At 40.7% G+C, this 1,029,541-nt stretch overlaps 25 protein-coding genes, 8 long non-coding RNA genes and 1 pseudogene across 76 annotated transcripts in view; 21 read left to right on the top strand and 13 right to left on the bottom strand.

Moving 5' to 3' along the window:
* The window catches only part of LOC134227019 (guanosine-3',5'-bis(diphosphate) 3'-pyrophosphohydrolase MESH1), a 78,508-nt gene extending 68,780 nt beyond the window's left edge, over positions 1-9,728 (top strand). For 3 of the 5 annotated variants that reach the window (XM_062708232.1, XM_062708208.1, XM_062708225.1), the window contains 2 exons: positions 9,012-9,162; positions 9,234-9,728. In XM_062708232.1, coding sequence (XP_062564216.1) covers positions 9,033-9,162; positions 9,234-9,658 — 555 coding nt within the window. In that variant the 5' untranslated portion in view covers positions 9,012-9,032 and the 3' untranslated portion in view covers positions 9,659-9,728. Of the gene's footprint in view, positions 1-9,008; positions 9,163-9,233 lie in introns of all 5 variants that reach the window. The other 2 variants (XM_062708241.1, XM_062708215.1) reach the window with 1 other exon arrangement.
* Positions 9,651-11,171, bottom strand: LOC134226976 (probable phosphoserine aminotransferase). Its single transcript, XM_062708145.1, has 2 exons — positions 10,157-11,171; positions 9,651-10,077 (listed from the first exon to the last, which is right to left on the bottom strand). Exons 1-2 carry the CDS (start codon positions 10,873-10,875, stop codon positions 9,708-9,710), a joined length of 1,089 nt encoding a protein of 362 aa, XP_062564129.1. The 5' UTR covers positions 10,876-11,171; the 3' UTR covers positions 9,651-9,707.
* A 15,818-nt stretch (positions 11,172-26,989) lies between these two features.
* Positions 26,990-28,584, top strand: LOC134211466 (putative defense protein 3). Its single transcript, XM_062688383.1, has 2 exons — positions 26,990-27,482; positions 28,369-28,584. Exons 1-2 carry the CDS (start codon positions 27,070-27,072, stop codon positions 28,445-28,447), a joined length of 492 nt encoding a protein of 163 aa, XP_062544367.1. The 5' UTR covers positions 26,990-27,069; the 3' UTR covers positions 28,448-28,584.
* A 26,875-nt stretch (positions 28,585-55,459) lies between these two features.
* LOC134226876 (multiple epidermal growth factor-like domains protein 10) lies at positions 55,460-503,026 on the top strand. Of its 7 annotated transcripts, none has more exons than XM_062708002.1 (10): positions 55,460-56,725; positions 146,039-146,590; positions 173,012-173,161; positions 173,242-173,382; positions 237,081-237,233; positions 321,796-321,936; positions 337,460-337,577; positions 472,791-472,987; positions 473,849-473,953; positions 499,582-499,717. In XM_062708002.1, exons 2-9 carry the CDS (start codon positions 146,248-146,250, stop codon positions 473,920-473,922), a joined length of 1,317 nt encoding a protein of 438 aa, XP_062563986.1. In that variant the 5' UTR covers positions 55,460-56,725; positions 146,039-146,247; the 3' UTR covers positions 473,923-473,953; positions 499,582-499,717. The 7 variants fall into 7 exon arrangements, with proteins under 7 accessions (XP_062563986.1, XP_062563977.1, XP_062563941.1 ...); XM_062707993.1 differs by having other exon boundaries at positions 499,579-499,710; XM_062707957.1 differs by lacking the exon at positions 473,849-473,953 and having other exon boundaries at positions 55,461-55,967; positions 56,439-56,725; positions 499,579-503,026.
* Positions 226,898-227,792, top strand: LOC134211402 (uncharacterized). Of its 2 annotated transcripts, none has more exons than XR_009979022.1 (4): positions 226,898-227,003; positions 227,080-227,114; positions 227,264-227,452; positions 227,653-227,792. It is a non-coding gene; the product is annotated as an uncharacterized LOC134211402 (long non-coding RNA). The 2 variants fall into 2 exon arrangements; XR_009979015.1 differs by having other exon boundaries at positions 226,901-227,003; positions 227,264-227,448.
* On the bottom strand, positions 332,997-333,750 carry LOC134211352 (uncharacterized). The gene is made up of 3 exons (XR_009979007.1): positions 333,634-333,750; positions 333,319-333,561; positions 332,997-333,256 (listed from the first exon to the last, which is right to left on the bottom strand). It is a non-coding gene; the product is annotated as an uncharacterized LOC134211352 (long non-coding RNA).
* LOC134226865 (probable multidrug resistance-associated protein lethal(2)03659) lies at positions 348,050-421,196 on the bottom strand. 3 transcript variants are annotated; one of them, XM_062707917.1, is made up of 13 exons: positions 420,960-421,196; positions 403,741-404,202; positions 403,452-403,659; positions 402,933-403,155; positions 388,205-388,954; positions 387,274-387,749; positions 367,981-368,265; positions 365,729-366,204; positions 350,291-350,654; positions 350,040-350,190; positions 349,587-349,817; positions 348,548-349,265; positions 348,050-348,487 (listed from the first exon to the last, which is right to left on the bottom strand). In XM_062707917.1, the coding sequence occupies exons 2-13, from the start codon at positions 404,073-404,075 to the stop codon at positions 348,214-348,216; spliced, it is 4,491 nt and encodes a 1,496-aa protein (XP_062563901.1). In that variant the 5' UTR covers positions 404,076-404,202; positions 420,960-421,196; the 3' UTR covers positions 348,050-348,213. The 3 variants fall into 3 exon arrangements, with proteins under 3 accessions (XP_062563901.1, XP_062563909.1, XP_062563919.1); XM_062707925.1 differs by lacking the exon at positions 420,960-421,196 and adding an exon at positions 420,358-420,484; XM_062707935.1 differs by lacking the exon at positions 420,960-421,196 and adding an exon at positions 405,019-405,037.
* On the bottom strand, positions 444,721-452,301 carry LOC134226851 (ATP-binding cassette sub-family C member 4-like). 2 transcript variants are annotated; one of them, XM_062707906.1, is made up of 5 exons: positions 452,176-452,301; positions 448,711-449,250; positions 446,495-448,645; positions 445,330-446,429; positions 444,721-445,267 (listed from the first exon to the last, which is right to left on the bottom strand). In XM_062707906.1, the coding sequence occupies exons 2-5, from the start codon at positions 449,230-449,232 to the stop codon at positions 445,003-445,005; spliced, it is 4,038 nt and encodes a 1,345-aa protein (XP_062563890.1). In that variant the 5' UTR covers positions 449,233-449,250; positions 452,176-452,301; the 3' UTR covers positions 444,721-445,002. The 2 variants fall into 2 exon arrangements, with proteins under 2 accessions (XP_062563890.1, XP_062563883.1); XM_062707899.1 differs by lacking the exon at positions 452,176-452,301 and adding an exon at positions 451,102-451,255.
* LOC134216878 (uncharacterized) lies at positions 490,708-495,339 on the top strand. The gene is made up of 6 exons (XM_062695663.1): positions 490,708-490,741; positions 490,809-490,869; positions 490,930-491,669; positions 491,772-492,310; positions 492,360-493,782; positions 493,874-495,339. Exons 3-6 carry the CDS (start codon positions 491,039-491,041, stop codon positions 495,337-495,339), a joined length of 4,059 nt encoding a protein of 1,352 aa, XP_062551647.1. The 5' UTR covers positions 490,708-490,741; positions 490,809-490,869; positions 490,930-491,038.
* Positions 503,027-521,096: 18,070 nt separating the features above from the next.
* On the top strand, positions 521,097-523,119 carry LOC134211286 (uncharacterized). Of its 2 annotated transcripts, XR_009979000.1 has the most exons (4): positions 521,097-521,743; positions 521,830-521,950; positions 522,240-522,359; positions 522,421-523,119. It is a non-coding gene; the product is annotated as an uncharacterized LOC134211286 (long non-coding RNA). The 2 variants fall into 2 exon arrangements; XR_009978996.1 differs by having other exon boundaries at positions 522,240-523,119.
* A 516-nt stretch (positions 523,120-523,635) lies between these two features.
* LOC134226815 (zinc finger protein 3 homolog) lies at positions 523,636-526,030 on the top strand. Of its 2 annotated transcripts, XM_062707838.1 has the most exons (3): positions 523,636-523,762; positions 523,827-524,090; positions 524,149-526,030. In XM_062707838.1, exons 2-3 carry the CDS (start codon positions 523,855-523,857, stop codon positions 525,911-525,913), a joined length of 2,001 nt encoding a protein of 666 aa, XP_062563822.1. In that variant the 5' UTR covers positions 523,636-523,762; positions 523,827-523,854; the 3' UTR covers positions 525,914-526,030. The 2 variants fall into 2 exon arrangements, with proteins under 2 accessions (XP_062563822.1, XP_062563813.1); XM_062707829.1 differs by having other exon boundaries at positions 523,701-524,090.
* A 290-nt stretch (positions 526,031-526,320) lies between these two features.
* On the bottom strand, positions 526,321-527,595 carry LOC134226826 (zinc finger protein 830). Its single transcript, XM_062707851.1, has 2 exons — positions 527,325-527,595; positions 526,321-527,221 (listed from the first exon to the last, which is right to left on the bottom strand). The coding sequence occupies exons 1-2, from the start codon at positions 527,459-527,461 to the stop codon at positions 526,384-526,386; spliced, it is 975 nt and encodes a 324-aa protein (XP_062563835.1). The 5' UTR covers positions 527,462-527,595; the 3' UTR covers positions 526,321-526,383.
* Positions 527,596-528,226: 631 nt separating this feature from the next.
* Positions 528,227-550,264, top strand: LOC134226846 (huntingtin-interacting protein K). Its single transcript, XM_062707884.1, has 3 exons — positions 528,227-528,506; positions 549,829-549,936; positions 549,996-550,264. The coding sequence occupies exons 1-3, from the start codon at positions 528,354-528,356 to the stop codon at positions 550,089-550,091; spliced, it is 357 nt and encodes a 118-aa protein (XP_062563868.1). The 5' UTR covers positions 528,227-528,353; the 3' UTR covers positions 550,092-550,264.
* Positions 550,265-550,399: 135 nt separating this feature from the next.
* Positions 550,400-552,011, bottom strand: LOC134226836 (uncharacterized). 2 transcript variants are annotated; one of them, XM_062707862.1, is made up of 4 exons: positions 551,518-552,011; positions 551,222-551,456; positions 551,039-551,155; positions 550,400-550,966 (listed from the first exon to the last, which is right to left on the bottom strand). In XM_062707862.1, the coding sequence occupies exons 1-4, from the start codon at positions 551,582-551,584 to the stop codon at positions 550,474-550,476; spliced, it is 912 nt and encodes a 303-aa protein (XP_062563846.1). In that variant the 5' UTR covers positions 551,585-552,011; the 3' UTR covers positions 550,400-550,473. The 2 variants fall into 2 exon arrangements, with proteins under 2 accessions (XP_062563846.1, XP_062563857.1); XM_062707873.1 differs by lacking the exon at positions 551,518-552,011 and having other exon boundaries at positions 551,226-551,363.
* A 6,781-nt stretch (positions 552,012-558,792) lies between these two features.
* Positions 558,793-590,550, top strand: LOC134226713 (mucin-12). 17 transcript variants are annotated; one of them, XM_062707734.1, is made up of 9 exons: positions 558,793-559,078; positions 561,014-561,481; positions 583,293-583,451; positions 583,575-583,699; positions 583,759-584,069; positions 584,138-584,261; positions 584,319-584,447; positions 584,518-585,209; positions 585,499-590,550. In XM_062707734.1, exons 2-9 carry the CDS (start codon positions 561,357-561,359, stop codon positions 586,843-586,845), a joined length of 3,012 nt encoding a protein of 1,003 aa, XP_062563718.1. In that variant the 5' UTR covers positions 558,793-559,078; positions 561,014-561,356; the 3' UTR covers positions 586,846-590,550. The 17 variants fall into 17 exon arrangements, with proteins under 17 accessions (XP_062563718.1, XP_062563710.1, XP_062563703.1 ...); XM_062707726.1 differs by having other exon boundaries at positions 558,793-559,136; positions 561,017-561,481; XM_062707719.1 differs by having other exon boundaries at positions 558,793-559,136.
* A 10,149-nt stretch (positions 590,551-600,699) lies between these two features.
* Positions 600,700-613,936, bottom strand: LOC134226704 (glucosidase 2 subunit beta). The gene is made up of 3 exons (XM_062707661.1): positions 613,110-613,936; positions 601,708-602,507; positions 600,700-601,517 (listed from the first exon to the last, which is right to left on the bottom strand). The coding sequence occupies exons 1-3, from the start codon at positions 613,725-613,727 to the stop codon at positions 601,280-601,282; spliced, it is 1,656 nt and encodes a 551-aa protein (XP_062563645.1). The 5' UTR covers positions 613,728-613,936; the 3' UTR covers positions 600,700-601,279.
* Positions 613,937-621,334: 7,398 nt separating this feature from the next.
* Positions 621,335-621,875, top strand: LOC134211232 (uncharacterized). The gene is made up of 2 exons (XR_009978990.1): positions 621,335-621,461; positions 621,578-621,875. It is a non-coding gene; the product is annotated as an uncharacterized LOC134211232 (long non-coding RNA).
* Positions 621,876-625,757: 3,882 nt separating this feature from the next.
* On the top strand, positions 625,758-629,422 carry LOC134226807 (uncharacterized). 2 transcript variants are annotated; one of them, XM_062707816.1, is made up of 4 exons: positions 625,758-626,174; positions 626,337-626,484; positions 627,558-629,174; positions 629,299-629,422. In XM_062707816.1, the coding sequence occupies exons 2-4, from the start codon at positions 626,464-626,466 to the stop codon at positions 629,407-629,409; spliced, it is 1,749 nt and encodes a 582-aa protein (XP_062563800.1). In that variant the 5' UTR covers positions 625,758-626,174; positions 626,337-626,463; the 3' UTR covers positions 629,410-629,422. The 2 variants fall into 2 exon arrangements, with proteins under 2 accessions (XP_062563800.1, XP_062563790.1); XM_062707806.1 differs by having other exon boundaries at positions 625,758-626,220.
* Positions 629,423-636,648: 7,226 nt separating this feature from the next.
* Positions 636,649-640,087, top strand: LOC134211111 (uncharacterized). Of its 2 annotated transcripts, XM_062687774.1 has the most exons (4): positions 636,649-636,845; positions 636,909-637,050; positions 638,040-638,594; positions 639,570-640,087. In XM_062687774.1, exons 2-4 carry the CDS (start codon positions 636,934-636,936, stop codon positions 639,798-639,800), a joined length of 903 nt encoding a protein of 300 aa, XP_062543758.1. In that variant the 5' UTR covers positions 636,649-636,845; positions 636,909-636,933; the 3' UTR covers positions 639,801-640,087. The 2 variants fall into 2 exon arrangements, with proteins under 2 accessions (XP_062543758.1, XP_062543838.1); XM_062687854.1 differs by lacking the exons at positions 636,649-636,845; positions 636,909-637,050 and adding an exon at positions 637,179-637,303.
* Positions 640,088-650,271: 10,184 nt separating this feature from the next.
* LOC134211049 (uncharacterized) lies at positions 650,272-651,581 on the bottom strand. The gene is made up of 2 exons (XM_062687652.1): positions 650,938-651,581; positions 650,272-650,743 (listed from the first exon to the last, which is right to left on the bottom strand). The coding sequence occupies exons 1-2, from the start codon at positions 651,283-651,285 to the stop codon at positions 650,390-650,392; spliced, it is 702 nt and encodes a 233-aa protein (XP_062543636.1). The 5' UTR covers positions 651,286-651,581; the 3' UTR covers positions 650,272-650,389.
* A 3,524-nt stretch (positions 651,582-655,105) lies between these two features.
* LOC134226681 (uncharacterized) lies at positions 655,106-658,685 on the bottom strand. 4 transcript variants are annotated; one of them, XM_062707624.1, is made up of 3 exons: positions 658,571-658,685; positions 657,355-657,473; positions 655,106-656,602 (listed from the first exon to the last, which is right to left on the bottom strand). In XM_062707624.1, exons 2-3 carry the CDS (start codon positions 657,359-657,361, stop codon positions 655,203-655,205), a joined length of 1,407 nt encoding a protein of 468 aa, XP_062563608.1. In that variant the 5' UTR covers positions 657,362-657,473; positions 658,571-658,685; the 3' UTR covers positions 655,106-655,202. The 4 variants fall into 4 exon arrangements, with proteins under 4 accessions (XP_062563608.1, XP_062563624.1, XP_062563615.1 ...); XM_062707640.1 differs by having other exon boundaries at positions 658,615-658,685; XM_062707631.1 differs by having other exon boundaries at positions 658,575-658,678.
* A 5,798-nt stretch (positions 658,686-664,483) lies between these two features.
* LOC134206246 (uncharacterized) lies at positions 664,484-668,136 on the bottom strand. The gene is made up of 2 exons (XM_062681943.1): positions 664,876-668,136; positions 664,484-664,522 (listed from the first exon to the last, which is right to left on the bottom strand). Exons 1-2 carry the CDS (start codon positions 668,134-668,136, stop codon positions 664,484-664,486), a joined length of 3,300 nt encoding a protein of 1,099 aa, XP_062537927.1.
* A 4,541-nt stretch (positions 668,137-672,677) lies between these two features.
* LOC134226657 (transcription activator GAGA-like) lies at positions 672,678-693,498 on the top strand. 3 transcript variants are annotated; one of them, XM_062707579.1, is made up of 5 exons: positions 672,678-673,264; positions 691,521-691,694; positions 692,004-692,217; positions 692,288-692,437; positions 692,540-693,498. In XM_062707579.1, exons 1-5 carry the CDS (start codon positions 673,046-673,048, stop codon positions 693,187-693,189), a joined length of 1,407 nt encoding a protein of 468 aa, XP_062563563.1. In that variant the 5' UTR covers positions 672,678-673,045; the 3' UTR covers positions 693,190-693,498. The 3 variants fall into 3 exon arrangements, with proteins under 3 accessions (XP_062563563.1, XP_062563555.1, XP_062563547.1); XM_062707571.1 differs by having other exon boundaries at positions 672,679-673,264; positions 691,986-692,217; positions 692,300-692,437; XM_062707563.1 differs by having other exon boundaries at positions 672,679-673,264; positions 691,986-692,217.
* LOC134210988 (uncharacterized) lies at positions 676,993-678,604 on the bottom strand. The gene is made up of 5 exons (XM_062687524.1): positions 678,379-678,604; positions 678,006-678,325; positions 677,848-677,952; positions 677,322-677,780; positions 676,993-677,256 (listed from the first exon to the last, which is right to left on the bottom strand). The coding sequence occupies exons 2-5, from the start codon at positions 678,160-678,162 to the stop codon at positions 677,138-677,140; spliced, it is 840 nt and encodes a 279-aa protein (XP_062543508.1). The 5' UTR covers positions 678,163-678,325; positions 678,379-678,604; the 3' UTR covers positions 676,993-677,137.
* Positions 682,790-685,456, top strand: LOC134216795 (uncharacterized). Its single transcript, XM_062695598.1, has 5 exons — positions 682,790-682,931; positions 682,986-683,317; positions 683,381-683,728; positions 683,793-684,380; positions 684,450-685,456. The coding sequence occupies exons 4-5, from the start codon at positions 684,290-684,292 to the stop codon at positions 685,454-685,456; spliced, it is 1,098 nt and encodes a 365-aa protein (XP_062551582.1). The 5' UTR covers positions 682,790-682,931; positions 682,986-683,317; positions 683,381-683,728; positions 683,793-684,289.
* A 17,827-nt stretch (positions 693,499-711,325) lies between the features above and the next one.
* On the bottom strand, positions 711,326-724,722 carry LOC134226670 (RNA-binding protein cabeza). Of its 3 annotated transcripts, none has more exons than XM_062707593.1 (8): positions 724,545-724,721; positions 724,189-724,407; positions 723,175-723,316; positions 721,464-721,501; positions 712,816-712,922; positions 712,494-712,737; positions 711,896-712,298; positions 711,326-711,834 (listed from the first exon to the last, which is right to left on the bottom strand). In XM_062707593.1, exons 1-8 carry the CDS (start codon positions 724,552-724,554, stop codon positions 711,798-711,800), a joined length of 1,200 nt encoding a protein of 399 aa, XP_062563577.1. In that variant the 5' UTR covers positions 724,555-724,721; the 3' UTR covers positions 711,326-711,797. The 3 variants fall into 3 exon arrangements, with proteins under 3 accessions (XP_062563577.1, XP_062563587.1, XP_062563595.1); XM_062707603.1 differs by having other exon boundaries at positions 721,464-721,498; XM_062707611.1 differs by lacking the exon at positions 724,189-724,407 and having other exon boundaries at positions 724,545-724,722.
* Positions 724,723-726,204: 1,482 nt separating this feature from the next.
* On the top strand, positions 726,205-727,792 carry LOC134210919 (DNA-directed RNA polymerase II subunit RPB1-like). Its single transcript, XM_062687399.1, has one exon. It carries the CDS (start codon positions 727,249-727,251, stop codon positions 727,768-727,770), a length of 522 nt encoding a protein of 173 aa, XP_062543383.1. The 5' UTR covers positions 726,205-727,248; the 3' UTR covers positions 727,771-727,792.
* Positions 727,793-736,146: 8,354 nt separating this feature from the next.
* On the top strand, positions 736,147-738,504 carry LOC134210874 (uncharacterized). The gene is made up of 3 exons (XR_009978883.1): positions 736,147-736,287; positions 737,668-737,883; positions 737,940-738,504. It is a non-coding gene; the product is annotated as an uncharacterized LOC134210874 (long non-coding RNA).
* LOC134210841 (uncharacterized) lies at positions 736,451-737,341 on the top strand. Its single transcript, XR_009978879.1, has 3 exons — positions 736,451-736,984; positions 737,046-737,119; positions 737,227-737,341. It is a non-coding gene; the product is annotated as an uncharacterized LOC134210841 (long non-coding RNA).
* Positions 738,505-738,671: 167 nt separating the features above from the next.
* LOC134206245 (DNA helicase MCM8-like) lies at positions 738,672-740,131 on the top strand (annotated as a pseudogene).
* A 14,844-nt stretch (positions 740,132-754,975) lies between these two features.
* Positions 754,976-760,064, top strand: LOC134226649 (N(G),N(G)-dimethylarginine dimethylaminohydrolase 1). Its single transcript, XM_062707549.1, has 6 exons — positions 754,976-755,415; positions 756,583-756,657; positions 756,715-756,859; positions 756,954-757,154; positions 758,469-758,693; positions 758,762-760,064. Exons 1-6 carry the CDS (start codon positions 755,375-755,377, stop codon positions 758,885-758,887), a joined length of 813 nt encoding a protein of 270 aa, XP_062563533.1. The 5' UTR covers positions 754,976-755,374; the 3' UTR covers positions 758,888-760,064.
* Positions 760,065-770,138: 10,074 nt separating this feature from the next.
* LOC134210807 (uncharacterized) lies at positions 770,139-770,813 on the top strand. The gene is made up of 3 exons (XR_009978870.1): positions 770,139-770,365; positions 770,475-770,584; positions 770,675-770,813. It is a non-coding gene; the product is annotated as an uncharacterized LOC134210807 (long non-coding RNA).
* A 176,326-nt stretch (positions 770,814-947,139) lies between these two features.
* LOC134210708 (uncharacterized) lies at positions 947,140-952,728 on the bottom strand. Of its 2 annotated transcripts, XR_009978862.1 has the most exons (3): positions 952,371-952,728; positions 951,971-952,138; positions 947,140-947,675 (listed from the first exon to the last, which is right to left on the bottom strand). XR_009978862.1 is itself a non-coding variant. In XM_062686973.1 (2 exons), exons 1-2 carry the CDS (start codon positions 950,593-950,595, stop codon positions 947,349-947,351), a joined length of 342 nt encoding a protein of 113 aa, XP_062542957.1. In that variant the 5' UTR covers positions 950,596-951,454; the 3' UTR covers positions 947,140-947,348. The 2 variants fall into 2 exon arrangements, 1 of the variants encoding a protein (XP_062542957.1); XM_062686973.1 differs by lacking the exons at positions 951,971-952,138; positions 952,371-952,728 and adding an exon at positions 950,581-951,454.
* A 69,225-nt stretch (positions 952,729-1,021,953) lies between these two features.
* Positions 1,021,954-1,022,513, top strand: LOC134210667 (uncharacterized). The gene is made up of 4 exons (XR_009978848.1): positions 1,021,954-1,022,147; positions 1,022,208-1,022,286; positions 1,022,344-1,022,412; positions 1,022,492-1,022,513. It is a non-coding gene; the product is annotated as an uncharacterized LOC134210667 (long non-coding RNA).
* The last annotated feature ends 7,028 nt before the right edge of the window (positions 1,022,514-1,029,541 follow it).

The following is a 1,029,541-nucleotide window of genomic DNA, read 5'->3' as shown; positions in this document are numbered from 1 at the left end:
AGAAACATGCATTGCTTCCTCCGAAGTTCTCTCCACCCTCCGGAAGTTCCTCCAGGAATCCCTCCTGGAAGTTCCTCCAGGAATTCCTCCGGAAGTTCCTCCAGGAATTCTTCTTCCTGAAGTTTTCCAGGAATTCCTCTGGGAGTTCTCTCCATGTATTCCTCTCAGTTCCTCCAGGAATTCCTCCTGTAGTTCCTCCAGGACCTTCCGGAAGTTCCTCCAGGAATTCCTCCGGAAGTTCCTCCAGGAACTCCTTTGGAAGTTCCTCCAGGAACTCCTCTGGAAGTTCCTCCAGGAACTCCTCTGGAAGTTCCTCCAGGAATTCCTCTGGAAATTCCTCCAGAAATTTCTCCGGAAGTTCCTCCAGGAATTCATTCTGGAAGTTCCTCCAGGAATACATTCTCCTGAATTCCTACAAGAATCTTTAAGGAAGTTCTTCTGCGACCATATGAAAATTCCTCCTGGAATTCCTCTGAAAGTTCCTTCGGAAGTCCCTACAGAAGTTCCTCTAAGAATTACTCCGAAAGTTCCTCCAGGAATATCTCTGGGAATTCCTTTAGGAATTTCTCCGCGAGTTCCTGCAGGAATTCGTCTGAAAGTTCCTCTAAAAATTCCTTCAGAAGTTCCTCCAGGAGTTCTTTCTGGAATTCCTACGGAAGTGCCGTAAACGTTTTCCAGGATGGGAGCTCAGGAAATCCCTCGAGAAGTCCTGGAACTTCTTGAACAATTACTCACATAATTTCCTGGAAATTCTCTCTTGAATCTCTCAAAAATCTCTTCTAAGAACACTTCACAAATGACTCTGTAAACTCCACAGAAATTACCACGAGGTCTCTTCAGATATTTCTTCTGAATTCCAAAATTCAAATGGAACTTCGTTAAACCCACTTCCCAGCAATTCTTCCGGAAAATTGTCCAGGAGCTCTTGAAGAACTTCTTTATGAAAATTAAATTGCGAAATCTTTGTCTAGAAAATCTTTACGCGCAATGCTCTGGGAATTGTACCTTTCCTGACATTCCTCCAAGGATTTTACCGAAAACAAGCTTACAAACAAATTATTCTGGAAATGAGTTCTCTGGATTTTTTTTAGGAATTCTTCCGAATTTTTTCCAATTTTCCTTCACAAATTCCTCAAAGAATCTCTCCGGCAATTCCCATGGAAACTTCTACAGAATATCTCTTCAAAATTTCGCCCAGAAAACCTTACAGGATGTTTCACGGAGATTCCCTTGAGTACTACTGCAAAATATCATAAGGAAAACACTCCAAAAATTCTCCCACTTTTCCTTCATGGACTTCTTTAGCAATTCAAGAATTCTCTAAAAAAAACCTTCGAGAATATCCGCAAAAAATCCATCAAAAGAATTCTTCCAAAAATACAGTTAAACCTCCATGAGTCGATATTGAAGGGGCCGTCGACTCATAGAAATATCGAGATGTGGAATAGAAAATCCGGGAGAAACTGTTTGAAGTGATCATCACAGTGATGATCATATTTTTAATTATTTAATAATTTGCTTCCATTAGTCGATATCGAGTCATAGAACATCGAATCGTAGAGATTTGACTGTATCTCGATATGTTTTCCTGGAAATTTCTCTGGAAAATTTCTCGAGGAACTGCTGCGGAAAATTCCACTTCCATGAAGAATTCATGTCTGGTTTTTTTGGGAATATCCGAAGTTGAATTCATTAAAGATTTTGATGACCAATGCATGAAGTATTTCTCAAACAAAATTGCAAAATGAAATGTATTTGGTTTGAAACTAATAAATAAATTTTCACATAAATATTTGAACGAATTTTGTGTGGATTTGGATGGACTTGTGAAGGAATTTTCGAAGGAATTTCCAAAAGAGTTTCTGTAGGAATTCTAGAAGTAGATGTATTAATTCATAAAGAATTTCAAAAAAAGATTGTCGAGTTTCAAAACAATTTTTAAATTAAATTCTGAAATATTTTCAGACAGAAATATTCTAGTACGCACTACCGAAGTAGTTCTGTGAGCAATACCTTGGATTTCAAAGAATAATTTCATTATTTATTGAGTAAATAAAATGTCAGGTGCATTTTGTGAACAAATATTGTTTTGCCGACTGAGCATATGCTGTACAATGCTTAAGGAATCTAGCGGACAATTCCAGGCTGAATAAGCTTCTGTTTTTAGGGCTGAAATAGCCTATTTTAATGAATTAAGCTCTTCATCAATTTCTTTCGAATGTTGTTAGGTCTAGACTTTATTGGAAACTAGCGAAAGAGAGAATTCCAGCTTTGCCCTGGTGATGCAAATGTCATACAGAACTATTTGCAGCGCCGCACTCTGGATCAATTTCCGCGCGTTTGTTCTGTTTTTCTCAACAGCTGACCCAAAATTGTATTCAGCTGATTTTTTAACATTTCCCGTTAAATTCACTCAACTTTTTTTTTTTCGTAGATACAAACCTCATGGTGCATCCCAAACGAATCGATTTAGGGGAAAATCTTGCAAAATCCTGGTCAACCTGTTCGCGAAATCTCAAATCTAATATTTTATTATATAGATAGATGAGAAATAAATGCTGCCGAATTGTGAAGAAGTTAATTGACCACCTAACCCACCTAACAAAATGAAGCAAAAGTGTCAATCATTTGTAAGATACTTATGCTTAGCTGGAACAAGCGATTTGACGGTGAATCCTGTCCCTATTGTTTCCTTTATCGAAAATTGGCCAGATCGGACTAAGGTCGGAAATTGCAAGTAAAATACTATTTTTATAATACGTTACTAGAAAGGTACGCATCACTTCGGTAAGGTTGATTAATCAGGTTTTCTCAAAAGTTATTCTATTAATTTTAAACTATTATTCACTCTTCTTGAACAGTGGGGTAAGCATGTATCTTCATTTTCAGCGCAACAAAAATTTTTGACGATTTTTTTTACGGTGGTACTTATTATAGAAAAACTCAAATAACTTTTTTGTTATAAGAGATAGATCCTTAGCTCTTAAACAAAAATTTCAGGTCCTCAAGTTCTAAAAGTGCTCGGAACTAAGTTTTATGCGAGAAATGAATGTATAAAAGTTATGTGCAAGAAACCTGATTTTTAGGGACCACTATAACATATTTATTGAAAAGCTTATAGCCAGAATCATGCAAGTGATAGAAAAAAAATTTCTGGGCAAAAGTTTCTCAAAATTATTTATATAAAATTTATTATACTCTAAGTAACTTTGTGGAACATACTGCACAAGTCTATACCGAAAAATTCGTGTTAGAATATTATGAACTTCTGAAATATAGGTACCAATTAATTTCAACTACATGGAAAAAAACCGTCAAAAATATGAATCTTTTTTCTCATATGACACTATAGAGAGACAGACAAACAGAAATAACATTATTGAATATTTACCTGCTAAGAGAAACAGACGTCCCTACTTAGAAATAAATGCAATCAAATATCATCGTCACGAAAAACATTGTCGCCCAACGCTAAAATCTCGGTGTTTGGCCAAGCGGCAACCAGATGGCGTTAGTGTGCAAACGTCAAACCCGTAAGCAAAAATCGATGAAAGCGCGCCATCGGTGGCCGATTGACTACCTACAAAAGCGTTAAACAAACTGGTTAAAAAAGGTGCAGAATGATGGAACATGCGTTGAGTGAGAGACGTTCATGCTCTTCTGGGGCAGATTTATCTTTCATCAAATTCATCGTCGTGCAAACACTCAACGACATTCCGTTGTTTCGTTAAAGAAGGCAAATCACGAACCAGATGGCGATAGTGAGCAAACGACAAACTCGAGCAAAAAAGATGTGCGCGTCACAAGGCGCGTCACGAGTGATCGATTGGCCAACTAATGATTATTTGAATTGAACAGTAAATCAGTGAACGATGGAAATTTGACGAGTGTTATGTCTGTTTGTCTGTGCTATATACATATCTAAAACTGTGTAGGCGTGTAAAAGTGTAGGCGCAAATATTTCTTTTTGTCTTGCTAAACATGTGACTTCGGGGGCCATTGTGCACCCTTCTTTGGGAAATGCTGAGGAAAGTAAAAATAGATGATTTTTACAATTTTACATGAAAAATAAACACGAGAGTTTCCATTATAGGAATATTTTGAAGGGTCCATAATAGGCAGCAGAAGAACATCTCTTGAAACGTAACATAAAACATCAAAATGAAAATGTCTACTCTTTCGAGGAAGTAATTTCCTATTATTTGCTTTATTTGTTTATTAGGATTAATGTGAAGAGTTTCTCTGTCGGTGGGTTTGTAATTATGGATACCAAGCGCGTCTACTTTAGGACAGATTCAGTCAGTCTTTAAAATGTAAGTTTCGACGAATAACGTCGTATATTTGAGTGTTGAACTTGATATTATATACCACGCGGAATTCATTGGTTGAACATTTCCAATTTTTATGGCAGGAAGCGCAAAATTCCGCTACTAGGGGGTCCACTATTGGGCATTTTACCCTAGTTGGGTCAATACACTCAAATCTTTAGTGAGTTGATGGATGGTCAGAATGAACCTTTCGTCGGATCAAGTGGGTTGGTTGATGGTGGAAATCGCCAACGGATCAATTCGGGTGAAGGCAAATCCAACTCTGGAGTTTCTTTGTCGGTGGTTTGTAGCCATTTCTGCACATTTTTTTCTGTCGGGTACAATATCCACTGCGACCAGATATTTGATCAATTGTGGCGGGGTATAGTAGAAGTCAGATAGTCTAAAACACTATTGAAGAGTGATTCTGAATCTTACCTGACAATGATTATTATCCCAGTAAGGTATATGTAATTAGACGAATGAAGTTTATTGCCTTGTTGGGGAGAAGTTATCCAAACATCCGAGGGTTCTAATAAAACCCTTCTCAAAAATGTTTCTTCTTCTTCTATGAAAAAGTGCTGTAGCAATCACAAAGTAAACATGTTCCGAAGTTTCAATCTCAAAGTTACAGAAAACGACAGCATATCGTCTTCCAGCTCCCCAAGTTGTTTTAAATAGTATTTACTGGTATAGTGTCAGGACCGCATCGTGCTGTGCGGTTCTTTCTCTCTTTGCGGAAGGAAGTTTTTAATACTACTTGAAGCTATTTTAATTTTAACGGTGCTTCTTAGCGCTATTTTGTAAATTCCACTCGATCCTGTTACGATTCTTTTGCAAGGAATTCCCGTGCCTTTCGTTTCTTACGTTGGACCTGTTTGCGGAAGTAAAATTCGGACAAGCGGTGGTAATCCTGCAGGGACACCCGTTCTGGGAAAAAAACCTCTTAGAAGGTCACGTCTCCACGCTTCAGCAAATGGAGTATTAACAAAAACAAGAGGAAGGGGGAAGTCTCTGAATTCCTCCACTTCCTTCTCAAAGAAGAAACAAGGTTTCCAAGACCGTCCTGCCCAAGCGCGGAAAAAATAGAAGGAAGCTGGAGAATTCAGATATTCCTTCTAACTCTAATATCGGAAATAATTTTCTTCTCCAATCGAACTGGAGCAATCAGTTCGATTTGATTACCATGATGAATTGAGCAAATCGAATTCCGTACCTTCAGCCCAGGTGATCTGATCTCATGCGAAAAAGCAAAAGGATTCCGCCAATTGTGGTATCCAAGGTTGCCGAGTTTTCTGGCTTCCGGAAATTAGATTTTGAGTAACTCTTCTTAGGGGATCAAGGTTTCATTTCAGATTGCTAGGAAGGGTGACTGCCGCGTTTTGCCGGGATCCTTTGACGATCGCAAACGTCTTCTTCACTATTTAACTGAGAAGCGCCATAAATTCTTCACATACGACGACAATGGATCCGTTTCAATGGATCCAAATAATTGTGTGAAAGTTCTAAATTGAATGCCCGCCTCTAAAGGGTAAAGTGGAAGATGAATTATTCAATCTTCCTTTCAGTTCATAATGTGCATATTGCTGCATTATAACTGAAACCTATTTAAAAACCAGGACTCTCCATTGCAAAGAGATCCAAACTATTTTATCTACAGAAATGACCTCGTCTTGACAGCGCCTGTGGTGGGGTCGCCATTGTCAAATATAAATTATTTTCTTCGTTTGAATCTCAGTTTTTGAAACTCTTGGGAGTTTCTGTTGAAAAACAAATTTTGGATAATTTTTCCTTCATTGCAGCCTCACTTGCCTTTTCAATGAACAATGGGCAGCAAAAGAATTTGTTGAAAGTTGATCTTCAAATTCTTTGATTCTCGCAACAAATCAAAATTCTTCGTAATTGGTGTGACTTCCAATGCCAACACCGTTCACATGGAATAATGCCTGTAAAGCAATCCTAATGGTAAAATTTTTATTTGAAGATTTGTTCTGCGGGATATTATACTATTCAATATCCCAATGGACCAAACTCTGTTTTTTCTTCCAGTCAAAATCCTTTCTGTACAATTGATTTAGTTTTGAACGGTGATTCAAGTCAGCTGTGTGGCCAATTGGTAACTCATGCTGACTTTGACTTTGATCACCTTCCTCGTGACATTTGAAATCTCTTTACAAGAAGTTATTTGATAATCCAATCAGCCTCTACTTTTAATTATCATAGAGCTTGATTGGGATTATATATAAAACGTATATCGATAGGAATTCTTGATGTTGATATTCCTCCTCGATACCAAAAGTGATATTGATAATGCTCTCGTATCTTTGACAAATTTAATTGTCGAAGCCAGAGGCATTGCAATTCCGAAATGTGAAGTTAAATTCAACTCCATTATTATTGACGACGATCTTCAGCTACTGATCCGTCTTTAAAAATGTGAGAAGGAAGGCAACACTAAAGAACTCGCGATCCCGCGTTGAAAGTTATTTGGCGAGATTTGCAATGAAATTAAAAAAACGTTTCTGCTTATTCTGAGAAATCACCAACTTTGAGAACAATGTCTCTCGAAGTTGGATCCCAGTTCGAAACCCTTTTGGAAATTAACGAAAATTCTTAAAAACCTCAAAAGCCAATTCCAGCGCTTAAAGAGGGAAATAAAATTTTATTAACAAATGGCGAAAAGGCTCAAAAACTTGCTCAGCAAAGTTCGAGAGTGCCTATAATTTTAGCTTTCATTCTAGGTCTCCACTAGTCCAATTGAGGATCAGGTTACACGGAGCTTCAAAGACATTCTCAATCAAGAGAATGTTTTTGACCCTTCGTTAAACCAATTTGGATGAAGTGAGATCTATTACTAGAAAATTTAAAAATATGAAAGCCCCAAGAGGTGATGATGATATTTTCTACATACTTATCAAAAAACTTCCTGAGAGCTCTTATCCTTTTTGGCTAATTTATTTAACAAATGTTTTCAATTGGCATACTTTCCAGATAAATGGAAAACGCCAAAGTTGTTCCAATTTTGAAGCCGGACAAAAATTCAGCTGAGGCTTCTTTAACTTTCTTCAATAAGCAAATTGTTTGTAAAGATTATTTTAAATAGAATGATGGTTCATATTTATGGCAATTCTATTTTTGCTGATATGCTGTTTGGTTTTCGCCATGGGCATTCAACCACTCATCAGTTATTAAGAGTTACGAAATTAATTCGGCTCAACAAATCTGGAGGATATTCGACTGGAGTTGCTCTTCTTGATATAGAGAAAGCATTTGACAGTGTTTGGCATGAAGGTTTGATTGTAAAATTGATGAATTTTAATTTTCCTCTGTACATCATTAAACTGATCCAAAATTATTTTTCAGATCGTTCACTGCAGGTAAACTATCAGAATACTTCAAATCTGATAGATTACCTATAAGGGCTGGTGTCCCCCAAGGCAGCATACTGGGGTCCATATTGTATAACATTTTACTTCTGACTTACCTGGTGTCAAAAATCTTTGTTTGCAGATGACACGGGCCTTTCAGCCAAAGGGCGAAGCCTTCGTGTCATTTGTAGTAGATTGCAAAAAGTTTGGATATTTTCTCCACTTACTTGCAAAATGGAAAATTTACCTGAATGCTTCCAAAACTCAGCTTATAATTTTCCCACATAAGCCGAGAGCTTTTTATTTGAAACCTTCTAGCAGACATATTGTCACTATGAATGGGTTCCAATTAATTGGTCTGAAGCTAAATATTTAGGACTTGCCAGATCAAAATTAACTTTAAAATCACATTGAAGGCCTTTCAAGCCAAATGTAACAAATATATTAAGTGCCTATATCCACTTATAACAGAAAATCAAAACTTTGTCTTAAGAACAAACTTTTGATTTACAAACAAATTTTTAGACCTGCCATGTTGTATGCTGTGCTAATATGGGCTAGTTGCTGCAATATTGCAGAAAGAAGGCACTTCAGAGGATTCAAAATAAAATTTTGAAAATGATTCTGAAGTTGCCTGAAGTATCAATGAACTTCATAGAATTTCTAATATTGAGACATTGCAACAAATGTCCAACAAAATAATTTCCAATTTTAGATTAAAAATCGTTGCAATCTTCTATTGCAACGATTAACCCTTGTACCCTTAGTATAAAATAGGTTAAGTTTAGTTTGTTGAAAACATTGTAATTCCTATATGGTTCAATTCAACCAGAGGAAAAATTCTAACTGCCAGAGGCAATTGAAATGTATTAATAATAACTAAAAGCGTAACATAGCAAATAAGGATGATAGTGTTAAGAAAACACGGAACACCTAGTCTAAGAGATGAATGCATGTATTAAATAATTAGCAAATAAAATTAGTTAAAAAAAAAAAAATTTACTGGTACAGTGACCTGTTATTAGCCCACTGAATGTACATAAGTCTTTTTTTGATAAGCTCAAAACCTTTTTAGTTATTGATGTATTTGGAGTTATGCACATAGTCGTGTCAAAAAAAATCCAACTTTGAAGTGGATCAGTCGATGGTTGGAATCGCCATTGGTTACAGAAATGTTAAGAAAACAATCCAATTCAGGACCAATCTGGATCTGATTTACCTAGACAGCGCATCGTTTTTTCAATTAATGTCCCCAAAATTATGACATCCAAGCACTAACCTTAGTTATTTTACCATTAATCTGGTGGATCTCGTTGCTCAACTTTTGTTCCAGCAGTCCCGGAGACGCGCTTCAGCAATGTCCTCTTCCACCGATTTGAGTTCCGTTCTGGCTACTTACACCAAATGCATCAACTTTGCAGCTGTCAAACACCGTAACCAACGTCGACTAGATTCAGACAAAACCCCATATATCAATCATCCGATCGGTAAGTTCGTTTTCTGAGTGAATATTCATTATCAATGTTAGTGCCATATCCCCATGTTTTACATGTTCCAGGCGTTGCCCACATTCTGACGGCCGAGGGTGGTGTTACGGACTTCGAGGTCATTCAGGCCGCCATTCTACACGACACCGTGGAGGACACCGACACCACATTCGAAGAGTTAGAACATGAGTTTGGCTATTCGGTGCGACTGCTAGTGGAAGAGGTAACGGACGATAAGTCGCTTCCCAAAGCCGAACGGAAGCAGTTGCAGATTGACCATGCCGCTGGTACCAGTCCGCAAGCCAAGCTCGTCAAGCTGGCGGATAAGATTTACAATTTGAGAGACCTCCAGCGGTGTCGACCCGAGGGTTGGACCGAGCAGCGCTGTCGGGATTATTTTGCCTGGGCCAAGAAGGTCTGCGAGGGGCTCAGGGGGACCAATCGTGCGCTGGAGGGTATTTTGGATGATATATTTAAACAAGAGGACGTAGAATAATTGATTTTGTTTTATTTAAATGATTGAGAAGAATAAACTGTGTATGGATTTATGAATTCTTAGCCATGAAGTCTAGCATGTATTTGTGAAGCACTTTCGTTTCTTCAACAGTGACGGCATTGTAAAGGGATGCCCTAATACCACCGACGGAGCGATGGCCTTTGAGTTGCTGCATTCCGAGAGCCTCTGCTCCTTTGAGGAACTCTTTCTCAAGTGTTTCGTTACCACCGGCCCCACCGACGCGGAATGGAACATTCATGCAGCTGCGTACGTTACTCTCGACTGGGCAGTAGTAGAAATCTTTGGATGATGCAATAACGTCGTAGATTAGGTTCGACTTGGTCAGGGAGGTTTTGTACATCTCTTCGACGCCACCGTGACGTTTGATCCAGGCGAACACCCGGCCGACAACGTGGATGCTGAAAAAATAAGATATTGTAGTTCGAGTAAAACAATAATTATATCGAAATTCGAGTTTATGTTGCTCTAAGCACCTACATGAAAGTCGGTGGTGTATTGTTAATAGAGTTATCCTTTGCTACAATCGAAAAATCCAGAATTGTGGGAGTTATTGGCATTTGGTATCCAATAAGGTCGTCTCTTACAATAACCAACGTAATACCCGCAGGACCGATATTCTTCTGAGCACAGGCAAAGATGACGCCGAATTTCTTAATATCGACTGGTCGAGACATGATGTTGGAGGACATGTCGACTACTAAGGGCACTCCATTCGTATCCGGAACTGTATCGAATTCAACACCCTCGATTGTTTCGTTATCACAGTAGTATACATACGAAGCGTTCGGGTCAAGATTCCATTCCTTTCGATTGGGAACACGTGTAAATTTATTCGGCTTGGCAACAACTTGATTAACCTTTCCGTATTTGGCAGCTTCTTTCGCTGCTTTCGCCGACCATGAACCGGTTACCACATAATCAGCGGAACCAGTTCGACCAATCAAGTTCATGGCAACCGCGGCGAACAGGCCGGTTCCTCCACCTTGCATTAGCAGAACTTTGTAATTGTCAGGAACCTTTAGTAGTTCCCGGGCCAAGTCAACCGTATCGTTGTGAAGTTTCATGTAAGAAGCTCCCCGGTGGGACATTTCCATTACACTCATCCCGCTGGAACCTTGTTCCACAAGTTCTTTCTGGACTTCCAGCAGAACCTCACGTGGCAACTTGGCCGGACCAGCTCCGAAATTGATCACCATTGTGCACTAGAACCGCTCTTAATTAACTCTTATTAAATTGTTGCCAACGAGTGTGTATTACTATATTACGTAGCTGCAAAGTGACGACTGAATCCGATGAAGATTCATTTACAAGTGGTTGATTACCAACTTTAAATTTTGCGCTGAACTCGTTGTCGGCGACTGTCGTCGAGCTCGCTGCACTTGTAGTCGTGGATCTGGATCTAGTCCGACTCTGCGACAACACCCTGTACACTACATTCACCGAGCATACGAAGCACGTAGAATGCAACTGTGTAAAATGCCTGCAGATTAAAGTAGGCGATCGCTGGCTGCAATGTAATTGAATGATTACTTCGATTTGTTTTGCTCAAAGGAAGAATCGAACGATGTGTCCGGCAAGGGAGATGGTATTCAAAATTGAAGTGTGTCTTTGTTTAATGACTACAAAAATTTTCCGATGATTCTTACTAAGCAGACAACGATCTTTGTTTGTGAACAAGCCTTCAGTACAGAACATAAATAATGACTCAGTATATCAGGTCATTAACAGTACTTTCTGTTTATGAATCGTCGTTCTGCCTGGAATTATCTAATCGGGTGTTAACAAGCAAAACATAAATCCAGATAGTGAGTAAAACTGGTTTGGTCAGGAAAATATCAATTGAGCGTTTCTTACTGTGACATATGCATGATCATACATTGTTCCTTTGCGTATCACTGTGGCGCTAATCAACATACTAGCTTAGAGATCGCGTAAACAAGTGTGGCACTGCGCATCAAACATTTGTGAAACACGTTACTACTTGTTCTACGCTGCTAGGATCGAATAGATACTTCCTGTTGTCATTATGATATAGGCAAACAATTTTAGCTACATTTTTTGTCTTTCTCGTACTTTTCCTAAAACCAAAATCATTTTGTGCTGCGTTGAGTTCAAAATACAGAAATTGGCAGCATGATGAAGCTAAAAATTAAGCGGTTGAAAGATACAAACTCGTATTGTACAATAGATTTGTCATAAAATGATAACATCAGTTTGGATTGGTTTAATTAGGGCGCGAAATCGTTATTAAACATTTTTTTGCGGAAATGGAAGCATTTGAAAACTCGCCCTGGAAACCTTTGTGGGTACACATGTTTTCATCTACGATTCGTTTAAATCTCGCTGCTTACGTACGGATGTATTTGCTTGTTGATAGATAGAGCGTGCTTAACTGATAGGGAACCAACCGGTCAAATACTTGGCAAAGCCAGCTAACAATATCGACATTATTGTTTCATAAGGGACTATGTCACGAGCTTCCGATTGTTCCGATAGTTACTGTTTAACTTTAAACGGAAGTCTGGAAATAGGTTGAGTAATTTTCCATAAATCAGCAGAAGAATCCACTGTTTACGTTTGCGACGTAGACCTTTATGAATCAACAATACCGATATGTATTATCATTTGAGCAGCAACTCAAGTGTTTGCCATGTTCATTGAGGTATGTTTTGCATGGAAGATTATTTTGCCACAGAAGCAGTGATAAGCCGAAAGTGAAAGTAGGACATCCACATCGTTTTCCGACAAGGGTTCTTTTTTATTGAATACAAATAATCTTCTGAATAGGCAAATAAATGTTGCAGAATTCGATGTCAACTTTTCTGTACACGATGATGTACCCTCATGAGCGTAGCCAGGATTTCAAGCAGAGGGGGAGGGGGGTGGGGCAACTGTTTAATCCTAATGCGGCCACCGGGGTACCCGTGTGGCTTTTTCAACTTCCAGTGGTGATATTTGAATGTATTTTTACAAGGGCGTAGCCAGAGGGGGCAGAGGGGTGGCATCGCTTCCCCTAAATGGTGGAAAATTTTAACAAGTACTAAAATTAATTCCCTTGAACACTACGATCCAATCATATTCAGAAATAGGTGGTTGAAGTTCAAAACTTATTAGGGTATCCAGGATTCATAATATATGAAAGTTCAAAACAACTCGAAACATTTCAGGCTCGAGAATTCTGCTTGAAATGTTTGTATTCTGTTTGAAATTCCATTATTCAATTGTGAAACTCAATAATAACATTAATACTATATGTAGGTCTCCAGTAGCCTTGCAAAAGCAGGCCAAGTTCCAGTTGGAATGTAGAGCCATTGAAGAAGAAGAAGAAGTAGATTGTATGCAGTATTGTGGATTTTTTTATTGTTACCAGTTTCTTTTGAGGGTCTTTTTTTATTTTTCACCTTTTCTAGAATGTATAGTTTTTTAAATCAAAACCACTAAAACCACATTCATTTCATTTATTTAGTCTACATCTAAAGAGATAACACTGAATCAACAATTTGACGCCACAATACACGGTTCGAGGCCGCATCTCTCTATCCTCGAATACGCCCCACGCTCGCCAAGTCGTTTTGCACCTGGTCTGCCCATCTCGCTCGCTGCGTTCCACGTCATTTCGTACCTGCCGGATCGGAAGCGAACACCATAGACCAGACCAGTAAAAATAAATATCGAGATATTGACACCTAAATTCTCATTGCTGAGATTCAATATTTAAAACAAATTTGAAGTAAATCAAAACGTGGTATTTATCTGGTCAACAGATCTGAAGAGGGGGGTCCCGTAGCGTAGTTGGCTACACGTTCGCCTTATAAGCGAATGGTCATGGGTTTGATTCCCAGCCCCTCCACCAAAAACCCTCGTCAGTCGCCGGATGCGCAGCCCATGCGGTGGCGTATTGGGGTGCACGCCTCACCGTCACGGCTGCCTGATGACAACTGACAACTTGTTCTTCTCGGAGGCATTCCTCCAACGTTACCCGGATAAATGGCAGCCGGACAATGCAACGATCATTGGACAAACACGACATGGACAAAACGAACACAATGGACTCACGACGAGATGGACTAGCAACGACAACAAACAATGAATAATGTAAAAAATCTAAAATAGATTCTGTGTGGATTCTGGCTGCAGAATACCACAGTAGATCTCGGCACAGTAGCGGTTAAGTAACACAGAGTGCCTACCAAATGAACAAAGGAATAAAAAAAAAAAAAACAGATCTGAAGATCCGTACATAATTTATAATTCAACCTAATTTCAAATCTTATCTCGTGGTTTTCTCAAGACTTTCTAGGTGTTCACTAAGAAATTCATAAATCGCCTCTATTTTATTTTATCTAACTTTATCGTTTACTCGTTCTCTCGTTCAGGATTTCATATACTTTTGATGTGATATTTTCCTTTTCTCTACCTCTTACAAAATAATATGTTTCTAGCAGAAATCCTTCTAGTAGCTCCCCCGGGAACTTTATAAATTCCTCCAGAAAGTTATCCACAAATTCCTCTGAAAATCGTTCGAAAATCCTTCTCATGGAATTGTAATTCCTCCAAAAAAAATATTTAGAACCCCTCACTAATTTTTTTTAGGAAATCCATGTGATTGAAGATTTCTTTTCTTCTATCCAAGTTTTACTTCTAGATATTGCTTCGGCTATTCTCCCAGAAAAATCTCCGGCATTTCCTTCAGGAATGCATTCGAGATTTCCTTCAAGAATACATCTCGGGTACTTATTCAAAATGACGTATGTGATTTTGTAAACAAAGATTCAAACGTCGAATTGTCCAATCTGACGCAAACCAACACCACCAACAGGTAGCCAAAGCCTCCCCTATGTGTCTGTGGTGTTGGATTGTGTGAGAGTGCTATCAGAAGGGACAAATCGACGTTTCAATCTTTGTTTACAAAATCACATACGTCCATTTGAATAAGTATCCGAGACATACAGAATTTCCTCCCATAATTCCTCCAGAAGTTTCTTCAGAAATTTATGGCGGAAATCCTCCAATTTCACTCCATAATTTCACTTGTAAATCTTTAAGACATTCCTTCGGAAATTCTTCTAGGAACTTCTCCGAGAATTCCTCCAGGAGCTCTTCCTTTAATTCCTCCGGGATAACTTTTAGGTTTTTTTCCGGGAATATCTCCATAAATTATATAGCGAAATCCTCTAGAATTTCATTCTGGAATTCTTTTCGCAATTACTTCAGAATATCCTTCAAGAATTCCTCTAGGAATTTCTCCTGGAATTCGTCCGAGTATTTCCCCGGAAATTCCTCAAGGTATTTTCCCGGGAATTCCTTCAGGTACTTCTCCTGGAATTCTTTCCGGACTTCACTCGGAATTTACTCCAGAATTTCATTCGGAAATTAATTTAAGAGTTCCTCCAGGATATCTTTAAAGAGTTTTTCCAGGAATTTCTTCGGAACAAACCCCCGGGAATTCATCTAGTAATTTCTTCAGCAATTTATCTCTGGAAATACTTTCAGCATTTCATCTGGGAATTGCTCCATTAGTTCCTCCTGGTATTTTTCTTAGAATTCCTTCAGATATTTCTCCGGAATTCCTTCAGTGTCCAATAATTATTTCAGAACTTCCTGGTAGGAATCTCTCCGGAAGTGCTTGTGGGAGTACCACCGGGAGCTCCTCCAGGAGTTTTTTTTTTCCAAGAGTTCCTCCGGGAATCTATCCAGGAACTTCACAAGGAATTCCTGGAGGATATTTGACAGGAATTTCACGAGAAATGGGATTTCGGAAATTCCTCGAGAAATTCGACTCCGGGACTTTATGAATTTATCTACAAATGGAGGAAGAGAATTTCTCTGGGAATTCCTCCAGGAGTTCTTACGAGAGTTCCTCCGGGAATTCCTTCAGGATTTCCTACGGAAATTCTTCATGTAGTTCTTCAATAAATTCCCCCAGAAGTTCCACTGGCAGTTCAAGAATTCCTCTTTAAATTTCTTCGGAACGGCTAAATATAAAATTCTGCTCAGTAGAGCACATAGTGTTTCGCCACCGTCATAATCCTTCTGGCTAGATCTGTGCACCGACGTATTTGTGAACGGCGGCGGCGTTAGGCCATTTTTACACCGGCGGCGGCGTTACGCCGTAGGCAATGTTCGGCGGCGGCGGCGTGAATCGGCGTAAAGAACTTTGAGCAGAGAAAAAAATACGTGGCATATGATGCTTTTAATGAATTTTAGGGTTTTTTGTACAATTGCTAGCTCCAGTCAGACTGATGGGGTGAACATACTAATAGATTGTATCTCCACAGCAAAAGTTTGCATTACATCCTCCAAAACAACTCTGCCGCATCACAGCACATAAGCTCATTGAAAAGTAATTCGGATATAAATCCAGAAATTCGTTTGAAAATTCCTCAAGACATTCCTCAAAAAATTCGAAAAAGGAATTTATCTCTGGAATTTATTTAGAACTTTCAACCGGAATTCTTTTCGAACTTCCTATAGCAATTCCTTCGGACATTCCTCCAGAAATTCATTTAACAACTCTTCCGAGAATTCCTGTAGATTAGACCCATTCATGTTTTCAAAAAGTTTTAAAAAAATCGACAGGACAGGCCAGGATCACGATTCTTTCTTATTCTAAATCTTCGGAAATTTCGTTTGTGAACTCCTTCAATTTTTTTGAACCATTGTTTAAGTGTTTTCAATTGAAAATAAGTTTAACACTCAAATAACTTTGGAAATTTCATCGAAAATTCCTTTAAAAATTTCTCTAGATTAGAATTCGCTCCGGAACTATTCCTGCAGGAATTTTGTACGGTTTACTGAAGGAGTTTCCTAAGGACTTTTAAGGAATTTCCTAAGGATTTCCTGGAGGAAGTTCCAAAGGAATTTTTGAAAAAAATTGCCTTTCCGGAGGGAATGTCCAAATTAATTCCTGGTGGATTTTCCAAGAAATTCCAGGTGGAATTTTCGTCTCAACTCTTGAAGGAATAACCGAAAGAAAACCTCAAAAGATTATCGAACAGAATTTTTAAATGAATTTCTGAAGGAATCCAAAGGAATTCTAAAATGAAGTTACAAAGGAATTTTCGATGGATTTTCCAAACAGATAGCTATTGGAATATAAATAAAAATTTCTATATTTCTCTAAAAATTTCTTCAAAAATCTGGACAGTAGTAAAACAAACTCAGTTTTGACTCTGTGAGATGGCGGATATTCGGATATTTTTGAAAATTCCTTGGGAATTTACTGCAAGATTTTGTTCGAAAATTTCTACGGATTTGTTTTGTTAATACCTTAAATAATTCGTTAGGAGATATATGTTACGGAATTAATTCGGCAAGTCATCAAGAAATTCATTTTAGTAAACCTTCAAAAATTCCGTCGGGATCCAAGATCAGGAATTTCTCCAGGAATTCCTTGAAATAACCTTCACAAATGAATCCAGGCTTCTCTTTGAAATTATCCTCGGGAATTGCTTCGGAAGTTCTAAGGACCTTAGGAAATTTCTTAAAGTATTCTTCTGGAAATTCCTTCAAAAATTCTTCTAAGATTAATTCTGACAATTCCAATAGGAATTGAGCTTGAGCTTCTTTTTGGAATACTTTTAAAAATTTCTAACCATGTAGATGGGTACACTTTCCCACAGTTGTAATGGATATGCCGTGCCCTTCCCCAAAGAAGCCGAACCTCGGAAAGCTCAAATAGGAATGCGAATCTTTTTACTAGTCTGTTGGATTACACTGTTGAAAGAAGATTCTTTTTATCCCGCGGGCTTCGCGTAAGTGTTTCTGCTTACGGGTCCGCCAACTCCGTTTTTTGCCCTTCATAAAGCAGTGCTTTGAAAACAGAATGGTAATCAAATTCGACTGTACTATTGGGTGGAGCCATATGCAGAGCAAGACTCAAGCTAGGATGGTGGATAACTACATGCATACATACATGCATTTAACAATTTCTACAAAATTTCTTCGGTAATTATTTTAACAATTCCGTTGGAACTTTTCCAGGTATTCCATAAGACATTCCATCCCTCGGAAATTTATGTTGTACTTTCTTATGAATTTCCTACACCATTTTCTTTCAAAATTCTAGCACGAATTGCCAAATACTGCCAAACCTCCATGAGTCAATGTTCTATGACTCGATATCGCCTCATAGAAGCAAATTATGCCGTAACAAAAATATATTTCAGGGTTACTGTGATGGTCCCTTCAAACAGCTTCCCAAGGATTTTCTCCCTTCAGGAACGTTTGACTGTATCAGATATAATTTCCAAAGGAAATCCTATAGGAATTACCAACATCCTTGAATTTCTTAAAGAAATGCTTTGAACATTTCTCCAATATTTTCGTCAGGGATCCAGAAACTCCTCAAGACTCTAAGAATTCGTGTATTTCTTCAGAACTTCCTCCAAGACTTCCTTCGAAAATTATTTCAAGAAAACCAAGAAATTTTGGGAATACTTTATCAAAATAAAGTAGTGTGAATCTATTTATTATGTAGTCTGTTGGATTACCCTGTTGAAAGGAGATTCGCTAAATCCCGCGGGCTTCGCGTAAGTGTCTCTGCTCTGCTTCGGAAATTCATCTAGTAATTCATTTGGAATTTTCTCCGCCATTTCCTTTCAAAATTCTAGGACGAATTTTCGTACATCTCCGTACAATTATTCTCAAATTCCAAGAGCAAATTCCAAAGGAACTCCCACAGAAATTCTTTTTTAAAAAATCTTTGTACATTCCTCCAAGAATTTCTTCGGAATTTTCTCCAGGGATTTTTCAAAAAAATCCTCCAGAAATTACTACGGGCACAATTCCAGATAAAGACTCTAAGAATTTTCTTCATGTATTCCTTTAGATCTTTCTCTAGGACTTCCTTCGGAAATTATTTATCAATACCTAAATTGTAACCAGGTTGTTTTTCAGAACAATTCTGGAAATTTAAGTACGAGGAGGAGCGAAGAAAATGTTAAATTTGTGTGGGTCACATGCCCCATCGTGCTCCTGCTCTAGAAGCCAAGTTACCATTTTTGCATTCGCATATCATAAAGTTATCACATGGAAGTTTAAAAAAATGCCCAGGGAAGTTTAAAAAAATCCTACCAGACTGGGAATCTAAATCAAACATTCATACCCGAGTAGAAGAAAATAGCTCAATAATATCAAATGTTGATTAGATAGCAAATGTTATATGGACATGATTGATATAAGAGATAAAAGATCAGTCGACAATATCAATATTTAGCACATGATATCATGAGGAGATCAAGTTATGCTATTTGTAAGAAGTGATCAATATCATGTGCCATTAGTTTGCTCTTATTCATAGCATATCTTGATATTTAAATGATATTTCGATGCAATTTTTGATATTATTGCCGGTTCTTTCATCTCTTATATCAATCAAGTCCATATCATGTTTTGTTATTCTATTCATGACTTCACTAGACCAATCAAGATATGTAACATTAAAACTTTTGAAAAGATGATGAACCACCCAATACGACCAGAACGAGGTTATTCCACATGAAGTTATATATGAGAAATAGAAGTGCATCGCTACGCTCGTTGATTTGTAGGTCTGTAACCAAGAAGTTCTTAGATGACCTAACATTTAACACGCCAATGCGGGTAAAAGTGACATTTAACTCTGGCAAACAAATCCGCTAAAGGTATAATAGCTATTTAATTAATGCCTGATAAATTGCCTTGTTTCGGCAGATGCAAATACACTGCATACTGTGATTTTTGTGTTAGCCAATCATCGGCGTGAAGTACGAAATTCGGCGGCGTGGAGATAACCGGCGTATGGCGCACCGCCGTACGGCAATAAGTATCGGCGGAGGCGGTGTGGCGCGGCGGCGCACAGTTCTACTTCTGGAAAACATCAATTATCCAAATAACTATTTGTGCAACTTATTTGTTTTGTTTCTGATGTGCAACAACCCATAATTATCCAAGAAGTCATTTGCGATGCAACATCAAAGGAACGAAAATAAAACCTAGCGTGTCTCTGAACCTGGAAAAGAACTTTAATGAGATTTGGTGTTTTTTCAAAGTATCCAATACAATCTATGAGAAACATGTTGCTATTTAAAAGATGTTGCTCGTCATGCCTGGGTTAGAATTGAATGTATTCTCATCATATGCTCAAGGCTGTTCAAGAAATCCTTGATGTTCAAGAGCTCAAAATTTAAAATTGTAACTGAAGATCTACAAGCTTGCTTCAATTATGTGATCACATTCCCTTAACGCCTTACTCCAGAGATTACTTGGATAACGCAGTACATATGTTGTGATCGCATTCTTTTCCAAGGACCACAAAGAGCATGTACCAGTGTACCACTTTCGAAACCATTTGACAGATATTCGGTTACGCGCGAAAATCCAACAGCCTTATTTCTCCTGGGATTTTATGTAAAACTGAGGACTTATCCGAGAGGTTTCTTGGATAGCGTAGAACATACGTAGTGATCACATTCGATTTCAAGGAGCATAAAGAGCATGTTCCAATTTTGAAACAACTCGATAGACCCATGGTTACGAGCATAGACCTTAAGGCCTTACTCCAGAGATTTCTTGGGTGACCCGGAACATATACCGTGAACGCATTCTATGCTAAGTACCACAAAGAGTATGTACTGTATTTGAATTTGGATGATAGGCCTTTGGTTACGCGAGTAGATCCTATGGCTTTACTTCAGAGATTTCTTGGATGACTCGAAGCATATACTATGAACACCTTCAATTCTAAGAAGCGCAAAAAGCATGAAGCATATTTGAAACCGGTTATATGGCCTTTGGTTGCGCGTGTAGACTCTTAGGCCTTACTTTAAGGATTTTTTGTTTAACCATGAACAAAAGCTGTAAACCCTGAGAGCGGACAGAAAGTATATAATTTTTCGTTTCCAAAACGACCAGAGTTATCCAAATCGATTGAAAATTGTTGAAGTTATAATTTATGGGAACACGGGTACCCTGTCGGCCATCCACGTGTGTTTTTTGTTGGCCCCATAAGGGTTAAGATCTTCTGAATCGTGATTTCGACCTTCGGTATCGTATCGCTGCAGGAGGTTTGTTGGAAGGGATCAATGGTGCGAACGTTTAGAGGTAATCATACCATCTACCAGAGCTGCGAGAACACACGGGCTGGGAACAGCTTTCATAGTGATGGGCGATATAAGGGGCACACTCCGGAAGCACTGATGATGATAAGGATGCATTCTACGCACAGCTGGAACGTAAGTACAACAGCTACCCAAGCTACGACGTCAAAATCATCATAGGAGATTTGAACGCTCAGGTTGCCCAAGAGGAGGAGTTTAAACCGACTATTGGAAAGTGCGGCGCTAACCGGCTGACGAACGAAAACGGCCAACAACTAATTGATTTCGCCGCCTCCAAGAATATGGCCATTCGCAGCACCTACTTCCAACATAGCCTCCCGTATCGGTACACCTGGAGATCACCACTGCAGACAGAATCACAAATCGACCACGTTCTGATTGACGGACGGCACTTCTCCGACATTATCGACGTCAGGACATATCGTAGTGCTAACATTGACTCTGACCACTATCTGGTGATGGTTAAACTGCGTCCAAAACTATCCGTCGTCAACAATATCCGGTACGACCTAGAGCGACTGAAGAAACCTGACGTCCCAGATCATCTTCCGCGGTCTGAATGTATTCATGGGAAGTTATCAAGCCGGCTTCGATGACGGCCGCTCGACAACGGACCAGATATTTACTGTACCGCAAATTATTAAAGTTTTGGGGCCTCTTCCCCTATATGGACAAAGGGTGAACCAAATCTTCGCTCAGAATCAATTGTGTTTTACACCGATGGTTCAAAATTGAACAATCAAGTTGGAGCAGGCGTGACAGGCCCGGGGTTAAATATATCGATTTCCATGGGCGATTTCCAGGCTATTCTGAAATGCTCCTATTTATGCTTACGTCGAAATTATAGGCTTTAAAATATTTGCATAATGTCTAATAGTCAAGCAGCATTGAACGCCTTGAAATCAGCAACATGCACATCTAAACTTGTTTGAGAATTTGTTCAATTACTCTAAACCTTGTCCTGTCTTGTCTTGTCTTAGCACATGCACAGCCAGTATTGAAAAGCATCCTGGAAATGTCGGTTGTATTCCCGAGCATTTTCTTGTCTGCATTAATATTTGCAGCATATCATAAATATGACACAAGTATTTAAACGACCAGGCCCACCGTGCAATCACTCTAAACCTTGGCCTGTCGTTACAAAGTGAACCTCTATTGGGTTCCCGGTCATTGTGGCATTGAAGGCAACGAACAAGCAGATATGCTGGCAAAACTTGGATCATGTCGACAATTTATAGGTCAAGAATCTGCGTGTGCTCTTAGAATGGAACTCAAATCCTGGGAACATTCAAAAAGGACATTTGGAAAAACACCTTAATTGCGAGGCAGTCAAGACGTTTTATAAAACCCAACGTTATATTTAGTACTCGCAAAATTGTAGATCTTCCAAAAAAAGATCTAACTACTTAGGCAGGTATTTTAACAGGCCACTGTTCTAGTGTATATCACTTGAAGCTGTTAGGAAAAATTCAAGAAAATGTATTTCGCTACTGTAGCATACATGTTGAGGACTCGAAACATCTTTTACTTATGCCATTGTCCCGCAATTTTAAAAAAGGGATTACAGTTCTTCAACAGGGGCTGATAGAACCCTCTGAAGTTTGGAAAACAAATCCCAATACGGTAGTAAAAGTTCATCAGAACCATAATATCGAATTGAGACAACGTTGAAAGTCAAGGCGATGCGATTGCTGTACATAGCAAAAATGCGTCAACTTGACGAAGCTATATAAAATGGGGCATATTTCACAATAGATCTAACAAATGGTCGCAGTGATTAAAATACCCAACAAGGAAAAAACCTGCAAAGATGGTCCGCCAGGTACAAGACGGCGTGGAGCGCAGCGAGCGAGGTGGGCTGAACAGGTACAAAACGAGCGTGGGGCGCATTCGAGGATGGAGAGATGGTGCCTCGAAACGTGTATTGTGGCGTCAAATTGTTGATTCACTTTAGATGTAAGCTAAATAAGTGAATGAATCTACAGAAATTAATTTATATACTTTACTAGCTTTATGTACCCGGCCTTGCTCGGAATTGCCAGTTTGGTTTGCAGTTTTCTTTTACAATCGGAAAATGATAAAACCAATTGGTCAACAGGGTAATTGTGTTTACTTATTCATACTTTATCATTGGAATAAAAAGGCTTTTGGAAACATTGACTAATTTTGAAAAAGGGATCGGGTTTGAAAGGTCTTATTCCGGGCAAACGTTTATTTCTAAAGAAGGAAAAACATCCATCGATGCCATCCGGGCAACGCATATTTTCAAAGAAGGGATCACACCCACTATTGCCTTATTCCGGCAAATGCCTACTTTTAAGGAAGCAATAACATCCACCATTCAGAAGGAAACACATTAATCATTGCTTTTCACTGAGCATACCATTATTCCGATGAACAACAATTATCATTGTTTTATACCCAGCAAATGCTTGCTTTCTATGTAAGATTTTTCTGATGCTGTTCATAATTATCCCAAATGTCCTTCCTGTCGAATGACCTTAGGCCAAATAGTGTTATGTTAATGGCTAATGGTTAATGGAAATGTCGTATTCTGGGATATGTGTATCGGGAAGTATCGTTTTCGGGAAATATCATTTTCGTTAGTCATTTTTGGGGAAATGTTATTACCTGGAAAATGTTATTGTCGAGGATTTGCTATTTTTAAGGAATTCGGGCAATTTGTTTTCGGAGCATTGTACAATGTCAAAGAACCTCGGATGTACTAAATAAAGGATTTTTAAATTAAGTCGTTTTATAAACAATACCCAATCCCAATACCCCACCCCCCCCCTCCCATTCCAAAAGTCCCTTCCAGCCTCTCTATAATAGTTTCCTTTGGGTAGAGATTACGTGTTTACGTGTTTGGTTTGAATTGACCTATACGATAAAAAGGTATACTAAACTGTTCATTTAATGAATATACCCTCTCTCTCATTTAGCTATGGCACTCCTACCCAATCTGATATAGTCTTCCTTAGACAGATAATATGGGTTCCAAATTTGGTGGACACCGATAGATGGGTTCAAAAGTCATGCTTAATTGATCGATGACTTAACAATACCCCTCTCCCACGCCCCCCCTTTGACTGAAAATGAAAATGAAACTGAAAATGACTTAACCACATCCACTAAAATCGCTTCCTTATTGTTAGACAATATTTGAAACAAATTTGGTTGAAATCGGTCATGGGGCTCAGGATTTACATTGAGTTGATCGATTGCTAAACAATGCCCCTCCCCCCCCACCCCCCCCCCTTTGTAAAGAGCATCCCTAACCTCCTATCGTCGTCTACTTATGATAAAGAATTTCTGTTCCGAATTTGTTTGAAATCGGTCAAGGGGTTCAGAACTTACATTGAGTTGATCATTAACTAAGCAATACCCCTCCCCCCACACCCTCCCCCTCTTCCAAAGAGCATGCTCAACCACCCTATCGTCCCCTCTGTAAGATAAAGAACTTGTGTTCCAAATTTGGTTGAAATCGGCCAAGGGGTTCAGAATTTACACTGAGTTGATCGATAATTAAGCAATACACCTCCCCCCACACCCTCCCTCTTTTCCAAAGAGCATTCTTAACCCCCTATCGACCCCTCTGCAAGATAAAGAATTTGTGTTCCAAATTTGGTTGAAATCGGCCAAGAGGTTCATAATTTACACTGAGTTGATCGATAACTAAGCAATACCCTCCCCCACACCTTCCCCTCTTCCAAAGAGCATGCTTAACCCTCTATCTTCCCTCTGTAAGATAAAGAATGTGTGTTCCAAATTTGGTTGAAATCGGCCAAGGGGTTCAGAATTTACACTGAGTTGACTGATAACTAAGCAATACCCCTCCCCCCACACCCTCCCCCTTTTCCAAAGAGCATGCCTAACCCCCCTATCGTCGTCTCCTTAAGATAAAGAATGTGTGTTCCAAATTTGGTTAAAATCGGTAAATGGGTTCAGAAGTTATGCTGGAACATACATACAAACATACATACAAACATACAAACATTGAGTTTTATATATATATATATATATATATATATATATATATATATATATATATATATATATATATATATATATATATATATATATATATATATATATATATATATATATATATATATATATATATATATAGATATAGATAGATAGATATAGATAAGATAGATAGATAGATAGATTGCCTTAACTATTTCTAAAATTGTATAAAAATATTTCAAATTCTTCAAGCGTGACATCCAGGAGAGAAAATACATTCTGTAAAAATTGGCAACAAACAACGAATAAGGGGCTCTATGAAATGATTTAAAGAAAGCGCCAATTTATTGTTAGTTGTCGAAAAAATTTGTTAAGAAAATTATTTTGAGCTTCACTTCATTTTTCACTTCCACTTCCCACTTTTCACTTCTCAAATTTCTTACTTCCAACTTTTCACTTTTCACCATTTACTTTTCACTTTTAACTTTTCTCTTCTCACTTTTTATTTCTTATTTCTCACTTCTTACTTTTCGCTTCTCGCTTCTCATTTTTTACTTTTTATTTCTCAGTTCTCAAATTTCTCACTTCAAATGTTCACTTTTTACTTCTCAATTCTTACTTCTCGTTTCTCATTTCTCACTATTCACTTCCTATTTCCTATTATGAGGAGTGCGAAATGTCTAATTCCTCACTTTTCGCTGCACAGGTTATAATGCTTTCTTAAAAGTTTTCAAAAAGTAGTTCAAAATGAAGAACATATATGGAGAGGCTTAGCCCCCTAGACATCTAGGCTAGTTACGCCAATGAATACGCCTACGCCTACTTTGAGCGTGCTTACAACGGCACACTAGGAGTTAACTTTCGGAAATCAGTATGGCGAAAGGCATCTAAAGTTTAATATCTCGAAAATAAGAACCTTAATCGAAAACATATTTGGTAGGCGTAGTAGCGGACACTTTCTCACATAACTGATTCCAAATATTGTTTCGTGAAAAGTTCCTATTGGTGAGAAAACCCGCTTTAGATGTCTTTTGTCATACAAACGTCAGGTGGTTAACTCATGCTGGCTATTTTTACATATACGTTAGCGCCTGGATACGGCAGCGGCAGGTAGGAAACCAACCACTGTATGTGATTCATTTTATTGTTAGCTCAATTTGTAAATTTCTTATTTTAAATGCATAAATAAATTTAGAATTCAACCTTGCTGCTTATATAAAAAGTGAGTTTGAATTTTGAATTAATTCCCAACATACATAACAGATGGATAATTGAAAAAGTGGCAATGCGATAAATAAAGAAATAATAAAAAAAAAACAAAAAATCAAAGGACGAAAACAAAATTGTAAGGTTTTTCTTAATATGCTAAGAAGCAATCTTCAAAGCATTTATGAGCCGAATATGCACAGAACGGTAATATAGGTATCTAGTATCAAGCCACAAAAACCCTGAAGGTCGCAATGCAAATGAAGCAACACAATCCAGTAGACAGCATCTCGCCTTCTCCATTTAGATGATGAAGATTCACTATAAAAAAGAGTTGAAACCCAGCCGTGCACAACGGTGACGTCAGCTCGCACTACGGGGACGCGTATATCACGAAACATATGGTCCATTTTGGGGTGTACTTCACCTCTGAACAAAACTGATATTATTGAAACCTGTTTATAGCCGCGAACCGGACCGGCAACGGCACGCGGTTCCTTTCATTCATGTTTTGCCACACCGATCAACTAAATGCAATGATTTGCACAGTTGGTGAAACCAAGAGCAAAACTAGTCCATAATTTGGTCCTAATGTGATAAAAATGTTTTTATTTAACGGTTCTTCTTATCATATTGAAACATTATTCACTTTCTATCTTACGATCCCATTCGTATTAAAAGCTCATTTTCTGAAACGAGTATTACTAAAAAAATTGTATTTGAAAAAGAAAAAGAAAAAAATAAATAAAAATATATTCGTCGAAATTCCATTCTTTAGGTAAGCCGAACTCTGCGCTATTTCAGTGTTTCTACTTTTCTCTCGAATTTCCCATTGTGCGATGCTGGGGTTTGTTGCACAGTGCGAGACATACATAATTATTTTCGACTAGAACACCCGTCTGTCAATCCAAGTGAGCCCTGGCGGCGAGTCCCCACCACTACCGCGTGCCGCCAGCTAAGATTTTACGCGCGCTAGACTGCGACGCACATGGCGCGATTGGCACCAGCGTCAATATAAAGCCCACCTGGGGATCCGTTTTTGGCCGTTTAACGAACGTGTGTCCGAATCGTGCAGTTCAGTTCTCTCTTGGTGCAGTGTTCTCAAAGAGAAGGAATATGAAGGGATTCTTGGTGGTGGCTGTTGCCTGTCTAGTGACTGTAGTCAGTGGATTCCCGGATGGGGCTCCAGCCGATACCTGCGTGAAAACTCGGTTCAATCAGCCGAATCATGGCGCCGCTCGGAGTCAGGATTTAAAGACGAGTCCTTTCCGCGTGGTGGCCAGTGGAAACACATTTTCGCCGGGTAGCCAGATTCAGGTGGATGTTGCCGGTCAAGATGTGTTCCGAGGGTTCTTCCTGCAGGCTCGGGATGCCCAAACCAACGAATGGGTCGGCGAGTGGGTGGAGTCAGCGAATACCAAAACCATCCCGGAATGCTCGGCCGTGACACACGCCGACAACAAGGACAAAGAGCGTGCCACTTTTGTCTGGACGGCACCGAAGGATCGTCAGGGGCAGGTGTATTTCACGTAAGTGTGGACCTATACCGTGGTTACAAGAGGGAAACAGGCCTTTCACTTTCGCGGGGGTCACCGCAGTGTCAAACGTATAATTTAGTGTCATTTTCATCTTGGTAAAACCTGAAATGTTGCGTGCAAGAGTGTCTCTAACGCTGTGCACACCCTTTTATCACCCAACGGCGCGTGTGGATCGATGGTGTGGTGTAAGTCGTCGCGATTTCTAGAATGTTTATCTCCCTCGCGGTCTGTGGTGAAACCGGTCTGCATGTCTTCAAGTGCAACAGCCTTTCCGCCGAGGTTGAGTGCAATGCGTGTGGGTACCCTCCACTGACCCGCTGGACCTCCAATGGGTGACGGCCGTCTGGATACTTGAGATCATGAATAATAGCTCGCGTCGTGATTTAGCAACTAACATATTCTTATGGTGCCCATTTATAGGAATGGAGTAGAAGAAACAGTTTAAAATTGGAAAAATGCTTATCTCTTTAAATACATTTCTTGAGCACACTTAACAAGTCTACCTGAGTATTGTTATATATTATTTAATTTTTTATACATGTATTTATATTCTACGAAATTTGGAAATCCAATATTTCGGTGACTTTGATCGCTTATCAAGTTAAATGAAAATAATAGTTTATTTATAGAAGCTGTTTACAGAAAATGGTCGATAAAGACAGCTATCTTTAGTATAGTTTTCTTTGTGGTGGCGCATTTTCCGCCAAACTAAAGGAAGGTTGTTCGCATATAATTTCGATAATTAAAGGCGCTTGTATCGAATTCATAGCAATTATAACAAATCGTTGATGAATGGTTCGTTAACGATCGCCAACTATTGCGTCTGTGCTTGACATTCATGCTTTGATTTTCTTTTTCGTTTCGTCTCTCTTTGCAGTGCTACGCTGGTGAAGAACTACGGCACCTTCTGGGCAAATCAAGTTGCCGATGTTCCTACGGCGCGGCACCTTGGTTGAGCAGCATAATGTGATGGGCCTCATGCTTATAATGGTAGATGCACTTCTATCCACCGATGATCGTTGTTGAGGCTAGACCTTTTAGATGTATATTTCCGTTGGTTTGTAAATAAATTTTTGCCAAAAAGAAACAATAATCGTCTAAATTGATTATCATTGTTCACAAATGGTTGTCAGAGTGATTGATAGAACGAAATACGTCATTTACTGTTTAGTAAAATGATCTGGAAGAGACTTCAGTGACATTTTGTTTAGTATGAAACTAGTTTTGTGCTTCGCCAACGAGTTATTTGCATCGGCACGTCGCTGTTTAAAATATGTTACGTCGCTCAACTATAATTTATAAAGCTGTTTCAAATTTGTCTCAGATTTTTTTAAATTATTTGTCAAAGAAGCTTGCAACCCTAGGCTGGCTCACCTATGGATGTCTCAGCTTCGGATGATGTAACAATTTTATGCATCTGTAACATTCGTTTGTGTAAATTGAATTTTCCTGATTTAGAGAATTTTTCTATAGCAATTGAGAAGAATTTTGATGAAAAATTCAGAAGAACGCAAAAAAAATACGCCACGCTGATTCACGCCGGCTAAAAAAGACTTCAGCGTAACACCGAAAACGCTGCTACCGATGATTTTTCGAATCGGTGGACAATGAACATCTCTAGTTCTTAGTAAATCGTCTGTTCCTCTAATCTTAAACATTTCTCTTGTGCAACAAGACACATTTTTATAGATTTTAGCAAATGGTAGGGTCATCTGTCAGGGTAGCCCAATCTAAACCAATGTTATGAAAGCTAACCCTGGAAAAATACCCATTCATGGGCAGCAAGCAAATCGCTTCTTCCTCCATTCATTAATAATCGAGAAGCATCCTCGGCTGTTTCGCAAAATATTCAATGCAGTACTGCTATTTTCCACATCATTACTTTTCCAAGCGTCGTCACTAAGATGAGGAAACGAAGTAGAACGGTATGCGGACGGTTCACAGTTAAAGCAGCATGTAGGTACAAGAGGATCTCAAGAGAGTCATAAAAAATTGCTCCATGTCGGTGGCGCCACCACTGGTAGCCGTGTCATCATCCGACTGGCTGACATATATTTCACATTACTTCTACTACTACTACGGTTTATTTTTTTTTATTTTCTCATAATAATTGTAACGCATTTTTCATCAAGTGGAACTATCTTTATTGTTTTTCTAGTATACTAAGGGTCCACTCTTGGGAAAAAAAATCAGTTTAACACTTACCGGGGCCGAGACTCTTTATGATTTTTCCAAACTATATTATTATTATCAACAGTTAGTAAAGGGAAAGGGACATAGATCTAGATACTCGTGTTGATTCAAGATAAGATTGCGTAATTGCAGGAAGGGCGGGGTTAGGATATTTCATCTGCTCATCCGGGTAAAGCTGCATGGTACATAGAACAATAAAATAGAGACAAGAAGAATGGAATTGAGAAAAAAATAGAAATATTAGACTTTAATGTCAGACGAGCAAAGAAAGATATTTTTTTAATAGAGGGATGAAGGCAAACAGACACCTAAAATTATCACTCAGGGAGTGGGGTTGACGGAACGCCGGACCCTCTAAACCCACCCAAGCAATAGAAGGTTACTTGAGTTACCCTCTCTACTAATACTCTGGTTCCCCCAGATACTACCTCCCAGCCAGTACTGATAGTTTTCGTGACTGTCATGTGAAAGCAAAAACAGTTGCATTTTCATTTTCAAGAGACCAAATGAAAATGTAGCCGTCTCCCGGTCACCTGTCACATTACATGCAGTCATGATGGGAATGTAGCTTTGTTTTGAAATCTAAATTTCTAAATGGTTTTAATAGATCTGTGCAAATAAGGATGACTAGTCGATAAAATGATTGTCTTGTTTTTGATTTTCGACTTAGAAGTAACAACGGCCGAAAGCTTTTTCGTAGTTAATGAATACCAAGTAATGTGACTCCTAGAATTCGTTAACTTGTTCCAGAATGATACGGAGCGTAATAATATGGTCTACACAGGATCTTCCGGCACGAAATCCGGCCTGCTGCCGCCGAAGAGTCGCATCGATCTTCTCCTGAATCCGGGCTAGGATAACTTTGCATAGAACTTTGAGAACGGTACACAGCAACATAATGCCTCGCCAGTTATCGCATACAGTCAGGTCACCCGTTTTGGGCACCTTCACTAAGATACCTTGCATCCAGTCGACCGGGAAAGTTGCGGTGTCCCAGATATTACGAAATAAATGATGCAGTAGTGGAGTGGATGTCATGGGGTCAGCTTTAACCATATCGGCTGATATGCGATCGACCCTGGGGCTTTATTCCATTTCATGCTTCGGATGGCTGTTTGAATCTCTAGCAGCGATAGAGCTTCAGTATTGACGCGTGTTATACGTCGGATCCTAGGCAGATCATGCCGAGGTGGTGGTGGCCTGACTTGCTAACGCTGACAATAATGTTAGTCGGGAAATACGAAGGCGCAGGACTTACAAACACTCGGAGTATTCGAGAGACGGATGCTTAGGATCATCTTTAGCGGTGTGCAAGAAGACGGTGTGTGGCGGCGAAGTTTGAACCACGAGCTCGCCCTGCTTTACGGCGAACCCAGTATCCAGAAGGTGTCTTAAGTCGGAAGGGTTGATTTTTGCACACCAACGCTAAGTTTTTCATCGGCCCACACCGACAGTATCACCAACATCATCATCTATCGTGCGCCTCCACCAACACAGACGTTGCTCTCTCGGCACAGCGCCACCGGTGAGTGTCCATTCGTGTGTGCTGTCAGAATCGTTAGCCGGCGACACATTCAATTAAAGGCTCCCCCAAACCTAAGCGATTTCATCGCCGCGACGGCGACAACTAGTCGCCGCGATTCTATCGTTGGGTCGCTGCAGGCAATACTCTATTTACGCTTCCACACCAACGGCGACAGAATCGCTGTCGCCAAGCGATAGAATCGCGTCGTGACTGTCGTGTCGTGTGTGTTTGGGGGAACCTTAAGGGCCGATGGCTACGTAGCGTGTTTTCAAGCTGCGTACACGCCGCGTCCACACAAGGTACCCAAGGTATCAAATACAATCGTGCATACACTCAAAACGGTATAAATTTCCTTGCTTGGCTTATTTTGCTCTCTCATAATGTGTGTGTGATAGATAAATAAAAAACCCAGATTAATCCACCAAGCGGTGATGATGCCTTTCTCGCTCATTATAAAATGTGTCGAGAAAAAATCTTTAGAGAGGTCGAATATAACAAATACCGCCATCGGGGGTGACAATGGGTCTGGGGGTGAGAATGGGTCATCGCTCTCACCGGCAGCCTGGAGGTCGTAGAGCAAAATCGTTCAAAAAGGTCTCTTAAAGGGTGAAATCAGGAGTGATTCAGTTTCATTCTAAATTTTCGACCACTATTCTAGTTTGCATCTGGAGCAAAATAGAACAAACTCGCTGGTTTCCCCAGCAGTGTTCTATTCATGTTTTTCAAATTTTCAATTAATTGAAATCATTATGTTACTGCCAAAAAAGGCGCAGGAATTGCAAAGTGGATTGATCCGTAGATAAAATGACGCATCCATACACAAAAACAAATGAAAAATATTTGAATCTCGTGATTCAATCGTGGTTCAAATCTGCCTAAAATAGAACGGAGCGTTATACCAGTTTTATTTTTTTGACAGCTGAGTGGTATAAAAACTGAATCTAGAACAGCTGCTGGGAAAATTAATGTTTCAGATTCATATTCAAACTGACAGCCCCTATCGATTTGAATCACTGTTGATTAGACTGGCCCAGGAAACAAAAAGTTGTCTAATTCCACGGGGCACCCCCCAGGATTGTGTCTTTGGGTGGGAAAATCAATTTCTGAAAATTTCAGCTCAATCGCTTGTTGCATAAGCTGGCGCATTTGATTTGAAGTTTGTATGGAGATTTCAGCCAAAATGTATAGGAAAATACACCTCCATCACTCATTCGATCTGGAAATTGGTTCTGATTGCTCGATTGACCTCAGAATTGCAAAAACGGCAGTTGGTATGCTACAGAACAATTTCACAGAACATTGTATGATGATTAAATGAATCTTTATATAGGTTTCGGCTGATGCGATTCGATCAAAAACCCCAAAAATACACAAATCAGCTCCTAATAAATCAGCCGAAAATTACATAAAAGTTCATTTAATCATCATGCAATGTTATGTCAAATTGTTCTGTAGCATACCAACTGCCGTTTTTGCAATTCTGAGGTCAATCGAGCAATCAGAACCAATTTCCAGATCGAATGAGTGACGGAGGTGTATTTTCCTATACATTTTGGCTGAAATCTCCATACAAACTTCAAATCAAATGCGCCAGCTTATGCAACAAGCGATTGAGCTGAAATTTTCAGAGATTGATTTTCTCACCCAAAGACACAATTTTGGGGGGTGCCCCGTGGAATTCGACAACATTTTTTTCTCCCCATAGTAATCTGGGCCAGTCTACTGTTGATTTTACTCTTATATTTTAGTCTTCTTGCCCTCAGATACATTCAATCCATTCTACAAACATTATAAGTAGTTGAAACAGTGACCCTTTCTCACCCCCATTTGACCCATTGTCACACCCGACGACGGTATAAACCAATTAATGGTTTTTGACTGTCATATAGACTTCCAAAAATATGTCAAAATTGGATAGTGAAGAAATCATATCAAAACTTTCATAAAATCAGGTGTAAACAAAATCAGGGGCAGTTAAAATTTTAACATGCTAAAAATCGAGTCATCACTGTATCTTGTTCATATTCGTTCATGGAATGATGTTATGCAAAGAATTGAAAATAATTTTATTTGAAGTAAAATTGTAAACAAATAATCAATCAGAAGCCTGAATGCGTCCATTTTTGATAGAATAAATAAAAAAATAGTGAACTAGGTATTTAAATTATACACATGATCTAAAATGTGAAAAAATACGGTATCTTCGAAATATTGAAAATGTAGCTAAAACTATTAGGTTTGAAATTTGGAATTTTTGGAATTCAAATTAAACATGAGTTATGAAAAATATTAATCGAAAGATTTAAGTTTATTTAACGCAATTGGAAACGCTTATTTCTAAATACCAACATTAAAGTTGCTCCGCTTCTCCTTTATGGAATACTAGTCGACCCGGCAGACGTTGTCCTGTCTGTGTTTGTCGATGAAACTTGATATTCGATTGAGACTTCACTAGTTACGAATTCACATTTGTATTATTCATGAAAAAAAACCTGGCTGCAGAATAAAAATGCTTTCGACTACGCGGCTTTGCTTACTCAGATTCATAGTCTGATGTCTAATAGGAAATAATGAAACCAGATTCGGCGTTCTATACAACTTGTTGTGAGTAAAGAAGTTAATACTAAGTGTAAGAGGATTTTTTCAATGATTTTTACGAATAAAAAATTAGTCTCCGGGCCTCTTATAAAAAGTTCTTTTTTTTGTAAACTTTTTTCAATGCAAACAATCGGACAGGATTCCCCGCCGAAGACAATTTGTTGCGAGCCAATCGGTTTAAGGTCACAAAGTGCAAAGTGCAAAGTGCTCGCGTTTTCGGGGGCACACCACTCGATACGGAAGCAACGCACAACTGTCATTTTTGTTGAGTTAGAAAGAATAAAAATGAACGTTGTGCGTTGCTTCCGTATCGAGTGGTGTGCCCCCGAGAACGCGAGCACTTTGAAACTTGGATTCCGTCAGGAGTGACCTTAAGGAGGAGTGCCAAAAAAGTGAGCTAGATTTTGTCACTCGTCTTCATGCAAAAAAATGTATTTTGGCCATAACTTCTGATCCCATAGTCCGTTCCGGCCAATTTTCAATAGGCAACAATAGAACAGGATTCCACACCGAATGCCACTTGTTGCGAGCAAAGCGGTTAAAGGTAAACAATGTTTTTAAAATGAGTTAAACTGTTCCCCTCGTTTTTATCCAAAGAAAATGCATTTTGACCATAACTTCTCAGTCCATAGTCTGATTCGGCCAATTTTAAATAGAAAACAATGGGACAGGATTCTGCGTCGAATGCAATTTGTTGCAAGCAATTTGGTTATGGATAAGTGCCTGAAAAATGGGCTAGACTCTTCCACTCGTTGTTGTCTAAAAAACAGTATTTTGACCATAACTTTAGCCCATAGTCCGATCCAGCCCATTTTAAATATAGGAAATAATGGGACAGGATTCTGCGTCGAATGCAACTTGTTGCGAGCAAGGCTAGACTTTTTGCGCACATTCACACACATACACACGGACACACATACACACACACACACACACACATACATCAGGGCAGCAGGGACTTTGTCCAAGGGCTTGACGACCCCTCCCCATGGCCACTGCGAGGTAGGGGGCCTGTCTAGGATGTGGTGGGGTTTGACAGTGGGCTCTGTTGAACCTCTATAAAAAGCTGCATGTGTCTGCAAGCAGGCCCTATCACAGCGACCGTGCGCCGCTCAAAGCACACAAGCCCAACAGGAGTGCCAACCGGCACATCAGGATTCATACCAGTAAGATTCTGATTATGGTATACTGGTCACGGCAATCGACATTGGACGATTCTCGGTTTTTGGATAGGATTAGGCGTATATGGGCTGACAGTCGAGCTATTCTGTTTCCTGAGTAAAAAAGAGTGACATATTTTTGAAACGGCAGTCAGGCTAATGGTTCGACTGCCTCCGTTTCGGTAAACAACCTGGCAGGCCTCCGGTAACGCTCAACACCTGTCACCTATACTGGTGGGTAGTAGGTTCAGATGTAACATTCCTGATCTACGTCGATCCGGCTCTGAACACGGTGCTATAAGGCACCGGAGTCAACCCTTGCATGGACCTCACTGTTTACAAAGGCACCCATGGGATCACAAAAGGCGGCTATCTACAACAGGTAGAGATAACCGCCCGGAGGGTGACCCTTTTAACATGGAAACGAATACAAAAATCAACGAAGGAGCAGGCGGAGCGATTGTTTTCGCAAAAAGTGGGAAGCTGCAGCGATCTCCAGTGATGGCGCAGGCAGCAGTAGCAAGTACCAGCAGTTTGGCCAAGACTTCTGAGAACCAGGCAGGCCAACAGGAGCTAGGATCCGAGAATAGGGTGTCCACACAAAAATCGGCAAGTAGTGTTATTCAGGAGGAACTACAACTTGGGAGGTCCAACCTGATGGAGGTGCGGAAGCGAGTCAACGAGCTTTATGACTTCGTGAAGGACAAACACAATGTCCACACTAAGATAAAGGTTCTAGTGACGAGCATCAAATCCGCCGTTAAAGCTGCCGAGCACGAACAGAACGCGCTCAAAAGAAGAGCTGAAGCAGCTGAAAAAACGCTGAGAGAGGGAGCGGAGCATACAGCAGACACCAATGAGCATCCAAAATACTCGCACGGAGAAGCGAAGCAGGGACTCGCCAGGAGAGCAGGAAGTCCCGAAGAAGCAGCGGAACGTGCACGATTGTGCTAGCGTACTAAAGGATGGCGCCAAGAACGGTGAATGGCAAACCGTAGAAAGCCAGCGAGAGAATAGGAAGAAGCAGAAGGTGACTGTGGAAAAGAAGAAGGAACAGAAGAAGAAAGAAAAACGTCGATCTCCTCAGGAGAGGGTCAAGGGCGACGCCCTGATCATCAAAGCGAGTGACAGGACGACGTATGCAGCAATCCTAAGGAAAGTGAGAGAAAACCCGGATCTCGAGGACTTGGGAGAGAAAGTAGTGAGGACTAGGCGCACCCAGAAGGGGGAGTTGCTGTTCGAGCTGAAGAAAGATCCAACAATCAAAAGCTCGGCCTTCCGAGAGCTTTTTGCCAATTCCTTGGGCAGTGAAGCAAACGTAAGAGCTCTTACACAGGAGGCAGTAGTCGAGTGCAGAGACCTGGACGAGATTACGTCGGAAGACGAACTGAGGGAGACTCTTGTCTCACAATGTATGCTGAGTGAGGTGCAGATGACGATCCGGCTGAGGAAAGCGTACGGTGGTACACAAGTAGCAGCGATACGATTACCAGCAGTTGCTGCCAACAAAATGGTGGAGGTGGGCAAGGTGAAAGTCGGATGGTCGGTGTGCCCGTTGAGACTCATCCGCGGGTCACCAAAGAGATGGAGAGATGCTTCAAATGCATGGCGTTTGGACACCAGGCGCGAAACTGCAAAGGTCCGGATAGATCCGGTCTATGTAGAAAATGTGGCGAGGAAGGACACGTTGCTAGGGACTGTACGAAGCAACCGAGATGCCTGCTCTGCAAACCGGAGGATGGAAACGACCATACGACGGGTGGCTTCCAATGCCCTGCATACAAGAAGGCGATGGCGGGCCGAGATTAATGGAGATCATCCAGTTGAATCTCAATCATTGCGACACCGCACAGCAACTGTTGTGGCAGTCGACAACAGAAGCAATGTGTGACGTGGCAATTATTGCTGAGCCGTACCGGATCCCTTCTGACAACGGCAACTGGGTGGCGGATGCTACGTGGATTGCGGCTATCCAAGTGATGGGCAGATTCCCTATCCAAGAGGTGGTAGACAGCTCTAACGAAGGTTTTGTTGTCGCCAAAATCATCGGGATCTTCGTGTATAGCTGCTACGCACCCCTACGGAGGACTTTAGAGCAGTATAACCGGATGCTGGATGCACTCACGGAGAAGCTGATCGGCCTTAAACCCGTAATCATCGGAGGCGACTTCAATGCTTGGGCAGTGGATTGGGGAAGCAGGCTGACCAACGCCAGAGGTTACACTTTGCTGGAAACGCTTGCAAAGCTGGAAGTCAGACTGTGCAACGAAGGTACCGTTAGTACATTTCGCAGAGACAGCAGGGAGTCCATCATTGACGTGACGTTTTGCAGCGCGCTGGTGAGAAACATGAACTGGAGAGTTTGTGAGGACTACACTCATAGTGATCACCAAGCTATCCGGTATAGTGTTGGAACACGGCTACCGACGACGCGGAGAGGGATAAGGACTACCGGGCGAAGATGGAGATGGGGCCCTCCTTAGTCGTGCGGTAAGATGCGCGGCTACAAAGCAAGACCATGCTGAGGGTGGCTGGGTTCGATTCCCGGTGCCGGTCTAGGCAATTTTCGGTTTGGAAATTGCCTCGACTTCCCTGGGCATAAAAGTATCATCGTGCTAGCCTCATGATATACGAATGCAAAAATGGTAACTTGGCTTTGAAACCTCGCAGTTAATAACTGTGGAAGTGCTTAATGAACACTAAGCTGCGAGGCGGCTCTGTCCCAGTGTGGGGATGTAATGCCAATAAGAAGAAGGGCGAAGATGGAACACGAAGGACTTTGACAAGGAGCTTTTCATCAAAGCACTTCGAGCTGACAGCGGCGCAACAAATCTGGAAGCAGATGAATTGACGGAAATGTTAGCGAGGGCTTGCGATGGGTCGATGCTAAGGAAACTGGAGCCATTGGACAGCCGACGCCCAAATTACTGGTGGAACGAATCTCTTGCCAATCTTCGTGCTGCCTGTCTCAGGGCCAGTAGACGTTTTCAGAGGGCAAGGTCTGAAACGGTAAGAGAAGAGCGTAAGATAGTTTTCCGGGAAGCTAGAGCGGCTTTCAAACGGGAGATCAAAGTCAGCAAGTCCAACTGCTTCAAGCAGTTGTGCCAAGAAGCTGACGCTGATCCTTGGGGCAATGCTTATCGGGTGGCAATAACGAAAATCAAGCTTCAAGCAAATCAAGCTTCTGGAAAGGATTATCCTTAATAGGCTGACGCAGTTCACGGAGGGCGAGATCGGCTTGTCGGAGAAGCAGTTTGGATTCCGAAAAGGCAGATCGACGGTGGATGCAATTAAGGCGGTCGTTGAAGTTGCAGAGAAAGCATCCAGAAAAAGAGGTGCGGCAATCGGTTCTGCATCGTAGTAACAATTGACGTCAAAAACGCATTTAACAGTGCCAGCTGGGAGGCCATTGCCGTAGCGCTGCATGGAATGCGGGTTCCTGGCTATTTGTGTAGAATCCTTAAGAGCTACTTTGAAAACCGGATTCTGGTCTACGATACGAACTCGGGGCAGAAGTCGATTAGGGTTACGGCGGGTGTTCCGCAAGGCTCCATACTTGGCCCAATGCTGTGGAACGTTATGTACAACGGAGTGCTAAAGCTGAAGTTGCCCAAAGGCGTGCAGATCTTCGGATTCGCGGATGATGTCGCTCGAACGATAACCGGAGAGTCGCTGGAAGAGTAGACATGCTGCTGACGGAGACGACCGACGCAGTTGAAAACTGGATGAATGGGGTCAAGCTGCAGCTTGCTCACCACAAAACAGAAGTGATGCTGGTCAGCAACTGCCGAATCATACAGCGAATGCAGATTATCGTCGGAGAGCACGACATACCGTCCGTGCGGGCTTTGAGACATCTAGGAGTGATGATCGACGACCGTTTGAATTTCAACACCCATGTCGTATATTCCTGCGAGAAGGCGGCTAAGATGGTCAGTGCGCTTGCTAGGATCATGCCGAACGTAGGCGGACCGAGAGGCAACTGTAGGCGTCTTCTGGCGACCGTATCATCCTCAATACTTATGTACGGCGTTCCAGCCTGGGGAGCTGCGCTCAAGACGAAACGTAATCGCAGGAAGTTGAATAGCGTGTTTCGTCTAATGGCCATTCGAGTGGCGAGTGCGTACCGAACCATTTCGTCACAGGCAGTTTGCGTTATCGCAGGCATGATTCCAATCTGCATAACCTTAGCAGAGGATATCGAGTGCTACCAACGGAGAGGTACCAGAAATGTGAGGGAGACGATGAGACTGGACTCTAAGGTGAAGTGGCAGCAGGAGTGGGACAATGCAGACAGTGGAAGGTGGACCCACCGGCTCATTCCCAATGTGTCGACGTGGGTGAACAGGGAGCATGGAGAGGTGAACTTTCACCTCACTCAGTTCCTATCCGGACACGGTTGTTTCCGCCAATATCTGCACCGATGTGGCCATGGGTCATCGCCATTCTGCCCGGCGAGTATCAACGTAGAGGAGACTCCAGAGCACGTGTTATTCGATTGTCCGAGATTTGCGGAAGCTCGTAGAGGAATGCCTGCCCTAAGCGTGGACAACATCGCAGAGCGAATGTGTCACGATGAAGATACGTGGAATGCGGTAAGCAGAGTCGTGAGGCAAATAGTGTCAGAGCTGCAGCGTAGATGGAGAAGGGACCAGCAAATAAGCGTCGGCTCGGAGGAAAATCCAGCTTGGTGAGCAGTGTTTGGCCTCGGGTCGTCGGGGCGCCGGTGAACCGGAAGTCTTCTGCCAACCGGAATCGTCGAACCGACTTCGGCACTCGATCAGTCAACCTGCTGAAGAAAGAAGAAAGAAGAAGGAAGTGCTTCGGGTATGTAGGGCACCGCCAGTGCGGACGTTATCCACCACCGGAACTGTCGGACTACCTCTGCAACCCGAAGACGAAGTCGGCGGAATGCGCGAAAGCGTCCCCTGCGATAGCCGCCGGTAGTCGGGGCACCATCAGTGCGGAAGTTTCCTTCACCGGAACTGGTGGACCACCCTCGACACCGGGGGAAGTCAGGAGGATTCGAGTGAGGAAGTTTGCGGCACGACCGCCGAGGGATCGAGACAACGTAGCAGTGCATCTCAGCAAGCCAGTCGACGAATTAGCCTAAGATAGGGGCCGGAATTTTAGAAGAAGTGCATGAGCACAGCCCCCCCCACACCCCGAAGTAGTCGCAGCATCCCGTGGTCCCGGGGGATCGAGGCAAGGAGGATAAGGGACCCGGTTTATCCGGGAGGCACATTTTTAGCAGGTCGGGAGGAGCCCATCCCTGTTCGCCTTCGAGCATAGTGTGGATGCTCGAGGTGGGGGCCATCCAGAAACCACGTGGTCATATTTTTGAAGATTTTTACCCCCCCCTCCCCCCATGTGGTCTATCGTGGTCATTTGGCAGGACCCCCCCCCTCCCCCCCCCTTTGACCACGTGGTTTTTTTTTCAAGTACAAAAATAAAAAAAATAACCCTACGTAACTAAAACATATGGTTAATCCGATCAATTTTGAAGATGGACAATTTCAAATGATTCAAAATCAAACTAAAACCCAGCATGGAATTTATAAATTTTTATTATTTCGAAGATTTTTATGATGTTATCATGTTGTAATGTGTATCAGGTATTAGGTTATCTAGAACTCGCATACCTTCGATGCATCAGGAGGATACAAAAAAATGCGGACTCGCGAATGTGTTATAAAAATTTCGAGAAAAATTTGTAATGGTTTAGAAATTTTCCAAAATATCCCTATATTTTTTAATTTCTTTATTGGTGATTTTTTTAAATACATAATTGCAATTTTTGCTTTTACAAGTGCTAATTTATTATTGTTTTGTAGAAAATTTTCAACTGTTTATGGAAATTTTGCATTATTTGCAGTAATTCTATATTTATTTAATACTCATACTCTGATTTCTTTATTGGCAATTTCCAATTCTATTATGGAAAATTTCTATTTTTTCTCTAATAAATAATCTAGAGCTGGCTCATCTCTCAAAATTTCTAAATCTTCATTGAAATTTTATTTTGATATTGACTCGTGGAATCCAATGATGCCATACTAAACATATTTTCTCGGTCACTCTGATGTCTTTCGAATAATTTCCCAAGGAACTTCTATACCATATCTCGAATATGCTTCAGTCAATGGTCCTTTCATAAGCGACTCATAGAAGAATGAATGTATTATAGATCAATTATCATTTTGGAGTTCGGATCATTCGATTTATCCAATTAACCAAATTATGAATGATGTATGATATAATATCCCATTAGGTCCATTGGGTTGATATGACAATTGTTATTTGTACAAGCTACTACAGACTTTTTAGTTAAAAAAAATATGTTGAGCTTTTTAATGGAATGTCTTTACTTGTCATAAGACGAGTTTGTACCTTCCCATTTCCACTTGATTGTACCTTGACAGATACGTATTTCGACCTCAACAGTAAGGTCTTCTTCAGTGTTTCGTACTTGACTCGACTTAGGTTATACAAAACTTTTAGGTTTCAAAAAACGTCCTGGAAGTCGTAATGTTTGAACTACTTAATCATTCAAGTCCGTGAACCCAGTGCTTCTAAGGCCCTACAAAAAAGGCATAGTCATTGTGCAGCTTGATGTTGACTCAAGATAATTTTGGGTACCTTGTCTCTTAGATCTCATGTTAATGGAAATTAGAATCATATGCTTATTTCATCGGATTGGGTACATACCGATGATGAGGACATTACAAATGTCATGATTGATCACCCGAGAAGTCGTGGGCTGAACTTGAGAGCAATCACTGGCTTAACGTTCAGGATGACCCATCTTATGTGAGTGTTCAGAATGATTCAAACATTTCAACTTCATTTGCATGCTCTTAGAATCGAAATCTTCCCAAAGTTTTGGATAACTGAGTTTTCAGGGACAGTCAAATTTGAGCTCCCATATTTTTTTCTGTAAAACCAATATCTAGATGAACAATTTTACTGAAGAAAATGGTGGTCTAGCTCTCTTTTGTGATTTAAAAGACACTCTAAAACGCTGGACATATATGACCCATCCGTCCTGAAAGGGTTGAGATTTGTTTTGGAATTCAATTTCAATCGTTATTATAACACTATTTATTACCCTAGATTGTTTTAGGAATTGGAGTGTTTTTTTCTGGAACACTGCCACTTTTTCATATCGACGGACTCTTCTTAGTTCTAAGACCCTTTTATGAATTTAAAAGCATTTTATTTAGAATTTCATGTTGATTTTTTAAATGCAAACTTCTCTATGTCATAACCTTTTCATACGCACTACTAGAATTTTGTGCATTATTGATCGAAAATTTAAAAATGCACCTAAATGTTCTAATTAGGTGCATTATTAAATTTTCGATCAATTAGCCTTCAATATCATAAGAACTAGGCTTCTTGATCCTAAATAATTGCCTACATTTATTGCTTGGATGAATTTTAAATTCCAAGATCTTCCTGATTTTCAAGAATAATTATTCTGGAGTTGCAAGGAAACCCTTCAGAATAGTTAGATGAAATTCTTCGAGTCTCCACGAAAAATCTTCGGTATTTCAACGACTTTTTTTTCGAAATTCTGTGGAAGAGTTCCTAATAAAGGTTCGGTAGAAATTTTGAAGAACTAGAAGAATCCGTATAAGGATCCTAAATGCATATTTACGATGAAAATTCCAATAAACATCAAATTCCGAAGAACTTCCGGTATAAATTAGAAAAAAAATCCTTTTTTTTACAGAATCTCTAAAGATTTTTTTTCAAAATCCTGGGCAAATTTAATGAATCTTCAAAGGAAATTCTTCCAAATTTCCAATGGAAATTTTTTTCGTTTTTCAAAATCTTAGAAATTTTCAGCAGTTTTTTTAATTTCCAAAAGAAATTATTTGGAGTATACCAAAATATTTCCGATGGAAATTCCTAAGATTTTCCAGTAGAAAATCGAAAAAAAAGTTCATCTAAAACACCAATAATTAATTTCCCGAGGATATTTCGATGTTTTTACAAGTGGAAATAACGAAAAAAATTGCACTTTTGTAGTACTTGTGAAGGTTGTACTTTAGAAGCAATTCCAATAGGAATTCCTTAGAAAATTAAATCAAAATTTTAAAGATTTTCTGATGTGAAAATTCCTTAAGATTTTTAAATCATTTCTTGTGCTTCTTTGCATGGTAAAGATTTAAAGCAATGTTTAGCTGAACCTACAAAGAAATCAAAATGACTTTCCGAAGAAAAATGAATTTCCCATGAAATTTTGGAAGAATTTATGGTGCAAATTAAAAAAACATGAACCTTGAGAATTCTAAAGATTTATTCTTTGAAAATCCAAAGTATTTTTTGAAGATAATCCATAGACTCTTCCGTTGAAATTCTAAATAATGTCTCGAATAAAAAAATACTTGGAAAATTAAAAAAAAAATGTGATAGAATTCACAAAGAGCGTAAAAAATGTCTTTTCAAAATTCCAAATTTGAAAACAAAAATCCAAAAACAAAAAATCAACGGTAATATCAAAGTGTTTCATGTGGCATTGGCTATTTAATTTCTCATGAAAATTCAGAAGATTTTTTCTTGAAAAATTTAGAAGTCTTCTTCTTCTTCTATGGCTCCATATTCCAACTGGAAGTTGGTCTGCTTTTCAACTTAGTTTATTCTATTAGCATTTCCTCAGTTATAAATTGAAAGTTTTAAATGCCAGCAATTGTACGATTATATATCTTGTGTAGCAAGTACGAAGGATACATTATACCTAGGGTGTCGACAATGTTTGAAACCCGAAAACATCCTAGACAGGAACGAGAATCGAACTCGTCATCTCCGGATTGGCAATCCTACGCCTTTGCTCGTAAGGCTAACTGGAGACTGAACATTTTGAAGTGCACTCCCTAAAATGTCCGAAAAACTTATTTTGAAAATGAAATAGAATTTCTGGTGAAGATTCGGAAGAACTTGTCGAAGAAATTCATTAGAATGTAAAAAAAATATGAAAATATAAACATTTTTTTCCACCGAAAATTATATGTATTTCCCACGAGACTGTTTTGAATTTTCAGACAGAATTCACATGGAATTTTTTTTCGGCATTTACACTGTAGATGTTTTGTTTTTTTTTCCAATTTTTGACCAATTTATAGCTAAATTTACAAGCAAAATTTTCCAGAGAGAATTGTTCAAAAAACATTCTGAATGCTAGCACTTTATCAGGATTATATGAAGTAAGGTCAAAGTTTTCACAGGAAATTTTTTTACTGGATTTTTCCTGAATATCCACAAGACATTCTTTTGAAGATTTTTCTTGAATTATTGTAAAAACATGAACAGTTTTTAAAATTGTAGCTGTAGTCCGCTGATGCAAAAGTGTCGGCGGCGTGGTGCCAAAAACCATCTGCGGCGGAATTAAAAAAAAATATTTTTTCATTTTTCGTGTTAAAAAAAAACCACGTGGTTCGAGAGCAACACCCCCCCCCTCCCCCCATGTGGCTTATCGTGGTCATTTTCCAAACCCACCCCTCCCCCCCTATATGACCACGTGGTTTCTGGACGGCCCCGTGTCTGTCGCGCAGATTTTTGATGGCCTTTAACCCTTGTAAAAAAAGGACATCACCTCTATTCGTCGAGCTGAGTCGATCGGTATATAACACTATGGGTCTCCGAGCCTCCTATAAAAAGTTTGTTTTGGAGCGAACATATAGCCTTCACGTATACTTTGTATACGAGAAAGGCAAAAAGTGTGTGACAGATTCATTATTGAAAATTCAGTAAAATTTACTGGAATACAGCATGCAATATTTTCAACAGCTTTATTATTAGCAAGTTTTGTTTTATTGAATGTATTCTAGCAAATTATTTTGCTAGATCGTGAAATCAAATGAGGGGCTGTCCATATACCACGTGGACAGTTTAGGGGGGAGGGGGAGTATGTCGATTGTCCACGGTGCATACACATTTTTGAAATTTTATATGAGCAAATGTCCACGCTGGGGGAGGGGGGTATCTAAATCTGACCAAAACTGGTCCACGTGGTATATGGACAGCCCCTGAGGGGGTTAAAAGCAAAGGGGTGTTTATTAAAAAAGTTATTCAGTTATTTGTCAAGTTGAGACTGAATTTTCCATTGAATGCAATTTGTAGCTAGACTTTTGCGCCAATTGAAGTTTTATCAGCGGTGACGTGATAGACCATTTCCAGCCAGCGGTAGCCATTGATGATCGGCGGCGGAGTAAGTCGGCGTGAATTAATTTCATGTTACAAAAATGCTCCGGAATATCTTCGATAGTTCGTCCAGAAATTTGTCAACGAATTCTTAAAGAAATTCTTCCAGGAGTTCCACTAGATATTCTTCCGAGAATTCGTCAAAACCTCCTCCTAGAATTTCTACGGATGTTCCTCCACGAATTCCTCCGGAAGTTCCTCCAAAAAATCCTCTGAAAGTTCCTCCAGGAATTCCACCGTAAGTTCCTTCGGGAATTCCTCCGGAAGTTCTTCCTGAAAATCATCCGCTAGTTCCTTCAGGAATTCTGAAGCCGACACTGGCAATCTTATTAAAATATGTGGCTTAACCGCCACTTTATTAAAAGAGACCGTACACCACACTCTCAGTTTTTATTTCTGCAGCTCGGCAAAATACGCACAGTCGTTGCTAAGATCCCGGTAGAAAACATCAAGTGAGCAAGTTCGTTTGCCCGGATGAGACTAAATCAAGGCGAGTCCAAGTACAATCTTCAAAGAAGAATGAGATCGAACCAGTGTGACTACTTTCCTAAAATGGATAAGGTAGAAACCCCTTTCGAGGCATCAGCATAACACTACGCAACATCAAACCTATCTCAAAACCAACGGTAAGAGGTCGCGCATACCTATAACGACGCAACAAGACGTCATTTCTTCATCATTAGGAGTTTACGCTAACCTCCCCCAGAGTCGTAATGGTAGCTAAAGGGTCTCGCAACATAAATTCAATTTTAAGGCAAAATAAATTAAACTACCAACGAATCCAAAGCGACGTAGGAACACTCAAAACATGTACATATTCAATAAATAGGGTAATATGAATAACAATAATTACATTATTGGTGGCTTAACCAATCAAGGAATTAATCGACGTTTACACGGTACGTGTTTATTCAATAGAGCATGCTTGTTATTTTGTAGACTTCTTTCTCTCTTCTTTAACTATCCTATTCTATGGGTGTGCGTTTTTACTACTTTTATCTGGGATATTGTGTTAAGGTTCCTCCAAACACACGCGATGCGACAGTCGCGACGCGATTCTATCGCTTGGCGACAGCGATTCTGTCGCCGTTGGTATGGAAGCGTAAATAGAAATTTGCCTACAGCGACCCAACGATAGAATCGCGGCGACTAGTTGTCGCCGTCGCGGCGATGAAATCGCTTAGGTCTGGGGGAGCCTTTACTTTTTCATTTTCAGCGATGTGACGACTATGCAGCAACGACATGGCAAATGTTGTAATATTATAATATTATAATATAATATTATATATATACATATATGTATATAGTCTAATAATATTAGTAGAGTAACTTCGACATTTGAAGAGAGACCAGAGTAGTAGAGTAGCTTGTAACTTATTATTAAAATCTTTATTAAAGAGGTTTTTAGCCCAAGGCTAGTTCACCTCCGAAAAAGGTTGTAATTTGTATTTTTCCGTTGCATAAGGAAACTACAAGTATCAATTTACAAGTTTATTATTTAGAGTTTCCATTTCCCGGCCATTTTTGCTGTCCCGGGATTCAGGATGAAAATTCTTGTATATCCCGGGAATTTTCGATGTTTTTAAAAACTTGATTTTTTGTTTTGAAAAAGTTGTTTTCGAAGTTTAGTTCATATTTTAGAAAGGCCAGATGATACAGAATTCAAATTAAAACTCAATTCAATTTCATTTTAAATCGATCCTTGATTTGACTTCAAAAAGCAAATAGTAGGTAGCGTTTGTATCGGAAAGTAGGGTTTCTGGAACAAATCTCGCTTAACTTTTCAAAAGGACCTAAGTCACATTATTTTCATGAATTAATTTGAATATTGCAATCAACAGACCAGCATGAAAGCTTTTGATTGCAGGACTCAAATTAATTCATGAAAAAAAATGTTACTTAGGTCCTTTTGAAAAGTTAAGCGAGAAATGTTCGCCGAGTTCGAAAAGACGCATTCGCTGTCCGTCGAAGTAGGCTTGATTGTTTGTATTATATACTAGCAGACCCGACGAACTTTGTTTCGCCTAAAATTGATTCATTCTCTGATTAGTTATCGAGTAATGCAGAAATTTATGCTTTATTTGTATAAGAGCCTCCTTTTTAAAAAGGAGGAGGGGTTTTGAATCATCACAGAATATCGGAGACGAGCCAGCCTCGGGCTGCAAGTCTCTTAAAAAAAAAAAAAAAATTATCGCAGAAACATATCTTCCCTTCCAAAACCTCCATATGCCAGATTTGGTTCCATTTGCTTGAATAATTCTCGAGTTATGAAGAAACTGGTGTTTCATTTGTATGGAAGCCCCCATTTACAAAGAGGGGAGGGGTCTTGAACCACCTCAAGAACCTTCCCCGGCCACAAAAATCTCTGCATACAGATTTTCAAACCGATCCCCCCTCAGGCCATCTGCGAGTTGTGGCGCCTGCCTAGGATGTGGTGGGGTTTGACAGTGGGCCCTGTTGAACCTCTATAAAAAGCTGCATGAATCCGCAATTAGGCTCCGCCAAAGCGACCGTGTGCCGCCCAAAGCGCACAAGCCCAAGTCCTAGTTTTAGGTGGGACGCTAAACAGCCCTGACACGACGGCCCTCCGACGAGACAGGAGGTTTGCGCAGGCCCAATAAGCCGCCTTTAAAAACAACTATTACGAACGACATAGAAGATAATACGACTCGATACAATCGGCAACTACCTAGGTGACGAATAAAGGATCACGATTGGAAGCTTGGAACATGGAACGCTAGGCTTCGCAGGTTGCGACAGGATAATCTACGATGAATTACATCCCCGCAACTTCGATGTCGTGGCGCTGCAGGAAATCTGCTGGACAGGACAGAAAGTGTGGAAAAGCGTACATCGAGCGGCTACCTTCTACCAAAGCTGTGGCACCACCAACGAGCTGGGAACCGGCTTCATAGTGCTGGGAAAGATGCGCCAACGCGTGATTGGGTGGCAGCCAATCAACGCAAGGATGTGCAAGCTGAGGATAAAAGGCCGTTTCTTCAACTATAGCATCATCAACGTGCACTGCCCACACGTAGGGAGATCCGACGACGAGAAAGAAGCGTTCTATGCGCAGCTGGAGCAGACATACGATGGATGCCCACTGCGGGACGTCAAAATCGTCATCGGTGACATGAACGCTCAGGTAGGAAGGGAGGAAATGTATAGACCGGTCATCGGACCGGATAGTCTGCATACCGTATCGAACGACAACGGTCAACGATGCATAAACTTTGCAGCCTCCCGCGGAATGGTAGTCCGAAGCACTTTCTTCCCCCGCAAGAATATCCACAAGGCCACATGGAAATCACCTAATCAAGTAACGGAATCGACGGTAAATTCTTCTCCGACATCACGAACGTACGCACTTACCAAAGTGCGAATATTGAATCCGACCACTACCTTGATGCAGTATGTCTGCGCTCAAAACTCTCGATGGTGATCAACACGCATCGGAGTCGTCCGCCGCGGCTAAACATTGGGCGGCTGCAAGACGATAGACTTGCCCAAGACTACGCACAGCAGCTGGAAGCGGCACTCCCAACGGAAGAGCAGCTAGGCGCAGCATCACTTGAATGTGGCTGGAGAGATATTCGATCCGCCATTGGAAGCACCGCAACCGTCGCACTAGGCACGGTGGCTCCGGATCAGAGAAACGACTGGTATGACGGCGAATGTGAGCAGTTAGTTGAAGAGAAGAATACAGCATGGGCGAGATTGCTGCAACACCTCACGAGGGCGAACGAGGCACGTTACAAACGGGCGCGGAACAGACAAAACTCGATTTTCCGGAGGAAAAAGCGCCAGCAGGAAGATCTAGACCGTGAAGAGACGGAGGAACTGTACCGCGCTAATAACGTACGAAAGTTCTATGAGAAGTTGAACCGTTCACGTAAGGGCCACATGCCACAGCCCGATATGTGTAAGGACATAAACGGGAACCTTCTTACAAACGAGCGTGAGGTGATCCAAAGGTGGCGGCAGCACTACGAAGAGCACCTGAATGGCGATATGGCAGACAACGATGGCGGTATGGTGATGAACCTAGGAGCACGCGCGCAGGACATGCGACTTCCGGCTCCGAATCTCCAGGAAATCCAGGAGGAGATCGGCCGGCTGAAAAACAACAAAGCCAAAACAAAGGAGTTGACCAACTACCAGGAGAGCTGTTTAGCACGGTGGTGAAGCACTGGCTAGAGCGCTGCACTGGGTGATTACCAAGGTTTGGGAGGATGAGGTTCTGCCGCAGGAGTGGATGGAAGGTGTCGTGTGTCCCATCTACAAAAAGGGCGATAAGCTGGATTGTAGCAATTACCGCGCAATCACATTGCTGAACGCCGCCTTCAAGGTACTCTCCCAAATTTTATGCCGTCGACTAACACCAATTGCAAGAGAGTTCGTGGGACAGTCCCAGGTGGGATTTATGGGTGAACGCTCTACCACAGACCAGGTGTTCGCCATTCGTCAGGTATTGCAGAAATGCCGCGAATACAACGTGCCCACACATCATCTATTTATCGACTTCAAAGCCGCATATGATACAACAAATGCACGAAAACGGATTTCCGGATAAACTGATAAGGTTGATCAAGGCGACGATGGATCGGGTGATGTGCGTAGTTCGAGTTTCAGGGGCATTCTCGAGTCCCTTCGAAACCCGTAGAGGGTTACGGCAAGGTGATGGTCTTTCGTGTCTGCTATTCAACATCGCTTTGGAGGGAGTAAAACGAAAGGCAGGGATTGACACGAGTGGTACGATTTTCACGAAGTCCGTCCAGTTATTTGGTTTCGCCGACGACATTGATATCATGGCACGTAACTTTGAGAGGATGGAGGAAGCCTACATCAGACTGAAAAGCGAAGCTAATCGGATTGGACTAGTCATCAACACGTCGAAGACGAAGTACATGATAGGAAGAGGCTCAAGAGAGGTCAATGTAAGCCACCCACCACGAGTTTCTATCGGTGGTGACGAAATCAAGGTGGTTGAAGAATTCGTGTACTTGGGCTCACTGGTGACCGCCGATAACGATACCAGCAGAGAAATTCGGAGGCGCATAGTGGCTGGAAATCGTACGTACTTTGGACTCCGCAAGACGCTCCGATCGAATAGAGTTCACCGCCGTACCAAACTGACTATCTACAAAACGCTTATAAGACCGGTAGTTCTCTACGGACACTAGACTGGACGATGCTCGTGGAGGACCAACGCGCACTGGGAGTTTTCGAAAGGAAAGTGTTGCGTACCATCTATGGTGGGTTGCAGATGGCGAACGGTACGTGGAGGAGGCGAATGAACCACGAGTTGCATCAGCTGTTGGGAGAGTCATCCATCGTTCACACCGCGAAAATCGGAAGACTGCGGTGGGCCGGGCACGTAGCGAGAATGTCGGACAGTAATCCGGTGAAAATGGTTCTCGACAACGATCCGACGGGAACAAGAAGGCGAGGTGCACAGCGGGCAAGGTGGGTCGATCAGGTGGAGGACGATTTGCGGACCCTCCGCAGACTGCGTGGTTGGCGAAGTGCAGCCATGGACCGAGCTGAGTGGAGAAGACTTTTATGTGCAGCACAGGCCACTCCGGCCTTAGTCTGATAATAAATAAATAAAAATAAAAAAGAGTTCCCTATACTCCATTGCAGGTTACTGACTGATACTTCTACCAGCAGTTACAGCTCCCCCTATTCATCAACAGGTTATAGGTCCAAGAAGGATGCCAGATCTACAACTTAGTGTCGATAAACTAATCCCCAAGACTTTATCAAAGAACAACTAATTATGTAACTAATCTACGGGATCCATGAATCGGTTGAATAAGTCGCGTGGCACCATGGGATCATGAATTGGCTGCGTTAATCATGGGTAACGTCGTACCGAATTTATCGGGCAAGTCAGCAAAAGTCTAGGAAGAGGTTTAGGTAATCCAAAACATTCAGAAGCTGGTCAGCAGAAGTCCTGAAGGAACTCGGATCAAAACATAAACATAGGGGACGAAGAGCTCAGGATGACTAGCTCGGTGTTAGGCGGGCCGAGAAGATTAACGAGCGTAAATGATAATTAAATTACGCGTAAGATAAAATCGCAAAATAAAATAAAATAAAAAAGCAAATATAAACTTTATTTGATTTTATTTTTGTGTCCTTTTTTAAGCTCCAAATATGTGCATCAAAATGAGTATAAATTTAAATATTATTCAGGCTGTGTAGAGAAATGCTGAAATATGTATCGGATGGTGTGCGATTCATCGTTGTAGACGGAAAATAAGCAGGAACTAATGGATGTATCTGCTCTTTTGTAATATCAAGGAATATTGTTAGCTAGCGATATATTGTAGATACTTGTTGTTTAAATATAAGAGAGCTGCAGTTGCTGGCAGAAGTATCAGTCAGTAGACCGCCATAGGGTAAATAAAACTCTAGTCTTGTGTTTTCTTTGTGAGGGAGTTCCCCTTGGCGTTCGGCGTTCAATGCAAATGAAAATTGTGAGCATACAAACTATTTTTTTTTTTTTTTCTTGAGCAAGGGTAAACGGAAATCTGCAACCAGACACCTGAGGAGGTACTCAGGTAGTGTGGGGATGGGTATTTCATGTAACTCTTACCCGACCCACTAAAACCAAAACCCTTTCGCCAGTCCGTACCCCCGGCCCGCAATTAAGCAATACATCAGGGGGGGACTATTGAGAACGCTCACGCCTATGCTAACGCACTTGACGTCAATACACACAACATCGACTTCAAGGGTGGCTACCTCACCACCCGTCGATCGCAAGCTATGATAGTAACCTAACGGTCCGTATCATAATCTCACGTTGGAGACGAGCACCCCGACAACAACCACCGCGCGTGAACCGCAATGACCTCTATATCTACATACTGAGGTCCCCGCAGCCCACCCGCGACATGTTGGTTGTCGGGGTGAGCAAAGTGTTCACTGCATCACAGGTGCCCTTGCTGCACACGTTGGTTTTGTTCAAGACGCCACCACCGCTGCAGTTTCGACATAATCTGTTGAGATGCTGTGTTCACCGCATTCCATATAGCTTCCTCCCGGCACATCCTCTCGACGAGGTTGTCCGGGGTTGTATCCATACCACTAATAAGCAGCATGGCATTGCGTTCTATCTCGAATCGCGGGCATGCGAACATCACATGCTCTGCCGATTCTACCTCACCTACACATTCAGGACACTCCGCAGAATCTGCGAAGCCAAACCTGTGTAGGAATTTCTTAAAGCAGCCATGTTCAGACAACACCTGTGTTAGGTGGAAGTTGACTTGACCATGCTTCCTATCAACCCAGTTGGACACATCTGGAATCAGTCTGTGGGTCCAACGACCTTTGACTGCGGTGTCCCATGCTCTTTGCCATTTAAGCAATGAAGCTGCTCTCTTGACACGTCGCACTTGCACCGAGTCCCTTTCGTTGTAGCACTCCACATCCTCCTCTAAGAGTATGTCGATCGGCATCATTCCAGCTATAACGCACACCGCCTCATATGATATGGTGCGATATGCGCTCGCGACACGTAAACACATCAGCCGGTGTACTCTGATCAATTTCTTTACATTGTACTTGGCTTTTAGTGCTACGGCCCATGCCGGCACGCCATAACGGATGATAGACAATGCTACGCCAGCTATCAGCCTACGCACTTGACTATGCACCGCCGATCTGTTGGACATCATTCGTGATAAAGATTTTATCGCCAATGAAGCCCGCTGACATGCATAATCGACGTGGCTCGTAAAATTGAGCTTATCATCGATCATCACGCCCAGATGCTTGAGAGACCTCACGGAGTTAACTGTGCAGGTCCCTACTCTTATCCTCGCCTGTTGCAGCCCATGACGGTTATGCACTACCACGACTTCCGTCTTGTGATGTGCAAGGGACAACCGCCTCGAGTTGAGCCATTCCTCCACTCTGCCAATCGCGTATGAAGCCTTCAGTTCGACTTCGTCGAGAGTGTCACCTGCTACTTCTAGCATTACGTCATCCGCGAAGCCTTCTATCTTAACTCCGGCCGGGAGACTTAAGCGCAATACTCCGTCGTACATAATATTCCACAGAACCGGTCCGAGGATCGATCCCTGTGGAACACCCGCGGACACTACGATCGACTTTTGACCAGCATCAGTGTCGTATAACAGCACCCTATTCTGAAAATAGCTTTTCAGTATCCTACACAGGTAATCCGGAACTTTCAATCGGTGCAGGGAGTCAGCAATTGCTGCCCAGCTAGCATTGTTAAACGCGTTTTTTACATCATTTACTATTAGTATGCCTGAAGTGAAAAAGATTTTTTGTCCCGGGATTTTCGGGATTTCAAAAATAATATCCCGGGAATCGGGAAATTCCGAGTTTTCATAAATCTCGGGATGTCCCGGGATGGAAACTTTATTACGAACACTAACCGCTTTTAACCTTTCCGCTCCTGAAGTCTATTTTAGGGACTTTCATAAATAAAAACTGCTGTAAAAACCACATTTCTTACCCGACTCCTTCGCCACAAACTGCATTCGATCCGGATGAATCCCATTTTTTAATTCATACTGAATTTGGCCAATTATCAGTACGGTTCCAGAATCCGTTGGGGTCAGTTGTAGAAGAAAATAGTGGCCATTTACAAGTTTAAGTCTAAACAGGTCGTGTGGCACCTGAAACTTCATGATTTCACGAAACAATGATCGGAATGATATTTTCAGGGTTCTTGGGCCACTCGGGTTCAATCCGGCCACAATCCGGAGACCTCCGGAATGGGCATTTCTTAAATTGCATCTTATATGTCATCATATAGATCTTGTGTTGACTAGACTGGGGCACTCGGGTTCAATACGGCCACATCGGCCACAATCAGGGGGACCTTTGGAAAGGCCATTTTCTTAGTTGAGCCAAAATAGGTCGTGCGACGCCTCAAACTTCACGATATCACAAAACAATGTTCAAAATGATATTTTCAGGGTTCCTGGGCACTCGGGTTCAATCCGGCCACAATCCGAGGACCTCCGGAATGGCAACTTCTTAAATTGCATTTTATGTGTCATCATATACGATCTTGTGTTGACTTGGCTGGCTATTCGGGTTCAATATGGCTACATCGGCCACAATCCGGAGACTTCTAGAATGGCCATTTCCTAAATTAAGTCAAAATGGGTCGTGCGACACCTCAAACTTCATGATTTCACAAAGCAATAATCGGAATGATTTGGGTCAATCCTCGGTACGGTTCCAGAATTATTCCATGGCCTAAAAATTGGGATCTATCCGGATCGAATGCTACTTGTTGCGGAGGAATCGGTGAAGAAATGTGGTTTTACAGCAGTTTTTATTTTTGAAAGTCTTTACCCAATTTTTCCCATAGGATCGTAAGTTAACATATTTGCAGTTTTGATCCATCGTATGAAAAATCATTGAAACATTTAGTTTGACGGTGCCAAAATGGTACAAGATTTAATTGCTTGGCTTACTTTGCTCTCTCAAATTGTTCACATAACTCATCACGAAATGTGTGACAGAAAAATTATCGTGTGAAATTATCGAAAATTCAGCAAAATTTGTTGGAATACAGCATACAATATTGTAATATCAGTATTATCAGCAAGTTTAATTTTATTGAATGAATTCCAGCAAATCATTTTGCTGGATCGTGGAAGTTTTGTATAATCTCCTACAATTAAATTTTGTTGTGTATCACAAGACCATCAATACCAACAAATGGACCTATTATGGTTCGTTCCCCCCGACCTAAGCAATTTTATCGGTCGCTACAGGCAATATTCCATATACGCTTCAATACATACGACTACAGAAATCGTGTCGCGTTTGTCTGGAGGAAATTGAGAGGAGGAAGTTCGGTATTCCATCGATCAGGTTACACTTTTATTGAAAAGTTTTCGCTTCTAGGAAGCGTATTAGCAAGTGAACCAGTTAGCCTTCCCTTCCCTACATTGATTCGAGCTTTTATCAATGCTCAACCTGTGACAGCAAAAGCTCAGTTTTCACCCATCCACACCCTCCTGTCGAGCTTTTGCATTGCAACGCACCTCCACCAACGACCCATTCGTTTGGAGTCGACGCGCATGCGTGTAGGCACACACCGATACATCGCTCCATGACTGCAGTATTCGCGGCTCCAAGTTACAATACAGAGAATGCTTTGTCAGTTAGGCGCTCCGTGATGTAGGCAATCCGTGTGCTACACACCACCCAACGTACGACGTCCAACTTGCGGTCGGATTGGCATCGTGTGCTTGTTGGCCCTCGATGTCGCTGCTCGAGCCAGTCAGTCGGTTAGTTCTATTTATTATTTCGGTTATTGCAGACACGCGGGCGGGTTTGTGTAGTTTCCACGCTGCGAAGACCTGCATTACGATTCGCACATACAGAGCCATTGCAAGCCAATCAGTCCATATTCTGTCGCCAAGCCGAACATCAAATGTGTCATCGACCCAACCACAATTGCAGGGTCCTAAGAAGGCCTACAGTCAGGCGATTTTAGTTCCGTCAAAGTTGCAAAAAATAGAGCCACATTCCGGAAGTTACTATTGTTCGGGTCCATTCATTTTTCCTCTGTTCGCCGCCGCCGTCGGTTTTAGATTTTCGCCGTGTGTTGGTTCGATGGTAGTTCGGTTCCCGATTTGTACGATTTAGTTTAGTCGAAGATATTTTGTACGTTTGTTTGGAGCTAAGAGTGCAGTTGCAGTTGCTGGAATAGCGCAGAATTTTTTGCCCAGTGCCCACCACAGTACGAATAGTTTCAACCCCAATGTGCTTCGGGTGCGTTCTAGCAGAGTGAGTCACACTATTACTTGGCAAAAATGCGTTTCGAACTTTTTGCACCGTATTCTGCCAGCAACCGACTTTTGGATTTGAAGTTTGATCGTTAAGTCCTTTGAGGCGTATAGGTTGCAGCGAGAGAATTTGGTGAGAGTAGATTTATTTGTTGTTTTCGGTTAATTTCCTGCGTTTTCGGTGTAGTTCCGTGCTGGTGGCCCAGTTTTTTTTTTAGTCTAGGTGAAAAGCAGTGCTTGAAATCGATACAACATCATTCCAAGGAAGAGCAGGAAGTGCCAGGCAGCGACGAAACCGTCTAGTGGCGTTGAAGAAGCAAACAAAAGTAGTGTTACCCAAAAGAGGGCGCTGGCACCTGACCTCCCAATCACATCGATGTTTATGTGGCACGGCAGCCGCGTGTATAGTGTGTGATAAGTTTTTGGTGCGATTTTTGTTTCATTTTACCACTCCAACCACTCGTTTGTTCAGTTCAGTCCCGTTCGGTGTCAACAAGAAATAAGTGGAAATACAAACGCGTGTGTGAGTGCTGCAACCGAGAGTGGTGCGCCAGGATGACGACAGTGCCGCAGTGCCATTGTTGCTGCTGCTGCTAGGGAAACGGCAACCGCCCAGTGAGGTTTGATTCGATCCCTAATCCAACGACCACGACTACGATTTCCGTAAACACACGCCAGCCAACGCGGAGCCGAACAGGCCACCACCAGTTGGGAACCTGTGATTAGTAGTCGCCGGTCGCGAATCAGTCGGAGACAAAGGTAAGAACGAGTGACGCCTGAATTTAGTCTACCGCCCGTGGCCAACTGGGACATTGGTATTGCAAGTTCAGAATGTGCATCTCGCGTGTTGCCGTTCGTGTGTAAATAAATTCTGCGCTTGTTTGATACTGGCTCACGCTTTTCCGTCGGGGATGGGAAATTTCATTTGGACGGGACGAAGTGGGTCAGGATTCGGGGCTGGCGGATATTTGATTTTTAGTTGACAACGTGGGTTTTAATTATTACATTTGGAAAGCATAATGTAGTAGTCTTAAACTGGTGTCAGAATTAATGGTTCGAAACCTGGCTTGTGGATACGTGCTTTTATTTGAATTGGCCAACGGGTCTCACGCGATTAGAGTAAAATATTGAGTGTTGCATATTATACTCTACAGAGGAAAATGAAAAATTAATTAACATATTTCTTATGTTGCCTTGAGTGAGTGAGCGGTTAGTAAAAACCGTGAAGTTTTATTCCCATATTACGCAGATCATGTTTGGCTTCTAACGGTTACCGACCGTCTATATCCGAGGTTGACCAAATTATGAAGGACTCTTGCTATAATGACTTATACAGGGATGTAGTAGGATTTTATGCAGATTTATAATAAATGAAACCATCTATCATTTAGAAAAGACTAAAGTAGTCCGAATTCGATCGATCCGATTCGGCATGTAGGATAACTAAATGGCGCGTTTCATTCCAGCTGAGAAACCAACTTTTACTCTTCATATAAACACTTTTTCATTTTTTGACAAAACCACTTGTGGTATTAAATAGTAAATGTTACCAATGAGCGGAATTGAATGGGTACATGGCCACCTAGAGGTAAATAAGTGGACATAATTCGATTTTTCTCATATAAACTTCATGTTTGTTGAAACTTTTTCAAAAAAGGTGCAAAAGCAAACCATGGCGTGAAACGTCCCACAAAAGGGCGAACCAAGTTGTCGTTGCGGCTTAAGGGACAAATAAAACACGAGGCAACTAAGAATCGATTGTCTTGTTCGCAAATTGCCCCATTAATGCCCAGGGAAGTCGAGAAAATTTCCAATCGAATCCAATTGCCAAGACCGGCACCGGTAATCGAACCCAGCCTCCCTCAGCATGGTCTTGCTTCATAGCCGGGCATCTTACCGCTAGGCTAAGGATTCACCTAACATCAAATGGGCGAAACTGAAAAGTAAAACAAAACTGACGAAGTCCCATAATCAGGGCCGGATTTAGCCGGAGGGGGGCTCCGGGGCCGACAGCTTGTGGGGGACCCAAAATGTACAAAAAAGGTTGGTTTTGGTACATAAGATTTGTGGGGGCCTGGGGTCACGAACCCCCGCCAATCCCTAAATTCGGCCCTGCCCATATGGAATGAAAGATACAAAGTCGAAAAGTGTTTTTTTCAGATCATTTTTTTAAAATTTGGACGGGCCAGCTGTTATTGACATGATCTGAATGAAAAAGGCGTCTTTAGATCCAAGCGCAATTTTGGGGGTGGATGTTTGATGGTATGGGGAGCTTTCTTATACCATGCCAAACTTCCAATTTGTTTTATTTCAACAAAAATGAATTCAGGAATGTATTTGGATCAACTGTAGGATGTTTTTTGTCGGACACTTGGAGAATTATGTCACAGAAGATGTAATTTTCCAGTAGGATAACGCGTCCATTCATGTTTGCAAGCAATCTAAGGCATGGTTTGTTGAAAAAAAAAATTCCGCAGCTTGAATTGCCGGTATCCAGCCCTGATTGCAACTCCATCGAGAATCTGTGGGGCATCCTAGCTCGGATGGTGTACGCAAATAGACCACTATACGGCAGTGTTTCCTATCTAAAGACAGTTAAAGAGTGTTGGGCCAAAATCGATATGGCAACAATGCGGAAGCTATCCGATTCAATGCCAAATCGGATTTTTATTATTATTAATTTATTTATTATTTATTTATCAAAGAACGGTTGAAGATAAAAGCAAGTGGATCAGCCACAGCTCTTGCACACCGACGGAACACAACAGCAGGAATGCCAGGAACGGGCCGGGTGAAAAGGAACATTTCAGCTTTTTTGTAGCATCAACGGCAATGATCGTTATATTTGGCGATATTTGAAACGTGTCTATGTCAACAACGTCGAGCGGGATATTTGATGCAGCTAGCTCAGCTTCGACGTGAGTCGATGTTTCAGACTGGTAAATGGATGAAAAATGCTTCGCAAAAAAGTCGCACGCCTCTGATAAACTTCTAGCTTCCTTGCCGTCGTGGATCACACTGGACGGAACAGAGGTTTGTTTTCGTTTGTTATTAACAAAGCCCCAGAAGGATTGTACCCTTAGAACATGTGCTTTGTAGAGCGCGGCATTCGTCTTCATAAAATCATCACTAGCACGTTTGAAATTTGAAAAAATGGACAAAAATTTCCGATGCAACATTTATCATAGTAACCCATGAGTCAATTTGACATCTCTATCAGTCGAACTCTAACCGTGATGGCAAAAACAGTGAATCAACTTCGTTCAGAATTGTGCGCGTTCAAAGAACGGCCGCGTCGAAAACGGACATCGTTCGGCACTTTGTGGACGTCGGATACGCCTGTTCGTACACCAAGGAGTAACGAAAATGCTATTTATTCACTTCCAAGACGATATTGTGATGGTAGGTCCGGAGACCCATACTGTTATATACCAATCGACTCAGCTCGACGAATTGAGATGATGTCTGTCTGTGTGTATGTGTGTGCGTGTGTGTATGTATGTGCGCAAATAAAACTCACTCATCTTTTAGGCACTTATCTTGATCCGATTTGTTTGATAAGCTGCATTCGACGGGGAATCACGTTCCATTGTTTTCTATTGAAAATTGGCCAGATCGGACTATGGGATCAACAATTATGGCCAAAATACGATTTACATACAAAAAAACACGCTAAGAAATTCTCACTCATTTTTTTAGTATATCTAATGTACGAGAAAGGCACAAACATCGATAGGTGGATCAATCAGGGTTTTTTGTTAAATATCATATATACACAGTACATGTCTCGAAATGGACAAATTGATATGAAATTTGCGAAAAAGAATCCACGTGTCTTGGAGGGATTCGAACCCTCAACCTCCTACTCTCTAGATAGGCGTGATAACCCCTACACAACAGATTGCAAATTGAATATCTTTCTGCTGCTTGATTTGGTTTTCGTACGGCCAAGTTGCCGAATAATATGCAATTAATTGTATTCAAGTGTCGGTCTTCCACCGTCATTAGTCGTCTGAGTACACGCGACCGCATGCGTAGAGCAATCACACTCATCAAATGCTGTAGCCAAGCAAGCCTTTGGCACAGCAGAGTGTGATTGATTTGCACAGAGTAATTTTGAAACGTCGAATTCATTTTGAGGTTAAAATGGTTAACCGGCATACTTTATGTTATCCAAGGGCTTCCGCAAGCCTAGGCCCTATGATCTAGAACAAAGACAGTGTCCTCATTCTAACACTGCATCAGTCAATTTCCCGCTTTGGCGCAGCTATGAGCAATTCACCACACTAACCATCGGAAAGTAGACAAAAAATAGATTTTAATACATAATATAAAATCTTTTCGAATCTTTCCCAAAAAATTTAAGCCAAATTTTATTTTCCCATCATATTTGTTTGGGACACACTTTACGGAATGAACTTCAACAAGACACCAAAGATTTAATTTACAAGCTGCAATAAAAAAAATTGGAACTAGCTCATTCAATATATATGTTAAATTATAAAAATATGGGGTTCACGAAAAAAATGTTGCTCTCTAATAATAAACAATCCCAAGCAGCACAAGTCCAATGAAACTGGTTACAGCAACCTAATTGTGACTAAATCGGGTCACACATAAGCTACTGTGATCTATGTACAACATGTGTGCTGCTTGGGATGTGCACGCTTGACTGTGGATATACAACAGTAAAGCACATGTGAAGATTGGACAAATCAAGCATCCGAAAGATAATCAATTTGCAAAAAAAAAAAGAGCTAACCGCGGTGGAGGTTGGTACTCGGATTCTGATGGCTTTCCCGCAAACGTGACCTTTAAGTGGTCTTGTTGTGTAGGGGTTATCATGCCTATCTAGAGAGTAGGAGGTTGAGGGTTCGAGTCCCTCCAAGACACGTGGACTCTTTTTCGCAAATTTCATATCAATTTGTCCATTTCGAAACATGTGCTGTGCATAAGGTCTGTATCTATAATAATCCGAATACCTCAAAACATACATAAAACATAAATTTCGCATTATATTTCAGTTGTACTTGTTTATTTCAGATTCGTGGGATATGATTTAGCAATTAACGAAGACATAATAGTTATTCGGTATTGTACAGACTCTTCAGATATCGTGGTAGCCGTCTTTGTCCAAATTTGTTGGAAGTGTTGGATATCCTTTATTCCTTACTTCTTTCCAGAAAGCTTCCGCTTCATCAGAGCCCAATATCTCTCGATAGGACGTAGTTCTGGACAATTTGGCGGATTTGCGGTTTTTGGTACATTGTTGACGTGATTTGTCTCGTAAAGCTTGATCCACTCCCCCCGGCCCCCCCTTATTTACGCCAATGGTCCCGGGAATTGGAAGTCAATTTTAATATTAATTTCATTGCTCATCAAAATACATCAATTGTATTTCGTCAGAACTTGCTCGACCAGCATTCTTGCGCGATGTTTGGCAACCAGATTCTGTTTCAGGGTCCTGTTGGGACGCTTACTGACATCATACGACTTGAAACCTTCACGCCGACAGATTATTTGAGCTGTGCTGTACGGCGCAGTGAACTTTTTCGCTAAATCATGCTAGGAAATCCCAAAATGGTTCCGAACTGCTCTGCAGACTTTCACTTGTTGTTTCTGGTCGTATGTTCCACTTCTACGATTGTTTTGTGCTACGCGATCCAGAAATAGTGTTTCCCGATAACGTTTGACAGTTTTTACAGTCAATTTCGCTAATTTTAGATACTTTGAAATCATTCCTCCTGACCATGTTGGATTTCCAACGTGAGTGTGCAAAATTTGTTCCCATCTATCGCGTTCCATTTTCGATAACTTTTGAACGTGAGCATCAATACTGATGAAACTTTCACCATAAATTAAACAAACCTTCCGCAACGATGTGATGTATTTTACTTCTCGGTACAGCCACCAGAGGCGCCACAGTAATTAGAAAGAAACGGCCAAATACTAAGTGGATCGAGCAGGCGGGGGTCAAGCTGTCAAATGTTTGTTGCCACAAATTTAGCGAATGCCGACGGCACTAATACTACACCATAGTATATGAAAAATAAACACTGCAGTGAGTGAGAATGTAATGAAACGCACAAAGATATTGATAATGCCAGAAACAACTGTTTCTGTTCAGCACAGAGTTTCTTCTCACAACATAATTATTTATCAGCAAATTTCGCGTAAAGATTAACGTAAAACACCACATTTTACGGGTTTGGTGCATTTTGTTCGTTACAATATTTTATTTGATATGTGCTTTCGACACCACTCTCTCTAGTAAAACGGTAAACAATGCAATACCACGTCAATTCATGATAGTATATGAGCATTTTGACATTGGAGTATAAATTTATGCGCCAAAAAAGAGGGTACTGTCATACTTGCCAAACTCCATATGAAAAAATCCGTTGTCCCCCTCTGGGATCGAGCTTTACCAATTCATCACAGTTTTGGCATAATGGCATGATGCAGAATAGGGCCAAAACAAAGGGTTTTCTTTGTGGCTTTTGATGAAGGGTAGCAATTGCTTCTGCAGGCACTCTTTTTGATAAATCTCCTTGTTGGTTGTGCCTACTGTGACGAAAGATTTAAGAGCTGAGCAGAATGGATACGTTTGCGTGCGTTTTGACAGTTTTGCCATGGGAAAACTGTCAAAACGCACGCAAACGTATCCATTCTGCTCCGATCTTTACTCTTTTTACCACACGTGCAAATTGCTTGCCATACAAGGTATTTTTTTTGGAAATTTCGATGCCTTCTTCGTCCTAAAATGCACAGCTGTAGCATTTCTGGCCATAGCAGAATAGAAAGCCAGCCCTGGCAGCTGCTTGAAATTCTCAAGGACATAAGTTTCATCGTCCATAACATCGCATGAAAACTTCGTCAAGTATTCGCAGTACAATCGTCGAGCCCGTGATTTTGCTGCCAAGTTCTGTTTGTCGTTGCGATTTGGAACTGTCTTTACTTTATATGACTTCAGCCCCAAACGCTGTTTTGATTTTTGGACAAAATCAGGCGACATCCCTATTTTGCGAGCCACCGTTCGAATAGAGAGATTTGGGTTTTGTTTCAATATCCCCTTCACCTTCCGGTCCATGACAGGATCAGCACGTCCAACGTTTTTATCACTTCTCGGCTTTCTCTCAACTGTCAAACGTTCCGAAAATGATTTGAGCACATTGTGATCGGTGGATTTTGCCAAATTTAATTTATTTGCAAGTTTTCGATTTGACAAATCAGGATTTGCCTTACGCCCGTACAAAATCCGCTCGTGCACGTGTTTTTCATTCGTCGCTATCTTGAACACTAAAGATGGAATGTAAAGACCAATTATTGTCTTTTTCATCATAGACTCATATTTCCAAACATTTTCAAAAAAATTCAAAGCGGTGGAAAACGTTCGATACAGAGTCTTATGATCTCATCGAGTCTAATCGTCAATTTAGTCGCAATTAAATCTTCTATAGAGAGCTTTCTACAAAACTCGTGTGTTAGGGCAGATTACAAAGAGCTGCTGCTGCTATGCCTGCTAGCCATTGGAGAAGATGAATACGAAAATCGTAAAATAATAAACAAACAATTTTTGAAGTTTTCTTTTTAAAAAAATATATTTTATCTATTTTCCGTAGAATGAATATATGAATTTAAGTGAACCTCGTTTCAGACCTTGAATTAAAGTGAACCTATTTTTTTTACATTTGAAATTCATACGGCTTGAATAATCCCAAACATTTATCTTTTGTTGTACATGTGCAATGCATCGTGCGCGATGGGTGGCCCGCGCAATATATTCATTGAAAATATATCTCTTGGAAAAAAAAAATAATCAGGAAAAGAAAGTTATCAGAATGATATGCATTTTCAGAGTGAAAGTTCATTTATTTGCATGGTACTCTGCGCCATTATCAGTGGCGGCACTTAGGAATGATTTGGAATTTTAGAACTCGTTTGAGTCGTTGCAAAACTGTGTGAAGATTTCGGGCGAACACTCCAGTTCGTTCGAATCGCGCCGGGGCCTAAGACAAGGTGATGGACTTTCGTGCCTGTTGTTCAACATTGCGGTAGAAGGTGTCATGCGGAGAGCCGGGTGTAACAGTAACAGGTACGATTTTCAACAGATCCAGTCAACTTATTTGCTTCGCGGATGACATGGACATTGTCGGCCGAACATTTGCAAAGGTGGCAGAACTGTACACCCGCCTGAAACGTGAAGCAACAAAAGTTGGACTGGTGATAAATGCGTCAAAGACAAAGTACATGCTTGTGGGCGGAACCGAGCGCGATAGGGCCCGCCTGGGAAGCAGTGTTACGATAGACGGGGATACCTTCGAGGTGGTCGAGGAATTCGTTTACCTCGGATCCTTGCTAACGGCTGACAACAACGTTAGTCGTGAAATACGAAGGCGCATCATCTGTGGAAGTCGGGCCTACTACGGGCTCCAGAAGAAACTGCGGTCGAAAAAGATTCGCCACCGCACCAAATGTGTCATGTACAAGACGTTAATAAGACCGGTAGTCCTCTACGGACATGAAACATGGACAATGCTCGAGGAGGACTTGCAAGCACTCGGAGTATTCGAGAGACGGGTGCTTAGGACCATCTTTGGCGGTGTGCAAGAAAACGGTGTGTGGCGGCGAAGAATGAACCATGAGCTCGCCCAACTCTACGGCGAACCCAGTATCCAGAAGGTAGCTAAAGCCGGAAGGGTACGATGGGCAGGACATGTTGCAAGAATGCCGGACAGCAACCCTGCAAAGATGGTGTTCGCTTCCGATCCGGCAGGTACGAGACGGCGTGGAGCGCAGCGAGCGAGATGGGCAGACCAGGTGCAGAACGACTTGGCGAGCGTGGGGCGTATCCGAGGATGGAGAGATGCGGCCTCGAACCGTGCATTGTGGCGTCAAATTGTTGATTCAGTGTTATCTGTTTAGATGTTAACTAAATAAATGAAATGAAATTGAGTCGTTCAAACAAAGAAATTGGAATAGCAATGAAAATGAACGCACATTTGGACTCAGCGAAAAAAATGTTTGTTTAGCATTTGTTGCCGAAGAAACTGCGGTAAAAGTTAAAAGAAAAATGGTTCAGAATCGTGACAGATCGTTTAAAGACGGAAAATGTGAAAGATCTGATTCATCAGAATACGTAACCAAATCCATGCCAAATCCATTACCAAACTTTGCGGTCTCTGAGCCATAAATAAGATTAAGTTTCACCAAAATCCGCGAAAACTTATACGTAGGGTTGCGCGGATTTTTAAAGTTCTAAAGAACCCTGAGCAAATATTCAATTTGGACCAGACAATTGGAACGAACAATTTCAAACAGAGACATTGTTGTGCCGGTTTAGGTTGGTTCAAAATTAGGTTGAAGATAAGTTGGAAAGCTCCGATAGGGTATCCTACACTGCCAAAAATATCTATATAAGATATATGTGTCGCCGTTATAAATTTTTGCAGTATCTCCACCCTAATATAATCGATATAGAACCACACATAAATTAAATAATTGCAGGGCTGGTAGCGATAAATGCCGTTCAAAATAGTGACTTAGTGACCAACGATGACGAAAAAAGTGACCAAATAGTGACTATCAGAAGCAGAAAAAGTGACTAAAAGTAACTTTTGTTTGAAGTATTAACCAGGTAATGAGTTGAGTTGCATTCGTCAAAAAGATATTTTAGTTACTAGATAAAGATTGTCGCTGTCGTCGCTGTCCGGATCTTAGCAGGGGGCAACCGACTTGGCAACACCATCATAAATACCACGAAGTTGGACGTTGAGAAAGGTATTCGTTGGGATATCCAGAGGCTAGCAATACGACCATGAACTTTATTCCGTAACACACCACTTAATGCCATTTACTCAGCGTCACGGGAGCAGGTAATGAGTTACAAGTTGTTACACTAAACCATAGAGTAGAGTGGGGCAAGAGTGCGCGTGGGGTAAGAGTACGTTTTCGATTTTTTGAAGCAATAAAAAAAGATAAACTAGCAGCACTGCATCAGTTTGACAGGTATTCTGGCCAACTATTATCATGTGTAATTGTAAACGATTGGAATAAACAACAAGGGAGATATGGAGTTAGATAACTTTTTAGTCATTTTGCTAAAATAATTGGATTTCCGCAACTGGCATTTCATTACCATATATACGTTCAATCAGGTGAACATTATACCATTTCGATAACCTATTGTATAGAGTACTTTATGGTACAGAACACCAATCCGGTTAGTTTTCCAAGAAGTCAAAACCATTGCTTGAATCATTTTTGGGACTGTGGGGTAAAAGTACGCAGGAACCGGTGGGGCAAGAGTACGCATATGAATCTTCAAGTTATGGTGTCAAACCCGTATCTCCGGGCGAAATAAGACTTCTTCCAACGCGTAAAGATCCACAACTAAGAAAAAAGGGACAGAATTTGAAATTATCACAAATTTCTAGGATAAGTTGAAGTAATTCGGTGTTAGAAAGGACTTAGCGAACAAAGCACTGAAGCGAAATAAGGAAATTGTATTAGGACTTGTTGTACACCTAAACATAGTACGAAAACACAATTTCATCTAAATGATAATTTCTTTTAATCAAAAGAAACATTCGTAAATTACGCAACGTTTAGCTGGGAGGGGTTGTGAGATGTGTGACGATCCATATAATTTTAAGAGGATTCATACAAATAGTGTAAGATAGGAGGGAAGGGGTGATGAAATAGCCAAATTTTACGTTACGTGATTGGTGGACTTTCTTTAAGGAAAATGCCTTTGTATACGCCACGCTAAACGTGATATATATTTTTACCTCTGTAGTTTTTTTTGTATAAAAAAAAACAATGGTTTTTCGTATGAAAGTGCATATTTCTAGGACCCCCTCTCCCTTTAAGAGTTACGTAATCTTTAAACATTCCCTAATATATGCTCATTAAACATCAATTAAATGTTATTAACTCTTATTTGTGTTAATATATACTTAAAGCACATGATTGGATAAATGCGTACTCTTACCCCACCCGATGCGCACTTTTACCCCACCGGTGGGGTAAGAGTGCGTTTTTCACTTGTCTTGCAATAAGGGTTCTACTAAAACGAATCTCAATAATTTCAATATTTTTTCCACTGGGTAACATAAAGGAAGAGTATATGAATCATCGACACTGATTTGATATGCAGAAGCTTGCTTCATAAGGGCCACATGATCGATTGAAAACTAAGTGCGTACTCTTGCCCCACTCTACTCTATGCTTATAATTTCAACAACGATTTTGAAGCAAGTTCTACAGCATTGTGGTAATAAATTTTAACATGAGCTCGAAGTTTTTCGTGAAACTGCAGTTTGTGTATGAAAAAGGCAGAATGAAGTATAACAAATTTTGCGCTGTCTTTTACTACCGATCAAAAAATATTGTCTCGTCAAAATATATTCCCAAAAGTTTCACCATACATAGATGATTCAGCTGCAGTACAGACAGACAAGACAGTATGAAAGAGTGCTAGAAAGAAGAAAGTTGATTTTCTGTGAAAATTTCTAGGACTTTTTTTTCAGAAATTGTGCAGAAAATACTTCAATTCTTGTGAAATCTTTCTCCAGGAGTTCAAACGGAAATTCCAACAGAAATCCGAAAGCGAAAGTCAGCACAAAAACTTCCGGAAATTCTTTCATACCATAAATCTAAGGCAGAATATTTTGTAGACAATCCTGCTGTCTTTCAGGAATTTCCGCGGGAACTGCATGTCAATTATTATAAAAACTTCTCCGTGAATCCCTGAAAAAAAAAATCTCCTTCAAATACAAGCGGATTTTTCCATGAATTCCGGTAGAAATCTTTTTTAGAATTCCTGTAGATATTGTTTGGTGAATTCCTAAAAAAACCTTCCGAAAATTATTTCCCAAAATCAAGGCGGAATTTTTACGGAATTTTACACAAAGATGTATGTGGTCATCGCTACAGAAATTGCAGTGAAAGTTCCTTCAAATGAAACAAAGTTAGGAAGCTTTTTATAACGAAGGTGGATTTTTCTCCAGATACAGGCAACTTACCCAACTTAGGAAGTAGTGCGCTGGATTCGCCTAAAGATGCGTTATACAACGCATCAATTAGTTTGACAGATAAAACTTCGGTTCGGAAGTCCCGATGTCCGAATTCTAATGTGGTGCTACGCCGACAATATCGTGCTGTATGGTTCGTCGTAGAGGGGTTAAGCAATCAGAAATCAAGAAATATCTCGGAATTATGTCAAAATTGACGTGACAAAAAAATAGATATTCAGAAACGATGAAAAATGACAACAAGTGAAATTCTTACCCTTATAATGCTTGTTAAACGAGTGCTCAAGAGTATAATGCATTCAATAATGGCTTGGAAATATCCAAAACAATGGGTAAGCATAGACTTCAAATGTGGAGTCCCTTCTCAACAACATTTTGCTATGATATGAAATGCTAATATTATCATCCAAACTTAGACGCACATGTTCATGATAGAATTAGAGGCGAAAGTATAGAATTGATAGTTCCGTTAGGATACGGCAGGCATGAAGAATGTTTTTATAGAAGTCGATTTGAAAGCGAGCGGAGGGCAATATTTGTGATGGCACATATCGCACGACCTTCCTTCTGCCAAGCTCCCGTATGAAGGGGGAGGGAAGAATATCAGTTTGGAAGCTGATATATCTCCACTGGCAAAAGGAAGGTGGTTTGATTTGCTCATATGCCATCGCGTGCGGAAGGGTTTTCTATCGACGAATACTGTCTCTAAATTTCTAATATGACATCAGCATCTAGTCGAATAGGATTTTTATTGCACAGTTCTGTTTTCTCATTGCGTCGTGTGATATGTGCCATCACAAATATTGCCCTCCGCTCGCTTTCAAACCGACTTCTATAAAAACATTCTTCATGCCTGCCGTATCCTAACGGAACTATCAATTCTATACTTTCGTCTCTAATTCTATCATGAACATGTGCGTCTAAGTTTGGAAGATGATATTAGCATTTCATATCATTGTAAATCGTTTAACTTCACGTAGAAGTAACACACACAAAATCATTAATTTAGTTAACATTTTGCTATCGAAAACAAAACCCTACACTCCTTATTTATTTAATTTCCACCCAGAACTAAATTCGCGCGAAGCCTCAAAACCGTTATGTAAATCCGCGAGAACAGCAAAAACCGCGAAAATCGCGAAATCCTCGTATTCGTAACAATTCTGCGCTTTATATACGGCGTTGCCTAAACGTATGCCCAAGCTTCGCTGTGTGGTCTGCATACAGGCCTCTCGATCCCGAAGTCCATGGTTCGAACCCACTCTGCCTTTCATAAGACGGCCTTGGAGCAATTTTTCTTATATAATTTGCTAACAGATTTACATTTGATTTGATTGATGATAATGGTAGGTACAAATGAATTTTAATTTGAACTTTTTTTTACAAACGGTATGGTGCGATAATAGTGACTTTAGTGACCATTTTCCGAAAAATAGTGACTTTAGTGACTTTTGGATGCAAATAGTGACTTTTTAGTGACTAGGCTCAAAATAGTGACCAAGTCACTAAAAAGTGACTTGCTACCAGCCCTGTAATTGCTAACTCGAGACCACACATAAAGTTTATTTCGATATATATTTTATTAGCAGTTCGCGTGGAGAATGTTTATGTGTGCGCTGATATACATCATAAGTTCAATCTATGGATTTTTGCCAATAAATATGTGTGGATTTTTAGTAGTGTATAAATCCTATTATGTGGTAATATTGCTGTGCAATTAGTCTCAATGCTAATGTTGAATTCTTACAAAACTCGGATGCTATGCCAAAGGTACGAAAAAACGGCCAACTCGCGATGCCATTCGCATAGTCAACTTAAAACGAATTCCCAAAAACATTAAAAATTGAATTTCTTCCGGACACAGTTTACCGCTGCACATATATTTTCAGTGGCTTATGATATGGTTGAAGCATTAACTATGCATCACCCAACCAGCGGATGGCAGATTTTAATACAGTTCTGCATAAGAACCTTACAGAAACTGTATAATAATTGGGCATATACAATTTCGGAAGATTTTAATACAATTATTGTATTGAAATAATACAGATTTGTATTATTTTGATACAATATCTGTATAAAAAGCTTACAGAATTGTATATGCCCAGATTTTATACAATAATTGTCAGATTTGTTTTTTGGGTGCAGTTATTACAGACATAGGCAAATATTTTCACATTTTCTATTCTATGTCCGTCAATGAAAATAGATTAGAAACAAAAAATATTGAAATGTCGCATTTTTGAAACGTGTTTTGAAGTAAGAAACCATATTCTTGTTTGTCGCAGATTTGTTTTTACAGTCGCGGATTGGAATTCGATTAGTTTGTAACAGCCCTGCATATAGGGTTGCAGCGATTGCAAGAGCCGTAAGGTAGGCAATTATTTATGATATGTGTCACACTAAGGCGAAACTAAACGATTGAGTCGAGAAAGGCATCGTTATCGCTTCCAGAATTTCTGTAAAATTATAATGGATTTTATTTTTACTGCTTTATTATTTTTTTTACGTAAACTACGTCTAAGGGGAAGATTCGGATACAGGGTGTAAAATGAAAATTTCAAAATTGCAGACCGTCACGAAATCATGTAAGATTTGTAATATTAATAGGCCCTTTATCAATCGATTCATAAACTCTCCACCAATTTTCCAGTACTATTGAAACTTTTGAGTATCATCGCTAGACTATTGAAAATTTCAGTAATCATGCATCATGCATCCCCTATGCAGCGCGTTCCAATCCTTGGTAATTGCCTACTTTTAGGGTATTATCAATTGTTGAGCTGAGGCGTATGAAGCTGCTAGCCAGTGGGGTCCTTACACCCTCACAGAGTGGGGTATGCTACTAAAGCTGGGTAATAGTGTCGGTGGGATAGTTTCTTCTCTTCTAAATAGAGCGGAATAATTGGTTCGGTGTACTATATTTGGTTTTACGTAGTTTACGTCGAGCGGTCGTGTCTTGTATACAAGCCCCAATTTTTTTGTTTTGAAAATCTAAAATTTGTATATGTTTAATCACGAATCTCTAATTTTTCTTCTTCCGTACATCAGGACTGCAAACACCAGCTACTATGGACAGTATGAGCTGATAAGATTCATGAGTTAAGAACTTAAATTGCAAATTGCAATTCGCCAATGAAAAGTACGTTATACAAATCCAAGACCACTTTATTCAGCCCAACTTGGCTTTTCAACATTACCCCTTTTTCTTCCAACAACACTGGAACCTGTCTGAACCATTGCAATTCTAACCTCGTCGCACTTCCACATCTCCGAGAATGCAGTCATTTCCCGCAGCATATGTTCTGATGCCGCTATCCAGGAAGCATGGAAATTTGGTTGGGACTTTAACTGGAAAATCTTCCATGGGATGCATCATCACACGTTGGTCACGTGACCAGTCTTCTTTCGTATTCATTTCTGGAGGTGATCACTTGATCGTATTTGTTCAGAATGGCTATCAACAAGGTGCTTATTTTGTCACTATATGTAATAACTTCACCCATTGGCATTGTCTCGAGCTGGTGGATTAGTTCATTATGTCGATAAAACAGTTAGCGATGCGTGGACTTCGCTTTTCGATGTATATAAGCGAAGGCGCAGCTCTCGCATCGAGATCGTTCCTTTCGGTGAGTTGGTCAATGATGTCTTTAGCATATTTACTCTCAAATACGTAAGCCATAGCCTCATCCCTGTGGGGAATAAAGCGAGCCTCTTTTAAGCATTCCTCAATGGCCATAAACAGCACATTCATAGCTGCTTCTTTTCTAGAAGTGTCAGCCGTGGCAACCGCCACCGGGACGGCGTAACTTTCATTAGGCGTAGTTCTTTCAAGAGTGTAAGACAACTCTTCTTGGAGAAGATGGTGTTCCATGCGTTTCAACCAAAACGGAAATGATTTCTCATCTCCCTTAAACACCGGAACCACCACACACACCTTACTTTATTCATCTCGACAAAAACTGACAAATCCAATAAACTAAATTACATAAATCGTTGTGATTTTTTTTGTATTGTTCTAAAAATACAGAAATTTGGCTAACAATTAAAAAATAGTATAACAACCAATGCCATGCACAGACATCAAAACCAAGCAACTTGCGGGTTTGGATCTACTCCTCAGTTCGATCAAAATTCCACGCAAAGCGGAAACAGTGGAGCGGAAACAGGAGCACGATGGCTCTGGTAGCATTCCCCATCGCATTGATGGTGGTCGTCAGTGTCGGTGGTCATCATTCAACCTCAACGAACCAGCATTTTATGTGAAGAAAGGGTTTGTTACAAAAATGTCGTCTGTTGCGATCCCGCATGACGTGTTGCAGTTGGCGGTGCTGAAAATTTATTCCAAATGGTGGCGTCTTACCGAAAAGTCAACGAGTTTTGTTGCATTTAGCTATTATAAAAGCGCATTGGGGAAAGAAAATTGGATCTTCTCAGAATCAGCATTTTCTGAACAGAAAGGAAGGTCGATTGTAAAAATGGCCTTTTTCGGTGGCATCGCCGTGGTAGCATGGTTATTGTTAGTGATTTCATTAATTCGAACAAATTTATTGCCTCATCTCAATAAAACTTATCTAGAATTATTAACAGCTCTTAACCAAATTCAGCATCACGGTCATATCTCTTCTTGAATAAATAGTTTAAGGTGTAAGGCTTATAGTGAATACAGGCCCTATTCGATTTGAATAAAATGCAAGTTGTAATTTTCATGTTATCAAAATTGTATGTTGGTAACATCAAAAGATTTTTATTTTTCCATTTATTTATTTATTCAGTTTACATCTAAACAGATAACAATGAATCAACCATTTGACGCCACAATACACGGTTCGAGGCCGCATTTCTCCGCCCACCTCGCTCGCTCCATGCCGTCTCGTACATTCCGGATCGGAAGCGAGCACCATCTTTGCAGGGTTGCTGTCTGGCATTCTTGTAACATGCCCTGCCCATCTTACCCTTCCGGCTTTAGCTACCTTCTTGATACTGGGTTCGCCGTAGAGATAAGCGAGCTCGTGGTTCATTATTGGCCGCCACACACCGTCCTGTTGGACACCGTCAAAGGTCCTGAGCACCCGTCTCTCGAATACTCCGAGTGCTTGCAAGTCCTCTTCGAGAATTGTCCATGTTTCATGTCCGTAGAGGACTACCGGTCTTATCAGCGTCTTGTACATGACACATTTGGTGCGGTGGTGAATCTTTTTTGATCGCAGTTTCTTCTAGAGCCCGTAGTAGGCCCGACTTCTATAGATGATGCGCCTTCGTATTTCACGACTAACATTGTTATCAGCCGTTAGCAAGGATCCAAGGTAGAAGAATTCCTCGACCACATCGAAGGTATTCCCGTTTATCGTAACACTAGCATGTACTTTGTCTTCGATGAATTTACCACCAATTCAACTTTTGTTGCTTCACGTTTCAGGCGGGTGTACAGTTCTACCACCTTTGCAAATGTTCGGCCGACAATGTCCATGTCATTTTGTTTTCCCATGAAACTCGTTATATCTTCACTTATTATAATACTAGAGTCGATTTCAACATAAAACTAGCTTCAGTGCATAAACATTTTATAAAAGAAAAAAAAATGTGTTGCCAAATCGAATGGGGTCTATATAAAACAAAGCCAAATTTCATCCAGCTTGGTAATCACTTGCTTATAACGTTATTCCTTTCCTTTTTGGAATTGCGTTGCCAGCAATGAAGAAATGAGGAACATGACTTGCAGTGTTGTAATTATGGTTCTAATGTTTGAGTTTGTTTAGGAAATTAATGAAACTTCAGATTGAATATTATTACCTGTCTTTGTAAAATATGCACATATTTAGTAGCAAGGCACCCATCATGATCCTTGATTGTAATGAAATGCGACAGTAAAAAAGAAAGCAGTCACTTGCCCTCATACCTACCACGCATGCACATCTGGCGCTGACATTGATATTGAATTGGAGTTTCGATCCAACCTAAATTCCAAGCTAGCTAGGGAAATTAATTTCCAGTCCCCTACTGACATTTCCCGGTTTAGTCGTATCTTTCGTTCCAAGCTGTGTTTCATATGTTTAACCTGCTGCTTCCAAAATGGCAATAACAGTTGAAAATGAAATTCAATTTCTGCTCCTGGAAATTAATTATTCTAGACATTATGGATTGACGTTTCAGAATCCGGTATCAAACTCAGCAACTTTTAAGACAGATATTTGTGATTAAAATTTCAGATCCACATTTGGTTTACTTTTTGGTCTGATATAGGTTATTATATATTACCAACGCAACGGTGGGTAAACTTATTCCATTGCGATATTTGTTTCACCAATGTTTTACATAGAAGAATAGCTGCTAGGATGGGCCTGGTCAACTAGAACGCTTGCTCGCTAAAGAGCAAAACAATTGAGCTGAAGGATTTCCTTGAGGAGAAGGGAATAGACGTGTCGTTCATCACCGAAACGCACCTAAAACCGAAGGTGAACGTCAACATCCCGGACTTCCGCATCGTGCGATTCGACCGGCCAACCAGAGGAGGCGGTGTGGCCATCGCTCTTCGCTACAACATCAACTGTCGTCTGCTTCCAAGCTTCCAGCTCAATGTCATAGAGGACATTGGTGTCGAAACCACCACTTCTGTCGGCACAATCACGCTCATCACGGCGTACTGTCCAACGCAAGCCAAAGCCGGCGATGGATCATTGGCTGCCCTTCGGAGGGACATCGTCAAGCTTACGCGGAGGCAAGGCAAGTATATCATTGCCGACGACCTAAATGCCAAACAACAAGCCTGGGGCAACAGTCGCGGCAATCGAAACGGCACCATCTGGAGCAACGACATGGAGGAAGGCCACAACACGATCTTGAGCCCGGATTCCCCCACTCGGCTGAGTCGGTCCGGTGTCCACGACCTCTACATAACAAACATGAACGACTACGTCTCGCAGCCGGTCGTCTACCAGGAGCTCAATTCGGACCACTATCCGGTGGTGGCGGAAGTGGGCTCCTCGGTCAGTCGGTACCAGCAGTTACGGCGAAACTACCATCGAGTGAACTGGCAGCGGTTCTAGCAGTGCGTCGTTTTACCTCGGGATACCGCAAGAATCGACTAAATAGGCCGGCGGTAGTAGAAGTACGTGCAGTATCTCCTGCATTCCACACTTACGTTCCGGGTGAACGTTAGATCGAGACATGTGCCACCCAGAGTAGTCGCTATAGTTGGATCCGAAGCACAATCCAGATAGAGAAACTGCTTCATGAACCAGATGAAATCTCTGTAGGTTCTTAGATTAGTAGGTGCTGGGATTAAAGATGATATTCGACTGAAAATTTACTCAACTGTTAGCAATTTTCATATTTATTTGAAAGCGGCGTTGTTCTGTTGCTCTCAAGCAATTATGAATTGCACTTTGAAGAAAATTCGCCTCAGCTCAAACTTCTCCCATGTAATATGATGGTTATGCACGCAAAAAAAAGCGTTCATGAATTCGTGAACTAACGAGTTCACGGTGTATTTTTTCGTGAACAACAATCACGGATTCGGGAATACAGTCACGTTTTCTGAAACGTTCTGGAAAACGTGACTGGTGTTCCCGAATCCGTGATTGTTGTTCACGAAAAAATACACCGTGAACTCGTTAGTTCACGAATTTAAGAACGCTTTTTTTTGCGTGTGATAAGAACCAATTTGTTTTACACAATACGCCTATCCAATTACAAGCAGCAACAAAGCTTATGATTTGTACTTATAAAAATATTTGCCTCGGCTCAATCTTCTCTCGTGTGAAATTATGATTCTGAAAAGAACCCATTTGTTTTCAGTAATGCACCTTCCCAATCACAAGCAGCGACAAAACCGAAGCAGAATCTAGAGAAAATTTCATTTCATTGCTACTGACCCCAATGTCACCGTTACCGCTAAAACGCGATAGACACCATCCATGCGAATAAATTTTTGCAGCATCCCCCTCCGAAGAGCGCTTGCGCTGCTGCCGACGCCAAGCGATTATAATTTGCACTTTGAAGAAGTAAAAAAGAAGAAGAAGAAGAGTCCCTGGTTATGTACGAAAGCACTGGCATCGAACAAAAGAAAGGCGGAGCAAGCAAGCCGATGCCAAGCGATTATAATTTGAACTTTGAAGTAGTAAAAGAAGAAGAAGAAGGAGAAGAAGAGGCCCTGGTGATGTACGAAAGCAGTAGCATCGAACGAAAGAAAGGTAGAGCAGCAAACCGATGCCAATGATACGGCTCCCAAAGGGGCGGGGGCTCGGACTCTATGCAAACGTATTCTGATCAGCCGTAGTCTGGTTTCCTCGGAAAATCGGCAGGACAATTGCATCGCAGTGCCAACCAGACATCACCGGCGGTGGAAAGGCTGCGGAGAAGGTAACAGCAATGATGGTTGCTACGGGCGATGGCAGTGACGATAATTGCTACGGGCGGCGGCAGCAAGGCTCAAAGAAACGTCATCAAGGGCGTCTCATCGAAGGCTTCGAGCATTATAAACAACCTCGTAAATGACATCTTCGTGCGTGTCGAGCTGGCGAAGCCCGCCGTTTCGGAGTCAGTCGTAAGTCAGCTCCTAGTGAATGAACGAGGAAGTAGCTTCACTTAAAACGGCCCTTTTCAGGGCCACAGTCCCACTCAAAGAGGAGAGGAATTTTCGTACCGCGCACGCCGGAAATCAAAATTTTGAAATGAATTTCCACTACTGATGCCACTGTCAGCCAATTTATGATTTGCCGTTGGAACACGATAGACGTCAACCATTCTAATACAGTGTTTTGCAACGTCTCCATGCAAGGAGCGCATGGGCTGCTACCGACAAAGAATTTTGCCCGTCACCAAGTGATTATGATTTGCATTTTTTGCAGATTTTTGACTCGGCTCAACCTTTTCTCGTGAAAAACGATGTTTTTGTTTCCAATGACGTGCCTTTCCAATAATAAACAGCAAGTATACCGAAATCAAAATCTTGGGAAATCTTATTTGACCGCTAATGCAACTCAATGATGTGAGACGTCATCATTGTTAACTTCCCGCACTTTTACTGCTACCTATTCCAACTTTCTACCGTCGCCAAGCGGTTGTGATGTGCACTTTGAAGAAAATATTTCGGCTCTACCTTCTCTTGCGTACAATGGTAGATTTGACAAGAATCGATTTTGATCGACAATGCGCCTTTCTAATCATTCATAGTAAACAAACGATAGTCCGTACCTTGCGTAAAAATTTCACTGCTAAATAGCCACTATTAAGAAATCGATACCATTTTTGCAATCAACTCTTTCTTCTCATAAATTTTGGTCCTGAGAAGAACCGATTTTCTTTCCACAATGCGCCACTAACAGTAACTAAACGATAGTCCGAAGATTGTTGCTTTTGGCGATGGCCTCTCGATGTTCCGCTTTCTGCTGGGACTGCTGCTACGGGCGTCATCGTTGTGCCCGCTCTCCGAGAAAATTTAATTGAACTGAGGATTGGAGTCGAGCCCATAAGTTGCACGATTTTGATGTCTGTGCTTGCGATGCACATACGCGATTGGTTGGTTCACCGATTTTTCAGTGCCTAGTAAAATTCAATTTTTCAATAGTTTAGCACCTTGAATGCATTTTTTTGATAGTTGAGCAAAATCTTAAAGAGTTCGTCTATCGATTAACACCAAAATCTTTAAAATCGGTTGAAAGACGGCTGAGTTATTAGCCCTTACTTCCTGACCACTTTTCGTGACGGTCTCAGATTTGAAACTGCAGAATGACCCCCCTATGTTCCGGAAAGACGTAATCCTACGTCAAAACAAAAGATGAAAGGCCATGGCCAAACACTTGAACAGAAACATTATTGTATGAACACAAAAAAATGAAAATAAATTGAATCTAAGTTAAAATTTAAAAAAAATCAGAAGTTATGGTGAAATACATTTTTTCTATACCAAAAGTGCGTAGAAATTATTCACTCGAAAGAAACGAGAAAGGCATCATCACCACTAGGTGGATTAATCTGGGTTTTTTTGTTTACAGTGGTTGGTTTTCTCTTTTACTGACAATATTATTAAACAATTTTTAGATCATCTGTGAACGAACATAACGTGTTTCCAGATAATCTATTCGTAAACCACCTAAACTGTTTACTTACATACTTATAGGTACGAATAATGTACCACAGACATCTGTTGATAAAAATCAACAGTTGTTGAGTGTTCTCCACTGATACACATCATGTATCGCTAGCATAACAGCACAAATTTCCGTCAGAGTTGAAAATTCGGATAATGGTGCGTGTTTTTCCGGACATATTTTAAACTCGCAAAGGCAGCCCTTGCGATGCGGAACGCGTCCAAGAACTTGTAAAGCAGAATATCAGCAAGAGGAATTCTTTGATCTTGGACGCGTTCCCGCACACACACGCGTCAGTATGTCATCGGCCTTCTTGATTCGCGCGCCTATGTCGATCTTGATAGTTTTGATACCGCCGTCTGATGCCATTTGGCTGCTAAGATATTGAAAGCTTTCAGAATATTCTCCACTGGTTGACCATTGACTGTGAAGCTGGAAGGAGTCGCCGCCTTCACATCCAACGAATTGATTTTGTTGACTTCTTGGTTCTTGGAAATCTATTCAAAACAAGAAAAGCAATTCTCCTCAGTTTCCCATTGCACTACAGTAATTTTCCTTGCATACAAGTACATTGTTTTTGAAACTTCCGAAAAATTGAAATTGTAACAAATCACGTAACAAACTTTGACCAAAATTAATGCACTCTTCACAGTCTAGAATAAACAAAGACCCACCGTTTTCCGGCAAGAAACAAACCTCACCACCCTGCGCCTTTTAATAAATAACCTGTAATAGACAGAAAACTGCCGTTGTTCGGTTCGGTCTATAGTTCTTTGTGAGCGGATTTTTGGTTTCCTGTTGAGAAACATGGTGTAAAACGCGTTGAAATGGCAAGATGGAATTACTATCAATTAACTAATTTTATATTTAGGATTAATGACATATAACCATGCACTGCATGTTCCATTCTATGTCATGGTTATGATTCACGCAAATGTAATTCAACAACTCATATTGGATTTATTGTATACTAATCTAATAAAATATTTGTAGTATAATAAACGATTGTAGAGTATGTTAGTAACACATTTTCTTTTATGCGGAGGAAACACCGGAAAAGTTTAGGAAATGCATATTTAACCCTTCCTTCATGCAACAATAACAATTACTGCTGCATTCGGTTTGTGGCTAGGCAGCACGCCATTCACCTAAATCATATAAACATACCCCAACCCAAACATAGGAAAAGAAAATGGAATATCATCTTGGCAGGAATAATGATACCTGCCCAACTTGCGGCAATCAAAATGGAAACACCAAGGAAAATGGAAAGGAAACCGGTAGGCGCTGTCAGTCAAAACGTTCTTTGTACGTGTATGGTTGGGTATTTTATTTTAAAAGAAAGAGAGTTAACTATGCTTTGCACATCAGAATCCGAAGAACAATTACCTATGGGTTGCATTTGGTTTTGGAAAATCACGCAATCAATCACCGTACCAAATGGCAGCATAGTTCGTTGTTGCATCTTATTTAATCGCCTCTATTTTAACATTTCTACCATGACACCAATCTTTAAAATTTGAACATAACAATTTTGAATGCAATAACCGAATGTTAGCGAAGTGAGACGTCTCACAACTGACTTTTCAAAGTGAAAAGTGGTAAATAAGTAGTGGGAAGTGAGACGTCTCATTTTTCACACCTCATTAGGCCGATACAAATATTAAATTTATTTTATGTCACCCCCCCTTCAACTTTCCAAAAATATCAAAGAGGCGAAAAAAAAAAATTTTTTTTTGCGATTTTTTTTTATTTTGAGCATGTGCATAATTGTTTTTATCTTGGTACGAAATATATCATTTATAGACCATATATTTGTCGCCAAGAGTATTTCAAATAAAAATAACAGCGTATATATCTATCGGCATAAATATTCTATATCCTATCAGGTCACGCATAATAAGGGGACTCTTGCTTACAGATTCCGTCTAAGCTCCTTTGCAATATGTGGCCTACCCATTTCCACCAATGTTCTCGAACATCTAAATATTATTATAGGTATTTGATGGCTTTTATGTTGCTCGGCACACGCTATCCAGCTGAATGGTCCTCCGAATTGTAAATTTTAATCATCATCTGCGTTATCTTTGCCTATATACTATAACACGTTATAACACGTTTCAAGATCGAGTGGTACACTCAAACTTTGGTGCGTGGATTAATCCGGTTGGATTTCCAAATATTTCGATAACTCGCATAGTTATCCCCAGCTCGTGGTTCCATGTCGATCCCAATTTCGCTATCTGTTGATATCAGACTGGGGGCCATCCAGAAACCACGTGGTCATATTTTTGAAGATTTTCAACCCCTCTCCCCCCATGTGGTTTATCGTGGTCATTTGGCAGACCCCCCCTCTCCCACCTTTGACCACGTGGTTTTTTTAAGCACAATTTAAAAAAAACCTTATATAACTGAAACATATGATGATATGGAAATGCTAATATCATCTTCCAAACTTGGACGTACATGTTCATGATAGCATTAGAGGCGAAAGTATAGAATTGATAGTTCCGTTAGGATACGGCAGGCATGAAGAATGTTTTTATAGAAGTCGATTTGAAAGCGAGCGGAGGGCAATATTTGTGATGGCATATATCACACGACCTTCCTTCTGCCAAGCTCCCGTATGAAGGGGGAGGGAAGAATATCAGTGTGGAAGCTGATATATCTCCACTGGCAACATATGGTTAATCCGATCAATTGTGAAGATGGACAATTTCAACTGATTCAAAATCAAACTAAACCCAGCATTGGAATTATAAATTTTCATGAATTCGAACATTTTGATTATGTTATCAAGTTGTAATGAATCAGATATTAGTATATTTAGAACTCGCACACCCTCGATGCATCAGAAGGATACAAAAAAATGTGGACTCGCGAATATGTTATAAAAATTTCGAGAAAAATTTGTAATGGTTTAGAAATATTCCAAAATATCCCTATATATTTTTTTTTAAATTTCTTTATTGGTATTTTTTTTTTAAATAATTATGAATTTCATCACTGAATATCCCTATAGATTTTTAAGAGTATTTGGGACATTCCGTAGCTCTGGAGGTACTAGACATTATTAAGATATATTAACCTCAGCGAAGCATCTGAACTGAACTGAAGGTTTTTCTAAGGACATACAAGTTTTATTAAGAATCTCAAAACTCTCTTCATTATGCCAAGATTCTATGATTCTAATCAGAACCGTAACACAATGTCCTTAATATTCCTTTGCCTGAATTATATAGTTTTGTCTTAAAATGCAAGTTTTCATTTTAAATCTACAGTCTTTAAAATCTTTGGGTTCCTTTTGGTATTCTAGAATTTATTGTTATATCTTGGTATTTAACCCTCTCATGACGATTTTTTTACATGGATTTAACGTACATATTTAGGGTTTTTCACTCGATCTTGCCAAAACAAGTAGGGGAAGTGCACCGGTTTTGGCCAACTTAGTGCCTAATTTGGCCAACCCTGAAAAATACATATTTTTCCAAAATAATCGATCAGTTCAAAGCAGCGTTGAAGCATGAGGGATATATCTCTTGTTGGAACTAATAAAACCCTTGCAAATTTCTTTATTTTTGAAGTTATTCGCAAAATTGGCCAAATTAGGAACATGGCCAAAACCGGTACAGTTCCCCTATAGAAAGAACTAAAAAGTCGTACTTTTTTCGGGTGTCATAGGCAACTGCTCTGAAGTACATATCCTCGAAAGTATCAAAAATCATGTCAAGAAACAAAATGTCCTAAGACATGATATTACGGAGTCCAAGGAGCATCCAAGCAGGTTTATTGAGCCGATACGATTTTATTTATTACTTTCACAAGCTACAATAGACCTTCTATGAGTCGATGTTCTAAGATACGATATCGGCTGAAATGAAAACTCAGCCTAAAAAATTTAAAAAAATTTCCATAACAATTAGGAAATTTCCAATAATGAAATCATGGTATAAGCAATAAAAAATATTAAATTTTATACAAATAATGCAAAATTTCCATAAACAATTAAAAATTTTCCACAAAACAAAAATAAATTAACACTTTTAAACACAAAAATTGTCATTCCGTGCCGATAGTTCGAACGAGCCAGACGTGTGTGCTGTGTCTCATCGCGGATTGTGTTCGGTAGTGAAAAGGCTATTGTGTGGTGCGCTCCTACCTACGGATCCAAGGCGATCACTGTCGGCGAGTGAAGTAGCTGCTTCTGGCGACGCCAGTGAAGCAGGCTATTGTTACTGCTGCTACCTACAGCAGCAGGGGCAGATAAGTGGCAAAACTTTTTATTGTTCTCCCTTCTGTTTGATACAGAGTGGGACTGCTTAGAATTAATCTAATTAGTTTTTTTTAAGTTTTTTTTCTAATTTGCTATTAGTTCTAAGTTAGTATAAGCAAAATTATCCTTCCACCTTGCGGGGTGAGAATGGAGGAGGAGACTGGAGAAGGCAATGTGCCTGCTAAAAATGGAGGGCGCACTCGATTGTACCATGCGGCTTCGCCTGGGCCTTGGGTTGTTTACTTTCGGCAGAAAGTAAAAAGCCTAGATTTTCTCGGCATTAAACGAGATTTGACGCGTCGTTTTCCGAAGCTTGATTTTAGCCAGATCAACAGGAACAAACTACGCATCACCGCACCTACATACCAGGTGGCGAATGAAATTGCTGGCGACAGGGCGTACAATGTTGAATATATGGTTTATGTCCCCTCGCGGGAGGTCGAAATTGAAGGTGTGATCAACGCAGCGAGCCTGACTTGCAAGGATGTACTTGCGGGAAAAGGCCGCCTAAAGAATGCAATGGAGTCTACTGTGGATATTCTGGACTGCAAGGAATTGCATTCAGCAGCCACGGTAGATGGAAAGAAGGTATATTCCAAGTCAGGTTCGCTTCGGGTGACGTTCGCCGGTTCGATGCTCCCAAAATATGTTGATATTGAAAACATGCTATTTCCGGTGCGTCTTTTTGTGCCAAGGGTATTTAATGAATTATTGGCAGTGGCTGGTTTTCTACTCGCCGCAGCCACATCCAGGCGCTATAGTATATGTACAAAATAGCCAGCAAGAGTTAACCGCCAGAAATTTGTATGGCGAAAGACATCTAACGCTGGTTTTCTCAAAATTAGGAACTTTTCATGAAAAACTATTTGGTATCGGTTATGAGGGATGGTGTCCGCTACTACGCCTACCAAATATTTTTTCGATTAAAGTGCTTAATTTTGAGAAATCGAACCTTAGATGCCTTTCGCCATACTGATTTCAGAAAGTTAACTCCTAGTGTGCCGCTGTAAGCACGCTCAAAGCAGTCGATTCATTGTACCAATTGCAAACAACTTGGTCACACTGCCGAGTTTTGTGACAACAAACCACGTTGTGGCAAATGTTCTGAAAGGCATCGGGAGGAGTCCTGCCAGCAACAGGCAACAAAATGTGCTTATTGTGGTTTGAATCCTCCCCATGGTTTGCAGGAATGCCCGGTGTACAAAAAGCGCACCCAAAAAGTGAAGCGCTCGTTGGTACAGCGCTCCAAGCAGTCGTATGCGGAAATGGTCAAGTCGCAAGACACATCCGCCACAGCCACTGCATCGACTGCTATTTCAGCCACCGTTCGTGTAAGTGATTATTATGATTCCATATCCATTGATTAATTGGACTCTGACGCAGCCGATATAGATGATCCTGCGGAGGTACACGTGCCCGAAAAGAGGAAGCAACCGTCTTCCCCGGGATCGCGCCGCAAGAGAACAAAAATCATCCATAAAAGATTGGCAAAATCTGAAGGTAATGAGGATTTATTTAAAATCCTGAAGCAATCTGTCCCTACTGCTTCTTTTGATCCTAGTTGCAGTAAGGCATTCCCGCCATTGCCAAAATCCGATGTTTCGAAGAAACATCCGGCTAGGAGAATCAACGAAAGAAAAAAAGTAATTCGCACTTCTAGTAAAAGTATTCCGTCCAAGCGAGGATTGATCTCCTTTAAGAACCTTGTGGACCGTTTTTTGAATTTATTCAATATTCCGAATTCATTGAGGCCTATAATTGACCTTTTTATACCAACAGTGGAAAGTTATCTGAAGCAATTGACTGTTTCATGGCCCCTTCTTGCAGGAATTGTATCTTTCGATGGATAATACGGCCAATACCCAAGATACAATCACTGTGCTGCAGTGGAACTGTCATAGTCTGAAAAATAAATTAGACGTGTTCAAGTTTTTGATTCGCAATTCCGATTGCGATATATTTGCACTCTGTGAAACATGGCTTTCTTCTGAAGATGAAATCAACTTCCACGATTTTAATATTATTCGCCAAGATCGGGATGATCATTATGGTGGCGTTCTTTTGGGGATCAAAAATGCTACTCCTTCTACAGAATTCCTATTCCGACTGTTCCTGGCTTAGAAATCGTCGCATGCCAAGTAAATGTGAAGAATAAAGATCTTTGCATAGCTTCAGTGTACATTCCTCCAAATGCCTCTATTAATCGTCGACATTTTTGGAGCGCAGTCTCCTCCTATCATCTCCAGTATTGATATTGGGTGATATGAACGCACATGGTATTGATGGGGCGAAACGTATGGCGATTATAGAGCGCCTATTTTCTATGATTTGTGTGACGATTTCAATTTGAATATTTTGAACACTGGTGAAGTAACTCGAATAGGACCAAATGGTCAACAAAGCCGTATTGATCTGTCTTTATGTTCAAATTCACTATCATTAGATTGCACGTGGAAGGTAATTCAAGATCCTCATGGTAGTGACCATATGCCGATAGTCACCACAATTAAGAGTGGCTATCAACAATCTGAGCCAGTTAATGTTCCTTTAGATCTCACGAAGAACATTGACTGGCAAAAATTTGCATCGGCGGTAAAAATTGGTATTGACTCAACTGATACTCTTCCACCTTTGGATGAATATCGATTCCTTATTGAGTTGATTCAAAAAAGCGCACTAGAAGCTCAGAAACAACGCGTTCCAAGTACATCTGTCATCAGAAGACCAGCCACTCCTGGATGGGATGATGAATGTACTAAGTTGTATTCTGAGAAATCTGATGTTTTCAAGGCCTTCCGTAAACACGGAAGGTCAGAGCTTTTGAAGAGTATTTGAGGCTCGAAAGAAAACTCAAAAATCTTCTCAAGGCACGTAGCTACTGGCGACGTTTTGTCGAGGGACTATCACGAGAAACCTCAATGACAACACTTTGGAAAACGGCTCGCAACATGCGGAACCGCATTTCCACCAATGAGAGTGAAGAATACTCCAATCGAGGGATATTCAACTTCGCAAAAAGGTCTGCCCAGATTCCGTACCAGCAGAACTGCTATTTCGAGAATCAGTCACTGATCCCGGTTCTTTGGGTGGACCATTCTCAATGCTGGAACTTTCTATGTCTCTTCTTTCATCGAATAACTCTGCTCCGGGATGCGATAATATCAAATTCAATCTTCTTAAAAACCTCCCAGATATCGCTAAAAGACGATTACTTGACCTGTACAACTGTTTCATGGAGTACAACGTCGATCACCAGAATGGCGACAGGTCAAAGTAATAGCTATCCAAAAGCCTGGGAAATCAGCGTCTAATCACAATTCATATTGACCGATTGCCATGCTATCATGCATGAGAAAATTATTGGAGAAAATGATCCTTTCAAGAGTCGACCATTGGGTCGAAGAAAATGCATTGCTTTCAAATACTCAGTTTGGATTTCGAAAAGGAAAAGGAACAAACGATTGTCCAGCGTTGCTTTCTTCAGATATACAACTGGCCTTTGCGCACAAGGAGCAATTGGCTTCCGTATTTTTGGACATTAAGGGCGCTTTTGATTCAGTTTCCATAGAAGTACTGTCAGACAATCTGCACAGTAATGGATTACCCGTTATTTTGAACAATTTCTTGTATAATTTGTTGTCAGAAAAACAAATGAACTTCACACTCGGCACTCTGACAACTTCCAGAAATAGCTACATGGGCCTTCCCCAAGGATCATGTTTAAGTCCCTTGCTTTATAATTTCTATGTTAAAGATATTGACAATTGTTTGGAAGGACAATGCACGCTCAGACAACTTGCAGATGATGCCGTGGTCTCTAAGAGGTCCATGTGCAGCTGTCTTGCAAGGACCATTGCAAAGCACCCTAGATAATCTGACTGTTTGGGCCAGACATCTAGGAATCGAGTTTTCACCGCAAAAAACTCAGTTGGTTGTGTTTACTAGGAAGCGGTACCCAGCTCAACTGAAACTAAAACTGTTGAATGATGACATCAACCAATCTTTATCTTCTAAATACCTTGGGGTCGTGTTTGATTCTAAATGTACTTGGAAACTCCATTTTGAGTATTTGATACAAAAATGCCGGAAAAGGATCCATTTTCTACGTTCTATATCCGGAACCTGGTGGGTGCTCACCCGGAAGACCTCATCAAACTCTATAGAACGACTATCTCTGTTTTAGAGTATGGCTCTTTCTGCTTCCTCTCAGCAGCTGATTGCCACCTGATCAAATTGGAACGAATTCAGTATCGTTGTTTGCGTATTGCCCTTGGCTGCATGCATTCAACGCATAACATGAGCCTGGAGGTGCTTGCTGGAGTCACTCCTTTAAAGCACCGTTACTGGGAGCTCTCACTTAGAATACTCATCAAATGTGGAACAAGTAACACACTTGTACTAGATAACTTCGATAATATGCTTGAACTAACTTGTCGTTCAAGATTCCTGAGAATTTATCTCAAATACATATCGTCAGATCTTTGTCTTCCGTGTTATAATCCACCTCGAGTTCACTTCACCAACGACAGTTCCTCAATTGAATACGATCTGTCCATGAAATACGCTATTCAAGGAATACCAGATCATCTTCGACAAATATCTATTCCTCCCTTTTTCAGAAAAATATGAACATGTCAATTGCAACAACAGATATTTCACTGATGGTTCTCGCATTAACGGATCCACTGGCTTCGGTGTTTTCAATGTAACTTCAACCACCTTCCGAAAACTTCAGGAACCGTGTTCGGTTTATGTTGCTGAGCTGGCAGCAATTAACTTCGCTTTGGGGATAATTTCCAATCAGCCCGTAGACCATTATTTCATCTTCTCGGATAGTCTTAGTTCTATCGAGGCACTCCGGTCGATGAAACCTGTTAAGCACGCATCTTACTTTCTTACAAACATAAGAGAGCAGATGCGTGTTTTGGTCGAAAGATCATTCAAGATTACCTTTGTTTGGGTCCCATCTCACTGCTCAATCTACGGCAATGAGAAGGCAGACTCGCTGGCAAAGGTGGGCGCACAGGAAGGTGAAGTTTATGATAGACAATACTCGAGCAACGAGTTTTTCCCATTAGTCCGTCAGAGTACTCTTCAAAGTTGGCAAAGAAATTGGACACACAACGAACTTGGACGGTGGCTATTTTCCATAGTTCCAAAAGTTTCTGGGCGAGCGTGGTTCAGAGGTGAGGACTTAAGTCGAGGCTTCATTCGCGTGATGTCGAGACTTATGTCTAATCACTATTCACTAAACGCACATCTGTACAGAATAAACCTTGTCGATAGCAACTTATGTAGGTGCGGAGCCGGTTATGATGACATCGATCACGTAGTTTGGTCCTGCTCGGAAAATGACGCCTCCAGAGAGCAATTATTGGATACCCTTGTGGCCTGAGGTAAACAACCCTTCAGGGAAGTTCGCGGTGTTTTGGGAGATCGTGATGTTGTCTATATGCAGGCCATTTATAGTTTTCTTTGTGCTTCTGACATCAAAATCTAACATTTTGTTTTTTTTTTCTTTCTTTAAAGTTTTTTTTTGTTCTGTCTCTGCCTTTTTGTTCCGTAGAGCTCCATAGCTCTTGCCATCCGGAAGATGCTCCCAGTCGAACCATTCCTCGAGCACGACGACACGCCACATCGTCACTGACGCCAAATGCCCGGATGAGAAGCTGAAATTTCCTGATCCCAAATCCTAAGCCCCGTCCATCCTTAAACATTGTAAACTAACCTCGAGTCACCACGAGTACGCTGGCTTCTACCCCCCTCTTACTAACCGTATAATAAAATGATATTGATTGTATATATCACAAAGAACAATGGCTCCGTAAAGTGTTATACACGCCTGAGCCTACCAAATAAACGAAATTGGAAAAAAAAAAAAACACAAAAATTGCAAACATAAAAGAAGAATTTTCCATAAAGAAATCAAAATGTTACACGGAAAAAATATAAACATTCCATAAATAAATCAATATTAGAAAAAAAATAATTCCAAAATTCTCAACAAGATAAATATTTTTTTAGCCAAAAATTAAAACCTTTCCACGAAAAAATCAATAAAGAGCATTGAAAAAAAGGAAATTTTCTATTAAAGAATATAAAAAAGCAATAAAATTAAGCATTTTTCCATAGATTACCCCTTCTTTAAAAGCGTTTGAAGTTCATCACTGCCAAAAATATCTATATAAGATATATGTGTCGCCGATATAAATTTTTGCAATAGCTCCACCCTAATATAATCGATATAGAACCACACATAAATTAAATAATTGCTAATTCGAGACCACACATAAAGTTTATTCGGAGATATATTTTATTAGTAGTTCGCGTGGAGAATGGTTATGTGTGCGTTGATATACATCATAAGTTAAATCTATGAATTTTTGCCAATAAATATGTGTGGATTTTTAGTAGTGATGGAAAATTTTATCAATTTGATTGCTTTTCTTTCTTATTTTCTTATTTTTTATTGCTCTTTATTGATGTGAAAGAAACCCAGCATTGCCCAGGTGTTGTAAATGTCACAATGAACTATTTGCAGCACCGCACTCTAGATCAATTTCCGTGCGTTTGTTTTGTTTTCCGCAACAGCTGACCCAAAATTGTATCTTAGTGACTTTTTACATTTTCCCGTTAAATTCACCAACTTTTTGTATATACAAACCTTGCGGATCCCAAAACGAATCGATTAGGGAAAAATCTTGCAAATCGGTCAACTCGTTCGCGAGTTAAATCGTCAGGAAGGAAATCTCAACTCATTTGTATTATATAGAGATTATGTGGAGAAAAAAATATTTATTTTGTGAAAAAATTTGAAATTGTTTATTGCTAATATTGATTTATTCATGAAAAATTTGTATTTTTTTCGTGGAACATTTTGATTTCTTCATGGAAAGTTCTTATTTCACAATTGCAATTTTTGCTTTTACAAGTGCTAATTTATTATTGTTGAAATTTTTTTCGAAATTTACGCTGGAGATGTTTTGTTTTTTTTTCATTAACAATTTGTAGCAACATTTCCAAGCAAAATTTTTCAGAGAGAATTGTTCAAAAATCATTCGGAATGCCAGCACTTTATCAGGATTGTATGAAGATATGTCATAGTTTTTGCAGGAAATTACTTTACTGGATTTTTCCTGAATATCCACAAAAAATTCTTTTGAAGTTTTTTTCTTGGATTATTGGAAAAACATGAACATTTTTCAAAATTGTAGCTGCAGTCCGCTAATGCAAAAGTGTCGGCGGCGTGATGCCAAAAATCATCTGTGACGGTGGCGTGGCGCGGCGGATTTTAAAAAAATATTTTCCCATTTTTCCTTTACAATTTTTTTTGTGGAAATTGAGAATGAATCGCAACTTGTTTTTTCGTTTATTTTTTTTATAGAAATAGGCTGAGGCTAAGATGGTCAAATAACGCAGATATGCATCGGCGTTGCGACCGACGCTTCGTTACCGGTTATTTTCGATGCACACCTACGTCTTTTCAATGCTGAATTGAAAAGACGCTACGTGGGCATCGATCCTAAGATGCGCTTTGCGTTTAATGATTTGTATTTTTACACCGCTATGTTATTCACCAAAAGCTTTTCGTATATAAAAAAGACCACGTGGTTCGAGAGCTACACCCCCCTCCCCCCATGTGGCTTATCGTGGTCATTTTCCAACCCCCTCCCCCTCCATCCATATATGACCACGTGGTTTCTGGACGGCCCCCTGTCAAGATATTTAAATCCTCCGATCATCCGGCTACTGCAAAGTTTGGGAGGCTGTTCCCGTTGACACTCAACCACCTGGTCCTGCTGACTTTGATGGTTAGACGCCGCAAAAAAGCAAACGGTCAGCCCTTTGAACCCACTCAGCATAAATGAGCGTCGCAGTCCACGTTAAATTTCAAATACCCATCTCATCAGGCAATTTTTGAAAATACTCACGAGCCACTGAGACGATCAATTTACATGACAGCTGAAACTGTCTGCTTTATGTGCTGCTTTCAGATGTTTTGAACACGCCCAAATTGATAAAAATGGCGACAAATCAATTAACAGTACCTACCTAAGTGTAATATAGCGTTTCGTGATCATTAGTCAACACTTCAAATTGTATGCCTCGGATGGGTGGTTTTTGAAGAACACTGGCTGAGACTTGAAGACGCTGTTCGAAGTTCTCGAACTAACACTTCAGCTGTCCAAGTCAAAGAGCAATTGAGGGAATAACCTCCGATTGCTGCAGCCATCCTTTCTTCATCGGTCACGGTCAGGAAGTCCACCCATGCCCGCCTGTCCTGTCTGCAGTAGCGCCCGACTCCCACTCACAGGAATACATACCGTTGACGAACTCTACTTTACTTCTCTGATTCTTCACTTTCCTCACCGTTTGCTTCTCTACGCTCCTCAATCTTCCGTCGGGTTATATTTGTAATCCATTCTTTTTGCTGAGTGAGCAGTTCACCCAAGTTTTTCTCGCCGATTACGATAAAAGCATTCTTCACTGCCCACTTATCTTCTACGCTGCCACCTTCCAGAACGCCCACTACCCGAGTTCTAAGATCTTTAACGAACGATTTCTTCACAGCTGGATTTTCTGGACGGTTTATTTTGATTCGTCGCCCGAGCTTTCCCTGACACCGCTGAATCCAAGCAATGCGTTGTCGCCAATTAGAAGATGATAGTCAAAAGCGATGTCAGCGCTGCGGTTATTACGGACTTAAGAAGGCACCGTCTCCGTCATCAGCTGATTTATTTCCAGATGAGCTAAATACTACTAGTACTGCCAACTAAAAGCTGGTCTGGGAAGTAAGTCAAATGCTTCTGCCTGCAAACATGAGAAGCGGGCGCAGGAGGACTGACGATGGTAGGAAACCCGCAACAACCGGCTATATTTATTTACTCTTCGATATTTCACGACGCCTGAATGGAGCAAGAACAAATCCGTAAATGATAGATAAAGACGCGACATGTCATGTCAGTCACTCATCGATCCAGCTGATCAGCTGGAACGTTGACTCGACAACTTACAACAACTTCTTCAAGTTTTGACAACCTCTCCTAATTATATACCGCCATCGGGGGTGACAATGGGTCTGGAGGGTGAGAATGGGTCATCGCTATCACCAGCAGTCTGGAGGTCGTAGAGCAATATCGTTCAAAAAGGTCTCTTATATTTTAGTCTTCTTGCCCACAGATGCATTAAATCTATTCTACAATAATTCTAAGTAGTTGAAACAGTGACCCATTCTCACCCCTATTTGACCCATTGTCACCCCCGACGACGGTAGGGAAAGGTTGACAATTCTCCGATGGCAGTAGGCAGGATTCCGTTTCGGACGACCATGTGAGAACTATTCTGTCACGCTTTGCATCATGCTGGAGCAGGTCATTTAATTTCAAGAGTCCCTCCATTTGGTACTTATTGACCACGGAATCGTGAGTGAGTACAAAAGTGAGACAAGGGTGCATGTATTATAGGTACCTCTTGTGCTATTTCACATCGTAGTCGACCAAATCATGGAATTCTCTAGCAGTCTACCTCCATAGAGCAATGGAACGAGATGATGGTACTGCTCTACTAACGCCACAGCGCTCTACCAAGTAGAATAAACTGAATGACCTGGTCGTATGTTCCCACTCAACAAACTCCAACTGCACGGTAGCCGGGCAAACAGTGGAGAAGGTCGAAACCAAAGCCAGCCAACGTCGGACGGCGAACCAAGATCAACATAAAACATGGAGATTCAATCTGTCCAGACAACGCACCAAACCTCGAATACTCAACTCTAACATTAAATCTGTGATGTTATACACCAGTGAGACTTGGTGCGTATTGGCAGAGATCACATAGATTTGCAAGTAGTCATCACCCGATGTCTATGTTTTACAGATCGGGCCTAGTGGGTTCTGAGTTCCATCGACGATCCAATATTAACGGCAACTCCACAGTGTGAATGGGCGTAGGCCAGCCACAGACAACGCTAGAGCAGAGACGAGATCTGCAAGCAAGCGCTGGAATCCTGCAGGACATCGCAGCAGAGGCAGACCCAGAATCGCCTGGCGGTAAAACCCTAACAGAGAAATAAACAAAGTCGATGGGAATCAGACTTGGGAAGCTAAGGATGGAGATCCTTACATTGTCCCCATGTACCCTAAAAGGTGCTCAGAACACAAGAGTGGGTGTGTGAATTGAATCCCACTTAATGAATGCCACATGTACATGGGTGCTGATAAAGAAACCAATCCTAGTGTCGTTTAGCCTATGAATTGTGTAACTTTGATTAGTTAAGTAATAGAGATTTATTTTAGAACTTGTTTGGAATTTTTTTTTTTTTTCATAAAACAAGTGGAGCGGTATCTCTCAAAAAGCAAGGTTGTTTTCAGTGTATCGTACCTTGGAGTAAGATAAACAAAAATCGGCAACCAGACACCTGATAAGACATCTCTGATCAGCGGTGTTGAACTTAGTCTGTAGATTAAAAAAACAAAAAAAAAACATCTCAGATCGTGTAAGGATTGGGAAGCGCCCATGCAGCAATCGCCGTTCATGAGCCGAAATGGCCTCCTTACGACTATACAGAAACCCCCGCAGCTGATCCACGCATATTTCTGGCATAAGTAAGTTCAACGTCCATTGCATTCTCTCTACGGGTTTATCCGAGGCCGTAAATATGCCGCTAACAAGTAGCATAGCATTTCAATAATTTTGAGAACGTGAGCATGATATGACGAGCTGATCTGACGTGCTTCACCGTTTCTACTTCAAACTTTACCTATCTGTTCCGTATAGTCCGGGAAGTCTTCAATTCCGAACCTTCATAAAACATCCATGTTCAGACAACACATCTCTGATCTCAAAAGTACAGCTGACCATTGCCCCAGTACATACAATTTGAGCTTCATACTTAAACTTAACTTAAACAAAAGCTTATAATTCTAGCCGTACTTTAAAAATGTTGGTGTTATGGATTCAACAGTTTAGAGTCCATCGACAAAAACTTTTCCAAAAAGAAAAACTAAAATTTCTGCGGCAATAAGTTCCAGTATTTTTTAAATTATTTAAAGTTTCTGCTAAGTTCATAACTGCATAAATAGATTACAAATATTAAATTTTTCTACTATAAATTTCCATTAAAATTCATTTTTTATGCGATTATTCCCATTTTGGACTTTTTTTTTCGTTTCCTTGTTATTTTTTTTATTCCCCCCTCGTGTTTTCCAAGAGCTATCGGACATAAAATAAATTTAATATTTGTATCGGCCTTAGTCATTGTCAAATTCTGCAAAATATCCTATTCGGCCAAATGTCCTATTCGGCCAAATGTCCTCTCGGTCAAATGACCTATTCGGCCAAATATCCTATTCTGCCAAATGGCATATTCGGCCAAATGTTCTATTCAGCCAAATGTCCTATTCAGCAAAATGACCTATTCGGCAAATTTTCTATTTGGCTAAATGACCTATTCGGCCAAATGTCCTAATCGGCCAAATGTCCTATTTGGCAAAATGTTCTATTCGACCAAATGACTTTCGGCCAGATGGGTTTCAAGCTAATTGTTTGTTTGGCCCATTGGCTTTCGGCCAAATGGCTTTCGGCCGAATGGGTTTCGACCAAACGACCCTTCCCCTTTGGCAACTACTAAGCACGTTTGCTGGGTCGTGCGCAAATGCATTCTCTCTTGTAAAAAAATGCACCCGATTTGCTGGGATATGGATACTCTGAAGTAGTGCTTAACGATGTAAATCCGGTCATATCGCCAGGCTCGGTACAACATTTGTTCCCTCGTACCAATATGTTCAGACCTCACTGTAGATTTGATTGTCTTTGTATGAAGAAATTTGTAATAATTATCCGTAATGAACTGATGTGTGGACGAAACCAAAAGTGTAAGCAGTGCTGCAAAGTGTCACCGTACAAGTCACGCAAAGCGTGACAATAACAAAATCCAGGTCATGTGTCAAGTACTCAATTGTGATGCTCAATGTGGATCTCACATGCTTGGTGTAACGATCACCATGAAAGTGACATTTTAGCAACTAGCGCTTGGTCACTCACCATGTCACTCACTTCTTCTGCCTGTGATTACCAGCATGAATGATAGGAAAACTTTCCTGATGTTGTGGTTGTCATATCCATGTCATCTTGACTATCGTGATGATCACTTGACTTATGCGGTGTTTGGTTCGAAATCAACGCTCGACAGCAATGGAATAATCCACTTAGCGGAATTAATGGATTTTGCTGTGATAAAATGCATGAAGCCAAAATAGAATTTTTGGGAACATTTAAGTGTTCTTATTGTTTATATTGACTTTTGTGCAATATTTTAAGAGGTGCTATTAAAAGAAAAGTACATACATAGTTTTTGGAAATATGAGCCAGACTATCTTTTGAAAAGGCCAATTTTTTTTTTTATTGATTTTTCAAATGGATACAATTAAAAACGACGCATCCTACAAAAAATGTTGTATGGGTGACTATCGCAAAATCAGTCAAAGTTTCTAATAAAGATATCGGAAACAATTCAAATTGAGCCCTACACTGAAAAAAAAATCAGTTTCAACAGTTTCAAAAATTAAAACTCGATTTGCGAAAAAACGCTTTTTTTGATTTGTATGAAATTGTGTCTCAAGATAGGTGATTATGTTCCCTACCAACCGTCCATACATCGCAAGCTTGACACTTATAAGGGAAAAAAGTTTTTCTAACAAAAAATTTTTCTTGTCGGAATTGATTTTTTTCTCAGTGTCAAGGAGTGCCAGTGGATTTAACATATACATACATATATTTAAATATTCCTGTACAGTCAAGCCAGGGGACTGAAGAGAAGGCTAATACGCCTACCCACCATTCATTCAATATGGCGTACAATGTTTTTGTTTTAATTTCGTTTTATTCATGATAACAAAACTTCGGAAGTATCGACGAGCTATTTTTCGACCTAAAGAAGCCATACAAACACAAAAGGCTCGATGTACCTCAACAAATTGCAAGTTTTCGCCAGGAGAAGTTAAATGCCGATAATTAGCACTAACTGCGTACGAACCAATCACCCAAAATGAGCGTTGAATTCGGGTATACTACCAAGAAACTGGGTACCAAAAACAGAAGTACCAAAAGCGATGTTGGGTAGAGTGCCATTGTACCGCGGATGACAGGCGTTTCACCCTCCTGAGTCAAGCAGAGTACAATATTTAGGTCGTAACTAATCGCAACGGATAAAAATACACTGAAAATAATCTCGACAAGAAAAAGTTTTTGTTGGAAAAACTTTTTTTCCTTCAAAGTGCCCAGCTTGCGATGTATGGACGGTTGGTAGGGAACATAATCACCTATCTTGAGACACAATTTCATACAAATCAAAAAAAGCGTTTTTTCGCAAATCGAGTTTTAATTTTTGAAACTGTTGAAACTGATTTTTTCAGTGTAGGGCTCAATTTGAATTGTTTCCGATATCGTTATTAGAAACTTTGACTGATTTTGCGATAGTCACCCATATAACATTTTTGTAGGATGCGTCGTTTTTGATTGTATCCATTTGAAAAATCAATAAAAAAAATTTGGCCTTTTTCAAAAGATAGTCTGGATCAAATTGGTAAAAACTTAGAGCCATTCACAAATACGGCCCATACAAATTTCAGAACCCTCCCATACAAAATACGTTACGAGAGGGTGAGTGGGGGCTTTCAGCCCCCAGGTCCATTATAGCGTTATGTAATTTGTGAATGAACCCTTAATTTAACTATTGATTTATCCAATTTATCAATTAAAATCGACGTCTGTCCAATCAAACGACAACAAAATCAATCAATAACGGTGCTCACCTGCACTTTTGACAGCTGACCGACCTGATGCTCTTTATGGCTCTCAGCTTGTGGTTGTCAATCTGGGTGTCACGCTTACCGAAGGTACTCACGTGTCAGCTTCTGCATGTCACGATCAGGAGGGTGAAACGCCTGTCATCCGCGGTACAATGGCACTCTACCCAACATCACTTTTGGTACTTCTGTTTTTGGTACCCAGTTTCTGGGTAGTATACCCGAATTCAGCGCTCATTTTGGGTGATTGGTTCTTACGCAGTTACTGCTAATTATCGGCATTTAACTTCTCCTGGCGAAAACTTGCAATTGGTTGAGGTACATCGAGCCATTTGTGTTTGTATGGCTTCTTTATGTCGAAAAATAGCTCGTCGATACTTCGGAAGTTTTGTTAACATGAATCAAACGAAATTAAAACAAAAACATTGTACGCCATATTGAATGAATGCTGGGTAGGCGTATTAGCCTTCTCTTCAGTCCCCTGGTCACGATGCGCTTGCAGTGATTGTCAGTAAAGAACATCGTTTAAAAGCGTGGTGGTTTTTGTTTTCATATCTGATCATCTGGTGATGGTCACGACATTTTGCAAGACTGAGTGTAAGTGCTGATACTGTTATTATAGCACAGCGAGGTCGCACGGTCCACTCATCAGTGTTTGACGCGATCAGGGCATTAATACTATGGGAAAATGTACAGTGGATAATCTTCTTAATACAACGAAACCAGAAAACGTAAAGAGGCAAAGACCCAACACATTGCGGGATACGAGTGATTCCCGAAAGGGATAACACACACTCGAACAAACAAACCACGCTTGTGGTAGCAGCAAAAGATGATAATCCACTGTACAGTGCACCTACAACTGCTAAGTGGAATATTAAAGGATAAATTGTTATGGCTAATTTGGACTATGTTCGTATATTAAAACAGGGCTGCATTTTGCAACGGGTTTTAAAATTAAAAATGACGCACAGTGGTGGGCCCTCATAAAAATCCCGGACAAAACTTGAGATTGCATTCAAAATTTCACCACCGCGCGCTGTTGTATTTTGTACAACACTAACGAAAAACAGATCGCTCACAGTACACAGCATGAACGAGTTTGCATGAGCGTTTCAGGATCACACTTTGCTGAACGGTTTAGCAGCAATTGATTTAAGATCTGTTAACAAGAACATTTTAAAGATATTCAATTTCTTTTCCTACCGTTGAGCGTCAGTATAATCCTTAAGCCTTGTGCTGAACAAATGTGAATACCAGGATATTCGACAACATTTATTTAAACATAAAGACTGCTCGAAGAGTCAGTCTCAGTGGGTCCGATTTTCTGGATGTTAATGCATCGACCGTCCTTCTATACTCAATTCCATGCACCAAAAGCAGAAATAGGTTGGAAGCAAACATCTAACAGCTAAATATGACAATCTCATCTTATCACTTGCTCCGCATACTGTCAGTCTGATAATTCACTTCACGTTTTCGTATGGCATAGATCACCAAAAATACGCAGTATTTTTCACCACCTATTTGTAAGGACGAGGCCGTGGCTATTGCAGATTAAAGAATTGTATATTTATCATTATATACAATGAAATTTTCCAACGCGAAAATGGTAAATCAATCAAGTCAATCGAACATAATGACATATGGCCTTTATTTGCCCCAATGTACCATAATGAATATAGAATCAATGTAAAATATGACTTACAATATTCAACATCTTTTTAAAATCCCAAAACCAAAAAAAAATTGAGCGAAAAAAAATGTCCATATAATCGAGGTAAAAAGTCCATATAATCGAAGTCCATATAATCGAGGTAAACCTGTATTACCACTGAATCTTGGCCTGCTTCTTTACTCAATATTCCATTAACATTTCCACAGTTATTATTTGATGTTTCTATTCTGTACCCGTCCATTGCATGGATATGTGTCTTATGTTTCAAGTACAAAAATACGCTATGCCCAGTGAGTCGAGATTGCCGAAAACCCGAAAAAAATCTTTTGGACCGCCACGAAAATCGAGAATACTCCGCCTTTGCTGGCAAGGCTAACTAGAAACCATTGTATTTATTCATAATTTTATTTTTTTTATTTTATGATTTATATTTGATGTAATAGTTAATTTATGTACAAAAGAAATACGACTGAAAGATTTGGTTTTTTATTGGTGTTTTATTTTTATTAAATTATATTAATTTATACGGGTCTCCAGTTAGCCTTGCGAGCAAAGGCGTAGGATTCCCAACACAAATTCCAACGAGTTTTCATATTTTTTCTATATTTTATCTTTAAGAAAATTCTCTAAAATTGTGTTCATCTCTGACTGTGGATCCATAGAGGTGCACTAAATATGACAATAGTTAGAAATTTAAGGGATTTAGGGGTCAAATAGGCATCAAAGTGCGTTTTTTTATTTTTTCATGTATTCTGTAAGAATAAATAATATTTACAGATAATTGTTGATATTATTTTCCAAAAATGTTGTACAGACATTGATAAATGTTTGTGAAACAATAACTAATAAAGTGAATCATTTCGCAAATGTTTTGTTTTGTGATTTATTGGATAAAATACGATTTTAAATACTTCTTGATAGAGCCGATGTCGAACATTTCCAAACCATACCTGATCGCACAACTAGACAAGAGTTATCATATTATTTGAGAGTCGATGTGACAATAGATAGGATGAGATCGGAGAAATTCTTTTCTCATGCCTTTTCGCCCAAATTCCTCTATGCAATTATATAGCTCAATAATTTGTCGATTATACTATATGCGATTTGATGATTATTTTACCCCAAAAACACTTTAATTTTCAACTTTTGCCAACAAAATATGTATAGTGCTTTTTGAGGATACACAATGAAGAGGAAAACACAATTTTAGTACTATATTTTAAAGATAAAAGACGAAAAATATGAAAAAAATTGATTTATGGGACATTGGAGTAAAACGTGCTCAATAACTACATACAGTAGTATCCCGCGTCTATAAAAAATCACTCACTGAATTTCTTTGAAAATTTTCTTTTGAATAAGCTCTCATTCTCCTCTGTCGTCCGTGAAAAAAGTTATCCTATTTTGTAAAAAAAAATATATTTATTGAGCTTTTAGATTTGTATGACCCCAAAGTCCCCTATAATTCAATACATTCAATGAAATATATGATTATTTGTTATTTTCATTATATCATTGGAAAATATCATTTAAATTAATAGTATTTTCAGTTTCGCTGGTAACAAATCGCGTCGATCACTTTTTATGCACCTTTAAAATCGTCGCCAATATCTTTATTTTAAATCTGTGTTAATGCAAAGCCAAATCATTAAAACATGCAAAAAAAGTACTCAACTTCTGGAAATAATCTGATTATTGAAACCTAACTATTTTGTTCGTAGTTGATCTGACAGATCTTATGGCCATGTTTGCTGGCGACAATTTCAAATTGACGCGGCCGGAAAATTCAAATAAAATGCTTATTAAACACCAAAATCCCTGAAATTTTCAACTTTTTCCAGCAAAATATATGTAGTGCCCTTCTGTCGATCCACAGTGAACACAATTTTAGAGCAATGTCCTAAAGATAAAATGACAAAAAATATGTAAACTCGTGATGTATGGGACATTGGGGCAAAACGAGCCTCATAACTAAATACAGAAGTGTTCCACGTCCTTGATTCTTAAATTCTTTGGAAAATTTCTTTTTGAATAAGCCCTTAATCTCTTCTGTAAGTTTTCGGTAAAGAAAGTTATTATTTTTTCCTCTTTTGAAAGCGGATTACCTAATGTGCAATGAAGGAAAAAATATCATTTTTTTGTGTATTTTTTACAACACCATCATTATTGTTCATTAATTATAATTAGTTCATTTGCTTATTTATTAAGTCACTGATTTACTAGGTTTCAAAATAAATTTATTGATTTATTATTTTTTGTTGTTGATATATTAGATTTTGAGTGATTAGTTTATTAATTTCTTTTAATTCATCAATTTACTGTTCATAAAAGCATAACTTTTTCATATAGATAGCAAATCATGTAAGTATTGAACAGTTATGCTTGCAGCGGCAGTTTAGTAATTTATTAATAGTTAATTAATTAATTTATCAATTTTTTATTCATCAATTTTTTAATTTATTATTTCATTGATTTATAATTTATAAATTTGTTTATTTATCAATTTGGTAGTTTAATAATTTATTAACATACCTTTATAAACTTATTATGAAATATTTTTTATTATTGTACTATTTTATTTTGATTATTTTATTATATTTATTTTTTTATTCGATAATTTATAAATTCATTCATTTCTGAATTTATCAATCTTAAAAATTATCCATTTATTAGGTTTGCAAATCAATAATTTTGTAATTTAATCGATTGTTCAATTTTTTAATTTATCAACCCATTAATTTGAAGTCATTTATTTATTTATTAATTCTTTTGTTTATTCAAAGTCTTAGCTATATTAGTTATAAATGCTTGGCATACTTTTTCTGCTTTGCTACTACTGAATCATTTGATATGCTTCCGATATGCTTGTGCATCGTCTCTGTCGTTCACGGTGAACAGATTTTCAGAATGCTTTTGCCATTCGAACGTGAACGAGCTCCGTGGAATTTTTTTACCTGATTTACCAGAGAAAGCTTCTCTCCTCTCTGATATATACACCATATACGCCATATATCCACCACAGCAATACAGGGAGAATGAAGAATCTAACAAGATGTGTAGATTGCCTCTCTGTCGTTTTCATCCTGCCTGTCTGTCTGCCCTCGTTTTTTTGGTACACACATGCTCGTATGCTCTTTGCGTTATGACCATCCACGAGGTACAGATATTGATATTAATTATCATTCAGAATGTTTGTGATTAGGTATACCTATATTAGTTTATTCAATAAAGTTGTTTATTTGAAACAGTTTATGTGAGTAATTTACATAATTTGGATAATGACTATCAACAAAATCTTAGCACAGCAAAAATTATTGAATACATATTAAGACTTTCAAAAGTAAACACAACAATTAAATACGGTACGGATATACGATACGCGATCAATTGAATTTAATACGCGAAAACTTGAGCAAAAATTGGGTTTTTTTATTGGCGAACTGGTCAAATATTCAAACAGTAATTAACACTATTCGAACAAATGAATAATAAATTTAAAAAAAAAATGAGATGAAGTATTAAACAAATGTAAACCAAAAAGTATTAAACAAATGTAAACCAAAATAGAAAGTCAAAAATGATATCTAGCAAAAGCAAAAAAAATTAAAAAAAAAACTCCTCATCAAATTAAACTTGTTACTACATGTCGAAATCAATCGTTCAAATGGGATAGAAGTCACTAGATAGAAAATTAGAAGAAATTACTTCTCTTTTCGTAAATTCGTATTTTCTTAACTATAATTGCATAATTGAACATTATTGTATTAATGTGTGGAACAGAATGTATCATGTGAATTACATGCTTCGTAGGTCGTTTTGCCAGAACTCCTTTGATGCGAACCAATCGAAAGATAATATTTGGATTCAGGTCAGTTGATCACCGGAACTTGTTAATTCAGCTTTGAATGGTGCAAAATGTATACATTTGGTAGCACAGTTGAAAATTTGCCATTCAGAAATCATTAAGTACATTACCTACTGGCTTTTCATACCAAAATTCCCGAACATTTAAACGAAAAGATGATTAAAATTAATCAACTTGATCAATATCGTTCCGTAGATTACCCACTCAAATAATTCATATACATATATGCGACAATATGTTTCATTTTTATTTTCTTCGTTTACTACTGTACACTTACTTGCTGCCTGCATTCGTGGGCAATAATTCAACACTTCCAACTAGACTCGATTGTCCACGACGATGTTCACTGTGAAATTATCGCTCTTTCTCACCTCTTGTTCATGTTCATGTTCACGGGAGGTGTACAGAGGGCTTAACTACAAAGCAAAACCATGCTGAAAGGTTTGATTTTTGGTCCGGTCTTGAGAATTTTCTCAAATTCCGTGGGCACAAAAGTATCATCGAAATATGTGTCTAGGCTGATTCATTGAAGATTTAGAATGTTTTAAATTTATACTGTTGTACTACAAGAATGAATCGACAATTTTTGCCTTATCACATCAAGCATGGTCGTGGCCTACCTACATATCTAGCAACATATCAGTCCCACAACGAGTTTTCGTGAAACCATCTTCAAGTGGGTACTAAAAGCAGCAACATATTTGATTGAATCTCGAGCGGTTTACGTAATAAACGATATTATTTGAATTAGAGACCATATTTTCTTTAGCTGCATAGGGCAACTCGATCTTTGTGTAGCAAAGATCCCATTCTAATGTTGTTTCCGCTGGCCAAACTGACTATTAGGACAATGAATGAGTCACTGAAATCTCGCTTCTCGTCAATATTCGCAAAGCTTTAAACTGAACAAATGATTCAACGCATGCTTAACAATTGCTTAACGTCAACTCGTTTGATCTCTACAGCAAAAAGATACACATTATGTTAGTAACCCAATCATCGATGTAAATGGGTTATTTCGAATTTTATTCGTGCAACGCATCCACTGTAGAACACAAAGCAGACATGTGTAATACGGGCCGGAACGACTAACCTTCTTAGTATTGTAGGATCACGTCAAACACCAAATGTTGATGGTTCATTGAAATTCCTAATCCTTGTGCTTTCCGTTGAACGCTTGGCTGTATACTCAGTATGTACCGTGTGTTGATTCAAACGTAAAATCGGATTCAATCAAGGCGGGATACACTAGACGTTAAAGCTTCAAGCTCTATTTTTACCTTGAATAATCTAGATTCTCGAGTTTCTAAGCATGTGAATTGGATAACGATGAATGGGATATTGGCAAAGGTAAAAAAGCTTCGCCACAACAAGGATTGCTATCATGTGAGTACATCGACACACATGTTCCACCAATTGAACGTCTTGAAAATTAACGCAGTAAATTTGGATATTTTTAGGGAGAAAAATGAATAGCAACTTGAGGAAACAATATTTTTAATTTCGCAAATATGGAATTTGGTAAAAATGTTTAACCCTTAAATGCGCAATGTTGTTTTAAAACAACAAACCGAAAATACGTTTAATGTTAATAATTTCAATGGTTATTTACGTTAAAAATATTTTCGACGATTTCTAAAAAAATCGCCTTGCGCCTTTAAGGGTTAAAACTAAATATACAATAATAGTAAAAAAGTTTCTAGCTGCTAGATTTATGAGCCGTGTAGCCATGTTAACAGCCAGAGTATTCCTGAATCAACATATGCGAGCTATTTAAAGTTGAAAGGTATATGCTTTTCTGTTCAATTGTAAATGAGAATTGATAAATCGAATTCATGAAAAAAAAAAAATCAGCCGTGTGCTTGTCATACGAAACAGCAATAACTCTGCATCTGTTAGGTAACCCATAGCGCTAGGTGATTGCTTTCCATTCCGAAAACCCCATTAACGGGTATTTGTGCTTCCTTGCATGTTCAATTGCTCTCCAACAAATGAATTTTATGTCCTCGAAATTCGTAAGCATGAAACTAGATGAATAAACGTGATTGTATTAGCATCATCGGTTCAAACAAACCAAATAATATTGTCGAGCCAAATATACCACCGCACATGCATTTGGGTGTCCCAAAAACAAATAAGGAAATTAAAAATATAGCCGTTACGTATACTCAGTATACGAGAAAGGCAAAAGTTAAGGTTGGTTAAAGGTTTAAGGTTACTTAAATTTCAAATTGTAGCGTTACTTTCTCGATTATTCATCTATTTTTTCCAAATGAGAATGCGATTGGCCTGCTTATTATTTTAGAGATCGTTACAGCTAATTTGCAAATTTTACTTACACTATCTAGCAGTGACATCATGGATAGAATATTCGTGCTATAGTCGTGTACAATATGTCCCAAAAGATTATACAGACCCCATTCGATTATGGAAACATGGTCGGAACGTTTCTGTTGCCAAAATCGAATGGTTTTTGTTTTCTCATGATTCTTAGGGAAGATCCATTAATTACGTAACGCAAAAAATGGTCACACTTTTTGTATGAGAAATTCGCATTCGCATTCGCTTTGAATGTTATATTTGCTTCAATTCTTCCGCCAAGTAATAATACTTCATTAGGGGCCCCACACACGCTCCGACATGTTGTAGAACTTTGACTCCGCTCCCAGCAAATTTGACTAGGTCGGAGTAAAGTCGGACCGTCTGTGGGCAAGTTGTACGACTGTTGGACAGAGGGTTTGAAAATTGTAAAATTCGTCGGATGAAATCAAAACCGTTTGATTTTGCTCAGACTTTTTCACCTTTCCCGTCAAAAGTTTTTATTCGCTCAATCGATTCTTTGGCTTATTTAAGGTCAGTTTTCCCGAAGAACACCAGTTTTTTGACGCCTCTAAGATTTAAAAAAATTTAAAACAAAAATCGAAAAAGTGCTGTTTTTTTAAGATTGAGATTTTGAACGAATATCGGGTGAATTTTTCAGGTCGGTTCACACGTGCAGCACTTTGTCGGTTTTTATTTTCGATTTTATAAATATTTATAAATAGAAAGAAAAATAAATAGAAAAAATATGGACTCTTTGGGAAAGTTGACCGTAAATAAGCCAAAGAATCGACTGAGACATTAAAAATAGATACAATTTTTGACGGGAATGGACAATTGGTAGATTTTATTGTAGAGCACCAGGATTTGTTTTTAATTCCAACTGTTGTTGAACGCTGAGTATGGAATTGATATTTTAACCACACACTGACCGTTGTGACCCCCGTTGGTCCCCTTGAAGATCCGAAACATCCGTAAAAATTCAAAAATTTCATCGTAAAGCGGCGGGATTTTTAAGAATAATTTATTTTTTAACCTTGAGTACGGAATTGATGTGACTCACACAAGGACCATTGTGACCCCCTGGAAGATTCGAAACATCCGTAAAAGGGTCAATTCAAAAATTTAATTGTAAAACACCGGGACTTTCTCCATTTCTTGTTGAACTCTGAATACGGATACCTATTGTTATCGTATGGAATTGATGTTGTAACCCACACACGGGCTATTTTGGCATACGGGTGGTCCTATGGAAGATCCGAGACAAACAATGAACGATTCGTAAATTTTATCGTGAAACGACCATATTCTGTTGAACCTTTAGTGTGGAATTGATGTTGTAGTCCACATTCGGATCATTGCTGCCACCAAGTAGACTGCAGGAAGATCCGGAACATGCGTAAAAATGGTATAAATTCTGACAGCCATTTGGTGTCAAACCCTGAGTATGGAATTGATGTTGTGACCCACACACGGACCATTGTTGGACTGTCTCATAAAAACCTCCTCAAGTTGGCCATGGAGAAAGGCCGTCTTCACATCATACTGCTTGACATTCATTTTTCTTTTGGACCAAAAGAATCAGGGTCCGGAACGTCGTTTGAATGACCGGCACCGGTGCACAGTGATGCCACTCCATACAAAACAAGGAAAAAAGTCTTTTCAATCACTTTTTGTCAACCGATTTTCTCGCAACATGTTGCATTTGATGCGGAATGCTATCCCATATTGAAAATTGGCCAGATAGGACTATGGGCTCAGAAGCTATAACCAAAACTTTTTTTTTTCGTACAAAAAACGCCTGAAAACCCATCACTCATTTTTTTTGCCCCAATACTCAACCGACTCGCTCGCAACAAACTGCCATCGACAAATAAGACAAATAAGACAAATAAGACAAATAAGACAAATAAGACAAATAAGACAAATAAGACAAATAAGACAAATAAGACAAATAAGACAAATAAGACAAATAAGACAAATAAGACAAATAAGACAAATAAGACAAATAAGACAAATAAGACAAATAAGACAAATAAGACAAATAAGACAAATAAGACAAATAAGACAAATAAGACAAATAAGACAAATAAGACAAACAAGACAAATAAGACAAATAAGACAAACAAGACAAATAAGACAAATAAGACAAATAAGACAAATAAGACAAATAAGACAAATAAGACAAATAAGACAAATAAGACAAATAAGACAAATAAGACAAATAAGACAAATAAGACAAATACATAAGACAAATAAGACAAATAAGACAAATAAGACAAATAAGACAAATAAGACAAATAAGACAAATAAGACAAATAAGACAAATAAGACAAATAAGACAAATAAGACAAATAAGACAAATAAGACAAATAAGACAAATAAGACAAATAAGACAAATAAGACAAATAAGACAAAGAAGACAAAAAAAACAAATAAGACAAAAAAGAAGAATAGGACAAATAAGACAAATAAGACAAATAAGACAAATAAGACAAATAAGACAAATAAGACAAATAAGACAAATAAGACAAATAAGACAAATAAGACAAGACAAATAAGACAAATAAGACAAATAAGACAAATAAGACAAATAAGACAAATAAGACAAATAAGACAAAAAAGAAAAATAAGACAAATAAGACAAATAAAGACAAATAAGACAAATAAGACAAATAAGACAACAAGACAAATAAGACAAATAAGACAAATAAGACAAATAAGACAAATAAGACAAATAAGACAACAAGACAAATAAGACAAATAAGACAAATAAGACAAATAAGACAAATAAGACAAATAAGACAAATAAGACAAATAAGACAAATAAGACAAATAAGACAAATAAGACAAATAAAGACAAATAAGACAACAAGACAAATAAGACAAATAAGACAAATAAGACAAATAAGACAAATAAGACAAATAAGACAAATAAGACAAATAAGACAAATAAGACAAATAAGACAAATAAGACAAATAAGACAAATAAGACAAATAAGACAAATAAGACGAATAAGACAAATAAGACAAATAAGACAAATAAGACAAATAAGACAAATAAGACAAATAAGACGAATAAGACAAATAAGACAAATAAGACAAATAAGACAAATAAGACAAATAAGACAAAATAGACAAATAGACAAATAAGACAAATAAGACAAACAAGACAAATAAGACAAATAAGACAAATAAGACAAATAAGACAAATAAGACAAATAAGACAAATAAGACAAATAAGACAAATAAGACAAATAAGACAAATAAGACAAATAAGACAAATAAGACAAATAAGACAAATAAGACAAATAAGACAAATAAGACAATAAGACAAATAAGACAAATAAGACAAATAAGACAAATAAGACAAATAAGACAAATAAGACAAATAAGACAAATAAGACAAATAAGACAAATAAGACAAATAAGACAAATAAGACAAATAAGACAAATAAGACAAATAAGACAAATAAGACAAATAAGACAAATAAGACAAATAAGACAAATAAGACAAATAAGACAAAAAAGACAAAAGAGAAATAAGACAAATAAGACAAATAAGACAAATAAGACAAATAAGACAAATAAGACAAATAAGACAAATAAGACAAATAAGACAAATAAGACAAATAAGACAAATAAGACAAATAAGACAAATAAGACAAATAAGACAAATAAGACAAATAAGACAAATAAGACAAATAAGACAAATAAGACAAATAAGACAAACAAGACAAATAAGACAAACAAGACAAATAAGACAAATAAGACAAATAAGACAAATAAGACAAATAAGACAAATAAGACAAATAAGACAAATAAGACAAATAAGACAAATAAGACAAATAAGACAAATAAGACAAATAAGACAAATAAGACAAATAAGACAAATAAGACAAATAAGACAAATAAGACAAATAAGACAAATAAGACAAATAAGACAAATAAGACAAATAAGACAAATAAGACAAATAAGACAAATAAGACAAATAAGACAAATAAGACAAATAAGACAAAAAAGACAAATGAGACAAGACAAAAAAGACAAATGAGACAAATAAGACAAATAAGACAAATAAGACAAATAAGACAAATAAGACAAATAAGACAAATAAGACAAATAAGACAAATAAGACAAATAAGACAAATAAGACAAATAAGACAAATAAGACAAATAAGACAAATAAGACAAATAAGACAAATAAGACGACAAATAAGACAAATAAGACAAATAAGACAACAAGACAAATAAGACAAATAAGACAAATAAGACAAATAAGACAAATAAGACAAATAAGACAAATAAGACAAATAAGACAAATAAGACAAATAAGACAAATAAGACAAATAAGACAAATAAGACAAATAAGACAAATAAGACAACAAGACAAATAAGACAAATAAGACAAATAAGACAAATAAGACAAATAAGACAAATAAGACAAATAAGACAAATAAGACAAATAAGACAAATAAGACAAATAAGACAAGACAAATAAGACAAATAAGACAAATAAGACAACAAGACAAATAAGACAAATAAGACAACAAGACAAATAAGACAAATAAGACAAATAAGACAAATAAGACAAATAAGACAAATAAGACAAATAAGACAAATAAGACAAATAAGACAACAAGACAAATAAGACAAATAAGACAAATAAGACAAATAAGACAACAAGACAAATAAGACAAATAAGACAAATAAGACAAATAAGACAAATAAGACAAATAAGACAAATAAGACAAATAAGACAAATAAGACAAATAAGACAAATAAGACAAATAAGACAACAAGACAAATAAGACAAATAAGACAACAAGACAAATAAGACAAATAAGACAAATAAGACAAATAAGACAAATAAGACAAATAAGACAACAAGACAAATAAGACAAATAAGACAAATAAGACAAATAAGACAAATAAGACAAATAAGACAAATAAGACAAATAAGACAAATAAGACAAATAAGACAAATAAGACAAATAAGACAAATAAGACAAATAAGACAAATAAGACAAATAAGACAAATAAGACAAATAAGACAAATAAGACAAATAAGACAAATAAGACAAATAAGACAAATAAGACAAATAAGACAAATAAGACAAATAAGACAAATAAGACAAATAAGACAAATAAGACAAATAAGACAAATAAGACAACAAGACAAATAAGACAAATAAGACAAATAAGACAAATAAGACAAATAAGACAAATAAGACAAATAAGACAAATAAGACAAATAAGACAAATAAGACAAATAAGACAAATAAGACAAATAAGACAAATAAGACAAATAAGACAAATAAGACAAATAAGACAAATAAGACAAATAAGACAAATAAGACAAATAAGACAAATAAGACAAATAAGACAAATAAGACAAATAAGACAAATAAAACAAATAAGACAAATAAGACAAATAAGACAAATTAGACAAATAAGACAAATATGTAAGACAAATAAGACAAATAAGACAAATATGTAAGACAAATAAGACAAATAAGACAAATAATACAAATAAGACAAATAAGACAAATAAGACAAATAAAACATATAGCATTAGCATAGCATAGCATTAGCATTGTTACGGTGTAATTCGTAGATTGGACACTAGTGATACTCATGTTTCACGTTTAAGATCCTTTTCTAGAATGCTATCAGAAATCAAGAAAGGGAGTAGTCCTTGATTCCAAGTTTAAACAATTTAAACAAAAATTTCAAAAGCATGAGGATTACTACTCCTGGCCACGCCCATCTTCACCGTAACTAGGGAGAGGAAGGAAATGTTGATGTGGTACTTACTTAACGAGAGGCCACGGACTTAGCGACACCCTCATAAGTACCACGGAATTGGATAATGAGGAAGGTATTCGTTGGGTCAGGATTTGTCTGTAGCTGACAATGTAACTATTATAGATCTTATACCGTAACACACCACGTAAAGGTGTCTACTCAGCGTTACGGGTCTATAAGACATATAATACATATAAAACAATTTCTCCAAATATTCCTCCAGGAACTCCTTCGAATATTCCTCCAAGAATTCCTCCGGATAAACCTTCCTCCAGGGATTCTTCTAGAACTCCTATAGGAAATCCTCCGGATATTCCTCCAGGAATTCATCCGAATATTTCTCCATGCATTCTTCTGAATATTCTAACAGGAACTCTCTAGAAACTCCTCCAGGAATTCCTCCGAATATTCCCCAGAAATTTCTTTGGATACTGCTCCAGGAATTGATTTGATTATTGTTTTAGGAATTTTTCCGGAAATTTCTTTATGAATTTCTTCGAATATTCCTCGAAAAATTCTTTCCTATGTTTCCACAGGAATTACTCCATTCCTCCAAGAATTCGTCCGAATATTCCTCCAGGAATTCCTCCGGATATTCCTCCAGGACTTTCTTCAGCTATTCCTCCAGGAATTCCTCCGTATATTTCTCCAGGAATTTCTCTGGATACTCCTCCAGGAATTCCTCCGGATATTCTTACAGCGATTCCTTCGGATATTCCTCCAGGAATTCCTTTGAATATTCTTCCAGGAATTCCTCCGGATATTCCTCCAGGAATTCCTCCGGATATTCCTCCAAGAATTCCTCCGGATATTCATCTAAGTATTCCTCCAGGAAATCCTTAAGATATTCCTCCAGGAATCCCTCAGGATATTCCTCCAGGAATTCTTACGCATATTCCTCCAGAAATTCCTCCGTATATTCCTCCAGAAATTCCTCCGGATATTCCTCCAGGAATTCCTCCGGATATTCCTTCAGGAATTCCTCCGGATATTCCTCCAGGAATTCTTCCAGATATTTCTCCAGGAATTCCTCCGGAAATTTCTCAAGGAATTCCTCCGGAAGTTTCTCCAGGAATTCCTCCGTATATTCCTCCAGGAATTCCTCCGTATATTCCTCCAGGAATTCCTTCGGATATTCCTCCAGGAATTCCACCGGATATTCCTCCAGGAATTCCTCCGCATATTCCTCCAGGAATTCCTCCGGATATTCCTCCAGGGATTCCTCCGGATATTCCTCCAGGAATTCCTCCGGATATTCCTTCAGGAATTCCTCCGGATATTCCTTCAGGAATTCCTCCGGATATTCCTCCAGGAATTCCTCCGGATATTCTTCCAGGAATTCCTCCGGATATTCCTCCAGGAATTCCTCCGGATATTCCTCCAGGAATTCCTCCGGATATTGCTCCAGGAATTCCTCCGGATATTCCTCCAGGAATTCCTCCGGATATTCCTCCAGGAATTCCTCCGGATATTCCTCCAGGAATTCCTCCGGATATTCCTCCAGGAATTCCTCCGAATATTCCTCCAGGAATTCCTCCGGATATTCCTCCATGAATTCCTCCAAATATTCCTCCAGGAATACCTTCGGACATTCCTCCTGGAACACCTCTGGACATTCCTCCAGGAATTCCTGCGGATACTCCTCCAGGGATTCCTCCGAAAACTCCTCCAGAAATTCTTCCGGAAATTTCTCCAGGCTTTCCTCTGGAAGTTCCTCCAGGAACTCCTCTGGAATTTCCTCCTGGAACTCCTCTGAAAGTTCTTCCAGGAACTCCTCTGGAAGTTCCTCGAGGAACTCCTCTGGAGGTTCCTTCAGGAACTCCTCCGGAAGTTTGTTCTGGAGTTTCTTCGAAAGTTCTTTCTGAAATTCCTCCGGAAATTCCTTTTTGAATACCCTTGGGAGTTCCGTCTGGAATATCTTTGGAAGTTTCTTCTGGAATTCATCCGGAAGTTCCTCTTATAACTCCTCCGACAGTTATTTCTAGAACTCATCCGGAAGTTTTTTTTCCGGAATTCCTGCGGAAGTTGCTTCGGAAAATCCTTCTGGAAGTTCCTCTAGGACTTCCTGGTAGCCCAATTGATACGAACTCCAACACAGTTTGGAAATTTTTGAACTTCTGGTTTAGGTAAAAATGAGGTGCGAATCATATACACGAGCTCTATGGACGTGTATGGATATGACTGGTCAATGTCAGATTTTTATCGAGCGTAGCTGACCTGTTTAACCAATTGTTCCAAACTCCACAATAGTTTGGACAACCTAGAACATCTGGTTTGGGTATAACTATAAACGAAATTTGTAAGCGTGTTGTCTACGGACATGTATGAACATGAATGATTGATATCATGTTTGTATCGAGCGCAGTTGACCTTGTAGACCGATTGATTCCAGAACATTTTGGGAAACTTCGAATATCTGACATTGGTATAACTGAGTTCCAAATCGTATGCATGGGCTCTACTGACTTGTATGGACATGACTTTTTGCTGTTAGATTTGTACCAAAGGCAATTGACCCAAACTCTAGAGCAGTTCGGAGAACCTAGAACATCTGGTTTGGGCAAAACTGAGTAGAATATCACTGGCCTCTACTGACCTACATGGACATGACATGGGTTTCCATTGCCACGGGTTTCCGTAGTTTTCATCGTCAACATTTGCATATCATCTTTCATCTGTCCTAGAGGTTATTTTGGAGTCGCAAGGGATGTCTAGAAGAAACATTTTGTAGACACATTTTTTGAACCTGTAAGTGTTGTTCCGACTGAAGTATGTCATGTAAATCGAAATTTACTATATTTGGTTACTAGGCGTGATCGAAAGAAACATATCTCACCAGTTAGTGAAACTAGATGAGATAGGCTTGTAAAAAGGAATATGGACCCACGCAATAACTCCCGTAACCATGCTCTAAAAAGTTACCAACTAATGTCAATATTATTTCTCAATCGTTTCAATATTAATATTATCAGGTTAATAGGGTCCACCCTTACGAACATTCACAAAATAATCGGTACAGATGGCGTCACCAATCCTTACCATTATCCGGATAAAATTGTGCAGTTCTACACCGAATGTTCACCGAAGCGTAGAGCAATTCCGTCCCAGTTTATGCGCCAATAGTAACAAATTTGCAAAATTGCGTCAATTCAGTTGCCCCTGTGGCGGCAGCCAACAGAACGGCTTGTGTATTTGACCTAAATGCAACTAGTTTTCAACCTCGGGCAATCAAATAGTGGTGGAGCAGCCGTGGCAGGCAAAACGCGAATCAAATGCTAACAACAGCAAAAAAAAAACACAAATTTATTTCCGCTTTGAATCGATTGCATCCGCGGTGATATAAACGTATATACGAAGGGTATATCAAATTGGAATTGAATTTGTACCTCAAATCATAGCTTTGGCCGTCAACATTTATTGATTTCCGTGTGCCTAAAAATCGAAGCCAGGTGCAGCGAGTAGAGTGGAAATAAAACTGTGATTTTCCTCGGAATTGTCGATGCACACCGCTGACGCTGGCCGGTTGGTGGTGGTCCGAAGCTTCAGTTTCCAACGTCTATTTTTAACTGATTGTGAAATAAACGGTCACGTTTTCGTCTATGCTGAATTTGGAATTTTTAGACAATTCAACATTGTACCAACAGCATGGAATGTTTTTGGCAATGTGAGGTACGGTTCTAACGAGAAAAAGATGAGCCTTCGATTTGTCGAATGTTTCATATTTTCTCTTTGTTCAGTTGGTTGGTAGTAAGAATAATTTAATAGAGTAAATGGTTTTCATAAAGCGTTTTGGGAGTTTTGTAAGAGGGAATGTAACCGGTTTATACTTATAATTTTAACATCAACTCTCAATGGCGCTCCTTTCATTCAAAATCGCTGCGTAAGCTTCAACAACGCAATAGAAGGAACGGAGAAGCTTCTAATTAATTACTGGAAATGCTAGTAGAACACTCATAACATCTCTAATTTTAACTGTGGAAATATATTTCCAACAGTACTTGTCGTATTGAACAACCCTTGTCATACTTATATCCCTCGAATAGTTTATTGTTGGCTGAAACTGAGAGCCGGTCTCGTACATTGCACCATTCTACGAGTGTAAGCTTCAATAAACAATTAATTGATCGGACTCCGGCTATTATATATTTCCAGTTGAAAAATCCGTTTTGGCATCTTCATTTTTCTTCATTGCATGGAAATGGAAGAACCATTAAGGTCATCAGTATGCAATCTGCAAGGGAAGATTCAAACCAACACCACAATTGCAAAACTGACTGTCTTCATAAAATTGCTTGGAGAGGAAAACGTGCGGCTTCTTGCTTCTTGTATGCATCAGTGGTAGGGTATGTGTTTGTATGGTGCTTCCGTTTGGCAATACCAACCAACTGGTTCTGCGGTGCGGCACAGAGCCTCAAACTCGTACCGAATACCAATAACCTGGTGCGTCCTGGCATTAGTTACCAGCAGCGGTCCGGAATGTACTTATGCTGGGATGGTGGAGATAGACTCCCTGATCTCACTCACCAACAAACCATTCATTGGAACAGAAGGTCGGAATGTGATTTATTTGCTGGTGCATAGTTGTGATATTTGTTTGCCACGTACATTGGTCAGATTGGTAGAAAATTGGGATTGCAAGTCACGGTTTCATGTCCCACTCTCTCTGGACTGGCATCATATCCCCGAATGGGGACGATGCCGCCTCGTCACTTAGTATGCATTAGGCAGTTATTAACTGCGAGAATTCTAAGCCAAATTACATTGATGCATTTGTATATATGTGGCAAGAACGACACATTTTGGCCTGAAAATTTGAGAATATGGAAAGACCCTTAATATCCTAAATATAGTGAAGAGAGACTCGAACGATATGGTTTTGCTTTGAAGTCACGTATCTTTACTGTATCTTACTGAAATCACGAAACTTCTAATGTATCGGTTTTCTTTGACGAAATGAAACTTCTGCATTATCAACTTTATAAATGAAATTCTGAACAAAATTACGGATAACGTTGGTATGAACATAATGTTAAAATCAGAGAATGGCAAAGCAGATAAACGATCGCGTTAAAATCAAGGAAAACCAGTTACTACAAATAACGTGTCTTCGCTGGTATTATTATTATTATGTAAAGAAGCATAAACATAGATAGATTCATAAACTGATTAGTATACCGTTATTAATTTTTCAAACATCGATTATTAATGAATACGCATGTATCTCTGTTTTAATTAACAATAAGGTACGTAGTGTAGTGTGTGACTGAAATCCGTACAGCACCGAAGTCCGTCCACCTTATGAGATATCAACAAATTAAAGAGTTTTTTTTGTCTTGTCTTGTCTTGTCTTAGCACATGCACAGCCAGTATTGAAAAGCATCCTGGAAATGTCGGTTGTGTTTCCGAGCATTTTCTTGTCAGCATTAATATTTGCAGCGTATCATAAATATGACACAAATATTAAAACGGCCAGGCCCACCGTGCAGGCTCGAAATTGGGAGATAATTCATAACTTCCCTGCAATCAAATTATTCACTAATGAATAACGTGATCAACGAAAACTTTTGAATTCACGAAAGGAAGAAACGGGGACAGCCGTACCAACCGTTCCACATTTGAGGGGTTTATGAAATGGTGACGTTGGGAGTGACATTGCTAAGAAGATTAATGTCACTCCTTGCTGATCCAACATCCAGGGATGGGACACAGGTATTTCTCCCATGTGTCCTGGCAATTATGCCTAGGCTAAAGCGCCATTACTCGCTCCAACAAATTAAATAGTTTTTTTTTTTGTAATAAATTTATAAATAATATTTATCTTATACTGTTCATATGCTTGTCAGTAACAAATTTGGTCATTGAAATTCATTGAAATTAAAATAACGAAATTTAAAAACAAATCGTCACCCTGCAAATACGGATTTTCAGGCGCCATTTTCTCGCGTGTTATCCAAGATTGTACCAAAAGTGCTTGTGTTTAAATTGCAATTTGCACTTCCATGCTACAATGGCAGCTAGCTAAATCCAGCCAAAACGTAAATGGGCCATCATGGGACTGAATGAAGGGTAAAATCCAGCTTTTGACGCAGATGGATTTTGCAGGATTGTGCATAATTATGTTTCGTCTCTCTTCCTTCATGGTGAATATTTTGAAACCACGTTAGTTTTAAACTATGAAAAAAATAGACCGCACAGTGTTTGATTTCGTCGATTTCACGATCAAAATTGAATGACACACATGATATGAAAAGTCGCATCTTTTGATGTAATGAGTTTGATGATTAAAACTAAAAGTGAGATGAAAATTTCATTTTCACCAAAAACATAAATAGTGAATTGGTTTCTTCAGAAAAAGTGTAGTGTTCGGTATTACGAGAAACTTTGTAGAACATTCCGAAGCTCTATCTATTAAAGGTATCGAAATATGAGCGCAATCTGAGATTGACAGTTTTTTCATTATAACTTTTTAACCCAATTTTTTACATTTTCGTAGTCTTCTACACAAAATACGCGTTTTGATTATAATAGAGAGTATCTATCTATTAAACTTACAATTTTTTTCAAGTTTTTCCATTATTTTTAGACTAACTTTCACCTTAAATAACCGGCGCAAAATGGCGCAGTAGGTTCAGATGGCATCTGAAAGTCCTAGCTTTCTTCTATAAGTGACATGTGAAACCCTTTGTCGGCAAGAGTGGGTAGGGTATGTTACATTCAGAATAAGTGTTCAATGTATTGGTACTAGAATCTACATTGGTACAATGTATTTTTAAACCTTCTAATTTACAGGTTCAGCATTCTCTAAGAAGTTTTTAGACATGGAGAGACGCTTCTTTTGAAATGAGAATAATCAGTTATTAATCATCCTAGAACTTCTTCCTAACGTATTCGGGTCAATATGACACGCATCGCACTTTCAAATTGTAATAACTTGTTAACGCAACAATGTGATGTTCTGAAACTTCTTGATTTTTCCTATTTCGTGGAAAACTATGCTCCTGAACTTTTGTCTACTTTTACGACGTTTCTGACGGACTACAAAAAAATCACACATTGACCTAAATTCACATCAGTTCAATCAAAGTTAATTGCCTATTTCCGGGGATTAAACCATCCGACTTGGACGTTAATTTACAATGTTATGGAAACTCATAAGTGAATATGTACGTTATGTGGAAGATATTGATTTGAAAAATGTATTGGAGGTAACCACTTTCCCTTCGATGGGACTCGAACCCATGACCCTACAGTACGCTAGACTGGTGCTTTAACCAACTAAGCTACGAAGGACCTCCGTCGGCCTTCGCAACCTAGCGGCTACTGAACGAGCTCGAGATTCCCAAATTGGACGCATAGTCAAATCACTCGCAATCCATTTCTCAAGCCAATACTTCCACATGTGTATTGTACACGTCCACATTAGAGGAGCGTGAGTATTTAGAATGTCTGGCGGCTATACACATTCTTCATCAGCAACGGTACTGATCAAGTGAGGTTGTGTAAGCATTTGCCAGTCGGTCGTCAAGCTCAGACCCGACCGCATTGCGTAGGCAAGAGCACGCAACTCAGGTTCAGTTCAATCAAAGTTAATTGCCTATTTCCGGGGATTAAACCACCCGACTTGGACGTTAATTTACAATGTTATGGAAACTCATAAGTGAATATGTACGTTATGTGGAAGATATTGATTTGAAAAATGTATTGGAGGTAACCACTTTCCCTTCGATGGGACTCGAACCCATGACCCTACAGTACGCTAGACTGGTGCTTTAACCAACTAAGCTACGAAGGACAGCTCGTTCAGTAGCCGCTAGGTTGCGAAGGCCGACGGAGGTCCTTCGTAGCTTAGTTGGTTAAAGCCATTCAACATGTTTTTATACCAGAAATACCCGTCAGTTTATAATTATTCTGAAAATAAAAGTTCATCTGTTTAGTGTTTTTTGTTAGCCCAACATATTAAACAACCCTGGAAAAGATCATAAAAATGTGGAAATTCATATTACAAAGTTATATTTGAAAACGATTCATATCGCAACACTTTGATCAGATAGAGCTTCGCTATTCCCTGGAAAGTTTTTCGTAATGGAATTTTATACAGCTTTAATGAAAATTAAAAACATTGTACCTATTGTTGCGCTTATCTTTTTAGATTATCGCTGCGGTCTTACTCTCGCATGCTCGACTACGAAAATAAATGAAAAGATAGTCGCCGGGTTAAAAGATAGGTAGAATTTTCCTGCTACAAATAAAACCACGTACTTTTCGCCAACTGACAGCAGTGTTCTATTGTATTAGCGAAAGACAACCGGAGTCACTGAGTACATGGAGTTTTTTTCATGCAAACGGTGGGTAAGATTTTCATTGATTCTGTCGTGTTTAGTGACTGTTGAGATTATCTGAGGAGCAACCAGCTGGAAGCCGCAGTATTCTAGTTTTTATCGAGATGCATAATATCTATTTTTTTGACAAAGGAGAAATTTTTAACTCACTTCTAGGAGGATTGATAACTGAACTTTTCATTCCAAAATATGCGTCTCTTCATGACGGAAAGCTTCTTAGAGAATGCAGAACATTTAAATTAAAAGGTTAACTAGTTATTCACTTCAATACATTGAAGACTTCTTCTGCAGGTAACATACCCTACCCACTCTTGCTCTCTAGGACTTTCAGAAGTCTCCTGAACCAACTGCGCCATTTTGCCCCGGAAGGAGCTGAAAGTTAGTCTAAAAATAATGGAAAAACTTGAATAATTCTGTTAGATTAAAAGGTAGAAACTCTCTTTAGTAATTGAAACGCGTAATTTGTTGGCCCGAATAACTTAGTAGAAGACCACGAAAATGTAAAAAATCGGATCGCAAAGTTAGATTGAAAAAACTGTTTTCAAGGGGGTCATCCTCAGATAACACCCATATTTCGATACATTTAATAGATAGAGCTTCGAAATGTTTTACAAAGTTTCTCGTAATACCGAACACTACACCTTTTCTGAAGAAACCAATTCACTATTTATGGTTTTGGTAAAAAGAAAATTTTCCTCTCACTTTTAGGTGGATTAATCATCATATTCATTACATACATCGCCTTTTCATGTTTAAAAACTTTGTAGAAGATACCAAATATACAAAACTAACAGTTTGGAAGTCAGACCGCGTCGTGCTTTCGTGCTGTGCGGTTCTTTCTCTCTTTGCGGAAGGAAGTTTTTTATACTACCCGAAGCTATTTTAATTTCAACGGTGCTTCTTAGCGCTATTTGTACCCACTGATCCCGTTACGATCTTTGCAAGGACCCGTGCCTTCGTTTTACGTTGGACCCGTTTGCGGAAGTAAAATTCCGACAAGCGGTGGTAATCCTGCAGGGACACCGTTCTGGGAAAAAACCTCTTAGAAGGTCACGTCTCCACGCTCAGCCATGAGCATTAATAAAAACAAGAGGAAGGGGGAGTCTCTGAATTCTCCACTTCCTTCAAAGAAACAAGGTTTCAAGGCCGTCCTGCCAAAGCGCGGAAAAAATAGAAGGAAGCTGGAGACTTCAGATATTCCTTCTAACTCTAATATCGGAAATAATTCTTCTCTAATCGAACTGAGCAATCAGTTCGATTTGATTAATGATGAAATTGAGCAAATCGAATATACCTCTAGCCCAGGTGATTCGATTCATGCGAAAAAGCAAAGGATTTCGCCAATTGTGGTATCTGTTGCCGAGTTTTCTGGCTTCCGGAATGAGATTTTGAGTAACCTTCAGGGGATCAAGGTTTCATTTCAGATTGCTAGGAAGGCTGACTGCCGCGTTATGCCGGGATCCTTTGACGATCGCAAACGTCTTCTTCACTATTTAACTGAGAAGCGCCATAAATTCTTCACATACGACGACAAAACTGAGCGATTGTTCAAAGTCGTCCTGAAAGGTCTCCCCAGTGATGATAAATCACTGGATGAAATTAAAATTGAAATTTCTCAATTACTTGGATTTTCACCAGTCCAAGTAATTAAGATGAAAAAGAAATCCCACTCTGGTACTTCCCAGAGGAGCATTTCTCAAGAATTTTATTTAGTTCATTTTAACAAAAGTGAACTAAATAATATGAAAAGTTTGGAAAAGGCCTGTATTATGTCCCATGTCCGTGTTACATGGGAACATTTCCGCAGGCCTGGGGGAAATTTCCAAAACCCCACCCAGTGCCGTAAGTGCCAAAAGTGGGGTCATGGAACCAAACATTGTCACATGGCTGCTAAATGCATGATTTGTGGTGGAACCTCTCACGCCAAGGACGCATGTCCTGTGAGAGAAGATTCCAATAAATTTAAATGTGCAAATTGTGGGGGCAATCATAAATCCAATTTCTGGGAATGCCCTTCACGCAAAAAAGTTTTGAATTCCCGTGCAAAATTGATGACGGGAAATTCCAATCGGATCCCAGATTCGACGGGTAGAAATTTCGAAACCAGTTACCGGTCGAGCAATTCATACCCACCACAATTCACAAACAAATTTTGCCGCTCGTCAACGGGTAGCAAGCACTTCAGTAAATTCCAATTTTTCGAATGTACCTACGTATGCAAACATCGCTGCTGGTAGACAAAATTTCTCTTCTCAAAATGAGGTTTATACCCATGTCCCAACGGAAAATAATGGTCATGTTGCCGATTCAGGTAGCATGACTGCTTCCGATTTTGATTTTTTAACTGAACAATTGCATCACATGATTGATGCAATGTTCAAAGCAAATACCATACCAGAAGCTGTTCAGGTTGGTATAAAGTACACACAAAAAATTGTTATCGGACTCCGTTTTAATGGATCTAAATAATTGTGTGAAAGTTCTAAATTGGAATGCCCGCTCTCTAAAGGGCAAGGAAGATGAATTATTCAACTTCCTAAAAGTTCATAATGTGCATATTGCCATTATAACAGAAACTTATTTAAAGCCCGGACTCTCCATTAAAAGAGATCCAAATTATTTTATCTACAGAAATGATCGTCTTGACAGCGCCTGTGGTGGGGTCGCCATTGTCATTGATAGACGTATCAAACATAAATTATTTTCTTCGTTTGAAACCAAAGTTTTTGAAACCTTGGGAGTTTCTGTTGAAACAAATTTTGGTCAATTTTCCTTCATTGCAGCCTATTTGCCTTTTCAATGCAATGGGCAGCAAAAGAATTTGTTGAAAGATGATCTTCAAATTCTGACTCGCAACAAAATTCTTCGTAATTGGTGACTTCAATGCCAAACACCGTTCATGGAATAATGCTCAAAGCAATTCCAACGGCATCATTTTATTTGAAGATTGTTCTGCGGGATATTATACTATTCAATATCCCAATGGCCCTACTTGTTTTTCTTCCAGTCGAAATCCTTTTACAATTGATTTAGTTTTAACGGATTCAAGTCAGCTGTGTGGCCAATTGGTAACTCATGCTGACTTCGACTCTGATCACCTTCCTGTGACATTTGTAATCTCACAAGAAGCCATTTATAATCCAATCAGCTCTACTTTTAATTACCATAGAGCTGATTGGGATTCATATAAAACATATATCGATAGGAATTTTGATGTTGATACTCCTCTCGATACCAAAAGTGATATTGACAATGCGCTCGTATCTTTGACAAATTTAATTGTCGAAGCCAGAGGCATTGCAATTCCTAAATGTGAAATTAAATTCAACTCCATTATTATTGACGACGATCTTCAGCTACTGATCCGTCTTAAAAATGTGAGGCGAAGGCAATACCAAAGAACTCGCGATCCCGCGTTGAAAGTTATTTGGCGTGATTTGCAAAATGAAATTAAAAAACGTTTCGCTATTCTGAGAAATACCAACTTTGAGAATAATGTCTCGAAGTTGGATCCCAGTTCGAAACCCCTTGAGAAATTAACAAAAATTCTTAAGAGACCTCAAAAGCCTATCCCAGGGCTTAAAGAGGGAAATAAAATTTTATTAACAAATGGCGAAAAGGCTCAAAAACTTGCTCAGCAGATCGAGAGTGCCCATAATTTTAGTCTAGGTCTCACTAGTCCAATTGAGGATCAGGTTACACGGAGCTTCGAAGACATTCTCAATCAAGAGAATGTTTTTGACCCTTCGTTGGGAACTAATTTGGATGAAGTGAGATCTATTACTAGAAAATTTAAAAATATGAAAGCGCCGGGTGATGATGGTATTTTCTACATACTTATCAAAAAACTTCCTGAGAGCTCTTTATCCTTTTTGGATAATTTATTTAACAAATGTTTTCAATTGGCATACTTCCCAGATAAATGGAAAAACGCCAAAGTTGTTCCAATTTTGAAGCCGGACAAAAATCCAGCTGAGGCTTCTAGTTATCGCCCAATCAGTTTGCTTTCTTCAATAAGCAAACTGTTTGAAAAGATTATTTTAAATAGAATGATGGTTCATATTAATGACAATTCTATTTTTGCTGATGAGCAATTTGGTTTCCGCCATGGGCATTCAACCACTCATCAGTTATTAAGAGTTACGAACTTAATTCGGCTCAACAAATCTGAAGGATATTCGACTGGAGTTGCTCTTCTTGATATAGAGAAAGCATTTGACAGTGTTTGGCATGAAGGTTTGATTGTAAAATTGATGAATTTTAATTTTCCTCTGTACATTATTAAACCGATCCTAAATTATTTATCAGATCGCTCACTGCAGGTAAACTATCAGAATTCTAAATCTGATAGATTACCTGTAAGGGCTGGTGTCCCCCAAGGCAGCATACTGGGGCCCATTTTGTATAACATTTTTACTTCTGACTTACCTGATTTACCACCAGGGTGTCAAAAATCTTTGTTTGCAGATGACACAGGTCTCTCAGCCAAAGGGCGTAGCCTTCGTGTCATTTGTAGTAGATTGCAAAAAAGTTTGGATATTTTCTCCACTTACTTGCAAAAATGGAAAATTTCCCCGAATGCTTCCAAAACTCAGCTTATAATTTTCCCACATAAGCCGAGAGCTTCTTATTTGAAACCTTCTAGCAGACATATTGTCACTATGAATGGGGTTCCAATTAATTGGTCTAGCGAAGCAAAATATTTAGGACTTCTGCTAGATCAAAAATTAACTTTTAAAAATCACATTGAAGGTCTTCAAGCCAAATGTAACAAATATATTAAGTGCCTATATCCACTTATAAACAGAAAATCAAAACTTTGTCTTAAGAACAAACTTTTGATTTACAAACAAATTTTTAGACCAGCCATGTTGTATGCTGTGCCAATATGGACTAGTTGCTGCAATACGAGAAAGAAGGCACTTCAGAGGATTCAAAATAAAATTCTGAAAATGATTCTGAAGTTTCCTCCGTGGTATAGTACCAATGAACTTCATAGAATTTCTAATATTGAGACATTGCAACAAATGTCCAACAAAATAATTTCCAATTTTAGATAAAATCGTTGCAATCTTCTATTGCAACGATTAACAATTAGTATAAAATAGGTTAAGATTAGTTTAAGTTGAAAACATTGTAATTCCTAAATGGTTCAATTCAACCAGAGGAAAAATTCTAACTGCCAGAAGCAATTGAAATGTATTAATAATAACTAAAAATATAACATAGCAAATAAGGATGATACTGTTAAGAAAACACGGAACACCTAGTCTAAAAGATGAATGAATGTATTAGATAATTATCAAATAAAATTAGTTAAAAAAAAAGGAATTTTCACGTACTCCTGTAAGGTTATTCTTTCGAATTCGTGGACGGAATTTCTCCGAATTATTTCAGAGTTTCTCCGAATCAGTGACGGGAAATGTCATTACCATGTCATGTGACTAATTTGTTGATAACTTTTTTCACAAGCTATTTACAATTGTTTTTTGTTATATAAACATGTAGTTCTTAAAGGAGCCTAAAACTGTTTCTAATTGGTCATTTCTCTAAATCTGAAATTAACGACGTGAGAGCCGAATTTCTTCGACATTCTCATTTAAATTGTATTCAAAACGATGATATGTTTACAAAGTTCTAGAATTCTTCGAACATGTTAATAAAAAAATCCGAATGGTAAATAAAATTTGAAAAAAAGTTATTAGCAAATAAGTAATAGCAATCCAATAAAAAAAAATTGACATGTTCCATCACTTCTCCGAATTTCTGGAAGAAATTTCTCCGAATGTCTTGGAAGGAAAGGAAGGAATGTCTTCGAATTCCTGGAAGCAATTTCTCCGATCTTTTAAAAGGAATTTCTCAATATCAAAAAAAATCTCCGAACTTCTGGAAGGCATTTGGAAGTAATTTCTTCTGTGTTTCTTTGTTTCTTTGAATTCCTATTTCCTGGAAGAAATTTCGGAAGTCATCCGAGTTTCGAGAAGGAATTCATTCGAGTTTCGAGAAGGAATTCATTCGACTTCCAGGAAGGAAGTCATTCGACTTGCCAGAAGGAATTCATCCACATTCCTGGAAGAATTTCATTCGAATTCCGGGAAGGACTTCATCCAAATTCCTAAGAGAAGGTCATCCGAATTCCTGGAAGTAGGTCATTTCATCGCAGCAACGGCGAGAACTAGTTGTCGCGATACTATCGTTGGGTCGCGTTGGTTTACGCTTCCATCCCATTGGCGACAAAATCGCAGTCGCCAAGCGATAGAATAGTATCGCGATGTGCTTGTCGCGTGTGTTTGGGGGAAACTTAAATTGCTCTTGCTGTCTTATATTAGATACTAGCAGACCTGACAAACTTCGTATCGCCTAAAATTGGTTTATTCTCTGAATAGTTCTCGAGTTATACAGAAATTTCTGTTTCATTTGTATGGGAGCCCCCCTTTCCAAAGGAGGGAGGGGTCTCGAACCATCTTAAGAACCTTCCCCGGCCCCAAAAACCTCTGAATACAAATTTTCACGCCGATCGGTCCAGTAGTTTCGGAGTCTATAAGGTTCAAACAGGCAGAAATTCATTTTTATGTATATAGATTACTTGTTCTATACAATGCACTATGGGGAAAGTGGTGGCCAAAAATCGGAAAATTGACTTGTTTGAATGACGTGTCTTGTATACCATTTGATAGACGGATAGTTCAAACCTAGATTCTCAAAATTTCAGCCTCCTGGGTCCTGGGATGAAAACTCATTGCGCCCCAAACATCAGACTTAGAAAAATTGTGAAAATTGTAGAAAAAGTGCATTTCAAACAAATGCAATTTTCTCAGCGAATAACGTTCCATTTTTTTTATTTTGACACACTGTTGGAAAGATAATTGTCTAAACTTCAAAATATATATGTTGAAGAGGTTACAAGGGTAACTAAAATTTGCAAAAATTGGGTTATTATCGAAAAAAATGTATATTTTTGCCTAAGTTGGACTATATCTAACAAGCAGGGCTGTTGGCTCAACCAACTAAATAGAAACAGCGTCACGAACTTTTAAACAACTTTATTGCGTGTTAAAGTTTCCTGGGGTAGAAATTCTTCATTAGATTTATTCTTGATCACTTGTGTTTCGACTTACGTTTTATGCGCTCATTGGCTATGCGATAGTTTCGCTACGTGAATTCACTGAATCTGCGCGCAAAATATATTTCTGCTTCTAACGGTTATGCAGTATAGAAAAGACAGAATCACCGTCTTCGACCAGAGGTCGCACAGACTGAACACTTAACACCTAGCATGAGACAACGGACAGGACATTTACACAACACCCAGTGGACCAGTGGAGAGCTTTTCGCTTTACAAAAAGTTTTCTCCTTACCGGGGCGGGAATCGAACCCACACTCCATAGCACATGCGTCTAGACGATTGACGTCGCTAACCGCACGGCCACGAAGCCCACCAGTATACGGTAGAACAAAGAAGAATATGTGTGGCCTTATAACTAGGAATCTAATAGAGGGATTAGCACAATTCAGATCAAATTCATTATAAATCACATTCACATACTATATATATATGTACTACCGATTTGCTTGCAACAAGTTGCATTCGATGTAGAATACTGTCTCATTGTTTCCTATTGAAAATTGGCCAGATCGGACTATGGGCTCGGAAATAATGGCCAAAATACTATCTTTCATTGAAAAATTGCGTAAACAAATGTCACTCTTTTTTCAGGCACTTATCCTTAACCGATTTACTCGCAACAAGTTGAATTCGACGCAGAAACCTGTCTCATTGTTTGCTATTGAAATTGGCCTTATCGGACTATGGGCCCGGAGGTTATGGTCAAAATGTTATTTTTTACTGAAAAAAATCGAAAAAAATGACACTCATTTTTCAGGCACTTATCCTTAACCGAGTTTCACCTTCCAAGCAGTGTTTTATTTGTACGTTTTTGTTTTGTTATGCTCGATAATCGTAATTAAAAAACCTTGATTAATCCACCTAGCGGTGATGGTGCTTTTCTCGTGCATTATAAAAAATAGTATTTTGGCTATTATTTTTGAGCCCATAATCCGATTTGGCCAATTTTCAATAGGAAACAATGGTAATTATTCTCCGGCGAACGGTGTTGAACTTAATCTATAGATTGAAAAAACACATTAATAAAGATTAATAAAAAAAATCTTCGGCAAATCGGTAGAGGATAAGTGCCTGAAAAATGGCCATTATTACCGTGCCCATAGTCCGATCTGACCAATTTTTCATAGGAAACAATGGGACAATATTCCGCATCGAATGCAACTTGTTGTAAGGATAAGTGCCCGTAAAATGAGTGACACTTCTGCTTTATTTTTTTTGGGTGGGGCGCACAGACACACATAAAACTATGGGTCTCCGGGCCTTCTATAAAAAGTTTGTTTTGGAGCGATCATATAGCCTTCACGTATACTTAGTATACGAGAAAGGCAAACATTATTATGAAAATTTGTCAAAAAAAAAAGTTTGTTTTGTAGTAGGGGAGCTGCTCCTTGATTTCATCGCATGGTTGCGATGTTCATCCCATCAAAAACAATGCAATGAAAAGGAATTTGGTTTGTTTCTTATTTTTGTGATTTTTTTCAGCAGTGAGCACGCATGTTGACAAAAAAAGCGACGAAATTGGTGCCGTATTTCTTTGTTTAGCAATGAGATACATGTATTTTCAGTGAGATGGAGATCGGAACAGTTCTCCTATATTCATCCCTGCAGTATGAAAATTGGACTAAGTTAAAGATGTTGATATGTGTTCAGTAAAAATAATGGAAACATATTGAAAAATAATCCTTTCGACTAAATTGAATGATTATTTGTATGGAAAAAATATCTCCAGGGGGGAGGGCGGTGCAGATAAGTTTGTGTGGGGGGAGGGGGATTTGGAAGAGAAATATTTCTTCACCAAAATACCTGATTGACAGTACTCTTATACAACATATTTAAAAAAATGGAGAAGCGGTCAGATCTTTTTTAGGGTGGGGGGGGGGGGTTGGTGTATGTGGAGGGTGCTGGGCTTCCACCTGTACCTCTTCTATTAAATCTTATGCACATCAATCTTATTCTAGTTTTGATTTGCATTTGAACTGCCCCTAAAGTTAAAAACAATCGTTCAAGTTTATTGTTCAAGAATACGTAGCTCATTACTGGGTTAAATACTAGTTACAACTTCCGGATGCGATGAAAACACATAAATATGATTAATTTTATGCTAATCTTACTAGAATACTATAAAAAAATACAGAAACCACTTCGTATGGAGCCGCCCCATAGTGCAATGCACTGTCCGATTCGAAGCAAGAACATGCTGAGGGTGACTGGGTTCGATTCCTTGTTGGTCTATGATGTTTTCGAGTCGGAAAGTGTCTCTACTTCTTTGGGCCACAAGGTATCATCACCTTCATCACTGATACTTATGAGAATCTGTAGATGAAATAAATAGTTTTTTTTACATTTCATATTTTTGCTGGATAGCAATGGAAAGTTTTGAAATTTATATCTGTGGTAATCAGATCGTTTTTGTTTTGTTTTGTAAATCTGATTAAATTGTTGTTAAATTAAATTCAATTTATTATCTTAAAGATAAATCGTCTAGCTCAAACCTTTGTAGGGGTATGTCACGGTCCACCATCATCATCATCATCATCATCATCGTGTTAGCCTCATGATATATATTCTAATGCGAAAATGAATACTTGGCTTAGAAACCTCACAGTGGACCATGTAATGCCAACTAAGAAGATACGAAAATAGTACACCCAAAACAATTCTGTGTGACATTCTTTGTATTAAGCCTTTTGTATCACATCTCGCATTCAAGCCGATCAGAGAATATCATACTTGTTAATACAGCTCATTGCATTAAGTCGGTTTATTTGGTTTCGATCAATACATCCAAACGAATCTCGTTGGCTCCTCCTAGAAGAAGTATATGAATCGTGTACAGCAATATGACTTTAACCCACACAGTCTTCCTGATTGCATTTAGCTTGATAACGGAAAAGGACACAAATATGCATGATGCTTATTCCACTCGTATCATTCATTGCTATCCCTGTTACCCTTCCACTTGTCATATCCGCATAGCATGAAACGTGGATTATGATTGCCTTTGGGCACGTCGTTCCTCATCTGGTAAATAGTCCAGATGGTTAGCGCGTCAGTCAAGATGTGCTAAGGGTGGAGGGTCCGGGTTCGATTCCCGTCTTTGACCGAATTTTTTTGTATGGTTGCTGAGGTTGTCGAAGTATACAGCATTGCACTCCCTCGATGGGGGAGTGTAAAATTAGATTCAATGTAGACACTAACACATAACCAGTTCTTATTTTCTCGTGGCCGGAGACCTAATGCAAGGGCCTGCCGTTTACTTAATACAATCTGAGCATATGTCGCAAATTATGGCAAACTGTACACGAAACTAATGCGAGATTGCAATAAAATGTTGCAATGTCTGGTTGGGTGTAGCACAAAAGCCACAATTGCACTAAAAAACTGTTTTAGTTGATATCCCTACCACGTACAGAGAACATTCTTTCATAGAAATTAGGATAAATCGGCAACTTACGAGAGGTAGATCACGTTACAGCTTCTTACTTTAGAGGATTCTTACAAGTAATTTCAATGATTTTTCAAAATATATTTCTAAAAGCTCGGCTTTACTGGCTAAGGATCATTGTTATTACTAATTTGCTTTTCTCAAAATTATTTACTACTCGGATTTTTTTTGATTAACATGTAATGCTTAAAGGATCCTAGAACTTTGTTGAACAGAAATACAAAGTGTGAAGCCCCAAACGCAATACAACGGAACGGCGACGGAAACGGCAAATTTGACAGAAAATATATGGGCTAACTGTCAAATTTTCCGTTTCCGTCGCCGTTCCGTTGTATTGCGTTTGGGGCTTGAGGCAAGAGAACGAAATTTAAAAAATGTTACGGAACGTCTTGACATTAAGGTCACTCCTGACAGAATCCAAGTTTCAAAGTGCTAGCGTTTTCGAGGGCACACCACTCGATACGGAAGCAACGCATAACTGTCATTTTTATTTTTTCACGCATGCGACGCAGCAAAGCTGAATCAACAAAAATGACAGTTGTCCGCCGCCTCCGTATCGAGTGGTGTGCCCCCGAAAACGCGAGCACTTTGAAACTTGGATTCTGTCAGGAGTGACCTTAATGTCATTTAACTCTATTTCGGCTCTTACGTCGCCAATTTCAGATTTAGAGCAATGACCTATTAGAAAAAAAAATTAGGATACTTTAAAATATACATGTTTCTATAAAAACACAATTATAAAAAAGTTGTGAAAAAGTTATTAACAAATTAGTCCCATGGCATCGAAATGACATTTCCCGTCACTGCTTCTGCGAACAACAATACAAGAAGAAACATCGGACGGATTTTCCCGAATATCACAGCTTAGTAGTATTCATTAAAATTAAACTTTTCTTTAGCAACAACATCTACCATCAATAATAGGAAACCCGACCAGCTTAGATTAAAAAAAGAAAGGAAAATACGCGTTTTCATTTGATATGAATTAAGTCAATCCATCGACTGGACTCTGCCATAAGAGCCACAGAAGTCGCATTCGATGAATTGCAACCATCTCTTTCCCAATCCAAACCTACGGAGACTTGTGACGCCAGAGGGAAACTTTTCGCATTTACACGCAATTGGTCGATTTGATTTCCCTTCAGTAATTTTAGTTTTATGCAGGAATTTTGTTTATGTGAGAAAGACAGTGCTTTGAATTCAACGGCATTCTTTAATCATAGTCCATTGTCATTTATTAAAAGTATGAATTTTGTTCCGTTATCTTGGGTTATCTCTCTTTCTACCTGAAAACTCATGCCCTTGTGTGTTTGCTCCAACCGGTCGTAAAACGTTTTCTTATCGGGTCTACTTTGGTATGACATTGATGTAGTTGCGAAGAAACGGCCTTTGTTCTTTTGCCTTTACATCCTTTGCACTAATTGGCTACCATCCAGCCATATGTACGTTGTCCAGCGCCTGAAGCAGATATCTTGCTGCAATACGACTTCAAAGATGTGGGCGTGTAATCTGTCGCATATACGTTACGTAACTTGGATTTTTTTTCTATGTTAATATTATCATCAAGGTACATTAATGTCGGAGATCGTACGTTAAAGAACATCCTTGTGCAAACAGTACATTTTTATCCCCATTTTCATGTTGTGATAATTGTCAACGAACTATTTTCTTTTCTGGTTGGAGAAACACATAGATTTTTATTGCACTTTTCTACGAAAAAGATTTTTTTTGTCAGCTGCCCCAGCCATTTCATTCAAAAATGTCTTTTCTGACAGGGGTTTTCCAGAGAATTACTGAATCAGTTAAAGTAGCTTCAAAATGTTGGCTACTTTTACATTTTATGTGGCACAACTGGTAATATATACTCTTGTAGTAATTATCGGGACTGCATAAATTGTGTAATTGTTATAATTCCCTTCTAATACTTGTGACACATATATGATACCAATATCACTGTACAGCATAAAATCATATGTCTGTCACCCAGAATCACGCTGGTATCACGATAGCACGATGATCTCCGTACCCTGCCCAGCGACCGTTGTATTGTACGAAACAGAACATAATTTGTTGTTTTGAAATGTCAAATACGCCGTTTGACATATGAAATGAAAACAAACATTTGCAAGCTGACTGAGTAAAATTCGTTTTTCTGCAATTCCGGATGATGTTTTTCCCAACATTGGCAAAATAATTATTCGTAAGCCCATTATTTCGACATTGTTGTTTTAAAAGGGCGTAAGTCGCAAACGTAAACATTGAATTCTTCTGCTGATTTCAGGAAGATTAGAGACTTCTGGCGGTATTTTCCACTTCCGTTTGATAGAAGGAGCGGAGCGCCACCAGTTACAAGTGGTTGTTAGCTGGGAGCGGTCCTATTTTTTTTTTCTTTATTAAAGTGATTTTTTATATAACAATAAGTTCATCACTAGGGAGCGGTCCTAGTTGTTGAGGAATTTGCAGGAAAAGGCATTGTTTACGTTTGCGACATTGGCCCTTATGAAACAACTGTGTCGATTTGCTACAATTACGCTCTGAAGATGTGTTCCTATTGATTTTGCCAGTTCTTGGGATGTTTCCTGGAAGATCTACCGTCACTTTTGCATGATATTCAATGGTTTGAGTTCTGTATCGTGTGATTTCGAATATTTTGTGCAAGGATCCCATGGGTTTTAATTGGAATGAGGTCTAAGGATTGGAAACGATGCGGGCTCTTTGATTTGCCATTAGTCAGCATCTACGTGCGGGGCTTCTTTTGACTTCAGAAGCTACTTTGGATTTTAAATTTCCTGAAAAAATTAAGCAAAAAAAATATCAATCAACAAGATACCCAAATGGTAATAATGGCGATTTGATAATAATTTGCGTTACAATTCTTGTTTCAAAATATCCAAAGTAGCCCCGATTTGTCAAAAGAAGCCTTGCTCGACGGTACTTTTTTTTAGATGGGAACAATGTTTTGTACAGTTGATTTGGACAAATTCAAAATTGGATCTGTAGTGTTTGGAGAGAAAGGGAGGAGTGGAGAGGAGGATCTCGTGGAGGTAAAAGTGGAGTGCAGAAATAAACGGTAGTCAGCGAGAAATAAATAAGTGTTTGAAAAACCCGGGGTTCCGTGTCCGAATAAACCTGTTACAGGATCTATGACCCAATTGAACGATGCTGGTTTTATCCTTCAAAATGTTCAAATGAATTAAACGATCAGTGTCGTTTGCACTGAAATCACCCCATGACGTTTTCATATCGACGAATGAACTGCTGACGTGAATTCACAATTTATTCTAAAAATATGGATAAATATTGTGTAATACTCATAAAAACTATAGTAACAGTTTATGATTTCTATATATTTTGATGAAAAATATAGTTTTGGAAAGCTGTAGAATCAGTTTCAAAACAAGCTGTCAAATAGATTCAACGGTGGAAAGAAAAGATGTGTGTCATCTTGTCACTGTACGCGTACAGCGTGATACGAAAATCATTGTGCGGAAATTATATATCTGTCGATAGTATAAATGAAAACAGGAGCTAGGTTAGTGCGCATTAATTTGTAATGTTTATTACAACCTCAATAATAAAAATCTCAATAATAAATACAAATAATAATAATTACAACATGTGTATGTGCTTGCGTGGTCCTTTTTCCTGTTTACCATAATATCCGAATATAGGTGCTATAACAACAGCAAAAGATGCATCAACATAAACATTTTTGCGTCAATGTTGTGTTTCCGAAAATTTTGTTTCCGTAAAATTTGAATAGATTTTGTAGAGTCTAAAAAAAGACAGAATCACCGTCTTCGACCAGAGGTCGCACAGACTGAACACTTGAGTAATTCTCGCTGAAACCGGGCCACTATTAACACGAGGTTCTTAAAAATGCTTAAATTTATATTCTTTCGAAAGCTTTCGGCAAGTATATTAAGGATCCGAGTTAAATTCTTCAGAAAGATGAACCCCTCGTTAGTTATACACGAAATCATTTTAATGGACCCCTCGATTTTTGTCAATTCTTGACTCACCAAAACTATCATAACTCCAACATTTCTCAACCGATCGTAGAGATCAGCATATCGTTGGAAAGAGGAAGAGTGTATCCTTAATTTGCAATAGTAAAAATAGAAGCAGCCATATTGAATTCGGCCGCCATCTTGGATTTCTTTTTCAAAACTATTTTTCCGCCAGATTGGCAACCACCGATTTTGAATATTAATACTTCGATGCTTAGCTTATATTGTGCATTGTGTCCAAAAATCTCAGGTGTATGTTTTTTCTATTAAAAGTTATGTACGATTTACCAAATTATTTCTTGAAGGCCAATCTGACCAAAGAACATTATTTTTTTTGGTTAATTTCATACTACGACGTCAGTTCCTTGATTTCATACACTATTCGAAGCCAAATATGTTTCAAAAATGAAAAGCATATCAACTACAGTATTTCATTTGAAGGGCTCAAAAGTTTTGAGCATAACGGAGCCGTTTTCAAGTTGTTGTATTAAATAATTTAATAATTTTGGTATTGGTAAATAGTACATAACTTTTGATAGAAAAACCATACACCTGAGATTTTTTGACACAATGCACAATATAAGCTAAGCTTTATATCGATTTGTTAATATTCAAAATCGGTGGTTGCGAACCTGGCGGAAAAATAGTTTTCAAAAAGAAATCCAAGTAGGCGGCCAACATAAATATGGCTGTTTCTATATTCACTATTGAAAATTGAGGATACACTCTTCCTGTTTCCAACAATATGCTGATCTCTACGATCGGTTGAGAAATGTTGGAGTTATGATAGTTTTGGTGAGTCAAGAATTGACAAAAATCGAGGGGTCCATTAAAATGATTTCGTGTATAACTAACGAGGGGTTCATCTTCCTGCAGAATTTAACTCGGGTCCTTAATATACCTCGCGAAAGCTTCCGAAAGAATATAAATTTAGGCATTTTTAAGAACCTCGTGTAAATAGTGGCCCGGTTTCAGCGAGAATTACTCACTTAACATCTAGCATGAGACAAACGGACAGGACATTTACACAACACCCAGTGGATCAGTGGAGAGCGTTTCGCTTTACGAAAAGTTTTCTCCTTACCGGGGCGGGAATCGAACCCACACTCCACAGCGCATGCTTCTAGACGATTGCCGTCGCTAACCGCACGGCCACGAAGCCCACTGCTGTTAAAAAACAACAATAGAGGAGTAAACAATGTATTACGTATGGAAAAAATGCGACATTCAAACACTAACATAAAGTTGGTAGACGCAAACGTTGTAGAATACTCATGACGCAATATTTCAAAATTAAAAACGTATATGCTGAATTCCTTGTTTTTGTTGTCGTCAAAATATAATGGATGTACTTCAAAAAACGATACTAAGGCTATACGAGCGTGGCGACAACAGTAGCGACAGTATCAATCTAATAATTTCGCATCGACTATGTTATCCAAAAGCCGGTGGTTATTTAATCGATATATGATGCAGGCAAAGCTCTTATGGCAAACCTATAAAACAGCTAAACGTTGGATGCAAGCCCAGGGAACCGAAAAAAAACCCATTGCAAAGAATCGTGTGAAAGAGGAAGCTCATGTGGTAAAATGGTTAGTCGTATCGTTTTATCCTTCTGATGCCATAACCGTACGAGCCTATGCTCGCTGGCAGCGGTAGCGATCCTATTGACTGTAATTCATCGTTAATTTAGTCCGCAATATTTAAAACGGCTGTAGCGAGGAAACGTCTCGCTTCTGTTGTGTTTGGGTAATTTGGCTTCACGTCATCATCATCGCCGTCGCTGCCTTGGACTACATACATGAAATTTATTTTCCAAAGGAAAATTATTTGAGTCACTGCCCTTTCGGGCAAAAATTGTGCGCTGTCGCTGCTCACGGCATGGCACCCCGGATCGGTATGACTGCGGTGTACCTATTCCTTTGGCCAACCAACCAAATCCGTGTAGGCGTTTCGCATGACGCTACACTTATGGGGTTTTGCATGGCTCGCTGTTTATGAATGAGGAAGTCGTGCGAGAAGACACTTTTGATTAGGACGAACTAACAGCTACCATGCTGCTCCATGGACTTCGAAGTGGTGTGCAGAGGAAGGAACATCGCACACAGAGGCACACCTATACGAGCTGCACAGACAACGAAAACGGAACGATTTATTTGAAATTCATGAAAAGCAAACAACAAACTAAGAGGGACAAGCTCGTTGCCTTCTATGTAAGAAACACTAGAGTAGAACGGATAAGTTATGCAAAGAGATACTTGAAATGCGATTTGGAAAAGGTCGCTACTCAATAACCATCAGTTTCTTATTTTGCTTAGCACAACTGGCATTAGATGAAGCGAATAGAAAGTCGATTATCGAAATTTCCAAGTCAAAGAATGTTTTCTGTTAGTGTTGACTGCTCCAATAAAAATAAATTTTAAAAGGATTGGAATATTTCATTCCTTGTAAAACTTCTTTATTTTCAATATATTTCGCTCCACATCGTTATCATGCTGCCGAAATCGACTCAAATATATTGCTCATGCAAATTATCTTCATCTAAAATTACTTTGTTGACTATTATCAACTTCCAGAAAAGTTTTTCTAATACCAAGTAATGTGTTTTTCGTTATACTACTGCCTTGATCATGATAATCGAAAAACTTGTGATGTGAATGAATTCTCTGGTGCAAAGTAATCGTGGTTTGAGTCTTTCACAGCGTAAACGACTCCAATGCCAGAGACAGTGTGTGGCGCCAGATGATGGATGAGGTTGAAGACAGGACACACCACTGATGCCGCTGAACACAAACACTGTGTCATGAATGAGTTTTAACTTCCATGGCACCTATCGGTGCTTGCTGTCACTTGACACAGTGGCATGGTTGATCTTTGAACTTTTGAAGCGGGGCAGTGGTAGAAACTCAGAGCTACCAGATTTAAAATTGAGCTGTACAATTCGGTTGACATTTTGGGAATAATTGACACTTGAGTACGTGCGCTATTGGGTCTCCAGTAAGCCTTGTCCAAAGGTCAAAGATTGCCAATGCGGAGATGGTGGGCTCTCCATAAACCACGTAGACACTTAAAAAGTCTACTTTTGTCTACGAAGAGGGCGCAGGGTATACCAAGAGTCTAGGTAGACTTTTTATTCTTTTTGTTTTTTATTTTATTTGGAAAACAAGCAGTACAGCATCCACAGACAAACAGATGTAACAGCTAGTACATTTTTTCTGAAAAATCCATCGCTCACTAACCACAACTCCGCGTGCTAGTTGTACGAAATTAAGTTTAGTTGTACAATGACAACAAAAGGCGCTAGTGAAAAATATTAAACTTGAAGGAATACGATGCGCGTCCCTGCATGTAAAATTTTGCAATCAATTATATTCAAAACGACCGTCAAATTCATGGCCGACAGGAATTCCTTCAGTATTACGTCTGTTTATCTGTGCGGCATCTGAGAATCGAATTGAAATTCACTAAAACATCTAATGAATTTTACTATAAAATAAATAGTCAGAATTTCGGTGTGTAAAATTCAAATAAAATCGTTGTCGAAAACTTTTCAATATTTACATCTGTAATAAAAAAGGCGTGTGCTGGTCCAAAAATCAGCGGCGGCGTTTTCAGCGTCATTTTAGCAGGCGGCTTTTTTTTATTACATCAACTTCTTAAAGTATTTTTTGCATTTTTCTGGATATTTTCAAGACTGAAGAATCTTTTGAATTTCGCTTGAAAAATCTGATCTCTTTATTTTTCAAAAATATTCATTTGGATTTTTTTTTTCGTATTTTCCATAGGAACTACATTGAAATTTCGAGCACAAAGGGAAATACAAAGTTCAAAGGGAACTCTCTCCCAAGGAATATTTTTCGTAATTTACAAGAGTACCGTCGTCGGGGGTGACAATGGGTCAAATGGGGGTGAGAGTGGGTCACTGTTTCAGCTGCTTAGAATGCTTGTAGAATAGATTGAATGCATATGAGGGCAAGAAGACCAAAATATAAGAGACCTTTTGAACGATTTTGCTCTACGATCTACAGACTGCCGATGAGAGCGATGACCCATTCTCACCCCCTCATTTTTAACAGGAAATTGTACCACACTTCTAGGGGAGACTGGGAAGACTTGATCCCCTTTTCTGATTTCCGATGTATCACAACCAAAAATAAATAAACATACGCGATTTCCACACAGACTTCTAAGAAATATAGTATTTAACTTTACTGATGGATGACAGTCCTTAAATTATTGTTGTTATTGATACTCAATCGATTTTTTGGAGTGCTGTCAAAAATCGACTTTGAAAATATTCGGGGGAAATTGATCCCTTTCCAAGAACTTGCTTTGATAAAATTAGAAAGGTGCCCTCAGATTTTTAAAATATTTTCCCTTCAAAATACGCGGAATTATCGAATTGCTGTGCGTATACATGAACGATTTTTGATATTGAATTCGACAGCACAGGCAATTTTAAAATTTGGGGAGACTTGATTCCCTTTCTATGAGATCTACGCAATAAATCATTTTTCCTGCCAACCCTTCATCAAATCTGTCAAATCTACAAAAAAAAATAGATGTCTAAGAACAGATTTATATTTTTTTGAATTTTTTCGACAAATTTTTGTATGGGTGACTAACGGGGGATCAAGTGTCCCCATATTGAGGCAATAACTTCAAATCCAAATATCCTAAAACTTTGATGGAATGTTGACATTTTCATCAGTACAGATCAATAAGCATATTTATGGCTTGTTGCTGTGAAAAAACGAAAGACTTTGGTCATTGTTATGAAAAGTTGTTCAAATTTTGCGTGGCCAATAAAAAAATCTTTAGGGAGGTCAAAACATACAAACCGCCCTGCAGAATAATTAAGGTTGTTAATCCAAAAAATAACTCACCACATAAAGATCATTTGTCTAGAGGATCTATACTAAAAATATGCTAGAACAAAACTACTTTAGTTCCCGATAAAACAGGGGGTGATCAAGTCTCCCCGGGGATCAAGTCTACCCACCTTCCCCTACACATAAATTTTCGGAATATCTTCAAAAAATCTTGTTGAAATATATACAGAATATTCTTCGGGATAGCCGCGGGAGGCTCTATGGAGTTTTCACGAAAAATTTTCCGTAAAAAATGTGGATTTCAACAAAAAAAAAACTTCGGATTTCAACAGAAAATTGTTCGAAATTTCTTTAGAAACTTCATTGAAATTTGCATTTGTTTGAAAAATTTCTTTGGAATTTCCACGAGGAATTTTCAAATTTCTATAAAAACTATTCGATATTTCGTCGGATATTTTTTTCGTAATTTAGGATGAATTTCTATAGATTTCAACGGAAAAATTCTTTGTATTGTTTAATTCATTGGAAATTGTTAAAATAAGAAATTTTTTGAAAAAAGGGAAAGGGTCGTTTGGCCGAAAATCATTCAGTGAACGGCCATTTGGCTAAATAACACGTTGAGTCGAAGGTCATCTAGCCGAATTGATTTTGGCTGAAAAATTGACCCGTCAAAAATTGTATCTCGTTTTATTGTCTCAGCCGATTCTTTGGCTTATTTAAGGTCAACCTTCCCAACCTTATATTTTTCCTAGCCTCTAACTGTTTTAAAAATCGAAAACAAAACCCGAAAAATGCTGCACATGTGAACAGGCCTAAAAAAATCACCCGATGTTCGTTCAAAGTCGGGCATATGTTAGGCCTATCTTGAAAAACAAAACTTTCAAATTTTAAACATACTTAGAGGCGTCAAAAATGTTGGTTCTTAAGGAAAGTTGACCTTAAATAAAATAAAGAATTGATTGAGCGAATAAAAATGTTTGACGGGAAAGGTCAATTAACGTTTGGGCAAAACAAATATTTGGCCGTTCGATCAAATAGATCATAAGGATGAAAATGCCGTCTGGCTGAAATGGTCGTTTGACGGAAAGGATCTATTGGCCGAAAAATAATAAATATCATTTACTAAACTGGTCAGAAAAGTCCACTCACTCGGCCAAATGGCTTTTCTCCTAAACGATTAATTTGGTGAAATGATTTTTTAGACAATTATGGAAAATTTTGCAAATGATATTTTCGGTTAAATGACCTATTTGGCCAAACGTCTTTTTAGGCCTAATCACCAGTTCGACAGATTGACGTTTTCGGTCGTGTGTGCATCTCGAATAAATTACATTTTCGATTCGGCCAAATACGTCTTGGCCGTGTAGCTTTCGGCCAAATGGTACTAATTGTCATTCTGCCGAAAGTCGTTTGACCGAATTGAACGGTTATTAGATTGAAAATGGTTTGACCAAATATTTCATTTAGGTGGAAGATACACATAGCTGAAAGGGACATTCGGCCGAACTGGTTATTTGGTCGAAAAAGTGTATTGCCCTAACAGGTCACTTGGTTGAAAATGCTGTTTGATTGCTTGGCCAAAAAAGTCGTTTGACGGAATAGATCATTTGGCCGAAATGAACTAATGATGAACTTAAAATTTATTTAAAAAAACACTAACAAAACATGAAAAAAATGGTCGAAAATGCCGTTTGGTAGAAATGGTCTTTTGGCAGAATGCACCATTTGATCCGAAAATGTCTTTTCTTCAGAACAACTATATCGGCCTAACGAAATTTTCTGCTAAATGACAAAGTTGTACCGAAAGGCTATCATTTCACTCCGAAAACGAACTTTTTATAGAAGCTTCGGAGACCCATAGTGTTGTATATTATTCGACTCAGCTCGACGACCAAATGTCTGTCTGTCCGTGTGTATGTATGTGTGTATGTGTGTATTTGTATGTATGTGTGTGTACAAATAGCTAAGAAAAACATTAGACAACTTTTCATATAGTATTCTTTAACCGATTTGTTGTAAAAAAGTTATAAAGAAAATGGTACATCGAACCATATTAGCACCATATAAGGTTGGTGTCTTCAGACCGCATCGTGCTTTCGTGCTGTGCGGTTCTTTCTCTCGTTGCGGAAGGAAGTTTTTAATACTACCCAAAGCTATTTTAATTTCAACGGTGCTTCTTAGCGCTATTTGTACCCACTGATCCCGTTACGATCTTTGCAAGGACCCGTGCCTTCGTTTTACGTTGGACCCGTTTGCGGAAGTCAAATTCCGGCAAGCGGTGGTAATCCTGCAGGGACACCGTTCTGGGAAAAAACCTCTTAGAAGGTCACGTCTCCACGCTCAGCCATGAGCATTAATAAAAACAAGAGGAAGGGGGAGTCTCTGAATTCTCCACTTCCTTCGAAGAAACAAGGTTTCAAGGCCGTCCTGCCAAAGCGCGGAAAAAATAGAAGAAAGCTGGAGAATTCAGATATTCCTTCTAACTCTAATATCGGAAATAATTCTTCTCCAATCGAACTGAGCAATCAGTTCGCTTTGATTAATGATGAAATTGATCAAATCGAATATACCTCTAGCCCAGGTGATTCGATTCATGCGAAAAAGCAAAGGATTCCGCCAATTGTGGTATCTGTTGCCGAGTTTTCTGGCTTCCGGAATAAGATTTTGAGTAACCTTCAGGGGATCAAGGTTTCATTTCAGATTGCTAGGAAGGGTGACTGCCGTGTTTTGCCGGGATCCTTTGACGATCGCAAACGTCTTCTTCAGTATTTAACTGAGAAGCGCCATAAATTCTTCACATACGACGACAAAACTGAGCGATTGTTCAAAGTCGTCTTGAAAGGTCTCCCAGTGATGATAAATCACTGGATGAGATTAAATTGAAATTTCTCAATTACTTGGATTTTCACCAGTCCAAGTAATTAAGATGAAAAAGAAATCCCACCCTGGTACTTCCCAGAGGGCATTTCTCAAGAATTTTATTTAGTTCATTTTAACAAAAGTGAACTAAATAATATGAAAAGTTGGAAAAGGCCTGTATTATGTCCCATGTCCGTGTTACATGGGAACATTTCCGCAGGCCTGGGGAAATTTCCAAAACCCCACCCAGTGCCGTAAGTGCCAAAAGTGGGGTCATGGAACCAAACATTGTCACATGGATGCTAAATGCATGATTTGTGGTGGAACCTCTCACGCCAAGGACGCATGTCCTGTGAGAGAATATTCCAATAAATTTAAATGTGCAAATTGTAGGGCAATCATAAATCCAATTTCTGGGAATGCCCTTCACGCAAAAAGTTTTGAATTCCCGTGCAAAATTGATGACGGAAATTCCAATCGGATCCCAGATTCGACGGGTAGAAATTTTTCAAACGCTCAAATTTCAGAAACCAGTTACCGGTCGAGCAATTCATACCCACCACAATTCACAAACAAATTTTGCCGCTCGTCAACGGGTAGCAAGCACTTCAGTAAATTCCAATTTTCGAATGTACCTACGTATGCAAACATCGCTGCTGGTAGACAAAATTTCTCTTCTCAAAATGAGGTTTATACCCATGTCCCAACGGAAAATAATGGTCATGTTGCAGATTCAGGTAGCATGACTGCTTCCGATTTTGATTTTTTAACTGAACAATTGCATCACATGATTGATGCAATGTTCAAAGCAAATACCATACCAGAAGCTGTTCAGGTTGGTATAAAGTACACACAAAAAATTGTTATTGGACTCCGTTTCAATGGATCTAAATAATTGTGTGAAAGTTCTAAATTGGAATGCCCGCTCTCTAAAGGGTAAGGAAGATGAATTATTCAACTTCCTAACAGTTCATAATGTGCATATTGCCATTATAACTGAAACCTATTTAAAACCAGGACTCTCCATTAAACGAGATCCAAATTATTTTATCTACAGAAATGATTGTCTTGACAGCGCCTGTGGTGGGGTCGCCATTGTCATCAATAGACGTATCAAACATAAATTATTTTCTTCGTTTGAAACCAAAGTTTTTGAAACCTTGGGAGTTTCTGTTGAAACAAATTTTGGTCAATTTTCCTTCATTGCAGCCTATTTGCCTTTTCAATGAAATGGGCAGCAAAAGAATTTGTTGAAAGCTGATCTTCAAATTCTGACTCGCAACAAATCCAAATTCTTCGTAATTGGTGACTTCAATGCCAAACACCGTTCATGGAATAATGCTCAAAGCAATTCCAACGGCAACATTTTATTTGAAGATTGTTCTGCGGGATATTATACTATTCAATATCCCAATGGCCCAACTTGTTTTTCATCCACTCGAAATCCTTCGACAATTGATTTGGTTTTAACGGATTCAAGTCAGCTGTGTGGCCAATTGGTTACTCATGCTGACTTTGACTCTGATCACCTTCCTGTGACATTTGAAATCTCACAAGAAGCCATTTATAATCCAATCAGCTCTACTTTCAATTATCATAGGGCTGATTGGGATTTATATAAAACGTATATCGATAGGAATTTTGATGTTGATATTCCTCTCGATACCAAAAGTGATATTGATAATGCTCTCGTATCTTTGACAAATTTAATTGTCGAAGCCAGAGGCATTGCAATTCCTAAATGTGAAATTAAATTCAACTCCATTATTATTGACGACGATCTTCAGCTACTGATCCGTCTTAAAAATGTGAGGCGAAGGCAATACCAAAGAACTCGCGATCCCGCGTTGAAAGTTATTTGGCGAGATTTGCAAATGAAATTAAAAAACGTTTCGCTATTCTGAGAAATACCAACTTTGAGAATAATGTCTCGAAGTTGGATCCCAGTTCGAAACCCTTTTGGAAATTAACGAAAATTCTTAAAAAACCTCAAAAGCCAATTCCAGCGCTTAAAGAGGGAAATAAAATTTTATTAACAAATGGCGAAAAGGCTCAAAAACTTGCTCAGCAGTTCGAGAGTGCCCATAATTTTAGTCTAGGTCTCACCAGTCCAATTGAGGATCAGGTTACACGGCGCTTCGAAGACATTCTCAATCAAGATAATGTTTTTGACCCTTCGTTGGGAACTAATTTGGATGAAGTGAGATCTATTACTAGAAAATTTAAAAATATGAAAGCCCCGGGTGATGATGGTATTTTTTACATACTTATTAAAAAACTTCCTGAGAGCTCTTTATCCTTTTTGGTTAATTTATTTAACAAATGTTTTCAATTGGCATACTTCCCAGATAAATGGAAAAACGCCAAAGTTGTTCCTATTTTGAAGCCGGACAAAAATCCAGCTGAGACTTCTAGTTATCGCCCAATCAGTTGGCTTTCTTCAATAAGCAAACTGTTTGAAAAGATTATTTTAAATAGAATGATGGTTCATATTAATGACAATTCTATTTTTGCTGATGAGCAATTTGGTTTTCGCCATGGGCATTCAACCACTCATCAGTTATTAAGAGTTACGAACTTAATTCGGCTCAACAAATCTGAAGGATATTCGACTGGAATTGCTCTTCTTGATATAGAGAAAGCATTTGACAGTGTGTGGCATGAAGGTTTGATTGTAAAATTGATGAATTTTAATTTTCCTCTGTACATTATTAAACTGATCCAAAATTATTTATCAGATCGCTCACTGCAGGTAAACTATCAGAATTCTATATCTGATAGATTACCTGTAAGGGCTGGTGTCCCCCAAGGCAGCATACTGGGGCCCATTTTGTATAACATTTTTACTTCCGACTTACCTGATTTACCACCAGGGTGTCAAAAATCTTTGTTTGCAGATGACACGGGCCTTTCAGCCAAAGGGCGAAGCCTTCGTGTCATTTGTAGTAGATTGCAAAAAAGTTTGGATATTTTTTCCACTTACTTGCAAAAATGGAAAATTTCCCCGAATGCTTCCAAAACTCAGCTTATAATTTCCCCACATAAGCCGAGAGCTTCTTATTTGAAACCTTCTAGCAGACATATTGTCACTATGAATGGGGTTCCAATTAATTGGTCTAGCGAAGCTAAATATTTAGGACTTCTGCTAGATCAAAAATTAACTTTTAAAAATCACATTGAAGGCCTTCAAGCCAAATGTAACAAATATATTAAGTGTCTATATCCATTTATAAACAGAAAATCAAAACTTTGTCTTAAGAACAAACTTTTGATTTACAAACAAATTTTTAGACCTGCCATGTTGTATGCTGTGCCAATATGGACTAGTTGCTGCAATACCAGAAAGAAGGCACTTCAGAGGATTCAAAATAAAATTCTGAAAATGATTCTGAAGTTGCCTCCGTGGTATAGTACTAATGAACTTCATAGAATTTCTAATATTGAGACATTGCAACAAATGTCCAACAAAATAATTTCTAATTCCAAATTTCCAATAAATTAGGTTAAGTTTAGTTTAAGTAGAAAACATTTTAATTCCTACATGGTTTAATTCAACCAGAGGAAAAATTCTAACTGCCAGAGGCAATTGAACACCTAGTCTAAGAGATGAATGCATGTATTAGATAATTAGCAAAAAAAAATTGTTAAAAAAAAAAAAAAAAAAAAAACGTTGGTGTCTTGGCCAAATGCGAGAAAGGCAGTATCACTAATATGTGAATTAACTGTTTTTTCGGCAAAATGACCAATTCAGCCGAACTACATTTTCGCTTTCGGCCAAATGGCCCTTACGGTCAGACAACTATGTATTTTGGTTTAAGTGCATTTTCGACCAATTGCTTGGATTGGAAATGAATAGAAATTTCACAAGAAATTCTTTAATATTTTCATGGCAACTTATTTCGAATTTCAACGGGAACTTCTTAAGAGTTTCTAAGGGATTCTTTTTGGAATTCCTATTGATTTTTTTTTTGGAATTTCCAGAGGACGTTCTTGGGAATCTCCATGGGATGCTCTTCGAAATTGTCAAAAGGAATTCTTCGAAATTTCCGCGGGAAATATTTTAGAATGTTCGTGAGAATTATGTTAACGGCCGGAAAATTCTTCGAAACTGTAAAATCTTCGGAATTCAACCGTCCAAGACGAGTTCAGTACTTTCCATTTAATTCCACTACGTTTTGTTATCTTTGCAGATACGTACTTCGACCTCCACTGAGAGGTCGTCTTCAGCAGGCTTGTAATTGTAAATATTCGGCAGCACTGGATGAAGGTGATGTTTTTTATTTCATTTTTTTATTTTCTTTCTTCCTTGAGATCGATTCACATTCGCGAAGAGAGAGAGGAATAAACAGCAGAACTCATATCACCCAGTGCGCCACGAATATGAAATTCGCCACAGTAAAATGAACACATTCCCCCAGCAAATGACAAAAGTTCTCCACGTGTTTAAATGGGCCACTCACATTCATGCGGTAACGCACGAACTGAGCAGCCTGTCAGAGCGACTTGTGTTGGGTTGACTGCTAAGTTGAATGGTTGGTGCTGGAATGATGAATCACGGCGGCGATGAGATTGACCGGAGAATATGCTGAGATCCATGTTTTTCACTGGTCTTCAGTGTCTCGTACTTGACTCGACTTCAAGACTATCGACTTCACCCTATCAGAGAAGCGATCAGATTTTTTCTTCTCATATGCTTGCTACCAGACATCCGGATGTTCTACAATAAGGGATTTGGGCACGGAAAACGAAATTCCCATCCCTTTGAAAATACATGGGGGACCAAATTCCGTGACACCGTTTTCAGAACTGTAAACCAGCCTTTAAGCATAACGGACGTTAGGCATAATATACGTTAGACATAAATTGCATTATGCCTAATGTATGAACTGCTTCATTTTCGCATATTTCTGCGATGGTTCTCCCATATCCTTGTTTAGTTTCTCAACTTTTGGAGACGAGCTCGGCAGTTTAGTGGCTACAATTTCTGCCAGATTCTGTTCTTAACATAATCATGAGTAGGATAATGTTTCGATTGTCCTACCCAGGTATTTTCATGCGTAGGATATGTCCTACTTGTCCTACCCACTCCCGGCGTCACTGCATTCTATCGTTGATAGACATTGATCTATCGATTTTAAAATGATTGTACATTTAAATTTATATTAATATAAGATTTAACAAGGGTACCCATTTTTACTAATGTTTCAGTTTTAATACAATTCTAAACTGCTACCAAAATGTTTTGAACATTGAACAGTACTACAAATTCCAAAAACGATACTAATAGAGATGTGCACATTTTTCGAATTTTGAACTGTTCAACTATATTTATCACCCTCATGAGTTATTAAAAGGGATTTCACCCATTCACCCCACTGAAAAATGTTTATCAATAAGTCTTAACTTGATTACTGCTCTGCCAAGCCTCGACGGCGTGTATGTGTCTGACGTACCTAGTTGATTTCCAATTATCACGCTCAAAAGCACGCGACCCATCGCTTCGCTCTCATCATCGCATAAACTGATTACCATTTTTCTGACCTCAATTTTCACCATCATATCTTTCTCTCCACCAATTTCCAGGCGGGACCACCCATCGAGCAGTGAAAAATAACAACGTCTGTCGGAGACGGAAGCTTTTAAATTCCCCTCGGGGGGGTTCGTACGGTCGACGTCGCTCAGCATCGCGCTCGTCCAGAGGCCGGTGACTTAAATTGCGAATCCGCTTACCCCACTGCAGCCTCACGACGACAACGACGACGGCCAATGGATGAGGAACTGGAGAGTACGCTATGAGTAGTCGAGGGCCTTCGAGGCCCCACATAGAAAGTGCAAGAGCAGCAGCAGCAGCAGCAACATCCCGCCGCAAGATGGCAGCAGTAGGTTTAAGCAAGAGTGGCAACAGCAGCAGTGGTAGCGCATTGATATCAAACAGAGTGGCGATGGCGACATCCTTGAGCAGGAGCGGACCGACCAGAAGAAACAACACCAATAACGGGATGGCCATGAGTTCGTCGTTTCGTGCTGTGCGGTCGGGTACTATGTTCAGCTTCCAATTTCCACTGGTGGCGATCTTGGCGGGAATGATTGCCTTTGGAGTTTGCGGCGTCTGGGCAGAAGAAGCAGAACCATTCGGTAAGTAGCGGAACGTTTTAAATCTTGATTGGTTTGGGCGTGAGCCTTTTTACTGCCTCGCTGATCTCTTGCGGTGCTGCAGATTAGTTTTAATTTGGAAAAATAATCACAGCTTTCTCAATTTCTACTTTTCACATACTGAAATTGGACGCGAGAAAACTTTCAGCTTCTTCTGGATTCATAATTAATTTGTGCTTCGCAAATCTTGTTCTTTCCTACAAGCATTAAAAGTTTTTGTAAATCTTGGCGTAGCTTAGACGACTTATTGCACTTATTTCTACCATCTGTGATCGAGCGGATTCAGTGAATTTGTCATTACAACACCAACTCAATTTAAATGCACACACTTTGAACGTTTCACATATTCTTGGGTATTTCGCCGAGCAGAACTGTTCGGTAATATTTTTACCAATTTCTTTTCATCTTTCCATAGTTTATTTGTTACAATTCACGTAATATTTGCAACACGTTTGTCGTACAATTAGGATGTTTTGGAGTCAGTTCAATTTTACAGACATTATGAAATAAAGATTTCCACTGCACTGTTCCCAAAATGTCGAAGTTTGCTCGAAGGAGCTTCAGTGCAAAGATACCTTTTTTTTGGACCTCCACTGATTACGTGACGGCTCAATTGAAAAGCACTCATAAATCAAAATTCAATGCAATCCTTGAAAACGAGACTCAGCATGGCTGGACATCATTTGTAACTTCAAATACACGTTAAAATACACGTGTTCTAATGGCTATCAGTTGATTCAACTAGAAGCGCCTAAGAAGCAATGGACAGCGTTACCTTATAAGTGGTAGCTGAAATCGTTGACCTTAGATCCTATCTCTCCCGCTACACTGGGGATATAGATACTTTTGAGCAGTGTGTAGCGGTGTAAATCTGGTCATATTATTATGAGCACTGCAGTGCAGGTAATAATATGACGTCCCCTAACCCCTAATCCTACGGTATCAAGCGACCCGTGTCAAGGGGATGCATGGTCTGAGGGGTGAAATAAATAGCAGGCCGCTAACGGAGCCTTTGATGTATCTGGGCACCCCTCACAGTATAGCGTACCCTTACCATGTTATTGTGGAGCTCTGGCGTGGCGGATCAATTTTCTCGCGCGACTCGTGGGACTAAAATGTAGACCAAAACAAAACAAAAACAAATTTGGACCCCTTCGCCAGACAAAGTGGCCTTAACAGGTCGCCAGGGGCAGGCGATACAGAAGAGCGTGGCAGGTCGGAGGAGCCGCCCATCGAGATCAAGATGGACGGAGCTACCCTGACCAGGGTCATCACGGAAGTGATGACCAGTCACAAGGAGAGTGGAGGCCAGAAAATGGAGGTGATTACAGACGTAACGGACGTAATCATGTCCTTTCTGGATAACGGCGGGAAGTACAGCAAGGATCTTAAGAAGTCCGTGCAACATGGTTGCAGAGGCAAAGCAGGAGTGGAAGTCCTTGCTGCAGGCAAGTAAGGAGGCGGAACGAAAGATCCACCAACTTACCAAGGAGAAAGAGTTGGCAGTGAGCCAGGCGGTGGAAGGTGGAAGCCGAGTCGATGATTCGAGTCCTTACGGAAGAAAAGCAGCTGGCAGAAAGCCATACTGCACAACTCCGCCAACGCAGTGCTGTTATTGGAGAAACTCCAAAGCTTAGTAAGGTCGACCTGAAGGGAGCTAGCGCTAAGCCGGTATTGCACGGGAGAAGGTTGAGCAGGTAACTGGCCCTAAGGAACGACGGAAACCAGTTCCTCCTTTTACGAGTAGTACCGAAGTTCGCCGGGAGGAAGGCCTGCTCTGGAGGGATGTTATGAATACCAAAAAGGCGAAGAAGGAGCGAACAAAGAAGAAGGACAGTGGCAAAGCAATTATCGTCAAAGCTAATGGTAAGAGCTATGCTGACGTCTGAAGGCCTTGCGGGGCGATAAAAAGCTGGCCTAGGGGATGATGTCAACTGCATCCGCAGAACGCAGACAGAAGGGCGAGATGACCCTCACCCTGAAGCGGGATGCGGCGCGGAAGAGTTCCGCGTATAAAAAGTTGACAGAAGAGGTGCTGGGTGATGCGGTTCAGGTGAGGGCCCTATGCCCAGTGCAGGTAAGCCTGGATGAAATTACCGAAGCCGGTGAACTGGTAGCTGCACTAAGAGATCAGTGTGGCGTTGAAATCCAGGATACCGCGATTCGGTTGCGGAAAGGTTATGCTGAAACGCAGGTTGCCTCATTCCAGGTACCTCTGGCTGACGCCACGAAGGTACTGGATAAGGCCAAGCTGAAGGTGAGTTGATCGGTATGCTCGGTGAGCGCAAACCCTGCTTCAAGTACTTCGATTACGGACATAAGTAATATGACTGCAAAGGTAATGATCGGAGTCGGATTTGCTGGAGGTGTGGAGCTGAAGGTCACAAGGCTCACACCTGCCGGGCCGCACCGAGGTGTTTGCTCCGTGGTCCTGGTACAGACAACAAAAACTCATCCGGTGGACAAGCTTGTCCGGCCTCCAGACGAGCTCGGTCATGCAAGTAGCTCAGCTAAATCTCAACCACTGCGAGGCAGCGCAAGCGCTGTTAAATAATATTGTAGCGAGACTAACTAAACCATTAGTTGTAGCAGGTGACTTCAACGCGTGGGCAGTTGATTGGGCCTATCGGTTCACTAACGCTAGAGGTCATATCTTGCTAGAGTCTCTAGCGATACTGAACACAGTCCTGCTGAACGAGGCCAAGCGACAACGTTCAGAGGACCGAATGGCGAGTGATGCATCGATGTGACCTTCTGCAGCGCGGAATGGACGGTGGAGCCTGAATGGAGGGTTCACGAAGGGTATACTGCTAGTGATCATCAGGAAACACGTGTTATGGTCAGCTATACCCCAACTTAACCACAAGGGCCAGTCCACCCTGAACTGCTGGAAGAATCACTACGGTGGGAAAATCGGACTCTAGGCTTTAGTGGTAGTGAGTTATCCGCTAAGCCTCTCTAATAAAGATAAGGTATCCGATGTCCTAAGACGAGCATGAGACGGGACAATGCCCAGAAGGACTATGCCACGTCTTGCCAATCTCAAACCAGTATACTTGTGGAAGAGCACGATAGCTGATCTTCGCAGAACCTGTCTTAGAGCTAAAAGAGGGTTGCGACGTGCTAGAACCGAAGCGGACAGGCTAAAAAGGCGCCGGGCGTTCCAAACAGCGAGCAGAGCTATGAACTACGAAATCAAATGTAATATGACAGTCTGCTTTGAAGAGCTGTATTGGATGGCCAATAATACTCCATGGTGGTGATGCATACAGGATAGTGATGGCTAGGCCTCACGAGAAATCCCCGGAAATGTTAACCAGGATCCCCGGGAGAGCCTTCGGCATACAGACCTATTTTCCTACGACAACACGACGAGGGTGATCTTAAATAGATTGACGGACTATACGGAGTGTGCTGGTGAGGTTCCGCTAAGGCCGTTCTACCATCGAAGTAATTCGGTCGATGTGAAAATAGAAGGCTTGTTAGCGGCATGGATACAACCCCGGATAACCTCGTTGAGAGGATATGTCAGGAATAGGTTATAGGTAATGTGTTCACAACAGCATCTCAACAGATTATGTCGAAACTACAGCGCTGGTGGCGTCTTGAATAAAACCAGTAGCTACAGTAGAGACTACTGTGATCCGACAACAAAAATGCCGCGGGTCGGCTGCGGTGACCTCTGTATGTAGATGTAGAGGTCGTTGCGGTTCCCGCGCGGTGTTTGTTGTCGGGGTCCTCGTCTCAAACGCGAGTTTATGATACATACCGATAGGTTACTATCATAGCTTGCGATCGACGAGTAGTGAGGTTACCACCCTTGAAGTCGATGTTGTGTTATAATGTCGAGTGTGTTAACATAGGCGTGAGCGTTTTCAATAGTCCTCCCCTGATGCATTGCTTAATTGCGGGCCGGGGGATACGGACTGGCGAAAGGGTTTTGGTTTTAGTGGGTCGGTTGAGCCCATCCCCACACTACCTGAGTTAACCTCCACAGGTGTCTGTTTGCCGATTTCCCTTTAACTTTGCTCAAGAAAAAAAAAGTAACGGCAATAAATAGGTATGTTTTTGGGTCGGGTTTCTTCCACTGCAGCATGTTTCGAAAAATTGTCTGCTGCACTACCACCTGAGATCGCTTCTGGACGCCCTGGTCTGCTCTCCGTGAAATTCTGAATGAAAATGACGCGCGCACGCAAAACACTCTTTATACATAGAAAAACCCAGATTAATCCACCTAGCGGTGATGGTGCCTTTCTCGACCTTCGTAAAATGTGTGTGCTTGAAAAAAGATGAGCTAGTGGCTAGGAGTAAAAAAGACAAATTTCTTTGTCCGTTCTATGAAAATCAGATTATTTATGGCAAAGATATTGTAGATCCAGTTGAAAACCGAAAATCATATTTTGTCCCATTTCCGGATGTCGCAACTGCATCGCGAGTGGTGCCCGACTATGGCACAGTTGACCCCATAGTCCGATCTGGCCTATTTCAAATAGGAAACAATGGGACAGGATTCTGCGTCGAATGCAACTTGTTGCGAGCAAATCGGTTGAGGATAAGTGCCCGAAAAATGAGTGACATTTTTTACGCGATTTTTTCGTAGGATTTTGTATTTTGGCCATAACTTTTGATCCCATAGTCCGATCTGGCCAATTTCAAATAGGAAACAATGGGACAGGATTCTGCGGCGAATGCAACTTGTTGCGAGCAAATCGGTTGAGGATAAGTGCCCGAAAAATGAGTGACATTTTTTACGCGATTTTTTCGTATGATTTTGTATTTTGGTCATAACTTTCGATCCCATAGTCCGATCTGGCCAATTTCAAATAGGAAACAATGGGACAGGATTCTACGTCGAATGCAACTTGTTGCGAGCAAATCAGTTGAGGATAAGTGTCCGAAAATGAGTGACATTTTTTACGCGATTTTTTTGTATGAATTTGTATTTTGGCCTTAACTTTTGATCCCATAGTCCGATCTGGCCAATTTCAAATAGGAAATAATGGGACAGGATTCTGCGGCGAATGCAACTTGTTGCGAGCAAATCGGTTGAGGATAAGTGCCCGAAAAATGAGTGACATTTTTTACGCGATTTTTTCGTAGGATTTTGTATTTTGGCCATAACTTTCGACCCCATAGTCCGATCTGGCCTATTTCAAATAGGAAACAATGGGACAGGATTTTGCGTCGAATGCAACTTGTTGTGTGTGAATCGATTAAGGTTAGGTGGCCGAAAAATAGGTGACATTTTTTGTGATTTTTATGAAAAAAGGTATTTTGGTCATAACTTCAGATCCCATAGTCCGACCTGTCCAATTTTCAATAGGAAACAATGGGAAAGGATTTTGCGTCGAATGCAATTTGTTGCGAGCAAATCGGTTGAGAATAAGTGCCTGAAAAATGAGTGACATTTTTTACGCGATTTTTTTGTATGAATTTGTATTTTGGCCTTAACTTTTGATCCCATAGTCCGATCTGGCCAATTTCAAATAGGAAACAATGGGACAGGATTCTGCGTCGAATGCAACTTAATGCGAGCAAATCGGTTGAGGATAAGTGCCCTAAAAATGAGTGACATTTTTTACGCGATTTTTTCGTAGGATTTTGTATTTTGGCCATAACTTTCGACCCCATAGTCCGATCTGGCCTATTTCAAATAGGAAACAATGGGACAGGATTCTGCGTCGAATGCAACTTGTTGCGAGCAAATCGGTTGAGGATAAGTGCCCGAAAAATGAGTGACATTTTTTACACGATTTTTTTGTATGATTTTGTATTTTGGCCATAACTTTTGATCCCATAGTCCGATCTGGCCAATTTAAAATAGGAAACAATGGGACAGGATTCTGCGTCGAATGCAACTTGTTGCGAGCAAATCGGTTGAGGATAAGTGCCCGAAAAATGAGTGACATTTTTTACACGATTTTTTCGTATGATTTTGTATTTTGGCCATAACTTTCGATCCCATAGTCCGATCTGGCCAATTTGAAATAGGAATCAATGGGACAGGATTCTGCGTCGAATGCAACTTGTTGCGAGCAAATCGGTTAAGGATAAGTGTCCGAAAAATGAGTGACATTTTTTACGCGATTTTTTCAAATGAATTTGTATTTTGGCCATAACTCTCGATCCCATAGTTCGATCTGGCCAATTTCAAATAGGAAACAATGGGACAGGATTCTGCGTCGAATGCAACTTGTTGCAAGCAAATCGGTTGAGGATAAGTGCCCGAAAAATGAGTGACATTTTGTTGAGTAGTTTTGCGCACACACACACACACACACACACACACACACACACACACACACACACACACACAGACATCACCTCGATTCGTCGAACTGAGTCAATTGGTATATAACACTATGGGTCTCCGGGCCTTCTATAAAAAGTTTGTTTTTGGAGCGATCATATAGCCTTTACCGTATACTTAGTATACGAGAAAGGCAAAAACGAAGCAGTGGGCCAAAAGGCCCGTACCTTACATCAATCTGATGTCCGTGTTAGGCATGCATGAAAGGGATTGATTAGTTCTGTTTTTTCGGGTTTGGAAAGAAATAATATTTTCAATAGTTTAACGTTGATAACGAATAGTATCGATGGATTTGGCAAATTGCTGGAGAGTTTCCAAATCGATTGATAAGAAAATCTCGAAAATCCATCGAAAGATAAAGACGCTATTAGCGTTTGAAATCTTTCCTAATTTGTGACGGTCTCGAATTTGGATGCAGAAGAACCCTGAGCTGACATTGCAGGAGTTTGAAGAATATAATGGAAAAATAACTTGTCAAGAATTATATCCGAAAGCTTTCAAACGAAGCATAGAACAGTCGCGACAGTAGAGTTCGATATCTGTTTATATTTCCTGTTGTCATTCGGAACAAACTAGAAAAATATGGAATTGTTTGGGACGGAGCAGCAACTAACTTTGGTGAATTCGACACTTCTCACTAGTCCTGACTAGATGAGCTTACTATTCGCTATACTTCTAGCAATGTTACACCAGATTTTGGAGTTTGTTGGAGCCTTGACTCGTTTGCCCGTGGTTGTTACACGCAAGCCGGTGAACATGTCATAAGAAAGTCTAATAGCCACTTTGAGCTTTGGGTGTGGTGCGAGTGTTATATTCGTGGTTACCTGGTGACTTCAATTCGTCTGGCAAATGGATAACGCCATCCAGTCGATCAGCAGACAAACCTTCTCGGTGGGAAGTAAGAATCGTTATCGTGGGTGGACTCTAATATGATTCGCGGTAGAAAAGAGTCTCAGAGTTAATTGAAGGCACGTGGTCGAAAATGTCCAATTTTCTAAACGGAAGTCCGAAAAATGGGTCCCCTATATCCTCATCTCGCGTCAGTTAGAAAGCGCGTTTTCATTACGGGAAGCGTGATTATCTCGTTGGTTTATTTTTTAAGCGTGACCGAAGTGCCGTCTTCGATTGGACGATTACTGTAACGTACCCGGTTCTGCCAGCATGTCGCTGGTGAACGGCTACTATCTGCGCCCGGGAAACCCCGGGGGTTTCGACAATGGCGCATATAATGCCACTTACATGCTTTATATAATGCTTACTGGTTACCTGGGCAGAGGCAATGTGTGGTCACGAATTACGACTCCACTAAATTGACTGATGACTACCTTCGAAAAAAAATTGGCTTCAGGAGGCGTCACAAGCAGGCGGGCTCAATCCCCCAGAGGACGGCGAGGGACTTAAGTTATTTACAGAAAAAGCTTCCCAGCAATTTTGTCGAATATATACAACAATAGCATCTGCTATTTACGCGTATATTCGTATCCCAACCCAGCCAGAAGTCTTCAAGCCCTGTCTATTCCATCGAAGCGCCTTCGGTTTTGGCTACCCTCGGAACTTGTGCCATGTTACCCATACAGACGCTTAGAAGCCATGCGCATGATTTACGATTTAGATATGTCCAAACCGGATGTTCTAAATTCTTCAAACCAATTCATCTTTCTAGACAATTGTGCTTGGTACAAAGCCAATAGCAATCCATTGATACTGGCGCTCAGAGAGATGTACACATGGTTTACGATTTATATATGTATGTCCAAATCGTATGTACTAATTTCTTAAAATCATTCTGCAGTTCAGACCAACTGATCTACCTAGGCAACTGCGCTCGATACATAGCCAATACCAATCCATGATGTTCATATAGCCACAGGCTATTATTTTGTGCAGAGTCTTAATTGAGTCGACTTTCTTCCATATCCGATTATTATAAAGGATTTTCATATCTCCTGGACATAAAAAGTTACGTGTCACCCTGATCTTTTATTTTTCTTCCTAAGCAATGGAGGGGGAATCTGCTCAACAGACAACCTGGGTTGACCAGGAAGTGCGGGGTTAGGGATCACCGAGGGAGGAAGGACTACATCCCCGACCCGCTAAACCGTTTCCGTTGCTGCCAAGCCCATAGTCCTTTCGGTACAACCAGAAAGTAATACTTCAAAGGCGGGCCAGTGCACAACGCACCTTCGAGGTTAATTGCTTGTCCTTGCAGCACCGAACATCGTCACTCGCTTTTTTAGAAGAACACCATGGTATCGTGCCAGCGCGTTGCCGGCTTTCCAGGTGGCCTTACTACGCCCTATGTCCTCGGAAGGTGGGAAGGGTCGACTTCGCGCCTGCTTCCCTCTGCACGACTGGTATCAAGAATGATGATGCCGCGTGCACGCCAAATTGACCTTTCTGCGATAGGGCCTATTCGCCAGCACACAGAGGGACTTGCCGACGCGGTGCCTACGCCTGCCCCAGCCTTGACGAGGACCCCTTTCCGTCCTCGGGCTCGGAACCCGCCCGGTTGACCAACGCCGCGAAAGCGACGATACCATGTTGTTCTTCGCGCGTCCACTTGTTCGATAAAAGGATCGAGTTCGACCACAGAGCATGACCACCGGTATGACCCATGGAGCCGACTCCGATCCCTTGGACCACCTCTTATTTGCGCCTGAACTAGCCATCCTTGAGTCCACGCGCCACCTTCTGTGTAGCTCCGAGACGATTTGGGCGATAGCCGATAAAACGGCGTTCCAGCCAACTTCATCTTTACACATCCTCCGAACTAGGTTGTCCGGGGTAGTGTCCAGACCACATGTGGCAAGCATGTGGTCACGCATTGCGCGAAAACGTGAGCACACGAACAACACGTGTTCCGCCGTTTCCTCTAAACCTGCGCACACCAAACACTCGGGCGAGGCCGAGCAAGCCAGCTGCGTGACCTGCACTGTGATTTTGCAGCACGCTTAAACGCCGGGCACATCGAACCCCCCATGGGTTGCTTGCTGTTCACAGCTTTGCTGGAACAAATCAAACAATTGGCAGGGTTCGTGCAGCATTGTGCCTTATGTCCCTCCAATCCGCAGCGTCGGCAGAGATTGCTTCTGTCAGGGCCTTTGCAGTCCCATTGCTTGTGCCCCGGTTCCAGGCACTTGAAGCAAACTTCGGGTTGCTCGTATATGCCCACAGAGCATACCGACCATCCCACCTTGACGCTCCCTAACTTGACTACCTTGGAGGCGTCCGCTTCAGATAGCCGAACCAATGCTACCTGTGTCCCTGCCGGACCTTTCCGTAGCCGAACGGCTGCGGTGGGCGTCTCCACTTCACACTGTCGCCGCAGTGCCGTGACGATCTCTTCGACTTCGGTGATCTCGTCCAAGTCTTTTATTCTTAGATTCGCCTCCGTAGTGAGTGCGCTAACCTTGACCGTCTCGCCTAGAACTTCCTCCGCCAACTTCTTGTAGGCGGTCCCCTTTTGCGAGACGCCCCGCTTCAGCTCGAGGATCATCTCGCCCATCCGGGTACGTCTTATTCGACGTACGTCGGGGCCGAGTTCACCGAGCTTGACGTCACTAATCATCGCCTTCAAAACGTCCGAGTACTTAGCCTCGTCCGCCGTGATGACTAGGGCATCGCCCCTGGAGCGATTGGCGCCTACCCTAGACTTCTTGCTACTCTCATTCGCCTGGGCCTTCTTTTCGGCCCTTGACGTCTTCGGTTTCCTCTTGTTCTTGACCAGGGTCCAGGAGGCGTCAACCCCCTCTATTTCCCTGGTCTGGTGCGGCTGAGAACTTTCAGCCTACCGTAACCCCTTACCACCGTCTTTCCTGAGTGGACGGACCTTTCCAGGTCCTTCCTCCCCCGGTTTTGGAGGTACCTGGCCGGGGTTCAGCCTCCCAGCCCCACTACCCTTGTTCGGGGTAGTAACCCTCCGCGTTTTGGAGCGGCCCCCAGGGAGCTCATCCCCTGGAGACTGTCTCCCCCGTTTTTGTGTCTGCTCCGTTGGAGCAGTCACCCCCGACGTATCCGCAAATACTTGAGCCTCAGTCTGGGTAGACTTTGGTACCACCGTCTTCGCTGGCACGCCCTCGGTCGATTCGACCTTGCCCGAATCCACGAATCCTTGGGCCTCAATCTGGGTAGACCTCGACTCCACCGATTTCACGGGTTTACACTTGGCCGTCCCGACCGCCCTCTCCAGCTTGGCGTCCAGCATCGACTTTCAAAGTTTCTGCAAGCTCCTCTTGAGGTCCTTGCTGATATTATGCTTCGATGACGCAAAGTCGATGATGGCGTCCAGCTGTTCCGTCGCCACCTCGAAGGCCGAAAGCCCATCGCGTTTGCGGTTCATCGCCTCCACAAGCCATGGGCCGTCAATAACCCCTACCGGCGTTTTTTTTTTAGCCGAGAGGAAGGTTGAGTGACCCACGCTGGCGCTGCGCACTGAGCTGCCGACTATTGCCTCTGGCCTCCTAGGCGGAGACCTGAACAACCCACCTCTTACGAAGGGGTTGTCGCCTACACTACTACCACTAATTGAAGATTTGACTTGGTTTTCCATTTTGGTCCCACGAGTTGCTCGGGAAAAGAGGTCCACCACGCCAGAGCCCAGCATGACGCGGTAAGGGACAATTACTGTGGAGGGTGCCCAGGTACCCCACATGCTCCGTTAAAGGCCTAGCTTATTATTTCACCCCCCTGGCCATGCATCCCCTCGGCACGTGTCACCCTGATTTCGTACAACGGATTTGTACTTTAGACAACATTCTGCGACTGGTTACCACTGGCGTTTCTGTCAGTTTATCACCGAAGAAATCAATAATTCTACCATGTAATCTCCCTGTGACAAGACTGAATCACCATTTTAAACTAATTCCACAAAAAAAAACGCAATCAGTACAAAACCACATGAAAAAGTTGCCAACAATGTATAAACAATTCAACAGTTGCATTTTTCACATCACATTTCAGGCGAGAAGGGCATGACCAACGCCAGGTGGATTTATTTGGATGGATTTTGATCATGAATGCGTGTACAACTAAAAAATATAATAGTAATATACATTTGAATTCAAATGAAAATCATTTTATCGGCTCTGCTTCCCGGCATAAAAAAACTACTTGCAACAGCAACTCGGTAAATTGGAGCCGAGTCTATTTATTTCTTGTGTTTTCCGGTTGAAAAACAAAACTCAATATGCATGTATCAAAAAGTTAAAAATAGAAAAGATGTACGTCATTGATAATACCATATACCAAACAATTCCAAGCTTGATGGGTTGGATATCTGAAATATCACTTGTTCAAGCTGGAAGAATGCTCGGTTTCTGAGTCAAAAACATTCTATTTAGTCTCTATACCCCGAGAAGTCAAGAAAATTTCCTATCCGAAACTTTTGCTAGAACGAAACTAGAATTCGAACTTAACAATCTTCAGTATAGCCTGTTTTACAGCCACACTTTTCACCGTTAAGCTACGGGAGGCCATCAGGAACTGGGATGGAGAAGCGATGATGAACATTTATATTTAAATGTATTCATAATTTTATTTATTTTACGGCCCGACATAAACATCCACTTATCGGAGCGGAATATTTGGACCGACTGTTTCCTACCATTTCTTTGAAATTATTTGTTATTCGGTTCCATCCCAATTTGCTCCGATATGCATTCGTCTTTTTATTATACTTGTTCACTTTCGAAAAAAAAGCTAAACAATAAACAATATAACGGTTTTTGTTCAAATCCTTTGCTTTGGAGTAGGATTGGAATGGCGAAATGAACATAAACCCAGGAAAGAATATTCAGCCATCGATTTTGCCAGATATAAGATACAATCACTATTCTCTAGGAACTAATTTTCCGGGTGACAAATTTTGTTTGCGGCGTACTGCATTGGCAGTCATTGGTTTTAAAGATTCGAAATTCTTTCACGATGTTTTGTCACTGTCGCTTTGTTGTGAATGGAAAAATTACGACTCCCCCGGCCCCTTTCAGAGTGTCATTGTGGCAGGAAGGAGAACACGAACAACAGCGCACAGTCGGAAGATTGGCGAGTTTTCCTTGGTGGCAGACGGGAAATCATAAATCACGAGTACTTCTATCCGGCACAAAGAGTATCATTATTATTGGTGTAGTGAAGGGCAGAGCAAAAGCTTGACTGTTGTTTATTTTGCTTTCGCTGACAACAATGGCAAAGGGAAAAACGAAAAAGGACTTGAGTTATGGAATTCATTAATAATCTATGGTTCGCCATTATTTGATTGCAGATTTTGTTACAAGGGTGTTTTCTTGTTGTGGGGTTTTAGGAGAAGGTACATGTTGAAAAGTGATTGCTAGTAAAAATGTTTAGAAAAATGCATGGCTATGAAAAAATAAAAATTAATACCCCTAGCAAACTAGATAGCCAATTATGGAGAAGCATGGTAAATTAAGCTGATTATGGACGATTGTTAACACAACATTTGTTTTGTTTTTGTATGGCGGTTTTATTTCAAACATAGCCTATAAGACTACAACAGCCAGTTACTTATACTGCATACCGTGTTCATAAACATAGATAAAATATCCTTCCCATAAATGTGGCTCGTATATGTGCCTGACAACATGAAAGGTAAATTTTGGCAACGGTGAAGTCCTTCTAAAAGTGGTTCCGCTTCGGGCAAACCGAGAGGATAATGGAGCACGTCAGCTCTTGTGTCTACTAAAACAAGAAGCAATGCAGCTTCCTGCAAGCAATGGCATATAAGCTCGTCATATTATGCTTCACATATTTCCGTTTAATTATAGTCTGCGATAAGCCGAGACAACTAGCTGTCTGGGGAGACGTAAAACTTATCGAATATATTTCATCTCACTGGTGCCCCGTGGAAACATTCGCTAAAGTATGATAATGATGCAGCAGAATCTTCTTCATACTAGAGCATCTAGTTCTAAGTTTCGGTGTAGAACTATTTTCACCATATATCATGTTTGAATACGTTGTCAGAATAGAGGAGTTGATGCGTTCCATAATAATAATTTCCCGTAAAATATGCGTCGGCCGATCCAGCCGATTCACAGGATAAAGAGAATTTATGCAGTGAACTGAATGCCGTTATGTATGAAGTTCATGATCTAGGTACGTGGCCGATTCCAATGCGAAGATCGCCTCTAACAACACGGACTATGAGCGTTTCATGGAACATGATGATCTTGGAGATATAAACAGTAACAATATCAAAAATTTGCTCTGAAATACCATTTAAATATTAAGGTGAAATTTGGTGCGCCGGTAGTCCGTTATTTTAAAATAGAAATGTCCATCAATACTAAATACAGGGCTCGATTCCTGTGGTAATTCTGCACCTTTGGACCAATTTAAAAAAAAATCCCTAGGAGGAATTTTGAGAAATCTTGATTTAAAGTTTTTAACTAAGAAACTTCAAAAAAATTCAAATAAGAATCCAAACAAAAACGTCAAAAAAGATGTCCAAGTGGTTTCAATAACTTTGTATTTGTTTCTCGTTTCATATCATTAGTTTACATCTAGCTGTTCAGTATTCTTGCAACATGCCCTGCCCATCGTACCCTTCCAGCTTTAGCTACCTTCTGAGTACTGGGTTCGCCGTAGAGCTGGGCGAGCTCGTGGTTCATCCTTCGCCGCCATACACCATTCTCTTGAACAACACCAAAGATGGTCCTAAGCACGCGTTGCCGTTATTATGAATATAAATATTTACAACTGACTTTTCTTACCAAACTGACTTAAGTTTGTTGTTGTATGGCTAACTTGTTCGAGTTTAGTATAAGCACAGACAAACAGACGTAACAGCTTGAACATTTTTCTGAAAAATCCATCGACCAACTCCTCTACCACCATCTTGCGAGCATGTTACACGAAACAATGTTTCGTATGACATTGTCACCAGAAGGCGCTGGTGTGAAATGTCAAACTCGAAGGATTACGATACCAGCGCCTCTAGTTGTGAAACGCGCAAGCGATCACATTCAAAATGATCGTTGAAGTCATGGTCGATGGTAAATTCTCTAGTGTTACGTCTGTTTGTCTGTGGTATAAGTGTTGCTTTCCATGTTTAATAGTCATCAAATGCTTCTTCAAAACCATGCTCTAGTTTCAAAGAGCTGAAAATTGTTAATGTTTAGGTAGAGTAACTTCTTCTTCTTCTTATTGGCATTGCATCTCTACACTGGGACGGAGCCACCTCGCAGCTTAGTGTTCATTGAGCACTTCCACAGTTATTAACTGCGAGGTTTCTAAGCCAGGTTACCATTTTTGCATTCGTATATCATGAGGGTAGCACGATGATACTTCTATGCCCAGTGAAGTCGAGACAATTTTCAATCCGAAATTGCCTAGACCGGTACCGGGAATCGAACCCAGCCACCTTCAGCATGGTCTTGCTTTGTAGCCGCGCGTCTTACCGAACGGCTAAGGAGGGTCCAAGGGGAAATCTCAGAAAGTGATTTTGAAAAAGCTCCGCCAATTTCATATTTAACGTGTTACGTCATCCGACGAAGATCTAACCTGTTATATAATGCTAAAAAACTACACTACTTCAAACAAATCTTTAAGCTGTCGGTTTCTTTCCACCAATTTCTTCCGTACTCCAAGTTTGATCTTTACTTCTGATGCTCGAATACATTTCATCCCACATAAATAATTTAAAAAAAATGTATAATACAAACTATAATCTGATGCTCAGAATGCTTTAATTCATGCTCAGAATGTTTTCGCCTTTTGGCATTCAACAAAGAGTCTACAGTCAGCACGTGAATTCTTGAAAGCTTCTGAACGAGAGGTATTATTATTGACGGCTTCAAGCCATACAAAAAACATACCAGTTAGGTGAGTTCAGTCAGTTTTAATAATTATTGTAATTGCAATAGAGGCAACAGCTGCAAACTGGATGTAAACAACATACACCACTTTTTGGACGGCTTTGTAGGTATTTTGAGGATATTGTTGAATTAAAATATAGATTCTTTTGAAATTAGTTAAAAATTTCAAATCAAGATTTCTCGAGATTCCTTCTAGGGATTTTTTCAATAAATTGGCCCAGAGGTGCAGAATTACCTCAAGAATCGAGCCCTGTACTTGTTTTGGATGGATATTTTTATTTTATAATAACGGTCTACCGGCGCACCGTGATCTTGAAATTCGCTGGTCATTCCTCCGCATATTACCCCACGAATTTTTTCTCCAAAAACGCGCTGGAATTCCCCCAATTCTACCGGAAATTGCGCCCGATTCTTCCAAAAAAATCCCTCGGAATTCCGCCAAATTTTCAAACGGAATTTCACCGGTAATTCACTCAGGGATTCCTTCAATAATTTCGCACGGTAATTTCCCTGGAATTTCTTAGAAACAAATAATAATAATAATAACAGATTAATCCACTTAGCAGTGAAGATGCCTTGTAACGGTTCGCGTCACGAGGTCAAAATGTTATAATAACAAGTCCACTTATGCGCCAAGCAAGCAGGGAAATTTGCTTGCATGTGGACCTGCGAGGGTACTCCCGGTGAGACTCCTCAGGGCGAGTCTATTCTTTAAACTGAATCCCGACCGAACGTATTGCAATTGACCCGTTAATCCTCACTACCACAATAACCAATTAATACGCGAGAGACTAAATGAGGGCCCTCCTTAGCCGTGCGGTAAGACGCGCGGCTACAAAGCAAGACCATGCTGAGGGTGGCTGGGTTCGATTCCCGGTGCCGGTCTAGGCAATTTTCGGATTGGAAATTGTCTCGACTTCCGTGGGCATAAAAGTATCATCATGTTAGCCTCATGATATACGAATGCAAAAATGGTAACCTGGCTTAGAAACCTCGCAGTTAATAACTGTGGAAGTGCTTAATGAACACTAAGCTGCGAGGCGGCTCTGTCCCAGTGTGGGGATGTAAAGCCAATAAGAAGAAGAAGAAGAAGCGAGAGACTAAATGCAGAAAACCCACAGAATCGTTTAGTCAAACCCCCTTCCTCTTAGCATGGCATAGGTTGGGGCCTCTTGTGCTTCAAGCGATCAATAAGTTAATTAAGTTTTAACATTTTTGTATTTTTACAATTCTTATTTTTCTTCACGCGTGATCTCCGAACTACATCTAATGCATCCTCTTCCCTTAATTAAATGTTCTTCTTCTTTGGCACTTATTCTTGCGATCGATCCTTACCCTACTTATGTCTATCTGACCTGTTTTGGGCCTCCAGTGGCCGGGTGATGTCCATTAGGCACCGGTACTGTTTACCAGTTAACTCGGTGGCGGTGTAAACAGCGGTGGTGTACTGGTTCGCCACCAGCACGGTCGTTGGAAGGCACCGGAGTTGAGAGCGACCGTACAGAGAGTGGATGGCGGTTCTTACTCTCGCATGAAACCGGTACGTGAGCGAAGAGTCGACGATCGCTCTAGATGGTACGTATCTCTGTGCGGACCCACAGCAGTTGGGTGTACGAGAGCGACGACGATCGCTCTGGATGGTGCGTATGTCTGTGCGAACCAGCCTGGTGGCATCCCTATCTCACACAATAGGTTTGTTTTGCAGCCAACATTGCGCGACTGTATCCCACTGACAGTTCTGTATCCTAATGGAAATCAAATGTGATGTTTATAAACAAAACACATACCATCATGAATTTTACACTGAGATGTTGGCTACAGAAACATGGCGTCGTGCCAGGTGGCTGGTGCGAACCCACAGCAGTTGGGTGTACGAGAGAGCCAACGACGATGCCGGAGTCGGGTTGTAGCAAATCCACTTGATGATGGTCGGTCTGCTTACGTAGCAGTGGCTTGTACCGTGCATGCATGTAAATTTGTCCTCTCTCGGAGATTCCCTTCAAAGCCAGTAGAGGGGTGGATACCCTCCGTCTTGGCCCTAGAGTGCGCGAGGGTCGGATGCTGGCTCGACGACGAGGACTGGCCTACAAGCCGCCGGGCTTCGGATCCGTCCCTAGGAATAGCTTGGCTAGTCGCTATCCCCTACACTGACACCTTCACTTGAAGGAAAGTTGTGTCCTTCAAGGAGAGAAACATAATAATCGTCGCATTACAACTGTGGCTCTGGTTTGAGGGTTAATTCGCTTTTAGGTCAGAATACAAAATTACCTTTGGCTTCGAGGGAATGATGCACGAGCTGCCTGAGCGGCTCAATTTTTCTAGTGTTGGTTCACAATTTGTTTTTTTCTTTTTATCTCGTTTCTAAAAAATAATTTGTTACTTCTATGTACTAGCAAAATCATTTTCTAACTCACTTCGTTAAAACCACACTATAGCACAAGGGCCAATTGAAAAAGATTATTTCGCTTATAATTTGGATCTAGAATTAGGGTATAATATAATTTTAGTTTCACGGGAATATTCATTAAATTTTCACTAACTCACTTATGATAAATTCGGTTCTTCCACTAGCCGATCTTTGTTATCCACTTCTAGGCTTTACACTGTCTAGCTTGCCAATCAAAAATAGAATTGAGCTTGACTAAACATGGAGCTAAACCGACGCTATCTTTTTGCCACAATCTATTGTTTCCGAGATTAACGCTCATCAGTTGATTTAACAACTGATAACCCAACTGATAAGCGAATCTGGTGATGAGGAATAAACAAGCTATTGCCATACATAGTTCATTCAAATGTAAAGTACTCTCTTTACAAAACAGAGGCGCTCGTACTACTGAAAAGATATGGAATAACCCTTGCGTGTCTCTTGCGAAAATTTCATATTTGCTTGCATGGTGTAAGTAAATTAAATTATTATAAAACTATGACCAAGTGTTTTCTGTAACCACGTTACAGCCTTTCTCGTGCATTATAAAATATATTGAAGAAGTCACATTACTAAGGTCGAAAAAGCTCTTTAGGAGAATAGATCACATTTTTTCTTTTATTTTGCATGTTTTTGTATTGGTTGAAATTCATTGCCACGATTTTCAAAAAAAAAATATGTCTGGATTTTTTGTGTGGGAAAATAATATTTATTTTGTAGAAATGTTGTAATTGTTCATGTATCGTTAATATTGATTTATTTATGGAAATTTCGTATTTTTTCAGTTGAAAATTTTGATTTATTTATGGAAAATTCTTCTTTTGTAATTTCAATTTTAAAACTGGTAATATTTTTTTGTTTTGTGGAAAATTCTTAATTGTTTATGGAAATTTTGTATTATTTATGAAAATTTCATTTTATTTTATATCTACACCCTTATTTCTTTATTGGAAGCTTCTATTTTTGTGAAGAAAATTTCAAATTCTTTATGGAACTTTTATTTTGCTCCCTTTTTACATACACCACTCCGATGATTTCAAAGACAATGAAGCATTTACCAACTGAATGTTTCGTAAATTGGTCGGTATCAGGTCGAAGCCAAACATAAAGGCTATTAGGTATAAAGTCCATTTGGCATAATTGCATTTGAACTTTGACAAAAGAGTGGTTATTTTAGCATAACGTACATTTGACATAATTTGGAGCTGTGAACGAGAATTCGATGTTTTTTTCACATAGAAGCATTTAATCTAGGAATATTTTGATAAATTTTGAGTGATTGTGCAATTGCACAACATGTGGAAGATTCAGTTCGAAAAATGTATTGGAGTGTAACCACTTCCACCAATGTCTTAACCTTCCTAGCGCATTAAAAAAACAAATTGTGCATTAGCGGGTCAAAAATGACCCCAACTTGAATTCACTCCCAAAAGTTCATTCTCGAACCGATTCTCAATCTTTTGGAACCAAATTGAAGCTAAGGATTCTGCGGATTCCCAATGGAATGTAGCCATTGTCCATGTCCATGGATCAACACAATTCCTGGTTATTTCACGATTCGGTATCCCTCCGGAAGATCTGAAACGTTCGTAAAAATGGTCAATTCATTAAACTTATCATAGAAGAGCGCGGTTTTTTTTTAAGTTTTCTATTTATGAACGCTAGGGGCCCTCCTTAGCCGTGCCCCCAGACTGTGAAATAACCAGGAATTGTGTTGATCCATGGAAATTGACAATGGTTACATTCCATTGGGATTATTGCTACGCAAATTGATGAGCATTTCCAAAATCACCCTACGAAAGGCAACAAATCAGACCGTAACGACATCCGCGGAATCCATACCATCAATGTGGTTCCAAAAGATTGATAATCGTTTCTAAAATGAACTTTTGGGAGCGAATCCAAGTTGGGGTCATGTTTGGCCAGCTCATGCACAATGTGTCACTTTTTTGTTGTAGCATTCCTAGAGGTCGCTGAAAGCTGGTTACCACCCTCATATGTTCGTTTTCAAAAGTTAGGAAAAGTCAGAAAATTTCAAATCCCTATCTTATTTGGTTACAAAGCTGCAACGTTTTTGAATCATCTCTGGGCCAAAATAGACCCCAATGCACTAGGAAGGCAGCGCCTACTTTTAAGAAAGGGTTTACAGCCATCATTTCCTTAAGCCAGATAAGCGCCTAATTAAAAACAAAAATAGATCAATTCCACCATTACCAAAGCTTAAGCACCTAATTAAAAAAAAAAACATTGTCTTAAACCGGACAAGTCTACTTTTAAAGAAAGAATCATATCCACTAATTTCGCGGAATTCGAGCATGGCGAAATCTGATTTCTTTATTTCGTTTCGCTTCGTAAAATTACAAAAAATTTCGTTAGAAAAAACAAGCTTCTAACGAAATTTAACGGAATTCCGCGGAGTTTCAAAACAAATTTAAACTTGAGCCATACTTTATATTATCAAAAATTTTCATTTCGCATCTTCTTTCGATAGCTCTTTCGTATAACAATTTTGATGGTTTGTTCGTTTCGAGTCAAGATGCGCAATACCACCCCAAGTTTAAGCGCAGGAGAATGAACCGCTTAAGTGTAGGAAGGCATAAAGGAAAACAAAATGCATTTGGGTCATTTGGCCGAAAGGATCGTTTAGCCGAAAGGGTCATTTGGCCGAAAAGGTCGTTTGGTTGAAAGTTTCGTTTGGCCGAAAGGATCGTTTGGCCAAAAGGGTCATTAGGCCGAAAGTTTCATTAGGCCAAAAGGGTCATTTGGCCGAAAAGGTTGTTTGACCAAAAGGGTCATTTGGCCGAATAAGACATTTGGCCGAATAGGTAATTTGAAAATTGACAAATTTGGAATGAGAACCCGGGCAGAAGCCATGAACAGAATATCAAAACATGATATGGACTTGATTGATATAAGAGATAAAAGAACAGGCAACAATATCAAAAATTTGTACCGAAATATCATTTAAATATCAAGATATGCTATGGATAAGAACAAACTAATGGCACATGATATTGATCACTTATTACAAATAGCATAACTTGATCTTCTCATGATATTTTAGTGCAAAATATTGATATTATCGTCTGATCTTTTATCTCTTATATCAATCATGTCCATATCTTATTTTGCTATCTTATCAACTTTTGATATTAATGAGCTATTTTCGTCTACTCGGGAAGAGGGACGTCTCAATTCTCACTATTCATTTCTCTCTTCTCACTGTAAAAAGTGAGAAGCGATACGTAGTAAGCGAGTAGTGAGATGTCTCACTTCTCACTCCTAATTTCTTACTTGTGAGATGTCTCACTTCTCACTCCTCATTTTTGTTTTCTCACTGTAAAAAGCGAGAAGTAAGAAACGAGGAGTGAAAAGTGAGAAGTCTCACTACTCACTCCTCATTTCTCACTTCTGACTGTGAAAAGTGAGTAGTGCGAAGTGGGTAGTGAGACGTCTCACTTCTCACTTAGTACTACTCACTTTTTACAGCGAGAAGAGAGAAATGAGGAGTGAGAAGTGAGTCGTTTCTCTTCTCATTCCTAATTTATCTCTTTTCAAATGACCTATTCGGCCATATGACCCTTTTGGCCAAACGACCCTTGCGACCAAAAGACCCTTTCTGCCTAATAACCCTTTCGACCAAATGACGCTTTCGGCCAAATTACCCTTTCGGTCAAATGACCAATTCGGCCACACGACCCTTTCGGCCAAATAACCCTTTCGGTCAAACGACCTTTTTGGCCAAACAACTTTTTCGATCCAAAGACCCTTTCGGCCAAACGACCCTAATGGCACAAATCTCCCGAATTGAGATGAACGTGCCCCTGGAGCCGGCGTTCTGATCGGTCAAATAACTTTCGGCCAGATGGGTTTGAGCCTTCCCCGAAATATACATACAGCCCCCGAGAATTGAATATACATTTTGTGAAATTATTTGACTATTTGCACAATATGAGTGTGAAATCGATCATGTTGCTGCTGGTCACGGGACGGCAGATAGTCCGGGAGAACGCGAACTTCGTCCACACTAAATATTTAGTCGTTTATCAAGGCGGCTTCACATACATTACTTTTTCAACTAACCATTAATTCCTTTCCTGTGGCGCTCACGGAGATGCAGAGCATTCGTGGGTCTCTTATACCAATTGACTGTAAGGACGTGACCGGCATCGTCATTGATCATGGATTGGAAACTGCACAAACTCATATACAAGGACAAACAGACAAAAACTAGTAAGTTTATAAGACTATGGGTCTCCGAGCCTCCTATAAAAAGTTTGAATTTAGAAGGAAATGATAGCCTTTTGGTACAACTTTTTGTATGAGAAAGGAAACATGATTTCTTCATACGTGGCAAACTGCTGCCGTTAAAACTTTGCGATCACATTTGCGAAATACATATCGTTATGCATTTGAGAAAAGTACACATGATCGTGCACAGGAATTTATGCTATGAGGTGAACCGGTCAAGGGCCGAAAACATCATTAATAAAGATAATTAAAAAAAAAAAATTATGCTATTTTATAAATTCTCTATCTGCACATACGCCTGGGAGATGTGGATAAATGTTTACTTAGTTAGGGTTAGCTCAATACCATAAAACCACGCTGATGAGAAAATAATTTTTAAGTGAAATAAGGTTTTTAACAGAATTTGAATCCATATATGAAAAAGCATTTGTTTTGTTTTCCTAAATTAAGTTAAATCGTCAGGAAGGAAATCTTAACTCATTTTTATTATATAGAAGATATGCTTGCTGATATAAAACCGAAATGATATCAAATTGAACATATTCGGGAGCACACACTCCACAAGAATTTCTTTTGAAAGCGGCACAAATTCTGGGGAATCGCCTTATCGCAATTAGTTTATAAACGGCAACGCAGCGATTTATCATAGCCTGTTTCTTCTGTTATTATAACTATATTGGTCGCAAGATAGTTATTTGACTTCGAAAAAGTGGAATCGGAATTGCATACGTAATGTAGGTAGTAAAACCAATTCAATAAAAAAAAAAATCCGCGGAAAATAATAAAATTTCGTTTCGTTTCGTAAAATTTTGTATTGAATGCACCTTGATTTCGTATCGTTTCGAAGTCTCGAAAGTAAAATTATATTTCGTTTCGTTCCGTTTCGAAAAGATCGAAATCAACAAAGACATTTTAAATTTCGTTTCGTTTGGAAAAAGTGTGTTATCGCATACCCTTAGTCGCGTGTGCTTCAAGACACGTGGATTCTTTTTCGCAAATTTCATATCAATTTGTCCATTTAGAAACATGTGATGTGAAGCCAAGATATTTAACAACAAAAAAAAAAGATTATAATTGCTTTATACTCTGCCTAAGCATGCTTTCTACGAAAGGATAGCTTAGCTTAGCTTTGACTGACTACACATATCTATGGTTGCTACTCCGTGATTAACCAGAATCAGTGAAATTGCACAAAGAATCAACTGAATGATTGACTGGGATTGTTCAAGCATTCTCAGTGTGCAAGTTTCAGTGACTCTAAAATTCAAATGATCAATAACGGCGCCGGCCACGTCCTTGTAGTCAGTTAGGAAGAAGGAAGGAATATTAGTAGGTGGTTTTTGCTATTTGAAGACCGTGTTTACCTCTGCGTCTCCACAAACACCACAGGAAGGATTATCAGTTAATTGGTAGGCATCGTTGGATCTGGATTCATTCTGATAAGCGATACGACCGTGCCATTATTTATACACAGTGATTTTACCTAGCCATGAATCGGGCGCGAAAAGTAGAACAAACTAAATACCGACCTACCGGGCGCGCAATGCAGAACACAATATTTCGGCCGATCGCGCGATCGTTCTTCTGTCCGAAACAAGAGAAATCACGCACTAAACTGATTTTTATTACCGGCCGCGCAATGCAGAACACAATATTTCGGCCGATCGCGATCAATTTTCGTGCGTTCGCATTGGGTTTTCTTACAACTCACCCTATTGTGCAGTTACAAATATTTCTGCAAATAGTTTGCAAATTGGACGGGGAAAGTTGAAAAATCATTAAAATACAATAATAGAGTGAGTTGTGAGGGAACTCAATGCGATCGTACAATTGATTAAGAGTGAAGGGTCGTTTGGCCGGAGTCAGGCCATTTAGTCGAATGTCATTTGTCCTAATGCCGTTTGGCCGAGTAGATAGGTCGTTTGTTCGAATGCCGTTTGGCCGAAAAGTAAAAAAAAAATCCTCAGATTACGAGTAGTGAATAACGAGTAATGAGAAGTAGGAAGTGAAAAGTGAAAAGTTAAAGAAAAAAGTGAACTGAGAACAGAGAACTTCTTCTTTTCCCTTCTTATATTTTTCTTTCTTCTGTCTTCTTTCTTCCGTCTTTCTCCTTTCTCATTTCTTCTTCCTTCTTTCCTCCATTCTTTTCTATCTTATTTCTTCTTCTTCTTTCGTCTTCCTTCTTCCTTCTTCCTTCTCCCTCCTCCCTTTTTCTTTCTTCCTTCTTTATTTTTCTTTCTTCTTTATTATTTTCTCCTTCTCCTTCTTCCTTCTTCATTTTTCCTTCTTCCTTCTTTATTTTTCCTTTTTCCTTATTTTTTTCTATGTTCTTCCTTCTTTCTTCCTTCTTCCTTCTTCCTCCTTCCTCCTTTCTTCTTCCTCCTTCCTTCCTTCGGTCAAACAGAATTCGGCCAAATAACCCTAAACCGTTTGGCCGAAACCCTTTCGGCCGAATGCCACTAGGCCGAAAGTTGTTTGGCCTAATATACCATTGGCCGAACAGTCCATTAGGCCGAATGGATCATTTGGCCGAAAGGGTCGTTTGGCCGAAAGGGTCATATGGCCCAAAAGGGTCATATGGCCCAAAAGGGTCATATGGCCCAAAAGGGTCTAATGGCCCAAAGGGTTATATGGCCTAAAGCGTCATATGGCCGAAAGGGTCCTATGGTCGAAAGGTCATATGGTCGAAAGGACATTCACTCAACTTGAGTGAAATTTTCTTAGCGTGTTTAGCTTAGCTTAACTTACCTTTGACTGACTACACATATCTATGGTTGCTACACCGTGATTGACCAGAATCAGTGAAATTGCACAACGAATCAACTGAATGATCGACTGGAATTGTTCAAGCATTCTCATTGTGCAAGTTGCAGTAACTAAAATGTTCAAATGATCGATAACGGGGCCGGCCACGTCCTTGTAGTCAGTTAGGAAGAGGGAAGGAATATTAGTAGGTGGTTTTTGCTAGCTGAAGACCGTGTTTACCTCTGCGTATCCACAAAAACCACAGGAAGGCTTATCAGTTAGTCGGTAGGCATCGTTGGATCTGGATTTACTCTGATAAGCGATACTACCGTGTCATTCTTTTTACACAATGATTTTAGCTAACGAGCAGCATTCTGTACATACTGCAAACTATGGAAGATCGCACTTGTCTCGACCGAAGCAAAGCGCAATACAAGCGCATGATCCACCGATTATCAAAAAGATATTTTTTCTACCGCTCGCGACGAATAACACACGCACTGTGCTTGATGATTACTCTTGAATGAATTTTTTTTATGTTTTTTCATAAAAATCGTATTTTGGTCAAAGCTTCCGATCCGGCCAATTTTCAGTATGAAACAATAAGACAGGATTTCTCGTCGAATAGAACTTGTTGTGAGCAGATCGGTTAAAAATAGTAAGTTTTTTTTGCGCATAAATACATACACACATAAAGACGCACACACAGACATCACCCCAATTCGTCGAACTGATTCGATTGGTGTATAACACTATGGGCCTCCGGGCCTCCTATAAAAAGTTTATATTCAGAGCGAACATATAGCCTTTACGTATACTAAGTATACGTGAAAGGCAAAAATATAACGCATTAGCTAATAAAATGTGATGAAGTTTTTTAATAACTTCTTCCAATTTGAGAAACTTGAACACCAGCTGAAAACAAATCAAACAGAAATAATTTAATACAGAGTTTTGCATCTTTCTCACGTTCATTAGCTCACTATATCACTTTGTCTTTGGCACAAAAACAAATGAAATATTTTACCACCAAAGAAAGTAAATCAGTCGTCACGGAAGAAATAAACCTGAGAGTAAGTTCAATTCACTGAACTTCGGGATTGCGTGCGGGAAGCCAAATAGGAGTTTGGCTCTACTCCCATGCTGAAAAAATATCTACTGTCGCGATTCACCCAACTGAAACTACACAAGCTTCGCTTTCCGTATTGCACTGCGCCGGATTGTTTTGTTTTTGACAATCGAAAAACTTAAAAGTTAAGAGGCATAAGAACTCAAAATTAAAGTATTTTCGTCTGTGAGGCAAAATCAGGTTATGCTTAAATTCCGAATTATATTTTAACGTTTTTCTGTTTCATTTAACTACAAATTAACTGAATTTGACAAAACTAAATATTTGAACAAGTTGAAACTGAACAAAATATTTAAACGAAGTAATTATTTTTCAATGAACTTCAATAAATAGTTATTATTTTGCATAAACAGATTAAACGTCTAACACTACAGAATTCCATATGGAGAAATACAAAAATGAATCAGATATTGACAAAAAGTGAGAAAAGCTTCTGTTCCTCCTAGCTACTTACATAAGTTATAGATACTCTTTTCTGGACATATTTTTGCGGCTTATTAAATTTGAACGACTTACCCATGAGTTGTGATCCAAGTTTTAAAAATCGCTGGGTTTTCTTCATATAATGTATTAGCACTTTTCTCTGGTAATTAGCTTTTGCAGCTTTTCGCTTTTCACAGTTTACAGTGTGTGGCACGGAAATCGTTATATAATACCCCCACGAGGTCTATAACCATATTTTCTCCACGGTTCTTCGTTGAATATTTTACAGAACCAGCAGACCGTATTCTACTGTACGGTGATAAGTGCGACGATTCCGGCGTATGTAGTTTTCCCGGAGGGCTCTGCCATCCGGATGAACATGTGTGTCGCTGCGAACCTGAGCTACCGGTGACCAATAACATCAATAAGTGCGGGAAAGGTAAATAGTTCGGAGGAGCTCTAGCCCTCGGTAATTGTTGCACGAAATCATTCACCAATTGTTCCACTCACCATTTGCAGCGGCATCGCTGAACGAGGAGTGCCTTTTCAACGAACAGTGCGAGATTACGTACAGTCGGCTTGGATGCAAAGAGGGACGCTGTCGGTGTCAGTTCGAATGGGAACCGATTCACATGACAAACGGGACACTGGAATGCATCGGTAAGATATTAATACTGAGTTGGGTCACATTGTTTAATAGGTTAAAAACACAACTTTGAAGTGAATGAGGACAGTTGAATGTTATTGCAAATAGAATGCAACATAGAATAATCATTGCCAAATTTAAAAGTACTGTTGAAATAGGAGTTTAAAAGACAAAATTTAAATCACTCAAAAACACACATATACCGACGTTTTCAAAGGAATATTCCGGATATTCCTTCAAAATTTTAATTCAGAGCGATCTTATAGCTGTTCTTTGAGTAAACCTTAGAGCATAAGAAACGCAATAAGAGAAACAAAGGAAGAATCGATTTCCCTATGCGGAAAATTGGACCGAAACTATTTACGATGCCAATATGGTGCTTTACGATGCTCGTAAAATAGTGCATCATAAAATATGTGTATAGTGCTATGTATTGATCGTTGGAAACAAAAATCACTTCCAATTCCCAACAGAGAATGTTATAATTGCGTTCGATGCCAATAAAAAAACTCAATTCTTTTCCCCTTCGGCATCGGACGACAATAGAAATGGTGGCGCCAAATGCGTATGAAGGCGCATGATTGCTGCAAAACATGCTCACTTTTCACACTACACCCTCGCTCACTGTATAAATATTTTAAAAACTGATGAGGAACAGGCCTCCCACCACTTGCACATTGAGCAATCTCATGTAAATTTCATGGAAAGCCATTTTTGCTGCTGCCGGTGGTACGTGTACTGACATTCACGCGGTGTACAGTGGAACGCACACCTCGCTTAAACACTCACTCACGGTAGCAATGTGATACACGTGCCGCCATGAGACCCTTTTGAATCAAGGATATTGTTAAAAGGATTTAACCATTTCTCTACCGCCGCATTGTAAAACTGTAAAACCACGGTGGTGACGGTCGATCGTTGCCTGCTGCTGTCATTCGGCTTATCATGTTTTAGCAATGAGCTTCACACTTTAGGTTTCGGTTTCGGGTTCGGGCTAGCTCTTTCTTTATAGGATGCTTTCCCCAATTGGGGCATTGCTGCCTCGTTGATTAGGATTCCATTTCTATCAACGACTATATTGGAAAGCCATGTTGACATGTATAAGAAAATTATTCAAATTTGCATCTCACTTTAAATTTTTCACCGATTTCGGTTGTATAAATCTTGGTAAAGTACGTTTGCTGAAATATCGGTTGGATGGACGTAAGCTTACATCAGTTGCTTTAAGTGCCACAGTAAATCAATTATTTTTTCAGCAGAAAGTCGCGAAGTGCTCGGCAAAACGTCTCCGGTTGTGGGCCTATAGTTACGTTTTTCGCTCATACCTTTTTACAAGTCAACATTATGCAGTGATATAAAAGATATTTTTATATTTGAGACATGTTTTGGGTTGAGCAACCCTTTCTGCTGAAAAAGCACAATTTCAGAACAATGTGATGTTTTGTTAGTGCGTTTGGAACCACACGGAACCGCGAAACAACTCACTTTATGGTTTCTTTTTCGTGGAAGAAGCAAAAAGTGAGGAAAATGCGAAAAAATCCGTTGTGTACTTTACCTTTACTGCCGTGTTGAATTTTGACCCACTATGAGGTTTCACCAACTTAAATTTATGTTATTTTTGTAAAATTTTGTTTTTCTCATAATAATTTATTTTAATAAATGTTAAGCGGGCTTGGTAGGCATATGGCTACTGCTTCTGCCTCATACGCAGGAGGTCGTGGGTTCAATCCCAGGTCCGTTCCATTCTCCTACTTTGTATCTTTCTCTATATTTCTCATGTTCTAGTAATCGCTAGAACTGGATTTGGACTTCCATACCGTTTCCATTACTATTCCTATACTTTTAACTTGAGTGATAACAGTAATCTGCTAGAATTGTAAATGAACTATAGAGCTCGTTTCCTTCGTCCAATTAGAAATTTCATCAGTTGCCTTCTCCTATCTATCACATTGGCAGCTCGTTAACCAAGACGGACCTCTGCCTATCGAACCTAACCCAAAAAAGAAAAATTCCAACAAATTCCGCATGAACTCGTGGTGCAAAGTGCAAAGGTATATTCGGCTTGCAGTGGGCGAGTGATTGCATCACCTTTCCCTTCCCCTTCCCTACATTGACTTGCATTCTGACATGGCAGGCGCCAGTATGACCTGACAAATGAGATCACCAGTACTTGTACATTGAAGATATGTGCTAGTCCCAAGCAAACATCTGTTGGTTCCCTGTGCAAGAACAGCTGATCTGGTCATAATGGAGTAGCAACTACGAGCAGTCAATCAAGCTCAAGCTCAAGCTAATAACACAGACAAACAGACGTAACAGCTTGAACATTATTCTGAAAATCCATCGCTCAACTCCTCTATCACCATCTTGCGAGCATGTTACACGAAACAATGTTTCGTATGACATTGTCACCAGAAGGCGCTGGAGTGAAATGTCAAACTCGAAGGATTACGACGCTAGCGCCTCTAGTTGTGAAACGTGCAATCAATCAAATTCAAATTGATCGTTGAAGTCATGGTCGATGGTAATTTCTCTAGTGTTACGTCTGTTTGTCTGTGCTAATAATTTATTTTAATAAATGTCTTGAGTTTGAAATGTATAATAAATTTCCCTTAGTGTCACCATACAAGTTTCATATATGTACATGTGCTGCCTCCTATCTGTGAGATTGTTTAATTCACAATAATCGGGCAAAAAAAGTACTAAAAGAACTTGTTGCGTAACTTAAGGCGAAACACTTGGTTTGAATATAATTAATGCGCAATATCCAGTGACCTCCAAATCAAGGAATCAAAAAACCAATATCGAATATCAAAAAATTCACTCTCCAAAACTGACCAATGCGGAAAGATTATATTATTCTTTTGTATAGCACTGGGTTACAATTGTTTATCATACAAAAAGCTGATTCCATTTTGAATCGTGAATATACGCTTTATTCTGGTGAAGTTGAGTTCGGACGCATTTTCGCCGATTTTAAAGTTTTGGAAAGCTTAAAGATTAATAAAATTATTATAATAAAGGGTAAATCTGGGAGAGATGCCGCACTTCAGATATCTGGTAGAACAGACTTGTTTTATTGGCGCAAATATATATGAGAGGGTGTCTTGTGTACCGAAAACAAAAACGTAAGTAGTAACTGCTCCTCATTCTTATCAGCCAAAAAAGTAATATGACGGTTAAACACTTTTATTTACGCCGCGGAGGCCGTAAAATTTCTAATGCTATTTTTAATAAAGATTTTTTGTACGGTTAGACTTAGACTTAAAAATTCTTAGATAACCAAATGTTTATTTCATTATTAGAAGCCTCTCAAAACTTTGTACGTTTTGTTTGAAAGCAATTTATGTTTTGAGTGAAAATTATAGCGATGTGACATCTATCCTTGCAATCGGTATAGATGCCGCAAAAAAAATCAGGGTGATATGCCGCATCTACAGTGACCGGCGAAAATAAAAGCCCCCCTGTTTAAAAACTTTAGCTTGACAGTCATAATTTTTTGAAAGAAAATAGTTATTCAACAGTGGTTCAACAGTTGATACGCCTTTTTTTTGTTCTAAGATTCTATTGAGATGGATTAATCTTACAATTAAAAAACCCAGATCAATCCACCTAGCGTTGGTGGTGCCTATCTCGCGCATTAAATAAATAAGAAAAACACATAAGAGAGGTCAAAATAGCACATTAGGAGGATAGGTTTTACTTTTTCCATAAATTCATATCCATTTGCGGTCATTTGAATGCATTGCTGCAATCTTTAAACAAGAATTTTTTTTTTCGTTTTTGAATTTTTTTTCCCAAGGGGGGACCCTTGGCAAGAACAATGTTTTTCTAATAACTTTGGAACGCAATGACCGATCGGACCAATTTTCAATAGGAAACAATCCGCGTCTATTGCAACTTGTTGCGAGCAAATCGAATAATGCTAAGTACCAAAAAGTGTGTCTCACATTTTTGTACACACACGCATACAGACTAGAGTGGGGCGACATGGTCATTTTTTCAAATCAATGGTTTTTTGAAGCCATTCTGGGTCCTGAACAACTGTGCAGAATTTGGGACCGATTGGATGCTTTCTCGCTTTCCGCATCGCGTTTGAAGTTTGTATGGACATTAGTATGGGAGAACGTATATTTTTGCATTTTTTTTACTAGAGGTTTCAGTTCATTATAAACTAAGTGGCACATTTCGTTAAAGTATAACCCAAATGATGCCGAAAAACTTTGCTGAAGAAGACACGTTGCTGGAACGTCCACGAAAAAAGTTAAAACGCTTCGAAGATAGAGTGTTCAAACCATATGCAAAAAATCATTTATTCTGCCAGCACTGCCGAATTACGTGGAGCAATAATTTAACTGAGTGTTATTTCAAATTTATTGATTTTAAAGGAATTAGGAGATAATGGGAGATATTCGGAATGATTTCACAAAGTAAAAATTCCGACTAGAAGGAAAATGGATTTTTCCCTCTGACAATTACAGGTTGTCCGGTAGTGTTGGTAGAAACATTGATTTCTTGCATATGGTTTAAACAATCAATTTTCTACATTTTTTGTAGATCTTCCAGCTGCGTACCTTCTTCGGCAAAGTCTTTCGGCATCTTTCAGGCTATATGCTAACGTATTGAGTCACGTGATTGATGATAAATAGAAGCCGCTAAGAGCAAAAATGTTAAAAAGTACGTTTTCCCATACTAATCTCCATGTAAATTTTAAACGCGATGCGGCATGCGAGGTCGAAACCAATCGAGCCCATATTTTGCACAGTTGATTGGGATCCCAAAACGATTCAGAAAAACCTTGATCTCACTTGATCGGACGAAGTTTGCGTTTTTCCATACAACTGCGCCCCACTCTAATACAGACATCACCTCAATTCGTCGAGCTGAGTCGATTGGTATATAACACTATGGGTCTCCGAGCCTTCTATAAAAAGTTCGGTATTGGATTGATCCTATAGCCTTTACGTATACTTTGTATACGTGAAAGGCAAAAATGTACACATTTTATTGGAAAATTCATAACGGGTAAAATAGTCCAAAGCAGTGAATATCCATTCTTAATAATTAATATGACTCCCTTTAGCCTCAAAACCTCCTGCAAACGTTTCGGCATACTTTCAGCAAGGTTTTGCAGATGCTGCAGGTTGATTTCGTCCCAGGCTCTCTGCAGAGCAGAAAAATAATTGTCCTTGTTCGTAACTCCATCTTTCACCACGCCATTGTCCAGAATAACCCACAGATTTTCGATTGGGTTCAAATCTGGACTCTGGGGAGGCTATTTGGCTATTCGTTGTCCTGCTGGAACACGAAGTCTCTGCCCAGTCCAGCTTTCCGAAGAGAATCGGAAAGATTATCCTTCAGAAAATCGATGTAAACATCAGCGGTCATGGTTCCGATGATGCGTATCAAATTTCCCACACCGGCCCAGGAGAAGCATCCCCATACCATTATATTACCACCTCCATGTTTCATGGTAGCTTGCAAATGACGTTCCTGGAAACCCTCTTTATCCTTGTCTTGTCTTGTCTTGTCTTAGCACATGCACAGCCAGTATTGAAAAGCATCCTGGAAATGTCGGTTGTATTCCCGAGCATTTTCTTGTCTGCATTAATATTTGCAGCATATCATAAATATGACACAATTATTAAAACGGCCAGGCCCACCGTGCAGGCTTGAATTTGGGAGAAAATCCAGAGCTCCCCGGCAATCAGATTATTTAGTAATAAATAACATGATCAACGAAAAGTTTTGAATCTACGAAAGGAAGAAACGGGGACAGCCGTACCAACCGTTTCACATTCAGGGGGAAAGATGATTGACGAATCGTTGGGAGTGACTTTGCTAAGAAGATTAATGTACACTCCATGGGTCCTCGACGTCTTGGGATGGGACACAGTTTTTAGTCTAGTGCCCTGGCTTATACACTGATGGGCAAAAGTATTCGCATAAATTCAGATAGATTACTATGAAAGCATGACGAATACTTATGTACATCAGTGTACATATAGGCCTAGGTTTAAGCGCCATTACTCGCTCTCTGGAACGAGACAAAGAAAAGGAAACAAAAGCGATGAAAACCAAGCGAAAACTCAAGACGATAAAATTATACCAAATTTTTACTTACAACATCTCCATATTTTCCGTGCTTGGAAGCGTTTTTTTTTTATTTTCCCGTCAAAACACAATTTATTGAAATTGCTTTTTTTTTCGCAAAAAGTGAATGAGGAATGAAAATGAAGAAACGGAAGAAAAAATAATCAAGAAAGCCGATTTTCCTTTATCTCCCAGGATCATTCAAGAGAAAAAAGGAATGATTCAAAAATGTTTTTCACCACAAATCACGAAACATTCTCCATCGACCAGAAAATTACATTGATACTTCGGCGGTACACTAGTCGAAGAAAACTGACGAAAAACTACGCAGAAAAAACTTTGATCAATTCCTCGTCCGATTCTGCAACTAGGTATGGTGATAGATAACGATGACAGATAAATGACGATAAATCACAGAATCATGATTCAAAATGTTTTTCAATGTAAGCAAAAAACTACGTTACAGTGATTACAGGTATAGAAGAATGATTATTCATTACGCTTTTATCATACATTCTTAAACTTTTTCTTCTTTTATGTTTTTAGACAATTGAGGGCTTTTCAAAAGTTTTACCGGATTTTTTCCAAAGGCTTCCATAATCTTCAACGATTATATTTATGGAACTATGGCTGAATTTCACAATACGTGAATCATCATCAACATATTTGTCAAGAATGTGTTGTAATGTTCAAAGATGAAAATATCTGAATATGCAAAGTACATAAAATTTATTACAAAATAAAAGGAAAGGAGATGAAATTCCAATGTTTGCGTGAGGTATGGATTTTCTCTGACATATCCAAAATTTAACCCTAATTCAATAGTAATGATTTATTATCTCGTCTTGTCTTGTCTTAGCACATGCACTGCTAGTATTGAAAAGCATCCTGCAAATATTTACTCCTCAACACTGAATGATGAAAGCAATGCAACTGTTGTTAGGAATGCCTGTCGCGATTTTTTCCAGCACACATATAGTTCCCATTCCCAAAAATTCAAACAAGCATTATCTTTCTGGTCACACTATGCTCTGCATACAAGAATAAGGATTTTGCTAGAACACATGTGCATGTTAAATGCAGTGCGTCACCGATACAACATTTTATAAGTAAAAAAATTGCCTCGCATTGCGTTAATTCTGGTATTCATATCAGTTAGGTTCGTCACAGCCATCACGCAATGATGCGCCCACATAAACAGTATTAGCTAATGACTAATAGCACTTGTCTTCATTATAAAATTATCCACCTACCTTGCGGGCACTATTCCTTCTAGGAGAAAAAGACTGTATAACTCACCACGATCGTGTAAGAAACTTATCCCCTAGAAAGTAGTCCAACCTGCTCGATAGTCATATTTTCTTGATGGTTTGATTATTTGCATTAATGGAGCCTGAAATGCCAATCCACCGATACACCTGCTCCAGAAACTGCTCAGCATGGCTCGATCCACGTTCCGTTTCATCAATGTGCAATGTCTTCATATAAACGCACTCATTCTTCCTTCTTCGGCTCCAGGCAGTGGCCTAATATTCACAAAGTTCGTTTTTTTATTTTTAGAAAACTAAGTCAAATTGAGGAATACTAAAATTTTCAAAAATTTGGCAGAACGTGGAAACAGTGCGTCCGTCTTCTTATGTAGCATACTACGATCCATCCCTCCGCTCGCTTTCAAGTCGATTTCTATAAAACATTCTTCATGCCTGTCGTATCCTAACGGAACTATCAAAACTACCCAAGTAACATTTTAAGTTTTATAACGCACTTGAACTCCATTATTTACTCTACAAGAGTGTTATGAAACCAAAATATTACTAGGGTATACTTTTGCCTCTAATTCTATCATGAACATGTAAATATAATATAGAATGTGAATTAGTGATGAAATAAGTTTAAGAATACTGGAATCTATTATTAATAGATATACTTCGTAATTGCTTGTTGTGTATTATCTACTTATGATGCACGCACATTCGATTTATAAGCTGAAATTAAAATTCCTTACATGTATAATAATAATTTATCTATTGAACTTTTTTAGTATAACAGTGTTTTTCATACCTCGAAAAGATAAATAATGATTAATATCTATTAGTGTAACCAACATATGTAATCATCTTTGTAGACAGACATTATGTGCTAATAGAGGTGGGTTGGCAGAGATTGTTTCCTTTTCAATGATTGTTGTATGCTGGTCATTAAATGAACAAAAAGGAAACTGTTGAAAACATTCGTATGAATATAGTGAATGATAATTCAATGGGTTTAATAAATATTAAAATATAAGAATTTAATAAAAGAGTTGATACTTCGAGCATAAATTATACAGCGAAATAAGAGAACATAGTATGCTAACTAAAAACTTGAACAACATTGCTATGTAATGTCAAATATTTGCTCAACGTATATAGTTCCCGAGGAACACACTTGTCATGTGACTCACATAGGACTAATTCCATTCATATAATAGTTGCTGCAACCAAATTGACCTAAATTGTGCTGCTACAGTTGACTTATCAATATTCGGAGAAAGGATTATCTTACACTAAAAAGCGTAAAAGTGATTGAGGAAACGCATTGACATTATAATTACCTAACATGTAGTACACCCTGTAGAGTCTGACCGTGTCATATGTGACAAGTTGACGCAGTTTCCAGCAAAGTTTGCATACAGAACTTTAATAAAATCTGTCATCCGATTGTTGGGGGAAAAGTTAAGCTCAGCTTCAACCAGTACTTGTAGAAACACACAAAAGCGCGGAAGATTCTTACGAAATTATATCGCCATCAGTCATGCTTCCATGTGCAGCATAGATTGATGAGTTAAGCATGGGAATATCTGGCGCTACCATATATTGTAGTAATCCGGTAAGGTGACACATACGCCAAATTAAAGATTATGTTAAAGGTATATTGGTTATAATTCTGGAAACAGTATGGAAACAGTACTAATAAGAGCTTTAAGTACGTTGGAAGCATAGAAAAGAGTTGGGGGAGTTAGTTGGATGGACCTCACCAAATTTCTGCCTCTGGACTCAGCTGTTTCTTGACGATATTTATTTTTTCTTCACCCCAATATTAATCACTGATGACACATTTTTTTCCAGGCGAAATTGAATTTGGTTCAAAAGGATTTTCAGAACTTCATAAGATTCACAGATTCATTACAAACTATTTGTTTTCATGTAACTTCTGCAATGTATAAATCACTTTTGAGCCTTTTAATTTAATCACTTTTAAAACTATTTAATTAGAAAATTTATTTTCATTTCACAGACGAAATTTAAAAAAAACTTGCGTGACAAGCAAATCAAATTTCAACCATCCGCTACGAAGCCTACTACGAAACTCCCTAGAAACCCTCTTTATCCTTACGCCAAACTCGTTCACGACGCTTTTTGTTGAAAAGCTCAAATTTTGATTCATCGGTCCACAAAACACGCCTCCAATACTCTTTGGGATCTTTATATATTTCCGAGCAAACGCTAGACGTTTTGCCTTATTTATTTTGCTGATGAACGGAAGTCGCTTCGTAAACCTGCTCTTCAGCCTTTGCCCAGCCAGTCGTCGACGAATCGTTCGGTCCGAAATAGGGAGCGAGAGATTTTCCTTGATGGCACGAATTGTGACTTTTGGCGATTTTTTATTTCCCGAATGATCCTTTTATCTGTTCGTGAATTTGTCTTCCCTGAGCGGCCTCTTCCGGATCTATCAGCGACTGACCCCAAAGCACGTTTGGCCACGATTGCACGAACTGCTCCTCTACTGATTTTGAACTTTTCTGCTGCCTTCCGCTGCGAAACTTGGTTCAAATAATCTTGCACAACAAGATTTCGGATCTGTAGAGATATTTGTTTTCCACCCATATTGTCTATTGCACCGAAGCAACTTTATCAACCAACTTTGCACTTAAATAAATAGACTATTCGATGTGAACAAATGTAAACAATCATCAGGGGGCACTGCAATACTAAATGACATCATTTGATGGGTGTACAGTAGACGTTCGATAACTGCAAGTAATTTGACTGCAATGCTTTTAACTGCAATTTGATAGTTGCAACAGTTTTGCAGTTATCAGACCGCTAAACTTCAAACTGATGCCAGCCTCAATGACAGCTGCATTGAGCTGCACATTTAGATGCAATGAGCTAGACTTTACTAAGGTGGCGCAGATCAGCGCTGCGTGCCAATAGCTATCTCTTTCACTCTCCCGCTGTTCTTATGCAACGCAAATAGTGACATCACTATTTGCGTTGCATAAGATCGAAGAGAGAGTAAAAGAGAGAACTAGTGGCACGCAGCGCTGATCGTCGCCACCTTAGTAAAGTCCTGGGAGCTGCGGATAGAGTCAAAACGATTGTCAAAAAATCTCCATAGCAAGCTGTCAAAAAGTATCCATCGCATCGAAAGAGTTTTTGAGCATTCTGAGCGCAGCCGAGAGAGTACACGTGTAAATCCACTCATACTAAGTATAGTTCATTTCTAACAAAACTCAATTATTTGGTCTCATTTCAAACCTATTTAGAAGTTTTAATACGTGAACGGCATGATTTAATTTTACGATCGGCACAATAATTTATGCTATGCAGTAAATCGACGAAATCTCTGAAATTATTTTTTAAAGGATAAACATAATGATAATTCTTTTTGAGAAAATCGTAACGTGTACATTGAACACTGAGAGGAAATTTGCGGGTGTCAAGCAAAATATCTTGAAAATAAGAATCGAACGAGTCCGCAGCTCCCAGATAAAGTCTAGCTCCTTGATTCAGATGCACTTTTATTGCATCTGACGTCAATTGACAACCGTTTGACGTCTAGAATGCGTTGCAGTTATCGAACGGCATTCATTAACTGAAAAGTAAACATTTTGCAGTTATCAACAGGATACTGTATCAATGAATCATTATTTATTAGGTAATTATTGCTATTCTGAGCTTTTATTTTTGTCACACTTGTTTTGAGAGTATTGATAAAAAATGAATATATATAGTAGAAGTATCAAGTTCTCATAAAACACGCAGTCAAAATACGATCTATTATGAATTACTATTCTTTTAAATACATTGAAACATTAGTGTTTCTCGAAAAACACTTCACTATCATATTAAAACAATAAACATACGTGGTGGGCTTTTATTTATGCCGGTCACTGTACCTACTATCAACACTTCAATGGAATAATGAATAATGAGAAAACTATATAAAATACGAAGACCAAGGTATTGCAAGGGATTGGGAGGAGATTCCTGTCCAAAAACATCCAGACGTTCTTGGCTATTTGTTTCTTTATTAATAACATGCTCCGAAATTATTTATATTTGAACAAGGAACAATTGTAACTCAATCAGAGTCGTTTTTTACTGTTATCATGCGTGCTCACTACCAAAAACATCACAATAATGAGAAATAAATAAGTTTTAATCTCTGAGGTGTGGCGTCTCACCCGGATTTGACTTTTTCATTCAAATATAAATAGTTCAGTCCGATTTTATTTGCTATGCAAATGATTTCCACACACTGTAGTACGATCCCCAAACTGTCAAAAAAAATTAAATTAAAAAAAGTTTCAATTTAACGTTTTGTTTTGTAAAAATAACGATTTTTAAAAAGGTGTGGCATCTCACCCGGATTGACTCTATCCTAAATTAACTACATTCGGAGTAAGTCTGCCCAAACTATAATTAAACGATCTTTATTAAATGATTATAAATATTAAAAACAAAGTTACAGAAATTGAATTTTTTAGAGTTCCTAATTACTCTTAATAAACATAAAAAGTGACCTATTGGGAGAGGAATTATCAGGTAAGCTAGATTGTATTGGTGAACTTATGTAGTGAAGCTAATAAGTGATTGCGTTGTTTAGGCGTGTTGCCCAATCAACGTGGGCTGCAAGTTTGGGTTGTTTGAAAACCCCTGCGTGGTGTGCTCGGTATACACGGCAGCAGTGAAGGCACCTGTTGTGAAATCAAGACACGGGTTGCAACAAAATTGGGCGAATCGATCGGACACAGTGAGTGGATCGAGTCCTCAAAAGCTCGTATAGCCAAGACGTGAGGCGTAGAGCTTCTCAACTAAAAGTTATGACTCCAAGCCGCCGTTGGAATCCCACACTGCAACTCACGCCTCAAAGCAGCTTTCGTTCACGTTTCAACGTTGGAAATTGCATGCAACAACCAATTCAATTGCTTGTGACGTCACAATTGTAGCTTTACCTGAAAGGAAAGTAGAATTTTAATAAATTTAGAATTATGTAAAGCTATAAAAATTCAATCGGTTAAACGGAAGCTCGAATAAAATGGATTTTTTTATTTACTTCGAATCTAATTTTGCTTCAACCAGAGACGGTCGTCACACGTGGTTTATATTTAATCTAGGATTAGTTTTTCATTGTAATCATTCAGATCTGGAGATTGGCATTTTGAATTAATTAGGTACTATTCTTTATTGGTTGGAAGTTGGTCGAATCGTTTGCATTCATTTGTGCGGTTAATTCTAAAAAAGCTGTTCCAGCCTGCCTTGCCGAGGTATTTTAAAACGAGTGTACGGTCCTTTAGATACGAAGGTGGCACCTAAGCCGTTGGCTTCAAGGAACAGAATTGAACGTTTCAATTTCACTCACCTGGAACTATGGTGAAAACAATTCAAATTTGGTTCTTCCACGGAACAGCACACGGTCGATGCAGCTCTCCTTGTTTATAATATCATTCATGAATTATGAGAGAGAGTAAGTGTTCGAGTAGAAGTGCATACCATGCCACATTCAAACTCGACACGAATATTTCAACGCCACCTGTATGTTGTATTACAACTGACAGCATTTTGTTCATCGAGTGTGGCTTTCTGCAGTGAAAGTTTGGTTGGCACCTCACCTTCCGGACAACCCCATTGCTATTGAATCGATGAAGTATAAAAGCACGACGGACATGATTGATCTTCCCTTTTTTCTCGTCATCTACCCACCATCGCTGTTGGACACCATTAGCCGAGCATCGAACCAAGTGAAATTATTATACCCACTTCAATTTGAATTTAATGTTGAAATTTATTAATAAAGTGAAGTTAAGTTAAATTAAACTAAGTGAAATAAAGTGATTAAATTAAGTTAAGAGTTAAAAAAGCAATAAATCTACTTACCTGTAATTGTGTGCCGCCATTGCTGAGTACCTGAAAGAGAAGAAATCGTGCCCATTCGAGTCCCCGTTGTGGTGTGTGAACGGAACAAATTGAGCACAGAATCACGTTTCACCTACGAACCTACTTTTTAATCCACTGAGTCAACATCTGGTCCTTCGAACCGGATTGGTCGTCGAACTCCGGCCATTCTGGATAAAATCTCCATTGCTTCGGGAGGATCCACGCAGCCATACGGTGGGACTTATCAGGCTTCATTAAGATGGTTATACAACAAAGCCACAAATCGGCCATCTTGGAAACCACGTGCTTTTTCTAGTGATTTTTCAAGAGCACGAATTGAGAGAACCACAACGCCCATGGGGATGAAACATCCGTAGATCGTTTGTTTACTCATGCTAAACAATCGACTTTAATTTCAGCATTGTACGAAAATTATTACGCTAGATTTGAACTTTTGATAATAGGAGTAGAAAACCGTGTGGTGAATTTGAAATTCACCACATGGCTTGATTGTATAATCACCTTAAAAGCTCGCTATAGCCTTCAATAAGGTAATTAGCATTCCATAGACAGTTCTTTTTCCGTTTGAGCTGCGCGGTCTTCTGCTTTACAGACCCTGTCCACGTTCACACATCACGGAATCCCTGGTGGACATTCCATCTCAACTGGACTTAAGATAGGGCTAGCTATAGCCGTTGGCAAGCTCGCCATTGTGCGTCACGAGAATTTAGACGACAACTGTCTGCAGAATAGACTTCGTACAAGGCTAGCTATAGCCTTAAATAAGGTAATTAGCGTTCCATAGTAAGTTCCGTTTCCTGTTTGAGCTACGCAGTCTTCTGCTTTGTAGACCCTGCATACTACAGTGCTTCGCAACGAATCGTGGAGTACGGTGACCTACCTGGTTCCAGTTTCCGTTAAGCATGTCACTCGAGCGACGTATCAAGGGACTAAAAACGAAGCAGAAAAGCATTCTTTCGTCGTTTGGCCTGATCAAAACGTATGTAGAAAAGTTCGATGAAGGAAAAGATGCCATTGAAATTCCAGCCCGATTGGAAAATCTCAACGCGCTTTGGAAGGACTACAAGAGGAGCTCGAATCTATCGATGAAACCATCGAAGAGCAGTTTAAGGAAAGGGCAGAATTTGAAACGGCCTACTACCGAGTCAAGGGATTTCTTCTCTCAGTGAGTAAAGCACATACAGCACCCAACGCGTCAACCTCCTCCAACTCAAGCGCGCAATTCAATGCTACGTCGTCCCACGTGCGATTGCCTGACGTCAAGCTACCAGTGTTCACTGGAAGCTTAGACAACTGGTTAAATTTCCATGACTTATTTGTTTCACTGGTACATGCTTCGCTCGAACTATCCAACATTCAAAAATTTTATTACTTGCGTTCGTCCTTGGCTGGAGACGCATTGAAACTTGTTCAAACTATACCTATCAGTGCGAACAACTACCCAGTAGCATGGAAGCTATTGGAAGATCACTTTCAAAATCCTGCACGGCTAAAGCAAACTTATTTGGATGCTCTTTTTGAGTTTGCAATACTAAAGCGAGAATCTGCTACTGAATTACACTCGCTAGTTGAAAAATTTGAAGCGAATGTGAAAGTTTTGGCCCAGCTCGGAGAGAGAACTGAGTTCTGGGACTTGATTCTAATTCGCATGTTAAGCTCCCGTCTCGATCCGACCACTCGTAGGGATTGGGAAGAGTATTCCTCTACGAAAAATGGTATTACCTTCAAGGAGCTCACTTCTTTCATACAGCGAAGGGTTACTGTGCTACAAACGATCCAGGGAAGGGCTGTAGACACACCAGCATCATCCTATCAGTCGAAGAAACCAGTATCACGTCCGGTATCCAGTCACGGGGCCAGCCAAATGATCATCAGTCGAAAGTGTTCATTATGTTCCAGCCATCATCCGTTGTACATGTGTCCAGTATTTTCAAAACTCGAGGTAGGGGAGAAAGAAAAGGAAATCCGGAGGCTGCAGCTCTGTCGGAATTGTCTTCGGTCAGGACATCACGCGAGAGATTGTTCTTCCTCCACATCTTGTCGTAAATGTCGAGGCCGGCATCACACACAACTTTGTGCCGGGGAAAAAGCAGTTGCTGTGAACTCCAGAACTGTAGAACCATCTTCTTCGACAACGTTAAAAACTGAAATTCTACACGAACAACCCAAAACGTCCGCCTCCGCCACTATCAACGATCCGATTAGCTATGCAAGCTCTGAGCAAGCCCGTAGGTGCGTACTTCTAGCCACAGCTGTCGTCAAACTAGTTGATGACAATGGCACAGTTCATATCGCAAGAGCACTCCTTGACTCGGGGAGCGAATGCTGCTTCATGACGGAGTCGTTCTCACAACTCGTCAGAGCACACCGTAGAAAGATATCAGTTCCGATTTCGGGTATTGGTCAATCGTCCACGCAAGCTCGGTATAAGATCTCCGCTTCAGTACGCTCACGGGTCAGCGATTTCAGCACGTTTGCAGAATTCTTGGTACTTCCAAAGGTCACTATTGATCTGCCATCTGCAACAATTGAAACTTCTACTTGGGAAATTCCTTCCGGTATTTTGCTTGCCGATCCACAGTTTCACGAAGCGAATCCGATCGATATAATCATCGGCGCGGAAGTATTCTTCGATCTATTTAGAGTGCCCGGCCGAATTCAACTTGGAGAGTCGTTACCAACCCTGGTAAACTCCGTCCTCGGTTGAATCGTTTCGGGAAAAACTTCGTCCAGCACTCCGAAGACTTCAGTAATCTCCAACTTAGCCACGACCACAGATGTACATCAAATGCTAGAGAAGTTTTGGACTCTTGAGGAGGACCATGCCGCTCCAAACCATTCCGTAGATGAAGCACATTGCGAGGAATATTTTCGAAGCACTGTTAAACGCAATTCGGAGGGACGATATATCGTTAGATTGCCTTTGAAAGAAAAGGTGATCAACCAACTCGGCGACAACCGCAATACTGCAATTCGCCGATTTCGAATGCTAGAAACTCGTCTCAGGCGCAACTGCACCATGGCAAACCAATATTGTACATTTATGGACGAGTATCTAAACTTGGGTCACATGCGGTTTGTTCAAGATTACCAATCGCCACCACCACTTTGTTATCACATGCCCCACCATGCTGTAATCCGTGAGGACAGCGCCACGACAAAACTACGAGTAGTTTTTGATGCGTCGTGCAAATCACTCAATGGACTTTCACTGAACGATGCATCAATGGTGGGCCCCACTGTCCAGCAGGAAATTCAATCGATAATCATGCGTTCGAGAATACACAAGGTGATGATCATTGCTGACATCAAACAGATGTACCGTCAAGTACTCGTGGACGAACGAGATACACCTCTGCAACGAATTGTGTGGAGATCATCACCGGAGCACCCTCTGGGTACCTACGAATTACTAACCGTAACCTACGGCACAGCAAGTGCGCCGTTTCTTGCCACTCGGGTTCTCCAACAGTTGGCTGATGACGAACAGCAACAACACCCAACAGCAGCTGCAACTCTACGTAAGGATTTTTACGTAGACGATCTTTACTCGGGAGCAAACAGCATCGACGAAGCAATTGAGCTCCGGCAGCAACTTGAAGCACTACTTCTCAAGGGTGGATTTCAGCTTCGAAAATGGGCATCGAATGAAGAAGCAGTGTTGGACGGTGTACCTTTGGAGAATCGCGCTCTTCAAACATCATTCGACCTTGACCGTGACCAATCCATAAAGTCACTGGGTCTTCTCTGGGAACCGGCCCTAGACCAACTTAAATACAAAATCAAGCTACCACAGGAATCGCCTGACGCTCCACTCACGAAACGCTCCGCTCTTTCACAAATCGCTCGACTTTTGACCCCTTGGTTTGTTGGGCCCAGTTGTGGTCACTGCAAAGTTATTCATGCAAGCACTATGGATGCTGAAGAACGATAACGGAAAGGTTTTCGATTGGGACCAAGAACTGCCTTCATCCATGCGAGACACTTGGCTCTCATATTGCACTCAACTACCACTGCTTAACAATCTTCGAATTGATCGGTTTGCCCTTGCGACGAGTGCTGCTTCCGTCCAATACCACTTTTTCTCTGACGCTTCAAAGCATGCGTATGGTGCGTGCTGCTACCTCCGATCAACTGACACATCTGGTGCAATTAAAGTTACCCTCCTGACTGCCAAATCAAGAGTTGCTCCATTAAAACAGCAGAGTATCCCTAGACTCGAGCTATGTGGAGCCCTTCTTGCATCCGAATTGTATCAAAAGGTAACAGCAGCTCTTGAAATAACTGGCGAGACATTTTTCTGGGTCGACTCGACGACGGTTATCAGCTGGCTTCAAGCTACTCCGTCATCGTGGGCCACCTTTGTTGCCAATCGGGTCTCTAAGATCCAACTTACCACGCAAAATTGTTCCTGGCAACATGTCGCCGGGCAGGAAAATCCAGCGGACTGTCTGTCTCGTGGAATTCCAGCAGAAACCATCCTCAACAACAAACTCTGGTGGCAAGGACCAAACTGGCTCCAACTTGATCAACAATCTTGGCCAAGCGAATCACCGAATCAAACTTCTGATGGCGAAATTCTCATGGAAGCAAGGAAACAAAGCTCAACGGCATGTCCGGCGTCTACGGAACCATCATTCGTCGATATTCTCGTGGGAAACTTTTCAAATTTGAACCGGCTTCTGAACGTAGTCGCCTACTGCCAGCGATTCATTCGGCATTGCCGACGGCAACCTAGTATCAACGCGGATCCATCCTACATCACCACTGAAGAACGACATACTGCTGAAATCACTATAATTCGACTAATTCAACAACAATCCTATCCTGAAGAATGGAAGCAGCTCAATCTAAAAAGATCCGTGTCACCTAGGTCCCGCCTAAGATGGTTCAATCCATTCATCTCACCTGAGCAGGTCATACGAATTGGTGGACGGTTGAATCAAGCACCTCAGCCTTTCGACAGCAAGCATCAGCTTCTCCTACCAGCGACACATCCTTTCTCGAAGCTCCTAGTCCGCTCGTGTCACGAAAAAAATCTGCACGCGGCACCTCAGTTGCTCATCACAATCATCCGTCTGCGATACTGGATCACAGGGGCCAGGAGCCTGGCCAGATCCATCACACGTAATTGTGTCACCTGTGTACGAGCTCGTCCAAAACTGTTGGAACAGTTTATGGCCGACCTACCAGCATCCCGTGTCACTGCAACGCGACCGTTCACGGTAACCGGTATTGACTACTGGGGACCTATCACTCTGCAACCCATACACCGCCGTGCAGCCCCGAGAAAAGCCTATGTCGCGGTCTTCGTATGCTTTTCCACTCGCGCCGTGCATCTGGAATTAGTTATCGACTTAAGTACGGCAAAATTCATCCAAGCGTTAAGGCGCTTCGTTTCTCGCCGCGGCTTATGTAGCGACATCCACAGCGACAACGGTAGAAATTTCATTGGTGCGGCAAATGAACTCCGACAACTGATTCGCAGCAAGGAATACAAACAATCCATGGCAACGGAATGTAGTGAGAATGGGATCAGATGGCACTTCAACCCGCCGAAAGCATCTAACTTCGGCGGCCTATGGGAGGCTGCGATTCGATCAGCCCAGAAGCATTTCAATCGCGTTTTGAGAAATCACACACTGCCGCACGACGAGATGGAAACATTACTGACGCAGATTGAGAGCTGCCTTAACTCTCGCCCTATAACACCCTTAAGCGACGATTCTACCGACTTCGAAGTCCTAACGCCCGGACACTTTCTTATTGGATGTCCACTTAAGGCTGTTCCACAAATAGACTCTACTGAAATTCCCTTCAATCGGCTCCGACTCTGGCAGCAGACCCAGAAGATGTTTCAGCTGATCTGGAAACGTTGGCACGCTGAATATCTTTCCACTTTGCAACCTCGCACGAAATGGTTCAAGCCCCCGATCGAAATCAAAATAAACCAGCTGGTGCTTCTTCGGGATGATAATTCTCCTCCAATGAACTGGCCAACCGCACGAATCATCGATCTGCATCCTGGGGCCGACGGGATTATCCGAGTTGTCACGGTGCAGTCGCCTACTGGTCGATTTATTCGTCCGGTGAATAAAATCTGCTTGCTGCCGATTCCTCCCACGCAAACCACCAACACGGAGAACGAAAGTGAGTAGCAGCAGCAAAGAATAACCGCAAAGTAGAAACCTCTCAGCAGAAAATCATGCCCAATCTGACGTTGTCATCTTTATGTCCAAAAATCCACAATCCTGGTCAACCTCGACAGTTCCAGTCCGGAGCACCTAAAAAGAAAGATTAAATGGTCCTTTGTTAGAAAGGACAAGGTAAGAACCTGTCCTATAAATTGAAATTTTCCCGTAACCCGCTACCGGGTCTTATTTTTCGTTCCATATGCTTTGCTGAGTTGTGCTGATTGTCAACATTGAGGCAGTGGTTGCTTTGACGTTCACGTCATCGTTTCATCGATATATAGGGAAAACTGTCTGTAGTGTTAGCCCGAGAGTGTGTAGAATAAATTGACAGCATATAATATAAATTCAAGTCATATGAATAATTTGGTAAAAAAACAAGCTGGTTTGAAAAAGTGACATACAGTGTATATGCGTAACTCCCTGAAAAGCTCGATATGCATGGCTATAAACTTTAAAGTAAGCAACGTAACGTAACGCTTACGATTCTATGGTTTGAAATTTGATAATGAAATACGGCAACAATGTATAAACATCGGACATAAGCGTACCCATCCATCACTACCGGAACATGTGTCATATACCTTTAGATATGAACAAATGCACTAAGCAACTTCGAGTATTTTTGGCGAATGTGTTAGGACACATCGTAGCGGCATCCGGCATCCGGCATCACCAACTGGTACCAGAACCTACAGGAGTAGGTTCGATCAACGTAGCAGCGATTCCCGGTGACATGATAAGGCCAGTGAGTAAGCGGGTGGGACCGCCCTCTGCTGGTCAAAAATGTCACCGGAGGAAGCAGAGGTTCCCGACGGCTTCGATGGCGAGCAAGCGGATAGCACCGCATTTTGCTCCGCCATCGAATCGCCGTCGGAGGTAGCAGACTTAGCTCCGATAGCAAGTAGCGTGCTACATCGCTCACTGCTAATCGTAGCTTCAATGGTTCGGTCGCGACATGGCGCAGACGGTATGTAGAGAAAAAAAGTAAATGAAAAGAAAAAATTCTACTTCGACGGAGATGGGCGAAGTAGAATTATAAAAGATAATGAAAGATACTCCGGTGGAAATAGACGGAGTACTAAAAAAAAATAGATGCATATAAAGAAAAAAAAATGCAAGGTACTTTGACGGAGATGGGCAAAGTACTTAAATTTAAGACAGCGTAAAAAAAAAATATGGCGCTGGACGTACTTCGACGGAGATGGGCGAAGTACTAAAAAAATGCAATAAAAAAAAAGTAAAAAAATGGCTGAATCAAATAAAAAAAAGATGAACTGTTCTTAAAAAAAATGATGGACATTTAAAGCAAAACCTAGATTGAACTTTTATTTTGATTCTAAGAGACGTTCTATTTTCACTTCATTTTAGTTTGGAGCTCGAAATATGAATCTGGTTTAGTAGCTTGGTTGAGCACATCGAAAAAGTAATGATTTGAAGATTCAGAACAGAACAGAAATCGGAATAATTGTTTTAATTCTAAATGTGATTCTAAGGTATACATTTGACATTTGATTTGATCTATATGGAGCTATTTGTTTGAATTAAAAGCAAAAACTAGACATATAGAACGAATATGTGACTGGTTTTGAATGAACATTCTTCTAATGTAGATTGGATATTTGAGATTTAATACTGAACATGGATGATAAACGATTGAACTTGGGTACTTAATCCGAAATCTTATGTGACGTTTAATTGACGTTTTGGAACAAAAACAAACAGTGAATAGCAATTAGATTATTTAAAATTGATACTTTGTTTGAAGATTGCAGATTTTATTGAATATTTTTAGTAAATTTTCCGGATAAGATCAGAGACTTGTTGGAGTGAAGGTCAAACCATATCATTACACCTTAATGTATGAGAAAGTGAAAAAATGAATGAGGTGAATATGTATAAAAAAAAAAAAGTTGAAATATCGGATTGGATTGAAGATTGGGATTTGAGATTGGGTTAACAGATTTTAGAGGAAAATTTCATAATAGTCATCTGGAGATGTATATTCAAGACGATGAATACGAATTGAAGATTTTAAATTTGGATGAGTGGTTTGTATCAGAAACTGTAACTGAAACCTGATAGTAGATATTTGAATTGAATATTTGAAGTAGAGATTTTGGGATTCAATCCGTCGAAATTAGTGTATTGGAAATACTAATTGGATATGAAGTTTTGAACTTTGAATTTGGATGCGACATTGAAGTAATAATATCGTTTGATTGATTAGAGTGGAGATTCGCTTAGCAGATTTCATTGATTATCTGCGGTGATTTGATCTGATCATTTGTAACAAATGCGACTAAAATTCGGATAAATTTGTTAAACGCATTGTGTTGGCAATTTTAATTTATGCCTCGCCAATGAAGACTTTCATTAAGAATTTTGATTTAGGTTTAGATCTGGTTTAAAAATGGGGTGAATAGAAATAAAGATTTGAGATATATATTGGAAAGGATTTGCACTGAAGTTTAGAATTGATCATTTAGTTTTTGGATTGTGGTGATTCCTTTTGATATTTAATATCATTAGTATTGAAAGGAATGAAAATTTATTGTAGAAATTTAGTGTATAAAATTGTGTTAATTATGGGAAATTTACTACAGACTGATGAGATGAGCCAAAAAAAAATATATTAAATATTTAGAAATGGAAGATTTGGTACAATAGTATCAACTAGATCAATTATTTTCTTATATTATATAAGTAAAATAAGAGTTCAAACTGGAATGATACTCTGAATTGGAAAATAAATTATCAAAGGCTTCAAGAAAACACAGAAGTTCAAAATTTTAAGTGTATATTCAGAATGTACACAAATCAAAGATTCGTATGGGATATCTGGATTAAAAAAATGGAGTCAAATATATAGAGTAGATATATGAATTGAATGGAAAGTGTATAATAAAATCAATGAGGTAAATTGGATAATTAGAGTGATAATTAGGACTGAAAATTTGCTGTAGAAGATAATGTTATAGGTTTAAAATGGATATTCAGATTGGAAATTTGAATCAGAGATTCGATATACAAATTGTTTGACTTCAAGTGCAGGTTCGATCAGACAATTGGATTCAAAATGAGTACAATATTACAGAAATCTGGAGAAATCGGAGAAATATTTTGGATCGTTGGAATGCAGACTTCGGTGCATAGTGGATAATTCGAATATTGATTTAGATTAGATATAACCGATTACTTTAAATGTACAATGTTGAATAAATAATGTTTGTGGGGGACAAAAAAAAACAAAATTTCTGATTGAATTGGCAATTTGTATGAAACATTGGATCTGATGCTTCGATTTGGTTAGAAATTTTTTCGATTTTTATTAAAGGAGTTACATAATGCATGTAATGAACCAATAATTCGGATTGCTTTTGTTTTTCGGAGACTTCAAGTCTAAAAGGTTCGGACGGATCGGATCGGACGCGTGATTCGTATTTAGAAATTTGAGAAGGTTTGAATTGAATTGCAAATGAAAATATTTATTAAATTGTAAGCGGCAGTATTATTATTGTGCTGATGATTGTTATGAGATTTTGTTTAAAGTGTCATTTTGCATTTTAGGTATAATAACGACAGCGTTATTCTTAGAGTGTCTTCATGAGTTGGATCTAGAAAATACAGAAGACATAAATGATATTTTGGCAGTCAAAATTGGAAGGCAGAAGGAAATTAGAGCTATGAAAAAGGAGATTGAAATATAAGTTTAGAAAGGAGATTCCAATCAAACCTATGGGTTGCTATAATTTCTCCAAGTACAATTCCAATTAGTTCCAAGTATCGGAGATAGATATAGATTTGATAATTCAATTGGAAAGATGAGTAATGGTTAAGGATTTGATACAAGAATTGATTAGATTGAGTCGGAAATGTAGATTCAACTATTATAGGAAAAATACAATTGAAGAAGTAAATCATGTGTTTGTCCTTAGAGATTTCTGTTCAAAAAAAAAAAAAAAAGTTAGCTTATTTGATATTTATTAGATTGCAGGATTATGGTAGTTTCTGAAGGTATTTGTGAGATATTGCATTGGATTTTATTTTATTTGATTTTGCTTCGAATATTTATATTTTTATTTGGAGCAAGAAATGCAATTGAATCAAGGTTTCTGAAAAACAGTTTCAATTTACGTTTTAATTAGATATGGTCAAAGTGGCGATCCTAAAAGTGGTGGAATTTTACAGATGGTATTTGAGACGGAATTTTAAATTTAATATGATTTAAATGAAGTTCGATTAGGAAAAGAGAAATAAAATTTTTAAAAAAATATTCGCTTATTCGTAATAATAGTTTTTATTCCCCAATTTTGTTTGTTTTTTTTTAAATTTGAAAAACAATATATTATCAGAGACATACATCAAATATGGATTAAATATTTGCGTTAGTGAAGTAAAGCTTGGAGATGTTTGTAATGATGGTCTCAGAAGAAGATATGAATCTGAATATTAAGATTATACTTCTATTGAACATCTGGATTGACGATTTGAATTGGGTATATATTATAGAATTGCAACAACGCTTTGAACGAATGATGCTGATTGTAGATTTCATTAAAAATTAGCATTTGAGTTTGAATATTGCATTATAAAATTGGTTCAGATATGTACTGCGTGGTGATTGGACTCGAATTTAATTTATAATTAAATCATTATTGAATTTTATTAATATAAAATTTTATTAATAGGATTAATAAAGGTTTTATTAATAGGATTAATGTTTGGAAAAACATTGAATTTGATATTAGACTAGACATCACATTAGATTTTTTTTTAATTTGATCGGGTCTCCAGTTAGCCTTGCTAGCAAAGGCCAATCCGGAGATGGAGAGTTCTCGGACAGGTCTTTGAAGTTTTCGTATGGGAATCATTCTTGATTGCCAGGACATATAGTGTATCCATTGTACTTGCGACACAAGATACATACTCATGCAGTGGTGGGCAAAGTAATTCAATTTTGAAGATTTGATTTGTATTGCACTTTTCTTTGAAGCTTTAAATTGATGATTTTATGTGATTTAATTTGATTTGAGATTAATCCTATGAAAACACAGATCAGCGTAGATTTATACTAAAGATGTCCCCAGCTAGCAACGAATCAATACATGACACTATATTGAAATCTGCCATGACAATCATGGTCATTGGGGCTTCCATGTAAGGTGAACAATCATACAATGGTCGCCATAGACATTCTCTGAAAATGTCAACAACTGGTGTAACGCTAGAAGTAGATTTGAATTTAAAATGGGGTTGTAGATTTGTTTTCATCATTTTATCAAAACTACATTGAATATATGAATGAGTATTTGGATTACAATTGGAATGAAAATTTGAAAAAAAAAGTATTAAATAATGGAATGAGTTTGCTTTTACAGTTTCGCAAAAAGGAGTTGAATTGGAGATTTTATATATAGATTTGATGTAAAGATTTAGATCGATGATTTGAATCTGTGCTTTGGACAGGAGAATTAAAAAGAAAAATATTTGAAACGAAGTAGTATTTATTGGGTTTGGATTGAGTTTGAATTATTTTGGATGTGGATTGATAGATGGATGATTTGATAGAATTTACATGAAATAAAATAATTTTATTTGTATTGGGGGTTGGAGTTTGAACGAGGATTGAACGTGGTTAAGATTTGTGTCGGATAAGTAGGTTTGAGTTGAATTTAAATTATACTGGAATTAATTCGGTATAGATGTGTTAAAATTTAGAACGTTCAGGTTAGGAATCAGATTGCCAATTGATTTGTATGAAAATAAAGAATAAAATTAAAAATAATAGACTGCATACTTATATACATTTCTATCCAATTATAAAAAAAATAAGTGATGGCTCCTGTTACCATATTAAGTTGAACATGAGGTAGTTGAGTAGGTTTTCGAAGTATTAAATTCAAACTAACTAGAACTCTTAAGAAGCTGATATGTAAATTGGCATATCAAACTTCCAGTACAATTGAATATAAATAAAAAATTAAATGAAGTTAAGTACGCATTCAGAGAGTAGAGGAGAGGGGGATTGTAGTGTTAGCCCGAGAGTGTGTAGAATAAATTGACAGCATATAATATAAATTCAAGTCATATGAATAATTTGGTAAAAAAACAAGCTGGTTTGAAAAAGTGACATACAGTGTATATGCGTAACTCCCTGAAAAGCTCGATATGCATGGCTATAAACTTTAAAGTAAGCAACGTAACGTAACGCTTACGATTCTATGGTTTGAAATTTGATAATGAAATACGGCAACAATGTATAAACATCGGACATAAGCGTACCCATCCATCACTACCGGAACATGTGTCATATACCTTTAGATATGAACAAATGCACTAAGCAACTTCGAGTATTTTTGGCGAATGTGTTAGGACACATCGTAGCGGCATCCGGCATCCGGCATCACCAACTGGTACCAGAACCTACAGGAGTAGGTTCGATCAACGTAGCAGCGATTCCCGGTGACATGATAAGGCCAGTGAGTAAGCGGGTGGGACCGCCCTCTGCTGGTCAAAAATGTCACCGGAGGAAGCAGAGGTTCCCGACGGCTTCGATGGCGAGCAAGCGGATAGCACCGCATTTTGCTCCGCCATCGAATCGCCGTCGGAGGTAGCAGACTTAGCTCCGATAGCAAGTAGCGTGCAACATCGCTCACTGCTAATCGTAGCTTCAATGGTTCGGTCGCGACACTGTCAAATCCAGCGTATCATTCGAAAAGAGCCAAAATTGAATCAGCCGAACTCATGGTGTGAATACAAGCAAGAATCGTTTGCAGAAATGCTATTTCTGAGGGGCCAGCATGTTCGAGTAGATGATTTATTAGGAGCTGATTTGTGTATTTTTGGGTTTTTTGATCGAATCGCATCAGCCGAAACCTATATAAAAGTTAATTTAATCATCATACAATGTTCTGTGAAATTGTTCTGTAGCATACCAACTGCCGTTTTTGCAATTCTGAGGTCAATCGAGCAATCAGAACCAATTTCCAGATCGAATGAGTGATGGAGGTGTATTTTCCTATACATTTTGGCTGAAATCCCCATACAAACTTCAAATCAAATGCGCCAGCTTATGCAACAAGCGATTGAGCTGAAATTTTCAGAGATTGATTTTCTCACCCAAAGACACAATCCTGGGGGGTGCCCCGTGGAATTAGACTACTTTTTGTTTCCTGGGCCAGTCTAATACTCACGCTCCTCTAATGTGGACGTGTACTATACACATGTGGAAGTATTGGCTTGAGAAATGGATTGCGAGTGATTTGACTATGCGTCCAATTTGGGAATCTCAAGCTCGTTCAGTAGCCGATAGGTTGCGAAGGCCGACGGAGGTCCTTCGTAGCTTAGTTGGTTAAAGCACCAGTCTAGCGTACTGTAGGGTCATGGGTTTGAGTCCCATCGAAGGGAAAGTGGTTATTTCGGGATGAGTTTCCGAAGGAATTTCTGGAATTATTCATGCAATTTTGTGGAAACATCATAGAGGTATTACCTAAAGAATTGTTTAAGTTACTTACGAAAACAATGTTAATTCCCAAAACATTCATGAGAACATCTGAAGAATTCTGGACAGTAGTACAACCCAGTTTTGTGTGTGTGCGGCCAATCTAACCCCCACTGGCAGCCAGTGATGTTATGGAAGAAAGCTGTCTGTTTTACAAAATTTACAGTCAGATTTAGTGCAGCTTCAGTGACCCATTTCATGACCAGTCCTAGGTCAATTTTGCTCACAATAAGCCCCGCCTGTTCATGCTACCATTATTAAATGGATAATGGATCCATAAACAGACTTCCGGATTTGAAATCCAGCGCGTATACAGTTTTTTTAACCTTAGTAAGATGTTGGGGTCAATATGACCCAAAACGAAACTTCAAAAACGAATAACTTTTTACCTGATAATCCGATCGTTCTGAAATTTCTTGACTTTTAATATTTTGTATAAATGAAGCATCTGACATGAAATAGTAGTTTGTGCAACTAGTTGCAAAAAGATGATTTTTTCAGCACGAGTTGTACGTTTATCCAACTTGCCGAGTTGAATAAATACTACGAGTGCTGAAAAAATCGAGTTTTGCAACGAGTTGCACACGCTATTTTTTGCAATGACGAAAAATGGGCTTTAATATGATAAATCTATACCAAAATTGTACAATCGAGTTTAATCCACATGATCATTGCGGCAGAGAGCAATAAGATTCCATCTTATCATGCCAAATTCCATAGCTTGAAAAGCTATGAAGCGATGGATGCAATTGCCTTTGGAAAATTGTGATGTTATGTCCAACAAACCATTTCATTTATTACGAGACGCTTAGAGTACACTATTTAAACACTCACCCAAAAACATTCAGCTAAATGTAGTCAAGTAACTACTGTCCCAATGTAGGTTTTTCATTATAGCACCCAAATGAGTGCTATAATGAATATTATGCAACCCATTTGAGTTGCATAATGGTCATTAAAGCACCCATTCTGTTGGTATGGAAAAGTAGGCCGTTTTATCACTCAAATGACAACTGTAAACCAGGTATTATGATCAGGAATTGCAAAAAAAGTTTTTTAAGGTGCAACAGGAACGACCCCACAAAAAAAGTTACGAATAAGATGTTGGGGTCATATTGACCCAGAAATGTAAATGCTTATAAAACAGTCAAACTATGTGGTGATATGCTGGTTCTGGAGACAATGGCCACCGGGAAACAACTTCCACGGGGATGTTGACGGTTATATAAGGGGAGCATAAAAATCGCTCCACATATGCCTTTCGATCGCTAATTCTTCATAGATTCTCTTAAAACGGTAATGTATGGTTCATGAGAGGGCTTCCGTCAAAAGTGGCCACTCCTGGTACATGCAAGGTGCCCCCGGGGAACCCGCAGGAGTGGACATTTCCGTTTTATCACCAAAATATGCCATGCGGCGGCTCCTTTGTCATGATTTTCCACCAAACAGATGGCTATGCGCTTCCCAACAAACACAAGATCGTATATCATAGCGAATAAGTGTATAAAGTGGAGGCCATATACGTGCATTTTGCACGCAGTCAAATGGAGGAATGCGCCTATATCGCCTCCACCTTGTACACTTATTCGCTAGCATATGCGATTTTATGTTGGCTGGATTGAAATCGATAAGTGACCACATTGGCCACTCTTGAAACCTATGAGGTGCCCTTGGGGAACCCGTAGAAAGGGACATTTCCGTTTTAACACAAAAATATGCCGTGCGGCAGCTCTTTCGTCATGATTTTTTACAAAATAGATGATTATTTGACCACACTGGCCACTCTTGGAACTTATGAGGGGCCCCCAAGGAACCCGTCGAATGGGACATTTCCATTTCAACTCCAAAATATGCCGTGTGGCGGCTCTTTCATCATGATTTTCCACCAAACAGATGGTTATGCGCTCGAAATCGATAAGTGACCACATTGGCCACTCTTGGAACTTATGAGGGGCTCTGGAGAACCCGTAGGAGGGGACATTTTTATTTCAGCACCAAAATATGCCGTGCGGCGGCTCTTTCGTCATGGTTTTCAACCAAATAGATGTTCATGCGATCGAAATCGATAGGTGACCACATTGGCCACTCTTGGAACCTTGCCTCCGGGGAACCCGTAGAAGGGGACATTTCCATTTTTACACCAAAATATGCCGTGCGGCAGCTCATTCGGTGTGTTTTCCCACAAAACAGATGGTCGTGCGCTCGAAATCGATAAGTTTTCGAACCTATGGGGTTCCCTCGGAGAACACGTAAAAGACGACTTTTCCAGTTTTACACTATCATATGTCAAACGGCGGCTCTTTCGTCAAATCGGGGTTATGGGGTTTCACCTCGTAGATGAAACCGCATACCCCCGATTGGTATGGGTCTCCGGGCCTCCTATGAAAAGTTCATTTTTGGAGCGTTATATAGGATTATTTATTTGGTAGGAACAGTAAGAACACGTAAATGATCCCTTCTATCTTGTTCCCAGGAAGAATATTATAGATTCCACGAGCGGTCAATTGAGATGGTAATTAATTCTAAACCCACACTCATCTACTTGATAGAAAATCATGAAGGAAGAGCTTTCGCACAGCAGATAATGATGCAAAAACGACAATATCCCTTTCAATGGATTTCTCGCGGCACTCCACAATTGCCGAAACAGGGCCTGGGGATCCCCCGGGTTGATATTAGATTTCAAGAGCATAACCAACTATTTGATGGAAAATGATAGTGGTATGAAAAGTGAGAAGTGAAAAGTTAGAAGCAAGAAATTCTATGTGAGAAATGAGAAGTAAGAAGTGCAAAGTGAGAAGTCAGTAGTGGGAAGTGAGAAATGAGGAGTGACAAATTCGAAGTGCGAAGTGAGTAGTGAAGGGAGAAGGTAAAAGTTAGAAGTGAAATGTAATACATGAGAAATGAGATGCAGAAATGAGTTAAAAGAAGTTATAAGTGAGAAGTGCGAAGTGAAAAATGAATAGTAAGAAGAGAAAAGGTAAAAGTGGGAAGTAAAAAATTCGAAGTGAGAAGTGAAAGTGAGAAATGAGAACTAAGGAACTAGGAACTAAGGAAGTGAGAAATGAGAGGTAAGAAATGAGAAGTTCGAAGTGAGTAGTGAGAAGTTAAAAGTAAGAAGGGAAAAGTAATAACTGGAAATTTAAAAGCTGGAATTGAAAAGTAATACGTGAGAAACGAGAAGTTAGAAGTAAGATACAAGAAATTATAAGTTTGAAGTGAGAAGTGAGATGTGTTAAGTGAGAAATGACATATCCGAATTGAGAAGTGAGAAATTAATAGTTAGAATTTAGAAGGGAGAAGGACGAAATGATAAGAGAGATGTGGGAAAAGAGAGGTAAGAAGGGAGATGTGCGAAGCCGAAGAGAGAATAAGAAGTAGTGAGAAGTAAGAAATGAAGAGTGAGAAGTGAGTTGGGAGAAGGGAGTAATAAGAAGTGAGAACCGAGGAATGAAGAGTAAGCAACGGAATTGTTATTCTTTCCTTTTTTCTTTTTTTTCCTTCTTCTGTCTCCCTTCTCATTTCTGTCTTATATCTCATCACTCACTTCCTACTACTCAACTTCTTGCTTCTCACTTCCCAATTACCATCTCTCACTTCTCACCCCTTGCTTCTGTTTTTCTTACTACTCACATCCTACTTCTCACTTCGCAACAATCACATCTCACTTCTCCCCACTTTCTTCTCACTTTTCATTTCTCACTTTCCACTACTCATATGTTACTGCACACATCTCACTACTCAATACTCACTTCCGTTTCTCAGTACTCACTTCTCACTACTTTATTCTCTTTTAGAACATCTCATTACTCATTGCTCAGTTGTCACTGTCCACTATTCACTTCGAACATCTCACTTTTCACTTCACTTAATAAGGAAACAAGTTTTAACTGTTCGGCTAAGCGGCACACGGCCAAATATAAATGTGTTCCCTATCTCGATACCTCCCTAACTCGATGGTCCTTTCAATATCGAGTAAGGGAGTTTTCACTGTATCTGCTTGTACATGTTCCCCGGAGGCACCTCATAGGTTTCAAAAGTGGTCGCTAATCAATTTTAAGTGAGTGAGAGTAAACACGGAAATGCCTTCTCCTATGAGCTCCACGGGGGTACTTCATAGGTTCCAAAATGGAAAATGTGGTCACTTATTCATTCCGTTTTAAAAATGGAAATGTCACCTTCTACGGGTTCCCCGAGGGCATCTCATTGGTTCCAAGAGTGACCAATGTGATCACTTATCGATTTCGAGCGCATAATCATCTATCTTGTGGAAAATCATGACGAAAAATCCACCGCATGGCATATTTTGGTGTTAAAATGGAAATGTCCCTTTCTACGGGTTAACCAAGGGCACATCATAGGTTCCAAGAGTGACCAATGTGGTCACTTATCGATTTCAAGCGCATAATCATCTATGAAGAAAGAGACGCCGTACGGCATATTTTGGTGCTAAAACGGAAATGTCCGTTTCTAAGGGTTCCCCAAGGGCACCTCATAGGTTCCAAAAGTGGTCAATGTGGTCACTTATCGATTTCAAGCGAATAACCATCTTTATGGCGGGAAAACACACCGAAAGAGTCGCCGCACGGCTTATTTTGGTGCTAAAACGGAAATGTCCCCTCCTACGGGTTTCCCGGGGGCACCTTGTATGTACCAGGAGTGGCCAATGTGGTCACTTATAGATTTCATAATCATCTGTTTGGTGGAAAATCATGACAAAAGAGCCGCCGCACTGCATATTCTGGTGTTGAAACGGAAATGTCCCTTTTTACGGGTTCCCCGAGGGCACCTCGTAGGATCCAAGAGTGGCCAATGTGGTCAATTATCGATTTCGAGCGAATAACCATCTCTTTGGTGGGAAATCATGATGAAAGAGCCGCCACACGCCATATTTCGGTGTTAAAACGGAAATGACCCATTCTACGGGTTCCCTGGGGGCCCCTCATAGGTTCCAAGAGTGGCCAATGTGGTCACTTATCGATTTCGAGGGCATAATAATCTATTTTGTGGAAAATCATGGCGAAAGAGCCGCCGCACGGCATATTTTGGTGGTAAAACGGAAATGTCCTTTTTTACGGGTTCCCCGAGGACACCTCATAGGTTCCAAGAGTGGCCAATGTGGTCAATTATCGATTTCGAGCGAATAACCATCTCTTTGGTGGGAAAACACACCGAAAGAGTCGCCGCACGGCATATTTCGGTGTTTAAACGGAAATGTCCCATTCTACGGGTTCTCTGGGGGCCCCTTCATAGGTTCCAAGCGTGGCCAGTGTGGTTACTTAACGATTTAAAGCGCATAACCATCTGTTTGCTGGGAAATCATGACAAAGGAGCCGCCGCACGGCATATTTTGGTGATAAAACGGAAATGTCCTCTCCTGCGGGTTCCCCGGGGGCACCTTGCATGTACCAGGAGTGGCCACTTTTATCGGAGGCCCTCTCATGAACCATACATTACCGTTTTAAGAGAATCTATGAAGAATTTGCGATCGAAAGGCATATGTGGAGCGATTTTTTTGCTCCGCTTATGTAACCGACAAGGTCCCCGTGGAAGTCGTTTCCCGGTGGCCATTGTCTCCAGAACCAGCATATCACCACATAGCCACAATATTGATGAGTTTATCTTTCGAACGGTATATAAACTTTGTAATTCGGTTATAATTTGACTGTTTTATAAGCATTTACATTTCTGGGTCAATATGACCCCAACATCTTATTCGTCAGTTATTCCTAATATCCGAAGAAGGTTAAATGAAATCATAGTATAAATATAATGAAACAATCTCACCAAGTTAATCCTTTTTGTGTAATGCAACTGAGCCAGAGAAGAACACTTCCAGGTCTGGCTTGTCGATGAGTGACCTTAGTTGCGACAAGGCCATGGGGACCTCCATCCCATAGGTGGCCAGGGTGTGGTTTTCGCCAAGTTGACAGCGCCTCTGGATGTGGTAGTTTTTCACACTTCAATCAGTGGTCAATCACATCACACGCGTTCCGGATGTCGTGAGAAGTTCATTTGGTAGGTACTTTTCCTAACAACAAATAATGACGGGAGAAAAAAAACTTCACGTCTACTTTCTAGCGCGGCACACTTCGATCAGTAGTAAAACCCGGTTTTGACTCTGAAATTACTTGCTAGAAAACCCCCAAAATGTTTCGATTACAGTCTATCCATTATCATACTTCTTCGGATATTCTCAGGAATTCTATAAATTTTAGGTTTTTGAAAAAACATTCCAAAAAACGTCTAGAGACGATGTGAATAATTTATAGACGAGAAAATCCAAATAAAATTTCGTAGTTTCTTAAACTACCTGACATTTTTTTAAATTGATTTATCGATTGACTGATTAATCCCTCCAATTATAGTTCTTACCACTGACGCCAAATTATAAATGTACCAATTACGCCAAAAAATGCTGGTGCCCCACCATTACCAGAACTGTTTCGTCGCCAGTGTATCTATGATTGAGTTCTACACCGAATGGTCCGTTTTTTCGACAGCGAGAAGGTCAAATAAGACCCTATAATGCTGTCTTTTAGCCGTGCGGTAAGACGTGCGGTTACAAAGCAAGACCATGCTGAGGGTGGCTGGGTTCGATTCCCGGTGCCGGTCTAGGCAATATTCGGATTGGAAATTGTCTCGACTTCCCTGGGCATAAAAGTATCTTCATGCTAGCCTCGTGATATACATAAGGCAAAAATGGTAATCTGCCAATAAGAAGAAGAAGAATGCTGTCCACAACATAGAAGTAGCAGCAGAGTCAGACGGATCATACTAATCTTGTTCGGAGACAGAGGAAGTCGACGAAATTAATAATCAATTTGATCAGACCGCGTCGTGCTTTCGTGCTGTGCGGTTCTTTCTCTCTTTGCGGAAGGAAGTTTTTAATACTACCCGAAGCTATTTTAATTTCAACGGTGCTTCTTAGCGCTATTTGTACCCACTGATCCCGTTACGATCTTTGCAAGGACCCGTGCCTTCGTTTTACGTTGGACCCGTTTGCGGAAGTAAAATTCCGACAAGCGGTGGTAATCCTGCAGGGACACCGTTCTGGGAAAAAACCTCTTAGAAGGTCACGTCTCCACGCTCAGCAATGAGTATTAACAAAAACAAGAGGAAGGGGAAGTCTCTGAATTCTCCACTTCCTTCAAAGAAACAAGGTTTCAAGACCGTCCTGCCCAAGCGCGGAAAAAATAGAAGGAAGCTGGAGAATTCAGATATTCCTTCTAACTCTAATATCGGAAATAATTCTTCTCCAATCGAACTGAGCAATCAGTTCGATTTGATTAATGATGAAATTGAGCAAATCGAATCTACCTCTAGCCCAGGTGATTCGATTCATGCGAAAAAGCAAAGGATTCCGCCAATTGTGGTATCTGTTGCCGAGTTTTCTGGCTTCCGGAATGAGATTTTGAGTAACCTTCAGGGGATCAAGGTTTCATTTCAGATTGCTAGGAAGGGTGACTGCCGCGTTTTGCCGGGATCCTTTGACGATCGCAAACGTCTTCTTCACTATTTAACTGAGAAGCGCCATAAATTCTTCACATACGACGACAAAACTGAGCGATTGTTCAAAGTCGTCTTGAAAGGTCTCCCCAGTGATGACAAATCACTGGATGAGATTAAAATTGAAATTTCTCAATTACTTGGATTTTCACCAGTCCAAGTAATTAAGATGAAAAGAAATCCCATTCTGGTACTTCCCAGAGGGCATTTCTCAAGAATTTTATTTAGTTCATTTTAACAAAAGTGAACTAAATAATATGAAAAGTTTGGGAAAGGCCTGTATTATGTCTCATGTCCGTGTTACATGGGAACATTTCCGCAGGCCTGGGGAAATTTCCAAAACCCTACCCAGTGCCGTAAGTGCCAAAAGTGGGGTCATGGAACCAAACATTGTCACATGGATGCTAAATGCATGATTTGTGGTGGAACCTCTCACGCCAAGGACGCATGTCCTGTGAGAGAAGATTCCAATAAATTTAAGTGCGCAAACTGTGGGGGCAATCATAAATCCAATTTCTGGGAATGCCCTTCACGCAAAAAAGTTTTGAATTCCCGTGCAAAATTGTCGGGAAATTCCAATCGGATCCCAGATTCGACGGGTAGAAATTTTTCAAACGCTCAAATTTCGAAACCGGTTACCGGTCGAGCAATTCATACCCACCACAATTCACAAACAAATTTTTCCGCTCGTCAACGGGTAGCAAGCACTTCAGTAAATTCCAATTTTTCGAATGTACCTACGTATGCAAACATCGCTGCTGGTAGACAAAATTTCTCTTCTCAAAATGAGGTTTATACCCATGTCCCAACGGAAAATAACGGTCATGTTGCCGATTCAGGTAGCATGACTGCTTCCGATTTTGATTTTTTAACTGAACAATTGCATCACATGATTGATGCAATGTTCAAAGCAAATACCATTCCTGAAGCTGTTCAGGTTGGTATAAAGTACACACAAAAAATTGTTATCGGACTCCGTTTCAATGGATCCAAATAATTGTGTGAAAGTTCTAAATTGGAATGCCCGCTCTCTAAAGGGTAAGGAAGATGAATTATTCAACTTCCTTTCAGTTCATAATGTGCATATTGCCATTATAACTGAAACGTATTTAAAACCAGGACTCTCCATTAAAAGAGATCCAAACTATTTTATCTACAGAAATGATCGTCTTGACAGCGCCTGTGGTGGGGTCGCCATTGTCATTAATAGACGTATCAAACATAAATTATATTCTTCGTTTGAAACCAAAGTTTTTGAAACCTTGGGAGTTTCTGTTGAAACAAATTTTGGACAATTTTCCTTCATTGCAGCCTACTTGCCTTTTCAATGCAATGGGCAGCAAAAGAATTTGTTGAAAGCTGATCTTCAAATTCTGACTCGCAACAAATCAAAATTCTTCGTAATTGGTGACTTCAATGCCAAACACCGTTCATGGAATAATGCTCAAAGCAATTCCAATGGTAAAATTTTATTTGAAGATTGTTCTGCGGGATATTATACTATTCAATATCCCAATGGACCAACTTGTTTTTCTTCCAGTCGAAATCCTTCTACAATTGATTTAGTTTTAACGGATTCAAGTCAGCTGTGTGGCCAATTGGTAACTCATGCTGACTTTGACTCTGATCACCTTCCTGTGACATTTGAAATCTCACAAGAAGCCATTTATAATCCAATCAGCTCTACTTTTAATTATCATAGAGCTGATTGGGATTTATACAAAACGTATATCGATAGGAATTTTGATGTTGATATTCCTCTCGATACCAAAAGTGATATTGATAATGCTCTCGTATCTTTGACAAATTTAATTGTCGAAGCCAGAGGCATTGCAATTCCGAAATGTGAAGTTAAATTCAACTCCATTATTATTGACGACGATCTTCAGCTACTGATCCGTCTTAAAAATGTGAGAAGAAGGGAATACCAAAGAACTTGCGATCCCGCGTTGAAAGTTATTTGGCGAGATTTGCAAATGAAATTAAAAAACGTTTCGCTATTCTGAGAAATACCAACTTTGAGAATAATGTCTCGAAGTTGGATCCCAGTTCGAAACCCTTTGAAATTAACAAAATTCTTAAAAACCTCAAAAGCCAATTCCAGTGCTTAAAGAGGGAAATAAAATTTTATTAACAAATGGCGAAAAGGCTCAAAAACTTGCGCAGCAGTTCGAGAGTGCCCATAATTTTAGTCTAGGTCTCACTAGTCCAATTGAGGATCAGGTTACACGGAGCTTCGGATCAAGAGAATGTTTTTGACCTTTCGTTGGGAATTAATTTGGATAAAGCGAGATCTATTACTAAAAATTTGAAAATATGAAAGCCCCAGGTGATGATGGTGTTTTCTACATACCTATCAGAAAACTTCCTGAGAGCTTTTTATCCTTTTTGGTTAATTTATTCAACAAATGTTTTTAATTGCCATACTTCCCAAATAAATGAAAAATTGCCAAAGTTGTTCCAATTTTGAAGCCGGACAAAAATCCAGCTGAGGCCTCAAGTTATCGCCCAATCAGTTTGCTTTCTTCAATAAGCAAACTGTTTGAAAAGATTATTTTAAATAGAATGATGGTTCATATTAATGACAATTCTATTTTTGCTGATGAGCAATTTGGTTTTCGCCATGGGCATTCAACCACTCATCAGTTATTAAGAGTTACGAACTTAATTCGGCTCAACAAATCTGAAGGATATTCGACTGGAGTTGCTCTTCTTGATATAGAGAAAGCATTTGACAGTGTTTGGCATGAAGGTTTGATTGTAAAATTGATGAATTTTAATTTTCCTCTGTACATTATTAAACTGATCCAAAATTATTTATCAGATCGCTCACTGCAGGTAAACTATCAGAATTCTAAATCTGATAGATTACTTGTAAGGGCTGGTGTCCCCCAAGGCAGCATACTGGGGCTTATTTTGTATAACATTTTTACTTCTGACTTACCTGATTTACCACCAGGGTGTCAAAAATCTTTGTTTGCAGATGACACAGGTCTCTCAGCCAAAGGGCGTAGCCTTCGTGTCATTTGTAGTAGATTGCAAAAAAGTTTGGATATTTTCTCCATTTACTTGCAAAAATGGAAAATTTTTCCGAATGCTTCCAAAACTCAGCTTATAATTTTCCCACGTAAGCCGAGAGCTTCTTATTTGAAACCTTCTAGCAGACATATTGTCACTATGAATGGGGTTCCAATTAATTGGTCTAGCGAAGCTAAATATTTAGGACTTCTGCTAGATCAAAAATTAACTTTTAAAAATCACATTGAAGGCCTTCAAGCCAAATGTAACAAATATATTAAGTGTCTATATCCACTTATAAACAGAAAATCAAAGCTTTGTCTTAAGAACAAACTTTTGATTTATAAACAAATTTTTAGACCTGCCATGTTGTATGCTGTGCCAATATGGACTAGTTGCTGCAATACCAGAAAGAAGGCACAGAGGATTCAAAATAAAATTCTGAAAATGATTCTGAAGTTGCCTCCGTGGTATAGTACCAATGAACTTCATAGAATTTCTAAAATTGAGACATTGCAACAAATGTCCAACAAAATAATTTCCAATTTTAGACAAAAATCGTTGCCATCTTCTATTGCAACGATTAACTCCTTGTACCCTTAGTATAAAATAGGTTAAGATTAGTTTAAGTTGAAAACATTGTAATTCCTACATGGTTCAATTCAACCAGAGGAAAAATTCTAACTGCCATAGGCAATTGAAATGTATTAATAATAACTACAAATATAACATATCAAATAAGGATGATAGTGTTAAGAAAATACGGAACACCTAGTCTAAGAGATGAATGCATGTATTAGATAATTAGCAAATAAAATTAGTTAAGAAAAAAAAAAAAAAAGAAAAAAAAAAAAGTGAAAAATGAATAGTAAGAAGAGAAAAGGTAAAAGTGGGAAGTAAGAAATTCGAAGTGAGAAGTGAAAGTGAGAAATGAGAAGAGATTAGTAGGAACTAAGGAAGTGAGAAATGAGAGGTAAGAAATGAGAAGTTCGAAGTGAGTAGTGAGAAGTTAAAAGTAAGAAGGGAAAAGTAATAACTGGAAATTTAAAAGCTGGAATTGAAAAGTAATACGTGAGAAACGAGAAGTTAGAAGTAAGATACAAGAAGTTATAAGTTTGAAGTGAGAAGTGAGATGTGCTAAGTGAGAAATGACATATCCGAATTGAGAAGTGAGAAATTAATAGTTAGAATTTAGAAGGGAGAAGGACGAAATGATAAGAGAGATGTGGGAAAAGAGAGGTAAGAAGGGAGATGTGCGAAGAGAGAATAAGAAGTAAGTAGTGAGAAGTGAGAAATGAAGAGTGAGAAGTGAGTTGGGAGAAGGGAGTAATAAGAAGTGAGAACCGAGGAATGAAGAGTAAGCAACGGAATTGTTATTCTTTCCTTTTTTCTTTTTTTTTCCTTCTTCTGTCTCCCTTCTCATTTCTGTCTTATATTTCATCACTCACTTCCTACTACTCAACTTCTTGCTTTTTACTTCCCAATTACCTTCTCTCACTTCTCACCCCTTGCTTCTGTTTTTCTTACTACTCACATCCTACTTCTCATTTCGCAACAATCACATCTCACTTCTCCCCACTTTCTTATCACTTTTCATTTCTCACTTTCCACTACTCATATGTTACTGCACACATCTCACTACTCAATACTCACTTCCGTTTCTCAGTACTCACTTCTCACTACTTTATTCTCTTTTAGAACATCTCATTACTCATTGCTCAGTTGTCACTGTCCACTATTCACTTCGAACATCTCACTTTTCACTTCACTTAATAAGGAAACAAGTTTTAACTGTTCGGCTAAGCGGCACACGGCCAAATATAAATGTGTTCCCTATCTCGATACCTCCCTAACTCGATGATCCTTTCAATATCGAGTAAGGGAGTTTTCACTGTATCTGCTTGTACATGTTCCCCGGAGGCACCTCATAGGTTTCAAAAGTGGTCGCTAATCAATTTTAAGTGAGTGAGAGTAAACACGGAAATGCCTTCTCCTATGAGCTCCACGGGGGTACTTCAAGCAAATAACCATCTTTATGGCGGGAAAACACACCGAAAGAGTCGCCGCACGGCTTATTTTGGTGCTAAAACGGAAATGTCCCCTCCTACGGGTTTCCCGGGGGCACCTTGTATGTACCAGGAGTGGCCAATGTGGTCACTTATAGATTTCATAATCATCTGTTTGGTGGAAAATCATGACAAAAGAGCCGCCGCACTGCATATTCTGGTGTTGAAACGGAAATGTCCCTTTTTACGGGTTCCCCGAGGGCACCTCGTAGGATCCAAGAGTGGCCAATATGGTCAATTATCGATTTCGAGCGAATAACCATCTCTTTGGTGGGAAATCATGATGAAAGAGTCGCCACACGGCATATTTCGGTGTTTAAACGGAAATGTCCCATTCTACGGGTTCCCTGGGGGCCCCTCATAGGTTCCAAGCGTGGCCAGTGTGGTCACTTATCGATTTCAAGCGCAAAATCATCTATTTTGTGGAAAATCATGAAGAAAGAGCCGCCGTACGGCATATTTTGGTGCTAAAACGGAAATGTCCGTTTCTACGGGTTCCCCAAGGGCACCTCATAGGTTCCAAGAGTGGCCAATGTGGTCACTTATCGATTTCGAGCGAATAACCATCTCTTTGGTGGGAAAACACACCGAAAGAGTCGCCGCACGGCATATTTTGGTGCTAAAACGGAAATGTCCCCTCCTACGGGTTTCCCGGGGGCACCTTGCATGTATTAGGAGTGGCCAATGTGGTCACTTATCGATTTAAAGCGCATAACCATCTGTTTGCTGGGAAATCATGACAAAGGAGCCGCCGCACGGCATATTTTGGTGATAAAACGGAAATGTCCTCTCCTGCGGGTTCCCCGGGGGCACCTTGCATGTACCAGGAGTGGCCACTTTTATCGGAGGCCCTCTCATGAACCATACATTACCGTTTTAAGAGAATCTATGAAGAATTAGCGATCGAAAGGCATATGTGGAGCGATTTTTTTGCTCCGCTTATATAACCGACAAGGTCCCCGTGGAAGTCGTTTCCCGGTGGCCATTGTCTCCAGAACCAGCATATCACCACATAGCCACAACATTGATGAGTTTATCTTTCGAACGGTATATAAACTTTGTAATTCGGTTATAATTTGACTGTTTTATAAGCATTTACAATTCTGGGTCAATATGACCCCAACATCTTATTCGTAAGTTATTCCTAATATCCGAAGAAGGTTAAATGAAATCATAGTATAAATATAATGAAACAATCTCACCAAGTTAACCCTTCTTGTGTAATGTAACTGAGCCAGAGAAGAACACTTCCAGGTCTGGCTTGTCGATGAGTGACCTCGTTTGGGGACCTCCATCCCGTAGGTGGCCAGGGTGTGGTTTTCGCCAAGTTGACAGCGCCTCTGGATGTGGTAGTTTTTCACACTTCAATCACTGGTCAATCACATCACACGCGTTCCGGATGTCGTGAGAAGTTCATTTGGTAGCATTTGGTCTTTTCCTAACAACAAATAATGACGGGAGAAAAAAAAACTTCACGTCTACTTTCTAGCGCGGCACACTTCGATCAGTAGTAAAACCCGGTTTTGACTCTGAAATTACTTGCTAGAAAACCCCCAAAATGTTTCGATTGCAGTCTATCCATTATCATATTTCTTCGGATATTCTCAGGAATTTTATAAATTTTAGGTTTTTGAAAAAACATTCCAAAAAACGTCTAGAGACGATGTGAATAATTTATAAACGAGAAAATCCAAATAAAATTTCGTAGTTTCTTAAACTACCTGACATTTTTTTAAATTGATTTATCGATTGACTGATTAATCCCTCCAATTATAGTTCTTACCATTGACGCCAAATTATAAATGTACCAATTACGCCAAATAATGCTGGTGCCCCACCATTACCAGAACTAATACGTCGCCAGTGTATCTATGATTGGGTTCTACACCGAATGGTCCGTTTTTTCGACAACGAGAAGGTCAAATAAGACCCTATAATGCTAGATGTTATAAAGGCTGGGTTCGATTCCCGGTGCCGGTCTAGGCAATTTTCGGATTGGAAATTGTCTCGACTTCCCTGGGCATAAAAGTATCATCATGCTAGCCTCGTGATATACATGAGGCAAAAATGGTAACCTGGCTTAGAAACCTCGCAGTTAATAACTGTGGAGGTGCTTATTGAACACTAGCTGCGAGGCGGCTCTGTCCCAGTGTGGGGATGTAATACCAATAAGAAGAAGAAGAATGCTGTCCACAACATAGAAGTAGCAGCAGAGTCAGACGGATCATACTAATCTTGCTCGGAGACAGAGCACTCTGGAAAGATATTATCATTTGAGCATTTGGTGATGATCCTGATAGCCAGCGCGGTTCGGGGTTTGTTCACGTTGCGAGGGCGTTGCTATAACAAAAGCAATGAAAAAACGTTTATCCATGGCGAACAATGCACTTTGTTTACAGAGCAGATAGATAACTAAGATCGATATCCCAACATATCATCAGTAGGGGTATCCAGCTTTCCACGCTAGCCATAATGGCGGCTGCTATAAACTAATCTGACAGTAACTGCTTCCGACGCCGTACTGTTTATCGACGCCTACCTTTTCTCGACGCGGGTTGTATCTTAGCAACCATTTTTACATTGTTTATTTATTGTTATGAGAATTGGTACGGCTTGAAAATACTGAAGACAATTTGTTTTAAATTTCGTAGCACGCTTCAAATTAATGTATCCAGCTTTTGATATCACAAATTAATTGTATTTTTTATATTTCAGGTCAAAGTAATGCTTCAAGATAATATCGGAGGAAGGGGATTTACAATGAAACTTTCAACAGATACAATTCTGCTTGCATGATTTTAACATGAAACGCAAAAAACAATTAGCATTATTTTCGGCTTCCGTTGAGTTTCGGGAGGCTCCGATACGAATAATATGGGCAACTGTTCATAGCTTTACGTTCTTTTGAATAAGATTTTAGATAATCTAGTGGCTTCACAGGTTAAACAAGTCCCTGTAAATAAATTTAGGAAAGTCCGAATGTACAGCTAGGATGCAGATTGTCAGTGTTTATGAAATCGGGAGATTTCAACAATACTAAGGTCTGAGCGGCAAAAGCTGGTGTGCGTAATGATGTTCGTTTGGTTGCATTGCTTGAAGAAACTTCAATAGTTGGTAGTTCAATTCGTCACACGACCCAACCATCTTACCATGTAAAAAAGAATAATGATTTTGTATTATTCCCCTCGATAAATTTAGACGAAATGATAAAACTCGCATTGTGCTTACCAAAAAACAACAAAATCAAGTTTAAACATCAAAGAATATAGCGATACTAAGCTATTTTTGATTCTCTAAGAAATTCTTAGTAAGAATTTTATTTAAAGCAACATAGTGCTAACTCTATGAAAAAAAATCCCGTGGTTTTTGTAGTTATGCGTCAAATTTAAGGTGAAGCGTTGTGACACTCAAATTGCTATGTGTTTGTATCATAAAAATCATCAACCGTGGATTTGTAGTGGTGGAAACTTCCAATACCAATTCAGTAAGCATACACGTGGGATTCATTTTTTGTTAACATCCGACAACAGTAAACATTGCACGCATTCGGAAGAATTCAGCCCAACTTAGAAACAGTATCAATCAATACAGTCTAAGTATGGGATTAACTGATGGAGTTTGCCAGAAAAGCATCAGTTTTTCTTTGGTTTAGGTGAATATTTATGAATTATGTTTTCACGATGCTGGCTGTTTATGTTTACATCCTCAACCGTTGTTGCCAGCTGCTCAAACGCACCAATAACAAAATCATTTTTTGCTCCGATTTTTCAATTTTTGAAACGCACCCCAAAACAGAATCAATAAGATATTATTATTGCATCAATACATAATGCGTTAGGAAAAGATTGATTAATTAAATCGATATTTTACATGTTTCCGCTATGATTCCACAATAGTTCATATCGACATCACTGTCTGTTGCTGATCAATGATTGCTTGCATACGACGCTACCGACGACGTGCAGAGTGTTGAAACCGGCGACGTCGTTGGCATGGTGCGTTACTGGGGGGAATTTTTTCACTTTGTTCACTTGCTTATATATCTTCCCTAAATTAGCGCTATGTGGTAATATCATCATATCGCCGCATAGATTGAACTTAGAAGTAAGTCCAGATTTACTTTTTTAGTGAGAAGATGGTCAGGTATGTAGGCAATATATGAATTAAATTTGTCTGTGCATATCGGGGTGGGTGGGGTGGTTGATTGTTTGACTGTGTTGGTAAGCCGCAAGGCAGCCATTCTGAATGACATGTCATGAAGCCTTAAAGGAACTAGATAATTTACAACTATAATGTTCGTATTATTTAAATCTGATCAAGCCGAAAAACTAACGAAATGGATCTCTGATAAATTTCGTTTATTTTGCGTTTTATTATAGGGTTTCGTGTTAGGCTGATGATCAGTTCCAATGCAAACAGAATTGTGTCGCTTGAAAGTGCTATGAAAAGTCTGCATACCATATCTTGAAGAACTACTTCGACCTAAAATATAAATATTAGCAGTTAATTTGTAAGATCTAGATATCAGGAAATAAATTTAATTATTTGAAGCTTGTTACAAAAGTCTAATTTTTCTCCAATATTTTTCAAGCCTTACCGATCCTCATAACAATAAATAAACAATGTGAAAACGTTGCTGAGATACGACCCGCGCCGAGAACAGCGTCGAAAACTGTTCAGCGTCGGAAGCAGTTACTGTCAGATTAATTTATAGCAGTTGCCATTATGGCTAGCGTGGAAAGCTGGATTCACTAAAAGGCGTAGGTTGCTGCGTATCTGTTTATAGAAATGTTTCATAGGCGATTTGAAATATGTCCCTTGTAATTGTGTATCAAACATTTCTATAATCAGATACGCAGCAACCTACACCGTTAAGTGAATACCCCTAGTATCTTTGCTCAGAAGATCGAATGATGGGATAAATTGCGATGCCTGCTTCTATTGATCATTCTCTCAGCGGAACCAACCGGTATTGCCGCCGTATTTTCTAAAAATTTAGCAAAATATCGTTAGCAAAAAATGTGCCAATTCCTTAATAACATCAACCGTTGTTAGTGGTTGTTAAAACAATCCGAAAATATAATTGTTTCTCCTCCCCGATCAGACTTCTCAATAAACCGCCGCGGGACACACCATTTGACAGTCAAACTTTCCACGCGAAAACAAACATCGCGCTCCCTTCGAGGGTGGCAAACTTTCAGTTCAGTTTGCTGTTGAAGCACCATATGCCACGATAAATTAAATTGAGTGCCACGGAGTTCGTATACGGAATGAAGCGAAACTTTGCCAAATCAAGCTGAAACATTTGTTGCGTCCAACTGTTGGCCGATTCATAATTATGAATTTATGAAACTGGACAACTGTGCGCGCTCGTCGACACGCCCGCAGTTTCGGTTTCTATTGTTTCCAGTAGTGGGTTGATTTCTTGGCTCTAATGGTAAATCGATGAGCGCAAATTGACTTTTTGGCGAGATATTTGCAGCAGTTTACGACTGGATCAAGATTGATGACGGGTGTGAGATCTGGTTGAGAACTTTACCGGGTTTCAATTAAATAAGTGCGGAATGAAATTAAGCGGAACAGTCACATCAGCTTTTTGTCAGAAAGTTTTGATTTATTAAGCAGAAAAAGAGAGTTTACATCGAGCATCTTAGAGTAGCTATTCGTTTATTAGAAAAATAAGTTTATGAAGAGGAACACTTTTCAAACAGGAAAGGGATGTTTGTGTTCTAGGCTAACGTTGAAACAGGGATTCGCTAATAATTAAGTATACCATCAGTAGGGGTGTTATTAGGTCGGAAGACACATGATTCTGGTATGTAATTATGACTGCTGAAGACATGAACTCATGAATATGAATTTTTATGTTTTTACGGCAATAGCAATTTTGACAAAACTGAATTCTGTTTGTGTTTTTGTCTATCCCTGGCCATCATGATTATCATACTGTAATAATTATTCCATCTAAAGCGACGGTGAATGGCAGACACGACACGATAGACCATATCCTTATCTTGTATCAAAGGGACTCAAGAAAGCACAACAGGAAGCTCAGCCGGTGAAACCTCCTCCTTCCGAATTTTTATAATTAATTAGAGTAGCGTTATAGCAAGTGGCTTAATACTTCCATATTAAAGTGGGCGATTTGCCGTCTGTTCGGCTTCTTGCCCCAGAAGCATTTGGTTTCATGGTGGTTTCATAGAAGTCATGCAGAGCAAATGATGGTTTCCAGAACCGTTATAATTTTTTTTTCTTGGGTGGCAATCAGATGCTCCAGTTGTCTACCGCACAGCAATTAAAGTAGGTACTCATAGTACTGCTCAATGTCACAGTCTAACAGTTCAATATCCGCTTTATTTTTTGTCAATTTAAAATCATGGCTGAAATACTCAATGGTGCAAAATCTCACGACTATTTTTCGACATAGTTTGTATAAAAAATAGACATCTCTTGAATGTTCAGTATGTAGATAGCCATTAAACATCGTTTCAATTATTCATGACCAGACTGCGATACGGGCAAGCTTCTACGGTCTGTTCAAATGCGCAATTCAAATGCTGTTAAGAGCACCCTATCTTGTCGGCCACTAGGGATCCAAATGTAGTTGCACTGACCTTCTAAAGTTGAAACTTCTTCTCGTGCTGAAAACGGTACCCCTACCACACCGAGACCAATCATAGAGAAATTTAACTGACGAACGATTAGTCCGATTGGATACAGACAATTTGCGTTCCTTTTTGCAGCGATTGTGCTGGCACATCCGACGACCTAGCTAGATGATGAGGAGAACAAGGCTGTCGACAAATTGAATTGACTCTGAATACGATGGAGTGACAATTACTGAGTTTCTCCCTTTGTTGCACACTAACGAGATCCGTAGAATACACAAGACTGTCTTTCGAAGAAGCGCTTTAGATTGCAGTAAAACTTCGTGTAGCACATCATTGACTGAGTAAATTAATCAACGGGCAGGTCTGCCGGAGAAAATTGTTACCCATCGGAAGGAAACACTTCGGTGAGATTGCGCTTTTGTTGAAAGTTTGTTCAAGAAGAATAGCTGTTCAGCAGAGTATCTAAAATGTAATTTGTCAGCAAACAGTTTGGCGTTTGAAATTATGTTACAGTGTCAACTAATTTGGGAACTTCCTGAGAATGGCTTTATGTAGTGCATAATACTGTTTGATCAAGAAACCCACCCAAAATTACTTTAGGGAGCGAATGACATATTTTGGTACATTTCTATATTAAAACCTTCCGAAATCTGTACAAAATTTTGGCACATACAAATTTGGAAGATTTCAATACAATCATCGAAAACTTTTTTTTTTGCGTGAGAACCAACAAAAGGCAGTTACATACTTAAGACGCTCTTCTGGGTTTTTCGAATTCATCCCTCATTAATTAGTGTACGCCCCATAACTGGACAGTTTTCGACTCTGCTGATTGAATAGAAAATCCTCAATTTATATTTGTCGATGACACTTATTATGTCATGTAGACACTATTGAGAGTCGTGTAGTTTCATACGCTTGAATAATAAATTTACCACTGTGTGGAGAAAAAATAATAAATTAGGGAAATTCTTCAAAGTTATATGATCGATCCACCTTGCCCGCTGCGCACCTCGCCTTCTCGTGCCCGTCGGATCGTTGTCGAGAACCATTTTAACCGGGTTACTGTCCGACATTCTGGCTACGTGCCCGGCCCACCGCAGTCGTCCGATTTTCGCGGTGTGAACGATGTGAACGATGCAACTCGTGGTTCATTCGCCACGAGCATCGTCCAGGTCTCGTGTCCGTAGCGGAGTACCGGTCTAATGAGCGTTTTGTAGATCGTCAGTTTAGTACGGCAGCGAACTCTATTCGATCGGAACGTCTTGCGGAGTTCAAAGTACGTACGATTTCCAGCCACTATGCGTCTCCGAATTTCTCTGCTGGTATAATTTTCGGCAGTCACCAATGAGCCCAAGTACACAAATTCATCTACCACCTCGATTTCGTCACCCCCGATGTAAACTCGCGGTGGGTTGCTCACATTATCTTCTCATGAACCTCTTCCTATCATGCACTTCGTCTTCGACGTGTTGATGACTAGTCCGATCCACTTAGCTTCCCTCTTCAGTCTGATGTAGGCTTCCTCCATCTTCTCAAAATTACGTGCCATAATATCTATGTCGTCGGCGAAGCTAAATAGCTGGACGTACTTATTGAAAATTGTACCACTCGTGTTAATCCCTGCTCTTCGTATTACCCCTTCCCAAGCGATGTTGAATAGCAGACACCAAAGACCGTAGCCTTGCCGCAACCCTCTGCGCGTTTCTAAGAGACTCGATAATGACCCTGAAACTCGAACTACGCACATCACCCGATCCATCGTCGCTTTGATCAACCGTATCAGTTTATCCGGAAATCCGTGTTCGTGCATTAGCTTCCATAGCTGGTCCTGATCGATTGTATCATATGCGGCTTTGAAGTCGATAAATACATGATGTGTGGGTACGTTGTATTCGTTGCATTTCTGCAATACCTGACGTACGGCGAACACCTGGTCCGTGGTGGAGCGTTCGCCCATAAAACACGCCTGGTACTGCCGCACGAACTCCCTTGCAATTGGTGCTAGTCGACGGCATACAATTTGGAACAGTACCTTGTAGGCGGCGTTCAGCAATGTGATTGCGCGGTACTTGCTACAATCCAGCTTATCGCCCTTTTTGTAGATGGGACACACGACACCTTCCAACAACTCCTGCGGCAAAACTTCCTCCTCCCAAATCTTGGTAATGACCCAGTGCAGCGCTCTAGCCAGTGCCTCACCACCGTGTTTAAATAGCTCTCCTGGTAGTTGGTCATCCCCAGGGGCTTTGTTGTTCGGCCGGCCAATCACCTCCTGAACTTCCTGGAGATCCGGAGCCGGTAAAATTATGTCCTGCGCGCGTTCTCCCAGGTCCATCACCATACCTCCATCTTCGTCTGCCACATCGCCATTCAGGTGCTCTTCGTAGTGCTGCCGCCACCTTTGGATCACCTCACGCTCGTTTGTAAGAAGGTTCCCGTTTATGTCCTTACACATATCAGGCTGTGGCACGTGGCCCTTACGTGAACGGTTCAACTTCTCATAGAACTTTCGTGGGTTATTAGCGCGGTACAGTGGCTCCGTCTCTTCACGGTTTCGATCTTCCTGCTGGCGCTTTTCCTTAGGGAAATCGTTTTTTTTGTTCCGCGCCTGTTTATATCGTGCCTCGTTCGCCCTCGTGCGGTGTTGCAGCAATCCTTCTTATGCTGCATTCTTCTCACTAACTGCTCACATTCGCCGTCATACCAGTCGTTTCACTGATCCGGGGGAATCGTGCCTAGTGCAGCGGTTTCGGTGCTTCCAATGGCGGATCGAATATCTTTTCAGCCATCTTCAAGAGACGCTGTGTCTAGCTGCTCTTCCGTTGGGAGTGTCACTTCCAGCTGCTGCGCGTATCCTTGGGTTAGTCTACCGTCTTGTAGCCGCCCAATGTTAAGCCGCGGCGTCCGACTTCGACGCGTGTTGTACACCGTTGAGAGTTTTGAGCGCAGGCATACTGCAACGAGGCAGTGGTCGGATTCAATATTCGCACTGCGGTAAGTGCGGACGTTCGTGATGTCGGAGAAGAATTTACCGTCGATTAGAACATGGTCGATTCGTTTTTGGTTGTGAATGTTTTACCATTCAAATTAACCCAACGTAGATGTTCAAGGGTCGCTGAATTGTTCGAAAGTTGAGTTCAATTGGTCTATCAGGTCAACTACGCCTAGTATCAAACTGATATTAACCCAGCGTAACAGCGTGCAAGGACTTTAGCTATCAGATTGATTCCAGGCGTAGTTGACTAAGTAGATCAAATGAATACAACAACCGTACAACTGGAGGACCCTAGAACACCTGCGTTGGACTTATTTGAATGCATTCACATGAGCTCTAGGACTTATATGGATACGCTGGGTTGCTATCGGTTTGATATCAGACGTAATTGACCTGGTAGACCAATTGAACTCAACTTCCGGACAATTTGGAGACCTTAGAACATCTGCATTGGATTTTATTTGAAAGGTGAAGTATTTACATGAGCTCTAAGCATATACATGGAAACGCTGGGTTGCTATCGGTATATCAATTGTTCTCTACTTCTGGACAATTTGGAGACCCTAGAACATCTGCGTTTGACTGATTTGGACGGTGAAGCATTCTTAAAAGCTCTAAGGACTTATAAGGACAAGCTGGGTTGCTATAGGTTTGATGTCAGTCGTAGTTGACCTGGTAGATCAAATGATCTCTACTTCTGGGCAATTTAAGAACCTAGAACATTTGCGTTGGACTTATTTGACTGGTTAAGTATTCATAGGGGCTCTATGGACTTATATGGACACGCTGGGTTGCTATCGGTTTGATGCTAGGCGTAGATCAATTGAACTCAATTCCCGGATGATTTAGACACCCTAGAAGATCTGCGTTGAACTTATTTTACTGGTGAAGCATTCGCAAAGGCTCTAGGGACTTGTTGGATTACTGTAGGTTCAAATAAAACTTTCATTTATTTAGAGCAACTTCACCACAATCTTCTTAGGCCTTATGGCCTATAGGCCTTATGGAAGTTTTTGTAACATTTTTTTAAAACTATTTCATTTATTTGGTAGGCTCAGTCGTGTGTGACACTTTGCGGAGCCGCTATTCTTAAGTATAATATTTTTACAATGAGTATCATCTTATCATTAACAGTTAGTAGGGAAAGGGGACGTAGACCATCTTTGTTACATTATTTGCTCAAATCTCATACAATCGAATTATATTGAAGAGCCATGATTATACGGGCTGTTCACGAATCATTAAATCGTCAAATATGACTAGTTCTATATATAATTGCCTAAAATTGTACTTTTGAGCCACCTAGTTTTCAAAATCATAAAAAGGGGGGAGGGTGCGGATGGGGAGGGTTTGCATGTACATGAAAGTTTAAACATTCCCCTTGATTCTAGTGTAAATTCTGAATACCTACCTGGGTACCTGGTTAGCTGCAGCGTCGATACACCTATGCCTGGCGTATTGTAGAGCTCTATAATCATCGATCATTCGCAGGCTAAACATCTGATCCGTCGTTGATCGGCCCTCACGAAAACCTGCCTGGTAGCAGGCCGACGAAGGACTCCTCAAGCGGTCTCAATCTATTAAACAGGATACGCGACAGGACTTTGTACGCCTTGCTACACTGTACCGCTCTCTGTTGGAACGGCTACAAGCCACTAGCATTCGACTCCTTGCAACATTCTTCTCGTTCGTCACTCGCTGGCACTCCTCATCAAACCAACCATTTCGTTGGCGTCGCTGTGCAGTGCATAACACTGCGCTGTTGTAGCCACAGCTTCGTAGATATTCTCCCACAAACTGTTGACGTCGCTAGATCCGGCTCCTATCCGCTCGTCCAGCTTCTGGTTGTACTGTTCAGCAACTCCTTCAACTGACAAGCGTTAGATATCGAAACGCATCGTTCTGTTGTTTCGTGAATTCGTGACGCTGGAAAGTCGTGCCTGAATTTTTGCACAACTACAAGGTAGTGAATAGTGATCCGAGTCGATGTTCGGACCTCTGAAGGACCTAACATCCATAACATCCGAGAAATGTCGTCCGTCGACCAGCACGTGGTCTATCTGTGAGCAAGTGTCTCCATTCGGATGTTGCCAGGTGTGTTTGTGGATATTCTTACGTGCAAAGTAGGTACTGCTTATTGTCATCCCTCTAGCAGCAGCAAAGGTTACAAGTCGCAGACCATTATCATTGGTAGCGGAATGAAGGCTCTCCGTACCAATGACAGGGCAAAAGAAACTTCCGCTTCCGATCTGCGCATTTGCATCCTCGATGACAATCTTTACATCGTGTGTTGGGCACTCTCCGTGGGTCTAATCAAGGCTCTCGTCATCAGGCTTATCGTTCGTTGGGACATAGATGCTGATCAGGCTATAGTTGAAGAATTCGCCCTTCATTATCAACACGCAAATGCGGTCGCTTATCGGCTTCCACCGGATAACACGCTTCACCTGCTTCCCGATCACCATGAAGCCAACTCCTCCTTATGCTCTGTCACCGCCGCTATAGTAGATGTGGTACTTGAATGATGTGTTCGCTATGGGATGCACCGCCCGGAATTCACGTTCTCCAGTTCTGGGCCACCGTATTTCTTGAATTGCTGCCACACTCACGCCGACCTTCTGCAGCTCACAAGCCAGGAGCCCAACACGTGCGGAAATTCTAATTAAAAACCTTTGAAAACCTCCGGGCCCTCTTTAGCCGTGCAGTAAGACGCGCGACTACAAAGCAAGACCATGCTGAGGGTGACTAGTTTCGATTCCCGGTGCCGGTCTAGGCAATTTTCGGATTGGAAATTGTCTCGACTTACCTGGGCATAAAAGTATCATCGTGTTAGCCTCATGATATACGAATGCCAAAATGGTAACTTGGCTTTGAAACCTCGCAGTTATTAACTGTGGAAGTGCTTAATGAACATTAAGCTGCGAGGCGGCTCTGTCCCAGTTTGGAGATGTAACGCCAATAATAAGAAGAAGAAAAACCTCCGAGATGCATGGTTTTTAAAATTAAAAGTTTGTCCTGGGCATTTACGGGTTAACTAAGTCGTTTCCGGCCATATGACGTTTTCAGCCAACCCGTTTTGGCCAAACGTTTAATTAAAAATAATTCGGCCAGATGATTTTCAGCTTAACATATTATTTGGACAAATGGCATTCGGCCAAATGGCTTCCGCCAGATTACTTTTGGCCCCTGCTCGTTTTTAAACAATTTTTCATGGGATTTTAGACGAACTCTTATGGATAATACAAGAACTTCTCGTAGAAATCCAAAGATTTTTTTTTCAAGATTCCGGAAAAAAAAATCCATGCTAATTTTAAACAATTTCTCATAAAAGTTAAAAATGAATCCACGGAAAATCCAAACAATTTCCTGTAGAATTCCGGTAGTATTTTTATTGGAAATACCAATGAATTTCCGTGAAAATTCCAGAGAGTTTCCCCGAAAACCCATAAGAGTTTCTCGCGGATATTCCATAAACAATTGAGAATTTTCCACAAAATAAAAACAAATTATCACTTTAAAGCTCAAATTACCGTCATCCAGTAATTGACGAGAAAAACAGCCACGTGCTCGTACCACCCCCAGTGATAAAACCATCCACCGAGTAGAAAAAGCAGTCTCCAGCTGAATGGGGGAAGTATTTTTGTTTCAAAGCTACATCATACAATAGCGAAGACATAATTATATCCGGTGGATGATTCATTCAAGATTTTTCTACAAGGAAATCAAAATATATCACAGAAAAAAAATCAAAATTCCAATAAATAAATCAATATAAGCAATAAACAATTACAAAATTTTCCACTAAATAAATATTTTTTCCAAAGATTAAAAAATTTACCTAAAAAAACAATCAAATTGATAAAATTTCCTATGATCTTTCAACGCTTTTATCATCTATGGAAAAAATGCTCAGATTTATATTCAATTTGTGCAAAATTTTGTAATTGTTTATTGCTAAATATTGATTTATTTATGGAACTTTTGTATTTTTCCGTGGAACATTTTGATTTCTTTGTGGAAAATTTTTCTTTTATAATTGCAATTTTTGCTTTTAAAGACGCTAATTTATTATTGTTTTGTAGAAAATTCTTAGTTGTTTGTGGAAATTTTATATTTATTTATTTCGCATACCCTGATTTCTTTATTTGTATTTGCATTGGCAGTTTCTTAATTCTGAAACGATTTGACCTGGGAGAAAATGCTCGGTTCCCAAAGGGAACCCGCCCCATAAAAAATTTGACAGCTCCGAAATTTCACGATCATCCGACGAAATCGGGTGCATACCAAATCGTCCTATTTTTACACCGACGACGTCGATTGTCGTAGGATACATAGATTCATTGAACGGTTATAACGTGAGCAATCGGTTGCCTATTTCATCGGTAAAATAATCGATTGATTGTGTACTTATAGTGCTTATTTTGATAGATTCATGAACAGACGAAATCGAATCCCCGTGTTCATAAACATAGAGTGAAAAAAGTAAGTATTTGATATTTAATAAAGTGAGGATGACCTTTTTTCTAACATTTTCGTGACATTTTCCGGAACATCCTAGAAGGAAGGTTCTTCGGTAGTAAGCGATTAATAAAGGTAAGTGATCACTTTTGATTGATATTAACATATGTTTCTGATTCCCAGAGGAATTGAAATGTTAGAATACAAACCATTGCCAAAATCAACAAAAATGCAAATGCTACAAATATGCGATTATGAGTTTTTTTTATATCATAACATTTAAGTGTTCATAGACATGGCCAGCTTCGTGGATGGCCACGTACACAAGGGCTTTTTGCAGTTGAAGAGGACCTGAGGGCGCTCAATGTTCAGGGCGATTGGAAGCGATTGGCCCAGGATCGAGTCCAGTGGAGAAAAATACTTAATTCGGCGTAGGTTCATCGAAGACCTGTAGCCCATCAAGTAACAAGTAAGTAAACATGGTCTCATACAATTTCCGCCGGATTTCAATTCCCTTTTATTTTAAAAAGTTTTGATTTTCCGCGATGAAGAATTCGTGTATCTCGCCACTTTGAAAATACATGAGGATAGGATCTGCGTACCAAATTTCCGAGGCGTGAGACTATTCCAATCCATAAATATCCCCAGATAATACCATAATTTCTGCTTACAGAATCATGAAGTTCCTGCGATGCCACACGATTTGATAAACCAATTAATCCCCTTATTTCGTCGGATTCCATTATTTTCCACATCGATGAATTTATAGATTTAATCTGATTTGCTTAATGATAAAATTAAATAAACCGATTAAACACCATTTTTCGTCCGATTTTATTATTTTCAAAACCGATCAATCCACAGATTTAATATGATCTGCTCCATGATGAAATGTATTAACCCGATTAAATACCCTATTTCATCCTGATATAATTATTTTCCGCACCGATCAATCTATAGACTTAATCTGATTTGCTCCATGAATTAATTTAATAATTCGATTAATCACCCTATTTCGTCTGATTTCAAGTTTCCATACCGATCAATCTATAGATTAAGTCTGGTTTGCTGTATAATAATATTTAAAACCTCGATTAATCACTCAAGTTTGTCTGGTTTCGTCACACATCATTGAAATCGAAATTGACCTATTATTCACTCGATATAGTAGACGTTAGTCTACCGATTTAGTTTGGCGTCGCGTCGGTTGTAACCCCTGTAATAATCCCATAAGGCTCGGTGAAACAATTTATAAATTCGTCGGGAATAAAATAGGTCGATCCTACCGACGAGAACCGATTTAGTATGGGGGAAAATCGGGAGGATTTTTTATGGGGCGCCTTAGCCCCAAGCAGCTGGTTTTGAGCCAACGGCCGCTTCCGGGGTGAGCAAAGATATCTAATTGATAACAAATTCTATTATCCGATTATCGAACATTTTAAGAACAGAACTTATTATCATTTTGGCTGAATTAACAGCCAACATAACATAAATGATACCAGAATTTTGTTCCTGAAACAACGAAATGAAATCAAATAAAGTTATCACTGATACCACGTTGATAAACACATTTTGTTATTCATGTTATTTACTCAAATCACTAATTTAGTTATCATTTAGTTATCAGCCAGCACTGTTTTATCGTCCAAAATAGTTAAATCTTCTTTGCCGACTTCGTTACTTCGAGCGATTGTACGGCGTCGTTTCTAGGCACTCATCCAATTACGCTTCCTTGAGGAGTAGAAGAGAGAGGCACTACGGTTTCTACAATCTTGCATTTACTGAAGACTATTAATAGTCAAATCAAGATGCCATGACTATTTAATGTAAATAACAGTCTGCAGAGAGCAAAGCAGAATAACTTATTAATAACAAATTTTATTATCCAGTTATATTGATAGCTAGAATTGTTATCATTTTGGTTGAATTATCAGTCAACATGACAAAAATTAAAATCGAATTACATAATTTAAAATAGCGAATCGACGATCAATTAGGATAAATACAGCTCATCGTCCTTTCATTTAATACTTTTTTTCAGTTGTGGCCAATTATATAAATTTATAAATACTAGGCAATCTTTTCCGACCTTGCTAAGGTTAGTTTTTCTCAATAATTGTCAATCACATTGTAAATCGGTGGTAGGTTTTGTTCAAACAAAACCACAGCCTTGTATTTCGCAGTGAATCGTTCCATGTTTTCATATGCGTATATAAATTCTGGAGAATCCTCCTTCCAAATGATTTTCTATTCCACATCTCGAAATTTCTATGAGTCGACCATCCCTTAACAATCGACGCATGAAGCTTTGACTGTAGATAACGGTCTCGCCCGGGTTTGTATTTTGCGTTCAATTCTAGGTTCAAAATGTAAATAGTTGAGCATATTGCAGCGTTGCACTGTAGATCGACTTCAGTGCGAGCATGATTGCTTTCTTCACATCACACCAGATTGTTGCAATTTCGTGATTATCCGATATTATCAGTTAAATTTTCCGCTTTTCTATATATAATATATATAATATACACTGCGGATTTCAAGACGAATTATATTACCGTTCGCGAATCACATTGCCTCAAAGCAAATGCAAAGTCATAGACGTTGTCCTGCAAAGTAAGCAGTTAGTCAAGAGTCCCAGGTCAAGAGTATTCACCATTCTTGAATAAGCACATGTTCTTGGATCATTTGTTCCGGGAGTTGCAAAGCCATGTTAAGTACTAATTCAACTACAATGTATGGTTCTCAGTACATACATATTTCATTATTCAATTCAATTCAATTTCAATATTCAATTCCTTTGTTGACAGAGAAATACGCGAGGTGAAGTGGATGAACGCTGTCATCAGAGGAAAAGTAGAATCACTGAAATTTAACACGGCAAGGTATAGCCAATGGAATTGAATATAATTTTAAAAATTACAAACAGAGATTTTTTTGAAAATGATTTATTAGGCGGGATTAGACATTCAATAAACATTAAAATTACTACCATCTCCGGAATCATTTCAAGAAAAAACTTCATTGTTATTAACAATCAAATTAATATATGTATAATGTAGATAATCAAATTTCTAATCTCATGCTATAAATTATTTGTAAATAAATATCATTTTGAAATTTTGAAAATTATTTTGAGAGCTGCATCCCATACCTCGCCGTGATTTTTTTTTTCATGATTCTACTTTTTCTTTTGATGACAGAATTCATTCTTCTCTTAGCGTATGAACACAATATATAGGGGAAAATACCTATTCTTGGCAGTCTAAGACATTCACCAAATTGAATGATAAAAATAATGAATAATTACACTAAAACACAGGTATAGTTCAACTGGTATACATTCGTATGCTCTTCCTTTGATGATTGGTGTTCACTTAATATAATATCTTTTACCACAAACTTAGTAAATTTAATATAAAGTAACAGGTCAACGTTTCTTCTATTGGCATAGCAATTTCTATTATCAGCAATGATTTTGCTCCCTTCAGCAACTACACTGAAATAATTTTAAACCATTAATTCAAATGTTTCACACGTGATTTTTCACTATATGTAACACCTTGATTATTCTCAAGTTTTACACGTTAATGTATGGTGAAGCTTTTCTTCACTTTGGTGATGTTTAGTAAATGAACGTAACGTGGATGGCATGTGATGACTAATGTTTTCAGACTTGATAATTGTATGTGTGTGGAATGAAATGCATATTGAACATAAATGACTGTCATGTGTATTTATTTTAATTTAATTTGTTTTTTTTTATTTAAATGCATTCCAATAGAAAGGAGAACGGATTTAATTTCTAGTTAAACATTATGTGCATGGTTTTTAAGCAATCATTTTATTGGCCAATATTTGCAATATATGTATATAAGAGTGAAACCAGAGCAAACGCAACGGCCTGCCAGAGTACGCGACGTGCCTTAAGATTAATAATTATTATCACTAATAACTATCAAATTGCACTACTGTAGCGTCGCATTGTGCCATCGCGTATTCTGGCCCCATCCTAAGACAACATGTATCGTGTAAATTTTGAAACGCAACGATAGCATTAACATGATTTTTCCTCCCGGAAGGAAGCTCTTTTTTCCCGCAGTATCTGTTAAATTTTGGCGATTTCCTTCATATTCCGTTCGTTAGATAGTCACATCCGATGCAGGATTTTCTCCTTGGCCAAATCTTTCTGTGCGGTCATTTTCATCTTGGCGATGGTAATTTGTGGAATTCTCGATGATGGACAGATGCGGAAAAATGCTTCCGAAAACAAATCAGACAAAATTCCTTTTCCTAAAATAAACTACATTTTTATTCCTTACATTGAGATATATCAAAATGTTTAGTACTTACGATTTGAAGAGACAGGAGCAAAAGTTTTTCGTCTTTGCGAATAATAGCTGTAATTTTTGTTTGACTTGAAGTATGCCGCAACAATGCTAAGCAAAAATAACTGCGGATTTTGTTTGTTTGCCTCCTTGGACAGAACCTATCGATCTTGTTGCGATACTAAAATGCCAAACACGTTCGATTCACGTGGTATCTCCAGTAGTAAAAATCTTTAACAATTCCACGTTAATATGTCGTGGAGTACTTGTGAAAAATTGTTATGTCGGAATGTTTACAAAGTTAATGGAAATTACAGTGAGATTAAGATGTAAGACTTTTGGAAGTTATTCCAACTAAATCAGAATATTGCATTAGACAGTATATAACAATACCTTGTTTGAACATTAGGTTTGATCGTGTAGATTATTTTCAGTGTAGACATGGAAGTAGAAAACTAGTAATGTATTGGTGCCAGATGCTGGTTGTTTATATCCTCTAGTAGTAAAATTCATTCATAATAATCGGCCGCACGCTCATCTCGCTTCACTCAATTTTGGAAGAAATTTTATTAATTATCAAAACTGGCTTAAAACAAAACATGAATTTTAGCCTTGGTATCAATTTTATGTCACGTGGAAAGCAAAAACATTTAAACACATTGTAAAACAAATTTTACCCCTTATACGGCCAACAAAAAACAGACGTGAATGGCAGATAGGGTACCCGTGTACCCAGATATTGACAATTTCATAACTTTTACCATTTTAACCTATTTAAATAATGTTGGCCATTTTGAAGAAGGGAACTTACATTCTTTTCGTCCGCTGCCAAGATTTACATCTTTTGTCTTTTGTAATGCCTTAGAGTCTTCACGCGTAAGCAAAAGTCTATCAACCAGTTTCAAACATACAACTTGCTCTTTACGGTCCTTAATTTTGAAGGTCCTTACATGATATGTTTGTTTCATCAAAATAATCATGGGGGTTGTGTAAAACGACGTAAACTATGTAAAACCAAATCTATACACATAAGATTGAGCTGGAGCCACCTGATTCGTACACTACGTTTCACAGTCGAATAATTGATAATACCCCAAAAGTAGGCAATTATTTATGGTTGAAATGCGCTATGTAGGAGCGGGAATGGTTATGATTTTTTTGATGAGCTTGGAAAGTATTGAAGTTGCAAAAGGAAAACGGTTCTGTCAGCCACATAAGGCTTAAAATACTACGGTGTGGCTATCACTTTTGATATAATTCATGGTCTGAGTAAAAATCTGAATAGAAGCATTTGTATTCTAACACTTTTTTAAAATAAATGCCAACGCCGGATATTTTGTTCGTAGTTTTGCTAAATTAAATCACATGGAATTGTGCGTGGTATTTTTTAAGCGTGTGTTTGATATGCTCACAAACACATTCTCTCGCTCTATTCCGAAGTGCGCTGCTGCCAAAGAAAACGAACAGTCCCAATTTTATTTAGTGAAACATAGAGCAAATATTGGATAAATTTGCTATTTGTGGTGATAATCAAGTGGTAATAAAGTGTAAAAAGTAGTTTACGTACCTAATTTGTCGTATCATACATGATAAAGAGAAGAAACAGGCGATCCAAAAAAGTAAGTAACAGTTTGCTTTTCGTCTGCTGCTTTCTTGAGCGATGCAATAATGGCAAGGATTTCGTAGGTGCAAATTTGTTTCGGTGATTAATTCGTCAAATCTTGCTACTTTTACACAAACAACTTATTCAAATGAAAGCCTAGACTTGAAATTGTGTGATTGAATCAAATTTATGTTCATAAATAGTGTATGTTTGCTGGAAAACGCAAATATTGTTGAAGGTGCCAACAAATGTCGCACCCTGCCAAAGCCGTATTCTACCCTATCATTAGTAACCGGGAAAATCATCGACTGCTTAGACGAAAATTTCAATTCAGTGTTTGGAAACAGTTCTTGTCACACTTTTCATAGCATCCGCCATTATGGTGAGAATGGAAAGCTGGATTAATCTCAATCCTAATCTGTATGGTAAATCTGATTAAGAAAAGATTCGCAGTTTGTACTTGGTAGAGTTTTACCTCGTGTTGAACATATTGGGATGACCATTCACCATAAAAATATCCCTAGGGAAGTTGTTCCCACAAGTTAGTTGGATTGAAAAAATAGAATGCTTAGCACGATATCTGAACGACGCGAAATTTTAAAGAAAATGGCAAATTTGTATTGATAATAAAATTTGTTATTATTCAGTTATCAGTTAATCATATGACTGATAACTAAACATCAAAATGATAATAAGGATAACTTTGTGTGTTAAAAGTTTGATATCATTTCAGTTTTCTGCCTTTGCTCGGGTAAGCCATGTCAAATAATAGCCGCATCATACGATAGCGTCGTCGTCGATTACGTTAGCGATAGACTCGACAGGAGCGTGGCAGGACTGGCAGGAGCGTGGCAGGGCTGGCAGGAGCCCGTTGTACACCACGAGGCTCAGGACGGGCCGAACGAATCGGTGTTCGGGACGTGGAGTCGCTTTGGCTGGCGGTTGACAGTGAAGCGGAGGATCTGGCGAAATCCGAACAGTAGATAACAACGGATGTCGATGTTGAGGCTTAGGTCGGCGGTTGATGGTGTAGCTTGGTAAATCAGATGAACCGACTGTGCAAATCTGTCGACGGATGCGTGATGGAAAGAGCATGGCCGATGACCGACCGAAATCCTAGGCGTTTGGGGTGCTCGCGAACGAGCGTGACCACGACTAACTGGAGCCGGGGCCGATGATTTTGTTCGGCGGGGCTTGGCTTGCCTGTACTTTTCCGCTGGACGGAATTTCGGGGCCGACTTAACTAGGCTGGTGGTGGTCGTAGAACTACTCAGAGTTTGACACACGCGTTGGAACAAACGGGAGATGAAAGCTCATGGACAATCGACCCGCAATATTGGCGCTTACACATTATAGTCTACACATCGTGATCGTCGTACACTAACTGTCTCTCGTTCGGTTTGACGAGCTCCCGCCATCCCGAAATCTTGGGCACTCATTATTTTCGTCCCCTTCACCGTTTTAGTATTTCCGCCCCAACGAATCAGTCGCATTCACACTGGCTCCCATGATCTGCGTTGCGTTTGGAGCGTTAGTTGTGCAGCCGCCCACCACATTTGAATCGGACGTTATCTAGCTGAACAATAAATAATCCTACCATCCCACATCGTAATGGCAATCAATGTTACCGTACGTAACAATTCTTTATGGATACAAAAATTCAAATATTGTCTTCCAAACTTCCAAACGTACAAAATTACCCTCGGATCGCATTCAAACCCAATTCTATATAAAAAATCTACATGCTGCAGTATCCTAACGGAACTATCAAATCTGTATATTTGTCTCTAGTTCTTTCATGAACATGTACGTCTAAGTTTGGAAGATGATACTAACATTTCCATACCATTGAAATTATTTAGTGATATAGATAAAAAAAAACCTTAAAAACGTTGGACAAGCCTGCTCTAGAAAAGGCTAACCAAATTTTCTCTGGCGCGCGCTGTATGGGGAAATTTTCAAAACTTAATAGCTTCGATATATTTCCCATGTGATCTGCAAGCATGTCACAAAATGTATTTATAATCTCCATCTTCAGTTTCCCACAATTGGATTCTCATTTGATCCCCGAATGGGCCCTGGAAGAATTGAATCTCAAGATGCCCCCTTTAAACAGATATAGAGCTGCCTCCCATAGAATGGTGCGCGTATAATTTGAATATTTGATGATATCGCTTTCCCCCCGTGCACAACCGAATTCGATTGCCACTTACCAGGTTTACCTTCCTTTAACTCCCAGCATACAAGCTCCGTAGCACGCAATTGGGTGGGAGAAATTGGATCGAAACTCAGAATTGATACGGTAGGATGAAGAGAGAACTGATAAAATGTTAATTCTTATTTATTGATAAAATTAAGCCCACAACGAACATAAATTCCATATATTTATTTTGTTTTGCCTAATACTTTAGAGAAATGTAATACATATGAGTTTTCAGTACAACTTCGTGGACAAAGGCGTTGAATTCATTCCAATAACGATTAGTTGATTATTTCAGTCAATTATTTTTGTTTCATAAAAAAGTTGTGCTCATTTTTTGATATATTTGATTACCCTTTGAAATAAGTGCAAGATCATGTTTCAGTGTCGTAGCCCGAACGAGTTGGCCGTCATCGATCTAATCTGATACGAACTCGAAAAACCAAGAACATATATCAATAGAAAATACATGTAATAACAATAATTTTCGGATAACTTCTAAATCAAATGTTATCCAATACCACGGAGAAAAGATGAATGAACGCATCGCTGGACCTTATGACGCGCGTTTTGTACAATCTTCTTCTATCTGTCTATATCCAAAGCCGTGCATGGCAGGTGATCCTACAAAATATCTCATCATCATCAGTATCTAATGCTTAGTAAAAACAGCGTTTGTTGAAAACTGGTTCGATGAATTTCACGACGATGATGACGAGTAAATATTTTCGCATGGGGAACGTTTTATAAATATTTAACAGTTAAGAAGAAGGAAAAGGGATCGGGGTACTGTAATTATTTTGAATTGTTTCAATTTTGGGTTATTCCGTTTTGGAAGTAATAGTCGTTGTGCTGAATTGTTGAAGCCTTACAGTAATTTTTCCTCAGCTGGATATTAAGTTTCCGTCACATGTATTGCCGTGAATCATTGAGAGTTTTTCTACTATCCTTCGGAAGAGTCTAATCATCTTACTTTGTGGGCGTAATGTAGGCGAGTAGATGCTCAAGCATTCAATTGCTAATGGTGCTGTTGTGTTGTGATCAAGATGTTTTGTTGAGGAAGGTGGCTACAATAGTCAAAGTAGCCTAATAGTTTGAGGACAAGCAAATCTAAACAAAAGATTTGACATTTGAGGTACCGATCACACTCTTTATATGCAATCAGGGTTACTATGTGGTTATTATGGTTGAAACATATTGTTCACAATAGCTGTATTAAACAACAACAATGACTCTTCTTCTTCTTCTTATTGGCATTACATCCCCACACTGGGACAGAGCCGCCTCGCAGCTTAGTGTTCATTAAGCACTTCCACAGTTATTAACTGCGAGGTTTCTAAGCCAGGTTACCATTTTTGCATTCGTATATCATGAGGCTAACACGATGATACTTTTATGCCCAGGGAAGTCGAGACAATTTCCAATCTGAAAATTGCCTAGACCGACACCGGGAATCGAACCCAGCCACCCTCAGCATGGTCTTGCTTTGTAGCCGCGCGTCTTACCGCACGGCTAAGGAGGGCCCCTAACAACAATGACAACAGCCTCTAAATGATTTTTTTATTGTCGCGAGACAATATGATGCAAAAATATAAGATTCCTCATGTGGCTCCAAATCAAGTGACCAACATATTTAGAGTATTAAAGCTCATGTTCAATACTTAAATCGCCATTAGCTTCTAGTACTTATGCTTCTACTCGAGACTATGAAGTTTGCATATATGTTAAGTCTTAGAAAGTGAGGAATGGAAAATCAATCAGGATTACTTTTAGTGTTAATTGATTATGTTGTTGCATTATTCAATTGTATCATATTTCTTTACGGTCAAGGATGGCAGTTTATTTCAACTAGATTCTACCAAACGTTCCTAGTGAATAATGAAACGATAATACATTTAGCCCCGTTGCTTGCATATTTAATTACAATCGAATCAACCTAATTTTGCTGTTTTTTCCCTTCTTTCTTCCCGCAGATCCTGCAGGCCGAGGCACACTTATGTTTGGTGATAAATGCGAAAGCACCACTGACTGTGGCTTCGCCGGGTCCGTTTGCGACTCCGGCACGCGCACATGCCAGTGTACTTCCGATTTACCAGCAACGAACCACCTCGACAAGTGCGGCAAAAGTAAGTACACCTTCCTAAAAGCGGAACGGGGCTCATGAGGTCGTTCACAGATTACGGAACGCAAAAAAGGATAATTGAATTTCCTTTTCGTGGCGCATAATTTATAAGCACTTAACGGTGTTTCGTAGCTTGTGAACGATCACTTTCGGTATCACCAATTTACTGTTGAAATCAACATTTAGGAAAGAAATGGGGTCTTCAGTAAGCCTTGCGAGTAAAGGCGTAAGATTGCCAATCCGAAGATGGTGAATTCCATTCTCGGTCCGGTATTGGATTTTGATGCAGAAGAAGAATACTTTGTTTTCGATACGAATGCACACAAGTTTTAAAAATGAGCTCGTCACGAGAAAAATATAGACTTATGTAGCTAATAAGTAATTCACTTTTCATCCGATTGAATTTTTTTTCCTACCAATCGATTGATTTTTTTTTCGAAATAATCAATTTTTTATCTATCGTCGATTTGGATGGCTCATTTGCCATGAACCGTTACGGTGCCTAAGGCATGTTTTTAAAACAAATTAAAATGAAATAAAAATATCGGTCTCTTTGGAAGCTGTACCGCAAAGATTGCAGCATGATGAACAAAATGCCAGTTGTATATAAAAGGTGCAAATTTTGATCCTAGAAAAAATAATAAAATTTATGACTTTGAATGATAACAAATATGCGCTTTAAAATAGACCTTTAGCAGTGTTGGGACTTATTTTTACCTACATAAAAACTTTTTATTGCTTTTTGCAAACGCTTGGATGTTAACGACTCCGTCTTTATCTACTTGTTTTATCCACTCTAGAAGTGTTTCCTTTCTCCGCTATAATCAATAGGGCCTCGTAGATGCCTTTTTGGGATTCCTTCAAATTTATTACTGTGAACTAGAGCAGTTTGGGAGGGATCTAGTACTATTGAAGTTAAGTAGAAAGCATTGAAATAAACAAACTAAAAGAGAGAATTTTCAATACGTAATATTTTATCAACTATCGACTTGTGTGAATTCTCTCTATAAAAACGAATGCTGCGGATCAGTAGTTTGGTATCACAACGATGACAACGGCGGGATGATGAAACATAAGTTTCAGTTCGGCATTCAGGGTTAATGGCTCGTGGAGCTGTTGTCATCCATGACATTAGGACTAAAAGTTGGTCTGCGGTGTCATTATGAACAGAACGAGTAGAAGAAAATGAACCAAAATACAACCGCAATATAAACGAAGAAGTAAAATCACTCGTAAAATCTTTTATATTACTTTCATGAGCGGATAAATAGTAGCGGATATTGTGTTTAAGATATATTAAACAAGGTAAGACAACTTGTGCCATGCCAGGTCTCTCAGAAAATCCAACACATCTTATCTCTGAGAAAGATTTCAAAGGAATTTATCTAACACAATATTTTGGATTAGATTTCTACTGACTCTAGACTTGACTGACTGATCTGGACTGACTTGGACTGACTGGACTGGACTTGGACTGACTTGGATCCGGATCTGATTGGACTGGACTGGATCTGGACTGACTGGATCTGGACTGGACCGATCCTGGACCGACCTGGACTGACCTGGACTGACTGGACGGACTGACTGACTGACCTGGGAACCTAAACCGGATCTGGACCGACTGGACCTGGACTGACCTGACTGAACTCGACTGACCTGGACTGGACTGACTGATCGACTGACTGGACTGGACCGACTGGATCTGACCTTGGACTGACCTGGACTGATCTGACCGACTGTGGACTGACCTGACCGATCTGGACCGATCTGGACTGACTCTGGACTGGATCTGGACTGACCTGGACTGACCTGGACTTGATCTGACCTGGACTGGATCTGGACTGACCTGGACTGATCTGGACTGACCTGGATCTGGATCTGACTGACCTGGACTGGACTTGACCGGATCTGGACTGGACTGTCGACCTGGACGATCTGGACTGGACCTGGACTGGACTGACCGACCTGACCGATCTGGACTGACTTGGACCGACCGATCTGGACCTGACCTGGACTGGATCTGGACCTGACTCTGACCTGGACTGGACTGATCTTGACTGACCTGGACCTGACCTGGACTGGACCGACTGGATCTGAACTGGACCTGAAACTGACCTGACTGACTTGACTGACTGGACTGACCTGGACCGACCTGGGACTGACTCAACTGGATCTGGACCGACCTGACTGACCTGGACTGACCGACTGGACTGACCTGGATCTGACTGGATCTGGACTCGACCTGGACCGACCTGGACTGGACTGACCTGACCGGACTCTGGACTGGATCTGGGATCAACGACCGGGAACCGACCTGGACCTGACTCTAGACTGGATCGACTGGACCGACCTGACCGACTTGACTGATCTGGACTGGATCTGACTGACCTGATCTGAACCGACTGACCGACCTGACCTGGATCTGGACCTGGACTTGACCTGACTGGATCTGGACTGACCGACCTGACCTGGACTGACCGACTCTGACCTGGACTTGGACCTGAACCGACCGACCTGGACTGGATCTGGACTGACCTGGACTGACTCTGACCGATCTGGACTGGACCTGACTGACCTGGACCGACCTGACCGGACTGACTGACCTGGACTGGACCTGACTGGATCTGGATCGACCTGACTGACCTGGACTGGATCTGGACTGGATCTGGACTGACCTGACTCGACCGACCTGGACTGACCGGGATCTGACTGACCTGACTCCTGACTGACCTGGACTGACCTGACTGATCTGGACTGACCTGACTGACCTGGACTGACTGGATTGACTGGACCTGGACTCGATCTGGACTGACTGGATCTGACCGACTGACTGGACTGACTGACTGACCTGGACTGACCTGACCGGACTGACTGGACTGGACTGACTGACCTGACCTGGACTGGACTTTACTGACTGGACCTGGATCTGGACTGACCGACCTGGACCTGGACTGGATCTGACTGACCTGACCGGATCTGGACTGATCTGGACTGACCTGACTGACGGACTGACTGGATCTGGACTGACCTGGATCTGGACTGACTGACCGGACTGGATCTGGACTGACCTGGACTGGATCTGGACTGGATCTGGACTGACCTGGACTGACCTGACTGACCTGGACTGACCTGACTGGACTGACTGGATCTGGACTGACCTGGACCGACCTGACTGATCTGGACTGACCTGGACTGACCTGGACTGGACCTGGATCGGACTGACCTGGACTGGACCTGACTGGATCTGGACTGACCTGGACTGACCTGGATCGATCTGGACCGACCTGACTGGACTGGACTGGATCTGGACTGGATCTGGACTGGATCCTGACCGACCTCCGACTGACTTGGACTGACTCTGGACTGACCTTGGACTGGATCTGGACCGACCTTGGACTGGATCTGGACTGGACTTGGACTGACCTGGACTGACCTGGACTGGATCTGGACCTGACTGATCTGGACCGACCTGGACTGATCTGGACTGGATCTGGACTGACCTGGACTGACTTGGACCGACCTGACTGACCTGGACTGACCTGGACTGACCTGGACCGGGACCTGACTGACCTGACTGGATCTGACCGACTTGGACTGATCTGGACCGACCTGGATCTGGACCTGGACTGACCTGACTGACCTGGGACTGGATCTGGACTGAACCTGACTGGATCAATCTGACCTGGACTGACCGACTGGACTGACCGACCTGATCTGGACTGACCGACCTGGACTGACCTTGACCGACCTGGACTGACCTGGACTGGACTCTGGACCGACTCTGGACTGACCTGGACTGGATCTGGACTGACCTGGACTGGATCTGGATCTGGACTGACCTGACCGATCTGACCTGGACCTGGACTGATCTGGACTGGATCTGGACTGGATCTGGACTGGACCTGGACCGACCTGGACTGACCTGGACTGGATCTGGACTGACCTGGACTGAACCTGGACTTCGATCTGGACCGATCTGGATCTGACCTGACCTGGACTGACCTGGACTCGACCTGGATCTGGACTTGACTGATCTGGACTGACCTGGACTGACTTGGACTGACCTGACTGGACTGGATCTGGACTGGATCTGACTGACCTGGACTGGATCTGGACTGACTGGATCTGGACTGACCTGACTGACCTGGACTGGACCTGGACTGACCTGACCGACCTGGACTGACCTGGACTGGATCTGACTGACCTGGACTGACCTGACTGGACCTGGACTGACCTGGACTGGACCTGACTGGATCTGGACTGGATCTGACCGACCTGGACCGATCTGGACTGACTGGACTGGATCTGGACTGACCTGGACTGGATCTGGACTGACTCCTGGACTGACCTGGACTGGATCTGGACTGACCTGGACTGGACTCTGGACTGACCTGGACTGACCTGGACTGACCTGGACCTGATCTGACCTGGACTGACCTGGACTGACTTGGACTGGACCTGGACTGACCTGGACTGGACTGGACTGACCTGGACTGACCTGGACTGGACCTGGACCGATCTGGACTGGATCTGACCTGGACTGACTGGATCTGGACCGACCTGACTGACCTGGACTGGACCTGGACTGACCTGACTCGACCTGGACCGATCGGACTGGATCTGGACTGACCTGGACTGGACCTGGACTGGATCTGGACTGGACCTGGACTGGACCTGGACCGACCTGGACTGGACCTGACTGACCTGACCGACCTGGACTGGATCTGGACTGACCTGGACTGGATCTGGACTGGATCTGGACTGGATCTGGACTGACCTGGACTGACCTGGACTGACTCTGGACTGACCTGGACTGGACCTGACTGACCTGGACCGATCTGGACCGACCTGGACTGGATCTGACCGGGACTTGGACTGACCGACTGGACTGGACCGGGACTGACTGACCTGACCGGATCTGGATCTGGACTGACCTGGACCGATCTGGACTGACCTGGACTGGATCTGACTGACCTGGACTGGACCTGGACTGACCTGACTGGATCTGACTGGATCTGACCTGGACTGACCTGGACTGGACCTGGACTGACCTGACTGGACCTGACCGACCTGGACTGACCTGGACTGGACCTGGACTGGATCTGGACTGGACCTGGACTGACCTGGACTGACCGATCTGGACTGGATCTGGACTGGATCTGGACTGGATCTGGACTGACCTGGACTGGACCTGGACTGGACCTGGACTGACTGGACTGAACCTGACTGATCTGACTGGATGGACTGGATCTGGACTCGACCTGGATCTGACGACCTGACTGGACCTGGACTGACTGACTGACCTGGACTGGACCTGGACTGACTGACTGACCTGGATCTGGATCTGACTGGACCTGGACTGACCTGGACCGAATCTGGACTGGACCTGACCGACCTGGACTGACCTGGACTGACTTGGACTGACCTGACCGGACTGGACTGGACCTGGACTGACCTGGACTGGACTGGACTGGATCTGGACTGGACCTGACTGACCTGACTGACCTGGACTGACCTGACTGACTGGACCGACCTGGACTGGATCTGGACTGACCTGGACTGGACTGACCGACCTGACTGACCTGGACTGGAACCTGACTGACCTGGACTGACCTGACTCTGGACCGATCTGGACTGGATCTGACCGACTGACTGGACCGACTCTGGACTGACCTTGGACTGGATCTGGACTGACTTGACTGACCTGACCTGGACTGATCTGGACTGACCTGGACTGGATCTGGACCGACCTGGACTGGACCTGGACTGATCTGGACTGGATCTGGACTGACTCCGACCGACTGGATCTGGACTGACCTGGACTGACCTGGACTGGATCTGACCTGGACTGACCTGACCGACCTGGACTGACCTGGACTGACCTGGACTGGATCTTGACTGATCTGGACTGACTGGACTGACCTGGACTGACCTGACCGACCTGGACCGACCTGGACTTGGACTGGATCTGGACTGACCTGGACTGACCTGGACTGACCTGACTGACCTGGACTGGACCTGGACTGACCTGGACTGGATCTGGGACTGACTGGACTGACCTGACTGACCTGACTGGACCTGGACTGACCTGGACTGACCTGGACTGACCTGACTGGACCTGGACTGACCTGGACCGACCTGGACTGACCTGGACTGACCTGACTGACTCTGGACCTTGACCTGACCTGGACTGGACTGACCGACTCTGACTGACCTGGACTGGATCTGGACTGACCTGGACTGGACCTGGACCGACCTGGACTGGACCTGGACTGACCTGGACTGACCTGGACTGGATCTGGACTGACCTGACTGGACCTGACCTGACCTGGACTGGACTGGACCTGACCGACTGATCTGGACTGGATCTGGGACCGACCTGGACTGACCTGGACTGGACCTGGACTGGACCTGGACTGACCTGGACTGACCTTGGACTGACCTGGACTGGATCTGGACTGGATCTGACCGACCTGACTGACCTGGACTGACCTGGACTGGATCTGGACTGGATCTGGACTGGATCTGGACTGACCTGACTGACCTGACTCGATCTGGACTGACTGACTGGATCTGGACTGGATCTGGACCGACCTGGACTGACTGGACTGGATCTTGGACTGGATCTGGACCTGACTGGATCTGATCTGACCTGACTGGACTGGACTGGACTGACCTGGACTGACCTGGACTGGACCTGGACTGGATCTGACTGATCTGGACTGGACCTGGACCGACCTGGACTGACCTGGACTGGACCTGATCTGGACTGACCTGGACTGACCTGGACTGATCTGGACCGACCTGGACTGACCTGACCGATCTGGACTGGACCTGACCGATCTGGACTGAACCCTGACTGGACTGGACTGACCTGACTGACCGACCTGACTGACCTGGACTGGATCTGGACTGACCTGGACCGACCTGGACTGACTCTGACCGACCTGGACTGGACCTGGACCGACCTTGACTGACCTGACTGGATCTGGACTGGATCTGGACTGACTTGGACTGACCGGGACCGACCTGGATCTGACTCTGGACTGGATCTGACTGGATCTGGACTGACCTGGACTGACCTGGACTGACCTGGACTGGATCTGACTGACCTGACTGACCTGGACTGGACCTGGACCGATCTGGACCGACTGACCGACCTGACTGACCTGACTGACCTGGACTGACCTGACCGACCTGGACTGGACCTGGACTGACCTGGACCGGACCTGGACTGACTGGACCGATCCGATCTTGACCTGACCCGACTGACCTGGATCTGACCTGACTGGACTGGATCTGACCTGACCGACTTGGACTGGATCTGACTGGACCTGGACTGATCTGGACTGACCTGGGACTCGACCTGGACTGACCTGACTGACCTTGACTGACCTGACCGACCTGGACTGACCTGGATCGACCTGGACTGACCTGGACTGACCTGGACTGGACCTGGACTGGACCTGGACCGGACCTGGACTGACTCTGACTGGATCTGGACTGACCTGGACTGACCTGGACCGACCTGGACCGACCTGACTGACCTGGACTGGACCTGACCGACCTGACCGGACCTGGACTGACCTGGACCGACCTTGGACCGATCTGGACTGGACCTTGACTGACCTGACTGACCTGGACTGGATCGACCTGGACTGGATCTGGACTGGACTGGACTGGATCTGGATCTGATCTGGACCTGGATCTGACTGACCTGGACTGGATCTGGACTGGACTGATCTTGACTGACCTGGACCTGATCTGGATCTGACCTGGACTGGATCTGGACTGACCTGACTGGACTTGACCTGGATCTGGACTGGACCTGGACTGACCTGGACTGGATCTGGACTGGATCTGGACTTGACCTGACTGACTGACCTGGACTGACCTGACTGGACTGGATCTGGACTGACCTGGACTGGATCTGGACTGGACCTGGACTGACCTGGATCTGACTGATCGACCTGACTGGACTGACTTGGACTGACCTGGACTGGACCTGGACTGACCTGGACTGGATCTTGGACTGACCTGGACTGACCTGGACTGACCTGGACTGATCTGACCGACCTGGACTGACCTGGACTGATCTGACTGGATCTGGACTGGACCTGGACTGACCTGGACTGGACCTGGACTGATCTGACCTGACTGACCTGGACTGACCTGGACCGATCTGACTGACCTGACCGATCTGGACTGGACCTGGATCGGACCGATCTGACCGACTCTGACCGACTTGGACTGACTCGACTGACCTGGACTGGACTGGACTGACTTGGACTGACTTGACCGACCTGACTGACCTGACTGGACTCCTTGACGGATCTGGACTGACTGGGACTGGACCTGGACTGGACCTGACCTGGATCGACTGACCAACGGATTGACCGGGACTGACCTGACTGATCTGGATCGACTGGACTGGACCTGACTTGGACCTGGATCTGGACTGACCTGACCTGGACTGACCTGACTGACCTGGACTTGGACCTGGACTGACCTTGGACCTGGACCTGGACCTGGACTGACCTGACTGGATCTGATCGACCTGGACTGACCTGACCGACTGGACTGACCTGGACTGACTGGACTGGATCTGGACCGACCTTGGACTGGATCTGGACCGACCTGACTGGATCTGGACCGACTTGGACTGGACCTGACTGGATCTGGACTGGATCTGGACTGACCTTGACTGACCTGGACTGGACCTGACTGGACTGACTGACTGGACTGGACTGACCTGACCTGGACTGGACTGGATCTGGACTGACCTGGACTGGATCTGGACTGACCTGGACTGACCTGGACTGACCTGGACTGACCGGGACCTGGACTGGACTCTGGACTGGACTCTGGACTGACTCTGGACTGACCTGGACTGACCCGACTGGATCTGGACTGGACCTGGATCGACCTGACCGGGACTGGACTGGACTGGACTGACTCTGACCGACCTGGACTGACCTGGACTGACCTGGACTGACCTGACTGGACTCCGACCTGGACCTGGACTGGACTGGATCTGACCTGGACTGGATCTGACCGACTGGACTGGATCTGGACTGACTCTGGACTGACCTGGACTGGATCTGGACTGACTGACTGGACCTGGATCAATCTGGACTGGACCTGGACTGACCTGACTGACCTGGACTGACCTGGACTGGATCTGACCGATCTGGACTGACCTGACTGGACCTGGACTGGATCTGGACCGACCTGGATCGATCTGACCGACTTGGAATTGGATCTTGACTGGACCGATCTGGATCTGACCTGACCTGACCGACTGACCTGGATCTGGACCGATCTGGACTGACCTGACCTGACCTGGACTCGACCTGGACTGGAACTCTGACTGACCTGACTGACTGACCTGACCTGGACTGGATCTGACCGACTGACTGGATCTGACCGACTCACTTGACTTGACTGGATCTGACTGGACCTGGACTGACCTGGACTGATCTTGGATCTGATCTGACTGACCTGACTGACTTGACTGACTTGGACTGACTCTGACTGGACTGGACCTGATCTGGACTGACTTGACCTGACTGGACCGACCTGGACTGGATCTGGACTGACCTGACTGGATCTGACTGATCTGGACTGATCTGGACTGACCTGGACCGGACCTGGACTGGACCTGGACTGGACCTGGACTGGATCTGGACTGACCTGGACTGGACCTGGACTGACCTGACTGACCTGGACTGACCTGGACTGACCTGACCGATCTGGACTGGACCTGGACTGACTGACCTGGACTGACTTGGACTGGACCTGGACTGGATCTGGACTGGATCTTGGACTGACCTGGACTGACCTGGACTGGACCTGGATCTGGATCTGGACTGACCTGACTGACCTGACTGATCTGGATCTGGATCTGACCTGGATCTGGACCGACTGACTGATCTGACTGGACCTGGACTGACCTGGACTGGACCTGGACTGACCTGGACTGGATCTGGACCGATCTGACTGACTGGATCTGACTGACCTGACCGACCTGGACTGACCTGGACTGACCTGGACTGGATCTGACTGGACCTGGACTGACCTGACTGGACCGACCTTGGACTGGATCTGGACTGACCTGGACTGACCTGGACTGATCTGGACTGGACTTGACCGACTGACTGACCTGGACTGACCTGGACTGACTCTTGGACTGGACCTGGACTGACCTGGACTGGACCTGGACTGATCTGGACTGACCTGACCTGACCTGGACTGACCTGACTGACCTGGACCGATCTGGACCGACCTGGACTGGACTGACTGACCTGGACCTGACTGGACTGGATCTGGACTGACCTGACTGGATCTGGACTGACTTGGACTGGACTGACTGACCTGGACTGGATCTGGACCGACCTGGACTGGACCTGGACTTGACCTGGATCTTGATCTGGACTGACCTGGACTGGACGGACTGGACTGAACCTGGGACTGACCTGGACTGACCTGGACTGACCTTGACTGACCTGGACTGATCTGACTGGACCTGACTGGACCTGGACTGGATCTGGACTGACTCTGACTGGACCTGGACTGGACTCTGACTGAATTGACTGGATCTGGACTGACCTGGACTGACCTGACTGACCTGGACTGGATCTGGACTGACCTGGACTGACCTGGACTGACTTGACTGATCTGGACTGACTTGGACTGACCGGACTGGACTGGACCTGGACCGACCTTGACTGGATCTGGACTGGACCTGGACTGACCTGACTGACCTGGACTGACCTGACTGGATCTGGACTGGATCTGGACTGACCTGGACCTGACCTGGACTGACCTGACTGACCTGGACCTGACCTGGACTGACTCTGGACTGACTGGACCGACCTGGACTGGACTTGACTGACCTGGACCGACCTGGACTGATCTTGACTGGATCTTGACCGACTGGACTGGACTGATCTGGACTGGATCTGGACTGACCTGGACTGACCTGGACTGATCTGGACTGACCTTGGACTGACCTGGACTGGACCTGACTGGACTGGACTGGACCTGACTGACCTGGACTGGATCTGGACTGGACTTGGACTGACCTGACCGACTGGATCTGGATCTGATCTGACCGATCTGGACTGACCTGGACTGGATCTGGACTGACCTGACCGATCTGGACTGACTCTGGACTGATCTGGACTGACCTGGACTGACCTGGACTGATCTGGACTGGATCTGGACTGGACCGGGACTGACTCTGACCGACCTTGACTGACCTGGACTGGACCTGGACTGACCTGGACTGGACCTGACTGGATCTGACTGACCTGACTGATCTGGACTGACCTGGACTGATCTGGACTGGACCTGGACTGGACCTGACCGACCTGGACTGACTGGACTGGACCTGGACTGGACTGGATCTGACCTGGACTGGACCTGGACTGACCGACCTGGACTGGACTGACCTGGACTGACCTGGGACTGACCCTGACCGACCTGACCTGGACTTGACCTGGACTGACCTGGACTGAACCTGACTGGATCTGACCGACCTGGACTGGATCTGGACTGGACCTGACTGACCTGGACCGACCTGACTGACCTGGACTGACCTGGACTGACCTGGACTGGATCTGGGACTGACCTGGACTGACCTGACTGGATCTGGACTGACCTGGACTGGACCGACCTGGACCGACCTGACCGACCTGGACTGGACCTGGACTGGATCTGGACTGACCTGGACTGACCTGACCGGGATCTGGACTGACCTGGACTGACCTGGACTGGACCTGGATCTGGACTGGACCTGACTGACCTGGACTGGACCTGGACTGGATCCTGACTGGACCTGACTGACCTGGACTGACCTGGACTGACCTGGATCTGACCTGGACCGACCTGACTGGATCTGGACTGACCTGATCTGGACTGGACTCTGGACTGGACTTGACTGGACCTGGACCTGGATCTGACCTGACCTGGACCTGACCTGGACTGACCTGGACTGACCTGGACTGACTTGACTGACCTGGACTGATCTGGACTGACTGGACTGACCTGGACTGGACCTTGGACTGGACCTGGACCGACCTGGACTGGACCTGACTGGACTGACTTGGACTGACCTGGACTGACCTTGACTGACCTGGACTGGATCTGACTGACCTGGACTGATCTGGACTGGATCTGGACTGGACCTGGACCGACCTGACTGGACCTGGACTGGATCTGGACTGGACCTGGACTGGACCTGACTGACCTGGACCGACTTGACCGACCTGGACTGACCTGGACTGACCTGACTGGACTGACCTGGACTGACCGACTGGACTGACCTGGACTGACCTGACTGACTTGACTGACCTGGACTGGACCTGGACTGACCTGGACTGACCTGGACTGACCTGACTGACCTGGACTGACCTGATCTGGACTGGATCTGGACTGACCTGGACTGACCTGGACTGACCTGGACTGGATCTGGACTGGACCTGGACTGACTCTGGACCGACCTGGACTGGATCTGACCGACTGGACCGGACTGACCTGGACTGGATCTGGACCTGGATCTGGACTGGATCTGGACTGGATCTGGACTGGACCTGGACCGACCTGACTGACTCTGACTGGATCTGGACTGGACCTGACTGACTGGATCTTGGACTGGACCTGGACTGGATCTGGACTGATCTGGACTGGACCTGACTGGACTGGACTGGATCTGGACCGATCTGGACTGACCTGGACTGACCTGACTGACTGACCTGGACTGGACTGGACTGGATCTGGACTGGACTTGACTGGACCTGGACTGACCTGGACTGGATCTGGACTGACTGGACCTGGACTTGGACTGACCTGGACTGGATCTGGACTGACCTGGACTGACTCGACTGACCTGACTGATCTGGACTGGATCTGACCTGGATCTTGGACTGGATCTGGACTGACCTGACCGGACCTGACTGGATCTGACTGATCTGGACTGACCTGGACTGACTGATCTTGACTGGATCTGGACTGACCTGGACTGACTTGGACTGGACCTGACCTGACTGGACCTGGACTGACCGATCTGGACTGGATCTGGACTGGACCTGGACCGACCTGGACTGACTGGATCTGGATCGACCTGGACTGGATCTTGACTGGATCTGACCGACTGACTGGATCGGACTGGACCTGGACTGGATCTGGACTGGACTCGACCGACTTGGACCGACCTGGACTGGACCTGGACTGGACCTGGACTGGACCTGGACTGATCTGGACTGACTTGACTGGATCTGACTGGATCTGGACTGGATCTGGACTGGACCTGGACTGGATCTGGACTGACCTGGACTGGATCTGACTGACCTGGACTGGATCTGGACTGGACTGGATCTTGACTGACCTGGATCTGACCGATCGACTGGACTGGACTGACCTGACTCGACTGGACTGATCTGGACTGACCTGGACTGACCTGGACTGATCTGGACTGGATCTTGGACTGACCTGGACTGACCTGACCGATCTGGACTGGACCTGGACTGACCGACTGGACTGACCTGACTGACCTGGACTGGACCTGACTGACTGGACTGGATCTGGACTGGATCTGGACTGACCTGGACTGACCTGGACCGACCTGGACTGGACTTGACCGATCTGACTGGATCTGGACTGACCTGACTGGACTGGACCTGACCGACTGACCTGGACTGACCTGACCGGATCTGGACCTGACCTGGACTGATCTGGACTTGACTGGACTTGACCGATCGACTGGACTGGACCTGGACTGGATCTGGACTGGACCTGACTGGACTTGACTGGACCTGACTGGATCTGGACTGACCTGACTGACCTGACCGATCTGGACTGGACCTGGACTGGACCTGGACTGGACCTGGACTGGATCTGGACTGACCTGGACTGACCTGACTGACCTGGACTGACTGGATCTGGACTGGATCTGGACTGACCTGGACTGGACCTGGACTGACCTGACTGGACCTGGATCTGACCTGGACTGGACCTGGACTGGATCTGGACTGACTGACTGGATCTGGACTGACCTGGACTGGATCTGGACTGACCTGACCGACCTGGACCTGACCTGACCGGGATCTGGACTGACCTGGACTGGACCTGGACTGGATCTGACCGATCTGGACCGACCTGGACTGACCTGGACTGACCTGGGACTGGATCTGGACTGGATCTGGACTGACCTGGACTGACCTGGACTGATCTGGACTGGATCTGGACCTGACCTGACCTGGATCTGGACTCGACCTGGACTGGACCTGGACTGGACCTTGGACTGACCTGACTGACCTGGACTGACCTGGACTGACCTGGACCGACCTGGACTGACCTGGACTGACCTGGACTGGATCTGGACTGACCTGGACTGGATCTGACCGACCTGGACTGGACCTGGACTGACCTGGACTGATCTGGACTGACCTGGACCTGGATCTGACCGATCCTGGACTGGACCTGGACTGGATCTGGACTGACTGGACTGACCTGGACTGGACCTGGACTGGACTCTGGACTGGACCTGGACTGACCTGGACTGGACTGGACTGACTGGACCTGACTGGATCTGGACTGGATCTGGACTGACCTGGACTGACTTGGACTGACCTGGACTGGATCTGGACCTGGATCTGACTGACCTGGACTGACCTGACCGATCTGGACTGGACCGACTGGACCTGGACTGGATCTGGACCGACCTGGACTGAACGAATCAACTTGGACTGACCTGACCGACTCTGGACTGAATTTGACCGACCTGACTTGACTGACTGACCTGGACTGATCTGGACCGACTGGAACTGGACTGGACTGGATCTGAATTTCGACCTGACCGACTGGACTGACTTTGACCTGGATCGATCTGGATCTGACTGACCTGGACTGGATCTGGACTCGACCTGACCTGGACTGGATCGACTGGATCTGACTGACCTGGACTGATCTTGACTGGATCTGGACCGATCGGACTGACTGACTGACCTGACCGACCTGACCGATCTGGACCGACCTGACTGGACTGGACCTGACTTGGACTGACCTGGACCTGGACCGACCTGGATCTGGACTGGATCTTGACTGGACCGGGATCTGGACCTGACTCTGACTGACCTGGACTGGATCTGGATCTGGACTGACCTGGACTGGACCTGGGACTGACCTGGACTGGACCTGGACTGACCTGGACTGACCTGACCTGGACTGACCTGGACCGGACTGACCTGGATCTGGATCTGGACTGACCTGGACTGGATCTGGATCGGACCCGGATCTTGTGACTGGATCTTGGACTGACCTGACCTGGACTGGATCTGGACTGACCTGACTGACCTGGACTGGATCTGGACCGACCTGGACCGACTCTGGACCGGATCTGACTGACCTGGACCGACCTGGACTGGACCTGGACCGACTGACTGGATCTGGACCGGGATCTGGACTGACCTGGAATTGACTCTGACTGGATCGACTGATCTGGACTGACCTGACTGACCTGGACTGGACCTGGACTGGATCTGACTGGATCTGGACCTGGATCTGAATCTGGACTGGATCTGGACTGGATCTGGGACTGACCTGGACTGACCTGGACTGGACCTGACTGACTGGATCTGGACTGACTTGACTGACCTGGACTGACCTGGACTGACCTGGACTGGATCTTGGACTGACCTGGACTGACCTGACTGACCTTGGACTGGACCTGGACTGATCGATGACCTGACTGACCTGGATCGATCTGGACCGACCTGGACTGACCTGACTGACCGACTGACCTGGACTCACCTGACCTGGGACCTGGACCTGATCTGATCTGGACTGACTTGGACTGACCTGACTGACCTAATTGGACCGACCTGGACCTGACCGACCTGGACTGACCTGACTGACCTGACCGATCTGACCGGACCTGGGACTGGACCTGACCAAACTTGGACTGGACTGGACTCGACCGACTGACCTGGACTCCTTGGGACTGGATCTGGACTGACTTGGACCGACCGACCTGACCGACCTGGACTGATCGGACTGGATCTGGACTGACCTGGACTGGACCTGGACTGGACTGGACCGGACCTGGACTGACCTGACCGACCTGGACTGACCTGGACTGGATCTGACCTGACCTGGACTGGACTCTGACTGACCTGGACTGGATCTGGACTGGATCTGGACTGACCTGGACTGGATCTGGACTGATCTGGACTGACCTGACTGGACCTGACTGGATCTGGACTGACCTGGACTGGATCCTGACCGATCTGATCTGACCGGATCTGGACTGGACCTGGACTGACCTGGACTGGATCTGGACTGGATCTTGACTGACCTGGGACTGACCGATCTGGACTGACCTGACTGGATCTTGGACTCTGGACCTGGGACTGACCTGACCTGATCTGGACTGACCTGGACTGGACCTGGACTGGACCTGGACTGACTGGACTGACCTGACCGATCTGGACCTGATCTGGACCGACCTGACCGACCTGGACCGGATCTGGACTGACCTGGACTGACCTGGACCGACCTGGATCTGACCTGGACCGACCTGACCGATCTGGACTGACCTGGACTGACTTGACCGGATCTGGACTGGACCTGACTGACCTGGATCTGGACTGACCTGGACCTGGATCGACTGGACTGACCTGGACTGGACCTGGACTGGATCTGGACTGACCTGGACTGACCTGGACTGACCTGGACTGACCTGGATCTGGACTGATCTGACCTGGACTGGACCTGGACTGGATCTGGACTGGATCTGACCTGGATCTGACCTGATCTGGACTGGATCTGGACTGACCTGGACTGGATCTGGACTGGATCTGGACTGGATCTGGACTGACCTGGACTGGACTTGACTGGACCTGGACTGACCTGGACTGACCTGGACTGGACCTGACCTGGACTCGGACCTGACTGACTGACCTGGACCTGGACTGACCGACTTGACCGACCTGGACTGGATCTGGACTGACCTGGACTGGACCTGGACTGACCTGGACTGACCTGACTGGATCTGGACTGGATCTGGACTGACCTGACCTGGACTGACCTGGACTGACCTGACTGACCTGGACTGGACCTGGACTGATCTGGACTGGATCTGACTGGATCTGGACTGATCTGGACTGACCTTGGACTGACCTGGACTGGATCTGGACCGACCTGGACTGGACTCTGGACCGACCTGACTGGATCTGGACTGGATCGACTGACCTGGATCTGACTCTGACTGACCTGGACTGACCTGACCGATCTGACCGACTCTGGACTGACCTGGACCGACCTGGACTGGACCTGACTGACCTGACCGACCTGGACTGGACCTGACTGGATCTTGGACTGGATCTGACCTGGACCTGGACTGGACCTGGACTGGACCTGGACTGACCTTAAACTGATCTGGACCTGACCTGACTGGACTGGACCTGGACTGGATCTGACTGATCTGACTGGACCTGGACTGGACCTGGACTGACCTGGACTGACCTGGACTGGACCTGACTGGATCTGACTGGATCGGGACTGACTGATCTGGACCTTGACTGACTGACCTGGACCTGGACTCTGACTGGATCTGGACTGGACCTGACCGATCTGGACTGGATCTGACCGACTTGACCGGATCTGGACTGGATCTGGACTGACCCTGACTGGATCTGGACCGACTGACTGATCTGACTGACCTGGACCGATCTGGACTGACCTGATCTGGGACCGACCTGGACTGGATCTGACTGACCTGGACTGACCTGGACTGACCTGGACTGATCTTGACTGACTGGACTGACCTGGACTGGATCTGACTGACTGAACTGACCGGACTGACCTGACCGACTCTGACCTGACCTGGACTGACCGGACTGGACCTGACTGACCTGGACTGACTTGGACTGACCTGGACTGACTGGACTGACCTGACTGATCTGATCGACCTGACTGACCTGACCGGGATCGACGACTGGATCTGACTGACTCCGTGGACTGGATCTGGACCGATCTGACTGACCTGGACTGGATCTGGACCGACCTGGACTGACCTGACTGGATCTGGACTGGACCTGGACCTGGATCTGACTGACTGGACTGACCTGGACTGACCTGGACTGGATCTGGACTGACCTGAGACTGGATCTGACCTGACTGACCTTGGACTGGACTTGGACTGGACCTGACCGACCTGGACTGACCTGGACTGACCTGGACTGACTCTGGACTGACTGGACTGACTGGACTGGATCTGACCGACCTGACCGATCGACCTGACTGACCTGGATCTGACTGACCTGGACTGGATCTGGACTGACCTGGACTGGATCTGACTGACCTGGACTGACCTGACTGGATCTGGACCGACCTGGACTGGACTGGACTGACCTGGACTGACCTGGACCGACTGGGACTGACCTGGACCGACCTGGACCGACCTGACTGACTGGACTGACCTGGACTGACCTGGACTGGATCTGACTGGATCTGGACTGACCTGACTGGACTGACTGGACTGACTGGACTGGACCTGACCGACTGGACCTGACTGGACCTGACTGACCTGACCGGATCTGGACTGATCTGACTGACCTTGACTGGATCTGACTGACCTGGATCGACCTGACTGGACCTGACTGGACCTGACTGACTCTGGACTGGACCTGGGATTGACCTGGACTGGATCTGGACCTGACTCGACTGACTCCGACTGACCTGACCTGACCTGACTGGACTGACCTGACCGATCTGGACTGGATCTGGACTGACCTGGACTGGACCTGACTGGATCTGGACTGGACCTGACTGACCTGACCGACCTGGACTGATCTGGACTGGACCTGACTGACCTGGACTGGATCTGGACTGATCTGGACTCGACCTGACTGATCTGGACTGACCTGGACTGGATCTGACCGATCTGGACCGACCTGGACTGACCTGGACTGACCTGGACTGACTGACTGACCTGGACCGATCTGGACCGACTGGACTGGACTGACTGACCTGACTGACCTGGACCGATCTGACTGGACTGACCTGACTGACCTGACCGACCTGACCGACCTGGACTGACCTGGACTGACCTGACTGACCTGGACTGGACCTGGACTGGATCTTGACTGGACCTGACTGGACCTGGACTGACCTGGACTGGATCTGGACTGACCTGGACCGACCTGGACTGACTGACCGACCTGGACTGGATCTGGACTGACCTGACTGGACCTGGACTGACCTGACCGACTGACTGACCTGACTGGATCTGGACTGACCTGGACTGACCTGGACTGATCTGGACTGGATCTGACCGACCTGGACGGATCTGGACTGGATCTGGACTGACCTGGACCGACCTGACTGGATCTGGACTGGACCTGACCGACCTGGACTGACCTGGACTGGACCTGGACTGGATCTGGACTGACCTGACCTGACCTGACCGATCTGGACCGACCTGGACTGGATCTGGACCGACCTGACTGATCTGGACTGGACTTGACCGATCTGACTGGACTGGACTGGACCGACTGGACTGGACTGACCTGGACTGGATCTTGGACTGACCTGGACTGGACTTGACTGACCTGGACCGATCTGGACTGACCTGGACCTGGATCTGACCGATCTGGACTGACCTGGACTGGATCTGGACTGACCTGGACTGGATCTGGACTGACCTGACTGACCTGACCTGGACCTGGACTGACCTGGACTGGATCTGACTGACTCTGGACTGACCTGACCGGACCTGGACTGACCTGGACTGGATCTGGACTGACTCTGGACTGACTTGGACCGATCTGGGACTGACCTGGACTGACCTGGACTGGATCTGGACTGGACCTGGACCGACCTGGACTGACCTGACCGACTTGACTGGATCTGGACTGATCTGGACTGACCGACTGACCTGACTGGATCTGGATCTGACCTGACTCGACTGGACTTGGACTGACCTGGACTGACCTGGGACTGACTCTGACTGACCTGGACTGGATCTGGACTTGACCTGACCGACCTGGACCGATCTGGACTGACCTGACTGGATCCTGACTGGATCTGGACTGGACTGACTGACTGGATCTGGACTGACTGGACTGACCTGACTGACCTGGACTGGATCTGACTGGACCTGGGACTGACCTGGACTGGATCTGGACTGGATCTGGACTGATCTGACCGACCTGGACTGGATCTGACTGGACCTGGACTGACCTGGACTGACCTGGACTGGATCTGGACCGACCTGACTGACCTGGACTGGATCTGGACTGGACTTGACTGACCTGGACTGGACCTGACTGGACTGGATCTGGACTGACCTGGACTGACCTGACTGGATCTGGACCGACCTGACCGACCTGGACTGACCTGGACTGGATCTGGACTGGACCTGGACTGACCTGGACTGACTTGACTGACCGATCTGACTGACTTGGACCGACCTGACTGGATCTGGACTGATCTGACTGACCTGGACTGACCTGGACTGGACCTGGACTGACCTGGACTGACCTGGACTGGATCTGGACTGGATCTGACTGACCTGGACTGACCTGGACTGACCTGACTGACCTGGACTGACTGACTGGACTGACCTGGACTGACCTGACTGACCTGGACCGACCTGACTGGATCTGGACCTGACTGATCTGGACTGGATCTGGACTGGATCTGGACTGACCTGGACTGGATCTGACTGACCTGACTGGATCTGACTGGATCTGGACTGACCTGGACTGACCTGGACTGACCTGACTGGACTGACTGGACTGACCTGACCGACCTGGACTGGACCTGACTGGACCTGGACCGACCTGGACCGATCTGGACTGACCTGGACTGGATCTGGACCGGATCTGGACTGGATCTGGACCGATCTGGACTGACCTGGACTGACCTGACTCGACCTGGACTGACTGGATCTGGACTGACTCTGACTGACCTGGACTGGACTGACTGGATCTGGACTGACCTTGGACTGGATCTGGACTGACCTGGACTGGACTGACTGGATCTGGACCGACCTGGACTGGATCTGGACTGGACCTGGACTGGACCTGGACTGACTGACTGACCTGGACTGACCTGGACTGGATCTTGACTGACTGGACCGATCTGGACTGACCTGGGACTGGATCTGGACTGACCTGACTGACCTGGACCGACTCTTGGACCTGACTCTGACCGACTGGACTGGATCTGGACTGGACTGACCTGACTGGACCTGGACCGGATCTGGACCGACCTGACCGACCTGACTGGATCTGGACCGATCTTGGACTGACTGGACCGATCTGGACTGACCTGGACTGACCTGGACTGACCTGGACTGACTGGACTGGATCTGACCGACCTGGACTCGATCTGGACCGACTGACTGACCTGGACTGACCTGATCGACCTGGACTGGACCTGACTGACTGGACTGGACTGACCGATCCTGGACTGGATCTGGACTGGATCTGGACTGGACCTGGACTGACCTGGACTGACCTGGACTGGACTGGACTGACCTGGACTGACCTGGACTGACCTGGACTGGATCTGGACTGGATCTGACTGACCTGGACTGGACCTGACCTGGATCTGGACTGGACCTGGACTGACCTGGACTGACTCTGACTGACCTGACTGATCTGGACCGACCTGGACTGACTGACCTGGACTGACCTGACTGGACCTGGACTGACCTGACTGGATCTGGACTGACCTGGACTGGACCTGGACTGACCTGGACTGGATCTGGACTGACCTGGACTGGACCTGGACTGACCTGGACTGACCTGACTGATCTTGGACTGGACCTGACTGACCTAATGACCTGACTTGACTGGATCTTGACCTGGATCTGACTGATCGATCTGGACTTGACTGGACCTGGACTGACCTGGACTGGACCTGGACTGGACTCTGACCCTGACTGGACCTGGACTGATCTCGACTCGATCCTGGACTGACTGACCGACCTGACCGACCTGACTGGACTGACTGGACCCTGGGACCTGGACTGACCTGGACTGACTGACCGACTGACCTGACCTGGACTGGACCTGACCGACTGGACTGACCTGACTGACCTGGACCTGACCCGACTGGATCTGGACTGACCTGGACTGACCTGACCGACTGGACTTGGACCGATCTGACTGACCTGACTGGACTGGACTGGACCTGAACGACTGGATTTGACCTGACGACCTGGACTGGATCGGACTGACCTGGGATTGACCTGATCTGGACTGGATGGACTGACCTGGGACTGACCTGGATCTGGACTGATCTGGATCGACCTGGACTGGACTTGGACTGGATCTGACTGGACCTGGATCTGACCGACCTGGACTGACTCCTGGGACTGACCTGACTGGACTGGACTGAACCTGGACTGACCTGACTGACCTGACCGGACCTGACTGGATCTGGACTGACCTGACTGACCTGGACCTGACCGACTGACCTTGACTGACCTGGACTGGACTGACTGACCGGATCTGGATGGACTGACCGACCTGACTTGACTGACTGACCTGGACTGACCTGGACCGATCTGACTGATCTGACTGACCTGGACTGACCTGGACTGACTGGACTGACCTGACCGACCTGGACCGAACCGACCTGACCGGGCCTGGATGACTGGACCTTGACTTGACCTGACCGACCTGACCGATCTGGACTGACCTGACCGACTGACTGACTGACCTGGACTGACTTGGACTGACCTGACTGACCTGATCGATTGGACTGACCTGGACCTGGACCGACCTGACTGACCTGACTGATTTGGACTGGATTCGGACTGACCTGGACTCTGACCGACCTGACTGATTTGACTGACCTGGACTGACCTGGATCGATTTTGACTGGATCTGATTTGACTGACCTGACTGGATCTGACTGACTGGACTGACTGGACTCGACTGGACGGATTGATCTAACCTGGATCTGGATTGATTTGGATTAGTATTGAATCAATTTAATTAGGGGGAAAGACGGCTTTGGCAGGTTTTGTTCTATTATTGGCAGGGGGGTTTTTGTCGACCAAATTTTATGAAATTTGGCCACAATATTCTTTGATATGCAAAGAATGTTTAGTCCAAATTTGAGCCTAGTCAGTCATAAAAAACTCCCCTGCCAATAATAGAACAAAACCTGCCAAAGCCGTCATTCCCCCTATTACTGTCGTGATTCAATAAATTTCCTTTTGATAAAATCTTGTTGTTTTGAATAAAGCTAAGAGCAACATATTTAAAAAATCCCTTATGTTTGAGACCAACATACATTCATTCATGCACATACACCCGGATAGGCATGTTAAGTACTAAATTTAACGAAATATGTCAAGTGATGTTTTCAAATTGAGTTTTTACACAACGACCCTTCTATCGAAATGTAGATGCAGAACGAAATGATGAACTTTCGAAACGACTTAGTTGTACGACAAAAATGAAAATAATCTCCTTGTTCTAGGGCTTAGGATATGGTTATCTATGTTGTCACCTCCGACGACATCATTTTCATGTTTTTATTCGAGACGCTGTTAAAACCTGTGGTTGAATCATTTTCATATTTCTAAAACTTAACACTAACCACAAAAATAGCAAATTTTCGAGCTTATTTTCGCTTGTCTCAATCAGTCCACTTCCGCTTAGTCTCGTTATTTCAACTTATCCAGATGAACTTTCGTCAAAACCACAACTTGGAAAGTCGCTTCTCTTGTGGTTTGGGCGATAACATCATAACACGTCGCCATCGTCGTCGTCGTTGATGGCCACTATGCTCACTGAGCTGTCGGTCGGTTTCCGACGACATTGTCCTACAATGAAGGAAACCCGAACATAAAGCGCCTTGTCCAAGTTCCTGCTCGTTGTTTCAGCATGAAACAGAATCTATTTAATCCCCATCCTGTGGGGACACCGGCTTCCACGAAACACCGCTCGGCAGTTTTTCTTCCCTTCGTTTAGTTCCGTGTAAAAACGATGAATAATGAAGCTCATTTTCCCGGCGGTGCGATGGTGATACTAGCGTAGCTTGTTTTAATGGTCCAGTCTAACTATGAGTTAGTGTAATGATTAAAAACATGGAACGGTTGGCGCTTATGATGTGCGTGGAAGGTTCATGTTACGGAAGCTAGTTTTTTGCTTGTCTCCAGAAGTGTTACTTGCTGCTATTCAGAGAGGCTGCTGCGTAATTAATTGTCCGTAATTACAACATGAGAAATTTATGTAGGTTGCTGTACAGGTGCAGAAATATAGTGTTTAAAGCAATTCAGAAAGTTCTCGGGTGTTCATTTCAATAGAGTTTTATAAATAACTCGTATAGAAGAGTAATTTAGACATCCGTATGATTAAATAGACAGCTCTGCTTGAGAGTAAAGTAAAGTTAGGGTTAGGAAATTGCTTTTATAAATCATTTGTTTCACATACTGAAACCATAAAAACCATAAAACCAATAAATCCCTATTGTTACTGAAAAAAGGCATAAAGAACATCAATTGTCTCCTTTCTAGTTAACACTTGATTTCCTTTATGTTTCCTCGAATGAATATTTTTTCCTCAAATTTCTGCTAACTCGCCATTAGGTAGAAGCTCGACGAATTCAGAGAAAAAAAAATCTATGCGACATGTGAAATTCAACCGCATACGATGCAACAAGTCTGAAAATTGTTATCATCATTGTAAAAAAGTGAATTGATGACAGTTTTATTATCATACCTGCTGTACGAAGTAGAAAATATTCCCACTAGTTGGATTTATAAAGATAGTCTTTTGAAGTAGGGATATAGTTTCAATAATTTATTCAGAGTTTGACTCTTTTGCCAACAACTCTTTACAAAAGCTGTATTCTAAAATTGTTTGTATTGTAGACTTGTATCATTGTATTTTCCCTACAATTTTGTTGATCAGTTTATGTATTCCATTAGTAACGAAGATAATGTGCTAGTTACCCTAACTTATTCCAAGTTATTGAAATTTATTATCATTCAGTCTGCTATTTATTAAACGATATGTACTAGCGCTAATAATATAAGAACAATTCATAGTAAACCAAACTTTAAGAAAAACATTCTATCATTACGGTCTAAGACGAGTTTAGTGCTTTCCATCTCATTCCACTACGTTTTGTTATCTTTGCAGATACGTATTTCGACCTCAATTGTGAGGCCGCTTTCAGTAGTATCGTACTTGAGTCGACTTATGACGACCTCAATCATTTTTTTCGATTTTTAAAATAGTTAGAGGCTTAAAAAATATGGGTTCTTTGGGAAAGTTGACCTTAAATAAGCCAAAGAATCGACTGAGACAATAAAACGAGATAAGATGTTTGACGGGAAAGGTCAATTGAGGTCGTGAGATTTATCACAAAAATTGCCCTCGTTCGCTTTAAAAACAATGCTATAAAAATATCCACTACTATGATGAAAAACAAGGACATCTGATACATAAAGCATCGCATTGAACAAAATATATTGATCACAAGAATAGACGGGCCACTAGCAATCTAATACTTATGCATACTGGAATGAACGCCGTCATTACCAAGCCTAAAGAACCTACTGGATAGTTTCCAATCAATATTCATAATTTTGAAAAATCGCGTTAATAACGACTTAATGTATTCGATTTCTCACATATTACATATTACATATTCTTACATATCTATCGCGTATCTAACTTCTGAGATAAATCTGCTTAAAAACCTCGAAAATCTATCATTTTTCCCAAATCTTTCTTTTCTGTGCATGCACATCGAGTTTTCGAAACATTTTAAAATGTCTATGTCGTGCGATCGGGATACTCAAAAAGTAGGAAACTAGCTTTGTTTGATTTCGCAAATGCCACAATCCGAGTAAAAAATGCATAAAAGTGACCTCACTGTATAGTTAATTGCATTAGACATCAACTACATATTTAGCTTCCATGATGATGCATTCATAACTCCTCAAAATATAGTCCACTCTTTTCATTTGTGACATATATCAAAATGTTTCGGTAGCTCATGACATTTTTCTGCCATGCATTATTCTTTTGCGTTTGATGACGCGTCACGCCTGCAACCAGTAGTGACGAGAAATGTCAAAGGTAATTTGTTATTAACTTTTTTCAAGTTATTTACAATTCTGTTTTCAACCAATAGGTCATTGTGGCGTGAGAGCCGAATTATTGTCAAATGACATTAATGTCACGACATTCCGTGACATTTTTTTAACTTCGTTCTCATGTGTCACACTTTGTATTTAGAAAATGATCTGTTTGACAAAGTTCTTAAATCCTTGTCATCACATGTATTCCAAATCCATCCAAATCCATAAAATCCAAATTGTAAATTGATTTCGAAAAATGTTATTAGCGACTGTCCTTATACCACGTGGACAGGTTTTGATCAGTTTTAGATACCCCCCTCCCCCAGTGTAGACAGTTTCTCATACAAACTTTCAAAAATTTGTATGAATCGTGGACATTCGACATACCCCCTCCTCCCATAAACTGTCCACGTGGTATATGGACATCCCCTATAGCAAATTAGTAAAAGCAAACCCATGACATTTTTTGACAACTCCCATCACTAGCTGCAACACGTGATTTGCTGCAGCAACAGTTTTGTACATCCTTGACCGTATTTGAATCGATTGGAACCGGTAAACTGATTTACCGAGTATCGGTTCAAGGGTCAATTTTGAGAAATAAGCAAACCCCGTCATGCGACATATCAAACTTCATGATTTCAAAAGTTATGGCATTCTATAGCAGTTTTGTACTTCCTGAACCGTATTTGAACCGATTGGAACCGATTACATGGTAAACGGTTTTACCATGTACCAAATCAAAGGACAATTTTGGAAAATAAGCAAACCCTAGCATGCAGCGTATCAAACTTCATGATTTTAAAAGTTATGGCACGCATCAGATTTGCTCGAGTTTGACGTTTGGTCACTAGCGCCATTTGGTTCGTGATTTGCCCAAATAAGGTGTTTGTACGACGATGAATTTGATGAGTGAATGTTCAATGTGTTACGTCTGTGCTATACCGCATCCAATCGGTTCAAATGTGGTCCAGGAGGTACAAAACTACTAAAGAATGCCATAACTTTTGAAATCATGAAGTTTGGTAGGCCGCATGATTAGGTTTGCTCATTTTCAAAAATTGTGCCTTGAACCAGTACATGGTTAAACCGTTTACCGGTTCCAATCGATTCAATTACGGTCCAGGAAGCCATAACTTGTGAAATCATGAAGTTTGATAGGCCGCATGATGGTATTCGCCTATTTCCGTAAAGTGACCGCGTAACAGGTATCGGCGGAACGTCCGGATTCCGGAATACAGGCCATATTTCGGACCGATCAAATTCGTGATCAAATTTTGTATAGTTTATGCGTCGTTTCTATTCAAAATATCTAAAATAATCATTTCCGAAGTATGCGTTCTGGCATATGTCCAAAAGCTAACACCCATTTTAATTCCGGAATAACTCCGGTATCAAGTGGTTAGTCCTAAAAATCCATAGAGCCCTTGAAACTCAAATAAAGTCCGCTTCTTTTGGTGAAAGTCGCGGAAAAAAAATGTCGAGAGACAAAAAAGTTACAGCCAAAAAGATTTTTATTTTCGTTTTCAAAAGAGGGGTTGGTAACGGAAGGGTTAAGGAATCTACGACACCAAAGAGGCAGAAACGGACATGACCAGGACCAATCTAAAAACAAGCTGAGGGTGGTAATAGAAAATGAAAAGATAATAGATCCTATTTAATTTGAAGTTTCTATTTAGAGTTAGTTAATAGTGTTAGTAATGGGGTAGCCGGCCGGAAACGTTGGGGCCCATTGGTGGCCTGTGACATAACTTTATCATACCGTATCTGCATGCTACTGGCTTCTAGTATAATCGGAGGATCGCCTCTTCAGGCCGGGCGATGATGGTCATTATGCTAAAGGTGAGCTTGGTTTACCGAATGCCGAACGAGCACGGAGCGGAGGCCGTGGATGCGTTTAGAGATCCAACGCCGACTTCTCGAGGTTAGAAAACTTGTCGGGTGGCGGCTGGCCACGGCTGAATGCAGTACAATGCTGCTGGAGTAGGTTTTTGTTGGACACGGAGAATTTCTTAGAACTGGGGCCTACCGATTGTCAGGCCGAGCACGGTGAAAAGCCGCAGATATGGTTAGGGTTGGACACGGATACGTTTCTTGCCAATTGGGTCTTGCCGAAGGCAGCCCGAGCCCTCGGCAGAATACAAAAAAAATGCCGTGGGTGTGGATGTTGATGGTAGGACACGGTGGCTTTTTTCCGGGTATTGTGGCCTCGCCGAAGGCAGGCCGAACACGACGAAGTTCCACAGGTAGGGTTAGGGTTGGACACGTGGATTTCTCTGACACTTCCGCCAAAAAACAGTCGGATGACGAACGACACCGGTTAATAGACGGAAGGATTGTAGATGCGAGATTAACCGCCAGATGGCCAGTAACGGCTAAAACCGCCAGAACGAGTAACGACTAGACAATTGTGCGGCCCAAGCCCAGTGATGTCACCACTTGGTATGTCGGCTTACCAGAGCCACGATAGGCGTTGAAAAACACTCGGCGATACGCGCTTGAATTTCTTTCCCGAAGGTCTCTTCTCGGATCTTTATGACTGGGGTTACTCGATGCTCGAGTCCCGGTCTCCAACTTTTAACACAAGCGTTTTTTTTTAAATAATCGTCTTCGAATAGAGGTTTTTTTCCTTTTTGTCGTCCTGATCGTAGCTTGGTCTTGAATCGACTGACCCTGATATCACACCTTCCTCGTTGATCGTTGTTTTCTCCTCCCTTTCTCACATTCTGTCATTCTGACGAAGCACCATTTTAATCCGGAAATGAATTTTTGATTCATATGGCCACATTACACATGTTTCATAGACTGTTTTGTCCCACCGACGTCTCTGCATGATACCTACCATAAGTCCATATAGAAAGGATCATAGTGTCATGGAATTAACCAGATGAAGAACACAAAACATTGAACAGCTTCAAAGGGACCATCATCGCAAGATATTCAGACCCCCAGAAAATATCTTTCAGTACGACAGAGTTCGTTTCTATGAGTGGATATCGAATCATTGAACTTCGACACATGGAGGATCCACTGCATTCTTGATTTTTGAGCATCTTGGCTACCGTTTCGTACCATGTAGCACCAGTTTTTTGTTAAGCCATTCTGCATTCTGACTTAGCCGCAAACTACCCAGATAATTGCCGGCGGCGGATCCATTCTTCTCCAATGAATTGCTCCCGGGTGACGATTGTTGGCAACGATCCAGACATTTTTATCGCAGCAAACTCTTTGGACAACATTATACGGGTTTGAGTCGTCTCTCCGACTGCGAGCATCTCGTTTTGAGCCACCTTTAATGTACAGTCGAAAATCACGTGATCTAGATGTTTCTTCAGTATCTGTGCCATCCGGACTTAGAGGGGTAGTCTGAAGCTGTGCAAGTCCTTTCGGAAGCATCCCTGGCCGGAAAGAAATTAAGTCAAGCTGAAGTTGATTTCATCTTGCTTTATTTTGATCGATATGATATCGACACACACTACCATTCGACCATTACGCACGCCATTTTCTGTGATGTTGACCAATACGCACCTGAAACACTCATCAGCCAGCCTATACCTTTTGTTTAGAAGTGCCTGGTATCGCTTCATTTTTAGTTCAGAGACCCACATTATCATTCCTTGTCGTGTTTCTGGACGAGCCGGACGTATTTTACTCCCGTGTCTCATCACGTGACGCGCTTTATACCGCTAGAGTTTTTTTTCCCCCGTTTAGTATTCGGCGGGTTGTTTTTATATCGTTAAGTTGCCTACGCGAGTGTAAAGCTAGTTACAAGGTGATTTATCCAGCCGACTAGTTAAGGAAGCGAGCTGTTCTAGCGATGCTATTGCAGTCTCGTTAGTTTGGTTTTTTTTCATCAAGTGCTGCGACGACGATCAGTATCAATCAGCATCAGGTCGTCATCGACAACGCTACCTACTCGGGTAGGCAGCAAACAGGCTAAGTAAAAAGATTGTATCCCATTGTCTCTTTGCATTCGTTTAACTTTCATCCACGCACCAGTGGTGAAGCTTTTGTGTGCTCTGCCTGTCGTTAGGCAAGGGTGGCACCGTTGCATTAGAGTGGGACGAAACGCAAAAAGGTTGCCTGAATTATTATTAAAAACTTTGATTTTTTTTTCTTCTTTTTTGTGTGTGTGTTTGTTTTGTTATTATTATAATTAAAACCTATTAGTATTATTTTTTTCTCTTCTATTTTTTTTAGGGGGATTTTGTATTACATTTCATGGACGAAGAAAATGGAGGCGAGACGCCTCCCAAAGACAATGTCGTTCGCACGCGATTCTACCAGGCTTCTTCGCCTGGGCCTTGGGTTGTTTACTTTCGGCAGAAAGTGAAATGTATTGATTTCCTATGAATCAAACGTGATTTGACGCGTCGTTTTCCGAAAACTGATTTTCATCAGATCAATCGGAACAAACTACGTGTAACCGCACCTACATACCAGGATGCAAATGCTATCGCAAAAGACCAGAACTATAATGTGGAATATTTGGTTTATGTGTCCTCGCGGGAGGTCGAGATTGAAGGCGTAATTAACGCAGCGAGCCTGACTTGTAAGGATGTGCTTGCAGGAAAAGGCCGTTTAAAGAATGCCCTGCAATCTACTGTGGATAATCTGGACTGCAAGGAATTGCATTCAGCAGCCATGGTAGATGGTAAAAAGTATATTCGAAGTCAGGTTCGCTACGGGTAACGTTTGCCGGTTCGATACTCCCAAAATATGTAGATATCGAAAATATGTTGTTTCCGGTGCGTCTTTTGTACCCAGAGTTTTCAATTGTACCAACTGCAAACAGTTGGGGCACACTGCCGAGTTTTGCGACAACAAGCCCCGTTGTGGCAAATGTTTTGAAAGGCATAGGGAGGAGTCCTGCCAACAACAAGTTACAAAGTGCGCTTATTGTGGCATGGACCCTCCCCATGGTTTGCAAGAATGTCCGGTGTACAAAAAGCGCACCCAAAAAGTTAAGCGTTCATTAGTACAGCGCTCTAAGCAGTCGTATGCAGAAATGGTGAAGTCGCAAGACACATCCGCAACGGCTGCTATTTCAGCTGCCGTTCAAGTAAGTGATTTTTATGATGTCATTTCCATAGACGAATCGGACTCTGACGCAGCCGATATGGATGATTCTGCGGAGGTACACGTACCCGAAAAGAGGAAGAAACTGTCTTCCCCGGGATTGCGCCGTAAGAAAACAAAAATCATCCCTAGAAGCTTGCCGAAATCTGATGGTAATGGGGGATTATTTAAAATTCCAAGCAGCCTGTCTATACTGCTCCTTTGACCCATGTTGCAGTAAGACATTCCCGCTATTGTTTCAAAACTGATGTTACAAAGAAACATCAGGCAAGGAATATCTCTGAGCAGAAAACTGCTACTCGCACTTCTAAGAAAATAATCTCGTCCAAGCGAGGATTGATATCCTTTAAGGATCTTGTGGATCGTATTTTGAACTTGTTCAATATTCCGAATTCATTGAGGCCAATCATAGACCTCTTTATTCCAACAGTTGAAAGTTATCTGAAGCAATTGACTGTTTCATGGCCCTTCTTGCAGGACTTGTATCTTTCGATGGATAATACGGCCATACAAGATACAATCACTGTGCTGCAGTGGAACTGTCACAGTCTGAAACATAAATTGACGTGTTTAAGTTTTTAATTCGCAACCTGATTGCGATGTATTTGCACTCTGTGAAACATGGCTTTCTTCTGAAGATGAAATCAACTTCCACGATTTTAACATTATTCGCCAAGATCGGAATGATCATTATGGTGGCGTTCTTTTGGGAATCAAAAAATGTCACACTTTCTACAAAATTCCCATTCCGACTGTTAATGGTTTAGAAATCGTCGCTTGCCAAGTAAATGTAAAGAATAAAGACCTTTGCATAGCTTCAGTGTATATTCCCCCAAATGCCTCACTTAATCGTCGGCATCTTTGGAGCGCAGTCTCTTTTATCATCCCCAGTTTTAATACTGGGTGATATGAATGCACATGGTATTGCATGGGGCGAAACTAGAGACGATAACAGAGCGCCTATTTTCTATGATTTGGGCGACGATTTCAACTTGAATATTTTGAACACAGGCGAAGTAACTCGAATAGGACCTCAAGGTCAGGAAAGTCGAATAGATCTGTCTTTATGCTCTAATTCACTATCATTAGATTCCACGTGGAAGGTAATCCAAGATCCCCATGGTAGTGATCATATGCCGATAGTCACCACAATCAAAAGCGGCTATCAACGATCAGTGCCAGTTAATGTTCCTTTCGACCTCACGAAAACATTGACTGGCAAAAATTTGCATCGGCGGTAAACATTGGTATTGAATCAACTGATATTCTTCCTCCACTGGATGAGTATCGATTCCTTACCGAATTGATTCATAAAAGCGCACTAGAAGCTCAGAAACGACGCGTTCCAAGTACATCTGTCATAAGAAGACCAGCCACTCCTGGATGGGATGATGAATGTACTAAGTTGTATTCCGAGAAATCTGATGCCTTCAAGGCTTTCCGTAAACACGAGTATTTGAGGCTTGAAAGAAAGCTCAAAAATCTTCTCAAGGCTAAAAACGTAGCTACTGGCGACGTTTTGTCGAGGGACTATCACGAGAAACCTCAATGACAACACTTTGGAAAACGGCCCGCAACATGCGGAACCGCATTTCCACCAACGAGAGTGAAGAATACTCCAATCGATGGATATTCAACTTCGCAAAAAGGTCTGTCCAGATTCCGTACCAGCTGAACCGCTATTTCGAGAATCTACGCTTGATCCCGGTTCTTTGGGTGGACCATTCTCAATGCTGGAACTATCTATGTCTCTTCTTTCATCAAACAATTCTTCTCCGGGATGCGATAATATCAAATTCAATCTTCTAAAAACCTCCCAGATATCGCTAAAGACGATTACTGACCTGTACAACTGTTTCATGGAGTACAACATCGTACCACCAGAATGGCGCCAGGTCAAAGTAATAGCTATTCAAAAGCCTGGGAAACCAGCGTCTAATCACAATTCATACCGACCGATTGCCATGCTATCATGCATGAGAAAATTATTAGAGAAAATGATCCTTTCAAGAATTGACCATTGGGTCGAGCAAAATGCATTACTGTCAAATACTCAATTCGGGTTTCGAAAAGGTAAAGGAACAAATGACTGTCTAGCGTTGCTCTCTTCAGATATACAGCTGGCCTATGCGCACAAGGAGCAACTGGCTTCAGTTTTCTTGGATATTAAGGGCGCCTTTGATTCTGTTTCCATAGAAGTACTGTCGGAAAATCTGCACAGTAGTGGATTACCCGTTATTTTGAATAATTTCTTGTACAATTTGTTGTCAGTAAAACACATGAACTTTACTCTCGGCACTCTGACAACTTCCAGAAATAGCTATATGGGCCTTCCCCAAGGTTCATGTTTAAGTCCCTTGCTTTACAATTTCTATGTTAAAGATATTGACAATTGTTTGGAAGGACAATGCACGCTTAGACAACTTGCAGATGATGCCGTGATCTCCCTAAGAGGTTCATGTGCAGAAGTCCTGCAAAGACCATTGCAAAATTCCCTAAATAACCTGACTGTTTGGGCCAGACATTTAGGGATCGAGTTCTCTCCGCAAAAAACTCAGTTGGTTGTGTTTACTAAGAAGCGGTACCCTGCTCAACTGAAACTAAAGCTGTTGAAAGATGACATAAACCAATCTTTATCTTCTAAATACCTTGGGGTCTGGTTTGATTCTAAGTGCACCTGGAAGACCCATATTGATTATTTGTTAGAGAAATGCCGAAAAAGGATCCATTTTCTCCGTTCTATCTCCGGAACATGGTGGGGCGCTCACCCGGAAGACCTCATCAAACTATATAAAACGACTATTCTCTCTGTTTTAGAGTATGGCTCTTTCTGCTTCCTCTCAGCAGCTGAGTGCCACCTAATCAAATTGGAACGAATTCAATATCGTTGTTTGCGTATTGCCCTTGGCTGTATGCATTCAACGCATAACATGAGCCTGGAGGTGCTTGCTGGAGTCACTCCTTTAAAGCACCGTTACTGGGAGCTCTCACTTAGAATACTGATCAAATGTGGAACAAGTAACACACTTGTATTAGAAAACTTCGATAATATGCTTGAACTGGCTCATCATTCAAGATACCTGGGTGAGTCTATCTCAACTACATATCGACAGATCTCTGTCTTCCATGTTATAATCCACCTCGAGTTCACTTCGTCAACGACAGTTCCTCAATTGAATACGATCTGTCCATGAAACACGCTATTCAAGGAATACCAGATCATCTTCGACAAATATCTATCCCTTCCATTTTTCTGAAAAATATGAACATGTCAATTGCAATAACAGATATTTCACTGATGGTTCTCGCATTAACGGATCCACTGGCTTCGGTGTTTTCAACGTAAATTCAACCACCTTCCGAAAACTTCAAGAACCGTGTTCGGTTTATGTTGCTGAGCTGGCAGTAATTAATTTCGCTTTGGGGACAATTTCCGATCAGCCTGTAGACCATTATTTCATCTTCTCGGATAGTCTTAGTTCTATCGAGGCACTCCGGTCGATGAAATTTCTGTTAAGCACGCATCTTACTTTCTTACAACTGTAAGAGAGCAGATGCGTGATTTGGTCGAAAGATCATTTAAGATTACCTTTGTATGGGTCCCATCCCATTGCCTAATCTATGGCAATGAGAAGGCGGACTCGCTAGCAAAGGTGGGCGCACAGGAAGGTGAAGTTTATGATAGACAAATCTCGAACAACGAGTTTTTCCCATTAGTCCGTCAGAGTACTCTTCAAAATTGGCAAATGATTTGGTCACACAATGAACTTGGACGGTGGCTCTTTTCCATAGTTCCTAAAGTTTCTGCGCGAGCGTGGTTCAGAGGTGAGGACTTAAGCCGAGGCTTCATTCGCACGATGTCGAGACTTATGTCCAATCACTATTCACTAAACGCACACCTCTATAGAATAAACCTGGTTGATAGCAACCTATGTAGGTGTGGAGCCGGTTACGATGACATCGATCACGTAGTTTGGTATTGCTCGGAAAACGACGCCTCCAGAGAGCAACTATTGGATACCCTTGTGGCCTGAGGTAAACAACCCTACAGGGAAGTAAGAGGTGTTTTTGGGGATCGCGATGTGGTTTATATGCAGGCCATCTATGCCTTTCTTTGCTCGTCTGACATAAAAGTCTAATTCCCCTATCTTTTTTCTTTCTCGTTTTGTTTTTGTCTTATTGTTCTGTGTAATACGAAGCTATGGCCATCCGGAAGATGCTCCCTGACGAACCACAATTCGAGCCCGACGCTACGCCATACCGTTATTGACGTCAAATACCCGGATGAGCAGCTGAAATACCTCAAACCTAAATCCCAACCTAGTCCGTCCTGAAATTACGCAATCTAACCTTGAGTCGCCACGAGTATCTTGGTCTATACCCTTTCCCCTTACTAACTGTTGATAATAAGATGATATCGATTGTAAATATCATAAAGTCTCGGCTCCGTTAAGTGTTATACACGCCTGAGCCTGTCAAATAAACACAATAGATAAAAAAAAAAAAAAAAGACCCACATTATCAACCCCAATCAATGAGACCAGCGTTTTTTGTACTACCATCACCAAAGCTGCAAATATCTCCGTTACCTTTTCACATGCATAATCTACAGTTCAAGATGAACACTTTGAACTTTGAGCTTTATTGTGAGCTCGTCATCTACAGTTTGCAGCTGTTGCAGCGCCTTGCGGTTAGTAATGTGCACCCACTCTGCCTTGTGATAGAGTATCGCTAAACTTTGTTCATCATCCAGTTTTTCATCGCGTATGTATGTATATCGCCTCCATCGGAAGCTCATCGTCTCAAAACTCAACAATTCATACATAACATTTCAAAACGTTGATCGCTGTGACACACATGCAATGATTAACATCCTTTGAGCACTCTGTATGTATCGTACATAAGCATTTGATACTGGAAGTAGGTTTTCAGTACTCTACTCTGCAGAGATACTCCAAAATCCTCGGCTGTGCAGCGTACAGAAAAATTGCTTCCAAACTGACACTTTTGAAAACATTTTCCACTACAGTTATTACTACCCAGGTAACCAGTAAGCATTAAATAAAGTATTTAAGCGGCCTCTACGGCAAAAAACTAAATGCCAATAAGCCCTATACTGCCGTGAATCGCATACCTGTCCCATATTTGCTGAGTTTCCTATTCATATGGGACAAATATGCGATTCACGGCAGTATAGTCGCCTTCAATGTTATTTTAATGCAGGTTTTGGCCCAATATATGGCTTCTTAAGTGCTTTATCCTACTTTATCGATTAAGTACACAGATAAAAATATGTTGTGATTTTAAATGTATTTTCATGCACATATTTGGAGCATGCAAATAAACGCAAATTTCAATCGATATTACTGCTCTTTCAAATCAAAAGAAATTTAAACTGTGCTTGCTTGTAAAATTCAATCAAATTTTATTGAATATCGAATGTTTATTCGTTTGTTGAGATCAGCTGCAATTTTACACGTCGTTGAATTTTAAAAACTATTTCCTGTGAGATTTTTTTATTCAGCATCCGAAATCTATATAATAAAAATGAGTTGAGATTTCCTTCCTAACGATATTACGTTCGTTGACCGATTTGCAAGATGTTTTCCCAAAAGATATTTTAGTTACCAGATAAAGATTGTCGCTATCATCGCTGTCCGGAACATCTTTTGCTGGTGAGGATAGGGGAGCTAAATGTAAAAGAAGGAAAATCCATACGATTTGACAGCTTGGTACCCAACATGTTCCGGACAGTAGAACAAAGAGAACCGAAGCGACAATCTTTATCTAGTAACTAAAATATCTTTTGTTTTCCCTAATCGATTCGTTTTGGGATCCGCAAGGTTTGTATATACAAAAAGTTGATTAATTTAACGGGGAAAGTAAAAAAATCAGTAGAATACAGCTTTGGGTCAGTGTTTGTGGGAAACCAACCAACAATACGAAAATTGATCTAGATGGCGGTGCTGCAAATAGTTCATTGTGACATTTGCAACACCCGAGCAAAGCTGGGTTTCTTTCGCTAGTGTTGAAAAAATGCTTTATTTTGAAAACAAGAAAAAAAAGTTTTTTTTCTAAGACATTTTTTCTGCACAAAGTTTTTTTTTCATATTATATGGTTATTGTATTTTCATATTCAAATGGAACACAGTTTTGTTACTCGCTTCGAATGGGTTTCGAACTAGCGCTCTTGCCACCCGACGCTGAAGTTGTCATCGCCCTTACCAGCTGGCCCATTATGCTACGTACACACCAGTCAAGCAGTTCGACGAACATTGACTCCACCCCCAAGAAAACGCTTCGGTTGCTGCTTTGTTGGAACGTGTGTGAAGTTGTTCGAACAACCATTTGACAGTTGGCGGCTCGGTTGGGAAAAATTAAAACGGTTTGATTTTGGTTTGAGTTGTCGGGGGTGGAGTCAAAGTTCGCCGAACATATTTGAGCATTTGTAGTGAAGTTGCACAAACCCCCATATATTTTTTTGATGGTTGGTGCTCGAGTTGGTGCTTCGGTCGTTCGTGTGTGATATTGTTGGTCGAATAAATTGATTGTTCGTGTCGGTGTTGATAAAAATTGATGAATGTTTGAATAAACGGGAGGTGGAGTCAATGTTGGTCGAACTGCTTGACCGTGTGTACGTTCCATTAGAGAGAGATGGTAGTGGGAATAATTTTGCCCTAGGGGTCGTTCAAAAATGATGTCACAGGTTTTAGGGGGGAGGGGGTCTAAGATTTTGTGACAGTACATGTACTAGGTATACAAAAAAGCGTGACAGAGAGGGGGGGAGGGGGTCTAGAAATCCCAAAAAGTAGTGGACGTCATATTTGAATCGCCCCCTACATAAACATTACGCCCCTTCAGGAACAATGAAACTTAATCTAACTCATCTCAGAATGCAATCATTACAAACGTCATACCAAGGTGCAATGAAACAGCTACAGTAGTGCCGCTTTAAAGCATCCATCGAATAATAAAATGTAGATAAGCTATGTAATTAGTGGTAGGGCTAGGTTAACAACAAGTACTCCTGCCAGTGGTCGGAATAGAAAAAAAGATTGTGCGCATACCGATTTCTATTCTCAACTGTAAGTTCATTGGACAGATAGTCCCCGCTATATGGTTCCATATTGGAAAACGTTCGACGTATGAACACTACAGGTTTTAAAGTGGCACTAATGTAGCTGTTTCGTTGCACTTCACGAAAAACAACATTGTGCATTAAAAATGCTATTATAAGACTAAGCCTCTCTTGATTGCTTTGAGAATGCTTATTTAGAACAGTCGGGTTTTCGAAAGGCTTATATACAGCATGGAGCATATGCAATGCAAGTATAATGCTGCTATAGTGCTTACTTTAATGCTTATTGGTTACCTGCATACCGTTGACTTGCCTTTTCGAAAACCGTACTGGATGTTTGACAAGCCTTTTTCACTATTCATATGTTTCAACAATCTATTGAAGACGCAGTCTACCAAAAGTATCCAACAGGAATACCAGCTTACGCCCTGAAAAATCTTCAACCTTGGTTTGCCTGGCAATGCACGATGCGCCACGCTGGGAAATCAGGAGGAAAGCGTTATTTTCACCTTGAAGATGATACTTTAGGAACAAAGCAGCAAAGTCAAAGCTTATTATTTAAGCTTTATTTTGAAGTTTGTTGCAATAGGGTGGTCCCACTGCATTTCGAGATAATTTTTTAACTTCTATTTGTCTAATTGCAGCATTGTACGATGTTCTAGAAAGCACTTTGATGAAGAAATCATTGTTCTACGTTTTTTGTATCATTTGTTACGATAATTTCAAATAATAATGTTAGGGTGAACCCAAAAATGTATATTTTGAAAGTAAATTTTTATTTTTTTATTTTAATCGAAGTTTTAGAAGAAAAAAATGCACGTTTTGGTTACATAACCGAGTGAATACATTGGTGGGTTGCAGAGATATCACTATTTTTCTGTATTTTTGAATGGGGGACAAAGGGGTGACCATTTCTTCCTCGGCTAGACAGGGCTAAGGATTGCTCTGCATATTTTGAAATTGGGGAATTGACGGGATTTTGAGATTTTTCATCATTCTAAATAACCTTTAATTTGTTGATATTTTTCGGTGAAAACTAAACACCCACTTTTCATAATTTTGCATAGCGTTTCAGCCTACTGCTTTTCAGCCATCATCAGATTTGCAATTAATCAATTGTTCACCACCAATGTGGTTTTCAAGTAGGCCGAAACGTTATGCAAAATTATGAAAAGTGTGTGTTTAGTTTCAGCGAAAAATATCAACAAATTAAAGGATATAAAAGTTCACGGTGACCCAAACCCTACCAAATTCTGAATAACCGTCATTTCAAATATATGGGCAATGGCACCAGCTTCTGCTTTTTCCAAAAACCCGTTAACGCCTGAATCGCTGTATTCAGAACGATGTTTGGAATCCCGTCTGGTCTTTTTATTTCCATGGTGCCTTCTTCATGACGTTTGCCACCGCGTTTGGCGCCTCATTGGTTACCCGAGCTTCTGCTCGTTCCTGCTCATCGTTTTCTACCAATTCGTTCGTCGAATGTTCCGTGTATTTTCGGTAAGGCTGCTTAATTTTACAAATGAAACAACTGAATCATGTAATATTTATTAAATGCAGAAATGCATGTCCAGAACCATTCAAAAGGGAAAATCCTTCAATTACGTAAATAATTCTAACATCGACTAATATTTTGAGATCAGTTAGCTGTTAGTTTATTTGTACGAATTTGTTGTACTACAAAGGATTGAAGGCGCTCCACTCCAATGCAAACATTGTTTGCCGCATTGCGGATGATTGTTGCTAGGTACTTGTAACAATGTCTCCTTCATTTCCCTGTGGAAATGATTCTGATTGCACTGAGATGGTGCAAACCACAGGGTGCAGACATCTATGCTAGAACAAATTACCTTTCGAAGCTGTTTGAGAAATTGAAGTAAATAAAATGTGTTTCGATTGAAATAAAACTTCTCATGTTAATTCAAAAATGTTTCCTAATAAATTACATAAACTGCGAAACATGACTTCTCAAAAACAAGATAATAACAAATTTCATAAACAAACTTTAAATGCCCAATATATCAATTTATGCAAGTATAATTTCTTGGATAAATAAAAACTCAATTTAAAGATTGAGTCATCTAGTGAAGCAGTCTTTTTTGTACATAGTTAAAGGCACAAACTTCCCTTTCCGAAGGAATTTGCTACAAAATTGCTACAAATGGTTAGCTTAAAACATTTTGTAGTTTTAAAATAGGCACATGCTGACAGACATATTATTAGTTCATCGAGCTTAGTCGATTGGAACATATGTAGATCTCCAAACTTTATATCAAATGTTCGTTTTTAGAGATATTCTACTAGCTCTACGTACACTAAGTATACGAGAAAGGCAGAAATTAACGTGACATATCTACTTTTCATTTTCCAACTCTTCTTGTTATTGGGTTTATTTAAATTCCGAAAACCGAAACCAAGATAATGTGACATGGTGATACGTGTTCATAATTCTGTAGATACGCCCATGTAAGGAACGACTGTTTCATGAACCCTTTTACGAGCACGATGATGCCAAACCCGATGTGGCGGGTAACAAAAGGAACATTGCTATTTCCGCCAACCCACCGCCATTAACCCAACACCCACATTGGTTCCTTTCTGTGTTTTGATTAATCGATGCTTTTAGCAAAGCGACATAATATGAACATTGGTCGCCCCGGTCCCGGTGATGAGAAACGAGATCGTAATCTTACGAGGATAGCAATGGCTGGCAAGTACAACATGGCAGATGATAAACGTGAGATTACGAGGAATCCGTTTCCGCGGATTGATGGTGATTGATTTCTTGCTTACCCAACAAATCGGTTCTCTCCTCGAAATGTGTTTTCGAATGGATACATTCGTCAGTAAGGGTTGTGGGGATCGAACCAATCCAGCAGCAAAAACATCGAATTCTTAGCGGATATTTTGGTATCGTTGTTGATCCAAATGAGGTCCAGTTTTGGTGCAACTAAGATTGTATATTCCTTTGAGTCCAAAAGTATAAGTTCCATGTTTACTGATAAGGGGAAGTTTAGCCAGTCGTCATTGGTGATAAAATGATTGTAGAGCTAGGCCCGTTACCAAAACTCACGTGAACAACGTCAAGAAATATATTTCGATATTTTCCATTTTATTGAATGATTCAATTTAAATTTAACTTCAAAGCTAATTTATTTATTTATTTTAATTTATCTGCTTTGTCTTCGAATGTTTTACAATAGTTCCACTGTTATAGTTATCTATGCTTTTGGTTTCTAACGATACCAATCCGATAGATATCAAAAATGTATTTTTCTACTCCGACCAAGGTTATATCTTATATTTGAACTGCCGATTCCAAGTTTCAGCCGATTGAGGTCAAGAGTTAAGATAGATCCTTGATAAAAAAAACCCTAACTGCAGGGAATAACTATAATGTCGTAGAATTTTATCTGCGTTCTTTCAAAGTATTGATAAATTGTGCTTTTCGGAGTCAAAACTGAAACGTTGTGAGCTGAATATTTGCTTTCGGTATTTGTAACATTGCCGTCCATGCTCCCTCTGCTTGTTTTGAGTTACACCAATATTAAATAGTATATAATTTTGTTTCTGAAATGTTTAAGCAATTATTCAATTAAAATTTGACGATTGATGATATCAGAGTCTCAAAATTATCCTCATTTTAATCGTTTTCTCTGCTCGGGTATGATTTGCCATGTATGAGACAGCGCTTGTTAGACCTCATCAAATATCCATAGCTGTCTTATATACAAAACCCGACACTGCCGCTGGCGCGCGGACTTTTCCTTACACCCGAGGACAGGGGTGTTGATATTAGTTCGTAGGCAAAGATCCTTAAATCAAATGGAAGCTAAGCGCAGCAGCCGGAGCTGGTATGCAATGGAGTTCGCTCATCTCGTTGCCAGCAGAGGAAGCCCCATAATTTGTTTGATGCCGTTTTGGCAGAATTTAATTATAAAGATAAATTTACAATTCCGCTGTCAGCACAGAGAGTTCAAGCGGCAAACATATTTTGCTTTCTTCTTTCTCACATTCCGTATGTGGGGAAAGATGGTTGAAATGCGTTATATATTCGTTTCCCTTTTCTTGATTATTTCTTCAATTTCAGAATGGTAGAATTTTTGGTTTTCGGCTCTAAACAGTGCCTACGGAAAATTAGTAGAACTAGCCTTCGACCACTGGCGCACGATGGGGCACGTGACGTGCGACCACTGGCGCACCAAATCGAATATTTTGCCGGATTATATACGCCAAAATTGGTCTGAGGGGTGGATCTAAGCTGGGCACGATGGGGTATGGAAATCTAGGATCTTCTTTGTAAAATCCTTTTGAATTTCTTCCAGGGATTCCTTCGGAAGATCCTCTGGAAAGGCCTTCGTTAATTCATCCAGAAATTCCTTCGGAACTACATTTAAAAAAAAAACCACATAAAATACATGTGGGAATTTTTGTTGCTAGATTTTTTCCTGAAATTTATTTGGGAATGAAATGAACAATCCTTAATGAATATTCGGAAGGATTTCCATCGGAAATATTGAAGGTATTTCCAGATGAAAGTTTCGAGAAACTCTTGAAGCAATTTCTAAATGATTCTTAATAGAATGTTTGAATGAATTTCTGGAAAGATTCCCGAGGGAATTTCCAGGGAAATTCCTGGATGAAGTTCTGATTAAATTCCTTATTGAAATTTCAAAGGAATTCCAGGGAAAGGATTTCTTGAGAAATTACTGGAAGAATTTGTTTGACAAAAACCTGAAATAATTGCTAATGCAATTCCTTTAAAAAAATGAAAAAGTTCCGTCGTGCGGGGTTTCTTTTGATTCCGGGGGCTACTTTGGATTTTTGATTTTTTGAAAAAAATAAACGGAAAAAATACCAAATTTGAAACAGAAAGTTGCCATCCAACTATCAACAAGACACCCGATTGGTGATAATGACAATTTTATAGTTATTTTCGTTATAATTCTTGTTTTAAAATGTCCAAAGTAGCCCCTGATTTTTCAAAAGAAGCTCCGCACGACGGTTCCTAATTTAATTTCCACAGGAATTCCTAAGACAATATGCAAAGTAATTCATAAAGGAATTCTGCTGAAAGGTTTTCCGTTGGAGTTCCAAACAAATTTCCAATGGAACAAAAGAATTGCGGAAGCAATTCCTAAAAGAACTGTAAATTAATTCTCGAAGGAATCCCTAGAAGAATGTCCGAAGGAATTTCTCAATGTTTTTTTTTTAGATAAATTAAAAAGGAGGATTCCACTGGAATTTAAAGAAAATTTCGAAATTCCTTTTCGAATTCTTTTAAGAATTTCTTCAGAATTACAGGAATTTGAAAGAAATACTACATTGTTTTATTAAGGCCACTCCTGACAGAATCCAAGTTTCAAAGTGCTCGCGTTTTCGGGGGCACACCACTCGATACGGAGGCGGCGGACAACTGTCATTTTTGTTGATTCAGCTTTGCTGCGTCGCAGCATGCGTGAAAAAATAAAAATGACAGTTGTGCGATGCTTCCGTACCGAGTGGTGTGCCCCCGAAAACGCGAGCACTTTGAAACTTGGATTCTGTCAGGAGTGACCTTAAAGGAATTTCTAAAGAATTTTACAAACGCTTTTTGGGAGGTTTTACCGAAGAAACCCTGGAAACCCTTTTCAAATGATCTATTGGGGGAATTTAATAAATTGCTCCTGGAGGAATTCTCAAAAGAACATCAGAAGGATTTTTTGGAGAAATTTTTGAAAAAATTCTTGGAGGAATTTCAAAATGTTTTTCAGGAGGAATTCTCGATGGAATTTCCAAACAACAATCGGAAAACAATTTGAAGGAATTGTTGAATAAATTTCCTGAATAATTATTAAAGGAATCCACGAAAAAAATAAAAAAAGCTTTCAAGCACATACCTATTGGAATTTTCATATAAATTTTTGGATCTTTCCAGGAATTAATTCGGAATTTTCTTGAGTAATTCTCGCTGAAACCGGGCCACTATTTACACGAGGTTCTTAAAAATGCCTAACTTTATATTCTTTCGAAAGCTTTCGGCGAGTATCCGAGCTAAATTCTTCAGAAAGATGAATCGTTAGTTATACACGAAATCATTTTAATGGACCCCACGATTTTTGTCAATTCTTGACTCACCAAAACTGTCATAACTTCAACATTCCTCAACCGATCGTAGAGATCAGCATATCGTTGGAAAGAGGAAGAGTGTATTTGCAATTTGCAAATAGAAGCAGCCATATTGAATTTGGCTGCCATCTTGGATTTCTTTTTAAAAACTATTTTTCCGCCAAGTTTGCAACCACCGATTTTGAATATTAATGCATTGATGCATTGGCTTAGCTTATATTGTGCATTGTGTCCAAAAATCTCAGGTGTATGTTTTTTCTATCAAAAGTTATGTACTATTTACCAGTACCAAAATTCTTGAATTATTTAATACAATAACATGAAAACGGCCCCGTTATGCTCAAAACTTTTGAGCCCTTCAAATAAAATACTGTTGTAGATATGCTTTTTATTTTTGAAACATATTTGGCTTAGAATAGTGTATGAAATCAAGGACCTGACGTCGTAGTACCATATTAACCATAAAAATAATGTACGTTGGTCAGATGGCCCTTCAAAAAATAATTTGATAAATCGTACATAACTTTTGATAGAAAAAACATACACCTGAGATTTTTGGACAAAAAGCATAATATAATCTGAGCTTTTCATCGATGTATTAATATTCAAAATAGGTGGTTGCGAACCTGGCGGAAAAATAGTTTTCAAAAAGAAATCCAAGATGGCGGGCAAATTCAATATGGCTGCTTTCATTTTTACTATTGCAAATTGAGAATACACTCTTCGTTTTTCCAACGATATGCTGATCTCTGCGATCGGTTGAAAAATGTTGGAGTTATGATAGTTTTGGTCTGTCAAGAATTGACAAAAATCGAGGGGTCCATTAATATGAGTTCGTGTATAACTAACGAGGGGTTCATCTTTCTGAAGAATTTAACTCGGATCCTTAATATACTTGCCGAAAGCTTTCGAAAGAATATAAATTTAGGCATTTTCAAGAACCTCGTGCAAAAAGTGGCCCAGTTTTAGCGAGAATTACTCACTTCAGAAACTCCTGCAAGAATGAATTCCTTAAGAAATCTCTGCTGGAATTTTTCTGTGAATTTATTCGGGAATTTCTTTGAAAATCCAGATATCGGAATTGCATTCAATCCATCATCATACTTCTTCGGATATTCCCAAGAATTCCTTAGGAATTTACGTCAGGTGTTGTTTCGAAAATTTTCTCCAGTATTTATCTAGGTGATATTCCATGATTTTATCAAAAAAGTTCGTTCAGGAATCCACCACACATTTTTTCGTAAAAAAATACCCCCAGGAATTAATTCGGTTAGTCGTTTAGAAGTTTTTTCAGGCATTTCTTTCATAATTACTCCGGGAGTTCCATCGTAAGTTTCTCAAAGTCTCCGAAAATCCTCTGCAAATAAATCTAGAAATACCTCCAAAAATTCTTTAGGAGTTCTTTTGATTTTTTTAAGATGTTTTTTTTTCTTGTCGTTATTTGATAGGTTCTATTTTTAAGATGTCTAAAAATTCTTATGGATACTCCTTCGGAATTTCCTTCAGAAATCTCTTTAGCAAATTTTCAGAAATATAGAAATTCTTCCAGGTGCTCCATTTCCTCGGCTCCCGTTATTCGGTAGGAATTCCTTTCGGGAATTTTCGATCGAATTTCTTACTGAATTTCCGAAGAAACTCCTGAATGAATTTCCGAAATTCTTGAATTTCTCTGTACATTCCACCAAGAATTCCTTCGGAGTTTCCGCCAGGGATTCGTCCGGCAAATTCTCAGGAGATAGATTCAGAAATTCTTTTAGAAACGTATCAGGATATTCCTTCAAAAGTTCCTTTAGGATAACCGTAAAAAATCCTTAAGGAATATTTGCGTCTTGACAACTCCTTCGGAATATGCTTTGGGTCGGAATTCCTTCCGGAAATTCTTAGGCAATACCTACGGAAATTGCATCAGAGAAACCTTCCGAAATTACCTTAGAAGAATTCCTTCAAAAACTACTTTTGGAAATTGGCTCAGGGATTGCTTCCAATTTCAGCAATTCCTTAAAAATCCCTTCGGGATTTCTTTAGAACATCATATAAGAATTCTTTCGATTTTTTAGGGATCCCTTCGCTCATTCCTCCCTTCGGAAATTTAGTTGATCTCAAACCTTCGGATATTCCTTTTAAAAATTTTCGGAAATTCATTCATAAATTGTTTTGACCCTTCCTTCGGAAGTGTCTATAATTTCACTTTGTATGCGTTAGGCAGGTGTGTTACGTATTAATCTATCAAGAAATATCTTAATTATTATGATATAAAATGTATGGTATTTGAAACAAATTCACCTTAATATTGAACATATAATTATAGCAAATGATAGTGGAGGAGGTTCGGTTGTGGGCACCGTTCGGTAATGGGCACCCTAGGGATCCTATATTAAGAGATGTGCGAATACTATTCCAGACGATTTAGCAACGCTGTTACTGTCGTAAACAAACGCTGCCAGCACTTGCCGCAGTGAAAAATGTTTAGGCTTGCACATGACTTTACATTCGAAGACACTTTTTGATTATTTTGTCTATCCACAAGCAGTGAATTTTTGCTAAAATTGAAGAGCAATACGAATGAACCCGATAAGGCATCAACGATTACTTTTACTTACGAAAGCAAAACAAATTTTTTATTCGATAAAACTTTTCATAAAATCTCTTCCACCAAAATCGCAATACGTTTCGGTCTGTAACAATAACAATGTTCATTTGGCTCAGATTTTGACAGTTCTCAATGCTCGATTGGCTCAAGATGGCCGCTTCCGCATATCTCTGAATGTAGGATCCCTAGGGCACCCCTATGTATTTTTTGACAGATAAGAGATGCTGTCATTCTGACAACCGTCATTTGTTTGCTATAATAGCATGATGTTTTGTGCTCAATATCAAACCGGATGGGCATCTCTACTTTGAACTAGAAACAAATAAATTTTTCGTACAAGAAAAACAACACTAAAGTTTTTTTTTGGCCTTTTTCAAAGTGTCATAAATTAAAGGATTTAATTCAAAAAGTGAGTTCTAATGCGTATTTACACAGTAAATTTAATCTATTTTGAGGCCCAATGTCGATTACCATTAAAATTTCAGCGCGAATTTTTTTTCTTCTCGTTCCAAAAAGGCTGCGAAATTCGGTTGTGGGCACCTTTATTGATTCGGTTATGGGCACCCTCATTTTATTGATAAATCATTCAATATCGTTTTACTTGTCCCTTAACTTATTTTTAATAACGTTTTAAGGCAGTTTTTATAATTAGTTTGACATAATTGTTCGAAATAATGAGTTTATTTAATATTTTTGTTCTTTGGGCATGTCTAGTCATTATACACACTTTTTGGAACAAAGCGTTGACCGATTTGCTTGCAACAAGTTGCATTCGACGGGGAATGCTTTCCCATTGTTTCCTATTGAAAATTGGTTAGATCGGACTATGGGATCAAAATTTATGGCCAAAATATTATTTTTTGAAATGAACGAGAAAGGCACTATTGCCGCTAGGGTGATTAATCAGGATTTTTTTGACTGTGGTGCATACCAATAAAACGCAAATCAATGAAAAATTAAAACCCATTTACCTAAAGTGCTATTTTAGACCTTTCTTATGTGATTTTTTTCAACATCCTCCTTAATGCACCGAGGGAGGCATCATCATCATCGTCTCCTGGCTTTTAGAATGAATAAACTATTCCTTGCAGGGTTTCGACTTTTCGTTTCAATGAGACCAAAGCAAGCGTTTTTCGGGCCAAGGGAAAATCTTGTTTCGTTGTTTATGTTGAGGATCATCTTTCACCCATCAATCTTTTCTCTAGAATTAGCATTGGAAGATGAACGAAAATCTTGCCTATTAGATGAAAATCCTTTTTCGTTTCATTAATTTCACCTCTCACTCACTTTTCGCAAGAATTATCGCAGAACAATTACAAAATTGTATGGCCGCGCCGGGATTCGAACCCAGAATAGTAACAATAATAGCTGTGGGGATGCGCTTACTTTAGCCACACCACCACGCTATCTGTATGAAAGCGTTAAGTTATTTGTTCCACATAAGCTACTACCATTTGCATTGATGATGCCACGAAGAGACCCGAATATGAAAGAAAAAGAGCAAACCAACGTTCAGCGGCAATCGAAGTGAGCGAAAAATTGTTATCACTCTCCAGGCTGTTTTTCTTTCCCGAAAAGCGATTTCTCCCCGAAAACTGTCGTGAGGGAAAATCATGTGCTACTGAGATTGAGTGAGCATTATGAACCCTGATTCCTTGTCTTTAAATCTGGGTGGTTTTTATTCATGCTTCTTTATTCTTAGCTAAGTTTTCAAGGGTGCCCACAACCGAACCACGAAATGAAAATGTCCAAAAATGTCAAATTTTCTAAATTGTCAATATTTTTTTCTAAATCGATGAAATCATATTAATTTCTTTGCTAGTAGTAAGGTTATAAGTTTAGCTTTCGATTGCTATGCAAATGTCGACATATGGATGGACCAAACACAAAAGGGTGATGATATGGAAATATGCCTATTTTTATGATTTGTTTCAAAGAAACAAATGATTTTAATTGAGGATCATATAGAAGTAGGGTAACCAACTTGATTTGGACCCCTACACATTTTGGACCATCCTGACGACATTTTCTTGATTCCTGAACTAAAATCAATGCCGTTGCTAATTCCCCCATTGGCTCCAGGAAAATAATATTGTTCAGCATCTGTCTCACTAATTTCCCGTTTGATAATAGCGATATTTGGATGAAATTTCGAGGAAATTATTTTGTTCAAAAAGGAGAGCGTTACAATGCGTTACGCTTAAAAGTACACATCACTGAAAATCTCAGAATGAACACAATGAATTTTTGTCGAAATTGTGAATTTGAAACGCAGGAATCTTCTCATTGATGCATGCCAATCGAAAGATAAGACTTTTCTTCGGCTCAATTGATCAAGTTCAATTAGAAATTCGACTTTGATGAGACTAAATTGAGGGTGTCCAAAATGTGTACATTTGGGGGTCCAAAATATGTTGCACTGTCCAAAACGAAGAATATTTCCGTTTCAGAAAATTTCAAATTACACCGGTTTATCAATAACTGAAGCCCATTTCGAATTTCTATTTCATAAATAAGACTTTCATCTTTGAAATGTGTCGTATTCCAGCCGAAAACGGCTGAATGGAATCCGCCGTTGAATAGCGGTGCGACTGTTCGTTTTAAAATTCGACAACAAACTGACGGTGCAATCTTCGTCGTTGCCACTCAACCCGATGGCGCTACCAACACCATCTCACATTGCGGTGGCAGCAATGCGCTAGCATTGCCATACCCCGCCGCGCAACCTCTCTCAGCCCCTCACAAGCTACCGATTCATTGGCACACGCTTAAATGAAGCAAAGTTCGTCAGAAAATTGACAAATTTTCTGACGAAATCTATAGATGAAATTCCGAAAGAGTTCTTAGAGAAATGTACAAAGAAATTCTTGGAGAAATGCAAGAATTTCGGAAATGCCTTATGAAGTTCCTTTGGAAATTCATTGGTAAAAATCCGAGGGAATAGAATTTCCGATGGTATCCGAAGGAATTCTTGAATTAATTTTCGAAAGAAAACTTTAAAATATAAATAGTTGAAAATATAAAATTCTACTATCAATGTGATAAACACCCACGACATCGGAACGCTGAGTCTATCACCGAGATTTTCCCTGTTCTTAATAAATTTCCCAAATCTACGAAACGGTAAGCTTTTCGGTTTGCATAGCATCCTACGAAGTTTTACTAAACAAAATTATTAAGCTCTTTAGGTTTTAGTTTTAGGTATTACCCAAATTATGTGGCAAACTTGTCATGTCATGAGCATGAGCGGTAGCTCTTTATAAGCATATACATAAGACTAATAACACCGGGTGAACGAACATCGAGTAATTTAAGGAAGAGGCTCAAGAAAGGACAGTGCAGTGTTAGCCATCCACCACGAGTTTGTATTGTAGTGATGAAATCTAGATGGTTAAAATCTTCGATAACGATACCAGCTGAGCATTATGGCAGGAAATCATACCCGTACGTATTTTGGACTCCGCAAGATCGAATAGAGTTCGCCGCCGTACCAAACTGATTTTCTACTAAACGCTCATTAGACCGGTAGTTCTCTATGGACACGAGACCTGAACGATGGTGCATCGATCATGTGGATGGCGACGTGCAGACCGAGCTAAATGGAGAAGATTTTTATGCACTGCACAGTCTAGAAATTAATTATGAGAGTAGATTAATTATGAGGAAGTAATTATGAGCAACCGAAATCGGCCGAATTAGCTTCAATTTGAGCTGTTTTTATCGTTCGTGGTTACAACGCAATAAAAATATATGAACGAGCCCACGCAAAACCATAGATACAAACCCCCTTCCGGCTAAATCTCATCCAGTGCACATTCCCCAAGATTTCACCGATTAGCTGATTAAGCTTAGTAGGCACGCTGATGACAACATCAGCGTTCAAACTAAATTTTCTTCAATTAGTAAATTAGATCTTATCGAGAATGGGGCATTTTCTATGTCGGCTTGTGGTGTGAGCCCGAAAAATTATATTTAATTTTGCTGGAAAACGGTTAGAAACGCAATATTCATTACAAATCGTTTTCCAGCTAAATCAAAGGGGGTTCTCTTGGCCCACACAAACTGGCAGGCAAGCAAAGGGTCCGGTTCAATCAAAGGTAATTACCTATTTCCGGGGATTAAACCACCCGACTTGGACGTTAATTTACAATGTTATGAAAACTCATATGTGAATATGTACGTTATGTGGAAGATATTGATTTGGAAAATGTATTGGAGGTAACCACTTTCCCTTCGATGGGACTCGAACCCATGACCCTACAGCACAAACCTACCTACTTTAATCCTTTTTCGGCTTGGGCAATGTGTTCAGGTTAAACAATGTTTCATCGTTTTTAGTTGTTGCTACCGGTAACAGTTTTTGTAATAAATTTGTAATAAATTTAATTATAAATAATTAAATTTAATAAATTTAATTATAAATTTGCGCTGCCTACGGTTGAAAGACCCGAAATTGTCTCAGGTTGAGGCTTAACCGTTAGCAGGGGTAACACTTCTGTTAAAAAATCTCGGAATTTCCTCTAGCCCAGGATAAACTTTTTAGAATCCAATTTTGTTTCACCTCGGGTTTTCACGGGCACCACTATCAATATTGAAGGAACAAGTAGCTGTTATCTTGTAACGGTCGGCTAGCTTCGCCGTCCGAATCGGTTTCAGTAACCACTTCGCTTAAGCGCCAAGCAAGCAAAAAGTTTCACAGAGGCAAGATTTGTATCCCAGCGAGACTCCTCAAGGCGAGTCCTTAAAAAAATAACTGGACTGGCGAACCGTACCACCTCACACTCTCCAAACTCAATCGTTAGACGGGATGGTCAACGGGGAATCAAAATAACGCATGCAAAAAAAACTCGGTTATCGCTTTTCTCTCCTCGTTCAACAGTTCGAGCGGGCGGAATAAAATGTGTTTTTGGTTTCTATAGAATTGCTTAAGCTACAGGGCTCGGCTCTTCTTTACCGACCCTTCAAAGTAACCTTCTTCACTACAATGCAATTTTGATTATGACAAGTATTTTTTTATTAATGTAGCCTATGGGGAGCGACCCCAGTATTCTGATCCCTAGATTTAAATATTTTTCAATTAAAAAAAAATATTCGTGATGCTTCGCTGAAGGATACCTGCTGCTCGATGCGACGCTGTCAGTGGTGGGTGTATCGACTCACGACACGTTGACACCAAGGTAGTTTGTTGGCGGGCCCGCTTCTTCCACTTGCAAGTGCTACTTCGAGGCCAACAATGGAGTGTGGCCGGCTATTGACGACCGGTTGATACCCCTGAAGTAGTGGTCACTTCCGATGCCCCGTAGATGCGCTGGGGCCTGATCACTAATCCGCCGCGAGACCAGCTACAAACGGACGAGTCTTTGGACCTTCACAGAGGCCACGCGACGTACGTAACCCCCTACACCTACAGTGTAGGTCCTACACGGACAAAACACCTTCGCTTGAAGGATATTTGGTCCTTCAAGCGATAACATATCGCATTAGAAACGTTCAATCGTTACGTAACATATTTTGTTCTTTCGCTTAATCAATTACCTTGACCTCGAGCAGGACAAATCACCTGGTCTATCTGCTATTCTAAACCACACAGCTTTTTTATATCCTACAGATAATACAAATTAGGTCAAGCAACAAACATTCAAACTAATTAACTCACTTAACAAAGCTCAACTTGTTGGCTCACTTGGGCCGATAATCACGTTCTCAACCACTAATAACTTCTCGGTAGCTACGAATAAATGGTACGTTACAGACAAGTTAAAATTAAGGATTTAGACAAAGGACTCACATAATAACTTTCGATTGGCTAACACATTATTTACGCTAACTGCGACGCAGCAAAGCTAAAATAAAAAATGGCAGTTATTCGTTGCTTCTTCACGAGATTGGTGCCTCTGAAAACGCGAGGTTCTGGACAGATTCTGGACAGTTTCATCTTAAACCGACTAGTCGCGACTGTCGGTTTTGAAATCATCGGTACGATTTGCTTCGTCAGCTAACCCAAAGCCGAGTATTTTCCTGTCCGGCAAAATTTTGAACAGCTTGGACGGATTTTGTATAAATGACAAAAGGCCAAATCAGTCCAAAATAAGCTGGAGAACCGTGGCTTTTTATAAACGACGGCATCCGCTTTTGCAGATTTTTTCTCACGCAAATCCTTGTTATGTAATTTAAAACGAAACTTTTAGATTTTGGATCACTACTACATTCATTATGCGTCGTATCAAACGAAATATTTCTTAGTGAATTTTGGCACATTCTTTATTCAAATGTACTCGGCAAACGAAACGATGTTCTTTTGCATTGTGCTTAGCTTAGCTTAGACTAACTGTACATATCAATGATCCACCTCCTCCTTGATTGATCAGAACTGTTGCAAATTGCACTACGATCCAAGTGAATAGTGGTTGGGTTTTACCATCTATTCTCGAAGTGCACGTTTCAGCTGCTCCCAAATGTTGATCAATAACGGCGCCGGTCAAGTCCTTACAGTCAGTTGGGGTAGGAAGGGAATATTAGTGAGTGGTTATTGTTGCTACTAGAGACCGAGAATACCTCTGCATCACCACAATTGCCACGGGAAGGAAGTTTCGTTAGTTGGGTGGGGTAATCAGTAACATAGATCGGGATTCACCATGGAAAGTGATGTGACTATGCAACTTCTATACTACAGTATTAGCATTTCCTTGATTTGTTCAATTGTTTATCCTTCGCGAGAATAAACAATTAATCGCTCAAAATGAGCGATTGTTCATTTGAATTTCGGATGAGGCACCCGCGGCATCTTTTCTTCAACGCAAGGAAAGTAAAAAAGAAACGGGATTTAAATTGAAAATAAAATAAAGGCTGTTCAACCAAATTGATAGTAATCGAAAAGCTAATTATGTTATCTCTATTTGACGTTAAATAAGAATGTTCAGCCAGACATATTTTGTTAATTTACGTTTTTTTTATATGTCGTTTATTTTGCATTACTTTCGCGCGTGTGTTTGTCGTTTGCCGTGACCAGGGGTGACATTGCGCATCTCGAATCGAATCACTCGATTCGTACGTTTTTGAATTCGTTTCGAAAGAAATTCGGCATTATGTATTTCGTTCGACTTCATTCAGTCGCAGTACAAGATTCCGAATGATGCTGTACTAGCTCAATCGAGTGTGTTCTGTCAAACGAACAGAGAGAATAAGAGATAGCTGTCTCCGTGTTTAGTATGCCGCCCGCTGGAGAGACAACCTTCAGCGCATGGCGAATGTGAGTAAACAGAGAGAATAAGAGTAATTCCATCTGCGTGTAGCATGTTGCCTGTTGGAAAGGCATCCTTCAGGGCATGAATGTACAGTTAATTTATAAACTAGCAAATTGTGCTCAATTACTATAAAAAGCAATATTATTTATTGAGCAGTTGCAAATTGTTTTGTAAATTGAGATATTGTTACGACATAAATTATAAATTTTATGTTTATTCGAGTTTATGCCACAGATCCAATGTTTTGTTAAATAATTTAAAGCTGAAGAAGGATTCGATAATAAATTACTTTTATGTTTTCATGTGTGTTAGTTTTTTTTATTTAACTCAACTATTTTTACGTAGATTTTGGAATATACACGTTTTAACGCAGATTTCGGGATAATTAGAGATGGCATATTGTCTGGAAACTGTAAAAGTAGGTGGGGGAGATCCGCTAGTGCCGGACACATAAGACATTTAACGAAAACTCTCTTATTATCCGGATTATGTTTTATTGTGTACCATATACACAAAATATGATCATTAATGATTCATACAAGCTATATTTGAGCATTTGAACACGTTTTTGGACGATGTATTTTGATGATGAATTTTGGTGAAATTTTTCACGGTTAAGAAAGTGTCCCCGAGTACCGGACACTATTGCATCATGTTCAAATATGACCAACTTCCTATTACATAAGTAAAGACATCATTTAGAAAAATATTATTTTTCACCTGCTTCAAGTTGTAGATATTAACAGGTGTTAGTAGAGTTTATTTAACTCTCCAGCTCAATTTCTTACATCCTACTCAAAATTCCCCCAATATTCAATGACATCTTCAATTTTTGTTTCTGCTTATTTCTATGGCTTTCTGATATCTCAGCAAGAAAAAACAATTGAATTGAAGTAAGTTTAGCAAAACAGGTGCAAAGAATGGCTATTTGAACACATGAAAAAAATCACTGTCCGGGGGACAGCTACTGGATACAGAAATTGATTTTACACCATATATACATTAAATATCTATCCAATCATGATCGCAATTTAAAATATGCCTAATATTGAACAACTCGACATAATCAGAATGCATTCGATTGATTTTAATATTGTTGATTCAAACCTTCTAAAATAAAGCGAAATATGATTTTTTTGACATTTTTGTTCAATTTCAAATTTTGTACAAAGTTTACAACATGACGATCTGATATTCCATACAGGTAAAGGAATTTTCAATAGCTTTCTTTTGTACTACGTGAGATAATGGAGGGATATCTGCAAGTGCCGTTTTAAGATGTGTCCGGTATTGGGAGGTGTCCGGCGCTGGGGATCTCCCCCTATACTAATGACATTCTTTCCTTCAAGATATTGTCGGCGTAGCACCAAGTTAGAATTCGGAAGTCGGGACTTCCGAACCGAACTTTCTTCCGAAGTTTTATTTGTCAAACTAATTGATGCGTTGTTTAGCGCATCTTTAGGCGAATCCAGCGCGCTACTTCCGAAGTTGGGAAAGTTGCCTGTATCTGGAGAAAAATCCAACTTCGGTATAAAAAGCGGTATAAATTTATTCCGGATACACAATACAGTAATGAAACATTTATCCTTTTTTCGTATAGAAATACAGTTGACGTTCGATAACTGCAAGTCATTTAACTGCAATGCTTTTTAACTGCAATTCGATAGTTGCAACAGTTTTGCAGTTATCGGACAGCTAAGCTTCAAACTGATGTCAAACTCAATGACAGCTACATTGCGCTGCACATTTAGATGCACTTTTATTGCATCTGACGTCGATTGACAACCGTTTGACGTCTAAAATGCGTTGCAGTTATCGAACGGCATTCGTTAACTGAAAAGTAAACATTTTGCAGTTATCGAACGGCTACTGTAATAACAAATATAATGAAAAACTTTTAGCAAGAAATGACTCTCGAACAACATTCGAAAGCTATAAAGATGACGAGTGTTTTTCATTCGACTTGAGTCGTTTTTCAGTGTGCTAACGAGTTTCCATAATGCCAAAACATCTCGTAATTCTTGTACCTCCTCGAGCATACTCGAACGATGAGTCGTTTTCGAGATCGAATCGAAAGCCGTAATGCCAAACATGTTCGGCTCGATAGAAATACGTTCGAATCGAGATGCGCAATGCCACCCCAGTATACCGTAATCAGGATCTCACTGGTATTAATCCTGATGTGCCGGTTGGCACTCGTGTTGGGCTTGTGCGCTTTGAGCGGCACACGGTCGCTTTTTAGTCAATATAAAGTCGTACATAGTGCAATACAAGATGCTAAATTGGAGACGATATTGATACACGATATACATACATGTTGTATGGAGAAGCACCTATATCGCCTCCACTTCAACAGCCTACACGACACCATATACTTTCATGTGTTGACTGGGTTTGATAGGGCCTGCCTATTTAGACACATGCAGCTTTTTGCAGAGGTTCAACAGAGCCCACTATCAAACCCCACTACATCCTACACCCAAAAAACAGATCTTACAATTATTGTATAAAACATGGCATATACAAATCTGTAAGATTTTTATACAGAAATTGTATTAAAATAATACAAATCTGTATAATTTCAATACAACGATTGTATTAAAATCTTCCAAAAATTGTATATGCCCAATTATTATACAGTTTATGTAAGGTTCTTATGCAGAACTGTATTAAAATCTGCCATCCGCTGGTTGGGTGTAGGCAGGCCCCCTAACTCGCAGTGGCCATGGGGAGGGGTCGTCAAGCACTTGGACATAGTCCCTGCTGCCCCTCCGAAACGATGTTCTTTTGCATTGTGGTATAAAAACCCAAACCTGGAACCTGTTGAAAGAGTACGTATGTTTCGTCATCCCTTATACAAAAAGAAGTTTTTTGCAAACCCTGAGTGTAAAGCTCTTCAGCACGGTTTTTGCAGTGAAATTTCCCTTGTCATCACAGTTGGGTATCTTTTCACTTTGTACATCTTCATTCCATGCTTCCACTTCACTTTTTGTACAATGATTTTGATTTTACAACTCTGCGAGGCATATTTCAAACGTAAGAGTTGAGGTTGAGTTTTCTTTCACCTTTTTGTCCATTTATTGGAAGCACATTTTCCTATTGGTTCCACTTCCAACCTTCCGATCGGCAGTCAAGCGATGGTCGAATGATTTACGAATACGACACTATTAGGTTTTCCCTGGCTGCTCAGAGAAGTCCAGCAGCAGACCAAAACTTGTATAGCACCTTTGATGTGTACACTATCATTACTACTTCAGCGGAAACATTGTTGAAATTGTGAACATAAAAACATGAAATAATGTCTATCACAAACTGAATTAAAATGATCAGTTTCGGATGATATTCTCTATGTGTCATTAATTTCATTTATTCAGTTTCCAACTAGGGGAACGGTTCGCCACTTCATCTCATAGCTCCTATTTCCGTCCCATCAAAAACAAAGCAATGGAAAGGAATTTGGTTTGTTTATTATTTTTGTGATTTTTTTCAGCAGTGAGCACGCATGTTGACAAAAAGAAGCGACGAATTTGGTGCCGCATTTCTTTGTTTAGTGATGAGATGGATATAGGTATGTACAGTGAGATGGAGATCGGAACAGTTCCCCTATATAGGGGAAAAGTGGGTAAAACCGACACCTTAAGCAACTTTATAGTTCCCCAATCTATGAAGCAATTTTCCGGTCTACAAATTTCATACAATCATACTTTGGCTCTTCATGCATCAGTCCATGTGGTCTCAGGACAATATTTCTTGATAGAATTTGATTTATGATGAAAACGCGAACAGTCCATCTTCCAGCCCAAACAGCTGGGGTGTGGGTAAGATCGACACCACATGAGGGTAAAACCGACACATCAAGTCTTTATGGAATTGAACATCATAACAATTCTAAATGATGTTACAACATAATAGAAGATGTTTAACAACACTCATTTTATTTTTTGTGTATGAAATTCATGTTTAGGGATCACTCATAAACGATGGTTGAACCAAATTTTATATATTTAAAATCAACACCATATATCATATTTTATTTAGTTTCTTTAGCAGGTCGAGGAAAAATATATAGAGTATAAAAATGTTAGTCACAAATTTACTAACTACTGTAAATATTGACCTACATTTAAATTTCACTTATTTTAAAAAGTTGTTTATAACTGCGATTTAAAATAAATGCGTATGGTGCAGTTATGACAAGAAATGAAATTGACCAGTTCCATGACAAGCTACATGTTTACAGGGGTGAAAATGGATCACGAAAGAACAACACTAGAGAACGGGTTGAATATATCTAAGAGTAAAATATGCCTAAAAATACGGTTCTTCTTTGAGCGCTATTGGTATCCGACCTGCAGGCTTTCCTTGATGACCCAATATTACCTACTAGACCTATTGTCACGCCCAATGATGATATGGCATGTAATCAGTCTATGATTAAGTTATACTCCTCAGCGTTTCGTTTTACAATTCATGAATGATATTATGCGAATGATAAGTCTAATAATTTCGTGATTCGATGGCAGGTGTCGAATTTACCCCAACTGATAACATAATAGTGATGAGATACATGTGGATGTTTATAATTAGAAAAGTCAACTATTTTTCCACAACATACACAAACTGATGTTCAATTATTGATCAGCGGTGAATTAAATACTGAAAATCAACAAATTATTGTCGAAAAAGCTTATACACCGATACCAAAATTTTACATAACTTATCTCCGCAATAGTGATCAATGCTAATTGTCTGTTTATTATGACTCTTACACATCTCCGCCAGTTACAAAATGACTAGAAATACAAGAAATCAAACGTTTATTCAAAGTGTGTTGAAATTCTGTCCGATAATCACTTGAAATCAGAGATTTGAAGTGGTGTCGGTTTTACCCGCAGTGTCGGTTTTACCCACAATTCCCCTAGATTACATTGAATCTACAATTTGTTGCCACAATACTTTGGGAAAATGCCTTTGAAATAGACCCAAGCTTTGAGCCACATTTTGGTATTGTATTTCAGCTCAATCAACATGCGTACACCTGAGTACGTTTTGAACCAATTTCCCATATCTTCTACGGCAGGCAAAAAACGCCTATACTTTGTGGAAACATTTCTCTATGACGGTTCGTTAGCAGAAAGTTTGGATCGTTGGTAGTTTGTATTGGGTGGAATGTAGAGGCGGTAATAAACTTTTATACTCCCTGTTCTCGCGGTCTCACGATACGCTGCAGAACATTGATGATAAATTTGGGACCGGGACCCCATTAAAAGGGGCTGGTTGTGTAGACGTTATTTTTTAGTATTATTTTATATGTACTTCGAACAGAAGTGTCGGAGAAAATTAGTAAAGCATCATACGAAGCTCCATACTTAAAAATATTTCGTGGTGCACGTATTTGGACAATATTTGTGTGCTTCTTAACGAAATGTAACCAATGAAATGGATGGTGAATTTCCATATCTTAAAACTAAATCCAATTTATTTTAGCATAACATCTAAATAGAATGGATTTGTACAATTTTATAAAAGTCAAATTCTTCTGATTGCTTATTTTTGTTCTGTAACATTATAGTTTGATCAACAATTAATTTAAACTCGATAAATATTATGATATGATTGATTATCAAAGGCTATTATTGACGATTGAGTCTCCAGTAGACATAAGACAAAAGACAGTTAAGGCAGAATGAACGATAGATCGTTTCATGAACACTTGGGCTTTGTCCCAGCCTCTGAATTAATTAAAGCAAATTGCTTTTGATTGTCTTAGATAGATTTCTTATTGATAAGCGCAGCCAATTTAATGCTCGATTTGTCATTTTTTTAAATTTCATTTAAATCTTTTTTAAATATTTTTAAATCCATCACTTGCGAACTGTCACTTTGAAGTTTGTTAATTAGATGATTTAAATAAATTATTTGATTTTAATTCGAGAATTGGAAACGAGTGTTAGTATACAAGAACGAAAAACAGTTGAAAGGTGGACCCAGCCTAGTCACTGTCGTAAAAAGTAACTACCATACGAGTTGCCTGTTGCTGATTTTAAAACCTGTCTAATAAGAATTTTGAACAGATATAAATTAGATTGTTTCTTATCTGAAAATAGACATCTGATGAAACCGCTCCACCAGAGTCCAACAGAAAGAACTCGATTCTTTGTGCTGCAGAACATCCTTCATACTACTCATATGACCTCATTCCAGCAATCTTTTAATTTATTCATTAACTCACATGTCAATTACGTTTGCAATTGATGAAATTTAAATAAGTTAATCTGCTCATCCCTTGGGTCGAGAGCCCATAAAAATATATCGCTGAGTTATCGTTCACACTACCACACGTAGCCCCACTGCAATTCCAAACGTGGGGCCACCACACGCTTGATAGAACAACAATCCAACAAGCACAGCCTACGCTTTGTACAACTGAGTATATTCGGCGATGGGTGGTCATTCAAGCTTGACCTGAATTGCTTCGGCCAGGTACGTACAACAGTAGGTAGGAAGTGGCTTCGAATAACGTGCTTTGACGGACCAAGAGAAATTCATGATGTCCCATCACTTCCGGCAGCGTAGCGCGAAATGGAATCATAATATTGCATTGCGGATTGGGGTGGTGGTGATGGCAATGATAATGATACCAACAAAGCCGTATCATGTAACCGCGGCATAATGGGCACACTGATTTCTTTCGGCCGAAAAGTCATTATGAACGGCAATGCCGATAAATAAAGAAATGCAATAAAATAGGATTCGAAAAACATATGGATTTTTTTATGTTTTAAATTGTTTTAAATACTTCAGAAGGATGTGTTAATGCTAAATATAGTTTTTAACATGAAGACCAACCATAGTTGTTGAATATATGAAAACCTTAAAATAAATGTATGTTAAAAAACTTTTGGCGAGGTTTTCATAGGGGATATCTCCAGTAGCGATTATTGTTTAAACACAAAAAAAGAAAGCAAAATTCTCAATTTAAAAGTAATGAATCTTAATCACAAAGCAATTATTCAAAAATGTATTCCGGAAACGCTTGTCAAAAGTTGAAATTCAAGGTCTTAATAATTTCTTTCACATTTTTGCCCAAAAGTCACATTGTGCCAGGTAGTTTGGGGATTTTTCAACACCATGAAAGACGACCTCCACGGGGGATGTTGATTATATTAATTACGAATTCGATGGTGCGCTGGTGCTTTCAATAATATACATATATATGGTAGATACTTTATGAATTTATTATGCGATGGTGTCACTCTACTGATCCAGGTAGACTGGGATCATATTTATGGTTTGTGTGAAGCTAATATGATTTTGGTCAAGTACGGGTTATTTATGAATTGATTTACTCCTATATTTGCATCGGTTAAGTAAATTGAATCCAGAATAATTAATTATTCATTAGACTGGTTGTGATTGGAAAGCTTTTCTGGACGTCTATGCTTGTTATAAAATAATTTCTCGCAATACCACATGGCCCACTAGCTTGATAATTTTTAAACTTTCGCACAGTTGTTTGCTTCTGGATAGCCACCTTCGTAAGAGCACCGTGATGCTCCCGTTATGGCATCAACTGTTTTGTTAAACTTTTAAAAAAATAGGTATTCAAAGTTTTTTTTCAAACATTGAGTTCTAAACCAATTTTTTCCTTTGTTTGTCGAGTGCTCGGACTTAGCTGATCCTTCTCGATCCCCAAACCGTTTGAATTGCTTGCCAAAAGTCATTCATATTTTTTCGAAATCGATGTTAATTTTGTCTTCAGGATGATTCAGAGATGAGATACGGAGAATGAGTCTAAATAAAGAATTAACGATTTATTGGATTTACGAATTAATAAATAATTAACGGATTTTCACACAAAAAGTTTAGTCATAAGAAGTTAATTGGTACACCAATGCACCATGCGTCTCCATATGCTTGTATGCTTACATATAATAATGATGAAATTTACCCTACCCCTACTGGGAGGCCCACATTGCCTTGGAAACTACTCATGGAAATATTTCATAGAAAGATCGCCGAAATCACTTAGTATTCTTCATTAAATAAACCAGGGATTGGAACCAGAGAAAAATGAAGAAATTTCATACTTTTCATCTCGGTATATGTAGCATACCGTGGGAGATGTTTCCGTTAATGTACTGATTCGGAGCGATATAGGGGAACTGTTTCGTTTTCTATCTCAGTGAACATATCTCGGGTACTTATTGAAAAGGACATATGTGATTTTGTAAACAAAGATTCGAACGTGGACTTGTCAAATTTGATAGCACTCCCACGCAAACTATCACCACATACAGGTGGTAGCCTTCGGCTACCTGTTGGTGGTGTTGGTTTACGTGGGAGTGTCATCAGATTGGACAAATCCACGTTTGAATCTTCGTTTACCAAATCAGATATGTCCTTTTGAATAAGTACCCGAGATATATTCATCTCATCGTGAAACAAAGAAATACAACATCAATCTTGTCGCTGGAATAAAATACAAAAATGAGAAACAAATCAAATTCCATTTCATTGCTTTGTTTTCCATGGGATGAACATAGGAGCTGTGAAATGAAGTCCAGGACTAGTAATTCTCTTTCATGGTAAATTTATTTCAACGGTGTTGAACCTCATTTTTAGGTAAAAAAAAATACAGTAATATAAAGACTTTAAAAATCATTTATACAAACTTGAATTGCAAGGGTATCACTGGTGATAATACGTTTGACTTGTTTGGATTTGTGTACAAATGACGTAATACTTGAAAAGGGAAGGGATGGAAGTTGAGCAACCGTTACTCTTGTGACACGAGGGAGGAGGAGAGTTTATAATCAATTCGCTACCAAATAACCAAATAATAAAAAAAAAATCAAAGTTGGATGCGCAGTTTGCATTGGTATACGCAAAAAATATATATATATATATAATGTCTTGCTCAAAATGAAGATAAAACAGAAAAAAAAACAGTTTAATCCACCTAGCGGTGATGATGGTGGTTATGGAAATTTTATTCCAAAGAATTGAAAATAATCTAATTTGAAGTTAAATTGTAATCAAATAATCAATCAGAAGCTAAAAATAGTCATCCATTTAAATACCATATGTTACAAAATCTAAACAAAATTCAAAGCATCTTAAAAAATATTGAGAATGTAACTTAACACTATTTATCAGGATCAGTACTGGAATTTCTCATTTTCAATAAGAGATGTCACCCGATGTTTACATATCTGCCCCTTTCAATATCTATAGAAATGCGAAAGATGAATGGCATGCTACAAAAATCTCAAAAAATATTTGTCCCGTGACAGGGCATGAAAGTGTGCAATATCTGCTTTATTTTCGTGTTTATTACCACTTTCAACCCGGTGAATTAAAGGAATATGATAAGTTTATCGACTAGTCACTATTCTTCGCGTTTATCCATAAAAACAATTTAGAAATTTTAATTTTAAAATAAAGCACAACATCCTTTCATGACTGCCTTTCATGCGAAATAGATCAAAGAACCCACGATTCATTCATTTAGTCGAAAAAGGCGCTTTGCTCTCTGTCTTATGACGATCACGACCTTTTCCAGTACTGATCAGGATAAAGCTATGGTAAGGAGTATCTTGATGTTAAACTAAATCTCGTAATCTATCTAAACAGGCTATAAGCATCATTATAACTTTTATCATCTTTTCGAAAACCAAGAATATAAACGTATGTAAAAGGCATTTTTGATAAACTACATCATATTGAGGGAAAGGTTGAAAAAAAGCATTCCGCCGCAGACTATCATGTGAGAACCATTCTGTCACGCTTTGCATCATCCTGGAGCAGGTCAATTAGTTTCAAGAATCCCTCTATTTGATACTGATTGACCACGGAAAAGCCTTCGAACGTCTGAATCACGAAAAATGGTAAGACGTCCCTAGAAGCCAAGGAGGTCTAGAAGAAATCCAGAGTCCTGCACAATGTAATTACTAGAGAGAGGTAACGATGGATGTATTATACCTCTGTTGCTATTACCCATCCTAATCCACGAAATCATGGACCGCTCTAGCAGCCCACCACCTTAGAGTAATCGAACGACATCAACCCAGATGATGATACTGCTTTACCAACGCAACAACGCTCTACCATGTAGAGTAAACTGAATGACCTGGCCGTACGATCCCGATCCCACGTCAACAAGACCAAATTGTTGGATGTGAATAAATTCAACTCTACGGTAGCCGGGCAAACAGTAAAGCAGGTCGAAAACCGAAGCCAGCCAACAACGGGCGGCGAACCAAGATCAACATAGAACATAGAGATCCGATCGGTTCTGGCAATGCACCAAACCTCGAATACGCCACTCTAATGTGGAATATGTGATGTTATACGTCAGTGAGACTTGGTGCGTATTGGTAGAGATCGCGTAGATTTGCGAGTATACATCAACCGATGTCAACGTCCATCGAAATCCGATATCAACAGCAACTCCACAGTGTGAATGGACGTAGGCCGGCCACACAGCACGTAAGAGCGGAGACGAAATCTGCAAGCAAACGCTGGACAGGAATCTGGCTGAACATCGCAGCAGAGGCAGACCTAGGATCTCCTGGCGAAGAAACCCTAACAGAGAAATAAACGAAGTCGATAGGAATCGGACTTGGGCCGAAGTCAAAGATGGAGATTTTTACGTTGGCCCTATGTACCCCTAAAGATGCTCAGAATACAAAAGTGAGCGTGTGAGAATTGGACCCCACTTAATGAATGCCACATGTACATGGGTGCTGAGAAGAAAAACAATACCAGTGCTGTATAGCCAATGTATTGTGTAACTTTGATTAGCTAAGAAATAGATATTTATGGAGAATGTTTTATTTTTCATAAAACTGTAGCTCTCAAAAATCAAGGTTGTTTTCAGTGTATCGTACCTTTGCTTGGAGTAAGGTCAACGAAAATCTGCAACCAGAATCTGAGAAGACATCTCAGATCGTGGGGGGGTTGGGAAGCGCCATGTTCAGACAACTCATCTGTGATTTTAAAAGTAGATCTACAAACTTAATTTTTTTACCTGGATCCAGCAATTTGTTGAACTTTTATCGAGATTCGCACAGCCGAGCCCGGGTTTTTTTTACCGAGATTTCTATCCAAATTGCTAAATTGCTGAAAATCAGCAAATTATTTGCCGAAAACCAGCTAACAAACGTGATCCCGGGATATCAGTTTTTATTTTGCTGGGCAAACGGCTGTACGGATTTTGCTGAGCTGAAGAAATAAAAACTGAGTGTGTAACTTGACTTTTTTAAAAAGCATTACGAGCTTGGTGGTCATGCCTCATGCGCAGAAGGTCGTGGGTTCAATCCCAAGCCCGTAGCATTCATCCTACTTTGTATCTTTCCATATTTCTCATGTACTGGAAAGGGGTTTTCATGCCGTTCCCAACAAACATTGGAAGCTGAAACAGGGCTAATATTGTTGAAAATATGCTTCTTCAGCTGAAAAACTAGCATGTTCAGTTGAAATTGTTTGTTGGATTTTCTATCCTACACCTAAAACTTCACTAGTCCTAGCAGGTAACTGTTAGAATTTGAAATGAGCGAAACAGCTCGTTTCGGCATCCAATAAGAATATACCACCCTTTCATCACATTTGGCAACCTGTCAACCAACACGAACCTATGCCCCAGATTCGAATGAAAATTCCACATGAACTCGTGGCAAGAACAAAGGTGTTCTCGGCTTGCAGTTGACGAGCGATTGCATCATCAATTTCTTCTTGGACCGTGAGGACGTGGCCAGCGCCGTTATCGATAATTCAAAAATAGTAGGGCTCTCAGACTCTGCGCATTTTCCGAATAAAAAATGGGGACTGGGCCTCCTATACAAAGTTTGTTTGAAATATTGGCGACACTATTCATGCCTTTTTTGCGTAAAAATGTATTTTGAAACTCTATGAGCCATAGAAAATAATGGAACAGGATTCTCCGCAGAATGCAACTTGTTGCGAGCAAATCGATTAAAGATAAGTGCCAAACAAAATTGAGCAAGTAGGGGAACGGTTCTCCACTTAATCTCATAGCTCCTATTTCCATCCCATCAAAAACAAAGCAATGGGAAGGAATTTGGTTTGTTTATTATTTTTGTGATTTTTCTCAGCAGTGAGCACGCATGTTGACAAAAAGAAGCGACGAATTTGGTGCCGTATTTCTTTGTTTAGCGATGAGATGGATATATGTACAGTGAGATGGAGATCAGAACATTTCCCCTACTTTTCACTCGTTTTTGTTGAAAGAAAATGTATTCTGGCCATAACTTCTGAGCCCATAGTTTGATTCGGCTAATTTTCAATAGGAAACAATGGAATAGGATTTCCCGCCGAATGCAACTTGTTGCGAGAAAATCGATTAAGAATAAGTGTCAAATAAGTTATCTAGACTGCCTAGTGGCAGCTTTCATATTCCTGCTACACAGGACAGGTATCAAAGTAAGGATACGATGTTAACGAAGTTGGGGAGGAAACGCACCCATGGGAACTGTGGGGAGCGTGGGCACTTTCAGCCCTGCGAAGACCAGGGAGGCTCGCACACCTCCATAGGTGGGACTTATTTCCGGGTTGGGGTGACCGGAAGGTACAAGCTGGATTTAGATCTGGTGATACAGTCCTGCATCTTTGATGAAGTAAATGAGGACAGATAAGCTAGCGGTATCGTCAGCTAGAGCATCTCGTATGTTTGTCGGTATTCCGTAGCTGGCTGGAGCTGGAATATCTAACTTTGGACATCAGCAGATCACGTGTTCCACTGAGTTTTGTACTCCGCAGATGTCACAAACGGTGCGGATGCGGGAGATTACTTGTTGGTCCTTGAGACTGAGCATGTCGTTCCAGGGTGCCGTGTATCCCCAGCAGCCCATTGGTTTTCCCAATCCTGGCAGACGATCTTTTTGATCCAGCCGACGTCAGCCGAGGGAACCAATGTTGTGAAACGCCGACCTTTGTGGTCGACTCCAGCCAGAATGTTCGCAGTGAAATTGCCTTGGCACCCCACTGTGTCCGGGAATCCAGGCGAAGGTTGTCGATTGTTGTTCACTAGCGAGGATGGCCTGCATCCATGGATGTTTCGGTAGCGCAACGAGGGCACGAGCGGAATCAGTCAGAACTGTGACTGACTTGTCGGAGGGGGCAGTAGCGACAATCAACGGAGATGCGGTTTCCGCCGAGAAGACGCTGTATTGTGCAGAAAGCAGTGTTGGGAAATGTACAGTAAAATACTTTGATTATGCGATTGTTGACATTTTATCTAGTCAAACTTCATGCACTGAACAAACCAAAACAGTCTGCCAAAAAACATTTTTTACTTTTTTTCTTCATCGGCGAGTTGTTTCTTGCTGCTGCGTGAAAGTCTTGTGCCATCAGTGCTGTCAGCATTTCAGAATCCCGATCGTGAGCTTTCTTGGTTTAGCTCGTGGAAAGAATACTAGCCATTGGTACTGATGTATTAGTTCTAATCTATAAAATGAGCAAGAAGTAATGAAATGAATATTTGCCACCAAAAAACGGTTATACATTGTGAAATTATTGTACGAAAACATTAATTGTGCGGAGAGAAAATAGTATAAGCATGGACTGACTGTCGTCTGCTTGGCGTGGCTGCTGCTGCGGCTGCCGTGATTTTGTTTTTCTGTGATTGCATGGAAGAATGAATTAAAAAGAAATCCTAACAATTCCCATCCATGATAGGAAGGCTGTCCGAGACCGTTAGGTCGCACGGACTAAGCCTACCCCTTTTCTCGAAAAGAAACCGTCAATGTATCGATGCTTAAGGTCCATAAGCTCAGTGTTTAACATCGTGTTTAGATCGGCGACCGATCTTCCCCCCCTTTTAAAGCGCCTCGCAATGGAGCTGTTTATGTCGGCTGTGGAAGAGTGCCACCTCCTCGCTCCATGCCAGTGGATCCTAGCCACGAAAATCCACGTAAAGCTTCTGTTGAGTACTCTTTGAAACTTACACAGAGAACTCTTCAGATTTTTGGCGGGACATTGTTCAAAATGAGGACATCAACAAAATAATTTGATTTTAACGGCAAATTGTTCGAAATTCTCATTGGAAATTCGAGAAAATCATTGGAATTTGCACGGATTTTTTTAGAATTTCTATCGGAAATTCTTAGGAAACTCCACGAATTTTACGAAATTTTAACCAATAGGGTAAATCACTACTTGGGCCTATGGACCCGATTCCCGGCTCACTGCACATAAACCTTATGATTTATACTGTTTGGAAGCCGTAGGTTTATGATTAATAATTTTAAAAAAGTCTCCTATTTATCTCGCACAATACTTAATATTTTTCAACCATTTGTTTTACTCCCAATTGACCCAATTATAGAAAATTAAAATGTAGATTTCAAACTTTCGCTCTTCGTTGCAACACCACTGAGCCGGAGTGCTTCTTTCCACTTTTACAAAACGGTATCATCGAATAAACACCTACCTGAAAATCGTCACAGTGCTCGATACAACCATTGCTTGGAACTGTTAATCACCACCAGTGTTGTCCTACACTCTGTGCAAAAAATTCTGCTCTTTGATTTTACTCCATCTCAACGATTTTATAATCTTAGCTAAGTAGGTGTAACTAATAGAAGGATATTTGAATTTTCTAAATGTTAAACTGTAATTTGACCGAAAAGTTGTTTTTCTTTACAATTCATTTGGCTGAAAATGTCATTTGGTTGAAATGGTAAAGTTATTTGAGTGAAAATGCCGCGTCTGGTAGAAATCGTCTTTTGGCAGAAGAGCCATTCGGCCCGAAAATGTCCTTTCTGCAAAACAATCATTTTGGCGGAACGGCATTTTCAGCCTTATAACCAATTCGGCTGAACGGCTTTTTTTTAATATACAAATTCAGCAGAATGACACTTTCAGCCCGTCTCGGCCAAATGACCCTTCCTGCCACACGACAATTTCAGCCAATTGACAATTGTTTTTTTTCAGCCAAAGGAACTGTTCGACCAAATGACATTTTCGGCAAAATAATTTTAGCTTAAGCCAAATGGTTTGTTTGATCAAACGACATATTTGGCCAAACAACTTCCAAAGAAAGGTGTTGTGTTATTACAGACGAACGCCTATTATACATTTATACTACTCGCTATCAACATTTTTGGAAAATGGCCAATGCGTCACTTTTTTAGATCACAGCACTATATTACAATCAAAAAATTGTCGCAAAAATGAATATACCCGACTTGGAGAAAAAAGGAGACCTCATTCACCATTGCCTTCATCCGGGAAAATGACTACTAAAGAATGGATCACATTAACTGTTGGGTGATTTCAAGCAAATACCTACTTTACGAAACGAAATCACATCTATCATTGCCTTATTCGGGAAAACCCCTGTTTACTAAAAAAAGAAATCTCATTTACCGCTGCCTTATTCAGGACAAACGCTTACATTTAACAAAAAGGTCTGCGATATTCCGGACATATACGGACGAATACGTTCATAAAACTAATAGCATTCATCATTTTCTTATTCCAAGCAGATGCATTATCGTTCATGTAGGAATCACAGAGAACAGACGTTCATCTTGATTCGCATAGTTGTGTAAAACTTTTTGATCTGGTTAATTTGAACTATATGTTTTTATGCCCCCGTTACGCGGTGCTAGTGTACTAAGAACTTTGGTGAAATTTTCCGTTTTTTACAGTCAAGCCTCCATGAGTCGATATTGAAGGGACCATCGACTCATGGAAATTTCGAGTTGTGGAATAGGAAATTGGAAAACTGTTTGAAGGGACCATCACAGCAACCCAACATTTTTTTTTATTAAATGACATAAATTGCTTCCATGAGTCGATATCGAGTCATAGAACATCGACTCATGGAAGTTTGACTGTATTTTTAGCGCTAGTGTTCATTCTGATTCACCCCTAGATGGCAGCATCACCGACTTTTATCAAAAAGATCACATCCATCAATATCCTAACTCAAGTAACATTTCATACAAATCTTATGCAAATTTTCGGAAATTTCCTGAAAGAATTTTCGGTAAACTTTTCGAAAAAAGAATCTATAGGTATTGCTGGAAAAGTTTTAGGAGAGATTACCGGAGGAATTCCATTAGAGAAGAGCTCAAAGAGAAATTCCTGGGGAATTTCCAGAATAAGAATTTTTGGAGTAATTTCCATTATAATTTTTGGAGAAATTTCATACAAATAAAGGATTTTAAAATGCCCCTGCCCGTCCCGGAGACGAGCCAGCCTCGGGCTGAAAGTCTCCTTAATAAAGACAAAAAAAAATGCCTCTGCCCGGCTTCTTGATATCCTGGGTTTCTAGAAGTTTTTTGCAATTAAACCAAACTTTTTATGACTAGGAACAAATTAGATCTGGTGCATATGATCTGTTCAAATTTTCTTACTATTTAGAAGGTGGATGTTCCTGACCTGCCCTCCCCCCCTTTTCCCATTTTATGAAAATATTGTATTTTTCATTTTATTATTTATATTTTTCATTGCTAAACAAGCTATTTACTGTTTAAACACCTTTGTGCACATTAATACCATATTTAATGGAATTTTATATAAAGGTTCGCTCTCATCTTATTTTTCCACCGATTTTTTTCAAAACTATTCTCATTTATTTGTATATTTGATGTTTTATTTCTTTTTTGCTACGCACACTTAAACGATGCACAGGAATCTCCTGCATAAAATAACGTCAGTTGGCGCCGCAGCTATATGTTGCGTGTCCCATTGCCTCTTTCCACCACAACCAACCATGATGACGAGTACAAACGATAACATCATTAAAGTGATAAATGGTTCATAATATTGGATTAATGCGAGCATGCTTACAGCTCACAGTATGAGCGCAAACCCAGATAAAATTGAAAACGGACTCTAGGGGAAGCGGCTCCATTACGCCCCGTGATGCTAAATACCTTCTTAGCTCTACATATGTTATTCAAAAAATAAATAATATATCTGGGAACATTAGTAACGTGAAAATTGAAATGACACATCTAAGAACATCTAAGGTTTTATAAAGCTTTCGCAGCAATGAACGCATCTGCCACTTTTGCCCTATACATCATCCTGTATTGTATGATGGTGCACACAATCTCGTTCATAGGTAAATAGACATAACTGTTTGGGAATTTAAAAACTCTTTTTCAATATTCAATTAGCGAATCAGTTACAACATCTATTGCGCAACTTACTTGGATCTTATGGATGTAAATCATGTGAATGATGAAATCTGTCATATCAATTCCACTACGGGCAGTGGAGTACTTTTAAATCCATTCTTGGAAAGCAAATTACCTCTTTTCAACAAATTTCGTATATTTATCGTTAGCCTTCTGTCTGTGCTCAAAAAAACTTACGTTGTCTGTGCTCTGGGGTCAAATTGACCCCAAATTGAAATTGCTATATTTTTTTTAATGCTTGGCCAATTTTAGATTTTTGGGGCTGTTTCGAAATATAATTTAATCATCTTTCAGGTCGTTATCAAAGATTGACTATAGGTGGGCGGGTACATCGCGGGGAGGGGTTTTCGTAAAAAGGGTACAAAAACAGTGATTTTTCATGCTATTTTATTTATATCCGAAAATCCTACCCTTTTTGAACTGCACCTTTTTAAAAAGGTTATGCAGGAAGGCTCTGGCATGAGGCGTTGATAAGTTTAGAACTCGGCCGCCAGGTGGTGGTATATTTGAATTCATTATTTTGGACTACTTAAGATATTGCGATATATAGAATTCTCCTCAGTCTAAATATTCTTATCGCACAAATTTAAAAATTGGAAGACGTACTCATTATATTGAGCACCGCTTTGTAGTGCTAGACATCCTGAATAATATTGCCGAATACAACTTGAGTGTAGGTATGAGGGATCTCAAGCTAAAATAATATTTCATATATGCAAGAATATTGCAAGTACGCTAGCGGGGTGTAACAGCCGGGGAACGATTTTCAACAGATCCAGTCAATTTATTTGCTTCGCGGATGACATGGACATTGTCGGCCGAACATTTGCAAAGGTGGCAGAACTGTACACCCGCCTGAAACGTGAAGCAACAAAAGTTGGACTGGTGGTGAATGCGTCAAAGACAAAGTACATGCTTGTGAGTGGAACCGAGCGCGACAGGGTCCGCCTGGGAAGCAGTGTTACGATAGACGGGGATACCTTCGAGGTGGTCGAGGAATTCGTCTACCTCGGATCCTTGCTAACGGCTGACAACAACGTTAGTCGTGAAATACGAAGGCGCATCATCTGTGGAAGTCGGGCCTACTACGGGCTCCAGAAGAAACTGCGGTCAGTGTATTGTGGCGTCAAATTGTTGATTCAGTGTTATCTGTATAGATGTAGACTAAATAAATGAAATGAAGTATGCTAGCGCCGCTTATTTGTAAATTTCCTAATTATTTATTCCGTTACATGACAGTCCATTCCCACCAGACGAACTTTATTAAAGACGTCATCTTCAAAAATTTCAAATATGTGCGATAAGAATATGTACAATGAGGAAAATTCCATATATCGGAATCACTTGAGTAGTCTAAATTAATGAATTCAAATATACCGCCACCTAGCGACCATGCTCTAAACTAATCAATGCCTCATATCAAAGCACACGCCTTCCTGCATAACCATTTTGAAAAGGTGCAGTTCAAAATGGGTAGGATTTTCAGATATAAGTAAAATAAGCATGAAAAATCACTGTTTTTGTACCCTTTTTACGAAAACCCCTCCCCGCGATGTACCCGCCCACCTATAGTCAATCTTTGGTAACGACCTGAAAGATGATTAAATTATCTTTCGAAACAGCATCAAAAATCTAAAATTGGCCAAGCATTAAAAAAGTTATAGCAATTTCAATTTGGGGTCAATTTGACCCCAGAGCACAGACAACGTAAGTTTTTTGAAAAAAGTGCACTGTAGCTTATACTTTCAAGATTTTTGAAGTGAATTTGCATCTAGGAGACAGATCTTGGCGAGTTTTACCAAACTACCAAAAATTAGGAGAATCGGTTGGAAATTAAAAAAATGGCAGCCACTCAAAGTGGCCTGGGGTCATATTGACCCCAGAGCACAGACAAAAGGTTAAGCTACTTGACGACTGTAGTCAAATAGATTTATCTTCTCCCATCACATAACAACATATTTGGACTGCTCAAAATGATATGTTGTTACATGTAAAAAAAACTGATATGTCTGTTCATCTGTGCTTAAGTGCTTGTCGTTCGATGGAATCTATGCCTCAGACAAAAAGTTAAGTTGTTGTGATACTGAGTTTGATCGTGTGGTGTGTAAAAATATCTCACGAGAAACAACTGTTCCACGGCTAGAGCTTTTTCCATGCCCTGCTTCCGTTTCCTGTTCGGTACAGTTACCATCAAAGCCATCAACAACAAATGCAAAGGATTGGTACCCATATCTTGTTCAATGGATTCGATTCAGATGACGATGATAAAGCACTACCGTGGGGGAGGGAGTATTTTTTCCAGCACATGCTGTATGTTCGGTAAATAAATTCATGTGTCACGGAAGTATGTATTGTAATCCAATCTTCGTGGGATATTGTCATGTATTATCTGTCTGACTGGATTCGCATCCGTGGTTACATTGTAGATTCAAGATTCGTAACAATTGATTTGTGGGAGCTTCATAAAAATAGGATGAATAAATTCTGAATATTGTTGCACAGTTGGGTATCAATCAATTTTGCTCACAATTTTGAATAGTTGAAATCATGTCGCTCAAAAAAGGTCAACAATTGAATCACTCTATTGGGACAGTATCCGAGGCGTTATCAAACCTAAACATCCATTATTGTATTTTCATTATTCTCTGCCTCGTCATCTTAATCCTTTATAAACATGACAATGCTGCAGCAAGTTCAGCATAAAGCTGTTATGAATAGCACCCGGTTCTCCCTCTTTAGCGTAGCTGTGGGTGCGTTAGAAAAAGTTAATTAATAGTAGCGTGAGCTTCGCCCTTGTCATCTGAGTAAACATTACACTAACCAGCCATCTAGACTGTGGGTTAAAGTAAACATTCCGGTATTGAACACCACTGACTCTAGCCTACCAAGCTGTATATTATTATGGTAGTACCCGAGCAGTAGATGGTAACAGATTTGTATCAGAACTTGTTATTCTGTCACATTCATGTTTTATAACAGAAGTTGTTATAAAACATGTACCATTATTAGTTAAAAAAATATCACCATTTCTCTTAGTTTTAACAAAACCGTTACTAAATATCTTTTATACAAAACGAAAATGAAAAGTGATAAAAAAAACTAGAATCATTATAAATTATGTTATTAAAAAGAACTAAGCTATTACTGGTTGTATTACAAGTATTGCTATTCATAATTTTTATAGTACAAATTTGTTGCAGATATTGTTATTTATAACATATATTAATTTATTTGTGATTAATTTTTGTTATAACTAACTGGTCGGGTAGCTCGAACAAAAACGGGTGGATTCCCAAATAATTAACATCATAATGGAACCTACAGTGGACTTTTTGTCCGATAGGTATTTGAAATACCTTAATCAATGCAGTCAGAATTTGAGGGATTTTGTTTCAATTACTGGGCTTCTAAAATGGAAGTGTTTAATACAGAATTGATTATTGAAATATGATAATGGCTTATCATACAAATTACTCGAACTTCTAGAACAACATGCATAGGTCAATTATCAATCATGGAAGACTTTGTCCCCTTGGCAAACATCAATAACTTTGTTTCTGATGCTCTGCTTGCAATAGACTCTTCACTTCACTAAGTGAAGCACAACGAATCCACCGCAAAAAATTAATAAAATTTAACAAAGTTGCAGATCCACTGCTGGCTAGTGGGCTTTTAGATGCCATTCAAGCCGGATTACATTTAAGAGAAACCTACCACCTTCTGTACAATGACCTCATTCCATCTAAAATCCTTCCAACGAAAGCAATCAAGACGGCTACCAACAGTGTCGCCCGATGGAATGAACATCTGAAACAACTTCATGGGCGCCATGGGGGAGCCCAGACTCCATGCTGACAGTTAATCTGAATTATTCCATAGTGCACCTCTAAACTATGTAAAGCGGACTGTACACGATTTGAAATATTGACAATACTGCGAATATTCGTGGAAAATATTTATCGGGTGAGTTCGACGTTAACATATTTCAATTGTAATCCCATTGATGGAATTCAAATTGGTCTGCAATATAACCAGGGCAGCTCTCGGCGATATTCTGCATGAACGTTTTTTATCATTTTAACTTTTAGGTAATAAAGGTTTTTTTTTTGTTTCAACATGGAATTCGAAACAATTTATTTCTCCTTCAACAAATCAATATCAATCATACGTATAATTATTTAGAAATAGTCCGATGAAGTATTCGAAGCTGAAAATATTGTCAATATTCTAGGTCGTCTGAGGCACACCTAATAGTATCAAGGGCTAGGAAAAGCAAGCACTACGCAAATGGTACATTGTAAGCAGCCAGCTTTCCCACTTGGGCACGTTCGTCCTCTTCAAATCGAAACCAAATCGGTAGGATGACGAGTCGTAGTTGCGAGTGGTTAGAGCGCTCTTCTATTAGAATAATTTTTGCGTCTCGAAAATTGCAGATATGTATGTATGATGAGACGCGAGGTGAAATGGTCAGTTTGTAGTATACTTCCAAAGAACTCATTTATTTTGTTCTAAGCTGTGCATGGTATGGTTGATAATAAGAACATAAATGGCTGACTAGCAAATTTGGATTAAGCTGCCCTGCAGGAAGAAAAGTCCAATTACGGATATTTACTGAAATAAGAATATAATTGTTGCAATATCACCAACCAGGTTTAGGAGAAATCGAATAAGAAAATTAAAACTGTATTTTCCCTCCTTTCGCTTAAAGTTTTTTTTACTAAATAATGAGTAGTTATGAGTGACGGAAATAATTGATAACTGGGATATGGGACATAAGAGTGAGAAGTAAGAAGGAGGAAGCGAGAAGAGAAAAAGAGAATTGAGAAGTTAGAAGCGAGACGTGAGCAGATAGAAGTGAGAAATGAAATATGATAAACGAATGGTGAGAATCAAGAAGTTGAATGGGAGAAGCGGGGCGCGAGGAGTAAGAGATGACATGTGGAAGGTCAGAACTGAAAAGTAAAGAGCAAGAAGTGAGATGTTAGAGTGGAAGGAGTGGAAAGTAAAAAAAAATGGTTGGTTGATAAATGACAAGCGTAAACTGTAGATGAAGGGTGTAGAATAAGAAGAGAGGAGTGAGAAATTAGATGAGAGAAGAGAGAAGTGAAGCATGAGAATCGTCAAATGAAAAGAGAGATGCAAGGAGTGACATGTGGTATTTTGAAAGCGAAGGGTAAGAAGTGAGATGCGAGAAGTGAGAAATGACATGTGTGTAGTGAGAAACGAGACGCGATAAAAGTGAGAAATGAGAAGCGAGGCACGAAAACTGAGCAACGAGATTTTAGAAGTAAGAAGCATGAAGGCAAATTGAGGAGTGCGCCGTCGTCAAAAGTTTTTGACTACATGACGTCACCACAATTTGACAACACGGCGTTTAAAATCTGTCACGCCGATGATCTGTACTCCTCCACACTAATTCAAATTCGTAGAAGGCGGCCGAATTTTCCGTAGAAATTACGAAGAATCAGTGGAGTTTCTGTGCCAACTTTAAAAATAAGAAGAGTTTGCAGTGGAAGTGCCGAAGAATTTTCCGCTGAAAATAAAATCCTTCTGTTGTAGAGTTTCGACTGAATTTTGTTTAATACGTATTGTTTTATTGGCTTAGCAGTCTTAATATTGTATCAAACGAACTATAATGTTCTTGTTCCGACGTTTCGGTCCGTATTTGGGACCTTCTTCAGGGATCTAAAATTTATTGTTGTATGTTTATCCAAACAGTTTTACAATTTACAATTATCACAAGTTTAAAAAATATTACTTACAAAGAATTGATCGCTCTTGTCTTAATACTTTCTATTCCATGCATTCCACACATTTAAAAACAAATGCCGCGTACAGCCTCATCGAAAGGGTAAACAAACTATCGACTACCAGAACACAACAACAAAAGAACCACACCATCATGAAAGAGTTACTAGCAAATGACTACCCCAAATCACTGATAAATAGGATGATAAACAACAGACGCATTACACGAACACATACAGGAAGAACAGCTGACGATGACAACATCACCTACAGATCCATACCGTACATGGCCAACCTATCACCGCAGATAACAACACACATTCAACGATCAGGGAAATATGACAACTTCAAAAAATGTCACTACAACATCAACACGATGGAAAAAATGTACAGACGCATGAAAGGGACGATGGATAAAGTTCAACGAAGTAACGTCATCTATGGCATTAACTGCACACAGTGCGAAGCTATGTATGTAGGTCTAACTACCAACAAGCTACAGACTAGACTATACGGACACAAATCGGACAAAAACAAACTGGACAGAATAATGAACATGCAAGATGACAACTATAAAAACATACAACTAGACCAATGGAAAGAAAGGACCGCAATAATGAAATATGCAGTATCAACAGGACACACATTTGATTATGACAATGTTAAAATTCTAGACTCCAGTGAAAAATCTACTAGACTTCCTATTCTAGAAATATGCCACATTTTAACTACGGATAACATAAACAAACGAACCGATACAGAAGGACTAAGTATTAGTTACATTGGTATCATGCATACACTAAAAAATCAAACGAATAAACATAACACAAATATTAATCAAAACACCACCCATCCAACACATACAATAACCCAATAATAAGAGCCAGTTTACAAATATAGTAGAGATAGACATAGTCACATAGTCACCAGTGAACAGAAAGGTGAACATAGAAGTGAACATATAGTGAACAAAATTAGAGAGCATAACCAATGATAAGCCGATATCCCATTCCGGTTAGAGACTATAACACAGTGAGTAAAAGCTAGACAAAAAAACTACCCAAAATTCATGTAATAACATAAAACAAAATGACAGGATTCCCAAATGTACAACAGATACAGACAACACGACAGGCTAAAAGTATTAAGACAAGAGCGATCAATTCTTTGTGAGTAATATTTTTTAAACTTGTGATAATTGTAAATTGTAAAACTGTTTGGATAAACATACAACAATAAATTTTAGATCCCTGAAGAAGGTCCCAAATACAGACCGAAACGTCGGAACAATAACATTATAGTTCGTTTGATACAATATTAAGACTGCTAAGCCAATAAAACAATACGTATTGATAAAATCCTTCGGGATTCCAAATGATTGTATGACATTTGCCAGAAAACCATTTGCCAGAATCAATTTGCCAGAATGTTTTTTGCCAGAATGGACCATATGCCAGAAACCCATTCCCCAGAATAGACCATTTGCCAGAATGTACCATTCCCCAGAAATAGTAAAACTGTAAATTACGATTATTCCACCAATAATAAAGAATAGAAAAAGAATTATATAAAGAAGGTAATTTTACATAACGGAGATTTGGAATTGTTTACTAATTAAGCGATTCTCAGTATAAAACATTTTCAAAAAGGAATAATTTAACATATTAGACAATTTTCAGAAATAATGGATACTATTTATCAAGAAATATATTCCCAGTAACATTTTGTTTTTATAATGGTTTTAAGGCACGCTTGTAGAGTAAATAATGGTCTTGGCGAGCGCCATAAAATTAAAAATGTGACTTGGGATGTGTAAGTAGTCGAACTGTGATTGAGGTTGTCTAGACAGTTCTCGGTTTTCAGTCTTAATAGGATCATACATGGATATCCGTTCTAAACCTGACGATTGGATCACATTTATTGTGCCTTTTTTCAAAGGATAGAAAACACTCCGTTCACTCGTTTGATCAATGCCCTCAGCATAATCGTTCGTCAATATCACCGGTGTTGTCAATCCGTTTTGCGTTGGCGGCCTTTTTCTAGTTCAAAATTCAAAAATATTTAATTACCTCCTACACTTCTTCTGCAACGTCACTTGCGCGCTAAATACTCCATAATCGAAAAATACATTCATATTTGCCTAATACCAAACAACCAGTTTATGAATGTATCATATTTCATCGCCTCATCCCAGATGCAGACTTCATTTCACAAATTGAATGATATCTACAATTGGATTATATCACTTTAAGTCATACTGGACAGCTATTGAAGAAGTTATATCTACAAGACTAGGCAAAATGTCTACTTCTTAAGAAGAAATCATATCCACAATTGCTACATTTGTATACGGGGACGGGCAAGCACCTACTTCTAGAGAAGGTCTACTCTTCCCTTAATCGGAGCAATCGCCTTCTTTTAATCATATCCACCATTTCTTCATTTCTGACAAACGCCTATTTATAAAGAACGGATCACATTCACCATTGCTTTAATCCGGGCAAGCGCCTACTTTTAAAGAAGGGATCACATCCACCACTTCCTTAATCCGGGCTAGTTCTTGCTTTTAAAGAAGTGATCTCAGTCACCATTGCCTTAATCCGGGCAAGAGCCTTCTTTTAAATAATTAATTACATCCACCATAGCGTTAACCCGGGCAAGTGCCTATTTTTAGAAGGGATTACATCCGCCATTGCCTTAATCCTTCACTTGATCCACCTTGCTCGCTGTGCATCTCGCCTTCTTGGAAGACGATTTACGGACCCTCTGCAGACTGCGTGGTTGGCTGAATGGAGAAGACTTTTATGCACTGCACAGGCCATTCCGGCCTTAGTCTGATAATAAATAGATAAATTGCCTTAATCCGGACAAGCGTCTTCTTTTAAAGAAGGGATCATATCCACCATTGCTTTAATCCTGGCAAACGCCTACTTTTAAAGAAGGGATCACATCCACCATTGCTTCATTTGTGGCAAACGCCTATTTAAAAAAACCCAGATTAATCCACCTACGGTGAGATTTTGACCCTTCCTTTGTTATAAGGAATTTTTTTCCAGACTCGAGTATTTAAAACGAGATAAAACTACTCAGCTTCCCACGGCGATTTACCGTGAAAGTGACAAAATAATTGCCTACCCAAAGGCGGATGGCATGGGTTGGGTGACAACTTAACGAATGATAACGTACTGTACTTCATGCTGCCTATCTATAAGGCGCTCGTCGAATTGAACAACTATTGTGACATGGTTAGTAACTATCGTAACGCTGGTTGCATATATTGTACTCGTAATTTCCAGAGACCTCGATATTAATTAATCCAGAACTAACTAAATCAGTCATTGATCTGAGCGAAACTCAATAGCGTTCAATAATAACATATATTTCGCCTTATGGATGCCTAATTTGGTGAAACTAAACTTGTTCAATTCCTAAAAATGAGCTAGATTTTTATAATAGTAAATTTCAGAATTTGCACACATACGCACACATACATGCATATAAGTGATCTATTAGTGTCTCAAAACATGCTCACATTTGCTATCTAGCTTCCACTGAAGAAATTTTTGAAATCCCTTTCAATTTTTACGTTTTTGCTTTTCAGAGAAGATTTTTTTGTACATGCTTCTGTATGTTCCTCAATTAAAATCATTTGTTTCTTTGAAACAAATCAGAAAAATAGGCATAATTCCATGTCATATCATTTGTTATAATTATATATTCAATGTCAAAGTGAATTTGTTTAAAATACCATACATTTTGTTTAATAATTTTTCTTTTTAATAAGATTTCTTGATAGATTAATACGTAACACACCTGCGTAACGCATACAAAGTGAAATTATAGACACTTCCGAAGGAAGGGTCAAAAAGGTATAACATTCCCCATTGCCTTAATCCGGGCAAGCACCTACTTTAAAAGAAGGAATTACTTCCACCATTGCCTTAATCCGGGCAAGCGCCTTCTTTTGAAGAAGGGATCTTATCCACTATTTTCTTAATCCGGACATGCGCCTATTTTTTAAAAAGGGATCACATCTACCATTGCCTTAATCTGGGCAAACACCTATTTGAAAGAAAGGATCATATCCGCCATTGCATTTTCCGGGCAAGCAACTATACCCGGCTTATGTATGCTCACTCCGAAAGAATTACGTCTTTTCAATTCTATTATCGATCGGCACGGTTTTATATTCCTCACTAGAAAACAACTTAAAAACAACAAAAAATATGGGAAATGTCCATTGCTGTGTTTTCTTTTTTTTACGAAATACTGACATGTAATGTTCTACAAAGTTGAAGCGCAGCTCATTTTTCTAATAAAAACTTTTTCTTTAGCTTTTGAGTTGACTGATTCGCAGCAATTTTACCTACTAGAATTAGGGTGTCCCTCAAAAAACAGTATTTTTGATCTACTCTTTTTGTTTCCGATGTTTCGGAAAAGTCGTCTGCGGGTGATTTTTTGAGCTCGAAAAAATGCAACTTTTGATGTATAAATATGGTCAATATCTCTTGCGGTTCAAAAGTTATAATCGTTTTTCTTTCAAAATTACGTTTGTTTTGTGCTAAAGTTCATATCTCCGACTGGGTTGTAGGACAAAAGTTCGAAGGATAAAAGGTCGAAGGTCAAAAGGTCGATAGGACAAATGGTCGAAGAGTCAAAATGTCAAAACAAAATATATGAGTCAAAACGTCGAAGGGACAAAAAGTCGAAACAAAACATATGAATCAAAAGGTCGATGGACAAAGGGTCGAAAGGTCAAAAGGTGGAAATGTCAAAAGGTCGAAACAAAAAATATGAGTCAAAGGGTGGAAGGTAAAGCGGTTGAGGGCCAAAAGGTTGAAGGTCAAAAGGTCAAAAGGACAGAAGGTCGAAGAGTCAAAAGGTCGAAGGGCCAAATGGTTGAAACAAAAAAAAATAGTCAAAAGATCGAAAGGTCGAAAGAACAAGATATAATAATATAAATAACGGAAATAACGGTTGTAGGACAAAGGGTCGAAGGTCAAGAGGTCAAAGCTCAAAAGGTCAAAGGTCGAATGATTAAAAGGTGATAAGAGGCCGAAATCCTTAGGGCCCTCCTTAGCCGTGTGGTAAGACGCGCGGCTACAAAGCAATACCATGCTGAGGGTGACTGGGTTCGATTCCCGGTGACGGTCTAGGAAATTTTCGGATTGTAAATTGTCTCGACTTCCCTGGGCATAAAAGTATCATCGTGTTAGCCTCATGACATGATATACGAATGCAAAAATGGTAACTTGGCTTAGAAACCTCGCAGTTAATAACTGTGGAAGTGCTCAATGAACACTAAGCTGCGAGGCGGCTCTGTCCTAGTGTGGGGATGTAATGCCAAGAAGAAGAAGAGGCCGAAATAACAAAAAATAAGGCAGGCAAGTGTTTAATACTCTACAACTATTTTTTTTTTGCACATTTATGTTCATTTGTGTTTCACCTGATAATATTTCATTGCACATTATTTTTCTTTTTTCAGCCATGGACTGTTCTTTCGGGTTTCGCATGTTTATTTTTATTTGTGTATCACCTGATTATATTTTATTGTTAAATTTTTCCTTCTTTCAATCATACGGTTTTCTTTCGAGTTTCGCATATCGATATTCATGAGTATTTCACCTGATAATATTTCATTTTAGAATATTCCCTTTGTTCAAACATAAGGTATTCTTCAGAGGCATATTGTAAAATCAATATTTTCATCAAAGTGTTGCTAGGCTTTATTGACTTAAATTTAAAGTTCCTGAAACTAGTTTTTCACTCATTTTCATCAAAATGATCATTCGAAATATATCATCTTTAGCTTAACATACCATCTTCAAATGATAGTATTTTTTTTATGTGCTCATGTGGTCAACAAATATAGTAAATTTATTTTTATTATTAAAAACCCTTACGTTCCGCTGTAAACAAGCGAGGAATATTGAATTGAAATTGATTTGGGAAAAGACCCTTATTGTGTTGCATTTAATAAAGTCAATAAAAAAATGTTTTGATGGGCCACCTTATTTTTTGATAACATCATGATGATGGCCTTGCAATTCCGAACAACTTTTTTTTTTCTAAAAAATATATCCTGGACCATTGTGCAACGGTCGGATTCGTCGAATTTCACGACATAATTCGATAACTCGAAAACCGTCAGCGCTTGTGGTTTGACGTTCTCATTTAACTTAAGAAGATTAAGTGGGATGTCCAACCAGACGTTTCCATGCGACTGTGAAATTTGCATAAATGTGTCATTTTATTACCATTATTACACACGAATGATTTTATGAGACTGCCGTCCTTCCTTCGCCTTTTCGGTTCCAACAATGAGGTGAAGTGTAAAGCACTCCTTCGATCCAGTGTCTAACAATGTTCCTAGCTTGTCCCAAGTTCACAAAAGTTGTGCTTCCTCTAAAATATGCTAATAAAGTTGGATAGTGGTAACATGAGTCTACAATAGAATATGCTCTATGGTGATAACAAGTATTAGGGTCGCACAAAGTGCCAGAGGTGAGCTAATGTTTGCTAAAGGTCAATCGTATAATAGTAATACGGTCATTGGGACTAATTGAGTCTGTTGACCTGGAACAAAATAAATAAATAAATAGCCTACGTTAATACACATATGAAAGTTAACGCAGTGAATCGCAAAGTTGACACCTTAATAAACTCTTTTATAACTTAAATTTTCCTAAGGATAGGAATGTATATACGAAACTGGGACATCAACCCTCCATGAAACGCTATTAATGGGATCATTGCTTCCATGTGTCGATATCGAACCATAGAAGATCGACTCATGGCATTGTTAATAAAATTTTCTACAATAATATATTTGATTAAGAAAATTATTTTGAGCATTTTAGTGGAATGTCTTCACTTGTCATAAGACGAGTTTGTTCCATCCCATTTAAATCCACCACTTGATTTTACCTTGACAGATACGTATTTCAACCTCAACAGTAAGGTCGTCTTCAGTGTTTCGTACTTGACTCGACTAAGTCTAAGTCGAGTCAAGTACGAGACACTGAAGACGACCTTACTGTTGAGGTCAAAAAACGTACATATCTGTCAAGGTACAATCAAGTGGTGGAATTGAATGGGATGGTACAAACTCGTCTTATGAAAAGTGAAGATATTTGAATTTCAATGAATACAAGAAACATAATTCATGACGATGCGTTTTGTGCTGCTTTTGATTCCACTCTTAGAGCCTTCGACATTTGTTGTCTCCCTTGGCGTGCTTTGCTCTCTGCTAATAAACGGATCTGCAGAAGATAAATGAAATAAAAAAAAACATCTACATCAAACAAAAAGGGTTCAAAGTAAAGTAAATTGCTAGATACGAACGTCTCTATTTGAGCCATACCTACAATAAATTTTCTTTTAACCAACTTTTCTCATCCATTTCCATCGTTTTCCCCTTCTCCATCCACAGAGGCCCAGGTGAACGAAAGCTGCTTCTTCACGGAACAATGCGAACAAATGACCGAGCAAACCGAGTGCCGCGACGGACGATGCATATGCCGGTTCGAGATGAATCCCATCTTCAAGCCGGACGGAACGGTCGAGTGTCGAGGTAAGAAGTTTTCCCAAATGAACCTTTTCCTCTATGGAGACCGAGACAACACATAAACACCTACGGAAACGTAACCCGATTTTCCACACTTCGAACCCGATTGATCTCTTTCAATTACAAACTTTTCCAATTTCCTCGTGGCTTACACCAGAAATTACGAAACAGAGAAACCTTCACCATGTACCATGGGCCATCGGGTCACAAATATGCGGGATGAAAATAAAAGTAATATCGAATCACTCTACCGTGATGAAATTAATTTCCCATTGTGGAGATCGAAACAATCCACCGTTGCAGAAGGAAGAAGTTTTTCGACGGGAGAGTGGGGAGGATTCCGAATTGATAAATCCCCTGAAGCAATTTGTGGATCGCATGCTCTACTGGCAGTCCGCTATGTGTACTTTAGATGTCCAAATTCTAGAATTTGTAGAAATATTTTGATTTACTAATCGTTTTCCGACTAGTAACACTAGCGGTGGGTAAGGAAGGTACGCATCGCTCTTTTTCCGCCTGTGACTAGTAGTTGATAGACATGTCTATTTTTCTGCTCGTATCGAGGAATTGATACGACACGCCCGCACATAAAAAAGGTATTGGTCTTTTTCTTGTGTTTTGTTATTCATTCGAGTTCATCATTGCACATTGGAGTCATATAAGATCTGTTGCCTGGCTAAATTTTGATTGACTTCTTTAATATCGTGTTTTTTAGTTTCGTTTGAACTTTCAAGATAAAATCGTTTGATTTACAAGGAAGCCTCTTCCGAATCTCCAAGGGAAATTCTTTTGAATTTTCAAGGGAAATTCTTTTGAATTTCCGGGAAAAAATCTTTGAATTAAGATTTCAAGTTTTTAAAATTTAAAGAATTCAAGATTTCAAGATTTCAAGTTTTTAAAATTTTTCAAGATTTCAAGTTTTTAAGACAAGATATCAAGATTTAGCGATTTGAAGATTTGAATATATGGAGATTCAAAGATATTAATTTGAAGATTTATTGATTTGAGGATTTGAAGAATTCAAGATTCGAGGATTTGAAGATTTAATCAATTTAAGATTTGGAGATATAAAGATTTAAAGATTTGGAGATTTGATAATTTGAATATTTGATAATTTGAGAATTCAAAGATTTAAGGATTTGAATATTTGAATTTTTGACGATTTGAAGATATAAATATTTGAAGATTTCAGAATTAGAAGAAATAAAAAATTTAAAATTTCAAAGCTTATAGATTTGATAATTTGAAGATATGAAGATTTGAGGATTTATTAATTTGAAAATTTGGAGATTTATTGATTTGAAGATTTGAAGGTTTGAAGATGTGAAGATCTGAAGATTTTAAGATTTGATGATTTGAAGATTTAAAATTTGAATTGGAAATTTGAAAATTTTAAGATTTGATAATTTAAATATTTGAAAATTCGAAAATTTGAAGATTTAAAGATTTGAAGATTTGAAGATTTAAAGATTTGAATATTTGAAGATTTGAAGATTTGAAGATTTTAAGATTTGATGATTTGATGATTCGATGATTCGATGATTCGAAGATTTGAAGATGTTAAGATTTGAAGATTTGAAGATTTGAAGATTTTAAGATTTGATGATTCGATGATTCGAAGATTTGAAGATTTGAAGATTTGTAGATTTGAAGATTTGAAGATGTGAAGATTTGAAGATTTGAAGATTTGAAGATTTGAAGATTTGAAGATTTGAAGATTTGAAGATTTGAAGATTTGAAGATGTGAAGATGTGAAGATTTGAAGATTAGAAGATTTGAAGATTTGAAGATTTGAAGATTTGAAGATTTGAGGATTTGAAGATTTGAAGATTTGGAGATTTGAAGATTTGAAGATTTGAAGATTTGAAGATTTGAAGATTTGAAGATTTGAAGATTTGAATATTTGAAGATTTGAAGATTTATTTATTTGAGTATTTGGAGAATTGATTTTTTATTTATTATCAGACTAAGGCCGGAGTGGCCTGTGCTGCACATAAAAGACTTCTCCATTCAGCTCGGTCCATGGCTTCACTTCAACCACGCAGTCTGCGGAGGGTCCGCAAATCGTCCTCCACTTGATCGATCCACCTTGCCCGCTGTGCACCTCGCCTTCTTGTTCCCGTCGGATCGTTGTCGAGAACCATTTTCACCGGATTACTGTCCGACATTCTGGCTACGTGCCCGGCCCACCGCAGTCTTCCGATTTTTGCGGTGTGAACGATGGATGGTTCTCCCAACAGCTGATGCAACTCGTGGTTCATTCGCCTCTTCCACGTACCGTCCGCCATCTGCACCCCACCATAGATGGTACGCAACACTTTCCTTTCAAAAACTCCCAGTGCGCGTTGGTCCTCCACGAGCATCGTCCAGGTCTCGTGTCCGTAGAGAACTACCGGTCTTGTGTTTTGTAGATAGTCAGTTTGGCACGGCGGCGAACTCTATTCGATCGGAGCGTCTTGCAGAGTCCAAAGTACGTACGATTTCCAGCCATTATGCGCCTCCGAATTTCTCTGCTGGTATCGTTATCGGCGGTCACCAGTGAGCCCAAGTACACGAATTCTTCAACCACCTCGATTTCGTCACCACCGATAGAAACTCGTGGTGGGTGGCTTACATTGACCTCTCTTGAGCCTCTTCCTATCATGTACTTCGTCTGCGACGTGTTGATGACTAGTCCAATCCGTTAAGCTTCGCTTTTCAGTATGATGTAGGCTTCCTCCATCCTCTTAAAGTTACGTGCCATGATATCAATGTCGTCGGCGAAACCAAATAACTGGACGGACTTCGTGAAAATCGTACCACTCGTGTCAATCCCTGCCCTTCGTATTACTCCTCCAAAGCGATGTTGAATAGCAGACACGAAAGACCATCACCTTGCCGTAACCCTCTACGCGTTTCGAAGGGACTCGCAACTCGAACTACGCACATCACCCGATCCATCGTCGCCTTGATCAACCGTATCAGTTTATCCGGAAATCCGTGTTCGTGCATTAGCTGCCATAGCTGGTCCCGATCGATTGTATCATATGCGGCTTTGAAGTCGATAAATAGATGATTTGTGGGCACGTTGTATTCGCGGTAATTCTGCAAAACCTGACGTATGGCGAACACCTGGTTTGTGGTAGAGTGTTCACCCATAAATTCCGCCTGGTACTGCCCCACGAACTCTCTTGCAATTGGTGTTAGTCGGCGGCATAAAATTTGGGAGAGTACCTTGTAGGCGGCGTTCAGCAATGTGATTGCGCGGTAGTTGCTACAATCCAGCTTATCGCCCTTTTTGTAGATGGGACACACGACACCTTCCATCCACTCCTGCGGCAGAACCTCATCCTCCCAAATCTTGGTAATCATCCAGTGCAGCGCTCTAGCCAGTGCTTCACCACCGTGTTTAAACAGCTCTCCTGGTAGTTGGTCAACTCCAGGGGCTTTGTTGTTTTTCAGCCGGCCGATCTCCTCCTGGATTTCCTGGAGATTCGGAGTCGGAAGTCGCATGGCCTGCGCGCGTGCTCCTAGGTTCATTACCATACCGCCACCGTTATCTGCCATATCGCCATTCAGGTGCTCTTCGTAGTGCTGCCGCCACCTTTGGATCACCTCACGCTCGTTTGTAAGAAGGTTCCCGTTTATGTCCTTACACATATCAGGCTGTGGCACGTGGCCCTTACGTGAACGGTTCAACTTCTCATAGAACTTTCGTGCGTTATTAGCGCGGTACAGCTCCTCCGTCTCCTCACGGTCTCGATCTTCCTGCTGGCGCTTTTTTCTCCGGAAAATCGAGTTTTGTCTGTTCCGCGCCCGTTTGCATCGTGCCTCGTTCGCCCTCGTGCGGTGTTGCAGCAATCTCGCCCATGCTGCATTCTTCTCCTCAACTAACTGCTCACATTCGCCGTCATACCAGTCGTTTCTCTGATCCGGAGCCACTGTGCCTAGTGCAGCGGTTGCGGTGCTTCCAATGGCGGATCGAATATCTCTCCAGCCATCTTCAAGAGATGCTGCGCCTAGCTGCTCTTCCGTTGGGAGTACCACTTCCAGCTGCTGCGCGTAGTCTTGGGCTAGTCTTGTAGCCGCCCAATGTTTAGTCGCGGCGGACGACTCCGACGCGTGTTGATCACCGTCGAGAGTTTTGAGCGCAGACATACTGCAACGAGGTAGTGGTCGGATTCAATATTCGCACTGCGGTAAGTGCGTACGTTCGTGATGTCGGAGAAGAATTTACCGTCGATTAGAACGACCACGTTTGGTTTTCCGTTACTTGATTAGGTGATATCCATGTGGCCTTGTGGATATTCTTGCGGGGGAAGAAAATACTTCGGACTACCATTCCGTGGGAGGCTGCAGAGTTTATGCATCGTTGGCCGTTGTGGTTCGATACGGTATACGATACGATATACGGTATGGAGAATTGAAGAATATTGAAATATTCGAAGATCTGGAGTTTTAAAAATTTGAAGATTTGGAGATTTGAAATTTTTAAGATTTGAAAATTTTAGGATTTGTTAGTTTGAAAATTTGATAATTTGAAAATTTGGAAATTTCAAGGTTTCAAGATTGATGAATTAAAAATTTGAAGATTTGAAGATCTGAAAATTTGAACATCTGGAGATCTTCAGATCTGAAGATTTGAAGATTTAGAAATCTTAAGATTTAAAGATTTAAAGATTGAAAGATTTAATGATTTCATAATTTGATGATTCGATGGTTTGAAGATTTGAAGATTTGAAGATTTTTAGATTTGAAGATTTGAATATTTTAAAGTTTGAAGATTTGATGATTTGATGATTTGATGATTTTAGAATTCGAAAGATTTGAATATTTGGAGATTTGATGATTTGAAGATTTGAAGATTTCAAGATTTCAAGATTTGAATACTTGAATATTTAAAGATTTGAAGTTTTGAAGATTTGAAGATTTGTATATTTGAAGATTTTAAAATTTAAAGATTTGAAGGTTTGAAGATTTAAAAATTTGAAGATTTGAAGATTTGAATATTTGAAGGTTTGAAGATGTGATGATTTGATGATTTGATGATTTTAGAATTCGAAAGATTTGAATATATGAAGATTTGAAGATTTGAAGATTTCGAAAATTTGAAGATTTGATGATTCGAAGATTTGAATATTTGAATATTTGAAAATTTGAGAATTTGAAGATTTGAAGAGTCGAAGAGTTGAAGATTTCACGTGATGAGACTCGAAGATTTGAATATTTTAAGATATAAGGAGTTTAAAATTTGAAGATTTTGAGGTTTAAAGATTTAAATATTTGAAGATTGAAAGATTCAATGATTTGGAGATTCAAAAATTTGTAGATTTCAAGATTTGGAAATTTTAAGATTTGAAGATTTGGAGATTTAAAATTTTGATGAATTGAAGATTTGAAGGTTTGATAATTTGGAGATTTAAAGGTATGAAGATTTAAAGATTTAAAGATTTAAAGATTTGAAGATTTGAAGATTTGATGATTGATGATTTTAGAAACTGAAAGATATAAATATTTGAAGATTTAAAGATTTGAAAATGAAGATTTGAAGAGTTGTAGAGTCAAAGAGTTGAAGATTTAAAGATTTGAAGATTTGAAGCTTTGAAGATTTTATTATTTTAAGATATAAGGATTTGAAGATTTGAAGATTTATTGATTTGAAGATTTGGAGATTTAAAGATTTCAATATTTGAAGATTGAAAGATTCAAAGATTTGGAGATTAAAAATTCTGTAGATTTCAAGATTTTAAGATCTTAAGATTCCAAGATTTTAAGATTTGAAGATTTGGGGATTCAAAATTTTGAAGAATTGAAGATTCAAAGTTTTGATAATTTGGAGATTTAAAGTTATGAAGATTTGAAGATTTATAGATTTATGGCGGTAAGCACCAACGAGGATAATACTAGATTTAATCTGGATTTAAAAAAATCCTGGTTTAAATTTAGTACCTCGTTCGGTAAGCTCCAAATCTGTATTAAGCACGCAGCCAATTTTCACGTTGCAGTGTAGTAAGGGAGTGTGCGTGCGAGAATGGTGAAAACATAAATAACTAACGATGACGTTTCTTGTTTGTTTTGTTTCATATTTCGTGGCAAAATCGTATAGAAAAAAATATGTTGGAAGTCACCGAAATCAGACCAGACCAGATCAGGAATCAAGTTTCTCAGGATCAGAAGTTTCTTTAACATTCCACCTCAGTATTCCTCAAAATTAAAACTTAGCAGGAATTCACCTGGAACACCAACATAAATTTCTTCAGCAAAACGACAAGGAATAGCCTGGGGAATAGCAACAAAAATTCCTATAGAATTTTTTCACCAATTTGTTCCGGGTTTCAACCATGGCAACTCTTCCTGCAATTCCGACTGAAATGCCTACAGGGATTTTCCAGGTATCCTTCCATGGAACTCCAACAGATGTTATTCCAATGATTTCTTCAAGAATTTCGCCAGCTTCAGGAACCCAACCAGAAATTCCTTCAGGATTTTAATTAGGAAGTGCAGTTGCCCAAGAATTCTACAAGTTATGCCCCAGAGAGTTCGACAAGTGTTCCACAACACCCAAGAAATATCGTGCAAGAATGTTCCTCTGAATATACTACTGTGGCTCTTAGCAGGAGTTCTTGAAAGTTCCTGGAGGTAATAAGGCAGAGGAACTAGAAATAGAAGTGGCGGTATTCCTGGAAGGTTTACGCCACAAATTTCAACAGATCTTCCAGGGGTATATCCACCAGCAAGTTCTTTGGAAATTCCCTGGAAGAACCCTGAAAACTCGCAGAATAAAGTCTTGGATGAAATTATATGAAAATTATTTGGATAAATTTTATGAATTCTTTTCAGGAATTTAAGATTTTTTTGTGGAAATTCTTGAAATTATTTTGAGGAATTCTGCAAACTTCTTGAAGGTATTCTAGGAACTTCTTGGAGGCATTCTTGAAGTTCCTTGAAGGATTTCTGGAAGATACTTGGAGAATCCAGGAAGTGACTCAGAGGAGTTCTGAAAATTTGTTGAAGGAACTCTGGAAAATTCTTGGAGTAATTCCGGGAATACCTTGAATGAATTCTGGTTTTTTTTATTTGGTGGAATTCTGCAAAATAATTTAAAAGGAGTTCTGGGAATTCCTTGGAAAAATTCTGGTAAACAATTCTTTTGATTATTTATGGGAATTCATATGAGAAGGAATTCTGGAAATTTATTGGAGGAATTCTCGAAGTTTCTTGGAAGAACTCTGGAAGTTCGTTGGAGTAATTCTGCAAGTGCGTTAGAGAAATTCTGGAAATACAATCGAGGAGTTGGAAGCTAATAATAGGATTTTTGGAAGTTTCCCGGAGGAATTATTGAACCTTCTTGGAAAAAATCTAGTAGTTTCTTGAAGGAATTCTAAGAACTCCATAGAGGAATTCTAGGAGTTCCTTGAAAGATTTTTAGCAATTCATTGGAGAAATTCAGAGAATTTAGGTTTAGGAGTTCTTGGTATTCTGAGATTTCCTTGAAGGGTATCCGAGAATTCTTTATAGGAATTCCGGAAACACCTTGAAGATTTCTGAGAATTCCTATAAGAAAGGAGGAGGAATTCTAAAAGTTACTCAGAGGCATTCTTAAAATTCGTTGAAAGAATTCTGGCCTTTCTATTGAGGAGCTTTGAGAATTATTTGAAGAAATTCTGGGAATTCCATGGAGGAATTCTGGGAATTACTCGGAGTAATTATGGAAATTTTTTGGAGCACTTCTGTGAATTCCTTGGAGAAGCTCTGTGAATTCCTTGGAAGAATTGTGGGAATTACTCGGATAAGTTCTAGGAATTCTGGGAATTCCTTGGAGGAGTTCCGGAAATTCAGTGGAGGAATTCTGAGAATTCTTTGGAGGAATTCTGGGAACTCCTTTGAGGATTTCTGAGAATTCCTAATAAGGAATTCTGAGAATTCTTTGGAGGAATTTTTGAAAATGCTTGGGGAATTCTTGAAGTACTGAGAGGAATTCTGAAAAATCGTTGAAGGAATTCTGGTCGTTCTATGGTGGAGCTTTGGGGATTCTTTGGATAAATTCTGGGATTTCGTTAGAGGATTTCTGGGAATTCCTTGGAGGAATTCTGGTAATTCTTTGGAGGAATTCTGGAAATTCCTTGGAGGAATTCTGGAAATTCCTTGGAGGAATTCTGAGAAATCTTTGAAAGAAATGTGGGAAATACTCGGAGGAATTCTGGGAATTCCATGGAGGAGTTCTGGGAATTTCTTGGAGGAATTCTGGAAACTCCTTCAAGGAATTCTCTGGAGACAATCTAGGGATTCTTTGGATGAATTCTGAAAACTACTTCGAGGATTCCTGAGAATTCCTATAAGGAATTGCGAGAATCCTATGGATGAATTCGAATTCTGGAAGTTATTCGTAGTAGACCTGTGCGACGATTGAAAATTTATCGGCGGCGGCGTGATAGATTTTCAGCCAGTGGTGGCGGAGTCAAGCCGTTGGTAATCGGTGGCGGCGGCGGCTTGGGTCGGCGTAAGCTTATTTCAAGCAATAGATTTTTTCCAAAATTCTTCCACAAATTCCTCCGTTAATTCCACCAGAAAGTGCTCTGATACCTGCTCCTAGAATTCTATCGAAGCTCCGCCTGGAGTTCTTTCGAAGTTCCTCCAGTAATTCCTCCAGAAGTTCGTCCAGGAATTCCTCCGGAAGTTCCTCCAGGACTTCTTCCAGAAGTTCCTTCATTAGTTCCTCCTAGCATTCCTCCAAAAAAATTTTCCGGAAGTTCCCTAACGAATTCCTCCGGAAGTTCCTCCAGGAATTCCTCCGGAAGTTCCTCCAGAAATTCCTCTAGAAGTTCATCCAGAAATTCCTCCAGGAATTCTTCTGGAAGATCTTCCGGAAGTTCCCTCACGAATTCCCCCGGAAGTTTCTCCAGGAATTCCTCTGGAAGTTCCTCCAGAAATTCCTCTAGAAGTTCATCCATAAATTCCTCCGGAAACTCCTCCAGGAATTCCTTCAGATTTTCCCCCAAGAAACCCTCCGGAAGTTCCTCCAGAGGTTTCTCCGGAAGTTCCTCCCTAAATTCCACCAGGAATTGGTTACATAATTCCTCCGAAAATTCCTCCAAGAATTCCCCCGGGAATTTCTCCAGGACTTCCTCCAAAAATCCCACCAGGATTTCCTCAAAGAACTCCGGGAATTCCTCAAAGAACTCCTCCAGGAATTCTTCAGAGAAAACTTCGGGGAATTTTTCGGGAATTCCTCCAAGAATCTCTCCGTTAGTTGGTCCAAAAGTTCTTCCTAGGTTACTCCAGAAATTCTTCATGAAATTCCTCCTGGAATTCCTACTGAAGTTCCTCTGGAAGTTCCTCCAGGCATTTCTCCGGAGTTTTTTATAGAAATTCTTCCAGGAATTCATCATATAATTCCACCCGGACGTCCTCCGGGAATTCCTCCAGAAATTCCTCCAAGAATTTCTCCAGAAGTTCCTAAAGAAGTTTTTCCGGAAATTTCTTTAAGACTTCCTGCTGACGATCATCCAGGAATTTATCTGGAAGTTCTTCCAGGAAACCCTCCGGGAGTTCCTCAGAGGATTCCTCCGGAAAATCCTCGCGGAGTTCCTCCAGGCATTTCTTCGAGGATAAATTACTGAAAAAACTTCAGAAATCCTTCAAACACTTCAGAAGAACTTCCTGAGGAATTCCTGGAGGAACTTTTTTAGGAATTCCTGGAGGAACTTTCAGAATACCTGGAGGAATTCGTGGAACTCGAAACGTGGAACAGGAAACTTCCGGAGGAACTTCCGGAAGAATTCCTAGAAAACTTCCGAAGGGATTCTTGGAGGAACTTCCGGAGGAATTATATGACGAATTCCTGGAGGAATTTTAGGAGAAACTTCCGGAGAAATTCATTGAGGAACTTCCGGAGGAATTCTTTGAGGAGCTTCCGGAGGATTTCTTGGGGGGAACTTCCGGAGGAACTTCCAGAGAAATTCCTGGAGGAACTTTCAGAGGAATTCCTGAAGGAACTCTCGGAGGAATTCCTAGAGGAACTTCCGAAAAAAATCCTGAAAAAAAAAATCAGAGGGATTCTTGGAGGAACTTCCAGAGGTATTCCAGGAGGGACCTCCAAAGGAATTCCCGGAGGAAGTTCCAGAGAAATTCATGGACGAACTCTATATGAATTCCTGGAGAATATATCGAAGGAATTATTAGACGAATTCCTGGATAGATTTACTGAAAAAAAAATCCTAGCTGAGTTCCTGGAGAAGAAAAACTAGCGGAAATTTTGATATGGTTCTTAAAGGAATTCCATCGGTATTCATCGAGAGATTTCTTTAAAAAAATCGGATTTTCCACCAGGATTTTGTATTTCTTGAAACTTTTTGGAGTTATTAGAATTTTTATAGGAACTCTTGAAAGTTCTTCATGAATTTCTTCTTTAGAAACCTTCAAGAGCGATGTCTTTGATACGGTGTTTGTGAACGGATTCTCTGAGCTTATCCAAAAAGAATGCAACTACAAATTGTTGGAACTTTTCGAAAATCTACGATGAAATTTCATAGAAATTGTTAATTCCGCTTCAAATGTTTTTCAGCAAAAATCGAAAGACTGTGATGGGCCGGGCACGTAGCCAGAATGTCGAACAATAACACGGTGAAAATGGTGCTCGATAGCGATCCGACGGGAACAAGCAGGCTAGGTGACCAATGAACAAGGACGATCGATCCGGTGGAAGACGATTCGTGCACCCTCCGCAGACTTCGTGGCTGGCGGCGTACAGCCATGGACCGAGCTGAATGGAGACGACTTTTATGTTCTGCACAGGCCACTCCGGTCTGAATAAATTATTAAATAATCGATTACAAGCTACGTCTTATTTATCTGTATATATACTAAAAATGAAATGGTCTGTTCGTATCCGCAAAACTTGAAAACGGTTGCTTGACTCATTTTGCAAATCGCTTCGCTGTAACCTTATTCGACAGGTTATTGGGATATTTACTTATTTCAATATAATAACGACAAAAAATCAAATGGTAAAATCGAGAAATACTATAATTTAGATTTGTATTGGCATTTCGCATGATAGCTCAGAAATTCAACAAATGTTTCGTTTGTATTTGAATTTATTTTTAAAAATCATGTTCTGGAACATTTACATTATTATCATTGTTATATGGCTTTGTCAGGTTGTTATGTTGTTACTTTTTGATGATTGAATACATATCCGGCCCATCTTTGAAAAGAAAGGATCTCCTGGACCACTTTGTGAACTCTCTTATTAATTAGCACACAACCAGCCACTAATGCCACCTGAATTTTGATTGAAATAGATGCATAATTAGACACACCTTTTCCATCCGATTTTATCGATAAACTGCAAGGAAAAAATCAGTTTCTAATGAATAGAAGGAATCGATATTTTCACTGGCTACTTACGGATAAGATTGATAACGATGGTATCTTTTTATCCGGAACCAATTTTCGCCTGATCTCGAGCACTTAGCGCCGGTGCGCCACGTCGTTCAATATCGGTTCTAGAGACCACAAAGTTTTAATAAAATGGTTTAGCGATCCGACGAATAGCGAATCAAAAACTAACGTGATCGTTGGCAACAGCACTACTTCCAACCTGCTTCCAACATCTTCAGTTGTTCCATCGGAGCGTCGTTGCAAAACAAACTGCAAGGGAATGACGGATTAACATTAGAAGATAACGACTTTCGTTGGCTTATATATTTTGTAGGTACTTACGCGTTATTTTAGGGATCGACAAAATACTTTTTATTTTAAAACTTTTGCATCAGAACGAAAAACTTGGATTCGAAGCAGAGCGCAAAAAGTAAACATGCAGCTATCGTTATTTACCTTTGCAGGTGTGCGTGAGAGCAAGTACGGTTTTGGCTGCGTACATTTAAAAAATCTCGGATTATCTTAATACGCCAAAATCGGCGTATTAAAGTTAATACCAGGATGAAAATCGAGGATAATGCCGCTTGGTGCTTATGAAAATCGAGGATAATACTTGATTGGCGTATTATCCTCGTTGGAGCTTACCGCCATTAAAGATTTGAAGATTCGAAGATTTGAAGATTTAAAAATTTGAAGATTTGATGATTTTATTATTTTAGGGGCCCTCCTTAGCCGTGCGGTAAGACGCGCGGCTACAAAGCAAGACCATGCTGAGGGTGGCTGGGTTCGATTCCCGGTGCCGGTCTAGACAATTTTCGGATTGGAAATTGTCTCGACTTCCCTGGGCATAAAAGTATCATCGTGTTAGCCTCATGATATACGAATGCAAAAATGGTAACTTGGCTTAGAAACCTCGTAGTTAATAACTGTGGAAGTGCTTAATGAACACTAAGCTGTGAGGCGGCTCTGTCCCAGTGTGGGGATGTAATGCCATCAAGAAGAAGAAGAAGAATTATTTTAGAATTTGATAGATTTGAATATTTGAAGATTTGAGGATTTAAAGATTTAGAGATAAGAAGATTTAAAAATTTGAAAATTTAATATGAAGATTTGAAGATTTGGAGATTTGAAGATCTGAAATTTTGAAGATTGGATGATTTGGAGATTTGAAGATTTGAAAATTTGAAAATTTGAATATTTGAAGATTTGAAGATTTGATGATTTGATGGTTTGAAGATTTGAAGATTTAAATATTTGAAGATTTGAAGGTTTGAAAATTTGAAGATTTGAAGATTTTAAGATTTAAGGATTTAAAGATTTGAAGATTTGAAGATTTGACGATTTGAATGTTTGAAGATTTGAAGATTTGAAGAATTGAATATTAGCAGATTTAATGATTTGAAGACTTGAAGATTTATTGATTTAAATATTTGGAGAATTGAAGAATATTGAAATATTCGAGATCGGAAGTTTTAAAAATTTGTAGATTTGGAGATTTAAAATTTTGAAGATTTGAAAATTTTAAGATTTGATAGTTTGAAAATTTGATAATTTGAAGATTCGGAGATTTCAAGGTTCCAAGATTGATGAATTAAAAATTTGAAGATTTGAAAATCTGAAAATTTGAAAATTTGAAGATCTTCAAATCTGAAGATTTAAAGATTTAAATATTTGATAATTTGATGATTTGATGATTAGATGGTTTGAAGATTTGAAGATTTTAAGATTTGATGATTTGAAGATTTGGAGATTTTAAGATTTAAAGATTTGAATATTTGGAGATTTGAAGATTTGAAGGTTTGAAGTTTTGAAGATTTGAAGATTTGTAGATTTGAAGGTTTGAAGATTTCAATATTTGCAGATTTATTGATTGAAGACTTGAAGATTTGAAGATTAGGATATTCAAAGATCTAAGATTAGAACATTCAAAGATTCGAAGATTTGGAGATTTTAAAATTGGTAGAATTTAAGATTAGGGGTTTGAAAATTTGATAATTTGAGGATCTGGAGATTTCAAGGTTTCAAGATTGAAGATTTGAAGATTTGAAAATCTGAAAATCTGAAGATTTGAAGATTTGAAAATTTGAATACTTGAAGTTTTGAAAATTTGAATATTTGCAGAAATCAAGATTTCTAGATATTAGGACTTCAAGGTGTGTAGAGTTGAAGATTTGAAAATTTGAAGATTTAAGGGTTTGAAGATTTGAAGATATGAAGATATGAAGCTTTGAAGGTTTGAAGACTTGAAGATTTGAAAATTTAAAGATTTGCAGATGTGAAGATTTGAAAATTTGATGATTTGAAGATTTGAATATTTGAAGATATGAAGATATGAAGATATGAAGATATGAAGATTTGAAAATTTGAAGATTTGAAGATTCGAAGATTTGAATATTTGAAGATTTAAAGATTTGAAGATTTGAAGATTTTAAGATTTGAAGATTTGAAGATTTGAAGATTTGAAGATCTGAAAATTTGAAGATTTGAAGATTTGAAGATTTGAAGATTTGATGATTTGAAGATTGGAAGATTTGAAGATTTGAAGATTAAGGAATTTGAAAGATTTGTATATTTGAAAATTTAAGCGTTTGAAAATTTGAAGATATAAAGGTTTGAGGATTTAATGATTTATTAAAGATTAGAAGATTTGGAAATTTAAAAACTTGAAGACTTGAAAATTTGGGGAAAGATTTGAAGATTTGATATATTGCAGATTTGGAGATTTCAAGGTTTTAAGATTGAGGATTTGTAAATTTGAAGATTTGAATATTTGAAAATCTGAAGATTTGAAAATTTGAAGATTTGAAGAAATCAAGATTTCAAGATATCAAAATTTCAAGGTTTTTAGAAAAAAATCCACAGAAGCATCATCAGCACTAGGCATGCATTATATTATATTTAGAAGGGTTAGAGTCGTTTGGCCGAAAGTTGTTCAACCGAAAACCATTTTGCCAAATGCCAAATAACACGTTACGCCGAAAGCCATCTAGCTGAATTCCATGGCAGAATAGGCCATTTGGCCGAAAATATCATTATGCCAATGGGTCCTACGTATGATGGTCGTACTCTTCAAATGGATCATAGGATCGAAATGTTGTTTGGCAATCACGTCGTATGGTTGAAGATGTCGTTTGGCCATAAAAAGCGTTTGGCCGAATAAACCATTTGACCGAAAATGCCGTTTGGCAGAAATGGTCGTTTGGCCGGTCATACGACTGAAAACGCCGTTTGGTCGACATACGGTCGAAAAAAGTGAGACGTATCACTACTGACTCCTCATTTTTTCATCATTTTCCATTTTTTTACTTCACTTCTCACAGCGAAAAATGTGAAGTGAGAAGTGACAAATAAGAAATGAAAGTGCAGTAAGAATTGAAAAATAAGAAGTGAGCAGTGATACTCTTCGTTTCGTATTTCTCACTTCTTACTTCTCATTTCTTACTTCTCACTTCTCAATTAACCGTTCGGACTAACGACATTTTCGGCCATATGACCTGTTCGGCCAAACGACATTTGGTGCAGTATGACTCGTTCGACCAAATGCCTTATGTACTAAATGGCCATTTCTGCTAAACGATCATTTCGGCCAAATAACTTGCTCGTCCAAATCACCAAAAAAAATTGAAAATTGATCACGAAAAATCGTACACAAAGCATTATGATGAATCCATGGATTATGTTTATCATTTAAGAAAAGCTCAGAGCAGTTTTCATAATAACATGACTTTACAATTTAATAGGTTTTGCAAGTTTTGTCGATCAAAATTAGTCACATCAATAGGTAGAAATCGTAAGTAACAATTAACTTGTTAGTTGGCCTGTAGGCCAAATCGAAACGACATCACAAAGAATGGAAACGCTTGCAGCAGCTCTTTAAGTTGAGGTTTATAAAATTTGAAATGGTGCACAATCTTAAACTAAAATGGACAAAAATGCAAAATCCGCAAATCCTTCACGCTCATTTGCTGCAATAAAGATTAACTCTGTTGACTGAATTCATGAAACAAAACTGGAAGATAAATAACAACGTTTTACCTTTTCCTCTGTTCTCTTATACCTTCACAATTCCGCTACCGCCAATTCCAAGATTCAATGAACATCCGCAATCAATGAGAAACTTTTTTTTCGGACCGTTATCCTCATCCGTTTTCCTATTTTTCTTTCTCAGCTACCATGAACAAACCTATTGAGCCGGAAAAGTACATCGACCCGGCCATGATCGGCGTGCTGGTGGCGATGGCCGTCATGTTCATCATCATCTGTGTCGTCCTGCGGCTGTTTAGCAAGTAAGTGGAGATTAAACTTTCCGTGTTGCGATCCATTTCCGAGAGGGGGGGATTTCATGAGCATGATTAACCACGACGGAAAAAAAATATATATATAGGGAAAATAAAAGCCGTGGATGGTTGTTGGCTTGAGACCGAAAGTGAGCATAATTAGTCTTAGAAAACCCTAATTGACAATAACCACCGGACAAAGCCGTCCGTTTCTATCATATCATTATGGCAAAAGCGACTTCCCTCTTAGTCATAGTACGAATAATATAAAACGAGCTGGTAAGAGGTGAATTTTAAAAGTCACCACTCTCCTAAATACACAATCTTCAGAAGAAAGAAAAGTGCAATGCTTCAGGGAAGCTTGACTTGAACATGACATAAATGAATGACAGACAATAATTACAGTTCCGGAAGTCACGAACAGCAATTGTCTCCTGGATGACTAAGTGTATAATGGGAATTTACTCCGATCCAAATCAAACACTGTGACGGCTACAAGCATTACTTATCAGTAACTTTATTGAATTGAAACAATGGTACTTTTAGAGCGCAGTTCACATGTTCTAGTGGGATTTCAATTTATTTATTGATAGTCCGATATCAAATTCAGTCGTGTGCGAATGTAAAGTAAAGCTATTAGCAATGCTCAAATAATATTTATTTTAGACTTTTGTCTATTTCAACCAGTTATTTAGTTTGGCATAGTACGGCAAACAAGAATTGCACTACAACGTTTCATTTTCATCACGTAGCATCCTCCCATCGAAGGTATAAATCTGCCCACGTTTAATGTCTTTATTTCATGAAAAACTCGTAAACGAACCATCATCCTGATCTAACAAGATTTAAGAAGGAACGGCAGCAATGTAAGCAACATTGTACAAAATACCTTTGCAACTATTCCAACGGTCATGCTTCTCGGAACAAAAAACAGATTCTTACTTGCTATCAAGCATCCTTTCGGGTTGTAATTCACCTTTCATCATCAAAGAAAATAACAGCTTTCTCTTGTCGACGATGTAAATTGAAATTTATCTCTCACCATAACCCCCACGAATAATCTAATTTCAATCCGGATCAACACTGAGACTGGACTCGTCCAAGATCGAAATACGGCCATTCCCCAGGATGACCCTCGCGAGGAAAATTAGCTACCGTTGACCAACACTGAAGTAGGCATCCTACCGAGTACCGCCCCTTTTGGTTCTCCGACGTAGTTCGCTACTTTATTTTGACACAACATACTCTAGGAAAACACACAACAACCGGAGTTAATATTTGAAAAGTTTTCCCAAAAATATCCATGTGCGAGAATGGCGTCCCATAAAAATTAAATATTCAAACGTACCTGGTCCAAGTGTCGCCCACAGTCGCACGCCATCCAGCCGTGAATCGGCCCCAAAGGGATCGAGATTCGACGGCAAACTGCCGAAGAATACAACCGATTCCTGAGGATGATAGTCCGGAGGTACGGATGCAATGGTACCCGCCTCGGGGTCGATTCCGTTAATATGGATGGTCCCTGCATCGTCGTCGATTGGAGCCAAGCAGAGGAAGGGTCTGAATAATCGATGACTCTCCGGCACCCGGTTCGACCGACGATGTCGTTCGGGATGAGTGTGGGTTGTAAAATACAGGAGATATGAAAGTATGAACCTTACGAAAATAATACTAGTTTTTATTGGACGCAAGAATAAGAAAACAACAATGTTTTCTAAGATGCGACTATTCATTGAACCTTAACCTTATTGAAAATTTATCAGTGTGCAACCTTTTTCCCGCATTCATCCCCTCCACATATGAGACAGAGAAAATTACTTCAGATGTAAATCTTGATATAGCCTGAATTCGACGGTGTAAATATACATGCAAATATTTCATTTGCCTGAAATTTTGCAGAGACATTACTTGTGATCAATAAAGAAAATTTCCACGATTGGCTTTGAAAATTATACTTATGAGTATAATGATTATGAGAGCTCTATGAGCGTTAACGGGTTAAAAGTAATTTTTAACTACTATCATTTTCGGAATACAGTTCAGTGCTTTAATCATCTTCATGATGTTATAGAATTATGTAGAAAAATATCAGAGCGAAAACTTCTTTTGTTTTTTTTTCTTCAAAATACTATCTTACCTTTTTTATAAATCTGTTATAGTGGCACAGTAAATTGTAATGGAATACAATACATTTTCAAAAAATTCTCGAACTATATAGTAATAGAAGAATAGCAACACATCATGTACAAAATATTATTTTAATTATAATAAACGACATCACTTCATCACTTAACATTACTCAGACAATAGCTAGTGACAGGCAATTTATTCTGCCGAAATTGCATTTATCTGCTGTTCTCAACCAAACCACAGCCATTATTCACTCGAGGGTACCCACAGCTGACGTTCCAATTCACCTTTTGAAAAATCAGTGCAGAGCATCCGATATGCAGCTCTATGCCCACCTCAAACAGAAACGACTGGTTGAGATGAAACATGGCAAACGGAAGAGCGATCATTGTCAGAACCAGTCCGCCCGCATATTTACAGATAATCATCAGATATTAACGAACCGGGGTTGTGATTTTGCTTTCGTTGCAGTAATTGGTAGAAGTATAGAGTTAATTCTACTACCCAAAACGTTTGATAGATTCTACTACGTAAAAATATTGATCCCAAGTAACATTTTTCTGCCTTTTAGAATAATTAGAGATCTGTGAACCAATTCATAGAAAAGTTTAATTTTTACCTAATTGAAAGTTTTTTGTATTTTTGCTTTTTCTTACACTATGTATACATAAAGACTAAAGAAATCATTTCTAAACCAAACTTTTGATAGTAGGCCCGGAGCCTATGGTTATTGCAATTTTTTGAACGTGCTGCCAGAGAATTTAAAAAGCGCCGATGACATGTTTCACCGTATATCCATTTTTTCAGTTTTCTGATACTACTTTGGAATTCAAATTGTATTACTATTACTGATAACAGATTTCTTGATGAAATGTGACCACAGAGATAGTGTGACGGTAATCAGTGTTTTATTTTAATTGTTCGATATTTTGCAATCCCTTAAATACCAAAAAGTTTTAGATGGAATTTCAGAAATATTAACAAAATACATTTTTGAAGATTTTTCTGAGAAAATTTATATTACTTATATAAGTATAGGTTTTCCACTTTCACGTAGGTGCATTTTTAAATGTTCTATCGGGGGTCTTTTTTCCATACATTTGGGGGGTGTCTCTTGAAATTTATATGGAGTTTGCACCAAAAATAGTGACTAAAATAAAAATCGTTCTAGATACCCCGATTGAATATTTTATTTTACCCACGATGTGAGAGAGGAAAGCATATATTTTCACGTGGTGGGTGTTTCAGAGATACTGATTTTTGAAAAATAATATTTCCCTCTAGGGACATGAGTGAGTTTTTCGGATAAAAAAATCATATTTTTTTTTAACGTTTGATTTCATAGTTCAATATGGCGAATTTTCCATAGGAAACAATAGAATTTCCAGTGAAAATTCAAAGAAAACACAAATTAGTTCCTACTGAAGTTCCTTCGAGAATTTCTTTGAAAGTTTCTCCAGCAGTTCCTCCGGAAGTTCCTCCAGCAATTCCAACGGAAGTTCCTCCAGAAATTCCAACGGAAGTTCCCGCAGCAATTCCAACGGAAGTTCCTCCTGCAATTCCAACGGAAGTTCCTCTAGGAGTTTCTCCGAATGTTGCTCCAGGAATTCCTCCGGCAGTTCCTGCAAGAATTCCTCCGGCAGTTCCTCCAGGAATTCCTCCGGAAGTTCCTCCAGGAATTCCTCCGGAAGTTCCTCCAGGAATTCCTCCGGAAGTTCCTCCAGGAATTCCTCCAGAAGATCCTCCAGGAATTCCTCCGGAAGATCCTCCAGGAATTCCTCCGGAAGATACTCCAGGAATTCCTCCGGAAGATCCTCCAGGAATTCCTCCGGAAGATCCTCCAGGCATTCCTCCGGAAGATCCTCCAGGCATTCCTCCGGAAGATCCTCCATGCATTCCTCCGGAAGATCCTCCAGGAATTCCTCCGGAAGTTCCTCCAGGAATTCCTCCGGAAGTTCCTCCAGGAATTCCTCCGGAAGTTCCTCCAGGAATTCCTCCGGAAGTTCCTCCAGGAATTCCTCCGGAAGTTCCTCCAGGAATTCCTCCGGAAGTTCCTCCAGGAATTCCTCCGGAAGTTCCTCCAGGAATTCCTCCGGAAGCTTCTCCAGGAGTTCGTCTGGAAGCTCTTCCAGGAGTTCCTCGGGAAGTTTCTCCAGCAGTTCCTACAGAAGTTCCTTCGGGAATTTCTTTGAAAGTTTCTCCAGCAGTTCCTCTGGAAGTTCCTCCAGCAATTCCAATGGAAGTTCCTCCAGCAATTCCAACGGAAGTTCCTCCTGCAATTCCAACGAAAGTTCCTCTAGGAGTTTCTCCGAATGTTGCTCCAGGAATTCCTCCGGCAGTTCCTCCAAGAATTCCTCCGGCAGTTCCTCCAGGAATTCCTCCGGAAGTTCCTCCAGGAATTCCTCCAGAAGATCCTCCAGGAACTCCTCCGGAAGATCCTCCAGGAATTCCTCCGGAAGATCCTCCAGGAATTCCTCCGGAAGATCCTCCAGGAATTCCTCCGGAAGTTTCTCCAGGAATTCCTCCGGAAGTTCCTCCAGGAATTCCTCCGGAAGTTCCTCCTGGAATTCCTCCGGAAGTTCCCCCTGGAATTCCTCCGGAAGTTCCTCCAGGAATTCCTCCGGAAGTTCCTCCAGGAATTCCTCCGGAAGTTCCTCCGGAAGTTTCTCCAGGAATTCCTCCGGAATAGCAATGCAGATCAATCAGAGAGTGAGTCTGCCGAAACACAAACGGCAAACAAGCGACGGCTGTCAGCGGATCGAAAAGAGAATACTCCAAAACGGTGAACTCGGAAGCAGCGTTGCTAATCCGGTGGTACGGAAGAAACCGAAAATGAAGCGAGTTTGAATTAAATGACCCTATAGTAAATTCACCAGTTCTCACTAGAAGTAAGAAAAAACATATGAATAATAACTAATGTAAAAATAGTATTTTCCGAGACGAGCCAGCCAAGGGCTGAAGGTCTCGTTAATAAAGACAAAAAAAAGTTTCTCCAGCAGTTCCTCCGGAAGTTCCTCCAGCAATTCCAACGGAAGTTCCTCCAGGAGTTTCTCCGGAAGTTCTTCAGGAATTCCTCCGGCAGTTCCTCCAGGAATTCCTCCGGAAGTTCCTCCAGGAATTCCTCCGGAAGTTCCTCCAGGAATTCCTCCGGAAGTTCCTCCAGGAATCCCTCCGGAAGTTCCTCCAGGAATTCCTCCGGAAGATCCTCCGGAAGCTCCTCCAGGAATTCCTCCGCAAGTTCCTCCAGGAATTCCTCCGGAAGCTCCTCCAGCAATTCCTCCACAAGTTCCTCCAGGAATTCCTCCGGAAGTTCATCCAGGAATTTCTCCAGAAGTTCATCCAGGAATTCCTTCGGAAATTCATCCAGGGTTTTTTCCGGAAGTTCATTCAGGAATTTACCCAGGAGTTCCTCCTGGAATTCCTTCGGAAGTTCTTCCAGGAATTCCTCCAAAAGTTTCTCCAAGAATTCCTCCAAGTTTCTCCATGATTTTCTTTAGAAGTTGCTCCAGGAATTCCTCCGTATATTTTTCCAGAAAGTTTTTCGAAGGTTTCACCTTAGTTTCTCCAAGAATTCCTAGGAAAGTTCTGCCAAGAGTTCTTCCCTGAATTCCTACCAAAGTTCCATTAAAACTCCTACAAAAGTTCCATTAAAATTCCTACAGGAATTCATCATGAAGTTTCTTCAAGAATTTCTTCGGAATTTTTCTCCAGGTTCCTCAGGGCGTTCGTCCGAAAGTCTCTCAGATAATTCCTTCAGAGTTTCTTTCAAGATTTTTTTTTTTGAAATTCTTAAAGCAATTCCTCCAAATTCCCAGTAAAAATTCCTTTGAAGTCCAGAAATTCCAAAAGAGTTATTACGAAATTTCCTTCGTGTTTTCCTTCATGACCGTACCTGTGGATTATATAGATTTTATTACGAATAGTCCGGTAGAATGTCCGCTATTTTTTTCTCAAGGAATTTCTTCTGAATTTCTTCCTGGAGTTCTTTCAGAAATTCCCCCACGAACTCTTCATAAATTACTTTGAGAACTCTCCAGAAATTTCCCCTGAACTCCTTTCGAAACTTTTAAATGAAGTATTTCTAAACCAAATCCACCCACCCCTAGGATTTTTCCGGAAATATTTAAAGGAGCTTTACTAGGAATACTTGCTTGATACTTGATGGGCTACAGCTCTTCGATGAGCCTACGCCGATTGGAGTATCCTTCTCCACTGGACTCGATCCTGGGCCAATCGCTTCCAGTCGCCCTGAACGTTGAGCGCCCTCAGGTCCTCTTCAACTGCAGGAAGCCTGCGGCCTCTTCCGGGTTCTCTACTAAATATTACTAGGAATACTTGTGGAAATTCTGTTGCGAATTTCTCCAGATAATTCTTGCTATCCATAGATTCCTCCAGAAATTAACCCAGAAATAACTCTTGGTATTCTTCAAAACATTCCTCCCAAAAGCCCCAATAAATCGTTTTGGAATTCTTCAGTAATTCCTTCAGAAATTCTTCTGATCATTTCTTTCACAAATTCCTCTAGAAATGAAATGCAGACGAAAACTCCTCGGAATTTATATACACTTGAAATTCTCCCGGCAATTTCTACAGAAACGTTTACAAATTTCGCTCCTGGAAATGCTTCCACTAATTCTCCTGCCTTATCTTCTTTGAGTTCATCCAGAAGCTACCGCGGCAATAACTACAAGGTTGCTTCTATAAATCCCCTCTAAAGATTTCCCAAGAAATTTCTCGGAAAATTGCTTACTGCAAAAAGATATTCCAGGAACTGCTCCGTTGTATTCCTCCAGACGGAATTCACGATGGAATTATCGTGGGAATATTCGAAGGAGTTTTTAAAAGGTACCATGAAACAACTCCTGAAGGATTTCTTGAAGAAGTTCCTGAAGAAATTCGTGAAGGAATTTATGGTTGAAATCCTTATAGAAATTATAGGATGAATTCATGTGGGAATTTTTAATGCAATTTCTGATTAATTTCCCAATGGATTTCCTGAAGGATCTCCAAAATAAAATCTGAAAGAGTTGTTGAAGAAATTTCTGGAGGAATTCGTAAATATTATTGCAATGGGAGTTCGACTGACTGCAAAGCCGAAACGTAGCGGAATTCTTAAAGGAATTCCTTGTTTGAATCAGTGTAGAAGTTTTTGGGTGAATTCTTGAAATAATTTTGGGAGGATTTCCCGATGGGTTTCCAAAAGATGTTCTCGAAGAAAATACTAACATAATTTCTGAAGAACTTCTGAAAGAAATGCAAGAAGTTAAAGTATTTTTGAATGGAGTTGAAAAGAAATTTAAAAAAAAATTTGAATTGATGAAATTTAATTTTAGTTTAATTCGGGAAAATAGACGCTGCCTTAGAAAAAATATGTATATAATTACGATACTAAGTCACGTTCGGATTTAAAAAAAAAACTAACACTGACATTATTTCTTATTTTACACACTATATTCGATGAATTAAACTGCACTGATTGAAATATAAACTTAGAATGAATCGATAATCGAGCCTCGGGCTCTATTAATTTATTTTTAACTGAGGTATACCGCTGACTACTGTGGTCTGTTACTGGATGCTGGTCGACAATTGCTGACTTTGCTTGGTGCAAAGTCCGATGTTGGGTTGATGGCCTGATGATTCGTTGCGATGGCTAACGTAACTATATGTTTGCCCGTACATAATTGTACAGCAAAATCAGCTAAATGCTAGTTACAGTTATGGGAAATAATGTATGCATACTTGGAAGTAGATAAATGTGACGAGCTCGGTGGTCTACTGCCGCTTCTGTGTTATTAGCAGGAGGTCGTGGGTTCAAATCCAGGCTCGTCCCTTTCCTACTTCGTATTTCCATCTGTGTTTCACGTTCTACTAAAATGATTCCTTCTGTTAAAACCTTCCACACTAACAATTCCAAAACCTCCAGTGGCATACTGTCATATAATAGTCCAGGCTTCTACCTACCTGGATACCTGGGTACCTGGTTGGCTACAGCGTCGATACACCTATGCCTGACGTATTGTAGAGCTCCATAATCGTTGGTCTTGGGCGTTTCCCCAAACGTTCAGGGTCCCCAGATCCGATTCTACCGCGTGCAGCCAGCGTGTTCGTGGCCTTCCACGAAGTCGCGGGCCCCTATCTGGTTCTCTGTTGAATATTGTTTTCGCTATTCTTTCTTCCGAAATTCGCACAAAGTGACCAGCCCACTGAAGTCTGCCGTATTTGATATGATTCACAATATTTTCTTCTTTGTATACTCGATACAGCTCATGATTCATGCGTCTGCGCCACACACCATTTTCTAGTTTCCCTCCGAGTATTGTACGCAGCACTTTTCACTCGAAAACCCAGAAAGCTCTCCGGTCCGCTTCTTTTAATGTCCATGCTTCATGTCCATAAAGGGCCACCGGTAGAACCAGAGTTTTGTATAGAGCAAATTTTGTTTCCGTCTGCATGTTGCGGGACCTAAGCTGGACCTAAGCTAATCCGTTAAAGGCCCTATTCGCAACAGCAGTACGTCTTTTCAATTCACGGGAAACGTCTTTGTCACATGTCACAAGCGTTCCAAGATAAACAAATTCTCCAACAACTTCAAACACATCCCCATTAAGCACTACCTCTGCACCAATACCACTAGCTATTCCCCTATCTCTACCTGCCACCATGTACTTTGTCTTGGTCTCCCTCTTCAGAGGGACAAAAGCCTCCACTACTGCTCTGCGATCAATTTCAATGAAGTCGATGTCGGCCGCAAAGCTCAGGAGCATATGCGACCGTGTGATGATAGTGCCGTTCCTCTGCACGCCAGATCTCTTAATAGCGCCCTCGAGTGCAATGTTGAACAATAAATTTGAAAGTGCATCACCCTGCTTCAATCCTTCTAAGGTCTCAAACGAGGTTGACACTTCGTCTGCAATCCGAATTCTTGATTTCGAGCCATCCAGCGTTGCACGAATCAGTCTAATCAGTTCCGCCGGAAAACCATGTTCGGACATTATCTGCCACAGCTCATTTCTCTTCACTGAATCGTACGCTGCTTTGAAATCAATGAACAGATGGTGAGTCTGCAAATTGTATTCCCGGAATTTATCAAGGATCGTCCGCAGGCTAAACATCTGATCCGTCTGTTAAACAGGATACGCGACAGGATTTTGTACGCCGAGCTCAGAAGGGTGATCCCTTTGTAATTGGCACACTCTAGTCTATGCCCTTTCACAATCGCATATCTGTCCCATATTTGATAGGTTTCCTATTCATATGGGACAGATATGCGATTCACGGCAGAACATTCTTTATTATAATTTCACTTGCTTAGTTAGTTAAGCATCTGATACAGTGGCCTCAAAGCGAATCAATGCTGCTATCAATTATTTTCAAGCCAATGCTGGAAAATAGATTCCACCAGGAAATGCTCGCATATTTTTTCCTTGCTGATGAGCTTCTAATGGAAACCATGTTTTGTTGATACCCAACATGTTTTTGCTCACATTCCGCTTATCCGTATTGCGGTGGATTGTTGTGTGCTGCTGCACCATCGTCATTTTTCCATTACCGTCTTTCATATAGAAGGAAATAAAAAGGCTCTTTTCATCGTTGGAAATAGTAGATGCAAAAAAGTAAGCTTTTCCACGTATGCTGCCTCACATCTTACATCAATGATCTGTCACTTGTCGCCTCTTAAGTAAAGCATATTCAAGACTCAAGAGGTGCCACTGACACCATAATATGCTTGATGTATGTAGGGTGGGAAAGTGAAACTCGCCTGTTGCGGCTTACACTCTACACACACGTGTCAAAAGCTCTTATGTTGCAAACAAAAAAGACGTCCTGACGGACGTGCTGAACTGAAAAGACGGAATAGACAGCATTAGGCAATTCTATGCTATTCGTTAATAAGTGAAGGTTCGTTCCCTTGACATACCTATCAAAGGCTATTGTTTCTGGGATTACATGGTTTAATGATTTTAAGATTTTAACGAACCGAATTGCCGAAGGAATGAGAAAATCCATCCAGTCGTTTTCATGTTAAGCGGATACTAACACGAACTAAATAATTTGTATATATGTTCATATAAAGGAGAAAGCTAATTTTGGTGAATGTTTTATGTTAGCATGGAAATTAATTTAAAAATTCGACTTCGCTGATCATAAAACTATCATCGTGTTAGCCTCATGATATACGAATGTAAAAATGGTAACGCTGCTTAGAAACCTCGCAGTTAATAACTGTTGAAGTGCTAAATGCACACTTAGCTGCAAGGCGGAAATGTCCCAGTGAGGAAAAGCTACGAAAACAGAATAAGAAGAATAAGAAGATATCTTCACTATTATTAAATACTACACTTGGGAAGTTCTTGTGTAAAATTTGCACTTATAACAGACTTTTATTTGGCGCATCATACAAAATTTTTAATCTTAATTTAAAGTAATTTTTTAATCTTATAGTAACTCGGGTAGGAAAAAGTTCCACAAAATCGAGATTCGCCGCTGTCAAAAAAAAGTTGCCAATCTCACTTCAACTCTTCTCATCTTTGCGTCTCCTAAAATTCCTCTCGGCGATAGTCGCCAGTTGACCTGCGGTTGCTTCTCCGGTCTGATTAACCAGCTTACGTAAAAATCCATTCGATTGATTGAGCAAATCATGTGGATGTCCAAACTCCACCGCCTTCCCGGCATCCATCACCAATACCCGATCGCTGTCCATGACCGTATGCAGCCGATGAGCGATCGTAAGGACAGTACATTCCCCGAATTGGTCACGTATCGTTCGCTGAACCAATTTATCGGTTCTGAAAATAAATCATAATGTTAATAAACCAAGTCCAAAAAAAATCAATCAATTCACTCACTCCGGATCCACGTTGGCAGTGGCTTCATCCAGAATTAAAATTCGGTTATTTTTCAAGATCGCTCGTGCTAAGCATACCAACTGTCGATGTCCCATACTGAAATTTGATCCACCATCTGACATCTTCGCGTCAAGCCCACCCTTCATCTGCTGCACAACAGCTTTCAGTTCCACCAATTCCAAGGACCGCCATATTTCCTCATCCGAGTGCTGATCAAATGGATCCAAATTGCTCCGCACATTCCCCGAAAACAAAATGGGATCCTGCGGTATGATCGAAATCTTCTTTCGCAAATCATGCAACCCCAATCCTCCGATGTCCACATCGTCCACCTTGACCAGCCCTTCATTGACCGCTAGTCGGAAAAGAGCCTGGATGATCGACGACTTGCCGGCTCCGGTTCGTCCAACGATTCCGATCTTTTCCTTCGCCTCGATCACGAAATGGAGATCGCGTAACACCAGCTCACTACCCGGCGAATATCGCAGGGAAAAGTACTCGAATTTGATTGACCCCTTGGAAGGCCAATCGGAGGCGGGTTTCTTCTGCGGGTGTACCGTTTCCAGCGAAGGTTCGGATTCCATCTCTGCGTACTCAACCACACGCTCGACTGAGGTCATCTGGTTTTCTAGCTGTGCCGTTTGGCGCATACCCCATTGGCACATGAAGATCAGATTGAACACCTGGGTGATGGCCAGACCGACATTGCCGCTCATAGCTAGGGAATAGACAGAAAACAATGACAAAGTCGTTTTTTAGAAAAATAAACATCAAATGTCTGTAATGAAACAAAATAATAAATAAATAACAGTGTTGAATGATTAGTATTCGAGTCGGCAATGTTCCAATGTCATATGCTAACACATGGAAATGAAGAAGATTTTCGACTCTACGCATAGTGCCTCGCTGTGCTTGGTCACATGCAGTACAAAATAATTGTTGAAATTATTAGCTAGCTGATTAAAAAATATGTTACCTATTCAATATTGGAAACAGAAATGAGATTTATATGCAATAACACCGTACGAACTATACTTACTGTTTTCCATCAGCAGAAAGCTGAACGTGACCACAGCAATATACAGCACGCAAACCAACTCCAACCATAGGGCGAAGGCTCTTGTCGTCGCCAGAAACAGATACCATGCTGAGGTGTTGAGATCCTGATGCTTATCGAACTCATAGGCAAGGATTTTCTCCGCTCCAAAGGCTCGGATTGTCGTCAGCCCCTGGAATGACGCATTGGCGTGCGAAAATATTGGACTTCGAGCTGAAACACAAAGTATATAGAACAGACAGACAGTCAACAAAACGCACGATATGGCTAAACCCCCTGGACTTGGTCGGTCAGGCAATTAGTAACCACCCGCCACGTCTCTTCAACCCGATGATGTCGGGTGCGTGCCTTATCAGGTCCACACACACGGACGGTCGGACATCTTGGAGTGATTAAAGATAATCGCTATGTGTGGATCGGATTTCTCTGACTTACTCAACGATTCCACTCGCTTGATACTGCGTGACGTGTTGGTGTATATATGCCGAAGGCCATAGAATAGCACTCCCATAACGGCCGTTGGCAGCAGCAGCCAGTAATTAACGATGGCTACCAAACAGATGATGGCAGTAAATTCTACGAAGAACTGAAATTAAAGATGGGAAATGGTGAGCCAGCAGCAATAAAATTACTTTCTCCTCATCTAATAATCGTAAAAATTTAGTGCTTAATCGTAACCACCTTACCAGAACGCAATCCATCATAGCCGACGGCAGAAAGATATCGATACAGCCGATATCTCGCGAAAACCGATTCAGAATCCGCCCCGAGGGGTTCGTATTGAAGAAGTACATGGTGGCCCGGGTGATGCCGCGGAATAGTTGGTCATGCAGCCGGATCGAGGCCCTCAGGCAGAGATAGAAAAATGAAAACGACCGGCTGAGCGATAGACACAGCATCACCCCCATCGCACCCGAGTAGATAAGCAGATACTGCTCCCGGTTTAGCTCGGCAAACACGGTTCCCGCCAGCTTGGAGGACACGCTTTCGGTGGCATTGGTCGAGGCTGCTGCGGTGGCTTTTTGGCTTAGGAACTCCTCCTGGTTTACCCTGTGGGGAAATTGGTTAATGAGGGATTAGTTGTGACTGCGATGTTTCGGTCAGAAGCAAAGAGAATGGTATGCATAAGTAACAGATTATAACGTTCGCATAAAAAGACTGCATGGAGACTGTTGAAGAGAGTCCCTTTTTTAATTCATGTTGCTCAGAACAGAATAATTCGACAGGTATTTAGAACGAATGACAGTAATACGACAGTATTAAAGACTACTGAATATTTTTCTTGTGGAGTCTGAACAAATTTTTACTGATCATTAAAAATTGGGCAACTCAGATCCGACAATAAACTTGGAGTAGTCAATTGGTAAAGAAGAAAAGTGATCTTCTCTTAAAAATCGAAACTTCTAACCCTGGTAACAGTAGAGGGACAGATGCACAGTGAGAACGACTTCATGTAGAGACAAAAAAGGAACAGAAAATGATAATGCATTTCCACGGAGGATAATTCGATTTTATCCAAATTGCCAATTTTGTGAAATAGGGTGGAAAACTAATTAGGTAGCATCCCAGTCTAACATTCATGTCTTACTGGCAATTCAACTAAATGACCCGATATCTTGTACATGAGCCTGTAATTCTATTTGAAAAAAGCTTCTGGTTGAATAATCATTGATAATTAGCAGATCTATACTAGAAAATGTGGCCATGGCCAATCGTTTCATCTCTATTACATACATTAGGTACAAATCAGGTAAACAACGGCCACGAAATGATGAGACGACATCACGAAAGGAACGTCAAACATAGCTTTGGCCATAGGTAGCTCATAAGTTGCAATCGCACACCATAACGGATCCGTGACGTAAGGCATATGTTCGTTAGGCACAATGGACGTTGTTGTAGTAAAAGTGCAAGAAGTGTTAGGCACTGCACAGCGACGCCAACGAAATGGTTGGTTTGACGAGGAGTGCCAGCTATTGACGGACGAGAAAAATGTTGCTGGGAGTAGAATGCTTGTGGCTGGTACCCGTTGCAATAGGGAACAGTACAGTACAGCAAGGGATGAAGAGAAACGAAAGAAAATGCAGCACAAATAGATTGTGATAGCAGAAGCGCAGGAAAACATGGATAGAAACAATATCCCTAGCATGTTCCTCATTGGTTTCTGCAACAGATATGTGAGCAGATTCAGTCACAATCAACCAGTCACAGACTAGAGTGTACCAATTACGAAGGGATCTCCATTACCAATTAGCCAACTACAAAGGAACCCTTCCCAAATCGGCGTTCAATATTCTATCTTGAAAGAAGGCTTCCGAGCCTCTTGAAAGGAGGCTTCCGAGCCTCTTGAAAGGAGGCTTCCGAGCCTCTTGAAAGGGGGCTTCCGAGCCTCTTGAAAGGAGGCTTCCGAGCCTCTTGAAAGGAGGCTTCCGAGCCTCTTGAAAGGAGGCTTCGAGCCTCTTGAAAGGAGGCTTCCGAGCCTCTTGAAGGAGGCTTCCTGAGCCTCTTGAAAGGAGGCTTCAGGCCTCTTGAAAGGAGGCTTCTGAGCCTCTTGAAAGGAGGCTTCCAGGCCTCTTGAAGGAGGCTTCTGAGCCTCTTGAAAGGAGGCTTCCGGGCCTCTTGAAAGGAGGCTTCCAGGCTTCTTAAAAGGAGGTCTCCGAGCTTTTGAAAGGGGCTTCAAAGCCTCTTGATAGGAGGCTTGAGCCTCTTGAAAGGAGGCTTCCTGAGCCTCTTGAAGGAGGCTTCCAGGCCTCTTGAAGAGGCTTCCGAGCCTCTTGAAGGAGGCTGAGCCTCTTGAAAGGAGGCTTCCAGGCCTCTTGAAGGAGGCTTCTGAGCCTCTTGAAGGAGGCTTCTGAGGCCTCTTGAAGGAGGCTTCCAGGCCTCTTGAAAGGAGGCTTCCAGCCTCTTGAAGGAGGCTTCTGAGCCTCTTGAAGGAGGCTTCTGAGCCTCTTGAAAGGAGGCTTCCGGGCCTCTTGAAAGGAGGCTGAGGCCTCTTGAAAGGAGGCTTCCGAGGCCTCTTGAAAGGAGGCTTCCGAGCCTCTTGAAAGGAGGCTTGAGCCTCTTGAAAGGAGGCTTGGAGCCTCTTGAAAGGAGGCTTCCAGGCCTCTTGAAAGGAGGCTTCTGAGCCTCTTGAAAGGAGGCTTCTGAGCCTCTTGAAAGGAGGCTCTGAGCCTCTTGAAAGGAGGCTTCTGAGCCTCTTGAAAGGAGGCTTCCGAGCCTCTTGAAGGAGGCTCTGAGCCTCTTGAAGGAGGCTGAGGCCTCTTGAAGGAGGCTTCCGGGCCTCTTGAAAGGAGGCTTCCAGGCCTCTTGAAGGAGGCTTCCAGGCCTCTTGAAGGAGGCTTCCAGGCCTCTTGAAAGGAGGCTTCCAGGCCTCTTGAAGGAGGCTTCCGGGCCTCTTGAAAGGAGGCTGAGCCTCTTGAAAGGAGGCTTCCGGGCCTCTTGAAGGAGGGCCTGAGCCTCTTGAAAGGGAGGCTTCCGAGCCTCTTGAAAGGAGGCTTGAGCCTCTTGAAGGAGGCCTGAGCCTCTTGAAGGAGGCTGAGCCTCTTGAAAGGAGGCTTGAGCCTCTTGAAAGGAGGCTTCTGAGCCTCTTGAAAGGAGGCTTGAGCCTCTTGAAAGGAGGCTTCTGAGCCTCTTGAAAGGAGGCTTCTGAGCCTCTTGAAAGGAGGCTTCCGGGCCTCTTGAAGGAGGCTTCCAGGCCTCTTGAAAGGAGGCTTCTGAGCCTCTTGAAAGGAGGCTTCCGGGCCTCTTGAAAGGAGGCTTCTGGGCCTCTTGAAAGGAGGCTTCCAGGCCTCTTGAAAGGAGGCTTCCAGGCCTCTTGAAGGAGGCTTCCGGGCCTCTTGAAGGAGGCTTCCAGGCCTCTTGAAAGGAGGCTTCCGGGCCTCTTGAAGGAGGCTTCCTGAGCCTCTTGAAAGGAGGCTTCTGAGCCTCTTGAAAGGAGGCTTCCAGGCCTCTTGAAAGGAGGCTTTGAGCCTCTTGAAAGGAGGCTTCCAGGCCTCTTGAAAGGAGGCTTCCAGGCCTCTTGAAGGAGGCTGAGCCTCTTGAAAGGAGGCTTCGAGCCTCTTGAAGGAGGCTTCCAGGCCCTCTTGAAAGGAGGCTTCCAGGCCTCTTGAAAGGAGGGCTTCCAGGCCTCTTGAAAGGAGGCTGAGCCTCTTGAAAGGAGGCTGAGCCTCTTGAAAGGAGGCTTCCAGGCCTCTTGAAAGGAGGCTCTGAGCCTCTTGAAAGGAGGCTCTGAGCCTCTTGAAGGAGGCTTCCAGGCCTCTTGAAGGAGGCTTCTGGGCCTCTTGAAGGAGGCTGAGCCTCTTGAAAGGAGGCTTGAGCCTCTTGAAAGGAGGCTTCCGGGCCTCTTGAAAGGAGGCTGGGGCCTCTTGAAGGAGGCTTCCGGGCCTCTTGAAAGGAGGCTTCTGAGCCTCTTGAAAGGAGGCTTCCGAGCCTCTTGAAAGGAGGCTTCCAGGCCTCTTGAAAGGAGGCTTCCGGGCCTCTTGAAAGGAGGCTTCTGAGCCTCTTGAAGGAGGCTTGAGCCTCTTGAAAGGAGGCTTCCAGGCCTCTTGAAAGGAGGCTTCTGAGCCTCTTGAAAGGAGGCTTCCTGAGCCTCTTGAAAGGAGGCTTCCGAGCCTCTTGAAAGGAGGCTTCCGGTCCTCTGGAAATGCGGCTTCTGAGCCTCTTGAAAGGAGGCTTCTGAGGCTCGAGAAAGGAGGCTTCTGAGCCTCTTGAAAGGAGGCTTCGGAACCTCGTGAAAGGAGGCTTCCAGGCCTCTTGAAAGGAGGCTTCCTGAGCCTCTTGAAAGGAGGCTTCGAGCCTCTTGAAAGGAGGCTTGAGCCTCTTGAAAGGAGGCTTCCGGGCCTCTTGAAAGGAGGCTTCCAGGCCTCTTGAAAGGAGGCTTCCGGGCCTCTTGAAAGGAGGCCTGAGCCTCTTGAAAGGAGGCTTCCTGAGCCTCTTGAAAGGAGGCTTCCGAGCCTCTTGAAGGAGGCTTCTGGGCCTCTTGAAAGGAGGCTTGAGCCTCTTGAAGGAGGCTTCCAGGCCTCTTGAAGGAGGCTTCCGAGCCTCTTGAAGGAGGCTTCTGAGCCTCTTGAAAGGAGGCTTCCAGGCCTCTTGAAGGAGGCTTCCAGGCCTCTTGAAGGAGGCTTCCAGGCCTCTTGGAAGGAGGCTTCCGAGCCTCTTGAAGGAGGCTTGAGCCTCTTGAAGGAGGCTTCCAGGCCTCTTGGAAGGAGGCTTCGAGCCTCTTGGAAGGAGGCTTCCGGGCCTCTTGAAGGAGGCTTCCAGGCCTCTTGGAAGGAGGCTTCCGAGCCTCTTGAAAGGAGGCTTGAGGCCTCTTGGAAGGAGGCTGAGCTTCTTGGAGGCCTGAGCCTCTTGGAAGGAGGCTTCCAGGCCTCTTGAAGGGAGGCTCTGAGCCTCTTGGAAGGAGGCTTCTGAGCCTCTTGGAAGGAGGCTTCTGAGCCTCTTGAAAGGAGGCTGAGCCTCTTGGAAGGAGGCTTCCAGGCCTCTTGGAAGGAGGCTTGAGGCCTCTTGGAGGAGGCTTCCAGGCCTCTTGGAAGGAGGCTTCTGAGCCTTTTGAAAGGAGGCTTCCAGGCCTCTTGAAAGGAGGCTTCCAGGCCTCTTGAAAGGAGGCTTCCAGGCCTCTTGGAAGGGGGCTTCCGAGCCTCTTGGAAGGAGGCTTCCGAGCCTCTTGGAAGGAGGCTTCCGAGCCTCTTGGAAGGAGGCTTCCGAGCCTCTTGAAAGGAGGCTTTGAGCCTCTTGGAGGAGGCGAGGCTTCCAGCCTCTTGGAAGGAGGCTTCCAGGCCTCTTGAAGGAGGCTTGAGCCTCTTGAAGGAGGCTTCCGAGCCTCTTGAGGAGGCTGGAGCCTCTTGGAGGAGGCTTCCGGGCCTCTTGGAAGGAGGCTGAGCCTCTTGAAGGAGGCTTCCAGGCCTCTTGGAAGGAGGCTTCCGAGCCTCTTGGAGGAGGCTTGAGCCTCTTGAAGGAGGCTGAGCCTCTTGAAAGGAGGCTTCCGAGCCTCTTGAAAGGAGGCTCTGAGCCTCTTGAAGGAGGCTTCTGAGCCTCTTGAAGGAGGCTTCCAGGCCTCTTGAAGGAGGCTTCCGAGCCTCTTGAAGGAGGCTCTGGCCTCTTGAAAGGAGGCTGGAGCCTCTTGAAAGGAGGCTTCCGAGCCTCTTGAAGGAGGCTTCGAGCCTCTTGAAAGGAGGCTTCCAGGCCTCTTGAAGGCTTCCAGGCCTCTTGGAAGGAGGCTTCCAGGCCTCTTGGAAGGCTTCCTGAGCCTCTTGGAAGGAGGCTTCCAGGCCTCTTGGAAGGAGGCTTGAGCCTCTTGGAGGAGGCTTCCGAGCCTCTTGGAAGGAGGCTTCCAGGCCTCTTGGAAGGAGGCTTGAGCCTCTTGGAGGAGGCTTGAGCCTCTTGGAAGGAGGCTTCCTGAGCCTCTTGGAGGAGGCTTCCGAGCCTCTTGGAAGGAGGCTTCCAGCCTCTTGGAGGAGGCTTCCGAGCCTCTTGGAAGGAGGCTTGAGGCCTCTTGGAAGGAGGCTTCCGAGCCTCTTGGAAGGAGGCTTGAGCCTCTTGGAAGGAGGCTCTGAGCCTCTTGGAAGGAGGCTTGAGCCTCTTGGAAGGAGGCTTCCAGGCCTCTTGGAAGGAGGCTTCCGAGCCTCTTGGAAGGAGGCTTCTGAGCCTCTTGGAAGGAGGCTTCCAGGCCTCTTGGAAGGAGGCTTCCAGGCCTCTTGGAGGAGGCTTCCGAGCCTCTTGGAAGGAGGCTTCCAGGCCTCTTGGAAGGAGGCTTCCTGAGCCTCTTGGAAGGAGGCTCTGAGCCTCTTGGAAGGAGGCTTCCGGGCCTCTTGGAAGGAGGCTTCCAGGCCTCTTGGAAGGAGGCCTGAGCCTCTTGAAGGAGGCTTCCAGGCCTCTTGGAAGGAGGCTTGAGCCTCTTGGAAGGAGGCTTCCAGGCCTCTTGGAAGGAGGCTTCCTGAGCCTCTTGGAAGGAGGCTTGAGGCCTCTTGGAAGGAGGCTTCCGAGCCTCTTGGAAGGAGGCTTGAGCCTCTTGGGGGAGGCTTCCAGGCCTCTTGGAGGAGGCTTCCAGAGCCTCTTGAAGGAGGCTCTGAGCCTCTTGAAAGGAGGCTTCCAGGCCTCTTGGAGGAGGCTTCCGGGCCTCTTGGAAGGAGGCTGGGAGCCTCTTGAAAGGAGGCTTCCGGGCCTCTTGGAAGGAGGCTTCTGAGCCTCTTGAAAGGAGGCTTCCAGGCCTCTTGAAGGAGGCTTCCAGAGCCTCTTGAAAGGAGGCTTCCAGGGCCTCTTGAAAGGAGGCTTCTGAGCCTCTTGAAAGGAGGCTTCTGAGCCTCTTGAAGGAGGCCGGGCCTCTTGAAGGAGGGCTGAGCCTCTTGAAAGGAGGCTTGAGCCTCTTGAAGGAGGCTTGAGCCTCTTGAAAGGAGGCTCTGAGCCTCTTGAAAGGAGGCTTCCGAGCCTCTTGAAAGGGAGGCTTCCAGGCCTCTTGAAGGAGGCTTCCGGGCCTCTTGAAGGAGGCTGAGCCTCTTGAAAGGAGGCTTCCAGGCCTCTTGAAGGGCTTCCGGGCCTCTTGAAGGAGGCTCGGGCCTCTTGAAGGAGGCTGAGCCTCTTGAAAGGAGGCTTCCGAGGCCTCTTGAAGGAGGCTTCCAGGCCTCTTGAAGGAGGCTTCCGGGCCTCTTGAAGGAGGCTTGGGCCTCTTGAAGGAGGCTTCCAGGCCTCTTGAAGGGCTGGGCCTCTTGAAGGAGGCTTCTGAGCCTCTTGAAGGAGGCTTCCGGGCCTCTTGAAGGAGGCTTCCAGGCCTCTTGAAGGAGGCTTGAGCCTCTTGAAGGAGGCTTCTGAGCCTCTTGAAGGAGGCTTCCGGGCCTCTTGAAGGAGGCTGGGCCTCTTGAAGGAGGCTTCCAGGCCTCTTGAAGGAGGCTTCCGAGGCCTCTTGAAAGGAGGCTGAGCCTCTTGAAGGAGGCTTCCAGGCCTCTTGAAGGAGGCTTGAGCCTCTTGAAGGGAGGCTTCCAGGCCTCTTGAAGGAGCTTCCGGGCCTCTTGAAAGGAGGCTTCCAGCCTCTTGAAAGGAGGCTGAGGCCTCTTGAAAGGAGGCTTCTGAGCCTCTTGAAGGAGGCTTCCAGGCCTCTTGAAAGGAGGCTCTGAGCTCTTGAAAGGAGGCTTCCTGAGCCTCTTGAAAGGAGGCTTCCGAGCCTCTTGAAGGAGGCTTCTGAGCCTCTTGAAAGGAGGCTCTGAGCCTCTTGAAAGGAGGCCTGAGCCTCTTGAAAGGAGGCTTCCTGAGCCTCTTGAAAGGAGGCTTCCGGGCCTCTTGAAGGAGGCTGGCTGAGCCTCTTGAAGGAGGCTTCCAGGCCTCTTGAAAGGAGGCCTGGAGCCTCTTGAAAGGAGGCTTCCAGGCCTCTTGAAAGGAGGCTTGAGGCCTCTTGAAAGGAGGCTCTGAGCCTCTTGAAAGGAGGCTTCCAGGCCTCTTGAAGGAGGCTTGAGCCTCTTGAAAGGAGGCTTCCGGGCCTCTTGAAAGGAGGCTTCCGAGGCCTCTTGAAGGAGGCTTCTGAGCCTCTTGAAGGAGGCTTCTGAGCCTCTTGAAGGAGGCTTCCAGGCCTCTTGAAGGAGGCTTCCTGAGCCTCTTGAAAGGAGGCTTCTGAGCCTCTTGAAAGGAGGCCGAGCCTCTTGAAAGGAGGCTTCCGAGCCTCTTGAAAGGAGGCTTCCAGGCCTCTTGAAGGAGGCTTCCGGGCCTCTTGAAAGGAGGCTTCTGAGCCTCTTGAAGGAGGCCTGAGGCCTCTTGAAGGAGGCTTCCGGGCCTCTTGAAGGAGGCTTCCTGAGCCTCTTGAAGGAAGCATCTGAGTCTCTTGAAAGGAGGCTTCCGAGCCTCTTGAAAGAGGCTTCCAAGCCTCTTGAAAGGAGGCTTCCGAGCCTCTTGAAAGGAGGCTTCCGAGCCTCTTGAAAGGAGGCTTCCGAGCCTCTTGAAAGGAGGCTTCCGAGCCTCTTGAAAGGAGGCTTCCGAGCCTCTTGAAAGGAGGCTTCCGAGCCTCTTGAAAGGAGGCTTCCGAACCGAAGCGATGCAAGATTTTAGTTCAGAAGCATATTCTTACCATTCAGCATTTCATTCTAATCAGGTAGATTCAGGGTTGGATAAGTAGCATACCGTGAGAGACGTTTTTCGGAAGCTTTGAGATAATGGACCTATGATAAATTTATCTTAAAAAGCCCTAATTGCGAATGATTTATTTCATCTTGTTTTACACAGCTGTGCAAAATATGGTCCCCAACATAAAATAAGCGAGAACAAAGCGTTTTATCAAATCCCCTCGGTGGGGTTCGCCTATCCGAATCAGTTTTTACCCAACTTGTATACAAGTGCGAGAAACTTGTCTGCCTCTTTTATCGTTGTTCTATTGAGAGCGATAAACTGATTACATTGAAAATGTTTGAGTCATTCGACGTTTCGTACTTTCGATCTTTTGTCTCATACACTGTGCCATCCCACAGTGGCGGGCCCTCATACAAATCCCGGACAAAACCTGAGATTGCGTTCAAAACTTCACCACAGAGTAATTTTGAACCATTGAACTCATTTTAAGGGTCAAATGGTTATCCGACATACTTTATGTTATCCAAGGGCTTCCGTAAGCCCAAACCCTAGGATCTAGAACAAAGACAGCGTCCTCATTATAACATTGCACCAGTAAATTTCCCGCTTTGGTGCAGCTATGCACAATTCACCACACTAACCACCGGAAAGTAGACAAAAAATATATTTTAATACATAATACCAGATCTTATCGAATCTTTCCCAAAAAAGATTAGGCAAATTTCGTTTTCCCATACATATTTGTTCGGGAGACACTTTACGGAATGAACTTCAACAAGACACCAAAAATTATATTTACAAGCTACAATCAAGCAATCAATCAAAATTTGGAACTAGCTTATTCAATATATATGTTAAATTAAAAAAATATGGGCTTCACGAAAATCACGAACAAAATTTTTAGGGTTTTGTCCGGCTTTCCGCCGCTGTGCATCCCTTCAAATGCTGTGCTGTTTGAGATGGGCAGGATTCAGAAGTCTTTGTTTTATTAATCACTTTGCACATGATATACAATATATGGTTTTAGAATAAAAATTAACAAAACTTTATCGACAAGTTTTTATTGAAACTGTAATACATCTCCATTACGCATGTTTGTCCAAGGTACCCCCTAGGAACAGCGAAAATACCCCTAGTATATGTACCCCATGCACAATGGTCACATTCGTCAAATTTCACGACATAAATCGATAACTCGAAAATCATCAGCGCTAGAGTTTTGACGACTTCGGAAGAAAATATCTACAAGAGAGATCTATTTCTGGTGTAGGTTGTCATTAGGGTGGCCCTTCGGTGAACATTTTTTGGAAATGTATTTTTTTATCCTTTTGAGTTAGGAGTTCACATAATTCTACAAAGTTGTAGAGAATTTAATTCTAAGCATTTTTGCTTAATGAACATTTATTTTATCTCATATAGGTGATGTTTTATGACAAAATTGCTAAATTTAGATAGGGTGGTCCCGAAAATTACAGTTTTTAGCTTCCACTTTCATCAATTCAGAATATTTCCAAAAACTTTCTTAAGATCGCTTTACGGTCTTTGGATGGCTCATCTTTTGGTTACATAAGATGGCTGATAGCTTCATTTTCAAGCATATTATAAGCGTTTTTTCATGAAAAAGTGATATTTTTCTGAGCATTCTAATGCAGCTAGTAGCAAATATTAGCAAAAATTTCAATCGTAATCTGAAAGCATATATGCAGGCCCATCAAATCCATGGTATTTCATTTGTCCATGTTTGTTCACTTTTGTTTGAAGATAGTCTTATTTTTGTACGAAACAGCGGGCTTGGTAGTCACATGGCTACTGCTTCTGCCTCATACGCAGGAGGTCGTGGGTTCAATCCCAGGTCCGTTCCATTCTCCTACTTTGTATCTTTCTCTTTATTTCTCATGTTCTAGCAATCGCTAGAACTGGAAATGGACTTTCATACCGTTTCCATCACTATTCCTATACCTTCAACTTGAGTATTCTAACAGTAATCTGCTAGAATTGGAAATAAACTATAGAGCTCGTTTCCTACATCCAATTAGAAATTCCATCAGTTACCTTCTCCTATCTATCACATTGGCAGCTCGTTAACCAAGACGGACCTCTGCCTCTCCAACCTAACCCAGAAATTCCAACAAATTCCGCATGAACTCGTGGCAAGTGCAGAGGTATATTCGGCTTGCAGTGGGCGAGTGATTGCATCATCATTTCCTCCCCTTCCCTACATTGACTTGCATTCTGACGTGGCAGGCGCCAGTATGACCTAACAAATGAGATCACCAGTACTTGTACATTGAAGATGAGTGCTAGTCCCAAGCAAACATCTGTTGGTTCCCTGTGCAAGAACAGCTGATCTGGTCATAATGGAGTAGCAACTACGAGCAGTCAATCAAGCTCAAGCTCATGCTCAAGCTTTTTTTATTCCTGTTTTTATGGCACATTTTTTTTTTTTTTTTGAAAAAATATCATTTTGTTGTATATTTTGGGTTTGTTAATTGCTAATATTGATTTTTATATGGAAATCTTGAATTTTTAAATGTATAAATTTGATTTCTTTATGCAATTTTTTTTCAATAATTGCAATTTTTCTATTAAAAAGTGCAAATATCTTTACAGTTTTTTTTGTTAAATTTATGCTTGTAAGAAAATTGGATAGTTTAGGAGATTAAATATTTGGTTATGGCTTCCACTCTGGTTTTTTCATGTGTAATTTTCTAATTGTTTCAAAATGTAGTTTCCCAACAAAATTTAATTCTTGAGGAAAATGATATTTCGCAGTTATTTTTATTGACCACTCAGAGCATGATTTTACAATGGAAATGACCATCACCTCACTCAATTCTAAACTGCTGTAAACTAGAATAATGTTTAATTATTTTTTCTTTGAAGGATGAGTGCTAGTAATGGTCCCCGTGCGTATGATGGACCCCCTGAACAAAAACCGAATGTTAACGCTGTTATCAACGATTTCCTGCAAACTTCCATTGGATAAAGTTGCCTCACATATCTGGATAGTAGTTTCATGCAATTGTTTTAGATTGTGAAGTTAAAGTTAAGTCATGTTAACTAATTTGTAAATGTAAATACGCAAGAGGGTCCATTACTAGCACACAAGGCAATAGGCAACAGGAAAATGTGAAAATGGAACATGTAAATGAAATGGGGTGACCATAATACGTTTATAAACAAACTCGATGATGCGTATTATGGACCCGGAGGTGGCCATAATTAGCAATATGGCTACATTATTCTAAAATACTTATTTTACCAGTAAATATGATTGTTTTAGCATGTTTTATGTACGAAACGCGTTGCTGATACCTGTTACTTGTCAGCTGTTGCTGCTTAATGGCAGTTTTTCATGAGTCAGGCTCTAGCGAAGCGATTTAAGTAAATTTCCGTCGTTAAGGGGTCCATTACTAGCACTCACTCCCTAATTAATAAAATTATTCCTTTTTCAACTTTAGAATTGGTCAGTACCATAAATGTTATTCTACCTTAAAAACCCCAGAATATTCCACCTAGCGGTGATGGTGCCTTTCTCGTGTATCATAAAACAAGAAAACACATAAGAGTAACAAGAAAAGCATATAAAAGAGGTCAACATTGCATTTTAGGGAGATAGATTTAGTTGCTTCCATCAATTCACGTTCATTTGAATAAATTGCAGGAGATTTTAGAGTCTTTTCCCACAACACGACCCGACCACGTGGCCACCAATACCGTACGGTGAAGAAGAAGAAACAAACGCTGAGTACCAACAAGTGTCCAATGAGGAGCTTGCAGAAGCGGCCTGCAGGCGAAGAAAGCCCCCGGTCCGGATGGAATACCGAACGTGGCGCTGAAAGCTGCGCTAGTGGCATGTCCGGATATGTTCAGAACAGTGCTGCAAAAGTGCCTGGACGAAGGCAACTTCCCAGAAATGTGGAAGATTCAGAAGCTAGTGTTGCTGCCGAAGCCAGGAAAGCCTCCGGGTAATCCGGCTTCGAACATACCTCTGTTGGACACACTCGGGAAGCTCCAGGAGAGCATTATCCTGAATAGGCTTGCGAAATGTACGGAGGGCGAGCGTGGACTGTCGAAGATGCAGTTTGGGTTCCGCAAAGGAGTATCGACGGACATGCTATTCGGTGCTATTCGGACAGTACTCGAGAGCGCTGAGAAGGCGTCCAAACAGAAGCGAAGAGGAGATCGATATTGCGCAGTGGTAACAATAGACGTAAAAATGCGTTCAATAGTGCCAGCTTCGAAGCCATCGCATCAGCGCTGCATAGAACGCGGGTCCCTGGTTACCTGTGCCATATCCTGAAGAACTACTTTCAGTGCAGAGTGTTGGTGTACGACACTAACGAAGGGCGTAAGTCGATGCGGGTTACAGCGGGCGTTCCTCAAGGCTCCATTCTCGGTCCAACTCTTTGGAACGGGATGTACGATGGAGTCCTGAGTATGCGGTTGCCTAGAAAAGTTAAAATCGTGGGCTTTGCGGACGACGTGTCACTAACGGTGATGGGCGAGACACTTGAAGAAGTAGAGGTGTTGGCGACGGAGGCGATAGCAATGATCGAGAGCTGGATGAACGGAGTGAAGCTGCAAATAGCTCACCATAAGACGGAGGTACTATTAGTCAGCAACTGTAAGGCGATTCAGCGGATGGAGATTGCATCGAAGCGATCACTGAAACATCTGGGAGTGATGATCGATGACCGGCTAAATTTCAATAGCCACGTCGATTACGTCTGCGAAAAGTCGGCGAAGGCTATGAGCGCAATAGCAAGGATCATGCCAAACGTTGGCGGTCCAAGAAGTAGCACCAGGCGTCTACCAGCTAGTGTCTCGTCATCGATACTGCGGTATGGAGTCCCTGCTTGGGGCAATGTGCTGGAAACCAAGCGGAACCGTAGAAGGATACAAAGTGCTTTCCGGCTGATGGCCATACGAGTCGCGAGCGCCTACAGAACTATATCGTCGGAGGCAGTATGCGTTATCGCCGGGATGGTCCCTATCTGCATCAGCCTAGCGGAAGATATTGAGCGCTATCACCGGAAAGACACGAGAAACGTGAGAAAGATGGAGAAAATCCGTTCAATGGAGAGGTGGCAGCATAAATGGGACAGTACGGACAATGGAAGGTGGGCCCACCGACTCATTCCAAACCTGTCAACGTGGATGAACAGGAAACATGGCGAAGTAAACTGTCACCTGACACTGTTCCTGTCAGGCCACGGCTGCTTCAGGAAGTATTTACATCGGTTTGGGCATGCTGCTTCGTCATTTTGCCCGGAGTGTGAGAACATCGAGGAGACGGTGGAGCACGTGATCTTCGAATGCCCCAGGTTTGAGGCAGTTCGAAAGGAGATACACGGTTTAAACCAAGAGAACGTGATAGAAAAAATGTGCCGAGAGGAAAGAATGTGGAATGCAGTCGACAGGGTAGCTACACGGATTTTATTCGAGTTGCAGAAGAAATGGCGTAACGACCAAAGAGCATCGGTATCGGGAGAACTTCCTTCGTCAGGGAACTCACCGTCGGCGTAGGCTAGATCCGCCGCCAGGGACTAGACCGAGTAGTTCGCGATGAAATACAACCAGTTACGTGTCTTCAGGGCACCAGTGAACAGGACGCCCTGCTCCCCCTGCTGTTGTACGATAAAGGCAAAAATCGATTTTGATTTTTTTTTTCAAGGGAAAAATGGGGAAAAACAATGTTTTTTGAATAACTCCGGAACGCAATGGTCAATTGGGCCAATTTTCAATAGCAAAAAATTAAGAAGGATTCCGCATCGGATGCAACTTGTTGCAAGCAAATCGGGTAAGGATAAGTACAAAAAATTATGTCTCACATTTTTTTGTACACACGCACACACACATACATACATACATACACACATACAAACATCACCTCAATTCGTCGAGCTGAGACGATTGGTACATAACACTATGGGTCTCCGAGCCTTCTATCAAAAGTTCGCTTTTAGAGTGATCCTAAAGCCTTTACGTTCATACTATACGCGAAAGACAAAAGTCGGGAAAAATACCTTATTTCTCTTTTTGGTATATAGTACGTACCTACACTAAACGGACGCTGGTGTACAATATTAGACAAAACATATCCAACATATGTAACTAAAATGAAAATCTCTACAAACATTTATTCTCCGGAATCTGAAAAGAATTATCTTCGCCAGACTCCGGATCACGTGGCTGAATGTTTCTGCAATATAAAACTATTGTTGTGAAATTATAAATTTGTGGCTTTTTTTTTTTATCTTTATTAAAGAGATTTTCAGCCCTAGGCTGGCTCATCTCTTGATTTGTGGCTTTGATTTTCTAAACTTCACGAATAAACAAAGAAAACCGCAAAGTTGCATTTGTTTTGTCCAACGCAAAATTACGCTTGTCAACAAAAACATGTCCGTGAGCTGTAATTTTTATCAAATACGATCAAACGATAAAAGAGAGGCAAAAACTGTACCGAATCATAACAAGCCATGATAACAAATTTATCAAACTTGTATACAAGTGCGAAAAAATAGAATCGGATTGGCAGCCCCCACAGAAAAATGATGATTCTCGCTTTGTTTTCGCTCCTTTCGCGTTGGTTACTGCACAGCTGTGTAGAACAAGTTGAAATGCATCAGAGCCAGTGCTCCCCGCATTTGGAGCTTTCTAAAAGAAATTTATCATGGAGTATAACATCCCGAATCAATTATCTATCATGACAGCTTGCGAAAAAAGTTTCTCGCGGTATACTACATATCGTATATGTATACAGAGATGATAAGTGAGAGACTTGCTCTTTCTCTTTAGGATTCAATCCCTGGTGCACATGATACTAAACACGTAAACCGGCGCCTGGTGAAAATGATTCTATTTAGATTTTTTTAAATGAATGTTTTGTATAGAATTTCATGTTTGTACGATATTAGTTGCATATGTTTCTTCCAATACTGTACATAATATACTATCGAGAATCGAGGTAAGTATGCATGTAAGCTCAAATTGGATTCCTCTATTCAAATTAAATCACCTAAAATATCCTAATTGGTACCTAATCTGATCAATTTCCCAATTGCCCCTGCACTTACCACTGCGAGATAAAGTAATCGATACCGCTCATGGTACCCTGTGCCAGCAGGAACAAGACCGCAACCATCACCAACAGCAACCCACTCTGGACGGCTTTGAAGTAGCTCTTGTACACGGAAAAGCCAATCGTGCCGGCAATTTGAGACTCTCTATTGACACCACCGGCATCGCCGTTATTGGCGGCACCGGTCGCTATGCCAGCAGCCTTCGGTGGTCGGTGTATTCCACCGGATCCAGCCGACGAAGTTTGACGCCTCTTCTTCCGGCTGTACCCGAGCGGGGCGCCATCGTCATCGAGTCCATCATCGAAGCCATCGAACACCATGCTGCAGGACGAAAAGGGCGACGGCTGGTACAGGGATTGGTGCGAGTGGGCCATCCGATGGGCCGGCGGCATGACGATAGGACTGGTGGCCGAATTCCTGCGGTACCTTGCCATGGCGGCAGCACCGTTAGCAGCGGATGAGATTGGATTCTACAGAAAAAGGAAAAAAAAAGTTTTATGGCGGGATTAGCGTTAATTATCGAACTAATCATACATCAGGGTACCAGGGAAGAATATAAACATGAAGCATAACCGCAGTTTAATAGACCTAGTGCCTTTCTCATTTAGAAATTAGCTACAAAATCGAAAGACCGAACAGATTAAAATATTGCATTACACGGTGAAAGCTTGTACAAAAAATAAGCCATAGGCAAAACAAAAAATAACATAGACATCGTTTTTGAAATAACAATCTATTTGAAATGATCATAAAAACATGTTAACCGCCCCCTTCTACGAAAGTTGTACAGTGTAACATAGTGCAATATCCGGTAAAAAACCTGTCCGCATTTTTTTATCGCTCAGATCCATCTACACGAAACAATGCGTGAACCAACAACATGTTCCTGTCCGAGAGAACACCATAATCGACTAACCGATTTCCTGATACGATGTGGCACGAGTGAGTGTCGCTTTCTATTTGAAGTATTAAAATGTTACACATGCGATATCCGGATATCGATGTTCGCTATCACATTTTTACCCCGTTTTCACACAATGAGTGTCGCTCTTTATCTGCATACGATGGCCAATGTTGGAAAAGCCTTGAGGATCTATTTCTGTCCTATAATCATAAAATGTTCACGACGAATATCGATCGATTGTTGCATACATTTGGAATGAAATAAAACCATCACTCTTTTTAACCTTAGAATAAAATATGTAAATTTTCACATCGAAGAACTGGAGCTTGTGATAAAATATCCTTCTTGCTCATGTCATTATTGTGCTCTAACCGGATTTTGGTCTGCGTTTCAGCTTGCACAACAAGTGTGCCAGAAATGTCGTGTTGAAATTTATTTTTTAACTAACTGTCTTTTCCACGTGCTCCTTGCGAACGTGAATTGCCTTGTAACTAATAAGCCAACTAAAACAAATCTTATAACATTCTTTCGTAGAATCAATTAAAACTGCTTTTTGAGCATTAATTGCCAAACTATAGTACAGCTCTTGGCTATCTTAGTTTTAGAAAGCATTGAACGATTAGCGTTTTACTTTGCCCGACGTTTTAACTATTGGGCATTCGACATCAGACAAAGTAAATCGCTAATGGTTTAATGGTTTTATAAGACTGAGATAGCCGAAATCTCTACGTAAAAACTATTTCCAGCCGTCTCCAACAGGACAGATCTTAGAAGTAGTTAAAATACCCAATTTTTTAGTAGACAGATTAATCTAAATTGATAGTTTCATATTTATGTTGTTACACACCTTAAAATTAAATGCATTTTTCTGTTTCTCTTTGCAGGTAAGCCTTCTGTTGATACCATTTCCTAACAGTAAGTCCCCATGTATGTTATTCATCTATAATTATTCACACGGAACCATACACCATGTCTCTCACATACCGTGGCTGATGCACCAAGACTATGTGCATAAACTGTCGTTCATAAACATTGAAATTGTTTGTAATCACGCAAAATGTTACACACCATCCATTCGACCGAGCTTGAAATGAAATTCCTGTTATTTTAATAACAAATAATTAGACTTCTATTTCAGTCCCAACAGAATACCCCTTCTCATTGAAAGATTCCGTATCAGTATTTAAACTGATTAGAGGAATCCCAAACAAATTGAATTCCGAACAGATTAAAACATTTATCTAATAGCCGATAACACCAGATATTTATCTTCTCCGTGTTCCACTGGTTATAATGCCTGAACAAAACTATAAAAAAGCTTTCAACACCATCTCCCACTTACCTCGCCTTCGGTGCCTGCCGTTTTCATTCCCGTTACCGTCGGTCTCACTCCATCGGTCCCACCATTGTTGTCCAGGATGTCTTCCACCGGTGGCAGTTGGTTCTTCTCGTGCTGCTCTTGGGCTTCCTGCTCGTGAGCCAGTGCAGTCAGTATGGGATACGTATTGGACTGTTCCAGAGTGCGATAGGCGCCCTGGGCCAGTGCCACGCCCCCCTCCATCAGCACAACATGTCCGACGTCCTTCAGATACTGGAGCTGGTGCGTTACCAACACGCAAACTTTGTCCTTTGTCGGGGTGAAAGCGAGAAAGAGAAAACACTCCGCTAAATGAACATGGAACGCATGCATTGCACAGTGGGAAAATCTGTTTGAAACGAATCATTGAAGGATATACAAAACATATAATTAAAAACAGTCAAGGATTTATAATTATTGAAATTCCAATAAATCTTACAATAACGTCGTTATTACTCGACTGACTTGAACGCCTTCTATGCATTAGATTTTTAAAACTTTACCTTATTTAAATAAATTACGAAAATCTTTATGAGAAATAAATAAAATTGAATGATTATGGAGACGCATGGTATATAAATGCATATTCCAGAAGTAAAGTGCATCTCAATTTTCATTTTCAATGCATATTCCAGCAACTAATAAGGATTCTCTCTGGACTTTTTTTACGGCTGCTCGGGGCATAGCCATATTATGCTTCCCACGTGAAAACATCTGTAACACCTATCAATAATAGTCCCCTGCAAGCTATTTGTCATAAGCTTACAAAAAAAACCAAAACAAGAGGAATGTAAACAGAAATAAGCTTTTCATAGAAAAAAATAGGGCTCCGTGTCGTCTTCTTCTTCATCTGATTGGCATTACATTCCCCGCTGGTATATTGTCGCATCGCTGCTTGATGCTCATTAAGCACTTCCACAGTTATTAACAGCGAAGTTTCTTAGCCAAGTTATCATTTTTGCATTCGTATTATAAATTGACACGATGATAATTTTATACCCAGGGACGTCGAGAAAATTTTCAACCGGAAAATTTCCTAGACCGAATCGGGAATCGGATCCAGCCACCTTCAGCATGATCTTGCTTTGAAGGGCCAAGGATCCTTTTTTTTTTTCAAAATATCTACCTGACATTATTTTTATAGAATTGTGGGATTTTCTTCTTCAGGCATTAAGAGAATTAATCTTATGACGCCATCGGGATTTTCTACAAGCATTCCTTTGATATTTCGGTCAAAAATATTTTCAATTTTATTTTGTTGAGATTCGGAAATTTGTTTCCAGGAAAACTTCTGGAGGAACCTTGAGGATCATCTGGAAGAATTCCTGGAGGAATACCTAGAGGAACATTCGAAGTAACTTCCGGAGGAATTCCTGGAGGAAGTTCCGGATGAATTCCTGGAGGAAATTCCGGAGAAATTCCTGAAGGAAGTTCCAGAGGAATTCCTAGAGGAAATTTCAAAGGAATTCCTGGAGGAAGTTCCAAATGAATTCCTGGAGGAAGTTCCAAATGAATTCCTGGAGGAAGTTCTAGAGAAATTCCTGGAGGAAGCTCCAGAGGAATTCCTGGAGGAAGCTCCGGAGGAATTCCTGAAGGAAGTTCCGGAAGAATGCCTAGAGGAAGTTCTGGAGGAATTCCTGGAGGAAGTTCCTGTAGGAACCTCCGAAGGAGTTCCTGTAGGAACCTTCCGAAGGAGTTCCTAGATGAACCTCCGAAGGAGTTCCTGGATGAACCTCCGAAGGAGTTCCTGGAGGAACCTCCGAAGGAGTTCCTGGAGGAACCACCGAAGGAGTTCCTGGAGGAACCACCGAAGGAGTTCCTGGAGGAACCACCGAAGGAGTTCCTGGAGGAACCACCGAAGGAGTTCCTGGAGGAACCACCGAAGGAGTTCCTGGAGGAACCACCGAAGGAGTTCCTGGAGGAACCACCGAAGGAGTTCCTTGAGGAACCTCCGAAAGAGTTCCTTGAGGAACCTCCGAAGGAGTTCCTGGAGGAACCTCCGAAGGAGTTCCTGGAGGAACCTCCGAAGGAGTTCCTGGAGGAACCTCCGAAGGAGTTCCTGGAGGAACCTCCGAAGGAGTTCCTGGAAGAACCTCCGAAGGAGTTCCTGGAAGAACCTCCGAAGGAGTTCCTGGAGGAACCTCCGAAGGAGTTCCTGGAGGAACCTCCGAAGGAGTTCCTGGAGGAACCTCCGAAGGAGTTCCTGGAGGAACCTCCGAAGGAGTTCCTGGAGGAACCTCCGAAGGAGTTCCTGGAGGAACCTCCGAAGGAGTTCCTGGTGAAACTTTGGGAGGAATTCCTGGTGGAACTTCCGGAGGAATTCCATATTTCTGGACCGACAGTCTTTGGCTTTCCGTCGAATCTTGACTCCAGCGAAGTTCTTCCTGAATGAATGATCCTGTTATGCTTTTTCTTCAAATGTTGCACCCCTGCCGACGAAGACTCTTTCTGTATCATCATCGCGTCATGCTTCATGTTTAGCACTCAGAAGTCGCCGACATCCGTCTGAAATGTGCTCCAGTGTGATATCGTTCCACGCATCAATCCGGCTAAGCAACCTCGTACCGATTTCCGCATCACTTTCCGCATTCAGCTCACAGACAGATATGAGATACCTGAATTGATCCTCTGAAAGCTTTCCTCAACTCGAACTCGACACAGCGTTTGTTCACCAGGCGAACGTTTTGTAATTCTCGGCGGCTTGCTACCACGTGCTTACCACGAACCCGGGCAGGCCGAAAAAGCTTTTCTGTGCTTATTCATCCAGCAAAGTCCGGCTACGTTCCAATCTAACTCGTACTGGGATGCGCGGATGTTACTCGCTAGCAAATCGAGAATTTTCTCCGGATTTGGCGGCACATCAATACCAACAAGGCCATCCGTTTTCTCCGAATTTGAATTGCAGCTAAAACTGTTTCTGCATCTGCTGGAAAAAGTGCATCATGCTCGGTTCGATCAAAGAACCGTTTGCACTGGCTGCAATGTCCAGAAAAGTAAAAGATTCCTGAAAGCGGAGGTAATTGACAGTCACGCTAGCCTGCAGCTCGATATTGCGTCGGATATTAACCCTTATGCGGCCGACGGGGTACCCGTGTTCCTTTTTCAAATTCAAGTGGTGGATTGAAGCTAGCTGAAACAATTGAAGCTAGTTTGGAAACATTAATTTCATTTATTTCGCATTTCTATCCGAATGCGCGAAACCTGGCCTTAGCCCCAGCTATACTGCCCATGATCGCATATTTGCAACAATCGAATTTTTGTTCATTTTGTAAAAAGCCTGTGAAACGTTCAGAAAGCTCAATTTACTGTCTGCATCTAATCCCAAAACAGTAAAATAGGCTTCAATATCTTGCTTGTCTGTGGTAAGCTGGAAAGGATTGAGTTTGTGTGAAGGATTGACAAACGATTTAAAAAATCAACTTAAGTTCAAATATTACAAACATGCGATCATGGGCAGTATAAGGTTCTGCACGACTTCAGAATCGACAGTTTTTGCATATTAACCCATGCTTTCTTAATTTCTTCTACATTCTTCACCACTATGAGTCATTTTAGAAGGTACTCCTTCATAATGGCCCAGTATTTTTCTATTGGACGCAATCCCGGAGTGTTCGAGAGGTTCAAATCTTTGCGCTGCGTTGTAACGAAGTATTTCGTAGATTGCATACTGATAGCTGTCATGTATGTTCTTTAACTTTCTTACTCCATCTGCTTATGAATAACTATTTGGGAATTAATAGCAACCCAATTGTAGGTCCAAAATGATAAAGCATAAAAGCTACCATTGCCGGCCACGCCCATTTTCTCCGTTACTAGGGAAGGGATGGAAATGATGATATGACATCTACTTAACGAGAGGCCAGCGACTCACAGACGCTCTCATAAATGCCAAAGAGTTGGATGATTGGTAGGGAATATAGTTTAGGAATATCATCATAAGCAAATGATATAATGTTTGAATAGACGTTGGGAGTGAACAAGCTAAGAAATGTTACTCCATTGGTGATATTCTTGGGGTGGGACTAAGCTATTAAACTTGTCCTGGCTAATTAGCCTAGGTTTAAGCGCCATTGCTCGCTCTGGGAAACGAGAAAAAAAAGTTAAATATATTAAATGCCCCTTCCCATATTTATTTCCATTTTATTTGACTTCACGATTTTCATTTCTTTTCATTCGCTCTAGGGGTGTAACGGGCTTGATTGTCATATGGCTACTGCTTCTGCCTCATACACAGGAGGTCGTGGGTTCAATCCCAGGTCCGTTCCATTCTCCTATTTTGTATCTTTCTATATATTTCTCATGTTCTAGCAATCGCTAGAACTGGAAATGGACTTCCATACCGTTTCCATTACTATCCTTTACCTCTAACTTGACTATTCTAGCAGTAGTTGCTGGAATTGGAAATGAGCTAAAAAGCTCGTTTCCTACATCCAATTAGAAATTCCATCAGTTGCTTTCTCCTATCCTATCACATTGGCAGCTCGTTAACCAAGGCGGACCTATGCCTCTCGAACCTAACCCAAAAGTTCCAATAAAATTCCGTATAAACTCGTGGCAAGTGCAGAGGTATATTTGGCTTGCAGTGGGCGAGTGATTGCATCATCATTTCCTCCCTCTTCCCTACATTGACTTGTATTCTGACGTGGCAGGCGCCAGTATGACCTAACAAATGAGATCACCAGTACTTGTGCATTGATGGTGTGTGCTAGTCCCAAGCAAAACATCTGTTGGTTCTCTGTGAAAGAACAGCTGATCTGGTCATAATGAAGTAGCAACTACGGTGGTGATCTCAGAAACGTAAATCTTCGAAAAACTTTTCCGGACCTTATTCGACTCCACACACCAGCGAAATTGAACAAATCCCGTAGAAAAAGCCATTTATCCCTAGGGGAAATTTTGTTTACTACTTCGATCTCTGTTCAGGAGGTTCAAATCTTTCCGCACGAATTCGATATTAGGGTAAACTGCCGAAAATGTATTCAAAAATGCCAAAGGGTCGTTTTGCCCCGGGGGTGCATATTACCCCAGTTTCCCTATTTACTTTATACCACTTCAGCACTTCCTTCGCGTAGTGGCATGATGCGAAATCCGGCCAGCAGATCGTCGGACCGTTGTGAACCTTTAGGAAAGGAGAAGCCGCTTTTGGAGACACTCTATCAAATACACCTATTTCTTGATGGTGATTACAGTAACGAAAGCATTCCCTGTTCTTCGTTAGAAGCGAGCAGTTCGTTTTTTTTTTGCTCTCATCTCGCGTGAAGTTTTCCTAGCGTTTTTCTTCAGTAGAAGTTTTTACACTAGGTTTTTTAAACGCGTTTTGTGCCCTGTGACTGGGAAGCAGCACACCCTGGCCGAGACCTCCGGTGTGTCTGTTAAAGGCACTTCCGGCTACGACAACCTGCCGGATCGCAAGTCGCAACTTCCAAAAGCTGCATCACCATCAGCAGCAGAAAGTGCGGCAATTGTTTTGCTACAGAAGCCCCCGTCCCCATCGTAGCAGCCAGTACGACGACAAAGCCTGCCTGCAGAGGAGTCGCCATCGACACCGACAAGGCTGTTATTGTCGGTAAATATCTCGCCTCTTGTTTTCGGTCTCTCGCATCTTGTGAATTGGTAGTTGAATTGGCAAGTGGAACTGTGAACTGGTAGTGAATTGGCAAGTGGAACTGTGCCAAAGTTCATCAGATAAAAGTTATTTTTTTACCGTCCTTTTTTTATCGTTATATTTTTTTTTCGTTATTATTTTTTTTTTCACTATATTTTTTTTTTCTTCATATTTTTTTTTCGTATATATTTTTTTTTTCGTTATATTTTTTTTTCGTTATATTTTTTTTTTCGTTATATTTTTTTTTTATCTTTTATTCATTATCCCGCTAACTTTTTTATTTTTATTTTTTTTTTCCGCCACTTTCTTATTTTTTTCCTCTTTTTGGAATAACCGCAATATTCTGCGTGCTCTTTGTTTCGATATTGGAATCATTTTATTTTTCGCTGCGGTGAATGACTCCGCAATGGCAACTGATGACAAAGGCGGGGGTGATTCGCAATTCGAAATTTCGGACGATGATTACATTCCATCCCCGGAATATGAGCAATTTAATGAGGGAAATTTTCCACCACAAAGCGAACATAGCATCGAAACCGGCTCAACTCCCGCTGAAACTGTTTTGCACAAACCGGTCAACAACTCTAATTCTCCTGGGCCTTTTAACCTGCCTTCGCCTGATCCTAAGGATACTAACCAGGCAAGTGGATCAACACCCCCGGTGACCCCCCGCCTAAAAGCGTACCCGCCCGGATCTAAGGGCCCATTTCTGGTTTTCTTTCGGCCCAAAGGTAAACCGCTAAACAAATTGCGAATCGAAAAAGATCTGGCAAAATCGTTTCAGGGCATTATTGAAGTGAATGCCCCAAGCCGTAATAAGTTACGAGTCACTGTAAGTGATCGTGAACAGGCCAACAGAATTGCTGCCTTCGAGCTCTTTCGATTGGAATATCACGTATACATCGCAAGCAGTGAAGTCGAGATTGCAGGAGTGGTCACCGAGCCGTTTCTAACATGTGCTGACATCAAGACTGGTACTGGGGGTTTAAAATCGAGCGGTCCCAACAGTTCAGATTCTTGATGTCAGACAAATGAATTACGTGTCAGAAGATGGCACCAAAAAACCGTCTGATTCGTATCGTGTGACCTTTTCTGGGTCTGCCCTTCCTGACCACCTTGTTCTAGGGAAACTTCGATTACCAGTGCGCCTCTATATACCGACCGTAATGCACTGTAAAAAGTGCCAGCATATTGGTCACACAGAGACCTACTGCTGCAATAAACCACGGTGTAGCAAATGCGGTGAGCAGCATGCCGAGGGTCTCTGCAGTAAACAGCCGAAGTGTACCTGCTGTGGCGAAGCTCCGCATGAACTCACTGCGTGTGCTCGGTATATAGAGAGGGAGAAACATCAAATCCGCTCAATAAAACAGCGGTCAAGGCGATCCTATGCAGAAATGCTGAAGACGCTTGCTCCAGCCGCTGTTCCATCGACCCGTTCTATCGCCAGCTCAAATGTCTTCTCTTCCCTGCCCTTAGATGATCAAGGCTCAGACTCTGGGGACGGTGAAGAATATACTGTCATCGAAACAGGGACAAAAAGAAAGCGAGCAAGGTACAGGCCAAAACGCCAGCACGCTTTTCAAGATGTTCCTGTCGTTGAACAGAGTACTCGACCCTCCCCTGGAAAATTAGCAAGTGGTGGGAAACCCCAAAAAGTTTCTCCTATGGGGTTCAAGTTTGCGGCTGGCAATTTCCCGCCACTTCCGGGAACATCTAAAACCCCAGCTGTTCCAGTTTTTGCCCAGAAAGCTTACATCAGCAACAAAATCATCAGGCGGTTCAACATAACCATGTTGAGGTACCCGATAAAATGACTCTTTCTGGGATTGTGGATTTCATCTTCAATACTCTAGAAATCTCTCCCGCAGTGAGAAACATTATCAACATGATAATCTCACTGGTGAAACCCTTATTGAAGCAATTCATTTCAAAATGGCCTGTTCTTGATTCAATCTTATCCCTCGATGACTAATTTAACCAACGAGGTCGGGGATAAGTTCGTAGTCCTGCAGTGGAACTGTAGGAGTATTTTTAAAAACCTGGACCCGTTTAAGTTTTTAGTTCACAGCTCATGCTGTGACGCATTTGCTCTTAGTGAAACATGGCTTTCTCCAGACAAAGTTCTCTCTTTCCACGATTTCAACATTATTCGCCTAGATCGAGGAGATGGATATGGAGGGGTGCTCTTGGGGATCAATAAGCTCCAATCCTTTTACAGAATAGATTTTCCCTCGATGACAGGCACTGAGGTAGTCGCATGTCATGACACCATACGAGGGAACAGCCTCAGAATAGCTTCTGTGTATATACCGCCGAATGCTTCTATGCGACGCAGAGATCTTAACGAAATCTGCTCCGCTATGCATGAGCCACGGTTGATTCTAGGAGACTTTAACTCACACGGTACGGCCTGGGGGGAACTTACCGATGACAACCGTTCTTCGTTGATTTACGACATGTGCGACTACTTCAATATGACATATTTAAATAACGGAGAAGCAACACGTGTGGCACCTTCAGGACTCGAAAGTAGAATTGACCTCTCAATCTGTTCGATTTCACTAACATTGGATTGTACGTGGAAAGTAATTCAAGATCCCCATGGTAGTGATCACTTGCCTATCGAAATCTCAATCACCAATGGATCGTATCAGTCTCGCCAGATTGACGTTGCGTAGGACCTCACGAAACACATTGACTGGGGAAGATACACCGAGGCGATCATCGTCGGTGAGCATTCGATCGATATTCTTCCTCCGCTGGAAGAATAGCAGTTTCTCTCCGGCTAATCCTAGACAGCGCAGTTCAATCACAGCGTCGATCTATACCGGGATCTCAAATACGTCGCCGTCCGCCTTCTCCTCTTTGGTGGGATGAAGAGTGTACTAAAGTCTATCGGGAAAAGTCCAACGCGTTCAAGGACTATCGAAAGCGTGGTACTCGAGATAATTACGATCGTTATGCCTCTCTTGAACGTAAGTTTAAGAGTCTTGCGAATGCTAAGAAACGCGGTTATTGGCGCCATTTTGTTGATGGTCTTTCGCGCGAAACGTCAATGAAAACACTTTGGGCCGTCGCACAGTGATGCCAAGGCGGAAAAAAGTGAAGAAAATTGAGTTGAGCGTACAGCTTCGAAAGTATTTTTATAATTTTTCATAATGTTTGAAATGTCTTTCCTCAAAATTTCACGAAGATTGGATGAAAATTGCACGGGGTGCATCATGTCGATCCAATGGTAAATCAAAGATGTTTTTTAAAATTGCTTGTAACATGTATGGCGAAGACATGATGTTGTTCAACCTGATTTTTAACTATGAGCACGCAATCGCACGCATGCCGAATCGGGCTTATTTCAAAGCTTATTTATTCAGCTTTTCGGGGATATGATTATTGTTTTGCGCAAATCTGCGCAAATAGCATTTTTCTTCAAAGCATTCATGAAATAAACATAAGCATTAACACGCTGAATACAGTGATCAGAAAATCGTGGGAACTAAATTTTCAAACAGCTGTATCTCAAGCGTCTTTCGACCGATTTTCACAATTCTTTTACGGATGTCTTACCTATCTTATCTAGTTTCTTCTGGTAAGATATGTTTCTAGGGATGCTCAATTTGTCCCTAGAGGGGCGTGAGTAAGGATGTTTTTTTATTCAAAATATAGTAAATTTCGATTTACATGACATTCTTCAGTTGGAACTTACAGGTTCAAAAAATGTTTTATAACACTATTCTAGCATCGACTATACTATGTGTCAACAAAATGTTTCTTCTGTACATCCCTAGCGAATCCAAAATGACCTCTATAGTAATGAAAGATTATATGCAAATATTGAAGATGAAAACTACGGAAACCCGCGCCAATAGAAACCCGTCATGTCCAGGTAGGTCAATAGTGGCCAGGGGAATGATATTCTACCCAGTTTTACCCAAATCAGATGTTCTAGGATCTCCAAACTGTTTAGGAGTTTGGATCAATTGGTCTACCAAGTCAACTGAGCTCGATAGCTATCTGAAATCGACTAATCATGTCCACACAAGTCCTTAGAGCCCACGCATATGATTTACAGCACAGTTATACCCATACTAGATGTTCTAGGTTCTCCAAACTGTTTTGGAGTTTGGATCAATTGGTCCACCAGGTCAACTGCGCTCGGTACAAATCCGACAGCAATAAGATGTCCATACAAATCAGTAGAGCCCATGCATACGATTTGGAACTCAGCCATTAGAAACTTCCGGAGGAATTCCAGAAAGAACTTCCGGCGGAAATCCAGAAGGAACTTCCGGAGGAAATCCAAAAGCAACTTCCGGAGGCAATTCAAAATGCATCTCCAGAAGAACTCCAGAAGGAACCTTGAGAATTCCTGGAAGTGTTTTCGGGGGAATTCTTCCAAATAATCCTCCAAGAATTCCTCCGGATATTCCTCTAGGAATTTTTCCGTATATTCCTCCAAATCTTGCTCTGGGATTCTACCTGAACTACAGGAACTCCTCCGGATATTCCTCCATGCATTCTTCTTAATTATTCTACAGAAACTCATCAGGAACTTATCAGGAATTCCTCCGAAAGTTTCTCCAGGAATTCCTCCGGGAGTTTCTCCAGGAATTCCTCCGGAAGTTCCTCCAGGAATTCCTCCAGAAATTCCTCCAGGAATTCCTCCGGAAGATCCTCCAGGAATTCCTCCGGAAGTTCCTCCAGGAATTCCTCCGGAAGTTCCTCCAGGAATTCCTCCGGAAGTTCCTCCAGGAATTCCTCCGGAAGTTCCTCCAGGAATTCCTCCGGAAGTTCCTCCAGGAATTCCTCCGGAAGTTCCTCCAGGAATTCCTCCGAAAGTTCTTCCAGGAATTCCTCCGGAAGTTCCTCCAGGAATTCCTCCGGAAGTTCCTCCAGGAATTCCTCCGGAAGTTCCTCCAGGAATTCCTCCGGAAGTTCCTCCAGGAATTCCTCCGGAAGTTCCCTCGGAAGTTCCTCCGGAAGTTCCCTCGGGAAGTTCCTCCGGAAGTTCCCTCGGGAAGTTCCTCCGGAAGTTCCCTCGGGAAGTTCCTCCGGAAGTTCCCTCGGGAAGTTCCTCCGGAAGTTCCCTCGGGAAGTTCCTCCGGAAGTTCCCTCGGAAGTTCCTCCGGAAGTTCCTCCGGAAGTTCCCCAGGAAGTTCCTCCGGAAGTTCCCCCGGAAGTTCCCCCGGAAGTTCCTCCGGAAGTTCCACCGGAAGTTCCTCCGGAAGTTCCCCCGGAAGTTCCTCCGGAAGTTCCCCCGGAAGTTCCTCCGGAAGTTCCCCCGGAAGTTCCTCCGGAAGTTCCCCCAGAAGTTCCTCCGGAAGTTCCCCCGGAAGTTCCTCCGGAAGTTCCCCCGGAAGTTCCTCCGGAAGTTCCCCCGGAAGTTCCTCCGGAAGTTCCCCCGGGAGTTCCTCCGGAAGTTCCCCCGGGAGTTTCTCCGGAAGTTCCCCCGGAAGTTCCTCCGGAAGTTCCCCCGGAAGTTCCTCCGGAAGTTCCCCCGGAAGTTCCTCCGGAAGTTCCCCCGGAAGTTCCCCCGGAAGTTCCTCCAGAAGTTCCCCCGGAAGTTCCTCCGGAAGTTCCCCCGGAAGTTCCTCCGGAAGTTCCCCCGGAAGTTCCTCCGGAAGTTCCCCCGGAAGTTCCCCCGGAAGTTCCCCCGGAAGTTCCTCCGGAAGTTCTCCCGGAAGTTCCTCCGGAAGTTCTCCCGGAAGTTCCTCCGGAAGTTCCCCCGGAAGTTCCTCCGGAAGTTCCCCCGGAAGTTCCTCCGGAAGTTCCCCCGGAAGTTCCTCCGGAAGTTCCCCCGGAAGTTCCTCCGGAAGTTCCTCCGGAAGTTCCCCCGGAAGTTCCTCCGGAAGTTCCCCCGGAAGTTCCTCCGGAAGTTCCCCCGGAAGTTCCTCCGGAAGTTCCCCCGGAAGTTCCTCCGGAAGTTCCCCCGGAAGTTCCTCCGGAAGTTCCCCCGGAAGTTCCTCCGGAAGTTCCCCCGGAAGTTCCTCCGGAAGTTCCCCCGGAAGTTCCTCCGGAAGTTCCCCCGGAAGTTCCTCCGGAAGTTCCCCCGGAAGTTCCTCCGGAAGTTCCTCCGGAAGTTCCTCCGGAAGTTCCTCCGGAAGTTCCCCCGGAAGTTCCTCCGGAAGTTCCCCCGGAAGTTCCTCCGGAAGTTCCCCCGGAAGTTCCTCCGGAAGTTCCCCCGGAAGTTCCTCCGGAAGTTCCCCCGGAAGTTCCTCCGGAAGTTCCCCGGAAGTTCCTCCGGAAGTTCCCCCGGAAGTTCCTCCGGAAGTTCCCCCGGAAGTTCCTCCGGAAGTTCCCCCGGAAGTTCCTCCGGAAGTTCCCCGGAAGTTCCTTCGGAAGTTCCCCGGAAGTTCCTCCGGAAGTTCCCCGGAAGTTCCTCCGGAAGTTCCTCCGGAAGTTCCCCGGAAGTTCCTCCGGAAGTTCCCCGGAAGTTCCTCCGGAAGTTCCCCCGGAAGTTCCTCCGGAAATTCCCCCGGAAGTTCCTCCGGAAGTTCCTCCGGGAATTCCTCCGGAAGTTCCCCGGAAGTTCCTCCGGAAGTTCCCCGGAAGTTCCTCCGGAAGTTCCCCGGAAGTTCCTCCGGAAGTTCCCCAGGGAATTCCTCCGGAAGTTCCCCAGGGAATTCCTCCGGAAGTTCCCCAGGGAATTCCTCCGGAAGTTCCCCAGGGAATTCCTCCGGAAGTTCCCCGGAAGTTCCTCGGAAGTTCCCCGGAAGTTCCTCCGGAGGCTCCCCGGAAGTTCCCCCGGAAGTCCCTCCGGAAGTCCCCCGGAAGTTCCTCCGGAAGTTCCCCGGAAGTTCCTCCGGAAGTTCCCCCGGAAGTTCCTCCGGAAATTCCCCCGGAAGTTCCTCCGGAAGTTCCCCGGAAGTTCCTCCGGAAGTTCCCCGGGAGTTCCTCCGGAAGTTCCCCGGAAGTTCCTCCGGGGGTTCCCCGGAAGTTTCTCCGGAAGTTCCCCCGGAAGTTCCTCCGGAAGTTCCCCCGGAAGTTCCTCCGAAAATTCCTCCGGAAGTTCCTCCGGAAGCTCCCCCGGAAGTTCCTCCGGAAGTTCCCCTGGAAGTTCTTCCGGAAGTTCCCCCGGAAGTACCTCAGGAAGTTCCCCCGGAAGTTCCCCCGGAAGTTCTCCCGGAAGTTCCCCGGAAGTTCCTCCGGAAGTTCCTCCGGAAGTTCCTCCGGAAGTTCCTCCGGAAGTTCCCCCGGAAGTTCCTCCGGAAGTTCCTCCGGTTCCTGGAGGAACTTTGTCAGGAATTCCTGGAGGATTTTCCTAAGGAATTCCTGGAGGATTTTCCGAAGGAATTCCTGGAGGAACTTCCGAAGGAATTCCTGGAGGAACTTCCGGAGGAATTCCTGGAGGAACTTCCGAAGGAATTCCTGGAAGAACTTCCGAAAGAATTCTTGGAGGAACTTCCGAAGGAATTCCTGGAGGAACTTCCGAAGGAATTCCTGGAGGAACTTCCGAAGGAATTCCTGGAGGAACTTCCGAAGGAATTCCTGGAGGAACTTCCGAAGGAATTCCTGGAGGAACTTCCGAAGGAATTCCTGGAGGAACTTCCGAAGGGATTCCTGGAGGAACTTCCGAAGGAATTCCTGGAGGAACTTTCGAAGGAATTCTTGGAGGAACTTCCGACGGAATTCCTGGAGGAACTTCCGACGGAATTCCTGGAGGAACTTCCGAAAGAATTCACTGAGGAACTTCCAAAAGAATTCCTGGAGGAACTTCCGAAAGAATTCCTGGAGGAACTTCCGAAGGAATTCCTGGAGGAACTTCCGAAGGAATTCCTGGAGGAACTGCCGAAGGAATTCCTGGAGGAACTTCCGAAGGAATTCCTGGAGGAACTGCCGAAGAAATTTCTGGAAGAACTCCCGGAGAAATTCCTGGAGGAACTTTCTTAGGAACTCCTGGAAGAATTCCCGTAGATACTTCCGAAGGAATGCAGGGGGGACTTCCGGAGGAATTTGCAGAGGAACTTCCAGAGGAATTCCTGGAGGAACTAATTTTATTTGTCTTATTTATTATGGCTACCTTATTTGTCTTATTTGTCTCATTTGTCTTATTTGTCTTGTTTGTCTTGTTTGTCTTATTTTTCTTATTTACATCAGCACTACTGTTATTACACAAATCCTTTTCATGGCTCATGTTTTCATTTTCCAAAACCAGCTGGAGTTTGTTTATTTTGATCTGCTCGCATGCATGCATGAGTAATAAATTTCTTCCCCATTGTTGCCAATTCCTTTTGTTCTCCGTTTACGGCAAATTCTAAAGCAATTGTAAACTGCATAATGATGAAATAATTTTGGCGACACTGACAACGTCATTCTGGCGGGCTGAATTGGGCAATTTTCTCTCTCAGAGAGAGATGCCACGTGCTTTTTTAACGGAAAACCCTTCCCTCAGACCTTAAGGCTTATTTCATGGTAATAAAATCGTCATATGTATATGATAAGTTTTATATATCACTGTCTTAAAAAAGCTTCGTAGCAATCTCAAGCACTAAAACCCTAAATAATCCACCTATCGGTGATGGTGCCTTTCTCGTTCGTTCAAAAGAATTAAGAAATATGTAAGAAAAGGTAAAAATAACACAAATATGTGGATAGGTCTTATTTTTCATATTTGTTTATATGCATTATACAATTTCTCGCCGAACGCAACTTGTTGCAAGCAAATCGGATGGACATAAGTGCCAAAAAAAAGTGATTTTGTATTGTAATAATGAAATTAGTATTTTGGCCATAACTTCTGATCCCATTGTCCGATCTGACCAAATTTTCAATAAGAAACAATGGAACAGGATTCTTCTTTGAATGCAGTTTGTTGCGAGCGAGTCGGTTGAGGATAAGTGCCAAAAAAAAATGAGTGATGGGGTTTTAACCGTATTTTGTATGAAAAAAATGTATTTTGGCCACAGCTTTTGAGCCCATGATCCTATCGGGCCAATTTTGAATAGGAAACAATGGGACAATATTCCGCATCGAATGCAACCTGTTGCGAGAAAATCGGTTGACAAAAAGTGATTGAAAAGACTTTTTTCCATGTTTTGTATGGAGTGGCATCACTGTGCGTCGGGAGAAGAATGCGTAACGCGTCATCGATTAACGAAGATAGGGAAAGTTCCCCTCGATGGATCTTCGCTTTCGCCAAAAAAGTGTGTCCGGATTCCGTCAAAATTCAACGGTTCGCACGCGAAGCAACCTCCGGTCGACACGAGATGGACGCCCCATTTTCGATGGTTGATTTCTCACTTGCTCTCCTTTCATGTAATAATACCGCTCCAGGAATGGATAGAATTAAATTCAACTTGCTTAAAAACCTCCCAGACGTCGCGAAGAGGCGCATGCTGAATTTATTTAATCAATTCGTGGAAAGCAACATTGTTCCGGATGAATGGAGACAAGTGAGGGTGATCGCTATCAAAAAACCCGATAAACCCGCTTCGGATCATAACTCGTACCGTCCAATCGCGATGTTGTCGTGTATACGGAAGCTGTTAGAGAAGATGATTCTCAATCGGCTCGACCGATGGGTCGAATCAAATGGCTTTCTATCAGATACTCAATTTGGATTCCGCAGAGGCAAGGGAACGAACGACTGTCTTGCATTGCTTACTACAGAAATCCAACTGGCCTATTCTCAAAAAGAACAAATGGGTTCAGTTTTCTTGGATATTAAGGGGGCTTTTGACTCAGTTTGCGTTGACGTCCTTTCAGACAAACTCCACGAGTGTGGGCTTTCACCAATACTAAACAACTATTTGTACAACTTGTTGTCTGAGAAACATATGAGTTTTTCTCATGGAAACTCAACAACTTCAAGAATTAGTTACATGGGTCTCCCCCAGGGCTCATGTTCCCTTCTTTACAATTTTTATGTTAAAGACATCGATGGATGTCTTGTGGGAAATTGCTCGTTAAGACAGCTTGCGGATGACGCTGTTGTCTCCGTTACAGGAACAGGGGCGGGCGATCTGCAAGGACCATTGCAAGATACTCTGGACAATTTGTCTACTTGGGCTTTAAAGCTGGGTATCGAATTCTCTCCGGAGAAAACTGAGCTGATTGTCTTTTCTAGGAAGCATACGCCAGCAAAATTAAAGCTTCATCTTAGGGGTAAGAAAATCTCTCAAGGCATTTCACATAAATACTTAGGGGTCTGGTTCGACTCGAAAGGCACCTGGGAATGCCCATTAGACATCTGTATAAGAAATGCCAACAAAGAATCAACTTCATGCGGACAGTTACCGGTACGTGGTGGGAGCCCACCCGAAAGATCTGATAAAGCTATATCGTACAGCGATCTTGTCGGGTATCGAATACGGTAGTGTTTGTTTTCAAGCCGCCGCGAAAACTCATATATTGAAGCTCGAACGCATTCAATATCGTTGCCTCCGCATCGCGCTAGGCTGTATGAACTCGACTCATACAATGAGTTTAGAGGTACTCGCGGGAGTACTTCCTTTATCAGATCGCATCGCGGAAATATCGTTCAGATTCCTCATTCGGTGTGAGGTTTTAAATCCATTGGTAATTGAGAATTTTGAGAAGCTAATCGAACGAAACTTCCAATCAAAATTTATGACACTGTACTACTGGTACATGAGCCTGGAGATTGGCCCTTCTTCGAATGTTCCCCATCATGGTTGCTTCTTAGACTCCTCCAGTTCTTCTGTAGCTTTTGATCTGACCATGAGAGAAGAGATCCATCCCGAGCAGGAGCGACGACCTTGAGAAAGAAATTGGTATGATTTAGCCTTGCATAAGAGGTAAAATACCAAAAAATAATACCAAAATATTATATGCAGAATACTTGAGGCATACCATGCTTAGGTATTTCAATACCAAACGAATAATAATTGGTTATGCATTTGGTATTAAAATTCAATTTAATAACTGAGTTTGTTATGGCTTAAGTATCGTGCATATTAGTTTTTGGTATTATTCCTTTGGTATTTTACCTCTTATCCAGGACTAGTTCATAAAAGAGTATGGTATCAATAACAACATTAGGTATCATTGAGCCAATTTCTCCTGCTCGGGATGGAATTCCAGATCCTCTCCGAATGGAGTGTATACCACCAATTTTCACAAGTAAATACAGCCATGTCAGTTGCGTCAAAAAGTTTTTCACCGACGGGTCAAAAATAAATGAATCCACTGGATTTGGTGTCTTCAACGAATTGCATAGCGCCGCTCGAAAACTTCAAAATCCTTGTTCCGTATATGTTGCAGAATTAGCAGCTATACACTACGCATTGGAGCGAATTGCCTCTCTTCCCTCTGATCAATACTTCATTTTTACGGATAGTCTCAGCTCAATAGAGGCTATACGTTCAATGAGGCCGGTACAGCACTCACCGTATTTCCTGAGCGAAATACGATCCATATTGAGTGCTCTATCGAATCGCTTTTATACTATCACTTTGGTATGGGTCCCTTCACATTGCTCGATCCCGGGTAATGAGAGAGCGGACTCACTTGCCAAGGTGGGCGCTGTGGAAGGTGATATATACGAGCGTCAAATCACCTTTAACGAATTTTTTTCAATTTCTCGTCAACAAGCCTTGCTCAGTTGGCAACGAAAATGGGATGAAGGAGATTTGGGTAGGTGGTTACATTCCATTCTCCCGCAGGTCTCGAAAAGACCTTGGTTCAAGGGGTTGGACCTTAGCCGAGACTTTATTAAGGTAATGTGTCGCCTAATGTCCAACCACTACTCACTAAACGCGCATTCCTATCGAGTAGGACTCGCAGACAGCAATCGATGCGGTTGTGGGGCAGGCTATCAGGACATCAATCACGTTGTCTGGAACTGCCCCGAATACGGTATTGCCAGGTCCGATTTATATGCATCCCTCCGGGCCCGAGGGAAACCAGAAAATGAGGACATTAGAGATGTGTTGGGAAAGCTTGATATTGACTACATGGCCCTTGTTCACAATTTTTTGAAGCGCATCAACGTCATTGTTTGATTCCCTCTCCCCCCATTCGTAGGGCCATGTCCACCTTGTATTCTCCCACTCCGGTCGGTAGAAACGTTTTGCTTGTATAATTGCAGTTTGTCCCTGTTCTGAACCACACCAATCATCATGGGAAGACTGCATCAACGCTACCTACGGACACCAATATAATCCCAAGCCCCAATCCCATCCAATTTTTTTTGTATGTACTCCTTAACCTCGACCAAGCCGCGAGTTTTTCGGCTCCCCAAAACTAACATAAGAACATAAGAAGCAAAAGATGAAATTGTAATAAAATTTCAATTGACTTTCGGCTCCGTTATGCCTTCGAGCGCTTGAGCCTTCAAATAAACGCTAAGTGAAAAAAAAGTAACGAAAGGGGTTTTTTGCTTTCCCCAAGTACAAATCGCTTGTCATTTTAAGAACTCCTTGGCGAAATTCGACTGTGTTCGGAAGTGCTCGGGAACATCACATTTATCTTTGGCAATACATGCAGGTTTCCTGGAATCTGGTTGAAGTCCACAGAAGAAATTTCCGAAAAAGATCAAAAGAATTCCCCTTGTAAATTTTTAAGATTTTTCCGTAAAAAATATAAAATATTTTTCATGGAAATTCTAAATTAGTTTTCCGTGGAAATTTAAAAGAGATTTAAATTAATGAATTGGAAACTAAAAAAAAGTTCATCGAAATTAAATAGAATTTCATGTGAAAATCTAGCAGAATATTTTATGGAAGCTGAAAAATACTTCTTAGAAATACAAACGAAGAATTTGCCTTGAATATTTAGAACAATTTTCGTTTGAATAGTTTTTAACGTGAATGAAGGAATAATTCACAGCCTTGAACTAATGTCAAAATGCATCCGGAAGAAACGTCTCAACTCTGGATTAAAATTACTTCGTCGTGATGTTGAGTCTGAATAACAGAAATATGATCAAGACTAACACACATAAGTTGGCTGATTTTTCGAAACCTCCCCCTCCACAACTCAAATTTTGTTTTCGCTCAAAATCACTATATTGCATTCAAAAATCGATCTGACATGTTTAATTCGCAATTTCGCATATAGATTTTTTTAAATTTTATTTTTTAGTTTTCTACAATAATTTCTTGAATCTATTCATCTTTTTTTGTTTTTCAACATATTTAAAGTTTAAAACTTCTTATTCAATGCTGATCACTAGAGCCTTCTATTGAAAAATGTTAGTTTATATTATTGATCGACTTCAATTCTTAACAATTTAGAATTACAAAATAATAATAAAAGTACCTTGTCTAAATGCAATCTGGGGCGTAAAAGGTTTATGTTTTATTTTTCCTTGACCAGTACAAATCAGAATATATTATTGACTTCATTAAACAATTATTAGGAAAGTATATTTGAAGAACATTCTGTGCTCGACGCAGAATACGAGCAGAAAGAAATAAATTCAAATAATCAAAAAGCGCATTATTTCTTCAGTTAAACCAGATATTAATATGATCAAAATATGAAAAAAAAATTCCACACGGTTTTCCCATTGTGATAACGCCATCAGAAACGATGCACAACCGCCAGGCGTGTTTTAATTGAATAAAAAGCCGGGATGGGCTGGCTTTTTATAGCGCCAATAAAACATTACTTAATTAAATCTTTAATGGGAGAACAACCTCCCACTAACACCAACGCTGATACGTGGTTATTAAAATTTAATAATTAACTCCCGACCGAGGTCTACTCACCTTCAGATACTCCTTTATGCACTGCTCGAAGATGTGCTTCCCCACGTGGGTGTCGACGGCGGAAAGCGGATCATCCAGCAGATAGATGTCCGCCTTTCGGTAGATTGCCCGGGCTAAACTGATCCGAGCCCGCTGTCCGCCGCTCAAGCTGATACCTCGCTCACCAACAATCGTTTCATCGCCCAGTGGAAGCAGCTGGAAGTCCCGTTCCAAAGCGCAAACTTTAACCACCTCCCGGTAGCGCTTTTCGTTGTAATCTTCTATGAACACTATATTATTTTTGACCGAGCCCTCGAACAGCCACGGCTCCTGGGAAGCATAACTGATGTCACCACTGATTTCCAGCTGACCCTCGTCTAACTCCAGCTCGCCAAGAATGACCTGCAGTAGTGTTGACTTGCCACTACCAACCAGGCCAACCACAGCACAAAGTTTGCCTTTTTCCACGGCGAGAGTGATGTTGCGGATTCCGGTTCCTAAATTTAATATATTAAAATGCGGGTTCTATTTCTTTGATGATGAAAATGCTGGATCAATAACTAGGAACAATAATACGAGAACAATGGAAGGCGAAACAGGAATTTTCGTCAATAACGAAAAATAAAAGTGCAAAAATGAGAAAATTTTAATGATTTTCTTATTATATGCTAATACAAAATAGGGTGAAAGACTAAAAGCCTCAATATGAAGTTTCCATTGAAAAATTATGAATCTTATAAATGATGTCAACGTTTTCACTTGCCACACGTCATGTGAAAGTCAGACGAATCCATTTAATTTATTAATGTATCTTTATGATAACCTTTCTTGGAAATGTCTTCAGCTTCACATGCAATTTAAGTAATTGAGAAGTAAAAGCTAAACCTTGACGATGATATCATATCCCAGCATGGTAATTCATCGAATCGTAAAAAATGAAATTGATTCTCACCTGTCGTCTCACCCATTGCGATATCCTTACTCCAACTAGCGGTTCCATCGCGCATGAAAACTCCCCTGCGGGCAAAACCTTTCTTATTCACGAACCTTTTACTGCGAATCTTCCCGACCGCAGTCATTGCCATCGCCGTAGTTGGAATCTTTTCCCCACCGCCAGCAGCACCGTCTCCACTACCAGCGCCGTTGGTCATTTGCACGTTTTCCATTAGCTTCATCTCGCTCTCATCTCCAACAGCACCGCTCTTCGGCGTCAAATGGCCATTAGGGGCAGCAGCTTTTTCCACCGGTACCACCCCCGACAACCCAACCATTTTCCGCTCCGGCAACAGCAAAAACTCCTCAATCCGCCGTATCGAGATCAACCCCTCGGCGACGGAAGTCAGCGCCAGGGGCCAAAAGTGCAGCATAGAACTGTACAGCAAGTTGAAGTACGAGGTGACGATGAACACCTTCTTGGCGGTGAACACATTTCCGAAGTAGCAGTACCCCACCAGGCTCAGGAAGATGGATAACCGCGAGACCAGATTGAACGACAGTAGGCCGGCACGTATGAACAACGTGCCCCGGATGCCGCGAATCTCCCGGCGCCGGATTTGATCCACCATTCGGCCGAAACTCGGCTCCCAGGCGTACATCTTAATCACCTGGATGGCCTGAATGATTTCGTTCATAAAGCGGACACGCCGGTCGGTGCGTGTGGCCGTTTTGAGCCGATACGAGGCCGCCTTTTTGCCGACCCATGCTGGAAATGGAAAAGAGATAAAAAGAAAATAACAGCGTAACGCAACCGGGGGATGGATGATACGTGCTTCCACTGGACATCGAAACGGTGGAGTTAATGGTTGAAATGGATAAACCTTCTTTCAAATGCAAACAGGGGAGTGGGGATGGCGAAAAGCTGAATTGTTACACATAGGCGTTACTAGAAAATGAATGAACCCCAGTAGATGATTGTGAATTCATCCAAAAATTTGAATGTTTTATGAAATGCATCGGAGTATATTTTTTGGGGATTTTGACTGGATTAGTTGCTACTATTCAGGATTTTCGGCTGAAAGCCGGGGTATAACATCGGGGTATAACATCGGGGTATAATTCGTTTGAATTCTCGAAAATATTAAGCAGCCTTAAAGCTTACCATGTTAATGTCTAACAACTTAGGAAATAAAAATGGGAGGAACTTCTCAAAACTTTTTAATTCTAAAGGAATAGTGAGAGAAGTTCTCCTGACGTCTTTCAAAATTATGATACTAATTCCCCCGAAACGCCTGGAAGGATTTCCTCCGAATTTCTACAAGAAATTCATAAGAATTCATGCATGAAATTTCTCCGATTTCCTGCAAGGAGTTTCTTTGAATTCCTGCTAGAAATTCCTCCCAATTTCTATAATAAATTTCAGCAAAAAAAAACCTTCCAATTCCTCCATGAAATGCCTTAGAATTACTGCAAGAAATGCCTCCGAATTCCTGCATGGCATTCCTCCAACTTCAAGCAAGGAATTTCTTTAAATTTTGGAAAATAATTCCCTGCTCTAATAAAAATCGTATAAACAAAAACTCCGGAAAAAAATGCCTCCGAATTTCGGAAAGGAATACTTCCGAAATTCATGAAAAGATTCCTCCGAATTCAAAGGAGCAATTTCTACGACTTCTGGGAAGGAATTCCTTTTAATTCTGGGAAGGAGTTCCCCCGAATTCCGGGAAGAAATTCCTCAGAGTTGCGGAAAAAAAATCTCCACATTCCGGAAAGAGTATTGCCGAATTCCGGAAAGGAATTTATCCCAATTCCGCAAACGATTTTTCCCAAATTCCGGAGAGCAACACCTCCGAATTCCAGGAAGGAATTATTCCTGGAACGAGTTCCTCAAATTTCTGGAAAAGAATTATGTAAAGAAAATCGTCTGTAAAGAAATCGCTCTGATTTACGGAAGGAGTTTATTCGAATCCCGGGAATTTCGAAATTCCAAAACAACAGTTCCACTGAATTTCTGGAAGTAATTCCTCCAAATTCTAGGAGTGGAGTCATGGAAATTCCAGAGAAAAATTCCTCCGAATTCCATGAAGAAATTTCCGTGAGTTCTGGGAAGGAATATCTTCGAATTCCGGGAAATAATTCTTCTGAATTTCGGGAAGCAATTTCTCCGAATTTTTGGAAGGAATTCCTCAGAATTTCGGAAAGGATATTTTTTCGGAATTCCTGGATAGAGTTCCTCTCAATTCCTGGTTCTTCTAAATTTCTAAAGGCAGTTCCTCCGAGTTCCTGGGATTCCTTTAGATTCCTGCAGGGAATTCCTACGAATTCCAGGATGGAATTTCTGGGAATAAGTCCCTCCGGCTTCCGGAAAGAAATTTCTCCAAATTTCGAAACAATATTTTTTTCGTATTTCTCAGAATTCCTGAAAATATTTCCTTGGTGGTCCTGAAAATATTTTTCTTGATGATCCTCCAAACACGCAGACCATTTCATCATTATTTGGCGGTCCTCCCTACACGACATTGAGGTCCTCAAAGTTCGCAAATCATTTCACCTTTACTTGGCGGTCCTCCAAACACGCCATTGCGGTACTTAAAACTCGCAAATCATTTCATCCTCAAAACTGGCAAATCATTTCATCGTTACTTGGCGGTCCTCCAAACACGCCATTGCGGTCCTCAAAACTCGCAAATCATTTCATCGTTACTTGGCGGTCCTCCAACGAAGCCATTGCGATCTTCAAAAGTCGCAAATCATTTCATCGTTACTTGGCGGTCCTCCAAACACGCCAATGCGGTTTTCAAAACTCGCAAATCATTTTATCGTTACTCGGCGGTCCTCCAAACACGCCATTTCGGTTTTCAAAACTCGCAAATCATTTCATCGTTACTTGGCGGTCCTCCAAACACTCCAATGCGGTTTTAAAAACTCGCAAATCATTTCATCGTTACTTGGCGGTCCTCCAAACACGCCAATGCGGTTTTCAAAACTCGCAAATCATTTCATCGTTACTTGGCGGTTCTCCACACACGCCATTGCGGTCCCCAAAACTTGCAAATCATTTCATCGTTACTTGGCGGTCCTCCAACGAAGCCATTGCGGTCCTCAAAACTCGCAAATCATTTCATCGTTACTTGGCGGTCCTCCAAACACGCCAATGCGGTTTTCAAAACTCGCAAATCATTTCATCGTTACTTGGCGGTCCTACAAACACGCAATTTCGGTTTTCAAAACTCGCAAATCATTTCATCGTTACTTGGCGGTCCTCCAAACAAGCCATTGCGGTTTTCAAAACTCGCAAATCATTTCATTGTTACTTGGAGGTCCTCCAAAGAAGCCATTGCGGTCCTCAAAACTCGCAAATCATTGCACCTTTGCTTGGCGGTCCTTCAAATACACCATTGCGGTACTTGAAACTCCCAAATCATTTCATTTTTACTTGGCGGTCCTCCAAACACGCCATTGCGGTCCTCAAAGCTGGCAAATCATTTCATCATTACTTGGCGGTCCTCCAAACACGCCATTGCGGTTTTCAAAACTCGCAAATCACTTCATCGTTACGTGGTGGTCCTCCAAAGAAGCCATTGCTATCCTCAAAACTCGCAAATCATTTCACCTTTACTTGGCGGTCCTCCAAACACTCCAATGCGGTTTTCAAAACTCGCAAATCATTTCATCGTTACTTGGTGGTCCTCCAAACACGCCATTGCGGTTTTCAAAACTCGCAAATCATTTCATCGTTACTTCGAGGTCCTCCAAGCCATTCCGATCCTCAAAACTCGCAAATCATTTCACCTTTACTTGGCGGTTCTCCAAACACGCCATTGTGGTCCTTAAAACTCGCAAATCATTCCATCGTCATCTTTCATCATCGAATCTAATCCGTTTCACTTACCAACAAGTCATCGCGTCTCTCCCAGCTCGTAGCACCGTTTCCTTCGTAAGCACTGCAAACAACCTTTTTGGTTTGGTAATTTACAGTTTTCTTTTAGACTGCGCAGTGGTTGATTTCCATGACACAGTATTATTATTAAGAAATAGTTTTAACATTAATCCACTTGATACTAACAAAAAATGAGCAGTAAAACCTGCCACTGTCGCCAAATGTGTAACCTGCTACTGCGCCAGGAAATCGCCCATTACGCATCATTGTACTCGGCGGAGGTATCACCTTACTCCGATCACTTTTGGACTCTGACTGAGGCAGAACGATGCTTGACTGCTTGCTCGTCATCAACATCAAGACGACATAAATAGTATGAGTAGTACACAACAAGGCAGTCTCGCCCCACACACTCCTTCCTTCGAATTCCTGGAAGAAATTCCTTTAGATTCCGGAAAGAAATTCCTTCGGAAAAGAGTTTCTTCAAATTTTAAGGAAGGAAATCCTCTGAATTCCGGGAAAAAATACTTCGAATTCCGGAAAGAAATTTCATTGAATTTAAAGAAGCAAGTCGGAAGGAATTCCTCCGTACTCCGGGATGGAAATCCTTAGAATTTCGAGAAGGAATTGCTCCGAATTCCAGGGAGCATTTTTTTCCGAACTCCAGGGAGGAATTCTTTCGCATTTCGGGAAGGAATTTCTCCAATTTCCAAAACGGAATTCTTTCGAATTCTAGAAAGAAATTCCTCTAAATTTCGGGAAGAAATTCCTTCCGAATTCCGCGAAGGTATTCCTTTGATTTACGGAAAAAGATTCATCCGAATACCGTGGAAGAATTCCTCCGAATTCCAAAAAGGAAATCCACCAGATTTCGGATAGGAATTCCTTGAAATAACGAATAGGCATTCCTCTGAATTCCAGGAAGAATTTTCTCATACCTTCGGGAAGGAATTCCTCAGAATTTCCTGAAAGGAATTCCTTCAAATTCTGGAAAGGAATTCCAACGAGTTCTTGAATTTGTTTTTTTCCGAATTTCAGCCAGAATTTCCTCCGAATTTCGGTAAAAAGTTCCTCCGAATTCCGATTTCATATTCTGGGAAGCAGTCCTCAGAATTTCTGAATGATATTCTCCCGAAATCCGGGAAAGAATTCCTCTAAACTTCAAGAAGAAATTCCTCTGAATTCGGGGAAGAAATTCATTCGAATTTCGGGAAAGAATTCCTCCAAATTTTGGAAAGAAATTCTTACAAACTCCATTATTTTGGTTAAGGAATTCCGTTGAATTCCGAATTCCTCCCAATTCCGGAAAGCAAGTTTTTATTAATTCTTAATAAGAAAGCTTAGGACTTATCAATTCTGGGAAGGAATTTCTCCAATTTCTGGAAAGGATTTCATCCGAATTTTGGAAAAGCATTCCTCCGAATTCCGTTAAGGATTTCCTTCGAATTCCGTTGAAAAAATCCTCCGAATTCCAGGAAATAATTTTGGCAAGGAATTCCAGGAACGAATTCCACCAATTTCTTTGAAATCCGGAAAGTAAGACCTCCGAATTCCTGGAATGAATTCCTTCTAATTTCACGAAGGTATTCCTTCAAATTCCGAGAAGAAATCTCTTTGAATTCTGCGAAAGAATTCCTCCGAATTTCGGAAAGCAATTCCTTTTAGTTCCGGTTAGGAATTCCTCCGAGCTCCGGGAAGTAATTCCTCCGAATTCCAAGAAAGAACTCCCTTTGAATTCCGGTAGAACAAATCCTTCGCATTCTGGAATAGAATTCTTTCAAATTACGTTAAGGAATTATTTGAATTCCGTTAAGGAATTTCTCCAAATTCCTTATTTTTTTCCGCATACCGGGCAAGAATTCTTCCGAATTTAGGTAAACAAAATCTTCGATTTCCGGAAAGGAAATCCGGGAAGCAAGTCCTCCGAACTTCTGGACGAAATTCTTCCTAAATCCAGGAAGAATTTCCTCACAATTCCGGAAAGGAATTTCTCCGAATTCCGTTAAGAATTTCCTCCGAATTCCGTTAAAAAATCCTTCGAATTCCGTGAAATAATTTCGGCAAAAAATTCCAGGAACGAATTCCACCGATTTCTTTGAAATCCGGAAAGTAAGACCTCCGAATTCCTGGAAAGAATTTCTTCTAATTTCGCGAAGGTATTCCTTCAAATTCCGAGAAGAAATCTCTCCGAATTCCGCGAAAGAATTCCTCCGAATTCCGGAAAGCAATACTTTTGCATTCCGGGTAGGAATTCCTCCGAGCTCCGGGAAATAATTCCTCCGAATTACAAGAAAGAACTCCCTTTGAATTCCGGTAGAAAAAATCCTTCGCATTATGGAATAAAATTCTTTCGAATTACGTTAAGGAATTATTTGAATTCCGTTAAGGAATTCCTCCAAATTCCTTAATTTTTTTCCGCATAACGTGCAGGAATTCTTATTCAGGAATTTATTTTAAAAAACTCTCGATTTTCGGAAAGGAAATCCAGGAAGCAAGTCCTCCGAACTTCTGGACGAAATTCTTTCTAAATCCGGGAAGAAATTCCTCACAATTCCGGAAAGGAATTTCTCCAAATTCCAAGAAGGAATTTCTATGAATTCTGGGAATTATGGGAAGGAATTCCTCCGAATTTAGGAAAGGAATTTCCCCCGAATTCCGGAAAGGATTTCCTTCGACCTATGAACTCCTTGAAGGATTTTGTTCTAAATTACGGGCAAGAGTTCCTCTGAATCGCGGTAAAAAAATCTCTGATTTCCGGGAAGCAAGTCCTCCGGACTCCTGAACGAAATTCTTCCGAAATTCGGGAAGGAATTCCTCACAATTCCATGAAGGAATTCCTCCAAATTCCGAGAAAGAATTTCTCTGAATTCTGGGAAGCAATTTCTTCGAATTACGAGAAGGACTTCCTCCGAATTTAGGAAAGGAATTCCACCAAATTCCGGAAAGGATTGCCTTCGACCCCAGGAAAGAAATTCCTTTGAATTATGGGAAAAAAATTCCTTCGAATTCCGCAAAGGTATGGCTTTGCTTTGAAGATAGTGATTTATCCGAATTCCTCGAAACAATTCCTCCGAACTCCAGGAAGGAATTTTCTCCGAATTCTGGTAAGCAATTTCTCGAAAAAACTAAAAGGATATTCCTGCAAATTCCAAAAAAGGAATTCCTCCGAATTCTTAAAAGATTTTTTTTCGAATTTTCATCCGAATTTCGGAAAAAAATCCTCCGATTTCCAGGAAGGAATTTCTTCGTATTCCGGGAGCAGCCCTCCGAATTCCTGGACGAAATTCTTCCGAAATCCGGGAAAGAATTCCCCTGAATTCCAAGAATTCCAAGAAGGAATTCCTCCAAATTGTGGGAAGAAATTCATTCGAATTTCGTGAAAAATTCCTTCGAATTTCGAAAAGGAATTCCTACGAATTCCATTATTTCCGTTGAGGAATTTTGTTGCATTCCTGGAAAAAATCTTTTGAATATCATAAAGGAATTCCTCTGAATTCCGGAAAGCAAGTTCTAAAAATTCTGGAAAGAAATTTCTCCGATTTCCGGGAAGGAATTTCTCCGAATTTCGGAAATGTATTCCTCCGAATTACGTTAAAAAAAAACCCTCCGAATTCCAATTCCTCCGAATTCCGGAATGGAATTCCTCCGAGCTCCGGGAAGGGATTCCTCAGAATTTCGGGAAGGAATTCCTCTGAATTCCCTGAAATGAATTCCTTCGAATTCTGGTACGGTATTCCTCCGAATTCTTGAAATTGATTTTTTCCCGAATTTCAGCCAGAAATTCCTCCAAATTTCGATAAAAAGTTCCTCTGATTTCCGGGATGGAATTTCTTCATATTCCTGGAAGCAGTACTCCGAATTCCTGGATGATATTCTTTCGAAATACGTGAAAGAATTCCTCCGAACTTCAAGATGGAGTTTCTCCAAATTCTGGGAAGAAATTCATTCGAAGTTAGAGAAAGAATTCCTCCAAATTTTAGAAAGAAATTCCTAAGGTTGTGTTTACTAGGAAGCGGTACCCAGCTCAACTGAAACTAAAACTGTTGAATGATGACATCAACCAATCTTTATCTTCTAAATACCTTGGGGTCGTGTTTGATTCTAAATGTACTTGGAAACTCCATTTTGAGTATTTGATACAAAATGCCGGAAAAGGATCCATTTTCTACGTTCTATCTCCGGAACCTGGTGGGGTGCTCACCCGGAAGACCTCATCAAACTCTATAGAACGACTATTCTCTCTGTTTTAGAGTATGGCTCTTTCTGCTTCCTCTCAGCAGCTGATTGCCACCTGATCAAATTGGAACGAATTCAGTATCGTTGTTTGCGTATTGCCCTTGGCTGCATGCATTCAACGCATAACATGAGCCTGGAGGTGCTTGCTGGAGTCACTCCATTAAAGCACCGTTACTGGGAGCTCTCACTTAGAATACTCGTCAAATGTGGAACAAGTAACACACTTGTTCTAGATAACTTCGATAATATGCTTGAACTAACTTGTCGTTCAAGATTCCTTAGAGTCTATCTCAACTACATTTCTTCAGATCTTTGTCTTCCGTGTTATAATCCACCTCGAGTTCACTTCACCAACGACAGTTCCTCAATTGAATACGATCTGTCCATGAAACATGCTATTCAAGGAATACCAGATCATCTTCGAAATATTTCTATTCCTCCCTTTTTCAGAAAAATATGAACACATCAATTGCAACAACAGATATTTCACTGATGGTTCTCGCATTAACGGATCCACTGGCTCCGGTGTTTTGAATGTAACTTCAACCACCTGCCGAAAACTTCAGGGACCGTGTTCGGTTTATGTTGCGGAGCTGGCAGCGATTAACTTCGCTTTGGGGATAACGTCCAATCAGCCAGTAGGCCATTATTTCATCTTCTCGGATAGTCTCAGTTCTATCGAGGCACTCCGGTCGATGAAACCTGTTAAGCACGCATCTTACTTTCTTACAAACATAAGAGAGCAGATGCGTGTTTTGGTCGAAAGATCATTCAAGATTACCTTTGTTTGGGTCCCATCTCACTGCTCAATCTACGGCAATGAGAAGGCAGACTCGCTGGCAAAGGTGGGCGCACAGGAAGGTGAGGTTTATGATAGACAATACTCGAGCAACGAGTTTTTCCCATTAGTCCGTCAGAGTACTCTTCAAAGTTGGCAAAGAAATTGGACACACAACGAACTTGGACGGTGGCTATTTTCCATAGTTCCAAAAGTTTCTGGGCGAGCGTGGTTCAGAGGTGAGGACTTAAGTCGAGGCTTCATTCGCACGATGTCGAGGCTTATGTCCAATCACTATTCACTAAACGCACATCTGTACAGAATAAACCTTGTCGATAGCAACTTATGTAGGTGCGGAGCCGATTATGATGACATCGATCACGTAGTTTGGTCCTGCTCGGAAAATGACGCCTCCAGAGAGCAATTATTGGATACCCTTGTGGCCCGAGGTAAACAACCCTTCAGGGAAGTTCGCGGTGTTTTGGGAGATCGTGATGTTGTCTATATGCAGGCCATTTATAGTTTTCTTTGTGCTTCTGACATAAAAATCTAACATTTTGTTTTTTTCACTGTTAAAAGTTTTTTTTTGTTCCGTCTCTGCCTTTTTGTTCCATAGAGCTCCATAGCTCTTGACATCCGGAAGATGCTCCCAGTCGAACCATTCCTCGAGCACGACGACACGCCACATCGTCACTGACGCCAAATGCCCGGATGAGAAGCTGAAATTTCCTGATCCCAAATCCTAAGCCCCGTCCATCCTTAAACATTGTAAACTAACCTCGAGTCACCACGAGTACGCTGGCTTCTACCCCCTCTTACTAACCGTATAATAAAATGATATTGATTGTATATATCACAAAGAACAATGGCTCCGTAAAGTGTTATACACGCCTGAGCCTACCAAATAAACGAAATTGGAAAAAAAAAAGAAATTCCTACAAATTTCGTTATTTCCGTTAACGAATTCCGTTGAATTCCGAAAAAAAGCGAATTCTGGAAAGCGAATTTTTTTAATGTTTTTATTAGAAAGCAAGCCTTATCAACTCCGCGAAGGAATTTCTCCAATTTCCGGGAAGGAATTCCTCCGAATTTCGGAAAAGCATTCCTCCGAATTTCGTTAAGGAAGTAATACCTCCGTATTTCGGGAAAAAATTCCTCTGAATTCCCTGAAAGGAATTTCTTAGAATTCTGGAGAAGAATTCTTTCGAATTTCATTTAGGAATTCCTCTGAATTCTTGAAAGGATTTTTTTCCGAATTTCGAGCAGAATTTCCTCCGAATTTCGAGCAGAAATTTATCCGAATTTCGAGCAGAAATTCCTCTGAATTTCGGTTAAAAAAATCCTCCGATTCCAAGGAAGGAATTTCTCCGTATTCCGGAAAGCAGCCCTCCAAATTCCTCCGAATTCTGGGAAGAAATTCATTCTAATTTTGCTAAAGAATTCCTTCGAATTTCGGAAAGGAATTCCTACGAATTCTGTTAATTCCATAAAAGAACTTCGTTGAATTCGTGAAAAAAAAATCTTTTGAATATCATGAAGGAATTTCGGAAAGCAAGTCCTATCAATTCTGGATATTTCCGATTTCCAGTAATTTTTCCGATTGCCAGGAAGGATTTTTTCCGAATTTCGAAAAAGCATTCCTCCGAATTCCGGGAAGAAACTCCTCTCATTTCCGTGATGGGATTCCTCCGAATTTCGCGAAAAAACTCCTTCAAATTCCCTGAAAGGAATTTCTTCGAACTCTGGAGAAGAATTCTTTCGAATTTCATTTAGGAATTCCTCCGAATCCTTGAAAAAATTTTTTTTACAAATTTCGGTAAAAAAAAATCCTCCTGTTCCCAGGAAGGAATTTCTCCGGGAATTCCGGGAAGCAGCCCTCCGAATTCTTGGACGAAATACTTCCGAAATCCAGTAAAGAACTCCTCCGAATTTCGAGAAGGAAATTCCTCCGAATTCTGGGAAGAAATTCATTCTAATTTTGCGTCCTATCGATTCTGGAAAGGAATTTCTCTGCTTTCCGGGAAGGAATTTTTCCGAATTCCAAGAAAGAGTTCCTTTTGAATTCCGAGAGAAAAAAAATCCTTCGCATTCTGGAAAAGAATTCTTTCTCCGTTAAGGAATTTCTCCGAATTACCTTAAGGAATTCCTCCGAATTAGGCGGAACAAATTTTAATGTCTTCTTCTGTCATCACCCCCCTCAAAATTTTGTGGCCAAATTTGTTTATTTGAGGGGGGATTTCGAAACATTACCGAAAAAATAATAAAATTTTGAACTTCCATAACATTTTTTATAAGAAAACTGATGAGTTTCTTTTATTTTATCAATTTATGCCTTTATTTCTTATTTCCCACCCCCTTCATTATCGCAAGGTCAGTGGCACAAAAGAAGAAATTAATACTAGTTCAGCCTTTAGGGCAGGAATTCCTCCAAATTTCGGTAAAAAAAATCTCCGATTTCTGGGAATGAATTTCTCTAAATTCCGAGAAGGAATTTCTTTGAATTCTGGGAAGTAATTTCTTTCGAATTACGGGAAAAATCCTCGAAATTTAGGAAAGGAATTCATTCCAGAGAGGATTTCCTTCAACCTCTGGAAAGAAATTCCTCCGAACTACGAGAAAAAAATTCTTCGAATTCCGAAAAGGTACGCCTTTGATTTACGGATAGTGATTAATCCGAATTCCGCGGAACAATTCCATCGAATTCCGGGAAGAAAATCTTCAAAATTCCCGGAAGCAATTTCTCGAAAGAACAAAAAGGATGTTCCTCCGAATTCCGCAAATACCTCCGAATTATTGAAAGGATTTTTTTACAAATTTCTGGCAGAATTTCAGTAAAAAAAGCTTCAAATTTCGGAAAGCAGGAATTCCTCCGAGGAGTTCCTCCGAATTTCAGAATAGCATTCCTCCGAATTTCGTTAAGGATTTCCTCCGAATTCCGTTGAAAAAATCCTCTCGATTCAGGAAAGGATTTCCTCCGAATCCCGGGAAGATTTTTTTCCGAATTACGGGAATCAATTCCACCGAGCTCTGAGAAGAAATCCTTCCGGAATCCGAATTCTTTGAAGGATATTTTTTCCATATTACGGGCAGGAATTTCTCCGAATTGCGGTAAAAAAATCCTCTAATTTTAGATAAGCAAGTCCTCTTATTTCCGATAAGGAATTCCTTAGAATTCTTTGAAGGATTTTTTCCGAATTAGGGGCCTCCGAATTTTGGATGAAAAAAACCTCTGATTTCCGGGGAAAAAATCCTCCAAATTTCTGGACGAAATTCTTCCGAAAAGTTTCTACGCATTCTGGGAAGGAAATTCTCAAAACTCTAAGAAGGAATTTCTCCGAAATCTGTTAAGGAATTCTCTTGAATTCCGGGAAAGAATTCCTTTGAATTTCTGTGGAGAATTCCTCTGAGTCCTCCAAGTCCTCTCAATTCCGGGAAGGAATTCCTCCGATTTTTGGGAAGGAATTCCTCCGAATTCCAGAAAGGAATTCCTCCGTATTTTGGGAAGAAATTCTTTTGAATTTCGAGAAAAAATGACTCTGAACTTCGGGAAGGAATTCCTCCCAATTTCTTCGAATTCCGATATTGAATAACTCCAAATTCAGGAGAAGAATTGCTCTGAATTCCGAGAAACAATTCCGCCGAATTTTGTAGAGGAATTCCTTCAAGCAAATCCATCAAATTCCGGAAGAAATTCCACCGAACTCCAGAAAGGATTTTTTTTTCAGTCCCAGGAATTCCTCCGAATTTCGGGAAGTAATTCCTTCGAATCCGTGAAAAAATTTCTTCGAATTCCGGGAGGAAGCTCCTCCAAATTCCTGAAAGGCATTCCACCGAATTATTGAAGGAATTTCTCCTACTTCCGTGAGAGAATTCCTCCGAGTTCTGGCAATAAATTCCTGCGAATTCCTGAAAACAATTCTTCCGAATTTGCGAAAGGAATGCCTTCAAATTCCCGAAAGGAATTCCATAGAATTCATAAACAGAATTCTTTCAAATTCTCGAAACAAGTTCCTACGAACTCCTGAAAAGAATTTCTTTGAGTTCCTGGAAGGAATTCTTCCGAATTTCCGAATTGAATTCCTCCGAAATCGTTTTCAATTGTCAAAACTCCTGGAAAATGAAGATAAAAACTTCGGGTATGAATTTGTTTTCAATTTTTGTCCGAATGTCGATGAACTAATTCAAATTCATGGGAAAACAATCCATCGAATATCATCTAAAATCATCAAAAGCAAAATAAATTGCTTGCAAAAAATATCTGTCTTCGTTTCTTAAAAAAATGTCAAAATGTGAGTAATAAGTTATTAAAATGGTTGATCTTGAATTCATGGCAAGTTAACATTTGATTCGATTAGCATTCCAAGTATAACACAAAAAAGGAGATATTCAAACATAAAGTACCATTGTCGGGGGTGAAAATGGGTAACTGTTTCAACTACATAAAATGCTTGTACCCGTTAACTAAATAATTTGGATAATACCTTAATCAATTCTTATGTAGGTATTGTGACGGCTATCAGTCAAAATTACACAATACAGAATAAGTCAAGCATTTCATCTTTATATTGATGTTCACAAACTAAAATCCCGCCACATCATCTTTCGTGCGTAAAATCACTGAAACTAAATAGCGTGCGAATCTGTGATAATGTTCACCAAACAACCGAACATCAGCTTCTGTCATATTTCACATCCTAAGGGACGCGTACCATAGACAAACGTAAAATTAACTTTACCAAACCATGTTTTTTTGTTTCTTAAAATTTATTAGGTTCTGCAGCGTGAAGTTTTGCTCCTTATACCACGTAGATTGCAAGCATTGTGTATTTATAGCCCACAGAATAAGTTTTCTCACGTTTGCGAGTTAACAAGACAAATTGGACTGTTTAGCGTCCGAGGAATGAGGAGCCGTTGTTTTACGGGGATGGTTGTACAATACCTAACAGGGAAATGCTTTCCAAGATAGCTCGGAGGGAGCGTGTCGTAAAACCGTATTTATGGCAAACGAAACACTGGAACAAGATTAAGCTAAGGTGGTGAGGGAATTCAAGTCTTATAATAGATATAAGGCCGCTCAACGGCGAGTGAAAGATGTATCATACAGGTAAGGCTTTGTGTTAGGAAATATGCAAATTTTTCCCCTAAGGAGACAATAAAAATGTTCACGCCTCTGCAAATAAGTTTTAGCCACGGTTTTGGCTACATTTTTGGATTCTTCTTTATATTTGTTAATTTTGACAAATTTATTTATGATATAACCGTCTTCACTTTGTCTAAAAATCAATAAAATATTTAACGAATACATATTATTAATTCGTAATAGTGTATGAAATTTTTATATGTGGTGAAATAATATTTCTCAAAAACTCAAAATGGCAAACCCTTCTTTACATTAATCAACAAATTGTTAATAACAATCAATTGTATTTCGGAAACAAACTACTTTTTGAAACTCAATTTAAAGGGTACAGCATGAGTGCATCTTTCAAAATATAATATGAAGGAAGCAAATCGAATCCGTTCATACTTGCAAAACTATTAGACACATGTTTTTTTTTTCATATTTTTAAAAAAAATCATGATGAAATTGTGTTGTTCTGCAAATTGATACTCTCGTCTCATCGTTGTTTCACTTCTCCCAATCAAACAGTGAGGAAAATATCGTTTCTTGAACTCCCTCTCAACCGATCCAATATCATTGTCTGTCCGCAAAACATAATTCAAGGACGTGATGACCGTGCGTTAATTCTGATAAGCCCGGACGTCAATCTTTTGACTTGTCCCCTTTCGCAATAATATCCGATAGATAATCCCCATTTGTCATATGCAGAGAGAAGCTTTGGTGCGTACCTTGCAACGGTATGAAGCTCAGCAGGAATGCAATACCAATCAAACCGGCGACGCCAATCTCCCGGTATATGAAGAAACCCAGCACCAGCAGCTCGATGGGACCCTTCCAGATGTCCTGCACGAAACCGACAGCCGTGTCAAAGTTGCTAACGTCGTTGGACATCAGATTAATCACCTGTCCGGTGAGGCCATCGGTGCCGGCTGCCTTGGTGATGCGAAGCGCCTGGAATAGGAAGAGACAGAGACACACATATAAAGGGGGTTAGAAAACATTTATTTCGAAGAGCTTTTATTCTGTTAGATGTCTTGTGGTCTTCAGCGGTCAAAGCATGTTTCAATAGTCATTGTTATGACATTGACCCAGTAGGATTTTTTCATAAAACAAACGAGGCCAAATTCAAAAACAAAAACATGTCATTCGTAAATTTGATATTTCATCATGAGATTCTTCCTCAAATCGATTATGTAATAGTGATATATTTTGAATCTTTGCCTGTAGAAAACTAAACAGTTACTCACCTTTTTGTACATTAACGAGCAGCACGCAACTCGTATCTTCATTCCGATTTGAAATATGTACAGAATGTAGTGATGGAATATCATCACCGGCAGCAGCGAGCAAAGCACAATTCCGCCCGCATATCCGTACGCTTCCTCCTTGCTAATGGTGGTCTGCCCGGGCGCAAAATACGAAACCAGCCCTCCAAGACATAACGGTTGAAAGATCCTACCGAGGGCGAGATCATAAAGGAAACCGAAATCAAATCTGAAAGTCAAATTTACGCTCATTACATTTTGGCGCAATTACCTTGAGAACGAATCCACCGAGGTATACAGAAAGCCCTTCGACAGAATGGTCCATCCGTAAATCACCCGAATGACCGCCAGAAAGCTCGGTTTATCACGCTTTAACTCCCGCTTCCAGCAGTCCTCGAACCGATAGGTGAGCTGTTCGCTCTGGTGCTCGGTGAGCGGCTCGTAGATGTCGGCCTCGTCAATTGGCCGTTCGAGTCCGACGCGAAACAGGTCCTTCAGCCACCAGAAGGTGAACCGCGAGAAAGGATTGGCCCGTCGCACCGGGTTTTCATCTCGCCGCAGCTCGTGGATGCTAATGGGATCCTTTCCGTACTGTGTCGGGTTCATTGTGTGTTTTACGATTGCAGCAGCGGTAGAGGCAGCAGCAGCAGCAGCATCGCCCACTTCTCATCTGGCTCCTTCTGAGCTCCGGGCTTCGCTTCGGATTCCTATACGCTTTTCTCGTTAGGCACACCTATTAAGAACAACGTAATGCCGAAATGAATAAGAATTCCAGTGTTATCTCGTAAGGTAATTTATAAATTTGGTCCACTACAGCACACGCCGCCAGTTCATGGACAGCAGATTGGTTCATAAAATAAGAAGTGTATTTTTTTCTTGAGATGATAAAAGGAATTCATGTTGCTTCTGATTAATTATTCTCATCATCGATTTGTACTTTCGGGAGGAATTTCGATACAATTTGTCATTGTAGTCAAAAATTATGATAATAATTCAATTGTTCAAATCTATTGAAAAATATCAAATATGACCTGTAATCTGCTTTGTGCATTCGTCTAGCAAATAGGTACATTATAAGTACATGTTGAGTATTGTTTTCGCGAACCAGAAATTTTGTTTTCTGCTTTGCGTATCCAGCCCGTTTAATCTTTGTTTTATAGTTTCGATCACGGCGCATTGTTTAATTTTGGGGCCACCAGTGTTTACACATTTAGAATACTGTTCTTTTACTTAGAATTCTTTTTTTTGTCCTTTATTTAAGAGATTTCCAGCCCGAGGCTCATTCATCTCTAGGAATTAGGAGGATGATGATAGTCCCACTCCCAATCATTATCTGTTAGTTCTCTGTATCTCGTGTGGGCATCAGATGCAATTAAAAATTTTAACAATCGGCCATTCCTTTTGACTTTTTGTCACAAAACCAAGAATCAAAAGTTCAATTTTTGTTCTAAGTTCATGAATCTTTAAGCATGTTGTTCAGGGGTTGAGGAACATCCGATGAGATTTTTGATGATTTGTAATCGCTGAACAAAAACTCAACAATTCTTACCGTTTATTTAATTTAACTGCTGATGACTAATTCTACATAGCATGGCAGTTGTCGTTTTCAATATACCTAAATCCTATAGTCATAGTAAATACGAAATAATGTAAAAATACAATACAAATTGGCATATTTAATTGCACATTTTACGTATACAATTCCTACGTCTACCCTCGGTAATGTCTCTAACATTACCCACTGCTCGGTTTTTATTCATCATTAAGGAGAAAAGCCAAATAAATTAGATCGCCAATTAATTATTTTTGTGGCCAAGGTATAAAAATCTTAAATATAAACAACACCGGCGAGCCAGTCTAATTGCCAGCTAAACACACTTATATTCATTACGATTTATATTTGCATAATCACGAAATACGAGAGAGCATAGCAAAGTACCGTTGTTCAGTGCATTTCCTATTTTAGCTCATTTGATCCTTATTAATAGTCGATCAGAACTCCTATATTCGCATACATGCTGCAACGGATCAAAAAGGAAAAAGAAATTAACTTTGCTGTTGCTAAAATATTCGATCTTTAAATTTGTAATCCCCATATTCAAGTAGACCATTATCAGTGGCTTATTTACCTCTCTTATCATTTACTTTTTGTTTTATCGACATTCATTCCTGCACTGATTTACTGCACCTCACGGTACTTTATACGACCGTCTTCGAAATTATTAATCGCTTGGAGCGTAAATATGTGTATTGTGTACTGTGCTGTGTTGTGTACCATTATTGCTATTAGCTTTATTAACGAGATTTTCATTACAGTGCTGTATCTTGAAATAAACTCAACTAAGACATACAATTATTCCAATAATTATGAATGACCTTGTTCGTGAAGCAAGGATGGGTAAATTCCATCCCGTTTATTACTTGTACCTCTATCCATCGTTGCTCCAATTTACAATAGAACTAAGCTTGGTCGAGAAAGCGTTAAGCAATCGAGATATAAAAAAAACGCTCGTTGGATTTTAATTGATTCTTAATCACGAGAATTTTGGACGTTTATCCGATTCAACACGGATTTTTTTTCGTCGTATTTCAACATAAATTTTGGACATATTGCTTCAAAGACGGTTGCAAGCCACAAAAAAGTTGAAATATGGGGGGAAATAATTTTTGTGAGATCTTTCAGGGCTTCCAAACCTTCCTTGAGTTCAGATCTTGATGATCTACATAAACAACAAAGCGTTTTACGGGGCCTCAATCCTCATATAAAGTTGGCAATGGACAATGGTACTTGAGACATAGATGAAATATTTTTATCAAATCTCAGTGTTACCAGAACATCAACGGTACTCCAAACTATTCTTGAGTTCAGATCTTGGAGGTCTACAAGATCAACAGAGTAATTTATAGGTTCCCGAGCTTGTGTGTTAGTTTCAGAAGCACCATGGGACATCATTACACCAGTATATACAAAATACATTATTCCCAGAATGTTTACGGTACTCCAAACAATTCTTGAGTTCAGATCCTGGAGGTCTTCAAGACCAACAGAGTGCTTGATAGGTTCCTGAGCTTGTGTGTTAGCTGTAGAAACCGCATTAGACATCGTTTCATTAGCACTTCAAAAATAAACATTCCCAGAATAGTTATGGTACTCCAAGCCATTCTTGAGTTCAGATATTGAAGGTCTACAACACCAATAGAGTGATATGGAAATGCTAATATCATCTTCCAAACTTAGACGTACATGTTCATGATAGAATTAGAGGCGAAAGTATAGAATTGATAGTTCCGTTAGGATACGGCAGGCATGAAGAATGTTTTTATAGAAGTCGATTTGAAAGCGAGCGGAGGGCAATATTTGTGATGGCACATATCGCACGACCTTCCATCTGCCAAGCTCCCGTATGAAGGGGGAGGGAAGAATATCAGTGTGCAAGCTGATATATCTCCACTGGCCAGTGAGACATGTACGTCTAAGTTTGGAAGATGATATTAGCATTTCCATATCATTGTAAATCGTTTAACTTCACGTAGAAGGAACACACTCAAACCATAAATTAGTGACCAATAGAGTGATTCATACGGTCCTGAGCTTGTGTGTTAGTTGGAGCAACCCCATGGGACATCATTACACCAGTATATACAAATCACAACATTCCCAGAGTTCCAAACAATTCTTGAGTTCAGATATTGGAGATCTTCAAGACCAACAGAGTGATTCATATGGTCCTGAGCTTGTGTGTTAGTTGGAGCAACCCCATGGGACATCATTACACCACTATATAAAAAATCAACATTTTCAGAATATCTAAGGTACTCCAAACCCTTCTTGAGCTCAGATTTTGGAGGTGTACAAGAGTAATTCAAAAGGTTCCCGAGCTTGTGTGTTGGTTGGAAAAGCCCCATGGGACATCATTACATCAGTATATAAGAAATTCCTGCGGTACTCCAAATCATTCTTGAGTTCAGATATTGGAGGTCTACAAGACCAATAGAGTGATTCATAGGTTTTCAAGCTTGTGTGTTATTTGGTGAAGCCCCATGGGACATCATTACACCAGTATATATAAAACACAATTTTCCCAGAATATTGACGGAGCTCAAACCATTCTTGAGTTCAGATCTGATTCAACGGCTACTTAGTTTATGTATCAGTTACAAAAACCCCATGAGACATCATTACACCAGCATATGAAAATAATAACATTCCCAGAATATCTACGGTACTCCAAAGCATTCTTGAGTTCAAGTATTGGAGGTCTAGGTTCCCGAGCTTGTATGTTAGTTTGAGCCCCACGGGACATCATTACACCAGTATATACAAGTCATAACATTCCCAGAATATCTACAATACCATACATAAGCTAATCCAACTCATAAAAATAGTTGAGACATCGAAGATCTTCGTGTTGATCGATTTGAATATTAAGATCTGTACTCAAGAACAGTTTGGAGTGTCGTAGATAATTAACGAATTCTGTGATGTGTCTGTAATTGTGTTACGAGGTACCGTGGAGCTATTCCAACTCATAAAAATAGTGGGGACATCAAAGATCTTCTTGTTAATCGCTTTGAAAATTAGGATCTGAGCTCAAAGACAGTTTGAAGTGTCGTAGAAGTTCAACGAACTCTGTAATGTGTCTATGATGGTGTAACGAAGTCCCGTGGAGCAATTCCAACTGATAAAAATAGTTGAGACATCGAAGATCTTGTTGATCGTTTTGCATATTAAGATCTTTACTCAGAGACAGTTTGGAGCTATTCCAACTCATAAAACAAATGAGGACATCGAAGATCTTCATGCTGATCGATTTGAATATTAAGATCTGTACTCAAGGATAATTTGAAGTGTCGTAGATGTCGAACGAATTCTTTAGTTTGTCTGTAATGGTGTAATGAAGTATCGTGGTGCTATTCCAACTCATAAAAATAATTGAGACACCGGAGATCTTCATGTTGATCGATTTGAACATTAAGATCTGTACTCAAGGAAAGTTTGGAGTGTCGTAGATATTAATCGAATTCTGTGGTGTGTCTATAATGGGGTTACAAGGTATCTTGAGGCTTCATTCATTTATTCATTTTTCATTTATTTAGTCTACATCTAAACGCCGTCTCGTACCTGCCGGATCGGAAGCGAACACCATCTTTGCAGGGTTGCTGTCCGGCATTCTTGCAACATTTCCTGCCCATCGTACCCATCCGGCTTTAGCTACCTTCTGGATACTGGGCTCGCCGTAGAGCTGAGCGAGCTCGTGGTTCATTCTTCGCCGCCATACACCGTCTTCTTGCACACCGCCAAATATGGTCCTAAGCACCCGCCTCTCGAATACTCCGAGTGCTTGCAAGTCCTCCTCGAGCATTGTCCATGTTTCATGTCCGTAGAGGACAACCGGTCTTATAAACGTCTTGTACATGACACATTTGGTGCGGTGGCGAATCTTTTTTGACCGCAGTTTCTTCTGGAGCCCGACTTCCACAGATGATGCGCCTTCGTATTTCACGACTGACATTGTTATCAGCCGTTAGCAAGGATCCGAGGTAGACGAATTCCTCGACCACCTCGAAGGTATCCCCGTCGATTGTAACACTGCTTCCCAGGCGGGCCCTGTCGCGCTCGGCTCCGCCCACAAGCATGTACTTTGTCTTTGACGCATTTACCACCAGTCCAACTTTTGTTGCTTCACGTTTCAGGCGGGTGTACAGTTCTGCCACCTTTGCAAATGTTCGGCCGACAATGTCCATGTCATCCGCGAAGCAAATAAATTGACTGGATCTGTTGAAAATCGTACCCCGGCTGTTACACCCGGCTCTCCGCACAGGCACAAAAGTCCATCACCTTGTCTTAGTGCCCGGCGCGATTCGAACGAACTGGAGTGTTCGCCCGAAATCTTCAAACAGTTTTGCACACCATCCACCGTTGCTTTGATCAGTCTGGTAAGCTTCCCAGGGAAGCTGTTCTCATCCATTATTTCCATTATAGCTCTACGCGGTCTATATTGTCGTATGCCGCCTTGAAATCAACGAACAGATGGTGCGTTGGGACCTGGTATTCACGGCAATTTTGAAGGATTTGCCGTACAGTAAAGATGTGGTCCGTTGTCGAGTGGCCGTCAACGAAGCCGGCTTGATAACTTCCCACGAACATTCATTCACTAATGGTGACAGACGACGGAAGATGAGCTGGAATATCACTTTGTAGGCGGCATTAAGGATGGTGATCGCTCGAAAGTTCTCACACTCCAGTTTGTCGCCTTTCTTGTAGATGGGGCATATAACCCCTTCCTTCCACTCCTCCGGTAGCTGTTCGGTTTCCCAGATTCTGACTATCAGTTTGTGCAGGCAAGTGGCCTGCTTTTCCGGGCCCATCTTGATGAGCTCAGCTCCGATACCATCCTTACCAGCTGCTTTATTGGTCTTTAGCTATTGGATGGCATCCTTAACTTCTTTCAAGGTGGGGGCTGGTTGGCTTCCATCGTCCGCTGAACTGACGTAGTCATCTCCTCCGCTGCCTTGACTTTCACTGCCTATACTCTCAGCGCCATTCAGATGTTCCTCGTAGTGCTGCTTCCACCTTTCGATCACCACGCGTTCGTCCGTCAAGAGGCTCCCATCCTTATCCCTGCACAATTCGGCTCGCGGCACGAAGCCTTTGCCGGATGCGTTGAGCTTCTGATAGAACTTGCGTGTTTCTTGAGAACGGCACAGCTGTTCCATCTTTTCGCACTCCGCTTCTTCCAGGCGGCGTTTCTTCTCCTGAAAAAGGCTTCCGTCTATAACGTTCCACGTTCTGCCGGGTACCTTGCTGTAGCGCGACCGCCCGCGCTGCGTCCTTCTCCTCCAGAATCTGTCTGCACTCTTCGTCGAACTAATCGTTCCGTCGACTTCGTCCCATATACCCAACGTTGTTCTCCGCTGCGTCGTTAATGGCTGTTTTGACTGTATTCCAGCAGTCCTCAAGAGGGGCCCCATCGAGCTCACCCTCTTCCGGCAACGCTGCCTCGAAATGCTGCGCGTATGCAGTGGCGACATCAGGTTGCTTCAGTCGCTCTAGGTCGTACCGTGGCGGTCGTCGGTACCGAACATTGTTGATGACGGATAGTTTTGGGCGCAGTTTAACCATCACCAGATAATGGTCAGAGTCGATGTTAGCGCCACGATATGTCCTGTCGTCGATAATGTCGAAGAAGTGCCGTCCATCAATCAGAACGTGGTCGATTTGTGATTCTGTCTGCAGTGGTGATCTCCAGGTGTACCGATACGGGAGGCTGTGTTGGAAGTAGGTGCTGCGAATGGCCATATTCTTGGAGGTGGCGAAATCAATTAGTCGTAGGCCGTTTTCGTTCGTCAGCCGGTGGGCACTGAACTTCCCAATAGTCGGTCTAAACTCCTCCTCTTGGTCAACCTGAGCGTTCAAATCTCCTATGATGATTTTGACGTCGTGGCTTGGGCAGCTGCCGTACTCACGTTCCTGCTGCGCGTAGAATGCGTCCTTATCATCGTCAGTGCTTCCGGAGTGTGGGCTATGGACGTTGATTATGCTGAAGTTGAAGAACCGGCCTTTGATTCTCAACCTGCACATTCTTTCATTGATCGGCCACCACCCGATCACGCGCCTTTGCATATCGCCCATCACTATGAAAGCTGATCCCAGCTCGTGTGTGTTGAAGCAGCTCTGGTAGATGGTATGATTACCTGTAAACGTTCGCACCATTGATCCCTTCCAACAAACCTCATGCAGCGCTACGATGCCGAATCCACGGTCCTTGAGCACATCGGCGAGTATGCGTGTGCTCCCGATGAAGTTGAGAGATTTGCAGTTCCACGAACCAAGTTTCCAATCGCTAGTCCCTTTTCGTCGCAGTGGTCTTCGCCGCTGGTTCCGGTCCGTACTCTCTTGTTGATTGTTCGATGCTTATGGTTTTTTAAAGGCTGGCTTGCAGGGCCTGACACCAAACCCCCTAAATTTCCGGTGGACCATTCCTCCTTATTTCCGGTGGACCATGGTGGACAGTTTCACCTAGAGTCCCTGGCACTCGGACGATGATCAGCCGCCCCTAACATGGAGAACAGACGCTGTTGTGAGCCGATCCTGACATGGAGAACAAACGCTCAATAAGATTTGCACCTCCGAAGAGGAGCAAACCCCCCCTTCCCTGTCAGCATACGACCATAGTTCCCACCGTGGTTGGATACCCGATCTTCTCTAAGGTTGCTCGTATCCCGGCCAGCACCACGGGGAGGTAGGGATAGGAATTGCTGGGTAAGAGTCTAAGGACCGCGAGATGGGGTCTATTTTATTCCTTCGGGTACGCGAAGTACCAATGGTACGCTTTACGATTATTAATATCTGTACTCAAGGACAGTTTGGAGTGTCTCAGATATTGATCGAATTCTGCGGTGTGTCTGTATGGTGTTACAAGGTACCTTGGAGCTATTCCAACTTATAAAACTAATGAGGATATCGAAGATCTTCGTGTTGATCGATTTGAATATTAAGATCTGTACTCAAGGATAGTTTCGAGTGTCGTAGATATTGATCGAATTCTGTGGTGTGTCTATAATGGGGTTACGAGGTACTGTGGAGCTATTCCAACTCTTAAAAATAGTAAGAGGTTTAGAGTATCGTAGATATTGAAAAAGATCTGTTATACCACTGGTCAGGCGCAGAATTTTATCATTAAGCGTTTCAATTTCGATTATTTAACAAGAATATGGTAAAGTATGGTGTTGATTCCTAAGAACATAAAAATTGCAACTCAAGGTTAGTTTGGATGCTCTAGATCATCGTAGTGCCCATAACCTGACCTGTGCAATATTTTTTCTGGATGGAGCAGTTAATTTTGAACATTTTTGCTGAAGAAAGTAAGGTCTCTCTCTCTTGAAACTGATTTTTGACAGCTGATTTTCGTCTTGGGTCATATATGGCCCCAGTGCTTCGTTTGTCATTTCAAGGCAGGGACAGCGTAGTCACCCGCCCCGCAGGGGGAGGGTCGAAAGACCATTCCTAGGTCCAACCAAAGGACCTCCAATTACGCAACTTTAAAATTTTAAGGGTGAAATCCATTTCTCAATAAGGCTGAAAAAATCTAGGGTCCAGATTGTGAATGCCCTCTATCAGGTCCAGGCGGGTGTCCACTTATTAGAGCCGCCAAACGCTCGCGGAAAGCAGAGGTGAGCTCCGCGAGCTGGAAAGGCTACTTTAGAAGAATTCGGAAGTTCTCTACGGTCAAGTTTGCTCGATCAATCAGACTTCTAAATAGCCGTCCCTCTCTTCTCGTTGAGTGAATTGACCTTCCTCCATAATTCTGTTATCTGTGAGGAATTCACCTGATCGAAGAACCCCTGCCATTGCATCCTCTAGGCGTTTTTGATAGTGTTCTAACACAGTCGATACTTCTCTCTACAAAAATCTCCAAAGCACCTACCTCCTGAGTGCTCGAAGGGCTATTCTTTTAGCTTTCATCGACCAACATCTGAGGGCTCGATGCTGGATTGTGGGGTAGTGATTGCTCATTATTGAAAATAAATCAAGAGGCTCCGAAGCATTCTTTAAGGAGATTATAGATTGAAGCCCGTGGTGAATTTCAAATTTTTTATCTACATACATTTTTTTTTATCTACATACATTTCCAAAAGCCCAAATCTGGCGTAATAGTTTTCGTACAGTGCCGAAACTCAAATTATGATTATTCAGCATAACTAAGCAAACGATCTACCATTATTTCAGCCCCATACGCGTTATAGTTCTTTCATCTCGTGCTCTTGGAAGAAATATTGGAAAAACACGTGGTTTACAAAATGGCCGATTTCTGGCTTTATTATACAATAAATCACCTTAAGCTAATTGCTGAAAAATTACTTCCGCTGCATATAGTTTATCCTCAAACGGAGTTCTAAATTCGGATCTTCCAATCATTTGCAAGGTAACATTAATTAAGTTTCATTACTGAGACTGCCGTTGGAAGCGAGGACTAAATACGATGAATCCTTAATTACCACAATTTTATTGTTATAGCTCGAAAAATGGATGAAGCTAAGGCTCTGTTTGGAAGATCTTACACCGTAACAAACTACGTCAAACTGATCTACCGCGTTATAGAATAACACAGTTATTATGCATGTTTACCAAATGGGCCAAACGGATCGCTTTTTTCAACCGATCCTATAAAAGATATAAATCATTCAATTTTACGATTCAATGACCCAGAACTCTTCGGCTGAATCTTTGGAGAATCCAGGAGATTATTGCAAGTGAAACTCGTGAAACCGGTAGATGCCCAGTCAAACATATTTCTGCAGTGTTTCCATTTCAAACAAATAATTGGAACTCCAGGGAAGAGATCTGTGCTTAATCTCGTTACAGAATTTCTGTTCCATTTCATACAAAATTTAAGGAAGTCTAGAAAATCTAAGAGCGAAGATAATGTCTATTTTCTAGCATTCCCACGGGATCTGTCCTCAGAAGAAACTATCTGATAAAAAAAAATATTCAACATTTCAATAAATATCGAAAGGATACCTAGTACATTTTTCATAAATAATTAGTAGTAACAGGAGGAATATAGACGAAACGAATTTCAGAAGTTAATTTTTCGGAAAGGAACGATTTCAATAAATTATAAAAATACCTCGTACTCTGGAATAGATCCTGAATTGGCTAAGAAAATATAACTGGGTCAGAAAAGTAAAGATATAATAGTTTTATTTTTTTAACAACAAATTAAACCCTAATGAAAATCCAATAGTCAATCTTCTCTGTCTACTAATCCACTAAATACTGTACTATTTTTTGCGAATATCTATATCTTATATATGTCTGGCCAGAGTAAAATACCCAGAGTATTTGCAATACAAGCCTCTGTTTTTTTAGATGGATATCGGCAAAGAACTACTAGCGTTTGCCCGAATAAAGTGCATAACATAAAACAATGCAAAAAAATTGTATTCCCTCAAATATTACTGATTGCTGCATTTAAAATTTCAGATTCAAACGAATGTTCCAATGCACAGAATTTTGCGGCTTGATTTGTTTACGAGAAAGTTTAGATCATTACTAGGTAATCCTGAGTTTATTGACCAAAGACTAGAAATTTATTGCAACATCAACGCGATAGTAGCGATACCCCATATTACGCCCAATTAAAATGAGTAAGAGAATACACATACCTATCCATTCCAATTAGTGCTCGCCTAAACTAACAGCCCCCAAAACACAAGTTTTGTTATATTTACTAAGCGTTTCCATCGAAACCTATGATGTTTCTACCAAGCATAATTACTATCTTATACAGAAACCGTAACTGGGTGTGTACTGAACGAGACGAGGTGGTTGACCATGTGCCCTTGATGAGGGATTCCCAGTGACCGAAATAGATCGCGCGTACGTAGAATAGTTTACAGTTCAGACGCGGTACGCTCACGTGTGTTGTTTAATACAGCAATCGACGAAACACGAATCGTTGTTCTGAGAGTCGAAACGCGGATGAAGTTGGACAACTTGCCATCAAGAAATTACCTATAGGGGAAATCGCCAAATGCTGAACGGCTATTTTTTGTTGAACGCCCAATAGAAATGCACACGTGCGTCTAACAATGGCCGTTCAACATTTGCCGAATTACCCTAAGCGAATTAAACTGGATCCAAATAATATTATTCGCGTAACGCTGTAGGGGGCACAAAGTTGTTGATTCATTGAGAGCCAATTTTGATCCAGAACCGCAATCAGTAAATGATCTCTGAGTTCCGAGTTTAGTTCACACAAATAGGCTCAATACTAAATACATATGTGCAATTGTTATGCGACTCAAGATCTATGAGATTCGATAAATATAACTGAAAGTTGTTCTCGATAATCCATGATTTCTTCTATTATTTTTTATTGAAAATAATTATAAACAAAATATATTCCTCGTCAAATCGTTTGTGAAAAGTTTCTCTCTGTACTGAAACATGCATGTTTAGGTCTCGTCGTTACAAATAGTCTTAACACTGTAATCATGCTAAATCTAATATTCATAGAAATAAATTTTGCTTGATGCTGTGATATTTTTAGCGCTTTTTCAAAGTACCTACGAATGAGCCTTTTTTGCCCCACGATGCTTAAACGATTGCATTTGCCATTTTAATAATCCTCCTAAATTTTTAGCAATTTTGGATGTAATTTGACTGTGCACACGTCATTTGAAGTTTGTATGGAAATTACTGTGAAAACTGCCCCTTATGTGGAAGACCGTTCCGTGAGGTGAACTATTAAAATTTAATCAACACATTGCCTCCACAGAATACTTATCCAGCTGAAAGGCAGTTGTTGTTGCGAAGCGATTTCTCGTTTGGAAGCAAAGTTATGAAGAAAACAAAAATGCTCATTATTGATATTGATGTTATTCTTTTACGTGTTAAATTGAATTTCCCATGATTCAGTATTTCCTTAATAAATTTTCTTGCGAGCATCAAATCGTTTTGCAACAAAGACAACCTGTTTCCTTGTAAAATTTCTTATGTTTCCGATGTAGGGGAAGAGGTTCGGTAGAGGGCACCCTTTTGTCTTTGATCCATAACTTTGGCCCTAGTTGATCTTATGCCGACATTTGTATACTAATGGAAAGCTAGACTAATAACCTTACTACTAGCGAAAAAAATTATTTGATTTCATCGGTTTGAAAAAAAAAAATATTGACAATTTTGCAAATTTGATATTTTTGGGCATTTCAATTTTGTGGTTCGGTTGTGGGCACAATTGAAAACATAGATAAAAATAAAGAAGCGTGAATAAAAACCACCCATATTTAAAGAAAGGAATAATTCATTCATTCTAATAGCCAGGAGGCACTAAAAAATCAGATCTATACACCTAGCAGTGATGATGCCTCCATCGGTGCATTAGGGAGGATATTGAAAAAAAAGATAAGAAAAGTCTAAAATAGCACTTTAGTTAAATAGGTTTCAATTTTTCAATGATTAATGTTTCTCACAGTCAAAAAAAATCCTGATTAATCATCCTAGCGGTAATAGTGCCTTTCTCGTTCATTTCAATAATTAATATTTTGGCCAAAAATGCTGATGCCATAGTCCGATCTGACCAATTTTCAATAGGAAACAATAGGACAGGATTTCCCGAAAAATGAAACTTGTTGCAAGAAAATCAGTCAACGATTTGTTCCAAAAAGTGTGGATATAATAACTAGACATACCCAAAGAACAAAAATATGAATTAAACTCATTATTTCAATCAATTTTGTCTAAATAATTATAAAAACTGCATAAAAACATCATTTGAAATAAGTTAGGGGACAACTAAAATGATATCGAATGATTTGTCAATAAAATAAGGGTGCCCATAACCGAACCAATAAAGGTGCCTACAACCGAATTTCATAGCTTTTTTGGAAAAAGAAGAAAAAATTTCGCGCTAAAATTTTAATGACAATCGTCATTCAGCCTTAAAATAGATTAAATTTACTGTATAAATATGCATTGGAAATCACTTTTTGGATTACAGCACTTCAATTTATGACACTTTGAAAAAGGCCAAAAAAAACTTTCGTGTTGTTTTTTTCGTGAAAAAAATGATTTGTTCCTAGTTCATAGAAGCTGCTTTACATCCTCAATGTGCACAGTCCGAGAGCTCTAGAATTGTCAATGGTCTATACGGTGCTGGCCTTGTCCTTACGTTCTTACGGATATCAAGGAAATGATAATGCAGTCACTGGCTCACTGCAAGCCGAGAACACCTCTGAACTCCCCATGAGCTCATACGGAAGTTTGTTGGAATTGTGGGGTTAGGCTATTTATGCCAGAGGTTAATTTGGGTTAGCAGATTGCCAACGTGATAGGATGGATATGATTTTTTATTCCTATTGTATGCAGAAACGAGCTTCTTCCAAAAAAAAATCCAATTCTAATAGAATGCCAGAATCGTTAAGCTGAAGGATGGATATATAACGCAGAACAGCGGTTGTCAACCTTTTTCGTGAGAGGTACTCCTTCGAACTTTCGCATTAATTGAGGTAGCCTATTTTTTTCTTTAAATGAAAATAAGCGTAAACCATAATATATGAAAAATGGACATGCAGACTAACGGCATATATGGCATAGAAAAGGTTCTGAGTCTCTTGAAAGAAGCCTTTCGAGTCTTTAGATACACCCATTAGTTTCACGTACAGGTTGCTATAATTTGCGACATGTGCACAGATTGCATTAAGTAAACGGCAGGCCCTTGTATTAGGTCCCCGGTCACGAGAAAATTAGAACTAGTTAAGTGTTTGAGGCTTCCGAGCCTCTTGAAAGGAGGCTTCCGAGCCTCTTGAAAGGAGGCTTCCGAGCCTCTTGAAAGGAGGCTTCCGAGCCTCTTGAAAGGAGGCTTCCGAGCCTCTTGAAAGGAGGCTTCCGAGCCTCTTGAAAGGAGGCTTCCGAGCCTCTTGAAAGCAGGCTTACGAACCTCTTGAAAGGAGGCTTCCGAGCCTCTTGAAAGGAGGCTTCTGAGCCCTCTTGAAAGGAGGCTTCCGAGCCTCTTGAAAGGAGGCTTCCGAGCCTCTTGGAAGGGTGCTTCCGAGCCTCTTGAAAGGAGGCTTCCGAGCCTCTTGAAAGGAGGCTTCCGAGCCTCTTGAAAGGAGGCTTCCGAGCCTCTTGAAAGGAGGCTTCCGAGCCTCTTGAAAGGCGAATTCGAAGCATCTTGAAAGAAGGCTCCCGAGCCTTTTGAAAGGCGAATTCGAAGCATCTTGCAAAGCGGCTTCTTGAAAAGAGGTTTCGAAAACCTTTCACAGAAGGCTTCGATGCATCTCGAAATAAGACTTCGAAGCCTCTTGAAAGGATACTTTGGAGGAGGCTTTGATATTGATTGATATGCGTTTGATCATGTTCTTACTCGGTGTGCAGGTAGTTATTTGATCTTGCTTGGTGGTGTCGAATCATAGCTAGTTAAAATCGTTGTGTAAAAAACGACATGGTCGCATCGCTAATCAGAGTGAATCCAGATCCAATGAAGCTTACTTGTGGAGACGCAGAGGTAAACACGGGCTTGACATAGCAAAAATATTCTACTAATATTCCTTCCTTGTTCCTAATTACAAGGACGTGGCCAGCGCCGTTATCGATCATTTGAATATTTGATTCACTAAAACTTGCACACTGAGAATACTTGAATAATCCCAGTCAATCATTCAGTTGATTCTTTGTGTAATTTCACTGATTCTGATCAATCACGGAATAGCAACCATAGATATGTGTAGTCAGTTAAAGCTAAGCTAATTTGTCCCGGTCTACCTTCACTTCTGTAAAATTGTGGTCGAGAAAAGAATCAATCTATCTTCAATAATGCGCTGTCCCAATCCCTAACAACAACAAAACCAAAATCAGAATCAATAGAGAAAGAAATATAGCAATTTCTTTTGAACGACCCATTACTTAAATTCCTGCGCCGAATCTGGTGTCATAAATCATTATCACACAAATTACTATATAATACCCTTTCTTCTGCAGGTGTGGCTGTGGCCCTGAAAAGAACCGTTTTGGTGTAGTAATGGCCTCCAAAATGCATATTGCATCTAGAAAAGCTTTCATCATAGAAAAGCTTACAATTAATAACTGAGGGAATGCTAACAGAGTACTAAGTTTAAAAACAGGCCAAGTTCCAGTTGAAATTTACAGCCATTGAAGTAGTAGTACTAGTATAGTAGTAGCCTATGCGGAAACGGCTTCCAAAAAATACTCAATCGAAAGGCTTTTCAACAGATTCTTAGACACATGCTGCGCGTTTACTGTAGCGACCTCAGCTTATTCCAATCGCTATTGGTCGTACCATCGTCGTAGTGACACGACGGGTCCTGTCGCCGTTAATGCTACAGAACTGCCACCCATCAATTAGAACCCCTGGTCGATTTGTAATTCTGTCTGTTTATGCTGTTTATACCTTTACGAAAGGCTGTTGAACTACATTCAGTATTGCTGCAAAAAGCCATATTCTTGGAGCCAGCGAAGTCGATTACCCGCATTACAAGAATGCAAACATCCTATACACTATACAGGTATAGTAAGTAAAGCTTGCAAACTGTAAGGTGTTATACAATATAAGAATCTTGCAATTTCTCATATGCCTAGTTATTATACAGATTTTGGCAGATTCTGAACTGTAAGAAAATCTGACATCCGCTGGTTGGGTGAAGTTGCACATTCTGTAATTGATCGGCCACTACCCGATCACTTGCTTCTGCATAACGCTCATCACAACGAAAACAATTCCTAAAGGTCGTGCGTGTTGCCGATTTTACTAGGAAGTCAATCAGCCGTTGAATATTGTTTTCACCAAGATCCACTCACTCACTATTTTACTCCTTTTACACGAAAGCCATGTACACAATCGTCAAGCATTTTTCCACACGGTTTTCAGAATTCAGGAATATGTATTATGTAAAAACCACAAACGTTGCTCTGTCATTATTGCAATTTTCAAACTGCAAGTCCACATTATATTTGTTCATAGCCATTAGTCTGTATCGAGGAAATTGAAAGACTTAGTACCCCCTTCTTTAGGAACAGTTTATTGTTGTTTTCTCAAAATTTTGTTCTATATATCACTAATTCATCGCAGTCAAATTTCATCTAACTCCATAATTCGAAATATTGTTTTTTCTATAAACTGATTCAAACATTAGTCTTACTTCTAACGGTGGTGATGAGGCATTTGAATTTCATAATGATTATGGCATTTCATTTTATGGTTACTGTCTAAATAAGACAAGTCATAAAACCTGACCAAGACCAATTCACATTTTGTATATCTCATCTTCCACATTTAAATACACCTTTTGGCAAACACTTCCAAAATGATTAAACGCTTCATTTACACAATCGCTTATCTTTCAACGGTTATGACACTTCTTCGCTTACTCTTTTCGGAATCTGCGATCCCAGTTAGAGTTTCCTCCCATAATTTGTGCGCATTCGCACAGAATAAATGTCTAAAACAATAACAAATAAATTTCATTCAATTACTAATTTGACCACCCAGCATCAGTATTCACAACACTCATTCGACAAGTAAGTTTGAAACAGACTCCACTCTATCGCGATGTTCGTCACATTTCCTCATGTGTTTTCATTTTTCGTCCATTTCATCGCGACCGCCAAACATCAAAACATTGATAGTCACTGGCAGTTAATCAGAAAAAAAAAAAGTTCACTGTCAACCACTGCCAGGGGCAGCAATGCGACCGAGCGGAGACGTCCGATGATAATCGAAATATTGTGAGCGTTTAATTTTGTTTTCCCAACCATTCCATCAAAATGACCATCATCTCGTAACGTCATTTAGCCATGCGGGACACAATCATCGATGAAACTAGACGAATCAAATCAATTGAGCGTAATTGACCCACACGTTAAAGTCTCTATTTCGCGTATAACGTTCTTCCGAATTCGCGCATCGATATGGTACCAATGTATGGAAGCACATGCTTTTCCGAATTCCTTCCTCTCACTCCCACTCTCACCTGACGAATTTCTCTCGGAAAATTCAAGGTGTATGTCGACCATAGGCAACTATACACTTTGCGGATCAACCGCCGCACACTGTCCCCACACAATTGTCAAATGAACGCGCAAATACGAGGAAAAACTATACGCGGATGTCAAAAAATACGCGAAAACCACGCCGATCATTACAAACAACTGAATCGCGAATGTGCTTTCCTGTTGCCTCCTCGCGATGGTGACCGGTCAACGCGAGTCGCCGCCGTAAGTCCTTGCACTGCAGTATAGGAACCCTACGCTCCCATGAGAGAACCGCTCTCTCAACCTGACGGGGAGCGCATCATTTTGATAAGAAGCGCTCTCCCACCACGGTCGGTTCGCGGGATCGTGCACGCGCGCACAGAATAGTGGTGATTAGACTGACCCAGGTTTTATGAACGAGGGCGACATCGCCTCATCACGCTATCCCTGACATTCCTTCGATGATGGAATCACATATGAGAGCAAGGTTTGAATTGTTTTTGTTCGCAATTTATACAAGAGTGAGAATACTCATGAGGGCAATGCTTCCTCCGATTGTTATGTGGAGTTATGTCACTTTTACAACCGTTCAAACATGTACATTTTTGCTGGGGTGCCAAAAAAATACTCTTGAGTTTCTAGCTAGACGCATTTGATATCGTTTTGAAGGAAATTCAATTCAAATTTTACATTTTGTGGGTCAGTCTAGAGGTAATGTACTGGTTAGATATCATGTCATTGTAGTTTGTATATACCAGACATAGGGGAACATTTCCCATTTTAATCTCACTATTCACAAATTTATTTCATCTCAGGAGAAAAAAAAATCTCATCTCAAAAAACAGAAATAAAGCAACAATTTCATTGGTTCTTTTTATTTACATGTGTACTCACTGCTGAAAAAATCACAAATAAGAAACAAATAAAACCGCTTTTGATTTCTTTGTTTTGAATTGGACGAATATTTGGCTTCAAGAAGATGAACCAGAACGGTTACCCTAATGTAAGCTAGCCACATTTTGAATGGCTTCAACACCTTTTATATATCCAACACAGTTTTTTATCAGACCTCATATCCTGCAGGAGATTGAGTACATTGCTAATCATCATTCATGATACCTAAATTCAGCGCTATGTCGAAAACGCTGTATGGCTTCAAATAGCCAATTCAGTTATCGGCTTCTTCTGATTCAAATTAGCAATACAAATAATGTAATTAACATCATGCAGCTATCTACACATTGCCAATAGCATACAGAAGTATCGTTCATCTAAACAAACTTTTGTTTTCGAATTCCTTTACCAATTTTTAGTATATGTCGATCTACCAATGAAAAAAAAAACTATGTAATTCCTTATACAATTGACTTCATCTTATTGAAATAAATAGCTAATGATACTATGATTAAGATAATCATCATAATTAATAATCATATATATACACTTCCATGTGAAAAAGACACAATTTCTTGGGCTGTCCATCATAATCCAGCGCTTCTATTCCTCCTTTCTCATTTTCCATTTTTTTTATTCAAAATATGAAATACTTCATACAAATAATGTGCTTTGCAAGATAAGCCACAAGAAACAAAAAATGTTTTAAAATTAAACAGCTCATTACTGAAACGATTTGTCAGTGATCCTTTTCATTATGTATATACGAGCATAGTTCATGGAGTGTGCTTGGTTTTTCCCTTGGCAACGACCCCAGCATGTGCTGTGAGGTAAAACCTATGTTGGTGTAAAATTCCTACCGAAAGACTGGTAGGTAGCAAGGTTGAGCATATTCGCCTCACTAAAAAACGGATGTCGCATTGCAGTATGGAAAGAAACGGAGATGGCATGTACAGTAAATTCTCCTTTACTCGATATTGCCGTGAGACATTTCAAAGTAACCCATAATTGTTAGTCTAACAGCATCAATGCATGGAGAACATTTGATTTATTTCAGTAAGCATACATAGAAATCATTCATTTTAATATTTTGTGAATTAAATCAAATTCAAAGATCAAAACAACGAGTGTGTGTTATTTTCGGATGAATAGTTGAATTGAATGATCTGCAAATGCAATAGAAGTAAATATTTCGGCATCGCAAACAAAAAATATGTCATGAAATGTTTTTTTTCGTTTCATAAACCTATCAAAATATATCTACTGAGAAGGAATATACTGTAATAAAGTAATGAATCCAAAATATGACGGGAGAAAATGTTAACCACGAATAGTTGGAATAAAAAGAACGGCCTGCAATTAGAGGCAATTTACTTTGAATATACGATGATACCATCATGTATAATAGTAGGGGACGATATGTTCCAAACGCGACAGACGAGTGAAACGAGCTTACCGCTTTATCTAAGTGATCAATTACGATGTCGCAAAATCCGAATTAGATACCGTCAAAATAGATTTGCATGTCTCCAAATGTAAAACTTTTTTTCATGATATGTACAATCGATATCATCTTATTACTAGAAGTTAGTGAAGAAAGGATGACGTTATCAGCAATTCATAGAGTTGCTTTAAGGGCGCGTATTGACCAACTTTCTTCTAAGTGACATGACAACTATTAAAAATGATTAGTAATATAGGAAAGCATGAATTACAAAAGTGACAAGTAAAACTTATTGATTTAGTGGAGCGAGAAGGGGACAGACTATTATGCAAAATGATGGAGGATGACCATTGAGCTGTTCTTTGGTGCAATCAGTCGTATGGGAAAACGTTATTTTTGATCTGTTCAAGAGAGAATAAGCACACAGAACAGACATCTTTGAAGTAACTGACTTAAACAGCAAATTGTCGCTTTGGAAAAAGGAAACTAGAAACACGTTACTTCCTGAATATGCTTTTAGGAAACTTATAATGGAAATTCCCATTGGGCCGTGTCTTCCATAGAAAACAGTGCGTCATTGAGAACAATCAAAACAAAAACAGATGGAATACCAGAGAATACTAGCGTCTCGTGTGTTTGGTCAACCTTAAAAGGAAAATTTCAATGAAAAATTAGACAAATGAATGCTAGAAACATTTTACAATACTGCCTAGAGGCCTTCTAAAATTTATATTCACTTGAAGATTTGTAGAAAGACATGAGAGAACAGCCACAGAAGTTCAAAGCTATTTCTTCTGGGTGTCGTGACTTTCCTCCGTAATTGTCGTGACTTTACGTCCGTCCTTCAGCGCAACCGTTTCAAAACTGACTTGATTCGTATTCACTCTGCATACACGCTCAAATAAGAATACTTAATTCCATCTATTCAGACCAACTTTCGAAATGAGCTGCATACATTTTTGCTCTACATCATACAATCTCTACATTCACCATCTCCTCTACTCTTGCCAATTTCCTCAATCTAAATCTAAAGGACGTACTATATACTTTTGAGTTGAGTTTTCCAAGTTCAAAACATCCTTCCAGCATCAAAATCAGAAAATAATGAACTTTTTCCAACACCCATATTTATACATTCTGACACTCTATGACTATCAGTTGCCGATTTTGTTCATGCCTTCTTGGGTTGAGTGTTCCAAGCTCAAAACATCCTTCCAGCATCAAAATCAAAAAGTATTCGAACTATTTTTCAAACCCTTATTTACACATTCTGACTCTCGATGACTGCCGATTTTGTTCATGCCTTCTTGGGTTGAGTGTTCCAAGCTCAAAACATCCTTCCAGCATCAAAATCAAAAAGTATTCGAAAAAATTTTCAATCCCCTATTGACACATTATGACTCTCGATGACTGCCGATTTTGTTCATGCCTTCTTGGGTTGAGTGTTTCAAGCTCAAAACATCCTTCCAGCATTAAAATCAAAAAGTATTCGAACTATTTTTCAAACCCCTATTTACACATTCTGACTCTCGATGACTAACAGTTGCCGATTTGGTTCATGCCTTCTTGGGTTGAGTGTTTCGAGCTCAAAACATCTTCCCAGCATCAAAATCAGAAAATATGGAAATTTTCTATTAATTTTTATTTTACGCTCATAGTTACACATTTTAACTCTCAATAGCTAACACTCCAGAGTTGCCTTTTTGATTTGAGTTTTCTAGACTGAAGGCTTTGATTCATGTATTTAAAACTGACTCTTTTCTAACCCCCGAGTTGGATTTTCTTGACCCAACTAGGTCCGATGGCGTATTCAGCTACCGACCCACTCCAAAGTTGGATTTTTTTTTTGACCCAACTAGGTCCGATGGTATGTCCAGCCACCGACCAACCCACTCCAGAGTTGGATTTTCTTGACCCAACTAGGTCCGATGGCGTATCCAGCCACCGACCAACCCACTCCAGAGTTGGATTTTCTTGACCCAACTAGGTCCGATGGCATATCCAGCCACCGACCAACCCACTCCAAAGTTGGATTTTTTTGACCTAACTAGGTCCGATAGCGTATCTAGCCACCGACCAACCCACTCCAGAGTTGGATTTTCTTGACCCAACTAGGTCCGATGGCATATCCAGCCATCGACCAACCCGCTCCAGAGTTGGATTTTCTTGACCCAACCATGTCTTATGGCGGTTTTAGCCATATATCAATAAGAATAAATCATTGTTTATATTTGCAAAGTTTTCGAAGTCATCATCATAATGTCCTGCATAGAAGATATACTAATCCAGCGTAGCCTACACATAAGCAAAACTAAGGTCAACTAGGAGAAATGCGGTTAGTATGGATTATTTTTCAGAGTACTTAATATCAATGGTCCTTCAACTTTCTGAATCATACAAAATCAGTTTTAGCTTTCTTTATAAATAACACAAATTTCAAACTTGTTATTCTACTTTTTTTATTATTTGCGTTTTTGTTGCATAACAATCGAAACGCAAAAACAAATTACCATCAACATAATTCTCATGTTCTTTATCCATTTAATAATAACAATATCAATATCTAGGAGTTTCGAAGAAACACCAAAATTTGCTTGTACATCTCAATATGTGACCTTTTCGATGATCTTTTCACGCCGCTGCCACCGTCAAAATGAATTAGCTCGCTCCCTCATGAAAATTTTCAACGCCGCCGAATTGTTTTACCACGCCGATGGCTATTAAACCAGTAGGTTAACGAGGATTCGTACATTTTGTTAAAAGATCATTTTTACTGGTAAGTTTACCCTATCGGAATTACATATTTAGAATTACATATATAGTCAAGTTCATATTACATTTATCTACTTCCAAGTATGCAGAAATTATTGGATGGCGACCTATCCCAACTGTAACTAGCATCGAGCTAAATAATTTCCGAATAACGCTGCTCACACAACGAGATTACTTTTGACAGACATTGAATTGTTTTGACAGATGTCTTAGGGAGGCGATTCAAGTATGACGTCCACTACTTTTTGAGATTTCAAGCCCTCTCCTCTATCACACTTTTAGGTACACCTTGTACATGTTCTGTTACAAAATCGTAGACTCCCTGAAACATGTGACATCATTTTTGAACGACCCCTTATCGGCCCTATTGATGTCTTCGGTGTTTGGTCTGAAATAATTTCAGAATTTCATTTAAAATTTCAATTGTTACTTCAATTAATAATTTGGAAACACAAAAAAATATTTTTTCTTAAGTGTTCCCTAGACTCGAAATTTCTTCGAGAATATCTTCTGGATATCAAGCGGGAAATCCACTCGAAATTATTTCAAGATTTCATCCAAAATTTTCTACAGTGATTCAAACAAGGAGTTCCTTTACGAATTTCTCCAGAAATTTCTTCAACAACTATTTTAGACTTTTTGTTTCACAATTCCTTCAGGAAAACTATTCGGTAACTAAACAGAAATTTCATAAAACATTCTCACATGAATTCATCCTAAACTTTCAATAAGGATTTCAACCAGAAATTCCTTCACGATTCTCTTCAGGTACTTCTTCAAGAAATCCTTCTTGTTCCTTGACTTGTTTCATGGTACTCCTTGGTACTCCATCTGAAGGATTATACCAAAGCAGTTCCTGAAAGATTTTTTTCTGGGTATACCTTAAAAAAATCCAGGTGGAATTCCAAAATATATTTCCTAAGCAATTTTCCGAGAGATTTCTTGAGGAATATATTGAAAGTTTTATAGAAAAAATCTTGAAGTAATTTCCGTGGAAACTACCTGGAGGAATTCGTAGAAGAAAAGGCAAGAGAATTTGTGGAAGAATTTACACAAACGAAGTGGAAGAACCAAGAAAAAATAGGAGACTTTCAGAATAAATTTCTGTAAAAGTGTCTGTAGGGATTTTCGGGAGAATTTTATGTATATATAATTTCCAAAGAGTTTTCATGTGAATTCCATTTCTAGAGAAATTTGTACAGATGTACTAGAAGAATTTCCTAGGAACTACTAAAAAATACCAAAACGATTTTAAATGGAGCTTCTGGAAGAAATGTTTTGGGAAATACCTGGAGGTAAATAATTCTCTGAAGGAATTCGCAACTGAAATTCCAATTCCTAGAAAACTTTTTCTTGATTGATGACTTGTAAGGGAATTCAGAGGGCAAAAGATGTTTAATTTTGTTAAGTTTGCCATTGTAAGGTGTTTTTATGAGATATTGCGAAAAAAGTTGGGAGCGATAAAAGGGTGTGAAATGTTGCCACAGCAGATTCGATGGATACGGGAATTGACTGATATCCCATCGTTATTAGCTGGTCATTGAACAATTTCTCGCAAGGGCAACTGTTGTATAATTGGTAATACGTCCGTGTACTTAACGGAATAGTGTGGGTTCAAGTCCCACCGGCAGCCGAATCTTTTTTCGCAATATCTCATAAAAACACCTTAAAATGGCAAACTTAACTATGTGTATCAAAATTAAACATCTTTTCCTAGAACACTCCTTGAGATATTTCCGGAATAGAGTTTCCATTTCCCGGCCATTTTTGCTGTCCCGGGATTCGGGATAAAAATTCTTGTATATCCCGGGAATTTTCGATGTTTTCAAAATATTATTTTTTTGTTTTGAAAAAGTTCATATTTTAGAAAGGCCAGATGATACAGAATTCAAATTAAAACTAAATTCAATTTCAATTTAAATCGATACTTGGTTTGACTTCAAAAAGTATTTGCGTATTTCAATAGTATTTGCGTTTGTTTCGGAAAGTAGGGTTTCTGGAACAAATGTTCGCCGAGTTCGAAAAGACTCGTTCGCTGTCCATCAGTGTAGGCTTGATTGTTTGTATTATTGGATTTAGACCATTTCTGAGTTTTCATTCAAGCAGCTATTTTCTGTGGCTGCACTAGGTAGTGTCAAACACCTCGCTGTAGACGGAAGATGTGCAGTGGAATTGTACTGGGACCATAAGCTCACGAGTCACAACGAAAACACAATAGTAGGGTTCCCTATAATCCATTGCAGGTTACTGACTGATACTTCTACCAGTATTTACAGCTCCCCCTATTCATCAACAGGTTATAGGCCCAGGAATGGTTCCAGATCTACAACTTAGTATCGATAAACTAGTCCCAAAGACTTTATCAAAGACCAACTAATTAAGTAACTAATCTTTGACGTAATCGCAGTACGGGATCCATGAACCGGTTGTATAAGTCGCATGGGGCCGTGGGATCATGAATTAACTGCGTTAATCATGGGTAGCGTCTGACCGAATATATCGGAACAGGTCAACAAAAGTCTAAGAAGAGCTTTAAGTCAAAACATTCAGAAGCTGGTCAGCAGAAGTCCAGAAGGAACTCGGACTCAGGCTGTGTAGAGAAGTGCTGAAATATGTATCAGATAGTGTGCGACTCATCGATGTAGACGGAAGATAAGCAGGAATTATACACCAGTTAGATGTATCTGCTCTTTTGTAATATCAAGGAATATTGTTAGCTATTAGCTATAAGAGAGCTGCAGTTGCTGGCAGAAGTATCAGTCAGTAGACCGCCATAGGGTAAAGAAAACTCTAGTCTTGTGTTTTCTTTGTGAGGGAGTTCCCTTGGCGTTGGGCGTTCAATGCAAATAAAAATTGTGAGCATACACACTATTAGTAAGCCTGAAGTAAAAAAAGATTTTTTGTCCCGGGTATCCCGGGAATTTCGGGATTTCAAAAATAATATCCCGGGAATCGGGAAATCCCGAATTTTCCTAAATCCCGGGATTTTTCGTCCCGGGATGTCCCGGGATGGAAACTCTATTCCGGAAGAATTCCTGGAGGTGAGTGGGTTAAAAATTCTGTGAGATACAAATGGAGTTCAGTGGACATTTTTAGAGAGTTCTCGAAGTAATTTATGAAGAGTTCTTTGCTGAATTTCTGGAGGAACTCCAGAGAAAATTTCAGGAGAAATTCATGGAAAAAAAAACTTCGGGACTATTTGGTCGAACGCACCAAGCGCCAACGAAAAATTACCGATTTTTCTGCTCAAACTTTCGGTTAGCAGATTTAATTGATCACAAATCGTATCGGATATCTCTCAACCCCATAACTGAGGATATCCTACTGCAAATGTGCGCTTTAATTGATATGAAACTATTTCCGTTGTCCTTTTACGAACAAAATATCACAAGTCAGTCGAAAAGCCGCTTGGTGCGGTTTGGCTGAACCCCGACCATTTGTAAAAAATAAATAAATATTCTCCCTTCCTAGAGGAAGACACGGGGAAATGTCGTAATAGCACCTTTGGAATTTCTGGACTCCACAAAAAAATTGCTTAAGGAACTTTCGAAAAAAAATCTTGCAGGAATCTCCGGAGGAATAATCTGAGGGACTTCCGGGCGAACTCCCTAAGGAACTTCTGAAGCAATTCCTGGAGAAAATTGTGAAGAAATTCTTGAAGAAACTTCATGAGGAAATCTTGGAGGATTTTTTATTGAACTTTTGTAGGAATTCAGGGAAGAACACATGGAGGAATCTTCCGAGTAATTCCTGGAGAAACTTCTCAAAGAACTCCTAGAGAAGCTTCCTAACTAATTTTTGGTGGAACCTTCGGAAGAATTTCTGGAAAAACTTCCGGAGAAATTCCTCGAGAAACTTGTAAAGGAAATCATGGAGGAACTTCTGGAAGAAATCATGGAGGAAGATGAATTCTTGGAGAAACTTTTGAAGTAATTCCTGGAGAAGCTTCCGGAGGAATTTTTGAAGCAACTTCTGGAGGAATTCCTGGAGGACCATCCGGTGCAAATCCTCGAAAAACTACCGAATATTCTTTAAGAAACTTGAGGAATTCTTGGAGGAATTTGTTTGAAACTTTAATAGAATTTCCTTAACAAGCTTTCCAACTAACTCCTGGAGGAACTTCCGGAGGAATTCCTGGAGAAACTTCCGGGGGAATTCCTGGAGAAACTTCCGGAGGAATTCCTGGAGGATCTTCCGGGAGAATTCTTGGAGGAACTTCCGGAGGAATTCCTGGAGGAACTTCCGGAGGAATTCCTGGAGGAACTTCCGGAGGAATTCCTGGAGGAACTTCCGGAGGAATCCCTGGAGGAATTCCTGGAGGAACTTCCAGAGGAATTCCTGGAGGAACTTCCAGAGAAATCTCTGGAGGAACTTCCAGAGAAATCTCTGGAGGAACTTCCGAAGAAATTCGTGGAAGAACTTCCGGAGAAATTCGTGGAGGAACTTCCGGAGGAATTCCTGGTGGAGCTTGCGGAGGAATTCCAGGAGGAACTTCCGGAGGAATTCCTGGAGAAACTTCCGGAGAAATTCCTGGAGGAACTTCCGGAGGAATTCCTGAAGGAATGTCCAGAGGAATTTCTTGATGAACTTCTGACCGCACAAAACAGAACAAAACACCCGGTGCCATGTCCGATACAAATAATGTTCAATCACGGACTCGAGACACAATTGAGTAGTTCAAACGCAAAGGAGTGTAAGTGACAATAACATAACACATGGAGCATTTTCCGATAAAATTCATCGTCACACAAACACTAACGACATCTGTTATTTACACCGACTTTGGCAAATCACGAACCACAAGCGGTCGATTGGCCAATTAATGATTATTTGAAGTAATCAGTAAATCAGTGAACGATGAAGTAATGTCGAGTATTACGTCTGTTTGTCTATGATTGATAGAACCAAACACCCGGATGTGGTGAAAGTTCTGCAACTATAACCATCTGGATCTAGCGAAAGCTCTGCATCCGAAACGAAACACGATCGATCGCGCTCTCGAAAATATCTTGAAGTTAGAAATCAAAAACTTGAGTTTCTATCAACTTTTACTCATATTCAATCTTCAGTGTTTTAGAGTTTCTTTTTCCGTTTCTTATCTCGAGTGTGCCACTGAGACTAAATATTAGACCTATATCGGATAATAAATGCACCGTAAACTTGCTGTTCAGAAGGTTGTTGTCTGCACTTTACGCTGCTGCTGGCTGCCAGCTAGAAGTGAATCGAAATAAACAGTCCGTACCTTTTTGAAATGTTAATTTTTTTGCGGTGATTCTAATCACCCAGCAAAATGTGCATCCTTTCTAATTTAACTACCCGCGGAACATGCGAATTATTTATTTATTTATTTATTTATTTATTTATTAACAATTACCATATAGCAACATAAATAATCACATATTGATGTTCAATGCTTATGCTACTATGCAACGTCTAATACCAATAACTACATACTGAATAAGATGTTTAGATTCCGCTTAAATGAAGAAAAACTTCTTTCGCGCCTATGATTTCTAGGTAAATCGTTCCAAATTCTTATTACGAATTTACGAGTGCAAACGAACCACCAACTTGCTCCGCCTGGGATGACGAGGTACAGAGTTGCTTCGTCTGAATAGATAGAAGATGCAACGCAAATGAACGCAGAAGGCAAGATCAGAATATGTAGCCGCAGTAATAAATTTGATTGTAAATCAAATGGCATGTTATATTGATAATTAGATCGAAACTTTTGTATTGTGTTATTATTGTAATTAATAACACATTAGATTTGTGGCTCCGCAAAGAGTTTTGTTGCACAACTGAGTCTATCTATATTTTTTCTAGATTAGGCCGTTACAAATATTTATTTAACTTTTTGTCTTACTAGTCTCCGAAAGGTCAAGGGTGGGGGGATAATAAATAATAAATATTAAAATGAAGAAAATCAAAAAAAACTCCTCGGATTTGTTGAAGAATGTTTTGAAAATCCTCAAAATTATCCGAATTTTATTTTGTTGCCCACTCAAAATATTATTTTTTGTCAAAAAAAATCCGGTGGGGGGGGACAAAATAGTTCTTAAATATTTGTATCGGCCTTATTGCATACACTTGCTAGAACGAGTCAAAACATGGTACAAGTTTGGTGGAAAACTCTTGGTACAAGTTTGGTGGCCCTATTTAAAAAGTATTTAGATTAGTAATCGGTTCATTGAATATGTGTAGACCATCTGTTTAACTCATGTTTGCAAACAAGATTGCATTTTTCCTGTGACTTTTTCGTCCACAATCTCGTTAAAAGTGGTTCTCACGACAAAGACGTTCTGGATGACTGATGAAAGAGGTGGTTAGTATGCCTGAGCTGAGCATATCCTGCTTATAACGATTTTCATGGGTATTTTACATCGTGCTAAAGTTATGGAAGATAGTGAGTATTACCTAAAATTCAAAATACCTGTTAAGTTGCAATGCAATTTAGACATTTCTTAGAGTCCGTTTTTTCATATTTGGTAATGAGTAGTGTAAAAGTGGAAGCGCATGGTACATCGTAGGCTAGAGCTGCGAAGGCGTTTTGGCATACAAAATTGTTTTATATTTCATTTAGTTGGTGTTTCCCCAATTGTAAAGTATTCATTATTTTCATGTTTTCTTATTTGTGAATTACAAGCTTTTTTACCTAACCTAACCTTTCATTACGTTATCTATTATCATAGAAATTGATTTAATCCGACATAATCAATAAAACATAATTTCATATCAATAAGATCAAAATGACTACCATCTGGACTGAAGCCTATTCAAAATCACCTTAACAAAATATTTACAGCACAACGATCGAGAGACGTCATGGCTGGCGCACTTTCACTGCAACATTTTATTATTGCGGCACGTGCAGCCTCTCCGATACCGCCTCAATCCAGTAGTCTTATTCTGGCCGAGTACCTACCCCCATGTACATAATGTCTCACTCTACTCCACTCCAATTCGCGAAGGTATATTTTATAAGTCTATCGAGTCTGGCTTTCGGTTGGTGCTGGACGGTGCCTTCACTTCACCAGTGCCTTCGGTGCGATGATAACCCAAACAAACCAACGATGCGGCTGCTATTGATGCGAAGCTAATTCGACGCATGTTGTTGGCACCCAACCGGTCAAAATTGTGAACTTTTACGTTTAGAAAATATTAGAACATTCGCAATACACAAATTTTGTACAATCAACGTCTTATCTTTTTTCAAATGATAAAGCAGTAATGCATATATACTTAGCGTCCAATATGCTAAATGTTTGTCCAACGTAACGATCAATGCAATAATCTAATCTTTTCCCACTGTATATGTTACCAAAATATTTCGAAACGGGGCCTGTTTCGTATTCATCGCTTTTCGTTTATTGCTTTGCTATACTTGTTCTGACTTTGACCTTGACTGATAGGGAGAATGAGAAGCAACTATTGGGGCGGAGGCGGGAGAAGTTCCCAAAATACGCGGATGTGCTCGCGATACGAACTCGGTGAAGGTCGCGCGTCTGCTTAGGTTGCGACGATGGGCGCGTTGTCGACAAAAATACCTTCCATGTCCGCTCGAACATTAACCTATTAACTAACCAACTGTTTACATTATTCGAAACATATTTATGTAGCGCTAAGACACGGGTGAAGGCAGGGGTGCCAATATTTAGCACCTACTTATGGTTGTCCGTCGTGCTCGTTTAATCGGTAGACCACAGCCGCAGCCATTATTGTGAACCGATTATCAGCTTAATTTTGATCGATGCTGAGGCGGTAACTGCTGTCGCCGCGGTAGTTTCAGGTCATTGGAACATCATGGGGACGGAGGGTTCGAGGCATACTGATGAATCGGTTTCGATTAAGACCTGAATGGAATAGAAGGTTACGTGATTGAATTGATTGTGATGAGGAATTCTGTTTCAATTGAATCAGCTTTAGTTTCCTACATTAATGAAAAGCCAGTTATATAGAATTTATACTCTCAAGTAAGAGCACAAGAGCAAAAAGCGATGTGGCGCGAAAATAAGAATAAGAATTGCAACAATACAAAACAATAACAACAACAAAAACAAAACAAAATAGTTTCAACAATCGAAACAAAAATAGCAGCAACAGCAACTTTAACGTCAACAGAAGACACAACAACAATAATTTCAACAACAAAAACAATAATACCAGCAACAATAACATCGTCAACAAAAAAAAGACACAACAACAACAACTACATAAGCAATAAAATGGTCAACAAAAGTAGAAAAAACAATTTCAATGGAAACATCAATAATCAAAACCTTAATCGCATGAACCACAATGATCGGAACAGCTTTTTATGAGCCGGAATGAATGCGGAAACAATAGCAACACGAATGTGAAGACCATAACGCCCCATCGTGTAATAACTCAATTGTCTACAACACCAAGTTATTCCAAAATGCTAATGAAATTATTTCCCATTTTCGTCCTAAATTCAAAGTTCATATTGTCGGGCCGCCACCAAACCGGACCGCGCGATTGAGCACTCGCGCACTCGCACACAGCACTCGTCGATAGAAAATCCTTCCGCACGCGATGGCATATGAGCAAATCAAACCACCTTCCTTTTGCCAGTGGAGATATATCAGCTTCCACACTGATATTCTTCCCTCCCCCTTCATACGGGAGCTTGGCAGAAGGAAGGTCGTGTGATATGTGCCATCACAAATATTGGCCTCCGCTCGCTTTCAAATCGACTTCTATAAAAAAAAACATTCTTCATGCCTGCCGTATCCTAACGGAACTATCAATTCTATACTTTCGCCACTAATTCTATCATGAACATGAGCGTCCGAGTTTGGAAGATGATATTAGCATTTCCATATCATTGTCATTCAATATCGTTTTACTTGTCCCTTAACTTATTTTTAATAACGTTTTAAGGCAGTTTTTATAATTAGTTTGACATAATTGTTCGAAATAATGAGTTTATTTAATATTTTTGTTCTTTGGGCATGTCTAGTCATTATACACACACTTTTTGGAACAAAGCGTTGACCGATTTGCTTGCAACAAGTTGCATTCGACGGGGAATGCTTTCCCATTGTTTCCTATTAAAAATTCAGATCGGACTATGGGATCAAAATTTATGGCCAAAATATTATTTTTTGAAATGAACGAGAAAGGCACTATTGCCGCTAGGGTGATTAATCAGGATTTTTTGACTATGATGCATACCAATAAAACGTAAATCAATGAAAAATTAAAACCCATTTACCTAAAGTGCTATTTTAGACCTTTCTTATGTGATTTTTTTCAACATCCTTCTTAATGCACCGAGGGAGGCATCATCACTGCAAGGTGAATTGATTTGAGTTTTTTTAGCGTCTCCTGGCTTTTAGAATGAATAAACTATTCCTTGTCTTTAAATCTGGGTGGTTTTTATTCATGCTTCTTTATTTTTAGCTAAGTTTTCAAGGGTGCCCACAACCGAACCACGAAATGAAAATGTCCAAAAATGTCAAATTTTCTAAATTGTCAATATTTTTTTCTCAATCGATGAAATCATATTAATTTCTTTGCTAGTAGTGAGGTTATAAGTTTAGCTTTCGATTGCTATGCAAATGTCGACATAAGATCAACCAGGGCCAAAGTTATGGACCAAACACAAAAGGGTGCCCACAACCGAACCTCCTCCCCTACATGTTTAGTAATTAATGATTTTGTGTGTGTTACTTCTACGTGAAGTTAAACGATTTACTATGATATGGAAATGCTAATATCATCTTCCAAACTTAGACGTACATGTTCATGATAGAATCAGAGGCGAAAGTAAAGAATTGATAGTTCCGTTAGGATACGGCAGGTATGAAGAATGTGTTTATAGAAGTCGATTTGAAAGCGAGCGGAGGGCAATATTTGTGATGGCACATATCGCACGACCTTCCTTCTGCCAAGCTCCCGTATGCAGGGGGAGGGGAGAATATCAGTGTGGAAGTTAATATATCTTTTTTTTTCTTTTTTTTGTCTTTATTTAGGATATATCTCCACTGGCTATCTTCAGCTCTCCACTGGCTATCTTCGGCTATCTTCTCCACTGGCTATCTTCGGCACTGGCTATCTCCACTGGCTATCTTCGCCTCTAATTCTATCATGAACATGTACGTCTAAGTTTGGAAGATGATATTAGCATTTCCATATCATACATGTTTAGGTCGGAATCAAATTAATCATTTGAAAAATCTACTAATTGTTATTTGGACTTTTTATTCACCAACACTCTTGATAAATTCTGTGTAAATGAGTCTCTATCGCCTTTATGGAAAAATGAAGCATTCCACACAGCAGTTGAATATTCTGTATTCGTGCACCGAAACAATGATCCTCACGGCTATGATTTCGAAAATATTCTCGATTATAAAAATGCAAATTCTGACAGCTTTCAACAAAAAAATGAATGGAGCTAATTGGCAACATATTTTATAAAAGCAAGCTGACATTGAATGTGCTGTTGCAGACTTTTATGCAAGTTTATTAGACATTGTTAGGGAAGAAGTACCACTCGTAATTCTTTTTTTTTTTTCAACTTTATTAGAGTGATTTTTAAGTTTTTGACAAAGTTCATCACTTGTACCACTCGTAAGGAAAGGTCGCAATTATAGCTCAAAAAACCCGGTATGGTTCGACAAACAAATAAAAAAATTGAAATACAGGCCGGACTCGATTATCCGGAGGCTCGATTATCCGGGGCTCGATTATCCGGAGAAAATGGCTCGATTATCCGGAGTAATATTTTTACCCATCTTACAAAAATAGAAATATGTATTATCAGTGTGTATCCGTAACGTATCCAATATGTGCAAGACACCTAGTAATGATAGTGCCTTTCTCGCTTCCTAAAGGACTGTTCACAAATTACGTAACGCTTTAGGGGGAGGGAGGAAGTCAGACCAAGTGTTACGGTCCGTACAAAAAAAATTAAACCTTCCATAAAAAAGGGTTGCGAGAGGGAGAGTGGGGTATTGAATTTATCAAATTCAGCGTTACGAGTTTTGTGAAAGAACCCTAAGGGAACGGAAATCAAGAACATTCATAAAAATGGCCAATTTATGAATTTCAATTCAAAGCACCGATATTTTTTCAAACATTCGTATGTACAATCTGAGTACAGCATTGACATTGTGACTCATGCTACCAAATGGTCCTCCGGAATATCCGGAATGGGTTCGTTCACAAATTACGTAACGATTTTGAACCACCATCCTCCCCCTCGTAATGCTTTTTTGTATGGAAGGTTTAATTGGTTTGTATGAATCGTAAAGCACGGTCTGACCCCCTGCCTCTCATTCCAGCGTTTCGTAATTTGTGAACAGCCTCAATATTTATATGAAAAAGTGGTTATTTCGCCAACGGTGGTCCATGTATAGATTCAAACACTGGAACTGGTGTACGCATAATAACAACAAAAAATCCTTGTGTTTAGGAAACATCCATTAATTACGTAACGCTTAGAGGGAGAGGAGGGGTTCCCTGAAGTGTGACAATCCTTGCAAATAGTTTAGATACCTCATACAAAAAGTGTGACATAGGAGGAGGGGGATTGAAAATGGCCATTTTTTGCGTTACGTAATGAATGGATCTTCCCTTAATTATGAAATGAATATTTTAATTTTCTAAAGAATCACTCGGTGGCCAAGGTAATCCATACACAATGTCATGCTCAGAATGTCGGACAATAACCCGGTGAAAATGGTTCCTGATAAGGATTCGCAGGGGACAAGAAGGCGAGGTGCCCAGAGAGCAAGGTGGTTCGATTTGAGGTCCCTCCGTGGACTACAAAGTTGGCGACGTGCAAATACTGACCGAGTTGAATGTAGACGAATTTTTTGTACTGCAGAGGCCTTAGTTTGAATAAATCAAATGAAATAAATTCCGTTGTTAGAATGTCAAATGATACTATGCAAAGAAATTCATTATTTTTTGTTTTATTTCACGGATGTTCTGCAATTTTCGGAAGGCCACAGCATATATAAGCCACAACATTAAGTGCACTCATAATACAAACACAAATGCACAAACAAACACAAGGTGGTTAGAGATGTGCGCCGTCGCCGCCGACAGTTTATGGCAATCCCGTTGAAACTCCAGAGGATTTCTCGTGAAAAGGCTATTTTTTTTGAAAATTCCTTACATTTTTTCGTTCAAAAATCGAGCAAGCTTTTCGTAAAAACTTTTAAGATCTTTTAATGAAAATTCTGAAGAATATCCTTCGAAATCTCGAAAACACTACCGTTGAAATTCTGAGTAAATTTCCTTAAAAATTAGGAAGATCTTATTGTAGAATTTAAAAGAAAGAAAAACAGGATCACCATCTTTGACCAGAGCTCGCACAGACTAAATACTTAACACTTAGCATTAGACAACGGACAGGACATTCACACAGCACCTAGTGAACAAGTGGAGCGTTTTCCGCTTCACGAAATGTTTTCTCCTTACTAGGGCGGGAATCAAACTTACACTCCATGGCTTGCAAATATGCTTAGACAACTGACGCCACTAACATTCCAAATTCCAGAAATTTCCCGGGTAAATTATAAAGAATTTCCTTTGGGAATCTCGAAGAATTACCTGAGTAAATATCCAAGCATTTGCTGTTGAAAACCACATAATTTCACGTAGAAATCAAATGTTTTGACGGGGAAAGGCCGTTTCTTGTTCGGCCGAATATAATTCGAAACTCGACTAGCATTAAATCAGTTGACCAAAATAGTTGGTCAGTTGAGGCCCTCCTTAGCCGTGCGGTAAGACGCGCGGCTACAAAGCAAGACCATGCTGAGGGTGGCTGGGTTCGATTCCCGGTGCCGGTCTAGGCAATGTTCGAATTGGAAATTGTCTCGACTACCCTGGGCATAAAGGTATCATCATGTTAGCCTCATGATATACGAATGCACAAATGGTAACCTGGCTTAGAAACCTCGCAGTTAATAACTGTGGAAGTGCTTAATGAACACTAAGCTGCGAGGCGGCTCTGTCCCAGTGTGGGGATGTAATGCCAATAAGAAGAAGAAGAAGAAGTTGGTCAGTTGGTCGTTCGGCCGAACAGGTCATTTGACTGAAAAGTTGTTTAATCGAATAGGTTATTAAGCCAAAAATGCCTAGATGGTCGTTTGGTAGAAAAGGGCCATTTGGCCGAAATGAACATATGTTGTTGTTTGCCCGAGCTGCTGAAAAAAAATCGTTTGACCGAAAATGCTGCTTGGCCGGACGAGGTGGCATGAATAAGGTCGAAGGTGAAAAGGGTGAAAATCATACGGCCGAACTGATAATTTGGCCTAAAAAGACGTTTGCTCCGACAGCTCATTTGTTCGAAAATAACGTTTGGTTGAACAGGTCGACGTTTTTCGCCGTATAACCCAATCAGCCGAATAACATTTTCGGCCAAATTGCCTTTCCTGCTAAACTAAGGTTTCGGTCAAATGGAGTTCGTGGGAAGTTATCAAGCCGGCTTCGTTGACGGCCGCTCGACAACGGACCAGATCTTTACTGTACGGCAAATCCTTCAAAAATGCCGTGAATACCAGGTCCCAACGCACCATCTGTTCGTTGATTTCAAGGCGGCATACGACAGTATAGACCGCGTAGAGCTATGGAAAATTATGGACGAGAACAGCTTCCCTGGGAAGCTTACCAGACTGATCAAAGCAACGGTGGATGGTGTGCAAAACTGTGTGAAGATTTGGGGCGAACACTCCAGTTCGTTCGAATCGCGCCGGGGACTAAGACAAGGTGATGGACTTTCGTGCCTGTTGTTCAACATTGCGCTAGAAGGAGTCATGCGGAGAGCCGGGTGTAACAGCCGGGGTACGATTTTCAACAGATCCAGTCAATTTATTTGCTTCGCGGATGACATGGACATTGTCGGCCGAACATTTGCAAAGGTGGCAGAACTGTACACCCGCCTGAAACGTGAAGCAACAAAAGTTGGACTGGTGGTGAATGCGTCAAAGACAAAGTACATGCTTGTGGGCGGAACCGAGCGCGACAGGGCCCGCCTGGGAAGCAATGTTACGATAGACGGGCATACCTTCGAGGTGGTCGAGGAATTCGTCTACCTCGGATCCTTGCTAACGGCTGACAACAACGTTAGTCGTGAAATACGAAGGCGCATCATCTGTGGAAGTCAGGCCTATTACGGGCTCCAGAAGAAACTGCGGTCGAAAAAGATTCGCCACCGCACCAAATGTGTCATGTACAGGACGCTTATAAGACCGGTTGTCCTCTACGGACATGAAACATGGACAATGCTCGAGGAGGACTTGCAAGCACTCGGAGTATTCGAGAGACGGGTGCTTAGGACCATCTTTGGCGGTGTGCAAGAAGACGGTGTGTGGCGGCGAAGAATGAACCATGAGCTCGCCCAGCTCTACGGCGAACCCAGTATCCAGAAGGTAGCTAAAGCCGGAAGGTTATGATGGGCAGGGAATGTTGTAAGAATGCCGGACAGCAACCCTGCAAAGATGGTGTTCGCTTCCGATCCGGCAGGTACGAGACGGCGTGGAGCGCAGCGAGCGAGATGGGCAGACCAGGTGCAGAACGACTTGGCGAGCGTGGGGCGTATCCGAGGATGGAGAGATGCGGCCTCGAACCGTGCATTGTGGCGTTAAATTGTTGATTCAGTGTTATCTGTTTAGATGTTAACTAAATAAATGAATGAAAATAACCAAAATAAAGTTTATTTGAGCAAAAGTTAAATTTTCAGCAACAACAAAAAAACGGCTCGATTATCCGAAGTGAAATTTTTTTCAACACTCCGGATAATCGAGTCCGGCCTGTATTATAAATCATATAAATCAAATATTAAAAATTGAAATATATAATCACGCTCATTTTCGAAAAATTCTATATATGTATTTTGAAAAAAAGGTTGCAAAAAGAGTACAAATTTCTTAGCATTATCTCTTGATTTAAATCGAAAGAAATTTTCGATGGAAAATTGCTGGATTTTAACTTAGTTTTGGCATAGTTAAAAAAGTTTTTTGGCCATGATTTGATTTCATTTTCGGTTTTAGCATTATACTCCGTAAGACATAACTAAACTAATTTGATCGCAAATATTCAGATAGTTTTCTAAATTTTCTTGACTCGTGTATTGTTTATAAATTTTGTGAGCCTTTTGCTTTTGGTCAGAATAACTTCAGCAATATTAACTAACATCGTCTTCTCTTGATCCTCTTACTATCATGTACACTAGCCATTGTTATTGGGTGGGGCACCGCAAGAACAATAGCCTTTGAGAACAATGGTGTGATTGCATCGTGTGGTGCTTCACTTCTGTCTCCTCCAGTGCTCATGTGTAGGGTTAAGGCAGGTATTTTCGTCTTATCGTCATAGTCTCAAATATCAATAAAATATAAGCTTTTTTGCCAAATTCATCCGTACCCAATCGTAGGCTTAGGCGAAACGTTCTGCTATAGTGGAGTTCTAGCAAAATGACGTTGCTTTCATTGATTTTAGCCCCTATGACGATGGACGGAAATACCTGCCGTGTCCCTATCATGTATTCAGGTGCTCTTTGTAATGCTGCCACTCCACGGTCGTTTGTAAGAAGATCCCAGTTTGCGTTCCTAAAAATGTCAGACAGTGGCACGCGGGGAAGGGTCGTTTGGCGGAAACCGAATGCTACTAGCCCGAACAAACCATTAGGCAGAAACCCATCTGGCCGAACGGATCATACGTCCGAATAGGTCATTTGGCAGGAAAGGTCACATGAGCTTGAGCTTGAGCTTGATTGACTGCTCGTAGTTGCTACTCCATTATGACCAGATCAGCTGTTCTTGCACAGGGAACCAACAGATGTTTGCTTGGGACTAGCTCACATCTTCAATGTACAAGTACTGGTGATCTCATTTGTTAGGTCATACTGGCGCCTGCAACGTCAGAATGCAAATAAATGTAGGGAAGGGGAGGAAATGATGCAATCACTCGCCCACTGCAAGCCGAATATACCTCTGCACTTGCCACGAGTTCATGCGGAGTTTGTTGGAATTTTTGGGTTAGGTTCGAGAGGCAGAGATCCGTCTTGGTTAACGAGCTGCCAATGTGATAGATAGGAGAAAGCAACTGATGGAATTTCTAATTGGATGTTTGGAAACGAGCTTTATAATTCATTTCCAACTCTAGCAGATTACTGTTAGAATATTCAAGTTGAAGGTATAGGAATTGAGATGGAAATGATATGGAAGTCCGTTTCCAGTTCTAGCGATTGCTAGAACATGAGAAATATAGAGAAAGATACAAAGTAGGAGAATGAAACGGACCTGGGATTGAACCCACGACCTCCTGCGTATGAGGCAGAAGCAGTAGCCATATGACTACCAAGCCCGTTTCATTTGGCAGGAAAGGTCATATGGCCGACAAAGTCATATGACTGAATAAGCCATTTGGCTGAAGAAGTCAATTGGTCGAATAGATCATTTTGCCGGATAGGTCCTTTGGCCGAATAGAGCATTTGGCCGAATAGAGCATTTGGCCGAAAAGGCCATTTCGCCGAACAAGTCAATTGGCCGAACAAGTCATTCGGCCAAATATGGCTTTTTGTCAAATATGTCATTCGGCCGAATATGTTATTTGGCCAAATAGGTAATTTGACGTGTCACTTCTAACTTTTCAATCATCATTTCTCACTTCTCACTGCAAATGTGAAAAAAGGAAGTTCGAAATGATAATGAAAAAAGAGGCTTCCTTCTTGTCTCCCTTTTTACTTCGCTCTTCCCCCTTTTTATCTCACTGTAAAGAGAAATTATTAGTGAGAAGTGAGACGTCTCACTTCGCACCACTTACTTTTCACAGTAAGAGGCGAGAAGTGAGAAATTATTAGTTGGAAGTGCGAAGTGAGACGTTCCACTTCTCACTAATTATTTCTAGATCCGTCCAACGTTATACGAATCAGCCTTATCAGTTTCGCCGGAAAACCATGTTCTTATTTGCCATAATTCATTCCGTTTCTCTGAATCGTACGCCGTCTTGCAATCAATAAACAGATGATGTGTCGAAGGATTTGTCTCAGGGTAAACATTTGATCCGTCGTTGATCGGCCCTCACGAAAACCTGCCTAGTATTCGCCGACGATCTGTTGAACAGAATACGGGAAATGTAACAGGGTTAAGGCAGGCATTTTCGTCTTTTCGTCATAGTTTCGAAAGCCAATCAAAGAGACACTTTTTTGCCAAACTCATCCGTACCAAACCGTAATCTCAGGAGAAACGTTTTGCTGTAGTGGAGTTCTAGCAAATGGACGTTGCTTTCACGCAGAAGTTTGAAGACATTTTCAATAAAGAAAATGTTTTTGACCCTTCGTTCAGAACTAGTTTGGATTAAAAAAATGAAAATATGAAAACCCCGGGTGATGATGGTATTTTCTACATACTTATCAAAAAACTTCCTGAAAGCTCTTTATCCTTTTTGATTAATTTATTTAACAAATGTTTTCAATTGACATATTTTCCAGATAAATGGAAAAATGCCAAAGTTGTTAGAATTTTGAAGCCGGAAAAAATCCAGCTAAGCTTTCTAGTTATCACCCACTCAGTTTGCTTTCTTCAATAAGCAAACTGTTTGAAAAGATTATTTTAAATAGAATGAACCATCATTATATTATTGACAATTCAATTTGTGTTGATGAGCAATTAGTTTTTCGCCATCTCATCAGTTGTTACGGGTTACGAATTTAATTCCACTTAACAAATCTGAAGGATGTTCGACTGGAGTTGCTCTTTTTGATAGAGAGAAAGCATATGACAGTGTTTGGCATGAAGGTTTGGTTGTAAAATTGATGAATTTTAATTTACCTCAGTATATTATTGAACTTTTTCAAAATTATTTATCAGATCGCTCACTGCAGGTACCTGATAGTGTAATCGATTACTTAAGAGCTGGTGGCCTCAATGGATGGAAATACCTGCCGTGTCCCTAATGATTTGATTTAAGCTTTTTTACGGTTGTAGGAAATTCAGCTATTTCTCCTTCCACCAACAAACTCTTCCAAATGATAATGTAAGTCGAATAAGTCATTGGCATCATGTCCTTATCAAATTCTCGTGCTTGAAACCCTTTGCAATAACTGACTTGTTGAACACACGTCACTTGGATTAGCCGAACAATTTCGATTGATTTATGACGCTCGACCCTGAAGGCTTCCTATCTATTCCAGAAAGGCAAAAATTCATCATATTTAATGGCTGTTATCAGTTATCTGAAAATAATTGTCGCCAACAGGTTGGGGGTTTTCCCACGAACCGTTGCCAGGGGAATTATTCAACTGATATGGCATCATCGTTTTTGTTCTTATGATCTTTATACGAACCGCTCACACTCAAAATAAATGATTCCACGTTTATCAATATAATAGTGAGACTGTCCGTCCCATCACCCATTCCTGGTCTTCTGTGTCTTACTCCTCTTAGGGGCTATCCATATACTACGTGGACAGGCTTTAATCAGTTTTAGATACCCCCTCCCCCAGCGTAGACAAATGGTCATACGAATTTTCAAAAATTATCTCTCCTCCCCCCTAAACTGTTCACGTGGTATATGGACAACCCCTTACTTGATTATAATTTATTATAGGGAGCCATTGAAACTGTAGGGATTGTGATTGATCGGCGATAGGAATAATCACATACAACGTGGGGTTCTTGTGAAGATGGCTAAAAAAAATTGCTACCATTTATTGCCTTCCATTTGATATGGAACTACACAACTCTAGTCTGTATATGCTACGTAAAAATGCGCTCCACGGACTTTAGTAGAAATATTATTTCCTAGCAAATCTCTTTTGTGGAATATCATTATAGAAACGTTATTAAGAACATTTGTTTCTAGTGTTGTCTCGTTCGAGCACTAAGTCACTTTGCAATCATTTGAGACCTTTTTTTTCATATTGATAATTAAGAATTGCCCTAGCATTTTTGCTATCATTCCTTAAGCTTCCGATAGTTCTCGTCGGCTATCCGGATAAGTAAGGCCGCATTCGCTACGCCAGTTTGGTCCACCAATCTGCGAAGGTACCCACTGGGGCCATGTAGAAGATCGTGCGGATGACCGAATTCCACTACCCGTCCGGCATCCATCACTAGCACTCGATCGCTATCCATGACCGTATGCAGCCGATGGGCGATCGTTAATACTGTACAGTCGGCAAACTTTGTGCGAATTGTTGTCTGAATAAGTTTATCAGTTCTGAAATGACAGAAATTGATTAGGATGTTTTTATTTGATGTAATACGATCGAAATTACTCACTCTGGATCAACGTTTGCAGTGGCCTCATCAAGTACCAGAATCTTATTGCTTCGCAGAATTGCACGAGCCAGACAAACTAGCTGTCGCTGGCCCATACTGAAATTGCTTCCTCCATCAGACATTTTGCATTCGAGTCCACCGGCCAACGAGGAAACGGCCTCCTTTAGTTCCACCTGATCCAAAGCACTCCACAGTTCCGCATCGCCTTTCTCCTCGAACGGATCCAGATTACTCCTCAAAGTTCCAGAGAATAAGATCGGATCCTGTGGTATGATCGATATCTTGCTTCGCAAATCCCGCAGTCCCAATGTCTTAGTATCAATGTCATCAATCTCGATAGTTCCATCATAGGGAGCCAACCTAAATAATGCCTGGATCAACGAAGACTTTCCTGCACCCGTTCGACCAACGATTCCAATCTTCTCATTCGATCGAATAGAAAAACTCAAATCCTTCAGCACTTTATCCCCGCCATCCGAATAGCGAAGATCCACGTTGTTAAACTTGACCACCCCATGCTCAGGCCAGTTACTTTGCGGGCGATATTTGGGAGCCGTATCCAGTGGTGGCTCCGAAGGCAAATTCGTATACTCATTGACCCTCTCAACGGAGACCATCTCGTTCTCGAGCTCCGCCGATTGTCGCATGCCCCACTGGCACATGCCGATCAAACTAATGGTCTGAGTAATGGCTAAGCCCACGCTTCCGCCCAGGGTATTTTTTCCGGCCACTAGGAAGCTCAACGTTACCACAGCTATGTAGATTACGCATACAAAATCCAACCACAGAGCAAACGCTCGTGTGGTCGTTATGAATATGAACCACGCGGAAGTGTTCTCATCCATGTGGTTGTTGAACTCCCGACTCAACGTTCCTTGTGCGCGGAACGCCCTAATTGTAGACAGCCCTTGAAGGGTGGCGTTCAGATGGGAAAAGATGGGCGATCGTTTTACCGATTCGATTCGTTTCACAACACGGGACGTGTCCAGGTACGCTTTGCGAAGTAGGAACATGATTGCGGCGATCACCACGGTCGGTGCAAGGAACCAATAGTTGACGATAGACACCAACGCCACGACGGATATCATCTCCAAGAAGAACTACAAAAAGAAAAATAGATTAGGTTGGAACGATGCTGATGTGTTGACTCTTCGGCTATACTCACCACTAAGCAATCGTGCAGGGACATTGGAAGAGAAGTGTCGATCGCTCCAATATCTTTGGAAAAACGGTTCAGAATTCGCCCAGAAGGGTTATTGTTGAAGAAATGCATCGTGGCTCGGGTTAACCCGCGGAACATTCGATCGTGGAGATTCATCGAGATTCGAAGGCATACGTAAAAGAATGAGAATGTACGCTGCAGAATCAGACATATGAAGACACCAATCAGGATGGTATATGTAATGATGTACTGCAGTCGTTCGTCATCGTTGTTTGTTCCCATTTGTTGAGAGTCCAGAATGTTGGTGTCCGGTATGTCTTCGACAGTTTGGTTCTCTGATTTGACGATAACGCTCATATTGACGTTACCAAGAGACTCTTCCCAGTTTACCCATTGGGCTACGAAATAATCAACGCTGCTGATGGCTATCTGCGCCAGCAGAATTAGAACTGAAATGAAAAATATCCAAACCCAGCTGTTGATAGCGGATATGTAGGTTTTATAGACGGAAAAGTCCACGGACCCTTCGCCCTGAGATTCTTTTTCTTCAATTTGTTTCTCTTGGTCCAAGTTTGTTGGTTCTGTGTGAGCGGTAAACTTCTGAAAGTCGAATACGTTTTCGTCTGGTGATTCTTCCGGAGTCAAGGCCAAAATTGAGTCCATCATTGTTTTCTTGATCTCCCTGTATGGACCTTCAGCCTCCATCTGACCCCCATCCATCAGAATAATATGCTGAACATCGTTTAGATACTGCAACTGATGCGTCACCAAAATACATACTTTATCCGCCAGGAACTCTCTGATGCACATCTCATAGATGTGCTTTCCAACGTGACTATCAACCGCCGAAAGTGGATCATCCAAAATGTAGATATCACTCTTTTTGTAAATCGCTCGAGCCAAGTTGACTCTGGCTTTCTGTCCTCCACTTAAACTGATTCCACGTTCGCCTACAATCGTTTGATCTCCATGTGGGAATAGCTGGAAGTCTCGTTCTAATGCACATATTCGAACCACTTGTAAGTACCGTTGCTCATCGTACTCCTCCACAAACAGAATGTTATTCCTAACACTACTCTCAAACAACCAAGGTTCTTGCGAAGCATAGCTTATCGATCCATTAATTTGTACTGTTCCTTGGTCTACTTCAAGTTCCCCTAAGATCACCTGCAACAGCGTGGATTTTCCTGAACCCACTGGTCCTATCACAACACATAGACGCCCACTCTCCACAGTCGTACTGAAGGACGTCACTCCCACGTTTGATTCATCCTCACTTACAACCCATCGTGCCGTCACATCTTCGATCACTATGCTTTTCTTATCACTGTCTAGATTCACGACTCGTTTCGACGGCAGCAGCGTCTCCACTTCTTCCTCATTCACCGCCCCATTTGAAACCCTTCCTTTGCTCTTCGCCTTTCTCTTTTCCTCATCGTCAATTAAAACACTTTCCTTAGCTTTGCGATTCTCTGAGGCTTCCTGAACCAACTTCGGTTTTCCCTCAGGAGTTAGCAGGAACTCTTGAATTCGTAACACAGAAATAAATGCCTCCGAGCAAAACGTAATTGCCATTGGCCAAAAATGCACCATTGAATCATTCAAAATACTGTAATAGCTCGTCACAATGAACACTTTACGGGCAGTGATCACATTCCCTGTGTAGGTGTACGCCAACAGGCTAAGGAAGATTGAGACTCGTGACACAACAAAGAACGAGATGAGCGTGGCCCTCACAAAAGCACCTCCACGTATAGCATTGACCTCCTTCCGCCGTACTTTTTCCACCATCTTGGCAAACGAGTTCTCCCAGGTGTACATTTTGATCACCTGAATACCCTGGATGATTTCGTTCATGAAGCGAACTCGAAGATCCGTCCGCTTGGCTGCTCGCATCCGGTAGGTGGCTGTCTTCTTGCCGATCCAAGCTTGAAGCGGTATAAAGCTAAGCAGGAAGGCCATTCCTAACAGACCCGCAAAGTCAAGTTCCATGTAAATGAAATATCCGAGTAGAAGGGACTCCATCGGACCCTTCCATAAGTCATGGATGAATGCGAGTGCAATATCAAACTTACTGACGTCATTGGTAAGTAAATTCAAAATCTTTCCGTTCAGTCCTTCACTGGCGGTCGTTGACTTCGTAAGCTTCAGTGACTGCAATAAGGGGAATGAATGTATTAAAGGCTTATGATATGAATAGCTGGTAAATCTTATCTCACCTTGTTGTAGATAAGGCAGGAACAGCCGATACGTAGCTTCATTCCGATTTGGAAGATGTACAATATGAATGGATGGAATGTGACGACTGGGATCAATGCACAAACGATAACACCAGCTGCATAACCGTATGCATCACGCTCACTGATTTCGGTCTGGTTTGGTGAAAAATACGACACCAGTCCACCGAGGAAGAGAGGCTGTGCCACTCGGTTCGCTGTTTCCAGGAACGAAAACAACAAACCCCACAATAGTAGAGCTTTACCATATCCACGTAGTAACGCACGCCACAACCTTGGCTGCGGCCTCTGTAGTTCGTCAGCCCATAACTGATCGAATCGATCGGAAAGCTGATGACTGCGATGCTCGGGAAGTGTCTCGTACAGCAAATCCTCGGTGATCTCCTTCCGGTGACCCGCACGGAAGATATCTTTCAACCACCAGAAGGTCCGTCGCGAGAGAAACGAAGCATTCTGGACTGGATTTTCGGTTTTGTTCTTACTGAAGTCTTTATCACGGTTCATTATTTGTTAGAGTGAGATCTGGAAATACGTATAGAAGTAATATTTATTAAAAGATTGTTCAATAAGCTTCAAATTAATTTGTATGAAATTGTCTACAGGTTTAGAGAAACTTAATTAAAATCTAACATAAAAAGCCGGGAAACACATATGAATCTTTCCAACAGTCCAGAAAAACACCAATCGTCAAGATTCCTGACTCATGAACACGTTGAATACTGTAGCTAACCGTAACGCTAATGATGACGAACATTCCTTAAGCAGAAGCAATAGAATACAATCCAGACCGTATTCAGTAAATGCCTACAGCCGCTCTAGCGCGCCAGATCTTCGGTGTCACTCCACTCGTAATTAAAACCCTAGATTAGACAATTGAGGGACGTTGGCTGTAGCTGTATCAATGTCATGGGCAGGGGGTACTTCAACGGAAAACACGCTGCTTGCAAGACTCCGTTTGTCATTGCCGTTGGCAAGCCTGCCTGTCTTCATTGATCGTTAACAAAGTTTCAGACACTTCTGGGGTCAGACTTCAGATGATCTTGGATTTGAACTTGGTGCGCCGAGTATAGTCAACCGATGAGCCAAGAATAATGTTGGTTGACTTCAAGATATGCAACTCTTATTGCGTCGGTGTGATACTTACTATGCTTTCTAAGAGCAGCTCTTTTCTGCTTTTACAGACGTTTCAGATGCGAATTTGACCAAGCGGGATCACGGCGAGTTATCTTCGGCACGAACTAGGCAATAGCATAGACCATAACGTTTAAAAATGGCGAGGCAGCATGATTAGCATTCACGTTTTCTAGTATCTCAGTCCAGTTTATGTTATGCAAAAAAGCTTAGCAAATTCAGCTTCACGGAAGTCGTAATATGTTTTGTCCGAAGTGGCGTTGAACTGCAGTCGAATCCTAGCTTCCAATATTTGACAAAGCACAAATCCAGCGATCGGTTGTTGCTATTTAGTACTGCGCTCAGCTGCTTAAGTCCCGCTGTATCGTATGCATCAAGGAGATTCCGAGATGCTGTTTACATGGTACTGCATGATGGATCCGGAAAATAAGTGCCATTCGAATTATATCACGTATTCGATAACTCGGGGATAACCCCTATGACTCACGCAATCAGCACAAGCAATTGAATCAAACGAAAGTGAAACTTATTAACTCTTATTAGCACCTGGTAGCGTCTCTAGATGTTCTCTCGCTAAAAAGTGGGTGTGCGAGGGCTAAGCCCTATAAACCAGAGTCATCAATATTCAATTGAGCATCAGCAGACGCTCACGGAAAGCTGCTGGCTGTGTTGAATCGAACCGGTTTTATTCGGTATTGTCTATCTCCACCATCGCAGACGAGCTTCCTCCACCCGGATAGACGAAAACGTTGATCATTTCGCGGGACCATACTCAGTATTTGCACAGTAGGTCACGATTGTTATCTCTTGAACTGAACAGCGATAAAAATAACTCAGCAACCAATTCTTTTGTTTGTTTGTTACCAAGTTTGATTGGTCTCTATTCATTCATCGTTTGAATGAACTATCGTCATTGAAGTTGAATCCGGTGTATATATTCATGATGATTTGCTAAATTGCACTTTAGAACTTATTTCGTGTACACATTTTGGCATAGAATAGCTTCGCAATATAATTGCCATTAAATTGATTGCAACATTGACCTCAGCACAATCCATTCTCTTATTGTTCACGTGTTCCAAGAATCGAGAAAAAAATAACAGCTGATTCACGTACACCGCTTTTGCACAACCGATTTGAACAACGAAGAACTACGGAAAATCTCAGACCAAACAGCTACACAAAAAGCGAATAGCAACTGCTGTCCGTCATTATGGAATGGGTCTGGTTCGGGATACCTACCAGAAGAAATAAGAAGAGGCCACAAATAAAGAAACTGAATGGGCGAAGACGCACTCGGGAACTGACCGCCGCAGAGCTTGTGTTGCCCCGACGAACGATAGTTACACAGTGCCGGAGCGATAGCCGAGAACGATGGCGTCTACCGCACTGCAACGAACCAGATTGCGTGACTCCGATGAGAGTCTTCTTCAGCATTTCGCTCTCTCGCTCTCACTTCAGATGATGCGGCTAGACTTTCTCCGAGAGTCACCATATGCAACGCGAACCATGAATGCGAAGATCGGGAGAAAACGCACCGGCACCAAGTCGGCGTTATGTTTGGTATTTCGCATTATTGCGAAAGTCCAGCCTATCACGGTAGCGTGCAAATGACAATGAACCTAATCATTCTCCTCTACGAGATGCGCTTCAGTGCAACGGAAAATGAGTGAGGTCGGAACGGAAAAGCTATCGAGGAATTAGCATAGTCTGCATATTGTTTTGATGTTTATTCTTTTCGAGGTTAACGAACCGTTAACATCCACTACAATTACTTTTTACTACGGAATTCTATTCATATATACGAGCACAATGTGTTCTTCAGATTTATCAGTTCTAGTCAGCTTTACGTGGAAGCTTACGAAGCTCACTACTAAGGTTCTACCTTGCGATACATAACGAATTTCTTCATCATTCTTGAGAATTATATTAAGGTCTATTTTGCTTGCACTACTATTTCTAGGTTTAACTTTTTTTTATTACCTCTAACCCCAACTAATTTGATACGAAAATTATTTTAAGCTTTTAGAGGAATGTATTTACTTGTTATAAAACGAGTTTGTACTATTCCATTTAATTCCATTACTTTTTGTATCATTGACAGATACGTATTTCGACCTCAACAGTAAGGCCGTCTTGAGTGTCACGTACTTTACTCGACTTCAACTCAACAACTAATTGTTTTTTATTTACACTTAATATCCACATGATACTAATGTTGAATGAACAAGGGGATATTGCTAAGATCTTCTTCTTATAGCAAAATAATTCAAATATGAATCTATCAAGGCCTTGCACTATCTTATCAGAACTTACCCCTGAGTTGACTGATAGAGACAAAATTCCAACACGCGACGTTATCAGTACCCCTAGGAGTCGTATGCGGGAACACCATGCGTGTTCAACTTTTGACTTTTAATGAGAGGCTATATCTGCTAGGAGGGCATTCTTATATGTATCTAGCATTCTCAGCCACGTACCAGAAGTGTAGCTAGGAAAACAGAAAAAAATAATTCAATGTAATAACAGAATGATATGGGGTTTGAATGCGAAAGATAGTCAAATCCATGCTAGGAGTAAAAGTACATCAGTGATCGCCACATCATCATATTCCTACCGTTGCTTTGTATCGGTGTACTTGGACCGATGACTCGTAATTGGACCGATCACTCTTCACGAAGGTTAGACAAGACTGGTTATCCTCGCATGGCAGTTGTAGGTTTAACTCGCTTTTCACCGAACTCTTGAAGCAAATGGCCTCTTGGCAGGCCTTGCCGAGCGCCACGTATTCAGCCTCCATATCTGATTGCGGAACACTTGATTATCTTCTGCTGGCCTACGGAATAACTCCGCCGATGTACAGGATTACGAATCCCGATGTAGATCTTCCCGATCATTATCCGCCAAATCAGAATTGGAATATCCGATCATATCTTGCTTCATATTTCCTACTTCACAGCTAGATGACGTCTGTGTTTTCTATACCGGGGTTCAATTTGCGATTGCGAAAATCGAAAATCTTCACTTGAATATTATAGATTCGATTTTATATTTTGTTAATACATAATGTAACGACCCCTTGGTCGGCGCGCCGAATAATACGGCTGCAGCTGCAGCTGCAACCAGCTCTCGGAAGAACGATTTGATACTTCTAGATACTATATGAAATATTGTGCGACTAGCTTAGATATAGGTTTCTTGAAATTCAATAGGGTAAGATGGAATACAAAGTGAATTTATAACAAAAACTAATTTCCTAATGTTGGGATAGATAACCTTAAAACAATCTACTGTAGCATACGGTAGCCCGTTAGGTGCCTGAATATATAAAGTTCAGCTTTCTATCCACGGTAAGCCAGATTTGAATCTGTATGAAACTCAATTAAAGCATGTAATTGGTAGGTGAGGTCAGCTGGATAATCACTGCTGGAAGCTAGCTAAGATTCAGTGTAGTGCGTGATCACTAGTCACAAACCTTAAATAACGGTAATTCCAATAAGAATTCACAGTCCTATCATCAAATCCTAATGCGATGCAATTGCAGGTTTAGAATTACACTAATAATAAAACAAAACTAGGAAAAACGAAGGGAATAAGAATACTAAACGTAAGTGGAAACAATTTGTAGCTGATGCTTATCTAATGAACTTTGTTATTTATAGAAAGTTTTTAATATGCAACATATTAAGAAACTTGGAATATCTTATTTCCTGTTGGTCCATGCCAACATTTTAAAAACTTTGTTTATACGAACGCCAGCTGAAATTGGCTGTCAGGATGTCCAACAGTTCCCACGATCACGAGGATCATCCAGGAACTCATGGTATTGCCAGTTCCACGCTAACTAATCGATGCAAAGTCTGTAGTCCGGACGCCGGCCTTCAATGGCAATGCAAGTTCTGTACGAATTGGTACCATCCCGCTTGCATTGGAATACCTTCAGACAACGAGAACCCAAGATTCGTATGTCCGTCGTGTCAGCCACTCACAGGCGCTCTGAAAAAAACATTCAGTGCCCCCACTACCGTGGTTCCTGTAAGTACAGTTCCTCTTGAGTATGTAAATATATCGTGGTCGCAAATCTCTCCAGTAATGACTTCATCAACGCCGATGTACATACCGACAAGCACAGTTGCTTATCCGTATGCCATGATTCATAGACATTCGATCGACGCTTATGTATTTATTATGTGTATGTATTATGTGTTCCATATGTATGTTGAGTCATCTAGCGTTCTCAGGAGCATTCCCGACGCTGTCTAATCTTGCACAGGCTCTGCCAACGTTTCGCAATCAACCTTTACCCTCGATAGTAAATCAACTATCTTCTGTACAACAAGATGTCGTAGCTGTCACATCCATTGACGAATCTCAGATGGCACCAGCTCTGCAGTCCCTACGCGATCCGTCGCTCCCGTCTTCGAATCAACCGCCATCAGTTCCGCAAGCAGTAACACATTCCGAGGAAGTTAGTATAGCACCACCGATGCCGCATCCGAGCAATCCACCGAACACCAAGTCTCAAGGTTCGTCGGATAACAGAAGCCGGAATTCAAAGGTTGCTAGTTCTAGATCCTCTACCAGACAAAAACGGATACAGCTGGAGTTACAACAGTTGGATGAAGAACGGAAGCTACAGGAAAAGGAAGAAGCAAATAAACGGGAGTACCTTCAGAAAAGATTCGAATTATTAAAAGAAATAGCCGGCGAAACATCGTCATCTACCGTACATAGCATCGAAGAAGAAACGTCGACTCAAAAGGTGAGCAATTGGCTACAACGTGAAACACCGAAAGTTCAAGAAGAACCATATGAAGCCTCCACGTCTCGTCCAATTGAACGAGCTGTTTTACGTCAAGCTCCTGCTTTGCCACCAAAAGCCACTGACGTTACTGTGTGCCGACCATCTGCAGGACAACAGAGCGTTGATGAAAACAGCCGAGTACCACCTAGAAGTATCAGACTCGCCCATTCCAGTGTGCGCGATTTTGATCCTGTGCAGCGGTCCACTCCAAGATGACCACATATGCAATCTGAACAAGAATACAATCTTTCGCAAAGCCATGTAGCCGCGCGTCAAGCTGTCTCTCGTGAACTACCAGTCTTCAGCGGATCACCGAAGGAATGGCCGCTGTTTTATTCTACGTTCAACTCTACGACGGAACTATGCGGTTTCACGCAAGAAGAGAATCTGTTACGTCTACAAAAATGTCTCAAATGGAAAACATTTGAGGCAGTAAAATGCAGGCTTATGCACCCAGCCAATGTTCCTGGAATCTTTTCTACGTTGAAAATGCTTTATGGGAATCCCGAAGTTATTGTGCATAACCTAATCACAAAAATCAGTGGCGCTCCAGCCCCGAAAGTGGATAAGCTAGGCACGGTTATTGAGTTTGCATTGACAGTGCAAAATCTTTGTGCAACCATTGATGCCTGCGAATTGGAAGAGTATTCGTATAACGTTGTTCTTCTCAGAGAGTTTGTAGATAAACTTCCTCCTCCGATAAAGTTGGATTGGGCCGAGCATCGTCGTTCTCTTCAGGTAGTACACTTATCTGTGTTTGCAAATTGGCTTTACGATCTTGCAGAAACAGTTTGCCCGATTGCATCGCTGCAGAGTACCCGTAGCAGTAAAAGTAGATTAGCGTTTCTGAATGTGCACAGTGAGGAACCAAGTGCCACATCCCCTCAAGCTAAAAACATTAGTGCCTCTATACAAGAATCTACCGCAAAACTGTGCCACGCTTGCGGCGGTCACTGCACTGAGCTTATCAAATGCCAACGATTCTTGGATCTCGCATACAACTCTAGGTGGGCCCTCATTAAGGAACATGGGATATGCAGGAAGTGTTTGAAAGACCATAAAGGTGCATGTAAATCCCAGCAAATATGCGGACAAAACGGTTGCACATTCAAGCATCACCGACTGCTTCACAACACTCAACGTGGCAATCCAACAGTTGTTGGTAATCAGCGGATCGCTGAAAAAACGACTGGAAACAATCGAAATGAACGTGATTGCAATGCCCATCATAATTCTACCACTAAGATGCTGTTCCGTGTCCTACCTGTTATACTATAAGGACGTAATAGAGTCTTGAAGACCTACGCCTTTCTGGATGATGGGTCAGCCTTCACACTGATGGATGAGGCGCTAGCTGCAGATCTGAATCTTGATGGTAAACACGAGCCTATTTGCTTAAGATGGACAGGAGACAAGCACAGATACGAAAATAACTCAAAAAGGGTCGATCTTGAAATCTCTGGTACTGAAGAGTCTTCAAAAAAGTACCGCTTGAGAGATGTGCATACAGTTCCGAATCTTGGTCTTTTCCGTCAATCCCTTCAGTTGAATGATCTTGTCCGACGATATCGTCACCTTGAAGGTGTGCCTGCTGAGTCGTATGCTGATGTTCAGCCCCGACTTCTCATCGGCGGTAATAATGTCAATCTGGGTTACCCGCAAAAAGGTCGTGAAGGAGGTATGTTTGAGCCAGTAGCTACAAAGACGCGCCTCGGCTGGATCATTCATGGTGGATCAGATTGTGGAGAATTTTGTGGACACCACAACTGGTGCGCTGAATCCTGTTGTGAAAACCTCGATGACAATCTACAGCGTGCAATGCAGGAGTATTTTGCACTTGACAGCTTGGGCATTGCTAAACCGAGTCGTCTTATTCTGTCAACGGACGATCAACGAGCCCAGTATATTCTGCAAACGATGACACGAACCGAAAGTGGTCGATATGTAACCGGCCTGCTATGGAAATTCGACGAATTCAGACTTCCCAACAGTAAACCACTTGCTCTCCAGCGTTTCCGGTGTCTAGAAGCTAGAATGAAAAAAGACATTGTCCTATCCGAAGTTTTGCTATCAAAGATAGAGGATTACTTAAAGAAAGGTTATATTAGAAAATTAAGTCTGGCTGAAATAGAGAAGCCCAATTCGCGGATATGGTACCTACCTATTTTTCCTGTTTGCAATCCGAATAAACCCGGAAAAATACGAATTGTTTGGGATGCAGCAGCAAAAACCAATGTAGTGTCTCTCAACACAATGCTTCTCAAGGGTCCTGATCAGCTCACCTCTTTGAACTCTGTTCTTATTGGGTTTCGGGAGATGAAGGTGGCAATTTGCGGAGACATCCGCGAGATGTTTCACCAAACAATAGTCGCTACTAAGGACCAGAATTGCCAACGCTTCTTGTGGAGAGAACGGCCGACCGATTCCGAACCTAGTATATATGTAATGCAGATCGTGACATTCGGTGCAACTTGTTCACCAAGCTGCGCACAGTATGCCAAGAATATGAACGCAAAAGAGCACGAAGGTCAGTATCCTGCGGCGGCTGATGCGATAATTCGCAAGCATTATGTAGACGATATGCTAGCCAGAGTGGAAACAGAAGATGAAGCAATACAGCTTGCGTTGGACGTGAGACATGTACACGCTCAAGCTGGGTACGAGATGCGGAATTGGCTGTCTAACGCATCCTCCGTCCGTACGTTGAATGCTGATAAAACCGGAGAGATAAGCCTCAATTTCAATTCCGAGATGGTAACCGAAAAAAATTTGGGCATGTGGTGGTGCACTACGACCGACATCTTCACCTACAAGCTCTCTCCAAAACATGATCGTGTACTACTGGCCGGAAAACGAAAACCAACAAAACGTGAAATGAAACGTAAGTGGCATCAACAACCTAATCTAGATAGTGAAAGTCGATGGTTCAAAGGACCACAATTCTTGCGGAAAAGTTCGGATCATTGGCCAACAGAACCTGTACATAGTAGCAGCACTAAGGAGGTGCTGCGTGCCCACCTGTTCCATCACGCGGACGTTCCGGTTTCCGTGGATTCAAACTTAAAGTATTACGATTCATGGAGAAGACTTCTTCGTGTAACATCTTGGCTGTTCAGATATACAAGAAATCTAAGGAAAACCATCTGCCAGCAAAACAGAAAAGGTGGCTCCTTAACGATGACTGAACTCAAACAAGCTTCCGAATACCTTTATCGTCAAGTACAAATGGAGGCTTATTCCGAGGAGATTAACATACTTGCAAACTCACAAGAGTGGCAATTGCCAAAATCCAGTTCAATATTTAATTTTACTCCATTCCTGGACGAACAAGGAGTACTAAGAATGCGGGGAAGAATTGCTAATTGTGAGTATGCCACAATGGATGCAGGAAATCCAATAATACTCCCAAAAAATCATCACGTTACGAAGCTTATTGTACATGACTATCATGTGAGATATCATCATTCCAACCACGAAACAGTAGTGAACGAATTACGCCAAGTCTATAAAATTCCAAAAATAAGAGTGGTTTACAAAAGTGTAAGGGGAAGCTGTCAACAGTGCAAGAATCAGCTAGCGAAACCAAATCCACCGCTGATGGGCGACCTACCAGCTGCTAGGCTAGCGGCATTCACAAAACCATTTTCTTTCATTGGAATTGATTATTTTGGCCCAATGTATGTTACAGTTGGACGAAGGCTTGAGAAAAGGTGGGGGGTATTGGTCACGTGTTTGACAACAAGGGCCATACATATTGAAGTAGCACATTCACTGAATGCCGACTCATGCATCATGGTATTAAGAAACTTTATGGCGAGGCGCGGTGTACCAATACGCATCTTCAGTGATCGGGGTACAAATTTCATAGCATCTAGCAAAGAACTCAAAGCGGCGTTGAAGGAAATGGACCAAGATCGTGTTGTAAGTGAGATAATCAGTCCTAACACTGATTGGGAGTTCCTACCTCCTGCGTCCCCACACATGGGTGGGAGCTGGGAACAACTAGTGCGATCCGTTAAGGCTAACTTACGGAAGATGAGACCTCAGCGTAATCCAACGGATGAATCACTACGCAATACGCTGATTGAAATTGAAAATACAGTGAACTCTCGTCCTCTGACGTTTGTGCCGGCCGAAGACCTTGATGCACCAGTGGTCACTCCAAACCATTTCCTTCTTGGATCATCGAGCGGTTTGAAACCAGCGACCAACTTGGACAACAGCAGCGGCATCTTAAGGAGAGCATGGCGAGCATCACAAGCAGAAGCTAACATTTTCTGGAGAAGATGGGTTCGTGACTACTTACCAGAATTGACTAAACGCTCCAAGTGGTTTTGTAAAGTTAAGCCCATTAGTGTGAACGACGTAGTGGTTGTAGTGGATCCCGGTTTACCCAGAAACTGTTGGCCAATTGGCCGAATCATTTCTGTTAAAAAAAGTAAGGATCAGCAGGTGAGATCGGCTACGGTGCAGACTAGGACAGGCATCTACGAGAGACCAGCCTCTAAACTTGCTGTTCTTGATGTTCGACGCGATGAATCAGCAAACCAGAAATCTGATATACTCGGGGGGAATGTAACGACCCCTTGGTCGGCGCGCCGAATAATACGGTATATGTCAATCAATATATGTCATGCAGCTGCAACCAGCTCTCGGAAGAACGAGTTGATACTTCTAGATACTATATGAAATATTGTGCGACTAGCTTAGATATAGGTTTCTTGAAATTCAATAGGGTAAGATGGAATACAAAGTGAATTTATAACAAAAACTAATTTCCTAATGTTGGGATCAGTGACGGGAAATGTCATATCGATGTCATGGGACTAACTTGCTAATAACTTTTCTCACAAGTCATTTACAATTATGTTTTCCTTAGCAACATGTAGCCCTTAAAGGACCTGAAAACTTTTTCTAACAGGTAATTTCTCTAAATATGATATTGGAGGCGTGAGAGCCGAATTAGTGTCGAATGACATTAATGTCATGACATTCCGTGACATTTTTTAAATCTCGCTCTCATGGCTCATACTTTGAATTTAGAACAATGATCTGTTCGACAAAGTTCTAGGACCCTTTAAGTACTACATGTTAATCAAAAAGTCCGAACTGTAAATGACTTTTGAAAAAAGTTATTAAGAAATTAGTAATAGCAATGCCATGACATTTTTTTGACATTTCCCATCACTGGTTGGGATAGATAACCTTCAAACAATCTACTGTAGCATACGGTAGCCCGTTAGGTGCCTGAATATATAAAGTTCAGCTTTCTATCCACGGTAAGCCAGATTTGAATCTGTATGAAACTCAATTAAAGCATGTAATTGGTAGGTGAGGTCAGCGGGATAATCACTGCTGGAAGCTAGCTAAGAATCATAGCTGTAGTGCGTGATCACTAGTCACAAACCTTAAATAACGGTAATTCCAATAAGAATTCACAGTCCTATCATCAAATCCTAATGCGATGCAATTGCAGGTTTAGAATTACACTAATAATAAAACAAAACTAGGAAAAACGAAGGGAATAAGAATACTAAACGTAAGTGGAAACAATTTGTAGCTGATGCTTATCTAATGAACTTTGTTATTTACAGAAAGTTTTTAATATACAACATATTAAGAAACTTGGAATATCTTATTTCCTGTTGGTCCATGCCAACACATAACTCAATTGTTTCAAAAGCTACAACCGTGATTATTGATTCTGGTGCAAGATACAATCATCCTTTATCACACCAAACGATTAAATCATCGACAAACTAGCGCATTTCGGTACAATAATAAAAAGAAAACATCGACGAAGAGAAATCGATCAATACAGTTACGCCCCTATGAAACTAAGCGCGAGAGGTATTGAACGTTAATATCTCAGCCGTTTCTCAATGGATTTTCATTTTTTTTACCATTCGATCAAGGAAGAGTCAATGCTTCTTGTTCTCAATATACAGATTTTCAACTCTTTATCTATAGGTATATATATCTTCTGTATAATAAAAATGAAATAGTCTGTGTTCGTATCCGCATAACTCGAAAACGGCTGGATGGATTTTCTTCATTCCTTCAGCAAATATGTTCGTTATCGTTTCCGACGGGTTTATATGATATTTCCCTTATGCAAAATCACGAGAAAGGTTGAGTAAATCGTGAAAAACTAAAATCAAGATTCGTATGGAAATTTCGTATGGGCAGTTCAAAACGCTCATTTTCAACGGACACTCAAGGACAACGTCTGCCGGGTCGACTAGTATATATATATATATATATATATATATATATATATATATATATATATATATATAAAAATTAAATGGTCTGTGTGCGTATCCGCATAACTCACAAACGGGTAGACGGATTTGCTTCATTCCTTCAGCAGATAGTCCGTTATCCTTTCCGACGGGTTTATATGATATTTCCTCATCACGAATAAAATTGAGGAATTAATGAAAAACTAAAACTAAGATTTGTATGGATAGGCAGTTCACAACGCGTATTTTCGCCTACTATGCACGACAACGTCTACCGGGTCGACTAGTTATCAATAAATGTTTAACGTATAAAACAAATCCTTTCTATGCCCGTGCAAGAAAAAGATGCTTAAAAAACGCCAGCAAGCCTTGCAAGTAGAGTACCACCCCGTGCTACGTTTGACAGGTCTATTGCTCGTTTGCAACGCGTATTTGTATGGAACTGCTAGATGATTCTGTTCCAATTTAAGTAGGTACTAGGACTGTAATTATAATCATTGTCTTCAAATCATTACATTTTTGCATGATTTAATGTTTGGTTAAAAAAAATCGAAATGAAATCTGTACATAGAGATTGCTTCGCTATGACGAATAGGGGGATGTCGCACATGTTGGGATAGGCCGCCTGACTGACACGCCCAACCATCCCTCCCTCCGCTCAGAACACATTACATTGGAATCGATTCTTCGTAGAGTGACATGTTAAGGGGAAACTGTCCAGAATTCAAATAATTTTTACCTCACATTTTCAGAGGCACCAATCTTATCAAAGAAGCAACGAATAACTGCCATCTTTTTATTTTGGCTTTGCTGCGTCGCAGCAAGCGTGGAATGAAAGATGACAGTTGCTCGTTGCTTCATTATTGAAAGTAGTGCCCCGTGGAATAAATATTGATTCCGAAAAGTTCGTCCTTAAACTTAAGACCTTTCGTTCGAATGGAGTGTCGTCGTCGTTCGTTGGATTTGTAGTTCTTTACGGACATAAATTTCATTAGTTGATGGGGGGATTACCCGTTGTTGTCCATTGTTTCTTACTGTGATAAACGGACGTCTGTTGTGGGCCAGACACGCAACCATAATGTCGGACAGCAACGTGGTGAAAATAGATTTCGATGGTGCGCCCATTGGATGTACAGGTTCGCCGTGACTTTGGTCGATCGATCAGATGAAAGATGCAGTCGAACGCATAGATGCTTTTGCTCAGGTACAGCAACGGACCGAGACATTTAAAGGTTTTTTTTTACAGCCAAGGAATCGGATTACTCTCTTTTTTAATCTTGAAGAGAACTTCTTCTCTCGATTTCTTTATAAGATTTTTTTTTATTTTAAATTAAGTTAAACGTTAATAGTGTAGAGAAAGTTTTTTTTTTAATCTTGAAGAGAAAGGAAAAAAATCACCCACATGTGATTCAGTGACGATGTCGTCAACCTGGCCTAATAAATTGTCACCTACCTGCCCTCGATAACGTTTTTAACACCTCTTTTTTGTTCTGATTGGCCGTACTTGCTAAATTTTGAACAGTTTTATTAAAATGTGTGACTAACGGTAATAAAAATTTATTTTTAAATGTGTTTAGTGCTCATTGTCAAAGTACAATATTGAATTACCACTTTGTATTTTTCGAGGTCAAGCTTATTTCATCCCAGTAGGGTAAAATTTCCGTTAGTCATGGGTGTCCTTCCTAAGTTGCGGTAGTACAGCTTTCAAAATGAAAATAAAATAGAATTATTGAAATAAGTTTTAAACTCTTCTTCTTCTTCATATTGACATAACATCCCCACTGGGACATCGCCGCCTCGCAGCTTAGTGTCCATTAGGCACTTCCACAGTTGTTAACTGCGAGGTTTCTAAGCCGAGTTACCATTTTTGCACTCGTATATCATGAGGCCAATACGATGATACATTTATGCCCAGGGAAGTCGAGAATATTTCCAATCCGAAATTTTCCTGTCCCGGATCAAGAATTGAACCCAGCCACCTTTAGCATGATCTTGCTTTGTAGTCACGCATCTTACCGCATGGCTAAGGACAGGCCCCAAGTTTTAAACTCAAACATTTTAATTTTAAAATCAAAATTATAGTATTATTGATTCAAATATTTTTATAGTTGTTTCAACATACACTTTAGATTCAATAACATGTTGTATTGCCAACATTTTTTTTAATTCAGGAGAGTTGTGTACGAGACACGACGAAAACTACAAAACACATGTCGGTGCAATGAAAATTGTAGAGTCATGTAAATATTAGGTTGTTAAACGCTACAGAATCTACTGTCGCCAAACGATTATGTTTTGTACTTTGAAGAAAATTCATCTGGGATCAACTCTCTGTCATGTATAAAATCCTGTTAACAACCAATTCTTTTCAATAGTCCAATTTATTTTCAACTAGTCGACCCGGCAGACGTTGTCCTGCATAGTAGGCGAAAATGTGCATTATGATCTGCCCATGCGAAATTTCCATACGAATCAGAATTATAGTTTTTCACGATTTACTTAACTTTACTCGTAATTTTCCCATGAGGAAATATCATATAAACCCGTCGGAAACTATAACGATAACATATTTGCTGAAGAAATGAAGGAAATCCATTCAGCTGTTTACGAGTTATGCGAATACGAACACAGACCATTTCATTTTTATTATATAGATAAAAGATAGATAGAAGAAAAAGATAAACTAGCAGACCCGACGAACTTCGTTTCGCCTAAAATTGATTTATTCTCTGATTAGTTCTCGAGTTATGCGGAAATTTCTGTTTCATTTGTATGGGAGCCCTATCTTAAGAACCTTCCTCTGCTCCAAAAACCTCTGCATACAAATTTTCCAAAACCTCAACATGCCAGTTTTGGTTCCATTTGCTTGATTAATTTTCAAGTTATGAAGAAATTCGTGTTTCATTTGTATGGGAGCCCCCCTTTCTAATAAGGGGAGGGGTCTCAAACTATCTTAAGAACCTTCCCCGGCCGCAAAAACCTCTGCATACAAATTTTCACGCCGATTACCTCTCCGAGTCTATAAGGTTCAAACAGAGAGAAATTCATTTTTATGTATATAGATAGAACATAATACGCATTTTCAATCACTAATAGTAACAAATCCAAAGTCAGAATCTTGCAAGCAAATTTCACTTTTCGACGCAATCATATTCAATTCTTGTCAACCACTTACCAACGGCCGCCGCTCAGGCCGCCGCCATCAAATTTCAGATCTTGCGAGAAAATTTCACTGGATGCCATGAATTTACTACAGTCACAGTACAGCCTTTTACTTTCTTCCAAATATAATAGTGGTCCTGACAAGAACCGATTTATTTTCAATCATTATCAGCAACCACTCAATAGTTTTAATCCTAGCTTAGCATATCTTTGAACAAACTATACATAGCTATGGTTGCTACTCTGTGATTGACCAAAATCAGTGAAATTGCACAAAGAATCTACTGAATGATACAATATTAATGATATATGTCATAAGAAATTGATATCGAAATGATCTAGTGATAAAACAAACTGCATTTGGAAAAAAGAGCTACTTAATTACCTACCTTAATAAGATGGCACACACCATGTACTAGAATGCGATTAAGTAATATACTTTGAAGAGTATTTTTTTCTTATACTGCAAAACCTCTTTTTGCGCCCAAAACGGGGGAGCGTAAATGGAATCAGAGCGTAAAAAGAGGGAGCGTTATTTCGAATTTAGGGCGTAAAAAGAGGGAGCGTTATTTGGAATTTTGAGCGTAAAAAGAGGGAGCGCTATTTGGAATTTAGAGCGTAAAAAAAGTTTGCAATCTTTTAGGTAAGCAAAATTTGATATTTACCTCACTTTTAGTCTTAAGATGTGTCTTTTACCAATTTTGGTATTAGGGTCGTCCAAATTGTTTCCGTTGTCATGGTCGTCCAATTGTTTGAATGCTGAGGCCTTAAGATGTTCTTGGTACGCCAAAAAATCAACAAGTCATGAGTGGTGCAGATCCTTGATAACGCACAGTAAGACGTTCATCACCGTTTTCACGTATTTAAAGTTTTACAAGAACCTCCTGGAGCTTGGACTTGTGTTTTGTGACACATTGGATAGAACGCAACCATTGCATAGGTTCACGGCCATCCAAGAAAACCCTGGAATAGGCCTTAAGATCTACACGCGTAACCAGAAATCTTTCGCTATGTTTCAAAAATGGTACAACCCCTTTGTGGTACATAGAATAGAATGCGTCCATAGCCTAGGTTCACGGTCATCCAAGAAAACCCTGGAATAGGCCTTAAGATCTACACCCGTAACAAGAAATCTTTCGCCTTGTTTCAAAAATGGTACAACCCCTTTGTGGTACATAGAATAGAATGCGTCCATTGCATAGGTTCACGGTCATCCAAGAAAACCCTGGAATAGGCCTTAAGATCTACACGCGTAACCAGAAATCTTTCGCCTTGTTTCAAAAATGGTACAACCCCTTTGTGGTACATAGAATAAAATGCGTCCATTGCATAGGTTCACGGTCATCCAAGAAAACCCTGGAATAGGCCTTATGATCTACACGCGTAACCAAAAATCTTTCGCCTTGTTTCAAAAATGGTACAACCCCTTTGTGGTACATAGAATAGAATGCGTCCATTGCATAGGTTCACGGTCATCCAAGAAAACCCTGGAATAGGCCTTAAGATCTACACGCGTAACCAGAAATCTTTCGTCTTGTTTCAAAAATGGTACAACCCCTTTGTGGTACATAGAATAGAATGCGTCATTGCATAGGTTCACAGTCATCCAAGAAAACCCTGGAATAGGCCTTAAGATCTACACGCGTAAACAGAAATCTTTCGCCTTGTTTCAAAAATGGTACAACCCCTTTGTGGTACATAGAATAGAATGCGTCCATAGCCTAGGTTCACGGTCATCCAAGAAAACCCTGGAATAGGCCTTAAAATCTACACGCGTAACCAGAAATCTTTTGCCTTGTTTCAAAAATGGTACAACCCCTATGTGGTACATAGAATAGAATGCGTCCATAGCCTAGGTTCACGGTCATCCAAGAAAACCCTGGAATAGGCCTTAAGATCTACACGCGTAAACTGAAAAATATTTCGGCTTGTTTCAAAAATGGTACAACCCCTTTGTGGTACATAGAATAGAATGCGTCCATTGCATAGGTTCATGGTCATCCAAGAAAACCCTGGAATAGGCCTTAAGATCTACACGCGTAACAAGAAATCTTTCGCCTTGTTTCAAAAATGGTACAACCCCTTTGTGGTACATAGAATAGAATGCGTCCATAGCCTAGGTTCACGGTCATCTAAGAAAACCCTGGAATAGGCCTTAAGATCTACACGCGTAACCAAAAATCTTTCGCCTTGTTTCAAAAATGGTACAACCCCTTTGTGGTACATAGAATAGAATGCGTCCATAGCCTTGGTTCACGGTCATCCAAGAAAACCCTGGAATAGGCCTTAAGATCTACACGCGTAACCAGAAATCTTTCGCCTTGTTTCAAAAATGGTACAACCCCTTTATGGTACATAGAATAGAATGCGTCCATTGCATAGGTTCACGGTCATCCAAGAAAATCGTGGAATAGGCTTTAAGATCTCCACATGTAAACAGAAATCTTTCGCCTTGTTCCAAAAATGGTACAACCCCTATGTGGTACATAGAATAGAATGCGTCTATTGCATAGGTTCACGGCCATCCAAGAAAACCCTGGAATAGGCCTTAAAATCTACACGCGTAACCAGAAATCTTTCGCCTTGTTTCAAAAACGGTACAACCTCTATGTGGTACATAGAATAGAATGCGTCCATAGCCTAGGTTCACGGTCATCCAAGAAAACCCTGGAATAGGCCTTAAGATCTACACGCGTAAACTGAAAAATATTTCGGCTTGTTTCGAAAGTGGTATAACCCCTTTGTGGTACATATAATAGAATGCGTCCATTGCATAGTTTCGTGGTCATCCAAGAAAACCCTGGATAAGGGCCTTAAGATCTACACGTGTTATTTAAAATCTTTCGGTTTGTTTCAAAAGTGGTACAACCCCTTAGAAAAAAGCCTTAAAATCTACACGCTTAACCAAAAATCTTTCGCCTTGTTTCAAAAGTGGTACAAGCTCGTTGTGGTACATAAAATATAATGCGTCCATTGCATAGGTTCATGGTCATCCAAAAAAACTCTTGAAAAGGCCTTAAGATCTACACGCGTAACCAAAAATCTTTCGCCTTGTTTCAAAAATGGTACAACCCCTTTGTGGTACATAGAATAAAATGTGTTCATGGCATATGCTAATGGCCATCCTAGAAATTTATGGAGTAATACTTCTAGGCTTACACCAATAACAGTTGGTCTTTAACCTGATATAAATACGGTACATGGTCTATGCAATATTAGCCCGTTTTTTTCCTTGCGTTTCCGGCGTGAAATTGTCTCGTTCCAATTTATTCACATTTTGCATTTCCAAGGAATAAACAGTTACGTACGTGATATGAATGAATTTTGTATACTACCTGGAACCCATGACAACAAGAACTACTTGGGATGCACACATTCCAACAGATGAAGATGCGCAACTTGTTATTTTTTCAATTAATGGTTCCATAATGGAGGGTAACCAGTAGACCTTGACTCTACGGAGTTCGTAGATTACTTCGAACTCATGACGATAACAAGCAGTACATGGAATGCAAATATATAAAGTACATTTTCATTTATTTAGACTACATCTAAACAGATAACACTGAATCAACAATTTGACGCCACAATACACGGTTCGAGGCCGCATCTCTCCATCCTCGAATACGCCCCACGCTCGCCAAGTCATTTTGCACCTGGCCTGCCCATCTCGCTCGCTGCGCTCCACACCGTCTCGTACCTGCCGGATCGAAAGCGAACACTTTGCAGGGTTGCTGTCCGACATTCTTGCAATATGTCCTGCCCATCGTACCCTTCCGACTTTAGCTACCTTCTGGATACTGGGTTCGCCGTAGAGTTGGGCGAGCTCGTGGTTCATTCTTCGCCGCCACACACCGTTTTCTTGCACACCGCCAAAGATGGTCCTAAGCACCCGTCTCTTGAATACTCCGAGTGCTTGTAAGTCCTCTTCGAGCATTGTCCATGTTTCATGTCTGTAAGGACAACCGGTCTTATTAGCGTCTTGTACATGACACATTTGGTGCGGTGGCGATTTGGCGAATCTTTTTTGACCGCAGTTTCTTCTGGAGCCCGTAGTAAGCCCGACTTCCACAAATGATGCGCCTTCGTATTTCACGACTAAAATTGTTATCAGCCGTAAGCAAGGATCCGAGGAAGACGAATTCCTCGACCACCTCGAAGGTATCCTCGTCTATCGTAACACTAATATACAGTATTGACCCGATTTTGTCACTCTCCGATATTGTCATCTCTGATTTTGTCGACCCCGCATTTTTGTCGTTTTTATTATTTTCAAATAATAACGCAAACTACAATGATTTTCGTGAAATAACGTTCATCGCCTGTGGTTTATTCTGAATTAATTCAAAGAACCTGTCAAGAATTTTGTAAGCCTCTTCGACAAGAAATTACGGATTCCGTTCACGTATTTTGGCGAAACAAAAAAAAATTAAAATAAAAATTGTTCCAATTTTGTCACATTTTCTATTTCCTCACCCAGAATTCACTAGGAATGATAAAATCGGGATATTACTGTACCAAGAAGAGGCCACAAAAACACAAAAAGTGTTCAACGTTCAATAACTGCATCCATTACGGAGCACACGACCACAAAAGAATTACTTTAAAAACAAACATAGACCAAGAAGGGCTCACACAACTTGTTTATTTTTAAATAACTTCCCCCATTAAGGAGGTTGACTCTATGTTCGTAGACTACCAGGAACTCACGACAACAACAAGAACTACTTTAAATACACACATATATAAGGAAGGTGTCACATAACTTGTTTATTCTTCAATAACTGCCTCCATTACGGAGGTTGATCCACAGACCTTGACTCTATGGAGTTCATAGACTACCTGGCGTCAATGACAACATCAAGATCTACTTGAAATACAAATATATATCTAGAAGGGGTCGCACAACTTGTTTATTCTTCAATAATTGCCTCCATTACGGAGGTTGATCCACAGACCTTGACTCTATGGAGTTCGTAGACTACCTGGCATCAATGACAACATCAAGATCTACTTGAAATACAAATATATACCTAGAAGGGGTCGCACAACTTGTTTATTCTTCAATAACTACCTCCATTACGGAGGTTGATCCACAGACCTTGACTCTGTGGAGTTCGTAGACTACCTGGAGCCTACGACAACAACAAGAATTACTTGGAATACAAACATATACCAAGAAGGGGTTACACAACTTGTTTGTTCTCCAATTACTGTCTCCGTTACGGAGGTTGATCCACAGACCTTGACTCTATGGAGTTGGTAAACTTCCTGGAGCCCACGACAACAACAAGAACTACAAGGAATACAAAGAAGGGGTCACACAACTTGTTTATTCTTCAATAACTGCCTCCATTACGGAGGTTGATCCACAGACCTTGACTCTATGGAGTTCGTAGACTACCTGGCATGAATGACAACATCAAGATCTACTTAAAATACAAATATATACCTAGAAGGGGTCGCACAACTTGTTTATTCTTCAATAACTGCCTCCATTACGGAGGATGATCCACAGACCTTGACTCTATGGAGTTCGTAGACTACCTGGCATCAATGACAACATCAAGATCTACTTGAAATACAAATATATACCTAGAAGGGTCGCACAACTTGTTTATTCTTCAATAACTGCCTCCATTACGGAGGTTGATCCACAGACCTTGACTCTGTGGAGTTCGTAGACTACCTGGAGCCTACGACAACAACAAGAACTACTTGAAATACAAATATATTCCAAGAAGGGGTTACACAACTTGTTTGTTTTCCAATAGCTGTCTCCGTTACGGAGGTTGATCCACAGACCTTGACTCTATGGAGTTGGTAAACTTCCTGGAGCCCACGACAACAACAAGAACTACAAGGAATATAAACATATACCCAGAAGGGGTCACACAACTTGTTTATTCTTCAATAATTGCCTCCATTACGGAGAATGATCCACAGACCTTGACTCTATGGAGTTCGTAGACTACCTGGCATCAATGGCAACATCAAGATCTACTTGAAATACAAATATATACCTAGAAGGGGTCGCACAACTTGTTTATTCTTCAATAACTGCCTCCATTACGGAGGTTGATCCGCGGACCTTGACTCTGTGGAGTTCGTAGACTACCTGGAGCCTACGACAACAACAAGAACTACTTGGAATACAAACAAATACCAAGAAGGGGTTACACAACTTGTTTGTTCTCCAATAACTGTCTCCGTTACGGAGGTTGATCCACAGACCTTGACTCTATAAAGTTGGTAAACTTCCTGGAACCCACGACAACAACAACAAGAATTACAAGGAATACAAACATATACCCAGAAGGGGTCACACAACTTGTTTATTCTTCAATAACTGCCTCCATTACGGAGGTTGATCCACAGACCTTGACTCTGTGGAGTTCGTAGACTACCTGGAGCCTACGACAACAACAAGAACTACTTGAAATACAAATATATTCCAAGAGGGGGTTACACAACTTGTTTGTTCTCCAATAGCTGTCTCCGTTACGGAGGTTCATCCACAGACCTTGACTCTATGGAGTTGGTAAACTTCCTGGAGCTCACGACAACAACAAGAACTACAAGGAATACAAACATATACCCAGAAGGGGTCACACAACTTGTTTATTCTTCAATAACTGCCTCCATTACGGAGGTTTATCCACAGACCTTGACTCTATGGAGTTCGTAGACTACCTGGCATCAATGACAACATCAAGATCTACTTGAAATACAAATATATACCTAGAAGGGGTCGCACAACTTGTTTATTCTTCAATAACTGCCTCAATTACGGAGGTTGATCCACAGACCTTGACTCTGTGGAATTCGTAGACTACCTGGAGCCTACGACAACAACAAGAACTACTTGGAATACAAACATATACCAAGAAGGGGTTACACAACTTGTTTATTCTCCAATAAATTTCTCCGTTACGGAGGTTGATCCACAGACCTTGACTCTATAAAGGTGGTAAACTTCCTGGAACCCACGACAACAACAAGAACTACAAGGAATACAAACATATACCCAGAAGGGGTCAAACAACTTGTTTATTCTTCAATAACTGCCTCCATTACGGAGGTTGATCCACAGAACTTGACTCTGTGGAGTTTGTAGACTTCCTGGAGCCCACGACAACAACAAGAACTACTTGGAATACAAATATGTACCAAGAAGGGGTCACACAACTTGTTTATTCTTCAATAACTGTCTCCATTACGAAGGTTGATCAACAGATCTTGACTGTGTGGAGTTCGTAGATCATGACAACCGCTAATACCACTTCGCATGCAAGCCTATATTCTATTTCTAGAACATCCGTAGTACTTAGATCATCTAAAAACAACCTCCGAAACTAATCCAAATTTGCCTCATATAAATGCTTGAAACTTTTTTTACGCTCCTATAGGGCGTAAAAAGAGGGAGCGTTATTTCGAATTTAGAGCGTAAAAAGAGGGAGCGTTATTTGGAATTTTGAGCGTAAAAAGAGGGAGCGTAAAAGGAGGGAGCGTAAAAGGAGGGAGCGTAAAAAGAGGTTTTACAGTATCAACTTCATTAGAAGCTTTGAAGAATTTGGAATATAATTTGACGAAAATGTGTTTTTCCCGGTATACGCCCTGAATTCCCGGTTTATCCCGCTTTATTCCCGGTGACTTCAATTTCCCGTCTTTTTTCCGGTTCGGTGGCCACCCTGGACTGTAGTTTTCCGTGACCAGTATACCATAATCAGGATCTGACTGGTATTAATCCTGATGTGCCGGTTTGCACTTGTGTTGGACTTGTGCGCTTTGAGCGGCACACGGTCGCTTCCCAGTCAACATGTCATGGTCAACATCGTACATGGTGCAATACAAGATGCTAAATTGGAGAAGATATACATACAAGTAGAGCCCTCCTTAGCCGTGCGGTAAGATGCGCGGCTACAAAGCAAGACCATGCTGAGGGTGGCTGGGTTCGATTCCCGGTGCCGGTCTAGGCAATTTTCGGATTTGAAATTGTCTCGACTTCCCTGGGCATAAAAGTATCATCGTGCTAGCCTCATGATATACGAATGCAAAAATGGTAGCTTGGCTTAGAAACTTCGCAGTTGATAACTGCGAAAGTGCTTAATGAACACTCAGCTGCGAGGCGGCTCTGTCCCAGTGTGGGGATGCAATGCCAATAAGAAGAAAAAGAAGATACATACATGAGGTTACCATATACAATATACATTAGTGCTGTCCAATGAGCAGCTCGAAGTAGCTCGAAGTTGTTCCCGTCCTGCTCGTTCTTTTTTGTCAACAAATGAGCATGAGCAGGACAGGGAGAAACTTCGAGCTACTTCGAGCTCTCATTGGACAGCACTAATATAATCTTTGCGCTTGTTATCAAGATTGGTATCCCGATACCTATCCATGTTATTGAGTGTTCCAACTACGCTTCTGAATACTGCAATTAGGCGAATCTACCATCGTGTGGATCAGGGCAACAGAAAGGCGTGTCAACATAGTAAATCTTTTCCGGACACATCCGGTCGGTCCATCTTAACAATTTCACCATTCATTCAGTTTGTAAATGTTCACTTGTTGCCATATGCCACATTTCACAACTAGTCGTAAGTCGCGGCGTCAGCCATCCTGACCCCCAAAACAGATATCATATCTAATCACCCAGTTGATGAACTTATCTCTGTTATACGATATTTCACGCGTATTTTATTTTCCTCTCCCTTTCCCAACAGGGCCCGCTGGCGTGACAACCGGACCATCTTCAACACCCCGAACCCCCGGCTGATGAACGTGTCGCTGCTGCGGGACAACAAACTGCTTCACGGCCAGGAACGCCGCGGCTCACGCATGTCGGTGCGGCTTCCGTCGCGGCAACCCAGCATGGCATCGCTACGTCCGCACTCGCCCAATGCGTCGCTAGGTAAGCTAGGTCTGTATGCGGGAAACCGATGTCTACTTTATCTACGTACTTGTAAATTGGTGTGTTGTCTTCTACTGAGTGGAAGAATGTTATTTAGTGTGATGTATTGTTCGTCGTTGTTGGAGCATTTTAGTTATGGTTCTTGAATTTTCGTTCAACTCTTAGTACTACCCTTTTATAATAAGACAACCGATCGAATTTGAGGAAGTTAGAAACAAAGGGGTGTCAGTTACTTTTTGTGTAGTCTGAGTTGAGTATATCGAACAATGTATTGGTTTGTTGATATAGTTCGTACGCTACTATAATAATTGTAAAAAATCACGCAAAATGAATGATTTTTTGAACATCTATACAATTTGTTTGTAACATTTTTTTTTTAAACATTGCCGCCCGTTTTTCTCAAAAATAAGTTTTTATCTCTTACTCCTTTGCTTATGACTCCCTCATTTGTATAATTTGCTATCCTTTAAGATTTTTAGAGGTAATCATTTTATTTTTCAAAATAATTATAATTTATTGATTGCAATGCCAAATCAAGACCTGTAGTGTGATGTGCCCTTCAAAACTGATAGTTCGGATTTAAGTTGAGTTTACAACTGATAATAAAAGATGATGGTACTCTCAAGGAGGAAGGTGGGGGACTTGACCCTCTGTTTTACCGAGAAAAAAAGTAGTTTTGTTCTAACGTGTTTTTGAGTATAGATTCTCTAGACAAATGATCATTATGTGTAGTGCTTCATTTCTTATAGCGACACTCGTACGCATTCTACGATTTGTGTATTTGGACCCCCTTGGAGATCATTTTAGTGGCATTGAAATAAAATAATAATTTCTCCCAACATTGACCAAATGTAATCATTTTTTTCACAGCACAAAACCATGAATATACAAAACTCGCTGTATGTACCCGGCCTTGCCCGGAATTGCCAGAATTGATTACGTAGTTGCCGCTACAATTGGAAAATTATTAAACCGGTAGGTCAGCGTGGTTATTGTGTTATTAATATTTTATCACATGATAATAAGGGCACAACATATAGATTAAAGATCATCCAGTGTTTAAAAGGAAGGTTTTACTTTTGGTTGCATGAATTCTGCCAAATAAATTCTTCCCTCTAGCGATTCAGAAGTTATATTCAATTGTTGTTTTTCTCAAGAATACTTCTTCCCCCACATCATCCCACCTTTCTCAATGGCTCTCTCACTCCATCCATAAAAGCCTCCTTAAAATAGTACTCCAAATCTGATTTAAATCGAGACATGAGCTCATAAGTTATACTGAGTTCTTGTTCGTTTTCTAAAAAAAAATACTTTTATCCCTTCTTATAGTAATCCTGCCATTCAGGTATAATATTCTTCTTTCAATAAAAAATGTGTATTTCAAAGTTCCAGAGGAAATTCTTTGGATTTTTTTTTTTTAACTCAGCGGGAAAATATTTTAAAATTCTACGGGAAATTTCTCTAAATTTCTGAAGGAGATTCTACTGAATTACCATGCGAATTTTAACGGGAATTTCTTTTCAATTTTCAAGGGAAATTAGCACGTAAAGCTTTAAGCACAAATTACGTAACGCTTGAGGGGAAGGGAGGGGGTCAGGCAACAGTTACTTGTTGTGACACAGAGGGAGGGGGAGTTTGTAAATCGTTACATAATAAAACAACCAAATTAAAAAAAAAAACAAAATTGTAAACTTTTTTTTTCTTCTTTATTAAAGAGAAATTGTAAACATAATTTGCATAATTGCGTTACGTAATTTGTGCACAATTGAGTAAATTAATCTGAAACCCAATATTTGAATTCACACGAGAAATTCGTAGACTCCGCTCGACTTCATCGCTGTTGCGGACCACACCTATCCGTCTCAGTTCAATTTGGTTTCCCTTCGATCAATAATTGCGGGGCAGCTTCAGGTCGGTACTAACTACGATTTACCCGACGGTGCTGATGTTGGAACAATTTACTCCTAGGGCTAATTTCTATCAGATAGTCCTTCACCCATCGCTTTAAGATTTGGTCTACCAGAATTTGGTATTTCAGGCAGTTCTGCAGGAGTGCTCTACCGCCATCGTCGAGTTCGAATAACGGCGTAGATCCGTTGGACCAGCGGTTCTCAACCTGGGGTACATGTTCCCCAGGGGGTATCTTTGCTGTTCTCTGTTGTATTCACTGGCGGAGTTAAGCTGGGGCACGGGGCACGTGATCCACCAAATCGAATATTGCTTATATGCGCCAAAATTGTCCTGGAAAAACAACTGATTTTCTTAGAATTTTCATTATTCTAGGAGAAACTTCCGAAAAAAAAGTTTAAAGATATTTTCGAGAGAATTTCAAAATAAATTCTAGGAATTTCTTTGTAAAATCCAATCGGTATTTCTCGTGATATTCCATTGAAAATTCCTCCGTAAATTCCTGTAAGAAATCCTTTGCCAAATCTATCCGATTTTTTTTCAGGCTTCACATCCTTCAGAATTGTTTTTCACTCCAGGAATATTTTAGAAAATTTCTCCATTAAATCCTTTTAAGTTTCCTCCAAGGACTCCTTCGGAAAAATCCTATGGAAAGGCCTTCGTTAATTTATCCCGAAATTCCTTCGGAACTTCCTTTCTTTCAGTAAAATCATACAAAGTTTATGCAGGAATTATTCCGGAAATTTTGTTGATTTTATTTTTTTAACTTAAAACGGCTACGCAGTCTTTAAGGATTAAAACAAGATTTATATTTGTCCAACGTTTCGACACGGGGTTGGTGTCTTCATCAGGGGAAACATATTATGTTTGTTCCTTGTCTAATGTTTAGTCTTACAATAAATGTCTGTTTTGAGGCGGTTTGATAAAGAAAATCAATGTTAAAATTAAGTGTTTCCAAAATAATGTACCATAAATATCCAAACCAGACAGGTATTGTAAGACTAAACATTAAACGAGGAACAAACATAATATTTTTCCCCTGATGATGAAACGTGGGACAAATATAAATCTTGTTTTAATCCTTAAAGACTGCGTAGCCGTTTTAAGTTAAAATAACAATAAACAGTCGATCATTCGAAAGTTGATTTTATTTTTTCATGAAATTTATTAATGAACAAAATAAGCAATCATAAAGAAATTTCTAAGGGGTTCTAACGGAAATATTAAAGGTATTTCCAAATTAATTTTTCGAGAAACTCTTGAAGTAATTTCTAATCGATTCGTAATAGAATTTATTAATGAATTTCTGAAGATATTCCCGAGAGAGTTTCTTAATAAATATCTGAAGGCATTTAGGAGTTTCTAATTAAATTTAGAAGGAATGTCCGAAGATACATGAAATTTTGCAAGAATTCTTGGATAAAATTCTGAATTGAAATTTCAAAGGAATTCCAAGATTTTTTTCTTTGAGTTTCGGAAGGGATTTCTTGAGGAATTACTGGATGAATTTGTTTGACAAAAACCTGAAATAGTTGCTGATGCAATACCTTAAAAACAATCGAAAGGGTTCCTAATGCAATTTAAGAAGGAATTCCTAAAGCAATTTTCAAAGGAATTCATAAAGAAATTCATAAAAGGAATTCTTCTGAAAGATTTCCGTTGGAATTCCAAACAAATTTCCAATGGAAATTCCTAACAGAATTTGTAATTGAATTCTCGAAGGAAGCCCTAGAAGAATTTCCGAAGCAATTTCTCAAGGAATTGTTGAGAATATTTCGAAAGGTATTTCCGAAGACAAATTGAATTCCGAAAATAAATAGGAGATTCCTGTGAAATCCGCATTGTGCTCCTACTGTCGCCCAGCACACACAACCTGTTTGCTTGGCAGTTCAAACACGAAAGAGGATGATTCTTTGTCGCTGAAAGCGATGCCTGCTACGATGCGCATAAATCAGGAACGTAATGAAGGGTGCTTAAATATTATGCGTTGCGTAAATATGAGGTTATAAAGCACCCTCACATCCCCCTACTTCGCAGGAAAAGGTTCATTCAGTTGAAAACGAATTAAAACCAAATATCGGAATCAATATATTAATTATATATCTGTATCTATAGATACAGAAAACCGAGCTCATTTACCGGATAGAACCAGTGAGCAAACTTGCTCCCGGAAAACTCCCCCGCATAAATTAAAAAAACAGTAGCCTTGGGTAGCTCGGTTTTCTCCAAATGTGAGAAACCGGCACCAGTGGTTCCGTTACATTTACCGGATCGAACCAGTGAGCAAACTTGCTCCCGGAAAACTTCCCCGTGCAAATAAAAAAACAATAGCGCTGGGTCGCTCGGTTTCTCCAACTGTGAGAAACCAGCACCAGTGGCTCCGTACTCTTTTGCCGGCTCGAACCAGTGAGAAAACTTGCTCCCGAAAAACTTCCCCGTGCAAATCAAAAAACAGTAGCCCTGGATCGCTCGGTTTTTCTCTAACTGTGAGAAACCAGCACCAGTGGCTCCGTACGCTTTTGCCGGCTCGAACCAGTGAAAAAACTTGCTCCCGGAAAACTTCCCCGTGCAAATAAAAAAACAATAGACGAATCCAAGTAAAAATAAGAAGAAGACACACGACGGTGTTAACTTTGACAGATCCTACAGCTCAGCATAGGGAGATCATTTTAAAATGCTTATAATAAATTCTAGACAAAATGTAATTAAAATCTGATTGATGTATGATACGGAAAAAGTTCCGTACTGTGTGATAGATACATTTTTGGAAAATATTCAAAAAAAATTGAGATAAGCTTTGAGATATGTAATTCAGAACGTTTTCCGTACCGCACATCAATCAGATTTTAATTACGTTTTGTCTAGAATTTATTATAAGCATTTTAAAATGATCTCCCTATGCTGAGCTGTAGGATCTGTCAAAGTTAACACCGTCGTGTGTCTTCTTCTTATTTTTACTTGGATTCGTCTATAGCCCTGCGTCGCTCGGTTTTCTCCGACTGTAAGAAACCAGCCACAGTGGCTCCATATCATTACGCATCAGTTTTTTTTTTTTAATGTAAACGTACCTTTAGTTTTTCTTTGCCAAGTAACTAATTTAACTGCAACTTTACTTGTGTGTGATGGGCGACAGTAACAGCAATATTAATTGAAATGGAATGAGAAAAAATGCCATCTAGAAAAGGTGGCTCCTGGCAGGATCACCATTTGTGAAATCCGCATTGTGCTCCTACTGTCGCCCAGCACACACAACCTGTTTGCTTGGCAGTTCAAACACGAAAGAGGATGATTCTTTGTCGCTGAAAGCGATGCCTGCTATGGTGCGCATAAATCAAGAACGTAATGAAGGGTGCTTAAATACTATGCGTTACGTAAATATGATGGGGTTATAAAGCACCCTCACAATTCCATTTGATTTTCCTTATAATATTTCTTCGAAAATTGTAAGATTGGAATTATAAGGAAATTTCGAAAGCCATTTCAGAAAATACTTCAGAAATCCTCATTTCGCTTAGAAATTTTTTTGAGAGTTCCTTCGAGAAATATTTAGAAATTTCTTACGAAATTATTTCAGAAAATCCTTTTAAATTTCCGTTGGAAACTCTTTCGCAAATTCAATTAGGATTTCCTATTTCATTCTTCAATATCACTACTTCAACAAAAATTACAGAATAGTTCCTGCAAGAATTTTTAATTTTGAATATTAAATTGTTTTACTACAGGAATTTATGAGGCCCTTTGGGATGTTTTACGAAAGAATCCCTGGAGGAGTATTCAAATAAGCTTCTGGGGAGATTTTATAAATTATCCCTGGAGGAGTTCTCGAAAGAATATCTGGAGGAATTTTAGATAGTGTAATTTGAAAAAAAATTTTAAGCAGGAATTTCCAAATGAATTCTCAAGAGAATTTCCAAAGAACAACCTGAATAGGTTTTCGAAAAAAAATTCTTAACTAATTTCTGAAGTAATTTTTGAATAAATTTTCTGAATAATTATTAAAGGAACCAACGAAAAAATTTCAAATAGAATTTTCAAGCAAATATCTATTGAAATTTTCATATAGGATTTTTTTCGAAAATATTGTCTTAAAATTGTTTTTTGAAACTGAATTTTCTTTAAGTAATTTCTTCAAAAAGAATTCAGAAATTCAGATTTGTTTCCAGATGCTCCATTCCATCGGCTCCCGTAGGCGTAATTCCGCCGGAATTCGTTTTAGGAATTTCCGAACGAATTTCTTAAGGAATTTTCGAAGGAACTCTTAAATTACTCTTTACATTCCTCCAAGAGTTCCTTCGAAGTTTCCTCCAGGGATTCTTTCGGCAAATTCTTAGGAAATGAATTAGGAGATAGACCTAGATTTTTTTTTAAGTCCATCAAGAAATTTCTTCAAAAATTCCTAGAGGAAAACCTTGAAAAAAATCCTTTCTGAATACTTGCGTCTTGAGAACCTTTTTCGAAATATCCTTAACGAATTATTTAAAGAATTTCCTGGTCGGAATACCTACGGGAAATGCTTCGGCAATACCTACGGAACTTATATCAGGGAACCTACCGAAAGTCCCTTAGGATAATTCATTTAAAAATTTCTTTTAGAAATAGAAATTCCCACGGAAATTGATTTAGGAATTCCTTCGAACTTTTTAAGAAGTGCCTTCAGCAGTTACATCAGCAATTTTTCAAAGAATTTCCTCCAGTAATCCCTCAACATATCTCTTTGGAATTTCTTTAGAACATCATCCAGGAATTCTTTCAAAATTTTTTAGGAGTTCCTTCAAACGTTCCCCCGGAAATTAAATTAATCTCAAACCTTCGGATATTCCTTCGAAAAAATTTCAGAAATCACTTCAAGAATTCATTCAGAAACTCTTTTAAAAATCATTAGAAAATTACTATGAGAGTTCTTTCAGAAATTTCATCTGGAAATTTCTTTGAACTTTTCGTTAGACACTCTTCCGACAAATCCTCTAGTATTTGCTATTGCATTCTTTAATACATTTCCTAAATAATACTTCCAACTTTATTTTCGGAATAATTTCTGCATGAATGCTGAAAGAAATTCCGTGTGACTTTACTAAAAGGGGGGAACTAGGGAACTAGTTTTTTTGTGGACGCAGTAGCGCCCGTGGCAAGTGTTTTTTCAAAGATTTTTTCAGGAATCAAAATTTTCAACGTTGTTGTCTGTGATTTTTTTCATCAAATGCTGTGTCTGGTTGTCTAAGGTTGTCACTAATTTTGTTTTCAGCATCTGATTCAGAATTGAAGTGTCAAATATTTAATTTTTTATGAGAATTTCCCCGCGTGCTGCGTTTGGTTGGCTAGTCACCGAACAGAGAAACAGGGCTATTATATTTATGATAAAATTTCTGAAGCATTTCTCCCAAAGCAAGTTTCGACAGTATTCCCAAAACAATTTGTGTAGATATTCCTGAAAGAATATTCGAAGGATTTTACTTAGGTATTTCCGAAGAAATTTTCAAAGGAATATTAAAGGAATGTCTAAAAGAATTTCTGAAGAAATGCCTAAAAGATTTCGTAAAGGATTTTCCGCACAAATTTTCGAAATTTTCGTTTTTCGAAATCGAATCAACTTGAGATCAATTAACTTTTAAATGATAATAGCTAAGTCGAAGTACCTAAATGTTCGTACGTAAATTCTACGTAAGTTAATAAAAAACTAGGGGGTAAAAATGGTTCAGTGTCAACGCTAGTACCTAGTCGTCATCTATCGACACGTGAGATAAGGGCCGCGGTATCACAGTTTTCTGTGTCAGAAGATTCCGGCAGATTTAGTTGATAACAGTCTTGTGGCTGTGGTGATGTGTTTTTTTTTGCGGAATGCACATGCACATGCACCTGCTCCAAAGCCTGCTCAGTACTTCTCAATGCTCTGCTAACCAGCTCCTAAATGTTTTGATCCGAAGCTGGACTCCTGCTGACCACACTGCACGCTACCGAACGTTGCAACATCCGTCTCGATGAATTCCGCCCGGTGCTACTTACGACTCACGCGACCAATCCATTATCCCATAGTGCCACACAACTTTATGCGAAATCCACGAGAAAATTTTGCGTGAAAATTTGGAAGCATTTTCCGTTAAAATTCGGAAGAACTCTAGACCAACATTTGAAAAGGGCGTAACAGCCAAAATGTATTCCTTCTGATTCTTCGTCCACATATATGGCTATTGTTGAGTTACTCAAGTGCACATTCCGGAAGATATTCCCTTGGGAATTCCTGTGAATTTTAAATAGAAATTAAAAAAATACTACCCGTGCAAATTTCTATAAACTTGTTGCGCAAAATTTAAATAATCCCTTATAGAAATTCCGAATAATATTCCGTGGAAATTTCGAAGGATCTCCCAAAAGTTGTTTGGCCGAACAAAGTATAAGGCGAGGTATAAGGCTGAAAGTCATTTGGCCGAAATGATTATACGGCCAAAAATATCGTTCGGCAAAATATGCCATTTTACCGAATAGGTCATTCGGCCGAAATGCTCGTTTAGCAGATTATGCCCTTTGGCCGAAATGATTATTAGGCCGAAAGTGGTGTTCGGACGAACTGGTCGTTTTGTCGAAAAGCTCTTCTGGTAGAAAGAGACGTTTGGCCGAAAAAAATCATTTGGCTCTATATACACTTAAATCGACAACTTCATCTCGGTAATACTTTTTACCGATTTTACCCGGTAAACATTGATTTGAAACGAAAGGTCAGTGAATTTAACAAAAAAATACTGAAATTTGTAATAAATTGTACCGAACAATCAGACATGCAAACAAATTTACAGGATAACGGTGAATTAGATTACCGAGCTGCTCAGTTCAACAAATTCTGATTCAAGTCCTCAGAAAAAATACCGAGACCTCGGTGAAAAAATATACGTTGCTGAGTTTACGGTAATACTTTTACCGAGTGCAGTTCGAACTCGACTCTCAAGCGTCATGGCTTGATGTGGCGCCATATTGAGTATTATTTTTCTTCGGAGTTCTGAACTATGTGGTAGTTTTTTACTCGACTATTTGCGCGGGATTAAAGTTTCAATTGAATAATATTGCAAATAAAAATGGTATTGAGGTAAATACAGAAGCGATCTGGAGCCCTCCTTAGTCGTGCGGTAAGACGCGCGGCTACAAAGCAAGACCATGCTGAGGGTGGCTGGGTTCGATTCCCGGTGCCGGTCTAAGTAATTTTCGGATTGGAAATTGTCTCGACTTTCCTGGGCATAAAAGTATCATCGTGCTAGCCTCATGATATACGAATGCAAAATGGTAACTTGGCTTAGAAACGTCGCAGTTAATAACTGTGGTAGTGCTTAATTGAACACTAAGCTGCGAGGTGGCTCTGTCCCAGTGTGGGGATGTAATGCCAATAAGAAGAAGAAGACTGAAGCGATCTATCTAATCTAAGCGATCTATATCTAAGCGATCTATATAAAAATAGAAAATAAACTACTTAAATTTCAGAAAGTTGACTCATCCGTCGGGTTTCCCGTTCGCGTACTAGACAGTGGAAACCTGTATTCGAAAGTATTCTCGTCCGAAGCTGCACGTCGCCAAGGATCGCAAATCAACTCCTTCATCTTGATCGTTAAGCACCGCAGTACGCGTTGGATATCTGAGGTAGCGTTACACCTCGGGAATCCAAAATTTCACCCCATTATAAATTCACAGGAACCAAAATCCAGCGGAAAAATTTTGCGAGATGTAAGGCTACCTTTGGGAACAATCTTCACCGATCGGTTGCGTTCGAAAACGCTTCGAAAAAATAGTATTTTTAAAGTAAACAAACATAATTCTATCAAAAATTTCTGTTTTTCAATTCATTACTTTGAATAGAATGTAACAAGATAAAATTTATTCGGTATTTTTTTATTACCGTAGTCCGTTCGATTTTTTGCAGATCACTCGGTATTGCTTTACCGAGTGCTCAGTAATAATTGACATTTCGATTTCACCAATAAGCACTCAGAACCGAGACCTCGGTAACAAGTTGACCTATTTTACCGATGTGGATACCGAGAGCTCAGCTGTTGAGAAACCGGTAATTTGGTAACCGAGCCCGGTAAATAAAATTAAGTGTGACTGCCGTCAACAGCAAGTCGAGCACATCTGTACATGGTCGACATTTTTGGCCATATGATCCGTTCAGAAAATGACATTTTCGACCGTATTTCGGTCAAGTGACATTTTCGGCCAAATGACCTATTTCGCCAGACGACAATTTCGACTTTCGGCCAAACGATGAAAAGAGCCCCTCTGACCGAGAATGTCATTTGGCAGAAATGGACAAACGGTCGAAAAATTCATTGGGCCGAACTAATTATTATGCCGAAAATGTCATTTGGCCGGAATGGATATTCGGCCGAAAATATCGTTCAGTCGAATGGATCCTTTAGCCAATAAAGTCGTTCGGCCGAATTGGTCATTTGACTGGAATTATCGTTTGGAAGAAAAGGTCATTTGGCCGAAAAGGTCTTCATTTTGACCATATTACCCGTTCAGAAAATGACATTTTCGGACGTATTCCCCATTCTCCCAAACGACCATTATAAAAAAGTACCTATTCGGCCAAACAGCCTGTTAGGACAAAATACTTTTTCGGCCGTATGTCCCTTTCGACCGCATGACACTTTCGGTCAAACCGTTTTCGACCTAATAAACACTTTGATCAACCATTTAATTCGACAAAATTGAATTCGTTCCAAACAAACAATTTTCCGTAAACATTAAAAAAAAACTCTTAGGAATTTTGAAGAACTTTTCTTTTCCAAAAAATTTCCTAAGGAAATTTAAGAAAATTTTAATCCGATGAATTTGCTGTGCAATATCCGAAAAGTTTTCTTGGGTAATTCTGAACACTTTCCCGTTGAACTCAAAAAAATCTAGCTGACTTTAATATTTTGAACAATTTCTTGTGGAAACACTTGAGAATTTCCCGTGGAAATTCCGAACAATTTCTTGTACATATTTGAAACGATTTCCCGTGGAAGTTCTGAAGAATTTTTCAAGGAAATTGCAAAGAATTTGGAACAACGTCTCAAAAATGATTTCAGAGATGATATGAAACGTGATGCAGTCAGTATTCCTGCAGATATTCTGAAGTCAAACTGGGCTCAGTACAAAACTAATAGTAATTCATGGTAGCCATACAAGCCCGAAGAGGCCAAACCTGTGATCAACGATTTTGATATGTCTAATCCGGATGTTTTAAGTTCTTCAAATCATTATGAAATTCAAATCAATTGATTTATCAAGATTTATCAAGGCTTGGTACAAACGCTGGAACTACGGAATGATTAGGAGAATTAACAACATCTAATTTAGACATAGCTATATCGTAGATCTCCCACATGATCTCTAAGGGCGTGTATGGCCACCATGGATTGCTAGCGGCCATGTTGGCTTGGCCTAAATCTCTTACTTTGCAATGGATTCGACCTGGAAGCTGGGATTTTAATAGGGCCGGGACTAGTTTTCCATCGCGATGTCAGCGGAAATGGAACTGGAGGTGTCCGGAATGGCCAGCCGTAACCTCCACGGAATACCCTAACACTACTTATTCAGCGATGAGCAAGAAAGGCCACGTAGCCACGAATAACTGAACAACATTATCTTGGTGCTCGTCACGGGTGCAGCGAGCGGAACAATGTCGCTTTGTTATGGATTGCTTGTGGATACAAGTAACTTGTTAAAGAAGTTAAACAGGGCTGTATGTAACCCCGTAGCTGGTGGTCGACTGCCATCGGTAGACATGTGAAAGCGTGAGATTGTAAATTGTGAGCTATGACCAGAGCTATGTTGAACACTCCATCCCAGATGTCATCTCAACATTGCGTAGACCTTTTTCTGAATTTCCTAGCGAGATTTCAGAATTTGAAAGGAAAATATTCCTGCAAATCTGCCGAAGCTTTTTCTCAATTTTCAAGGGAAATTCTTCAATTTTTGTATTGTAAAATTCTTCCGATTTATTCCGAATTTTCACGGAAATTCTTTGGGATTTCCACAAGTAAACAGTAGCAATTACAGTATTAATGATTTCCGAGTATGCGTATCGCGACTAACTATTTGAAAAAACATGGCAATATGAAAGTGTATCGAATATACTTGATGAGTAGAACTCGAAAATCGATGTCTGACGCCATTTTAAAATCCAACATGGCGGACCGAAATTCAAGATGGCGGCCATATGGAGCAATTATATGACCTAAAACCATGCGATATGGGTGTCTATCGATCGGAATTGATGAGTAGAACTCAAAAATCGATACTTGACATGAAACCATGCAATCTGGGTGTCTATCGATCGGGTTTGATGAGTTTGATTGATTAGATCGAAAATGGAAATGGTGGAAAAAAAAAATGGTGGGAAAAATTGAAATGATGGATCGAAATTCAAGATGGCGGCCATATGGATCAGCTATTTGACCTGAAATCATGTAATATGGGTGTCTATCGATCGGGTTTGATAAGTAGACCTGAAAAATCGATGTCGATGGCCATATGGACCAATTACTGGACCTGAAACCATGCAATATGGATGTCTATCGATCGGGCTTAAGGTCACTCCTGACGGAATCCAATTTTAAAAGTGCTCGCGTTTTCGGGGGCACACCACTCGATACGGAAGCAACGCACAACTGTCATTTTTATTATTTCACGCATGCTGCGACGCAGCAAAGCTAAATCAACAAAAATGACAGTTGTGCGCCGCCTCTGAATCGAGTGGTGTGCCCCCGAAAACGCGAGCACTTTTAAAATTGGATTCCGTCAGGAGTGACCTTAAAGAGTAGAACTCGAAAATCAATGTTTGTTGCCATTTTTAAATCCAAGATGGCAGTCCGAAATTCAAGATGGCGTCTATATGGACTAAATATCTGACCTAAAGCCACGGGGTCTGAGTTTTGTGACAAGAAGAGGGGGGTTTCGTCTCGTGTTACGTCCAGCTAGAAATTCTGAGATTGCATTTTAGCAACAATTTGGTTATCAAAAATATATTCTAAACTGTTAGTAAGGGATCAAACTCGCTTATATTTTTTTTAAATCTTCATTTGGAAGGCTCATTTGCCGTGAAGCGTTACGGAGCCGGAATCAGGTTTAACAATACATTTCTTGATTTTTATACATAGTGTTAGTTTTGGGGAACCGAAAGACTCGCGGTTTAGTCGAGGCTAGGGAATACAATAATACAGTAGGAAAGGAAAGGATTTTAAAGTACTTAAGTAATTACAATGCTGATGTTCACAAAGTTGATATTCCTTGCGATGTTTCACATCTGTAACGGGACAAACAAACTTTTTTCTCCGGGGAGATTTCGTTACCCAGCTTTAAAGCCCAAGCAGACAAATTGTCCAAAGTATCTTGCAATGGTCCTTGCAGATCAACCGCTGTTGGCCCCGAAACGGATACAACACAATCATCTGCAAGCTGTCTCAACAAGCAATTTGGCATGAGACATTCATCAATGTCTCTGACGTAAAAATTGTAAAGTAGGGGGCTCAAACATGAGCCCTGGGGGAGACCCATGTAGCTAATTCGTGAAGTTGCCGAGTCACCATGAGAAAAACTCATACGCTTCTCTGACAACAAATTGTACAGATAATTGTTCAAAATTGGTGAAAGTCCACACGAGTGGAGTTTGTCGGATAAGACATCAACGCAAACTGAATCAAAAGCCCCCTTAATGTCCAAAAACACTGAGGCCATTTGCTCTTTTTTAGCGAAAGTAAGCTGAATTTCTGACGAAAGCAACGCAAGACAGTCGTTCGTTCCCTTGCCCCTGCGGAAACCAAATTGTGTATCTGACAAAAAACTATTCGATTCAACCCATTTGTCTAGCCGGAAGAGAATCATCTTCTCCAACAACTTCCGAAGACAGGACAGCATCGCGATTGGGCGATACGAATTATAATCCGACGCGGGTTTTCCGGGCTTCTGGATGGCTATCACCCTCACTTGCCTCCAATCATCCGGAACAATGTTGCACTCCAATAACTGGTTGAACAGGCTCAATAAACGCCTCTTCGCGACGTCTGGGAGGTTTTCAAGCAAATTGAACCTGATTCTATCCATCCCTGGAGCGGAATTGTTACATGAAAGGAGAGCAAGCGAGAATTCAATCATCGAAAGGAGGCGATCCATGTCATCCCTATCAGCAAAAGCATCACGTAGCTCTTGTTTCACCGGCACCGAATCCGGACAAACTTTTTTTGCGAAGTCAAGTATCCTCCATTTACGGACGACGCGATACGCATTCTTCTGTTGACGGTCCACAGAGTTTTCATTGAAGTCTCGCGCGATAAACCTTCAACAAAAGTGCGCCAATATCCACGTTTCTTCAATTTGACCAGTTTCTTGAAGTGGATCTCGAGCGCGATGTACCGTTTGTGAAGAACGATCGAACCGTGTTTCCGAAATTCTTTGAACGCGGCGGATTTCATGCGATAAAGTTGTGTACACTCGACATCCCACCAAGGACTGGGTGGTTTCCTACGAACCGAATCTCCTGGCACCGGCGTTGTGCCGGCCGGCGTTGTGCCTGAAGAGCGCTGTCAAGAATCAACTGGGATAGAAACTCGTACTCTTCTCGCGGGGGAAGTGTTTCTATCGACATTACGCCATCAATGATGTCCTCGGCATATGAGCCCCAATCGATGTGCTTCGTGAGGTCATATGAGAGGTCGACAGAAACAGATTGATTACGTCCATTGGAAATCAAGACTTCGATCGGCACTACCTTCCAAGTACAGATCAACGATAATGAGCTCGAACAAATGGAAAGATCTAGATGGCTATCTCTTGCTGGAGGAGCCACTCGTGTAACTTCTCCTGTATTCAAAATTGACATATTGAAGACATATTGAAGTCGTCGCAGAGGTCGTATATCATTGATGAACGGTTGTCGTCGTACAGTTCCCCCCACCCTGTTCCGTGGGAGTTAAAATCTCACACGAGCAACCGAGCAGAGAGAGATCTTAACGAGATATCGCCGTGTTTGGAGGAAGATATATCGAGGTGATACTGAGGTCTTTTCTTCAAATAGTTCACCTGACATGCGACAGCTTCGTTGCCAGACATCGGCGCAAAATCGACCCTTTAGAAGGAGTGCTGTTTTTGATCCCTAAAAGCGCCCCCCATATCGATTTGCCCGATCGCGGCGGATTATGTTGAAATCAGGAAAATGAAGGTTCACGTCTGGTGTTAGCCAAGTTTCACATAAAGCAAAAGCATCGCATTGTAATTTGTTAACTAAAAATTTAAAAATATCTAATTTTGGAAGAATACTTCGACAGTTCCACTGTAGAATCGAAATCATGTTACCCTTATTGACTAAGATAGCCATCGAAGGATACAAATGACTCGAGGAGGGACATTTTTTAAGCCAGCTGCTTCAGGAGAGGAGTCAGAATAGGAAGAACAGGTTTGACCATGTTCTTCACGGGGTCGGAAGCATCAAAGAAGTTGAGGATGAGCTCCACGATGCCAGAAAGTGTGAACATTGGAGCGCTCGGGAGTTCTTCTGCTCGTTCTCTATGCTCTCTTTCTGGCAGAGAAATCGCAAAAATTTGGATATCTGAGATTTTAAATGTTCCCGGAAGCGGTGGAAACTCTCGATCATCCCGATGTGAAACCACAAAAGTTGAACGTTTCTGAGTATTTCCACCCGCTTTGAATTTGACCATGTTGGATTGGGGCTCACTTTACGGTTGTTTTCTAGGCTTTTTCGAGGGTCGCTGGCTCTGTTTTATTCGATTCCTCGTTGAGCCATTGAAAACAAAGGGAATCCCATTTCCAACCTCGCAGTCAGAGCTACCTTGATCGTCCAAAGGAAGAGACGAGTAGACTTCCTCAACATTTCGGCGTAACTTCGCCGAGAACGCTGCTGAACCGCTTCTGGTGGATTCGCTGCTGTATGTACGTTGGGCAAGCTTCAAGAGCATGTGGAGGGCTTTCGTTACAATAGACACATTTCGGTGCCGTCTTGCACGCGCCCTCCACATGCTTCTCTCCGCATGATGCACAGCGAGGTTTATTGCAGCAGTACTGAGCGGTGTTGCCCAGCTGCTTGCAATTAACACAATTCATCACCTTCGGTACATACAGCCGAACAGGTAGACGAAGTTTGCAGACCCGGAAAAGGTGACGCAGAAAGAGTCAGACGGGGAATATCTCCGCTTCTCTCCCTCCTGCGACACCGAATACATTTGTTTGCAATCCAGTATCGCAACAGGAGGCAAAGAAACGTTCTTGAAACGACCGAAACCTTGTTTCAAATCGTCGCATGTCATACTTCCCTCCGTCACCAACCCCGCGATCTCACACACTGCTGACGGTAAATACACCTTATATTCGAGAGTGAAAAGCTCACAGGTGGTAATCTCGTTGGCCTGTTTGCGATCACTGACCGTGACGCGAAGTTCACTGGACCCAACCATGTCAATGGTCATGACAGATGAGAATAGCTTTTCCAGATCTTTACTGATCTGGCTGATATTCAAACGTTTGCCTTTGGGTCGAAAGAAAACAACATACGGCCCACTAGAGTCGTGAGGGTAGACTTTGGGACGGGGGCTCGTAGAGGAAATTTTAGCGTTGCTGGTGTCCATTTCGTTTTGGTTTGGAACACTCGAATGCAACGAATTATTAGACATGGAATACGAAGTACTCCCGCCATCTTCGCCTTTGCGCATTGTGGACACGAAATGCGCCGCTGCAGCGAGGCACAATCTATTTTAAAACTAAACAATTATCACAAGGACAGAAAAAAACTCAAACACACAAAATAATGATTTGGAACAGAGGAGAAGACAAGTAAAAAAAAAAGAAAAAAAACTATTCCAGTAAGATGGAGAAGAAAGGGGAACAATGAGAGGGAGCTCAAGTGAATACTTGCGTTCACACTGTTGTGTCGCTGCCGCTGGCTAACAGTTATGGCAGCACACACTGGCACACACCACTCGCCGGTGGTGCGGTCGAAGCGAACCACGCTATTGTTGGTGTTCTCGCCGCACACAACATTGCAACTGGGTGGATGGATGGTGGCAGGACGGCAGCGTCTGTGTTGGTGGAGACGCACGATGGATGATGATTGTCGGCGTGGGACGATGATGCCTGCGCAAAATGGCTACTTAACTGCTTCAGCTAAGCACCACTTCCACTCAAGCACTATGCTTCAAAACACTTTCGGAAAAAAAAACCCGCTACCTGTACTCCAGGAAAAAAAAAAACCGAATGAGAAGCAGACCGTACGCGGACTTACAATTGTCTCGCACAGATGCTCGACGTGGAATGACTTATAAAAATAGAGTACGAAAAAGGAAAACCAAAGTTTAAATGACATTTCAAGACAAAATTTTCAAAACGACTTATCTGCTTTTGTAAACAAAGATTCAAACGAAGTGTTCCGCACCGCTGAACAGTGCTAGGTCCGCAGTCGGTAAAATAGCCGAACCCTCTGCCAATATAATTTGCGCGATACGCAAACAGCGCTTCGCGCGAAAGGCGAATATGGGAAAGGAACAAACAAAAACAAACCAGAAAGTTGAATTGAATGAATGCAGTGTAAATAGCTTATTATAAATTCTTGCTAAAACCAGTGTTTTAAGGATTTTTTTTAATTTCTTTATTATAGTGATTTTTTCGATGGAATTAGAAGTTCATCACTTATGTTTTAAGGAGAGATAGCCGGAGAAATCGTTGAGAAACGTAGAAATTCCGAAGATTTGCCTGTAAGTAAAGAAAAATATGTAATTAGTTACTGAAATACAAACAAAATTATATATAGCTTACAGAACACTTCCCAGTAGCATTATACTGCCCGAACCGTTAGTTTACGCTAGTTTGTACGGTGATCAGCTTGTAAGTAAACCTGAAAAAGAAATGAAAATTGTAATTATTTAAGTTTTAAATTGCTAGGAAAGTGCAGTAGAAGAAAAGGAAGAAGTCGAAACGGATTTGCAATTGTAAGGAAGAAGGGCACTATAAGAGTGGGTATTATATAGCAAATAATGTATGCGCATGAAATAATAAAAAAAAACTCATTTCAGTTTTTGAGCTGCTGCAAAGACCAGCTGCTACAAGAAGTTAGTGGAACTTATTTAGTTCATCCGAACAAACTCAAAAATCTTATATTGAGTTACGGATACCCTCACCACAATGAGCGAATCCAAGATGGACTTCACCACGACACCCTGCGAAGCTTGTGGAGAACTTTCAACGCAGGACGAGGAGATGATCGGGTGTGACAGCTGCGAGCATTGGTTCCACTCGCGCTGCGTGGAAGTTACGGCGGCGGCAAAGAAGGACAAGAAATGGTTCTGTCCGGAAGGTGTCTGCCAAGCGGTTTCCCAAGCATATCAGAAGCAGAAGAAAAGTTCCCGTTCAAGAAAGGCCCCAGAAGATTCGGATCGGGCAAGTGTGAAATCCAACGAGCCTCTATTACCGGCCTTGCCTTCGTCTGTGGAAGAAAGGATCCGAGCCATGGATGCGGAGAAGAAGCGCCTGGAAGAGGAAATGGACGCAGAGCGTGTGATACGCGAGAAGGAGTTGGAGATCAAGAATGCTTTGAAGGAACGAAGAATGGTCATGGAGCGCGAGCTGCGAGAAAAGGAGCTACAACAGGATCGAGAGCTTCGCGAGAAGGAGATTGAAGAGAAGAACCTTCACTTCCAAAGGGAGCTGCAGGAGAAGAAGGAACATCTAAGCCGCGTTCTAATGATGGAGAAAGCCCATCAGGAACAGATGTATTCTGTGGAACGGAAGTTGAAGGAAGCGGAGACAGACAATGGCTGAAAGAAGACGGAAGTGGATCCGCGAGAAGGTTTTTCTGGAGGAGTTGGCCTAAAGGTAACGCCATTACGTCATCCGGCCTTTGGGTAGCTATCGGAAGTTAACCTGAAGCTGTATGCACAGAAATCCGAAGACGTCGAAGATAATAATTCAGAAAGTAGTGAAAGCGATGCGGAAAATGAAAGGGAAAGCAACGTGACAACCCCAAACGGGCTGGAGCAGCCGCGACAAGGACCGAGCAAGGCTCAATTGGCCGCTAGGAGCGGATTAACCAAAAAGCTTCCCAATTTCTCCGGGAAACCCGAAGAGTGGCCGCTCTTCTTCGGAGCTTATCAGGCGTCCAACGAAGCTTGCGGATATTCAGACGTGGAGAACTTGGTGAGACTTCAAGACTGCTTGAAGGGACCGGCGCTTGAATCGGTTCGTGGCCAACTTATCTTCCCAAAATCTGTTCCACGCATAATCGCAAAGCTACGTCAGTTTAACGGATGTCCGGAGCAGGTACTGCAGAACCATCTGGGAAGGGCTCGCAAACTGGAACCACCCAGGGCCGACGAACTGGCTAGTTTCATATCGTTCGGAAACGCTGCGGAACAGTTGTGCGATCACTTGGAAGCAGCAGATCTCACTCTCCACTTTGTTAACCCGATCCTTATCCAAGATCTAGTTAACAAATTTCTGGACGGAGAAACGGCATTGGGTCCACTACAAGCGGAAGAAGAACGCAGCGACACTTCGAACGTTTACCGATTTTCTGTCGGGCATTTTCTGCGAAGCGAACGTCAACATCGAGTATAAGTCGGACACGAAAGTGGTAGTAGGAGTAGGCGGAAGAAATAGACCGAAGGAAAAAGCGGCGGTGTACAGTCATAGTGAGGTGATGTCTTCCGGTGTAAACGAGACCTACAGGAAGCAGCAGAAGCCATGCAAGGTATGTCAGCGCTCGGACCATCGACTGCGGTTCTGTCAGGACTTCAAGGACTTATCCCATGCAGATCGGATGAAGGTCGTTGCCAGGTGGAAACTATGTCAGGTTTGTCTTAATGATCATTGGGGTCAGTGTCGCTTTAAGATTCGATGCAATGTAGGTGACTGTAGGGAACCTCATAATCCTTTAATTCACCCAGTTGAGGGCGTAGTGGGCATGAGCGCGCACATTAGGTCGGGTCAGTCAGTTATCTTCCGAATGGTTCCAGTAAAGGTGCATTCTGGGGGAAGGTCGATAACAGTCCTCGCATTCCTAGATGAAGGTGCCTCAGTAACCTTGATCGACAGCAAGCTTGCTGATCGTTTGGGGCTTGTAGGTGTTCAAGAGAAGCTCACTATTAAGTGGACAGCTGACGTTTCAAGGGTAGAGAAAAGTTCTCGGCGTATGAATGTTTGGATTTCGGCAGTGAGTCCGCCGGGTAATGCGAAGATGTTGCTCCAAACGGTTCACACAGTCGAGAAGCTGATGCTGCCTCATCAAGCGTTGAATGCTGAAGAGCTGGCGATGGAGTATGAACACATACGGGTCTTGGAAGTCACATCGTACGACGGTCGTCCAGGAATCCTAATAGGAGCAAACAACATCCACTCCTTTGCTCCGATGGAGGCAAAGATTGGCACAACAATCGAGCCGATTGCTGTCCGCTGCAAGCTTGGTTGGACCGTGTATGGGCCAAGACATACCGACTCGACACTGAGAGGGAGCTATTTGGGATATCACCAGAACGTGTCAAACGAGGAAATCCACGAGCTACTGAAGAACCACTATGCATTAGAGGAATCGGTAGTAAGTGTGCAGCAGGAGTCGCTTGAGGACAAGCGGGCTCGGTCGATAATGGAGCGGACTACAAGACGACTTAGTGGTCGATTTGAGACGGGACTTCTCTGGAAGACGGATGAGATTCACTTCCCGGATAGTTATCCAATGGCCCTGAAGCGAGCGACACATTTGGAGAGAAGGCTGGAAAGGAAGCCGGAATTATACCAAAAGGTTCGGAATCAGATCCAGGACTATTTGGATAAAGGCACATCTGGCGACGGAGGAGGAGATAGCCAATACACAGAGCGACAAGGTTTGGTATCTTCCTCTGAACGTCGTTCTCAACCCGAAGAAACCCGGGAAGGTGCGACTAGTCTGGGACGCGGCAGCAACTCTACAAGGAGTGTCCCTAAATTCAATGTTGCTAAAGGGACCTGATCTACTTGTGCCATTAGTGTCGGTGATTATCGGTTTCCGGGAACGAAGGATTGCTTTCGGCGGGGACTTCCGAGAGATGTATCACCAGCTGAAGATAGTTTTGGAAGACAAGCAAGCACAGCGCTTCCTCTTCAGAAACAGCAGCAGTGAGTCAGCGCAAATTTACGTGATGGACGTCGCCACGTTTGGTTCTACGTGCTCTCCAGCATCAGCGCAGTACGTAAAGAATCGGAACGCGGAGGAGTACGCAACTCAATTTCTAGAGGCGGTTGCAGCAATCATTCATCGACATTATGTCGATGATTATTTTTACAGCGTTGACACGGTCGCAGAAGCGCTAAAACGAGCGCAACAAGTGAGCTTCGTTCACAAGCAAGCTGGTTTCGAGATTCGGAACTGGGTTTCGAACTCAGTGGAAGTACTTTCAGGCCTTGGAGAAGATAAACCCATGGAGCCGGTTCTATTCAACCAGGATAAGCAGTTGGACAGCGAGCGCGTGCTTGGAATTACATGGGATCCAGAAATAGACGTGTTTGCGTTCACAATAATGCACCGGGAGAGTGTCAGAGCGTATTTGTACGATAGTAAGCGGCCAACGAAGCGAATAGTTTTGAGTTGCGTGATGGGATTTTTTGATCCACTTGGTTTGCTATCGCCATTCACTGTTCACGGTAAAATAATAATTCAGCAATTGTGGCGAAGCGGTTGCGAATGGGATCAACAGATTGGCGACGAGGAGTGGTGCAAGTGGAAGCAGTGGACGGATCTCCTCCCGGAGGTAGAAGCCCTTCAAATACCACGGTGCTATCTTGGTGACACAATATCGTCGTCGGTGGAGTCTCTCGAGTCGCACATCTTTACGGATGCGAGCGAGCACGCCTACGGATGTGTTGCTTACCTGAGAGCGATCGTGAATGGGCAGATCCATTGCAGTCTGGTTATGTCCCGAGCGAAGGTAGCGCCACTAGAGTTGATGGCCGCAGTGCTTGGGGCGAGGCTGAGTCAAACCATTCTAAGCTCACACTCTCTGCGGATCACTAAAACTGTGCTGTGGACCGACTCAAGAACCGTATTATCCTGGCTGCGTTCTGATTCATATAAGTATAAGCAGTTCGTAGCATTCAGAGTGGGTGAAATTTTGGAATTGACGCGGTTGATGGATTGGCGGTGGATCCCGTCGAAGCAAAACATTGCGGATGTCCTCACCAAGTGGGGTCAAGGTCCTCCACTACAAAACGACTCGGAGTGGAAGAATGGACCACAAATTCTCTACCAACCGGAGGAATTCTGGCCTTCTACAGGGCCGATTGATGCAACTGGAGAAGAGGCGCGAGGAATGATGCAGTTTCATGCTGTGGTGGATGCCGAATCGGTGTCTCGATGGGCAAAGCTGGTTAGGATCACTGCAACAGTGCTGCGTTTCATTGCCAACTGTCAGCGAAAGAAGAATGGGCTACCAATAATGACATTGAAAGCCACATAGAATCAGCATCAGATTCCTCAAGGTAAGATATCGGAGCACGGTGACGATACTCCAGAAGGAGGAGCTCTAAAGACAGAAATCGTTTTATGGAAGCGTACAGTTTGACAGTTTTCCAAATGAAATGAGAGAGCTGACCAAAAATATTCAACTGGAGCCTGGTCAATCTATGGAGAAGATATCGAAGCCCAGTCAACTGCGCCGGTGCTGGATTCCGAAGGTGTGTTACGGGTACGTGGCAGACTTGAGAAAAATGAGGGCATTCCTTTCGATAAGCGGTTTCCGATTATTTTGGCCAGGAAACACGAAATCACGAGAAAGCTGATCATGCACTATCATGAGAAGTACGGCCATGCAAATCGAGAAACGGTTTTCAACGAGTTGCGGCAGAAGTTTTGGATAACGAATGCTAGAGCGGCGATTTTGAAAGCAACGAAAGAATGCGTGTGGTGTAGAGTGTATCGCTGCGTGCCTCAGGTTCCGATGATGGCACCGTTGCCGGTGCAACGAATTACAGCTCACTTGCGTCCATTCAGCGCGGTGGGTGTCGATTACTTGGGGCCAGTGGAGGTCACAGTGGGCCGTAGGAAGGAGAAACGATGGATTGCCGTCTTCACGTGTATGGCGGTGAGAGCGGTACACTTGGAAGTGGTTCACAGTCTATCTACACAATCCTGTTTGATGGCTCTTCGACGTCTTTCCTGTAAGCGAGGAGCTCCGGAACAAATATTTTCGGATAACGCGACATGCTTCCGCGGAGCCGATGCAGTGATGGTGCGAACGATCAAGAACATCAACAAGGAGTGCGCTGAAAAAATGACAACAGCAGTAACAGCGTGGCATTTCAATCCTCCCGCAACACCTCACATCCCAAGTAACATTTCAAGTTTAATTCCGCTCTAGGAAAGGTTTTCAAGATCAATTTATAAGATCTAACAATAAAACCGAATAATACACGGCAACCTTCGGATGACCTCTATAAGAGTAAGATATTGCCAAGTGGCCCTCTCCTGATAACCACTATAAACCTATCATAAGAGCATTTAGAAACCTTTTTTAAACCACCCGCAAAAAAGGGAATTTGGCTGCGGCAGCTGTCAAAATGTTGCTTTGAAAAAAGAGAAACAAAACTTTGCAGAAAAATAATAACAAAATGGATTTTTGATGATGATGACAACAAAATAATATTTGCTTTCAGGTTTGTTTTTCGAATTACTGCCATTGAAAATGAGGTGCGCGTCCGATTTCATGGTCAAAGCTGGTGAAAAAATAAGGTTGAACACCACGCGCCGGCAATATAACGCACCTCAGGGAAATATATTGAAAATATTTATTACCACATTATCTAAGATGTCTGCTAAATTGATTAGTACTTTTACCGAAATTATTAATAAGTAAAATTTGTTGTCAGAAAAGGCATGATACGCGGTGAAAATTACGTTTAATCGTAAATTTCAGTGATATGTTTCACTGACTTCGAAATGCATTTCCATTTTCAACATGGCCATCATGGAATTTCATCAGAAAATTTTCGCTTTTTTTAAACACCGTCATAAACTCTTCGCAATGCAAACATTCTTATGGGGGTAATTCATTTGACCACATGATGACCAAAAATTGAAGCTTTATCCGAGCGTTGAGAATTAGATTTATTACGCTCTTTATCACAACCATAGATCTGTTCATATGGTCAACAAGCATTTGACGTTTGAAGCTTTTTTCAGCAGATTTATGAGAGGTTTATTGATAGCGATAAGAGCGCCAATAAAACTGAGCAATTAGCTTGGTGCTTGCTGTCATAAGTCTGCAATAAGAATTAGATAAATCCAAGAAGCATGGAAATTGTTACTTGGGATGGGCGGTGTTTGGGAGCGGATGGTGCGGTCCGTAAAGGAGGCAATGCGTGCGTTGGACGATGGGCAGAAGTTGACGGATGAAATTCTCGCGACAACGCTGGCTGAAGCTGAGGACATGATTAACACACGTCCATTAACATACATTCCTCAAGATTCAGCGGAAGAAGAAGCTATTACGCCGAACCACTTTCTCCGTGGGTCGGTGACGAATGCAGACATGCAAGTAGATGGTTCCGTAGACTTTGCAGAAGTGCTACGAAATACGTACAAACGGTCGCAGTATCTGGCAAATACGATGTGGGAGCGTTGGCTGAAAGAGTACTTGCCTACCTTAAACCATCGTCCAAAGTGGTTCGAAGAGCGAAAATCTTTAGAAGCTGGTGATTTGGTGTTCGTAGTCGACGGAAGAAACAGGAAGAACTGGGTGCGAGGAAGAGTGGAAAAGATAATCGAGGGGTCAGATGGACGTATACGTCAAGCGGATGTAAAAACTTCTGATGGAAAGGTGCATAGGCGAGCAGTGGCGAATTTAGCGGTGTTAGAGGTTCTAGACGGTAAATCCGGAGTCTCAGGTGAAGCTACCGGATGTTACGGGCTGGGGAATGTTCACACCGCTGAACAGTGCTAGGTCCGCAGTCGGTAAAATAGCCGAACCCTCTGCCAATATAATTTGCGCGATACGCAAACAGCGCTTCGCGCGATAGGCGAATATGGAAAGGAAACAAACAAAACAAACCAGAAAATTGAATTGAATGAATGCAGTGTGAATAGTTTATTATAAATTCTTTCTAAAACGAGTGTTTTAAGGAGAGATAGCCGGAGAAACGTTGAGAAACGTAGATATTCCGAAGATTTGCCTGTAAGTAAAAAAAATATGCAATTAGTTACTGAAATACAAACAAAATTATGTAGCTTACAGAACACTTCCCAGTAGCATTATACTGCCCGAACCGTTAGTTTACGCTAGTTTGTACGGTGATCAGCTTGTAAGTAAACCTGAAAAAGAAATGAAAATTGTAATTATTTAAGTTTTAAATTGCTAGGAAAGTGCAGTAGAAGAAAAGGAAGAAGTCGAAACGGATTTGCAATTGTAAGGAAGAAGGGCACTATAAGAGTGGGTATTATATAGCAAATAATGTATGCGCATGAAATAATAAAAAAAACTCATTTCAGTTTTTGAGCTGCTGCAAAGACCAGCTGCTACAAGAAGTTAGTGGAACTTATTTAGTTCATCCGAACACGAAAATTTGACGAATCTGATAGCTCTCCCACGCAAACCAACACCATCAACAGGTAGCGGAGTCCTTCACCTACCTATTGATGGTGTTGGTTTGCGTGGGAGAGCTATCAGATTCGTCAAATCTTCGTTTGAATCTTTGTTTACAACAGCAGATAAGTCGTTTTGAAAATTTTGTCTTGATTTGTATGTCCAGGGGAAGGAGGGGTTAACGATTTGTGACAGTTTGAGACAAGTGAGGGGGGGGGGGGTTGAAAATGTTGAAAAATGGACGTAATTTTTTAACAATCCCTTATTCAATTGTCATAAGACGAGTTTTTACCTTCCCATTTAATTCCACCACTTGATTGTATCTTGACAGATACGTATTTCGACCTCAAAAGTAAGGTCGTCTTCAGTGTCTCGTACTTGACTCGACTTCACTAAAAACCTCAAAATAATTTCCTTAACAAAATCCCTTACTGTTGCACGGAAAAAAATCACCATGAATCGTCATGAATCCCGCGATCTAAATGTGTGTAGTTCTACATAAAATAAAGCTGTGCCGTACCCCATCCTGATCATTTTCAAAAATTATCCATGTGCATTTGAAATTACCGTAAATTCATAATATATGCACAGGAGTAGTAATAATACTAAGTATACTCGGTATTGAATTATATAAATAGACTTCTACATGATTCGGAGGTGAACTAGCCTTGGGCTAAAAACCTCTTTAATAAAGATTATAATAATAACTTCTACATGATTGATCCGGCCTGTAAAATAATAACTCAACGGCCGGACAGATTTTGAACGTCAATGCGACGACAATCATCAGCAATTGAATAGCAACTAATACTACTTTTTTACAATAAAAATATGATTTTCCAGTAATGGGAAATATTTAATACTATTGATACTATTAGGGATTGATTTCACGGTCGATATTGTGTTATATATCTTTTTTCTGATTTGAATAAAAACATAGGTAAATCGTTTTCATTTTTATGTTAGCCATTCCAGTTCTAGTACTTCAAAATTACATTATTTGTTCGGAAAGTAGCGACACGTTTCCCGTTTGCTGTTGTACATAGATTGAGTTCGTCAATTTGAAGGGTGTGGAAAGCAAATCTAACGCAGCTATTTCGTTTGTACCGCTCCTTAAAGTAGGTTCCCGTCGTGGCTCCCGGGGAAGCAGCAACGCATCGGCCACCTCGACCCGCTCCAACCGTTCACAGCATGCCAAAGACAACGGAACAGCCCATCACCAGAACGAAAGTGTGACCGTCGAAATCTCTGAGGTTCGATCTTAAGCACGCAGGAGCTTCATATCTGCGGCGTCGACAGCACCACTATGACGGACGGCAGTTGTTAGGGACCATTAAAACGAGAAATAAAACCAAATGATTCTATATATGTATTTGCTAGAAATGAGAAAGCGGAAGCTACAGTAAAATGAGTTTCATATAAGTGAAATGGATTTTTAGACAAAACTACTTCTAGGCAAGATCTCCTCTGATCAGGTTGAAGAGGAGAGGAAAACTAAAGTGATCTTTTCTATAGATTAAAACTCACCTAAACCAGAACTATAAGAAAACCGTTGCTTACTGAAACTCGGAAACCGGAAGGAACAACCGCAAAAGCAATTATCTCTGAAGAATTTTTAAAAGAAAAAATGAACACATGTTAGACTACCGCTAGCTATACTTCTGTAGAAAATCGTGTCATTTCCAAGCGATCAGTAGAGAAAGGCATCTTCCAAACGCCATGCATTAGTTGTCGCCATTCTAAGGAAAGCTTTCCCTTACGGTAGTGATAAAGAATATAAAAAGATAATGTAGGAAAAATGCGCGACGGACGCGAAGAATCATCGTCATATCCCATAGCAACGCGCAAAAGTGTTTTCACACATCAATTCCAGTTCAGTGGAAGATGAAATGGTAGTAGTACTAGAAGAAAGTAGTAGAGCTGAATTTTACCTTACTAGAAAACGATAGTTGAAGCATATGGAAACCATGAATTATTATGAGTTTTGAAAATCTAGTTGACGATATTGCAATAATTGTCAGTCTACCAGAGAGAGTAAATAAAACTGTAGCGCCATCTTGAATAATTGCATTTTCCAGATCGATGTTTAGTCGTACTAACAATAGGCAGCCGCTAAAATTTTCAAGCACTGCATATGTCAAATTCTTAATTACCTGTGCTGTTTTTGCATGGTTTGCGTAGCGAATAAGTGAATTATAATTAAACGCGCATGAAAATAAATGACAATCTAATTGTGACGGATGTAGCCGTAAGTGAACATAAAAATTCGTTTGATTTTTGACGTGTAACAGTAGCGGCTAGCTTTGACTTCCGATCACTAGGTTGAATCACAATTTTTAATAACCGAACATAAACGAAACGAGTGAAGTTGAAAAGGTAAAAAAATGAGATATATGATTCATAGCACCAAGATATTACTTATTTTTTTCAACAATTGAGCGATACCAAAGTAGGAGATGACAAAAAATATTAGAAAAATATGAACAACATATGACTGCTTTACAACCTTAGAATCAAAGTATGAAAACAGACGCGTAGAGTTGAAATTAAAATAAAATCTAGTACTAAAGTTTTAAGATTGAATACTGTCAGGAAAGTAATTGCGACGGAAAAAGCGAACAAATGTTCGATTAAAAGTGTTATTTTTTGCAGAAAACTTTATCTGGGCTTTTACTTTTATTTATAATTAAAGGATTTAAAAGTACATAAAAATGTTTGCAATGTGGAGCGCATGTGATATTACGTAAAAAAAATCTTACAAATAATCCCCATTGAAACCATCCAAATAAAAGCAAAAAAATAATAAAGCAACATTGAACTGGACCACATTGACCCTAGCGCCATCTCTGGAATGTTTCTGTAAAAATAGGGGAAGATTTTTGGAGAAATATTTCGAACTTTGCTGCTTTCGTTTGGTCCAGATTTTCACAGCAGGCGTTGCGTTCACATTGACACTGTTTAAATTTCACGCACATCGAAGCTATCACCATAATATAACTAGATCAGAACAAATAAACGCAAACGTTTAATTTTAAGCATGAAATGATTGCTAATACTAAATGAGAGAACCACGATTATGCTACAAGCTCGATTTTACGATGTTGCATTTACCCTAACCCAGCTTTATTTTTCAAATCGTTACTCCTAAGGACACATCGCAAAAGGGATTTTCTTCAGTTTCTTGATAACTAATCGACCAAAAGAAAAAATGCTTTAAACAATGTATTTGAAGACAGAACAGGAGTTTTGAATTAGAGCCAACTCGGAAAAACTTGTAACAATTTAACCACACCACTGCATATAATAACCTACAGAAAAAATAAAATGATCCGACAGAAAAGAGACTAATGGAAATCCGCAAGCATAGACTAGGAAATGGAACAATTTGTTAGCAAAATCCGCAATTTAGATGTTGACATACCCCCTTTTTGAAACATGATGAATTCTTCCTTCTTCGAAATCCTTCTAATTTCTAACAAACTTAGACATCTAGAAAATGTAGTAAAAAGAAGTTAAAACTATAAACATACATAATATAGACATAATCTTTTAGCGGTAGAGAGAAAAACGTGAATCGCATTTATAGCGACAGAAATTAGAATAGCTTCAGATAACGGAAAAGTAAAAAATACTAACAAGTCATATAAGAATTGGTCGAAACCACGGGTTTAAAACGTTTGAATTTTGGAATTTGGGGAAGAATTTCAAAATTAACACGTTTTGCTCAATCGAATATTTACATAGAAAAAAATAGCGATAGTGCTGAGTGGAGAAAATATTGAAATTAATAAATCATACATTTATTCATTGACTTGATTGTCACTCACTTATATACAGCTATATGATGAAAGTCAGCCTCATATGCTCACATACACACATTCACTTATATGATATTCAAAGTATTCAATAGAGATTAAAAAAAATAAAATAGTAGTAGGCGGAACTGAAAAAATCAAATCAAACCAAAAACACACAAAAAACGAATGTGAATGCGAAAAACTCTTATTTATTATCTACTATAACTAGGGCTACTACAAGAAATATCGCTAGATGAAAGAATTGCGCTATCAAACTATTTTCTATGATTATTATAAAACGATAAAAAAAAACAAAACAAACGTGAATTTAAGGATCTTAAGACTATTCTTGTTCTCTTATTCTATTTATTAAGATAAAAAACAAGCAAAATGAAAAAAAACAGGAGCTACTCTCTACTCTGGAGGTTTATTTTTTATGAATTACACAATAAAACGCAGTCACATACACAAAGAACACTATAATACAAACACATATTTAAGAATGCTGCTGAAATAAAAATCATAAGTACTAACTATACGATGCAGCGGAAAAAGCCGATAAAGCGGCGAAGGAAGATAAATTCAGCGCATGCAAAGCAAATACCACGAGAATACACAAACACTACTATTCATAACAGTACGAATTCAAACAAGAGAAGAAAAGAGTACAGAATAAAATATATACCTAGCTAAGATGTATCACTTTACAGAACTTAAAACTTTTATTAAAAACATATTTACTTTACATAAACTAAAGATAAAACACGACAGACAGAGCTGTTATTATTTATGCCGAAATAAGTCCTAATTCGATTTATTAGTAAAAATTAGTAAAATATTGTAATAGCTCAATGCTATCGCAAAGAGTCTTCTTTGATTTTAAAATAAAACATCTGAGTTCGTGGTCAATCTATAGTAACGCCTGTTTATTCAAACATATTGTCGGCGTAGCACCAAGTTAGAATTCGGAAGTCGGGACTTCCGAACCGAACTTCCTTCCGAAGTTTTATTTGTCAAACTACTTGATGCGTTGTTTAGCGCATCTTTAGGCGAATCCAGCGCACTACTTCCGAAGTTGAGAAAGTTGCCTGTATCTGGAGAAATATCCAACTTCGGTATAAAAAGCGGTATAAATTTATTCCGGATAGACAATATCTGTATGCTCAGAGAACCTCAAGGTGGGTTCTGCTATTTTACCGAATAGTGTAATCTACGCTTGCCACTACAAATATGAATTGGATTTAACTTATTCTCAATTTGCAAATGCTAAGGGAACAATAAGTTGAGAAGCAGCTGTCATGATTAGGGTTTTTAGTACCGTCCCTTTTTGGCAAGTCCCGGTACTACGGTACTGAACCCCTCAGTACCGGGAGTACCGGGAAAATACCGGTACTGGAAGATTTTTTTTTTTCGAAAATCATTATAATCAATAAACATTCAGAATTCAATGGTAACGATTCAAACTTTATTCATTGCTTTGTATGTATTCAACACTTGTCTTGGGGCTTGTCCTTATCCTTGAAATATGCTTTCAAAACGCACAGCATATTCAATGTTTCGTCAGACATACGGGATCGTATTTTAGTAGCGAAGCTTCCAGAAACAGAGAAAGCTCTTTCTGAGTCTACAGAAGTAGGGCGAACTGTTGCTAGTGAATCATGAAGTTAACTCTTGTCTTACAATCTTTACGAATCCTGGTGCAGTAATCGAACTTACAGGAACACTCTTGCCTCAAGCGGGGACGATTTGGAAAAATACTGATGAAGTGTGACGATTTTTTGGGATGTGACGATGTCGTTGCGGTTTGATTGTCTTGAGGTACGTCATCGGACGCCTGACGTTTGTCCTAATTGATTGTCGCTGTCGTCACTGGCGAAACATCTTTTGCTGGCAAGGATAGGGCACTAAATGTCAACGGAGGAAAAATGAGTACGTTTTGACAGATAGGGGGACGATAATAAAGGGAACCGCAGCGACAATCGTCCTCTATAGTTTATTAGCTCTATTGTCAAGTGTTTGAAATTTTAGTAAAACAATAATATCTTTCTTATTAGCTGCTGCATTCAAAAAATGTGGTTTTAACCATCGGAAGCTTTAACCAAAACTTTTTCCTTAGTACCGAAAATAGGTACTTTCATTGAGCCAGTACCGGTATTTCGGTACCGAAAATTGGTCGGTACTCCCGGGAATTCCGGTACCGGTACTCCCGGTACTAAAACCCTAGTCATGATCTAATTGGAATACCTTTTTTTTGTTACACCGATCTTTACCTTTTTTCATGTCGATTCAGGGGCTGAATTGACAATGTTTAGCAAAGTTTGGCCAGCCTACTTCATATCTGTTATCTGTCAAAAGTTACGTCGACCAGCAACCGACCACCTTCCCCTATACTGCCGTTTATCGCATATTTGTCCCATCTTTGCTGGGTTTCCTATTGATATGTAATCTTGTAATCTTGTAATCTAGTAATATCAACGCACCCTCTGACCATAGCCTATCTGCGTTGTATTTAAATAACGCTGAGCGATACGTCTACCGGGCAACACGCCCGGTGTGCACTGCACTAAGATCTCCAAGATGCAACCGGACCGAGATCTTACTTAAGGCTCCGAAGGGTCCCGTTTCGCCATAAAATAGTAATTTATGCACTTGCTTTTCTAATCTACGGGAATATTTAAATTTACTAATGATATTGATTATTCACGATGTATCTAAATATGTGGCAAGTCAATTCATTCACCGATCAGATTAGAACGAGCTCAGTGCAATTAAAATATAAACGCAATACTTATCTGCAATTCACAGAGGATGTTGGGATTGTCCTTGAAGTAATCTCGTTGTGAACACAGACTTCCTGTATTGACGGTGGTTGCAGGTAGTATTAGTTATGAATACCACTCCTGATACCGGAACTATGAGATTTTCTTGAAGTCTTGAAGTCTTCTTCATCATTGGTCGTCTGGAAAGAGGTAGATAAAAGAACTGGGCCGCTTTCACTCGCCAGCCCGCAAAACATTAGTAAGTTATTAATCCTACTACAAAGACAAAAATACTGCCTTATTAATGGTTATCATACATGCATATCTGCTATTTAACTTAACTAAAAACATATCCTCAATACTTAATAAAACGATAACTTATTATTGTCCATACCTACTATTATACCTACTATTCAATCTAGGATTCCAAATCGGATAAATTAATTCAGTTCCTAACTAAAAGGTTATCCTCAACGCTTTGGCTGTCAAAAGTCTTCACAATATGAACCCTGAAGGTTATAAATTGTTCAATCCTACATCTGTTTATATTAAAACTCAATCCTAACTGCCCCGAAACCGCTTTCAACATACAATAGCCCCGAGCACAGCAACTACATGCGACCCCCAGGACCCCAATCGAGGACGGCCTACACTATACCGTTGTGAGCTTACACCCTCTCCTAGGCTGCGCGACGCTGAAAACATGCTCCTAACATTTGATGCCTAAAAAATAAAAATAATTAAAATAATTACACTAAATCTTACACTTTGAGCGATCCCGGCTGACATTCGCGTTAAACAATGTGTTCCATGAGTGCTGATCACTCATGATAACGCACCGAATCGGGGAAAAAATGCAATGTAACGCAGAGTTTAAACCCTCTCTTGCGCTAAGTAATGCTGAAAACCTAACTTTTAGGAATTTGATTCGTAGAAACAAATTACCTATACTGAAATTGTTGCGTGGCAAAACAAGTTATACTAATTTAGTTAAACTAAACCCTGACTACCCCACATTATACTGGCCCGTTTGGAGTCATCCAGTGGCACTTGGTCTTAACATTCGTTTTCTTTTTAAATTCTACAACATTTCTTCACGCTCTCCCCCCATATTAATCATATGTACAACGAATGCTTGACTATTACTGTACTAAGTATAGTAAAAGACCGGAAGTAATCATGGGGCCAGCCACCACTGGGTTTCCTATTGATATGGGATTTTACTACCTTCTGTATGTTGGGTCCGAATGCTTGCAAGTATTCTGTCTGTAGAGGACTACCGGTCTTATCAGCGTCTTGTACATGATACATTTGGTGCGGTGGTGAATCTTTTTTGACCGCAGTTTCTTCTGGAGCCCGTAGTAGGTCCTACTTCCACAGATGATGCGTCTTCGTTTTTCACGACTAAAGGGTCGAACACAATGCTGCGTCATCGCAGACTTCAACTTCATCGCATATGGATCCGGCCATATGCGATGAAGTTGAAGTCTGCGATGACGCAGCATTGTGTTCGCCCCATAAAGGTAGCCTCACACCTCGGGAATTTGGTCCACGGATTTTTTCCCCATGCATTTTTGCATATGCGATGTTTTTGGAATTCGGACACGGAAAATCAAAATCCCGGCCCCATTTAAAATGCACGGGGTTCAAAATCCGGCGGAAAATTTTCCCGAGGTGTAAGGTAGCCTTAAGAGCAAGATTACCGATGGTGAGTTTAAGCCGTTTGGCAGCGCAGTATCATTACTTGACACTTTACCGGTCGCTACTAAACGCGCTGCTATAACAGTAGCGCGACTGACAGGTGACCAAATTTAGTAGCGCGATAAGAGCGCTGCTATTTGATGAACTGTCAACTGTCAAACATCACCGGTACGGAATACAGCAACCAAATTGAGAGCCGAAAATAGTGACTGATACGGAAGTGAGTGACGAAACTAAAATGAAAGCGCTGCGCGGGTGATTAAAATGCTCGCGACCGATAATGATGCTCTAACATTGTTATCAGTCGTTAGCAAGGATTCAAGGTAGATGAAATCATCGACCACCTCGAAGGTGAGAGGTATCCCCATCTATCGTAACACGCCCACAAGCATATACTTAAAATACACGAGGATCAAAATCCGGCGGAAAATTTTCCCGAGAAAATTTTCCGCCGGATTTTGATCCCCGTGCATTGTAAATGGGGCCGGGATTTTGATTTTCCGTGGCCAAATCCCGAAAACATCGCATATGCAAAATAACATGGGGAAAAAATCCGCGGACCAATTTCCCGAGGTGTGAGGCAGAGATGCCAGATTTGAAGACATGTCTTCAATTTGAAGACATTTGAATCTCTGTGAAGACATTTATTTCGTGAAGACATTTTGAAGACTTTTCAAAATATTTGAAGACTTATATACTTATTTGAAAATACTTGAAGACAATTAATAAGCCAGCGAATAGAAAATACAATTTTATTACTTACTTCACTGATAAAAATCCAATCATATTCATTATGTGTGGCACACATAAATTTTTACTACAGCATTTCCCACATAACATATATGTGGAAACATACATAATCCTTATTAACTAATAACCTTCATGTGGATTCTCCTAGAGCGGCTAGTTATTATCGCACACATAAAATGTTTTGTAAATTTCTTTAGATTTTTGCCAATAAAAATGTTTGTATTTTTATTAGTGTATAAATTCTGCAATCTCTATATGTAAACATTTATTAAACATTTTTTTAAATAACATTCATTAAACATTTATATTATATAAGTTATAATAGTCTTTGTCTCGGGCTTAGAATTTCAAACATAAAAATACATTCACATTAGCCGGTTGATAAATGTAACGCGTTTTAGACCTCATACGCACTTTGAGCTGTGTGCTGGTTAAAAAATCCCGATGACAGCATTCGTATGAATTTGGCAGCTGCGTCGTTTTTGACGTGTCTGTGAAAAAGTATTTCGATCATTACATCGGAACGCAATGACCGATCTAATATGCGGCAAACATAGACAGAATTCTTCTATGACTAGATTTAATCTATTCAACCGTTGAGCTAGAACCAGATTTTTTTTTCTAAATTCCTTCTGAATTCATCTGATCTTTTCGGCATTTCCATTCCATCATTCCACATTCCTCTAAATATCCGTCGGGAAACTCTTTGAATTTCCCGTGGATTTTTAAAAGAATTTTCAGTGAAAATTTAATAGAATTTTTCATGTAAAACAAGAAGAATTTCCCATGAAGAATTTCTTGTCTAAATATAAGGGAATTGAAAATTCCGTCAAAATTATCGAGGATATTTATAATTATTTCCGTAAAGAAGAAATAAAGGAAATCCTTCGAATATTTGAACTCCCACAAAAAATCCCTTTCAATTTCCACAAGAAATTTGTCTCAATTAATTTCCATAGAAAATTCTAACGAATGTCGACAAGAAATTGAAATTGTTTTGGTGTTCAAAAGATATTTCTCAGAACTTCCATGGTAAATTACTACAGGAAAATGTTCTTAAAACAAATCCCGAGGAAACTTGTTACACACTTTCGTTAAATTCTTCCTTGAATTCCTTTGGTAATTCTTCTAGAAATATCTTTGGACATTCTTCCAGTATTTCCTCTGAGAAAAATCGTTCTGCTATTCTTTCTGAAATTCCTCCTAAATTTCCTCCACGAATTTGTCCGGAAGTTTCATGGATTTCTCCAAAAAATCCTCTAGGAATTCCTCTGGAATTTCCTCTAAGAGCTCCTCCGTAAGATCGTCCAAGAATTCCAGCGAAAGTATATCCAAGATTTCCGTCGGAAGATCCTCCAGAATTCCTCCGGTAGTTCTTTTAGGAATTCCTCCGGAAGTTCTTCCAGAAATTCTTACGAAAGCTCCCCCAGGAATTCTCGCGGAAGCTCCGGAAGTTTCTCCAGGAATTCCTCTGGAAGATTCTCCAACAATGTTGCTGTAAGATTCTCCAAGAATACCTCCGGAAGTATACTATGGAATTTCTCTGGTATTCCATCCATTTTTTTTTTTCGGTAATTTCTGCAGCAATATCTTAAGAAGATCCTCTAAGAATTCATTCAGAACTACTTCCAAGAATTCCTCCGGAAGTTTGTTTGCTCCAGAAATTTATCCGGAAGTTCCTACACTACTAAAAATCCACACATATTTATTGGCAAAAATCCATAGATTTAACTTATGATGCATATCAGCGCACACATAACCATTCTCCACGTGAACTACTTATAAAATATATATCCAAATAAACTTTATGTGTGGTCTCGAATTAGCAATGATTTAATTTATGTGTGGTTCTATATCGATTATATTAGGGTGGAGCTATTGCAAAAATCTATAACGGCGACACATATATCTTATACATATAGATATTTTTGGCAGTGTACAAAAAATCTCATGGTAAATTTTGAATCCCTACAGGGTATTCTTCAAAAATAAATTTGGAAGAATTCCACGTAATTCAGTTAAAAAATCCAGTGGAATTTTAACCAGACTCAATAAAAAATCCAGGGAAATACTATCTCATTAAAATTTCAAATTAAATATAAATATTTAAATTATATTTAAAAAATATTCTCTAAAATTCTAACAATTTAAGCATCAAAAAAATAAACATTATTCCACATCAATAAAATAAGGACTTGATTGAATTTACAAACCTATTGGATTTTGAAATTTCTCGCTGATATTCATAATTTTAATATTGAAAACATTTGAAGACATTTTTAAGCGACTGTGAAGACATTTGAAAATATCATCTGGCATCCCTGGAATTTGGTCCGCGGATTTTTTCCCCATGTATATGTTTGCATATGCGATGTTTTCGGAATTTGGGCACGGAAAATAAAAATCCCGGCCCCCTTTAAAATACACGGGGACCAAATTCCGGCGGAAAATTTTCCCTAGGTGTAAAGGCTGCCTTACACCTCGGGAAAAATTTCCGCCGGATTTTGATCTCCGTGCATTTTAAATGGGGCCGGGATTTTGATTTTCCGTGCCCAAATCCCGAAAACATCGCATATGCAAAAATACATGGGGAAAAAATCCGCCAACCAAATTCCCGAGGTGTGAGGCTACCTTAAAGGCCACCTTACACCTCGGGAATTTGGTCCGCGGATTTTTTCCCCATGCATTTTTGCATATGCGATGTTTTCGGGATTTGGGCACGGAAAATCAAAATCCCGGCCCCATTTAAAATGCACGGGGATTAAAATCCGGCGGAAAATTTTCCCGAGGTGTAAAGGTGGCCTCACACCTCGGGAATTTGGTCCGCGGATTTTTTTCCCCATGTATTTTTGCATATGCGATGTTTTCGGAATTTGGGCACGGAAATTGAAAATCCCGGCCCCATTTAAAATGCACGGGGACCAAAATCCGGCGTAAAATTTTCCCGAGGTGTAAGGTATCCTTAAGGCAGCCTTAAAGGTAGCCTCACACCTCGGGAATTTGATCCGCGGATTTTTTCCCCATGTATTTTTGCATATGCGATGTTTTCGGGATTTGGGCACGGAAAATCAAAATCCCGGCCCCATTTAAAATGCACGGGGACTAAAATCCGGCGGAAAATTTTCCCGAGGTGTAAGGTAGCCTTAAAGGCTGCCTTATAGTATAGTAGTTATAGTAGATGGTGGTAGATATTTCGTGACAAATCCACGACATTCCTATTTTAGAAATAAGATGCGCAACTATCAAGCAAATCCATGCTGAAGTTTTGTTCGATGTCCGGTCCCATCTAGGAAATTTTCGAGTTGGAAATTATCTCAACTTCCCTGGGAATAAGAGTAATGAGTCAAAATGTTAAATTGCCTGATGTGTCCCATCGAATGACGCGATCGCACCTGCTCTTTCAAACTGTTGTGTCACAATGAATTCCGGAATATTAAGTAGTATCTAACTTGGTGTCTAATAAGTATTGGTTCAGGAACAGAAGGCTTATTGATTGTGTGTTCTCTGCATAAACTATATTGTTTACTTTGAATATGTTGGACTATAATGTGCTATAATGAAGAAGCTGTATTACATTTTCTATCCTCATTTCTTATATGTATTTAGACATTAGTATATGATTATACCTGAGCAGTTTACACTAATTGATTGAACTGAACGAATTAAATATGTAACGCAGTGTTGTAATAAAAAATTTATTCATATCTTATTACAGGATTGAAGTAAACCAGATGGGAAAATCTGGTGGATCTCCTTCGACATGGAATTATTTCAACATTCTTCATGAATTTTTATCAAATTTTAAACAAAACCGTGTTGTCGAGCTAATGGAAGAGAGTTGTGATTGTAAGTACTTTATTAGAATAAAAAATATGACAAATAATTCTTTTTTGCCTTTCTCGTATACTAAGTATACGGTAAAGGCTATATGATCGCTCCAAAAACAAACTTTTTATAGAAGGCCCGGAGACCCATAGTGTTATATACCAATCGACTCAGTTCGACGAATTGAGGTGATGTCTGTGTGTGTGTGTGTGTGTGTGTGTGTGTGTGTATGTGTGTGTGTGTGTGCACAAAACGACGCAAAAATGTCACTCACTTTTCCGCCACTTACCCTCAACCGATTTGCTTGAAACAAGTTGCATTCGACGCAGAATCCTGTCCCATTGTTTCCTATTTGAAATTGGCCAGATCAGACTATGGCATCAAAAGTTATGGCCAAAATACAAATTCATACGAAAAAATCACGTAAAAAATGTCACTCGTTTTCGGGCACTTATCCTCAACAGATTTGCTCGCAACAAATTGCATTCGACGCAGAATCCTTTCTCATTGTTTCCTATTGAAAATTGGCCAGGTCGGACTATCGGATCGGAAGTTATGGCCAAAATACAAATTTATACGTAAAAATCGCGTAAAAAATGTCACTCATTTTTCGGGCACTTATCCTCAACCGATTTGCTCGCAACAAATTGCATTCAACGCAGAATTCTTTCCCATTGTTTCCTATTGAAAATTGGCCAGGTCGGACTATGGGATCGGAAGTTATGGCCAAAATACAAATTTATACGTAAAAATAGCGTAAAAATGTCACTCATTTTCGGGCACTTATCCTCAACCGATTTGCTCGCAACAAATTGGATTCGACGCAGAATCCTTGCTCATTATTTCCTATTGAAAATTGGCCAGGTCGGACTATGGGATCGGAAGTTATGGCCAAAATACAAATTTGTACGTAAAAATCGCGTAAAAAATGTCACTCATTTTTCGGGGACTTATCCTCAACCGATTTGCTCGCAACAAATTGCATTCAACGCAAAATTCTTTCCCATTGTTTCCTATTGAAAATTGGCCAGGTCGGACTATCAAATCGGGAGTTATTGCCAAAATACAAACTAATACGCAAAAATCGCGGGAAAAAGGTCACTCATTTTTCGGGCACTTATCCTCAACCGATTTGCTCGCAACCAATTTCATTCGACGTAGAATCCTTTCCCATTGTTTCCTATTGAAAATTGGCCAGGTCGGACTATGGAATCGGAAGTTATGGCCAAAATACAAATTTATACGTAAAAATCGCGTAAAAAATGTCACTCATTTTTCGGGCATTTATCCTCAACCGATTTGCTCGCAACAAATTGCATTCGACGCAGAATACTTTCCCATTGTTTGCTCGCAACAAATTGCATTCGACGCAGAATCCTTTCCCATTGTTTCCTATTGAAAATTGGCCAGGTCGGACTATGGGATCGGAAGTTATGGCCAAAATACAAATTTATACGTAAAAATCGCGTAAAAAATGTCACTCATTTTTCGGGCATTTATCCTCAACCGACTGCTCGCAACAAATTGCATTTGACGCAGAATCTTTTCCCATTGTTTCCTATTGAAAATTGGCCAGGTCGGACTATGGGATCGGAAGTTATGGCCAAAATACAAATTTATACGTAAAAATCGCGTAGAAAATGTCACTCATTTTTCGGGCACTTATCCTCAACCGATTTGCTCGCAACAAATTGCATTCAACGCAGAATTCTTTCCCATTGTTTCCTATTGAAAATTGGCCAGGGCGGACTATGGGATCGGAAGTTATGGCCAAAATACAAATTTATACGTAAAAATCGCGTAAAAAATGTCACTCATTTTTTGGGCACTTATCCTCAACCGATGTGCTCGCAACAAATTGCATTCAACGCAGAATTCTTTCCCATTGTTTCCTATTGAAAATTGGCCAGGTCGGACTATGGGATCGGAAGTTATGACCAAAATACCTTTTTGCCTTTCTCGTATACTAAGTATACGGTAAAGGCTATATGATCGCTCCAAAAACAAACTTTTTATAGAAGGCCCGGAGACCCATAGTGTTATATACCAATCGACTCAGTTCGACGAATTGAGGTGATGTCTGTGTGTGTGTGTGTGTATGTGTGTGTGTATGTGTGTGTGTGTGTGTGCAAAACTACTCAAAAAAATGTCACTCATTTTTCGGGCACTTATCCTTAACCGATTTGCTCGCAACAAGTTGCATTCGACGCAGAATCCTGTCCCATTGTTTCCTATTTGAAATTGGCCAGATCGGACTATGGGATCGGAGGTTATGGCCAAAATACAAATTCATACGAAAAAATCACGTAAAAAATGTCACTCATTTTTCGGGCACTTATCCTCAACCGATTTGCTCGCAACAAGTTGCATTCCACGTAGAATCCTGTCCCATTGTTTCCTATTTGAAATTGGCCAGATAGGAATATGGGATCGGAAGTTATGGCCAAAATACAAATTCATACAAAAAAATCGCGTAAAAAATGTCACTCATTTTTCGGGCACTTATCCTCAACCGATTTGCTCGCAACAAGTTGCATTCGACGCAGAATCCTGTCCCATTGTTTCCTATTCAAAATTGGCCACGTCGGACTATGGGATCGAAGGTTATGGTCAAAATACAAATTCATACAAAAAATCGTGTAAAATATGTCACTCATTTTTCGGGCACTTATCCTCAATCGATTTGCTCGCAACAAGTTGCATTCGACGTAGAATCCTGTCCCATTGTTTCCTATTTGAAATTGGCCAGATCGGACTATGGGATCGAAAGTTATGGTCAAAATACAAATTCATACGAAAAAATCGCGTAAAAAATGTCACTCATTTTTCGGGCACTTATCCTCAACCGATTTGCTCGCAACAAGTTGCATTCGACGAAGAATCCTGTCCCATTGTTTCCTATTTGAAGTTGGCCAGATCGGACTATGGGATCGAAACCCAAGCAGTACAACTTGTTTCACTACTGAACATTCCACTGTGTTGCAACTATTTGGAAAGAAACAATCTTTGCGTATGTGCCATCGAACATAGCTCTCTTGCAATGTAAAAAGCGCAAGAGGTGGAGCTTACGTAAACATCCTTCGATTGCAGTAAAATCATGTAAAATTGCAATAATGTTGCAGAATACTACAGCGGATAAAAATAAAATATAAAACTGGATTCGATTTATGGATCTTGTGATTGATAGTCCTTCACTCTACCACAGCACCATTCAACACTTCGAAGGGACTGCATGTTGACTCATCATAAAAACCATACGATTATGAAGTTTTGTACTCGGGTTTTCTGTTACTTGATTGCACCATCACCGGAAAAAAATGTGAGTTGTCAAAACGTTGAACGATGCTAAATTAAACACGAAGATACACTCAACTTATCTGCAACTTAATTTAAACAAACAAATAGATTTTGAAAGACGCATTGAAGTTACATGGTAAAAAAATGCAACTTGATAATTTTGTTTCGTATTTGCAACATAAAGTGCAGTATTTTTTGGTTGTTTGTTCCCAAATGTCAAACACGTACTGCATTGCAGTGTTAATGAAACATTGATCAAAACTCAAACGTTTTTGACATCTAAATGCAACTTTTTCGTGCTTTGATGTTTTTCCTATGTCTTTAATGAAACTGAATAGAAACAATATGCTTTTTGGAAGATGTTGCGTGTGCTACTTGGGAAGTTATGGCCAAAATACAAATTCATACGAAAAAATCGCGTAAAAAATGTCACTCATTTTTCGGGCACTTATCTTCAACCGATTTGCTCGCAACAAGCTGCATTCGACGCAGAATCCTGTCCCGTTGTTTCCTATTGAAAATTGGCCATATCAGACTATGGGATCGAAAATTATACCATTTTTTTATGAAAATTGGCCAGATCGGACTATGGGCTTAGAAGTTATGGTAAAATTACTATTTATTGTGAAAAAGAGTTCAAAAAAGTCTAGCTCACTTTTTTAGCACTTTGACTTCATCTATTCCCCAAGCAACACAAGTTCAACAAATCTGGTTGCAGTAACCATATTGTTACTGAATCCGGTCATATATAAGTTACTGTGATAGATGTGCAATATGTGTGCTTCTCATATCGATCGCGACAGATTGCATTCTACGCAGAATCTTGTCCCATTGTTTCCTATAGAAACTTGGCCGGATCGTACAATTGGGTCAAAAGTTATGGCGAAAATACTAATTTTAAAACTACAAAATAAAATGCCATTTTTTGCTCTTATGCTCATCCGATTTGTTTGCAACAAATTGCGTTTGGCGAGATTTTTTTTATGCATATAAACAAATATGAAAAATGAGACCAATCCACATATTAGTGTTATTTTAGATTTTCCCAAACCTTTTGAACGAGCGGGAAAGGCACCATCACCGCTAGGTGGATTAATCTGGGTTTTGCCTTTCTCGTATACTAAGTATACGGTAAAGGCTATATGATCGCTCCAAAAACAAACTTTTTATAGAAGGCCCGGAGACCCATAGTGTTATATACCAATCGACTCAGTTCAACGAATTGAGGTGATGTCTGTGTGTGTGTGTGTGTGTGTGTGTGTGTGTGTGTGTGTGTGTGTGTGTGTGTGTGTGTGCGCAAAACTACTAAAAAAAATGTCACTCATTTTTCGGGCACTTACCCTTAACCGATTTGCTCGCAACAAGTTTCATTCGACGCAAGATCCTGTCCCATTGTTTCCTATTTGAAATTGGCCAGATCGGACTATGGGATCAAAAGTTATGGCCAAAATACAAATTCATACGAAAAAATCGCGTAAAAAATGTCACTCATTTTTCGGGCACTTATCCTCAACCGATTTGCTCGCAACAAGTTGCATTCGACGCAGAACCCTGTCCCATTGTTTCCTATTTGAAATTGGCCAGATCGGACTATGGGATCGAAAGTTATGGCCAAAATACCAATTCATACGAAAAAATCGCGTAAAAAATGTCACTCATTTTTCGGGCACTTATCCTCAACCGATTTGCTTGCAATAAGTTGCATTCGACGCAGAATCCTGTCCCATTGTTTCCTATTTGAAATTGGCCAGATCGGACAATGGGATCAAAAGTTATGGCCAAAATACAAATTCATACGAAAAAATCGCGTAAAAAATGTCACTCATTTTCGGGCACTTATCCTCAACCGATTTGCTTGCAACAAGTTGCATTCGACGCAGAATCCTGTCCCATTGTTTCCTATTTGAAATTGGCCAGATCGGACTATGGGATCAAAAGTTATGGCCAAAATACAAATTCATCCTAAAAAATCGCGTAAAAATGTCACTCATTTTTCGGGCACTTATCCTCAACCGATTTGCTCGCAACAAGTTGTTTTCGACGCAGAACCCTGTCTCATTGTTTCCTATTTGAAATTGGCCAGATCGAACTATGGGATCGAAAGTTATGACCAAAATACAAATTCATACGAAAAAATCGCGTAAAAAATGTCACTCATTTTTCGGGCACTTACCCTCAACCGATTTGCTCGCAACAAGTTGCTTTCGACGCAGAATCCTGTCCCATTGTTTCCTATTTGAATTTGGCCAGATCGGACTATGGGATCGAAAGTTATGACCAAAATACAAATTCATACGAAAAAATCGCGTCAAAAATGTCACTCATTTTTCGGGCACATATCCTTAACTGATTTGCTCACAAACAAGTTGCATTCGACGCAGAATGTCTCATATTTTCTTATTGAAAATTGGCCAGATCGGACTATGGGCTTAGATGTTATGGTCAAATTACTATTTATTGTGAAAAAGAGTTCGAAAAGTCTAGCTCACTTTTTAGCACTTAGACTTAATCTATTGACGCTCGCAACAGATTGCATTCGACGCAGAATCTTGTCCCATTGTTTTCTATTGAAAATTGGCTAGATCGGACTATGGGATCGGAAATTATGGCTGAAACACCATTTTTGCCTTTTTCTACGAAAAGGCTGTATGTTCGCTCCAAAACCAAACTTTTACAGAAGGCCTGGAGACACATAGTGTTATATACGTATAAGCTCGATGAACTGCGATGATGTCTCTGTGTGTGTGTGTGCGCATCAAAAGTGCGAAAAGTTTAGCTCACTTTTTTTGGAACTTATCCTCAACCGATTTAATACCAACTATAGATAGTAGAATATATAGATGAGCGAAAGCATGGCTGAGTCGATTTTTCTGCCCGTGCACACGCACATTGAAATCGTGACGTCATGCTCGTTTGGAGACACGTTTGACAGTTCGTTTGGAGACAGAGGATTTATCTTCACTCATCTATATATTCCACTATCTATAATTCCAACAAGTTTCATTCGACGCGGAATCCTGTCGTATTGTTTTCTATTGAAAATTTGGACCATGGGCACAGAAATTATGGCCAAAATATACTATGTGTTATAAAAAAGCGAGTAAAAAAGTCTAGCTGACTTTTAATGGACTTACCCTCAACCGATTTACTCACAACAAATTGCATTAGATGCGGAATCCTGTTCTACTTAGAAAGTTGGCCAGATTGGACTATTACCTTTGAAATTATGGCCAAAATACTTTTTGCCTTTCTTGTGCAACAAAGTTGTACCGAAAGGCTATAATTTCTTTCCGAAAACGAACTATCGGATGCTTCCACACTGATACACTTCCTTCCTCTTCATACGGGAGTTTGGTAGAAAGACGGTCATGAGATTTATATCATAACAAATATTGCCCTCCGCTCGCTTGATGGGAATGACATTTTCGTTTTCTTTTGTGTAGTCGGAGCTTCAGTTCAATTTACATCCAAAAGTGATATCCTTAAAATATATGACTGGGTAAAATAAAACAGGGTATGTACGTCAAAAGATTGGAAAAGGAAACAAAATGTCGAAATTCTTATTAGCATATTGTAGATCAAGCTGAAAACCGAACCGAGGTTTCGCGACAATCGCATTTTCTCGCATTTCCGGATGTTGCAACTGCATCGCGAGTAGTGCGCAACGGACAAAGAAATTTGTCTTTTTTACTCCTAGCTACTAGCTCATCTATTTTCAAGCACACACATTTTACGAAGGTCGAGAAAGGCACCATCACCGCTAGGTGGATTAATCTGGGTTTTTGTAATATTGTAGCATCAATCGAAATTGAGTTTCTGGAAGAGGACATGGACATCGTTCAGGCATCGCAATCGTCATCGTCGTCATATTCAGCAGATCCGGCAACGGAGCAATCTACTTCTAAGCGTCCACGATTCGCTGGTTCTAGTGCAGTGACTGCTAAAAGAAACGTACAACAAAAAATGTTTGAGCTAGCAGAAAAAGATTCGGACCGATTTGCTCAATTTATGAAGGAATCGAGGGAAGTTGACAAAGAGGTGGTAGAACTGCTGCGAGAAAACAACCGATTGATGGAGAAGTTGATTGATAAAATATAATATTGTAAGCTAAAGAAGAATCTTGTTGCTGTTGTCATTAGCAAAACCTAGTATATAAACTAGTTTCTGAGAGCTAAATGTAAACAAATTCATAAATTTTTATGTGCATTCAACATACTCTCAAAGTACCCACAGCATCAATATTCTTCTATAGTCGAGCACCTCTACTAACAGTTATATTAAAAAATGATTTACCAAAATGTTTCATTAATGCCAAACGAACTCCGGTTCCAGAAGGATTCGCTTGTTTAGAGTATGTGCTTCTATGTGGTTGAGGCTTTTCAGCTGATAGATGCATTTCGAGAATCCATGCTTTACTAATCCGATCGTTTCGCTCATTGCAAATGTTATGCAAAATGCAGCATGCTTTTATTATTTGATTTACATGGTCAATATGCACTTCCAAGCCTTTACCGATCCTGCGAAAACGAGCTTTGAGATGCCCAAATGCGTTTTCAACAACTCTTCGACACTTTGACAGGTGATAATTGAATGTTTTTTCATGTGGTGATTGATTACTGCTGAAGGAATGGCTTCATTAGTGTTGGCGCCAGCTTGAAAGCAGAATCACCTATTAATAATACAGGAACTTCAACGCCCTCGATTATTCTGGAGAATTTTCGAAAGAGCGGATCAGAGTCATGTACTTTCTTCAACGAAGAGTTTTCATAAATTGTGGAGTCGTTACTTCGACCTGGCACGCCGACATTAATATATGTAAATCGATACTTGTAATCCACAGCGGCAAAGAGAATAACTGAATGCCATCCTTTGAAATTGTAGTAGTCAGTTGCTTCGGATTGTGGAACTTTTTCCTCTATGTGCGAACCATCTACTGCACCGTAGCATTGAGGGAAACCCATTTGCTCGAATCCAGACACAATTTCTTCGATTTTTTCATGTGACGGAGGATAGGCATTCAAGAAGCACGAGCCCAATTTCACAACAATCTCCTGGGAAACCACAAGAACCAACTCGCCTACAGTCGTTCTACCTACACCAAATAAACTACCTATGGTTCTGTATTCCGCAGAAGAACCCAGAGCATACAGAGCTATAGCAATTCTTTTAGCTAAGGGAATGGCTGGTCTCAAAAGCGTATCCATTTTCGCAATATTTTGCAGCTTATCCACAAGAAAATCGAACGTCGACCTGCTCACTCGAAAGGTATTTTTGAACTTTTTTCGCAGAAATTGGGCACATCATTTTCCCAATACGATGAATTTTCAACCTAAAATACAGTATAAAATAAATAATTAATGATTATTCTCAACAATACTAAACAAAGACTCACGGAAGTCCAAACCCTTCGTTCAACTGTTTTATTTTCTTGTAATAAACATAGATTCCTTTGTTTACGGATTAAATTTGTCATTAATGCTTTCAACAGCCGCTTTTTACGTTGCAATAATTGTATACGTTGATTATTTTTATTGATTACACTAACCACTTTCAGAATTTGTGAAGATATTTTGTGTAGTTTATTTTGATTTTTGACACAACCGTATACGAATCAGAAGTACCAAGCTGGTACAAGTGTGTCACCCGAAGCTGGTACAACAAACCGTATGTACTACATGGTATTTGTACCATGGTACTTGTACCACCAGTGTGTCTTTAGTATAATGGGTACTATGTTATTGTTGATATTATTCCCACCGTGAAAAATTCACCCATTTTCTTTAAAAAGTGCCACTACTCATTAAAATGGGTAGTGGCACTTTTTCAAGAAAATGGGTGAATTTTTCACGGTGGGAATAATATCAACAATAACATAGTACCCATTAATGGGTAAAGTCATCTAACCGTGTAAAGGCTACCTCACATCTCGGGAAAATTTTCCGCCGGATTTTGGTCCCCGTGCATTTTAAATGGGGCCGGGATTTTGATTTTCCATGCCCAAATCCCGAAAACATCGCATATGCAAAAATACATGGGGAAAAAATCCGCGGATCAAATTCCCGAGGTGTGAGGCTACCTTAAAGGTAGCCTCACACTTCGGGAATTTGATCCACGAATTTTTTTCCACGGATGAATTTTTGCATATGCGATGTTTTCGGAATTTGGGCACAGAAATTAAAAATCCCGGTCCTCTTTAAAATGCACGGGGACCAAATTCGGCGGAAAATTTTCCGAGGTGTAAGAACAGCCTTAAAGGCCACCTTACACCTCGGGAATTTGGTCCGCGGATTTTTTCGGGATTTGGGCACGGAAAATCAAAATCCCGGCCCCATTTAAAATGCCCGGGGTTCAAAATCCGGCGGAAAATTTTCCCGAGGTGTAAGGTAGCCAAAACAGCTTTACTCCTGACAGAATCCAAGTTTCAAAGTGCTCGCGTTTTCGGGGGCACACCACTCGATCCCGCATTGAAAAATGTCTAAAAGCGAACAGGAATCTACCTCATTCAGACACAAACCACCCTAGTCAAGTTTCAAAGTAAGTTTGGACACAAACCAAATGTATATGGCATTTAGATTTTTGCGAGTGTGTTTGTTTGTTTACCTCTATACATTCGCACTATGAACCAGTTGAACCGTTGAACCGGTGCAGCTGTCAAGTTAATTTTCCTCGCGCTTTTTATTGTCGCCATCTTTTTTTACTGTTACTGTTTACCATAATCGGAAGAGGTTTCTAATATTTTTAAAACTCCCGGAATGAAAAAGAAAATTGCGGAAATTTGACCAGTGGATTCTGCTGGATTGTTTCGGTGAGGCGGCGGTAGTAGTGGGAGTGATTTCGGCGGGAATCCATCCGAAGTGCTGAACGTCAGACATGTCAACAAAACATGAAGCAGCCAATTCATCTCCTACCGACGAAAAACGTTATCTTCCGACCTTTCGTGCTAATCCAAGTTTAAAATAAAACCATACACTACCATGAATCCCAATGATCAGGTCCAGTTTTCTGCCAGTTCGATTTGTGACGATCGTCGGATGTCTGGGCATCAGCGAGGAAGGTGCGATTCCCCTCGAAGAGGAAGTCCATGGAAGTGCATTACTGAGTTGCGATGGGATGAGTTCTGCCAAAGCAAGAATAATGTTTCAGCTCGGATGCCAGGTATGAACAATTCTTACTTGTTTTCTTTTTTGTTTATCATTAGTGTTCAACAGGAATCAGCTAATTATAATCATTTTTCACTCCAGAAGCTGCAAAAGCAACAGGATCAGTTCTTCGAACTATAGCAGGAACATCAATGGACCAGCTCCAGTTCGTCATCCACCAACGGGAAACAGTCTTCATTGTACTGTGGGGTGTACCATAAGTGTAAGTGTCAAAACATAGTGTTCTTAAAAGATTTTTTTACGCCAATTACGAAGTTCCTTTTAAAATTCAGAAGGGGTTTCTCCCGGAATCCAGTAGTGATTCCTGCTGGAATCCAGTTGAAACTGTAGGTGTAACTGGAGTTCCGGTTTAGGAAGACCTCGGGCTAGTATATTTTGTTAGTCAATGTAGGGCTACGTAAGACATTGCATGTACGCGTAACAGAAAATTTCTTTTCAAAAAGCAAAACATATGGCGGTTCGTAGATTTAACTTTTCGTTTTTATTTGTAGATCCAGAAAACCCGGAAGTGGATAAACCCAAAACGGTGGTAAAGCTGCTGAGCCGAGAAACCGAAAAGAACCGACCATTGCGTGCCCGTGCAAATCTATGGCAGAAGAACCGGTTCGACGGTATTTCTTGTGCTTTCGTTGCGTAGGTGTTGTAATTAATCTTTTGCTTCGTTTGTATTAGGTACTTTTCGACGGCAAAGCTCTGCCGAGCCATGACAGACGGACACTTCGTTTTGACAGAATGTCTCTTTCGGAAACGAGTAAACAGAGCAATCACAAGCCCTCCTTTTCCGTGCACCTACCGTGCCCCACTAGGAATCACAATTCGTTTGGTTAGCCTGATTTCTTCGGGGATAACGATCGATCACCATGCTCACAAAGCAGTCGGATCTGCGGCCACTCGATCCCAGCAGATCCACGTATATTTCTCGGAATAGCCTTGTCCTTAAAGCGGACAATTCATAAAATATTTATGTATTATAAATTACGAATATAAACCATAAAAAGATGTGTATTTGAATTTCAGAAAGTTCTTTTTTAGATTACAATGTAAACAAGCCGAAAATAACAAAAAAAGAATAAGAACAGAGAAAAGAAAAAGAAGAAGCAATATGGTACCCACATCTAGAAGAAGTCTAGAAGCGAGTCTAGAAGACCCGTGGTATTCGAGTCTAGAAGATATCGAGGTAATATCTAAGAGACCACACCTGTCATATCCCTATCGGTTCAAACGGTCTACTCGTCTAAAATTTGAGGTAGACACCGGTTTAAACGGTTGTTGCATTTGAGGCGGATTTGAGGTCTGACAGGTTCTAGAAATCGACCAAAAATATCTAGGAGACTAATTTTTTTGTCTCAGAGATATCACGGGAGATTTCTAGAAGACCTTTCCGAGCGGGACGGAGGCGGCGGACAACTTCAGCGGAATCCTTCATCTACCTATTGATGGTGTTGGTTTGCATGGAAGAGCTATCAGATTCGTCAAATCGTCGTTTGAATCTTTGTTTATAAAAGCAGATAAGTCGTTTTGAAAATTTTGTCTTGTATTGATGATGATGACACCGCGCTTGTCACCGGCTCGGTTTCTCATTAGCGTGTCAGTCATTGACGGCGTGCATATATAGACCAATGAATGCAAGATCTTGATCTAACCTCACTTATTTGACAGTTCACAGAGCTTGTTTACAAGGTGTTAAAAGAAAAATCGATGAGGAGAAAATTAAAATTCATATTTTTAGTTTAAAATTGCTGCGATCCGAATATTTCAATGATATTCTTTGCATTCAGCATGAAATCAATCGCAAAGGACATCTACATGCGAATAAAATGACGAAACAATTTTATCGGAAGCTTCGCCAGAGGCTAAGTCTCGGTGAAAAAGCTCTGTGAACTGTCAACCTACGTCATCATGCACTGGTCTATTTCACGTATTTTCGTGTAAAGTGAGCAAAGCGTGTAAGAATGAAGGAATCAAAACAAAAAGCTGCCAAAGAATATTTTTAACATTCGATTTAACATAAACAGTATAAAATGAATTTTCATTTTTTCTGGAAAAAGTAATTAAATATTGAGCACTTTATCCATCAGGAAAACAGCGTAACGATCAACGGATAGAATGGCATGCCGCTTCTGTCCCAGCAGCAGTGGATCCGACAGTGATTACATTTCGCTCCTCGATTCGGTTGCGGAATTCGCCGATGGTGTTCCTCTGGCAGAAATCGTATTCGAGCTATGCTCAATGTCTCCGACTTCGAATGGTCCACTGCAAATTTGCCTGGAACAATGCCTGCCGCGGTTGACCGATTGTTTCCTATTCCGCCGGCAAATACTCGAAGCCGAGCAACAGTGGGGGTAAGTTTGTGGAACAACGCGACATAAAATGTTATTGATTTTATAATTTTATTTCTAGATCAAATCAGAAAATAAACTTGAAGATCGAAATCGACGAGACCAAGGAGGAAGAGTACGAGACAGAATTTTTATACGAAGATGTTCCGGATGAAGTTCATTCAAACGACAACGATGGCGATGGAAAAAGTGGGAAGACCAGGAACTTTGCCTTACCCCCAAAAGAAATGATAATAACGCACCTTGAGTATAATAACTTCGATTACATTGAGTTCGATGGCGAAAAGTGCTGCGGATGCGATGCCTTCTTACCGAGCAGAGTGGATTATGAAGCTCATGCTGATGAAATTCACCGAAGTTGTGCGCAGCAGGTTAGCGAAAAATGGCAATGTTCGATGTGTGGTGCTGTTTTCGAGTTTGAAAAGGATCTAGAAAAGCATGAACATCAATTTGAATCAAAGCATATTTTCTTTTGCAAACTGTGCAAGGATGGTTTTTATGAAAAAGACGCTTTCTTGAGCCATATGGACATTCAGCATGTAGATGAAGAAAGCGAAAACAATGAAAATCAGGATGACTTGGAAGATCCCCCAACAATCACTGGGGACAAAAATATGGAAGGAGATTTTCAAATAACTGACACAAATTCGGAAGTCAAATCTCGCGGTCAACGATTTACCCCTAAACTTCCGAATGAAAACCTGATCAGTTCTATAGACGATTATGATCAGTATCAAGTAGTTCACATAGATGTCGCAGAGCGATGTTGCGGTTGTGGAGTTTATTTCGAGTCTTTGGAAAAGTTGATAGATCACGCCCGATTGGAACATCAGAGCCAACAAACAATATCAGAAGAGAATCCGTATTGTGAAATTTGTTACGAAAGTTTTAAAGCACCGTGGGCATTGAATGCTCATAGAACACACTGCCGCAACGTTAAAGAATTATACCATTGTAAGCTATGCCGAATTACCTACGCCAGGAAATTTCATTTGGCGAAACATTTTGAATGTACACCCGGTCATACAGCCGACACAGGAATTTTGAAAGATTTTCTACCACCTGTAGCTGTAGAAAAGCATCCAAGTATCAACACGAACGTATCATGTTGTTTCCTTAAGTGCTCTTATACATTCGAAACCGAAAAACAACTCATTGTCCACGTTGACGAGTTCCATGCTCCACGCCGTCAGCTTAATATATCCGAAAGATCGAGTGAGAATAACATCTGTACCACCTGCCAGCGGTCGTTTGCGTCCCAGCATCTATTGCTGCTGCATAGAAATCGTACCGCAAGAAAGAAGCACATTTGCAGTTTCTGCGCCGAATCGTTCATCATTCCAAGTAAACTGCGGGAACATGAATTGCTGGTCCATTCTGGCACTGTTGCTGCGCTGCATCCCTGCGATGCCTGCGACAAATCATTTCGCACCAAACACCTGCTGAAGGCACACCGTCAGACACATGACCAGGAGCGAAACTTCCCATGCGATCAATGCAACGCCGTGTTTCGACTCCGTTTGCAGCTGAGGAAACACACTCGAGGGGTACATCCCACCTGCTTTCCCTACGAGTGTCAATACTGCGAGAAGAAATTCTCCACGAAACCGAAGCACGATCTACATTTGCGCTCGCACACCGGTGAGAAACCGTACCCATGCCGATACGCAGCCTGTGAGAAGCATTTTTCGCACGTCTCGGACCGAAAGCGGCATGAGATGGGAGTACACACCAGTGAACGTCCGTATCAATGCACGCAATGTACGGCGGCTTACCTTCGGAAGCGGGAGTTATTGATGCACCAGCAGAAGCATCGGGTGGATTAGTTTTTAATTTATTTCTTCGATAAGAATGGTCTTACTTACTAGAAAATCTAATAAAAGTAGTTCAATGTAATGAACATAAGCAATAAACTTTGGGCACGCAAATTAAGATTTATCAAATGGGTTGTCTGTTTTGTAAGAAAACATCAAAGTTAGATAACCGGTTCTGTTTGAGACTAATAACCAATTCCTTAACCTAAATAACAGCTTTGTACGAGGCGGGTTTACCAATGTTCGTAGTTCATTTTGAAAAACTTATATGAGCAATTGTCCACCCTGGAAAATGTGAACATTGCACTAACGAAACTTGTCCACGTGGTATAAGGGCATCCTCTGAGACGTATTCATAGTGAAATGCATTCAATAAAGGAAATGATATTCTCACAAAATTAATAACCCCAACGAGACAGTTTGCTATGCATAACTCGATAATTATTCGAACTTACAACAAAAACAAACCACTCACCACACATTTACTTGAACGACTTTTTCGCCCTCCAGTCTGGGAACTCGTCGAATTCCGCATCATCTGCTTCCCCATCCCCATCGCTCTCCTCCGCTTCTTCTTTCTTAATCCGAACAGCCCGCTGGCCAACCTCCAGCGCCGTCAGCGTTCTCTGGCGCACCTGTTCCTTTTTCTTTTCCAAACTTAACACCCGGGACCAATTCCGGATCTGTTCATCTATCTCGCTTATCTGCCGCTCGGCCGTAGACTCCTCCTGTTCCTCGTTGATGATGGCCAGCGATTCGGTGGTAGCCTCTTTGATCTCTTTCTGAAAGCGTTCCCATTCCTCATCGTTTGGGTCTTTGTACTCGATGTTGCGCGCTTTGGCGTCCGCCTTTGGATCATCGAAGAAACCCTCCGGTAGCTTCTCTTCCTCCGGTAGCTCTTGGGATTCAGTTTCGATTTGATCTTCTTGACCCGCCGCAGAGGCTCTACTGATTGGCAGTCGAATATTTACCAGATCCCGATTGATTTTAGTACCCGAATCGAAAAAATCAGATGGCAAAGATTGCTTCTGTTCGGAGGCGGAATTCTTTAGGATTCCCTTTATTTTTTTGTTGCTGGTCGCATCTTGGGGAGTAGGTGAAGATGGTCGCTTGAATGGTGAGGTGACAGTCAGCTGAGTGGAGGACGATGAGCTCGGCGGTTTTGCTGGTGTGGTGCGCTGAACTACTTTATCTTTGAGCTTTTTGGCCTGCTCGATATTCTCCTTATGCTGCTTGGAGTTGATGTGAACTTTCCATACGGCTTCCGAACGGACGACCGAGCTGCACAAAACGCATGTCAACTGACCCGCTTCGTTGTACGTAGAGATTTAAGCTTAGTTAAGGAAAATTGGTAAATTTATGCATCAAGGAAAAATAAATGTTCAATAAATAGGTGAGATTCATTACTATTTGAAAAGGATATTTTGCGAGAGGTGATTCGACTTTCTTGGAAGTGCTGTCCTGGGATGCTTTACCGCTGCTTGCCTTGGTCTCGTGCATAATACGACGCAGATCTTGCTGCGTGTATTTTTTCTTCGCCAATTTAAATGCCGCAGACATTTTCAAAATTCGCCGATTTGAATATACTGTAGATTCCACTAACTTGTACGGATTGAAAAAATAAATCCAAGCACTACTAACTTCTGGTAAATAATCACTTTGTTTTTAACAGGTTTAGAAAATCGCAAAAATAAACAAAATAGTCATCACTCATCCTTCAATGATTATTTACCTGATGATTGTTCGCCGATGTCCCACTGAAATCATAGAATGCACTCAGAAATAGAACAAACCTGAAATAAAAGAAAACCAACAAAACGCAAACAATTATTTCTCAAATAAAATTCTAATGTGTAAAATAGTAATTCATACTAAAGACACACTTGTGCGGTATACAAGTTCCACGGTTATATACCCCATAGTACATATAGTAGCATGATACAAGGTGACACGCACTAGTTACATACGAATACCACCAGTGTGTCATTAGTCATTACTATGATTCATTGTTCTGAAACTTCAAACGTCGAATCTTCGCGAATGACTCGTAGAAATATAATTCGCGACTACGAAGGTAAATGCTTCACGCACAGTCTGACAGTTCCTTATGGGTTTTTACTGTGGAGGAACAAGAATGGATGATTGGCGGCCATGTTTCACGCACAGTCTGACAGATAGCAATGAGATTTTGCCATAAGAGTGAGTAGAGGCATTACTTTCGTATTCGCGAATAAATGCGACTCTGGATTTATCAAAAATGAGTAATTTTTTAGTCAGTTTTAATAGTTGCAAACGGGTGTGTATTAGGCCTGGCACTGACAGTTCACTGCAAAAACATCGCACTTTGGTAAATCGCGCATGCAAAGCCATCCGGAAAACAAAATATACAAAAGTGTGAAGAGTGAAAAAGTCGTGAGATTTGTGTGTCTAGCCTCTTCAATTTATTCAAAATATGACTGCCCCGGAAGAGATAAATGGCGTCGACGAAACAACCGACAAGCAAAAGCAGAAAAAGGCCTCCAAGCATGATAGCGGCGCGGCAGATCTGGAGCGAGTTACGGACTATGCCGAGGAGAAGGAAATAAGCTCCAAGGAGATCTCCAACGTAAGTACTCTATCCACATAACCTCTCAAATGCCGAAAATAGGCTGCAGGAATGCAGTGTAATGCAGCGCCATCTTCAATGAGCATAGATAATAAGGAAGCTCTATCTGATAAAAGGGCGAATGTCGCAAGAGAGAATTCTCTTCGTCGACTTCCCCTCTTTTAAATAAAAGTGACAAGCAGCGGATTTCTTTGCAGTTTATCACCTCAGAATGCAAGTTCGCATGTTTGTTTGTTTTCTATGCATGTTTTCTATCGTGCTAAGGTGATAAACTACAAAGAAATCCGCTGCTTGTCACTTTTATTAAAAAGAAGGGAAGTCGACGAAGAGAATCCTCTCTTGCAACATTCGCCTTTATTCTAGATAGAGCTGGTGATGAATAAATTCCATATTTTACACCCCTCCACAATGGGACAGCCCGATATAAAGGAGTGGCCAAAAAATCAAGTCGATGTTTATTTTTTTGGGAGGGCTGGGGGGCGTTCAAACTGACCCCTCGTGTTTAAATAGCTCTCCTGGTAGTTGGTCAACCCCAGGGGCTTTGTTGTTCTTCAGCTTCCCACATTCGCCGTCATACCTACCAGTCGTTTCTTTAATCCGGGGGCATCGTGCCAAGTACAGCGGTTGCGGTGCTACCAAAGGCGATTCGAATATCTCTCCTGCGATCTTCAAGAGACGCTGTGCCAACTGCTCTTCCGTTGGGAGTGCCACTTCCAGCTGCTGCGCGTATCCTTGGGCTAGTCTACCGTCTTGTAGCCGCCCAATGTTAAACCGCGGCGTTCGACTTCGACGCGTGTTGTACACCGTCGAGAGTTTTGAGCGCAGACATACTGCAACGTGGTAGTGGTCGGATTCAATATTCGCACTGCGGTAAGTGCGGACATTCGTGATGTCGGAGAAGAATTTACCGTCGATTAGAACGTGGTCGATTTGGTTTTCCGTTTCTTAGTCAGGTGATCTCCATGTGGCCTTGTGGATATTTTTTTGCGGGGAAATAAGGTGCTTCGGACTACCATTCCGCGGGAGGCTGCGAAATTTATGCATCGTTGGCCGTTATCATTTGATATGGTGTGCAGACTATCCGGTCCGATGACCGGTCTGTACATTACGCCGATGACGATTTTGACGTCCCGCAGTGGGCATCCATCGTATGTCGGCTCAAGCTGTACATAAAACGCTTCTTTCTCGTCATCGGGTCTCCCTTCGTGTGGGAAGTGCACGTTGATGATGCTATAGTTGAAGAAACGGCCTTTTATCCTCAACTTGCACATTCTTGCGTTGATTGGCTGCCACCCAATCACGCGTTGGCGCATCTTGCCCAGCACTATGAAGCCGGTTCCATGTTTCAAGCTTCCAATCGTGATCCTTTATTCGACGCCTAGGTCGTTGCCAATTATATCGAGTCGTATTATCTTATGTCGTTCGTAATGGTTGTTTTTAAAGGCGGCTTTATTAGGCCTGCGCAAACCTACTGTTTCGTCGAAGGGCCGTCATGTCAGGTCTGTTTAGCGTCCCACCTAACACCATGACTTGGGCTTGTGCGCTTTGAGCGGCACACGGTTGCTTTGGCGGAGCCTACTTGCGGATACATGCAGCTTTTTATAAGTTTAACAGAGCCCACTGTCAATCCCTCCACATCCTTGGCAGGTATCACAACTCGCAGATGGCAAACGGTGGCGATAACTTTTTGAAAACCTTCATCTTTATGGCCGAGTGTGTCGATTAGACTGGCCCAGGAAACAAAATGTTGTCGAATTCCACGGGGCACCCCTCAGGATTGTGTCTTTTGGTGAGAAAGTCAATCTCTGTAAATTTCAGCTCAATCGGTTGTTGCATAAGCTGGCGCAATTGATTTGAAGTTTGTATGGGGATTTCAGCCAAAATATATAGGAAATTACACCTCCGTCACTCATTTGATCTGAAAATTGTTTCTGAACGTTCGATTGCAAAAAGGGCAGTTGGTATGTTACACAACAATTTCACAGAACATTGTATGATGATTAAATGAACTTTTATATAGTTTTTGGCTGAAGCTATTCGATCAATAAATCCAAAATTGCATTATCCAGCTCTCAATACATCAGCCGAAAGCTAAGTAAAAGTTCATTTAATCATAGTACAGGCCTGGTAGCGGGTCACTTTTTAGTGACTTGGTCACTTTTTTCGGGCTAGTCACTAAAAAGTCTCTTTTTTCGACCTCAAGTCACTAAAGTCACTTTTTCTCGCAAAAAGTCACTATTTTCAACTATTTTGAAACTATTGACTAAGATTTTTTTATAAAGCTTTATGTATCCATCGGAAGATGATTTGTTCATGGTGGAAATGAAATTACGGATCTTGGAAAAATGATCGCTCTGAAACTTTGCGAGTTATTTAACTCGCTGCTCTTATTGGCATTTCACCAATAGCTAATTGAAGGTGTTTACGTCACAATTTATAAATTGGTATACAGTTATGCAAGCAAGAGACCTGTCGGTTTCGAGTTTTTTTTTAACTCAAACTTTATGCAGTAGGGGAAGGTGGGGAGACTTGATTCTCCCCTGTTTTACCAAGAACTAAACTGCCTATTATCGCATGTTTGTAACACTCGCATTTTTGTTCATTTTGTAAAAAGCTTGTGAATCGTTCACAAAGACCAATTTAATGGATTCAATCCCACAACAGTAAAATAGGCTTTACTATCTTGCTTATCTGTAGTAAGCTGTAAATGATTGATTTTGTGGGGAGGATTGACAAACAATTTACAAAATCATGTGACGAGTTATTTTTTAATTGATAACCTTATTTACTCTATTATTTACTGTGTTTTGTTCCTCCTGAACATGTTTTTAGTGGCCATGCAAAATTAGAACAACTTCTCTCAATAATGACCAAATGTTTTCATTTTTTCACAGCACAAATCCATAAATTTCCTCCACTATTTCAGGATATTTGGATTTTGAGTTGGGGCCCTCCTTAGCCGTGCGTTAAGATGCGCAGCTACAAAGCAAGACCATGCTGAGGGTGGCTGGGTTCGATTCCCGGTGCCGGTCTAGACAATTAGCGGAATGGAAATTATCTCAACTTCCCTGTGCATACAAGTATCATCGGTGTTAGCCTCATGCTATACGAATGCAGAAATGGCAACTTGGCTTAGAAACCTCGCAGTTAATAACTGTGGAAGTGATTAATGAACACTAAGCTGCAAGGCGGCTCTGTCCCAGTGAGGGATGTAATGCCAACGAAGAAGAAGAAAAAGAAGAAGTTGTTGCCTCAATTTGAGGAGACTTTACCCTCATTAGGCATCAGCCCTGCCGTCCTGTTTAGTCACGCTTAGTCGACAACTAAGAAGCTTTCCCCTAAAGCAAAAATTTGTGTTGGTCTATTTTAGCTCATTAAAACTCAGATTCCCTATATGGGTCTCAGTATGATAGTTACTTCATTCCACGTCGAGCATCCGAGCGAGACGGTTGTAAGTCCGCGTACGGTCTGCTTCTCTTTTAGTTTTTTTTCCTGAAGTACAGGTAGAGGTTTTTTCCGAAAGTGTTTTGAAGCATAGTGCTTGAGTGGAAGTGGTGCTTAGCTGAAGCAGTTAAGTAGCCATTTCGTTGCTTTTGCAAGACAACGCAAAGTTTTGCAGTTTCTTCGGCGTCCATCGCAGGCGCAGGCATCATCGCCCCACGCCGACAGTCATCATCCATCGTGCGTCTCCACCAACACAGACGCTGCCGTCCTGCCACCATCCCACTATAGGATTTCGGGCGGTCATTAATCGAAAATGTCATGTCTTCCGAATTATTTTAAAATATTTTCTCTCCATTGTCAATACTCTAATTAAGAGAAATTCTGAATTTGAAGTCTCTAGGTGCACTAGTTCCAAAGATATAAGGTGGCAAAGTCAGAAATGGGTAAAAAGTTAGCAAATTTTCTGAAAAATATTTTATTTTCAACTATTTATTGAAATATTTTTTAAATGTTTTTCTTCAATGTTAATACATCATTACAAAGGTTATTGTATAAGCTTTTAAATGGTGTGCAAAACTAATGGTTACACTGTGAAAAAAATTGAAAAAAATGCGGAAGCAATATTTTTCCAAAACGACGCTATTTTCAACTTTGATAGTGAAGAACTTTTTTCCTCAGGAATCCCCAGGTTCTTTATGATACACATCAAGGACAAAGCTTCGACTAAAATGTCCTGAAAGAATTTCTTGCCAGTATTTGCAATTAACAGAGTTAAGTCACTCTGATTTTTTTTTCATTTGTTTTTTACCGTGTTTTGCCTCTCTCGTACTCCAAGGTTAATGCTCATTCCAAAACGAATGTTTGATAGAAGGCCCGGAGACCCTAGTGGTATATATCAACTAACTCAGCGCGAAGAATTGAGGTGATGTCTGTATGTGTGTGCATGCGCGTCTGTATGTATGTGCGCAAAAGAACGCAATCGCCATTTAGACACTTATTTGTGTCCGATTTTCTCGCAACAAGTTTCATTCGACGGGAAATCTAGTCCCATCGTTTCCTATTGAAAATGGGTCAGACTGAACTATGCGCTCAAAGGGTATGGTCAAAATACATTTATTGGTAATAACTTCGACTTTATTTATAACCATTTGAGCTCATTTAATTAACTTTTCAAAGGAGTAAATGAATAAAACCCCCAATGCAATGCAGCACAACGGTAACGGAAGGATTTAACAGTTCGCTCATATATTTCCTGTCAAATTTTACCGTTTCCGTCGCCATTCCGCTGAAATGCGTTTGGGGCTTGAGTGGTTTGAGTCATTCTCTAAACCTAATTTTCTGAGCTATTCATTAGCTACTGATGGAGAACTAAATATGAGATTTCATAATATGTAAATATTTATAAATCTCCTGGAATCAATAATTCCGACATGTTTATTGCAAAAGTAAAGACGAACAATATCTTAGTTAGAACGGAGCGTATGAAATTCCTGCTAGTGTTCATGAATGTCTGGCTAATGGTAGGGAAATATTTATTCACTCATCTACACTTTGAGGTTCACTGGCTGAACAACCAGCGGAAAGTCAATATAAACAGTTGAAGAAATTTAGAACTCATAATGCAAGAAAATGATCAAGAGAGGCAAATGTTGACATTTTCCTTCGTGCCTCATATGAATCAGATCCATTTTAAGCTCGATTTGGATAACGAGGAGACGTTGGAAAAAATTTTCACTTAGTTATTCTTATGCCATGCGTAATTTTGTAATATTTGAAGATTTTCAAAAGTTCTTTATCTTCTAATACTTTAGATGAATTTATCTCATCTTCCATCGTTGATGGAATTGAAGAAAATATCATTGAAGACTTAAACCTTGACACAGAAAAAGAATGATGCTGTATATAACTTGTAGAAATCATGAAAACAAATCAAAAGTAATTCAAATAGTGTTGTTATTTAAATTAAAAGAATTTTGCTTTTCGGAAGAATGGAGCATTCTTACATTCCACAATGAATGTCCACATTTTTGAGAATATATTAATCTCATTTTTGAATAACTTGTACACGTAAAAATGTCATGGGATTGCGATTTCTAATTTGCTAATACCCTTTTTCAAAAGTTATTTTCAATTCTGATTATTTGATTAACATTTAATGCTTTATGATCCTTCAGATCCTAGTACTTTGTCAAACAAATTGTTCTAAATACAAATTGTGAGGCATGAGAGTGAGAACAAAAAATATCACGGAATGTCATGAAATTAATGTCATTTAACATGATCGCCGCCATAATGTCCATAAATTGCTGAACTTAGTTTTTGTACAGCCCCTTCCTTCTCCTTAAGAAAACGCACGAAATTTCAACTTCCCAAATAGGTTTGCTTTGTCACGTTAATCGAACCTATGAAAAAAATAATTACGTAATTCATAGATGATCCCCAAAGGGGGGGGGGGGTTGGAAATTGTATATTCATGCTATTTCGACCATACACAGCTAAAACTAAGTGGAAAATCACTTTAAAAGTCCAATTTTATTTTTGACCGCTCGCTTGTATGGGGATCCCCCATAGTATCCATCCACCCAGTTGCAGTGTTGTCTGCGGCAAGAACACCAACAACAGCGTGGTTCGCTTCGACCGCACCACCGCCCCGGCGATTGTCCATCCAGTCAGTGTGTGCTGCCAGAACCGTTAGCCGGTGACACAGCAGTGTGAACGCAAGTATTTACTTGAGCTTCTCGTTGTTCCCCTTTCTTCTCCATCTTATTGGAATAGTTTTTTTCCTTTTTCTTTAACTCGTCTTCCCCTTTCATTAATTTGTGTGTATGTGTGTTTTTTTTTTTCAGTCCTTGTAATAAGTGTTTAGTTTTAAAATAGATTGTGCCTCGCTGCAGCGGCGCATTTCGTGTCCGCAATGCGCGAAGGCGAAGTTGGCGGGGGTACTTCGTATTCCATGTCAGATGTTTCGTTGCATTCGGGTGTTCCAAACTAAAATGAAATGGACACCAGCAACGCTAAAATTTCCTTTACGAGCCCCCGTCCCAAGGGTTACCCTCACGACTCTAGTGGGCCGTATGTTGTTTTCTTCCGACCCAAAGGCAAACGTTTGAATATCAGCCAGATTAGCAAAGATCTGGAAAAGCGATTTTCGTCTGTCACGACCATTGACATGGTTGGGTCCAGTAAACTCCGTGTCACGGTCAGTGATCGCAAACAGGCCAACGAGATTGCCACCTGTGAGCTTTTCACTCTCGAAAATAAGGTGTATTTACCGTCAGCAGTTTGTGAGATCGCGGGGGTGGTGACGGAGGGAAGTATGACATGCGACGATTTGAAACAAGGTTTCGGTCGTTTCAAGAACGTTTCTTTGCCTCATGTTGCGATACTGGATTGCAAACAAATGTATTCGGTGTCGCAGGAGGGAGAGAAGCGGATTTATTCCCCGTCTGACTCTTTCTGCGTCACCTTTTCCGGGTCCGCACTGCCTGACTACGTAGTGATTGGCAAACTTCGTCTACCTCTTCGGCTGTATGTACCGAAGGTGATGAACTGTGTTAATTGCAAGCAGCTGGGCCATACCGCTCAGTACTGCTGTAATAAACCTCGCTGTGCATTATGCGGAGAGAAGCATGTGGAGGGGGCGTGCAAGACGGCACCGAAATGTGTCTATTGTAACGAAAGCCCTCCACATGCTCTTGAAGCTTGCCCAACGTACATACAGCAGCGAATCCACCAGAAACGGTCTCTTCAGCAGCGTTCTCGGCGAAGTTACGCCGAAATGTTGAGGAAGGCCGCTTCTCCAGTCGTTTCTGACACCATCTACTCGTCTCTTCCTTTGGACGATCAAGGTAGCTCCGACTCCGAGGTTGGAAATGGGGTTCCCTTTGTTTTCAATGGCTCAACGAGGAAGAGAATAAAACAGAGCCAGCGACCCTCGAAAAAGCCTAGAAAACAGCCTCAAAGGGAGCCCCAATCCAACATGGTCAAATTCAAAGCGGATGGAAATACTCAAAAACGTTCAACTTTTGTGGTTTCACATCGGGATGATCGAGAGTTTCCACCGCTTCCGGGAACATCTAATATCCCAGATGCCCCAATTTTTGCGATTTCTCAGTCAGAAAGAGAGCATAGAGAGCAAGCAGAAGAGCCCCCGAGCGCTCAAATTTTCACTCTTTCTGGCATCGTGGAGCTCATCCTCAACTTCTTTGATGCTTCCGACCCCGTGAAGAACATGGTCAAAACTGTTCTTCCTATTCTGACTCCTCTCCTGAAGCAGCTGGCTTCAAAAATGTCCCTCCTCGAGTCATTTGTATCCTTCGATGACTAACTTAGTCAATAAGGGTAACACGATTTCGATTCTACAGTGGAACTGTCGAAGTATTCTTCCAAAATTAGATATTTTTAAATTTTAGTTGCGATGCTTTTGCTTTATGTGAATTATTATATTAAATTACAATGCGATGCTTTTGCTTTATGTGAAACATGGCTAACACCAGATGTGAAACTTCAATTTCCTGATTTCAACATAATCCGCCGCGATCGGGCAAATCGATATGGAGGGGTGCTTTTAGGGATCAAAAAACAGCACTCCTTCTACAGAGTCGATCTTGCGCCGATGTCTGGCACCGAAGCTGTCGCATGTCAGGTGACTATTCGAGGAAAAGACCTCAGTATCGCCTCGATATATCTTCCTCCAAACACCGCGATATCTCGTAGAGATCTCTCGCACATCTGCTCGGTTATGCCGGAGCCACGGTTGCTCTTGGGAGATTTTAACTCCCACGGAACAGGCTGGGGGGAACTGTACGACGACAACCGTTCAACAATGATGTACGACCTCTGCGACGACTTTAATATGTCAATTTTGAATACAGGAGAAGTTACACGAGTGGCTCCTCCAGCAAGAGATAGCCGTCTAGATCTTTCCATTTGTTCGAGCTCATTATCGTTGGACTGTACTTGGAAGGTGGTCCAAGATCCCCATGGTAGTGATCATTTGCCGATCGAAGTCTCGATTTCCAATGGACGTAATCAATCTGTTTCTATCGACCTCTCATATGACCTCACGAAGCACATCGATTGGGGCACATATGCGGAGGCCATCATTGATGGCGTAATGTCGATAGAAGCACTCCCACCGCGAGAAGAGTACGAGTTTCTATCCCAGTTGATCCTTGACAGTGCTCTTCAGGCACAAAGCCGGCCAGTGCCAGGAGCTTCGGTTCGTAGGAAACCACCCAGTCCGTGGTGGGATGTCGAGTGTACACAACTTTATCGCAAGAAATCCGCCGCTTTCAAAGAATTTCGGAAACACGGTTCGATCGTTCTTCACAAACGGTACATCGCGCTCGAGATCCAGTTCAAGAAACTGGTCAAAGTGAAGAAACGTGGATATTGGCGCACTTTCGTTGAAGGTTTATCGCGCGAGACTTCAATGAAAACTCTGTGGACCGTCGGGAGAAGAATGCGCAACGCGTCGTCCGTTAACGAAGATCGTGAAAGCTCGTCGCGGTGGATACTTGACTTCGCAAAGAAAGTTTGTCCGGATTCGGTGCCGGTGAAACAAGAGCTACGTGATGCTTTTGCTGACACGGATGACATGGATCGCCCCTTTTCGATGATCGAATTCTCGCTTGCTCTCCTTTCATGTAACAATTCCGCTCCAGGGATGGATAGAATCAGGTTCAATTTGCTTAAAAACCTCCCAGTCGTCGCGAAGAGGCGCTTATTGAGCCTGTTCAACCAGTTTCTGGAGTGCAACATTGTTCCGGATGATTGGAGGCAAGTGAGGGTGATAGCCATCCAGAAGCCCGGAAAACCCGCGTCGGATTATAACTCGTATCGCCCCATCGCGATGCTGTCATGTCTTCGGAAGTTGTTGGAGAAGATGATTCTCTTCCGGCTAGACAAATGGGTTGAACCGAATAATTTTTTGTCAGATACACAATTTGGTTTCCGCAGGGGCAAGGGAACGAACGACTGTCTTGCGTTGCTTTCTTCAGAAATTAAGCTTACTTTCGCTAAAAAAGAGCAAATTGGCTCAGTTTTTTTGGACATTAAGGGGGCTTTTGATTCAGTTTGCGTCGATGTCTTATCCGACAAACTCCACTCGTGTGGACTTTCACCAATTTTAAACAATTATTTGTACAATTTGTTGTCAGAGAAGCGTATGAGTTTTTCTCATGGTGACTCGGCAACTTCACGAATTAGCTACATGGGTCTCCCCCAGGGCTCATGTTTAAGCCCCCTTCTTTACATTTTTTACGTCAGAGACATTGATGAATGTCTCATGCCAAATTGCTCGTTAAGGCAGCTTGCAGATGATTGTGTTGTATCCGTTTCGGGGCCAACCGCAGTTGATCTGCAAGGACCATTGCAAGATACTTTGGACAATTTGTCCACTTGGGCTACGAAGCTGGGTATCGAATTCTCTCCGGAGAAAACTGAGATGGTTGTCTTTAAAAAAAAAACATAAGCCGGCAAAGTTCCCGCTCCAACTGATGGGTAAGACAATCACTCATAGCATGTCTTCTAAATACCTCGGGGTCTGGTTCGACTCGAAATGTACCTTCGGGAAGCACATTGTGTATCTGACACAAAAATGCCAGAAACGGATCAACTTCATCCCGAAGATCTTTTGACGTTGTATCGAACAACCATTTTGTCGGTCCTTGAATACGGTAGTTTCTGCTTCCAGTCCGCGGCTAAAACACACATGGCGAAGCTTCAACGGATTCAGTACCGCTGTCTCCGTATCGCGTTAGGATGTATGAATTCGACACATACGATGAGCTTGGAAGTACTTGCGGGAGTACTGCCACTAACAGATCGTTTCGCGGAATTATCGCTCCGGTTCCTCATCCGCTGTGAGGTTCGCAATCCATTGGTCATTGACAACTTCGAGAAGCTGCTCGAACAAAACCCTCAATCTCGATTCATGAGTATTTACCACTGGTACATAACGCTGGAGGTAAACCCATCTTTGGTTGACACCAATCGTGCTAACTTCTTAGACTCTTACAGTTCCTCTGTTACTTTTGATCTGTCCATGAAGCAGGAGATTCATGGAATACCAGACTTTCTGTGTGCGGAGGTCATACCTCCATTATTTGCAAGCAAATACGGGCACGCCAGTGAGGAGAGAAGCTTTTTTACAGACGGGTCAAAATGGATGACTCCACTGGTTTCGGTGTTTTTAACGTTTTCATAGCGCCTATTTTAAGCTCAAAGAGCCTTGTTCCGTGTATACTGCTGAGCTAGCAGCTATACACTATTCACTCGAGCAAATCGCATCCCTACCTCCTGACCACTTTTCATCTTCACCGACAGTCTAAGTTCCTTGGAGGCTGTTCGGTCAATGAAACCGGTTAAGCACTCAGCGTATCTTCTGAATGGGATACGGACAGCTTTGAGTGCCTTATCACAACGGTCTTACACAATCACCATGGCTTGGGTCCCTTCTCATTGCTCGATCCCGGGAAATGAGAAAGCGGACTCTTTGGCTAAGGTGGGCGCTATGGAAGGTGATATTTACGATCGGAAAATCACCTTCGATGAATTTTTCACATTAGTTCGTCAGGAAACCTTGAACAGCTGGCAACAGAAATGGACAAATGGGGAGTTGGGTAGATGGCTGTATTCAATTCGCCCGCAGGTGTCGAAGCGTCCATGGTTCAAAAAATTGAATATGGGACGAGACTTCATTCGAACCATGTGTCGTCTAATGTCCAATCACTACACTCTAAATGCACATCTTTTCAGAGTGGGGCTCTCGGAAGGAAATCTCTGTGTTTGCGGCGAGGATTATCAGAACATCGATCATGTCGTGTGGGCGTGCGAGGAGCATTGTGGCCCCAGATCTGCGCTAACTGAACATCTCCGGGTCCGAGGAAAACAACCAAAGCCTATTAGGGAAGTGTTGTCGGGTCTTGATCTAGAGTACATGTTCCTGGTCCACCAATTTTTGAAAGTTGCTGATGTAAAACTGTAATCATTGTCTGCCCATTCCCTTGTCTGTCGTACCCCATACCGATTGTCTTCCTCTTGTTGTACATTTCCATGTCTGTCGTTAATCCCTTCCGTATGTCCTCCTCTTGTCGTTGTCTCCCAAAAAAAGTTTGTTTGTCCCGTTACAGATGTAAAAATGCGAGGAATGTCAACTTTGTGAACATCAGCATCGTAATTACTTAAGCACCCTTAAATCCTTTCCTTTCCTACTGTATTATTGTATTCCCTAACCTCGATTAAACCGCGAGTCTTTCGGTTCCCCAAAACTAACACTATGTATAAGAATCAAGAAATGTATTGTTAAACTTGATTTCGGCTCCGTAACGCTTCACGGCAAATGAGCCTTCCAAATAAACGAAAGATTAAAAAAAAAAATGATAGTTACTATCAACTGTGTGTACAAAAATTAGTAAACCAATTGGCATCCGCGAGTACGGCTTCGCACTGCCGGCGCCCATATGGGTCTTGATTCTGCATTGAAAGTATTCTATTGTTCACCTAAAATTGCATTCCAACATCCTCTGAAAACATATTTTATTTTGGGATACTTAGGCATCCACATAAAAATTTGACAAAAAAATTCAAGAACATATTTATTTATTGAGTAGATATCATAGAAAGGCGATCAAGTCTCCCCAATTTTGAAGATTGCATGAATCGTTCATGAATACGCACAGCAAGTCGGAAAATCTGCATATTTTGGAGTAAAAATATTTAAAAGTTCAGAGAGCATGGTCCTCATTACAAGCAGAAGGTCGAGCGTTCAATCCCAGGCTCGTTGTACATGAATCTTCATAATTTTTGTATCGTTTTCTACCAAAAACGATCCTACTGTTGTTCCTGTCTCACTAAAAATTCCAAAAACATCCGTGGAACCTATGAAATTATAAAAATTACAGTTGTGCGTTGCTTCCGTATCGAGTGGAGTGCCCTTGAAAACGCGAGTACTTCAAATTTCGATTCCGTGAGGAGTGTCCTTAAGAGTGATAACCATATTTCGCTCACTTCCACTGGCGTAAAAATTTGAGTTGCTTGAAGACTACTCATAGTTTTGAGTTGTCTTGCTTTTTACTGTTATTGATTAAATTTTCCGTGGGGAGGGCAATAATATTACTTAGTAGTAGATAAAAGTTAGCGAGTACGATTTACGTTTCTCTTCTGAGTTCGTTCTAAGAGAAAAGAGTGGTGAGTGAAAGGTGTTTTCCGCCACAAATTACGAAAAAAATATTTCCTTCGACCCAAAAAACGCTTGATTTCGTCTCATCGAACTTGGTCACTAACTATTTGGTCACTTTTTCTGCAACTGAAAGTCACTATTTGATCCCTTTTTTCGTCAGCTTCGGTCACTAAAGTCACTATTTTGAGTGGTTTCGGTCGCTACCAGCCCTGTAGTACGATGTTCTGTGAAATTGTTCTGTAACATACTAACTGCCCTTTTTGCAATTCTGAGCTCCATCGAACGATTCGAAACAATTTTCAGATCGAATGAGTGACGGAGTTGTATTTTCCCCATTGGCGTAACTACCTCCGATGCCTAGGGGAGGCTATAGCCCCTTTATATTTTTTATCGATATTGACCCTCTTTTTGAAAATTCTCGAACATTTTAACATCTCATCATCGGTTATCAGTTATCAGCGGTAATGTGACAAATGCAGTCCAACCACCTAAGGCAATTGCGGATCCACCACACTCATTCATATTATTCTCTTTTCTCAAGCACGTGCACGTGTGCACGTGTGAGCAACAACTCACAGTCTATGTTTAATTGCGCTCGACTAGCGTCAGGCAGTGGATATATTTGCATACTTCATAAATATTCTATCTATCTCAAATGAAAAAAAAAATAGTGCCACTTTCCATGGATTCCGCCTAGAATCTTCCAAGAATTCTGATGAGAATCCTTTATTGATCCTGACTGGAATCTTCCAGGGACTCCGACGGGAATCTCTAGATATTTCGACATGAATCCTTCAAGAATACCGATGGGAGCCTCCAGGGATTATGAAGGGAATCCACCAGAGATTTCGGAGGGAAAGTATCAGGAATTCCAACGGAAAAAATTCAAGGATACCGACGAGAATGTACCAGGGATCCTTCACCCTCCAGGAATTTCGACGGAAATATTTCAGGAATTTGAAGGGCAATATTCCAGGGATTTCGTCGAAAACCCTCCAGGAATTCCAATATGATGGTTCCAGGTATTTCATGAGCAATGTTCCAGGGATGAAGACGCATATCGTCGAAGAATTCCGAAGCAATCCGTCGAAGGACTTCGAAGCAAACCGTCGAGCGACTCCGAATCAATCCTTCAGTTATTTCGAAAAGAATCCTCCAGCGATCCCGAAGGGAATCCTTCAAGGATGTTGAAGCAAATCGTTGAGGGATTCCAATGCAAATCATCAAAGGATTTCGAAGCAAATCGTCGAATGGTTCCAAAAAAAATTCGTTAAGGGACTGAACAAAATCTATGAGAAATTCTGAAGCAAACCGTCGATGTATTTCGAAACGAAACGTCGCATGATTCTGAAGCAATTCTTCGCGGGATTCCGAAGCTAATCGTCAGCCGGATTCCATATCGTCTAGAGATCCCAACGCAGATCATTTGCAAAACGTCGAGAGATTCCGAATTAAATCTTCAAAGGATTACGAAGCAAATCGCCGAAGGATTCTGATTTGTCAAGGAATTCCTAAACCCATATTAAAACGAATCTGGAGATATTCCGGAGCAAATCAACGAGAGATTCTAAAGCAAATCCTCCATGGATTTTAAAGGGTATTTTTATTCCCAAGGGTATTGCTTAACAATACTGGAAAGAATCCAGTAGGAATTCTTCTGGATTACGATTGGAATACTTCGATAAATCCGTAAAAAAAATCTTTAGAGATTGAAGTGAGAATTCTTCTCGGATTCTGATGAGAATCCTTCTCGGATGCTGATGGGAATCTTTCTCAGAATTCAGAAACAAGCTAATTTTTCTTCCACTCATTTCATTAAGTATGATAGAGTGAATATGAGAGATAACTCTTTAGACTTCAAACTTTTTCAGAAATTCATTATGCTATATGTTGAAAACTGATATCACTGCTAACTAACTTATCAAATCCTAGGGGGGGCTAATTTTTTTCTAGGGAGGGCTAAGCCCCCCCTAGCCCCCCTTATTTACGCCAATGATTTTCCCATATATATATATATTGGATACCGTAGTCAGGGGTGACGTCAACGCCCTCACCGACAGTCTGAAATACTATTTTTAAATAAAAATAACTCTATAGTTGATGTTGGTAAAAGAAATTCGAATAATTTTCCGAGAGTGTCCATTGATGTGTGACATAGAAAGTCTAATGACGAAATGTCAGATGATCAAGAAAAAATGATGCATATGATGTCATTTCGAATGATGAATCATCTATGCATCACTAGCGTTACATGGTTATGATATCCGAAGCGGCACAAGCCAATCATGTTCCAGTAATAGTATTGTGACAGAATCCGGTCATATATAAGTTACTGTGATCGATGTGCAATATGTTTGTTGCTGGGGGTTATACTGGTGAGTGTGTGTACCACGATTTAGCGATTTTACGACAGATGTGAGACGATGCGCATCGGCAAACATTGCAAAGAATCTCTGCTCTGGCTACGGACAAGCAGGTGCGTCTGTCCAATGATAGTCAGAGCATCGAGCCATCACTGGTGGAGGAATACGAGCCTTGGGCCTTTGGCAGAATCTCCGCCTTCTGTTAGTTGGAGTGACGAAGCATCGCTGGCGGAGAAGGGATAGTCGTATTGTCGAGTCCGACAAAGAAGCGCGAGTCGATAAACCCGGTTGCGACAACTAGAAATCAACAAATACTAGCCATGTACCGTTTTGACTCAAATTCCGAACATTACTCATATTTCGAACACTAGCTTTTAAATGCCCATTTTAACTTTATTCGTGCAATTTTCTTCTCAGGAGCTTGAAATCGTTTGTTATCTTGATCCTCAGTGCGGAAAAACCAATGCCAGTTTTAGTTTTAGGGCGCTAAAACGCCAGTATTCGGAATATGAGTCATGTTCGGGATTTGAGTCAGAACGGTACCAAAAACCAAGCCATTCGGTTGAGATGCGCCAGAGTAGTAAACGTTACGGACGGGAATAGGGTGTGTGTGCTATTTTATTACAATCTATCAGGTATCAGGTATCAGAACGTCGGCTCCAGGGGCACGTTCACCTCAATTTGGGAGATTTGTGCCATCGCCTTCACAGCCTTTTTCATCACACACCTGACGGAAAAGGAAGTGAACAAAAGGAAAGGAATGTGGATGGGAGAACAAAGGGAATGTTTGGAAAAGGGCCCTTGAAGAGGGCATACAACGCATTAGCGTACAAGAGCTTATAGCTCCTTACCACAACGGGTTATGAACAACAAAATACTCTGAAGGTTCAGGTTTCTGAAGTCAATTTCACTAAGTAAGTGTTTACCAAATATTTGGAAGCGCAATCGGATTCACAACTATCACAAACAGATGATTCAACGCGTTGAATATTTGCCATGTGATAGTTCAGTCGGCAGTGACCTGTCAAGGCCTTGACTAAGACACTGCAATTCTGTTTAGACAGATTAGCTAAATAGCTTGCTACTACCGGAGATGGCTCCCGGATGTACAATTTAGTTTGATGACATGAATCCAGACTAGTCCAATGCCATTTGTGCTGAGTGACAGCCCAAGAGTTGATCAAAAGCTTCACCCAACACTTGGATATTGGAATAGCTGGCTCAGGACCAATAAAGTCATGCAATGCTCCATTACGAGCTAACTCATCAGCCAATTCGTTTCCAGCTATGGAAGAATGGCCAGGTACCCATATAAGGTGTAAAGTATTAACTGAATTCAGTTCCTCAATTTGAGTTCGACATGCGATTACTAACTTCGACCTTGAGTTGGCCGAGGCGAGAGCTTTAATAGCTGCTTGGCTATCTGAACAGAAGTATATTACTTTGCCCATAATGCGTTGCTGCAGTGCAGATTGCACTCCACACATGATGGCAAATATTTCCGCTTGAAAGACAGTGCAGTGTGTACCCAGTGAGTGTGACTGTTCCAATCTCAGCTCACGCGAATAGACGCCTGCACCTGCTCTACCTTCGAGGAGGGAGCCGTCAGTGTAACAAACAATGCTGTCCGACATACTTCTCTCCAAATAGCCAGATGTCCACTCATCCCGCGAGGGGAATTGTGTTGAAAATGTCCTATAAGGAAAACTACTAACGTGTGTGAGATCACTTGGAGCAAGGAAAATTTTGTCCCAATTAACCATAAGCGGTAACAACGAAGTGTGTGTAGAACTGCGGTTTACAGGATTCTCTTCCATAAAACCGAGAACCCATAGTCGGTAAGTACAAGAAAATGCTTCTTGTTTGAGATGTATGTGTAGTGGGGCCACGTCGAAGAGAACTTCGAGAGCAGCCGTGGGAGTTGAAGAGAACGCACCAGTCATTGCCATTAGGCACATCCTTTGAAGATGGCCTAATTTAGACTGAATTGTCCTCACTTCCCCTTTTTGCCACCACACAAGACATCCATAAGCCAAAATTGGTCGTACAACTGTTGTGTAAATCCATTTGATATATTTGGGTTTAAGACCCCAAGTTTTACCAAAGGTTCGTCGGCATTGGCCGAAAGCCATACACGCTTTTTTGATTCTGAACTCAATGTTAGGAGTCCAGGAAAGCTTTGAATCCAAAATTAGACCCACATACTTTACTTGATCAGTTACATTGATTTCAGAACCAAAAAGATGTAATGGACGAATACCATTACGATTACGTTTTTCCGTGAAAAGAACAATAGATGTTTTATTCGGATTGACCGAAAGGCCATATTGGCGACACCAACTTTCAACTACCTGAAGGGCATTTTGCATCAGGTCGAATAAGGTAGTAATGCACAAACCCACTATCAATGTAAGATAGTCGTCGGCAAATCCATAGGTAGGAAAACCGCCATTATTGAGTAACCTCAATAGCGTATCTGCAACGAGATTCCACAAAAGTGGAGAAAATACTCTCCCTTGAGGGCATCCGCTGACACTTAATTTCCTAATCGCTGCTTGACGTAATGTCGAGTAGAGATGTCGGTTTTTAAGCATCTGGTGAATCCATTTGGTAATAATATTAGGTAGCCCATGACAACGTGCGGCTTCCAATATTGCATCAAAAGACACGTTGTCGAAAGCACCTTCAATATCTAAGAAAGCACCCAAGCACGATTGCTTTTGAGCGAATGCTTTCTCGATATCGTACACAACCTTGTGTAGAAGAGTCACGGTGGACTTTCCAGATTGGTAAGCATGTTGATTAACATGGAGAGGCATGTTTGCCAAACAGTCATCACGAATGTGATGATCGATAATACGTTCTAAGCATTTCAGAAGAAATGAGGTCAGACTGATGGGTCTAAAACTCTTCGCTTCTTCATACGAAGCACGTCCTCCTTTTGGGATAAACTTTACAGTGACATCCCGCCAGGATATGGGAATATACCCAGTAGCAAAACTGCATACTAGAAGCTTTTTCAAAACATGTTTGATATGTTCAAAACCTTTCTGAAGTAGAACGGGATAAATCCCATCCTCCCCTGGAGATTTGTAGGGAGCAAAACTGTTAAGTGCCCATTGAATCGATTCAGTAGTTATGATTCTACGTGCTTGAGCCCAAGACCCATAGCTACATGAAAAGACATCAGGATCATCCGAAGATGTTATATCGACACATCCAGGGAAGTGCGTATCAAATAAGTGCTCTAACGATTCTTCATCAGAAGAAGTGTAGTCGCCATTTGGCTTGCGAATTTCGCCAACTTGGAAATCCTTGGATCTCGCAAGAATTTTATTCAATCGACTGGCTTCACTCAAATTGGAAACATTTGCACAAAGGTTTTTCCAGCCGGATCGTTCAGCAGATCGTAGAGCCTTCTTGTAAGCTTTGCGAGCCAACTTGAAAGAATCCGTCCCTGCTGAATGGCGTCTGTTCCAACTCCTTCTGCACTGCTTCCTTAACTTAGCCAAATCGGAATTCCACCAAGGGGTTCCTCTTGAGGTTTTTACAGAACGTAAAGGGCAAGCTTCTTCGAAAGCTTCCATGATGTGCAACGTTGTAGTATCAACTGCATCATCCAAGTCGGTAGGAGTTTCTATAGAAGGTAGATATCCATGAAATTTGGTAGAGAGCAACTCTGTGTAAAGATCCCAGTTTGTTGAACGGGGATTTCTAAAACGCAAGGTCTGCGAAGTAACATTCAAATGATCAAAGTAGATGTAGCGATGGTCAGATATCGATTCCTCATCTGACACATGCCAATTCGTCAATTCGTGACTGATTCTATTGGAGCAAAGGGTTATGTCTAACACTTCTGCTCTATTAGATACCATAAAGGTTGGGCGATTGCCTATGTTAAGTAAACTAAGTTCGGTACTACTTAAGTATTCCATCAAGCTGGAGCCTCTCAGATTGATATCAGATGATGATGTGATGAGCATTAGCATCACTGCCGACAATTAGCGGAAGGCCTTTTGAAGTGCAATATATGACAACTCGTTTGAAAGCATCCGTAGGGGATGGTTCATCATGTGGTAGATAAACCGAACAATAGACGTATTTCCTGACGGGGTTCCGCCAGTTGCATCAATTGTGACAGCACATACATCTCTGGTTGTTAGTTCAGAGATAAGTGTAGCAATAATAGCATTGTTAACAAGCACACATGCACGCGGCATTGATCGAGAGTTTGCCATTTCTTTACTGAAAGCAGCAAAAACCGGGTTCACTAGGTTACCTAGGTAGAAGCTACCCTTGCGAAAATAGGGTTCCTGCACCAAAGCCACTTGGGATTTGCCATTTTGCATGAGTCTACAAAGATTAATCGTTGCTGTTCTTTTATGCTGAAGATTGATTTGAGCTATCTTAACTGAAGCCATTGCAAATTAAGATAATGCACTCCACAACTTCAGCATTAATATGAACAGCAACGATGAAACCAAATTGGTATCTTATCAGGAAAGTCAAAGACGAAACACAGAGTACAATGTGTATAACGCATAAAGCGAATCCATATAGGTGACAATTTGTTGAAAAACTAAATAAAAACATGCTCATAATCCCACCCTTATTTGACCTCAAGTTGAGATTGAATAAGAGTAGCCGATTATTTCGGAGAAGCAAAAGTCAACTACGCCATAGCTCCGGTTAGCGCAGTAAGGGCTAGATACTGTGAAGGGTGCCCTGATGCTTCACAGGCTCCGTTAGCGGTTAGGTTTTTTTGAGACCCCCTCAACAAGTCATTCGTAGGCACGGTAAGCATAAAGCCGCATCACACCAAGAATTTGGGGTCACCTGTATGGTGGACTTCTACCACCGGAACAGGCAATCCGTAGCGTTATTCTTAGCCAGATAACTGGCTGCCGACACCACACAGCTATCTTGGCTGTTCGGGAAGAGAAGTTGACATTGACTTTACGTCAACTCTCAATGTGGCCGAACAGGAATAGGGTGTGTGTGCTATTTTATTACAATCTAACTCCCACTATCTGGCAGTGGCATTATGGATAACATATTCGTGCAACCATATGATTAATATAATTGCAAGAATCTTAGATCCGGGAGCTAGAGGGTAATATATTATATAGCTCTATTCTAACCTATAGTCCGTTTCAAGAAAGTATGCGTTCCGAAGCTATAGCCGGCGCATGATTGTACCCACAGAGTATCTGAAGTACATTCTCACTTCCTGAATTAAAATGGAATTCTTTTGATTTTGGCGTATATTTAATAATAAAAATACAATTCACAATTTGCAGTTTATCATAAAATGGTTTGAATCGAACATATTTGTTCATTTGCATTGCGATTAACGCATTATGACATTGCATTACCGTTTCTAACAATCGATCATCCTATCCTTGCACAAACATGCTTTTGCATGTTAAACAGTTTTTATGACTATACGTTACACACTATGCCGACTGCGGTCACTGCTCTGGCTCTACATTTTGTGCCAACCTGGTGCGAAGCACCGCACAAAAAGCTGAGCCCAAAAACCAACCTCTGAACGACGGCCGAAAGGAGACTCACGTTGCGAACGGGAAAAGGAGGTGCTGCCAAAATGGTGCAATACCCTAGTTTAACGTTGATAATCAAAAGTTTCAATAAAACTGGCAAATTGGTGGAGAGTTTCCGAGAGTTTCCGATTGATATATAAATCTCAAAAATCCATCGAAAGACGTTCAAAATCTTACACGATTCGTGACGGTCTCGTATTTGGAAATTTTCATTTGTCACCCTGTATCCGTGTCTTCCCCTTAGACGTAGTTTACGTTTAAAATCCATTGCACTCCTTTATTAGGCTTCTAAACAGCAATTGTAAAATCTCATCGAGACCCACATCCTACTTCTTCTTCTTATTGGCATTACATCTCCCACTGGGACATTGCTCTCGCTGCTTAGCGTTCATTCAGCACTTCCGGCATTACGAATCGAACCCTCAGCATGGTCTTGGTAGATCTGCTGAACACTGACTGATATGAGCTCTGTGTAAGGTGACACCTAAAGGTAAAGGCCTAAATGCCAAACGTAATGAAATCAGATCTCTGTACAAAAATTAATTCAGACCTCATAAGAAGAAGTAGCAAAAATATGTATGAACTTCTGGCAGTACCGATGCATGGTTAAAATCAATATTATCTCACTTGTTCTGAAGCCGAAACTTTCGGAAGCCAAGGCGCGCTTTTGAGAGTTGGTGTATACCATTTCTTGAAGAGTATATTTGACAATAGGAAAGAATGTTTTGAAAAATCATGATTGCCACTGTTTTTTTTTTTACAATTTTCAGGCAGTCAGTATGTTTGAAGACAAACGGAATAAGGAAAATGAAGAAAAACTAGCCAAAGAACAGGAACTGCAGAAGGTGCAGGTCAAAAAAGAAGACATTGAACTGATCGTAGGTTTCCACACACGTATAACATTTTCTTCATAAGTATTTACCTTGAATGCTTCCAGATCCGAGAAATGGAAATCTCCCGACAAAAGGCAGAAGAAACATTGCGAGTGCACAGGGGCGATGTGGTGGCAGCCTTGGAAGCACTAACGAACTAGTGCATCGGCGGAAATCGATCTGCAAGCGGTGTACACTACTGCAGATCTTCACCGAAGCTAGTTATACGACGGAATCCTTCAGTTCACCAAGACCGCTTATTTATTTTCAATCTGCTTATGTTTCGGACTATGGGACAGATCAATGCCAATAATACATCAGTAGGTAAATTTAACGAGTACTTGGGTTGCCAATGGAAAGAACTTAATCCAACTGTTTAGTATGTACGTCATTTCAATTGATTTTTATTGATCAGCGTTTAACAGTCTCTATGGGGTTGCAGGGTACAAATCAAGATTCTTCGAAAACTTATTTAATCGTATCACCACAGTTTGGAAGGTGCTCGGAACGTTCAGAAATTGATTTCAAGTCTAGCGTGCAGTCTCATATGTGTATTGTCTTTTCCTTAGTATTACCGTAGGTATTAATATCAGAACTCCCTTCGACGACGCCTTCCGTGCTCTCGAACGCTCTATTCGCAATACCGCAATTATGAATAGGGTCTTCAGTCGTGTTTGAACTACTGTTGTTCTGTTGCTCAAATATAATTGATATCCGTGCATTGGAATGCAGCGGTTCGGCTGAGTACGGGGGAGGGAAATCTACTAAAGATGTCACATCGCCGTCATACGATGGAGGTGGAGCTCCAAGGATTGGATCAGCTCGTGTTTGCTGGCTGATGGGTGTTGTATTGGTTCGTGGTTCAACACTCGCTTCGTCGTGTTCGCGTTGATGAAATTCATAGTTATGTCGAGTTTCGTATTTTGGTGGACGATCGCGCAACCGCCGAAGCACCCGTATTTGTATAGACGTCAGCGATAGGCGGGTCGAACCAACCCGGCTGAGAGTGTTTTCCCGAACTGGCTGTAAATTGTTTCTGAGGAGAGAAGCAATAAAGTTAGGTGAGCGATAAGTTGGATCATACAAAATCAACAAAGATTAACAGTACCTTGACCGTGCTCGTAACGTTCTATACAAAAGTGTAGCAAGTGCAGCAACCCCAATCACCATTGCAGTGGCTAGCGCAACTTGAGCAGCAGTCAGGAAGAACAGAGAAGTTTGCGCGCTGGGCAGATAAAACAATCCATTAAGTTGTATTTTGATCCTTCTTTGAGGTGTTTCAAATACTCACATACATTCTCCATTTTGAATTTCATAGCATCGCTGGCAACGACCTGCATAGCATATTGTCTCCCCGAAACAACATTCAGTGCACAATTGGCTCTCAATTGGGCAAATGTGACACATACCATCTTCCTTTAACTCGAAGCCCGGTTCACATTCACATATGCCATTTTTGCAATCCTGAGGTATACTGCAAATAGTGTCACCACAAAGCTGCCAGGTCAACGTATCCTGTTCTGTAACTACAAACACAAATTTAAAATGATGTCATCGCTTCATCACCATGTACTCTAAATCTAATACCGTTCGCATTTGCCACAACTAATGCTATGACCCATAAGTTACACCACAACACTACATCTGTCCACATGATGATTTTCTTTTCGCTAGCATAGCAGTCAGCGCATATTAAATTTTCTATTTTTCTCAATTACAAAACTTAACTTTTTCGCTGTTTCAACGAGAGATTTATGGCCCATTCGGGTACTTCGCACAACTCTAGCTATAATTGAACTCGCTATCTAAATAATTCACCATAAATACAATTAGATAACAAATTTGTCTTTCGCTGATAATCTGCCAATTCAAGCTGAGCTATTTCTTTCCGATAATGGAACTTGAACACACATGCACCAACGTTCGCTCGATACGGCTGATTTATTCAAATTCAAATTCCCTTCATCAACAACCCGGTGGTGTTGGCACGGGAGTCCAACTGCTGTTCCGATTGACATGTCTCTGCACTTGTCGCTTTTTTTAGTCGGAGCTTATTTGTCGATGTGTAAAATTCGGTGAAGGAGAATACCTGTGAATTAGACCGTTCCGCGTAAGATGCGACTCTAGCAGGATTCAATTTTATACGAAGAACCCATGTGCGTCATAGAAAAACTGCATAAAGAAGTATATTCTTTGGTATGAAAAATCAAAAATTAATATAGTTTTCGATGTGCTGTTTTGACTGTAATATTTTTTCAAACTCTAAGATGTAGTATAGATAAGATTCCCATGAAAAAAAAAACTAATGTATAGATTCCAATTATTGTCCAAATAAAGCTGGATCAGTCTATGCCAGATAACACAGCCAAGTACCTAGTCTTATCAAACTTGCAAAACGGTAACGACTACAGAACCAGGTATCTATCTCGTTCGCTTGTTATTCGGGAAAATGTCTCAAAGAATGATGCTGATAAGATAGCTACACTTTTTAAACTCTTCTTACCACAACAAGATTGGTAAACATATCGCTTGTAATGCCATCTTTTTAAGCATGGCCCGTGATCAATCGTTGGGATTTTTCACGGGCTTACACATTTTCGACAGTAAAACTCAAAAAATAACCGTCATTTATGGTGATTCCGATGTGTGAGGCTGTATTTGGTGCAGTGGCACTCAAGTCAATAAGCATTACGGGCTAAATCGAGTTTAGTTTCTGTAATTGATAAGAACCCAGTAGGAGATATATAAATTTAAAAATTGTGTTCATTTAATGTTTGTCATTCCAGCTGAATGAAAAATATGGGCAGTAGGGGCAATATGACCATACGGAGCAATATGATTTATTTATTACCAGACTAAGGCCGGAGTGGCCTGTGCTGCACATAAAAGTCTTCTCCATTCAGCTCGGTCCATGGCTGCACTTCGCCAACCACGCAGTCTTCTGAGGGTCCGCAAATCGTCCTCCACCTGATCAATCCACCTTGCCCGCTGTGCACCTCGCCTTCTTGTTCCCGTCGGATCGTTGTCGAGAACCATTTTCACCGGATTACTGTCCGACATTCTGGCTACGTGCCCGGCCCACCGCAGTCTTCCGATTTTCGCGGTGTGAACGATGGATGATGGCTCTCCTAACAGCTGATGCAACCCGTGGTTCATTCGCCTCCTCTACGTACCGTCCGCCATCTGCACTCCACCATAGATGGTACGCAACACTTTCCTTTCGAAAACTCCCAGTGCGCGTTGATCCTCCACGAGCATCGTCCAGGTCTCGTGTCCGTAGAGAACTACCGGTCTTATAAGCGTTTTGTAGATAGTCAGTTTGGTACGGCGGCGAACTCTATCCGATCGGAGCGTCTTGCGGAGTCCAAAGTACGTCTCCGAATTTCTCTGCTGGTATCGTTATCGGCGGTCACCAGTGAGCCCAAGTACACGAGTTCTTCAACCACCTCGATTTCGTCACCACCGATAGAAACTCGTGGTGGGTGGCTTACATTGACCTCTCTTGAGCCTCTTCCTATCATGTACTTCGTCTTCGACGTGTTGGAGCAATATGAGTCGCCCTTAATTTGGCCTTCTTGATGAGTTTTATTATGTCAGTCACTTCTTCTTTTTCAATGACTCTATATTCCAACTGGAACTTGGCCTGCTTATAAACTTAGTGTTCTCGTAGCACTTCCATGGTTATTCATTGAAAGCTTTCCTTTGTCTGTCATTGCATGAATGTTAGGGTAACGGGAGGTTATGTTAGTACTGGATGTAACGTTGGCTCATCACGCTAATTAATTAATAATTCTGCAATAATTCATCATTTTGTACAGATATATTTATCACTGCTTTTTTCCCGATTTCGGACCAGCAAACTGTTGATAACCACCTTGCCCGCTGTGCACCTCGCCTTCTTGTACCCGTCGGATCGTTGTCGAGAACCATTTTCACCGGATTACTGTCCGACATTCTGGCTACGTGCCCGGCCCACCGCAGTCGTCCGATTTTCGCGATGTGAACGATGGATGGTTCTCACAGCAGCTCATACAACTCGTGGTTCATTCACCTCTTCCACGTACCGTCCGCCACCTGCACCCCACCATAGATGGTACGCAGCACTTTCCTTTCAAAAATTCCAAGTGCGCGTTGGTCCTCCACGAGCATCGTCCAGGTCTCGTGTCCGTAGAGGACTACCGGACCGGTCTAATGAGTGTTTTGTAGATTGTCAGTTTGGTACTGCGGCGAACTCTATTCGAGCCCAAGTACACAAATTCTTATACCACCTCGATTCCCTCGATTCCTCGAACCTCTTCCCATCATGTCTTTCGTCTTCGACGTGTTGATGACTAGTCCGATCCGCTTGGCTTCCCTCTTCAGTCTAATGTAGGCTTCCTACATCTTCTCAAAGTTGCGTGCCATAATATCTATGTCGTCGGCGAAGCCAAATAGCTGGACGGACTTATTGAATATTGTACCACTCGTGTTAATCCCTGCTCTTCGTATTACCCCTTCCAAAGCGATGTTAATAGCAGACACGAAAGACCATCACCTTGTCGTAACCCTCTGTGCGTTTCGAAGGGACTCGAGAATGCCCCTGAAACTCGAACTACGCACATCACTCGATCCATCGTCGCTTTGATCAACCAAGTCAGTTTATCCGGAAATCCGTGTTCGTGCATTAGCTGCCATAACTGGTCCCGATCGATTGTATCATATGCGGCTTTGAAGTCGATGAATAGATGATGTGTGGGCACTTTGTATTCGCGGCATTTCTGCAGTACTTGGCGAATGGCGAACACCTGGTCCGTGGTGGAGCGTTCGCCCATAAAACCCGCCTGGTGCCCCACGAAGTCCCTTGCAATTGGTGCTAGTCGACGGCAATCTCGCCCATGCTGCATTCTTCTCTTCCACTAACTGCTGCTTCTACCAACTGCAGCGGTTGCGGTGCTTCCAATGGCGGATCGAATTTCTCTCCAGCCATCTTCAAGAGACGCTGCACCTAGCTGCTCTTCCGTTGGGTGTGCCGCTTCCAGCTGCTGCGCGTATCCTTGTGCTAGTTTACCGTCTTATAACCGCATAAAGCCGCGGCGTTCGAGTTCGACACGTGTTGTACACCGTCGAGAGTTTTGAGCGCAGGCATACTGCAACGAGGTAGTGGTCGGATTCAATATTCGCACTGCGGTAAGTGCGGCCGTTCGTGATGTCGGAGAAGAATTTTCCGTCAATTAGACCGTGGTCGATTTGGTTTTCCGTTTCTTGGTTAGGTGATCTCCATGTGGCCTTGTGAATATTTTTGCGGGGAAAGAAGGTGCTTCGGAGACTACCATTCCGCGGGAGGCTGCGAAGTTTATGCATCGTTGGCCGTTATCATTCGGTACGATGTGCATACTATCCGGTCCGATGACCGGTCTTTACATTTCCCCTATTCCTACCTGTGCGTTCATGTCGCCGATGACGATGCTGACGTCCCGCAGTAGGCATCCATCGTATGTCTGCTCCAGCTGTGCATAGAACGCTTCTTTCTCATCCTCGGATCTCCCTTCGTGTGGGCAGTGCACGTTTATGATTCTATAGGGCACTGCACGGACGAATCTCTTTCTCTTTTGCTCTTCAGGCCTTGTTGTTTTCAATTTTCTTTGCAGCGAGAAAGAGACGAAGCAGTCCGTGCAGTGCCATATAGTTGAAGAAACGGCCTTTTATCCTCAGCTTGCTAGGCTGACCATACGTACCGTATTTAACGGGACAGTCCCGTTTTTTCGACCTTATTGTTCTGTCCCGTCGTAATCTAAATAATCCTCAATTTGTCCCGTTTTTTCATTGATTCTCCCAAAGAGCTTCAAAATATTATTCGAACAAATTCAATATTTTAGACAGGAATCTAAAATCAAATACCTACATAGAAATTGATTTTTTGTGTCTTTATTAGAGAGATTTGCAGCCCCCGCCGCACATAGGGGTATTTCGTCATTCTAGCCGGAATAAAGTTAAATTTTCAAAACTGTCCCAGAGCAGTCTAAATATGTCTCAAACTTCTCTGAATAGTAGACGAGCCACTCCTAGTACTAGGTTTTCTATTTAGATTTAAAGTTTTACCACTACACTTCTAGAAAGTTAGAGGTTTTCCATTGAGCAAATTACCGGTTTTCTGTGTTGGATTTGATTACCTTCAGTATGTTCTATTGTGGTCAAATATTTGTCACAGTAATCCACAGATCAGTAGATACCATGAAAAAGTAGACAAAATAGTATCATGTAAACGTGGTTTTGACAAGAATAAATGATTCTGAACAGAAATACAAAAGAGTAATTCGAAGTCCGTTTTCGAGCTAAGACTAGTTAATGTTCCTCATATTTTCAATAAGCATAAAACACTTATTCGATGATATTCGGTAATATTTCAGTATAGAGAGGACGCATTTATGTCTATATTTTAAGATCCCGAAGAAAAATCTTGCGCCATTTTGAAAGCGGATGTTTTTAGTTTGGTACTGTATAAGGCATTTATGACCTATATCATACATTCAATAACCCTATGAAAAGAGGAAGAGTCATAGAGCAATTTCCATGACACCATCTTATAGCTCTATGTTTCCCCTTGCAAACACATAGAATTGAATTGATTTCGGTAGAAGCGATGACGAGAACGAATTAATTGAAATTATCAATGTTTTTCAGGGTTTTAAAGGGTAAAGCACATGGATCAAAAAGTGAAAATTAAGAAAACTGATATTTCAGCTAAATTATCATCACAGTATCATAAAATAAGGTGAAATATAGCAGTTTGAGAGATAAAATAATTTATTCCGGCTAGATTGCGAAAATACCCCTATGTGCGCCGGGTCATCTCTCAACGAAGAAAGTGAACGAAATCCATAAAAAAAAGTATGAGATGTTATGTTATTAGTGTTGCTTTTAAAAGAATGCTATCTATGACGTTTTACATTTTCCATTGACAGTTTAATTAAGAGTTTTAATAGTTTTTAACAGTTAATGACAACAGGTGCATCTACGGGAGATTTTTTTATACAGTTTCATTTGAATGATTTTTTTTCTGCCTTAAATTAAAATTAGGTTAATCTCATTAGTGGATTGAACGAAATTAGTAACTTGTATTTCCTGTATCAAGTATTTCAAGTATTTCCTGAAAATCAAGTCACGCCTTACCGTCAAAAAAATTAAGCGCAGGGACAGACGATCTTATCTCCAGATTAAGTTCATTTTCGATTATTCTTTTCGAATCTTCAAAAGTATGTGATTCAACTTTTTTTTTCATGCTTTACCACATATTTTTTATTTTTATTTTTCGAAACATTAAAAACCATTCAAAGTCTTTCTGAAAAATTCTGAATATTTTCATCCATTGTAAAAAAAACGACGGCGTGAAACAATAATTTATAAATAGACTGAACAAAATCTAGTAGGCAGTTACAAACCGAGGGAAAATTTGGTCAGATTAGAGGCTAGATTTATGGTCCTGACGTACTTTAAGGCTAGTTTACACTTCAGGAGCATGTCTGCGAATTTCGCTCACATTCAATGTGTTATGTCTGTTTGTCTGTGCTGATTCTTTGAAATTTGCAATCGATTGGTGACAAAATCAAGAAAATCCGTTGATAAATGATCAATCTATCACTGATTACAGACAAACAGACGTAACAATAGAGAAAATACCATCGACCATAACTTTAACGACCAATTCAAATTTGATGGATTTTCCAGGAAAATGTTTGAGCTGTTACGTATGTTTGTTTGTGTTATTAGCCTCCAAAACTTATATATATTTTTTTATGACGGTCTCATTTTTCCAAAGCTTGAAAAGTACATATTCGTATAAAAAATGAAGAATTTTTCCAAGTTTTAAGGTCTGTCTCATTTGGAGAATTAAACTTAAAAATGACAGTTCGAAAATTTAAAAATCACCCCGTTATAAGAATGGCTGGTGCTACCCAGCAATTCCAATAGGACATCGATGGGAAATGATTCGATATCTGTCAAAAGTAATCTTGCACTGCGAGCAGGGTTATTCGAGAATTATGGAAATGTCACTTATAAGTTTAATTTCAGTTTAATTATCCAATTGAGACAGACCCTTAGGGCATCTTTAGTAGAGTTATAAATCGTATGGGAGTTAGGAAATGAAATTGAAACTGTAAAAATGCCACCTTCAACAGACGTTATAGTTATAAAAATTCGAACAGTTTCGTTGGGAAATTTATAACTGGAATACTGCTCAGTTGTATTTTTGCACGAATTTGCAACAAAATTTACTCGAGTTTTATTTCGTTCAAAACAATACAAGATGACGTCATCAGCTACAAAAAATACTATTTGATCGACAACATAACATTTTGACATTTGAATTGGCCTCGGAAGATTATTTTTTCGTTTTCCAGTATAAAACATGTGCAGTTTATAACTGCTACTGAAGATGCATTTCGTGTTTTATATCTTTGACAGTTATAAAATGTAAAACTCGGGAAATAAATGTAACTATAACTGTAACATTACTAAAGATGCCCTAAATAGGTAGGTAATAAGCCATTTTATGAGACAGATTCGAACAGCTGATCGAAATTTTGAGTGGACGGCTCGGTCTTTGTTTTGGTAAATTTGCATGCAAATCATCATCATTTCGTCATCATCATCATCATTTCATTTCATTTTCGCAAATGTTCCTTGTAAAATGTAAATATTAGTATTTGGTCTCCTGCCATTTGAGCTTTCTATAAAATGGCTTATTCCAAAAGTTGCAATAATTTGAATGTTATTCTGGCAACCTTTTAATCGGCGAACGCGTCTCATTCTGTGTCGAAGCTGCGGTGAACGTGACACGTCTGAATCGAGATGTCAAAATTATGTGTCAAAACGATAATATTTTTCACTCTCGTTCGTTCGTCGTGATCGCGTTCAGAAAGTCGTCCCAATTATTCCCCATCGTTTTCTACTAAAAAATCAGGAAGAGATTGGAAAATGTATACATTTAACAGTTTACTAATCCCCGCGATGTAAAACAAGCGTTTCTACAGATTAAGTTATTTGGAAGACAGAATTTGAAAAATTCCGGTTTCCGTCTGTGTTGTGTGCAAAAGAAAAGCTCTGAAAAATAATTGGTGGAGAGAGTTTTCCTCAAAATAACACCACAGTGTTAACCAAGGTGGAACAAGTATGAAAACTCCGTGATTGTGTATTTATAATCTCCGCGTCGCGTCCCGCAATCGAGTGTAGGTATAGAAAGATGTACCTAATCCAAGCCAGGTATTAGACAAATACGCGAAAGAAAATCAACGGTGTGTGTTAGTGGTGAGCCCCCAAAGGAGGAGGGCAAATCCGAGATTGAATCAAAATCTGCACTACAGCTAAGCGAAAGGGGTCGGGACGGCACGGCAGTTTAGTGTTTATGTGGAATGGATAAGGTGAAGAAAAACAGTGTTGTGCTAGATCCATTTTTTTGTTCGTTCACTAAATTCACTCCGTCGTCAACGGCGGTGGGATCACATTCAGTAGATGCAACATCACGGCATCGGCAACGACGGCTGGCTGTTGCTTGATGGGGGTAGTTGACGGTGATGGCCTTTCTCTTTCGAAGCACCACGATGACAACTATAGCTTATAAACTAGCCTGTTGGTGAAGCTATTAGCTTCGAATAGAGGCAACTCGCACTAAACTAGTCGCACCTACAAACTTTAGAGCAGTAGATTAGTCAAATTTATGAACAGTTTATCCATATAAGAACCTAGCCCCCTAGAATGAGTTATTGAGAGAACAAGTGGTTAACGAATACCTATATTGGAGTCAGAGTAAATGTTAATGATTCAAACAAGGATTCAACTTATTGTCCTAAACACTATTAATCAATCGTAGTTTTTGTTTTACTTTTTAAGCGGATAACATACCTGTGCTTTTTCTTCGATTCTATAACAAGTCTTGTCATTGTGTCGCAATGATACACGATGATAAATACCTTCTTTTAAATGACGCGGTCGCTCGGAATATGGCAAGGAGCATTTTTTCTTTAAAATCGTTTGTCTGCCCACAGTAAAATCGAATAATAATTTTTCGTATATGAATTATTTATAATTATTTCAGATGGTTCTTTATTTTGAAACCTTGATGCGTACAATAGCTCGAAATTCAATTATTTTAGGTACTGGTTTGCCAGAAATATGTCAGAAGAGATCATGATTTATTTTTGAAGGAAAATAATATATAACTGAACTAAGTGCTTGGACGTAATTTTTCACTTTGTCCGTATGGAGGCACTTGTTTTTAAGTATCATGAATTCTTTTTGGTTAACATCTATAATTCTAAATACGATTTTACTGATATTTTATGTAGTTTGAATTGATTCATTTACGTTGATCTTCAATGTTTAAAATAACTTTATTTCATATTGTGAAAGTTCCACACCGACTTTGGGAATACGCAACTAACACCGCGAGCAAGCGGGAATTATAGAATGGATGAAAAATCCAGTGGTTGATTTTAGCAGCACAAACGCGTAATCCCACACTCACCAGGTTAGATAGCGGGGCAAGAGCACACGAGAGGAAACAAGAAGGAGTGGGTGGGTTGTAAGTTTTGTTTTGCTTTGGCCTTTTTCTTCCGCAAAAGCACAACAATGCGGACAAGGTACAGCGCGCGATGAATGTGTGGTGCGAATAGTTTTGGAGTTGATGGCCTCGTCTCGTATACGAATGAACCCGGGTTGGTAATCATTGTCAGCCAGATCGTTGCCATTTAGAAGCTATGCTCACCCAATTTATTGGCCAAATGAAAATCACTCAGACTGAATAGGGTGTGATTTCGAATAAGATGAATTGTAATAAATGATTTACCGTCAGTTTCAAACCTTTAACAATTGCATTGAAAAGTATTACACGTACAACTCGAATAGAAATCATCTAATTAATACGCCTGACACATAACAGATCCAGGCGAGGTGTAATGTATTAAATGTTACTCGATATGTGGTGATAAATTCCTCGCTCGTCTTTAGAGTAGATAGTTGTAAGCCAGTGTGATTTTTGATCGTTTGTGAATTCCCGGATCTGTATTGTGAAAACCGAATGTGTACTATATTACCTCATCTTCAACAGCAGTGGTAGTGAATCATCGCGGATGTCTATGACAGCACAAAGTGAGTCTGACTAAAACTATCATCTTGCATTGAGGAAAGAATTTCAGCAGAACAAAAGTGCTTTGCTTAGTGAAATCCAAACTCCAATGTCATCCATCGCAGCACTTCCAATGTGTTCCACTGCTGCCAGCGTAGTCGCAGCCTCCGTTTTCGAGGAGCAGCTACCAATCTCCTTGTTGGTGCACAAAAATAATAAAAGTTAGGGGAAAGGAAGCTATCGGTGGTAGTGCATTGGGAGGACATTGGAGAAAATACCAACTTGTGTCACAGTTTGGGAATAAACCGACGCCGAAGACAGAGGAATGCTGCAGCTGGCAGAATTTGCTGTGAGCAGCTTCTGGATCTACTGCACCCTATCGGTTGTCCTCATGGTGACCCTGGTGACGACTCTGGCATCGTGCCTCTGCTGCCGGAAGCAAGAGATCAAGTAAGTACTGCGCTATGCTGTAGTGATGTTTGCTCTACCGTCGATAGTATATGCGATTCGATCCGGTCGTTGAGCGGGGATTGGATCGCTTTGTGTTGTTTTAGCTGTCTTTTACTCTTTAGTTGTTGTTTTTATCTTCCCACACATCATAAAATCATTATACCTTTCCAAGGCGCCACTCTCTCGCTTTGTAGGCGTATAGCACCGTGAGGAACCGTAATCCATTGCAGAAAATACCATTTGGAATATAACTGAGGATATAAAAAAATCTTCCCTTGAATTTTTAAATACTCTATTATATGTAAATATTGTTGAAGATACAACTTAATGCAAAATGAATGATGGCAATTGAATATCTCCCTAGATGTTTGTTTTGTTGAAATAAAAACAATTTAAGAAATACTGCATTTTACGGTTCTGCACGCCATTGGTCGTAAGCGTTATAATGATGATCTAATTTTTTTAATTGAATCCCTCTCCACCCTTCCACCCCATATCCTGTAGAGATCTAAACCGAGTACAAGAGTGTGTTCACCTGAGCATTGTGCATTGGAAAAAGGAGTAATGCAGCGTCGCTGCATCGTCGCACGTCTTTTTTTTCTGCCTAGCATTACATACCCCACTGGGACATTGCTGCCTCGCAGCCAGGGCTGACAAGTGATAATAGTCATCGTCGCAGCACGAAATGCCATGTAGCGACGAGTGTTTTCATTGCTACTCGACGCATCGTTGATGACGCGCACGACGTTAACTTTCGTCGTGCAACCAAACCATCATGACGACATCGAAGTCCGAAAACTTCATATCATTATTCTTCAAGCGGAAGCTGCCATGCGAAGATTTCAAGTAATATATAAAGGCGTTATAAATGGTATCGATACATTTATGTTACTTATTTTGTTTATTTGTGTCATCATTATGTTTTTAACCAGTCGGTGTTTAATGATATACAATCAATTATATGTGAAGAAGTGACGACAGAAATCGTCATAATTTTTGGCTGCGCGACTATCTTCGTAGTAGGTATGCGGCGCGAAGAAACCGAATAGGTGTTGCGTCCTGCAATGTTATGACGAAGACTAATTTTTTTTCGCTTCATACGACAAGAATGACTATTGTCAGCCTTGCTCGCAGCTTAGTGTGCTTTATACTTGTGACAGATATATGATGCGAAAATCACTGTACAGCATAAAATCATACATCTGTCACCCAGAATCACGTTGGTATTACCCAAGCAATGATGATTCTACGCTGATACGTACCCTGCTCTGCGCCCGTTGTATACAACGTTACAGGTACAGCGCAAAGCAAATTTGAATGCAAGCAATGCTAGTAACGCATACAATGGCGCCATCTGGTTGCGGTCACTACCCATCACTGACGTTAAAACATAATAAGAAAAATGAGTTTTTTCTTGTTGGAATATGAAAACGACCAATGAACGTGTTGGTCGGCGATATATTTGTATATTCTATTTTAGTTCAAACTACTTATTTTACAAATTTATATACCACGTCATATCACTGAATTTACTAAATGATTTGTTCAGTAGGCATATATTTATAAAAATATTGTAACTGTTTGTCCTGGTTATATTTGATGACCTTAAATAATTTTCTTTTGCTATTATCAGCTTTTTTGAATTCTGATTTTCAGAGTTCAGACAAGTCTGGAACGCTGATCTAACAGCATGGATATCTCCATCAATCCTTTTACTAATTTTAACATTACAGTCCTGGATTCACTGAATCAGCCTGCTTGATCCGAATTGCCCAGAGAATGTCCCGCATTACCACATGATAAATCTGTAAATTCTGGATGAGCTATAGAATTCGTAAGAAATTGGATTTAAAAAAATGGTCCACATCCGAAAAACCAGGAGAAAAAAGAAATCTTGGACACTCTAGAGGGTCTACTGAACTTGGAAAATGGAGGTTTAAATAATTTTGAGAATCTTGGCCATTTCCGTATATGTAGTGAAAAATCAACGAAAATTGAAATAATTTGTCAAACTCTGAATAACGCAGGAATCTAAGGAATTTTAAGTATTTGATTACCCAGGAGGGTTTAAAGATAGTGGGAATATCAAGAATTTGTGTGATTCTCAGAGTTAAACGTGTCTGAAGATATTCTGTAAAGTTAAGATTGTGATAATGATCCAATCGAAGCTCTAGAATCTAAGAAAACGGAATATCAGAAAAGGTGAGAGTATTGGAGTATCCTTAAATTAGCAAAGATCCACAAAGTGAGGAAAACGCCTTCAAAATCCGAAGAATGAAAAAAATCACAGTGATTGTTCAGACTGAGCACTTACATTTTTTTTAAATCACGATAATACAGAATATACTAATAAATACTTACATATTTTGTAAGACAACAGACAATGCCAGACAATTTTGCATATCGAAGAGTTTCCACGATTGGAGGGGGAACAGTTTTAATAAAGATTTTGTTTGGGCGTAAATAGGGATTTTACGTTTTTTGTCAATCCCAATAATCAAAAAGCTGTACATATTGTAATATAATAATTTTGATAACGACAAATTTACTTTTTAGCAATTTTACAGATAGTAGTTTTTCTTTACATCAATCGAAAATTCACCAAGTGTGTTTTGAACAACAATAAAAATGTTTAAAATAATCAGCAAAAGGCAGGAATTTTTTACCGGCCGGAAGTATTTACAGGTCATGTAAAAACGGAAAATAAATTTTTATTATTTTGTAAGAAAAATCTATATGTAACGCAAATAATACTATAGTAACGCAGCGAATAGTAAAAAAAAATGTGTGTCATCCTACTGCTGTACGCGTACAACATGGTACGTGTATCACTGTACATAAATCATATGTCTGTCGATAGTATTAAGCACTTCCACGATTATTATTACCTTTTTTCTAAGCCAAGCTACCATTTCTGCATTCACATAACACGGAAATGATCAGGGAGTCATAAAAATTTCTTAGAGCGGATCGGAAAATAAACCCAGCCACTTTCAGCATAAATGGCTATGAATTTAGTTCGGAGAAGCATTTCCAATCCAATGTATTATCCCCGAATAGGCTAGGAATCTAATTCAACTTCATGTAGCTTTGCCTCTTGCTTCAATCTATCGGTCAAATAATGATTTTTGTGCCTTCTCAACTTCTTTCTAGTAAGAAAAATATGCGTAATTGGGAATCTGATCGTTTCCATTTTTGCGATGACATTTCGGTAAAATTGATCGAATTCTATAAGTTGTAGACTTGTCCCCCGTAGTAGCGTATAATTATTTTGTTATTACGGGGATCCTGAAATATTTTCCTCGCCGACTAAAATATACGTTTTATACGATAATTACTGAATATTAGAATAATTTTAATACTATCGATAGACATATGATTTATGTACAGTGATACACGTACCATGTTGTACGCGTACAGCAGTAGTATGACACACATTTTTTTTTTACTATTCGCTGCGTTACTATAGTATTATTTGCGTTACATATAGATTTTTCTTACAAAATAATAAAAATTTATTTTCCATTTTTACATGACCTGTAAATACTTCCGGCCGGTAAAAAATTCCTGCCTTTTGCTGATTATTTTAAACATTTTTATTGTTGTTCAAAACACACTTGGTGAATTTTCGATTGATGTAAAGAAAAACTACTATCTGTAAAATTGCTAAAAAGTAAATTTGTCGTTATCAAAATTATTATATTACAATATGTACAGCTTTTTTGATTATTGGGATTGACAAAAAACGTAAAATCCCTATTTACGCCCAAACAAAATCTTTATTAAAACTGTTCCCCCTCCAATCGTGGAAACTCTTCGATATGCAAAATTGTCTGGCATTGTCTGTTGTCTTACAAAATATGTAAGTATTTATTAGTATATTCTTTATTATCGTGATTTAAAAAAAATGTAAGTGCTCAGTCTGAACAATCACTGTGATTTTTTTCATTCTTCGGATTTTGAAGGCGTTTTCCTCACTTTGTGGATCTTTGCTAATTTAAGGATACTCCAATACTCTCACCTTTTCTGATATTCCGTTTTCTTAGATTCTAGAGCTTCGATTGGATCATTATCACAATCTTAACTTTACAGAATATCTTCAGACACGTTTAACTCTGAGAATCATACAAATTCTTGATATTCCCACATTCTTTAAACCCTCCTGGGTAATCAAATACTTAAAATTCCTTAGATTCCTGCGTTATTCAGAGTTTGACAAATTATTTCAATTTTCGTTGATTTTTCAGTACATATACGGAAATGGCCTAGATTCTCAAAATTATTTAAACCTCCATTTTCCAAGTTCAGTAGACCCTCTAGAGTGTCCAAGATTTCTTTTTTCTCCTGGTTTTTCGGATGTGGACCATTTTTTTAAATCCAATTTCTTACGAATTCCATAGCTCATCCAGAATTTACAGATTTATCATGTGGTAATGCGGGACATTCTCTGGGCAATTCGGATCAAGCAGGCTGATTCAGTGAATCCAGGACTGTAATGTTAAAATTAGTAAAAGGATTGATGGAGATATCCATGCTGTTACATCAGCGTTCCAGACTTGTCTGAAACTCAGAATTCAAAAAAGCTGATAATAGCAAAAGAAAATTATTTAAGGTCATCAAATATAACCAGGACAAACAGTTACAATATTTTTATAAATATATGCCTACTGAACAAATCATTTAGTAAATTCAGTGATATGACGTGGTATATAAATTTGTAAAATAAGTAGTTTGAACTAAAATAGAATATACAAATATATCGCCAACCAACACGTTCATTGGTCGTTTTCATATTCCAACAAGAAAAAACTCATTTTTCTTATTATGTTTTAACGTCAGTGATGGGTAGTGACCGCAACCAGATGGCGCCATTGTATGCGTTACTAGCATTGCTTGCATTCAAATTTGCTTTGCGCTGTACCTGTAACGTTGTATACAACGGGCGCAGAGCAGGGTACGTATCAGCGTAGAATCATCATTGCTTGGGTAATACCAACGTGATTCTGGGTGACAGATGTATGATTTTATGCTGTACAGTGATTTTCGCATCATATATCTGTCACAAGTATAAGCTACAACTTCACACCCGTTCGTATCAAATTGAAAAAATAACGTTAGATTATTATTGAAAAATCACTTGAATAAAGTCTTTAAACAAATGTGCGATCAATAAGTAAACTTATTGGGGCGCGATCGGATGTGTTTTAGCCAGTGGCGTAGCCACGGGGGTGGTTTTGGACATAAACCCCCTCCCCCCCAGAGACAACATTTTTAGAAGATTTTTTTTTCATCCACCATTGCATCCCCAGTCGATTTGCCTTTATGGAATCCGAACTGTTTTTTTTTTCGATAAGCCAGTCTCGCCCTCCGTGAACTGCGTAAGCTTTCATTTCATTTATACTCGATTAAGTTGAAAACCGAAATGGGGGACTAGCAAAGTTGGATTTTTCTCGCAATCCATACGTTAAACCCAACTTCGCTATAGTGGCGCTATGACCTAATTAGACTAGCGCACTACTAGCGAAGTTGGTTTTAACGTACGGATTGCGAGAAAAATCCAACTTCGCTAGTCCCCCATTCCGGTTTTCAACTTGACTAGCGATATTTAGTTAACATCTAAACAGATAACACTGAATCAACAATTTGACGCCACAATACACGGTTCGAGGCCGCATCTCTCCATCCTCGGATACGCCCCACGCTCGCCAAGTCGTTCTGCACCTGGTCTGCCCATCTCGCTCGCTGCGCTCCACGCCGTCTCGTACCTGCCGGATCGGAAGCGAACACCATCTTTGCAGGGTTGCTGTCCGGCATTCTTGCAACATGTCCTGCCCATCGTACCCTTCCGGCTTTAGCTACCTTCTGGATACTGGGTTCGCCGTAGAGTTGGGCGAGCTCATGGTTCATTCTTCGCCGCCACACACCGTCTTCTTGCACACCGCCAAAGATGGTCCTAAGCACCCGTCTCTCGAATACTCCGAGTGCTTGCAAGTCCTCCTCGAGCATTGTCCATGTTTCATGTCCGTAGAGGACAACCGGTCTTATAAGCGTCTTGTACATGACACATTTGGTGCGGTGGCGGATCTTTTTCGATCGCAGTTTCTTCTGGAGCCCGTAGTAGGCCCGACTTCCACAGATGATGCGTCTTCGTATTTCACGACTAACGTTGTTGTCAGCCGTTAGCAAGGATCCGAGGTAGACGAATTCCTCGACCACCTCGAAGGTAACCCCGTCGATTGTAACACTGCTTCCCAGGCGGGCCCTGTCGCGCTCGGTTCCGCCCACAAGCATGTACTTTGTCTTTGACGCATTCACCACCAGTCCAACTTTTGTTGCTTCACGTTTCAGGCGGGTGTACAGTTCTGCCACCTTTGCAAATGTTCGGCCGACAATGTCCATGTCATCCGCGAAGCAAATAAATTGACTGGATCTGTTGAAAATCGTACCCCGGCTGTCACACGCGGCTCTCCGCATGACACCTTCTAGCGCAATGTTGAACAACAGGCACGAAAGTCCGTCACCTTGTCTTAGTCCCCGGCGCGATTCGAACGAACTGGAGTGTTCGCCCGAAATCTTCGCCTTGAAATCAACGAACAGATGGTGCGTTGGGACCTGGTATTCACGGCATTTTTGAAGGATTTGCCGTACAGTAAAGATCTGGTCCGTTGTCGAGCGGCCGTCAACGAAGCCGGCTTGATAACTTCCCACGAACTCGTTCACTAATGGTGACAGACGACGGAAGATGATCTGGGATATCACTTTGTAGGCGGCATTAAGAATGGTGATCGCTCGAAAGTTCTCACACTCCAGTTTGTCGCCTTTCTTGTAGATGGGGCATATAACCCCTTCCTTCCACTCCTCCGGTAGCTGTTCGGTTTCCCAGATTCTGACTATCAGTTTGTGCAGGCAAGTGGCCAGCTTTTCCGGGCCCATCTTGATGAGCTCAGCTCCGATACCATCCTTACCAGCTGCTTTATTGGTCTTTAGCTGTTGAATGGCATCCTTAACTTCCCTCAAGGTGGGGGCTGGTTGGCTTCCATCGTCCGCTGAACTGACGTAGTCATCTCCTCCGCTGCCTTGACTTTCACTGCCTGTACTCTCAGCGCCATTCAGATGTTCCTCGTAGTGCTGCTTCCACCTTTCGACCACCACACGTTCGTCCGTCAAGATGCTCCCATCCTTATCCCGGCACATTTCGGCTCGCGGCACGAAGCCTTTGCGGGATGCGTTGAGCTTCTGATAGAACTTGCGTGTATCTTGAGAACGGCACAGCTGTTCCATCTCCTCGCACTCCGCTTCTTCCAGGCGGCGTTTCTTCTCCTGAAAAAGGCGGGTCTGCTGTCTCCGCTTCCGTCTATACCGTTCCACGTTCTGCCGGGTACCTTGCTGCAGCGCGACCGCCCGCGCTGCGTCCTTCTCCTCCAGAATCTGTCTGCACTCTTCGTCGAACCAATCGTTCCGTCGACTTCGACCCATGTACCCGACGTTGTTCTCCGCTGCGTCGTTAATGGCTGCTTTGACTGTATTCCAGCAGTCCTCAAGAGGGGCCCCATCGAGCTCACCCTCTTCCGGCAACGCTGCCTCGAGATGCTGCGCGTATGCAATGGCGACATCAGGTTGCTTCAGTCGCTCTAGGTCGTACCGCGGCGGTCGTCGGTACCGAACATTGTTGATGACGGATAGTTTTGGGCGCAGTTTAACCATCACCAGATAGTGGTCAGAGTCCATGCTAGCGCCACGATATGTCCTGACGTCGATAATGTCGGAGAAGTGCTGTCCATCAATCAGAACGTGGTCGATTTGTGATTCTGTCTGCAGTGGTGATCTCCAGGTGTACCGATACGGGAGGCTGTGTTGGAAGTAGGTGCTGCGAATGGCCATATTCTTGGAGGCGGCGAAATCAATTAGTCGTAGGCCGTTTTCGTTCGTCAGCCGGTGAGCGCTTAACTTTCCAATAGTCGGTCTAAACTCCTCCTCTTGGCCAACCTGAGCGTTCAAATCTCCTATGATGATTTTGACGTCGTGGCTTGGGCAGCTGTCGTACTCACGTTCCAGCTGCGCGTAGAATGCGTCCTTATCATCATCAGTGCTTCCGGAGTGTGGGCTATGGACGTTGATTATGCTGAAGTTGAAGAACCGGCCTTTGATCCTCAACTTGCACATTCTTTCATTGATCGGCCACCACCCGATCACGCGCCTTTGCATATCGCCCATCACTATGAAAGCTGTTCCCAGCTCGTGTGTGTTGCCGCTGCTCTGATAGATGGTATGATTACCTCTAAACGTTCGCACCATTGATCCCTTCCAACAAACCTCCTGCAGCGCTACGATGCCGAATCCACGGTCCTTGAGCACATCGGCGAGTATGCGTGTGCTCCCGATGAAGTTGAGAGATCTGCAGTTCCACGAACCGAGTTTCCAATCGCTAGTCCCTTTTCGTCGCAGTGGTCTTCGCCGATGTTTCCGGTCCGTACTCTCTTGTTGATTGTTCGTTGCTTAAGATTTTTTAAAGGCTGGCTTGCAGGGCCTGACACCAAACCCCCTAAATTTCCGGAGGACCATTCCTCCTTATTTCCGGTGGACCATGGTGCACAGTTTCACTTAGAGTCCCTCGCTGGCACTCGGACGATGATCAGCCGCCCCTAACATGGAGAACAGACGCTGTTGTGAGCCGATCCTGACATGGAGAACAGACGCTCAATAAGATTTGCACCTCCGGCGAGGAGCAAACCCCCCCTTCCCTGTCAGCATACGACCATAGTTCCCACCGGGGTTGGTTACCCGATCTTCCCTAAGGTTGCTCGTATCCCGGCCAGCACCGCGGGGAGGTAGGGATAGGAGTTGCTGGGTAAGAGGATAAGGACCGCGAGATGGGGTCTATTTTATTCCTTCAGGTACGCGAAGTACCAATGGTACGCTTTACCCAGCATTTGCCGTGCCACTGCGTAAGCTTATTAAGGATAATTCTTTCCAAAAGCTTCCGCAGTGTATCCAGCAGACATATGGGCCTATACGATGCTGAATTCCCCGGCGGTTTCCCTGGTTTCGGCAGCAGCACGTTTCTGAATCTTTCACGTATCCGGAATGTTACCATCTAAAACACTCCTGCAGCACCATCCTGAACAAGTCCGAAAACGCCAAAATCGCGGATTTTGGAGCTACATTGGGAATTCCATCCGGACCCGGAACTTTCTTCATCTTCATACCTCGTCATTGGAGACTTGCATACCTGCAGCGGTTACTCTGTCTTCATCTTCGTAAGGCGTACGCGGCCACGTCGCAGAACCATGTTGTGGGTGGGAAAAGACTGTCCTCGATGACCTTCAGCTTATCCGGACGCATATCGGCTGGTATCGCTGGACCCCTGATCTTCTTTGTTACGACTCGATAAGCGTTGCCCAAGGATCAGCGTCAGCTACTCGGCACAACTTCTTGAAGCAATTGGACTTGCTGATTTTGATCGCCCGTTTGAAAGCCGCTCAAGCTTAACGGAAAACTATCTTTCGCTCCTCTATGACCATTTCAGACCTTGTCCTCTGTAAGCGTCTCCTGTAAGCCGTCCAGCCGGCTGTTCATACCATCCAACACTTTAAGGGATCGCTTAATGATCGTTATGAGTATAGTCTTCACAAACTCTCCAGTTCATGCTCCTCACCATAGACGGACTGCAGAACGTGGCATCGATGATATACTCCCTGCTATCTCTGCGAAATGTACTAACGAACTTCGTTGCCCAATCTCCCTGCCAGCTTTGCCAACGCCTCCAGCAAACTGTAACCTCTGGCGTTTTTTCCCCTGTTGGGTACATTTTCCACTGCGACCAGTTGGTTGATCTATTGGCGTTAGTCAGTCTGCTTCACCAATCCACTGCCCAAGCATTGGTGCTGTTGCGCTCCAAAGTTGCGGATGCGTAACAACAGCACAAAGATCCCGTTAATTTTGGCGATTACGAAACCTTCGCTTTAACTGTCTACCACCTCTAGGATAGGGAATTTGCCCATCACTTGCAAAAAAAGCTGCCGAGCACGAACAGAGCGCGCTCAAAAGAGAGCGGAAGCAGCTAAAAAAGCACTGAAAGATGCAGCGGACCGTACAACAGTCGAGGCACTGCAAACGCCGATGAGCCCCCGAAATACTCGCACGAAGAAACGAAGCAGGGACTCACCAGGAGAGCAGGAAGTTCCGAAGAAGTGTCAAGAACGGCATACCGTGGAAAGCCAGCAGGAGAAGAGAAAGAAGCAGAAGGTGAGCGATAAGACTTCGTACGCAGCGATCTTACGGAAGGTGAGAGAGGACCCAGTGTTCAAAGACTTGGGTGAAAAATGTCCTCATCAAGCGTACTCAGAAAGGGGAATCGCTGTTCGAGCTAAGGAAGGATCCCACGGTCAGGAGCTCATTGCCAATTCCTTAGGAAACGTAAGAGCTTTAACGCAGGAGACGGTAGTCGAGTGCAGAGACCTGGACGTTATCACTACGGTAAATGAACTAAGGAATGCACTGACTTCACAATACACGCTGGGCGAAGTAAAGATGACCATTCGGATGAAGAAAGCGTACGGTGTAGGGCTCTGCAAATATCGATAATATCGATATTATCGGATGAAATTTATCGATACGATACCCGATATCTTACTTGATACTTGATGGGCTACAGCTCTTCGATGAACCTACGCCGAATGGAGTATCCTTCTCCACTGGACTCGATCCTGGGCCAATCGCTGCCAGTCGCCCTGAACATTGAGCGCCCTCAGGCAGTGCTGCAAAGTGTCACCGTTCAAGTCCCGTTGTTAGAAAAACTTTTTTTCCTTCAAAGTGCCCAGCTTGCGATGTATGGACGGTTGGTAGGGAACATAATCACCTATCGTGAGGCACAATTTCATTCAAATTAAAAAAGGAGTTTTTTTTGCAAATCGAGTTTTAATTTTTAAAACAAAATCAATCAATAACGGTGCTCACCTGCACTTTTCACAGCTGACCAACCTGATGCTCTTTATGGCTCTCATCTTGTGGTTGTCAATCTGGGTGTCACGCTTACCTAAGGTACTCACGTGTCAGCTTCTACATGTCACGATGCGCTTGCAGTGATTGTCAGTAAAGAACATCGTTTAAAAGCGTGGTGGTTTTTGTTTTCATATCTGATCATCTGGTGATGGTCACGACATTTTGCAAGACTGCCCTCAGGTCCTCTTCAATTGCAAAAAGCCATCGTGTACGCGGTGTACGAACGCACGACAAACGACCGAAAACTTTCGAACCGGCGAAAATTACGAGCGGATTTCAGAACGCAGCAGGCCAAATAAGGTAGACAAATTCCTTTCTTGTGGACTGTATAATAATAGGTGTTTATTTTCCGGTTGTTACATACAAACTGAAACTTTTTCTTCTCTCTCTAGTGCTTATTCCAGCGGATGCTGAACGTCAAAAAACTGTCTTGAAATTGGGGAACAAGTCTCTGATCAATGAGGGGGTAGGACGCGTAAACATCCTCCCGGGCCTTGAGGTACCTGCCTCAATCACACGGTAGTAATACCAGCTTATGTATTGGTCGCTGATATTCTGTTTGTCCACGACGAAGAGTTACCGTGCGCACAATACCGAATTGGTCTGGATGAATGTTCACCACCCGGGCAAGATCCCAAGCTGCTGGCGGCGTATTTTCATTTTTGATTAGTACAAGCTGGCCTGATTTGAAATTTTGCTGCGATGTTTGCCACTTGGTCCTAGGCTGAAGAGAGGCTACGTATTCATTTTTCCATCTGTTCCATATATCAACGGTATACTTCTGGATAAGTTCCCACTGTTTAAGTCGATTTTCTGGTGATCTGCTGACATCGGGTTGTGGAAGGAGATTCAGTGGCTGGCCAATAATAAAGTGCCCCGGGGTGAGAGCTTCGAATGAGTCGATAGATGTCGACAGTTGACACAAGGGCCTAGAATTCAAGCATGCCTCCACTTGTGCCAGAACAGTACATAATGCTTCGAATGTTAATGTTGTATTTCCAATCACTGACCTCAGATGTTTCTTCATGCTTTTCACTGCAGCTTCCCATATTCCACCCATATGAGGCGCAGAGGGCGTGATGAATGTCCATTTGATCTTCAAGTCACCAAGAAACCGACTAACCGTCTCGTTGAATTCCGAAGACTGCAAATACTTTCTTATTTCCCTGTCTGCACCCACAAAATTAGTGCCATGATCCGACCATATTTCCGTGCATAATCCTCGTCGGCTAACAAATCGCTTGAGGGCGGCGATGAAGGCGTTAGTGGAAAGGTCTGTCACTGCCTCTAGATGGACTGCCTTAGTTGACAAACACACAAAAACAGCCACATAGCCCTTCGATGTTTTTGATGCTCGCAATTGGGTGGAACGAACTAGAATTGGCCCTGCATAATCCACTCCCGTATGTACAAATGGTCGAGCTGGCATCGTACGTACTCTTGGCAAGCAACCCATAAGTTGCTTAGAAGTTCTTGCTTTCATTCTACAGCATCGCACACAACTATCAATAAAGGCTCGAATGACTGCTTGACATCCCACTATCCAATATCGTCGATTCAAGGTAGCAATCATTAGATTCGGCCCTGCATGAAGGTTGTTCAGGTGGATTTCCATTAATAGCAGTGATGTATATCGATGTTCCTTTGGTAAGATGATAGGGTGACGTAAATCGTATGTTTGACTTGAGTTCTGTAGGCGACCACCTACGCGGAGGGTACCGCATGCATCGACGAACGGATACAATGATTTTATCTTACTGTTGCTCGGTATATCAGCATTCCTTTCAAAAGCTTTAAGCTCAGGCCCAAAACTGTCAAGCTGAGCTGCTCTGGCAAGCTGTAGACAGGCTGCGTCCAATTCTTTGGGAGTGATAGCTCCGAGTATTCGTTCAGTGTCTTTTGTTCTTGCATTACTTATGAACCGGTTGATCCAACACAGTGTGCGGCGTATACGATTCAAATCAGAGAAGCGGTTGAGAAGTGTTTTTTCGATGATGCGACTCGGTGTTGACTCTGTACTAATTGCAACACAAGTGACATTCGTTCGCCGCTCAAAGGTTGCGTCCTCTTCTGTAATATATACTTCCTCCATAGGTTCAGTTGGCATCCAAGAATGCCCATCTTCTATGAGCCAGCTCGGACCTGACCACCATAGCGCGTGGCCAACTAACTCATTTGGTGACACTCCACGCGAAGCACAATCAGCAGGGTTTTCTGTAGATTTAACATGACGCCAACAACTTCTCGGCACGATGTCTAGAATTTTGGATGTCCTGTTTGCTACAAAGGTCTTCCATTTCCGTGGATGCGATGAGAGCCATTGTAGCACGATACAAGAATCCGTCCACGCATAAAGCTTGACTGTCAAATGCGAGAATGAATCCATGATCTTTGCCATCAAATCTACTAGTAATTCCGCAGCTAGTAATTCGAGTCGCGGAAGCGTAATTTGCTGTATGGGTGCCACTCTAGTTTTGGCAGCTACAATATTTACCGAAACCTTTCCTTTTTCATCCACAGAGCGAGCATAGACCACAGCAGCATATGCAGCTTCAGAGGCGTCTGCGAATCCATGAAGTTCCAAGGATTTATTATTATGAGGAATCCAGCGAGGGATTCGAATCTCTTCAATATTGTGCAGCGTTTCCTTCAACTCGATCCACTCGTCACAAACATTAGCTGGCAAAGGATCATCCCATTTTAGGTCATACAGCCAAAGATGCTGAAACATTATTTTTGCTCGCACTATCACAGGAGCAATCCAACCAAAAGGGTCAAACAGCCTTGATGAATCAGACAGAAGCTGCCGCTTCGTATTTACACTGTCGATGTCAAATGAAATTTTAAAGCAAAATAAATCATCTTGTGGGATCCACAGTATTCCCAAAGCCTTTACGGTATCGTCTTCTTCTGGTAACTTTACTGGACACAGTTCATCGCAAGTCGCTGTATTTCCAAGGAGCGCTGGAACGTTACTATGCCATTTCCGCAAATTGAAACCGACCGAAGCAAGAACCGTAGTGATTTCCGTTCGTAGGTTGATGGCATCCTCCATACAATCCGCTCCAGAAAATAGATCATCAACATAAAAGTTCTTAGGAATTCGTTCCGCGGCTATGGGATATTGCTGCTTGTTGTCATCGGCTGCTTTTCGTAATGCTGCAATCGCTTGATATGCTGCGCACCCAGTACCGTATGTCACTGTACGTAAACGGTAATGCTCCAAAGGTTGTGAGGGATTCTCCCGCCAGACAATACGAAGATAATTCCTGTCCTTGCCATCCGTCCACACCTGCCTATACATTTTTTCGATATCGGCAGTAAAGGCTATGCGGTATGTACGCCACCGACAGAAAACGTTGAAAAGAGATTCGTTAACGTTAGGTCCAACCAAGAGCCGATCATTCAATGAAACGCCTGAAGCACTTTTGCTCGAAGCGTCGAAAACGACACGTAATTTGCTTGACGCGTTGTCTTCTTTCCATACGCCGTGGTGTGGCAAATAAAAACAGTTTCGTGCTGGTATGAGTATTTCCGGCGGAGGAACTTTCTCCATATGACCAAGTGTTACATAGTCACTCATGAATTGCTTATAGTGCTCCTTGAGATTCTGGTCGATACTGAATTTTCGCTCCATTCCATGAAATCGACGAATAGCGGCAGTAGCGGACTCACCTAGTTCCGGTTTGGTCTCGTCGAAAGCAAGACGAACAACGTAGCGCCCATCCGAGCATCTCGAAACGGTTGAGTTGAAATGTTCAACAGCTCGTCGCTCATCGTCCGTTAGCAGTTTGGTACGTGGTACTTCCTCCACTTCCCAAAACCTTCGCAACGTGCGGTCCAAGTTTATTTCGCTCATAAGGTTGGTCACCATATTATTACGAACCCTTTGGGATGGAGTGTTCAATCTTCCACCCACTAGGTAGCCGAAGATCGAATTTTGAACCAATGGCACTCCTTGGGCGTCTATCAGCTTGCCTGGCTCCAAAATGAAGAAAAAACACTTCTATTCCCAAAAGCAGGTCAATGTTACTACTTTCGTTGTAACTAGGATCTGCAAGCCGTCTCCCAGCAAGTATGTTTGTGTCAATGTCAAAATCCTGGCATGGTTGATCCGAAACAAGATGGTTTAGAATCAGAGCATCCACCACGATGACGATGGTTGTGTCGAACCGTGATGAAATCTGCAGTGTAACTGCTCCTTCTGTCTTGCTGGTCTCTTGCGATATTCCACTTACCAATATGTTTGCATTGCGCCTTTTTAGACCCAATCGTTCGAATGCTCGTTTAGTTATCATCGAACTCATGGATGCAGAATCGATGATTGCTCGTATATTGTGGAATACGTTGTCTTTTCCCAGTACCTTGACAACAGCTGTCGGCAACAGGCTTACGAAGCTTGTAGAACAGTGCGTTTCTAGATGCGTGGCATACGATGCCACCGGAACATCGTTTTCCGATTGTACTGACAGGTCATTTTGTGACTGGCTCGCCACTGAGGTTTCGATACGCTGGGTAGTAACCTGTGGCTCGATGATATTCGGCAGACATAGAAGTGTATGGTGCTTCTGTTTGCAGTTTTTACAGAGCATCGCAGATGTACATTCTCTGGAAAAGTGTGAAGCTTTGAGGCAATTGTAGCAAAGCTTGATTCGCTGGGCTAGTTCCCGACGGTCGTCTGCCGCCATTCCCTTAAAGCTGGCACACTGGTAAATGGAGTGAGCTTCTGAACACACGGGGCAGCACGGCTGGGTACTGGCTTGGAAACTTTGTACCACCTTATTCGAAGACGTGGTCTTCAGGCTTTTCTCTGCTTCCTTCTTCACTGTTGTTTCAGAGTTTTTCTTCGAAAAAGACGCACAAGTCTCCATTGCATCGCATCTACGTTCAAGAAAGCTTAGAAAATCTGGGAAGGTAGGGTTGTCCACATCGACAACCTTCTGCGCCCACATCGATCTGGTCTCACGATCAAGCTTATCTAGCAGAAGGTGTATTAACCATGGATCTCTAGACTCATATGTTGGTCCGAGTGCTTTGAGCTGCCTGACCACTTCGTCGGAAGTCGACAAAAGTTTCCGTAGCCCAGGGAGAGATGGTGCATTAACTGGCGGCTGTTCCAAAAAGTCCTTCACTAGTGCCGTAACTATGTATTTCTTCTTGTCATAATAGTCATTTAATTTGTCCCAAGCTTCGATGTAGTTCGCATCCGTGATACTGAATGCACTCACTAGTTTTTTCGCTTCGCCATCCAGATGGGACATCAGGTATTGTAGTTTGACCGAATCCTTCAAATTTTTGGAGTGGATACAACTTACGAAAAGGTCCTTGAATGAGTTCCATTGCTTGCGGTCACCATGAAATTTAGGAAGCGAGAACGTTGGCAGTTTTAGTTCAACAGGAACATCTCCAGACGATGCACCTCCGAGTGGTTGGCGGAATACGACTTGCATTTGGTTGGCCAACTGTTGCACCGATGTTGATGCCGCTGTTTGAGTGGTAGCAAGCATTCGCTGAGATTCCACCAACAATCTGACTGCTTCTCTCAAATCATCCTTCGGTTCATCATAACTGGCAGCACTGCTCGCATGTAGTCCATCATTTCCGAGAAGGGCCAAGTAGAAATTTTTTGTATCGTAGTATAATTTGTCAAACTCTACTCGGTGATTAAAAATAGTTGATATTTCACTGAGTGCCGGTGTGGATTCTTCAATTTCACTTTGAACCCTTTCGAAAACCTCGCAGAATTCCGACAGTTTTTGCAATCGCTCTTGCACTTCACTGAGCGGAGGATTCCGGCTACCAACTATGCGCGCGTTTGTCTGTTCCCACTTCATCCGCTCGAAAAGCACGTCGCGTCGATTTCGAAGAGCATCCATTTTTGCCACTAAATTCGTGAAATACCCGGTTCCGAAGGACCATGTACGAACGCACGACAAACGACCGAAAACTTTCGAACCGGCGAAAATTACGAGCGGATTTCAGAACGCAGCAGGCCAAATAAGGTAGACAAATTCCTTTCTTGTGGACTGTATAATAATAGGTGTTTATTTTCCGGTTGTTACATACAAACTGAAACTTTTTCTTCTCTCTCTAGTGCTTATTCCAGCGGATGCTGAACGTCAAAAAACTGTCTTGAAATTGGGGAACAAGTCTCTGATCAATGAGGGGGTAGGACGCGTAAACACGCGGCCTTCCACGAAACCTGCGGCCTCTTCCGGGTTCTCTACTAAATATTATCTTCGCTTGACGATCTTCCGGCATACGAACAACGTGACCAGCCCACCGTAGTCTGCCGTGTTGTATAAGCTTAATAATACCCAGCCCTTTATACACCTGGTACAATTCGTGATTCATGCGACGCCGCCAGATACCGTTCTCCTGTTTACCGCCGAGTATTGTCCGCAGCACCTTACGCTCAAACACTCCGAGAGCTCTCCGATCAGCCTCCTTTAACGTCCATGTCTCATGGCCGTATAAAGCCACCGGAAGAATCAGAGTAGTATACAGCGCGAGTTTTGTTTTCGTTTGCAGACTACGGGACTTAAGCTGGTTACGAAGTCCGTAATAAGCCCTATTTGCAGCTGCAATACGCCTTTTCACCTCGCGGGTAACATCATTATCGCACGTCACTAATGTTCAAAGATACACAAATTCTGAATTCGTTGAATGCCAGCGACCATGTACTTCGTTTTGCTGGTATTGATCGTGAGTCCAATCCTCGCTGTCTCCCTCTTAAAAGGCACAAAAGCCTCTTGCACGGCACGGCGATCAATTCCGATAATATCGATATCGTCCGCAAATCCCAGGAGCATATGCGATTTTGTGATAATGGTACCGCTTCTTTGCACACCAGCTCTCCTAATCGCTCCCTCGAGCGCTATATTGAACAGTAGGTTCGAGAGTGCATCACCCTGCTTTAATCCATCTAAGGTAACAAATGACGTCGATATTTCATCCGCAACCCTTACACTTGATTTCGATCCGTCCAACGTTATACAAATCAGCCGTATCAGTTTCGCCGGAAAACCACGTTCAAGCATAATTTGCCATAATTCATTCCGATTCACTGAATCGTACGCCGCCTTGAAATCAATAAACAGATGATGTGTCTGCAAGTTGTACTCCCGGAATTTATCAAGGATTTGTCTCAGGGTAAACATTCGATCTGTCGTTGATCGACCCTCACGAAAACCTGCTTGGTATTCGCCGACGAAGGACTCTTCAAGCGGTTTCAACCTGTTGAACAGAATACGGGACATAATTTTGTACGCCGAATTAAGGAGGGTTATTCCTCGGTAATTGGCGCACTCCAGTCTGTGCCCTTTCTTAAAGAGAGGGCAAATGAGGCCGTCCAACCAGCTAGCAGGCATTTCCTCGTCTTCCCATATTTTCGACATAATATGGTGCAGAACTTCATAAAGCTGCTCACTGCCGTGTTTGAGAAGTTCAGCCGGGAGCTGGTCCTTCCCCGCAGCCTTATTGTTTTTCAGCTCTTTAACAGCTTTTTTAACCTCATCTAGTGTAGGTGACTCCACAGCTTGTCCATCGTCGCTAATATTTGTTCTGTTCACCAATGCACCGTCACTTCCTCCATTCAACAAAGTCTCGAAGTGTTGCTTCCACCTGGCAGCCACTTCAGTTTTATCTGTCAGCAAATTCCCTTGTTGGTCGTTGCACATGACGGGAGATGGCGCTGTCTTTCTCCGCACGCCATTGACTGACTCATAAAACCTCCGCATATCGTTCTGCTCCATTTTTTCCTGTGCCTCACTAATAACTTGTTCTTCGTACTCTTTTTTCTTCCTGCGGTGGGTTCGTTTTTCGGCTGTTCTCGCTTCCTTGTACCGATCTCTATTCGATCGGGTACCCGACACCAACATCCGGCTTCTGGCAACGTTCTTCTCATCTGTCACTCTCTGACACTCCATTTCGAACCAACCCGTCCTGGGTCGCCTCTGTGCAGTGCCTATCACTTCTCGTGCTGTTGTGCTCACCGCTCCATGGATCGACTCCCGTAGATCGTTGATGTTGTCGCTAACGTTGATTGCACTTATCCGTTCGTCGAGCTTCTGGCGGTACTCAGCCGATACTCCTTCCGCCGACAATCGCTGGATATTGTAACGCATCGTTCGCTGTGATCTTTTTATTTTACTGACAACGAGGTAGTGATCAGAGTCAATGTTCGGACCTCTGAATGTCCGCACATCGATAATATCCGAGAAATGGCGCCCATCCACCAGAACATGGTCTATCTGGTTGCAAGTTTCACCATTTGGGTGTCTCCAGGTGTGCTTTCGGATGTTCTTTCGTGCAAAGTAGGTGCTACTGATGGCCATCCCTCTGGCAGCAGCAAAATTTACTAGCCGTAGGCCGTTGTCATTGGTAGCGGAGTGAAGGCTCTCCATACCGATTATGGGACGGAAAAAGTCCTCTCTACCGACCTGAGCGTTAGCGTCTCCGATAACAATTTTTACGTCATGCTTTGGGCACTCTCCATAGGCTTTATCAAGACATTCATAAAACGTGTCCTTCACGTCGTCGGATTTATCGTTTGTCGGTGCGTAAACGTTGATTAGGCTTTAATTGAAGAATTTGTCCCGTATCCTCAACACACAGATTCGTTCGCTAATGGGTTTCCACCGCATCACTCGCTTCATCTGCTTGCCCATCACTACGAAACCAACTCCATGCTCTGCTTTTCCGCCGCCGCTGTGATAGATGTTATACTTGAATGCAGTGTTGGTCATGGGGTTAGTAGTTGCCAAGCTCCAACCTTAATTTCCCTCGGGACAGTTTTCCAGCATTACTTCTGGAGGATAGGCTGTACTTAATGTACACATTCACAAAGGCACTCGCACCATTTGAGACTTACTTGGATGCTCACTCTGACACTCCACTGCCATGTCTCGAGGAGTTAGGCTGTAACTGCCTGGGCCTACAGATACTACCTACGCTAAGACACTCCTACCTAAGCATGTGTAGTCTATAAACAAACTTCCGCTATGCCTCTGGGTGACCATTGCGGTTTCCCGCTACGACACTCCTTCCTTAGCACAAGCCGATCATTCGCTCTTCTGCCGATGCAGACCACGCGCTACCCTACCGAAGTAGGGGCACTCCCCGTGCACCACTTGTCCCTCACTGTGGGTGTGTGAATTCAACACACTAATACCCTGCCGCGAAGCAGCTCCAAATGTCACTCGCCACATGTGAGCCCTTGGACATAGTCCCTGCTGCCCCCTATTCACCGGTATGTGTGTGGGTATGTGTAGGAGGGGGGGGGGGGTTGGTTGTGTGTATGCGGTCCCATTGTTTGCTATTGAAAATTGGCTCGATCGGACATTGCATTTCGGAATTATTGTCCCTTGGAAAAAAAAAGTTAAAAAACTTTTTTTTCTAAAATGGTGGCAATGCATTTTAATCAATGCCAAACATGATCGAAAAAATGTGATCTATTCCCATAAAGAGCTGTTTTGACCATCCTAATGTGATTTTTCCAATTTATTTTATAATGCACGAGAAAGTCATCATCACAGCTAGGTGGATTAATCTGGGTTTTTCTTATATATAATTAAGTTTCTACTTTGGCAAAAATGGATTAGAAATAGTAATAATAAATAACAATGATTTTTTACGTTTATGGAACTATAGAACATATATCTAGAAAAATAATCTTTAGTTTAGCTCATTCTGACCCTTCAAGCTGCTAGAAGAGTTTTGTTCGTGCTATCAATACAAAGGAAATGTGCTATTAGTTATCACTTGCTTGCTATTTTTCAATTAGAATCTGCGCTATTACAGACTGTCCTACTGCGGAACAGAGCTTAAAATATTATTTTCATCATCGTCAATTTCTCACCACAAACATCTTATAATTATTTCCAAACAATGAAAGGTGACATAATCAGCTTTTTTTTGTTAAGATGAATAGTCTTGATTATATTAACGATTTTTACTAATAGTGTCTAACAGTTTAACAGTAGCATGCTAAATTCATTGTCATATGTTTATTCATTAAAATGTGTTTAGAATCAAGTTTCATATACCATGAGGTATTTTGAGATTCTACTGTGGGACCGGATTCTGCTAGTTCTGGTATTATATAAAGAGTTTCAAGTATATTCAATATTCCTTAGGCCTGTCTACGTTAAATTTCGGACACCCATCTTCCAAAGCGGTTTACATACCACTGAGACGATCCATTTACATGACACCTAAATTTCTTTGCTTTAAGTATCCAAAATTAACCGTGGACAGGCTTTCGTAGATGTTTATAATGTCACAGGAATATCATATCATTCCTGGGAATATCTTCGTAAAATACGTAATACATACTGAAATGCAAGACATCATTACCACAAAAAGTTAGATGTGATCCCTATAAAGAAATATTACTGAATATAATGTGCTTTCGGAGTTCAATAGATTCAAAGTATTTCAGCTCAAATTACGTGACTAGGCTAACTCCATTATTATAGTTATATGCCAACTTCCCCTTGTTAGAATTCTTGTCGATGCTCCACCACTATGTACTTGGAAGATAAAAGCCAAATGCTCTTATCGCGATTATGCAACAATACCATCCTTATCCTTAAAATTCCTCTAATCAATCATCTCTTTCAAGTTTAGTTTGAGTTTGTAAATTTACTAATTTAGTTTTCTTTTACCCACGTATCGTGTGAATTGTCACATTTGTGTGTTTGCTGTTTGTGTGCCGTTTGTATTCATTCTACATACTACTATGCAACTGCACTTCAACCCACGAAACACATTCCATCGGACCTTGTACGCACTGATCAAATTGCCACAGAAATGATCTGCTCGGCTTGGAAGGAATGGTGAAGCTAACCAACCCGGAGGACACCCTCACCAGCCAGGGATCGACGGCAGGCGGCGACACTGGTGGCGCTGGAACCGGTTCTGGTACCGACCAGCCGGATCGCAGCGAACCGGAAACTATTAATAAAAGGTTGTTTGTTGGTTTCTGTATGCAGAGCATTTGTTTTGTATTGGGAAGTTGATCGAAAATTGCTTCTTAGATATAACCTTCGTAAAAAACTCTTAATCTAATTGTGATTAATGATATTTCAAGGGCTTCCAATGCACCACATCGTAGTTTACCGGATATTCCGGTAGTAGAGCCGGTTGGCGATAACAACTCCGAACTGTACGCAACGGTTGGTGATAAAGTTCAGGATCTACCCCAAGGTAGAAGTCGTAAGTTTACGATAAAAGTTGAAATTAAATAGCAGCTAACCGAATTTATTCAATTTCAGCTACATCTAGTTTGAAAAAGCAGGCCAGTGTTTCGCAACACAGTTCTATTAGCCAGGCAGATGATATAAGTTCACCATATGCGAGAGTCCGATCGCCACCACATGCTTACGATAAGCTTCGTAGGACCGAGCACCCGTACGCCCAAGTCGTCCAGCCAGGGACCAGTGGTTCAACGGCGCAAGTTGCTGTTACCGTAGATGACGAACTGTTGAGTCCTATCTCGCGACGAGGTCTATCTAGCGGTGCCGCAGGAAATGCCGGAGGAGAATGCAATCAAAGCTTGCTGGACGAGCGAGAGGCTTCTACTATAGTATGTTATTTGAACGAATCTTTGAGCTGAGCTGTGTATATCACTATCTACTGTCTACATTATTTCAGGACATTCCCGCAGCCTCAGCTATTGCTGGGCGGGTCTCTGCAAGTCAAGACCTACCTTACATGACTCCTCCTATTGTACAACAGCCACAGCAACACTTTAGCGGTGATTCTCAGGATTCTTCAAGTACAGAAAGTCAACTATTAAAGCTATCGTAGTTTAAATGAACTCTACTTTTTTCAGAAGGTTACACCAGTATTAGCGTCCGAGAACCGTTAGCGAATCTCTTACCTCAATCTCAGAATCAAACCACCGCACAAAGGCGCCAGATATTGGGCGACTCCCACTATGCCACTGTCTCAGACGATTCTGGTATGTATCAGAATTAAATCTACTCACCTGTTTTCCTTTTTTGTGCGCTAATATATGTATTTTTTTTCAGACGAGATGTACGCTGCTATCGACGATCCCAATAACCAGGGCGACCTTTATACCAGTGGCTCGGAGACCTACGCTCAAATCCAGCCTCCCAATATGGTGACCGTTTCAGTTGAGATCAACACCGGGGCATCCAGTCGGCCATCAGCTGGAATGCCGCAAGAAGATTCATTAGACGCACTGCAGCCATTGCCGATGAACTCCTCAACAAATGCAATATCAACAAACATTCACAATCGTCTGAGTGCCAACAGCGGAACGTTAGATGAGGCGTCGTGTCAGCCTCAACCACCATCGACGGATACCCTCAGAACTCATCAGCCGCATCCTTCATACGCGCACTCGCGTCAAGCCAGTAGTTCTAGCTGTACGAGCTCTGTGGGAAATCTTGGGTCTCCAAAACCGGAGAAACGACAGGCGAACTCCCCTCTCCCGCCGACACCAAAGAACCTGAAGCATCAATCCACTAACAGTTTCTTTAGCAACTCGAACCTCACCTCGATCAGTTCGAACACTTCTACGCAAACTGGTCAGTCCGGGCGGAATTCGGCTGCGTCTGTTATCGAGTACAAGAGCTCCCGGGAGAATGTGTCCGGGCCCAAGGATGACGTGACGCAACAACACCAACAACCAAACGGTTCTGCAATCAAACCGAAGAAGAGTCCTTCAAAGGATCTGGAGGGAATGTACGCCAAGGTGAGCTAATATGTTTTCGAAAGGCAAAAGGTCATGGCGTCGGCAATTTATATTCCAACGGTTAACGGGTTTCAAATCCTTTTTATCATAAGCCTTAAGTTGAAACATTGATTTTTAACCGTTTTATCATCAACTAATTTGGTGATATCTGTAAGCATTTACTGTAGTGTCCTGATAAGGTTGATTGATATTCCTCAGAAGAAAGCTACTTAAGAAAGCTCCTAACGTCAGCAGAATGTTGTTGCTCCAGATCAACGTTTTCACTAATCTAAACCACATTTCTTCGCAGGTCATGAAAAAGAACAAACTTTCAAAAGCACCCTCTCAAAATTCGAGTCCAGTACCAACGCGAAAAGACGTTGGAACTGCTCTACTGGCGGACGCAGAGCAATTCTTGTCGGATCCCGAGCTAATCCAACTGAACGGCGCTGGTGGGTCTGTACATGGATCACCAAGTAAAAAACCCCTCAGCTCTGGTGGCAACGACTACGAAACCATCGATAAAAAGCAAATCCGTCATAATAAGCAACAACACGATCCGGGCTACGAAACTATCCCAGGTGACAACATCAATGGTAAGGCAGAGCTTAGGAAATCCGCCGACTATGCACAAATTCATAAACGCAGCACTAATTTAGCGGTGGCGCAGGGCATTCAAAGTGTATCAAGAAATTCACTGGAAATCTTCCATGGACTTGACAAATCTACTGACGGTGAACCTGGCTACGAAAGTCTTCCTAGTAGCAATGATCCAGGTTATGAAACGCTCAACAGAAAAGGCGGCGAGTCGGACTCTGACCCAAATTACGAAATTCTAAGACCGGCGAGGAACAATGATGGGTACAGTAGCATCAGAGATCCGCGATCTGCCAAAAACCGATTAAATTTCGGAAAGGATGACGATGCGGACAGTACACCGGGTTACAGCAGTATAAAAGAAAGGGTCGATTATGATCCGGGTTACAGTGTGATAACAGAAAAGAAGAAATCCGTAGTTGTCCATGATTACGCGAGTATCACAGAAGAAACGAAGCGAAAAAAGCAAAACCTAAACAACAACAATTTGGATCCAGGTGAAGACTCGGATATTTACTCAAGCATCACCAACGCTCCGCTCGCTATAAATTCGTCTTCGATAGTTTCAAGTTCCAGCAACAACTATTCAACGATTCCTGAACCATCCAACCTGACATCGTCGCCCGGTTATTCAAGCATCTCGGAAACACGTACCACTCCTTCCACCGATAGCACTAGCTCGCCGGATAATCTCATAGGGTACACCAAGCAGCACAATACGGTCACCAACAACAGCAACAGTCGACTTTCTTCCAACTACGAATCTCTGACCGGGAGCGAATCGGATCCGAACTACGAATCCGTCAAGTATCTCAACGTGAAAGAAAACCCCTACGAACGGCTGCACAACGAACCGTCCTCGGGCCAAACGCCATCGACGGCTGGGCCTTCATCGAATGATTCACTGTCAAAATCGGCTTCGACGGATTCGGCGACACCGGGTGCCACCGAAGATACCGGCTCGGTGACTCCCTCGGCCGGGCCGGCCATCAGTGCAGCGAAAACGCCGTCGGTGTGCGAGCTGGAAGCCACCGGCGTCAGTGACTACTTCCAAGTCTGATTCATTCCCACTGTGTTGGGATCGTTGCAACTACCACGGTAACGAGCGTGAGAGCGTAAGTACTCCTGTCTGTATTTATTTTTTAGTTAGATGAGTACGTATATTTCCACCCGTACGTTTGGAAATGATGTTTAGTATATTGTCATGCAGTAAGCCGACTCCAACACAAGTATATTTATACTATATTGATTACTAATATTATGACATAGGTTAATATTCAGTGATAAGTGACAGATGATTAATATATTCCAAATGCAGCTTAGAATTAAATTTAGGCTTAGGGTTCTTTCGAATCTAGGATCGATGGATTATGCATGAGGTGGGTTGATTTGGAGAGGTGTATGAAATATGACATGAGCAGTATGATAAGTTAGGTTTTATAATTATCATTCTTTGCTGGTAATGAATTTCCCAGTTACAGCCTTTTGATATCGCATGTAATGCAAAGATAGATTATCGGTTCGAATATTAAATCCGCTCTAACCTCAATTTCCAATTTAATAACGACACCCTTTGACAATATGATACAAATGAATCAATTATTTTATCGAATTGGACATATAATTGGTAGTGTTGTTTAATAGTAATATGTTGATTGGAGGTTCGTTTTTGTTGAAACCGTCGTTCTTATCGCCGATAGGAATTTTACCCAGTGCTTTTTATCGGAACAAATCCGATATATAATTTATGCAATAGTTTATGTCTGGTAATAAATTGTTTGCGTTAAGCAAAACTGTATTACTTCTCTTGTCTTGATCTTGTGTTATTAGCAGGGATTAATCCAGAGAGAACTAATCTCTCACTCTTCATCCCGATGTACACTCACAATATGTAGCACGTTGTGAAAGGTGTTTTTTGCAAGCTGTTACAAACATTTTATATGATCAATTTTTTTAAATAAAAACATTAATTTCAGATGCACCGGTGCTGATGAAGCATTTTAACTAGTTTTACTACACAGCTGTTAAAAAAACGTAAACCCCAACGGAAAATGATTGAGAATGAAGAGTTGTATCAAAGCTTGTCGATGAAGACCTTTCTTCCATTTCATTTGTGTCCGTATGTACTTGTTTGCGATATCCAGCTGGGTTCCAGTCTAATACTTGTTTACAGATTGGAATAATTTGTTTGAGAAACTGTAATAGGTATATCCATTTTACACAATTTCAAGAAAACAACAAAAAAAAACTGTTTTTGAACAAAATGGCACCGAATCTTTCGATTTTTTTGATACAGATCAATAGTTTTCCGCAAAACTCAAACTCAACTCCCTGGATTATAATTGCTCTTCAAAGTGCGTGTACATGTCAAGACAAAATTTTCAAAACGACTTATCTGCTTTTGTAAAAAAAATCAAACGTCGGTTTGACGAATTTGATATAGCACTTTGACGCAAACCTAGTTTCTCAAAAAAAAAAGAAAAGTATTTCATACATTCCCGAGCAAAACATTTTTTTTTCGTATTTTTTTGCGAGAATACAGCTGAAATGTGTTCCAGTTATTTAATTTTTCAAATTTAGTGAAAACTATACCTTTTTCTCTATGTTGATTTATTTTGAGTATTCGTAAAAAAAAACATTATTTAATGTCTCTTTTGAGAACGCAAACATTAATTTAATATTGTTCTTGATGCATTGCATATTCATCAGGAGAAAAAAGAAAAACAAACTGTTTCCAATCATCGGCGCGAAAGGGTGCGCGGTGCGCCTTTCGGCAAAGCACAGCCCGACACAACGATCAAGTCTAACCGAACGAAGGTGCGTCGCGTCGTTGATTGTTCTTGCAGCGCGTCGAACGGGTTTGACTCCTGCGCGCATAGCAGAACTTGCATCTAAACGTGCTTGCTTCGCATGCGAAAGAGGATGATGTGAGAAAACAGAGAAAGCTGGCAACGCTCACGCTGGTTCTCTGCGCGCGGAGAACGAGTGAGCATACCAAGGAGGAAATTATTTCAAATCATTTGTCATGGCGCAAACTTCTGGCAGCGCTGCTGTTGGTTCTTCATTATAGATCGTACGACTGGCAAAAGCTTTCAATGTGATGGGGTGTGGTTTTTCAGAGAAACACACATTTGGCTGCAATTTGACTGAACGCCAAGCATGTGGCGTTAACTTGATCTGCCTATGAAATATTTTGTTTCTTTAGATGTTTAGATGTTAAAATCATTGGAAATATTACGTGAAGCTTTGTTTAAAAAATTTACTGAGTAAATTATTTATATTTTAAAATTAATTGCCAAGACATTATTTTCTTGCTTCTGACCTAAAAACGGTTACCTGTTCCATGAACAGGTAGAACGTATGAACGAGTCGCCCCTGATAGCACAGCATAGAATTAAGCAATTCGCACAAATTCGTAGGTGGTACGTGGTACAAGCCACGACTATTATATGAGAGTAGCATCACTTTCATCCGTTACCACAGACATTGATTTGGGACTAATCACTATCTCTTAGACGGAAGCAATGCACCTTCCAATAGTCGAGATCTGTCCTGGCCACGTCCTTGCGAATGCTGAGGAAGGGGAATGGTGGTTTGTTGTACACCTACTTAAGAAAGATGTAGAGAACTCTACGACCTCTCATAGGTGCCACGGGAGGTTTTGGGATTGTGTGGAAGGTTATAACAGTAGGAATCGTTTTGGTAGAACGTGAAAGACAGAAAGAATTAAGATAGAAATACAAAGTAGGAAAGGGACGAGCCTGGAATTGAACCCACGACCTCCTGCTTAAAAGGCAAAAGCAGTAGCCAATAGCCACCGAGCCACCGAGCTCGTCATTTTGGCCAAAAATGTTACATATGCAGTTTATCAAACAAATAGTTCATTTAGTTTCGGCCCCTACGTAAACTGTGGCCTACCCGCATCACTTTCTTATTTCAGCTGTTATCGGCCTATGGTGGCAAACGCGATTGAGCTCGGTGTTTGAGATCCAATTGTGAGGCCACCAGGCCCAAATTATCTGTTGATGTAGGTCATGTGAGGCTCTAAACAATGTTCTTGGGACCTAGGATTGCTGGGTTGTTAGACTCAAGTTATCTATACTCATTTGGGTGTCATTATCAATTTCAACGAATCCACCTCGATCATTACCCACCGATCGCTAAGCTTCGCATATATGAGGAGTGAGAATAATGAAACCCTACATTATGTACTGAAGAGCTAGTGCAGTTCGTCTTTTATGAGGAAATTAGTTGTTTTAAAATAAGTGAATAATATTAATGTGTCGACGGAAACCAATATACTGATATTTATTACAACTCGTAAAAACCAGTAAGCGAATGACAAGATGTAAAATATGGAAAACAATTAATTGTATTAATTCTGGTTCGAAACATTGCCCACCCATCAGTAATTTTCATTAATATACACAACCACTATCACAATTATACACACACAACTTAAGAACAAAATAAAGTAAGGAAATTTTTACACTTTCCAACGAATGGCAAGGAGCGTGCAAGCAAGTATTATAAAGTAACTAACACACACCGATCGCCAAATGAGAATCATTTTCAGAAAATGATGATATAATTATTTATTATCTGAAACAGAAACCCCATGGAAACTACACTGCGTAGTAGAATGATTTATTGTTATTGGCTTTCCACCCGTGTCCTTTGGGGTTTTCTCATGGGAATACCAAATCTCAAAAATAAGAGAATAAAAATGTTTTCGGAAATATGTGGCACGTGGCCTCAATTGTTATGATGCGATTTTGTTTTAACTTTAATTTTCCACTCCCCCCAACATTCCATTCGTGCAGCTATTAAACCTATTTAATTGATTAATTATTGAATTTTGTCTATTTTATTGTAACTTCAAAGCTTATTCTGTCGGTACAAACGTGTCAGTCTCATTTGTGTTTAGTTACTTTTAGTTTAATTCCATGAATGGTATTCATTTTTATTGTGTTTCCAAATTAATATAAATTATGAGAAATGCAACAAAAACACTAAAGCATTTTCATCTCATATTGAATGTACTATCAAGCATGATGGTTCCGTCCCATTAGAATTTTTTGATGTGTCAATTATTAGATTTTGGGAGTGACACGAATGTATCGGTTGAATAGTTTATGCTGGTAACTGACCTCTATAGGGCACACGGAAGACATTTAAAAGCACAAAACAATGCGAAATGCAACGGTGGTTAGCGTGGTGCGGGAGGACAATGTTGAGTTTTTGCATGAACTCAAAATTAAGTAATTTGAACTTCCAGTCAGGTGAATCGAACTTAATAGTAGATATATTCCTATTATTAGAGGAAAGTTAATCTACTTCAAACCCATATACTCAGAATTGGCTTCCCGCACGAAGTTAACTAAAATGAATTCCCTTTTCCGTAGTTTATTTCTTCCGTGCGTCACTCGACGCAATTACCACATCATTTTTTTGCATCCGTTTCTACTGTATTGCTTCTTCAAATCTAATGGATCTACAATATTAAGTTCATCATGTACATTTAAAGTCGCTTAGCGATTTTTGCGATCGTTTATTTTCGGAAGATAAAATGATGTATCGATCAGTGAGAATGAAAATAAACTCTTGATTGAGGAAATGACTTCTTTAACAGTTTTAATTATATTAGCTAACGGGGTTTTGTTTATGACCGATTGCCTCTTATTACGCATCAATTATTTTGTTCATATATGTGAAAGTGTCTTGTTTGGAATACTCCCTGACAATAATAAACTAAACCTGTCAAAGCAGTCATTTCCCCTATAATGAAAAAAAGGATAGTCTATTGCTTTTGTAAGTGGTAATATCATTGTCCGGTCATCTGTGGTCATCCTCATACTCACTTAACCTTCCGGGACTCGCACCGTTGTAAAAAGTACAACACCCTCGAAAAAAGCACGCTTGTCGTTCATGAGTGATTCAGGACCATGCGAGTCCCGGAAGGTTAAGGATCCTGCGCATTCCGGTTAGTTCAGGATCATAAGTGATTGTTAGATAAATTACGTAACGCAAAAATTGACCATTTTGATATTTTATTTAAAAGAAAGGAGAATCACTAAAGGCAGAATTGCATTGCGCTGTTTTAACTTAGGCGAACATTTTAATCCATCAGATCAAATGGCCGGCCGTTTGCAATTCTGCCTTTCGTAATTCTCCCATTTGTTATTTTGCCTTTCATGTTTAAGCCTTTTGTACCGTTCAGCCTTCGTTTCATTCTGCCTTTCGTGTTTCCGCCTTTCGTAGGACATCCGTTATAAAACTAAAAATGTTACTTAGGCTGGGTTATATTGGTGCTCTACTACAATTCAATTGGAAAAAATTCCCTTCTCTACAAGACCCTTCTCGTCCCGTAAGGATGCTCAACTTGTCCCGTAATATATTTGAACCTGTCAAAAACAGTGTACTAGTTAAGTCACATTTATTGGGTACTAGCTTTATGTACCCGGCCTTGCTCGGAGTTGCCAGTTTAATTCGCAGTTTTTTTCACCATCGGAATTGGAATAGGTCAAAAGGATAATTGTGTTTTCTTATTGATATTTCATCATTTGATTAAAAGAAGGTAGATTACATTTGAAAACATTGACTGATTTTGAAAATGGGATCAAACCCAAAATCGCTTTATTCCGGGCAAACGTCTATTTCTAAAGAAGGAAAAACATACACCGATGCCTTATTCCGGAAAAACGTCTATTTTAAAGAAATGATCACATTTACCGTCCAGAAGGAAACACTTTAATCATTGCTTTTCTCTGGGCAAACCATGATTTCGATGAAGTGTTGAGTTGATCGATCCCTGTCATCTTCGCCTTCTTAAGAAAAAGAATGTTTGTTCCAAATTTGGTTGAAATCGGGCAAGGGGTACAGAAGTTATGCTGGAACATTGGATCATTGCATACCTTGCTTTTATTTATTAATCTTGAATCATTATCATATAATTATCATACCTTTTAAAATTTGGAATAAAGGTTACTCGATTATGGATCACTATGCAATTTGATCATTCATAATCATCAATCATTAATCATATCGATCGTTAATCATTAACCATACACATAGTGTGTCAACATTTAATCACGATCGGTAATCGTTAATCATAATCCAACGGTTTTTTCATCTATTATTCATAATCGTTAATTATTGTCAAAAATGAATTTAATCATTAATCATTATCAGTCATCATTTTCAAAAATTATAATTCATTAATCATAATCTTTAATCATAGAGTTGAATGATTTAATCATTTAATCTGCTTAGAATTGGTCCTGGGGGTCAGGAGTTACACTGAATTGCCCGTTTTCTAAAGACAACCGCTTTCCCTTTACCCTTCCTCTTTTCTCAACGGCCATTTCACCCCCTTTGTTATCTTCTCCTAGGGATAGAAAATGTGTGTACCAAATTTGGTTGAAATCGGTACAGGGGTTCAGAAGTTACACTAAATTGCCCGTTTTCTGAACAATACCCTCCCTTCAGACCCCTACCCCCTTATCCAAATTTCCCTCCCGTACGATCGGCTCCTCATAGTGAATATGTGTACAAAATTTGATTGAAATCGGTCCTGGGGTTGGGAGTTACACTGAGTTGCTCGTTTTCCAAAGACAACACCTCCCCTATACCCTCCCCTTTTTCCAATGACCATCCCATCCCCTTTGTTATCTTTTCCTTATGATGTAGAATGTGTGTACCAAATTTGGTTGAAATCGGTACAGGGGTTCATGATTTACTTTGAATTGCCCGTTTTCTAAACAAAACCCCTCCTCCAGACCCCTCCCCTTTCCCAAATCCCTCCCATATGATTACCTCCTCGTAGTGAATATGTGTACAAAATTTGGTTGAAATCGGTCCTGGGAGTTGAAAGTTACACAGAATTGTTCGTTTTCTGAACAAAACCCTCCCACCACCCCTCCCCTTTTCTACATGACCATCCCACCCCTTTGTTAACTTCCTCTGAGGATAGAGAATGTCTGTACCAAATTTGGTTGAAATCGGTCCTGGGAGTTGAAAGTTACACAGAATTGTTCGTTTTCTGAACAAAACCCTCCCACCACCCCTCCCCTTTTCTACATGACCATCCCACCCCTTTGTTAACTTCCTCTGAGGATAGAGAATGTCTGTACCAAATTTGGTTGAAATCGGTCCTGGGAGTTGAAAGTTACACAGAATTGTTCGTTTTCTGAACAAAACCCTCCCACCACCCCTCCCCCTTTTCTACATGACCATCCCACCCCTTTGTTAACTTCCTCTGAGGATAGAGAATGTCTGTACCAAATTTGGTTGAAATCGGCCAAGTGGTTCAGAAGTAGTTAGCGAACATACATACATAGATTGGTTTTTATATATATAGATTGGGTATACCGTTCTTTTTCGAATTCGCTTTCTAGTATAGATATATAAGTGTATAGATGTATAGATGATATAGAAAAGCATGCTTGCTGAGAAGGTATTGAGCATCAACCTTCGGGTGTTCATCTTGCCCCGTCCTACCTTACATTTAGAAATCACAGTCCATCCAAAAAAGTTACAGTAGTAAAATAACTATCTAGGTGGTCTGTTGAAAAAAGTCAAAAACCTCTCGACGTATATTACGAGATAAATGGAAGTCAAACAAAGTTGCAACCCTGTTGAATATGCGTTGCAAGCCACCGATCGCCCCATGTAGTCCTTAATTTGTCCTTTGCAGTTGTGGTCTAAGCATTCCGCTTTTGCGGAGTATCCTTGGTCGGACATTCCAATCTATCTGCTCCAGAATACCTTCGCAGGCGATTCGTCCCTGTTGTGTATCAGCGATCGGCATCGCCCGGGTGATATCTCTTCTAGCACACAGAAGTTTCAGATCGATCAACTCTGGCATCGGCTCTCATAGCTTGGTAGCACATAACAAAAATATTTTATGTCAACTACTAATTTGTCCTAACGTGTAAATGTATGACAAATGTTCAGCTTCTGATTTTTAAGAATTTAACAGTAAATCATACATTAGCAATTATATTACTCAAATGTCCAAGATAAAAATAGGAATAAAAATATAATAAATTAGCAATGATTTGTAATAAAATCAAGAATCTATTCGATCGGAGCGTCTTGCGGAGTTCCAGCCACTATGCGTCTCCGAATTTCTCTGCTGGTATCATTTTTGGCAGTCACCAGTGAGCCTAAGTACACAAATTCTTCTACCACTTCGATTTCGTCACCACCGGCTTTGAAGACGATAAATAGATGATGTGTGGGCACGTTGTATTCGCGGCATTTCTGCAGTACTTGGCGAATGGCGAACACCTGGTCCGTTCGACGCGTATTGTACACCGTCGAGAGTTTTGAGCGCAGGCATACTGCAACGAGGTAGTGGCCGGATTCAATATTCGCACTGCGGTAGGTGCGGACGTTTATTTATTTATTTATTTATTTATTAATAATCTACATAGCCATAGCCAGTAACCTCTATTGGTTTTCAAAGTATATGGAACTATAACCATTTCACAAGTGCCAATGTATTCTACCTATTTGTTATAAAATTAGACACACTCGCTGTGAACAGATGAAGACTGCGCTGAAGTCGGCAATTAGTTGGCAAATTATTCCAAATGTTGACGGCTCTATGACGATAAGAATCTTTCAAATCGTTAGTCATGCATCGTGAAACAATCAGTATGGGAGCTCTTGTTGATCGCCCATACGTAAAAAAGTTCTCAAGGTATTTTGGGGGATTATTTAGAATTTTGTAAGTTTGGGTGCAGGTACGCAGCTTAAGGTGAAGATTATACGTACAACCTAACAGCAAGTCTGCATAATTCGATATATGATCATGCTTTTTAAGATTAAAAACATACCGAGTAACGGCATTGAAGGCTAAATTAAGTTTTTTTAAGTTCCTCTGTGAAAAAAGACCAAAAAGAACATCACCATAGTCGAAAATAGGTATCAGTTGCGATATGGCCAATTTTTTTCTAATATGTTGTGGTGTGCATTGCCTTAAAGTAGGTAGTGAATGTAGAGCATTATGAATTTTCCTACTTACTGAATTAACTTGGGCATTCCAATCCAAAGAATAGTCCATAACAATACCAAGATTTTTAACTGCTTCAGAATATTGTATAAAATCGTGCCCAACTTTCACTAACGGTGCATTCATTCTAGACATACGCTTTGTTCTAAAGATAATTGTTTGAGTTTTTCTTGTATTAAGTACAAGACCATTTAGCTCACACCACCTAACAATATTGCAAATATCCTCGTTCATTTTTCTAACCATATCTGACACACAACTTGGTGGCGCGGAAAGGTACAATTGACAATCATCGGCATATAAATGAAATTTGCAAAAAGACAAAACAAGTGGTAAATCGTTTATATACATTGAGAAAAGCAATGGACCTAGTATTGAACCTTGAGGTACACCACACGAGAGACTCTTTTTATTTGATTATTTATTGTCAAATTCAAATATTGAAATCTGTTTGACAAATAAGAAAACACCAGCTTAACTGAAGGCGAATCAAGAAGAAAATTACTTGAAAGTTTATTGCAGAGCAGTTTATGATCGATGTAGTCAAATTCCTTACTAAAATCCAACAATGACATCAAAGTAATTCGTTTTTTGTCCATAGCTTCTCTAATATCATTTTCGATTTTATTCAAAGCTGTTATCGTACTACATTTTTTACGATACCCTGATTGTGATTCACAAATAAGATCATGTTGATTGAGGTGTTCGTTCAGCTGTTTGGAAAGAATTGATTCAAACATTTTGGACAATGCGCAAAGTATACTGATGGGTCGATAATCTTTCTCAGTAGAAGGACTATCACGTTCGTGATGTCGGAGAAGAATTTATTTACCGTCGATTAGAACGTGGTCGATTTGGTTTTCCGTTACTTGATTAGGTGATTTCCATGTGGCCTTGTGGATATTTTTGAGGGGAAAGAAGGTGCTTCGGACTACCATTCCGCGGGAGGCTGCGAAGTTCATGCATCGTTGGCCGTTGTCATTCGATACGATGTGCAGACTATCCGGTCCGATGACCGGTCTATACATTTCCTCCCTTCCTACCTGAGCGTTCATGTCACCGATGACGATTTTGACGTCCCGCAGTGGGCATCCATCGTATGTCTGCTCCAGCTGGGTGTAAAACGCTTCTTTCTCGTCGTCGGGTCTCCTTTCGTGTGGGCAGTGCACGTTGATGATGCTATAGTTGAAGAAACGGCCTTTAATCCTCAGCTTGCACATCCTTGCGTTGATTGACTGCCACCCAATCACGCGTTGGAGCATCTTGTCCAGCACTATGAAGCCGGTTCCCAGCTTTTCCTCACTTTCTGTCCTGTCCAGCAAATCTCCTGCAGCGCCACGACGTCGAAGTTGCGGGGATGTAATTCATCGTAGATCATCCTGTCGCAACCTGCGAAACCTAGCGACTTGCAGTTCCATGTTCCAAGCTTCCAATCGTGATCCTTTATTCGTCGCCTAGGTCGTTGCCGATTGTATCGAGTCGCATTATCTCTTATATTGTTCGTAATTATTGGTTTTCCAGGTGGCTTATTGGGTCTGCGCAAACCTCCTGTCTCGTTGGAGGGCCGTCGTGTCAGGGCTGTTTAGCGTCCCACCTAACACCAGGACTTGGGCTTGTGCGCTTTGAGCGGCACACGGTCGCTTTGGTGGGGCCTACTTGCGGATACATGCAGCTTTAGGCTTAACAGGGCCCACTGTCAAACCCCACCACATCCTAGGCAGGCGCCACAACTCGCAGATGGCCTGGCCTCTTGGACATAGTCCTTGCTGCCCTGCCCAGAGCTTGTGGTTCTCATACGACGAATTTCCGCAGTAAGTAGTTCAATGTGTTCGGACAGTTTTTTTTCGGTGTTGCCACTGGAACCTGGTCCACTGTTAACCATTCCCACTGTAGAGTGACTTGAAGATGCGTCGGTGATTTCGTTAGCCATTTCTGCCAATTTATCAATAGTGCCATCCAGGTGCCATCATGACATTTCGTCGCATATTTGCTGGAAGACGTTGAATGAAGATAATTTTCAACAAGCTGTCGTCCAAAGCTAATCCAGTTGACAATTCTCTCATCTTCGCCAACAAATGCGTCGATCGCATATCACCAAGGTCATGTTAACCGAGTAGTCTCGATCGATTGTGTCATATGCGGCTTTGAAGTCGATAAATAGATGATGTGTGGGCACGTTGTATTCGCGGCATTTCTGCAAAACCTGACTTATGGCGAACACCTGGTCTGTGGTAGAGCGTTCACCCATAAATCCCGCCTGGTACTGCCCCACGAACTCTCTTGCAATTGGTGTTAGTCGGCGGCATAAAACTTGGGAGAGTACCTTGTAGGCGGCGTTCAGCAATGTGATTGCGCGGTAGTTACTACAATCCAGCTTATCGCCCTCTTTGTAGATGGGACACACGACACCTTCCATCCACTCCTGCGGCAGAACCTCATCCTCCCAAACCTTGGTAAGCACCCAGTGCAGCGCTCTAGCCAGTGCCTCACCACCGTGTTTAAACAGCTCTCCTGGTAATTGGTCAACTCCAGGGGCTTTGTTGTTTTTCAGCCGGCCGATCTCCTCCTGGATATCCTGGAGATTTGGAGCCGGAAGTCGCATGTCTTGCGCGCGTGCTCCTACGTTCATTACCATACCGCCACCGTTGTCTGCCATATCGTCATTCAGGTGTTCTTCGTAGTGCTGCCGCCACCTTTGGATCACCTCACGCTCGTTCGTAAGAAGGTTCCCGTTTATGTCCTTACACATATCGGGCTGTGGCACGTGGCCCTTTCGTGAACGGTTCAACTTCTCATAGAACTTTCGTGCGTTATTAGCGCGGTACAGTTCCTCCGTCTCTTCACGGCCTCGATCTTCCTGCTGGCGCTTTTTCCTCCGGAAAATCGAGTTTTGTCTGTTCCGCGCCCGTTTGTATCGTGCCTCGTTCGCCCTCGTGCTGTGTTGCAGCAATCTCGCCCATGCTGCATTCTTCTCTTCCACTAACTGTTCACATTCGCCGTCATACAGTCGTTTCTCTGATCTACCAATAGCGGATCGAGTATCTCTCCAGCCATCTTTAAGAGACGCTGCGCCTAGCTGTTCTTCCGTTGGGAGTGCCACTTCCAGCTGCTGCGCGTATCCTTGGGCTAGTCTACCGTCTTGGAGCCGCCCAATGTTAAGCCGCGGTGTCCGACTTCGACGCGTATTGAACACCGTCGAGAGTTTTGAGCGAAGGCATACTGGAACGAGGTAGTGGTCGGATTCAATATTCGCACTGTGGTAGGTGCGGACGTTCGTGATGTCGGAGAAGAATTTACAGTCGATTAGAACGTGGTCGATTTGGTTTTCCGTTTCTTGGTTAGATGATCTCCATGTGGCCTTGTGGATATTTTTGCGGGGAAAGAAGGTGCTTCGGACTACCATTCCGCGGGAGGCTGTGAAGTTTATGCATCGTTGGCCGTTGTCATTCGATACGGTGTGCAGACTATCCGGTCCGATGACCGGTCTATACATTTCCTCCCTTCTTACCTGTGCGTTCATGTCACCGATGACGATTTTGACGTCCCGCAGTGGGCATCCATCGTATGTCTGCTCCAGCTGTGCATAGAACGCTTTTTTCTCGACGTCGGGTCTCCCTTCGTGTGGGCAGTGCACGTTGATGATGCTATAGTTGAAGAAACGGCCTTTAATCATCAGCTTGCACATCCTTGCGTTGATTGGCTGCCACCCAATCACGCGTTGGTGCATCTTGTCCAGCACTATGAAGCCGGTTCCCAGCTCGTTGGTGGTGGTGCCACAGCTTTGGTAGAAGGTAGCCGCTCGAAGCCCGCTTTTCCACACTTTCTGTCCTGTCCAGCAAATCTCCTGCAGCGCCACGACATCGAAGTTGCGGGGATGTAATTCATCGTAGATCATCCTGTCGCAACCTGCAAAACCTAGCGACTTGCAGTTCCATATTCCAAGCTTCCAATCGTGATCCTTTATTCGTCGCCTAGGTCTTTGCCGATTGTATCGAGTCGCATTATCTGTTATATTGTTCGTAATTATTGGTTTTCCAGGCGGCTTATTGGGCCTGCGCAAACCTCCTGTCTCGTCGGAGGGCCGTCGTGTTAGGGCTGTTTAGCGTCCCACCTAACACCAGGACTTGGGTTTGTGCGCTTTGAGCAGCACACGGTCGCTTTAGTGGGGCCTACTTGCGGATACATGCAGCTTTTTATAGAGGTTTACCAGGGCCCACTGTCAAATTCCACCACATCCTAGGCAGGCGCCACAACTCGCAGATGGCCTGGGGAGGGATCGTCAAGCTCTTGGACATAGTCCTTGCTGCCCTGCCCAGAGCTTGTGGTTCTCATACGACGAATTTCCGCAGTAAGTAGCTCAATGTGTTTGGACAGTTTTTTTTTTCGGTGTTGCCACTGGAACCTGGTTCACTGTTAACCATTCCCACTGTAGAGTGACTTGAAGATGCGTCGGTGATTTTGTAAGCCATTTCTGCCAATTTATCAATAGTGCCATCCAGGTGCCATCATGACAAGATAGAATTCGTCGCATATTTGCTGGAAGACGTTGAATGAAGATCATTTTCAACAAGCTGTCGTCCAAAGCTAATAATTCATTTGACAATTCTCTCATCTTCGCCAACAAATGCGTCGATCGCATATCATCAAGGTCATGTGAACCGAGTAGCTGTTCGAATCAGCGAAACGAGCGATTAATCGATTCTTTACAGCAGTAATACTTGTCGGCAAATATGTAGATCGTACATGTGCGTTTGCGTCGCGGTGATTCTCTTGGTGATTCCCACTTCTTACTGAACGGCAGTGGTGCGAGAAACCCTACATTCCCTTTATTTAGCGTATCGGTAGCATCGGTTGGCGTGTTACATCAGATACCGTGTGGTTAAACCAAAACAAATATTTCATTACTCAGAATTTTATTTTCAATCATTCATTCAAGATACAAAAACACATCGGAAAGGTATGTAATCCAATATCGGTGTACACTTCTAGACTTCTAGTGTTTTACTAGTGTTCCAGCAAATTGATTGTTACTTTATCGATCTAACATTGATGTTACATGCTGACAATATATCTGCTTTCAGCACAAACAGTGTAGAACCTATTTTCACTGATTCAGCACTCTAAAACGAAGGAATGTTTGTCCAAATTTATAAAGAAGAAAATATACATTCTAAACAAACACGATGTTTCTGGTTCCTGAGACAAATTTCAAAATTATCCAGCTTCGACTCCTGCAGACAAGCTTTACCGCTAATCAATCTTATAGAATCCATCAATATTACCAACTAATGAACCATTCGACGATGAAAATTGAGGCAAAGGAATAAAATAATTACAATGTTGTCGTATTTTTTAAATCTACTACGCCCTACCGTTTTTTTGTTTTCTAAATTTAGGTTGATTTGCTGACTTATGAAATGCGCCGAGTGATCTGATGACAGTCTAATAAAAATCTATCCGATGCTTCTCCACTTCTCTACAGCTCATCGTGTTGCTGTTCCCGGTTGGGATCATCGATGGAGCAGGCAGCGGGTGTCTGGACACGATATTCATACTCGCAGCGATTCGGCTCCGAGACGGCGGTGATTCTGGTATCGAGTCCACATTCCAGGTGAACTATGGCCGACCGTGCCGGACCATTCCAACAGGTAGCTCCGTTACCGTACCGCATTACGGTGTAGTCCGGACTGGCCCACTTATCCCAGACACCCAATCTGTAAGTAAAATTCCGATTATTTAGTGTTTGTACGCATGTTACAAAATGGCTAATTGCAATTTGAAATATTGTGAAAGTTTAGATACACTGTGAAATTGATTTCATTCTTGTTATTATTCCAATTCAATCAAACTTTTCTTTTCCCTAATAAATTTTCAAGGTTGGAATAACGTCCACCTGTAGCTTACCTAGTTTCAGAGCCACCACTTTTTGGTTGCTGAACAGCTTTGTCGAAAAGACAGAGTTTGTAGATATATTCGCGATCCTCGTAATTGATGCATTCTCCGTTGAGCGGGGCGAATTCCTCTTCCTTTCCGAAGTCTTTATTCAGCAAATCTTCGATTTTCTTCATTTCCTGATCAATCTCGCGAACATGGCGATCGGCTTCGCTATGCTGATTTCTTGCATCATTGGCTTTACGAATGATCTCCTGAGTTTCTGGATCGTACTCCTGCTTCGGTACTTCCGCTTGCTCTACTTGTCCTTCACCCAGCTCCTGTTCATCTTGACCCTCATCTTCTTCTTCCTCATCGTCATGTTCATTAGGTTCTTCTTCTTCCTGGTAGGCTTGAGAAGGTTCACTTCCATCTAGGTCATACCCGTCTCGCTCATTTTGCAATTCAGCTTCTTCAGTTTCATACTGTTCGTTTTCGCGTTCGTCCTTCTCAAGCTCATCGACATCACTTGGCGGTTTGAACAGTCCAGAATCCAACATCAGGAACGGTTTAATCTTAGGCCAGCATAGCGTAACGAACGTTTCGAAATCAACCTGGTCATGCTCATCGAGGAAAAAGCGCGCCTCGTCCTCAGTTACCGCTCCATCTCGGTTGCGGTCGAACACGATGCGAGTCTGCAGTTCCACAATTTCCACCACTCCATTTTGATTTGAGTCGTATTTGCGGAACGTATCTTCAGCTTCCTCACGATTGCTCAAAGCTTCAGCTTCCTGTTTTGATTTGCGTGCTTCCTCCTCACGGTCGCGATATACCTTTCAAGAAAGATAATAGCTCGCATTAGTGAACATTCGCTACAATACTACATACTAATACAACAATCATCAACAAAAATTTATCAAACCAGTTATTATGTGCAAGGTTGCTTATGATTTAGACCATCTATGAAATTAATTCCATGTGATTCTTAGAATTCGATAAATTTTATTTTGATCCAGATCTGCTCTATATTGTGCCTAACATTATAGGCTCCCTGGCATAAACACATTTTATAAGAGCATACTAAAACATATTCTACGAAATTTGAGAGAAGTTGACGTACATTATGAAGCACAGTTTATTTTCACAACTCCATATGTATTATGATAGTAGTCTCATCGACGAAGTAGTCTGCCATTCCTCGATAACGAAAGTACGGAGCCACAATTAATTGCATATTATTCAACAATTCGGCTGCACGTAAAAAAATTTAATGTTATTTATTATTAATATTTCTAATACCTTTTTGCCAAAGCAGGCGCTTAATGATATGTATAAGAAAAAACTTATAGGGAAGATCCATTAATTACGTAACGCAAAAATGGGACATTTTCAACCCCCCCTCCCCCCTATGTCACACTTTTTGTATGAATCATCTAAAAATTTGGTATGGATCGTCACACTTTGCTCAACCCCCCCTCCCCCCTCTAAGCGTTACGTAATTTGTGGACGCTCCCATACATCGCATTAGTCACATACATTCCGAAACTTATACTTTTCATTAACTTATGAATGTTATTAGCTTTTTGGTATGGGATCATTCATTAGGTGGCATAATAAAGAGTATAAGTATTTTCGAATGGTTTTTTGCCAAAACATATAAGGTTATTTTTTTACGTGTGTAAGAACGATCGTAATACAGTGTACTCTCCCTAACTCGATGTTCTGTAACTCGATATTTTCCCTTAGAGTAGAGTGGAGCAAGAGTGCGCGTGGGGTAAGAGTACGTTTTCGATTTTTTCAAGTAATAAAAAAAGATAAACTAGCAGCACTGCATCAGTTTGACAGGTATTCTGGCCAACTATTATCATGTGTAATTGTAAACGATTTGAATAAACAACAAGGGAGATATGAAGTTAGATAACTTTTTGGTCATTTTTCTAAAAATAATTGGATTTCCGCAACTAGTATTTCATTACCATATACACGTTCAATCAGGTGAACATTATACCATTTCGATAACCTATTGTATAGAGTACTTTATGGTACAGAACACCAATCCGGTTGGTTTTCCAAGCAGTCAAAACCATTACTTGAATAATTTTTGGGACTGTGGGGTAAAAGTACGCAGGAACCGGTGGGGCAAGAGTACGCATATGAATCTTCAAGTTATGATGTTAAACCCGAATCTCCGGCCGAAATAAGACTTCTTCCAAAGCGTAAAGATCCACAACTAAGAAAAAAGGGAATTTGAAATTATCGCAAGTTTTTAGGCTAAGTTGAAGTAATTCGGCGATAGAAAGGACTTAGCGAACAAAGCACTGAAGCGAAATAATGAAATTGTATTAGGACTTGTTGTACACCTAAACGGCGATACCCCGTTTGGCATAATGCCATATGGCATAATGCCGTTTGGCATAACGCCGTTTGGCATAATGGCCATTTGGCATAAGGGCCGTTCGGCATAATGGCCATTTGGCATAATATATATGCGGTGTCAAATTGAAGGCCATTTGGCATAAGGGCCGTTTGGCATAACGACCATTTGGCATAATTTGTATGCGGTGTCAAATTGAGGGCAGTTTGGCATAAAGGCCATTTGGCATAATTTATATACGGTTCCAAATTAATTGCCGTTTGCAACAATTCATATGCAATAAAGAAGGGTAAATTACAGAAAAAGTGAATAAAAGTTTTTCTATCAAGGCTTTCAAGAAATGGTCAGTTTAAAAATTCCATTGAAATAAACAAAGAACTGCTCGCGTTTCAAAGAAGGGTAAATTATAGGAAATGAAAATGATAACGTGTTAAAGTGATTAATCTTCAGCGGGATATACAGTGAACCCTTCAAGAGACGATGTTCTGACTCGATAACGAGTCATGGATGCAAGTTATGCCATATTATAAAATATGTTATGGATTACTGCGATGGTCCCTTGAAAAACCCTAGTAGAACATGTTTCACGTAGGTTACTGCAATTTATCTGTGACCAGATTTGGTCACAAACAAGTTGCTGCAACCATTTTTGCCTGACTTTTGTTGCTCGGGAAGCTTTTCAAAGATTTTATATTCCACTTCTTGATATTTCCATGAGCCGATGGTCCCTTTATTATCGACTCATGGAGGTTTGACTGTCTCAACAATTTTATGGTGTACCGTTTCGTGATGCACGTGTTTGCCTGTTATAAGGCAAAATGTGTTATTTTGCCTTCTTTGAATACTCGAATTTGCTCGGGTATTTACAGCAAATGATTCACTGCAAAATAAGTCTAACTGCGGAATGATACAAAACGCAGAATGAAATATCAAGACTCGGATAATATTTAAAGAGTCTTTAATAAACATAAAAAAGAATGAAATATTGCGCAATGGTAATGATCGCGATGTGGTACATCAAGAAATGGATTACCGCGGAATGTTGTACCGCAAATTGTCGTAAAATTTTTAGAGCTTTAAAGTCTACTTAGCATCATCGGAGTAATTCACCCCCGATGATGCTAAGTAGATTCCTGGGCAATTAATTTGGAACAGTATGGAAATTATGCCAAATGGCCCACAATTTGACACCGCATACAAATTATGCCAAATGGCTATTATGCCAAACGGCCCTTATGCCAAATGACCATTATGCCAAACGGCCCTCAATTTGACACCGCATACAAATTATGCCAAATGGCCATTATGCCGAACGGCCATTATGCCAAATGACCATTATGCCAAACGGCGTTATGCCAAACGGCATTATGCCATATGGCATTATGCCAAACGGGGTACCGCCCACCTAAACATAGTACGAAAACACAATTTCATCCAAATGATAATTTCATTTAATCAAAAGAAACATTCACAAATTACGCAACGTTTAGCTGGGAGGAGTTGCGAGATGTGTGACGATCCATATAATTTCTAAAGGATTCATACAAGTAGTGTAAGATAGGGGGGGAGGGGTGATGAAATAGTCAAATTTTACGTTACGTGATTAGTGGACTTTCTTTAAGGAAAATGCCTTTGTATACGCCACGCGAAACCTTATATATATTTTCACCTCTGTAGTTTTTTGTATATATAAAAAACAATGGTTTTTCGTATGAAAGTGCACATTTTTAGGACCCCCTCCCCCTTCAAGAGTTACGTAAGCTTTAAACATTCCCTAATATATGCTCATTAAACATCAATCAAATGTTATTAACTCTCATTTGTGTTAATATATACTTAAAGCACATGATTGGATAAATGCGTACTCTTACCCCACCCGATGCGCACTTTTACCCCACCGGTGGGGTTAAAACTCCCGGTGAAGTGCATTTATTAGGAAGGAAACAAGTGAGAGTGTGCAAAAAGACAAGTTCATCTTGCATGCAAGTTATGATCCGTGAAGGATAATTTATTTGTTCATCTATGAGCATTAATTAAACTAGTGGTTAAGTGTGTTTCATACCACATCATTGACACACCAAAGTGCTATTTCGAAGTGAAATATAATTTATTGCTAACTCGACTTATCCATCCAAACGTATGGAGCGATGACGGTAGGAACAGCAACAACTGTTTTTATTGTTCTGCTTTGGCGAGCGAGTGATAAAACACAGCGAGACAGTGAGACGAAGAACTCACAGCGCTGCTGGCGGCAAAACAATACCGCACAGAAGGCAAGAATAGGGGACGCTGATCATAAAAGCTCTATACCGGTATTAATAATATAACTTTAAATACATCAATAGATTATTTTACTATTCATCGATTTAAATCGTTTTCTTTTACATGTTTTGACACTTGCTTATTTGCTTGAACCATTTTTTTTTGTCTTATTAGTTTATCGTTTCTATTTGCCTTATAGTTTATCGTCTTATTTATTGTGATTTTACTACATATATTTTTTATCTATATATTTTTATTTATATACTATAATTTTATTACATCGCGGCTTGGTGTATTCATAGTTATATAATTATACAATTTTGTTTTGTTTTACAAATCGAATCATCAGTAGTGAAAGACCAGAGTATAGGGCTAACCGTGAATTAGTAAAACATTTAAAGATACTGGCGATGATGTAATGATTTATTAATCAGAACGTAAATATCCCAGGACTTTGAAGAGTAAACAATCACGGGGAAAACCCAATATCTTTGGCCATACTATGAATTATGCTGGAATTATATCCAAATAACAAAAAAATGCAAAATAGTAAAATTAAGTTCATTCAAGTAAATCTACACCATGCAAAGGGAGCGACAGCTGTACTTTGTAAGAGATTTGCTGAGAGCAAACTGGATATTGCGTTAATCCAGGAGCCATGGACGAACAACGGTAGGATAATGGGTATTCCTACAAATACATCCAAAATAATTTACAAAACAGGACAGCAACCTCCCAGGGCTGCAATTTTGGTGAATGGAAAAGCAAAATTTATTCCAATAACAGAGTTTATTAATCGAGATATTGTTGCGGTTATGATGGAGGTACCGACAATTCGTGGGAAAATGGAAATATGTGTCGCCTCAGCATACTTCCCAGGAGATGCTGATGATGTGCCTCCACCAGAAGTAGCCGCTTTTATTTCATATTGCAGAAAGCAAAATAAAGCTTTCATTATCGGTTGTGACGCAAACGCTCATCACACAATATGGGCTAGTTCGGATATCAACAGACGGGGTGAGAACCTGTTCGACTATATTGCAAAAAATGATGTAGATATATGTAACAGGGGAAATAAAATTACCTTTTCAAATGCTATCAGGCAAGAAGTTCTAGATTTAACCTTGTGTAGTCATACACTTTCGGAGAAAATCACAAATTGGCATGTTTCAGATGAAATATCTCTATCTGATCACATGCACATATTATTCGAATATGAGGCTGGAAATCAACTCATAGAAACCAGAAGAGATCCCAGGAAAACTAACTGGGAATTTTATATCTCAAATTTGATAAGTGAGGCGGAAAACTTGAGCACCTCATCAAATTCTTATCGTGGACTAGAAGAAAGTTCTAAGCAATTTTCTGGCTTAATACTGAAGTCTTTTCAAGTCAGCTGTGCTGCTAAGGAACGTTCTTCAAACAGAGACGTACCCTGGTGGAACAGTAACTTGCAAAAATAGCGGAAAAGAACCCGGAAACTCTTTAACCGGGCTAAACGTACACAACAGTGGGAACAATACAAAGAATCCCTCACTTCTTATAATAGAGAAATTCGGAGATCTAAAAGGATAAACTGGAGGCACACCTGTGAAAACATTGAAAGTACTCCAGTAGCTGCTAGATTGCAGAAAATCCTTGCTAAAGATCACACAAATGGTCTTGGAACTATTAAAAAAGACAACGGGTCTTTTACCAAGACAAGTTATGAAACATTAGAAATAATGATGCAAACACACTTCCCGTGTTCTATCATTAATTCACATGAAGACCAGAATGCATCTGATACGCAAACTAGTGTAAATGAAGCCAGGAGAGATATTCAACAAACGAATAAAGTCACTGGGATGAATTACACCAGGAGCAATACTAGCGCTCTGGCCAATGAAATATTTACTGAACAGAAAGTTGAATGGGCGATTGATTCTTTTGAACCCTTCAAAGCTCCAGGTAGGGATGGAATTTTTCCTGTACTACTGCCGAAGGGAAAAGTGATCTTAACACCCATATTAACCAAGATGTTCCGATCAAGCTTAATATTAGGCTATATACCGACTGCATGGAGAGAAGTGCGGGTTACATTTGTCCCAAAAGCCAATAAGAAGGATAAATCATGCCCAAAATCCTTCACACCAGTCAGCTTATCGTCCATTATACTTAAAATAATGGAAAAACTGATAGATGAGTATGTAAAATCATCTTATCTAACGAAAACTCCTCTAAGCAAAAATCAGTTTGCATATCAGGAGGGAAAATCTTCAGTAACAGCGCTTCACAAGCTAGTTACAAAGTTGGAAAGAACTTTTGAAGCAAAAGAAATTTCACTTGCAGCGTTCCTTGACATTGAAGGAGCATTCGATAACACATCTCACAGTTCAATGAAGAATGCTATGTTAAAACGAGGTTTTGATGTATGTATTGTTGATTGGATTGGCGAGATGTTATCAAAAAGAGAAATATCAGCCAACCTTGGAAGCTCATCAATTAGTGTGAGAGCAGTAAAAGGGTGTCCTCAAGGAGGCGTACTATCACCTCTATTGTGGTCTTTAATCGTTGATGATCTTCTCAAACAACTGGAGGCTCGAGGCTTTGAAATAATTGGCTTCGCGGATGATATGCCGTTCTACGCATAAATGTCCCATGTACATAGGAAATCCCAGCAAACATGGGACAAATATGCGTATGACGGCAGTATAGTCATATTAGTAAGAGGAAAATATGACTGTGTTATTTCGGACCGAATGCAAATCGCTCTAAATTTCATCACACTATGGTGTGAAAAAGAAGGATTAAATATAAATCCTTCAAAGGCCACATTAGTGGCGTTTACAAGGAGAAGAAATAATTCTCTTCCTACTTTAAAGTTGAAAGGAGAAGATTTGAAACATTCAAACTCAGTCAAGCATCTTGGAGTTAGACTTGACAGTAAGCTGAATTGGAACTTACATCTTGAGGAAGTATTAAGCAAAGCTACAAATACTTTATGGATAAGTAAGGTGACGTTCGGTAAAAAGTGGGGACTAAAGCCAAAAATGATTCAATGGATTTATACGGCGATTGTGAAACCCAGAATGTCATATGCCGCATTACTATGGTGGCCAAAAACAAAAGAAAGGGTGGTTCAGAAGAAGATGGAAAAACTTCAAAGATTAGCTACTCTTTCAATAACTGGTGCAATGAGGAGCACGCCGAATAAAGCGCTAGACGCTTTGCTCCACATGCTACCATTGGATCAATTTATTCAATTAGAAGCAGAGAAGAGTGCTTTGAAGGTCAAGAGAGATTCAAACCTCTTCGAAGGTGACCTAAAAGGACATCTTAGTATTCTAAACAAAATAAGTATCAACTCACTTATCACAAGCAATGATGATTGGATGAGGAGAAAATACAATTTTTTCGATGCTTTAATGTAATTAATCTTGAGCGAAATATATGGGCGAACGGTGGACCAAGTCTTCGCTCAGGATCAATTGTATTTTACACCGATGGTTCAAAGCTGAACGATCAAGTTGGAGCAGGCGTAACTGGCCCAGGGATAAATATATCGATTTCCATGGGCAAGTGGCCAACTGTTTTCAAAGCTGAAGTTCAGGCTATTCTTGAATGCTCTAATTTATGCTTACGCCGAAATTACAGGCATTCAAATATTTGCATAATGTGTGACAGTCAAGCAGCATTGAATGCTTTGAAATCAGCAACATGCACATCCAAACTCGTTTGGGAATGTGTTCAGTCACTCCAAACCTTGGGTAGTCGTAACAAAGTGAACCTGTATTGGGTTCCTGGTCTTTTTGGCATTGAAGGCAATGAACAAGCTGATATGCTGGCCAGACTTGGTTCATCTCGACAATTCATAGGTCCCGAACCATTTTGTGGTGTATCTGCGTGTTCTCTTAGAATGGAACTCAAATCTTGGGAACATTCTAAAATAGAGGACATCTGGAAAAACATTTTGATTGCGAGGCAATCTAAACGTTTCATCGCACCAAACGCATTTATCACTCGCAAAATTTTAGATCTTTCAAAAAAAGATCTTAACACATATACAGGTCTTATAACAGGCCATTGCCCGAGCCGATATCACTTGAATCTGTTAGGAAAACTTCAAGATGATGTATGTCGTTTCTGCGGCACACATGTAGAAGACTCGGAACTCTGTTATGCCATTGTCCGGCAATTTTTAGAAAGGGATTACAGTTCTTCAATAGGGGGCTTATAGAACCCTCAGAAGTTTGGAGAACAAGTCCCAATATGGTAGTACGATTCATCAGAACCATAATACCGCATTGGGATAACGCTGGTAGTCAAGGAAATGCAATTGCTCTAAATAGTAATGATGCGTCAACTTGACAAAGCTAGATCAAATGGGGCATATATCACAATAGATCTAACAAATGGTCGCAGTGATTAAGATACCCAACAGGGGAAAAAAAAAAAAAAAAAAGAGTGCGTTTTTCACTTGTCGTGCAATAAGGGTTCTAACGAATCTCAATCATTTCAATATTTTTTCCACTGGGTAACATAAAGGAAGAGTATATGAATCATCGACACTGATTTTATATGCAGAAGCTTGCTTCATAAGGGCCACATGATCGATTGAAAACTAAGTGCGTACTCTTACCCCACTCTACTCTACTCGATGAAATTCAAAGTCGATATCTCCCTCACTCGATATTCTCTAAGTCGAAGTAATTTCTCAATGCATTTTCACCTCGCTAATAGAGATGTCGTAAAATCCCGATTAATCGATTAGTTACTAATCGATTACTCTTGATTCTTGTCGATTATTGAATCGAATTATCATTGTATAGTAATTGATTCAAAATTAATCGATTATCACAACGATGAATCGATTAATCGAAATAATCAATTAATTTTCGACATCCTTATGATGTCGTAAAATTCTGATTAATCGATTAGTTACTAATCGATTACTCACGATTCCTCTCGATTATTGAATCGATTAATCGTTGGGTAATAATCGATTCAAAATTAATCGATTATCACAACGATGAATCGATTAATCGAAGTAATCGATTATCACAACGATGAATCGATTAATCGAAGTAATCGATTAATTTGCGACATCTCTACTCGCTAACATTTTCATTTTGGTTGTCAATCCTCACAAACTCAATCCTTTCCAGCTTACCACAGATTAGCAAGATAGTAAAGCCTTTTTTACTGTTGTGGAATTAAATACAATGAATTGAGCTTTCTGAACGATTCACAAGCTTTTTGAACAATGAACAAAAATGCGAGTGTTATAAATATGCGATTATGGGCACTATGGGTTTCCGAGCCTTCTGTCAAAAGTTTGGTATTGGAGTGGTCAAATAGCCTTTACGTAGGGTTAGGCGGGCAAGATGGGTCACGGGGTAAGATGGGTCAGGGCCGTTTTTGAGCATCGTATACATTTTAATGTGGAGATTATGACTTTGTAGGAAGAATAATTTGGTTCTACTTTATTGTCACTCGATTTGATGATAAAATTTCAATTTGGTAGAGTACTTCAAGGCAAAATATTTTTCAGCATTGTTTCTTATGCGAAACACACTTTCTATAAAACGTGTTATCTCGTCGAGCAATCTAAAATTTAAACATTTTTAATAATAACGTAAAAGTATCATAAGTAATGTAGGCGAAGTTGTACTGACCTAGTCAACGCAAAATCGTATATGATACAACATAAGATGCTAAAGTGGAGGCGATATACGTACATGTTGTATGGGGATATACTTATATCCCCTCCACTTTAGCATCTTATGCGGCACCATGTACGATCTTGTGTTGACTGGGAACTGCGTCGAAATAAATAAATTTGATCGAAAATTAGACATTCTAGCATGAACTTGCAAATGGGGCAAGATGGGTCAGCACATACTGAAGGGCATAGTTCGCATTCAAAACATATTTTCCATTGCTGATTTAATCATTTTAAGGTTACTTTTGAGTATAATGATGTTAATTTGTTAATTTCAAAATGTATATTTTTTGTCTTTAAGAAAGCAATACACGGACGGCTTGTTTTCATAAGAAATTGAAGACATTTTTAAATGTAGTGCCATTTTTCAATCCAAAGCTTTGAAATAATTTTTTTTTCCAATAAAATCATTGGTAATAAACTTATCTATCTGTGTGTAATTTAATAATCTGAATAAAAACAATAATAATTGCAGAATTTAAAGGTAACCTATCTTGCCCCGGCATTTTTTGAGAAAAATAAATTTATATAATTTTTTGTTATTTCATACCCTTAGCTTACAGATTATGAGCTATTTTTATAGATCCACGTTGAAAAGCTAAATAAAAATGTTTCTATTTTGAGCCATTGAGGGTTCGCCTTAGGTGACCTATCTTGCCCCATCCTACCCTATACGTACTTAGTATACGAGAAAGGCAAAAGCTTTTGAAAAATTATTAAGTTTTTAAACCGTTTTAGAAATAGGTTTGCAAAGTAACTCCAAAGGATTATTCGAGTCCTCATAATCGTTGTTACTACAGAAGGCGTTATGAAAAATTATGCTTGAATTGATGTTTGTTCGCGGAAAAAAATCCACGTTTCTTGGCGAGGCGCGAACTCTCGACCTCCCACAAAAGTAGAAGATTGAAATTGTGATTTTGCGCCACCAATGTACGTGGATTTTTTTTGTTCGCAATAAATTGCATTCGATGTCAGTCAGTTAGATATCAGCATTATTGCTACGTGGATTAATCAGGGATTTTTTGCTAAGGGATTTTAATAAAATTTATAAGTGTGGACAAAACATATCTTTGGTCATTTTCGTAAACTTCATACCTTCAGAGCAGCATTTTCCAGCGTTTCAGCTTCGTCTTTGATATCGGCTTTTTCCTTCCGTAGTGCTTCTGCTTCCGTTTTTGTTTTCTCCAACTCTACGAAACGCAGTCGTTGCTCCTCCTTCAAAGTCTTTCCTCTCTGAACCATTTCAGTCCGTAGCTGGTTTCCCATCTTAGCCATTTCAGTTCGTTGCTTCTCCCTCATTCTGTCCTCTTTGCCTAGCTCGCTGCAGGTGTTGACACAGCTTGCCCTCGAAGCGTACTCATCAGAAGCATCACAGCAATCGCATATTCCGTCGTTCACCCGATTGCTGGGTAAGTTTAACGGCTTGTACCCAGCATTTGTGCAATGGAATATTCCGTTCGGGCAGGCAGCAGTTCCTGGCTCGTCGCTACCATCCTCGCAATCGCAATAGTCGTCATTAACCTGCTCCCACTGAATCGTCTTACGTCCATCCAAACACACAAACTTTCCCCCATTATCCACTGGATAGAGACTAGCTCGAGATAGGGAAACCCCCCGGGGGCGAGGCAGCTCTGTCAGTACCACAATCCCTAGACTGCACACTGACAACACCAGCAACAGCCAGCCACTTTCTTTGCCGCGGCTGGACCACATTCTGGCTTTGTACTATTAAAGCGAAAGCCTAAATTTGATAGAAAAACACTGTTCAGTACTTAACTCTATCTTCAAAATTTCACAATGAATTATCTGGACAAAATGGGCTAGTTTTGTGTAAGTTTTGACAAATTGTAAAGAAAAGGAACGAAGAAAAGACAAGAACGTCGCTTCGTTCCTCGTTCGGGCACCGCTCCAAATCTCAGGGTCACCGGCAGGGATGCCAGTGAATATTTTCAAATGTCTTCACAGTCGTTTAAATATGTCTTCAAATGTCTTCAATATAAAAATTATGATTATTAGCGAGAAATTTCAAAATCCAATAGGTTTGTAAATTCAATCATGTCCTTATTTTAAAGATGTGGAATAATGTTTATTTTTTCAAACATTCAAATTGATAGAATTCATGAGAATATTCTATAAAATTTCCACGAGATAGTGTATAACGAGTTTCCCCTGGATTTTATACTGAGTCTGGTTAAAATTCCACCGGATTTTTTAACTGAACTTCCATGTGGAATTCTTCCAAATTTATGTTTAAAGAATACCCTGTAAGGTTTCAAAATTTACCGTGAAATACTTGAAAAACATCCAGACGAAATTTCCCGAAGAATTCCTGTTGGAACACCCAGAAGATTTACTGAAGAAACTTTTGGAGAAATTTTTGAAGGAACTTCCGGACTAATTGCTGGAGGATTTTAAAAAGGAATTCTTGGAGAAACTTAAGAAGGAATTCCTATGGGAACTTCGGGATGAATTCCGGAGGGAGTTTTTGGAGTTCCGGAGAAACATCCGGAGGAATTCTTGGAACTAGTAATGGATGAATTTTTGGAGGAGCTTCTTGAGAAATAGCTGCAGAAACTTCCGAAAGAAACCCTGGAGGGAATACCAGAAAAATTCCGTAGTATACTTCTGGAGAATCTTTCGGCATCACTCTTGGAGAATCTTCCAGACGAATTCCTGGAGAAACTTCCAAAGGAATTTCTGGGGAAACTTCCGGAGGGATCAGTGGAGGAGCTTAAGCGGGAATTTTTGAAAATTCTGGGGGAACTTTCGGAAGAATTTCTGGAAGAACTTCCGGAGGAATTCCTGAAAGAACTGCTGGTGGAATTCGTGGAGGAACTACCGGAGTAGTTAAGGAGGATCTTCCGGGGGAATTCTTGGATGTTCTTTCGCTGGAATTCTCGGAGGAGCTCCTAGAAGAACTTCCAAAGGTATTCCTGGAGGATTTTTCGGAGAAATTCCTGAAACTTCTGGACAAATTCGTGTAGAAAATTTGGGAGGAATTTCAGAAACAACACTAGAACGATTTTTGGGAGAAATTTATAAAGGAATTCTCAGATAAAATACTGGAAGAATGTCCAAAGATATTTCTTGAATAATTACCAAAGGAATTCAAGGAAGAATTTAGCGAAGGTGTGTGTCGGGTTTTCCATTTGCATTAATTAAATAACACAAGCATTTCTCAGAGCCATTTTTTTATTTTTGCCATTTCTTATTTTTTCAACACTTTTCTTTAACGTCTGTTTCCATCATCGTTGGTCACAAAACTGAGGGCTTTGCCTCCAACGCTTGCTGAAGTACGCCGGCGGATCATTCTCTGCGCTCTTCGCTCAACCATCGTATTTTGCTCTCTCTCGAATTTCATTAACTCGAAGCTTAGAGAATGTTCGAGAGCTAGCAAGGCTATAGTTTTTAGCTGACACTCTAATAAATTGCCAAACATATTTGAAATGTAACACCCTATATTTTCCAACTAATATTCTACTAATATCACTGAATGAAATCATTTTATTATCGAATTAACTATTCTATTTCCTACAGTGTGTAATAAGTTTCCTCCGGATTTCTTTTACGAACATTTTCCTGTAGTAATTTACCATGGAAGATCTGAGAAATATCTATTTAACACCAAAACAATTTCAATTTCTTGTCGACATTCGTAAGAATTTTCTATGAGAATTAATTGAGGCAAATTTCTTGTGGAAATCAAAAGAGATTTTTTGTGGGAGCTCAGTAAAACTTGTGGAAATTAAGAAGAATTTCTCGTTTAATATTTGGAGTATTTCCTTTATTTCTTTTTAACGGAAATTATTATAAATTTCCACGATAATTTTAACTGAATTTTCAATTTCAATTCTCTCAACTTTAGAAAAGAAATTTCTCATCGGAAATTCTCTTCATAAAATTCACGAAAAATTCTTTTAAATTTTCACTGAAAAGTCTTTCAAAAATCCACGTGGAATTCAAAGAGTTTCCCGGCGGATTAAATATCCGGAATGTGGAATGATGGTATGCATATGCCATTCAGAATGAATTTTGAAAAAAATAACTGGTTCTAGCTCAAAGGATGAATAGATTAAATCTAGTCATAGAAGAATTCAGTCTATGTTTGCTGCAAATTAGATAAGTCAATGCGTTCCGAAATGATCGAAGTACCTTTTTAAAGACGCCGCCAAGAAAAATACAATCGAATGCTACCATCGGGATTTCTTTTACCAGCGCACAGCTCAAAGCTAAGTGTGTATGAGGTCTTAAATGCGTTGCAGTTATCAACCGGCTATTGTGAATGTATTTTATGTTTGAGATTCTAAGCTCGAGACAAAGACTATTATAACTATTGTAATATTCATATACCTAGTTTACATAGAGGTCGCAGAATTTATAAGCTTATAAGTAAGTAATGAAATTGTATTTTCTATTCGCTGGCTTATTTATTGTCTTCAAGTGTCTTCCAATAAGTAGATAAGTCTTCAAATATTTTGAAAAGTCTTCGAAATGTCTTCACGAAATAAATGTCTTCACAGAGATTCAAATGTCTTCAAATTGAAGACATGTCTTCAAATCTGGCATCTCTGGTCACCGGGCAGAAAACGGTCCAGTTGTCAAACTCCACGACAGCATACACACTGAGCCAAGCGTGTTCAATTTTGTGTCACTATTACTCTGACCATAAATTTCCAGAATGATTCCCCGAATAAAAAATATCATAAATTTTACTGTTACATCACTATTTGAAACATATTAATCGCTAGTCAAGTTAAAAACCGAAATGGGGGACTATCGAAGTTGGATTTTTCTCGCAATCCGTACAGGGAGAAAAATGAAAAAGCTATTTAGCTTAGAATACTCTTCCAACATTTTTCGACTTATATTCTTATCGATGCTTACTATTTAGACTTGCTTTGCTTACATTGTATCTCGCTTAACAATTGATTAGGGCCTACAATGAGAAGTAAACAAATTCAATTTTAAGACCTTTCGATAGCATCCTCTAATAGCTACTAATAGTATAAAAATGTTCCGCATCTTCAATTAAATTACTTAGAAAAAACTAATTTTTAATTGGGCCTACAACGTGTTATTTTCAAAATATGTGTAGGTCCACCCTAAAAAACGGCCAAGCCACTCGTTTTTTTCTGTCTGGGATAAGCCTTCTCCAACTTCGGGCCGATAACGAGAATTTTTTCCGAACCGTCATCGGCCCGACCTCGGAGAGAGGAAATTTCCCCTCCCGAAAAGCCTTATCCCGTGTTTACTTTCAAAAAATGCCATAAACAAAGGGTCTATGAATGACAAGCAAATGCAGAATGACTTATCAAGAAGACCTATCCCGGAGAAAAAAATTAAAATAGACTTAAACTTTTATTTTAACGATTTCGACACATTTTTGCATGTTTTCGATGCAATTAAGGTTATAAGATAGTGCTGATTATGTGCTTTTAGGAGTTTTTGCTGCTTAAAATATCATAAACCTGGGAAATAGGAATAGAAATTGTGATGCATTTTTTTCGAACGGCATTTTCTCAGTGTTTACGTTTTGGCTGTAAGGCCCTTTTCAAATATTACGCGAGGTATAGGGTGCCCAATAGTGGACCCCCAACCAATAGTGGACCCTCCAGCCATTTTTGCATTGTTACAGCACAATGTAAACATTTTGCTATGAAATCCATCGGGAGAACCTACCTTACAGTCATATGATTTGATTACATGCATTGGAAATGCTACACGTAAAAAATAACCTTATATTGCCGATTTCACGAATTTGAAGAGTTATGTGTAGATTGTGATTTGCCCGCTTCTTTTTCTCACACTCACTCTCATTTCGGTTGATCGATTTTTGTTAGTGAAACTTACCCAATTATAACCCATTACTTGTTAGTCACATGTAACCGTGTACACTAAATCGATTCCCGCCATGATTTGACGTCTATTTGTTTTCAGATTGAGAACTCACACACAAGCATTATACACGGAAAATCAAACTTTTATGAGTGTATTGAGTGTGAGAAAAAGATGACTGTGAGAAAAAAAATCTCGCAGAACTCTTGTAAAGTGCAAAAAGCGCAATATGTTATGGCAAAAAACCATTCGAAAATACTTATACTCTTCATTATGCCACCTAATGAATGATCCCATATCAAAAAGCTAATAACATTCATAAGTTAATGAAAAGTATAAGTTTCCGAATGTATGTGACTAATGCGATGTATAAGTTTTTTCTTATACATGTCATTAAGCGCCTGCTTTGGCAAAAAATATTAGAAATATTAATAATAAACAACATTAAATTTTTTTACGTGTATGGAAAGTAAAATTAAATTATTTTTTAACAATTCTATAAAAAATAAACACGAGAGTGTCCATTATAGGAATATTTTGGGGGGTCCATAGTATAGACACTATAGGTTCCATAGACGAGCTGAGGCGAAGGCGAGTGTAGCCAAACGAACTGTCAGTTAGTGTAGCCAAACGAGCATGACGTCACGATTGCAATCCAAGCAACGAAGCGTGTGACGTCAAATTCGCGTGGTACACTGTGAAAAAGTGGAAAAACACACTTAATCGAAATGACTCAACCGAGCCTGCGCTCGTCTATGGAAGCTATAGTGTCTATAGTCCATAGTAGGGAAGAAGAACGTCCCGAAACGGAACATAAAAATCAAATGAAGTGTCGACTATAGGGAAGCAAATTCCTATTATGGACCCCCAGGGGGTCTACTATTAGGGTCTCGCCGACAATTCTCACCAACATGAACGCAGGTTCGTGGTTGCAAACAATCCCATTTGATTTTGCCGTGACAGCTGCTCATGGTTGCAAACAAACCGAGTAAAAGTGTGAATGAAACGTGCGTGTACGTACACGATCGCTGAAAGCCTAATAGGGCGAATTCAGTCAGACTTTGAAATATTAATTTCAACGATTAACGTCGTGAATTTGAGTGTTTTAAGTATGTATCGTGAAGTAGAGATGCAGAACTTGGTATTATATGTCAAGCAGATTTAATATGTTGAAAATTTCTACTCCTTATGACAAAAACAGCAAAATTTCGCTACTAGGGGGTCCACTATTGGGCATTTTACCCTATGCATTGCAATGTTTTCTTGCGATATATTCAAGACAAAATTTTCAAAACGACTTATCTGCTTTTGTAAACAAATATTCAAACGACGATTTGACGAATCTGATAGCTCTCCCACGCAAAACAAACACCATCAACAGGTAGCGGAAACCTTCACTTACCTATTGGTGGTGTTAGTTTGCGTGGGAGAGCTATCAGATTCGTCAAATCGTCGTTTGAATCTTTGTTTACAAAAGCAGATAAGTTGTTTTGAAAATGTTGTCTTGTATTCTTCAATTTGCATTTCATGTTTTTTGTGATGGGATTTTATCTTGGGCTTTATCCACGTTTGGCATTGAGGCCTGAAAAACTCAAATAATGGACGACGAGGACTCTGATTTTTCTTCCGCACATCCACCGGGTAATCTATTTAGATTTTTTATTTTTATCCGGCTAAGTCGAGTCAAGTACGAGACACTGAAGACGGCCTTACTGTTGAGGTCGAAATACATATCTGTCGAGATACAATTAAGTGGTGAAATTCAATGGGATTGTACAAACTCGTCTTATGACAAGTGAATAATTTCAAGCAAAGTATCATCACTGTGGCAATTAATGAAAGCGGGTTGTCTCTCAATTTACTGGCACCTACTACATCAGCACTACAAATTGTTGCTCTTACTGCCGGACCGCTAGCGTTACCTCTTGCATAGTTTTAAATATCCTTTATTTGGGTTTTTTTCCTGTTCGGGTATGCCACTGCGACCTGTTATTAGATCTATTGTAGCGTTACCCGTATCCTTACTGTTTAAGTGCATGTCGAATTACTTCATTACTATTGATAAGCAATGCAGTATCGGTTTTAATACAGTTGTTGTTTCCTTTTCTCAAGAGCACCATGACAAGGTCCCGCTATTTAGACCCTTCACAGAGAGCAATCCCATTGAAGGCGCGCCCCTTATTAATAGGAAATCAATCATTTCTTGAGAAAACAGAACAGTGATACTGTTTTTGGCCATGCATCGGAACCCTAGCAACATCCTTGTCTTGCTTCTAGAATATCACCAGTAAAACAATGAAATCCGGGATTTAGCTCTGTTTACAAGACCATTTCAAGCAAGAGAATTTGTTCAGTAAAAAGAACTTCCGTGTGTACCTCTCACTACCATTGTTCACCAGTTCAAGAAGAGTTAGTACGTATTTAAACCCCTAACTCGATTTTTCCAGCAGTCAGTTCAGCCTAGGACCGCCCGGATAAAAAATATCATTGAAATATCATAAATTTTACTGCTACAACACCATTTATAACATAGTAATGGGTACCGAGGTTTTTTAACTAACTGCTTGAAAAGTTGTTTCCGCTGCATACAGCCTAGCCTCAAACAAGAGGAATTCGAGTCTTTCAACTGTCTGCAAGGTAACATTAATTATGTTTTATTTCTGAGACTGCTGTTGGTAGCGGGGACTAAATACGATGAATCCTGAATTACCACAACTTATTGTCCTAGCTAGAAAAATGGATTAAGCTAGGGCTCTGTTTGGTAGATCTTACACCGCAACACACTACGTCAAAGTGATCTACCGTGTTACGGGGTTAAATGGGGTCGTGGGTTCCGTATTTCCGCACAATTCCGAGGGTCCAGGAAGTAAAGCGTTCGCCATAATTGTTGCTGCTGCTGAAGCAGTTGCGGCTCCCGACCATTCTGACTATGGCGATTGCCTCGGCGATGGCAATCTGTTGAAAGGGCAAATTGAAAATATTTGTACATATTTCGGGAATGATCCACAGAAGAGAAAACTTACCTTACCCGGTGGATGTGCGGAAGAAAAAGCAGAGTCCTCGTCGTCCATTATTTGAGTTTTTCAGGCCTTACTGCCAAACGTGGATAAAGCCCAAGATGAAATCCCATCACAAAAAACATGAAATGCAAATACATCGCAAACAGTGAAAACACTCCAGTGTATTTTCAGTGTGCGCGCTCCTGTAGCTCTGGCGTGCATTTTTTTGACAGTTTGACATGACATTTAGAAAATTAAAATATCCCTCTAGTAATTGAACTTACTTAGTTAAGATTATAAAATCGTTTAAATGGAGTAAAATCAAAGAGCAGATTTTTTTGCCCTGAGTGTAGGACAACACTGCTGGCTCGACCGTTCGTCGCAACAATACTCAGCAATTTACTTTAAACTGAAAACTGTTATCGATTCGTTCCAACACGCACGCTTAGGTAGGATAATCTAAAAGTCGGTAAAAAATACCGATAATCGAACTAAAGTGCACATACCTAAGATGTAGGTAATCATCGATTACCTAAAGTTAGGTAATGGTGGTAAACAAGAATTATCGTTAAAAATTACCGATTTCCGGACGTTACTTTTTACCGTAAAATAGGTAAATGTTGTTTGTTTTGGTTTCGTGAAAACGTTAAAAATTACCTATTATTAGGTTTTTATTTGGTGTTTCGTTAATAAGAAAAACAGTTCTTTCCATCATATCTTTTATTTTAGAAAAGGATAAATATGGGAGCTAGAAAAGAGATACACATGAATGCGGGACTATCTGGGGGTACAGTCTCAGGAAGGATATGCACCATTATTTGTCTCAGGAAGTTTTCGCAGTGTTCGTATCCGATCCGGGTGGTACAACGGAAGTGCAGCGAATCAAGCAATATGCAAAACACTTGGCGAGCGATGGTGCGCAGCTGAGGATAAAGGGATGTATCCACGAACCGAGTGTTGGGGCATCAAATTGTTGATTCACTGTAATCTGAAGAAATGTTAAATAAATGTAATAAAAATCAATGAAAATCGCGCTCTTACAGACCTTATTGGGTTCGAATCCTGTTGCAGTCTAGGAGTTTTTCTAGTGGGAAATTTCAATGGCTTTCCATGGCCTTAGTGTTTTCGTGCTCATGTGCGCATGTTTAAATGGCCAACTAATTTTAAACCACCCAGTAAATATCTGGGGATATGTTTTTCGAACACTGATCTGCCGCCTCAATGTTTCAGGAGGAATATGATTCCAGGAAACCATCTTCCGGACTCCTGCAAATTTACAAAAGTTCGTGTATTGGCCTCGGAAATTTGCTCCTAACAGTTGTATACTTACCGTCAATTTTCGATCGAATTCTGACGAATGCAGTAGCAGGAACAGGAAGTAGCGATTGTGATTAAAAGGATCTGCACAACAGAGAGACAGTGGCACCAAAAATCACTTTTTTTGTTAAGTCAAGAAATACTAAATTTTAGGTAAAAACTAACGTCATCATCCGAAATCTTCAAATACTCAAAAGTCGGTAAAAACTAACGATTATTATCGTTAATTTTTATCGACATTTTTAGTAAACATCCACTACCTAATTTTAGGTAAAATAAAAACCTAATTTTAGGTAATCTCATCTAAGCGTGCGAGCGAAAAACCGAAAACATACCTTATTTGCGTTACCATGGAGCACAAGATAGCCCTATACACGCTGATCAAAATGAATCAATAAATGAGTACATATCGTTACACGATAACTTCACCCTAAGTATGCAAGTAAGTATGATAATATTTATAAATACGATCTGCAATCAAAAATGTCATTTTTTCCGTGGCGCTTTCCACGGTTTTGCTAAATTTAGGTAATTATTTATTACTATAGATAGTAGAATCTATATATTATTTATACACACTTAAAATAAATCGCCGAATTCGGTAAAATTTTACCGAAATCTCAACAGCAGAACTGTTCGGTAAATAATTTAACTGATTTTCGGTGATTTTGACAGTTGAGCAATGGAAAAAATTACAAAAAATCTGTAAAATAAATTACCGAACAGTTCTGCTGTTGAGATTTCGGTAAAATTTACCGAATACGGTGAAATGAGTTAAGTGTGTATATATTTATATATTTATATATATATATTTATATTCCACTATCTATATTTATTACCTATTTCTAGGTACATTCAGGTTAACGTGTTAGTGAGAACGTCAAGCTCTGTCAAATTTCCAGTGTGTTGTGAATCTGTGACAAAATGTTGATGCGTTGTTTATAGTTCTTAAAAATAATCAATTTTCAGAAGAAGCTATGTGTTTTTGTTGAGAGATTCAAACGTAGACGATGTTTATATAGAGGCCAGCAAAGAGTGAAGCCAAAAGTCCCAATCGAATCGACTGGCACGGTTCCACCCGACTAAAGTAAACAAATATTGCAATGTGGTATCAAATGCGTGATGAGTAATGCGAGCGGCATTATATAAAATATGTAAATGTTTACACAAATGCAAAAAAAACTGTTTCAAAATTTGTAATAGCTAGTTTCTATGTTTTTTATTGCTGAAAATATGCCAATACATAGTGCTAAAGTAAACAGGACGTGAAGCGAAACAAAGAATTCATATTTACTGACAGTCAGTTTATTTTTTTTTTTTTCAAATTATTCAATCTCATGAGATTTTGTTTTCTGCAGGCCGTGAAGCCAGATTTGCTTTTATTCTCTTCGCTTGTTTCTATTAAAGACACTATAAACAAAGACAGGAAATGTTCCACCCTACTGTCATCGCCTATCTCTCCAATGGGAAAAAATGGTGGCTAGCATCTCTGGGGTTAGCGCGTGGTGGGCCCCACTGACAATTCAAAATTAGTAAACAAAAACATCATTTCAGGACTAATTTCCTGTGATGGAGTAATTGTTGTTAAGCGATTTGAATGAATTTATTACTATTTTCGTTACGTACCACGTATTCCGTGCCGTGAAAAATGTGTTCGATTTTCAATTAAAATGTAATAAGACCGTCATTCAACACAACACGGTTAGTACGGTGCAAAACAAATTTGAATATTTGGTAAAAATATTTTAACAGAAAATAACGCCAACAGCAAAACAGTAACGTGAATTTTATGCTGGAGCCAGAAGCATAGCTGTGTGTCATCCGGCTGAAATGTTCCAATGAATTATTGGCAGTGGCTGATTTTCTACTCGCCGCTGTCACATCCAGGCGCTATAGTATATGCGCAAAACAGCCAGCAAGAGTTAACCGCCAGAAATTTGTATGGCGAAAGTCATCTAACGCGGGTTTTCTCAAAATAAGAAACTTTTCATGAAAAACTATTTGGTACCGATTATGCAGGAAGGTGTCCGCTACCATGCCTACCAAATATTTTTTTGATGAAAGTGCTTAATTTTGAGAAATCGAACCTTAGATGCCTTTCGCCATACTGATTTCAGAAAGTTAACTCCTAGTGTGCCGCTGTAAGCACGCTCAAAGCAGGCGATTCATTGGAATGAATCGCCTGCTTTGAGCGTGCTTACAGCGGCACACTAGGAGTTAACTTTCTGAAATCAGTATGGCGAAAGGCATCTAAGGTTCGATTTCTCAAAATTAAGCACCTTAATCGAAAAAATATTTGGTAGGCATAGTAGCGGACACCATCCTTCATAACCGGTACCAAATAGTTTTTCATAAAAAGTTCCTAATTTTGAGAAAACCCGCGTTAGATGTCTTTCGCCATACAAATTTCTGGCGGTTAACTCATGCTGGCTATTTAGCGCATATACTATAGCGCCTGGATGTAGCAGCGGCGGGTAGAAAATCAGCCACTGCCAATAATTCATTCCAAATTTACTGTCAGTGCCATTCCAATCGAGCGAGAGACCTGTCATTCCAAAAAATCGCGCGTAACATTTGGGAAGGGCTATTTTAATTATCACAAATACACTTGCTTTAATTATTATTTTGATCATTTGGAGCAAATCAACCGCAACAAATGATTCATCACTTGTTCATCGTGAATTCACAACCCGATTTGGTTTGGTAAACGTGTTACAAATTCAATATTGTTGGAAAATTAAAATCTTATAGACCAATTTGAAAAGTTTATGCAGCATCAGCAGTGCTGCGCATTCGGGGTTGCCGGTTGATTTGTTTCTTCAGGGATCAGATTTCGCGTCTTTGTATATAGTGTCTTTAGTTTCTATATTATGAAGCGAACGATATTCCATCTTCTGAATAAAAATCAAATTAAACTTAAAAGTGATAATTCGATAATTTTCAAATAACCCTGCTCACAGAGCAAGATTATTTTTCTGGCGAGTTTATTTACCTTGGAAACTTATTTGTTGTTTTTATTGGTTTTTTTCGGTAATAAAAATAAATCAAAATAGAAATTGTGACAAGCGCGGTGTCATCATTATCAATAGACATAGACCGCTGTCATCATTGAAAAGTAGTATAAAAAAAATTGTGCCCGGGACATCCTGGCTACAATTTGGCGATGGGCTAAACAATAGCATGACAGTAGCCTGATAAAATCAGAAAGAATACACTGACAAAAATCCAATCATATTCATTATGTGTGGCAAACATAAATTTTGATTACAACATTTTCCGCATAACGGCTATGTGAATTCGCATAGCATATATGTGGAAACACACATAACCATTATTAACTAATAACTTTTATGTGGATTCTCCTAGAGCGGGTGGTATCGGCAAACATAAAATTTATTTGTATTTTTTTTTAGATTTCTGCCAATGAAAATGTGTGGATTTTTATAAGTGTACACAAACACTACAATTCCTTACAATCGAACGACCGTGAACATCCGTTTCTGAAATATGGTTAATCGCTTTTACAGCGAAAAGTTACGTAAAATTCTACGTAAAGATGGGATTATCCTTGCGTCAAGACTACAGAACAAAAATAAATACAAACTGTTTAGCAAAATGAAGGACCGAGTGAAGGACCAGATTCTACACAGTAACAGAAAAATGTGATATATTCCATACTTCAAGCTCTGTCTGGTAAAAGGGCTAATGTCGCAAAAGAGAATTCTCTTCGTTAACTTCCCCTCATTTAAATAAAAGTGGGAATTTCTTTGCAGTTTATCACCTCAGAATGCAAGTTCGCATTGTTTTCTTTCGCTCTGAGGTGATAAACTACATACAAGGAAATCTGCTGTTTGGCACTTTTATTTAAAAGAGGGGAAGTCGACAAAGAGAATCATCTCTTGCGACATTCGCCCTTATTCCAGGTAGAGCTTAACTTTATAGAACAGACGACAACAAAGTGTACATTGGTCAAACGAAAAGGATGTTTTCAACTATTTTCATTTATTTGGTAGGCTCAAGTCGTGTGTGACACTCTGCGAAGCCGCAGTTCTCAAGTATGATATAAATACAATGTATATCATCTTATCATTATCAGTTAGTTGGGAAGGGAAGTGAAAGTAGGATCCATGATAAGCCATGAGTAAGACAACGAAATTATTTTCTTTTGCAGGTCTAATCGAGATAGGATTCCATCATGGTAAAACAAACGTCTTCGAAACAAGGAAATATGACAGCCGCCAAGAGAACATTTGTCCATGGGAAATGATCACACGACGCATAAAGGATAAATAATTGTCATGGACTTGTTACCAGTAGAGGTAAGATCCTGATGCTTATCCTGACTTTTAAATTGACCATTACATGAGCTTGACTAGATAACCAATAAGCTTATTTACTTAGTAGATACTGATACAATTTAAAAATATTCCTTTCTAACAAATATTAGAAATCCCGATGAAAAATACAATAGATTTACTAATTTATTAGCTCGATTGCTTTTGTATAATACCAATAAAATGCGCAAACTGCTGTTCTGTTATGTGCAATGAAAAATTATTACAGTCAAAATAACTGGTAGGTTTACACGTGTAGCACTTTTTGTTTTCGTTTTATAAAATAGGTACAGACTTGGAAAAAGGTGATTTCTTTAGGAAATTTACTATATTAAACTACAGAAATGTCAAATTACCGGGATACTAATTAGAATATCTGATTTAGGAGTGTTGTTTGAGCGGGGTTTTACGGTATTGCATGGACCATCGTTCGAAGCAGAATATTAATTTGAATCAGAATTTTCAAAAACAGAACGTCTTCACCTAATTGTTAGACGCGTTAGTACAAAAAGATATTTTAGTTACCAGATGAACATTGTCGCTGTCGTCGCTGTCCGGAACATCTTTTGCTGATGAGGATAGGGGATCTAAATGTCAATGAAGGAAAAATACATTCGATTTGACAGTTAGGTACCACACATGTTTCGGACAGCAGAACAAAGGGAACCGAAGCGACAATCTTTATCTAGTTACTAAAATATCTTTTGTTAGCACTATCAAAATAGGTTTTTAACTTGGTTTTAAGCTGTTGATCTATCTCCTAAATATAATGTGTCAATACACTACTGGTGGTATTCGTACTATGGTAAATTAATCTTGAAATTAGTTCCATACAAATTATTGTTTTCGTCAAAGATAGCCTTAAAATTATATCCATTGGGTCAAAAAAGGTTGAAGTGGGTAGTTAACAAAAACGAAAACTGGACTCAAAAGCAATAAGCTATAACAATCCATATCACACATTGAATAATCATATACTTTTAACGTTACATGTGCATAGATTTTCAACAGATGTCACTTTCATATGCTCATTAACTTATATAATTTTTTCATTACAGATTTTGGAGAAAATATTCAAAAATCTCCGCTACAGTGACTTGAAACAAGCATCCGCTGTTTGTCAATTGTGGCATGACGTTTATGAAAGATCCACGTTTATGTCAAAAATGGTGGTGCATTTTAAGAAGGAACTTACACTAGAAACGATCGATTTGTTTCTTCGAAGTGATTGTCTTTATCAAAATATATGCTTCTGTTCCATTCCATTCTATGATGTCGCTAAGTCAAAGAGAAGTATCTGTCGCAGAGATATTATATACGAAGATAACATTTTTATAAATCGAATACGACAATTGCTTATGAAGTTTGCTGCTTCTTTACAAACGCTTTCGTTTTGTAAATGTCATCTAGAACGAAATAGAATTTTCGAGTTATTAGAAATCATTCCTGATCTTAAAGGATTAGAATTTGAAGAATGTGTGTTTGCTGGAGACATTACAAATCAACCACTACAGTTACCGAATCTAAAGAAATTCAATTTCAAATATCCTGAAGATGAAATACAACGCTACGAGTCGGGCCATATTTACGATAATCTGGCCAAGAATCATTGCAAATTAGTTAAAATAAAAGTTCAGCTGTTTGTCAATGAAATGTTTGGTGATCCGGATAGTGACCTTTGGCAGCAGGTGAACGCTGTAACTCGGTTGGTAAAATCCCACAAACAAACTATGAAGTCTTTTAAAGTAGACAGCTTCAACGATCCTGCACTGAAGAAGCTTATTTTTGATGACGACGATCTTCAATTGGAAAAAGTCATAATAAATGAACTGAAGTTAAAGGACGACCTAGTTTTCTATGACTTCATAAAAAAGCAAAAAAAAATTAAGAAACTAGAAATAGCCATTGAGTCTAATATAGACGTTAATAACGATCAGTACCTGAAGGCCATCTGTGAAAATTCGCACCAATTGGAACAGTTTTATTATGACATGTCACGTAACACAGATAGTGGACTAGAAAATTTACAAAAATTGCAAAAATTGAAAAATTTAGTGCTGACAAAGAATCGTAACACGATAGGACTCACGGAGCACTGCTTTGATCACATATACATGCCCAATCTGAAATCGTTAGGAATATATTATAAAGAGCTCCAGTTACCAGCGGTTCGGCAGATATCTATTAGCTTTCCGAATCTTAAAGCCCTCAATCTTAGCGAATGTGGAAAAGCGGTGACTGATGAAACAACGCAACTCATATTCTGTTCACTACCAGAGCTCGAGAGCCTCGATATCAGTAAATGCAAACAAATCACCGAACAGGCTTTTCTGGGTACGACAAGAATAAGCAACTTGAAAAAATTGAAAGATTTGGTGTTGGAGAAATGCGACGGTATCACGGATTTGTCGTTGGCAGCATTCGACAATCCGGCATTGAAGAGCATTAGTTTGGCCATGTGCACAAAAATTACCAACGTAGGCTGGGAAGCTCTGTGTCGTCAGTGTCCGAATATCACCTGGCTAAATGCTTCACACTGTAGAAACTTTGATGACCAGTCGGCCAGGATCGTAGCTACAATGCTAGGCGAGTTGGAAATTTTGAACTTGTTCAAAAATTGTTCATTAACAAACGAAGCGGTATTCTATTTTGTGGAGAATTGTAAATATTTGGAGGTATGTTGAGACAATTATTATGTTATTATTATTATGTTGAGACATATTAGTCTTTTCTATTATATTTTCTTGTATATATATGTATGTAATACATATGATTAACTATTTTGTTTAATTGTTTTAGGATCTTTGTCTCACCAAATGTAGAGGAGTGAAGATGAAAAAAAATGAGTATTTTGATGACAAAATGAATCGGGTTAATAAAAAATGTTTACTATTGAAAAGAAAAGAATAACCTTTGAACATAATGCTATGTTTTTTAATGTGTGAAAAGAAAACTCCCGAATATAGAACGGGCTTGGTGGTCATATGGCTACCGCTTCTGCTTCATACGCAGGAGGTTGTGGGTTTAATACCAGGCCCAATCAATTCTCCTACTTTGTATCTTTCCCTACTTATCATGTGCTAGCAATAGCTCAAACTGAAAATGGAGTCCATACAGTTTCCATCTTCCAATATACCTTTAACTACCCAGATCAGATTTGAATATGTACATTATGTGGAAGATTTTGATTAGGAAAATGTATTGGAGGTAACCGCTTTCCCTTCGATGGAACTTGAACCCACGACCCTCGCGTGTACATATTCACATCTGAGTTTTCAGATCATTGTCGGGTGGTTGAATACCCGGAACAATCCGTTTCTATCACATTGGTAACCCGTTAACCAAGACGAGCCCATGTCATAGAACCTAGCCCTTCTTTTTCTTCTTATTGGCATTACATCCCCCACTGGGACATTGCCGCTTTGCACCTTAGTGTTCATGGGGCACTTCCACGGTTGTTAACTGCGAGGCTTCTAAGCCAAGTTACCTTTTTTTGCATTCGTATATCATGATGCTAACACCACACGATGATACATTTATGCCCATGGAAGTTTAATTCTCCAAATGAAATATACCCTTAATCGCGTCAAGTGTTCATGGGCTTTGGAGCTTTCTTCAGTGTTGCGTATATTTGTTTGTGTCCTCCTAGCGGCTCCCAGCCAGCAAATGCTGTTTCGACCAGTGACGAAAGTAACAATCATGCTCTCTTCCTCCCGTGTAGTCCCTTCTCCCGACGATTTTCAGTACCTTCACTTACGGGCAATACTAATTCATCTTCTTCGAGGTAGCAATCAGCACGGTTTTACTCAGCTCATGAGGTGCGCTGGTGCCGGTCATTCATCGTTGCAAGTCCGCAAATTGGCTTACCGCCAAGTGCTTCTCCTCAATAAGGTGGCAAATTTTTCTCTCTGCCTCCTTACTGGTTTTCATTGCAACTGCTCTTGCATTGCAAGACTTCCCCTTCCCCACTTCCCCTCTTGCATTGCAACTGCGACCAATTTGAACGGCTGTTATTCGAGCGGTTATCCAGGAAGGACACAATCACTTCCGTCATGTCCGTCATTATCCATTCTCTAACTCAGTCCCTCTTTCTCCTGGCGGTTCATTGCAGCTTTGGTGACCTTTACGCGTTGCCGTTTAGTGCCCTATCCTTGCCAGCCAAAGCTTTTTCGCCAGTGACGACAGCAGCAATCTTCCTCTATAGTTTCATTCATTTATTCAGCTTAAATCTTAACAGATAACACTGAATCAACAACTTGACGCCACAATACACAGTTCGAGGCCACATCTCTCCATCCTCGAATACACCCCATGCTAACCAAATTGTTCTGAAACTGCTCAACCCATCTCGCTCGTACTTGCCGGATCGAAAGCGAACACCATCTTTGCAGGGTTGACTTCCGGTATTCTTGCAACATGCCCTGCCCGTCGTACCCTTCCGGATTTAGCTACCTTCTAGATACTGGGTTCGCCTTAGAACTGGTGACATCGTGGTTCATTCTTCGCCACCAAAGGTCCTAAACACCCGTCTTTCGAATACTCCGAGTGCTTGCAAGTCCTCCTCGAGCATTGTCCATGTTTCATGTTCATAGAGGACTACCGGTATTTACAGCGTTTTGTACATAACACATTTGGTGCGGTTGAAAATCTTTGTTTGGCCGCAGTTTCTTCTGGAGCCCGTAGTATGCCCGACTGCCACAGATGATGCACCTTCGTATTTCACGACTAGGTGGGCCCTGTCGCGCTCGGCTCCGCTCACGAGCATGTACTTTGTCTTCAACGCATTCACCACCAGTTCAACTTTTGTTATTTCACGTTTCAGGCGGGTGTACAGTTCTGTCACCTTTGCAAATGATCGGTCGACAATGTCCATGTCATCCGCGAAACAAATAAATTGACTGTATCTGTTGAAAATCGTACCCCGGGTGTTACACCGGCTCTCCGCATGACACCCTCTGGCGCAATGTTGAACATAACAGACACGAAAGACCATCACTAGTGGAGTGTTCACCCGAAATCTTCACACAGTTTGTTTGGTAAGCTTCCCAGGGAAGCTGCTCTCGTCTATAATTTCCCATAACTCTACGCGGTCTATACTGTCGTCTGCCGCCTTGAAACCAATTAGCAGATGGTGCGTTTGGACCTGATATTTACGGCATTTTTGAAGGATTTGCCGTACAGTAAAGATCTGGTCGAGCGGTCGTCAACTAAGGCTTGATAGCTTCCCGGCTTGATAGCTTCCCATGAACTAATTCATTAATAGTGACAGACGACGGAAGATGATCTGGCATATCACTTTGTAGGCGGAATTAAGGATGGTGATCGCTCGAAGGTTTTCACATTCCAGCTTGTCGCCTGTCTTGTGCTGATTCCACCTTTCAATCACCACACGTTCGTCCGTCAAGATGCTCCCATCATTATCCCTGCACATCTCGGCTCGCGGCACGAAGCCTTTATGGGATTCGTTGAGCTTCTGATAGATCTTGCGTGTTTCTTGAGAACGATACAGCTGTTCCATCTCCTCGCCCTCCGCTTCTTCCAGGCGGCATATCTTCTCCTCAAAAAGGCGGTTCTGCTGTCTCCGCTTCTGTCTATAACGTTCCACGTTCTGCCGGGTACCTTTGTTGTTCTTCTCCTTCAGAATTTGTCTGCACTCTTCGTCGATCCAGTCGTTCCATCGACTTTGTCGCGCATTCCCGACGTTGTTCTTCGCTGCGTCGTTAATGGCTGCTTCAACTGTATTCCAGCAGTCCTCAAGAAGAGCCCCACCGAGCTCACTCTCTTCCGTCAACGCTGCTTCGAGATGCTGCGCGTAAGCAGTGGCACCATCAGGTCGCTCCAGTCGCTCTAGGTCGTATCGCTGTGGCCGTCGATACCAAACATTGTTGATGACGGATAGTTCTGGGCGCAGTTTAGCCATCACCAGATAGTTGTCAGAGTCGATGTTAGCGCCACGATATGTCCTGACGTCGATAATGTCGGAGAAGTGCCGTCCATTAATCAGAATATACTTGGAGGCGATGAAATCAATTAGTCGTAGGCCGTTTTCGTCCGTCAGCCGGTGAGCGCTGAACTTTCCAATAGTTCCTCCTCTTAGCCAATATAATGCCGAATTCACGGTCCGTGAGCACATCGGCGAGTAAAGCGTGTGTTCCCGATGAAGTTGAAAGATTTGCAGTTCCACGAACCAAGTTTCCAATCGCTAGTCCCTTTTCGTCGCTGTAGTCTTCGCCGATTGTTCCGGTCCGTAAGTTTTTTTAAAGGCTGGCTTGCAGGACCTGACACCAAACCCCCTAAATTTCCGGAGGACCATTCCACTCGGACGATGATCAGCCGCCCCTAACAAGGAGAAAAGACGCTGTGTGGGCCGCTCCTAACATGGAGAACAGATGCTCAGTAAGATTTGCACCTCCGGAGAGTAGCAAACCCCCCTTCCCTGTCAGCGTACGACCATAGTTCCATAGACCAATATTGGTCGATGATAGTTCCCCCATCCTCGTATCCCGGCCAGCGCCACGAGGAGGTAGGGATAGGAGTTGCTGGGTAAGAAGCTAAGGAGATGGGGTATATTCTATTACTTCAGGTACGCGAAGTACCAATGGTACTCTTTACCCAGCATTTGCCGTGCCGACAACATCTTAACAACACACGTTTTTCTAATCAAAATAATTCAACTGTTGGGTTGCTAACTCGGTGCTAATCTAAATGTAAATCAAATTTCTAAGAGCAAGATTACCGGTGGCGAATATAAGCCATTTGGCAGCGCAGTATAATTATTTAACACTTTACCGGTCGCTACTAAACGCGCTGATAAAACAGGCGCAGCTGACAGGTGATCAAATTTGGTAGCGCGATAACAGCTGCTATCAAACGTCGCCGGTCCAGTTCTGTTGCTGGTGCGGTTGAGTGCAGACGGACACAAACGTGCTCCCTGTTGTTCGTTTCTGTTTTATTTAGCTTGTGCTATAGCGATTTCTTTCTAAGCGTGCTTTGTTAGTCAGTCGTTACACTTTTTTTCGATTTGCCGGTAGTGATTGTTGTTTCGTAGGAAGCAGCATTTAATTATCGACATGATTGAAATTATCAACACCGTACAATTTCGTTTCCCGGCGGGCAGTCCACGACCTTCATGGGAGGAAATAGCTTCTTTCGTGAAGCAGTTGGATGCAGACTTGATGCAAATAGAATCTGCGTATAGAATGGCTCAGGAACGGTCGCTATTTGTTTAATTCACGACCCTATAGAGGCAATGAAGGAAGCATTGAGAAAAAATTCAGATCCACGGAAGTTTTCGTATGCAAACGGAAAGTCGATAGAGGTGCGTATATCCATCGCAGGAACTAATGTATGCTACGTCCGAGTATTCGATCTGCCACCGGAACTTGGGGACGATGATCTTTCATCAGCACTTGGAGCGTTTGGAGAAGTGCAGCGTTTCATTCGGGAAAAATTTCCAGGAGATTTGGGCCTCGCCCATACGTACACAGGAGTGCGAGGTGTGTACATTGAAGTAAAAAAGGATATTCCCCCTACGATAGATATTTTCAATTACAAAGGAAGAATTTTCTATGACGACCTTAAGAACACGTGCTTCTTTTGTCGGGAATTGGGACACAGGAAAGATTCTTGCCCTCAACGTCGGAATCAGGGCAGCCGAGGCAAAAAGCAACAGGAGAAACCTGCATGTGATACATATGCTGGCGTCGTAGCAAGAACAGATGCAGTATCAGAAAACTACGAACTACTGGATGCATCCGGAGATGAGGTAATTGAAGTTTTGGAAGAAGAACTCAGCGACATTGCTTCGGGTACGTCCGAACTCGGAGCAGATGCTTCAGAAGAGCAACATCGAAACACTGGAAGAGGTAGCCAAAACGCCAAAAATTCATTAGGCGATGTTGAACCCGCAAGCCAACCAGCGACGAGCTCAATTCGCGGCTTCACATTCTACTTCCGGGCCCGGTCCAAGTTCTCGTCCGAAAAAAAAGTGCGTGCGTAGAAAATTACACTAAATGTGGTATTTGAATTGGTAGAATAATTAATTATTTACTAAGAAATGCGGCTCCGTAGAGTTTTTTTTAAGACATATGAGCCTATTAAATATCCCGCATAATCAAAAACAGTACATATAGTGGTCGATATGATTCAAACGAAATAAATCATGTGGTAACAATTTATGTTATTGTACATTTATGCTACGACTTCATGTTCTTTTAGATCGCATACTTTACCAAATTTTCAATTGCCTATACTACATGTGGTCAATATTCTTTGAAACGTTTCGTTATATTTTTTTACAATATAATTTATAAAGGAACTAAAGAGGAAATGTCAGTAGACCATAATGGAATTATTTGTGGTATGGTACTGGGGGTTAGCAGCACGGGGTATCATCCACAGCAAACAAAAAATTATCACCATGCAACGCACACCTTGCCAAGCTATATCATCGAAAGATTAAATACCGATTTGTATTCTAGTTTTTTCATAAGTGAGTGTGTCATAAGTTTTCATAAGTCATGCTGTTTTCAATAATTAACAACAACTCGAGTTATAATCCAGATATAGTTCATAGTTATGCGGGTAAACAAATGAAAAAAAAAACGTCGCCAATACGGAATGCAGTCTCCAAAATGATAACCGAAAATAGTGACTGATGCGAAAAAGAGTGACTAAACTAAAATGACAACGCTACGAGGGTGATCAAAATACTCGCGCCCAGTAATGATGCTCTATCTATACTATTTTCGACTAGAATGTGTTTTACCGTTTTAATAAGCATTTGAAAATTGTCGTCCCATATGCCTTTGCCGGGTGAAATAAAAAAGCATCATCCAGTCCCCATTTTGTTTTCGCGCTGCCGTCAGAGCCAAGGGTACCTCACGAAAACATCTCTTTCTCTTTCGTTCCTCATAAATTTTGACGTTTACTGGCCTTGTTGTTTTCTATTTTTTTTTGCAGCGAGAAAGAGCCAAAGCATTCCGTGCAGTGCCCTATTGGCGCTTTGATGTTGCATGAAGAAGAAGAAGCAGAAAGATGATAATCGAAAAAATCTCCACGGGAAACCATACAAACTTTTTTTCTTCTTAAAATGTTTAAAAGGAATTTAATTAAAATCGGTAAGGAGTATGGGGTTGGACTTTTCCTATACTGCTGTACTGTGTGTTAAATGCAGGCTATTGACATCCTATTGTTTAGCCCATCGCCAGATCGTAGCCAGGATGTCCCGGGCTATAACTTTTTTCATACTGCGTTTTAATGATGACAGCGGGCTATGTCTATTGATGATGATGACACCGCGCTTGTCACCGGCTCGGTTAAATGTAATATCACAAAATAAAATTTCGAATAGAAATCTCGTTTAACTTTTCAAAAGGACCTAAGTAACATTTTTTTCATGAATTAATTTGAATACTGCAATTGATAGCTTTCATGTTGTTCTGTTGATTGCGCAATTCAAATTAATTCATGAAAAAAATGTTACTTAGGTCCTTTTGAAAAGTTAAGCGAGAAATATTGTGTTTATTATTCAGTAGAACAAAACCCCGTACTGCGTACCGTTTTTAATTAAATTTAATTAATTCAGACTTTTTGAGAAGAGTTTTAAAAACATCTTCGTAGGCTTCCCCATGGAGGTTTTTTCGATTATCATCTTTCTGCTTCTTCTTTATGCAACATCAAAGCCCCAATTCCTTTGGGTGAAGTTTTCGCCTTGTCGCGCGACGTCGCTGTAGTGGCTCGAACCTTCCTCAATCCTCCAGTAGACGCGTCTACTCTGGCAGGCAACTTAGGGATGATTCAAATATGACGTCCACTACTTTTTGAGATTTCTAGACCCCCCTCCCCCCTCTGTCACGCTTTTTTGTATACCTAGTATATGCAGTGTCACAAAATCTTAGACCCCCTCCCCCCCTAAAACCTGTGACATCATTGTTGAACAACCCCTTACCCCTTAAAATCAACGATTCCACGAATGGTAAATTTCTGATTCGATGTGTTGCTGAATCAATCGATCTGAACCCGACTTGAGACATTTTTTTCAGTGTAATCGCCGATGTTTTATTTTCGTTTTCTGATGGTAAACAAAAATGACAGTTACAACAGTAAACAAAAGATTCTGTAAATTTTACACTAATACTAATGCAGCTATACGAAAGGAATTACCTTTCGTAACTACGTCGCGCTGCCGGTTCGTATTTTGTGTGAACGAATCGAAGCTACATTTTTAGCAGTTCAGTTTTACTTTTTCTGCAAAATCGGCAAAAATATTCCGTTTCGCCACGATTTTTCTTCTAAAATTTTGATCTTCCTCCGGCGTCGATTCTGTTTGCGATTTGTGATTATAGGTAAGCATAAAACTTATATTTTGCAATAATTAGTCATAGATAGATCTATTTTTTGCAACACAGTGAAGCTACACTTCAACTAATAACAATGCCTGGAATGTTGGAGAAATCTGCCTCGGAGGCCGATAAACATCTGAGCGATATTACCGCCATCGTTTGCTCGCAGGACCACGTATTCACATCCGGAGGTGATGGTACGGTAAAGGTGAGTGATTTTAGGTGTTATCTTGCAGACAAAAAATACATTGGCGACGATTTATTCATCGACGATCGTCGTTTGGGCTTTCACTTTTTCGTAACAACTAAGAATGTTTCTAAAAATAGATGCAAAATATTTGAATCAGTTTGAGCAAATGCATACCTTAATCTATTTCTCACAAATCTTAACTGTAGTGTGATAGATGGTCGATAGCATCCTCGAGGTGTTATTCCTTAAAAAAAAAAGCTGGATTTCGCATGTAAGTTTCCAAAGAAAATAAAAAGTTTGCCAATGGCAATTCGATCGTCCTCCTCGTACAATCGAGAATTGTATCTCACAGCTACTGCATCTAGTGAAATGTCCGACAGGAAAACAGTCACCAGTACTGTTAATAGGAGCTTTATTTAAAACGATACATCAAAATGTTCCTGCCTTTCGTAATTTTTAATTTTCATTAAGTACATTATCCTGTTGGTTTGAAACCTGTACGAGAGCAAGAAAGCAGTTTGGAAAAATATACTTTAAGATAACAAAATTTGGAAGTACTGGAAAGCGAAAGATACGTGAGCACTAAAACAGCAGAAGTTAAATAAGTGCATAACAATTCGGATAATTGTAATTTTATTGATTCAGTTTTACGTGATCCTGTAGGCACAGACCTTATTGGTCGACACGGTACTCTTGCGTTCAATCGCATTGAGTATAGGATTCTTCAATCACATACTTTTCTTCAACATCTTAGTCTTAGAAAGTCCCGACTTGCAGGGTATAAGTAAGCATCGCTTGAGAGTAAAACGGATATAACAAAATGGGACCAGATAGTTTATATTTTTAGTTCTACTTATATTCATTGGCTCTGATTTTGTATCTTGTTATATTTTATTATTTATTGAGTAGTCATTCATGGGGGATATAAAAAATCTGAGTGCAATGTAACTTTCACAAAAAATATCATCACTGCTATGTAGATTTTGTTTGTTCCCTTCTGATTTCAGGTTTGGACCAAAGATCTTTCGCTAACAAAAGAAATTGCCGTCCACGAAGGATGGATTTATGCGATGGCTGCCGACTCCCACGGTCGAATATATACCAGCAGTAGCGACGGCACCATCCGTTGCCTGCCCAATCCGCTACAATCGAACGAAATCAAAGAACTAGTTAAGTGTGGCGATGATATCGAATCACTTTTCGTAGATAGCAAAGATAATCTCTACAGTGGCGACGATAAGGGAATCGTCACCATGTGGGTGGATCACAGGATGAAGTTCAAGTTCAATCTGGCCGAGGAGGTTCGCTCATTGGCTATCCAAAACAATATTATTTACTCGATTCGGGAAAACGATCTGACGATCACGGAGGTACTCGAAGGATCGGCCAATGGTCGATATATGACCAAGGCAAGCATTCCCGGTCGATGCCCCGTAGCGCTGTGCGGCAGCTGCACAAATGGTGTCAATAGCAACGTAGCGATCGCCACCCGTGACGGTCACGGTATAGTGTTTATCAAAAATAGCGCCAAGGAGCAGTATCGAGTGCTGTGGACTAAAGAGGTAAGTCATTTGAAATGCCGGTGATATTTTGTCCCCTTCCTTATTTCACTGAGACTTGTTCTCAAAAAAACCGGTATCGTTTTTAGTCATTGTCCCTTTCCTTCCCATGATTTTCTGGGAGGGATCGTCCGGGTTCTTTACTGAATATTGTCTTTGTTCGACGCTTTTTCGGCATACGAACAACGTGTCCAGTCCACCCTAGTCTGTAGTGTTGCATATGCTTAAACATATCAATTACCATTTTATACCTTTTTCATCGTAACTCGTGAATTATGCAACGCCGCCCGGTGCCATTCTCCTGTTTACCGCCAGGAAGTCCTCGCGTTCAGAAACTCAAAACTCACTCAACTCACACTTTCCACCTCATGGCATTTAAGTGGCCTGCACGGACTTTTCTGTTGTATAATCCTTCTACTAAACGTTACAAAATAAAAATGGTTAGCTATCTATATCAGATAGGTATGCTTTTAAAGGTAGTATGACGTTGTACGAAGCAGACCAAGCTGAATATATTCCACCTTACGCTACGTGTAAACGAATTTCTACCAATTATGATTTAGCCTTTCGTTGTGTTCACGTTAGGTAATTAGAAATTTTATTTGTGACTTAATAATAAAAAGCTTTGTTCCTATTTACAGCACGTTAAAATTGAATCGTCCAACTACATTTGATCGCAGCCAAAAATAAACGCCAAATAGTGGCCTAAGAAAACCAATCCTAAAGCAAAGAGCTACTTTAATATTATTTAAAAATTTGGTATTGCACATAAGTTTTGCTCATCTATGAGAGCTTTAGACAATTATTACAAAAGTAGGTAAAATATGCATACCTACAATTGTATCAAATGCGTCTATTTAATTATTCGTCTTTTGTATGTTTTTTGTGTGGAAAACGACCATGCGAGGAAATAGCTTTAACCCCAAAACTAACCAAATAATATTCAACATTATTTTAAAAAATGCCCAATTTCTACAGAAAGCTCACGACATGATTATCAACTGTCTTTTGGGCGCTGACGAATACATCTTCTCGGCCGGCTACGATGGTTTCGTTAAGCAATGGCTAAGTGCGGACAAGGAGCCCAAACTGCTAGCGGAAGTCAACCTAGGCGGTGGGTGTCTAAATGCGGTTCAACTGGGAGCAGACAACTGCACGGTGTACGCCGGAGGAAGTGATGGCATATTGAAGCTGGTCAAATTTTCCTAATGAAGTCCTCGGCAGCCAAGGGACTGAAGTGACAACCGGAGTCATACCAAAAAGTTATACAAAAGGAAGATGCCATGTAAAGGAAGCTTGCCGTGAAAACCACTGATCAAACAAGTGTTTGCTGGTCGCATGGACATATGTTTTTTTTATCTTGTAGTAAGCTAGTAAGTCAATCGTACGCCAAAGCAAATTTGTTTCCTATGAAATTAGCATACAATGGGGATATTTTTTTAAATAACATTACTCCATTGAAAAAAAAAGAACAATGGGAATGATAAATATCGAAATTCATAAGGCAATGAATGAAAAAGAGCAAAAAAGAAATCCATTTACAGTGAACTGTCCCTTACTCGATATTAAGGGATCATCGAGTTAGGGAGGCATCGAGATAGAGAACACATTTATTTTGTCTTCCAAAATATCAAACACTTTTCATAACATGTAGAAATATGGTTCAGGGTTGACATAATGCCATTTGGCCGAATGCCGTTTGGCCGTATAGTTGAAATTGATTTTCTTATTAAGTGAAGTGAGGAGTGAGATGTTCAAAATGAAAAGTAAGAATTGAGAAGTGTGTTGTTCGGAATCAGCTCACCTTTCACTTCTCACTCCGCAGCTCCTACTTTACAATTTTTTCCCTTCTTTTTTCTCAAGCAAAGCAGAAAGGATGGAGAAGGAATAAATATCTAGTTAAAAAGTTTTAATTTTCACACCCCTTCTTACTTCTCACTTCTCACTTCACTCTTATCATTTTTCACTTCTCACTTCTCACTACTCACTTTGTACTTCTCATTTCTCACCATTCACTTCGCACTTCTCGCTCCTCACTTCTCCCTTCACACTTTTCACTTATCACTTCCGCGTTTCTCACTTCTTACTTTTCACCTCTCACTTCTCAAACTTTTCACTCCTAACTTCTGACGTCTCACTTTTCACTTCTCAATTCTTACTTTTTACTTCAAACTTCTTCCTTCTAACTTTCACTTTCCACTTTTTGCCTCTTATTCCACAGTTCTCACTGCTTACTTCTCACTTTTTACTTCTCAATTCTTACTTCTCACTTCTAACTTTTTACTTCTCACTTTTCAATTCTTACTTCATACTTCTAATTTTTCCCTTTTTACTTCTTTTTTCTCACGTATCATTTCTCACTTCGAATTAATCACTTCTCAATTCTTACGTCTTACTTCACACTTCATTCTTCTCACTGTGCCTTTTTTTCTCACTTTTCATTTCTGATATCTCACTTCACAGTTTTCACTTCGAATTTGTCAATTCTCACTTCTTATCTTTCACTTCTGAGTCCTTACTTTTCACTTCTCATTTTTCACTTTCACTTCCCACTGTTCACTTCTCACTTTTTCATTCTCACTCCACAGTTCTCACTTCTAACTTCTCACTTTTTACTTATCAATTCTTACTTCTCACTTTTTACTTCTCTCTTTTCAATTCTTACTTCATACTTCTCACTTTTCTCTTTTTATTTTTATTTTCTCACGTTTCATTTCTCACTTCTCACTTCAAACTTCTCTGTTCGAATTGATCACTACTCATTTCTTACGTTTCGCTTCTCACTTTTCACTTCTCATTTTTTACTTTTAACTTCCTACTTTCCACTTTTCCCTTCGCAGTTCTCACTTCTTAAATTTCTCTTTTCTAACTTCTCACTTTTCACTTCTCAATTCTTACTTCTCACTTCTCACTTTTCACTTATCACTATTCACTATTCACTTCCTATTTCCTATTATGAGATATGCGAAATGCCCCATTTCTCACCTCTCGCTACACACTTCCGGTAATTCCTGTAATGTACGAAACACGTTGCTGATACTTGTTGCTTGTCATCTGGTGCAGCAGAACTACAATTTATCAAGAAGCTCGCTCTAGCGGAGCGACTAAAGCAAATTTCAGTCGTCAAGGGGTCCATTACTAGCACTCACTCCCTACTCATTAAGGCTTGACAAAACTCCTCACACTCGCTAGAGTCAAATAAATCATCATCGGCAAAATGCTGCCTTCGCATCCTCACATCCTCACTGCTCATAACTCATTACTCACAATAGAAGGCATTCGACCAAACGGCATTCGGCCAAATGGCCTGACATCGTATATATTGTGAATGTGAACTGATTCTGACAACATCGAATTAGCGAGGTGAAAATGCTTTGGAAAATTACTTCGAGTTAGAGAATATCGAGTAAGGGAGGTATCGACTTACGGAGGTAACGCAGTATGCAAATTCAAGGGACTTTGAATTTCATCGAGTAAGAGAAAATATCGAATTACAGAATATCGAGTTATACTATCGACAGACATATGATTTCCGCACAATGATTTTCGTATCACGCTGTACGCGTACAGTGACAAGATGACACACATCTTTTCTTTCCACCGTTGTATCTATTTGACAGCTTGTTTTGAAACTGATTCTACCGCTTTCCAAAACTATATTTTTCATCAAAATGTATAGAAATCATAAACTGTTACTATAGTTCTTATGAGTATTACACAATATTTACCCATATTTTTTGAATAAATTGTGAATTCGCGTCAGCAGTTCATTCATCGATATGAAAGCGTCATAGTTTTCCAATTTTTCGTATAGGTATTTTAGCAGAAATATGCGAGTTCTGGCAAATATTCCGCAGGGCAATTATTTCTGCGGACGTTAATTACTCTATTCTATGGTTTGGAGTGATTTCAGTGCAAACGGCACTGATCGTTCAATACATTTGGACATTATGAAGGATAAAGCCAGCACCGTTCAATTGGGTCATAGATCCAATTTCGAATTTGTCCAAAACAATGGTACAAAACATTCTTCCCATCTAAAAAAGTAGATGCTGACTAATAGCAAATCAAAGATCCCGCATCCTTCGCAATCCCCAGACCTCATTCCAATTAAAACCCATGGGATCCTTGAACAAAATGATCGAAATCACACGATGCAGAACTCAAACCATTGAATATCATGCAAAAGTGACGGTAGATCTTCCCGGAAACAACCCAAGAACTGGCAAAATCAAAAGGAAGACATCTTCAAAGCGTTATTGTAGCAAATAATGGGCTTACGAATAATTATTTTGCTAATGTTGTGAGAAATATCATCCGGAATTGCAGAAAAACGTCAGCTTGCAAATGTTTGTTTTTATTTCATATGTCAAACGGCGTATTTGACATTTCAAAACAACAAATTATGTTCTGTTTCGTACAATACAACGGTCGAAGGGCAGGGTACGGAAATCATCGTGCTATCGTGATACCAGCGTAATTCTGGGTGACAGACATATGATTTTATGCTGTACAGTGATATTGGTATCATATATGTGTCACAAGTATTAGAGAGAGTTCACTGTAATTCGATACAATATGTGGAAATATCTCTTTAATTCCCTATTCTCTTTTTCTGCTTTCTCGCTTCTCTGAGCGAGTTCGTAAGCTTTTGCTTAGGGTTACCACACTTAGCATGCGTTAGAGGTACCAGAAATGAGACAACCGATGTATTCACTAGACTTTTTCTCGACCGAATCACGGTATCTTGGATTTCGACTTCGGATTTTGATCTTCGATGTGTCCACCAAGGCCCCAGTCAACACAAGATCGTATAGGATGTCACATAAGATGCTAAAGTGGAGGCCATATAGGTACTTCCCCATACAATATGTACGTATATCGCCTCCACTTTAGCATCTTAAATTGCATGATATACAACTTTGTGTGCACTGGGGCTTCGGTGATCTCGTCCACAGGGTGAAATCCGAAAGAGGGAAAGTGCAGATGATGTAGGTAAGTAACTCGACACACAAATGAAAAAGAACCAGTTCATAAGGTTTTTACTTTTTCACTTTCTTTTTCAAGCATAGCATAGTCTTGAAAACTAATATAAGAGACACTCTTTCCTATACTCATCCGTACCAAATCATAAGCTCAGGAGAAACTGCTACAGTGGAGTTCCAGCAAATGGACGTTGCTTTCGTTGATTTTAGCCCCTACGACGATGGACGGAAATATCTGCCGTGTCCCTACCAGATTGTTTGCCTAAACATCAATAAAGTCTGTCTATATTAAACACTTAAGTAATATCCAAATGATTCGACGTAGTTTTATCAATTTGGACGAGAGTTGAAGCATACTTGAAGCAGTAGATGTCAATTAAATTGAGGCACAAATGGGGTTAGTGACCCAGAAAATTGAATATTTTTCCTAAATTTTAATATGCACGCCCAATTACAAAAAAACAGATTTCGCCAAAATACCTAATAAATTTCTGGATGAATTTTCTAAGTAATTCCTGCAAGAATTCCGAGACATTAAGAAATTTCTTCGGAAATGACAATAGGAATTGCCTCGAGAATTCCTTTAGGAATCCTTCGAAAAGCCTTTAAGGTTCACCTTCGAAATGTCTTTTGAAAGTTCTTTAAAAAATGGTTTCAGCAATCCTTTTAACTCTTTCGGGTTTTCCTTCGAGATTTTTATCGGATATTTCTTTAGAAAATCCTTCCAATTTTTTTTTCAGAAATTTCAATTGAAAATTGATTCCAAAAGTCCTACGAAAATTCATTTCGAATATCCTTAAGAAAATTCAACTGAAATGATTTCAAAAGAATTTTTGAAATAATTATTTGCAAATTCTTTAGTCATCGGTGACATGAACGCTCAGGTAGGAAGGGAGGAAATGTATAGACCGGTCATCGGACCGGATAGTCTGCACACCGTATCGAATGACAACGGCCAACGATGCATAAACTTCGCAGCCTCCCGCGGAATGGTAGTCCGAAGAACCTTCTTTCCCCGCAAAAATATCCACAAGGCCACATGGAGATCACCTAACCAAGAAACGGAAAACCGAATCGACCACGTTCTAATCGACGGTTAATTCTTCTCCGACATCACGAACGTTCGCACTTACCGCAGTGCGAATATTGAATCCGACCACTACCTCGTTGCAGTATGCCTGCGCTCAAAACTCTCGACGGTGTACAACACCGTTCAGGCTTAACATTGGGCGGCTACAAGACGGTAGACTAGCCCAAGAATACGCGCAGCAGCTGGAAGTGGCACTCCTAATGGAAGAGCAGCTAGGCGCAGCGTCTCTTGAAGATGGCTGGAGAGATATTCGATCCGCCATTGGTAGCACCGCAACCGCTGCACTTGGCACGGTGCCCCCGGATCAGAGTAACGACTGTGGGCGAGATTGATGCAACACCGCACGAGGGCGAACGAGGCACGATATAAACAGGCGCAGAACTGACAAAACTCGATTTTCAGGATAAAAAAGCGTCAGCAAGAAGATCGAGACCGTGAAGAGACGGAGCAACTGTACCGCGCTAATAACACACGAAAGCCACGAGCCACAGCCTGATATGTGTAAGGACATAAACGGGAACCTTCTTACGAACGAGCGTGAGGTGATCCAAAGGTGGCGGCAGCACTACGAAGAGCACCTGAATAGCAATGTGGCAGACGAAGATGGCGGTATGGCGATGGACCTGGGGGAACGCGCGCAGGACATAATTCTACCGGCTCCGGATCTCCAGGAAATCCAGGAGGAGATTGGCCGGCTGAAGAACAACAAAGCCCTTGGGGTTGACCAACTACCAGGAGAGGTATTCAAACACGGTGGTGAGGCACTGGCTAGAGCGCTGCACTGGGTCATTACCAAGATTTGGGAGGAGGAAGATTTGCCGCAGGAGTAGATGGAAGGTGTCGTGTGTCCCATCTACAAAAAGGGCGATAAGCTGGATTATAGCAACTACCGTGCAATCACATTGCTGAACGCCGCCTACAAGGTACTCTCCCATTTTTTTTTGCCGTCGAGTAGCACCAATTGCAAGGGAGTTCGTGGGGCAGTACCAGGCGGGTTTTATGGGCGAACGCTCCACCGCGGACTGGATGTTCGCCATTCGCCAAGTACTGCAGAAATGCCGCGAATATAACGTGCCCACACATCATCTATTCATCGACTTCAAAGCCCCATATGATACAATCGATCGGGACCAGCTATGGCAGCTAATGCACGAACACGGATTTCCGGATAAACTGATACGGTTGATCAAGGCGACGATGGATTGGGTGATGTGCGTAGTTCGAGTTTCAGGGGCATTCTCGAGTCCCTTCGAAACCCGCAGAGGGTTACGGCAAGGTGATGGTCTTTCGTGTCTGCTATTTAACATCGCTTTGGAAGGGGTAATACGAAGAGCAGGGATTAACACGAGTGGTACAATTTTCAACAAGTCCGTCCAGCTATTTGGCTTCGCCGATGACATAGATATTATGGCACGTAATTGTGAGAAGATGAAGGACTGAAGAGGGAAGCCAAGCGGATCGGACTAGTCATCAACACGTGGAAGACGAAGTACATGATAGGAAGAGGTTCAAGAGAAGACAATGTGAGCCACCCACCGCGAGTTGGCATCGGTGGTGACGAAATCGAGGTGGTAGAAGAATTTGTGTACTTGGGCTCACTGGTGACTGCCGAAAATGATACCAGCAGAGAAATTCGGAGACACATCGTGCGTACTTTGGACTCCGTAAGACGCTCCGATCGAATAGAGTTCGCCTCCGTACCAAACTGACAATCTACAAAACGCTCATTAGACCGGTAGTCCTCTACGGACACGAGACCTGGACGATGCTCGTGGAGGACCAATGCGCACTTGGAGTTTTCGAAAGGAAAGTGCTGCGTACCATCTATGGTGGGGTGCAGATGGCGGACGGTACGTGGAGGAGGCGAATGAACCACGAGAACCACCAACAGCATCAGCTGTTGGGAGAACCATCCATCGTTCACACCGCGAAAATCGGACGACTGTGGTGGGCCGGGCACGTAGCCAGAATGACGGACAATAACCCGGTGAAAATGGTTCTCGACAACGATCCGACGGCCACAAGAAGGCTTTTAGTATTATTACCTTGAAAACATTGGATTGTCTAATCTTGAGAGTAAACTGTGCAGTTAAGAGCGAAAACTTTCGCTTTCAGCACGGTTGTTCCATCACATTTATAGCTCGACTATTCTTAATGTATGACAGACCTACATGGGCTGGACATATTAACCGAATGTCGAAGACCATTCATTTATTCGGAAGATTTCGTATTGATACTGGCATTTAACAATTCATGATTCATTTACTTATTTAAAAGGAAAAAAATATATATATATTTCTGTTTTGCAACTAACATGTTTGCATATGGGAAAACCATACAATTTTCAAATAGGGCGTATTCAAATTTTCACCGATGAAAGATTGTATCCATATGTATATTTATTTTTCTTATCCTTCAACAGGCTTAAGATAGCCCCAATGATGTTGGAGGTGAAGAAATTGGCCCTAAGAAAATTTATTTTGTTGCCCAACTGAGTGTTCCAGTGCAAGTTTTGCGGACAGTATGCTAGCGTCGCTCTAGAATGTTGAGCATCTTATTATTATACCCAATTTAAAAACATGGTGACCAGCGAACCGGGAAAACCGGGAGAACCGGGAAAAAACCGGGAATTGAAAATCACCGGGAAAATGTCGGGAAATATGCGGGAAATTCAATAACCACCGGGAAAATTTTCAAATCTGCATTTGTCTCTTTGTGAAAAATAGTATAGTAATCTCAAACATCATGAGAGAGTTAGTAGACCAATTTGCTCATTCCATTTTATTTCAGAGTTTATAATTTTTTGTACATACTGTGAACTCATACATATTTCTAAAGTAGGTCATGTATTTATGAATTTATAGACCCTAGATACCCCATTCAATCAAGGATCAATCCTCACCAAAGTTGAGTTTCAGACATAGTTTTTAATTACCACTCCGGGTTACTTATACCCGGAATATGAGCAATCAACTTTGATTGCACCGATTTTTTTTCATATTAAATCTGATTTGAACTTTCCTTAAATTTTAATTATCTTAATCGATTCCTTCTACGTTCTCCAATTTGTCCAAATAAATATATTTGGTATTCCTCCTCTTTTATTTCAAATATTGCAAAATTTCCAAAGCCGTTAAAAAGGTGAATAAACACCTTCGTTTTCAACAATAATCTTGTACTCAACAAAAAAAATCAAATTTGTCTTTCACGATCCTCATGATGCATGAAAGAGTTATGACGATGGAAATTTGATTCACAGTTACACATTATATTCATATGAAAGACCCTGTTTCTGATAGCGCATAGGTGGACACAAATAAATATAAATTTGAATAATTAATAGAAGTATGCATGACAAGCTTCCCAAAGCAACCAAACAATACCTAAGCTTTGTTGCTTTTTTGAAAAAGTCTATATAATTCTATTTAAAAAGTTCAATACAAATTTGTTACTATATTATCTATATTTCAATTATGTAAAAAATATCCAACCAAGATAATTTGAAAAAACTCAAAACTTAGAACGTATGCCCGATTTAAACGAAATTATGTAGATTCGATCAACCGTTTTGATTTGTGTTATTCGTTGCTTAATGCAGGAATTTTACGTTCTAATATTATCCGTACGCATAGCATATGTGGTAATATTAAATATGTGAAAAATAAAATGCTTATTTGTTAGTTTCAAAAGCCTTTTTGTTGAGACATTTTTTTTTCTGACAGATAATTGAAATGATAACATTTTGCATGAAAACATCAACCGCGATATTTTTCTGCAAAATCGCAATGTCTAAAAAATGTGTTCATACTTACTTGAATAAAAAACTAATAAAGCTAAAATATAGTATAATTTGGGCCAGTAAAAATCACTCTTCTACATTTAAATTGGCAGTTGCAGTATAATTGTTTATATGGAAATTCTTTTCTATTTTATATATTTATAAAACCGTGGGTTATTTGGTTTTTTTTTCTGATAGTTATATATTTTTTTGTATCGGGAAATATTCCATAACACCGGGAGAAAACCGGGAAATAACCGGGAATTTTAAATTCAAAATCCACTGGCCACCCTGTAAAAACAGCTAAAACCACGTTGACGTTTTGTTACCGTGTTTGGCGGGATCGATATTTCTTTTGGCGCGTGAAATTTTATTTTGTTCATCACTAAAAGTAAACGACATTGACACTTGTCAAAACGCCCCAATTAACCATCGGCATTAACGGCATTCGATAGCTGATGTGAGGTCGTATCCAATGAGCGAACGATCACTGTAGCCCCTTTTTTCCTTTTTTATAATCTTTATTTATGTTTTTTTTTCTAAATTCACTGTACTCCCTTTTTTTTAAGAGAGAATGAATTCACGCACAACCTAGCACACATGCTTAGGGTCTGTCTCATTTGGATAATTAAACTTAAAAGTGACAGTTCGAAAATAAGCAAATATCCCCGTCATAAGAATGGCTGGTGCTACCCAGCAATTCCAATAAGACATCGATGCAAAATGATTCGATATCTGTCAAAAGTAATCTTGCTCTGCGAGCAGGGTTATTCGATAATTATTGAAGTGTCACTTTTAAGTTTAATTTCAGTTTAATTATCCAAATGAGACAGACCCTTAGTAGTTGCCCAACTACCACACGGGGGTGTGCTAGAATGTGGGACTCTTACAGTCGGGTGACTGACCAGACCCATGCACTAAACTAAAAAAATATTGGGTTCCAGCCATCATTTCGCCCGGGACTGCTAGTGGTATCCAAATGTATAGGTATTTATTCTTCTTATCCATCAACAGGCTTAAGATAGCCCCAATGATGTTGATAATAATATAAAACAAAATAAAAATAGAACAGAAATAACAATCAATAATCTACAATCATCTTCACAGTATCACGGAGACCTGTTAGAAAAGAATGACGAAGCATATCACGTGTACTGTTGAAGTCGAACAACGGTGCAACAACTCTATTGAAGATCCGTTGTAAGCCACTAACCCCTCCTTGCAGGCCAAGTTTTCTGTAAACTAGAATAACTTCATCTTGACATGCGTTGATATGCACACTAAGGGTCTGTCTCAATTGGATAATTAAACTGAAATTAAACTTAAAAGTGACATTTCATTAATTACCAAATAACCCTGCTCGCAGAGCAAGATTAATTTTGACAGATATCGAATCATTTTCCATCGATGTCCTATTGGAATTTCTGGGTAGCACCAGACATTCTTATAACGGGGTGATTTTTTAATTTTCGAACTGTCACTTTTAAGTTTAATTCTCCAAATGAGACAGACCCTAAACCTTGTTATAAAAATTAAATATTTTCCCACCCCTATCATCTAATTAGTATAGGTATGTAATTCATTAAACACTCCTATTCGATACCAGGGGTTAATGAGAGTTCAACATCGGAAACTGTACGGGGTGCATAGAGCGACCTACCAGCTTGAGGTGGTTCATGCTGTGCTAAGGGCAGACGTATTGACCTGTATTAAAACCATCTAAACATTGTGTCTAATTGTTGTTTTTGTTAATTTATTGTTTAGATTCGTCGCAGGTAGCCCGATGCTCCGGGGATAAGTTGATATTATAACAGAATCAAAACAAAATCAGCTAAAATATTATATCTATTTCAGTTAAACGTAACTCATATTTTGGGAACAATAGGTACATACGCTAAAACGCTCAGTCAAGATTAGCAAACTCGATGCCTTATTAAATGTCTGTTCACGAAACCATCTTTCGCTTTTCTGCTTCGATTCGTTCCACCGAAATAAGGTTCTGAATTTTGTCTTGCAGAATGAATGCATCCACCGGGGCCATGTTTCTCAGTTGACTCGCAATGCTCAGCCCAAAATAATGAAACTCATCGGTGAACTCGTGTGCGCTCTGTCGGGGTGGTTCAAATGTTCCGCGCGTGCGAATTTTTTTGGTTGACTTTGGCTTCCCCAATACTTTATACAGGATCGGTCTTGGCATCCTCCTGTGCTCATGTATCGTGGGCAGTACATCCTGTAATGGTTGAACAAGTTCTTCTGCTTCATGCACTTGTTCGGTATCCAGATATTCTTCAATAGATTCCTGCAATTTTAACAGCACAATACGATAAGGGTTACTTTCTAAATTAATTGCGTAAAATAATTTAAATTATTTTGCTTTATAAAACCATAATTTGATTATTCCACAATATTCCTAAGATTGTAGATTTCCGTTCCCTTATTCGTGTAATGTGTAAGCCAAGCAATAATGATTACAAAATTAGCCATATCTCTCACCTTTTTCACAGAATATTGTGCCACCGGTGATAAAAACTCGTCTAGAATGTCATACCAGACCAGCTTGATTTGATACTGCCCGCCGGATTTGATGTTTCTGTTCCGCTCCGCGGTGTACGTGTCTCGCAGACTCTTGATCTTCTTCTTGACCTCCTCCACGGAGCCCATATCCATTTCATCCATCAGCTCCCGGTAGCATTGGAAACGTCTAGCTCTTAGAGTGTAATCCGGATGACTAGGGTTCCAGAGTAGCTCGTGGTGTCGGTATAGTTCCACCAAACGAATAGTTTCCATATCGGACATCTTTCGTCCTCCAACCATTTTACGGCTTCGTCTAGCGGTCGCCATGGCCAATTATCGACGATGTTATTTCTCTAGCTTCTTGGACGATAATATATTTATTACACCAGCTGCTGATAGTCACGCTCACAATCTGCTGACAGCAAGCAACATTCGCACAACAGCGATTAAGCTGACAGCATCAGCTACGGTAATATTGATTGTATTGGTTTGCAGTCTCGATGTAAATGCAATAGGGGAAAGTGGAGCAAGATCGCCATATGGGCCAAAACAGACAACGTTGATTATGACATAAGTGAGCATTATATTCATATTATTATTACGAGGAATGGCTAACAATCAAAGAATCACTTGCCATAAGACGAGTTTGTACAATCCCATTGAATTCCACCACTTAATTGTATCTTGACAGATACGTATTTCGACCTCAACAGTAAGGCCGTCTTCAGTGTCTCGTACTTGACTCCTTACTGTTGAGGTCGAAATACGTATCTGTCAAGATACAATTAAGTGGTGGAATTCAGTGGGATTGTACAAACTCGTCTTATGACAAGTGAAGACATTCCACTAAAAAGCTCAAAATAATTTTCTTAACAAAATGACCAATCAGAGAATGTAAAATAACAACATTGCCAATGACAACAACATTGTCCTCTCTTGTAATGCTACGTACACACCAGTCAAGCAGTTTGACGAATATTGACTCCGCCCCCAAGAAAACGTTTCGGTTGCTGCTTTGTGTGTGAAGTTGTTCGAACAACCATTTGACAGTTGGCGGCTCGGTTAGAAAAAATTAAAACGGTTTGATTTTGGTTTGAGTTGTCGGGGGTGGAGTCAAGGTTCGCCGAACATGTTTGAGCATTTGTAGTGAAGTTGCACAAACCCCCAGATATTTTTTGATGGTTGGTGGTCAAGTTGACGCTTCGGTCGTTCGTGTGTGATATTGTTGGTCGAATAAATTGATTGTTTGTGTTGTTGTTGGTAAAACTTGATGGATGTTTGAATAAACGAGAGGTGGAGTCAATGTTGGTCAAACTGCTTGACCGTGTGTATACGTTCCATAATGGAACAACGAGTAATGTTCATGTCTGGCGCTAATGCATGCTCAGACGATGTAATTAGGGATCCTATAATGAGAGATATGCAAATACTTTTTCAGACGATTTAGCAACGCTGTTATTTTTGTTAGCAAACGCTAGGGATCCTATAATGAGGGATATGCGAAAGCGGCCATTGTAAGCCAATCGAGCATTGAGAACTGTCGAAACGTGAGCCAAATGAACGTTGTTATTGTTGCAGATTGAGACGAGGTTGAGAGGTATTGAGATAGATTTTAAGAAAAGTTTCATCAAATAAACAATTAGTTTTAATTTCGCGAGTAGAAGTAATCTAGTTTATGTATCGTATTCCGCCTATTTGTATTCCACTTTTATTTTAGTGATAATGCTTATTTAAACACTGTTAGTGGACAGGCAAACGGATTCCAATTTTTTATCAAATGCAAAGTCATATACAAGCTTCAACATGTTGCGCTGCGGCAAGTGCTGGAAGCGTTTGCTAACAAAAATAACAGCGTTGCTAAATCGTCTGAAAAAGTATTTGCATATCTCTCATTATAGGATCCCTAGCAAACGCTTCCAGCACTTGCCGCAGCGCAACATGTTGAAGCTTCTATATGACTTTGCATTTGATAAAAAATTGGAATCCGTTTGCCTGTCCACTAAAAGTGTTTAAATAAGCATTATCACTAAAATAAAAGTGGAATACAAATAGGCGGAACACGATACATAAACTAGATTACTTCTACTCGCGAAATTAAAACTAATTGTTTATTTGATGAAACTTTTCTTAAAATCTATCTCAATACCTCTCAACCTCGTCTCAATCTGCAACAATAACAACGTTCATTTGGCTCACGTTTCGACAGTTCTCAATGCTCGATTGGCTTACAATGGCCGCTTTCGCATATCCCTCATTATAGGATCCCTAGTTTGGCCCATAAGTTTTATCTTGTTTCCAAACTCTTGCTGCATGGGATCTCTCAACCTTGTCATAATTGAGTTCCTCACCACTGAGGTATAATGTATTCATACTGTTTTAAGTATCTTCAACACGAAAATTTAGCCAAAATGGACAAAAGAACTTGCAGCCCCACGTTGGGCGCCAATGTTGGATTCGAACTTCATGGAGGGCAGAGCAAATGTCGGACCGGCTAGTAAACATAAAACGCCTCAAGACTCATGTGAGTTGTGTGCAAATATTTTATTTCTGAATCCTCATCTGCTTCTGACCCAGTAACAACCGTTTTCCATCTGTATCTAATCTGCTATCCTGCCTGCCTGCTAATCTTGATCTATTCTATTTTCTTCTCTTCTTCCATATCAATCCTTATTTTCTTCCACATCTCGTGGCTACTCACGCCAGCCGCTTCTTCCCATTTGACTGCTCCGGCTCCCGATGCGTACAACTGCTACTCGGGAACTCATTCGCCCATGAGCCCCAGGAAGCACCGCTCCCACTATCGACGACTCGGGAGAAAACGCTTTCGACCGCGCCTTAGAACGCCTCGTCGGTCGTTTTCTGGCATCCTTGCTCGCATGGCGCCGATTCGCACCAGCTCCCGGTATGAATCCGTCGGGAGGAAATGGTCAGTCGCCGAAGTTGCACCTTGAGTCGCCCGTCGATCGCACCACAAACCGCCTTCGACCGCACGGCTCAATCCAATCGATGCTGAGTATCATCTTCGACCGAATCCGGAACGAAAGAACGAAAGAGCCTCCTTGTCTCGAATTATGCTGGGGTCTTTCCTCCAATGATCCGTCTGTAACGATGAAAAACGGAACGGATCTCCTGATGATCTGGCGATTTATCGCTTAGCCCTTCTGCAGCCTTCTGCCGTTTGGTTAATAAACGGAACACTCCACCAATGCAGCGAGCGTGGCGGTCGAAATCACTCTTCCTTCTCAACTCCGTGCTTGACAATTAGCCGGTCCAATCGCGACCGGAAACGATGGATTTTGAACGACAGGAAAAATCTACGTAGATTACCCACGGCCAGGGAATGCGTTGAGTATAACAAGTAGAACAGCTAAAAATTTTACCAATGTCTATTGTCTGAAGTCTCTGGATTGTACCCTCGTTCGTTGAAACATTGTGCAGCAGTTTGGATCCCGGCCTACAATAATGGCTTTGAAAGATTAGCATCCGTCCAGCGTCACTTCCTCCGTTTTGCGTTTCGGAAGCTTCCTTGGAGAAATCCGTTCCAGTTGCCGAGCTACGAGAGCAGATGTATTTTCACAGATCTCGAACTGCTCCGCACCAGAAGAGATACAGCAAGCGCAATGACGATTGCTGATACGCTTCATGGTCGAATCGATTGTTAAGCTATATCGGAGGGAATCAATATTAACGTTCAGCAACGCACGCTTCGCAACAACGCAATGCTTCCGTCCGATGCCCACGTAGCGGTTTTTCAACGCCACGTGCACGCAGCGTTACCGCTTTTTCCCAGTGCACACCTGCGTCTTTTTGACGCCACGTGCACTCTGCGTTGAAATGACGCTACGTGGGCATCGGGCCTTCGGTTGCCTCACTGGCGTACTAACTATGGCTTGTAATGAGAGCTAGTGGCTTACAACGGATCTTCAATAGAGTGGAATCGTTGTTCGACTTTAACAGCACACGTGATATATATCACGTATATATGCATATATGCTTCGTCAGGAGTTTCCATCAGCAGACCGTGAAATTGTGTAAATGAATGTAGGTAGATTCGTGATTGTTATTTTTATTTTGATATAACAAAACGGGAAGAGAAGCGAAAAAAAACATATATGTTTCTCTTTATACTTTTTAAAAATTGTCGATGTAAAGCGTTGTTTGCATTTTATTCACAGATTTTTACAAAAATACAGTTAAAAGTACATTATTGTTACAATAGACACTAGACATACGTGCATTCATTCTTAACGATTACTAGTTATGTTTGGTTCCGGTGCAATTTCATTTATAATATCGCTAACTTGGTGATTGAAATCATCTGTCGAGTGATTGTTGGTCACGACGTTCAAATTATCATTTGAAGTTTTATCCAGCTGCACAGCCGGGCCATCACCAGAACCATCTTCGGCAATAGCCAATGGTTCCACACTGTCACTTATTTCCTCAATTCGATTAGAAATGGGTTCTATGCGGGAATTATCTCGTTTGGGTTTTGTAACATTTATGTTGATAGTAATCGGTGCCTGTGGTAGTGATGGCTGTTGCTCAACAGCGTCGATGGGATTCATTACCGGCGCTTTTCGATCGCTTGTTATGACAGTGGCCATGAAATTACCGGAAGCATACAAACCGTACTTGATCCCAACAGTCAGTATGAGGTATACCATTAGCAAAATGAAAATACAAATGAATATTGATTCTACAAAACCGGAAGAGCTGGTGCTTGTTTTAAAAATGGAAAGAAGTTTATGAACAATCGTTTCAAAGTATGTCAACTGCAATTTTGCAACCATTTCTATGAAAACTTCCGAAGGGTCACAAAAATCTCGCTTCAATCGGTATGTCTGTCGCAGATGTTCCATGCATTCTGCCTTTGTGTCTTTTTGGAATATCCATCCAAGAAAATTCGATGTAGTATGTTGACGGCAAGTATCAGCATCATAACCAATCCCCATCAGCTTTGCTAAGGATTCTAATTCCAAGCGATTATTACAATCTCGATATGTGATGACATAAGTAATCAGGATGGCCAATAAGGGAATCAAGATCCATAATCGTATGTGAAAAACTTTTGCGACGGATAACATTAGCAATATGACAATTACAGGAGATACTAAGTAGAGGATGATTGTGTTTTGTACTGCTTTATTATAGAGAGAAAGTATGCTCCAGCATATTTTCTCGGCCATCTCATAATAAACGCTTCCTTCTGATTGTTCCACTATCTCAGTCACAACCGCATCAATTTCTTTGGCCGTACGAGCTTCCTGTAGTTTATTTATCTGTGACTGGGATATTTTGAACTGTATGTTTCTCAACTTGAGCGAATCATCCTCAGGGTCAGCTATCAGCTTATCCTCATCGAAAACTCTTCTAACGAACTTTCTGTAGAAAACCAAAGCATTTCGGTCTTCCTGACCCGTTGCTTTCACAGGTTGTGCATCTTTGGGACATTCGGCCACAACAGGGCATTTGCATTCCTCTCGGATAGGTTCCTTGGGGGGTTTGGGTTTATGATGATCCTTCCAGCCTGGTTTCACCCAATTCGGATTAATTATATCACTATCATCATTTCCGTCCAACGAAGCAAATCCGGTTATCGGCCCGATAATGAAACAGGCCAACGCGAACAGTTGAAATGTAGCTGCAATAAAACTGGATGGTTAGCTTTTGTACTATGATACAGTTCACATTATCGTTTACGATTCAACATAAAATAAACTGTTATGTGATGACTGGAACCTTAAAACGTTCATTATCATTATTTGCGTTAGAACGTGCAGGCTTATCGAGGACGATTATCGCTATTGCCGAATGCAAAACATCATTGGTCTATATCCAAAGTTGATCAGGTAAAAGTAGGTAAAGTACATACCTATAGTAAATTGTAACAGACGAATACATAGCCTGTTCACGAATGGAAACTAAAAATAATCAGCGGCCATTGGCCCTGACGAAAGCGAGAAAACAAAATGGGGGCCGGGTGATGCTTTTTTATTCCACCCGGCAAAAGATATAGGACGTCAATTTTAAATTGCTTATTAAAGCGTTAAAACACATTTTAGCCGTAAATAGTTCAATTTTATGGGTTAGAAATTTAATTTACTTTAATATTGGTAACACAAAAGTTGAATTACTTTGATTAAAAAATCATGTGTAGGTGAGGAGCCTAACATGTAGTTTTTCAAAATTCTAACTCTATGTATTTAAAAGTTTTCAACATGTCACTCTTAATAACATTTTAAAATATACTTCCTATACTTCATCATGATGAAAAACAGTGATTTCACGCACACGTCCGTCACCACCAGATGGCAACAGCGCAGCTGCGTCAAAGCTAGTTTTCTTCGTTAGTTAATTTACTACCTTACTACCTATTGATTATTCTTCAAATACCTTTCATATTTTCAATAGAATTGGCCGTGCAAAGTTGGTGAAGTTCAAATGATGCGTTTCCAATTGGATAGTCTTATGCATTCCAGGTATCCGGATCGTTGAAGTGTAATCGGTTTATGCTGAAAAATTTCATATGCATTATCAGGAGATAGGTACATAGAAATAACAAACTCATGATGATGATGTAAACAAACATTGTGAAATACAATACCTGTCATAAAACATGCCATTTTTAAGATCTAAGCTAGTATGTGTTAGTTTTTCTCTAACAGGATGAGTTAATAATTAAAAATAACGACAAGTACAATTACAAAATGTATGAAAAACCCAAATATATGACTATATTATTATTTATACCCAAAAATCGTCTCTAGTTTTCTCTCACCTACTTTAGAATTACAGTTGCGAACAATTTAAAATCAAATATTTTTATACAATTATAAAAATACTTGAACTTGTAATGCTCTCAACTACTAAATTTCTAGAAATAAAGATTATAACGTAGGTGAGCAAAAACTGGGGACAAGGCGAATTATGGTTGTTTTACTAACTTGATGTCAAAGTTCATTCATCTGGTTTTCACTGGGCATTATGTATATGTAATGTATGACGTTTCATATCAAGATACATTTGACCAAGTAATAACCTTTTTAGATTAAATACGAGTTTATAGGCTATTTAGATTACGCCATTTATGATAATAAATCAAGATTAAGAATAATTTGATGATAATCCCCATATACATTCAATTTTCTTTCTCCACTTTAACATCATGATTTTTGTTAAGATAAATGACGTAATCTGAATAGGCTAGTATTCTTTATTATCAGATATAATCGGAATAGACTATAATAAATCTTAAATAATAAAGTGGCTATACACGTAACTAAAAAAGCCTTATAAGTTAAGGTAAAAATCCATTCTAACATATAAATGCATTTTCTTATGCCACCTAATGAACGAAATAAAGAATTAAACAAATTTGATAATAAAGCTTGTAGTCTGGATTCTCAGGTATGGATAGCCTATCATATGTACTTGATATGAAACATACATTATTCTCAATAAAAACTATAGGCGAATGAGTTGTAATTGTAATTATTATACGATGACCGGTTAGTGTTTACACTAAACTTATCGGCTCTTAACCTGCATAGCATATTATACGAATCCTCGAAAATATTCTAAATAAGTAAATGTAAAGAAATATAATCACCTACGCATTAATAAATACGTTACAAAATGTAATAAGTGTCTCACTTCGTAAACTTCGAATTCTTTGAATCACAACCATCACAAATCACAAAAGTCGACAATGTTTACAAATAAATGCTGTAAACACAAAAAAAACTGTCAGCTTGCTGTTAAAAAAATTACACTGAAAAAATACCACTAATAAATAGGCCTTTTCGCGAAACATTCATTCAAGACAAAATTTTCAAAACGACTTATCTGCTTTTGTAAACAAAGATTCAAACGACGATTAAATCGTCAAATTTTGACGAATCTGATAGCTCTCCCACGCAAACCAACACCATCAACAGGTAGCGGAATCCTTCACCTACCTATTGAATTTCTAACTAATTGAATCTTTGTTTACAAAAGCAGATAAGTCGTTTTGAAAATTTTGTCTTGCATTTTAAAAAGGGGGAAACGCAATGGAGTGCGGCCAATGAAAATAAATACTAAGGTATGGAAATCCATATAATATTATTGTGTGCGTGCATTTCGTGTATGGCGAAAACGAAACGGCAACGGAAGGATGCGGCAGCAGGCACTTTTGAATACACGACAGCATATGGAACGGCACGCAATGATGCGGAACGGCCAGGAGGATGAAACGCCTGTCATCCGCGGTACAATGGCACTTCACCCATCATCGTTTTTGGTACTTCTGTTTTTGGTACCCAGTTTCTGTGTAGTATACCCGAATTCAGCATTCATTTTGGGTGATTGGTTCGTACGCAAATGGTGCTTATTATCGGCAATTAACTTCTCCTGCCGAAAACTTGCAATTGGTTGAGGTACATCGAGCCTTTTGTGTTTGTATGGCTTCTTTATGTCGAAAAATAGCTCGTCGATACTTCTGAAGTTTTATTATCATGAATCAAACGAAATTAAAACAAAAACATTGTACGCCATATTGAATGAATAATGGTGGGTAGGCGTATTAGCCTCCTCTTCAGTCCCCTGGGAACGGCAGATGCGAAATGTACTAAAACCACATATTTTTTTTTTAATTTTCAAAAATTGCGGTAGCGGTATTGCGGAATGATTAGTTAACTTTTAGCATGAAGTGATTTTATTCAAATTTGTATTATTTTCAGTAGCACAGAGCTACAGAGAAAGCAAAAAGAAAGCATAATCAGGACCACTTGATTAAACTGGGTTGCTGAAAATGAATAAAATTATTTATGGAAATCGAGAAAACCTCGAAGAAACATTAATGATTATATTATTAATCATAAAATCGTCGTTCTACTTGTCTTTGTCCAACAAGTAAATCCAATTTCAAGAGAACATCAAAATTGAATCCCTGGAATTTTGAAGTAAATTTTTTTGAATGTCAAAGGGAAAATCGACTGAATTTTCAAAGCACATTTCCAAGAATTTGAAAGGGAATCCCTTGTACTTCCGACAAAATTTCTATGTAAAATTTTGTCTGAATTTACCATGAAAATTCACTTGAGTTGTGTTGGATAATTTGTATTCTGAATTTGCAAGGGAATTCCTCTGATTTTAATGAAAAATTCCTATGAAATTCCAAACAAAATACCACACGTAAAAAAAACCTTATATCTAGAGTGCTTTGAAAATAGGTCGTATGTGCAAAAGAGAGTCTCTCTTTGGATCTATTCTCTTTCGATTATTACGAAACTATACAAAAGTTTACTTCGAATTTCTTGGTAGATATCCAAAGACAATAGATTTATCTATCATGCTGAAGTGGAAATGTAGCAAAACATGCAAAACTAGCCGATATATTAGCGAAAGAGAGCGTGATCAAAGAGAATCTCTCGTTTGCACATACGACCTATTCTCAAAGTAATCTAGATATGTTATGGCGAAAACCCATCCGAAAATACTTTTACACTTCCTTATGTCACCTAATGAATGATCCCATATCAAAACGCTAATAACATTCATGAGTTAATGAAAAGTATAAGTTTCCGAATGTATGTGACTAATGCGATGCATAAGTTTTTTTCTATTACATGTCATCAAGCGCCTGCTTTGGCAAACAAGTATTAGAAATATTAATAATAAACAACATTAAATTTTTTTACGTGCAAGAGAATTCCCCTCAAATATCAAGAAGAACCTCCTGAAACTCCGAAGGAAATTCCTCTGAATGGAAATGAAAATCCAAAATTAAAAAAAAATAATTTCCAAAAATTTAGTTTCTAATAAATTAGGGTTTTTTTTTCTAAAATTACGTAACGCTAAATTTGGTTATTTTGGACCATCACCCTCCCCTCGTAACACTTTTTGTATGGAAGGTTTAATATTTTTGTATGAATCGTAACGCTCGGCTTCACCCCCTCTCTTCCCCTTCAGCGTTACGTAATTTGTGAAAGGCCCCTTGGGTACATACACTCAGAATAAAGTGCATATTATTATTATTATTTTCGCACATATATTCTGACCAGTTGCTTTGGCTGTTCTAAAATATGTGCGACACTAATAATTATTGATCGGATCAGTCATGATAAATTATATGTGTAGACCACTTATAATACGATAAGACCTGCACATAGATTTCATAATGAAGTGTTTCAAATCATTTATTAGTGCTGCACTTAATTTTAAACACAAATCTAATGGGAGCGGAAAGCAAGGATGTTTATATATTTAGAAATTCAATTCAAGCATAGGCTAACATTATTTATTCAAGTTTCGTTTATTTCCAATATATAGGCCCATTGCCCATGTATAAAGACGCTATAAGTGCACGCGGCGCAGGTGCTCGCGCAGGTATGCATCGGCCCGGCTTTACCGATTTTTCCCGGAGCACACCTGCGTCTTTAAATTTGATTCAATTCATTTTTCTTCTTTATATTTCCTGATTTCCTTCACTTTTGATGAGAAATTTGGACCGTCAGTTGCCTCGAGAAAATGGATTCCTTCCGCTGGTGGAGAACTGCCGCATCTCGAGCCGCATGCTGTTCAAAAAAAGTTCCCGAAGTATGTACCTGATCCAACCTGATCCGTTTAGAAAAAAATGTGAGGGTCGAAGAGATAGTAAATCTTGCAGTAAATGGAGAATTCATTTTGGTTACTTACCGTTTAGTAAATTCTTCACTCCCGCTTCTGATATGGGAAAGGTGATCAAATTCGTTGATAATCCGGCTTGCAGATTTTTCCTTCTGAAGCTTTTTGTTGTTATGTTTGCCTTATAACAAACTTTTTAAATTGTATGTGCAGCATATTATGTTTTATTCAATGCACTTCAAATTCATTCAACTCAATATTGTGTTTTAAAAAGCTTAGCTATATTTTTTATTAGGCGCATATAAATCCTAAATTATGCCTTTAGTTAAGGTTTTAAGTGCGAATCTATTTAAAATATATCATTTGATTTATTTGAGTGTAGTTCCCCTAGAAATTCTCACTTCCTTCGATAGATCCTACAGGAATTTCTTCGGAAATTCTTCCAGCAATTCTATCTAAAGTTCCTCTAGGGATTCCTTTTGAACTTCCTTGAGAAGTTCCCCAGATTTCTCCGGATGTTCCTCCAGGAATTCCTCCGGAAGTTCCATCAGGGATTCCTTTGAAAGTTCTTTAAGAAATTCCTTCGGAAGTTCCTCCAAGAATTTCTTCGGAAATTCCTCCACGAATTCCTTCGGAAGTTCCTTCAGGAATTCCTTCGGAAGTTCCTCCAGGAATTCTTTCGGAAGTTCCTCCAGGAATTCCCTCGGAAATTCCTCCAGGAATTCCTCCGGAAATTCCTCCAGGAATTCCTTCCGAAGGGGGGGAACTTCCGGTGGAATTTCTGGGGGAACTTCCGGAAGAATTCCTGGAGGAATTTCCAAAGAAATTCCTGGAGGACCTTCCGGAAGAATACCAGGAGGAAGTTTCGGAAGAACTCTTGGGGGAACTTACGGAGGAACTTCCAAAGGAATTTTCGCAGGAACTTCTGAAAAAAATCCTGAAGAAACTTCCGAAGAAATTACTGGAGGAACTTCCGAAGGAGTCTAGAAGAACTTCCGGAGGAATTTCTGGAGGAACTTCCGGAGGAGCTCCTGGAGGAACTTCCGGAAGAACTTCTGTAGGAATTTCAGGAGTAACTCTTGGAGAAATTACTGGAGGATTTTCCGAAGGAATCTTGAGGAACTTGCGGAGAAATTTGTGGAGAAGCATTCGCGGGAATTCCTGGTGGAACTCCATTAGGAATTTCTTGAGGAACTCTTGGAGGAATTTTCTGAGGAACTCTTAGAGGAACTTCCGGAGGAACTCTTGGGGAAACTTACGAAGGAACATTCGAAGGAATTTTTACAGGAAATTCTGAAGGAATTCCTGAAGGAACTTCTTAAGGAACTCCTGAAGGAACTTCTTAAGGAACTCCTGAAGGAACTTCCGAAGAAATGACTAGAGGAACTTTTGAAGGAATGTCCGATGGAATTACTGGAGGAACTTCTGTAGGAATTTCCGGAGGAACTGTTGGAGGAATTTCCGAAGGAATTACTTGAGGAACTTTCGAAAGAATCGTGAGGAACATCCGGTAGAATTCCTGGAATAATTTGTGGAGGAGCTTTCGGAGGAATTCCTGGTGGAACTCCATGCGGAATTTCTTGAGGAACTCTTGGGGGAACTTACGGAGGAATTCGTGGAGGAACTTCCGAAGTAATTTTTGCAGGAGCTTCTGAAGTAATTTCTGAAGGAACTTCTTAAGGAATTCCTGGAGGATTTTCCGAAGGAATTACTGAAGAAACTTCCGAAGGAATCTTGAAGAACTTCTGGAGGAGCTTCCGGAGAAATTCATGGAGTAACTTCCAGAGGATTTTTTGGAAGAACTTATGGCGGAATTTCTAAAGAAACTTCCGCAGGAATCCCTGGAACAAGAAGAAACTACCGAAAGAAGCGCTGAAGGAACCCCAAAGCAATTTGTGAAGGCACTTTCGAAGGAATTGCTGGAGAAACTTCCAAATTAATTCCTGGAGGAACTTTTTGTAGAATATGCAGGACCTTCCGGAGTACTTTACTTAGTGTTTTTTTTCATCGCAATTAAGTACAACGAAACGGAGCTTCCTGAGAACTTTTTGGAAGATTTTCCGGAGGAATTCCTAGACAAACTTCCTTGGGAATTACTGAAGGAACTAAAGAGGCTGCACTCATAACAAAGAGATGAAGTGTCAAAATTGGAACAGCGCATTTGCTGTCAAATCGGTTGTTCCAATCGAGCACAAGGTTGTTAAAAGGTAGGAGTATATTGCGTCTCTTTGATTTTAATCCAGGCTCGTTAGGCGAAACCTACTTTTTTGTTCTATACTTTACCGACTTCGAATTGTACACTGGGAAAAAAATTCCTTCATCCTGAATCTTTTAACACAATACAAAAACATCATAATCTATATTGTTTTGCGAATTCAAATGTATGGAAAAATGCTAAATTTTGAATTGTTATGATGCTTGACCACCCGTTTATTCTATTACGAAAACTTCAATTACAGTTCATTGAATGGTTGATTACAATACATTGAATTGTGATCCTATTGTTGTGTCAACATTAAAATCTATTGTGAATTTATCGTTTACAATAGTAATGTTACATTACGTTACACAGTTTTTGTATAATATTTTTTATTCGGGCGGTAATGGCGGCTCTGTTGATTTGAAAGTCTATGCGCCCCCGTACTTCTTTGACATCTAACTTGGGTTTGACATTTCGATTACCCTCTCCCCTCATCCTGGAACAGGAGGAAAACGGAATGTCAAACCCAAGCCAGATGTCAAACACTGCCAAAAATATCCACATAAGATATATGTTCGGACTGGTTCTTGAAATAGAATTTCCACAGCAGTGTTTAGGGTTACAGCAGCTTGAAACTAATATTTATTATAAGACATTACTCTCAATCAATTAGCAATAATTCAGTGACTTACATTCTATAGTTTCTCCTCTTCTGATCTATTTACAGGTTTCGTTGCTATAGGGTTTCTTCGTGATCTACAATTTTTGTAATCCAATAAATAACAATTTCATAATTACTATTTTACTACTTACTATGTATTGTATTCGAAACCACTTAAAATCAATTCTCCTACCGTAAATACTCAACCGATCTTATAAATCTTCTCCGTTTCTTAATTCACTTTCCTTAATTTTGCAGTCTCATCCAATCACTCAAATCAAAAGTAATATCTTTCAATTTTCTCTCTTTCACACATCTGTTCTGTTTTTATTTACATTTATACCGTACATATGCAACTACCAAACTTTTGCCTACTCCTCGCTTTTACCCACCAGTGTAGCCAATTATTTAGCGCAGGGGTTTTCGATGCTCGGTGGTGCGTACATACCCCTCCCCGTAATTCTGGTGGGCTTCCCTCTGTAGCACCAGAATTACGATGCTGGATTTCAAGCACCGCCAACTTCGCCACCGGCCGCCGGAAATTGCCTCTCGATGTTTTCACCAGCGCTTGTCGCACTCGCCCGTCCGCTCCAGGATACACTTCAATTATTACGCCACGTGTCCAACTCTTCCTAGCTCCATCATCCGCTATGTACACTAGATCTCCGGTGCAGATTGGTGGAGTATCGGCATACCACTTGGATCTTTGATTGATCGAAGGAACGTACTCTGCTAGCCATCGCTTCCACAGCTTATCCGCCAAAGCTTGCGATCGTTTGTAAATATCCCGCAATGCTTCCGCATCCGCTGTTGGCGAAATCTTGTCCGTAGCTATCTCAGGGCCCTTCACAAAGTGATTTGGAGTCAGAGCTTCACTTGCCTCCGGTCCCAAACCGGCGTACGTCAGCGGACGAGAATTTATTAGATCTTCTGCCTCGGCCAACGTTGTCAGCAGCACTTCATCTGTCAACCTTCTACCATCATTTAGTACGGTCAGCGCCGCTTTTACTGACCGCACTAGCCGCTCCCAAACTCCTCCCATATGGGGCGCACTAGGAGGATTAAAATTCCACCGAGTCCGCGCATCTGTCATTCCTTCCTCGCAGTCTCTTTGTATAGCTCGAACAATTTCCTTACTTGCTCCTTGAAAATTGGTACCGTTATCGGAAAAGAATCCAACTGGCATTCCTCGGCGACAGACAAAACGTCTAATAGCCATCAAACACGCCTGTGTCGTCAAGCCATGCGCAACCTCCAGATGAATGGCCCTTGTTGTCAAACACGTAAACAGACAAATCCATCGTTTTTCCGACCTGCGTCCAACAGATACAGTAAATGGGCCGCAATAATCCACACCAGTGAAACTGAACGGGTGCCAACCAGGGGTAATGCGAGCTATTGGAAGTGGAGCCATTCTAGGGACCCTCGGTGAACATTTCTTCGTCCTACACCATACACACGCCTTCGCTACAGCCTTGACTTCCGATCGAAGATTAGGAATTCTAAAACGCTGTCTGACCTCGTTGACTACGGTTTCTAAATTTGAGTGAGCCGCTTGCTGGTGATAATGCTCTAGCAGCCTTCGGGTAATAGGATGCTTTTTGGACAAAATCACAGGGAACCTGAGTTCGAAGGGCAGGAATGAACCTTGGGCTGCTCTGCCTTCCATTCGTAGTACGTCCCTGTCATCCATGAATGGACTGTCGTTAAACAGACTACTGCACTTCTCTATCGCCTGTACTTTGCTGTGTGGAAAATCACGATTCATCTTCAAGGTCTTCACTTCTTCCGCGTATATGTCCGCTTGAGCCGCTCGCCATAAGTACGTCTCCGCTCTCTGATATTCTTCCCGTTTCAGTGGTACTACTATCGCTGATATAGGTTTCTTCACCATTTGTCGCATCCTCGACGGTGCTGGAACTGCTTCGATTGCTAGACCTTTTCGCTTCTTTTCGCAATTGGACTTAAAACGGTAGACGCACGCTACTGTTCTAACCAGCACTTTCCACCGAGAAATGCGCGACACATCGATGACTGACTCTATTATCGCAGAATCGTGCATCAACAGGCAAGCTCGGATCTCCTCTGTGGTATTTGGTTCTACCAATTCTTGCCTAGACCACAAATCTTCTGGTTGATAAAGGAAGCATGGGCCACAAAACCATGGCCCGTTAGAATCCAAACAACTGCTACTCTTCCATTTCGTCAGGTCATCTGCAATATTATTCTTCGTTGATATCCAATGCCACTCGTCATGCTTCGTGAGGCTTAAAATCTCTCCGATCCTGAATGCCACGAAAGGTTTATATTTTCTCTGTTCCGACTGAATCCACGAAATGACCGTTTTAGAGTCCGACCAGATGAACCTCTGCTTTATTTCCAAAGAATGTGCCTCTACTACTGTATGCAGCAAGCGCGAACCTACAACCGCAGCCTGCAATTCTAGCCTCGGAATTGACATCATTTTCAAAGGGGCAACTTTCGACCTCGCCATCACCAAACAGCAAACAGGACCGTTGCTCGTCAGAATCCGAAAGTAGGCCGCCGCACCGTATGCATCTTTGCTAGCATCGACGAACACGTGTAGTTGCAAGGAATTGTAGTAAACCTGGTTTGATTTTTGAAAATAATAGCGAGAAACTTTGACGTATTCAATCTCTGGCAGCCTCCTGATCCACCTATGCCATTTTTCGTTGCTCTCATCGTCTATCGGGTGATCCCAATCACTTCCACTTCGCCACAGGTCTTGGATCAACATCTTACCATGGATCACGAAGGGTGCCAGCATTCCCAGTGGATCAAACAGGCTCATGACGCTGCTCATCACCACTCTTTTAGTCGGCCGCCGTTGGCCTGTCATATACGGCGTTAAACCATCCCGGAGTTTGGCCAAAAACGCAAATTGATCGCTTACTGGATTCCACACTATTCCCAACACTCGCTCTAGGTTCGACTCTTTATCTTCCAGAATCTGAATACACCGATCGTCTGTTTGCTCGCCAATAGTTTGAAGGAATTCCTCGGAGTTCGAAACCCAGTTACGGATCTCGAATCCGCCTTTTGCATGAACATACTTCACTTCTTGAGCCCGCTTCACCGCTTCTTCAACCGTGTCCACACTATCAAAATAGTCATCCACGTAGTGGTTCTCTACTATCGCTCTGGCTGCTTCTGGAAATTGCACCGCATACTCTTGCGCGTTACGATTCTTAACGAATTGAGCTGTACAAGGGGAGCTAGTTGCTCCGAACAACGTTACGTCTATAACGTAAACCTTTACTACTTTCGATGGACTTTCTCGGAAAACAAACCGCGCTCGCTTATCTGCCTTACATACACGCACTTGAAGATACATCTCTTTAATGTCGCCACCGAATCCTACCATTCGCTCTCGAAATTTTGCTAACACGTTTGGAAGCGGAGTTAACATGTCTGGTCCCTTCAGTAGCTTCGAGTTAAACGACACTCCATTTACCACGGCCGACGCGTCCCACACTAAACGAACCTTTCCCGGCTTCTTCGGGTGCACTACCACGCTTAGCGGCAAGTAGCACACTTCTTGAGGTTCGAACTCCTCCAACTCTTGCTGCGTTGCTACATGGATATAGCCCTTCGATGTATAGTCTTTTATTAAATCTCTTACCTTCAGGTACAGCTCACCATCTTTCGCTAGCCGTCTCTCTAATCCTCGAAATCGCTTCAACGCCATCAGGTAGCTGTCGGAAATCGCACTTGCTCCTCTTTCCACAACATTCCCGTCTCGAAACGGTCGCCAACACGTACAGTCGTTTTGTTGAGGATATCCTTCGCTCGCTTGTCTTCGTCAGATTCCGGTAGCAGTGCTACGGAAATCACCGACTCTTCTAGCTTGAAATGACTTCGCAGTAGATCATGCAGCTCTTGATTCGAAACGGCTTCGCAGTGATGGTGTCCAATTACTCCAGAGTCAGATCCGCTTGCAGAGGAAGGACCGTAAATTGTCCACCCAAGCTTTGATCGCACAGCAATCGGTTCATCTGGTTAGCCAATCCTGGATTCGAGAGGCGCATAAAGGTGAATGTCCTTCAGTCCAATGAGGATTTGCGGCGCTCCTCGATAATTATCTGCGACCGGCAATCCTCGCAAATGAGAGTGGTCATTGATTACGTTGGACATCGTGACAGTCTGTTGCGGTAGCTTCAGGTTGTCTACTGTATGAGCAGCCATAATACGGAAACGCTGCGATGAGCCTCTTGCCGATATGTTCAACTCCACTCGTTGTGAGTCCTTCTCTATTCTCGTCACTCCTGCTGTCCAGGTTACTCGAAGTGGCTGCGTCACACCCTTGGCGTGCAGTGCGTGCACCAGCGACTTTTCCACCAACGTGTAAGACGACCCTTCGTCCAAGAACGCTATAGTGTCCACCGAACAGTTCCCGTTATATAGCGTGACGGGCATCATTCGGAAAATAACCGATTGTCGTTGAAGCGAGTGAATGTTACAGTTTGTGCTGACCGTTTGGTCGATGTGCAGCAGCGGGTTGTGACGTTCATTGCAACGATTCACGTTGCATCGGAAATTCAACTTGCATCGGGCACTTCCGTGTTCGTTGAGACAGAGATAACACAACTTCCACTTTCGTACCGCTTCCCATCTTTCCGGCAGCCTGAGTCTTTTGAAGGCTTCGCAGTTTCGAATCCGGTGATCGCAGCGACCACAAATTCGACATGGCTTTTTTTCCCTTTGCGGGACATTTGTTGACAAACTTGCTTGGTCGCTCGTGTCGGAACTATGCGTGTGCAAGAATCCCTCCTGTTCCCTTCTTTCCTTTTTCCTCCGAAATGCTTGATCGACGGCGACGGTTGCAGTCTCGCTGTACGGTGTAATCTCGCTAGCATCATTGACGATTCGTGATAGAAAATTGGACAAAGTCCGCAGCGTTACGATCTTGGATTTCCTCCTATACCGCACCCACTCCAATTGCGTATTGGCCGGCAGTTTTTCTGTCAGCTCCTGGATCAGCATTGGATTTACGAGATGTGCAGTTAGACCGGTCGCCTCCAAGTGATCGGTGAGTTGCTGAACGACGACGCCGAACTTGATATATGATGCCAGTTTGTCAGCTCTCGGGGAAGGTGCCTTCCGAACGTTCACTAGTAGCATGTTGAGCAACTGATCAGGTCTACCGTACAGCATTCGCAATGTTTTGATAATATGCGGAACTGCACTAGGAAGTAATAGCCTGCTTCGAACCGCCTCCAGTGCTTGCCCTTTTAAGCACTCCTGAAGTCGAGCAAGATTTTCGACATTGGAAAACCCACACGCTGCATTGGATGTCTCGTAGGCACTTATAAACATTGGCCATTCTTCGAGCCGTCCAGTGAATGTCGGGAGTTTTTTCGACAGAAATTGTCTAGCTGATAGTTGAGCTTTACTTGGTCTATGATAAGTTTCCTTTGGAGCCTTTTCGAAATTCTCTTCATCTTCCGACGAGCTATCTTCTTCTTCTTCTTCTGATTCATTAGAGTATTCGCTGACGCTGCTGGGAGGTTGGTCGTATTCCATCTCTTTGCAATTGATTCCTTTCTTCTTCGGTAGATCTGGGTGGCCCAGAGGGGTTTTCACGCCACTTATGGTCGGAAGTGATGTCAAATTTTGCAGTACTAGTGGAGCCACGCCTGATGCTTTCGGTGTAGAGTACTTTCTGAAGGCCCCTCTAAAATCCTCACGTTTGTTCGACAGCTCTTCTTTTTCTCGGTCTGATCTACCCGACTTTCGTTTCTCGAGCTTCTCGATCTCCGGATCTCTTGTCTCCAAAATCGCGTCGTTCGACTTTTCCTTCTTCTTGTCTTTTATTCTTTCATCTTCACACCCTAAAGCTCCTTCAGTTTCATACTGCCTTTCTACATATTTCTTGACCGGATCAATCTTCATTTTCTCCAGCTTCCCGCGAACTTCCTTCAACACTGCATCACGTTTTTTCTGGTGCGCTTCTACCTTGGCCGCTTGTAGCTCCATCTGCTCCTTTTCATACTCCAAATCCATTTCCCGCTGTTCCTGTTCGGCTTGTTGGCGCATTAAAAACAATGCCTTTTGGTGCTCCAGTCGCTTCTTATGGAGTATCTTCTGAAGTTCCAATGCCCGTCTCTCATTCTCCATCTCTTGCTCAAGTTTCTCAAACTCCTCTCCCAAGCCGACTGGCTTCTCTTTGTCCGCCTCCTGGCGCAGACACTCTTCGCAAGACCACGAAACATCTTTCACTTCAGCGGATACACCAACGCAACCAAAGTGGTACCACCTTTGGCAGTGGTCACAAAAAACCATCTGACTTTCGTCATCATCCGGTCGAAAACATCCCGCGCAACTATAACCTGTCTTTTCCAGATCTCGATTTGGTCCTGGCATTATAGAATTTTCAAGAATGTTCGGACTGGTTCTTGAAATAGAATTTCCACAGCAGTGTTTAGGGTTACAGCAGCTTGAAACTAATATTTATTATAAGACATTACTCTCAATCAATTAGCAATAATTCAGTGACTTACATTCTATAGTTTCTCCTCTTCTGATCTATTTACAGGTTTCGTTGCTATAGGGTTTCTTCGTGATCTACAATTTTTGTAATCCAATAAATAACAATTTCATAATTACTATTTTACTACTTACTATGTATTGTATTCGAAACCACTTAAAATCAATTCTCCTACCGTAAATACTCAACCGATCTTATAAATCTTCTCCGTTTCTTAATTCACTTTCCTTAATTTTGCAGTCTCATCCAATCACTCAAATCAAACGTAATATCTTTCAATTTTCTCCCTTTCACACATCTGTTCTGTTTTTATTTACATTTATACCGTACATATGCATCTACCAAACTTTTGCCTACTCCTCGCTTTCACCCACCAGTGTAGCTTGCTACTAATTATTTAGCGCAGGGGTTTTCGATGCTCGGTGGTGCGTACAATATATGTGTCGCCGTTATAGATTTTTGCAATAGCTCTACCCTAATATAATCGATATCGAACCACACATAAATTAAATAATTGCTAATTCGAGACCACACATAAAGTTTATTTTGATATATATTTTATAAGAAGTTCGCGTGGAGAATGGTTATGTGTGCGCTGATATACATCATAAGATAAATCTATGGATTTTTGCCAATAAATATGTGTGGATTTTTAGTAGTGAAGAAGTACAGGGACGGATACACTTTGGCCCGATGCCCACATAGCGTCTTTTCAACGCTGCGTGCACACGGCGTTAAAAGGACGCATGTGTGCATCGGGAAAAAGTGGTAACGCAGCGTCGCCGCACCGATGCACACCTGCGTTTTTTCAACGCCACGTGCACGCAGCGTTGAAAAAACGCTACGTGGGCATCGGCCCTTTAAAACCCACAGAGCCGCCATTACCGTGCGCGAAAAGCTGGATATTGCGCATAAATCCCAAAATTTTATTCCCACCTTTGGGTTTCCGCGCTGAGCATTCAGCTCCAGACTCGGCGACAAGGGGAAAATTATCAAGTTGGTAACCCTGATTTTTGACAATCAATGTCGATTGTTTGTGTTAGTGCAGCGATGTCAAATAATAGAGCTTTTAGCTGAATTTTTTATTGTCAAATGCAAGTTTTGACAGTATTATTTATGTATGAGTGAAAAACATGTACAAAAGGTCTATCGGGGAAGCAGTCGCTGAAGACAAATGTCATTGCTTTCAACGACGAAACAAAAAGTTTCAATGCAAAAAGCAATACTGTACACTGAAAACCAAAACTACCCAAAAGTGGGTTGTTTGCACTCAAAACCGTGGTTTGGGCCAATAACCCAAATTTGAGTATAATGACTTTTCTGGCACTAGGTAGTTTGCCTTTAATCCCATGTAAACAATTTACCCAAAGCTGAGTTTAATTTATCCAAAGCGGACCTTGATCAACCCAAAATAGAGAATATTGAATTTACTCAAATTTGGGTTATTGGGCTGAGCAACCTCGGTGAGGTGTTTGCATCTTGCTCTAGTTTTGATAGCAATCATGGGAAGAAAGGGAAAACTACCCAAATTTGGGTAAATTTTTTCTGCGATATTCTCAATAGTGCGTATATTGAACTCAAAGTTTGGGTTGATTTATCTGTCCGTGTATTGACTTTTGGATTTCCGTGTATGTCGGAGCTGACACATGAAAAGGCCTTTGGTGTAGTGATTTGAACGCACAAACGAAAAACTGCCAGCATTGAACGCTCATTTAATGACAAGCGAGCTGCCATTAACAGTGCGTTCAAAGTGGACACCCTCATCTCGGAAGCGAGCGAGAATCTGGCTGCTTTGGGCCATAATAGTTATTGTCATTTTTACTGTGAAAAATATAATTACCACTTCTAATGGTTTGCAATCTTTTTGGTGGAAAATGTCGGGTTTACCAGTGATCGAATTGTAGTTTCCGTGTTTAAATTCAATCGGCAACTCGTGAGCATTACAGGCGTTATAAAATTGTGCGATTGAAGCGTTTGGCGGCGGTCTAATTTCGATTTTAAGTTTCTCGCTCGTCAACAGTGGGATCTTGGCAGTCAAAACAGATTCTGTTTTAGTTCGGGCGCAGGTACCACTGGGGGGAAATATCCGGTGAACGACGACGGTGGCAACATGTCTACGGGACTGATGGACAAGTCCTTCGTGAGCAGCACCGATGAGTTGTTCTACCTCAAATGGAACAATTTTCAAAAAAATGTGAGCACCCAGTTCGAGAAGCTGCGGGAGGAGGACGATTTGGTGGACATTACCTTTGCATGTGAGGGCAAGAAGCTGACTGCTCACAAATTGGTGTTATTTGCTTGCAGCCCGTTTTTCAAGGATCTGCTGAAGGTAATTGTTTTGTTTTTAATTATAATTTAGTAAATGTAAATACATAATTACTCATTTTTATTTGATGGGGTGGGCCTAAGTCAAAAATGTAAACATGGCATGTGCCAAACTTGATAGGAGCGCTATCAAGGGAATGATAAAGCTCTATCCAATGGAAACACATATTTTTAGTTAAATGGATATTTTTGTTTGTTGGGTAGTAAAGTGATACTACATTTAATCGCATAGCTGTCCCATCTTTGCTGGATTTTCTATTAATATGGGACAGTTATGCGATTACAGGCAGTATAGCCTTTCCCGTGCTCACAGTTTAAACTGTACACTAAATACACATACTTTTAGACTCATACTTCTAAACTGTACACTATACTGGTCTCCGAGCCTTCTATCAAAAGTTCGTTTTTGGAGTGATCCAATAGTCGTTACATACGATAAGCTTGAGGGCAGCTGATTCTATGTCGAAGGGCTTGACGACCCCTACCCAGGCCACTGCGATTTCTAGGGCTAGCCTAGGATGCAGTGAGGCTTTATATGGGGCTCTGTTAAACTTCTGTAAAACCTGCTTGAATTTTCTTGTTGATTGTTGCTTGATTTCAAGACTGGCTTGCAGAGTCTGACACCAACATACTGAATTACCGGTGGATCATAGTGAACAGTATTGCTTAGAATCCCTTGCGGTATTCAGTCGCCATCAACAAGGGGATCATACCGTGGCAAACGTGGTTAGGATTTTTCTCTTGAAAGCATCTGTTTGCCACGGTCTGATCCCCTTGTTGAGGGCGACTGAATGCCGCGAGGGATTCTAAGCAATACTGTTCACCATGTTCCACCGGTAATTCAGTATGTTGGTGTCGGAATCTGCAAGCCAGTCTTGAAATCAAGCAACAATCAACAAGAAAATGGGTTCGTCGGAAGTTGTCAAGCCAACTTCGTTGACGACCGCACGATAGTGATGAACTATCTCCTTATTGGCATTGCATCCCGCACTGTGACACTGCCGCCTTGCAGCTAAATGTTCACTAAGCCCTTCCAGTTGTTAACTGTGAGGTTTCTGAGCCAAGTTACTTTTTTATGTTTCTTGATTATGAGAGTATATTTGTGTTTTTGATTACGAGGCTAACAAGATAATGCATTCATGGCCAGGAAAGTCAAGAAAATTTCCAGCCCGAAAATGTCCTAGATCGGACCGGGAATCGAACCCAGGCATTATTCAGCATGGTTTTGCTTAGTAGTGTGAATATTTCGGGCGAACAGTCTAGTTCACACCCACACCAAATGCATCATGACCAAAACGCTCTTAAGGCCGGTGGTCCTCTACGGACATGACAATTGGGCCATGCTCGAGCAGTGTTTGAGAGCCGGATGCTTGCAATCATCTTTTGCGATGTGGAGGAGAATGACGTGTGGCGGCGAAGGATGAATAATGAGCTCGCCCAACTCTACGGCGAACTCTGTATTCAGCAGCCTTTGGCTCTTAATCCGTTCTCTAATACCGAGCTTAGTTATGCCATTTGACGCTACCTGGTTGCCAAAATATCGAGAAAAAAATTACCTCAACTGTTCATCCGGTTATCATGTAGTAGGATGAGTTGTCCGTGTTGATATCCAATGATTTAGTCTTGCTGACGTTGATAGTAAAACCCACCAAAGCTCCTCTATGGCCTGGTCATTAAGGATTTCCTTCATGTGGTGGCTATATATCCCCCTTTACGGTAGACTCATGAAATACTCTCCCCCTATTTTTCATCTGAGACTTGTAGAACGGCCTTCACTTATTTAATTGGCCCTGACAGCAGTGCGAAAACAGAATGAGGGCTGGTGCTCCTTTTTTCTTTTACCCGGCAAGGCATAGGAAATCAATATTAAAAATCAAAATATTTTTGATTTTTAGAAATTTAATATATGGGAAATGACGGCTTTGCAGGTTTTGTTCTATTATTGTTGTACTGTTCGAGTTAGAAGTCAAAACCCTTTTAGTAATTTACACATACATGTATAAGAATGAATTGTAGACTTACGAAGCGAACCCGAAGATAGGGAATTTGTTGATTAGAATCCGATATTTAAAATATATCCTAAATTATTAAAATTGTCAGGGGGTTTTCTATAACAAATTATGCTCAAATTTGGCCTCAACATTCTTTGCATATCAAAGAATATTGTGGACGAGTTTCATAACATTTGGTCAACAAAAACCCCCCTGACAATAATATAACAACACCTGCCAAAGCCGTCATTTCCACTACCTTTAAATTGGCAACACGAAAAGTATTTCGACTAAAAAACATGTGCTGAGAAGTATAGTCTAACATGTTTTTTTTAAATTCTAATCCCACATATTTAAAAGTTTTCAATATCAATATAACATTTTAGAAGCATTATCTACATATACCTCAACCTGTTGAACACACGTCCGTCTCCACCAGATGGCAGCAACATGTACATAATCCCTAGAAGTGCTAGAAATGTGTCACTCGATCTAAATAAATTCAGCACATTTTTTATATAATATTTCATCTTGTCATATCGGGGCAGCAGGGACTATGTCCAAGGGCTTGACGATCCCTCCCCAGGCCCTCTGCGAGTTGTAGCGCCTGCCTAGGATGTGGTGGGGTTTGACAGTGGGCCCTGTTAAATCTCTATAAAAAGCTGCAAGTATCCGCAAGTAGTTTCCGTCGAAGCGACCGTGTGTCGTTCAAAGCCCACAAGCCCAAGTCCTGGTGTTAGGTGGGACGCTAAACAGCCCTGACACGACGGCCCTTTCGACGAGACAGGAGGTTTGCGCAGGCCCAATAAGCCGCCTACAATCATTACGAACGACATAGAAGATAATACGACTCGATACAATCGGCAACGACCTAGGCGACGAATAAAGGATCACGATTGGAAGCTTGGAACATGGAGCTGCAAGTCGCTAGGTTTCGCAGGTTGCGACAGGATGATCTACGATGAATTACATCCCCGCAACTTCGACGTCGTGGCGCTGCAGGAGATTTGCTGGACAGGACAGAAAGTGTGGAAAAGCGGGCATCGAGCGGCTACCTTCTACCAAAGCTGTGGCACCACCAACGAGCTGGGAACCGGCTTCATAGTGTTGGGAAAGATGCGCCAACGCGTGATTGGGTGGCAGCCAATCAACGCAAGGATGTGCAAGCTGAGGATAAAAGGCCGTTTCTTCAATTATAGCATCATGAACTTGCACTGCCCGCACGAAGGGAGACCCGACGACAAGATAGAAGCGTTCTATGCACAGCTGGAGCAGACATACGATGGATGCCCATTGCGGGACGTCAAAATCGTAATCGGTGACATGAACGCTCAGGTAGGAAGGGAGGAAATGTATAGACCGGTCATCGGACCGGACCCGAGCAAAAAAGAATAGCTAAATAATAGCAAACTCTGCTATCCGGTTATCACTTGTTTCGATAACAGAGTTTGTTATCATTTTCCCTGAATTAACAGCCAACATAACAGAAATAAAAACATGATTTTATTCCTCAAATATTATAACGATAACAAACTTAGTTATCATTGAGTTCATGATGATAACATGTTCTGTAACGCATATTACTCTGCTTAATAATATATTTTGCTATCATTAAGTTATCATTTCTTAAGGACGACAGCTAGAACTTTTACCTTATTTGATAACAAATTTAGTTATCGATTTGATCCTTTGTTTTCTTAACAAATACATTTTTTCGGTTCTTTTGAAGTAATAAAAACATTGTTCATGTAACAGCTCTATTTTATCATTTCTGCACCCGCATACTGCGGTAATAGAGATTTAACAAATATAATTACGTATAATAAAAACAAATTAAAATATTGAACACGTTTCGGCTCAAACGGTAATGAAGGCGAGTATAAAAATTAATGTTTACGCGAAGCATTCGCAATAACTCGTGTCATGAGCGATTTGCCGGCTTTGGCATGAACTTGGGCGGTCAAACTATCATCTCGCAAAAAAATGCGGCGTTGATACAGGCAAGCTGAAAAATGGAAATAAATATTCGTAACATACACACAAAAAAGCATATTTCTTTACAATACTTACAAAAAACAAACTCCACCTTTTCCTTCTCAAGAGGTTGCTTGGGAGGTTGCGTTGCATTTTCCATATTCTCTCCGCGACATGGAGCATTTTCGATGGAACTGCCAGCATCGCAAGTTGTTCCCTCGTTTACAGTTCCGTTTTGAGATGTTGTAGTTGGTTTTGACCGACCAGAAGGATTATTAGATGGACGACCTGTTACAGATCGCCCGAAGAATCCATCTGGCCACAATCTTAACATAACGAATTTAACAAAAAGATAATCCGTTTCGGCTTCGATTGAAAGCTGCCGCAGCAAATCCGGATCCAGGAAATTACCCGTGACGTTTTTAAAAGGAGCTTCTGGCTCTGGAAGAAGCTTGGACGTAAGTGCTTCTTGTAACTTGGCGTTTTGTGCTGCTAGTTTAGCATTTTCTGCCGTCAGTTTATGCTTCTCCTTTTTCTTAGCGTTTTCGGACGTATCTGAAAAAGTAGACCATTGTTTCAAATTACCTGTTGATTACAATTTAGCGGATTAAATTCAATTTACCAGATGACTCATGGTTGTCCCCGTCATTGGATACTTTCTCTTTCAGCAGCGATTCGTACAAAGCTTTGTACTTTTTTGCTTGTTCGGCCATTCCACAAGAGCATCCTAAAAAATAATCAATAGGTTATTATCTCTGAAGAATAAAACAAATAACTCACCATGGCGCTCGCTGCTGTCTGAAGTAGCTAATTCTTCCAAACTCTTTTCCATCACGATAGGTATATTTTGCGTTTCAATGTCCCAGTCGGCCATCAAATCGTCGATTGTTCTTCTGCGGCAGTACGTTCGAATAACCGGTTTATTCGGGGTTGGCATCTCTGGCGAATAGTCTTCGTCCGTGTCTGTACCAGTTCCTTCCAAGTATGAATCCAAGCCGATTTTCGGGTCTACCAGCAAATCGGTGGCAGATACGTTATCCTGAAGATCAATAAACTGGATCCAGTTTGGCAATTTTTTCCGCCGATGGTTTCGCTGGTTCCTAAAAGTTTGAAATCAATTAGGTTATGGTCACAATTGATCAAATTGTCTTACCTTCAATTCCGGAAGAGTTTCCACCACAAATGCAATGTTATTGTTTGTAGCACTTCGCAGCACACGTTTTTTTGCCGCCGTTGTTTTTTAACGGCCCATTTTTAATTCGTCGCGATTTACAAACGATTTTCAAAAATTTATCACGCAGTAGCCGACACGTTTTTCGTGGTTACAAGTTTATTTGTGACATGAAGTGAACTTAGGGATGTTCTATGTTTTCAGATAATCGATTATACGATTATGTTTATTCGATTATTCAATTATGTTTAATCGATTATTTTGTTGTCCAGTATGATAATTCTAATTTGCCGATTGTAGTTTACGTTCTATTGTGTGCTTTTATGTAAAGTGATTATTAGTTCGCCAAATGCACGAAGTTGCAGCAAACATGCAGAAGATCTTGCATACAGTGTTGCTAGGTATTTTATCTTTAAAAAAGATTATGTTACAATCTAAGTTGTATTGATTTGTCATGCTATTTAAGCAAAATATAATGAGGTTTCACTCCACATTTAAGATATTGCCACAGAGAAACAGACGTCTCACTTAACGTATGTATGTATGTTGATTTTGCTTGTGTTTGACGTTTGCACACTACCGCCATCTGGTTGCCGCTTGGCTACTCACCGGGATTTTAGCAATGGGCGACAATGTTTTCGTGACGACGATTTTGATTGCATTTTGTTCTAAGTGAGACGTCTGTTTCTCTGTGATATTGCGATAGAAAGTTATTCATTTGAAGGAAAGGATGATAAATCTAATAAATAAAGTACCAAGATTTGACATACTTCCACTGAATAGTAAGTAAAATATTTTAGCACCACTGCTCCGATGTGCACATCGACATTGTTGTTTCAAAAGGGCGAAAGTCGCAAACGTAAACATTGACTTCTTCTGCTGATTTCAGGAAGATTAGAGACTTCTGGTGGTATTTTCCACTTCCGTTTGATAGAAGGCACGGAGCGCAACCAGTTTCAAGTGGTTGTTAGCTGGGAGTGGTCCTAGTTGTTGAGGAATTTGAAGGAAAAGGCATTGATTACGTTTGCGACATTGGCCTTTATGAAACAACCGTGTCGACATCAAACTTAAAATAACGTGAATCCGATGAATAACACGCCTAAAACAGACACATCAGCACGAAATTTGACAGCTTGTTCCTTTGCAAGTTGCTTGCAGGTTGTCTGCAATGCTAATTTTATTTGCAAATCGCAATATTTTGCCAATCTAGCCGGAATGAAGGAGATTTTTTTAAAATGGATTTTTCAAATAAATATGTAAAAAATAAATTATTAATTATAATTAGTGTGCGACCTTCTATCTGTATAAAATTTTGTATTTGTAGAGTAGAGTGGGGCAAGAGTACGTTTTCGATTTTTTGAAGTAATGAAAAACATAAACTAGCAGCATCAGTTTGACAGGTATTCAGGCCAACTATTATCATGTGTAATTGTAAGCGATTTGAATAAACAACAAGGCAGATATGGAGTTAGATAACTTTTTGGTCATTTTGTTAAAAATAATTGGGTTTCCGCAACTAGTATTTCATTACCATATATACGTTCAATCAGGTGAACATTATACCACAGAGAACAGACGTTGAAGCTGCACTCGCCATGTTGTGATAACTTTTTACTGTTCATTTTAAATAACTAGTGATGTATTTAATTTTTTGATCAACATTTGAAAAGGACGTAAAAATAAAATTTTCAAATAATCAAAGATGAACAACACTCTCAAGCAATCACAAATCTCAATTATCAATTGATGAAATTTCGCTAGAGAGTAAGAATCGTTCGATAACTGAATCTCGATTCGAAGCATTGGTAAATGCTACTATTGAACTTATTTTTCTACATAACACCAAAATACAATGCCAAACATTCGATTGAACTTCATTGTTGACATTAAATTGGTATTAGTTAGGTTTACTTTAAAATGATAATTTTGTGTTTATTATCAATCGATTCCATAATTTGAAAAGTTATCGTCGATGACAACTCGCCTATACTTTTCACACCTAAGAAGCTATCAAATGATAATTCCAATTGTTATCGTATGAGAATGATTCTGCACAACCCTGGCTGATAGTGTACCGCTGCAAGCATCACCGACGCAAACTGGAGCAGAGACTAAGCATCCGCCACTAAGTCAGTCTTAAACCTCGGTGGCTCATTACAGAAAAGCGCATCGTGAAACCCGAGTAGCACAATTCTCACTGATTTGGTTGCAGCAACTCAAATGTGACCAAATATGGTTGTATATGATTTACGTTAACTTCTCTACAACATGTGTGTTGCTTGGGAAGCTGGGCTGTCAACGGCATTTGGTGGTCATTCTATGGAGGAAGTCAGAATAGACCCGACAAAGACAGTTTATTGATAATAATAATATTTCCTTCGCATGTCGGACTTTGCGTTCACTCCGACACCTAGGAATCAGCAAAAACGATCCGAAGAAGCTCAAGTTTTCGAGAGAAAACGCGCGTGTATATTAGCAAAAACGAACTACACCACCTAAAAGCCTGTAAGTTGCATTAATTTGGCCTGGTTTTCAGTTAGCTTTGCGAACAAAGGGGCAGAGTCCGGAGATGGCAAGATCGATTCTCGATCCGATCTAGAATGTTTTGGGGTGGGAAACATTCTCGACACCCTGGGCATAGTGTATCCAATCCATAGTATTTGATACATACTAATGCAATGGCGGGCATAAAAAGTTTTCAATTATTAACTAAAAAAATGCTAATTACTGAAAAGCAGGTCAAGTTCCAGTTAGAATGTAGTGTTATAGAAGAAGAAGTTTGCGATGCACTTACGAGATCGACTGATTCACCGAAACCGATAGCTAATTTTAGTTTTCGAAAGTAAAGAATCATACATAAATATTGTAACAAACTGGAGTCGGTTTTCACGCGGAGGGTATGGGCCGCGTAAAATAAAACAACGTAAAAAACTGCGAAATCCCAAAATAGGTCTAAATAAACCGCGTAAATCCCGAAATTCAAATGAAAAAAAAATCGCTTAAAAAGCGATTCGTGTAAAAAAAACCGCGTGAAAAACGACTTCAGTGTACATTGGGTATGAAGCGTTGACTCTTCCTTGATCGAATGGTTCAAGAAAATTGAAAATCCATCGAGAAACGGCTGAGATATTGATGATCAAAGTCTATCATATTTTCGTGACGTTTTTCGATTTTTTGCAATCGTAAAGTGTACCCCAATATAGAAAAAAAAGACGTAGTTCTACGTCAATATGAAAAAAGCTACCCAAGTTAGAAATACTACAATAAGAGATCGGCGAAGACGCCATCTTGTTTCCAATCGAACCGTCAAAAGCGGTTCCATTTCGACTTGTTTACTTTTTGCATTCATTAGAAGCAAGCAAAAAGTTCAAGTGATGCCAGTATTATTTTCACGATTTCATGCATTTTCATACGTTGCCATTTCGACAGTTTTTCACTCCGCCTCATTTACTTTGACATGTTGAAATAAAACATAAGTAATGCATCGCTGCATTCGTAACGCTGAACTAGTGTATCGTTGCTTGACAGTTGATGAATAAATGCATCTTTACATCGTTGAAACTGATCTAATGCAATTAGCATTTAATATGCTGATCTGTGATCGATTACATGCATTAATTAATGCTTGGTGGTTACTTGGGTATGATTTCATTTACGGGGGAAATATTTACAAAACAATTAAAAAAAATGATCAATGTTCCCCCGGATTACGGTACTTCCTATCTTCACAATGTCGAAATACAGTGATTTCACGCACACGTCCATCTCCACCAGATGGCAGAGCACGGCTTCGTCAAGGCGAGTTAAACATAAAATAAAACAAAGCAATTAATCGATTTTATTTCACTCGGATGGAAATCGATCATCACTAATGCCGCTTCAAACTGTCAAAATTCAAGACAAAATTTTTAAAACGACTTATCTGCTTTTGTAAACAAATATTCAAACGACGATTTGACGAATCTGATAGCCCTCCCACGCAAACTAACGCCATCAACAGGTGGCGGAATCCTTCACCTACCTATTGATGGTGTTGTTTTGAGTGGGAGATCTATCAGATTCGTCAAATCGTCGTTTGAACCTTTGTTTCCAAAGGAGATAAGTCGTTTTGGAAATTTTGTCTTGAATTGTAAATTTCACGCGCAACATTCGATAACACCTTGTATAATAAATATAAACACTTTGATGTTTTCTCAGCTCAGCTCAAACCACAAGAAAAAAAATAATTTTTTGTATTTGTATCCAGTATTCGTTTGATAGGGCGATTTCAACTGTTGGATATATTCACTCAAATCCATGTGACAAAAACCGCAATAGGCCCTCTGTTTTCATACTTTCAGTAAACAGGAGACCTTTGATAAAATTGAATGGGCTCATCTGATTTATAGCGCTAGATAAGAAAAACTGTCAAATCGTTGCTTTTTATGTTGTCATCGTGTTGATTATTTCAATTAGGCATAGTAATGGATGTCAAAAGAAATAAAAGACATTACTATGTTGCGAAAGAATTCTTCCATTCCAAGTATGGACATAAGGTAACTTTTATTTGTCTATCTCAATTGCTTGGTCTCATAATTTATATCTTATAGCGAAAAAAACAAACCGTAGCGTGTAGCTCACAATCTGATGATAATTCATCACGTTCCGTGCAACCAACTCAGCCGTTTCCAGAACATGCCTCAGAAGATGAAGGTTCACTACTTGACAATTCTAGATATTCAGAAGAACTATCATCTTCGCCTCGTAATGATGTACAGGATATTAGAGAAGACACAATCGTAACACTTTCGAAGAATCTGACAGTTTCATCGATTCTTCCGGAAACATCTCTACATCATCCGGTGGAAATGGGAACTGTGAGGAAGGAATCGACTATGATTCAGAACTTGGAAAAAGTAGCTGCTTTGAATTAAATGAGACGGTATGACGAAAATATTCAATTTTTGGAAATATGTAATACCATCCCTGTTTATTTGTTTTTTAGATTGTTCCCGATAAAAACAAGAAAATTAAATTCGAATCATCAGTGACCGTAGGAGAGGCTCAATTGATGGTTCTTAATTATTTCATAAGACATCATCTTACTCAAAGTGCATTAGTAGATTTGCTCCGGATGTTGAATGTGATGGCAGGATTTAAACTGTTTGCCGAAAGTTTCGAAACGTTTTCTGCCGCGTTTCCCGATCCATATAATCATTACCGTATATATTTCTGCACTGAATGTCAATATTGCATCGGGAAATGTGCCCCAACTGGAAATGATGTTTGTCCCTTGCCTGATTGTGGAAGCAAAAGTTTCGACTTTTTCATGACTATTCCTATTGAACAACAGGTAAGAGAAACGATGCTCAAATATCAGAAAGAAATTTCCGATTATCAAACAGTAGTTCGTTCAGAAGCTGTCAGTGATATAAGTCAAGGCAAAATCATCAAACAAATATCAGCGAAAGTTCCTGAAAAGCTAATTACACTATCAGTTAACACTGATGGAGCTGCTGCTTATCGCTGGAGCATCAATAAACCCTGCTACCCAATATTTCTCACGATCAATAACCTCCCACCACGGATTCGATTTGACAAAAACAATGTGTTACTTGCTGCAATATGGTTAAGCAAAGGTGAGCCGAACATACCTTTATTCTTTAAGGAATTTTGTAAAGAAATCATAGGGTTGAGTAATGGAATTAACATAGGATCTGAAGTATATAAAGTTGTCGTTGTTCAAAACTGTTTGGATTCCGTGGCTAGACCAAAATTACAAAACTCGACTCAGTTTAATGGGAAATTTGGTTGCTCGCTCTGTTTTCACGAAGGAAAAATCGTTCTCGGAAATCAATTACGTTATCCTTACAAAAACTCTCGATGCAGAAATCACTCTGAGACCAGACGTCAAATGATAGAAGCTCACAAGACAGGAAAGCCAATAAATGGAATCAAAGGTCTCTCAGTGTTTCTATCGATTCCTTATTTTGACATAGTTGCAGGTAATATGATACATCAACTTCCTAAAACCTATTATGTGACACTTAATTATGCCTAACTTTATATTCTAGGTTTCCCACCCGACTACATGCATAGTGTTTTGCTCGGTGTGGTGAGGCAAATTTGGGAGCTCTGCACAGCTTCAGCCAATCATGCCAAGCCGTATTACGTTGACCAAAAGCTGAAAGAAGTAGAATATCGGATGATAAACATTAAAGTGCCTAGTTCTTTTTCTCGTTACCCGGGTAAAATCGAAGATATGAACAAAAACAAAGCAAGTGACTGGGAAAACATGTTATTCCATTATTTTTATCCATGCATGATAGGGCTTCTCCCGCAAGCATATTTGAATAACTTCATGTTGCTTTCAAGCTGCATTTACCAATTATTAGACGTTTACTTGACAGAAAAAACTATCGATAAGGTCGAAAATCAATTAAAGCGATTTGTTCGTGATTTTGGGAAGTTGTATGGAGAAGAAAACATGGTTTTTGGACATGGAAATGGGATGATTCTAGGATTTCGAACAGGCAATAATCATCCTGTAATACAAATTACAAATAAATACGTTTACAACAGAATTTGTCATGACAAATCATTGTTCATCAACCCAAAAATCAGTTCCTGGCATGCTGCTTTATGGCAAACAAAATCTATCTTGCATTTGAAATTTGACCAAAGACTACTTTTTGAATTGCCTAATGAATTGATTATTGACGACAATATTAATGAGAGAGAGTTCAGCTATCATTCCAAATTTACATTTGATAACGTTCAGTATTGTACCAGAGAAGCGTGTAAAAACTTAGCATACGACGACTCTTATGTAAATCTTGATGGAAACTTTTTTCGCATAGAAAACGTTTTGACGGATAAAAATAACAAAATCTACATAATTGGATTTAAACTCTTAACAGCTAAGATAAGTGTAAATATGTATTCATATAAAGAAACCAACCAATGTTATCTTAAGCAAGTTACCAAAAACATTCGAATTTGTGTCAACACAGAAGTCCAAAGTGAGTCTTGTAAAACAAATTATGTTTCGTCGTGTAAACCGAACACACAAGTAAACTAGGGACAATATTGTTAATGAGTCACTTGTTCCTTTGTAAGTAATAAATACTAAAAAAAACATGTGCAGTTAACTTTTTTTCATTATATTATATGTATCGGTTAGAATACGAGCCTATTCAAATAAATAACTAAATTTAAACCATTCTCTTTTTTTGTCAATTACAGTGATTACTAACATTGTTATTAGTCAGTTATCAGTCATTTTTGAATTTGATAACAAAATAACAAAATGATAACAATGATAACACAAAGTGTTATCAATTTGAAATCATGTTGTTATCAGCCTTTGCTCGGGTCGATAGTCTGCATACCGTATCGAACGACAATGGCCAACGATGCATTAACTTTGGAGCCTCCCGCGGAATGGTAGTCCGAAGCACTTTCTTCCCCCGCAAGAATATCCACAAGGCCACATCGAAATCACCTAATCAAGTACCGGAAAACCAAATCGACCACGTTCTAATCGACGGTAAATTCTTCTCCGACATCACGAACGTCCGCACTTACCGCAGTGCGAATATTGAATCCGGACACTACCTCGTTGCAGTATGCCTGCGCTCAAAACTCTCGACGGTGTACATCACGCGTCGAAGTCGGACGCCGCGGCTTAGCATTGGGCGGCTACAAGACGGTAGACTAGCACAAGAATACGCGCAGCAGCTGGAAGTGGCACTCCCAACGGAAGAGCAGCTAGGCGCAGCGTCTCTTGAAGCTGGCTGGAGAGATATTCGATCCGCCATTGGTAGCACCGCAACCGCTGCACTTGGCACGGTGCCTCCGGATCAGAGAAACGACTGGTATGACGGCGAATATGAGCAGTTAGTTGAAGAGAAGAATGCAGCATGGGCGAGATTGTTGCAACACTGCACGAGGGCCACAGTCTGATATGTGTAAGGATAAAGTGACCAGATAAATTTGAGCGTGGGACACAAACAAAGTTCATAGTTTAATATGTTTTAGAAATGCACTCAGAGCAAATTTATCTTTTCTTTCAGAACTTATTTATTACTAAGGTTTAGTTTGTAAGCTGTTCGATAAACGGTTACACATTTTAGAAGTCAAAGCTTTTTTCAAACGTTGAGCGTGCAGCGCATAGTAGCTGTTATTGAGTTTCACATCGTTTTGGAATTTGGCGGTCCTCTGTCTGATAACTGCAAAACTGTTGCAACTACCGAATTGTAGTTAAATAACTTTCAGCTGTTGAACATCTAGTGTATAGAAATTTGTTAGAATATTATCTTTTATCTCTATACATAAAAATGAAATGGTCTGTGTTCGTAATAGAGGTAATAAACTATAGAGGACGATTGTCGCTGCGGTTCCCTTTGTTATCGTCCCCAAACATGTTGGGTATCTATCTGTCAAAACGTACTGATTTTTCCTTTGTTGACATTTAGTGCCCTATCCTCGCCAGCAAAAGATGTTTTGCCAGTGATGACAGCGACAATTACCTCTATTGTGTTCGTATCCGCATAACTCGAAAACGGCTGGACGGATTTTCTTCATTCCTTCAGCAGCTACGTTCGTTACAGTTTCCGACGGGTTTATATGATATTTTCTCATGCAAAAATCACGAGTAAGGGTGGAGAAATTATGAAAAACTAAAATTAAGGATATTTCGCATGGGCAGCTCAGAACGCGCATTTTCGCCTACTATGCAGGACAACGTCTGCCGGGTCGACTAGTTTTTAATAAAGATATAAGCAATGGTATCGAATCTCGAAAATTATTTTCTGAAAAACCTAAATACATAAATCTTTATAAATTACCTAACAAAAGTATTGAGATTAAGATTATATTTTTTATATAGATTAATTATTATTGAGATGAGATTAAGATTATATATTATATAGATTATATTTTTTAAAGTCTATTTTGGTTGAAGCTTCCACTTCCAGGAATAGACAATTTTTCCCGAAATGTGAGGCAACCTTGAACACAATATTTATTTTTTGGAGCACTTTTTGCATCAAGTTATTCAATGTAACTTTCGGATCTATTACTACCGACATCCAATATTAACAATCTAAAGGTCGTCTTCCAACTGGGGAAAGTTTTCCGCAAGATTTTGGTCCGCATAAAGTTTATATGGAGTGGGATTTTAGACGTTCCGTCTCGAAATCCAAGTAATCACGTAGCAGGAAATACATGGAAGCAAAATCTACTTACAAGATTCCCAGGGTATAAGGCCAGTGTTGGTAGAGTCATGTTCAAATCTCATGCGCGATCTAACTCGCTTTCGATCTGTTTTCACACAGAATCGCATCGTCAAAACCCAATAGAAGAGTATTTAATGTTGGTTTGGTTTTACTACCCAAGTAACCATGGAGCTATATATGCTTGCACATAATACAGCCATTAAAGTTGATTTAAAGTGGAAAAAGGCCCTTTTACGACCGAAATAATGCTCCATTACTTTGACATGTTGGAATAAAACATAAGTAATGCTTCGTTGCATTCGTGATGCTGAACTAGTGTATCGTTGCTTGACAGTTCATGAATAAATGCATCTTTACATCGTTAAAACTGATCTAATGCAATTAGCATTTAATATGCTGATCTGTGATTGATTACATGTAATAATTAATGCTTGGTGGTTACTTGGGTATCTATTGTTTTAGGGAGAGAAACTTAATTTGATAAATACATTGTAGAAGAACACGTTGAAATCATGCAATGATTCAAATTGCAAGTCGAATCATGAACGATTCTCTGGGCCATTAGTCGGGTGGGGTTTGACTCGCACTTGATTTGAATCCTGAATGAGATTTGAGAGTTTAACACTGCTATAAGGCTTGAGTAAAACAAACTATAGAGATATTCACTTGTCATTCACATTCACTTCACATTCCACTAAAAAGCTCAAAATAATTTTCTTATAGAGATATTTTTTTCTGAGTCACAGAAGCACATTTTAATCTTGACTTTTATGATCCATATGATTGTCTTACAAAACGTTTGCTTAAGTCAAAATTAATATATTTTAAAAATCATATAATTTCTTTGAAAATGCTAAGAAATATGATTTCGCGGGACATTGTCTAGAAATTTGTAAAATGCGGGACGTTTCGCGGGACGCAGGACGTCTGGTCACATTATGTAAGGACATAAACGGGAACCTTCTTACGAACGAGCGGTAGGTGATCCAAAGTTGGCGGCAGCACTGCGAAGAGCACCTGAATGGCGATGTGGCAAAAGAAGATGGCGGTATGGTGATGGACCGCGCGCAGTACTTCATTTTACCGGCTTCGGATCTCCAGGAAATCCAGGAGATTGGCCGGCTGAAGAACAACAAAGCCCCTGGGGTTGACCAACTACCTGGAGAGCTATTTGAACACGGTGGTGAAGCACTGGCTAGAGCGCTGCACTGGGTCATTACCAAGATTTGGGAGGAGGAAGTTTTGCCGCAGGAGTGGATGGAAGGTGTCGTGTCGTATGTCTCATCTACAAAAAAGGCAATAAGCTGGATTGTAGCAACTTACTACCGCGCAATCACATTGCTGAACGCCGCCTACAAGGTACTCTCCCAAATTTTATGCCGTCGACTAGCACCAATTGCAAGGGAGTTCGTGGGGCAGTATCAGGCGGGTTTTACGGGTGAACGCTCCACCACGGACCACGCCATTCGCCAAGTACTGCAGAAATGCCGCGAATACAACGTGCCCACACATCATCTATTCATCGACTTCAAAGCCGCATATGATACAATCGATCGGGACCAGCTATGGCAGCTAATGCACGAACACGGATTTCCGGATAAACTGACACGGTTGATCAAAGCGACGATGGATCGGGAGATGTGCGTAGTTCGAGTTTCAGGGGCATTCTCGAGTCCCGCAGAGGGTTACGGCAAGGTGATGGTCTTTCGTGTCTGCTATTCAATATCGCTTTGGAAGGGGTAATACGAAGAGCAGGGATTAACACGAGTGGTACAATTTTCAACAAGTCCGTCCAGCTATTTGGCTTCACCGACGACATAGATATTATGGCATGTAACTTTGAGAAGATGGAGGAAGCCTACATCAGACTGAAGAGGGAAGCCAAGCGGATCGGACTAGTCATTAACACGTCGAAGACGAAGTACATGATAGGAAGAGGTTCAAGAGAAGACAATGTGAGCCACCCACCGCGAGTTTGGAAATCGTACGTACGTTGGACTCCGCAAGACGCTCCGATCGAATAGAGTTCGCCGCCGTACCAAACTGACTAATCTACAAAACGCTCATTAGACCGGTAGTCCTCTACGGACACGAGACCTGGACGATGCTCGTGGAGGACCAACGCGCACTTGGAGTTTTCGAAAGGAAAGTGCTGCGTACCATCTATGGTGGGGTGCAGATAGTGGACGGTACGTGGAAGAGGCGAATGAACCACGAGTTGCATCAGTTGTTGGGAGAACCACGAAAATCGGACGACTGCGGTGGGCCGGGCACGTAGCCAGAATGTCGGACAGTAACCCGGTGAAAATGGTTCTCGACAACGATCCGACGGGCACAAGAAGGCGAGGTGCGCAGCGGGCAAGGTGGATCGAACAGGTGGAAGATGACTTGCGGACCCTCCGTAGACTGCGTGGTTGGCGACGTGTAGCCATGGACCGAGCCGAACACGCTAACTTTCACCTACTCAGTGACTGAGTAAAATTGTAAATCAAAAGCAGGACAACTCAAAACTATGAGTAATCCTGCGTTTGACGGAAACTGAGTAAAATTTCCGTGGGAAGAAAAAAGATGGCAATACAATTTTACTCAGTCACTGAGTAGGTGAAAGTTAGAGTGTTAGTTAGTTAGTCTGTATAAATAATAATAACATATCACTTTTATTGATTGCATTTCGTCTATTGTCATAGAAATAATTTAACTTGAGATTATCACGATTAATAGATGCAGTACTTGTTTTCGGAATATTCGGGGACCACACCACGTATTCGCCTTGATTCTGTTCCGCTTGCGTTACAGTCAGGAGCATTTTGTTGACGGTGTTGAACTTAATTTTAAGTTAAAAAAAAAAAAAACACTTGAATGAAGTTTAAAAAATAGCATTTTATTAATTTATTGGAGGGTCCACGTTATGGCATTCCAGAGAACATGCGTTTCGTCTATAAAAAGCAGCAAATTAACCACAATTTTTAGAAGTTATTCCAAACGTGGATAAGATGAAAATGTTACCTATTCGTTGATGTCTATACTGCCGTCATACGCATATTTGTCCCATGTTTGCTGGGATTCCCTATATACATGGGACAGCACCCGGCGACGAGCGCGGGACACGCGCACTTGATTTTTCTGATGTGTCACATTTAAACAGCGCGCTCAAAATTTTGATTCATGCGTCCCTTGACTACTCAGCATACTTCTTATGTGCAATGAGCCAACTTGGTAAGAGTCTCAGTATGCATGAGAAAAAAGTAACGCTGGATAGAAGTTGCTGGGTAAGAGGCTAAGGACCGTGTGATGGGGTCTATTTTATTCCAACGCGAAGTACCAATGGGACGCTTTCCCTAGCATTTGCCGTGGAATCCGCAATAAAACAATAAATCAATGAGATTCACTTTCTTTCCGGTGGAAAAGTCATTAAGAAATAAGACAGGCGCAAGTATTGATAAAACTCTGACGTCAATTGTCTTTGATTTTATTCTTAGTGCTCATGGAGTACGCTCACTCATCGCAAACAGATCACATATTTAAGAGGAGGGAGCAATTTTAAAAAAGTTTACCGTTTTTGAATCTCAATTGTTATACGACGCTGCTGGTTTTAAGGCTTTAAAGGCCACCATATTTTTTTCAGAAATACTTTTGAAGAGCTGGTGATACTATTTATACATAGGGGAACAGACGGCTTAGGCAGGTTTTGTTCTATTATTGGCAGGGGGGTTTTTGTCGACCGAATTTTATGAAATTTGGCCACAATATTCTTTGAAATGCAAAGAATGTTTAGGCCAAATTTGAGCAAAATCAGTCATAAAAAACCCCCTGACAATAATAGAACAAAACCTGCCAAAGCCGTCATTCCCCCTATCTAAATCAATTTGTAGTATAGATTCGTTTCTTTTTTTTTTATTTATACAGAAAAATCCATCTCCGCATCCTGTGTTTTTCATGAACGAAGTTAAATACGACGTATTGAAAGCGATTCTGGAGTATATGTACCTGGGCGAAGTGCACATCACCAATGAAAATTTAAAGGATTTCATTAAAACTGCTGAAGCTTTACAGATTCGCGGATTGAGCAAGGAAAATAACGTAAGTTGAACTTTTGATAAAATGAGCCCTCAATCGAATGGAACACCTTTTATTTGAACAGCTTGTATTTGGATTGTTTTCTGAGATACAGTCCCATGTCTTCTTCTCGCATATATTTGTTAGCAAACCAAATTTAAAGTGTTCCTCAAACTTGTTGACTCTTACAATCGTATTATTGCATCTAATCAAATTGGATGAGGGAAAACGGTAACTAATTTTATTAATGCTTAGTGAGCAACATTATCGTTCTTCAGTTAAATTTTATTACATTCCAATCTCAACCAACATTAGGTATTATCAAATACACAGGGCGACCTCGTGATGCCTCCCGCAAATCCACAAATTCCCTTGCGTAAGGACGACAAAGAGACTACGGTCGTAGAAAACGTTCACCTGTTGGACGAATTCTGTCGCAAACGGTCGGAACCGACGGCCGAATTGACCCAGACTACGGTCGGATTGAACATCAAGCGAATGAAAACCGTCGATACCCAGATTCCATCAGTTAGCGGACAGGACAGTGGTAAGTTTATCCCAGTCGAATCCGTTGCACTGCGGGTGAAAGCATTTGAACGCAATCTAACCATTTCCAGTATCCAATGTAGAACCCAAAGTGGAGATGGTCGAATATTTGGAAACCGAGAGCACCAACCACCAGTCACCGACCTACTGCAGTATGGACAATTACACGGAAAAGAGCACACCCCGCAACAATATTGTGCACATGGGTCAATTGAACAATTGTGAGTGTGATTTGTTTGATATTTTAAATTTCGTTTCTTGCCAAAATTTATTTTGCAGTGCATTGCTTTATGAATACCTATTATTATTCCTAATAATTTCAGCCGGTTTTGCTCAAACCCAACCTGGAAGTTCTGGTCACCAGCAGCAACAACAACAACAACAGCAGCAGCAGCAACAGCATGTTCACCACGAGTATAAATCTGAAGAGGACAGCAGTTGGATGGACAAATCTTTGGATAACATTTCAGATAACTCCGAGCAAACGCCCGGAGTCAAATTCAAAGGGAAATCCGGTGGCAATCGTTCGAATCGCTCAACCGACGACAAAACCAACTGCTTGACGCCTCGCTGTTGTCCCGTTTGTTCACGACTGTACTCCAACGTGTCTAACCTGCGGCAACACATGCGGTTAATCCACAACCCAACGGCGGTCTGCTGTCCCATCTGTCAAAAGCACTTCAATTCGGAACTCTATCTGAAACGGCACTACTCGTCAATACACTCGATTAACACAGGCAACCAGTCCGATGGCGAGCTGGTCGAACAGAAACCCACAACGACGCAGCTAACCACACAGCAAGCGCAAGCACCAACTCCTCAGCAACAGCAGCAACAACAACAGACCACCCAGCAGCAGCAACAGCAAGCTCAACAGCAAACCCAACAGGCTCCGCCTACGGCAACAGCCAACACATGGAATCCATATCATCATCACGACACAACGCAGTTGGTGAATCCATTCATAAAATAATCACTATTAGCCGCCTCTAGCACTAGTGGTAAGTCATACGTGAAGGTACAACAACAGCAGCAGCAGCAACATAGTCTTTCTCAGTTGGTCACAATCTGTACGGTGGGTTCACAGGCTGTTGACGGCCCTTCTTTCCAGCAGTGATGTGGAACTAGATCCAGTTATCCTGCTATTTATAGGCAATCTAATGTCTAAAGTGTACGTGTCCGTTTAAGATTTTATAGCTTCAATTTTAGATGTTATATAATTGCTTAAGAGTAAAAACATAGCAGTGCATTACAGAGATCCTAGGTACTGTTTGGAACGCTATTCACGCATATATGATAAAAGGATTTCCCGTAAATTCCGTTAGTTTACGCCATCATGCTGGCTGTACGTCTCTTTTGAATTCCTGATTCTAGTCGGATCGTCTTCGATAGTAATCCCAACGGCCACATTATGGTGAATGTCTTAATTATGGTTGTTCGGTTTAGGTACAAAAATTTTTTGTTGGCATGACCGATATAAGGATGTGGTTGTTCGGCATTTAAAAGTTTACAGTGGAAGTTCAAGTTTGACTTTGAGTTTTCCACGAGTCTATGTATTTCTACATTCCGACTAAGGCCCGTTGTTCACGCATAGTACCCAGCATCGAATGTAGACATGCACACGAATACACAAACTGATGATCGCAAACTTTTTCGGGTAACATGTCCACTGTCCAACGTTGAATGGAGGACCTAAACTTCGTTCATGATCGAAAACGTTTTGTTCAATACGGTACGGCGTGGGGACAGGAGTTACTGGCCCTGGGATAGACATATCGATTGCAATGAGAAGTTGGTCAACTGCATTTCAAGCGGAAGTTCATGAAATTCTAGAATGCTCTGTAATATGCTTGCGTATGCATAATGACCGACTGCCAAGCAGCTTTGAATGCTTTAGAGTCGGCAACATGTACCGTGATCTGCCCTAATTCCGCGCATCGCCTAATACCGTGGTTTTCATAAAAAATCAGAACCTGGCTATCATGGACATCACATTATTTGGTGAAATGTTCAAACATATTATGTTTACGCGGAATTAGGGCAGGTCACGGTACACCTGTGTTTAGAAAAATAGCAGCGGAAGCCGTTTTTCATACAAAATGGTCAACTTTGACAAGCTGTAACTTTGCACCCCGATGACCGATTGAGCTGAAATTTTGGCAGTGAACTACAAATATGATGATTTTTTTTCGAATGACGCGTTCAAAAATTACGCACTAGGTCAAATTGTTCAAAATAATAGCAGTTTTTGTTTTGGAAATATCAGGAAAACAATTAATCGGAATGTTATCAGTTTGAATTCAGGTGCTGCGAGACACCGTGTTTATAATTTTAAAAAATCATAAGGGTTGTGTACAAGACACGACCGCCCGACGTAAACTACGTAAACAGTGAAATGAAGAATCTAGTGCCAGTGCATGAATACATATTTGCAGCAGCGCTCTACAATACGCGCTCGTTATTCTGCTACGAGCGGCAACGTAATTCTGCTACGACGTCGTTCTTTGAACAAATTCGTCTCGCCTCAATCTTCCTATGTTTAACCCTTTCCCGCCCACAACTTTTTTCAAAGATTTCAATAGGAAGGAATCATCTTTGAGAAAAATGCTAGAACAAAAGTTATTTTTGCATAGCCAAAATTAGTGGAAAACGAAAAAAAGTTTTTGATTGTAAATCAATAGTTAATTGATTGTTATCAATAGTTTCACTATTTGTACTCAAAATTGATTATATTTGAAGTCTAATGGAACCATAAAGATGTATCAAATATTCCTTTTTGTTGTTGAAACAATTCGATTAAGGTTAGAAGGTGCAAAACTCGACGGTGCTCCACAGGCACCATGGGCGGGAGAGGGTTGAAATGATTGTGCCACGTTTGGTCTAAAGCTGTTTGGCCTAATGCCGTTTGGCATAAGGTCGTTTGGCCTAAAGTCATTTGGTCTAATGGTCGTTTGGCATAATAGGTACATATAGGCGTAAATGATTGAAATATATTGTTATGTGAAATTCTTTTTGTATGTGCAAAATAAAGCCATGTGCATGTGGTCAAAAAGCGAAATACAAACTAACGTTAAAATATCGCAAATTATTTTTATAATACAATAAATCCAGGAATTTATAAAAAGGAAGATATAAAAAACAATGAATCAGATGTTTTGGCAATGTCGACATATGAAAACAGTATAACTTGAAAGAACTGATGATGCTTTAAAGAAGGCAACATTTTTGGAAAATGCTTGTCATATGCAATACCAAAGCAACATGCAGTAAAACTCGAAAGAACAGCTCATGCTTTAAAGAATGTGTCAACCATATTGTTAAGATTGTATGTTTCTTATACAATGTCAAAACTGTAAAACTCAAGATACAGACCCCATTCGATTTTAGCATCACGTTCGGAACATGTATGTTGCCAAAATCGAAATGGTTTTTGTTTTCTTATGATACTAACATTTCTTCACTTTTTGTGGCGCTAAACACATTGTGACCCTTTTTTACGAGGATTTTGAAATCTAAACGTTTATTTTTTTTTTAAACTGAATTATATCGCATATCAGGAGAGTGAACCCAAACTTGTGGCCGGTTCACCATATAGTGGGTGAACCCAAACTTTTGGCCGATGCATACTATGCACTTGGGTAAACATTTTGATTTTTAAATATAAAACAAAAATTTTCCGCCGAAAAATCATCAATGCCCCTCAAAGATGATTAAAATTGGGTTCCATTTCACTTTTCATTTCGAAATTTTGTGAGTTCAATATTTTTACAACATCACAATAATAAGACAAATTGGTTGGGGTTCAACCAAACCGCACCAAGCGGCTTTTTGACTGACTAGTGATATTTTGTTCGTAAAAGAGAATCGGAAATTAATTCATATCTATTCATGCGCACATTTGTTGTAGGATATCCTCAGTTATAGGGCTAAGGGATATCCAATACGGTTTATAATTAATTGAATCTGCTACATGGAAACTTGGGCAATAAAATGGAAATTGAACAGCGCTTGGTGCGATTTGGCAGAACCCCTGCCAATTAATATCTTAATGTGATATTTTGGTACATACAAAATTGGAAATTATTAGTTTAAAATATCTACGGTGCAAGATCTACTCAAATTCTTTGTATCGAGCTAACAATACTCGAAATCCGATGTATTTTTATTTTATCATCAGACTAAGGCCGGAGTGGCCTGTGCTGCACATAAAAGATTTCTCCATTCAGCTCGGTTCATGGCTGCACTTCGCCAACCACGCAGTCTGCGGAGGGTCCGCAAGTCGTCCTCCACCTGATCGATCCACCTTGCCCGCTGTGCACCTCGCCTTCTTGTTCCCGTCGGATCGTTGTCGAGAACCATTTTCACCGGATTACTGTCCGACATTCTGGCTACGTGCCCGGCCCACCGCAGTCTTCCGATTTTCGCAGTGTGAACGATGGATGGTTCTCCCAACAGCTGATGCAACTCGTGGTTCATTCGCCTCCTCCACGTACCGTCCGCCATCTGCACCCCACCATAGATGGTACGCAACACTTTCCTTTCGAATACTCCCAGTGCGCGTTGGTCCTCCACGAGCATCGTCCAGGTCTCGTGTCCGTAGAGAACGAAAGCGAAATCCGATGTAAGACGTCGAAAATGCGACCAAAAACTTTTGCCTATATTTTTCGAGGGTGAACCCATACTTTTGGCCGGGAGTGTACATATCGTATGTGACTGACGATGACTATCGGATAATGTTGTTATACACCAATAATAGATATGTGGATTTCCGAATGTAGCAATAAATAAAATATTAACATTTTCACATTTTTTACTACAAAGAATAATTAACGTTTTTCAAATTATGCCAAACGACCATTAGGCCAAACAACCACTAGGCCAAACGACTTTAGGCCAAATGACCATAATGCAAAACGGCCTTATGCAAAACGTCATTAGGCCAAATGGCCTACAACCGTTTAAAATGGTGGCCATGAGAAGAATCGATGAATTCACAATAATGCATATTTCGAATCACTAATGACCACACGACCCACGCCATTTGCTGGAATAACAAAACCAAATAAGAATATTGAAAGAATTGAACTTGACTGCCACTGAAGCCATCCATGCGAATAAATATTTGTAGCATCTCCATACGACGCGCGCTCGTGATTCTGCTACGGACGCCAGGCAACTTTATGGCGTCTCCAAGCGGTTAATTTGCACCTTGAAAAAAATTCGCCTCGCCTCAATCTTCCTTTGTATAGAATGGAGTAGGAATGTGAGAAGAACCGATTTTTCCAATATCCCATATGTATTTGGAATGAAATTTGCTCAGCTACTCCGCCGATGCTTAGAGATGTCATAAAATCTCGATTAATCAATTAGTAACTAATCGATTACTCTCGATTCTTGATTATTGAATCGATTAATCGTTGAGTAGTAATCGAATCAAAATTAATCGATTATCATAACGATGAATCGATTAATCGAAGTAATCGACATCTAAAAGTTGTCGTAAAATCCCAATTAATCGATTAGTAACTAATCGATTACTCTCGATTCTTGTCGATTATTGAATCGATTAATCGTTGGGAAGTAACCGATTCAAAATTAATCGATTATCACAACAAATAACCGATTAATCGAAGTAATCGATTAATTTGCGACATCTCTACCGATGATGCTGGGAACGCTCTCCGCGATATTTCAAATAAAATGCCGCGCGCGCGGGGAAAGCAGTTTTCTTATAATAAATAAAGATGGCCCATTAGTCCCGCCTCTTTGTTGTCCGGTATGACTGCAAACATTGTGTACCCGTCATACACTCATTAAATGGGCGTGGTTCGGTTCAACTTTATTGATTACAAAAAAGCAGCTCTTCCGCGCGCGCGAGCCATTTCGTTCGAGATGTCGCGAAAAGCAGATCGTAGTCCCACCATCGGCATCGGCGGAGCTCCTACCGGAAATCTTATTCTCACTGATGGTGTGGGTCGTGCGGTCGTCGTCATCAACATCAGCAGCGCTCAGATTAAAATTTTCTTGTCTGAAGTTCTAACGATTGGCTACCAAAGTAAAACTTAATTGCTTGGTGATGGCAGATTGTTTTCCATCGGTAGCAGAATCACGAGCTCGCGTCAGAGAAAGACGCTGCCGAAAATTATTCGCGTGGATAGCAGTAGCAGTCAAGTGAAATTTCCCCTCAAGATTATAATTTTAGTAGATAGTCTGCTACTTGCTTCAGGTTTTATTTCCATCCATGCGAATACATATTTGCAGCTTCTCCTTCTGACCCGCGCTCGGACCGGCACTAATGCAAGCACTAACAAGCAAGAAGAGTAGTTAAGTGCTAGACAAGCATCATATAATTGATCTCAGAATCACGCTAGAATATTTCACTGAAAAATTTTCTAGTTCCTAGCGGTTACACTATAGACAAATTATTTCAACTTCCTTCCAAACATAATGGTGGTTCTGAAAAGAACCGATTCATTCCCACTTATGTGCCTCACCAACAACAACTACTGGACTGCGCGACAGCCATCCGATGATTCGGCTCTACGCACGCCGTTAATTGCCAGATCCACCACAGCCGTTGTCGCTGGGACCGCTTCTGGACGCCTTTGTCCGCTTTCCGTGAAATCCAGAATGAAAATGACGCGCGCACGTGAAACACGGGGCTCTTTATACACATGGAAAACGAAGCAGTGGGTCAAAAGGCCCGTATCTTACTGCAATCTGATGTCCGTGTTGGTGATTTATGAACGGGATTGATTATTTCTGAATTTTTCACCCGTTCTGGAAAGAAATAACATTTTGAATAGTTTGCCGTTGATAATGAATAGTTTTAATACAATTAGCAAATTGGTGGAAAGTTTCCGAATCTATTAATAAGAAAATCTCAAAAATCCTTCGAAAGATAAAGTCGCTATTACCGTTTGAAATCTTACATGATTTCGTGACGGTCTCCAATTTGGAAATTTTCATTTTGCACCCTGTATCCGAGGCTTCCCTTTAGACGTAGTTTACGTCAAAAATATAAATAATTGAATTTGACATTTGAATTGGCCAATATATCAAAAATAAAAACTGCTATTTTTTGAACAATTTGACCTAGTGCGTAATTTTTGAATGCGTAATTTGAAAAAAACTATACGTAGTATGTGTAAATTTCATCATATTTGTAGTTCATTGCCAGAATTTCAGCTCAATCGGTCATCGTGGTATAAAGTTATAGCTTGTCAAAGTTGACAGTTTTGTACGAAAAACGGCTTCCGCTGCTATTATTCTGAACACAGGTGTATTTTAAAACAAGTTTGAAAATGCATTCAGTGACTAAAAAAATAGTCTCGTCGCAAGTCAACCTAATTGGGTTCCAGGAAACTGTGGAGTTGGTGGTAACGAAAAAGCCGATATGTGGGCATGGAGCTGGAGACATTACAATCTATGAAAATGGATGAAGAAAAAAAGATGTTTAGCTTTTATTTTGATTTTTTTTATTAATAGGGGGTAGGAAAGAAGGATGAAGACTAAAAAATGGAGAATGAAGCAAGAAATCGCAAGAAGAATTTGTGTCCCTTCTCTCACTTCTTTTTCTATGGTTCTACATTCCATCTGGAACTTGGCCTACTGTTCAATCGGTATGTAGCTCTTCCTCCTCCCATATTTTCTGATAATGTGGTTGATCGATTGATGCAGCTGCTCATTTCTATTACTTTACCGTTCTCTATAGTATCGGGTAAAACCCACTTGCACCCGATTCCTGGCAGCATTGTTCTTGTCCGTCACTCTCTGGCACACCTCATTAATAAAACCAGTTCGTTGGTGTTGCGTTAGCGTCGGTAGTGATCCCAGTAAGAGGCTGTCCATATACTACGTGGACAGTTTAGGGGGAAGGGGGTGTATGGCGAATGTCCACGGTCCACACAATTTTTTGAAAATTTATATGAGCAGTTGTCCACGCTGGAGGAGAGGGTATCTCAAACCGACCAAAACCTGTCCACGTGGTATATGGACAGCCCCTAAAGGTGCTCGCTTTTTGGACTGATACCGGCCTTACTCTTGCAGAGTTCCGTCTTCAGATACAGAAATGGAGAATTTCTGTGTGTGTGTTTCGGGGGTGTTGGTCAAGTAGTACTACGAATACCGTGGACCCCCGGTAATATGACCGCTTTTAATCTGAACACTTTTTAATTTGAACCCCGTTCGTTTGAACATCGTTCAAATTAAGAATTAATGGTTCAAACGTCATTTAGCACGTGGAATCGAGAGAAGATAAATAAAACATCGTGAAACGGAACGCAGAATCAAAACAAACCAGCAAAGAGAGCGGCCAGAAACCAGTTGTTCTGACGCAAATAGAGTAACCAGAAGTTCAAATTAAAAATGAACCCCGATAATTTGAATGAGGTACCGTTCAAATTATCGGGGGTCCACGGTAATTTGATCTTATCTCATGCTCCGTAATGGTGCCCTTTTCGGTATGAACACTAGTACTGTAAAAAGGAATCATTGCTGAAGCAAGAAAGGTGTCTTCAGGGAGTGTAAGGAATAGGGATACACTAGCTATCCATAACACAGGTGCTGCAAAACATCACATGGACGCCCTTATTCGCACTAACTACTCAGGGAGTAGAAGGTCGAGAAGAGTGATCGCTGCCAACTAAAGCTTGAACCGGATACCTTGAACTCCCACAATATCCGCGGCAGTAGCAGCAAACGGTGCTCTGTACGTATTGAGTTTTAAATCCAACATGACAAGTATTGAATTATATGAAAGTAGATAACTGGAACATGCTCAACAATTTAAAATTCATTTGTTGTCCACCTCCAAGCTAGGCATTCGTCAGGACACACAAGAGCCACCAACGCATTAACTGTGGCAACTGACTTTCTTATTCCTCAATCAATCCTTCCGATACCAAATGATTGCTTGAACGTTGCAGAACTTGATATGTCCTTTGCCATGACCGCCAATAACAGCAAAACGGGAAACGAAGTACGCTCCGTCTCTGACCACCTCGGCGTCTAATGTTTGTTCGTCGCACTGCCCCAAATTCGCTAGCGATGCTTTCAATGCTCATCCATTCTTCTTCCTGTTTCCACCACCCTCGTATTCACCAGTGCTATCCAGTATGCGGTAGGCATCGGGAGTCTTGTTGTTCTGCAAAACTCTGCTCCACAATTCGTTACGAACAACCCAAAGCTATTCAAATTTATCTTCAGAGGTTGGCTTGAATAATGAGGACGCATCGTTTTGATAGATCGGGCAAGAACTTCCACTTGCTTCCATTGAAGTGATGATTTCTTGAATGAGGCTCTCAGGCTGTCAATCAGGTGCGGTACCCACTAACAGTAAATGCGGAATTCTTTTGAAAGGTTAGTGTAGAACTCCAACTTCTCTCGTTGACAATTTTAGTTGATTTTTATAAAATGTTGCATAAACAGCAAATATGTATAGATACAGATTGACGAATGACCACTTAACTGGGATTGACATCCAAAATATTACAAATCAACAATTAATAGATATGATGTAAAAAAAAACTTCACGTTAATAATTTCACTCGAAAGTTCAGTTTAAGTCCAAGAGGAAATTCACACAGAAATTCGACACAAACATGTATAATTGTACTTAGTATCAAAAATTCTCTCGGAAGGCAAAAATAAAATTAAAATAAACTGTACAAATGAGACGTCATATAAAAGAAAGAAATGAATTCGTTATCGAAATGTTTGCACGGTGTCTTGAGCCGAACAGTTTGGATATGAAAGACAATATCGCTGAAACACTCATCTAATAAAAAACGATTGGGTTCTTTCAGGCTGCTACCTAAATGTTTTTGTACAGACGATCACGTAGGCTTGTTATCCACCACGAACCACTCATGTGTCATATCAAATCAAGAAAACTCGTTTAACCCCTGTGAAAGACTGTCACGAGACTTTTCCACCAGAGCAAACACATGGCGGGAGAAAGAAGGCCTGTTTTGATTTGTACTTTACTATCCGTTCTCTTTGATCAAGTCTTATCCGGGGTCTAAAATCCTTATAATATGTTTCACAAGCTGGGTGTTTCAGTGATAGCTCTTTTAAAAACTAATATTCGATAATCGTGACACCGTGCCTACAATGTGTATTTCGTTGTGGCATTAGAGTGGTAATAACTACTTTTGTTTAATAGATACCTTTTAAGCTGATACAATTTGTGGTGTGCCTGTGTTTATCCGTTTTGCATGACCTAATTTTAAACCATCAACACTATTACTTTAGCCACAGTAAAATCAGAAAACGGATGTTGGAATTTCAAGTTTAGATATATTTTTGTGACAAATTAGTAATAAGGCTTCATTGAAACCTAACGCCGGCAGTGTGCGTTAAAATAACCCTTACCGAAAGGGGAAGGAGAATGCGAGCAGATAACTAAACCGGTTAGGTAAATCTAGTATCTAGGTAATTACAAAGTTATTTGCTAGAAAGAATATCATTAAGTGTTTATGAATTATACATAATTAGGAAGATAACTTCTCCTGCAGCAGTATCGGGGAACCTAGTAAATAAAATTTCTGAACTTCACATGTGCATGTACATACAAGTTATATGAAAGGAGATACAATAAAAAGAGGATAAATCTAACGCGAACGAGTTTACTATTGAAAGAGAAATAGCCATTTACAGCAGGCCTGCTCAACTCACGTAAACGGGTAGGGAGTGAGTGCTAGTAATGGACCCCTTAGCGACTGAAATTTACTTCAATCGCTCCGCTAGAGCGAGCCTCTTGACAAATTGTAGTTCTGCTGCACCAGATGACAAGCTACAGGTATCAGCATCGTGTTTCGTACATAAAACTAGCTAAAACATTAATTTTACTACTAAAGCAAGCATTTTAAAATGATGTAGCTAGCATGCCTATTATGATGATGATGATGATGATGATGATACTATCATTTATTGTAGCAAGGCACCTGCCGATAGCACTGGCCATATCTGACAAACGATTTAATCATGATCATGGTTATACTATTGTATGTACTCCTGTATGAAGGGCCAAAAATGGGTGGGGTGGCTCCATAAGCAAAGACACTTATGCGAATCCACGGGATGAATAGAGAATCTCCTTCCAGAAGAAAGCTCGTTACCCAGATTGACCCAATAGATGTGGAGAAGAGTCCGCCCTTTATCCACGAGATGTTACCAATAGGAAGTTGGCGATTCCACTCTTCCTATCCAAATCGCTTCAATCGGGTGCCCTGATGGTTATTTTTTATGGTATTTAATCATATAGTTTCAATATAATTTGGTAAATATATGTATATAATGGAATTCTCTCACCAAGTTTCAATTCCTTTGTCGTGGATGAGGGAGGACCTTTCTTCAATGCCAGCTAGCATTAGAGTTATGCCTTCAGAGATAGAAAACCAATAGCTCTTCAAGAAATGTCCTGATTCAGATCGGGGAATATATTTCATTCTGGTTCAAACATCGAGGAATAGATTTCTTGATTTCTGTAAAGATGAAATAAAAAGACGGATGGCAGTATCATACATAATAACATAATTGTTTTGATTAATATGCATATGTATTCTGACTTTTATGTAGCTAGCATGCCTGTTATGGTCCATAATACGCAACGTCGAGTTTGTTTATATACGTATTATGCCCCCCCCCCCATTTGATTTACATGTTTCATTCCCACATGTTCCATGTGCCTATTATGGACGCCCCTTGTGTGCTAGTAATGGACCCTTTAGCATATTTACATTTACAAATTAGTTAATATAACTAAATTCCTGCTTCCCTGTCCATAACAAATGTATGAAACTGCTGTCCTGTTAAATGAAGCAACTCCACCCGGCGGGGTCCATTACTAGCACTCACTCCCTAGTTACATGATGTGTTACGGGGTGAGAATTGAATATGATACACAAAATCTTGGACTAAAAATGGAATTTCTTCATTGGCCACTGAAATTAGATTTTCAAAATCCAGGTTTTTCCCGATAAATTTTGTCAAATTTTTCCGGTTTTTATTTATTTATTTATTACTTGTCTTCGAACTAATCGTACAGGCATATTATAATTAAAATAAACATACACTTCATCAAAACGTCGAAAACAAATATCAAACGGGTTATTTTGTCCAAAAACGGTGCGGTGTGCTGGAAGACTGGAAGTGTGCAGCAGCGTCGGACAATCTATGCTGTGAGACAGGATATCGAACACGAACAACCGTTGAAGAAGCTTTATCCTGCTAGCCAGAGATGACAGATGAATTAATCCACAGCGATGCTCATATTGTGGAAGGCGGACGGGGTAATTCCACGAGAGTCGACGAAGCGCAAATCGAATGAAATTTCGTTGAATTCGCTCGATGTGATTACTCTGCACCATATGATATGGAGCCCACACGAGGACAGCGTATTCCAGTGTACTGCGGACCAGGGCACAGTAGAGAGATTTCAAGCAGAAGTATCAGTATAGATTTCAAGTATCTTCAAACTCCTGAGCGTTTCGTTTTATAAATCCAAGCATTGCATACGCCATACGCCTTGGCGGTTGTTTTAGTTATGTGCAAATTGAATTTGAGCCTAGAATCTAGCTGGACGCCAAGGTCCTTGACGGTGCTGACACTTGTGATACTGGCGGCAGACATATTATAATCGAAGACAGACGGACTTCTCGATCTACTGAACGATATTACATTGCAGCGCAGTTTAGAATAAAAAAACGGTGAAAGTCGATCAGGTCCGATGCTTTTAGAGTTGTCCATCTGTTGAACCTTTCTCAGCACATCATCTGTTGAAAAACTGAAAAAACTGTCCAAGTACGCTTCAGACGAAGGTGATCGGTTTTCACTTAACACGCTCTGAAAGAAGGACGAGAACAAATTTGCTGAATCGAGTGACGTTTCAGCTGTAACTCCATTGTAGTAGCAGACACGCTGAGGAATTCCATTCATCTGCTTCCGGCTCCTAACAAATGACCAAAAAGTGCTTGGATCGTCCTTGATGTTCTCCTCGGTTCGACGGATGTAGCAGCTAAAGCATTGCGCGCGTAAAGAGTTATATTCGCCCTCTAAGTCACGTAGCTCAACTTTATGCTGTTCCGATTTCGACCGAAAATATCGTTTCCGAGCTTTGCGCAAACGATTCCGAAGACGTTGCAGTTCGTTGTTCCACCAGGGTTGTTTCGTCATTTTTTGTCGGAAACGGTTCAATGGAACAGCATCACGAAGAATCGAGTATAGACGTTGATAAAATATGTTGACGGCTTCGTTGATGTTGTATCCATCAAAGTAATCTTCCCAGTCGACTCCAGAAATAGATGTGTTCAGCTAAGCAAAATCGCATTGCCCAAAATCGAAAATTAACTGGTCTAGAGCATCCAAACCGTCGTAATTCTTCTCAACTTCAAATTTCATCACGAAAGGTTGATGACGATGATCCATTCCTAATAACGCTGACGGTGGTTCTAATAGTTCAATAAACGTATTGTCATTGACAAACGCCAGATGAAGAATCCTTCTATTATCATTCATCAAATCATTAATTTGGAAGAGACCACCACCAACAATATGCTCAGTCAAAGTCAACTTATACTCGGACATGATGCATTGATAGGTAGAAGTGAGTTAATTTCCTCATCTCGCACCCAGCACAAATAGGAAAGATTATAATCGCCGATAACCATCACACGACTGTGATCGCCTGCTAGATCAAGAAGACTCTGCATACAAGCAGCGTGTTATTGGTACAGCGTCAATTCACTGCTGGGTGGTGGGTAGATGGCAAGTCCAAATACGGCAAAGTTATTCTGACGATGATTTGTTCCAATTGTTAATTTTCGGTGGAGTTGACTGACAAACTCTGCAATCCATTCCTCACACCGATCATTACGCCACCGCTGGTGTTTATATTTCTATTTACTATCATCTAACTTGAAAAAAAAAATAAGGGTAGTTACTATGTCTGAAACTCGATTTGTGCATATGCACAACATGTGATAGATTTAGTTCGGTATTGGTGGGTAACCACTCCCTTCGCTGGAGTTTGATCCCACGAAACCTAAGTCTAAATTTTTTGCTGGTTTACCTTATAGGCAGATTTGAACATTACGAAATTTGAATTGGATTATATCATCTGGAAATTGTAACATTTCCCAGTAAATTTGGAAAGCCTGACACCTGCTTAATCATAGCATGCGACAGACATTTACTCGATCCGTGCATAAAATAGTGTTGGAGTTAGCTCTTTTGTAAAGCACAACACTTCCCAACAGAACCACAGAACCCATCGTCTGAGATCGAATGCAGTCAATTATCATTCGATTGTGTTTTGTCCACGATTGCCCAAACACACATATGCAATATATCGCTGACCCGCAGCAGCCTGCGTGGAGGGATCGTATTGTAAGACCAAAATGCCGGTCTCGCACTTCTAAACAGTATCCATAGCATAGGGACTCAAAAGTGCTCTTCGAAACGTTCGGACTCCACTAAAACCATCTATCGTCTCAAGAGCCGACTAGCTTCTTATCCCTTCGTAAAGTGGTGAGTTGGAATCGGGAGAAAGATAGGAGATACATCAAATACCATATTAATCAGCTCCGACTTACTCGGTTGGATGAAAGCATCAGTTCAAATCGGAGTGAAAATACTAGAACCGTGAATCGTACAGAAACCATCGTCCACGGTATAAGTGTATCGGAACTTGGCATGTGCTGCATGGAGTGAGCCTGGAGTATTGCATGAGATCGATGAGCAGGAAAGCTATTTGCAGGGATCGTAATTCTCACTCATTCTCACGAGCAGAGAATGCTCCCTCACGCTGATTTTCGCCGAGAAATCGGTTTGCGGGAAAAGAAAAAAGGTGTGATGAGAGATAAACATTTCTCCCTCACTACCAGTGCCGCGATTGCTCGTTTTCTCACTCCTTGCTTCCTTTTCGTGCCATGACCAATTCGTGCCATGACCAAATCCTTTTCGTGCCATGACCAAAAAACAGAGTGGGCTTTATGGAACAAACAACCTAATCCCTACATGCAGTCACTGTGGTGGTATGGCTACAGTGACCGCAACCCCTCGTCATTTTTGTTGATGTTCTAGGTTCGAATCCCGTTGCGGTCGTAACATTTTTGTAATTGCTTACCGAAAATTTTCGCGAAAAGTGAGTGAGGCAACGACGACTTGGCGAGCGTGGGGCGTATCCGAGGATGGAGAGATGCGGCCTCGAACCGTGCATTGTGGCGTCAAATTGTTGATTCAGTGTTATCTGTTTAGATGTTAACTAAATAAATGAAATGAATGAGTGAGGCGTAAAAGTGATGAAGCGAAAAAAGAAATTCATCAAGTAGGCATGATTTTCGCTTGTCTTCTAGGTTCGCTCTAGAGAAAAGAGGGTTGGAAGAGAAATGCCTTTCACTACAAACTCCGAAAAAAGATTCTCCCCGACCCGAAAATTGTTTGATTTCGTCTCATCGAAACGAAAAGTACGAACCCTGGCTATTTGTGATCCGTTCAGTGCGTGAAAATAAGTTTCCATTCGATCCTCCCCAGGCCTATTAGTTAGGCCACCAAATGTGTTGTTGCGGCTTGGGCGTCTAAGCAGCGCGCTGCACGGTTACCAGGGATTGCCGCCTCGCAGCTTAGTGCTCATTCGACACTTGAATAGTTATTAACTGCGAGACTTCCAAGCCAAATTGCTATTTTTGCATTCGTATATCATGAGGCAAACACGATGATACTTTTATGCTTAGGAAAATCGAGAAAATTTTCAAGCCCAAAACCGGGAATCGAATCCTTCCACCCTCACCGTGGTCTAGATAGTCAGATAGCTAGAAAAACTCAATTATAATATTTATTATGTATCTATTTATATTAACTGGAAGCGTTTGGTACGGTAGGCCCACGCTTTCTTCTTTTACCATCGCTCAGTCAGCTCTGCGGTATATACTGCGTAGTTTGCCTGGCCGTATGGAAAGAAAAATGACGTTATATAGAAACCGCAATTTTCTAGGATGCTTTCAAGTAAGTCAACTTTCGTTCGTTGGGCTAAACCCGTAGCCCACTTAGTGAAAGGCTTTCATTAGTTGGGCTGAGATGTCAAAGCTGAAAACGTATTGATGGGCGCATCGATCGTTTGTTATTATCGGGATCGTTGCAGAAACGTTCATAAGTTTTTTCGATTCATAAAAAGTTAAATTTATTATTTTGATTGTTGAACTTGTTTTCGATTTGTTCTTGGGTAAGTATTTATTTACATAGTAAGTTTTATTTGCAAGGGTTTAATGAGCGTATGATTACGTGATCACTAGGTTGAAAAATGGATAACACCCAAGCAAAAATGAGCAAAAAACGAAAAAATACCGTGTTGACATTAGTGGAAAAGGTGCGCATAATAGAAGATTTTGAGTCTGGAGGTGGAACGCACGATACGCTAGGGAAAAAGTACGGTATAGGATCTTCTACTGTAACCAGGATTATTCTGAAAAAGGAAACGATTCGGGCAGCAGCGGAGAAATTTACCGAATATGGGGTGAAAAACCGAAAGAAAGCAGAGGTTTCCTTTGCTGGAAGAAGCTCTCTATGTCTGAATTCTCCAGCAGCGACAGTCTAATTGACTCTAATATTCTGTTAACAGTGGAATTCCTCAAAACTAAAGCGGAGCTTTTGTTCAAGCTGTTGCAGGATAAAGGGCACTACGTCGTGCACAAATTTTCAGCTCCAGACGGCTGGATGCATCGCTTCAAGCAGCGGTTTGGATTGCGGCTTCAAGCAGCGGTTTATATGCAGCTATCGAACTCTCAAGTGTTTAAGGCAGACGAATCTGCACATTTTATCAAGCTCTTGCTACCCGTTCCGTAATTACGCACACTGAAACCATGGCGAGTTGTCGGAAGCAGAATAAAACCAGGTATACGTTCATGCCATGTTCAAATTGCTGTTTATTGTTCAATTGCTTGGAACAGCTGCAAAGCCACGAGGACTGAAGACAGCAATACACCCAATATTTTTTTTTTACACGGTTGGTATTCTTTAATTTCCCGGTTAACCTAATTTTCCACAGCCTTTTAAATACTACCTGAATTTTCTTTGATTTTTCGTGAATTTTTTCATGGGGTTAACTCATAGTTTCATCAACGCTAAAGGTCGTAATCAGCTAAAACCCAACCGTGTAAAAAAAGAACCGGGTGTACTATCCGTATCGTATTGTCATTCCAAAAAAGCTTGGATTACCAAACTGTTATTTCGTCATTGGTTCTATGAGGAATTTGTCCCCGCAGTGCGAAAATTTTCTCTCGAGCAAGGCTTGGGACCAAAGGCATTGCTCATGCTTGACAATTGTACCAGTCATTACGATCTAGACGATCCTCTGCAAAGTGATGACGGGCTGATTCAGGTTAATTACCTTCCTCCAAATGTCACCTCTCAGTGTCAACCAATGGACCAATCGGTTATCAATGAAGTGAAGCGGAAGTACAAAAGAAAACTGATGTTGAAACTGATCTTGGAAAACGAGCATCTGACATTTGTAGATCGCTTGAAAAAGATCACTCTTCACCAGTGCATCACATGGTTGGTCTCTTCTTGGGATGAAATTTCCGCGAATACCATCCGGAATTCTTGGCGCAAATTAATCGATGATTTACCGAAAGATACTGCCGACGAAGGGACGAACGCAGACGATGCGGATTTCGAAACACTCATTGCGAATATTGACATCTTTCAGGGACGACCACATCTAACGAAGATATCGATCTGTGGATGAAGGTTCAAGTGTATGACGCTGAACATAACCCAGATTGGCTCACCAGTGAAGTGTTTTCAGACGAGGAGATTTTGTCATCCTTAATAATCATAAAGGTCAACCAAAAATGCACGAGGAATGATTGGAAGAATCGACAGAGAACAGTAACAACTCTCTTGATACTTCGGCTTCGGTATTTAGAAGATCCAGAATTTGGAGACGCAGTTAAGTCACTTGATTGCGTAATTCGTTTTGTAAAACACGATGCAGCAGAAGTTTGTCGTTGGAACGCTTTACGCACAAAACTTATTGAAGCGGAATGGCTAAAACGAACGTGTTGAAGAATTTTTATGAATTTGAAATAAACTTGCTTTTAAATTGTTTTATTTTTTATTTGGCTATTCAAGTTATACATCCCCGAGCCCCCCGGCAGAAATTTTACACTGTCAGAAAAGACGTTTGACTTCGATGTAAAGTGAGCTGTAGCCCAACTAACGGGAGCCCAGTTTTAATGAAGCCCACTTACCGATAGCCCAACAAACGAAATTCGACTGTATTGGCTAGTGAGTTCAGTGTAATTTCTACGCGGAGCATGACTGCGGCAATAAAAGCGGTGACCGAATCCGGTATGTCTGTGAAGCGAGCAGCCACTCAGCATCATCGTGTACTGTACGTCGTCGAACGCAGAAGAAAAATTGTATGCATCCGGATCGAACGATTAACGCTTGTGGCTTCGGTCGCTCCGCACCATCAGTGAATAATCCGCAGCAGGAGGAGTCACTCGTTCAGCACATACTCAACATGGAACAACGAAACGTTGCACTGCCAATTCGCGACTTCATAAGCTTGGCATTCCAGCTGGCGGTTAGGAGCAAAATTAAACATTCGTACAACACCGAGTTCCAACTGGCCGGTGAAGATTGATTACAAGGTTTCCGTCCACGCCACCCTGAACTGTGCCTGCGTGTTCTTGAAGCATCGTCCGCGTCCCGCGCTGCAGGATTCAATTATGTGGCTAGGTGGTAGTTTCTTTACCTTCATTTCAATGTGTGTCATTTTTGTCCCTGAAGGGTGGCCTTTTTGCCCCGCGCCTTTTTTCCAATGAAAAAAAAAACAACTAAAATAAATGTTCATATTTTGCCCACTTTTATCATATGATTCATGTCGTCAAGTCAATATCAATATAGTTTCATCGATAGCAATCTACATTGCAATTTGCGTACGAAAAACGTTTGATTTAGTGATGTTACTACTATGTAATAGTTCAAAATGCTTAAGGTGACCTTCTTGCCCCGGGTTCCCCTACATTGAAATTTATCATAAAGCATGTGTGGATTTTTCTGAGTAAGGATATGAGTTTCTCTAAAGCAACAACGAAAAGTGATACATTAAGTGAAATTTTATTTTGCTGTATTTTCATCACTTGTTTACAATGTTCCATTCACAACATTATAATTGAAATATTAACGCTAATCAGGACATACCTTTCATATGGTACATCCAAAATCTCAATTATCGACTTAATTATCAATTCAATCGAGATGCTACACATAGAAGACTGTGCCTACCAAATAATTGTTTTACAGTTGTGTTATTTAGCAGGGTCATGAATTCCTAAGGTTAAAAATAAATCTTCAGAGCCTTCCCTTAGAATTGGGAAGAACTCATAACAGAAGAAGCAAGCAAATTTTCCGTATTCATACTGTGTTGTCGTCAAGTAATTCGATTAGGAATTTCAGGCAATTATACATGAGTGCTGGTGATTGTTTCTCTTATTCTTAGAGGGTGGCCTAGCGATGAACGTGGGAGACCGATTTGTATCTTATATTTAATATGGAATATCTACTAATCCCGGTTTAGTACGGCCGTTGTCGCTGATCGCGATTTCTGTCACTAAAAAAAGTAAGTCATAGGTTATATTAATAGGACAGGGTTAATAAACAAAAAAACTTACTTTCCACGCATGGCACCACCACCGCCGCCTCCAAATCCTCCATCGCGATTGCCGCCGAAACCACCACGACCGCCTCCGCCGCTGTTACGTGGGCCACCTCCGAACGATCCTCTACCACCTCCTCGGCCTCCGAAACCTCCACCACCACCGCCTCCGCCTCCAGCGGCGCCATCACCCTTCGGAGCCTTACACCGATTGCACTCGTTTCGCCAGGCAAAGTTTTTATTGCTGCACTCTCCACAGGTCCAATCTCCTTCACGTTCCTGGCCACCACCGCCGCCACCGCCTCCTCCACCACCTCCACTACCGAAACGGCCACCACCCTGACCGCCTCCTCGTGAACCGCCACGGTCACCACCATCCCGATCGCCGTAGCCTCCGCGATCACCACCACCACCGCCACCTGAATGAAAGAAAAAAATATTGCTTAGTTTTGATACATGATAACCCCGCCCAGTGGTTTCTTTATGGACCCTACACAAAGAAAGCTTCTTTATTAGCGCATTGGCGACCTAAACACGAGCTATGGCAGCCAATGTCCAAGGCTGTCATAAGTGCATGAGTATGTAATGGGTAACATAAGTAAGATGACACTTACGGCCTCCTCCAAATCCGCCCTTGTTGAAACCGCCACGGCTTCCGCCCTTGTTTTGCCAGGTGTTGTAACGCTGAGCTAGCGAGACCTTCACGACGGATCCGTTGAATTCTTTGTTGTCAAACCATCCGATGGCGGATTGGGCAGCATTTGCGTCCTCATAAGTAACGGTGGCTTCGCCCTTCATGTCGCCGGTTTCCTTATCTTTGTACATCCAGATCTTCGGCTTCATGGTGCGTTTGTCTTTCTGCAAAATCGAGAAAAAAGTTAGATCTAATTAAGACGACATTCGACGTTGGACATTCAAATCCGAATATGCACGTACCTTAATTACGCCAATCGAGCCGAAACGTTCGGCAATTTCTTCCTCGGTCGTTTCCGGGGTCATACCCTGGATGAAGATCGTATCCTCTTGGGTCACCATTTCGCCATCTGATTTTGTGACAGGGTCATTTTCGATTGATCGATAATGAAACAGGAATCGAAAGTAGAAAGCAGAAAGAAAATGGGCGAGCATTAGTGATGCAACGAAGCTGGGACCTACAGAAATATTTTTCGACTTAAATCTAGGACTCTAAATTTGAACCGATTTCTTGTTTCATTGTCGAGCTGTTTCATGAACACTGTTATTCACTGTTTAACCATTGAACGAATTACACTCTACGCTTGTTGTAACCTCTAACATGTTAATACTTTTTAGACTATGCCTTTACTCTATAATTGTTCATACTCTTGATTTGATATTTTATTTGATAGCAGTGTGTGTTTGCAAAATTGTCTAATTTAGGAATCACTCAATATTTCAAAACCACCATATACTATTTACATAAGGTCTATTCGTAAATTATGTAACGCAAAAATAATTGATTTTCCAACTCCCTTCCTCCCCTATGTAAAAAAATAAAGATTCATTGTAAGGTAGAGCGAGAAAAAAGCGCATCTAGGGATAATGCACTTCGGATCAATCAAGTCACATCGTCCATGTTACGGTGGGAAAAACTCAAAATCTCATCTCCTTAAACCTTATGACTGAGTTTGATCATCCATGTGAATCATTGATTTTGTTTTTCGGCGAATGAGTGAAAAAATGCGAATTGGCATGAAAAACTCAGGAGTAACATTTGCCAAAAACAACTTCTCCCCTCCTTTAAGGTCTGTCTCAATTGGATAATTAAACTGAAATTAAACTTAGAAGTGACATTTCCATAATTATCGAATAACCCTGCTTGCAGAGCAAGATTACTTTTGACAGATATCGAATCATTTTCCATCGATGTCCTATTGGAATTGCTGGGTAGCACCAGCCATTCTTATAACGGGGTGATTTTTTAATTTTCGAACTGTCACTTTTAAGTTTAATTCTCCAAATGAGACAGACCCTAAGGCTCTGTCTCATTTGGAGAATTAAACTTAAAAGTGACAGTTCGAAAATTAGCAATCATAAGAATGGCTGGTGCTACCCAGCAATTCCTATAAGACATCGATGCAAAATGATTCGATATCTGTCAAAAGTAATCTTGCTCTGCGAGCAGGGTTATTTGATAATTATTGAAATGTCACTTTCAAGTTTAATTTCGGTTTAATTCTCCAAATGAGACAGAGCCTAAGTGTAACAAAGTATAACACTGCACATGGTTGAACAATTTGTCGTCACGCTTCCAAACTCTTCGATTGCTACAGCACAGCCACATTACGTCAAATCAACCACGTCACCAACGAACATAATCGCTGTCTGGATCTGTTCTTTGTTAGCGCTCAGGTCGCTGCTCCGCTAATTTCCTATGCTCCACCACCGCTAATTAAAGACCATCACCCTTCGTTGACTCAAGCTGAACAACATGCGAGCTAATGTTGTTGCATCAATAAAGCCCGAATCTACAATTTCCATAACGCCGATCATCATAGCATCACAGCATTGTTGAGTTCTTTGCTACATTAAACTGGGTTGACATTCTCGGCGGTTGCGATGCAGATGATGTAGCATTATTGGCTTTATCGCACGCGATACGCGATTTAAAGACACCTACCTAAAAAAATCATCGCTCGTAATGGAACGTACACACGGTCAAGCAGTTTGACCAACAACTCCACCTCTCGTTTATTCAAACATCCATCAAGTTTTACTAAAAGCGGCACGAACAATCAATTTATTCGACCAACAACATCACACACGAACGACCGAAGCGCCAACTTGAGCACCAACCATCAAAAAATATATGGGGGTTTATGCAACTTCACTACAAATGCTCAAACATGTTCGGCGAACCTCGACTCTGCCCCCGATAACTCAAACCAAAATCAAACTGTTTTAATTTTTTCCAACCGAGCTGCCAACTGTCAAATGGTTGTTCGAACCAGAGTGTATGTAATTAAGAGTGGCGACACTGTCAGAATTGGAACAGAATTCATCTGTCATTCCCATACAAAACCGTGTTCCAAACGAGCAGGAGACCTGTCAAATGCGGCACATGTCGCCACTCTTAATTACATACACTCTGGTTCGAACAACTTCACACACGATCAAACATAGCAGCAGAGCCTAAAATATTCATCTTCATGAAGCAACTTCAGTCCGAATTTTGACAAACATCGCATGAATATTCAAAATATAGAATGACATTGTCAGACGACTACTCCACCAACTCATTCATTCGACTGTCACTGAGTGTGTTAACTACACTATGTGCAGAAAAAAACATTATTGGCATTGTTTATGTTGATGTTTACCGTTGAAAGTGCCACGCGGATGAAAATCGGATTCAGTCCTGTGTGATAAATCACTTTACTTATTTGAAACGTGTTTAGATTTCAGATAATTTATCAATTTGTAAAATGTGCATAAATATTCAATGACTAATATTCAACTGAATATTGACTGTCCAGGAGCCGACTACGAATGTGTCTGGAAGTGAACTGACAATTGAAGAAAGGTGGACTTGACCAAAAATTTTCGATTATTTTACACTGCATAGCAGCAACCAAAGCGTTTTCGTGGGGGGCGGAGTCATTGTTCGTCAAACTGCTTGACTGGTGTACGCTGCATAATGGAACGTGTAAGCAGTTTGACCAACATTGACTTCACCTCTCGTTTATTCAAACATCCATCAAGTTCAATCAAAGTTAATTGCCTATTTCCGGGGATTAAACCACCCGACTTGGACAATAATTTACAATGTTGTGAAAACTCATATGTGAATATGTACGTTATGTGGAAGATATTGATTTGGAAAATGTATTGGAGGTAACCATTTTCCTTTCGATGGGACTCGAACCCATGACCCTACTGTAGCGTACATATTCACATATGAGTTTTCACAACATTGTAAATCCATCAAGTTTTATCAACAGCTGTACGAACAATCAATTTATTCGACCAGCAATATAACACACGAACAATAAGCAATATAACATTGCAACTTCACTACAAATGCTCAAACATCACTACAACAACTCAAACCAAAATCAAACCATTTTAATTTATTCCAATTCAAGGGGTCCCGTAGCGTAGCGCTACACGTTTGCCTCATAAGCGAATGGTCATGGGTTCGATTAAAATATGGCACACACATGATTTCTCACCAAAATTTAATTGATTATCCGATTTTCTTGAAATTTTTAGGAAATGAAAAACATTTATTTTTATTTACCAGACTAAGGCCGGAGTGGCCTGTGCTGCACATAAAAGTCTTCTCCATTCAGCTCGGTCCATGGCTGCACTTCGCCAACCACGTAGTCTGCGGAGGGTCCGCAAATCGTCCTCCACCTGATCGATCCACCTTGCCCGCTGTGCACCTCGCCTTCTTGTTCCCATCGGATCGTTGTCGAGAACCATTTTCACCGGGTTACTGTCCGACATTCTGGCTACGTGCCCGGCCCACCGCAGTCTTCCGATTTTCGCGGTGTGAACGATGGATGGTTCTCCCAACAGCTGATGCAACTCGTGGTTCATTCGCCTCCTCCACGTACCGTCCGCCATCTGCACCCCACCATAGATGGTACGCAACACTTTCCTTTCGAAAACTCCCAGTGCGCGTTGGTCCTCCACGAGCATCGTCCAGGTCTCGTGTCCGTAGAGAACTACCGGTCTTATAAGCGTTTTGTAGATAGTCAGTTTGGTACGGCGGCGAACTCTATTCGATCGGAGCGTCTTACGGAGTCCAAAGTACGTACGATTTCCAGCCATTATGCGCCTCCGAATTTCTCTGCTGGTATCGTTATCGGCGGTCACCAGTGAGCCCAAGTACACGAATTCTTCAACCACCTCGATTTCGTCACCACCGATAGAAATTCGTGGTGGGTGGCTCACATTGACCTCTCTTGAGCCTCTTCCTATCATGTACTTCGTCTTCGACGTGTTGATGACTAGTCCAATCCGTTTAGCTTCGCTTTTCAGTCTGATGTAGGCTTCCTCCATCCTCTCATAGTTACGTGCCATGATATCAATGTCGTCGGCGAAACCAAATAACTGGACGGACTTCGTGAAAATCGTACCACTCGTGTCAATCCCTGCCCTTCGTATTACTCCCTCCAAAGCGATGTTGAATAGCAGACACGAAAGACCATCACCTTGCCGTAACCCTCTACGCGTTTCGAAGGGACTCGAGGATGCCCCTGAAACTCGAACTACGCACATCACCCGATCCATCGTCGCCTTGATCAACCGTATCAGTTTATCCGGAAATCCGTTTTCGTGCATTAGCTGCCATAGCTGGTCCCGATCGATTGTATCATATGCGGCTTTGAAGTCGATAGATAGATGATGTGTGGGCACGTTGTATTCGCGGCATTTCTGCAATACCTGACGTATGGCGAACACCTGGTCTGTGGTAGAGCGTTCACCCATAAATCCCGCCTGGTACTGCCCCACGAACTCTCTTGCAATTGGTGTTAGTCGGCGGCATAAAATTTGGGCACGTTACCCTTACGTGAACGGTTCAACTTCTCATAGAACTTTCGTGCGTTATTAGCGCGGTACAGTTCCTCCGTCTCTTCACGGTCTCGATCTTCCTGCTGGCGCTTTTTTCTCCGGAAAATCGAGTTTTGTCTGTTCCGCGCCCGTTTGTATCGTGCCTCGTTCGCCCTCGTGCGGTGTTGCAGCAATCTCGCCCATGCTGCATTCTTCTCCTCAACTAACTGCTCACATTCGCCCTCATACCAGTCATTTCTCTGATCCGGAGCCACCGTGCCTAGTGCAGCGGTTGCGGTGCTTCCAATGGCGGATCGAATATCTCTCCAACCATCTTCAAGAGATGCTGCGCCTACCTGCTCTTCCGTTGGGAGTGCCACTTCCAGCTGCTGCGCGTAGTCTTGGGCTAGTCTACCGTCTTGTAGCCGCCTAAAGTTTAGCCGCGGCGGACGACTCCGACGCGTGTAGATCACCGTCGAGAGTTTTGAGCGCAGGCATACTGCAACGAGGTAGTGGTCGGATTCAATATTCGCACTGCGGTAAGTGCGTACGTTCGTGATGTCGGAGAAGAATTTACCGTCGATTAGAACGTGGTCGATTTGGTTTTCCGTTACTTGGTTAGGTGATTTCCATGTGGCCTTGTGGATATTCTTGCGGGGGAAGAAAGTGCTTCGAACTAGCATTCCGGCTGCAAAGTTTATGCATCGTTGGCCGTTGTCGTTCGATACGGTATGCTGACCAACCCGTCCGATGACCGGTCTATACATTTCCTCCCTTCCTACCTGAGCGTTCATGTCACCGATGACGATTTTGACGTCCCGCAGTGGGCATCCATCGTATGTCTGCTCCAGCTGCGCATAGAACGCTTCTTTCTCGTCGTCGGATCTCCCTTCGTCTGGGCAGTGCACGTTGATGATGCTATAGTTGAAGAAACGGCCTTTTATCCTCAGCTTGCTCATCCTTGCGTTGATTGGCTGCCACCCAATCACGCGTTGGCGCATCTTTCCCAGCACTATGCAGCCGGTTCCCAGCTCGTTGGTGGTGCCACAGCTTTGGTAGAAGATAGCCGCTCGATGCCCGCTTTTCCACACTTTCTGTCCTGTCCAGCAGATTTCCTGCAGCGCTACGACATCGAAATTGCGGGGATGTAATTCATCGTAGATTATCCTGTCGCAACCTGCGAAGCCTAGCGTCTTGCAGTTCCATGTCTCAAGCTTCCAATCGTGATCCTTTATTCGTCGCCTAGGTCGTTGCCGATTGTATCGAGTCGTATTATCTTCTATGTTGTTCGTAATAGTTGTTTTTAAAGGCGGCTTATTGGGCCTGCGCAAACCTCCTGTCTCGTCGGAGGGCCGTCGAGTCAGGGCTGTTTAGCGTCCCACCTAACACCAGGACTTGGGCTTGTGCGCTTTGAGCGGCACACGGTCGCTTTGGCGGTGCCTACTTTCGGATTCATGCAGCTTTTTATAGAGGTTTAACAGGGCCCACTGTCAAACCCCACCACATCCTAGGCAGGCGCCACAACTCGCAGATGGCCTGGGGAGGGATCATCAAGCCCTTGGACATAGTCCCTGCTGCCCCCAAAAGAAACTACAAGCCAACGCTAATAATTTGTACTTGTATTTTCTTTATGCAACAGTTACTAGTAAATTCTGCTAATATTATTAGTGCGCTTTACTTGTAATATTAGACTTGTAAATTGATACTTGTAGATTCATTATGCAACGGAAAAATCAAGTTTTTAGCTACTCTACTAATATTATTAGTGAAATTTCGATTATGCTACAGGCCCCAGATCTCGACGTTTCATGCATTTTTGAGACATTTGGCCTCGCATTTGGTATCATTTTTGTTTTATTTCGAAAAATTGTTCAAGTCTCAAAAAGTCAATCTTTTTTTTTCCGAAATAACACCAGATCTCGACGTTTCATGCATTTCTAAGACACTTGGCATAAGAAAAAAAAATCGATTTCGATTTTTTATTGTACACAACCCACCCCATTATTGTGTAGTTTTCATGTTTCACAATAGTCAAACTTTGACCGCTTTGGTCAAACACTTTACGAAATCCGCCGATTGACCAGAAATTTTGCATAGGGACTTTTTTTTCGGGGAGATGAAACTTTTGAGCACTACCCGTTTTTGAAATGCGGATAGTCGATTTTCATTGGCAGTCGTCTGAGCATAATACTTTCAAGGATTTTGCAGACTTTGCTCAATAGACTTATTGATCGATAGTTATTATTTGTTAGAGTTATGTCCTTGTTTTGTTTAAAAATTTGTACGGCTACAGTCTTAGAGTCTCCAAATTTCTGGAAAGTATCCAGACAAACAAGCGTTGAATATTTTACAAACAAATACTAATCCTTTACGTTGCAAATGTTTGAGCTAAGATTTCTTACTCCGTCTTTCCCTGATAATTTCCGGCGCTTCCGGATTTTGGATTATACTTATTTCACAAGCTTTGCAAAATGTTGGAGAGCTTTCGTTATTGTTACTGCAATTTCCCTTATCAATTGGTTTACTTTAGCGGTTATGTCCGGATCTCTATCCAGGATATTGTTGTTTCCAAGGGGCCGTACACATTTTACGAAAGCACTAATGGGGGGATGGGGGGGGGGGGTCATTATCTTACGCTCCATATAAATAAAAAATCCTTCGTATGAAAAAAATCTTACAAGAGTGGAGGGGGGTTTGAAAAACCCAGAAAAATTTCTTACGTAATAAGTGTACGACCCCTAAGTTCCTTTACTTGAATAGCGCACATTCTTTGCGAATTCTGATGTTCATCTCGTAGCCGACTACCCGTAGATATGGATCTCTGCTTCGCTAGTATTGACGGACACCGTATGTTTTCTGGCAATTCTTGTTTGCCATTTAGCTTGACGATATTCTCTGTACTAGCAAACACTATCGCTTCGCAAACCCACTGGCAAATTCTCCCAGATAAATTTAAATACGTTTTTAGTTACACTTTTTGGATTTAAATAAGAATCAGAAAAAATCGTAGAAACTATCCAAATATATGAGAATACACAAACTGATTGTTTAGGCTCGACAAACCAATGTGATTCCCACATCAATGACTTAGATTTATGAAAATCGAATATTTATAAAATAAATATAAACAACAAACAACATACACTATGGCTTGAAGATCACCATGACCATGACCCTTATATGGTTCCACCATTTGCTTCATAACTTTTAAACGCAATGCCCGATGGCCAACAAATTCAATAGTGATAAACTAGAGTTTATCCTCCGTCGAATGCAACTTGTTGCGAGAAAATTGGTTAAGTAAGGATTACTTAATGAAAAGTTGGCTAATGTTTTTCAGTTTTCGAGTTCACATACACACACACATACACACGAACAGACAGATATTTGCTCAGCTCAACGAACTGAGTCGATAGGTGTAAAACATCATGGGTCTCCGAGCCTTCTAAAAAAAGTTTGATTTAGGAGTGAAATGATAGCCTTTCGGTACAACCAACAAGTCAGATGATAACGACAACGATAGCGATGATTTTCAACAAAGTATACACACTCATGTTTTGAGCAGTTTTTTAAACACCATTAGGACAATTCTGAAATTGTCACCCGCATGCTCTCATCTGTTTTAGTTCATTCGTATAAATAGAATCAGTTCTATCGTTACCATTATTTGAGATAGAAATATACGCCCAAGTTGATTACAAAAATTAGACAATTGAAGGAACGCCACACGTTTCCTCTGCAATACACTGTTTTCACGACGCTATTAAACCTTTTTTGCTACCAAACAGTTGTTACTCATGACACACTCTGGATATATAACTCTCTTAAAACCATAACAGATTGAAACCTATTTATGCTCGCAACCGGAGAGACGCTTGTATAACTCTTTTTAACCTCATTAAACCATCCGTCGAAGCAACATTTCAAATTCTAACATTTTTTTTAAATCGATTATTACTATTAGTTGTTTTGTATCAAATCATTACTCGAACAGCAAAAAATGCGAAGAAATAAAAAAAAATAAATATAGATAATGTTATATCACCGAACAGTCGATCGGTGTTTACCTTTGTTATTAAAACCACCCTTGTTGCCGGCGCCACTGCTATAACACACGAAACCAAACCATTGCGTTACACATTTTGCGATTTTTCATATTGGGTCATTTGTTTGTGCCGTTTGTGGTCAGTCGTTGAGAGATGAAACACACACGAGTACATTTTTTTTTGTTTGGAAGAAGAAGTTGCAAATATTTATGGGTTTTATAAGTGAAGAAGATGCATTTTGTTGGTACGGATATTTGGGGATATTTAGTAAAGGTCTTTTTTTTGAAAAATTTGACGAAAAAGCTCAAAAACTACTTGTAAATAGATTATGATAAAGTGAATGGAAAGGAATTATGGACACCTATTAGAATACTGTTGGCTCAATGATGAAATACATTTTAGTTAACTGGAAAACATAACTATTTAAAACAAGTATTGCAGTTGACCCTGACAATTGGCAATAGCACTTCGGACATTGGGTATCAAGTTTTTTTTTAAACAAAAGTAACGAGTTTTACGCACATTTATCATAAGTAGAACACTGTAGGCGATAGCGATTAAAATTTCTTACTGATAACTCTTTCAATGAATATATTTGCCACTGATTTGATTGAGATGAACCCATTTTTCTTAAGAAAATTATTTTGAGCTTTTTAGTGGAATGTCACTTGTTATAAGCAGGGTTTGAATTTATCATTTCGTTATCATTTAGTATTCAGCCAATAACTCATTCCAGAGGCGGATTTCCAAAAAGTGTTGTATGGTGGACTTCTAGCGATATTAAATATTAAAAAATTTTCCCTCTACAACTTTGTCTAAGGTTACATTGCTCTATGTCTAATATTTACAGCGTGAAACGCTAGTATTATTTAATATAAGACTAAATGATCATAACACTTATTATCATTTAGTATGTTAAGTGATACTAGCCTTCCACTCTGTAAATATCAGACATAGATCAATGTATCGTTAGACAAAGTTGTAGAGTGAAAATAGCGCTAGAAGTCCGCCATACAACACTTTTTGGAATTCCGCCTCTGGAATGAGCTATTAGCTGAATACTAAATGATAATGGAATGATAAGTTCAATCCCTGGTTATAAGACGAGTTTGTACAATCCCATTTAATTCCATCACTTTATTGTACCTTGACAGATACGTATTTCGACCTCAACAGTAAGGTCGGCTTCAGTGTCTCGTCGAGTCAATCAAGTACGAGACACTGAAGACGACCTTACTGTTAAGGTCGAAATACGTATCTTGCAAAAAACAATATAGTGGTGGAATTAAATGGGATTGCACAAACTCGTCTTATTGCAAGCCCATTTTCTGTTTTTCCAACAAGGCTCGATTTGAGTTTTTAAAATTATAGCTATCCAAAATAGGTTTGATCTAGCTAATGATCAGCACATTTTACTGCCAAGAACAAACAGTATCCTAATAGATGTCGGCAAAAAATTTATACTTCAAGTTTGAATTTGTAAAAGCACACTGGCAAGCAATAAGATAACATTCAATTACCTGACCCTAGTATAAAAAGAATATAATTAATCTCGCCAGTGCACCAACAACACTTAAACAATTCATGTAAAGAAATCTTTCATATAGACGAAACAGGGGAAAGGACAATTTCAAGGCAGGAAAAAGTAACCATGTGTTTGTGTGTGTTTTTGTGATTGATCTTGTGAGCAAAGTCGTCTTTTTCATAGTCAGACAAGGATTGGGTTCCTCACCTGTAGCCACCGGATTGGTTACCACCTCGAGGTCCCCCGTTTCCGTATCCACCGCCGCCACCACCACCACGGTTGCCACCGCCATAACCACCATCGCGGTTTCCACCGCCGTATCCTCCGTCACGGCCACCGGATTTGTAATCTGTAAAAGGAAATACACAAAATGTATATTCAAGGAATGGCTCATTGTTGCTTTCTTCTAATTTTGATTGGTGTTGCCCAGTAAGGTCCATCATTATCACTAACTTAAGGTATCCTGGCCCAACAAATAAACCGGAATATTCAACTCTGTGATTCTTATGAGCGTATCGCTTATCAAACAAATTATAGGATTAGCATTTCTAAGCAATTCTTGCTTTTTGAAGGGGGAATTAAATTTCTTGTTTGAAGAATAAATATTCAACTTTTCCTTTTCCAATCGTTAAAGTTAACTTTTCCAACTAATACTTAGTTTAGTTTTTCACTATTTTCTCAATATTACTTGCGATTTTGACACAAGAAAACATCCATTATAACGTACAGATTTGCTGAAGGAATGAAGAGAATTCCAGCCGTTTCTAAGTTATGCGGATACGATCCCAGACCAATTTTTATACATATAAGAATAAGAAGAAAATTGGCCTCTCCACGTTCATTATCCAAAGACCAAGGCACAAAACAGAAATTGGGCTCACTAAGAATTCCAAAGATAAATATTCATGAGGTTGGTTTATTGGATTTTGATAGAAATTTGAAAAGTTTAAAAAATTTAAATTCTTAGCGAAAAGACAATAGCTTTTTATCCTCACGAAAAAAGGATTTAAAACTGTTGAAGAAATCATACCACATACAGCGGTCTTATGACTGTCTGTATTTGTACAATGAGATATGTCAAATCAGACTTTATTCAACAGCATTTCTAAATTTGATGATACAAAACCCTACACTAAAGCAGGTGAGGTTACCCTAGTTGAATTCCAAGGTCGTATGTCAACAGTGCGAAACAAATATTGAGGTTATTTGCAGAAAACTCACCACTTTGCCCGCCATATCCGCCGCCTGCTGAACTGGGTGGCTGACTTCCATAGCCACCGCTCGACGGAGGAGGAGCATTGTAGCCACCGCCGCCGCCGCTACCTCCGCCACCCATCGGAGGCGGCTGGCTGTAATTGCCGGAGGAGATCGGCGGTGGAGGAACCGAGAATTGCATCGAACCACCACCAAAGTCCTGCGGAGCGCCGTACCCGGAATATTCTGTACATGGGCAAAAAATGAAGTTCAGAATACAGTTTCGTTTGACGCCGAATTTCAAGATGGTGGATGATTCGCCGTGCGGCAGCCACCAATGCAAAAAAAAAATAACCATATTTTTACGTTGGAATAATACTTACGATCAGCCATTGCTAAGTGTAGTTTGTTGCACTCGATGTTATTAAACAGAAAGCGTATAATTTGTTCACTTTAAAACAGTAAGAAATTTTTTTCAAGCTTTTAAAAAATAGTGAAAATCAACACGCGTCTTCCCGCGGTAGAGAAGCACGCCGAATAATTTTCTTTTCTTGAAATGAAATGTCAAAATGAGGTGCATTTCTTTACCTGGGCGTTTCTGTTTATCCCAGTTTCCCTCTGAGAAATCTGAGTCCGACAGAAGCTTGACATCAAAGCCCCGATCAGTGAGACAGAGCCTGATCTGAGAGTGAGCAGAGCAAGAGGATCCGCCTTACATCTCGCGATTCTGCACCGTTTGCGTCGAGCCCGTCTGACTTCGAACATGCGAAATGGCTTTGACATTTCAGCCTGATATGGGTCCGATGTCCTGCTATGGAACGTCAAGCCACATCGAGCTCCTGATTTGGGGTTCTTCTTCTTGTTTTTATTTTCTTTCGTGAAATATAAAGCTTGCTGATGTCTAATCATCTTTCTCTTTCAAGCGCATAGAAAGGATAGGGTTTCCTATGCGCTTGAAAGAGAAAGATTATTAGACGTCACCAAGCTCTCATAAGAGCTGTTGTTTACAGTGACTTTTTTCATAATTGTTTATTCTACCAGTTACAATAATTAAGATAAATAACAACACATATTTTTTACACAGTATGTAAATGTATCCAGGATTTTAAATGTGGTGCTCGTCGACGGACTCATCCGGGATCAGGACCGCTTAGTTCTGACGAAAAGTTGTATTATGCATCCCAAGATAAACACTCAGATCGTGATCATCTCAATCAGCCTCCGTTGAATTGCGCTGGGAGCGCGCCCATTTACTTTACACACGGCGGCTATTCAACTATGGCAACCCCATTCGGCGGCTTTTTAAATTAAACAGCACAGACTCACACCCTGTGTAAAAGCTTATGGGCGCGCTGCTGCGCAATCTTTGCTTGCGCGTTATCACCGCGAAGAGTTGAGCGTTTAAGAAGAGCGCGACAATATTTTAGTACGAAACGAAACCCTGGGAAGAAAGACAATTAGAATTTGCTAAGGACAGATCTTAGGAAGAAAACTTACCAGTCCAACAACATCCGACAGTGACATTCCCTGCAAAAATGAACGGCGATTCGAAGACGCCGACGTCGACGTTCACGTCGACGTCGACGACGAGAAGGTCACGTTCGGGATCCTTTCGTCGGATGAAATCCGTTGCATGTTTGGTAACGAAGGGATAAATTCAAAACGATGGAAAGGTGCCGTCCGAAGTTGTACGGATTTGATGGATCCTCGGCAAGGTGAGTTTTGAATGATGGAATGTGCAGCGGGATTTTTTCGTAATGTGCAGTTAAACGGGGAGTTAAAAAATATTAGAACCATAAATTGTAATCCTTCCAGATGATAAGTAGTTTAATTAAAGGCAAAATAATAATTTAAATAATAGGGGGAAGGACGGCTTTGGCAGGTTTTGTTCTATTATTGGCAGGGGGTTTTTTTATGACTGACTAGGCTCAAATTTGGCCTAAACATTCTTCGCATATCAAAGAATATTGTGGCCAAATTTCATAAAATTTGGTCGACAAAAACCCCCCTGCCAATAATAGAACAAAACCTGCCAAAGCCGTCTTTCCCCCTAATAAAAATTTAATTTGTAATTTTATTCATTAAGAAATTTTGATTTGTTTGCAAAAAAATCCTCCAAAAGATATTGAAGCAGAATGTTTGTTTTTTCTTTTGCATTTTAGGTGTCATCGAACATAATTCTCGTTGACAACATGCGCTGGCAACAGAACCGAATGCCTGGGTATTTCGGTCATATCCCTTTGGCCAGATATGGATATTACAAAGGACGGAGAGCCACCGGATCCAAACCAGAGCAAGACCACGGCGGTTGCGGTCACTAACAATAAGCTTCGCTCACAAGAACCGGTTTAGACGTAATTGCCGAGTAAAAATTTGTTAACGAAAAGTTGCTGGAAAAGTAGATCGCCGTAACGGCAGAACGAGTCATTATAGTTCTGTGAAGCCAAGAAGCCACCGGTGCTAACTCTCCTTACCTTACAACGCCGATTTTGACGGACAAGAAATTAATCTTCACGTGTCGTATTAATTGGTGAATTCATCATTCTGTGCCAGAAGACACTCGGTACTTTAGCTGGTTCTCTACTGAGCATCATTCTCCTCGAACTAGGAAACGAAATCGTCGGATGATTCTACGGTAACATTTAGGGTGTGACCTCGGATGTGGCCATGCATGAGTATCTGTGACACCATTGCCGATCCTCAGATGTTTGTTGGAATTCAGAGAGTCAATCACAAAGCCAAACAAGATGTCTTTGGCGTAATCTAGGAGGCAAACTACAGGAACAGACTCTCGAATCCCGTTAACACACATCGACAGACTTACGAGAATCAGATAAATTGCATTCTGAACGACGCTCGTGACAAAACTGGTCGCTCTGCTAAGAAATCGTTGTCTAAATACAACAACCTCTAGGGCTTATGTAGTGGACTCTCAGGTAAGACAATTAAATAGCATCGTTATATTTGACGGATGTGACTCATTATACTCCATCCATTACCCTTAGGTTATTGCGTTTGTGGGTCAATAAACCGTCGAAGGTATAAGTGAATTCCGTTTGGTTTTCGCAAACACACGCACCCTGCCGCATGATTACAGCCCGGAATCCCAATTCATACTTTGCCGGATTAACACCGACCGAGTTCCACTTCCACGCTACTTTTACCGGCTATATCCAGCGACGTCTGATTAAGGCTATGGAGTCGGTAATGGTGAATTACGACGGAACCGTGCGAAACTCGGTCGATCAACTGATTAAGTTACGTAATTCGGATGGATTGTGCGGGGTTGCAGAATCTGTCTACGATCAAGCTGCCGATAGCGCTTCTCGGTTCGATCCGAACAACGTGAGAAATTTTCGAAGGGTTTCCAACCAAGATGTTATCAAGAAGCTGATGAAATCACCGAATGTTATCCAGAAAATTGAAACCGAGTATAAACAGTTACTGCGGGATCGGAAGGTAGAGACACATCTTCCAGAATGGTGGAATACGCAAAAGATTTTCCACAAAAATAAACGAGACAAAACAGATTTTTTCCCGTTCAAGGTTATTGGGGTTAGAGAACTGTTAAACAATCGTTTCATCTTGACCGGAACTAATCGTTTGTAAAAACAGGCCAACGAAAATGCCACATTTCTGTACCAGGGTCTGGATAGATATACTTTTGTTAATTAATACGTTTTGTTTAACTGTTAATGCATTCAACTTTTGGCTGGTTAACTGCCAAAACCAACAACTGCATTCATCGTCCCATCACTTGGTGAACCCGCTACTCAGATAACACTGAACAATTTCCTTTTTGCTGCTGTGTCCTTGAAGCGTATATCATTGGGAGCTGAGACGAGACCTGCAAAGAGGAAAAAATGTAACTTCAGCTGCTGCCAGTCAACTGCTGTCACGAACTGTCAGGTGCAACCAGCAGCTTTTTGAGTGAAAGTATTGGTATCCTAAATAAAATATTCCACATCATTTTTGTTTTACCAAGACTTTTTACTTTAACGAGTATTCCAAACCTTCCGTTTAGCTTGTTAATAATCAGTAATAAACCTGTGTTTTGTTCCCGGTATAAAAATCCTTATGAAAATGAATTAACTATTTCGTGAATTGGATACACTTTTATTGTGCTCAGAAGGGTCCACCTGGGGCTTAGGTGAAACAGTCAAGTAAACAGTTGAAACTCGATGGTCAACTGTGATGAAAAGAAGAACAAGTGTCAAAACAAGAGAAAAGAAGCAGCGTCTTTGCAGGTCTCGTCTCAGATTGGGAGCACCCAGGTTGAAGGAAATGATCAATATTTCGGAACGACTGAAAGCTCATAACGGTGTTCATAACCGAATTCTTAAAAAAGCTCATGAAATAATATCCGGAAAACTTTCAAACCAACTCCCGGATCAGTTTCTAGACTAATTCCCAGTGGAATTTACAATACAAACCAATTCCCCGCGTAATTGTCGGAGAAATCCTAAGGAATTCCCAAAGGATTTTGAGTTGAATTCCGTAAGAAATTACAATAGAACCTCAATACTTATAAGTATATCCTTCGGAAAATCTTTGGAAATTTCCTCCGACAATCCCTTCGGAAATACATCTTCGGAAACTTCTTCGGGAATTCCTTATGAAATTCCTCCGGGACTTCATCAGGGATTTCTCCAGAAATTTCACCAGGTATTGCTCTAGAAATTCTCCTACATGAACTACTCCAGGTATAAGTTTCACCAGGAATTACTCCGAGAACTCCACCAGGAATTATTTCGGGAATTCCGACAGGAATAACTCCAGGGGTTTTTATGGAAATTCCTCTGGGGGTTCCTCCGGGGGTTCCTCGAGGAATTCCTCCTGGAATTCCTCCAGAAATTCATGCAGAAATTCCCCAGAAAATTTCTCCAGAAATTCATAAGAAAATTTCTCCAGAAATTTCTCCGAAAGTTTCTACAGGAATTACTCCGGGGATTCCAAATAAGAACTCCTCCAGGAGTTCCTCCGGGATTTCTTCCAAGAGTTCCTTTGAAATTCTTCCAGGAGTTCCTTCGCAAATTACTACAAGAGTTCCTCCAGGAATTATTCCAGATGTTCCTTCGGTAATTCCTCCCGGAATTACTCCGGAGTTCCACCAGAAATTTCTCCAGGAATTATGCCAGGAATTCCTCTGTGAATTACTTCAGGAGTTGCTCTGGGAATTCCTTGGGGGTTCCTCCAAAAATTCCTCCTGGGATTCATACAGGAATATCTCTGAGAATAGTTCCAGGAATTCCTCCTGGAACTCCTACACGAACTTCTCCAGGAACTCCTCCAAAAATTCCTCTGGGAGTTTCTCCAGAAATTCTTCCCAGAATTTCTCCAGGAGTTCCCCCGGTAATTACTCGAGGAATTTCTTCAGGATTTTTTTTACTACAGGAGTTCCTCTGGGCATTCGTCCAGAAAGTCCTCTGTGGGTTCCTTCAGGAATTATTTCAAAAATTCCTCCATGGATTTCTCCAGTAATATCAGCAGGAATCCCTCCAGAAGTTCCTCCGGGAATTCCTCCAGGTATTTCTCTAGGAATTCCTCCAGGATTTACTCAAGGGATTCCTCCAGGATTTCCTCAGGGGATTCCTCCAGGTATTCCTTTGAAAATTGCTGTGGAAATTCCTCTGAAAATTCTTCTAGGATTTCCTCCGGTAATTCCTCCAGAAATTCCTTCGGGAATTCCTTCAGGAATTTCTCTGGGAGTTCTTTCAGAAGCTCCTCCGGTATTTTTTCCAGGAATTCCTCCAGGAGGAATTACCGGAGGAATTCCTGAAGGAATTACCAGACGAATTCCTGGAGGAATTACCGGACGAATTCTCGGAGGAATTACCGGATGAATTTTTGGAGGAATTACCGGACGAATTCCTGGAGGAATTACCGGAGACGTTTCTATGGAAATTCTTCTGGGGATTCCTCTGGGGGTTCCTCGAGGAATTCCTCCAGAAATTCCCCAAAAAATTTCTCTAGAAATTCCTCCCAAAGCTTCTACAGGAATTCCTCCGATAATTCCAAATAAGAACTCCTCCAGGAGTTCCTTTGAAATTCTTCCAAGAGTTCCTTCGCAAATTACTACAAAAGTTCCTCCAAGAATTATTCCAGATGTTCCTTCGGTAATTCCTCCCGGAATTACTCCGGGAATTCCACCAGAAATTTCTCTAGGAATTATTCCGGGAATTGGGTTGTTTAGCAAAGAAAAATATGAGGTTTCTTTTATAGTTTAACATAAAGAGCATGTTTTGCTGATCTTCAACATATTTTTATTTTGTTTGTAAACCTTTTATTTACATTTTTATACAGCAAACAATAAGCCATTTCAATCGATAGAATGACACTAACATTCATAGAATGACAGTTGGCCTATGCAGCATAAGAACAAATTTTTAGTCCCACATAAATGTAAAATGGAAATTAAAAATAGTTCCGGGGTTACAAAAATTATGAAAAATTGGAGTTAGGCTCACTTTTTTATGCAGATTCAGAATATGTAAAAACATATATACCCCTAAACAACCCGATTCCTCTGTGAATTACTCCTGGAGTTCCTCTGGGGATTCCTCCTAAAATTCCTCCTGGAATTCCTACAGGAATATCTCTGAGAATAGTTCTAGAAATTTCTTCGGGAACTCCTACACGAACTTCTCCAGGAACTCCTCCAAAAATTCCTCTGGGAGTTTCTCCAGGAATTCTTCCAAGAACTCCTCCAGGAGTTCCCCCGGGATTTACTCCAGGAATTTCTTCAGGATTTTTTTCGAGAATTCCTCCAGGAATTCCTCTGGGAATTACTACAGAAGTTCCTCTGGGCATTCGTCCAGGAAGTCCTCTGTGGGTTCCTTCAGGAATTCTTCCAAAAATTCCTTCATTGATTTCTCCAGTAATATCAGCAGGAATCCCTCCAGAAGTTCCTCCGGGAATTCCTTCAGGAATTCCTACGGTGATTTCATGGGAATTCCTATGGGAATGAATCCAGGAATTTCTCTGGGGTTCCTCCGGGAATTCCAATTAAGAACTCCTTCAGGAGTTTTTTCGGGATTTCCTCCGAAGTTCTTCTAGGAGTTCCTCCGGAAATTACTCCAAGAGTTCTTCCAGGAATTCTTCCAGAAGTTCCTCCGGTAATTCCAGGAATTATTTCGGGAATTCCTCTGGGAATCACTCCAGGAGTTCATCTGCGAATTCATCTAGGAATTCCTCTGGGAATTCATCTAGGAATTCTTTTGGGGATTCCTCCAGAAATTCCAACTGAAAATTCCTCCATTTCTCCAAGAATTCCTCCGGGAAATCCAACTAAGAATTCCTCCAGAGGAGTACCTATAGAAATACGCACATCAATTCCTAGATGCATTCTCAGAGAAATTCCTAGAGGAATTCTCATAGAAATTCCTGAAGGAGTTCCTAAAGATTTCTAGAAGATTTTTTTGGAAGATTTTTCGGAGGAGTTCCCGGAGTAATTTCTGGAGAAATTCATGGAGGAATTCCTAAAGAAATTCCTGGAGAAATTCCAGGAAGAACTCCTGGAGGAATTCCTGGAAGAATTCTAGGAGGAATTCACAGAAGAATTCCCAAAGGAATTCCTGGAGGAGTTCGCTGGGGAATTCCCGGAGGAATTTTCGAATTTATATTAGAATAATTCTCGCAGGAATTCCCGAAAAAAATCACGAAGGAATTTCCGAAGAACTTTCCAAAGGAATTCACGAATTCATTTTAGAAGAATTCTCGCAGGAATTATCGGAGGAATTCCCGAGACAATTCTTTAAGGAATTTTCAAAAATAATTTCAGGATCAATTCGCAGAGGCATACACGGAGGAATTTTCAGTGGATCGGAGGAGTTCCCAGATGGCTTCTCGAAGAAATTTTCGGAGGAATTCTCGAAAAAACTTTAGGAGTAATTCCAGGAGGACTTCTCAAAGGACTTCTTGGAAGGCTCTCCGAAGGAAGAGCGCACTCCAGTAATTCGCACTAAAAGATTATTTTAGATGTATAGACGAACCAATTTCCAAAGGCATTCCCGAAGGAATTTCTTTGAGTAATTCTTGAACCAATTCTTGGGGCATTCTCGAAGCAATTTTCGGAAGAATTTTAGAATTCCCGGAGAAATTCCCAAAGCTAATGCCGAAGGAGTGCATAATTTACTTCCGCTTTATTTTAAAGATACTTCCGAAAACCCCTCGTGATTTATTCTGGAATTCTTTTGGTGGATTCTTTGTGGATTCCTATCTTTTACTGCTATCCACAAGGAATTTCAAAAGTATTCCAGAAAATATCCCGAAAGAATAGTTGTTTGTTTCCCTGTTCAAATCAACGTGCCCTAAAAGAAAACAAACTGTAAGAAAAAGTGTACTACTTACATTGACTCATCGTTGCAGGGAAGTCACGTATATAGGAGGTCACTGGGCCTCCACATATTCACGGAGCCGGTGAATATGCCTTCCCACGATCTTCGTCCAGACAATTCTGACCGTGGAGCGATTTCCGTTAGTGTCACATGTTGTGAATTTGGATATAAGACTTGGCTAGTAGTTGGCTACTACCGCCGCGGTCCGCCGAATGAGCTTTTATGGATATTATTTATATTCAATGGTAACTATTCAAGTATTCTTTTTTTCTCATTTTGCCTCTATTTCTAAATTGTTGTGGAGTTTCTTATCCGAAATTTCTATCTTTCTGAAATAGGATAGTTGAGAAGGACGTCCCTGCGGGGACGGTCCAGCAACATGGGATTCAAAGAATTTGTTGATCAAACGTCCGACCCTTTCATCGGTGGGTTTTGTCATGAATTCACGCGCCAAACGCAAGGCTGGCTGAGATTCTAGCCATCGAATGACGATAGTTTTGTTCAGCGGGTTACCAGGGATAATTTGCCAATGATGAAACACCGACAGGTAGTCCGGAGGTCAAATTTAGAATCCAAACGGATCGATCGTTGGATGAATGTTTTGATGGTGCACAACGGATAACTGGGTACAGGCGCGTGCTGAGTTACGTGACCCGTCGTCTGGCTAGGACGGAATAAACGGAGCAAATACAATCGGCAGGTGGCTACACGGCTACATATAGGATACACGTCGGGTTATTCGTCGTAGAATCTAGCCACCTCCACGAAGCACTGGCTTCTGCGCAATCATGGCATCAAGAATTTAGAACTTGACATTTCTATTCGGTTTTCGGAGAGTGGACCTTCTCGGGTCCACATTATCCACTTCGAATGGAATATTGGGACCTGTGTTGTCTGGTCCGGAAGCCCAAAATTACCGAACAGCAAGTGAATCCAAATCGTGAATTGTCTGGAAATAATCTCCTATTTTTCCCTAGTGTTTGTTCCAACCAATGGAGACCGTTTCGTTCGTGATGTCCTCACCCAGTACCTTATCCAGCGGCTTCGCAATTCATTTCCGATGTAGATCTCAGAATACATATATTTCCGGACTCCTAAACTGGATTGTGGATAGAGGGTACGATTTGTTTACTCCAATTAGAGGTTTATCTAGCACGATGGTGTCAACTTCTTCTCCGTATACCTTCAGATAGTAGCGTTTGTCCTCGTGTAAAACCACCGCCCGAGAAATGGCAGAATCATCACTTTGTGCAGCTTCTTCCTCCATGTTCTCGCCCATGTCATCATCCAGATTGATCCTCCTGCTGGTCCGGTTGACCGTACAATCTTTGATCTTCGTCGATATTATTAGGACAAATAATTGAAGCCCACGATGTGCCGCATGCAATCCTATTGAGATAAATAATAGTTTAATGAAAAAGTCGTAGGAGAAATGAAGGACTTACATTCAAAATGTTTCTGGTGGAAGTGCCGCTTCGACATTGCACTGAGCTGGCGCGGATTATAGCATAAACTACGTGATGATAAATGAAAATAATCTATCGCTTCCTGCATAGATGTTGTCGCTTGCAGTCCCCAAAGACAATCCTTGATTTCCTGCTGCTGCTGCAACCGTTTTTCCACTCGCGCTTCCGAACTTCGAGGAGAAAGAAAAACCAGGAAAACTCGAACTAATGACCAACCAACCAAAATCTTCGAAATGCCAAATGTGGAATGTAATAATAAGTAAGAGCAAGAAACAATATTTCGAAATTGCAAATTGTTGCTTTGTCTCTTTTACTCCTTCAGGATAAAATAAACGTCAAAACATGGCGCATTTATTTTCGATGAAAAAAGAAGAAGTAAATTTCGCCGCGGCTTGATTTATCGAGGGCGACGTTGAGAGGGTTCAACTTGCCTGCGGGTTAGAGCCCGAACACAATAGACTAACGCAAAATGAACTCCCTCGAGAAATTATGACGTTTGAGCGGGTCGCATAATGAACGCAAAATGAACTTTTGTTCGAGAAGACGACCCGCTCAATAATGTCAAAATCCATCAGGTGAGTGAATTTGATGAACTCCTGCACAGGTCTATTACACTGAACGAAAGCTTCCTCACAAAAGTGAATGATAAGTATGTTGCTCCCGCCCCTTAACGAATGTTATTCACATCCCGAATGATTAGCATTTGGTCATTTTCGGCATCAGATGACACGCATCTGAATGATCTTCATCCGATGGCTAAATGAATTGTCGGATGGTATATAAATGATTTGTAAATCAAGATTAAAATGATAGAAATGTGATAAATAAATGCATTACGTTTGGATTTCGGAAGAAAACTAGCCATGGAGCAGATGCAAGCGAAGGTATAAGCTTATTCCAAAATCCTGCTGAACTTTAAAAAATATGATAAAAAATACAATTTTAGGAGTTCATGTTATTTATTCAAAATAAGACCAAATAATCTAACAAAATAGTAGTAAGAAAATGCTTGTCTCATATGGCGCCACTTAGCGACAGCGGTTCCGTATTTCAGCAACGAAAAGGCGGACCTGCATGGCACTCGGAACATCTAGAATACATTCCTGCGGCTACGTATCTGTACATCAAGGAGAGGGTTCCAATTTCCAGCAATAATGAAAAGGTGGGCAGGAGCGAGGGCAGGAGGCACTGCCAAGCATTGGACGGGATACGGAACATCTGAACGAACTTGCTGTGATTCCGGATTATATCATCACACGGACAACACCGGAACTTTCGCTAAGGCAATTTCGTGGATTATCACAGTTTTCGCCAACTACAGGAATGCTTCACGAGGTAATCGGACCTGGCAGTTCCTGAAAAAATGAAACAATTTCACAATAAATTAATGAAATAAATCGTGGAATGAAGTTTTTATCTAACTTACCGCTCAAGTATAATTTTATCCAACGCGCAGAAATTCGTGTCGGGCCTATAGCTTTCAATCTACAGCATGTTTACTGAATTCTCAACTCTAGAGAGTGCGATCTGCTGTATCACTGGCGTAAAAAACATTTAGAATTTCATAAGTTTTGCCTTATGAATCATTCAAAATTCATTTTAATTTTGCTTCATAAGTGACCAACGAATGCCATAAGCGTTTGAACGTTTTTCATTAGTCTACCTTATGAAATTCCTAGATAATCCTTATGTAAGAGATTCATGGACTTACTTCAAAGTTCATTTCATTGTTCATCCCACCGTTCGAAAAATATAAAAGAATAGATACAGGGAACGGTAAATACAGCACGTTTTTACAAAAATATAACCGACTGTGTGCTATTGCGATGTGCTACTGCGATCAAATGTTAATAGGAACAAATTGGTTTTGAATTTCGAAAGTGGCTTTAATCCCGCTCTAGCGCAACAGAGACAGAGGCTAGAAACGCGCGTGATACGGATCGTCCAAATCAGGTGTCTTACACCACGTTTCCTTCTTTGTACCTATTTGCCTAGTAATAGGTCGCTCAGAAATAAATAGCATTATCAGTATATAAGATTGTCATGTCTACCGTTGTCACCGATTGTAGAGCACTAACAAATAGAACGTTCAGCTGATTATCTATTTCCGGCTACTTCGGATCAGGAAAGCTTAAATTACAGGAAAAGAACCTCGACCTTCAGCGGATGTTGCGCCAGATGAAGGAACTTTTACCGCGGAAGATCATCCACGAGTCAAGCCTTTACCTGAGATCACTAGAAAGTGCATAATCACAAGCAAGTGCTGAAAAAACTGGATCTATTTGCGTGTTATTGGCCAAGCAGATGGAAAACAGCTTTTAAAGGTAACGTAAATCAGCGTAATTTTTGTGGAGGGTTATTTAAATAATTGAGCCGCATCAGTTGTTAAAGTTGGAGGTTGTCCGTATATAATAATAATTATATATTTACATACACAGGATTCTCTTTTCACACAATTTTTCGCTTGTATTTTCGATCGTGTGATTTCGGCTTTGCACCAAAATCTTGTTTCAAAAATCCTTTTGATTTAAAGAAAAATCACATGCTAATTTATTCGTTTAACATATAGAATGAGTGCGAAAATGGAAAAAAAATTAAATTGTGTAAAAACAGAAGTGGAACTTTGTTTGAAACAATATTTTAACATTTCACGCAGCTAAATTTCATACGGTTAAACTAAAAAAGAATATTGTTGATTCCAACAATCGATCTATTATTGAACCAAAAATATTTGATTGTTGATTTAACAATATTGTATGTTGAAACAACAGTATTATTTTTATTTCAACAGTATTTATTTTTGAACCGAGTTTGCGTTTTTGGGAATAGGCGTGTATTTTTGAATGTCAACAACATTCTTTATTCGTTTGTTCTAATATAAATTAAAGCCGCTGGTCTTAAGCTAAATAATTGATTTCTAAATAAAGCTCTATAGTTTTCCTAAATTAAATAAAAGAGAGATTTATTGAAAACTCGCTGTGAGGAGAAATCAGCAACGTTGTGGTGCATACATATGCGTAGGTAAGTTCAAAATATACAAATAATTACCGAATAACTGTACACATTTTTGTCATATTTTCAGAATGAAACCATAAAAAGGACTACCGTATCCGTCTCCATATGTATTCCCGGCCAAACAGATCTTGGAAAGACCAGGTATAAAGTGATATATTTTTATTTTCGATTGTAACCCAAATTTAAATGTGATTATAAAATCTGAACTAGAGTTTGAAAAAGTAAAAAAGGATATAATTTATTTTCAGGATTTTCTGTACACATCTGCAGTCTATTATGCACCATCAGAAACAACAGCAGATTGACCAACATAAATAATAATATACATATATTCAAATAAAATGAAAACAATAAACATTTCCCGAGCATAAATTTGTTTTTGTTTACATTCGAGAAAAAAAAGAAATAATATAAATACATACATATGCAATGAATTCAACAATATTATATTGTTGAATTGATCGTATTCACGCATTAAATCAACAATATAATCACAATTACTTCAACAATAATATTGTTGTTTCTACAATAAAGCAACTGAGATCTTGATTGTAAAAACAACAATATTATGGATTGATTCAAACGGAAAATATTATTAGCCCTGAGCTAACAATATTTATTGTTGAAATCAACCCAGAATATTGTTGTTTCTACAATCCATTTTTCTGCGTGATTATTATTTTCCATAGTGACGGTGGAGATGCCCTAATATAACATTGTGAAATCTGACGATCGGGTCGACGGATGGACGGCGATGCAGATCTGCGCAGATATGTAAATATTGTTGAACGTAGCACTCCTTCCACAGTCACCAAGTGTTTCGCAATCCCAGCAACAGTTACTCTATCGGCTATACAAGAAAACAAAACATTGTGTGTATCCAGGATGGAAACTTTATTTATCTGGTAAGTGATTCTTTTCACTTTGAGTACTAAAAACTAATTTTCTAAAATTGATTCAGCTGAATCGTCGTCAGGCCGTCTACATTGCAAAAAAAACGAGCAGCCCAACGGCATTGCTAGTCTCCGGAGCTGTACCTAATCTGGGTGCTGGTAGGATCAAATAGATCTTTTGGTTCGAGTTAGACATTGCTGATGGAGAGCAGATTACTCATTAATACATGAGTATAGAAAGCAGGATTTAGTGGACAACCCAGAACCAATTTTGACCATGACCATCAAGTGATACCAGCGACTTTTGTCACGAACCAGAGATTCATCTGCGGCAATAAAAATCAATAGCTTTGGAAAGTTATTTTCCGTACGAGGAACTACAGTCAACTTTCGCTCGTTGGGCTAAACTCGTAGCCCATCTAGTGAAAGACTTTCGTTAGTTGGGCTGAGATTTCATCTGTCAAATCAGGAATACAATAGAAATTCAGAGCTGCCAACTGCGAAAAAGAAAAAAAAAACTGCCGTTGATGTCATAATTTGACGTCCACCTTCGTTTTAAGTGGGCTACAGCCCAACTAACGGGCGCCCAACTAAATCGTAGCCCATCTAAAGATAGCCCAACGAGTGAAATTTGACTGTATAATTCGAGTTTGCAGGTAAGAAACTTATTTTAGTCTTTAGGCGAATTACACATATTTGAAGAATTCAATAAAACAGAATACATTAAAAAATATTGCTAAAATATTATTTTATTTTTTTAGGTGATCAATATTGACGTTCTCATTATGCCATGCTATAGGATGGGAACTGCAAGTTGTGCGGCAGACAAATGGAATGTTTTCCCTACCTACATCCTGTCGAGAAGGATGTGAAGCAAGGAGTAATTCTATCCCCCAGCGATCATCGACTTTTACACGAACCGAAGTATTTCAAATCGTGCGACTACAGGAATCCATACTCGGTGCTCGTTCGGGACATCGTCAGGTTCTTTAAAGAATCGAGGTATAGAGCTCACTCATGAGTTAGTGGATGCAGTTTGTCTGGACGATTACGTGACCATCTCTAGATTTTTGAAGGGTCGGCGGAAAATAGTTCGAAGCCTCGAAATACTCGAATGTTCGATTCATGTTCTCATTATTGGCGATCCTGGCACTGGAAAAATTTAAATGTTGTAATCATGTGCCGTATAGTGTCTCCAAGGGGCATTTTCGTATATGGGAATAGCACCTCTAACGCTGGACTGATGGATGTTCACACAGAAAAATACTCAGGAGGACCCTTGAAAGTGCGCGCATTAGTACTGGCAGATCGGAGTGCTAGTGTATCATTGATGAAATTGTTAAAATGTCCGGAAACCATCAGATATTGCTGGAAGCCATGGAGCAGCAAGATGTCAGCGTGGCTAGAGGAGTTATTTGTTTTCTATCCGAAGGTACTTGTATCTTAGCGGCAGTCAATCCTTCTGGAGGTCATAACGACAAATCAAAAAGCGTATGAGTAAATCTCCGAATAAAACCAGCTCTCTTGTCTTGATTCGATTTAATTTTGATTCAACTTGATCGACCGCATGCCTACCTGAACAACAAGCTAGCGCACACGTTCAACGACTATGATACTGCATGAGAGACGGACAACAACCACAACCCCGGGTTTCTTCGGAATGGGTACGATAACTATTCACAATAAGGAGCACCTGTTAACGAACGATTGAAATTCAGAGCTAATGAAAAATGGATTTATTGCCGCTGGAACTTATTCAGAAATACATACCGTATGGACGCAAGAAGGTCCATCCCAAGTTGACGAAAGATGCGACATTAGAAATAAGACATTTTTACGCCAGAATGCGTCTGGCCCAGCAGGGTATGGATTCTATTCAGGTGACGACCCGTCAGCTTGAGATTTTTGTACGTCTCACACAAGCTAGAGCAAGAGCTAGAGCCAGGATGGATCTTGAAATAGCAACTCTACATCACGCTCAAGACGCGATCCCCATCCTGCGGTACAGTATGATAGATGACTTCTGCAACGATTTTGGTGATCTAGAGCCGAACCGTTTGATGAACGGTGCCGGTATCAGCCAGACCGGTTTAGTATAGCGTTTCGTGCGCCTGCTCTAGTCTAAGATGGAAACGCAGAGAACAAGACCATTTTCTCACTGGCTGAGCTGATGGCTGGTGTTTGACCGGATTTCAATCGGCTGCTAGACGCGTTGTTCATTCAAGAATTCCTGCTCAAAAAAGGACGCGATTTGTTTTAAATTCATGTTTGATTAGGGGTAAGTAATGTTATTGTGGCCAATTTGTTCCAGTTAATAATTTAACTTTTTTTTGACTTCAAGTAATTAAACAGATTGATTAATAATTTTATGATTTTCCGTAAACTAGCAAAAGAAAAAATACAATTGAAATACTAAATGTAGCTGGTATTACATACAACTGGCGTTAATTAAATTGTCAACATTTATTTTGAAGAATTTGCTTATCCCGTTTTGGTCTAGACTTACCTCTGTGTTCAGAATAATAGAAGCGGAGGCCGATTTTCATACAAAATGGTCAACTTTGACAAGCTGTAACGTCGTACTCCGATAACCGATTGAGCTAAAATTTGGGCAGTTATGTTTGCTAATTTATATTTGTTTTCTTCTTTACGAGGAAAAATGTTGTGATTAAACTGGAATACTTTGAAAATCAAAACTCAATTTTATCGATGAAATGGTTTTTGGTATACAATTTGCATGGATTTTTTTTATAGTTTTGTCCATTTGATTATCAAAGCTAAGACCAACAGATGAGTTTATTTGTTTGTTTGATGCTCACAGAGTAACCAGAAGTTCAAATTGAAAAATGAACCCCTGTAATATGACTGAGGTACCGTTCAAATTATCGAAGGTTCACGGTGCTGGTAATTAGGTCAGCACCTGTCACGTTAGAATTCAATTCAAAGAAAGGAAAATAGGAGGAAATAATGCTGCAATCACTCGCATACCAAGGATGTTATCGATTATTTAGTAATTTGGCTTCGATCATTTAGTAATCAATAAATTATTTCAGAGGCTAAATTTCAAAATGCGTTGTATGGTGGACTTCAAGTTTGAAGGTTTTTCTACAACTCTGCCTAACAGTTTGTTGTTTGAATTTCACTAACAACGGAGGTACAGCGCTAGAAGTTGCAGTAAATCATATACTAAATGATAACACAAATTCAATCACTTAGTTAAAGTTACTGCAACTAGGGCAATAACTCCGTTATTAGTGGAATTCTAACAACGAACTATTAGGCAGAGTTGTAGAAAAACCATCGCATTAAAAGTTGTAGAAAAACCATCGCATTTCCAATTCGACTTCGACTTATATATTTATATTCTATATTTCTAATTGTTCTTCATCCACTCATCTTTTATAGGGTGACACATATTGATCATCGACCATCGAATAGAGTTCGCCGCCGTACCAAACTGACAATCTACAAAACGCTAATTAGACCGGTAGTCCTCTACGGACACGAGACCTGGACGATGCTCGTGGAGGACCAACGCGCACTTGGAGTTTTCGAAAGGAAAGTGCTGCGTACCATCTATGGTGGGGTGCAGATGGCGAACGGTACGTGGAGGAGGCGAATGAACCACGAATTGCATCAGCTGTTGGGAGAACCATCCATCGTTCACACCGCGAAAATCGGACGACTGCGATGGGCCGGGCACGTAGCCAGAATGTCGGACAGTAACCCGGTGAAAATGGTTCTCGACAACGATCCGACGGGCACAAGAAGGCGAGGTGCGCAGCGGGCAAGGTGGATCGATCAGGTGGAAGATGACTTGCGGACCCTCCGTAGACTGCGTGGTTGGCGACGTGTAGCCATGGACCGAGCCGAATGGAGAAGACTCTTATATACCGCACAGGCCACTTCGGCCTTAGTCTGATTAAATAATAATAATACATATGGATCAAACCCGTTTGAACGTAAATTTGATTTGGCTAACGGGGTTCAGATTATCACGGCCGTCGTTTTCATGTCCGATGTGACTTTCATTCGAGTGGCGTATCAAAGCATCTCGTTATCTCGCTAAAATTTTGCACAACTTGCTCATCCGATACAATGACAACTTGTAGGTATGTACATTTATAAAGTATAAGCGTATAAGCAGGAATGATAACCAACGTTTTTTTCACACTTATTCCAGATTTATTCTGATAACGATAGATCCGAGGACTAATATCTATCAAATACTACTCATCTAAAAGGCAGGTCAAATCATGTCACACAAGGAGTTCAAAATTGGTGAACCGTGGACATTGTATAGACCCTGGACATTCGCCATACTCTCTCTTCCACCTAAGCTGTCCACGTGGTATATGGACAGCCCGCATATATGTTCTGATTAATAACTCTGAGATGACTTCGAGGGAGCTGTAACCGAGCAATACTTGCTATACGAATATCGGATTATGTCACAAAATGATGAAGGGCGCAACTACTACATGTTTAACTGTTCGCTGGCCAGTTTTTCATCGGAAGAATATATATAAATTTCTACGACATGCATCCGACAAGATACAAGACGGGTGGACCATCAGTTAGCCGCATATTGAATTCTTCGATCCATCTGATCTGATTATTAGATCCATCTGATTGGATTGATAATGTTAGCCGTAAATAGACACGTTGAGAATAACAATATCACGAAGGTAGATTTATCCTACTTCAATTTACAAACAATTGCTGCAGCGTAATTCGTCGACCGCTTAAAAAGACTTTGGGTTTCTTTAAATTTATTGCTATGCACGGTACTGCGAGGAGGGAAAAAGCGCGCTTTCGACTGAGAAAAAAAATATTTTTCAAATAGTTTGGATAATGGTTTGATTCAAAATATTGGCTGGCTGTGAAATTTCACGATATTTTTTATATTGCTCAATAAATTTTAAGCTGTATCGGACCATTTTTATATTTTTATTTCAATTATTTAAGAAAACTCCCATCTCTTTCAAAAATATATTCATGCTGCGATGGTTTGAATTTCATTAGACAGACTTATGATATTTCATAAGGTAAATCTATGATTTTTTTATGCTCACCTTATAATTCACATACGCATTCAATATGGCTCTGCTTCATCCAAAGTTCATTCTAGTCCATAAGGTTACCTTATGATTTTCAAACCATTATCTTGTGGCTAAATTTCATAAGGTAAACTAATGAACTTCGAAAGGTTTTTTACGGCAGTGTACAATTATTTTCAAAATGGTGAATATCAACCATAAAGCTATCAATAGCACCAATAACATCCGAAAATCACTCAACAATTGAATGAGAATCGTAGTAGGGCAAGCTCAAACCATTTTTCATCCGGGCCTGGGTTTATATTCTGATGGATAGCGTGCTATTCGAAAAACAAATTAAAATATGTTTTCAAATCAAAACACAGTCATCTCAACAGGAGATGATTCTCTTTTGATTTAACGAAAGCGACGCATATGGTAATTTTTGTCATATGAAAACCAGTAGATGCATTCTGGAGATAGCTTGGATGACAAATCTTTCTTTACGAGGATGATGATTGGGTTCAGTGCAGGGATGCCAGATGATATTTTCAGATTCTTCACAGTCGTTTAAAATAGCAACCCTATAACCAGAGACCGGCGGAGTGAAAAACTGTCGAAATGGCAACGTATATGAAAATGCATGAAATCGTGAAAATAATACCGGGAGCACTTGAGCTTTTTGCTTGCTTCTTATGGGAGCAAAAAGTAAACAAGTCGAATTGGAACCGCGAATTGACGGTTCGATTGGAAACAAGATGGCGTCTTTGCCGATTTCTTATTCTAGTATTTCTAGTTTAAAAATGTCTTCAAATGTCTTCAATATTAAAATTATGCTTATCAGCGATAAATTACAAAATGCAATTGGTTTGTAAATTCAATCATCTCCTTGGTTTATTGATGTGGAAATATTTATTTTCTAACATTCAAAATGTTAGAATTCAAGAGAATATCCTGTAAAATTTTCACAAGACAGTGTTTAACGAGTTTCCCCTGGATTTTCTACTGAGTCTTTGATAAGAATTCCATCGGATTTTTTAATTGAATTTCCACGTGGGATTTTTCCAAATTTCTTTTTAGAAAAAATCGTTGAAGGGATTCAAAATTTACCGTGAAGTACTTGAAGAAACATCCACAAAATTTTCTGATGGAGCTTCCGGTTAAATTTCTGGAGCAGCTTCCGGATAAGCTCCTGATGGAGCTTCTTATTAGGAATTCGAATTTCTTCTGGATGGAAATTCTATTTACTTCTGGAAGACTGCTGAAAAAATTTCCCTTGGAATTTATGTTGGAACATTCAATAGATTTTTTGTAGGAACTTCCGGCGAAATTTCTGAAGGAACTTCAGAAGGAATTGCTGGAGGATTTTCAGGAGGAATTCTTGGAGGAACTTGAGAAGAAATTTCTGTAGATAATTCAGGATAAATTCCGGATGGATTTTCTGGAGGAATTGATGAAGAATTTCCTGATGAATTTCTAAAGAATATTCCTGAAGGAATTTCCGGTGGAATTCCTGAAAAAAAATCTGAAGAAACTTCCGGAGCTTGAAGGAGCTTCTTAAGGTATTGCTGTAGGAATTTCCAAAAGGAAATACCAGAAAAAAAAACAATGTATGCTTCCGGAGGCATTCTTGAAGCATCTTTTGACAACATTCTTGGAAAGTCTTCCAGAAGAATTCCTAAACAAACTTCCGAAGGAATTCATGGAGAAACTTCGGAAGGGATCCCTAGAGGAGCTTCCGCAGGAATTCCTGGGGCAACTTTCAGAAGAATTTCTGTCAGAACTTTCGGAGGAGTTCCTGGAAGAACTGCTGGATGAATTCGTGAAAGAACTATCGGAGGAGTTGTTGAGGAACTTCTGGAGGATCTTTCGAAGGAGTTCTTGGATGTACTTTCGCAGGAACGAAGGACGATTTTACCGAGGAGCTCCTATAGAGGAAATTCCAAAGGATATCCTGGAGGCTTTTTGGGAGAAATTCCTGAAACGTTCGGACAAATTCCTGGCGGAACTTCAGGAGAATTTCAGAACAATTTTTTGGAGAAATTCATAGAGGCATTCTCAGAGAAAATACTGGAAGAAATTTACCAGAGGAATTCAAGGAAGAATTTAACGAAAGTGTGTAACAAGCGAGCTAAATAGATGATGTGTGGGCACGTTGTATTCGCGGCATTTCTGCAATACCTGACGTATGGCGAACACCTGGTCTGTGGTAGAGCGTTCACCCATAAATCCCGCCTGGTACTGCCCCCCGAACTCTCTTGCAATTGGTGTTAGTCAGCGGCAAAAATTTGGGAGAGTACCTTGTAGGCGGCGTTCAGCAATGTGATTGCGCGGTAGTTGCTACAATCCAGCTTATCGCCCTTTTGTAGATGGGACACACGACACCTTCCATCCACTCCTGCGGCAGAACCTCATCCTCCCAAACCTTGGTAATCACCAAGTGTAGCGCTCTAGCCAGTTCCTCACCACCGTGTTTAAACAGCTCTCCTGGTAGTTGGTCAACTCCAGGGGCTTTGTTGTTTTTCAGCCGGCCGATCTCCTCCTGGATTTCCTGGAAATTCGGAGCCGGAAGTCGCATGTCCTACGCGCGTGCTCCTAGGTTCATTACCATACCGCCACCGTTGTCTGCCATATCGCCATTCAGGTGCTCTTCGTAGTGCTGCCGCCACCTTTGGATCTGTTCCGCGCCCGTTTGTATCGTGCCTCGTTCGCCCTCGTGCGGTGTTGCAGCAATCTCGCCCATGCTGCATTCTTCTCCTCAACTAACTGCTCACATTCGCCGTCATACCAGTCGTTTCTCTGATCCGGAGCCACCGTGCCTATATAGCATAGATATAATAATCAAGATGTTGGGATCAGAACAAATTAGAACTCATTTTATGGTTCCATGTACTAATATCTCGGTACCCAGTGAAACAAAGCAACGCTTCAACATAAATTTCAAATGTTCTATTTTTCTACTGTCGTCATGGTTATAATCCTGCTGTTTATTTTATATTTACATTCAAAAACAAGCGCAACTAGAAGAGCAAAATTCTGACAAGACATCGATTTAGGGAAGAATAAAGTTAGCGGCTGGCTCGAGTTGAACCGAACCAAGTGATTCATCGACTCTTGGGATATTTTGGCCTGTAGCAATTCTAGCCAGTTTTTTCCCTTATTTATGTGTTTTTTTTAATTCTAGATTAAGTTCAACACAGCAATTCTAGGAAGAGAGTATCTCCAATGAATCCGAGATTTGTGGAATGGATAGCTGAACCTGACCTGAATAAGGACAGCTGAGCCTTATATCTCGATGCTACAGTGGTGGCAAATGTTTCAAAATGCCTGTTCGTAGATGGCCAATGCTTTTTCCTGGTTCTTATACTCTATTCCTACTAGGCTGGTGCAAACTGCAGCCAGAAGTTGCCCAGTATTATCAGGAAGTAAGCACCGCCCGTTGTAGCTGGATTCTTCATAATTAATTGATTTTTTCTGTCAGAGTCTCAATTGCATTATGGCCAAATTTATGTTACCCAACAGCGAACGGGTATTCGGATTTCCCATATTATCATCGCAACTCGGAAGCCACAAATATCAAAACTTTTTTCACGAGCCAAGCAACTGAAACACAGATGAAAATAGATGTAGTTGGGGTGCTTTTTGAGAATGCCTGCACTTTGTGCGGAATATGGCACAAATTTTACTCCCGGTTGCCTGTTGCGGATAGATAGAATAAAATCTGCTTGTAAACCCGCAAAAAGTTAGAATATTACAATAAAATTGAGAAGACTTAGTAAGACACTGATTCCGGCACCGCAGCAGTTTTTTGAGTTTGGGCTTAGTCTTGAGTCCCCTGTGGTTACAGGGGATTACAGAAATCACAAAAGAAAAACTCATATCATGCAAAAATCGGCTACTTATTTTCAAACCACTCCCTGCGTTACACTTTTTCATTTCATGAAAGATCTACACTGTCTGTAACAACCATTTTACCCATTTTACTCGGTTTCCTTTTAATATAGGACATATATGCGGTTACAGTCAGTACAGTTTTAATACGCTTCTCAGACTTTTTTTTCCGTGATTTACGTTATAGACGACCGCAAGTAATTATCAGCATTTTATATAAACTTCCAGTCCGGCTCTTTAACGGACCTCAACTCCATACATATTTTGGAAATATGTAGTAAAAAATCATTACAAATCGGGGGAAAGACGGCTTTGGCAGGTTTTGTTCTATTATTGGCAGGGGGGTTTTTGTCGACCAAATTTTATGAAATTTGGCCACAATATTCTTTGATATGCAAAGAATGTTTAAGCCAAATTTGAGCCAAGTCAGTCGTAAAACACCCCCTGCCAATAATAGAACAAAACCTGCCAAAGCCTTCATTCCCCCTCTTCAAAAAAAAATCCCGGCTTGTTTTCTACAATCCGCATAGATTCCTAGGTATCAGAGGTTTATGTACACCGCTGAGTATTGTTTATCATTTGAAACCTGTTGAAACCACTAATTGCTCTCGTGAAGAGCGCTGAAAGTCTATGCAACGGCAATGCCCTAAGGTGACTTATCCGACGGCTAATACTGATACTGAGAATTTTCTGGAAGGACTTCGGACGTCGTGTTGTCCGGATAGAGCGTATGAAAACGCCAGAAAATTGAATAGATGTGTTGAAGCGAATTCGGAAGTATCTTTGGCATTGTTTTTCTAAATGGTTTGCTGTTGAAAAAAAGTAAAAGTACAACACGTATCCATCTTCCATTTCGACGTCTTATCAGTATAAACGCATCACCACCAGTGTGTGACGTGGCACATATATGTATGGGACATCGTCAGGATTGGTGTCCATCAAATATGCCATAATACACAAAAGGACAAAAGGCCTAAAGGGACATGACCATATACAGTGTCCGTACACAGAAAGAAAAATCGTTAATAAAATTAAGAAAACCGTTGGTTAAAATAAAAAGTTGCGTTGGTTCTTTTTCGTAGAGAGTTGCGCACATTAGAAATAAAAGTACACCAACTTTTACGACAACCATGGGGAAAAAAGCTGTATACCGCTCTGGAATTAAAAGTTCGAGCATTCAAAACGAAATTGTAGTATACTGTCAATCCGAATAGTAGAAAAACTTTGGAAAAGGAGAGTATATATTTTCATTTAAAAGTTATTTATTTAACCAGAAAGAACCCGCTTATTCTTCACCCTCCGTCCAATAATCATAATAATTCTTTTTAATTTCATTATTTATTTAAATCCATTTACACAATTGTCTTCTATTGTCGCTCCCACGTCAGGATGACCGCTGACCGAATAATGTACACAGAAAGAAAATTCATTAATAAAATTAAAAAAACCATTGGTAAATTTAAAAAGTTGCGTTGGTTCTTTTTCGTACACAGAAAGAAAATTCATTAATAAAATTAAAAAAAACATTGGTAAATTTAAAAAGTTGCGTTGGTTCTTTTTCGTAGAGAGTACCGCATGTTCAAAATAAAAGTACGCAAACTTTTTCAACAACCATGGTCCAAAAGTGGTATGCCGCTCTGAAATTAAAAGTTTGAACATTCAAAATAAAATAGTAGAACTGTCAAATGCAAATGTTTATACTGTAACAAATAGAGCAAAATATTCTTATTTCAACTAAAGCAAACCCCTCCCTCTTCGTACCCTTTAGTCATTTTATATCTTAAATATAAATAATCAAATAACAATGAATATCTTTTGCATTTTATTTCATTAGTTTTTAATATTTTTCCTCACTTCTCAGGCGGTGCAAGTTGCGGCACCTCCTACAGTCCGTGATTCAGCTCCTGGACAGGATGAAGGTGCGCTTCGTATAGTCATCTGTGGGGATTGCAACATTAATTTCCTCTCGGTGATAATATGTATCTATAAATGCATAAGAAAAGAAAGGGAAATCTAGCATAAATATCGTTTTGATCGCAATGGCAACTAGCCCTGGTACTTCGACTTATATTTATATGATCAAAACGCCTGCCACCGTAAAAATACACCTACCTTTTGATATCGTAACCGTTTGGTGTTTTCTGGCAATGATGTTTGATGTATTAAGGGGTATCATTTTTATTCGACGTACTTTTTCCGGGACTTGTACAAATATACAAAACCGTGCTAAATTCCACAACGAACTGTTTTTTCGCGCACGTATAGAACAAACAGTGTAAACATGTTTCTTCTCTTTCTCGCGCAACTACTATCTGTCAAAGAAGATATGTTTTCGTCTGGGGAAATGATCGTTTAACAATTTTTTGATTGAAAAGATGAACTTTTAAATTTATACTGGAACCCGACGAAAAATATTTTTTCTCCAAAAGCAAAACTTTCGATTCCGAAAAAAGAACTTTTATTTTCAAGAAAACTAGCTACTTTTTAAATAGAAAGCTTAAAATATTTGTTAAAATAATGTTTGTTTTTTCTGTGTAGAGAGTACCGCATGTTCAAAATAAAAGTACGCAAACTTTTTCAACAACCATGGTTCAAAAGTGGTATGCCGCTCTGAAATTAAAAGTTTGAACATTCAAAATAAAATAGTAGAACTGTCAAATGCAAATGTTTATACTGTAACAAATAGAGCAAAATATTCTTATTTCAACTAAAGCAAACCCCCTCCCCTCTTCGTACCCTTTAGTCATTTTTATATCTTAAATATAAATAATCAAATAACAATGAATATCTTTTGCATTTTATTTCATTAGTTTTTAACATTTTTCCTCACTTCTCAGGCGGTGCAAGTTGCGGCACCTCCTACAGTCCGTGATTCAGCTCCTGGACAGGATGAAGGTGCGCTTCGTATAGTCATCTGTGGGGATTGCAACATTAATTTCCTCTCGGTGATAATATGTATCTATAAATGCATAAGAAAAGAAAGGGAAATCTAGCATAAATATCGTTTTGATCGCAATGGCAACTAGCCCTGGTACTTCGACTTATATTTATATGATCAAAACGCCTGCCACCGTAAAAATACACCTACCTTTTGATATCGTAACCGTTTGGTGTTTTCTGGCAATGATGTTTGATGTATTAAGGGGTACCATTTTTATTCGACGTACTTGTACAAACATACAAAACCGTGTTAAATTGCACAACGAACTGTTTTTTCGCGCACGTATAGAACAAACAGTGTAAACATGTTTCTTCTCTTTCTCGCGCAACTACTATCTGTCAAAGAAGATATGTTTTCGTCTGGGGAAATGATCGTTTAACAATTTTTTGATTGAAAAGATGAACTTTTAAATTTATACTGGAACCCGACGAAAAATATTTTTTCTCCAAAAGCAAAACTTTCGATTCCGAAAAAAGAACTTTTATTTTCAAGAAAACTAGCTACTTTTTAAATAGAAAGCTTAAAATATTTGTTAAAATAATGTTTGTTTTTTCTGTGTAGCCACTCGTCGGAAGCGCATTTCAGGCACAACATTGCGCAGTTGTTTGACGCCAGTTTATGTCCACCGGAACATGCAATTCATCTGCAAAAAAGCAAGAATATTGCATAAATACCTCGATATGCTATGAATAGGTACCAGCATAAGCAATGCCCAACTGCGAACTTGTTTTTGTAACACTTTAAGACGATGTTCATGACAGACAGGTTTATTCTCCGGTATATTGATTTAATCCATTCTACGACTTACCATCTGGTTCAGTGTGATGAATAGGACTTCGATCTTGACACTTTCTACGCCACGTCGCCATATATTTTCAGAAGCACTACAGGACGTAACCGAAACCATGTTCGGTTGCAAAACTCTACTCCTGTTTTGTTTATTGGTGTCATAAAAATTATGCGAGAGATGAGAGTGACAGTTGCGAAAAAGTGGCACTATGAAAAATGTTTAAGCAATAAATGGACAAAATATAATTTTGAACGTGAGAAATATTTTCATGCCTGCCATCGTAAACTCGAAGTGCAAAGCGTGACAAGTCCATGCAAAGGAATTAAAAAAAAACAACTTCACAGGTTATAACGATTACAAATAATAATTAATGAAGTCCAGTTGTTACATCGTACCGCATCGTACCGTCCTGTGTAAAAATAATTGTTCTAACGTACGGGTTAAAAAATCAATAATCAGGACCAAATGACAATCCAATGAAATTTGGGGTAATTTTTTTGACCTCCTGATGTTCTATAGTGCCTATGGAATTGAGAGCAATCGTTTCATCTCTTTTTGCCCAAAGGTTCGTCGTTGATTAATTTGACAGTTTTTCAACTTTTCGGTTGAATGGGAGAACTTTTAATTTCCCAGTGCGAACAAGAGAAAATCAACTTTCCAATCAAAAAATTACTTTTACTAAAACCATTTTTACTTTCATTTTTAAGAAAACGAAGTACTTTTCAATAGGAAAGTGCAAAACATTCTCTAAAACCATGTTTGTTTTTTGTGTGTACCACACTGTCAACACATGCAGATACGATTCAATGTACGGGTAACGATAGATCTTTTCGTAAGCTAATTTCTTACAAATGACCATCAATTTTGTTCAGATCGCTGATAGCTGTTTGCGATCACGGTATGTTCTATACGGAATGAATTGTTCGGCGTAATTTCGAGGTCCAGATAAACTGAAGCTGTCGCGAGCTGAGCCAGGACATGCTTATCGTTCGGCATACTTCATACTCCAAGGTAGCTAATCCGTATCGCCTGCGATTCGTCGATTCGTCGATCGAAACGTCGATTCATCAACTTAAGCAGAATGTCTGCTGTCGTTTTTCATGATTGGCGAAAACCCTCATTATGTCTGAATTTACGGATTAACGAGTTCCGCGAGTCAGTGCATCGGATCTTCAGACTTGTGAACCGTATTAGTGGTCCCTCAAGGAGAACGCAGTTTCGAGTTGGTACGTATATTTCTAATTGTTCTTTTTGATTCATCGTTCCCAGTTAACGTTCTGGTCCAGCTAGCAGTAGAACAGAACCGTGTAGTCAATGTTCTCCTGGAAACATTTTTTATCAGCTAAATTCAGCAATAAGTTGAGAGAAAGTTGCTCTGCGCAAAAGAGGAGCCCGGAGTGTTTATGGCCTGGAGTTTATTAGCGGAACAGAACATAGTTTGAAAATGTCGACCATCAGCATCTATCAATTGAGTTACAGGAAATAAAAAACTTTAATTTTGCTAATTAAGATTCATAGAGCAAAAGATACCTACATGAAGATATAGATGTGCAATGCAAACTTCAAATGAACGACTTGCCGGACGGCCACCAGTCCTGTAGGTTTTGGTCTATGCCTGAGAGTCTATGCTTCCACCAGTTTTCATTTTTGTAGTTTGTTTTTGTTTGAAGAAAAAACAACCTACGAAAATATTGCTATGGCAGCAGTGCTAAAATTTGTTCTAACGGGGGGATCAATAAATTATGTACTTAAGCGACGCTTCCACTGCTGGGTACCGAAGATCGTTCATAGCTTACGAAACTGGAACCACCAAAAAATCTTCAGTTTCATATTGATTGTTGTATATAGTGCAGCGGTTGCGGTGCTTCCAATGGCGGATCGAATATCTCTCCAGCCATCTTCAAGAGATGCTGCGCCTAGCTGCTCTTCCGTTGGGAGTGCCACTTCCAGCTGCTGCGCGTAGTCTTGGGCTAGTCTACCGTCTTGTAGCCGCCCAATGTTTAGCCGCGGCGAACGCCTCCGACGCGTGTTGATCACCGTCGAGAGTTTTGAGCGCAGACATACTGCAACGAGGTAGTGGTCGGATTCAATATTCGCACTGCGGTAAGTGCGTTCGTTCGTGATGTCGGAGAAGAATTTACCGTCGATTAGAACGTGGTCGATTTGGTTTTCCGTTACTTGATTAGGTGATTTCCATGTGGCCTTGTGGATATTCTTGCGGGGGAAGAAAGTGCTTCGGACTACCATTCCGCGGGAGGCTGCAAAGTTTTTGCATCGTTGGCCGTTGTCGTTCGATATGGTGTGCAGACTATCCGGTCCGATGACCGTTCTATACATTTCCTCCCTTCCTACCTAAGCGTTCATGTCACCGATGACGATTTTGACGTCCCGCAGTGGGCATCCATCGTATGTCTGCTCCAGCTGTGCATAGAACGCTTCTTTCTCGTCGTCGGATCTCCCTTCTTGTGGGCAATGCACGTTGATGATACTATAGTTGAAGAAACGGCCTTTAATCCTCAGCTTGCACATCCTTGCGTTGATTGGCTGCCACCCAATCACGCGTTGGCGTATATTTCCCAGCACTATGAAGCCGGTTCCCAGCTCGTTGGTGGTGCCACAGCTTTGGTAGAAGGTAGCCGCTCGATGCCCGCTTTTCCACACTTTCTGTCCTGTCCAGCAGATTTCCTGCAGCGCTACGACATCGAAGTTGCGGGGATGTAATTCATCGTAGATTATCCTGTCGCAACCTGCGAAGCCTAGCGACTTGCAGTTCCATGTTCCAAGCTTCCAATCGTGATCCTTTATTCGTCGCCTAGGTCGTTGCCGATTGTATCGAGTCGTATTATCTTCTATGTCGTTCGTAATAGTTGTTTTTAAAGGCGGCTTATTGGGCCTGCGCAAACCTCCTGTCTCGTCGGAGGGCCGTCGTGTCAGGACTGTTTAGCGTCCCACCCAACACCAGGACTTGGGCTTGTGGGCTTTGAGCGGCACACGGTCGCTTTGGCGGAGCCTACTTGCGGATTCATGCAGCTTTTTATAGAGGTTTAACAGGGCCCACTGTCAAACCCCACCACATCCTAGGCAGGCGTCACAACTCGCCTGGGGAGGGATCGTCAAGCCCTTGGACATAGTCCCTGCTGCCCGAACATTGTATTAACTTTTATTGAACCAAAAATAAACTGTTTGCGGCTTTTTTGAACTACCAGTCTTGACTTCAACCGTTCACATTGTGGGATGGTTTGCGGCGAAGTGGCAACCGCAGTTTTAGAACAATTCAGCCCCAAACGCAATACAACGGAACAGCGACGGAAACGGCAAATTTGACAGAAAATATATGGGTTAACTTAACGAGCCTGGATTAAAAACAAAGAGACGCAATACTCCTAGCTTTAACAACCTTGTGCTCGATTGGAACAACTGATTTGACAGCAAATGCGCTGTTCCAATTTTGACACTTCATCTCTTTGTTATGAGTGCAGCCTCTTTAGGTTAACTGTCAAATTTCCGTTTCCGTCGCCGTTCCGTTGTATTGCGTAAATCATTGGCGTAAATAAGGGGGGGCTCGGGGGGGCTTAGCCCTCCCTAGAAAAAAATTAGCCCCCCTAGGATTTGATACGTTAGTTATTAGTGATATCAGTTTTCAACATAAAGCATAATGAATTACCGAAAAAGTTTGAAGACTAAAGAGTTATCTCTCATATTCACTCTATCATACTTAATGAAATGAGTGGAAAAAAAATTAGCTTGTTTCTGAATTCTGAGAAAGATTTCCATCAGCATCCGAGAAGGATTCTCATCAGAATCCGAGAAGAATTCTCACTTTAATCTCTAAATAATTCTTTTCGGATTCATCGAAGTATTCCAATCGTAATCCAGAAGAATTCCTACTGGATTCTTTCCAGTATTGTTAAGCAATACCCTTTGGAATCTGTGAAAAATACCCTTTAAAATCCATGGAGGATTTGCTTTAGAATCTCTCGTTGATTTGCTCCGGAATATCTCCATATTCGTTTTAAGATGGGTTTAGGAATTCCTTGACAAATCAGAATCCTTCGGCGATTTGATTCGTAATCCTTTGAAGATTTAATTCGGAGTCTCTCGACGTTTTGCAAATGATCTACGTTGGGATATCTAGACGATAAGGAATCCGGCTGACGATTAGCTTCGGAATCCCACGAAGAATTGCTTCAGAATCATTCGACGTTTCGTTTCGGAATACATCGCCCCCCCCCCCTTATTTACGCCAATGATGTGAACCCATATTCATCGCCCCCCCCCTTATTTACGCCAATGATGTGAACCCATATTCATCGAATCGATCGAATCGGTATAAGTGTGCATGTCTCTTTTTGTGCGGTGTTCCGAAATGACCTGGTAGAACTGAACTCCTCTCGTAATAACGGTGTATCGCGTTTGTTGTGACAGTTCATTGATGCCAGTCAAGCATTATACCGTTGCATTGCTGGTGGCTTGGTGGCATAAAACAAAAAAAAAACAGTAACTGTTGTAGTCATTTTTCATTCATAAATTTTGTAACCAATTCCTCGCATCTGACGAACATCTCCCAGCTTCATGGTCAATGCATAAGCGTGTCATTGCGTATCGGAACCGGAAGTGTCCGTATTTTGTATCTGCAATCGCGAAACATTGGGATTGTGGTGATTGTTAAGAAACAGACTTTGATCTTGATAGTGGTGATTGGGTGTTTGGGCGCAGTGCAGATTCGAAAGGGTGTGGTGCAAGTGAACGGGCGTGGATTCCGCCTATTTAGTAATTTCAGTTTTATTGACCAATTCTATTGACTCAATTGACCGGGATAGCTGCAGCAAAGTTTGTTCGAGGATGTCGTCACCTTTTCGTTATACTCACGCAATAACCTGCCGGTAAGACACCGTCACCCAATGAAAGTTTTGGATGTGTAAATTATAATTAGGTGGGTATACATACGGTAAACGGATTTGGCAGGTCGCCAGATTGCAATGATGTCACCCTTTGCGGCTTACGCTGCATAAGGATGGTCGAACTACAATGGTCTTCACTTCAGTTATCTGATTTGTGTGGCCTTGGATGAATTATTCTGTGGAACAAAAAAATCGATGGGCCAATATGTGCCATAATAACCAGGCAAACGAAGAAGTTTTCATCACATCCCGCACTAGAACATTGCCGCCTCGTAGCTTAGTCTTCACTAAGACATGGAGGTATTAACTGCGTGGTTTCCAAGCCAAGATACCATTTTTGCATTGATAGTATGCCTGTGGAAGTTGAGAAAACTTCCTATTCCGGACTGGATAATATGCATCATACCGTTTGGCACAGGGAGGCCCTAGACTACGCAATTATTCCAGTTAGGCAAGGTTTCACTGGTTTAACAGATTGTCTGGTCGATAGAGGATTGTTCTTATTGCCATTTTTGTACGAAAGAGTATTTCAATCCGAAAACGTGTTCATACTTAATTTAGAGCATATGAAATTCCGTTGAACATATGCATAATGCATATAAAGTTTATTATTTAACATAGAATCAGTGACACAAAACACCCTTGCGTTGCGTACATCTTTAATTTATTTAAACACTACAACTTAGATTTATCAAAGATATTTCCTAATTCAATTACTATTGAATTAAATATTTTTCTGTTGGTGCGATTGAAAGATGTGACTTCTCAGGTGTGACTCAAATTAAATTCCGGCCAAAATCGGAGTGCTAATTGAAAGAAAAAAATGTTTTTGTTTGTTTGCGCTTTGTCATTTCTGTAGTGTGAGTTTGTGTGTTATAGCCTGTTCAGACTACTAGCTTTATCAATTGATATAATATTAAATGAAAATAAGATGTGTGCTTTGTGCCATAATAACATACCCAATTAGGCGTGTAGTCTGGAGAGACTATTAACCAATTAATCAAGTAAAAGGCAATAACAATAATATTAGGAAGTATGCAGAAAAATAAAAGTAGAATGTGCGACGTGTCTATTCCACTTTGTATTTGTTTATAGGTAAATTAACCTCGAGAGCATTATTCTCAATTGTTCGTTTCTCCAATTATACAGAATTCCGCTTTCGTTGCGCACCCGAGGCGAGATCGATTTGGAAGAAGCGAAGCTTCAGCATGAGGCCTACGTGAGGTGAGTGTGATGTGCTGACATAAATTTGTCGGGTGCTTTATTACATTCTTCCGTCAGATTACTACGCGATTTGGGACTTGACGTACTGGAACTGCCCCCAGACGAGAATCTGCCGGAGTGTCCATTCATTGAAGACTGCGCGGTTGTGTGCAATGGTATTGCATTAATTTGTCGACCTGGAGATCCCAACAGATTGAAAGAGGTAAAACTATTAATAAGCTATTTCAATTACTCTATTTGGTACTAGGAAATTTATCGTATCGTAATTCATCACAATTATTAACTACATTGATCAGGTTGATGCGGTGCGTTCGGTACTTCGAAAAGAGCTGGATCTTCCGTTGGCGGAAATCGCTGATCAAAACGCTCGCCTCGACGGTGGAGACGTCCTGTTTACTGGGCGGGAATTCTTCGTAGGCCTTAGCAAGTGGACCAACGAGGCTGGAGCCCGAGCGGTTGCTTCAGCATTCCCAGAGTATCCGTGTGTTCCCATCAAGGTATGCAACCACGAATCCTGTTTATGCCTACAACACTACTTCATGTTGATTGTAAATACGTTCGAAACAATTGCTCACTGTATTAGAGCTTCATTCGCTCTCTCTTTCTAGACTAGAACCCATCTAGATAGAAGTATAGAAGTAGACTAATGATCTTTGTCCAACTTATCGTATCGATTTCTACATTACAATATTAGCAATAAGTAATATGCATTCAATTTTATTCTTCTTCCCTCTTTCTTTCCTCCACCTGATTTGAACTCCACACCAAATTGGATACCCATCTAACACGGAACCGTTCCAACTGTTTCCGGTTTCTGTTTTCAAATATTATTTTACTTTCACCCTTTCGTTAACCGCGCACGCTGGTTGTGTGTCTTTGCTCCGACCAAACTGAATCGCTGTGATTAGGTAGAGGACATGAATTTTGATGCTAGTCCGATTACGCTGGAGTTGATCAATGGAGTGATTCAGGTGTTGAACATATTAAATGACTTGTTGGTTCTGTTCGTTTGTTGCTGAAATGCGCATTTCGTTTATATTATTATTTGATCTGCAAGCCGCGTTTGAATGCTTTTAGCTTCATAATTTATTACAATTGTTTTTATTATAAGTCCAGGCAACTTGTGATAGATCGATATTTTAAAAATAAAACAAATTCGTTGGTGCTTATTGGGTTGTATGCCAATATATACCGTGGACTCCATGCTCCAACTCCGTGTAAAAAAAGAACCGGGTGTACAACCCAATAATTGTACACCCGGTTCTTTTTTTACACGGGTGGGTTTTAGTTGATTACGACCTTCAGCGTTGAAGAAACTATGAGTTAACCCCATGAAAAAATTCACAAAAAATTAAAGAAAATTCAGGTGGTATTTAGAAAGCTGTGAAAAATCAGGTTTACCGGTAAATTAAAGAATACCAACCGTGTAAAAAAAATATTGGGTGTAATGGCAGATAACCACGAAGAGGGGTAGGCCCTTCTCCGATTTAAGAAATTAGTATGTGTGTTACTGAAAACATATAAAAATATATAAAATATCCCTTGTGAATTAATGTGAACTGTTTAGGTTAGCTTTTTATCTTATTTTATGTACGTTGCGAAGCATGACTACATGACTATGCCTGTTCCATGCTTGATTTTATTGTAATTGATGAAACATATGTTTGACGCCTTTCAATGCTAGACATTTTTGGTTAAAAGTTTGTGTAATCCCGTTCACTTTGAGAACTACTTAACTACTGCTATCCGCTTACCTTTTCACTAATGTTTGCTGTATCGATTTGCTCTTCTCATCAAACCAACTGCTTCAGGTGACCGAGCATCATCACCTCAAGTACTACGTATCCATGGCTGGCAATGACGTGCTGTGCGTTAGTCGGAGTAAAGAATCACAGGAGATACTGAAACGGATCGAACGGGAAGCCACCTACACCTACAGCACCCTAACGCTGCAGGAGGAACTGGCCGCCAATGTTCTGTACGCCAATGGCACATTGATCCATCGCTTGAGTGAGGAAATACCGCAATCGGCGGCGGTAAGATCATTTTTTCTCGTGTCCTTCCAGCCATTCAAACATTGATTAACTTGATGTTTTGTTCACAGATTCTCTCGCAAAAGCTGGACATTCCGCGACAGACCGTGCCAATGTCGGAACTGGGAAAATTCTCCAACGGCCTTACGGCGTGCTGTATTCTCGTGAAACGTTCTCGGCATATCAAAAATTTGTAGGGAGGAGCATGGACAGTATCTGCCAGGATGATATTTTTTTTGTTTTCAATGTAGGAATACATAATGCACATAAATATTTACCAGAAGAATATTTAACTATTTATTGTTTACACTATTTCTACAAACGTGCTAACTCATGCGCTTTGTTACTAGCTTTGATAGGCTTTAATAGTTTCTCTTTATTGTTGAAGTAAGATTTTCGTGAGTTCCAATTGAATAATTCTAGTGAAATTTTGTTTCTTATTGTAGAAGCTTAGGATCGATTTCATGCAGTAGATAACTCCAACCTTTATTATCATTGACACTTCAAGCTTTTTTCTAAGGTCTAAAGTTTTATAAATGAAGTCGGTTAATCGAATGATTTATGGGTCGGACGAACAATGATTGTAGTAAACACCTTCGATTGAATGAATCTCGCTTTTAGTTGTTTATTGTAACAAAACATCATGAAGTCACTTGTTTATTCTTGTGCAAAAAATGGCATTTTGATAATTATTTACGCCCCACATTCCGTTCACTTTAATACTTTCTGTCGAACCGTAGGATGCAAGACGCAGAATTCTAACACGTAACAATAGGTAAACGAATGTTGCAAGCTGGTTGTGACTACAAAGTAATGCAATGATAATTCATGGTTACATAAACGCAAATTTATCCAGTGAAATACAAAAATCTAGTTAGAACAGTATCATAATGAACATAGCTATATTTACCACATGACGACTAGTGCTCAAAACTATCAGTTTATTTTAGATTTATAGTAGAGAGAACATCTTCCGATTGAATAACAAAAACATTCTAAAACTTCCATATTCCGATACAGTCTTAGTAGATATAATCGAAATAATACAAATTTGGATACTGGCGCAGCTTAGTTCGATCTTAGCAAATTTTCTATCGGTTTTACTATTTATCTGTCTTCGAAAAAAAAATATCGTCGTCTTCAGCTGCCGAAGCAAGGAAAATCTCTAAACTAGGATTAACGACAACAAAACTGATAGGTATTATACAAACACTAATGATCTACTGTGAGTTAATCTCAATAAGGCTTACCCTCGTTTTAGATTCACATTGAAAAACTATTTTTAGGAGTCATAAGCAATTCTACAGCATTTATGCAAGTTACGTAATAATTAATAATAGGCATAATAAAAAGAGGACGTTTATTGCTATCGAAGAGAGGAGTTTTAATCTTGAACAAAAAGAAAATTGTTTCCTTCATTGGCATATTTTTCTTCAGAACTCTATATATTTAAGGACCATTTAAACGACAAATTTACCTTGTTGTCAAAATACCTTTTCCCGTTAAATGAGACACCGTGGGCGACGAATGTACTTGGTGGGACGATCGGTACTGTCGGAGATGGCAGACAGAAGTAGTGCAACATCCGAAGTGAGCGGGTCGTTCGCGGATCGTTCCTCCGGATATACCCCTAACATCTAACCCGAAGGATCATATGGAGGAATATCCGAAGGAATATATGGAGGAATATCCGGACAAATTTCTGGAGGAATATCCGGAAGAATTCCTGGAGAAAATCCTGGAGGAATATCCGAAGGAATTCCTAAAGGAATAACCGGAGCATTTCCTGGAGGAATATCCGGAGGAATTTCCGAAGCAATGTTCTGGAAGAATATTCGAAGGAATTCCTGGAGTAATATCCGGAGGAGTTCGTGCAGGAATATCCGAAGGAATATCTGGATGAATTTTCGGAAGAATTCCTGGAGGAAAATCTGGACGAATTTCTGGATAAATATCTGGAATAGTTCCTGGAGGAATATCTTGGAGAATTCCTGGCGGCATATCCGGAGGCACTCCTGGAGGAATATCCGGACGAATTTCTCAAACATGTTCGGCGAACCTTGACTCCACCCCGACAACTCAAACCAAAATCAAACCGTTTTGGGCCCGTTCACAAATTACATAACGCTTTAGGGGGTGGGAGGGTACCTGCCAGAGCGTTACGGCCCATACAATTTTCAAAACCCTTTCATACAAAAAACGTTACGAGGGGGTGGGTGGGGGTTGAAAATGGCCAAATTTTGCGTTATGTAATTTGTGAATGAACCCTTTAATTTTTTCCAACCGAGCCGCCAACTGTCAAATGGTTGTTCGAACAACTCCACACACGTTCAAACAAAGCAGCAACCGAAGCGTTTTCTTGGGGGCGGAGTCAATGTTCGTCAAATTGCTTGACTGGTGTGTAAGTTGCATAAAAGCTTATGGGCGCGCTGCTGCGCAATCTTTGGTTGCGCGTTATCACCGCGAAGAGTTGAGCGTTTAAGAAGAGCGCGACAATATTATGTTGCCATTTTCAACGATATTCCACAGAATTTTAACAAGAAAATTTCATCACATACAATTCTGAACATTTAGCAATAGATAACAGATAACTAATAGATGTCGGCTGTTCTTTGCCTCACATATTCAAGAAACGTACCGTACGATGCGTTCCAATAGCAATTCGATGGGTGTTTACGTGTAGAAATGTTTGAGAAAGATTTGCATTTTTCACAATTCCGATTCTTCTGATATCTTCGACACCAGTGGTACTGTAACTCGCGCAATTAATTTTCGATATTTACATTGATTTTGCGTTGCGTTGCGTTGCGTTGCGTTGTAACGGAGTATTTCGTAGATTGCATACTGATAGTTGTCATGTATATTCTTTACCTTTCTTACCCCAATTGCTTATGGATTTCCATTTGGGATTCAATGGAAATCCAATTGGGGGTCCAAAATGATAAAACATGAAAGCTATCATTGCCGGCCACGCCCATCTTCTCCGTTACTAGGAAAGGGAAGGAAATGATGATATGACATCTACTTAACGAGAGGCCAGCGACTCACCGACGCCCTCAAAGATGTCAAGGAATTGGATGGTGGGTAGGGTATGTGGTTTAGGAGTATCATTATAAGCAAATGATAGAAAATTTGTGGAAATACGTTGGGAGTGACTTTGCTAAGAAATTTATGTCACTCCATTATCCTTGCCGATGATTTTCCTCGGATGGGGCGAAGGTATTAGCCTTGCCCTGGCTAATAGCCTAGGTTTAAGCGCCTTTGCTCGCTCTCTGAAGCGAAAAAAGAGCAAAAAGAAATTAAATTCTCCTTCCCCCCTGATATGATAATGGTTTTGATCAACAAATGAATTCTAAGTGGATGAATAAATAGTAACCGAATTTTTAAGAAATCCGTGTTACACAAACTACGGCTCTCGTGGCTAGATCAGGTCGGTTTCCTGTCTATATGGTTCCCGATTATGACCTCAAACGCACTGGTCATCTTTCGTACGGATCGGGAGAGAACGTCACGCAATGCGAAAATCAACCGAAAAAAAAAATGCCGTATAACCTATAATCCAAAAATGACCAGCATGCTGCAATGGAGCATTTTCTTTTCACTTTCAGAAGAAACTGCAAAAAAAACCGCCAAGTGGCCCGAACGAAGAAAAAAATCACGGGAGCAAATATTTAAACGTCAAGTTTTCGATATTTACATTGATTTTATTCGAAAACTTAAAGGGAAATGTTTCATATGGCCGGGGTTCTGCCAAATCGCACCAAGCGCCAACAAAAAATCCAATTTTTCTGCCCAAGATTCCGTTTAACAAATATAATTGATCATAAATCGTATCGGCTATCTCTCAACCCCATAATTGAGAATATCCTTCACCAAATGTACAGAAGAATTGATATGAAATGATTTCCGTTTTCCTTTCACGAACAAAACATCACAAGTTAGTCAAGAAGCCGCTTGGTGCGGTTTGGTTGAACCCCGACCATATATAAGAAACCAAAAAACGCAAATGTGTGCAAGAATGGATCTCTGTTGCAGTATTGTTTATTAAACTAGAACTTCTACAGAAAAAGTTAATAATTTCTTCAAAATTTCCAAAAAGGAGGACATTTTAGCGCAAAAGAAGGACATTTGATTTTTAATAAAAAAGGAAGACATGTCCTCCTTTAGGATACCATATGGTCACCCTAGGAAGGGGGAGTCTCTGAATTCTCCACTTCCTTCAAAGAAACAAGGTTTCAAGACCATCCTGCCCAAGCGCGGAAAAAATAGAAGGAAGCTGGAGACTTCAGATATTCCTTCTAAATCTAATGTTGACATTCACTCAAACAAAAAAGGCCATTCAATTCATGTGCCAACCCCACCCCCCTGGCGTCCCATACAACCATAAGCAGTTTGACAATCGCCACCATGTCCACGGACGGTATAGTGAATACCGTCCGGTGTCAGTGACAGCGAACTGTCAAAATCTGTTTGTTTAACTTGTTTGTTTTGGCGTCATGTTTTGGTTCGCAAACCTCCCACTCCCTGAGAATCCTGAGAATAGTAGATAAACATGCAAATTACCGAAATTATCACAAGATTTATTGTTTCCAGTAGGTAAGAAAGCATTAACATAAACTACAGACAATTTCGGACAATTTGGTAGTTTGTTTCAGTGGTTTCAGCCGTTTCAGCAGTTCTTGGATAAAACGGAAGAAAGAATTGCGCAAATACATTGCTGTGATGGACTAGTACGATTAGAAAAAAAATTTAGGAAATACCTAATATTGGTTGCAGCTCTCGAAATGGAGTTACCAAATCGAGAGCTTCATGAACCTTTTATTTTATTCAACGTGACTTAGTTCTCTATAGACTATAGTGTTATTGTGTATCCGGAATAAATTTATACCGCTTTTTATACCGAAGTTGGATTTTTCTCCAGATACAGGCAACTTTTCCAACTTCGGAAGTAGTGCGCTGGATTCCCCTAAAGATGCGCTAAACAACGCATCCATTAGTTTGACAGATAAAACTTCGGAAGAAAGTTCGGTTCGGAAGTCCGGACTTCCGAATTCTAAGTTGGTGCTACGCCGACAATAATATATAAGCAAATAATCGAAAGTTGTCGAAACATTATTTCATGTAACGGCAATCTTCAGCAATGTATAAAAAACGAAATACAGAACATTCAGTTTCCTGCAAAAAGAATTAATTTTGTAAGCTTCTGGCGATTATACTAAAGACACACTGGTGGTACAAGGACCGTGGTATACCACGGTTATGTACCCTAGTACATATTGTACCATGGTTTTCCACGTTGTACCAGCATGGTACAAGGTGACACACCTGTGGTACAACTTGTACCATGGTACGAATACCATCAGTGTGTCATTAGTATTAGACGGTTTGAACTCAGTAATTCCTTTGGCATACTCCGAGGACATATGATGTAAATAAGTTTTTGATACTACTCGAAGTAAGTGCAGTTGGTGGTCTGCACTGCAGGGTAGAAGTAAATCCATGCTATATGCACTCCGTATAACAGCGTTTTCCACTAGATCATCGAAATGTTTGCCAACGTCAACATTCCGGTTAGATCCGACCAAAACCTGAAAATAAGTAAAGCATTATTTCCAGAATTGTGTACAATGCAATCTACCACCTACCCTGAATTCGAAATGTGCCGCTTTGCAGATGAGAACAAGTGTGTCTATTAACGTGATAATCTCACAGCATTGCTCGCACACGATTTTCGATACAATCTTGGAATGAATCTTTCTAGCGGTACTTTGCACAGCAAAATCCGTGATATCATCGCAACGAAACGTTTCCCATTCCTCTTGTAAGTTTTGATCCACATCTACTTCCGGGAACTGCACAGAATCAATAGGTTTAGAATTGCGGCAGGTACAGTCTAGAAGGGGGTTGTGTTGAAATCGGTACAATTTCCGTAATCAGAACTGTCAATTTCGATATGATTGAGCATTCGCTTATAGCTTGCGCGAAATTGGCTCGCGTTGGGATTATTGTTTGAACCACTTTTTGATCGAATGGCTCCGAAGAATATTTCTAAATGATCCTGACTGAATCGATAGGTATATATGATAGGCAAAAGAGGATCATTCAAAGTATACTCCAGATATATCTGAGAAAAAGATTCTATTGCTACAATGAAACCAAGAAAGCCAGTCCTGTTGATTGATTGTAATATCGGTGTACCATCTTGTAACTTCAAGTTGTTGATGTATTGTTTCATACTTCCGAAAATCTTTCTGACTTGCTCCATATTTCCAACACTGAGAGGTCTTTTGAATCCGTGCGCATCACTGCTCATGCTGTTCATAACATCGAACAAATTATTGAACATCCATACAAACACAATAGTGGGTCCACAATTTTCAAATTCAGATTCCAGGGTAGCTAAAGTTTCAAGTGCCGATGCCACGCTTTCGCCAGGAACTAATTAGTCCCTCCCGAATAGAAAATACAATAGAATTACATTAAAATATCATTAAATTACAATACATTTTATTGAGGAACAATCAATTCTAGTGTTCTTCTATTGTACCAGCTGCAGCTGCTTTCGCTAAGCGTTTGGGCGGCAAGGACAACCTTCATTTTGTTGTTTTCAAAGTACACATGCTTGTCGGTAAGGTTTCTCGCAAGTTTAATCCCCTTTCCATTTTGGTAAGCGTTTAATCTTTCAATATACTCCCAACTTACAGCACCGTTTTCAGATATCAGAATTTTCTGGGAATGTAGTGTATTCCGTACCAACTTCATCATGTGCACTACGTCCAGCAACACATGCACATCGTATGCTCCACATGGATGCGTGAAACTGGATTTCATACTCAATGAGTTGGTACGTAGGTCACAACCAAGAGCATTGGCAGTCGCAATATTTGATTTGGTACCATCAAAAGTGAACGCAATGACCTTAACTCCCACTTCGTGGAGATTATTTAGCACGGTGTTAACTATCTCTTTCTTGTTCTCTGCCTTTAAACCGGTTATTAAAAAGTAAGCAATGGGTACTTTCCATGCTTCATCTACACCCGACAGCATGAAAACTAATGCCTCCTTCGCCGGTACTACATTATCATCACATGATGTTAGGCCACCGTGATTAACAGTGCCATCGAATCGTTTGGTTTGTTCGTTCCACGTATCCTGTTGACGAATAGCCATCTCGTCCATCAACAAGCAGGCAAGCAGTTGTTTCCCTTGAACTGTTTTCTCCTGGACTTTTCTTCGTAAAGCAGTCAATGCTTGACCAGTTACACCAGGCTCTCCATCTACGTTAACGTACCATCTGGATATTGTGCGACAGTGTGGAAGCCTATTTTGGAAAATACGCCGTACGTAGTCATACGCTCTCGGAGAATGAAAATGAAGAGTGGTAGCAAACTTGCGCAACTTATCACTGAAAGGAAATCCTCTCCTTCTACTACGGAGCTCCTCAAATATGTCATTTCGACCATTGAATCCCTAGTTTACAAAACAAAGAAATAAAAGAAATACAAAAGAATATTTACTAGAGAAAACAATTTATTCACAACCTCATTCATTTTTCGATAAAACAAGAATATAGGCCTTTTCATGTGACACTGCCGAGACTGCACTTGTTTACAACCGCTGAACAGGCCTGCAAGTCCGAAGCTGTCACTTTCATAGAAGAACTATCAATTGACGATAAAATCAGCTGTTTTTAAACGTCTCGTGAAAAGGCCCATAACATAGCAATCATAATACACTAATTATCAAAATAAATATAAGGTAAACAATGTTTTGAAATGTTTCCATTCAAAAGCTTTTTATTATAGCAATTGCTGCTCGTCAATCCATTAAATTTACCTGAAGCGGGCTGTTCTCCCAATCATCCACCAGTTGCTTACTTCTAAGTTTTTCCATCAGCTGTTCCATGCTTACTATCTTATTAGTCATCCTTTTATATTGGGCGCGCAATCTTTTAATTGTACGCTGGTTTTTTTTGAAAATTGAGAGCGTATTTTTGGTGCAGCAGCTGATAATTGTTCGCCCGTAAGGTTCCCAGAAAGATCTCCTATGTAGCGTATTGTCCTGCTGCGATTGATACGAAAGTCATGCTGCGACTGATCTGCGCTTGATTCGGGTATACCTCGTTCGTCATTGTAATCCGTTGAAATGGTTTTTCGATGGCATGGAATTTTCTCATTTCTCCGACGAAATCGCTCATGATCTTCAATGTCCGCAACGGCCGAAATGTTTCTATAAAAGGACTCCTTCAAAATTTGATCGTTACATCATATAAACATTACTTACCTGAGTTTTAAAACTTCATTTCCAAACAGTGTTGGTATGGCTGTCTTCAGAAGAATTTTCCTTACTGGCGTATCCCTATAGCAATCCGGAGAGAAGTGATCTGAGCATATCAAAGCTTTTTTGAAATTGATAGCTTGGTGAACAATTTGTTGATCTCTCGCAGCTATACACCTTATCCATTGAAGCCTCCTTTCGGTTTCCTTCGGGAATTCGTGTTTGGAATAGGCCAACTTCGAAACGTCGTGAAAGTCATTTCTACAGGACGGTACTATGCACTTCATTTCCCCGATCTTCTGTGTATTGTAAACGCGCTGGACAATCCGTATTTTTACCGGAAAACACCGAATGAGAGACCGATACTGCTAAGCGACGAACAATAACGCGAGGATGCCAATGATTGAACAACCAAAACAAAAACGTCAAAAACTGAATAATATTGTAGCAAGCAAGTTTAATTCAGTAGTTTGTCAAATACAAGGTATGTGCCGGACGTATGGTGGTCATTAGAATCAAATAAATTTGATGAGAAGGCGTCTTTTAGAAAAGTATGAGAAATTACACATACATTTAAGGGGTCAATTTTCTTGCGTGTTGTTTCTTCTCCTATCGAACGAACTGAGCAATCAGTTCGATTTGATTAATGATGAAATTGAGCAAATCGAATCTACCTTTAGCCCAGGTGATTCGATTCATGCGAAAAAGCAAAGGATTCCGCCAATTGTGGTATCTGTTGCCGAGTTTTCTGGCTTTCGGAATGAAATCTTGAGTAACCTTCAGGGGATCAATGTTTCATTTCAGATTGCTAGGAAGGGTGACTGCCGCGTTTTGCCGGGATCCTTTGACGATCGCAAACGTCTTCTTCAGTATTTAACTGAGAAGCGCCATAAATTCTTCACATACGACGACAAAACTGAGCGATTGTTCAAAGTCGTCTTGAAAGGTCTGCCCAGTGATGACAAATCACTGGATGAGATTAAAATTGAAATTTCTCAATTACTTGGATTTTCACCAGTCCAAGTAATTAAGATGAAAAAGAAATCCCATTCTGGTACTTCCCAGGGCATTTCTCAAGAATTTTATTTAGTTCATTTTAACAAAAGTGAACTAAATAATATGAAAAGTTTGGAAAAGGCCTGTATTATGTCTCATGTCCGTGTTACATGGGAACATTTCCGCAGACCTGGGGGAAATTTCCAAAACCCCACCCAGTGCCGTAAGTGCCAAAAGTGGGGTCATGGAACCAAACATTGTCACATCCCAAGTAACATTTTGAGTTTTATAACGCTCTTGAAGACCATAATTTAATCTACAAGAGTGTTATAAAACCAATATAAAACCAAAATGTTACTAGGGATGGATGCTAAATGCATGATTTGTGGTGGAACCTCTCACGCCAAGGACGCATGTCCTGTGAGAGAAGATTCCAATAAATTTAAGTGCGCAAATTGTGGGGGCAATCATAAATCCAATTTCTGGGAATGCCCTTCACGCAAAAAAGTTTTGAATTCCCGTGCAAAATTGATGACGGGAAATTCCAATCGGATCCCAGATTAGACGGGTAGAAATTTTTCAAACGCTCAAATTTCGAAACCGGTTACCGGTCGAGCAATTCATACCCACCACAATTCACAAACAAATTTTGCCGCTCGTGAACGGGTAGCAAGCACTTCAGTAAATTCCATTTTTTCGAATGTACCTACGTATGCAAACATCGCTGCTGGTAGACAAAATTTCTCTTCTCAAAATGAGGTTTATACCCATGTCCCAACGGAAAATGAGGGTCATGTTGCCGATTCAGGTAGCATGACTGCTTCCGACTTTGATTTTTTAACTGAACAATTGCATCACATGATTGATGCAATGTTCAAAGCAAATACCATACCAGAAGCTGTTCAGGTTGGTATAAAGTACACACAAAAAATTGTTATCGGACTCCGTTTTAATGGATCTAAATAATTGTGTGAAAGTTCTAAATTGGAATGCCCGCTCTCTAAAGGGTAAGGAAGATGAATTATTCAATTTCCTAACAGTTCATAATGTGCATATTGCCATTATAACTGAAACCTATTTAAAACCAGGACTCTCCATTAAACGAGATCCAAATTATTTCATCTACAGAAATGATCGTCTTGACAGCGCCTGTGGTGGGGTCGCCATTGTCATTAATAGACGTATCAAACATAAATTATTTTCTTCGTTTGAAACCAAAGTTTTTGAAACCTTGGGAGTTTCTGTTGAAACAAATTTTGGTCAATTTTCCTTCATTGCAGCCTATTTGCCTTTTCAATGCAATGGGCAGCAAAAGAATTTGTTGAAAGCTGATCTTCAAATTCTGACTCGCAACAAATCAAAATTCTTCGTAATTGGTGACTTCAATGCCAAACACCGTCCATGGAATAATGCTCAAAGCAATTCCAACGGCAACATTTTATTTGAAGATTGTTCTGCGGGATATTATACTATTCAATATCCCAATGGCCCAACTTGTTTTTTATCCACTCGAAATCCTTCGACAATTGATTTGGTTTTAACGGATTCAAGTCAGCTGTGTGGCCAATTGGTAACTCATGCTGACTTTGACTCTGGTCACCTTCCTGTGACATTTGAAATCTCACAAGAAGCCATTTTTAATCCAATCAGCTCTACTTTCAATTAAAAATGTGAGGCGAAGGCAATACCAAAGAACTCGCGATCCCGCGTTGAAAGTTATTTGGCGAGATTTGCAAAATGAAATTAAAAAACGTTTCGCTATTCTGAGAAATACCAACTTTGAGAATAATGTCTCGAAGTTGGATCCTAGTTCGAAACCCTTTTGGAAATTAACGAAAATTCTTAAAAAACCTCAAAAGCCAATTCCAGCGCTTAAAGAGGGAAATAAAATTGTATTAACAAATGGCGAAAAGGCTCAAAAACTTGCTCAGCAGTTCGAGAGTGCCCACAATTTTAGTCTACACAGAAAGAACAAACATGGTTCTATTAAATATTTTGCACTTTTGATTTGAAAAGTATTCAATTTTATTGAAAATAAAAGTTTAATTTTCATGTGCGAAAATGATTTATTTATTTTCAAAGTGATTTTTCACGATTTAGAGTGTACGTTTAAAAGTTGCACTTTTTGATACAACTGCCAAAATAATCAAATAAAAATATGTTTTATTTTGCAAGTGCCAGCAACTGCTCGTGTCAGTTTTTGTTTTGTGCAGCTTGTGCAGCTGCAATCCGGCGAAAATTGTGTAAAGGATCAGGGATCTGATCCAGCACCATTCCGGTGTTCTTGTATTCACCGTAAACATTCCAGAGGAATCTAGGAATCCACCGATTGAATCCAGCCAATGCGAGATGACGTTCGGGATGAAACTCTGGAATATTTCCCTTCTGCCATATTGGCGCAAGTAAGTACTTCCAATCAGGGACTAATAATCCCTGCTAATAAGTCCCTGCTTCTAATTCTACTGGAGAATTGTATATGCTTATACATAATGAGCTTATGTTTCGTTCCAGCAATTGTTTGCCGTTGCCAGACGACCTGGATTTCATGTTTAGCCCTGCCTACCATTGTTCATTCCAACAAGGATTATCTTGCTGCCATCGCAGTTAAGGCGACAACAAAGGTAAGTTTTCGAAACACTGGTGTTTTATTTGTACATCAGCTTTGCTGATAACCCACCAATTTTCTTTGTCTACTTTTTTTTATGTACCAGGTCCTGACCGTTTCGCCCACTATCGAAGTGGAAATGGCTTACGCATCTATACTAATATGGGGCCCCCATTGCTAGCTCTGCCCATTGGCTCATCAATCAAATAAGGACATAACATTAATAAATATTTTCCAAAAACAAACTGTGCAATAAGTTATTTACATGTGAAATCAGAAATAGAAAAAGGGAGGGAGAAAGGGGTGGTTATGGGAAATTTACTGAAAAAAAAACATTTTTGTTCTTAACAGTGTCATTATTTAGGTTTGACAGTTTGACAATTTATTTCAAAAGTTCATAAACTTTTATTTTAGGGGTGGGTAACTGGTGGCTATCAACTTTTTTTATTAACAGTTTGTTGACTTTTGTCTTGAACATACACAACTCTCTACGAAAAAGAACCAACGCAACTTTTTGTTTTTACCAATGGTTTTTTTAATAATACCAATGAAATTTCTTTGTGTGTAGGTCTCATTAGTCCAATTGAGGATCAGGTTACACGGAGCTTCGAAGGCATTCTCAATCAAGAGAATGTTTTTGACCATTCGTTGGGAACTAATTTGGATGAAGTGAGATCTATTACTAGAAAATTTAAAAATATGAAAGCCCCGGGTGATGATGGTATTTTCTACATACTTATCAAAAAACTTCCTGAGAGCTCTTTATCCTTTTTGGTTAAATAATTTATTTAACAAATGTTTTCAATTGGCATACTTCCCAGATAAATGGAAAAACGCCAAAGTTGTCTAAATTAATGATTTCGTGTGTATTACTTCTACGTGAAGTTAAACGATTTACATTGATATGGAAATGCTAATATCATCTTCCAAACTTGGACGTACATGTTCTAATGCTATCATGAACATGTACGTCCAAGTTTGGAAGATGATATTAGCATTGCCAAAGTTGTTCCAATTTTGAAGCCGGACAAAAATCCAGCTGAGGGTTCTAGTTATCGCCCAATCAGTTTGCTTTCTTCAATAAGCAAACTGTTTGAAAAGATTATTTTAAATAGAATGATGGTTCATATTAATGACAATTCTATTTTTGCTGATGAGCAATTTGGTTTTCGCCATGGGCATTCAACCACTCATCAGTTATTAAGAATTACGAACTTAATTCGGCTCAACAAATCTGAAGGATATTCGACTGGAGTTGCTCTTCTTGATATAGAGAAAGCATTTGACAGTGTTTGGCATGAAGGTTTGATTGTAAAATTGATGAATTTTAATTTTCCTCTGTACATTATTAAACTGATCCAAAATTATTTATCAGATCGCTCACTGCAGGTAAACTATCAGAATTCTAAATCTGATAGATTACCTGTAAGGGCTGGTGTCCCCAAGGCAGCATACTGGGGCCCATTTTGTATAACATTTTACTTCTGACTTACCTGATTTACCACCAGGGTGTCAAAAATCTTTGTTTGCAGATGACACAGGTCTCTCAGTCAAAGGGCGTAGCCTTCGTGTCATTTGTAGTAGATTGCAAAAAAGTTTGGATATTTTCTCCACTTACTTGCAAAAATGGAAAATTTCCCCGAATGCTTCCAAAACTCAGCTTATAATTTTCCCACATAAGCCGAGAGCTTCTTATTTGAAACCTTCTAGCAGACACATTGTCACTATGAGTGGGGTTCCAATTAATTGGTCTAGCGAAGCAAAATATTTAGGACTTCTGCTAGATCAAAAATTAACTTTTAAAAATCACATTGAAGGCCTTCAAGCCAAATGTAACAAATATATTAAGTGTCTATATCCACTTATAAACAGAAAATCAAAACTTTGTCTTAAGAACAAACTTTTGATTTACAAACAAATTTTTAGACCTGCCATGTTGTATGCTGTGCCAATATGGACTAGTTGTTGCAATACCAGAAAGAAGGCACTTAAGAGGATTCAAAATAAAATTCTGAAAATGATTCTGAAGTTGCCTCCGTGGTATAGTACCAATGAACTTCATAGAATTTCTAATATTGAGACATTGCAACAAATGTCCAACAAAATAATTTCAATTTTAGACAAAAATCGTTGCAATCTTCTATTGCAACGATTAACTCCTTGTACCATTAGTATAAAATAGGTTAAGATTAGTTTAAGTTGAAAACATTGTAATTCCTACATGGTTCAATTCAACCAGAGGAAAAATTCTAACTGCCAGAGGCAATTGAAATGTATTAATAATAACTAAAAATATAACATAGCAAATAAGGATGATAGTGTTAAGAAAACACGGAACACCTAGTCTAAGAGATGAATGCATGTATTAGATAATTATCAAATAAAATTAGTTAAAAAAAAAGATAACAATAAATTTCTGAAAAGCCTAAAAATTAATAAAAATAGAAAGCGACGCATAATTTGTATGCCATCGAAAGAATAAAATCTAAGAAAATCATGAGAGAGATTAAAGAATAAGCTAAAAAGATTTTTCATTTTTCTCCGTGTACAAACAAATAACAGACCAATTAAAAAAACGGTATGATAAAAAGACATATAAGTTTTGGACCCGCAGACAGGGGCAATACGAGAAGTGCGAAGATTTTGTACTTGCCATAAAACAGATGGCAGAATTATGCGGTTTTGGAGATTTTAAAGAACGAGCCATTCGTGACGCGTTGGTTATTGGAACATATGACCGGAATTTACAAAAACGTTCGTTCGATGAGGATGATTTGACCGCGGCTAAAGCTGAGAAGTTGATCGTCAATCAAGAGCTATCATCAAATAGTACGCGTTTTGTGAACCGTGACGAGGAACAAAGAACCGCAGTGTCGTTGCTAGGTTGGGCAGAAGAGAGCAGTATAATCCAACTAGACTAGGTTTCTGAGACAGAAGTAGGAGTTTTGAGCGTAACCCATCTAGGCAAAATTTTAGGAATAGAAGCAGGAGTTTTGAGCTTAATCGATCTTTCTACTCTGGAAGCGGAAGCGGAGGTAGAAGGATTGGGAATGAGAATGAGGAAAAAGTTTTCAAGTGTTCTTTTTGTCATAAAACTGAACACACAAAGGAATTTTTTTACAGATTGAAAAGGAAGAGTCCTCGTAAGTCTATGAAATCAGTGAAATTTATCGACTCTCCCAAACCTTCGAAACCCTCTAGTTCGTCATACATTTTTAGGCGTCTTAAAGAAGAACTAAATGGGTCTGAATCTGACGATGAGGACATTCATTGCATGATGGTTTCTGCAAAGAGTAAGAATAGCGCACCTTGCTATATTGAAGCATTTATCGAAAAGCGGCGATTATCAATGGAAGTAGACTGTGGCTCCGCTGAAACTGTGATTTCAGAAAATCTTTTCCTGCGCAATTTTGGAAAATGCCATTTGGAGAAAAGCAGTAGGAAACTTTATGTCATCGACGGTAACAGGCTGGATATTTTGGGAAAATTAAAAGTATCGGTGTAATTGAATGGAATAGTGAGTGACCAGTACCTGATTGTTCTTCAAGGGGCTAATGATTTTGTTCCTCTGATGGGTCGAAGCTGGCTGGACATTTTCTTCGACGGATGGCGCAGAACTTTCTTGGAGCCGACGATAAATCAGCGTGTAAATACCGTGACGGTGGAGTTCGCAAGGGAAAAAGTGATTGATGATGCCAAGCGTAAGTTTCCAACACTTTTCGACAAAAATTTGGTAAATCCAATTGTTGGTTTTGAGGGTGATTTAATCCTTAAGGATGATACACCCGTGTTTAAGAAAGCGTATGAGGTTCCTTTAAGATTAAGGGTTAAGGTTGTTGATCATCTCGACTTGCTGAAGAGAGACGGTATTATTTCGCCGATAGAAGCTAGTGAATGGGCTTCACCGGTGATAGTAGTGATAAAAAAGGATCAGGGGATACGTCTCGTAATAGACTGTAAAGTCTCGATGAATAAATTTATAATTCCAAACAAATATCCTTTACCACTGCCGCAAGACTTATTCGCAACGCTCTCCGGTTCAAAAGTATTTTGTTCTTTGGATCTTGCTGGAGCTTATTCCCAGCTTTTGGTTTCTAAGCGATCTAAAAAGTTCATGGTGATCAACACCATCAAAGGCCTCTACGCGTATAATCGACTTCCACAAGGGGCATCATCGAGTGCCGCGAATTTCCAGAAAGTAATGGATCAGGTACTTAAAGGGTTGGAGTACGTATTTTGTTATTTAGACGACGTTCTAATTGCTGGTAAGGACTTCGAGGATTGCAGGAAGAAACTTTATTTGGTCCTAGAAAGACTGGCTAGATTCAACATAAAGGTAAACTTTAAAAAATGCAAGTTTTTTGAAGACAAATTGCCTTATCTGGGTCATGTGCTGACAGATGCTGGTCTTTTACCATGCCCAGAGAAAGTAGAGACTATCCGCGAAGCTCGCGCTCCGCGGAATGTTACGAAACTTAAGGCTTTTTTGGGTTTGATTACTTATTATTCCAAATTTATCCCAAATTTGTCCTCCCGGATTAGAGTCCTTTATGGGCTTTTGAAGAAGAACGTACGTTTTGATTGGACTGAAGAATGTGACCTAGACCCTGACCTGGCCTCGGTGGAGTAATCGCGCACGTAGTGAATGGAGAAGAAAGACCCATCTCATTCACATCATTTTCACTCAATGAAGCACAGAAAAAGTATCCTATTCTTCATCTGGAGGCTTTGGCTGTTGTTACCACAGTGAAGATGTTCCATAAGTTCCTATACGGGAAGAAATTTATAATCTACACGGACCACAAGCCGTTGATTGGCATCTACGGGAAGGAAGGTAGGAATTCTATTTCTGTTACACGGTTACAACGCTACGTGATAGACCTTGCAATCTACGACTATGATATAATTTATAGACCGTCAGCAAGAATGGGAAATGAGGACTTTTGTTCGCGATTTCCAATTTCTCAGGAGGTTCCCAAGGAGTTGGATCGAGAATACGTCAAAAGCCTAAACTTCACTGAAGAATTCCCATTGGATTATAAGAAGATAGCAGCTGAAATGGGAAAAGACGAATTTCTTCTGTATGGAGTACCTGAAGAAAGGATGGCCGGATCGTTTAGAGAAAAAGTTTCGGGATGTTTATTCTCATTACCAAGATTTGGAAGAAATCGAAGGTTGAGTGCTTTTCCAGGGCAGAGTAGTGATTCCGAACTCTATGAAAAGGAGTATCTTGAAGCTGCTTCATAGGAACCATTCTGGAATGCATAAGATAAAGCAACTGGCCAGACGAACTATCTACTGGTTCGGGTTGAACCGAGATATTGAGGATTTTGTGAGATCATGTCGGGTTTGCCTAGAAACTTCTTCCGTTGCTAAACGTCCACCGTATGCGCCTTGGACGCCAACGAGCAAACCTTTCAGTCGTATTCACGCTGATTTTTTATTTCTTGAGAGGAAGGTTTTCCTAGTAGTAGTGGTCAGTTACACAAAGTGGGTGGAAATTGAACAAATGAACACTGGCACAGATACCAAAAAAGTTATCAGGGTTTTCCTCAATATATTTTCTAGGTTCGGGTTGCCAGATGTGCTAGTTACAGATGGTGGCCCTCCATTCAACTCAGAACAATTTCAAACCTTTTTCAAGAAACAAGGAGTAATCGTTATGAAGAGTCCTGCATACCATCCGGAAAGCAACGGCCAGGCGGAACGAATGGTGCATTTGGTTAAGGATGGCCTGAAAAAGTTTTTGATTGACCCAGAGACAAGAAGACTAGACACGGATGTACAGATTTATTATTTCTTGATGAATTATAGGAATATTTGCGTAGGATCGGACAACAATTTCCCCTAAGAGCGTCTTCTTTCATACAAACCAAAGACGACGTTGGATTTAATTAACCCGAAGTATAGTTTTAAATACAACTTGACAAAATCGGAAGATTGCAACAACGCATGTTCTACCAACACAGAAAACACTCACAGCACGCTAACAAATTTGAGGAAAGGAGATTTATTGTATTACATATAAAAATCCATGCAAAACTGACATTAGACAATGGTTACCTGCTGCATACCTAACGCATATTTCTCCGAATGTTTTACAGATTAACCTCAGCGGGCGGATCGTTTCGGCACACAGACGGCAAATCAAGATCCCTAAGGACTCTCGCCGAAGACGATCGCAACGCTTTGTTTTTAGTGGAGAGAGTCCCAGCAGTTCAGCACAACTTTGCAATAGCAACAACAGCAGTTTTGAAGAAGGAACCTATGGCGGTTCCGAAAGTCACAGCAAGAAGAGGAAGAGAAGTGAAGAAGATGATACAAATTCAGACTTTTACGGCTTCGCGGCCGATTCCCTTTTGTTCGAAGAGGATCAGGATCCTCTATGGAATCCTTTGCCTTCTCGAGTTGGAGAGGGGCTTGGATACACCCAAACCGTTGGTGCCTCAGCTAGCCAGGCCAGCGAGAGCGCGCTTGTTCCGGAAGAGAATGTTGAAATCTCAAAAAACGAAGTGAATTGTAGACGTAGTAAGAGAAAAACGCAGAAAAAGAGGAAAGTAGATTATGAGTGTTATTAGTTTAAGCAAATTATCGAACTATAGAATGGTCGACATTTGAACTGCATTTTCTTTAGTTTAATTCAGTGTGGATTTTCCAATATGCAAATGAAGAAGTTTGATTTCTGGTTTTAATTATTTTAGTAATCTTCAAGTTTTGATATAGATGCTCAACATTTTCAGAAATAGATAAGCTTGTACTTAAGCGGGAAGGAGTTGTAATGACTAAGCGAAAGATTACTGTTCGGTAAATTGGAAGAATCCATCCAGTAGGGTTCTCAGAATATTGTTGTATCGAGAGAGTATTGAGTGGAGCAGGGCTCTTGTGCTTGAGCGCTGATGATAATAAATTCAAAATTAGTTTGACTGACCACGAACTCGGACGTGTATTTATTTCCCTTAAAGAAGGTCCATTTTTAGTGAAGAAACTAGTTATATCACTGTCTCGTCGGAGGGCCATCATGTTGGTCTGTTTTGTGTCTCACCTGACACCAGGACTTGGGCTCGTGCGCTTCGAGTGGCATACGGTCGATTTGGTGGGGCCTACTTGCGGATACATGCAGCTTTTTATAGTTGTTTAACAACTCGCAGATGGCCTGGGGAGGGATCGTCAAACGCCAGTGAGTTTTCCTCCAGCTAGTGTCAAAAAGTACAGTAACTGATTGATTTTTACACACCGACAAGCCGCCATTACCGAACATGGAAAGCTGGATATATGCAACCGGATATGCACCACACCGATGCGAAACATGACTGCACTTCAATAATCGTGATAGAGTCCTCGATAGAAACAACCGGTGCGAAAACAAGTGCATACATAAAATATGAAAAAATTTCGTTCCTATATACTAGACACTCATTTGAATACACACCGGTGGGGAGAGAATAGAAAGGTTACTTAAGTATTGATCATATACTATGTTATATCATATACTACTATATAATACTATGTTCGCACTGTCGTGATTTCTGGTCCTTGATTCACCAAATCCTTCTTTGTGGTCCCAAATCAAACGATGAGTCTATCTTATTAGGAGAGGTTTGGAGTCTCTTGATAAATCTTGAAAACTTCTTCTTGTTTTTTCCTTTTCTTCTAATTTGATGCGTTCGTCATGCCATCCGTTGTAAGAATGACCTCTTGCCCCGTTGACACCCGCCTTTTATACAGTTTGGCGTTGGCAACGGTGATGTTCAATCAAAGGTAATTGCCTATTTCCGGGGATTAAACCACCCGACTTGGACGTTAATTTACAATGTTATGAAAACTCATATGTGAATATGTACGTTATGTATGGATTTGACTATGCGTCCAATTTGGGAATCTCGAGCTCGTTCAGTAGCCGCTAGGTTGCGAAGGCCGACGGAGGTCCTTCGTAGCTTAGTTGGTTAAAGCACCAGTCTAGCGTATTGTAGGGTCATGGGTTCGAGTTCCATCGAAGGGAAAGTGGTTATCTCCAATACATTTTCCAAATCAATATCTTCCACATAACGTACATATTCACATATGAGTTTTCATAACGGTGATGTGTTGTTTGTTATACTAAACCACGCCTACCATGATGCAGCTAGTCAAACTTCTGGAAATTGTGACGCATACACCGAAAATATCATAGAGTGGCGGATTTACACATTTTTTGTTGTTGAACGAAATGATGTATTTATTGATCAAGCCTTATTCTCTACACGCACTAGGGCCTTGCAACATGTTATTCGGCTATCTTGATGAGCTTTCTTTTGTCGATGATTTGAATAACATGTTATTCAGGCCGTAGTGCGAACATAGTATAAGCAACTTATTCAATTTGATTATTCATAATCATTAATCAATAATCATATCGATCGTTCATCATTAATCATACACAAATTGTGTCAATATTTTATCACGATCGCTAATTGTAAATCTGACTTCAAACGTTTAATTCATTATTCATAATCGTTAATCATTGTCAAAAATTACTTTAATCAATAATCATAATCATTATGCATTGCCAAAAATGAATTAATCAATATTCATAATCTTTAATCATAGAGTTGAATGATTTAGGGTACCCTTAGTGGAGGTAGCACCAATAGTGGAGTAGTGGGGTTTTAATGAGATTTATCATAATTATACACTTTACGATTAATTCAGTTGATGCGGTTACAAATTCATGGGAAGCTTTATTCATTAACGCTCTGAGAGCCCCAACGAATCAACGATCGGCAAGGGCCGTCATAGACCTTCCTCCTAAATGCACTTTCACTGCAACCTCAAAATTTCACCGCACTACTCGAGCTAATGATCATTAACCCTCTCCTTCCCACGACTTTTTTCAAAGATTTCAATAGCAAGGAATCATCTATGAAAAAATGCAAGAACAAAAGTTATTTGGCATAGCTTAAATTAGTGGAAAACGAAAAAAAAAGTTTTTGATTGTAAATCAATAGTTACTTGATTGTTTTCAATAGTTTCACTATTTTTACTCAAAATTGATTATATTTGCAGACTAATGGAACCATAAAGTTGTGCCAAATACTGCTTTTTGTTGTTGAAATTAAATCGATGAATGTTGGAAGGTGCAAAATTTGATGAAGCTCTACAGCTACCATGGAAGAGAAAGGGTTAAAACAAAGCTGAGAGGGTTTCCACCTGACGACAACCATCATCCTGCATGGGATAAGTCTTTGAATTCCTTGCAGTACCACAGTCGATGATTCGATCGCTGACATGTAGTCACGTAACTACTGTTCTGATGTTGGTTTTGCATTATAGTATCCAAATGAATGTTATAATGAATATTATACAACCCATTTGAGTTGGATAATGTTCATTAAAGCACCCATTTCGTTGGTATAGAAAAGTAGGTCGTTTTATCACTCAAAGGCGAACTGTAAATCAGATATTATGATCAGGAATTGCAAAAAAAATACTTATGGATTCCTTTGCCCGTCAAACTCTCCTATAAGTGATGGTCGTGCTATCGCACGACAGCTTACAAAGTAAGGAACCTACATTATATTTATGGGAGAATGTTGTTTCTTTGGCTTGAATCTACTTTCGACCCTGGGAGATCTGCTCGGACCCAGAAGGAGAACTACATAAGCCCCAAGCGTAAAAGTCTGCGGTAAAAGTAATTCTCGAACAGCTATGGCGACCTTCGGCGGTTTGATTTTGTCGACATCGAATCGCTAGAAACTAGAAGAGCACTCTATCGTCGGAAACGTATTAGCCTCGCCGCTGCACATGGCTGCATCGTATTATGAACATCATGAACACTATCGGCATAAATAGAAGCTTATATGTACCTAATATTGTGTATCGCAGGAAACACCGCAGTTTGGGTTCCATTTGGAAGGAACTTCCGACGTTGCAATTTGGAGTAAGTCTTTTTCCGGAAAACGGCGTATTTGTCGGATGAAGCCCTAGCAAAATTCCACGAGGCATACTGGCTGAATTGTTGAAGAGAAAGTGAACCGCCGATAAAAACGAGCGCAAGGCGGAATATTTCTGAGGATGACCGAAAGAACAAAGTTGAAACGTAAAAAACAAAATCAAAAGTGAGTTTTTATTTCACCGAGAAAAACCAATTCAAGTTCGAAAGATCAAGAAAGCGGTGATCGAAACCTGTTGAAGAGTTAATAATTTCAAGAATAACCTCGAACTGTTATTGTTGCCATGGCTAAGTTTAGATTTCTGTAATAAAGCATTCTAAAATAGAATGTATTTATATCTGCGCTTAGTTTCATAGGGGCGTAACTATATTGATCGATTTCTCTTATTTAAATTTGTTTATAACTCAATTGTTTCAAAGGCAACAACCGTGCTTATTGATTCTGGTGCAAGATACAATCATTCTTTATCACACCAAACCAATAAATCATCGACAAACTAGCGCAATTCGGTACAATAATAAAATGAAAACATCGACGAAGAGAAATCGATCTATACACTTGTCATAAGACGAGTTTCTACAATCCCATTGAATTCCACCACTTAATTGTATCTTGACAGATACGTATTTCGACCTCAACAGTAAGGCCGTCTTCAGTGTCTCGACTTATAAGTCGAGTCAAGTACGAGACACTGAAGACGGCATGGGATTGTATAAACTCGTCTTATGACAGGTGAAAACATTCCACTAAATGATGATGATGATACTACCATCTATTGTAGCAAGGCACCTGCCGATAGCACTGGCCATATCTGACAAACGATTTGATCATGATTATATTATTGTTTGTATTTCATCAAACTCCTGTATGAAGAGCCAAAAATGGGTGGGGTGGTTCCATAAGCAGAGACACTTATGCGAATCCACGGGATGAATAGAGAATCTCCTTCCAGAAGAAAGTTCGTACATACAATAATATAATCTAGCCCTCGATTCCCAGATTGACCCAATAGATGGGGAGAAGAGCCCGCCCTTTATCCACGAGATGTTAACAATAGGAAGTTGGCGATTCCACTCTTCCTATCCAAATCGCTTCAATCGATTGCCCTGATGGTTTTTTTTATGTTATATATGTAATCATGTAGTTTGAATATCATTTGGTAAATATATATAATATAATGGAATTCTCTCACCAAGTTTCAATTTGACCTTTCTTCAACACCAGCTAGTTTTAGTCTTCAGAGATGCAGAACCAACAGTTCGTCAAGCAATGTCCTGGTTTAAATAGGGGAATATGCTTCGTTCTGGTTCAACGATCGCGAAAATAGGCTTCTTGATTTCCATCAGCACGAAGTTGGTCGGCGACGCCATGCTGCGCTTGTTGAGGACAATCACGATCAGTGAGTTGGCAGTCAGTGTAATTAGGATGAAGATGGGAGTACAGTGGCACACTGTAATTGAGGATTGTTTCACAGGACACGCCGTACGGAAAAGTGCCATTGTGGCCTTCTACCAACGGCTGGTCCATTGACATAGAAGAAGTCAGTCTCATTTTCCATTTTCCTTTGAGGAGTACATTGTGGAGTTTGTGATGTTCTCACCCAACAAGAGTGCCCTCTGTTGGTGTTGAAGGCTATGCAATTGTTGTTTAGTTGCGGTGCTGTCATCATCGTTGCCATCTAAGTAATATAGCGTTCGTTCGCCTCCGCCTCCGGATCCTCCGTTTGCAGCCAATGTCGAACTTACTCCTCCGACGCCAGAAACGGAAGACGATAATCGACTGAAGACATTAGAGGCATCACCAGCACTAGCAGCATAAATTCTCCGTTACTGTAAAACAAGCTCACAAAGTGTTTTCCCCATATTCACAAGTGAAGACATTCCACTAAAAAGCTCAAAATAATTTTCTTAACGATCTATACAGTTACGTCCCTATGAAACTAAGCGCAAAATTTGTATGATAAATGTAAAAATTGTGAGGTTGGATACTCGAGTAGATTGTTGTCGAAAAAGTAACAATTTAGGGTTGTCGTGGGCGTCAAAGGAGCATCAAAGCATGCACAGACGATAATCTCAGTTCAGTGTCTGGAAGCAGTTAATGTCAAACTATTTATAGTATCCGCCATTATGGCGAGTGTGGGAAGCTGGATAGTCCGCATATATGCGCAATTGCCCAATGCCCATAGAATAGCTTTCCTGGGAAGCTTACCAGGCTGATAAAAGCAATTATGGATGGTGTGCAAAGTTGTGTGAAGATTTCGAACTAACATTCCAGTTCTCTCCAATCCCGCCGGGGACTACAACAAGGTGATGAACTTCCGTGTCTGTTGTCCAATAATGCACTAGAAGGTGCCATGTGGCAGCCTGGCGTAACAGCAAAGGTACGATTTTCAACGGATCCAGTCAATTTATTTGCTTCGCGGATGATATGAACCTGGGAGGGAGCTCTCGATACTACACATCAAATTAAGTATATACTGTCGTCATGCAACAAGTAAATTTTCAACAAGAAAAAACAATCAACGTAGGCGCCACATGAAATGACTAAATTTTGTGTTGCGTGTTATTGTTGTTATATTGCCTTCAAAAATTTGCTTGCCGAGAGTTTCGTTTTCGGCTCACACTGACAGCTAGATTTCGGCTCGGCTTGACACACATATTTTTCGTATATGTTTCTCCCTCCCAGATATGAACATTGAAGGCCGCGAAACAAAGTGGCTGAACTGTACACCCGCCTGAAACGTGAGGCAAAAAAAGTTGGACTGGTAGTGAATACGCCAAAGACAAAGAACGTGCTAGTGGTCGGAACTGAGTATACCAGAACTTGCCCGGGAGCAGTGTTACGATAGAAGTCGAGGAATTTGTCCGCGTTGGGTTCTTGCTAATGGCTGATAATAATGTTAGTCGTGAAAAACGAAGGCGCATTATCTATGTAAGACGGGTCTACTAGGGGCTCCAGAAGAAGCTGCGGTCAAAAAAGATTCACACCTGTATCAAATGTATCAAAACGCTCATACGAGCGGTAAATTTCCACGGACATGGATCTTGGACCCTTGGACCATGCTTGAGGATAGCTTGTAAGAACTCAGAGTATTTGAACCACCAGTCTAATGAGTGTTTTGTTTAGACATAGTCAGTTTGGAATAGCTGGGAACTCTATTCAATCAAAGCGTCTTGCGAGCAACAACTTGATGAATTCCTGGGACTTTGAGGGATTGAATCCAATCATAGTTAAGGCTCTATAAACCGTAATCAATCTGATAATGACGATGATTTTATTCGAATCCGCACCAATACTAATAAAGTTTTGAACTAAATTCAATATTTTGGGGCTATTTGCCGACTTACCTCCATCATTGCATATTCATTACATTTTCATATAAATTTTTCACTTATCCAAATTAACAATTACGGAGGAATTGCAGGAAAAACGCTGAAAACTGCCTTTTTTCCTGGGCCGGCATTCGTATTTTTATCGAACGCATACTAACTCCGAACGTTCGGAGCAAACACATACAAACGCACTTGATTTTTCACTTGATCTTTTTCCACTGTTTCCTTGATTTAACCACTTCTAAAACATATTCACTAACTGAGTTTCACATTTTTCTTCAATATTGACTACCAATTAATTCACTTCGCGTCCAAAAACTGTCGAAAACTGCTTTCCAAAAATCGAAGTGAGAGACAAATTTGACGCCCGTATTGTGAATGCAATAAAATGCGGAAGACTCAAATTCACTAGCGCAATAAGTGAAATGGTGAGAACAAAATCTACGCGATGCAACTTCATTCAATCCGAACAATACAACGTGTACGCCAGCTACGTCCACGCCAACAAGCAAACAAAGGTGTGTATACACAAGAAAATAATCATCTCTTCACCGTTGCCAGATTTGTTTATTAGAAAAAATCATTGCTGTTTGTCGGATTGAACAAATATGCCAGAAATAAATATTTAAACATGTTATGCAAGCTTCTGTTAAACTCCAAGTGGTGAATAACAAATTTTAAACCGATAAATACCCATATATTTGATACACCGTGAACATGTGTTATGATCTAGAATAAACATTTCGTCAAGTCTGGCAACATTATGCATCAGCTGGCATATTTTTAACACCCCATTTCCACCCACCCCAGTAGTAAACAAAATTTATCTATGGCTGCTGCACTTTTCCGTACCAATTGCCTCACTATTACAAACAAGCGATACAGTCATTAATTCTCAAAACATTGTTGCTACAATCAAATCGATCTGGTGGTATCATTGTCGGCGGTCACCAGTGAGAACCCAACTATCTTCACAAATTTCTCCTCGATTTCATCACCACCGATCGGGCCAAATTTAAGCCTGTGGGGACCGTTGCCAAACATTTTTGGGGGCTTCTGAATTGAAATGTGTAAGCTACGGGTAAAATTGGTTGGCTTATGGAACGTACACACGGTCAAGCAGTTTGACCAACATTGACTCCACCTCTCGTTTATTCCAACATCCACCAAGTTTTACCAACAGCGGCACGGACAATCAATTTATTCGACCAACAATATCACACACGAACGACCGAAGCGCCAACTTGAGCACCAACTATCAAAAAATATATGGGGGTTTGTGCAACTTCACTACAAATGCTCAAACATGATCGGCGAACCTTGACTCCACCCCCGACAACTCAAACCAAAATCAAACCGTTTTAATTTTTTCCAACCGAGCCGCCAACTGTCAAATGGTTGTTCGAACAACTTCACACACGATCAAACAAAGCAGCAACCGAAGCGTTTTCTTGGGGGCGGAGTCAATGTTCGTCAAACTGCTTGACTGGTGTGTACGTTGCATTAGGTACACAAGATTTTGTGGGGGCCCTGAGCCTTGAATTATTACATACGTACTATCAAGAGTGGACTTCGTGGCCGTGTGGTTAGCGACGTCAATCGTCTAGACACATGTGCTAGGAAGTGTGGGTTCGATTCCCGCCCCGATAAGGAGGAAACTTTTCGTGATCGAAAAATTATCCACTGGTCCACTGGGTGTTATATGTCATGTCCGTCGTCTCATTCTAGGTGTTAAATGTTCAGTCTGTGCGACCTCTGGTCGAAAACGGTGTCCCTGTCTTTTTTTTTAAGAATTTAAGACGGCACAATCTTATTCTTATTATTGGCATTACATCCCAACACTGGGACAGAGGCGCCTCACAGCTTAGTGTTCATTAAGCACTTTCACAGTTATTAACTGCGAGGTTTCTAACCCAGGTTACCATTTTTGCCTTCGTATATCATGAGGCAAACACGATGATACTTTTATGCCCAGGGAAGTGAAGACAATTTCCAATCCGAAAATTGCCTAGCTGGCACCGGGAATGAAACCCAGCTACCCTCAGCATGGTCTTGCTTTGTATCCGCGCGTCTTACCGCACGGCTAAGGAGGGCCCAATCAATTCTGTCCAAAATTGCCATAAACAAAGACGATTTTTTAATATTTGAACCTTTAAATCGACCACTAGGAAATCAAAATCAGCGCTTTCGTATCAGAGTGCTGAAATTTTTCGTACTAAAAGATGAATCATTAACCTTCTGTCTGTGCTCAAAAAAACTTACGTTGTCTGTGCTCTGGGGTCAAATTGACCCCAAATTGAAATTGCTATAACTTTTTTAATGTTTGGCCGATTTTGGATTTATGGGGCTGTTTCGAAAGATAATTTAATCATCTTTCAGGTCGTTACCAAAGATTGACAATTGGTGGGCGGGTACATCGCGGGGAGGGGTTTTAGTGAACAATGGTACAAAAACAGTGATATTTTAGTTATATTTTAGTTATATCCGAAAATCCTACCCGCTTTGAACTGCACCTTTTTAAAAAAGGTTATGCAGGAAGGCGTGTGCTTTGGCATGAGGCGTTGATAAGTTTAGAACTTGGCCGCCAGGTGGTGGTATATCTGAATTCATTATTTTAGACTACTCAAGTAATTCCGATATATAGAATTCTCCTCATTGTAAATATTCTTATCGCACACATTTAAAATTTGTTAAAATGGCGTCTTGATCAAAGGTCGTCTAGTGGGAACGGACTGTCTTGTGACGGAAGTAATAATTGAGAATTTTACTAATAGGCGGAAAATTGGCTGATCTTTGGTTACGCATGTAGACCCAAAGTCCTTTATTCCAGCGTTTTCTTGGATGACCTAAAACAAATTATGTGAACACATTCTATTACTTGCAGCATCGCTGGAGCAGGTTGAATACAAAGAAAAGTTTTGATTAACTCTACCACAACATTTATGTTTGTCAAAAATGCTACAAACCAATATACATCAGATCTCACATGGAACAATATACTCAAATATAACAGCTCACTAGTGCCGCATCTTAGAAGAAGTGTTCATTATATTGAGCACCGCTTTGTAGTCCTGGACATCCTGAACAATGTTGCCGAATACAACTTGGGTGTAGGTATGAGGGATCTCAAGCTAAAGCAATATTTCAAACATGCAAGAATATTGCAAGTACACTAGCGCCGCCTATTTGTAAATTTCCTAATTATTTATTCCGTCCCATGACAGTCCATTCCTACTAGACGAACTTTGTTAAGGACGTCATCTTTGAAAATTTCAAAATTGTGCGATAAGAATATTTACAATGAGGAAAATTCCATATATCGGAATTACTTGAGTAGTCAAAAATAATGAATTCAAATAAACCACCACCTAGTGATCAAGCTCTAAACTAATCAATGCCTCATGTGAAAGCACACGCCTTCCTGCATAACCTTTTTGAAAAGTTGCAGTTCAAAATGGGTAGGATTTTCAGATATAAGTGAAATAAGCATAAAAAATCACTGTTTTTGTACCCTGTTTTACAAAAACCCCTCCCCGCGATGTACCCGCCCACCTATACTCAATCTTTGGTAATGACCTGAAAGATGATTAAATTATCTTTTGAAACAGCCCCAAAAATCCAAAATTGGCCAAACATTAAATAAGTTATAGCAATTTCAATTTGGGGTCAATTTGACCCCAGAGCACAGACAACGTAAGTTTTTTGAAAAAAGTACACTGTAGCGCATATTTTCAAGATTTTTCGAGCGAATTTGCACCTAGGAGACAGATCTCGGCGAGTTTTAGCAAACTACCAAAAATTAGGAGAATCGGTTGAAAACTAAAAAAATGGCAGCCACTCAAAGTGGCCTGGGGTCATATTGACCCCAGAGCACAGACAAAAGGTTAAAACAAGTCTAACATTTTGTAACCTATTTGACTCAAAAGAATTGAAATCTTTTTTTTCCATAGGTATCTTTCCATTTATCTATAGAATCTTATTGTTCATTGTCGGATACACCGGGGAAAACCTTTGACGTTTCAGAAATTTAATTTATCACTTTTCGCTATTTATTCAAACGTTTTGATCCTGCTTGTTTCAATCCGCCAAAATCGTGTCGTCGGTCTGGTAATAATAGCATTTGGTGTGCTTTTGTATGTCTACTTGCAGCTCCCCTCTGGGATTGCACACCATACATTCATAAGCAGCTCAAAATCAGTTGGGCGCCGGAAGAAAAGGATTAACCAAGCGAGAAGCAGCTTCGGAATTTGTCATTCATGCACGAGAGGTGCACGTGGGGTGAGCTCTTCGTTGTGTGGAAAACTGGATAGGCTCTAGATATTAAATAACATGTGATATGTGGCACATAAACACAGGAGCGAGTCGCATCAGGATTCAGGATACATGCTGTGTCGGGTTGAACAATGCCAGAGCTTTAACTATTGTATGCGGGTTTACGTTTGTATCTGCATGAAAGCAGATGGGTGAGTAGTCGATGTAGGATCACTTTCAATATGGCATGGTAAGCATGATCCGTTTTGGTTGGTTTCACGTGTTATTTTCACACAAAGAAGAAATTTCATCAAAGGAGTGATTGTAGTGTTAGATTTCCTGGATAGTAGTTAGATAGTGTCTCGGTAGACCACGAGATGCATTAAATACTCCTGATATATATATCTTACATTTCAATTCATCTTCTGTTTAGCAGATTATTGGAATAGGATAGGATCATCATATCGACGGTTTCGCGCAATACAGGCACAATTTAAAATATGTAAATTTTGAGAATAACAATTTTAAAATTTTCGCGTGAATTGGTTAATTTATTATTGTTTTCTCGCAGTACGTCCTGTTTGAATATAGCAGGGCTTGGAATTATAATTTTATTGCTACTATTACTTACTTTCAGCAAAGTTGCAACCAGATTGAACTTCAGTAGCCCATTTGTTTTATTGGTGCCGTAAACCATCTTCTGGAAGAACAAACATCTTCGCTTTCCATGCTCACCTTCTACATGTAGCCAACAACAAGCTGCTTGGGGTTCATAGCGGAAAGCTAAAAGATTCTTCTTCGCCATAATAGTAATAATAATAATCTCCGTGCACAGTTTGTGCCATAAAACCCATCAACGCAACCAACCCAGGATGCGACGGTGGCGACGATGACGACGACGGAACCGGGGCGGAAGAGAGGCCATCTTTTTCCCATCTTAGTAGGTGGGAATTTCAACGGGCCAAGAAAAGCGTCATCGGTCTCGTGTCCTCCATTATTGTAAGTTCCACCAAGTCGATCGTCGAAAGAAGACAAAGCTCTTCAAATGGTAGTGTCGTTAAGCACAGCTGATGCTTCGCCTTAAAAGTTGTGCATCGTTGGTTCGAGGGAATGAGTTCAGTTTTTGTTATTGACTTACCTATTACCAGGAGACACCATCTGCCACAAGTAGGTATATGTAAGTAGGTATCGTGTAATATAGGTACGTACAATATGGATAACTCATGCAAGGTACGATTTACCAAAAAATATCACTTCTCCATAAATCTATTGTACGTTTTATTTATATGTAATTGAATTTTTATTTTTTTGCACTGCTTCTTTCAGAATGTAAATTTTATTTTAATTCAGATTATTTATTTTTAAATCTATCGTTTATTTGGAAGGCTTATTTGCTGTGAAGCGTTACGGAGTCGGAATCATGTTTTCAATACATTTTCACCATTCTAATACAATATAGTTAGTTCTGGGGAACCGAAAAACTCAAGGTTTGGTTGAGGATAGGGAATACAATAATACAGTAAAGGAAGGGAAATCAGCGTGCTTAATTAATTACAATGCTGATGTTCACCTAGTTGACCTTCTTGGAGATGTTCAATATATGTGACGGGACAAATACACATGGGAGTCAGCAACGAGAGAAAGGAAATGGGCCTTAACTGTAGACAGTAGGAGTCGTGGGCTGCGAAATGGTGAGTTGACATCTGGGAAGGAGCGACCTACATAGCTCTGGTCCTCACAAGTTCCAATCTCACGCTTCCATGACGGGTCTTCCGATGACAATCGACCGCCAGCTAAGGGTTTTAGACTTAGCTGGTAGTGCAGCCTGGGCACTGTTGTCCTAGCTAGAGTGAGTGGGTGCGACCAAGGGGACTCCACAGTAATTGTCCCTTACCGCGTCATGCTGGGCTCTGGCGTGGTGGACGTCTTTTCCCGAGCAACTCGTGGGACCAAAATGGAAAAACAAGTCAATTCTTCAATTAGTGGTAGTAGTGTAGGCGACAACCCCTTCACAAGAGGTGGGTAGTTCTGGTCTCCGCCTAGGAGGCCAGAAGCAACAGTCGGTGCGCAGCGCCAGTGTGGGTCACTTAACCATCTCCCAGACTACGCAGGTAGAGGTTATGGACGGCCTATGGCTTGTGAAGGCGATGAACCGCAAACGCGATGGGCTTTCGGCCTTCGAAGTGGCGATGGAACAGCTGGACTCCATCATCGACTTTGCGTCATCGAAGCATAATATCAGTAAGGACCTCAAGAGGAGCTTGCTGAAACTGCGAAAGTCGATGTTGGACGCCAAGCTGGAGAGGGCTGTCGGGACGGCCAAGTGTAAACCCGTGAAATCCGTGGAGTCGAGGTCTACCCAGACTGAGGCCCAAGGATTCGCGGACTCGGGCAAGGTCGAATCGACCGAGGGCGTGCCAGCGAAGACGGTGGTGCCAAAGTCTACCCAGACTGAGGCTCAAGTATTCGCGGGCACGTCGGGGGTCACTGCTCCAACGGAGCAGTCACAAAACGGGGGAGACAGTCTCCAGGGGATGACCTCTCTGGGGCCGCTCCAAAACGCGGAGGGTTACTACCCCGAACAAGGGTAGTGGGGCTGGGAAGCTGAACGAACCCCGGCCAGGTACCTCCAAAACCGGGGTTTCTGGATCATTTGCCATCTGATTGGAGTGTGCTTGTGGAAAGCTTGCGGCTAGCAAGCGTGTCGCGGTCATCGTTTAGTGTGCGCAGCGTTTCCTTAAACTTCGCAAAACTTGCCTTGTTGCAATCCTCTCGAATCCTTCGGTTCAATGCTGTTACTATATCCCGATAGATAGGGTCCCTCCTCCTGTACCACTGACGTCGACGTTTGTTTCGCAGCGCGATCAGTCGTCGCGTGTTATGTGGAATCGTTGCAATTTGGTACGATCGTTGTCGGGATTCAGGAATGGCAATAGCTTCTGCTTCCCCTATTGTCGTTGTTAGGACATCAATATACGCATCAATCTCGGCTTAGTAAGTCCAGCTTAGAGCTGATCTCTCGCCTGAAACGAAGCCAATCTGCACGAGCATAATTTCTACATTTAGGTATAATCTGCTCGACTGAAGCTGATAGACTGACTAACCGGTTTTGTCATGTTCAGTAGGTTGTTGGATATGGCCAAATCCTGGACGACAACGTCCAGCGGAGTGGAACGTGAAGGAATCGGGGAAGTGGATGTAGAAACTACAACTATTTGCTTCCTGGAGCAGGATTGTGTCTGCCTTGTTGGCATTCAAATAGTTCCAGTGACGATGGTTCAATTCTTCTGGTGAGGGCGGAGATGTCCCGACGAAATTGTGTCCAGTTCGATTGTCGTCTTGGTCCAGGAAAATAGTCGCACGTCAACGTCCGGCGTGCTAATCGAGATACCCACATTACTTTTGTTGAAGTGCTAAGCTCAGTGAAATTAATACCCTTTCGGACCGCTATCAAAACTCCACCACCTCTTACGCCATCATTAGACATTCGATCAAACCAAACGCAAGAAAAATTCGGTTGAAAAAATGCGTGTTTTTGGTGCAAAAGTTTCGGTTACGATACCAATATCCACCTTGTGTCCTTTTAAGAAGTCGAAAAAAGTCGAGTTTCTTGCCATGATTGGATCGTCTGTTCCAGTTAACGAGACGCAAGCAGTCTAAATTATACATTAGATCTGTTCACCATTTTCAAAAGTATTTCAGATTCAAAGTGCCACCCCTCTATTTCAATGAGTATCTTAAATGGAGTTTCCTGACCAATTTTCAGCCAAATTCATGGAGATTTAGAGGTCCATCAAACGAGATTTGTGATTTTTCAGACTTTTTCGTAAAAATATCATCTGAATGCGTCAATTTAACTCCACATAATAAAAGGATTAGTCGTTGATAGCTTCTTTAGACTTTTATCTACCACTTTGTCATTGATGCTAGGATGTTTAGTGGGCTTATTCTATGACTTTTTATTAGATTTAGCTGAAAAAAATGCCTTAATAGCAGAAACATAATTTTAAGTGCTTCTGGTGGTAGTATAAATTTTCAATATGTGCCCAATTTTCCTTTCATTTCCTTCGAGTGTTGTGGAAGTTTCGTCCATACATCACTTTATTCTGAAAAATAAGCTTCGGCATGTAATAATGCAGTTTTCATGAAATACTCAACATTTGAATAGGGTAGTCAAGCAAGACCATTCCCCCCATACTAAAACAAAGTTGACCATGATTTATGAGCAATGTCATCTAGTATGCTCGACCCACTGGTATGGATCTAGAGTGAGCTATGTGGTAGTGTCAGCGCCTGCAGATATAGAGGTCCACGGTTCGAGGCGCCGAGTCGATAAAGAAAAAAAAAAATTCAGGAAACCCCCCCCGAGACCAATTTTCTGGCTACGCCACTGACTTGCGGGAAAACATTTTGACTGGTAGACCTGATAAGAAGACTTTTACTGGCTGCTCTGCGGCCGGAGTGTAAGTGTGGAACTGGATGTTTGCGTGGAACTGGATGGAATGCCTCTAGGGCAGGCCTGCCCAACCTTTTCAAGCCACGGGCCAATTTTCTGAATGACAGCTCGCTGGCGGGCCAGGTAATATTCGGTACATATTTTTTTATACATTTTCAAACAACCAAAGTAATTTTTTTTTCAAAATGGCGTTCAGTTTTGCAGATTGGCTAAATTAAAAAAAAAAACAAATGCGATATTATTGCGTTTGAACCATCTTTTTTTGTCGAAGAAAAAAATTCTCTCAAGCAAGGTATGGGTTGGCCAACAAACTAACATAACAAATCTTTGTATTCTGCTTCCATTTTCGTCCACATAATTAAGAATTATTGTTGGTTGAGATTCATCGCTTAGGTAAAGTTGTTTTTTAATAACGAGCGTCGCTACATAACGAATATTGATCGTTTTTGAACAGAGATCTTTTTTGGTGAAAAAATCAATGTGCATAGAAATATCACAAATTAAATTTTGTGACTGATAAACAATTGATAAACAAATAAACAAATCAACAAATTGCTTTAATTTTCAAGCGTCACAACGCCCGTATTATTTCCCGTCATTGCCGGAGCTCCATCAGTTGTTCGGCCTTAAGTATTCAAAAAAGAGTTCAAGCTCCTTCAAACAGGTCTTAACACCATTCCTCAGGTAGTCGTTTTCTTCATTGGGATCAAAGCTGCTAAATCCTATGTGATTTGAAGATGATCATCAAATGCCCCTTATGAAGATTGTATTCCCTCGACCAAATCGCGAGTCTTTCAGTTCCCCAAAACACTATGTATAAGAAAAAAAAACCTACAGAATTTATTAATAAGAAGGAGCTTCTCGTGCCAGATAGAAAAGCTTTCGGGCCGGTTATGAAGTATTTTTTCTCACACGCCGCGGGCCACAAAAAATGGAGCCAAGGGCCGCATCCGGCCCGCGGGCCGTACGTTGGGCAGCCCTGCTCTAGTGTGTTGTTGTAGGTCTCCTCTGGCGCGCAGAATAGTTGTACACCTGTCTTGGTAGGCTTCATTTGGTAATCCGTTTGTGCAATGTTGATTTTCGCCATCAGCTCACGCACCTGCCTGGTTGATTCGTCTACAACCGACATTGGGGACTTTGATTTTTTTTTTTTTTCACTCTTAGAACTTCGGTTGTTGTGTAAGGCTGCGGAGTTAGCACCGGCATTTCATCCTTGATGTCATCTTGCTCTGCATTCTGAAGTAACTCGAATTGGTTACTCACTACAATATTAATCCCTTGTTGCAGTGTGCCGCTACTACTACCGTTGTCGGGGGATTCGTTTGTGTTTCGTTTTGGACTCACAGATAGAAAAATTTGTTGAAATTTACACGAAAAGTAATGCACATAAAGGGAACGCCAAAACAGAGCGTAAATTTAAACGATATTATCGCCTGAATGTATGCAATTTCCATTGCATTATGTCAGTTTTTATTTGATTTATGCTATAGGAATTGACATAATGCTATAGAAATTGCATACATTTAGGGTGAACTTGTTGGAAAAGATCCATGTCCGCCCTAATTAGTGTCCGCTTGTGTCCGTGTGGTAGCTTCCAGTGAGCTCGCAAATATTACTACGATAATAACGATAGAAATTACGATTAAAGTTGACCACGACGTACTTGTTTGTTTACTTGGTAGTGTTTACAAACGAGATCTTCAGAATTGACGGCAATTTACATTAGACTAACCATAACACAATTAAACTTGATTCAAAATAAGTGTATTCTACGCGAAGCCAATTATTTAGCAGCCTCGAGCCTTCAGTTTTCCGAAGAAGATCAGCAACGATTAACGATAGAACAACAGGTAATGGATACATTGCTTGGGGACACTTTTTATTCGGCATTGCACTAATTGATAAGCTTCCTAGGATTGCTAATATTTTTTTCTTTTTTCAAATCAAGTCCAGCACACGCGTCGAAAAAGCGTGTTTCATCGTGCTGTTTTCCATTTAAATGTGGGATGTGCTATCGAATGCTGCTTTCCACGGAACGATGTCTGGAATTGTTTTTCTTTCCCTACACTGTAACAAACTTGAGAAGCAGTGTTACTGACTGTTCCCCTCCTTACATGCAAATTGGGAAGGGAAATGGCCCTGGAAATTGGCGAGACTTTTTTCAAGTAATTGCGATGCTGATGTTCAAATAGTTGACATTCTTGGAAATGGTTCACCCACCCACCCGGAGATAATCAGTTAGTGTAGATCTGCTCCCCGCACGCAGTCTCGTCCCATATTAATTTTTTTGAACCATGAACATAGCCATCTACTAGATGGCATCTACCCAACTCCCCCTGTGTTCATTTCTGCTGCAAGCTGATCAAGGTTTCCTGACGAACGAATGTGAAAAATTCATCGAAGGGGGTTTTTCGATCGTAAATATCATCTTTCATAGCACCCATCATCAACTATTTATTATCGATAATTGGTGAAAAGTTCAAAAATAGGTAAACCAATCAATCCCGTACATATACCTACATCGCAATCGCAGACATAAACATCAAGCAATTCGGAGATTTGAATCTAATCCTTTGTTCGAACAAGATTTCAAGCAGAGCTGACGCGGCGGAGCGGACGCATCAGCACGTGCTAGCAGTCTCAACGAAAAACCATCAGATCGGTGGTGCTGCATATCATTCAACCTCAACAATGGCAGCGAAAACTCTTTGGTCAGGATAAACGTGGTCGACTAGCAGCGCTATTACAAGTGTCCTTCGCCGGCATCAATACCTTAATATGAAAAGTGACGTATGTGCCAAATTACTACATGTAGCATGTTTTTCATTTTTCTGTTGAAGAGCTCGATGAGTACTACTATGTGAAGAAAGAGTTGATTATAAAAAGGCGTGCCGTCCCACACCACCAGTGGCGATGCTGAAAATGTATTCTAAATGGTAGCGTCTTAGGGTCTTAGCGAAAAAGGCCTTCGAACAGTAGCATTTTTCATTTATTCAAGGTGATGGTGATACCATTACATATATACATATTGTAACCAAATCGAAACAAGCGTCATAGCACAAGAAGCAGTCTTCAAAAAATCACACTCTGGGATCTGCTGAGATTCAAAAAATGGTAGAAAGATCAATCCCAATCACCCAAACGATCCCAATCCAGGCATGCATTGTCTTTTTCCACGTTGCATGGGAGGATTCAATCCTGGGATTTAATCCCAAAACATTTGACGCTTTTTCTACAATCCCAATCTAGTAATTAATTTGCTATAATTTGCTAATTCAATTTCAGCGAAGTGTCAATCTATGTGTTTGTTCACTCAAGCTAATTTTGTATGTGCGTTAGTCTGTTGCTGCTTTTCACAATCAGTCATAATTAAGTGCAGATATAGGCCGCATCATAGATATTAGATATACGTAATACACATAAGAAAGTTTACCTGGAATCCTACACAGTGCTGTATTGTTGAAGGTTTTCCTTACCACATGGGTATCTTGAAGTGTTGAAACGATCGATAATCCACAACCCGATCGACGATAATATTGCGCCAAAATCACTCTTAAATTGGAGGTCTTGTGGTGATACTGCGAAATACTAATACTAATATACATTTCATAGAATAAATATAATAAATAATTTTGTTTTATTGACATAATTCTTTAGTTTCATTTACCACAATGCTATAATTGATAACCCATAGCTAGAATTATAGAAAAACATAGAATCAAAGAATACTGTTCTTTTTTGATTTCAGTCTTCTATGCCTTAACTGCTATAATCATCACCCCGATTTGACATCCACTACCTTTTTTAGGTGTTTCATCCTCTCTCTCCACGTATGTTCTCAGATCTTGGATTCCCTCCCCCCTCAAACTATGGACGTAGGTAATTTTTGGACTTATCTAAAAATAGCATCTGCATAGCACTTCTTCCACATAGGCACAAAGCATACACTGCCAAAAATATCTATATAAGATATATGTGTCGCCGTTATAAATTTTTGCAATAGCTCCACACTAATATAATCGATATAGAACCACACATAAATTAAATAATTGCTTCGAGACCACACATAAAGTTATTTTATTATTATTATTTTATTTTATTTTTATTATATATATTTTATTAGTAGTTCGCGCGGAGAATGGTTATGTGTGCGCTGATATACATCATAAGTTAAATCTATGGATTTTTGCCTATAAATATGTGTGGATTTTTAGTATAGTGTAGGGTTTAGTTTCGAAAAATTTAAATCTACTAAAAAATAATTATTCGGCACCAATATTGTTTTTTTTTTCGAATCGCGCTAGCATAAAATGATAATCTTCTTCTTCTTTATCAGCATATATTATACCTATTACCGTTTTGTTCACTTTTTTTATACCTTTCCTGAACTGCTGAACTCCAGTGGACGATTAGTTTTAACACATCCAATCGATCCGAACGTGGAAGGATGGATAATTAAATTTGACTTCCAGCAACAGAATTATTCAGTTCAATCAGGCATACCTAACATTTAATACGTTCTCTCGTTTTAATAAAAGCATCAACAATAGACAGACCGATGCGCCATCGCCAATTATGCTGGGGTAAAGAAAAGGCCTGCAGCCGATATTGAGCCATTAATTATCGTGATCACTGCACCTTTCAATCACTTTGAAGATGGTCTTTAGTTTGAGCAATCTTACCGATCTCAAAGGCAGATATTTGTTGTTGAACCATCATCCTCAGGAGTAGAATATTTCTCCTACTAGATTCCATCACGGAGTACACTAAATGGGTGAGAAACAGCTGATTAACAATTGTTCCCACTATTGCAACTGTTCCATCTACCCCAAGCAGTTCACCGTATTCGCACCGTTTGGTGTCTATCTCCACTGCACTGCACTCCCGTAAACTTATACCTCGCAAGAAATACGGTTCTGATTTTTTTATTTCGCACTATCGGACTGCGTGAAACCGACAACTAAACTGTCTCTACGCTCATCACACTGGTTTTATTCGTGGGCTATGGCGATCTTGGATGAGTACTATCTCAACTGCTCAACTGCATCGTGATGGTTAGGTGTATCATCGGACATGAGTGGATCAAATTAGGTACTTCGGCTTTTATAGCAATGATCATCACATTCAGCCGACTGTGAGTAGTATATGGGATGATATCGTGTCGTATCAAAATTTCATTGGCACTTGGAAGCAGCTTGCGCCCAGCGGGGCATGTTATGAGGCATGCGGCGCGATCGATCGACGGTTAACAACGATCAACCCGATGATTTGTTGTGCTGTTGTTCATGTTGGATATAGTGTAGTGGTTTGACATTGGTTCCGCACTTAACTCAAACTTCTCAGTCGGTTGGCAAGGCGGCGAGCGCAATCCGATGCTCGGTACGCGAAAGCAATGATTGCTTACCAAAGCCGCCAAGCCAAGAGAACAGGTTACAACGTCTTCATAAAGATTCAAATTTGAAACGAGAATATGTAAAGTTTATTGATGAGTAGAAAACCGTAGGCCATTGCCAAGAAGTTGATGAATCTGAAGATGCCAATCAAATTAGATATTACATGTCTCATCACGCCGTGTTGAGACCAAATAGTTCCACTACAAAACTTAGGGTCGTATTTGATGCTTCAGCAAAGCTTGGCACTTCGTTGAAATCATTGAATGATTTGCTTCATGTAGGATAACCAGTCCAAAGCGAATAGTTCAGCACTCTTCTTAGATTTCGTAAACATCCTATAGTGTTTACTGCTGATGTTGAAAAAATGTACCGATAGGTCCTAGTTGATCCCTCGCAAACTAAATTTCAACGCATTCTTTGGAGAAATGAACCATCCAAACCGTTAACAGTATTAGAACTGAAAACTGCTACTTATGGCACCGCAGCTGCACCATGCCTTGCTACCAGATGCTTGGTACAGCTGTGTGATGATGAAGAAGAAAGATTTCCTTTAGCCGCCAAAGTAGTAAAAGAAGATTGCTATGTAGATGATATTCTGTCCGGTGCTAGTTCTCCTGCAGAGGCTATTGAAACGCAACGGCAGATTGGTAAAATATTAGAGCCCGGTGGCTTTCGTGTCCATGAATGGAGCTCCATTTGCGAAGAATTGTTGCACTAAATACCCGAAAATGATCGAGAGAAATTAGTAAACTTTAACGAAGATGATGAAGTAGTCAAGGCTCTGGGGTTGATTTGGTGCCCGCAGACAGACCAATTCTTATTTGCGGTCCAGCTTCCAAGTAATGTAACAGAATTTACAAAGCGAATAATTTTCTCCGAAATTGGTCGACTATTTGATCCATTGGAATTATTGTCGCCAATTGTTGTCATTGCATTTATATGCAAACATTTTGGCCAGCTGAACATGGTTGGGATCCTAAGATAGAAGGAGAGTTACTTGAATCATGGCTACATTTTCGAAATGCTCTTCCTAAGGTTAGAGAAATTTCTATACCACGATATGGATTTCTCACTGTTCAGAGAGGTGTAGAAATTCATGGATTTGCAGATGCCTTTTCCGTTGCTTTTGGAGCAGTGATTTATGTTCGAAGTTTACTTTCCGACGGATCAGCTCGCTTACGTTTGCTTTGCAGTTAGTCAAGAGTCGCATCAATTAAGAAATGCTACACCATAGCTCGCAAAGAGCTTCTTGCTGCTAGATTACTGTCCAGATTATTGATGATTTGAAAATCAAGTTTGATGACGTTGATCTTTGGTACAAATCGTGCTTGCCTATCTCAAAAAATCTTTTGCTAGTCATGAAGTGTTTGTACGAAACAGAGCGGCTAGTATCACTGAGGAGACTAAGAATTTCAACGGACTTTGACGATTAATCTGACCATTCGATTCTAGAGATAAGAAGTTCGTTAGAGCTAATAATTCGTATTATTCAGCACGAAATGCTTTTTGATGAAATTCAACGAATTCAGAAAAACGATCCGTGTAAGCGAATTTCAGATTTGAACCCTTTCTATCACGATGGAATTATAAGAGTAGGAGGAAGATTAAGACACTCGTCGTTGTTATTCCTCTCCAAAAATCCATATATTTTACCCAAGCACCCCCTTTTTTTTAACTAATTTTATTTGCTAATTATCTAACACATGCATTCATCTCTTAGACTAGGTGTTCCGTGTTTTCTTAACACTATCATCCTTATTTGCTATGTTATAGTTTTAGTTATTATTAATACATTTCAATTGTCTCTGGCAGTTAGAATTTTTCCTCTGGTTGAATTGAACCATGTAGGAATTACAATGTTTTCAACTTAAACTAAACTTAACCTATTTTATACTAGGGGTACAAGGAGTTAATCGTTGCAATAGAAGATTGCAACGATTTTTGTCTAAAATTGGAAATTATTTTGTTGGACATTTGTTGCAATGTCTCAATATTAGAAATTCTATGAAGTTCATTGGTACTATACCACGGAGGCAACTTCAGAATCATTTTCAGAATTTTATTTTGAATCCTCTGAAGTGCCTTCTTTCTGGTATTGCAGCAGCTAGTCCATATTGGCACAGCATACAACATGGCAGGTCTAAAAATTTGTTTGTAAATCAAAAGTTTGTTCTTCAGACAAAGTTTTGATTTTCTGTTTATAAGTGGATATAGACACTTAATATATTTGTTACATTTGGCTTGAAGGCCTTCAATGTGATTTTTAAAAGTTAATTTTTGGTCCAGCAGAAGTCCTAAATATTTGGCTTCGCTAGACCAATTAATTGGAACCCCATTCATAGTGACAATATGTCTGCTAGAAGGTTTCAAATAAGAAGCTCTCGGCTTATGTGGGAAAATTATAAGCTGAGTTTTGGAAGCATTCGGGGAAATTTTCCATTTTTGCAAGTAAGCGGAGAAAATGTCCAAACTTTTTTGCTATCTACTACAAATGACACGAAGGCTTCGCCCTTTGGCTAAAAGGCCCGTGTCATCTGCAAACAAAGATTGTTGACACCCTGGTGGTAAATCAGGTAAGTCAGAAGTAAAAATGTTATACAAAATGGGCCCCAGTATGCTGCCTTGGGGGACACCAGCCCTTACAGGTAATCTATCAGATTTAGAATTCTGATAGTTTACCTGCAGTGAGCGATCTGATAAATAATTTTGGACCAGCTTAATAATGTACAGAGGAAAATTAAAATTCATCAATTTTACAATCAAACCTTCATGCCAAACACTGTCAAATGCTTTCTCTATATCAAGAAGAGCAACTCCAGTCGAATATCCTTCAGATTTGTTGAGCCGAATTAAGTTCGTAACTCTTAATAACTGATGAGTGGTTGAATGCCCATGGCGAAAACCAAATTGCTCATCAGCAAAAATAGAATTGTCATTAATATGTACCATCATTCTATTTAAAATAATCTTTTCAAACAGTTTGCTTATTGAAGAAAGCAAACTGATTGGGCGATAACTAGAAGCCTCAGCTGGATTTTTGTCCGGCTTCAAAATTGGAACAACTTTGGCGTTTTACCATTTATCTGGGAAGTATGCCAATTGAAAACATTTGTTAAATAAATTAACCAAAAAGGATAAAGAGCTCTCAGGAAGTTTTTTGATAAATATATAGAAAATACCATCATCACCTGGGGCTTTCATAATTTTAAATTTTCTAGAAATAGATCTCACTTCAACCAAATTAGTTCCCAACGAAGGGTCAAAAACATTATCTTGGTTGAGAATGTCTTCGAAGCTTCGTGTAACCTGATCCTCAATTGGACTAGTGAGACCTAGACTAAAATTATGAGCACTCTCGAACTGCTGAGCAAGTCTTTGAGCCTTTTCGCCATTTGTTAATAAAATTTTATTTCCCTCTTTAAGCGCTGGAATTGGCTTTTGAGGTTTTTTAACAAGCACCCTCTTGTTGGTCTGTTAATTCGTGCCTATCACCTTGAAGGAATGCATGAAGGCCCAAAGAATTTTCTTGCTTCATTAAGAACTAGATTTTGGCTGTTGGATGGAAGGTCGTCAGTGCGCAAAATAACCCGAAATTGTGTGTCATGTTTTCGTGCTCGACCTAAGATTGCTATCCAATTGATTGGAGATTTGCCTGCATGTCGTGTGACGCCAGCATTTCCATTCGAAATAACAGGTGTAGATTTCGCAGGCCCTGTGTACGCGAAAGAAGGTCGATACAAGCCAAAAATAGTTAAAGCTTACATATCAGTATTTGTTTGTATGGTTACCAGAAGCATTCCTCCAAATGATCTTCTTAGCGAGACATGAAATATAGTTCAGAGAAATGAACTAATATGCTTTGCTTCTACTCTGAAAACAACGTATTAAGCAAAGGGACGTTTTTGATGTCGCATTTCACGTAGTGAGGTACGATGTGATGCAATTCGCGTACAGTAAGCAGTACGTATATCTTTGAAAATTATAACATGTCTTTTGGATCACGTCGGTTGTACCTATGTGGGAGCCATTTAGGATCTGCGAATGACAGCATCTTAGTCTAGTACCTATTAAAGAAAAGAGGTTCATTGCGTCTCCGGCAAATGCTTATCCGCAATGGCTGTTTGCTAGATTATGTTTATTCGAGATTTATTGCATTTAATGTCTTGATGTAGGCAAACAAACTTCGGAGGAAATGCGAGTAGCTGTTTCTTCTTCTTCTTCTTCTTTGGAAATACACCCACTACTGTGACATTTCCGTCTCGCAGTTAAGTGTTTATAAGGCACATCTACGCACATCTGCATTCGTTATAATGATAATGATTTTATGCCCAGGGAAATCAATAAAAACAATTCTAGGCCTGGCTTTCAGCCGCTAGGCTAAGAGAGCTCTACCGGAGTACTGTGCTACATCATAGATAATCTAAAAAAGTAGCTCTGTTATAGGACTATATTAGATAGCTCGGCTGATTTTACAATTTCACTCCATTTATATTTCATCTTTCCACGCTACAAAGTGATATTATTTTGATCTGTGTATTGAAGTGTGAAAATGTAAGTATGGCTTTGTAGTAAACAGACAATTTTATTTCCCGGATTTTCGACGATTTTAATAAATCATAGCTAGGTACTAGCAGTACGAAATGTGTTGGTCTTTATTTTTATTATAATCTATGGCCTCAATTTGCCAGCCTTTATCAATTTTCAATCCAATTGATCCAATAGACCACTTCAAACGCAATTTGAGTCTGTACCCATTGGTTATTGATTTCTGATTCGTCGAATGAAGAAATCATTTAAATACATTGAAATAAAAAAAAGGTGGAACGCACCTGAAAATTGATTCCTGTTGCTGATTGTGCAGAGATGGGCGTACGCAAGCCATTAAACAAATGAGAAACCACCCATTTGAGGAAACAACGACCAACCAACCGCCTACGCAATGCAACGCTTTTGCCCTCCTAGCCGCCTTTTCATCACATTTTGTTCTATCGTTGCTCCGGTGATTCAAATGGTACCGTGAGTTGTGGAGATATTTGACAAATAATAATCGCGTGCCAGATTTCATTATGCATTTCCAAAGTTTTAAACTGTTTTAGAAATACGGTGCCACGTTACCTTTTTTTCTAAGAGGGCATCCCATCACGTGACCATAACCCTGTTGGAATCTGAACGAGTTGGCCCCCTTTGCTGAAGAGTGAAGGTGGAAGTTGCAGCACTTCAGCAGAAGTTGCACCTGATCCAAGTATCAAATATATCTAGCACAGTGGAGTAATGTATGCTAATCAACAGCGTCGTGTGATTAGATGGAGGCCGGCATTTGATTGCAACTGTGTGTTTAGAACTAAGCGCATGTTTTAAGACTGGAGCTTGGTCAATGTCATCTAGTCAAGATGCACGGAGAGTGCCCATAACAGGATGCGATATTCAAAATCAGTGACACAAATGTCGGTCGGCAGAAACGTATTTTTCTTCTACAGTAAAACGATTACAGCTATTAACCGGCAAAAGATATAAGGATATGGCCAATCACACATCAAAATTGCATTTTTAGAGTTCTGCAAGTCACCCGAAGACGATCAAACCAAACCAAAAAAGTATAATTAATTTATATTGAGCGTCTTAAGGAAAATGTTACATAGTTAAAAGACTTCACTATTCCATGAAGTGAAGTCTTTTAACTAACAAAAAGGCATATCAAAAATACTGTCTCTAATCCATGTAGGTAAAATTACTGTAAGAATCATCAAATTTTTTTTTCATTTTTATTGGCGAGATTTACAGCCCAAGACTAGCTCATTTAGTATTAGGCTCAGCAAACATAAAAGCTACATAAAAAGTTTTTTTTTAGCAAAGTGGACTGCGCTGCAACTTTGTATAATATTTTATGTCAATAATCCGAAAATATAAAAATATTTCACCCAAAAATTTCACACCACTCCACGGTAGCTAGCGGTGGCGGGCGGCCAGTATGGATTCAACGATGCGATAAGGTGATTGCATCGTCAGATAAATGAAAATTGCATTTTCAGACCGGGAAGCGGGAAACCTTTCGAGGCCCCCAGCGCCCAGGCTCCACCATCGTGCGCACCGGTGAAAAGAGTAATTTATTTAATTAAAATTTTAGGTGTACGAATTGAAGTGGTCGTTGCCGCGTGGGAGTGTGGGCGTGCGTGGATTACAATCCCCGTGTTTAAATGGTTAAAATTTATGTACATTTGATTACTTTGACGGGACGGCTGGGAATGGTTGGGACCGAGGGAGGACTATCGAATGCAATCAAAATGTCGTTTTTTCCTTGTTCACCATGTACTGGATAATTGTTAACAACGTTAATTGTTTACAGCGGAAGGTTGTGTTTTTGTATCGTTTCAATGTTGAGAATATTCACAGAGTTTCGCGTATGGTTTTCCCATATTGGATGAAGTTGGTTCTACATTTCTGGCAAAATGAACATATTTGTGTGATAGCATATTATGTTATGTTACAGACTTAGTTACATATTAGCTGTAACAAAATTTGAAGTGTTTATGTTAAAATATGCTTTTTCGCATGTCCAACTTAAAAATGAGCGACTACATGAATCGATCCCCCATGTTATTTAGAATACATGGGAAGATAAAAAACGGTTTACGATTAACAGGCAGGTTTTCGTGAGGGCCTATCAATGATCTTTGATTAATTCCGGAATACAACTTATACAGCGTACACACGGTCAAGTAGTAGTTCAAGTAGCCTTTCCAAGCTTCTTGGAGAAGCCTTTCCAAGCTTCTGGGAGAAGCCTTTCCAAGCTTCTTGGAGAAGCCTTTCCAAGCTTCTTGGAGAAGCCTTTCCAAGCTTCTTGGAGAAGCCTTTCCAAGCTTCTTGGAGAAGCCTTTCCAAGCTTCTTGGAGAAGCCTTTCCAAGCTTCTTGGAGAAGCCTTTCCAAGCTTCTTGGAGAAGCCTTTCCAAGCTTCTTGGAGAAGCCTTTCCAAGCTTCTTTTCGAAGCCTTTCCAAGCTTCTTGGAGAAGCCTTTCCAAGCTTCTTGGACAAGCCTTTCCAAGCTTCTTGGAGAAGCCTTTCCAAGCTTCTTGGAGAAGCTTTTCCAAGCTTCTTGGAGAAGCCTTTCCAAGCTTCTGGGAGAAGCCTTTCCAAGCTTCTTGCAGAAGCTTTTCCAAGCTTCTTGGAGAAGCCTTTCCAAGCTTCTTGGAGAAGCCTTTCCAAGCTTCTTGGAGAAGCCTTTCCAAGCTTCTTGGAGAAGCCTTTCCAAGCTTCTTGGAGAAGCCTTTCCAAGCTTCTTGGGGAAGCCTTTCCAAGCTTCTTGGAGAAGCCTCTTGGAGAAGCTTCTTGGAGAAGCCTTTCCAAGCTTCTTGGAGAAGCCTTACCAAGCTTCTTGGAGAAGCCTTTCCAAGCTTCTTGGAGAAGCCTTTCCAAGCTTCTTGGAGAAGCCTTTCAAGCTTCTTGGAGAAGCCTTTCCAAGCTTCTTGGAGAAGCCTTTCCAAGCTTCTTGGAGAAGCCTTTCCAAGCTTCTTGGAGAAGCCTTTCCAAGCTTCTTGGAGAAGCCTTTCCAAGCTTCTTGGAGAAGCCTTTCCAAGCTTCTTGGAGAAGCCTTTCCAAGCTTCTTGGAGAAGCCTTTCCAAGCTTCTTGGAGAAGCCTTTCCAAGCTTCTTGGAGAAGCCTTTCCAAGCTTCTTGGAGAAGCCTTTCCAAGCTTCTTGGAGAAGCCTTTCCAAACTTCTTGGAGAAGCCTTTCCAAACTTCTTGAAGAAGCCTTTCCAAGCTTCTTGGAGAAGCCTTTCCAAGCTTCTTGGAGAAGCCTTTCCAAGCTTATTGGAGAAGCCTTTCCAAGCTTCTTGGAGAAGCCTTTCCAAGCTTCTTGGAGAAGCCTTTCCAAGCTTCTTGGAGAAGCCTTTCCAAGCTTCTTGGAGAAGCCTTTCCAAGCTTCTTGGAGAAGCCTTTCCAAGCTTCTTGGAGAAGCCTTTCCAAGCTTCTTGGAGAAGCCTTTCCAAGCTTCTTGGAGAAGCCTTTCCAAGCTTCTTGGAGAAGCCTTTCCACACACTTAATTTTGTTTACCGGGATCTCAGCAAAATGTTGAACTTTTACCGAGAATCGCACAGCCGTGTCCCAGCAAACATGTTTTTTGCCGAGATTTCTGTCAAAATTGCTGATAATCAGCAAATAATTTGCCGAAAATCAGCTAACAAACGCTATTTTTGCCGGAATATCAGTTATTCATTTTGCTGGCGCACGGCTGTGCGGATTTTTGCCGAGCTGCAGAAATAAAAACTGAGTGTGCAAGCTTCTTGGAGAAGCCTTTCCAAACTTCTTGGAGAAGCCTTTCCAAACTTCTTGAAGAAGCCTTTCCAAGCTTCTTGGAGAAGCCTTTCCAAGCTTCTTGGAGAAGCCTTTCCAAGCTTCTTGGAGAAGCCTTTCCAAGCTTCTTGGAGAAGCCTTTCCAAGCTTCTTGGAGAAGCCTTTCCAAGCTTCTTGGAGAAGCCTTTCCAAGCTTCTTGAGAAGCCTTTCCAAGCTTCTTGGAGAAGCCTTTCCAAGCTTCTTGGAAGCCTTTCCAAGCTTCTTGGAGAAGCCTTTCCAAGCTTCTTGGAAGCCTTTCCAAGCTTCTTGGAAGCCTTTCCAAGCTTCTTGGAGAAGCCTTTCCAAGCTTCTTGGAGAAGCCTTTCCAAGCTTCTTGGATAAGCCTTTCCAAGCTTCTTGGAGAAGCCTTTCCAAGCTTCTTGGAGAAGCCTTTCCAAGCTTCTTGGAGAAGCCTTTCCAAGCTTCTTGGAGAAGCCTTTCCAAGCTTCTTGGAGAAGCCTTTCCAGGCTTCTTGGAGAAGCCTTTCCAAGCTTCTTGGAGAAGCCTTTCCAAGCTTCTTGGAGAAGCCTTTCCAAGTTTCTTGGAGAAGCCTTTCTAAGATTGTTGGAGAAGCCTTTCCAAGCTTCTTGGAGAAGCCTTTCCAAGCTTCTTGGAGAAGCCTTTCCAAGCTTCTGGGAGAAGCCTTTCCAAGCTTCTTGGAGAAGCCTTTCCAAGCTTCTTGGAGAAGCCTTTCCAAGCTTCTTGGAGAAGCCTTTCCAAGCTTCTTGGAGAAGCCTTTCCAAGCTTCTTTTCGAAGCCTTTCCAAGCTTCTTTTCGAAGCCTTTCCAAGCTTCTTGGAGAAGCCTTTCCAAGCTTCTTGGAGAAGCCTTTCCAAGCTTCTTGGAGAAGCCTTTCCAAGCTTCTTGGAGAAGCCTTTCCAAGCTTCTTGGAGAAGCCTTTCCAAGCTTCTTGGAGAAGCCTTTCCAAGCTTCTTGGAGAAGCCTTTCCAAGCTTCTTGGAGAAGCCTTTCCAAGCTTCTTGGAGAAGCCTTTCCAAGCTTCTTGGAGAAGCCTTTCCAAGCTTCTTGGAGAAGCCTTTCCAAGCTTCTTGGAGAAGCCTTTCCAAGCTTCTTGAAGAAGCCTTCCAAGCTTCTTGGAGAAGCCTTTCCAAGCTTCTTGGAGAAGCCTTTCCAAGCTTCTTGGAGAAGCCTTTCCAAGCTTCTTGGAGAAGCCTTTCCAAGCTTCTTGGAGAAGCCTTCCAAGCTTCTTGAGAAGCCTTTCCAAGCTTCTGGGAGAAGCCTTCCAAGCTTCTGGGAGAAGCCTTCCAAGCTTCAGGAGAAGCCTTCCAGGCCTCTGGGAGCAGCCTTTCCAAGCTTCTTGAAGCAGCCTTTCCAAGCTTCTGGGAGAAGCCTTTCCAAGCTCCTGGGAGAAGCCTTTCCAAGCTTCTGGGAGAAGCCTTTCCAAGCTTCTGGGAGAAACCTTCCCAAGCTTCTGGAAGAAGCCTTTCCAAGCTTCTGGAAGAAGCCTTTCCAAGCTTCTGGAAGAAGCCTTTCCTAGCTATGCTTCTTGGAGAAGCCTTTCCAAGCTTCTTGAGAAGCCTTTCCAAGCTTCTTGGAAGCCTTCCAAGCTTCTTGAGAAGCCTTTCCAAGCTTCTTGGAAGCCCAAGCTTCTTGGAGCCTTTCCAAGCTTCTTAGAAAAGGCTTTCCAAGATACTTGGAAAATCCTTTCCAAGCTTCTTGGAGAAGACTTTCCAAAGCCTTCAAGCTTCTTAGCCTTTCCAAGCTTCTTGGAAGCCTTCCAAGCTTCTTGGAAGCCTTTCCAAGCTTCTTGAGAAGCCTTTCCAAGCTTCTTGGAGAAGCCTTTCCAAGCTTCTTGGAGAAGCCTTCCAAGCTTCTTGGAGAAGCCTTTCCAAGCTTCTTGGAGAAGCCTTCCAAGCTTCTTGGAGAAGCCTTCCAAGCTTCTTGAGAAGCCTTTCCAAGCTTCTTGAGAAGCCTTTCCAAGCTTCTTGGAAGCCTTTCCAAGCTTCTTGAGAAGCCTTTCCAAGCTTCTTGAGAAGCTCTTCCAAGCTTCTTGAGAAGCCTGAGCTTCCAAGCTTGGAGAAGTTTTCCAAGCTTCTTGGAGCTTCTGAAGCCTTTCCAAGCTTCTTGGAGAAGTTTTCCAAGCTTCTTGGAAGCCTTCCAAGCTTCTTGGAAGCCTTCCAAGCTTCTTGGGAGCCAAGCTTCTTGAGAAGCCTCCTGCTCTGGAAGCCTTCCAGCTTCTTGGAGAAGCCTCCAAGCTTCTGAGAAGCCTCCAAGCTTGGAGAAGCCTTTCCAAGCTTCTTGAGAAGCCTTCCAAGCTTCTTGGAAGCCTTTCTTGGAGAAGCCTTCCAAGCTTCTTGAGAAGCCTCAGCTTCTTGGAAGCCTTCCAAGCTCTTGAGAAGCGCCTTCCTGAAGCCTTCCAAGCTTCTGAGAAGTTTCCAAGCTTCTTGGAGAAGCCTTTCCAAGCTTCTTGAGAAGCCTTCTCTGAGAAGCTTCTCTTGGAGCCTTCCAAGCTTCCTGGAAGAGCCTTCTGCTTCCGCCTTTCCAAGCTTCTTGAGAAGCTTCCAAGCTTCTTGAGAAGCCTTCCAAGCTTCTTGGAGAAGTTTCCAAGCTCTCTGATAGCTTCTTGAAGCCTGCTTCTTGGAGAAGCTTCCAAGCCTTGAGAAGCCTTTTTCTAGCCTTCAGTTTTGGAGAGAAGTATCTCGAGGCCTTCCAAGCTTCTTGGAGAAGTCCAGCATCTTCTTGAGAAGCTTCTGCCTTTTCCAGAAGCCAGCTTCCAAGCTTCTGAGAAGCCTTTCCAAGCTTCTTGGAGAAGCTTCCAAGCTTCTTGAGAAGCCTTTCCAAGCTTCTGAGAAGCCTTTCCAAGCTTCTTGAGAAGCCTTTCCAAGCTTCTTGAGAAGCCTTCCAAGCTTCTTGGAGAAGCCTTTCCAAGCTTCTTGGAGAAGCCTTTCCAAGCTTCTTGGAGAAGCCTTCCAAGCTTCTTAGAAGCCTTTCCAAGCTTCTTGAGAAGCCTTTCCAAGCTTCTTGGAGAAGCCTTCCAAGCTTCTTGGAAGCCTTTCCAAGCTTCTTGGAGAAGCCTTCCAAGCTTCTTGAGAAGCCTTTCCAAGCTTCTGGAGAAGCCTTTCCAAGCTTCTTGGAGAAGCCTTTCCAAGCTTCTTGGAAGCCTTCCAAGCTTCTTGAGAAGCCTTCCAAGCTTCTTGAGAAGCCTTTCCAGCTTCTTGGAGAAGCCTTCCAAGCTTCTGGGAAGCCTTTCCAAGCTTCTGGAAGCCTTCCAGCTTCTGGAGAAGCCTTTCCAAGCTTCTCGAGAAGCCTTCCAAGCTTCCTGGAGAAGCCTTCCAGCTTCTGGAGAAGCCTTTCCAGCTTCTTGGAGAAGCCTTCCAAGCTTCTGGAGAAGCCTTCCAAGCTTCTGGGAGAAGCCTTTCCAAGCTTCTGGGAGAAGCCTTTCCAAGCTTCTGGGAAGCCTCCAAGCTTCTGGGAGAGAAGCTTCTGGGAGGCCTTTCCAAGCTTCTGGGAGAAGCCTTTCCAAGCTTCTGGGAGAAGCCTTCCAAGCTTCTGGGAGAAGCCTTTCCAAGCTTCTTGGAGAAGCCTTCCAAGCTTCTGGGAGAAGCCTTCCAAGCTTCTGGGAGAAGCCTTCCAGCTTCTGGAGAAGCCTTTCCAAGCTTCCTGGGAGAAGCCTTCCAAGCTTCTGGGAGAAGCCTCCAAGCTTCTGGGAGAAGCCTCCAAGCTTCTGGGAGAAGCCTTTCCAAGCTTCTGGGAGAAGCCTTCCAAGCTTCCTGGAGAAGCCTTCCAAGCTTCTGGGAGAAGCCTTCCAAGCTTTCTGGGAGAAGCCTTTCCAAGCTTCTGGAGAAGCTTTTCCAAGCTTCTGGGAGGCTTGCTTCTTCCAAGCTTCTGGAGAGCCTTCCAAGCTCTGGGAAGCCTTCCAAGCTTCTTGAGAAGCCTTTCCAAGCTTCTGGGAGAAGCTTCCAAGCTTCTTGGAGAAGCCTTTCCAAGCTTCTTGGAGAAGCTTCTTGAGAAGCTCCAAGCTTCTTGGAGAAGCCTTTCCAAGCTTCTGAAGCCTTCCAAGCTTCTTGGAGAAGCTTTCCAAGCTTCTTGGAGAAGCCTTTCCAAGCTTCTTGGAGAAGCCTTTCCAAGCTTCTTGGAGAAGCCTTTGCAAGCTTCTTGGAGAAGCCTTTGCAAGCTTCTTGGAGAAGCCTTTGCAAGCTTCTTGGAGAAGCCTTTGCAAGCTTCTTGGAGAAGCCTTTGCAAGCTTCTTGGAGAAGCCTTTGCAAGCTTCTTGGAGAAGCCTTTCCAAGCTTCTTGAGGAAGCCTTTCCAAGCTTCTTGAGAAGCCTTTGCAAGCTTCTTGGCGAAGCCTTTCGAAGCTTCTTGAAGCAGCCTGGCCAAGCTTCTTGGAGATGCCTGTACAAGCTTATCCAAGCTTCTTGGAGAAGCCTTTCCAAGCTTCTTGGAGAAGCCTTTCCAAGCTTCTTGGAAGCCTTTCCAAGCTCTTGGAGAAGCCTTTCCAAGCTTCTTGGAGAAGCCTTCCAAGCTTCTTGAGAAGCCTCCAAGCTTCTTGAGAAGCCTTCCAAGCTTCTTGGAAGCCTCTGCTTCTTGAAGCCTTTCCAAGCTTCTTGGAGAGCCTTTCCAAGCTTCTTGAGAAGCCTTTCCAAGCTTCTTGGAGAAGCCTTTCCAGCTTCTTGGAGAAGCCTTCCAAGCTTCTTGGAAGCCTTCCAAGCTTCTTGGGAAGCCTTTCCAAGCTTCTTGGAGAAGCCTTCCAAGCTTCTTGGAAGCCTTCCAAGCTTCTTGGAAGCCTTCCAAAGCTTCTTGGAAGCCTTTCCAAGCTTCTTGGGAAGCCTTTCCAAGCTTCTTGGAAGCCTTTCCAAGCTTCTTGGATAGCCTTTCCAAGCTTCTTGGAAGCCTCCAGCTTCTTGGAAGCTCCAAGCTTCTTGGAAGCCTTTCCAAGCTTCTTGGAGCCAAGCTTCTTGAGAAGCCTTTCCAGCTTCTTGAGAAGCCTTTCCAAGCTTCTTGAGAAGCCTCCAAGCTTCTTGAGAAGCCTTTCCAAGCTTCTTGAGAAGCCTTCTTGGAAGCTTCTTGAAGCCTTTCCAAGCTTCTTGAGAAGCCTTCCAAGCTTCTTGGAAGTCCGCTTCTTGAGAAGCCTTTCCAAGCTCTTGGAGAAGCCTTTCCAAGCTTCTTGGAGAAGCCTCCAAGCTTCTTGGAGAAGCCTTCCAAGCTTCTTGGAAGCCTTTCTCTTGAGAAGCCTCTTCTGGAAGGCTTCTTGAGAAGCCTTTCCAAGCTTCTTGGAAAAGACATTCCACACTTCTTGGAGAAGCCTTCTAAGCTTCTGGGAAGCCTTTCCAAGCTCCAAGCTCTGGAGAAGCCTTCCAAGCTCTGGGAGAAGCCTGCTTCCTGGGAGAAGCCTGCTTCTGAGAAGCCTTCCAAGCTTCTGGAGAGCAGCTTCTGGGAGAGCCTTTCTCTGGGAGAAGCCCCAAGCTTCCTGGAGAAGCCTTCCAAGCTTCCTGGGAGAAGCCTTCCAGCTTCCTGGGAGAAGCCTTCCAAGCTTCCTGGGAGAAGCCTTCCAGCTTCCTGGGAGAAGCCTTTCAAGCTTCTGGGAGAAGCCGTTCCAAGCTTCTGGGAGAAGCCTTTCCAAGCTTCTAGGAGAAGCCTTCCTAAGCTTCTGGAAGAAGCCTTTCCAAGCTTCTGGAAGAAGCTTTTTCAATCTTTTGGGAGAAGCTTTTCCAATATTCTGGGAGAAGCTTTCCAGCTTCTAGGAGAAGCTTTCCAGCTTCTAGGAGAAGCCTTCCAAGCTTCTAGGAGAAGCCTTCCAAGCTTCTGGGAGAAGCTTTCCAAGCTTCTGGGAAAAGCTTTCCAAACTTCTGGGAGAAGCTTTCCAAGCCTCTGGGAGCAGTGTTGGTAGAAACACGCTCAAATCTCACTCACCGAAGCCTCATGCACGAGCTGACTAGGTTGCGATTCTACATAGAGAGCATCGCGCATGAGTTTTTCACGCAGAATCGCATCGTTTCGCTCATTCGCCGAAAAATAATTTCGCTCCAAAAAGTGTCAGAACCCAATCGAAGCGTATTTTATGTTTACGTATGGATTTGTAATCCATTGATTTAGGCAAAGAAAGTTATTCGGATGAATTTAACGAAGAATAACACGCAAAAATCACGCAATGGTGCAAATCGCGAGTCGAATCATGAACGATTCTCTGGACCATGAGTGGGTTGGGTTTGACTCGCGCTTGATTTGAATCGTGGTTGAGATTTCAGAATTTGAGTTTATACCAACACTGTCTGGGAGAAGCTTTTCCAAGCTGCTGAGAGAAGCCTTTTCAAGCTTCTGGGAGAAGCCTTTCCAAGCTTTTGGGAGAAGCCTTTCCAAGCTTCTGGGAGAAGCCTTTCCAAGCTTGTGGAAGAAGCCTTTCCCGGCTTCTGGGAGAAGCTTTTTCAACGCTTCTGGTAGAAGCCTTTCTAAGCTTCTGGGAGAAGCCTTTCCAAGCTTCTGGGAGAAGCCTTTCCAAGCTTCTGGGAGAAGCCTTTCAAAGCTTCTGGGAGAAGCCTTTCCAAGCTTCTGGGAGAAGCCTTTCAAAGCTTCTGGGAGAAGCCTTTCCAATCTTCTGGGAGAAGCCTTTCCAAGCTTCTGGGAGAAGCCTTTTAAAGCTTCTGGGAGAAGCCTTTCCAAGCTTGTGGGAGAAGCCTTTCCAAGCTTCTGGGAGAAGCCTTTCAAAGCTTCTGGGAGAAGCCTTTCCAAGCTTCTGGGAGAAGCCTTTCCAAGCTTGTGGGAGAAGCCTTTCCAAGCTTCTGGGAGAAGCCTTACCAAGCTTCTGGGAGAAGCCTTACCAAGCTTCTGGGAGAAGCCTTTCCAAGCTTCTTGGAGGAGCCTTTCCAAGCTTCTTGGAGAAGCCTTTCCAAGCTTCTTGGAGGAGCCTTTCCAAGCTTCTTGGAGAAGCCTTTCCAAGCTTCTTGGAGAAGCCTTTCCAAGCTTCTTGGAGAAGCTTCTTACAGAAGCCTACATCCAAATTGGAAGCATTGGTTTTTTAATAATGAACCCTTTTTTGTTCAGATCGTAGTTTCATGGGTTTTCTTTTGTGATTTTCATTATTTCATTATTGTAAAGTACGGGAAAGGGAAAATAATTCCATTATTTATGTCGGATGAGTTAACATGCGTTAACTTTTCTATAACACAACAAAAACTAATAATACATCATGAATCATATCGTTCAGCAGTAATTTTCAATTGTTATACATCGTAAACCATAGGGAGTCATCTATTCAGTTTAACGACCATTAATACATGCTCCAAATATAATGTGTCGTTTTTCCTCCTTTTTCACCATTTGATAACACCACTTGGAATAAAATGGCTATTTTTTCAGGAATGAGGAAACCCGGATTCCTTCTCCGGAAATTTACTTTCAGAAATCCCTCTACGTCCCGCCGCACAGTGATGCCAAGGCGGAAAAAAGTGAAGAAAATTGAGTTGAGCGTACAGCATCGAAAGTATTTTTATAATTTTTCATAATGTTTGAAATGTCTTTCCTCAAAATTTCACGAAGATTGGATGAAAATTGCACAAGGTGCATCATGTCGATCCAATGGTAAATCAAAGATGTTTTTTTAAATTGCTTGTAACATGTATGGCGAAGACATGATGTTGTTCAACCTGATTTTTAACTATGAGCACGCAACCGCACGCATGCCGAATCGGGCTTATTTCAAAGCTTATTTATTCAGCTTTTCGGGGATATGATGATTGTTTTGCGCAAATCTGCGCAAATAGCATTTTTCTTCAAAGCATTCTTGAAGTAAACATAAGCATTAACACGCCGAATACAGTGATCAGAAAATCGTGGGAACTAAATTTTCAAACAGCTGTATCTCAAGCGTCTTTCGACCGATTTTCACAATTCTTTTACGGATGTGTTACCTATCTCATCTAGTTTCTTCATACTGGTGAGATATGTTTCTAGGGATGCTCAATTTGTCCCTAAAGGGGCGTGAGTAAGGATGTTTTTTTATTCAAAATATAGTAAATTTCGATTTACATGACATTTTTCAGTCGGAATCTACAGGTTCAAAAAATGTTTTAAAACACTATTCTAGCATTGAGTATACTATGTGTCAACAAAATGTTTCTTCTGTACATCCCTAGCGACTCCAAAATGACCTCCATAGTAATGAAAGATGATATGCAAATGTTGACGATGAAAACTACGGAAACCCGCGCCAATGAAAACCCGTCATGTCCATGTAGGTCAATAGAGGCTAGGGGAATGATATTCTACTCAGTTTTGCCCAAATCAGATGTTCTAGGATCTCCAAATTATTTAGGAGTTTGGATCAATTGGTCTACCAAGTCAACTGAGCTCGATAGCTATCTGAAATCGACTAATCATGTCCACACAAGTCCTTAGAGCCCACGCATATGATTTACAGCACAGTTATACCCATACCAGATGTTCTGGAGTTTGGATCAATTGGTCTACCAGGTCAACTGCACTCGGTACAAATCTGACAGCAATAAGATGTCCATTCAAGTCAGAAGAGCCCATGCATACATTTTGGAACTCAGTTATACCAATATCAGATATTCGGAGTACTCCATACTGCTCTGGAGTCTATCTAGTCAACAGCGCTCAATATAACTTTGACAGCAACCAGTCATGTCCATACAAGTTCCTAGAGCCTATATGTGTGATTTGCAACTCTGTTATATCCAAACCAGATGTTATGAGCTACCCAAAATGTTTTCTAATCAATCGGTCTTCTGGGAGAAGCCTTTCCAAGCTTCTGGGAGAAGCCTTTCCAAGCTTCTGGGAGAAGCCTTTCCAAGCTTCTGGGAGAAGCCTTTCCAAGCTTCTGGGAGAAGCCTTTCCAAGCTTCTGGAAGAAGCCTTTCCAAGCTTCTTGGAGAAGCCTTTCCAAGGCTTCTGGGAGAGCCTTGGAAAGGCTTCTGGGAGAAGCCTTTCCAAGCTTCTGGGAGAAGCCTTTCCAAGCTTCTGGGAGAAGCCTTTCCAAGCTTCTGGGAGAAGCCTTTCCAAGCTTCTGGGAGAAGCCTTTCCAAGCTTCTGGGAGAAGCCTTTCCAAGCTTCTGGGAGAAGCCTTTCCAAGCTTCTGGGAGAAGCCTTTCCAAGCTTCTGGGAGAAGCCTTTCCAAGCTTCTGGGAGAAACCTTTCCAAGCTTCTGGGAGAAACCTTTCCAAGCTTCTGGGAGAAGCCTTTCCAAGCTTCTGGGCGAAGCCTTTCCAAGCTTCTAGAAGAAGCCTTTCCAAGCTCTTGGAGAAGTTTTTCAAAGCTTCTTGGAGAAGCCTTTCCAAGCTTCTTCGAGAAGCCTTTCCAAGCTTCTTGGAGAAGCCTTTCCAAGCTTCTTGGAGAAGCCTTTCCAAGCTTCTTGGAGAAGCCTTTCCAAGCTTCTTGGAGAAGCCTTTCCAAGCTTCTTGGAGAAGCCTTTCCAAGCTTCTTGGAGAAGCCTTTCCAAGCTTCTTGGAGAAGCCTTTCCAAGCTTCTTGGAGAAGCCTTTCCAAGCTTCTTGGAGAAGCCTTTCCAAGCTTCTTGGAGAAGCCTTTCCAAGCTTCTTGGAGAAGCCTTTCCAAGCTTCTTGAGAAGCCTTTCCAAGCTTCTTGAGAAGCCTTTCCAAGCTTCTTGGAGAAGCCTTCCAAGCTTCTTGAGAAGCCTTTCCAAGCTTCTTGGAGAAGCCTTTCCAAGCTTCTTGGAAGCCTTTCCAAGCTTCTTGGAGAAGCCTTCCAAGCTTCTTGAGAAGCCTTTCCAAGCTTCTTGGAGAAGCTTCTTTCCAAGCTTCTCGGAGAAGCCTTTCCAAGCTTCTTGAGAAGCCTCTTGGAGAAAGCTTCTTGGAGAAGCCTTCCAAGCTTCTTGAGAAGCCTTTCCAAGCTTCTTGAGAAGCCTTTCCAAGCTTCTTGGAGAAGCCTTCCAAGCTTCTTGGAGAAGCCTTTCCAAGCTTCTTGAGAAGCCTTCCAAGCTTCTTGGAGAAGCCTTTCCAAGCTTCTTGGAGAAGCCTTTCCAAGCTTCTTGGAGAAGCCTTCCAAGCTTCTTGGAAGCCTTTCCAAGCTTCTTGGAGAAGCCTTTCCAGCTTCTTGAGAAGCCTTCTTGAAGCTTCCTTGGAGAAGCCTTTCCAAGCTTCTTGGGAAGCCTTTCCAAGCTCTTGGAGAAGCCTTTCCAAGCTTCTTGGAGAAGCCTTCCAAGCTTCTTGGAAGCCTTTCCAAGCTTCTTGGAGAAGCCTTTCCAAGCTTCTTGGAGAAGCCTTTCCAAGCTTCTTGAGAAGCCTTTCCAAGCTTCTTGAGAAGCCTTTCCAAGCTTCTTGGAGAAGCCTTCCAAGCTTCTTGGAGAAGCCTTCCAAGCTTCTTGGAGAAGCCTTCCAAGCTTCTTGGAGAAGCCTTTCCAAGCTTCTTGAGAAGCCTTTCCAAGCTTCTTGAGAAGCCTTTCCAAGCTTCTTGAGAAGCCTTCCAAGCTTCTTGGAAGCCTTTCCAAGCTTCTTGGAGAAGCCTTTCCAAGCTTCTTGGAAGCCTTCCAAGCTTCCTTGAGAAGCCTTACCAAGCTTCTTGGAGAAGCCTTACCTGCTTCCTTGGAGAAGCCTTCCTGCTTCTTGAGAAGCCTTTCCAAGCTTCTTGGAGAAGCTCCTCCAAGCTTCCTTGGGGAAGCCTTCCAAGCTTCCTTGGAGAAGCCTTCCTGCTCTTGGAGAAGCATTTCCAAGCTTCTGGGAGAAGCCTTTCCAAGCTTCCTGGGAGAAGCCTCTGCTTCTTGGAGAAGCCTTTCCAAGCTTCTGGGAGAAGCCTTCCAGCTTCTGGGAGAAGCCTTCCAAGCTTCCTGGGAGAAGCCTTCCAAGCTTCTGGGAGAAGCCTCCAAGCTTCTGGGAGAAGCCTTTCCAAGCTTCTGGGAGAAGCCTTTCTGCTTCTGGGAGAAGCCTCCAAGCTTCTGGGAGAAGCCTTCCAAGCTTCTGGGAGAAGCCTTTCCAGCTTCTGGGAGAAGCCTTCCAAGCTTCTGGGAGAAGCCTTCTGCTTCTGGGAGAAGCCTTTCCAAGCTTCTGGGAGAAGCCTTTCCAAGCTTCTGGGAGAAGCCTTTCCAAGCTTCTGGGAGAAGCCTTTCCAAGCTTCTGGGAGAAGCCTTTCCAAGCTTCTGGGAGAAGCCTTTCCAAGCTTCTAGGAGAAGCCTTTCCAAGCTTCTGGGAGAAGCCTTTCCAAGCTTCTGGGAGAAGCCTTTCCAAGCTTCTGGGAGAAGCCTTTCCAAGCTTCTGGGAGCAGTGTTGGTAGAAACACGCTCAAATCTCACTCACCGAAGCCTCATGCACGAGCTGACTAGGTTGCGATTCTACATAGAGAGCATCGCGCATGAGTTTTTCACGCAGAATCGCATCGTTTCGCTCATTCGCCGAAAAATAATTTCGCTCCAAAAAGTGTCAATACCCAATCGAAGCGTATTTTATGTTTACGTATGGATTTGTAATCTATTGATTTAGGCAAAGAAAGTTATTCCGATGAATTTAACGAAGAATAACACGCAAAAATCACGCAATGATGCAAATCGCGAGTCGAATCATGGACGATTCTCTGGGGCATGAGTCGGGTGAGGTTTGCCTCGCGCTTGATTTGAATCGTGGTTGAGATTTGAGAATTTGAGTTTTTACCAACACTGTCTGGGAGAAGCCTTTCCAAGCTTCTGAGAGAAGCCTTTTCAAGCTTCTGGGAGAAGCCTTTCCAAGCTTTTGGGAGAAGCCTTTCCAAGCTTCTGGGAGAAGCCTTTCCAAGCTTGTGGGAGAAGCCTTTCCAAGCTTCTGGGAGAAGCCTTTTCAACGCTTCTGGTAGAAGCCTTTCTAAGCTTCTGGGAGAAGCCTTTCCAAGCTTCTGGGAGAAGCCTTTCCAAGCTTCTGGGAGAAGCCATTCCAAGCTTCTGGAAGAAGCCTTTCCAAGCTTCTGGGAGAAGCCATTCCTAGCTTCTGGAAGAAGCCTTTCCAAGCTTCTGAGAGAAGCTTTTCCAAGCTGCTGAGGGAAGCTTTTCCAAGCTTCTGGGAGAAGCCTTTCCAAGCTTTTGAGAGAAGTCTTTCCAAGTCTTTGGGAGCAACCTTTCCAAGCTTTTGGGAACAAGCTTTCCAATCTTCTGGGAGAAGCCTTTCCAAGCTTGTGGGAGTAGCCTTTCCAAGCTTCTGGGAGAAGCCTTACCAAGCTTCTGGGAGAAGCCTTTCCTAGCTTCTTGGAGAAGCCTTTCCAAGCTTCTTGGAGAAGCCTTTCCAAGCTTCTTGGAGAAGCCTTTCCAAGCTTCTTGGAGAAGCCTTTCCAAGCTTCTTGGAGAAGCCTTTCCAAGCTTCTTGGAGAAGCCTTTCCAAGCTTCTTGGAGAAGCTTCTTACAGAAGCCTACATCCAAATTGGAAGCATTGTTTTTTTTTATAAGGAACCCTATTTTTGTTCAGCCAGATCGTAGTTTCATCATGGGTTTTCTTTTGTGATTTCCATTTTCATTATTGTAAAGTACCGGAAAGAGAAAATAATTCCAATATTAATGTCGGATGAGTTAACATGCGTTAACTTTTCTATAATACAACAAAAATACATCATGAATCATATCGTTCAGCAGTAATTTTCAATTGTTATACATCGTAAACCATAGGGGGTCATCTATTCAGTTTAACGACCATTAATACATGCTCCAAATATAATGTGTCGTTTTTCCTCCTTTTTCACCATTTGATAACACCACTTGGAATAAAATGGCTATTTTTTCAGGAATGAGGAAACCCGGATTCCTTCTCCGGAAATTTACTTTCAGAAATCCCTCTACGTCCCTGCCGCACAGTGATGCCAAGGCGGAAAAAGTGAAGAAAATTGAGTTGAGCGTACAGCATCGAAAGTATTTTATAATTTTTCATAATGTTTGAAATGACTTTCCTCAAAATTTCACGAAGATTGATGAAAATTGCACAAGGTGCATCATGTCGATCCAATGGTAAATCAAAGATGTTTTTTTAAATTGCTTGTAACATGTATGGCGAAGACATGATGTTGTTCAACCTGATTTTTAACTATGAGCACACAACCGCACGCATGCCGAATCGGGCTTATTTCAAAGCTTATTTATTCAGCTTTTCGGGGATATGATGATTGTTTTGCGCAAATCTGCGCAAATAGCATTTTTCTTCAAAGCATTCTTGAAGTAAACATAAGCATTAACACGCCGAATACAGTGATCAGAAAATCGTGGGAACTAAATTTTCAAACAGCTGGATCTCGAGCGTCTTTCGACCGATTTTCACAATTCTTTTACGGATGTGTTACCTATCTCATCTAGTTTCTTCATACTGGTGAGATATGTTTCTAGGGATGCTCAATTTGTCCCTAAAGGGCGTGAGTGAGGATGTTTTTTATTCAAAATATAGTAAATTTCGATTTACATAACATTTTCAGTCGGAATCTACAGGTTCAAAAAATGTTTTAAAACACTATTCTAGCATTGAGTATACTATGTGTCAACAAAATGTTTCTTCTGTACATCCCTAGCGACTCCAAAATGACCTCCATAGTAATGAAAGATGATATGCAAATGTTGACGATGAAAACTACGGAAACCCGCGCCAATGAAAACCCGTCATGTCCATGTAGGTCAATAGAGGCTAGGGGAATGATATTCTACTCAGTTTTGCCCAAATCAGATGTTCTAGGATCTCCAAATTGTTAGGAGTTTGGATCAATTGGTCTACCAAGTCAACTGAGCTCGATAGCTATCTGAAATCGACTAATCATGTCCACACAAGTCCTTAGAGCCCACGCATATGATTTACAGCACAGTTATACCCATACCAGATGTTCTGGAGTTTGGATCAATTGGTCTACCAGGTCAACTGCACTCGGTACAAATCTGACAGCAATAAGATGTCCATTCAAGTCAGAAGAGCCCATGCATACATTTTGGAACTCAGTTATACCAATATCAGATATTCGGAGTACTCCATACTGCTCTGGAGTCTATCTAGTCAACAGCGCTCAATATAACTTTGACATCAACCAGTCATGTCCATACAAGTTCCTAGAGCCTATATGTGTGATTTGCAACTCTGTTATATCCAAACCAGATGTTATGAGCTACCCAAAATGTTCTCTAATCAATCGGTCTACAAGCTCAACTGCGCTCGATACAAACATGATATCATACATTCATGTTAATATATGTCCGTAGACACCACGCTTACAAATTTCGTTTCAGTTATACCCAAACCAGATGTTCTAGGTTGTCCAAACTATTGTAAAGTTTGGAGCAATTGGTTTAACTGGTCAAAATATGACATTTACCACTTGTCATAAGACGAGTTAGTACAATCCCATTGAATTCCACCACTTAATTGTATCTTGACAGATACGTATTTCGACCTAAAATGTAAGGCCATCTTCAGTGTCTCGTACTTGACTCGACTTGAAGAAAATGATCGCAGCTTACACTATTTATACTATGCGTAGGTATAATAATTTATCTAGGTACTTATCTAGTTACATTTACTACGGTGTTTACTTCTACTCGCTTGTTTCGCCTAATGCTTAGGTATAAACTTGAAGAGCCAGGAGCTATTATTTCCTTGATCTTTATTCAACAACCGCGTTTGTACCAGTCGGTAGATTTCCAAGCTCTCAGCAACAAGTTTCCACGGAGAAGAGACATTTCTTAAAATTTTAATGTTTGATGTCGTAATTGAATGATTTTCCTGATATACATGTTCAGCTACCTTAGACCTAAACTCATAATTTAACCCCTTATCAGTTTCCCTCTTAGCCTTACTTACTTCTGCAATATGTTCTTTGAACCTTATATCTAACGATCTTTTTGTTTGACCTACATATACTTTATCACACTGTGAACAATTAATTTGATAAACCCCGGCCTTATTTAACATTTCTACTCTATCCTTTGTGGAGCCCAACAGTGTCTTCAGTTGATTGCTTCTGCTGGAGAATACTAAATCGATGCCGAATTTCCTCAGTCGATGGCGTAGCTGGTGGGTGATGTGTCGATCATAGGGGACCGATACCCTCTTCAGCGGTTCAACGATCGGTGTCAGTGTTGTCAGTTCCGTAGGTTCCTCTGCTTCTTGTTGATGATTGCTTGTATTGTTCTTTCCTTGTATCCGTTGATCCTCGCTGTTTCCAAGATGTGTTGTAGCTCCTTCGTTTTTCCTTCTTCGCTCAGGGGAATCGTCTGCATCCTGTGGATCATGTGATGAAAAGCTGCCTGACTCTCATGGTGTTGGTGGGCTTCCTGTAGATTTCGAAGTCTAATGTTGCATTTGTTCCCTTGATAACCAGTAGATCCAAGAAAGGTAATTTACCTTCCTTTTCCTCCTCGTGGGTGAATTTGATGTCTTTATGCACGTTGTTTATCGCTTCCAAAATCCTGGGTAGACCTTTCCGGTTGATAATGCTGAAAATGTGGTCCACGTATCTCTACCATTTCTCGGGTAGTACTCCTTGTTCCTCTAGGTTGTCCTCCAAATTTGCCATGAATAATTCGCACAAAAACGGTGATAGCGGATTTCCCATAGGTGCATCCTTCGTTTGTTTGTAGAAGCTTCCACGGAATGTAAAGTGGTTAGTCAAGGAGTTCCAGAGTATGCCGAAGCCGTTCCCCAGCAGATCAGTTGTAAACACCCAGGAGTTCACCAAGAGGATATTGGAATCAGGAAACATCGGAGAAGAGGACATCATGGTATCATTCGACGTAGCGGCATTATTCCCAAGCGTTCCAGTGAAGGATGCTCTGAACCTTTTGGAGGATTGGCTAATAGAACAACGGACGGATACAGCATGGCGAGGAAAAGTAAAGATGTATCTCAAGCTTGCAAGATTATGCATGAATGAGAACTACTTTACATTCCGTGGAAGCTTCTACAAACAAACGAAGGGTGCACCTATGGGAAATCCGCTATCACCGTTTTTGTGCGAATTATTCATGGAGAATTTGGAGGACAACCTAGAGAAACAAGGAGTACTACCCGAGAAATGGTGGAGATACGTGGACGACATTTTCAGCGTTATCAACCGGAAAGGTCTATCCAGGATTTTGTAAGCGATAAACATCGTGCATAAAGACATCAAATTCACCCACGAGGATGAAAAGGAAGGTAAATTACCTTTCTTGGATCTACTGGTTATCAAGGGAACAAATGCAACATTAGACTTCGAAATCTACAGGAAGCCCACCAACACCATGAGAGTCATCCCATACACATCAAATCATTCGTATCAGCATAAATGGCAGCTTTTCATCACATGATCCACAGGAGGCAGACGATTCGCCTGAGCGAAGAAGGAAAAACGAAGGAGCTACAACACATCTTGGAAACAGCGAGGATCAACGGATACAAGGAAAGAACAATACAAGCAATCATCAACAAGAAGCAGAGGAACCTACGAAAAAACGAACTGACAACACTGACACCGATCGATGAACCGCTGAAGAGGGTATCGGTCCCCTATGATCGACACATCACCCACCAGCTACGCCATCGACTGAGGAAATTCGGCATCGATTTAGTATTCTCCAGCAGAAGCAATCAACTGAAGACACTGTTGGGCTCCACAAAGGATAGAGTAGAAATGTTAAATAAGGCCGGGGTTTATCAAATTAATTGTTCACAGTGTGATAAAGTATATGTAGGTCAAACAAAAGATCGTTAGATATAAGGTTCAAAGAACATATTGCAGAAGTAAGTAAGGCTAAGAGGGAAACTGATAAGGGGTTGAATTATGAGTTTAGGTCTAAGGTAGCTGAACATGTATATCAGGAAAATCATTCAATTACGACATCAAACATTAAAATTTTAAGAAATGTCTCTTCTCCGTGGAAACTTGATGTTGCTGTGAGAAATCTACCGACAGGTACAAACGCGGTTGTTGAATAAAGATCAAGGAAATGGTAGCTCCTGGCTCTTCAAGTTTATACCTAAGCATTAAGCGAAACAAGCGAGTAGAAGTAAACACCGTAGTAAATGTAACTAGATAAGTACCTAGATAAATTATTATACCTACGCATAGTATAAATAGTGTAAGCTGCGATCATTTTCTTCAAGTCGAGTCAAGTACGAGACACTGAAGACGGCCTTACATTTGAGGTCGAAATACGTATCTGTCAAGATACAATTAAGTGGTGGAATTCAATGGGATTGTACTAACTCGTCTTATGACAAGTGAAGACATTCCACTAAAAAGCTCAAAATAATTTTCTTATCGACATTTACCAGTTATGTCCATACACGGCCGTCGAGCCAGCGTATATGATTCAAAATATGAATCATGAAACGTATATGAAGTTCAAAAATTTTCAAACTGTGTAGGTGTTAGTATCAATTGGTCTATCAGGAATTACTAGAGGAACTTCCAGAAGGATTCCTGGAAGAACTTCGGATTTTCCGAAGCAACTTCCGCAGGCATTAAAAAAAAATTTCCGGAGGAGTTCTAGAAAGAACTTTCGGAGGAGTTCCAAGAGGAACTTCCAGATGAATTCCAGAAGGAACTTCCAAAGATATTCCAGAAATAACTTCCAAAACTTTCCAAAAAGGAACTTCCGGAGGAATTTCAGGAGGAACCTCCGGAGGAATTCCGAAATGAACTTCCGCAAGAATTTTAAAATAAACTTCCGGCGGAATTCCAGAAGGAGCTTCCGGGGAAATTTCAGAAAGAACTTCCGGAGGAATTCCAGAAGGAACTTCCGGAGAAAATTCAGAATGCATCTCCAGAAGGAACCTGGAGTTTTCGGAGGAATTCTTCCGAATATCCCTCCAAGAATTCCTCTGGATATTCCTCTAGGAATTTTTCCGGATATTCCCCCAAATCTTTCTCTGGGATTCTTCCAGAACTACAGGAACTCCTCCGGATATTCCTCCAGGAATTCCTTCATGCATTCTTCTTAATATTTCTACAGGAACTCATCAGGAATTTCCTCCGGAAATTCCTCCAGGAATTCCTCCGGAAGTTCCTCCAGGAATTCCTCCAGAAGTTCCTCCGGAAGTTCCTCCAGGAATTCCTCCGAAAGTTCCTCCAGGAATTCCTCCGGAAGTTCCTCCAGGAATTCCTTCGGAAGTTTCTCCAAGAATTCCTCCGGAAGTTGCTCCGAAAATTCCTCCGGAAGTTGCTCCGAAAATACCTCCGGAAGTTGCTCCGGAAATTCCTCTGGAAGTTGCTCCGGAACTTCCGAAGGAATTCCTGGAGGAAGTCCCGAAGGAATTCCTGGAGGAACTTCCGAAGGAATTCCTGGAGGAACTTCCGAAGGAATTCCTGGAGGAACTTCCGAAGGAATTCCTGGAGGCACTTCCGAAGGAGTTCCTGGAGGAACTTACGAGGGAATTCCTGGAGGAACTTCCAGAGGAACTTCCAAAGGAATTCCTGGAGGAACTTCCAAAGAAATTCCTGGAGGAACTTCCAAAGGAATTCCTGGAGGAACTTCCAAAGGAATTCCTGGAGGAACTTCCAAAGGAATTCCTGGAGGTACTTCCAAAGGAATTCCTGGAGGAACTTCCAACGGAATTCCTGGAGGAACTTCCAAAAGAACTCCTGGAGGAACTTCCAAAGGAATTCCTGGAGGAACTTCCAAAGGAATTCCTGGAGGAACTTCCAAAGGAACTCCTGGAGGAACTTCCAAAGGAATTCCTGGAGGAACTTCCAAAGGAATTCCTGGAGGAACTTCCAAAGGAATTCCTGAAGGAACTTCCGAAGAAATTCCTGGAGGAACTTCCGAAGGAATTCCTGGAGGAACTTCCGAAGGAATTCCTGGAGGAACTTCCGAAGGAATTCCTGGAGGAACTTCCGAAGGAATTCCTGGAGGAACTTCCGAAGAAATTCCTGGAGGAACTTCCGAAGGAATTCCTGGAGAAACTTCCGAAGGAATTTCTGGAAGAACTCCCGGAGAAATTCCTGGAGGAACTTTCTCAGGAACTCCTGGAATAATTCCCGAAGGAATGCAGGGGGGAACTTCCGGAGGAATTTACGGAGGAGCTTCCAGAGGAATTCCTGGAGCAACTAATTTTATTTGTCTTATTTGTCTTGATTGTCTTATTTTTCTTATTTACATCAGCACTACTGTTATTACACAAATCCTTTTCATGGCTCATGTTTTCATTTTCCAAAACCAGCTGGAGTTTCTTTATTTTGATCTGCTCATTGTGTGATTGGTCGACGTTGTTGCTGTTCTCTCGCCGAACCACTGCATGCATGCAGGCATGAGTAATAAATTTCTTCCCCATTGTTGCCAATTCCTTTTATTCTCCGTTTACGGCAAATTCTAAAGCAATTGTAAACTGCATATTGATGAAATAATTTTGGCGACACTGACAACGTCATTCTGGCGGGCTGAATTGGACAATTTTCTCTGTCAGAGAGGGATGCCACGTGCTTTTTTAACGGAAAACCCTTCCCTCAGACCTTAAGGCTTATTCCAGGGTCATAAAATCGTCATATGTATATGATAAGTTTTATATATCACTGTCTTAAAAAAGCTTCGTAGCAATCTCAAGCACAAAAACCCTAAATAATCCACCTATCGGTGATGGTGCCTTTCTCGTTCGTTCAAAAGAATTAAGAAATATGTAAGAAAAGGGAAAAATAACACAAATATGTGGATAGGTCTTATTTTTCATATTTGTTTATATGCATTATACAATTTCTCACCGAACGCAACTTGTTGCAAGCAAATCGGATGGACATAAGTGCCAAAAAAGTGATTTTGTATTGTAATAATGAAATTAGTATTTTGGCCATAACTTCTGATCCCATTGTCCGATCTGACCAAATTTTCAATAAGAAACAATGGAACAGGATTCTGCTTTGAATGCAGTTTGTTGCGAGCGAGTCGGTTGAGGATAAGTGCCAAAAAAAATGAGTGATGGGGTTTTACCCGTTTTTTGTATGAAAAAAATGTATTTTGGCCACAACTTTTGAGCCCATAGTCCTATCCGGCCAATTTTCAATAGGAAACAATGGGACAATATTCCGCATCGAATGCAACCTGTTGCGAGAAAATCGGTTGACAAAAAGTGATTGAAAAGACTTTTTTCCATGTTTTGTATGGAGTGGCATCACTGTGCGCCGTGGTGCACTTCCGCTTCTAAGATGTGGCACCGTGCATTACATTCCAGATTACAATGTACCAAACACGTTTGGTCCAACACTGCAATGGGATTTCTTTTTTTCTCAAAAGAGGATAACACTGCACCGTAAAGACTGGACCCGGATGAGAAGGTTGGGAAAAAATGGGCAATAAATCGCACACGCCTCGTACTCATGAAGCGATTAAGCGTTGCGCGCCGTTCGTAGTTCGAGGCTTGCAGTTTATTGGTTTTATGGATGCGAGCATGCTTTTCTTTCACGAGGAAAGAAAGTTTGCTTTTCAACTGTGTGCCAGGCTGTTGAAAAATGTTGCAGAGCCATTTTGCACACTGCATTTGGTAGAACCTATCTTGTCAACAGATTCGGTAGGCGTATCCGCTGATTCCCACCATTTATAAGCCAATTGTAATGATGCGGCATTACTTGAAGCCATTGGAAGTGATAGAATTTATGATCAAGCGTCAAGAAAGTTACTTTGAAAGACTAACTAAACTTTTTTGTACGCTAAAAAATTCTCTGTTTGGGTTGAAAAAGAAGAGCATATACTACCGCGCCCCTCACCACTAGGTTAAGGATGTCCTCCTTAGGATTAGCTCGGCTACCAAAAAATGTTGATGATAACTTGAAGTTAAATGCTAAATGATAAATATTCAAAGATTTTTTTCAAAGTCGTTTGATGTCTTGAGTATTCTTAGTATATCTTTGAAAGATTCGCTCAACTTGTATCAGATGAAAGTTTGAAGTAACATTCCTTTCCTGATACCGGAAGAGTATTTTTAGGCTTCTCAGAATATAAGTTTAAACTCAAATAAACAGAGCACCCCCATACTCAATAGCAAGCAGCTGTGTTTGATGGTACAATCCCACACGCCTTCACATCCACTACGACCTCGCACCTCGACTTAGTAAGTGGCGCTATTCAAAACACATTCAAACTGAAATAAAACGGGTTCTTACTGGTAGGTACTCGACGGGTAAAGTGTCGGTGCTAAGGAAGTAGACATTTGGATAACCCAAAAAAAAAACGAGACACATATCGAAACGAAAGGAGTAAAACTCGATAGCCAGAATAGTGAAACGCGCGGAATGCAAACAAAAAACACTCACAGCCAGCGTCGTCAGTTGGTGGATTCGTCCTCGCCGTAATCCACAACGTATTGCAAAAACTAAAATTTATGAATGCAATTTATTTTTATGACGTAGCAGACCACCCTCTGTTCTGGTCCCGGTACGAGAAGTTCCTTAGGTGCCTTCTACAACGGGGTGAGAATGGTGTACGGCTACTTTTGCGCCATCCGCGAGAGGAGTCGCTAGCTATGTCAGGGGTATAAATTCTTAAGGATTTCCAAAATGTAGGTCAACAATGGCAATCAACAGCAAGTTTTGTTCATGATCGAACATCGTCACTAGAGTCGATTTTCGCCAGTAGAGTTTGGATTGGTCATTTGGTAATTTTTTGTGCGGTGCAATTTTGAATAGGCTTAGCGTAATAGAAGTAAATCTGGGGCACGATGAGGCACATGACCCATCAAATCGAATATTTCTTTGAAATTTAATAATATACGCCAAAATTGTCCTGTGAAAAATAACTAATATTCCTAGAATTTTGATTAATCCTGGAAAAACTTACGAAGAATTTTTTGAAATCATTTTCGAAAGAAAAAAAATTCTAGGAATCGGTAATCCAATCGGTATTTCTCCGGAAATTCTATTGAAAATTCCATCGTAAATTCCTGTAAGAATTCCTTTGCCAAATCTATCCGAAAATCTTTCAGGCTTTCTTCGAAAATTCATTCTTCTGAAATTTCTCCAGGAATTTATTCAAAAATTTCTTCTAAATATCCTTCAGAATGGTTTTCACCTTAGAAATTCCCAGCAATACTTTCTTGATACTTGATACTTGATGGGCTACAGCTCTTCGATGAACCTACGCCGAATGGAGTATCCTTCTTCACTGGACTCGATCCTGGGCCAATCGCTTCCAGTCGCCCTGAACATTGAGCGCCCTCAGGTCCTCTTCAACTGCAAAAAGCTCGTGTACGCGGTCTTCCACGAAGCCTGCGGTCTCTTCCGGGTTCTCTACTAAATATTATCTTCGCTTGACGTTCTTCCGGCATACGAACAACGTGACCAGCCCACCGTAGTCTGTCGTGTTGTATAAGCTTAATAATATCCAGCCCTTACACCTGGTACAATTCGTGATTCATGCGACGCCGCCAGATACCGTTCTCCTGTTTACCGCCGAGTATTGTCCGCAGCACCTTACGCTCAAACACTCCGAGAGCTCTCCGATCAGCCTCCTTTAACGTCCATGTCTCATGGCCGTATAAAGCCACCGGAAGAATCAGAGTAGTATACAGCGCGAGTTTTGTTTTCGTTTGCACACTACGGGACTTAAGCTGGTTACGAAGTCCGTAATAAGCCCTATTTGCAGCTGCAATACGCCTTTTCACCTCGCGGGTAACATCATTATCGCACGTCACTAATGTTCCAAGATACACAAATTCTTCTACCACTTCAAATTTTTCACCATCCAGCACTATTTCGCTACCACCACCACTAATGAACCCACAATAATCCCAGCAATAATTTAGTTTTTTTTTCATTAACGCCTTTTGTGTTTCCTCCAGGGACTCCTTCGGAAAATCTTCTGGAAAGTTCTTTGTTAATTCATCCAGAAATTCGGAACTTTCTTTTGTTTCAGTAAAACCATACAAAATTCATTTAATCTTAAAGGATTTTTCGTAAGGATTTCTAACGAAAATATTAAAGGTATTTCCAGATGATTTTTTCGAGAAACTCTTGAAGTAATTTCTAAATGATTCGTAATAGAATTTATTAATTAATTTCTGACGAGACTCCCTGTAGAATCTTCTTCTTCTATATAATAAAAATGAGTTCAGATTTCCTTACTGACGATTTAACTCGCAAACGGGTAATCGATTCGTTTTAAGATCCGCAAGGTTTGTATATACAAAAATTTAGTGAATTTATCGGGGAAATGTAGAAAATCAGTAGAATACAATTTTGGGTCCGCTGTTGAAGAAAACAAAACAAACCCACGGAAATGGATCTAGCGTGCGGTGCTGCAAATAGTTCATTGTGACATTTGCCAACACCCGGGCAAAGCTGGGTTTTTTCGCTAGTTTTTAAATAAATATTCGAAGGTGTTTAGGAATTTTTAATTACATTTTTTTAAAAGAATTTCTGAATGAAGTTCTGAATAAATTCGTAAGCGAATTTTCAAAGAAATTCCAAAAATTTCTTCTTAGAGTTTCGGAAAGGAATTCGTGAGGAATTACTGGAAGAATTTGTTTGACAAAATCATAAAAAATCATAAAAGGAATTCTCTAGAAAGCTTTTTCGTTGGTATTCCAAACAAATTTCCAATGGAATTAACAAAAGAATTGCCAAAGAAATTTTAAAAGAATTTGTAAATGAATTCTCTAAACAATCTCTAGAAAATGGAGAGTACTTAATTCGTCTTAGACGGTTGAATACATTCCACTAAAAGAGCGTTATATATTTTTCTGAATCTCGAGAAGTACATTTGTAAAGTAACTTCTGTAGGAATTTTCGAGGATATTTCGAAAGGTATTTCCGAAGACAAATTGAAAAAAAATGAATTTCGAGAATAAATTCCATTGGGTTCCTCCCAAAATTCAAAGATTGGAATTATAATAAAATTTTGAAAGTCATTCGGAAATTTCTTTCACGAATTAAATTAGAAATTTCTTCGGAATATGTTTTAAACCAATTCATCCGTATTTTTTTAGCAACTCTTCCAGGAATAACTTTAGGAATAACTCGCACACGTTCTGCAGACAACTGGAACAGCCTCCGCTCAATAGAATCAAGCTACACCGAACGGCAAGAAGCCGTATTCCGTGACTATGTCGCTCGCCTGGAAGAAACTGCTAAACACAATCCGTCCTCGTTTTGGTCGTTCATACGCAATCGTAGGCAATCAAATGCCATTCCTACCAACTTGACGTTAAAAGATCGTTCAGCTGATACACCGGATGATTCTGCAAACCTTTTCGCCGATTTTTTGATGGAGTGCATAGTTCTTCTTCGCCGAATTTTGCTCCCGAAACTCTACGAAACGTTCTTCCTTTCGATGTTAACCTACCACCTTTAGTCGTTTCGCAAAACGATGTCCTCGCAATATTGAAGAAATTAGACATTTCAAAAGGACCTGGTACGGATAGGCTATCGCCGATGTTCATCAAGGAGTGCGCTGTGTCATTGCAGGCACCGTTGGCAGTGATCTTCAATAAGTCACTGCATGAGGGATCATTCCCTGAACTATGGAAAACGGCCGCCATCACTCCGATATTTAAATCGGGTGACAAACACGAAGTCGAAAACTACCGAGGTATATCTATTTTATGCTGCTTGGGAAAAGTCTTCGAAGAGCTTGTCCATAACGTATTGTACGCCGCATCCCAGCCACTGCTATCCGATTTTCAACACGGTTTTATGAAGAAGCGATCGACCACATCGAACCTAATGTCGTATGTGAATTATATCTCGAAAGAGATCGAGGCTCGACATCAAGTAGATGCAATATATTTCGACTTCTCTAAGGCCTTCGACAAAGTTCCCCACGAGCTCACTATTCAAAAATTCAAATATCTGGGTTTTCCCGACTGGATAACGCAATGGCTGCACTCATATTTAAGTGGAAGAAAGGCCTTCGTCAGATTGAATAGCTCTCGTTCACGCGCGTTTACCATTACGTCCGGTGTCCCGCAAGGAAGTGTACTTGGACCTTTAATCTTTGTACTGTTTATAAACGACCTATGTAGTCGGCTAAAATCGGGCCATTTACTGTATGCTGACGACCTAAAAATATTTAAAGTAATCTCATCGCATCTCGATTGTTGTGCGCTTCAAGCCGATATAGACGAACTCCAACTGTGGTGTTCGGAAAATGGAATGGCTCTCAACATAAGCAAATGCAAAGCTATATCGTTTTCTCGCCGAAACACACGTATCGAAAATGGGTATACGATAGGTTCCACTCAACTAGAACGTGTAGATTTGATCCGCGATTTGGGGGTGACCATTGATACCAAGCTTCGTTTTAATGAGCACATCAGCATGACTACCGCGAAAGCATTTGCTGCATTGGGTTTCATTCGTCGAAATACAAAGGACTTCACGGACATCTATGCACTCAAAGCACTATACTGTTCAACAGTGCGAAGTATCTTGGAGTATGCAGTATGTGTGTGGTCCTCATACCACGTGACACAATCTATCAGGATTGAAAAGGTTCAACGATGTTTCATCAGATACGCCCTCCGTCGGCTTCCCTGGAATGATCCTGTAAACCTCCCGGACTATTCCAGCCGCTGCAAACTTATAGGGCTGGAGACACTTGCGCTTCGTCGGACTAATCTGCAAAGGCTGTTTGTTTTTGATATTTTAAAAATGTCGTGCAGTGTCCATATTTATTGCAAAACGTTACGTTTTACGCTCCTTCTCGGCATCTGCGTGAACGCGATCTTATTATGATTCAGCGTCACAGGACGTCATATGGTTTTAACAACCCTCTGGAAAACTGTTTTCGGTCGTTTAATAGTTCAAGTGCTGTTTTTGATTTTAATGTGTCTAAACTAGTTTTTAAGAATAGAATAAGAAATATTAGATAAGAAGCAGTCTGAGGAGTTTTATAATTCAAGACGAAGAAATAAATAAATAGACCTTCGGAGATTCCTTTTGATCTTTCTCTTGGATTCCCTTTAAGCATTCTTTCGGGGATCCCTTAAGAAAACCCTTCGAAAATTCTTTCAGGAGTCCTTCGGAAATTTAATTTAGAAATCCTTTTGAGAATACCTTCGAGAAATATCTGGAAATTTATTACGAAATCCCTATAGAATATCCTTTTGAATTTACGTAAGAAACTGCTTCGAAAACTTCCTTAGGATTTCCTATTTAATAAGGCGCCTTCCCCAATACGCTACCACATGGGCTGTGAGTGACTGGGGCTGTGAATCGAACCCATGACCATCCGCTTATAAGGCGAAAATGTAGCCAACTGTGCTCCTTTACATTTTTTTATCAAAGGAATTTCTAATGAAATTTACAAAGGATTTTTGGGAGGTTTTAAGAAAGAATCCCTGGAGGAGTATTCAAATGAGATACTGAGGGAATTTTATAAATTATTCCTGGAGGTGTTCTCGTAAGAAGATTTTCTGGAGAAATTCTTGGAGGAATTTCAAAATTTATTTCGGGAGGAATTTCGTAATGAATTCTAGAAGGAATTTCCATAGAACATTCTGAAAAGATTTTCCAAAAGAATTTCTTAACAAATTTGTGAAGGAATTGTTGAATCAATTTTCTGAATAATTATCAAAGGAATGCACGAAAAAATTCCAGTTTTTAGATTTCTACAGGAATTCATTCCAAAATTACTTCAGAAACTCCTGCAAGAATTTATTCAGAAATATCTGAATTGTACTAGGAATATATCCGGGAGCTCCTTTTAAAATTCGGACAATAGTGAAACAAAACACTGTTTTGATTCTGGAATTAAGACTTCATGCGAAAAAGAAAAACCCAAAAATATCGGTATTGCAGTTGATCCATCATCATACTTCTTCAGATTTTCTCAAAATTCTTTCGAAAATTTCTCCAGTGTTCACCCAGGTGATATTTCATGAAAGTCTTTGAAGATCCTCCACAATCCTCCAAGAATTCCTTCGGAGTTTCTTCTAAGGATACCTCTGGCAAATTCTCAGAAAATTACTTAGAAGATAGATCCAAAAATTCTTTTGAAAATACATCAGAATATTTTTTTCAAAAATTCCTTTAAGGACACCTTAAAAAAATCCTTAAGGAATACTTGCGTCTTGAGAACTTCTTCGGAATATCCTTAATGCATTATTTAAAAAATTTTTCGGTCGGAATTCTTTCGGGAAATTCTTCGGAAATTGTATCAGGGAAACCTTCTGAAATTCCCTTAGAAGAATCCCTTCAGAAATTTCTTATGAAAATTGCTCAAGAAATTCCTGCGGAAATTGGTTTAGGAGCTCCTTTGAACTTTTTTAAGAAATGTCTTCTGCAATTATTTCAGGAATGTCTCAAATAATTTCTTCCAGTAATCCCTTAAGGTAATTATATAACAAAGCCACAAATCGGCCATCTTGGAAACCACGTGCTTTTGCAGTTTTTTTTTTCAAGAGCACGAGTTGAGAGAACCGTAAATCGCAACAAGGCGAAACAGATCATTTGATTACTTGTGCTGAGCAATCGACTTTAATCTCAGCACTGTACAAACATCATTTCGTCAGATTTGGGCTTTTGGAACTAGGAGTAGAAAAACATATTCCGGCTTTAGCTACCTTGTGGATGCTGGGTTCGCCATAGAGCTGGGCGAGCTCGTGGTTCATCCTTCGCCGACACACACCGTCTTCTTGCACACCACCAAAGATGGTGCTAGCACCCGTTTATCGAAAAATCCGAGTGCTTGCAAGTGCTCCTCGAGCATTGTCCATGCTTCTTGTCCGTGGAGGACTACCGGCCATAACGTTTTGTACATGACACATTTGGTGCGGTAGTGAAACTTTTTTGATCGCAGTTTCTTTTGGAGCCCGTAGTAGGCCCGACTTCCACAGACGATGCACCCGTTTTCGTTCATCAGCCGGTGAAGGCTGAACATTCCAATAGTCGGTCTAAACTCCTCTTCTTAGCCAACCTGAGAGTTCAAATCTCCTATGATGATTTTGACGTCGTGGCTTGAGCAGCTGTTGTATTCACGTTCCAGCTACGTGTAGAATGCGTCCTTATCATCATCAGTGCTTCCGGAGTGCGGGCTATGGACGTTCATTATGCTTAAGTTGAAGAACCGGCCTTTGATCCTCAACCTGCACATTCCCTCGTTGATCGGCCATCACCCGATCACGCGCCTTTGCATATCGCCCTTCACTATGAAAGCTGTTCCCAGCTCGTGTGTGTTGCCGCAGCTCTGGTAGATAGTATGATTACCTCTAAACGTTCGAACCATCGATCCCTTCCAGCAAACCTCCTGCAGCGCTACGATGCCGAATCCACGGTCCTTGAGCACATCGGCGAGTATGCGTGTGCTTCCGATGAAGTTGAGAGATTTGCAGTTCTACGAACCGAGTTTCCTATCCCTAGTCCCTCTTCGTTGCAGTGGTCTTTTTCGATTGTTCCGGCTCGCATGCAGGGCCTGACATCAAAGTATCTAAATTTTCGGAGGACCATTCCTCCTTATTTGCGGTGGACCATGGTGCACAGTTTCACTTAGAGTCCCTCGCTGACACTCATACTATGATCAGCCGTCCCTAACATGGAGAACACCCGCTCCTAACATGGAGAACAGATGCTCAGTTAGATTTGCACCTCCGGAGAGGAGCAAACCTCCCCCCCCCCTTGCCTGTCAGAATACGGCCATAGTTCCCACCGGGGTTGGTTACCCGATCTTTCCTAAGGTTGCCCGTATCCCGGACAGCGCCACGAGGAGATAGGGATAGGAGTTGCTGGGTAAAAGGCTAAGGACCGCGAGATAGGGTCTATTTTATTCCTTTAGGAACGCGAAGTAGCAATGGTACGCTTTACCCAGCATTTGCCGTGCCAAATAGTCAACAGAAGTTCTTCATAATCGATCAAATTTATTCATATTGAATGTTGTAAATTGATTTTTTTTTACATTTTAATAGACAGCACCCAGACTCCACCTGATCTAGAAAAAAATCTCTACAAAGATAATAAACTAGTAAACTATAATAAAGTTTTTGAGGTGGATAATTGTGAAAATCACTTAGAATACGCCGGGGAACTTGCTGTTTGTAATCATGATTCTAATGATTTCTTGATCGCAGTATTTGACATGTTAACCAAGAACATATTTTTCTCAACATGCAATTAGGTTCAGGTTCCCAATAATACAAGTTCTATACGCATGTGAATGTGAGCAGTTAGTTGAGGAGAAGAATGCAGCATGGGCGAGATTGCTGCAACACCGCACGAGGGCGAACGAGGCACGATACAAACGGGCGCGGAACAGACAAAACTCGATTTTCCGGAGGAAAAAGCGCCAGCAGGAAGATTGAGACCGTGAAGAGACGGAGGAACTGTACCGCGCTAATAACGCACGAAAGTTCTATGAGAAGTTGAACCGTTCACGTAAGGGCCACGTGCCACAGTCCGATATGTGTAAGGACATAAACGGGAACCTTCTTACGAACGAGCGTGAGGTGATCCAAAAGTGGCGGCAGCACTACGAAGAGCACCTGAATGGCGATATGGTAGACAACGGTGGCGGTATGGTAATGAACCTAGGAGCACGCGCGCAGGACATGGAATGGAGTGGATGGAAGGTGTCGTGTGTCCCATCTACAAAAAGGGCGATAAGCTGGATTGTAGCAACTACCGCGCAATCACATTGCTGAACGCCGTCTACAAGGTACTCTCCCAAATTTTATGCCGTCGACTAACACCAATTACAAGAGAGTTCGTGGGGCAGTACCAAGCGGGATTTATGGGTGAACGCTCTACCACAGACCAGGTGTTCGCCATACGCCAGGTATTTCAGAAATGCCGCGAATACAACGTGCCCACACATCATCTATTTATCGACTTCAAAGCCGCATATGATACAATCGATCGGGACCAGCTATGGCAGCTAATGCACGAAAACGGATTTCCGGATAAACTGATACGGTTGATCAAGGCGACGATGGATCGGGTGATGTGCGTAGTTCGAGTTTCAGGGGCATTCTCGAGTCCCTTCGAAACCCGTAGAGGGTTGCGGCAAGGTGATGGTATTTCGTGTCTGCTATTCAACATCGCTTTGGAGGGAGTAATACGAAGGGCAGGGATTGACACGAGTTTGTAGGGCAGCAGGGACTATGTCCAAGGGCTTGACGATCCCTCCCCAGGCCATCTGCGAGTTGTGGGGCTTGCCTAGGATGTGGTGGGGTTTGACAGTGGGCCCTGTTAAACCTCTATAAAAAGCTGCATGTATCCGCAAGTAGGCCCCACCAAAGCGACCGTGTGCCGCTCAAAGCGCACAAGCCCAAGTCCTGGTGTTAGGTGGGACGCTAAACAGTCCTGACACGACGGCCCTCCGACGAGACAGGAGGTTTGCGCTGGCCCAATAAGCCGCCTAGAAAACCAATCATTACGAACAATATAAGAGATAATGCGACTCGATATAATCGGCAAAGACCTAGGCGACGAATACAGGATCACGATTGGAAGCTTGGAACATGGAATTGCAAGTCGCTAGGTTTCGCAGGTTGCGACAGGATTATCTACGATGAATTACATCCCCGCAACTTCGACGTCGTGGCGCTGCAGGAGATTTGCTGGACAGGACAGAAAGTGTGGAAAAGCGGGCATCGAGCGGCTACCTTCTACCAAAGCTGTGGCACCACCAACGAGCTGGGAACCGGCTTCATAGTGCTGGGTAAGATGCGCCAACGCGTGATTGGGTGGCAGCCAATCAACGCAAGGATGTGCAAGCTGAGGATTAAAGGCCGTTTCTTCAACTATAGCATCATCAACGTGCACTGCCCACACGAAGGGAGACCCGACGACGAGAAAGAAGCGTTCTACGCACAGCTGGAGCAGACATACGATGGATGCCCACTGCGGGACGTTAAAATCGTCATCGGTGACATGAACGCACAGGTAGGAAGGGAGGAAATGTATAGACCGGTCATCGGACCGGATAGTCTGCACACCGTATCGAATGACAACGGCCAACGATGCATAAACTTCGCAGCCTCCCGCGGAATGGTAGTCCGAAGCACCTTCTTTCCCCGCAATATCCACAAGGCCACATGGAGATCACCTAACCAAGAAACGGAAAACCAAATCGACCACGTTCTAATCGACGGTAAATTCTTCTCCGACATCACGAACGTCCGCACTTACCGCAGTGCGAATATTGAATCCGACCACTACCTCGTTGCAGTATGCCTGCGCTCAAAACTCTCGACGGTGTACAACACGCGTCGAAGTCGGACGCCGCGGCTTAACATTGGGCGGCTACAAGATGGTAGACTAGCCCAAGAATACGCGCAGCAGCTGGAAGTGGCACTTCCAACGGAAGAGCAGCTAGGCGCAGCGTCTCTTGAAGATGGCTGGAGAGATATTCGATCCGCCATTGGTAGCACCGCAACCGCTGCACTTGGCACGGTGCCCCCGGATCAGAGGAACGACTGGTATGACGGCGAATGTGAGCAGTTAGTGGAAGAGAAGAATGCAGCATGGGCGAGATTGCTGCAACACCGCACGAGGGCGAACGAGGAAAAAGCGCCAGCAGGAAGATCGAGACCGTGAAGAAACGGAGCAACTGTACCGCGCTAATAACACGCGAAAGTTTTATGAGAAGTTAAACCGTTCACGTAAGGGCCACGTGCCACAGCCTGATATGTGTAAGGACATAAACGGGAACCTTCTTACGAACGAGCGTGAGGTGATCCAAAGGTGGCGGCAGCACTACGAAGAGCACCTGAATGGCGATGTGGCAGACGAAGATGGCGGTATGGTGATGGACCTGGGAGAACGCGCGCAGGACATAATTCTACCGGCTCCGGATCTCCAGGAAATCCAGGAGGAGATTGGCCGGCTGAAGAACAACAAAGCCCCTGGGGTTGACCAACTACCAGGAGAGCTATTTAAACACGGTGGTGAGGCACTGGATAGAGCGCTGCACTGGGTCATTACCAAGATTTGGGAGGAGGAAGTTTTGCCGCAGGAGTGGATGGAAGGTGTCGTGTGTCCCATCTACAAAAGGGCGATAAGCTGGATTGTAGCAACTACCGCGCAATCACATTGCTGAACGCCGCCTACAAGGTACTCTCCCAAATTTTATGCCGTCGACTAGCACCAACTGCAAGGGAGTTCGTGGGGCAGTACCAGGCGGGTTTTATGGGCGAACGCTCCACCACGGACCAGGTGTTCGCCATTCGCCAAGTACTGCAGAAATGCCGCGAATACAACGTGCCCACACATCATCTATTCATCGACTTCAAAGCCGCATATGATACAATCGATCGGGACCAGCTATGGCAGCTAATGCACGAACACGGTTTTCCGGATAAACTGACACGGTTGATCAAAGCGACGATGGATCGGGTGATGTGCGTAGTTCGAGTTTCAGGGGCATTCTCGAGTCCCTTCGAAACCCGCAGAGGGTTACGGCAAGGTGATGGTCTTTCGTGTTTGCTATTCAACATCGCTTTGGAAGGGGTAATACGAAGAGCAGGGATTAACACGAGTGGTACAATTTTCAATAAGTCCGTCCAGCTATTTGGTTTCGCCGACGACATAGATATTATGGCACGTAACTTTGAGAAGATGGAGGAAGCCTACATCAGACTAAAGAGGGAAGCCAAGCGGATCGGACTAGTCATCAACACGTCGAAGACGAAGTACATGATAGGAAGAGGTTCAAGAGAAGACAATGTGAGCCACCCACCGCGAGTTTGCATCGGTGGTGACGAAATCGAGGTGGTAGAAGAATTTGTGTACTTGGGCTCACTGGTGACTGCCGAAAATGACACCAGCAGAGAAATTCGGAGACGCATAGTGGCTGGAAATCGTACGTACTTTGGACTCCGCAAGACGCTCCGATCGAATAGAGTTCGCCGCCGTACCAAACTGACAATCTACAAAACGCTAATTAGACCGGTAGTCCTCTACGGACACGAGACCTGGACGATGCTCGTGGAGGACCAACGCGCACTTGAGTTTTCGAAAGGAAAGTGCTGCGTACCATCTATGGTGGGGTGCAGATGGCGGACGGTACGTGGAGGAGGCGAATGAACCACGAATTGCATCAGCTGTTGGGAGAACCATCCATCGTTCACACCGCGAAAATCGGACGACTGCGATGGGCCGGGCACGTAGCCAGAATGTCGGACAGTAACCCGGTGAAAATGGTTCTCGACAACGATCCGACGGGCACAAGAAGGCGAGGTGCGCAGCGGGCAAGGTGGATCGATCAGGTGGAAGATGACTTGCGGACCCTCCGTAGACTGCGTGGTTGGCGACGTGTAGCCATGGACCGAGCCGAATGGAGAAGACTCTTATATACCGCACAGGCCACTTCGGCCTTAGTCTGATTAAATAAATAATAATAATTTTGTTGATTCCTGTTGAACCATTTGGCGCATTTCCACTTAAAAGCACTAATTGTATTGCTGTTCTTCACATGATTTGGTAATTGATTCCAAATTACAATGCCCCTTTCTAGTTTCTAGTGTGGATACTTTGAGAAGGATTAAGTTTTACATATAAATAAATGGGAGATGACGAATGGATAATTCTAAACAAAGTGATTCATGATCTCATTTTTATAGTCATTGAAAGGTCAGCCAAGTAACATGAATTGCAGATGGGAAACATGAGAGTATCTTGATAAGTTATAAACATATCGTACGCAGCAATTTTAAGTAATTCTAAATCTATTGATAGCTAGAACTGACGCATTTAAAAGAAAAACGTCTCTGTACAAAAAATGTGGAAGTAACAGGGATTTGAACAGTTGTTATTTAACAACACTGGGGCCCTCCTTAGCCGTGCGGTAAGACGCGCGGCTACAAAGCAAGACCATGCTGAGGGTGGCTGGGTTCGATTCCCGGTGCCGGTCTAGGCAATTTTCGGATTGGAAATTGACTCGACTTCTCTGGGCATAAAAGTATCATCGTGATAGTCTCATACGAATGCAGAAATGGTAACTTGGCTTAGAAACCTCGCAGCTAATAACTGTGGAATTGCTTAATGAAAACTAAGCTGCGAGGCGGCTCTGTCCCAGTGTGGGGATGTAATGCCAAGAAGAAGAAGAAGAAGAAGAAGAAGAAGAAGGGTAGCATATATGTCGAAAGCCTCAAGAGCCTTAATCTTTCATACATTTTTCTGCACTGACTATTGATATGGCAGTCCCATTCAAGGTTATTTTGAACAACATAACCAAGGTTGGTCACATTATTTATTCACTCTAGTTGAACGTTTTCTAAATTAATATTTGGTAAGGCGTAATGTTGACCATTTCTTGAGATAAACATTTAGTTTTAGAGGGATTAATCGATAAAAGATTTTTGATAGCCCAAATAGAAATGTTCAACAAATCGGCATTAATCTTTTGGGATATCAATGATATAGACGTTCCCTCAATAGCAAAATATAATTGCACGTCGTCAGCAAACATATGAATTTTACAATGTTTCAGAACACCAGGTAAATCTTTAATGAAGCAAGAAAATAGCAGTGGCCCAAGTATAGACCCTTAAGGTACCCCTGATGAGATAGGAGTTGCCTTGGAGTATGAACCATCCGAAAATACTATCTGTGTTCGCTTCGAGAGATATGATTGCATTAAATTTACAGCTGATCTTAAGAATGAAAATTCCGTGGACAAATTATTTATAAGTTTTGTGTGAGAAAGTTTGTCGAATGCTTTTGCAAAATCGATTAATAAAAGGAAAGCTACACCTTTGCTATCAATTACGGAGTGAATGTCATGATGCACTTTAACGAAAGCAGTGGTTGTACTAGTACTATGACCGTGACGGAAACCCTACTAAAAACTGTGCAGAATAGATCTGTTCAAATTTCAAAAAGTTTCTTAAAATCGACCGGTCAACTGATATTCACAATTCTTATGCTAAGATAGACTTCTGGTGAAAATTTCAGCTCAAATGGTTGAAATTTAGGTGTGCTTCAAATTGATTTAGTGTTTTTGGCATGATGTTGCCCCTTAAAAAATCGTTACTCTGAGTGGGATGAACGAAATTCATTGCAACAACAACTAAATGAAAGCCATACCTATCCTCGAACACTTTGTAGAACATTGTGTTATCGGAACAGATCTTCTACGTGTTTCAACAGATTTCGTCCTTCGAGATACTCAAAAATCAACATTTTTCATTGATAAAAGGCCTATGAAATCTACATCCAAATATTTTTTTGGATTGAATTTGTCTTGAAGTTACAGCTACACATTCTTTTTAGTATAGCACGGTATTAAATCTTAAGCGGGTATTAAATAAAAATTGTAGAAAATTGAGGAGTAGATTCACATTTTAATTTGCTTAATTGATTGCCTTATTACAAAGACTTGCACGCTGGCAAGCATTTCCATCGAACAAGTTGCCATTGCTTTTCAATGATCGTCATCTAATAGTTTTGGTTGAGACAAAGCAATCATTGGTGACTTAGTAGATTGTCATTCAATTTTAACATCATGCTGCAACGGCAAGCGGATCTGGTGTAGTTGGTAGGGCGTTCGGCTGATAATCAAAGTGTCATGAATCGAATCGCACGGAAATTGAATAAAAATTTTGTTTGCCATTTTTTAAAGAATCTTCTTGATATGGAAATGCAGCTACTATTATCTTTTCAACTTAAGCGTACATGTTCACGATAGAATTAAAAGCGGAATTACAAATCTAGTTCTATATGGAAATCTTCAAGGCTGCCGTACTATCAACCATCTGTACTTTCACCTCTAATTATATTATGGACATGTACGTTTAAATTTGAAAGAAGATGCAATTCCATATCAAGAAGTAACAAACTCATCTCATCAATTATAACCTGGTTAATGTTACAAACAATTGCTCTTGTCAGATTCTTTTACAAAAATGTCAAACAAAATTTTTGTTCAATTTCCGTGCTATTCGATTCATGACACCTTGATTATCAGCCGAATGCCCTACCAACTGCACCAGATCCGCTTGCCGTTGCAGCATGATGTTAAAATTGAATGACAATCTACCAAGTCACCAATGATTGCTTTGTCTCAACATCTCAGGTCCCAACCAAAACTATTAGATGACGATCATTGAAAAGCAATGGTAACTTGTTCGATGGAAATGCTTGCCAGCGTGCAAGTCTTTGTAATAAGGCAATCAATTAAGCAAATTAAAATGTGAATCCACTCCTCAATTTTCTACAATTTTTATTTAATACCCGCTTAAGATTTAATACCGTGCTATACTAAAATGAATCACGGTGCCCCGGTAGACCGTTATTATAAAATAAAAATGTCCATCAAAACCAAGTACAGGGCTCGATTCCTGTGGTAATTCTGCACCTCTGGACCAATTTTTAAAAAAAATCCCTAGGAGGAATTTCGAGAAATCTTGATTTGAAGTTTTTAATTAAGAAATTTAAAAAGAATCTATAAATTAATTCAATATATCCTCAAAATACCTTCAAAGCCGTCCAAAAAGTGGTCCAAGTTGTTTTCAACCAGTTTGCATTTGTTGCCTTTATTACAATTATAAATTTTTACAACTGATTAAGATCGCCAAACTGACTGTGGTATGTTTTTGTATGACTTGAAGCCGTCTATCTTCAAGAATGCTACCTCTCGTTCAGAACCATTCATGAATTCACGTGCAAGGACCATTCAAGGATCATCGGACTGGTAATGACTCCAAATATGACGGTAAGGAAAAGCTACGAGTGAGCTCGGCATGTAGAATGAGATCTCGAGAACCAAGGAAAGCATCAGAAAAAAATCACAAGAGAAAGAAAAAAATTTACATGCTTTGAGCATATTCTTTTGGGTTTTCGGTTACGACGAAGAAATATTCAATTTTTGAACTTTTGAAAACACTTTAATAAAGAAACAAAATGAACCTTTGCTTATCTCCGTCACTACACATCTTGTTCGGAATTGTTAATACGATTTTAAAGTTGCTCGAGAAGCGCCATGTTGGGTAAATTTATGGATGAACCAAGTACAGATGAGGCTTCAACAAATTACATAGAGTTCACTAGAATCCCGATCTTTCGGATTACGGCATTACTATTTTGAACATTAACAATTTTCTAATTAATATTTCAATCAGCAGGTTCTGAATGATTTCAAAAAAGTGTACGCAAGATACAGCTCTTTGAAACTCGAGCATGCTTTTGAGGAAACAATTGATTGCTTTGCTAGCAGCAGGAAAAAGCCGCAGCATAAATTCCGGTCAAAGCATCATATCTTGAATTATCATGTTTCTGAGTTCTGTAGAGGTACCGGAATAGGTTTTGGCTTACATATCAAACATGATTTTTCTAGTCCGTTGACTAGAACTTTGACGAGATTTGGCAGCAAAGATCGGTTAAAAAGTGATGTGATCGAGTAGTATGCAGCTTCTAACTACTATTATTCTACACGAACTCTGGTCTTACTTCTCTCCATTATGAACATAAACACTAAATTAAACAACCGTCTAAGACAAATTAAGTACTCTCCATTTAATTCCACCAATTATTTTCGATATCTTTGCATATACGTATTTCGACCACAACTGTGTGGTCGAAATACGTATCTGGAAAGATATCAAAAATAATTGGTGGAATTAAATGGAGAGTACTTAATTCGCCTTAGACTGTTGAATACATTCCACTAGAAGAGCTTAATATATATTTTACTAAATTTAAATTAATTTTTACCTTTCATTCGAAAGCAACACTTATACTAAACTCGAGCAAGTTAGCCATACAAAAACAAACTTAAGTCAGTTTGGTAAGATAAGTCAGTTGTAAATATTTATAGTTCTAATAACGGCAACGCGTGCTTAGGGCCATCTTTGGCGTTGTGCAAGAGAATGGTGTGTGGCGGCGAAGATTGAAAGAAGAGCTCGCCTAGCTCTACGGCGAACCCAGTACCCAGAAGGTAGTTAAAGCTGGAAGGGTACGATGGGCAGAGCATATTTCAAGAATGCCGGACAGCAACCCTGCAAAGCTGGTGGTTACTTCTGACTGGCAGGTTCAAGAAGAATTGAAGGACATCTATCTAGGTTAATCAGGGTTTTTGGTAATATTTTCTTATATAGATTCTTTTGAAATTTCTTAATTAAAAACATGAAATCAAGATTTCTCGAGATTCCTCCTAGGGATTTTTTTTTAAAAATTGGCCCAGATGTGCATAATTACCACAGGAATCGAGCCCTGTACTTGGTTTTGATGGACATTTTTATTTTATAATAACAGTCTACCGGGGCACCGTGGAATGTGTAGCTGCAACTTCCCGACAAATTCAATCCAAAAACATTTTTGGATGTAGTTTTCATAGGCCTTTTATCAATGAAAAATGTTGATTTTTGAGTATCTCGAAGGACGAAATCTGTTGAAACACGTAGAAGATCTGTTCCGATTATAACACAATGTTCTACAAAGTATTCGATGATAGGTATGGCTTTCATTTAGTTGTTGTTGCAATGAATTTCGTTCATCCCACTCAGAGTTACGTTTTTTTTAGGGGCAACATGTCAAAAATGCCAAAAACACTAAATCAATTTGAAGCACACCTAAATTTCAACCAATTGAGCTGAAATTTTCACCAGAAGTCTATCTTAGCATAAGAATTGTGAATACCAGTTGACCGGTCGATTTTAAGAAACTTTTTGAAATTTGAACAGATCTAGCAGAAGGTCAAAATTATCGATATGGTCACGTATTTTATCTTTAAGAATACGTTCAAAAATCTTGGATAGCGCCAAGGATGTTATCGATCATTTAGTAATCTGCCTTCGATCATTTAGTAGTTTGTCAATAATCCATCCCAGAGGCTAAATTTCAAAATGTGTTGTATGGTGGACTTCTAGTGCAAAGGTTTATCTACAACTCTGCCTAACAGTTCGTTGTTTGAATTTCACCAATAATGGAGCTATATCGCTAGTAGCAGTAACTTAGACTAAATGATTGCATATTTTGTTATCATTTAGTATGAGTATAGCAACTAGAACCGTAACTCCTTTAATAGTGGAATTCGAACATCGACCTGTTAAGAAGAGTTGTAGAAAAACCTTCGCACTAAAAGTCCACCATGCAATATATTTTGAAATTAGGCCTCTAGAATGAGTTATTGACAAACTACTAAATGATCAAATGAATTTTTTTTGGCGGTACTCAAGGATGGATAGCGCACATAAAATACTGATGGGTCGAAGATTTTCTAAAACAGATATTCCACGTTTCTTTTTAATTGGGATTATCTTAGAACACTACCATGAATCTGGAAATTTGGAGGTGCGTATGATCAAGTTGAAAATGTAACATATAATCGGGCAAACATAAGGAATTAATAACTTAATAAAACGAAGTGGGTTGTTATCTAGTCCTACTGCATTAGATTTAATCAAATTGATGGCAATAATTACATCATTTTCTGAAATTTCTGTAAACCTTAAACCATTTTCATTTCAAGGTGCGATTCGAAACAGCTCTGTATCATTAGTAAAATTGGAACAAAAGAATTCATTGATTTCGTCATTACTGTAGTCATATTTTTCATTACGATTAACAGATGCATTAACATTTAATTTTTTTAATTCTTTTCCGTAGATCATTATTTGAGTTACAAGATGTTAGATTACCAGACACATGGCTTCTTTTTGCTATATTAATCAACAGAGTTATTACCACCTGTTACGAAAACGCTTAAACTGACTATGATTTGAAGCAGACCTATTTGTTTTCCACAGTTGATAAGCGATGTAACGCTCTATTATTGCATGTGCAATTTCTTGGCTAAACCAAGGATTTTTCTTTGCCATCAGTGTACGAATCGGAACGAACTCATTGAACAAATCTAGTAACGTCATATTGAAGAAATTTACAGCTGAATCAGTATCAAATATGCTAGAAAATAAGTTCCAATCAATTTGATAAAAAGCGTCTATCATTGTGGCATATTGATGTTATTATAGTCACGATATGTTTGAGTTGTGATTACTTCAGACCGAATCAAATCAATAGACGCAAATAAAACATCATGTTTAGAAAAGGCAAGATTATTAGTTAAAACAAATCAATCATAGAATATCCTCCATTAAAGAAGTGTGTATTTTCTGTATTCACACAATCCAAACCATAGCTACTTAAGCAACTTTTTAATCTTTCAGTCTTCCTATCATTTTTATTCCAGTTAGTATTAAAGTCTCCTATAAGAAAAACATTGCGGTATTGCAAAGATAAATCCGTAAATTTATCTAACATAGGTTCCGTACAATCATTTTTTGGATGATTATAACAAACTCCAAGGAGAAACTTTTCTGATTGATGCATAATCTCCAGAAACAAATATTCAGTTTGGCCCATATTACCGTTTACAAATATTTCAGATGCAGAAAGCACTTTACATTGCAATAAACTTTTATAATAAATGCATACACCACCTCCACGACTGTACACGCGATCATTTCTCACAATGCTGTATCTTTGCATTTCTATTGATGAATCATTATATTATTTGTAAGCGAAGTTTAACTTAAGCAAATCATATCGACTTTACTGTTTTTGAAGCACATTTTAAACTCATCAAATTTACTCATTTGACGAGCGCATAGGCTTTGAATATTAATGTGGCAGACATTTAGATATGAGGAGTCTAATGCACAATTCATCACAATCCGAGCAATACAAACGTTTGCAGGAGCATCATCTGGATCATCGACGGACATCGAGAAATAGAAAAGGAAGCGATAAACAAAAGCAATGCATCATGGCACCCAACCCAGAGGAATCAACAAATAAATAGATTAATGAGAGAGCACTACTTTTACAATTTTTCAATAATTCATTCATCATTAATTCATTACTTAATATATAGTGAATCCACTTATGAGTATTTTAGTAGCAGTACATGGGCAACAACGCAACAGTCAACAAAAACAGCAACAGCAGCAACATAGGTAGTCCCTCACCCTTATCCCAAAAAAACTTTCAGGACGGAAGATAAGATGGAAATCTGAGGAATGGAATCATGGGAAAATTAGGAAGGAAAGTAGAATAGTTTAATGGATAGGTTTTGTTTAATTTCAAACTTTTATGAGTGGAAGGATACACGGAATAATAGGATACGGTTTACTGGGAGAATGGGAAGGATAACATTAATTTAAGAGGAAAGGGTAAACGTCTCCGACTCGTCTAGCGATCGCACCAGCTTCATCATCTGGCGTAGGTTTGATGAAAACACACCCATCCTTTGAAAATACTGCATGCAGCTTCCCTGATCGCCTCAAACTGATTGCTTTGCCTTTAATTCGACGAGCCTCGTCCGTCATATTCTCGTTGATGTAGATGCACTTCTTCTTCTTCTTCTTATTGGCATTACATCCCCACACTGAGACAGAGCCGCCTCGCAGCTTAGTGTTCATTAAGCACTTCCACAATTATTAACTGCGAGGTTTCTAAGCCAGGTTACCATTTTTGCATTCGTATATCATGAGGCTAGCACGATGATACTTTTATGCCCAGGGATATATCCAATAAAATATCCAATCCGAAAATTGCCTAGACCGGCACCGGGAATCGAACCCAGCCACCCTCAGCATGGTCTTGTTTTGTAGCCGCGCGTCTTACCTCACGGCTAAGGAGGGCCCGTGTAGATGCGCTTATCAACATTGAATCCGATATGAATCAGCGAAAGGTTGCGTACCGAAAGATACCGATGATAGAAGTTGTCTCTGGATAACTTGAAGGCAATCTGCAGTACAATAGGTGGAGTGGCGCCGTTGGCGATCGGTACCTTGGCCAAGCGTTGTGAATACAGCAGCGGCAGGTTCTGTTCAGTGTATCCAAGAGCAATGGAAACCTTCCGAATAAGTATGGACACATCTTCTTTGGAAACATATGGAACACCAGCCAAAATCAAGTCGTTAGATTTTTCAGCAGCACGAATCCGCTCACTGTTTTGATGAACATAGGTACGCATTTTGGTGATTGATGTCGATAATTCGTTGATATTGGAGGTACATTCAACTTTCAATTGATGAACATCATTTCGCAGTGTTGTTATCTCAGCTTGAAAGTCCGCTTTGCACGAGTGAATTCTCGTGTTTGTGATATCAAACTAATGTGACCAGACGTCCCGCGTTTCGCGGGACAGTCCCGCATTCTCACTATTTGTCCCGCGCAGAAAAGCGTCCCGCGAAACGTCCCGCATCACACTTATTTCTAGATAATGTTACACGAAATAAAGAAAAAAATAGAATAGATAATTAGCTATTTCTTAGTGAATATTTTTAAAGAAATTATTAGATTTTATTAAATTTATAATTTTGACTAAAGCAAATGTTTCGTAAAGCAATCATATGGATCATGAAGTCAAGATTAAAATGTGCTTATAATGACTTAGGCAAAATTATCTCCATAATTTGTTTTACCCAAGCTTTATACCCTGGGAATCTTGTCCGCAGATTTTGCTTCCATGTATTTCCTGCTGATTGACTGGATTTCGACACGGAACGTCCAAAACGTCCCTCTTCATTTAAATTTCTTGCAGACCAAAATCTTGCGAAAAAATTTCTCCAGCTGGAAGGCGACCTTTAGAGTGTTGATATTGGATATCAATGGCAACAGATCCGACAGTACTAAAAAATGCTCTAAAAATATCGTGTTCAAGGTAGCCTCACATTTTCGGAAAATTTTCCACCGGATCTGGTCTCTAAGTATCTGAAATGGAACAAAATTTTGGATTTTCTGAGCCGAAATCTATTTAGTCTCATCTGTTTGGAAATCAATTAAAACAAAAATCGTTCCATTCGCACATTCCACTAAACGAGCTTAATATAATTTTCCGAAAAATCGTGGACCATATTCCTGAAGGCGGAAGCTTAAAAAAGAGCAGACTTATGATACGATCTAATTAATTCTAAATTACCGTATCTACTTTTGTTAAGTAATTTATAAATTGTTATTTAGGTTATTGAGAAAATAATGTTTGAGATTCGATACCATTGCTTATATCGCTACTAAAAAAATATATTCGAACGAAATTCTATACACTAGACTGAAAGTAATTTAACTGCAATGCTTTTTAACTGCAATACAATTATTGCAACAGTTTTACATTTATCGAACCGCAAAATGATATGAAACTCAATGACAGCTGCATTGCGCTGCACATTCAACGTTTGAAGTAAGCTTTGACTTCTAAATGAATTTCCGTTTATCGAACAGTTAACAAACTTGACTCGTTGGTAACAAATACCTAGGTAATAAAAAAATTGAAAAATTTGCTTTAACCTCATTTCCAAAACATATTCAGCTATGATATTTTTTGTCCCGCGCTCACACAAAATTTATCTGGTCACTTTATATCAAACATACTTTGCATTCGAGAAAAAAGATCATTCAAGCTTTCTATTTGATCTTCGTCTGTTCTATCGAGATCATCTCTGGAGCGTTTGACGTTATTCCCTTGCAGTTTTTTTTTCGAGCGGCACGGATAAATTGGATTTGGGTTTTACCAGAGTGTTTGTAATTAAGAGTGGCGACATGTGCCGCATTTGACAGGTCTCCTGCTCGTTTGGAACACGATTTTGTATGGGAATGACAGGAGAATTTTGTTCCAATTCTGACAGTGTCGCCACTCTTAATTACATACACTCTGGGTTTTCCCATTGTAATAGCGCACTCGATCGAAACACAAAAATGAACTGCGGTGAGTGTCACAGCGGGTAACTCGAAAATACACAATGGCAACCACAAGACGACTGCGAAAGTGGATTATGGGAATCGAAAACTGCATTTATTAAAGTTTTCAGCTAGTTTGAGCCAATAATTCCATTCGTTATTTTATTTGGGACACAAGGTGAGGAGGTCTGTCACATTACAGAGTTATGCGGTATCGTAAGCAGGATATATTCAAGGTAGAATCACTAACGCGGATCTACTACTCACTAATCTCGCTCATCCCTTCAGAAACTATAATTACTAAGTTAATTTCATCCCTTTTTGTTTACATGACATTTTAAACTCTCGTGAAAACGAATATAATTATTTACTTGTTCTATATTCGTTAATGAATGCATATTATGTGTGCCGTCCCATTTATATAACGCAAATAAAACAATTTCAATGTTAGTTACAGTGAATGCTATAATGAAGTTATATATTTTCTTGTTGATAAAAATACAACACAGAATAATTTTGTTAAGAAATATTTGTACCAAACACTATTAAACCTTCAATATAACAAGGATGGTATTGTTTGGTCATCATCTTCTTCTTATTGGCATTACATCCCCACACTGGGACAGAGCCGCCTCGCAGCTTAATGTTTATTAAGCACTTCCACAGTTATTAACTGCGAGGTTTCTAAGCCAGGGGTGACATTGTGCATCTCGATTCGAACGTAATTCTATCGAGTCGAACATGTTTGGCATTACGGGTTTCGATTCGATCTCGAAAACGACTCATCGTTCGAGTATGCTCGAGGAGGTACAAGAATAACGAGATGTTTTGGCATTATGGAAACTCGATAGCACACTGAAAAACGACTCAAGTCGAATGAAAAACACTCGTCACCTTTATGGCTTTCGAATGTTGTTCGAGAGTTATTTCTTGCTGAAAGTTTTTAATTATATTTGTTATTATTTCTCTACGGGAAGAGAATAAATGTTTTATTATTGTCTCTTGAAGAAAAAAATGTCATAAGTATACCTACTTTTATAGTTTCCAGACAATATGCAATCTCTAATTGTCCCGAAATCCGCGTAAAAACGACTTCAACTAAAATCGTTTTTTTTTAGTTTTCACGTATTTCTTGACGATTTTGATAAATCGTTTGAAAAATCTATGAGGAAAATCTGCGTAAAAACGTGTATATTCCAAAATCTACGTAAAAATAGATGAGTTAAATAAAAAAACGCGCATGAGATGACCCAAGTGCATTTAAATTTAACACATGGATGATGATGATGATGATACTACCATCTATTGTAGCAAGGCACCTGCCGATAGCACTGGCCATATCTGACAAACGATTTGATCATGATTATACTATTGTATGTATTTCATCAAACTCCTGTATAAAGGGCCAAAAATGGGTGGGGTGGTTCCATAAGCAAAGACGCTTATGCGAATCCACGGGATGAATAGAGAATCTCCTTCCAGAAGAAAGTTCGCACATACACTAATACAATCTAGCCCTCGTTTTTCAGATTGACCCAATAGATGGGGAGAAGAGCCCACCCTTTATCCACGAGATGTTAACAATAGGAAGTTGGCGATTCCACTCTTCCTATCCAAATCGCTTCAATCGGGTGCCCTGATGGTTATTTTATATATTTATGGTATCATTTAACGGTTTCATAATCAATATCAAGTATACATTGTTTAAAAGATATATTGGAATTAGCTCACCAAATTTCCTTTCGATGAATATCCTGAGAGTATATTTCATTATGAACCAATATCTTGATTGAGGAACCATATATCCGAAGTCGTTCAAGGATAATCTTGAATCCTGAAAGGATGGGGTAAAGTGGATGGCAGTATCAAACATAATAACAAGCATGAAATGTATATAAAAATAAAACAATGAATGATAATCAAAATAAATGTATATGCGAAAAATTAACGATTTGTTTTCTTTTATCAACATATTACATATGGTTATGTTGACAATTTAGCTTAACGAAAATCGTACCTAGCTGTACTGTGTGTACAACTACCATAAACAGAGCTCATCGTTAATAAGCTTAAGGAAGTAGGGGAATCCGCCGAATGTCACCTTTTGTTGAACTCCCATAAAAAATGCATGTGTGTTTAACAATAGACGAAGAAATTAGCCGTTCATCATTTGGCGAATCGCTCAAAATATTATCAATATTCGGGTTCTCTGTCTTGATCAGGATGTTTTCAGGCCAAACATTCTGGGCATAGCGTATAAAAAAAGCTATAAAAAGAATCGATATAAAGAATGGATATGAGAACAGAATAAATGGATATGAAGAAGAATTTGTATGTTTAGTGTAATAGCCATATTGGAAAGAATTATTGGGTTATACACAGTGTAGGTACAAACTTTTCTTTTATACTGTATAATGTTAAAAATAATTTTTATCGTATATGAAAATAGAATAAATATAGAGAAACATAATAACAGAAGCAAATTCCATGTAATTATTTGCTATATTTGTTAAATTTGATTTTTAATATTTCATGTGATGCAAACAATAGATTTATTTTCCAAGATAAAACCACATATGACAAATGACAATTTGATCATTTTTTAATATAAGATACAACGTAAGGTAAGACACCCAATCAAAAATCCTCATTGCCATCGCGAGACTTGAAAACCCTAAAACAGGCGGGCGAAAACTGGAGTGACAGCGTTTTCTGGGTGTCGAATTAAAAAGTGTTAATAAAGAATAAAAATAAAGTGATACTTAAGTGAAACACATTGCTCGGCTAAAGCTGATTCTATTGTAGGCGCTACCGCTGCTACTGTGGATGTTACTTATTTATTTGACGAAGAAGGTCAGGTTGCTGGAAGTGAGCGTCGATCTACTTTTGGCCTCTCGGGTGAAGTCTTCAAATCTTCTTCGCACCGCATATTAAATATTTCAAAGGCTTTGACTATAACTTTTAATGGTAATATTTCATTGGTAGTAAAATTATTTCATTTCACACTATTTTGGGATTTTCACTGTCACACTATGGTTGTAGAAAAATTTTAGTGTAAGAAAAACTTTCATCAATAAAATTATTATTCAATTTTGAAATCGAGAAAAATGACACAGAGACATCCTAGATCTTGAAAAATCGGATCAAATATTTGTCCGAAAAAATGACGGACGTAAATTTTTTGCGTCTACTTTGAAGCGCAACCTACTACGTTTTGCATTTAAATTTAACACATGGAAGCATCAAAATAATTTATTATCGAATCCTTCTTTAGCTTTAAATTATTAAACTCAAAATTGGATCTGTGGCATAAACTCGAATTAACATAAAACTAATAATTTGTGCCGTAACAATATCTCAATTTACAAAACATGTCGTATCGGCATAATGTTTAAATCGGTTGCAACTGCTCCATAAATAATATTGCTTTTTATAGTCATTGAGCACAATTCGCTTGTTTATAAATTAATTGCCAATTCATGTCCTGAAGGGTGCCTTTCCAACAGGCAACATGCTACACGCAGACGAAATTACTCTTATTCTCTATTTACTCACATTCGCCATGCGCTGAAGGTTGTCTCTTCAGCGGGCGGCATACTAAACACGGAGATAGCTATCTCTTATTCTCTCTGTTTACATTTCGTTTGACAGAACATACTCGATTGAACTAGTACAGCACCATTCGAAATCTTGTACTGCGACTGAATGAAGTCGAACGAAATACATAATGCCGCAATTTTTTCGAAACGAATCCAAAAACTTGCGAATCGAGTGATTCGATTCGAGATGCACAATGTCACCCCAGGTTTCCATTTTTGCATTCGTATGATGTACACAATGATACTTTTATGACCAGGAAAGTCGTGACAATTTCCAAACCGAAAATTGTCTAGACCGGCACCGGGAATCGAACCCTGCCACCCTCAGCATGGTCTTGCTTTGTAGCCGCGCATCTTATCGCACGGCCATACTATGGCTTAAATACGAGAAGTTTTTCGTTTTTCTAAAATATAGATGTTTTTTGTGTTACTTGGGGTTACTTGGTACAAAAAGCGTATTTCTTTCATAGTTTGCAGAAGCAAATGCTCCTACATCGCTTAGTTATTGAATGTGTAGATAGAAAACTGACACGGTTGCATCACTTATATTAGTTCCAACGGAGCCTACCAGCTAACTAGTTTTCCTTCCTCTGGTATTTGTGGAGATACAGAGGTCAACACAGTTTTCAAGCAACCAAAACTACGTACTAATATTCTTTCCATCTGCTTAATTTACTACAAGCACGGGGCCTGCGCCATGTCTTTTTTGATTAATCAATCGTTTGAATCACTGAAACATGCATACTGGAAATGTGCCATCATTGAGCAATTTCATTGATTTTGATTATGAGAAAATCAAAACAGTAATACTGTTATTTAGCCATGCATCAAAGCACTAGTCACATAGCAATTTTGCTTCTAGAATACCTCGAGAACCGTTGTTTGTTATTGCAAAATGAATCTTAAACAAAAATCGGTAATTGTTATACGTACACGATTTTGTTGTTATATACATTACAGTTGTGCAAATGAAACAGTCACCTAGCCTTGGCGGAATAATTCATTATTTTCTGTGCGTTGGAAAAGTTATGTCACATACCTAGTTTTCAAAATAATCAACGAAACAAAATAAAAGAGTGGATTGTTGAAATTTGACTATCACACCCTTTTCCAATGTTGGTTTAGAATAGCTGCAGGAGATGGATGCAATCAGAGCGCTTCGTTTCGTTACCATCACAAGGTATTGCTTCGCAGTAGAGACATGTATAGAGGCAGCACCATACAACAACCGTTTCGAGAACGTAGGCGGAAAGTTGGCAGCAAATAAATAGAAGGATGAAGTAAAATTTATACCGTTGATTTCCGCTTATGAATGTAAGCAAATATATTTCCGGTTTCCGGTGAGGTGATGATGGTTTCGGTTCGTTTTACTCGTACCTCAGGTTGAAGTCGACTGTGGGTCGGCTTTGGCAGCAGGGTTGGTGAACATTTTAAATAAACCGTGTTGATGTATGCGATGGTGAGTGTTTTTGAATGGGAGATATGTGAAGGCTTCTTCTCAATCAATATTTTCTAATTTTTGGCAAAAGTTTGTCTAAAGTAATTTGTTTCGATTTTTAAGTAAAAGGAAACAAAAAAATATGCGTACCGTCGTCGGGGGTGACAATGGGTCAAATGGGGGTGAGAATGGGTCACTGTTTCAACCCCTTAGAATACTTGTAGATTGGATTGAGTGCGTCTGAGGGCAAGAAGACTAAAATATAAGAGACCTTTTTGAACGATTTTGCTCTACGACCTCTAGAGTGCCAGTGAAAGCGATGACCCATTCTCACCCCCCAGATCCATTGTCACCCCCGGTGGCGGTACCTTCCTTACTAGTTATGTCGCAACCACTCCCATTTTTTTAAATACACCAGCACTTTTGTCCATATTGAAGCATCGAATCGAAATCACACTAGTTTAGAAATGGAAATCTCAGCAAAAAGACAAATCCCGATTAAAAAATCAGCGTGAAAACTAAAATGCTCTCCTATAGCTGAATTTGGGTACAACTTACCAAGCGTCCGCTTTTCTTAGATTCGGGACTCTAATCTTCTTACGCTCCATATAAAAATAAAACTTGTAGGGTATCCGTACCCTTATATAAACTATTGAAAAGGATAGCATCACTATGGGAACCAAAATTAAATTTTAGCACCACCAAAGGAACAGTGTGCCGAGTGGTGCAAGAATTTTCGGGTAGTTATTGATGAAAAAACATCAATCTCATTTTTGTCAGCAAATTTATTAGTTTATCTATTAGGGTAACCGTACCCTTAGTGGAGGTAGCACCAATAGTGGAGGTAGTGGGGTTTTAATTATTTATACACTTATTTATACACTAGATTTATCATATTTATACACTTTACGATGGTTTCAGTTGTTGCGTCGTGCTTTAAATATCCTTTTAAATGCAACTTACCTTAAGATTTCGCTTGAAAAACTATCGAAAACAATGATTTTCCTTAACAAAATTGACTCCCTTGCACCTATAGTGGTGCAACTGTACCAATAGTGGCGAGTCTCATAAGAAACCAATGGATAGCACCACTATAGGAACCAAAATTAATTTTTACCGCCACTAAAGGAACAGTGTACCCATAGTGGTGCAAGCAATATTTGGTAATTGTTGATGTTAAATGACATCTATCTCATTTATGTTAGCAAATTTATTAGTATATCTATTGAATAAGATAATAAAGCAATAAATTTCCCATAATTATCAATTTTTAAAAAATATTTTCTTTTGTGGATCTACTAATACCTCCACTATTGGTACCGTTACCCTAGCTAAAATATAAGAGCTTTATAATTCGCATAATTAACGATTTTTTTAAAAAAATATTTACTTTCGGGGATCTACTAATACATCCACTATTGGCACCGTTACCCTCCTGAGGAAGTCCTTGAATTTTTTTTACATATTTAGTGAGCCTTATTTCAGTGCCGAGAAGGTGTTTTGTAGAAATATGAAAAATAATTTTAGATATAGTTTTGCTGACATGAAAAATATGAGACAATTCCGAAGAAACGTTCTAACCCGGGGATGCTATGGGGCGCTTTCCTTCACACTCACACTATTGATTTTTACTATTCCTTCAATGCTTCCAATATATGCATCAGCACAAACGTAAAATTACAAAATATTCCTAGTTGTGTGGACCTCCCCCTTCTTGCAATTCCGACCATTGTGACTCCTTCCGAATGCACTGCAATCTTTCTTCTGCCAAGGCGAGAAAACCTCAAACATTCTTCTCGTGTCGTTGGCTGGCTGTCGGATCCACTCACCAAACCCAAACATGTATAGAGCTTTCTGGTTTCGAAATGGTAGCAATGCAATTGCTTACTCAAACTCTCTAGAAAGTATAATGCCACCACCGCACGGGAAAGTGTAGGTACGTGTGCTCAGCCTCCGGAAAAAATGTTTCAGTATTTATCTTTCGGAATATATTTGAATTATTTACCAACAGGCTCAATCTTGGGTTTCGGGTTGGGCAAAAAGCAGACATTTCATGCGAAGAAGTAACAAACTTCTTCTTTATGCACAACTGTCCCCGACCCAGTGAGTGCTTGGAACGGAGAAGGACCGGTGGAAGGAATGGATGAGGGCTTCTGAAAAACGTAGTCGTTTCCAACCAAACAGGATTTTTCTGCATTTATAAATGTTTTTTTTGTATAAGGGTCTGTGGTGATCAAAACAGATATGTAATTCTGTCTGGCTCTAGTGTTTTGAGATACATATAAAATTAAAAATTCCAAACGTATCCACTTAACAGTCATGAAGCATGAGAAAAGCATTGGGAATAACAATCGGATTAGAACATGGAAACAGTTGTTCGTTTTTGAATATATGTTCGAAATAAGGATGATTCATTTTCAAATGAATCCAACTTTCTACTTCGCTTCGATGTGTTTAAAACACATAGATCCGATTGGTCAGAAGCCTCGTTCGACGATGAAGTTATAAACCTTTTTGTGTTACCCGCACGTAAGTGGCGCGATAATGTTTGCATCGTTACATCATATAAAAAATAATAAATTTAGTCCGATGCCGATGAATCTAATATAAATTTATCGTAACATGATTTAATTGATTGTTGTAAGCAAACAGTTAAGACTATTGTGAAAACCTTGATACCCCTAAGCGACCAAAATCCTCCCACTTTATTTTACCATCCGAGCGTCAGGCCAAGATTCTGTCAACCTGCCAGTTCTTGAATGGCTGCCGTTACGCGCTCTGCCACTACCATAGCCACGGGTACTATTCGATATGGCTATGGCGTAAGTCTACGACAGGAAACCTTCAACGTGCGGGAAATCATCCAACTACTCCAGTTTACGCTACGCCGCCCTCTGTCGATCGGATGAACCCACAAAGGGACTTGTTATTTGAATTTGGAAATTGCATTTCCTTAACCGGATCGCTTCTGCTGGTGGCTATACGGGTTGGTTGTTCGTTCGGCCTTCGCAACGCGTTGTCGTAGCGATTTTTCTTCATAATATGGGTTGGATATTTGTATTTATGTTATGGTGGCGGCTTCGTTGTCTGGCGGTATTCTGATGCAAATACACGTAAGTAAGTTAGTTAGTAGATACGCGAAAGTGTTCACCACGTCGGATTGAGACATTGTGCCTTGAGGGGTTTGAGTTCTAGATTTAGATTGTCCTGGAAGTAGAAACAAGATTTATTTCTGCAGCATGCCTGGAGCAAACTATTGCTTAACCACCCATGAAGAATATATTTATATTGATTGTATCGATAGTTATATGTAAGTACAACATAATTGCCTTGATTTAAAACTTCAATATTTGTACCAACTGGAGGCATTATTTTCTTCTTCATCAATGGCTCTACTTTCCAACTGGAACTTAGCCTGCTTTTGAGCTTAGTATTTTATTAGCATTTCCTCAGATATCAAGTGAAAGCCCGCCATTGCATGAGAATATATCTTGTGGTATGGTAAGTACATTGGAACTATGCCCAGAGAGTCGAGAATGTTTCCCACCGAAAACATCCTAGACCGGACCTTATAATCGAGCTCGCTATCTCCGGATTGGCAACCCTGCGCCATTGCTCGCAAGGCTAACTGAAGGTATTATGTACCGTTTAATTAAAGGAAAAGGGTCCGTGCGGTAAGATGCGCAACTACAAACAAGACCATGCTGAGGGTGGCTGGGTTTGTTTCCTGGTCCGGTTTAGGATTTTTTTATTTTGAACCATTCTCGCCAGAAATCTCGCAGTTAATAACTGGAAGTGTTAAATGAGCACTGTTGCGCGGTAGCAATGTCCCGGTGGAAGATATAACGTCAAAAAGAAGAAGTAGCAATTGCCTATTTTCGGGGCACTCATCACCCTAAATAGACATTTATTATAATACTAGCAGACTCGACGAACTTCGTTTCGCCTAAAATTGATTCGTTCTCTTGTTAGTTCCGAATATGTAGAAATTTCTGTTTCATTTGTATGGCAGCCCCCCTTTCCAAAGGAGCGAGGGGTCTCGAATTATCTTAAGAACCTTCTCCGGGCCCAAAAATCTCTGCATACAAATTTTCACACCGTTTGGTTCAGTAGTTTCGAAGTGTATAAGGTTCAGACAGACAGAAATTCGTTTTTATGTATATATATAGAATAGATATAGATATAGATAGATATATATGTATAAGAAGATATGTATAAGACTAGCGAAAGAGCAACAACAGCAGCAGAAGGGGCAACAGAAGCAGCAGGAGCAGCGCCAAGGACAGAGCGAGGTAAACAAGCCTTCCTGTTACGAAGACGGTCACGTTTCGGACTCTTAACCAGCAAACTCGTTATTGCTTTGAGTAGGCTTTAAGCTAAAATTGTTATTTATTGTAATTTCTTTTTGCATGAATAATTTTAAGCTAACTTACATTTGTTGTCTTCTACGTTAACTGTCCGTCTACCTGTAAAAAAGGTATTTCGTGGCTGTAAATGTCCCTATTAAGTTAAGTATTACGATTAAGATCAAATTCATAATTTTAAGCATCAAAGTAGTCACTTGTAATATTAGGAACAAATTCTAGTTTACCACTTTAGAATATAAGATTTTAGGATAACTTTAACTTTAGAATAATTGATTTAGGTTTAGCGAATCGAATCTTCTCTCTTGACTATTATTCTTCGTATTAGATAGCTATTTCTGCCAATCATTTCCCGTGACGTTTACTCTTGACGTTGTCAGTTTATCATTCGCCCGGTTGATTTCAGGGATGAGCTAAAACCGTTCGCCGATGACGAGGGGTCTTGAATCGTTGCGCACATACCCGGACCCGTATTGCTTGAAGTTCTGTCTTCAGCCATACAATCTTCATCTAGCACGTCCAAGACCGCCAGCTTAGTTATTGGACGAAGAAATACGCCTGCCTTCGATTTCACATCTGCGCTCCGTATGCGCTCGTCGTTTCTAAGGTTCCCCTTCACAACTACTCCTCGTTCCCAGCTGTTCCTTCTTGCCTCATCCACCACTATCACCAAATCTCCCACTCGTACGGGCTTAGTTTCACCGAACCACTTCGACTGCTTTGCAATGACCGGTAGATACTCGGTAACCCATCTTGTCCAAAAACGGTCCAGCATTACGCGCACATGGTTCCAGTTAGCACGAGGCGTGGACTTCACTTCGACCGGATTAGCGACTGGCTGGCATACTCCATTCGAGCTAAGAAGCAAGAAATGGTTAGGTGTCAGCGCCAGTTTCACTGAGCGTACTAACCGCTCCAATATACCTCCCATATGAGGAGCACTGTGTGGCTGCGTTTGTGAAGGTTGAAGCCAACTCTTGATTCAGCTTTCGAATTTCTTAGCGCAACTCCTTCCTTGCTCCTTGGAAATTTAGTTCTTGGTCAGAGTATATCTTCAACGGTGCATCACGGCGAGCTACATATAAACCGACGAATGGCAAGTTTGCATGATTCGGTCGACAACGTAAAGGCTACCTCAAGGTGAATTGCTCTTGTTGTGAGGCAGGTAAATAATGCTACCCATCTCTTCACGTTCGTGCGTCCTACCCGTACAATTACGGGACCAAAATAGTCCAACCCGGTAAAAGTGAACGCCCTGATATAGGGGGTTAAACGTGCTTCCGGGAGAGGGCTCATACGATGTGGTCGTGGAACCGCTTTGCGTACCTTACACAATGTACAAGACTTCGCTACTTTCCCCACAGCTACTCTTATCTCCGACACATGGAATCGTTGCCTGAGCTCATTCACGATGGTTTCATTGTTTGCGTGTGCAAACTTTCGGTGATATCCGTCGATGATCAGCATTGTTACGTAGTGGTCTTTCGGTAGTATCCCCGGAAACTTTGCGTCATCTGCTACTGCGGAAGCTGCACCAATTCGACCGTCCTTGCGGATCAATCCATCTGCTCCGATGAAAGGATTCAACTTGTAGATACGGCTTTTCTTCTCGATTTGTTTCGGATGATGCGACGAATCTTTCTGCAGCGCTTCAAGCACAGCAAATTCTTGCGGGTAGACCTCAAATTGAACCAATTTCAACACCATAATCTCTACAACTCTTTACTGTAAAGATTCTTTGTAGTAAGGCACGGCAAGTTGTTTCTCTTTCCAAGACAGTTATTTAGGAATCGTCGAACATATCCCATGGTTTGCACCAATCGTTCCCATTTTGAAAAGCGCTCAAACTGCACCGTTCCGGTTACGTTGCATCGATGGATCGTTATTATATTCCGCATTTCTTCTACTGTGCTCCATTCTTCTTCCTTATGACTTGGCCATTCTGCTTCATCGTAGTAGAAAAACGATGGTCCACGAAGCCACCGGGATTCTTCAGAGGCATCTGGACCATTATCCCATTGTGTTGCTTCGTCGGAAACATTCCATTTTGAGGGTACTTTCCTCCAATCGTTTATGTCGGTGGATTCCAAAATCTCTCCTACCCTGAACGCCACCAACTGGTGGAGCCTTCGTTGATCCGCTCTGAGCCAGGCTAACACGGTGTTAGAATCAGTCCACAGTATTTTCCTTTTTATCCGAAGGGTATTACTTGACGCAATTGTCTTCATCAACCTTGTACCGATTACAGCTGCTTGGAGCTCTAGCCTTGGCACTGACAGTTGCTTAAGGGGCGCCACTTTGGTTTTGGACGCTACAAGTGTACACCGAACGGTTCCACGGTCCACAATCCGAAAATAAGCAGCTGCAGTGTAAGCAGCCGTACTTGCATCCACAAAAACGTGCAATTATAGTGTTTTCAAGGCTTCTGGACCATATCCGGGAAAATAACATCTTTGTATTCGTACTTGCTCCAGGCTGTGTAGTGCCCGTACCAAGGTTGTTAACGTTAATCATAGTTTAACGGCGTTACGTTGAATCGTTGACGTTAATTTCAACGTTCAACGCAAACTTCGATGGCTCGCTAAATGCCCCGGTTAACGTTAACGTTAACGAAATTCGTTGATTAACGTTAACGTTTCGCGTTAATTATTCCGTTGATTAACAGAAACCTTAGTAAAGCAGCCTCACAATATTTACATAATGTACAAAATTACAATCCGGTACAAATACATGAACTATTTTTGCTATGTCGATGTCGGCAGCACCCGGCAGTTTCACTCCCGTACCACGAGCACCTTTTTAGTGACAAAGTACCTACAAGTGTGGTTTGGTTTGCATCCCGAAATTTTCACTTGTTATCAAACCGTTGGCCATGACAACGCTTCCGACGATGCATCGCTTCTTGAGAAAATCATCGATGGAATCAACGTTGGCATTGACGTTGATTCAACGCTTTTCATTGACGTTAACGTTTATTTTCCAAATATTCAACGCAACGCCGTTGACGTTAAATTTTCGAAAAATTAACGTCAACGGCGTTAATCGTTGATTAACGTTAACAACCCTGGTGGTGTGTTGGTGGTTGCCACATCGATGATATACCACTCGCTGGTAAATAAGACGGCGCGGCAGTGTGCGATACGATGGGCCGGCACGACGATGTTGATGTTACCGATGATCAGGGATGCCAGAGGATATTTTCAAATGTCTTCACAGTCGAGTAAAAATGTCTTCAAATGTCTTCAATATCAAAATTACGATTATCAGAGAGAAATTTCAAAATCCAACAGGCTTGTAATTTCAAGCATCTCCTTGTTTCTTGTTGCATTTTTTTTAACACTCAAATTGTTGGAATTGAAGAAAATATTCCTTCAAATCTTCACGAGTAAGGGCGGATTTTTTTAAACTGAATTTCCATGTGGAATTCTTCCGAGTTTCATTTTTAAGAATTCCCTAAAGGGATTCGGAAGAATTTACCGTAAAATACCTGAAGAACTTCCACAAGATTTTCTGAAGAAATTTCTGGAAGAATTTGTGAAGGAACTTCAGGATAAACTCATGATGGATTTTTCGGAAGAATTCCTAAAGAAACTCCTAAAATGTACAGGGGAATTGCTGTTGGAACATCTAAAGGATTTTCTGAAGGAACTTCCAGATAAACTTCTAAAGGAACTTTCGGGTGAAATTCTAATTCCATTAGCATGGAACTTGCAGATGAATTGCAGGAGAACTTTCAGAAGGATTTCCGGAGGGATTTTCTGGAGGAATTACTGAAGGATTTTCCCGAAGAATTCGTGAAGGATTTTTCTGAGGAATTCCTGAAGGATTTTCCTGAGCAATTACTGAAAAGATTTGCTTGCAGTGGAGCTCCTGAAGAAATTTTTGAAGAAACTTCCGGAGGAACTTTTGGACAACTTTCTGGAGGAACTTCCTGAGGTATTGTTGTAGGAATTTCCGAAAGAATTCCTGGAGGAAATAACAGAAAAATTCCGGAGTATAATTTCAGAGGTATTATTGGGGAATCTTTCGGCAACATTCTTGGAGAATCATCAAGAGGAATTACTGGAAAAACTTCCGAGGGGATTTTTGGAAGAGTTTCCGAACGAATGCCTGCAGTAGTTTCGAGAGGCATTTCTGGAAGAACTGGTGGAGGAAGTCGTGAAAGAAACAATTTGTGGAGGAACGACTGGAGGTATTTCCGACGGAATTCTTCGAGGATCCTACGGAGAAATTTCTGGAGGAACTTATGGAGGAGCTCCTAGAAATATTTCTAAACGAATTTCTGGAGAAATTTTCTGAAAAATCTCTGAAGGAATTTGCGGACGAATTCCTGGAGGAACTTCAGAAGGAATTTCAGAAAGACCTCCAGAGAGGGCTTTACTGGAGAAATTTTTAGAAGGATTCTCAGATAAAAATCTGGAAGAGTTTCCAAAAATATTTCTAAAAAATATACCAATGGAATTAAAGGAAGAACTCAACGAGAAAGTGTAACGATTGTCGACTAAACTTTCTACTGAGTCTTTATAAAAACTCTGGCGGATTTTTTAATGAAATTTTCCTGATTTTTTTCATCAAATTATTTACGTGGCAATTGTGAGACATAGCCATTCAACACCAGAACAATTTTAATTTCTTGCCGACATACGTAAGAATTTTTGATCTTGGAAACTAAAAAATTTACTGAGAAAATTGAAAATAATTTTTTGTTGAAATTTAGAACTTTCTACAAAACTGTGGTACATGGAAAATCCGAAGAGACATTCCTAAAATTTCAAATACAAATCCGGAATGCATCCCACGAAAATTTAGACAAATTTCTTGTGGAAATGAAAAAAAATTATAGTGGGAGTTAGGGAGGTAGAACTTAGACAAAATCTTGTGGAAATTGAGGTGAATCTCCCATTTAAATTTTGGAGTAATTCCTTTATTTGCCCATACGGTAATTATTATAAATTTCCAAGATAATTTGGAAAGAATTTTCAATTTCAATTCTCTTGAATTTTTACGAGAAATTCCCCAGAATTTTCATGGGAAATTCTCCTTATTTCAAGGGAAATTATTTTTTAAAACGATTTTTCAATAAAAAATATTTCTAAAACTCGCAGAAAATTTAAAGAGTTCTTCAAAACCCATTCTCATTCTCGACGGGTATTCTGGAAATACCGATTACACAGAGAAACAGACGTCTTACTCATCGTTCCATCGTTCACCTTTTTAACGGTTGTTAATTTTTTATTTGTAGGTGGTTAATCGGCCCCATATGGCGCTTCGATGGATTTTGCTAGTGTTTGACTTTTGCGCACCACCGCCATTCGGTTGCGGCTTGGCCACGCTCAGTGATTTTAGCTTTGAAAGGCAATGCTTCGAAAAAAAAAATTCTTCTAAAAATTTGGTCTCTGGGGAGGGTTTTATGTCCAAAACCACCCCCGTGGCTACGCCACTGAACCTTATCATCCGGCTAGTGTAAATGTGTTTTGTCGTTTAAGATTTTCAGTCCGGGACATTAGTTTATTATGTATAACTTTTGTAATATTTATATTATCTGCATATGGAAGTCGCAGAATGTATAAGTTAGTAATGAAATTATATTTTCTATTCACTGGTTTATTATTGTTTTTTTTTTTCTCCTTTATTTAAGTGATTTTTAAATTTTAAAATTAAGTTCATCACTAGCTTATTGATTGTCTTCAAGTACCTTTAAACAGGAAGATAAGTCTTCAAATATTTTGAAAGTCTTCGAAATGTCTTCATGAAATAAATGTCTTCATAGAGATTCAAATGTCTTCAAATTGAAGACATGTCTTCAAATCTGGTATCCCTGCCGATGATATACCTTGCGCTTGTGGTGTGTAGGTTGCTAACGACGACTGTGGCAGTAATGAGTTCCCGTACGACGGTATGAAACTGACCGGCTGTGTAGTGGTCAGTCACGGCAACGAAAACGAAACCATCGACGCTGTTGTTGGTGAAATCACAAACATATTGTGTGCATCGACCGACGCAGAGGGTTTAGGAAACTGTTGCACGCTCGCCACCGTTGTGACTATTGGCATCACATTGTTCCCTTGCATGGTGCTCTGTGCTATAGATGGTAGTTGTGTAGTAGGATGCGAGATCGAGGCGTTTTCAGAATGGGATAATGGCAACGAAAGAGTAGATAACATACTCGAAGTGACCGCAGAAGCTGAATGTGGATTCACTTGGCCTACTTCATCAATAGTTGTCTGTGCCGTTCCTGGGACAGAATTCGTGATTGGTTTCAGCTGCGATGTGAGTCCAGTGGGTTTGTTTCCAGAATTGGCACTCATGGTCACAGCCGGGTTACGGGTGATCCAATCCTCCACTTTCTCCGCTCCACGGTTGCAACCGCTACGAACGCTAACTGCATCTCCATCGTCATCCATTTGGGTACGAAGCAGGTCGTACTTTCGTTGGATGTATTCCTTCTCCAAGGCAAACATCTCTCTGATGGCCTTGTCTCTCCGTTCTCGTTCCAAACGCAACGTCATCTCTTGAATAGCTTGCTCCTGCTTTCCTAGCTCTGCTTGCATCTTCTCCTGTAGCCGCTTCTCCTCGGCTAGGCGTTGCACCTCCAACTGTATGCGTGCTTCCCGCATACTTGCTGAAGTCGATACTGTAGAGGCTGGTGGATCGGGAACAGAAAACGCTGTGCATCTAAAGCTTCGGTCCTCTCCTTCGATGCTGTCGTTCACACCGACGCATCTGAAGTGGAACCAACAATCGCATCCGTCGCACTGGACCATCTTGCGATCTGCATGGTTTGGTTCGTTACACACGATGCATTGATTTTGTCGGGGAAGGGTCATTTGGCCGAAACCCATTCGGCCGAAAGCCATTTGGCCGAATGCCACTCGGCCGAAAGTTGTTTGGCCGAATATACCATTTGGCCGAACAGACCATTTGGCCGAAAGTCATTTGGCAGAATGAGTCATTTGGCCGAAAGGGTCGTTTGGCCGAAAGGTTCATTATGCCGAAAGGTTCATTATGCCGAAAATCATTTGGCCGAATGGGTCGTTTGGCCGAACGGGTCGTTTGGCCGAATGGGTCGTTTGGCCGAATGGGTCATTTGGCCGAATGGGTCGTTTGGCCGAATGGGTCGTTTGGCCGAATGGGTCGTTTGGCCGAATGGGTCATTTGGCCGAATGGGTCGTTTGGCCGAATGGGTCGTTTGGCCGAATGGGTCATTTGGCCGAAATTTCTCTTCACACTGTAAAAAGTGAGAAGCGCGAAATGAGTAATGAGACGTCGCACTACCAACTTCGCCGACAACTCACTTTTCACTCCTCATTTATCACTTCTCGCTGTCAAAAGTGAGAAACACAAGGTGAAAAGTGAGACTTCTAACTACACACGTCGCGCTTTTACCTTTTTACAGTGAGAAGAGCAAAATGAAGAAAGAGAAGTAAGACGTCTCACTTCCCACTTTTCTTTTCTCATTTCTCACTTCTCATTGTGAAAAGTGAGTAGTGAGACGTCTCACTACTCACTTTTCAGAGTGAGAAGCGAGAAATGAGGAGTGAGAAGTGAGACGTCTCACTACTCACTTTTCACAGCGTGAAGTGATAAATGAGGAGTGAGAAGTGAGACGTCTCACTTCTCATTCCTCATTTCTCGCTTCTCGATGTAAAAAGTGGGTAGTAAGACGTCTCTCTCCCCACTTCGCACTCCTCATTTATCACTTCACGCTGTAAAAAGTGAGAAGCGCGAGGTGAGTAGTGAGACGTCTCACTACTCACTTTGTGCTTCTCACTTTTGGCAGCGAGAAGTGATAAATGAAGAGTGAGAAGTGAGACGTCTCACTTCTAACTCCCTATTTATCACTTCTCGCTGTTAAAAGTGAGAAGCGCAAAGTGAGTAGTGAGACATCTCACTATTCATTTCGCGCTTCTCACTTTTTACAATTAGAAAACAAAAATGAAGAGTGAGAAGTAAGACGTCTCTCTTTTCATTGCTAATTCTCACTTTGCATATGAACTATTCAGCTAAATGTCCTATTCGGCCAAATAATCTTTTCGGCCAAACGACCCTTTCGATCAAATTACCCTTTCGGCCGAATTACTCTTTTGGCGAAATGATCCTTTCGGCCAAATGACCCTTTCGGCCTAATGAACTTTTCGGCCAAACGACTCTTTCGGCCAAACGACCCTTTCGGCCTAATGACCTTTTCGGCCAAACGACTCTTTCGGCCAAACGACCCATCCGGCCTAATGACCTTTTCGGCCAAACGACTCTTTCGGCCAAAAGACCCTTTCGGCCAAACGACCCATTCGGCCAAATGCCCCATTCAGCCAAACGTTCGGTCAAACGACCTTTTCGGCCAAACGACCATTTCGGCCAAACGACCCTTTCGACCCTTTTCGGCCAAATGACCCATTCGGCCAAACGGTCCTTTCGGCCAAACGACCCATTCGGCCAAACGACCTTTTCGGCCAAATGACCCATTCGGCCAAACGACCCTTTCGGCCAAATGACTTTCGGCCAGATGGGTTTCGGCCTAATGGTCTGTTCGGCCTAGTGGCATTCGGCCAAATGGCTTTCGGCCGAATGGGTTTCGGCCAAATGACCCTTCCCCGATTTTGTCCATCAGAACGATCGTGTGAGTCGGCGGCCGCTGGATCACCACTAGACATGGTTATGTTTTCCACGCCGAATGATACAAACAAATCTTAAAGATTTTGTTACGAAGATGGTCACGTTTCGGACCAGCAAACTCGTTATTGCTTTGAGTAGGCTTTAAGCTGAAATTGTTATTTATTGTAATTTCTTTTTGCATGAATAATTTTAAGCTAACTTACATTTGTTGTCTTCTACGTTAACTGTCCGTCTACTTGTAAAAAAGGTAATTCGTGGTTGTAAATGTCCCTATTAAGTTAAGTATTACAATTAAGATCAAATTCATAATTTTAAGCATCAAAGTACTTACTTGTAATATTAGGAACAAATTCTAGTCTACCACTTTAGAATAAAAGATTTTAAGATAACTTTAACTTTAGAATAATTGATTTAGGTTTAGCGAATCGAATCTTCTCTCTTTACTATTATTCTTCGTATTAGATAGCTATTTCTGCCAATCATTTCCCGTGACGTTTACTCTTGACGTTGTCAGTTTATCATTCGCCCGGTTGATTTCAGGGATGAGCTAAAACCGTTCGCCGATGCAAGGGGTCTTGAATCGTTGCGCACACTTCCCAAAAGCTGAAAATAGTGACAGCAAAGAGATTGGTGGAGGAGCTCAACAATTTCGTGGATGGGAAGAACAACGTCCATAAGGAGATTAATTATATGGTTCACAAGATCCGAAATGCACTAGTATCGGCAGTAAATGAATTCGATACCGCAGTGCTGAGGGCCGATGTAGCGGAGTGTGCATTGGCGCTGGCTAAGGCTCCTGCTGCCTCAGCTCCGCCGGAACCGGAACATATCGGCACAGCTGCTCCGTTATATTCTAAGAAACAGGGGAAAGATAAGTTGGCTGGGGTGGAGAGTACATCAGTCTCCATGACTCCCAAAAGGGCCAGAACTTCGCCGGCAGACGGGAGACCAGGTGGTCTAAAGAAGCAAACGCGGGAGGACGCTGCCGCCGTCGTAGTGACAGACGCTACTTCACAGGGAGCAGGATAGAGTACTGTAGTTGGTTAGAAGGAGAAAAGAAATAGACAGCAGAAACGAGACCTGGACGATGCTCGTGGAGGACCAACGCGCACTGGGAGTTTTCGAAAGGAAAGTGTTGCGTACCATCTATGGTGGGTTGCAGATGGCGGACGGTACGTGGAGGAGGCGAATGAACCACGAGTTGCATCAGCTGTTGGGAGAACCATCCATCGTTCACACCGCGAAAATCGGAAGACTGCGGTGGGCCGGGCACGTAGCCAGAATGTTGGACAGTAATCCGGTGAAAATGGTTCTCGACAACGATCCGACGGGAACAAGAAGGCGAGGTGCACGGCGGGCAAGGTGGATCGATCAGGTGGAGGACGACTTGCGGACCCTCCGCAGACTGCGTGGTTGGCGAAGTGCAGCCATGAACCGAGCTGAATGGATAAGTCTTTTATGTGCAGCACAGGCCACTCCGGCCTTAGTCTGATGATAAATAAATAGCAGAAACGGAAAGAGGCAAGAAAAATGGAGCAGAACAAGAAAGGAAAGCCTCCGCTTCGTCCGAAGCCACCGAAGGGGGAAGCCGTACTCGTCAAGGCGAACGACGCAAGGATGTATGCAGCGCTCCTCAAGAAGGTTAGAGAAGACCCGGAGCTGAGGGACTTGTAGTAAGGACCAGGCGCACACAAACTGGAGAGATGCTCTTCGAGTTAAAGAAGGACCCTGTGGTTGATTGCTCGACTATGCAGGAGCGCATTGCAAAATCGCTGGGCGCAGAGGCGGAAGTTAAATCCCTGACCCCAGAGATGGTGATTATGTGCAGGGATCTAGACGAGATCACGTCGGTAGAAGAGCTCAAGGATGCTCTGAAGTCACAGTGTAACCTGGGCGAGGTTCAAATGGCAATCCGAATAAGGAAAGCGTTCGTAGGAACACAAACAGCGATAATTCGTCTGCCAGTAACCGCTGCTAACAAGGCTCTAGCGGTAGGCAAACTGACTGTTGGATGGTCTAAATGCCCATTGAAAGCCGCCCCGCCAGTGAATAAACAAGCGGAGAGATGCTTCAAATGTTTGGGCTTCGGACACCGGGCAGGGGCTTGTAAAGGTCCGGACAGAACCAACATGTGTTGGAAATGCGGGGAAACAGGTCATTTTGCGAAAGACTGCACGCAAAGACCCAAGTGCATGCTTTGCACTCCAGAGGATGGAAATGACCATCAGACGGGTGGCTACAGAGGGCGATCGCAGGTCAACAGTAGTGGAGATAATCCAAATTAATCTGAATCACTGCGAAACCGCACAGCAACTGTTGTGGCAGTCAACAACGGAAAAGATGTGCGATGCCGCGATAATTGCAGAGCCGTATCGAGTTCCTTCTGATAACGGCAACTGGTTGACAGATAGTTCTGGAATGGCTGCGATACAAGTTATGGGCAAATTCCCAATTCAAGAAATGGTGGAGAGTTCATGCGAAGGCTTCGTGATTGCCAAAATCAACGGCGTCTTTGTATATGCAGCTGCTATGCATCTCCACGATGAACCGTGGAACGGTTCAGCCATATAATGGATCAGTTAACCGACAAGCTGATTGGACGAAGGCCAGTAGTCATAGCAGGTGCCTTTAATGCCTGGGCTGTGGAGTGGGGCAGTAGAGTGATCAACACAAGAGGATATGTCGTGCAAGAAGCTCTAGCGAAGCTAGATGTACGATTGTGCAATGAAGACTTCGTGAGTACATTTCGGAGAGACGGGAGGGAGTCTATAATTGACATCACGTTCTGTAGCCCTTCACTGACGACAAACATGGACTGGAAAGTAAATGAAGACTACACCCTTAGCGACCATCAGGCGATACGTTACCGTATCGGCCAACGAAACAATGGTGAAACGCGGAGAATGATGACCTGCTTGTCTCAGAGTCAGGAGGCGAGCACAGAAAGCGAGGACGGAACCAGAGAAAGTGGAGCGCAAGGCGGCGCTTCGGTTTGCTAGGACCGCTTCAAAAAAGGCCATCAAAGTTAGCAAGTCAGACTGTTACAAGCAGTTGTGTCGAGAAGCATACGCCAACCCATGGGGGGATGCTTATAGAGTCGTGATGGCGAAGATGAAGGGTTCGTCGACACCGGCCGAAAAGTGTCTGATCAAGTTGAAGGAGATTGTAGAGGGTCTTTCCCCGCAACGCGACCCGACTACGTGGTGGCCACCAATACCGTACGGTGAAGAAAAAGAAACAAACGCTGAGTACCAACAAGTGTCCAATGAGGAGCTTGCAGAAGCGGCGAAGCGCCTGCAGGCGAAGATAGCCCCCGGTCCGGATGTAATACCGATCGTGGCGCTGAAAGCTGCGCTGGTGGCATGTCCGGATATGTTCAGAACAGTGCTACAAAAGTGCCTGGACGAAGGCAACTTCCCAGAAATGTGGAAGATTCAGAAGCTGGTGTTGCTGCCGAAGCCAGGAAAGCCTCCGGGTAATCCGGCTTCGTAAAGACCTATATGTCTGTTGGACACACTCGGGAAGCTCCTGGAGATGATTATCCTGAATAGGCTTGCGAAATGTACGGAGGGCGAGCGCGGACTGTCGAAGATGCAGTTTGGGTTCCGCAAAGGAGTATCGATCGACGGTGGTTGCTATTCGGACAGTACTCGAGAGCGCTGAGAAGGCGTCCGAACAGAAGCGAAGAGGAGATCGATATTGCGCAGTGGTAACAATAGGCGTAAAAAATGCGTTCAATAGTGCCAGCTTCGAAGCCATCGCATCAGCGCTGCATAGAATGCGGGTTCCTGGTTACCTGTGCCATATCCTGAAGAGCTACTTTCAGTGCAGTGTTGGTGTACGACACTAACGAAGGGCGTAAGTCGATGCGGGTTACAGCGGGCGTTCCTCAAGGCTCCATTCTCGGTCCAACTCTTTGGAACGGGATGTACGATGGAATCCTGAGTCTGCGGTTGCCTAGAAAAGTTAAAATCGTGGGTTTTGCGGACGACGTGTCACTAACGGTGATGGGCGAGACACTTGAAGAAGTAGAGGTGTTGGCGACTGAGGCGATAGCAATGATCGGGAGCTGGATGAACGGAGTGAAGCTGCAAATAGCTCACCATAAGACGAAGGTGCTATTAGTCAGCAACTGTAAGGCGATTCAGCGTCAGGAGATCGTCGTTGGTGATCATGCGATTGCATCAAAGCGATCACTGAAACATCTGAGAGTGATGATCGATGACCGGCTAAATTTCAATAGCCACGTCGATTACGTCTGCGAAAAGTCGGCGAAGGGTATGAGCGCAATAGCAAGGATCATGCCAATCATTGGCGGTCCAAGAAGTAGCACCAGATGTCTACTAGCTAGTGTCTCGTCATCAATACTGCGGTATGGAGTCCCCGCTTGGGGTAATGCGCTGGAAACCAAGCGGAACCGTAGAAGGCTATAAAGTGCGTTCCGGCTGATGGCCATACGAGTAGCGAGCGCCTACAGAACGATCTCGTCGGAGGCAGTATGCGTTATCGCCGGGATGGTCCCTATCTGCATCAGCGTAGCGGAAGATATTGAGTGCTATCATCGGAAAGACACGAGAAATGTGAGAAAGATGGAGAGAATCCGTTCAATGGAGAGGTGGCAGCATGAATGGGACAGTACAGACAATGGGAGGGGACCCACCGACTCATTCCAAACATGTCAACGTGGATGAACAGGAAGCATGGCGAAGTAAACTTTCACCTGACACAGTTCCTGTCAGGCCACGGCTGCTTCAGGAAGTATTTACATCGGTTTAGGCATGCTGCTTCGCCATTTTGCCCGGAGTGTGAGAACATCGAGGAGACGGTGGAGCACGTGATCTTTGAATGTCCCTGGTTTGAGGCAGTTCGAAGGGAAATACACGATTTAAACCAAGAGAACATTATAGAAAAAAATGTGCCGAGAGGAAAGCACGTGGAATGCAGTCGACAGGGTAGCTACACGGATTTTATCCGAGTTGCAGAAGCAATGGCGTAACGACCAAAGAGCATCGGTATCGGGAGAACTTCCTTCGTCGGGGAACTCTCCGTCGGCGTAGATAAGATCCGCCGCCGGGGACTAGACCGAGTAGTTCACGATGAAATACAACCAGTCACGGGTCGTCAGGGCACCAGTGCAGTGAACCAGACGCCCTGCTCCCCCGGAGTCGCTGAACTGACATTGGCACTCGGCTGGTTGGCGTCGGTAACGGAAGAATCTCCTTCGCCGGGGCTCTGTCGGAGTAAGTTAGATTCCCCGTTGGCACGAGACCGAGTAGATTGTGAAGAATGAGCTGCTCAAGTCTCCGAAACACCAGTCACTTCAAGGTGAAGGCTGGGTACACCGGCGATAGTATAAAGGAGTGGTGCTGAACAGCACAACAGGCTGACTTTTCCGAAGTAAAGCATATTTGTAGTACCGGAGAAGTTTAGGTAAAGACACGAATAGGATGGAAAGTTCGAATGATAGACTCCATGAAGTAGACAGTTTATCTTGCTGTCCGAGGGGAAGCAAGGAAACAAAACAAGTAAAGGAGGTTTTTTCCCTCAGTCGAGGGTTTTTCCTTCCACCACGGTTGAAGCAAGCTTCCATAGAAGCAAGATTAGGGTAATGATGGTATTTTGGACATCTGAATATATTTTGGACTTTTGGCTATATTTTGTTTATTTTGTTACATAAATGTGGTTATAAATGTGACTATGAAAGAGGCCAAAGAGACACATCATTCCTACTTATTTAAAGAAAGCTATGTTGAAAAACGCGCAAAATATAACCAAAAGTCCAAAATATATTCAGATGTCCAAAATACATCATTTACCCTACCTAATTTTGGAAGGTAACTTAGCAGGAGTGATCCCCAGAGCCCAATCCCCCTAGCAGGCCGCAAGGGTAGATGGTGAATGTTTCCAAGCAGTTTTGCGAGGAAATGCAGACGGAAGTGTCATAACCCAAGATAGATAGATCTATAGATAGATAGGTAGTCAATGAAAATAAACACATACAAATTGAAATCTTTGAATCTACCGCAAAATCGAATTGATTATAATTAAGGACATGTTTCTATACACATACATACCAAATGAACCTTCTGCTAAACAGGTACGAGCGATGTTGCAACGGTTACTGTACCAAGTAGATGAACTTTGATCATCCATGTCCCGCGATAGAGACGACATCAGCCACAGCGAAAAAAAACGCGAACGCAAAGTTTAATTAGATTCCTTTCAGGTGGCAATGCATATCAGCGCTGAATTTCAACCATTTTCAATTAGTCGCTCGGTACGCGATGTGGTCGGGAGGGTGGCAAACCTGTATCTAAGACAGGAAAGAGTTGCCACTGCCGTTGTGCGTTATACGCAATATCTCCCTATTTAGACAGAATTTGAAAAGATGGAATGCGGAATACAAAGGTGCTAGCAATTTTAAATATTTGCGATATTAAGATTTTAAAATACTTTGTTTCAACTTTTAAAAGTCATCGAAATTGGCGAAATACGTTCAATTGGATGTACGTACATTTCGAACAATAGTTGAGATAAAATATTTCGGCGAAGGACAACATGGGACAGTTATGTAAGTAACAATGATTTAACTCATCACTCAGTCTCAGCGCTTCGCAGCATGGCTGCCGAGTTCTGCTTTTCTATATTAGAAGTTAAAACTTTGTCTTATCAGCTCGATGAAAAAGTGAGTTCTGATATTCTTTACTATTTCCAGCTGGGAGCAGGTGTGGGTGCGCTTCAGCAACAGCAAGCACTGCTGGATGCGATCATAAATTAGAAACCTGCTGTAGGGGTGGGTAATCCGTTTTTGTCATTATAATTCTATCCTCAACCCCATGTTTTTTACTGGAGATTTTTATATTAGTTCCAACATTATTATCTGCAGCTCAACTTTCGGAGTTACAGAATTTAACTTTATTCCAGATATATCAATTCCATAATCTGCCGCGTGAAGTATCCCATAAATTTTGTTTTCTCTAAGTGAAATGGCTCTGTCATAGTATGGTACGGGCATATCTCCATGACTCTAGTGCGATAGAACTAATGATCGATAGTACTGCGTGTTATACAGAATAGCTTGTATATGTAGATGCTATTTTTGAACGTTTGTCTCTATGCCACTCATCAAGTATCTCTATGCCACGCATCCAGTAGATAGACGTTCATTGATTGCTTCAATTGTCTTCTACCTTATATCTTAAGTGAGGTTGATCGATTACGCCGATAAATATATTATTCATAACATAACAAATTAGGTCTTCTAAACTATTCCAAACCAGCTTGAATTCGACCCATTATGGAATTTGAATCACTGACAGGATGACACCTTGCCTTAAATACAATTGCAACGGAATCGGAATTTAGTTACTGCACAGGGAAGGTAAATATAAAATGAACGGAAAACTTTTTTCATTACCCTCCTACTGCGGTACATTTGAAAAAAAGTACCACTATCGCAAAAGACTTCGTAGTCTAGTTAGAAAATATCGTCAACCTACTACATTAACTGGAACTGTCACAAGGCAGTCACCTAGCTCTCTTGGCTTGGCAGCAGATGTGCAGTCAGACCGACTTCAGATTGCCAGTAGCCAGCGCAGCATGGTTGGTGGTGTTATATTGAAGAGCAAAAAGTCCCACCCACGCCAGGCAGGGTCTGCAGGCCATAAAATTACGATAATCGATATCGGGATCTAGATCTGTCTGCTCGGATTCTGGCACATATATGTTATTGCTCGCACACGTGGAAAATAGGTTGGTTCCGCGCGGTGCTGCTGAGGTCAGGTTGGGGAGGTTTCCGGGACAACATATTCATCCGATGCACCCGGTGGATAATTCCTGGCTCGAACGGTTAAAAGAAATGCGTTGCGCCTCTATTGATAGGGGATAAAGGGGTTCGCTTGGTATGCACCATGGGTACACAGCTAGAATTTTTGTGTAAATTTACGTTTATTTTGATGCACATATTTGGAGCATCGAATTACATCTAAAATTAAGTTCGATGTTAAATTTACATCACTTTAAAATTCAATTGAGATCGTTGAATTTTACACGTTTGGCTTGGAGCGCACATTTAAAATTACATGAATGTAAAATCCAACGTCCGCTCCCACTGCCCACTCCCAAATACAATTAATCTTAAAAAATGAATAAAGTTTCATTTCTCACTGTTTTATTTTACGCCTAAATGAAAACATAAATATTTACAATTACATCAAATATATCAATTAATTCAATATGACATTGTGTGACCCGGTAAACTCAGGCAGGAATATCCAATTATCTATCCACGAAATGGTGTCAGACCGAAATTCAGAGCCGCAAGGTCAAACGAATAGGCTGCAAAATGAATATTCAATTAGAAATTAATAAAACAAATAATTAATCAGAAATTAAATAATATTCAACAAAACTATTCTTACCATTCACGTAGTTACAATAAATTTGTTCACTAATTAGCCGTTTTCGAGGCACAGTTCAGATACTCTTGATCTTAATGCCATAACGAGTTCTGCTACCATCTTGTTTTCACATTCATTTTGGCATTGTTTCAACCCGTTTAAATTTACACGATCGTGTAAAGTTAAAGTTTTATTGATGGACAATTAAATGCATATCGATGTATTTATACATCAATTGAAAAATGAATGATGATTCGTTTAATTTTATATCTTTTTCAATGCTCTTAATATGTGCATTGATTTCGATGGAAATTTCTATCAAATAACAAATAAAATTACTGTGTTTTTACGACTGGCCCTGTTTACATGTCGTTGAAATTTAAATATTTTTTGCTGTGTAGGAAAACGACACTGAACGCTAAGCACCTACTAAAAAATGAGTTGAATCCGAATCAATTTCAATAAAGTGTCATTTTAAGAAAATTATTAAGCTCTTCTAGTGGAATGTCTTCACCATATTTATCAAATCTCACTGAAGTTCAAAGAATTCAGAATGTAGCTGCCAAAACCCTAAAATAAAAACCTTACAGGATATCATTTGCTGATAAATTCCATTCAAAAGCCAGAATTCGTTAGAAATTCTTCGGTAGATTAAGCTATTCTACGTCTTATTCGGAACATAAACTTTATTTTTTGTCTTTATTATCGAGACTTTCAGCACTAGGTTGGCTCGTCTCGTGGCAACATAAACTTCTTCTTCTTTTTCAATGGCTTTACATTTCACTGGAACTTGGCCTGCTTTTTAACTTAGTATTCTATTAGCATTTCCTCAGTTTTTAATTGAAAGCTTTTCTAATGTTGGGACAAAATCCGGCGAATGTATGGCCAAACTTAGAAAACAGCACTTTATTGATTTTTTTTTGTTTTAAACTTTACTTACTTGATACTTGATGGGCTACAGCTCTTCAATGAACCTACGCCGAATGGAGTATCCTTCTCCACTGGACTCGATCCTGGGCCAATCGCTTCCAGTCGCCCTGAACATTGAGCGCCCTCAGGTCCTCTTCTTCACTGCAACAAGCCATCGTGTACGTGGCCTTCCACGAAGCCTGCGGCCTCTTCCGGGTTCTCTACTAAATATTATCTTCGCTTGACATTCTTCCTGCATACGAACGACGTGACCAGCCCACCGTAGTCTGCCGTGTTTTAAATTTAAAAAAAGTCAATAACCGTAAAAAATATTATAGATTATTTGGGAAAGTTAACCTTGAATAAATTGAAAAATGTAGTTAGCTCCAAGGTAGTGCTGAACACCCCTTATCCCCGCTCGCCTGTAGTTACGCCAATTGGAATAAATTGATCGAGTAGACGATAACCCTTTATAAGGCAGACGAATCTAAACAATAAATTAACAAAAACAACAATAGGACACAATGTTGACATGGTTTAAGCTCAAATATATGTTTGTTATACATTAAATAGTTCAGAAACATTGAAAAATTGGTGGCAGTATAGTTGCCACTGCCCGGCAAGCGGGACGAAATTGATGACAATATAGTTGCCACTGCCCGACAAGCGGAAAAACAGGCATCAACAAAAAAAAATGAAAGATTTTAAAAAATTAGGTTTTACGTAAAACCAGTCAAATCAAGTCACGTTGCATTTTTGTCCTAGTCCTAGTTTTTTGTCCTAGTCGGAAAACGCAACATTGGTAAAAAAAAAAATTTTTTTTGCCCTTTTATTCCCAAGGGAAAAAAACACAATTTCGTCAAAATGCATGAACCAAATATACAGAAAGGCAAAGCTTTTTTTGACGTAGGACTACGTCTGTGTTTTCTATATTGGGTACACTTTACGATTGCGAAAATCGGGGACCGTCACGAAAATATGATAGACTTTAAACTTTAATATCTAAGCCGTTTCTCGATGGATTTTCAATTTTTTTGGACCATTCGATCAAGGATGAGTCAACGCTTCTTTGTATTTATTTGAAAATATTGGTTTTTAACTATTTTTTATCGATAATTGATTAACAGTTTAGAAATAGGTCAACCAACCAATCACGTACATGCATCACTAGCACAGACATCAAAAATCAATCACTTGCGGGTTTGGATCTAATCCTCAGTTTGAACAAGGTTTCACGCAGAGCAGACGCATCAAAGCGATCGCAGCGGAGCGGACACACCATCACGGAGGCGCTTATAACATTTTCAAAAGAAATCCATCGCATTGGTGGTGGTGCTCGATGTGTTGCTGCATTCAACCTCAACCTCATTTCATATGAAGAAAGGGTTGACCATAAAAATAGCACTGTGGCGATCCCGCACCGCCAGTGCCGATGCTGAAAATTGATTACAAATTGTGGTGTCAGTTAGTTGGAAAATTGGGAAAAGAAAAATTGGTTCTTCTCAGGACCAACATTTTATGAAAAGAAAGAGTTAATTGCGAAAATGGACTGTTTCGGTGGCATCGGGTTTGGCGTGGTAGCTTGGTTGCTGTTAGTGATTCCATCCATTAAAATTTACTGCATCATCTCCCTCCGACGCGCTATCAAATTCGTTATTTACGATTGAGTTTTGCACTTTGAAGAAAGTTTATTTCGGATAGTCGGATCAACCTTCTTTTGTATAAAACGGTGGCTTTTGTATAAAATCAATGAAGACGCCACCTCAGTGGAAACTTTCTACAGCAACCACCCACCGATGAACGTCGCTCGGACAGACAGATGCCAAGAGATAATGTTTTGTAACATGAAGAAACTTCGTCTTGAGTCAAATTTCTGTTATATTCCTCGCAACAATACGCATCTTAGATAACCAACATATCATAACCAAATCCAGAATCTTGCGAGAAAATTTCATAGGATTCTTAGAATTTGTCATTCTCCGAACGGTCCGTTGTCTGCTGCGGAATCCCGATCAAAATGGCTCGCGCGCGTCGAAAAGCAGCTTTCTTATATCTAATGAAGAAACTTCATAAGCCCCGCCCCTTCATTAATCGTTATGAGTGCACATTATATTTACACCCATACAGATCACAAAGGGGCGGGGCTAACGGGCTTAATTTATTGAATACAAGAAAGCTGCTTTCCGGCGCGCGCGAGCCATTTTGATCGGGATTCCGCGGAATGAGCGGTTCAACCAAATTTGATGTAGCGGAGCGGACACAGCAGCACGGCAATGCTTAAAAAAATTTCCAAATGGTGGAAGTTTAGCGAAAAATCATCAAGTGGCGGTCGGACAATTTCAACGTAAGGTGCTGACAAGCGTTTGGATGCAGTTAGTTATTGGAAAGACGCATTGGGGAAAGAAAATTGGTTTTTCTCAGGACCAGCATTTTATGGAAAGAAAGAGTTAATTGCGAAAATGAATTGTTTCGGCGGCATCGGGTTTAGCGTGGTAGCTTGGTTTCTGTTAATGATTCCATCCGTTCAAATCAATTACATCATCTCCCTCCGCCGCGCTATCAAATTTGCTAGTTACGTTTGAATTTTGCACTTTGAAGAAAGTTCATTTCGGATTGTCGGATTAACCTTCTTTTGTATAAAAACCTTTTTGGAGGACACCATCCTCAAAAATGGCCGAAATAAAGAAGAAATAAGCAGAATCAGAATTCAGAAGTGGCGTGAAACCAAACACAAATATATTTATTGGCAACGTTAGGTTTTCTCCCGCGATGTAGGCGTACGTGGCAAAGTAAGGATTGTGATGTCCCCGACTGAAAGCCAGTCAAGTGGCTTCAGCGGCCGATTAGTCATGTTAATTCCACGGTTAGAGAATCAAAGTTCATCCAACTGGGAACAACTATTCGACTTCTCGATTCAGTTAGCCTCCGAGCAGTTTGTTCAATGTTAATAAAACGACACAAATTATTATGGCAAATACCATCAATTTCGAATAGCTACGTAGTCCTACGTCACCTTTGCGTACAACCCGATTGGGCTGCACCTTTGAGTTTTTTAAATCCTTCTTCCACTCAAAACTTACTATCTGTTCGTAAAAAACTGTTCTCAAATTGACATTTAAATTTTTTACGGCTCAAATTCATCTGGTATGTTACTAGGAAGTAGAGGGTCTTGTTTCCCGGACTAGAAAAAATCCCGGGATTCGGGATTTAATTTTTCATTATCCCGGGATGTCCCGTGATAAAAATAAAAAATAATTGCAATCTCCAATTTCAAATATTTATTGAATTCATGTAAATGGAAAATGTGTTTCAGTTTGATTCACGAATGAATTCTCACTTGTCTACGCGTTTGAAATACGATTTCAGAAATATTAGTGCATTGATGCTTGAATCCGACAATGAAGACCTCTTCTTACTGCAGATGTTTCCAGAATCAGAGAACACCCGCTCGCTGTCAATCGAAGTGGGTTTAATTGTCTTCAAAGCCATGAAAACCTTATCCAGACTTGATGTTAGTTCTCCAGTTATCTCAAACAGAGCAAGCTCCTTATTGATAACATTATCCAGACTAGGTGTTTTTCGTTGTTGAGGATTGGACGTCTCAGCCTGTTTCTGGATCATAGCTTCCAACTCTTCTTTGAGCGATGCTGCCTGGTTTCCGTCAGATTCAGATGATGGCGTGTGGATCGGAAGGGTATCCGGGGGTGTGTTGTAAAGCCGACCGCACTCTTCTTTAACAAACTTAATCAGCTGGTGACGGGAAGCGATCGGTAGCTCAGGAGAATTAGAGCATGAACTTCCTCCACTTTGAAGCCATCTCATAAGCGAGACAAGCTTGATGTTTCGGCGCTCATTTATCCGTTTCAGAATTGCCTCGTGCAATTTCGAGGCGAATGGGTTTTGCTGGCTGTTCAGTTTAGATAGCAAAAATTCTCGGGTACTTTTTCAAAACGGCGTATGTCGCAAATTGTAAACAAACCCGTTTTCAACAGCATATGGTATAAAATTCATCTAAAAATGTGTATATCTTCAAAGCTACATGAAAATGTGTTATTAAAAATGTAAATCAATTTTTTGCAAAACGGTGTAACATTATTGTTGAAAATATTGCACATACACCGCTTAGCAGAAAATGTACTTTAAAAAGTTTTTCAAACAACTAAATAGTTTAAAACGTGCGTCTGCTTGTACTTTTCATCACTGATTTCAAAATTAAGCATGTTGCTTGAATATTCTGATTTTCGTTAGGAAAAACATTTTACGTTGTTTTTCTGCAGCAAATGTTGTTACGTCGTGTTGTAAGTGTTGCAATTTTTTTGTCGCATGTGCGTGAAACGTTTCAATTTGACGCAACATTTCGACGTATCAACAATGCAGCGTACTGAGCAGCGTAACATTTCGACGAAAGTAGCATGACCTTGGTCATGCTGACGTATCAAAACGACGTATGTGATTTTTCTGTTGCAGAACGTTGTAACATATATTTTTATCAAAATAACTGAAATGTTCACACGCAGTGCAGATTTCAGAGTCAGTGACGATGAACCTTTTCATAATCTATCGTTGAGGTGTATTCAATTGCAATAAAAATGATTAGTTTCTAAATAGGAATAAAAATGAAATCTGAAAACTTCCAAGCTCATTTTCTCAGCTTGATCAAAATGTTACATACGTCGATTTGAAAAAGTTCCCGAGAATTCTAGGCTAGCTTCAGCCGTCAATAGCGTTGCGTCACGACGCCCAAGGGCCTGGTTGTTCGGCCACATTGAGAGTTGACGTAAAGTCAATGTCAACTTCTCTCCATGAACAGCCTAGATAGCCGTGTGGTGTCGGCAGCTGGTTCTCTGGCTAAGAATAACATTACGGATTGCCTGTTCCAGTGGTAAAAGTCCACCATACAAGTGACCCCTAATTCTCGGTGTGATGCGGCTTTATGCTTACCGTGCCTACGAATGAATGGTTAGGGGGGGTCTAATAAGAACCTAAACACAAACGGAGCCTGTGAAGCACCAGGGCCCCCTTCACAGTATTTTAGCCCTCGCTGCGCTAACCGGAGCTATGGCGTAGTTGACTTTTTACTTCTCCGAGATAATCGGCTACTCTTATTCAACTTCATCGTGAGGTTAAATAAGAGTAGGGTTATGAACTGCCCATGATCGCATATTTGTAACAATTGCATTTTTTGCGATTTTGAGTTAGGCTCATGAATTGTCTTCAAATTGTTAGTTCTTTCATCTAAGTTGGTGAAATCTGAAAGTTTATTCTAAAAATCTTGAAAAAACTACCAAGTTGTTTTGTAACATCGAGCATAGTGACCGCATAATTGTAACACTGGAAAATTATTTCACCGGTGTGCCATGTTCCTTGAACAAAAATTAGCACAATTGATTTGCACTCAAATATTAAGTGATGCAGATATAGCTGCCGATGATTTTAACTGCAAAAAGTGTTTGTGCAATTTTTAGATTTTTTTTGAAAATGAGTTGGATTTCCATATTAATGCATATCACAATCTTCATCGTTCCATTTCTCCCATGCCTACTTTTGTTGATTGTTACAAATATGCGATCATGGGCAGTGAATCTGTGTTTTAATTAGTTTTCAAGAAATTGTCACCTATATGGATTCGCATTATGCGTTTTTTCACAGTGTACTCTGTGTCACGTCTTTGACGTTCGGCTTTGGCTACTCTTGTTCATCCTCAACGTGAGTGTGGGATTATGAATATGTTTTTTACTTAGTTTTTCAACAAATTTTCACCTATATGGATTCGCATTATGCGTTTTTTTACAATGTACTTTGTGTATGTTACCTTTATGGATTCGCATTATGCGTTTTTCACAGTGTACTCTGTGTCTCGTCCTTGACGTTCGGCTTCGGCTACTCTTGTTCAATCTCGACGTAAGGTTAAATAAGAGTGGGGTTATGGATATGTGTTTTAATTAGTTTTCAACAAATTGTCACCTATATGGATTCGCATTATGCGTTTTTCACAATGTACTTTGTGTATGTTACCTATATGGATTCGCATTATGCGTTTTTCATAGTGTACTCTGTGTCTAGTCCTTGACGTTCGGCTACGGCTACTCTTGTTCCATCTCTACGTGAGGTTAAATAAGAGTGGGGTTATGGATACGTGTGTTACTTAGTTTTCAACAAATTGTCACCTAAATGGATTCGCATTATGCGTTTTTTACAATGTACTTTGTGTATGGTACCTATATGGATTCGCATTATGCGTTTTTCACAGTGTACTCTGTGTCTCGTCTTTGACGTTCGGCTTTGGTTACTCTTGTTCATCCTCAACGTGAGTGTGGGGTTATGAATATGTGTTTTACTTAGTTTTTCAACAAACTTCCATCTATATGGATTCGCATTATGCATTTTTTTTTTACAATGTACTTTGTGATTGTCACCTATATGGATTCGCATTATGCGTTTTTCACAGTGCACTCTGTGTTTCGTCTTTGATGTTCGTTCATTGTTACATCCTCTGTGTTTTTGTGACCTCTCTTTAGTCCCTAGCTGAATGCGTGTGAGTCTACATAATTGGCTTTCCTATAAATGGTTCCATTCTCCTTTCCAACTTCAAGCTCAGGAGAATTAGAGCATGAACTTCCTCCACTTTGAAGCCATCTCATAAGCGAGACAAGTTTGATGTTTCGGCGCTCATTTATCCGTTTCAGAATTGCCTCATGCAATTTCGAGGCGAATGGGTTTTGCTGGCTGTTCAGTTTAGATAGCAAAAAGTCTAGGCTAGTTTCAGCCGTCAATAGCGTTGTGCCACGACGCCCCAGGGCCTCCGATACCAGCCTAACTGGCTGAAGAGCGTCAAATAGGGATTTCATCAGGTCCAGTTCATTTTTGGTTATGTACGTACCTTTATCCTTATCGAGTTCTGTGAGCGCTTCCACAACACTATTGTGAAGTTTTATGTAGCGCTCCAGCATTTTTTCAATGCTATTCCATCGAGTTTTTACATCTAGAAGGAGTTGAAGTTGTTTCCCAAACCGTTTTTCAACCTTTCTCTGAAGCACTGAGTTCTTTACTGGCGAACGGCGGAACATTCGAACAATGTTTCGGATCCGTTTGAGTGTTTCTCAAATTCAGTTTTTGCAATCCTGATTTAAATTTAAGAATTAATTGGGAAAATCAAAATAATATGAGTTAAGATATTACCGAATGTGAATGAATTGTCTTCGTCATCTGATTCGTCAGTGTCATCGTTGTCGTTAAACTCATCGTCGTCATCATCATCTGAAAATTCTGATTCCGACAAGGTCGTCTTCTCTGTCCTAGACGAGTACTTGGGGGCACTTCGATAAAGAACGTCCTGAACAGCGAGGTGCAGCCCATGATTGTAGCACAACTGATGGAAATAAGGAACCATCTTTCCAAATTTCACCATAACCGAGGCGCCATCCGATGTAACTGCAGCTACGGAATTATCTTTAACGTTAAAACTAATCAGCAGCTGTTCCACGGCTTGCATAATTTTGTCCGCCGGAAACGATCCGTGAATACGAACAAGTCCCAAGTTGTAGAACGCACCATCCGCGAAATGAAGGTTGACATTGAAATACCGTTTGTTCGCCAAACTTGTCCATTCATCAGTTGTCAGGCTAACAAACTCTCTCTGTGTATTAATTCGTTCCGTTAATTCCTGAATTGTCTGCTTCTTAGCTTGCTCGAAGAAATCGTGGATAAGCTGCATTATCGCTGACTTAGTTTTGGGCAATGTAAATCCTCGTTCTGCCACGGATTGTCGAATAAACTGACTCTTGCAAATAGCAGAAATAGAAAAGCCGTCAGTTGCCGCCAAGCGGGATACAACTTCGCTGAGCGATTTCCGTTTCAGAAAAGGAATTAGCGTTGACTGTTTGGCAGACGGTGCTGGAGCTGGGGCAGTAATCATTTTGGACTGCTTAGACGGAACAGCATTCGATCCGCTCTGGTTCTGTAGATTATGTTTGTTTTCCAGATGCCGCCACAATCCACTGGTCGAACCCCCTTTGCACGAAATAATTTGAGGGCATTTCAGACATTGCGCGCGTTCCCCTGGAAGCTTTTTGAATTCTTTCCAAATTTCTGTCATTTTCGTTAGTGCACGCACCTAGTGAATATCACGCTACAAAATACAAGTTACTAAAAATACATGCGCTTGCTATTTACTTGCAAAACTCACTGTTTTTCTCTGCAAAATTTGCAATATGATGAGCGAATTATTTTTACCAACGGAACAACTCAAGAATCACGAATTCAGAAAGTGGTGCTATCCTCGAAGTGATATGTTTGTTGTTGAGAAATCAGTTAATGTAACTCACCACTGATGTGGTGGAATTCGAAACGAAAAAGCGCCACAACCTCACAAGAAAGATCGGTAGATGTCTTATTATGTTCTGCAGCGTCTGTATGTAACCTCAATCTGACAGATTTGTAGTTCTTCTTGCTGGACTCAGGGGCAACCGACCAATCACGAACTCGAACGTTCTCGGAGTCAGTGAAAAGTACTTCTGAACTGTCAAAAAGACGAGAACCGAAATCATTCGTGACGTCATGCTCCACTACCTAATGTGCGAATCTAGTGCATACACATTAGGCAGACCACAAACAACGGCAATATTGTCATTACTTTTCTCAATATTTTCATAAAACTTTCCTTCAGCTGATGTGTCCGCAAGCGGCCTTGCGAATCGCAGGCTATCGAACAAAAATTCATATTTTCCTTGAACAAATAATCAAAATCTTAATTGTTATCGCTTTGAGTAAATTTTATTAAATCATTTTATTGAACAATATTGGTCTTTAAATCTAAGAATGACTAATGGCAAGCCACATAGCCTATCTCGACACTAACTGTACGTAAAGTTTATATTTTCGCTCCAAAAACAAAAAAGAAGCAATCAATCGATGAATGTTAGACAAATTGAGAAGATATCGTGTGTACTTGTTGTAAGTGCAACCATATGAAACCCTATCGAATAGAAAATGACATACCAGAAACGGTGCAATTAAGCAAAACATAATTAAATTTAGCTTGAATAGTTTTATTATCATGAATATTTTTTATTGTCGAGCAATCCCGGGATTCAAGCGAAAATATCCCGGGATCCGGGATGCATCACATCCCGGGATATCCCGGGATTTTTGTCCCGGGATTTCCCGAGTAAGACCCTCTACTAGGAAGCAAATAAAGCCATTACATGGGAAATAATAAGTAGAGCTCTTGTTAATTAATAGAGAAACATATAATTTGATGGTGGCAATATAGTTGCCAATCTATCTCAATCTATCAATTCAAGTGTTTTCCTGTAAAGTTATTTTAGAATAGATGATTCCTTTTTATTAATTACACGTTTGCCTTGATTTAGTTCGCAATAAAAGTCAAGACGCCTTCTTCTAAACTGTCGTAATCTGAAAAAGTAACGTATGCGCCAAATTACAACCTACATGTTTTCTATTTTTCTGTTAAAGAGCTCGATGAGTACTACTCGTTAACGTATACCTACGTCTCTTTTTCAGATTACGGCGGTAAAGTAGAACATTTTTTCCGGAATACCGGAACTCACAATAAAGTGAATAAAGTGAGCCCGAAAAAACATTTGCAGTTTTTGTTTACATTGATAAATAGAATAGAATTTAAATAAAATAAAATGATAACGAATTTTAAATTCTATCGTAGTAGGCATTTGAAATGCCAGCATACTAAGAAGCTAATGAGAAGAAATCTGAAATTGAATCTCAGTAGGGTGACAGGGAATTTTAGATTGTTTGAAGGGGACAAAAAAATTGAATGAAGATCATTCAGTGTTCGTTGCTTGAGGCGTGAACACGCCATTTGTTTGCAATTGTAAAACGCTTATTTTCAACAAAAAAAAGCAGTTCAATCAAAGGTAATTGCCTATTTCCGGGGATTAAACCACCCGACTTGGACGTTAATTTACAATGTTATGAAAACTCATATGTGAATATGTACGTTATGTGGAAGATATTGATTTAGAAAATGTATTGGAGGTAACCACTTTCCCTTCGATGGGACTCGAACCCATGACCCTACAGTACGCTAGACTGGTGCTTTTACCAACTAAGCTACGAAGGACCTCCGTCGGCCTTCGCAACCTAGCGGCTACTGAACGAGCTCGAGATTCCCAAATTGGACGCATAGTCAAATCACTCGCAATCCATTTCTCAAGCCAATACTTCCACATGTGTATTGTACACGTCCACATTAGAGGAGCGTGAGTATTTAGAATGTCTGGCGGCTATACACATTCTTCATCAAAAAAAGCAAGTTGGAGAACGGATTTGCTTGGCTACGATAATGACATGGTCGTTGCTCCCACGAATGGTAAGATAAGTTAGCAGGAGATTGAAAAGGAAAGAAATCAGGCAAACAATAGTGGTAAGCCTAGGACGCAGGACAATGTTGCAAAACAAACAATGATAAGCCATGAGGTCTAAAAGGCAAAAAAAAATAAGGTAAGCCTCAGCTGTAAAATAAAATGGGAAAAAATAATGGTGAGCCATAATAAGTATGTGGAGCAAAAAAAAGGTAAGCCTCAAACCGGCATCAAAAGTGGCATATGGTAAGCCATGCCTGGCAAAAGAAAATGGTAAGCCAGAGAAAAGAAAACGACATGGCAAAAAATAATGGTAAGAGTATGCCAATTTAGTTGGTAGGCAAAGGAATAAAGACGAGCGATCGCTGGTAAAACAAACAAAAATCAAGCGATTTGCAAAATTAGCGTCTTCTACAAAGTTGTCATCGATATTAAAATCATCGATTGGGTGTTCAACATAATTTGGAATTCATTCTATTAGCAGTTAGGTTGAATATTTCGGAATCTGTGTGGCTTGGAAAGCTAGTGCCTTCTACAAAATTGCCCAGGGAGACAAAATCATGAAAGAGAAATATTAGTTTGGTTTGTAATGCATGCACTTGGTGTCTATGGCGTGCTAGTGAATGCAAGTTGTGTTAGCAGACAAGGAAAAATCGTCCAAATGAAAATAGTTAGGCTTTTATATGAGAAGTGAAAATGACAAAAAAAAATTATTAGCCATGAAGCAAATTTTGTGGATAAATCTTCATTGAGAAATGCAAACAAAAATGAAAACCGATAGCAACTCGTCTATATCAGTCCTTAGAGCTTAGTCCGTGCTTAGAGTCTTTGTGAATCGCTTTAACATTAAAAAAACAACGTAGATGTCCTTAGGGCTGTGCTAGGTTTTGGGCTGCAAAATGGTGGGTTGACATCAAGGAAGGAGCGTCCAACAGAGCTCTGGTCCCCACAAATTCCTATCTCACGCTTCCACGGGTCGTCGATGTGGTTCGATGTGGAGTGTCAGAGATTGACAAACGAGAAGAACGTTGCCAGAAGGCGAATGTTGGTGTCGGATACCCGATCGAATAGAGATCGGTACAAGGAAGCAAGGGCAGCCAAAAACGAACCCACCGCAGAAAGAAGAAAGAATATGAACAACAAATGATTAGCGAGGCGCAGGAAAAAATGGAGTAGAACGATTTGCGAAGGTTTTATGAGTCTGTGCGAAGAAAGACAGTGCCATCTCCCGTCATGTGCAACGACCAACAAGCGAATTTGCTGACAGATAAAGCCGAAGTGGCTGCCAGGTGGAAGCAACACTTCGAGACTTTGTTGAATAGTGGAAGTGACGGTGCATCGGTGAACAGAATAAATATTAGCGACGGTGGACAAGCTGTGGAGAGGTTGAGGTTGTAGATGAGGTTAGAAAAGCTATTAAAGAGCTGAAAAACAATAAGGCTGCGGGGAAGGACAAGCTCCCGGCTGAACTTCTCAAACATGGCAGTGAGCAGCTTTATGAAGTTCTGCACCATATTATGTCAAAAATATGGGCCGATCAACGACGGATCAAATGTTCCCTGAGACAAATCCTTAATAAATTCCGAGAGTACAACTAGCAGACCCATCATCTGTTTATTGATTTCAAGGCGGCGTACGATTCAGTGAAACGGAGTGAATTATGGCAAATTATGCTTGAACATGGTTTTCCGGCGAAACTGATAGGTTGATTCGTATAACGTTGAACGGATCGAAATCAAGTGTAAGGGTTGCGATGAAATATCATCGTCATTTGTTACCTTATATGGATTAAAGCAGGGTGATGCACTCTCGAATCTACTGTTCAATATAGCGCTCGAGGGATCGATTAGAAGAGCTGGTGTGCAAAGAAGCGGTACCATTATCACAAGATCGCATAGGCTCCTGGGATTTGCGGACGATATCGATATTATCGGGATTGATTGCTGTGCCGTGGAAGAGGTTTTTGTGCAAAGACATGGTCAATGGCAATCAACGTGGGTTCATTAGTGGTGGTGGTAGCGAAATGGTGTTGGATGGTGGAAAATATGAAGTGGTAGAAGAATTTGTGTATCTTGGAACATTAGTGACGTGCGATAATGATGTTACCCGCAAGGTGAAAAGGCGTATTGCGGCTGCAAATAGGGCTTTTGACGGACTTCGTAACCAGTTTAAGACCCGTAGTCTGCAAACGAGAAAAAAATCGCGCTGTATACTACTCTGCCACATGTAAGACGAATGGATGTCATTTGTCCAGATTGTAACCATGCAATAAATATCTAATCATGTTAGCCACTTTTTAATTGTTTACGTAACAGTTGTACAGATATGTTCCGATTTTATCACGTTCCGATTTTGTCACGCTCCGATTTTATCACGCTCCGATTTCGTCAACAAAATTATTCCGTTTTTATCAACAAGAAAATTCAATCATTTTTCCAGAGATTTAGCTTTTAAAATTAAATAACTTGGTTTAGTGTCTGTCCAAATGTTGTATTTATAGTATTTCGAGCACTAGCGGTAGAAAAGTCGTAACTAACAAGACAAGGTTTCACCGACTTCTCCCCATCGAAATAAAAGAGACAAGATGCGGGTTTGTTTGCATTTTATTACTTCAGGATGAATGATTATTGTTATCTGGCGTTCTGATGTAACCGAAAAATCGTTGAAAAGTTTTTCGGTTGTTCTAGGCCGTCCAAACTGTTCTGGAGTACATAACCTCGAGTGCATTACACGGTTAGATGACTTTACCCATTAATGGGTACTATGTTATTGTTGATATTATTCCCACCGTGAAAAATTTACCCATTTTCTTTAAAAAGCGCCACTACCCATTAAAATGGAAGTGAAAATCCTGAAAGATGTACGCTAAACATCCCAGCAGGTCCGTCGAGCCGATAGAATGGTACTTATTACTTTTACAAGCTACTACAAGCCTTTTCTGTTCTCTAAAATGTCCTGGAGTTCCGAACATGTGATCTTCCCGTTCAACCAAGTCCTAAATGATATCGGTGCATAACATCACAAACATTCCAGCAGTTCCATCGAGCTGGTAGGATATCACTTAATTCTTTTACAAGCTACAGTCAGTGGACCCTCCATGAGTTGATGTTCTTAGACTCGATATCGAATCGTTGGAACAAAAGATACCATACGAAAATATTTGATAGTCTTTTCGAACAATTTTTCAAGAATTTCTGTTCCACATCTCAATACCGACTTTATTACATCTCTTCAAAACGTCATGAATCTCAGATCATTGCACTACCGAATTTTCAAAACGGCTTTGACCTATCCAATGATCCAACTTATGAATGATGTTAGATATGATACCATAGTGAAGCCATTTAGCTTATATGACGTCAATCATCACTTGTTCTAGCCATTGCAGGTAGAGGTGTGCGCCGCCGCGCCACGCCGCCGCCGCCGACAGTTTTTGGCACGCCGCCGCCGCCGACATTTTTGCATCGGCGCGCCGCCTTCTTAAAATTTGTCACGCCGCTGATCTATAATTTTCCACGCCGATTCAAAGAAGTCCGCAGAATTTGAAGTGGAAATTGCAAAAATTCATTGGAATTTCCGTAGAATTTTCTGATTGATCCCTACAACATCACGTTGCAACTCCAGAGAATGTTTCGAATGTTTTGAATTGTATGGAACTTTTTCGAAAAATCATCGATTTTTCTTGAAAATTCCATGCAATTTAAAAAAAAACTCTCCGTAAAAACTAAGAAAACAAATCCTGTGGAAATTGCGAAGGATTTCTCGTTGAAATCCAGAGAAATGGAACTTTTAAACGGAAAAAAAGTCGTTCGGCAGAAAGCCATTTAGCCGAGGACCACAAGGCTGAAAGCTGTTTGACCAAATATGTCGTTTTACCGAATAAACCATGTAGTAGAAGACTATCTAGCCAAAAGCTATTTGGCCTTAAATGTCATTTGGTCAAAACGGTTGACCGAATAGCTCAATTGGCCGAATATGCCCTTTGGTCTAAATGGTCGTTGTTCAGAGAGCGCCATTCGGCCGAAATAGATATTCAGCCGAAAGTGTCGTGAAAAGTCTGACCAACATTACCCAGAGGAGCTCGTTGGATTTCCCAAAGAAAGTTGTTTTGAATTTCAGCGGAATATTCGTCGGATTTTACAAGACAATCTTTTCAGAATTTTCGAGGGAAGTTGTTTCAAATTTCTACAGAAAAATATTCGTAATATCCGCTGAATGTTCCTGTCAAGTATCTGTTAAGCATTCTTCGAAATTTACACAGAAAATCCTTCATAATTGTAACTGGTTGAAGGGATGCTTCAACGTTGACTTTCTCAATCTAGATTAGTTGGGTCCTTAAATGAAGAAAGGATATTCGATATCCTTTCAGAAAACGATGAAGCTAACCATCGAAAACGCGTCTGGTTTTTGTACTTTAAAATCAAAAGGAACATTGTTTGAAATTTAAAAGCAGATGGAAAATGCTTCCTTGATATTTTCGGTCTTGTATGACGTACAAAATAAAGTGGTTTAATATGGTTTCAAACGCACAAACGCAAAACATCGCAGGGTACTTCATTCCAACTTTTGTCAGTTAATAAGGCTTGCTAACGTTTGATCATCTGTTTTTTACACGCACACAGAAAAGATAGGATTTGTTTTCATCGGGAAACGCTTCTGATTTTAAAGGAATTTCCTTGGATTTCTACAGAAAATTCTTTGTATTTTCCATAAGAAAATCTTGGGAAATTCCATTGGCCGGATGCGACAGACGACCGAAAAAGCCATTTGCCCTAATAGGTTGTCTAGCCGAAACGATCGTTTGTCCGAAGAAGTCATTAGAAGGAAAATGCCGTTTGGCCATTTGGCCTAAAATTTCATTTGCCATACGGCTAATTGTCAATTACTGAACGGATGATAATCAGCAAAATAAAATTTCCATAAATAATGCAAAATGTACATACACAATTAAGAATTTTCCACAATACACAAATAAATTAGCTCTTTTTAAAACAAAAATTGCAATTATAAAAGAAGAATTTTCCATAAAGAGATAAAAACGCTCCATTGAGAAAACACAAAATTTCCATAAGTAAATCAATATAACAAGAATTTCGTAACCTCTCTACTTTTTAAGCTGATACTGACCTTTAAATCAAAATTCATCCCGCCAAGCTCCATTAAGCCGAGCCAAACTAAACGTTTATCTGAAACTATTATCAGGTCGAAAATGGTTTGACCTAAAATGTAGTTTGGCCGAAAGCGACATACAGCAGAAAAGAACATTCGGTCGAACTGGTAATTTGACCGAAACAGTTTTCCCTGAAAATGCCGTTAAGCCGAAAAAGTCGTTTGCCGAATAGATCATTTGTCATTTGGCCAAGCGGATAAACATTTTTGACCATAGTATCCGTTCAGTAATTGACATTTGGCTGTAAGACCCGTTGGGCTAAACGACATTTTCGGGCAAATGGCCAATTCTGTCGAACGACCATTTCGGCCAAACGGCATTTTTGGACTGATTACCTTTTCGGCCAAACGACCATTTCGGTCATACGACCTGTTAGGAAAAACGACTTTTTCGGCCACATTTCTAATTCGGCCGTATTTTGCTATCAGTCAATGGGATTTCCAAAGAATTTCTTATGGCCAATATAAATACTAGTCGTTAGGTAACTGCAACATGTTTATGTTTCAGTAAGCGAATGTTGCATTCTAGACGTCAAACGGTTGTCAGTCGACGTCAGAAGCAACAGAAGTGTAAAAAAATGTGCAGCGTTATACACCTATCATCGACTTTGCCATCGTTTTGAAGCTCAGCAAAACTGTGTTAAACGAATTGCAGTTAAAAAGCATTGCAGTTATATGACTTTTTTTCCTGTTATATGACTTGCAGTTATCGAACGTCTACTGTACAAATAATTTCTCGTAGAAATCCAAAGAAATTCTTTATTAAAATTTTTATATTCAAATCTACATTTTGAACAATCTTCCGCGAAAATTCTTAAGAACTTTACGTTGAAATTCCAGAGAATAGACTGAGAAAGCTTACGTTAAAACACTTTTTCTACAAGCCGCATTCTTCTACAATTAAGAAGAATTTTCTGTGTGTATTTGAAAAAAACTCAGCAAAAAACCCAACAGCAACTTTCCGTGGATATTCCAAACATTTTCCTGTAGAAATTTTAACAAACTCTTTTGAAAATTTTGAACAATTTCTCATGTAAGTTCCCACATTAGTCCCGCTTTTATTTGGGAATTCCAAAGAGGTTTTTTTGGTAATTCCAAATAATTCTCGAAACTTCAAAATAGTTCGCGTGGAAAACTTAAAAAATAATTTCTAAATGTACAGTTTGGAAAAACTTAAAGAATTTTCTGGAGAAGTTCATCAGATTTTTCAGGCGATATTCGAAAGATTATTCCGCTCATGTCCTGAAAATATCCCGAAAAAAAAAACAAAAAAATCTTAAAGAAACGTAATAAAAAATCGCCACGCCGATTCACGCCGCCGACCAAAATTCTGACAAACGCCGCCGCCGCTGAATATCGGACCGGCGCACACCTCTAATTGCAGGCCTTTATGGTTGGCTAAAATATTCTGGAAGTCGTATTGCTTTATATAATCATCCAAATTGCTCGACACAAACAGCTCCTTAGTTATTGTGCATCTAATATTGTAGATCCAGTTGAAAACCGAACTGGGCACTACTCGCGATGCAGTTGCGACATCCGGAAATGGGAGAAAATGCGATTGTCGCGAGAGCTCAGTTCGGTTTTCAACTGGATCTACAATAGATATCTTGATTTTAACTCAAGATCATTTTGGAGGACCTTCTTCTTCTTCTTTTGCTATGGCTCTACATTCCAACTGGAAGTTGGCCAGCTTTTCAACATAGTATTCTATTAGCATTTCTTCAATTATTAATTGAAAGCTTTTCTATGCCCGCCATTGCATGAGTATGTATCTTGTGAGCCAAGTACAAAGGGAACGCTATGTCCAGGGAATCTAGAATGTTTCCCAAACGAAAATATTCTAGACCGTTCCGGATCTAACCGTGAACACCTCATATTCCAGAAAATTGTGTTTACATTATTCTTATTGGATATATTAAGTTTATGCCAAAGACATTGCAAAAACTTTGATTGATTGACCTGGTAGATACCTTGAGCTGAACTCGAGAATGTTTTGGAGTACATTGAACATCTCAAATTCAAGAGAATTGAGTTTGCATGGTGCGCACATGCTTATTGAACCATGTTAGGTACATATCGATGTTAAGGACATTGCATGAAGCCTTTGTTGTCCGGTAGATACTTTGGGTTGAACTTGGGAACGCTTTGGAATACCTTGAACATCATTGAGAAACCTGGATTTAAATGATGCGCATGTGCCTATTGGACTAGATTGGGTATATGACGACGATGATGACTTTGCTTGGTTGATTTGGTAGATACCGTGGGCTGAATTCGAAAACGTTCAGGAGAACCTTGAGCATCTCGTATGCCAGAAAACTGATCACTGTCTCAACGATCAAGATAACTAAACTTGATTTATTGAACAATGTGGTATAGGATCCAAATATTCCAGATTCATCTGCAAGCTGTCAGAAGCAAAATCTTCCCAAAGTTTTGGATATCTAGGTCTTCAGGGTATAGTCAAACTTGACCTCCAATATTTTTTCTGGGTAGCCGACATCCTAATGAACATTTTGCTGAAGAAGCTGGGGACCTAGCTCTCTTCGGTAGTTTTCACAGCCAATCTCAAACGCTGGCCATCCGTCCCGAAAGGGTTAAGGAGGTTTATTGTTAAGTTACCAACGGATGCCACCTTATCTAAGAAGACGTTCATAATTTACGTCACGCGGAGGAGAGGGAGGGAGAGGGTTTCTAAAAGTGTGACTACTCATATCAATTTACATAAAATTTCATACAAAAAGTGGGACAACTAATGGAGGAGGGATTAACAATGGTTATTTTTTGTAACATCATTTATGGACGTTCCCTTGATGCACTCCTTACTTCTCCGGAACCTCAACCAGTATATGTATATTTCCTTTGTCTTTTCACTAACCCTTGCCACCCTCTAGCATGCTCACGTGGTTTATGGACAGTCCTTTAGCATTTAAAAATGTTAGAAGCTGAAAATCTCACATTTTACCAGCAATAAATTATTTTTGCTAAAATTTTAGCTGTAAAAAGTCGTCTAAGAAAATTATTCCGATTTTGTCACTGTTCCGATTTTATCAACTGAAACTCACGGACCGTGTTAATAAAAACGAAACATACTTGTACTGAAAAACGTACATACAAATTGATTCAAAATAATATTTGAACACGGCGGAACAAAACATTGTGCATTCGGAAGACTAAAAACTGAATCTTTCAGATGGTGGCTGTTCGGCTAGCCGCTTCTTGCCGCTTTTCACGATGTGTTGATGTGAAAATTGACTATTTATTCTAAAGATTCTTCAATAACTTTGACAGGTTTCAAGATAGATCAAAGTAGTCAAACTTCTAGACAAACATGTTTTTTGTCATTATGAATAACTTTCTATAATGAACCATACTGCTAAAACGATTTTCAAAAAAGTTATGATCAAAATATGATTTTTGGGGGTATACAAAATGTGCTCTAACTCGTTACAAAACCGTTATACCAATATTGTGTCTACAAAAAAGATGTTCAAATTCACATTCTTTATAACATTGTAGAGGACAACCACTACTGGTTTTGTACATCTGCGTAATTTTTATTATTTCATATCGCCCTTTAAGGTGGATAGATCATTGATGTTTTCTTATCAAAAGAAACCCCAAAAAATATCCTTCAACTCTTCTGAAGACACCATGTCTCTAAAACGTAGTTTTCAGAATCACAAGAAAATTTTCAAAAGTTGTGGATATCTATCGGGGATCTTACGGTGTGGTTTGATTCTTCAGTTTGTGCGACAGATTTGATAGTTGTGAAATCTGTTGCGACCAAGGGGCAACTAACTCTAAACTTTCGACAGTATCCAAAAATACTGACAAATACTGGCAGAAAACTACGTTGTATCTACGGTAAATTGATCGAAGAGCCCTGGTTGGGAAAGTATGAAACACAACGCCATCCAGTCGATACAGTCCGACCAGTTTTAGGCAACACATGATTTCAGTCTCCTTTAAATTCCTAAAAAATCACTGAATAACTATTTCTATTACTGTTACTTTTTCAGCAACCTTTGGGGCCTACGTTTTGGTTTGATGGTATTAGAAACATAAAATGCGGTTTGAAAGTTTTCTAGAATCTGTGGAAGGTAGAAATCAGCTGTTTCCTATACGGGGGAGCATTGTGTTTCATCAACTAACTGACAAACGCCATAACAACCAAACTAGCAACCGTTTCATTGTTTGACGAACATCGTGGATACTAGAAATATCATGAAATACTATTGCGAGACAATGAGTGATATTACCGCAAAGTTTAGAGTTACATGCCCCTTGGTTGCGACCATCAATGGCTATCGATCCTCTGGATGATATGCTATGAATCATATGTTGAATGCCTTGTTAAAGTAATTTGTCATTCAGTCATGTAACGATTCTGTAGCTATCATTTTTCGATACGAAGTCGAAGTCGAGTTGCGCCAGATGGATTTTGAGTTCAATTTACAAGTTTGACAACTTCTAGAACCCCACTATCCACTATAAAAAAAAGTTCATTGCTGTAGCACTCGCCAGTCTACTATGGCAGTTCAGTTGTAATAAACCAAACGATAATATCGCAGCATAAAATACGTGATTTGATTATAAATAGTCCAATTAGGAATCCAACTGACTGCATATATGTATGTGACTATGCGGGAAGTTGTCGGCGCAACCGAGCCAGGCTCGTGTCGTTGGGAAAATCGACATAGTCAGTGGTGCATATGCATGCATGAATATAGGAACCGTGATGGCTTCGGCAACTGGGATGGGTTCCCACGATGCTGCGTCCCTTTGGGTCTTCGTTGCACAGAGGTAGATATGAACTTGTAGTAAAATCAACTGGCCTGTCCAACACTAGGGAGGAACAACCCATCATTGGGGGTATGCTCTATGAATCCTTCAAAATTAATTAAATGCAATATCAATCGATTTACAAAAAATAAGAGTACTGGCAACGGGGGTGACATTCTAAAATGGATCTTACATTTTAGTTTTAGTAGAAATTCAAAGACCTCCACAATTGGCCCTGTTGCCCTAGATGCGACTCGAAATGCCTGCCATAATATATTGCGGAGAGCTTACAGCAGCCGACCTATTGGTGCGATTCTAATCTACACATCTACTCGATCGGTGCGTGCGGTGTGGCTTTTGCTCTTGTCTGTTGTATCTTGAATTCAGGAAGCCACACCACGCATTCAATGTCCACTGATCAGACAGAAATCCACTGGTTACAAAGCCAATACACACGTCATTTTTTTCCGGCGTTCGGCAAGAACTGATGTCGGCAGCGTATGCGTTGGGGCTTTAAATGGTTTATGATGTCGATTAACATCAAATTTATTATATGAGCAATTGTTGTCGATGTGGCATAGAGAGAGTTCGATGTGGCTATTCAGATTGTGAACAAATTGGGGGAATATAATTTTTAGTAAATACTGTTGTTTTTAAAACATTTGAATTGCACAAACTGAATATTTTTTGACACTTGAAAGGCATTATATTGGAAAAGGCTTTCGCAGCGCTCAACGTTAGTATGCTCAATAATCCTGTATAAATACTTTTTTCATTGTGGTTTCCAATAAAGCTGGTCCAAGATATTCGTCGCATTCCATTTCAATGGACCATTTTTATATCTAGAAACGGGAATATTTCTACTGCTGGAAGTAAGAAGTGTTGCTATATTTTCTGCAGTGCGCTGAATACATAACAGTTGCAATAAAACGGAACTCGAAAGTTATAAGTTGCTTAATAGTATTTATTGATATGCACTTCCGTTACAGTTTAAAAATAGATTATTATTTCTTTTTCGGTCGCGCTAACTATTGTTACAAGAATTCTTAAATGTTATTATTTTAATTTCAAAGAAAATCTATATATTAATTAAATTCTTATTATTTTTGCGCTTACAATGCTATTCAAATCTAATTGCTATTAAAACAGCAATGTTACACATTTTATTCCATTTTCGTTAACTATGGTTTCTATCTCTGGTTGAATAGCCCTCACTTATGCACCTATTCATAGACCCTGATGCTGCACATCGATACACGATTTCCGACTATTAGTGACAAACAATGGGCATCGAACCTACCCTTCTCTTGCTTCGACATCCACCCCATGATACCCCCATGCAGCAGTTGCCAAGGGCGAGTTCCCGATTGCGGCCGGATCCGATAAAGGCGAAGTAATTAATTTGATAGCGTGCCCAATTGCGCATGATTTATATGCAGTCACTGACTGTGCCGGGAACAGTCTTCCGCCGGTTGATCTCTGGCGGAACCCTTTGATTCGCGTGATCCGAACGCGAACGGATAACCCGGGCAAGAGGACGTTGGCACGCGGGCGATCGGTATGGAGCGATTGAAATTTATTGGAAAACTAATTTAATTGATGGCTTTAGCCTTGTTTCGCTCCATCGAGCAGCGGATGACGACGATGATGATAACGATTGAAAAGATGATGGTTGTGTAGGGGAAGGTCCAGCAGGACTGGAACTTTGAACGTGTGAATTGAACTAATTTAGGATTTCATTCTGGATTTCAACCGAAAAAAAAATAACGTTTGGTTTCTTTATCATGGTTTCTTCCATACCGTAGGAAATGGTCACGTTCTGTGCCACTATTCGGATACGATGACGAAATCGACTTTGCGACGCTTCAAAGAACACCAAATGAAAATAAATGTTAGACGTCTATGGACAGACGTCTCAGCAACTTTGTATGCACTCGTAGGAGGTGTATTTAACATTAGTGGGAATTGTTCGGTAAGTGGTTCGGTTGTGGTCATTCTTCTGTTTTCATCACATAACTTTAACCCTATTTAATATTATGCATAACAATCAAAGGTAAGACAAACAATCTCACTTCTAGAAAGGTATTTATCGTAATTTAGTACATTTGAAATTAACTTTTTAGGTTAACCGTTTTCTGACAATTTAATTGTTTGGTTCAGTTATGAGCATTACTAGGCTGAAAACATAAAAAAAAAACAATTATAAAATCTCCAAGATTCAAAGAAAAGATGTTGTTTATTTATTTCTACCATCATCCGGCATTAAAAACTCAGATTCATCCATTTAGCAGTCATGATATCTTTCTCAATCACACTCTGCGATGCCAAAGACTTGCTTGGCTAGAACCATCCAAAAGATATTCAACTTGCAAAAAAAAAACTTACCGCAGTGGTGGTTGGTACTCGGATTCTGATGGGTTTTCCGCAAACGCGACCTTTAAGGGGTCTTGTTGTGTAGGGGTTATCACGCCTATCTGTGAAACTTTCCAATTAAAATAAAGTTTATGTATCAAGCTGTGGACAATGAGACAAGAACAAATAAAAAAACTTGCCGGGAAATGTTTGTCACTTAATAATTCTTAGCAGTTTTATAATTTGCGGAAGTATTATGTTCTGTTTTGGCGTGTTTTCAGTAAACGTGTGGAGGGCTAACTTGAAATTAGCGACGTACGATTTAGCCTTACCGCACGAAGAATTTTCGGGAAGGTTCGTACCAAAATGAAATAACGAAAATTGTCAGTTTGCTGGGTATCGTTGAGACGGACAGTCGAGTCTGGCACGCTCGCTCGCCCGGGTCACGACACATGCTTCCTACAAGACTTTAAGGACTTTTGGAGTCTACTGAGCCTCTTGAAAGAAGGCTTTTGAGCATCTTGAAAAGAATCTTCTCAGACTTTTGAAAGGAAACTTCTAAGCCTCCAAAAATAACTCCGAGCGTCTTGAAAAAGGCTTCCGAGCATCTTGAAAAGAGGTTTCTGAGCATTTTGAAAGAAGCTTTCGACGGGCCTCTTAAACGGAGGCCTCTGAATATGTTGAAAGAGGATTTCTAAGTCCCTTGAAAGAAGAATTCCGCGCCTCTTGGTAGAAGAGTTTCGCGTCTCTTGAAGGGAGGTTTTCGAGCCTCTTAAAAAGATGCTTCCGAGATTCTTGAAAGCAGGTTTACGAGCCTCTTGAAAGGAGGTTTCCGAGCTTCTTGAAAGGAGGCTTCCGGGCCTCTTAAAAGGAGGCTTCCGAGCCTCTTAAAAGAAGGCTTCCGAGCCTCTTGAAAGGAGCCTTCCGAGCATCTTAAAAGGAAGGTTTCTGAGCCTCTTAAAAGGATGCTTTCGAGCCTCTTGAAAAGAGGCTTCCGGGCCTTTTAAAAGGAGGCTTTCGGGCCCTTTTGAAAGGAGGCTTCCGAGCCTCTTGAAAGGAGGCTTCAGAGTCTTTCGAAACGAGACTTCCGAGCCACTAAGAAGAAGGCCTCTATCAACGAAGGTACTGAGATTTACAGACAAAGGCCTTCATGTCTCTCAAATGGAGACTTCCCAACCTTTAGACTTTAGAGTTTAGTTCAGAAGCATATTCTTAACATCTTATTCAACATTTTGTCTTGATCAGATAGATTACATAGAAGATTTTTAAAATTTGATCATTTGACGTTTTGTCGTTTTGTTCTTTTGTCCCACAGCTCTTCACACGCTGTGCTAGCAGGATTCAAATGTCTTTGTTGTACTGATCGCCATGCATATTATGTACAATATTAAGTTTTAGAATAAAAAAAATTATCACAACTTTACCAATACATTTTTATTGAAGTTCTACATCCGCCATTACGCTTTTTTATGCGAGTTACCCCCTGGGGCTAGCGAAGGTACCCCCAGGTGTACATGTACCCAGGTTGAGAACCACTGATCTAGAGAGTAGGAGGTTGAGGGTTCGAGTCCTCCAAGACACGTAGAATTTTTTCTCGCAAATTTCGTATCAATTTGTCCATTTCGAAACGTGTGCTGTGCATATGCATATGTAGCCGAAGAATCAGAAGGAATAAATATTGGCTGGTACGCCCTTTTCAAATGTTGGTCTAGATTTCTAATATGAACCTAGCTATCTAGCTATCATCTTCACTTGAAACGTCCTCATGGGATGGGCCAGCTGCAACGAGGGGGAAGGGGGATCCGAAAAGCCAAGAAAAGAATGCTTACGTAATTATTGAACGATCCCAGAGAACTCTACGACCTCGCATAGATGTCACGGGAGGTTATAACAGTAGGAATCGTTTTGGAAGAACGTGAAACACAGAAATACAAAGTAAATATACTCCCAGTCGAACCATCCCTCGAGCACGACAACATGCCTTCCTTAAATATTGTAAACCTTACTTCGAGTCACCAAGAGTATGTTGGCTCAAGTCCCTCTCTTATTAATTTAATAATAAAAGGATATCGATTGTACATACTACAATGAACCGTGACTCCGTAAAGTATTATATACGCTTAAGCCTACCAAATAAACAAACTTGAAAAAAAATTGCTGTTTTGGCGCCCAAAACATCCGGCTCGAAGGACCACGTACGAGAAGGCATTTGAATATCTAAACGGACACTCGCGGATAGTTGTTACTCCGCCGAGACGACATTCTTGCGGGCAAAACGAGAAGGGCTTCCACTTCCCTGCACCGAACAGTTCAACTGTTCTATTAACAAAACACAAACAAACATTTTCGACGAATAGCGACAGCAAGGATAAGATTGGTGTCCTGGTGGTTTTAAACTGCTTATCTAAATCTGCGCTACAGTTTACTGATTGTTGGTTTTACAGTTTCTATGTGTGCTTCCGTACGTCCCCGTGGTGCTGGCCGGAGTACGAGCAACTTTAGGGAAGATAGGGTTTGCAATGCCGGTGGGAGCTATGGTCGTTTGTTGACAGGGAGCAGGGAGAGTCGGTTTGCTCCTCTCCGAAGGTGCAAATCTGATCGAGCGTCTATTCACTATGTTAGGAGCGGTTCAAAACAGCGTCTGCTCTGCAAGTTAGGGGTGGTTTATCATCGTTCGAGTGCCACCGACAAAACAAAACTGTGCACAATGTGCTGCATCGTGCCCATTCAACACGATGCAGGTAGCGCAACCCTGATAAGATGGCTACCGCTCATAGCTCAGTCGTATGTGACACTTTGTGGAGCCGCAATTCTTAAGTATGATATTTTTACAATAAGTATCATTTTATCATTATCAGTTAGTAGGGAAGGGGAACGTAGACCATAATACTCGTGGTGACTCAAGGTTATAAATTACTTAATTCAGGACGGACGGGGTAGGAATTTGGGTTCAGGTTATTACAGCTGCTCATCCGGGCATTTGACGTTGGAAACGGTTTTGGGTGGCGTCGTGCTCGATTTTTGTTCGGCATGGAGCATCTTCCGGATGGCCAGGGTTTTGTGGTACACGGAACAGAAAAACAGAATCGAATGGAAAAAAAACTGAGAAAGAGAAAAACACGGGCATTAGACTTTGATATCAGCGGGTCCGCGACGTTTGGCATAAGTACGTTAGGCATAATGACGTTAGGCATAAGTACGTTAGGCATAATGGACGCTAGGCATAAGGACGATAGGCATAATGTACGTTAGGCATAATGGACGTTTGGCATAATTCTGCCTTCTTTATGTCTTAGGCTGTTCTTTGGGTCATTTTATGCCTAACGTCCATTATGCCTAACGTACATTATGCCTATCGTCCGTTATGCCCAACGTCCATTATGACTAACGTACTTATGCCTAATGTATTTATGCCTAACGTACTTATGCCTAACGGGGTATACCCGATATCAGCCGAGTGAAGAAAGACATAGATGGCCTGCATATAATCCACATCGCGATCTCCCAATACACCTCTTACTTCCCTGAAGGGTTGTTTACCTCTGGCCACTAGGGTATCCAATAATTGCTCTCTGGAGGCGTCATTTTCCGAGCAGGACCAAACTACGTGTTCGATGTCGCCCGATTCCAAAACGGCCAAAATTATCTAAATTTGTTCAAGAATTGTTAAAGTTATGAAAATAACAATTTCACGCGGGCACCCTGTCAAACATTTACATGGTAAACAGATATCGCTCCCCACGTCCCTCTTACCTTATCCATTTGATTTTCTCACAGATGCTATATTTCGTCAAGTTCATGGATGTCATACAGTTTCAGCTTCTAGCTATAAAACTACATGGATATATCACCATTTGCAAAAGGAAATCGGGGCTGTCGACCACTTAAGGTTTAAAATACTACGGTGTGGCTATCATTTCAGATATGATTTATGGTCTGCGTAAAAATATGGAAAAATATGGATTTTAACACAATTTTAAAATAAATGCCAACGTCGGATATCTTGTTCGTAATCACATCAAACATAATTCTGGTGGTATCTTTTTAGCGTTTGTTTGATATGTTCACGTTGGGCGCCACTGTAACCGTTCGGGGAATGTTCACGAGGATTTACTAAACGGTGGCTTTAGCGCCACTCTCAAAGAGAGACCACCGGTCGTGTTCGATTTGCCCGACTTCTGGAGACCTTTTCGCTCAGGGAAATTCTCGAACGGTTCGCGGAATACTCGTACTCAATTTCGTAACGCATGCACTAACTATTACTCTTTATTAACGAAACGAAACTTAGGGAACGTAGAAGGAGTGTTCGCTCATTCGAGCAATAAAACGGAACGAAACGTACTTGAATTTAATGAGTATGTTTTATTTGCCAACTGGCGTTAAACGTAACGTAATTCAACCAACTCAACAAAATTCATTTGAAACCTTCTATATTTTAGAACATTCATTCGTACTGGACGCGATTAAATCGTACGGAATGGAAAAAGAGCAAAACATGGCCATGTAACAAAAGCTCTTCACGTACCTGCGCAGGATTTTGTTGACTCGATGCCGGCAGGAACGATGAGGCTTCGATGTCGTTGACGATGGCGACGATAGCTACGAAGATGGCGGTAACACGATGGCGGTCACCGGCGTGTCCGTACTGCGATTTGGCGCGCAGCGATGGAGATGACCCGTGTGCGATATGGCCGATCTAAAGGTGCGGAGTGAGTGGCGGCTGGAACGGAAGCTTCCGATTTCGGTCGGAGAGAGTGTTGTGGCGCTTGGCCTGGATTCCCCGGGACGATCGGCTCCGCCGAATAGAGGCACACGTACCCAAGCGACCCGGCTTCGCGTACTTTTCCGGTTCACCGAGCGGGGAGTGGTGCGTCCTCTATCCTTTGGTTAGGATCGAGGTTCGTGGCGTGCAATTGACGACACGCAGAAAGACGAATCTTCACTCTCTAAAACACTGGTCCGAAAATGTAACGTAAGGGACCTTTCCGTCGGCAATTAACGACCAACGTGGAAAATTCGCTACGATTGACTTAGCGACCTCACTCACCTCCGTTTGGCTACCTGCTTGAGGCGGGCCTTCGCTTGGCACACGGGTCGGACGGTCCTCGGACGGTCAACGGACGAAGTCGTGGTGGAATGCCACGAACGGAATCTCGATGAGATGATGAATGCCGCCGATTAGCGACAGAAAATCCAGCCGTACGAAAAAAGCGCAGGGCGCTGCGTGTCCAACACGAAATCACATTATTTTAAGAATTGCTCAACTTAATAAAATTTAATTACCTTTTTTCGTATTAATTCACTTCAATAAAATTATCTGAGCAGAAAACGCAATCGATTGGACCTCGGTCCACTAAACTAGGAAGAAAAACACAGAACATTTAACACCACTTATTTTTTTAAAACTCACTCACTAATTTTACCTTCAAATTAAACTAAAATTACTCAAGCAAAATCTTAAACTTTCAAGAACTGAACGTAAGTATTTAATTCGCGCACTTCTGCTCTCCAGCCGATTCGTAGACGAAATGAGCGAGTCTGAGTCGTACTTGCGCCAAGAAATTTTGAATCTTTTGAAATCATTTTACTATTCAACTATTCAAATCTGAGCTATCATTCAATTTGATTGTAAAGCATATTCAAATAAAATTGCGCCAACCGATTGGCATGGCGATCGGAGGCATGGCGCCCACGTAAAAATCATAAGACGTTGCATTTCTTTCAAAAGCTATTTTAGCTGGCGAAACAACAAGAAATTTTCAAGTGAATTCGTTTTTGTTTTATTGAAATTTCCATTTTTTTTGCGCTACATTTTTCTTTACATTTTACTAGTTCTAAGTTTGAATTGAAAGTTTATTTAGGTTTTTAGTCTATGAATTGAAATTTTTCCTTGCATTACATTAAATTTATTATTTTCCTTATTATTTCCTTTGAATTTCCTAGTCGTAAGTTGAATTGAATTTTATTATTAGTTTATAAGTTATTGAATTGGATTGGTAGGTTAAGTTATCTTGAATTTCTTCTAAAAATCATTCGTTCATCAATATATATATTTTGCTTTGAATTTTCATAATTTTGAATTCGTTTTATTTTTCTGTCCCTAATTACAAAAATTGAATTTAATTTCCTTGAATTGAAGTTTTTCTCCTTGATTAAAATGGCTACGAATTATATTCTGCCTAAGGTGGATCATTTGTTGGAAGAGGAAGTGGACTTTGAATTGCTTTTGCGGAAACAATCGGTAGACCGAAGGGAAAGTTTGGAAGATAAGAAGAGGTTGCTGAGAAGATTATTTATGGAAGATAGGAAATATAAAGCTACACGAGAAGGCACTTACAGATATACGGAAGTTATTAATGAGGTTTCAAAAATTGTCGAAGAGATAGTTGGAAGTTTGCGAATAAAGTTCGATAGAGTTTTGATCTCAAGATTGAGGCACTATCTAATTCGAGTCTCCATCGCAAAAGTTGAAGATGAAGAGCAAGCGCTTGCAAGAAAGGAGGCTTGTGAACAGATAGAGGCAATATTAATTGAGTTAGGTCAGAACGTTAGAGAAGAAAAAAGAGGAAAGTGGGTCGTGGAGAAATCCAGACCCAACTTCTGCAGTTAACCCAAATCACTATGGGGCCCTCCTTAGCCGTGCGGTAAGACGCGCGGCTACAAAGCAAGACCATGCCGAGGGTGGCTGGGTTCGATTCCCGGTGCCGGTCTAGGCAATTTTCGGATTGGAAATTGCCTCGACCTTCCCTGGGCATAAAAGTATCATCATGTTAGCCTCATGATATACGAATGCAAAAATGGTAATTTGGCTTAGAAACCTCGCAGTTAATAACTGTGGAAGTGCTTAATGAACACTAAGCTGCGAGGCGGCTCTGTCCCAGTGTGGGGATGTAATGCCAATAAGAAGAAGAAGAAGAAGAAGAAGAAGATGATATGTTCACAGCCGTTCCAAAAAAAAGTAAGTAAAAGTTTGCTATTCGTGTGCTGCTTCCTTGGACAATGCAATAATGGCAAGGATTCCGCAACTGTCACACCCTGCCAATAAGGTATTGTGGATACCCTATGTGGAATATCCAATAAATATTATATAGGGGAAAATATCTATTCTTGGCAGTCTAAGACATTCGCCAAATTGAATGATAAAAATAATGAATAATTACACTAAAACACAGGTACAGTTTAACTGGTATACATTTGTATGCTCTTTCTTTGATGACTGGTGTTCACTAAATATAGCAGCTTTAACCACAAACTCAGTAAATTAAATATAAAGTAACAGGTCAACGTTTCTTCTATTGGCATAGCAATTTCTATAATCAGCAATGAGTTTGCTCCCTTTAGCAACTAGACATGGAAGTAGAAAACTGGTAATGTATTGGTGCAAAATGCTGGTTGTTTATATCCTGCAGTAGTAAAATTCATTCATATTAATCGGCCGCACGCTCATCTCGCTTCACTCAATTTTGGAACAAACTTTATTATTTATCAAAACTGGCTTAAAACAAAACATGAATTTTTAGCCTTGGCATCATGTAGACAGATAGGCAAAAGTATTTAAACACATTGTAAAACAAATTTAACCCTTATGCGGCCAACAAAAAACAGACGTGAATGGCAGATAGGGTACTATTCAGATATTGACATTTTCATAACTTTTACCATGTTCAACCTATTTGAATAATGTTGGCCATTTTATATGCTTTTTGTCCGCTGCCAAGATTTACATATGTTGTCTTTTGTAATGCCTTAGAGTCGTACGCAAAAGTCTATCAACCAGTTTCAAATATACAACTTGCTCTTTGCGGTCTTTTCATGATATGTTTGTTTCACACAGTTGAATAATAGATAATACCCTAAAAGTAGGCAATTATTTATGGATGAAATGCGCTATGTAGGAACGGGGATGGTTATGATTTTTTTGATGCGCTTGGAAAGTATTGAAGTTGCAAAAGGAAAACGGTCCTGTCAGCCACATAAGGGTTAACATACTACGGTGTAACTATCACTTTTGATACAATTCATGGTCTGCGTAAAAAATCTGAAGCATTTGTATTTTAACACTTTTTTTTAAATAAATGCCATCGCCGGATATTTTGTTGGTATTTTTACTAAAATCAACTCACATAGAATTGTGCGTGGTATCTTTTTAGCGTGTGTTTGATATGCTCACAAACACATTCTCTCGCTCTATTCCGAAGTGTGCTGCTGTCAAAGAAAACGAACAGTCCCGATTTTATTTAGTGAAACATAGAGCAAATATTGCATAAATTTGCTCTTTGTGGTGATAATCAAGTGGTGATAAAGTGTAAAAAATAGTTTACGTACTTAATTTGTCGTGTCATACGCAATAAAGAGAAGAAACAGGCGATCCAAAAAAGTAAGTAACAGTTTGTTTTTGGTGCGCTGCTTTCTTTGGCAATGCAATAATGGCAAGGATTTCGTAGGTGCAAATTTGTTTCGGTGATTAACACATCAAATCTTGCTACTTTTACACAAACAACTTATTCAAATGAAAGCTTAGACTTGAAATTGTGTGATTGAATCAAAATTATGTTCATAAATAGTGTATGTTTGCTGGAAAACGCAAATTTTGTTGAGGGTGCCAACAACTGTCGCACCCTGCCAATGCCGTATTCTACCCTAGTTATGTTTCTTTATTCCTTTCCTTATTTGATAGGCACTCTGTGTTACTTAACGGCTACTGTGCCGAGATCTAATGTGATATTTTCTGCCGTGCAGAATTCACACAGAACCTATATTTAGACTTCCATTGTTCGTCATTGTTGTCGTTGCCGGTCCTACTTTTCATAAGTACACCCAAAAAAATCTGCACGTTGTTTCCACCTGAAAAAGCACGTAGATTTTTTTCCACCTGAAATTCACGTAACTTTTACCTGATTTTTTGATAGAATTCTTATTCTACGTGAAAATCAGGTAAGTTCTACCTGAGTTTTGGATAGAATTTACCGGACACTTAAGTTTCACCTGAATTTTCTGAAGCATTTGCAGCTACGTGTGCACGTAAAATGTACCTGAAAATTCAGGTGGAAACAACGTTTAGATTATTTGGAGTGTAAGTGATTAGGTATACTTTTCCCACAGACAAACAGACATAACACATTGAACATTCACTCATCAAATTTATCGTCGTACACACACTAACGACATCTGTTGTTTTCACTAAGTTCGGCAAATCACGCACCAGATGGGAGTAGTGAGCAAACGTCAAACTCGAGCAAATCCGATGCGCGCGCCACAAGTGATTGATTGGCCAACTAAATTATATTCAAATTAACCAGTAAATCAGTGAACGATGAGATATTCACGAGTGTTATGTCTGTTTGTCTGTACTTTTTCGTTCTTGACATTTCTCCTAGCGTATTGCATCGTTGCATTGTTCGGTTGCCATTAGGTTCTGCAGCGTCTGTATCTAACCTCAAACTGATGACTGATTAGTAGTACTTCGCGTTGGACTCGGGAGCGGCCAACCAATCACGAACTCGATCCTTGTCGGAGTCAGTAGAAAGTACTACTGAACTGTCAAAAAAGTTCATTCTACGAGGACCGAATTCATTCGTGACGTCATACTGCAGAACCTAATTTATAGACTAACGCAAAATGAACTCCCCCAAGAAATTATGACGTTTGAGCGGGTCGCATAATGAACGCAAAATGAACTTTTGTTCGAGAAGATGACCCGCTCAAATGTCAAAATCCGTCGGGTGAGTGAATTCTATGAACCCCTGCATAAGTCTATCCAGGTACGTTGGAGGAATGCCTCCAAGAAGATCAAGTTGTCAGTCGTCATCAGGCAGCTGTGACGGTAAGGCACGTTCCCCAAAACGCATATGGTGGCATTCGGCGACTGATGAGAGTTTGGAGGAAGGGCTGGGAACCGAACCCATGACCTTTCGCTTATAAGGCGAACGTGTAGCCAACTATGCTACGGGAAATATCTTGTTATGATATTGAACAAATCAAACCGTAGAAATATGCTGAGGTGCGGTTGAATATCTCAAATGTAGAAAATAGTTTTGATTTTTTTTGCAGAAACAGTGCAAAAATAAAGAGTGAAATGTTAAAAAGGATTTTATCTTAAAATGCAAAAGATTTTGTACTATGTACTCGAAAGAAAAAAAGAAGGAGATCGTTGCGATTGATCTGCCGCACGTAAGTGACTGTATTTTGTACATTGAAGAAATTTCTTCTCGGATCAGTTTTCTTTTGTATAAAAAAACCGATTAATTACCAATAATGCACCTTTCGAAACACAAACAGCAACCACTCAATAGTTCGACGTGCACCTGTGATTCTGCAGCCAAAGTCAAATTTCTGCTATTTCCAAGCGATGATGATTTGCATTTTGATGAAAAGTTGTTTCGACTCAACCTTCGCTTCAATAAAATTGAGGTTCTGAAAAGAACCGATTCATTTTCAATAATGGCGTTTACGAATGGATTTAGTTCACTTTATAAATTTGACTCTCTCAGTCTGTATATTCAAGAACGATTTTATGGTTACATTTCCGACGTTTCGGCAGATTGGGTTTGGCCTTTATTTTTAGTTTCAATGCCTTTCCAATTAACTGCAACAAATCCAGATCTAGAACCATGCGAAAAAAATCACTGGAGTGCCGCTGTCATCGCAGATAGTCAATCGATAGTTTGCCGCTGAACCGGTACAGATGCAGAAACCACCAACATCGATGCTGAAATAACGCGCGAGCGCGAAACACGGGTCTTTTTTATATCCGGAGAAAATAAAACGGTGGGTCAAAAGGTCCGTAACTTACATAATTCTGATATCCATGTTGGGAATGCATTAACGGCATGGGTTGGTTCTGATATTTTTACTGGGTAAGACATTGAAATGTTCAATATTTTATCGTAAATAAACAAAAGTTTCAATGAAATTGAAAAATTCCTGGAGAGTTTCCGAATCGATTGATGCATACATCTCCAAAATCCACCTTACACGATTTCGTGACGGTCCCCAATTTTGGGTTCTGACTGACACCCAGGGGTAAGACGTTGTCTAACGTCAATCAGTGGTAAACTAAAGACACTATAAACATAGACGCCAAATCTGATCCCTGAACAAACAAATCAACCGACAACCCCAAATTAGTCCATAAGATTTTAAGATTGAAGAATATTGAATTTGTAACGCGAATTAGCGATAAACAAGTTAAGTTCATTTTCAACCATTTGTCTGGATTGATTAGCTCAAAATGATCAAAAAATAACAAAATATAATTAAAACATGTGTTCCCAAGAAGCAAGGACGGCTGTTGGACTCGAGTTGAAAGTTTTTACTGAAAACCCCATGTTGAACTTTTTTTTTGAATTCAACAACCATATGGTAATACCGTTACATAAAAACAATAATTATTAATCTTTAATCTATATATATAAAAACCAATCCTCAGGGGAAGTTAACAAAGGGGGTGGGAGGGTCATTTAGGAAAGGGGGAGGGGTTTTGTTTAGAAAACGAACAATTATGTGTAACTTTCATCTCCCAGGACCGATTTCAACCAAATTTTGTACACATATTCACTATAAGGAAACAATCATATGAGAGATTTTGGGAAAGGGGAGGGTCTGGAGGGAGGGTATTGTTCAGAAAACGGGTAATTTAGAGTAAATGCTGAACCCCTGCACCGATTTCAACCAAATTTGATACACACATTCTCTACCCTAAAGAAAAAGATAACAAATGGGGTGGGGCGGTCATTGTAAAAAGAGGGAGGGTATGGGGGAGGGGTTGTCTTTATAAAACGAGCAATTCAGTGTTACTCCCAACTTCCAGTACCCATATCAACCAAATATTGTCCACGTATTCACTAAGAGAAGTCGATCACATGGAAGTGTAATTTGGGGAAGAGGGAGGGTCTGGGGAGGGTATTGTTCAGAAAACAGGCAATTCAGTGTTTCTTTTGAACCCCTGGACCGCTTTCATCCAAATTTGGTACACACATTCTCTATCCTAAGGAGAAAATAACAAAGGGTGGGATGATCATTGGGAAAAGGGGAGGGTAAGGGGAAGGGTTGTCTTTAGAAAAGAGCAATTCAGTGTAACACCCAACTCCCAGGACCAATTTCAGCCAAATTTGGTGCACACATTTTCTATTCTAAGGAGAAGATAACAAAGAAGGTGGGAGGGTCATTTTGGAAAAGGGAAAGTTATGGGGGAAGGGTTGTCTTTAAAAATGAGCAATTCAGTGTAACTCCCAGGATAAATTCCAACCAGATTTGGTACACTTATTCTCTATTTTTGGAAGATGTTTATTGAAAAGGTAGGGCCAAACAAAGATATAAAAATATATTGATACAAAGGTTCAATTCTATGAGCGGTAGATCTACCTCTGTGGGTTTCGTGCTACAGCATTGGACATTTTAATTCTATAATTTACTTTTCAGTCCCTAGCAAAGCCGGATACATATAGCTATAAGCTATCTATATATCTCGGATACTTATTCAACGTATGTGACGTATGTGATTTTGTAAACAAAAATTTAAACGTTGATTTCTGCAATCTGATAGCACTCCCACGCAAACTATCGCCACATACAGGTAGGGGAGGTTTCGGCTACATGTTCGTTGTATTGGTTTGCGTGGGAGTGTCATCATATTTGACAAATCGACGTATGCATCTTTGTTTACAAAACCACATACGTCGTTTTGAATAAGTTGCCGAGATATATAAAACTCAATGTTTGTATGTTTGTGTGTGTGCTCCAGCCTAACTTCTGAACCCATTCTTGTTTTGTTTAGTTATCGATCAATTCACCCATTTATCGAAATCATGGTTTGCCCTCCGTAAAAGCAATGATTAATGTGTTTCCTTCTGGATGGTGAATGTGATCCCTTCTTTAAAATAGACGTTTGCTCGGAATAAGGCATCGGTGGATGTTTGTCCTTCTTTAGAAATAGACGTTTGCCCGGAATATGGCGATTATGGATTCGCTCCCTTTTCCAAAATCAGTCAATGTTTTCAAATGAAATCTGCCTTCTTTTGATCAAATGATGAAGTATCGATAAGATAACGCAATTATCCTGTTGACCAATTGGTTTATTCATTTTCCGATTGTGAAAAAAAAAACTGCGAATCAAACTGGCAATTCCGAGCAAGGCCGGGTACATAAAGCTAGTTATTAATTAAATTTTGAATTATATTCATGGTGTATTGTGATAACATGAAAATGCGGTGGATTTATGATATTATCAATATTATCAATAATAATCTGCTCATGTTTTCGGTGGACTATCAACTGAGAGATTCGCCATGCATGACGATTTTTGTAAATGTAACAAAACTTCATTACATCTGTTCCACATCTAAAGTATTGCAAAAAATTGACCTTGAATAACTTGTGCCAGTACCACAAAATGTGGTCAATTGACCTTTAGCTTCTATCTGGACTTAACAGCACTTAGTTGTATAAAGTACATTATGTTACTCTTCGTAGATGAGGAAAAGTGAATAGTTTTAACATGAACCGAAAAACGAATATTGTGATCCGAAATCGCAAAGAACCTTTTTACCACACCATACATTGATGGTGTTCGAACCACCAAGGAAGCAGGAATTGATACAAACGACTGTAGAAACGCTAGCAGGTTGGTTCGGTACGTGACAACTTTCTTTGATTGACTGAATTCGATTACGGGGGGCGGTCTCATCCCATACGATTTGGCACGCTCTGCCTCACTCCACCCGCTCTTCTCGTTCGCTGACGGGATGGCGCTCGCTACTGCCTTCTACCGAGAAGGTTTGATTCGACCAGGTGATCGATGGTGCGATAATAATCCGTAATTGAAAGGTGGACATCTTTCGTCTGGACCACCACAGCCGATGGTAATGGTGGCGGTGATGCGATGGTGCGGTGCTTCCTCCGCTTATTTCGACGAATGTACGAACATAGGTGTTGAAGTCGGCATGAAGACCTTATGGAACGGAGTCGTTGTTCGATGTAATACGCAAGATATATTTTTCTTCGTGTTTTGGCCTGGGTACTATCGTCCTGGGAGACCTTTTTAACTCAGGCCAGCATGTGGCATCCTCCAGTTCAACAAATTGAAGGAAAATCAGCAGTGGAGCTGAAAATAAAGCACGAGCATCTTTCCAAACGGAACAGTAGGGAATGATGATAGAGGAGAATGATGAACGCTCGTAATGAAAAGAAACCGAAATCTGATTAGATTTAATGATAGCTTTGTGTAGCAGTGCCAGCGCAAGAGGTGTGACAAAATTACGCAACTAGGTAAAGAAGTGCTTCCAATTTGTGGTATGATTGATGTGATATTGATTTATTGGATTATGCAGCTGACTGGGATGTGTCATAGGTAACATGTAATAGATAAACAACAGGGTTACTGATGCAAATACATGATTTTTTCTATTCTCAACTGGTATCAACTTTTCCGCAAATATCACGTTGATGATTTCTTACAATCAAGAAATTAGGGAGTGTTTCCAGCACGAGTTTCCAAAAGCATACAACAGGCCAAAACCTGAAAAAGTTTTTTGAATCTTTACTCCGTTGCAGTATACATTGAGATTTTTTTTAAACTCATTTTATTTGCTAATTATCGAATACATGCATTCATCATCAGTACACTGTTTGTCATAATGACAAATATTTGTCAAGGCAGCCTGATATCCATGTCGATTTATATTCAGTATGATGGATGTTTGAGTAAACTTGACAAATATTTGTCATCATGACAAACAGTGGCCTAAGGGCTTTAGACTAGGTGTTTCGTGTTTGATCAAAAATATCACCCTTATTTTCTAAATGCACGAAAAAAAATGATTATCAGATACGTTGATCGAGGGGAACTTAATTGACGTTAGTGCCGTCAAAAACACGAAGTGATGGCACGAGCTGGCTTAATAAAAAATCGCTCCTTTTCAACTGATACTCCCAAAAATCCATCGAGAACTAGTTTTGGAAAAGAAGCTACTAAAACGTTTCTTGTTCTTACTTCTGAATCTTATCTTTGGGGTCGTACACTAATTATGGAACTAACTATGTGAAACATGTGTGCTGCTAGGGGTGGATTACTTAATATGTGTACAGCCCTTTCTTTCTTTTGCTCTGAGCTTTGTCCCCATACCTGCTAATATTTTTCCAATATTGACACTTCTACGGAAAACTGCGAATTTAATGCGAAACCTTAAAATTCATTACTATTTCAATTCAATCCCGCATTTTCCTATTTTATCACACTCTGAAGCTGCCATCAATATTCAAGCTCTGCTTTGCTCAACGACAATATTTCGTTCAAGTTGGCACAATTTAAATTCAAATATAGAAATAAAAAACATAAAAAAACTGTGGACAAAATCCATTTAATGCTTCATGAATTTTGCTCCGTCTCAACTATGTGAAGGTAAGAACTAACACAAAAGTGGAGCAAAGTTCTGCTTTGTGTTCGTTTTTGCATAGAATCACGGACGACTAAAATGAAAACTACCCCTAAAAAATTTGAAATGTTTCGCAAAAAATTAGGAAATTGCTTATAAAGAAATCAAAGTATGAGCAATAAATTAATATCACAGAGAAACAGACGTCTCACTCAACACTTGTTCCATCGTTCACCTTTTTAACGGTGGATTCAATTTTTTGTAGGTGGTCAATCGGCCACTGATGGCGCTTCCATCGATTTCGCTTGTGTTTGACGTTTATGCACTACCGCCATCTGGTTGCCGCTTGTCCAAACACAGTGAATTTAGAATTGGGCGATATCGATTCCGTGACGATGATTTTGATTGCATTTTGTTCTAAGTGAGACGTCTGTTTCTCTGTGTTAATATTAAATTTTCACAAATAATGCAAAATTTCCATAAATAATTAAGATTATTTTCGCAAAAGCAAAAATTGCAATTATAGAAGAAGAATTTTCCATAAAGAAACCAAAAAGAAGAAATACATACCGGAAGAAATACAAAATTTCCATAAAAAAATCATTAGCAATTTTAGCATTTTTTTCGCCAAAAATTAAATCCTTTCCACGAAAAAAATCAACAAAGAGCAAAAAAATAATAAGAAAATTACTATGAAGAAATATAAAAAGGAATAAAACTGAGCATTTTTCCACACATACCTTTAAAAATGTTTAAACTTCATGAAAAAAATTCCAATTTAATTGCTTTTAAAACTTTTTTAATGGAAATTTCCTTTTTTTTGTTCCCCTTAGTCTTTTAATTTTATTTTTTTTTATAGAAAAAAATATTTTGTGGAATATTTTGTAATTGTTTATGCAAATACCGATTTATTTATGGAAATTTTGTATTTTTTTCGAGGAACATTTTGTTCTCTTTATGGAAAAATCTTCTTTTAAAAGTGCTAATTTATTTCTGTTTTGCGAAAAAATCTTAATTGTTTATGGAAATTTAGCATTATTTGTGGAAATTTTATATTTATTTATTGCTCATACCCTGATTTCTTTATTGGTAATTTTCTAATTTTGTATGAAAAATTTCTATTTTTTCATGGAAATTTTATCTTGCTGCCATCACGGACGGGCACGGGTGGAGATGGTGGATATTTTTCTATCAGACCCCATTCCCAGTAGGTAGTCTGTTGTTTCCCAAAGTCCGTAAAGTGAATCGACGGAGCTTTGGAGCAGTAATGCATATAGGGGCCGATTGCCCATGTTATACTCTTCGTTCCAGTTCGATATTTTTCTGCTCTAGGACTTATTTTTCAAGTCCCAACATAATAGATCTAATGCTAAAAGCTTTGAAGCAAAGCCTTTAAGTGTAACTAGTGTGTTAAAAAAGAGCCCAGGAGGCAAGTTTGTACTATTTGATCATTGCCAGTTGACTGAAAAATTAAAAGAATTAAGATAAGGTCATCTTCATTAAGTGAAAAAATACATACCTGAAAGTGTACATAGTAAGTAGTATGTGTATGTGTATGTGTATGCGTATGTGTGTATGAGTTATGGAAAAAATGAATATAAATTTTGGAATGAATAACCCAACTTAATTCACCGAGTGGTGATACTGCCTTTCTCGCATTTAGCCAGGACACCAACCTTTTATAGTTCGATTCCATTTTCCTATTAACTTTTGAACGCATTGGTCGATTGTTATCAAATTCAATAGTGATCAATGCGGCTTTGTCCCCTGTCGAATGCAGAGTCGAGAAAATCGGTTAAGAATTACTAGATGAAAAAGTGGTTAATGTTTCTCGGGTTTCATGTGCACACACACATACACACACACACACACACACACACACACACACACACACACACACACACACACACACACACACACACACACACACACACACACACACACACACACACACACACACACACACACACACACACACACACACACACACATACACACGGACAGACAGACATTTGTTCAGCTCGACGAGCTGAGTCTTCTATAAAAAGTTCGATTTTGGAGAGAAATGGTAGCCTTTCGGTACAACTTTGTTGTACGAGAAAGGCATAAAACATAATAATGAGATAGTCACATGAAAAAAGATTCGTACACACTTAAAATAAATCGCCGAATTCGGTAAAATTTTACCGAAATCTCAACAGCAGAACTGTTCGGTAAATAATTTAACTGATTTTCGGTGATTTTGACAGTTGAGCAATGGAAAAAATCACAAAAAACCTGTAAAATAAATTACCGAACAGTTCTGCTGTTGAGATTTCGGTAAAATTTACCGAATACGGTGAAATGAGTTAAGTGTGTATATTATGTGAATGATGCATCCCACATCACTGCCCTCCGTTGTCCATCTAGTGCCAGCAGTAGAAACCAGTAAACGTCGCAAACAGTGGAAGTTTCCAAGAATTCTACCAAGGACCAGCAACGCTGTTTTATTTGCCATATAGGAGATAACATTTGCTTGGTATAATGGATTCTGTATAAATAAGCATAATAACTAACTTCGATGTCAACAATGACAGAACATAGTGAAACAGCTAAGATTATGAAAAACAAAAAAAAAAGCTGCGACGACGAACCTTGCAGTAATATGAATCAATCTTATTATTTCAATTTAAGATATCAAGGAATGTTGTACATGGCATACCGTTGGTACTTCGTGTACCAGAAGGGACACATTAGACACCATTGGATAGTCCTTACCCTCTTGCCTAGTACCTCTTATCCTTATTTTACAGCGGCTACCAAGAGTTTCTGTTCCCTAGGCTTAGGGTAGCCGATCATCGTTGTGCCAGCGAGAAACTTCAAGCAAAATTGTACACTATGGTCCTTCGGAATGTTAGGAGAGTAGTGTTAGACCAAGCAATCCAGCCTTTAAAATCAACAAGAGCATATGAACCGAAACAGTCAGTCGGCGATGAACAGGGACCAACGATTGCAAGCTCAGTACGAGTAAATGAACAGGACACGCATTCCCACAGGCGCCATAATATGATCGATATAGGTACAGAGGTGCCAAATGATGGATTGACATCAAGGAAGATGCGTCCAATATAGCTTAGGTCCCCTAAAGGTCTCACGGTTCCATGGGTCGACCGATGACAAAAGACTGCCAGCTAAGTGATGCGTACTTAGCTGATAGTGCAGTCTGGGCACTGTTGCTCTTCTGGCATCAGCTAGAGTGAGAAGGTACGTCTCGAGCGTCTGGTCAACGGAACGCTTTATCGTGTCAGCTATACCACAGATAACAGATATTTAAGCTAGAACAAATTTTATTGAAAATCATGTGTAAACTTTTGAAATGATATACGTTGACTCACTACTGCCATCTACTCAACTGATTGCGGCAGTACATACGAACGCAACTGATAAGTAACCGTGGAACGCAACCAATATGCCAATCGCGTTCCAAATGTTCGATGCATTTGAATCAACGGTTGTGGATATTTACACACGTATGCTATACCAGCCTAAATATATCAGCCTAAGGTAGCAGACCCACCAGCGCGATGTAGGTAACAAAACCACGGTGTGCCTGTGGCCGTTATTAACGAAAAAAAAATGTCCATCTATTCTGAACTCGCCTTTCGAAAGATATAATATCCAGGCGTCTGCTATGAAAATTTCAAAATATTTCATCTTGGGAATTGAAAGTTATAGCAGTTACAAATTTAATGATTTTTGCGTTCGATATTTCACTAATATGCAACCATATATACCTTGAATTTCCTCCTGATTACACAGGGGCAGCAGGGACTATGTCCAAGGGCTTGACGATCCCTCCCCAGGCCATCTGCGAGTTGTGGCGCCTGCCTAGGATGTGGTGGGGTTTGACAGTGGGCCCTGTTAAACCTCTATAAAAAGCTGCATGTATCCGCAAGTAGGCTCCGCCAAAGCGACCGTGTGCCGCTCAAAGCGCACAAGCCCAAGTCCTGGTGTTAGGTGGGACGCTAAACAGCCCTGACATGACGGCCCTCCGACGAGACAGGAGGTTTGCGCAGGCCCAATAAGCCGCCTTTAAAAACAACTATTACGAACGACATAGAAGATACTACGACTCGATACAATCGGCAACGACCTAGGCGACGAACAAAGGATCACGATTGGAAGCTTGGAACATGGAACTGCAAGTCGCTAGGCTTCGCAGGTTGCGATAGGATAATCTACGATGAATTACATCCCCGCAACTTCGATGTCGTATCGCTGCAGGAAATCTGCTGGACAGGACAGAAAGTGTGGAAAAGCGGGCATCGAGCGGCCACCTTCTACCAAAGCTGTGGCACCACCAACGAGCTGGGAACCGGCATCATAGTGCTGGGAAAGATGCGCCAACGCGTGATTGGGTGACAGCCAATCAACGCAAGGATGTGCAAGCTGAGGATAAAAGGCCGTTTCTTCAACTATAGCATCATCAACGTGCACTGCCCACACGAAGGGAGATCCGACGACGAGAAAGAAGCGTTCTATGCGCAGCTTGAGCAGACATACGATGGATGCCCACTGCGGGACGTCAAAATCGGCATCGGGGACAGGAACGCTCAGGTAGGAAGGGAGGAAATGTATAGACCGGTCATCGGACCGGATAGTCTGCATACCGTATCGAACGACAACGGCCAACGATGCATAGACTTTGCAGCCTCCCGCGGAATGGTAGTCCGAAGCACTTTCTTCCCCCGTAAGAATATCCACAAGGCCACATGGAAATCACCTAATCAAGTAACGGAAAACCAAATCGACCACGTTCTAATCGACCGTAAATTCTTCTCCGACATCACGAACGTACGCACTTACCGCAGTGCGAATATTGAATCCGACCACTACCTCGTCGCAGTATGTCTGCGCTCAAAACTCTCGACGGTGTTCAACACGCGTCGGAGTCGTCCGCCGCGGCTTAACATTGGGCGGCTACAATACGGTAGACTAGCCCAAGACTACGCGCAGCAGCTGGATGTGGCACTCCCAACGGAAGAGCAGCTAGTCGCAGCATCTCTTGAAGATGGCTGGAGAGATATTCGATCCGCCATTGGAAGCACCGCAACCGCTGCACTAGGCACGGTGGCTCCGGATCAGAGAAACGACTGGTATGACGGCGAATGTGAGCAGTTAGTTGAGGAGAAGAATGCAGCATGGGCGAGATTGCTGCAACACCGCACGAGGGCGAACGAGGCACGATACAAACGGGCGCGGAACAGACAAAACTCGATTTTCCGGAGGAAAAAGCGCCAACAGGAAGATCGAGACCGTGAAGAGACGGAGGAACTGTACCGCGCTAATAACGCACGAAAGTTCTATGAGAAGTTGAACCGTTCACGTAAGGGCCACGTGCCACAGCCCGATATGTGTAAAGACATAAACGGGAACCTTCTTACGAACGAGCGTGAGGTGATCCAAAGGTGGCGACAGCACTACGAAGAGCACCTGAATGGCGATATGGCAGACAACGGTGGCGGTATGGTAATGAACCTAGGAGCACGCGCGCAGGACATGCGACTTCTGGCTCCGAATCTCCAGGAAATCCAGGAGGAGATCGGCCGGCTGAAAAACAACAAAGCCCCTGGAGTTGACCAACTACCAGGAGAGCTGTTTAAACACGGTGGTGAAGCACTGGCTAGAGCGCTGCATTGGGTGATTACCAAGGTTTGGGAGGATGAGGTTCTGCCGCAGGAGTGGATGGTAGGTGTCGTGTGAAGTGAGCCGTCGTCCTCTGGGAATGTGAGATCTGGTTCTACCTTAACTCTAATTTTATTATCTACTTACATACTATATATATGCATGATCAGGTAACTATCGAGAGGTAAATATTCATAATTATTTACCTATCGATGAGCTGCCTGGTTTTCATTGTCCTGATCTACCTTGACGGGTAGATGCTTTAAGACAATGTAGTGGTAGATCACCACACGTGTGTCCCATCTACAAAAAGGGCGATAAGCTGGATTGTAGCAACTACCGCGCAATCACATTGCTGAACGCCGCCTACAAGGTACTCTCCCAAATTTTATGCCGTCGACTAACAAGTTGCAAGAGAGTTCGTGGGGCAGTACCAGGCGGGATTTATGGGTGAACGCTCTACCACAGACCAGGTGTTCGCCATACGTCAGGTATTGCAGAAATGCCGCGAATACAACGTGCCCACACATCATCTATTTATCGACTTCAAAGCCGCATATGATACAATCGATCGGGACCAGCTATGGCAGCTAATGCACGAAAACGGATTTCCGGATAAACTGATACGGTTGATCAAGGCGACGATGGATCGGGTGATGTGCGTAGTTCGAGTTTCAGGGGCATTCTCGAGTCCCTTCGAAACCCGTAGAGGGTTACGGCAAGGCGATGGTCTTTCGTGTCTGCTATTAGTAATACGAAGGGCAGGGATTGACACGAGTGGTACGATTTTCACGAAGTCCGTCCAGTTATTAGGTTTCGCCGACGACATTGATATCATGGCACGTAACTTTGAGAGGATGGAGGAAGCCTACATCAGACTGAAAAGCGAAGCTAAACGGATTGGACTAGTCATCAACACGTCGAAGACGAAGTACATGATAGGAAGAGGCTCAAGAGAGGTCAATGTGAGCCACCCAACACGAGTTTCTATCGGTGGTGACGAAATCGAGGTGGTTGAAGAATTCGTGTACTTGGGCTCACTGGTGACCGCCGATAACGATACCAGCAGAGAAATTCGGAGACGCATAGTGGCTGGAAATCGTACGTACTTTGGACTCCGCAAGACGCTTCGATCGAATAGAGTTCGCCGCCGTACCAAACTGACTATCTACAAAACGCTTATAAGACCGGTAGTTCTCTACGGACACGAGACCTGGACGATGCTCGTGGAGGACCAACGCGCACTGGGAGTTTTCGAAAGGAAAGTGTTGCGTACCCTCTATGGTGGGTTGCAGATGGCGGACGGTACGTGAACCACGAGTTGCATCAGCTGTTGGGAGAACCATCCATCGTTCACACCGCGAAAATCGGAAGACTGCGGTGGGCCGGACACGTAGCCAGAATGTCGGACAGCAATCCGGTAAAAATGGTTCTCGACAACGATCCGACGTGAACAAGAAGGCGAGGTGCACAACGGGCAAGGTGGATCGATCAGGTGGAGGACGACTTGCGGACCCTCCGCAGACTGCGTGGTTGGCGAAGTGCAGCCATGAACCGAGCTGAATGGAGAAGTCTTTTATGTGCAGCACAGGCCACTCCGGCCTTAGTCTGATGATAAATAAATACACCCAAATAAATTATCATCAAATATGCAATTTGCAATCTCAATCAACTATAACCTTAAACCTATTCTTTGAATAATAGAAAAAATAGCAAAGGATGTTAGAGATAACATTGTTCTAATATAAATGACAAAATAGACAATACAACCACAATACAGTATTCAAATTACAGAACTATTGCACTTCAATCTCTTAATCATACCACAGTGTGAATATTGTCTATGACAGACAAGAAACCACACTCTGTATGATGATTTTGATTTTATTAAATACTAGCTGTATGTACCCGGCCTTGCTCGGAGTTGCCAGTTTGATTCGCAGAATAATTAATAATCCAATTGGTCAACAGGATAATTCTGTTTTCTTATTGATATTTCATAATTTGATTAAAGGCAGATTTCATTTGACAACATTGACTGATTTTGAAAAAGGAACCAAACCCAAAATCGCCTTTTTCGCCAAAACGTCTATTTTTAAAGAAGGAAAAATATCCACCGATGTCTGATTCCGGACAAACATCTATTTTTAAAGAAGGGATCACATTCACCATTCAGGAGGAAACACATTAATCATTAGTTTTCACTGGGCAAACCATGATTTCGATGAATGGTTGTGTTGATCGATAACTAAACAATACCACTCACTCACACCCTCCCCTTTCCATACTTAATCTACTATCGTCGTCTCCCAAATATGAAGAATGTGTGTTCCAAATTTGGCTGAAATCGGTTAAGGGGAGATCAGAAGTTACACTGAGGTGATTGAGAGCTGAACAATGCCAGTCCCTTCACAACTTTCCCGTTTTCTAAATATCATCCCGAACCCCTATCTTCGTCTTCTTAAGAAAAAAATGGGTGTTCCAAATTTGGTTGAAATCGGGCAAGACCATATGGGGTTGGGAGTTACACTGAATTGCTCATTTTATAAAGACAGACCTCCCCCTTTCCCAAATTACCCTCTCATATGATCGGCTCCTCATAGTGAATATGTGTACAAAATTTGGTTGAAATCGGTCCTGGGGGTTGAAAGTTACACAGAATTGTTCGTTTTCCAAAGACAACCCCTTCACCTATACCCTCCCCTTTTTCCCAATGACCATCCCACCCCCTTTGTTATATTTTTCTTAGGATAGAGAATGTGTGTACCAAATTTGGTTCAAATCGGTCCAGGGGTTCATGATTTACTCTACATTGCCCGTTTTCTGAACAATACCCCTCCCTCTTTCCCAAATTACCCTCCCAAATGATCGTCTCCTCATAGTGAATATGTGTCCAAAATTTGGTTGAAATCGGTCCTGGGAGCTGAAAGTTACACAGAATTGCTCGTTTCTAAACAAAACCTCTCCCACCACCCCTCCACCTTTTCCAAATGACCATCCCACCCCCTTTGTTAACTTATCCTGAGGATAGAGAATATGTGTGCAAAATTTGGTTGAAATCGGCCAAGTGGTTCAGAAGTAGTTAGCGAACATACATACATAGATTGATTTTTATATATATAGATGATAATAGTTAGTAACATAGAATACCGCGCAATACAATTTAACTGACTTGCTGAGCTACGATGCATTAACTTCATAAATTAACTGACACAGGGAATACCGACTTTGAACTAGAAGAGGGAAACCATCGCATTTCCATAAAGCCAGGTAAGAAAATGAGAGATTTTAAAAGACTGAAACTATTTAAGAAATATTTCACTGTCATGAGACGAGTTTAGTACAATTCCATTTAATTCCACCAAATCGTATTACTTTTACATATACGTATTTCGACCTCAACTGTAAGGTCGTCTTCAGTGTCTCGTACTTGACTCGACTCAAGTCGAGACACTGAAGACGACCTTACAAGTCAACAGACTTTTAAAATCTCTCATTTTCTTACCTGGCTTTATGGAAATGCGATGGTTTCCCTCTTCTAGTTCTAAGTCGGATGCTAGTATTCCCTGTGTCAGTTAATTTATGTAGTAAATGCATTAATTTATGAAGTAAATGCATCATAGTTCAGCAAGTCAGTTAAATTGTTAAAATGTTCCGAAGTGGTGCATATATTATGCTTTTTCCGTCTACCGTTATCGGAAACGGCGATTTTCCTCGTGTGATCTAGCCTTTCCCATTTTTTTTTCAAATGGAACTCGTTTTCACACCACTGCATTGTTGTATAAATGTTGGTTACTAGTCTTAAGAACTACCCAGTACCCATGAAAGACAAAATTGTTTCAGCGCAGTATTCTATGTTACTAACTATTTTCATATTTAATAAAAACAACATCATCATACAGAGTGTAGTTACTTGTCCGTCATAGACAATATTCACACTATGGTATGATTAGGAGATGGAAGTGCAATAGTTCTGTAATTTGAATAATGTATTGTGGTTGTATTGTCTATTTTGTCATTTATATTAGAACAATGTTATCTCTAACATCCTTTGCTATTTTTTTTCTATTATTCAAAGAATAGGTTTAAGGTTATAGTTGATTGAGGTTGCAAATTGCATATTTGATGATAATTTATTTGGATGTAATCAGGAGGAAATTCACGGTATATATGGTTGCATATTAGTGCTATGCTATAACTTTTGATTCCCTAGATCAGTGGTTCGCACTTTTGCATTAATTTAGGTACAGTAGGCTTTCAATCCTCTTGAAAAAATAATTCCGCGCCCTTTGAAGGGAAGCTCCTTTCAGCTTTTGAATCCCCTTAAAGTATGCTTCCGCGCCTCGTGATAAGAGGGAGGAATCCTCCCGAGCCTCTTGAAAGGAGGCTTCTGAGCCTCATGAAAGGAGGCTTCTGAGCCTCTTGAAAGGAGGCTTCTGAGCGTCTTGAAAGGAGGCTCTTGAGCCTCTTGAAAGAAGATTTCCGAGCCTCTTGGAAGGAGGTTTCGGAGCTTCTTGGAAAGAGGCTTTTGAGCCTCTTGAAAGGAGGCTTTTGAGTCTCTTGAAAGGAGGCTTCTGTGCCTCTTGAAAGGAGGCTTCTGAGCCCCTTGAAAGGAGGCTTCCGAGCCTCTTGCAAGTAGGCTTCCGAGCCACTTGCAAGGAGGCTTCCGATCCTCTTGAAAGGAGGCTTTTGAACCTCTAGAAAAGGAGGCTTTCGAGCCTCTAAAAAATAAGGCTTCCGAGGATCTTGGACCTCTTGAAAGGAGCCTTCCTAGCCTCTTGAAAGGAGGCTTCTGAGCCTCTTGAAAGGAGGCTTTCGAGCCTCTTGAAAGGATCTTGAAAAGAGGCTTTCGAATCTCTTGGAAAGATTTTGAAAAGAGAATTTCAAGTCTCTTGAAAGGAGGCTTCCGAGCATCGTAGAAGGAGGGTTTTGAGCTTCTTGATAGGAGGCTTTTGAGCCTCTGGAAAGGGACTTTTGAGCCTCTTGAAAGGAGCCTTCCGAACTTCTTGAAAGGAGGCTTCCCCAGCAGCACACATGTCCCACTTAGGTTACTGCAACGGATATGCGACTAGATTTGGTCACTATCAAGTTGCTGCAACCATTTTAGTCTGTCTTGTGCTGCTCGGGTTCCGAGGCTCTTGAAAGGATCGAGCTGCTTGGAAGAAGGCTTCCGAGAAGCGTAGAAGGATGCTTCTAATCCTCTTGCAACGAAGCAACCTAGCTTTAGAGATATAAAAACCTTCATGCCTCTCAAACGAAGGATTCCGAACCTTTAGATCCTAGATTACATTAAAGATTTTTTAAATTTGTTCTTTCAACGTTTTGTTCGTTTGATTTTTTTGTTCCGCAGCCCTTCATACATTGTGCTGGTTGTGGAAGGCAGGATTCAATTGGGATTTATTGATCGCATTGCATGTTATGTACAATATAAATTTTTGAAATAAAAAATACGCAATTATCAAAACATTACCAATGACTTGTCATAAGACGAGTTTGTACAATCCCATTGAATTCCACCACTTAATTGTATCTTGACAGATACGTATTTCATAGCAGACGCCTGGATATTATATCTTTCGAAAGGCGAGTTCAGAATGGATGGACATTTTTTCGTTAATAACGGCCACACGCACACGGTGAGAACGTCGGCTCCAGGGGCACGTTCACCTCAATTTGGGAGATTTGTGCCATCGCCTTTATCATCACACACCTGACGGAAAAGAAAGTGAATAAAAAGGAAAGGAATGTGGATGGGAGAACAAAGGGAACGTTTGAAAAGGGCCCTTGAAGAGGGCATGCAACGCATAAGCGTACAAGAGCTTATAGTCATGAACAACAAAATACTCTGAAGGTTCAGGTTTCTGAAGTCAATTTCACTAAGTAAGTGTTTATTTATTTATTATTATTTTTTTTATTTGGAAGCACAATTGCGCATAGACTGGGTAGTTACATATCAGATGATAAGGAGTTCCATTATCGGATTTACAACTATCACAAACAGATGATTGAGCGCTAAATAGCTTGCTACTACCGGAGATGGCTCCCGAATGTACAATTTTGCTTGATGACAGGAATCCAGACTACTTCAATGCCAATGCCAAAAGCTTCACCCAACACTTGAATATGGGAATAGCTGGCTCAGGACCAATAAAGTCAAGTGATGCTGCATTACGAGCTAACTTACGTTTCCAGCTATGGAAGAATGACCAGGTACCCATATAAGGTGTAAAGTATTAACTGAATTCAGTTCCTCAATTTGAGTTCGACATGTGATAACTAACTGACAGGGATCGTAATTCTCACTCATTCTCACGAATAGAGAATGCTCCCTCACGCTGATTTTCGCCGAGATGTCGGTTTGCAGGAAAAGAAAAAAGGTGTGATGAGAGATAACCATTTCTCCCTCACTACTAGAGGGTCTTGTTCGAGAAATCCCGGGACAAAAATCCCGGGATATCCCGGGATGTAATGCATCCCGGATTCCGGGATTTTTCATGCAAATCCCGAGATTTCCCGAAAATAAAAAATACATGATAACAAAAATATATAAGATAAATTAATGAATGTATGTTCTGCATAATTGCACCGATTCTAGTTTGTTAGCCCATCGGCTTTTATTTTCCCGCATGTCTTATGCACACTCATACATACAAACATACACAAACAAGCAATCACAGATATCTTCTCAATTCGTCGAGAGAGTGATGAGTAACAATATAGGTCTCCTAGCCTTCTGACTATTTTGTTTTTGGAGCAAACATACAGCTGATGAAAATAAGGAATCAGCTTTCCAGATTTCACAATAATCGAAGTGCCATCCGATGTGCGAACAACTGCGGCTACGAAATTGTGTTCAATGTCACAACTCGTTAACAGCTGTTCCACGGATTGCTTTATCTTCTCCGCCGGAAACGATCGGTAAAGCCGAAGTTGTCCCAAGTTGTCGCACCTCGCTATTTATGACGTTCTTCATCGAAGTCCCCCAAGTCCAAGACGATTATGTCGGAATAAAGATTTTCAGATAATGATGACGACGATTGTTTCAACGACATCAATGGTAGTGAAAAATCAGATGACGTTCTCATTTGGTAATATCTGAACTTATATTATATTGATTTTCTTAACCAATTGTTGAATTTAATTCATGATTATATAAAACCGATTTTGGAGAAACTTTCAAACGAATCCGAAACATTGTTCGAATTCCAGAGGAAGGATGAAAACCGGTTTAGGGAACAACTTCAACTCGTTCAGGATGTTCTGAAAACTAGTGAACTGCGAAATCGCTCCATAAGAATAAAAGTACGTACATAATCAAAAATTATCTGGATCTGGTTCAATCGATATTCGACGCTCTCCAGCCGTTGGGGTGGTATCGGAGGCGTTGAAGGGTCGTGACGTAATGTTGTTGACTAGACTTTTTGCTATCTGAACTGAATAGCCAGCAAAACCCTTTCACTTTGAAATTGCACGATGCAATTCTAAAACGAGTAGATGAGCGTCGAGACATCAAGAGATGAGATGGCTTCAAAGTAAAGAAAGGTAATTTTCGAATTCTGCTGAGCTTTCGATCGCTTCCCGTCACTAGCTGATTAAGTTTGTGTAAGTTGCCGATCCACACATCATTTTCTGAATCTGACGGGAACAAGGCATCATCTCTCATAGAAGAGTTGTAAGCTATGAACCAGAAACAGAGAAATGCGTCGTAGCTTGAATAATTTCATCAATAAGGAGCATGCTCTGTTTGAAGTAACTGATGAACTAGTATCGAGTCTGGAGAAGGTTTTCATGGCATTGAAGTCCATTAAACCCACTTTTTTTGATATGCCCAACCAGGGACTGTTAGATTTTCATACACTTCTGTATAAGGACCTACCAAAACCTGTATAAGAACTGGGCATATGCAACATTGTTAGATTCTTATACAATGTAAGATCACAAACAAAAATTGTAAAAAAAGCTTGCGAAATTGTAAGGTTCATATAATATTTGTAAAAGAATCTAACGTTTTGGCATATGCCCACTTCTCATACAGGTTTTGGTAGGTTCTTATACAGAATTGTTAGAAAATCTACCAATCACCGGTTGAGCGAGCGGGTGCTCTCTGATTCTTATTCTAAAATAACAAATAAGAATTCTTTATTGCCGGATACAAGCATCAACGCCTTAACATTTATTAAACCGTATTGCAAGCGGGTAGACAAGTGGCGAATCGTTAGTAATTTGACCTGATACATATTTTACCATTCTTAAATATGTTATAAATATATGAAATTGAAATTTGCAAGTATTTTTACTTTTATCCCGGGATCCCGGGATATCCCGGGATAACGAAAAATTTAATCCCGGATCCCGGGATTTTTTATAGTCCGGGAAACAAGACCCTTTACTCACTAACAGTGCCGCGAAAAGTTGGTTTGCTCGTTTTCTCACTCCTTTCTTCCTTTTCGTGCCATCACTAATTGCAGTTTATTATTGCGGTCATAAAATTTTTATAATTGCTTACCGAAAATTTTCGCGAAAAGTGAGTGAGGCGTAAAAGTGATGAAACAAAAAACAAATTCATCAAGTAAGCACGATTTTCGCTCTACTTTCGAGGAGGGAGCCGTCAGTGTAAATCTATTTGATATATTTGGCTTTAAGACCCCAAGTTTTACCAAAAGTACGCCGGCATTACTGCTTGGCATTACCTGCTTGACTCTGAACTCAATGTTAGGTGTCCAGGAGGGCTTGGAATCACGAATGTAATGATCGATAATACGTTCTAAGCATTTCAGAAGAAATGAGGTCAGACTGATGGGTCTAAAACTCTTTGCTTCTTCATACGAAGCACGTCCTTCTTTTGGGATAAACTCTACAGTAACATTCCGCCAGGATATGGGAATATACCCAGTAGCAAAACTGCATACTAAAAGTTTTTTCAAAACATGTTTGATATGCTCAAAACCCCTCTGAAAAAGAATGGGATAGATCCCATCTTCCCCTGGAGATTTGTAAGCAGCAAAACTGTTAAGAGCCCATTGAATCGATTCAGTAGTTATGATTCTACGAACCTGAGCCAAAGACCCGTAGCTACAGGAAAAGACATCAGGACCATCCTCTTCGTCAGAAGAAGTATAGTCGCCATTTGGCTTGCGAATTTCGCACACTTGGAAATCCTTGGATCTCGCAAGAATTTTATTCAATCGACTGGCTTCACTCAAATTGGAAACATTTGTACAAAGGTTTTTCCAGCAGATCGTAGAGCCTTCTTGTAAGCTTTGCGAGCCAACTTGGAAGAATCGGCGTCTGTTCCAACTCCTTCTTTACTGCTTCCTGAGCTTAGCCAAATCGGAATTCCACCACGGGGTTCCTCTTGAGGTTTTCACAGAACGCAAGGGGCAAGCTTCTTCAAAAGCTTCCACGATATGCAGCATTGTAGGGACCCTCCTTAGCCGTGCGGTAAGACGCGCGGCTACAAAGCAAGACCATGCTGAGGGTGGCTGGGTTCGATTCCCGTTGCCGGTCTAGGCAATTTTTGGATTGGAAATTGTCTCGACTTCTCTGGGCATAAAAGCATCATCGTGCCTAGCCTCATGATATACGAATGCAAAAATGGTAACCTGGCTTAGAAACCTCGCAATTAATAACTTTGGAAGTACTTAATGAACACTAAGCGGTGAGGCGACTTTGTCCCAGTGTGGGGATGTAATGCCAATAAGAAGAAGAAGTATCAACGGCATCATTTCAGTCGGTAGGAGTTTCAATGGTAGATATCCATGTATTGGTTGAGTTGGTTGAACGAGGATTTCTAGATCGCCAGGTCTGCGAAGTAACATTCAACTGATCGAAGTAGATGTAACAATGGTCAGATATGGATTCCTCATATGATACATGCCAATTCGTCAACTCGTGACTGATTCTATTGGAGTAGAGAGTTATGTCTAATACTTCTGCTATATTAGATACCATAATAAAGGTTGGGCGATTGCCTATGTTAAGTAAACCAAGTTCGGTACTACTTAAGTATTCCATCAAGCTGGAGCCTCTAAAATTTATATCCGAGCTACCCCAGATGATGTGATGAGCATTAGCACCACTGCCGACAATTAGCGGAAGGCCAATAAATGACAACTCGTTTGAAAGCATCCGTAGGGGATGGTTCATCATGTGGTAAATAAACCGAACAATCGACGTATTTTCTAACGGGCGTCTCACCAGTTACATCAATTTTGACAGTACATACATCTCTGGTTGTTAGTTCAGAGATAAGTGTAGCAACGATAGCGTAGTTAACAAGTACACATGCATGCGGCATTGATCGATTGTTTGCCATTTCATTATACTGAAGGCAGCAAAAACCGGGCTCACTAGGTTACCAGGTAGAAGCTACCCTTGCGGAAATAGGGTTCCTCCACCAAAGCCACTTGGGATTTTCCATTTTGCATAAGTCTACAAAGATTAATCGTTGCTGCTCTTTTATGCTGAAGATTGATTTGAGCTATCTTAACTGTAGCCATTGCGAATTAAGATAATACACTCCGCAACTTCAACATTTATGTGAACAGTAACGATGAAATCAAGTCGGTATCGTATCAAAAACGTCAAAGATGAAACAAAGAGAACACTGAGAAAAACGCATAAAGCGAATCCAAATCGATGACAATTTGATGAAAAACTACATAAATACATACTAATAATCCCACCCTTAATCAAGTTCAAGTTGAGATTGAATAAGAGTAGCCGATTATTCCGGAGAAGCAAAAAGTCAACTACGCCATAGCTCTGGTTAGCGCAGTAAGGGCTCAATACTGTGAAGGGTGCCCTGGTGCTTCACATGCGCCGTTAGCGGTTGGGTTTTCATTAGACCCCCCTAACCATTCATTCGTAGGCACGGTAAGCATAAAGCCGCATCACACCAAGCACTAGGGGTTACCTGTATGGTGGACTTCTACCACTGGAACAGGCGATCCTTAGCGTTATTCTTAGCCAGACAACCGGCTGCCGACACCACACAGCTACCTAGGTTGTTCGTGGAGAGAAGTGGACATTGACTTTACGGTAATAGCAACCGCTGGGGCGAGGATTATCCTTAACCGACTGACTCCGTCCACAGTGGGTGCCGATGATCAGTGGAGTAATCAGTACGGTTTTCACAAACGGAGATTTACTGTGCAGGTCATCATAACTGTGATAAGCATGGCGGAAGTGGCAGTCCAACGCAAAGTGATAGATACCCACTACTATGCGCTATGAGGATCTTAGACGTCAAAAATGCCTTCAACAGCGCAACAGGCTATTAAGTTTTGTTACTGCGGCTCGGATGTTGTTGGATCAGTATAAGATTATCGGGAGCTATTAGCGAGGTTCGGCTTTTCAGTTAGGAGGTTTTAGAACTACTGTTAATGACCTGCCCCAACGTTTCGGCAAATTGTTGTTGCTTTCATCAGGAGAAAGATCATGTTAAACACAAACAGTCGAACTCTCAATCCACTAAATTATCGGGAGCTATTTTCATAACTTTTTTACGAAATAGATGTAGGTCAACTATCGCAAGTAAGCCCAGAGAGACGGGAATCAGATTCAGTAACTGCGAAATGTGGTCCAAACGCTTCCCGAAGCAATTAAACGTGATGCTGGATGACAAGCTCACACACTCAGTTTTTATTTCTGCAGCTCGGCAAAAATCCGCACAGCCGTGCGCCAGCAAAATAAAAAACTGATATTTCAGCAAAAATGACGTTTGTTAGCTGATTTTCGGCAAAACATTTGCTGATTTTCAGCAATTTTGACAGTAATTTCGGCAAAAAACATGTTTGCTGGGGCACGGCTGTGCGATTCTCGGTAAAAGTTCAACATTTTGCTGAGATCCCGGTAAAAAAATTAAGTGTACAAATTCAACAGCCACGTTAAACATGATTGTAGGAAAGCCACCAAAGTCTCATGGCTCTGTCCCGGATGATGTCTTACAGGTTGGTAGTATGATCGTAGACTCTTGGCAAGCGTGGCAGTATCTATTCTACGGTCATTGCGCTTGGCGTAGGAACCAACGTGTAGAAAAAGAAGAGCACGTACAGGTTCATGTGTTTAAGGAGGATTACTTGCGTCATTGCGTGGATGACGTCCATAAGACTAGTAGTACATGAAGATGACGAGTACTATGACATACGTGACACTAGGGATATTTGTAAGACTGGCAGAACATTATCAATTGTTAATTTCCATTTGACACAGCTCTTACCCAGCTAGGCACTCGTTGCAGTCGACGTTTCGAAAACAAGAGACTTCCTTTAACAGCAGCATGCGGCGAGTACATTAGCCCGGATAATCTAATCCAGAGGATGTGTCTAGACTCGGCCAAATGGACCTTTTAGGAAAATTTCGGAAGGAATTTCAAGGGGAACTTTTGGAGAAATTTTTGAGGAAATTACTGGAGAATATTCTGCGTGTGTAAATATTCTCTGCTCGTGAGAATGAGTGACAATTATGATCTCTGATTACAAAATAAGTTGCGCTTATTCTACTTGATTTTCAATTAGTAGTTGCCACAGATCAAGTTTCATCGAGAGTACGGAACGTCGAAATAGCTTGATATTTGCTTTCTTTGAATTTCGGAACTTCCCGTCGTCTATTTCAGATATTTGACCGACTACGGAAGAAAGGAAGATCCAGAATTGTTGAAATTTCTAACAGAATCACTCAAAAACGAATTTTTCGTAGGATGTCAGGAAACTCATACTGCTATATTGAATCAGACGAGCGCGACAACCTCAGGCAATGTATGTGTGTGTGAAAAAAATATCACTTATTTTTTTGTGTTTCTTGTTAAAGCTCTATATTCGCTCCAAAAACAAACTTTTAAAGAAGGCCTGGAGACCCACAGTTTTATATACCAGCCTGCCCAGCCCAACTCAGCCCGATGAATTGAGGCGATGTCTGTGTGTGCGTGTGTGTATGTGTGTGCATAAAAAAGTCTTTTTTTGGCACTTACCTTTATCCGATTTGCTCACAACAAGTTCCATTCAACGCGGAATCCTGTCCCATTATTTCCTATTGAAAATTGGAGAGATGGCACAATGGACTCATAAGCTATGGCCAAAATATTACTTATTTATACCAAAAATTAGTAAAAAAAGTCTAGCTCATTTTTAAAGTACGTATTCACAATCGATTTACTCGCAACATGTTGCACTTGACGTAAAATCGTGTCCTATTGTTTCTTATTAAAAATTGGCAGGATCGGACTATGGGCTCAGTAGTAATGGCCAAAATACCACTTTTTATACATAAAATGAGTAATAAAGTTCAGCTCACTTATCTAGCACCTATCTTGAACTTATTTGCTTGCAACCGGTTGCATTCGATGGGATTTTTTTTGTGTTGATTTCCTATTGAAAATGGGTTAGATTGGATAATGGGATTAGAAGTGATGGCCAAAATACAAAATACTACATAATGAAAGAGAAAAGCATTACTACCGCTAGGTGGATTAATCTGTTTTTTTTTTGCATTTTAACATAACCAATTTGCTTGTAGATGTATATGAAACTTATATGAAATATAATGAAATATAACGTATATGAAACTATTGTAAATTTAAGTGCAAAACAAACCACTGGACTGGAATACTGGATTTCGTGCATTCGTCTTTCTTTTCTACGGCGTACCAAAACAATCAGCCGAAAGCGGGTGGTCATCTCCATCCATGCACGCCTCGCAAATGCAAGAAGCGTAGCCATTCCCCCGAAAGTCACAAACTCCAGTGATCCGATGAAGCGAACAATTTACAACGTCGAGCAAAGTGTGGGAGTGTGAGTGAGAAATATCGAAACAACGAAAGCAACGAAAATTCAAGGATGCAATGCAACGCTAGTGGAAATTTTGTTGCCAGAAAGTTTTTGGTTCCAATAGGGAGGATTTGGTTGATGATAGCGTAGTACATACAGTCAGGACTCTTACAGATAGGTATTTTTGAAGGTAACCTCACACATCGAGAATTCGATGCAGGTATTCGGAAGGAATGAACTTTTTGAGCAACTATTAAAAAAAATCGGAAGCAATATCATCCAGAAGTTCTACTTGGAAAAAAGGTCCGCTAGATTATAATACTAGAATGTAAGATTAAAACTATGAATTTATAATGTAAATTAAATTTTTATTTAAATCAAACCAATAGCTCCTCCAAGTTGCTTCTATTATAGCAGAATGCATTTGGCATATCAATTCGCTTGATTTTATTTTTCTCAAAGTCCTGATGCTTTGCTCACATTTCCATCTATATTGTAATCGTTTGAACGATATTAAGCTCATTGCGGTGATGACTGAGAAAATGCATGAAAAACAGTTCAGATATACATATTTCCCCACTCATTTTTCCAAAAACTTTCTAATAATTTTTGTGGAGACAAAACGTTCAACAATTCGGGTGCAAATGTGTATTGCTGTTTGCATTGAAACTTTTCGTTTCGTCGTTGAAGACAATGACATTTGTCTCCAGCGACTGCTTCCCCGATAGACCTTTTATACATGTTTTTCACTTATACATGAATAATACTGTCAAAACTTGCATTTGGCAATGAAAAATTCAGCTAAGAGCTCTATTTTTTGACATCAGTGCACTCACACAAACAATCGACATTAATTGTCAAAAATCAGGGTAACCAACTTTATAACTTTCCCCTTGTTGCCGAGTCTTGCGCTGAGTGCTCGGCGCGGAAACCCAAAGGTGCACTCTGAAATTTTTTTAAACTATGTAAATAGATTTAAAGTCATGCTAATTGACTATTCGCCTGGTTGACCCCAACTTCGTTTAAATGCCAACAAATCTGACTAAGTATAACTTTGATTTATACGAACCATAGTATAAGTTATCGAACAACCAAAATAGCATAGCAACTGCTGGCGCAGTGGCGAATGGCGAATGACGAAAAACAATTGTAGACACCATTTATTATTTGTTTATTCAAATATTTGTTTAAAATTTTCCTGATTTTAATGCATAGACGTTATATTGTTTGTATATAAACTACATAGTTGTGTTACGTTGGATGAGTGCTTCCTAATCCTTGGTATGGGAAAAGGCAGTGACCTGGGACAGTGACCTTGCGTCTGGATTTACTGAATGGTCCCCGAAGATATAGTTGCCCATTACCCGGGCCTGTTGTTTGTGGGTAATAAATATGTTGGTGCAGCAGGTGCTTGTTTAGGTAATCTGCAAGTGTGAATTGCCTTGCCATCGCCGGTTTCTGCCTTACGAATTTCAGTATCAAGCAAATATTTAATGTTGAGGTAGACTTGAATCATATGCTGCATTCTGGCGCTCATGCAGATCCGGTGGTATGATCCGTTCTCGGGTGATTGACGGTGGCTGCCATTAAGTTGAAGTGCTAAAAATATCCGTACTTCCAGGGCGTGGAAGTGCAAAAGTCGTGCGTTTCGCGTGACATTCCCTACAGCTCGTTGGCTGTGTCCATGAACAAGAAAAACTTTGTCCAGAAACACCAAAGTTTTGGCCGACCGAAACATGATCGCTCTGATGATCACCACTGCGAAATAAGTTATGCTGCAAAATGAGAAATATATCAAAATATTTATAACGACTGAGTTCATCTTAATTAAATATATATTTACATTTTTATCTGCAACATTATGGCTCAGTTAAAATAACTTAAATAATAATAAAAAAATTTCGCTCTTTTACCAAACTGGTTATGCTGAATTGCGGTGCTATCTTGTTCAACATAATCCATACAAGAAGTAAATAAATCAAATTTGAAACAAAAGAAATTTTACTCGCTACATTTCTTGATATAGAAGGAGCATTTGATAATGCATCTCATAAATCGATGACGAGAACAATGTTGAAACGAGGTTTTGACATATGTATCGTTAAATGGATTAAAGAGATGCTATCAAAACGTGTAATGTCATCAGAACTAGGTAGTTCATGCATATCTGTGAAAGCAGTAAAGGGGTGTCCACAAGGAGGCGTCTTATCGCCTCTCCTCTGGTCATTAATAGTAGATGAACTATTAACAAATCTAGAATTACTAGGATTCGAAGTAATAGGGTTTGCTGATGACATTGTCATAATAGTTAGAGGAAGGTATGATAGTATCCTCTCAAATAGAATGCAACAGGCTTTAAATTTTACAACTAATTGGTGCAAATCTGAAGGATTAAACATAAATCCATTGAAAACACACGTAATTCCATTTACAAGGAAGAGAAACTTCAAAATATCTGGTCTTCAAATGGACGGAACTTTGTTAGTACTTTCATCTGAAGTCAAATATTTGGGAATCATCTTGGACTGCAAACTTAAATGGAATTCTCATCTAAAGCAAATCCTAGACAAAGCAACAACTGCTCTATGGATTAGTAGAAAGGTTTATGGTAATAAATGGGGCCTTAGACCTAATATGATCTTTTGGATATATACGGCCATTATTAGACCCAGAATTACATATGCTTCGTTGCTATGGTGGCCAAAAACTAAAGAAAAGTGTGCGATGAAGAAGCTAGATAAACTACAAAGACTAGCAACTATATCCACAACTGGCGCGCTACGCAGTACACCTACAAACGCTGTAGATGCAATGCTCAACCTTCTCCCATTACATCAATACGTTCAGTTAGAGGCCGAGAAAGCAGCGCTACGACTTCAACGAACGACTTCTTTTTACGATGATAATGCAAAAGGGCATTTACGGATTTTGAAAGAAATATCGATAACTCCATTAGTTACAGTCAATAATGACTGGATGGAAACAAAATTTAACTTCAATCGACTATTTAATGTGGAAGCACCAGACCGCACTATATGGAGCGCAGGAGGATCACAAATTCGCTCAGGATCCATTAATTTCTATACCGACGGATCAAAACAAAACGATCTTGTAGGAGCTGGTGTGACAGGTCCTGGTATAAATATATCCGTTTCAATGGGAAAATGGCCAACCGTTTTCCAGGCTGAGGTACAAGCAATTTTGGAATGCACTACCGTCTGTTTAACAAGAAACTATAAGCATGCTAATATATGTATTTTTTCAGACAGTCAAGCAGCATTAACTGCTCTGGCATCGTTCACGTGTACCTCAAAATTGGTATGGGAGTGCGTTAGTTTACTACAACAGTTGTCTAGTAGAAACACAGTTAATCTGTACTGGGTGCCTGGACACTGTGGAATAGATGGAAATGAGAATGCAGATGAGTTGGCCAGGTCAGGATCATCTCAACAATTTCTATGACCAGAGCCATTTTGTGGAGTCTCCTCAAGCTCTATCAAAATGGAACTCAGGAACTGGGAAAAAATGATGATAAATAGGAACTGGAATAATTCCACAATAGCCCGTCAAGCTAAAAGATTTTAACACCAAATGCGTTAAACACAAAAGCTTCTCGCTTTGTCAAAAAAGATCTGTGTACTTATACAGGTTTAATAACAGGACATTGCTCGACGAAATATCATTTAAAACTAATGAAGAAGGTCGAAGATGATGTTTGTCGTTTTTGTAATGAGGACTGTGAGACCTCTGAGCATTTATTATGCAGTTGTGCTGCACTTATCAACAGAAGAATCAAGTTCTTTGATAAGGGTATCTTACAGCCATCTGAAATATGGTCTTTATCGCCATGTAAGGTGGTGCGGTTCATACGTCACATCTTTCCATGCTGGGATAATACCTAAAATCATGTGTTGAAAGTCACTTCTTATAGTACTTATCACCTTGATTAAATAATAAGTAAATATTAAACGGTTGGTATATCACAATAGATCTAAAAAATGGTCGCAGTGATAATCACCCAACAGAAAGAAAAAAAAATAAATCAACGCTATACTATCATAGTATACAGTATTATTATCCGTAGTGTACTATTTAAACTATGATTCGTATAACTATCAAAAATTCCAAAAATGTATGTCGAAAGTGTTGTTTCTCAACGATAATACCGGGGAAAGATCTTTCGGTTTCGGAAATCAAAAATCGGTATAATATTCACTATATATTGAAATAACGCGATAGCAATAGGACCGGTCCTTTGCGCTTCCACCTGAGTACTGAGAGTTCAACAAATTTCAAGTTCATGGTAGGGAGATCAGAATTCGATTGAAAGAGAGTGAGCGCAAAGGACGGTAATTAGAGATGTTACAATTTTCAATTCCACATTCGGCCCTCCTGGATAATATCCGGCTCGGATGTTGTTTATTTTCCAGTTGGATCCTCCGTATCGGCTAAGATACATCCATCATCATCACAATCGTTGAAACCGTCCTCATCATCGTTTGGAACGAACCGCTTCATGTACTCCGCACATGTCGATGTTCTGTTTGGACCTTCGTGAACTCCGACCTTCTCAACGTCATATCGTTCATTCCTCTTTTTTTTAGTAACCCGGTAAGGTCCTAAGAATTTCGCTGCGATTTTCAATTGGCTGCCAAACTGCGTTCGGCTGATGGCTACTAAATCCCCCACTTCGTATTCTTCTGCTTCCTTCCGGATCCTATCGAAACCTCGCTTCGCTTTCTCCTGGATCTCTTGTATGTTCGCACGAGCTTCCACTCTAACAACCTCTCTAGAGTCCTCAAACAGCTTCATCCACTCATCTTCAACAGCTTCTGCTAATCTGACATCTTCTGGAGACCGCATCTTTGTGCCGAACATAATCTCGAAAGGAGTGCGCCCAATGCTTCGTTGAACTGTGTTGTTGAGGAATCGTTGTAAATCGGCTACGAACTTGTACCAGTTCTCTGGACGATCCATAGCTAATTTTGCCAACGCAGGTACTATAACACCGTGCACACGCTCGACTTGGCCGTTACCACGAGGGACACCCGTTGTTATTAAAACGTGTTCAATCTGCTCCGCTACACAGTAATCATGGAATGAGGACGACGTAAAGGCTGACCCTCTATCTGAGACAATCCGCCTAGGATTGCCGAAAACACTTTTCTGCACTTCGAGCTTTTTGAGCACCTCATCCGTAGTGGTAGATTTGACCGGGTAAATCCACACGAACTTACTGAAAGCGTCAATCACGGTGAAAATGTAGCGATACTGCTTGCTGGATGCAGTAAGAGGTCCCAAATGATCAATGTGATATGTTGACAACGGTAGTTCCTCTTTGGGAATGGGGTGGAGAAAACCTTTCTTTTTTTCCGCATTTGCGAGAGGCAAGAATACATTTAACACAGCTCTTCACATACTTGTCCAGCTTGGCTGGAAGGTTGTCGATCCAATATTCTCTGAGAATCAATTCACCCATCTTTCGTACACCAAAATGTCCTTGGTCGTGTATTTGTCGAATCACGGAGTGCTGCATCGACTGCGGTATGACCAAGAGTTTGCCTCCATTCACTGCTTTGTAGAGGATTCCGTGGTCCACGAAGTAATCCGCAAAATTACCAACTGATAGCGCCTTGATGATTGCTCCAATTTTCTCGTCATTCCGCTGGCACGCCTTTATTTGATCAATCACATTGCTTTGCAGCAACAAGATTGTCGGGTTCCTGCTGAGCGCATCCACGTGCTTCATACGTTCGCTTGGTCTGTGTTCCAGTTCGTAATCATACTCCTCCAAAAGCAACGCCCATCCGGCGATTCGTGGGGAGATCTCTTTCTTCCCCATCGTCATTTTGAACGCTGCACAATCGGTGACAATCTTGAATGGGATTCCTAGAAGATATACCCGGAACTTTTTCAGGGATGATACTATTGCGAGAACCTCCAATTCGTAGCTTGGATATTTTTCTTCAGCGGGCAACGTCTTTTTACTGTAGAAGTAAACGGGATGGAAGACATTTTCACCAGGGTATTTCTGCAACAATATTGCCCCATACCCGATTTTACTAGCGTCGGTATGCAGCTCGGTTATTTTGCTGGGATGATAGAGTCGAAGTGCTGGCACTGTACAAAGAGCTGATTTTAATGTATCAAACGCCTCTTGTTGTGGCGCGCCGAAGCTGAAAATGGTATCCTTCTTCAGGAGGTCAGTCAATGGCTTGGCAATGACCGAATAAGCCTTCACAAACTTGCGAAAATAGCCCGTCAATCCCAGAAATTGCTGAATTTGCTTATAATTCTTGGGTTCTGGAAATTGCATAACAGCTTTAGTTTTCTCCGATGATGGACGAATAGTGCCTTCACTGATGTCATATCCTAGGCAGGAAATTCTTCGACATAAGAATTGACATTTCTTCCACTTAATCTGCAATCCATTTTTGCTTGCCACATCTAACACCATGCGTAATTTTTCCAGGGCTTCTTGTTCGTTGGCAGCCGGAATAAGAAGATCGTCGATGTAGACAATGACGACCTTCCTATCTATCAATTCGCGGAATATATCATTGACGTAGCGTTGAAATACCGTGGGTGAAATACTCAGACCGAATGGCGTCTTGAGGAATTCGAACTGCCCAGAGCTTGTCACGAAGGAGGTATACTTGATGCTATCCTCATCCACTGGGATATGGAAGAACCCATTTTCCAAATCGAGTGTCGAGAACACTGTGGCAGAATGTAGCTCATCCAAAATGTCCTCAATTAATGGAATGGGGAAGTGGTCCCTCACAATCACCCTATTTAGACGACGATAGTCCACACAGAGCCGCCTAGTGCCGTCCTTTTTATGTGCAAGTACAACAGGACTGCTGAAATCTGAGGAGCTTTTTCGTATTACCCCTTCGTTTATCCATTCACTAATCTGCTTATCCACGATGGATTTTTCCAATGGTGCAAGTCGACGAGGTAGTTGGTGAATAGGCGTTTCATCCCTCAACACTATTTTTAATGACACTTTCACATTTTCAGATTTTTGAGGAGTATATTCATTCACTAGATGTTTCACTTCTTGGCGTATCTTGAGATCTTTAATGTGCATTAACGGTTCTTCAATAATTTCGTCCACTACAATTCTCAGCGCAAAATGTTCCTCCTTCACTTTGAATTTCGCATCATTGGCGGAAACACTCACATCCCCGTATAGCAGTAGATTTCTTCCTAAAATTATTTCATGGGGCATCTCCTTGGCAGCGAGAACGTCGAAAACCATCCGCAGTACCGCATCATCCACTTCCACATCCAGGTACGTAGTGCCCATCGTCCAGATAGCACCGTTCAACGTAACAAGCCTCTTCTTCTCCGATCCGTTTACCGACAGCTGCAGCTTTGCAATCCAGCGATCATTCAGAAGCGAAACGTCCGAGCCCGAATCAAAGAAAGCACGTGTCGGGAGCGAATTAACTTTTACATCCATGAATGTCCCTTTCAATGGTGTTGCTTCTGAATTGCAAATGTGCACATTCTTTTCGCTCCTCACCTTGGAGCAGTCACGGGAGATATGGCCGGCTTGTCCACAGTTATAGCAGACTATTGGCTTCGCGTGTGCACTCGGGCTAGATTTATTCGTTCGAGTTTTCACTCCTGAAACTCGCGCATTGTTGGAACTCATCTGATGATTATTGCCTTGTCGTCCACCAACAACACGTGATTCTGTGGAGTCTCTCCCATACTTAGCTTCCTTCAAGCTCTGATAGAGACGTAACTTTTCACGAAACTCCGCAATCGACTTTGATCCATACAAAACCGTTTTGTCCGGACCATTGTCGTTGATCCCGTTGATGGTGTGCGTCATAATTGCTTCGACATCCAGGTCTGCTTTTGCACCGATTTCACGCATAACCAGAAAGTACTCTAATACATTCTCGCCGCTAAGCTTCTTACGCGCGCGGAGCTTCTCGTGAACGACAGCACTGTTTTCCTTGAACTCGAATTCATTACGCAAAAATACTTTCAAAGCATTCCAAGTAGTAACACAACTCATAGTGTTTAGTGAAAGTCTTGCTAAGCCCACTAACTTCTTCTTTGCCAACACAAATCTTCGAAGATCAGACAGCCCAATAGAATCGGCAACTTCTTCAAAATCGGCGATCCACTTGCTCACTGGGTACAGATCAGTTCCACTGAACTCGGAGAACGCCGCCTCTACTTCAGTGATATTCCAACGTTGTTCAAGAACTTCATGCCCCACAGCTCGTCTATCATCTTCAACATTTCCGTTACATTCGCCTACGGTATCGTGGCCACCCCCGTTACAATCATTGATTCCACCGGCAACTCCACTACCGCCACTGTTGCCAATACCACCATGCCCTTCAACGTTGTCATCGTTGATTGACCCAGTGTTTCGATTCCCGTTTCCCATCGCGTTGCCTTGTATCTGATTTCCGTCGCGGTTCCCATCACTTTGCGGAGTACTACACGAAGGCTGAACCCTCGAAAGCCCATTCATATTTTCGATAATCCCGTTCAGTCGAACATTCTCTTGCCTCAGCGACTGCATTTCAGAGCGCATATCGCTTAGCTGTTGACTCAGATTCATAGCAGTAACATTTGAGAAGTTCAATTGATCAATGAGCCTAGCAAATGTATTATCGTTGGAGTTGTTCAGTATAGGCATAGTGCTGTTCGTGAACGGAGGAGGAACGAAAGGTGGTATAGATCGTCTGTTATCCATGGCTTCACTAATACACTTTTATAGTGGACTATGTCCACTCTTCAACACTGTCGCAGTTTTGTTTTGATCTGGAAATTTGTTTCTCAATATCGGTACTATTGTTAGAGTTGACCTTGATCTTCAACGATCAAACCGGTGAACAATAGAGTGTATCCTATACAACTACTATTCAGGCTTCTTCCACTAGGAGATAACTAGACAAATCCAGCACTGTCTACACGCTATGGATATTCTAGGATCTATCGCACTTTCAAGCAGAGCGTTAATGAATAAAGCTTCCAATGAATGATTAAATTTGTTATGATTAAATCATTCAATTCTATGATTAAAGATTATGAATAATGATTTATTCGTTTTTGACAATGATTAATGATTATGATTAACGATTAAATTAATTTTTGACAATGATTAACGATTATGATTAATGAATAAAAGGTTTGGAGTATGATTAACGATTATCAATCATGATTAAATGTTGACACAATATGTGTATGATTAATGATTAACGATCGATATGATTAATGATTGATGATTATGAATAATCAAATTGAATGATTTGCATAGTGATCAAAAAGCAAGTAACTTTTTTTCAAATTGGTTTATTAAAAGGTATAGAAATTATATGATTATGATTAAAGATTATTGAATAAAAGCGATGTATGCAATGATTAAAATTGATGATTAATGAATAAACTCAAAACAGTTATGAATATGATTAGTGATTAATGATTAAATTTAAAATTCTATGATTAACGATTAGTGATTAATGATTAAATCGTATTTTTGTATGATTATGATTAATAAATAATGATTAAATTACCCATTATTCATTAATCATGATTAAATCTATGATTAATCACTAATGCTCTGCTTTCAAGTATTCCGTTTCCCGGACGAGCCCCCAATTATTGTCGAAAGTGTCGTTTCTCAACGATAATACCGGGGAAAGATCTTTCGGTTTCGGAAATCAAAAATCGGTATAATATTCACTATATATTGAAATAACGCGATAGCAATAGGACCGGTCCTTTGCGCTTCCACCTGAGTACTGAGAGTTCAACAAATTTCAAGTTCATGGTAGGGAGATCAGAATTCGATTGAAAGAGAGTGAGCGCAAAGGACGGTAATTAGAGATGTTACAATTTTCAATTCCACATGTATAACTTTAAATCTATTTTAAATTTATTTTATTTCTGAGTGTGGGAATAAAATTTTGGGATTTATGCGCAATACATAGCATCAGTGTTTCAAGCGAAATAAAAGAATAGTGTGGTCCATGAATATATTTGAAAAAATATTTTTATACTAATTTGAGTCACCTTAATGTTTGTCAAATCAATATTTCCTCAGAATTCCTCCTAATAAAACAGAGTGCATTTGGTAGTTGGATGTCTATACTTTCATTTGGTTGGTGTTTGATCTGCCACAATTTGGCTCAATTAAAGATATGGACATAGCAAAATTGCATTATATAATATGAAAAAGTCGAATAACTACTCTAATATACCTCCGAGGTATCCACATTTTTTAGGAAAACGTGTGATTTGATGAACTTGTTCACTTTGTAGAACATGTCCATGTCGAAAATCAATAACAAAAAAAGTTTTCTGAAAAAAACTGGTTTTAGATACGATTTTTTGAAATTTCATCATAACTTGCTACCGTTAAAAGATAGAGAGTTGGTATATTCTACGAAGTTGTTTGTATTTTCAAGCTCTATCACTTTTGTAGCGGCACAATTTTTTGAACGAAAATGAAAAAAAAATTTTTTTTGGATCACCCTAACAGGCGAATTTTTAGGTCCCCTAATTTTCCAAAAGATTTATACAAAAGATTAAAAGATTTATTTTTTGGTAAAAATTTCTTCCGAAGACACCACCTATGTAAAATCAACCGTTTGCACGTAAAAAAACGCACGTTTTTGGCTTGCTGCGCCCACTGTGACCTGGTACAATTCGTGATTCATGCGACGCCGCCAGATACCATTATTGTCCGCAGCACCATACGCTCAAACACTCCGAAAGCTCTCCGATCAACCTCCTTTAACGTCCATGTTTCATGGCCATTTAAAACAACCGGAAGAATCAGAGTACTATACAGCGCGAGTTTTGTTCTCGTTTGCAGACTATAGGACTTAAGCTGGTTACGAAGATCGTAATAAGCCCTATTTTCAGCTGCAATCGCACGTCACATTATCGCACATCACTAATGTTCCAAGATACACAAATTCTTCTACCACTTCAAATTTTTCACCATCCAGCACCATTTCGCTACCACCACCACTAATAAACCCACGTTGATTGCCAGCGATCATGTACTTCGTTTTACTGGTATTAATCGTGAGTCCAATCTTCGCCGTCTCCCTCTTAAAAGGCACAAAGCCTCTTCCACAGTACGGCGATCAATTCCGTTAATATCGATATCGCCCGCAAATCCCAGGAGCATATGCGATCTTGTGATATCGGTACCGCTTCTTTGCAAACCAGCTCTCCTAATCGCTCCCTCGAGCGCTACATTAAACAGTAGAATCGAGTGCACCACCTTGCTTTAATCCATCTAAGGTAACACATGACGTTGATATTTCATCCGCAACCCTTACACTTGATTTCGATCCGTCCAACGTTATATGAATCAGCCGTATCAGTTTCGCCGGAAAACCATGTTCAAGCATAATTTGCCATAATTCATTCCGTTTCACTGAATCGTACGCCGCCTTGAAATCAATAAACAGATGATGTGTCTGCAAGTTGTACTCCCGGAATTTATCAAGGATTTGTCTCAGGGTAAACATTTGATCCGTCGTTGATCGGCCCTCACGAAAACCTGCTTGGTATTCGCCGACGAAGGACTCTTCAAGCGGTCTCAATCTGTTGAACAGAATACGGGACATAATTTTGTACGCCGAATTAAGAAGGGTTATTCCTCGGTCCTTTCTTAAAGAGAGGGCAAATTAGGGCCGTCCAACCAGCTAGCAGGCATTTCCTCGTCTTCCCATATTTTCGACATAATATGGTGCAGAACTTCATAAAAATGCTCACTGCCATATTTTATAAGTTCAGCCGGGGAGCTGGTCCTTCCCCGCAGCATTATTGTTTTTCAGCTCTTTAACAGTTTTTTTTTAACCACATCTAGTATATGCGACTCCACAGCTTGTCCATCGTCGCTAATATTTATTCTGCTCACCGATGCTGTCACTTCCTCCATTCAACAAAGTCTCGAAGTGTTGCTTCCACCTGTCAGCCACTTCGGTTTTATCTGTCAGCAAATTCCCAAAAGCATTAAGATGCGATGCGGCAATATCCCAATGGGGGATGTAATGCCAATAAGATAAAGAAAATTTACGTAAATAAGGATTAAAAAAATGCGTATCGTGTATAAGGAAACCGGACTGTATACCAGAGAGGATACCCAGCCCACCGGACCTGGTGAAGAAACACAAATGCAACCAATAAAAGTTGTTTCCACTTTATTAAACTCGGGTATTGCGGGAGGATGAAGATGACGATGGTGACGGCTATGATGACAGTACAAACGTTTCTAGACAACAGTAGTGGGTTACACAGCAACATGTCTGCAATGCAATGGATATAGTTTGGAGAGTTCCTCCGAAGGATTGTTTCGTCGATGCACTGCAGTCGAGCAGATTTGGTGTGATGTTGTTCACTCATCGACGAGATGTTGTTAGTAAGGGGAAAACGGTGAAATGCTGAAGCAAAATGGAAATCGATTTGGGGTAAAACGCAATGAAAAACGGAACTTTTCCTTTAATAGTATGTAATAATCGTTAAATCTCCACAAATTGTGGTCAATTTTGGTGAGCAGATATACTTACAAGAAATCAACTAAAGTAGTGTGATGTCAGTTGATGCAGCTTTTCAGCTAGAATAAAAAAAATGTTTTAGAATTTTTATGTCCTTTTAGGAGAACTTTACCTTACACTCTGTGCTACTCATCCTACCTAAATCGACGTTGGTTCACCGAGTACGCCGTTATCCGTTTAACGTCATTTCGCCTGTCGGTTACACACTAAATGTGTATACCACAGCTCTTCCCCCTTGGAAAGATTATCTTATCTCATCATCTTAAAATCTAAACTTCTTGTTCGATGCTTAATAGCTAATTATTATTTCACACTTTTATAAACAAATTCATATTCTGGGAACTCTAATCTTTTAGATGATGATCAATGTTCGAGTACACAAAATCCTTATCTACTATCATTTTTCTTAATCTCTTCGAGCGCCTTGGAGTAGACTCCGGCAATACTTCTTCGTTTGTCGAATTTTCGACCGCATGCGCATTCGCATGCTTACGCTTTCTTCCTCTCATCTCACTTTCTGAGAACCCGCGAAACTCCTCACTTTCTGCTCTAGATGCCGGCTGCCGTTGTCTCAGGCTCCAGCGGATAATCGGTTTTTGGTAATCGTTTCGCTCCTTACTCAAACGCAACTGCCCTCGATGGGCCACGATTGGAACGCTTCCAATTTGAACCTGGAATGTGTTACGAGAATTTCTTTTAATAAAGTTTGCTTTTAGCCATTTAGCCGGATTGTGAGGGTTATGATTCTTGTACCATAGATCCTCTCCCTCTTTCAGATGTTCAAACCGATCTAAACCCCGTTCAGGGTCCACAAGGTTGTCCCTCGGACTAACATCATCATGCATTGGCAATCGAGGAACCTCGGTAACCTTTTCATCGTGCCCCTTGCTTAACCAGCAATCTTGTCGTAAATGTTTTTTGTATTGTGACTTAGGATTTAAAAGGTCCAAAATTGTTTTAGGTTTATATGACAACAACAGTTGCGACGGGAATTCTCCCTCAGCATTCAAACAGTTATTTCTATAGTTTATTAAAAACAAATTAATTTGATCCTCCAAATCTAAATGGGAAATCTCTGGATCTATTAAATATTTTTTTAAAACATCTTTTACCGTCCTTACCAACCTTTCCGCTTGCCCATTGCTAGAAGGGTTGTACGGCGGACTTTTTAGAACATTTATTCCCTGTCTCTTCAAAAAACTAACAAAATTGAAGGCATTGAAAGGAGGACCACCGTCGGAGACTAACACATCCGGCAACCCAAATCGTGCAAATATAGCAACCAGTCTTTTCAAAACCTTCCCACAATCAGTTCCGCTCTTCATCCAATCCAGCTCTATCCATTTGGAAAAACTGTCTACGGTCAATAAAAAGGTATGGTGTTTAAAGTGAAAAAAGTCTATGTGAATTCTGCTAAACGGCTTAGTGGTTGGTATCCATTTGGACTCAGTTTTGGTTCTGGGAACAATTACCATGCTATTACAGGTATCACATTCCGCTACATAGCTCTCAATATCTGAATTAATGCCAAACCAGTACACGCTTTGTCTTGCTAGCCGTTTCATTTTCACTATGCCTGCATGGTTAGCATGTAGAAGTTTCAACACTTTCCCTTTCATAGAAATCGGTATCACTACTCTATTCTGATACAGCAAACAATTATCTACCAATTCTAGTTCTTTCTGATTTGCCGAAACGTCAATAAACTGTCTATTCACCTTCTTGGGCCATCCTTTCTTCATGAAATAAATTACACATTGTAAAAAATCATCACATTTAGTTTTGCTTGCAACCTCCGAATGATCAATGCATTATCAAGTTCAACGGGAACTGCATGTCCTAAAGGAAAACGCGAACAAAAATCCGCATTGCCCATGTTTTGCGATGGCCTATATTGTATTTGAAATTCATAAATGGACATTTCCAAAACAAATCTTTGTAAACGAGTTGCATAAATGGAATTTTTGCCATGTTTCCCGAAAATCCCAACTAATGGTTTGTGGTCAGTATAGATTAAAAATTGTTTGCCAAATAAAAACTTATGGAACTTTTTCACTGTACACACTAAAGCAAGCGCTTCTAAATGGAGTATCGGGTAATTCCTTTGGGCTGAATTCAATGAAAATGATGTAAAATAAATTGGTTTTTCAACTCCTTCGATGATGTGTGCCATTACACCCCCTAATCCATATCCAGATGCATCAGAAACAATCACAATCGGTTTATTTGGGTCGAAAAATTCTAAAAGCTGCGCTTCCAATAAGGCTTTCTTGCTGTCCTCAAATGCCTTGCTGCAATTCTCGTCCCAAATAAACTTAACATCTGTTTTCAATAATTTATACAAAAAGTATAATTTGGATGACAACCGTGGCACAAATTTGTGATAATAATTAATTAAGCCCAGGAAGGACTTGAGCTCAGTTACATTTCGTGGTACATTTGCCTGTTGAATGGTGGATATTTTGTCCGGACACGGTTTTAAACCATTGTTGCTAATAATATGCCCCAAAAACTCCAATTCGGATACAAAAAACTTACACTTGTCCCAATTTACTTTAATATTTGCCTCCACCAACTTTTCAAGAACTAACAGTAATTTTTGCTTGCAATCATCAAAATTTTTTCCTGCAATGAGGACATCGTCCAGGTAAACATAAACATTATCAATGCCCTTTAACACCTGCTCCATAACCTGTTGGAATATTGAAGCACTGGATGACGCTCCCTGTGGTAATCTATTGTATGTGTAAAGTCCTTTTATGGTATTTACCACCATGAATTGTTTTGATCTATCCGATAATGATAATTGTGTGTATGCTCCTTCGAGATCAAGTGAACAAAAAACAGTGCAATTAGCCAGGCCTGCAAACACATCCTGAGCGGTAGGTAATGGATAGGTATTAGGAATAATAAATTTATTAACAGAAACTTTGCAATCAATGACTAATCTAATGTCATTATTTTTTTTTGTAACCACTATCACTGGAGATGCCCATTCACTAATTTTAATTGGCGTTATCACCTTTTCGTTTTCTAACTTCGTCAAATAATTTAAGACTTTATCCCGTAGCCGATAGGGAACGTCGTAAGCTTTTTTAAATATTGGTATTTCCGATTTAAGCACCAAGTCTGCTTCAAATCCTCGAATGGGCGAAGAGAAATCTTTTTGAAAAACCTTCCCATATTTACATTTTGAAAGTGAATTAACGAAAAAATTTCTCCAATCAGGGAAGAAAACATCGATCCACGTTCTTCCCATAAGGGGGATAAAATTATTCTCACAATTGAGCACTATGAGCATTAATTCATGAACAACTCCTTTAAACTTCACCGAAACTTTCACTTCCCCCTCAACAACAAGATTAGAACCATTAACTACAATCAATCTTTTTTGACATTTCGTCAACTTTTTTGTAAAGCATTCAAAATATTGTTTTTTTCCCATTACAGTCACGGATGAGCCACAGTCAACTTCCATATTGAACGATACATTTTCAATTTTTACATTCACAAAACAAGGCTCACTAATTTTCCCAATAGACGATACGTGCATACATTCAAGATTAATTGTCTCACCGTCTGCTTCATCATTGCTATCCGATTCCGTCCGCATTCGCTTCACCAAATCACTCAAGTATTCATCCTGATTATTGTCTGTTCCGTTAGCCTCCACCATGTTCACTGCATCCCTCTGCATATTCTTCAATTTGAAGCACTTCCGCTTTATGTGCCCCTTCACTCCACAGAAGTCACAGACCATCTGTGAATAGTCGGGACGTTTCCAGGAACGATTTCCCCCTAAGCCGGATTGTGCTCGATTTGATCGTTGTCTTTCTTGATCCGGACTACCGTGCCATTGTCTAGTTCGCCATTGTTGCTTTTGGTATGGAGAATATCCCAATCTATTTTTAACTGGTCCCCTATTACGCTCAACACTTCCATTGTCCTTTGACGCCAAATTCAATGTTGCAGCTAATTGTTTAAATCTAGCCCCAGTTGCTGCCCCCATACTATTCACTGCTGAGATTTGTTGCAGAAAATTACCGCCAGCACAATCCATATTTTTAGCATTATTTCGAGCTATTTCCCATGTGGCAATCATTTTTTCCGCGCTACCTAGTGTTAATTTCTCCTCATTTAAGAGCCTTTGCTGGAGAACTTTATCACTGATTCCCGCAACGATCCGATCTCTAATGGCCATTTCTTTAAAAGTCTCAAAGTTACAAAATTCGGCCTGAAGTTTAACAGACAGCACGAAGTCTTCCAAAGATTCATCCGGCTGCTGTACTCTAATATTGAACTTTAAACGTTGCACTAGATCAGACTCCGTCTTGTCTAAGCGCGCTTTCAACTTCTTAACCATTTCATCGTAGCCTACATTTTCTAGATCAGTATTTGGATACAAAAGTTTTAATTCCTTGAAAATAACCGGCCCACTTAATGTGATAAAATGGTCTCTCTTAGCATCTGAGTCTCTCAACCCAATCGCTAAATGAACTTCCTCTACGATAAGGTTCCAAAGTTGTCGATATGTTTGTAGTAGCCATTGATAAATAAAATTTAGCTAATTCGGTTTGAAATATACAGAAATAAACCTCCGTATAAACTGTTGGGCCCTCCTTAGCCGTGCGGTAAGACGCGCGGCTACAAAGCAAGACCATGCTGAGGGTGGCTGGGTTCGATTCCCGGTGCCGGTCTAGGCAATTTTCGGATTGGAAATTGTCTCGACTTCCCTGGGCATAAAAGTATCATCGTGTTAGCCTCATGATATACGAATGCAAAAATGGTAAACTGGCTTAGAAACCTCGCAGTTAATAACTGTGGAAGTGCTCAATGAACACTAAGCTGCGATGCGGCTCTGTCCCAGTGTGGGGATGTAATGCCAATAAGAAGAAGAAGAAGATAAACTGTTCAATGAGAGAGGTAATGCGCGATCCAACAATAAAAAAAGAAAATACTGACTCACCAGAAAGTATCCCTCAGCTTTTGCCGACCTCTTAGAACACTTCGCAGAAATGCCCGTTGGCAACTTTGCTATTCCGATATAACCACCTACTGCGGACAAATGGAACTGCCAATTAGCAACTACAAACCTCCGGTTAATGGCACTCTGTTGCAATTGATGAAAATTCACCTTTGAAATAAAAGAAAAATATCGTTTTAATACAATTGAAAACAAGTCTATTGTTTCACCAGCTTTCTTTTCAGGTTCTAGTCTCTTGCTTGGCCTTAACAAGGTAATAAAAGAACAATGAGATCATACGGCGTCCAAAATGGTGACCGAAAGAGAAAACCGCGAATTGTTCGCCACTATCAAATGAATAATTTCCAAATTGTGATATAATCCACAATCTTCTACTACCCACCTAATTAAATTTTCGTAGCGTTTGAAGTTGTTCGAGTCCTGACGCCTGATTCTTAACGACTATCCTTCCAAATCCTTCTTTCGCGTTGTTCAGCACCAGCGGGTTTATGCCTTCTTTCCGCGTCGAATGAGGTGATTTAGCCGGTGACCTTGCCCAATGGTTTCTAATTGCACAAAGAAATCTGCCGTCCGCGTTGTCCACTTATCATCACACAGTCAACCGCATGGATTCTATTAACACTCGTCGCCACTTTTTATGTCCTTTTAGGAGAACTTTACTTTACACTCTGTGCAGCATGAATACTCAGGGGATAAATGAAAACAACGTGTAGCTTAGTTGGAGTTTACATAAAGACTGATCTCAGCCCCTTTATTTGACTTCATCCTACCTTCATCGACGATGGTTCACCGAGTACGCCGTTATCCGTTTAACGTCATTTCGCCTGTCGGTTACACACTAAATATGTATGTATACCACAAGAATAACGAATAACCTCTGTTCCTGTGTAATTCAGCACTCTGTTCATATCAGCAAATCAGAGTATACAACTCTTTAGCTTCTGAAGTTTCATGCCGAATTAAAAAATATCTATGGAGTTGCAAAACTCTGTTAAAAAGAAAATTATTTCATGAGTTTATTTGGTAGAATGTCATAAATTAGGTCGACTTTAATGTATCGTGCACTCTTCAATCGAGTTTCAATTTAGTTAATAAAAAGTAAAACTTGTGTCTAAGGCACCATCTTTATATTAGCTTCCTAAAGGTATCATCTGCTGGTTTTTCCTGATCCTAGAACTCATTCTGAAAAAATGCTTTTACTATTGATAAATCCACTTTGTTCCTCTCTTGAAACAATACTAATCCGTCACTTGCCACAAGCTCGCACGCTCTTAGTTGGCTAATGCTCTTAACGAAACTTTTCAATTAACAAGCAAACTGCCACTAATGTTTCTCTTTTTTATCACACCCCCATCACCATTATCATCACCAGCATCATCATCACGACGAAAGACAACTTCGTCGTCATACTCGACGGTCAATATAAGTTTCGGAAGCCAACAGACTCAGGCGCCCATGAGCCACCTTCATAGGGTCCTAAAATACATTCTCGAAGGTAAACCGTTAAACCCTCGAACGTTAAACGAAGGTCTGATGATTGCCACTTGGGCCAGATCGGCTGAATTAAAGACTGAGTGGAAAACATAATTCTCACCTGAAAGAGAAAGTTTAGGGACAAACACTTCAGCGGATAGTAGGACCTAGCAGGACAAGTCATCGTGTTTCCAATCTAGCATAAAGTAGCAAAAAAAATCTATTTTCGGTTGATGTATTTGGTATCTTGGATACCATAAAAAATATATTTTTCATGCGAAAGCTTGTGCCCAATTTTACATCCCTATAAATTGCTCCATACCTTTTCGTTATCTATGGACCTACGTAGCACTTCGAGTGAAAATTCGGTCTTATTAGCTAGATATACCTTCGCGGATGCCACACGCAACGTGATGTTGTTTTTCAATCCTCAGACCAGTTGCTTTCGACAACAGAGAGCAGACAAAACAAAGCATAAAACTAGCATGACATTCAAATCACCTAAGGATGGACCTAAATTGGATCATTTTTGAGTTTTGGTGAGGCGTGTTAAATGTTATTAAATTGGGAACAAATTTATGCCATATAGGAGATGTATATCTTCTTCTCTTATATATAAAAATGAAATGGTCTGTGTTCGTATCCGCATAACTCGAAAACGGCTGGATGATTTTTTTTCATTTCTTCAGCAGAAACATTCGTTATAGTTTCCGACGGGTTTATATGATATTTCCCAATGAGAAAATTACGAGTAAAGTTGAGCAAACCGTGAATAACTAAAATTGTGATTCATATGCGAACTTTGCATGGGCAGTTGAAAACGCACATTTCCGCCTACTATGCAGGACAACGTCTGCCGGGTCGACTAGTAGGAGATAAATATAAAAGATATAAATTTGTAAAGCGGAAGATGGTCTAAAATCTGTTACTGTTTTGTTTAATTTAATGAATTATATGACCCAAGACGAAAAACAGCTGTCAAAAATCGGTTTTAAGAGATAGAGCCTAGCTTTCTGCAGCAAAAATGTTAATAATTGACTGTTCCATCTTGGAAAAATATTGAACAGGTCAGGATATGGGCACTATGATGATCTAGAGCATCCAAACTATCCTTGAGATGTGATTTTGATGATCTAAGGAAAAAACACCATACTTTACCATATTCTGGCTAAATACTCTAATCGGAAATGCGTTATGATAAAATCCTTCGCCTGTCCAGCGTTATCTTCTTCTTCATTACATCCCCACACTGGGACAGAGCCGCCTCGCAGCTTAGTGTTCATTTAGCACTTCCACAGTTATTAACTGCGAGGTTTCTAAGCCAGGTTACCATTTTTGCATTCGTATATCATGAGGCTAACACGATGATACTTTTATGCCCAGGGAAGTCGAGGCAATTTCCAATCCGAAAATTGCCTAGACCGGCACCGGGAATCGAACCCAGCCACCCTTAGCATGGTCTTGCTTTGTAGCCGCGCGTCTTACCGCACGGCTAAGGAGGGGTTCGGAGTGCATATTGGCCTAATCTCCACGAACCGAGTATCATAGATGGATCATTCCTGTTTCTCATTAACCTTCTTGAAGCTGGGTAAGGAAATGCTTGTAATGCACAAACCAAAGTTGAATCCTACAGATTTTCAGAAAATACCTTGCCAATACTTTAGCGGAGCCTGCCAAATCCTCCATATGAGTTTTCAATTACTTTTATACTGTTCTTCGAACCAGTCCGGAAGGAAAACACAAAAAGAGGAAACTCTCTCTTCATAAGGAATTGTGCGAACAGGAAAAGTGAAAACAAATATGATTAGAGATAAGCAAATATTTGCGGAGCAGATTTAGAAAGCGTTTCCATGTTTTGTTGCGGCTCCGGCGACATCAGAAAGGAAGACTGATGAGATAACGGACCGGATATGCCGAGGTCGCGATGCTGGAAGAAAGACTGGTGCTAGTGGTGGAAGAAGGCTGTGTTTCCAAGTTTGGAGGGTAGGAAAAAAAAAACTTCCGTCTGCTGCCCGTCAAATGTGGACCGGGGTAAATGAAGAGGAGAAAATTATTTTGAGAAGATTAAAAAGGAAGGAAAAAATCGTCAGAAAAGATAAACCGCCTGGGGTTGTTGTTTTGTTGATGTTTGGCCCGGTCTTGGCATGTAGCTTTGTATACGCACGCATGTTGGATTTAAATGGATAACAAACACACATACACAGTCAAGCTCTATTTTTGGAAAGCGTCTACCCAAGCGGAGGATTGTTTTCAGTATCTCAACATAAGCAACATAAGGGTATCAATAGAGATAGTGGGATTTGTGACAGTGAATGGAGATATGATGTAGGATGTGTTATGTTACCTTTCGGTTGATCTACAAATTATGTAACGCGGCAAGTGAGATTGAAAAGTTACTTGCATGTGAAGGCCACTTGTTTGTTCCTTGTCGTATAAGAAACATACAGCCGTGTCCCTCGTTTGACAAGCCTCTCGCTGCTTGTTTGCAATACAAATGTGAATGGAAGTGAAATATTGGGAGCTAATCCTTCACTGCATTCAATTTAAGCCAAGGTCTGTCGATAATGTGTGTCAGTTTATTCAATTACTTGGCTAACATTATCATATCTGGATTTGATTCCATAATTGTTTTCAAAGCTGTGATATTATTTGAATTTGATTTCACTCCAGTTCCAGAGAGTATTGTTGGCCAGAAATATTTGATTTCAAAGATATAGTTTTATTCCATACCTCTTGACGTAATTCAGCTTGCATTCCGCAAAATTGGGTTTTGAGCACGATGGTAATTTTTCTTGGAGACTAGACAAACCTTTTAGCGACAATCACATCTTCTTGTTTTGAGTAACGATAAACAACAGAAATCAGAAATCGACTATTTTAGAAAAATCTATCCAAAGTGTGGTAGAAAAGAAGAAAGGCTGTTTACTCCACCTTAATAATAATGTTAAAATTAACACAACTATAATTCGAATTAGAGATGGGCAAAACGGATCACTTAGTTGAACGGTTCAGATCTGGGTCATTCAGTCTAATGATCCGGATCTTTCATACGGATCGGATCTTTAGAACAATACGTAAGGAGTATGCAAAATAGTGAAATGGTTGGCATTTTGGACCATGATTTCGACCCGTACATGCCAAAATTTCATCACTCTCACGCTCACAAGGATATATTATATGTGTAAAGAACCCACAATAAGCTTTTCGTTTAGTCATTTCCTTACAAATGGTTAGTTAATTTGCTGATCTGGTGATCCGGATCTTTTAAAAAGTGAGCTGTGAATCATTCACTAACAACAAAGATCCGGATCATTTTAACGGTTCCGGATTTGAATGCCCATCTCTAATTCGAATTGAGCAATCATAAAAATCATTCTTTTATGAATGTGAACGAGAATTCTAACGTCTATTTTTTTTGTCTCTGTAACATCGTAGGTTTGCACTAGTTCCAACCTAACTACTGTTTAAAACATTTCATATTTAGGGAGGTAGGACCTGGTTTCGTACGCGTTTTAATTCCATAACGAAAAGGTTGATATTAGATGGAGTATAGGGGCAATATTCCCTAGCTAAGAAAATTAGTATTACATGCAAATATAACCAGCATAATTGCAGACAATCTCGATAATGTTGGTGACATTCCCATGCCAAAAAAGTGGTGATTTCCTATTGCCGGAGAGCTCATGGAAACGCTTGGAGGCATTACCAATTAGGGAACGCGTTCGTTCTCGTTTTGGTATGGACATGGAGGCGCATGGTACATCATGGTACAGAGTCGCGAGGATATCCTATTACTGTAAACATTTCTGCCAGATCCGTCAAATCTAAGTGGATGCTCAACGAGCATGAAATTTATATGGGAAAAATCGACCCAATATATGGGAAAATGCAAACTTTCCACATTTTTTACTCGTTCTCCTCATTCAATCCCGTTCATTTGTGACAAATACAATGTTTATATAAATGCAACTGAGACTTTTTGCACAATTTCCTACGTTACCCGTGCGACGAAGGAAAATCCAGTTCGTTCACTGCTGTAGAAGACGCGCAGCACCGTCACCAAATCACACCAATACCAACAGATTTATTTGACAGCAATCCATCGAATTTTAGACTGGACGAATGTTAATTCTCATGGACGTAAACAGATTTTCATAAAACAAATTTAAAAATTTCGAAGGGTGTTTTTGATTGCCGATTCTCAATAAACTATGATTTGTTCAATGCGCTAATAGTACACAATGAGAACTAGGAATTCTAAAATACGTGTTACATACAACTTAGTTAGAGTAAGTAGTTGGGATAGCGTATAAATTAGATTTGAAAACCAAGCACTACCTACTACGACGGGAATTAGCTCACTATCCTACCTAGATTAAAAAAATATAAAAATATCTCCCCCGAGGTGAAATGCTCCATCCAACAAATTTGAACACAAAGTCGATCGGAGAAGGTAGTGAGCCGCAATATCGTTAATTTAAGTCAATTTCAAAACTAGTATCGAACACATCAAGTAAATCGAAGCACATCGATCCAATCGATTCTGCAGGTAGAATAGCTGGATGACGCGTTTTCCCCCAGATGAAAAATCAACGTTTACTTTACTTTTATATTATAACTTTTTTATTTTTTGACAAAATCACTAGCGGTTTCCGGAGGCTCTTTGAAATAATGTAAAGTTTGTAAATGTCACTTATGAGCGGAATTGCATGATTACAGCTAGAGGTTAAAAATTGATAGTATGCATTTGTCCGTATTGAGGGATCTGGCTGAAAGTTTTTCAGTAGCTTCTGGGAGTTAAAACTTTATTTTCAGGGAGTATGCGTCTCAAAAACATGATTTCGATTTTTTTTTCATATTTGTTTGATCCACCCTAACCTAGAACATCTGCCTTGAACAAGTTTGAAAAATAAATTTTATGCATGGGATCTAGGGAAGGAACAAAAGTAAAGTTATGAAATATTTTTAAAGCGGTAAATTTTGCTATAATTGAAGTTCAATTCATTTATTTAGTTAACATCTAAACAGATAACACTGAATCAACAATTTGACGCCACAATGCACGGTTCGAGGCCGCATCTCTCCATCCTCGGATACGCCCCACGCTCGCCAAGTCGTTCTGCACCTGGTCTGCCCATCTCGCTCGCTGCGCTCCTCGCCGTCTCGTACCTGCCGGATCGGAAGCGAACACCATCTTTGCAGGGTTGCCGTCCGGCATTCTTGCGACATGTCCTGCCCATCGTACCCTTCCGGCTTTAGCTACCTTCTGGATACTGGGTTCGCCGTAGAGTTGGGCGAGCTCATGGTTCATTCTTCGCCGCCACACACCGTCTTCTTGCACACCGCCAAAGATGGTCCTAAGCACCCGTCTCTCGAATACTCCGAGTGCTTGCAAGTCCTCCTCGAGCATTGTCCATGTTTCATGTCCGTAGAGGACTACCGGTCTTATTAACGTCTTGTACATGACACATTTGGTGCGGTGGCGAATCTTTTCGACCGCAGTTTCTTCTGGAGCCCGTAGTAGGCCTGACTTCCACAGATGATGCGCCTTCGTATTTCACGACTAACGTTGTTGTCAGCCGTTAGCAAGGATCCGAGGTAGACGAATTCCTCGACCACCTCGAAGGTATCCCCGTCTATCGTAACACTGCTTCCCAGGCGGGCCCTGTCGCGCTCGGTTCCGCCCACAAGCATGTACTTTGTCTTTGACGCATTCACCACCAGTCCAACTTTTGTTGCTTCACGTTTCAGGCGGATGTACAGTTCTGCCACCTTTGCAAATGTTCGGCCGACAATGTCCATGTCATCCGCGAAGCAAATAAATTGACTGGATCTGTTGAAAATCGTACCCCGGCTGTTACACCCGGCTCTCCGCATGACACCTTCTAGCGCAATGTTGAACAACAGGCACGAAAGTCCATCACCTTGTCTTAGTCCCCGGCGCGATTCGAACGAACTGGAGTGTTCGCCCGAAATCTTCACACAGTTTTGCACACCATCCACCGTTGCTTTGATCAGTCTGGTAAGCTTCCCAGGAAGCTGTTCTCGTCCATAATTTTCCATAGCTCTACGCGGTCTATACTGTCGTATGCCGCCTTGAAATCAACGAACAGATGGTGCGTTGGGACCTGGTATTCACGGCATTTTTGAAGGATTTGCCGTACAGTAAAGATCTGGTCCGTTGTCGAGCGGCCGTCAACGAAGCCGGCTTGATAACTTCCCACGAACTCGTTCACTAATGGTGACAGACGACGGAAGATGATCTGGGATATCACTTTGTAGGCGGCATTAAGGATGGTGATCGCTCGAAAGTTCTCACACTCCAGTTTGTCGCCTTTCTTGTAGATGGGGCATTCCTTCCACTCCTCCGGTAGCTGTTCGGTTTCCCAGATTCTGACTATCAGTTTGTGCAGGCAAGTTGCCACCTTTTCCGGGCCCATCTTGATGAGCTCAGCTCCGATACCATCCTTACCAGCTGCTTTATTGGTCTTTAGCTGTTGAATGGCATCCTTAACTTCCCTCAAGGTGGGGGCTGGTTGGCTTCCATCGTCCGCTGAACTGACGTAGTCATCTCCTCCGCTGCCTTGACTTTCACTGCCTGTACTCTCAGCGCCATTCAGATGTTCCTCGTAGTGCTGCTTCCACCTTTCGATCACCACACGTTCGTCCGTCAAGATGCTCCCATCCTTATCCCGGCACATTTCGGCTCGCGGCACGAAGCCTTTGCGGGATGCGTTGAGCTTCTGATAGAACTTGCGTGTATCTTGAGAACTGCACAGCTGTTCCATCTCCTCGCACTCCGCTTCTTCCAGGCGGCGTTTCTTCTCCTGAAAAAGGCGGGTCTGCTGTCTCCGCTTCCGTCTATAACGTTCCACGTTCTGCCGGGTACCTTGCTGCAGCGCAACCGCCCGCGCTGCGTCCTTCTCCTCCAGAATCTGTCTGCACTCTTCGTCGAACCAATCGTTCCGTCGACTTCGACCCATATACCAGACGTTGTTCTCCGCTGCGTCGTTAATGGCTGCTTTAACTGTATTCCAGCAGTCCTCAAGAGGGGCCCCATCGAGCTCACCTTCTTCCGGCAACGCTGCCTCGAGATGCTGCGCGTATGCAGTGGCGACATCAGGTTGCTTCAGTCGCTCTAGGTCGTACCGCGGCGGTCGTCGGTACCGAACATTGTTGATGACGGATAGTTTTGGGCGCAGTTTAACCATCACCAGATAGTGGTCAGAGTCGATGTTAGCGCCACGATATGTCCTGACGTCGATAATGTCGGAGAAGTGCCGTCCATCAATCAGAACGTGGTCGATTTGTGATTCTGTCTGCAGTGGTGATCTCCAGGTGTACCGATACGGGAGGCTGTGTTGGAAGTAGGTGCTACGAATGGCCATATTCTTGGAGGCGGCGAAATCAATTAGTCGTAGGCCGTTTTCGTTCGTCAGCCGGTGAGCGCTGAACTTTCCAATAGTCGGTCTAAACTCCTCCTCTTGGCCAACCTGAGCGTTCAAATCTCCTATGATGATTTTGACGTCGTGGCTTGGGCAGCTGTCGTACTCACGTTCCAGCTGCGCGTAGAATGCGTCCTTATCATCATCAGTGCTTCCGGAGTGTGGGCTATGGACGTTGATTATGCTGAAGTTGAAGAACCGGCCTTTGATCCTCAACCTGCACATTCTTTCATTGATCGGCCACCACCCGATCACGCGCCTTTGCATATCGCCCATCACTATGAAAGCTGTTCCCAGCTCATGTGTGTTGCCGCAGCTCTGGTAGATGGTATGATTACCTCTAAACGTTCGCACCATTGATCCTTCCAACAAACCTCCTGCAGCGCTACGATGCCGAATCCACGGTCCTTGAGCACATCGGCGAGTATGCGTGTGCTCCCGATGAAGTTGAGAGATTTGCAGTTCCACGAACCGAGTTTCCAATCGCTAGTCCCTTTTCGTCGCAGTGGTCTTCGCCGATGGTTCCGGTCCGTACTCTCTTGTTGATTGTTCGTTGCTTATGATTTTTAAAGGCTGGCTTGCAGGGCCTGACACCAAACCCCTAAATTTCTGGAGGACCATTCCTCCTTATTTCCGGTGGACCATGGTGCACAGTTTCACTTTAGAGTCCCTCGCTGGCACTCGGACGATGATCAGCCGCCCCTAACATGGAGAACAGACGCTGTTGTGAGCCGATCCTGACATGGAGAACAGACGCTCAATAAGATTTGCACCTCCGGAAGAGCAAACCCCCTTCCCTGTCAGCATACGACCATAGTTCCCACCGGGGTTGGTTACCCGATCTTCCCTAAGGTTGCTCGTATCCCGGCCAGCACCGCGGGGAGGTAGGGATAGGAGTTGCTGGGTAAGAGGCTAAGGACCGCGAGATGGGGTCTATTTTATTCCTTCAGGTACGCGAAGTACCAATGGTACGCTTTACCCAGCATTTGCCGTGCCAATTGAAGTACGTTATCGAAATATTTTATATTTTGCATGACAGCATCCTATAGCGAACTATAGCGACCAAACATGTTGGAAATAAGAAAAACCTAATGAAAATATATTCAAACCTACATCATCTAAATTTGAAGGGTTCAGTGATTCATGAAGGGCTGCGAAATGGTGAATTGACGTCCTTGAAGGAGCGCCTAACATAGCTCTGGTCCTCACAAGTTCCAATACTCACGCTTCCACGGGTCTTCCGATGGCAATTGACCGCCAGCTAAGGGTTGCGTACTTAGCTGGTTGTGTAGCCTGGGCACTGTTGTCCTTCTGACATCGGCTAGAGTGAGAGTGTGCGTCCTGTTTGGTCTGCCTAGGATGTGGTAGGGTTCGACAGTGCGTTCTGTTGAACTTCTATAAAAAGCTGCATGTGTCCCCAAGCAGGCCCTATCAAAGCGACCGTGTGCCGCTCAAAGCGCACTAGCCTGGTGTTGGGTGGGACTTTAAACAAATTTGACCCGACTGATCGAGCGTCTGTTCACCAAGGAGGTGCGGCACCAACAGCGTCTGTTTTGGCATCCAGCGGCTGAGTATGAAATGCTACTCCCCGGAAGCTATACCTAAGATGGCAGCCCCATCCCGGAGGATAGGGAGCCTTAGGCCAATAACCTACTGTTCCCGAAACATCAATTTGTTCGAGAATCCGATAATGAAAGAATACGGACTAATTTAACGGCGACGACTCTTTGAGCGAAACAACGGACACGAATAGGAACATGGAACGTTTTAACCCTAGCCCAGCAGGGTAAATTGACACAACTTGCCAATGAGGCACGTCGCATGAAGCTTGAGATCCTGGTTCTGCGTGAAGTCCGTTGGCCAAACTTTGGAGAAAGCAGAACGCCATCGGAACAAGTTCTGCTATACTCTGGTTTACGAGGTGCACACGCTCCCGACATCGTGGAGTTGGCTTCCTATTAAGCGCTCAGGCACACTCTGCGCTTATGAAGTGAGAACCTATAAGTGAAAGGATAATCGTTGCCAGATTTAGAGCGCGGGTCCGAAACCTTACTATAATCCAATGTTATGCGCCAACCGATGCTGCCGATCTGCAAGACAAAGAGAACTTCTACAGTCAACTCAATGCCGTCGTAGATGGAATTTCAAAGGGTGATATCAAGATCTGTTTGGACGACTTCAATGCGAAGATCGGATCCGACAACTCTAACCATGAGTGCATTATGGGACGCCATGGTCTCGGAGAAATGAGCGAAAACGGATAGCTGTTCACAGAATTTTGTGGTAATAACGACATGGTGATCGGGGGGTCGCTCTTCCCTCATCGACCGGTTCACAAGGTCACGTGGGTCTCCCGTGACGGCTTTACAGAAAATCAAATCGACCACATCTGCATCAGTCGAAAATGGAAACGGAGCCTTCTTGATGTACGGAATAAACGTAGTGCGGATATCGCGTCTGATCATCACCTCCTTATCGGTGAAATACGCCTGCGCATTGCGCAGATTCGTCGGCAGGAGGAGAGAGTTGGACGACGGTTCAACACCCGCCGACTGGAAGATGCCACGGTGAAACGGTCCTTCGTTGAAGAACTGGAGACGCGTGCTGCAGATATTCCGGAAGGTGGCAGCGTGGAAGACCAATGGACCGCCATCAAGAATGCCTTCATCGCCACCAGCCAGAACAATCTGGCTGAACTTCGCACCCAGAGAAAACAATGGATCACCGATGAGACCTTTAGGAAGATAGAGGAGCGAAGAGAAGCCAAAGATAGAGCGATCATAAACCAGAGGAGCCAAAGTCCTAGCCCGTCAACGATACTCGGCTCTTGAGAAGGAAGTTGAGCGTTTTCATGTCGACGTGACTAGCGAGCGCGGGCAGACTCTCTAGCCGACGAAGTAGAGAGAGCTGCCGCAACCGGGGACATTCGCCTCCTCTACGGTATCTCACGACGTTTAAGAAGGCGAAGATGAATGCAACGATGCCTTTGAAAGACACGAATGATCAGTTATTGACCGATCAACTGACCAGCTGAAACGCTGGTCGAGCACTTCGAACAACTTTTTCAAGTGCCAGCCAGGCCATCACCACCTCGGCATGATCTGCCTAGGATCCGACGTATAACACGCGTTAATACCGAAGCTCCATCACTGCTAGATATTCAAACAGCCATCCAAAGCATGAAATCGAATAAAGCCCCAGGAATCGATCGCATATCAGCCGAGATGCTCAAAGCTTACCCCATGACATCCGCTCAACTACTGCATCGTTTATTTCCTAATATCTGGGACACCGCAACTTTCCCGGTCGACTGGATGCAAGGTATCTTAATGAAGGTGACCAAAAAGGGTGACCTGACCCGAGCAAAAATGTATAAATAATTTTTTTTTTTTTTTTTTTTTTTTTTGTTGTGGTTACAATGGCAGCTGTCCCTTGCTATTAATCTACACTGTACCCCGCCCATATTGGCTTCTATGAGCCTCCCGTTTTTCATCATCACACAGACGTTCCTAAGCGATGTTGCTCATGTGGTCACTGTTATGGGCTGTGTTGATGAAAACAAGGATTTGTATAACAGCCCACCCCCATCATTATAAGCACTTAGTATTGTCAAACTACCATCACTAATATCAACATCACTCTTTTCTTCTTCTTTACCTTTACAAAAGTATATAAGTTTTTCTGTCACTTCGAATCATTTCACTCAGTATAAGCAATGAAATCACGCATCATATTCATTTACTATCATTACGTTAATGTTAACATAGTCACCATGATCACCGAAAATTATTGCGGTCACTATCACCGTATCGTTCTTTCTTCACATTTACAACTTCTCCACTATCTTAACTCCCTTAAGCAGGAAACCAGCCTCAGAAACGAGTCACCGAAAAATCACCAAACGGTCAAAACCAAATTACTAAATCGTCAGCACCAACTTTGTTCATAATTCAGTTCAACCTTTCCAAATTCACGTCACGACTTATACTATGTTCACACTAGGGCCTTGTAACATGTTATTCGGCAATCTTGATGAGCTTTCTTTCGTCGATAATTTGAATAACATGTTATTCAGGCCGTAGTGCAAACATAGTATTAATAAGTATATAAGTCACTGCTTACGATTTGTTGAACATATATTGCAGTCGTGTGTTTCATGATGAGTCGATTCACTTGATGTAGACCCATGACTGCCAACACCATCTAACACCGCTACATCAATTTTTACATCAACTATATTTTGCACTTCTCAGTAACCATCCTAAACAACACTTCAGCATAATTTTCCACCTATTTCCTAAATCAATTTTTAGGTTATTGTTTTGATATAATATACACACACTCACATAAACATATATACGTTTTTCACAAATGTGCATATATATAAACAAAGTACGGTTATCATTTACAAAGTAAACACATATGATATATACATTTATGCAATGGAATAAAAATATGATAAATTTATAAGTTATTTGCACTTACCATGTATGTATTCTTTCTATCTACTTACCACTTATTAGCTTTAATAAGTGTTTACCAGATTTCCGATTCTTCCAATTCCTGACGATATTTGTAGGATCATGCTGCATTCGGTGTTGGCTCCTAGTCTCCTTAATTTCGAAGCTCCATCATAATTTATTATAGTTGAGATCGGGTTAGATAGTGAGGAAAATAATGAAAAGAATGGATATTAGTAAATGTAATTTTATTATTTATGAGGTTCTTTTAAATGGGATTCTCAAATTAGTGTAGTGTTATATTTAATATCAGTCGAATTTAATTAAGTAGCTTGTTTTTTCTAATTTCAGTTAGAGATTTATATAATAAGTGATTAATTTGGTTACAGCATAACTGGGCCTTTCGACGATAATATCGATTTATTGAATAATTTTTCCTCAATGTGGTCCACGTTGTCTTGTAACTGATCTAGCAGGAAATAATAAGCACTCCATTTTATAACTTATTTTTAACATAAACGTTGACTACGATAATATTATGAGAAGTCTCTTCTAAAGTAACTCTCTAGTACAAGATGCTAGATTTGGATCGGCTAAATAGTATCTTCAAAACTATGTCGCATAGGACATTAAGCTACGGAGCCAATGTTGAATACATTCAAATGAATTATAGATTGTTGTGAAAGGAGGTGTCTGTATCGATTATCTATTTTGACATTATTCAGTTACAACACAATAGGAGGCTAAGCACAATTGACTGACTATTAAAAGGCTCTTTATTCAATAAATTCAGTCGAATTATACCACACCTCCCTTAGCTTCTATCCGCGACATGTAGCACGCACCCTGTCGGTCATTGAGGAAACCGAATAGGAGTATACGAGCTTACAATTCAATTCCCATAATCTACACGACTTTCTTCATGTGTATTCAAATAGATTCCAACCCCCAGTTCGTAGACTCCTACCAGCACAGATTACAATTCTCATCAATATTTGTGAAGAATTATAATCCAAAGCCCAGGGAATGAAGGTGCCCAAAAAGGGTGACCTGACCCGAGCAAAAATGTATAACTAATTGATAACAAATTCTATTATCCGGTTATCGGACATTTTGATAACTGAACTTGTTATCATTTTGGCTGAATTAACAGCCAACATAACAAAAATGATACCAGAATTTTGTTCCTGTAATAACTGAATGAAAACAAATTAAGTTATCACTGATACCAAGTCGATAACACATTTTGTTATACATGTTATTTACTCAAATAACTAATTTTGTTATCACGTTATTATGTTATGACGAATTATATTACCGTTCGTGAATATATTGCCTCAAAGCAAATGCAAACTCATTTTTTATATAGACGTTGTCCTGCAAAGTAGGCGGTTAGTCAAGAGTTTTCACCATTCCTGAATGAGCACAAGCCCTTGGACCATATGTTCCGGGAGTGGCAAGGCCATGTTAAGTACTAATTCAACTACAACGTATGGTTTTCATATTTCATTATTCAACGACACCTGAAATGAAAGTAAAGTTAATAAGCATAGTATAAAACAATTAAGAAAACATGAACTCTCGCGCATTTTTTTGTTGACAGAGAAAAAAAACAAATCAATAGATCGGTGGCATACGGGGAAAATCATCGTCTTCTTACACTCCAAATAATCTAAACGTTGTTTCCACCTGAATTTTCAGATATATTTTACGTGCTCACGTAACAACAAATGCTTCAGAAAATTCAGGTAAAACTTACGTGTCCGGTGAATTCTATCCAAAATTCAGGTAAAACTTACCTGTTTTTCACGTAGAATGAAAATTCTATTGAAAAACCAGGTAAAAGTTACGTGAATTTCAGGTGGAAAATATTTACGTACTTTTTCAGGTGGAAACAACGTGTAGATTTTTTTGGGTGTAGATGAAAATTTCAGGTGTTTGGAAACAGTTCTTGTCAGACTCTTTATAGCATCCGCCATTATGATGAGAATGGAAAGCTGGATTAACCTTAATCCTAATCTGTATTGTTAATCTGGTTAAAGAAAGATTCGCAGTTTTTATTTGGTAGAGTTTTACCTCGTGTTGAACATATTGAGTTGACCATCATAAAATATGTCCCTCGGGAAGTTGTTCCAATAAGTTAGTTTGTTTGAAAGAATAGAATGCTTAGCACGATATCTGAACGACGCGATATTTTATAAAAAATGGCAAATTTGCATTGATAATAAAATTTGTTATTATTCAGTTATCAGTTAATCACATGATTGATAACTAAATATCAAAACGATAATAAGGATAACTTAGCGTGTTATCAGGGTGATATCATTTCAGTTATCTGCCTTTGCTCGGGGACTGTATGCGATAACTGGCGAGGCATTATGTTGCTGTGTACCGTTCTCAAAGTTCTATGCAAAATTATCCTAGCCCGGATTCAGGAGAAGATCGATGCGACTCTCCGCAGCAGCATGCCGGATTTCGTGCCGGAAGATCCTGTGTGGACCATATTGTCACGCTCCGCATCATTCTGGAGCAGGTCAACGAATTCCAAGAGTCCCTTTACTTGGTATTCATTGACTACGAAAAAGCTTTCGACCGTCTCAATCACGAGAATATGTGGGGCGCCCTGAGACGCAAGGGGGTTCCTGAGAAAATCATCAGCCTCATCGAAGCACAGTACGAGGCCTTTTCGTGGAGAGTGTTGCACAACGGGGTATGTCCGACCCTATGAGGCAAGGATGTATTCTATCACCGTTACTGTTCCTCATCGTAATCGGCGAGATTCTGGTAAGTGCGATTGACCGTGAACCAAACCGTGAACTGCTATGGCAGCCAATAGCTATGGAGCACCTAGTAAGTAATTGATTCATGAAAATATCACAATGAGGTATTGAATTTACTTCAAAAAAAGAGCTGTAGCTGTAATTAAGAGAAACATTTTGTGTAGCTAGAATTTACTCAAATTTCCACGGAAATTCATTTCGAATTCTACGAGAAATTCATTCGAATTTCCGTGCGACATTCATTCGAAATTCGAACGTCCACAGGGAATTCATTCAAGATTCCAGAACAAATTCATTCGAATTTCCTCGGGAAATTCTTTTGAATATCCACGGGCAATTCATTCGAATTTCCACGGGCAATTCATTCGAATTTCCACGGGAAATTCATTCGAATTTCCACGGGAAATTCATTCGAATTTCCACGGGAAATTCATTCAAATTTCCACGGGAAATTCATTCGAATTTCCACGGAAATTGATTCGAATTTCCACGAAAAATTCATTCGAATTTCCACGGAAAATTCATTCAATTTCCACGGAAAATTCATTCAATTTCCACGGAAATTAATTCCAATTTCCACGGAAATTCATTCCAATTCTACGGAAATTAATTCGAATTTCCTCAGGAAATTCAATCGATGAAATTCATTCGAATTTCCTTGGGAAATTCATTCGAATTTCTTTGGGAAATTCATTCGAATTTCTTTGGGAAATTCATTTGAATTTCCACGGGAAATTCATTTGAATTTCCACGGGAAATTCATTTAAATTTCCACGGGAAATTCATTTAAATTTCCACGGGAAATTCATTCGAATTTCCACGGGAAATTCATTCGAATTTCCACGGGAAATTCATTCGAATTTCCACGGGAAATTCATTCGAATTTCCACGGGAAATTCATTCGAATTTCACAGGAAATTCATTCCAATTTCCACGGAAATTCATTCAATTTCACGGAAATTCATTCAATTCCACAGGAAATTCATTCAATTCACAGGAAATTCATTCCGAAATTCCACGGAAATTCATTCAATTTCCACAGGAAATTCATTCGAATTCCACGGAAATTCATTCAATTTCCACAGGAAATTCATTCAATTTCCACGGAATTCATTCAATTTCCACGGAAATTCATTCAATTTCACAGGAAATTCATTCAATTTCCACGGAAATTCATTCGAATTTCCACAGGAAATTCATTCGAATTTACACGGAAATTCATTCAGTTTCCACGGAAATTCATTCAATTTCCACTGGAAATTCATTCAATTTCACTGGAAATTCATTCCAATTTCACAGGAAATTCATTCAATTTCCACGGGAAATTCATTCAATTTCCACGGAAAATTCATTCAATTTCCACGGAAATTCATTCAATTTCCACGGGAAATTCATTCGAATTTCACAGGAAATTCATTCGAATTTCCACAGGAAATTCATTCAATTTCCACGGAAATTCATTCAATTTCCACGGAAATTCATTCAATTTCCACGAAATTCATTCGAATTTCCACGGAAATTCATTCGAATTTCACGGAAATTCATTCCAATTTCCACGGGAAATTCATTCAATTTCCACGGAAATTCATTCGAATTTCCACGGGAAATTAATTCGAATTTCCACGGGAAATTCATTCGAATTTCCACGGGAAATTCATTCGAATTTCCACGGGAAATTCATTCGAATTTCCGCGGGAAATTCGTTCGAATTTCCGCGGGAAATTCGTTCGAATTTCCGCGGGAAATTCGTTCGAATTTCCGCGGGAAATTCGTTCGAATTTCCGCGGGAAATTCGTTTGAATTTCCACGGGAAATTCATTCGAATTTCCACGGGAAATTCATTAGAATTTCCACGGGAAATTCATTAGAATTTCCATGGGAAATTCATTCGAATTTCCACGGGAAATTCATTCGAATTTCCACGGGAAATTCATTCGAATTTTCGCGGAAATTCATTCGAATTTTCGCGGAAATTCATTCGAATTTCCACGGAAATTCATTCCAATTTCCACGGAAATTCATTCAATTTCCACAGGAAATTCATTCAATTTCCACAGGAAATTCATTCAATTTCACGGAAATTCATTCAATTCCACGGAAATTCATTCGAATTTCCACGGAAATTCATTCCAATTTCACGGAAATTCATTCAATTTCCACAGGAAATTCATTCAATTTCACGGGAAATTCATTTCAATTTCCACGGAAATTCATTCAATTTCCACGGAAATTCATTCAATTTCCACGGGAAATTCATTAGAATTTCCACGGGAAATTCATTCGCAATTCCTTAGGAAATTCATTCGAATTTCCTTGGGAAATTCATTCGAATTTCCTTGGGAAATTCATTCGAATTTCCTTGGGAAATTCATTTGACTTTCCACGGGAAATTCATTCGAATTTCCTTGGGAAATTCATTCGAATTTCCTTGGGAAATTCATTCGAATTTCCACGGGAAATTCATTCGAATTTCCACGGGAAATTCATTCGAATTTCCACGGGAAATTCATTCGAATTTCCACGGGAAATTCATTCGAATTTCCACGGGAAATTCATTCGAATTTCCACGGGAAATTCATTCAATTTCCACAGGAAATTCATTCAATTTCCACGGAAATTCATTCCAATTTCCACAGGAAATTCATTCGAATTTCCACGGAAAATTCATTCAATTTCCACTGGAAATTCATTCAATTTCCACAGGAAATTCATTCGAATTTTCACGGAAATTCATTCGAATTTCCACGGGAAATTCATTCAATTTCCACGGAAATTCATTCAATTTCCACGGAAATTCATTCGAATTTCCACGGAAATTCATTCGAATTCCACGGAAATTCATTCGAATTTCCACGGGCAATTCATTCAATTTCCACGGAAATTCATTCAATTCCACGGAAATTCATTCAATTTCCACGGAAATTCATTCAATTTCACAGGAAATTCATTCAATTTCCACGGAAATTCATTTCAATTTCCACGGAAATTCATTCAATTTCACAGGAAATTCATTCGAATTTCCACGGAAATTCATTCAATTTCCACGGAAATTCATTCGAATTTCCACAGGAAATTCATTCAATTTCCACAGGAAATTCATTCGAATTTCCACGGAAATTCATTCGAATTTCCACGGGAAATTCATTCAATTTCACAGGAAATTCATTCGAATTTCCAAGGGAAATTCATTTGAATTTCCAACGGAAATTCATTCGAATTTTCGAGAGAAATTAATTCGAATTTCCACAGGAAATTTATTCAAATTTTCTGGGTAAATTAATTCGAATTTCCAGGGGAAATTCATTCAATTTCTACGGAAATTCATTAGAATTTCCACAGGAAATTCATTCAATTTCCACAGGAAATTCATTCAATTTCCACAGGAAATTCATTCAATTTCACAGGAAATTCATTCATTCCAATTTCCACAGGAAATTCATTAGAATTTCACAGGAAATTCATTAAATTTCCACAGGAAATTCATTCCAATTTCCACAGGAAATTCATTCAATTTCCACAGGAAATTCATTCAATTCCACAGGAAATTCATTTCAATTCCACAGGAAATTCATTCAATTCCACAGGAAATTCATTCAATTTCCACAGGAAATTCATTCGAATTCCACAGGAAATTCATTCCAATTTCCACAGTAAATTCATTCGAATTTCCACAGGAAATTCATTCAATTTCCACGGAAATTCATTCAATTTCCACGGGAAATTCATTCAATTTCACCGAAATTCATTCAAATTTCACAGGAAATTCATTCAATTTCCACAGGAAGTTCATTCAATTTCCACGGGAAATTCATTCAATTTCACGGGAAATTCATTCAATTTCAAGGAAATTCATTCCAATTCAAGGGAAATTCATTCAATTTCCACAGGAAATTCATTCAATTTCCACAGGAAATTCATTCAATTTCACAGGAAATTTCTTCCAATTTCCACGGGAAATTCATTCAATTCCACGGAAATTCATTCAATTCACAGGAAATTCATTCAATTCCACAGGAAATTCATTCAATTCCACAGGAAATTCATTCAATTCCACAGGAAATTCATTCCAATTTCCACAGAATTCATTCAATTTCCACAGAATTCATTCAATTTCCACGGAAGTTCACTCAATTTCCGCGGAATTTTTAACGAATTTCCACGAAAATTCATTCGAATTTCCACGGGATTTTTTTTTGAATTTCCATTTTTGAATGAATTTCCCGTGGAAATTCGAAAAAAAATCACGTGGAAATTCGAGTGAATTTCCCGTGGAAGTTCGAGTGAATTTCCCGTGGAAATTCGAATAAATTTCCCGTGGAATATCGAATGAATTTTCCGTGGAAATTCGAATGAATTTCTCGTGGAAGTTCGAATGAATTTCCCGTGGAAATTCGAATGAATTTCCCGTGGAAATTCGAATGAATTTCTCGTGGAAATTCGAATGAATTTCCCGTGGATATTCGAATGAATTTGCCGTGGAAATTCGAATGAATTTCCCGTGGAAATTCGAATAAATTTCCCTTGGAAATTCGACTGAATTTGGAAATTCGAATGAATTTCCTCTGGAAATTCGAATGAATTTCCCTTGAAAATTTTAATGAATTTCCCTTGGAAATTCGACTGAATATGGAAATTCGAATGAATTTCCTTTGGAAATTCGAATGAATTTCCTTTGGAAATTCGAATGATTTTTTTTTGGAAATTCGAATGAATTTCCTTTGGGAATTCGAATGAATTTCCCTTGGAAATTCGAATGAATTTCCCTTTGAAATTGGAATGAATTTCCCTTGGAAATTCGAATGAATTTCCCTTGGAAAATCGAATGAATTTCCCTTGGAAATTTGAATGAATTTCTCTTGGAAATTCGAATGAATTTCCCTTGGAAATTCGAATGAATTTCCCTTGGAATTTCGTTTCCCTTGGAAATTCGAATGAATTTCCCTTGGAAATTCGAATGAATTTCCCTTGGAAATTCGAATAAATTTCCCTTGGAAATTCGAATGAATTTCCCGTAGAAATTCAAATGAATTTCCCGTGGAAATTCGAAGAATTTTTCGTGTAAAGTCGAATGAATTTCCCGTGGAAATTCGAATGAATTTCCCAAGGAAATTCGAATGAATTTCCCAAGGAAATTCGAATGAATTTCCCCCGCGGAAATTCGAATGGATTTCCCCCGCGGAAATTCGAATGCATTTCCCGTGGAGATTCGAGTGCATTTCCCTTGGAAATTTGAATGAATTTCCCGTGGAAATTCGAATGAATTTCCCGTGGAAATTCGAATGAATTTCCCTTGAAATTTATTCGAGTTTCCAAGGGAAATTCATTCAATTTCAAGGAAATTCATTCAATTTCAAGGAAATTCATTCAATTTCCAAGGAAATTCATTCAATTTCAAGGAAATTCATTCAATTTCCAAGGAAATTCATTCGAATTTCAAGGAAATTCATTCAATTTCAAGGAAATTCATTCAATTTCAAGGAAATTCATTCAATTTCAAGGAAATTCATTCAATTTCAAGGAAATTCATTCGAATTTCAAGGAAATTCATTCGAATTTCAAGGAAATTCATTCCAATTTCCAAGGGAAATTCATTCGAATTCAAAGGAAATTCATTCAATTTCAAGGAAATTCATTCCAATTTCAAGGGAAATTCATTCGAATTTCCTTGGGAAATTCATTTGAATTTTCTTTGGAAATTAATTCGAATTTCCTTAGGAAATTCATTCGAATTTCAAAGGGAAATTCATTCGAATTTCCTTGGGAAATTCATTCGAATTTCCTTGGGAAATTTATTCGAATTTCCTTGAGAAATTTATTCGATCAAATTGTCACATAAATCAATAATCTTAAAGAAAGGTTTTTATTCGATCAATGCGTTCTAATTTCCTTTTTGTGTCATAACCAAATTGATAATTTGTGTGCTAGGCCCTTTATTGATCTGAAAATTTGTAAATCTGATGAAAAGTTTGAGAATGCCAAAGTCTTGTTTTAAGAAAATTTGAGCTTTTTAGTGGAATGTCTTCACTTGTCATAAGACGAGTTTGTACAATCCCATTGAATTCCACCACTTAATTGTATCTTTTCAGATTTGTATTTCGACCTCAACAGTAAGGCCGTCTTCAGTGTCTCGTACTTGACTCGACTTGTGTTTGTTTTGAACCTATTGGAAAATATATCATTTGCACTGTAAACAGAAAAATATCGCAAAATTATAACCATTATTTTTTTTTCTTGAAGGCGATAATTTTCAGATTGTAAAATTCAAATGCAATATATAAGATTACAATGTAACCAGTGTGATAAAACTGCATCGGATTCAGATCCTAGTCCTTAAAAATGTTCTATTCTCTGGGGAGATGAAATTAATTTGAAATCGTTTTTATGTTTTTTTATTTATATGGCTTCAGGAAACTAACACTTTTATCAAAAAGAAGAACTGAGTTTTTGAATTGTGATTGTTGTGAAAATTATATACGTGAATATATTTAATTGTAGTTATTCAAAGACTGTTTCTATGTTTTCTGATGCTAATTTAGTAGAAAAATAGTGTAAACTATTCCGACCTTATACCATGACAGGAAGTGGCCGTTTTGCCCCATTTACCCCTGGAATTGTATTTTTCTATGACAACTAACATATGCGGCTGATTATTTCTATGTGTTTTATAGTTTAGTGGAAAATACGAATGGTATAAATTTCGACCTTGGAAAATGACTGGAAGTGGCCATTTTGCCCCATTTACCTTCGGCTTTTTTTCTGGAAGTTACAATTTAAATAATTATTTCTATGTTTTCTGAAGCAAATTTCGGCCTTGAATCATGACTGGAAGTGGCCGAGTAGAATCTATTCCGACCTTAAACAACGACTGGAAGTGTTCGTTTTGCCCCATTTAGCCCCTAGAATCGTATTTTCTATGACAACTACAATTTGAAATTGATTTAAGATAACGATTTCTTTGTTTTCTGATGCTAATTTGAAAGAAAATAGAATTGTCATATATTTCGGCCTTTAATCATAACTCCCTCATTTACTTCATAAAATCCATTGCGGCCAGCTAATTCTATGTTTTCTGATGCTTAAAGTAGCCTCACACCTCAGGAAGATTTTCCGCTCTTCTCAATAATTAAAATGCAAATAGTAAGGCGCATTCGATTTCAAATAGTAGCTGTACTAAAAAAAAAATTTTAGAGGCAAATGGGACAAAACGGCCACTTGCAGTCATGATACAAGGCTGGACTAAGTAACAACCGTATTTTCCTACAAATTAGCATTATAAAACATAGAAATACCTAGCCGCAATTGATTTTAAGTTGTGGCGGTCATACAAAAAATGATTTTTTTAAATGAGGCATATAGGCCATTTTTAGTCACCATTTCAGGTTTGTAGTTCCTACTGAATTGGCATTGAGAATCATAGAAATAATTAGCCAAAATCGATTTTAAGTCTTAGCGATCATATGAAAAATTGACTTTTAGAGGTAAAGGGGGCAAAACAGCCATTGCTAGTGACAGTCCAAGGCCGGATTATATACAATTTAGACCATTCGTATTTTCTACTAAATTAGCATCAGAAAACATGGAAATAGTTAGCCGCAATTCATTTTGTAGCTTTCATAGAAAAATACGATTTCAGGGGTAATTGGGGCAAAACGGTCTCTTCCAGTCATGGTATAAGGTCGGAATAGATACCCTTCGTATTTTCTACTGACTAAGCATCAGAAAACATAGAAATAGTTAGCCTAAATCGATTTTAAATTGTAGTTGTCATAGAAAAACTACGATTTTTGTGGGTAAATGGAGCAAAATAGCCACTTCCAGTCATTTTTCAAGGCCAGAATTCATACCATTCGTATTTACTACTGACTAAGCATTAGAAAACATAGAAATAGACTGCCGCAATTGATTCTGGGGGTAAATGGGGCAGAACAGCCACTTCCAGTCATGGTTTAAAGTCGGAATAGATACCACTCGTATTTTCTACTTAATTAGCATCAGAAAACATAAAAATAGTTAGCCGCAATCGACTTTCAATTGTAGCTGTCATAGAAAAATATGATTTTTTGGGGTAAATGGGGCTAAACGGCCAGTTTCTATAAATTCCGGCGCACCATTCGATTTGTCGTAGATTTTGCCTTCAGGAAAGGTATTTTTCCGGCGCAGCAAGTAGCCGCAATAAATAGGTACTTCTTTTGGGTCGGATTTTCCCCACTGTGATCGTAGTGCTATATCTTTTTAAGATTCACGTATAAGTGGTGAAAATGACGCGCTTTCTTAGGGTGTTCATATAGCCCTCAGCCCCCCTACTTGCTAAACAAGGTACATAATCATGCAATTGACAGCCATAAAACGCTTTTAATTAATAGCTGTGGAAATGCTAATAGAACACAAAGTTGAAAAGCAGTCCAAGTTACACCAGGAAAATCATGGAAGTTGAAGATGTCCGTGAATTGCCATTTTAATTCGCTTGGAGAAGTCTTTCATTATAATCGTCAACTGTATTAGCACTAATGTAATTGTAGTTATCAGGTAATTGTAGTTGTCAGGCAGTTCTATAAATAGTGAAGTGGAATGGTAGTTCCGATTAAGCTTCAGCGTAAATTCGTGAATAAGCAAAACGGTGAAAAATTGGGAGAAACGTCTCCTCACATGTAGCGTTTGTTAGATTTTCTTTCAATTCTGTATAAGAATCGTAACAAAATCTGTATAATCTAGATTCTTCTATAAATATTGTATAGGACCTCACAATTTTGTAATCTTTCCACGCAGTACCTGTATAAGATCTGCCGTATTCTGTGTGAGAATCTAGCAATTCCGCATATGCTCAGTTCTCATACAGATTTTGGTAGATTCTTATAAGTATGGATAGAATTGTAAGAAAATCTAACATCCACTGGTTGGGTGAATCGAAACCTTACTCCACTACCTAGTTTCAGTTTGAAAAAATCTTCAAGAACAATAACAAACTAAAGTTGGAACAAAAGCAAAGGCGTACATACCCACGCAAATCTTGGCACGTCTTTGATTGTTTTACACCTTCTGCGGAAAGTGTAAAAACACAGAGTAGAAAGTTCTTGTCAAGTTGTTCCGAGATTATACACTCTGTTATGTTTTATGGAGCCCAATCGCGGAAGTTTCTTCTGCATTGTGCTTTTCGATTCAAGGAATACCTGGAGGCGACAAAAGATTGATTTTTTATATATGCTTCACAGATTTCAAAATGACCTTTTTGCTAGTAGGATTGAGAGTAGGATCGCAATTATTTCAGACAAGTTAACGCTCACCATAAGTGAATACATTCTGCATTTACTTATCCTTTATCACATTTACTTATACTTCCCCATTGTTGCGAGTTGGCAGTTGGAATCGCGCACCCGTTTGTCGCGAGGCGTTCACGTCTCATCGAAGCCAGCTGGGAAACCGGGAAACACTCGCGCCGTGACCAATCCAGGTAGGTAGGCTTTGCTGGTCGGCAGCGGGAAACGATGGCGGGGAACGCGGAGATAAAAAAGAACAATTTATCACTTGAGACATTTTCGAAAAATAAATGTGTTTGCATCTATTTTACCCCGGTCCGAACTCCATGTGGGGCTCTCTGTTAAGAGGATGTTTTTCTTCTAGCTGTTCGGTTTTTTTTCTAGGTTTCGTTGGTCCTAGGTATGTTTTGATTCCATTTCAACGGAACAAACGGGAAGCATTTTTCTCTTAAGCTGAAACTGTTTTGTTTTAGTCACTTGAAACCCGTCCATTGCATTGGCAAAGGGGAAGCTGAAGGTGAAGATGGGTGATTCGTTTCCAGATTACAGTGCCAACGCTGGGAAATATTGTAGCGGTAAAAGACTAAGAGCCTTAACGTGCCGCGTTGAGCGGCAACGGAGTAGTTGATAAAAGATTCAAGAGCTGGAACTGCTAGCGTAGCTTTACTCTTTTTAAGTCCTTTTTGTGTGTTTGTCACCGCCCACGATGGCTGTTGCCTGGTGGCACGGTTCAGAACAAAAGTGTGTAAAGAGCTCCTCCATGGTAACTGGGGCACACGGCGAGGTGTGAGCCATGTAATGCAGTTATAATGGCTACATTTTTCAAGGAAGATTTTTGAAAGTTTTTTTTATCCGTTTCATATTTTATGCATATCACTTATTTCAGTTCCATTCTGTCTGCAGATAATACGAAACCATCTCACAATTGGGATTTAGACGGACTTTAGACGTAGTCGGAAGAGTACCACAATCGCAGTTCATATGGCACCACCCCGACCACGGGTTTGCCCTATTTCTTTTTTAAGAAATCTCAACCTAAATTACCAATATTTTTGTCCCATGAAGGTATTGAAAGTTGTATTTCCAAGTCACAAAAACTAGGGGGGAAATGAACATGAAGTGTTTCTTTAAAACTATCAATAACTTAGCAGACAAAGTTGTTGTCTAGTAACCCATTACTTAAATCCGAATGCAAAAGCTGGAATAGATTTTTCGACTAAAAAAAGGCTAAAGTGCGAATTAAGATTATTTTTTGCAACCCACAGTTTGGAAACCTATGTACTAACCTGTTCATCGCAGGGATTGCAAAGCCGCGTTCCAATTGTTGACGTAGGACTTACATCTTTCCTTACTATATTGGGTGTCATTTAAGTTTTTGGAAATCGAGAGCGTTACGCTCATTTCATTCCAGTTCGAGACAGCAGCGCTTACGCACGTGCTTTTTGCTCGCGGATTTTTTCCAAGTGTTTTTACTCGTTCGTTCGTTTCTAGTTTTCGCCTCATAGCGTTGGCGTTATTTTCTCCCGGACCCGTCATGGAAGACTCGGTGGCCGATTCAGTTGCGGGAAAGGTGTTTAAGCGCACTGCTCCAAGCAGCTTTTGCAGTGCAACGTATATTCGTCGTTGCCAATCGCAGCTGCCGCAGGAGCAACCAGATAGGAAGGAAATTTGCCAGTTGATCGCTAAGGGGCTGAAACATTTCGGCTTTGCAGCGAGGGCGTGAAGGTGATGCCGGTAAATAAGGACCACCATAAATCCGTCGTGGAGTTCTTTGAGGTCCACAAGTATGAGTACTACACTCATTGCCATCTAGGCACGAAGCCGCTTAAGGCTTTGCTGCGAGGACTCCACGACATGAAGGAAGAGGACCTAAAAGCTGAGCTCGAAAGTTGCGGTTGAAGCAAGTGGCCGTGCACAAGATTGCTCGTTACGACAAGGAGAGGAGATACCAAAGTAGGAGCGACGACCTCGATAGCAGAAATTGGTATGAACTAGCCTTGCATAAGAGGTAAAATACCAAACAATAATACCAAAAACTTATATGCAGAATACTTAAGGCATAACATGCTTAGGTATTTCAATACCAAACGAATAATGGGTTAGGGACAAAAGGTCGAAAGACAAAAGGTCGAAAGGACAAAAGGTCGAAAGACAAATTGTCGAAAGACAAAAGGTCGAAGGGACAAATGGTCGAAAAGGACAAAAGGTCGAAATGGACAAAACGTCGAACGGGACAAAAGGTCGAAAGGACAAAATGTCGAACGGGAAGGTCGAAAGGGAGAAAAGGTCAAAATAGACACGAAACTGAAACGAAAAGAATCAATCTCGCATCAGAGTTGCCCTACACAGTTATGAAAAACACTGCTCTTTTATTTTTCACAATTTTTAACACATAAATGACATTCATTTAGTGAGTTAAACTTATAGATGAATGTTTACGTTTTCTAACTGTCACTTCAATCTGTCTAAATGGCGCACGCTGCATATCAAATACACCGGCGAGTATATTTTCAATGCACGTGCCTGTGCGGCTGCAGCGTGTACTATACAGATCGAAGCGACATTTAGGAAGCCTAGATATTCATCTATTATTTACACTCATTGAATGAATTTTATTGATTTGTTAAAAATATTCATTTCCTAAATCAACAATCATTTTTATCTCTAACAGAACTATCTAAATATTCAAAATATTGTTTCATAGTAATTACTCCTTCTTTGAAAATGGCTCATTCTTCAACTTTCTCCTGCTCGGGTATCGTGGCCAGCTTTACCTGGTTCATCCGGAGCACAGCTCCACCACCTGGAAGGACCTGAAGCTGGTCGGCGTTATAAATTACACCGTCGTTGACTGGGAGCGATATCGGCCGGTGCATCGCGATGTCACGCAGTGCATCATCTGCTTCAACTTCGGCCACGGCACCAGAAACTGCCCAAGTAACAATTAAGGTTGTATCAGAGTTTTATAGCGTTCTTCAAAACCTAATCTCAAAACCTTCCATGCAGTCCTCGCAGTTTCCACAACCTCCTGTAGATTTCTATAAAACCATGTTACAGCCAGTTGGCCCAGTTTTATTGCAATCATTAAAACCTAATATGCGTTCCAGTTCAGAACCAACAGTTTTATAATATACTTCAAGTCTCACATAAAACATGCAACATAAAACCTCCTCTAGACTTGGTGGTTTTGAGAACCACTATATAACCATGATACAACCACTTCATGACTATGATACAACAACAAATAAGCCGATAATGAAACAGTTGTCAACTCTCAGGTTGATTATTTGTTTATTGTTTGTACTCGAAAAATATATGCTTTTTTTCCTGCAATACATGGATTACATGCCAACAACAAAAATAAAAGAATTATTATCATCCAGTTAAAAAAAAAGTTCATATCTGGCTTTGAGTGTTCTATGCATGTTTGAAGGCATGCCAGGGATTTTTCATGGTGAAACCATGATAAATAATTAGTATTTTAACAATGCGCTTCGTTAATTTGTTATTATTTAGAATTTTTCAAGTTTAATTAATTGCCTTAGTTAATTACTTTAAAAATAATTTCAATGAATAACCACTTTGGTTGATCAATTAATCAAAGCATTGTTCCTAAAACTTATTAGGATGACCAATTTTACCGTTTAAAAGGTGAAACAGAAATTTGCATGATATTTCGATTATGAAATTCATTATTTTTTCGTATCGGCGACATTTTTTCGAATAAAACTTTGATTGCATAAAAAATGCCTCTATATAACCATCACTCCTGAACTAGCCCTATCTGGGCATTTCAAACACCTAGAGGTTTTATCTTGGCCTTTTTTAAGACCATGTTACGACTAGCAAGTTTTATCTTGGTCAAACCTAAAGCTTGGTAGTTTTATATATAATGACAACATGACAAAGTAGACAGATATAAAAAAAATCATAAACAAACTTTTTCTGCCCTCGGCATCGAATGCAAGTACTTTTAAAAATAATTATTTCAATTAAAAAGCATATAGTGGCAATTGTAAAATGGTATATTTTGTACCATAACAGTGTTTTACTCGTGTTAAATTGGCAAAGCATGTATGGATTAAATACATATTTTCATACCCCTCATGGGCAAATGCTGTTTGAACAGTTTTTTCAACGACTTAAATATATAAGGGAACTGCTCCTGGATTTCAACTCATGGCTCCGATGTTCATCCCATTGAAAGCAGAGCAATGGAAAGGTATTTGATTTGTGATTTTTTTCAGCAGGAGTTCGCATGTTGACAAAAAGAAGCGAAGAAATTGGTGCCGTATTTCTTTACTTCCCGATAAGATGAATGTATTTTCAGTGAGTGAGATGGAGATCAGAACAGTTCCCCTACATAATTCACGACATAGAAAAAACTGCTAATGTTTTTTTTTTTCATTTTCGACTGAAAGCGAAATGAAAAAACTTCCGTGGGTCAAACAATTTGTGCTGAAAATTTAGTTTCTATCCATAGCAGTTGTTTCAAGCTTCGTATTCCTATGCAGGTCTTCTTCAGGAGTAAAGGTTATATGTGGGTTTTATGCAGGACTCTACAAAGCTTGGCAGCTTTTATAAGTCTTGATCAAAACCAGCATTAACTGCTGGCTTTATGTCAGTTCCATTTTTTAGCTCTGAGGAGGAACACAGGAGCATTATAAAACCTAAAGAGCTGTGGTTTTATATTGGAATTCAAAACGTAGTCCTCAAGTACTCTTGCGGATCTAATTAAATGACAACTGAATAAAACCAAAATAAAACTTTAAGCATTTCTACATGCTGTAATAAAACCTCTATAAAACTAGCATAAGTCTTCGAAGCATTGAGATTGTTACTTGGGTGCCGCATGAAGTCTCGCTGCAACAAGTGTGGCGAACTCCATCCGACAGATGAGTGCGACAAGATGGAGGTGGCCGATCTCAAGTGCGCCAACTGCGGCGACAAACATCGGGCCTTTACAAAAGGATGCCCAAAGTGAGCCGAGTTCCTGGAAATCCGGATGAAGGCTTCCACCAGGACCCTACCGAAGAAGATCCGTGTTCCTGTACTCAACGAGGCGAACTATCCGGCTATCGCGGCTCCCCGTCGAGCGAGTCCAATCCTCCCACCGTTATAACCACACAAGCGACTGGCAGCAGCAGCTGCGTCGGTTCAAGGTCCAGCACCGCCGACTCCAGCGAATGGCTCCCGCTCCCTCCTCCTAGATTCCGCCACCAGCAAGATGAGCATCCTCTACCGCCGGAAGATTCCGCTCCGCCCTACTCCCCGGAGCAGCTAGCTCCAATATTCAGCCAACTTCCGGCTTGACTTCGAAGCTGCAAATCCTGATTTGACCAGCTCTATACTCTGGGCTTTTTCGTAATTGAAAATAGCTTCTAGGTCGGTCTGGCAAACTGGAACGCTTGCTCGCTCAAGAGCAAAATCGTCGAGCTCAGCGATTTCCTTCAGGAGAAGGAGATTGACGCGGCTTTCATCACCGAAACCTACCTGGAGCCCGAGGTAAGTGTAACAATTCCATCCTTTAGGCTGGTGAGGTTCGATCGAGCATGGTCCAGATGGGGAGGAGTGGCCATCGCCTTACGGAGCAACATCGCCTGCCGCCTGCTGACGGGCTTCAGGCTCCAAATCATCTCAAACCGGAACATAGTCGTCTGGTCCAACGACGAACTAGAGGGCCACTACACCATCCTGAGCACTGACAGCCCTACCTGGTTTACACGGTCCGGGGTCCATATTCATGACGAACATGAACGATCGCGGCTCCCAGCCGGTCGTCTTCCAGGATCCTACCTACCCGAAAGTGGGTTGTCTTCAGTTAAAACCGTACTTTTGGCCAATAACCCAATTTTAAATAAAATTACTTTTCTAGCACTAGGTAGTTTGTCTTGAATCACATGTAAAAATTTTCCTACAGTTAAGTTTAATTTATCCAAAGTAAACTTTGATACACAGAAAATTGAGAATATTAAATATGCTCAAATTTGGGTTATTGGGCCGAACTACCTCAGTGAGGTGTTTGCATCTTGCTCTCGTTCTATCAGAATCAAAGAAAGGGAAATTTTAGGTAAATTTTGTTGCGATGTAGGTTTTTTGAACTCAAGTTTTGGGTTGATTTATCTGTCCTTGTAAGTTTTTGTAACCAGTGATTTGTTCTTATTTTAATCATTCAATTTTACATCTCTGTGCTCAGACAATGACTGATGCATTAGGAAAGCGAATATTTTATGCTTGATTTAATTTATTATGTTTACATGTGACACTTTTCTTACAATACCTATTATCCAATAAAAATCGTTGAATTTTTCGTAATTATGCAATAGTGAATTGGCCTTTGCTCACATCTTTTATTAGGGTTTCCTTTCCAATCACAGAGCGTAAACTAAGTTGCGGCGCTTTTCGTGATCGATCTTCATGATCATTAGGAACATATCACTTACTCAATATTATAACATGTCTTGAAATATGGGTATTACCTTAAAAACATTGGATTGTCTAATCTGGAGAGTAAACTTTGCAATTAAGAGCAAAACCTTACGCGTTCAGCACTGTTGTTCCATCACATTCATAGTTCGACCAGTCTTATTGTATGACAGACTCACTTGGGCTGGACACATTACCCGAATGTCGAAAAACATTCATTTATTTGTATTGCTACTGGCATTTCAACAATACTTGATTTAATTACTATTGAAAAGGAAAGCACTATATATTTATATTTTGCAGCTAACATGTATGTATATGGGGAAAACCATACAATTTTAAAATAGGGCGTATTCAAAATTTCACCGATGAAAGATTTTAAAACACCCCGTATCCTTTTCCTGGTGCTCAAAGCTTTCTTTTCATGAGAAAACCACGGAGGTTCATGAAAGTGCGATAATATTCGCTTCTGGGGGCACCGTGCAGGAGTTCAGCTCGCACCACTATCCGGTGGTGGCGGAAGTTGGAACTTCGATGGTGGACTTCAGAAATAGTGATTTTTTTAATAAGGTCCGCGCTCTCCCATACTGTGCTAAGTCGTTATGGAAGCTTTTAAAAATTCTACATCGCGGCCCATTCCACCTTTGATCCCATTAGACAACAGTAGCTCTAAGGATCGCTTGATAACTCCTGCAGAGAAAGTTACCGAAATAGGTCGTCACTTCGTCAGCTCGCACAATCTTGGACTGAACATCGTCACACACAGGCTTACAAAATCCATCTTATTCCCAACGACTTCTCGGAGATCACAGCTGGCGAATCGGCGGCCTATATCAAATCATCGAAAAACATGAAGGTCCCAGGCTTCAACAGCATCCTGAATCTCGAGCTCCAACATATGAGTGCTCCATTCTTCGAGCACCTTTCGCTGCTCTTTAATCAGTATTAAGTTAACTCTCACTTCCCATCGTCCTGGAAGTCAGCCAAAGTCATCCCCATCCAGAAGCCTGGGAAGGATCCTTCCTCTCCGAAAAGTTATCGCCCCATCAGCCTTCTCTCAGGGTTATCCAAGCTGTTTGAAAAGGCGATTCATAGCCGGTTACTTGAGTCTGCCGAAAACCACAACATCTTGCTCGAGGAACAGTTTTGTTTCCGACGCGGTCGATCAATCGTACACCAACTTGCCCAAGTTTCCATAACGTCCTGAGACGGAACAAGTCTGTCTCTAAAACATCCGCCATGGCTTTACTCGATGTCGAGAAGGCATTCAACAATGTGTGGCATAATGGCCTGGTGTACAAACTACAACGCTACAATCTTCCCAGCTACCTGATAAAAATCATCAACAATTACCTGTCGGCAAGGACATTCCGGGTCTCAATCAGCGGAGCGAGTTCCAATGCGTACAACATCGTCGCAGGGCGTCCCCTAGGGCAGTGTGCTCGGGCCACTGCTGTTTAACTTGTTCACCTCCGACATGCCAGAACCTTCAGAAGGCGGCAAATGACAAATCCATCGTCTACAATGGTAGAGTGATCAGAGTGCAAGTGGCAAAACTTCAACGAAGCCTGGATGCCCTGACAGAGTACCTCACCAGCTGGAAGATCTGTATAAACGCGGTGAAGACCCAGGTCATAAGTTTTCCCCACTCTAAATCCCCTAAACTTGTTCCGCCTGGGGACTGTAAAATCATCCTCAAATGCACGACTGTGAAATCATCATCAGAACCAGCGCTTCTCGCGTTTGGGGCTTTTTAAAAGAAATTTATCATGAGTCTCCCGAATCAGTTATGTATTGTGACAGCTCACGAAAAAAATCTCTCACGGTATGCTACACATATATACAGAGATGATAAGTGAGAGACTTTTTCATTCTCTTTTGGATTCAATCCCTGGGAATGTCTGTTAATATTCCATGTCTGTTAACATTTCTGAAAAACAGAATCAAAACAATTAAAAAACACAGATCAATCCACCTAGCGGTGATGGAGCCTTTCTCGTGTGTTATAAAAATAGTCAAAATATAAGTTTGGAGCTCAGATCTGGATCTGGCTAATTTTCAATAGGAAACAATGGTAAAAGATTATGCGTCGAATGTATCTTGTTGCGAGCGAATTGGCGAAGGATAAGTGCCTAAAAAACGAGTGAGTTTTTTAACGGGTTTTGCGCACAGACATACACACACATAGACATCACCTCAATTCGTCGAACAGAGTTGATCGGTGTATTACACTATGGGTCTCCGGGCCTTCTATAAAAGACTAAGTCGAGTCAAGTACGAGACACTGAAGACGACCTTACTGTTGAGGTCGAAATACGTATCTGTCAAGGTACAATTAAGCGGTGGAGTTAAATGAGATGGTACAAACTCGTCTTATGACAACTAAATTCTTCGAAAATAAGCCTCTTAAGGTGAAGCGTTGTGACACTCAAATTGCAATGGGATTGTGTCATAAAAATCATCAACCATGGATTTGTAGTAGTGGAAACTTCCAATACCAATTCAGTAAGCATACACGTGGGATTATTTTTTGTTAACATCCGACAACAGTAAACATTGCACGCATTCGGAAGAATTCAGCCCAATTTGGAAGCAGTATTCATCAAGACAGTCTAAGCATGGGATTAAATGATGGAATTTGTCAGAAAAGCATTAGTTTTTCTTTGGTTTAGGTGAATATTTATGAATTATGTTTTCACGATGCTGGCTGTTTATGTTTACATCCTCAACTGTTGTTGCCAGCTGCTCAAACGCACCAATAACAAGATCATTTTTTTGCCCCGATTTTTCAGTTTTAACAATGCGCCCCAAAACAAAATCAATAAGGTATTATTATTTCATCAATACATAATGCGTTAGGAAAAGATTGATTAATTAAATCGATATTTTACATGTTTCCACTATGATTTCACAATAGTTCATATCGACATCACTGTCTGCTGCTGATCAATGATTGCTTGCATACGACGCTACCGACGACGTGCAGAGTGTTGAAACCGGCGACGTCGTTGGCATAGTGGTTACTGGGAGAATTTTTTTTCACTTTGTTCACTTGCTTATATATCTTCCCTAAATTAGCGCTATGTGATAATAACATCATACCGCCGCATAGATTGAACTTAGAATTAAGTCCAGATTTACTTTTTTAGTGAGAAGATGGTCAGGTATGTAGGCAATATATGATTTAAATTTATCTGTGCATATCGGGATGGGTGGGATGGGCGATTGTTTGACTGTGTTGGTAGGCCGCAAGGCAGCCATTCTGAATGACATGTTTCGAATAAAAAACCAGTGACCTAAGTGTGAGGGTAAGATATATATTGTGAAGGTAATTTACCCGCAGTGTGTATTTAGTTGACAGATGCAATATTATTCCGTATAACGAACGAAATGACGGCATTTGATCAGCTAACAGTAGGCCATGATTTGGCCTTCATCTTTATCGGGCAAGCCAACGGGCGCGGACACAGCTAAGCGAGGCCGCAAACTAAATAATCAATTATCTTATGTATAATATTCAAGCAGAATGGCACAACATTCCTCAATGAACCAATGAGCCTCATGTCTTGTAGATAACCCTTCTGATTTTTTTTTGCCTTTCTCGCACAACAAAGTTGAACCGGTAACTCGATGGTCCCTTCAATATCGAGAAAGGGAGAGTTCACTGTATTTGTATGAATTTCTCATTGCTGTGTTTTTTTTATCAGTTTGTTGGTGCATTAGTGTACACACATTGGAAATTGATTAAGGGCACATCAAGAATATAACTCATAAAACACCATTTTACTGTTTCTATCATAGCTAACATTCACACTGAAGTTCATCTTCTTACGACGGTGTCATATTTATGTGCATGTAGCAAAATTTCAGACTACAATGGCACATTATCCAATGCGACTTGAACCGGGGAATAGAATAACAATTTTTATTCCCATCCCGTTTATCCTTTGCAGCGACGATATCGTGGGAACTTTCATCCCTGCTGGGTTGAGGCTTCCGAATTTTGGGCAATCTTCCAACAACTGGTCCCCGTTATTGTTACCGTTGGGCGGTATCGTTGTCGTCGGTGGGTAGCTTCGCCGGAGAACAAGGGGTTCGGGTTTGATATGCACTTTTTGAACTTCGGCAACGGTTTTTCACGAAAAGTCATTTTAGCTCTAATCGCGTGAAAAATCACGTGCTAGATTTTATATTGTGAATTATACTGGTCAGAAAATATAAAAGTACAACATATCGATAAAGGGTTATTTCATTAAATCATCAATAAATAGGTCTATGCACAGGTTGTCTAATGAAAACGACGATTCCATAATCTAAAAATTTCTCCTCTGTGATTTCGAGCTGCATCCGAAAATTCAGTGAAGTAAGTTTGGTACATTTAAAAAAATCATACTGTTGTTTTGTTAAGACCATATTCCCCACACTATGCATAAAAAGAACCCATCGCCAAATCGAGAGAGGGTGTATTCATTGTTTTTGCCACTCATCTCTACTTGAACTATTTCTCATGCAGCTTTGATTTAAAGCTTCATCTTGGACCGAATAAGAGCAGCTGGAGAAACTATCACGGGATGTAGGTAACGCCTTGAAATTCAAAATTCTGCATTCTCGATTATTGATGACAAACGTGAGGCACAACATTATTTTAATTTGGACAGCCCAGACGATTAGTATTTCAATGTGTTCTATATTGTGGAGGCGGAGGATTCATTGCCGTGAGATTCTTGTTTAATTTATTTTATTGGCTTTTATCGGTGAGTACACACGCACTAAGCTCAAAGTAGAAGGGAGCAATCGAAAGTAATGAAGAATAGAACTGAAAGATATCGCAAGCGAGTGACAAGTATGAAATTTTTACTTAATAGAAGGTGAAAGTGTGCAAAGGGCCATCAGAGAAGTATATTGATTGAAATCGCTGTTATTTCCCTAACGTCCACATAGGACCGACTTGGCTGGTAGCGTGGGAACTATCATACCAAGACAGGCAAAATAACATCGATATAAACCTGCACATATACTGTTCGGCGTTTGAAAACGGTTCTAGTGATCAGTGGCATATTTTCGGAGATACAATACGAAGGATCATATGCCGTGAACTTTATTGAGGGACTTCAGGGTGTTTAATTAACGACATTTTTGGCGATGTTTCGTGACGAACTAGTGTGAAAAAATCATCGAAAGTGGTGTATCAATCGTAAATATCAACTTAGCCCTTAGGAAATCGACTAGAATAAGAGTGGGGCGTGCATTAATAGCTGCAAAACCCAGTTGTCGTGGTTGCATAAACTGAGATGGTGTTTTGCTTTCTGTTTGTTTGTGTTTTGCGAGTTGGGGTCGATCTGTAGACTTGTAGAAAGATCTATAGTAATTTTGAGACAACTTCTGTGATTTGCCAGAATTTCAATCTGCTTCGCGACAGAATTCCTTCTTTTCGTCGCTGGTCTTTGGGAGGCTTAAAATATCACAAGCACTGCTTAGCTTAACTTAGCTTTGACTGACTACACATATCTATGGTTGCTGCTGATTGCCGTGATTGACCAAAATCAGTGAAATTGCACAAAGAATCAACTGAATGATTGGCTGGGATTGTTCAAGCATTCTCAGTGTGCAAGTTTCAGTGACTCAAATTTTCAAACGACGCCGGCCACGTCCTTGTAGTCAGTTAGGAAAAGAGAGAAATATTAGTAGGTGTTTTTTTGCCTTTCTCGTACAACAAAGTTGTACCGAAAGGCTATCATTTCACTCCAAAATCGCACTTTTTATAGAAGTCTCGGAGACCAATGATGTTATATACCAAACGACTCAGCTCGTCGTGCTGAACAAATGTCTGTCTGTCCGTGTGTATGTGTGTGTGTGTGTGCACACGAAAACCGAAAAACATTAGCCACTTTTTCTAATAGTAATTCTTAACCGATTTTCTCGCAACAGGTTGCATTCGACGGGGGATAAAGCCTTGTTGATCACTATTGAATTTGATAACAATCGACTATTGCGTTTAAAAGTTATTTAGAAAATGGAATCGAACTATATAAGCGCCATATAAGGTTGGTGTCTTGGCTAAATGCGAGAAAGGCAGTATCACCACTCGGTGAATTAAGTTGGGTTTTTATTTGAAGACCGTGTTTACCTCTGCGTCTCCACAAAACCACAGGAAGGATTATCAGTTAGTCGGTAGGCATCGTTGAATCTGGATTCGCTCCTTTGCGATGAACCATCGGGATGCCATGGACAATGGCAGATTTGGCTGATGTACACAACGGTGCGCTGCTAAGGCTGACGCTCTGTCGCCATTTTCACATAAGGTACCCCGGGGCAAGTGAAAATACGGGGTAAGTGGGTACTATGACTGCAAATGAAACGATGAACGTTTTTAATGGTAACAATGTTCTAGAAAGATGAAGCAGAACTATAAACGAATTCACCCGACACAAGAATATTTGGAATCAAAACCATTTAAGGCACCATACTAATGTTATTGCTTGATCATGACTTTAAACTACCAGGAAAATCTATTACTTTTATTTTAATTCAATGGATTTCCAACTAAATAGTCGTTTCTAAATTCATCATTGATGTGGAAAGTAAATATTTTGAGCAATTAAATAATTGTGTGACATCGAAAACGATTAAAACTTTTTAATTAAAGCCAAAATATGCAATTTTCATTTGCCCTTGAGTTTTAACATGCATGGGGCAAGTGGGACACATTTGAACAACATTTTCGATAAAGCTATTTTAATTGTTTTTAAATGGTTGTCTAGTGAAAAAAAATCGTCATTCATATATCATATGGATCTGAATCAGATGCAGTTTGATTTCGTTGTTAAAAAGTATTGTACAGTTAATTACCAAATGTGTATTTTACATTCTGAAAATTATCTCCCGCATGAAGAAGAGCAATGGCTATAACTATGCGATATTCTTCCGTTTACAGTGCAAATAATCTATTTATTCTACAATAGGTCAACAGGATTTGTCTTGTGTTTTGTTATTTTCAAACTTCGCATCAGATTTTCAGATAAATAAAGTGCTTAACACATAAATTGGCTATTTTGTTCTGTTACAAATTAAAAACACTGCGCATCGCCTGAATAAAAACGTTTCTTCTGAAGTACTGATTTATGTAATAATTTGTGTTCTAAAAAGAGAAATATTTATTCATACGAAAAGTGAATAAAGATTTGCTTATCCTTGCCACCTAAAACATTTGGTACAAAAGTAAGCTAATGGAAAACAAGACAACAGCCAAATAAACAGTAAATCGGCTGTTGTCTTGTTTTCATATATGCTAACATTATAATTATAATTTCTTGTTGCAAAAATAAAGTCCGACACACAACCAATCTCCTTCCATAATCTGAATATACCAATACTTAGAAACAATATGAACATTAATATCAACATTCCTCCAATTAGTTTCGTTCGACAGTAGAAAACAGAATAGGTCCCACTTGCCCCGTTTAAAGAAGTCCTGAATGTAAATTAATTTCTTGCACTACCAATATTTTTGTAATTGAATAAATGGCTTCCAACACCTCTACACTTCAACAATGGAAGCATATAATGGTGTATCAGTGGTTAATGTTCTGAAATAACCTATTTTCTAAGTATGCGTTAACAATTTTGCTGAACTAGCGTTTTTTTAAGTCCCACTTGCCCCGGGGTACCTTATGCCCAATTCTTATACAGGTTTTGGTAGATTCTTATACAGAATTGTTTGAAAATCTTACAACCGCCGGCTGGGTGCACCAGTTATCACGTCATCCATATATGTGTCGTCGAGAGTCGCCTTTGCGGCGAGTGGAAATTTTTTCTCCTCATCCAAGGTCAGTTTCTGCAAGGTCCTAGTCGCCAGGAATGGCGCCGGTTTCGTCCCATATGTTACGGTGCTGAGCTCGTAAGTACGAGTAACGAAGTGCGCCACAAAATGCATTGGAGTGGACGATCCCCAGGAGAAATAAGAATCTGGCGAAACATTTTCTGGACATCCGAAACGAGCATTATTTGTCGTGTCCGGCTACGCAATATAATTGACCGGAGATCCTCTTGAACCACTGGCCCTGCCAGAAGTACGTCGTTAGTGTGATACACCAGTTGCTGTCTTACACGAGGCGTCAAACACCACCCGTACCTTAGTCGTAGTGCTCGCTTTTTTGACTACGGGGTGGTGCGGTAAATAGCACCGCATGACAGCTTCCAATTACGTTTCCTCCACCAATCGCACGTGCCCAAGCCTGGAGTAGCCTTTCATGAAGTCGTAGTACTGTTTCTTGAGCGAATGGTTCCGAGCCAAACGCCGTTCAGTCCCTTGAATGCGCCGATATGCGATATTCCTAGAATCGCCCAATCGTGAAATGGCTTCTTCTTGCTTCGGAAATGAAACAGTTTACCGACCATCTGAACTTCGTTGAACTGTACGAATGTAGCTGTCTTCACACCTCATTTCCTCAGGCGAAAGAGCCTTGCCCGACTCCATTTCTTCGCAAGACCAGAATCGAGAAATCAGCATGTCAAGATCATCCAAAGTTAACGCATTGCAGCTGATTTGTAACGAGCGGTTAGGCGCCGAAATGCCACCGCTTACTATCCAGCCGAAAATAGATTCGTTGAGAGAGGGATTCCATGCACCCAAGGAAATCCTCCGTCCCGTTTGAAAGAAATCAAGGAAGGATTCTATACCGAGTACTAGATCAACTTTGCGTTCGAAGTACGCCGGGTCTGCTAGTTAAACTCCTATTGGAATTGACCAGTTATGCTTGTTGGTAGTTATGGTTGGAAGGTTCACAGTCACCAAAATCTATCGCACATGAAAACGAAGATAAGCGAGATCGAACCGTTGCATGTATCCTTTGTTTGACCCTTGTACCTGCTTGACCGATGCCTAGGATAGAGATTGCTGACATAAATTCTCCGTATTAAAATTACTTTCCGACCCGGAATCCAACAGCGCCCGTGCTGGAATACGATTTCCCTTATGGTCTTCAATTAACACCACCGTCGTAGCCAGCAAAACTTGATGCGAATGTTGTTGAGCCGTGGCGGACACTACAGACTCTGTAGCTCTGTAGCATGTGAGCCACATGTTAGGAAGATGAACTGGATGATTCCAGTTGATCTTCAGGAGTAAATGGTACGTTGCCCACAACAACTACCGTATTATTGCCAAACTTCTCTTTTGCTGACCTAAAACATACCAAAGTATGGTGCCGTCCCTTGCAGTTTTTGCAGCTGTATTTCGACTGGCAATATTTCTACACCGATGCTCCGTCCTGAAGCAGTTCCGACATAGTCCATTTGATTTCAGGAAATTGTCATTGTCACCAACTGATAATCGCTGGAACTCTTTACAATAGTAAAGAAAGTGGTCAACTGAGCATGACGCACAACGCACAACGCTTGAGCTGAACTATAGCTGGTTTTTGTTTTGACGACTGTTGCATCTGTGCTGCACCCCTGGTGTTAGTCGACCTCGATGGCAAACAGTTCAGAACTTGAACCCTCCGCTGCAAAAAATCTGCAAATTGGTGGACGAGGCCTCCTCCCACCCCCTCCGGGTAACTGGATCCAAACGAGTCGTAAGGATGTTCACCAGCAAAAGGTCCTTATAGTCGGTCGGCTGGATGACCTGATCCAGAGTCTGCGCAATTCTCGCAAAGCCTTCAAGAAGGATGTGCAAGTCAGCAACTTGAAGAGGTCCTGGACTGTCTGCTCACTGTTATTTTTTTTTTTTGGTGGTATCCAGCTGGAGCAACATGGTAGCTTAAATTGTCAAGACTGGACCCGAACAAAAGTTTTGCCTCTACTAGGGCCAATACTTAGAAGAACTAGTCTATGTTGACCGCTTGAACACTATTTGTTTGAGTATTGTAGAAGCTAGTAGAATCTCAATTTCAGAGTCGTTTCCGCATAGATGAAAAACCTAGTTTAAAAGTTTAATCGCTCGAAAAACCTAGTTTTAAAGCATCGCTTAAAAGTTGAGCGAAGATAATGAAATTTGCCCTACCGTTTCTAATCGTCTTAAATCCTTACAAGCAAGTGTAAAATAACTATTATATATAAGTCGTAGTCAGCTATAGAATTCACTTTTCGGTGGCAAAATTAAGCTTCATCCCGCATATTCCCTATCTGTTAAAAAATTTATCGAGAATGAAGCCATTATTAGATTGTTTGTATACCATAGTTGCTATGTGTGGTATTTTATATTATGGCTCTTTAATTTGAGACATAACAAAATAAAAGAGGCGCCACGCTCCTAGTTTTGAAAAAACTTCTACTCAGTGAATCCTATTTATGTCAATTTCCTATTAATGTCGATAAAGTTGATTACATTTTCTCTGTATATACCTTGGTTCCCCTTGGTGACATCCCTCTAAATACTGGAGCTTCTCCACTTCAGGGAGTTTCGCTTTCCGATGAATGAGCGAGTTGAAAAGGTTCCGGAAACTGAACCATTCATCGATGTTCCCGTTGAATGTTTGTAAGGTAATCTCTGGCTGACGCAGATGATCCATGTTTCCATGCGATGATCCATCACTTCCCCCGACAGAGTTCTCCAACTCCTGTGGTTTCTGCAATTCTTTGAGCTTGTCCATCAAAAATGATTTCCGATTAAGTCAACCAAATTTGTAAATGGATCGCTCAAAAGAGCATTCAGAGCTTAGCAGGAAAATGGCAAGTTGAAGAGGATAGGTTTTCATTCAAAATGGTGTATTTATCTGCGCCTAGCTTCGGCAATATACTATTATGTTCACTCACCCGAGAAAACTAATTGTAACACTTCCTCTTCCTTCCAATCCTAGCCGGCTAGAATGCAGCAAAATGGAATCCGAACGTCGATCTTTTTGGTAACTGGTTTAGTAGTGGCCCGGATGATACATCCCAACTTCGAAACGAGCGTTATTCCGGAAAAAACGTCCTTCTTGAATAGCGGTTCCCGATTGTCCTTGACGACGAAAGTTGATGTACCGACACCAAATCCAAATTGGCGGAATGCCAATGGTATGTAATGGTTTTCCTTGCCGTAGGTCCGTAGATGATCACAAGTCCAGAGCAGAAGCCGAAATGTTAGCATTAGTATACTGTACTGAAGGAAATGCTTCGGCTGGACATACACTATTCTAACTTCCCTAGCAGCACACATGTTTCACAAAGGTTACTGCAACTCATATGTGACCAGATTTAGTCACAATCAAGTTGCTGTAACCATTTTTGTCTGACTTGTGCTGCTCGGCTTAATTACCTACCTGAGAAAGAAAGCGTTGCGCCAGTCCAGCGATTGAAGACCTCCAGAATTCCTTCAGTTGTGTGGGCCGAATCCAAATCCGTGTAGTCGCTCCAAAGTTCCCAAATCTGAATTAACCGCAAGGCCTCTCTGCAGTTGTAGTAGCATGCAATTCCAGTTGAAGTCCAGAATCGAAGATGACCATACAATTTCGAGCTTCCCTGTCCAATAGCGATGGCGTGCTAGCCAAGCGACGCCAACAAAGTCAAGCGGCAAGCTTTGTCCCCGAGTGCAATGGTTGCTGTGTTGTTGATTTGCATTGACTCTAGTGCACTGACCTCCCTCAAATATGGGTTCACGATGGCGGTTTCTAGCACTAATCCTATCCAATCCAAACGAATGTGTGTCGACGGTTTGAACGAGTTCCGTAGATAATTCCAGAATCCGGTTCGTAGGGCCAAAATGAAAGGTTGAGCCCCTTTACCTGATCCGAAATTCCTTTAATAGCTGCTGAGCGAGTGGCAATCAACCGGGCATCGAAGTTAGAGGTGGAAGGGAAACGTGCATTCACGCATGCAGTATTGTAGCACAATTGTTTCTTCCTAATTTCGAAGTGGCACCATAGCATAGGTTCTTCTAACACAAAACTCGTACACTGAGGAAACTGGACGTATGATTTCCAATAAAACGCCTTATGAAAATTTGCCACAAGGAATCGGTATGAATTTCAATATGTTGCCTTATGAATGATGATTTACATTAAAAAAAAAGTAAAGTGCGGCAGACTGGGTTCGAACCGTGGACGTCGGGATCGGGAGGCCAGTATGTAGACCGCACGCCCATCGACGCTTGAAGACTTGGGACGGTAACTGCGTATAAAAAGCACTGTTGGTGTAATATTCAGTCGAAGCTTCATAAGGCGCCAGTTATGAATTTCGCTAGTCCAGTTCGCTGAGTGTAATAGTACATTATACAGTCGACTCTCCACATCTCGATGTTCTATATATCGATATCTCTCCCTATGTCGATGGTTTCCTCAGTCCCTTCAATCTATATACATTTGGGCTTTCTACATCTCGATAACCTCCCTATCTCGATATCTCTCTATCTCGATGGGTTCTGATCATATTTTGTTCAGGATTCACTCTCCTTATGTCGATATGGTCAGATTTTTGGACTACTAGACCATCTTTGGACAATAACAAACACATCAACAACAGGAAACGACATTTGTTTTGTTGTCGTTTTTCATAGCAACGAGCTTTTTTGGATCTAGTACCCATTTCAATTTTCCTTCCATTCCTCGATCTCTCCCTATCTCGATGGTCCCTTGCAAGATGAATACACCACTAGGTGTTACAATCTGCCAAATTCACGATTCAGCCATCTTGGATTTTAGTATGGCAGAGCCAGCCGGTTTGTTTATGTTTTGCACCGAAAATGAATTTTTCCCCCCCGCCTTCTTCTCGTCCATAAATTGAGCAGATTGAAACACCTAGCTGTGTATTCATCTTGGTCCCTTCAATATCGAGATGTGGAGAGGCGGCTGTAACACATTTATTCTTAACTAACAAACTACACTTAGCTTTAATATATTTAAGCAGGGTTCGTAATGCTCACTCAATCTCAGGAGCACATGATTTTCCCTCACGAAAGTTTTCGGGGAGAAATCGCTTTTCGGGAAAGAAAAACAGCCTGTAGAGTGATAACAATTTTTCGCTCACTTCGATTGCCGCTAAACGTTGGTTTGCTCTTTTTCTTTCATATTCGAGTCTTTTCGTGGCATCATCAATGCAAATGGTAGTAGCTTATGTGGAACAAATAACTTAACGCTTTCATACAGATAGCGTGGTGGTGTGGATAAAGTAAGCGCATCCCCACAGCTATTATTGTTACTATTCTGGGTTCGAATCCCGGCGTGGCCATACAATTTTGTAATTGTTCTGCGATAATTCTCGCGAAAAGTGAGTGAGAGGTAAAAGTAATGAAACGAAAAAGGATTTTCATCTAATAGGCAAGATTTTCGTTCATCTTCCAATGCTAATTCTAGAGAAAAGATTGATGGGTGAAAGATGATCCTCAACATAAACAACGAAACAAGATTTTCCCTTGGCCCGAAAAACGCTTGCTTTGGTCTCATTGAAATGAAAAGTCGAAACCCTGTATTTAAGTTACATGCTGGACAAACTTCTAATCTACACTTATAGCTATACACATTAGAAGGCACTCGACCGTCTAAGTACTGGACGTGATCTGTCCTGGACCGTGATCTAGTTGCGACTGACGATGTTTTCTTGGGAAGGTACCGGAGAGACCTTCTTCCAACGATGATCTTTTCGGTAGTTCGTCAGATCGGTTTAACTCCGAAAATCTACTCTCTGCTCTTCTTATCACATACGCTAATAACGGACGATGCTGTGGGGAGATAGCGATGCTCTACCTGAATTCCGTATCCTATACATACGGTGGCGACTGGCGGTGATTCTGCTGTCGATCGTTATATACCGATGAAGGCAAAGAAGTTTCGACTGCTGCCTTCCTTGCTAGGGGGGCATTCCCTGTATTCGCGAGTGCAAACAACCCTAAAGCCAGAGATGGTAATAATATGCAGGAATCTAGACAAGATCACGTCGGAAGAGGAGCTTAAAGATGCACTAAAGTCACAGTGTATAATAAGAAAATCATACGGAGGCACACAAACAGCGATGATTCGTCTGCCAAAATAACTGTTGGATGGTCAAAATGCCCAATGAAAGCCGCCCTGCCAGTGAATAAACAAGCAAAGAAATGCTTCAATTGTTTGGGCTTCTGACACCGGGCAGGAAATGCGGGGAAACAGGTCATCTTGCGCGCAAAGATCTAAGTGTATGCTTTGCACTACAGAGGACGGAAATGACCATCAAACGGGTGACTACAAATACCCTGGATATAAGAGGGCGATCGCAGACCAGCAGTAGTGAAGATAATTCAGATTAATCTAAATCACTGTGATACCGCACAGCAACTGTAATAGCAGTCAGGAACGGAAACGATGTGTGACGTAGCGATAATTGCAGAGCCGTATCGAGTTCCCTCTAATAACGGAAACTGGGTGGCTGATAGAACGGGAATGGCTGCGATACAAGAAATGCTAGAGTTCATGTGAAGGATTCGCGATTGCCATAATCAACGGCGTTTACGTATGCAGTTGCTATGCGCCTCCAAGGTGGATAGTGGAGCAGTTTAGCCAGATGCTAGAGCGGTTAACCGACAACCTGATCTACGGAGGCCGGTTGTTATGGGAGGTGATTTCAATGCCTGGGCTGTGGAGTGGGGCAGCAGAGTCACCAATACGAGAGGGACGGGAGGGAGTCTCACGATATCACGTTCTGCAGTCCTTCGCTGATGGCGAACATGAACTGGTGAGTTAGCGACGAGCACAGTACACCTACAGCGATCACCATTCGCTATTGTATTGGACAATGAAAACCTGCGAAAACACGGAAAAGCCTTCCACAAGGAGCTCTTTGTTGATGCACTTCGACCGGACAACAGTTTCGAGAACGGTGATGCGGCCGAACTGATCAGAAGGATGTTAGCGGCTTCCAGCCTACTGGTGGAACGAGAGGCTCAGTGCGCTACGCGCTGCTTGTTTCAGATCCAGGAGGTGGTACAGAGTGCGAGCTTAAAATCAATAACACAGAGATATGTTTGCTTCACACAAAACGGACCTAATGCAGAACAACACCTAGATGAGCCATAGTTACACAGCCACAAAAATAGCTCGTGTGGTTTTATTGAAGCTTGGATTTCAATATTTTCAACAGTATTTGGTTCCTCATGAAACAAGAAATCTGTACAAACGTTTACATGTTAAAAAGGACCGTTATCACGACCGTACGAGGTATTTTTGTGCCTGTGTAACTGTCGCTCATCTAGGTGTTGTTCTGCATTAGGTCCGTTTTGTGTGAAGCAAACACATCTCTGTGTTATTGATTTTAAGCGTGTGGAGCCAAAGAGAGAGGAGCGCAAGGCGGCATTCCGGGAAGCTAGAACCACATTGAAACGGGCAATTAAGATTAGCAGGTCAGATTGCTACAAATAGCCATGCAGAGAAGCAGATGCTAATCCCTGGGTTGACGCGTACAGCGTTGTAATGGTGAAAATCAAAGGCCCGTCGATGCCAGCTGTAATGTGCCGCGTAGGGTGGTTAAAAATCGATTTTGCTCCACAATAATGCCCTCAAAGAAGTTTAACGATCGTGACTAAAGATTCGCAACCTGTATTAAAATCGATTACTAATTATTGGAACGATTAATTAAGGTGCGGTTTTCGCTGAGTGAAAGGTCTTGAGTATTCCTTTTGGTTATGTAGGTTTTCTTTTAGCCTGCGCTTAATGAGGAAGCACCATAATCAGTATAATCTTAAAATAAACTTCCCCATATTAGTTTGCTTGCTTGTTTGCATGTTTGCAAACTTGAAACGGGATGTGCTAAATCAGTTTTAATCCAAATGAGCTCAAATTTTCGGAGGACACTCAGAACATGACACAGAATCAGATGAGCGTTGTGGAGCAAAATCGATTTTTCGAACCAACCTAGTGCCCAGTAATGCTGAAGAAAATCGTGGAGAGTCTCTTCCCGAAACACGATCCGACTACGTGGCCACCGATAGGCGAAGAAGAAGAAGAAGAAGAAGCAATTTCCGAGGGTCGGCAAGTGTCCAATGAAGACCTGCCATGCGCCTGAAATCGAAGGAAGCCCTCGGCCCAGAAGAAATATCCAACGTGGTTCTGAAAGCTACGATTTTGGCGTATTCGAATATGCTCAGAACGAAAAAAAAAATGGATTCGGCTTATATGCCTGAAAGACACAGTTGGGAAACTCATGGAGAGGATCATCCTCACGAACGAAACACAATAAAGAAGATGCGAAGGAACACGCTCAAAACTCAGGCGGCTGTAAGTGCGATCTATCGCTGTGCTTCATCCGTCGGTTTTGTTATGAACGCCAGTAAGATCGCCCGGGTGCTTGGTGTCGATATCGACCGAAAACTAACCTTTCTACCGAACTTCCAGGCGATAAAAGTAGCTTGCAAGTCTCGCATTAGTCTCATGAAAACCCTTGCGAAGAAACACCGTACTAATAATAGAAGCAACAGGCTAAAAGTTGGACAAGCTAGTCGCTTGCTCCAGAGGTGAGCCAGCCAAGGGCTGAAAACCTCTTTAATAAAGACGATAATAATAATAATAATAAGCCGCTTGCTTTACGGCCTTGAACTAACGTGTCCTGTCTACCAGAACCTCATCGACACTCTCTCGCCCGTTTTCAACAGTTACGTCTGGCTAGTCTCTGGTCTGCTTCCATCCACACCCGTTGAATCAGCCTGCGTTGATGCCGGGATTCAATCTTTCTGGCATCGGATTCTGATGGCCATCTGTTGATGCCTCCCGTTAACATCGACCGCACCATCGCCTCCCGGTTAAAAAGAGGAGAAAACACGGACAATCTTAGAAGATCCGTACTGAAACTCAGTGCAACGCGCTTCTAAAATAGCGAGATTGGCCAAAGCGACTCTCCGCCAATGTTATATTTTTTTCCGCCGATGCCGCCGATGTTTGCGGCGAACAAACCAATCGTGGTCTTCACGGACTTCACTAGTGTAATTTCCGGCCATTAAAGCGAGACTCCAAAATTCCCCTGGATCCAGGAAATCCTTTCAGGTATGATCCCCGGTATTACCCGCCCTGATTCCCGTACACTGTGGCTTTAGGGGAAATACTGACGCCGATGCCCTGGCTAGTGTTCGACACGAGGGATTCCTTACACCTACTCCATCCCGCTGGCTGACATTAGGAAATAGACGAAGAGCGTCGTCGGCCAGTACTGGGCTCGGACTTGGAACAATAACAGAGGGCTCTTTTTTTTTTTTAGAAAAATCAAAGGGTCCATCGGCCCCTGGAGTGACACTGTTTCTCAAAAAGAACAGCAAGTCATACCGAGACTCCGGACCGGCCACACAAGGGTCTTCCACAACTTCGGTGGAGGCCCTTTCCGGTCCCGCTGTGAGCTCTGCGAAATTGAAAACACGGGCGAACGATGGAGCTTCGATGGCTGCCCTTTTCTGCTACCTTTTCAAATATAGTCATGGGGCACCCCTAACACTCTGCTTCCGGGATAAGTCCTTTTGCCGAAGGTGAGTGGGCGGATATAAGTACCACAGTTGCACGACCGCCGAGGGATCGAGACAACGTAACATCTCAGCCAGCCAGTTGATGAACAAACCTAAGCTAAGGGAAGAAGAACATGAGCACCCCCCCGCAAGTAATCGCACCATCCCGGGGTTCCGGGGGGATCGAGGCAAAGCGAATAAGGGACCCGGAGGATTACCCCGAGCAGCACAAGTCAGGCAAAAATGGTTACTTGATTGTGACTGAAACTGGTCACATATCAGCTGCTTTTACCTATGTGGAACATCCGTGCTGTTGGGGACACTTTCTGTGTTTTCGGGAAGCACATTTTTAGCAGGTTGGGCAGGAGCCCAGCCCTGCAGGTCTGCAAGCATTGTGTGGCGCTCAGGTGTCTGCGGCGTAGATTTTTAATGACCTTCAATATTTGTAAAACAAAAACAAAACATGCACCACACATCACTTCAATTCGTCTAGCTGAGTCAAATGCTATATGGGTCTCGGAGCTTCCTAGAACATGTTTGTTTGTTGCGAACATTCAGCTCGTACCTTTAGCTATACTTTATATACGATTAAGGTCATTCATTCATTTATTTAGTTAACATCTAAACAGATAACACTGAATCAACAATTTGAAGCCACAATGCACGGTTCGAGGCCGCATCTCTCCATCCTCGGATACGCCCCACGCTCGCCAAGTCGTTTTGCTCCTGGTCTGCCCATCTCGCTCGCTGCGCTCCACGCCGTCTCGTACCTGCCGGATCGGAAGCGAACACCATCTTTGCAGGGTTGCTGTCCGGCATTCTTGCAACATGTCCTGCCCATCGTACCCTTCCGGCTTTAGCTACCTTCTGGATACTGGGTTCGCCGTAGAATTGGGCGAGCTCATGGTTCATTCTTCGCCGCCACACACCGTCTTCTTGCACACCGCCAAAGATGGTCCTAAGCACCCGTCTCTCGAATACCCAGAGTGCTTGCAAGTCCTCCTCGAGCATTGTCCATGTTTCATGTCCGTAGAGGACAACCGGTCTTATAAGCGTCTTGTACATGACACATTTGGTGCGGTGGCGAATCTTTTTCGACCGCAGTTTCTTCTGGAGCCCGTAGTAGGCTCGACTTCCACAGATGATGCGCCTTCGTATTTCACGACTAACGTTGTTGTCAGCCGTTAGCAAGGATCCGAGGTAGACGAATTCCTCGACCACCTCGAAGGTATCCCCGTCTATCGTAACACTGCTTCCCAGGCGGGCCCTGTCGCGCTCGGTTCCACCCACAAGCATGTACTTTGTCTTTGACGCATTCACCACCAGTCCAACTTTTGTTGTTTCACGTTTCAGGCGGGTGTACAGTTCTGCCACCTTTGCAAATGTCCGGCCGACAATGTCCATGTCATCCGCGAAGCAAATAAATTGACTGGATCTGTTGAAAATCGTACCCCGGCTGTTACACCCGGCTCTCCGCATGACACCTTCTAGCGCAATGTTGAACAACAGGCACGAAAGTCCATCACCTTGTCTTAGTCCCCGGCGCAATTCGAACGAACTGGAGTGTTCGCCCGAAATCTTCACACAGTTTTGCACACCATCCACCGTTGCTTTGATCAGTCTGGTAAGCTTCCCAGGGAAGCTGTTCTTGTCCATAATTTTCCATAGCTCTACGCGGTCTATACTGTCGTATGCCGCCTTGAAATCAACGAACAGATGGTGCGTTGGGACCTGGTATTCACGGCATTTTTGAAGGATTTGCCGTACAGTAAAGATCTGGTCCGTTGTCGAGCGGCCGTCAACGAAGCCGGCTTGATAACTTCCCACGAACTCGTTCACTAATGGTGACAGACGACGGAAGATGATCTGGGATATCACTTTGTAGGCGGCATTAAGGATGGTGATCGCTCGAAAGTTCTCACACTCCAGTTTGTCGCCTTTCTTGTAGATGGGGCATATAACCCCTTCCTTCCACTCCTCCGGTAGCTGTTCGGTTTCCCAGATTCTGACTATCAGTTTGTGCAGGCAAGTGGCCAGCTTTTCCGGGGCCATCTTGATGAGCTCAGCTCCGATACCATCCTTACCAGCTGCTTTATTGGTCTTTAGCTGTTGAATGGCATCCTTAACTTCCCTCAAGGTGGGGGCTGGTTGGTTTCCATCGTTCGTACCACACGTTCGTCCGTCAAGATGTTCCCATGCTTATCCCGGCACATTTCGGCTCGCGGCACGAAGCCTTTGCGGGATGCGTTGAGCTTCTGATAGAACTTGCGTGTATCTTGAGAACGGCACAGCTGTTCCATCTCCTCGCACTCCGCTTCTTCCAGGCGGCGTTTCTTCTCCTGAAAAAGGCGGGTCTGCTGTCTCCGCTTCCGTCTATAACGTTCCACGTTCTGCCGGGTACCTTGCTGCAGCGCGACCGCCCGCGCTGCGTCCTTCTCCTCCAGGATCTGTCTGCACTCTTCGTCGAACAAATCGTTCCGTCGACTTCGACCCATATACCCGACGTTGTTCTCCGCTGCGTCGTTAATGGCTGCTTTGACTGTATTCCAGCAGTCCTCAAGAGGGGTCCCATCGAGCTCACCCTCTTCCGGCAACGCTGCCTCGAGATGTTGCGCGTATGCAGTGGCGACATCAGGTTGCTTCAGTCGCTCTAGGTCGTACAGCGGCGGTCGTCGGTACCGAACATTGTTGATGACGGATAGTTTTGGGCGCAGTTTAACCATCACCAGATAGTGGTCAGAGTCGATGTTAGCGCCACGATATGTCCTGATGTCGATAATGTCGGAGAAGTGCCGTCCATCAATCAGAACGTGGTCGATTTGTGATTCTGTCTGCAGTGGTGATCTCCAGGTGTACCGATATGGGAGGCTGTGTAGTAGGAAGTAGGTGCTGCGAATGGCCATATTCTTGGAGGCGGCGAAATCAATTAGTCGTAGGCCGTTTTCGTTCGTCAGCCGGTGGGCGCTGAACTTTCCAATAGTCGGTCTAAACTCCTCCTCTTGGCCAACCTGAGCGTTCAAATCTCCTATGATGATTTTGACGTCGTGGCTTGGGCAGCTGTCGTACTCACGTTCCAGCTGCGCGTAGAATGCGTCCTTATCATCATCAGTGCTTCCGGAGTGTGGGCTATGGACGTTGATTATGCTGAAGTTGAAGAACCGGCCTTTGATCCTCAACATGCACATTCTTTCATTGATCGGCCACCACCCGATCACGCGCCTTTGCATATCGCCCATCACTATGAAAGCTGTTCCCAGCTCGTGTGTGTTGCCGCAGCTCTGGTAGATGGTATGATTACCTCTAAACGTTCGCACCATTGATCCCTTCCAACAAACCTCCTGCAGCGCTACGATGCCGAAACCACGGTCCTTGAGCACATCGGCGAGTATGCGTGTGCTCCCGATGAAGTTGAGAGATTTGCAGTTCCACGAACCGAGTTTCCAATCGCTAGTCCCTTTTCGTCGCAGTGGTCTTCGCCGATGGTTCCGGTCCGTACTCTCTTGTTGATTGTTCGTTGCTTAAGATTTTTTAAAGGCTGGCTTGCAGGGCCTGACACCAAACCCCCTAAATTTCCGGAGGACCATTCCTCCTTATTTCCGATGGACCATGGTGCACAGTTTCACTTAGAGTCCCTCACTGGCACTCGGACGATGATCAGCCGCCCCTAACATGGAGAACAGACGCTGTTGTGAGCCGATCCTGACATGGAGAACAGACGCTCAATAAGATTTGCACCTCCGGAGAGGAGCAAACCCCCCCTTCCCTGTCAGCATACGACCATAGTTCCCACCGGGGTTGGTTACCCGATCTTCCCTAAGGTTGCTCGTATCCCGGCCAGCACCGCGGGGAGGTAGGGATAGGATTTGCTGGGTAAGAGGCTAAGGACCACGAGATGGGGTCTATTTTATTCCTTCAGGTACGCGAAGACCAATGGTACGCTTTACCCAGCATTTGCCGTGCCACGATTAAGGTAAAAATATATAAAAAGGTTTGAAAAGCTAATTGAGCATATAAAGAATAGTAATGATGTTCCATGTATCTGATGAATATCAAACATTTTTTGTTCAACTATCCAAATGTATTTCTTGTGTCTCGTAGAATTACAGAAGTGATAAAGTGTCAGCTACGGCACAAAATAGTGTGGGAGAGTTGCACATGTAGGCTAACCAACCATTGCCAAGATTTGAAACGCTTTTACACCAGGTTGGTTGGCTGCGCTGTAGTCCGTTCTAAGTTACAGCGACATCGCTCCGCTCGTTGCTCCACACAACCGCTCCGGCTGCTGGTTGTGGGTGGTTCTGTGCGGTCTGGCCACGGTAGCGGGCGAACGAAATTTATGTTTGTTGTTGGGAAATTCAACTCGTAAATCATGCAAAAGCAGAGAAAACCCCGGCTGCGACAGGAAGCTGCAGCTGCACACTTTCCGGATTCCACCGATGGTCTTCGTTGTCGTCGCCACTGAACCCTACTGTGTGGCTGCTTCACTGCTATGGATGTAGACTACAGCTGCAAACAATAGTTTAGATGTGTGCGGTTGGAGGTCCATACTTTGGAACGTAGATGCTGCCGAGTTGTTTGCTGGGTGGTTTTGTCGAGATGAATTCGAAATTATACTGTAACTTGCGTAATTAAATGGTAGTTTGCCGTTCTTGGAGGAGTAGGTACAAGGGCAAGGTGGCAAATTTTCTGGTCGAAAGTGATTATCTGCTGGCAGAAGTTGGATTTAAGTTTTGCTGTTGAAATCCGGGACAATGAGCTGGCTTCATTTAATGAAACTAGAACCGGTGATAACGTTGGAGCACTAAGAGTGTATGCACGATGGTTATTATTTTTTAGCTTTTGCGACCACATGATTTCAATAGCAACAAATTCGTTCACATAAGCCTCTAGAGTATGTTAATAGCTCAATTTACTTCAGGTACTGAAACCAGACAGGACAGGACAAGTCTGTTGTTGTTGACTTAAACGTAAAACGAACAGAAATGCTCTGTAGCTTTATTTGTATGAAATCAAATACTTCGTATGCCTCAAGCATATCACTGGATTCCATATAATTTCATCAATATCATTTCATCTCTCATGCCAACGGTACACTTCATAAACGTACCAATAAAACATGTATGTTAAAATAGATCTATGTCGCATCCCTTTTTGATACCATATCTTTCCTAAACTACTAGAATTCCACAAATACCAAACTGATTGTACAAATATTTCATGTCACCACCAGTGCCATTTTTCCCCCAGCTCTAGCCCTTGATCTTTCCCCGGAAAATGCACGACCAGCATCAGAACAATTGAAAATCACAAGAGCCCGACTGGGCTCCATTCCACCAACTAAACTATAGCGTTACGGCGCGCAATCGGGTTCTTCCATCATGGTGTGAAATTTCGGACAATAAAATTAAGTCGTAAAGATAAATTAATTACAGCGATCGTAAAAGATGCGGTCCTCTGATTGCTCCCAGATAGGCCGGGATAATCGTGAATCCTCTCGGGGAATGTCGCTCCGTCCTGGCTTAGTGGTTTCGACAGGGAACGACGCAGCGGTAAAACTAAACGTCAAATAGAGGATATATGATGTCGGGTCATGTAGGCAAATATCACCGACGGGGTTTGGGAGGATGCTCGGTTGTAAAAAGTGAAAATTGTAATACGGTACATGTGGCATGATTTTGCAGGATAATATAAGCTGGAACGTATAATGCGAATGGACATATCATTGTTCCACGTGAGCGAAAGCAGGTTTACCTTGAGGCGAGGTTACTCGAATTGATGAATATGAAAATGCAGAAGAGCTTTGCGCACGTAAAAGAAAATTCAAATTACATGATATGTGAAAAATTGTGCATCCTTTTTTCCTAGAATTTTCGCCTCTGTTCAGTTTCCTTGTTAGGAGTTTTCAAATAAAATGAAAGTATGAGCTAGAATATGGAAACATATTCAATGGATTGTTACTAGAGAGGGGCTTTTTTCGTCAGACAAACTTTTTTTTGCAATTCCGGATCATGAAATATGCGTGGATTGTAGGGGAAATGTTCCAATCTCAATCTCACTGTACATATATCCATCTCATCGCTAAACAAAGAAATACGGCACCAAATTTCTTTTTGTCAACATGCGTGCTCACTGCTAAAAAAAATCACAAAAATAATAATCAAACCAAATTCCTTTCCATTGCTTTGTTTTTGACGGGATGGAAATAGGAGCTATGAGATGAAATGGCGAACCGTTCCCCTAGTTCATTTTAAAGTTATTACTCAAAAGCTCTAGCTTTCCACAATTGGCCACTAGGTGCTATAACAAACGCCAACATTCACGCCAGAAAAAATGTTTATTTTAATATTTTAATGTTCTCTTTCTCTTCCGTATACGTGTGAAATACGCTACAGTTTTGTTGAAAAATACTATGCAGGTAAAATTGATGGCACCCGTATGTGAGGCGCTTCAAGGTTTCAAGTGGCCTCGATCTGTCGGAATTATGCACAGTTGAATGTCAACGCAACAATGCTAAAACAGTTCCGGATACATCTGGACTTACTAGCCTTAATTACCTGAGAAACTTCTGGAGGAATTACCCGAAGAACATTTAGGAGAAATCCTGCAAAAACTTCCGGAGGAATTCCTGACGGAGCTTCCCGAGCAATTTCTGGAGAAACTTTTGGAAGAATTCCTGAACGAACATTAGAACGAATTCCTGGGATTTTTTAGAGGAATTCGTGAAGGAACTTCCAGAGAAATTCTGAACAGACTACTGGGGGAACTTTTGAAAGAACTTCCGGAAAAAATCCTAGACGAACGTGGAATTTTGGGAAGAATTTTTGGAGGAATGCTTGGAGGCAGTTAAAGAGGAATTCCTGGAGAAACTACAAAAAGTCCGAATCGCTCGAGAAAATTTCGGAGAAATTCCTTAAGAAACTCACGAAGTAACTTCTGGAGAAATTCCTGAAGGAACTTCCGGAGGTATTCCTTATGCAACTTCTGGGTAAGTTCCTTGGGGATCTTCTCCGGAAATTTCATCGAGAATCCACATGGAAACTCCTATTCTCAGGAATTCTTTTGGTTATTTCCGCGCATAATTTTTTGAGAAATCGTCATATTTTTAAAACATTTTTTAAATGCGAAATGTAGCAAGTTTTGTAAGTTTTGCATCTACACGTTGAAATGGTTCGATACCAGCAGTCTTCACGAAAACATGAGCGGCGCTGAGCTTGAGTGCAGTTTTTGCAAGTTCATCCCGAGCGCGCGTTCTCCTTCAAGCTCGTGTTCACCATCAGCATCGAACATGGGTGCGAAAAATGAACGCGGTGCGGCTCAGCTCAGGCTCGAGCTCAAGTTCAAAACTTGGGCTGTGTGTTCAGGCTGTGTGCTCATCCAGCATGCTGTGTGCTCAGACTGTGTGCTTAGGCTGAGAACTGAGGCTGTGAGAATAGGTTTTGGACCAAGCGCGATGCTTTACGATTATGCGGCAGTGCATTGCGGCACGTTTCGCATTCGCCATAGTTGAGCGGCATAGCAAAAAAAGATGAATCGGAGTTGGTAGATGAAAACAAGTTGTGCTTTCAGCATTTGCATTTGCGTGCGTCAAAAGAGAAAACAGTACCCATTCTGCGTGGCCCTTTAGTATGCGAAAAGCAAGCGTGTTATGTTTTATTGTTGAAAATAATCCTAAACGTGAAGCAAACTAACTTTAACATGAAAATTTAGTGTGTTAGCAAAGATTGTACATAACATTATTGTTTCTATCCTGTTTCATTAAAAAAAAATAAACTCAATTGGAGAAACAAATGAAATATAAAATCTAATTAAAATCTAAAATCTAAAAAAATAAAAACATAAAAAGTGTACAATAAACGGATTAGTTAATTGATTGCCACTCTAGGTCCAGTCTAGAGTGTTTTCGTGAGGGAAACATTTTCGACGCCCTGTGTGTTTTCTACATAAGATACACAAAACACATGTATACAATGGCAGGCATAGAAAAGCCTCAATTATAACGGTTCCTTTAAATGCTAATAGGGAACACTTAGTTCAAAACAGGTCAAGTTGCAGTTGAAATGTAGATCCATTGAAGAAGAAATGTTTCGATATTGTAAACTGTGTGTCAACTTATTTTGTTTTCCACAAACCCTCAACAAATTGTGTTGAACATATAGAATTGTTTTTTTCTATAGCAGGTAGATACATAGTAAAGTACGTGAGTTAAAATTGATGCATTAGTTGTTCAATAATTTCGATTTCACACGGAGGCTTGGCTTATATAATCGAGAATTGAATACTTCATTGTTGATTATCGCATTGCCAAAATATGTACATACATTTCCATCACAAGTAGAGAGAAATCCCTCAGTGCCGGACAACTTAGTCACATTACGTAAAATTCTATAAATTTCGGGTTCTGCGATAGGTACCTTTTATACACAAAATATACGATCCATATATGATTATTCGAACATGATTTCCGATGATGTACTTTGATAATGACTGAAGGTAAAAAAATCACGGATTACCAAATCGTCCTCCAATATCGTAAACTTGAGCGGCATAGGGAAGCAACCGAAAGATTTTTGAAATTCTCAACAAGTCTAAAAGATATTCAATTAAAAATGGTTAGAAGTACGGGGTTGGACTTTCCTTATGCTTATGTTTTTCGTAGAATGTCCTTTTACTCTGTCATTGAGGATATTTCAAATATCTACGCGCATAATAAGATGATAAATAAGTTCCTTTTTACTTTTACGAACAAAGTATCATCGAACCATTGAAATTCAATTATATGAAAACTAGAGTTTCAACACCAAAATGCTAAGCCTAGCCAACCAAGCAATGTATGTTGATTGTAACCGATGTTTTTTACCGTGCTCAAAGCGGCGCTCACAGCCGCGCTGAAAACATCAATGTTCGAGCGCCGCTGTGAGCGCGGTGCAAAACATGAGCATCCAGCCTACGCTAGGGTTCATGCTCATTTTTACGAGTGCACGTTCGAGCCCGAAGCGAATGTTCATTCGAGTGCTGCAGCACGGATAAACATTTGCGCGGGGCTGCACCTTGAAGACTGGATACCAGAGTTTGAATCCAAAGGAGAATAAGAAAATCTCTCACTTATCATGTCTGTATACACTCTCGACAGGTAGCATATCGTGAGAGACGTTTTTCGGTATAGCTTTTACAATAATGAACTGATTCGGGTACACCCCATGATAAATGTCTTTCAATAAGCCCCAATTGCGGGAGCAGCGGCCCTGAAGATGCATTTCAACTTGTTTTTCACAGCTGTGAGAAAAAAAAATGGTCCATAACATGAAATGAGCGAGAACAAAGCGTTTTATCAAACCCCATTAGTGGGGACCGCCTATCCGAATCAGTTTTTTTTTCAACTTGTATACAAGGGCGATAGTTTTGTTTTTCATGGCTTGTTATGATTCGAAAAGGTTTTTGCCTCTCTTTTATCGTTGTTCGTTATCTATTGAGAGCGATTTCTGCAAACCCTGTTTGATACTCTTGTTTGCATTAGTAAAAACATCGAAAAAGCTTAAGGGGTGCATTTTGGACTATTCTACTCTATTTGTGGAGCTGCTTCGTTGCTAGTACCACTTTGGGTCCTCCTAAGCCTGGTAACCTGGCTTACAAACCTCGCAGTCAATAACTGTGGAAGTGCTTAATAAACACTAAGCTGTGAGGCGGCTCTGTCCTAGTGTGGGGATGTAATGCTAATAAGAAGAAGAAGAAGACCTTGCCATATGTCCTGCAAAGCTGGAATGTGCCGTTCTGGCCCTTGAGCCCTCTGGTCTTCTGCCTTAAAAAAAGGGGGGCATACTGTATGTTCAAATATCTCAGCCGTCTTTCAACAGATTTTGAAGATTTTGGTATCAATCGATCGACGAACTCTTAACGACGATTTTGCTCAACTATTAAAACAATTGATTAAAAGCGCTAATCTATTGAAAAATTTAATTTCGCCAGGTACTACATATCAAACATCGGTAAACCGTGTTCCGTGTGTTCGCAGGAACAGTAGTCAAAATCGTGCAACTGTGCTGGGATCTACTCCTCAGTTCTATCTTGATTGCACGGAGAGCGGACACGTGGGCCACACAGTATTGTTGCAACGATGATGATAGCAGTAGTCCCAGCAGAAAGTGGATCATCGACCCAATGCTATCGCACATGCCCCCAGCCTGCTGTGCACTTCTTGACGGATTCAACTTGCACGGGTTCTTCCAAATCAATACCAACTTGAATCGCAACGATCGCTTACTGGATCTCGTCTTAGTGAACGACTACGCTTTGCCGAGCTCAACTGTTTCCTTGCCGCTTGAGTCGTTGGTTGATCTTGACGCTGACCACCCCGCCCTAACTTTGTCATTAAATTTGCCTTCGCCTATAGTGTTTGAACAGTCTCCCGAAAACTATTCATTGGATTTTCGGCGGACCGACTACAGTGCACTGAGCATCGCGCTTTCTGAAATCGATTGGCAAGTTATTGAAACATCCAGTCATATCAACGACGCTGTGGATTACTTCTGTAACAAGGTAGAAGAGGCAATTTTCCATGTTGCATGAGCTCGCAGACCTCCACAAAAAACCGCCATGGTCTAACTCTCGTTTACGGACACTAAAGCGAGAACGATCAGCTGCTCTCCGAAAATACAGTAGTTCACGATCAACTTATTACAAACGACTATTCAATGTTGCTAGCCAGTGCTACCGTAACTATAACCACTCTCTGAACAATCGGTACGTGAAGCGAACGGAAGCTAGTCTTCGTGCTAATCCCAAAAGATTCTGGTCATTCGTGAACGAGAAGAGGAAAGAATCAGGACTGCCATGCTCAATGTTTCTAGGAGACACGACGGCCAACAATGAACGCGAGAAATGCAATCTATTTGCACGTCATTTCCAACGCGTTTTCAACGCATTTTCCGCATCTTCAGACTTCAGTGCAAGTGGACGATGCAATGCCAGGCGATGTCTTCAACTTCGAACTTCCCCGCATTACAGCTGACATGGTGATAGCAGCAACGCAGAAATTGAAGCTATCGTTCGCTCCAGGTCCCGACGGAATACCCGCATCCGTGCTAAAGCTATGCAAAGACGTTTTGAGCCAACCATTAGCAATGCTATTTAACCTGTCAATTCAGCGTAGTGAGTTCCCGACACACTGGACATTTTCCTTCATGTTTCCGGTTCACAAAAAAGGAGACAAACGCGATATTGCAAACTATCGGGGAATTACTTCCTTGTGCTCTTGCTCCAAGTTATTTGAAATAATAGTGGATTATTGAGTATTTAGGTGTTGCAAAAACTACATCGACAAAGATCAACACGGGTTCTACCCGAAGCGTTCTGTATCCACGAATTTGATACAGTTTACTTCCTCCTGCTTACGGAGCATAGACTTAGGTTGGCAGGTTGATGCTGCATACATGGATTTGAAGGCAGCGTTCGACACAGTTGACCACGGAATTCTGCTTGCCAAACTGGAGAGACTCGGAGCATCTTCAAGGAGCGTAGACTGGTTTAGATCCTACTTGCGAAACCGTTCAGTCAGCGTAAAAATAGGTTGTTCGGAATCCCAACTGTTTGTCAATAATTCTGGAGTCCCGTAAGGCAGTAATCTTGGGCCTCTTCTATTTTCTATTTTCATAAATGACGCCTCCCTGTTGCTACCTCCTGAATGCCGCTACTTATTCGCAGACGACACAAAAATAGTCAAAATAGTAAAATGTTACTCCGACTGCTATTTTTTACAAAACATGATAAACATCTTTGCTGAGTGGTGCTCAAGAAACTTGCTAAGACTAAGTATCGAAAAATGCAACATTATCTCGTTTCATCGGAAAAAATCAGCCATTCACATTCGACTACGTCCTCAATGGACATACTCTTCTTCGGGTTCAGCAAGTTAAGGACCTTGGTGTTATTCTGGACAGTGCCCTCACATTCCGTGTCCACTATAACGATATAGTGACCAGAGCTAATCGTCAACTTGGCTTTATGTTCAAAATCGCTGATGAATTCAGGGATCCGATGTGCCTCAGGTCTCTCTATTGCTCGATTGTGAGATCTTTATTGGAATAGAATGCTGTTGTTTGGTGTCCTTTTCAAGCCAATTGGATTGCTCGAATAGAAGCCGTTCAAAAAAAATTGTGCGGTATGCACTACGCTTTATTGGTTGGCGTGACCAATGGAATTTGCCACCGTACGAGGAGCGATGTCGTCTTTTGAGAATCGTTTGTTTGCAGGAAAATTGCTCACAGGTGACATCGATTGTCCAGCATTGCTGGCCCAAATTCAGATATACGCACCAGAAAGACCGCTTCGTCATCGTAACTTTCTTTTTCTGGAATCGAGGAACAGCAATTATGCTTTGAACGAGCCCGTCCGTGCAATCTGCCATGAAATAAATAATTTTTTTTCATACTTTGACTACAATGTTTCTGCTGACGTGTTTCGACAACGACTACTAGAAGTTTTCCGTACCGCCGGACGTTACCAAATAGATTTCGAATAGAATAAGTCATATTCATTGAGACAATCATTGTCAGTTGGATAGTAAACAAACAAATAACAAATAACAAATAAAAAATCTAGTGGCCGTCGCAAACAGCAGCAGCACCCAAGGGAAATCATCACGCAGTGTTCGGACCAACATTTGGTTGCTGTCAGTGATTAGAAGACGCTTTGTGAAATGAAAATCGATTCTTTTCAGGACCAACATTTCATGAGAAGAAAGGGTTGATTACAAAAATGGCGTCGGTTGCGATCCCGGGACATCAGTGGTGGTACTGAAAATGTTTTCTAAATGGTGGCTTTTTAGCGAAAAATTATCGAGTGACTGTCGGACAGCAGCAGCAGTCAAGTGAAATTTTTAAGCAAGGTTCGGACTAACGTTTGGTTGCTGTGAGTGATGAGAAAGGCGTTTTGTGGATTGAAAATCGATTCTATTCAAAACTAAAAGCCAAAACAAATTTTCTTCAAAGCGCAAATCATAATCGTTTGGCGATGGCAGAAAGTTGCCTCCGGTAGCTAAATCCCAAGCACTCGTCTAACTCGCTGCAAACATTTATTCGCATGGATGGGGTGACGTACTCTATGGATCTTCCTTAAGACGAGAGGATGATTTTGAAGGAGTTGAAAGAGCAGGAGGTTTACTATATGAAGGCGGACACAGAAAGCGCAGTAGACAAAGAGATGATGACGTTGAAAGATTGAACAGATGACGATGAAAGTCAACGGAGGACCATGCACGCATTTGAGAGTGGACCCGCTATCAGAGCCAATCAGACTGACGGACAAATAGTAACATAGTGTAAAGAATATGGATAGTTTTATCAGTGGGAACCCCTACCAAATACTTGGCCAAATAACTAGTCAATAACTGAGGAAATGCGAATAGAAAATAGAATACTAAGTTGAAAAGCGGGCCAAGTTCCAGTTGGAATGTACAATCATAGAAGAAGAATAAGAAGAAGAAGATATCTTGAGGTTAACACGATGATACTTTTATACTTCTATTTAAATTTACAACCCGAAAACATTTCAGACCGAACCGGGAATCGAACCCAGCCATTCTCAGCATAATCTTGCTTTCAAGCTGCGCATTTTACCGCACGGCTAAGGAATAAGCATATGCGGTATTTCGAAAAATTTCGTTTCAGGGTGTTCGAAACGAAATTCCGCGGAATTTCGCGGAATTTGAGCATGGCGGAATCTGATTTCTTGATTTCGTTTCGTTTCGTAAAATTAAAAAAATTTCGTTAGAAAAAACAAGCTTCTAACGAAATTTAACGGAATTCCGCGGAATTTCAAAACAAATTTAAACTTGAGCCATACTTTATATTAAGGTACACTGGGGGAAGTGGAAAAGGAAAAATCGATAGTGCATGTTTGAATTAGTGTAAAACCAGTTTAAATGATCTAAATGCGTTCAATCAAAATGGGCTATCAAAAACAGTCAATTTTGCACCAACTGTGTGGTAATTCATACCATTTTGGTCGCTTGAAATTTATGGAAATGGATTTTAAAATTAGGAGTTGTTTTTCCACTTACCCTAGTGGGATGGGGTAAGTGGAAAACCCATGTTACCTTGACCTTCAATAGTGATGAGTAGTTACATATAACTAAAATCAATACGATAATTGTTCTGAGTATCTTTTGTGGAATAATTTCGTTACCTTAACGGAATAGATCCTCAAGGAATTCTCGTAATAGCTAGGTGAGGGCTCGTTTTGCCTTCTCGAACACTAAGTGTACGTAAAATCTATATGTTCGCCCCAAAGATGAACTTTTTAAAGGAAAAATGGGACTTACAGGGTTATAAACTAAACAACTAAGTTTAACGAATTGAGATGATGTCTGTATGTGCGTATTTGTATGTATGTGTGTGCGCAAAGCACGTACAAAATTATCAACTATTCTTAAGCATTTGTCCTTAAACAATTTGTTCAAATAAAATTGCATTCAACGGCGAAACTTGCTATGAATAAAAATTAATGTGAATTATACAATATATTTACCTATCAGTGCTATTTTTAACTTTCTTATACCTTTTTTTTCCATATGTAAAACATGTGAAAACATTAGTCCAATCACCACTGAAATCACAATGATAACAAAGAAGGAACATATTAAGATTCACAGCTATCAAAATAAATCCTTGAGGGAAGAAAAATAATGCGTAATTAGAACATTATCCACTTCCCCCGCAGTGTTTGATACCTGGGGTAAGTGTAAAATCTTTGAATTATTTGCTTTCTTGATACAAACCACTACCAATTGAAAGGGATTAGTTTAATTGTATTATAATGGACACCTGTGATACTAATTTACTTGAAAAAAGAACAATTGGTGCAAATAAGAATTGATTTAATGATTGCAAATAACCACTTTTCGCGAAACCTAAAATTACAGTTCAAGCGTTAACTGTGTTAGTGTATGTATTATACAAATTTCAACATAGTATTAGTGTGAGCATCAAAGTATAATCTTGCATAATGTTATGATGTGGTAAAAACTGTAAAATATGTACAATTCCAATTTTTCGAATCGATTTTTACACTTACCCCCTTTTTCCACTTCCCCCAGTGTACCTTATCAAAAAATTTGGGTGCGCCGCTGAACTAAATCATAAAGCTGTTTTTAAATCTTTATGTCATACAATTTTTTTCTGTTAACGCTTACTGTATAATGTCGACAAATACGTATTCAAAAATCTAACAGAAAACGAAATGTACCTTTAACTATCCTATCCTATTTTTTACAAATGTGATCCGACTCAATAAGTAAATAGAGTGTACATGTTATCAGATATGAATCAGATCAGTATAACTTTGTCAAAGCGGCAAAGCCGTGGCGTGGATTCATAGGGCCCTTGTGAAGTCTTTTTTGACGCCTTTTTCTTATTAAAGGTCGATTTCTTCACCTTTGCTTAGGCCTCAAACTAGGGGCCTCATTGCGCATCTCCTTTCGATAGCTCTTTCGTATAACAGTTTTGATGGTTTGTTCGTTTCGAGTCAAGATTCGCAATACCACTCCAAGTTTAAGCGCAGGAGAATGAACCGCTTAAGTGTAGGAAGGCATAAAGGAAAACAAAATGCATTTGGGTCATTTGGCCGAAAGGATTGTTTAGCCGAAAGGGTCATTTGTCCGAAAAGGTCATTGAGCCGAAAAGGTCGTTTGGTTGAAAGTTTCATTTGGCAGAAAGGGTCGTTTGGCCGAAAAGGTTGTTTGACCAAAAGGGTCATTTGGCCGAATAGGTAATATGAAAATTGACAAATTAGGAATGAGAAGAGGGACGTCTCAATTCTCACTATTCATTTATCTCTTCTCACTGTAAAAAGTGAGAAGCGAGACGTAGTAAGCGAGTAGTGAGACGTCTCACTTCTCACTCCTAATTTCTTACTTGTGAGATGTCTCACTTCTCACTCCTCATTTTTCTTTTCTCACTGTAAAAAGCGAGAAGTAAGAAACGAGGAGTGAAAAGTGAGAAGTCTCTCTTCTCACTTCTCATTTTTTTCTTCTCGCTGTGAAAAGTGAGTAGTGCGAAGTGGGTAGTGAGACGTCTCACTACTCACTTAGTACTACTCACTTTTTACAGCGAGAAGAGAGAAATGAGGAGTGAGAAGAGAGTCGTTTCTCTTCTCATTCCTAATTTATCTCTTTTCAAATGACCTATTCGGCCATATGACCCTTTTGGCCAAACGACCCTTCCGACCAAAAGACCCTTTCTGCCTAATAACCCTTTCGACCAAATGACGCTTTCTGCCAAATTACCCTTTCGGCCAAATGACCAATTCGGCCACACGACCCTTTCGGCCAAATAACCCTTTCGGTCAAATGACCTTTTTGGCCAAACAACTTTTTCGATCCAAAGACCCTTTCGGCCAAACGACCCTAATGGCACAAATCTCCCGAATTGAGATGAACGTGCCCCTGGAGCCGGCGTTCTGATCGGTCAAATAACTTTCGGCCAGATGGGTTTCGGCCAAATGACCCTTCCCCGAAATATACATACAGCCCCCGAGATTTGAATATACATTTTGTGAAATTATTTGACTATTTGCACAATATGAGTGCGAAATCGATCATGTTGCTGCTGGTCACGGGACGGCAGATAGTCCGGGAGAACGCGAACTTCGTTCACAATAAATATTTAGTCGTTTATCAAGGCGGCTTCACATACATTACTTTTTCAACTAATCATCAATTCCTTTCCTGTGGCGCTCACGGAGATGCAAAGCATTCGTGGGTCTCTTATACCAATTGACTGTAAGGACGTGACCGGCATCGTCATTGATCATGGATTGGAAACTGCTCAAACTCATATACAAGGACAAACAGACAAAAAACTAGTAAGTTTATAAGACTATGGGTCTCCGAGCCTCCTATAAAAAGTTTGAATTTAGAAGGAAATGATAGCCTTTTGGTACAACTTTTTGTATGAGAAAGGAAACATGATTTCTTCATACGTGGCAAACTGCTGCCGTTAAAACTTTGCGATCACATTTGCGAAATACATATCGTTATGCATTTGAGAAAAGTACACATGATCGTGCACAGGAATTTATGCTATTATAAATTCTCTATCTGCCTGCACATACGCCTGGAAGATGTGGATAAATGTTTACTTAGTTGGGGTTAGCTCAATACCATAAAACCACGCTGATGAGAAAATAATTTTTAAGTGAAATAAGGTTTTTAACAGAATTTGAATCCATATACGAAAAATCCCACTATTTCTATATTGTTACTAGCGAAAGAAACCCAGCTTTGCCCGGGTGTTGCAAATGTCACAATGCACTATTTGCAGCACCGCACTCTAGATCAATTTCCGTGCATTTGTTTTGTTTTCCTCAACAGCTGACCCAAATTTGTATTCTAATGTTTTTTTTACATTTCCCCGTCAAATCTACCAACTTTTTGTATATACAAACCTTGCGGATCCCAAAACGAATCGATCAGGGAAAAAATATTGCAAATCGGTCAACCCGTTCACGAGTTAAATCGTCAGGAAGGAAATCTTAACTCATTTTTATTATATGGAAGAAGATATGCTTGCTGATATAAAATCGAACTGATATCAAATTGAACATATTCAGGAGCACACACTCCACAAGGATTTCTTTTGAAAGCGGCACAAATTCTGGGGAATCGCCTTATCGCAATTAGTTTATAAACGGCAACGCAGCGATTTATCATAGCCTGTTTCTTCTGTTATTATAACTATATTGGTCGCAAGATAGTTATTTGACTTCGAAAAAGTGAAATCAGAATTGCATACGTAATGTAGGTAGTAAAACCAATTCAATAAAAAAAAATCCGCGGATAAAAATAAAATTTCGTTTCGTTTCGTAAAATTTCGAATTGAATGCACCTTGATTTTGTATCGTTTCGAAGTCTCGAAAGCAGAGTGTAAAATAATCGAATTTTTTTGGTGAAGTCCACCTTTCTTCACTTGTCAGCTCACTTCCAGACACATTCATAGTCGGCTCTGGACTGTCAATATTCGGTTGAATATTAGTCATTGAATATTTATGCACATTTTAGAAATTGATAAATTATCTGAAATCTGAACACGTTTCAAATGAGTAAAGTAATTTGTCACATAAGACTGAATCTGATTTTCATCCGCGAGGCACTTTCAACGGTAAACATCAACACAAACACTGCTAATTATGTTTTTTCTGCACATAGTAAGCACACTCAGTGACAGTCGAACGAATGAATTGGTGGAGTAGTCGTCTGACTATGTCATTCTATGTTTTGAATATTCATGCGATGTTTGTCAAAATTCGGACCGAAGTTGCTTCATGAAGATGAATATTTTAGGCTCTGCTCGAAAGTAAAATTAGATTTCGTTTCGTTCCGTTTCGAATCAACTAAGACATTTTAAATTTCGTTTCGTTTCGTTTGGAAAAAGTGCCACTGCCAAAGTTGCAATAAAGGAAATCTCTAGTCCGCTTTGTGGTGTGAAAAGAAAAAAAATATTCAAATTGCAGGAAACAACTCCGTACTGCACTGAAACATATATACGATGGATGTATTTTTTTCTGCAGGGTTGTTAGAAGTACACATCCAAAAATTGTGTGAACCTTCGCGTGATGCATATTTAAAGTCTACTACAAACGTACTACACATAAAGTTTCACTTCAGAACTGCGTGCTGACTGCCACTGCCATCATCACACACCTAACCGGCACCAAGAAGAACAAACCTCCAGAAAAAAACGCAGCGACATCTATATCTAGAGCGAGCATATATTCTGATGTAAATTCATCTTAATTCAAAAAACAAACCATACATAAATTATAAGACAAACATGTGTTTTTGCTAGTTTTCCCAGTTTGGTGCCTCTCTCAGTCGGTCGTCGGTTTACCCGCCCGACCTCCTCTTTGTTCGGCGTACCACACTGAGTCGCAAACCCCTCATTCCACGTTAGGCACACACACCGCACCGTGAGAATCAGTCAGTGACGAATTTTCCCCAAAGTTGGGTGGCCAACACCGACAGGAGCAACAACACCCGAGCACCCAATTGGACCCGTTGTTGGTTTTAATTCTCATTTGTCGGTTTTAGTCATTCGATGTTACCCCGCTTCCTAGCTTCTAGAAGAGAAAGCAGTTCGATAAAAAAAAGGAACGATTCTGGAAGGAGCAGCCGAGCGCCCTCTGATTGTGGTAGGAGAATATTTAACTCGTTCGTTGCATAAATATAGGGGATTGAAGGTGCAGGAGGGAACGAACGCGTCAGCATACTTTCCGGCACTTTTTGCGCTCGACATTGTTGGGTTTATGGCTTTATACCTTCTATATGAATATATATCGTGCGTCGGGAAGTGTGGAAATGGAGGCGAGCGTGTTTGCAGAATAAGGCACGGAACCCGAAAAGTGCAAACGAACGCAGAACGGTCATACATTCCGCACATATGCTCTTTCAGGTTTCGTTGACTGGCCGATGATGATGACGACAACGACGACGGTTAGCTTCAGAGTCCGGTCCAGGCTGAAATCTGTAGTCTCGCGTCTCGTTTCACGACCAGGATGTGAGCAACATCCAAGCAACAAAATGGGACTTTAACATGCGATAGTAGATGAATGTGAGTTCGTTTACACTTGGAGGGTGAAAGTGTGATTGGCTTCTGCCTAAATTTGATTTTTGAGGTTTGTCAATCATCATGGCAAGAAATTTTGTTCCTTTTAAGAGATTTGAGTTTTATATTTTTTGCCGAGCGAACAACCTAGAATGGTATAAAACGCAAACCAACAACAGTGAGGGCAAGACGAAACGACACTAGACGCTAGAGTTTCCATTTCCCGGCCATTTTTGTTGTCCCGGGATTCGGGATGAACTTGTTCTTCTATCCCGGGAAATCCCGGGATCCCGGGATTTTTTGATGGTTCCTTAGAAAACTTTTTTTTTTATTGTAGGAGATTGCGACTGGTAGAATGGATATTTTGACTTTGGCTTTCTCAGTCTAATTTAATTAAGACGGCTAGTTTGGCATAGCCCGACGTTTCGGTCCCGTGTTTTGGACCTTTTTGAATGAATGTCTTAACTGGGTAGTTGGAGCTTCTTGTAGTTGCATTACACATTTTATATTAAAAATTAATTAGAAGACAATATTCACTGCACATAGACACAACAGCTTATCCCTTGAAAAAGGTCCAATACACGGGATCGAAACGTCGGGCTATGCCAAACTAACCGGCTTTATTAAATTAGACTGAGAAAGCCTTTTTTTTTTATTTCAAAACGTTTTTATTCAATGTTTAGGGGTAAAGTTTTGTAAAATGGAACTGAATTCAATTTTAATTTGAATCGATTCTTTCGAAAAAAAAACGACTTAAGAGCAAACAATATTGAACATACGGGAGTAAAACCGTGTAGCGAGCTGGATCGTCCTGGAATCCTGAAAGTAATTCATAGTAAGCCATGATAATTCAGTACAACAAAATAATTGAAAGTCAGCCTGAACTATCTAGTTAAAATAATTTGCAATTTTGTAACCGTCGGTTACAAATCCTACTTGTAGCTCCACCACAAGTTCCATTTTCCCGAATTCATTATCCCAATTTCGACCCAATACACCCTTTTGGAAAGTTATTCAACTATGAGCATCGCTTCATCAATGACATGGGTGGAGTGATAGAGCGTATAAATGTCAATACTGCCCGTTGTGAGTGGCCACGCATAATCAAGCAGTTTGAGCAACGGAGCAAAACATTACCCCGCTCATTTTGAATGACATGCAGATGGAGCGCGGGTGAAATCATGCAATAGGGTGCGCAACAATAAAATTAAACATAAAAATTGGACATTGTAATTGTTCAATGTTTATACCTAGAAAAGTATAAAAGATGGAATGTCGAATGTGAATGTTCTCTTTTTGCTGTGGATTCTTGTACGTAATAGTAGTGCGCGCGTGTGTAAATGTTATTTAATTTTGAGGTTAGTTTGTTAGTACCTCGTTTTAGTGGAAGTGTTATTAATTGTTTATTGTTTCTCTAGATTGTTATTTGTTTAGTACAAACATGCAAGTTAGTACGGATTAAAATCACCACAGTCTAAAACGGTGATTATTAGTATGGTTAGTTATTGTTAAAGTTAATAATTACTTAAAACTAATGTTAGTAAATTATTGTAGAACACGAATTAAAACCCAAGAAAAAGCAAGTGAACAAACAAAACAAACAAAAATACCAACAAGAAAAAGGTAAATGATTTGTTAAAATGTGAAAAAGTTAGAGGCTAAGTGAGAGGACGTCACAAGGGGTCTAATGTGTTGTGGTTAGGTCCAGCGGGCCTTTTTCTTTTGTTTGTGGCCTTTCTGTGGCAGAATACTATTTCCGGAACTCCCGGACGCATAGTGAACCAGACCCAGCCAGAAAAAGTCTGAGTGAACGTCCAATCCAGGCCCTCGTTCGGTGTCAGCGACGACGCCATCTTTCTCCGACCATCTGCCGGCCAGAGCCGGTTCAATCCCGTCGACCGTTGTGCGACGACGCCATCTTTAATCCCATCATCCTCCGGCCAAACCCAGTGTGCCAAGACGCCATGACGAACCACAACGCGTTCCGATGGGCGGCCTGATCAACCGCTCGTCGACCTCCGTGGCCACCATCCGGCCAACCAGACCACCAAACAGCAACTAAACCGCAAGTAACCCACCCCCCTCTCATGTGACGATGTGACCAAATAAACCGGTATTGTTAATTTGAATATTAGCCTCGTATGTTCAGACAGAGGAAACCCCGGTTAATGATATTTCCACTAAATTTCGCTTTTGCTCGTTATTCCCGGTTTCGAAAGGAACCGTCAAGCCTCGACGTCCTTGTGATTCGCAAGTGAATCAGACTTTGCATTTAGACCCCCCCCCCCCTTCTAGGTTTCATCGTTGTTTCATAGCCCTATTCATAATCAAGTACTAAGTACTGTTCCTGCCTAGTATGTGTACCCCCTGCCGACAAGTGGCGATGTTTATGCTCAAAATCATAGCAATAACGACCCTGTAGATTCAAAACCCAAAGTCCTTGAGCAGGCAAGTTTCAATTTTTCTCCTCGATACCGTGTAATTGGATGTCCTAAGTTTGATTCATGCTGTCCGAAATTAGAATCAATCAAATGCCGGAAATTTTCATTAATCACAAATCTTATACGCAAGAATATGGATATATTTAACCCGTTGTTCAAAGATGAATAGTATATGTTATGGTTGCAATGTTAATCTGAACTGAGTGGCTTAAAATGTGTGATTGCAGATTGATTTAAAACCAGAAAGTGCTTAAGCGTCCGAGGTTTAAGTTTGCACGGTTTTTGCGCACGTTCAACGAAGCTGGTGATCCGCAGTGCTGCCTCATTGCTCCAAAATCTAAAGTCGCGCCGCTGAAGCCATTGTCGATTCCGCGACTGGAATTACAAAACCTAGGAGTACGTTGGTCGAAGTTCGTCCGAGAAAAACACGACATTCCTATCTCAAAGGCAGTATTTTGGACGGACTCCAGAACAGCTTTGGCGTGGATAAAGGTTGATCCCAGAAACTATCGCCAGTTTGTCTGCTTTAGAGTGGGTGAGATTCTGGAGCACACAACGACAAGTGAGTGGCGATGGGTGCCATCGAAGTTAAACCCAGCAGATGAAGCTACCAAATGGGACAGCGGACCATACTTCGATTCCAACAGCAAGTGGTTTCAAGGTCCTGATTTTTTGCGCCTGGCGGAAGCTGATTGGCCTCGACCCACAGAGCAAGTGAGCGGCACTTGTGAAGAAACACGTCTCGATCCTGCATCATTGTTTGTTTTTACCAACTATAGATTTCGAAAGGTTCTCCACCTGGGCTCGGCTAGAACGAGCAACCGCATACGCTGTATGATTTCTGCATAACTCGGCCAAGAAGCAGTCGAAATACAGTGGACAACTACACCAGGAAGAACTTCAAACAGCAAAAGGAACGATATTAAAGCTGGTACAACGCGAGTCCTTCTCAGATGAAGTTGCTGCATTGTCAAACAAAGCCCTAAATAAGTCCAGCCAAGAGATAATCGGGAAACACAGCACCATATACCAACTGATTCCGATGCTCGATCACTCCGCGAGCGTGGCCGAATAGGTGCTGTTGTTAACATCAGCTACGACGTGCATCATCCTATTATCCTGCCGAAGAAACATCAGGTAACGCAACTCTTGGTGCAGCGCTATCGTCAGCTTTACCGTCATGGAAATGGAGAAACCATTGTCAACCAGATCCGCCAACTGTATAGTATACCGAGACTTCGTTCGTTGGTCAAAAGGGTGAGTCGTGACTGCGCTACCTGCAAGATTCGCCGAGCTAGACCGGCAATTCCGCTTATGGCGCCACTACCACCGGCGCGACTGGCACACCATGAACGAGCTTTCACATACACAGGAGTAGACTTCTTCGGACCACTGTTGGTGAAGATGGGAAGGTCCAACGTCAAACGGTGGGTTGCTTTATTTACCTGTTTAACAGTGCGTACAGTGCACCTTGAAATCGCTTATACGTTGTCAACGGAGTCCTGCATATCGTATGTTCGCCGTTTCGTAGGTCGTCGAGGGTCACCCGCTGAGTTCATCAGTGACAACGGAACGAATTTTCAAGGTGCTGAATTGGTGCTGAATTCAAGGTGCGTACTTAGACACCAGATAGGTCAGAAACTGTCCGCAACATTTACTGGAATTAACACGAAACGGGGCTTCGTACCACCTGGGGCACCTCACATGGGAGGCGCATGGGCACGCCTTGTGTAAAAGCGGCTAAGCGGGAGGCGTATTCTGAAGGAAAGCTTGATAACGAGGGGCTTCAGACGCTGATCGTGGACTCAAGGCCATTGACGTACTTGTCGCTTGAATCTGCAGAAGCAGAGGCACTCACTGCAAACCACTTTCTGCTGCTGAGCTCAAATGGAGTGAAATTCACAAGCGAACATACGGAAGGAAAACCGTGCAGCGAGCTGGATCGTCCTGGAATCCTGGGAAAGTCATATGATTTGATTCAACGTCAGTTTGAACACATTTAAGCAACGCTGCACTGAGGAGTATTTCAGCCCAAATCCTGGCCAAAATTCAAAATCAAAATTTTTAGATACTCTCATATTATTTTTCGTTTTTGTACTCTCAAATAGTAATACCAACTTGTCATGGGAATTTTTAAACAATCTTGATCAATTGTAAACAATGCTGGCTGCCAAAACTTTACATAATTTATATGCTAAATTTATGCAATTATCCATAAAAAAAGTTTACGTTTTATCGTGTTTTTCTGGATTTTTAATGATTCTCACAAGATGGAAATCAATATAGGTACCAATAATAAGGGTATGTCAAATAAGCATATGCGGTATTTCGAAAAATTTCGTTTCAGGTGGTTCGAAATGAAATTCCGCGGAATTTCTTCTTTCTTTCTTCTGATTTCTTGATTTCGTTTCGTTTCGTAAAATTACAAAAAAAATCGCTAGAAAAAATTAGCTTCTAACGAAATTTAACGGAACTTCGCGGAATTTCGAAACAAATTTGAACTTGAACCTTGAACTTGAAAAATTTGGCTGCGCCGCTGAACAAAATCATTAAAAATAGCTTTTTGATTTTACATTTTTATGTTATGCAGCTTTTTCTATTAACGCTTATGTAGTAATCCCATTATGAGTCGACAAATACGTGTTTAGTTTCCTTTAATCCGAAACGTATTCAGTGTTTTGTTAGAAATATCTAAAAGGAAATGAAAAGTATCTTTTGACTATTCCATCCTATGTTTAACAAAAGTGATCCGACTCAATATTTAAAACGTCAGGCTTAGAGTGTAAATTTAATTGGATATAAATCAGATTAGTAGGCTGGGTGTACCTGTTGTCGCCAATAGAACAACTATTTAAAAAAAATAAGTAAAATGCATTTGGGGGGACTTTATATATCAAGCGAAAGGATTTACTTCCTGCTCCTTAGAATAGATGTGAAAACCACAAAAAATTTTGTTGTTATCGTCAAAATTGATTAATCCACAATAGGAACGCATGCACCAGTTGTGGCACTATTCTTAATTTTGGTTCCTTATTTGACAAATCCCATTGTTTTCTTATGGGACTGACCCAATTGGGACCACTAGTGCGACAACTGGTGCAAAGAACGTCGAAAATTAAGCAAAATCAATTTTTACAATTACGCTTTGCTTGTTTTGGAGGAAATCAAAGGTGTTATCGTATCATATGAATATGCTTTATCGATATGAACTTAGTTTGCGGTATAGATAGTAGAATCTATAGATGAGCGAAAGCATGGCTGAGTCGATTTTTTTTACCGTGCACACGCGCATATGACGTCACAGCCCTTAACATTTCCATTGAAATCGTGACGTCATGCTCGTTTGGAGACACATTTGACAGTTCGTTTGGAGACAGAGGATTTATCTTCGCTCATCTATATATTCCACTATCTATAGTTTGCGGTGGTTTGATTGGTCATTTGGCATATAAAGCACTAGTGCGATAACTGGTGCTATAGCCACAACTGGTACATCTAGCCTATAACTTTGTTGAAGCGTGGCGTGGATTTCTGGGGCGCTTCGCTTGTGAAGTTTTTTTTAGCGCCTCTTTCTTATTAAAGGCCAATTTTTTCACCTTAGGCCTCAAACCAGGTTTAAGCGCATGAGTAAGTACCTTACCTAAAAGTAAGAATCAAAAGTTCAGATGATTGAAGGTACTTCACACAACAATATTCGGCGAATCTTCGAAATGTACATACAGCTCCAAAGATTTAAATTTAAACTCTGTGATATTATTTGACCATTTGCACAATATGAGTGCAGAATCGATCGTGTTGCTGCTGGTCACGGGACGGCAGCTAGTCTAGGAAACGCGAATTGAAAAAATCTGCCTCGCAAGCAGGATTTTTTTTAATCAGTGTGCTATCGATCGTGTAAATGTTGGTCATGCTAGCTAGTGCGGGAGAATACGAGATTAAAAAAATAATGTCTGCATCGAAGGGCACAAAATTATGTAGTGCAGAATCGACCGTGTTGTAGAGGCTTATTAAACGAGCTTCGAAGCACATTGATTATGCGTCGGATTGATTTGAAACACGGTTTTAGTCTTCGAGTTTTCAAAATAACTTCGTTTAGTCGCTTACCAAGGTGGCTTCACATGAATTACCTTCTCAAATAACCAACGATTCCCGATTTGGTAATGCAGCAACTCAAATGTGATCAAATTCGGTTGTATATAAGTCCGGTTGTATAAGGTTGTATATAAGTGTACAATTAATCAAGCTAAGCTACGCTTCTTTTTTTTTAAAATATTTGTACAATATGTAAGGAACGTTGAGGAGTCGTGAGCTTTTTGCATGCCTCATATGCACACACATATACAAGGACAAACATACAAGAATTTCTATATTTTTACATACTTACTGATATAAAATTGAATTGATAAAAAAAAATGATCAAATTCAAGACCACTCGCTCCTAAGGGTATGCGATAACACATTTTTTCCTGACGAAACGAAACGAAACGAAATTAGAAATTAAATTGTTAGTTCGAAACGAGACGAAACGAAATTCAGATTTACTTCTGAGACTTCGAAACGAAACGAAATCGAGGTCGATTTGATTCGAAATTTTTCGAAACAAAACGAAATTTATTTTTTTTTCCGCGGAAATTTTTTTTGAAAAGTTTTTTTCTGAAATATATACATAAGGAATAGAAGAATATAAAATCCGCGAGAAAACCAATTTTATTAATAATTTATCTATGGGGAGATTGTAGCTTAATAAGGACATTAGTAACAAATCAGCTTTGAACCTGTTAAACATTTTCAAAAGTATGCCCCTTATCATAAACAGCGTAAAAATATTCATCGCTTAATATTTCCAACAGACCTCAGTAAAAATAAAAAACTGCAATCAACAGATTCAATGTGCCACCCCTCCATTTCTATTACCATCTTGAATGAAGTCTCCAGGCAAATTGTCAACAAAATTCTAGGAAAATGGTCTTTCCAACAGATCTTAGCAGTATTAGTTAGCTGTTGACTGCAGTTAAAAAATCGGCATTTTTTAATTTTTACTGAGGTCTGTTGCAAATTTTAGGCAAGCATTTTTTTTGGTTATGGTGACGGGCATTTTTATATAAACGATGCGATTTTATATATTTTATAAACGATTTTATATAAACGAACAGATTCAAAAAATTAGGAGAATGTAGGAACTTAAGCCTACTGAAATTGAGGGTCTTGAGGGTCTACTGAAGTTATAAGTTAAAGACAGCTCAGCAAAAAAAAACATACTTGCGTAAAAAAATGTATTATTATTTATTTGCTGATTCCCAGTAAACATTTGCTGTGTTTTAGCAATAAACGTCATAATTCTCAGCAAAAAAACGTTTTCTCTCAGATTCCGAACATGACTCAGATTCCGAACACTGGCATTTTAGCGCTCTAAAACTAAAGTTTTCATCGGTTTGTTGTACTAAGGATCAAGATTACAAAAGAATTCAAGCTCATATGGAGGAAATTTCATAAATATAGCCATTTGAAAGCGAGTGTTCGGAATATGAGTCAAAATGGTACGTGTTTGCTGCAAGCTAGGGGGAAGGGTCGTTTAGCCGAATGCCACTCGACCAAAAGTTGTTTGGCCGAATATAACATTTGGACGAACAGACCATTTGGCCGAAAGGGCCAATTGGCCGAAAGGGTCATTTGACCGAAAGGGTCGTTTGGCCGAAAGGGTCGTTTGGCCGAAAGGGTCGTTTAGCCGAAAGGGCTGTTTGGCCGAAAGGGTCATTTAGCCGAAAGGGTCGATTGGCTGAAAGGGTCGATTGGCCGAAAGGGTCACTTGGCCGAAGGAGTCATTAGGCGAAAGGGTAATTTGGCCGAAGGAGTAATTAGGCCGAAAAGGGTCATTTGACCGAAAGGGTCATTTGCACAAAAGGATCATTTGAAAAATGAGAAACTAGGAGTAGTTCTCATTCTTCATTTCTAACTTCTCACTGTAAAAATTGAGGAGCGCGAAGTGTGTAGTAAGATGTCTCACTACTCACTTTTTACAGCAAGAAGAGTGAAATAAGGAGTAAGAAGTGAGACGTCTCACTTCTCACTCCTTATTTCTCACTTTTTATTGTGAAAAGTGAGAAATGCGAAGTGGGTAGTGAGACGTCTCACTCCTCATTTCGCGATTCAAACTTTTTAAAGTGAGAGCGACCCTTTCGGCCAAATGACTTTCGGTCAAATGGGTTTCAGCCGTATAGTTTTCGGCCAAACGACCCTTTCCCAAAGCTAGGACATGATGCTGTCTTGTTACTATTCAGTCGGTAGCTCTGGCGAGGTGATCGCCAGTGTAT

The sequence above is a fragment of the Armigeres subalbatus genome, chromosome 1 (genome assembly GCF_024139115.2).
Source record: "Armigeres subalbatus isolate Guangzhou_Male chromosome 1, GZ_Asu_2, whole genome shotgun sequence".
Lineage (NCBI taxonomy): Eukaryota > Metazoa > Arthropoda > Insecta > Diptera > Culicidae > Armigeres > Armigeres subalbatus.
Note: the sequence above shows the minus strand (reverse complement) of the source record. Positions and strands in the feature narration are given on the sequence as shown.

Bases quoted from the DNA above. Each gene is read 5' to 3' on its own strand.
- LOC134226976 (XM_062708145.1), bottom strand. From the start codon at position 10,875: ATGGTGATCAATTTCGGAGCTGGTCCGGCCAAGTTGCCACGTGAGGTT. The intron at 10,078-10,156 runs GTAGGTGCTTAG...TTATTTTTTCAG, and splicing joins AATACACCACCGACTTTCAT to CATCCACGTTGTCGGCCGGG.
- LOC134211466 (XM_062688383.1), top strand. From the start codon at position 27,070: ATGAAGGGATTCTTGGTGGTGGCTGTTGCCTGTCTAGTGACTGTAGTC. The intron at 27,483-28,368 runs GTAAGTGTGGAC...CTCTCTTTGCAG, and splicing joins CAGGGGCAGGTGTATTTCAC to TGCTACGCTGGTGAAGAACT.
- LOC134226876 (XM_062707957.1), top strand. From the start codon at position 146,248: ATGAGTAGTCGAGGGCCTTCGAGGCCCCACATAGAAAGTGCAAGAGCA. The intron at 173,162-173,241 runs GTAAATAGTTCG...CACCATTTGCAG, and splicing joins CATCAATAAGTGCGGGAAAG to CGGCATCGCTGAACGAGGAG. The intron at 237,234-321,795 runs GTAAGTACACCT...CTCCATCCACAG, and splicing joins CCTCGACAAGTGCGGCAAAA to AGGCCCAGGTGAACGAAAGC.
- LOC134226865 (XM_062707917.1), bottom strand. From the start codon at position 404,075: ATGAACCCGACACAGTACGGAAAGGATCCCATTAGCATCCACGAGCTG. The intron at 388,955-402,932 runs GTACGCACCAAA...TTCCATTTCCAG, and splicing joins GAGCTTCATACCGTTGCAAG to CATGGGTCGGCAAAAAGGCG. The intron at 366,205-367,980 runs GTAAGTGGGAGA...CTTTTTCTGTAG, and splicing joins CGGCAGGCACCGAAGGCGAG to AATCCAATCTCATCCGCTGC.
- LOC134226851 (XM_062707906.1), bottom strand. From the start codon at position 449,232: ATGAACCGTGATAAAGACTTCAGTAAGAACAAAACCGAAAATCCAGTC. The intron at 448,646-448,710 runs GTGAGATAAGAT...CCCTTATTGCAG, and splicing joins CCTGCCTTATCTACAACAAG to TCACTGAAGCTTACGAAGTC. The intron at 446,430-446,494 runs GTGAGTATAGCC...TTCTTTTTGTAG, and splicing joins CCCTGCACGATTGCTTAGTG to TTCTTCTTGGAGATGATATC.
- LOC134216878 (XM_062695663.1), top strand. From the start codon at position 491,039: ATGAGCGAATCCAAGATGGACTTCACCACGACACCCTGCGAAGCTTGT. The intron at 491,670-491,771 runs GCTGAAAGAAGA...AGCTATCGGAAG, and splicing joins GGAAGCGGAGACAGACAATG to TTAACCTGAAGCTGTATGCA. The intron at 492,311-492,359 runs GTTAACCCGATC...TTCTGGACGGAG, and splicing joins CAGATCTCACTCTCCACTTT to AAACGGCATTGGGTCCACTA.
- LOC134226815 (XM_062707838.1), top strand. From the start codon at position 523,855: ATGGCATGCCGCTTCTGTCCCAGCAGCAGTGGATCCGACAGTGATTAC. The intron at 524,091-524,148 runs GTAAGTTTGTGG...TTTTATTTCTAG, and splicing joins GAAGCCGAGCAACAGTGGGG to ATCAAATCAGAAAATAAACT.
- LOC134226826 (XM_062707851.1), bottom strand. From the start codon at position 527,461: ATGTCTGCGGCATTTAAATTGGCGAAGAAAAAATACACGCAGCAAGAT. The intron at 527,222-527,324 runs ATATCCTTTTCA...TTAAATCTCTAC, and splicing joins GTCGAATCACCTCTCGCAAA to GTACAACGAAGCGGGTCAGT.
- LOC134226846 (XM_062707884.1), top strand. From the start codon at position 528,354: ATGACTGCCCCGGAAGAGATAAATGGCGTCGACGAAACAACCGACAAG. The intron at 528,507-549,828 runs GTAAGTACTCTA...TACAATTTTCAG, and splicing joins GCTCCAAGGAGATCTCCAAC to GCAGTCAGTATGTTTGAAGA. The intron at 549,937-549,995 runs GTAGGTTTCCAC...GAATGCTTCCAG, and splicing joins AAGAAGACATTGAACTGATC to ATCCGAGAAATGGAAATCTC.
- LOC134226836 (XM_062707862.1), bottom strand. From the start codon at position 551,584: ATGTGGACAGATGTAGTGTTGTGGTGTAACTTATGGGTCATAGCATTA. The intron at 551,457-551,517 runs GTATTAGATTTA...TTGTGTTTGTAG, and splicing joins AGTTGTGGCAAATGCGAACG to TTACAGAACAGGATACGTTG. The intron at 550,967-551,038 runs GTACTGTTAATC...TTCTCTCCTCAG, and splicing joins ACGTTACGAGCACGGTCAAG to AAACAATTTACAGCCAGTTC.
- LOC134226713 (XM_062707734.1), top strand. From the start codon at position 561,357: ATGCTGCAGCTGGCAGAATTTGCTGTGAGCAGCTTCTGGATCTACTGC. The intron at 561,482-583,292 runs GTAAGTACTGCG...AAATTGCCACAG, and splicing joins TGCCGGAAGCAAGAGATCAA to AAATGATCTGCTCGGCTTGG. The intron at 585,210-585,498 runs GTGAGCTAATAT...ATTTCTTCGCAG, and splicing joins TGGAGGGAATGTACGCCAAG to GTCATGAAAAAGAACAAACT.
- LOC134226704 (XM_062707661.1), bottom strand. From the start codon at position 613,727: ATGTGGTCCAGCCGCGGCAAAGAAAGTGGCTGGCTGTTGCTGGTGTTG. The intron at 602,508-613,109 runs GTATGAAGTTTA...CTTTCTTGAAAG, and splicing joins TGGAAAATGCTGCTCTGAAG to GTATATCGCGACCGTGAGGA. The intron at 601,518-601,707 runs GTAAGCTACAGG...TTTTACTTACAG, and splicing joins AGTGGTGGCTCTGAAACTAG to ATTGGGTGTCTGGGATAAGT.
- LOC134226807 (XM_062707816.1), top strand. From the start codon at position 626,464: ATGGACTTGTTACCAGTAGAG. The intron at 626,485-627,557 runs GTAAGATCCTGA...TTTTCATTACAG, and splicing joins TGGACTTGTTACCAGTAGAG to ATTTTGGAGAAAATATTCAA. The intron at 629,175-629,298 runs GTATGTTGAGAC...TAATTGTTTTAG, and splicing joins AGAATTGTAAATATTTGGAG to GATCTTTGTCTCACCAAATG.
- LOC134211111 (XM_062687774.1), top strand. From the start codon at position 636,934: ATGCCTGGAATGTTGGAGAAATCTGCCTCGGAGGCCGATAAACATCTG. The intron at 637,051-638,039 runs GTGAGTGATTTT...TTCTGATTTCAG, and splicing joins GAGGTGATGGTACGGTAAAG to GTTTGGACCAAAGATCTTTC. The intron at 638,595-639,569 runs GTAAGTCATTTG...CAATTTCTACAG, and splicing joins GAGTGCTGTGGACTAAAGAG to AAAGCTCACGACATGATTAT.
- LOC134211049 (XM_062687652.1), bottom strand. From the start codon at position 651,285: ATGGCGACCGCTAGACGAAGCCGTAAAATGGTTGGAGGACGAAAGATG. The intron at 650,744-650,937 runs GTGAGAGATATG...TTAAAATTGCAG, and splicing joins CACAATATTCTGTGAAAAAG to GAATCTATTGAAGAATATCT.
- LOC134206246 (XM_062681943.1), bottom strand. From the start codon at position 668,136: ATGGCGTTGAAGCGATTTCGAGGATTAGAGAGACGGCTAGCGAAAGAT. The intron at 664,523-664,875 runs GTATGTACGCAC...CAAAAATTGTAG, and splicing joins CACCAGAATTACGGGGAGGG to ATCACGAAGAAACCCTATAG.
- LOC134226657 (XM_062707563.1), top strand. From the start codon at position 673,046: ATGTCTACGGGACTGATGGACAAGTCCTTCGTGAGCAGCACCGATGAG. The intron at 692,218-692,287 runs GTAAGTTTATCC...AACCATTTCCAG, and splicing joins AGTTAGCGGACAGGACAGTG to TATCCAATGTAGAACCCAAA. The intron at 692,438-692,539 runs GTGAGTGTGATT...TAATAATTTCAG, and splicing joins CATGGGTCAATTGAACAATT to CCGGTTTTGCTCAAACCCAA.
- LOC134210988 (XM_062687524.1), bottom strand. From the start codon at position 678,162: ATGCCAACCCCGAATAAACCGGTTATTCGAACGTACTGCCGCAGAAGA. The intron at 677,953-678,005 runs GTGAGTTATTTG...ATTATTTTTTAG, and splicing joins AGACAGCAGCGAGCGCCATG to GATGCTCTTGTGGAATGGCC. The intron at 677,781-677,847 runs GTAAATTGAATT...CTACTTTTTCAG, and splicing joins GGACAACCATGAGTCATCTG to ATACGTCCGAAAACGCTAAG.
- LOC134216795 (XM_062695598.1), top strand. From the start codon at position 684,290: ATGATAGAAGCTCACAAGACAGGAAAGCCAATAAATGGAATCAAAGGT. The intron at 684,381-684,449 runs GTAATATGATAC...TTTATATTCTAG, and splicing joins TTATTTTGACATAGTTGCAG to GTTTCCCACCCGACTACATG.
- LOC134226670 (XM_062707593.1), bottom strand. The intron at 712,738-712,815 runs GTACGTGCATAT...TCGATTTTGCAG, and splicing joins GCTCGATTGGCGTAATTAAG to AAAGACAAACGCACCATGAA. The intron at 712,299-712,493 runs GTAAGTGTCATC...TCTTTCATTCAG, and splicing joins GGGCGGATTTGGAGGAGGCC to GTGGCGGTGGTGGTGGTGAT.
- LOC134210919 (XM_062687399.1), top strand. From the start codon at position 727,249: ATGATTACAGCCCGGAATCCCAATTCATACTTTGCCGGATTAACACCG.
- LOC134226649 (XM_062707549.1), top strand. From the start codon at position 755,375: ATGTCGTCACCTTTTCGTTATACTCACGCAATAACCTGCCG. The intron at 755,416-756,582 runs GTAAGACACCGT...CCAATTATACAG, and splicing joins ACTCACGCAATAACCTGCCG to AATTCCGCTTTCGTTGCGCA. The intron at 758,694-758,761 runs GTAAGATCATTT...TTTTGTTCACAG, and splicing joins AAATACCGCAATCGGCGGCG to ATTCTCTCGCAAAAGCTGGA.